Source organism: Bos indicus, chromosome 10 (genome assembly GCF_029378745.1).
Source record: "Bos indicus isolate NIAB-ARS_2022 breed Sahiwal x Tharparkar chromosome 10, NIAB-ARS_B.indTharparkar_mat_pri_1.0, whole genome shotgun sequence".
Taxonomy (NCBI): Eukaryota; Metazoa; Chordata; class Mammalia; order Artiodactyla; family Bovidae; genus Bos; species Bos indicus.
In genome coordinates this window covers 29,311,916-30,269,608 of record NC_091769.1, presented here as the reverse complement: position 1 = coordinate 30,269,608, position 957,693 = coordinate 29,311,916, and the positions used below count along the sequence as shown (strand labels likewise).

Below are 957,693 nucleotides of genomic sequence, written 5' to 3'. Positions count from 1 at the left end.
CTGTGGTCACTGCCCCAGGTGTTCAACTGAGGTGTCTGTACTTGAGCTGGTAGAAATTTAAACCTTGATTTTCGTGTGAGCTCTGGGAAATATTTAGCTTATAGTGCCCAGATTCTTTGATTGACTTCATGGAGTTTCACCCTGTATATGTACAGGTGAGTATTCAGCCAAAGACTCGAGGGAACCCCTGTTCAAACTTCTGGACTTCTTTCTACGCATAATTCTCTCCTTTCGTAGACTCTGCCCCCAAAGTCCACCCAGCTCAGCCTCCTCAGGTTACAGTTCCTAAAGTCACTGAGGCTGCTGGGCTTCTACTCAGGTTCTCCTTCTGTGTGCTGCTGTTTGGGAAGTTCCTTTTTGGCAAAAAGCCAAGGCAATCACAGAGCTCACTTTATTTTATTTCCTTCAGAGATCACAGATCTTTGTTGCCTGTTGTTCAATGTCTGAAAATAGTTGCTTTGTATATTTTGTCCAGTTTCCTAGTTGATTATAGTGAGATGATGAGTTACTATGAGCAAAAGCAGAGGTTCTTACATTGATTGGATTTTCAAATATTAAAGCGACCTCATATTCCTATACTTTGGCCTCCTAATGGGAAGAACTGACTCAATGGAAAAGACCCTGATGCTGGGAAAGATTGAAGGCAAGAGGAGAAGGGGACAAGAAAGGAACAGAGGATGAGATGGTTGGATGGCATCTCTGACCCGATGGACATGAGTTTGAGCAAGCTCCGGGAGACAGTGAAGGACAGGGAAGCCCAGCATGCTGCAGTCCATGAGAATGCAAAGAGTCAGACATGACTGAGCAACTGAACTGAACATATTCCTAATATTTAAAAAATAATTGCTATATCAAGTGTACTAATCCTTTTATTAGGATTCTTGCATCTGTGTTTATGTGAGGTGGTTCTATAATTATGATGATGATGATATTAGTTTATCAGATTATCAAGATTACTTTGACCTCATAAATTCAGTTGAATTTTCTGTTTCTTTCACTGGAAGTGATTTTGTAAAAGTGGTGTCATTTTTTTTTTTAGCATTTGGAACATTTTACCAGTGATGTCACCTCAGCCTGGAGATTTCTTTGTGAGAAGGTTTTAAATTTCAGATTAATTTATTTAATGGTATAGGACTATTCTGCTTCTTGTTGTGTGTTGGTTTTGGTTAGTTGTTTTTCCATGGGTATTTGTCCATTTAAGCTGAATTTTCAAATTTTTGTGGGCAAAAGTGATTATTATCAATTTTTTAGCTCAGCTCTAGCTGTATTGCACACATCCCATATGTTTCCATTAACATCCATTTCAAGATATTTTCTAATTTCCACTGGGACTTTTTTAAACACATTTTTTCATATTCTTTGAAAATGTTTTGGAGCTTAATAGATACGGTAGTTGCACAACATTGTAAATGCACTAAATACTACTTAATTGTTCCCCTTAAGATGGTTAACTTTATGTTACATGAATTTCACCTCAATTAAAAAAAAAAAAAAAAACACCTTTTAAGAAGTGAGTCTCTTAATTTCTAAGCATTTGGGCATCTTTCTTATCTTTCTGTTATTGCTAGCTTTGTTCCACCATGCTCAGAGAACTACGTTGTATGATAATAATCCCTTGAAATTGTCAGGACTTTTATGGTACATGTTTCATATGTCCTTGAAAAGATTGTGCATTTTGTAGTAGTTAGGTTCCCTTAGGTCAAGTTTGTTAATTGTTTTGTTTGCATCCTTATATTCTCACTTTTTTTTTTTTTTTTTTTTTGTCTGCTTGTTTTATCAGTTACTGAGAGGTGTGTTTAAAAAAAAAAATCTGAGTGTGTTATAGACTTGTGTATTTCTTCTTTGAGTTCTCAAGTTTTGCTTTGTGTATTTTAAGACCCTGTTATTAAAAGCGTACAAACAGAATTATCATACCTTCTTGATGGGTGGATTTTTAATTATTTAGAAATTTCTCTGTTTAAATATACTTCTTGCCTTCAAGACTACCTTGTCTAACATTTATTATAGTTATACCAGCTTTCATTTGTTTGCATTTTATATGGCATTTTTTTCCATTCTCTTACTCAAACTTTCTAGGTCCTTTATATTTAGGGTTTCCTGTTGTAAGCAATATATTGTTGGGTTTAGGATTTGATTGTACCTATTTATAAACAATAAGTGGAAGACACAAAAGTTCTGGGTGAGAAGCCAAAGACTGCATCTTGCACAGAATAGCAAGCAACATGGACATGTTTGTTTGCATCAGATCCTCTTGCTCTCCAAGTCCCACAGTGGTGACCGGAGGCCCCGAAGGGTGCCTGCGTAGTCACAGGTCATGTTATAGGAGAGGAACAGTGGGGAACCCCCTACTTCTACAGTAAGCAGAAAGCAAACCTGTTCGTAGTCCCAGAGGGAGACACGTCCTCATCCCTCAGAGTGTTTTTGCTGCACACAACCCTCTTGGGAAATGGCCTGAGTGAAGTGCAGCCTGGCATTCTTGACAAACCCCCTGAGAGCAGGCTGGGATACTCTGAGCTTATTTATTTCTCCTTGTATTCTTTCAGCTGTTCCTTGATGTATTGTCCCCTTCGTGGATCACAGCCTTGTCATGGCAAAGGGGCTTGCGTAACTCAAATGAAGCCTTGCCATTCAGGGCCACCCAAGATGGATGGGTCACAGTGAAGAGTTCTGACAAAATGTGGTCCACTGGAAGAGGAAGCGACAACCCACTCCAGTATTATAGCTGTAAGAATCCAGGGAACAGTTTGAAAGGGCAAAAAGATGCTTGCCCCTTGGAGGGAAAGCTGTGGAGGACGAAGGAACCTGGTGTGCTGCAGTCTGTGTGGTCACAGAGTCAGACACGACTGAATGACTGAACAACAACAGTCAAAAATCTTATACCTTCTTGATCAACCCTGTTTTATCATAAGAACATGCCCTTCTTTAATAATGCTTCTTGCCCTAAAGGCTACCTTCTCATATTAATAACACCAGTTTACCTCAGGTTAGATTTTCCACTCCATATCGTTTTAAAAACCATCCTCCTTCTCAATCTGTGTCTTTGGTTTTTTCTTTTGTAAGCAACTATGTAATTATTTAATTTTCTATAATTGATGGTATATTGGGGTTTATTTTAAACATTTTACTCTCCTGTGTTTTTAGTTCACTTTTCATCTTTCTTGCCTTCCTTGGGTATATAAAGTATTTTTTATTATTTAATTTTCCCTTGCTATTAATTTGTTAAGAATACATTCTCTTATGGTCTGACACTGTGTAAAACATCCCACAGGCCTTGGATGATGCTTTCTTCCTGCAGAAAGGATTCCCCCTCTCCTCTCACAGGCCGCCTGGAGGCAGATTGCCTCCATCCAGAAGGGCCACACCTCTCCCATACTGGTGTGCCGTCTTCGGGAAAGTCAGCTCTTACTCTCATTCCTAGGATATAGCCATGTAGAGGTTCCAGCTGGGAGTCTGAGATTTTCTGGGGGACCAGTACTTTTGGGTAGGTTCTGAATTCAGTATTGGTCTCCGTAGCATTATGAAATGGTCAAAAAATTCCGCTTTGCTTTTCCACCCACTTTCTATTTGGCTCTAAGCCTCTTGCCTACACACCTTAATCAGTAAATAACTTGAAGAACACTCATGTTGATGTTGGGGTCACACTTTTGCACCCCACTTCTCTGGGATCTTGATTCTGCATGTCCATTACCTGGGCAGCTTCAAACTTCAATTTTTATCTTCCCACCCCCATCACATTACTGCCGACTTCTCAGCCGTTTGCCCTGCACTGAGAATTGCCGAATGCCATGTCTTTTTCCATTTGGATTGCTTTAACAAAAATACCATAAACTGGGTGGCATAAGCAACAAACAGTTCTCAGTTCTTGAGTCTGAGGAGTCTAAGATGAAGCTGGCAGATTCAGGTCGGTGAGAGCCTACTTCCTGGTTTGTAAAGGACTATCTTTTCTCTGACCTCACATGTTGGAAAGAGGGTAAGAATATTCTCTGGGGTCCCCTTTAAAAGGGCAGTAATCCCATCCATGGGTTTCCCAGGTAGCTCAGTGGTCAAGAATCTGTCTGCCACTGCAGGAAAAAGGTTCGATCCCTGGGTCGGGAAGTTCCCCTAGAAAAGGAAATGGCAACCCACTCCAGTCTTCTTGCCTGGAAAATCCCATGGACAGAGGAGCCTGGCAGGCTACAATCCATGGAGTCACAAGAGTCAAACATGACTAAGCAACTAAACAACAACAAAAATCCCATCCATAAAGGATCCACCCTCATAATTTAATTATTTCCCAAAGGCCACACGTCCAAATAACCATCACAGTGCAAGTTAGAATTTCAACCTAAGAATTTGGAGAGACTACCCATTCACTGCATATCCCTAGGCACAGAGCAATGTGCAGAAACTTGGAAATCACTTCAGTAAGTACCTTTCTCTCAAGTCCTGGCTATGTCAGCAGGTTTCTAGTACCTCAAGCATTTTTTTTTTCCCCTCTATTTTTTTCTAGCTTTTTCAGTTGTTCTTGATGAGTGTTGGTCAGCCCATCCCATCAGAGCTGGACTGGACCACCTTTGAACAACACTGATTAAATGCCTTAGTGTACCTATTTCATAACGTCTCATTTCCCTTACTGAACTCGTAAGTCTCTGCAGAATTACCATTAATTCTCAGCTTGATCAGAATAGGCCACGTTCCTGAAACGACTGGTTGGCTCTTCTTTTCATTAAGGAATGTCTCAACCTAGCTTTAACCCTGTTGTTCAGTTGCTCAGTTGTGTCCAACTCTTTGCAACCCAGTGGACTGTAGCACACCAGGCTTCCCTGTCCATCACCGTCTCCTGGAGCTTGCTCAAACTCACAGTGATGCCATCCAACCATCTCATCTTCTGTCACCCCTTTCTCCTCCTGCTTCAATCTTTCCCAGGATCAGGGTCTTTTCTAATGAATTAGCTCTTTGCATCAGAGTGCCAAACTATTGGAGCTTCAGCATCAGTCCTTCCAATGAATATTCAGGACTGATTTCCTTAAAGATTGACTGGTTTGATCTTCTTGTAGTCCAAGGCACTCTCAAAAGTCTTCTCCAACACCACAGTTCAAAAGCCTCAGTTCTTCAGTGCTCAGCCTTCTTTATGGTCCAACTCTCATCCATACATGACTACTGACAAAACCATAGCTTTGACTATACTGACCTTTGTCGGCAAAGATAATGTCTGCTTTTTAGTAGGCTATCTAGGTTTGTCATAGCTTTTCTTCCAAGGAACAAGCCTTAACCCTGACCTCTAACCAATCCTGGGACTCACTGGGAAAAGGTGAAAGGAAGGCATGCATCACAAACTAGCCCCGTGATCTGCAGCTTCAGGTCACCCCTGCTATCAGATGGGCTCAGAGCATGTTCATTAGACACAGGCAGTTCCAGGTTTCAGTGGGCCCAAAGTGTATACAAATTTAAGAGCCATGTTTAAGAAAAAGGATTCAAAATTATGATCACAAAATAAAGTATAAGGTTTTAGAAGAGGTCATACATGAGTCTTGAAACTTAACTTTCATTAGCTTCATACTAACTCTGTGTCTGGTATGGGTTTAAATTTTTGGTCCTAACTTTCTTTCCCCACCTTTTTTAAACCCCTATTTTAAGGAGCAGCTCCTCTAGAAGTGTTTCCTTCACACAAGCTTTGGATTCTAATGCTGTACCTGGCCTAACTGTATCCCTAAAAAGGGCTGGCAGGAAAGAATGTCCTAAGGTCCTCCAGAAAGAAGGACTATGGAGTCAGGAGAAGGCAGCTCAGAATCGATGAGAGACAAAAGATGTTTACTGACTACTGCTAAGTCACTTCAGTCGTGTCCGACTCTGTGCGACCCCATAGATGGCAGCCCACCAGGCTCCCCCGTCCCTGGGATTCTCCAGGCAAGAACACTGGAGTGGGTTGCCATCTCCTTCTCCAATGCATGAAAGTGAAAAGTGAAAGTGAAGTCGCTCAGTCGTGTCTGACCCTCAGCGACCCCATGGACTGCAGGCTTCCAGGCTCTTCCGTCCATGGGATTTTCCAGGCAAGAGTACTGGAGTGGGGTGCCATTACTGACTACACTATCTGTCAAATACTGTGCTTTTACCTGCCTTCTCTCGTTTAATCGTCTCGGTGACCGTGAGACTTAGGTATTACTTTAAAACCCCTGCTGTACAGATGAGAAAATTCTAAGCCTTATTTGTCCAAAGTAATCAAATGTATAAGTGAGAGAACTAGGATTTGAACTTTGACTCCAAAGTCTATCTTTCTCTAAACTGCTTCAAAATATAACCATTTCATTATATTTAGCTACAGAAGCCTGGCCCGTAGGTGGGTTACATTGCCTGCGATGACATTGGAAATGTTGCTTTATGATGTTGCGATCATGATGCGTCACAAATCTACTTTTCTTATTAACTGGAGGTGATAATGTTTTGCTTATAACAGCCACAGAATTTGCTTCAGACAGGTCCTCTTTGGTTCAGTCACCATGGTTATGAATTTATTTACATCATTTTTATTTAAGCATTTTTTAGTTTCTTGTGAATCAAGTGTCAGAGAACTCTCCATTGCAATTTATTCCTAGTTTGTACCATAGTGCATTTAAAGTATCATAGGGAGGGGCTTCGGAGAAGGCAATGGCACCCCACTCCAGTACTCTTGCCTAGAAAATCCCATGGATGGAGGAGCCTGGTAGGCTGCAGTCCATGAGGTCGCTAAGAGTCAGACACGACTGAGCGACTTCACTTTCACTTTTCACTTTCATGCATTGGAGAAGGAAATGGCAACCCACTCCAGTATTCTTGCCTGGAGAATCCCAGGGATGGGGGATCCCTGGTGGGACCCGGTCTATGGGGTCGCACAGAGTTGGACACGACTGAAGCGACTTAGCAGCAGCAGCAGCAGGGAGGGGCTTCCCTGGTAGCTCAATGGTAAAGAATCCGCCTGCCAATGCAGGGGACATGGGTCTAATCCCTAGTCCAGGAAGATCCCACATGCCGCAAAGCAGCTAAGCCTGGGCATCACAGCTCCTGAGCCTGTGCTCCAGAGCCTGCAAGCTACAACTACTGAAGCCCGCGCACCTAGAGCCTGTGCTCGGCAACAAGAGAAGCCACCACAAGAAGAAACCCACACAGCAAGGAAGACCCAGCCCAGCCAAAAAGAAACATAAATAAAGAAAAATGTTGCAAATTATCATAGGGATACAAACTCTTGATCATTTCATTAGTTATTACAAGAAGAGTCCATATTCCTCTGGGACCAGAAGAGAAACCAAACAGTCACTGTTTCATCCCGGCAGGATCTGTAGTTGTACTGCTGCCTTTTGTCAGCTCTGCTTATGTAATTCCGAAGAAGAGCACTTAGCACTGTTTAACAGACTTTTTCTCAGAGAGGGCCTGGGTGTGCAGCACCCTGCCAAGTTTCCCATTAGATATAGAGAAAAGCCATTTGTATTCTGAAATTGCGAATCAGCCAGGCAATCACCACACAGAAATAGCCCCCATGAAAATAAAGCAGGGCTATATTTGAAGCCTTAATCATGTATATTTATAGACCTGAGTTTAGTTCTATTTGGAAATTTTCACATTATACAGTAACGTCGTGATTACCAACATGCTCAGAGGGTGAGGGGGATGGGACGTTTGATCCACTTATATTTTCTGAGTAATGGGGACTTAGTCACAAAGAATTTTTCTGTCCGTCCTTTGCTGAATGTCTTTCAAAAATTGCTTTGGTCACCTCATAAGGCGATCAGAAAGCCACCTGTAAAGTATTGGGGGCAGGAGGAGTAAGGGAGTGTGTCACTCACCAGATTTGTCATTTGACACATTAAAAATCCACCATTAGAGATTCAGTTTTATGGCTTAGGACCTTGTTCCCATATTAAGACAAAAAGTGCTTGGGTTGGCTAAAGCATTGCACATATTAGTGTTTCAGGACTCAATGCATTTATTAGGAAAGATTTCCTGAGAGAAGATTCAAAGATATGTAGGGCACCTGAGGCTGGAGGAGGGCATGGCAACCCACTCCAGTATTCTTGCCTAGAGAATCCCCACGGACTGAGGAGCCTGGTGGGCTGCAGTCCATGGGATCGCAAAGAGTCCTACATGACTGAGTTACTAACCACAGTACAGGGCAGCACCTGAGGACCTTTGGTACCTGGAGCTAGAGAGCAGTTCACCTGTTTCCAAATGCTGCCCAGGGCCAGGCCTCTTGGCAACAGTCTGCCCCACTTCAGGGATATTCATCCCTGTCTACGTGGCTCACATTTCGTTGGCCCCTCAGACTCACATGCAAATGACTCATGAGCTTCCACACTCTCACCCCTGTTTTGTGACATCCACTCTCTCCCTGTCTCCTAGTCATTCATGATGGTAAAGAAAAGCCCCACTGAGAAAACACTGGAAGGAGGTGAGGCAGAGAGACATTTTATATCTAGAGGAAGAATACTGCAGACAGAACAGTAGTGGAAGGTCCTGACCCAGGACGTGGCTGAAGTGTTTAAGACAGATGAGGTGGTGCGTTTTGGAGCCAAGTGGACCTAAATTAGAGCTCTCCAAAGGAGCTCTGCTGCTTGCTCACTGGGTAACCCTGAATCACATGGCTTTAGTTTTCTCATCTGTGTAATTGGGGTAGAAATACCTTCCTTGAAGAGTTGTTATAAGAATCAAGTATTTTGAGATACGGGATTGAATAATTTAATGCCGGACACAGCAGAAACTCTGCAAATGCTAGCTGTCATCACCATGATGATTATCTACTGGTCCATGGCCTATTAGAACTGGGATGCACCCCAGGAGGCGAACGGTGGGCAAGCAAGTGAAGCTTCATCTGTGTTTACAGCTGCTCCCCACACTTTGGGTGTCACTGTCTCCCATCCCATTCAGATGGGACTGTCCAGGTTCAGGGAAACAAGCAACCCATGCAAGAAATTATGAAACCCATTCAAGGTTTTCACAGCCAGTAAGTGGTGGAGCCAGGATCTGAACCAGGAAAACAAGCTTAGGGCTCCCACTGATTCTGCATTACGGTGAGTTGTATAATTATTTCATTATATATCACAATGTAATACTAATAGAAATAAAGTGCACCATGAATGTATATATTTGAATCATCCCCAAACCATTGCCACCCACCCTCTCTGGTCCATGGAAAAACTTGTCTACCACAAAACCAGTCCCTGGTCCCAAAAATGTTGGGGACCGCTGACACCCCTGAATGGTGGGGTTACCACCTGATGCTACAGTTACTAGCTTATGGATCTTCTCTCCCACATTAGATTGGATTCCAGAGTGGCTTTCCTGTTTCAAGCGGGTTAGAAGCCTCCTGATATAAAGAAGGAATATATGCCTTGGTTTGCTAGACAAAAAATTTTCCAGGAATCATTTGTTTGGCTAAAAATGTTTAGAGCACTCTTACTGTGTAGCAGCATCCTTCCATCAGACAGACCAATAGTATGACAAACATGTATTAATACATCCAAAACCTGCTTTGCATGGTTTTAAATATTTGCAAAGATCCGGTCAAGAAGGTTCCTTCTTAGTCCTGACAGTGTCCAAATCCTTCTCTGTGATACCTTGGTTTAGCAGAACAGTGTCAGCGGGTGGCCTATGAGATGCTGTGGCTGTTGTCTGGCTCTGACACAGAGAAGGCATAATCGGAGTTGGGGAAAGACCTGAGACAATGGCAGTGATGATGTTGATGGTGTTAATTAAGCATTTATACTTCAGATACTGTGGTATGTGTTTTACACAGATGGTTACATTTGATTCTCACAACGACCCTAGGGTAATAGATTTCCTATTTTATAGATGAGGACATCGAAGCCTAACAAAATTAAGATTCCCATTCAAGGTTTACACGGCCAGTAGTGGAAGAGCCACTACTGAACTAGAATATTTGAGTGCAGCCTGGCAGGCTGCAGTCCATGGGGTCGTAAAGAATCAGACATGACTGAGCAACTGAACAACAATTTGAGTACAGGGGGCAACAGAGGATGAGATGGTTGGATGGCATCACTGACTCAAGGGACATGAGTTTGAGTGAGCTCTGGCAGTTGGTGTGGACAGGGAAGACTGACGTGCTACAGTCCATGGGTTCGCAAAGAGTCGGATACGACTGAGTGACTGAAAAACAATAACAATTTGAGTACAGGTCTGTACCTGTGACTGGTTCAGGCGTGGAGGTGCTACCCAGATGGGTGGACCCAGGTTTTGGGAAGCGGGAGAGAGTGGCAGGTGTGTGTTCATGCCACCAGGAAACAAGGGAGTGTTGAGAGGGGCCAACTGAGGCAAAGAGGGCACAGAGTCCATTTTCATCTGCTCCTGAAATAAGTGTAGTAAGCAAGCAGACTCTGTGCTGGGCTGTGCTTGTGCTTAGTCGCTCAGTCGTGTCTGACTCTTTGTGACCCCATGGACTGTAGCCCACCAGGCTCCTCTGTCCATGGGGATTCTCCAGGCAAGAATGCTGGAGAGGGAGTCATTCTTTTCTCCAGGGGATCTTTCCAACCCAGGGATTGAATCCAGGTCTCCCACATTGCAGATTCTCTACCATCTGAGCCACGAGGGAAGCCCAAGAATACTGGAGTGGGTAGTGTATCCCTTCTCCAGGGGATCATCCCGACCTAGAAATCAAACTGGGGTCTCCTATATTTCAGGCAGATTCTTAGCCAGCTGAGCTACCAGGGAAGCCAAGCAGCCTCACTCTGGCCTCTCAAATGAGTGTAAGTGCTACTTGGCTTTCTGGAGTGAATTTCTGGTGGTGGTGATCCACGGACAGAGCCTCGCGGGTTGCTGCTGGTCACACGCTACCTTTCCCTTGGCACCATGGGCAGAAGCATCACTGATGGGCAGGATGTGTTCAAGGAGCATTCATTCCCGAATGTCACACTGCTCTGAAGATGGGACTGCTTTTATTAGTAAAACACATAACGGGTTCGCTCACATCCGTTCTGAAGGGAAAAAATCAGCTCCTCCTCAATCATTTTTCTTTTTTCAGAAATGACTAGAGACTTGGCTTCAATAAAGGATGAATGACTGCTGGGTGCTGACTCACCATTCAGCTGCCACTGCCCAGCCAAGGGCAGAGGCGGGGTGGCGCCCTGGGACATCAGTGCAGAAGCTGTGTCCTGCCCAGGTGGCGCGTGGTCAGGGACGGCAGCTCAAAGACTTCTCTTCTGTTCTGGCTCACAGCCCAGGCTCTTCCCTGGGTCCCTTTCTGCTCCTCCTCATCAACATGTGCCATGACCTCCCAGTGTCTGAGATCTTGAACACCTCACTGCGCTCCCCAGACCCATTCCAGTGGCTGTCCTCACTGGCTCGTTTTCACCTCCACTGGAGCGTCCTCTCCTGCATTCCTGCTCAGGGCACAGAGCATCGCTTACCTCCTTTACCTCCCACTCCCACCTTGCCCCTTCAAAATGTTTTCTTCCTCCTTCCTTTGCTGTGATAGATGAGCTGTGCAACAGCATTTAGATGGAAGCAATGCAAAGTGCACACCTAACCCCAGCAGCCACGCTCTGAGAAGACCTCAGGGCCATTCCAGCCATGAGCCACTCTGGCTAAACCCTGCCTAGAGCTTTAAACAAAGAAGGCCTTTGCCATCACAGACAAACTAAATCATCAAACATTTGACCACTGGGGGGAAAGTGGTCCACATGCATACAGAGATGTCCGCATGGGGAGAGGAGCTGGGAGAAAGCGCATCAGCTAAGGTCACCTGTTCAGCATGTGGCCAGAACTTTGCTAGGATGATGTCGCCTGAATTTTTTTTCAAGCCTGAGAGGGTAGCACAGCCCCATTTAACAACTCAACAGGAACAGTTTTCTGCTCATGTGCCCGTGTGTTTGGAGCTCTGGAAGGATGCTGGCCATGCTGCAGCTTTATAGTTGCTCAGGGTCAGCATCAACTGTTACCTGCGGTGTGTGCTGTGCTCAGTCGCTTCAGTCGTGTCCGACTCTTTGCACCCCATGGACTGTAGCCTAACAGGCTCCTCTGTCCATGGGATTCTCCAGGCAAGAATACTGGAGTGGGTTGCCATGCCTTCCTCCAGGGGATTTCCCCAACCCAGGGATCCAACCTGAGTCTCTTAACATCTCTTGCATTGGCGGGTGGGTCCTTTACCACTAGCACCATCTGGGAACCCCCTAAATCATTACCTAGAAAGCTCTAAATGCTCACTCAGTGGCATGTAGTGATATACTTACAAAATCTTGAACTGGTGGAATTTACATCTGGGTGTCTTAGCTTCTCCCCAGGTATTAAAAAAAAAAACAAAACAAAAACAAAAAACCACTCATTCCCATACCTGAAGAGCCAAAGAAATGCCATAATATTTCTCAACCACTATCGTCACCACCAGCTTACAGTGAGAGGAAACCAGTCAAGCGTCCTTTTCACAGCCCCTCACTACCCCAAATTGCTTGCAGTGTATGTAATCCATTCAATTTTAGAGCTAAATTAAATAGAAGTTCTGTGATATCGATTATTGACTGGAGGAAGCATCAAGGTGTTACACAAAAGTTTCTTCAAACAGAAAGAGACTTCTATGAGGAAACTAGATATGAAGGCCTTCCCATATCTTTGTCCCGGGAAAACAGGTGAAACCTGCCTTGTCCCCAGCTCCAGAGAAATTGAAGACCCATCATGCCTATGTTGTGGGCTTTCCAGTTGGCTCAGTGGTCAAGAATCTGCCAGCCAATGCAGGAGATGCGGGTTTGATCCCTAGGTCAGGAAGGTCCCCTGGAGAAGGAAATGGCAACCCACTCCAGTATTCTTGCCTGGAGAATCCCGTGGACAGAGGAGTCTGGCAGGCCACAGTCCATGGGGTCACAGAGTCAAACACGACAGCGTGCACATATGCATGCAAACCCATGTTAGAAACGTGACACTGTAGAACTACTCAGCTTAAGAAAATAATAACGACTCAGTGCTGGAAGACAGTCTGTAAATAAGTGCATCCTGCGAGGACCAAATTTGGAAACTATGATCCTTGAAGAAAAAGTGAGACTCCACACACACATCCATACCTGTGTGACAGAAATAATTTGCACCATAAAGATGGGACCAAACAGATGACATTCCCCATCCACACTGGTTAAGGGTTACCAGCAGCTTCTTCATGATATTGATACCAGAATCCTCTGTATTCTCTTTACAATACACTAGAGTGTGGGTTGAAATTCTCAAAAAATCCCCCTTGTCATCATCATTACTTGTTTTGTCAGAGATAAATGACCTTTTGGGGCACAGTTATTTGTAGATAGCGAGATCTCCCTATCCCATTGTTGAAAGAAGCCTTACATAAAAGAATACATAAATAATTCAATTTATATAAAATTCAAAAACATGGTCACAGGAATCTATGGTGAGAGGAATCAGAACAATAATTGCTTGTGAGTATAGAGATCGACTGGAAGGGGACCTAAGAAAACTTTTGCATCTTGACGAGGGGTGTTGGTCACATGGTGTATACATATTTTAAATTCATCAAGCTACACACTTCGATATGTGCACATCAGGTTTGCAATTCTAAGGTAAAATTTATAGAATTTTAAGTCAACCTAAAAGAAAAAAAAATTGTCTAAGCCGTTAGGTTATTATCGTGGATAGCACTTTCTGGAATAGCCCTTTCATCGGAACATATTCTTACCTCGCAGGGTCTCAAATCCCTCTTCCTTTCTAGTATCTGGAGAGTTTCTTTTTATAGAGACTTCTACACACTTATAAAAATATTTTTTTACTCAGCATTTCTAGTTGTTTGTCCTAGGCTAAAGATTATCCTGGTTCACTATCTGCTAAAACCAGAAGCCTTCACATTCTGTAATAACTTTGCAGTACATTTTGCCTTGCCTTTGAAATGTATAAATATATACACATTTCTCTCTCTGTGTGTATATATACACATGTACTCATACACGTATGTAGAGAAGTCTATCTTCTCTTTAATAGCTTTGAGATTCTTATATTGGATTAAAACACATGCTTTAAAACCATTGTTCAAAATCTGCTAGTGGACAAGCCAGGTTATATGTCAGGAATACCTAAAGGCAGTTACCTATTATCAGTAGCATCGCTCTCAGTCCTGTACCTGAATGTCTCTCACCAAGCAGCATGCTACTGGATAAAACATCGAAAAAGGAAACAGAAAACACCATCATGAAAGCCAAGAGGTCCTTTGGGAGCTGACAGATGGCTATGTCATCTTCTATTCTTGTTTATCTTTTCTCATTTACCTTATAGTTTTCTCCTGTGGTTAGGAGCCATGTTTAACCTCCCCCACAAATGTCACATCTAACCTCTTTATTGAGTTTTAGAAAGTGATTGGTCCTAAATAATTGGAATTATAAAAATCAAGATAAAAAATAATCTATTTCCCTTTGTGATATGATTTAAATGTCTCTGAACACAATGAAAATCAATGTTGGGATCACCACTGCTGTTTATACTTAGCCATGTTCACATGTGATGTTTAGAAGTTATTCATCTAATTTGGGAATTTCCTGACTGCAGTAAATTTAAGCTAAGCATGATATCATCACACTGAAATTCTCATTTTCACTGTAATATCTAAAGAAGGGAGAATGGCACCCGACCTGTGAAAACTGCCTCACGTATGTGAGAAGTGTGCTTCTCCTGATGGCATGTGTTAATCAGGACGTGAGGTTGAAATAGATTTACTGTGATGTTGGAGGTTTTCCCACATAGATAATGATGATGGTGTGTGTGTTTGAGAGATATGTTTTTATATATTGAAAATAAATGCTTATGAGAAAAAAATACACATTATATACGTATGTCCTTATAAAAACATTAAGGGACTTCTCTGGCAGTCTAGTGGTTGAGACTCCGCCTTCCAGCAGGGGATGCAGCCTTGATTCCTGGTTAGGGAACTAAAATCCCACACGCCTCATGGCCAAAATACCAAAAATACAAAAGAGAAGCAATATTGTAACAAATTCAATAAAGACTATGAAAAATGTCCACATAAAAAAATCTTTAAAAAACGACGTTATATATTACCTAGATTCTAAGATGTACCTTTCTCTCTACTTTAACATTTATAACGATGAGTTGGACACGACTGAGCGACTGATCTGATCTGACCTGATCTGATACATTTTATAGAGTGACTTCTTTTTTCCCAAACATCTGTTGTTGAACTGATGGTGCACTTACAGTCAATAGCCTCCTAGTCATGGGAATATTGTACGCACCCATGGAGAACTGAGAATTTTGGTGGAAGGGGTAGCATCCGAACATGCATTTCCTCAGCATGCAGATGCTCATACCTGCTAAACCAGTAGGGAACTTCACAGAATCAACATTTTCTGTTTGTTAGGTTGTACTTTCTGGGGACACTTTGAATATACTTTTCAGATAACTCAAGCCCCCCAAAATACCACATTTGAAAAATATTTATTTTAATTAAAGGAAAATTGGTTTGACCAACATTTCTTCAAAGAAGTTAGGTTAAATGAACAAATGTGTAACCATTTTTATGGCATTCACTGCAGATGGTGACTGCAGCCACGAAATTAAAAGACACTTACGCCTTGGAAGGAAAATTATGACCAACCTAGATAGCATATTCAAAAGCAGAGACATTACTTTGCCAACAAAGGTCTGTCTAGTCAAGGCTATGGTTTTTCCTGTGGTCATGTATGGATGTGAGAGTTGGACTGTGAAGAAGGCTGAGCGCCGAAGAATTGATGCTTTTTTTTATTTTTTTATTTTTAAACTTTACGTAATTGTATTAGTTTTGCCAAACATCAAAATGAATCCATCACAGGTATACATGTGCTCCCCCTCCTGAACCCGAATTGATGCTTTTGAACTGTGGTGTTGGAGAAAACTCTTGAGAGTCCCTTGGACTGCAAAGAGATCCAACCAGTCCATTCTGAAGGAGATCAGCCCTGGGATTTCTTTGGAAGGAATGATGCTAAAGCTGAAACTCCAGTACTTTGACCACCTCATGCAAAGAGTTGACTCATTGGAAAAGACTCTGCTGCTGGGAGGGATTGAGGGCAGGAGGAGAAGGGGACGACAGAGGATGAGATGGCTGGATGGCATCACTGACTCGATGGACGTGAGTCTGAGTGAACTCCGGGAGTTGGTGATGGACAGGGAGGCCTGGCATGCTGCAATTCATGGGGTCGCAGAGTCAGACACAACTGAGTGACTGAACTGAACTGAACTGAAGATATATAGACTGGATGCCACCAGGAGAAACATTGATAGGTAGAAATAAGGAAATACATTTTAAAACTTTAAAACTTAAGAAACTTGGAGAATAAATCTTCCACATTTTGGCCTGTTTGATAGTAGCAAGCACAGTGTCTGGCAAGTGTTTATTTAATGATTGTAAATATTTATTTAGTGAATTATATCTACCTGTCAAAAAAGAATACTTTCAATCTTTCAATGAAAAATAATCAGTCTGCAATGCTAATACCAACCTAGATAGCATATTCAAAAGCAGAGACATTACTTTGCCAACAAAGGTCTGTCTAGTCAAGGCTATGGTTTTTCCAGTGGTCATGTATGGATATGAGAGTTGGACTGTGAAGAAAGCTGAGCACCGAAGAATTGATGCTTTTGAACTGTGGTGTTGGAGAAGACTCTTGAGAGTCCCTTGGACTGCAAGGAGATCCAACCAGTCCATTCTGAAGGAGATCAGCCCTGGGATTTCTTTGGAAGGAATGATGCTAAAGCTGAAACTCCAGTACTTTGGCCACTTCTGTGAAGAGTTGACTCATTGGAAAAGACTCTGCTGCTGGGAGGGATTGAGGGCAGGAGGAGAAGGGGACAACAGAGGATGAGATGGCTGGATGGCATCACTGACTCGATGGACGTGAGTCTGAGTGAACTCCGGGAGTTGGTGATGGACAGGGAGGCCTGGTGTGCTGCAATTCATGGGGTCGCAAAGAGTTGGACACGACTGAGCGACTGAACTGAACTGAACTGAACTGAAAGCTAATACTTTGCTTGATGCAGATATGATCTGAGATGCTCTTTCTCAATATCTTCTCTTCACACTATTGGCTGTTACATTCAAATGTAGATATAGTTGAAAATTCTGGAATGCATGCAAGCTAAGAAGTGCATTTGGAAGACCTAAAACTTGGCCCCTTATCTTGAGATTCATTTCTTTCACTCTAGTTAGGAAGGACTGACTACTGAGCTGTTGGAATCATGAGCAATATTGTTTTTAATACAAACTTTCTAAGTTGATTCCGTAAAGTAATAATAGAACAATAGAAAATAAAAGTTAATTAAAATGAAGTATTAAAAAGTTAATTAATGAATGAAGTATTGCTTGGGGCTGATGCACTGGGATGACTCAGAGGGATGGTATGGGGAGGGAGGAGGGAGGAGGGTTCAGGATGGGGAACACATGTATACCTGTGGTGGATTCATTTCGATATTTGGCAAAACTAATACAATATTGTAAAGTTGAAAAATAAAATAAAATTTAAAATAAAAAATAAAAAGTTAATTAAAATGAAAACACTAACTCCAAGTGGAAAATATAACTGTAGTAGAGTCTAGGTGGTGGCTTTTCTTATTTCAGTTTTAGTGCTAACTGCCCAAAGTATCTACCACTATTAGCATATCAGAAATAAGACCATATGCTAAAATAACATAACTTCAGACCTCATTGCTTTATAGGTAAATGTGGGGACTTTTAGCTGTAATGCTGAACAGAATAAAGGTCCAGCCATCTTTCCTAGTCTGTTGCGTGCAAAGCTGTGCATTCTCCAGTTCATATTCAATTCAATTCAATTCATTCCGTTCCTCCCATATTTTCAAAACTTTCTGGTTAGATTGTTAGCTTTGATTCTTCCTCTACTTCCACATAATCTTTTGGGTCTGTGGTTTTGTTTTATTCCTGAAATATTAAAGCAAGTCAGAAATGCATCTGATTCTCTGTTTTAGAGAGAATTAGATTTTTAGCAAACATTTCATAGTCACATCTTTTACTAGAATTTTATCTTTTGACAGTTTTATAGTCCATTTCATGAAAAACATTACCTTTATCTTTATTCTGGCTTGATGGTCTGTAGCATATCCTGTAGAAACAGCATATCTTTCTCTTCTTTTTTGCCTAGCCAAGTATCCTCTGCTTATGGCTATCCATGACCATATAATTTAAGATTTCTATATAATTTAAATACAGTTTAAAGATACAGTTCTATACAATGTAATAGCAAAATAAAAATCTGATTTTAAAATGGGCAGAGGAACTGAATAGACATTTTCCAAAGAAGACATACAAATGGCCAACAGGTATGTAAAGGTACTCAACATCACCAATCATCAAGGAAATGCAGATCAAAACTACAATGAGATATCATCTCAGAACTGATAAGATAACTGTCATCAGAAAGACAAGAAATAGTTTTGGCAAAGACGTGGAGGAAAGGAAATCCTTGTGTACCATTGGTGGAAATGTAAATTTGAATAGCAGCTATGGAAAACATTATGGAGTTTCCTCAAAAAATTAAAAATAGAATGACTGTATGACCCATCAATTCCACTTCTGGGAATACATATGAAGGAAACAAAATCACAATCACTATCTTGAAGAACTATCTGCACCCCCATGTTCATGGCAGCATTATTTACAATAACCAAGACATGGAAATGGATGAATGGACCGAGAAGATGTGGTGTATACATATATGGAGTACTATTCAGCCATAAAAAATACAGAAATCCTGCTATATGCAACAACATGGGTGTGCCTTGAGGGTATTATGCTAAGTGAAATGTGCCAGACAAAGACAAATGATGCATGGTATCATTTATACATGAAAGCCAAGAGAAAATGAATTCATAGAAGCAGAAAACAGAACGGTCATTACCAGAGATAAGGGGCAGGGGGTTGGTAAATTGGGGGAAGGTGATAAAAAGATATAAATTTCAAGTTATATGATAATTAATTTCTATTGATATACAGCATGTAAACTACTTAGAAATATACAGTATTTAACTATACTACTGTATACAACTATAGTTAACAATACTCTGTATTATACATTTGAACATTGCTAAGAGAACAGATCTTAAAAGTTCTCATCACAAGAAAAAATGTTGTAACTATGTGAGGTGATGGATATAAATAAACTTGAATATTATTTCACAAAATTAAATAATTATGTTGTACCTTAAACTAATTAAATATTTACATCAATTATAGCTCAGTAAAACTGAGAAAATCATAAAAATGCAATTCTATGCCCCTCAGATTATTTTCAACGTGTCTTAATTATGAGTTTTATTTCACCAAGTCCGTGATACCTAGGAGATAATTCCAAGTTAATTTATTGTCCATGGATGTGTGAAATATATAAAGAACTCCCAAATGAGATCGGTAGCTATTTTTTCAGAGCTGTCTATAGTAAGGGACTCCCCACCTTCACTGGTGTTTAGCAGACTCAAAAACAGATAGGCAGTGGAAAAGTTTCATAATCCAGAAAGGAGAAGGCCTGACTGAAGACCGTTGACCTGAGGAAGCTGGAGGGAGGCTGACTAGAAGCAGGGCATCTCCCAGGACTGGTTTGGGGAGCATATTTGACTTTCTCTGATTGGTCCTGCATTGGAAGCAGGGATTAAACATAGGAAACCTGGCAGTCATTATCCAAGTTCTTAACCATTCTAGGCTCGTTGCTACAGGGGTTGAGGTTTGGCTTCCTGGATTGGCTGCTACAGACCTGTGGGTCAGAGTTTTATGGTCATATATACTGTCTTACTTTACTGTTGTCTGTTTACATACTCATTCTCTGACGTGTCAGAGTTTTGGCTTAGTAACTATTTGAATCAGACCCAAGAATGGCTGGTAACCAAGACATGGAAATTACCGAAGTGTCTATCAGTGCATGAACAGACCAAGAAGAAATGGTGTATACGTATACAAAGGAATACTAGTCAGCCATAAAAAATAAGGAAATATGAGGTGGGTTCACTTGGACATGGCTTAGGAGTTGGGACAGCTAAAGGAGCATCCTCACATCTGGCAAACCAAATTCTACACAGCAGACTATGGGTAAATAGCATGGATGGGAAACACATGTAAGGACTCCAAATACTTCCTTTAATGCTAAGAATCTCAAGATTCTATGAGATCGTTGTTGAGAAATGCAGTCTTTCAGTTCCTGCTCTGCTACATAAGAATGGGCCTTGGCCCTGGAAACCTTAAGAAAATAAAGAGCCCTTATGTCCTGTGCTGGGTTTATTGCCTTGTGTTTAAATATCTTTTCCTGTTCTAGACTCAAGTGTACTCCTTCTGTTCTGTGTAAGCCTGTGTGTCATATGGCACTCAGCTGGCCCCACTACTATATCCATTACTGAGGAGGAGGGAACCGGGTCCCTCTCTTGCAGTACAAGAGGGATGTGTGCGGACCATCACCCTGCATCAGCTGCAGGGTGAGACCCACTGGCTGTGGGGGAATCAACACCCACTGCTGAAGTTGATGTTGCTCTGTCTCATCTCTCTTTCAGTGAAATGTTTTTTCATCCTGTGCCTGTGTGCATTGTATCCTTCTTGGTGACCTTGAACCAAGGAGTGGATTGACATCTGAGGGCTGCCACTCCTGGTGGACTGGGACTCTTCCCCTTGAGGTGATGCTGGGTGTCACTTGCCTGATAGTGGTCATCAAGGAAATCTGGCTGTAGAAAGAGGGAACTCAGACACAAGACTAGGATTCCAGAGGAAGATTTAAGCCCTAGGTTCTAGAGTACTACCAGGTCCCTTGTAGGCAGATGAATGAAGGGAGGACTGAGAAGAAGATACAACCTTATCCAGAAACTTACCAGGATGAAAAAATGGTGCTAGATCTGGAAAATAAGGTTCTCTGCCAGAAGCCAGGCACTATTAATAGAACAAGGACATAAGGTCCTGCTTGATGCTGAGTTACTCAAAATTGCTCACGATTAGAAATTAAATGGGCCCCAGACAACTTTATGTGAAATGGCAGCTGCCTTCCAGGCAACATCACAAGCCATGGGTCTCCTTTAACCCAGGGCCGAGCTGACTGCAGCAGGCTGTTGCCTGGACTGTTCATGTTGTTCCTCTGAGCACACACCCTCTCTCCTTGCCTCCTTTCCAGAGTATTCCTGTGCCTCCAGAGCACCCACCAGATCCCCAGTTCCCTCAGACCTCTGATTCAGGACTTCCCTGGCGGTCCAGTGGTTAAGACTGCGCTTCCACTGCAGGGGCATGGTTTTAGTCCCTTGTCAGGTAAGTTTCACATGCTGCACAGTGAGGAAAAAAAAAAAAACAAAAAAACTCTCATTCAAACACCTCATCCCTCCACCTCCTCTGGCTCCTCTCTGAGGTCTTTGGCCACCAGCTCATCAGAAGGGCCCCTAGCCCTCCTCTCACGCTCCTCCAAGTCCTCTTTTCCCACCTGTCACCTCTGTTGCTGCCTTTTGTAAGAAGCATCCTTCTTTGAAGCTATGGTATCCTGTTCCTGCCTCTAAGTCTATCATTTCACTGTTTAAATCCTTTTGATACCTTTCAATTTCTCTTAAGATAAAGACCAATATCCTTAATAAGGCCATGGAAGGTGCTAAGTGAGCTGGTCCTTGCCAACAGCATGATGAATACGTTCCCACAAGGCATGTGGATCTATGTAGTAGAGAGTTTAACCTAAATGAACATGCTCCCTACCTCAAAGTACAGACTTCACCTCAGATTCTTGAGCATTACACTCATCCAACAAGTGGTTAAGTCATACGTGCCACAGGGCACTGATGCAAACACTGAGCAGTCAACAAAACAAAACAAAAAAACAGCAGATGTGATCCTTGCCCCTCAAGGAGTTAAGACTCTCTCCATTGGCTCTCAAACTTCAGAATCACCCTGGGGGCTGGTTAAAACCTGAAATGCTGGGCCCCACCCACAGAGTTTCTGACTCAGTAGGTCTGGAGTGGGGCTGGATGATTTGCATTCCTACCAAGTTACCAGGTGATGCTATCAGTCCACAGCATACACTTTGCGAACTCCTGCTCTAGCAAGGCATAAAAATAAAACAGTTAACTACACAATACTTTACTTACTATGTATGCCAAGGAGAAGTATAGGGTACTATAATCTAGGTTAGCCAAGGCCTCCTTGAGAAATCATTGAGCAGAACCCTGGGAATGAACTCAAATGGGATGGAAGAACAAGGAGAGGGAGTAAGATCCTTCTAGGCAGAAAGCCTTTGTGAAGTTTTGATGCATTTGGAGGAATGAAAGAGGGCCTCGGTTGGAGGTCAGAACAAGAGAAAAGGCATGCTTTCAGATGAAGCTGGACTCATCTCCCTTTACTTAACAGGTGGTGTTCACTGTTGATTAGCTAAAAGAGCGTGTCTCCAACCAGGGTGCACACTGGAATCACGAGGAGGATGTTATAAAACTACTAATGCCCAGAAATTCTAATTTAACCAGTCTAGGATGAGACCTGGATTTTAATAATTTAAAAAAATTTCCCCAAGTGTTTCTACTTTGCAGGCAGGGTTGAGAATCTAATAAGATTGTAATTTCCATTTTTCCTCTCACTTCTCCAAAGGACTTGTTTCATTGTTTTCTTCTTTTCCAGTGGGTTAACATTTCTATATTCTAATTCTCCACCCTCCCCTTTAAAATATATCCTCTGGGATTTACTGTAAGATGAGAGAAACCAGCACAAAATTCACTAGTAGTCTCTCCTTTTAAGCAATAATCAAAGTAAAAATTGAAACAGGAGAGAAAAAGACTGATTTTAATCAGCTAGGAATCTTAAATTGGGCTCATTGACTTTTAGGTGATAGAATTTCTGTTTGAAGGTGAATTTTTGAATTTTGAAGGTGAATTTCACCATGTAATTTTGTATTCTAAGTAAAGTGGAGTTTTTTTCACTCATATATGTAGAGCTATAAGCATCTAGATAGAAGGATTACGTCTTATTAGTGAGACATTTCCCACAGAACCTGGTTTGCAATGACTGAATAAAGAGCTAAGGTAGAATTAGTCATTATTTTGTATTTTATCCCTATCTACCTATGGGCTCAGGCCTCCCTGGTGGCTCAGTGGCAAAGAATCCTCCTGCTAAGGAGACTTGGGTTTGATCCCTGGGTCAGGAATATCCCTGGAGAAGAAAAGAGCAACCTACTCCAGTATTCTTGCCTGGAGAATCTCATGGACAGAGGAGATTGGCAGGCTACAGTCCATGGGGTCCCAAAAGTATCGGACGCGATTTAGCGACTAAATGACCACCACCACCTATGGGCTCATGATTTTTCCCCATTACACTCCTTTAAAAGAAACCAATATTCTTCCACTCAGTATATGTATGTCTGATTCATTTTTGTTGTACAGTTGAAACTGACACCACATTATAAAGCAACTAAACTCCAATAAAAGTTAAATTAAAAAATTATTCCACTCACCTTGTCACTCTAGTCAATGAATACTTATCAAGGGAAAAGACAGAAGGAAGGAAGCCTGAGAGAATGGGAGCCGGGGGAGGAGAGGAAAACACCAAGATCAAGACTGACCTCAGGAGTCTGCCCACATAGCAGAAAAGAAGAAGCAAGGGGGCCACCTGTGGGTGGTGTGCCCTCCACACACACTGCTTCATTTTATCCTCCCAAACACCCTGGACAATGGTCCTATCATGCTTATTTTGCTCACAAGGAGCCAAGACTGAGAGAGCTTAAGCTCACAGATTTTTTCACTGTATGCTAGACACGGTGTTAAGTATGTTCTGTGAATAATTTTTTCAAACAGTCACAACCACTTGAGTTTGGCATTTTACAAAATGCCCATTTTACAAAAAACCATTGGGGAGAGACAAAATCACCTGCCTGGTCATACACACCTAATCAGAGGTGCAAGTGGGACCTGAACTCAGGCAGGACCTTCTCACCCCAATTCTGGACTGTTCACACAAAGCTGCTTCACAAACTGAAGCAGGAAGGAAGTGGTTCTCCGTGACCCCAAGTCCCTGGCTTGCTCAGTGATCCCACACTGCCAAGGAAGAAGTTCATGTCTGCAGCATAGAAAAAGGAGAGTCAGTCAAGAATGGACTTAGGAATGGGGAGATGAGACACTAGAAGACACTGGTTGAGGGACTTTACTGGTGGGCCAGTGGTTAAGACTACGCACTTCCACTGCAGGGAGCACAGGTTCAGTCCTTTGTTGGGGAACTAAGATACTGCATGCTGTGCTGTGCGGTCAAAAGTAAAACAGAAGACACTGGTTGATGCTTATTTGTGTTGTCTTCCTGGGACAACCTGTATGGAACTCCATACCTGTATTTGGGCAGAGGACAAAAGGGAGAAAAGTCATGACTTCTGTTCTTAAAGACTGAACAGAGGATGTAAATAGATATTATGGACATGAGGACACAAATGGAAAAATGACACTGTGTGAATAGACCCAATTAAAAATACACATGTGCTAGGGGCCCTGCTAAAACTGGAACAAGGATCTGGAGCCAGGGAGGGTCAATCAGGGCAGCAACTGTGAGCTGGAATGGAGGTGAGTTGGTGGGAAAGAAGGGGTGGGCCGGAGAAATGCTTTGAAGGTGACCGTGTGAGGAGCAGAGGATGTGGGCTTTGCCAGGATGGGACGTACTCATCAAGAATTGAGCCAAAATGTGACAAAAGATGAGGGCAATGGGGTCACAGAGTTGAAGGGTTGGCAGACCTCACTAGAGTTTTTAAACCTGCTGAGTGTCAATGAAAAGTCCTACACAACTGGCCAAGCAAAGTTCTCCAGCCAGAGCTGGATAGGACCTTAGAGGTCATGGGGTCTGATGCTACTCACAGGTGGTCTGGAGAGCTTATTGGGCTGCCTTGGTGGCTCAGATGGTAAAGAATCTGCCAGCAATGCAGGAAACCTGGGTTCAATCCCTGGGTCAGAAAGATCCTCTGGAGAAGGAAGTGGCAACCCCCTCCTGTATTCTTGCCTGGAGAATCCCATGGACAGAGGAGCTTGGAGAGCTACAGTCCATGGGGTCACAAAGAGTTGGACACAACTGAGTGACTAACAAACACACACACAGAGCTTATTTAACATGCAAACTCTCAGCACCCTCCCCACTCCTGAATTAGGATCTACATTTTAACAAGACCCTCCAGTAATTGTATGCACACTGAAGTTTAACAAGCACTGAAAGAGAGTGCATAAGGGATTAAGAGTCCTTGCCTCTTGTCATTGTTGAAAAGAACTAGGTCCAGAATGCTAAGAAATGATCATTTCCTGGAAGAGGGATGTGGCTTTTTAATGCTTCTTATTATTTAATGCTTCCCTGGTCCTGCAAGAATATTGAACTTCTTGAGAGATAAAAGGTGAGCCTTCACCCCTTGGAGCAGTAGAAGATGTGGTTTGGCCTCCTACAGGTCTAAGTCAGTAAGTTCAGAATGCTTCAGTCAGCTGATCCTAGTTGCTGTAACTCTATTATCAGGCACAAAACCCCTACAAAGTCCAGAGAGTCAAGGCCCCTGAGAAGAGTGGTCTGAGGAATGAGAAGGGAGCTTGGTGCGATGCAGGAGATCCAGAGAGCCAGACGGGATTCCCAGGTTCTCGGTGGCTGTCAAATATTTCAAGCTGGTGGTAGCTTGAAATCAGATGTGGCAGGAATCTTTATATCACAGAAGTCAACAAACAATACAAATCCAGGCTTTATTTTTTTCAGAGAGCCAGTTTAGCAGCACTTGGCTGTGGGAAAGTATAGGTGGGAAGAGAGAAAGCCCAAGAGTCAGTATGTGTAAAGTGTGGAGGGAGAAATTCAGCGAAGAAGACAAGTGAAATCCTAGAAAATGATGCTACTAGGGGACCCTCATTTCAAACTCCTGGTAGTGACTGGGATTCATCAATAGCCTCACTTCTAAAAGCCCTTTTCAGAGGTCTATCTTAAAACAGGGAATTCACTGAAGCTTTGACAAGCATGAAAAAGAGTGAACTAATGTGGAGAATAACACCATAAACTGACTAGAGAAACATATAAAGATTACTGGGCAGCTGCTGCTCTATGGGGTGAAAGGTCCTGGTAAGTTTTCACCTGCTAGGGTATAAGCCTAGAGAAAGTGCCTGGCAGGTTCATCTGGGCTGGGGGCTTTTCATCAATCCCCTGGATATGTGTTTAATTCTTATTATGTTTGTACCCAAACCAATCTTTTCTGTGACTTACGTTTATCCTTGTGCTTCTGATATTATCACTACTTTTAGTTAAAAAACAAGTGTCTGAGAAAGAATCATGTCATAAGAATGCACCTCTCTCTCTTTTTTATTTAAACTGTCAAATGCATTTAATAAACTATATCCACCAACATCTCTGCTTCAGTCAGGTCATTTTTCTTAGTTTCCATTGAAAATGTCTTGAACTCTTCCACTTCTATGGCTTTGGTTTTTCCGTGCCTCTTGTTTGGGATGCTATTCCTTTTCCTGTCCTCTTGGTCAACTCTACTCGAAACTTAAGACCAAATACTACCTCCTCCAGGAAGTCTTCTTGGATTACTCCAGCCTGTAGTAACCTCTTTCTCCATTCTATGCTGATTGTCTGAACAATGTCCTTGGGATTGTGTCTTGTACTTTCCCAAGTGAATTTTAGGAGGTATGGTCTATCTGGGCTTCCGTGGTAGATCAGCTGGTAAAGAATCTGCCTGCAATGCAGGAGACCCCAGTTTGATTCCTGGGTCAGGAATAACCCCTGGAGAAGGAATAGCTACCCACTCCAGTTTCTTGAGCTTCCCTGCTGGCTCAGTCAGTAAAGAATCTGCCTACAATGCGGAAGACCTGGGTTCGACCCCTGGGTTGGGAAGATCCCCTGAAGGAGGTCATGGCAACCCACTCCAGTTCTTGCCTGGAGAATCCCCATGGACAGAGGAGCCTGGTGGGCTGCAGTCCATGGCGTCGCAAAGTATCAGACACACCTGAGCGGCTAAGCACAGCACAGCAGGTAGTCTATCCACTGCAGAGTTCCAGCTATGGAGGTAGGGCCCCTGATAAAAATACACATTTTTCCCCTTCACATATCTTCTCTCCACTGTCAAATTCCTCAGTAGTCTAAGTATGCCACCTTATGCCAGTTAGCATTCTTGTCTGTCTCTTTGTTCTAAAACTAGACATTGTGACAATACCAATGGCACCACTGCCCCTCCTTCCATCCTACCAGCCAGCTCAAGTCGGTAAAAAGGATCAGCTGACTTTGGTTCTGATCTAAATCTTTGCTTTGAGATGATCGAATTGCATAAAACCTAATTTAAGTAAACAAGAATAAGTGCATAAATAATATAATAGGCTTACCCTTACTGGGACAAAGGGAAAAAAATAGATATCTTGATAATCCTAAATGAGTCTCTTATTAGCTAAATAGAAAGGGATATACTTTTGCGAACTGGGAGAAGGGAGCAGGGCAAATGTTCCCAGCCTTCCTCCCTGGCACCCCAGGAGACCCATGGCAGCACAGTTGCGTAGTAGGGTGGCCTGATCATGTGGGTACCCTTCTTACACATACACAATATTTTCCTTGAAGAGAGGATTTTTTTTTTCTTTTTTTGCCTCCTGATGCCTCATGAAAAGCTTAGACTAGCTCGTGTCACACAGAGACGTGACCAGATCTCTAGAAGAGCTTCTAATTATAAACATGTTGTTTATTTTCCTGGCTTTGTGTCATCTGATTTTCTTTTCATTTATATGAAACAGGAGACATCAGCTTTGAAGACTTGCTGACACTTTAATGAAAAGAACTTTGGTTGTGAGTTGGGTGTTTTTATTTGTTTCCACATAGTCCCTAAACTGAATATCTCAAATTCACTTTGGAGCTGAGATTCACATCCTACTTTCTACTAGAGAAAATCCATAAATTAGCACAAGATAGGAATCTGGCCCTGACTCCCAGTTATTATACTCATATTTTTGGGGTTTACAATTTCATGTGATCCTTTCTCATAGGTTCCAACCCTTTGATGAAATTCTCTATTTTGCCATTTATTTTCTTGAATATATTCATCAGGTTTTAAAAATATATATCTCACATCCTTGTCAGATAACTTCAGTGTCCGGATCTCCTGGTGCTCTCTTTCCATTGTCTATGAGTTTTTCTCACAGATTTTTCAATTATTTGGTCTTGCCAAGTACTCCTTTATTATGTACTAGTCAGTATGCATGAAAAAGTGTAGAGATACTTTAAAGCTCTGTAGGACATCTTTGGGCTTCCCAGGTGGCACAGCGGTAAAGAATCCACCTGCCAATGCAGGAGACCCGGTTTTGATCCCTGGGTCAGAAAGATTCGCTGGAGAAGGTGATGGCAACCCACTCCAGTATTCCTGCCTGGAAAATCCCATGGACTGAGAAGCCTCAGGGCATACAGTCCACGGGGTCACAAAGAGTCCAACATGACTGAGCACACATGCATGCAAGGTATCTTCCTCCAGAGGCAATTTACTTTTGATTTTGACTGACAGGGTAAGGCCAATTACTCTAAATTATCCCAGGATTGAGCTGATTCAAATCCTGTTTACTGTCAGTCTGTCTTTATTCCTGGGGTGTAACCCACTTCAAACAAATGTTTTTGTATAAATAAATGCTTTAAATACATACCTTCAACTAAATGCCTTTTTAAAATGCTTGGGGCTTCCCTGGTAGTTCAGTGGTTAAGACTTTGCCTTCCAATGTAGGGAGTGAGGTTCAATCCCTGGTTGGGGAGCTAAAATTCTACATGCCTCATGGCCAAAAAAACAAAACAGAAAACAGAAGCAATATTGTAACAAATTCAATAAAGAATTTTTTAAATGTCCCACATTAGAAAATAAAAAAAAAACCTTAAATAAATAATTTTAAAAATAAAATCTTTATCCAACTTTCCTAGTTAGTACTGGATGGGGGACATGCTAGTCCATCGTAGCCAGTGGAGGTTTATGTGAGTTAACGATTCATCAGCAACTTAGTGTTCACCAACCACTTAGGGAATGGTTTTCTATGAAATATCACTGTGTCAATAAACTTTATGTTAAGCAGTCTTATCTACTCATCTGTTTAAACTAAGAAAATACAACTCGAGAACAGGATGGCAGAGGAGTAAGTGGACATGGAGTACGTCTCTCTCCACAGAAACATCAGGGATACACTTTCAGACACAGAAGTGCATGCACAACACCAGCTGAGAGCAGACAGGAATGCCTGGCCAGAGGAAAAGAATGTATAGAACCACAAAAACTCGGTAAGAAGAAGAAACTAGGGGGGAAAACAGGAGTGTTAGTAGGATTGGACCTGTGCTCGGCGGGTGGGGGAACTGATCAGATCAGTTCAGTCGCTCAGTCCTGTCCGACTCTTTGCGACCCCATGAATCGCAGCACGCCAGGCCTCCCTGTCCATCACCAACTCCCAGAGTTCACTCAGACTCACATCCATCGAGTCAGTGATGCCATCCAGCCATCTCATCCTCTGTCGTCCCCTTCTCCTCCTGCCCCCAATCCCTCCCAGCAGCAGAGTCTTTTCCAATGAGTCAACTCTTTGCATGAGGTGGTCAAAGTACTGCAGTTTCAGCTTTAGCATCATTCCTTCCAAAGAAATCCCAGGGCTGATCTCCTTCAGAATGGACTGGTTGGATCTCCTTGCAGTCCAAGGGACTCTCAAGAGTCTTCTCCAACACCACAGTTCAAAAGCATCAATTCTTCAGTGCTCAGCTTTCTTTATAGTGCAACTCTCACGTCTATACATGACTACTGGAAAAACCATAACTTAGACTAGAAGGACTTTTGTTAGCAAAGAAATGTCTCTGCTTGTTAATATGCTGTCTAGGTTGTCATAACTTTTCTTCCAAGTAGCAAGTGTCTCTTAATTTCATGCTGCAGTCACCATCTGCAGTGATTTTGGACCCCCTCCCCCAAAATAAAGTCTGTAATTGTTTCCATAGTTTCCCCATCTATTTGCCACAAAGTGATGGGACCAGATGCCATGATCTTAGTTTTCTGAATGTTGAGTTTTAAGCCAAGTTTTTGACTCTCCTTTTTCACTTTCATCAAGAGGCTCTTTAGTTCTTCTTTGCTTTCTGCCATAAGGGTGGTGTCATCTGCATATCTGAGGTTATTGATATTTCTCCTGGCAATCTTGATTCCAGCTTGTGCTTCATCCAGCCCAGCATTTCTCATGATGTACTCTGCATTTAAGTTAAATAAGCAGGGGGGCAATATACAGCCTTGACGTACTTCTTTCCTGATTTGGAACCAGTCTGTTGTTCCATGTCCAGTTCTAATTGTTGCTTCATGACCTGTATACAGATTTCTCAGGAGGCAGGTCAGGTGGTCTGTTATTCCCATCTCGTTCAGAATTTTCCACAGTTTGTTGTGATCCATACAGTCAAAGGCTCTGGCATAGTCAATAAAACAGAAGTAGATGTTTTTCTGGAACTCTCTAGCTTTTTTGATGATCCAACAGATTTTGGCAATTTGATCTCTGGTTCCTCTGCCTTTTCTAAATTCAGCTTGGACATCTGGAAGTTCACGGTTCACATGTTGTTGAAGCCTGGCTTGGAGAATTTTGATCAATTCTTTACTAGCTTGTGAGATGAGTGCAACTGTGAGGTACTTTGAGCATTCTTTGGCATTGCCTTTCTTTGGGACTGGAATGAAAACTGACCTTTTCTAGTCCTGAGGCCACTGCTGAGTTTTCCAAATTTGCTGGTATATTGAGTGCAGCACTTTCACAGCATCATCTTTCAGGATTTGAAATAGTTCAAGTGGAATTCCATCACCTCCACTAGCTTTGTTCGTAGTGATGCTTCCTAAGGCCCACTGGACTTCACATTTCAGGATGTCTGGCTCTACATGAGTGGTCACACCATTGTGATTATCTGGGTCGTGAAGATCTAGCTCTTCTGTGTATTCTTGCCACCTCTTAATATCTTCTGCTTCTGTTAGGTCCATACCATTTCTGTCCTTTATTGTGCCCATCTTTGCATGAAATGTTCCCTTGGTATCTCTCATTTTCTTGAAGAAATTTCTAGTCTTTCCCATTCTGTTGTTTTCCTCTATTTCTTTGCATTGATCGCTGAGGAGGGCTTTCTTATCTCTTCTTGCTATTCTTTGGAACTCTGCATTCAAATAGGTATATCTTTCCTTTTCTCCTTTGCCATTCACTTCTCTTCTTTTCACAGCTATTTGTAAGGCCTCCTCAGACAACCATTTTGCCTTTTTGCATTCCTTTTTCTTGGGGATGGTCTTGATCCCTGCCATCTGTACAATGTCATGAACCTCCATCCATAGTTCTTCAGGCACTCTGTCTATCCCAGATCTAATCCCTTGAGTCAATTTCTCACTTCCATTGTATAAATGTAAGGGATTTGATTTAGGTCATACCTGAATGGCCTAGTGGTTTTCCCTACTTTCTTCAATTTCAGTCTGAATTTGACAATAAGGAGTTCATGATCTGAGCCACAGTCAGCTCCTAGTCTTGTTTTTGCTGACTGTATAGAGCTTCTCCATCTTTGGCTGCAAAGAATATAATCAATCTGATTTCATTATTGACCATCTGGTGATGTCCATGTATACAGTCTTCTCTTGTGTTGTTGGAAAAGGGTGTTTGCCATGACCAGTGCGTTCTCTTGACAAAACTCTATTAGCCTTTGCCCTGCTTCATTCTGTACTCCAAGGCCAAATTTGCCTGTTACTCCAGGTATTTCTTGACTTCCTACTTTGACATTCCAGTCCCCTGCAATGAAAAGGACATCTTTTGTGGGTGTTAGTTCTACAAGGTCTTGTAGGTCTTCATAGAACTGCTCAACTTCAGCTTCTTCAGCATTACTGGTTGGGGCATAGACTTGGATTACCGTGATATTGAATGGTTTGCCTTGGAAACGAACAGAGATCATTCTGTCGTTTTTGAGATTGAATCCAAGTATTGCATTTCAGACTCTTTTGTTGACTATGATGACCACTGCATTTCTTCTAAGGGATTCTTACTCACAGTAGTAAATATAATGGTCATCTGAGTTAAATTACCCATTCCAGTCCATTTTAGTTCACTGATTCCTAAAATGTTGATGTTCACTCTTGCCATCTCCTGTTTGACCACTTCCAATTTGCCTTGATTCATGACCTAACATTCCAGGTTTCTATGCAATTGCTCTTTATAGCATCGGACTTAACTTCCATCACCAATCAAATCCACAGCCGGGTGTTGTTTTTGCTTTGGCTCTGTCTCTTCATTCTTTCTGGAGTTATTTCTCCACTGATCTCCAGTAGCATATTGGGCAACTACCGACCTGGGGATTTTATCTTTCAGTGTCCTAACTTTTTGCCTTTTCACACTGTTCATGGGGTTCTCAAGCCAAGAATACTGAAGTGGTTTGCCATTCCCTTCTCCAGTGGACCACATCTTGTCAAACTCTCCACCTTGACCCGTCCATCTTGGGTGGCCCTATACAGCATGGCTCATAGTTTCATTGAGTTAGACAAGGCTGTGATCCATGTGATAAGATTGGTTAGTTTCCTGTGACTGTGGTTTTCAGTCTGTCTGCCCTCTGATGGAGAAGGATAAGAGGTTTATAGAAGCTTCCTGATGGGAGAGACTGACTGAGGGGAAAACTGGGTCTGATAGGGCCATAACTCCTGTGGTAGAGGCAGTCTGTGTCCCTGCACACTTGGCACCTCCAGGGGCACTGCAATCCAAGCAGCTGTGCCACCTTCAGCTCAACTCTCACTGGGGTAGAGCTGCCACAGGCAAAAAATGTCTTGCATCTATGTGCTCAGGGTTGCTTCAGTAGTGTCTGACTCTTTGTGACCCTGTAAACTGTGGCCTGCCAGGCTTCTCTGGCAGGGAGGGGGGTTCTCCAGGCAAGAATACTGGAGTGCATTGACCAATACTAGTTGCCATACCCTTCTAGAACTCTATATTTCCTTCTGCCCTAGCCGCCAACTCCCCGAGTACCTGGTGCTTCCAGAATCCCTGCGACCGAAGCAGCTGCACCACCTCCACACCTGGCCCTCACAGGGGCAAACCCAAGTCCTCCAGGGTAGCCTCAGGAGCAAACCCCAGTGGACGACCCACTTGCAGAGGTGGAGATAAAACCACAGTTGAAATCCAGGGGCAGAGTGGCTAAGGAAGAAGATCTAAAACCTTCCCACCAGCTTTTGAGCTTTTTTCTCAGTCATTTTTTTTTACTGTCATTATAAACCTCTGCCTCTACGTTGGGCTTTTGCAGTTCTGGGGAGTTTTCATTTTTTTCTCTCTCTTCTTTTTTTGATTTTAATTTTTAAAACCTATTATTATTTTCTCTACATTTATTCCTTTCTTTTGTTACCCTACTGCTCTTTTGCCCTTGCAGTTAATCTTTAACATATATAAATCTTCTTTATCTATCTCTATTTAACTTTGCATATCTATTCTTTTTTTCTTTTCTTTCTTTCCTTTCCTCTCAACATATTTATTAGTTTTATTTTCATTGTTTTATTCCCCAATTGGCACCTTGCTTTAGTTTTGTTTTCTAGTTTGTGCTTCAGTTAGTTTTGTTCTGGTAGATATAATTTTTGGTTTCCTTTGTTCGCCAGGTCAATCTACTTTACTTAACTTTTGTTGGACTGTTTTGATTTTGCTTATGGGCGTATATGTATATGTGTATATTCAGTCACATTTTTATTGTTGTTATAAACCTCTGCCTCTACGTTTGGTTTTTGCAGTTCTGTGGCATTTTCCTTTTTTCCCCTTTTTTCTTCTTCCTTTTTTTTTTCTCTTTTAATAATTTTAATTTTAATATATTTTATACATTTACTCCTTTGTTTGCCTTTCCTACTGTTCTTATCCCCTTGCAGTTAATCTTTAATGTATATAAACCTTCATCTACCTATATTTAACTTTGCATATCTATTCTTTCTTTCATTTCTTTCTTTCCTTTCCCCTCAACATATTTGTTACTTTTGTTTTCATTGCTTTATTCCCCACTTGGCACCTTGTTTTAGTTTTGTTTTCCAGTTTGTGCTTTAGTTAGTTTTGTTCTTAACTGGTAAACAAAAATATCGATTTGCTTTGTTCACCTGGTCAGTCTGCTGTAATTTTTTTTTTTTTGGACTGTTTTGACTTTGCTCATGGATATATATGTATAAGTGTGTATATTCCATTATTTTAATTATTACTTGCCTGGTTTTGTAACTGCCATTTGTCTGGGGTTCATCTTTGGCTTCTCATTTTTGGATATTTGTTTTAATCTCACTTAATGTTATAACAAACCACTAGTAGAATCTTTGTTCTTGACCAGAGATCAAGCCCTGAACCTTTGGAGTGGGAGCACTGACTCCAAGACCCTAGACTATCAGAGAACTAACCCTGGGGAGTATCAGAAGTGAGAACTCACACAAAGGAAACCACTTGAATACAAGACCTAGCATCAGCCAACCACTGGTAGCACCCTGTGCAGGATGCCTCATCTAAACAACAACAAACCAAAAAATACAAACCCAGTCATCAGCAGACAGGATTACCACCTCACTCAGCCTTGCCCATCAGAGGAAAAACAAACAAACAAACAAAAATTAAGCACAAATCTCACCCTATATGAAGCTGACACAAACCACTGGACCAACCTTAGGAGGGCAGAAACCAAAAGGAAGAAAGAATTCAACCTTCTTCAAGGAAAGAATTCAACTTTCCTTGAAGCCTGGGAAAAGGAGACCTCAAACAAGATAAGTTAAAAAAAAATAATGAAAAAGCAGAGAAATATTACACAAATGAAGGAACTAACTAGAAACACAGAAATCAAAATAAATGAAAAAGAAATAGGCAAACTACCTGAAAAAGAATTCAGAATAAGGATAGTAAAGAGGATCAAAAACTTTGAAAACAAAATGGAAAAAAATGCAAGAATCAATTAACAAAGACTTAGAAGAATTAAAGAATAAACATACAGAGACAAACAACACAATGATTGAAATTTAAAATACTCTAGAAGGAATCAATAGCAGAATATCTGAAGCAGAAGAACAAATCAGTGAGCTGGAAGATAAAATGGTGGAAATAACTTCTGAAGAGGAGAATAAAGTAAAAAAATGAAAAGAACTGAGGACAGTCTCAGAGACCTCTGGGACAATGTCAAGTGCACCAACATTTGAATTATAGAGGTCCCAGAAGAAGAAGAGCAAAAGAAAGGGTATAAGAAAATTTTTGAAGAGATTATAGTAAAAAATTTCCCCAACATGGAAAAGTAACTAGTCAATCAAGTCCAAGAGGCACAAAGAGCCCCATATAGGATAAACCCAAGGAGAAACACACCAAGACACATACTAATCACATGAACAAAGACTAAACACAAAGGAAGAATATTGAAAGCAGCAAGGGAGAAGCAACAAGTAACATACAAGGGAAACCCCATACGATTAACAGCTGATCTTTCAGCAGAAACTCCGTAGGCCAGAGGGGATGGCAGGATATATTTAAAGTACTAAAAGGGAAAAATCTACAACCAAGATTACTGTACCCAGCAAAGATCTCACTCAAAATTGATGGATAAATCAAAAGATTTTCAGACAAATCAACAAAATTAGAAATGAAAAAGGAGAGGTTACAACAGACAATGCAGAAATACAAAGGATTATTAGAGACTATTATGAACAACTATATGGCAATAAAATTGATAACCTGGAAGAAATGGACAGATTCTTAGAAAAGTTCAATCTTCCAAGACTGAACCAAGAAGAATAGAAATCATGAACAACCCAATTACAAGCACTGAAATTGAAACTGTGGTCAAAAATCTCCTCAAAAACAAAAAGCCCAGGACCAGATGGCTTCACAGGAGAATTCTATCAAACATTTAGAGAAGAGCTAATGCCTATCCTTCTAAAGATCTTTCAAAAAATTGCAGAGGAAGGAACTCTTCCAAGCTCATTCTATGAGGCCACCATCACCCTGATACCAAAACCAGATAGAGACAACACAAAAAAGAAAACTAAAGGCCAATATCACTGATGAACATAGATGCAAAATTCCTCAACAAAATTTTAGCAAACAGAATTCAGCAACACATCAAAATGCTCATATACCATGATCAAGTTGGGTTTAATCCAGAAATGCAAGGATTCTTCAATATATGCAAATCAATCAATGTGATACACCATATTAACAAATTGAAAGATAAAAACCACATGATCATCTCAATAGATGCAGAAAAAGCCTTTGACAAATTTCAGCACCCATTTATGATTAAAACTCTTCAAAAAATGGGCATAGAAGGAACCTACCTCAACATAGTAAAAGCCATATATGATAAGCCTATAGCAAACATTATTCTCAATGGTGAAAAATTGAAAGCGTTCCCCCAAAGATCAGGAGCAAGATAAGGGTGTCCACTTTTGCCACTATTATTCAGCATGGTTCTGGAAGTCCTAGCTACACCAATCAGAGAAGAAAAAGAAATAAAAGGAATATAGATCAGAAAATAAGAAGTAAACTCTCACTGTTCACAGATGACATGATACTGTACCTAGAAAACCCCATAAATAGTATCAGAAAATTACTAGAGCTAATCAATCAGTGAATCTAGCAAAGTTGCAGGATACAAAATCAATACACAGAAATCATTTGCATTTCTATATACTAACAATGAAAAATCAGAAAGAGAAATTAAGGAATCAATCCCATTCACCAACAAAAAGAATTAAATATCTAGGAATAAACTTACTCAAGGAAACAAAAGAACTGTACACAGAAAATTATAAGACACTAATGAAAGAAACCAAAGATGACATAAACAGATGGAGAGATATTCCATGTTCCTGGGTAGGAAGAATCAATATTGTGAAAATGACTATACTACCAAACGCAGTCTACAGATTCAATACAATCCCTATCAAATTACCAGTGGCATTTTTCACAGAACTAGAATGAAAAATTTCACGATTCATATGGGAACACAAAAGACCCCAAATAGCCAAAGCAGTCTTGAGAAAGAAGAATGGAGCCGGAGGAATCAACCTTCCTGACTTCAGATTATACTACAAAGCTACAGTTATCAAGACAGTATGATACTCATGCAAAAACAGAAGTATATACCAATGGAACAAGATAGAAAGTCCAGAAATAAACCCACGCACCTATGGGTACCTTATATTTGACAAAAGAGGCAAGAATATACAATGAGGCAGAGACAGCCTCTTCAATAAATGGTGCTGGGAAAACTGGACAGTTGCATGTAAAAGAATGAAATTAGAACGCTTCCTAACACCATACACAAAGATAAACTCAAAACGGATCAAAGACCTAAATGGTAGACCAGAAACCATAAAACTCTTTGAGGAAAACATAGGCAGAACACTCAATGACATAAATCAAAGCAAGATCCTCTATGACCTCCTCCTAGAGTAATAGAAATAAAAACAAAAGTAAACAAGTGGGACCTGATTAAACTTAAAACCTTTTGCACAGCAAAGGAAACTGTAAGTAAGGTGAAAAGACAACCTTCAGAATGGGAGAAAATAATAGCAAAAGAAACAATCGACAAAGGATTAATTTCAAAATATACAGCTCATACAACTCAATACCAGATAAACAAACAACCCAATCAAAATGTGGGAAAAAGACCTAAACAGACATTTCTCCAAAGACATACATGTGGTTAACACATGAAAAGATGCTCAACATCGCCCATTGTTGATGCTGCTGCTGCTGCTGCTAAGTCACTTCAGTCATGTCCGACTCTCTGCGACCCCATAGACAGCAGCCCACCAGGCTCCCCCGTCCCTGGGATTCTCCAGGCAAGAACACTGGAGTGGGTTGCCATTTCCTTCTCCAATGCATGAAAGTGAAAAGTGAAAGTGAAGTCGCTCAGTTGTGCCAACTCTTAGCGACCCCATAGGCTGCAGCCCACCAGGCTCCTCCATCCATGGGATTTTCCAGGCAAGAGTACTGGAGTGGGGTGCCATTGCCTTCTCGACGCCCATTGTTAGAGAAATGCAAATCAAAACTACAGTGAGATCTCACCTCACACCAGTCAGAATGGCCATCATCAAAAAGTCTACAAACAGTAAATGCTGGAGAGGGTGTGGAGAAAAGGGAATGCTCTTGCATTGTTGGTGGGAATGTAAATTGATACAGTCAGTATGGAAGACGTTATGGAGATTCCTTAAAAAACTAGGAATAAAACCACCATATAGACCCAGCAATGCCACTCCTAGGTATATACCCTGAAGAAACCAAAATTGAAAGAACACATGTATCCCATTGTTCACTGGAGCACTCTTTACAATAGCTAGAACATGGAAGCAACTTAAATGTCCATTCACAGATGAATGTATAAAGAAGTTGTGGTACATATACACATGGAATAATACTCAGCCATGAAAAGGAACACATTTGAGTCAATTCTAATAGAGTGGATGAACCTAGAACCTATTATACAGAGTGAAATAAGTCATAAAGAGAAAGATAAATATCGTATTCTAAATCTGTATGCAGGTCAGGAAGCAACAGTTAGAACTGGACATGGAACAACAGACTGGTTCCAAATAGGAAAAGGAGTACGTCAAGGCTGTGTATTATCACCCTGCTTATTTAACTTATATGCAGAATCACATAAGCTGGAATCAAGATTGCCAGGAGAAATATCAATAACCTCAGATATGCAGATGACACCACCCTTATGGCAGAAAGTGAAGAGGAACTGAAAAGCCTCTTGATGAAAGTAAAAGTGGAGAGTGAAAAAGTTGGCTTAAAGCTCAACATTCAGAAAACAAAGATCATGGCATCTGGTCCCATCACTTCATGGGAAATAGATGGGGAAACAGTGGAAACAGTGTCAGACTTTATTTTTGGGGGCTCCAAAATCACTGCAGATGGTGACTGCAGCCATGAAATTAAAAGACACTTACTCCTTGGAAGGAAAGTTATGACTAACCTAGATAGCATATTCAAAAGCAGAGACATTACTTTGCCAACAAAGGTCTGTCTAGTCAAGGCTATGGCTTTTCCTGTGGTCATGTATGGATGTGAGAGTTGGACTGTGAAGAAGGCTGAGCACCGAAGAATTGATGCCTTTGAACTGTGGTGTTGGAGAAGACTCTTGAGAGTCCCTTGGACTGCAAGGAGATCCAACCAGTCCATTCTGAAGGAGATAAGCCCTGGGATTTCTTTGGAGGGAATGATACTAAAGCTGAAACTCCAGTGCTTTGGCCACCTCATGCGAAGAGTTGACTCATTGGAAAAGACTCTGCTGCTGGGAGGGATTGGGGGCAGGAGGAGAAGGGGAAGACAGAGGATAAAATGGCTGGATGGCATCACTGACTTGATGGACGTGAGTCTGAGCGAACTCTGAGAGTTGGTGATGGACAGGGAGGCCTGGCGTGCTGCGATTCATGAGGTCGCAAAGAGTCGGACACGACTGAGTGACTGAACTGAGCTGAACTGAATGCATATATACAGAATCTAGAAAAATGATACTGAAGATTTTATTTACAGGGCAACAACGGAGAAACAAACATAGAGAATAGACTTATGGAAATGGGGAGGGGGATGTGTGGAAAGAGTAACAAGGAAACTTACATTACCGTATGTAAAATAGATAGCCAGTGGGAATTTGCCTTATGGCTCAGGAAACTCAAACAGGGGCTCTGTATCAACCTAGAAGAGTGGGATGGGGAGGGAGATGGGAGGGAGGTTCAAAAGGGAGGGGATATATGTATACCTAAGGCTGATTCACTTTGAGGTTTGACAGAAAACAGCAAAATTCTGTAAAGGAATTATCCTTCAATAAAAATAAATTAATAAAAAAACAAGAAACTACAACTCATCTGTTTAAATTAATCTATTAAATTAAATTAAGAAAGTCAGAAATGTAGCCATGCTTTAAAAACAAATGATGTGCTTATTTTATTTGTCAAGTTGGGTTCTCAAGTCACCACATATGGCAATGCTCTAGCTTTTAAATGACACATTTCATGCATTATTTTGTTTGCACACTTATGAAAGCTTAAATGAGAGACTTCATACTTTTCTCAAACTATAGCCCATTGTATCTGAGCTGCCCCAAATAATATATTGTAAATTCATAAAAAGTAGCAGTAAGAGGAACACTAGATCAGTCTCAGGAATTGGAAAAGAGTAATGACAAACTATGTTTTATTTAAAGCATGTGTCAGTCCCCTGCCCCGAGAGCCTGTGACTCCTTAGATTTGAGGAAGAAAATTTCCAGATGATTCCTTTGCAGATAATCTGAGAAACACTAGTTAATAAATTTGATTCCAGGAATTTCCAATGTCTATTCTTACTCAATTGTATCTGTATTTCATGAAAACCAGAAACTGATCTGAAGTTTTTGGAGTTCCATGTACATTTAATTTTTAATAAATTATATCCATGACCACCATAAAAAAATTCTACAAATAATAAATGCCAGAGAGGGTGTGGGCAAAAGGGAACCCTACCACACTGTTGATGGATTTGTTAATTCATATAGCCTCTATGGAGAACTGCATGGAGTGTGAGGTTCCTAAAAATCTAAAATTAGAACTACCGTATGACCCAGCAACCCCACTCCTGAGCATATTCTCAGAGAAACCATAATTCGAAAAGATACACGCACCTTAATGTTCATTGCAGCACTGTTTACAGCAGCCAAGACACAGAAGCAACCTAAATATCCATCAACAGAGGAATGGATAAATAATATGTGCTACATATATACAATGGAATATTATTCAGCCATAAAAAGGAACAAAATGTTAATAGTGCCATTTGCAGCAACACGGATGGACCTACAGACTGTCACATTGAGTGAAATAAGTCAAACACAGAAAGACAAATATCATATAATATCACTTATATGTAGAATCTAAAAAAAATGGGTACAAATGAACTTACTTACAAAACAGAAATAGAATCACAGATGTAGAAAACAAACTTATGGTTACCAGGGGATGGGGTGGGGGAGGATAAATTGGGAGATTGTGATTGACATATACATGTGATAGATAACTCATAAGAACCTGCTGTATAGCATGGGGGACTCAGTGCTCTGTAATGGCCTATTTGGGAAAAGAATCTAAAAGAAAACAGTGAATATATGTTTACGTATAACTGATTCGCTTTGTTGTACACCTGAAAAGCATACAACATTGTAAATTAACTGTATTCCAATAAAGATTTTAAAAATTATATGTAATTACTATCCAAAGCAGTGAGTATTTATTGCATTGCTGCTGCTGCTGCTGCTGCTAAGTCGCTTTAGTCGTGTCCGACTCTGTGCGACCCCATAGATGGCAGCCCACCAGGCTCCGCTGTCCCTGGGAGTCTCCAGGCAAGAACACTGGAGTGGGTTGCCATTTCCTTCTCCAGTGGATGAAAGTGAAAAGTGAAAGTGAATTTGCTCAGTCGTGTCCGACTCGAGCAACCCCATGGACTGCAGCCCACCAGGCTCCTCTGTCCATGGGATTTTCCAAGCAAGAGTACTGGATTACATTAGTGTAGTGTATGAGTTTGGGAGTTTCCCTAATGTTTAAATTCTAGTCTCATCCTAACTAGCTATGTGACTTTGGAAAAGTAATTTAACTTTTCTGAACCCTGTGCAGGGATTAAATTGTTATAATGTATGAAATGTGTTTATCAGTGATAAAAAGCACTTTTTAAATACTGATTATTACAACAACCTTCTGAGTAGATGGCATAAGGTTTTTGTTTTTTTGGTTTTTTTTTTGCTTTCCTGAAGGGAAAGTTTAAGTCTAGAAAATTTGAGTAAACTATTTAAGATCATGTAGTTGTTGAGAGGCAGAGGCAGTGGTGAGGCTCAGGTCTTTATGAGCCGATTCATTGGCTCTTACTCTAAACTGCTTCCCGCTCTCCAATGTCGCCAGCACCCTCACCACCTGGTGGGTATAAATGTTATCTCAGCAAACATTTACCCTAGGTCAGCACCACTCAGAGTGTGTTCCTTCAGCATCAGCATCTTGCAGGAACATCTCAGAAGTGCAAATTATCATGCCCACCTCAGACCTACTGAATCAGAAACTCTAGGGGTGGGGCCCACCAATTTGAGGCTGACCAAGCTCTCCAGGTGATTCTGCTGTAGGTTTAAGTTGGAGAAGCACACAGTTAGATTGATGATTCTCTAGGGACTTCCCTGGTGGTCCAGTGGTTAAGAATCCGTCTTCCAAAGCAGGGAAAGCAGATTCGATCCCTGGTTAGGGAACTAAGATCCCACATTCCACAGGGCAGCTAAGCCAGAGCACCACAACTACTAAGCCCACTTACTCTAGAGCCTGTGGTCCAAGACAAACCAGCATGCAGCAACTAGAGAAAAACTGTGTGCCGTCACAGAGAGCCTGCTGCAACGAAGACCCAGCACAGGCAAAAACAAGTAAATGAAAAAATAAAGAGTGCTGAATTATTCCCGTAAAAAATTTCCCAAATGCCAGGTGTACCCAGACCAATTAAGTCAGAATCTATGGAGGCACGACCCAGCTATCAGCTCCCCAGTTGATTCTATGTGTGGCCGAGATCGAGAACAACTGGCCTAGATTTTTGTCTGCTAGATGCCCCTATCCGCACAACTGATGGTTCCCATCCCCATCCCTCATACACTCCTGCCTTTTTTAGGTTCCCAAAAGTCCCTGGGGATACTTCATGGATGCTCAGGGTAAACAGTGGGCTGTGCCTTTTGGCTGCAGCCATGCCTCATCCACTCTGGCCATCATTTGAGCATCCTGTGCCACTTGCTCCTTACTGCCAACATTCCAGCCCCACTGACGCCTTCTCCTGGTGCTACATCTCAGGCTAAACACCATTCACTGCTCAGCTGTGGATCTGGACCAGCTCAGGAAACTGGATTCCCATCCTTGAAGTTCTGCTTTTTTACTCTGGGATGGCTCTCTTTGTTGGCAAAATAGGCCTTCCAGTTCAAGTGTTTACCTGCAGCAGCAGTAGCTCAGCTGGGATGTTTTAAAGAGCTACCACGCTATTAATCAGGAGCATCATCCCTCTCCAGTCTTCCAAGTCTGCTGAGTCTGTTTGTGGTACCAGATTCCACCTTCAGTAGGTGTAAACTCTCTCTCTGTGGTTCTTCCATCACGCTGTGGTTTGCCTACTGTCATCAGGACCTGATTCGTCAGACTTGCCCATGGACGTTGGAACGTCTTCAGCCTCAGTGGCGCCTAATTGCACCTGCCAGATCTAAACTGGGCCAACCAGTATTCTTGCTATAAATACAGAAAAGGAGATATACTTAATATGACTAGTATTTAAATTTCATAACTACGGCAACCTGAACATAGGAACTAATTCATTCAGAATCTGACTGAATGGAAAACTGAAAACACTGGATTTTAGAGAGCGTACCTTGTGTTTTATTTTCAAGACTTTTATATTTTGAGATAATTGTAGATTCATATGCAACTATAAAAAACAATCCAGAGATCCTGTATACCCTTCACTCAGATATAACTATGAAATCCTTTATTCTTATTAAACCATATCATAACTAAGAAACTGGCACAGATGCAATCCATCAGCAGCATTCAGATATCACCAGTTTTAATTTTACACACACTCATGTGTGTGTCTATATGTGTATTTGTTGTTGTTTACTCACTAAGTCATGTCCAATTCTTTTGCAACCCCCATGGACTGTAGCCCCCAGGCTCTTCTGTCCATGGGAATTCTCAGGCAAGAATACTGGAGTGGGTTGCCTTTTCCTTCTCCAAGGCCTCCTCTCAACCCAGGGATTGAACCTGCATCTGCTACATTGGCAGGGGGATTCTTTAACACTGAACCACCTGGGAAGGGCATGAATGTATTCAGTGCTATGTAATTTTATCACATGTAGAGATACATATGGCCACCAAAATACAGAACAGTTCCATCACAAGGATCCCTCATGCCATCCTGCTGACACCACCCTGGTGGGAGAATAGGAGCATTGCCCATTGATAACAGGCAGGAAAGATTAGATCAGCTCCCAGATCATCCTACCAATACCACCAGGCAAGAGAATTAGAGCACCACCACCTGCCTCTGCAGAGATGGGGTGGGGAGAAAAATCAACTCCCCATTCTGCCCCACTGAAATGAAGGGATATTGGGATGCAATTTCCTTAGTGTTTGGCTGGAGTGGGGTAGGTATTGCCACAAAGGCTTTCCACTGTGAGGCCTCTCTTTTGTTGGCCCCTTGACCAGAGCCCTGATGGTTCAGACGGTAAAGAATCTGCCTGCAATGCAGGAGACCTGGGTTCGATCCCTGGGTTGGGAAGATCCCCTGGAGAAGGAACAACCACCCTCTCCAGTGTTCTTGCCTGGAGAATTCCATGGACAGATGAGCCTGGCAGGCCTCAGGCTATGTGGTCGCAAAGAGTTGGACACGATGGAGCAACTTTCACTTCACACTGACCAGAGGAATTTTTGTAGAGCTTCCTTAGAGCTTTTCTTGGGCTTCCCTGGTAGCTCAGTGGTAAAGAATCTGCCTGCCAATGTAGGAGAGGTGGGTTATATCCCTGGGATGGGAAGATCCCCTGGAGAAGGAAATGGCAACACACTCCAGTATTCTTGCCTGGAGAATCCCATGGGTGGAGGAGCCTAGCTGGCTACAGTGCCTGGGGTCTCAGAAGAGTCAGACACAGCTCAGTGACTAAACAACAACCGAGCTTTACTCAGTGCTTCCTTTATCCGTGCCCGTTGGCAGTTCCAGGATGGAGGCCACTAGAGTTCCTGTCTGGGGTCTATGGAAGGCAATAGGGGAAACTATAGAACTCATCACTGTCCCAAGGTCCCTATGAGTCCGCCTCTTTCCTCCTTTGAGTCTTCCTCTGCTTGCTTTTTATATAATGTCCACAGTTATAAGAGGGAGGATCTGGGAGGAATAGTATGCTTTATCTTGGCCAGAACTAGAAGTCAGATCTATATTTGATTTTTTTAAAAGTCTTTATTGAATTTGTTACAACATTGCTTCTGTTTTATGTTTTGGGTTTTCAACTACAAGGCGTGTGGGATCTTAGCTTCCTGACCAGGGATCGAATCTGCATTCCCTGCATTGAAAGTCAAAGTCTTAACCACTGGACCACCAGGGAAGTCCCTATACTTGATTTTTAAGAGGAATAACCATTAATAGATAACAGGTATGTTGATACCAACAATTATTTCATATAAGCGACTTTTCATGATTACAATTTTAGTTCAGCTCAATATTCTGCATCTGTCATATATATTATGCCATAGTATTTAACAAGAATTCATTTTCAAAATGAAACCATTCTATAAATAACTCCTGAAACATCAAAGAAAATTAAATTATCTTCTCTGTAGTTTTGTGTAGATGTACTTAGATGAGTTTAATTCTCCAAACAATGGTTGTTTTCCACTTAACAAGAAACTCAATACCTAACCAATTTAACTAAAAGAGATTTTTATTGCACACAGAAAACTTGGAGCAGAGTGAGATAATTGACCAAATATGAGGACAGTTTTAAAAATAGCATTACTGGAGAAAAAGATCCTAAACAACACTCAGAGATGCAATATCTTTCTTCAAGTATGTGGAGGCTATTATGTAGAAATCGCCACTGGCTAAGCAAGACAAAAGCGTTGATTGAATCAACAATATCTTGATTTTAATGGCTAACCCCATTTAGCCACAAAATTGGACTCTTCCTCTTGTTCATGTCTGTATTTGCAAAATAAGCATCATTCTTTTGATCCTGCTTAGTTAGAAATAATGCTTTTTCAAATCAGAGGGTTTATTCATTTAAAATATTTTGCTCAGTGACTTGCAAAATGACAGACTAAGAAAGCATTTGAGCATCCACATAGGTGAAAGCAAGCCTGAATGTCTCAAAGAAATTATTTGAAGCTCTTTGTTCAAAATCAGTCATTGAACTGAATATCTTCTTGGTTGATGCTGAGAATTTAAATCGTATTCAGAGACACTAGGAGGGTAAAAAATATTTTATTAGAAATGACACAAACTCCAAGAACAGGGTACCAAATTTTCCTAGCATGACACTTTTTTGGATGAAAGGTATATTGCCACATATCAGTCTCAGAGTGGTGACATTATGAAACGTTATCTAGCCCTTCTACTCCCACAAATATCTGAGGAAATAAAGAACATTAGTTCATTCTTAGCCACTGCCCAACACCAACCTTTTAAAAAATTTATTTTTTTAATTGAAGTATAGTCGATTTACAATATTGTGTTAGTTTTAGATGTACAGCAAAAAGATATAGTTGTACACATATTCATCTGCAGATTCTTTTCTAAGTTATGACAAAATATTGAATACAGTTTCCTGTGCTATAATACAGTAGGTCCTTGTTTTTCTATTTCACATATAGTAGTGTGTATATGTTAATCCCAAATGCCTAATTTGTCCCTCCCTGTCACCCTTTCCCCTTTGGTAACCATACATTTGTTTTCCATGTTTGTGAGTCTATTTCTGTTTTGTGTATAACACCAACTTTTTAAACATTCTGTCTGTGTGATTGTGGTTAAAGCAGATGCTTTGGGAAGGTGTGCTTGGTCTCGCTACAGCAATCTTTTTACTAAATAGAGGAAACAGGAGCAAAAAGATTTTTACTCAGTCTCTCTCAGATTCACACAAATATGTTCCAGGTGAGCAAGTAGGCAAGCTTAACATTTAAGCTTTCATATTCAGTCAGAATAAAGGTTAGTTTCCAGGCAGATCAAAGAAAACTCTTGAGTACACGAAGATATAAACTATGAAACAATATTTTAGGATCTTTTCTTTAGGCCTGAGGGGCTTCCCTGGTGGCTCAGTGGTAAAGAAGGTAAAGAACCTGCCTGTCAGTGCAGGAGACCTGGGTTCAATCCCGACCCCCTGGAGAAAGAAATGGCAATCTATTCCAGTATACTTGCCTGGAGAAGCCCATGGACAGAGGGCCTGGCAGGCTATAGTCCATGGGATTGCAAAGAGTTGGTCACCACTTAGTGACTAAAGAACAACAACAATTTCAGATCTGAAGTGTGGGTACTTCTAGAACATTGCAGCAGTTCTAATAAACGTTTTGTGCCTCTTAGGATCACTTTTGCCGTTTCCATTACCATTCTGGGGTGCACATCCCTGAGCAGGACAAGATGAGCACAGTTTACCTAAAATTTTCCACTGCCCGGTGTGAAAGCAAAGCATCAGAGTATATCCAATGTTTCCCATTTATCATTTTTCATTTCCTATTCAGACAGAAACTAATGGGGAGGGTAGAGGGGGCATAGGTCTGTACCCCCACCATCTCCCCACTTGTTTCCCTCTTTCTCCACCACCACCTTTGGCAATACTTGAGTGAACACAGAAGGAACTGGTTGTGCCTGTCTAAGGGATCCCTTTCTGCACCCTCAGGAGTAGGGCTCTGAGCAGAGGATACAGAAAGAAGATAGCTGTACCTACGATGGAGAGGGGAGCCCAGCATAAATCTACAGATGTTGAGCTACAAAGTTATATAGCAACTGTGAACTCCCTGGAAAACAGCATATTTAAATAGAGTTTACAAAAGGGTTAACTGAACAGAGGGCACCCTTCCTGTTCATCCATAAAGAATATTCTCACTTGAGGGCTGTCTAGTCCTTGCAAGTGTTTCTTGGGTGATGTGATACTTTACGTGGTTACACCCTGTGGGTCATGCTCAAGATTGTTCTGATCACTTTTCAAAGTCACATCAGGGCTCAATGGTGGATTCTTTTCTCAGCTCTCAAAGACTGGCTCATCTCTCTGAAATGCCATATATGTGGAGACCTGGTTGCATGTGTAAGTGCCAGCATCTTCACTCAAGTAACAACTCAAGAAGACTTTTCAATTGTTTTTTTAATTGAGTTGGCCAAAAAGTTCATGCATTTAGTGAATACATTGTTCAATAAAGTTCTTGGCAAAAATAAAGAGTATGTCTCTTATTTGTACTTAAAACTGAACAAACTTTTTGGTCAATCCAATATTTTGGAGGAACAACCTCAGTTTCCTATCTCTGGTGAACACAGGCTTCAGGCAAAGCCTTTATTTTTATTACTTTTTAATTTATGAAATTAAGTTAGAGGCTATAAAGGAAAGAGGAGTTAGTTATTTGTAGTCCTAAGAAGAGTTTGGAAATATTGATCATAAAGTATCTATAAATATGTTCCCTAAAAACAACTGTTTTCAGACTCTTCACAAAAGGACAAAGCCTTCAGCAATATAGTTGCACCATTTAATTTTATGTTCATGATAGATTCCTCCTTTTAGACTAATTTTGAAACAGTTCAACAGCTGGGTTGGCAATGAAAACCCACCCTCGAAAATATAAAAGTGAAATGTAGATTCTGTAATCCTAAGGGCAGAGCCTGTTCCCGGTTTGGCATTCTTTGGTTCCAGCTGTTGACTAGAGATAATTTAGATTAATATAGTAAAACCAAAAAAAATGCTTTTAATGCAAATTCCTTGCATTGCTTGTCTCTCTTTAAAGAGCAAGTGGACATTCTTGCAAACGACCAGAATAGGAGGAATAGATATGGAAACCAAGGCCTCATGAATTTTATGTCACATTTAATTTCATTTTAGGGAAGTTAAAATGGAAGGCTTTAAAAACTCAACCAGACATGTCATTTTCTTTGTCCTTCTCTGTTTAGTGTTTCCTAGTTTACCACAATAAGCACTTATTATTTTTATAGTGAGGGAAAGGTTATTTTAAATTGCCAAGTAGATTTACCATGATGTTAAGAGGAAAATAAAAAAGATACAATCCCTCACAGGCAAAGGGTGTTTTCATGAAGCATATATGCTTGCATTTGGAAGGAAGAAACCAGCAGACATATGCAAGATATCTTGGATTCTTGGTTACTTGATCACCCCAATTTCAATTTCAAATATTCTCTCCATGGTCCCATGAGTTCATTTTTATCTATTTATCCATTCATCCTTTGTTATCTCTCATAAAAGATGCATGGCAGCTTCGCTTATAAAGATAGATGGACATAGAAAATTTTAAGGTGGAAGAAAAAAGAAAGTGAAAAATAGAAGTGGATGTGCAAGACAGATCATAATGAACAACTGGGCTACAAGTATAGTTTTCTGAGGTTTTTCTTGTGCTGTGCTTAGTTGCTCTGTCATGTCCAACTCTGGGTGACCCCATGGACAGAGCCCATTCTTCAGGCAAGAATACTGGAGTGGGTTGCCATGCCCTCCTCCATGGGATCTTCCCAACCCAGAGATCAACCCAGGTCTCCCATACTGCAGGTGGATTCTTTACCATCTGAGCCACTGGGCAAGCCCAAGAATGCTGGGGTAGGTAGCCTATCCCTTCTCCAGTGGATCTTCCTGACTCAGGAATCAAAGTGGATCTCCTGCATTGCAGATGGATTCTTTACCAGTTGAGCTTCCAGGGAAGCCCTGAGGGTTTTCTTGGCCACTGCCAAAAGAAAAATCTGATCAGTCACTAGATTCAGGATCTACAGGATCAAAACAAACCAGTTACTTGGTAGAAATCCTTTGTTCTTGGTACAAGAACCAGACAGGAAATTCTTCTAAGAGGCTCATAAAGACCATACTCTATGTATTATTGCTGATTTGCATTGTTTATGGCAGAAAACAACACAACATGGTAAGCAATTTTCCTCCAATTAAAAAATAAATAAAAAAGACCATATCCTATGAAGAATACCCATGGCAACATCCTTGCAATGGTGTGACTTGTTTCCTACACAGCCTCTTCATATAGGCTACTAACATCATATTAAAGAGTAGGTCTGTAAAAATGGAATAGCGGTCAGTCCAGCTTCATCTAGAAGCTTACTATGTTGATCATGTACACATATGAAGTCTCAGTATAGTGCATGGACCCAGTATATACTTTAAAAATGTTAGCAGTCTTACCGCTACTTCTGTTGCATGTCAGATGTGTGCCTACTTTTTTAAAAAAAATTTTATTTGCAGTATAGGTGATTTACAATGTTGTGTTAGTTTCAGGTGTACAGTAAAGTGAATCTGTTATGCTGCTGCTGCTGCTGCTGCTGCTAAGTCGCTTCAGTCGTGTCCGACTCTGTGTGACCCCATAGACGGCAGCCCACCAGGCTCCACCGTCCCTGGGATTCTCCAGGCAAGAACACTGGAGTGGGTTGCCATTTCCTTCTCCAATGCATGAAGTGAAAAGTGAAAAGGAAGTCACTCAGTCATGTCCGACTTTTAGCGACCCCATGGACTGCAGCCTACCAGGCTCCTCCGTCCGTGGGATTTTCCAGACAAGAGTACTACACATATGTATTACAGAGCATTGAGTAGAGCTCTTTGTGCTATAAAGTTCTTATTAGTTATCTATTTTATATATAGTTGAGTCTGACTCTTTGCAACCCCATGGACTGTAGCCTACCATGCTTCTCCGTCCATGAGATTTTCCAGGCAAGACTACTGGAATGGGTTGCCATTTCCTTCTCCAGGGGATCTTCCCAACACCCAGGGATTGAACCTGGGTTTCCTGCATTGCAGGCAGATGCTTTACCGTCTGATCCACCAGGCAAAATCCCCTGGAGAAGGAAATGGCAATCCACTCCAACACTCTTGCCTGGAAAATCCCATAGACGGAGGAGCCTGATAGGCTACAGTCCATGGAGTCGCAAAGAGTCGGACACGACTGAATGACTTCACTTTATATGTAGTAGTGTGTTTATGTCAATTCCAGTCTCCCAATTTATTCCTCCCCTACTTATCCCCTGATAACCAAAAGTCTGTTTTCCATATCTATGACTCTATTCCGGTTTTGTAGATAAGTTCATTCATACCCTATTTTTAAGATTCCACATATAAGCAATATCATATGATATTTGTCTGTGTCTGACTTATTTCACTCAATATGACAATCTCTAGATCATCCATGTTGCTGCAAATGGCACTATTTCATTTCTTTCGATGGCTGAGTAATATTCCATTGTATATATGTACCACATCTTCTTGAGAGATGTGAGTGTTGGACCATAAATAAAGCTGAGCACCAAAGAATTGATGCTTTTGAATTGTAGTGTTGGAGAAGACACTTGAGAGTCCCTTGGACAGCAAGGAGATCAAACCAGTCAATTCTAAAGGAAATCAGCCCTGAATAATCATTGGAAGGACTGATGCTGAAACTGACACTCTAATACTTTGGCCACCTGATGCAAAGCACTGACACATTGGAAAAGACCCTGATGCTGGGAAAGACTGAAGACAGGAGGAGAAGGGGATGACAGAGGATGAGATGGTTGGATGGCATCACCAACTCCATAGACACAAGCAAGCTTCAAGAGTTGGTAATGGACAGAGAAGACTGGTGTGCTGCAGTCCATGGGGTTGCAAAAAGCTGGACACGACTGAGCAACTAAACTTGACTGACCACATCTTCTTTCTGCATTCCTGTATTGATGGACATTTAGGTTGCTGCCATGTTCTGGCTATTGTAAATAGTGCTGCAATGATTACTGAGGTGCATGTATGTTTTTGAATTGCAGTTTATTTACTCTGAATGTATGCCCAGGAGTGGGATTTCTGGGTCATATGGTGGTTCTGTTTTTATTTTTTAAGGAACCTTCATACTGTTCTCCATAGTAACTATACCAGTTTACAATCCTACCCAGTTGTGCCTACTTTTGACAAGGCAGAGATGGACTCCACACACACAGCTGAGGGAATGTGGCTGGCAGGAGGATTGCTGAGATCACAGCTCTCACCTCCCACACAGACCCCCTAGCTCTTGTGTGATCTCAAAACTTAGGCTTGGGTTTGGGTGATGCCACATTTGGGCTCTCTGGGGAAGACAGGATTGCTCCAGGTAACACTTGAAAAGTCGAAACTCCATAAATAGTTACTGCCAGTGTGGGGAGCAAGCCAAATCTGAGCTAAGAGGAATACCTTCCAAGCAGAAACCTGCGAGCTTCAGCACTTCATTCTAGAAGGATTCAAACTCCTTTTAAGGAATTCAGATTAGAAATCCTTTGTGATTTCCCAGGATAGAAGAGAGTAAAGATTTGGCTTTTCAAGCATTAGTCCCAGGTGACTCAGACTCAGAAGGACGCCCTTCTACATGATGTTCCCCTTCCCTCATCGTCTTTTCTCTAAATCTCATTAAATGGTTCATCACAGTTGCTCCTATCATGTCAGAAGGCAGTGACTGCCAGAATCTGCCTAGAACAGAATCCATTTGGAGTTGAAATACCCTCCCCCTGGGTTAATCTTCTCGGCGGTTGCATGTAAAACATGGGGCAGCATGTGGCGGAGATTAGGCATGCCCCGGTATTGAATTCTGAGCGCCAGGATGTGTGGGGGCCTGCATCCCTCACAACCCCGTCACTTTCCTCTTTTAATGAAAACTGAAGCCCAGCTCCTGCCAGAGGGCAGGGGGAGTGGACAAATGTGTAGGAAAAGAAAATAGAAATGGTTAGGAAGGGTGGCTCCCTGACCCCTGGTCTGGGCTAGAAAAAGCACCTCCCCACACTGCCTCCTAGCACGTGGAATGCAGGAGGGGCTACAGAAGGAGCTAGGGGGCTCCTGGGGAGGAATTAAGTGTGGCTCAGTCTGTTTCTGGCTTCTCTGTAAATACTGTGACACCTCCGAATGGAGGAACAGCTGAGATAAGTGACTGTTAATCCCCCAGTGCCGGGAGGAGGCCGGCCGCTCCCTTGCAGATCCCAGCAGATGGTGGATGAAACAGGCTTCCCTCGAGGCAAGGGCAGCAGGAACGGTCCCACCTTCTGTTCCTTCAGCCAGCCCTGCACGTCTCCCTCATGGCCTGTCCCTGCCCAGAAGGGCCTTGCTGGCCCTCGAGAGCCTGGGGACATGCCCGAGTTTGGCTTTTGCCATCCCGCTGGGATGTTCAAGGTCAGCCAAGCTGGATTCAGGCCGGTGCTGGCAGCTTGGGCAGCCTTCAGCACAGCTCCTCGGGCCTGGGGAAGAAGAGCCAGGCAGTGCCTACAAGTTTGTCTGTGAAGTACCTGGGGAAGAGGGGTGGTGACTTATTTAAAATGCAGATTCACTGTTCCAGGGTGAAACCTGGGAATCTGCATTGCTATTAGGCAGTCCGGGTAATTTGGCTACAAGTGGTTGCAGCATTCCATTTGGAGAAACAGCAGTCTGAGTGGACTACATGGCATTTGAGGTGGTGGTTAGGATTATGGAGTGGTCTGGTGCCTGGATTTGAAGCCTCACTCTTCCATTTGCTCACCCATGTGACCTTGGGCAAAGCAGGCACAATGGTTCTCTACCATGTAAAAGACAGTCTTTCTCAAACTGCAGGGCACAGTCATTCCTGGATTTTTGAAGTCAATTTATTCACAAGTTGCATCAAAAACTGGGAGTTTGTCTGGCTGCACAGTAATGTGAATGTACTTAACACTCCTGAACTGTGCAATTTTAGAGGATTAAAGTGGTACATTTTGTGGTATGTATATTTTACCAAAATTTTTTTAAACGTCCAGAATGCACCACAAAAGGTAAGTCACTTTTCTGTACTTAAGTAGACACTATCAACTTTCAAATTCAATGGATCCATGAAAAATGGTGTCAAAGGAAAATCAATCTTGAAATCTTATATTCCCATTGACTTAAATTTTAAAATATATAAAAACAGGGTTTAGAGTTTTCAAATGTGGAAATTGAATAGTATTACAATGAACAAAGATCGAACCATCATGTCTTGAATGGGAAAAAGTGTTCTTACCATAAGTATAATGCATAAGAAAATATGTTTTGTTCTAAATGGGAAAACATGAAATTATTTTTTAAACATTTTAAGGATGATGATTATGAAACTGGTTTCAGTACTCCACCGACCTACTCCCAGGGCAGACTGATCCCTAGGTGGGTGGGCTGGAATTGGTGTCCTGAGCCCTGGAAGTATTTACAAAGGGTTCAGAAATAACCATGGTGTTTGGTGATCTGCTAAACTTTCCAGGAGTTCCCTTTACACAAATGGCAGTGAATGTGGGAATGTGCCATCAGCCACTCCCAAGGAGAAACTGTTTCTTTCACACAAAAAGTCCTACTCTACTTTAAAAGTAATGAAATATTTCCTCAGGAAGCCTTTCTCTGAACTCTTTTTTTGGTGGGGGAGCGTACCACGAGGCATGCAGAACTTTCCCTGTCCAGGGATCGAACTCATCCTCTGAAGTGGAAGCTTGGAGTCTTAACCACTGGACTACCAGGGAAGTCCTGAACCTTCTTTTGAATCCCCATTTTTGTGACGATCCCAGTGATTCTTTGTCCTTCCCAGCACATACCATAAATAACTGTCTCTGACTCCTTTGCAGTTGCTCTGCAGTATGAGTCCTGCTCTGTTTTATTGCTCACTATTTCCCAGTGACAAGCACAGTTCTTGTCCCAAAAATATTTGCTGAATCAATAAGTGAATGAAATTGACCCAAAATTTCAAGAGTGAGAACTACAGCTGCCTGTGTTATTATTACTGAATTGTAATAGTTACTATTTGCTTTCTATCTTCTGTGTGGCTTATATCACTTGTCTCTAGTTATTACTATAACTAGTAACCCCTGCCGAAAAGAATTGTATCCGTTTTCAGAGGGTAAAATTGGGGCTTAAGACAGTGAAGCGATTTGCCCAAGAGCAAAACAGGTAATAAGTGATAGAGGCGAGGGTCAAACCCAGGGATATTGGCCTGTATCACCAGTCACATTTCTGCTTTTTCTTGGTTCTTCTGCATCTGCCTGAGCCCAAGCAGCTCTGCTCTTTGCCTCCTGTCTATGGACATTTTCACTGAAAAAGGCTTACCGCATTGGCAGAACAAGCCCAGCTGGCATGACCCTCACCTGGCTCCATCACCCAGCCGCCCTCAGGCTTTCTTCTCCAGACCAACCCAAACATGGTTGGGGAGCTCAGAGGGGAGGACCCAGCATTCCCCAGTCTGGACAAGTATCTAATCAGCAGGCCTCCTTAGCATATCAATCCAAGACCACTCCAGAGATGGATGCCTGTGCCCAGTTTTCTATTTTTAACTGGTGTGAACGGGAGGAAAAACACAAGCATTAAAAATCAAAGTGCCGGTCAAGAACTGAGAATACAGGGCACCCCAGGGCAAACCAGGGATCTGTGTCCTTCTATCTCTCTGTTCCTTTCTCGCCTCCTTCATTCATGTCATCCCTTTCTCCAAAATCCCCAGATCCTCCACAAAGGAGCTGATATCGTTTATACCTGGGCTTTTTACACATCGACATACATATGAATCAACCAAGCATCTTGCTAGAAAGCAGCTTCTGCTTCAGTAGTTCTGGGGTGGGGCCTGAGACTCTGCTTTTCTAATTCATGCCTGGTTATGATGATATTTCTTTGGTATGTTCATAGGTTGAAGTTGCTGCTATCTTCTTGACAAGAATAGTTCTCTTTCAGTCTTATCTTCACCTGGAGTAAAGGCCTTGGCCCTCAGTTTATGGATGTTCCCCTGTGTGCGTGTGTTAGTCACTTAGTGGTGTTCGACTCTTTGTGACCCCATGGACTGTAGCCCGCTAGGCTCCTCTGTCCATGGAATTCTCCCAGCAAGAATACTGGAGTGGGTTGCCATTCCCTTCTCCAGGGCATCTTCCCAACCCAGGGATTGAACCCAGGTCTCCTGTATTGCAGGCCAACTCTTTACCATCTGAGCCACCAGGGAAACCTTCATCCACCAGCTAATGGACAAGTCACCTTTGGCATTTGTTCCTTCATTTACTTTTACAGCAAGGAGTCCTTTTCTGGCCTAAAGACTGGAGTCTGAGTTTGAGCAAAACCCTGGAGACATGGAGGAAAGCCACCTGATGTCTGGGCCGGGGTACACCTGCTCTGTCCCCCAGCAAGACTAAGCAAGCTCTCAGAGCAGCTCTGTCTGGCCTCTTCCCTAACCAGCCCCTGGAACCAAGCATAAATCGGGGACCAAGGTGGCCTTGGTTAATCTCGGCTTTCTGCCACAAAAGAGTACAGATCTCTGAGCTGTCATGCAGGTTGGTGGGGACCAGCCCAGGAGGGTGTCCTGTGCCATGCGCCCCTTTTCTGGCCCCCAATTGTGCTGCTGGGGTGCCGTTAGGGCCCATGAGGATTCCCAGGGCTCTGCTCCTCCAGCTCCCAGAGCAGGAGGATGACAAGCTGCCGTCACTCCCCGGCTGCCTTGGCCCAGCTGTCAGGACCCCTCAGCAGAGGGCAGGGCGCCAAGCCTTCCCACTTGTATGTGGCTTATTGTCTCTTAGGCTGGCGGGGCTGCGGAGGAACAAGTCCGACGCACACCCAGGGAGCACCCCCACCCAGGAAGGGGGTGGGGGTGGGTTGGCGTCACTCAGTCTTCCCCTGCCCCCTACCCTTCACGGTCTGCCCCTCCCTAGCTCCCTATTTGGCCATCCCCCTGGTTGCCCCCTCCCCTTCCTTACATGGTCTGGGGGCCCCCTGGCTGATACTCTCCCCTGCCCTTGGCTCCATGAATGGCCTCGGCGCTCCTCAGTGGTGCGAAGGCGACCAAATAAGGCAAGGTGGCCGACCGGGCCCCCCACCCCTGCCCCCGATCTCTCCAACTGACCCCGTCCATCAGCGCGCTATAAAGCCGCGCGCCGCGCGCGGGGCACCAGCGCCTGCAGCCGTCTGAGCAACCGAGCAGATCCCGCCCCGCGGACCGTGAGTCAGCGCCGCCCGCTTCCGCGCCTCCCTCCGCCCCGCGCCCTGAGCCAGTGCCCCGCGCTCCCGCCGCTCCATCACTTTTCTTCTTTTAAGACCAAACTTTCCATTTGGTTCTAACTTCTTTTGTCCTGGGTCTCGATCTTCACAGGAGAGGGGCTCCCAGGAGAGGGGCTCGCAGAGGGGGAGCCTTGCGCCCCACTGGGGGTCCCTGTTGTCTTGTGCTTTTCTCTCCCCCTGGGGCTGGAGCATGGATGGGAGTGTGGATGGAGCCGTAGTGGGTTCCCAGTTTGTGAAAAGGCGAAAGTGTGAAGGGCTGGGGAGGACCTTCTAAGGGATGGCTGTCCCTCTTGCCCTGGGGCAGAGGGTGAGCCTGCTGGCCGGGGAGCCTGTCCGGGTCCTCACCCCCTGCTCCGCAGCTTCTTCTCACTCTTTTTCTGCCCCAGGGGAAGGGAGACCGCAGGCGTCCCCCGCCCCCGACTCCCGCCCGCGGAACCCCCTCTGCTCTGTCCCCTCCTCCGGGGGAGAGGACCAGGCCAGCTCCGCAGGCACTGAACTTGGGCCGCCTTGCTCTGCTCCACCTGCAGACCCCGCTGAAGCTGTGCCAAGATGTGCGACGATGAGGAGACCACCGCCCTGGTGTGCGACAACGGTTCCGGGCTGGTGAAGGCCGGCTTCGCGGGCGACGACGCGCCCCGCGCCGTCTTCCCTTCCATCGTGGGCCGCCCGCGCCACCAGGTAAACCTCACCCCGCTTCGTAGTCCCCAGCCCCATTGCACACCCCTCTCCTGCCACCTCTTCAGCCCAGCAACCGAGGAAATGACTCACTTGACCCTCCTGTTTCGTGAACTTTTTAGGTCAGATAGAAAAAGATGAATTAGCTTCAAATCCGAGCTGACAAGTAACAACTTACAGCCGCCAACAGACCAGGAAATGTGCATTCCACACCCCACCCCAGTCCACTTCAGGGACACAGCTCGCCAAGGGTCCAACTCCCTGGTGTGAAAAGGCAGCAGCTTCTCTCAGTCCTCTCTTCCTCTTATACATTTCACCTTACTCCTTGGCCTTTTTTTTTCAGTCCTGTTCAAAACTCATAATAATACAACTTCTCCCAGCCAACCAGGGGCCAAGCCACATTGCTCCCTCTTGTTCACAGCCAGTTTTTAGGGCTCCCAAAAGATGCAATCTATCTGCTTCCTGGCCATTGCATTTTTAGAAGCCAGGCGTGACAGAGGCAGTAAGTGCGTAGTGATAGTGACATACCACCTTGTTTATTAAAAGAGACACGATGCTCTCTGGCTGTGCCATAATGCCTGGCCAGACAGACTGCCAGGGAGGAGAGGGTATTCCTCAGTGTGGGTGACCATGGGTACTCCAGGACACTCTGGATTTCACTCAGGCTGGATTTCACAGACACAACGATAATGGCATATCTGTCCTTCTTTTTAGGTTCACTTGATGAATGTCAAAATCTTTTCTGAGGAGACACACAATGTGTCATTAATACAGTCATTCCACAATGTAGTCATTTATATTCCAGTTGACATAGGTGATAAGCTTAATAATTTAATGAAGACATTATGGCAATTTAAAAATGAGATGAAGCTCAGCTTCTTCAGTGAAATAGCTTCATTCCTCCTCACCCCCAGTTATATTCTAAACAATAGAATTATGCCTCCTGAGGGTGGGGTGGAGAAAGGTGCAGAACTGATTTTAAATGATATTTCTGAATTGGGGTAAACTATTGTTTATTATTTCTGGTATTCATAAGATGCCCCTTGATTTGGGCAGTTAGACAAATTAATTAGGCATTGAATACATTCCTGACATGGAGGAAGCTTGATTTTCTAATCTCTTTCTTCTTGTAGGGAGTCATGGTGGGTATGGGTCAGAAGGATTCCTATGTAGGTGATGAAGCCCAGAGCAAGCGAGGTATCCTGACTCTCAAGTACCCCATTGAACATGGCATCATCACCAACTGGGATGACATGGAGAAGATCTGGCACCATACCTTCTACAATGAGCTCCGTGTAGCCCCAGAGGAGCACCCCACTCTGCTTACCGAGGCTCCACTGAACCCCAAGGCCAACCGTGAGAAGATGACTCAGATCATGTTTGAGACCTTCAATGTCCCCGCCATGTATGTGGCCATCCAGGCAGTGCTGTCCCTGTATGCTTCTGGTCGTACCACAGGTGTGTTTGGATTGTAAGGTGTGCAATCATGAGATAGTCTGTCTTAATTATACTCCCAGGTCACTGACCTTGCTGTGAATCAGTTTCCCCAATGAAAAAAGAATGATCTCTTTCCTCACACTCTCTGGGAAGGTGTCTGTGCCAAGAGAGAGAGGTAGCAATAGTACCCTGAGCACGCTTATTTCTAAGAGCGGAAAGAATATGGAGTTAGAGCCTTGCCTTGCCTAAAATATGTGATGTCAGATATTGAGGCTCTGCACAAACTAGTAGCCTGGAATGTAGCAATTGGTGTGTGTTCACATTATCGCAGCCCCTGGGCAAACATCTCCAGTAGAGACGAACCCAGAGAGAACCTACATTCCCTACAAGGTCTGAGTCAAAAAAGAGAAATGTGTAAATTAGATGTGAGGAAAAACAAAAAAACACACCTGGAGGCTTGCATAATATGCTAATGACTGGTAAGAGGGATGGTCATTTGAAAGTCTCCTGGGGAAATTCTTCTACCACAATATTTAAAAGGATGAGCTGTCGCTGGCTTTAGGCTTAGCATTCATTATGCTCATTTTTATTCTTCACGTCTAAGGGATCTAATTTTATCTGGATCTTTGCCCAGTGCTAGTATCTCTTAGCCAAGAGTGAAAGTAGGCTTTGACATGGCGAAAGCAGTGGTGTCCTCAGAGATTTACCTTGTTTTTGCCTACTTCCTCTGACAGGCATTGTTCTGGACTCTGGGGATGGTGTGACCCACAACGTCCCCATTTATGAGGGCTATGCCTTGCCCCACGCCATCATGCGTCTGGATCTAGCTGGTCGGGATCTCACAGATTACCTCATGAAGATCCTCACTGAGCGTGGCTACTCCTTTGTCACCACCGGTGAGTCTGTGTGTGTTTCATCTGCCACAGTAAGTGTCTGGTTTTCTCCTCCACCAGTGACCCCACCTACCTCTCCAAAGCTGATGTCATTCTTCAGAGCTTACCTGTGACCCCCTTTATTTCTGCAGCTGAACGTGAGATTGTTCGTGACATTAAAGAGAAGCTGTGCTATGTTGCTCTGGATTTTGAGAATGAAATGGCTACAGCTGCTTCTTCCTCCTCCCTGGAGAAGAGCTATGAACTGCCTGATGGCCAAGTCATCACTATTGGCAATGAGCGCTTCCGCTGCCCTGAGACGCTCTTCCAGCCCTCCTTCATTGGTGAGTTGGATGGTCTGGTGCAGAAACGCAGCTTGGGGCTTCCAGAGAAAAATCTATTATAATCAACAATGATTAAGGGGCCCTTGTGTTGAAAGTAGTCATAGCTTGGAGACCCGCACAGTTCAGCCTCAGGTCCTGATGGCTTTTGCAGGGATGGCCATTCCTCCTCTGCAGCAATGATATGATAAAGGATGACACACCGGCTTCATCTTGAAACAAGGAATGAGATAGAGTAGTAACGGAATAATCCATATCTGCAAGGAAGAGATGATGACTCAAGAGTGCTGACTTATTCTGGTAGATTCCATCACCAAGTAGTTAGACCTTACTTCTGAGTCACTCATTACTAAGTGTGATAACAATCCTACTTATAGTAATAACTGGACACTCACGTGTCACTGAACATCTTTCCTAAGCAGGGATTTCCAAGAGGAAGCTTGCCAGTATCTTATTTTAGTCCATAAATAAGAATGGCATTCATTTCACATGAATGTGTGTCTCATGCTTTTCTATTACATCTCCATAGGTCTGATGGGTACAGTGCGTGTTCCCTCCAAACAGGTGCTAAAAGCAGTTGTTTGTGTCTTGGCAGTCTGTTGTAGATTACTCTCAGCACTTTTAAGACATCTGTTCCACAAAACTCTGCAGTGTATCTTATAGAGGAACATATGTTTCAGAGACAAATGGTGACAGTTTACCAACACAGAGAAGTCTTGTTCTCTTCCCTCCACCCTGGCCCCATGGCCTGAATGCACTGTGACTTTTTTAAACTTGCTCATAGGTATGGAATCTGCCGGCATCCATGAAACGACTTACAACAGCATCATGAAATGTGACATTGATATTCGCAAGGACCTGTATGCCAACAATGTCTTATCCGGAGGTACCACCATGTACCCTGGTATTGCTGATCGCATGCAAAAGGAAATCACTGCCCTGGCTCCCAGCACCATGAAAATTAAGGTAAAGAACTTCTGTGGTGGGGTAGGGGGAACCAAGGCAGGTCTCCATATACCAAGCAGAATTCCTAACTCCTTTCCCCTCACACAAATAGCTTCCTGTTCTCACAGAAACCTTTTGCTTTTATAGCACCTTTTCTGACTTTTCTGGCACTTTTCCCAAGATAGGAGATTTTAAAACACTTTGAAGCAGTGGATAAAAATAAATCTTTGAGGAAAAAAAAATCTAAATCTTTGAACACATTTTAAAAGACCCCAACTTTCAAACTAGGCTTCACCATGCCTATAGCTTATTGCCACATATTCTCTGGTTCAGAGAAGTGGGGAACTTCTATTTTACAGAGTCTTTGATCATGGAATTGATGAAATAGAGAAAAATGCATTCATCGTGAGTCAACCATATTCATTTGTAGGATTACTGAGCTTATTCATTTGTATCACATTACAGCAACTTGATCACCAGTGTATTTTCCGTGAATCTCCCCACCATGTTGCTTTCTCTGTTGCTTGGAACCTCAGAGTTCACTGGCAGTTTTCGCTTTCCTTCTGCAGATTATTGCTCCCCCTGAGCGTAAGTACTCTGTCTGGATTGGGGGCTCCATCCTGGCCTCCCTGTCCACCTTCCAGCAGATGTGGATCAGCAAGCAAGAGTATGATGAGGCAGGCCCCTCCATCGTCCACCGCAAGTGCTTCTAAGGTGCCTTCTCTCTTAGTCTACATTACATTCAGGATGATGGTATGATGCTTTTTGGAGTCTTCTGAACCACCCTCCCTCATCTCTCATCAATCATTGTACAGTTTGTTTACACACGTGCAATTTATTTGTGCTTCTAATATTTATTGCTTTATAAATAAACCAGATCAGGACTTGCAACCTACAAAAGCAAGCATTTCTTATTTCTGTTTGGGGTTTGGGGAAGGGGTGGGATGGGGCCAATGTTTGCTTGCTCAGTCTGTGAGCTCATATACTGATGGCCTTGATACCATGAGCTTTGTAATATCACAGCACCACATAAGTTCATCAGTGTGACTTTTAGCTGGGAGCTACAATATTAAATTTTGATTTTACCCTTTGGGAAATGAGAAAGTCAAAGGTTATTTTAAATAGATTAGTATAAATTCTCAATTCACAGTCTTTTCCATTGTCTTCCTGAGGGCCAGGCATGTTAACAGTGAAACACTGAGGCCAGCTGACAGAAAAGCCCAGCCATACCCCATTCCAAATACTCCCTAAGCAAATCAAGACCACTGTGAACGTTCAAAACAAACGTGAGGATGGGGAATTCTCTGGAGGTCCAGCTGTTAGGACTCCGAGCTTTTACTGCTGTGGGAGCAGATTCAGCCCCTGGAACTAAGATCACACAAGCCACATGGTGTGGCCAAAAACAAACACCGAAAGAAATGTGAGGAAACGGGCACCAGATACCTCCGCCTAGTCAGTGACCGACTTGTGGGAAAGACATCTTCAGGCTCTTCAGTTCTCTGAAATCTTGGGATCTTGAGTTGAGTAGAGTGAAGGCTCTAAAGTCCTGAGGGGTTAAGGGGGCAGAAACGCACAATATTGCCTTCACTCTGTGCTGTACTCTTTGCAAAGGACGTTGGGGATAGCACCTCTATCATACTCTGTCTTTGAGGGGTTCACATACACACTACTCAGAAGCTCCCAGTGTATGTGGTTTGGGAGGTTTCAAGGAAATGGACATATGAGTATGGGTCTTGAAGGGTGGTTAAGAATTAAAGAGGTGGGAAAAGGAGGGAGAAAATCTCAGCAGGAGACAAGGCAGACACCATCACACAAAGTACAAGGCAGGCTGGTGGGAACTGATGAATTTTAGGCCATCAATTTGGAAAGGTAGATTTCAACCTGATTGCAGAGCTTTAAAAATTTTCACCTTCAATTTAATTGTTGATGAACTGTTAGACCATTTGTATGGGTATGTGTGTGTTTCCACTCAGTCGTGTCCGACTCTTTGCAACCCATGGACTGTAGCCCACCAGGCTCCTCTGTCCATGGAATTTTCCAGGCAAGAATACTGGATTGGGTTGCCATGCCCTTCTCCAAAGGATCTTCCCAACCCAGGAATTGAACCCAAGTCTTTTACATCTCCTGCATTGGCAGGCAGATTATTTACCACTAGTGCTACCTGGGAAGCCATGTAAGACCAATTGAATGAAGTTAATTAAACTTTTATCTATTGATGAGAGAATTAAAACACAGATTAAGCAATGGGTACAATGTTATATGGGCTTCCAGGTGGTGCTAGTGGTAAAGAACCACCTGCCCAGGCAATAAGAGACACAGGTTCGATCTCTGGGTCGGAAAGACCCCCTAGAGTGGGAGATGGCAGCTTGCTTACTTACTTCTTGCCTGGAGAATCCCATGGACAGAGAAGCCTGGTGACTTATAGTCCATGGTTTGCAAAGAGTCGGACAAAACTGAGTGCACATGCCCACACAAACACACACACACACACACACACACACACGATGTTATATAGCTTCTTTGTGGAATACCCAAGTCAGGAACCCAGATTTTTTGGCATCTAATCTAATGATTCTTCTACAACAATCTTTTCTAACTTAGTCATAATTTATCAAAAGTAACCACATTCTATCACACACCCTTTTGAGAGTCTGGGTTCAAAATTCAGAGTATTTATAGCTCATCAGACAATCTTAATAAGTTCCCAATGTCATTATCATTCAAGGTAGTAATTATGTCTTTATGTTCATTCACTTATAAAAACATCTCTTGATCCTTGATTCTGGGCCAGGCACAGTAGTAGGTGTGGGGGACACAAAGATGGAACAGAGCACATTGGCTGTGCTTAGAGCTCCATATTTAGCACAGCTAAATGGAAGTCTTTCTTTGCATTAAGAGTTAGAGAATAAATAATTAGTGACATTTACATAAGATACAATAAACTTTACTGTAGATTTTCCTTTCTTCTCCCAACTATTTCTTGTAGCACAGATAGATTGATTTAAAAATTAAGTATCAACCAGAGACAGATTTGGAGCATGTATGGGAAGATACTATTTAGCCAGTCTCTGTGTCTCTTTTTTCTCAAATTGAAAAGATTGTAAATTATGAATTTTATTCTCTAAATACAGTATTAATACTTTAGGTTTAGGCAACTGGCTTCTGTATCACCTGTGGTTCTTTCTATGTGTGAATGTAAATGAAATGGGTATTGTTTCTGCTTAAAAGTGGAAGTTTTTGGAATCAGTTTCTGATATTTGTATCAAAAGTGGAAAGTACACAGGTTCTTATTGAATTTTGAGGTTTCCTCATCTCGGCTTGATAGGGTATAAGATATTAGAACAAGTGACTCTTCTAATAATCATACTTAAGAAAGGTATTAAGGCAATAAGATTTTCCTTAAGGCCACCCTCACATGTATAAATTGAAATGTCTACAGTAAATAGATCTTGGTTAAGATGCAATGTAAAACAACCCATATTGATCATGATATTTTTCTCAGTCTAAAATGAAAGAAGTAGTTGGATTTATTTCTAAGATTCTAAAACACTGTGTCTTTATTTTCCTTAACAATGGTCACTTCTTAGCAATGGTTATTATGTAGATGTGTTTAAATAATTAAAGTGTAGAGTTAGAAAAGGATAATAACTGAAGAAAATGGAATAGAGAGGTAGGATCAGTTTACTATACCCTGAGCTAGATACAATGTCAGCCTAAAACTGGGTCTCCACCTTCCTCTCCACTTCTTCTATGGAATCTATTATGGCCTGAATTATGTATGGCACTCCCAACCCATCTTGACCCCTGCCACAATTGCAATTCATATGTTGAAACCCTAACCTCCGCAACGTGACTGTATTTGGAGACAAGACCTTTAAGGAGTCATTAAGGTTAAATGAGATATAAAGGTGGGGACCTAATCCAACAGGACTGATGTTCTTATAAGAAGGTGAGCTACCTGGAGAGTGCCCATACACAGGAAAGGGCAGGTAAGGGCACAGCAAGAAGGTGACTGTCTGCCAGCCACAGTGCAAAAAGAAAGAAGAACACAGGATCCCTACACCTTGTTCTTTATCTCCAACCCCTGACTGCAAGCTCCAACTTGATTCTCCTGGATTCCCTATGGAGGGGAAACACAGTTCTTGAGGCATGAGCCTACTATGTTCTCTCCTCTACTGGCTTGAGGATTAAAGCCATTTTTCTGCTTCCTCCAAACTGTCTCCGTATTTTCATACTTGGCTCCGGTGGGCAGAGAAAGCCAAGATTTTGGCGGCAACAATCTCTCCAGACTCCACTGTGGCCTGGGGATCCAGAAACCCAACAATCTCTGTAAGACTTGATTAGCCAGGTGTTGAAAAGGAAATAAAAAGTCAGACTCACTTTATGATTAAAATTACATAAATACCATAAATATTTCCTAGGAACTAATAGGTAGGGAAGAAATTTCAAGTCTTTTAGGCCTGAAATAGCAAAAGTTGTCTATATTCAACTTGAGCTCTTCCAGGCTCATTATAGAAGGAGTCTCTCCTTCAGGCAGAGCTTGGCCATTGCTATGGCAACCAAGCCGATATTAGGAAGAAGGGGAAAAATGCAAAAGTCTGCCTCTGGTCACTGGTGAACTCAATGCTAGACAGTAATTTCTGCAATTCACACAACGGCTCTGCATGCAACAGATGTAATCAAGCTTCCTTTGAGGCTCTGTGGTAAAGAATCCCCTGCCATTGCAGGAGACTAGGGTTCAATCCCTGGGTTGGGAAGATCCCCTGGAGAAGGAAATGGTAAACCTCTCCAGTATTCTTGCTGGGGAAATCCCGTGGACAGAGGAGCCTGAGGGGCTAGAGTCTATAGGGTTGCAAGAGTCGGACACGACTTAGCAACTAAACAGCAATAACAAAGATTGACTAGTAGGATAAAGAGCTTTAGTCAAGCATAGCTCTCTTGAGTCCTCTAGTCCTGGGCCATCTCTCCTGCCAGGGAAAGGGAGCTGAGTCATAAGAGATGTAAGCAGGGGTGGTCTGCAGTTCCTCCATGGCATTATTTGCTAATTGCTGTGCACTGTTTTACTGCAGCTTCCTTGGGAATCGGGGTTGGGGAAGAGAGGCAGAGGGAAGATTGCAGTAAAGCTGAACTAAAATGTGGCATCAATAGCAAATGAAAATTGAACTCTGGAGTCAAGGGTAAGCAAGAGATTAAGTCAGTAGGTTTAGTGCTGAACACAGAAAGATGATTTGAGGAACTCTGGAAATACTACTGGATGGTGACATCATATTGGGTAGGATATGATAGAGCAGGCAACGTGTGGGAAATTTAAAAGCAAACCTGCCTAAGAAAAAATACTGAAATTTTCCCAAGGCATCTTTAACTCTAGGATCTACGCTTTGGACTTCTTTTCCAGTGCCTTCAACCAAGGCTGGCCACCCAGGAAATTCTTCCTACTACTCATATGGTGATGACACTTGCCTGACCTTTATAGGTATTCCTCAAAAGCAGGCTATGCTAATTAACATATTAGTTACCTAATTACCTAATCTGTTCCTGGGGGAAAGTTAGAACATATATTCCCACTAGAAAACACACTCATAATTTAACAATAATTTTTGGCGTTGCATGGGCTTTCAGTCAAAAAAGATTTGAGTGCAAATCCTAGTTCTGCTGTTGACTAGTTGCCAACTAGTGAAGTAAATTAATTACCTAAACTCTCTAAACTTTAGAACAGAAGGAGTAACTAAAACCATGGTCCAAGAGTTGTCATGGGAATGTAATGGTATCATGCATTTAAGACACTAAGCACAGTGCCCCTCAGGAGGGCATTTGGGCTCCAGATAAACAACAAAGTTTACTTCCCTCTCTCCCCTTTTTTTTGTTTCTAGCATAGATTTTGGGGGCTTGGGTTGGGTGGTAGACAGGGAGGTGAGCTGTAAATGTCTCTTTACACTGCAGTGGTTTCTCTATTCGTTGCTGTTTAGCCGCTCAGCCATGTCCAACTCTTTTGTGACCCCATGAACGGGGGCCCACCAGGTTCCTCTGCCCAGGGACTCTCCAGGCAAGAATACTGGAGTGGGTTACCATGCCTTCCTCCAAGGGATCTTCCTGACCCAGGGGTCAAACCCACGTCTCTTATGTCTCCTGCACTGGCAGGTGGTGCCAGGGGTCTTTACCACTAGTGCCATCTGGGAAGCCTGTATTTCCTGGTAAGATCTTTTAATTCTATTACTTAGAACTTTTCTTCATTCCTCTGCCCTCCAGACTAGCTCCTATATGTTTGAAACTCAGATCCAAACTTGCCCAGATGCTCATGTATCCATTTTGGGAAACATACCATCAGTCATAGAGAAAGCATGAGGGTCAGGGGGTGTCTCTTCAGTGCTTTCACAGTGCCTTGTTTCTGACTCTACAAAGCATTTACAGCACATGACAACAACAGTTGGTGCACTTGTGAATCTCCTTAGACTGAGCTCGGGGGAGAGATCTATGTTATTAGTGTGTGTGTGTGTGTGTTAGTTGTTCAGTTGTGTCTGACTCTGTGAACCATTGTCTGGAGGCAGCCAGGCTCCTCTGTCCATGGAATTCCCCAGGCAAGAATACTGGAGTGGATTGCCATTTGCTTCTCCAGAGGATCTTCCCAACCCAGGAATTGAACCTGGGTCTCCTGCATTGCAGGCAGATTCTTTACCATCTAAACCACCAGGGAAGTCCATGTTACTCACATGAGTATCCAATCCTATTACTCAAACAGGGATTGCTGATAATAAGACATTAAAGTTTTCTTCATTAAAGACATTGAAAGGTACTTTTATTTATACATTACTCTGGGCTGCTCATCCCAACTAACCAAAAAGTATGATGATATTTTCTTTTTTATAGTAAACTACGGATTTGGCTCTGTGCCCTCATCCTTGCTTTTGCATAAGGAAGAAATTATTCCATTCCCAGAGCTTATTAGGCGGCTGGCCAGACAGTTTTATCCCCTGAACAACTTCAAATAGAAAGCAAGAGGGGTCAGTCTCTGGCAGTGTGATGGTGGGTTGAAATGTCCTTTGACCCCAAACCTTTGGGGAAACATTTTCATCTCTAGCATCAGATACATGGTGCATAGTCTTCCTTTGTTCCTCCCTTCTGACTAGTTCCTACAAGCTATAAGAAGTCAGTGTTAGTTGCTAAGCCATGTCCAACTCTTTGCAACCCCATGAACTATAGCCCACCAGGCTCCTCTGTCCATGGGATTCTCCAGGCAAGAATACTAGAGTGGGGTGCCATTCCCTTCTCCAGGGGAATCTTCCTGACTCAGGGATGGAATCTGGGTCTCACACATTGCAGGCAGATTCTTTACCGTCTGAGCCACCAAGGGAGCCACTTAAGGTGGCTACAGTGGCTAAGTTCCCACAAGCTGTTAGAACAGCCAGAGTGGGTGAGAAAGCAGGCAGCTGCAGTGCGGTAGCAGCCTCCCACTGCTCTTCCCAACCCTCTTCCCGAACAATTGCTTATACACGCTCTTCTGCAGCCAGTGGGTGTCCTCAGCAAGGAAAGCAGATATACAGGATATACTTATGTTTTGCCGAACTAAGTTGGGTTAGAAACTTAGCTTACGTAGTGGGAATCCTTACTGCTCCCTGGAATGAAGTAGACATGGCTTCTTCTTTCGGGAGGCAGCTTTTTATCTTTGTGCTTCCCACATTGGCCACCTTTAGACCAGAGCAACTTGACCTCACCAAAAGGTTGGGTGCCTAAAATAATGATGAGGATACTAATGTTATTATTTAACAATGACTAGGCCCTTACCTATGTCCTCCACTGCACTTAAACCCTTCAAATCTATTATCTAATTTAACCAAACAATGAATTACTATCCCCCTCCCCACCCTTTTTGATGAAAACTGAGAGCTGAAGAGGCCATTTGCCTTAGGTCAGGCTGCTAGTAAGTGGCAGAGCTGAGCATCAGCACTCTTGGGGTGTGGCTCCAAGTCCCCCGTCAGCAGTCCAGACGGTCTCAGCATCAGTGAGGACAGCTAGAAACCAGAGGACACCCTCTCTCAGCATGCAGTCAGATACTAGTCCAGTAAGGAGTTTCTGAATTCCAGTCATATTCTCTGTGTTCAGAAAGGATATATATTTTTTTTCTTTTTTTAGAAAGGAGCTTTAAGGAGAAGGTGGAAAAATGGTGGGATGAAGTGAGAGAGTAGCAGCGACATATATACACCACCACATGTAAAACAGAGAGCTAGTGGGAAGCAGCTGTGTAACACAAAGAGCTCAGCCCAGTGCTCTGTGATGACCTAGAGGGGTGGGGTGTGGGGTGTGGGAGGGAGGCTCAAGAGGGAGAAGATGTACGGATATACTTACAGCTGACTCACGTTGTTGTACAGAAAGAACTAATGCAACATTGTAAGGCAATTACCCTCCAATTAAAAAAACATAACCTGCCAAACAGTTTAAATCTGGCTAGGGGAATTGACTGTTTGATTGACTAATTGATTAGCCCAACGTTTACTCATTGAGATCTGTCTACTGGGTGCTGGGGACAAAACAGACATGGCCACTGTACTCACGTGGCTTACAGTAGAGTGGTCCAGGGCGCATGTGTGTGTGTTGTGGGGGGAGGGGAGACAAGCAATAGATAAATCTGCAAATACACAGCTACCCAGATAGAACATGATCTCAGCCCATGGAAGGAATAACAGAGTGCAGAGAAAGGAGATTCTAGTTGAGAGGAGGGTTTTACTTAGATAAGGCTGTCAGGAAAAGCCTCTTTGAAAAGGTAACATTTAATCTGAGAACTGAAGAAGGGAAAAAGCAAGCAGGGGAAACAACCCCTGCAAAGACCTGGAGGTAGGAAAATCTATCATGTTCAAAGATGTGGGAGAACCCAAGTGGATGGATAGTGATGGGGGGATGTGGGGAGTGGGGTAAGTGATGCTAGAGAGGTGATCAGAACACCCATCAAGGACTTCCCTGGTGGTCCACTGGCTAAGACTCCATGCTCCTAATGCAGGGGGCCCAGGTTTGATCCCTGGTCAGAGAACTAGATCCCACATGCTACAACTAAGAGTTCTTGGGCCACATCTAAAGATCTCGCAGGCTGCAAATTAAAAAAGAAAAAAGGATCCTGCATGCCACAATTAAGACCTGGCACAGCCAAATAATAAAAAGAACACCCGTCATACAGAGCCTTTAGACTACTCTGAAAGTTTAGATTCTAAGTGTAACAGAATGATCCTAAAAGGTTTAAAACATAGAAATAGGAACCATATATTTTAAAAGCTTGTTCTAGGTACCAAGTGGAGACAGGATTTGAGAAGCAAGAATAGAGACAAGTAAACCACTGAGAAGCTCTTTGATGCAGGTGGGATATCGTGGGCCTCAGACCCAGAGGAAGCTGTGAAGATGGAGCACAGTGTGGACAGGGTCCAGATGGATCTCCTAAGAAGCCATGACAGGATGTACTAGTGGGCTAGAGAGGGCCAGGCAAGAAGAGAGAGTGCCACGGAGGCTGCCCAGGCTGTGGTCTTGAGTGGACAATGAGTCTTCAGGGAAATTAAGATTTCAAGGTAATTCAAATGCAGCTTCAGCCCAGCATTGGAAAGGAATGTTTTGCTCTCTCAAACCTCAAAAATGGGATCTGCTCTGGGTCTTGGAACTGCTTTCTGGGAGAAAGGGAGAGAGATTGAATGAGCAGGGAGTGGTTTTGGGGACAGGGAGGTGGTGAACCGAGCGGGGAGTGTGTGTTGGATTGGGACCTGATAGGGTAAGGGCCACAGCATGGATTTTACAGACACAGGTGGGCTGTGTTCTTGCCTATAACACACAAATGATGATAGAACTGTTCTTTGAAGTTGCTGGTATGGGATAAAGTCAGCACTATTCTCAGGCCTTGGCACATACTGGGAGTTTAACTAATGCTCAATAATTATAGTTATTGATATTGTTGTATTTGCATATATTTATATTTGGCACATATATATTGTATGTTAATGTACATGCATATGTATGTGTGTGTGTGTTGTAGAAGAATTGAAAGACAAATGTAGAAATTTGTATTTGATAAGAAAGTGTACGTGGTTCTGCTGATGACACTTCCCGAGAAGTGGTTCACTGAATGATATTTGAATTCTGGCACCTGGGCCCAGAGCAGTCTAGTGATTAGAGAACCTTATGAACCACCCAATAGTCCAAGAGCAACTAGAGAAAGTAGGGAGCGCATATTCCAAAGACTGAGACTGTGGAGTTAGATTCTCCTTCATCTATCAAAGAAGAAAGTCAGGAAAGTATGGCTTCATGATACAGAATACAAAGAGTTTGATTAACAATCATCATGGCCTTCCATTATAGGAACTGTTAAGAAAATCTAAATTGGCTTCCTGAATTCTCAGTGCAGGAAGAACTTTTTATACACTTTTGAGTCTCCTTTCAAGTTGAAGGAATTTATTTTAAAACTGTTTAAATCCTACAGCAAAGGGCAGCCATATTCTCTTTTATACCCATTACCCTAGAGTGTCAATTCCATTGTGTTCTAATAACTGGTTTGATTTTAATACATAAAAGGAAACTCCAGCACTGAAATATAGTATAAGGATTCCAGTCTTTAAAAAGAAAAGTGTAGGTTGGTAGGGAAAAGAGATTCAATAGGAAGAATTTGATTAGTGTTTACTCCAAACATAAATCTTAACTTGGAGGACATAAAAGTATGCATCCAAACTCTGAGAATAAAGTACGATACAAGGAATAAAAAATCTACTGTAATGTTCACTTGCTGAAATTGAAGCCTCCATCAGCCTGGGTCCTCACAAGATTAGAATGAGCAGCACCCTCTGCAGACTGAAAGCATGAGTCAGACACAAACTGACCACTGAGACTGTGCTTGTTACCACTGCACAACTCAGCCAGTTCTGGCTATTATTACCAGCTTTTCACTCACCTCTAGACGATTTCACTTTGCGCTGGGGCTCTGAGGTGACTGAATGCCAATGATGAGCAATACATTTCGAATAACAAACATAATCCTGGACGGTTTTTATTTCAGTCAGGATGGTTGTTCAGGGTGTCCAAAGTGCCACACTTGTCCAAAATGAGTTTAGTGTTGGGCAATTTTATTCCATGTTTGGAGGGAGGGCGTGGAATTTTGTTTTTCTTTGGCATGTGAATGAAATAGAAAATGTATCTGAAGTTACCCCACATACATCTTGTAGGAGATGAGTAGGAGGCTAAAAATGAAGAGTTTCATCCAGGTTACTTTGCTTAATCTATGTTTAAAGTTTGCACCTGAACTGGCCTCATCTTGGAATTATATAACCTTATTGTTTTACAGCTTCAAAATATCATTCACATATACAATTCACTAAGATTTGGACACGACTGAGCAACTGAATAACAAAAAAAATACAATTCAACTGTTTTTTAGTAGTTTCACATGTAAGTGCTACCATGGCCACAGCCAACTTTAGAATGTTTTCATCACCTTAAAAAGAAGACTCAGTACTAAAAACTAAAAAGGGAAAAGAGAAGAAAAGGAAGAAGCCTCAGACTCTATAGCTCTCACTCCATCGTAACCCACCCCTCTTCTCTCACCTCCACAAGGAATTAGTGGGATGATCTGCTTGCATGTATCTTCTCTCCATGGGAGAGTAAAATTAGGATTCTTGTCTTAATAAAGTCCTCTATTGCAAGAGACATAAAAAGAATGATCAAGGTTTTTGCTCATGTGATTCTTTCTGCATCAGCCTCTTTCCTCCTGGTGGCCAAGAACCTCCTCTGCAGAGAAGCCTTCTTGAGATACCCTTCTTGGTTGCACTCCTGCTTCGCCTCCACTCTTTGTTTGCTTGTTTTATATCTCATATTATGTTTGTTTCAACTTAACTTGATTAACGTGTAATTTAAATAAAATAAAATGTGCCATTCTAAGCATGCAATTCATTTTGCCAAATGCTTATAATCCAGTAACCACCTCAATCAAAGTATAGTACATTCCATCAGCCCCTAAATTAACTGCTCCTCTTCCAGATTTAACCCTCTCCATCTCAACGCCAGAGAACCTTTTTTGTCACTATAGATTAGTTTTGTCTGTTCTCAAATTTCATAATAATCATAATAATTTAAATTGTTCATTTCTTTTCAGTTTCTACAACTAGATCTTTTTATACAATTCTTTTTTATTGAAGCATAGTTGATTTACAATGTGTTAGCTTCAAGTGTATACCAAGGTGATTCAGGTGATATATACACACATATATATATATTCTTATATATATATATATATATACACATACTTTTTCAGATCCTTTTCCCTTATAATTTATTGCAAAATTTTAAGTATAGTTATCTGTGCTACACAGTAGGTCCTTGTTGATTATCTATTTTTTTCTGTAAATTGATATTAGAGTAGAGTTGCTTAACAACATAGATTATTTTTTTACTCACAATTTTCTAGCACAAAGCCAGGCAATGCCAGAATGAATAAATGCCAAATCATTCTATTTATCAGCTTTAACTTAAAAAATTGAAGCAGCTAAATATTTGAGAGTAACAGTGTAACAGTGAGGATTTGATTGCAAGGGTTAGGGAACAGGAGTCTTATTCATCTTGTTTGCTTTCTTTCTTTCCCTACCTTTCCCCTTTTCATCACAACAAGGACAAAGGAAGCCTCGGATGGGAGAGAAAGCTGTGTTAGGAGTCACATTCCTTTGCCTTTGGGCAAAATGTGTTACCATTTTGAATGAACAGGTAGAAATAGTTTCATTCATTTGTTTTGTAACTTTCAACTTTGAGCTTTCAATTTCCTTGATGAAGACATTTTAAATCTGTGCCCTTGATAAGATACGAGATTCACTCAAATGGGATCTCAGTTTCTGAAAATACAGCTGAGATTTGTGTTCTATCAGCAAAATCATAGCAGCTCTGTGAATTTTCGGCAAGATATTTCTCTCAGTGCATTGTAATCAAGCCTCATCACATACCTGTGAACTGGCCTCTCTCATTCAAGCACAGGAGAGGAACGGGTCATGCTCAGCGTCTCTTCCTCACAGAGGCAGGAGCTGAGGCAGAGACTCCTAAGGGCTGCTTTTCCTTGCTTCTTTCCGTGCATTCATTTCCGGTTTGGCAGTGTCTGCATCCCCCTTCAGCCCAAGTTCTAAATCTCTTTCTCTCTCACTATCTAGGACACATGAGAATTAACCTACTCATGTAGATTACAGGGCCCCAGCCCTCATTAACCTTAATATTGAAAGAAATACAGCTTTTGCAGTAGGAGAAATGAAAATGCCTTTCCTTTCAGCATAAATAGTGGCACCAGTGTGAGCCAAGGAGATGGGTTTTTTAGGTGGTAGTTCATCCCACACACGCATTTGCATCCAGTCACTGATAATTTCACATGGATGATATTTCTGGATTTGTGGGCACCTTGATACAGCCTTGTAAAATTGCAGCCCTGAGGTGATTTTGGAGGAGCTCAAGATGCTGTCTATTCTGTGTTTTCTTCATGTCCTTTGAATTAACAATTTTGTCCTGAAATTCTCATCTTCCTTCCCAGTGGATATTCAACTGGTACCTGCTGCAGGACAGAAGAGCTGACATTTCTCTCTCAAACACTGTAGTCAATGTTCCCTTGACCTCTTCTTTGCCAGACATCAGGTGCTCCGTCTGTCCCCTATTTGCCGGGCCTGACCTTTGCTTTAATGAGATTTGAGTGCTGAGCAGATCTCAGCCATGTCCTCATCCCTCCTCTATGGAAGATGCAGCTTTGGTTGATGACCCTTGAGTTTGGGGAGGACAGTAATGATTATTCAGGGATGGGGAAGAGGCAAGAGGGGACAGGATATAAATTCATAACTCAGACAAGGTTAGAGGAATGCCGAGGATGGGCTTGAACCTCAGAGAAGGCAAAACCAGAAGACAGGTGGAATGAAAAGCTGTTTAGAGCAGCCCAGGCCATGACCTCTGGCTAGCAGTACAGTTTCTAAAATCAAATAGAGAAGTTGGGCAATGGGCTGATGTACAAAGAAGTGGGAGCTTGTCAAACTCTTTCGTTTCTAAGCCCGATGACACCAGAGGAGGGTCAGGCTTTCCCAAGAACACTGGGAAATTTTTCATTCATTCTCTTCCATTGCTCCCACTTGTCTCTTAATTCAGGCCAACAGGAAAATATTGATTTGCCTCCAGAATGATCTAATACCATTTAGACCTGTGTTCTTCAAACTGTGGATCAAGATCTATTAAATGAGTTTTGAATCAGTTGAGTAGGTTTCAGCTAGCACATACACTCCCAAAACAAGCAGGGCAGAGAACAGAAAATATCAGAGTATACTGTATGTAGTGAGAGTAAATAATATTTTGTGAAACTGTTTTAGTCTCTATGTGTATGTATTAAGTTGTAATATGGAATGTATTTTGTGGATCATGGTAAAAAAAAAGTTTAAAATCAATGGTTTACAATGATCAATTTTCATATATTATTTAAAAACTTTTTAGTAGGAAAATATAGATAAATAATAATAGCAAATTTACCTAAAATAGCAATATAGTAAGATAGACCCTGTACATCATCATCTAGTTTCCAAATTGTCTTTTGTAGATACTACAGTTCTATTTATTTCCTTCAGTAATTAAAACTTTTTTTTTCTCCATACTACTAAATTCAGGGGAGGTTTCAGGTAGAACTGAAGTTATCTTTCCTAAAGGTTCAAGCTGTGACTATTTCAAGTCAATTAGGAGCCTTCCTGAGAGGTTAATTACTGGGGAAAACAAGTTTGGAAGAAAAATGGAGGCAAATCTCACAGATGCTGCTTGTACCCAGGGCTCTGCGCTTTTCCTAGAGTCAGTGATGTCTCCTGGTTTAGTTCGATGTTCTCCTTTGTCCCCAGCCCCCTTACAGAATAGAGAAAAGTAGAGCTGGGTGGGACTGGAGAACACTCAGTCCAACTTTTGTGTCTTATAGATGAAGAAACTGAACCCTAGGAGTGGGAACTGGGTTATTACCCAAGAGAGCCTCTCATCTCAAGGCCCTTATCCCCCATGCCAGGAGCCATGTATATTTCAGATACAGTGAAAAGTTTTTTTTTTTTATACTCAGCCTTAACCTCCTTCTCTGTTTTTCCTCCAATCTCCTGAAATGGGCTCTTGCTCTTCTAATCCACGAATTGGTATTCTTTATATATTTGTGCAAAGAAATAGAGGAAAACAACAGAATGGGAAAGACTAGAGATCTCTTCAAGAAAATTAGAGATACCAACGGAACATTTCATGCAAAGATGGGCTCGATAAAGGACAGAAATGGTATGGACCTAACAGAAGCAGAAGATATGAAGAAGAGGTGGCAGGAATACACAGAAAACTGTACAAAAAGATCTTCATGACCCAGAAATCACGATGGTGTGATCACTGACCTAGAGCCAGACATCTTGGAATGTGAAGTCAAGTGGGCCTTAGAAAGCATCACTACAAACAAAGCTAGTGGAGGTGATGGAATTCCAATTGAGCTATTTCAAATCCTGAAAGATGATGCTGTGAAAGTGCTGCACTCAATATGCCAGCAAATTTGGAAAACTCAGCAGTGGCCACAGGACTGGAAAAGGTCAGTTTTCATTCCAATCCCAAAGAAAGGCAATGCCAAAGAATGCTCAAACTACCGCACAATTGTACTCATCTCACACGCTAGTAAAGTAATGCTCAAAATTCTCCAAGCCAGGCTTCAGCATTACCTGAACCATGAACTTCCAGATATTCAAGCTGGTTTTAGAAAAGGCAGAGGAACCAGAGATCAAACTGCCAACATCTGCTGGATCATTGAAAAAGCAAGAGAGTTCCAGAAAAACATCTATTTCTGCTTTATTGACTATGCCAAAGCCTTTGACTGTATGGATCACAACAAACTGTGGAAAATTCTTCAAGAGATGGGAATACCAGACCACCTGACCTGCCTCTTGAGAAACCTATATCCAGGTCAGGAAGCAACAGTTAGAACTGGACATGGAACCACAAACTGGTTCCAAATAGGAAAAGGAGTACGTCAAGGCTGTATATTGTCACCCTGCTTATTTAACTTATATACAGAGTACATCATGAGAAATGCTGGGCTGGAAGAAGCACAAGCTGGAATCAAGATTGACAGGAGAAATATCAATAACCTCAGATATGCAGATGACACCACCCTTATGGCAGAAAGTGAAGAGGAACTCAAAAGCCTCTTGATGAAAGTGAAAGAGGAGAGTGAAAAAGTTGGCTTAAAGCTCAACATTCAGAAAACGAAGATCATGGCATCCGGTCCCATCACTTCATGGGAAATAGATGGGGAAACAGTGAAAACAGTGTCAGACTTTATTTTTTTGGGCTCCAAAATCACTACAGATGGTGACTGCAGCCATGAAATTCAAAGACGCTTACTCCTTGAAAGAAAAGTTATGACAAACCTAGACACCATATTGAAAAGCAGAGACATTATTTTGCCAACAAAGGTCTGTCTAGTCAAGGCTATGGTTTTTCCTGTGGTCATGTATGGATGGGAGAGTTGGACTGTGAAGAAGGCTGAGTGCCGAAAAATTGATGCTTTTGAACTGTGGTGTTGGAGAAGACTCTTGAGAGTCCCTTGGACTGCAAGGAGATCCAACCAGTCCATTCTGAAGGAGATCAGCCCTGGGATTTCTTTGGAGGGAATGATGCTGAAGCTGAAACTCCAGTACTTTGGCCACCTCATGCAAAGAGTTGACTCATTGGAAAAGACTCTGCTGCTGGGAGGGATTGGGGGCAGGAGGAGAAGGGGACGACAGAGGATGAGATGGCTGGATGGCATCACCGACTCGAAGGATGTGAGTTTGAGTGAACTCCGGGAGTTGGTGATGGACAGGGAGGCCTGGCGTGCTGCGGTTCATGGGGTCGCAAAGAGTCGGACATGACTGAGCAACTGAACTGAACTGAACTGATACATCTGCCAACTATCTATATACCTACTAAATATTCCTGTACAAAGTATAGGCTACTGCTTCCTATGTTTTACATTTATACAAATGGAGTTATAGTCTACTTACTATACAGCATCTTGCTTTTTTCACTCAATATTTAGTTTTTGAAATCTATCTTTGTTGAGATATATAGATCAATTTCATTCATTCCTCACTTCTGAGTATTATGGTGTGAGATGACTAAATCACAGTTGGATACTTCTATCACTGAGTTTTGTGTTTTTCACTTACTATGTTTTTTGCTTTGCTTTGTTTCCTTTTCTTCTTTTACTGACAGTTATGGGTTGAATGTATCCTCACAAAATTCATATGTTGAAGCCTTTAACTTCACTGTGATGGAGGCTGGGCCTTTGTGAGTAATTAGAGTTAGATGAGCTCATGAGAGTGGGACCTTTATGATAAGATTGACTCAGACAGTAAAGAATCTGCCTGCAATGCAGGAGACACCAGTTTGATCCATAGGTTAGGAAGATTCTCTTTAGAAGGAAATGACAACCCACTCAAGTATTATTGCCCACAAATCCCATGGACAGAGGAGCCTGGTAGCTACAGTCCATGGGCTTGCAAAGAATCAGACACGACTGAATGATTAACACTTTCACTTTCAAGAAGAGACACCAGAAAACTTGCTTTCTCTTTTCTCCATTTGAGGACATGGCAAGAAGGTGGCCATCTGCAATTCCTGGACTGCAGGAAAAGATCCCTCAGACAAAGCAGCTGGCATTTTGATCTTAGACTTTCAAAAACTGTGAGAAAATATATTTCTGTTGTTTAAGCCACCCAGTTGATCATATTTTATTTCGGCAGTTTGAGCAGACTAAAACACTGACCTCTACTGAGTTGATGTTTTCTCTACTAGTCTGGAAGTTTTTACATTCCATTTCTATTCTTTCTTAAATTTTATCTAAAGCTCTTAATATACATTAAAATAAACACAACCTAAAATTAATTTCTATGCCTCTCCTATTATGTGGGCATTCTTAGTCACTCAACTGTGTCCGACTCTTTGAAACCCCGTGGACTATAGCCCACCAGGCTCCTCTGGCCCTGGAATTCTCCAGGCATGAATACTGGAGTGGGTTGTCCTGCCTTCCTCCAGGGGATCTTCCCAACCCAGGGATCAAATCCAGGTCTCCTGCATTTCAGGCAGTTTCTTTACCATCAGGGGTAAAGCCACCAGGGAAGCCCCTCCCGCCTTGATTTATCCCCATTCTGCCCACATTAAGTATTTACAGTAGATACTTACCTTTATAAACAAGACTATCTTTCATATTTTTTTTTCTCATACCCCGCTCTAGGTTTAATTTCTTTCTTGACTGTTAGTTCTTCACTATTCTTTCAGTGCAGATGTGTGTATCAGAAACTCATTCTTTGTCTGAAAAAAATATCTTGCTCTCCCTCTTTAAGATAGTTGGGCATATAGGCGAAGAAAAATAACTGCAAGGTAGTGCTTATATCTAAATGGAAAAACCACTGGCAGTTTTCTTCAGTTACTTGCGCATTCTAATTTTTCTAGGTTGAATATTTGTGTAATTTCTCAAAAGTTAAAAAATACACACCAAGATGCAGTAGGGTGTGAAAATCCTTTGATTGGTGCCTCATCCAATCAATGCCAAATCTTCAAGTATTCTGATCCTGTTTCTGCAAGATTTTCTTCAGGGGAGCCATTGAAGGTGATGCTGTTGCCATGGCACCATAGAAGTAGTCCCCTGAGATATTGAAATGGAGGAGTCTCCTCATTCTAGGCTCAGGTTTCAGCTGCTCTAGGCTGGTTTTATTTGCATACCTTCAATGCAAATGTGCCTTTAATCTTGCTTTCTACTTGACATTAGAAATTCTTCTTCACAGTGATGGAATGTAATGTCTGTCTTCATGCAAGACTTGAAGCTAGAGTGTAAAAGAATTCAGACCAGCACCCACTATACCTGGAAAGTGTGGCTACATGCCCTCTCTGCTTTCAAAGCAGGCGCTTTTTTTCTCTTTTTTTAAAATGCAAATGATGCTCCATTTGGCCTTGAGAGCAGCATCTGTGCATGAGATGGAAATCCAGAGCACAATCCAGGTCCTCTCCAAAGTCACCGAATTTCAAAGGACAAAAGTGAAAATTAGATTTCTAGAGAGCAACAGATCTTGAGTGACCTTGAGCTAAGATCATTTTCCAGCTGCTCAAGGAGCTGGTCAGCTGGAGAAATCTGAATTCTTTTCACACAGAACTTCAGTTAGTCAATTAGTCTACACTGCTATTTTATTTTTAGTAAATTATGTTTGGATTCTTGTTTTCTCTTGGGTTTAGGTTTAAAAAAATGTTTTTTCCTGGCTCCTATCACACTGCATCCTACAGATTAAATGGGCTCCAAATTAGCTTCTCCTCACATTTAGTCAGTAGATTTATTTAAGAAAGAAACCACATGCATTTACTTTCATTTGCTCTCTGTCCCTTCAGAAGTCTCACGAATAAGATACTAAAAGGACTTTTAAGAAGTCATAGTCTATACAGGCAAAGAGAAAAGGAAACTGGAAAGCAGATAGATACACAGTGATAATAATTAAGCTCAGATATAGAAAAAGCTGAGCAACAAGTATTTTGTTTAGTAGAAACCCACCTCTGCCCACAATGAAGGTTTAGAAACTGGGCATGAAGGGGAGGTAAGAACGTAGCTAAAATCAGGATGATTGCTTAAAAATCTATTTAAGAAACTAAAATTCTATGTTTCCATTTCCCATTTCATACAGCCAAGTGACTCCCTTTCCTCCAGCCTAGAAGAAAACTGGATGCTTAGCCTCTGGAGGGGGGTTTCTCTGGACTGGGGGAACAGTGGCTATAGTTGATGATAAGGAGACAATATTGTCAACAGAGTGATTGCCCACCAACTGTTAAAACCATAAGCCCACTATTCCTGGTTTTTGGAATACTGGAAGATTGGACTATCCCCACCATGCAGGAGGCTGGTAGGTTCTTGTCTGCAGAATCTGACCAGACCAAGAGGAAAAAAAAAAAAAAACAATCAGGAATTTTCCTAACTAACTGGTCCAATGAGATACTCTATATTAGGATTTCTCAACCAAAACTAGACATTCGGGACAGGGTAACTCTTTGTTGTGGAGGCAGTCCTGTGCTTTATAGGATGTTTAACAGCATCCCTGGCCTCTACCCACTATATGCTAAATGCACCACTCTGCACTGAAGCCCACAGTTAGAGGGCCCAACTCATGCACTTGGTCTTCAATCACTTCCTTAGTGCTTCATTCACTTTCCAGTGTGAGCTGACACTCAAAAGTCAGAAGACACCTGAAGAGGAAAGCCTTTAATGTGAAATATAGACATGAAAACAATGGAAATGTTTTTCCATTGGAGGATGGTGGATTGGGGAAGTGCACAGAGATCTGCAGGGCTGGAGTGCGGACATTGTGTGGGAAGAGGACAGGCCTTTAAACTAGAGAAGTGAAGTGAAGTGAAGTCACTCAGTTGCATCTGACTCTTTGCGACCCCGTGGACTGTAGCCCACCAGGCCCCTCTGTCCATGGGATTCTCCAGGCAAGAATACTGGAGTGGGTTGCCATTTCCTTCTCCAGGGTATCTTCCTGACCAGGGATTGAACCCAGGTCTCCTGCACTGCAGGCAGATGCTTTAACCTCTGAGCCACCAGAGAGGCAGGTACAAACCAGATCTGAGGAACTCTTATGGGTTTGTGTATGGTCAGGCCACTAAGACGGCTGTTCTCTTGCTCTCTGTACATCCCCTACTTGACCAGTGCCTTCTTTACCTGCATCCTATTCACATGAATGTGTTTACCCCCAGCTCCAGCCAGTGATTGTTCTAATCCTTAGGCCAGAATGGTTCCACCAGCTAATTTATTAAAGGGAAATATCTGCCCTTGTGATGATCGTTAATCTGAGGGGCTGTGCAGGTTTCCCTGCCCCAGCTGCTGGTTTCCCTGGTAACGGATAAGCCAATCTGAGGTCGTACTACATGCTCAGAGGCTTCAGTCGTGTCCGACTCTTTGCGATGCTACAGACTGTAGCCCGCCAGGCTCCTCTGTCCATGGGATTCTCCAGGCAAGGATACTGGAGTGGGTTGCCGTGTCCTCCTCCAGGGGCTCTTCTTAACCCAGAGATCGAACTTGCATCTCTTTTGTCTCCTGCACTGGCAGGCGGGTTCTTTACTACTAGCTCCTGCTGGGAAGCCCAACCTGAAGTCAAGTCCCGCTAAAAACAGTTGCTGCATTCTCTCCAAGGAGTGAAGACTGTTGTCATGTCCTGCCTGCATTTGCCGTACATGGTGGGGTGTCACTCCAGGACCCTGTTTCAGACATGTAAAATCCCCTCTGATGCACCACTTATGTCACCATCACCATATCCAGGCTTTTCCATGGGACTTGAGGCTGGGTGACTGCAAGGCGTGCAGCCCTACAGGGTGGAACCCAAGAGTTTGCTAAAGAGTCTGACCTACCCAGAAGGCCACAGGAAGCACTGTAGAACTGTAGTTGGCTTGTTACTGTAATAATATTCCCAGTAAACACACTTTGAGTCAAAGGTTAATCTATCCAGTATGACCTATCCATTCATCAAGAAAAGCTACGCAGTCTCTCACCGCATATTATCAACACACAGACTTGACAGTGTGAACCACGACGTATTTCAAAGTAGCTCCTCTGTCTACTACTTGGAAGGTCCCAAGTATGCTTCACAGCATGCCCCAGTACACAGAATATTTCAGGAACTTGCTTGATGTTATTTGCTCTGGAGCTGGCAAATGTGTGTATGAATATTTTCAGAGATGGCAAACCCACACTTCGAAGGGGAGTTTGATTTTGTAAATAGCTGAAAGTCATTAATGGACAACACAAGGAAACCTTCCAAACCTGAATGCTGAAGAAGCAGAAGGAACCTGAATCCCAGCTCACAGTTGGCAAGAAACTCTATATGATGCAGGTGCAAATCATTTTGTCTCCCTCTTTTAAATTTCACTCATTAAAGTATGTATTTTAGAAGCTACTAATGAAAATAAATTGGGTAATCTAAGTGGCTCATATACCTTGTAGTATAAAACAAGGGGTGATTTTTCAAATATGATTTTCTTACATGTTAACAAGGGGATGATTCAAGTGCATTATGTTTATTGTGCACTTTTATTATTACTTCAGCTCCACCTCAGATCATCAGGCATTAGATCCTGGAGGTTGGGGTCCCCTGCCCTAGATCATTTCACTGAGAGCAGACAGGCTTATATACTGGAGGCACTTCCCTGGTATAGCTACCCACTCCCACAGGAAGGCAGGCAAATGCATATGGGTTTTACTGAGTGTAGCCCATCAGCAGTGGTGGTGTGGTCACTGGTTTCCCTGCATCCAGCCTTGCCCAGCCCCTCCAAACTATTATGTCTACAATGCAAATAGACTGAGCTTTCAAAAACAAGCCTAATTATGTCAATCTCCTCTAAAGCCTTCAAAAGTGGCACATTATTTTTATGGAAAAAGGCAACTGCTTTACCCTGGCCTGTTACCCTGGCCTGTGGGTCTTTCTTGGTGGCTCAGAGAGTAAACAATCTGTCTGCAATGCAGGAGACCTGAGTTTGATCCCTGGGTCAGGAAGATCACCTGGAGAAGGAAATGGCAACCCACTCCAGTCTTCTTGCTTGGGAAATTCCATGGACAAAGGAGCCTGGTGGGCTACAGTACATGGGGTCACAAAGAGTCGGACACGACTGAGTAACTAACAACAACCTTACTCTGGCCTGTAAGGTTCTGCTTGATCCTATTCCTGCCAGTATCTCCAGCCTCCCCACTCCCTACCCTCTTGCTTCATGGACCACCATATTAGCTCTTGCAGTTCTTTGAAGATGCTACTTTTCTCCTGCTCCAGGGCCTGTTCACTCCTGTTCCCCCAGCCGAGAAGCAATGCTTTCACCCTTTGCCCTTGGTTTACTCCTCCTTCTTTAGATCTCAGCTATAGACTACCTTCTACCCCTACCTTTTACCACAAAGTAGGTCAGCCCCTCCCTGCTCCATTCTTTTTTTAAAAAATTATTTATCTATTTGACTATTTCAGATCTTTGTTGAGGCACACGGGATCTTCATTTCTACGCTCCAGCTCAGTTGTTCTGTGGCCTGTAGGATCTCAGTTCCCCAATCAGGGATTGAACCTGTGTCCTACGAATTGCAAGGTGGATTCTTAACCACTGGACCACCAGGGAAGACCCCTTGCCCCATTCTTTACTCAGGGCTACAGATCTATCTCAGAGTTATCTAGTAGCACTTAGCTCAATTTTAAAATTATACATTAGTATTTGAGATTATTTGATTAATTAGTTTGTCTCTCCTAATAAACTTTAAATTCCATGAGGTCAAAGTCTGTGTTGTTCTACTCACTTTTGTATCCCCCTGGCACAGAGCAGGAAATGAATAAATCTTCACTCAAATGACAGGGCCAAGAATCTATGTGCAAATAAAAAAGGAATCTATGTGCAAAGATGAAATGTAATGGGTTGGTAGAATTTGGTTGTAGCATAGCATATATTGCTACATGGTAGATACACTTGCATCTCTGTCAATTTTTTAAATGTATGTTCTAGGAAGGTAAAGGGGCAGGCGAGGACATGACTAGTTAATACAGAATGAAGTGAAGAGTAAAAGTGTTAGTTGCTCAGTCAGGAGCAACTCTTTGCGACCCCATGGACTGTAGCCTAGCAGGTTCCTCTGTCCATGGAATTCTCCAGGCAAGAATACTGGAATGACTAGTCATCCAGAGGATCTTTCCAACACAGGCATCAACCTTGAGTCTCCTGCATTGCGGTCAGATTCTTTACTGACTGAGCCACCAATAAAGAGTGAATAGCATGTTAATTAATCCATTCATTCATATTTCACTCATTTTTGTTCATTCAGATGTCACAATATGGAAAGACTTCCTTTTTATTTGAACAGTTGGCACTCAAATTTCCCTTTGGAAAAGAAGTGTCTTGATTGCTTGTTACACAAAAGACTATGGTAAGTATTCAGGTTAAGTTGGTCCCCCCTACCCTCCACAACCTGCAACCCTTTCCTCCTCAACTGAGAAGGCAAAAAAATATAGTCTAAGCATGTGACTTTCTGACCACCTGTACTGTTGCAGAGGCAAAGCCTAAACAAACTAAGAAAAAGTTATTAACTTAGCTCTGAGGTGATCCTTCTTGTGTACCAACTGTCACAAGTTGGTTATTAATATGAAATATATGATGGATATTTAAAAACAGAGACTACTAACAAGTGGTTTATGCTCTTCACTGAAATATCTATATCACAGATACCAGGCAGCAAAATTAAAAGTTTATTGAAAGCAACAACATTATTTGATTTATACTCTTACCTTAATGGAAGACCACGCCACCTCTGCCTGAAGTAGAAAGGATAACTTAATTAGTGACATCATGACAGAAACGGTGATGCTGGAGAAAACACACGGACTCTTCTTGTGCTCTGAATAAAAGATGTAATCGGATGCAATCATTTCATTAATACACACATGGCTCTGTAATGGGAAGACAGGGGACCAGATGGCCAGGAATGGACTGAGATGAAATGAGATGGGTGCTTGCAGTTTAGCAACTAACTACTTAGCCTGTATGGATTATACTAAGTCCTTACAGAATCACAGGAACACATTTTCAGAATGAAATTCTGGCTTTGTCTCCAGAAGCACCATTCCCAGCACAAGGAGAAAGCCCATCTTATGGGAGTCCTATGGGGCAATTGTGTATAAGTAGTTGATGGTGGTTATAATTGCACTAGTGCGCTCGTGCTCAAACTTAACTGCATATTAGAATCACTTGGAGAGTTCTTTAAAAAAAATACCAATGCTTGGGGCTCATCTCCAGAGATGCTGGTTTAATTGGTCTGGGGTCCAGCCCAGGCACCGGAATTTTTCAAAGCTCCCCCGGTGATTCAAAGGTGCAGTAAAATTTAAGAACCATTGCATTAGTGTAATTCCTGTATTTATACAAATAAGCCCACTTCATAGATCAATAAAAGAAGCCAGTTCTTGCATGGTATGATTTGGGACAGCACAGAACATCTCTGGCCCTCGAATAGCTATTCTCTCCTTCAGTGTTTGGAAAACTCCCTAGAAAAATTCATTTCTTTGAATGAAGGCTTTGCAACTTAAATGAGGATAATTCCTCTGAGAAGGATAATACATTAAGTGGTTATCAGTTATTAACACCCTGGTGTGCCTGTTTATCGGATTACTTTCCTTAATGGTGGGGGAATCAGGGGGCAGGGAATGAGTGAAGCATGATGGTGGGAAGCTCAAAGGTCAATAGGATGTGGATTCAGGGTGAGTTCCAGGGCTGGGGGATATGACCAAAGGCAGTCTATAGGCAAGAGGGAAGGATGAGTCTAGACCAAAAAGATAAATCTTTGTGTGAGATTCTGAAGGTCAGAGAAGACTGTGAACCAAATTCAATGGACAAGTGGGAGAGTTGCCTTGACAAACCCTTGGCTGCCTATCCAAACACTGCAACCAGGGAGCTGAACATGTGAATGACAAGAAAGTGGGAGCCCCTTTCCAGTCTCGCCCATCTCCAGAAACAGGAGGTTCTCTGGACCAGACTTGGATATTCAAGAGGGATGAGAAGGCAGGTAGATTGACAAGAACTGGAACATCACAAAGGCCTCTGGGTTGATCATGCCTGAGTTGCCAGAATTCTGACAAAAATGGGAACTGGCTAAATTTCAGGAGGTCAAGATACCAGGCAGCCAGGAGTATCCATGCATGATTGATTGAAGAACCTTGAAAATCAGCTCCAGGTCTTAGAGAGGATTCCTTTGGGGACAAATATCAATTCAGCATAATTATCTTGGCTGTAGATATGAGGCAACAGGATGAATCCAGCTTTTAGCAGCCTACTCTGATGTGGCAAAAGTGCAGGAAGGGCACCTATGGGAACTAACGTATATTCTCTCAGCTTAACGATTCTGTCCAGGGTAGGTCCTACCCATGTGCATTTCCCCTACAATTTCCTCATCTCTTCTAAATAGACTAGAAATGCACTCAGCAGGAAGCCCAGCTATATCCCTTGTGGCTGGGATTCTATCTGGACCATGACAATGACAGTGTAAAGAGGCGGATGTTCACCACCCAGGCAGGCTCTTCTGCACTGTAGCTGAATGACTTTTGAATAATGTTGACTTAAAAGAAATCTCTTCCTGCAGGTTTAATGAGCCCCCCTGGGAAGTTCCTGATGTGAATGGGGATCACGACTTGACATAAACATGAAAGATTATGTGTCAGCAGGCCTGATTTGATTCTTAATGAGTGTTAATTTATTTGCTGTGATTTCACACATCTGCTTTGGCCACAATGTCATATTACATTAATCCTGAGATATTACTACACATACTATATTTTCTATACACAAGGTGGGGAATGGGAAATTAGTACATGTGATGTTTCTTAAAGGGATACACACCCTTTAATGCAAAGGACTAGTAGGCAGATGTTAGATTTCCCCACTATTTGGATATACAATCTCTTGAGGCTAAAACATAACTTGGCGTTTGTGTCTGTGACATTGCAGAATAGTTTCCATGGTAACAGGCTCAGGGGAATCCTAAGGTACACAGTAAGCTACCATATTTAGGGTTACTTATGATTGGTGGATTGGACAGTTCTACTTCTGTATGGAATATGATTTTCTATTACTTTGCCTGGACAATAAAATCCAAAAGGTGTTTCCCTAAACATATAAGCCAGGGCTTAAACAGAGGGAAGGAAACACACACAAAAGACGAGAAAAATCACTTTGCGGCATAAAGAGTCTGTTTCACCTGCCACTTATGTTCTTTCAAGTCTCACAAGACAGTTTGGGTTTGTTCTGTCAGAAGACAAATTTGATGGCTTCATTAGTAAACAGATGTATGTAGGCCACTGGGGGAGATAAAGCTCAGTTAATCCTAGCTGTTTGTGAATGAAATGTGGAGGACTTTAACACAGAGACCAATCCCAAACCGAATGCAGTCCCTCACAAATCCCGGAGGCTACAGATGCTGGCGCTTCCCAGAGGCTGTGTATCCAGAGCTGAGATCAGCTTTCTGAGGCTGCCTCTCTGATGCTGAAGCCCAAATCTTGCACACTCAGCAGCATTTTCCGGGTTAGTTCAGTGGGTGTTGGGATCACACTGAGTAAAAGCAGCACAAAGGTGAGAGCAGGGGACTAGTGGTCAGCAAGAAAGCTTTTTAGTGAGGGGTCTGGCTGCCCTAAGTGTGTGGGATTTTCACTGAACAAAGGGAACTTCTTTCTTTTCTTGATTTGAATGTAATCTATAGTTGTGCAGGAGCCAGGATCTGCCTCTGTTCAAAGAACATGCAGCTTTCCCGGGTTGATGGTAATAGAGAGCCAGAATAGCTACCCTACTCCTCTAACAAACTTTAAGTTTCCATAATGCTAGTTTCCACAACACTATGGAAAGTGCTGTGAGGTATAATGCATGCCCTCTGCTCTCCAAGAATTTATGATCCAGGAGAGGACAGATCAGTGGATTCACTATCATTCTTACACCTTACAAAGTTCCTAGGGGGTTTCATTTACCAAGTATTTGAAGCTACTAAGCTAAGCTACTAAGCTACTATGCCTGGGAATCTGAGGTTGAAAAGAGAATGAATCTGGATGAAGGTGCTCAAAGCTACAGACCTCCAATTGTAAGATAAAAGTACTGGGGATAGAATGTACCTGATCAATTTTATTAACACTGCTGTATGTAACATATGAAAGTTGTTTAAGAGAGTAAATCCTAAGAGTTCTCATCACCAGGAATAAATTGTTTCTATTTCCTTTATTTTGTATCTATATGAGATGTGAACTAAATCTAAACTACATCTAAACTTGTGAAAACTATTTCATGATGTATGTAAAGTCAAATCATTATGCTCTACACCTTAAATTTATATAGAACTGTATGTCAATTATATTTGTAAAAAACTAGAAGAAATAGAATAAAATTCTAAGCATATATAAAGATAAGAACAAATCCAGATATATCCATGTAGAAAATTGGATTATTCTTAGTAACTCTTCATTTCCACCCTGTATTAGAATATTTAACTAGGCCATTTGCTATGTGTCTTTACAGTTTTTTTCCCACTAGACATGGAGAGTCTTTGCCTCGTCTACCAAGGGACATTTCTGCTTGGAAAGACCTAGCTTCAGAAAGCCAACAATCCAGGTATGATTTTACTTTAGATGCTTTCAGGTGGCTATGTCCCCATGACCCAAACCATGTTTAATTTCTTCTTCCTTTCTTAAAAGTCACCTTTTCTCATCTTTTGAAATTATTTGTTCCTCCTCTCTAGGACCCTTAAATAGCACTTTATTCATAGCTTTTTCCTTAAGTCTTGCATGACTTTAGGTACCTAATCTTTGGATCAGTTTTAACATCTATCAGAGCTATTGGTGAGAACTTGATAAAAATGCAGGTACCTAAACCTCATTTCTATAAGATTTTAATTTAGCAGATCTGGGAGAGGACTCCAGCATCTGTATTTGTATTGAGTATCCTTAGATGGGTTAAGATACACCAAAGTTTATTCTTCAAGTTCTTTTTTTTTTCATGCAAAACTATTATTTTAATAGAGTAGAATGAGTTTTAAATAAGAATTAAAGAACTTCCCAGTTGTCTTAAATGGGGATCTTCAATCAGGCGGGAATTGAGTCAGAATCCAGTTGTTTGAGACAATGTACTGAGGAAACAGATTCCCAGCTCTACACAGAAGCTTTTCATATAATTGCAGCACAACCAGGAGAATTTATTAATTAAGAGTATTGGGCTCAAAAAAATACATAAAAAAAGAATGAAATGTTATTTGCATTGATAGAGATACACTTGGGGGACTTTATGCTAAGTGAAATAAATCAGAGAAAGATATACTGTATGACAGGGGTCCCTAACCCCTGGTATCTAATGCCTGATGACCTGAGGTGGAGCTGATGTAATAATAATATAAATAAAGTACACAGTAAATGGAATGCACTTGAATCATCCTGAAACCAACCTCCCCCACTCCACTCTGTCTGTGGAAAAACTGTCTTCCACAAAACTGCTCCCTGGTGCCAAAAAGGTTGGAGACCGCTGCTATGTGATATCACTTACATGTGGAATCTAAAAAATACAACAGACTAGTGAATATAATGTAAAAAGAGACAGATTCACAGATACAGAGAACAAGTCAGTGGTTACCAATAGGCAGTGGGGAAATGGGGAGAGGCAATGTGGGACAGGAGATTAAGAGGTACAAACTATTAGATATAAAATAAATTATAAAGATATACTGTACAACATGAGCAATGTAGTCTATATAGTAACTATAAAGGAAGTATAATCTTTAAAAATTGTGAATCATTATATTGTATACCTGTAATGTATATATTGTATATCAACTATATGTCAAAAAAATGTTTAAAGGTTAAAAAAAGGAAACATAGCATAGTAATGTAACACAACTTATAAATGATTTTTAAAAATAAAGAGTTCATTTTTTCAAGGTGTAGTGGGGAGAATAAGGTTTTTATCTAAAAGAAGACTACTGAATCTAATAAATGAGTCTTTTAAAAATACAGATTCTGTATATAGGTGTTTCTGTGTGTTTACACATGTATACACATGTGCTCATGTGTTAAATCTATATGTCATGTTAGTGTAATTTTAAAAGTTAATTAAATGATAAACAATTTAGTCATAGCCCAGAATTTCAAAACTGCACTGTGAGAACGTTTGAAATGTCTCTCCTGTGATCTATATCCTTAGGCTCACCATCTTAAAGGGTTTGGGAAAGCCACATGTATAGAACATCATGCAGCCTATTTTGGGGACATTTAAATACGTGAAACAGATTTCCTTAGGGACTTTCTAATTCATTCACTCCTTGTCTGAGACCCTTCACTCCAAAGAATCTGCTAGGGAAGGAGGAACTACAGGGAGTTAGAGCCAAAGGGAGCAGATGGAAGTCGGAGCAAACACACGAAGTCTGAGTTGGGGGATCACCATTCCATCTGGAGGCAGATTAGGTAATAGGCTATCCAACCACTCCCATCTTTGTACCTCTTCTCTACCCTGCAGGAAACAAGGAGCATTTGCCGCAGTCTTAATGTTCCATTTTCAACCTACAACCTTCTCCATTTTCAGTGGACTCTTTCCTTCTTTGCAGTGAAAACCAACTTCCTTGGTCTAAAGGTGTCAAGTCTAGGAGAGATCTCACTGATTCCTCTCTCATTGAAGCTTAGGTTGTGCCTTTAAATGTCATTTGATGTAGAGGTGCACTGTGAGTAGACTCAAGCCCATGCCCTGTACCCAATTCTTCCCAGTCTCTGCGCCACCAACTAGCCAACTAACTTGTATGGTCACAAACTGAAGGCTCATCATGATGTAGCTTACATAATACATACATAATAATATGTGCGATGATCCCTGTGGATAATTAAGGCTGCGTTACCTGTCTAGAAGGGAGCTAGCAGCTCTTTCACAGCTGTGTTTTTTAAAAGGGTGACAACCACTTACTGTGCTTTTTGTACATATATATAAGAGAGTCTCAACTTCTATGTCTCCTAATACCTAGTTCTGTGCAGGCATGCTCAGTCACTCAGTCCTGTCGGACTCTTTGTGACCCCATCGATTGTAGCCCATCAGTCTCCTCTGTCTGTGAAATTCTCCAGGTAAGAAATACTGGAGTAGGTTGCCATTTCCTCCTCCCCAGACTGAACTCACATCTCCCGCGACATCTGCATTGGCAGGCAAGGCAGATTCTTTACCCCTAAGCCACCTGGGAAGCCCCTCCTAATACTGACCCCTGAGCTAATTAGTATCAGTGTGATTGTCTTAATTTTCTAGCTACCAATTAAGCAGTTGCTCCAGAGAGAACTGTCAGCAATATGTAAATTTAAAAACAGAAACCAGGAGCTGCTGGTTGACAGTATAGAAAGTCAAGGTTGGAAAACAAAAGTGATGGTGGAGTAAGACTGTGAGTGGCTCTTCTAGCTAGTTGAATACTGAGCTTCCTTATGATCCGATTAGCTCACAGTTTACCCGAGAAGTACCCACTCCTTCAAATAAATAAAAGATAGATACAGAATAGCAGAACGTCTGGGTTTGCGCTGGGGAAGCGAGTCCTTTAACCATGGCCATCCATTCGCTCAAACTAGGCACCTATTTGGTAGTCTTGCACAAAGACTTTGAGCATTTGAGGATGATCAAACCCCCATCCTCAGAGACAGCTTCACTCCTACATTTAAGCTTCAGCCTAAATGGACACGCATCGAGCCTTCCTCATTCCTGTATCCGATTCACGATGGCACCGACCGCGGACTCACTCTTAAGTCACGCAGTCCTCTCTTACGAGAGACTGAAAAACGTCCTATTGTTGCCCCCGCTTTCCTTCCCCCAACCAGCATCTTCATTTAGAGAGGGAATTTCAGTTGCATCACCAAACACGAAAAGCAAAAGGTGAGGGATGCAGGGAGAGAGGATAACTCCCTACTCAACACCCCTCCCCACTCACCCACGCGTCGGCTCCCGGTTCCCCCTCCTCCTGCCCCGGGCTGGCGGTCAGGTGAGGTTACCTGGGCGCCCCGAGAAGCCTTGAGGGGCGCAGCGATCCTTCCTTTCGAAGTCGCCCCATTCCCCACCGGGCCCCCAAGACTCTGGCCCCTTCTCCCCCTGCGCGCGTCCCCTGCCCCTCGGGCTCCGGCGCGCAGCGACAGCCGCACGCAGCGCTCGGCTCCCCTCCGCCGACCTGGCGTGACGCAGGCGGAGACTACTTAAGGCCGGATTAGAGGCGGCGGCCGCGGATTCCCGAGCCCTGCAACCGGCTCCGCGCGCTCCGCCCCGGCTTCGCAGGCGGCAGCGCGGGAGCGCCCGGTGCCCGCTGAAGTGCCAGGCGCGGGGATTGGTGCCCGGACCTTTCCTCGGCCCCTAACCCCCGGGAGTGAGTGGCGCTCAAACACCTCGCTCGGGCGGGCGAGAGCTCGCGGACCTGCACGCGGCCACCACCGCTCCGCCCCGCCCCTCGCCCGGCCATCCCCCGGCTCCAGACCTGACCCCCGGACGGCGCCCGAGGTTCGTGCCCGCTCTCCGGATCGCGCCAGCTGCCCATCAGTTGGACGCGCTTGGGTTTCCTTCCCCATTTTCCCTGTTTTAAGTACAATAAAAGGGAGAGGGGGATCTTGGATTTTTAAAAATTTTGTTTGATTCTTTAATTGGGGGGCATTTCGCTCCCAGTCGGGAGGTGCGGCCCGGGGAGGGGCCCGAAGCGGGAACGTGCCCGGTGCTGCCCCGTCTTTGTCTGCTGCCTCCGGATGCACAGAGATGGGGGAATGGACCATCTTGGAGAGGCTGCTGGAAGCCGCGGTGCAGCAGCACTCCACTATGATCGGGAGGTAAGGGCGACGAGCCGGCCATCAGCGGGCCCCGTCGGGCGGCTCCCGGGAGTCCTTTCTAACGTCCAGACCGAGCCCCAGCAGCCCTCAGACCATCCTCTGTCTCCTTCCCATCATCCTTGGTCCATGCGCCTGTGTTCCCAGCATTGAGGGATTGCCTGACGCCCAGTGAGGCCCCCCTCCTCCAGCTGCTCCTCATCAGGAATCCATCCCTTCCCTATGAAGCACCACCAGGGGATTCACTTTTCTTCCATTAGCAAAGGAGTTATTGGCTCAGTCGTGGTACCCCCACTCTCTGGAGTCAGAGCCAATCTTTATCCAGTTCCCTAAATAGAATCTACAAAGAAGGCAGGATTGTATTTGGACAGAGAAGGGCAAACGGGGAGATGGATTTGCTCTTCGGAGCAGATATATCTTTCCCCAACAAATATTTAACAAGCTAAACTGATTTGCCTGTTAAGACCTACAGTGTCAGAAACCTACACGCCCAGTTGATACATTTTGTCTCTATATATACTATATATATTCGTGTATATATGTGTATATATAATTATAACTGTTTATGTAAAGCTTAAGTTCAGTATTCATATTGAGGATAAACTAAATATCCAGTTGGAGTACTTACATATACATACTCTGTGTGTAGACTTTGTATTTGCTGTATTCAGCTATTCCATGTGCATTTGCCATATCCAGAGGGAAGTTATATTTTGTGTCTCTCTACATTCCATCTGTTGCAAATACAGCACGTCCAGTGTATGGAAATACACATGCTTAAGATCCCTGTAGTATGAAGTGTTCCCAGACTACTAACACCCAGCAGAAGGGGAAGAGACCAAAAGGTTTGCTGAATTCCCAGTTCAGGACCACGCTGGATGGATAGCTCCCCAGTCAAGGACACAGCTGGGAACTGAGCAATAGGGCTTTTCTATTGAGTCAGTGACTTAACCCTTGAGAACCTCTCTCCCTCCATTTTCCCCTGCTCAGGATCCTCTTGACTGTGGTGGTGATCTTCCGGATTCTCATTGTGGCCATTGTGGGGGAGACGGTGTACGATGATGAGCAGACCATGTTTGTATGCAACACACTGCAGCCCGGCTGTAACCAGGCCTGCTATGACCGCGCCTTCCCCATCTCCCACATACGTTACTGGGTCTTCCAGATCATAATGGTATGTACCCCCAGTCTCTGCTTCATCACTTACTCTGTGCACCAGTCTGCCAAGCAACGAGAACGCCGCTACTCTACTGTCTTCCTGGCTCTGGACAGAGATCCTCCTGAGTCCATGGGGGGTCCTGGAGGAACTGGGGGTGGAGGCAGTGGTGGTGGCAAACGAGAAGATAAGAAGTTGCAAAATGCCATTGTTAATGGAGTGCTGCAGAACACAGAGAACACGAGCAAGGAGACAGAGCCAGATTGTTTAGAGGTGAAGGAGCTGACCCCACACCCATCAGGGTTGCGCACTGCTTCTCGATCCAAGCTCCGAAGGCAGGAAGGCATCTCCCGCTTCTACATTATCCAAGTGGTATTCCGAAATGCCCTGGAGATTGGGTTTCTGGTGGGCCAATACTTTCTCTATGGCTTCAGTGTCCCGGGGTTGTACGAATGTGACCGCTACCCCTGTATCAAGGAGGTGGAATGTTATGTGTCCCGGCCTACTGAGAAGACTGTTTTTCTAGTGTTCATGTTTGCGGTGAGTGGCATCTGTGTTGTGCTCAACCTGGCTGAACTCAACCACCTAGGATGGCGCAAGATCAAGCTGGCTGTGCGAGGAGCCCAGGCCAAGAGAAAGTCAGTCTATGAGATCCGCAACAAGGACCTGCCCCGGGTCAGTGTTCCCAATTTTGGCAGGACTCAGTCCAGTGACTCTGCCTATGTGTGAAAGGGCAGGTTTTGGGAAGGCCTAGGGGATGACAAGTAGCCCCAAGGCAGATGACTATGGAGGGTGGCTCTATCGGCCCTCATTTTTGTGACTGTCATCATTGAGATATAGAATGAGGCTGGTTAAGAGAAGATCTTGCATCAGTTGGAGAGGAGAGAAAATAGAACCGTTACCACATCACACCACTGGTTCCAGAGACAACTGGACAAAGTGATGAGACTGATGAGTTGGACTCCTTTGGGCCCTTTTCTTTTGTGGTCCAGTTTGATCCCATAGTGGATTTGAACAGCTACCAAGTAGGACTTAGCTCTGCTAAGCTCTGTATTCTGGTGAATGGCATGAGTCAACTATTTTACTGGTACAAAATTTGTGACCAGCTCAACACATCCCTTCCTCCTGGGCTGCAGGACAAACATCCTTGGGGTATCCTTCATGTACCTCCCCCATCAGCATGCCCCTCTCCCTCAACCCAGGACAGCATGCCAGCTTTCTCCTCAATCTGGCCTTACAGTAAACCTAATATGGTTTATCTGCAAGCTAGAGGGAATTCTGTGGGGTGCTTTTCAGAGAATGGCCATGGCATAGGTTTGCATCATAGCCCCACCTGATTGGCCCTTAGTCATTATGAAAACCTTAGGAATGTCTCAATATTTCCAGTTTTCTAACTCAAACTGCACTGGTGCTGTTTATTAGGGGCAGGGGTTGGGTGGGAGGGACGGGATTGCAATATGCAACTATAACAGTCCTATGGGATGGTCATTGCACTGTTAGGCATGTGGTTATGAGCTTTGGGATATTTCTGCCTTCCAGATTGTGGACTTTGGACATTAAAAACAATTTTGTTGTTCTTGTTAATATCAAGGGTGTCTACCCAAGCCACAGAATCTCTAACTGGTGTATTTAATTCATTTTCTTATATAGTTTTGTTGTGCAACACAGCTGCACTTCATTTTGCCATGGTTTGAATTTACCTGTGTGCTCACACCAGAGACCTTAATCAGTCCATGTCAATCCTGATTTATAATTTTATCAGTTATTTTTGAAACACATGCAATCACTGGCTTAAGAAACCTGAAACTAAACACTATTGGCTAACATGCGTTTACGGATACTTATTTGAGACATATACATATACCAAAGGTTCAAAAACCTGTTGCTTTGGACTGTGAATATGTTTCCTTCTCTTTGCTCTTATTTATTTAAGTGCCATACTGTACCTTTCATATCCACTGTTTATATAGTTAAAGCATTGGCCAAGAGTAATATTTGGATAAATGTGCTTTTATGAAGCCCTCCGTTTCCTTTGCATTATCATTATGATTTTTGGTTTAGGTAACAGACGTGATGTAATACACAACTGAGGATATGTTTAAAATAAAGTTCTTGCCTTTTTTTTTTAATGGGAAGAGTCTGCAATTTTATGTTTTGATTTGGATTCTATTTATTTAAATATATGTTCAAAAATGTTTTGTCACATATTTAAAAATCGGAACTGTAAGGGCAGGAAGTGATGGATGGTTGAATAGTACTTGGGGGATGACTGATAATGTCTAGTCACTAACAGATGAGACAAGACTGGTATATTTTGTGAAAGTTTAGAAGACTGTGATGAGGTATTCAAATAGTGGTGTTTACTAACTCCTTTCCATTTTAGTCCAAGATTTCTCTGCTTGTCTAAGGATATTTCTTGTAATAAAATGTCAATGCTGCAACATATTAGTTTATTCCAGGAGTGGAATTATTTTTCCCATTTTACCATACTTTCCTACTCTCAGCTGTCACATTTGGCAGCAGGCCATGCTCCCTGTGCTCATCTATTTGAGACCTGATGTTTAAATGATGCTAATCCAGTAGTCAAACAGAACCTTCTAGACCAGCATTGTTCAATACAACTTGGTGTAGTGACAGAAACTTCTGTTGTCTTTGCTGCTTAATATGACAATGACTATTGAGCTCTTAAAATGTGGCTAGGACAATTGAATAACTGAAATTCTAATTTTATTTAATTTTAATTAATTTAAATAACCATATAGGGTTAGTTGCTACTGTATCATAAAGCACAATTATAGACTTTTAATCAAGCACTTCTTACTGGGTTATTCCAAAAGAGATTAATCCTTTGCTTATGTGTCCTAAGATATTACTTTTTAGCAACACATTTTACTAGCATATTTGGCATTTTCTTTCTTTTTTAGTTTTTTTTTTTTAAAAACACCTTTTTATTTTATATTGCAGAATAGTTGATAAACAGTGTTTGTGATAGTTTCAGGTATACAGCAAAGTGATTCAGTTATAGATATACACATATTTGTTCGTGTTTGGCATTTTCTGTCTACGTTAATGGTCCCCTTAGTTCCGTAAACTAATGCTCTTCCTCAGCTCTTAAATGCTATTCACCTTCTAATTCCAATACGCCCTTCATCTGAATATTGCAAAGCAACGTGAAATTTCTTGGATGATTGCTTTTCAAACACGATTGTTGCATCCTTTAACTATGACAGTGTGGATGCCAATTTTAGAATGAAAATCTGTTTATTTCAATCTATAGGTTTCCATCTGCAGTATAAATAGGCAGTTGAAAAGGATTATTCTTGAGTAAAGAAACAGATCCTCCTCTGTTTTGTGTTTGGTGAGCTAAAAATGTTTTAAGATGCCTCCCAGAGATGGAGGAAGAGTGTTGCTTGAGAGCTCTTAGCATATGCTTGGGTGTGAAAGAAGTAGGAAGCTGTGTGGAAAACAAGGGCTGTTGTATTTATGCCACAATGTGAGATTGGGAGAACGATAGTGTTTCCGGGTAGAAATGCATCCCGTATCAGTGGAGCTCTGTGATGTTTCCAAACACCTGCAAATTCAAGATTAATTCACTTGTTGGTAGTAGAGAAGGGAACATGCCTTCCACTAGGCTTATAGAGTCATTCCTCAGATTTACTGATGAGTGTCAGTCTGATTCTTTCGCTTTCTATTTAATGAAGGAAATACACTGATGATTTGATGGTTCACATAGCTATGTGATGGGTATGATCTTAATCTGTATTTTTGAGAGGACAGAACCAATCTCTTCTTATAAATTTAAGAGCCCTATAGTGAACCACAGGGCTTCCCTGATAGCTCAGTTGGTAAAGAGTCTGCCTGCAATGCAGGAGACCCTTGTTCGATTCTTGGGTTGAGAAGATCCACTGAAGAAGGGATAAACTACCCACTCCAGTATTCTTGGGCTTCCCTCATAGCTAAGCAGGTAAAAAATCTGCTTTCGATGTGGGAGACCTGGGTTCAATCCCTGGATTGGGAAGATCCCCTGGAGAAAGGAACAGCTACCCAGTCCAGTATTCTGGCCTGGAGAATTCCATGGACTGTATAGTCCATGGGATTGCAAAGAGTCGGACATGACTGAGTGACTTTCACTCACTCACTAGTGAACCACAGGCCCTTTTGGCCTGCGTGTGCATAATGTGTGTATGTGTGTGTGTGCGCATGTTGGTGGGGGTGGGGGGTGGGTGCTAAGGCATAAACTGAGTCTAAAAGTTTGAAGAATAGCCTGGAGAGACTGAAGTTACTTAGCCTGGGGAAAGGAAAGCCTGAAGTACAGAATTTGTCATTTTTAAGTCCTCAAATATTTAAAGGGTTAAAAAGTATAAGGGATAACAGCTGTACTTACTGACCTCTGAGAGCAGAGGAAAAAGACTGGATTCAAAATCAAGGGTGTAGAAAATAAAGTACCAGAAAGAACATGGTTTCTCTTTCACCTCTGCTTTTCTTTCCTCCTTCTTCTTTTTTTTTTTTTTTTTTAATGCTGTTTCTTCTGCAGTGAATACCTGTCTCACCACCTTCTTTCACTAAGTGTGTTCCTCTTCACTCCCTAAAAATTCTCGCACAGGAACCTATTCTAAACTCTCCTCCAGGCTGGCTTAGTGTGCCTGTGGTGAGCCTCCATAAAAGTCTCTCTGCCGCTTACTGCTTGGAGGTGAGATGTTTCTAGATCAGTGTGTGGGTCCTTGAGGATGGGAACTGTGCCTTAGCCATTGTAACCATATGTGGCATTTATCATCATCGCTACATCTACTACAAGAGAGATGGATGCTCAGTGTTCCATCTGGCAACAGCCTTACAGACTCAGTGTATGGAAGCTAAAAGCACCTTACAGAGACATTAAGTCAAACTCTTTATTATATGGTTGAGAAAACTGAAAGATCTATAATTGGGACATGGAGTTTCTTGGAAAATGATGTAACTGTTCATCTTGGAGAACTGTAATATTTAGGAAATCAATATTTATGTTGGTTTTACTTACTTTGTATTTTACAAGGTGTATTCATCTACTTGGGCTGCTGTAACAAAATATCACGAATGGGGGGGCTTGAACAAGAGGAATTTGTCTTCTCACCACTCTGCAATCTGCAAGTCCAAGATCAAGGTGCTGGCAGGATTAGTTTCTTTTGCGGCTTTTCCTGGTTTTGCAGATGGTCACCTTCTCTCTGTGTCCTCACGTGGTCACCCCTCTGTACATGTGCATTCTTAGTGTCTCTCTTGTGTCTTAATCTGCTCTTCTTATGAGGACATAAGTCACATTGAATTAGGGCCGACCCTAATGGCCTCCTTTTAACATAATCACTTCTCAAAAGACCCTGTCTTTAAATACAGTAGCATTTTGATGCAAGGGACACAGTTTAGCCCATAATACTAAATATTTTCAAACCTTTAGGTACCCTTTTGCTTGGGAGTGGTTACATAATTTACTGTACAAAATGGGTTATCTTTGAGAATAGAAGGGGCAGGATATCTAATTGAATGGAACACCAGACCTGTGAGTGTAAATTGGATCTGTCCTTAAGCAAACCAAGTTGTGTGGCTGCTTTACTTAAGACAATCAACAATCATTGAGCTCTTGCTCCAGGGCCTGGAACCCTGGAGATAATGACACCTAAGTCTCAGCTCTTGAGAAGGGCTATGAACTGCTGTCAGACAGAGATAAAAATTTATGTCAGTAATAATCAGGTGGCACTAGTGGTAAAGAACCTGCCTGCCAATGAAGGAGACATAAGAGATGTGGGTTCAATCCCTGGGTCAGGAAGATTCCCTGGAGGAGCGCATGGCAACCCACTCCAGTATTCTTGCCTAGAGAATGCCATGGACAGAGTAGCCTGGCGGGCTACAGTGCAAGTGTCTCGAAGAGTTGGACATGACTGAAGCGACTTATCACTCAATAATGGGAAAATAATATTTTTAAAAATACATATGTCTTTGCCCTCCAGACAACCTAACTTAGAATCTCTGATGCTGTAGCCTGGGCATTTCTTTCCCTATTTCTAGGGGATTGAATGTGTAGTCAGGATGGAGGGCCACGACATCAGAGACATACATTAGCATAAAATAACGAGAATCAGATATTTGGAGAAGTTAGGAAAGGGGGAGAAGAGAAGTGTGAGGTTCTCAGTGCTGCCCTTGCTTATGTCATGTGAAAAGTTAGTGATGAGAAGCTCTAAGTAGAGGACTAACAGCAATTCTCAGGGCTTTAAGAGTAGAAACAGTGGCCTTGGTGGTAAGAGAGGCTAACCAAGGATAGAGCCTGGAGTGAATGGAAGAGGAGAGGCCCAGTTTAAGGGCTGACAGGGCAAGTTGCAAAGTGGTTTCATAAAGTTCAAGGAGGTGGAATCTCAAGGAAGAAGGTCTGTTCTGAGTATTCAACTTATAGTAAGCATTCCGTTAGACTAAAACGCTAAATTGAAGCTAATTAAAGCTTCCAAACCATCCACTAAACTTGGTGAGTGAGTGGGAAGTGATAAAGCAGTGAGCACAGACTGTCCTTTGTTTTGGATACTTCCCAGACCTCCTGCGGTTTCACTGAAACAGTTAAAGTCAGAGCAGGTGAACAGAAAATTATCCATCCCATCCAAGCCAGGGCTCTGAGACTCAATCAGGCATGGCAAGCCAGCTTTGTGACTACTCAAAGCTTATGTTCATTTAGGGCATATTATACACCAGGTTATAATGTACTTTAGCTCAAACAGACCTGATGGAACACAGCCTAAATGAATATTGTGGCTAAAATGTGTTTAGTGGCTCTTGTCATCTTAGGGTCCTGGGGCTGTAAGCAAGGACAGTGTATAAATATAGAGGCCTCTGGGAATTCCCTGGTTGTGGCTAGGACTCCACGCTTTTTCTGCAGGGGACATGGGTTTGATCCCTGGTTGGGGAATTAAGATCCCACATGGTGTGCGCCATGGCCAAAATAAATAAATTTAATTTAATTTAAAATACGAAAAAAAGAAAAAATAGAGGCCTCTGAGAGGATTTTTGTTGTTGTTCAGTCGCTAGGTTGTCTCTGACTCTATGATCACATAGACTGAACCATGCCAGGCTTCCTTGTCTTTCACTATCTCCTGGAGTTTGCTCAAACTTATGTCCACTGAGTTGGTGATGCCACTCAACCATCTCATCCTTTACGGCTCCCTTCTCCTCCTGCCCTCACTCTTTCCCAGCATCAGGGTCTTTGCCAATGAATCAGCTCTTTGCATCAGGTGGCCAAAGTATTGGAGCTTCAGCTTCAGCATCAGTCCTTCAAATGAATATTCAGGATTGATTTCCTAGGATTGACTGGTTTGATCTCCTTGCAGTCCAAGGGACTCTTAAGAGTCTTTTCCAGCACCACAGTTTGAAAGCATCAATTCTTTGATGCTCTGCCTTCTTTATGGTCCAACTCTCCCATCTTTACATGACTACTGGAAAAACCATTGCTTTGACTATATAGATCCTTGTCTAAGAGGATACTGGTACCAAATATCTATGCAGCATTTGCTGTTGTGAATCAGATCCTTGGTTCACCCAGACCAGTATTCTAAGTCTCTAGCATCTGGGGCTGGAGAAGGCAATGGCAACCCACTCCAGTACTCTTGCCTGGAAAATCCCATGAACGGAGGAGCCTGGTAGGCTGCAGTCCATGGGGTCGCTAAAAGTCGGACATGACTGAACGACTTCACTTTCACTTTTCACTTTCATGCATTGGAGAAAGCAATGGCACCCCACTCCAGTGTTCTTGCCTGGAGAATCCCAGGGACAGGGGAGCCTCATGGGCTGCCATCTCTGGGGTCTCACGGAGTCAGACACGACTGAAGCGACTTAGCAGCAGCAGCAGCAGCAGCAGCTGGGGCAAACCCAGTTCTGAGGAGTGGGCCAGTTCTCTCTGACTCCAAAGACTAGGATGCTCTTTAAGTTAGATAAGTCTATCTAACTTAAAAAATAAAGGACCTATCATCTATAACTACACCCCAGCTCCCCAGTCCCCAGTCCCTTCCTTGAAAGTCTCAGTCCCTCCAAACATCAAGCAATAGAAATTCATTCAATTCAATTCAGTGCTTTCTTGAATGCTGATGGTATGCAAGGGCTTGGATTAGGTATTAAAGAAAATTTACAGATAGGTGTGATGCCCTCCCTGCCCTCACAGGTCCTACAGTCTATCTGAGGGGAACAAATCAAGTTCATAAAGAACATGAAGTGTCATGTTCAAAGCTCAAAGTTTTCTGAGATCTAAGAAGGAAGCCATCGCTCCAGTATGTGTGTTTGTTGAAGGTGGGAAGCTACAGAAAACATCACCAACAAACTGGTATTGAGTTGGGTCTCCTTGAAGAATAAAAGAGGTATGGACCAACATAACCATTTATCTCTCAAGTGGTGCTAGTGGTAAAGACCCTGCCTGCCAGTGCAGGAGAGAAAAGAGACAAGGGTTCTATCCCTGGGTTGGGAAGATACCCTGAAGTAGGAAATGGCAACCCACTCCAGTATTCTTGGCTGGAAAATTCCATGGACAGAGGAGCCTGGTAGGCTACAGTCAATGGGGCCACAAAGAGTCAGACACGACTGAACACCAGCCCACTGGGACATAGTGGAGAACTGGGAGATTGCTGTTTTGTTTGGAGTTCACAGAGAGAAGTGGTGGGAAGTGAGTTTGGAAGGTGAGGAGAGTGGACCACGTGGTATATTCGGCAAAGAAATCTGCACTAAACTGGGAAAAAATGTGAAGAAACACCTTTCAACAAAGCCCCTTCATGCCATCATTTTGAGTACACTTAGGTCCCCAGGCATCAGCCACACTGTCCCTTTCTGACCATGCAGAAATTCCATCTCAGGATCAGCCTTGATTTGGAAAACACATTTCAATCTCAACAGTAACGGATTGGAGCAAATATCCAGGGTGAAGGTTGGGGATTTGGCAGCATGGCCCCATTAACATTAGTGGGAGTTAGTCTGCTAAATCCTAGACACTGAACAGAATCCTCATGTTTATTCACCAGGATGACCTTTCTGCTGTAAATTGATAAAATATTTCAGAATCACTTAGAACCGATTAAGCTTTGTAGCATCTCTCTCCTAAAAGGGAAATCTTTTTGAAAATTGCTGTTCTGTTCACTCACACGTCTGTATTTGTGGGCAACTCTGACCAGCAGGAACATATGGGCACCTAAATATAGAATTGGTGAATTTTGATACCTCTGAGACGCTTAATCTGGGGAACTTTGTCTGTTGTACCTGTCTCCAGGTAGGGGCCAAGCTTTTTGCAAATGATTGCTTTCTCCAAAAAACTTTTTTTTGCATAATTTTATACTTTCTTCCTTTCATATTTTTAATTTTCTTAAATATAATTTTTTAAATTCTGAAGGTTTTTTATTATGAAATTCTGATCTCAATAATAGCAAAGACGTATTAAACATTTCCCCCTTAACCCTCACAACGGCCCTGTAAGAAGAGTGCTAAGTATGAGTACATCCATTTTTCAGATGAGGAAACCAAAATATGTAGATGTTAAGTCAATTTCCTAGGGCATATAGCTAGTCCACAGCTATGTTTAGACTTCAGCCCATGCAATGCGACCTTGAAGCCAAGTTTTAACACTTCTTGACCTTGCCATTAAGAAAGCTCTGCAGGATGAGGTCTCGAGAAACCTGACACATTGGTCTGTTACTTTGCTCTCAGTACATTTTTCAGTGGGACGTTTCTCCTTCCCAAGAAGAATGTTCTTTTCTTGGTATGTCTCAGTGCAATGTGAGACTGTGATGTTTTCCAAGGTGTTACCACATCATAGTCACCTTTGTTTCTGCTGGTACAGATAGAGCAAGACTTCATACATGTCTACTGATTGGATAAATAAATAAAAATATAGATTTACAGGACCTTGAGGTGGGATGGGAAAGGTCTTTCCGTTCACTCCTTCATTTTGTAGAGACAACTTAGATCCAGAGAGAAAGTCTAAATGAAGAGCTCCAGGTTAGAAAGACGTTGAGGCAGGGTGCGATTAAGACGTAGCTCATCAAATTGTCAGGAAAAGACATCCTGGGTGGACAAAGGTCGCTAGCAGTGGCTGGCAATGTCAGAGCTCCTCTGATTCCTAGTCCAGTTTCTCCAACCACAGGTCATGGGAACCATGAGTTGGCAACGGTGTTGGAGAACCATGAACCATTGTCTTGGTTTAGCACATAGCCCATCCAGCTTCTAGGCACCATATTCCTGAGCTTAGTCCTGGTCAGAGGATAACTCAAGGTCACAGACTCATGGCCTTGACCCCCAGTTATGCACATGAGTGTGTGTCTATCTCTGGGAACACTTTGGGCAACTTCACACCCCTTACTCTGAGAAACCATCTTCTTGAACATTTCTTCCAGACCCCTGGTAGTGTATGTGTGTGTGGCGGGGGCGGGGGGCGGGGAGGGGTGGGGGGCATTCACAGATGCCCCCTCAGGCTTCCCTAGCTAGAAGAAGACCCCTGACCCTCACCCATCCTAACTGCAGCTTCTCTGTAGATTTTTCTCTGTTTCTTCCAGGAGCCCATGGATAGATAACCAGTGCTGCATGCTCATTAGCTAGTATTTCCCAGTTCTGTGTAGAAGCTTCTCTTTCTGCCCCATTTTTTCCCATCACTATGCTTTGCCTGAAGCCAGGCACTCAGGGACTTCCCTTGTGGTCCAGTGGTTAAGATTTCACCTTCCAATGTTGGGGAGCTGGGATCCCACATGCCTCACAGCCAAAACAAAAACAAAACAGAAGCAATGTTGTGGCAAATTCAGTAAAAATTTTGAAGATGGTCCACATAAAAAATCTTTAAAAATAAAAGGTACTCAGAAAATTATTATTTTTGCACATGTGATCTAAATGTAGTGTTTATACATGTTCAGCTCTGAGCTAGGCACTAAGGATACAGAAGACATGTCAGAGAAAACCAAAGGAAGCAGCTTGGGGCTGGTCTTGCTTTATAAGAAAAAAAATCAGAGGTGAGAGATATCCAAGCACAATGGAAAAGAGCATGAACACTAGAGTTCCAGGCCCTTCCTCCAGAGAAGCAAACAGACTATATGCATCTGAAAACATAAAGGCAAGTCTTTTTTTTTTTTTAAGTCTTTTCTTTTATTAAAATATATAATAATATAACCTCAAATGATGCTATAGGCCAAAGGTAACTTGGTGAACTGGGCATAAAGATATTCTTTCTCCTTTTCCAAAAACTAAATTCAAATTTTAAGATCAGCGACTGATTTTCTTCAGTTATAAGAACTGTAATAGTGATACTAATGACCATGATACAATCATGATAGTGAGAATAAACATTTGAGTAGATACGTTTTCTCACTTCTTCCTTGTGTATTGTCTTATTTGGTCTTTGCAGCCCTGTCTAGGAGTGGGCAGAGTACAGAACAGGTGGTACTTGTTTCTCCTTAAAGGAACAAAATCGTAGAACTTCAGTTTTCGTGGTTTGTCCAAAACCACAGTTAGTTTTAATACGGTAGGACAGAGCCCTTTTCTCTGCCTTGTAATCTGATACAGTCAAATGTTGACTAGTCAAATGTTAAGCTTTAACTTGTCAAGAGAGAGATCTAGAAATGATAGGAGGGAAATGAATATATTCTTAGAAAGTGGCTTCCTATATTTTTAAAGAAGTTTCAGGGAAATGTGGCAGGCTAGTCTTTAGGGAAGGACATTGCCTTGGTCTCCTGGGAACTACAATTCATTCAGGAAAGTTAGAACTGAATTTTTCTGGACCTTGGACTACAAACCAGAGAAAGTGAAGTGAGAATCCTGGCAAGGCAGCCAGGTCTGACATGGTTTCTTCCTCTTATCTATTTTCCTTGATTCCAGAGATGAGAGAAGAAATAAAAAGCAGCACTTTCTCTTTTAAAAAACACTCTGCACTTATTTCCTCTAATTGCCAAAATAAAACAAATTCAGGGCAGAGAGAAGCACAACAAAAACATTTTGTTACTCAAAGAGAATCATCATTTGTCCTTTGGTATAAGACTTCTGTTCAGTAGCTAGAGAGATGGGTGCACATAAGATCTTGGATATGGAGTTCCTAGAGGTAACATCACAGGGTCCATACTGTTTTGTAGGCTTTTTTCCACTTAGAAATAGATAGCCAATATTTTTCACATATCAAATAGCTGGAAACAAGCTTTTGATTAGTGGATACATGTTTTATAATATGGTGGAACCACAATTTACTTGGACAATTCCCTAGTTTTGGACATTTAGCTTGTTACCAGTTGTCTCTGTCTTACACAATAGTGGGGTAAATTTACACACACTTCCTAGATTGCTTCTTCAGGATAACTGGATTACAGAGCAGGCATTTAACATTTGCTGCTGCTGCTGCTGCTAAGTCACTTCAGTCATGTCCGACTCTCTGCGACCTCATAGACGGCAGCCCACCAGGCTCCCCCGTCCCTGGGATTCTCCAGACAAGAACACTGGAGTGGGTTGCCATTTCCTTCTCCAATGCATGAAAGTGAAAAGTGAAAGTGAAGTCGCTCAGTCGTGTCCAACTCTTTGCAACCCCATGGACTGCAGCCTACCAGGCTCCCCTGTCCGTGGGATTTTCCAGGGAAGGGTACTAGAGTGGGGTGCCATTGCTTTCTCCAAACATTTGTTGCTACATTTTGCCAAATTTTCAAAAGATGAATATGAAAATGTTAGTAGATATTGGTAGCTAATGAGAAAATTTAAGAAGCAGATATTTCTGAGATTCAGGCAAAACTAACTTACAAGACAGGAAGATGCAGAAAATCTCTTCAAATTTGTTTTGGCTGGGGGGGCGGGGGTGGGGAAGGTGAAGGAAAAAGTTAAGGCTCATTTTTGTCTCTTATTGAGAACAATCAGTATGTGTGTGTGTTCAGTCACTGAAGTTGTGTCTGACTCTTTGTGACCCTATGGTCTGTAGTCTGTCCGGCTCCTCAGTCCACAGGATTCCCCAGGCAAGGATACTGGAGTGGGTAGCCATTCCTTTCTCCAGGGAATCTTCCTGACCCAGGGATCAAACCTATGTCTCCTGTGTTGGCAGGCAGGTTCTTTACCATTCGTGTCACCTGGGATGTGTTAATAATGGGAGCTAACCCTTTAAATCAGGGATCCCCAACCTAATGCCTGATGATCTGAGATGGAGCTGATGTAATAATAGCAGAAATATAGTGCACAATAAATGTAATGCACTTGAATTATTCTGAAACCATCCCCTCATCCCCAAGTCTGTGGAAAAATTGTCTTCCACAAAACCAGTCACTGGTGCCAAAAAGGTTGGAGACTGCTGCTCTACATGTGTGTTAGTTACTCAGTCGTGTCTGACTCTTTGCAACCCCATGAACTATAGCCCACTAGGCTCCTCTGTCCAAGGAATTCTCCAGGCAAGAACATTGGAGTGGGTTGCCATTCCCTTTTCCAGGGGATCTTCCTGATCCAGGGATCGAACCTGGGTCTCCCACATTGCAAGCAGATTCTTTACAGTCTGAGCCACCATAGTCTCAGCTGCTCTAAATACAAGATGTCAGTACGGAGACTCTGGGAAGCTGTGACTCCTGAGTTTGAGACAAAAATAAGGTTGAGGAAGAGCATAATGCCCAGCCAGATCAGGGAAGCAAATTGGAGTATCCATAAAAGGATGGCAAAGTTGTGAGTGAGAAAACAACAGATAGAATTAAATACTGAAGGCCAGCTCACACATTGGACCATGAAGCAGTCTTCGGTAAAAGAATCATACAGTTTGAAAACCATTGCTGAGTGATCAAAACCCAGCTGGGGAATCCCAAGGAAGGGGTGAAGCCCTCCTGGTCACAGAGGTGGCACTCCACTCACCCACCAAGGTTTCACATGCCTCCACTCAGGCCTATGCTTGGGCTAGAACCCAAATGGACAAATGGCTGAGATGGAGATTTCATAAGGGAACAAGTGTCAAGACTTACATGTTACATATCTGGGGATAAAAAGCAGGCTAGAAAGGGCACATAATATAACCAGTCCTTATTAAAAGAAAACTTATTTCCAAAGAAACCCTTTTTCTTTATCAAATCACTCTGGAATTCATTTAAATGTAGGTGCACTTGATAAAAATAGCAGTTTCCTTTTCTGTGCCTGGGTGCTAATGAGCTCGACAGGCATTGATTCTTCACTTTGATAAATTCTCTTTCCTCACCACACCTCTTTCTGGTGCTCCGAGGGTCCTAGGGTGTTGAGATGAGAGTGGCTGGTACTTAAAAAGACTTTCTTAGGTGAGAATATACAATGACGTAATGACTTCTTTTTTAAGGACAAGAGAGGGAACAAGAGAGGTGAGTGGTGGGTAGAAAAAGTATCGTTTTAAATAAATTGAAAGTTAAACTAACTTCACTTGTCTGCATACTTTGTATGTGGGGGTAGATTTCATATCTAGCATGTGCTCGGGGGCTTTCTAGGGTCAAAGGAATAATAATAAATGAGGAATATATAGGAGAATGACAGATAGCTGACAAGTAGTTGCAAGCGCAAGCTTTAGAGTCAAATGCCCTACAAATAGAATAGTAACTTGCAATTTGGTAGCGTCCCATGACCATCTTTGATTAATAGTGACACATTCATTCTATGGGCTTCCCTTGTGGCTCAGCTGGTAAAGAATCTGCCTTCAATGTGAGAGACCTGCGTTCCATCCCTGGGTTGGGAAGATTCCCTGGAGAAGGGAAAGGCTAACCACTCCAGTATTTTGGCCTGGAGCATTCCATGGATTGTATAGTCCATGGGGTCACAAAGAGCTGGACATGATTGAGCGACTTTCACATTCATTCTGTAAGTATTTACTGAGACACAGCTGTGGATCAGACACTGAATTAGCTTCATGACTCTTACTTTCTAGTTGTGGGATCTGGGCCAGTTACTTAACCTTACTAAACCTCAGTTTCCAGGTCTGTGAAATGGAAATAATAAAGCCATCTATCTCATTGGTTGTTGGGAGTGACAAATTTGATTACTTTTATAAAGAACTCTTTTCATTGTTTGATACCCATTAAGTACTTAATAAATGTTATTGATTTATTATAATAATGGTCAGACTTTATTTTTTTGGGCTCCAAAATCACTGCAGATGGTGATTGCAGCCATGAAATTAAAAGACGCTTACTCCTTGGAAGGAAAGTTATGACCAACCTAGATAGCATATTCAAAAGCAGAGACATTACTTTGCCAACAAAGGTCCGTCTAGTCAAGGCTATGGTTTTTCCTGTGATCATGTATGGATGTGAGAGTTGGACTGTGAAGAAGGCTGAGTGCCGAAGAATTGATGCTTTTGAACTGTGGTGTTGGAGAAGACTCTTGAGAGTCCCTTGGACTGCAAGGAGATCCAACCAGTCCATTCTGAAGGAGATCAGCCCTGGGATTTCTTTGGAAAGAATGATGCTAAAGCTGAAACTCCAGTACCTTGGTCACCTCATGCAAAGAGTTGACTCATTGGAAAAGACTCTGCTGCTGGGAGGGATTGGGGGCAGGAGGAAAAGGACGACAGAGGATGAGATGGCTGGATGGCATCACTGACTCAATGGACGTGAGTCTGAGTGAACTCTGGGAGTTGGTGATGGACAGGGAAGCCTGGCGTGCTTCGATTCATGGGGTCGCAAAGAGTCAGACACGACTGAACGACTGAACTGAACTGAACTGAAGTGATTGGATGTGATTATTGGTATCTGGAGTTCATCACAGCCCTATCTGAAGAGGATACTGAAAAAGGAGAAAAGAAATATAGAAAGAGGGATCTGGCAAGGACATCAGCTTCTTCTCATTCCACAGTTTGTCTCAGGCCAATGCCATGACTCCTAGAGTCAATTTGATGGGAGGAGAAGGTGATGTGTAGGCAGCACATGATGCAATCCGGCTTTGACACCAAAGAAGGAGGGCCACACTGCCAAGACACGGGGCTCCTTGCTGAAGAAGTAGTTAGAAAGCGATATGGAAGATCTGGAAATGCCTTTTTATTTACCTAGAACTCTGCTTTGTTGCAAGATCTAAATAAGCAGCTTCTGTTTGTGTAGACTTCTATATTATCCTACAAGATGCTATCATCAGCATTCTCCAATGAACCTTTGTCAGCAGCCTTGTAAGACAGAGTGGAAAATACCCTATCTTACAGATGAGAAAATGACATTTAGAGACACTTATTTTTTTTTTTCAAACTTTTTATTTTGTGTTGGGGTATGGCCAGTTAACACTGTTGTGATAGTTTCAGCTGAACAGCCAAGGGACTCAACCATACATTTACATGTATGCATTCAGTTCAGTTCAGTTCAGTCACTCAGTTGTGTCCGACTCTTTGCCACCCCATGAATCGAAGCACACCAGGCCTCCGTGTCCATCACCAGCTCCCAGAGTTCACTCAGACTCATGTCCATCGAATCAGTGATGCCATCCAGCCATCTCATCCTCTGTCGTCCTTTTCCTCCTGCCCCCAATCCCTCCCAGCAGCAGAGTCTTTTCCAATGAGTCAACTCTTTGCATGAGGTGGCCAAGGTACTGGAGTTTCAGCTTCAGCATCATTCCCTCCAAAGAAATCCCAGGGCTGATCTCCTTCAGAATGGACTGGTTGGATCTCCTTGCAGTCCAAGGGACTCTCAAGAGTCTTCTCCAACACCACAGTTCAAAAGCATCAATTCTTCAGCACTCAGCCTTCTTCACAGTCCAACTCTCACATCCATACATGATCACAGGAAAAACCATAGCCTTGACTAGACGGACCTTTGTTGGCAAAGTAATGTCTCTGCTTTTGAATATGCTATCTAGGTTGGTCATAACTTTCCTTCCAAGGAGTAAGCATCTTTTAATTTCATGGCTGCAATCACCATCTGCAGTGATTTTGGAGCCCAGAAAAATAAAGTCACACTGTTTCCACTGTTTCCCCATCTATTTCCCATGAAGTGATGGGACCGGATGCCATGATCTTCATTTTCTGAATGTTGAGCTTTAAGCCAACTTTTCACTCTCCACTCTCACTTTCATCAAGAGGCTTTTTAGTTCCTCTTCACTTTCTGCCATAAGGGTGGTGTCATCTGCATATCTGAGGTTATTGATATTTCTCCCGGCAATCTTGATTCCAGCTTGTGTTTCTTCCAGTCCAGCATTTCTCATGATGTACTCTGCATATAAGTTAAATAAGCAGGGTGACAATATACAGCCTTGACTTACTCCTTTTCCTATTTGGAACCAGTCTGTTGTTCCATGTCCAGTTCTAACTGTTGCTTCCTGACCTGCATATAGGTTTCTCAAGAGGCAGGTCAGGTGGTCTGGTATTCCCATCTGTTTCAGAATTTTCCACAGTTTATTGTGATCCATACAGTCAGAAGCTTTGGCATAGTCAATAAAGCAGAAATAGATGCTTTTCTGGAACTCTCTTGCTTTTTCGATGATCCAGCGGATGTTGGCAATTTGATCTCTGGTTCCTTTGCCTTTTCTAAAACCAGCTTGAACATCTGGAAGTTCACGGTTCACATATTGCTAAAGCCTGGCTTGGAGAATTTTGAGCATTACTTTACTAGCATGTGAGATGAGTGCAATTGTGCGGTAGTTTGAGCATTCTTTGGCATTGCCTTTCTTTGGGATCGGAATGAAAACTGACCTTTTCCAGTCCTGTGGCCACTGCTGAGTTTTCCAAATTTGCTGGCATATTGAGTGCAGCACTTTCACAGCATCATCTTTCAGGATTTGAAATAGCTCAATTGGAATTCCATCACCTCCACTAGCTTTGTTTGTAGTGATGCTTTCTAAGGCCCACTTGACTTCACATTCCAGGATGTCTGGCTCTAGGTCGGTGATCACACCATCATGATTATCTGGGTCATGAAGATCTTTTTTGTACAGTTCTTCTGTGTATTCTTGCCACCTCTTCTTGATATCTTCTGCTTCTGTTAGGTCCACACCATTTCTGTCCGTTATCCAGCCCATGTTTGCATGAAATATTCCCTTGGTATCTCTAATTTTCTTGAAGAGATCTCTAGTCTTTCCCATTCTGTTGTTTTCCTCTGTTTCTTTGCATTTATTGCTGAGGAATGCTTTCTTATCTCTTCTTGATATTCTTTGGAACTCTGCATTCAGATGCTTGTATCTTTCTTTTTCTCCTTTGTTTTTTGCTTCTCTTCTTTTCACAGCTATTTTTAAGGCCTCCCCAGACAGCCATTTTGCTTTTTTGCATTTCTTTTCCATGGGGATGGTCCTGATCCCTGCCTCCTGTACAATGTCATGAACCTCATTCCATAGTTCATCAGGCACTCTCATTATCAGATCTAGACCCTTAAATCTATTTCTCACTTCCACTGTATAATCATAAGGGATTTGATTTAGGTCATACCTGAATGGTCTAATGGTTTTCCCTACTTTCTTCAATTTAAGTCTGAATTTGGTAATAAGGAATTCATGATCTGAGCCACAGTCAGCTCCTGGTCTTGTTTTTGTTGACTGTATATAGCTTCTCCATCTTTGGCTGCAAAGTATAATCAATCTGATTTCAATGTTGACCATCTGGTGATGTCCATGTGTAGAGTCTTCTCTTGTGTTGTTGCAAGAGGGTGTTTGCTATGACCAGTGCATTTTCTTGGCAAAACTCTATTAGTCTTTTCCCTGCTTCATTCCGTATTCCAAGGCCAAATTTGCCTGTTACCCCAGGTGTTTCTTGACTTCCTACTTTTGCATTCCAGTCCCCTATAATGAAAAAGACATCTTTTTTGGGTGTTAGTTCTACAAGGTCTTGTAGGTCTTCATAGAACTGTTCAGCTTCTTCAGCGTTACTGGTTGGGGCATAGACTTGGATTACTGTGATATTGAATGGTTTGCCTTGGAAATGAACAGAGATCATTCTGTCATTTTTGAGATTGCATCCAAGTACTGCATTTCAGACTCTTTGTTGACCATGATGGCTACTCCATTTCTTCTAAGGGATTCCTGCCCACAGTAGTAGATATAATGGTCATCTGAGTTAAATTCACCCATTCCAGTCCATTTCAGTTTGCTGATTCCTAGAGACACTTATTCTTTAATACCAAACAGCCAGGCCCAGAGTCAGGATTGAATCAAAGCTGCTCGAAACCCAAATTTCCTGTTACTAGAATGTTCAGCTATTCCTAATACTGACCCCTTTACAGTTTATGTGAATATTTGTGCTCTTCTGAGGCCTTCTCTGGGCAGAGGGAAGTTTAGTTTAACCTTGGCCAGAGAAGAACATGATAAAATTAGCACAACTTTTGTAGACATAGCAAAGCATGTAGAGACTAAAGTCTAAAGTCATAGAAAAATTTGAGCATTACTGTTACTTATTACCCATGACCTTGACCTTGGCTTTTGTTGAGGCACTACTCATGGACTCATTTATTGAATTAACAGATGTGAAACTTTTATGAACAATGTCTGGCATGTAGCATGTCCTCAATGGAGTCCTGTATTGTTGTGTAATAAGTTGTGTTTTATTTATTGAATGCTTATTAGGAATTTTACATGTAATAATGAACTTAGTAACCAAAACAACCCAACGAGCCCATTTTAGAGAAGAGGAAGCTGAGGCCCAGAAAGGTTCCAAAGCACTAAGTGTGGTATGAACTCATTTTTGGCTGTATATATTTGCATGTAGAGAAGTCAGCAAGGAATTTGCCTCTCTTTGCTCATGCTTGTGCATGCTGAGTCTTGTCCAACTCTTTGTGACCCCATGGACTGTAGCCTGCCAGGCTCCTCTGTCTATGGAATTTTCCAGGCAAGAATACTGGAGTGGGTTGCCATATCCTTGTTCAGGGGATCTTCCTGACCCAGGGATCCGGAAGGGTCTCCTGCATCTCCTGTGTTGGCAGGTGGGTTCTTTATCACTAGCACCACCAGGAAAATCCCACTGTTCCTGAGTGGTAGACAAATTTAAATTTAATTCCACTTACAGATTTTCCACAAACAATTCTAATATATGATACTTTAATAAGATATGACTATGATATATTTAATTTTATAATTTTCAGGAATTTTTGCTTACTGTATTTAGAGAAAAGTATGAAGTTTAACACTGTCTGGTCTTCTGTGGCTTTTGTCAATTGTTTATTCATGAAGTCTTCTTAAAACACTCAGATTAAATATGCCACCAACATCCAACCTGGGCCCTGACTGACACAAGCATCCATTCTATGTTGTGCTAATGCAGTGTCCTTGTGAGAAAGGTATTTTTAGACTCAGTTTACAGGTGGAAAAACTGAGGTAAGTCGCTATCTTGTCCAAGGCTACAAGGAGAGAATGTGTAAGTGCTAAGTCACTTCAGTTATGTCTGACTGTTTGTGACCCCATGAACTTTAGCTGGCCAGGTCCCTCTGTCCATTGGATTTTCCAGCAAAAATGCTGGAGTAGGTTGCCATTCCCTCCTCTAGGGGATTTTCCTGATGCAGGGATCAAACCCACGTCTCCCGTGTCTCCTGTATTGCAGGAGGATTCTTTACCAACTGAGCCAGCAGAGAGAGGGTACCTCATTACAAAGCCTTTTGCTGATTTTGTCTTTACCAGACTCTTATAATGGGCTTAAGGGAACAGTAGGAGATGGAAGGGCAGAGGTAAAAGCGCAAGTCACTGGCCGGTAAAGAGAGGAAGGCTCTTGGTTGAAGTTACCCTCCCGCTGAAGATCTTAGGATTCTGACACTGAGCATGGGCTAGTTGGGTGGAGTAAGGGGTAAGGTCAGGGAGGCAGTGCACAGCTGTGAAGGTTGGAATCTATATTGAAAGTGCCCTGGTAAAATTGCTAGATGTTTGAGATGCTGGGGCGGAAATATTTGTAAGAGATACTCTACAAGTATTTGAGAAATTCTAAAGATGTCTCAGCCCATGTCAGACTTTGTCCCAAACGATTGTAGTGTGGGTAGATTTTCTCATAGGCCTGCTCTCCACCCTCCCTCTCTCCTTCCTTCCTTTTTTCTCTCTGTTCATAATTTTATGGGGCCTCCATCTTTTCTCTCTTGGTAGAGGGGGCAGATCTTTTTAAGTTCTTTCACTCCAAGGATGAAGTTTTAAAATTACTATTTCTTTAAAAAAAGAAAAACACCTTAGTAAAAGAAAAATATTTGACCCCAAAGAAGATATTACTGATGATGGAATTTCAGGTGTCAATGAAGGTCTTTTTAAGCAGAATTTTCTAACTCACTCAAACAATACCACAGGGGCCTCTCCTACTTTTATTTTTTATTTTATTCAAGTACAGTTAATTTACAGTATTGTGTTAATTACTGCTGTACACTAAAGTGACTCAGTCATATATATACAAAACCATGAAAGAATGCATGTATATATGTGTGTATACATACGTATATATACATGTGTGTGTGTGTGTACATATATACATGCATTCTTTTTAATATTCTTTTCCATTATGGTTTACCATGGGACATTGAATACAGTGCCCTGTGTGATGCAGCAGACCTCGTTGTTTATCCATTCTATATATGATAGTTTTCATCTGCTAATCCCAAACTCCCAGTCCAACCCTCGCTCACCACCCCACCCCCACGTGGCAACCACAAATCTGTTCTCCATGTCTATGAGTCTGTTTCATAAATAAGTTCATTCGTGTCAGATTTTAGATTCCACATATAAGTAATGCTAAGTCGCTTCAGTCGTGCCGACTCTGTGCGACCCCATAGACGGCAGCCCACCAGGCTCCCCCCTCCCTGAGATTCTCCAGGCAAGAACACTGGAGTGGGTTGCCATTTCCTTCTCCAATGCATGAAAGTGAAAAGTGAAAGTGAAGTCGCTCAGTCGTGTCCGACTCTTCGAGACCCCATGGACTGCAGCCTACCAGGCTCCTCCATCCATGGGATTTTCTAGGCAAGAGTACTGGAGTGGGGTGCCATCGCCTTCTCCGATATATAAGTAATACCATATGGCGTTTATCTTTGTCTTTCTGACTTACTTCACTTAGTATAATAACCTCGAGGTCCATCTATGTTGCTGCAAATGGCATTAGTTAATTCTTTTCTGTAGCTGAGTAGTATTCCATTTTATACACACACCCTATCTTCTTTATCTACTCATTTGTGGATGACAATTTAGGTTGCTTCCATGTCTTGGCTAATGTGGATAGTGTTGCTGCTAGGAAAGGGGGCTCCTTCCGGGGCCTGAGAGGGGGTTCTTGTCTAACACGTAGAAATGGATTGTCGGAGGAGACACACACGCTGACCAAGCAGGAAAACTGCCATGTGGCTCACAGTCTCAGGTTGTATGGTCATTGGGTTAGTTTCTGGGTTGTCTCTGGCCAGTCATTCTGACTCACAGTCCTTCCTGGTGGCATGAGCATCTCTCAGCCACCGTGAGGATTTCTGGGAGGTTGGCAAGATGTACTGTCTCTTCCCTCTTGTGGGCTGGCATGTTCCCCATCTCCTTTCAGCCCCTCCTGAATTCTCCCGGTTAGTTTTCTACTGGCAGCACCTCCTTCTTTATTGGGACCTCCTGTTGTGAGACAACTCAGGCAAGTTGTTATCATTGTGCCTGGCCAAGGCGGGTGGTTTCGGTCAACAACTCCCTAAATGTGCTATGAACATCGGGATGCATGTATCTTTTTGAATTATAAGTTTTGTCTGGATATATGCCCAGAAGTGGGATTGCTGGATCATATGGCAACTCTATATTTAGTGTTTTGAAGAACCTCTATACTGTTTTCCAGAGTGGGTGTACCAATTTACATTCCCACCCACAGTGTAGGAGGTCTTCCTACTTTTTATCAGCCATTCAGAACGCTCATAGACTCACAGGCTCCCGGGGTGGCAGTGGTATTGTATGCAGTTAGTCCAGCCTCTTCTCAGATATTTGAATTCCCTACACAGCATCCTTCCTCAGTATTTGCTCACATCTGCTGGTGAGGGACTGGTTTCATTCAAGAGAGTCCATTCTGCATCTCTGATTGCTTCAGAGTTCTTCCTTGTGTTGAGTTGAAATCTACCCTTTCAGACAAGAGCCCAGCAGAAAAGGTGCTTGTTTTTTCTTCTCTAGTTTCTTCCCATTCAGACTCACATGGTTCACTGCTAGTAGTGGAGTTAATAGCTACATGCTTTCCATTGGAAAAAATTGTTATTGAGATGGTGCCTGATACAATGCACTCAGGAGGGAAGAGAAACTCTTGGAGTTGAGGGTTTGAAATTGGAAAAGGCAGGGCATAGAGCTGTGTTGGAACATCAGAGGTTGTACACACTAGATTCAATGGTCGTCTCTCTTTGCCAGGAATACAAATAGTTCATTCTGAGGAAAATAGAGATAATGAAATGCAAGTAGCAAGAGCATAATTTACCCCCCACACAAGCAGTAATACTTGTACCAGGTTCGCATTTGGAAAAATAGACAAGTTTGTTCATTCAGATCGAGTTGGTACCAGATAACTATGAATTCCATATGTTGCTTTTTCTGTTTGGGTTGCTGGGCACAAGGAACTCATGAGAAGCTTACTAAATATGCCTGACACATTTTGCATGTGAATTATAAATATTGATGGATTCTTTTCAGGAGTGACTGTCATTTAGAAATAGATCCTGAATGAAGCTTTCTTCCCCAAGAATGAGACCTGGATTTCAGGCTGAAAAAGGCCTGAGTGTGGGAGGCTGGTTCCCCGGGTATGATGTTAAACCGTAGTAGAAATGTCAGTCCTTTACAGTTGCATGGTATTGTGAGGTTCACAGAATGCCTCCCCATCACAATCTTATTTGATCTCCTAAATTTCCTGTGAGATGAGTATTAGGGCTGTCATCTGCCTCCATCCCAGGAATAACTTCGTGGGCCCAAAGAGTCGTGATGGGGAAGAAGCCCCCAGCATGGGAATCTCCTGAGAATGACTCTAGCTCATCTTGGCAGTTCTGGGGCTGGGCTTCTTAGTGTGGGAAAACACACTCCGCTACCCTGCTGAGTCCAGCCATTTCATTTCTTATCTTGGTTTACTCAGTACCCAGCCAGTGGCGCTTACATAAATGTCCTTCTGGCAAGAGGGAGAGAGAGAGAGAGAAGGGAAACAGCAGCTGTCAGCAGAGTGTCAGGCTGTGGAGCTGCCATCTCATTGAACAAAGCTCCGGTCAGTTCCTACAGTGTCCTGGGTGCATCTCTAATCATGGGTGATGGGATTGTCCCCAGGCTCAGGGTTACTCCCTGCCCTTAACGAGAACAGGGAGAGAGAGTCCTTTAGCTGTTACCAAGGTGTCGCTTGTAAATCATTAACCAGGGCAGAGAGGAACCAGAGCAAGATTAAAACAAATGAATCCTGATCCTGAGGCCTCTCAAGACCTTATCTCAGTGGTAACAATTGAGCATAAATCATACTTGGCTATCACAAATAGGCCATATGTTTAGAAGTGGGGTGGGGTCTACATTTTGCATTTCTTTTAACTCTAAAGGGTCTTCCAATATGTAGCATTTTCCTCTGAGGCTGGAAAAACACCATCTGGGGTGATGCAACCCACCTTCTTGCCTCTGACAGCACTGTAGACCTCTCTACTCTCCGCGGCCGTGCTTCTTTGAGTTCAACACCTCTTATTTTTCTGCAGTTCTCCACGGAGGATCACCACACAACCATACTGTGGACCCCACTCCAAGGCCTCAAACCCTAAAGAGTTCTCTTCTCTCTGACAGCCCCCAGCTTACAAGGCAATCAAGAAACAAGAGTGGTAAACGTGTATAATGGTTGAAGTTGGTCAATCAGTTCATGTGGGAATCATACTAGTCTGTCTGCGTTATGAGTGTAAAATCTATAGAATAAAATTTTTAAAAGACAAATGGACTTGACAGAATCACAAAGTGGAAATCTTGACTCACGCTCTGAAATCTGTCTGGTCTGGGATCAAATCCCAGCTCTGCTACTTTCCTGTAGTAATTGGACATGATGCTTAACCATCCCAAAACTTCATCTGTAAAATCAGAGAGAGATTAGTTACCCCAACAGGTTTCTCTCAACATTAAATGATGTAATAAAGTTTTATTTTTTTCCAGTTCTTTAAAAAAGTGAAGTATAGCTACTGTATGGGCTTCCCAAGTGGCACTAGTTGTAAAGAACCTGCCTGCCAATGCAGGAGACAAAGATATGCTGGTTCAATTCCTGGGTTGGGACGATCTCCTGCAGGAGGGCATGGCAACCCACTCCGGTATTCTTGCCTGGAAAATCCCATGCACAGAGGAGCCTGGTGGGCTACAGTTCATAGGGTCACCAAGAGGCAGACACCATTGACGCGACTTAGCACACACGCATAGTTGCTGTACAATATTACAGAAGTTACAGGTGTACAACAGAGTGATTCACAAATTTTAAAGGTTCTATCCCATTAGCTTCTACAAAATACTGGCTGTATTTCCTGTATTATATAATACATCATTGTAGCTTATTTATTTTATTCATAATAATTTGTACCTCTTAATCCTCTACCCTTATCTTAACGAGTAGTTTTCTTAATAAGGGACAGAAATCACCTTTAATGAGCTTTTAAAAAGAAAGAGAGAATGCAGTATATGGATATAAGGGTATTTTTAAAATTCTAAGATGGGAGTATAGCTGATTCTCAAGAGTACATTGTAATCAGGGACTCCAAGGGCATCAGGACCACGTTTGGTCTGACATCTCTGTGACTCTCTGCATGATCCGTCTACTCTTCTCTTTACTGCAGACCAGCTTTCTGTTTGCCAGTCTGCATAACTGAAAAGGTGGTCGCTCTCAGTAGCTCCCAGGTTTCTATTTTCTCAGTTCATTAGCACAACCAGCCTGAGTTTGGATCCCCTGGTCTGGATTCCAAGTTTTCTGGGGAGATCTTTTGTCTAGCTTGAACAAGAAGTCTAGTCGACTCCTATACCCAACAAAATGAGGGCTGGATCTAAGGTCATGCTGTGTTAAAATGGAGGCTCCAAGGTGGTCAGACAGATGGAGCTGGCCTGGTGAAGTTTCCAGAGGAAGGGAAAGCAGTCTCCAAATACTGCTCACGGTGGGTGTGGGGATGGTGGGTGTGGGGATGGTACTGGGCAGACAACACAGTGAGAGTCAAAATGCAAAATGCTTAGAACACAGCCATTGAAACCTAAGTATTGGTTCCTACTCCTTTGAATTGACCCATTTTCATGCCTCAGGGAAAAGTTGTAGGTTAGCCCATCTAACATGAAGGAAGGAGAACTACACAACTGTTCATTCATGCCTCCATTCCAGAGTGCCTACTCTGAACCAGACAAAGAGGATACAGCAGGGAACAGACACAACAATCCCCGCCTTCATGGAATTTATAACGAGAAGAGAAGACTGTGTGCTCAGTCATGTCTGACTCTGTGACTCCATGGGCTATAACCCACCAGGCTCCTCTGTCTATTGAATTTTTCCAGGTAAGAATACTGGAGTGGGTTGCCATTTCCTTCTCCAAGGGATCTTCCTGACCCAGGATCAAACCCACGTCTTTTGTGTCTCCTGCATTGGCAGGCAGATTCTTCACCCCAGCACCACCTGGGCATTCTTTCAGTTCAGTTCAGTCGCTCAGTCGTGTCCAACTCTTTGCGACCCCATGAATCGCAGCACGCCAGGCCTCCCTGTCCATCACCAACTCCCGGAGTTCACCCAGACTCACGTCCATCTAGTCAGTGATGCCATCCAGCCATCTCATCCTCTGTTGTCCCCTTCTCCTCCTGCCCCCAATCCCTCCCAGCATCAGAGTCTTTTCCAATGAGTCGACTCTTCACATGAGGTGGCCAAAGTACTGGAGTTTCAGCTTTAGCGTCATTCCTTCTTTAGAAATCCCAGGGCTGATCTCCTTCAGAATGGACTGATTGGATCTCCTTGCAGTCCAAGGGACTCTTAAGAGTCTTCTCCAACACCACAGTTCAAAAGCATCAATTCTTTGGCACTCAGCCTTCTTCACAGTCCAACTCTCACATCCATACATGACCACAGGAAAAATCATAGCCTTGACTAGGCGAACCTTTGTTGGCAAAGTAATGTCTCTGCTTTTGAATATGCTATCTAGGTTGGTCATAGCTTTCCTTCCAAGGAGTAAGCATCTTTTAATTTCATGGCTACAGTCACCATCTGCAGTGATTTTGGAGCCCCCCAAAATAAAGTCTGACGCTGTTTCCACTGTTTCCCCATCTATTTCCCATGAAGTGATGGGACCAGATGCCATGATCTTCGTTTTCTGAATGTTGAGCTTTAAGCCAACTTTTTCACTCTCTGCTTTCACTTTCATCAAGAGGCTTTTTAGTTCCTCTTCACTTTCTGCCATGAGGGTGGTGTCATCTGCATATCTGACGTTATTGATATTTCTCCTGGCAATCTTGATTCCAGCTTGTGTTTCTTCCAGTCCAGCATTTCTAATGATGTACTCTGCATATAAGTTAAATAAACAGAGTGACAATATACAGCCTTGACGTACTCCTTTTCCTATTTGGAACCAGTCTGTTGTTCCATGTCCAGTTCTAACTGTTGCTTCCTGACCTGCATATAGGTTTCTCAAGAGGCAGATCAGGTGGTCTGGTATTCCCATCTCTTTCAGAATTTTCCACAGTTTATTGTGATCCACAGTGATCGCTAAATGACCCATTTCTAATGGGATAAAATCTGGAATACGTCAGTTGCTCACTGTAAGAATAACAGGAAATTATAGACAGGGTTGCAAATGGAAGGCCCAAATGTGTGAAAGTGCCAGTACAATCCTCACCTCCAGGGCACTGTTCTCTATCAAGCAACTGATAGCTCACAGTGCTGGGGAGAGAACTGAGGTTTCCATGAAAGTGTGAATGTCCTTTTGCACACATATGGGTCAGTGAGGGAAGAAAATGCAAGACTGGGAAGGAAGAAATTTAATAACCATGTAATAAAAGATGGTTAAGATAAAAACCAGTTAATAAAAGATGCCAACATAGTCATAGTTTCCAGTGCCTTTGATTCTGAATCTTGATCAAGAGATGGTCCATGTCATCCCAGAGAACACCCCTGTTATGTGATTGTGCCCCAGAGTCCTTTTTGCAATGATCATAGCCGAGGATTTGAAGTGAGGACATCAGCTACCAAACAGCTAGGAGTAAATGGAAAGGGAGAGCTGGAAAGATCCTTCCCTGCTCCCAGGAATTTAGTATCAACCCAAAGCCCACAGGGATGTGCTCTTTTCTGGAAACCATGATTTGTGCAGCACAAGAATGGCTTGTACTCTTGAACAGAATGTAGTTCACTTCTGAGCCTTGGACAACTACATACAAGAGAGAACATGTGGCGACTGGGTGAGGGACTCCAGAAGTTAAGCACCTGTCAAACATATGGGCGGAATGAAAGAGGAAAATGTAATTTAGAGACAATGAATTACAAAGGAGAAGCACAGTAAATCCACTCCTCCTGTAGCAGGCAGTCCAGGAAAAAGACAGGGTACAGGATACGCCTCTTCAGTGATCTAGATTAGTAACAATATTCCCCTCTTTAATAAGTGATTTTGATGATTGGAAAAGCGAACTTTTTTCTGTGGTTTGAATAGGTGGTGTCTCAAGAAAGAACCATTTCTAACAGGTAATTTGAATCTATCTTTAAACTCATGAACTTCCTAAGAGGCTCAGTAGGAAAGAATCTGTCTACTAATGTAGGAGACACAGGAAATGTGGGTTTGATCCCTGGGTTGGGAAGATCCCCTAGAGGAGGAAATAGCACCCCACTCCAGTATTCTTGCCTGGAGAATCCCAGGGATGGGGGAGCCTGGTGGGCTGCCATCTATGGGGTCGCACAGAGTCGGACACGACTGAAGCGACTTAGCAGGAGCAGCAGCCAGTATTCTTGCCTGGAAAATCTCATGGACAGAGGAGCCTGGCAGGCTACAGTCCATGGGGTCACAAAGAGTCGGACGTAACTGAGTGTCTGAGCATGATAACTACCATTTCTTTCTTCTGGGCACCTTTGTTACCAAGAGCAGAGGATTTCGGGGTAATATATTCCAGATCACACTGTATCACAGAACATATCATTGTTAAAATGTGAGTCTATCTATCTACCCATTCTATCTATCTAATAAGCAATACAAATAAATAGCACAAAATTCAAAGGTTACATACATTCTTCATTTTCCCCAGAGACAAGAGACGTTATGAGCATCTCTTGTTTAATGGTACCATACACACTATTCTCACATTGCCTTTTCACTTAACAAAATAACACTGGGTTGGCTCCATATAGTACTGTGCCTCATTTTCCCCAAAGGCCATATAGTATTCCATTGCATGTTTGCTCCATAACTTATTTAACCACTCTGCTGTGCTGTCCTATTCTTTGCAACTCTATGGACTATAGCCCTCCAGGCTCCCTTGTCCATGGGATTCTCTAGGCAAGAATATTGGAGTGGGTTGTCGTGCCCTTCTCCAGGGGATCTTCCCGACTCAGGGATGGAACTCACGATTGTCACATCTTCTGCATTGGCAGGAGGGTTCCTTACCACCAGGGCCTCCTGGGAAGCCCCAAGCTTTCATTGCTAAGTCACTTCAGTCGTGTCTGACTCTGTGTGACCCCATAGATGGCAGCCCACCAGGCTTCCCCGTCCCTGGGATTCTCCAGGCAAGAACACTGGAGTGGATTGCCATTTCCTCCTCCAATGCATGGAAGTGAAAAGTGAAAGTGAAGTTGCTCAGTCATGTCCGACTCTAGCAACCCCATGGACTGCAGCCTACCAGGCTCCTCCATCCATGGGATTTTCTAGGCAAAAGTACTGAAGTGGGGTGCCATAGGGGATGTCAATTAGATAGCCAGGGAATTTCAGAGGTCTTTAAGATAAGTGTAAATTCTCAGCTGAGATGGCTTAATTGCAATCCTGCTTCAAGTGAAGGGATGAATAAATGGTTGTGAAAGTTCTTTCCAGTACTAATGTCATACCACAACCACATAAAGACTCAAGAAATGCCACATTAAGTCAGTTCACTGGTTCCAGCCCATGATTCTTTTTTCTTCCCGTGGCCCTAAGAGCTGTTTGTGGGAGGATACAGTTGTACTCCAGTGTATCACCTAAAGGTGAAGGATGCCCTCCAGCAGCCTTTTCCAAACCCTATGAACATCCTTCTCTGCCTCCTATGTAGTGCCTTTGGATATCATTTCATTGCTGCTGTTTGGAGGACATCCTTGTTTCCCTGTAAACTGTTACTTGTCAAAATCAAAGTCTGGAAGTTAAATGTTTTCAATATAACTTTGCTGAGCTAAATACCTGGGTTAAACTTGGCTTTTGGCCTCTCCCAAAGAGTGTTTTGTTTTTTTTTTTAAGTGAGACCTATTGCTGCTGCTGCTGCTGCTAAGTCGCTTCAGTCGTGTCTGACTCTGTGCGACCCCATAGATGGCAGCCCACCAGGCTCCCGTCCCTGGGATTCTCCAGGCAAGAACACTGGAGTGAGTTGCCATTTCCTTCTCCAATGCATGAAAGTGAAAAGAGGACGTTGCTCAATCGTGTCCGACTCTCAGCGACCCCATGGACTGCAGCCTACGAGGCTCCTCTGCCCATGGGATTTTCTGCATTACCCAATTCTTTTTATTCTGTTATTATAATAATATAACATAAACATTGCCATTTTAACAAATTTTAAGTGTAAGATTTAGTGGCATTGATTACATTCATGATAGTGTGCAACCGTCACCACTGTTATCAAATTTTTTTCATCCTCCCCCGCCCCCATCCCTGCAAATGGAAACTCTGTAACCGGTAAGCAATACTGCTCCATCCCTTCCTCTCCCCAGTCCCTGGTAACCTGGAATCTACGATCTCTAAGAATTTGCCTATTGTACGTATGTCATGTAAGTAGAAAATGCAATATTTGTCCTTTTGCAACTGGCTTATTTCACTTAGCATAATGTTTTTGGGTACTCAATTCTTGATATGTCCTGGAAAAGATTGAAGGTGGGAGGAGAAGGGGATGACAGAGGATGAGATGGTTGGATGGCACCATGGACTCGGTGGACATGAGTTTGAGCAAGCTCCGGGATTTGGCTATGGACAGGGAAGCCTGGTGTGCTGCAATCCATGGGATCGAAAAGAGCTGGACACGACTGAGCAACTGAACTGAACTGAACTTCTGTTCAGATTGGATATGTTTTCCTTCCCTTCCTGTTTTAGGAATCATTTTGTGACTTCTTAACTGTCATCCTGGAAGAGAAATTGACCTAAACACACAAGGCCTTCTTCAAATGTGATGTTCTAAAAACATAAAATGATGAAGAAATAAATTCAACTATGTGAAGATACTCTTTTACAAATCTCAATAGCCTTAAAATTTAACAACCATAATTCAGATGAACTATCAATGAAATATTTTCTTCTATCTTTGTATTGAGACAGTTGAGGTCATAGAGCTACTGATATAAATATTTTTTCAAGGCTGCCAAGTCCCTGACTATCTCATGATGGACTATAAGTGTTTAAACACAACCCAGTCCTTCAATATATAAGAGGGCTAACATGTCCATGCATCTTTAATGCATGATTAATCTTTTTTGACATTTCTCTTCAGTGCCGAGGAAGATGGTTGAATTTGCTTGTGGCTGCATCGACAATAACTTATCTCTTCCTCTTTCATTCCTGAAGGGAAATGTCATAACAAGAATCCACCATTAAATAAAACATGTACATCACAGGTTTTTTTGCTTTTTTTTTCTGAAAAACAAAAGAGGATGACCTCACAGTCAGAATGAATTTATAGTGAGCAGAGACAAAGTGAGGCCTAAATGTAGAATCTGCTTTATTTGTTTTAGCATTTGTTATTAATAATTTTCCTACAGCAAGAAAGCTACTCCAAAGAATAAAACAATTGGAAAGTAGCTACTGCCCACTTAGGTCAGTAGATTGTAAAATTATCTGCTTGTACTAATAGAAAAGTATCAGCACTGTAATGTGTATAGTTTAGAGTTTGGTTCATATAATCACTTATCCATCCTCCCAGCCAATAAATGTTACTATGTGTCTACTTTGTGAAAAAGTGCAGACATTATCTGCTCTGCCCTCTGTGGCTAATGGGAGCCACTAGCCACATTGGACTTTGAAATGTAAATTGGATGAATTCAATAAATAAAATTCCTTTGTTGTACTAGCTGTGTTTCAAGTACCCAACACTCAAGGGTAGCTGGTGGCTACAATCTTGGACAGCAAAGATAGTAGACCATTTTCATCGTTGCAGAAAGGTCTACTGAGCATCACTGTTATAGAGTGTCAAAATGTATAATGCATGGGGGGGAGGGATAAGTTAGGAGCTTGATATTAACATATATACACAGTTATATATAAAATAGATAACCAACATAGTCTTACTATATAGCACAGGGAACTCTACTCAGGATTTTGTAATAACCTATAAGGGATAAGAATCTGAAACAGGATGTATATGATTGAATCACTTTGTTGTACGCCTAAAACTAACAAAATGTTGTACATCAGCTATACTTCAAAAAAAAGAGTATAAGACAAAGTTATTTCTTTAAAAGATTCTGCAATTTAGTTGAGGAGACTGCATATATACATAAAAGTATAATTCTTGTTTTATTCAGCAATACATGACAGTAATAAAATCAGAGGGGCTGCCCTTTGGGGAGCATGTATGATGTGCCAAGTCGTGCTAAATTCTTTACGCATGTGGCAGAACATAAATAACCCGAGAGTGTTTGGCCTTCTCCCTGTGCTTGTTGGCCTTTCCCCCTTCCTCCCCTCCAAGTGTGTGTGTGAAAGTACCGGCCTTTGTCATATCAACTGTGTTTGTTCTGGAGACCTGTAGGAATGGGGAGACAGACACAGAATTGGAAGAGAGGAAAGGGGTACGAGTAATATGCCAGATTATTATGGTCTAAAACTTGGAGTGGAGTTAGTTGAAAGTTATGGAAAGAAGGGTTCTAAGCAGCTGTGGGGTGTAAGGGAAACATATAGGGAAACGGGGGGATTATAAAGGGTTTCTGGTGGACTATATATTCCTTCCAGGTATAGAGAAATGTGAGTAAAAAGTTGAGATATTTTGAAGCTAATGTTTTTTAATTGGACCTTGCTCTTTGATAATTACATTCTGAGATAGGGCTATATGAATCACACGTGAATCATATGAATCACATATAAAGTAAGGTTGTACAATCGTTATTCTCGTTAATTTAACCTTCTCTACTACTCTGTAAGGCAGGTCATTATTATTCTTGTTTTCTAATACACAGCCTGAAATTAAGAAAGTTAATTAAACACATGCCCACAGTCATATAACCAGTTAATTGGCAATGTCAGATTTGAACCTAGATGTATTTCACTCCAGGGGCTCCCTAGGTGGCGATAGTAGTAAAGAACCTTTATGCCAATACAGTAGACATACGCGATGCGGGGTTTGATCCCTGGGTTGGGAAGATCCCCTGGAGGAGGGCACGGCAACCCACTCCAGTATTCTTGCCTGGAGATTCCCATGGACAGAGGAGCCTGAAGGGCTACAATCCATAGGGCCGCAAAGAGTCGGACACGACTGAAGCAACTTAGCAGGCATGCACATATTTGACTACAATGTCAAATAAGCTTTTAATAATTCTGACTTACTGCTTCAGTACAAGAAGGATCAGGTAGTATGTGACAGTGGCAAGAAAGCCATACGGACAGTAATATTGCCTATGAGATCCAACGAAACAGAGATTATAGTGAGCTGGAGTAACTGGTACATGCTTCATAAAGAGGAAATACAAGCTGCCCTTGGAGGACAGATAGGATTTAGACCAGGGGCAGGGAGAGGGAGATGAAGGCATATATAGGGCATAAACAAAACCCAGGAATGTTGGCTGCAGCAGAGGTTTATGGTCTTTTCATGACGATATCCTAGAAGCTGGACCAAATTAGGGGTAAAAGACCAAATGCATACAGACATACATATTTTGATAGAATTCCTATTGGAGGTATTTAAAGATTTAAAGATAATGTCTAAAATAATATTGAGCTGGCCAAAAAATTTATTTGGGTTTCATGTATGATGTTATAGAAAGCTTGAACAAACATTTTGGCCAACCCAATACTTAAACTTCAGTCTCGTTTCAAATTGCTCAGGCCTTCCTGGCAGCTCTTTCTCAGGGAACAGTAAATAGTGGAGCTGGCTCCAGATCCTCTTTTTATGAGATTCTATGTATGTGTGATGGTAAATTTTATGTGTCAACTTGATTGGGCCACAGGGTGATATCTAATTTAAAAATTACCCTAGATATTTCTGTGAGGGTGTTTCTGAATGAGATTAATATTGGAATTGGTAGGATGACTAAACCAGATTGCCCTCTCCTCTGCAGGTGGACCTCATCCTATCTTCTAGAGGCCTGAATGAAATAAAAAATGGTCAATAAGAGAGAATTCATGCTTTCTCTGTCTGCCTGTTTTTGAGCTGGAACATCAGCTTTTCCTGCTTTCAGATTTGGACTAAACTGTGGCTCAGCTGGTAAAGAATCCACCTGCAATGTGGGAGATCTGGGTTCAATCCCTGGATTGGGAAGATTTCCTGGAGGAGGGCATGGCAATCCACGCCAGTATTCTTGCCTGGGGAATTCCATGGACAGAAGAGCCTGGCGGGCTACAGTCCACGGGGTCACAAAGAGTCAGACACGACTGCATGACTAAGCACACGCACACACACTATCAGCTCTCCTGGGTCTCTGATTTGGGACTTCTCAGCCTCCATAATCCTGTGAAACAACTCAGAGTAAATCTCTTGTATACCTATACATTCTATCGGTTCTGCTTCTCTGGTGAACCTTGAGTTCTCCGGAGAACTTCTGTGGGTTGATCATGATGAAGCAATGAATCAGGGAGTTCAACTATCTTCTCACTCCCTAGTCATACAGCTCCTTAGGGTATGAGTCCAGAGCGAGGAGTGGGCTCTCCTGCCCTCTCAAATCTCTAGGTCTGATCTGGAATGGGAGGAATTCCTATAAATCTGGATCAATAAGATCTGGAGGCCAAGGATTGGATGTGAGTGATATTCCTATGACTGAAGACTTAGTAGTCTCCCCCAGACTTTTAAGAGAAAATTTATTCAAACAGCATGACTTTGGGTAACAAATAAAACAATAAAGGGAAAAACAGACTATCCAAGAAAGGCATGGGAGTCTTGTCACCAGACTTGGGCTTGGAATGTTACATTCATAAGCCTACCTGGTATCACTCTGAAAATCATCGGCAAGTACAGACAAGCAATCCCAAAATAGAAAAATGACCAAGCTTCAGTTCTTCAGCTAAGTAGGGCTTGTTCCACTGAGTCAGACTCTGAGGTTAACTCTGTTCCAGCCAGAATATGGACTTCTTTGTCCAGAGTAAGCTTTGCCACATGAAACACTTAGACCAACAAACCAACAAACTTGGAGCTGGGGCTCTTCCTCCAGTATTAAGATTTAATTATTTGAGCGACAATTTAACACAAATAAATTTTCAATACTCTAGTAATTCTAAAATGCAACTGGGATTAAGAAGCACTGGTCTAGACCACTCTACAGTAATATTCCATATAGGACCAAGACATAAGATTAGCCTACAAATTCTGAAGACAATTAGATTCCTGTAATTCTCTTATATGTAATTTTGCCAGAATAAGACAGCACACATCAGTCCTGTCCTACTTTCCCTGTTTTGTAGCAATTCGGGAGTCTTTTAGGGGGCCGCTCGCCCATCTCTTTCCTCCATATTTGTTTGATCCCTATCACCCTTTTCTTAGACTAAGCCTCTGCTTTTTAAAGTATGGTCCTCATACAAGCCCCAGTGCCATTACCTGGATAGAAATAGGGCTTCCTTTGGTAAAGAAAGGTGGTAAAGGATCTGCTCAGATGGTAAAGAATCTGCTTGCAGTGCAGGAGACCCAGGTTTAATCCCTGGGTCAGGAACATCCCCTGGAGAAGGGAATGGCTACCCACTCCAGTATTCTTGCCTGGAGAATTTCATGGACAAAGGAGCCTGCTGAACTACAGATGGTGTTACAAAGAGTCAGACACGACTGAGCAACTTTCACTTTCACTGATGGAAATGCAGAATCCCAGGCACCACCTAATGCATCAAATTCTGCACTTTAATAAGATCTTCAGGTGATTTTTGTGTGTTTTAAAATTTGTGGCCCACTGCTCTACCCCACCTCTACATAGATCCCCTTTTTAGGCATTTTTCCTTTTCAGGGATATATGCCTGAAAAGGCCTTGACACCAGGATATTTATTATGCACTCCGTTCCTTCTTTTATCTCATAAGAAATGAGGTTATTAGTTCTTTATCATAAAGCCTGTTCATGTCATTCACAAAGTGAAATTAATGTATATTCAGAGTCAAATATATATATGTGTATGTGTATATATACGTGTGTGTGTATTTATGGGGAAAGAGAGGGGCCACCAGTTGTCTCTGCAGTTGGCCAGACAACAACTGGTTGATGGAGGGGTGAGGATGGGGGAGGGAAGAGCTGCATCAGATGTCAAAGCTCAGCACTCAATTATGTACTCAATGCACAACAGCTGAATGTGTGAGCTGTTCAGATGCCATCCATGTTTCTTGGGCCTTGTTTTCTCCTTAATTTGGCTGGGGGGCTCTCTTAGCTTGTGTCAGGTGGGATCTCTTTGCTTTATGATCTAGTGACTGTGGGACAGACCCTGGCAGCTGGGTCTGAGCAATGCCTTAGATATTTGACTATTTCAACAGGACATGCCAAAGGGCTGCTGGATCTGAAATAAATCTCTTGAGCACATGCTGCTCTTTATCTCCTCATTGTTAGTCAATGATGGAGTCTTCTGTTGAGAGTAGAAGTCCAGAGAAGTTTAAGTCAAGGTGAGGTTCCTCTCTCACACATTCATTTTGATCACCACCATTTAGTGAGGACTGTCTCTGGTTCCAGTGAGGGCAGTGTAAGAATACAGTACATAGTGCTGAAATTAAGAATACGGTTTTTGAGAAAGAGACTCACAGACTTAGAAAATGAACATATGGTTGCTGGGGGGAAGGGACAGTTAGGGAGTTTGAGGTGGTTATGGACACACTGCTATATTTAAAATGGATAACCAACAAGGACCTATTGTATAGCACCTAGAAATCTGCTCAATGTAATGCGGCAGCCTGGATAGGAGGGGGATTTTAGGGGAGAATGGATACATGTGTATGTATGGCTGAGTCCCTTTGCTGTTCACCTGAAACTATCACAGCATTGTTAACTGGCTGTACCCCAATACAAAATAAAAAGCTCAAGAAATCAAAAAAAGAACATGGTTTCCAGAATTAGGAAATTTTTGCTTGAATCCCATTTCTGCCACATCTAAGCTTTGACCTTGGAAATGTTTCTTCTTATGTTAAATATACAGTACATAGCATTGCATCAAGTACATAGAAGGGCTCCATAGATATTATTAGGATCATCATTATGATCATACTCTGAGTTTCATGAATTAGCAATCACTACAGATCCAGGGTGAGCCTGGGATTCCCTTAGGGACTGTGGTCTTATTTTTTTTTTAATGAAATACAGTTAATGTACAATATTATATGTTACATGTATACAACATAATAATTCACAGATTCAAAGGTTGTAGTTATTGTAAAATATTGGCTATATTCCCCATGATGTGCAATATATTTTTGTAGTTTATTCTATACCTAAGAGTTTGTTGGAGAAGGTGATGGCACCCCACTCCAGTACTCTTGCCTGGAAAATCCCATGGACCGAGGAACCTGGTAGGCTGCAGTCCCCGGGGTCACTAAGAGTCGGACACGACTGAGCGACTTCACTTTCACTTTTCACTTTCATGCATTGGGGAAGGAAATGGCAACCCACTCCAGTGTTCTTGCCTGGAGAATCCCAGGGACGGCGGAGCCTGGTGGGCTGCCGTCTATGGGGTCACACAGAGTCGGACACGACTGAAGTGATGCAGCAGCGGTAGCGGCAGCAAGACTTTGTACCTGTTAGTCCCCTACCCCCAGAGCACCCCACTGGTAAACACTAGTTTGTTCTCTATGTCTGTGAGTCTGCTTCTTTTTTGTTATATTCACTAGTCTGCTGCATTTTTTAGATTCCACACATAAGTGAGATCATACAAGATTAGTCTTTCTCTGTCTGACTGCATAATGTCCTCCAAGTCCATTCATGTTGCTGCAAATGGAAAAATTTCACTCTTTTTTTTATGGCCGAGTAGTATTCCATTGTGTGTGTGTGTATATATATATGTGTATATATATATATATATATATATACACACATACATACACATACACATTTGCTTCCATATATTGGCAATTGTTAATAATGCAGCTGTGAACATTGGGGTGCATGTATCTTTTTGAATTAGTGTTTTTATTTTTTTCAGATACATGCCCAGGAGTGGAATTGCTGGATCATATGGTAGTTCTATTTTTTGTTTCTTGATAAACTTTCATATTGTTTTCCACAGTGGCTGCAACAATTTACCTTCCCACCGGCAGTGCATGAGGGTTCTCTTTAGTATACATAGTGTTCTGTGTGAGTTGCTTTGAGACTAAAGAACATAGACATCCTTCTCCAAAGAATAGCAGGTATATTTAATAATACACAGGCATCTAGGCTCCTGAGGAAATACTTTTTGAAGAAAAAGGTACAAGCTGAGGTGGATTCCTGTGAGTCTTAAGAATTCAAGAGTGTACGGAAACAAAATTCAAGTCCTAATGCAAAAGGATTTAGCACCATGCATGTTTGTTTAAATAAAGCTGCTGCTACCATGGTTTATTCATTGCATGCCTTTTTTTTTTTTTTTTTTTTGAGCCATGCTCTAGTTCCAGCCAAGTGCTAGACTGCATTTACTGTCTTCAGCCTGCTGAGTTTCCCTGTGACAGCTCCATCTCAACCCTTACTGGAATGGAGGAGATTTTAGGCAAATGGTTTGAGTCCCTGGATGCTGGGTTATTCTTGGCAATAATCCACCTTGGCCTGGATGGAGTCATGCGGCTTTATCCTCATCGTCTGGGGCTAGAACCAGGAGTAATCACATCTGTGTGGAGTAATGCAGGCATGGAAACCCCACCAAGGCACAAACCTACATGTAATGAAAGGGTAGATAGGAACCACTTTTTAAGTAATAGAATCCCCTATCACACAATGAAGTAGCCCCAGACAGAAAACAGACAAGTTTTTTTTTATTGTTGTTCTGGTTGATAAATATGTATGCACGGATAAGACACTTTCAGAGCCTCTGTTTTTCCATATAGAGTCACCCTTCCATATCTATGGGCTTTGCATCCACAGATTCAACCAACTGGGGATCAGTTGGTAGAATCAGTGGATGCTGAACTGGCAGTTGCAGAGGGTCAGAACTTCGCCAGTTTATGGATGTAAGCATCTCAGGATTCTGGTATCCTTGTGGGTCCTGGAACGGATCCCCTGCGGAGACCGAGGGATGATGTACTTACTGCTGTGAGTACTTGCTATTTCACACACGTGCACATACTCAGTGGCCTCCCCACTGAGGAATCCCCAGGGCTTCTTGAACCTTGTTTAAAAATCACTGCATTAACTGATGTCCAAAGCATACTCAGCTCTTGTTTTCTATTATACCAGTGAACTCACTATGGCTTCAGGGGTGTAAGAAAGGGTTCCTTGTGCTGAGGTGGAGGTTGGGTGATAGAGTCTGTACGAAAAGCCAAAGCTCAGAGAAGGGCTTGAGCCTAGGGCTGAACAGAGAAATGGCAAAGGGGCCCAGGGAAGGGCTGAGTGGTACTAATAGAGATGAGCAGCATTTTAAGAGTGAATGAGGCAGGAGGGGATTATTTCTGGGTTCTCAGGCATGATACACTTGCCCCTAGCTCACCCGAGGCAGTGTTTGTCATCCATTTGCGCCCTGGATTGTTCATGTACCATCAAGGTATCAAACCTGCTTCCTGCACCCAGCTCGCTAAGACATTCCTTCTCTGTGGTCTGCTGCTCCTGTGGGCCAAGGAGGAGGCCTGGGAGGCTAGCAGAGTGCAGAGGGCAGTAGAGGTGCCCAAGCTTCCGTGCATGAAGTCCAGGCAGGACTCCAAATCTCTAGGCCTCTTGAGTTACTTATTTTTATAAACTGTGTGCTTGAGAGCATTTTAGAAACTTTTTATATCATATTTGAGATCTGTAAGATAGAAGTCTGACATTTGGCCAAATACCCTCATGACTAATTCTTAGAAAGACAGAACCATAGTGAAATGAGTGATCTAGACAGAAACAGGGAAAACATAAAGTAGCCCCTGGGTTAGGCAAACATACTGGCAGGATTAGAAAATTTACAGGAAAAGAATACCAACCACTTTTTGAAAAACTGAAGTATATATATATGCACATATATATATAAGATTTATTCTATTATTTGGCTGTGCTGGGTCTTTGTTGCTGCAAGGGCTTTCTCTTATCCTGGTGAGTGGGGCCTTCATTGTGGAGCATGGGCTCTATGCACTGGGCTTCAGTTTCAGCACAGAGGCTTCAGTTTGTGGCATATGCAGCTTCGTTGCTCTGCGGCATGTGGAATCTTCCTGAACAACGGATCAAACTGGTGTCCCTTGCACTGCAAGGTGAATTCTTAAACACTGCTGCTGCTGCAGCTAAGTCGCTTCAGTTGTGTCCCACTCTAAGCGACCCCATAGACGTCAGCCCACCAGGCTCCTTCATCCCTGGGATTCTCCAGGCAAGAACACTGGAGTGGGTTGACATTTCCTTCTCCAATGCATGAAAGTGAAAAGTGAAAGTGAAGTCATTCAGTCATGTCCAACTCTTAGTGACCCCATGGACTGTAGCCCACCAGGCTCCTCCATCCATGGGATTTTCCAGGCAAGAGTACTGGAGTGGGTTGCCATTGCCGCACTGGATCACCAGAAAAGCCCTGAAGTATAGTTAATTTACAATGTTGTGTAAGTTTCAAGTGTACAGCAACCCTCCTTCAGTTATATAGGTCAAAAAGACCCACAGAACCAGAGACAAACCCCTTTACCTGCTAGATATTGTCCTGACTTCCATTTTAGATACTTAAAGCTTTAGATTTGTACAACTCTCTCACCGAATCTCTAATGAAACCTGTAAAAATGCTTTTTTCCATGATCCAGAATATGCTTCTTTCTGCCTGGGCGGGACTGATGATACCTACAAAGGAGTTGTCAAGCCATCAAGATTGATTTCAAAGTCAATTTCATTTCAAAATTGGGCTTTCTAAGTTGAAGTGTTCACCCACTGTATTTTCTTTTTTTTCTTCCACTCTCCTTCCTGACCTGTCTTGGGAGTGCAGCTACTAAAGGAATTACTGGTCTGCTCTGTCCAGTTCAATGTAAACAGGGGAACAAATGGACCAAGATTATGGACAGGAGGAAGCAGCAGGACTTGCTCTCCATGGGCACAAAGGGGCTGCTCCACATAAAAAACCGAGGCCTTTTGGCCACTGAAACACCTTGAGAAGGAAGTGTCCTGGGAGCAGTGGCAATGAGTGATTTCCTTCTCCTAATTTAGACACTGGGGTGGTGATTTCCTCCCAGTCATCAATTCCATCCTGGAGTCTGGACTTGGGCAGATTCCCGTGTGGATTTAAAGAAAAACCCACTGTGATGGGAGTGGAAACAGAGTGGTGGGGAGGCTGGAGGATGGATCAAGAGGTAAGGAGTGGGTTGGGGTTGTAAGGAATGGGAGGTAACTGAGGTGGCTTTTGCAGACTCTGAACATAGTGAAAGTAAGAGAGCTGGGTTTCTCAGAAGGGCTCTTCTAAGAAATCCCACTGGCACCAGCCTGTCTGGTTTCGACTGTCCTAAGGCTTTGATGGGGAACTGGCTGCCTCTGTCTAGTCCCTGTCTCCTCATTGGGTAGTGAGTGGAGTCATGGATGCGAAAGGACTTGCGCAGACGCCTCCCTGTACACTGCCTCCGCGATGTGCAGGCGCCCAGCATCTGTTCCTGCCGCCTGCCCGAAATAGAACGTCTATTTTGTGATGGATTAGTCCTTTGGCTCCGATCCTGCCCGGGTCACCAGCTCAGCCTGCGACGCGTGCTGGGAGGGTGGTGGGGTGGGAACAGGGGGGCACTTAACTCGTTCAACACATTCCCTCTTCTCTCCTGCGGGAGTGCCTGTCCAGTTGCCCAGACCGTAACTTATGTGGAAAGCTGGGGCTGGCAGGTGCTCAGAGGCGCCTCCAACAAGAGGATTGTCTGCCTCGTGGATCCCTGCGTCCAGAGAACCAAATTAAGGAAGATCTTTCCTTTCTCTCAGAACATTTACTTTCTACTTCTCACTTAACCTATTTGTGTTTCAATGTCCTCATCTATAAAATGGGTTAGTAATCCTACCTTATATACATACATACATACATTCGGTCAATTGCTCAGTTGTGTCAGACTCTGCAACCCCAGGGACTGTAGCCCATCAGGCTCCTCTGTCCATGGAATTTTCCAGGCAACAAAACTAGAGCAGGGAGCCATTTCCTCCTCCAGGGGATCTTCCTGACCCAGGGATCAAGGCTGCAGTGGCCTGCATTGGCAGGCAGATTCTTTACCACTGTGCCACTTGGGAAGCAAAATCTTACCTTATGGAGCTAGCATGATAATTAAACAAGTTAAACGGCGTGAAGTGCTTGTAACTTCACAAAAGTATGGATACTGAAGGACACCAGTTATACGAGGTATCTGCTGCTGCTGCTGCTAAGTCGCTTCAGTCTGCAGCAGTCAGATTCACAGAGACCGAAAGTTAGAAAGTAAAATGCGGTTGCCTGTGGTTGAGAGGAGGGGGAATTGAAAGTTATTGTTTAATGGGCACAGAGTTTCAGTTTAGGAAGATGAAAAAGTTCTGGAGGTGGATGATGGTGATGGTTGCATAACAATGTGAGTGTACATAATGACACCATACCCTTAAATATGCTGTAAATGGTAAATTTTATGTATGTTTTACCACAATAAAACAGACACAAACTTTCCCGGGTTTATGAGGAGCTATGGCATTCTAGTTACTATTTATTATTATTATTCCCTTCCCACTTCATTTTATACACATTTTTGTGTGCATATATATATCTATATATATATTCTCAAAACAAACCAAAGAAAAGCCTTTTGCTCATGTATTAGGGAGGTGTCCTGTCTCCTCACTCATGGACAGCTTCATTTTATCCACACAGAATGAAAGAACAGGTTTGGGGCCAGAAAGTAGAGTCTGTCCAAAGTAAATTCTGTTGCCTGTAACCTCTTGACTTCAAAGGAGACCATGGTCTCCTCCAGTGGAAATTCTGAAGGCAGCCTAGGTAAGACTCTTGGAGTGATGACTGTTACTGGTTCTCCAGTTTATTTGGTGAATTGGTTTTGGAAAAGTATAGTGAGAGCTGCTCAGGGACTCACCTCAGGACATCCTGTGTTTGGAGGACTGTTTGGAAACAGAGTCAGGATGTCAGGAATTCCGAGGGCCCCGCCTAGGGTAAACTTGAGACTTCATTAAAGATTCTCTGTGTCTGTGTCTCCATTGCCTCCCTGGAGAAGGACAGGGTGGGCCAAATAGAGTAGCATTGAAATATACTCATTACCATATGTAAAACAGTCAGCCGATGGGAATTTGCTGTATGACACAGGGAGCTGAAACCCAGTGCTCTATGACAACCTAGAGGGGTAGGATAGGGTGGGAGGTTCATATGTATGCCTATGGCTGATTCATGTTGACATATGGCAGAAACCAACACAATATTGAAAAGCAATTATCCTTCAACTAAAAATAAATTAATTTTAAAAAATGATTCCCCATGCCCGTCTCCCAGGACTAGCCCTTAAGCAACCCAGCCTTTGGAAGAAGCAGAGAGTCATGCATCCTGCCATAGTCACTATAAAGGCCATCCTCTCACAGAGCTGTGCTCTCATATTTTCTCACCACCCTATCACCCATCCAGAGTGAGTGAGGACAAGACAGCCAGTCTGTAGTTTTCAGTGAAGTTCCAAACCTGACTGTAGTGAGTCTTATAAGACATTATTTAAGAAAAAAAAAAAAAGACTAAAAAGCCCTTGGATCATCTCAGAGGATTCTTTGGAAAGATCCCAGAAATGATTGATTGTATCTTGTAAGTCTGGAGGAAAACCAGAGGGAGCAATTTGGGGCTAAATATGTGAAAACTCTTGACTCACACAGTCAGCATGAGGCTATTTCTGTGTGGAATATTTTCACAAGCTCATTGGGGGTGTGAGGCTCCATCAGAAAACAACATTTCACCTTGTGGGAGATGAAAGTGAATTTTCAAGGACCTTAAACAACCTTTGGCCCTGGCTCGGGAGGCTGGGGAAGGAGGGGGAGTTGAGTGACACTGGGCAGCAGAGAGGAGAAGCCACAAGGCTGATGATTAAAATGGTGGCTGGAAAGGGCAGGAGAGCACGATGAGCCAAAGACTTGAAGATGATGAGAGAGCACCAAATGGAAAAAGTTGAGGCTCTGGCCCCAGCCCTCCTGCTGACCTGAATAGTTTCTGCCCCACACTGACCTCCAGTTTCACACACTTGGGTCTTGTAAAGCGGATTTTGCTTAAATTCCCTGTTAGCTAGAGATTACAGATGAGTCACTGTGTATCAAGGGTTGTACCCTCTGTGCCACCTTGGGAAGTCACATTCTGCTGAGTAGGTCCAAATGCAGCGGGTGACAAGTCGATGCCTTGCCAGCCAAAGGCTCCCTTTTGAAGCCTCCCCAGGGGGCCTCCGCAGGGACAAGGGCAGAACAGCCTGTGGGAGCTGGGAACCTGATCCAAGCTGCGTGACTGCTGCTCCCGCACATGGGATCAGACATAAAGATGCCACCCTCACAGGCATCCTGAGTCCATTCAGACCCTCAAGATCAGCTTGATGCACCCACTCACCACGGGTGTGCGTGCGCACACACGCACATCCCCATAGAATCTGGGACCGGCTTCTGAAGCCCATGGAACCTTGTTCCAGAGGGGGATGGAATTGCCTGCTAGAAATAGCAGGCTGCTGCTTCCAGCCATACACAGTCTGTGTGCACTTTGCATGCAGAGGCCCGAAATAAAAATTAATACAAATAAAAATATTTGACATTCATGCTAAAGTGAAGAGAGACAGTGACCAGAGAGAATCAAGAAGTACTTGTTTTTGAATCCAGTTCTGCCGTTGGTGACCTTGAGCAAATAATTTAATCTGTGTTTCTTGATTTCTCTAAATGTAAATCAGGGGCCACGAGTCTGACCAGTGATTCAGCTACACAGAGGAAAATTGGGGTCAGGGTGGTCTGGAGGGGAAGAGAGAATGTTAGTAAAATTTCTTGTCTATATACAAAAGTATGAAGTGTTGAGGAACGCAGTAAAGCCCTTATAGTGACATTGGGTTTACATGTTGTAATTTCCTGTCTCCATCTCATATCTTTGGGCTAAGTGTTCTTACTAACTCAAGCTAAGATACATCCACTCAATGCTGAGCACCCCATAAACACTGCTTGCTCCAGTGATTATGGCGAAATGAAATAGAGCATACAGCCTTACCTTACAACCTTACCTGCCAACTGATCAGGTAAATCTTAGTGAGATTCCTGGCTTATCATTCATGGACGTTTATACTTCAGGCTTCTTGTTTTGCTCAGGTTTCTTAAAAATTTTTGTTTTCCCCATATTCCACAGTTTAAGCCTCCATGTAAAAATGAAAATGTCATCATTTTACTAATTTAAACTTGATGTTTCTAAGAGCTGATCACTTTGGGATTTGGATATGGAAATACTCAATTATTCTGCACTTGTCCGAAGCAGAAATAATGGTTTCTCTTGAGAGTCATGTTCTGTTCAATAGGATTATGAGTTACAAATCAGTCTTCATTCATTCCAACAAAATCTCATCTGCTATGAACCTCTTCTTCATGGCTTACATATTTGGATCTTCATGAGGATAGACTAGGAGAGATAGGCTGAAAAATATGTGTAAAGTCTATAACATTCTATCAAGGGATGGGGTAAAGGAAGTTACTGATGTAAATATTTCATCCATGTCTGATAGCCAGTTTGTTGAGACAGTGAGACCTAGCCTTTTTGGTCAGTCTTCTGTGGAGAGACTGGTCTGGTATATTTCTGTTTTAGTTAGATTCTGTGCTCTAAAACTAAACAGTTTGTTGCTTTGAAGTAAAATAAATTAAGTTCTCTTCAGCCAGTGCAATTATTCTCTTTGAATATTCTGCATGTCTGTGTTATTTTCTGCAGCATTTCAATATAAATGTCTAACAAGGTGACCAGAAATAATAAGCTCTTGACATTTCCCTCCCCCTCGCCAACAGAACCTAATTATTCCCTGACACCAACTTTCCTTGTCAGGAGAGTCCCAGAGAGCCTAGAAGCAAGGACATTTTAGACTTTACAGATTAGCAGAGCTGAGGAATTTGTACATGTAGCTTTAAAATAGCTGAGCTGTCAAGCAGGGGTCAGTTTTCACATAGGACATTTATGGTGAAGAGTCTGGTAAGTAACTCACACTGCTTAGCATATTTATTTATAGTAAATTAACTGTTGCCAAGTTTAGTGCCAATTTATTTCAGGGGCTGTAGGGAAGTCCACACACACACACACACGAGACAGACATCATTTAAACACCTATTTCTTCCAGCTTATTCTATCTTCTAAAAATGATTCAGAGAAATTCAAGAGGAATTGTCAGAATCAAATTCCCAAAGACTTTATATAAAAACAAGACTGTCTTTACAAAGGGGAATTTCCATTAGCTGGTTTTGTACATTCAAGTGCATCTTAGCATGGACCTGTCCTTCTCAGAGCAGGAAAGGCTCTTCCCAGCTCCCTTTCTGGGCCTTCTGTCCCCTTTTCCTCACTCTAACCATCTTCATCTTCCAAAAACTGGGAGCTCTTCTGTGGGATCAGGGCTGAAAGCAAGCTGAAAAAGTCATGACCAGTAAGAAATTGGGGGTTTGCATGTTAAAGGAGAAGCCTAGAAAAGACTCACCTTGAAAGAACTATATCTCTAATGGTGGACTAGTTGGGGGTCTTGGTGGAATAGGGGTGGAAGAAGAAGGGTGTGGTTGTTTTGAAGGGAAAGGCGTCTTCCCTATGACCTTAAAAACATACCAGAGATGTCACCTTCTATTCTCTTCACTTATAAAGCCACTGCTTGGCCCTTCTAATGGAATTTGGTGTTTTAACACAAGAAGTTTGGTTCCCACTTGCTTTATTCTTTCCCAGAAGATGTTCATACAACTGTGAACATGTTTATTAGTAAACACTGTACCTGCTTTTAGCAACAAGCTGTCTGATAAACCTTTCCAGGGTTTCTGGCAGATGGGCCCTGTGTACCCCATTTCTGTTCTTTTTCACTCTTTCCTGACACAATTTTCCTGGTCCAGAAAAACTCACACAGTCCTGTCCATCTATTACTGCTGTTCCTGATGAGCCTGGATCAAAGGGTTAAACACCCCTCATTCAAGGGGGATGGATGTCAGTCCACTGCGCACAGCAACCTGCATACAAGGACAGCCGACATGACGTGCCAGGTCTGCGAGGTTCCTGCCTGAGGAGCAGCAGGGTCTCGTTCTGGAAGGTGAGGGACAGCCTGGTCACTGCGGAGGGCCGAAGGGCAGGAAACACCATGTACTTTCCAGTCTCTGTCCGAGCTGTGCTGGCAGCTGGATGGAGCAGAGAAGCCCGGAGGCAGCGAGGGCACGTCTGTTCACCAGCTCTGCGCCTCCCGAGCCACAGAAACAGTTCAGTCATGAGGAAGCCTGTGTCTGTTCACACACGTGGCTTCCCTCACCCGGACACAAAGAGCACAGCCCTCAGAAACGATCGTTATGTATGTCCAGCTTTTCAAGCTAGAGATGGTTTTCATACTCAACCAAACTCTGGGGAAGGGTAGTGAGGTGCTGGGCAACCAAGTTGAAGGCAGGAATTCATTCGTGTTACTGAACACAGTTTACTCATGGTTGGTCTGAAAGGATGACGGCCCTTGGTCAGGCTCCTATTCCACCTTCTCTGCAGTTTAACTCAAACTCCTTTACCCCAGAGTCCTCGAAATGAGATCAACTGTAGCTTCTTTCTGGTAGATTAACTCTGTCTGGCTAACTTGATTGTCCCTCACTTTCCTTCCCACATAATTGATATTTCTCTAACATCACAGAGATGGCAGGACTTGAAGAACATCGATTGCTATTATTATCTGTGTCTTGGTTGGAAACCGTTTTCAAAGGGTTCCCTATGATGCAGCTCATGGAGCCCAGAATACTGGTTTGGACTCTGTGCTTCTACCCTACTTGAGGGACCAAGCAGCTTGGGATTGGGTGTGGTGTGTAGTCACACAAGCTGTTCTGCAGGTGTGTTTACCCCATGTTGCTTTCTTTCTCTGGGATTTTGGTGCCCAGAAGCACTTCAACAAGTGCTTGTTGAGTAAATGAACAAGTTTTAAAATGAAAATGCCCTCTTCTGGACTTTCAGTGCAGCGTCTTGTATGCAGCAGCCACTCAGTAAGTACCTGGTTGATAATGTTACATTTCATCTCACTGTATATACAGAACTTAGAGCCTGGTGTCAGCTACTTTGGCATTGTGTTGTTTTTAAGATGGATAAGGGGTGGTACTCAAGGTTGCTTATACCAGCACCCTGTGAGTAACGAGGGTGCAGGTATCTCTGCAGTGCAGTGAGAGGCACTGCAATTCTGTGGCTTCACTTGGGAAACGCAAGCAATCAGGAAGATGCAGTGGAGTCACTGTTGACCCTAAAGAACAAGTGGATCCATTCTTCCAAATTCTCATTGAATAAAAGAGCTAGACATAGCCATACCTAGCTGTGCCCAGCCAACACCCTCCCTGAGCTTCTGGTCAGAAACGTAACTCCACTTATGTTTCTTTCTGGGTCCTTGTACCATGAGCAAGCACATCTTGCTTATTGCACAACCTCAGGTCCCCCAGCACCTGTGTGGAGCAGAGGGTGCAGGCCCATCCACCACTCACTTGCTTTCCCCAAGTCAGAGCAGAGATGTGCTGTGCCTTTGGTCTCATCTTGTATGCAACTTGTCATTTGTATGTGGTCAAGACAGTGCATCAAGGAAGTCCTTTTCCTTGAACTGCCTCATGTCCAGGTGTGGTTGCAAGTATAGCCATGTTATTTCCGTTAGACAAAAATTTATTGTATTATTAAGTATTAAATGAGTATTAAGTGAGTATTAAGGGCTTCTGAGGTGGCTCTGTGGTAAAGAATCCACCTGCCAATGCAGGAGACACAGGAAATGAGGGTTCAATCCCTGGGTCAGGAAGATCCCTTAGAGGAAGAAAATCTGTTTTCTTCCCAGGAAAATCCCATGGACAGAGAAGCCTAGTGGGTTATAGTCCATGGTATTGCAAAGAGTTGGACACGACTGAGCACGCAAGAGAGTTTTAAAAGGGTTATTCTTCTGTTTGCCCGCAAATTCACCAGCCTCAGTGTTTGTTAAAGTGAGTGATAACTGACCATAGAAGTGAGGATTGGGGTGAACAGAAAAGACCTCAAGTTTCAGGAATTTATCATGAAATGAAGGGGAAAAATAGTACTGCAACTGTGACAGAAGGCAATGGGAAATTGCAACTGGCCGCCCATAAAGTCACACGCACCTGAAAGTGATAATTTTGAAAAGCTTAAGAATTTTAGTTTTAACCACTAGCCCATTGGAATAAGTATTTTATCATCTCTGAATGAGGCTGCATGAAGGCTGTGCCTCTTTCCAGCAAGGAAAGATGTTTGTCTGCATCTCTGTGTTGTGATGGGTATAGAGTCTAGCTTATAAGTGCTTCACAGGAACAATTAATGTCAAATTACTGAAACAGTAGTGCACTTTCCATAAGCCCCTTCCACCTCCTATGCTCCATCTGCTAAATGTGCTCGAGGCCTTGCATGGTGCAGCATTTAGAATGTTCCAACCGTCTGAGGACAAAGTGACCTTCCCCCAGGTTGGAGAACGTTGTGCTATGACCCAATGAGGACATTCCCTTCAGATCCGAAAGTCAAGGACACTTTCTCCTCTGGATGTGCTCATGATGTCTGTTGACCAGCTTGGCTTCCACTCCTGTGCATCCCTGCACATAGAATGGCCTGTCAACAATTGAATGATACCAATATTCATATGGTCCTGTACAATAAGGAACTCCTGTAACTGCCTCTGAAAGTCAGCCTTATTCATTACCATTGTTATATAATATATTGCTGTCAAACCGAGATATTTACAGTTTCCAACGATGAATTCTCCTTCCCTTGTCCACACTCACCCAACTCCCCATCTCCTTGTTTACCTTCTAAAGTCCCCTGTGTTATTTCAGGCTGAGTTCATGTGTCCTTTGCCTGCAAAGCCTTCCTGGTTGCCCCAGGTGTAAGAAAGCACTTCTTCACTCACATTCTTTGTTTTAAAATTTGTGCTATAACATAATTTTCACATTATATAGTCAAGGATTACATATTCAATGTGGACAACATTTTAAAGTTGAAACATAAAGAAAATAAAGATTATTTATATTTGTATCTTTATTCCCCAAAGACAATTTCATCTGAGTAGAGCATTTTGCTGTTTCCACTTACAGTTATTTTCACACACATATACACACCAGCCTCCCTGGTGGCTCAGACAGTAGAGAATCTGCCTGTAATGCAGGAGACCCAGGTTCAATCCCTGGGCAGGGAAGATCCCTTGGAGACGATCCACTCCAGTATTCCTGCTGGCGGCCTACATTCCATGGGGTCGCAGAGTCGGACGTGACTGAGAGACGAGTAACACTTTATATACATATAATCTCATACTTTCTGTATCACCTTACTGTTTGTGTTTGGGTATTGTTTTAGAGGGTAGATATATAGTACCAATAATGTAGTGTACTTATCATTTTTATGATTATTTAATGTACAAACAGTGCAATGTATCCCATACTAGACTGGTCTCCCCATAGACCAGGATTCTTTTTATTCCTATGGTGCTGAGCACAGAGCTATACTGAGTACAGTTATGTGTATGTTTGTTGAAAACCAGAATAAAGTAATATACTTCCCTGAACACCTAGAGAAAATCTCAATAAACATTACCCGATAACAATTAAAGAGCTGTCATAAAAAAATTATTTCTTTTATTCAATGAACTACTCTTATTAGTTAATTGTAGTGAAATGTTCAGGTTTTGAATCTTGTAAAGTCATGGGGAACCAATAAGCGAAGGCAGGCAATAGTCAGTTGATTCTGGATATCCAGTAGATTCACAGATTCCCACTCTTACCTTCTTAACGGAAGTGGGAAAGGTATAGGAGATGTAGGGAGTATGTTCTGGAAACTCTGTTCCTAGTCCAGCTCTTCATGTCCCTAATAGGGGTGCATGTTCCACCTCCAGACCTTCCATCATTCCTGGGAAATATGTGGTTTTTAGATGAGAAGTTAAAGAGTATGACTAGCTCAGTGCTCACATTTTTAAAGTACCTACCTGACTTTAGGACTGCCCTCTTCCTGTGCCATAGAAAGCCATTCTTTACCCTGGCCCTAAAGGAAATACCCATATCTTGCTTTGTAACTGAAACTAGTGTGGTTGCTGAGTGCTTATTCAGAAAATATCTTCATGGGAGTGGAATGACTGTTCAAGGGCTGAGCTGCCCAGTTCAATTTTTCAGATGACTCACAGGGTGAGAGCTGCACTGACCTGAGGGAGCCAGCAGGCTGGATGCAGGGCTGGTAGGTGGGGCCCTGCCCTGGCATTGGGGTGGATATGTGAATCCGTGCTGTCACATCCCTTCTTAGGAGCTCAGAAAGCAAAAAGACAAAAAGTGGCCCTTAGAGCCACTCCAAGCCTTTTTTAGGAAGTAATGGGGTTGTTCAGAGCCTGGCAATGGAAATTGAAAAGGACTACAGTCTGTAAAGATGCTGATGGTGTGTTTTATTGTCCTTGCTGGGATCATGTTTGTTTGTTTTGAAAATAATACTTTTTTTTGTTTGTTTTTACTAATTCAAAGCAAAGTGCAGGGGAAAAAAGAGTAATTCTGAGTTATTAGGAGAAAATGTGTGTTTATTGTGGGTAATAGGTATGTCTCATTATTTTATAGTCATATATAAAGATACTATTTTTCATTCTAGAAGTGCTAAGCAGAGTTCAAGATAAACAAGTGGGGAGTTCTCAGTTATTTGGGAGACACACTCTGGTAATGATGATTTGGGGGCAAATTAAAAGAGATCAAATGAATGTCAGCTCCAGGGACTGGGCTGCTGTTTTGGTCTGAGTAGCTCTGCAAAGGCTGACATATGCTGCAGGAAATCACTGCTGCATCTGCCCAAGTGAGTCAGTGCCTGTTAAGGAATAGTCCATCTTCCTTCAGGAAAGGAAGGTAAGAGGAAGTCTTCAGGATAAGAGTGTTCTCTCCTTGGAGACATTGTAGGCAGGATGTTGTGTTTCAAGAAAACTAATTCACAAAATGAAGCTTTCTGTTTTCATTCAGCTTCCTGATTTTTGTTGTTCAGTCTCTCAGTCATGTCCAACTCTTTGCGACCCCATGGACTGCAGCACACCAGGCTTCCCTTTCCTTCACCATCTCCTAGAGCTTGCTCAAATTCATGTCCATTGACTCTGTGATGCCATCCAACTGTCTCATCCTCCTCATCCACTTCTCCTCCTGTGTTCGATCTTTCCCAGCATTAAGGTCTTTTCCAATGAGTCGGTAATTCACATCAGGTGGCCAAAGTATTAGAGCTTTAGCTTCAGCATCAGTCCTTCCAATGAATGTTCAGAGTTGATTTTCTTTAGGACTGACCGGTTTGATCTCCTTGCTTAGTTTCCTAATAGTAAGAGAAATTTATAATATTCCAAATACGAAGAGAAGAGCCCCTCTCTGCAAGACATTGTACATTTTGCTGTAAAGTATGTCTTGACTGAAAATCATTTTCATTGGTCTCCTGTGAGACCACAGAGCCCAGAATGCTGGTTTGGCCTTTGTCCATCTACATTATTTGAGAAAACCTCTTCCACTTTTCTGTTTCCGTTCCCTCATGTCTGAGATAAAGGTTTTTCTATTTCTGCCTCTTAGGGATGCTGTCAGGTGGGGAGTAAAGGAATTGAGGAGGTTCTGAGGCTAAGACATTAAGACCCTTCAAGGTTGCCAGGGGAGAGCTACTTTGGCTAGGAGACAGGGCCATAGCTTTAATCCTACCTCTGCAGCCTCTTCTAACACAGGAGGGATGACGCAGCCTGTAGCAGGTCTTGTTGTTATACAGGTTGTCCTCTGGGTGTATTTACCCCATGTTATATTCTTTTTTTTTTTTTTTTTTTTTTGGGGGGGGGGGGATCATGGTTTTTTTTTTTTTTTCTTCTTTTTTTGCCAAATATCAAAATGAATCCACCACAGGTATACATGTGTTCCCCATCCTGAACCCTCCTCCCTCCTCCCTCCCCATACCATCCCTCTGGGTCGTCCCAGTGCACCAGCCCCAAGCATCCAGTATCGTGCATTGAACCTGGACTGGCATCTCGTTTCATACATGATATTTTACATGTTTCAATGCCATTCTCCCAAATCTTCCCACCCTCTCCCTCTCCCACAGAGTCCATAAGACTGTTCTATACATCAGTGTCTCTTTTGCTGTCTCGTATACAGGGTTATCGTTACCATCTTTCTAAATTCCATATATATGCGTTAGTATACTGTATTGGTGTTTTTCCTTTTGGCTTACTTCACTCTGTATAATAGGCTCCAGTTTCATCCACCTCATTAGAACTGATTCAAATGTATTCTTTTTAATGGCTGAGTAATACTCCATTGTGTATATGTACCACTGCTTTCTTATCCATTCATCTGCTGATGGACATCTAGGTTGCTTCCATGTCCTGGCTATTATAAACAGTGCTGCGATGAACATTGGGGTACACGTGTCTCTTTCCCTTCTGGTTTCCTCAGTGTGTATGCCCAGCAGTGGGATTGCTGGATCATAAGGCAGTTCTATTTCCAGTTTTTTAAGGAATCTCCACACTGTTCTCCTTAGTGGCTGTACTAGTTTGCATTCCCACCAACAGTGTAAGAGGGTTCCCTTTTCTCCACACCCTGTGTGTGGGTGTGGAGAAAAGGGAACCCCATGTTATATTCTTCATCACTGGGACCTCAGCCCCTGGGAAGAGTTTAACAAGTGCTTGTTGAATAATCGAATGACTGGCTGAATGAAATGCTCTTTTCTGGACATCAAGTGCAGTGCCCTGTGAGCCTGGACATTGAATAAATGCATGATTGATGATAAACTGTTACATTGCAACCCACTTTGCATACAGAATTCAAGCCTGCTATTGTCTGCTTTGGCATTTTGTCACCTTTAAGATGAATGAGGGGTGGTACTCAGAATACACCATCATCCTATTGGCATCAAGGGTGCAGATACCTATGTAGTGAAAAGCAGTGGCATTCTGTGGCTTCAGTTGGCCAGTAAAAAGCCTGGTTACCGGTCTTTCTTCTACTTCTTCTAGTTTAAGGCTTGGGCTTCACAATGAAGAACTCTGTTGAAAAGCCAGCAGCTAGGACAGTCACATTTAATAAGTCCTGTTGAAATCTGTTAGGATTCTGCCTCATAATGACCCTGTTCATGTGATGACAAAGGAACCCTCTTAGGTAAGAGCTAATGACTCTGAGCAAATGAGTTAAATACTGGGTAAGCAGCACAGTTGGAGGATAGATGGGAAAGTCTGACGCCTAGTGGTCATCAGGGAGGGCCTGGAACTAACTACACATGATTCAAGGAGGAAAATGTCTAAACGCATCTCTTAAACCTAGATCTTGATGAGACTTAATGAGAACCATTTCTACCTTAAAAACAGATTTTGGTTTTTGGTTTGCTTTAAGATACCAGATCTGAGATCCTGCCTGCATCCTGACTCTGGTGTACATGGTGAGGTTGGTTAAAATTGTGGTGGAAAGGACTGGTTACCATAAAAATATAGACCCATTAAAAAAAAAAATCTAGAGCTTATAGCACTGGAGTGGCAGGATGGCTCCATGTCAAGTTGCACACACCAGCCTCCAATTCAAGGAAGGGCTGAAGAGAGAAGCCCTCTAATCCAGAGGTTACACACCTTCCTTCTTCAATTTGCCTATAATAGACTTAGATGAAGTGATTTCAGTAGGTATCACCAGCTCTGAAACATCTCAAGTTTTTAACAGATGGATATATAAGTGCTTCCCTGGTAGCTCAGTGGTAAAGAATCTGCCTGCCAATGCAGGAGACGTGGGTTTGATCCCTGAGTCAAGAGAAGGAAATGGCACCCCACTCCAGGAATCTTGCCTGGAAAATCCCATGGAAAGAGGAGCCTGGCGGGCTACAGTCCATGGGGTCGCAAGAGTTGAACATGACTGAGACTGAACAACAACGACACATGTAAGTACATCAGTGAGTGAGTGAATCATCTTCAGCAAGCCATTGCTTCTCTCTATGCCATTGTCTATGAAAAGGGAAAAGTAATTCTATTCCCTGAAAACCTTTCTGAAAGGTAACTCCGCTGCAGTTAACCCAGGAGTTTAAAAGTGCAAAATCTCTTAAATCCAGAATCTGGGATTAACCTCCTAAGAAAATCATCAAACAAGTGCTGAAAGATGTATAGATGAGTTATTCATTACAAAAAAATGTTAAAAACAGTCTAAATGTCCATCCTCAGTAAAGAATTGATTGAGTCAAGTACTTTTACATAGTAGGATACTATAAAGGAATTAAAAATATTAAACTAGGTCTATTATTCTAGTATTGTAAGATGTTAAGAATATCTTGATAAAAGCAGTCTACAAGACATGATAATCTTTTTTGGCAGTGAGTCAAAATGTATACAGAAATGTTTGAAAATCTCAACACTCAGTGGTAGGATTATGCATGTTATCTTTTACTCTTTATGCCCTTTTGTATTGTCGGATTTATTTTTGGCAATGAGTTTATACATCACTTAGTCATTTCTGACTCTTTGTGACCCCATGGACTATAGCCTACCAGGCTCCTCTGTCCATGAAATTCTCCAGGCAAGAATACTAAAGTAGGTTGCTATCTCCTACTTCAGGGGATATTTACAATCCAGGGGTCAAACCCATGTCTCCTGCATTTCAGGCCGGTTGTTTACCATTTGAGCCACCAGGAAAGCCCTTCTTATATAAAACTTTGTGACAACAACAACAACAATAATAAAACAACTCAGATTTTTCATTCCTATTCTTGTATCACCAAAAACTCTCATTTTCACCAAGAAAATGAAAAGGTAAGAGGGGACAATGTATATGAAAGCTGTTAAAGCTTTATTCTAAAGCACATGACCATTAGGAAGGCACTTTTACTTATTTATGTTATTTTTTTCTTAGTAGTGATGTGCTTGTAGATTTTAAAAATATTTTCTTGGTGACCCCATGAACTGTAGCCCTCCAAGCTCCTCTGTCCATGGGATTTCCCAAGCAAGCATACTGGAGTGAGTTGCCATTTCCTTCTCCAGGGGTCTCCTTGACCCAGGGATCAAACCCATGTCCTTTATGTTGGCAGGCAGACTCTTTACTGCTGAGCCACCAATGGTGCACATGACCAGAAGCCAACTTGGTGCAAATGACCTAACCTCTCTGTCTCTAGTTTCCTCAATTGCAAAACAAGGAATGGAACCCTTACCACACAAGGCTGTTATGAGGAGTCAGGAAGTTAGCATCTAGAAAGTGCACAATAGAGTGCAGCACACAGCAGTAAGCATTTGTTATCTTTATTATGATCGTTCTTAATGTTTAGTATTTTGCATGTGTCATCTCACTGAACCCTAGCAGTAAGTTTATTCATGTAGGACATTAAGGTTTGGGAGGTTAAATAACCTGTGAAGGAGAAGGGACTAACCTGTGGAAGGGCAGGGATTCCAACTCAGATCAGGGTCCAGAGTGCTCCCTATGCAACTGTCCATGCTGGCCATCTTACCAAGATAATAATGCAATGTCATCAATTTGGGAGGACTGTTGAATTTACTCTCTGCATTGTAGCAAGAGGATTTATTTCAGAGTATAAGAAAATACTCAAGTTTGTTCCCGAGGCTACAGCAATGTGATTATATTTTAAATGTCTGTGTAAGTCAGAACTTTCTCAGTGAGAATGAAAACAGCCAGTTTATTCACTGACTAAATGAAATACCCCAGGATAGATCTTCCTGATATTCAGATGTGACTTGATCCAAGTGTCAAATGATGTCACTAGGAATATTTCTCTCTCCATTTATTATCTTTCCCTCTGTTGGCTTCTTTTTCACTCAGGCTTTACCCTCTTCAAGGCAAGATGATTACCAAGGGCTCTGGGCTTTTATCTTAATAGTCACATCTATTGGACAAGGGCTTCTCTCTCCCTTTGATGGCATCTCATTAACCTGGAGTCACATGTCCCTTCCTGAACCAAACCACGTGGCCAGGATGGAATGCTCTGACTGTCCAGGCTTGGCTTGAGTGGTAATCCTTTGCTGCCCCCAAACCAAAGTGAGACACATGAACTTAGAGTGGGGATCAGATGACTTTCTAAAGGAAGCTTAATTTGCTATACTAGAAGAAGGAGGAATGGATGCTGTTTAAGCAGAGAGGAACTATGCCTACTACCACTGTGCTGTTCACTGGTGGAAAATGGTGTCGTGAACTGGAGTGAGGAGACTGGAGTCCATTGCTGACTAACTGAGGAAACTTAACACAAATCCTGTAACTCAGAGCTTCAGTCTTCCCATCTGTAGTAACATCTAACATATACATATAGACCCATTTATTTCTTATAATAACCCCAAACTGCACGTACGTTCACTAGCTTGTAACTTTCATTTTCCAGTATTGAAAAACAAAGTACAGACAAATAAATCACTTGGCCAAGGTCACACAGCTGGAAAGTGGCTAAGCCAGGATTTGAACTCGGCCAGGTTGACTTGCTGAACCTCCACTGTTAACCACCTGATATTACTGTGATGATGAGACTGGAGACGATGAGGTTTTTTGTTTTTTTTTTTTGGCCTCAATGTTTTTGCCTCAGTGAAGAAGGAGAGGAATGGGAAGAAAAATTAATAATAGAATGGAAACTCCTGAAAGCCCCATTTTACAATAAGTGTTAATTTGGAGGCATAATGTAGACCTGGTCTCTTGGTTTCATGTACTCTTATCTTGAGTGGATGTTCTCTGAATCTGTTAACAGGAAAACAGTTGCTCTGTCATTTCCAAATAATTTGGAGTCTATCCTTTATAACAGCCAGCACACCAAGGACTTTATTCATTGTCAGTTTAGTTGCAGAAATACAATGGTTTCTTAATGCAATTGTGTAAAACACACTACTTAATGAAAACTTAACAGCTGAATATGACTGTGAAGAGGCTATTTTTCCTGCCCAACAGTAACTTCCTTTTCATTGTTTTCTTTTGATGAATTATTGAGGAAACATCAAGCTGCCTTAAATATTCTCCTGCTTTAAGCTGCTTATCTTCAAAATCTACTTCTGGAACAGTGCTTTGTCACCAGATGACTTAAGGTAAAAGCAGTCTATAAATTAGTAACTTACATCAAAGTGAAAAATAGCTACTTAATGTTGAATAATGAATAAGGCAAAGCCTTTTCAGGTTAGCAGTTCATGGTTAAATAAATAAAAATAGCCATAAAATATGAAAAGTTAACTTTTTTTAGACGGTTCAATAATACGAAAATTTAAGCTATAGCCTTTGGTATAAAAATGCCAACATTAAATATATATTATATTCATTTTTAAGTTATCCAGCAAATGGATACTTACCTTAAGCTTCGTGGTGCCTTGAAGAAATTTTTGAGTTTATGGATTGCTCTGGTGCAGGGGTGTATGTTCCAAATTTTCTGCTTCTTGTTTGGGATGGTTTGTTCAAACTTCTCCCTTCTGTGACATATTAAGATTTTGAATAGGTTATGTATGACTGGTATCATGATTCTAATTGTCTCTATGATAGTCATGTGACTTGTTCATTACTAAGAAATATTTAGCAACTATGAATAATAATTTTCTTCTGAGCTCCCTTCCTGAAATAAGAGTGGTAAATGTAATAATAACTACAAATATAGCATCAGCAACAACTACTATTTATGAAGCATTTTCATTGGGTCAGGCTTTGTGCAAAGTATTTTACTTACATTTAGTCATGTAATTCTAACAAGTCTATAAAGTGGATGCTGTTGTTTAGTCGCTCAGTTGTGTCTCTTTGCAACCCCATGGACTGTAGCCTGCCAGACTCCTCTGTTCATGGTATTTCCCAGGCAAGAGTAGATTGCTATTTCCTTCTCCAGGGGATCTTCCCAATCCAGGAACTGAATCTGCATTTCTTACATTAGCAGGCAGATTCTTTACCACTGAGCCACCTAGGAAGCCCATAAAATAGATATTGCTATATATATTGTTTACAGTGAGGGTAAGAGAAGTTAACTAAAATTTGCCAAGTTACTCAGATGGTAAGTGATAGACATAAGATTTAAACTTTCTTAAAATCCTATTCTGAGGCTAACATCTTCCTCTCAGGTTTAGATAAATTTAAATTCTGAACTCTAACACAGGCCCTGTATAAAATATCCCCTTGCCACTCTGTTGAGATCTTAAGTTTCTGAATATCTTTCATGGCCTCCCAAGGGCTAGATCTATAGACTATTTTGTAGGAAGAGTCTTGATGGTGAAAAAAGGTGACCATGAATTTGGTCCCATACAGATCATATGTTATATTGAAACTGTGCTTGAATCATTGGGAAGTTTTTCTCTTTAAGCCACTGGCATTAATTTTTTTTTTTTTTTTTTTAGCACAAAACACCACATGTATTATGCTGTCATCAGAGCCATCCTCGGTGATAATTGCAACATGCCAGCAATAAAAACGCCCAGCCCTAGCTCCCATGGCCTACTTCTGAAAGAAACTGCATGGCTTTACAATTATCACTCAGACTGGTAGGGAGAAGGGGAGGGTGGGAGAGCAGCAGGAGAAGAAATCTTTTCAATCTGGATGAACAGATCAGCTGCCTTGGACACCATGCTGTTCTGACCAAGCCAGGGTTCCTGTGACATCATGCCCCACTCTCATACTGTCAGCAAAATTCCCTGAGGGCCACAGCTGCCACTGCCTACAAATGAGTGTTTCTGCTCACTCCATTCAAGAATGCATGCCAAATCCTCCTTTCTGTGAGGCTGCTCATCTCCTTTCTATCCCCTAGAGATGCTGAGTTCAGTGAGGATAGGGATGCTGGAAGAACATGTTTTCATGATAGAGGACCACAGGAGAGGTTACCAAAACCCAACAATCTCTAGAGCTTCGCTATTAGAGAGCCACAGATAGGTTCTAGGTGAGCAGAATGTAGGTCTCTTACCTTTGAGTCAGCAGGAAGAGGCATTGATAGGTCAGAGCCCAGCAGCTTCCTCCATTTTTCCAGGGTGCTATTTGACGATTATTACTTACCATTTGTATCAGGATGTGATAGAGTTTGGGAAGTACTCATAAAATAATGAGGGAAAGACTCAACCTTCATCTGTCCACCTGTCTATCTACCAATAATGTAAAATTACAAAGAATCTTATTTCCTGGAAAATAGAGGAAGCATATCAGGTATCTAATTTCTGCCTATTAATAATTTACTTTATAATCTATGTTAAGACTGTAACTGTGTCCAAATAACCATAAAATGCAAATGTCAAGGTTTTCATGGTTCGAAGTGAAGGCTCTGAAGCATAGTCCTACAGTATGGTGGCATTATTAAGGCCTCTGAATTATTGAAGGTTAATAAAGTGTTTCCTGTCATGACTGGGTATTTGTTTATAGTCTAATTCATCACAAATTTGTAATCCATTTATAATGTGACATTAGAATATTTTACAGTTTTATCACTGTAAGTTTAGCTCTTATGAAGTACTTTGACTATGATTAAGGTAATCTACCAAATCCTCAATAATCAAATAGTGATTACACCTTGGTTATGGAGTTGTGACTTTATTGCACAGATTTCCTAACTTCGTTGCTTTGTTAACGAGGTTAATGGAGAGTCTGCCTTGGTCTTCTACTCAATAGTCATTACTTTAATTATGAAGGAAAATTTAAACATACTATATTCCCAAAGAATGATACATAGGAGAAATGTTTGAAGTAATTTAATCAAGACATATTTTCTACTAACCCTTAACTTCTATCCATTAGGGCATTAGGTTGATCTTTTTCTCTACATCACAGTGGATTTTTTTTCTTCACTATAAGAATAGATCATTCTTGGGAATTTGTCTACAGGTTCTTAAGATTCTAGATGCATTTGGTATGAAAAGTCTTTGAGATGATTTTCCCAGACAGCAAAGCAACCCACCTCTGTTTCATTTGACTGCTGGTCTTAAACCATCACTCTCGTCATCCTCTTGGGTTCCACCAGTCTTCCTACTTTGTGCTAAGTCACGTCAGTCATGTCTGACTCTGTGCGATCCCATAGACGGCAGCCCACCAGGCTCCCCCGTCCCTGGGAGTGGGTTGCCATTTCCTTCTCCAGTGCATGAAAGTGAAAAGTGAAAGTGAAGTCTCTCAGTCGTGTCCGACCCTCAGCGACCCCATGGACTGCAGCCTTCCAGGCTCCTCCGTCCATGGGATTTTCCAGGCAAGAGTACTGGAGTGGGGTGCCATTGCCTTCTCCGTCCTACTTTACATTTAACTACAAATATCAAGAGAGACTGTCATGTTAGCATGCTCTCTGTATGTAGTATTCTCCACTCTTATCTTTTTCAATCAAGATTTCTTCTGCACAATTTTCAAAGAAAAAATTTTTCTAGCTCTTCCTTTGTGCATTCAGGAATCTAGTTCTTAAATTATGCTTACTAGTATTTTGTAGATGATCATGTTCTAAGTAACCAACTTGCCTGTAACAAAACACTTGTTCAACACAATCTTTATACACCCTATAGATCATTTTCTGAAGAGAAATTTTAGGAAATGTCTCTAATATTTGAGAAAATTGTTAGACAAAGATGGTAGCTCATCTGGTAAATAATCTGCCTGCAACGCAGGAGACCCCTGTTCGATTCCTGGGTCAGGAAGACCCCCTGGAGAAGGGAATGGCTACCCACTCCAGTATTCTAGTCTGGAGAATTCCGTGGACTGTATAGTCCATGGGGTCTCAAAGAGTCAGACACGACTGAGTGACTTTCACTTTCACACATGGTAAATGCTCCATAAATACTAAATTACATATATACAATTTATTTGATATTTATTTTGCTGGTCAATAATAACATTAAACTGAAGCATGTGCATTCTTGGAAAAATGACACAGTATAAAATATTGCCTCTGCCTTACTGAATTGGCAATGAGTTGGGATTAAAAACCAATAAGGGCCAACAAAGAATACAAAATAGTTTGGGGTAGCTGCTGAATGTGTGACAAAGACCACCCGTATTGCCAAGTGTGGAAGGATGACTGAAAATGGGAGTGGTTAAATACAGATTTTTGAAGGGGGAATAGATGAGCCTGGGAGAATCTCAATCATAAGGAGGAAGACAGTGAAAACACAAGGGCAAGAGCACACACAAAACCCACCCCAGATCTTAACCAGTTTCAATTAATTTGGGCTAAACTAATTTAGTGCAACTAAAAAGAAAGAGGAAAAAAGAGAGCCATATTACTCCATTAGGAATGTCTTTGAAAGGCTAAACCATGTGCCTTCCCGTCTTCCAATATGTAATTTCTTAGCCTATTCCCAGGCAAATACAAGTTAGAGCTATTTTGAAGTTTTCTCATTGTTTCTTTTTTACTTTGGCTCTGCTGTGTCTTCATTGTGGTGCAGGGGCTTTCTCTAGTTGTGGTGCACAAGCTTAGTTGCCCTGAGACGTGTGGGATCTTTGTTCCCCAACCAGAGATTGAACCCGTGTCCGCTGCATTGGAAGGTGGATTCTCAACCACTGGATCCCCAGGTTAAGTCCCCAGAGCTATTTTTAAGGACCTAAAGAGGGAGATTTCACAACCTTCTTCAGTGACCTGGCCTGTTAACAGCCCTTGTTAAGAACTAAGCTCACCTGTAAAAATAATGTTATAGTCTCGCTACCCTATAACCCAGCTTCTTTCTTGTTCTGTCTTCGTGATGTTAAACAGACATGTTGATGACTCTTCTTTTGGTCAGATGCCCTCTGTGGAATGAAGTCTCTCTTTGGTTTTCTCTTCCTTTTTCTTAATCTGTTTCTGAGTTCAGGCATCCCGTTTTCTTCTCTGCCTGGTTTTCCCCTGTTCATTCTGATTTTGGCAGTGAGAGGCCCACATCCCCTTCATTCCCAGTGGGTGTAATGAGAAGTGATGACCTGCCTGGGTGAGGACTGTCCTCTCCCCCTGGGCACTCAGGTCACACTGTACTGCCCCTGTGGGCATCTGGGCCATGCAGCAGGTGAAGAGGGTAGTCTGGTTTCCAGCAAAGGCTAGAAAGTGAATAGATTATAGCTGCATCTCATTAGCAGCCTTTGGAACATCTAGCAAACCACATCATCATGATCTGAGAGATGTGGGTTACAGAGAAAATGAGAACTGTGAAAGGGGAGAGAATTGCCTTCCGTTCCCATTTCTGTGCTGTGCATCTAGGCCACAGGAATGTGACTCTTCTACTCTAATTGGAAGTGTTCATTTTCATTAAATTATCTGTGGAAATGGGAGGAAGTGTCACTTTAACTAGTGATGGCCACTGGCTTCTCGTCCTTTTTCTTCATACTGTCCCCCAGCTCAGGATCATGACAATGGCTGTCTCGTGCCTGCAGTGCCAACTTGGAATTCCTTTGCCTGATATTAAGAGCATCCAATAACCTGGTCCAATCTATCCTTTCAGTCACATTTATCATGATTTCCTGGGGAAAATCTTTGCCCTACCAGAAAGATCTATCCACCCACCCTAGCATGGTGGCAGTGGTGGTTTAGGTGCTAAGTTGTGTCCAACTCTTTGTGACCCTATGGACTGTAGCCTGCCAGGCTCCTCTCTGTCCATGGGATTTCCAGGCAAAAATACTAGAATGAGTTATTATTATTATTATTATTTCCTTCTCCAGAGGATCTTCATGACCCATAGACTGAACCTACATCTCCTGCTTGGCAGGCAGATTCTTTACCACTGAGCCACCTGGGAAGCTGCTATTCTAGCACAAGCCACTATTATTCCTACCAGTGTCCTTCATTAACATGATATGGAAAGCTGTCCCTTCTTGTCTCCTGTCTACAAAATTTGATGAATTTTTCCAGACCCATTTCAATTTTCTCTTAGATTCACTGATTCTCAAAATCAGAAGGAATCACTATTACTAAATCGCTTCAGTCATGTCCGACTCTGTGGGACCCCATGGACTGCAACCTACCAAGCTTCTCTGTCCATGGGATTCTCCAGGCAAGAACACTGGAGTGAGCTGCCATTTCCTTCTCCAATTCAGCAACAAGCTTATAATAGAAACAGACATTTTGTAAATATGTGTAGATGAATTAATGGGCTACATCTCCTCTAGACACCTCTGCTGAAAAAATATTTTGTCATATCTATTCAAAGTGTATTATGAGTCAGAACTAAGGCTAACTAGGTTCTCCCCAACAACTCACCTTAAAAATTTCAGTTCTAATTTTCAAAGATCTGGGAAAAGCCATTTAATGGCTTGTGATTATTTTTAATTCCTTGTAATTATGAAAATATGCAGCAGTTGTTTCAAATGGTTAGACTGAACCATGGAGGGTACCTTGGTTCAGTAAGGCCTCCATCAATACTTTAAGAATTTTAGACCAGGGAGCTCTTTGTTAAGGGCATTTACGCCTGCTAATTCATTCTCTTAAACTGGCAGAAAGAAAGGACAGATAAGGAGTAAGGGATGCTTACCAAGTATTAGTATGTGTGTGTCTGAATAGTTGCTATCTTATCTTTTAGGGATGGTATCACTGACTCAATGGACATGAGTTTGAGCAAACTCCAGGATATAGTGAAGGATAGGGAAGCCTGTCATGCTGCAGTCCATGGGGTCACAAAGAGTCAGACATGCCTGAGCAACTGAACAACAATGACATCTTTTAGGGAGGATAGAGAGGACATTCCAGAGCCAGAGGAGGTACTGGACTTTTCTTATATGTAAAATGAAGAAAATAACAGTACATGGGAGGATTTTTAGAGAAAAGTAAGAATTGCTTCAGTCAAGCAGTAAGCACTCCATCTGATAAAAGGCAACTATATTTTTGTTGAAGGAAAACAATGAAAAGTAAAAGGGAGAATAGTAAGAGTTTTTCACTTTCTTTTTTTTAATATAAATTTATTTATTTTAATTGGAGGCTAATTACTTTACAATATTGTATTGGTTTTGCCATACATTGACATGAATCCACCATGGGTGTACATGTGTTCCCCATCCTGAACCCCCCGCCCACCTCCCTCCCCATCCCATCCCTCTGGGTCATCCCAGTGCACCAGCCCTGAGCATCCTGTATCATGCATCGAACCTGGACTGGCAATTCGTTTCACATATGATATTATACATGTTTCAGTGGTATTCTCCCAAATCATCCCACCCTCGCCCTCTCCCACAGAGTCCAAAAGACTATTCTATACATCTGTGTCTCTTTTGCTGTCTCGCATACAGGGTTATCATTACCATCTTTCTAAATTCCATATATATGCGTTAGTATACTGTATTAGCGTTTTTCTTTCTGACTTACTTCACTCTGTATAATAGGCTCCAGTTTCATCCACCTCATTAGAAATGATTCAAATGTATTCTTTTTAAAGGCTGAGTAATACTCCATTGTGTATGTATATGTACCACAGCTTTCTTATCCATTCCTCTGCTGATGGACATCTAGGTTGCTTCCATGTCCTGGCTATTATAAACAGTGTTGCAATGAACATTGGGGTATACATGTCTCTTTCAATTCTGGTTTCCTCGGTGTATATGCCCAGCAGTGGGATTGCTGGGTCATAAGGCAGTTCTATTTCCAGTTTTTTAAGGAATCTCCACACTGTTCTTCATAGTGGCTGTACTAGTTTGCATTCCCACCAACAGTGTAAGAGGGTTCCCTTTTCTCCACACCCTCTCCAGCATTTATTATTTGTAGACTTTTGGATTGCAGCCATTCTGACTGGCGTGAAATGGTACCTCATAGTGGTTTTGATTTGCATTTCTTTGATGATGAGTGATGTTGAGCATCTTTTCAGGTGTTTGTTAGCCATCTGTATATCTTCTTTGGAGAAATGTCTGTTTAGTTCTTTGGCCCATTTTTTGATTGGGTCGTTTATTTTTCTGGAATTGAGCTGCAGGAGTTGCTTGTGTATTTTTGAGATTAGTTGTTTGTCAGTTGCTTCATTTACTATTATTTTCTCCCATTCTGAAGGCTGTCTTTTCACCTTGCTTATAGTTTCCTTTGTTGTGCAGAAGCTCTTAAGTTTAATTAGGTCCCATTTGTTTATTTTTGCTTTATTTCCAATATTCTGGGAGGTGATCAGAGGATCCTGCTGTGATTTATGTCGGAGAGTGTTTTGCCCATGTTTTCCTCTAGGAGTTTTATAGTTTCTGGTCTTACTGTTTAGATCTTTAATCCATTTTGAGTTTATTTTTGTGTATGGTGTTAGAGAGTGTTCTAGTTTCCTTCTTTTACAAGTGGTTGACCAGTTTTCCCAGCACCACTTGTTAAAGAGATTGTCTTTTCTCCATTGTATATTTTTGCCTCCTTTGTCAAAGATAGGGTGTCCAGAGGTGCATGAATTTATCTCTGGGCTTTCTATTTTGTTCCATTGATCTATATTTCTGTCTTTGTGCCAGTACCATACTGTCTGGATGACTGTGGCTTTGTAGTAGAGCCTGAAGTCAGGCAAGTTGATTCCTCTAGTCCCGTTCTTCTTTCTCAAGGTTATTTTGGCTATTCGAGGTTTTTTGTATTTCCATACAAATTGTGAAATTATTTGTTCTAGCTCTGTGAAAAATACCATTGGTAGCTTGATAGGGATTGCCTTGAATCTATAGATTGCTTTGTGTAGTATATTCATTTTCACTATATTGATTCTTCCGATCCATGAACACGGTATATTTCTCCATCTATTAGTGTCCTCTTTGATTTCTTTCACCAGTGTTTTATAGTTTTCTATATATAGGTCTTTTGTTTCTTTAGGTAGATATATTCCTAAGTATTTTATTCTTTTCGTTGCAATGGTGAATGGAATTGTTTCCTTAATTTCTCTTTCTATTTTCTCATTATTAGTGTATAGGAATGCAAGGGATTTCTGTGTGTTGATTTTATATCCTGAAACTTTACTATATTCATTTATTAGCTCTAGTAATCTTCTGGTGGAGTCTTTAAGGTTTTCAATGTAGAAGATCATGTCATTTGCAAAAAGTGAGAGTTTTACTTCTTCTTTTCCAATCTGGATTCCTTTTATTTCTTTTTCTGCTCTGATTGCTATGGCCAAAACTTCCAAAACTATGTTGAATAGTAGTGGTGAGAGTGGGTACCCTTGGCTTGTTCCTGACTTTAGGGGAAATGCTTTCAATTTTTCACCATTGAGGATAATGTTTGCTGTGGGTTTAACATATATAGCTTTTATTATGTTGAGGTATGTTCCTTCTATTCCTGCTTTCTGGAGAGTTCTTATCATAAATGGATGTTGAATTTTGTCAAAGGCTTTCTCTGCATCTATTGAGATAATCATATGGTTTTTATTTTTCAATTTGTTAATGTGGTGTATTACATTGATTGATTTGTGGATATTGAAGAATCCTTGCATCCCTGGGATAAAGCCCACTTGGTCATGACGTGTGATCTTTTTAATGTGTTGTTGGATTCTGATTGCTAGAATTTTGTTAAGGATTTTTGCATCTGTGGTCATTAGTGATGTTGGCCTGTAGTTTTCTTCTTTTGTGGCATCTTTGTCTGGTTTTGGTATTAGGGTGATGGTGGCCTCATAGAATGAGTTTGGAAGTTTACCTTCCTCTGCAATTTGCTGCAAGAGTTTGAGTAGGATAGGTGTTAGCTCTTCTCTAAATTTTTGCTAGAATTCAGCTGTGAAGCCATCTGATCCTTTGTATTTCTGTGTTGTCTGTTGTGATCTCTCCATTTTCCTTTCTAATTTTATTGATTTGATTTTTCTCCCTTTGTTTCTTGATGAGTCTGGCTAATGGTTTGTCAGTTTTATTTATCTTCTCAAAGAACTGGCTTTGGGTTTTGTTGATTTTTGCTATGGTCTCTTGTTTCTTTTGCATTTATTTCTGCCCTAATTTTAAAAATTTCTTTCCTTCTACTAACTCTGGGGTTCTTCATTTCTTCCTTTTCTAGTTGCTTTAGTGTAGAGTTAGGTTATTTATTTAACTTTTTTCTTGTTTCTTGAGGTATGCCTGTATTGCTATGAACCTTCCTCTTAGCACTGCTTTTACAGTGTCCCACAGGTTTTGAGTTGTTGTTCTTTCATTTTCATTCATTTCTATGCATATTTTGATTTCTTTTTTGATTTCTTCTGTGATTTGTTGGTTATTTAGCAGCGTGTTGTTCAGCCTCCATATGTTGGAATTTTTAGTAGTTTTTTTTTTTTTTTTCCCTGTAATTGAGATCTAATCTTACTGCATTGTGGTCAGAAAAGATGCTTGGAACGGTTTTAATTTTTTTGAACTTACCAAGGGTAGATTTATGGCCCAGGATGTGATCTATCCTGGAGAAGGTTCCGTGTGCGCTTGAGAAAAAGGTGAAATTCATTGTTTTGAGGTGAAATGTCCTATAGATATCAATTAGGTCTAACTGGTCTATTGTATTATTTAAAGTTTGTGTTTCCTTGTTAATTTTCTGTTTAGTTGATCTATCTATAGGTGTGAGTGGGGTATTAAAGTCTTCCACTATTATTGTGTTGTTGTTAATTTCCCCTTTCATACTTGTTAGCATTTGTCTTACATATTGTGGTGCTCCTATGTTGGGTGCATATATATTTATAATTGTTATATCTTCTTCTTGGATTGATCCTTTAATCATTATGTAGTGTCCTTCTTTGTCTCTTTTCACAGCCTTTGTTTTAAAGTCTATTTTATCTAATATAAACATTGCTACTCCTGCTTTCTTTTAGTCTCTATTTGTGTGGAATATCTTTTTCCAGCCCTTCACTTTCAATCTATATGAGTCCCTTGGTTTGAGGCAGGTCTCTTACAGATAGCATATATAGGGGTCTTGCTTTCGTATCCATTCAGCCAGTCTTTATCTTTTGGTTGGGGCATTCAACCCATTTACATTTAAGGTAATTATTGATAAGTATGATCCCGTTGCCATTTACTTTATTGTTTTGGGTTTGAGTTTATACACCCTTTCTGTGTTTCCTGTCTAGAGAAGATCCTTTAGCATTTGTTGGAGAGCTGGTTTGGTGGTGCTGAATTCTCTCAGCTTTTGCTTGTCTGTAAAGCTTTTGATTTCTCCTTCATATTTGAATGAGATCCTTGCTGGGTACAGTAATCTGGGCTGTAGGTTATTTTCTTTCATCACTTTAAGTATGTCCTGCCATTCTCTCCTGGCCTGAAGAGTTTCTATTGAAAGATCAGCTGTTATCCTTATGGGAATCCCCTTGTGTGTTATTTGTTGTTTTTCCTTTGCTGTTTTTAATATTTGTCTTTGTGTTTGACCTTTGTTAATTTGATTAATATGTATCTTGGGGTGTTTTGCCTTGGATTTATCCTGTTTGGGACTCCCTGGGTTTCTTGGACTTGGGTGATTATTTCCTCCCCCATTTTAGGGAAGTTTTCAACTATTATCTCAAGTATTTTCTCATGGTCTTTATTTTTGTCTTATTCTTCTGGGACTCCTATGATTTGAATGTTGGGGCATTTAACATTTTCCCAGAGGTCTCTGAGATTGTCCTCATTTCTTTTAATTTGTTTTTCTTTTTTCCTCTCTGTTTCATTTATATCTACCATTCTATCTTCTACCTCACTTATCCTATCTTCTGCCTCCATTATTCTACTGTTGGTTCCCTACAAAGTGTTTTTAATTTCATTTATTGCATTATTCATTATATATTGACTCTTATAATAAAATTCTTCTAGGTCCTTGTTAAACCTTTCTTGCATCTTCTCAATCCTGTCTCCAGCCTATTTAGCTGTGATTCCATTTTAATTTCAAGATTTTGGATCATTTTCACTATCATTATTCAGAATTCTTTATCAGGTAGACTCCCTATCTCTTCCTCTTTTGTTTGGTTTGGTGGGCATTTATCCTGTTCCTTTACCTGACGGGTATTTCTCTGCCTTTTCATCTTGTTTATATTGCTGTATTTGGGGTGGCCTTTCCATATTCTGGCAGTTTGTGGAGTTCCCTTTATTGTGAAGTTTCCTCGCTGTGGGTGGGGTTGGATGGGTGGCTGGTCAAGGTTTCCTGGTTAGGGAAGCTTGTTTCAGTGTTCTGGTGGGTGGAGCTGGATTTCTTCTCTCTGGAATGTAATGAAGTGTCCAGTAATGAGTTATGAGATGTCAATAGGTTTGGAGTGACTTTGGGCAGCCTGTATATTGAAGCTCAGGGCTATGTTCTTGTGTTGCTGGAGAATTTGCGTGGTATGTCTTGCTCTGGAACTTGTTGGCCTTTGGGTAGTGCTTGGTTTCAGTGTAGGTATGGAGGTGTTTGATGAGCTCCTATTGATTAATGTTCCCTGGAGTCAGGAGTTCTCTGGTGTTCTCAGGATTTGGACTTAAGCCTCCTGGCTCTGGTTTTCAGTCTTATTTTTACAGTAGCCTCAAGACTTCTCTATCTATACAGCACTAATGACAAAACATCTAGGTTAAAGATAAAAAGTTTCTCCACAGTGAGGGACACCCAGAGAGGTTCACAGAGTTATGTGGAGAAGAGAAGAGGGAGGAAGGAGATAGAGGTGAACAGGAGGAGAAGAAGGGGAATCAAAAGAGGAGAGAGCAAGCTAGCCAGTAATCACTTCCTTATATGTGCTCCACAGTCTGGACCACTCAGAGATGTTGACAGAGTTATACAGAGAAGAGAAAAGGAAGGAAGGAGACAGAGGTGGCCAGGAGGATAAAGGGGAGAATCAAAAGGAGAGAGACAGATACAGCCAGTAATCAGTTCCCTAAGTGTTCTCCACAGTCCGAAACACACAAAGAGATTCACAGAGTTGGGTAGAGAAGAGAAGGGGGAGGGAGGAGACAGAGGCGACCTGGTGGAGAAAAAGGAGAGTCCAAAGGGGGAGAGAGCAGTCAAGCCAGTAATCTCGCTCCCAAGTAAAAATGGGTACTGAAGATTGGGTTCTTAAAGGTACAAAATTGATAACAAATACCAAAAAGCAAAGATTAAAACTCTAGAGTAGAGGTTGGATTCTCAAAAATAAAATATTAAAGAAAAAAACAAAGTCACAAAAATTATAATATATATATATATGAAGTTTTCTTTTTAAGAAATAGGGTCTTTTTTTTGCAAAGTATGCTATGCTATGCTATGCTATGCTAAGTCACTTTAGTTGTGTCTGACTCTGTGTGATCCCATAGATGGCAGCCCACCAGGCTTCCCCGTCCCTGGGATTCTCCAGGCAAGAACACTGGAGTGGGTTGCCATTTCCTTCTCCAATGCATGAAAGTGAAAAGTGAAAGTGAAGTCGCTCAGTCCTGTCCGACTCTTAGCGCCCCATGGACTGCAGCCTACCAGGCTCCTCCGTCCGTGGGATTTTCCAGGCAAGAGTACTGGAGTGGGGTGCCATTGCCTTCTCCATTTGCAAAGTCATAGTAGGTTATAAAAATGAAAAGTAAAGGAGTAATGCTGCTGCTGCTGCTGCTGCTGCTAAGTCGCTTTAGTCGTGTCTGACTCTGTGCAACCCCATAAACGGCAGCCTACCAGGCTCCCCCGTCCCTGGGATTCTCCAGGGAAGAACACTGGAAGACTTACAAATTAAAATTTTTTTTTTGTAATTTAAAAAATGATAATAGTAAAAATATATCTAGGACTTTCTCTGGTGTTGTTGTGAACAGTGTGGGGTCAGTTCATTTTCATATAGGTCCTTGATCTGGCTTACACTTCCAAAGATCTATAGGCCCCTTCCTATGTAGTCGGTGCTAACTACAGGGTTTTAGTCTATTGCACCTGTCACTTCCTAGGCAGTTTCCTCTGTTTAGCTTCTTCTGTTTATTGGTCTCTTCAGTGTCTAATTTCCGCCCTGACACAAGGGGGCGGTGGTGGTCACTTTTTTAGGCTTGCTTGTTCAGTAGTGCTGTGTGGAGGGAGGAATACTCCAAACAATTAACACTGGCATGTGCTCTGCTCGCAGTGTCTCGGCCACACTGGGTTTGCCCCCACTCACGGCGTGTGTGCTTTCCCTGTCTACATTGCTTAGGCTCTAGGTTGCTCTGCTGGGAATTGTTTGAGGCCAGCCCTGGATTGTGTGCATTTCCAAGGTCTAAGCCGCTCAGGTTCAGGTACTCAGGGACTCCTCAAAGGCACAGACCAGGTCCGAGCAGCTCAGGTGACCAGGTGCTTGGCTAGCAGGTCGCTGCGACTTACCGCCTCCCCCATCCCTGCCGCTCAGTTTTCTGGGTGTGCAACCGGCGCACCTTCTCAGCTGTGCTGTGTGTCTCTTCTGGGGAGTTGATCTCTGGCTGCAACCCTCCCAGGGATGTCGACGGTCCAGAATCCCAAGAAGTCTTGGTTAGCAACAAAGCCTGCTTGCAGTTTGGTAGATGATTCCTCTCTGGGGCCGCGATTGCCCGCTTCTGGCTTTGGCTGCCCTTGCCTCCCTGTCTCCAGCGGGGAATGGGCCGGTCTGCGGCTCTGCTCAGTCCTTTGTCCGGTCCGCGGCTCTGCTCAGTCCTTTGTTCTGTGAGCGGTCCTGGCGGTGTCTTAGGTTAGGGCTTTTCCCGGGATAGCTATCCCACAGTCTGGTTTGCTATCTAGGCCTGGTCATTACTCTAAGCAATGCAGCCCGCGCCTCCCTGCCCAGCTTGCTAGTGGTGGATGTGGCCGTCTGCGCTGCTTCTCCGCTGGGAGTTACTGTTGGGCACGTAATCTGTGGGTTTTAATTATTTATTTATTTTTCCCTCCCAGTTATGTTGCCCTCTGAGGTTCCAAGGCTTGCCACAGACTCACCAATGAGAGTGTTTCCTGATGTTTGGAAACTTCTCCCTTTTTTAAGACTCCCTTGCCTGGACGGATCTCCATCCCTACCTCTTTTGTCTCTCTTTTTATCTTTTATATTTTTTCCTACCTCCTTTTGAAGACAATGGGCTGCTTTTCTGGGTGCCTGATGTCCTCTGCCAGCATTCAGAAGTTGTTTTGTGGAATTTTCTCAGCGTTCAAATGTTCTTGTGATGAATTTGTGGGGGAGAAAATGGTCTCCCCGTCCTATTCCTCCACCATCTTAGGACTGCCCCTGAGTTTTTCACTTTCTAAAACATCACTTCTTGTTGACAGGAGCAAGGAGAGGAATGAATATTTTTCTATTCATTCAAAACAAACAGAGGGAACCGCCTTGGAAGTGGCAGGGCTCAGGTAGAGGAATGAATATTTTTCCAGGGGGAGGGGGTGATAATAAATTTAAGATTTTGTAAATCATGAGATGAGGTCATGTGAAAGATTTTCATGTAGCTTCACGCTGAGAGCTCAGTCCTGTACAGACATTACAGAAGGTTATGGGTGTGATGGGTGTGAAGTTAGTAAAAAAGTAAGAATAAGTCCCTTGGAAGCTGGACTGAGGGTTCCAGCAAAACAGTAAGATTGGGAATGCTATGGATGATCTGAGAAATAGGACAATTCCTGGGTATGAGAATATGGAGGAAAAAAATAAAACATTTTATAGACCAGTGGCTGAAAGGCCCAATGTGGAGTCCTCTCATTGACCATTGCATTGGCTCAGAGTGAATACTTAACCTTCCTGAAAGCAGTCCATAGAGGAGATGGGGCAAAGGAATGTGCATTGAAGGCAGATGAAGGAGGCATGTGGTTGGGAGGCTGAGGCAATCCTGCAGTTTTAGGGACCTGTGCTATCATATTGCTTTTCTGTTAAGGTTCAATATTTGAAAAATGATGTCTTTGGGAAGAAGTGGCCCCAGGCAGGATCAGTATAAACATAATTTGCCTTCCTTGCTTTATGGAAGTGTTTGTCCTAGGGCATGCTGTAGGTAGCTCCAGGAGTTCCAAGCAAGACTTATATGCCTAAATTCATGTTTCGTTACTCACATTCTGAAATCACTGACCCTTACTGGTCCATCTTTGGCCTTGAGAGAAGAATTTGCACTGCAAGCTCTGCTTGTGCTGTTCCCCAAAAAGCCAGGAGATCAACGGGTGTCAATGTTGGCTCCTTGAGAGAGGTCACTTTGCTTGGTGAGAGAGTATAAGTAAAAATAGAAGTCCCAGTGTAGCCTCTTGGGCAAATGACTTATTCATGGGTTCTAAATTATTGAGGTCATTGAAGAGAGTGCTATTTTTAATCTTTGAGAGAGGAATAAATGGGGTGAACTGGGTTTTAAGAAAGGCTATGTCTCCATAGGGCAAAAGGTAGATGATGCAAACCCCTCTAAAAGGAGAGGGGTGGGTGTGCTTGCCTGTGATGGGCATGTGCTCTGTGGGTGACTTTCAGAAGCCTTATGTCTGTAGACCAGTCTGCCTCATCAGCGGCCCCTGCAGAGCTGGGCTGGCCCCTGCACTTTAGCTGGAGCAATTGTATAGAGTGCTGGTAAGAGCGCTCTGCCACCAAATACAGTCCCCACCTTTTGTCGCTCCTCTAGAACTCAAAGATCTTGTTTTTCTCTTGAAATGGAAATGCTTGTTGAGGAGCTGCACACATTGATGACTGGTTTATCAGCTGCCACCCTCATTTTTGGTGAACACCTTTGCAAAAAATCAATGAGTTGGTAGTTGATTAAGAGCCGAAATGGAAGGCAGAGAGTCCTTGGGGTGAGGGGAGGGGAGGAGAGTGGCAGTAGGAATGTAGAAATGAGGATCCTGAGATAGGAGGGGAAATTGACAAAACTTGTTTGAAAACACCTTATTTCCACTGTACTGTCTCTAAGCTCCTTAAGGAATTCCAGATGACTTTCCCTTCTGTTCATTTTTCATCCTCTTATAACAACTTCTTACCCACATGGATCAATAATACTATAGATAGCCAACAATTGGTCAAGTCTGTGTGTGGATTTGCTGATTCTTCCATTTAATAGTCTTAGAATCCTTCTTTCCTGGTGCCCCCAGCCCCGACCATTTAGCCCTCTTGCTGACTTCCCACTGAGTTTCATTTCTAAAATTGGGAAATCCCCTAATTTGTGAGGCAGAGCTTACCTCCTACTAAAGAAGCTCCCATGCCACTGTGACATGAGCCCTAACCTAGCCCACCCCAGACATGAGTCTGTACCCACACAAAACTTGGAATTGGAAGGTGATGGCCCAAGGAAGCAGGGATACTATAGAATGGCCTCTGGGGAGAATGTGTGCAGTAACCTACAATTCCCAGTGGCAGCATTCAAGGTCCGCATTGTCTCCTTGGCAACCTGCAGTGTCTGTTGTTATCTTTGCCCTTCATGCCTGTACTATCTTCATGGGCCAGCTCTGCCTATCTATTCATCCCAGATATTCTATGAGCTAGACAGCACCCTCTTAATAAAGTCCAAATTTCTTTAAACTGACAAAGATTGGTATTTGTTTGTGCAACTTAGACGTCTGTTTTTTTTTTTTTTTTATTTAACTTATACAAAATTTTCTATGTACCAGCACTTTAAAAATACATTAGCTCATTTAATCAATTAAGTCTTTAATCCTGACACTCAGTAGAGACTATTATTCCCATTTATACATAAGAAAACCAAGATACAGAGATGACACATAATTTACATTTAGGTAACTCAGTTGGTCAGCGGTAGAGCTGGGATTCAAACCCAAGCTCTCTCTCTCTCACTTTCTCTCTCTCTCTCTCTCTCTTTTTTTCTTAGCTGTGCCATGCAGCATGCAAGATCTTAGTTCCCCAACCAGGGACTGAACCCACCCTCTTGAAGTAGAAGCACAGAGTCTTAACCGCTGGATCGCCAGGGAAGTCCAAAACTCAAGCTCTTAGCCACTGTGTTCCCTTGCCTTCTAGGCAGATCTTTCCCCATTGTCTTCCTTTACAGTCTTCCCCACCACTTCTGTCTGCCTTCATGCTTGGGCTTCCCCATCCTGAAGTGAACCATAAGAGCCTGTGTCTCAGACCTGCCTGGTTACTTCACTGATTTACAAACCTAAGTTGTTTTTTTAAAAAAAAAGGCTAGATGTTTTCCTCCTGAGACCTAAAAACATTTTATTACAATCGTGAGAAATAATTTCTCCTGAAAAATCTTAGGGTTTGTCTTAACTAAATAGCTGTGGGAATTTCTAATAGTTTTTAGACATAAGGAAGATATATTGCTATCAGTTAAGGAAGAGCAAGGCCAAAAGAAATACTGATATTAGTTCAAGCCAATTTATGAGAACTTTCCCTGTGTGCAATAGCTTATGATGAAATTTTGAATAAAGTAGGTTATTTCTATGTAGGATATTGAATAAAGTAGGTTATTTCTTATGCCGTTTCTGATTTTTTTTTGTTTGTTTGTTTTTGACTTCTGTTTCTCACCATCTTTCTCTTTCCAAGCCTTCTGTCTTCATATTAATTTGCCCCTGATTCTGAGCAAAACACTAACTGGCATCTAAGAGGAAATGTCTTCCATTTGACTGGGAGCCCTGCAAGGAGTACTGTGGCCCCAAAGACCTGTCAGTGCCCTGTTACCATTTATTCCTTCTGGATCTGTCAAAGCCTCCCAACAACTTGATTCATTCTGCTGGCTGTTGCTAAGTGTCCATCATTCCCTTGGAGGAGGATGAAAACCAACACAATTACATTCCACTTAGGTCACATTTACCCTTAAGAGATTTGACAGAAGGCTGCAGTATGCAAAGACATTTTCCACAAATGGGAGGCAATAGCAGAGGACTGGATAAGAGAACAATGGTCATCCAAATCAGCAGTGTATCTGAGCAAAAGGCTGAAAGGAATTCTCAGGTGGCAAAAATACTGAGTTAGAGGGACTCTCAGATTCTCCTTCTTGGGTTTTTTTTTTTTTTTTTTAGTACAGACAATTGCCAACCAGAAATGAGAGAGTAGTCCTGCCTTAAAGCATGAGTAGCTATCCCGCTTTGTCACCCGAGTGGCCCTGATAGGCTGAATCTATAGGAAGTTTCAGGAGGTCCAGGGAGGAAGAGAAAAAGAGAAGAAAATGGAATTAAGCATGCCTGTAATGCTGTGCTTGTCAACATTCCCAAGGACTTGACAAAGCGTGTGTCTAAATTAACAAAAATGCCAATAAAGGGGTAGCCAGTGTATAGATGAACAAAAATGTTAGGTTCACATGTTCTACAAAGTAAAGAAATACATTCTTTGACCCAAAGAATGCTCATAGACAAAAAAGTAGGACTCTAGGTGGCATTTTAAGGAGTCTCTCCATTTATCTGCCCCAATTGCCTGAAATGCTGTTTATTCCTTCTTTTCTCAAACCTCATTTGGTCTTTATGACCTGACCCAAAACCCATCTCTTCCAGGAAGCTATCAATGGTGACTCTAACCTTGATTAAAATTTCCTCCAAAATTCTGTTAAATTCAGAGTCTGTGGATACTTATCATCTGTATTGGATTGTTTGTCCTTGTATGTTAGTCTCATCTCCCTGTCAGGAGTTAAGCTTCATATGAGACCAGTTTATCCTCTGCTTTTGTATCTCCTGGGCTTCCCCTGTGGCTCAGCTGGTAAAGAATCCGCCTGCAATGCAGGAGACCTGGGTTTGATCCCTGGGTTGGGAAGATCCCCTGGAGAAGGGAAAGGCTACCCACTCCAGTACTCTGGCCTGGAGAATCCCATGGACTGTATAGTCCATGGGGTTGCAAAGAATCGGACACAACTGAGCAACTTTCACTTTCACTTTGTCTCCCAAACTCCCTTCAGAGTAGGAAACAACTTTACTTTCAGTTGCAAGTAACTGAAAACTCCAACTCAAACTAGCTTAAGCACTTAGGACATGTCAGGTAACAAGAGGATCAGCAGTTGTGTGGGCTCCAAGTGTGGCTTCCAGCTCCACCTCTCTCTGTGATGCTGATGGCTCCACCTTTCTTTATAAGTTGACCTCCCTCAGCTGCAGGGAAATGGCTATGGCCACTCCCAAGTCCCCTCAATCATGACACTGTCTGAAAGGGGATCATCTCCTCCTGTGCCTCTTGTCTAGGAATGAGGAAATTTCTTCCACAACTCCTTCAGCAGACTTTACCTCACATCTTATTACCCAGAATTGAGTTACATGACCTTTAACTGGGCTTCTCTGGTAGCTCAGCTGGTAAAGAACCCACCTACAATGGAGGAGACCCCAGTTCGATTCCTGGGTTGGGAAGATGCCCTGGAGAAGGAATAGGCTACCTACTCCAGTATTCTTGGGCTTCTCTGGTGGCTCAGATGGTAAAGAATCCTCCTGCAATGCAGGAGAACTGGGTTCGATCCCTGGGTTGGGAAGATCCCCTGGAGGAGGGCATGGCAACCCACTACAATATTCTTGCCTGGAGAATCCCATGGACAGAGGAGCCTGGCAGGCTGCAGTCCATGGGGTAGAAAAGAGTGAGACATGACTGAGCAACTAACAGCTAAAGCTACTATTATCTGTGCTTCTGATGTTATTGATAGCTGTGTATCTGTATGGTGAAAGTGCCAAATAATGGTAAGCTACAGTGCGTCACCCCCAACTCTGCATTCAGTAACATCATGTTAACTATTTGAAATGGCAATGGTGTGAGTACTCAACCACGGAAATAGTCAAATGATAGAAATCATGGTTTGATTGATTGTTTTGCTGATTATCTAGATTTAACAAAGTGACGGAGAAAATGTGTCTAATGAAGATGAAACATAAAAGTGTGGTGTGTCCACATCCATTTTATCGTGAATAGCACAAAACATCAAAGAAGGGTTCTTCCAGTTTTCAAAAGCCATTATTTGAACCAGTGAAGTCACTCACATTGACAAATGAATGACATATCTCTTCTTTGTTTTACTTTCATATTACTTTTATTATTACAGTAACATAAATGAAAATATCAACCAACATTCAGATCAGAATTATGCTCATTTATTAATTGTAACCATAAAATGATTAGGGATACAAGAGTTCAGAAAAAAAATCAACAAAAGGATGCTGTGAGAATTGGCTCTATGGAATTTGCAATGAAAAGTATTATATACTTAATAATTATATATAAATTGTATGTTATATTAGTAAAACTTATAACATATATAGGTACTAATATATCATATAATACTAATATATGTAGTATAATACTAATATACATAGTGTAATATACATAGTATAATATGTGTGTGTGTGTGTATCCCCCAAAAGCCTCTTATTACACATTTATCAGTACAACACTGGGACTATCAATATATTTAAAAATCTACAGTATCTTCAATGACCAACCATGGTTAATTTTGTTTGGGTGTCATTTAGAAAATATATTAATCTGATTTTAGATTTCTTCAGTAAGTTAAAAGATAGATTCAAAATGGTTCAGTAAGTTTATTTTGCGGAAGAAAGTCTTGAATGAACAACTCTGCTTTGGTTTAGTTTGATGGTGATTTCAGCAATCAGTGAAGATATTGGGTCCATAGTCTGAATCAGTTCAAGTTCCTGGTAATAATAAGCCACACTGACAAAGAGATTTACCATAATCACATTATTCTCTCTCATCATGATGAATCCTCCAGGATATGGCGCATCTAGGCATTTTAACACCCGCTGAGCCAGTGCTCAGCTCTGAGCTTACACCAGGGGAAGCAAGGAACTTCATTCATAAAATGTTCCTGCCTCCTTTTTGACTTGCTTTCCCTTAGCGAACAGATTAGGGTTCACCTGCAATTCTTTCTATACATAAATCATGTTATCCAGTGGTGAGAGGAAAGAAGAGGTTTTGGCCCCTGGAAATGCACATTCAAGATTTGACTCTCAGGAATTTCCTGGCAGTCCAGTGGTTAGGACTCGGAATTTTCACTGCTGTAGGCCTGGGTTCAATCCCTGTTCAGGAAAGTAAGATCCTTCAAGCCATGTGACATGGCCAAAAAGAAAAAGAAAATCAATTTTTAAAAAAGATTTGAATCTCTTAGGCCAGGTGTGAGTTGAAGATGTGCCCTCTTTGGTGAAGTTGCCCTCTGGGCTTTTTTTTTTTTCCAAGGAATGGTTTCTCTTCTCAGTAAATGTGGTGGTTTATGTTGAAATGGGGAATGGTGGGAACCCAGTCATTATAGTTTCCTCTGTAATCTTATATCTCTTTGTTGCTTATTTCAGCAGTGTTTTTCCTTTAAATTCTCAACATAGTTAAACAGATCGACACCTCAGGTTGTTATTGTTGTTGTTATTAATATAAGGGGAATGGTAGTTCTTATCGATCCTTGGCCATGTTTAAGTCAGTAGGCCAAATGCTTACCCATATCTTCTCTAATACTCAGAAGAACTGCACAGGTAGAGGTGTGTGTGCTAAGTCACTTCAGTCATGTTCAACTCTTTGTGACCCTATGGACTGTAGCCCACCAGGCTTCTCTGTCCAAGGGATTCTCTAGGAAAGAATACCGGAGAGGGTTGCCATTTCCTTTTCCATGGGTAATCATTGTCTTTTCCAAATAATAAAACTGAAGCCCAAAGAGATTTAATAAGCAAGGTTTTAACCAGAGTCTGTCTGACTCTAAAGCTCTCATTTTCCCCTCTATGTCAGGATTTCTCTCTTTTCTCAATAACTTTTTAGGGCTTAATCCTATCGGAGAAACATACTGAATGAGGAAAGTTTTCAAAAGTTGCATTTGGGTAATATAGGTCAATAATCCACATTAGGACAGTCTTACTTTAAGCTTGACCATTTGCTAATACTGATTTTTTTTAAAAAAAACGCACTTTTGGTGTCCTTACAAGTCTGCAAAGGTCAGGTGGAACCAGAGCAATAAGTGCTCAGGGACACTTCCTGAAAACCTAGGAGACTCTCTGGGGCACAGAGTCCTGTTTCACTGGCTCCATGGACCTCTTGGTATTTGAATCTCAGAAGGCAGGCCAACGCCACATATAGTTTTTTCATTTTGTAGGCGTAATGCCATGAAGGTCCAGCAGTTTGAGAAACACAGCATGCCTTGTCTAGTTTTCCTTGTGAAATCCTAGCTTTCAGGTCAGAAAAGAAATGCGTCAGGTGTAAGGCCAACCAGATGAGGAGCAAGCAGCCTCTCAACAAGATGATCCAGTTCCTGTTACAGAATATTGTTCTAGTCCTGCATCATACAATCAGAAGAAATGAAAAAGGCCAAAACATCAGTGTAGAACCATGGCAACGCCTGGCACCCACAACCCAGTGGCAGTATGCCTAGAGAGAGAAAGGCTATTGCTGGCATCCTTTTACTTGCATGGATTGCGCCTAAACATCAGAATCAAAAACAGATGGACATGCTTTACACCATAACAACTGAGGTGCTCCAGCATCATTACAGGCCAGGATAGGCTTGTCCACATTTGTAAGCTCAGCACAGTCCTCAGACACACAAGCAGGTTCAGCCTCATCAAAGAAGGTTCTCTCCAGCCCTCATCAAATCATTGAAATGAGCAATTGGGGTAGCCTTGAAATGAAAGATGTATCACTAAAGGGCAACCAAGCCTATGGCAGTGTATTCAAAATGTTTTCCTCCTGTACCCACTTAACAAATTAGGAAAAACAATATACCCCTGATATACTTTTAAGTTTACAAGTTTTATCATCAATTTTTTATAGTGGCAAAGGATAGTTTCTGACATACTGTGCTGTGCATGCACACTCAAGATCTTTTCAACAAAACTCTTGAAATTACGTATTTAAATAGCATCCAATTTATTGAAAAAAATCTACCATATCTAATTGACAAAAGTGGTCCTCATTGTCAAACTAATAAATCAGGGATGCTTTGTGTCAGAAAAAACAAGTAATTATAAGTAATTCAAGTAAATGATTGAATATGCATTTCCCCTTGACAGTCTTCTCCCTTCTGAATAATAATTGTGAAGAGTGTGTCAGTTGGATGACACAAAGTTACTGTTCTCTCCAGTGTCCCTTAATCAGTCCTTCTTGGCTTTCTCCCAGGGTCCTCTCCCTCTAGAATGATGTATTCTTGATTTGACCCTTTGTTTTTACTCCCAGAGCAATGAACCTTGGTATCACTGGGGGTGGTTAGTGTGATTTTCTTTTTAAAGTTGGAGAAGTTCTGCTGTGAAAGTGGAGGTGGGGAAGGAGAACCCGTAGCAGCAGGAAAGTCCTCAGGCCGAGCATTCAGCAAAGGGCTGTAGGGAAGCTGAGTCTGAAAAGTTATTCTCTCAAAGCTCTTAATACTGCATATCACTTGGAAAGCCTCTTTCATGCCCAGCATTAAGCAATCTGTTTTTAAGAACCTGTGTTCCAAGCCATGGAAACAAATATGGTTTTGTTTCCAGGACACTGTGTTTATGAATTTTGAGGGCCTTCTTTATTTCTTTTTCCCTTTTCCTTCCTTTCTCCATCCCTGGTGGCTCAGATGATAAAGGATCTGCCTGCGTTGCAGGAGACCTGGGTTCGATCCCTGGGTCGGAAATATCCCCAGGAGAAGGGAATGGCTACCCACTGCAGTATTCTTGCCTGGAGAATCCCACGGACAGAAGAGCCTGGTGGGCTACAGTCCATGGGGATGCAAAGAGTTGAACATGGCTGACTGACTAATAATTTCATTTTCCCTTCATCAACAGATAGGAGTATGGAGGATGTGTTCCTCCTCAGTATCTGATGTCCCTACAGCCATTAACATTGCCCCTTCCCCCAAAACTGAGAAATCCCTCCCTCCTTGCCGTGCCTTAGTGCTGACATACAGAGTTTACACTGAGACTTGGCACAGAGGAAAATTTACCATGAAGATCATTGTGAAGGTGAAGTGTCAGAGTCCCTCATGTTCACAGCATCTTCCAAGCTCTTGGGAGGGTCCCTAACATGTGTAGCAATATCATGTACTTCTGCAAACTTTTTAAAAATGTATGTCCCTATTCTCTTACTTAAAAAGGATCCCTCCACACAAATATAAGCTTCCCATCCCATTAGAATTTCCAGATTTAGCAAATAAAACTTCAAGATCACAGTTAAGTTTGAATTGAAGATAAGCTATTGATAATTTTTGATTATTCCAAATATTGCATGGAACAGAGTTATACTAAAACACTATTTGTTGTTCATCTGAAATTTTGCCTAGCAGCCAGTTTTGTCTATCAGCTGCCCTTCCTCCCTCAAAACTTTGATCCTCTGCTGTTTGGACCAAAAGTGATAAGACAAACCTTGCTTTTCCCAAATCGGATAAAGAATTGTTTAGTTTAAGTTGTAAACTCTTCTCCAACTATAATTTGAGACTTTGAAAGTCAGTCCTGACCAATCTTATGCAACCTTATTTTTTGGCACATTTTTTTGCTACAGAAACACAGATTAAAATAATTTCCCAACTTTGTGGGAAAATGAGAAACTCTCCTGTTGTCTGGCGAGAGACAAGAGAACTGTGAAATGTCACTGTTGGGCTTTGAGTTGGGATCCAGAGTGGAGCATGTGTTTTTGGAAAGGAAGCTCTGTAAATGGCTGCAGAAAGCAGTAGCTAGTGGGGGAGGAGAGAATCCTGGCTCAAGAAGATTTGGGTCACAATAAAAAGTACTAGGGGCTTTCCTGGCGGCTCAGCAATAAAGAATCCACTTGCCAATGCAGGGAATGCAGGTTGGATCCCTGGGTCGGGAAGATCACCTGGAGAGGAAGTGGCAACCCACTCCAGTACTCTTGCCTCGGAAACCCTGTGGACAGAGGAGCCCGGCAGGCTAAAATCCTTGGGGCCACAAAAGAGTCAGACAAAACTTAGCAACTAAACGACAAGGAAGTACTGGAGAGTATTTCTCAATCTTACACCCTGATCTACAGGGAGAAACACATTCTCCATCATGACCCCAAATTTGCCTCTCTGTATATGTGATTGAAACCAAAGTTTTATGCAGCATTCACCATTACTACATGTACAATTACTGTGTAATGCAAGCTGATATTTTCTACTCTAATGTATATGATTTTTTTTTAAGAGCTAATTGTACTCAGTTGATTTCACAACAAACTGATGGATCATGAACTTAAAAACTACTTAAGTGGCTTAAAAACTACTGCATGGGAGCACTGCTATTCAAAGGCACTGCTCAGGGCGCTGGCTTTAGTGGTCTCCAGAAGAAAAGGAGCCTGTGGGAATTCTGTGTTTACAGTGGTTAAGACTCTGCACTTTCACTTCAGAGACCTAGGTTTGATTCCTGGTTGGGGAACTAAGATCCCGCAAGCCATGTGGTATGACCAAAAAAAAAAAAAAAAGAGAGAGAGCGAAAAGGAGCTTGTGTCACAGTGTAACTCAATGAGCTGCTCTCTTCCTTGAGAAAATCTTTCTCTGAAAACAGTGTCAGCTGAAGATAACACTTAGGGACAGTGGAGTCATCCTCTGGTGAGTTCCTTACCCTCTCACAATGGGTAACAAATGATTCGCAAGTGAGTACCAGTCCTCCAATGACCCTTTGAGAAGCAGTGTGGGCTGGAGTGTGGCACAGAAGAGATGAACTAAACCCGTGGAGCAGGGGTTCAGAGGAGCCCAGAGGGAATGTAGGCTAGAGTGGAGGGGAGGGAAGCAAGAGCAGGCGCTCTGTGCCACTTCAAGCATCCGTGAGAACACATCCCTGAGACCAAGGGGCCTGTTTTGGAGAAGGGGAAGCCCCTTTCCAGGGATGCCATCCACCCAAAGGAGAAAGTCCTTTTCAGACATCTGGTCCAAATATAAAAATATTCCTGCATTCAGAGAGATTCATCAGAGAAAATGTGAAGATTTTACCACAAAGAACAAGATTTGTTTTTTTTAACCCTGAAGAAAGTAAATTTCATCTCTCTTTCTGTCTAGTACCTATGTCAGACCCTTTCCTTTATCCTGGAATCATCATTTCTTTCATTTGGTCTCCTCCCTCTAACTTAATGACCTTTCCTTACACTTCATAGTGAAAACAGAATTTTTTTCATCTTTTCTCCACTAAACCTGCCAGTCCACCAACACAACCCTCCATCTCCCCTCCCAAGGAATGTACTGCCTGGTGATGTGAGGAATTATGAGAACTTTTATTATCCCATTACAGTGGGGGTCTATACTCCTTCAAGTCTAGTATACAAACACTGAATTATATTGCTGTCTTCATTAACAGGGAAAATGACTGTTGACTAACACTTAGCAAAACAGATATATTCTGGTTGTCAAACTTCATTTATTTATTTCATTGCACTCTGTATCTCTGAATTTGAGAAAAGAATAACATGGAATCTTTTGCATTTCCATACAAATTATGAAATTTTTGTTCTAGTCCTGCAAAAAATACCATTGGTAGATTGATAGGGATTGCATTGGATCTGTAGATTAATTTGCTGTCTCTGCAAGCATCTTCCAGCATTCCCTCTCTACCAGATGCTTTCCCAAGCACTCAGTTTATCCCATCTTTTAAAATATGCCTCCATTGATTCTGTCTATGCTGTCTCTCTACACTATTCACAGATAATTTTCTCTAAAGAATTTCCATCTCCATTTATTTCCTTTTGCTAATCTGCCTACAGCACCTACCACCCTACCAAAAATATTCTGGCTATAAAAGTCATCAGTGGCTTCTATATTGCTAAATCTAACAGAGACTTTTCAATTCTCACCTTCCTCGGCATTTTAGCAGCTTTAGACACAGTTCCAGCTCCCTCCTCCTTGAACTGCTCAGATCTTGGCCTCGCTGATGACATACCTATTCCCTGGCTTTTCCTCCTATCATACAGTCATCTATTCTTTCCTGGCTTATCCATCTTTCATTGGATCTTTGCTTGTTGGGAGATCCCCTCCTTCCATCAAGAAAAGGATACTCCTTCCCCAGTGGCTTAGGCAGTGAAGAATCTTCCTGCAATGCAGGAGAGCTGGGTTTGATCCCTGGGTTGGGAAGATCCCCTGGAGAAGGAAATGGCAACCTACTCCAGTATTCTTGCCTAGAGAATTCCATGGACAGAGGCTACAGTCCATGGGGTTGCAAAGAGTCAAACATGACTGAGCAGCTAACACTTTCACCTTGTATCCCTGACTTAGGTAAATGGCAACTCCATCCATACAGTTGTTCCCTAAAACAAGCCCTCTTGATTCCACTTCCAGTACACAACTCACATCTGTTCATTTTGCTCTGTCTCCATTGCTCCTACCTGAGACCAAGCCACCATCATACTTCATCTCTACTCTGCAATCATTTCCTTACTGGTATCCCCATTTTTATTTTTACCCCCTACCCAGAAATCTGTTCTCCATATAGCAATCATCATCATATTTCTAAAACATAAATCAAGTTATGTCACCTTTTTGCTTGGAAAGAATAAATCATTTTCCCACTGAACTTCAAATAGAATCCAAGCTCTTAAACTTGGTTTGCAAGACCCAGAGTGATCCAGCCCCTGCCTATTTCTCCAGCCACACCTCCTTCCATTTCCCCTTCATCTACCACTCTTCTGTAGCACAGCCTTTCTTTGTTTCTTACAGGATCAAGATCTTTCCTGCTTGAGGTTCTTTGTACCAACTGTCCCATTTTCTGAGGTTGATACTCCCTCTACTTCACTTGCTCCTCTCCTGTGACCTCCCTCTCATCTGTCGATTAGGTAAAAGTTGAAGTGTTAATTCTTGAGAAAAACCTGTCCCGAGTCACTCATTCCCAGCTCATCATCAATCTGAATTAAGTTCCCTTGGTTACATTCCTAAGCATCCTGCATTTTCTTCATAACACATTCTACAATTTATAATTGAGCAATTATCTGTGTTTTTTTGCCTGCTTAATATCTTTTGTCTCCATTTAACTGTAGGCCTCATGAGGCTAGTGCCTAGAACAGTACCTAAAACATTAGGAAGTGCTCAACAAATTGTTTAATTTATGTATTTATTTACTTTTGGCTACGCTGGTTCTTTGTTTCTGCATACCAGCTTTCTCTAGTCACGGAGTGTGTGGGCTAGTCCTTCTTGCGGTGCACGGGCTTCCCATTGTGGTGGCTTCTCTTGTCTCAGAGCACATGGGCTTCAGGCGCACGGCGCATCTCTAGGTCCACGGGCTTCAGGAATTGCAGCATGAGGGCTTCAATAGTTGTGTCACGAAGCCTTAGTTGCCGCACGGCATGTGGAATCTTCCCGGACTAGGATTTGAACCCGTGTCCCCTGCACTGGCAAGTAGATTCTTAACTACTGGACCTCCAGGGAAGTCCATCAGCAATTTTTAACTGAATGAATGAGGGATATCATGACTAATTTTTCAAATGTATGCTAAACATTGACAATATTGCTTTCAACCCCAAGGCTGTTGGCTAGTATGATTCATGCAGTGAGTGTGAAATAGGTCAGTTTCCTGTATATTAGTGTCCATCATTGGTGTGCTGGAGCACACCAGTTAAGAGAACCAGTTCTGGGCATCTTTCTTCCCAACTTCACATCGAGTGACAATGTGTTGGTAGCCGTGATAGGAGTATGTATACCACAAAAATAACAAATGCTACAAATCATAGCTTGTTTTTCCCCTTTGGAGAGCCAGGTTACTGGCATACCACTGGTATCTACTATATATCCAACATGTTAGGTATTATGGAGTCACCATTAAAAAAATAAGTCATTGTCCCACACCAGCAATAGTTACCACTCTAGTCTAGGGAATATGACATACATCAAGAATCAAGGAGAATCAGGGTATAGCTATGGCATGTGAGCACATCCATGGTCAGGGAAGGATAAGGTCAGTAGGGACTGGAATAAGTACCAGTGGGCATCCAGGAAGTGGAGCCAATGCTAAAACTGGTGGATTGAGAGGATCTATGTACCTGGACCATGGAAGGTAATCCCAGCAGAGGGACAGTAAGGACCTCGGGCTGGTCATGAGCCAGGGAAATGTAGCTGGAATGGGAGTAGACAGAAGTAGGAAAGATTGTCTTATTAGTTGTAAAGAGTTTCTCTTGAGATTTCTTTGTGCATGTAATTTTGGTAAATCAGATCGTATTTTAAAAATGAATCCAGATGTTCAAGAATTCTTAAGGCAAATTTGTTTCAAAAAGAGAAGTGAAGGGTAAACAATTTTACTTTATTTTTCAGACTTAGGTTTTACTGGAATAATGTTTCCTTGAAGCCATGCACATCTCTACTACATACCCTGCCCCCCGCCCCCCCCCCACCCCCAACCACATCTTCAACCTGCCAGATGCTCTGTCAGGTTGGAGATTTCCCCTATTTTCCCTTGGTTCCTTATCTGTGAAATGAAAGGGTCCAACTTGATTGTCTCTCAGATCCTTTATAGCTCAGAAAAATTGCATTGTTCTAAGTGGTCAGGCACATGAACCCTATTTCTAAATGAGTCTAAGAAGAAGGCCAGGAAAACACTATTCTGAAATGTCCTTGCCTGGGATTAAAGGATGCTGAGAGATTCCATTTGGGGATAACAGGGTGAAGTAACATGGTCCTCTTGCTGCAGAGTTAGGTCAGTTTTCTTTTAGTTAAAGAAGAGATTTGACATCTAAGGATAGTGGGCGATCGCATGAGTTTTCCCTATGAGCATCATTAGGTAAATCCAGTGACCATTTGACAGGAAAATAACGGCACTATTTTTAAATCAACAGGAAAAGGGCAGAGCAGCAAGATAGATGATTTATCCTGTGGCCAGAAGTGCACAAAATTGACTGAAGAAACTAATCGAATCAGACTTGATCAAGCTGATGCTGCCTTACAGCCCCTGTGCCTAGAAGCTTTGTCGGAGCTGGTCTGCCACGGACCCTGATTTAGGATAGAGGCTGACTCATTCATGTCTTCTGAGTAGCAGTGCAGCTGCACACATTGCTATTATTGGTTTTTAAAAAATTACTATTAAGTGTAACATGAGGCTTTGATGATGCTAAGTAACAGCAAAAGGCTAGTGTCTATTGAAAGAAACTGTTCCTAGGCATTTTTGGGACCCTGGCTGGCTGTGGGCTCCCAGGGCCTTCTTTTCCCTCTCCCTCTCTGCCTCCTCCTCATTCCTAAAGGTCGAAACGGCTGCTGCCAGGTTGGCTTGTTCAGTCCACTCCTCTCAAGTCTCCCTAAAGCTGCAGCACAGCAGGAAGCCAGAGAAATGTGCTTTCCCCCATCAGCACAGGCCAGCTGTGGCTCTGCTCTGCTGCAGGTGGCCATGCTGATATCTGGCTCAAAGAGAAGAAAACCTGAATGAAGTCTTCTGAGTCCGGTGTTACCCAACCCAGATGGCTGTGGCCCTGGCAGAAAATGCAGGTCAGTGCTCAGCTACCCCAGAGGGCAATTAGATATTTTGGAGGGCCTGAACCTTTTGATCTTTCCAGTTGGAGGGTGAAGACAGTAAAGATCTGGTGGTCAGAATGGTTCAATTCACCATAGATTTAATAAGTGCCTGCACCAAGGGTAGACAGGTAAGTACTGTGAGCCAAGAGGAAAAAGGACACGGTTTCTGCATTTGAAGAGTTCACAGTCTCACATTTTACATGAACAGAAACTTTCAGTGAAACCAGATAAGTGGTAATGTAAACATATGCACAGGTTGCTATGGGAGCCCAGAGGAAGGATCTTAGACCAAAAGGCGCTGTCACCTAAATCGTGTTGTGAAAAATAAGGAAGAGTCAGATAAAGCAAGCTAGTTCCCAGGCAAAGGGAAGTGCACAGAGAATTAACAACATAGCACCACTGGGGACTCACAGGCAGTTCGGTGTAGGAAGGTGTAAAGTGGAAGACAGAGCTTGAGAAACATACAGCTGGGACGGAGGCTGCAGCCAGGTAGAGAGGGACTTGAGAGCCTTGGTAAGGAAACAGAACTGAGCTCTGTTCTGCAGGAGTTTGGGAGCCGTTGAAGGACAGCTAGTAAAGAAGTTATATGATCAGTTTGCATGGATTGATTCCTCTAGTGCATGGAGAGGATGGATTTAAAGAGAGTGAGATAAAAGGCAAGCAAATCCACTAGTTCGTGCACAGCTATGGGTGCTCCAAGGCATTACTCATACAGGTAGAAAGGAGTGGGCGAGACTGAGAAGCATTTAGGAGTTAAGATCAGAAAAACCAGAAGAACTTGATAAAGGACTGAGTATGTGGAATGGGGTGACGGGAGAGGGATTTGCCTAGGATTGTTGTCATGTTTCTTGCCAAGTATATAGATCTGTGTTTCTCAAAGTATGTGCCTTGTAATACCAGCTCTATTGGGTGCGAGAAGGCATTGTGTCAAAAGCGACTATATCCACAAATAAGTCTGAGAAATAACAGACTTAAACAAAAGTAAACAGAACTCTTTAGAACTTCTTAGAGCCTTTAATGTGGTACTGCTGCAAATAACAGTAATTGCCATTATTAAGCGTTTATGAGTTCCATTTATCATGTCTTTGAGCAACTGGGAAAGAAGGAAAGCCCCAAGAAAACTATTCTGAAACTTGAAAATAATGTGTGAGCCAGTACACAAATATAAACAAATAATATTGGCTACCAAGCAAGAAGTTCGTAGGGCAGGTGATATGAGCCTGCCTTTTGGGACATGGTCTGGTGCAGGACTAAATATTTGATATACATTATTTCAGGTTCCCATAACAACACTGTGAGGTATGCACTGTGTACCTATTTTACAGGTGGGGAAACAGGGGCTCATAAAGATTAAATAACTAACCAAAATTGCCGCACATGTGGTAGAGTCGAATCTCACTGTTAACATTGATATCATATCATTTCTGTATGCTAATGTATATAGTGAGTCTGCAAGACAGGAAAGGATGTAGCATGCTGTGTCTTCTGTTGAAAAGAAGCAATAAAAGGGCCAGTCATTTTTACCAGCTTTATTCAGGAACAGCAAAGAAATGCAGTTCAGGACATGTAGTCTGTGGAAACCACAGGGAAGTCTGGAGAACAAAGGAGAGGAGCATTCTGTTATAAAGGAGAAAGAGGAGTTGGGATGGGGCTGTTATAAACAGAGTCCATTGGAGGAAACTGGGGGTCCTTTTCAGTGGCTGAGCTGTGAGTCTCTCACTGGCTGCACTGTTGCCAGGTGAGAAGAAATTCTTCCTTCCTCCAGGTGGGTAGTAAAGTGGTGACTTCTTCCTATTGGAGACGCAAAGGCACATTTCTTCCCTTCAGTCTGCAATTGATGTTGAGTGGTAGGGGGTGACAGTGCCCCCTTCTGGCCTCCTGACTGCATTTTAAATGAGGCTTCTGTTTATTAATTTTCATTCTCCCAAACTTAAGTGAATCTTCATTCTCCCAAACTCATTTCACATGCTAGCAAAGTAATGCTCAAAGTTCTCCAAGCCAGGCTTCAACAGTACATAAAGCAAAAACTTCCAGATGTTCAAGCTGGATTTAGAAAAGTAGAGGAACCAGGGATCAAGTTGCCAACATCCGTTGAGTCATAAAAAAACAAGAGAATGCCTGAAAAACATCTATTTTTGCTTCATTGACTACGCTAAAACCTTGACTTTGTGGATCACAACAAACTGGAAAATTCTTTAAGAGATGGGAATACCAGACCACCTGACCTGCCTCCTGAGAAATTTGTATGCAGGTCAAGAAACAACAGTTAGAACCAGCCGTGGAACAACAGACTGGTTCCAAACTGGGAAAGAAGTACATCAAGGCTGTATGTTGTCACCCTGCTTATTTAACTTATAGGCACAATACATCATGAGAAGTGCCAGAATGGATGAAGCACAAGCTGGAATCAAGATTGCCAGGAGAAATATCAACAACCTCTGATGTGCAGATGACATCACCCTTATGGTAGAAAGTAAAGAGGAACTAAAGAGCCTCTTGATGAAAGTGAAAGAGAAGAGCGAAAAAGCTGGCTTAAAACTCAACATTCAGAAAACAAAGATCATGGCACCTGGTCCTATCACTCATGGCAAATAGATGGGGAAACAATGGAAACAGTGAGAGACTTTATTTTCTGGGGCTCCAAAATCACTGCACATGGTGATTGCAGCCATGAAATTAAAAAATGCTTGCTCCTTGGAATAAAAGCTATGACCAACCTAGAAAGCATATTAAAAAGCAGAAACATTACTTTGCCAACATAGGTCTGTATAGTCAAAGCTATGGTTTTTCCAGTAGTCATGTATGGATGTGAGAGTTGGACTATAAAGAAAGCTGAGTAAAGAAGAATTGATGCTTTTGAACTGTGGTGTTGGAGAAGACTCTTGAGAGTCCCGTGGACTGCAATCCTAAAGGAAATCAATCCTGAATATTCATTAAAAGGACTGATGCTGAAGCTGAAGCTCCAATACTTTGGCCACCTGATGCCAAAAGCCAACTTCTTAGAAAAGACCCTGATGCTGGGAAAGATTGAAGGCAGGAGGAGAAGGGGACAAGAGAGGATAAGATGGTTGGATGGCATCACTGACTCAATGGACATGAGTTTGAGCAAGGTCTGGGAGATGGTGAAGGACAGGGAAGCCTAGTGTGCTGCAGTCCATTGGGTCACAAAGAATCAGACATGACTGAGTGACTGAACAGCAACAACAACAGAACCTAAATGACAGAATGCTGTGTTAATGAAGTATCTTACAGGATTATTGGTACTTGGAAGACATTTTGTGGAGAATAATGCTTTAACTAAGATCAAGAGTACAGGTTGATAAGAGAGAAGTTATTTTTATGTTAAGTCATGGCAGTTTAGTATAAGGTTGAAACTTGCCATAATAGAAATATAACTGAAATGTAACAGAAAGTCAAGGTGGGCAGAGATTGTTTCCAATATTAGTGTTCAGAGGAAACATTCAGTTAAAATGCTGTAAGCATCAAGTAGCAGAAGACCCAACTAAAAATGGCTAAACAAACAAATTTATTAAAGCACAAAATCCAGAGGTAGAACAATCCCACTATTGGTTAACTCAGTGTTTAAACAAAATCATCAAAGATGCAAGGTTTTTTTTTTTTTTTTCCTGTTTTTCTGCCTTGCCATTTTCAATATGTTAGATAGTCCCCTGAGGTCCCAAGGTGGCCGGCACAGTTCCAGGTGTTGGATGCCAGCAGCGCACAGCATGTCAGGACTGATAGAAGAGTACCACGGCTGCACATTAGGCTCTCAGAAAAGAGAGGTTGAAGAGGTGGCTATTAAGTGATGCTACTAAGAAAACATCTCCTCATGCTGCAAGAAGAAAGTGACGCTTCCTGCTAAAGAGCATTTCAATCATTTTTTGAGTCCATCGCACAAACAGATTGAACTGGGCAAAGTTCACCCAGACACGGGGCGCTTAGGTTGAGAGAGACAAGCTGCCATGAACAAGCAAGACGCCGGTGCTGCCCTGAGCCAAACCTTGGTGAGTACTGTCCTGAAGGTTAACTGTGAGTCAGCCCAGAACAACTATTAATTTTGAAATTAGCGGCCTGCTGCCGAGAGCCTGGGCCAGGGCACTGTGGACCTGAGACACAGAGATGATCAAAGTTGATTATCAGTTCCCTAGTGGATTGGGTGATAGACTGTCACACGGGGCCTCAAACAAGAGGAATGTTGGGAGTGTGCCTTCTGCCGGTTCTCAAAAGTCCTATTATTATTTTCACAACTGAGTGATCAAGACATTTCAGGGCTTGTTATTTGAGGTATCTGGACTAGGTGAGACCTAGCTCTGGCTCAGACTGATTCTAAGAATCAAAATGATCACAGTTAAAGAAGTCTGTCTTATGGAGGCTCGTTTCTGAATTACAAAATCTCTTGGTGAACTGTAGGTCCCTATGCAAATAGTAGATCTGTTATTAGGAGGCATATTGAATGAGTTCTTGGCATGCACTTTGGAGGACAAAAAAAAAAAAAAAACGCACAAAAAAGGGAGGGATGGGAATTCTCTGGTGGTCCACTGGTTAGGACTCATGCTCTCACTGCCAAGGTCCTGGGTTTGATTCTGTAGTTGGTGAAATAAGTGCCCACAAGTCTCACAGCATGGTAAAAAAAAAAAAAACACAAAGCCAAAAAATCCCATAAAAAATGGGAGGGGGGATTAAAAGTAAATAAAATAAAATGAAAATAAATGTGGAATAATTTAAATAATAGAAAACAAAGAAAATCTAAGAGAACCATCTCTGGTGTCAGTTTTCTTACAGATCATTTCCATTTTTCAATAGCCTCAGAGATGTGGTAGAACTGATGGGTTCTCATTTTATGAGAACTAATCATGGTGTGATGGAGTATCAGGGCAAAAGCTATCAGGAGGCATGTCACACGGCAGCCTTGGGAACAGCTCTATTGTTTAGTCCCTTGGAGTTTCAAGCGTTAAGACAGGAGACAACAGGAAAAGTGTACCTGGTTCACATTTCATCTCCAAGTGTTGCAGAGTGGTGAGAAAGGAGTGCTATGCTGAAGAGCAAAGTTTTCAAAAACAGAACAGCTCAGCCTACAAAATGATATCAGAAGGAAGTTGCAGAGGAGCATGTGAAAGCCAAGCACCTAAAAATGAAAAGCAGGCATGGGTGAGGCTGGAGAGGCAATTGACATTTATGGGCATGCAGCTGCTCTGCTAAGTGCTTTCACACCTCAAAACATTTAATCAGGAAGGTATCATTTCAAGGCCATATCAAATAACATTTAGACTTATAAAACAGAATTTATGTTGCAGGCTAAAAGCACTGTCAAGTTCTGGAGGAAGAGACACAATGTCTGCCCAAGAGACAGACATGGGAAGAACAGCAACAATTCGTTTCAGAATGACCCCTAATAACCCATCATTGGCCAGGGTTATCAGGAAAACCCTGGATGTGCTGTGGTCAGAAGGAAAGATTTATTGGGGGTCTTATTGAAAAAGCAGGTATTGTGGGATCTGGAGGATTCTTTCTCCCGGTTTCATGTCATTATTCGGAGAAGGCAATGGCAACCAACTCCAGTACTCTCGCCTGGAAAATCCCATGGACAGAGGAGCCTGGTAGGTTGCAGTCCGTGGGGTCACACAGAGTTGGACACGATTGAAGTGACTTAGCAGCAGCAGCATGTCACTACTGGAGGGGGCTACAGCTTCTTAATCCATCTCTTCCTCTAAGAAAGGAGGGATAGCTTGTATAATTGATGAGCTTGGGAGAAGTGAAAAGTGCCTATCTCAGCCCCATTCTCCTTGCTCTTTGGAGATCTGCCATCCCTCAGAGCACACATCCTGCCTTGGCACCCACAGGGGAGACTTGGAGACCTGGCACCACCATGACCCATTGAGGAGCTAAACCTGAATGAGGGTTGCACACTGCACACTGAGGAACCCATTTTTGCTGCACTCAAATACCATGTCCTCCAAGTCCAACCAACCCTGTAGCAGATCCCTGGTCCTCTCCTTACGTGCTGCAAGTAATAATAAATCCCCTCCTTCTTACTTTTGGCTTGGTTGTGTCTTTTGGCTCAACATCCACCAAAAGGTGAACCCAGTTGTTCAGTAGCAATGCCAATATATCCTTGCATGTGATCTAACACTGCTTTCCTGTATGTGCGCCACAATCCGATTTTGCATCATGCAGGAGCACACGCAGTGCTTGTCTGTCTCAGTCCCTTCACTCCGGGTGATCCCCCCAAGTGGAAAATTTTGCCCATTTTTTCACACCTATATTCTGACCTGTTCTTCAAGGACTAGCCCAAATTTCACCGAATCCATACGTGCTTCTCTAACAGGTTCTATTTAGAGGTTCCCTACTGACACTCATCCCACTTTCTTCTTTTTCCACAGAGCCTCAATTTTTCTTAGTTCATAGATGACTATATACTTCCAACAAGGCAGTGCCTGTGACTATCTGAACCAAACTAGGGAGTGCCATTCCCCTTGCCAGTGACTGATTTGGGAGTGAACATGTAACTCAGTTTTGGACTTGAGCCATAGAAAGACATTGTCAAGACTGAGAAAGTACTTTCCACCCCAACTTTCGATACTCTGGAAACACTTTAAAAAAAAAAAAAAAAAGAAAAAAGGTTTATTTATTTATTTTTATTTTTCACTGTGCTGGGTCTTTGTTGCTACACACGAGCTTTCTCTAGTCGTGGAGAGAGAGGGCTACTCTTCGTTACATGTGCAGGCTTCCCATTGGGGTGGCTTCTCTCATTGCAGAGCATGGGCTCTAGAAACACAGGCCTTAGAAGTTGCAGTGTGTGGGCTCATTAGTTGTGACACATGGGGCTTACTTGCTTCGTGGCATGTGGGATCTTCCCGGACCAGGGGTCAAAGCAATATCCTTTGCATTGCATTCTTAACCATTGGACCACCAGGGAAGCCCCCTCTGGAAATGTTTTTTATTAAAACTTCTTCAATGCTAGAAGTTTCTCTTTCAGCAGCATTTTCACCTCCCTCCTTTTTCTCTCAGTAAATCACCCTGTCTTCTTTCCTTTTCTTGTATTCTTGAGGACACTCTGTTTTATTCTTCCTTGCCCTCCCTTGACTTTCTTTTCTCATAACCTTGACTCCTGACTTCATTTGGCCTACCACCAACCCTTCACCTCTCACCAATTAAATGTATTCCAGTGAATTCTCTCCTAGAAATGTCTGTTTTGGTTTGTGAATCCTTTGGCTCTACTCTCCTGCTTGAAAGATTTCTACATATTATACAATCATCCGTTCCACCTCTTGGATACTTTTAATTTGCTTCCTGTTAAGAAGTGCACCACTGTTTTCAGACAGAATTCACTTTAGCAGTTTTAGATCTTTATCTTTCACTTTACATCTGACAATGTCTAACTTTTCTTGCATACGAATTATATCAATTCACCAACTTACTCCCCTTTCACTGTAAAATACAAATGTCCAAACTACAATAAATAAGTAATCTTTAATCTTTTTTAAAATCCCAATTCTAAATATTTGGTTTCCTGGCTGCTACTGCTGCTAAGTCACTTCAGTCATATCCGACTCTCTGCAATCCCATAGACGGCAGCCCACCAGGCTCCCCTGTCCCTGGGATTCTCCAGGCACGAACACTGGAGTGGGTTGCCATTTCCTTCTCCAATGCATGAAAGTGAAAGGTGACAGTGAAAGTGAGGTAGCTCAGTCGTGTTTCATGGATCACTTCCTTAATGCAACTCCTTCTGCTACCAACCCTCCTGAGTGGATCCCCAACAAGGGTCCATCTGCCCAGTGTTGCTCAGGCAAATAGAACAAGACTGAGTTTGATACAGAAGCCAAGGAAAGCTTTATTCTTGGATCAAAGTATGGAGAGATACAAGCTTGTGCTCTAGAGAACACACTGCCTCCCGCCCTTCACAGGCCTTGGCAGGGCTTCATCACAGGCCGCTGGTCTGCAGGGAGGGGGCGGAGTTCTGGCCTTCCTTCATTTGCATGTTGCTCACAGTTTCACCCCCATCTTGCATTGCAGTGTCTAGTGTGGCTTCTGCACATAGCCTGCTGAGCCTGAATGTCATTGCAGCTTTTTCATATGAGGAACTCTGGTCTGAAGTGAAGTGTGCAAGGCCCCCTGCACACCACCCCTATGAGCAAGTGACACTACACTCAGCACAAAGGAAAACAAAAATGTTAGACTTTATTTTTGACCCAGGTTCTATTTTTATTTCTCAGGAATTGTTAATGGGCTCTGCCAGTGACACTTTCACTTTTGCCCAAAGTTGTTTAAAATTTTGTTCTAAAACCCCCTTCCCGGTCTCGGTAGGAATGGCTCCCAAAACATAAGAACCTGGGATCATTTCCTCTCCTAGCTTTCCTTATGCATTGTGGGTAGAGGTGTTTCTTCCTAATTCACATGGCAATCCCACATTCATGGAAGCAGGGTAATGAACAGATAAATGTATTAGTATCTTTTTTTCACCAGCTTTCCTATGCCTTTCTCCCTCTTGCCTGCTAGGACAAAGTAAATGACAATCCTTTTCTAAGAGAGAGAACAGTTAGAGATGGGACCCCCTGGTAAAAGCTGGAGAAAGGTTCTAGCAGAGAAGCCAAGGTGCTTCATAGAATAAAAATCTGGGTGAGAAGGAGAGAAGATTCTGAGAAAAAAATTAAAGGAGAGGAGGAATTGGGGAGGGGGCGCAAAAGAGAGAGAGAGATTTGTGTTTAAGAGGCCCTAGAACATCCTCCATCATGAGAAAACTAAGGAGGAAAAGGACTTTTGAGAAGCTCTTGGGAAGAAATTGCTGGCAGTGTAAGCCCATGTGAGCAATGAGAAGCCAATAGTTTTGCTCCTGGTACCATCTTTTCATCTATTTCAATTAAAAGTAAAAAAACAACGGAGATCTAATCAGAGCAGAAAGAAATTGGCCTCCCCACCAAATCCTAAATTTCTATGAATGTATGAGGCTTAGATTCATTATTTTTAACAGTGAACCTTGAGACTTTTAACCATTATTTTTAACAATGAACCTTACCAGTTGGTAGATTTGGTAGTAGTGTAATCTGCCTTCAGGTGTTTGCTGAAGTCTTCATGGATAACTCAGTGTCAAAAGTATTATTTCTTCCATCTTTAACTTTTCCATCCCTTTGATATGTTTAATTTAAAATGAGTGGAGTATATTAATGTGGCTTCCCTGGTAGCTCAGACAGTAAAGAATCTTCCTGCAATGTGAGAGACCTAGGTTCAATCCCTGGGTAGGGAAGATTTCCTGGAGAAGGAAATGGCAATCCACTCCAGTATTCTTGCCTAGAGAATTCCATGGACAGAGGAGCCTACAGGAAAACATATATATGATTTATAAAGAAAATATGAGTATATTCGGAGGGCGAGTGCTTAAAATTTTTTGTTGATCGGGTTCATAGTCAAAATTATTGAAAGACTGCTCCTTTATATTCTATACTAGGTACAGGTCCGGTATCCACTGTGCAGCCAGGACTTCCCTGGTGCTTTGCACTCTGAAAAAGAGGTGGCATGGGGACATTAGATAATTAAGAGGCAATGAAACATGAAGAGACTCTTGCCTGACCCTCCTATTTAAAAACTAACCCATGCCACTCTCTATGTCTCTCTAACCTCATTTCTCTCTGTAGCACTTATCACTTATCATATTCTATTAAATTCCCTTACTCCATTTGTATCTATCTCCCTCCTACGAGGCTGTGAACTCTTTCAAGGCAGATTTTTTTTTTCCTGCTTTGTTAATTGCTATATTTCTGGTGCCTGGAACATTTCCTGACATATAGTAGACCCTCAATTAATGTTGGTTGAATGAAAGCATAAAATATCTATTCATCTCTGAGAAGCAGTTCCAAGAACACTCAGGTTGGTAGATTTGGTAGCAGTTTTTAATATTTTTGTTTGTTTATTTTTGGCTGTGCTGGGTCTTCATTGCTGTGAAGGCTTTTCTTTAATTGCAGAGTGGAAGCTATTTCTAGCTGGGATTCGTGGACTTATGTGGATGGCTTCTCTTGTTGCTGAGCATGAGCTCTAGGGCATGTGGTTTCAGTAATTGTGACTCCTGCGTTCTAGAGCACAGGTTCAATAGTGGCACATGGGCAACTAACTAAGTGCTCCATGGCGTGTGGGATCTTCCCAGACTAGGGATCGAACCCATGTCTCCTGCATTGGCAGGAGGATTCTTTACCACTGAGCCACTAGGGAAGTCCAATTTGACAGCAATTTTAAGCCATTGAATCTTCAGCAGGATAAGCCTTACGTTGATAAGGTTGCCAAGATGGGAAGTCTTCTCTGGTTTATTTCCATCTCTTTTGTCCACATTCTTATATTGCTTCCCTGCTGCCAAGAAGGGATGTAATGTTCCCCCCACCCCACCCCAACTCAGTGCAGTGTTTGTGTGCTGTACTTCTATCTCTCCTCCCTGTCCCCTGATTCACACACACCTTAGGTTTCTGTTTCAAATATCATTTCTAAGTGAATTGGTATGCTGCACAGAGCCATGGCTGATTTTTGATCAGGTCCATACCTGCATCACGACTTATAACTAATGAAGGAATGCCCCAGCCGGGGAGCCTGACTCTAACGGGAGCATTTCAGAATCCTGAGCAGAGAGGTCTTTTTTACTTTACGGTTTCTTCAAATCACCCTTTTGGGGCAACTGCCTTGGGGTCAGCCTTCACCCTTACTGATACACAGATCACCCTCTTCTTGCTGCTCTTAGGTTTCCAGGAATTGCTGAGTTGAGAAATGGGCTGGTGATAATGATCAGTAGGCACTGGTTAGGTGCTCTTGCTGGCCAGTGAATCTTTCAATGGAGGGCCTGGGTCTGAGATTCAGATTGTTTTGTGCTCTGGGTGGGTGGTGTCAACAGAGGCAGACAAAGAGGCTCTTGCTGTGCTTCCTTCTGCTCTAGTTGGTACGAGTGTTGCAGACACTAATCAGGACTGAACAAACATGGTGTTCCCTAACTCAAATCTTAAGGGGAAGCCATTTGAAATCTCCACAAGCCTAAAAACCAGAGACTTGTTTTTCTAGCACATGCTAGGTTTTTAAATAAAGCAACAGATGTTCGGTTTTTGCCTCTTTCTTTCCTGTTCATGGCTCCTAATGTGGGTGATATTAACCAAGTGTGACAGATTTCAGATTTTTATTTATAGCAGTAGAAAAGGGTTTTTATGTCTTTGCAGAGTTCTGGGCCTCTGAGGCTGTCTTTCTACAGTCTCAGCTTAAAATCCTGAAGATTGAACACAAGAATCTTAAAAGCTCTAGAAATTAGAAGTTGCATTCCAAGTGTGGGAGAGAGCATGAGGAGTCAGGCAGGATTTTTAAATCTTTATTTCCAATGTCTAGCATGATGCTTGGCATAGAATATGTCTTCTATAAATCTTTGTTGAAAGTTGCATGAATGAATGAAGAGTATAGCAGAATTGAGAAAACCGTATTTGGAACTACTTGTAGTTGCTACTTTAAAAAATTATCATATGACTCCAAAGATGTATATTTTCCATATCTTGCCCAGTTCAGTTCAGACGCTCAGTCAGATTTGACTCTGCAGCCCCATGGACTGCAGCATGCCAGGCTTCCCTGTCCATCACCAACCCCTGGAGCCTGCTCAAACTCATGTCCATGGAGTCAGTGATGCCATCCAACCATCTCATTCTCTGTCGTCCCCTTCTCCTGCTTTCAATCTTTCCCAGCATCAGGGTCTTTTCCAATGAGTCACTTTTTCACATCAGGTGGCCAAAGTATTGGAGCTCCAGCTTAGGCATCAGTCCTTCCAATGAATATTCAGGACTGATTTCCTTTAGGATTGACTGGTTTGATCTCCTTGCAGTCCAAGGGACTCAGTCTAGAAAAGCCTTCACAGCAATGAAGACCCAGCACAGTTCAAAAGCATCAATTCTTCAGTGCTCAGCTTTCTTTATAGTCCAACTCTCACATCCACACATGAGTACTGGAAAAACCATAGCTTTGACTATATGGACCTTTGTTGGCAAAGTAAGGTCTCTGCTTTTTATTTATTTTTAATATAAATTTATTTGTTTTAATTGGAGGCTAATTACTTTACAATATTGTATTGGTTTTGCCATACATCAACATGAATCCACCACGGGTGTACACGTGTTCCCCATCCTGAACCCCCCGCCCACCTCCCTCCCCAAGTACCAGCCCCGAGCATCCTGCATTGTGCATGGAACCTGGACTGGTGATTCATTTCATATATGATATTATACATGTTTCAATATCATTCTCCCAAATCATCCCACCCTCGCCCTCTCCTACAGAGTCCAAAATACTGTTCTATACATCTGTGTCTCTTTTGCTGTCTCGCATACAGGGTTATCATTACCATCTTTCTAAATTCCATATATATGCATTAGTATACTGTATTGGTGGAGAAGGCAATGGCACCCCACTCCAGCACTCTTGCCTGGGAAATCCCATGGACAGAAGAGCCTGGTAGGCTACAGTCCATGGGGTCGCAAAGATTTGGACACGACTGAGCAACTTCCCTTTCACTGTTCACTTTCATGCATTGGAGAAGGAAATGGCAACCCACTCCAGTTTTCTTGCCTGGAGAATCCCAGGGATGGGGGAGCCTGGTGGGCTGCTGTCTCTGGGGTCGCACAGAGTCAGACACGACTGAAGAGACTTAGCAGCAGCAGCAGCAGCAGCAGCATACTGTATTGGTGTTTTTCTTTCTGGCTTGCCTCACTCTGTATAATAGGCTCCAGTTTCATCCACCTCATTAGAACTGATTCAAATGTATTCTTTTTAATGGCTGAGTAATACTCCATTGTGTATATGTACCACAGCTTTCTTATCCATTCATCTGCTGATGGACATCTAGGTTGCTTCCATGTCCTGGCTATTATAAACAGTGCTGCGATGAACATTGGGGTACACGTGTCTCTTTCAATTCTGGTTTCCTCGGTGTGTATCCCCAGTAGTGGGATTGCTGGGTCATAAGGCAGCTCTGTTTCCAGTTTCTTAATGAATCTCCACACTGTTCTCCATAGTGGCTGTACTAGTTTGCATTCCCACCAACAGTGTAAGAGGCTTCCCTTTTCTCCACACCCTCTCCAGCATTTATTGCCTGTAGACTTTTGGATCACAGCCATTCTGACTGGTGTGAAATGGTACCTCATTGTGGTTTTGATTTGCATTTCTCTGATAAAGGGTGATGTTGAGCATCTTTTCATGTGTTTGTTAGCCATCTGTAGGTCTTCTTTGGAGAAATGTCTGTTTAGTTCTTTGGTCCACTTTTTTATTGGGTCATTTATTTTTCTGGAATTGGGCTGCAGGAGTTGTTTGTATATTTTTGAGATTAGTTGTTTGTCAGTTGCCTCATTTGCTATTATTTTCTCCCATTCTGAAGGCTGTCTTTTCACCTTGCATATAGTTTCCTTTGTTGTGCAAAAGCTTTTAATTTTAATTAGGTCCCATTTGTTTACTTTTGCTTTTATTTCCAGTATTCTGGGAGGTGGATCATATAGGATCCTGCTTTGATTTATGTCAGAGATTGTTTTGCCTATGTTCTCCTCTAGGAGTTTTATAGTTTCTGGTCTTACTATTTAGATCTTTAATCCATTTTGAGTTTATTTCTGTGTATGGTGTTAGAAAGTGTTCTAGTTTCATTCTTTTACAAGTGGTTGACCAGTTTTCCCAGCACCACTTGTTAAAGAGATTGTCTTTTCTCCATTGTATATTTTTGCCTCCTTTGTCAAAGATAGTGTGTCCATAGGTGCATGGATTTATCTTTGGGCTTTCTATTTTGTTCCATTGATCTCTATTTCTGTCTTTGTGCCAGTACCATACTGTCTTGATGACTGTGGCTTTGCAGTAGAGCCTGAAGTCAAGCAGGTTGATTCCTCCAGTTCCATTTTTCTTTCTCAGGATTGCTTTGGCTATTCAAGGTTTTTTGTATTTCCATACAAATTGTGAAAATATTTGTTCTAGCTCTGTGAAAATACCGTTGGTAGCTTGATAGGAATTGCCTTGAATCTATAGATTGCTTTGGGTACTATACTCATTTTCATTATATTGCTTCTTCCAATCCATGAACATGGTATATTTCTCCATCTATTAGCGTCTTCTTTGATTTCTTTCACCAGTGTTTTATAGTTTTTTATATATAGGTCTTTTGTTTCTTTAGGTAGATATATTCCTAAGTATTTTATTCTTTTTGTTGCAATGGTGAATGGAATTGTTTCCTTAATTTCTCTATTTTCTCATTATCAGTGTATAGGAATGCAAGGGATTTCTGTGTGTTGATTTTATGTCCTGCAACTTTACTATATTCATTGATTAGCTCTAGTAATTTTCTGGTGGAGTCTTTAGGGTTTTCTATGTAGAGGATTATGTCATCTGCAAACAGTGAGAGTTTTACTTCTTCTTTTCCAATTTGGATTCCTTTTATTTCTTTTTTCTGCTCTGATTGCTGTGGCCAAAACTTCCAAAACTATGTAGAATAGTAGAGGTGAAAGTGGGCACCCTTGTCTTGTTCCTGACTTTAGAGGAAATGCTTTCAATTTTTCACCATTGAGGATAATGTTTGCTGTTTGTCTGTCATATATAGATTTTATTATGTTGAGGTATGTTCCTTCTATTCCTGCTTTCTGGAGAGTTTTTATCATAAATGGATGTTGAATCTTGTCAAAGGCTTTCTCTGCATCTATTGAGATAATCACATGGCTTTTATCTTTCAATTTGTTAATGGGGTGTATTATATTGATTGATTTGTGGATATTGAAGAATCCTTGCATCCCTGGGATAAAGCCCACTTGGTCATGGCGTATGATCTTTTTAATGTGTTGTTGGATTCTGTTTGCTAGAATTCTGTTAAGGATTTTTGCATCTATGTTCATCAGTGATATTAGCCTGTAGTTTTCTTTGTTTGTGGCATCTTTGTCAGGTTTTGGTATTGGGGTGATGGTGGCCTCATAGAATGAGTTTGGAAGTTTACCTTTGCAATTTGCTGGAAAAGTTTGAGTAGGATAGGTGTTAGCTCTTCTCTAAATTTTTGGTAGAATTCAGCTGTGAAGCTGTCTGGTCCTGGGTTTTTGTTTGCTGGAAGATTTCTGATTACAGTTTCAATTTCTATGTTTGTGATGGGTCGGTTAAGGTTTTCTATTTCTTTCTGGTTCAGTTTTGGAAAGTTGTACTTTTCTAAGAATTCATCCATTTCTTCCAACTTGTCCATTTTATTGGCATCTAGTTGCTGATAGTAGTCTCTTATGATCCTTTGTATTTCTCTGTTGTCTGTTGTGATCTCTCCATTTTTATTTCTAATTTTATTGATTTGATTTTTCTCCCTTTGTTTCTTGATGAGTCTGGCTAATGGCTTATCAATTTTATTTATCCTCTTAAAGAACCAGCTTTTGGTTTTGTTGATTTTTTGCTATGGTCTCTTTTGTTTCTTTTGCATCTATTTCTGCCCTAATTTTTAAAATTTATTTCCTTCACTAACCCTGGGGTTCTTCATTTCTTCCTTTTCTAGTTGCTTTAGGTGTAGAGTTAGGTTATTTATTTAACTTTTTTCTTGTTTCTTGAGGTATGCCTGTCTTGCTATGAACCTTCCCCTTAGCACTGCTTTTACAGTGTCCCACAGGTTTGGGGTTGTTGTGTTTTCATTTTCGTTCATTTCTATGCATATTTTGATTTCTTTTTTGATTTCTTCTGTAATTTGTTGGTTATTCAGCAGCGTGTTGTTCAGCCTCCATATGTTGGAATTTTTAATAGTTTTTCTCCTGTAATTGAGATCTAATCTTACTGCATTGTGGTCAGAAAAGATGCTTGGAATGATTTCAGTTTTTTTGAATTTACCAAGGCCAGATTTATGGCCCAGGATGTGATCTATCCTGGAGAAGGTTCTGTGTGTGCTTGAGAAAAAGGTGAAATTCATTGTTTGGGGGTGAAATGTCCTATAGATATCAATTAGGTCTAACTGGTCTATTGTATCATTTAAAGTTTGTGTTTCCTTGTTAATTTTCTGTTTAGTTGATCTATCCATAGGTGTGAGTGGGGTATTAAAGTCTCCCACTATTATTGTGTTGTTGTTAATTTTCCCTTTCATACTTGTTAGCATTTGTCTTACATATTGTGGTGCTCCTATGTTGGGTGCATATATATTTATAATTGTTATATCTTCTTCTTAGATTGATCCTTTGATCATTACATAGTGTCCTTCTTTATCTCTTTTCACAGCCTTTGTTTTAAAGTCTATTTTATCTGATATGAGTATTGCTACTCCTGCTTTCTTTTGGTCCCTATTTGCATGGAAAATCTTTTTCCAGCCCTTCACTTTCAGTCTGTATGTGTCCCCTGTTTTGAGGTGGGTCTCTTGTAGACAACATATGTAGGGGTCTCGTTTTTGTATCCATTCAGCCAGTCTTTGTCTTTTGGTTGGGGCATTCAACCCATTTATGTTTAAGGTAATTATTGATAAGTATGATCCTGTTGCCATTTACTTTATTGTTTTGAGTTCAAGTTTATACACCCTTTTTGTGTTTCCTGTCTAGAGAAGATCCTTTAGCATTTGTTGGAGAGCTGATTTGGTGGTGCTGAATTCTCTCAGCTTTTGCTTGTCTGTAAAGCTTTTGATTTCTCCTTCATATTTAAATGAGATCCTCGCTGGGTACAGTAATCTGGGCTGTAGGTTATTTTCTTTCATCACTTTAAGTATGTCCTGCCATTCCCTCCTGGCCTGAAGAGTTTCTATTGAAAGGTCAGCTGTTATCCTTATGGGAATCCCCTTGTGTGTTATTTGTTGCTTTTCCCTTACTGCTTTTAATATTTGCTTTTTGTGTTTGATCTTTGTTAATTTGATTAAGAAGTGTCTTGGGGTGTTTTGCCTTGGGTTTATCCTGTTGGGGACTCTCTGGGTTTCTTGGACTTGGGTGATTATTTTCTTCCCCATTTTAGGGAAGTTTTCAGCTATTATCTCCTCAAGTATTTTCTCATGGTCTTTCTTTTTGTCTTCTTCTTCTGGGACTCATATGATTCAAATGTTGGGGCATTTAACATTGTCCCGGAGGTCTCTAAGATCGTCCACATTTCTTTTTTGTTTTTCTTTTTTCCTCTCTGATTCGTTTATTTCTACTATTCTATCTTCTACTTCACTAATCCTATCTTCTGCCTCCGTTATTCTACTGTTGGTTCCCTCCAGAATGTTTTTGATCTCATTTATTGCATTATTCATTATATACTGACTCTTTTTTATTTCTTCTAGGTCTTTGTTAAACCTTTCTTGCATCTTCTCAATCCTGTCTCCAGCCTATTTATCTGTGATTCCATTTTAATTTCAAGATTTTGGATCATTTTCACTATCATTATTCAGAATTCTTTATCAGATAGATTCCCTATCTCTTCCTCTTTTGTTTGGTTTGGTGGGCATTTATCCTGTTCCTTTACCTGCTGGGTATTCCTCTGTCTCTTCATCCTGTTTATATTCCTGTGTTTGGGGTGGGCTTTCTGTATTCTGGCAGTTTGTGGAGTTCTCTTTATTGTGGAGTTTCCTCGCTGTGGGTGGGGTTGTATGGGTGGCTTGTCAAGGTTTCCTGGTTAGGGAAGCTTGTTTCAGTGTTCTGGTGGGTGGAGCTGGATTTCTTCTCTCTGGAGTGCAATGAAGTGTCCAGTAACAAGTTATGAGATGTCAGTGGGTTTGGAGTGACTTTGGGCAGCCTGTATCTTGAAGCTTGGGGCTGTGTTCCTGTGTTGCTGGAGAATTTGCATGATATGTCTTGCTCTGGAACTTGTTGGCCCTGGGTGGTTCTTGGTTTCAGTGTAGGTATGGAAGTGTTTGATGAGCTCCTGTCAATTAATGTTCCCTAGAGTCAGGAGTTCTCTGGTGTTCTCCAGATTTGGACTTAAGCCTCCTGCCTCTGGTTTTCAGTCTTATTTTTACAGTGGCCTCAAGACTTCTCCATTATACAGCACCATTGATAAAACATCTAGGTTAAAGATGAAAAGTTTCTCCAGTGAGGGACACCCAGAGAGGTTCACAGAGTTACATGGAGAAGAGAAGAGGGAGGAGGGAGTTAGAGGTGACCCAAATGAGATGAAGTGGAATCAAAAGAGGAGACAGCAAGCTAGCCAATAATCACTTCCTTATGTGCGCTCCACAGTCTGGACAGCTCACAGATGTTCACGAAGTTATACAGAGAAGAGAAGAGTGAGGAAGGAGACAGAGGTCGCCAGGAGGATAAAGGGGGAGGTGGGGAATCAAAAGGAGAGAGACAGATCCAGCCAGTAATCAGTTCCCTAAGTGTTCTCCGTTGTCTGGAACACACAAAGAGAGTCACAGAGTTGGGTAGAGAAGAGAAGGGGGAGGGAGGAGATAGAGGTGACCTGGTGGAGAAAAAGGAGAGTCCAAAAGGGGAGAGAGCAGTCAAGCCAGTAATCTTGCTCCCAAGTAAAAATGGGTACTAAAGATTGGGTTTTTAAAGGTACAAAATTGATAACTAATACCAAAAAGCAAAGATTAAAAATCTAGAGTAGGGGTTGTATTTTAAAAAATACAATATTAAAGGAAGGAAAAAAAGAAAAAAAATCACAAAAATTACAAAATATATATATATATGTGGTTTGCTTTAAAAAATTGGGTCTCTTTTTTTTGCAAAGTAATAGTAGGTTATAAAAATGAAAATTAACTGAGTAATAGAGGACTTTAAAATTTTTAAAAATGATAGTAAAAATAGTAAAAATATATCTAGGACTTTCTCTGGTGTTGTGGGCAGTGTGGGGTCAGTTCATTTTCAGCTAGTTCCTTGGTCTGACTTATATTTTCAAGATCTATAGGCCCCTTCCTATGTAGTCGGTGCTAACTACAGGGTTTTAATCTATTTCACCTGTCACTTTCAAGATGGTTCCCTCTGTTTTAGCTTCTTCTGTTTGCTGGTCTCTTCAGTGTCTGGTTTCCGCCCTGACACAAGGGGGCGGTGGTGAACACTTTTTTAGGCTCACTTGTTCAGTCGTGCTATGGGGAGGGAGGGACGCTGCAAACAAGTAACGCTGGCGTGTGCTCGCAGTGTCTCAGCCACACTGGGCCTGCCCCCACTCCCGGCACGTGTGCCCTCCCTGCCCACACTGCTCAGGCTCTAGGTTGCTCTGCCAGGAACCATCCGAGGCCGGCCCTGGGCTGCTTGCACCTCCCAGGTCTAAGCCGCTCAGGTTCAGGCACTTGGGTAGTCCTCAGAGGCGCAGACTGGGTTGGGCCTGTGTTTTGTGCCCTTCCCAGGTCCAAGCATCTCAGGTGATGAGGTGTTTGGTGAGCGCAGTCGCTGCGACTTATCACCTCCCCTGTCCCTGCCGCTCGGTTTTCTGGGTGTACAACTGGCACACCTTCTCAGGTGGATGTTGACTGTCCAGAACCCCAAGAAGTCTTAGCAAAGAAGCCTGCTTGCAGTTTGGTAGATAATGTCTCTCTGGAGCTGTGATTGCCCTCTTCAGGCTCTGGCTGCCTGTCACTGGACGGGATGGTCTGCAGCCGGCTATCTCTGTTCAGTCCTTTGTTCTGAAGCGGGCCTGGTGGTGTCTAAGGTTAGGGCTTTTCACATGGTAGCTATCCCACCTGGTTTGCTAGCCCAAGTTAGTTCCCTCAGATTGCCCTCAGGGCATTTAGGCCCAGTCCTTACTCTAAGCAATGTAGCCCGCACCTCCCTGCCCAGCCCCTGCTTGCCAGCGGTGGGTGCAGGCATCTGCGCTGCTTCTCCGCCAGGGGAGTTACCTTTGGGCTCGTAATCTGTGGGTTTTAATTATTTATTTATTTTTCCTCCCTGTTATGTTGCCCTCTGTGGTTCCAAGGCTCATCACAGACTCGGCAGTGAGAGTGTTTCCTGGTGTTGGAAACTTCTCTCTTTTTAAGACTCCCTTCCAGGGACGGATCTCCGTCCCTACCTCTTTTGTCTCTCTTTTTGTCTTTTATATTTTTTCCTACCTCCTTTCGAAGACAATGGGCTGCTTTTCTGGGTGCCTGATGTCCTCTGCCGGCATTCAGAAGTTGTTTTGTTTTCAAATTTTCAAAAGTATTTAAATGTTCTTTTGATGAATTTGTTGGGGAGAAAGTGGTCTCCCCATCCTATTCCTCCTCCATCTTCGAAAACACCTTCTCTGCTTTTTAATATGCTGTCTAGTTTGGTCATAGCTTTTCTTCCAAGGAGCCAGTGTCTTTTAATTTCAAGGCTGCAGTCACCATCTGTGGTGATTTTGGAGCCCAAGAAAATAAAGCCTTTCACTGTTTCCCCACCTATTTGCCATGAAGTGATGGGACCAGATGCCATGATCTTCATTTTTTGAATGTTGAGTTTTAAGCCAGCTTTTTCACTCTCCTTCATTTTCATCAAGAGATTCTCTAGTTCCTCTTTGCTTTCTGCCATAAGGGCGGTGTCATCTGCATATCTGAGGTTATTGATACTTCTTCTGGCAATTTTGATTCCAGCTTGTGCTTCATCCAGCCTAGCATTCCTCATGATGTACTCTGCATATAAGTTAAATAAGCAGGGTGACAATATACAGCCTTGACGTACTCCTTCCCCATTTGGAACCAGTCTGTTGTTCCATGTCTGGTTCTAACTGTTGCTTCTTGACCTGCATACATATTTCTCAGGAGGCAGGTAAGGTGATCTGGTAATTATCTCTTTCAGAACTTTCCACAGTTTGTTGTGAGGCACACAGTTAAAAGCTTTGGCATAGTCAATAAAGCAGAAGTAGATGTTTTTATGGAACTTTCTTGCTATTTCTATTACCCAACGGATGTTGGCAATTTGATCTCTGGTTCCTCTGCCTTTTCTTTTTTTTTTTTTCACGTACATTCTCTGTCAGATGCAATTTATTTAACTGATTTTTTTTTTTGTTTGTTTGGGGAAACAAGGTAATATTTTTTATTTATTTATTTATTTTATTTTTTAAATTTTATTTTATTTTTAAACTTTACATAATTGTATTAGTTTTGCCAAATATCAAAATGAATCCGCCACAGGTATACATGTGTTCCCCATCCTGAACCCTCCTCCCTCCTCCCTCCCCATACCATCCCTCTGGGTCATCCCAGTGCACTAGCCCCAAGCATCCAGTATCGTGCATCGAACCTGGACTGGCATCTCATTTCATACATGATATTTTACATGTTTCAATGCCATTCTCCCAAATCTTCCCACCCACTCCCTCTCCCATTGAGTCCATAAGACTGTTCTATACATCTGCCTTTTCTAAATCAAGTTTGAACATCTGGAAGTTCTCTGTTCATGTACTGTTGAAGCCTGGCTTGGAGAATTTTGAGCATTACTTTGCTAGCGTGTGAGATGAGTACAATTGTGCTTTATCTTGTTAAAGATCCATAAAAATGAAATTCCTTTAGCACTCCTTTGTGGTTGTTTCGTTGCTAAGTTATGTCCAACTCTTTTGCAACCCCATGGACTGTAGCCTCCTAGGCTCCTCTAGCCAGGGGATTTCCCAGCAAGAATACTGGAGTGGGTTGCCATTTCCTTTTCCAGGGCATCTTTCCAACCCAGGGATCAAATCTGCATCTCCTGCGTTGCAGGCAAATTCTTTACCTCTGAGCCATCAAGAAAGCCCTTAGCACTTTTTACCCAAAACATATTAACTATTAGACTATGATTCTTTCCCTATGCAAAGCTCTTAATTTTTTGAGACTTCACTTTTACCATCTTACTCTTATTTAAATTTCAGTCATAGGGACGTCCTCTTAGCTGTTTCTATGCAGTTACTACAGTATCCCTTTCTTTCTTGATAAAACAGATATGGAAGTATAACTTAGAATAAAAGGAGAAAAGTCAGGGCATATTTTTTTTTTTTCTGTTTCACAAGCTACTCATGCCCATGAGATTTTCTGCCTTAGAATCATTCTACTGGTCTCTTAAAAATGTTCTCTTGCCTGGGGCAGGTATTCTGAGAAGGGAAAGTTACCCAAAATCTCCTGAGCAAGTTGTAGAATGTTGAATAATGAATTACGAGTACCCTTCTGGCCTGACCAGTTGGGGTTTATCCCAGGGATGCAAGGATTATTCAGTATTCACAAATCAACCAATGTGATACACCACATTAACAAATTGAAAGATAAAAACCATATGGTTATCTCAATAGATGCAGAGAAAGCCTTTGACAAAATTCAACATCCATTTATGATAAAAACTCTCCAGGAAGCAGGCATAGAAGGAACATTCCTCAATATAATAAAAGCCTCCTTCCGCATCCCATCCCTCTGGGTTGTTCCAGTGCACTGGCTTTGAGTGCCCTGTTTCATCCATCGAACTTGGATGGTCATGTGTTTCACATATGGTAATATACATGTTTCAATGCTATTCTCTCAAATCATCCCACCCTCACCTTCTCCCACAGAGTCCAAATGTCTGCTTTTTGTATCTGTGTCTCTTTTGCTGTCTCATATATAAGGTTGTCATTACCATCTTTGTAAATTCCATATATAGGCATTACTATATTGTATTGGTGTTTTTCTTTCTGACTTACTTCGCTCTGTATAATAGGCTCCAGTTTCATCCACCTCATTAGAATTGATTCAAATGTGTTCTTTTTAATAGCTGAGTAATATTCCATCATGTATACGTACACACTTTCTTATCCATTCATCTGCCAATGGACATCTAGGTTGCTTCCATGTCCTAGGTATTGTAAACAGTGCTGCAAAGAACATTGGGGCACCTGTGTCTCTTTCTGTTTTTCTCCATGTGTATGCCCAGCAATAGCATTGCTGGGTCATATGACAGTTCTATTTCCAGGTTTTTAAGGAATCTCCACACTGTTCTCCATAGTGGCTGTACTAGTTTGCATTCCCACCAACAGTGTAAGAGGCTTCCCTTTTCTCCACACCCTCTCCAGCATTTATTGCTTGTAGACTTTTGGATAGCAGCCATTCTGACCAGTATGAGATGGTACCTCATTGTGGTTTTGATTTGCATTTCTCTGATGATGGGTGATGTTGAGCATCTTTTCATGTGTTTGCTAGCCATCTGTATGTCTTCCTTGTAGAAATGTCTGTTTTGTTCTTTGGACCATTTTTTGATTGGGTCATTTATTTTTCTAGTATTGAGCTGCATGAGCTGCTTGTATATTTTTGAGATTAATTCTTTGTCAGTTGCTTCATTTACTATTATTTTCTCCCATTCAGAAGACTGTCTTTTCACCTTGCTTATAGTTTCCTTCGTTGTGCAAAAGCTTTTAAGTTTAATTAGGTCCCACTTGTTTATTTTTGCTTTTATTTCTATTACTCTGGGAGGTGGATCATAGAGGATCTTGCTGTGATTTATGTCAGAGAGTGTTTTGCCTATGTTTTCCTCTAGAAGTTTTATAGTTTCTGGTCTTACATTTAGATCTTTAATCCATTTTGAGTTTATTTTTGTGTATGGTGTTAGAAAGTGTTCTAGTTTCATTCTTTTACAGGTGGTTGACCAGTTTTCCTGGCACCACTTGTTAAAAAGATTGTCTTTTCTCCATTGCATATTTTTGCCTCCTTTGTCAAAGATAAGGTGTCCATAGGTGCGTGGATTTATCTCTGGGCTTTCTATTTTGTTCCATTGATCTATAGTTATGTCTTTGTGCCAGTAACATACTCTCTTGATTACTGTAGCTTTGTAGTATAGTCTGAAGTCAGGCAGGTTGATTCCTCCAGTTCCATTCTTCTTTCTCAAGATTGTTTTGGCTTTTGAGGTTTTTTGTGTTTCCATACAAATTGTAAAATTGTTTGTTCTAGTTTCATGAAAAATACCACTGGTAACCTGACAGGGCTTGCACTGAATCTATATGTTCCTTTGGGTAGTATACTCATTTTCACTATATTTATTCTTCTGATCCATGAACATAGTATATTTCTCCATTTATTTGTGTCATCCTTGATTTCTTTCATCAGTGTTTATAGTTTTCTATATATAGGTCTTTTGTTTCTTTAGGTAAATTTATTCCTAAATATTTTATTCTTTTCATTGCAATGGTGAGTGAGATTGTTTCCTTAATTTCTCTTTCTGTTTTCTCATTATTAATGCATAGGAAGCAAGAGATTTCTGTGTATTAATTTTATATCCTGAAACTTTATTATATTCATTGATTAGCTCTAGTAATTTTCTGGTGGTGTCTTTAGGGTTTTCTATGTAGAAGATCATGTCATCTGCACACAGTGAGAATTTTGCTTCTTCTTTTCCAATTTGGATTCCTTTTATTTCATTTCCTACTCTGATTGCTGTGGCTAAAACTTCCAAAACTATGTTAAATAGTAGTGGTGAGAGTCGGCACCCTTGTCTTGTTCCTGACTTTAGGGGAAATGCTTTCAATTTTTCGCCATTGAGGATAATGTTTGCTGTGGATTTATCATATATGGCTTTTATTATATTGAGGAATGTTCCTTCTATGCCTGCTTCCTGGAGAGTTTTTATCATAAATGGATGTTGAATTTTGTCAAAGGCTTTCTCTGCATCTATTGAGATAACCATATGGTTTTTATCTTTCAATTTGTTAATGTGGTGTATCACATTGATTGATTTGTGAATACTGAAGAATCCTTGCATCCCTGGGATAAACCCCAACTGGTCATGATGTATGATCTTTTTAATATGTTTTTGGATTCTGTTTGCTAGAATTTTGTTGGGGATTTTTGCATCTATGTTCATCAGTGATAGTGGCCTGTAGATTTCTTTTTTTGTGGCATCTTTGTCTGGTTTTGGCCTTAGGGTGATGGTGACCTCATAGAATGGGTTTGGGAGTTTAACTTCCTCTGCAATTTTCTGGAAGAGTTTGAGTAGGATAGGTGTTAGCTCTTCTCTAAATTTTTGGTAGAATTCACCTGTGGAGATTTCTGGTCCTAGGCTTTTGTTTGTTGGGAGATTTTTTATTACAGTTTCGATTTCTGTGCTTGTGATGGGTCAGTTAAGATTTTTTTATTTCTTCCTGGTTCAGTTTTGTAAGGTTATACTTTTCTAAGAATTCATCTATTTCTTCCAAGTTGTCCATTTTATTGGCATCTAGTTGCTGATAGTAGTCTCTTATGATCCTTTGTATTTCTGTGTTGTCTCTTGTGATTTCTCCATTTTCATTTCTAATTTTGTTGATTTGATTCTTCTCCCTTTTTTTCTTGATGAATCTGGCTAGTGGTTTGTCTATTTTATTTATTTTCTTAAAGAACCAGCTTTTAGTTTTGTTGATTTTTGCTATAGTCTCCTTTGTCTCTTTTTCACTTATTTCTGCTCTTATTTTTATGATTTATTTCCTTCTACTAACTTTGAGGTTCTTCCTTTCTTTTACTAGTTGCTTTAGGAGTAAAGTTAGGTTATTTATTTGATTTTTCTCTTGTTTCTTGAGGTATGCTTGTATTGCTATGAACCTTCCTCTTAGCACTGCTTCTATTGAATCCCATAGGTTTTGGGTTGTCGTGTTTTCATTTTCATTTTCATTTGCTTCTATGCATATTTTTATTTCCTTTTTTATTTCTTCAGTGATTTGTTGGTTATTCAGAAGTGTGTTGTTTAGCCTCCATGTTTGTATTTTTAATAGGTTTTTTCCTGTAGTTGACATCTAGTCTTACTGCATTGTGATCAGAAAAGATGTTTGTAATGATTTCAATTTTTTTAAAATTTACCAAGGTTGGTTTATGGCCCAGGATGCAAGCTATCCTGGAGAATGCTGTCTGTGCATATGAGAAAAGGTTGAAATTCATTGTTTTGGGGTGAAATGTCCTATAGATATCAGTTAGGTCTAACTGGTCCATTGTATCATTTAAGTTTGTCTTTCTTTGCTAATTTTCTGTTTAGTTGATCTATCCATAGGTGTGAGTGGGATATAGTCTCCCACTACTATTGTTTTACTGATAATTTCCCCTTTGGTTCAGTTCAGGTCAGTTGCTCAGTCGAATCCGACTCTTTGCGACCCAATGGACTGCAGCACTCTAGCCTTCCCTGTCCTTCACCAACTCCCAGAGCTTACTTAAACTCATGCCATTGAGTCGGTGATGCCATCCAGCCATCTCATCCTCTTTCGTCCATTTCACCCACATTCAATCTTTTCAGCATCAGGGTCTTTTCCAATGAGTCAGCTTTTTGCATCAGGTGGCCAAAGTATTGGAGTTTCAGCTTCAGCATCAGTCCTTCCAATGAATATTCAGGATTGATTTCCTTTAGGATTGACTGGTTGGATCTCTTTGCAGTCCAAGGGACTCCCAAGAGTCTTCTCCAACACCACAGTTCAAAAGCATCAATTCTTCGGTGCTCAGCTTTCTTTATAGTCCAACTCTCACATCCATACATGACTACTGGAAAAACCATCGCTTTGACTATATGTACCTTTGTTAGCAAAGTAATGTCTCTGCTTTTTAATATGCTGTCTAGGTTGGTCATAACTTTTCTTCCAAGGAGCAAGCATCTTTAAATTTCATGGCTGCAGTCACCATCTGCAGTGATTTTTGGAGCTCCCAAAAATAAAGTCTCTCACTGTTTCCAATTATTTTCCCATCTATTTGCCATGAAGTGATGAGACCAAATTCTATGGTCTTGATTAGCTAAATGTTGAGTTTCAAGCTAACTTTTTCACTCTCCTCTTTCACTTTCATTAAGATGCTCTTTAGTTCTTCTTTCTGTAAGTGTGGTGTCATCTGCATATCAGAGATTATTGATATTTCTCCCAGCCATCTTGATTCCAGTTTGTGCTTCATTCAGTCCAGCATTTCTGATGATGTACTCTGCATATAAGTTAAATAAGCAGGGTGACAATATACAGCCTTGATGTCCTCCTTTCCCAATTTAGAACCAGTCTGTTGTTTTATGTCTGGTTCTAACTGTTGCTTCTTGACCTGCATACAGATTTCTCAGGAGGCAGGTCAGGTGATCTGGTATTCCCATCTCTTTAAGAATTTTCCACAGTTTGCTGTGATCCACACAGTCAAAGGCTTTGGTGTAGTCAATAAAACAGAAACAGATGTTTTTCTGGAACTTTCTTGCTTTTTCTATGATCCAACAGATGTTGGCAATTTGATCTCTGATTCCTCTACCTTTTCTAAACCCAGCTTGAACATCTGGAAGTTCACAGTTGACATACTGTTGAAGCCTGTTGGAGAATTTTGAGCATTACTTTACTAGCATGTGAGATGAGTGCAATTGTGCAGTAGTTTGAGTATTCTTTGACATTGCCCTTCTTTGGGATTGGAATGAAAACTGACCTTTTCCAGTCTTGTGACCACTGCTGAGTTTTCCAAATTTGCTGGCATATTGAGTGCAGCACTTTCACAGCATCATATTTCAGCATTTGAGATAGTTCAACTGGAATTCTATTACCTCCACTAGCTTTGTTCATAGTGATGCTTTCTAAGGCCCACTTGACTTCACATTCCAGGATGTTTGGCTCTAGGTGAGTGATCGCACCATTGTGATTATCTGGGTCTTGAAACTCTTTTTTGTACAATTCTCCTGTGTATTCTTGGGACCTCCTCATAATATCTTCTGCTTCTGTTTGATCCATACCATTTCTGTCCTTTATCAAACCCATTTTTGCATGAAATATTCCTTTTGTATCTCTAATTTTCTTGAAGAGAACTCTAGTCTTTCCCATTCTGTTGTTTTCTTCTATGTCTTTGAATTGATCACTGAGGAAAGCTTTCTTATCTCTGTTTGCTATTCTTTTGGATCTCTGCATTCAGATACATATATCTTTTCTTTTCTTCTTTGCTTTTTGCTTCACTTCTTCCCTCAGCTATCTGTAAGGCCTCATCAGACCATCATTTTGCCTTTTTGCATTTCTTTTTCTTGGGGATGGTCTTGATCACTGCCTCCTGTACAATGTCATGAACATCTATCCATAGTTCTTCAGGCACTCTGAAAGATCTAATCCCTTGAATCGATTTCTCACTTCCACTGTATAATCATAGGGATTTGATTTAGGTCATACCTGAATGGTCCCCTTTCATACTTGTTAGCATTTGACTTATGTATTGAGGTGCTCCTATGTTGGGTGCATATTTATTTATAGTTGTTATATCTTCTTGGGTTGATCCTTTGATTATTATGTAGTATCCTTCTTTGTCTTTTTTCAGTCTTTATTTCAAAGTCTATTTTATCTGATATGAGTACTGCTACTCCTGCTTTCTTTAGGTCTCCATTTGCATGAAATATCTTTTTCCAGACCTTCACTTTCAGTCCATATGTGTCCCTTGGTTTGAAGTGGGTCTCTTGTAGACAGCATATATAGGGGTCTTGTTTTTATATCCATTCAGCCAGTCTTTGTCTTTTGGTTGGGGCACTCAACCCATTTACATTTCAGGATGGGGAACACATGTATACCTGTGGCAGATTCATTTTGATGTTTGGCAAAACTAATACAATTATGTAAAGTTTAAAAATAAAAATAAATAAAGTAATTATTAATAAGTATGATCCCTTTGCCATTTACTTTGTTGTTTTGGGTTCAATTTTATAAGCCTTTTCTGTGTTTCCTGTCTAGAGAAGATCCTTTAGCATTTGACAAAGAGCTGGTTTGGTGGTGCTGAATTCTCTCAGCTTTTGCTTGTCTGTAAAGTTTTTGATTTTTCCTTCATATCTGAATGAGATCGTTGCTGGGCATAGTAATCTGGGTTGTAGGTTTTTCTCTTTCATCACTTTAAGTATGTCCTGCCATTCCCTTCTGGCCTAAAGAGTTTCTAATGAAAGATCAGCTGTTATCCTTATGGGGTGTTATCTGTGTGTTGTATCCCCTTGTGTGTTATTTGTTGCTTTTCCCTTGCTGCTTTTAATATTTGCTATTTGTATTTGATCTTCATTAGCTTGATTAATATTTGTCTTGGGCTGTTTCACCTTGGGTTTATCCTGTTTGGGACTCTCTGGGACTTGGGTGGCTATTTCCTTCCCCATTTTAGGGACATTTTCAACTACTAACTCCTCAGGTATTTTCTCATGCCCTTTCTTTTTGTCTTATTCTGGGTTGCTTTTTCTTTCTAAGATTTTTTGATGTGGACCATTTTTAAAGTCTTTATTGAATTTGTTACAATATTGCTTCTGTTTTATGTTTTGGTGTTTTGGCCATGAGACATGTGAGATCTTAGCTCCCCTACCAGGCATCGAACCCATACCCCCTGCATTGGAAGATAAAGTATTAATCACTGGACCACCAGGGAAGTCGCCATCCCCTACTCTTTATTGATGACCCAGCCAGTCCTTTCTGCATTCACACTGCAGTAGTCATATATGCCTATGACAGCTGTACTTCCAGAAGTCCCTGATTTGGCTCAGTCATTTCAACCAGGGATCACCAAAACTGAATTACCACTCAAACACTCTGAGAATACTTGAACACAGCTCCTGGATCCCTGGGTGCTTCTCATCATCAACCAGGGGGAGCAACCATTCAGCTAACCAACAGCAAGAAGGTGGAGAAATCACAGACCCAAAGCTGAGGGAAGGGGAGAGTGAGAGCTAGCTGACCTCGGGCTCTGAGAGCCTTCCCTCTTACACCTTCCCACGGTACATCTCAGTTTCCTGTATCACCTAATATTGATGTTACAGCAGCATCTGGGCTACTTCAGATTGACAACCTTGAGGGCTGCAGCATCATGTCAGCTGTCACTTTGAATTCACCCTGGATCATCGGAATAATTGCATAGAAAGGCAGCAGAATGCTCAGGCCCCACCCAGCCCCTCATATGGTTCTCTCTTCTGACTTCTCTCATTCAAAATACAGCTTCTGAGCAGAATCACCCTTTTCTCCCAGCTCCCACCTCCATCCTGTCTTCAAATCCACTCTTCGAAAATCCTCCTTCCTAAAGTGCACAGTTGTTATAGAATATTTTTAAGTTACAAAGGGATTGTACATATTCCAAAAATTTCCTTGTTGAAATTTCTTTGGAACTCAAAGCACATTTCCCCAAAAAAATGGTGTCAGACAGATTCTTAGATCACCCATAAAGCTCTGTTTAACATATGATTAGATTAATTCATCATACTTTACTCTTTTAGTTACTGCTTATGTGATGGATGAGTAAACCAAGGCCCAGTGAAAGTGAGTTGCCCAACCCAAGGCTCTCAAGGAGATTGGAGTGAGGACAGAGAATACTTGGAGGTTGTGTGACAGGTGGCTTTGATGGGCTGGAGCTCAGGCAGTGGAGAACATGCTGGAGACAGGGTTGTATGGACACAGTTCGAAAGGCATTAGAGGAAAAGGGATGGAGAGTCTCTGAAAATGGATAGAATTTCAAAACTGAATATCACAAACTTTAGTCTCCAGTAAAGACATAAAAAATAACCAAAGAGTGCAGATCTAATATGTGGAAATTGTCATGGCAACTCATTCCAGGGTCAGGGAAAGCAAGCATCTGAGAACTGCATAACCCTGTCTTCTGACTCTTTATCAGGGGACTGGGTGATTAAGGAGAAAGAGAGGGCAGCTGTCAACACAATCACAGTAAGTGTCTCCCTTTCTTCACTGCCCACACCACCTCCCCATCAGTCATAGATATCTCACAGGTGGGCTGTCCATGACAGAACATAACCCTCCTTTAAGGAAGGGAGTAGTGTTTCCCATGGAGAAGGCAATGGCAACCCACTCCAGTACTCTTGCCTGGAAAATCCCATGGGTGGAGGAGCCTGGTAGGCTGCAGTCCATGGGGTCGCAAAGAGTCAGACACGACTGAGCAACTTCACTTTCACTTTTCACTTTCATGCATTGGAGAAGGAAACGGCAACCCACTCCAGCGTTCTGGCCTGGAGAATCCCATGGACAGAGGAGCCTGGTGGGCTGCCATCTATGGGGTCGCACAGAGTCGGACACGACTGAAGCAACTTAGCAGCAGCAGCAGCAGTGTTTCCCATTCTTGCCTTGATTCAGGCCTAGTATGTAAGTGTCCGGAAAGCTGGGAGGCCCCTCAGTTTCTGGACACACCATGGGCCTTGGAACGACTCCAGCACTGGAGGGAAGGGGACCTGGGGAATGTCTTCACTTGCCCCTGGGGAGAAGTAGTGTGGTGAACTTGGAGCAGTGGCTCTGTCACAGTGGTCCTTTAATTTAAGTGAATCTTCAACATATATTGAGCACCTGCCATTGTGTGAAATATTTCCACATATTGATCTTGAAGTTTGCTTTAATTTGATTCTATCTATATAAAAATAAGTAAATTGAGGGGGCAGGAAAAGTACTCTTCCACTCCTGCTTTTCTAAGTGAATATTTATTTTATAGTTTTCCTGTCATAAGCATATGAAGAAGGCCCACTCTGTGTAAAACCTTGTGATCAATTGTATGTGTGGCAGGAAAGTTTGCAAATGTAAAAACAGTCCTTCAAAAGACTTTGCAGTTTATATGGGAAATCAAATGTGCCTCAATCATATGTGGAAATTAGGCAAAGGAATGCTGATTGTGGAAGAGGTGTACTAAGGGTCAGCCTTGATATTCCAAACTGGGATTCTGCTCTTATGAATCCACTTTTTCATAGTTCATTTCTTTTGAATAAGTAAAGCATGCCTGGCAGGCTACAGTCCATGGGGTACTCCCAAAAAGTTGGACATGACTGAAGCGACTTAGCACACATACATGCATGCTCACAGTACAAACTCCAGTAGGGACAAAATGATATTCAGTAAATAGCCTATCTCCCCTTCTTCCCAGTCTTCTCATTTCTGTCCCCAGATGCAACCATATTTATAATTTCTTATACAACCTTTTGGAGTTTTCTATGTATTTACATATGTCTGTTATTTTCTTCCTCTTTGATTTAATTAACAGCATATCTTAGAATACTTTCCAGAGTAGTGTTTACATAGACTTCCCTTGTTTCTTTAAATTAGAATGGGCAAGATGCAGCCTACAGCATCATATCTAGTCTCTGTCTATTTTTGTAAGTGAAGTTTTATTAGAACACGATCACCCCCATCATCCACACATTGTCTGTGGCTGTTGTTACACCACAATGGCAGAGTTGAGCAATTGTAACAGAGAATGTACGATCTGCAAAACCTAAATGCCCTTTACTGAATAAGGTTATGACCCCTGTTTTAAATGACTGCCTAATGTTCTATGTATGAACTGTCAAAATTTAAATAGCCCCCTATTAAAGGACAATTCAGTTATTTCTAATGTTTTGCTATAAATACAGCTATAATTGACATATTACTACTTGTGTTATTCTCAAATATGTGAGTATATCTCTATAATTACAGGAGGAGACTACTGGGGAAAAAATGTCATAGATTTTTCATGAATATATGTGTTAATGATGTGAAAGAAGGCTAAGACCAGAATATAGACCAATAGCAAGAATGAACTGAGAGCTCTGGGCTGCTAGGAGATAAAATGAAGAACACTATTTCAAAAGAGAGTAAAGGTGGTTGCTTTCATCCATTTCCCTGAAATGGGACTGTGGGGATCTGATGGATAGAAAGTACATTGTTGTTGTTGTTGTTTAGTTGGTAAGTGTCCAACTCTTTTGTGACCCCGTGGACTGTGGCTCACCAGGCTCCTCTGTCTATGGAATTTCCCAGACAAGAATACTGGAGTGGGTTGCCAATGTCTTCTTCAGGTGATCTTTTCAACACAGAGGTAGAACCCATGTCTCCTGCATTGCAGATGGATTCTTTACCAATGAGCCACCTGAGAAGCCCACATAGAAAGTATGTGTCTCATTCACATAATCTACTGATGTATCACAACCGTGGAAACCAATGCAAGAGCATTCACTCCTGTGAAGGTCACTCTTTGTCCTAATTGCAAACTCCTCTCCACCTCCCTCCCTCTTCTCATTGCCCAAAAAGAGCTGCGTCAGAGCCTTGGAGGCAAACACGTTTGACTGTCAGAGCTGCCGCTTTTGGGGACAGCTGCATAGATCACTGGGGTCAGGGAGTTTGACTTTGTGTGGACAAGTTTGCTTGGCTTTGCCTTTACTAGACTGAACGGGTCTCGATGATGGGGCTCTGGGTTCCCCAGCCTAGGAAGCCAATTTGAGTTCATGTCCTTGGAAATGTGGATCAGGAGTCAACGAGCTTTGGGAAGAAAATCTCTCCAAGAGACTCAGAAGAGTTCAGATCTTCTCTGTAGAGAACAAGAGGTGGATCCAAGAACTAGGAGCAAATCAGGCTTCTTCTTTCACCCACTAATGCCCTTCTGGGTGCCAAGCCATATGCTAAGAGTGAGCATGTAGGGATTAAGAAGAGAACTTGGATGCCTGGCCAAAGGCTCACAGCCTAGTGAAGGGAAACAGGAAGACTTGCAGTTCTCAAACTGTGTGCACCTTTTAAATTTTCAAGAAATACACATCAATGCCTCTGTCAGACATGGCACAAACAGCTGACTCAAAGTAGTTCACAGCTTCAACTTTAGATTGAAACAATCCTTTCAATAATGCCATATCTTTGCAAAGCTAGGCTGTTGGAGGTTATTGTACTAAAAAGAAAATAACACAAAACTCAACATAGAAGAGAAAATGAGGGTGGTAGTATCCAGTTTGACTTCAAGTTTGAGAAGCTATGTATGCCAAGTGGGTACACACATCCCACTGGTAAGTGAATGTGGTTAAGAATGAAAAAAAGAATGACTTTTTTTCTCCCAATTTATACATATATATTGTTTTGTGAAATGGCTACTAAGTTATCAGGACAGAAATATTTATAAGTAAACGTAACTATTACTATATTTTTTTTTTGGCCTTTGTGCACTAGGAAAGAAGTTCAGGAAACACTAGGGCACTGAGAACTGAAAATGTTTAGGAACTCTGAAATGGACATGTAACACTACTTCCAATATTGTGGCCTAGTGAAAGTTAACACTCCAAGCTCAACTACCAGTTCCTCAACTATAAAATAGGGATAATAAGACTGAATACCTTTGGGAGGCTATTGTGAAAGTTAAATGAGATAATGCAAGTAAAGAAACACTGGCAAGTCTAAATCCACAGAACCTTGGGTACCATAAGAGAAGTAGAGTTTAGCCCTAACTACCCTGACCTACACGAGCTTCAATCCATTTGTAAGCCTTTGGGTTCTCAAATCAAGTGCTGTTGCCATGGTAACTGTTGTAATGTCTGTAATATCTGGTGTCAATCAACTCATTCTGAAACCAGAAAATTAACAATCCCCCTGAGATTTGTCATGGTATTATGTGAATGATTTCACCATCAGTCTTTCATTAGGGCTTTCCTCCTAACATTAGTTCACAGACTGCTTATTCTGTTTGAGAAGCCTAAGGATCCTTGAAGAAACAAATTTAAGACAAATTGTATCAAAAGTATTCTCAAGAGTCTCTGAAATATTTCTGTTTCAAAAAGCTCAATTGGCTTGACTATGGTACAGTTTTATTTTGGTTTATACCTATTAAAAACAAATTTTGTGTCTGAGATCTTATTTCCCTCCCAAAGACAAATATATAGTAAGATTTATTTGAAAAAAGAAACGAACAAGAAAATCCTTCCATTTTGGATGCCACCCTAATTCCAAAGCATCCGTGAGGATGGCTGTTTCTATCATTAAACAGAGCCTTCCAAACCTTTCAGCAAAGCTGGTAACTTTTCTGCTAGTTACAGATGGGTTTTAAGAACTTAATAGACGTGTAAACTTTAGGAAAGATGATCTGATTAGATAAAAGAAGAGAGAAAATCCACACTCTGATTGTCTAAATCAGTTGTTCTCAAATGGCGTGGGGGGAGGGGAAGCGTGTTCACACATTAGAAGACATTTGGCAATGTCTGGAGACATTTTTGATTGTCACAACTGTGGAGGGGACATTGCTACTGGCATAGAAGCCAAGATTGCTGCTAAATTTCTTAACAGTGCATACTGGACAGCCCCCACAACAAAGCTTTATCTGACCGCAAATGTTAAGATGACTGAGGTTGAGAAGCCCAAGATGGCCTTGCTATTATTCCTTTTCTTCATTGAATCACACTTTTTGATTCTTCCTTCCAATACCTCTTCTCCTGACCTTATGGATTTCTTTGAATAATTAGCTTCCGAAATTAGGTTACAGTAGCTGTGGAAAAATATCAAGTTTTTCTCCAAATCAGTGGTCCTCAACAGTTCTGCACATTAGTATAACCTGGGAGAACTTTCAAATTATGTCAGTGTACAGACTCCACCTTGACCAATTAAATCCATATCGTCAGGGTTAGGACCTAACTGAGTATGTTTTTAGTTTCCCAAATGACTCTAATGGGCAGCCAGGGTTGAGCACCAGGAATCTAAATAAAGAGAAAGGTTATTTACTATACTGTTCATGCACCCATGAAGAGAGAACTCAGTTACAAGAGGATGGGTAGTGATATCTTTATCAATGTAGAAATGCTTTTTTCCCCCAGGGCTCAGGTTGACTATTTGAAGGAAGGGCTGTTTGAGATTTTCACTCATGAGGCTTGATCACCTGTAATATTTCACTTTTTGGTGGCTAAACTATGCATGACCAAAATTTTATGTACTTATAAGTTCTCAAAGCTTTCTTAATCTTTTAAAAAAAATTACAAGTAGAAGAGAATTATATAGCCCTCTTACAGTACCCCCAAAACTTGACTTTCACTGTTCCCCGAGTCTAAAGAAGACTGGAGTATTTTTTCCCTTGGATCTCATTCACCAGTGGAACCTGGTGCTTCTTAGCATGCTGAAAGGCCAAAGGGAGGTTTTCCGATTTACCCTTTCTCTGTCCCTTTCACCCTCACCCGCTACCCCCTTAGCAAATGCTGCTTGAGCAGATGGTTTTGGTGTGATGCCCCAGAGGTTAACAGATGTTAATTCTGATGGAACAACAAGAGGACAGAGCTTTTCCATTGCCACATTCAACCTAAACTTATGGTGTTCCCCCAACAAACAAATGGTGCTTTAGATGGCTGACTTTAAAAATCCAAGCCAGGGTCAAAGAATTCCAAGAACAAGGGGAGAAGTAGAAGTCATCAAGGGAGAACTGATTTCAGCATCACAAGAAATGAAAAATTTTTAGTAGGCAACCTACTTCTAATTCCCCAAGGATTACCACTGTCTGGCCCTGCCCAGTGTCCTCCTTGAAGGACACCAGATATTTAGGGAAGTAGACCTCTTTCTCTTGATGGACTGTGATAAACTATAAGTGTTCTATCAAAATGGAGCAAAGGCCCATAGATATATCCTCAAGAGTTCAAGAGTTTCTTTTGATGAATATTTTTAGTATTATGCTGTCATGTCATTCTAAACAGTATGCGTTAGTCTCTCAGTCGTGTCTGACTCTTTGAGATCCCGTGGACTGTAGCCCATCAGGCTCCTCTGTCCATGGGGATTCTCCAGGCAAGAATACTGGAGTGGGTTGCCATTCTCTTCTCCAGTTCTAAACAGTCTATTAGCACAATTCTGATCATCTGAATAACTACTTTAAAATTAAGATGCCACTCTCTATAGGTTCCTGAAATTGTGTTTGTGTTTATGTTCAAACCCTGTAAAGGGTCAGTAATGTTGCTGAGTGTTGCCCTAAAGCTGCAGTAGTGGTTTGACTACAGAAAGATAGGATAATGGAGTTATCACCTTCCCATAGCATAACAATCCTACAATATTTGTTCTATGAATGGATACCCTGCATGGATACCAGTTGTGAACATACCACCTCGAGCCAACAGTTATTGACAGTGAGCAGAGTAACATATAGACAATAAAGCACTTTTTGTTCAATTCAATAAAAATATTTTAATTATTACTATTAACACCATTTTATTATGTCTCCTTATGATAACCAGCGTTCACTACTTTAATGCTTTTATTTTGAAGTATAAAATGACTAAATTTAGAATTGTACCAGAGGCTACTTCTTTCTAGCATTAAACTCCAAATCATCTTTTTTGCTTCTGCAAATCATTATTTATCATATTTAATTGGTATTTTAAATTTAATTTGCGTTAGTCTTATATTTTGTTTATCCTTAATGTACACATTTGTCTGTGCTTTGTATTCACATAAAAGCCATAAGTATATACATGTTTATATTTAGGGAATATTAACAATGTTAGTTCTTACTGGAATTCTATGAGCACTCATTTTTTTTCCTTAAAGATTTGCACATTGGTTAATTTTGAGAAATGCAGGACTAAAATGTTTCTTTTGAAACCAAGGCTGGTTGAAACCTCAGATTTAGACTAGATCTGAACTTGGAGCCTAGGTGAGCCAACAGATTGACATTCTCCACTCTTTTGAGAGGATATTAAGACAGATTTTACCCAATTTTCCCTGCCTTTACCAGAAGATGAATAGCCATATTTTCTTCCTTCCTAGGTAGACTTGCTGAATACTTGGTCAATAATAACGGGAAGGAAAAAAGAAGTTTAAAAATAGACAAAAATAAATAAATCTGAAAACAAGATTACCAACAGGAAGAATACAGATTGTAAACTTTACCTCCTATTGGTATAATTTCAAAACTAATACCCTTAATCCTTTTATCTAAAATCTACTGTAACCTATTTCAGTGCATGATCCCAGACCCCGGCAAAGTCCTCCTGATCATAGAGCTCAGTGTTCTCAGTCTCACAGATGCTCATGAAGGCATCTGGTCAGATACCATGAGATGCTGACCGCTTCTTTCCCTGCCCCTGCTGGCAGCTCTGTAGCGGCCAGTCCCTCTGTCTCAGTTACCATTTGCTGAACACTGCCCCTGATGCCTGTGCTCTTGAGTTAAAAGCATTGGGAATATCCCCCGCCTCTTTTTTTATGTAACATTTTGTTAGCAGGATACCAAAGGTCTTGTGCTTTCGTGTCTTACAGATTTTCTATTTAAAGGGAAAAAAAACAGTTTTTATCTTTAGCTCTCTTTCCCTAGGACCAAGAAGTAGAATTACTAATACAAAGGGAGAAGGGAAAAGACAGGTATCTACAAGGCAAGGTGAGAGTCCCCAAAAGATGCTAACTCTGCTGACACCTTGACTGTGGATCTCTAGCCTCAGAATTATGAGAAATCGATTTCCGTTTAAGCTACCATGTCTGTGGCACTTTGCTGTGGTAGACCAAGCAAACTGGTACAGGGAGAAAGAGCTTGGGGCTTTCAGAAATCCACAAGTACTATGGAGGGGCCCGTATGGGGTCAGTCTTACTTTTCTGCAAATTTCTCTGTGTGATCAAGTGACCTGTCAATAGATTTCCTTAGTATACAGTGAAACATTAGTTCCCACTGTTTCCATCCCAGGTTATAATATTCTCTGAGCTCTCACAGACATCTTACTTGCACCTTTATTATAAAGCTATGTCTTATGTTTAAACTGTCTGTTTCAACCGTTGTCCAGTTCTCCAGAAGATAATGAGTCTGAAGAACAGGGACTGTGGCTGTTTTTTTGTCTTCTAGTAGATAGTAAGTACTCAACAAATGTTTATGGAACAATGATTTAATAAATGAATATGACAGGGATTTCCCTGTCAGTCCAGTGATTAAGAATTTGTTTTACAATGCAGGGGAGACAGATTTGATCCCTGGTTGGGAACTAAGATCCCACATGCCATGGGGCTGCAACTACTGAGCCCATGCACTCTAGAGCCCATTCTCCACAACTAGAGAAAGTCTAAGTGCTGCAAGGAAGACCCAGTGCAGCCAAATTAAAATAATAATAATAACTAAAAGTAAATGAATGAGAAGTATATTTTAAAAGAACAACAAAAAAATAAATACATTAATAGAAAATAGCCACCTTTTTATAATTTATTTATTTTAACTAGAGTCTAATTACTTTACAATATTGTATTGGTTTTGCCATACATCAACATGAATCCGCCACGGGTGTACACGTGTTCCCAATCCTGTACCCCCCTCCCACTTCCCTCCCCATACCATCCCTCTGGGTCATCCCAGTGCACCAGCCCCAAGCATCCTGTCTCATGCATCGAACCTGGACTGGCAATTCATTTCTTATATGATATTATACCTGTTTTAATGCCATTCTCCCAAATCATCCCCCCCTCTCCCTCTCCCACAGAATCCAAAAGACTGTTCTATACATCTGTGTCTCTTTTGCTGTCTCACATACAGGGTTATCATTACTATCTTTCTAAATTCCATATATATGCATTAGTATACTGTATTGGTGTTTTTCTTTCTGGCTTACTTCACTCTGTATAATTGGCTCCAGTTTCAACCACCTCATTAGAACTGATTCAAATGTATTCTTTTTAATGGCTGAGAAATACTCCGTTGTGTATATGTACCACAGCTTTCTTATCCATTCATCTGCTGATGGACATCTAGGTTGCTTCCATGTCCTGGCTATTATAAACAGTGCTGTGATGAACATTGGGGTACACGTGTCTCTTTCAATTCTGGTTTCCTCGGTGTGTATGCCCAGCAGTGGGATTGCTGGATCATAAGGCAGTTCTATTTCCAGTTTTTTAAGGAATCTCCACACTGTTCTCCATAGTGGCTGTACTAGTTTGCATTCCCACCAACAGTGTAAGAGGGTTCCCTGAAAAAAGCCACCTTTATCCAAAAGATAACTTGAAGGAGCTTTTTTCCCTGGGAGACTTAGACTAAACCAGTTAAAATTATTTATCTAGCCCTTAAGTCAAAGTTGTGGTGACAGCTGGGCACCAGAGTGGTGCCACTTTTTGGAAGCTACCCAAAAGCCACTGCCTATTTGCCCAACCATGGAAGGGGTCATCTACACCCTGCACGTTCTCTGGAGGGAAGAGGCCCCCTGGTGCTCTGCCCTGGGAAATCTGCAATGGCCTCCTATCCCTGGGAGGGACCTCTGTTAAATGCTAGCAAGGGAGAAGCTGACTGAAGTAAAAAATTTGCTCACTCGGACACATTTGTTGTTGAAAGGGTTTATCGCTCCCCTTCTGAACCACTTTCTTTTTAGGAGCTACTTGATGCTGATCAGTTTTCCTAGGCAGCACATATTTTCTGTAAAGGGCCAGATAATCAATCCTTTGGCCTGTGTGAACCATGCAAATATGCACGTAAATATTTCTGGAAAGTAATGGACACTCTACTCACTCATTTCCAGCTCACTGAGAATGAGCAAATATCAAGGGCTGTCCTCAAAGACTGGAAGAAAATGAAGATAAAGGATACTGGAAAGGAAATAAGATAAAGCCACGTTTAGCCCAACAAAGCCTAGGTTGCCACCTGCAAAACAGCTCATTTAGGTTACAGCTCAAGTTATGTTGATTTTTCATTGAAAAAGGATGAGCTTATTTCTCTCATCAGAGTAAATGCTCTCATTTCAGACAAACCAAGGAAACCGGTGACTCGCTGACCTCAAATTCAGTGAATGCCCATGAGGGGTTGGCCTGGTCCTCGGTACAAAAGAAGGAGAACTCACAGCTGATATGACCTGGTGTTGTGCCAGTCTGTGCAGAATTAGAAGATGGATTATTGTGGATTTGTTTTCCTTTAGGAATTAGGGCTGGCACTGGCTTAGCTTCAGTGCAGCTGAGGTATTAACTGAAATGCATTTCTATCTTAACAGCCACATCCCATTTAGCCCAGTGACTTTGGGGTGACTTCCAAAACAATCTCATCAGAATGAGTTGGCAGATTAGGGCTAACTTGCATGTCAGAACTGCAGGCAAGGAGAAATGAAATGCACGACATTGGTCCTCCTTCTGCTTGCTGCAGAAGATGAAACTGCACAGTATGAGGTAGGCAAATGAGTATTGGTTGAACTTTCAGATGGATCTCCTTTAGTCAGCTAGCTTCAGGAAGATTCAAAGCAGTGTAGAACCTTCATGACTAGGTAAAAATATGCCACCATGTCTGGCCACGCATGATGCTGGAAGGCTTTCTAGGTTCCATGTCAGCTCTGATTTGAAGTTTTCCCCTATCTCCTTACCTGTTTGGTGAATTCATGCAGTTCAATCAGAACAAATATGTGCACATGTACTGAGCATAACTCCCTCTAGATGGCCCTCCCCTTAACTGAGAAGTCTCCTAGCTCTGGAAGGCTCAGTTTTCTTATCTGCAAAATAGGGCTTAGCCTCCACATCTCACGATTGCTGTAAGGATTAGAGCAATAATGTATGATAACACATGTGAGGATGGCTTATAAACTCTACAAACACTGGCTTTCATTTTACCCTCTCTCCTTGCCTAGAATCCAAACAGAATGTGTTTTATTCAGCTGCCTGGAAACTGGGGAATGGACAGCTGAGTCAGCGACCCAAAAACTTGATCTCTCATGGTCTTCTTGCCTTTTGCTTCCATCAATCAGCTCTTATCAAAAGAATGTATGCATTAGAGCAGGAGACATTTGCTTTACAGAAGCATGTATTTCTTGAAGGATTGGGACTAAAAATATTTTTTCAGATGCAATTCAATTTGTTAGTAGCTCCTAATTTTTACCTGTCCATCCCTGCCAAGCCAGTTCTGCACAGATCTGTCCTTTAAACACACATAGAAAATCCCCAACACAGTACCATGCAAATAAGCACTACATACACACAGAATCAGTCTTACAAACGGACAGCCAGGTGATCACCCATATTCTGTAATATAGGAATGCTGCTGAGGTTTCTCTGCTGTAAAATACCTCTCTACTAACTTGGGCTATATTCCCCAAATGCCGCCATTATGGAGTTGTTCACTTAAAAAAAAATTTTTTTTAATTTGTATATATTTGGCTGCAACAGCTCTTAGTGGCGGCATGCAGATCTTCATTGTGGTGCATAGACTCTCCAGTTGTGGCACAAGGGGTCAGCAGTTGCACCAGACAGGCTCAGTTGCTCCACAGTGTGTGCGATCTTAGTTCCCTGACCAGGGTTAGAACCCACATCCCCTACATTGCAAGGTGGATTCTTAACTATTGCACCCACCAGGGAAGTCCCTGGAGTTGGTCACTTAACTACAGAATTGTCCCTTTTAAAAAGCAAATATTTCTTAGAAAGGTAATATTTTGCAACAACCAGATATTAACAAGTTCATGTAAATTTCTTTATATCTTTTCTAAAGTGCAGCCAGGAGCTTCCTTTAATCTAGTAGAACAGAGAGGGGTACTGGGGACACAGAAAGGGATGTAGCATGTATCAAAGAAAAGAATATTCCCATTTCATCCCATGTACTGTTCTGTAGCACTTTCCAGTGGATTCTTGACTATCTCCTCAGCTTTGTGTCAAATGCACCCTAGGGAGTATTCATTTGATTGGTCAACCCCAGGTGTCATGTCCATTCCCTATCTGCAGAGTTGGGGATATAAAACTGCCAAGGTTTCCACTTCTTGAGTGGGAGAGGTACTCTGTATTATGTTAAAAAACAAAATCCCACTGGGTAAATTTTAAAAATCTTACTGGCTCTATTCAGCAATTCCTGAATCAGGCAATATCCAATCTGGCAGAGAGGAAGGAGCTCTGAAGAGCTGAACAAGGAGAGATTTTTATAGGCCAAAGTGAGCAGAAACAAAGAAGTTATCCTGTGTATTTGCTGATTGGTCGAAGCAGAGTTTGTTTCCGTATATGGAACAAAGGGAAGTCTTAGAGCCAGGTCAGGTAACTTGTGCTAAGTAGACAAGAGCTAATTGGCTGACCTAGGCCTGCCTTTTCTGGGAGAGTAGCATATAGAATCTTAGTTTGGGCTTGCTGATGTGGGGCTTAGCATGAGTGAATCCATCTGGGCTTGTTGATGTAGGGCTTAGCATGAGTGACTCCATCTCCAGGGCCCAGTTTGGTTACACTGATAGCATCAAGACTCATATAGTGAATAATTCCCTCAAATATAACAGGAGTGAAATGGTAGACAGTTTCCAAAATGACAAACGCCCTTTATTCACCTTTCATATGTCAAGTACTGTGTTCAATTCCAGGGATAAAACACAGCCACTGTCCTTAAGTAATTGATAGTGAAATGGGAGAAACAGACATGTCAGGGGACAGCTACACAGCCGTGCCCATTATAACAGTACTTAATAGGTTGCAAAAAGTACTATTGGATCCTGCTGCAGAGAGCGACTAAAACCCAGAAAACTGGAAAAGGCCACAGTGAGGAAACACCATTTGAAATGAGTCTTGAAGGATCAGTAGAGTCTGCTTCCTGCAGAAGAGAGGGAGGTAACTACCTTTCTTGTGTGGGGAGGACAGCTTGTAGAAAGGTGTGGAGTCATAAAAAGTGAACGACTCGGAATTCTTTGTTATAATCAACTTCCACTGATTTAGGCCAGCTTATTTTTTTTTTTAGTTTTTATTTACTTTTTTATTTATTTTTGGCTGTGCTGGATCTTCATCGCTGCATGCAGGCTTTCTCGAGGTATGGTAAGTGGAGGTTACTCTCTAGTTGCGGTGTACCTGCTTTTCATTACGGTGGCTTCTCTTATTGCAGAGCACAGGTTCTAGGGCACACAGGCTTAGTTGCCCTGTGGTATGTGGAATCTTCCTGGACCAGGGATTGACCCTGTATCCCCTTAATTGGCAGGCTGATTCTTAGCCGTTGGACCATCAGGGAAGTCTGGCCAACTTAATTGGAAAATGAATTCATGAGATGTTAGGTGATAGCTCAGAGTTAATAGAAAGTCTGGAAAACTGGTAGGAATCAAGGGATTGTAGCTAAAGGGCTGGATCTTGCCCGAGTAGCAGCTTGTCAGGATCTCACCACTGTCCTTTAACACGGAATGTTGCTGCCACTGCCACCGGCAGAATGGATTATCGATGGCCTTTGCATCTTTCAAAGTCCTGGGCCAGAACACTCAAGTCACCAAACCAGAGGGTACACCCATACTTTCACCACTCCCCAGTGAGAATGCCCTTGGACTCCCACCCAAACTCACCACTTGGGATTCTCCCCAAATACGAAAAGGGTTTGTAAACTGAGCAGCCAAAAAAGTAATAAATAAACTAACATAGGTTCTCAGCAAAGAGTATGGCCTAGTCTGAGACTATTCAGAAATTCTTATTGTTAGATTCTAGGGTAGTGGAGGAAAGGGATGATAGAGGAGGTTGGAGAGAGAAGAAACCAAAATTTTGAAGACTTGAATGACCACCTCATTAATTTGAACTTTCTCCCATAGGCAGAGAGGGTCAGCAGAGATAGTAAGAGCCAAATGACTGTGTGCAATTCTTGTCTTTCCAGAAAGATAATGTTGGTGGCATTGTGGACAGTGAACAGAAATGGAAAGAGATGGAGAGGAGGGTCAGTCAGGGCTTGTTGCTGGATTACAAATGAGAGACACAGAGAACTTGGGCTTAGACAGTGGTGGGGCTGGAGTTGAATGACAAGTAGTGAAATTTGATCAACTTGAGGTTGCACAGATTTTACCAGCTTCACTCCCCTGCTCAGTGACTTCAGTGTGGAGAGTAATAGAGAGCCAGGAAGCAGCTGCAGATAAAGAAGCCTATCTTCCCCACTTATCTATGCCTACCCCAGGAGCCAGCCGAGGTACTTGTGGTTCAGGGCAGAGAGGAGATCCTTTGTGTTTTCCTCATCGAGGCAGGACCCTGTATTCTGAGGCTCCTTAAACACTCTCTACTGCTGGGCCTTAGTGGCCTAGAAGAACTGAAGGTGTGATGATGTCCTGGTACCCTGCTGAGAACTCCATATCTGCTCCACAGTCAGCTCATTTTAGAAGTGTGGACCTTAAGTTCTCAGCAGTCTTGATTTGTATGTTGTCACCCTGCTTATTTAACTTTTATGCAGAATACATCATGTGAAATGCTGGGCTGGATGAATCACAAGTTGGAATCAAGATTGCAGGGAGAAATATCAATAACTTTAGATATGCAGATGACACCAACCTTATGGCAGAAAGCAAAGAGGAACTAAAGAGCCTGTTGATGAAGGTAGAAGAGGGGAGTGAAAAAACTGGCTTAAGACTCAACATTAAAAAAACAAAGATCATGGAATCCAATCCCATCACTTGATGGCAAATAGATGGGAAACAGTGACAGACTTTATTTTCTTGGACTTTCTTTCAAAGTCACTGTAGATGGTGACTGCAGCCATGAAATTAGAAGATGCTTGTTCCTTGCAAGAAAAGCTATATCAAACTTAGCATATTAAAAAGCAGAGCTATCACTTTGCCAACAAAGGTCCATATAGTAAAAGAACTTTCCTGATAGTTCAGTTGGTAAAGAATCCACCTATAATGAGGAGACCCTGGTTCGATTCCTGGTTCAGAAAGATCCACTGGAGAAGGGATAGGCTACCCACTCCAGTATCCTTGGGCTTCCCTTGTGACTCAGCTGCTAAAGAATCCAGTTGCAATGCAGGAGACCTGGGTTTGACCCCTGGGTTGGGAAGATCCCCTGAAGAAGGGAAAGGCTACCCACTCCAGTATTCTGGCCTAGAGAATTCCATGGACCATATAGTCTATGGGGTTGCAAAGAGTTGGACATGACTGAGCAACTTTTACCTTTCATGGTTTTTTCTAGCAGTCATGCACAGATATGAGAGTTGGACCATAAAGAAGGCTGAGCACCAAAGAATGGATACTTTTGAACTGTAGTGTTGGAGAAGACTCTTGAAAGTTCTTTGGACAGCAAGGAGATCAAACCAGTGAATCCTAAAGGAAATCAGTCCTGAATATTCACTGGAAAGACTGATGCTGAAGCTGAAACTCCAGTACTTTGGCCATGTGATGGGAAGAACTGACTCATTGGAAAAGACCCTGATGCTGGGAAAGATTGAAGGCAGGAAGAGAAGGGGAGGACAGAGGATGAAATGGTTTGATGGCATCACTGACTCAATGGACATGAGTTTAAGCAGGCTCCAGGAGTTGGTGATGGACAGGGAAGCCTGGCATGCTATAGTCCATGGGGTCACAAGGAATTGGAACAACAACAACAATTCTTGAGAGCTTTATTGCCTGAATTAATTTCACTCTCTCATCCATTCTATGGGCTAATTGTTATTCTAATACATATTTTACATGTTACTAAGCTGAAACACAAAATTAAGTAACCTGTGCAAGTTTAGAAAACTGACAAGTAGGAAAAGCAAGACGTAAGGCCAGGAATCTGGCTTCAGAGGCCATACTCAGCAGCCCCTCAAGAAAGGAAAAGGCAAGAAGGAAGTGATCCAAAAATACTGTGCCTATTAGCCCTACAGTCCATATGGATTTGACTGGGAACACCATGGTGTCCATGTTCTGGAGCAAGGTCAGCAGTGGTCTTCACACCTGAAAACAAGTGCCCCCCAGGCATATGCAGAGGCTTTCCAAGTGTATTGAGGGTGCAGTCAGTTTTAAGGGGACTGATTTCCATGGCCTCACCTTCCATGTGTTCTTTCCTAAGACGGATCTTCTTCAGAACTTACCAGTATAGATAGGCAGGCTTTCCTTCCCATCTCCCTTCCATTAACATCAAAAAAGCACACCTCTTGTCCTTCCCAACTATTGATTATCCCAGGTTGTAGGGCCTCAGACAAAGGGACAATTGGAAATTCTGGAGCTGAGAAAGCAAATAACTCTAATGATTGGACAACACAGTCTTTAGAAATCAATGTTTCCAATACTTGGCTTTCAATAAGACTGAAACTACCTAATAGAGATAAGAAGGGGATGACAGATGGTTGGATGGCATCACCGACTCAATGGACATGGGTTTGGGTGGACTCCGGGAGTTGGTAACGGACAGGGAGGCCTGGCATGCTGCGGTTCGTGGGGTTGCAAAGAGTTAGACATGATTGAGCGCCCGAACTGAACTGAATAGAGATAATGGATCACTAAAAATAATTGTCAATGCTAGAGCACTACAGAACTTCTGGCATATAATTCAGGAGTCTGAGAATTGGATGACACTCCCATAGAGAAGGGCTTCCCAGGTAGCACTAGTGGTGAAGAACCCACCTGCCAATATAAGAGACATGAGATTCGATCCTTAGGTCAGAAAGATCCCCTGGAGGAGGGCATGGCAACCCCTCTGGTATTCTTGCCTGGAGAATCCCATGGATAGAGGAGCCTGGTGGGCTACAGTCCACAGGGTCACAAAGATTGGACTAGAACAACTTAGCATGCATGGATGCTTATAAAAATACCTCTTCAGGTATGCAAATATGTGAACAAGATTATTTAGTACTCATATCTGTTAAAATGGAACTAGGAATATAATTTTACCTTCATTTAAAATATCCACCCATGGGTATATAGCACTATTCAGCCACGGATATATGACTAGTTGGAGGTTGGAGGTGACACCCACTAAAGATGTATTTCCCAAAGTTTTACTTTCATCCTTCTTTTAACTGAAGTATGGTTGATTAACAATATCGTGTTAATTTCAGACATACAGCACAGTGATAAAGTTATACACACACACACACACACATTCTTTTTCAGATTCTTTTCCCGTATAGGTTATTACAAAATATTGAGAATAGTTCCCTGTGCTATACAGGAGGTCTTTGTTGGTTCTGTATTTTACTTATAGTAGTGTGTATATTTTAATCTCAACTTCCAAATTTATTTCACCCTCCTTTCCCCTTTAGTAACCATAAGTTTGTTTTCTATGTCTGTGAGTCTCTTTCTGTTTTGGAAATAGTTATCTGTATTTAAAAAAAAATTTTTTTAAAGTAACCCAGACAAAGAAAGATATCATGTGATATGGCTTATTTGCATAGTCTATTTTACCTTTAATAATCATCAAAATTTATAATATAATTATATTGTCTTGATATATTACACACCAATAGTCATTTTGATGATACCTCAATGCAGAAAACTGTTTTTAACACTTAGACAAAAGGTTCTCAAAGGTTTTATTGTGTCATAGCCCCCTTATTGAACCAGAAGTATTTCCACTTAATGATATTTATATCCTAATAACATAGTAGACATTTGCAAAAATTAAACACATAAAGTGAAAGGAAAAATAATATTTCTATTTCATTCTTAAATAACCACAGTTACTTAATAAGACGTGTGCACCTGTTGTACTCTGCACAGCTGCTTAAACCTGGTGGTCAGATTGGGCACCACACCCTCATCGCCTGTCCCACACTGACTTTGTGCTGACTTGCTTTCAAGTCAAAGCAACTCCCGAAAAAACAGTTTTTCAAAAATGTAACCTCATCAAAGGAATGTAGAAGCTGTAACTACTTCTAAATTGGCAGTTGACACAGTGTTTCCCTTGCAAATTTAAAATATCCCACAGTTCCCCCATGAATTCACTGAAAAGCCCCTGGCACACCTCTTAAGTAGTTTGGGAGTGGCTGTCTTAGAGCCTTAGAGTCACAGGAAATAATTCCTTTAATTTCAATTTATGCATCTCTTTTGTTGCAGAGAAAATGATTGTATAATTAATAAGACTTACAAGCATAAACTACATTTTGTTGGAATAATATTCCATGGAGGAGGTAGAATTTAAATACCCTTTTTCATGTGTCTTTTTAAAAAGATGCTAATATGTGTCAATTTGATATGGTATTTAAATATCACTGGATACATTTAAAGGAATGATATGACCCTTATTTTAAAATATTTATTTTTCAATATCAGAATTAATGACATATCAGCTGTTAACATGCTTTGCCACTGTTTAAGTTTGTGATTAAATATTTACATGTCAACCTATGTGTGAAGGGGCTATATTTTTTCAAAATTCCTTTAGGGCAGGGCTTCTCAACTTTAGCACCATCGGCACTTGGGGGAACTGTGGAAGTCTTTGCTGGAAGGGCTGCTCTGTCTGGTAGGTTGCTTATTAGCAGCAGTCCTGGCCTCTTTCCACTATAGCCAGTAGTATTTCGCCTGACCATTTTGACAACCAGAAATGTTTCCGCTGCTGCTGCTGCTGCTAAGTCGCTTCAGTCATGTCCGACTCTGTGCAACCCCATAGATGGCAGCCCACCAGGCTCCCCCATCCCTGGGATTCTCCAGGCAAGAACACTGGAGTTGGGTGCCATTTCCTTCTCCAATGCATGAAAGTGAAAAGTGAAAGTGAAGTCGCTCAGTTGTGTCTGACTCTTCGCGACGCCATGGACTGCAGCCTACCAGGCTCCTCCGTCCATGGGAGTTTCCAGGCGAGAGTACTGGAGTGGGGTGCCATGGCCTTCTCCAGAAATGTCTCTAGATATTGCCAAATGTCTGGGATGAGGGTGGCAAAACATCCCAGTTGAGAGCCATTGTTTTTGTGATGTTTAAGTAAAAAGGTACAAAGACCATAATCTAGACTTGAGTTACGTGAGAAGCAATAAAGCATAATCCTTAGGAATTTATGTTTTAGAATTTCTGGTCCTACTCTTACTTGCCTTGGGTGAGAGACCCGATTTCTCTAAACCCATCTCTTCATCTATAACCAGAAACAAATTTTATTAGCACTCCAGAGAGCTGTTGTGAGCCTTAGATGAGAATATTTGTGTGAGAGCCATAGTGAATCTGACACACAGTAAGCTGTTGATAAATCTTAGGCATTATAAATAGTTATGCCCAACACTTCTTCAGAATGTACTTCCCTATGGAGGCTCCTTGTCTATAGCATCATCTGCCTGAACTCCTCTGTCTAGATATTCAGAACTTTTATCATCTGTCCCCACATTCTCAAGCTAGCCTTATGCCCTAGTGAGGAAAACATTGCACACCAGACTCAACATGATGCAGTCTGATTTTTGTCTGAGTCTAGTTTCTGATTTTGTCACCAAAGACCACTGTGATCCACTAGACCTATTTCCTGGTGTATATGTATGTGTGTGTGTGTCTGTGATGGTGTGTGTGTTTGTGTGTGTGTTAAGAAGTCTGCAACAAGATATCAGTTCATTTCAATCACTCAGTTATGTCCAGTTCTTTGCAACCCCTTGGACTGTAGCATGCCAGGCTTTCCTGTCCATCACTCCTAGCGCTTGCTCAAACTCATGCCCATTGAGTCAGTGATGCCATCCAACCATCTCATCCTCTGTCGTCCCCTTCTCCTCCTGCCTTCAATCTTTCCCAGCATCAGAGTCTTTTCCAATGAGTCGGTTCTTCCATCACATGGCCAAAGTATTGGAGTTTCAGCTTCAGGATCAGTCTTTCCAATGAATATTCAGGACTGATTTCCTTTAGGATGGACTGGTTGGATCTCCTTGCAGTCCAAGGAACTCTCAAGAGTCTTCTTCAACACCACAGTTCAAAAACATCATTTCTTCAGTGCTCAGCCTTCTTTATAGTCCAACTCTCACATCCATACATGACCACTGGAAAAACCATAGCCTTGACTAGATGGACCTTTGTTGGCAAAGTAATGTCCCTGCTTTTGAATATGCTATCTAGGTTGGTCATAACTTTCCTTCCAAGGAGTAAGCGTCTTTTAATTTCATGGCTGCAATCACATCTGCAGTGATTTTGGAGCCCAAAAAAATAAAGTCTGACACTGTTTCCACTGTTTCCCCATCTATTTCCCATGAAGTGATGGGACCAGATGCCATGATCTTCGTTTTCTGAATGTTGAGCTTTAAGCCAACTTTTTCACTCTCCTCTTTCACTTTCATCAAGAGGCTTTTGAGTTCCTCTTCACTTTCTGCCATAAGGATGGTGTCATCTGCATATCTGAGGTTATTGATATTTCTCCCAGCAATCTTGATTCCAGCTTGTGTTTCTTCCAGCCCAGCATTTCTCATGATGTACTCTGCATATAAATTAAATAAGCAGGGTGACAATATACAGCCTTGACATACTCCTTTTCCTATTTGGAACCAGTCTGTTGTTCCATGTCCAGTTCTAACTGTTGCTTCCTGACCTGCATATAGGTTTCTCAAGAGGCAGGTCAGGTGGTCTGGTATTCCCATCTCTTTCAGAATTTTCCACAGTTTATTGTGATCCACACAGTCAAAGGCTTTGGCATAGTCAATAAAGCAGAAATAGATGTTTTTCTGGAACTCTCTTGCTTTTTCCATGATCCAGCGGATGTTGGCAATTTGATCTCTGGTTCCTCTGCCTTTTCTAAAACCAGCTTGAACATCAGGAAGTTCATGGTTCACATATTGCTGAAGCCTGGCTTGGAGAATTTTGAGCATTACTTTACTACCGTGTGAGATGAGTGCAATTGTGCGGTAGTTTGAACATTCTTTGGCATTGTCTTTCTTTGGGATTGGGATGCAAAGTGACCTTTTCCAGTCCTGTGGCCACTGCTGAGTTTTCCAAATTTGCTGGCATATTGAGTGAGCGCTTTAACAGCATCATCTTTTATGATTTGAAATAGCTCAGCTGGAATTGCATCATCTCAACTCTTTTGTGTGTAGTGATCCTTCCCAAGGCCCACTTGACTTTGCATTCCAGGATGTCTAGCCCTAGGTGAGTGATCACACCATCGTGGTTATCTGGGTCATTAAGATCTTTTTTGTATAGTTCTTCTGTGTATTTTTGCCACTTCTTAATATCTTCTGCTTCTGTTAGGTCCCTACCACTTCTGTCCTTAATTATGCCCATCTTTGCATGAAATATTCCCTTGGTAACTCTAATTATCTTGAAGAGATCTCTAGTCTTTCCCATTCTATTGTTTTCTTCAATTTCCTCTATACCAAGCTAGACTTGTTAATCTCAAATTGTCTCATTGAACTTAAGTGAAAGTCGTTCAGTTGTGTCTGATTCTTTGCGAGTCTTTGGACTATATAGTTCATGGAATTCTCCAGGCCAGAATACCGGAGTGGGTAGCCTTATCCTTCTCCAGGGGATCTTCCCAACCCCGTAATCGAACCGGGGTCTCCTGCATTGCAGGTGGGTTCTTTACCAACTGAGCTATCAGGGAACTTAAGAAAGAGGAGAAGGAAAGGAAAAGGAGAGGAAGAAGAATTCAGAAAGGAGAATTCTGTAGACCATGGCATGAAATTCTTTACTTAAGGCAAAACTCTCGGTTTGATGTCTTCCAGGCCACACTCCCTGCCTTTATCTGTGCTGTCCCTGCTCCTCTCTGCCATTGTGATTCCCTCAAGCCAGTTTAGATTCCAGTCTCCTAAACCTGCTCTGCTCACACAGTTGTCTCTCACCTCTCTAAACTCCTTTAGCACTGATGATCTGTATCACACAGTGTAATGCTTAATACCCTTGTAGTACCCACTGTAATACCCTGTAATACCCAGTGTAGTGCTTATACCCTTCAGTCACGCCCCTTGTTCTTTATGTCTGTTGCATGGCCCCATTGAGATGAGTTCTTTAGGGCAGAAAGTACCTTACATCCTTTTTAGTATGTGTGTGTGATGCTCAAATGACAGCACACAGCATTGAGTCAAGACGGGTTAATCAGTTAATTGTCTGGATCATTATATTTTGGCATGTGCTACTCATGACATGTGTGTCCTAGGAAAGTTTATTCAGAAATTATCGTGGGATTTGAAAATAAATAGCTCCTCAAAGTTGTGCATGCATAGTCAGACGAGGCTATGTTGTGGAAATCCCCCGGTTGTTTCAGATTTAATATGTCCTTCTGTGATTGAACGCTGATGGGAAGGACAGGGAGCATTAGACACCCAAGCTCCTCTTGTTCATGTACGTTTATAGTCTCTAGTGTGCTCTCCTAAGTAATTCCCTCAACTGTGCTTCATTAACAGCCGTTAACAGCCCCTTCTGGCCTTAATTAATTACCTTGCTTTGGAGTTAAAGAGGGAGAATGCTTGTCAAGGGCATTATTTGCTCAATTACCCGAAAGCCATAGATAATGTGTGGTAATGAATTGGAAGATGGAACACCCAGCCCTTCTCCAACCCCACAGTGGTAAAACAGTTCTGCCCCTCAAGGTGTGTAACGTCAGCCCTTAGAAAGAACTTATATTCAGGACGACCCTAAATGAAATGAGAGGACATAATATCTTCATTTTCCTTCCAGCAGAAACACTAAAATTCTACATTAATGACACGGCTCGGTTTTTTAGATGATTCAAGGACCAATTACCAAGGCTTCTTGCTTTTCTTTCATTGCCTACTCCTCCTCATGGTCTGCTTTTTTGGTCGTTTCATGGCTATTTCATAGCTGGCTTCATCCCTAGGCTAATTATATATTGTACGGTATAATTAGACCTCTTTTTGCAGGGGCTTCTGTTATAAAACTACATTTTATTTTTGTTTGCTTTTTAAAAAGCATATTCTGTTAGGCTTGGGTTTTAAACTATAAAAGGAATACTTTCTCCTTTATTAAAGAAAGAGTGATCTTCATCAGACTGGAGATAAATCTGATCCTCTTTGAGATAGTTGCTCAGGAGATACTTGGTATTATGTGGAAAATAACAAGGCTTCAGTGGGTAAAGAGCTAAGGTGAAGAGAAGGAAGACAGAAGCCAACCACCTCTTCTCTAATAGGAAAGTGAAATCATGGCATTTTCCTTCTCTAATAGAAAAATTATATATTTTATGTCCTTGAGATCTTTATCTTTGTACTTGAACCAAGGGAATCTGAAAGCAAATTTTTTGATTGGGTCATGAGTTGTCAGTAATTGTAACTCCCTTCTATCTACCTATAGCAGATTTTGAACTGATATTGGCTTGGGGTCCTGAAACTATGACAGTTCTAGGATCAGTGAAGGGAGTGAGTAGGGATGGGGTTGGATTAAACAGTGGTTGCAAACCACTTGGGAATTCACAGCACTTGAAATGTTGTGATTCTGTACAGTATTTAGATATAATTATTAGAAAATGTAAGGGCTTCCCAGGCAGCACAGTGGTAAAGAATCCACAGGAGACACAAGAGACATGGGATCAATCTCTGGGTCAAGAAGATCCCCTGGAGGAGGAAGTGGTGACTCATTGCAATATTCTTGCCTGGAGAATCCCATGGACAGAGGAGCCTGGTGGGCTGCAGTCCATAAGAGTTGCAAAGAGTCAGATATAACTGAGTGACTGAGCATAAGGAAATTATTGTTTAAAATTGTAAGATATGTGTAACAACAGGGGTATATCAACTTGCACGGCTAGCACTGAGAAAGAGTCTCTAACTTTCTGGTGGTGGAAGGGGGGCTCTATGAGGTGTGTGTGCATGGATGTATGTTCACGTATGTGGTTGGTGCATGAGTGTGCAGTATGTGTAAGTATCCACGTTGTGGTATGGTGGGGTGTGTGTGTGTGTGAAGGCTTCATTCAGAAGGTAACTCCTGAGCTGAGTCTTGAGGAATGAGTGTCCCAGGTGGATAGAAGGGTGAATACCTTTCAATCAGAATAAACAGCACTTCAGCAGTAGAGAGACAATGAGGAAGCAGAAGCTAGATTCAGCTAAAGTGGAGAGTGCAGGCTGGAAGATGAGACTGTATGAGCGGCTACACACCAGCTTACAAATGCCTTGTCTGCCCATGTGCTGTGTTGTGCTTAGTCGCTCAGTTGTGTCTGACTCTTTGCAACCCCATGGATTGCAGCCCATCAGGCTCCTCTGTCCATGGGGATTCTTCAAGCAAGAATACTGGAGTAAGCTGCCATGCCCTCCTCCAGGGGATCTTCCTGACCCAGGATCGAATCCAGGTCTCCCACAATACTGGTGGATTCTTTACCATCTGAGCCACCAGGGAAGCCTAAGAATACTGGAGTGGGTAGCCTAACCCTTCTCCAGGGAATTTTCCCCACCCAAGAATCAAACCAGGGTCTCCTGAGTTACAGGCAGATTCTTTACCAGCTGTCATATTTGGCCTGAGCAATACTCAGGCCAAATATGACACCTGAGGAGAGGGCAGCTAGTTGATCATTGATCAGATAACTATTAAGCTGGCAGCATGGATCTCACCCTTTTGTGCTGAGGCCTGGCCTCTCTGCTCCTCAGCCATCTCCTCAGGTTCCCTTGTCCTCAGAAGCTAACCTAAGCCAATTTGTTTAGACTCACTGGATTCAAACTTTGGTCTACTCCCTGAGTCAGCCTGTTACGGCCTATGTGGCAGACACTTTAGGCTTTGACTCCAGTTGCCAACTCTGAATCTGATTCTTTTCAGCTGAAGGGCACATCCATATCCTTCCTTAAAATGGAGGTTCCAGATCATTGCTTTTGTACATACCTCATTTCTGTACCTTTCATATCCACCTCCTCAACCAAGTGTTTATCTTATTTTTATTTATTTATGGCTGCGCCAAGTCTTTCACTGTTGTGTGCAGGCTTTCTCTAGCTGAGGGGAGGGGGAGCTACTCTTCATTGTGGTGCGTGGGCTTCTCATCCCAGTGGTTTCTCTCGTTCAGGAGCATGGGCTCTAGAACTTCTGGGCTCCGGTAGCTGCAGCGCATGGGCTTAGTTGCTCCGTGGCATGTGGGATCTTCCCAGACCAGGGGTTGAACCCATGTTCCCTACATTGGCAAGTGGATTATTAACCACTAGAAGTCCCCAAGTGTTTATTTTGAACATTCTTTTCAGTTCACGACACAAACTTCAAATATCTCTTCTTACCTATTTGAATAAAAGATTTATTTTGTTTTGTTGTGTCTTAAAACACCATTGACTGAAAAACTATATGCCATCCTTCCCCCCACTGTGGCACAATAGGAAATATATTTGATCTTTGTCCTCAGCAACTTGGGATTTCCTGAGTAATAGGAATGTCTTTTGTCATTCATAAGGAGTGCCTTTGAGACTACCTGAGTTTATGTTAATGAGGTGACTTAGTTTTGATTCAATAGACATGAGTTTGAGCAAACTCCCAGAGATAGTGAAGGACAGGGAAGCCTAGCATGCTTCAGTCCATGGGGTCACAAAGAGTCGGACACGACTGAGCGACTGAACAACAAGTGGCCCATAGGTAGCCTCAGGATGCGGCTGGTCACCAGAAATCCTAAGAGATTAGAAAGCTGGAATTTTTAGTCCCACCTACTGACCACTGTAAGGAGTGGCTGCAGATTAAGTCCTATAAAAACTCTTGAACCACAAGAGCTGATGGGACTCCTTGCCGGTAAGGGTGGTACACCTCAATTTTGTGAGAACAGAAACTTCTGTGCTCGGGGTGCTTCTGAACCTTACCCTATGTATCTCTTCATCTGTAGCTTTTTTAATATCCTTTATAATAAACTGATAAAAGTAAGAAAATGTTTGACTTCTGTAAGCTGCTCTAGCAAAATGTTTTAATCCAAGAAGGAATCACAGGAACCACCAATTTAGAGCCAGTGGGTCAGAAACACAGGGAACAACTTGCACTTGTAAATGCCACGGGAAGTGGGCCAGTCTTGTAGGACTGACCCTCAGCCTGTGGGGTCTGACACTCTCCTGGTAGATAGTGTCAGAGTTGGGTTAAATATGCAGTACACCCGTATGACCACTAAGAATCGGAGAATGGCTTGGTGATGTTAGACAACATACATCAAACCCACTAATCAACCCCATTTGGCCATTTAGGCCAAGAGGTCTCATTATCACTGTTTCCCCCATCCTTCATCAGTCATGGTTTGGCACAGTCCTTCTAGAAGATAGAAAAACAAATTTGGAATCTACCAAAGTTCTTCCAGTTCTCATTACTTCATGATTTTATCCCTAGGTTTATTTGCAGCTCATAAACGCAAACAATGAAAGCTAAATAATACTTTTTGCATAATTTCTTTTTCAATTTCTCATCCCTGTATATCACTTTTCTGTGTCAGAGGAAAGCATGTTGACACTCTGTCTCACAGAAAGAAGGAAATGTCCCCAGGAGCTCCCCAGCTGCCACTCCTGATGCCAGGATAATGAGTGCTGATACCCTCACTAGTATCGAGGCATCATCAGCCTGGAATTTTTGCATGGGCTCCCTCATTCTGGGAGGGAAACATAATAATGTTTAATTATTAATGTTTAAACACATAATGAAAACAGACAGAATTCCTGATTTCAGTAGGCACTTGACGTCCAAGAAACTTGACTGTAGGACTGTGAGATGATTTTAGCTCACATTTGATCATATCTCAGCACCTGGCTCAGTTTGATGGTGTCACCACTATCTCTGGAGGTCTGGCACACCTTGGCACCTCATCCAGATTTCTTAGTAACTCCACATATTTGCAGTTTGTAAAATGATCAGATCTTGTCTTTGTCGTTTGGGCTGCTATAACAGAAGTATTAATACCATTGAGTGGGGGCACCTAAACAACAAATATTTATTTCTCGCAGTCTGGACGCTGAGAAGTCCAAGACCAAGGTGCCAGCAGATCTGGGGTCTGGTGAGTCCTGTTCCTGGTTTGTAAATAAATGTCTTCCTGCTGTGTTCTCACATGATGGAGAGCTAGACTGAGAAGAGACAGTATTACGGACTGAAGCGTGTCCCCCCAAAATTCATGTTGAAGCTCTAACCCCAGTACCTCAGAATGTGTTTGGAGATAGGGCCTTTAAACAGTGATTAAGTTGAGGACTTAAGAGTCAGCCCTAGTCCAGTCTGATCAATGTCCTTATGAGAAGAGGAGATTAGGATACACAGAGAGACACATGGATGACCATGGATGTCATGGTCCATGACTGGATGCACACAGAATGACCATGTTAGGGCATGGAAAGAAGGTGGCCATCTGCAAACAAACAGGCCTCAGAAGAAACTAATCCTACCAACATCTTGATCTTGGACTTCTAGTCTCCAGAAATGTGAGGAAATTAATTTCTGTCTTTTAAACCACCCAGTCTGTGATATTTTGCTATTGCAGCCTGTGTGGTCAGGCCATTCAAGATGGCTGTTCTCTTGCCCTAGGTGCATCCCCTTGCTCAACTAGCCCCTTCACTCACATGACTATTCAATTCTCACTTGACCTTCCAATCCTCTTAATTAGAGGGCATCATCAGTAACTGTCTATGTACTTGCCCCCTGCCCCAGCCACTGGTTTCCCTGGTAACTGATGAGCCTACCTGACAGTAATTCCCCCTGTAAACGGGAGCCTCCTTCTCTCCTGAGTAGCGTAGACTGCTGCCCAGGCCTGCCTGCTGTCTGTCCTTCACAGTGGGGTGTTGCTCCAGGACCTTTTGTTTCAGATTTGTAAGATTCCGTATTCAACAAACTATTGATGTCTCTATTGCTGTCTCTGGGCTCTTTCTTTTGTCTCGTGGCTGGGCAACTGGAAGGCCTGTGAGATGCAGCGAACACAGCCTTAGCAAATTAACACATATCCCAATAGACAATTGTTAGTAAGCATTTAAACAAATAAAATAAGAAACTTCTTTTTGCGGTCATCATGTAAAGCAGAAATAGAATGACCTAGTGATTTTGCAGTCTTATCCTTGTTTCCAGGGTGTTTGGAGGAAAGCAGCAGCACCATAAGCCCACTGAGAACTGAATTGGGCTGATTCTGGGTCTGAATTACTGCCACTACTCAGGTGCCTGTGCGTGCATGCCCATGCTCAGTCGTGTCTGAATCTTTGTGACCCTATGGACTATACCCCACCAGGCTCCTCCGTCCGTGGAATTTTCCAGGCAAGAATATTGGAGTGGGTTGCCATGTCCTCTTGTGGGGAATCTTCCTGACCCAGAGATCGAACCTGCACCTCTTGAGTATCCTGCATTGGCAGGCAGACTCTTTACCACTGCACCACCTGGAAATCCCTATTCAGGCGCGTAGTAGTGAACTATGGATCATATGTTTTCACCTATTGTAGATCAGTTACTGTCTACCGCTTCTTTTCAGTGCCCACTTTGACTTTGAAATGTGTCCTGACTTATATGAGCAGTGATATAGTCATCTTTATAGGTAAGTTTAGGTAACAGGCTTTTCTACAAGAAATCTCTTTTGAGCTTGGATCAGATCCATTATACTGTGGGATCTCCTCCATAGGCCCATATATATTTATGCAGATGGAGCAAGTAAAATTGAATGCCTTTTTTTTTTTAATAAATATGTCAGTTTTTAAAAAAATATTTTTTTACAACAGTTTCCCTGGATGATCTGCTGAGGGAGAAAAGGTGCCAAGTGTCAGTGGCAATGTGGCAAGCTCATACCACAAAACAAATGAGCAAGCTAACAAATAAAAAGGTTTGTTAATGGTACATTGTTATAGGCCTCAGTAACCGCCCCCCACCACGCCATCAGCCTAGAAACACACCATCAGCCTAGAAACCCTCCACCACCCAAGTGCATGCATGGGGTTGCATTTCACCTGACATCTCTTCCTCCATGTTCTTTCAAAGGGTTTCTAGAGGATTTTAGCTTTGATGATTTCTCCCATTAAGCCTGCTTTTTAAAGAAATCCAGTAACTTCCACTGATGGTCCAGTCTAAGACTCTGCACTCACAGGGGCTCAGGTTTGATCTCTAGTCAGGGAACTAAATCCCACATGCCACAACTAAGACCTGGCACAGCCAAATAAATAAAAATATTCTTTTTTAAAACTGACATATTTATTAAAAAATAAAGGCATTCAATTTTACTTGCTCCATCTGCATAAATATATATGGGCCTATGCAGGAGATCCCACGGTATAATGGACCAGCTACCCTTGACTTCCTGTCTCTGCACAGAGAGCGGAAGGATATTTTCCCTTCCTACAAGTAAATTTGCTTACAGGCAGAATGAATGCAAATAAAATTTTTAAAGAATAGCTGTAAAAAAAGAAGATCCTAAGTGTTCTCAGTGCATATGCACACACAATGGTAATTATGTGAGGTGATGAATGTGTTAATTAACTTTAGTATGGTAATCATTTCATAATATATACACATATCAAATCATCCCCTTGTGCATCTTAAATTTACACAATATTATATGTCAATTACATCTCAATAAAGCTGGAAAAATGAAAGAGCAGCTATGATGAGGAAGATGGCTAGCAAGTAACAGTAGCTTAAGGAAAAATAAAATCTTTATATGAAATAACAGAAAGCTTGGGAAGTAGCCTCCTAGATGCTATTTTTATTTTCAGCATTTCAGGTTAACACAGATTGAGTTAATGATGTTTTCCTATAGCTCCCAGGCAGCTCAGCAATGGCAGGGCTCAGACTAGCAGAGATGCACTTCATGCAGATTTGGAAGAGATGAGAAGTCAGGCCTGGGGGGTGTGCTGAGTCTCCAGACTGCAGACATAGAGGAAAGCAGTATTATGTCAGGGATTTCCTACTGCACCCTAGACACATGGCAATTTTCACAGGTCTTTTCCTTGTCAGTTTAACCAGTTTGACTCAGCTACCCAATTTCAATGGCTAACAGGCTTTTTTATTAAAGTAACCCCAGAGGTTCAATGATGGAAAATGAGCCATATTAGAGCAGAGGATCATTTAAGAATCCTGAATTCCATTTCACCCCTGGTGTTTATGTTTTCCAAGGGAGAGATAAAATTGTGTATGTTCAGAAAAAGGAAATTTCTGAAACCCTAATGGGAAAGTTTGAGATGCTTCCTGCTGCAAATGGATTGTTAAAGACTAAAGAATCAGCTCAAACTGAGGTCCACTTTTTGGTTGACTGGTGATTGCTACTTAGAGACTTTATGTCAATCTGTTTCAGTCAATGAAGATTGGTTGAGACATTTTGAAGTTCTAGTTCCACTGTCTTTAGAAACATTTTCTCAATATATGCCTTTTATGGAATTATTTTCTCAACATTATTCAATTATTCAAAAACCTGACTCATGAATGCTTCATGAGTTTCAGCAAGTTGTGTCTGTGTGTGTGTGAGTGTGCACACATGCTCACATGAATGTGTATATTTCCATGTGCACTCTTTGGGCAACTCTCTTAAGTTTTCTGGACAATTGTCTGCATTGGGGTCATATTCTTTGAATCATAAGCTCCAATAGGACTACTCCTAGATCACTGAGTATTGAATTCTATTATTGTATGATGCTTAAAACATAAGCATAATAGAGATGGTGTAAGATAGAGGGTTTTCCTGAAAAGGGAATTGGAATTTTTTGGATATTCCTATCATATTATAATTCATATTATCAATGCACATTGTCATATTTTGTTATTAAATTAAAATGGTATAGGTTTCGTGTATCCTTTTTTGCCCTCCCTGGCCCCAAAATGCATTCAAGATAAATGAGATAAAGACAATCAGCCTGATGTGACCTATAAAAACAGACGTCATAAATGTTTGGTCTTCCTATCAAACTCTTGACCTTTAGGCAGCATCTGTTTCACATCAAATGCACTATTGTGTTTTTATTGACTTGTTTTATTGTGGCAAAATCACAGAACATAAAATTCACCATGTTAACCATTCTTAAGTGTACAGTTTAGTAGGGTTAAGTATATTTCATTGTTGTGCAAAGGATCTACAGAACTTTTTCATCTTGTAGAACTGAAAGTCTATACCCATAAAACAACAACCCTATCTTTCCTCTTTTTCTCAGCCCCAAGTAACAACCATTCTACTTTCCATTTCTAAGAATTCAATTACTCTCATGTAAGTGGAATAAGAGGTATCTCATGTAAGTGGAATAATACAATATTCATCCTTTTTGTGATTAGCTTATTTCATTTAGCATAATGTTCTCAAAGTTCATCCATGTTGTAGCATCTGACAGGATGTCCTTCATTTTTAAAGGCTGAATAATATTCCATTGCATGTATATGTCACATTTTGTTTATCCATTCATTCATCGATGGACATTTGAGTTGCTTCTACCTCTTGGCTATTATAAATAGTGCTACCATGACCGTAGGTATGTAGATATCTATTTGAGGTCCTGACATCAATTCTTTTGGATGCATACCCAGAAGTGGGAATGCTGGATCATACTATAGATGTATTTTGAAATTTTTGAGAAACCACTGTCTGTTTTCCATAGTGGTTGAATCTTTTTACAGTCCTACTAACAGTGCACAAGGGTTCTAGTTTCTCCTCATCCTCATCAACAGTTGTTATTTTCTGTTTTTCTGATATTAGCCATCCTACTGGCTATGAGTCTTATTGACTTTTGATTAACAGGTTCCACAACTTTTTTTTAGGATACATTTCAGTCACCTATAATCCTCACTATTGAAATTTCTTGGTTTCTGTTTTTTCACTCAGCCTTCATTTAGCACTGACTTTGTGACAGGGATAAGGGGATACAAAGACTTTTTTAAAAGACACCTTACATGCCATCAGAGAGCTGACAGTCTCATCAGGGACAGACCCGTAAATATATAATCATGTATTTACATGTGATAAACATGTTACATGTACATTACATGAGCAATGTGCCAAGTGTCAAAATACACTCAGATACAGTGTTACATGGCAGTGTTAAGGAGGGAGTACTTAACTGCTTGGGGAGAGAACCCCAAGGAAACAGTGGTTGAGCTGATTCTTGAAACATAAGACAGAGAAGGAGACAGTAAAGGCTTAGGGATTTTGCACACGCAGAGGTACAAAAGAATGGAAGAACATTCAAGCTTAGGAAACCACCAGGTGTTTCTTCTGGATATGGTCAGAGCGTGGCATATGTAGAGAAGTGTGAAAAGGCACAAAGGAATGTGACAGAGGAAATGGCAGCGTTGACACTAAAATGTACGCAAAAGTCTTATACGAAGAGTCTGTGTGTCACGCTCTGGAAGAGGATGTCACTTCCATGATTAGGGAAGTGACATGGTTGCACAGTGCAGTGGGGCTGGAGGAGGGTTGGGGGGGGACAGGAATGAAGATAAGGAGGACACTTCAGAAATTTCAGTTGTCCTCTACAAGTTAAATTCAATAGAGATGTTGATGTTGGCCAGATTCAAAAGAGGCTTAATGGTTGAATACACGGGGTCTGATGAGTCTTTTGAAGTGATGCATAATGGAAGGTGAGGAATCTTGTATGGCTCAGATTTCTGATATTTCTCATATTTCTGAAGGGTGATGGCATTAGCTGAGAAGAGAAAACAGGAAAAAGGACAAGCAGGCTGTTGGTGTTTGTCAGGGTGCGACTCTAGGAAGATGACAAGGAGATAGAGTGGTAAGAAGCACCTGTGAGATACAGAACAAAGATGCTTAAAGACGTAATTGGGAAAACTAGGCTGGAGTCCCAGAATGAGGTCTGAGCCAGAATGGCGTAGATTTGGAAGTCACCACTGGTGAGTTAGGAAAGCCATGGGAGGGGATGACATTATTTAAGCAGACCATGCTGATCAGGAGAAGGTTGAGTACAAAGCTCCAGGGAGCCCTGTATTCACAGGGTGAGGACTTCTTTAGAAGAGCCAGAAGGAAAGGGTTCTCTGGTTAGCCAGAGAAGTGACATAATGACTGAAAATTGTCCAGTGAACTTGGTAACCAGGTTATAGTTACCTTGGCAAGAACATGTTCAGTGGATTAAAGGCTTCAGAACTCAGATTGCAGTGACCTGAGGGAGGTGAGGACTGAAAACCCTAAAGGTAGAATACTCTTTCAGGATTTTTGTAAAAAAGAAGAGGAGAGGGTAGGAGAAATAGCTGGAGAACCAGAAGAAAGTTTTTTATTTTTCACTTTTTTTGGTTGTTAGTTTTTCTGAGGTGCATATTAGGAACCAGTAAAGAATAAAAAGTTGGCAATGGAAAAGAAGGGGGAAAATGGATGAATTGAAAAATTGGATGGATTCAAAATAATGAGTAAAGACAGCATATTTGACCAAAATAGAGTCCCTTCTTCTTCAAGAAGATAAAAAAAAAAGATGTTCTAGAGTATACATCTGTATATGTAAGTGGTATCATTCCTATTCTTTATAGAAAATCTCTTAATTATCAGCGAAGATAGAGAGTGTATCAACATTTTTCTCCATTTTTAAAACAATAACAGAAATACAAATCCTTCTATCTAAATTTCTACCCCTCTTAGTCATTAGAACTCCAATTAAATCTTTTGTAAAAGTCACCTTTGATTTGAATGATCCAACAACAAACAAAACTTTTCTCCTAGGCATTACTCTTTAGGATTTCCTAGCAAAAGAGGGATCCTGAGTTCATTAATGGTGAGGTTACTACGCAACCATGGCACCATCTAATATCTACCACAATGGCCCTTCAAAGCTTCTAAACCAGGTAAGTAACAATGTGTCCAGTATATTCATTAAAGGACAGGGGATGGTATTACTCCTAGATCCTGCATAGAAAACTAATGAAATTGATGAGTAGATATTTCTTGAAATGAGATCTAGAGTTAACACTTCTCTCACCTTCCAGATTAGAACTCTCTGGTTAAGAGCACAAAACTCTGGTTACCACAGTTCAATTAACTAAACAAGGAGGCCATGAGAGTGGGGTGGCTTTACTTCTATTGTGGCCAATGTAAGCAAAGCACAATCTCAGCCTATAAATGCCTCCAGGTTACAAAATTGAAGCCTGAGGACAACCAATCACAAACAGCCAAATTGCTTAAACTATACTTGATCAACAATTTCCTTGCTCTGTTCCATCCTTTCTCTAAAAGTCTTTCCTTGAGCTCCTGTTTGGAGAAGGAAATGGCAACCCACTCCAGTATTCTTGCCTAGAAAATACCATGGACAGAGTGTGGCAGGCTACTGTTCATGGGGTCGTGAAGAGTCGGACATGACTGAGCGACTTCACTTGAGCTCCCGTTAGTGGAGCACTCCTCACCACTTCAGATTTGGCACTATTTCAAATATACTTTTGCTCAGATATGCCTCAGTTTATCTGTTAACACCACTCTATAAAAACTATGGACTGGATGAATGAGGGAAAAACTTGGTGAATAATGCCTGGATTCGATTTTGCAATTCACATCTATTTGAGCAAATGGTCTTCTCTTTCCTCTAAGGGCTATTTCACTGCAAAATATACTCTGGTCTGCCTCCTCAGTGAGATGTTCCCTCCCAAGGTAATGGCCTCTACAACACTGCTGTGTCTCTAATGCCTGTCATGGGAATCTACTCAATATTTATGTCAGGCTTCTGGCAATGATCCCTGCTATCTATTCCCTCTAGAAAGCACTTCAAACATTCTAATCTAGTTGCCTTCCTTCAAGATCTGGAGAAAGAGATTTTGGAATATTAACTACCATCTACCTAGAAGAAAATAACTGGCTTTTCAAAGGTGCGTGTGTGTGTGTGTGTGTGTGTGTGTGTAGCACACAATTCTGGTACATTTTGAACAGGCATCAGATTGTGTTACTACATCCGCTCTTCATAGGAATAAAGACTGTAGGTCTGAGATACAATCTGTGAGAGTCAAATTTCCACCCATAAAGACAGAGCTACCTTGAAAAATGCATATCACTGAAATTTTATTCTAAATGAATATTCAGAACTGCTGCTGCTGCTGCTGAGTTGCTTCAGTCATGTCCGACTCTGTGCGACCCCATAGACAGCCTCCCACCAGGATCCCCTGTCCCTGGGATTCTCCAGGCAAGAACACTGGAATGGGTTGCCTTTTCCTTCTCCAATGCATGAAACTGAAAAGTGAAACTGAAGTCTCTCAGTCATGTCCGACTCTTAGCAACCTCGTGGACTGCAGCCTACCAGGCTCCTCCGTCCATGGGATTTTCCAAGCAAGAGTACTGCAGTGGGATGCCATTGCCTTCTTCATTCAGAACTAGACATGCAAATTAAGAAATTGATTTTAATACAGTGAAATTGATTTTAATACAGTAAAATTGATTTCACCATAGTTCCAAGAAACTTGGAAAATAGAACTTCACACTTGGCAAACTTGGCCATAAAAATGCACTAAGGTATTTCACTCTTCTCATCAACCATAACTTTTGATCAAAAGTGAACGCCTTACCAGAAAAACAAACGACCCGATCAAAAATGGAAAGAAGACCTAAACAGACATTTCCCCAAGGAATACATACAGATGGCTAATAAACACATGGAAAGATGTTCAACATTGCTTACTATTAGCAAAATGCAAATCGAAACTATAATGAGGTATCACCTCATATCAATCAGAATGTCCATCATCAAAAAAAAAAATCCACAAACAACAAATGCTGGAGAGGGTATGGAGAAAAGGGAACCCTCTTCATTGTTGGTGGGAATGTAAATTGATACAGCCACTATAGAGAACAGTAGAGAGATTCCTTTAAAAACTAAGAATAAAACTACCATATGACCCAACAATCCCATTATTGGGCATATACTTTGAGAAAGCCATAATTGAAGAATACTCATGTACCCCAATGTTCATGGCGGCACTGTTTACAATAGCTAGGACATGGAAGTAACCTAGATGTCCATCGACAGGTGAATGGATAAGGATGTGGTACGTATACACAATGGAATATTACTCGGTCATGAAAAGGAACACATTTGAGTCAGTTCTAATGAGGTAGATGAACCTAGGGCCTGTTATACACAGTGAATTAGGTCAGAAAGAGGGAAACAAATATCATATATTAACACATATATATGGACTCTAGAAAGATAGTACTGATGGACCTACGTGCAGGGCAGCAGTGGAGACAGACTTGCAGACACAGTGAGGGAAGGAAAGGGTGGAATGAATTGAGAAAGCAGCATTGAAACATATACATTACCATATGTAAAATAAATAGTGGGAATTTGCTGTATGACACAGGGAACTCAAATCCCGGGTTCTGTGATGACCTAGAGGGGTGAGATAGAGTGGGACGTGGGAGGGAGGTTCAGGAGGAAGGGGACATATGTATACATACGGATGATTCATGTTGATGTATGACAGAAACTAACAATATTACAAATTACAATTATCCTCCAATTAAAAATAAATTAAAAAAATAAATGCCTTTGTTACCTACAGATTTGTTTGTTTACCTCTGTCAGAGACTCAAGCTGTCCATAAAATTTCATGTGTTCATGTGGATCCATATTGGCTAATTTTTCTTAAAAGGCATGGATTTGAGGACTTTTCTGCCCTGTTTAGACACAAAAATTATCCTAAACTGAAAGATGTTTTGTGTTCCTTTACTCCCCTCTGCTGGTAAGTTCTAATATAGTGCTTAACTATTGAAAAGTTGATAGAAAATGTTCACTGTGTTCTTAAAACCATAAGAGAAAATAATGTTGAAAATCATGCAAAAAAGTTTGCAATTCTTTCAGTTTTATTTATTAAACATTATTTTCTAGAATAAATCATTGGCCTCAGTTCAGTCACTCAGTTGTGTTTGACTCTTTGTGACCCCATGGACTGCAGCACGCCAGGCTTCCTTGTCCATCACCAACTCCAGGACCTTGCTCAAATTCATGTCCATCGAGTCAGTGATGCCAGCCAACCATCTCATCCTCTGTTATCCCCTTCTCTTCCTGCCTTCAATCTTTCCCAGCATGAAGGTCTTTTTCAATGAGTCAGTTCTCCTCATCAGGTGGCCAAGTATTGGAGTTTCAGCTTCAGCATCAGTCCTTCCAATGAATATTCAGGACTGATTTTCTTTAGGATGGACTGGTTGGATCTCCTTGCATTCCAAGGGACTCTCAAGAGTCTTCTCCAACACCACAGTTCAAAAGCATCAATGCTTTAGTGCTCATTGCCTATATAATTTGTTTCTAGAGTCCACATATGGTTTTCCCCCATACTTGTATTTAATACATGGTCAAGAGAATGGAGGACTTCCCAGGTGGCTCAGTGTAAAGAATCTGCCAGCTAGTGCAGAAACCACAGGAGAAATGAGTTCAATCGCTGCGTTAGGAAGATCCCCTGGAGTAGGAAGTGGCAACCACTCCAGTATTCTTGCCTGGAAAATCCCATGCGTAGAGGAACAAGGAGGGCTACAGTCTGTGGGATCACAGAGCCAGACATGACTGAGCAACTGTGCATGCATGCACCCAAGAGAATAGAGTCACATGGAATAATAGAAAAAGGGCATTTAGCCATAAGACTGAGTGCATTTACAAACTGAAATACTCCCATACCTTGTTTGTATAAGCCATTTAGTTTACAGAACTTCCTCGCATCAGTCTCATTTATTTCTTACAACAGTAGCATTTGATAGATACTCACATTCTAAAATATAGAACTTATTCTTCCTAAAAAGCAAAAAGGATCACTGGGTTGGCTACAGGTAAAATTCTGAAATAGACTCAAGTACTTGGCACCTCCAACTGTTCCTTTTTTTTCCTTTTCTTTGGCCATTTTCTCTGTAAAGTCCTCTTTCTCTTCTTCTGGTGATGCATGATCTAATATTATCAAGGTCTTCCTTTAGGAAACAAAGTATGTCTCTCAGTGTAATTTGAGTTTTAAAAGAAAGTCAGAATGAAAGCTGAAGTGATCAGCCACTAACAGGAAATTACAGAGGATAGGAGGTTTTCAGTTGCTACTCAAATCAAGATGTGTGATGGCTTTTGAATCAAAACCAAAATATATAAGCAGCTCATGCAGCTCAATATCAGAAAAACAACCAAATCAAAAAATGGGCAGAAGACCTAAGCAGACATTTCTCCAAAGAAGACATACAAATGGCTAATAAATACATGAGAAGATGCTGAACTTTGCTCATTACTAGAGAAATGAAAGTCAGAACTATCATAAGATATCAGAATGACCATCATCAAAAAGACTACAAATAATAAGTGCGGGAGAGTGTGTGGAGAAAAGGAAACGCTCTTGACTGTTGGTGGGAATGTAAATTGATACAGCCACTATGGAAGACAGTATGGAGATTCCTTTAAAAACTAGGAATAAAACCACCATATGACCCAGAAATCCTACTCCTAGGCATATACATTGAGGAAACCAAAATTGAAAGAGACACATTGTTCTTTGCAGCACTATTTACAGTAGCTAGAACATGGAAGCAACCTAGATGTCCATCAACAGATGAATGGATAAAGAAGTTATGGTACATATATACAATGGAATATTCAGTTCAGTTCAGTTCAGTCACTCAGTCGTGTCCGACTCTTTGCGACCCCATGAATTGCAGCAGGCCAGGCCTCCCTGTCCATCACCAACTCCTGGAGTTCACTCAGACTCACATCCATTGAGTCAGTGATGCCATCCAGCCATCTCATCCTCTGTCGTCCCCTTCTCCTCTTGCCCCCAATCCCTCCCAGCATCAGAATCTTTTCCAATGAGTCAACTCTTTGCATGAGGTGGCCAAAGTACTGAAGTTTCAGCTTTAGCATCATTCCTTCCAAAGAAATCCCAGGGCTGATCTCCTTCACAATGGACTGGTTGGATCTCCTTGCAGTCCAAGGGACTCTCAAGAGTCTTTTCCAACACCACAGTTCAAAAACATCAATTCTTTGGCTCTCAGCCTTCTTCACAGTCCAACTCTCACATCCATACATGACCACTGGAAAAACCATAGCCTTGACTAGACGGACCTTTTTTGGCAAAGTAATGTCTCTGCTTTTGAATATGCTATCTAGGTTGGTCATAACTTTCCTTCCAAGGAGTAAGCGTCTTTTAATTTCATGGCTGCAATCACCATCCGCAGTGATTTTGGAGCCCCAAAAGATAAAGTCTGACGCTGTTTCCACTGTTTCCCCATCTATTTCCCATGAAGTGATGGGACTGGATGCCATGACCTTTGTTTTCTGAATGTTGAGCTTTAAGCCAACTTTTTCACTCTCCACTTTCACCAAGAGGCTTTTTAGTTTCTCTTCACTTTCTGCCATAAGGATGGTGTCATCTGCATATCTGAGGTTATTGAGATTTCTCCCGACAATCTTGATTCCAGCTTGTGTTTCTTCCAGTCCAGCGTTTCTCATATGTACTTTGCACATAAGTTAAATAAGCAGGGTGACAATATACAGCTTTAACGTACTCCTTTTCCTATTTGGAACCAGTCTGTTGTTCCATGTCCAGTTCTAACTGTTGCTTCCTGACCTGCATATAGGTTTCTCAAGAGGCAGTTCAGGTGATCTGGTATTCCCATCTCTTTCAGAATTTTCCACAGTTTACTGTGATCCACACAGTCACTCAGCCATAAAAGGGAATGCATTTGAGTCAGTTCTGATGAAATGGATGAACCTAGAACCTATTATACAGAGTGAAGTGAGTCAGAAAGAGAAAGATAAATATCGTATTCTAATGCATATATACGGAATCTAGAAAAATGGTACTGAAAATTTTATTTATAGGCCACCAATGGAGAAACAGACATAGAGAATGGATTTATGGACATGGGGAGAGGGGAGGAGAGGGTGAGATGTATGGAAAGAGTAACATGGACACTTACATGACCATATGTAAAATAGATAGCCAATGAGAATTTGCTATATGGCAGGGGCTCTGTGTTAGCCTGGAGGGGTGGGATGGGGCAGGAGATGGGAGGGAGGTTCAGGAGGGAGGGGACATGTGTATACCTATGGCTGATTTATGTTGAGGTTTGACAGAAAACAGCAGAATTCTGTAAATCAATTATCCTTCAATAAAAAATAAATAAATTTTAAAAACAAAACCTATGGACAATAAAGATTGGAGAGGATGTGAAGAATGGGAACTCTCCTGCACTGTTGGTGGGAATGTAAATTGATATAGACCCTATGGAGAACATAGGGAGATTCCTTAAGACACTAGGAATAAAGCTTCCATGTGTTAGTTGCTCAGTCATGTCAGACTCTTTGCGACCCCATTGACTGTAACCTGCCACGCTCCTCTGTCCATGGAATTTCCCAGGCAAGAATCCTGGAATGAGTTGCCATTTCCTTCTCCAGGGGATCTTCCTGACCCAGGGATTGAACTTCAGTCTCCTGCATTGCAGGCAGACACTTTACCATCTGAGCCACCAGGGAAGCTATGACCCAGCAATTCCACTTCTGGGCATATATCCTGAGAACACCACAATTCAAAAAGACACATGCAGCCCAGTGTTCATTGCAACACTATTTACAATAGCCAGGACATGGAAGCAACCTAATTGTCCATCGACAGAAGAATGGATAAAGAAGTTGTGGTACATATATACAATGGAATATTGTTGTTGTTCAGTCACTAGGTCATGTTCGACTCTTTGCAACCTCATGAACTGCAGCATGCCAGGCTTCACTGTCCTTTACTATCTCCCTGAGTTTGCTCAAATTCATGTTCATTGATTCAGTGATGCTATCTAACCATGTCATCTTCTTCTCTTTCTGCCTTCAATCTTTCCCAGCATCGGGTCTTTTCCAATGAATCATCTCTTTGCATCAGGTGGCCAAAGTATTGGAGCTTCAGCGTTGGTCCTTCCAATGAATATTCAGGGTTAGGTATAGTAAAGTGGATGAACCTAGAGCCTGCTGTACAGAGTGAAGTAAGTCAGGAAGAGAAGAACAAATATTGTATACTAACGCAAGTGTGTGTGTCCTTAGCTGCTCATTCGTGTCCGACTCTTTGTGACCCCATGGAATGTAGCCTGCCAGGCTCCTCTGTCCTTGGGGATTCTCCAGGCAATATCACTGGAGTGGGTTGCCAAGCCCTCCTCCAGGGGATATTCCTAATCCAGGGATTGAACCCAGGTTTCCCACATTGCAGGCGAATTCTTTACCATCTAAGCCACCAGGGAATGGAATTTAGAAAAATAGTACAGATGAACTTATGTGCATGGAAGGAATGGAGATACAGATGTAGAGAACAGACCTGTGGACTCAGCAGGGGAAGGAGAGAGTGGGACAAACTGAGAAAGTAGCATCTACATATATATATTATCATGTGTAAAACAGATAGCTAGGGGGAAGCTGCTATATAACACAGGAAGCCCAGCCATGTGCTCTGTGATGACCTAGAGGGATGGGATGGGAGAGGGCAGGGAGGCTCAAGAAGGAGGCTCAAATCATTATGGATGATTTGCATTATTGTATGGCAGAAACCAACACAACACTGTAAAGCAATTATTCTCCAGTTAGAAAACAAAATTTTTAAAAAGTACGAAAAACAAAAACAAAAAAAGGCTCTTCTCAAGTTCACCGGCATTCCCTGCAGAAAAAGTGCTGCAGTCCAGTTGCGTGTGTATCAGACTGAGTATGTATTCTGGAGCCAGGCTGGAATATTAGCTCTGCCGTCTAACAGTTTAGGACCTTGTACAATTTTCTTAACCTTGCTAAGCCTCATTTTCCTCCCTTGTAAAACAGGAATAGTACCTATTTCTGAGGGCTACTATGAGGATTAACGCCTGACATGTTGTGCACAATAAACACTAGTTCCTTCTGCCTCTTCTCTTGGTGGAACTTCTCAGATGGCAGAGTAATTAAGTTTTGCCAAAGGTGAGACAGGAACACCATCGATCATTTCAGTTATGAGGTTGAGAAGGTGAGTAAGCTCTTTCCGAGGAATTTTTCTTAAGAACTATTTGCTAGAAATATTTACCAACCAGGCCCCATAGCTGCTTCACCCAGAGTTTCTGTAGGTATCAAGGATCCTCTGCTGAATGTGAGAGATCCATGGAGCTTCAGGTTTGCTTCTGTATACTCTTTCTGGGCTGCAAGGCTACTATCTACAGTGAACAACTGCTTCTACTTGTTACAAAATTGCTTTCATTTTAAGTTTTTGGTTTTTTGGCCATGAGGCACATGGGATTTTAGCTCCCCGACCAGGGGTCGAACCCACACTCCCTGCATACCACTTCTGCTTGGAGCGGTGCAGAGGGACAGATCCATGTAGGGCTGACCCTGCTGCATGGATAGTGGATGAACAGGTCATGAATTTAGGCTGCTGCTACTGCTGCTGCTGCTAAGTTGCTTCAGTCGTGTCTGACTCTGTGCAACCCCTGAGACAGCAGCCCACCAGGCTCCCCCGTCCCTGGGATTCTCCAGGCAAGAACACTGGAGTGGGTTGCCATTTCCTTCTCCAATGCATCAAAGTGAAAAGTGAAAAGTCAAAGTGAAGTCGCTCAGTCATGTCCGACTCTTAGCGACCCCATGGACTGCAGCCTACCAGGCTCCTCCGTCCATGGGATTCTCCAGGCAACAGTACTGGAGTGGGTTGCCATTGCCTTCTCTGGAATTTAGGCTGATCAGCATCATAGACCCAGGGGGTTAGCTCCCTGGTATCCTTGAGAAACCACCAGCACTCCTTTAACCATCACTCTGGTCTCAAATGTGTGAAGATGTCTCGCCTGCTCGCCTGCTGGTCCTGTGATCTATCACCCACTCTTGTCTCACCTTTCAACTTCAGGGAAAGTTCCAAAGCCATAAGAGTTCCCCATCACATTGAGTTCCATAGAGACAGAATTCTGTGGACACCGAAGGTGGTTCAATGAATTTAAGACTGCTGGCAGGGCTTAAGAGAATACACTTGTTTTAATTCTGGCCATAAAAATGTACTGAGGTAGTTCATTCTTCTCATCTCCAATAAATTTTGATCAAAAGTCAAGGCATTTGGATTTTAAAGCCTCATATATTCTGTGGATTATAGTAATGTACTTTACTGCCATGACCTTTTCAATTTTCTGGAATTTGCTTGACTCAGTCTGGAGCTCTTCTCTGTTTACAGTATTATTGACCTCTCTGCACGAGGCACACAGAAGACACAGATGAACACACTAAACTCTTTGAAGGACACTTGCAAAGGGGAAGTCTCACATCAGCTTTGTCAGTCTAACAGTGAAATGGGGATGCTATTCTTTCCCCTTGTGTTCAGCATTTGGGAGTGAACGCCTTTGCTCTAAGGAGTAGGGAGAAAGGATCACATTCAAAAGATCCCAGAGAATTCTACACACCGTACGGCACACAGAGGTAAACTTCTCCTATGGTTTGGCATTTCCTCCAGCTGTTAGAATTCCCCAATGGCTGAGACTTCTGAGTTTGTACCAGCTACAAATACTTGCAAGGAGATCCAACTAGTCCATTCTAAAGGAGATCAGTCCTGGGTGTTCTTTGGAAGGACTGATGCTAAAGCTGAAACTCCAGTACTTTGGCCACCTCATGCAAAAAGTTGACTCATTGGAAAAGACTCTGATGCTGGGAGGGATTGGGGGCAGGAGGAGAAGGGGACGACAGAGGATGAGGTGGCTGGATGGCACCACCGACTCGATAGACATGAGTTTGAGTGAACTCCGGGAGTTGGTGGTGGACAGGGAGGCCTGGCATGCTGCGATTCATGGGGTTGCAAAGAGTCAGACACAACTGAGCGACTGAACTGAATTGAACTGACAAATAGCTGTAATACTTATTAACAGTTAACATTTATTGAAGTCTTCAGCACACTGGGCAAGACACTAATAATTTCATGAGTCATGTAAGTCTTATAAGAGGTGGATATATTAATAATTTCTCACTATAGGTGAGGAATCTGGGGCTCAGACAAGTTAGGTAACTCTTCCATAATTACATGGTAGAGCTGGAATTCAACCTCAGGTCACCTGACTTCACTCTCTCCTAAGGGTATTCTCAATGGGCTTACATGAACACCGTGAACATTCCTCAAACATCCACCACCAAGTGCTTGGAAATAATGAGAGAAAAAATAACTTACCAGTCAAATGCAGGAAGAGCAGCCCCACTCCCTCCTCTATATTAGAAAGTCCCAGTGCACAATGGCGTATTTAAAGCCCCCGGAGTCCCTGTGGTGAAGAAACTGTTACATTTGTTTGGCAGGAGACCTTTTTAACACTCCACACAACTAGAGATCAGGAGTCTGTGCCCACAGACGTGCTGGCCTACGGGACCCCTGCCTTCCGCTCCTCCCAAATCCAGTCTTTCCGTTCTCATCCTCCAGGTGCTTTGTTGCTTTTGTTTGTCTGATTATCCTATTCTGTAAGAGTGGGAGGGAAAGCTTTTCTTGCTAATAGGAATCCCTTATTCAATAATTCAAAAAGCATTCATTGAGATCTTTAGTTCAAGTTCAGAGCTACATTTTATGGGAGGTGAACATGAACCTGGCCCCTGCCCTCTCAAGGGAATTTAGACCTGGAGGAGGAAAGTGATGCGTGCAATTAGCTGCTCCCACCAAGGATTCTAGTGTTGCCTCTCTGAACCTTCAGGGAAGGTTTTGTGGGAGAAATCACCTTTGTGCAGGCTGATGAGTGTCATCTTCCTTCAGATCAATTACAGCTCCATTTAATTTTCAAAATGGCAACGACTATACTTTTTAATGCTTGTCAGGTAACATCTGTATTAATTTTCTAGGGCTATCTTAAAGAAGTAGCACAAACTGGGTGCCTTCAAACAACAGAATTTTATTTCCCACGATTCTGAAAACTAGAAGTCAAGGTTGGTGGGGCAGTGCTCCCTCTGAAAACTAGGGGAGAACACTTCCTTAATTCTTCCTAGCTTGTGGCGGGGGCCACCAATCTTTGGTGTTTCTGGGCATGCAGATTCAGCACTTCAATTGCTTTCTCCATCATCACACAGCATTCTTACCTCACATGACTGTACCTCCTCTTATGATAAGTAGAATATTTATATTGGATTAGGGTGCCACCCTACTTTGGTATGACCTTATTTTAACTAATAATGTCATATTTTGAGATTCTGGGGGTTAAGACATCAACATATCTTTTGGAGGGACACAATTCAACCCTCAACAATATACCCATTATAAATATTCAAGTGGCACCCATTATATCCATTATAAATATTTAAGTATTATCACTTCTGTAAAAAGTGGTAATAGAAGAAAAGCACAAAGATGAATGTAAAAGTCACTTGGCTATGTTACCATTCGGATGTAACTACTGTTAACATCATTCCATTTTTCTTTTCATATACACATATAAAGCACAACAATCATACTATTCATATAACTTTGTGACTTGCTTTTTCTCAAATTATATCTTGAACACCCTCCAAATCAATAAACTTATATCACCCGTGTATGTATGTATGTGTTAGTCGCTCAGTTGTGTCTGACTCTTTGTGACTCCATGAACTGTAGCCCACCGGGCTCCTTTGTCCATGGGATTCTCCAGGCAAGAATACTGGAGTGTGTTGCCATTTCCTTCTCCATGTAATGGTGCTCATTAACTTATCAAGCCTGTATTGTGGTTAAAGGCACTATTAAACTGCCCACTTTGTAGTTTTGTGAAAGACAGAAAAATTCTTAAGCTTTTCTGTACTTATAGCTTTTATTTAATCATTTTGACTTATCTATCATTGTCTTTTTCCATTCCATTTTCACTACCTTCCCTTAGACCATTGCAAAAAAACCAGCTTGAATTTCTTGCTGTAGAACAGAACAGAAATTTGCATGTGTCTCTTCCACTCACAATTCTCAGAAGGCTATTATTCTATGTTTGACACCTTTTGTCTGTCATTTCAGAGTTGTCACAAGTCCTAGACTATTCTTTTGGATATCAGAACACCATACAAGGCAACCTCAAAAGGCAAGAGAAAACCCTGTGATCTGAGATTAAAAGACCTAAACTTGAGCAGTCAGATGATAACATTTACTCTCTATTTGTATAATATAAAATACAACAAAACATGTTGTTGGCTTTTCCCACTTAATAACCCACAGGAAGAAATATTTTTGAGTTCAGACCATTGTCCTTCGAGCCTAGTCCAGAGTTTCTTAACCTTTAGTGTACAGACAACTCATCTGGAAACCTTATAAAAAGGCAGATTCTGATTCAGTAGATCTGGAATGAGGCCTGAGTTACTTCTTTTCTAACTTTTCCATGTTGATAGCAGTGGTGCTGATTCATGGACTGCATTTTGATAGCAAGGCTCTAGCTGAGAGCACAGATTAAGGAAAGCATCAACCCTATGCCTTAAGTTGGGCTGCCTGAATAACAGGCCCTGAGATTTGTGAGCAGGAGGCTTACTGGGGCAAACTTTTGGAATAGCAAGAGCAAATGAGTTTGGAAAGCAGGACTGGACAGATGGAAAGGCTGAGTTGTGATACAGTTGCCACATAGGCCTCAGCTCATCCTATAAGACTTTCTAAGGTTGGAAGGCCCTTCAGTTGTCCTAAACTGAGGTAAGGGACAGGTCTATGTCCCCCCACATGGACCAGACATGGTGCACAAACTGCCCCCAGGAGGAGGTGTCATCTCGGGTGAGGCAGCTCCCTTCTATGAGAGCAATTCTTTGTCCTCAAAGGAACTTGGCTATGAGCTGTCTGTAGCCAATACTCCTGTAAGCAAAGAAGAGCAAGCATCTCAGTCTTGGAGGGCAATGTAGGTGAAGCATCGCTGTGCCATTATTCTGGTGAGAACTCCACTGACCTGAGAAAATCACTAAATTATTTTCTGTTAGTCAAGCTGAATTTTAGACATCTTCCCAAATGTTTTGGTTTATTAATCAATGAAATCACGTCTGTGCAATGTGCCAAGCCTTGAAGGCAATGATTTCAAGGCCGATCACTTTGGCTTTACAGAGAATATCTCCGGATCTGATTTGGAAAGCTACTCAAGTCACCTTCTCCCAAGCGGGGGTGCAGGAAGAAAATGTAGGGAAGAATTGTGAGAGATACTTGATTAATTTCACAGAAAAGAGAGTGAGATAGCTAAAGAAAAAGATGTGTGCTGCCTAGTGGTGCTAACTAGAAGCAAAGTCTAGGGAATCCCCTTGCCATCTAGTGGTTAGGACTCTAGGGACCTGGGGTTCAATCCCTGATCGGGGAATTAAGATCCCCACAAACTGCGGGGCACAGACAAAATTAAAAATAAATAGATAAAAATAAAGGCAAAGTCTAATGATCCAGTCAAGGTACTCTGTGGGGCATTCAGTATAGTGTATTGTTACTTCTAGAGGTAGGTGTGGGAGTCTGCGTGAGACAAAATGTCTAGGGATGAGTAGCCATATGGAAAAAGATAAAGCTTGATCCAGCCTTTATTCTACAATGGCTAAATTCCAAATGGATCAGAGATCTAAATTTTTCAAAAATGAAACCATACTGGTATTTTTTCAAAAAGAATAAATGAATTCTTTTATAACTTGGAAGTGGGAAAAACATTCGTACCTATCATTCAGAGTCTCATTAAGGGAAGAGGTTGATTATTTTAACTACAGTTTAAACAGACAACAGACAAGCAAAGCAAATAGTCCAATAAGGGTTAGTTTTTAAAAGTGCAACACAGGACTTCCTTGGTGGCCTAGTGGTTAAAGTTTCACCTGCTGATGCAAGGGACATGGGTTCGATCCCTGGTTGGGGAAGATCCCACATATTGCAGAGCACCTAGGCCCCTGCACCACAACTATGGGCGTGCCCTAGAACCACTCTCTGTACCAAGAGAAACCACCTCAGTAGAGGTCCGGCTGAATAAACTATAGTACATTCATAATAACCAAAGAGAAGATGTATATCTAGCTCATTTTAAACACAGTATTTTTTCTGTACATTTCCAGTGGGACACTAATATGGAGGGAAAAAACACACATGCGAATTTAAACTTCATTCAGTATTCTTATGTTAGTAATACTGCTATTCTTATTCTGTTAATATATATGTATTATTTATACATATATATTTATATGCGTGTATTTATAAATATGAATAAAGAAGTAAATAATTGTGTCAATACATTAAGAACTAGTATTTTCATCTTAAGAGAAAGGACAAAACACAAAATCAAAGCACTCAGCTTTAAAGAAAAAGCATTAAGATACAGTTAGAAAAATTAATATTCAAGAGATACAGTGGGTCCTAAAACCCAAAACAAAGGGAAGTTTGGGTAAAGGAGGAGGCTAAAAACCATGTAAGTAATTTTTTACAGTTATGTCTGAAGCAGGAAGAAAAGAGAAATACGTTTAGTAGAGCTTCTGATGCACTACTCCTATTAAAACTGATGGCTTTTTCTGTAGTGTTTTTGTCTTCTGAATGCTAGGCCCAGTCCACCATTCCACCTTCACTTTTTATTAAGTTAATTTCTGCTGATTCTTCAGATCAGTTCATTGTTACATCACCCCTCCCCCATCAAGGATCTTTCATTGTACCCTATCATAGAATATTCCTTTCCTTAGGGCATGTCTCTTAGTTAATAATTATGTCCCCATTCATATAATTACTTGGTTGATATTCTCCCCTGCTCCCTCCCCCCTTGGAAGGCCAAAATCGTGTCTGGTTTCACTCATCCCGTACCAAACTGCACGTGTGTGCTCAGTCGCTTCAGTCCTGTCTGACTCTTTGTAACCCCATGGACAGCAGTCCGCCAGGCTCTTCCTTCCATGGGATTCTCCAGGCAAGAATACTGCAGTGGGTTGCCATGTTTGTTTCCATTTCAGGGCATCCTCTTTAGATTGGAAAAGGTAGAATATCTAAGTACCTGAACTCCAAAAGGAACAAAATGCTTCTAAGAAAACTGTTTCCCATTTAAACCCTTTCAAGTCGGGCAAATGACGTATTTGGCCTCTGGCACTATTAGGCGATAAGCACACAACTGGATAAGGCAAATACAGTTTTGTATTTTGTTTTAGTTTTTGCTACTCTTGCCAAGTTTACATGGGACTGAGGAACGGTGGTAATAAACGTATGCTGTATTGTCTGTAGTATTTGAGTCCACATCTCCAGCCCTAAAAATATTTAATCTCCGATGGGACTGCTGACGTTTGAGAATGGAAAAGCAGCCCGGGACGAGGGCTGGGTATGTGCGGTCTTGGCTGTCAACAAGATAAACCACGCTCTCTGCACCGTGAGGGCCAGGAACCAGTCTCCTTCGTGGTCTAAGTCCAGACCCCACCGAATGAAGCTTTTGCAGCGGCCGCCTCCCCTAGACTTTCCTCCCGCACTCCACTCTCTCGACAGGTCTTCTTTGTTGTATTTTAACTACCTAAACGCAAAGATCTGGGTGTCATCATCAGTCCCCTAAATATGGACCAGTTCCCAAAGCCGAAGTTTCCACCAAACATTCCCGCTTAGGGTTACTAAAATCAGCGTTGATGAATCCCGACCAAATGGTCTCCCTTACGGTTCAGTAGAACCGGTTTCTCCGTAAAAGGGCCTTCGGCCTCCGCCGAGACCTAAAAAAAAAGAGAGAGAGAATGAGGTGTCTATTACATTTCCCTAAATATATTATCTCGGGTTCAGGCCAGGTGTTTTAAAATATATAATAGATAGTATTTCCCTGTAAATTATGGCTAAGAAGGAGCAAGTGGAACTCATCTTTCTTTCCGTGTTTCTTAGTTTTGCCCTCCAAACCTTTCGTGCCCAACCCCGTCGCCCGCCCCCGGCCGGTAACCCGGTAACTCCATGGACAGGCAGCTCCTGGCCACCTTCCGGGGTCCTGATTTTGAAAAGAGGAGCGGACCAATCAGAGTGTGGAGCGCTGTTTGGCGCTGCCATTTGAGCTTGGGTTGAAACCGAGGGTGGGCCGGCCGCTGCGCCTCCTGTGTCTTCAGAGGCGGTGGGGGCGGAGGAATGAAGAGGGTCGCTTGACTTCAGTAAGCGCACCGGGATGTGTTGGCCGGGGCAGCCGGCAGGCTGATGGGGGAGGGAAGGAGCAGCCTGTGAGACGGGGTGACGGCGGCCACCAGCCCGGGCGGGGACCGGGACTGGGAGAGGCCTCTGAGGAGCCGGCTGGTCCGGTGGCTGGGCTAGGGTGGGGGGCGTGGGGTCGCAGGGATAGACGCTCAGCTGAGCCTGCTGGGGTCAGGAGGGCGAGAAGAAGGGTAGTCTTTACTATTCGGAGAGAGCCGAGGACAAAGGGAGGTTTGGAAGAGAGTGGCTGGAAGTAGTGAGAAGCTGGTAACAGGCGTGCTGCAAGGAACTGAAAGGATCTGAGAGAAAGAAGGGAAATCTGTGTAAGTAGCTGAAAGAATTAAGTGACAAGAAAGGCCAGTGAAAGTGAAGGAAAGGTGAGGGGTGGCACAGAGCTAAGAGAAGGGTCGGTGAAAGTGTATAGAGGATCGAGGAAAAAGCCGTGGAAGTGGCTGGGGTCCGGGGCCAGAAGAGTGTCAGACGGGGCCGGAAGGCAGCGGAGCTGAACGCAAAACTGAGAGTGTTTGGAAACTGGAAGACTTGGTGGCGAAAGAGGGTCAGGACTCAGATCGCACCTCGGAGAGTGAGCGACATGTCCGGGATGTGGGATCAGAGGCTGGTGCGTTTGGCGGTTGTACAGCAGCTTCGGGCTGCCTATGGAATTAAGGTCAAGGGTGGCCGTGCTCAGTGCGATCGCAGGAGACAGGAAACAGCAACCACGGAAATAGTGGTAAGTTCTGGGGAAAGAGGTTTAGATTTTAAAAGGGGCCGGGGAGGGGGGGTGCGCATTCTGTACCATCGCTTATTACTAAGTCATGCTAAAATGTTCATTCTGTATGGATCCAAAAGAGAATATGTTTAACTGTGTCAACCGCAGCAACATTGACATTTTGAACTAGATAATCCTTTGAGGGGCCTAAGGGTCAGCTGTCGTGTACATCATAGGATCTTTAGCAGCATTGGCTTCTACACAGGAGAGGCCAATAGTGTGTCCCAATTGTGACAATTAAAAATGCCGCCAGAGATTGCCAACTTACTGTATTTTGAACAAGTTGCACGTGGGAAGGGAGACAAACACTTTCCCCACTGTTGAGTAACATTTGGAAAGGGGCAAGGGATACCAGTCCATTTTCTAAATGAATCAGTAAATGAGGAGATGTGATAGCATTAGGAATAGGCTTTAAATGAGTAAATTGAGAAACCACAGTAGAATGGTTCAGAAGCAGTTGATTTTTGGGTGGTTGAGGTAAGGGGATTTTGAATGAGATTTTAATATTTGTACAGAATCCTGAAGAATTTCATTGTGAAAAATAAGTTGTATATAAGGATTTTGTTTTAGATTTATATCTAAATATAAATCAGATCAGATCAGACCAGTCGCTCAGTCGTGTTCGACTCTTTGCAACCCCATGAATCGCAGCACGCCAGGCCTCCCTGTCCATCACCAACCCCCAGAGTTCACTGAGACTCATGTCCATCGAGTCAGTGATGCCATCCAGCCATCTCATCCTCTGTCGTCCCCTTCTCCTCTTGCCCCCAGTCCCTTCCAGCATCAGAGTTTTTCCAATGAGTCAACTCTTCGCATGAGGTGGCCAAAGGACTGGAGTTTCAGCTTTAGCATCATTCCTTCCAAAGAAATCCCAGGGCTGATCTCCTTCACAATGGACTGGTTGGATCTCCTTGCAGTCCAAGTCTTCTCCAACACCACAGTTCAAAAGCATTGATTCTTCGGCGCTCAGCCTTCTTCACAGTCCAGCTCTCACATCCATACATGACCACAGGAAAAACCATAGCCTTGACTAGACGAACCTTTGTTGGCAAAGTAATGTCTCTGCTTTTCAATATGCTATCTAAGTTGGTCATAACTTTCCTCCCAAGGAGTAAGCGTCTTTTAATTTCATGGCTGCAGTCACCATCTGCAGTGATTTTGGAGCCCAGAAAAATACAGCAGTTTCCACTGCTTCCCCGTCTATTTCCCATGAAGTGATGGGACCGGATGCCATGATCTTCGTTTTCTGAATGTTGAGCTTTAAGCCAACTTTTTCACTCTCCACTTTCACTTTCATCAAGAGGCTTTTTAGTTCCTCTTCACTTTCTGATATCTAATATATATATATATATATATATACCTAATTATATGGTACTTTATTTTAAGATCACAAATATAGTAGGTTTGTAAGTGTGTGAAAGAATTTGTGTGCATATTTCTTTTTTTTACTTCTAAGGAAAACTGACACTTTGCTTTTAGAGTCAGATAGACTTTGTTTAGGCAATGGCACCCCACTCCAGTACTCTTGCCTGGAAAATCCCATGGATGGAGGAGCCTGGTGGGCTGCAGTCCATGGGGTCGCTAGGAGTCAGACACGACTGAGCGACTTCACTTTCACATTTCACTTTCAAGCATTGGAGAAGGAAAATGGCAACCCACTCCAGTGTTTTTGCCTGGAGAATCCCAGGGACGAGGGAGCCTGTTGGGCTGCCGTCTATGGGGTCACACAGAGTCGGACACGACTGAAGCAACTTAGCAGCAGCAGCAGACTTTGATTTGTGTTTGATTCCTGCTCTCCTCCTATTTGGGGTGTGATCTTGGGCTGCTTGTCCTAAGCCTCAGTTTCCTACTCTATAAAATTGGAATGATATCTCTCCTTGAGTTGTTTGGGGGAGTTAAAAAATAAGATTTGTAGATAAGACTAGCACACAGTGCCTGTCACATGCCACTTATTTATTCAGCCAGTTGTTATGATAATCAGAGATCTACATTCTAATTAGTAGTCATGCTAGAAACCCTAATAAAGTAGAGAAATACAGAAGATCGTTGTGTTATGAGCTCTAACATGTTAGGTAATTATTTAAATACTAGATTTCTTTAGTTCTTTGGTGTTTATTATCTAATGAGAGTTTTGAGCTCTTTACGAAAAGTGCTAGGCATCTTTTTAAAGATGGTATTGTAAGTGGTGTTCTAATAAAATTTTAAAAGCGTGTTATTAGTTTTATTTTATGAGATTAAATTATAGCACTTATTTGTGAAGTCAATTATTGAGTGTAATGAACAAAAAAACACCAACTCTGAATTCTAGGTATGTATGATGTTTGTAAACTTCAGCTTCGGCATATGATTTATTTTTGCATTTTGTTTGATTGTGTAGTATCAAGAAAATTCTGATTTACCCAAATAAGGGGTTGCCTATACTAACATAATTTTTTTTTCCTTTAAATTTTTTTTGGCTGCACCTTGTAGCATGTGGGAAATTAGTCCCCGACCCGGACTTTTTCCAATGAGTCAGCTCTTCCAAATCAGGTGGCCAAAGTACTGGAGCTTCAGCTTCAGCATCAGTCCTTCCAATGAATATTCAGGGTTGCTTTCCTTTATGATTGACTGGTTTGATCTCCTTGCAGTCCAAGGGACTCTCAGGAGTCCTCTGTAGGACCATTTTGAAAGCATCAATTATTCGGCACTCAGCCTTCTTTATGGATCATCTCTCACATCTGTACATGAATACTAGAAAAACCATAGCTTGACTAGACGGACCTTTGCTGGCAAAGTGATGTTGCTGCTTTTTAATACGTTGTCTGGGTTTGTCATAGCTTTCCTTCCAAGGAGCAAGCGTCTGAATTTCATGGCAGCAGTCACCATCTGCAGTGATTTTGGAGCCCAAGAAAATAAAATGTCACTGCTTCCCCTTTTCCCCTTCCTATTTGCAATGAAGTGATGGGACCAGATGCCATGATCTTCGTTTTTTAAAAGTTGAGTTTCAAGCCAGCTTCTTCACTCTCCTCTTTTCACACCCATCAAGAGGCTCTTTGGTTCTTCTTCACTTTGTGCCATCAGAGTGGTTGTTAATGTTCAGTTGCCCACCCCTCTTCCATCTCCTTCATCGGCTCCCTTTTTCTTCTATTCCTTAAGTGTGGATCTTCCCCAGGGTTCAGCTCTCTGTTCCTCTTTTCTGCTCTGTCCCTTTTGTTGTTGTTCCATCGCAAAGTCATGCCCAACTCTTTTTGATTCCATGGACTGCAGCACTCCAGTCCTCCCTGTCCTTGACTGTCTCCTGGAATTTGCTCAAACTCATGTCCATTGAATCCATAATGCTGTTCCACCATCTCATTCTCTGTCACCCTTTTCTCCTCCTGTCCTCAGTCTTTCCCAGCATCAGGGTCTTTTCCAATGAGTCGGCTCTTCATATCAGGTGTCTAAAAATATTGGAGCTTCAGCTTCAGCGTTAGAGTAGTATCATCGGCATAGCTGAGGCTGTTGATATTTCTCCCAGCAATCTTGATTCCAGCTTGTGATTCATCCAGCCCGGGATTTCGCATGATGTACTCTGCAAAGAAGTTAAATAAGCAGATGACAACATACTGCTTTGTCATACTCGTTTCCCAATTTTGAACCAGTTAGTTTTTCCATGTGTGGTTCTAACTATTGCTTCTTGACCCGATACAGGTTTCTCAGGAGACAGGTAAGGTGGTCTGGTACTCCCAGCTCTTTAAGAATTTTCCATTTTGTTGTGATCCACACAGTCAAAGACTTTAGCATAGTCAATGAAGCAGAAGTAGATGTTTTTCTGGAACTCTGTTGCTCTTTTCTATATTCATCTACTAAATTGAACCAAATGCTTGAGAAAGGACTAGTAAGATTTTGTCAGATCATTAAGAATGTAAATGATTTTGCCATGTCATGCAGCTTGCAGGACCTTAGTTTCCTCCACCAGGGATGGAACCCTGACTCAAAGCAGTGAGTCCTAACCACTGGACTGCCAGGAAATTCCCTGAATGATTTATTATTGTAAATAATAGTTAAATGTTAATAACATGCTTTTAAAATGTTAAGTGCTTCAAGAGCATTCAGGGAGAGCAGATGTATCTAAAATAAATTAACATATATGTGATTAGGTATGCCCACTTAATCTAATTTTATATAAGCAGACATGTACAGGCTTGAATTAAAACTAAATTCAAGTCTAAGGTATTGCTACAGCCTTCTTCAACAGTGACTCATTTTTGAAGTTTGAATATAGGCCCAAAGATAGTGATAGATTCTTTATTCAGAGGTGTGCACACTCAATCAACATATGGATATACTCTTGGGATCTTCAAATGTATTAACATTTGAACATAATACACTCTATTGTGACTTCTTAAAAATGGTTTTCAAAGTGTGAAATAAAATTTAAATTGTTTACAAAATCCTTTCCTTCGATATTCAGAGCAGTTTGCTTAGTACTCTCCAGTAATGTGGAAAGTGTTCCCAGATGGCACAGAGTAAAGACTCTGCCTGCCAATGCAGGAAATGCCAGAGATATGTGGGTTCAATCCCTGGGTCAGATCAGTCAATTTGACCTTCTGTTCAAGTTAGTAAATATTTATAAGGTGACCAATAGAAAGTTTAAGGTCAGTATTTATATGTAGTTACTGAAGGAGCTTGTAGTATTTTCCAGAAATGTTAGTATTTGGGGCCAAATTCTGTATAAGAATTTCCTGACCGAACACTAAATGGATTAAAAGATTTTCCATTATGGGATTGGATACAGGGAATGTGCGTCCTTGCTTAAGGGCAAAGTGACTGTTTTTGCACTCCCAGCACCTAGCATCTTAGTATACAGTAGTTACTTTTTAACAAATGCACTTGATGTAACTGTTTTCTATGTCTTGACTAATAGTTTATTTTTGCTATCTTGTTTTATTTTTTTCAATTTTTAATTTACCTAATATTTAAGACAGCTTATATTGAGCCTAATATTTGTGTTAGAGTAACTGAATTTGTCATTCTAGGGTAAAATATTTGGAGTACCACTAAATGCATTGCCCCAGTCCGTTGTACCAGAATATGGACATATTCCAAGGTGAGCAAAGTTTGAAATGAAGAGTAAATATTTCAAACTACTATTTGAATGTATGAAAATAAATAATTGATGCACACAATTAGTTGGAACTAGCAAATGATTTTTATTTCTCAACATTTACTCAGATTAAAAGTTGTTTATTTTTAATTTTGCATATTTTAACTTTTTAATTTGTATTCATTTTCAGGATTGAATTTTAAGGTTCAGTAATGAATAAATGTTAGAAACAAGAATTTTTGGTTCTCTATCAGTCTTTTCACTGCTGTTCTGATTATACTCAGTGATATACTAAACTACCAATTCAGTTATAATTTTTATTATTTTTTGTTTTAGAAATGTTGGATAAAAGAATATTTAAGCTTTTGGGGTATTTGTGAATATAAATTATGTAACCCATGAACTTTTTTATATCATTATTTGTAAATAACCTTTTGGACTAACTGCATCAGAAATTACTAGGGAAGTTTACATCTTAAGAAAATAGTTTAAAAGTGTGTAATATAAACAAAATACCTTAGCTCTTACTAATTCATTTCTCCTCTATCCAAAATAGGGTTCATTCTGGTTACTATTGTCCAATAACCTAAGTTTTTAGTTGATGTATTCTCTAAAAGCTTTTGAATTCCTTTTTGCCTTAGGACAGTTTTCCCTCACTCACACTGTAGATTCACAGTCTTCATGAGGTAACCACTTAGTATTTTGCCTTTTAGGTGGCCTATGAAAGGCCTTTTTATGATGATATTCAACATTTAGAATTGCAGTCATAACCCTAATGTGTGTATGTGCATGCTAAGTCGCTTCAGACGTGTCTAACTCTTTGTGATCCCATGGACTGTAGCTCGCCAGGCTCCTCTGCCCATGGGATTATACCAGCAGGAATACTGGAGTGGGTGGCCATGCCCTCCTCTAGGCATCTTCCCAACCCATGGATCAAACCCACCTGTCTTATGTTTCCTGCATTGGCAGGCGGGATCCTTACCACTAGTGCCACCTGCGAAGCCCCATGTCCCTAGTAATAATGACTAAATCTTTGTTGTAATTTGTTTGCCTGCTTTAAAAAGAAAACTTTTCTGTCAGTAATTCTGCAATCTTCTGCCACTCTACATCAGTAGAATGCCTTCATTTTCTTGCAGCTGACATCCATTCAGATTTGTGTTACCAGCTGTTAACTAAGCATATAAAGCCAATATTGATTGTTAAAAATTATTCAGTATAAAGAAATTAAGCACACACCTCTAAAAACATGAGAAGGGTTGTAAAGACTGGGATCAATTTATCCGACTTTCTGAGAGGTAATATTGATGAGGGAAAAAACCTTCACTTATTTTGGGGCAAATGTGCAGATGCTAGGTTTTTTAAGCTATGTGTGTTGTGCAAGATCACCTGTGGAAAGAGAGTAGGTAAAGAAAAAAAGGAGGCCTTGGAGCCCTGGGTGATCTTAGGATGGAGAAGTCTGGCAGAAAAAGAAGAACCAGAAAAGAAGTTTGAGAAAGAGCAGTCAGGCAGACAGCAGGAAATAAGTGTAGTGAAAAAGAGTATTTAAAAGATCATCAGGAGTGGTCAAGTATCAAGCAAGATAAAGACAGTGACTTGACTCTGGATTTGGCAAGGCAGAGGCCATTAGTGACTTTGATGGAGTAATGGGGATGAGTTTGATTGCAGAGGATTTGTGCATCTTGCCACCTGAAAAGAGTTCTGTCTTTCAGTTTCCTTGTTGATGCTTGCACGTCTTTAGAAGAGCATGTTCATACAGAAGGGCTTTTTAGGAAATCAGGATCTGTTATTCGTCTAAAAGCACTAAAGGTAAGCATATGCTTGAACTCTGTTTGTACCACTCTTTGATTTGGTTTTTAGGATTGAAATATTTAGAATTATTACATGAATTATTGACAGAAATTGAGTTTTCAAACAGCTTTTTTTCATGACAGAAGAACCTTTTTCCAAAGTGTGTATCATTTATATAATGCTTTTTTAAAAAATTGAGGTCTAATTCACAAATATATTTAAGGCATACAACCTGATGTTTTGATATACATATATGTTGTGAAATGATTTTCACAATCAAGCTATTTATATAATGCTTTAAAAATTTACAGAGTACTTTCAAACTCATGGTCCTTGTCCCTCTGTATGACAGGAAATGAAAGTTTGTTTAAAATTTTGTTTTTAGCCTTCTAAAAAGTACTGATATATACTAAAGAGTTAAGAGAAATTCGTTCAAGAAAGCTCTTTAGAGTATAAGGAAGGATACTTTATTTGTGTTAAACCCTCAAACCCCAGAGTACTCAAAATGATTATATTTATTTTAGAATAAACTCGATCATGGTGAAAGATGCCTGTCTTCTGCACCTCCTTGTGATACCGCAGGACTTCTTAAGCAGTTTTTTAGGGAATTGCCAGAGCCCATTCTCCCAGCTGATTTGCATGAAGCACTTTTCAAAGCTCAACAATTAAAAACAGAGGAGAAGAATAAAGCTACATTGTTGCTCTCCTGTCTAATGGCTGACCACACAATTGATATATTAAGATACTTCTTTAACTTTCTCAGGAAAGTTTCTCTTAGGTAAGTAGTAAAAAAAAGTTTTTGGGAAATGACAGTTTAATTTCTCAACTAGCTAGATATACCCTTATGATAATAAATTTCATTTGGAATAGAAATTTTTCTTAAAAATATTATATTTTTCCTTACTATAAGAAGTATATCCTGTATAATGAAAAATATGTAATATTTCCTTGCTGTCTTGGGGTTGCCATTGTGAATGCCTTAATGGCTTATTAGTGTTACAGGATTCTGAGGCCATTAAATGGCTTCTAATGATTACTGTGTTTTTAAAATATTTGTGGTTTGCTTTTCAATTTGTCCCTTCTGCTGGCTTTCATTGAGCCTGTTTGTTCTAGACGTACTTACTGCCTTCAGTACTTTGAATTTTCTGTGTGTGAAAATCAAAGAAATGTGTTCAATTTGTGTGGGGGGAAAAAGTGTGGACTCTAGGGGTAGCAGTGTTTTCGTGACATATATTTAAGCACACAGAGGCTGTGTATTTCTGATTCTGTCTTATTTCAAGTCAGTCATGTAGATGGGTAGGTGAGGGGTAACTGTATCTTGGTTTGTGTTTAACTGGTAAAGTGAGAGGTCTTCAGAATGTGCTCAGTGTTATTTTAACTCTGTATTTTTATCTTTGACTCCATCTTATAAAACTTTTTTTCATTTAAGGTCCAGTGAGAATAAGATGGATAGCAGCAATCTTGCTGTAATATTTGCACCAAATCTTCTTCAGACAAGTGAAGGACATGAAAAGATGTCTGCTAACACAGAAAAAAAGCTACGACTACAGGCTGCAGTAGTACAAACTTTTATTGATTATGCATCAGATATCGGTAGTTGCATTCTTAAGTAATGGGATTTGTTTAAATGAGGGAGATCCCAGCTTTTTCTAAGTGAGCTACCAAGACAACTGTTGGGAAGTAGTTATGTACTATTTAAACATTTTGGGAGGGGGGGGGTAGAGGAAAAATCTTGATTGTGAACATTTTCATTTAGGGCATGTTCCAGATTTTATCCTAGAAAAGATACCAGCTATGTTGGGTATTGATGGTCTCTGTGCTACTCCATCACTAGAAGGCTTTGAAGAAGGCGATTATGAAACTCCTGGTGACTATAAGAGAAAACGAAGACAAAGTGTAGGAGGTAAGTGGTCATAGCAGCCCCATATGTGGAGGTATGGCAGTTTGCTTTTGCCTGAAATGTGTTTCAACATAAAAAAACATAAGTTATTAACTGTCCCATTGCTTTTTTGAATCTTTTGGCTTATATGGTATTCCCACCTTCTGTTTCTTCTTGCCTTCTTTAGAGGTTTTCCTTGTGCCTTCCTTGTAGATTTTCCTTGTACCTTCTTTGTTCTGTAACAAAATACTTATGGTCCATCCCATATCAAGGTATTTATCCAAAGAATATGAAAACACTAATTTGAGAAGACATATGCACCCTTATGTTCATCACAGAATTGTTTTCAATAGCCAAGATAAGGAAATAACCTAAGTATCCATCAATGGATGAATAATAAAGATGTAGTATGTACATATATTATGAATACTACTATTGTTAATTTTTTGAGGAGTTCCATAATGTTTTCCATAGTGGCTGCACCAATTTACATTCCCTTTTCTCCACATCCTCTCCAACACTTGTTATTTCTTGCCTTTTTGATAGTAACCGTTTTAACAGTTGTAGTGTCTCATGGTTTTGATTTGCATTTCCCTAATTGTCAATAATTTTGGACATCTTTTCATGTGCCTGTTGGCCATGTGTGTGTCTTTAGAAAAATGTCTATTCAGTTCCTCTGCCTATTTTTTGACTGGGTTGTTTGTTTTATTTGGTTGTTGTTGTTGAATTATATCAGTTCTTTATATATTTTGGATATTAACCACTTATCAGATATGTGATTTGCAGATATCTTCTCCCATTTAGTAGGTTGTCCTTTCATAAAACTGATGTCACATAGGCTACTGCCTATGTTTTCTTCTAGGGGTTTTATGGTTTCAGGTCTTACATTCAGGCCTTTAATCCATTTTGATGATTTTTGTCTGTCATGTAATACAGTGGTTTAATTTCCCTCTTTTGCATGTGACTGTCCAGTTTTCCCAACACCATTTATTAAAAAGACTATTCTCTCTGCATTTTATATTCCTTTGTCATAAGTTAATTTTCCATATATGTATGGGTTTATTTCTGGACTCTTTCTGGCTTCCCTGCTGGCTCAGTGGTAAAGAATCTGCCTGCTAATGTAGGAGACGTGGGTTTGAACCCTGGATTGGGAAGATTCCCCAGAGAAGGAAATGGCAACCCACTCCAGTATTCTAGTCTGGGAAATCCCATGAACAGAAGAGCACAGTGGGTTACAGCCCATGGGGTCGCAAAGAGTTGGACACGGCATAGCAACTGAGCATGTACATATACCTACATTTATCCACTTTGTTTTGGCTGCCATTTGCTTGGAGTATCACCTTTTATCCCTTCACTTTGAGCTTATCTATCTTTAGAGCTGAGGTAAGTCTCCTGGAGGCAGTGTATAGTTGGGTTTTGTTTTTTAATCCATCCAGCCATTCTGTATCTTTCGATCAGTGAATTCAGTCCATGTACATTGTGGCTCAGACAGTAAAGAATCTGCCTGCAAGGCAGAAGACCTGGGTTCAATCCCTGGGTTGGGAAAATCGCCTGGAGAAGGGAATTGCTACCCACTCCAGTAGTCTTGGACTTGCCTGGTGACTCAGATGGTAAAGAATCTGGCTGCAATGCAGGAGACCTGGGTTTGATCCCTGGGTCAGGAAGATCCCCTGGAGAAGCGAATGGCAACCCACTCCAGTATTCTGTCCTGGAGAATTCCATGGACAGAGGGGCCTGGCGGGCTACAGTCCACGTGGTAGCAAAGTCAGACTTGACTGAGTGACTAACACTTTCACTTTCACATTTAGGATGATTATTAACAGATGAAAACTTAGTACTGCCTAAACTAAAACTGTTTTCTGGTTGTTCTCTTTGTCCATTGTTTCTTTTTCTTTGTGTTTCTGTCTTCCATTTTGTTACCTCCACTTGCTTATATGAGTTTCATCCTTTTCCTCTTCCTCTTTTGTGTTTTTGTTGTCTCACATTATGTCTTTATGTTGTGTGTTCACTACCAAATTGAAGTAGCTACAGTTTTACTGCTTTTTTTCCCTTTAACCTTTAATATAGAATTGTTTGACAACTTATTCTGATACAGAGTTGCAATTTTCTGATACTGTTTATCCTCTTATTCAAGGCTTTGTTTACTTTTGCCTTTTTTTTCTGGTAGAAGAGTTCCTTTCAACATTTTTGTAAGGCAAGTCTAGCACTGATGAACTCCCTCAGCTTCTATTTCTCCTTCTAATCTGAATAATATAGCTGACAGTTTTTATCTTTAAATATTTTGAGTATGTCATGTCATTCCAATCTGTCCTGGCTTGTTGTCCTGGCTTGTCCTTAGTCATCAAAATTAGAATTCTGCGTCTTCTTATCTGCTCTTTTCTCATTCCCATATCCTACTGTCTACCAAGTCTTATCACTCTGATCTTGTAAATACCTTTATAACTGCCTGTTTCCACAGGACCTACCTCAGTTCAGAGCCTCATCTCTTGCCTGGCTAATTCCCGTTCTTCCTTCAGGTCTTACCTTAAATACCACCTCCTCAAAGATACCTTCTCTCACTCCACGATTTAAATCTGTTGTTAATATTTGTACTTCATGCTATTTACCCATTTTTCGATAGGTATTTATTTGCTTGTTATATTTAATGTTTGCTTCCTCCAATAGAAAGTTTCATAAAGGTCACTGTTTCATATTTTGGCTACTGTTGTATCTTCATTGTGTCTGACACATAATAGGTACGAAATATATATTTGTTGAATGACTGAATAACATACTTAGAAGAACCTTTAGCTAGTTTGCCTATCTCCAAGGAGGCTTACACACACACACACACACCCACACCCACACACACACACACCCCCACACACCCACCCACACACCCACACACATACACACCCTGCTGCTGCTGCTGCTAAGTCACGTCAGTCATGTCCGACTCTGTGTGACCCCACAGACTGCAGCCCACCAGGCTCCTCTGTCCCTGGGATTCTCCAGGCAAGAACAGTGGAGTGGGTTGCCATTTCCTTCTCCAATGCATGAAAGTGAAAAGTGGAAGTGAAGTCGCTCAGTCGTGTCTGACTCTTAGTGACCCCATGGACTGCAGCCTACCAGGCTCCTCCATCCATGGGATTCTCCAGGCAAGAGTACTGGAGTGGGTTGCCATTGCCTTCTCTGACATACACTCTACCCCCAACTAATCTATTATACTGCTGTCAAAGCGCAGAAATGATGGTTTTGTTCCTTTTTCCCTTTGAAGAAGTTCAGATTCTTCAAAATTATATACAGCCTTGTTTTCCTAACACACAAGACTTCTCTCTTAACCATATCCACTGTTCACTAGTTGCTCTAGCTGTATCAAACTCCTGGCTTCTAGTATGCATACATTCTGTTTTGTCTTACATGTCTTTGCATATGCTAGTCACCTAGCCTGAATTCTACCTTCTACCTAATCAACACCTACAAGGTTTTATTTCCCTTTCCAAGCTTTCTCTCTTGGTGCCATTTCTTCCCTTCCTCAAAAGGTAATGATACCCTCTTCTGTACTCTTTTATACATTGTATTCATTTTATACATTGTAGTTAGTTGTTTTACGGTTCATTCTGTATTTAATGTTTTCCTATTTATTTATGAGTTATTGATGAAAGGTAAATGTTGTTATAGTTGATTATATTATATATGCCTTGCATTTCAGATTTTGTTAGTGGAGCATTAAATAAATTTAAATCTAACAGGACACCTTCTATTACACCTCAACAGGAAAGAATTGGTAGGTATTATATATTTTTATTTAATTGGACATTTATATATGTACATTATGGGCTTCCCTTTTGGCTCAGAGCATAAAGAATCTGCCTGCATTGCGGGAGACCCAGGTTCTATCCCTGGATCTGGTAGACCCCCCCTGGAAAAAGGAATGGCACCCAACTCCAGTATTCTCGCCTGGAGAATCCCATGGACAAAGGAGCCTGGTGGGCCACAGTCCATGGGGTCACAAAGAGTCAAACATGACTGAACAACTAAGTTTCACAGTTTCATGTATATTATACAGAAATTAATTGTGATAATAATTACCTGATTTATTTTGGTTAATCAATTCCAAGTGTAATTTTTAGTGGAGATATTGTACTATAATACTATATTATGACATTGGATATAAATGTGTTTATATATATAATTACATTGGATATGTTGAACTTAATATTATAGGTAAGAATTTATTTTAGTCTGTGTTTGTTTGTTTTAATTTTCTTGTTTTTCTTTTGAACTTTTAATTTTGTATTAGGGTATAACCAGTTAACAATGTGATAGTTTCAGGTGAACAGCTAAGGGACTCAGCCATACATATACAGTATTTTAGTCTGTTGTTATATCTGTGATCTTCTAAGTCATGTTCTTCCATTTGCAAGTGGGATGCTACTGAACATGTGAGACTGAAAAACTCAATCTCATTTTTATTCAGAACCAGAAAATTATTAGTGTTTGTTCCAGTTTTTTATTTTGATTTGCTTGTAGCTAAAATTATTTAACCTGGTAATAGAAAATTTGATTGTTTTCATTTTCCAGATTGAAGACATTAATTGGTTAATAGTTACTATGAAAAGCAAAAATATTTAGATTAGTTTTTGTTTCAGCTGTTACTAAGAATCTTGCCTCTTTACAACTTCACTTTTTAAGTAATTGCATAGTGTTAATTTAGTTATTAATGTATTTTTGATAATACTAATGTAAACATCCCCCCATTTTTGGTTAGTTTTAAGTAATAGCTTTATAGGAAGAAATTATATGAAGTGTTTGTATTTTATCAACTCTGGGAGAAAAAACAAAATTTTTTTTTCAGCCCAGCTATCCGTTTCACCAACAATTCTTACACCAAATGCTAAGCGTAAACTGCCGGTAGATTCTCATGGTCTCTCAAGTAAGAAAAGGAAGTCCATCAAGCACAATTTTAACTTTGAGTTGTTGCCAAGTAATCTCTTCAGTAGCAGTTCTACACCAATATCAGGTAACAAATAGAATTTGTATAACTGGATTATAAACATTAACAGGAGTGCTTATTCTGGACAAAGTGCTATTTCATAATAATTCCTTTAGGAGGCAGATTTTATTCTCTATTTTATCAAATCTCTGGATTTTGTAAAGTCCCCTAACTTTTAAAATAGACAGTGTGGTTCAGTGTAATTAATATGTGTGTGTGTGTGTTTTACCGCCTTGCCTGTTGAAAGCTATGGGTCACTGTGAATAGGAATAGTACTGGCGCTCAGGTTTTACCTGATTGAATAGCCTGAATTCTGCTTTAGTTGCTTCTGGATCTATGGCTGTGACTTGATTATTGCCTTCTGTTGAATTGAGGTCACCAGCATTAGAGTGTCTCTGAATTCAGAGTTGGGGTGTTACCATTAATGTAATCATTGTGGGTTAGTTGGGGGGGCTTTTATAAAAAGCCTTAAAAGCTTTAACACTATTCCTTATGACATGGTTTCCACATCCCTTTACCAGCCCGGTCATTTTATTCTGAATGAACTGCAAGTTTCTAATGTGGCCAACCAGAGCCTCCAGAGAAAAATAAAATCACAGTAATTTGAATACCAGGTTTTTGTTAGCATGATCTTGGATTGGCTTGGCTCCTTTAACATGTACATGTAGAATACAAGTTGGCTCGTATTAAACTATGATCAACCCAAAATGAAATGAAGCTCTAAGCCCAGAGTCTTCCATCTCATATTTGTCTCACATTTAGTTAAAATTTGAGTGGTCTCAGATTCTTTTAGATTTTCTTTGTTTTCAGACAATGTTAAGAGTTCTACTTTGAATTTGTTAGCTGGATTATGAGGTCTTCCCAAAAGCCTCTGTTTTGTTTCTGTTATCCAAAAGCTTTACATTTTACTTGTCTGTTTTATTTTAAAAGATGAACAGAATAGCAACTTGTTCTCTATGGTTCATTAAAGTATAATAATAAGAACTCTGAAGCTATGTCTGTAGTTCTTCCAGTGTTTACAGGTTGGAGATACAAACTTTAACTTAGTATATTTTTAATGTTCAGAGTTTTCCACTTTGGAGGACTATTTCCAAATGGCAGATGTGCATCGGCGTTCTTCTTGCCTTTGTTTATATTAGCAATACAATATCTTCCTCAGGAAACAAACCTCCTTCTCTCCACGCTCCTGACCCTAGAATAAAGCTACCTGAGTCACATTTGATATATCATAGTGCCTCCAAGTTTTGTTTTTTTTTATTTTAAGGCAAACGCACCTAAAAAGTCACTGTAATGGAAAATTCTGGGGACCTGTGTAAATTCTTCATCAGTACCAGTGGGAAGTTGAGCGGGTTCATGTTCGCTGAGTGTATACTGGGCGATATTCAAATACAAGTCAAATGTATATGGAGCCTTTGCTCATAACTCATAATACTTTACCCCTACTTTTTTTCATTATAGTTGGTTTCATGATGTAGTGTTAAATAACTTTATCAAAATGAGCTATTGTAACCTCCAGTTGTTAGCATGGAACATGGCAGTAACCATGTGGTTATATGTGTGTTATGGGTCATCAGTTTTTGTCAAAAATATTGGACAAATTACACTCTAGAGTCAGATAGACAGGAGGTTGGCTAGCAGGTGCATACTGCGTACTCAGACACTAAATTGTTTTCAGTAGTTCATTTTTGATAATGGCATTAATTAATCTTATTCACCAGGTTCTGTGCTAGACATCTTATATACATTATAGCAATACTTATATTCACCATAAAAATCCAAATTTAGAGCCTAAAGCCATTTAGTAAGTGGTGGACAAACTCAAAGTCTGTCTCAAAAGCTTATTTCTCTAAACTGCAACAGTGCCCATCTCTCCCTTGTAAGCAAGTATTGAGTTTAAAGTAAAACTCTAATATAAAAATAATGTTTAATCTGACCTTTAATTGGCAACTAAAAAGAAATTGATACTTTTTTTTTCTTTTTTGGTGAACTTGGGTTATTTGACCCTTGAAGAGTCTAACCAGAGATTATGTGATTTTGTTGTTGTTTAGGGGTAGAAGTTAAGACTTTAAATCTAATTGCTGTTAATATTTTATACTTTGAAAAGCAAATAAATATGTATGGTCCATCACATGTGGTTGTTTTTATAGTTCACTGTGATACAAGCCCGGAAGGGTCATCTCAGAGTTCATTCTCTCCTGTCGCCATCAGTGGAAACCATTTGATCAGTACAAATGTGCTAAGGCGAAGTAAAAGGCTTGCAAGCAAAAAGGTTTGCAGGTAAGTTATCCAGGTTGTGTAAAAATTTGATATATATACTTAAAAAATATTTTGTCTTTCTATTGAAAATCATATTTGAATAATAATTTTTTAAAATCCCCTTTGCCTATAGTCTTATTAATCTAGGGCCTATCCTCCGGAGAAAGATTCCTAATTTGAGTCCATTTTGCCTGTTTAAAATCCTATTTTATGTTGATGTGGGTAATTTTTAAATTTCCTGAATATAAAAAGCTAGTCTAATGATTCTGGTTTATAAGTGACTGAACTCTTGTGATCAACAGGAAAGATCATTTTTTATGCATATACAATGTGTTCATGTATGGTATCTTAAACCTGAAAAATTATTACTCTATTCAGTTACTAACAATGTGATTTGCTCTGGGCTTTCAAACTTTATTTTGTAGGAATTCCTCTAGTTCTTACGCTGTAAACTGATGTTTTTAATTTCACTCTTTCTAGGGTGGAATCAGGAAAAGCAGGCTGCTTCTCTCCTAAAATCAGCCGTAAAGAAAAGGTTCGAAGATCTCTTCGTTTGAAATTTAATCTAGGGAAAAATAGCAAAGATGGAGTAAGTGTCTTTCACCATTTCCCTGCTATTTATATTAGTGTAAAGCTGAAGACTTGATGCTAAAAGACCCTCCCAACCCTGTCTCTCCTCCATCTACTGCCCTGTTCAAGCATTTACACTTGCATTGTTATCTCCAGTTCCTCCTTTTCTATCCTCCTGAAATCAATTCCAGTGACGCTTTCATCCCAATCTCTCACTGAAATAGATCTCACAAGATTACTCATGAATTCAGCACTGCTCAAACAGGTGGACTCGATCCATCAGCAACATGTAACCCAGCTAATGACTTGCTCTTCTTTGGCATATTTTCTTTCCTCGCTTCAAGGACATTTCCTTGCTTCAAGGACATTTTTATTTTCTTCCTTCTTTGCCAGTTAATTTTCTAATTCCTTTATATTGGAGTACCCAAAAAGCTTTGCCCTTGTATTTCTCATCCCACTGCACTCACTCAAGGTGATCATCAGCTCTAACTAAATATCATGTATTTACTTAAAACTTCAAATTTGTATTTCTAGCCCACATTGCTCTCCTGAAAACAACTTGACTACTTAACATTTACCTATTTGACCTCCCAGTTGGGAGGTACTGACATCTTAATAGAGCTCCTGAGATGCATTTCTTCTTTGCTGTTATTTCTCCACTCCTTCCTCTCTCCCCAACCCACGCTTCTGCCTGCAGTCTTCACCGTCTCAGTTATGGCAACTTATTCTTCCAAGCGCTTAGGCCAAACCATGCAGACATTCTAAGCCATTAGGGAATCCTGTCTAACTCTGCTTCCAGAGTCTATCCAGACTGACCACTTTTCACAGCACTTTATTTCTAACTTTTTGAGTTATGTCATTTAAAACTTAGATTACTACAATAAGTTCCTACCACCTGCTTCTATTTTGCTGCAGTACTAGGACCAAAATTATCCCCTAAAAAGCAGAATTAAGTCATGTCACCCCTCGTTTCAGAACCCTCCAGTGGCTCCCTGCTTCAATCTCAGGAGAGAAATAATGTCAAAGTCCTTACATTGACTTGCAATGCTCCACATGGTCTGTTCCTGACCTCCCTCTTGGAGCTCTCCTCCCACCACCCTCCCCTGCTCCTCTGACTTCATTCACTTTTGCCTCTTTGTGATTTCTTGAATGTGCCAGACCTTGCGTCAGCATTAGAGGCTACAGTGGCATTTTCCTTTCCTTGGAATGTTCATTCCCCTTATATGTTCATGACTCTCACTCTGTTTACTTTACTCACAAATGATCTTCAGATCAATGTATTTAAAATTGTACCTCCCCCCGGCCACAAAAAAATTATACCCCCACCCTTCACCAGTCCATATCCTTCTTACTCTGTTTTACTTTTCCTTCTAGCACTTTTCATCTTATGTATTGTATATTGTACATTATAATTTATTGTCTATCTTATTCTGGTCTGAATCTCCCCATCAAGAACGTAAATTCCATGAGGGTAAGATTTTGGTCTGTTTTTGTTTTCTTTCACTCTTGTGAACAGTCCTGGGCACAGAATCACCACACACAAAAAATTTTTAAGTTAATGTATGAGGCTGTTTTATTTTATATCATAATATATCCATTAATAGCCAGTCAAATGCTTATAGTTTCCATCAGCATGCATGCAAATATATTGTTTGCTATAAAATTATTCCTAAATTATATATATCTACCTTTTAAAATTAGCTATAGAGGATTTTGATAACTACAAAACAATAGTCTGTCTTAATATTTTGAATTAACTAGGTTTATTTGTTAACCAAAACTTTTTCAATTTTTTCTGTACAGAATGAGTGTTCTGGTGTCAATAGATCTGAAAATGTTGGTCGACGACTTGCAAATCAACAAAGTTTAAAAAATAGTATTGACTCTGTAAAAACAGGTCTGCTTTTTAGTCCAGATACTGATGAAAGATTAACACAGAAAGGTATGTTTACATGATATTGGTAGAGTTTTACCCCAAAAACATACTTTAATTTTTTTTTTAGTTTTCTTTACATTTTATTGAGATAATTGACATATAACCTTTAGTTGCTTTTTTAGTGATAAAATGTGTTAAGTACTTTACTGTTCTAGAAATTGAAAATTTATGTTTGAATAGTGAAAATATTTGAATTGGAGTGTATGTTTCTATGAACAATTGGATCTTTACAATGTAAATACAAAAATGTTTAATATTTATACATTAAAAAATTACTTTTTTTGTATTGACTTGTCATTTTTTATCCACACTTTAAACTTTTTATTTTGTATTGGAGTATAGCCAGTTAACAATGTTGTGGTAGTTTCAGGTAAGCTGCAAAGGGACTCAGCCATACATATATATCATAAAAAATTATTTTTAATACAAATCTAATTTATTGGAATTAAATGCTTAGTGTTTCATTTATCATGTATTTGAATAACATTTCAAAAGTAAGTCACATATAAGTTTAAAAACACTGAACTGCTTTATTTTAGGTTCGAAAAAGATCAGTAAGTCGGAGGAAAACTTATTAACTCCAGAGCAACTAAGTGGAACAAATTACCGGATATCTTGGATAGGACCTAGTAATTCTGATTTTCAAGAAGTAGATGGAAATGAAGCTTCTCCAATAGATGGAACTCTTGAGGTGGAGAACTCTTCTTTGGAGCCTGATATGATGGTTGAAAAGTCCCCTGTGAGCTCATCCGGGCTCACCCCTCCTAATGTACACAGTCAGCACAGTAACAACACAACTGGCAGCTCTCTTAGTGGTGATGAAAATAACTTGACCACAGAGACTGTGGTAAAAATTCAGAAAGCATTTTCTGAATCTGGAAGTAATCTTCATGCATTGATAAATCACAAGCAGTCATCATTAACTAATGTGGAGAAAGTAAAATTCAATGAAACATCTTCTACCAAAGGTAGCCCAGAGAAAAATCTCTTGAAAACTAATTTGACTGTGATAGAATCAAATGGACACCATACCAGTAACAATGAAGATAGCTTTTCAGAAAGAGACTTCTCACTACATCAGCCTCAAAAATCAGATAGAGAAGCCACTGTAAAATGTTACTCAACTCAGTTGAAGATACAACTAGAAAACAACATTCATTTCAATATACCAACAGATTATTTAAGCAAGCAGGAGTTGCCCAGTGATGAACATGTAAGGAAACAAGAGTCCCCAAGGGATACCGTCAATACTAAATTAAAGGAGAATGAAAATTTGATTGAAGAGAACTTACTGAAACACACAGCTTCTAGGGAGGTTGTGGCTAGCACCTCTTCCTTGGGACAGAGCACGTGCAGTAGCACAAACTTGTCAAAACCTAGTCCTGGGGGAATCATTAAACAGCAGTCACCAGTGGAGACACGTGATGAAACGGTTTCTGAATGTTTACAAATGACAAAGCATGGAAGGGTTTCAGACCACATACAGTGGTTTAACAAGCTGTCTTTAAATGAACCAAATAGGACAAAAGTTAAGTCACCTCTTAAGTTTCAGCGTACGCCTGTCCGTCAGTCAGTGAGAAGAATCAGTTCTTTGTTGGAGTATGGTGGACAACCTCCAAGGCGTAAATTAGCAAGTCTTGGTGATACTGCTTCTCCTCTGGTTAAATCAGTGAGCTGTGAGAGTGCTCTTCCTTCTTGTGTAGAAAGTATGACAAAAGATTCCTCCCATCCATGTACCAGATCAGGTCCTAAAGAACAGAAGTCTTCATCTTGCAAGCAGTCAAATATTGATATGATTTCAAAATCAAGCATGGAGGTAACTTCTACATCTTTCTTACAAATGAAGAGGCACCCAAACTCTGTGAATGCTTCTCTTGGGTCCACCAGAGTTTGTAAACAAGAAGTGATATCTAATAGCCAAATTAAGGTTCCCTTGGATGATCTAACAAACCATGATATAGTAAAATCTATTGTAAGTAATGATAAGGTCTTTCCCCCTGGCGTAAACAGCAGGGTCCTTAGAAAACCATCAGAAAAAGAGCGGATCTGGTATAAAGGTTCTCCCAAAAATCCTATTGGAAAACTTCAACTACTACCAACAAGTAAACCTGTAGACTTATAGTTGGTAAATGTTGTACTCGTCATTAACGTATATAAAATTATCAATTGGTAATATGACTTGCAAGGTAATTGATGTGTTTGTAGCTCAGGATGATTGTTATGTGATGAATTTAATTTCATTGCACAAGCAACTTGAATTCTTATTTTTCTTAATTATGGCAATATTTAAGCTGTCTTTAATTTTATTGTGATCTCTTAAAGCAGAGGTTACACTTAACTTTTTTAAAGAAATTGTTGACTGGGTTTATAAGACGTTAATTTTTGAGAATTGGATGAATTTTATTTTTTAACGTGTGATAGAATGGAATGAGTCGTGCTGATTTCTTGTTACTCCTAGGCCAGATGAGGTTTCTCCAAGAAATCTTAACACATAGAGGGAGAGATAAGCCCTGCAGATCTTATTTCTCAAATTCCATTAATGTTCAGTGTCTTTAAAAATCCCTAGAAATTAATTTTCTTCAATAGCATTTTAATCCTTTGTTCCTTTTGGGTGTAATTAGGTTTATATTGCCTATAGATGTGACAGTGTGTTCCCTTGAACTAAGAATAATGGCCGATGCAGAATGACGATGACTCAAGTGTGCTGATATAGTATGAGGCTGCAGAAATAACAGATGACTTTTAAGCCATACTATATTTTTAAAGTTAATTTGCACAAATACAATTGTATCTGTTTTGTCCAATATAGAATTTAAAATTTTTTAAGGAGTAATTAAGCTTGGGAGATTTTAATCAAAGTGATTGCTTGTATGCAGATGCTTGGTTTTAGACTTTGTAGTAATTGATGCGCCTCTGTACATTTACCTTGGATTCTTAAAAGAACCTGTGATGGTTTGTCATGTGTGTAAATGTTATTTATTTAGCATAGACATTAAAGATAACTTTCTGGAAAATGACTTGCCTGAGACTCTAATGAAATTCAAAGTACCTTTTAGAATTTGATCCAGATTGTCAAGCTAATCTGTCTAATTATTAGAAATAACAAAGTTTTAAGGACAGAATACTATCAACAGTAGAGTGTATTTAAGTTTTAGAAGAAGGAATAGGTGTGCAGAATCCATCACTAAAGATAGTTTTGCAGGCCAGGTGTTAGCATGCCTCATTCAACGGCTAGGGCAGGACAGAACCACACTGCACACCACGCAACAACCAGGCAGTGTGAGTATGTGGGAGGAACTGAAAGTCATCAGAGGTTTGCTTTACCAAGTCCTCCTTGATAGCGGTACATCTTATTTAAAAGCTATTTCCTATTTCTATAATCACTACCTAGGAATTGACCCTTTCTCAGAATTAGGAAGTATTACTTACTATATATAAAGACTAAAATCTATAGATAGAAACATCATGTTTATCTGACATCAAAACAGGTTTTTAATACAGGTATGCATTTCTGTTGATGGTATTTCTAATAATAAATGGATATAGAAAATATTCATAAATTCTGAGATGTTTGTTGCTGCAAGCAGTTTTTTTTAACTTTATTTTAAAATGTATTAATGTCCTTTGATTTCCATGGGAGTAGGTGAAATGTTGAATTGGAAGCCTAATTCAGTAAGAAGACAAGAAATTAACTGTACGAATCACCTGGATCAGTGGATTTTCTAAGAGACTAATCATTAATAATAAAAGATGTTTATTAAGGAAAAAAACTACCCACATGTCACTCCGTTTTTTGTTAGCTGAAAGCTGCAGTGCAGAGTAAAGGATTATGAAGGTGCAAAGCTTGGAGATGTGGGAACTGGAGAGTTGGGAAAGTTGAGTTTTAGACTTGATTTCGTATTCGTGTTTTCATTTTTTCTTATACAATATAGAGATAATATTTTTAACCTCATGGGGATATTTAATCATATGATATACAAACATACTTAAAAGTCTGGGCATGTACAGTAACTCCAAAAACTATTTTCATTTTATTCTTACAAGTAAATAAAAATCTAGTATTAATTTGGTTATTATGGGCAACAAACAACACAGTTATGCATAGAACTTAATAGATAGCAACATTCTAAAATCACTAAAAATTTTTGATACAAGATTTTGAAAATCATCAAGCCCAGGATGTACAATGTTTTGTTTTTAGAATATAAAATTTCACATGAAGCATAAACAGTGTAGTTTGGTCAGATTTCCATTCAACACAAAGGCAGTCAATTATAATGGCATTTCTGTTTTTCCAGGCACAAAATGAAGATAATAAAACAGTAAAGTAAAATTTAGAATTGGAAAAAGCCCTCATCATGTGTGAATAATAAATATTAAACTCCAGCATGGTCTTTAAGCCTAGAACCAATGGACAATATATTTGTTATTTTGTATTGTTAGCATCCACTGAAATAAAAAGCTGGAAGCATAAGAGCATCCACAGAAGAAAAGGTGCTAGGAAGGAGGTTGGCTTCAAACTAAAAGGTCATGGATGAATTTTGCAGGCCCCCTCTTCATTGCGTAAAATTGCTGTAGATGATAATGGATTTGGGGACAGAACAAGGATACAGAATTCTGGATTCTAACCTCATCAGGGTATTCACTCTGGGATCTCCAAGTACTTTACTCATCCCCAGTCTTGATGAAAGAAATTGAAATACTTATATTCATCCTATGGTTTTACATTTCAATTCTTGTGTTTGAAAAGAATAAAAATGGATACATTTTCCAATGTGCAGAGAGTATGATTTCTCTTCAGGCAAAAGAAATCTTACTTGATAGCTGGTGTGGAAGTTTAGAAATAACAATCAGAACTAATAGTCCTAGAGGTTTTCATGTGGTTTTGGTTTATCACTTTAACAGAAATTTAGAGTATCTTGTATTAAATATCTCCAAAGTTTTCCTGCTCAATGAAAAGTCTTCTGAAAGCACTCAATATACAAAACCTTTAATGATCACTGCCATCATTAAAGGTTCTTAAGGCCTCAACTTTTGTCTCTCCTATCAGTGCCCCAGTGCCTGTTTCCTCTTAAAGCTAAAAGACGTTTAAAAAGGTGAAAGGTGTGCTATTGCGAATGAAGGACAGAAGTGGGGAGGCAATCTAGCACGTTGTTTAGATAATTGCTTGAGAAAAGGTTCATTACTTCCATAGGGGTCGACAGAGGAAGGGGGCGTCGGGGAGATGTGTATGTGGAATGCGTGGCCGGAAGGCCCCCGGCTTCTGGGTCGCCTTCTGGGGAGTCCTGGCCAGGCAGCCTCCACCTGCTGGAGGAGGGACGGGGCGGGGCTAAGACGAGGAGGGAGGTGACGCACGAGCGACCCACATCACCCCGCTTCTCGCCCGACCCCCACCGAGGCCCAGACCGCGGCAGGCTCCTCCGATTGCAGCTCGGTGAGTCCTTCGCTGATGCCAGCTTAGACCTCCGCCTGACGCTCACCCGAGACCGACGGGTTCTTCGCGATCGGGAGTCGGGGAGGGCGTCCTGCTGAAATCCTTGAGCCGGAGGCTGGGGGCAGACAAAGGATGGGTAGAAAATCGGAGGGTCGGCTCTAAATGAGAGGGAAAGAGTCGGGAGGAAGAAGGTTGGGTAGCTCATCAGATCTGAACGATGTTGGCTGGGGGTGTAAATGAAACAAAGACATCCTGCGTGCAGAGCCGGGGAGGGAAAGACGGAGATGGCCGGAGAGGCGGATCCCTGCCTTTTGGTCAGATTGCGGGCTCTGCTGTCTCAGCTCTTTGTAGAACAAGGTTTTACATCTGAGAGTGGCTTCTTAAAAGCCTTTCCTTTACAGAAATAGAATTGGGGGGTTATAAATATTTCCTTTTCAGGGGAGAAATGCACGTCGCCTCCATCTCCGCCGGCTCCCAGAGAAGGATGGCAGAAGAGGGTTTGCAGGGCCCCTGCCTGAGATGTCCGCCCTAAGGTCCAGCAGCTGCAGAAGGAATCTGTGTGAATATTTGTTCTCTTGTTCTGCAGGCTTCTGGTTGCATAGGAGCCAACGTTCAGGACAGGTTGACTCCCCAGACTTTCACCTTCTCTTTCACTTGTTCTGTTTTCTCTCATCACCTTTCAATTCCCCCCAATTCCAACCTCCAAAACAGTGAGGTAATATTGCCAACATAATAACAGCAATCTGGGGGTCTCTGTGCCCAGCACTGTTCTCAGTGCTCTTACACATGCTCCCACACTTATCCTCACAGTGACCCTAAAAGACAGATGCTTTTCTCGTCCCTTTTTGCAGAGAAGGAAGCTGAGGCTTTGCCTACCATCCCCTGCTCTCATTTGGTGCAGCAAGCAGCCCTCATCTTCCTTCCCAAGTTGCAGGGCAGTGTGAGCTGTGTGTATCTTCATCCCCACCCAGGATCTCAAGTGTATTCCATGTTTGCTAAGCTAAGATGGTCTCTTCTACCAGCCCCAAGCTTTCTGTGCTTCTTTACCATGTATGTCTTCCAACGCCTTCCCATGAGCCTTTTCTTCCCCAGGACTAGAAAAGTCAAGATGTCACTCTCCCTGTCCCTTTCTCAAGATGGAAGCAAAGTTTTGTTGTTTGTTTCTGTTTGTTTCAAAGCAGGAGAGAGTGGTGGAGTAGGAATGGTGCAGAACTTCCAGAGAGCTATGACGACAATAAAAAATGACAGAACTGCCATTATAGTCTAGTCTTCCCCAGGATGTGAGGACACAGGGAACTGGCCATCTCAGACAGTTTGTTTCTTTAATACCTTCTCACAGCTGATGTCCTGGGTAGCGTGGACACATAAGGCCTAAGCAAACCCTTAAAACTTTTCATTGCAGTCTCTCCCTGGGCGATCCTTGAATCACTCCCTGGAGGGAATCACATGATTGCATCATCACAGTTGACGATTGTGGCCAATCGATCTGTGTGTGGTCTTTTTTCTGCAGGTTAAAAATGGTCTCCAGGATGGTTTCTACCATGCTGTCTGGCCTGGTGTTATGGCTGACGTTTGGATGGACTCCAACAGCTGCTTATAGCCCAAGGACCCCAGACCGGGTCTCAGAAACAGATATCCAGAGGCTGCTCCATGGCGTGATGGAGCAGCTGGGCATTGCCAGGCCACGGGTAGAGTACCCAGCTCACCAGGCCATGAACCTTGTGGGCCCGCAGAGTATCGAAGGTATTTACTGTGTTCTGCCAGTTAGCAGTTTCTATTATTGCTGTTGTTCGGTTGCTAAGTTGTGTCTGACTGTTTGCACCTCCATGGTCTGTAGCACGCCAGGCTTCCCTGTCCTCCACTATTAGCAGTTTCTATTAGCAGTAAAATAATTAATCCATATTGAAGAAACTCCACTTTCTCCCTGTTTTCCCTTTCTTCTTATACTATACAGCATATACATGCAGACACATAAGAATATGTCCTGTGAGAACAGTGACCTTATCTAATTCACAGCTGTAGCCCTAGCATCTAGCACAAAGCCTGATACATTAGTATTTATCAAGGGAATGAAGAAACATCTAGTGTTGTCACTAAAAAAAGATTAGAACCCAGATCCCACATCTTCTCCCAAACTGATCTTTAGGAAATTGTATCTCCAGCTGCCTACCTCTGAGCTACTGCCAGCCGGTATTTGTAAAAGATCTTCAAAATGTAGGACCTAAAGGATCTGACTTGATTCTTAAGGAGGACATCAGATAAACCCAGAAGGAGCCAATGACGTACTGGCATTAAGAGTTTAGGTCAAAAACTTTAAAAATATATCTTCAAGTATAACGAATGTTAATTTAATTGTTTCATGGTGGTAAGACCATTGCCCCCTTGAGTTTTCCTGAGTTTCTGGCAATATACTTTTAATACTTTTGTTAGAAAGTGGTACTTTTTTGCTTAGTGCTTTATTTATAGAGAATTGGAGTCTAGGTCTTGAGCAGCTTTTAAGAGCAGCTGCCTTATTTCCATGCCTGGCTTTATAGCTCTGATTCTGAATGTTCTCTTTCCACTGAGGTGGAGCCCTAAAGCCGGAGCGTGGTTGATTTCATTTGAACACAAGAGAACACAAGAGCACAGGAGTGGGTCTGAAGAAAACATGTGAATTCTTTCTCTGAGTCTTGTCAAAACACACATCCAGCAAATGCTATGTCCTGTGCATCAATTTTGTATAATTTTGCCTAAGTCTATAAATTCTTACAACAGCTATCTGCCTTGGGAGTCCAGAGAATGCCATGGATATTGTTGACATATGATTCTCATTTCTGTCGTGTTACCCATAGCTTTAAACCACTGAGTAAAACTAACTCCATGGGATTGTTGTCTATGTGGCTAACATTTGATTTCAGGAGTGAATTAATGCAGATGACTTGAATCAAAAGCATGCCAGCCTAGCACAGGGCTTGAGGTGGAACAAATCAGACAGAGCTTCACACCACCCCTTCTGGGCTGAATCTAAATCCTGCCCAGCACCCGCTGCCACCTCTGGCTTCAAACACACCTACCCATTTCAGACCAGCTCTTTCAAGACAGTGAATATCTGCCCCTTTAACCGTAAGTGCTGTTTAGTCACCCAGCTGTTGTCATGGAGATGGTTTCCCAGGTTTCCGTTAATCCTGGAAGCCTGATCATCTGTGCAGAAGAGAAACAGCAAATCCCTGGACATCAGCAGCCTGCGTTTATCCAGAGCCTCCTTACCTGCACTCAGTAGCCAGCTGTTTGGCACCTGCTCTGTGCCCGCCACCGTGCAGGAGGCTCTGAGACAGCTCTGTTCTAGAGGATTCTTGTCTGGGAGTAGGAGCGAGGCGAGGTGATTACAGTGTGTCACGGCCAGTGTTTTGACAGATATGCAGGCAAGGTGCTACCATGGAAGTGAAGAACAAAGTGTAACTTATTCTGCTTGGTGTAGATAGAGGTGGTGGCTTTAAAGAAATGCTTCTTTGAAGAAGCAATGTTTGAACTGGGTTTTGAAGTTTGAATAGGAATTCATCAGGGAATGGCAAGTGAAAGGACACAGAGATGTGAAAGTGTGGCTTAAAACAATTCACAATCAGAAACTGTGTTTATTACCCTTGGGGTAATGTGATGTTATGAGCTTCCCGGGTGGCGCCAGTGGTAAAGAACCCACCTGGTGCAAGGGATATAAGAGATGTGGCTTCCATCTCTAGTTTGGGAAGATCCTCTGGAGGAGGGCATGGCAACCCTCTGAGTGTTCTTGCCTGGAGAATCCCAAGGACAGAGAAGCCTGGTGGGCTATAGTCCACAGGTCACACAGCGTTGAACCTGAATGAAGCGCCTTAGCATGCGTGCTGTGTGATGTCATAGCCATGTTGGATCTCTTCTAACAGTGTCTGTGGATGGTATGAATATCAGCTTGTGTTCTAGATTTCTGTTACTGTGTAGAAATTATTAGACATTTAGCAGCTTAATACAATACTTGCTTGTTACGTCAGAGTTTCCATTCGTCAGGAGTCGGGCATGGGTTAGCAGGGCCCTCGGCTCGGAGTCTCATTAGGCTGAAATCTCAGTGTTGACAGGAGATGCAGTGCTGGCTGGAGCTTGGGGTTCTCTTCCAAACTCATCTAGGTTGTTGGCAGAATTCAATTTTTTGCTCTTGTGGGACCAAGGCCCCTTTCTCTGGTTGGCTGTCATTGGGGTCCCTCAGGTTGGTTGTAAGCCTCTTGCAACTTGGCAGCTTACTTTCTCAAAGCCAGAGGGAGAATGTCCCTTTAGTCTGCTAATCGTCATACAGTATAATTATAGGAGTGATGGTCCCTTTATCTTTGTCATTAAGTGATAGTCCTCTATGTTCCCAGGTCCCACCCACACTTGAAGGATTCATGCAGGGCATATGCACCAGTAGGTGGGAATCTTGGGGGAGCAGGGCGGTCATCACAGAATTCTGCCTATTACAGCTTGAATGCAAACTAACGGAGAAAATAATCCAAAGACTTTAGAGGGAAGAGGAAACAAACTGACTTTTTACCTGTTGTGGACTTTGGCATTTAAGTTATTGCGTGGTCTAATGTTTTCTTATGTGAGTGTATAATTGTTTCAACTCACTTGTTTATTTGAATTGTCTCTGCTCAGATGATCATTCCTGCTAATTCCCAGGGGTCTGACAGATGCATGGGTTATCTTCCATATACCTTCAACATTTATTTTAGTATTTTGTTATGAAAGACCAAGTTAGAAAGGTTTTCTGATTTTTATAGGAAGAATACCAAGAATATAAATACAAAAACCTCAAGATGAGAGCAGGGAGGCTGGTGTGGCTGTAGTTTCAAAGTCATCCGCTCAGAGAGGCTTGCCCAACTGCCCAGAATAGCTCTCCCCATTCTCTGATATGGTGCCCTTTTGTATTTTTTAAACTCTAGCGTTTAAAAAAAAATTATAATGAATGTTTATTTCCTTGCTTGTTTTTTGTCTGTCTTCCCGCTGGAATGTCAGTTCCACGAGGCCGCATGGAACATGGAACATTTTTTGTTTACTGCTTTATACCCAGACACATCGTAGGCACTTGGTAATTATTTGAAGATGAATGTGTATTTGAATAAATATTTAAAAACTCGATGTATCTGGCAGTGGGCTGTCTGGGTGGCTCAGAGGGTAAAGAATCCACCTACAACAAAAGAGACATGGTTCAATCCCTGGGTTGGGAAGATCCCCTGGAGAAAGAAATGGCAACCCCCTCCAGTATTCTTGCCTGGAGAATTCCATGGACAGAGGAGCCTGGAGGGCTACAGTCCATGAGGTTGGAAAAGAATTGGATACAACTTTGAACAACAACGTATCTGGCAGCAGTAAGCATATGAGTATAGAATTTATATTCTATTTGACATCTGGGTCTCTTGAGACTTCTTCCCCAAGGGAAATATTCCATTTCTGTTGTCTCTTTTAAAAATCAGGAACTCAGTGATAATGTGCTCGTCAAAAGGTCTGTTTACTTTGACTATGACCGACCACCAGGGTGCAAGTTTCCTACCTTCTGTGCAGGGGCGTATTGAGAAATGGAGACTTTTTGCAGTTATGGCACGAAACCAGCAGAGGGCCTACTAGACCTGAAGCATATAGATGTAAGAGGATTCCTGAAGCCTGGTACCCAGCCACCGGGTTGTTAAGCCAGTCTCCTTGTTGACCTGCTCTAGATGGTCACTGGAGAGGAATCATTTGCCCAAAACATCAAAAGGTTGGAGGTTATTTTTCACTTCTCCATAGGTACCTTAATCATGACTTAGTAAGGAATATCTTTCAACTGTGTAAATTAGTAACCCAAAGCAAAACAAAAATACAGAGTAAAGACAAACAGGCATCAACGTATTGTTTTATAGAGAAGAAAACGCGCTTTAATGGAAAGGAAAACCTGAGTTGAGTCTTTTTTTTTTTTTGGATGGTAGTTTATTTTTCCAGAGGCTCCAGCCTACTCACATGCGAAAAGCAGGTGCTATTAGTAACTGAATGAGGCCAGCCTTTTCTCACTTTGTGGAGTATCAGGAGCACAGCTGCAGTCTTTACTGGCCTTCCCTGGTATTACTGTGGATGATTCACCCAGTGAGCAGTACAGCTCAGCAGTGCTACTGTGCACCTTGCATCTCAGCAGCGTCCCCAAGCTCAAATCGGCTCATTGGTCAAAATGACATAGATAAGTGGCTACTGTTGTTATATTTTCCCCAGAAGCAAGGAAAGCCACCAGCTGTCCAAGAGATTAGTTCAGAGAGCCGTTAGCTATGAGGTAGAGATGCTTGGGAGTCAGAAGTGGCTCTGCCAGCAGACACTAATGTTAGCTTTTGATGAATCCAATCAGAAAATGTGCTTCCGTTTTCAGGATAGCAGCCTCGGGTAGAAAGGGGTCTGCTCAATGCCACGGGTTCATTTCCCCCTACCCTCCTAGACCACCTGATAACACCAGATATCAAACCACTGAGAGATTTATATATATTGGCAGTTCATGGATCCCAAATAAATTTAAACTAATAATGCCAAACATAAAAATACCAAAATTCCTTTTCATAACGCTAAATTTGGGGCTTTAATTTTCTTTTTACTTTAAAGAGAACAAAAAGTGTTTACTTAATAAATGTCAGGTAGAGAAAGAATCCGTAAGGTAAGGTTTATTTAAAGGGGTGGATCCTAAGGAGCCTCTATTTCATCAACCTCTGGCCTCGTAAAGGAACCGCAGTGCCTTCATTTGACCACAAGGGAGCACCAGTTGCCTCCTATTTGAAGGTTGATGGAGGTTTAGTTGCTAAAGCATGTCTGACTCTTGAGACCTCAAGGACTGTAGCCCACAAGGTTCCTCTGTCCATGGGATTTCCCAGGCAAGAATACTGGAGTGGGTTGCCATTTCCTTCTCCAGGGGATGTTCCTGACCCAGGGATCAAACCCTAATCTCCTGCATTGATGTGGTCTCCTGCATTGTAGGCGGATTTTTTACCGACTGAGCCACTAAAGATGCAGGTTGGAGAGAAGAGTCTTAAACATTGATCACCTGACCTGAGCCTCTCAATTTCAGGTTAGCCTCTGTCTGCAGTTGGAGGAAGGGGTGGGGGCTGAGACAGATATCTTGACTATAATCTGTTTCTAGGTTATCCTCATTCTGGGGGAGCCAGTGAGAGCAATGGGCTTGCAGGGTTGTCTTTGAGTGCAGCAGGGCCTCCAGTTCGGTTCATGTCCTTTGGGGTTCTGCTGAGCTCATCCTAAATTAAAATCCTTAATATTTCCCTGGATGATTTTCAGTTTTTTGTCTTAGGCAATGACACCAATAGTGATAAGAAATTGAAAAGGAATAGGGGGAAATTTGTTTTTGTTTTTTTTTTCTGGTGGTAGGGGAATAAGGAGATAAAAATGATGACTTATTTTACTGTTGCTTTTAAGGTGTCCTGGGACATCCAGGTGTAGGTGTCCAGATGGCAGTTAGATGTATATGACACAGGAGAGCTCTTTGGGTGAAGGAAGGGGTTTGAGAGCCATTGTCATATTAGTGGTAGCTGATGTCATAGGAATGGATGAAGTTTCCTGGTCAAGTATTAATTAAGAAGAGCAGACACCTGAGAAAAAGCCTGGAAGACTCCATTTATAGGGTCAGGTAGAAGAATCTGCAAAGGAAACCAGAAAGATTGGGCATTAAGCAGAACCAGACAGGTGCAGTGTAAACAAAGAATGAGAGTTTCAGGAAGGGGCCGTGGTCACTTTGTCAAGATTAGCAGAGAGTTTGTATGAAATCAGGACCACTGGTGCAGAGTGTACCCTGAGTGTAACCGCCCTGAAGTTCCTGGGACTTTGGGTGGAACAGGTTCTGCAGAATAGTGGGGGCCAAAACCACAGTGTGGGAAACAGAAGACACGGTATAGAAGCTGTTCCCAAATGTCGGGCTATGGGGGAAGACTGTGAAACGGTTGTGGAAGGATGAGGGGGTTGGTGATGGAGAGATGAGGAAGGTTTTTGTGTAGGTTGTTTTAGAGATTTGAACTTGTCAAAGTGCTAACTGGCAAGAGCTGATGGAGAGAGGGGCTTCCCTGGTGGCTCAGACAGTAAAGAATCTGCCTACAATGCAGGAGACACAGGTTTGATCCCTGGGTTGGGAAGATCCCCTGGAGAAGGAACTGGCAACCCACTCCAGTATTCTTGCCTGGAGAATGCCTTGGGCAGAGGAGCCTGGTGGGCTACAGTCCATGAGGTTGCAAAAGAGTCAAACATGGTTGAGCAACTGAGCATGCATGCACACACGATGGAGAGAGAGTTAAAGTTACGGGATGAAGGGCAGATGACTGATGGGTAAATGTTCCTGAGGATATGAGAGGAGATGAAACCAAGAGCTCAGGTGGAGGCCGGGGTTTAGGTCTTTCCACAACTGGGAAAAAAGGGAAGAGGCAGAAGTGTGTCGGGATGCAGTGAAGTTCATGATTTGTTGTTGTTATTGTTGTTCAGTCGCCAAGTTGCGTCTGACTCTGCAACCCCATGGACCGCAGCATGCCAGGCTTCCCTGCCCCTCACCATATCCCGGAGTTTGCCCAAGTTCATGTCCATGGAATCAGTGATGCCATCCAACTATCTCATCCTCTGTCTCCCTCTTCTTCCCCCTTCAATCTTTCCCAGCATCAAGGTCTTTGCTAATGAGTCGGCTGTTCATGCTCACCCCCCACAATCACTCCCTTAATTCAGTTGAGGAGGGCAGGTATTCTTTGCCACACTGTACAGAGGTGGAAGGCAAAGTTCAGAGAAAGTGACTTCTCTAGGGATGCAGTTCGTATTTGAACGTGGTTCAAACACACTAGACCCTGGTGTACCCTTCTTCTATTCTGGTCTGCTGTACGCAGCATGCTACTTCTTAGGCTAGTTGATTAATGGTATGGTAGAGCACAGGCTTGATCTTGGGCCAAACTGGGAAACAGATTTATCTTTAGGGATGATCCTTGTTCCTGGGCTCATTGTTGACCTTTCTTTAAATTTGCTGCTCCATATAGACTGCCTGTGAAGTGGCATTTATGATAAAGGGCTGCTTCCCTTCCCCGCCAAACTATGAGATCTGCAGGAGCAGATGCAGGATCTGACCTGCTTTTTCTGTATGCAGGGCCTAGACGGGGCTGGGCATGTAATAGATGCTCACGAAACGTTTTTTGAAAGAACCTCTCACAGTATGCGTCCTAGAAACATTGACCTCTGAGATGTCAGCAGGTGAAACTGGTATTATTTTAGCTCAGATCATCTAGCCTGTAAGTATATTTTGAGCATTTAACCCTGACAATCCAATACTCACTGGCTTTCCTCCTACCCGCTTATTTAGGATCTCAGCTCCTCAAAGTGTCTTAAATACATGCATGATCCAGAACACAGAGGACTGGTCCCTACCCCGGGGCACTTACCCATGTTCCCCTCTTTCCTCTCCTTGTCCCCTTCAGCTGGGCACCACCTCATCCTCCAGACTCCAGTTGAGCAGTTGCAGCCTCAGGGAGTCTGTCATAAAGTGTTGGGTGGCGAGGATAGGAGGAGACCCCTCTGAGTACCTTGTGTCCCTAAACCCTAGAGAGGTTTAGGAAAACAGAGCTTTCCATTTTATTTCTCACTGTTCCCAACAACCCCTACCCCACCCCCCACCCCCCCACCGTGCTCTCCATAGATTCACAGGAGAGGTTGCACAGAGAGACATGCCTACCTGGGCGTCAGGCACCAAAGGGGTGAGGGTGGAAGGGGCTTCCCTGACAGCTAAGTTGGTAAAGAATCTGCCTGCATGCAGGAGACCCCGGTTTAATTCCCAGGTTGGGAAGATCCGCTGGAGAAGGGATAGCCCCATTTCCCTCCACACCCCCACTGCCCATGAAGGCAGAGCTTATCCCTGCCTCTGGTTGGCCAGCCAGACTCCTTCTTCCTTTAGTTTGAGCTTTTCCCCAGGAGGTATCTCATTCCTGGTGCACACAGGCTTCTGGCGGGTGTCCTCCCAGACACGCTGTCCCATCTGAAGCCCAGAGCAGGTTCAAGCTGGGACCTCGACCTCATCCCACATCACCTGAGACTCGCCATCTGGAGAGAGGGTGTGGCAACGGCAGCTGCTGAGTCATGGCAGGGCGTGATGTCCACAGATAATGGGAAAAGTGGGTCACACACGTATGGGAAATGGGAAAATGGTAACCAAATCTTACATAATACTCTATGGTTTGTAAAAAATCCTTTCCTGAGCCCTGTCTCATTTGATATAACCTTTCTAACCGTTAAGAAAAAAAAAAGATGTTGCCTACACCGCTTGAGCTTTTCAATTTAGCTGGCAAGACAGCTGTGTTAGGTTTGATTGCATTTCTCCAGCCAGCTGTCTTCCATCCCCATCGACTTGGCTAATCCTGTGATATTTAGCTGAGAAGCTGTAATGATGCTGGGAGTGGTGGTAAACCACAGGCGAGTTGGGGCAGATGGTGTTCCCAGGATAGGAAGCTTCAGAAAGCAAATTGTCTGACAAAACTGCCCTCTTGGAACAAATTTGTGCAAATACCTAGGGCACCGTGGTCATAAAGAAAGCTATGGAAACCGGCTGGGAGGGTTTAGCAGATCCCAGCATGGCACTACAGTTAAAAGTAAGCGTGACTTAAACCCATGGCAGGCCGTGGGATTGGAGTAGCAGAAGGGGCATGTGGTGTGCATGGTGGGGGACGTGGTCACCGTGGAGCTGAGCAGGAAGAACGGTGAGGCTCGAAGCCCAGAGGTTTGGGTCCTGGCTCAGACCAGCTGCGTGGCACTAAGTCAGTCCCTTAAACTCTATGAAGCTTAGTTTCCCAGTCTGAAGACAGAGGTGAGCTACCCAGACCGTCTCTTGGGGTTGATATAGTAGTCATGTTAAATCAGGTATATAAAAGTGTTTGGGGCACTATGAAGCTTTACTCATAATGGGAAGTACCACTGTCATGGCCGTTACTGCTTTCATTCAACCATATGTATTTCCAGGTGTAAATGGCTCCAGGGCTGGAAGATGGTATGTCTGCAGTGGTATCCTGTGTTTCCTGTTCCCCGTGTCCTTGACTTGGCCTGGGGAAAACTGCCTGCAATAGTTAGACTTGGAGGAACCAGTTGACCTCTGGCCTTATGAACAACTATGCCGCCTGTTAGTGTTACCTTAGGAGTTAGGGTCTGTGTCTGCAGTGAGGATGGATGGTTTCTGAAAACCAGTAAAGAGTAACTTTTCCATACTCAACAGTGCTCCGTTCTGCTTCTTTTCTGGGTGGCTATATAAGCCTTGTGTTTGGCTGTGACGTGGGTTGTAGAAGCATCTTAAAAGTCAGGAAGACTGGCTGTTTAGTCAACTGCCGAGCCAACAGCATGCCCATGTGCATGTAGGAGACACTGATGTGAGGATGGTGTGCACATGGGTTGGAAAGCGTGTTCTCAGGGGCTTGAGAGGAGGCTATCTACATGTCCGTGTTTCCATGGACGTGACTGGCAGGCCAGGATCAGTACGCTTCCCCTGAACCATGCACTCTATCAAAATGCCATTTAACATATTTCCATTTTTATTAACTTCCTAAGTAATTATTGAGTGCCTACACATTCGGGCTTCCCAGGCGGTGCTAGTGGTCAAGAACCTGCATGCCAACACAGGACGCGAAGGAGACAAGTGCTCGATCCCCGGCTCAGGAAGATGCCCTGGAGGAGAGCATGCAACCCACTCCAGTATTCCTGCCAGGAGAATCCCATGGACAGACGAACCTGGCGGGCTGCAGTCCATGGGGTTGCAGAGTTGGACACAATTGAAGTGACTGAAGTGACTGAGCAAGCATGTTACCACGAGCCAGGAACTGTGGCCTGGACATTTGCAAACCAACCAACATACATCTAATGTATTTACAAAGGATCTTTGTGAACTAGTTAAGAGTCAGCCATTATCTTCTAACCTATTAGTAAAGGTTAAACTCTGACCTGAGGGACTGAGGCGTTTTCCCGAGAACCGGGGCTGCGGCAGGACTGGACAGGTTTTCCCCTCACTTTCGCATCCCTGGATGCGTTTTCCATTGGCGCTTCAGTCTCGAGGCCTCCAGAGGAATGCGTGTGTGCTGAGTCGCTTCACTCGTGTATGTCTCTTTGCAACCCTGTGGACTGTAGCCCGCCAAGCTCCTCTGTCCATGGGCTTCTCTAGGCAAGAATGCTGAAGTGGGTTGTCATTTCTACTTCAGGGGATCTTCCTGACCCGGGGATAGAACCCACGTCTCTTATGTCTCCTGCATTGGCAGGCAGGTTCTTTAACACTGGCACCACCTAGGAAGCCCTCCTGAAGGATAAGAATCAGAGAACACAGGCAAGACCAGGAATGATGAGCTGTGTTTTCACACACCCGCTAGCTCCAGTGGGGTGGGCGGGCTAAACACAAGCTCATGTCCAAGGAGCTGCTGGTTAGTGGCTGGGCCCGTGTTCTCTTATTGTAACCAGAAGCCCTTGTTTAAGCAGCTTGAAGTCTAGGTGAGGAAAAGGGATGTAAAAATGGAAATGCACGCTTTCCACAGGCTGGGATAGAAGCTGGGAGTCCAGGATATAGTTCTCATAGTCACCATGACAGGAATTCTGTGGGGAGTAAGGTGATGTGCCCGCAGCCTGCCCCCCACCAGTTGAAAAGATGTAGCCGGCCAGTTGAACTTGAGCTGGGCTTCCTTGAGGAGGGAGCGTGTGGATCAGGGGGACTCAGGTTCAGGAAGGAAGAAGTAGGAGGAAACAGACTTTTTTATCTAGATTGTGTTGAGTGCAGGATGGTTGGGGGTGGGGAGGAGGTGGCAGGAAAGCTGGACACTTTTAAGGTTGTCACTGAATTTCTCTCTTTAAGGGGATCTGGGGGGACTTAACCTGGCAGTCCAGTGGTTAAGACTGTGTTTCCACTGCAGGGGGCATGAGTTTGAGCCCTGTTTGGGGAACTAAGATCCCACATGCCAAGCAGTACAGCCAAATAAAGAAATAAAAGCTCTTAAAAAAAAAAAAAAAGATTTATACAAAGAATGTTGCAAGCACCTCTGGGGACAGGGACACGTGGTCTGTGAGGCTCAGGGCCCTGAACTCCCCCAGGGAAGGACCTGCCTCCCCAGCCCATCCCCTTGTCGGCAGAGTGTCCAGTGAGCTCTCTGTCTGCTGGCAGATAAGTCACCCGAGTCTGGAGGTGCCCTGGAGGCAGCAGTGGGCTGGTGGTACTGGGTGGGACGTGGGGTGGATACTGCTTTATGTTTTGGTCAAATACATGCACACTCGGCACAGCACTGTTGGAGTCTCAGGGGCTGGAGGTGGGTGTCGCTTCAGTCACTCAGCACGTGTGGACGTCAGAGAATAGAGGGAGCCTGCCTCCCACCATGCTCAGCATGGGCGGATGATCTACCTGCACACCCGCTCATTCCTCTAGCGGCTTCACTATCCTGGGTAGTTCTTCCCTTGGACACCCTAGATTGTAAGCCCCCAGGGGAGCAGACACTGACCCTTCCCAGCACTTCAGAGGACACTGATGCCCTGTGGGAGGTGACACTGTGCAGTGGGAAGAGAGCTTTGGCATGGCATCTGGCCTGAGCAAGGCAGAGCGATGCTCCCCCAGGGCCCGTAATGACTGTGGTGATAGGCCCTTCCCCTGGGGCTCCCCGGCAGGCTCAGGACACCACTGGCCCCCTCCCATGGAGGCCTGTCAAGAGTTTATCTTTGCACGAGACACTGTGGCCGAGGAGACAGTCAGTCCAGGAGACTGGCTGGCCCTGCAGAGGCTCAGGGGACCTGCCTGGTACCATCCTCCCTGTCCAAGGACTCAGCAGGCCTGTTGTCAACAAGCCCAGCCCAGTTTGGATGAGATGCGGGTGACTAACGTTTTCCCCCGGGCAGCAGGAGGGGACCGGCCGGCTGGGAGGAGTCCCTTTGCTGTAAACTACCAGAGACGCCCGTCTCCCGAGCTGAACCAGTGGGTGTCTTGCTTTCTTCCTCTTTTTTCTTAATCCTTCAGCAGATGATGGGAGGGGTCATCTGTTGAGTTTGTCCAGACTCTGAATAGCCCTTGGTCACTGGAGTGTGCAAAAATATGGCAACAATGCAGGTGCTCTTGTCTGAAAATGTTTCCGAAAGGATGGGAATAAGAGCAGTTCTTCTGACAGTAAATGATGCATTATGCTAATATCAGAAGGACTTTTTTTTTTTTTTCTCCCCACATGTGTGGTCAGTGAAGAGAATTTTGGCAGTTGGTTCTCATTGAACCAGGTCTGTATACAGCACTCTGGAGCCCGGTCATCGCCTCTAGCTTTTTTTACAGGCAGGGTTGCAGTGCCTAGGGGTCTGGGCTGTGATGGCAGGACGTGCCTGCAGCAGGCAGGGAGTGGTCAGCCCACTCTCAGCTCTCCAGATCCAGGCCTTAAGCAGAGTAAGCTGTTGATACCCACACAGCTGTTTTTGCAGCCTGGCCGCCCACCCAGGCTTCCCGACCCTGCTTCAGGGCATTCATTTGTGGTTAATGATGAGTCAAATCTCATCCTTTACCCCCAGTTACAGCACTGAGGAGAGCACATGGTGACCATCAGCCTCGCTCCAATCTAAGCAGAGGAGCTGAGAAGCAACTAGTGGGATACATAACAGTGTTCTTTCTTTAAATGTGTTAGGGGAAGAGAGCTAAGATTTATTTTGTATCTACTATGTGCCGGATACTATATATATATGTGGTGGCGGTGGTGATTTAATCGCCAAGTTGTATCCAACTCTTGCAACCCCATGGACTGTTGCCCACCAGGCTCCTCTGACCCTGGGATTTCCTAGGCAAGAATATTGGAGTGGGTTGTCATTTCCTTCTCCAGGGGATCTTCCCAACCCAGGGATTGAACCTAAGCCTCCTGCAATGCTGGTGGGTCTCCTGCGTTGCAGGTAGATATACATATGTATGTGTGTGTGTGTAGTGTGTGTATATATATATATGTGTGTGTGTGTATTTTTGTCCTCAGAAATCCTATGTGATGCTTTCCTCTTGCAAGGACAAGTTGAGGTGGAAAGTCGGTGAGTAGTTAATCGGGCAGGACTGACTAGCTAAGGGGGATATGGGTCTAGATTCAAATTATGTGAGTTTGACTCTAGAGCAGGGTTTCATTCTCAGGACCTGTGATATTGGCCAGAGACTCCTCTTGTTGTGGGGCACCTCTAGATGCTGGCAGAACGCCCTTGCTTATAACAACCAGAAATGTCACCTGTAGATCATATTGCCCCCTATGGAGAACCAGTTTTCTACAGGCTTTATTATTCCTGCCACAGCACATTTCAAAAGGATATTTGGGGGTACCTTGGTGGCTCAGAGGTTAAAGCGTATGCCTGCAATGCGGGAGACCTGGGTTCGATCCCTGGGTCGGGAAGATCCCCTGGAGAAGGAAATGGTAACCCACTCCAGTATTCTTGCCTGGAGAATCCCATGGATGGAGGAGCCTGGTGGGCTACAGTCCACAGGGTAGCAAAGAGTCGGACATGACTGAGCGACTTCACTTTCACTTAAAGACTCTCTAGATGGTATGGACTAATTATTTATATTAATTTTTATTATAAAAGTAATAAAGGTCATTATGGATGATTTGGAAAATCATATATAATTGCATATATTTCTATGAAAAGAAAAATTAGGTCAAACTCCATGCATATTTTTAGGCTCCATTTCCTACATAGTATCAGATTGATTTCTGTAAATGTTCGACTAATAAGGTTGTTCTCTCTCTCTCTGTTCGTGGGAATCTTATTTCACTAGTTAACTATGAGTATTACCTTACGAATCCTTGAATTTAACAGGCACAAAAGACGTCTCTTTGTTTCAGTTTGTATTTATTTGATTACTAACAAAACTGACCATCTTTCTATTATGTAGCTGTTTGTTTTTCTTATTTTCTGAAACATTTGTTAATAATATGTGTTTTTGTTTAGTAGATCGAGTTGTGTCTACCCACTTTCAGAGCTTGCCTTCTTCACAGCGCAGGCTCATAACTGAAGTTCCTTGTGCTTTTTAGCACTAATTGAGGGATTGGACTCTGGGAAAGGATTGGGAGAAGAGAGGAAGGGAATGCTTGTGTATAAATAATTGATACCTAAATTATAATGAATCAAACCCTGAAGTTGGAAGCAGAAAAGAGGAGAGAATGGCTTATGTCTGAGGTCCTCAGACTGTGAGAGAGAAGGGAGTGCCCAAGTACCTGGTCAGAGAGTTCCTGTGATGGCCACCAGGTGGTGCTATCGGCCTGGGACGATTTTGGCGTCTGGTAGGGGAGGAAGCACAGAGTCGGACAGGACTGAAGCGACTTAGCAGCAGCAGCAGCACAGGGGATTGAGGTGATAAGGAGGCTGAGTGTCCAACACAGAGGCTTGTTGGGTGTTTGGAGTTAACCTGCCAGTGATCACAAGTTAGCCTGGTGTGTGTATGTGTTTTTATATGTGTGTACAGAAGAGGAAGGGAAGGTTAGGACTGGTTATTATTTATTTATTGAGATGTAATTCATATACCATAAAATTCACCCATCTACAGCATACACTTTGATGGTTTTCAGCATATTCTCATCACCATAATCAACTTTAGAACGTTTTTATCACCCCTAGAAGAAACCCCCTTCCCCTTAGCTATCACTCCCCTCCATCTCTGCCCCCCACCCCCTCCCTTCACTTCGTATTCCCCTTTCCCAGTCCCTGGCAACCACTAATCTACTTTCTGTCTGTCTGGATTTGTGTACTCTGGACACTTCATGTAACAGGATTGTACACGGGTGTTCTCTTGTGAAAGAGTTATTCTCTGGCTGTTACTACTTGTCCCAGCCAACACTACCCCAGTTGACTTTGTAGCAAGAGGCATCAGAGTAGCTGGATAGACTATTTCAAGTGCTGTGGCATTTCCAGGCCTATTAGGATAGAGAAAACGACAGACAACAGCAAGATTCTCATTTGATAGATAAACAGAATCACCTGGGAAGCTTATGGAACTAAAGATTCCTGGCTCCCAATCTCTCCAGAGGGCTTCCCACGTGGTACAGTGGGAAAGAATCCGCCTGCCAATGCAGGAGATGTGGTTCGATCCCTGAACCAGGAAGATCCACTAGAGAAGGAAAATGGCAACCCACTCCAGTATTCTTGCCTGGGAAATCCCATGGACAGAGGAGCCCAGTGGACTACAGTCCATGGGGTCGCAAGAGTTGGACACAACTTAGCAACTAACCAACAACTTCTCCAGGAATTTATATTTGGTATTTCTGGGGAGTTGAGGCTGCTGAGGATTTTTTTTTTTTTTGGTGCCCTAGGTGATTCCAATAATTATCTAGCTGTCGGCAGTGGGCAGTCAAGTAGTGGAGAAAAAGAAACCTGCTTTGGAATATGGAGGCATGAGACCAAAATGACCTTTTCCTGCAGACCATCTCTTTTAGCTGCAGCTTCAAATCCAGCACCTCTCGTGGGAAGGGAGCTGCACGCTTATGGTCTCCACAACCGCGTGCTACAAGGCTGGTTCATGTCAGAGCGTCATCTTTGACTCGGCGTGACAAGAGTGCCTTTTTGAAGGCCATCAAAAACAATGACATCAGCCTTATTTAAATACTGCTCGGCTGGCAAATAGCTTTAATGGGGTATAGCAGAAAGAACACTGAATTAGAAGCCGGAAACTTGCCAGAATTCTCCACTGAATACTCCCTGGAGCTGTTGTGAGCATCTGGTGAGAGTGGGTGAGAGGTGTGGCCCCTGGCTTAGATTAGGGAAGCGCATGACCAGAGGGGGCTTCAGAGAGCATCTTGTCCACCTGTCTTGTTTCATGGTAGAGAACACTGGTCCTGAAGTTCCTTGCTGAGGTGACGGATGTACCAGCTACAGCAGTGCAGCCAGGAGTGGAGCTGAGGGCCAGGGTCCTCTGCCACCTACTTTCCCCACTGCGTCTCACTTCACATCTCTCTCTTTGGGGATCTGAGGAATCCTATTGAGTCACCTGTCATTTTCAGAAGTGAGGAAAACCAGGCCTAATTTGTCCAGGGTTCCGGAGCTAGATGATTTATATTTGCCTTGGATAAGTAGGAGTTAAAATAATGGCAGATGAAAACTTCACGATGGCATTCATGGATGGCTTTTAAGAACAAGCCCAGAACAGATCTAAGCTTTGTGAGGCCTGAAGCTTATGTAATTTGGAAACCCTCTTTAAGACAAATAATACCAAATTACAAAATTAGGTCCAGGGCCTTGGAAGCAGTCTATGCAAACGAAAGACTTTGAATCTTCAGCTTCATTCACTTCACTGTCAGTTCACCTCTAGGGACAGTTATAGCAAGATCCCTGGTCATGTGTGTCCTGCTAGAATTTTTTTATTTGTATAATAACATATATCCTGCTTTGAACCACTTAGTTACACCAGTCTCACAAAATGGAGGCCATTCTATCAACAAATACATCTTGAGTAGCTGCTGTACATAAAGAATACTGAAGGGGGCGAATTCCCTGGTGGCCTAGTGGTTGGGATTCTGGGCTTTTACTGCTGTGGCCTGGGTTCAATCCCTGGTCAGGGAAATGAGATCCTACAAGCTGTGTGGCCAAATTAAAAAAAAAAAAAAAGAATACTGAAGGGGACAGAGGCTACGGTAAGGAGAAAGTACAGTAAGTAACGGGAACTTCCCTGGTGGCTCAGACAGTAAAGAGTCTACCTGCAATGCGGGAGACCTGGGTTCAATCCCTGGGTCAGGAAGATCCCCTGGAGAAGGAAATGGCAACCCATTCCAGTACTCTTGCCTGGAAAATCCCATGGATGGAGAAGCCTAGTAGGCTACAGAGCATGGGGTCGCAAAGAGTCGGACACGACTGAGCGACTTCACTTCACTTCACTTCACAGTAAGTAAGGTGTAAGTACAGTAAGGAGACCACAGTCTCAGGATATGCAGTTCCAAAGTATATAATAATAAATCCCGAGACCACTCTTTCTTCCCAACCGTGGGCTGGGCCAGGGATGGATGCCTACGGGATCTCAGCCTCTATTTGTGTCTTCAATTTTGGTCTCAGAGAGCCTTCTTCCTTTCACAGTCATTCCTCTCCCTCCATCATATGGGGAACAGACATCAATATGAGTGAAACTCTTGGGGTTTTTGAATGAAAACCTTTTCATGATTTAAATGACATCTCTGTGGTTGGGCACCCCTTCCCAAGCCACTGCAAAGTCCCTTAAATCTAAAATCATTGTCTTCAAATGAATTAAAAGTACATTCATCCATCAGGGTCCCCTTTCCCTAAAACGTGCCTGATGCCATTGAGATTGTTAGAATAACATGAGTATCCTGAAAAATCTCTGTGAAGATTCTCAGGATATTTATTTCCACTTTGGTAAGAAGTGCGTGCATGCTAAGTCACTTCAGTCCTGTCTGACCCTGTGTGACCCTATGAGTGGTAGCCTGCCAGGCTTCTCTGCTCATGGGATTCTTGAGGCAAGAATACTGGAGTGATTTGTTATGCCCTCCTCAGTATCTCTTATGTCTCCTGCATTGGCAGATGGGTTCTTTACCTCTAGTGCCACCTGGGAAGCCCTTTGGTAAGACATCTGTACTCAATTCTGTTTATTTAATTGATCATATCAGCATTAACGCCTGTATTTTTTTAAAGGTGTGGGTTTTGCCACTTTCTGAGAGAAAGAACATGGTGATAGAGATATGTCTGGGTCAAGAGGGGGCCTAGGTCAGTGGAGGGTGTTTTGTGATGTTTGTTTTATTTCACTTTTTAACTGTTGCCCTTAGTTTTATTGATTTCCCTGGAGAAATGGGGAGTCAGAGATGTGAATCCCTTTAGGTAGAATCAAGCACTGTTCACATCTTACTGAATTTCCCTTTCTATTGGTGGGAGGAATGGCTGAGCCCTTGGTGTCACCTAAAGCTCACTGTGATTCTCGTGGCAGTTTTATTATTAAAAAAAAAAGCCTTCTGGAACATTAAAGCATGAAGGGACATTAAAACCTTGGGAGGAGTTACAACATTTTGAAGTGCAGGGTGGAAGGTTCTGAGCCCCTGGGTAGAGGAATGGCTGGATCCTTCTGGTGTCATAAGCAATCCCATCACTCTTGGGACCCTCCCTGTTTTGAATCATGGATTTCAAACATCCTCAAAAGCTCTTCTCTGGTAATTCCAAAACTCTTAACAAATCAATCCTAAGAAAAAATAAACAAATATGCAGAGGAGCAGAAGGATATTTAGGATATGGTTCTAATTAAAATTTTTAAGTTTTCCTTCTCAAAATCTTGTATAAGCCATTAAATATGAAAAAAACAAACCCCAGAGTAGGAAAGCAGTCAAAGCCATTACCATTAGAGATTTTGAATTTTATAACACACGAATAGTTTGTTTTTCTTCTTATTAACACCAAGAGGATCAAGTCAAGGCTGTAACTTTAAAATACTGAATGGCCGTCTATTGAATTGGGCATACATAGGGACACAGCACAGAAGGTGAAACTCCATCCTCCATCAGCATAGGAAACAGCGAGCCTGCTTGCTGTCAGACGGCTTCTAGTACAGGCACCAGAAAAGAAACGCGTCTTGTGGGCCCTCTCAAACTGCCCGAGGTAGGTTGGAGCCATCTGGATGTTTTCCTGCAGTTCCCTTGTGACGACCGAGTCTGCCAGTTACCTCTGTTGCTGTTCTGTTGGCCTTTTGGCTGTTTCTCTGTTTGGTGACACCTGAAGCCAAGGGGAAAGAAACGAACGTTTATTAAGTCCTATGTTTGTACCAGTTAATCTTCTTAATGAAGCATTACTGTCACCCCTGTTTTACAGAAAAGGAAAATGAATATTTTAAAAGGTAAAGATATCTTGTCCAGGATCACATAAGTTTTAAAGTATGGCATGCATGCATTATAAAATGACAACCACTTAACATTTGCCAGGATCCTGCAAAAACTTTACAAAGTCTATTTTATTTTTATATTTTTTTACTTTATTATTTTATTTTACTATTTTTAAAAAATATGTTTAATTTAAAAGTTTTTTTATTATTTTCATTTATTCATTTATGTTATTTATGCATTTCATTATCCTATTATCTTATTTTTTAAACTTTTTATTTTGTATTGGGGTGTAGCTGATTAACAATGTTATGCCAGTTTCAGGTGTACAGCAAAGAGACTCAGCCACACACACACATGTATCCATTTTCCCCTCAACTCCCCTCCCATCCAGGCTGCCACATAACATTGAGCAGAGCTCCATTCTAAATACAACGGTGTGTACATATCCATCCCAAACTCCATAACTATCCCTTCCCCCATCCTTTTTTATTTTATCCTCATACCAACCTCTGAAAATTGACATAATTTGTATCCGCATTTTATAGATCAAGTCATAGAGTAGTATGAGGAGCCAAGATTCAAACTCAGGTAGGCAGACTGCAGGGCCCCTACTTTTGCACAGCATACCTCACCTCCTCTAACTTGAGCTGTCCACGTAGACCCCAGCCACAGGTGGCTGCCACACACTTGACAGATGCCTGGTTTGAATTGTGATATACTCTAAATATAAGCCACACACCAGATTTTGAAGGCAATACCATAAATAAATAAAAGAATGCAAAATATCTCATCAGCCCTTCTTATTTATGAAATGATAGCAATTTGCATTTATTGGGATACATTTTTTAAAATTAAGCTTCATCTGTTCTTTATTTTTTTGAAATAAGGCTTCTAGACAATTTAAAATTAACTATGTAGCTTTCATCATATTTCTGTAGGACAGCACTGCTATCTACTATTGCAAGTAAAGGAGGGGCTGTGAAATTTGTTTCTCATCAGTAGTTCTAGTTAAAATTTTGGTTAGTAGAGTGGGTGGGGAGGTTGAAGCCATTTCAAAATTTTTTTAATTGTTTTTTAAGGCTATTTTAAAATGTAAGTCTGGGTTTATGAATGAATTTGAATTATGCTTTCTTCACTCTCGGGACCATGTGTGGGTAAGAAAGACTGCCGTTTCTAAGGTTCAGAAGGAACTTGTGATCTATGATTTCAGTGTTGCATGGCTTATGTCTCTCTTGTGTCCTCCGTGGTGGGAGCTGCTTCCATTTCCACACACTTTGTGACAATCAACTTCGTGTCTCCTCCAGCATGCCAGGGGGCCCTGGCTCTGGGTATGGCACTTGGCACTTAATTTATACTAAGTAATGAAGATAGAATAAGTAGCTAAGCATTTTTCATTGGTTTTGATGTTGTCGTATTATTTTTTAAATTGACACTTAGTTTAAATTTCTATTTTTTAGCTATTATGGATTAACGTCTCTCTGAACATTGAGTACAAGCTTTTGTGGGGGGATATGTTTTCATTTCTGTCGGGTATATATCAATACCTAGACCTGGAACAGTTGGGTCATAGGATAGCTCTGTGGAACTGTTTGAGAAGCTGCCAGATTGTTTCCCAAAGCAGCTGCCTCCTGGTATTGATACATTCCCATCGGCAGTATGTGAGGATGTGGTTTTATTCTTAACTATTGCCAGGAAGAGATTACATGGATACAAAAGGAAGAAGTTGGGAATATTTGTGTGAGATAGGAAGACTACAGATCAGAAACACTATATACGGAACATTTGCAGGAGATTTAGTCCAAGTGTCCCTCCTTCCTCCAACACACATACCACCTGCCCTCTCCTCCCGAGGCTAGAATTCAGAAACAATAAAAAGAAAGAAAAAAGGTAACAGCTGCTTAGAAACTCAGAAAAGAATGTCCTGCGAAGAGATCACTGTTTGTCCAAAACAAATGCTTATGCTAGCTCTTTATAAAAATGCTTAGTTACTTACGGCAGCTTTGGATGGAGAAAGGGAAATAGGGACTATATCATGCAGGTACCGATTAGTAAGACTAAGTGGGAGTGTTCTTTGTCATGGCCCAAAAGCCTTCTCTGACCCCAATTCAGTTCCTCTGTCTTAATCTACTGACAAGGGGGCTGCCATATGAAATGATTAGATTCCTGAGCCAGGTTGCTGCTCCTCTGGCCAGTGCAGAACCTCAGAAAGTTGACGACTCCAAGCAAGTGGAGTGCCAAGCCCTATCACCTCTCCCATCTCCATCCCATTCCGAATGGACCCATCATGGTCTCTGCTGCCCCTTATTCACACTTCCTTCTCAGTCTGTTCCCAGTGGCCTGCTTCCCCTGTAACACTCATGCTTTATCAAAGAGCTTAAGTCCGGGGTAGAGGACCACCTCCATGATCATGAAGACTTGCTGTTGATTTCACCTATTGGCTCATCCATTCAGTGCTTCCCTATTTTATGCTTCTGCAGACATCCTTCCCTGGTGGCTCAGATGGTAAAGAATTTACCTGCAAGGTAGGAGACCCAGGTTTGATCCCTGGGTGGGGAAGATCCCCTGGAGAAGGAAATGGCAACCCGCTCCAGTATTCTTGCCTGGAGGATTCCATGGACAGAGGAGCCTTGTGGGCTACAGTTCATAGGGTCGCAAGGAGTTGGACATGACTGAATGAATAACACTTTTGCTTCACTTTCAGACATCCCTTATTTTCTTTTGTGTTGGAAGCTATTTCCTTGGGTGCTCAGTCTCTAACTGTGAATGTTGTAGCCATTTCCTTGGTTCTGGTTTGGCCTCTGAGGTCTTCCTTACATTGATTTTTGCCTGCCTACCTGGATCATCACTGCCATTGCCCTTTCTCCTGACCTGAGAACCTGACATAGCCTGCTTGTTTCTTTGGCTGGTACCCCAGGGGGCCGGGAACTCCTGTTAGTGAAGTCATGAACTTAAGTTAAAATAATTATCCCAGGAATTCTATAATGTGCAAAAATGTTATACAGGAGCAGAGTACCATGTGTTAATTCATACTCATTAGAGACCTCACCCACAGAAATGACACCCAGGACTTGTCACATCACTAAGAACGGAAATGTGGGGCCCGGATTTTGGACAGAGGATGTCTTCAGTAAGTGAAGTTTCAGAAAGGAAGATGTAGTTGGGAGCTTTGAGTAATTGGAGACAACAGGACTCTAGGCGGAACCAGGTGCTGGAGGCTCCAAGTTCATAGTTTGCCTTTTTTTTTTTAAACCAATATCCTCACCTAATACCCATCCCTACCCCAATTTTGTGTTGTTGTTGTTCAGTCGCTAAGTCATGTCCAACTCTGCACCCCCATGGACTGTAGCACCCCAGGCTTCCCTGTCCTTCACTATTTACCAGAGTTTGCTCAAACTCATGTCCATTGTGTCAATGATGTCATCCAATCATCTCATCCTTTTTCACCCGCTTCTTCTCCTGGCCTCAATCTTTCCTAGCATCAGGGTCTTTTCCAATGAGTCGGCTCTTTGCATCAGGTGGCCAAAATATTATAGCGTCAGCTTCAGCATCAGTCTTTCCAGTGAATATTCAGGGTTGATTTCCTTTAGGATTGACTGATTTGATCTCTTTGCAGTCCAAGGGACTCTTCAAGAGTCTTCAAGAGAACAATTTGAAAGCATCACATCTTCAGTGCTCAGCCTTCCTTATGGTCCAACTCTCATATCCACACATGATTCCTAGAAAAATCATAGCTTTGACTACATGGACCATTGTCGGCAAAGTGATGTCTCTGCTTTGTAATACACTGTCTAGATTTGTCATAGCTTTTCTTCCAAGGAGCAAGTATCTTAATTTTGTGGCTGCAGTCACCATCTGCTGTGATTTTGAATCCTGAGAAAATAAAATCTGTCACTGTTTCCACTTTTGTTCCGTCCATTTGCCGTGAAGTGATGGGACCAGTTTTGTTTATATGTCCCATTATTTTTTCAACATTAGTTGATACCTTAACTTAAGCTCCACTACCTCCCAATCAAGTCACATAATTTCAGCAAGAATCACAGACTACAGGTTTTAAATGACCCCAAATTGGCTCTAACCTCAGTACAAAAACATACCTGGTCTCCATACAAATTGCCAAATAGAGACTTCATTTCAGGCAGCAAATAAATTTACATGAAGGGACTGGAAATGCTACAATGTAAATTACCTGTTAAAACGATTTTTTCAAAACCCACAAAATTCACAGCTATCCTGAAAATGCCTCATTTTCAAATTAATGCATTTTACTTTAATTTGGGGTTTGAGGTGTACATGTTGGGAAGGGGCGGGGCTTGTGGCGGCTGCAGGCAAATGAGTTAAATTCACAGAATAGAATCTGAACTTTTGCAAATGAGTAAACAGCCAAAACAAACACCACTTTGGAAAAAAATACACATTTTCTCCTTTTGAAAAGCAAGCAATGCCTAAGCAAAATACCTTAAAAGTGAACTAAAAAGCTTTTCTAAAATAAACAACTCTGCTTGTGATCCTAAATTGGGACCATATGGACATGTGAAAGCTACAAATGCACTACATTTCGACTCCGAGTTTCTGCCTTCACTGTTTGCGTGCCTCTGAGTAGATGCTGATAATGTTGCCTTTGGTCCCAAAGGAACCTGAGATTCTTAGCTCCTAGGATGAGGGAGCAAGCAGAAGAAAGAAAAGGAATGAAAACAAATGCCTTTCAAGACAAAATATCTGAACAGTGAGTTCTATTTTTGCTTCCTTGCCAGCAGGCGCAACTCAATTCAAATCTCTCCAGCACATATAGGATGATGCCAGCAAAATGGAGTGCATTTTCCAGGGACGCTGGCTACGTGGGGAAGTCCCTGTTGAGGAATCGGGCTCACACTCAGAGCATTAGGATAGCTTTAGCAAGCCGCCTGGACTAGCCCCCTGCCCTGGGGCAAATCAATGAATAAGCCAATTCAGCATAGATAGAATCATTCCTTTGTTTTTCTCAATTACCAAATGTTGTGTGCTTTGGGGTCACTTGTCATGAGTTTAGAGAATGTGAATATTGCAACATAAGTCCTCACCATTCTAAACAGCTTAAACTGAATTCCATTACTAGGGAGGAGGAGAATTGAAGACATAGCATCCATCGCTAATTGTACATGATTAGAGGCTATTTTCTCATCCTAGGGTGCGTCTTTCTTTTCTCCCACAGTGCTCATGGTCTGTTCCATGAAACTGGCACTTAAATTAGGTGTGTATTTATGTGGACATGTTTTGTTTCCTATAACTGGATAGCAAGTCCTTGAGAAAGAGTTGATGCCGCCTGGTTGGGGAGGGGGCGGTGTGCTTGAAAACAATGAGTGAAGTGAGTTCAAGCATTAATTTTTTAGTTTTAAGTGAACGAGGTTGCACTACTGTTTAATAATAAAGAGTTCAGCTGTTTTTGAGCCCTTGTTGCTAACTGCCCCAGGTACAGAACTGTGGGCATCAGAATGAAAAATATGTAGGATCGTGAATCTGGCCTCTGTTAATTGTGCTATTAGGAAATATTGATTGGATAATGGAAGGAGTTTACATTTATTGAGTGTTCATTACATTCCAGGCACTTAGTTATGCATTTAGCATCTTATGCCCAAGTTAAAAAGGGTTTGGGATATCATCAGATGCCTGACAACATGTGGATTTGAACCTGAACAAAGGGAAGCTATAAAGTTTCTTAATATATAAGGTGTTCTTTTTGTGTGCATGTGTGCCTAGTCGCTCTGCTGCTGCTGCTAAGTCGCTTCAGTCGTGTCCGACTCTGTGCAACCCCATAGACGGCAGCCCACCAGGCTCCCCCATCCCTGGGATTCTCCAGGCAAGAACACTGGAGTGGGTTGCCATTTCCTTCTCCAATGCATGAAAGTGAAGAGTGAAAGTGAAGTCACTCAATCATGTCCGACTCTTTGCGACTCCATGGACTGTAACCCAGCAGTCCCTTCTGATTATGGGATCTTTCAGGCAAGAATACTGGGTGGGGTTGTCATTTCCTTCTCCAGGGGATCTTTCCAACCCAGAGACTGAACCTGCATCTCCTCTGTCTCCTGCATTGCAGGCATATTCTTTACCCAGGCTTGTCTGTGGATCCTCAGTAAATGAAAATTAGTTGCTTTTCACAACTACATTTGACCTTTAGGACTCTCATTTCTCACCAGGAATCAAGGCAAAAAAGGCTTTAATGCACAGAGTTAATTTTGAGAATGGATATTTACAGAAACTACTTTAAAAAATTTATTAAAGTGTAAATAAATACAGTAAATATTATAAATCAATATTGTATTAATTTTTGTACAGCAAAGTGATTCAGTTATGCATATAAATCTATTTTCTTTTCCATATTCTTTTCCATTTTGGTTTTCTCATAAGATATTGGGTATAGTTCTCTGTGGTATACAGTAGGACCTTGTTGTTTATCCTTCCTATATATAATAGCTTGCATCTGCTAACCCCAGACTCCCAGTTCTTCTCTCTCCTACTGCTCTCCCCCTTGGCAACCGCAAGTCTGTTCTCCATGCCTCTATGTGAGTCTGCAGAAACTACTCTTAATCATTTTCATTTCTTCCTTTGAGCCCACTGAAATTACTGGGTTTGAAGGAAGAAGAAACAAAGGTTAGACATTAAAAATTTTTTAAATCCCACCCCTTAAGTTGGCCATTTCTTTCAGGTGTTTCCCCTCTTTAATAAGGGCTAAGTTGTTTCTTTCCAGCCCTTTCTCCTTGCTTCTACTCTTTGCTCTAGTACAGACAGTCCTGTGCATTGAAACTGCCTGAATGCTATGCTGAGAAACCCAGGCATGATTGTATAGGAAGTGACAGATTACAGGCATTCTCACTTTATTGCTCTGCACAAACGACGCAGGGTTTTGTTTTACTTTTTTTTTTTTTTAAACAAATGGAAGGTTTGTAGCAACCCTGCATTGAACAAGCTGATCAGCACCATTTTCCCAACAGCATTTGCTCTTTTCTTGTCTCTGTCACATTTTGGTGACTGTCACACTGAAAGGGAAAGTGAAAGTCGCTCAGTCGTGTCCGACTCTATAGTCCATTTGATTCTCCAGGCCAGAATACTGGAGTGGGTAGCCTCTCCCTTCTCCAGGGGATCTTCCCAACCCAGGGATCAAACCCAGGTCTCCTCCATTGCAGGTGGATTCTCTACCAGCTAAACCACAAGGAAAGCCCAAGAATACTGGATTCACACTACTAGAAGCTTTTTCATTATCATATTTAGTACAGTGATCTTTTTGACCACTATGACTTTCTGAAGGCTCTGATGATGGTTGGCATTTTATAATAAAAATGTGTCTTTTTTTTTTTCAAATGTGCCCTGATACCCACTCCAGTGGAGAATCCCAGGGACGGGGGAGCCTGGTGGGCTGCTGTCTATGGGGTCGCACAGAGTTGGACACGACTGAAGCGACTTAGCAGCAGCAGCCCTGATACCAGTTTTTTCTTTTTCTTTTTTTTAATTTTGTATTGGAGTATAGCTGGCTAACAATGTTGTGATAGTTTCAGATACACAGCAGAGAAGATCCATGATACATAGTAAGAATGTATGTATCTTCCTAATGAAGGTATGTACATGGTTTTTTTAGACATATGCTTTGCACACCTAATAGACTACAGTACGGTGTGAACATCACTTTTACATGCACTGGGAAACCAAAACATTTGTGTGACTGGTTTCATTGTGATATTTACTTGATGGCGGTGGTCTGGAACCAAGCCCACCACATCCCCAAGGCCTGCCTAGCGTCCTCCAAGTTGAGAAGGGATGGCACTTTTTGTAAAAGTGTGTGTGTTTACAGGTCGTGAGGTAAACACCACAAACCTTCAGGGCCAGCCAGCCCTTCCTCATTAAGCCCCCTGTGTCCCCTCACGTCCAGCCGGTGCTGCCCTGTCACAGGGTCCACACCTGCTCTGCAGCCTCAGAAACCACTCTCAGGCGCCCTGCCCGCCTCACTTTACCTTCTTCCTCAGCTCCTGGGGGAGAATGCCCAGGTGACTCAGTGGTAAAGAATCCATCTGCCAGTGCAGGAGAGGTGGGTTCCATCCCTGGGTGGGGAAGATCCCCTGGAGGAGGAAGTGGCAACCCATTTCAGTATTCTTGCCTGGGAAGTCCCATGGACAGAGGAGCCTGGTGGGCCACAAGCCATAGGGTTGCAAAGAGTCAGACACGACTGAGCACTTACACCTCAGAAATGTCAGCCCCGCCGGGGCCTTTGTTGTCTCCACTTTCTCTCCTCTTTCTCTGCTGCCCCCTCCTTTGCACCTTTGAAGGGAGAAACACAGGAGGGCTACACTCATTGGAATCACCTGACTGCTTCAGTCTCCCAGACTGTGAACAAAAGGAAAGCTGGTCATTGCTTTATAAATGATGTATGGAGACACGCGGAGGAATGAAGGCCCAGACCGCAGGGTATTTTTAGCGTCTGCTGTTTGTGGTAACATAAGTGAAAACTGCTGGATGCCTTCCCTTCAGCTGAATGGCTGGTATTCAGGCGAGTGTGCCCGCTGCCTGCCAGACTCTCCTCACGGAACTCCCTCTTTATGAGGTGGGTGACTGGCTCCTTGGCACCAGGCTGCCCCACCACAATTCTCCTTTATTGCCCAGTCGCATGGCTCCCCAGGGGCCCCAGCATGGGGCTGCGGGTGAGACTGCTGGCCGCGAGCTTGTCAGGGTGTTACCAGATTGCAAAGCAGAGTCTGCAGGGCAGGGGCTGTGTCTGGTTGCTCTAAACCTTCTGGCATGAGGCTGGCACTCAGACACGCAGGAACCACGATGGTGAGGCCCGTGGCTGGCGCCCCATCTCAGAGTCATTCTGCTGGTGCCTGGCTCGAGTAGGATGTCGACCCCCACTGGTCGCTGACACTCTGGAGCCTCAGAGTGAGATAGAAAATATGAGAGAGGCCTCTTTTATGCCGAAAGGTCATTCTACCAATGATTGCTCTCGAGCTAATCTTTGCAAAGGGTCCGGATGGGCTGCCTGAGGCCCCATGGGGGCATGGAAACAGCCCTGGGATCCCAGGCTGCAAATAGCACTGACTGGCTGAGCAGCTTTAGGCAAGTAAAGGTCTCCCAGGACTCACTACTCACAGTTATGAGTAGTAACTCTTGTCCTACTGACCTCACTAAAACTTTTTAATAAAGATATTAAAGTAGTCTGAAACAATTGAAACCATAATGTTACAAAAAGGCAGGGGAGTGGTGCAGTCCCTGTTTATTGTCTTCATTTCTGACCAAACTTGACGTCTATCAAAACCATCCCCCTCGGACCCCAGCTCTTGCATCATGGGGTGACCCGTGGGGCTCCACTTATTCCCTGAAAGGACGTTGCTTATTCCACGAGAACATACCTTCATGCTTCATGAGCGAGGTCTTTGCTTCCAGTCCCTACAGGATTAGTTTGAATGAAGAAGGGTGCAGTGGGCTCCTTTTCTTGTGAAATGTGTGAGAGTGCCTCTATAATTGGAATAAAACCGTCTGTAAAGGGACTTCTGCTAGCTATAGTTCCCTTATCTGAAACCTTAAGTGACTTTCAAAAAGCCTCTCAGCGGCCACACTGAATGTCACAAACTCCACGAACCAAGATGGTCATGCCAACGTTCTCGGTGCTAATTTACTCTTAGTTTGCATCTAATTTGAGTAAGTCTGGCTCTCCTTTTCTAGCCCTTGATACTGAATGTATGGTTAATGGAGCAATAGCATCAACATCACCTGGGGGCTTGTTGGAAATGCAGTGTCAGGTCCGTCCCTCGTTTGTTGATCAGAGTCTACATTTTGACAGGATCCTCAAGTCATGCATATGTGTGTGGTAAAGCAAATTAGAAGACAAGACTTGCAGGACCTAGACCCACTATTTATTTATGCACTGTACTTTATTATGAAAAGGATTGAGGATGACTAGGATTAATAGCTTACAAAGAAGGAGAAGACAAAGAACTTTAAAAGCCCTAGCAGCTGGGACCACTTATTACAGTTGTATTACTGTATACATTTTAATGCTCTGAGAACACACTGCTACAGCACTGTAGAGTCACGGATATTCCCAATAATAGTCCCAAAGTATCAAGAAGAGGTAAGGTCATATTCCGAAGTTGCTGTTCATAGAAGCAAAAGGGCTTAACATTTATTTGGCAAGAATGAAATATTTTCAATCTATTCTAGAGACATTTGTGGAGTGATATGGCCATGATGGAAACAGATAAATAAAGCATCATCACCAGATAGAATTAATTAATTAATTGCCTGAAATAATTTAAAAGCTGTAGTGAAAGATCCCATCTTTAACCAATGGCATTATTTTCCCAAATAAAGGGGCCTCTAGATTTTGGAAACTTCATGTGAAATGGAGCAGGACCCCCATGGTCCCTCCCGCCACCCCACCCCCACCATGACCTCTGCCTGCCTTTCGTCTGTGGAAAACTTTAGTCAAGGGATAAGTTTAATCAGAGAAATGAGAACCTGCAGAAACAAAGGAAAACAGTCAACGGAGACCAAATAATAATAACGTAGTCATTCAGCATAGTCAAGGACCTTTATTTCTTTCTCAAGGGCTGTAGATAATATTCTGAGCCATATCCTGTGAGCTGTCTTATAGATACTAAAACATCAGGTGGAGAAGTTAACTACATGATGACCAGACTGTACCCAGGACATGAGTTGCTACAATTCTAGGAGCTGGCCTCAAAGAAACGGGAACAAATGGACCCTGGAACTGAAGGTTAACTGTCCCTGAAGCAATCAAGATGACACTGGTCAGAGCACCGATGACCAATTTGAAGATGACTGTCAGATCAGAGATGACTGTGCTGTTTCTGCATGTAGCCCCCTCCTTCTGTCTGTCAAAGCTTGTGCCCCACTAGTTGCCAGTTGGGGGGCAGTCGGCCTTTGGACAGATGTCCCGCCCCTGGTTGCCAGCATCTGAAATGAAGCAAACTTCCCTTTCCACCAACCTGGCATGTTTATTGCTTTTGGGCAGTGAGCAGCCAGATCCCCTCCTCACCTGTCAGTGGCGCATGGACTCTTGACTCATCTCTCCCTTCTGCACTGTTTGAGATTTCTCTTATTTCTGCTTGTGTTGTGGCTGCTCCACCCCAATCTGTGTCACCTCTCCCCTGAGTGTCAGCAGTAGTGTGTTATGAAGGCTTCTTAACTTCCCTCCGGTCCACCTTTGTACAGTGGCCTTCAGAAAGATGCTTGAGTACAGTGGATCTGGAGTAGAGGGCTGGGATTTTTAAAAATTCCACAAGTGATTCTGATGTGCACCCTTGGTGGGAAAGAGGGTTTTAAACTATCGATAAATTAATGCTCTACACAACATCCTATTATTATATCACTCTTCTTCCCATACAGCTTTGGTTGCTGTTTGTTATTATATCACTTCATAATTTTCTGCTTGGTGTTGGCTGTCTCCCCTTCTATCTAGCTCCTCCCTTCCAAGCAGTGCTCATCACAGATGCTCAAATATTCCTTGCTCTCACCTACCTCTGTGCCCTACGTGTGGCTTTTCTTTCACCACCAATAAGGATGGATCCTGCCTTTCCTGCTTCAACTCAAGTGTCACCTCTTCCATGGAAGTTTTCCTGGAAGGTTCCCTATTTCCTGAATTTCCACATCGTTTATAATACCATAATGAATTCTATCAAGGAATGTATCTTATCATGGACCACTGGCTTGTTGTTTTGGTGCTAAACAACCAACTAGAATGAAGAACTAAGTAGGGAGCAGGAATCCTGTCTTTCACATTTGTATTTTCTATGGCCCAGAGCATAATCATTGGTACGTTGCTTCTTGCAGGCAATCCTTCACGTCGTAGATCTAGGTTAGATATTGCTTCTCTGCATACCTGTGACACCTCACTGTAACCCTGTCACATCATAACTCCACATCTTCAATGTATTTCCTTTCTTTTTATTGAGGTATAGTTAATTTGCAACGTTGTGTTAGTTTCAAGTGTACAGCAAAGTGATTCAGTTATATATATATATCAGAGAAGGCAATGGCACCCCACTCCAGTACTCTTGCCTGGAAAATCCCATGGACGGAGGAGCCTGGTAGGCTGCAGTCCATGGGGTCTCAAAGAGTCGGACACGACTGAGCAACTTCGCTTTCACTTTTCACTTTCATGCATTGGAGAAGGAAATGGCAACCCACTCCAGTGTTCTTGCCTGGAGAATCCCAGGGACGGGGGAGCCTGGTGGGCTTCCGTCTATGGGGTCGCACAGAGTCAGACACGACTGAAGCGACTTAGGAGCAGCATGTATATATATATATATATATATATATATATATATATACACACACACACGCACACACTTTTTCAGATTCCTTTCTATTACAGGTTATTACAAAATATTGAGCATAGTTTCTTGTGCTATAGAGTAGGTCCTCGTGGTGTACCTATTTTACATACTGTAGTGCGTATGTGTTAATCCCAAATTCCTAATTCCTCTCTCCCCTCCTCCTGCTCTCCCTCTTGGTCACTGTTAGTTTGTTTTCCATGTGTGTGAGTCTACTTCTGTTTTGTAAGTAAGTTCACTTGTATCATTAAATGTGTGTTTCATTATGTATCCCTTACAAAACTGTAGACTCTGTAAGAGCAGGGGTCATATTTACCTGGTTCATCATTGACCCTCTAGTCCATGTCTTGATGGTCATATATACTCAAGAAATATTTTTTTAAGCTGACTGAATAATAATTTTAAAATATGTTTGGTTTTTAGAGACAAATGGATCAGATAGTATCCATGGCATCCTAACAGTTTGATTGACTTGGTTTCAGGCGCAAAATAGAACAGCATAATCTAAACATTATACTGAACCAGTTAACTAGCATTGGATTGTATACTCAAGTATATAATTTTCTAGTTATTTTCTATACGTGGTTAGTTTTCTTGGCTGGCTTCCCTGATGGCTCAGGTAGTAAAGAATCTGCCTGCCAGATGTGGGAGACCTGGGTTTGATCAACCCAGGTTTTATCCCTGGGTTGGGAAGATTTCTTGGACAAGGGAATGGCAACCAACTCTAGTATTCTTGCCTAGAGAATTCCATGGACAGAGGAGCCTGGCAAGCTACAGTCCGTGGGGTCACAAAGAGTCAGACACAGCTGAACAACTAACACTTTCACTTTCTTATCTATAAAATTCAAGCTCTTGGAGAACAAAGGATAGCATTAAAATTTTTTTTTTTATTTTGTACTGTGGTATAGTCGATTAACAATGTTGTGATAGTTCCAGTTGAAGAGCAAAGGGATTCAGCCATACATATATATGTATCCCTTCTTCCCCAAACTCCCCTCCACCCATCCAGGTGCAAAAGATAGAATTTTTTTTTTTAAATTTCCATCTAACTCTCATAGTTGCTCAGTGAGTATTTCTTGATTTGATGTAATTAAATGCAGTTTTAAAAGAGCCTGTGTTATATCTGCCTGGTGCTAAACATCTGTTGCTCCCTAACAAGTGTGCCATTCATTCTAATGGCACTGGTGCACAGAGGTAAACAGAGCCTTGGCAGGCCTTCCAGAAAGGAAACTGTGTTTGCTTCCTTCATTAATTACTAGTGGAGCATTAAGACATGCATCTCCCTGAAGCCAAGTTGGATAATTCCTGGCACTTAAGCCTAGGGTGCTTTCAAAAGTTGAGACATGTATGGACACACCAGAAGGCATGCCCTATAGCAATCACCAAGGTGACTCTAATGCCAAGATGGTATAAAGCCTCAGATATATCAATACCAAGCATACTGGTCTGTCTTTCTAAATTTTTGTGGGTCTTTCTTGGGTTAATGTGAGATAATAAATGTGAATTTCTAGAATGTCTCTGAAGGCAGGCACCTCAGTATGAATTGGAAAAATCTTCATAGAGATACAGAAAGTTTAAAAATAAAATGATCAAAGGTTCACCGAACAAAACAGCAGAATGAAACTGGCAAGGCTAATAGCAGAAATATGTGTCAAGATATGATTTGTCAATTGTTAATTTTACCAGTTAATGACAATTAAAATGAAGAATTTATACTCTTGGACATAGCAATTAGCATAGCATCAAAATGCTAAAGCAGAAACAATAAGAAATAAAAGATACTGACAGACACTTATTGGTAGTAATAAATTTTAACACAGCCACCAGATTATGATAGATAAAATATGAATAAGGTCATAAAAGAATGTGATTAATACTGTTGGATAATTGGCTATATTTAGGTATTTATGGGTTATATAAGAGTCTGGAAATTGACATACATTATATTTAAGTAAGGGGCTTCCTGGGTGGTGCAGAGGTAAAGAATCTGCCTTCCAATGCAAGAGGTGCAGGAGACAGAATTCGATCCCAGGGCTGGGAAAATCCCCTAGAGAAGGAAATGGCAACCCACTCCAGTATTCCTGCCTGGAGAATCCCACGCACTGAGGAGCCTAGCAGGCTACAGTCCATAGGGTCGCAAAGAGTCAGACATGACTGAGCGACGGAGCACAAGCAGGATATTTAAGTAAAGCAAGTTATACAACACGAACGTACTTGTTCTTATTCACTGCTGTGCCTTGGTGTTCAGAGCAGGCTTGGTATCTACGGGGCAACTAAATATTTGTTGAAGGGATGAAATATGTAGAGAAGGACAGAATCACTGAGCAAGTGCTGATAGGGTAATTGGTTAATTATTTTACATGCCCTAAAACACACAGTGTATATATACCAGAGTTAACTTTTTTCTTTTTTTGGAAGTATAGTTGACTTGCAATATTATATTAGTTTCAGGTGCACAACCTAGTGATTCCATATCTTCATAGATTACATGCCATACAAATTGATTACAATGCTATTGACTATTCCGTGTGCTGTATATTGCATACCTTTGACTTATTTTATAACTGCAGTCTGTGTGATTCCCTTCCTCTACTTTCATTCAACCCCTTGCCACCCCCATTCCCCTCTGGCAACTATTAGTTTGCTCTCTGTATCTGAATCTGTTTCTATTTTGTTATTTTTTTCATTTGTTTTGTTTCTGAGATATCATATATAGGTGAGAGCATATAGGATTTCACTTAGTTTAATACCCTCCGGGTGCATCTATGTTGTCATATGGCTGAGTAATATTCCACTGACTGACGTTCTCTCTCTCTCTCTCTATATATATGTGTGTATATATATATATATACACACGTATATACACACACACATCTTCTTTATCCATTCATCTGTTGATTCATTCAGTTGCTTTCATATCTTGGCTATTGTAAATAATGCTGCAATGAATACTGGACTGCATATATCTTTTTGAATTAGTGTTTTCATTTTCTTTGGATAAATACCCAGGAGTTGAATTGCTCGATCACATGGCAGTTCTGGTTTTCATTTTTTCAGGAACCTCAACAGTGTTTTCACAGTGGCTGTACCAAAGAGTTAATTTTAAAAATAGAAAACTGAAATATCTAAATACTGATAATACCTTTGTGAAGGGCCAATAGTTTTGTAAGTTTAGAAGGTGAGAGGAGATCTTGAAGGATAACAACAACAAACCTACATAAGTTTTAAAAACGTATGTTAGCAAACTATTACAAATATATCCACAAGTCAGACAACATGGAAAGTGTTTGCAGGAAATGTAATGGCCAAAGACTTGATACCTTTATTATGTAAAATGTCCTTGAAAGTTGATAAGAGAAACACTAAAATTCCAAGAGCATAAACAGACAACTCACAGAAAAGAAATTAAATCGGGTAAACAAACATGGAAAAAAATCGACTGAGCTAGAAATCAAAGACATTCAAAAGGAAACAGTACTTTTTCTAAAAGCCTTTAAAATTAGCAAAGAAAACATAAAACTTTATTTTTGTAAAACCCAATACTGGTTAAGATGTATAAATATAGAATTCTCAGATTTTGTTGATATTTTATAAATTGGTACCTCCTTTCTGGAAAACAGTTTGGCAATATAATATAAAGAGTCATAAAAATATTTATAGCCTTTGACCCAGTAATTTGACTTCTGGGAATCTTTTCTGAGGAAAACTAATCCAAAATATGGAAAAAATTAAATGCCTAAGAGCAAATTGGGAAACACTAAACATCCCACAATGGGGGAATGATTAATATGTTGTGGTGGAATCACTGGATTGAAGACTACATGGTCATTTATAATCATGGGGATAGAGACCGTGCAGCCACATGCTTTAATAGTAAATGAAAAATAAACAAATGGATAGAAAAAGATGCACAGGGAAGAAAAAATTGAAATAAATACACCCAATTTTAAGTGGTTGATCTAGAATGGGAGAAAGTCAAATATTTTTTTCTTCATCTCCCTTCTATTGGTAATTGGTTGTCATTTAGCCTGTTCTTTTATCTGGATGCCAGTTGCACCCTTTTCTCTTCCCTGAGCCCCGTGCCCAACTTGCAAAGCCCAGCCCTTCTGTGTCAGTGCCACTCAAGCTCCAACTTGTCCAAAAGTCCTCCCATCCTCTCAGCCTAATGGAACTCTCCCTTTCCTCTGTTCCAAGTACTGTATTTTAACATGTCCAGCATAGCACATATATAGTGTGCCCTGAGTGGAAATGATCTTTGTGCAGTTTGTGCCTGTTTCCACAATGAAAATTTTAACCCCCTAAGGGGCAGGAACTATTGTATTTCCTTTTCTCTCTCCACAGCATAGAACACAGTACTTTGCTTGTATGGTATGCCTGAATAAATAGTAGTTGAAATGAATGGCATTGCCCTGAAATGATCTACTTTTGATTTCCTGGCAGGTGGAGCTCATGAAGGTCTGCAACACTTGGGTCCCTTTGGCAACATCCCAAACATCGTAGCAGAGTTGACCGGTGACAACATTCCTAAGGACTTCAGTGAGGACCAGGGCTACCCAGACCCTCCAAACCCCTGTCCCGTTGGAAAAACAGGTAGTGGGCATTAGTGGGCATGCTCCTGGGTTCCTGTGAAAGGTAGGAGCTTTTGGAGGAAATTAAAAATGCTAACGTTGGCCACATATGTTCGGAGAAATAGTATTTCTAGTCCCATGAGCCCCTGTGAATTTATTTGTAGGTGGATTGGAAAAGGAAATTGATTCTAGAACTCTTGGTGAGTTCTGGTGTTCAGATATACCTGCAGAGGACTCTCCTGCCAAGGCTTCATCTTCTCTCTCCCTCTTTGGGAATTGATGCTCTTTTCTGCATGTGCTTCACTTTTTAATAAAAGAGAGGGTTTTCTCTTTTTTCCTCTCTTCTTTGATACAGTTGCTGCCCACTTTGGAACTTGTTTCCTTTGTGGATGATCCATGTCCATTTGTTTTCCTCACTTCTCGTGACAACTGACATTCCAACTGTGTTGTAACCAGTGAGCATCTATCCTGAAATATTTCTTTGGGAGTTGGGGGGTGGCATGAGAGAGAGGGGACCCAGGAGGGTACGTTGGTTAAGGAAGTAGGTTGAAACCTTCCTTATTCATGTATTGCTCCCAATTTTCTACCCCCCAGTGCCAAAGAGGATGAATGGTGAGTGAGCTTCACTTATGCTGGGCTTTGAGCAGCTTATTTTGCTGGTTCAGAGGAGTTGCTCTAGACAGAGGACTACCTGAATTCAAACCCCTGGTCAGGAGATGTGACCTCGAACAAGTTAATAAACTACTTGCATCTCAGCTTCCTTATTTGCAAAATGGGGGTTATTGGGGAGTTAAATGAAATTATCCATGTTAAGCACTTGGCACATCACCTCACACAGAGTGAGGACTGGTTAAATATCATCCAGATTGTAAATAGCTTTGCCACTGGTAAGCAACCAGAGTAGTCTTTTCCCTCCAGCCCAATAATAATAATGTCAGTATTTATTGGGCTTCCCTGATGGCTCAGATGGTAAAGAATCTACCTGCAGTGCAGGAGGCCTGGGTTCGATCCCTAGGTCGGGAAGATCCCTGGAGAAGGAAAAAGCAGCCCACTCCAGTATTCTTGCCTGGAGAATTCCACGGACAGAGGAACCTGGCGGGCTACATGGGGTCGCAAACAGTCGGATACGACTGAATGACGAACACTACACTTAGTATTTATTATCCTTACTTTACATATAATGAACCTGAAGCTTCCGAAATAGCTTGCTCAAGGTTATTCATGTAACAAGTAGCTGAGCCAAGACTCAAACTTGGGTCTATCTGATTCAGGACCATGGACCCAACCACTAAGACACACTGCCTTGCTCTGAAAATTCTGCCAGTGTTGGTACCTCAGCTTTTCTTAAACACAATACAGGCTCTCTTCGAAAGACGATCCCTCTGAAAGATAGTCCTCTTTTCATTTACGGTAAGGTCTTTGTTTCCCATGGGGGACAGAGCCTCCATCCTGGGATGGGACAACCAAAATAGTTGGACATGGCCAAGCCAGTGTGGGGATGCTGGCCCAGGATAGGAAAACCTAAATGACTGCACAGAACCAGTGATTCAGCCACTTTTCACTTGATTGTGAGGCTTTGGATGAGCAGGAAGAAAGACCACTTTGGAGTCTGAAGAATAACAGTCTCCATGGGGATTTGGTTAAACTGATTCAATATCATATCGGACAATAGTTCTTAAAATGTAGCCCTGGCAGTATCAGCGTTACCTGGAGACTTATTTGAAATGCAGATGTTCACCTCTATTCCAGAGCTATTGATTTAGAAACCCTGGGGGTAAAAAATAAAAAAGTAAAATGTTAGTTGCTTAGTTGTGTCCAACTCTTTGTGACCCCATGAACTGTAGGGAGCCCAGCAGGCTCCTCTGTCCACTGAAACAGAAACCCTGGGGGTAGGAGGCAGAAATCTGTATTCTAAGCGGCCTTTCCTGTGATTCTGGAGGATCCTGAAATTTGGAGAACTGCTGTTAGAGGAGAACAGAAAGAGAGGCAGAGTTTGCGCCAACAGATCTGCCATCTAGTCCTCATTACAGTCTGTCAGTTTACCTCCTTGGGCCTCAGTTTCTTCATCTGTAAAATGAAGACATAGTCAGTGCCTTAAAAAAACATTCAGTGTAGTCCTAGCTAATCCTTGAAACAAGTAATATAGAGATCTATGTAATCAAGCCCTAATCAGTAGCTCTTAGGAGCTCTGAGATGGAGCAATCCTGGCTGGCTGAAAGAGTTGGATAAAAACCTAGCTCCCAGGCCCTTTCTTGTCTGCCGTTATCTTCCCCTTCCCTCCCTGCCTTTTCATTAAGCTAACATACTTCTCCTTCTTTGTTCTATCATAATCTGCATTCTACAAAAACCTCACTTGCTAAATTTAGCCATTTTTTGTAAGAAATTGCTTGAGACATGCCTCATTGAGAATCATGACACCGCATAATCCAACCATCCAAGAATAACCTTCACTTCCCTCCCCAAGCCACACTCACCTCTGAATCATGGCTCACTCAGCCCGGTAGAGCAGCAAACAGAACTCACAGTCTGTCCTAGTCTTCAGGGATGTGAATTCCAGGGAGCATTTTCAGGCTCCAGACACCTTGGGTTCCCAGAGCCACAGGGCTCTATCTCTGCATCTCAGTTTGGGCCCACTCAGAGGTACCTGAGAAACAATTAGGAAGAGGTTGTAAAGCTGCCATGTGCAGACTGCCTGACCTCTTTTGCTTTGCTCTCCCTTTCCTCCATGTTAATTGCTCTAGATGAAGAAATCAGATAACCAGTTCAGTGAGAAGTGGGGAGCCATGTTAGAGTCACATTAGGGTCTTTTCCAAATGCTAGTGCTTTCCTCACAAGCTTCATGCTGCTAAGGACTGAGATACTGGATGCTGAAAGCTGCTGATAGGCGTCAGAGCGCTCTCAAGAGACCAGACTACCTGCCTGATTGCGTTAGACCGCTTTTAGCATTGACTTTGATGCTTCACTCTCCCTTTGAAAGGAAGTCTCTTTCATTTCCCTGCTGCTGCTGCTGCTAAGTCGCTTCAGTTGTGTCCGACTCTGTGCAACCCCATAGACGGAAGCCCACCAGGCTCCCCCGTCCCTGGGATTGTCCAGGCAAGAACACTGGAGTGGGTTGCCATTTCCTTCTCCAAAGCATGAAAGTGAATAGTGAAAGGGAAGTTGCTCAGTCGTGTCCAACTCTTAGCGACCCCATGGACTATAGCCTACCAGGCTCCTCCATCCATGGGATTTTCCAGGCAAGAGTACTGGAGTGGGGTGCCATTGCCTTCTCCATTCATTTCCCTAGTTAGTAGTAGTTTAGTTGCTAAGTCGTGTCTGACTCTTGCAACCCCATGGACTGTAGCCTGCTAGGCTCCTCTGTCCATGGGATTCTCCAGGCAAGAATACTGGAGTGGGGTGCCATTTTCATTTCCCTAGTCCTGCACAAACCACCCTCCCAACCTCCCCTCCCCTAAAGCTGTTGTCTATAAAGCACATTAGAGACAGGAAAAAAAGGACTCCATTTCAGAGCACTGTGACTTGTAATGACGGGGCTTAGGTAAAAGCAGCAGTCAAGAGGGATAACCTTTTTCTGTGTTTGAATGGAAGACATGCTTTATTTCAAAGAGCACTGATAATATGAACTGTCATTTAAAGAGAGATGGTGAGAAGGAAACTAAAACATAGAGGAAACCTATTATGTGCCAGATGCTGTCTATATGATCATCTCTATTCTCCATAGCTACTCTCAAAGGTAAGGATTTGATTATTCCCATCTCATAGGTGAATAAATGGACTTAGGCTAAGTTAACTCTCCCAAGGAACTAAACCCATCTATCAATCATGAGCTAAGATTTGAACCCTGAGCTCAGGTCTATGTTTCTGACTCCAGACTTACCCAGTTACCACTACAACACACACCATCAAGTTCTGTCTAATAATTATTTTTCTTATATAATGGACTTTCTCCAAGAAGCCAAAATCATTTCTAAAGAGCCACCCAAGAGAAAACAGAGTAAGTCATGTGGAATGGAAGTATATCAGTAAAGGAAATAATTGCTGTTATGACAGACAAAAAATAACACTGGCTTAACACAATAGAAGCTTATTTCTTATTTGTGTGAAGTCCTGCCAGAGGTGGGTGAGGGTGTTGTGGAGGTGGATGGTTCAGCAACCCAGACTGTCATCTTTCATCTTTACACTTGACATCCACAGTTGCCCTGGTCGGCAACGTGTAGCAAGCAGACCAACAGATGCTGGGGGTGAGGGTGGGCTTGGGAGAGCGAGAGAGGGGGTCCTCTAGAGGGTTTTTATGGACCAGGCTTGGAGGTGGAATACATCACTTCTGCCCACATTCCATCAGCACAAATCCAGGCATATGACTCCACCTGATTGCATAGCAAGGCTGGGAAATTAGCCATGTGCCGACGGGGAATGGGAAGTGGGTTTGGTGAGCAGCCAACCATTCTCTGACATGGGTAGGAGAGGAATGGGAATCTGGGATGAGTAAATCCCAGAAGTATATTGATTTAGAATGACTGATGTGAATACATTCTGACCTTTGGATGTCTAGTTGTTTTTAATAAATTAACTCTTAGAATAACAATAGATACTTGGCTGTTCCTCAAAAACCTTTTGTTGTTTGCAGTAGATGATGGATGTCTAGAAAACACCCCTGACACAGCAGAGTTCAGTCGAGAATTCCAGTTACACCAGCACCTTTTTGATCCAGAACATGACTATCCAGGCTTGGGCAAGTGGGTAAGTCCAATCTTAATTGCTAGTAGGTCATATACTCTGGTACTCTGAAGGTACTGGTGGGAGAGAAAAACAATATGGGTGGGGAGAGAGAAGGAAAATTGTTTAGACTCTGATTTTTTTTTTTTTCCCAGAAATCTCTAGTTGAGAGGGACTTTTAATTCCAAACCACACTCACTGCCTAGAGCACAATATACCAACCCATTTGAAGAGTCAGTGACCTGAACCAATCTCATCAGCTCTTATCTCAAGAGGGTTCTACTGTGGTCTGCTCCATAGGCTGTGTCATAACACATCCTAAAATCTCACCAGTGTTTCATGCACCTCTTACAGGATGTATATGAAACTTCTGTTTTAAAAAAAAAGGGTACTAAGAAAATTTGCAGGTTTTTTCCCCTAGACTGAGAGAGGTGCTCTCTGCAGAACTAAAGGAAAACCATGCCAGAAACTGAGAAACAGACATACAATTCTGCTTTATGGAAAGAGAAGAAAAATTCCAAAATATGTGGCAGTGAACTTGCCATCAATGGCAAGAACCTATAACTGCCAGTTAAGGAAATTGTTTATATGCACTTGGAAAGAGAAATCATGACCATTTGGCATAGGTTTGCTAAAAACAAGTTTTGTCAATCTAATTGTATTCTTCCACTTGCCAGCATTATTCATTTACTTGCCAGCTTGATGAGGGAAATGAAGTGAGCATGGTGTTTTTGGACTTTAGCAAAGTATTTGATGAGCTCTTTCATGATATCCTGTTGGAAGAGGTAGAGAGATACAACCCAGGCAGGAAAACATCACCAAAAGGGAGCTTATTAAAGAGTCATGTCGAGAGGGAGAGCAGTTTCACATGTATCCTATGTCTTAGTGATATCCCACTCCACATTTTTATAAATGTTTGTAATAAAAGCTATAGAGCATATGCTTATCAGATTCTCAAAGAAAGACACAAAGTTGGAAGGGAGAGCATTGAATGACAGAGTTGGGATTCAAGAAGATCCCAACTGGCTGGAATAATGAATCGAACAAGATTACAATTGAATGGGGATAAATCTATTTTCCTGTGGTTTGGATGACGTAATCAAATGCAGAAGCCTTGTGAGCAAAGTGGAACACTACTAAAGAGGGTTAGTTCACGTATACAGAAGTGGTCAACACACCTGTAGGAGTGAGTGAATGAGGAATGAGCAGATACTCCTAACTGCCTAAGCCTATCTAAAGCTATAGGTCTCCATCACTGGCAGCCAACTTGCTACCTACTTTACTGGGAATACTGTGGTCTCAGAACTACACTCTCTCTCTTCCTTTTTACATTGTTTTAGAGAGAGAGAGAGGTCCCTCCTCATTAATGACCACTTCCATTTTTTCCATCATCCAAGCACTGAGTTTGATTCCCTCTCCTATCAATATGCAAGTTTCCTGTCTTAAAATAACAAAGCAACGATGCCCTCTAAGTTAATTTTGCTTCCTCTAATATGCATTATTCTATTTCTCTTCTTTTTCATGAGCGGTTATGTTAGGGAGAATTTGTAGAGCCATCCTGAAGCCTACTAGCAGGGTTTAAACATGTTGAATTACATAGGCAACCATCTATAGGTTCTTGAATAAGAGGCAAGTGTTCTATAAAAGTTATTCTGGTGGCATATGGAAGGAGGAGATGTAGAGAGAAGAAACTAAAGGTGGGAAAAAAATAAAGGAGATAATTCTAGTTATGAAGGCTGTGAACACAGAGAATTTAAGTGAATCTCACTGAAGCAATAAGAATCCAGGACATTTCAAAGGGAACTAGGGAACTGACTAGATTTGGTATATGGCATAAATATAGCATGAGAAGGTAAAAAGAGCTATGTCAGGTTTGTAAGAAATGGATGGTATGAGCGTTTCCTCTGAGGAAATTTTTTTTTAAAAGAAAGGAAGAAGAGAGGGAAGTAGGGGTGAAAGAAAGGAGCAGAGGAAGAGTAGGAAAGAGTAGATCACAGAGGAGCACTAGGAAGGAATCTGCAAGAGATGGGCAGAAGTGCCACCTATCAGAAGCAAGGGCCTGGACAGAGCCTGCTGTGTTCCAGGTACTGTGCTGGGTGCACGATATACAGTAGTCATTGACATGATAGTGGTCTCAAGGAGCTAACCAACTTGGGATAAATTGCATGCAAATAAAATGAACCCACCTCAGCATGATTCAGCTTCCTGATCAAGCTCTACCAGGTGCAGTGACTGGGGGAGATGGAAGAGAATAGTCAAGGGAGACCCAGGACTGAGGACTCACATGGCCAATTGTACAGTAACCACTGATGATGCCGAAGGTGCTAAGAAGGGCAGCGCTGAATTCTACGGTGACACATCTACCTTGCATGACCGCCAGTCTGGAGATGAGGGGAAGGTGCAAGGGGAAGACAGAGACCAGTCTGAGTGAGGATGTGAGAGAGGGAAACTTCTCTCTTGCCAACGTTCCTCCCCTCTTCTTGAAAATCTTTACAGATTTCTCTCATCATGTTCCACTCACTCCCAGCACTCCAGTATGAAGTCAGCCACCATCTCATTGTTTTTGCCTCTTTTCAATACTGATTTCTTTCCTTTGAGTCACTGCTACTCATTGTCTACATCAGAGCTAAAGACTGGAAGTTTAGGACTATTACAGATCAATGACCAGGAGCAATGTTCACACACCTTCCTCATTTGTAATTATGTGTCTGTTTAAACTTGTTTCCTTCATTTATTTTCTCATTACCACCTAGCAGTTAAGCATGGGTTCCACCTCATGTGGAAGTGTGAATTGAGTATGTCTTGCTTTTCTAAGCTGGGGTCCCCAAGCTTTCCTTAGCATTCATAAAGAATGAGGGTCTCAAGCTCCACCGTCCTGTAAATTAGCAAAGGGATCATCTTTCACAGGAGAGCTAGCACAAGATCCTGATTCCTTTTTTTTTGCTGGTAATGTTTCCCTGTGTTTGAGCTGAGCTGGAGCTCAGCTGAGTCTTGAGTAGTGATTCACATAAATATCAGCATCTGTCTAATTTCCTGCATTTCTCTCTGTTAATGCATCCAGACACATTTATTAAATACACATCATATAACTTCCAGGCCCTGCATTAGGTGTTCAGTTCAGTTCAGTCACTCAGTCATGTCCAACACAAAGATGATAATAGTCATTGTATTTTATAATAAGACAGCAAATAGTCATATTTGTTGAGCACATACTCTGTGCCAGACAGTGCCAAATACTTTATGTGACTTATTTCATTCTATCTGCCCTTCCCTATCATGCTCATTTTACAGATGAGAAAATACAGGCTTAGAGACTTCCCTGGTGGCTCAGACCGTAAAGCGTCTGTCTACAATGCGGGAGACCCAGGCGCAGTCCCTGGGTTGGGAAGATCTCCTGGAGAAGGAAATGGCAACCCACTCCAGTATTCTTGCCTGGAAAATCCCATGGACAAAGGAGCCTGGTAGGCTACAGTCCATGGGGTTGCAAAGAGTCAGACACGACTGAAGCGACTAAGCAGGGATGCAGGAAGAGGGAGTTTAAAAGGTCTGCCTAACCCCATGGAGCTGATCATTGACAGAACTGAGATTTGAACCAGAACACTGGACTCTAGGAGTTCTCTAAAAAATGGGTAAATTCCTTTTCTCTCCATGGCTCAGCACTCAGAGTGTGTCCTGTACGGTGGTTCTATCGAGTCTTGTCTACAACTGGTTCTTTCCGATGATATGTCACCTGGAGCTGCCGTAGAAAAAGGCTGGCTACCATAGGTGTCAGCCAACCCCTCCTTCACACGTTCGTTACTGAGTGTTACTCACTTAGGAAGAAGTTGTCTTGAAAAGCACATGTTTCTCCTTTCCAAGTGCTTTTCACATCTTTTCACCAGCAGCTTGGGTGACTAGAGGCTCCTACTTAACCGGATGCAGCTGTACTGAGCCTTGAACCTGAGCCATGGGAGAAATGAGACACAGGACCCTCTGCCTTTCTTTGTCTTTCACGCCCTCATTGTGTCTGAAGAGTCAGATGCTCTTCAGTTTGGGTTTCTCTCATGTTTCCATGTCATTAGTCATGAGCTATGCCTTTCTGATATGTTCTTCTTAGTGTTTCCCTTGGGCAAAGTGGTGTCTGCCAGGTTTCTCCAGTGTAAAGTTACTCTTTTCCCCTTTGAAATTAATAATTAATCTGTGGGGATTTACTTCAAGACTGTATAAATATTCTGTCCCCATTAAAGTTTCAACTAACAGTTTTAGTATCCATTGATGGCACTCACCAGAATAATGATAACTATGGTAGTTTTAAAATGGTGATTTATTTAAAAACCTTACTATTCTTTGGCATTTCTTGGTTGGCATTCTATTCTAAGCAAGAGTTTCCCCTGTTCCCCATTAAAAAAAAATTTTTTTTATTAGTATAGATTCATTGTTTCCTATTATTATTTATTTTGCTGTTCAAATTGTCCTAGATTTAGCCAGTGGGAGTCTCTGCAGGCTGGCTTTTCTTTCCTTTCACGGTGTCTCATCACTTTTTGAGTACTTCCTTACTTTCTGGCCCAATTAGATATCCCAACTTCATTCATCCTTGTACTTTCCCTGCCCTAGCTCTGGAATCAGACATTTCTCCAAGAAGCCTCCCTGGTTCCATTTAGGAATGGAATTTGAAACCAAGATCTAGGCAGTTGTCCAAAATCTTGATGGCACAATGGAAAGCCCTCTTTGTGAACTCAGACCTGCTGCTCACATGGAAAACAGGCTCAGTGCTCCCCCTCCCCACCCTATCTACAGGGAATGGGTGTCAGGAGGGGGGCTGGTCTCTTTGCATTGGCTTTGTGTACTTCTTTCGCCCACTGGAGACCTGTCAATCCCTGCCTTCAAATCCATACAATAGCAGGGCTAATCAGGAATGCCAAGGTCACTGGCAGGCAGGGGTAGGAAAGCATCTGGCTCACCCTCATCTGCACTCTTAGGGAAATACAGGGACCATCTTTGAGAGGAAGGCTTGCAGTATCTTTCCTTTTCTCTTTGAATGAAGGCCCTTATGAGTATAACCCTGGCCTTCTAAAGGGGAGTAACTAAGATGCTGCTGTCTTTACCCTGCTGGTGGCAGAGGACCTTGACCATGGCTGATTGGCTGTCCCACCCCATGGTACTAGCTCGAGGGCCCTGTGCCCTCCCTCCTGCTCAGGCAACTGATCCCAGTGATGCACAGAGCCTCTTTCCTGGCCCTCTATCTCCCAACCCCTGTCCCCAGCTTTGGCATGAATTCCCAGGACTTTCTCTGTCACCAGGAATTGTTCCATCTACAGAAAGGCAAGCACAGACAGAGGAATGAGCCTCACAGCAATACCCTCATTCCTCGAGTGAATGATCTGCACTTTTCTCCCTTCTGAGATGAAACTCATCAGTTCTCCAAGTGAGCATGAGATTTAGGCTGTGGCCAGGACCGATCTTTGGGGCTGTGGAGGCTCCTTGACACTCTGGCACGGCCTCTGTGCATAGTTGAGGTTGGGCAAGAGATACACATTGTAAATTGTGGGTGGAGTAGATTTTAATGAACATGAAAACTATGACCTCGTTCTTGGTATTTGTCATTTTCATTCCCAAATCTACCATGAAAAAAAAGAATAACTTGATATCCAAACAGCTCAGAAGATACAAGGGTTGTATAAACTTGTTCCTTACCAGAACTCTGTCATCTTCTTCTTTTAAAAAATCAATGTCAGGGTATTTTAGAGTAAGATGAATCACCTCTTTTATATGTTATCTCCCTTCTGATGGAAAAAAATTTTTGAAAAAAGTAAACAACTTGAGAAAGCCCCCAGTTCCCCATTTCCCATTCTCTCTTCAGGTTAAGTGTCCTGTCTCTTATAATCCCAATAGAAGGGAAATATATTCAACGTGCATGTGATATTCTAGAGCTCATTTAAATCCACTGTGTGTTTGAAATCCAGAAATATGTGGAAACACTTATACAAACTGTGGTAACAGAGCCTGTCCTGCACCCCTCTCAACAACATAGCTTTTCTTCTGCCAAGAAGATTTTTGGCAGTTTTTAAAAGGTTCACTCTATTAAAAATGTTATAGACCAAATGGTTTTCCGATTGTCTTGACTGGGGGCACTGACTCAAGCCACAAGAGGAAGGGTTGCAGAAGTCAGATGTCTCGTTTATTTACATAGAGGATTGTTGCTAATAGTCAGACACTCCTCTAGAGAACAGTTTATGTGTACAGCTCATAAAAAGGGAGTTAGACACTAAAGTAAAATAAGATAAAATTGTTTGTTTTAAACAAAGGCTGTTCAAAGTGAGGAGATGGGTCTCCAGTGCCCCTTGTGTGTTAGAATGTCGTATTTTCTGATTTATATGATTGTTGATGACATGGGTGTGCCTTGGGGCATCACAGAGAACTTTATTAAAAGCTGCACAACACCGGCTTTTCTCTTGTGGTCTATCTTTCTGACACAACACTCCTTTCATCTGGTTTTGTTTCTAAAATATGTGTATGCAAATATCCAGGGGGACACACCGAGGATATAATAGCCATTGACCAAATGTGATCCATACTTCTGCATTTGTTTTCTTTTCTCTCAACTCCAGAACAAGAAGCTCCTTTATGAGAAGATGAAGGGAGGACAGAGACGCAAGCGGAGGGTAACGTCTGACTGGCTGTGAGGCTGGGGGATGCCTAGAGCTTTCTGAGCGGGGCAGTTGACAGGCTGTTACCCTCGGGCGGTAACAGAAAGTAGCAGAGCCCTTTCATGTACGGTCCTGCATGAGGGCGAGGCTGAACAGTGGTTCCTAGTGATAACTGTGCCTAGAAAGTCTGCCCTTGGCTTCTGTGATGTCTTCTCCAGGCTGTAGCATGTAATTTTTAGTGGCATACCAAGTTCTTTTTCAATCTGGTTATTTTGTATCAGAGTGTAGCCATTACTGTACAGTATGTGATAGTGTCAGGTAGACAGCAGAGGGACTCAGCCATACACATACATGATTCCATTCTGCCCGAAACTCCCCTCCCATACAGGCTGCCACATAACATTGAGCTGAGTTCCATGTGCTGTGCAGTAGGTCCTTGTTGGTCATTCTGGAATTTATTTTTTATTTTATTTTTTAATTATTATTATTATTCATTTTATTTATTTTTTTTAAGTAATTTTATTTTATTTTTAAACCTTACATAATTGTATTAGTTTTGCCAAATATCAAAATGAATCCACCACAGGTGTACATGTGTTCCCCATCCTGGACCCTCCTCCCTCCTCCCTCCCCATACCATCCCTCTGGGTCGTCCCAGTGCACCAGCCCCAAGCATCCAGCATCGTGCATTGAACCTGGACTGGCATCTCGTTTCATACATGACATTTCACATGTTTCAATGCCATTCTCCCAAATCTTCCCACCCTCTCCCTCTCCCACAGAGTCCATAAGACTGTTCTATACATCAGTGTCTCTTTTGCTGTCTCGTATACAGGGTTATCGTTACCATCTTTCTAAATTCCATATATATGCGTTAGTATACTGTATTGGTGTTTTTCTTTCTGGCTTACTTCACTCTGTATAATAGGCTCCAGTTTCATCCACCTCATTAGAACTGATTCAAATGTATTCTTTTTAACGGCTGAGTAATACTCCATTGTGTATATGTACCACAGCTTTCTTATCCATTCATCTGCTGATGGACATCTAGGTTGCTTCCATGTCCTGGCTATTATAAACAGTGCTGCGATGAACATTGGGGTACACGTGTCTCTTTCCCTTCTGGTTTCCTCAGTGTGTATGCCCAGCAGTGGGATTGCTGGATCATAAGGCAGTTCTATTTCCAGTTTTTTAAGGAATCTCCACACTGTTCTCCATAGTGGCTGGACTAGTTTGCATTCCCACCAACAGTGTTAAGAGGGTTCCCTTTTCTCCACACCCTCTCCAGCATTTATTATTTGTAGACTTTTGGATCGCAGCCATTCTGACTGGTGTGAAATGGTACCTCATAGTGGTTTTGATTTGCATTTCTCTGATAATGAGTGATGTTGAGCATCTTTTCATGTGTTTGTTAGCCATCTGTATGTCTTCTTTGGAGAAATGTCTATTTAGATCTTTGGCCCATTTTTTGATTGGGTCATTTATTTTTCTGGAGTTGAGCTGGAGGAGTTGCTTGTATATTTTTGAGATTAGTTGTTTGTCGGTTGCTTCATTTGCTATTATTTTCTCCCATTCTGAAGGCTGTCTTTTCACCTTGCTGATAGTTTCCTTTGATGTGCAGAAGCTTTTAAGTTTAATTAGGTCCCATTTGTTTATTTTTGCTTTTATTTCCAATATTCTGGGAGGTGGGTCATAGAGGATCCTGCTGTGATGTATGTCAGAGAGTGTTTTGCCTATGTTCTCCTCTAGGAGTTTTATAGTTTCTGGTCTTACGTTGAGATCTTTAATCCATTTTGAGTTTATTTTTGTATATGGTGTTAGAAAGTGTTCTAGTTTCATTCTTTTACAAGTGGTTGACCAGATTTCCCAGCACCACTTGTTAAAGAGATTGTCTTTAATCCATTGTATATTCTTGCCTCCTTTGTCAAAGATAAGGTGTCCATATGTGCGTGGATTTATCTCTGGGCTTTCTATTTTGTTCCATTGATCTATATTTCTGTCTTTGTGCCAGGACCATACTGTCTTGATAACTGTGGCTTTGTAGTAGAGCCTGAAGTCAGGTAGGTTGATTCCTCCAGTTCCATTTTTCTTTCTCAAGATCGCTTTGGCTATTCGAGGTTTTTTGTATTTCCATACAAATTGTGAAATTATTTGTTCTAGCTCTGTGAAGAATACTGTTGGTAGCTTGATAGGGATTGCATTGAATCTATAAATTGCTTTGGGTAGTATACTCATTTTCACTATATTGATTCTTCCAATCCATGAACATGGTATATTTCTCCATCTATTAGTGTCCTCTTTGATTTCTTTCACCAGTGTTTTATAGTTTTCTATATATAGGTCTTTAGTTTCTTTAGGTAGATATATTCCTAAGTATTTTATTCTTTTCGTTGCAATGGTGAATGGAATTGTTTCCTTAATTTCTCTTTCTGTTTTCTCATTATTAGTGTATAGGAATGCAAGGGATTTCTGTGTGTTGATTTTATATCCTGCAACTTTACTATAATCATTGATTAGTTCTAGTAATTTTCTGGTGGAGTCTTTAGGGTTTTCTATGTAGAGGATCATGTCATCTGCAAATAGTGAGAGTTTTACTTCTTCTTTTCCAATTTGGATTCCTTTTATTTCTTTTTCTGCTCTGATTGCTGTGGCCAAAACTTCCAAAACTATGTTGAATAGTAATGGTGAAAGTGGGCACCCTTGTCTTGTTCCTGACTTTAGAGGAAATGCTTTCAATTTTTCACCATTGAGGATAATGTTTGCTGTGGGTTTGTCATATATAGCTTTTATTATGTTGAGATATGTTCCTTCTATTCCTGCTTTCTGGAGAGTTTTTATCATAAATGGGTGTTGAATTTTGTCAAAGGCTTTCTCTGCATCTATTGAGATAATCATATGGTTTTTGTTTTTCAATTTGTTAATGTGGTGTATTACATTGATTGATTTGCGGATATTGAAGAATCCTTGCATCCCTGGGATAAAGCCCACTTGGTCATGGTGTATGATCTTTTTAATGTGTTGTTGGATTCTGATTGCTAGAATTTTGTTTAGGATTTTTGCATCTATGTTCATCAGTGATATTGGCCTGTAGTTTTCTTTTTTTGTGGGATCTTTGTCAGGTTTTGGTATTAGGGTGATGGTGGCCTCATAGAATGAGTTTGGAAGTTTACCTTCCTCTGCAATTTTCTGGAAGAATTTGAGCAGGATAGGTGTTAGCTCTTCTCTAAATTTTTGGTAGAATTCAGCTGTGAAGCCGTCTGGACCTGGGCTTTTGTTTGCTGGAAGATTTTTGATTACAGTTTCAATTTCCGTGCTTGTGATGGGTCTGTTAAGGTTTTCTATTTCTTCCTGGTCGAGTTTTGGAAAGTTGTACTTTTCTAAGAATTTGTCCATTTCTTCCTCGTTGTCCATTTTATTGGCATATAATTGTTGATAATAGTCTCTTATGATCCTTTGTATTTCTGTGTTGTCTGTTGTGATCTCTCCATTTTCGTTTCTAATTTTATTGATTTCATTTTTCTCCCTTTGTTTCTTGATGAGTCTGGCTAATGGTTTGTCAATTTTATTTATCCTTTCAAAGAACCAGCTTTTGGCTTTGTTGATTTTTGCTATGGTCTCTTTTGTTTCTTTTGCATTTATTTCTGCTCTAATTTTTAAGATTTCTTTCCTTCTACTAACCCTGGGGTTCTTCATTTCTTCCTTTTCTAGTTGCTTTAGGTGTAGAGTTAGGTTGTTTATTTGACTTTTTTCTTGTTTCTTGAGGTGTGCCTGTATTGCTATGAACTTTCCCCTTAGGACTGCTTTTACTGTGTCCCACAGGTTTGGGGTTGTTGTGTTTTCATTTTCATTTGTTTCTATGCAAATTTTGATTTTCTTTTTTGATTTCTTCTGTGATTTGTTGGTTATTCAGCAGCGTGTTGTTCAGCCTCCATATGTTGGAATTTTTAATAGTTTTTCTCCTGTAACTGAGATCTAATCTTACTGCATTGTGGTCAGAAAAGATGCTTGGAATGATTTCTATTTTTTTGAATTTACCAAGGCTAGCTTTATGGCCCAGGATGTGATCTATCCTGGAGAAGGTTCCATGTGCGCTTGAGAAAAAGGTGAAATTCATTGTTTTGGGATGAAATGTCCTATAGATATCAATTAGGTCTAACTGGTCTATTGTATCGTTTAAAGTTTGTTATTATTCATTTTAAATATAGCAGTGTGTACATGACCTTCCCAAATTCCCTAACTATCCCTTCCCCAACTCCCTAACTATCCCTTCCCCCATCCTTTCCCACTGGACAAGCTTAATTTTTTTTTTTTTTAACTTTAAACTTATTTTGTATTGGAGTACAGGCATTACTATACAATGTTGTGATTGTTTCAGGTGGACAGCAAAGGGACTCAGCCATACATATACATGTATCCGTTCTTCCCCAAACTCCCCTCCCATCTAGGCTGCCACATAACACTGAGCAGAGTTCCCTGTGCTATACAGAAGGTCCTTTTTGGTTATTCATCTGGCACAGTAAGTTTTGTGGCAAATCCACCACCATCATTGCACTCACAAAAAGTCAGTTGCATCCCACCCGTGGATGTAGATAGGGATGTGGGGAGTACAGGAGTATATGTCCTTCCTCAAAGGATCTATAGGCCACTGGGGGAAACTGCCCACAAATCCATCTGCATCAGTTACATAAAAACTGGAACCAAGAACCAGGAAGTGTTGAACTGCCTGCTCCAGGCAATAATTTTGAAGAAATGTCGGGGCAAAAGATGACATGAACAAATCTCATTCCTTCTGCATGCTGTTTTTTCTTGGTCCAGATAGATTGATGTAAAAATCCACTAGATCCATTTCATTTGTTTACTGACTGGAATTTGCAGGGTTAGTTATTCACCATCCCAGGGCTGCCCAAGGTGCTGTTCACTTAGCCACTACAGTGATTCCTCTTGTAAAGCTGATGTCACTTGACTTTGGGCTTCCAGTGTAGTTGATGGTATTGAGACTGAACAAGTGGCCGGTGGTTGGTGCCTTTTTAGACAAAAGTGCCGGGCCACCTGCCATTTAGAGGCAGAATTTTGGCAGCATTGAACAGCATGTGGGATCTTAGTTCCCCCACCGGGCATTGAACCTGTGCCCCTCCCACAACCTGCTTCTGCCTACAACATTGGCAGCATGGAGTCTCAATCACTGGGCCACCAGGGAAGTCCCACCTGCTTTTTTTTTTTTTTTAATCAGATTTTAAAAGTTAAAGTCTGCTTGTTCCATAATAAAATGCTGCCAGATAGTAACCATCTTAGTTAAAATATACAAACCAAACCATACACGCAAGGCCACTGACTATTTATTTAGAATAGGAAGTACCTGGATCCTGGCAAAACTGGGGAGTTTGGACAGTGGTCATTGTGGCCTTTCTGAATAGTTTTGCCAAATCTAGTCAGAATGCTTGAAGAGGTATAGGTTTTCTGGACTCAGCATGAATTCCTCAGGCCCCCAAAATGGAAAGTTCCAAGCCCCTGTGCTGCCTGACAAAATACAGAAGACCCATGACCAGTTTTCTATTCAAGAAGCAAAGCTTTGCTTTGGAAACAGATGTTCAGAGAGTTAATGGGGTTTTTCAGAGATTTTTCTTGGATGATTACAGTTTTCAGTGGTAGATGGTGGCAGGGAAGGTCTGAAGGGTGTAATGTGGTCTTGAGAGAACATCAAGAAATTATATTCCAGGAGTTCAGAATACACATAATTTACCAGTAAGATGGCTTGTATGTCTCCCCATGGTGCAATAAGGACATTTCCAAATAAGAACAGTGACCATACTGAAATGGGTGTCTTAGCATGAAGCTTTAATTGTCTCTACTGCCTGGCTCACTATTCCTCTTGGCCTGCCTTGGTTAATGACTGCAGGTCATGATTTAGGTCATTTTGGTATGAGACCAGTGATGACCAAAACTCAATTTGGCTAGGACACATGTTATAAAGGATTTTACTTTGGCTTCATCTTACTCCACATAGGAAAGGCTGAGAATTTATGAAAATAGGGTCGTTTTGACTCAGAGGTATCAAGTTCTTCCTATTTTCAGACATCTTCAAAGATCCATGCTCATGCCATAAACCAGGGGCCTCTCAGGTCTGGAGGAGAAACAGAACTTACCTTCCCTGTCATCAGACCTCAGATTATGTTCCCATCTTGATTCATGACTTTGACGGCTCCCTCCAGTATGCAAATCAATATGAAGAAATTATGGGCTTGCTATTGTGAAAAATCAGGGCTTTCTCCAGTGAAGCACAGCATCTGCTTTGGGTTTCCAGAGGTCATCAGAGGCAGGGGTCCAATCCCAGTGGTTCTATCAGTTGTGAAATAGCAACTGTGTGACCTAGCGAGTCTCTCACCCAAGAGAGAAGGTAAATATCTAAGTGCCTTGAGTTCTTCAGAAGGTATTTAAAACCAAGTACCATCACTATTGGGCTTCCCTGGTGGCTCAGTGGTAAAGAATATGCCTGCTGATGCAGGAGACGAGGATTCGATCCCTGGGTCAGGGAGATCCCCTGAAGGAGGAAATGGCAACCCACTCCAGTATTCTTGCCTGGGACCCCATGAACAGAGGAGCCTAGTAGGCTACAGTCCATGGGGTCACCAAAAAGTCAGACACAACTGAGAAACTGAGCATGCACACACATCATCGTTATTATTAACCTTGTATGTAGGATTCAGTACTCAGACATTTATAAAAGAAGTTCAAGTGATTGCTCCTTTTACTTCCTCATTAATTCAGTTCCTTCATTCCCTGCTTCATTTGTTGCGGCCTAGGTCTGGGCAGAAGGACTTGCTCTCATGACAGTCCCTTACCAGGAAGGCTTCTCCCCAGAATTACAATGGAGCCTTGGGTGGTTTTATGTAGCTTTCTAAATTTGCTCAAATTCCAGTTGAATTCCTAGTTGGTTCAAGAAGAAAAGGTCAATAAATGACCTTTTAAATGGCAACAAATTTTTAATTCTTAGGAGGTATCTTGTTAATATTTGAGATCTGCTACTTATCTTAAAGAGTTTGTCAACCCTATATTTCTGTATTTGATAAACATGACTGTCATGAAGGGATACATGTATATGTATGACTGAGTCCCTTTGCTCACCACATGAAACTATCACAACATTGTTAATCAGCTATATGTCAATATCAAATTTTTTTAAATGCTCAAAAATCATATTGAAGAACATAGCTTAGAAAAAATATTTTTAAATGAATATTTCATATCCTTTTAAATATGTTAGAAATTTCAGAATATATTTTTACTAAGAAAAAAAAAATTGTAGTACTGAATATACTTTTTCAGTCCATACGGGCTCCACCTAGCCAGAGATTCTGAAATGATTCTCTGGGTTAAGCCAGGCCATTCTAGTTGACAATTCCTAATATAAAAAAGTAGTTTTTAAAAATGTTTCAAAGATGCTTCCCAGCAAAGTACTGTTATTTGGTGACATAGCACTTTTCAGATCAATGAGAACATTGCATACTTTGTAATTCTCAGCTTGTTTGTGATGCATTTTTGCAGGATAAGTTGGGCCTTTCATCATTCATACTTTTACCTATCAGAATGTGGAAGTGCATTTTTAAATACTAAATTCAGATTCCAGGCCTTCTGTTTAGGAGAATGTCTGCTCAAAAGTCATAGCAGACAATGTCCCATGGGCAAGAGAGACCTCTTGTGAAATGCCTCCATTCATCCATGGGGCCTAGAGGTGCCATGGGATTGCAGATACGTTGTAACTACAGTTTCTTTCTTATATTTGTGTTTAGTTATTGGAAGACAACCTCAATAAACAAATACCTTTCAAAACTTGAATTTTTGTCTGCTTGCTAAATACTGTTGTAAAACTCCAATTCCTAGTTCAAATCCAAACCTCAAAAAATAGATATAAAATAAGGAATGGAAAAACGTTGACTCATTCAGAATACAAACAGATGAAAAGAATTTCAGACAGTGGAGTCTTGAGTCAAAAATAAAGGAGTTATGTAAATAAGTTCATTTGCACTCTTTTTTTTTATTCTACATGTAAGCGATATCGTGTGTCATTTGTCTTTATGTGTCTGACTTGCTTCACTCAGTAAGACAATCTCTAGGTTCATCCATGTTGCTGCAAATGGCATTATTTTGTTCTTTTTTATAGCTAAATAATATTCAATTGTATATATGTACCCCATCTTCTTTATCCATTCCTCTGTTGATGGATGTTTAGGCTGCTTCCATGTCCTGCTATTGTAAATAGTGCTGCAATGAGCTTTGGAGTGCATGTATCTTTTCAAATTATTTCTCTGGGTATATGCCCAACAGTAGATTGCTGAATCATATGATAGTTGTATTTTTAGTTATTTTAAGGAACCTCCATACTGTTCTCTGTAGTGGATGTACCAATGTACATTCCTATCAACAGTGTAGGAGGGTTCCTTTTTTCCCACACCCTCTCCAGCATTTAGTGTTTGTAGATTTTTGATGACCATTCTGACCAATAAGGTAATACCTCTGTAGTTTGGAGTCACAGATGTAGAAAACAAACTTACGGTTACCAGGGAATAAGGGGGAGACAGAATAAATTGGGACTGCAATATACACATTATGCTTCCCTGGTGGCTCAGCTGGTAAAGAATCTGCCTGCAATGTGGGAGACCTGGGCTCAATACCTGGGTTGGGACGATCCCCTGGAGAAGGGAATGGCTACCCACTCCAGTATTTTGGCCTGGAGAATTCCATGGGTTGTATAGTCCATGGGGTCACAAAGAATCGGACACAACTGAGCAATTTTCACTATACACATTACTATATATAAAATAAGTAACTAGTAAGAACCTGCTACATAGCACAGGAAACTCCACTCACTACTCTGTAATGGCCTATATGGGAAGAGAATCTTAAAAAAAAAAGAGTGGATATATGTATTTGCTGTACTCCTGAAGCTAAATTGTTAATCAGCTATATGACAATAAAAATTTTTAAAGTAAAATATCACAATTTTATACATCCTAAAAAATAATAATAAATAAAGAAGCTTTCTGTATAATTTCCTTTCCTTCTGCTTTTGAATTTGACTGAGAGAAGGTGACAGTGATAGCTAGAGCCCTTGATGAGTCCTTTTTAAGTGGAATGCTGCTTTGGAAGAGTCAGTCACAGCAGCAGGTAATCTGTGACCACTCTTCCCATTTGGTTACATTCTGTCCTCTTCTTTAGAACACTCTTCTTGTAAAATGGTTTAATTCAGTTTGTATTCTCTCTTCTCTAAGGCCATGGGATAATAATTCTGTTTCGTGTGAGGCTTTGTATCTAAGTTAATAGTGAGGGTTTATTAGCTGGTTCACTTCCAATCTTTATTCCAAAAAAGGGAGTGGGACCAAACTGCATCTGATAATGTGTTGTGTGAAAGACGTAAGTAGATACATCTGTCAGTCAGTGTTTCTCTGCCTACTGAGGTACTGATTAGTGCGCCGAAGTCATCAATTGGTAGGTGGTAGGCTCCACTGTTATCTAGTTAACCCAATAGGTGAGGAGGAGTTCTCGTTCACCTCTTCTGTGAGATGTCTGTATCTGTTATTCACGTATGATTCTAAACCATATATATTTTTCAGAGTGTCAATCCATATCTACAAGGACAGAGACTGGACAATGTTGTTGCAAAGAAGTCAGTCCCCCACTTTTCGGATGAAGATAAGGACCCAGAGTAAAGTGAAGACTCAGTGTGGAATTCATGTGACCTGCTATCCCTCCTTGGTACTGCTTCTGCCCATGTGTTGTTAGAGCCCCTGTGAAGGACAGCATGTTTCTAATTTAGATAAGTATGGATGAAAAGCCAACGTATTTTGTTATTGTGTTGTCCTTCATGCCGATAGCTCTGCTTTCTGCTAGATTAGGATAAGAGCCTTTTTTTCCCCTTTACATGTGGATCTGCAATGAGCATTAAAATTGAAGTGTATGTGTCAACAACAATAAAAAGCAAATGAATGAAATGTCCTCTGATTTCTTGCAATTTAAAATGGTGTTTTGGGTGGCACTGTTTTGGCCAAGTCTATAAAAAGCTGGCATTTGATTTTTATTATGCAGTTCAGTCAGCTCTTATACATTGTTACACACCAGTGAAGGAAACAGTATCCAGGAGGAGGAGCTGACACATTTCACTTGGGTACATCTTAATAAATGTGCAAGCACAGGTATGTGGGTTTTTTAAAATTTGAGGCTCTAAATTTTTAAAATTAAAAAAAATTAATTTTTAAAATTAAATTTAGAGCATTATACAAATGATTTCTTTGCTTACCAGGACAAAATCTCAAACATGATCTTATTTTAACAACAATGCTGCTGCTAAGTTGCTTCAGTCGTGTCCGACTCTGTGCGACCCCATAGACGGCAACCCACCAGGCTCCCCCGTTCCTGGGATTCTCCAGGCAAGAATACTGGAGTGGGTTGCCATTTCCTTCTCCAATGCATGAAAGTGAAAAGTGAAAGTGAAGTCGCTCAAATACTGTGAAGTAAATATGGAGTCAGTATTATCATTCCCATTTTACAGATGGTGGGACTGAGACTCAGTTTCCATGAAACGCTGAAAGTGGCACAGTCAACAAACAGGAACTAAGGTCAACGGACTCTGAGTTGTTTTATTTATTCAGCAGACTTTGGGTTTCCACCATGCGTCAGGCACAGAGCTGGGCTCGGGGTTGGGGGTGCGGAGAGGGGCACGGGCAGTGCACTGGGGACTCAGACTGACACCAGCAAGGTCCTCAGGCAGCAAGCATCCAATCCGTGAGCTCCAGGTAGGTCAGGCGGCTCCACACTACTTTTAAATCTTGGAATGCAGATGCAGATGTGCTTTCCTGCATGTTTCTGAAAAGTCGGGCCGTCTTCTCTCAGCTGAGTCCTCCCAAGTCAGATAAATCAACTCAGAGAAAGGCTGGTGGGAATTAGTTCATTGGTGAGATTATTTTTGTGCTCTTTATACCTCCTCACTGTACAACTGTAAAGGAGATGATGGTTTCAGGCTTTGATATCATTGCCCTCAATATCCTTTTCTATAGAAGGGAGATGACAGTGAGAAAGCACTCAGGGACAAAAATTATTCTTTTTTAAAAAATTTTTGACTGCACAACACAGCATGTGAGATCTTAGCTCCCTAATTAGGGATCGATCCTGGGTTCCCCTGCATCCGAAGCACAGAGTCTTAACCACTGGACTCCCAGGGAAGTCCTAGAATGATCATTTTTCATTTTAATAAGTGAATGTGTGCTACATGCTAAGTCGCTTCAGTCGTATGTGACCCTTTGCAACCGTATGGACTTTAGCCTACCAGGCTCCTCTGTCCATGGAATTCTCCAGGTAAGAATACTGGAGTAGGTTGCCATGCCCTCCTCCAGGGGACTTTCCCGACCCAGAGGTCAAACTCATGTCTCCTGCATTGGCAGGCAGGTTCTTTACCATTAGCACCACCTGGGAAGCTCTAATATTTTGATTGCTCAGTCGTGTCTGACTCTTTGTGACCCCGTGGACTGTATGTAGCCTACCAGGCTCTTCCATCCATGGGATTTTCTAGGCAAGAGTACTGGAGTGGGTTGCCATTTCCTCCAGAGGATCTTCCTGACCCAGGGATCGAACCTGGGTTTCCCACATTGTAAGCAGATGCTTTACCATCTGAGCCACCAGGGAAGTCCTAAGCTCTAATAAGTGATTATTAAATCTAAATGTCAATGACTTGTGTAACAGAAATAGCTTGTCCATATTTAGTTAGCACCTGAGTAACAGAAATAGCTTGTCCATATTTAGTTAGCACCTAATCCGTATCACTTATACAAATTAGGAGAGGTATTGGCACCTGTTTCAGAGTAGGAAGCATTTTTCCTAAAGGGTTTCAGCAGCAATTTCTCCACAATCCATAGCATCATTTCAAAAGAATCATTAACACCTGATTTTAAAAGATAATTCATTCACATTCTAGAGATGTTTAGAGCTGGGAGGGTCTACCCTAGATATTCTGTGTTTCATAAGCATTTTAATTACAATTTATACCAATTTCAGCTCTCTTAGAAAAAATAAGAGAGACCTTTTTTCCAGGATTGACCAGAAGGAAGGAAAGGTGGCCAAAGACATATTCCGAGGTCAGGTGGAAGGAAGTATAAGCGAAGCAGGAGGAGGAGGTGGCTGTTTGACTCATTTGCCTTTCAATGCCTTTTTTTTTTTTTTTTTTGCCTTTCCCCGTTTCCTAGGCTCCCTTGTCAGCTGACATCTGGCTGGGTCTAACGTGAGGTGGCTGAGGGCAGAGTAGAAGGTGAGAAAATGAAAGAAAACAAGGTAATTCATTTTTGCGTCCAGTAGTGGCGTCTTCTCTGAGGCTCCATCTCCTGCTAGATAAGCCTGGTCTCCCTGGGCACCAGTTATGTCACCTCTTCCCCTGGTCCCGGCAGCCTACGGAGGTCATGGCTTCTGTCATATTGTTAATCTCTGGTTTATTTCACCAACTCCTGTTTGGGTTCCTGGCCCTACTATCACCTGTATAAACCACTTTCTATATTGAATTATTTCTGAATTATTTCTGAAATCCTTAGGATGGTTTCTATTTTCCCAACTGGTCCCTGACTGATACACTCATCCACAGAGGAATCAAGAATGAAGTATTATGGGAAAAAAAAATTAGAACAACTCCTGTGGGGAACAGACAGGAGAGTGTTTCTTGATCGTTCATGATTCACTTAGGGATATCGTTAAAACTGCACATTCTGATACAGTAGTTCCAGAAGAGCCTTCTATTTTGCATTTGTTTAAGTTCATAGGCAGTGCTTTCGCTGCTGGCCCTTGAACAACATCTTGAGTAGCACAGAAATAGGGAATTAGAAAAAGGTGAAGAAAGTGTGTGAACTGCTCTGAGAGCCCAGTTTAGTAACTTAGTCTGAATTTGTAAGCACCCTGCCAACATGGTTTAGCAACCTTATCCAGTCACTCTCAGCACCTTGAGGGGAAGAGCTGATAGGGTAGACATGAGAGTGAGCCCTCCTCAGCTGACACATATACAACATTAAGGAGTCGAGATTCTAAGACACGAGGAAAAGCAACCCTGAGATGCCCCATTGTAGACATGAGGCTCTGTGAAGGGTCAGGTTGGCTCAACTGATCTGAGAAATGTCAAAAGAATTATGGAAATGATGTGACCCAAAATAAGCTTCAATAGATACAAAGGGGGATGAGAGGGAAAGGGAAAAGGGTTAGCAACCTGGGAGAAGCTGAGTTTGGATTCTCTGCAAAGGAAAAATTTCAAGTAACAATGAATGACGTCTCTGTTGTGACAACTACAGCAAGTAGAGTTGAGTGGAGCTGACGATCAATAGGCTTGAAGTAGAAGGTCAGGGGAACCAAAGACAGAATCAGTAATGCAAGAGGTAAAGTCTTATAGGGAAGGTCACGGGAGCAAGGTTCTGTGCAAGGTCAAACTTGTACACAAGCTTGTAGATTGCAGGCTGAATCTGAGGTCGAAGAACCTCTGATACTCACTGGAATTATGCGCCTCTGCATATCTGGAGGGGTGCTTTTCCTCTTATGAAGGAGTTCCAGATTCTCAAAGGGATCTGTGACCCCCAAAACCTCAGAAATCAATGCTAAAAGTAGTACTGTGAGCCATGTTAGTTGTCACTGAGGAGTAGAAAAGTCTGTTGAGGAGCCCTTGAAAAAGGCAAGAGGGTGGAGTAAAACTTATGAGGATTTCAAAAGGAAATGTCATGGCCAATCATCATCAATGCCCTCTGACCACCAGGTGAAAGACCAAAGAGTTAATTGCTAGTAGATCGATCAGGCCAGCAGCTCCTGAACCCACTGGTCAATCAGATCAAACAAGAGACAGATATTATGGGCCTCTAGACCCTAGTAACCTCAGAATTGCCATAAAATTAAAGTAGGCCAATACAAAATAATACTGCACTTCCTCTGACACTTAAGAACTGTATCCTATTTAGCCAAACTCCCCGGGAGCCCTTTGGGAGTCACCAAGCACCTATTTAAGAGGGAAAGATGCTCCATCAGAGCATCAGAACTGCAAGGGGCACCTGGTGGGCTACTGGGTTCCTCACCACTTTGCAGTCAACACCACTGTCCATCAACTGCAGTGTTCTATGTTCAATAATCATTCAAGCACACACCAGCCAGGTGGTCCAGAATCCCTTTTCTTAGGGCTCCTCCAAGCAACAGTTTAAGAACCCCAGGACACTCCATCTGCTGAAGTCAGGTGGGAAGAGATTATTACATCCTTGTAGCCTCCTGTGCCATCTTGCTGCCACACAGCCTTGTTGGTAAAGCTTGGTCTTGCCTGATGCATAGACACTTGCCTAGCTGGGTGGCTGATGTGGGGCTCCATTATTGGGATATGAAGTTAAAATTCTCTCCATTCACAGTCATGGCTGCTTTCTAGAGCACAGTCTAGCTCTAAGAGCATGTAGAGCTGTTCCAACACCTGCCACCCTGTCACGCTCTCCCCTGCCCTCTCTCCAAAGGACCACACTAACACAGAGTAGGTCCAGCCACACCCTTTCCCAGGACACTTAGATACCCAAGAAGAGCCAGTGGCCCTTCTCCCTCTCACTTTAGTCTCTGCTGCAGATGGTATTCACTGCTACTGCTACTGCTAAGTCACCTCAGTCGTGTCCGACTCTGTGTGACCCCATAGACGGCAACCCACCAGGCTGCCCCGTCCCTGGGATTCTCCAGGCAAGAACACTAGAGTGGGTTGCCATTTCCTTCTCCAATGAATGAAAGTGAAAAGCGAAAGTGAAGTTGCTCAGTCGTGTCCAACTTAGCGGCCCCATGGACTGCAGCCTACCAGGCTCCTCCGTCCATGGGATTTTCCAGGCAAGAATACCAGAGTGGATGGTGTTCACACTCTGCCCCTAAACACAGAAGAGGCTGGCATCCAAAGCATGTGTGTGTGACTCCTTGGGCTCTTTATGACAGTCTCTGCCTCCCTCACTGGACTCCTCTCTCAGCTCTCTTCTCCATGTTACCCCTAAAACTATCACCAGACGGGGCTCCCCCATGCACTGCTGCCTCTCTCTTCTCTGCACTTTCATTTGGCACTTAGTTTATAGTCTCTGGGGAGGGCATTCCTGCACCTCCATGTATGAGGATGGCTGAGATTCTCTCCAGGGTTCTGTGATTCCATCCAAACATTTCAAGAGTTGGGGGTGAGCCAGGTGGGGAGACAGAAAGGATTTCTGAGCCCAAGGAACTCACCATGTAGAGGGGCTGGTAGGAGGACAGGAGTCATGGCAGAGTCTGTGTAGATATAATGAGGACCCAGAAGAGGGGCAGCTGACCCAGACGGAAAGGGTCAGGAAAGGAAATCAGAAGGTCACATCCAAGCTGAGTGTCAAAAGAGTTTTTCAGGGCTTCCCTGGTGGTCCAGTGGTTAGGGATCCACCCGCCAATGCAGGGGACTCAGGTGTGATCCCTGGTGTGGGAAGATCCCACATGCCACAGGGCAACGAAGCTCGCAGGCCTCGGCTACTGAAGCCTGCACCCCTAGAGCCCATGCTCCACAACAAGAGAAGCTGCCACAAAAAAGTCCACTGCGACTGGAGAGGAGCCCCACTGTCCGCAGCTAGAGGAAGGCTGCATATGGCAATGAAGACCCAGCACAGCCATAAATAAAGTAGACTGTTTTTTAAAGGGATATGTTTTTAATAAATTTTTTAAAAAAAGAGTTCTTCAAAATCAATAAGGAGAATGGAAGGGAGAATGTTTCAGGCAAAGGAGTGTATGTTCAAAATTTCAGAGGAAAGTGAGGCGACGGTGCTTGGGGGAGTCCCGTCTGGTGGTAGTGTTGGGGGTAACACGGAGAGAAGAGCTGAGAGAGGAGTCTGGTGAGGGAGGCAGAGGCTGCCAAAGAGAGCCAGAGGGGTCACACGAGAAAGGATGGGTTTTATCTTGAAGGGTGAAGAATCTCAAGAGGATTTCATCAGAGGTGGGAACATTATCATTTCTTGTTTTAGAAAAATCACTGGCAGTAATGTATAGACCAGGCCAAAGGCTGTTCAAGTTTCTAATCTACACAAGAAAAGGAAATAGGAGATGGTGGTAAGGAAGCTAAAAATACTGAAATGTCAAGGCAAATAGAAATTCCATGTCTTGTGAGCCCTGGGAGAGATTTGTAAAGCTAGGTGGACTCAGGACTGGGCGAGTATACTATCTCCACCTCATTATGTCAGAATAGTCGAGGCTCAGTCGTAGGGAATATGAACTCCCGTGTATGGGGTAGATCTTCCTAGCAACTTTCACCTGGAAAGGTAGGAGGTCACAGCCATGTAGGAGGTCACTGTTTCCCCCAACATCAAGTAGTGTTGACTCTTTTATCACTCTTCCTAGGAGTGTGTCTCTAGGAGACCTCCACGTATTTCCATTCAGTCCCTGTAAGGGGGCATAATAATATGAGTTACTATGTATGCAAGCGTCTTTTAATTTCATGTACTTTGGCCACCTCATGCGAAGAGTTCACTCATTGGAAAAGACTCTGATGCTGGGAGGGATTGGGGGCAAGAGGAGAAGGGGACAGCAGAGGATGAGATGGCTGGATGGCATCACTGACTCGATGGACGTGAGTCTGAGTGAACTCCGGGAGTTGGTGATGGACAGGGAGGCCTGGCGTGCTGCGATTCATGGGGTCACAAAGAGTCAGACACGACTGAGCGACTGAACTGAACTGAACTGAACTATGTATGCAGAGCTGACAAAGGTCCATCTAGTCAAACCTATGGTTTTTCCAGTAGTCATGTATGGATGTGAGAGTTGGACCATAAAGAAATCTGAGCACTGAAGAATCGATGCTTTTGAACTGTGGTGTTGGAGAAGACTCTTGAGAGTCCCTTGAACTGCAAGGAGATCAAACCAGTCCATACTAAAGGAAATCAGTCCTGAATATTCATTAGAAGGACTGATGCTGAAGCTGAAGCTCCAATACTTTGACCACCTGATGCAAAGAGCTGACTCACTGGAAAAAGACCCTGATGCTGGGAAAGATTAAAGGCAGGAGGAGAAAGGGATGACAGAGGATGAGATAGCTGGATGGCCTCACCAACTCAATGGACATAAGTTTGGGCAAGCTCCAGGAGATGGTTGATGGACAAGGAAGCCTGGCGTGCTGAGGTCCAAGGAGTCACAAGGAGTCAGACACAACTGAGTGACTGAACTGAACTATGTATGCGGAGCAGGTTTATGTATATGTGGATCATTTAATTCTCCCTTCTTACATTTTCTAGATGAATAATTAAGGCAGAGACATTACATAACTTAACCAAGACTCTGTGACTGTGGCAGAGCTGGAACTTGAATTTTGGTCTCTTGATCTCTGCAGTTAATACCCGTCTTTGTACCACACTCTAGCCAATACTGGAGAAGGCAATGGCACCCCACTCCAGTACTTTTGCCTAGAAAACCCCATGGATGAAGGAGCCTGGTGGGCTGCAGTCCATGGGGTCGCTAGAGTCGGACACGACTGAGCGACTTCACTTTCACTTTTCACTTTCATGCATTGGAGAAGGAAATGGCAACCCACTCCAGTGTTCTTGCCTGGAGAATCCCAGGGAAGCCTGGTGGGCTGCCGTCTATGGGGTCGCACAGAGTCGGACACAACTGAAGCAAGTTAGCAGCAGCAGCAGCTAGCCAGTACTTAGGTTTATGATGTGTCTGCCTCACTCAACTAGGTTATAAACTCTTTGAGGTCATGGACTGTGTCTCATTTTGCATTCTATCCTGGTACTTACATAGGGCCTGATAAACACAGTAACTGCTGAATGAATGACCATCATGAAATGTTTTAAAGAAGCCATATGAGTTTGAATATCTTAGAGTATGTGTAAAGAAGGAAGAATGAGAGAATTCCCTGGCTGTCCAATGCTTAGGACTTGGAGCTTCCATTGCTGGGGCCCAGATTCAATCTTTGGTCTGGAAACTAAGATCCTGCAAGCTGCATGGTGTGGCCAGGGGAAAAAAGAAGATTACCATTATTACCCCTTACTTTATGTTGAGTTGACAGATTGACAATAAGTTGTGTATATGATTGTCAAGTTCTTTTAAATATCAGAAATAGAACCTCACCTTACTTTCCTGAATCATCATCCAGATATTGGCAGCTAAGGTGTTCCAGCTACATATCTCCATTTGCTGTACTCAAATGATGGCTGTGCATGACTTAATCATCAAGGAAATAGACCAGACTAGGGGAGTGGTCCTTGCTTACCATGAAGGCAGATCTCTGGGCAGCCTCAGCATTGGGTTACACTATGGCCTTTCATCTTTGGGTGTTCCTCTGACCAGGGGAATATCCAGTAGCCATGTGGGAAGCAAACAGGGCATATGTGAGTCTTTAACTATATTGTGCTATGGCAACTGCTTTGGGAATTAGAACAGTGAGACCTTGGGAAACATTGGCCAATCCATGGGAACTTGCTTAGTGCACAGAGAAGTCCCAAGGAGAAGTCAGAAGGGTGGGTGAGTTCCATCACCCCTCAAAAGCAACTCCCAGGACATTCATCAGGAGAACTATTGAAAGCCAGAGCTACTTAAAGAAGTGTCTATTTTGAGAAAGTAGTATTTCCTGAAGCCACTTGAAGCCTCAGTTTTGTGAACAGCCTGAGTACAGCAGGATTCAGAATGCTTGTTCTTCACATTCATGACTTCCATTTCTAAAGGATAAAAGAGTCTCTACCAGGACTCTGTGGCTGTCAGGCTGCTCTCCTCAGTTTGGTGACTTCATTGTAGATGAATCAGAAACAGATGGATCAAATTTCCTCCTAAAATACTCATGGGTTTGGCAATTGAAAGAAAATATGTAGAATATAGCAGATCTGGTGGGCTTCCCTGGTGGCGCTAGTGGTAAAGCACCCGCCTGCCAATGCTGGAGACACAAGAGACTTGGGTTCCATCCCTAGGTCAGGAAGATCCCCTGGAGTAGGGTGTGGCAACCCACTCTAGTATTCTTGCTTGGAGAATTGCACGGACAGAGAAGCCTGGCAAGCTACAGTCCAGTCCAAAGGGTCACAAAAAGTCAGACACAACAGAAGCGGCTTAGCAAGTAAGCAAGGATAGCAAATCTGGTAGCTCCCGGCCCTTTGAGAAAGCAGAGGCCACTGAAAATTGCCATAACTATTTAGAGGGGAAAGAGGAAACCCCTGAAAAAACTAGCAAGAGCTTTGTGGCTGTCTTACCTTGGCTTCTGAGGTTTGTAAGCAAAGGCAAGGTGTTTGCAAAGATTCTACTAGGAACATGTCCTTGAATTTGGGTTCAGAAAACTTACTTGTGAATTGTAAAGAAAGAAAGTTTTAGAAAAGAGATGCAACAAGATGGGATGGAATATATAGATCTAAAAGTCCACCCTAAGAGACTGCATGTTCTATTGTTTGATGACTTTGATGTGGCAGTAGAACTTGTTGATAAGCTATTCCTCCCAACAGAAACCAAGTGTGTGTGTGTGTGTGTGTGTGTGTGTATGAAACAGAAAAATACTTGTAATCACTTTTAGTGGAGGCATGGGCTTCCCGGGTGGCTCAGTCCATAAGGAATCCAGCTGCAGTGCAGGAAACCCGGGTTCAATCCCTGGATCAGGAAGATCCCCTGGAGAAGGAAACGGCAACCCACTCCAGTATTCTTGCTTGGGAAATCCCAGGCATAGAGGAGCCTGGCAGGCTACAGTCCATGGGGTCACAAGGGTTGGACATGAATTAGTGACTGAACCACCACAACCTTAGCAGAAGCAACTGAACACATGAGGAGTGATAAAAATACTAATAAAACCAGTTGGACAACTTCAATAAAACCACAAGCAGGCCATCATATAAATTGTTGTCTTTGGATGTCACTTTCCTTGGTCAGAACTCATCACAATGCCGTCCATTTATTCATTTATTCTTTCGGCAGTCATTTCTCAAGGACCTAACCTAGGCATCAAATACTGAGCAATGCTCTAGGATTTGAGAACCTCAGAAAAGCTACGTAAGATGTAGACTCTTCCTTCATGTGCTGTACAGAAAAGCAAATAAAAAAATCTTTGGCTCTTTGTACATAATTATTCTGTATTGATCCCATACCATCAGCGTAGTTAGGCAAAAAAAACTTTGTGATTAGATTTGCATTTGACCTTGGATTCTGCTACTAACAAATTGAGTGACCTTGAATGTTATTCTGTCTCTATGAATTTTAATTCTTTCATCTGTCAAGTGGGAAAGGTAATACTTAGTTCATCAAACTGATGTAAGGACAAATTCCCTGCACCACCACACCTGTATTCAACCTTGAGGTAGATGCCAAATTCAGAATTAGTCAGATTACAGTGCACAAAACAAATTCTTTACTCTGGATATTTCCAGATGAAAGTGATTTAATGCAAAGAATTAGGTGCTTAGAAAATTATTTGAAGATGTGGAGGAGCAGGCAGGAAGCCACAGCTGGGCTTAACCAGTTCAAGGTCACCAGCATAACTGGAATCCAGATATCAGGAAGTGGTGACTGATGTCACTACCACCACCACCCTGCTATGACAGATGATGATACCCCCAAAGCCATTGTCTTGACACAAGTGTGCAGCTACTCTCTCTCATAGCAGAAACAGCAGCAGAAAAATACTCTCCTCTTTCAAAGCGTATGGGAGTGCATCTATCTGATGTTTTATTTTCTTCCAGAATCCTGCTGGCCTCAGGTTAGCAAATGCAGTTTTTAGTTTTCCAGGCCTTCTGTGCAGGAAGGCACGTAGAAGGTGATAGGAGTAAATATTGTGCACCAGTTGACCATATCCAGTGTTTCAGCTACTTAGCACAGTGTCGACAAAGAAGATCCTAAATGTTAATCATCATTACTAATAGATTTACAAATTTAAGCCAACATTCATAAGCTATTATTCTTAGAAGTGACCGTAGTCTGTATCATATCTTCCTGCTCAACTCTATCAAGTAAATCATCAGGAAATCTCTCTTTTCCACCTAGGAGTGGTTGAAGCACAGGTCAGTTGAATGCTCTGTCAAAGGTCAAAGTAGGGCCCGTTGACCTGATCTCAGTTTAGCCATTATTTACCGTTTTATAGTAGCTCCACAGGAGAAAGTATGGCCAAGTTGTAGACTGGAATTTCAGACTGCTTTTTAAATGATAATATTCATGTTGAGTAATTGCAGCAAAGGTATAATCACACTCAAGCTTTATCATCGGCATTGACATAGGAACCATCTTCCCCTGCCCCATTTGTACATTGGCATGAATGAAGAAGGTGAAAATGGAGGTTTTTTCTTTTTTCTTTTTCACTATACTTTGCTCTTTTTTTGATTGAGGTTTGGATTGGGCTGTTCCCTAATTTATCCTCCGTGGCTTTTGGAAGTTTTCAGATTGGATGATGCTATTTTGGAGTGTCTGGTGGGGAATCATCATCATATCCAGGTGGCACCCATTATCCAAAGTGGTCAGATTACTTTTCAACTCTGAATATTCACTGGAAGGACTGATGTTGAAGCTGAAGCTCCAATACTTTGGCCACCTGATGCGAAGAGCTGTCTCATTGGAAAAAGACCCTGATGCTGGGAAAGATTGAAGGCAGGAGAAGGTGACAACAGAGGACAAGATGGTTGGATGGCTTCACCGACTCAGTGGACATAAGTCTGAGCAAGCTCTGGGAGACGGTGAAGGACAGGGAAGCCTGGCATGCTGCAGTCCATGGGATCACAAAGAGTCGGGCATGATCAAGCAACCAAAAGCAGCAACAACTTTTGAATTAGGCAACCATACCCCCAGAAAACTCTGAGAGAGTTTGGCATCAGAGAGAGAGAGTTATTTTTATTGTGACAGTAGATGAACTTAGAGAGTGAAAGGGGCCAATGGAAAAGCAAGAAAGAGTATGGAGAGATGCCCCTACGCACCCCCTCATAACCCAGAGAAAATTTTCCAAATCACTTTTTACATATGCCCTGACTGTTGATTCATCAAAGCTGTCTTCAATAGATTCACAACTCAAACCACATTGCAGTAGTTTTTTAAATAAAGCAGAGAATTGAAAAAGTGAATAGAGTATTTCTTTTATTTTTACAAATGGATGTGTTCAATACAAAACACTGTCAGCACGTAATACCATGCTTGTTAATATACTCAGATCAAGCGGGTACATTCCCAAATGAAGTATGTATAATCAGATGCTCTTACATGCACTTTGTCTTCTTCCTCCACATCATAAGAGGAAAGGGCTTTTTTTGGACAGATTTTGTCAACACTAAACAGTGTAACAGCTTTTCTTAAGACGCTAGAGTGCTTTCCTCCTGATTCATTGTGGATGTCTACACGAGTATTTCCTTTTAAGTTAAAGCATTTTACACATTCTTTCTCCTGAATCAATTTACATACTTTTCTCATCACTATTTTTAATAAGTAACTTTTCTTACTAAAAATGAATTTCCTTTTGTCCCAACCTTTCTGTGATGCTTGGAAGAAAAGAAACAGTTCCTTTAAAACACTCTTGTTTATGATGGAGGAAACCACAAACTTTTTGTGATGTTGACCCACTCACAGACAGAGAATCTGAACTTTAGAATATTTTGTGTTTGGAGAGAAGGCACACCAAGGAGAATGGGCTCATTTCAATTCAATATATTATAGGAAGGAAAAGATCAAGGAAGAGCTGGTCTTAAAACTGTCAAAATATGAAAATTTGATGGGAATAAAGAAGGAAAACAGAGCAGTTGGAAATGTAAAGATAAAAGAGTTGGATCCAGACATGTAATTTCCCAGAAATGGAAACTGTACTGGCAATTTGGAAAGAGATAGCGAGAAACAATATGCATTAAACGTTGAGCATTTCTTACAGAAATGAACTTGGAAGGCTCTTAGAACACATGGCATGATGGTCTTATGATTCATCTACATATGGCCTTGTTCTTAGTGACTGAGAAAGGGAGAAATGAACTTTCATAAGGAATTAAACATAGAAGAAGAAGCTAAACGCTGTTTCAGAAAAAAGATTCTGGGAAGCCAGAATCACCATCGGGGTATTAACTAACTTGGCCTGTTAAATACTCACAGGGATTGATCACATATGTAATGTCCTTTAGATTTGCCACATCCTTGTTATGTAGGTATCATTTCTTCTGTTTTCCTGATAGTCCAAGAGGTGACTTGTCTAAAGTTGTTTAGGCAGTTGCTGGTTGAACTTAGGTACAAATAGAATTCTTTCCTCTACACCAGTGATTTCCAAACCTGGTTACTTATGAGAATCATCTGAAGAGTGCTGTAAAAATACAGATTCTTGGGCTCTAGCCCAGGAAATTTTGATTTAGTATTCTAGAGCAAGCTCTGAGAATCAAAAAAAGTTTAAGTCCCTCCAGTGACTCTGATGCCGAGTCCATTTGGGAAAACAATCGTGGGTATTGTTGTGGGTATTGTGGGTATAGTTACAACCAGAGATAGTGTGAGAACCAGTGACGATAAGAGATCAGGAGAGAGGGGGTGGAATGCAGGCACTCCACTGCTCTCTATTGTTGTTATTGTTCAGTCACTCAGTTGTGTCCAACTCTTTGCAACCCCACGGACTGCAGCATGCCAGGCTTCCCTGAACGGTGGGCAGAACTACACCTGACCACAGTCAGTCTTGCAAAATTCTACCAGATCTGAAAAACATGACTTGGCATCACCTGAATTGATTTCTGAGACCCCAGACCTTTCTAACCAGCCTACTGCTGCTGCTGCTAAATCGCTTCAGTTGTGTCCAACTCTGTGCGACCCCATAGACGGCAGCCCGCCAGGCTCCGTCCTGCCAAATGACAATCAGATACTCCTGTGGTTTGGAACTGAGCTTTCAGAAGCCACGACAACCATGATAAAATGCTGTCACTATACCCTGTCTCCTCAAGATGAATTAGGATGAGATATGCAAGCCTCCATCAATAAATAGTAAAGGAAAAGGCATCAGGAAATATGGACGCTCTGAAAGTGTAGTTTGACCCTGCTTCAAAGAAAAAGAGTAAAAAGTAAAATCAGTTGACAACATGCACATCATTCCTGGGCATGTACATATATGTTCCTTCTCTCATTTAATATCGCTTTCTTCTTTTGTGCCCTGTTTCATCAGGCTAAGAAAATGAAAGTATCTGCTTACCGCACATCTTTAAGGTCTCCCCAAAGACAAGAGCAACAGTGCATTATTAATTTCTCACAAGACTTTACTGTGATATTTTTAATGGAGTGGATGCTATCCTATCTGGCAGGCAGTGAAACTTCCTCACTTCTCTAGGGTCTTTGGAATGTTGTTTCCTGATTGGTTTTACAAGGGGACAGGATGCAGCTGAAGTTCTCCAAGTGAGTCTGTGCCACTGGGTGGTCTTCAATGGGTGAGGCACACAGAGTGTAGAGATGTGCTCTCTGATTCCACTAAGAAATAACTAAGAATTGAGGTTCTACGGGAAGGCTCAGATCCAGGGCCATTCCGTGTTCATTTGTCCAGCAAGTTCTAAGCAAAGCGCAAAAGCCAGGAAAACTGGAGATAGAGCAAGGCTTCTAATGCAAAGGAGAATGATAACAACTCTGCACTTTTATCTATTCATTTAACAAATGTCTGTGAGCATCTACTATATTCTAGGTACTCTGCTAGAGCCTGGGGAGACAGGGAACAGGCAGAGATGATCCTTGCCCCCCAGAGCTTGTGGAGGAGACAGACAAAAATGAGGTAAGTTAAACTGAATAATACGACTAGTAAGAGCTAGGAAGAATGGGTCTTAGGCAAGGGAAGGACATCATCCTTCCCTTTTGCACCTCCTGCATTGGCAGGCAGATTCTTTAAAGGTGATTTAAGAAGCTGACTCCAGCAGCTGCATGTCCATGTCAGTGGAATTGAGGAGAGCAGTCAGTAGAGAGATCCCACATCCATCCAGATGAGAAATGACCATGACCCAGACTGGGGTGCTGGCAGCAAAGAGATGGGGTGGACTTGAACTCAGCACCTGAATGGGCAACACCAGCATCTAGCTGAAGGATCAACACTTGTGCTTACTACTCCTGATACAGTTTCCACAGGTGATAGGATAAAACAGCAGACACACACATATACCTGTGGCGGATTCATTTTGATATTTGGCAAAACTAATACAATTATGTAAAGTTTAAAAATAAAATAAAATTTAAAAAAAAAACAGCAGACTAAAGCAATAAGATCTGGGGCAATTTTGTTACCATTCAATTCAGCCTCCTTTATTTTAATTGAAATCTAGTTCAACAAACATTTACTGAGTGAGCATCTTCTTTGCTCAGGACACACAGTGAACTCAGGATGAAGAATGAAATGATGCCAGATCTCAAAGTCTACGTTCCATGGACAAAGATAAATCAAGTAGATGTGCAACTAGAACAAAGTAACATATGCTCCTAGAATCATAGAAAATGCTCAAGGGTCTGAAAGGAAGCAACAATTTAAAAGAGGTGAGGGTGGGAAATTCTAAGTGGAAGGAGTGGCAGGAGCGAAAGCCTGAAAGTGGGGCTCTGGGAATATGCTTAGGGATCAGCCATGGTCCAGTTCGGCTAGAGCACTGGATTTGCAGAAAGTGAGACTGAGAGTGTCCCCAGGGGTAGGAGCAACCACTTGTAGCTCCTTTCCCATCTTCCTCCAGCTGTATTTGTGCAACTTTATATCAAATGTTTTTATCAAAAGCAAACTCTAATTCATCTTCCTAGTGGCAAGATTCTTTTCCCTAGATTGACAGCACAGAGCTCACATAGCAATCATGACTATTAAAATAGACACTTAGAGAGACAAAGCCAAAGTTTAGGTACCAATTAAGGGAAGCTGTTGTTTGATCCCTTTGCTCCTTCTCCCTCTCCCTCCCACCCTTCCATCCTTTCAAGGAATATTGGAAACATAACAAGGGGCTCAGGCTAGTGTCCTGAGGTTTTGGCTAGGCAGGCTTTTTGAGGCTGCCCAGGTAGTACAGCTGTTAAAGAATCTGCCTGCCAGTGCAGGAGGTGCAAAAGATGCGGGTTCAATCCCTGGGTTGGGAAGATCCCCTGGCAACCTACTTCAGTATTCTTGCCTGGAAAACTCCATGGACAGAGGATCCTGGTGGGCTACAGTCCATAGGGTTGCAAAGAGTTGGACAAGACTGAGTGACTAAGCATGGTGTTGAGAGGTGGCCACAGAGATTTGTCCAAGGAAAGTATACCCTAACCTGCCCATGAATGTTCATGAATCTCTCTGGCTAGCAGAGTAGCTGCTGCAGGAATCATTGTGATGTATTTCAGAAAGTTTTACTTCTATGGCTCTATGTAACAGTGACTAAGAGCCATGCTTGACAGTATTTATTTATTTTTATTGAAGTATATTTACAGTTATTATAAAATATTGACTGTATTCCTTGCATTGTACAATTATTGCTGTGGCTTATTTTATACCTAATAGTTTGTACCTCTTACTCTCCTGCCCCTATATTGGCCCTCCCCACTTCCTTCTTCCCGCCGATGTTAGTTCTTAGTTGCTCAGTCATGTCTGAGTCCTTGCAACCCCATGGACTGTAGCCCGCCAGGCTCCCCACTGGTAACCACTAGTTTATTCTCTGTATCTGGAGTCTGCTTGTTTTTTGTTATATTCACCAGTCTGTTGTCCATACATTACAGTCTTTAAGAGCCTGTGCCCAGACCTGCATTTCCCTACACCATGGTGGGTGTGTAGGCAGGTAGATGCATGCCCCTGGGAGATCCCAAGACCTCCTCCCACTCAGGCTGATGGGGTAACCAGTGATCAGGAACCCCCCGGGAGATCATCTGAAAGCTAGTATGTGGGGATACACTATCTCGCTGTCCAGTCTGAAGTACGTCCTCTGTATTTTTCTCTCTCTTGTCACACAGACAACTAACATAGGATCTAAAAACCAACATTAAAGGCCAAGCTACCGAATCTCCTCGGAAGGTTCTACCTTGTGTCGTGGCCGTCAACACAGCGGGAAATGCAATTTGCTGCTCATCTTAGAGATTTCCTTTCACACTCTGGGTGTGAGCATAAAGGGATTTCTCTTTACACTGGTTTCATCCTTGTCTGATCCTCTTTCCAAAGGCACCACATTTCTCTAGAGAGTGTGTCCCAAATGCCGTCTGTCTACGAAGCTCTTTACAAACATTAATAGACAAATGGTTAGTTTATATAAAGCACACATGTATTGCTCTGACATAAGCAGCGAGGAGCCCACAGTTTACATTTTTTGTCTTTCTTTTAAAAAGGAATGAGAAATCATATTCCAGATGATCCAACCTTTTAAGCCAGGGAGGGAACGAGTGAAGAAGGAACCAAGACTTAAAAGAGATTTAAATTTGAACCCTTTGTGAGCCCAGTGCAAATTGACATATGAGCGCCTGTTGTTCTTTAGATGGGAAAGTAGATCTTGAATTTACTTTCCCACCTTCAGCTCTCCACTTCTCTGCCCTGAGCAGATCCCCAGCACTGAGGTTATTAATGAGCACCTATTTTAAAAACAGACTGATACTGTCTCCCACTAATAACAATTGTAATCGCAATAAAGCAGTTTTTGCATGAAGCCCCGACAAAACAGCATACCTGAGTTTTCAGTGTTCACGTATTCAGAATTTTTTACAATTAAAGTCATGTAGAATATAAACTTGTATTTCTCATACATATGTTCACATCTTATACAATTAATGTCTTGACAATACCAGCTACTGACTTATTTAAATTACTTGGCATTTAAGGTGCTTTTTTGTGGTGCAATCATGGTGTTTGAATACCAGCTCTAACACAGTGTGCAGTAGAGACTCAACTACACAGTGTATGGTGTGGAAGGGGTGTCGATATCAACCGACTGTGGATATTTCCTCTGTCTCATATAGCTGTGTGCTCTCGAGACAGTTACACAACCTCTCTGCACATCCATTTTCTCACCTTCAAAGAGAGCAAATAATAGCAGCAACTTCACAGGATTGTTATAAAGATTAAATTAGATGTAAAGCCTAGGGTTTGGTACACGTTAAGCAATTAATAAAATCAACTTTAAGATATACATACACACTTTATATCACTGAAAGTAAATCCATATATGTATGTATATATATATATATATATATATATATATATATATATATTGTGTGTGTGTGTGTGTGTGTGTGTGTTGGGTATGCGTAAACAGTGGTTTGGTGGGATGAGATTATGAGAATTTTCATTGTATTTTCTCTATTTCCCAAGTTTTCTTGGATGAATTAATATTTTTGTAATGTTATCAGCTCTTTTTAAAAAATGTAATGAGGCAGAACAAGTTACTTATTAGGACAGTTATAGCAAGAGCAAAATCAGTTGTAGATGTCCACGCCTTAAAAAAAGATAAAGCCGTAAAATATAGCTCCTGCTGCTGATGCTGCTAAGTCGCTTCAGTTGTGTCTGACTCTGTGTGACCCCATAGACGGCAGCCCACCAGGCTCCCCCGTCCTTGGGATTCTCCAGGCAAAAACACTGGAATGGGCTGCCATTTCCTTCTCCAATGCATGAAAGTGAAAAGTGAAAGTGAAGTCGCTCAGTCGTGTCCAACTCTTAGCAACCCCATGGACTGCAGCCCACCAGGCTCCTCCATCCATGGGGTTTTCCAGGCAAGAGTACTGGAGTGGGGTGCCATTGCCTTCTCCAAAAATATAGCTCCTAGTAAACAGCAAATGTCTCAAAGGATCAAAGGCTGTAAGTGAGTTAAATTGAGCCAAAAGTAAAAAAAAAAAGGAACGGGGCAGTGAAAGACAACGGGGGTAAAGCCAAGAGACCTTCAGTTTAATAAGCACCTTCTGCAGATCTTCTCCAAGGTGCCAACATTTAAAATTTGCAGTAGGATGAGCTTTTGGGGGAGAAGTGTCCCCCTCAAAAAAAGATTTGGAAAATGAAGACCCACAGCAGTTCAAATACTAAGGGAAAGCAGGAAATCAATGACTGATGAAAATTCCCTCCAATTTTTTCTAAGAGTGAGGTCACATCAGAGAGGTCAAAACAAATGGAAACTTTTCAGACTGAACAAGAGTCACTGAGTCTACACACAAGGATGGGATCTTCATATCCATCAGGTTCTGTTATATTCTGGCACTGGGGATATGAATTTTTGCCGAGTGATACATTTCTGTCTCTGTCTGTCTTGTTTCAGTCTCATGTCTCTGCCAGTAGACCCCGGCTGGCAGAGCTTCAGCCTGTCTTGTTATGTGTTCAGGTATCTTCTGGTCTCTTTTTCTCAAGTTTTGTCACTGCAGTGAAAACATCCTGAAGATTGTAAGTTTGGGTTAAAGTGATTCTTACGACGCAGACAGAAGAGAGCCAGAAGGGTTTGCTTTTTTGCTCTGCCCCTCTGTGGGGTATTTATACTCTTCACTGGTTTTACCAAAAATAGAAGTTGCTGTGCCATTTACTGAAACAGGACTGCTTCTTTTCATTTCTTTTTCTCCTTTCCCTTTCTTCTCCTTTCCTTCCTCCCTCTTTCCCCCTTCCCTCTCTTCCTTCCTCTCTTTCTTCTTTTCCCCCTGCAAGTACTCATCGAGCTTTATCAACCACCTACTATGTGGCATCCATTGCATTACGCACTGTGAAATTAAGAGTCAAAGACATGACTTATGCTGATATTATAGTTTTGTTGTCTTGTTTTAGCTACCAATTGAACTCTAGTATGCATGCAGATACCATTGTTTATTATGTGTTTGTTATGAGCCTGGCACTTTCACGGAGCGTATGTTACTTAGTTCCATCCCCCACCTAGAGGTTGGTATTATTACCATTCCTATAATCCTGATGATTGAATTCAGGCTTAGAAGGTTTAACTATCTAACCCAGGGGCACTTGGTTCCTATGCTGCATCAGAAAAATGAATTTCTGACTCCCAGTTCAGTGTTTTCCACCATGTCCACATATCTACTGGGAAGGACTTTCATGCTTTGGTCCATATTTTTTGCTTTCGCCTTTTATGTACTGCACTGTACATGTAAGGTGAACAATAAATACTTGTATAGAATTAAGTCCAAACTGTATTAAAATTTGCATGATTCAGCCTTTCATTTGGCAGCATTGTTCAGAATTTTCACATGAACATGCATTTTTGAATATACAGAAAACCAATCAACAATTTACTGCTTATGTGTGAAGAACAAGGTAACTAGGCAGGAGTTGACTCTCAGACAGATCTGCAGACAGACAGACACCAGTAAGGGCTTGGATGTATTCTGAAAGCCTGCCTATCTTGATTAGAGCTGGTTACAGAGGACACTTAGAAAGGAAGAGTCTTCAGGGCCCATATGAGGATCAAAATCACTCTTGAAATCATGATAGAAAGATCAAATCCTTTTTTTTTTTAATTTTGATAAATTTGAAAAAATAACCAAAATATGAAGAGAATAGTCTCACAGATATCCATGTGCCCACACCCAGAGATGAAAACTGTCAACATTTTTTCACATTAATTTTAATATTTTTTTAAAAAGAAAACTTTCAACAGCATTATAAAGTTGAAATTTCTTTTGTCTTTGAACCCCCAGTTCAACTCCCTCCCCCACTCTATTCTGGTGGGCACCATCAGGGTCTGGTTTCCAAGTCACTATTTATATATTTACAAGAACACATATGTTTCCATAAACAATTTATACTATTGTTTTATATGTTTATTATAAAATATACATAATGGTGTCATACTGCTTGTATCATTTTACAACTTGCTTTTTTTCAAACATCCCTAGGTTTTTGAGCTGTTGTGTTGAAATAGAAAAATCTAGAACATTCTTTTTAGTAACTGTAAAGCATTTTGTTGTATGGATAAAATAATTTATTATGCCTTCTCCTACTCTTGTTAATAGGCACTAAGATTGTTATAAACAAACCACAATAGAAGTACTCATATAAGTTTCTATTCCTCATACATGCGCTCAAGTTCTTCTAAGGTGTCTGCCTAGAAGTGGAATGGCAGGGTGGTACACTAGGTCTGTGCTTTCCTGGTGGTTCAGATGGTAAAGAATCCACTTGCAAGTGGGAGATCTGGGTTTGATCCCTGGGTTAGGAAGTTCCCTGGAGGAGGGAACAGCTACCCATTCCAGTACTCTTGCCTGGATAATCCCCATGGACAGAGGAGCCTGGTGGGCTATAGTCCTTTAGGTCGCAAAGAGTCGGACGTGACTGAGCAACTAAGCACAGCACAGCATACTGGGTGCCTGTTTAATTTTATCACATTTTGACAAATTATTCTCTGAGATGGTTGTACCAATTTACAGTCTCATTGGCAATACATTTAATTACCTGCTTCTCCATACTCTTCAATGCTGGATACTGGCAGACTTAAATCTTTGCTAATCTGCTTGATAAGCAAGGGCACCTTCTTATTTCTGTTTGCATTTCACAATTTACTAGTATAATCTGCATCTTTTCATGTTTATTGGCTGTTCAGTTTCCTTCTTTTGTGAAATGCCTGGTCATGTGCTTTGCCAACTCATATTGAGCTATTTGTGGAATTTTTTTCTTGTTACTTTATAAAAAGAATCTATTCTGAATGTAAATTATTTAACTGTTATTTGACCATTGCAAATATTTTCTCTGTAATCATTGTCAGAATTACTATCACATTTTTTTAAGGAGGAACACATAAGGTCAACATGACTCTGTAGCTCAGTTAGTAAAGAATCTGCCTGCAGTGCAGGAGACCCAGGTTCGATCCCTGGGTTAGGAAGATCCCCTGGAGAAGGAAATGGCGACCCACTCCAGTATTCTTGCCTGGAAAATCCCATGGACAGAGGAGCCTAGCGGGCTACAGTCCATGGGATATAAGAGTCAGACACAACTTAGTGACTGTACCATCACCACATAAGGTCAGTTCCAAATGGACAAAGGGCTTTATTCTTTTTTAAGCCAATGTAAGATGGCATACATGGTCTCTGAAATTAAGGAAACAGACATAAATAGCTTTAGCAGACCTAAGCAAAAACTTCCATGCAAAGGCCTTCAAATTTCTTCTCCAGATTGAGAGAGTAGCCTCCTCTTAGCATCTTGTGAGTTAGATGGAGAGAAACACGTTTTATAGATAGGTGAGCAAAACAAGAGAAATGGACTTTCCTTTTATAAACCAGTAGCTGAGCAGCACTGACACTTCTCTCATAACAGCCTCAAATTAATTTGAGAGTGATTTCTGTAAGTGAAATTTATCATTTAGTGATTATTGTTTAGGCATCTCAGATTTCAAATTTTAAGTTTGCCTACATGGAGTCATTCTTCTTCTTCCCTCTCTTAGTAAGAGCAGGTTTCAATTATGTAATTATGGTTAAAGAGGTCTGAAGAATTTTTACTCTTATGCCTTCATCTAGATTGGATAATGGTTTGCAATGACTGGTTGAGAGCTGTGGAAACACAAATGTGAGGCAGAAAGCTTAACTTTCTATATAAATATTTACAAACAGAGTAGACTATAAACTCTGCAAGGGGAGGGCCTATGATGGATATATCCTCAGGATTGGTTCAGCTGATAATCATACCAAGTGGGCATATGATGAATATTCCCAATCCACAGCTACTTATTGAACCCCAAGTCTGTGTTAGACACTCTGTATTCTACGTACTTCGTGGAATCAAAGTGACAAAGACTGACAAAGTGCCCACTCTCATGAAGCTTACATTCTAGTGGGAGGGAGAGAAAATGGCAAAGAAGAAAAATGATGCAGTGAAATGAGGCAAAGAGCTGTGGGGTAGCGGGGTGGGGTGGGGGTGTTTCTACTGCAGGGAGTGTGATCTGAGAAGCCTCCTGAGGAGGAATCCTAGCAATTAACAACATTTACTAGATAGAGATAGTGATGGACATAGATTGAGATATACAAAACCAGAGTGTTGGGGCTCTAAAACAATTACTTCCAATGTAGGAGGTAAACTCTGTCCCTGTAGTTTTATTTGGATCAATTTATATGAGTCTTGGAAAAAAAAAAAAAAACAACCCATGACTAAAGCGCTGATTTTAGATTAGAAGGAGTTTATGAATCTGTAAAATATGCTTCCTTTTCTTTGGTGGAATAGTTTACACACGCAGAAAGCAGCTGGCTCCTACAGCTTGGTGGGCTTTGGCTGGGCTGTTAATTGCCTAAATATTTTGTATATTTCTGTGTATCTCTCCTGCAGTCCACTTGACCAAGATAAGTCTTTGAGCCCTGTTGAATGTTTGAATCTTGCAGGCAACTAGAAACTATGGGTCAAACTATGGCTTTTTTTTTTTTTAAACAAAAAATTACTGAAAACATTTAAAGTGCAGCACTGAGTTCATGGGTAGAAACTGCCGTCTGCACAAACAAAACATGCAGATTGATGAAGATTCTCTAGATAGTGATTTAATGCAGACTTCCTTCTTGTTTCATTTATTTTGAAAAATCGATTTCAAGTTCCTAACATCATCTAGAAGGAGTTCAATACTTCTTGCCCTCTCCCCCTAATGCCTGCCTAGACAGAAAAAAAAATCCAGGCTGTTTGGGGGTTTGTTTTGTTTTCTTAAGCTAAGTACTTAAATCACGAATGTTTCACAAGTACCTTTTGATGGGTTTCATTGTTTTGTTTATTTTGCTGTAGTCAGTACAAACACCTTCAAATTTCCTTCTGTAACAAACGTTTTTCAACGTCATCATCTGACCTCGCTGTTGGAGCCGGTCTGCAAACCTTGCAGCCGGGTCGATTTTTGCACGGGCTTCTAACGTCGACACACAAAAGTTTACGGCCTCTTTGAGGAACCGATTTCCAAGCTAAGAGAACAAATCAAAGTGTTCGCTCATCTTTAAAAAAAAATTTCTGCGCTTGATATGTTCGCCACTCTTCATCGGGTTCTCAGTAATGAATACAGAATGTGACATCGGTTTTACACATACGTAGGTTTTTGTCTTCCATTTCTAGAGAGTTATTTCCTCGTCTGACGTTTTATTTTCTTGATTTATTCATCTTCAACTTGCTACCGAAAACCTCTTCTCTCCTAGCGACTGTTCTCTCCCTTTTAAAAGTAATCTGCATGGAAACCTTGACTTTGCATTTTAGATTTTTAGGGTCCTTTTCGGTTATTCTGCCCCCCGTTACTCCCTCTGTACACTCACAGCCGAGGCCGCCGGCATCTGAGCTGAAAGCGCCCGTGGCGGGCTAGGAGAGAAGGGTGTTATGTTGGCGACAGGCTCCTGCTGGCGGCCAGCGAGCCCGCCGAGGTTAACGGGGGCGCCGGGGTCAGCGCCCTCGAAGTTGGGGGCCTCGGGCGGTGCCGCACCACAGCCGCGGCGACCGCTCAACCCGAGCTCCCGGCAGTCCCGCTGCCTCCACCGGAAAAGAATCGCCTCATCTGTCGCGATCCCACGGAGATCTTGCTCTTCCCTGTGCAGTCTCCGCGAACGAGCGCGTCGCGGGGCCGACGAGAGGAAAAGCCCAGGCCTGGGGCGGAGGAGGAATGAGGGGCCGAGAGCCGGGGGGATTTCCTCCCGCGCTTCCCCCTCCAACGGGAGCGGAAAATGTGATTTGCTGTGCATTCCAGGCGCAGTTCCCTGGGGTGACCTCTCCCAGCCGGTCCGGGCGGGGGGAGCAGACAAAGAGGCGAGGCCGGCAGAGAGAGGGGACCCCGCGGGGAGGCAGGAGGGGTGCGGGGGGCGGGGGCAGTACCGGGAAAGGGGGCGGATAGCGGGTCCCGTGGCGGCGGCGGCGCCTGGCCAATGAAGAGGCGCGGCCCCGGGCGCCGCGCTCCGCCGCCGGCATTTAAACGGGAGACGGCGCGATGCCCCTCACTCGGTGCGCCCTCCGCGGACCGGGCGACCCAGTGTGCCGCAAGAGCGGTACTCTCTGTCCCGCTGACCCCACGCGGAGCCCGGGCGGCTCTGGCCGCGGCCGCACACCGCGCCACGCGTCGAGAGCGCAGGCCCCGAAGGCCCGCTGCATTGACAGGTGAGCGCGGAGACGCAGGCGTGTGTATGTGTGTGTGTGGGGGTGTGTATGTATATGTGTGTAGGGGTCGGGAAACGACTCCCGCGTCCCGCTCGGTGCTCGACATCCCTTCCTGCGCTCAGGCCGAGGCCCCGCGTTCCCTGGGTGAACCCTCAAGAACCATCGCGGGGTCCTTCGTGCCCAAGGTCTTGGCTGCCTTGACCTCACCTTGTGCAGTGTGCAGGGCATGCATGACTGGGAAAGAGGATGTTAAGAGCAAGAACCCCGCATCCCATTGCCACCTCCCGGAGCTCCGCTAATACTCTGCTAGTGTGCGTGGCAGCCACGCTTGCCAGGCGTGCCCGCTGGGTGAGGGCGCGGAGACCGTGCGTACAGAGCGCAGTAGCAGAGGGAGAATGAGCGCCGGGGAGTAGTGGGGAGCAGCAGGAACCTTCGGCTCGACCACAGACGACGGGAAAAGTTGCCACGAGAGGGTCCCCTGTGTTTGAGGCGGAACTCTGGGTCTGGAGACTTCAGGGCGCGCCCGTCGGAGGGCTGTGACTGATCCTGCCATGGGGTGGAAGATCCTGAGAATGAGCGATGTATCCATTTGCCTATCCTCAAGGTGAGATGGAGACTTGTGCAACGGCGGAGCCGCGGAGTTCAGCCGCGGCGGAAACCCGAGGGTCAGGTAACCGGACCGGTGAGGTACGGTGAGCTGTCCGGGACGCCGAGGCCCGCGAGCCCATGGTGCTCACACCGCAAATAGCACACACCAGTACTTGCGGGCTGCGCACTCTTGGGTGCTGCGTTTCCTCTTCTAGGATTCTTCCTGCCCCATGCGCGACTCGACTGAACCGCGGACGTCCAGGCGCTGGGCAGTGACAATCCATCGGATCCTAATTCCGCGAGTACCGCCCTAATTTGTGTCCGAGTGGACCCTGCAGCGTATCGCTGCGCGGACGACGCGGGACTGGCAGCGGGAGGCTGGTCCCCCGCTTGGAAGCCCAGGTCATCCTTCGTCTTCACCCGCCTTCTTTGCTGACCGCTCTGCAGCCCACGGAGCAGAGTCAGGGGCTGGTAGGGTGTCGGGGGCCGTCACCTTGCCAGTTGGAGTTATTTGTAGATTTCTGGCTTGGGAAAAACAGACGCGCCACCGTTCTGACTTGGCTTTGTCTTCGGATCCCAGCACCGCCTTGGGGGCGCCCCAGCCAGGCTTTTCCCAGAGCGGGGCGCTGATAAGGTACCCCGGGCGAGGCAGGGGGCAGACAGGAGTCTCTCCAGTGAAGCCCTGCCAGCGCGCCCAGAGCTGGCCCGAAGGGGCTCCCGTGTAGAATCTGGTGACTGCTGCCTTCTCCTCCCCTTCCGTCTCTGAATCCCGACTCTTTTAGACAGAAATACAGCCTCGAAATTAGGGGTTAAAAGTCTCTTCTTAAATGGTACAAGGGCAGAGAGGCGACCATCGGTAGGAAATTGGATCTCCGGCTGCAAAGAGCAGATCCAAGCGGTGAGCGCGTGTTTACGTTCCTCTTCGAGATGGTGCCAGGACACGAGTTGATTAAAATAATCTATTGTGTTAAGTGGGTCACCAGGGATTTAAACTGCCCCAGGGACCCCAGAGTAGTGGCTTTCTCTGACTGTACACACAAGATAAATAAATAGCGGAGAAGAGTTTAAGATAACCCCCATCCCAGGGCAAGGAGTCTTCTTTCACCCCAGGGCTTTTCAGCCCCCACGTCTTTTTCTTTTTCTTTTTTTTTTGAAAGAGGGGGACTTGAAAGGGTGGACTTTTCAAAGCAACGAGGGAAAGAAGTATTTTCAGAAAACCACAGATTCATTCTCCTCTCTGGTACACTCCAGCTTACAACAGTAGGTGATCCAGTAACCATCACTGAATAAATTGCACACTCCAAATTGTTAGTATTAATTATTTAAGGGCTCTCTAGAACTTGGTTGCTGGGTGTCGTGCTGAGGTGTGTGTGTGTGTGTGTGTGTGTGTGTGTGTGTGTGTGTATTTAACCCCCAGGTCATTGTAGGAATTAAAGTGTTTTGTAAACTTTGTAATTTCACAGGTTTCCTATTTTCTTAAAAGTTCATTTTGAGAGAAATGTTTTGCTAACCCATGCACGGATCTATGGGAAATTCAAGTTGGCTAACCTAGTTTTAGGTGAAGGGCTACACGGGGGAGAGTAGAAACCTATTACATCCCCACATCTCTGAATGAAAGCTGCCTGCCTTGTCTTTATACTGAAGCTCTTAAGGTTTAAGCATTAAAAATGATATAATGCCAAGAAATTTTAGGCCACAAACCCCTCTCCCAAGAAATGCTTGTCAGCAGCAAAGCAGTGCAGAACAAAGTGAAGGACAGATGGAAAACCTAAATGTATGTAAAAGGCATGGGACAGGTAGGGGAGGTGACTTAGCATCCAACTGAAAGGCACACACCAGGCCAGTGTTATCAGCCTATGTCTTGCATCTGCAAGGAATTGTCTTAGTTTTAACATACGCACTTAGAAATGTGAAGTACAACAGTATTTCCTGGGATCAGAAAGGTTTTTTTCTTCACATATGAGCAAAACAGAGAATTATTTGAGTTACAATATTCCTCAAATTTGATTGCATTAGAAACAAGTCCTTGTGTCCCTTATTAAACATTGTGCTGTGTGTCCTTAGAATAGTTCTTAAGGACATGTGTTTGGGGGCTCAGAAGAATGGGACTCAAACCCCGATTTCCCCATGAGGAGCTGTGTGACCTTGGATAAACTCCTAACTTTTCAGAGTCTAGATTCCCTGGTCGGTAAAAGGAAGACAATATTATCTACCTCCTATTTTGTTGTGAAAAATCAATTATAAAGTTCTGTCAGAACTGAGTATATTGCCTCACATAGGGTTTAAAAATATAGGTTAGGTGGTGTAATGCCACCATTCTTATTATGAGTGGTGGCATTTGGAGAGGCAGTAACATTTTAGGACCTCAAGGTGTACCATAAGATGGTTTTGAAATTAAATCCCAAGTCCTGCTCACACAGAGATCAACACACACCTTTTACTACAACATAGAACCTATGATTTGGCTGTCTCTCAATTGTGCCGCTTAGTAAACATTTAACATTGATTACTTTCCAACTTGTTTCTTGTTGACCGCAAAAAATTGTATACTATCATTAACTTCACCAAAAAAAAAATCTTCCAAGAGCCTGGAGAGCCCCTGAGATGCTTCTCTATGCCCTCTGTGATGTTGGGCCCCAGCCTGACTTAGCCTGAGTGGTCTTCAGTATAAAAAAGACGCACTTGGTGTGCTTGCAGTACACACAGGTGAGATTTATCCTCCACTAGTTTGCCAACCATCTTGGTACAAATTGTCTGAAAACAGAAAATCAACCCAGTAGATTCTTTAGAACATCACTGCTCAGTTTCTAAAATTTGACTATCTTTCTAAAAAGTAAAGATCCAATTTAAAATGTTTGTCCTTAAAGATTTAGTCCTAAGAAAAAGAAATAGGGTCTTCTATAATTGGGCCTGCACTTAGAGCCTTTGCTGTCATTTCCATCTTTTTCTTTTTTTTTTTTTTTAATGCTGGTGAATAATTTGCTGTCACGCCTGTTGAATAGCTTTCTAAAACATTGATCAGACATTCAGCCACAGACATCTGGCTTGCTGATCATTGTCTCCTCACTGTTAATCCCACTCAGCACTCCATTTAACTGATTACAAGCAGGTTGGTTAGCTAAAATGAGAAATACGGCGAGAAGAGTGCTGAAAGGAGCTGGCCTAAACTTTCCCAAAGACACTGAGGATATTAGAAACAGGTTACACACAGCACTTTTATTCCTCATTCCCAAGAATTAGATGATTGTATTCTTACGGCCGGCGAAGGTTAGAATAAATCACCATGACCTGCACAGGACAGTGGCGGCTGATATGGGTTATCTTTGGGCAGATGTTTGCTTTTGATCACTCAGAGTAACCTGAAGGAAAGCATCAGGGAGAGAAGACATACTTTGAGAGTATCTATGTCCTCTGGGACAAGTGGATTAGAGGGGAGGACCGTGGTAAAGGGGAAAAAAAGGTAGGGGTGGGTGGGTCTTGCTGGTGGGCAACAGTTGCAGAGAAAACGCACCATGAAAATATAATCACATGATTTGGTGAAGCAGAAGTGCATTGAGGGGCAGACTTTGGAAAGAAGAATATTATCTGCAAAGGAGAAATAAGGGAAATCTTTGTAGGTGTCTGCTGCACTCTGGGTCCATGAGTTGCAGCTTTAATTTAATAATGTGAGTGGGTCATTTCAGAATGCAAGTTACCAGAAATGTTTCCAGCTCATGGTTGAACATGGGTGATAATCCATAAGACCTAAATTTGGGTTGGCCTTTGCTTCTATTTTTTATAATGGGGCACTCTGCTAGATGTCAAGGTGAAGAATTTATCTACAAGAAATTTATAGTTTCTTGGTTTCCCTCATGTCTAGATATTTATAGATTCTAAATTATTTAGTGACAATACAATTGGAATTTCAAGAACACATCAGTCCTATTTCCTTCAATGCATGATCAAGATCATTTGGTGTGGGGGGAGGTTGAGTGATTGATCACGATGACTTGACAGAGCCCTGGTACTACCACTAAGTATAGTTTTCATCCCCCTGGTGCCCCCACCTCCCACCATACTCATGTGGGATATGCAGAGTTCTCAGAGCATTGCTCTAAGAAGTTGAGGTCTCTGTTGACTGAGATTCATAAAGTTGTTTTTTTCCTTCTCTCCAAATAACTATTATAATATTTAAGAACTCAAAAGCTGAAGATATTTAAGAGTAAGCTTTAAATTTCTGTGTAGCCATTTCATAATATTTTTTCACACATAATAAATCTTATTTTGAGAAAAAATTTACTTTTCTTAAAAACAATCTATCACTCTAGACCCCTTTTTCTTATGGGGTTTGCACACTCCCATAGGAACAGGAAGTTGGTCCAAATTAAAACAGAAAACCACAGTTGACTAATTTTGAATTTACTGCTTTACTCTTGGTTTCTGCCCAAGTGAATCCAATGGCTTCAATGGGAAAATAAACCCCACAGTGTTCTCCAGGGACCTGGTAAAAAGTAGTGGGTATTTGGAGTTTTCCTAGAAAAAGGAGAAATATTAAGAAGCTCCCAAGGCTAGAAGGAGACAGAAATCAAAAGTTGGCTCTGCTCATCAGCTTGTGGGAATGCATTTTAAATGCAAAGAACAGAAGTTTTGCTGGTCAGTGTGGTCCATAATAATCATTACTGAATAAAAGAGAGCCCACTCTGCCAGGAATGAAAGAGGAGGTAATGAATAAGCCCTTAGAACTCTCAAACTTGGTTTTATTTAATGACAGATGGAAAAATGCCAGATAGGAAAAGATGAATATAAAGAAGGTCCTAAGAGGTGAAGAGAAAGAAAACTGCATTTTTTGGATAGATGTTTGTAGGTAGGGCTGGCCCCATGACCCCATGACTTGAACCTGTCCTGTGAGGTCATCATACATTCCTGGTCAAGTCTCAGATTGGCCTCTGTGATCCTGGCTCTGCACTCTTGCTCTGGAGGCTTCAGTTTTTCTGGAGGCCCCTTTTAGGAACGATGGGGAAGATAAGGCTGTCTTATGTGCTCCTCTTGGAAATGGGCAGAGACTGAATTTTAGTTTAGATCCTGGCCTGGAATTGAGTGAAGAACAGAAACTTTGAAAGCTTCCCAAATTCACACTATATTTGCTCAGGAGACTGGATTGTCATGGCTCAAGTTATCCTGGTCTCTGGAGAAAATCAGACTGTTTTATAACTGGGTTGTCCTCATGAGCGATTTTTTTTTTTAATACAAAACAAAGAAATTAATTTTTTGTTGTTGTTGAGGCCAAAAAGGCTCTGTTTAAAGAACAGGGATGTTGTAACATAAACTGACAAAAGCCAGGGAGTCTGCAGTCAGAGCGGGAGCTAAATGTCACGTTATCAGCTCCAAACTTGAACTTGCCCAAAAGTATTAGGTTAATGTTTAAAAGGTGCCATTTAAGAATATCTTGATTTTCATAGTGTCTTAATTTGACATTATCCTTAGGGTTGCATGGTCTTTACTACAGGACTTGCCCCTTAGAGGATGTAGATTCTACCCTGCCTTTGTCTTTGAAAGGTAACTGTTGCTACTAATTCCAGCCTGTATTGTTCCTAGGGGGTTGTGATGAGGTTACTATTCAATTGCACTTAGTGGTCATCCTGTTTCACACTGGTGGTCAGAAGGGAGCAGGCAAATGTGTGCTTCACAGCTGTGTCCTTGGGTTCAGAACCATAATGGTGATGCAAGACAGGGAAAGCCTCAGGATCCATCAGGCTCGCTGTTACAGCCTGAGGAGGGAGGCTGTGAATTTGAAACTGCACTCATTGAAAAGAAAATCCTTTCACATTTTCATAGCACCTTCCATGCCCCATAGCTGTGGATACCACAGACCTTGCTGTTTCAAGCTTGTGAGAAAGGCAGACCTTCCATCAACAGATGAATGGATAAGAAAGCTGTGGTACAAATACACAATGGAGTATTACTCAGCCATTAAAAAGAATACATTTGAGTCAGCTCTAATAAGGTGGATGAAACTGGAGCCTATGATACAGAGTGAAGTAAGCCAGAAAGGAAAACACCAATACGGTATATTAACGCATATATATGGAATTTATAAAGATGGTAACGATAACCCTGTATGCAAGACAGCAAAAAAGACCCAGATGTATAGAACAGTCTTTTGGATTCTGTGGGAGAGGGAGAAGGGGGGATGATTTGGGAGAATGGCATTGAAACATGTGTAATATCATATAATAAATGAATTGCCAGTCCAGGTTTGATTCAGGATACAGGATGCTTGGGGCTGGTGCACTGAGATGACCCAGAGGGATGGCATGGGGAGGGATGTGGGAGGGGGGTTCAGGATGGGGAACACGTGTACACCCGTGGTGGATTCATGTTGATGTATGGCAAAACCAATACAATATTGTAAAGTAATTAGCCTCCAATTAAAATAAATAAATTAAAAAAAAAATCAGTAGGAAAAAAAAAAGAAAGGCAGACCTACTGAATGACAATCTGCATTGTAACAATATCCCTGGGTGATTGTCTGCAAAATCAGGTTTGAGAAATACTGTCCCAGGAGAATCTTAATACTCTGATGCTTCTCTCTTGCACCCTCCTTTTGAAAAATATACATCTCCTGTTCTTCCTTCTCTGTCTGCCCCACCTTCCCTGAATATACTGCTTTAAAATAGTCTTCCTTTCTCTGATTTACACTCCTCATTCCATTCATTTTTCTCTCTCTCCATCTTTGCTTTCCTTTTTTTTTCTTTTTGGTCAGTTTTCCTGTAGCCTCCTCTTCTCTTATTTTAATTTTTTGCCATTGTTCATATGCCATTGTTCCTGCTGACCCATATCTAATTCCAGACCCAGTCATAATAATTCACTATCATAAACTTATTCAACATATCTCTGGCACTTACCTATGTAAATATTTGCACACACCTGTTTTCTTGTGCCCACTTTCTACCTTGTAAATTTCATATACACATCCATGCACATACACACATATATGTGAAGGACATGTTTCATCATTTGGAAGTGCATCATGGTATTTGTTGTTGTTCAGTTGCTAAGTCATGTCTACTCTTTGCAACCCCATGGATTGCAGCACACCAGGCTTCCCTGTCTTTCGCTGCCTCCCAGAGTTTGCTCAGATTTATGTCTGTTGAGTCGGTGATGCTGTCTAACCATCTCATCCTCTGCCAGCCCCTTCTCCTTTTGCCTTCAAACTTTCCCAGCATCAGGGTCTTTTCCAATGAGTCAGCTCTTCAGTGGTCAAAGTATTAGAGCATCAGCTTCAGCATCAGTCCTTCCAATGAATATTCAGGGTTGATGTCCCTTAGGGTTGACTGGTTTGATCTCCTTGCAGTCCAAGGGATTCTCAAGAATCTTCTCCAGCACCACAATTCAAAAGCAGCAATTCTGTGCTCTCCGTTCTTTATGGTCCAACTCTCACATCCATAAGTGACTACTGGAAAAACCATAGCTTTGACTATATGGACCTTTGTCGTCAAAGTGATATCTTTGCTTTTTAATATGCTGTCTAAGTTTGTCATTGCTTTTCTTCTAAGTAGCAAGCATCTTTTAACTTCATGGCTGTAGTCACCATCCGCAGTGATTTGGGAGCCCAAGAAGAGAAAAATCTGTCCCTGCTTCTCCTTTTTCACCTACTATTTGCCATGAAGTGATGGGACTGGATGCCATGATCTTTATTTTTTTAATGCTGAATTTCAAGCCAGCTTTTTCACTCTCTTCTTTCATCTTCATCAAGAGATTCTTTAGTTCCTCTTCACTTTCTGCCATTAGAATAGTATCATCTGCATATCTGAGGTTATTTCTCCTGGCAATCTTGATTCCAGCTTGTGATTCATCTAGCCCGGCATTTTGCATGATGTACTCTGCATATAGTTAAATAAGCAGAGTGACAGTACACAGCCTTGTCCTTCTTCTCTCCCAATTTAGAACCAGTCAGTTGTTCCATGTCCAGTTCTAACTGTTGCTTCTTGACCCACATACAGGTTTCTCAAGAGACAGGTAAGGCAGTCTGGTACTTCCATCTCTTTAAGAATTTTTCACAGTTTGTTGTGATCCAAACTGTCAAAGGCTTTAGCATAGTCAATGAACCAGAAGTAGATGCTTTTCTGGAATTCCTTCCTTTCTCTATGATCCAACGAATGTTGGCAGTTTGATCTCTGGTTCCTCTTCCTTTTCTAAATCCTGGTTGTACATATGGAAGTTCTTGGTTCATGTACTGCTGAAGCCTAGCTTGAAGGATTTTGAGCAGAGTGACCTTGCTAGCATGTGAAACACAGACAGTTGTGCAGTAATCTGAACATTCTTTGGCAATGCCTTCTTTGGGATTGGAATGAAAACTGACCTTTCCCAGTCCTGTGGCCACTACTGAGTTTTCCAAACTTGCTGACATACTGGGGGCTTCCCTGGTGGCTCAGTTAATAAATATGCCTGCAATGCAGGAGACCTCAGGAAGATCCCTTGGAGAAGGGAATGACTACCCACTCCAGTATTCTTGCCTGGAGAACTCCATAGCCAGAGGAGCCTGGCAGGCTACAGCCCATGGGGTCTCAAAGAATCTGACATGACTCATGACTGAGCAACTTTTTTTGAGTGCAGCACTTTAACAGCATCAACTTTTAGAATTTTAAATAGCTCAACTGGAATTCCATCACCCCCATTCGCTTACTTTACACTTCAGGATGTCCAGCTCTAGGTGAGTGACCACACCATCATGGTTATCCTGGTCATTAAGACCTTCTCTCTACAGTTCTTCTGTGTATTCATGTCACCTGTTCTTAATCTCTTCTGCTTCTGGGAGGTCCTTACCATTTCTGTTCTTTATCATGCCCATCATTGCTTGAAATGTTCCCTTTATATCTTGAAGAAATTTCTAATCTTTCCTGTTCTATTGTTTTTCTCTATTTCTTTGCATTTTTCTCTTAAGCGCCCCCCCCCCCTTTTTTTAATCTTCCCTTGTTATTCTCTGTAACTTTGCATTCATTTGGGTATATTTTTCCCTTTACCCTTGCCTTTCACTTCTTTTCTCAGCTATTTTAAAGCCTCCTTAGACAACCATTTTGCCTTCTTGCATTTCTTTTTCTTTGGGATGGTTTTAGTCACTGCCTCTTGTACAATGTTATGAACCTCCAATCGTAGTTCTTCAGACACTCTACCAGATCTAATACCTTGAATCTATTGATCACCTCCACTGTATAATCATAGGGATTTGATTTAGGTCATACCTGAATGATATAGTGGTTTTCCCTACTTTCTTCAGTTTAAGCCTGAATTTTGCAACAAGGTGCTCATGATCTGAGCCACAGTCAGCTCCCAGTCTTATTTTTGCTGACTAGAAAGAGCTTCTCCATCTTCAGCTGCAAAGAACATAATCAGTCTGATTTAATTATTGACCATTTGGTGATGTCCATGTGTAGAGCTGCCTCTTGGGTTGTTGGAAAAGAGTGTTTGCCATGACCGGCATGTTCTCTTGACAAATCTGTTAGCCTTTGCCGTGCTTCATTTTGTACTCGAAGGCCAAACTTGCCTGTTATTCCAGGTACCTCTTGACTTTACTTTTGCATTCCAATCCCCTATGATGAAAAGGACATTTTTTTTTTTGGTGTTAGTTCCAGAAGGTATTGTCAGTCTTCACAGAACTGGTCAACTTCAGCTTCTTCAGTAGCAGTGGTTGGGGCATAGACTTGGATTACTATGATGTTGAATGGTTTGCCTTGGAAATGCACCAAGATCATTCTGTCATTTTTGAGGTTGCACCCAAGTACTGCATTTCAGATTCTTTTGTTGATTATGAAGGCTACTCCATTTCTTCTAAGGAATTCTTGCCCACAGTAGTAGATAATAATGGTCATCTGAATTAAAGTCGCCCATTCCGGTCCATTTTAGTTCACAGATCCCTAAGATGTTGATGTTCAATCTTGCCATTTCCTGCCTGACCATGTCCAATTTACCTTGATTTGTGGACCTAACATTCCAGGTTCCTATGTAATATTGTTCTTTACAGCATCGGAGTTTACTTTCACCACCAGACACATCCCACAACTGAGAGTCATTTCTGCTTTGGCTCAGCCACTTCATTCTTTCTGAAGCTATTAGTAATTGCCCTCTGCTCTTCCCCAGTAGCATATTGGACACCTTCTGACCTGGGCAGGTGGTGGTGTGGGAATCATATTTTGGTGTCATATTTTTTGCCTTTTTGTATGGCTCACGAGTGGGCTTCCCTGATGGCTCAGTGGTTAGAATCTGCTTGCAGTGCAGGAGACTCAGGAGATGCAGGTTCCATTCCTGGGTTGGGAAGATCCCCTGTAGGAGGAAATGGCAACCCACTCCAGTATTTTTGCCTGGAGAATCCCATGAACAGAGGAGCCTGGTGGGCCACAGTCCATAGGGTCGCAAAGAGTCCAACACGACTGAGTGACTGAACATACATGCACATTGTTCATGGGATTTCCTGCTGCAGGAGATCTTCCCCTACCCAGGAACTGAACCTGTGTCTCCTGAGTTTCCTGCATTGGCAAGCAGATTCTTTACCACTCAGCCACCTTGGAATTCCCAGTTGAGTCCATATCTTGGCTTATTTGCTGTATAACTCTGGATGAGCTAATACATGGCTTCATGGGTCAGAGGGTAATGAGAATAGCAGTACCTAATTCCTGGAGATATTGTGAAAACAAAAGAAATCACTTACATCAAGTGTTTACCAAGTGCCTGATAAAATACTGGCTGTTTTATTAATGCTTTTGTTAATTAACTTTTACGTTTTTCATGCCTCCTCTCTCTGTCTCCTCTCTTTAGCATGAGCCGCACAGCCTACACTGTGGGAGCCCTGCTTCTCCTCTTGGGGACCCTGTTGCCAGCTGCTGAGGGGAAAAAGAAGGGGTCCCAAGGGGCTATCCCCCCACCAGACAAGGCCCAGCACAATGACTCCGAGCAGACTCAGTCTCCCCAGCAGCCTGGCTCCAGGAACCGGGGGCGGGGCCAGGGGAGGGGCACTGCCATGCCCGGAGAGGAGGTGCTGGAGTCCAGCCAGGAGGCCCTGCATGTGACCGAGCGCAAATACCTGAAGCGAGACTGGTGCAAAACCCAGCCGCTGAAGCAGACCATCCACGAGGAGGGCTGCAACAGCCGTACCATCATCAACCGCTTCTGCTACGGCCAGTGCAACTCCTTCTACATCCCCAGGCACATCCGGAAAGAGGAGGGCTCCTTTCAGTCCTGCTCCTTTTGCAAGCCCAAGAAATTCACCACCATGATGGTCACTCTCAACTGTCCTGAACTCCAGCCACCCACCAAGAAGAAGAGGGTCACGCGTGTCAAGCAGTGCCGTTGCATATCCATCGATTTGGATTAAAGCCAGGCACACCCAGCCTGTCCTTGGGATGCAGGCCCCAGGCGGGCCCAGAGACAGACCTCAATCAACCTTATTCTTACTTGGCTTAAACCTAGAGGCAAGAAAGACCACCAGCTGCCTCCTTCCAGGAGCCTGCTAGTGCGTAGTTTGTGTGCCTGAGTGTTTGTGGGTGCCTGTGAGTGTTTGCAGACACCAGAGGAAACACAGTCTCTGCTAGAGGGCACTTCCTAGTATGTAAATGTATCTGCTTCCTTGCGGGATGACACAGAAAACCCAAGCTACTTACTACCCCAGGCACTTTGTAGGGAGGGGTTGGTGGGCAGGCTGTGGTCTGGGTCTGCCTCAGTCTTCCTTGTGCCCTCCTGGGGACCAGATCCTCCCTTCCAAATGAATATTAATGGAGAGGCTTCCCTGGGGGCATGAGACCTGTTTTGTGCTGCCTTGGCCTTGGAAAAGATGTTTTACCCTGTGCTTGCTTCCCTCCTTCCTCTTCCCTCTCACAGTCCATCCCCTCTTAGGATCTCAGTGACTTTCTGTCCACCACCTTCCCTGTCAAGGGTTCTAAAGCAACTTGCTGGACCATAGATGCAAATGTTTCCTATTTGGGGAAGACCTTTCAGACTCTGGGGGAAGCTGATGGTGCAAGGGCAAGAAGGATAGAGGGCTGAGAGAAGAGGGAGATTGCAGGTGAGGACCAATTGATCCAGCAAAATTCAGGCGGGAGATGGGCAGAGTGTGGAAAGGCCAACCTCCAAACACAGTGAGACCCGTGCTTTAGCAAATTTCCCCTTGATGTTTAAAGAAGAGAAATAGAATTGCCAAAAAATCATTAACTTTGGCAGTCACCGTGACTGTTGAAATTAGCTGTAACTCAATACCAAACTTAAAACATAAATACTGACCACTCCTATTTTCAGAACCAAGTGAGTGAAACCAAAACAGCCCCTCCTGCTTTGCCCCTCAGATGGACAAAAGATGTAATTCAGAAACTCCTACACAAGAATAGGAAAAAGACAAAAACCTCATAAGAAGAAGGCCTTATTATCTGTCCTTTTGGCTGGGTTATCATCACCTTTTCCCCGGTTCATTGTTTCTGTGTGGTGCTTCTGAGAACCACAACCCTGTTGGATAAAAACATACTGTCTCTGCTGAGTGTACCTGACAGTCAAGGACCCGGCTGAGATAAGAGAGTTTAGGGCCTGCTCCTTTCCACTCATTCGGGGTCTGTCTTAGCCATCGTTAGGAGATTGAGCCGGAGAAGGCAATGGCAACCCACTCCAGTGTTCTTGCCTGGAGAATCCCAGGGATCGGGGAGCCTGGTGGGCTGCCATCTATGGGGTCGCACAGAGTCGGACACGACTCTGCAGCAGCAGCAGCAGCAGCAGCAGAGACTGAGCTGGAGAGCAGAGCAGAGTAAGGCAAGGAAGGCAATTGCTTCTGGCTAAGGAGTAGTTAAAAGGCAGGGAGGAGATGTAAGGCATATAACCTGCGCTTCTTCCTTCACCTTCTGAGAGTCTAAGGGAAACCCCAGTTAAGAAATCAGAGCATTTGTGTGCATTAGCTGTCCTACTGCTGGTAGGATTTATGTAACATTATAGCCACTCGGAACCTAGCGGTAGTTGCTGTTCTCTGATTAAACTTGGGTTATTTGCAATGCCTATGTAGGATTTATCTAATGGCCAAAGTGCAGGGTGGGGAAACCTTCCTGCATGTTGGATTTGGCCAACCTGCTTTCTTCGAGCCTAAGGTTTTATATGTAAACCACCCCACCCCGTACTCTTTTTGCCTCGCATCTTCTCAATCTCACCAGCCAAGTCATGTGTAACATGGGAAACAAACACCAGGACTTGCATTTAGGTTTGCCCACGAAGGCTCTAGCGTTCAAAGAATCATTGCAACTAAAGAGGCTGCTTTTATTTTATTTTTGTTTTGGTCCAGTGCTCTCCCCACTAACAACTAAATAGGAACCATACTTTGAAGCAGAAAGTTATCTTGAACACCCAAAATATTGAGTCTAATTTTAAAACGTTGAAACTCACTACTGATGATTCTACACTAGGAGAATTTGTGCTAACACATCGTCTGTGCATTTCACATCCATGGTAGCCCCTGCCCTAAATCCTTCTATCGTCCACATCCCCCAACAATAAAGCACAGAATGGATTTAATTAAGCATGCAAATACTAAGCTAGAATTTTGAGGGTGGGAGAGAAGAAAGGAGAAGGAACTGAAAATATACAACCACACTAGAGAGGAAAAATGACATTCAGAACCAGCAGACACCAAATCTCTCTTGTTGTTTTAACTGCCACAAGTTTGCAATTTTGTTAAAAAGAGATGACTTAAGTTGGCAGCAGGAATCTTCTTTTAGTAGCTTGTACCACAGTTTTGCATGTAAGTTGGATTTGGCTTAAGTGAAGAGAATTTGCTCAAAATGAACTTCACTGGGATAATAAGCAACATAATTGCCCTAAAAGCACAGCACTACCCAAAGAAGGGGATGTCTGCTTTTCTTTTTGTGCCTATATTAAAACTAGCCCAAGTCCCATGCATCTTCCAACATTTATTGAAAGTGCCATATCTGTTAATATTGTATTGGAATCACTGATGATGTAATGATATGTTTTTTTCATTACTATAGTAGAATTTTTATGGCAAGATATTTGTGATCTAGATCTTTCCTATTAAAATAATGCCAAACACCAAATATGAATTTTATGATGTACACTTTGTGCTTGGCATTAAAATAGAAAAACACACATCCTGCGTCTGTAAGTTGTTTTTTGTTATTGTAGTTCTGCAAAGTTAAAAATGTAAGCGAATAATCTGGAGGAAAGGATAATTTCCACTGTGTGGAATGTGAATAGTTAAACAAAAAGTTATGGTTATTTAATGTAATTATTAACTCAAATCCTTTGGTCACTGTGATTTCAAGCATGGTTTTTTTTTTTTTTTTTTTCTCCTTTATATGACTTCCTCTGAGTTGAGCAAAGAAGAAGCTGGCACATTGTATGTTGTTGGAGGTTTTTATCAGGTCAGAGGGAAACAATAAAATCTTGACACATCTGAACTTGCTTATAGAGTCAAGACCTGAGCTTTTATTTTTATAACTGAATGTTCCTTAAAGGTTAACATTTCTGAGGCATCCTAAGAGAGATCTTAAATGTTATTTTGGAAGAATTAAATGTGCGTATACTAATAGCAAATAATAATGAATTGTCCACAAGTCCTTTTATGGAGAAAATCTAAAATAAAAAATGTATGTACAGAACATTTATAAATGACAAGTTAATGCTAAAGAGTGAAAGTAGTTCTACTGATTTGTCATTCTCAATATATTTAATATCAACTGCATTATGTATTATGTCTGCTTTAATCATTTGAAAAACAGAGAATTATGAAGACTATGATCAAGGTCCTTTGCTGTCTATGAGGATAAGGGGGGATTTGGTAGTTTCATAAAAGCTAATTTGGTTGAAAGCAAAGTTTTATGAATCTGTAACTAGAATTTAACTTCACCCCAATAATGTTATATATAACCTTTCCCAAAGAACAACCAATAAATTGAACCTGTTCTCTGTTTGTGTGTGTGTTTCACTGGTAGTGTTCAAAAGGTAGAGCTGGGGCAGGGATTCATTTGTCATGGGAAGTGAGGTAGAAAATAGATCATGAGATCTCTTGTGATCTGAAAAGGAATTTATTTCCTCTATTCACACTTTCCAGATCTCACTGGATTTCAGGACACCTCCGGCAATGGCAGTTGGAGGTAGGGGAAAGCTGGTGAGCAGTAGAAAGTACCAACTTCTTCCCCAGAGCTAGAAAGAAGAGTTAAAATGCTTCTGAGAAACCTTCAGATAGTGGAAGAATCGTCGCACTGAAATGGTAATAGCTTTATTCTTGAGGTATTCAAGGGAAAATGGGGAGAAAGATTTGGGGCTCAGTAGAAGAAGGAGCTTTCTAATGATGAGAGTGATTCAGCAATGCAATGAGCTATCATTGAGATAGTCAACTCCCTTGGAAATATTAAAACATATGCTTGATATCATTTGATAGGGATTTGAGCCATTGTGAGTTATTGCCCTGGTTATGCAACTGAATGAGTGGATTTCTGGGGTCCCTTCATACTTAGGTGTGCAATACAGGATTGCTGCTACGTTTTGGTGCTCTAACAGTGATAATGAAAATGCCTGTGCCAGACACTGTCAAGGATTTTATTTTAATTATTTTCCACTTAATTTTCGTAGTGACTCAACAATGTGTGTACCATTATGATCGCTGCTAGGAAATAGTGAATTCTTGTCTTACTACAGCACCTGTGCTCTTAAACACTATGGAAAGCTGTGAGATTTTTCAGCTTACCAGTTTGTTCTTTTAAGGATAGAGTGCAGCAGTTTAAAAACTGATCCAGTCTTGACTTTTGCATCTAATGATCAAGGCCACCCTGAAATTGTATTGGCATCATCAGGAACTCCTGTTCTGAAGCATTCAAAGTCTCTTTGCCACCTCTTTTTGTCATGGCCTCCTTGGACTTAGAAGGGGAAAAAAGTGGCAAGTCCCCAAAAGACAGTGTCCTCAGAAAAATCACATGCACACCTAGGAGATAATATGTGGACAGGGTTTGAAAAGGTAGTGGGACTAGAAAGAGAAATACATTCTAGGTTTCAAAAAAGTATGTAATAGGACATCAGCAAAAATGTTGGAGTGAGAGGCATTGAAAATTCTTTCCTCCATAAAATCTTTGGAAGTCTGCAAAAATAGAAGCAGATATTTAGAGCTCTGGGAATTTACCTGAAGACTTGCAGCAGTCTGAGGAGTGCTTATTGAAGAGAAAGGCTGAATATCTGTAACAATAGTGAGCCTTGTCATACTGTAACTTGCCCTATTCTCATCTCCCTCTCCAGTTCCATAGAAGTCTTGAAACCAACAGCCTGCAATTATGATAAGCACCAGCAGTCTGACAGTCACTGGGAGAAGTAGAATGGGATTTGAGTTCTTTGAAAGCCAAATACTCAGAGAATTGTAATTATTTGACCTGTCTGTCAGGCCCTGGAGGCCCCACTTGCAAAGGTATCTTTACTTGACCTAATTGGAAACTGCCTAGTGTGAAAAGCCCTGTTGAAAACAATTAGAGGCAATTGATTATTTTTGTGGCCGCCTGAGGCAGTGGATAGCAATTGGGGCTCACAATAGGTTAAACAAAAAGCTTAAAAAAGAGACTGCAGAATGACATTTTGGGGGGCTTTGAAAAGCTTCAACATATTACTGGGAATCTAGAAAGCCAAATCATGTATAGGGCTGTGTGCCTGCCCAAGGCTGGGAACAAGCTCAGGAAGAATCTGAGCAGGCCATAAGGTCTTAGGCTGACCCTGAGGCTCTGCACAGAAAGCAAAGTCAGGGCTGTCAGTTGCCTGGCTGAGTGTTGAAGGTATGACCCAGTGTTCACACAGAGCCCCTCTGCAAAGACTGGAAGACTTATTGGTTCCAAGTATTTGAGGAAATTACTGTTCAGCTATTAGCCAAGCAGAGGCTTTAGTGGCCTTTAGTGGCCATACACAACACAAAATATAGACTTTACACAATTAACTTGGAAAAGTTTCTAAAGAATGAAATAAATATTAACAAACAGCAGCAACAACAAATCCTGGGGAGAGAGAGAGACTGATTTCAAAAGTCACCACATCATATTATTTAAAATGCCCACTTTTCAACAGAAAATTGAAACATGCAAAAAATAAAATAAAAGCCAAGAAAGTATGGCCCATACATAAGGAAAGAAAGAAAGAAAGAAAGAAACAGTCCCCTAGAAAGCTCAGACATTAAACAAAAGCTTCGTCAACTTTTAAAATGTGTTCAAGAACTGAGAAAAACCATTTCTAAAGAATCTAAGGCATATATATGAAATTTAGAAAGATGGTAACAATAACCCGGTGTACGAGACAGCAAAAGAGACACTGATGTATAGAACAGTCTTACGGACTCTGTGGGAGAGGGAGAGGGAGGGAAGATTTGGGAGAATGGCATTGAAACATGTAAAATATCATGTAAGAAACGAGTTGCCAGTCCAGGTTTGATGCATGATACTGGATGCTTGGGGCTGGTGCACTGGGACGACCCAGAGGGATGATATGGGGAGGGAGGAGGGAGGAGGGTTCAGGATGGGGAACACATGTATACCTGTGGCGGATTCATTTTGATATTTGGCAAAACTAATACAATTATGTAAAATTTAAAAATAAAATAAAATTTAAAAAAAAAGAATCTAAGGAAAATAGAATGAAATCTCACTAAATTTGTAATGTCAGTAAAGAGATAGAAGTTATTGTAAAAAATAGAAATTTTGAAGCTGAAAAGTATTATAAGTAAAATAAAAATTTTACTAGAGGGGCTGTACAGCGGATTTGAGCTGGGAAAAGAAAATTAAGAAACCTTTACCTAGACTGATATGAGAGAAAGACTACTAAATCCAGGGAAAGAGGGAATAGTACTATGAAACTTACAGAAATAAAAAGGACTATAAGAGACTACCATGAACAATTGTATGCCAACCAATTAGATAACTGAGGAAATGGACAAATTTCTAATATAAGAAAAGTCTGATTCCATTTTTTTGATGTTTGACTACTAAAATCTTTTAGGCCTCACTCCTCTCTCTTCCTCTTATGCCCCACATCTGATAAAGCTGATAAGAAAGCCCAGGTTCTCTTTCATTTGCCTCTGATGAGATGATTAAACTCAACAAGGGCCCATCTCCTCCAGGTGGGAGCTCTCATCCCAGCATCATTCTCTAACCACCATAAAAACTCCACGTCAGCTTCCTTCTCCTCTCTCTCAAGCCATTTTTCAGACCAGGTTGGGAAGCCTGCCCTGTTCTCTACAGAAAGCCTCTTTATGTAAGTAATACACACTTTTCATATACTCTTGGGATGTTTGTGGTGTTATCAGTCTGAACCAAACTTTAGGTAAGGTCCAGATGAGATGGCTGGATGGCATCACTGACTGGATGGACGTGAGTCTGAGTGAACTCCGGGAGTTAGTGATGGACAGGGAGGCCTGGCGTGCTGCGATTCATGGGGTTGCAGAGAGTCGGACATGATTGAGCAACTGAACTGAACTGAATTCTGTTTATGCAGGTGTTCACAACACCTAGAAACACACAAAACTCCTGAAACTGATTCAAGAAGTAATAGATATTTCAATAGAATTATTACAAATAAATGAGGTTGAATTCATAATAAAAAAAAAAACTTTCCACAAAAAAAAGCCAAGACCATAAGCTTCACTGGTGAATTTTACCAAATATTTAAAGAATTAATACCAATTCTTTATACCTCTGCTAAAAAAAAAAAAGAAACATTTTCTATCTCATCCTATGTATCCTGACAACCAAAACCAGACAAAACATCATAAAAGAAAACTATAGACAAATATCTCTTATCAGATCAGATCAGTCGCTCAGTCGTGTCCGACTCTTTGCGACCCCATGAATCGCAGCATGCCAGGCCTCCCTGTCCATCACCAACTCCCGGAGTTGACTCAGACTCATGTCCATCGAGTCAGTGATGCCATCCAGCCATCTCATCCTCTGTCATCCCCTTCTCCTCCTGCCCCCAATCCCTCCCAGCATCAGAGTCTTTTCCAATGAGTCAACTCTTCACATGAGGTGGCCAAAGGACTGGAGTTTCAGCTTTAGCATCATTCCTTCCAAAGAAATCCCAGGGCTGATCTCCTTCAAAATGGACTGGTTGGATCTCCTTGCAGTCCAAGGGACTCTCAAGAGTCTTCTCCAACACCACAGTTCAAAAGCATCAATTCTTCAGCACTCAGCCTTCTTCACAGTTCAACTCTCACATCCATACATGACCACAGGAAAAACCATAGCCTTGACTAGACGAACCTTTGTTGGCAAAGGAATGTCTCTGCTTTTGAAGATGCTATCTAGGTTGGTCATAACTTTCCTTCCAAGGAGTAAGCGTCTTTTAATTTCATGGCTGCAGTCACCATCCGCAGTGATTTTGGAGCCCAGAAAAATAGTCTGCCACTGTTTCCACTGTTTCCCCATCTATTTCCCATGAAGTGGTGGGACCGGATGCCATGATCTTCGTTTTCTGAATGTTGAGCTTTAAGCCAGCTTTTTCACTCTCCACTTTCACTTTCATCAAGAGGCTTTTGAGTTCCTCTTCACTTTCTGCCATAAGGGTGGTGTCATCTGCATATCTGAGGTTATTGATATTTCTAGCTTGTGTTTCTTCCAGTCCAGCATTTCTCATGATGTACTCTGCATTTAAGTTAAATAAACAGGGTGACAATATACAGCCTTGATGAATTCCTTTTCCTATTTGGAACAAGTCTGTTGTTCCATGTCCAGTTCTAACTGTTGCTTCCTGACATGCATACAAATTTCTCAAGAGGCAGATCAGGTGGTCTGGTATTCCATCTCTTTCAGAATTTTCCACAGTTTATTGTGATCCACACAGTCAAAGGCTTTGGCATAGTCAATAAAGCAGAAATAGATGTTTTTCTGGAACTCTCTTGCTTTTTCCATGATCCAGCGGATGTTGGCAACTTGATCTCTGGTTCCTCTGCCTTTTCTAAAACCAGCTTGAACATCAGGAAGTTCACGGTTCACATATTGCTGAAGCCTGGCTTGGAGAATTTTGAGCATTACTTTACTAGCGTGTGAGATGAGTGCAATTGTGCAGTAGTTTGAGCATTCTTTGGCATTGCCTTTCTTTGGGATTGGAATGAAAACTGACCTTTTCCAGTCCTGTGGCCACTGCTGAGTTTTCCAAATTGGCTGGCATATTGAGTGCAGCACTTTCACAGCATCATCTTTCAGGATTTGGAATAGCTCAACTGGAATTCCATCACCTCCACTAGCTTTGTTCATAGTGATGCTTTCTAAGGCCCACTTGACTTCACATTCCAGGATGTCTGGCTCTAGGTCAGTGATCACACCATCATGATTATCTGGGTCATGAAGATCTTTTTTGTACAGTTCTTCTGTGTATTCTTGCCATCTCTTAATATCTTCTGCTTCTGTTAGGTCCATACCATTTCTGTCCTTTATTGAGCTCATCTTTGCATGAAATGTTTCTTTGGTATATCTGATTTTCTTGAAGAGATCCCTAGTCTTTCCCATTCTGTTGTTTTCCTCTCTTTCTTTGCATTGATCTTGCATTGATCACTGAAGAAGGCTTTCTTATCTCTTGCTATTTTTTGGAACTCTGCATTCAGATGTTTATATCTTTCCTTTTCTTCTTTGCTTTTCGCTTCTCTTCTTTTCATAGAGATGCAAAAGTCCTCAGCAAAATAAGTAGGTGAGTCCAGCAACATATAAAAAAGGTTGTATACCATGATTGAGTGAGATTTGCCCCAGTAATTTTAGGTTGGTTTAATCATAAATCAATGTAATAAAACATTAATAGAATATAGGGAAAAAAAACTCATACAGTCATACGGAAAAAACGCTTGACAAAATACAACATCTTTCCATGATACAATCACTCAAAACACTAGGAATAAAAGGGAATTTCTGTAACCCGATAAAAAGGCATCTATGAAAAACCAACAACTGACGTTAATTAAAGGTGAAAGTAAGACTGAAAACTTTCCGTGTTAGGATATATTTACCACTTCTTTTCAATACTGTACTTGAGGCCCGGTAATTAGGCAAAGAAGGGAAAATAAAGTCATCCAGATTAGAAAGGAAGAAGTAAAACTATTCGGAGAAGGCAATGGCACCCCACTCTAGTATTATTGCCTGGAAAGTCCCATGGACAGAGGAGCCTGGTAGGCTGCAGTCCATGGAGTCGCGAGGAGTCAGACAGGACTGAGTGACTTCACTTTCACTTTTCACTTTCATGCATTGGAGAAGGAAATGGCAACCCACTCCAGTGTTCTTGCCTGGAGAATCCCAGGGACGGCAGAGCCTGATGGCCTGCCATCTATGGGGTCGCACAGAGTCGGACACGACTGAAGCGACTTAGCAGCAGCAGCAGTAAAACTATTTCTATCTTCAGACAACATAAACTTGTATGTAGAAATCCTAAGGAATTGACACACACACAAAATATTAGCATTGTCTTAGTCCATTCAGGGGCTTCTTTCGTGGCTCAGTGGTAAAGAAGCCTCATGCCAACTCAAATTGATCCCTGGGTTAGGAAGATCCCCTGGAAAAGGAAACGGCAACCCACTCCAGTACTCTTACCCGGGAAATCCCAGGGACAGGGGAGTCTGATGGCTCCTGGGGTCCATGGAGTCGCAGAGCCAGACACAACTGAGCAACTGAACAACAGTCCATTCAGGAACTATAACAAAATACCATAGACTAGGACAACAGAGGATGAGATGGCTGGATGGCATCACTGACTCGATGGACATGAGTTTGAGTAAACTCTGGGAGTTGGTGATGGGCAGAGAGGCCTGGCATGCTGCAATTCATGGGTCTCAAAGAGTCGGACACGACTGAGTAACTGAACTGACTGAGGTAGCTTATAAACATCAAACATTATTTCACACAGTTTGGGAGGCTGGAAATCCAAGTTCAGGGTGCTGTCATGGTCTGGTGAGGGCTTGCTTTCAGGTCCCCAATTTTTCATTGAGTCCTCACAGGGGGAAAGGGGCTAGGGATATTTCTGGAGCCCCTTTTATAAGGTACTGATTTCATTCATGAAGTTTCCACTCTCCCAAAGGCCCCACCTACTAATTCCATTATATTTGGGGATTAGGATTTCAACCTATGAGTTTGGGGTGATGGGCAGACACAAACATTCAGACCATAGCAAAAACTTATATTAAAGTTATGGGTACAAGATCAATATTCAAAAATTAACTGTCACCTATACACTAGGAATATAAAATCTGAAACAAACTTAAAAACTAATTCCATTTGCAATAGCATCAAAAGAATAAAATACATAGGAATACATTTGACAGAGGAAGTTTTATAATAAAACTATAAAACATTGTTTAAAGAATTTAGAAAACACCTAAATAAATAGAAAGATACCTTGTGTTCATGAATTAGAATTAATATTGCTATACCAATTCTACACAATCTCTATCAAAATCCTAACTGGCTTCTTTGCAGAAATTAACAAGCCAATTTACATGAAAATGCAAAGGGCCCAGAATAGCCAAAACATTCTAGAAGAAAGGACAAAGTTAAAGGACTCAAACTTTCTGGTTTCAAAATTTATACAAAGAATTGTTACAAGGTGAACACTCTTTTTTAAAGGTCATTAGGTTAAGAAATAATAATTTTTCCAGTCTCCCCAGAAGCTCTCCTAGGCCCCAGCCCACCTTTACACACTTTTTCACATCACAGTAACAGTCCAACTTTTACAGTAATTTCTTCTTTCCGTATCTTTTGAGCCAGATACATCCAGCTTGAATGTAGAAGTTTATTACTATGCACAATGACAGCAGAAGGTTAAACATGGGAATGACTTTTGAGTAGATAACTATTGTTTATTTCTTTCATCTCTTTTCCATACATTTTTAAAGAATTACCCTTCCCTCATTTCATGTGGGGCCATCTAGGCTTCTTATCTTTGTATGTTTTGTCCCTATTCCCTCTCTAGGTGTAGGGGTAGATAAGACCTCAGTAGAAAATCAGAATACTCATTCCACTTGGCCATCATGATTGGCTTTAGAAATGGGCTTGAAACCAAGCCGAGTCCATAGGATCTTCCTTAACATTTGAATATGGAAGCTGGGAGATCTGTTTCCTTTTCTAGGATCACAAGTCATAATAAGCCTGTAGAAAAAAATCTGCTGACAGCCATCTTTCCCAAATGTATGGAAATTCTGAAGAATGAAGCTTCCACACAGAAAAGTAGAGCCAAAAAATGCCCCCTCCTGGATGAGGCTATGACGGAAGTCAGGCCAACCTCTGAATCATCTCATATTAGTTATATATTGCTCTATGAATTATGCCAAAAGTTAGTGGCTTTAAACGAACATTTACTATTTCGCACATGTTCAGATAGGGATCTAGGAATGACTAAGCTGGATGTATCTGGCTCAAAATCTTCCATGAGCTTGCAGTCAAGGTGTCAGCAGGGGCTCAGGTCATCTTAAGGCTGACCAGTGTTATAGAATCTGTCTCCAATACGGCTTACCCACGTGGCTGGAGGCTGGAGGCCTCAGCTCCTCACAATGTGGACCTCTCTTCACAACATAGTAGTTGGCTTCCTTCAGGAAAGTAATCTCAGAGAAAGCAAGGGAGAAGCCACCACACCTTTCATGACTTAGCCTCCAAAGTCATATACCTTTAATTTTACTTTATTCTATTAGACAGAAGCCACGCCATGGACTGTAGCCTGCTAGGCTCCTCTGTCCCTGGGATTTTCCAGGCAAGAATATTGGAGTGGGTTGCCATTTTCTTCTCTAGGGGATCTTCCCAATGCAGGAATCAAACCCGGGTCTCCTGCATTGCAGGCAGATTCTTTACCAACTGAGCTATGAGGGAAGCCCCTATTAGAAGCAAGTCACTAAATTTGCCCTCAATCAAGAGGAGGGTTTTTAGACTTCAACTTTTTAAGGGAGAAGTATCAAGGAGTTTAAAAACCAGCACACTTGCAGGTACCTAAATAAATTCCTCTTTTTGGTTTAATTTGTATTGGATTTACGTCACTGAAAACTCAAAATCCTGGCAACATCTGTATCTCAATCACTCAGAAAGATTTAGATGTTTTAATCCATTGCTTTTACTCTAGCTGGTTCATCTCTCATGATCTAATGCAATCACAGCAGTGTTACTTTCACTGTCTTACATATGTATCACCAGTAAGTAACAAAACGGGTCTATAGAAGGCTAGACCATAACATATAGCAGAGGAAACTTACTTTCCAGCAGGTCCAGAGAATGACCTTTTTCATAGGATCTAATATTTAGTGCCATGGAGAGATCTGCTATATTACCTTCTGATTTATTCTCCAAATCTCAAATTCAGGCATCCTTTTTGTAGAGTAAAATTTGGAAATCAATTTTCAATTAGACGAAAAAAAAACCCTTATTAGCACTTGTTCACCTTTAAGGGTTCAACAAGAGAATATTAATGTTGAAGATTCTAAATATCACATTTTTGAAAATTTATGCCAGTAAAGCAAATTGTGCTTTGAATGGAAGGGACCATCAGTTCAGTTCAGTCGCTCAGTCATGTCTGACTCTTTGCAACCCAATGGACTGCAGTTAGGGAAGGGACCATAAACCATGAAAAAAATTGTACTTTGAATTACATTTATAAACTAGTTGACTAGAACAATTATTATAAAAATTTAAAACTGATTTTTAAAACATATATCAGTGAATGTTCTTGGTTATAAATAACAGAATCCACTCTAGGTAGCTTAATCATAAAAGACTATATAAAAAATTATCAGATAGCTCACAGAATCTCTGAAGGGTCAAGAATATAAAATCCAGAAATGATCTAGGTGTCTTCAGCACACCATGGGGCTATTGTAGAAAAATGCACTGGTTTGCCTATTATTCACTTCTTATGTCACTAGGGACCTATATAGAAGCTGCAACCAAGTTGCCCAAGAACCCAAGGACTCCCTCTCCATGCTTAACAGAAGTTATGAGTCTCTATGAATGGTTGCTGACTCAGGGTGGTTGCCTCTGCCTACAAGTCTAGTGTAAGATCTGTTCATTGGGACCTAGCGCAAATTATTAACTTCTTGGGAGTCTGAGAAGTACAAGTGTTTAGCTTTCTATGCTCTATAGTATAGGAGACAATCTAAGAGGATATTGGAATAGATATCCAAGTAATTCATAAACACAGGGGTTGGAAAAAAATTTTAAAGGCTTCTATTGAAAAAAAAAAAAAAAAACTTGTCTCATCTCTTCTACCTAACTCTCCTCATTATCATTTCTCAGGATCAACTCTTTTCAATTATTTTTGTCTGTTTCTTCTGCATCCATTTTTCTTGTTTCTTATATTTAATTTTACATATTATCTGTCGTCCAAGTATTGTGGGAAGGAATCTTTAGCTCATTCATTCTCCACTTTGCTCATTCCATCCTGTTGCTGTGTTGTTCAGTTACTAAGTTGTGTCAGACTCTTTGTGACCCCATGGACTACAGCACAACGACTCCTCTGTCTTCCACTATCCCCCGGAGTTGCTCAAATTCAGGTTCAGTTAGTCAGTAATGCTATCCAACCTACCAACACAATTATATCACGAATTTTGCTTACATCAATAATCAGAGTTCATATTGTTATGACAATTATTATTTACTGCTGAAATTACTTTTCCTTGTTTAATTTTTTAAGGTGTTTTTTTATAATATGGACCATTTTTAAAGTCTTTATTGAATTTGTTACAATATTGTTTCTATTTTACATTTTTGGCTTTGTGACCACGAAGCATGTGAAATTTTAACTCCCCAATGAGGGCTCAAACGCTCAATCCCTGCATTGGAAGGCAGAGTTTTAAATGGACCACCAGGGAAGTCCCATCCTTATTCAATTTTTTGATCCTAGAATTATTTTATCTTTCTTCATTCACAGGGTATTCATATATAAGCATATACTCTTATCCGTATTTTTATATACTCCACTAGTTTTTTTATGTGTATGATAGTGATTTTAGGTGTTCAAATATTTCAAAGAATGTATTAGTTCCATTTTGTTCACTGAAGAACTCCCTTTCAGGACTCTCTACTTAACCGGCCTCAGTGTGGACTGGTTGTTCTTTGCGGGAGAGTTCTCTGAGTCCTTGTGCTTTTTTAGATGTCTCCTGTTTCTTCCCCCCCTTTATTTATAGAGTCAATGAGCATAAAATTTTAAGGCCCTCAGAATTTTTAAGACATTCCTCCATCATTATCTATGTTCTGCCATGCTTTTAAGAAGTTCAATGGAATTCTAATTTTTCTCTCTGGAAACAATTAGAGTTTTCATCTCTTGTGTTCTAAAAATTCACACACAAATGATGTGCTTTGATGTTGAGTTTCTTCTTAATTTTTGATAGGCACTCCATGTATCCTCTTAATCTATAGAATCATGTCCTTCAGTTCTGGTACATTTTCCGGTGTTACCTCTTTTTTAATTTCTTCTCCACATTTTCTTCTGGTCTCTCTAGAAATACTATTAGTTGGATATTAGACATCTTAGACTAATCCTCTTAGTTTCTCATATTTTTCACTTCTATTTCAGAGCTTTTTGTTTTTTAGTGATTTTCTCAATGCACTAATAAAACTCTTTTGTGGCAAGCACATTTGTAAGTGGCCCCTATCATGTTTTAGGTCATTCCACCAGAAAAACTATTTACTGATATTCAAGTGTTTTTCTGCATGGTACCCTCCCCTTCAGCGTGGCTGGGTCCTAGAACTTGATTCTAATCGATGGAATGTGACTAGGTGTATAGAATCCATATGATCATCATGTGAGTGTGATGGCATAAAAATGCAGCTCCCGTCTTTCTGGGATCTTTTTTCTCTTCCAACTGGTGACTTCAAAGAGACAAGCTGCCATGAATCCTACAACTGTAAGGAAATGAATTTTACAGGCTACTTGAAGGAGCTTAGAATTGGATCCTCCCCCAGTCAAGCTCTGATCAGAACCTAGTTCTGGCCAACACACTTACTGTTGCGTTGTGAGACCCTCAGCAGAGGACACAGCTAAATTGTGCCTAGACGCCTGACCCACAGAAGCTGTGAGTTTAAAAATGTGTGTTCTTTTAAGTCATTGAATTTATAGTACTTAGTTTTGTAGGATATATAATTATGTATTTTCCTATGAATTTTAAATTTGGGCTATTCATGTTTATCATTTCTAAAGTCTCTCTTTTGCTTATTATTCTCTCTCTCTCTTAAAGTAACATCCTATTCTTATTTCACGGATGTGATATCTTTTTCCTTTGTCAATTTATTTCTTGTTCTCTCTATTGTTTCTGTTTAACTCTAGCTTTTTGGTATGTGTGTGTTTAATCTCTAGCTTTCCTAAGATGTTGGTTGATCTTTAGTGGTATTTCATATTTAAGAGTGACACTCAAATAAGCTGATGAGAAGACCTGTATGCGGGAATGGCCATTAAATTGGTATCCTTCACTGCAAAGTAATTTACTAGTGAGGCAACCTTTTCATTGGCGAACTCCCAGATGTCAGTATTTAATAATTTTTTTTCTGGGGCCATTCAGTTTCCCCAAAGAAGACCCTGTTGTATTTTTCTGGACACTACTAGTCTTCTGTGAGGGAGAAAAAGGATGGGTGAGTTCTTTATTTAGCACAAAGTTCAGTTCAGTCTCTCAGTCGTGTCTGACTCTTTGGGACCCTATGAACCCCAGCACCCCAGGCCTCCTTGTCCATCACCAACTCCTGGAGTCCACACAAACCCATGTCCATTGAGTCGGTGATGCCATCCAACCATCTCATCCTCTGTTGCCCCCTTCTCCTCCTGCTGTCAATCTTTCCCAGCATCAGGGTCTTTTCCAATGAGTCAGCTCTTTGCATCAGGTGGCCAAAGTATTGGAGTTTCAGCTTCAACATCAGTCCCTCCAATGAACACTCAGGACTGGTCTCCTTTAGGATGGACTGGTTGGCTCTCCTTGTAGTCCAGGGGACTCTCAAGAGTCTTCTCTAACACCACAGTTCAAAAGCATCAATTCTTCGGCGCTCAGCTTTCTTTATAGTCCAACTCTCACATCCATACGTGACACGAAGACTTTCATTTATTTCTATTCTTTTTAGCTCCAGTCTTTAGTTGGTCTAGTTTCCTGAATGCAGAGGTTTCTAGGTTACTTTCTTAAAAAAAATAAATTTTTAAGGGTTAAGTCAAGTCAGGTATTCCTGGTGTTCCAATTATCTCTTGTTGCATGAAAAGACACTCTAAAACTTAGTGGCTTTTAAACTTATTATCTCTCATTGTTCTGTGCATTGACTGAACCCAGGTGTTTGTATGCATGTTCAGTCACAAAGCCATGTCCAACTCTTTGAGACCCCCTGGACTGAAGCATGACAGGCTTCCCTGTCCTTTACTATCTCCGGAGTTTGCTCAAACTCATGTCTATTGAGTTGGTGATGTCATCCAACCATCTCATCCTCTGTCTTTCCTTTCTCCTCCTGCCCTCAGTCTTCCCCAGCATCAGGGTCTTGGCCAGCTAAGTGATTCTTAATTGGGATAGAGGTTTCTCATGCTAAAACAGTCAGATTGCACTTGGGACTGGAATCATCTGAAGGCTCAACTGGTGTAAATGCCCCAGTGACTTCCTCAGATGTTTGGCAGTAGATGCTGGCTACAGCTGGAAGCTTAATTTCAAGTGATCCTTTAATGTGTCTTGGGCTTCTATGAACGTAGTGGTTAGGCTCCAAGAAAAAAAAAGGAGAAAGCTGCCAGTTTCCTGAAAACTACACTGTGTGACTCCTACCATCGTCAACTGGTCAAAGCAAACTAGACTTGCCCAGACTCAAGAAAGGGTGTGTCCCTAGCTCTTGATGAAAAGATTGTCAAGTAATTTGTGACCATCTTTAACTTGCCACACCTGACTTTCCTGGCTGGGAAGGGACATGGGGGTTCAGACCTTCTGCATATGGACTTAGATTCCATCTTCTTGTGTTCAGACTTGCAAATTGCTGTGCCATCTCTCTTCTGATGTATCTTGCCTCAAAGCCTTGATTCTCTGAGGATTTTTAATTCAGTTTGAAACTTCTTGCATTGAGATGTCAATGTTCACTCTCCTGTCTGCCACCCATTTCCTAAAAAATTTACTGAAATCACTCAATTGCTATTTTTTTCTTATTCTTTTTTTTTTCTTATTCTTTGTCCTTTTATGGTCATACACTTTTACAGTTTTTACTTTCATTTTAGAGGATCTCCACAAGAAAGAAATGATGTGGTGCATTTTTCTGAGTTCAACAAAAAATTATACCCCTTGTTACTTGTTAGCAAGTTGACTTTGTAGAGTGCTTTAAAATTTACAAGTGTACTTTTGCATACATCATATTGCTTGATTCTCATTAATTTTGAAAGAAAGGCAGGACAGATACCTAAATTATCTCTATTTTAGAGGTGAACAAGCTGAAATCAGAGACACAAAATGATTTGTACAATGTTGCACATGTGATTTGCTTTCATTTAAATCCTCTAGGGAAATGTTCTGGAATTCAGTCTAAAGGACAAGGGCAAGCCAAAACTTGTTTTTGTTTTTTTTTAATTTGAGGGGGAGGGTGCTGTACATGGAGTTCAGAAAAAATAGAATTTGTATAGCACTGAAGCAGTCATGTCACAATCCAGAACTTTTATATAAATGGGTAGCTGTGGTGGGTGGGTCAGGAACCTATTTAGTAATGAAGAAGGAAGATTTTCACGACCTAGCTCAGCTTCCTATTCACGTGATTTTGTTCACTTGATCCACATGCTGGGATGTGAGAATTTTTTCCCACGTCTCTTCACAGGAGCCCGTTTTGGCTGTTCTTAGGGTAGTGACTGAGTTTCAAAGAGGAAGACCCTATAATGTCTCCCAGGCATACTACAAAGGAAATATAAGTCAGCAGACAGTTGGATCTGGATCTGGGCCAGGATAACTCGACTCTTCTTGTAGAAGGTGCCATGGGATCTTTAGTGATGGCAGGTGATGGAAGAAGAGGGTCCCCTAAGCTTTATGTCTTGCCTGAAAGATGATAACCATGCTAATAAATTTAGTGCCACATTCTTTACAGTGTGCTCATCCGACCCCTAGAATAAGGCCATAAACCATAATGGGGTCCATGATGCTTTCAATTATTAGACATTCATTTCTGCTCTTCAATTTCTTTCTATGCTGCCCAAATTTGGCTTTATTGATGTGCTTTCTGGAGGCATGGGAGAGAGCAGGAGTGGGAAAAAAAGGTCTACTTCTTAGAAATCTGAGAAAAAGTATATGTTTATCAATATAAAACATAGGCTCTCTAATGGGGGAAAACATAATATTTTGTCATTGTATCCACAATAAATACATAGACATATCATAATGAACAGAGCCTATTTGTAGGCATTCCTGGGTCTTTTCAGAGCCATAGGCTATTTTATATTATCACCACCCCCATTAACAGAAGTATTAAGTTTTTCTTTTAGTAGATAGAAGTTAGGATTTGTGTAACTCTATTTCTCAGGCTTTTCTGAGAGCAGGAAGGAATCCAGAAAAGAGTTTATGGGATGTGGCACAGAGCCCCAGAGAGAGGCTGAGTTTGTTAGGAAAAAGGCAAAAAGAAAAGTCAGTGCTAAAAGAAGATACTTTATTTGGGTTTCTTGCCCTGATATTCAACACTGAAAAATTACCTTTCCAGTTCTTTGAAGCAAGGCTGGAAAGGTTAGTTTCATCCCTGCTGGTCTCTCTCTCTACATTTTATTAAACATTTCAACTCTTCCTTGCCTTTCCAGACACACTGTCAAAACTTGAATATCAGATCCATCCCACAATCTCACTTCTGATGTTCACTCATGATTCAAGTGAAACTGGGCAGTACTCTCAAAACAGAATTAAAGAACCATTAATGTTAATGAAATACTAAATGTAAAAATTCCAACTGCCCCCAGAAACTGAAGACCCTTTGATATCCTATTCTGAGATCTCGTTGTGCAATAAAATTAAAATTTCCCCATTTACTCTTATCTCTCACCCAGGATTCTGTTTATGAATGACAATCTTTCATCAGCAAAAAAAAAAAAAAAAAGGCGTACTCAGGACAAATGAACAAAAATTACAGAAGAGACTCTAGTCTCTTGGAGAAGATTATCGGCTAGGATTACTCCAAATCTCTTGATGATTCTCTTCTTTTTAACTTTTGGTTGGCCAAGAATCTTTCACCTGAAAGACTGGGATAGGGGAGAATAGATGAGAAGAGAAGACAAGATTTTGATTTGTTTTGGAAGTTTCCAGAAGGCCCTCAGTGGAGAAGACCAAAATTAGAAGGACATTGGGGTAGAAGGGAAATAGACAAAGGACTGAATAATATCAAGCAATCTGTGGGGATCCTTCAGTAGAAACCTAGTCCATTACTGGAAAGTGAGTGGGGAGTTAGTGTTTAATGGGGACTGAATTTTGGTTTAGGAAGGTGAAAAATTTGGGAGATGGATGATGGTGAGAGTTGCACAATAATGTGAATGTACTTAGTGTCACTGAAATGTCCAGTTAAATATGGTTCAAATAGTATGTTTTATGTTGTGTGACTTTTACAATGATTTTTTTTTTTTTTTTTAAGAGAGTGAACCATGTTAGTAGTTGAAGAATGCTGCTGGGAGCTTTGTGTGATGTACCCCACACAGACCACCTGTTGCCATTTCTGCAGTTGTTTCTAGACTCTTGGGGGTGATGAACAGGAGAGGGGAGAGAGGGTGGTGTTGAGGTGCCAGAGAACCAGAAAAAAATTCTTAATTATGGTGCTTACCTCTCTACTTACTCCCCTCAAAAAATCTGGGAGAAAAATATCCTGAGTTTTGTGTTATTAGCTCATGAAAGCCAATGAAATTAGAGCCAAGCACCCAGGTGGCATAGTGGTAAAGAATGTGCCTGCCAATGAGGAGACCTAAGTTTGATCCCTGGGTTATGAAGATCCCCTGGAGTAGGAAATGGCAACCCACTCCAGTATTCTTGCCTGGAAAATCCCATGGACAGAGGAACCTGGCAGGCTACAGTCCATGGGGTTGCAAAGAGTCGGGCACGACTGAGCACAAGCACTGACTGAGTGAAGAGTTCCTAGTTTTGAATATTAATGATGGCCTTTAAATTGCTGTAATTCCCTCAACAATGCTACAAGAGAGATCTTATTCATGTAATTTAGAACTGAATCTTGTATAGAGTTTGTACAGATATTAAGCAAATTGCACAGTCGACAATTGCAAAGTTGACCTTTCTTTAGAAACTGTTTTTATGAAATATTTATGGTAGGCTTCCCTTATGGCTCAATTGGTAAAGAATCCCCTTGTATTGTGGGAGACCTGGGTTCGATCCCTGGGTTGGGAAGATCCCCTGGAGAAGGGATGGCTACCCATTCCAGTATTCTGGCCTAGAGAATTCCATGGACTATATAGTCCATGGGGTCACAAAGAGCCGGACACAACTGAGCGACTTTAACTTCACATAGTAGGACAAACCTGTGCTTTTATAACCAAAATGGAGGAAAATAAGCACATGAGTTTTCAACTAAACATTGTTACTCGGTTTTAAACCGTGACTTGGGCAAAACAGATTCGAATAATCTAACGTGGATATACATCCTCAATTATGAAGTTAGCTTTGCAAACTGCAAGTTCTCGCTTTGGGGGAGGGGACCACATGATGACAATGTGGTCATGGCTTTGAGCCCTTGAAGGCCTCGCACGTGACCAGAGAGGCGTAGGGTTGAACTCAGTACATATTTAGGTGATCCTGTGGAACTTGTTTATTTTCAAAAGTACCAGGTTTGACTGATTCATCCAACATGCTTCCCTAGGAGCTAAAAAGCCCTGTTCTCTAGACCCCAAATTGGAGAGAGTGGGTGTATCTAGTGATTGGTAGGTAACGTGATCTGCCTTTTGTAGCAAGCCAGAAGCCAGATGTCCCCTCCCCTTTGATCTGAATAACACTTTAGGCTGCAGACAATAAGATTGGTTTTAAATTTATTGTCTCTTTGATTTCTGCATTCTAATGCTTTTTAAATTCTTTACACAAGACAGGGCTATATATAGGCAACTGGGGTGGTTCAATGGAGGCCAAAAAAATGCCAGTAGCTTTTGAGAAGTGCTGGGCAGAGGCTTGTGCATATTTCTCTGCAAGGAAACAAAGACAACTTACTTGCGGGTAGGAACCTTTTTCTTTTCCAGGCGTTTTTCTCCAAAAGAAAGTTTCCCAGTCCTGGTTCCAGCCAGATTTGTGGAAAAGTTCCTTGCCGAACTCTCCTCTAAGCAAAGCACTAAAGCAGAAGAATCCAGTTTAAGTGAAGAAACCTAACATCAGAATGTCTTCCTCCGCGGAGCTCTCTATAACTTTCACTGCAATTAGTGATTTATTCCTGTCCTTGGTGGTGGAGCCTGTGTGAGGCTGTCAGCTAAGGCCACGGGCTTGATTACATTAGTTCTGTTGAGGGTAGAGATGTAAATGTCTGAATCCAACTTCACTCCCTCAGAAGGGTTAAATTGTTAAGTATTTGGGAATCTACTTCAACTAAGTGAGCAATACCGACCAGGTCATCAAATGGGTAAAAATGCTTGGTCCAGTTCCTCCCCTCAAATGTATCAAACCACAGAAAACTGCCCCAAGAAGTCTGCCTGTTCTAGAAAGAGCACCAACAGGATGGCAGTGAAAGGGGTTTACATCTCCACATGTTTGCAAAGCAGCTTTGTGATCTTGAGTAAGTTATGGCTTGCCTTCATCTCTATTTTTTGAGCTAAAGGGATGAGGGTGTTCTTAGAAGCCTTATAACTAGTCTGAAATGAAGGTGAAACCAGGACTGAGATCTCACAGGAGCTGCTCCAGCGCTCTGTCTGCCTGGTAAGACCTGCCCTTGTTGCTCCGCTTGTGAGTCATGAGGACCAGGGCTGGGTTTTTTTTTTCTGTAGGGTGGTTTTGCAAATAGATACAGTCATTACAGCAAAATTCTGATTTTTCTTCCCAAGAATCCTCTGTGAACTTCTCCACGAAGAAAGGACAAGCCATGCAAGGACTCAGTGAGGTGAGGAGTAAGAAAACATCAAATGCTCATTTTCCCTGCCTTCTGAGACTGCAGCTTACCTTTGCAGCGTGGGAGCAGAGTCCCAGAGAATCCCCTTTGTGTAGCACATCCATCTGATTTTCCAGGCCGTCTTCAATCAATTCCTTGGATATCAGGTATTAAGCTAGGAAGCACTTTTTTTCCTCTCCTTTATGGTTATGAAATATGAAAGATAGCCACAGCTGAAGCTTTTAAGCCTGATGGGGATGGCTCCCTAGAGAGGCTGTTACAAACTTAGAGGATAGTCAGGAAGGGCTGTGAGGTTGGAAAAGCACTTCAAAAAAAAAAAAAATCCTGTGAAGTCAGCAACTACAGGATAATATCCTAACAGGCATACCTGGAGACAGACTCAGGACCAGTTATGGAACTGTTGATGTGGCTGGATTCGCTCATGTTTTAAAGAGAGGGTCTTAAAGTGACTGCTTCAAGGTGTCATTTCAGACCTGCCTCTTCTCTACACTTTCATCTTTTCTCAATAAATCTTAGAATTCTTCCTATCTGAATGAAGACTTCCAATATGTTGAATGAATGACTAGCAGGTTCCAACTACATGATCAAATTGCTTTAGATGGCCTGAGAAAAAACGACATCCGAGGCCGTGGGATTTTATCCCAAAGGCTCAGAACCTGTTTTTACTCATTTTCTGAGAGTGAGCCCCAGTTCTTCCCTCTAACTCCCAGTCTGGCAGATAGAATGGGAGAATTGGGTGCTTTCCATGATAGGGTCTGGGCTGCAGGTGACACGGTTCCGTGAACAGGGAAGCAGGGTGCCACTTTAATTCTGCGTGAGGGAGAGATCACTGCTGGGAACGGAGGTTTACACTTCAGGATGGTCTGTCCAGTCGGTCCTCGGATTCACATGCATATAAGATTGCAAAGGAGCCTAGAAATCCTATTCTCAGGCCTTGTCCCAGTCAAAACACGAAGAAGGTAGCTGGGGACACCATTTAAACTGAGATCCCCTGATGTATGTAGATAGCATGGGGATATTTAAACATGAAATTTAAAGTGTAAAGAATACTCTAGTTCTACTGTCTTACAGTGTATAGCAACTTGTTCTTTCTAAAGTGCTGATGTCTGATCCCATTAGATTCTCATCACTCCATGAGGTAGGGAGGTGAATGCACCTTCGGCAGATTGAGAGATCGACATTCTGAAAGGTCCAGTGACTTGTCTGAAGTCACAGTGCAGAGATGTGACAAGAACCCAGCCTTACAAATTAGCCTTGAAGTGAAGTGGCTCAGTTGTGTCCGACTCTTTGCGACCCCATGGATGGAGTGGGTTGCCATTTCCTTCTCCAGGGGAACTTCTCAACCCAGGGATCAAACCCAGGTCTCCCGCATTGTAGGCAGATGCTTTACTGCCTGAGCCACAAGGGAAGCCCAGCCTAATTTAGCACTTTTGAGCATTTTTACCAGTTTATTTTTGCCTCATAGTAGGAACTGTGTTAGCCTCCAAGATTCCCTGGATTTGGAATGAAATTGTGGCTTCTGTGCTTTGTTTCCTTTTGGTCCTTTTTAAGATGTCTTATATACACACAGAAACACACAGCGCAAAGTTAAGTTTATCGGATCATTAGAAAACAAAGAATTACATGACACTGCCAGCACCATGGAGGCTTTCTGTGCTGCCTGGGGAAGCTGTGTAGGTATGAGACAGGATCCTGTGTTTATCTGGGCTCTACTCGGCTGGATGTTCTGCTGTCACTGTTGTGAAATTCTTAATTTATGAACAAGGGACCCTATATTTCATTTTGCACTGGGCCTATAAACTATGTTTCTGGTCATGCTCCTACCTAGTCATGCCGCCTCCTCCAAAGTAACCATTATTCTAACTTTGGGCTAACTCTTCTGTATAGTTTTATCACCACAGTATGCATATATTAACATTATGGTTTATTTTGCTTCTTTCTGAATTTTATATAAATGGAATAATATGGCATATTATTTTGTGTGTATGGCTTCTTTCAGTCAGCCTTGTGTGTGAGTTTTATCTGTTTTATTTGCAGCTGTCATTCATTCAGTTGTATCATATTCTAATATTAATATATATCACAGTATTTCATTATACTTTGGATGGAAATTGGAGCATTTTTTTCCAGTTTTGGCTATTATTAATCAAGCTGCTATAAACATTGTTGTGTATGCGTCCTTGTACAAAAATGCATTCACTTTTGTGAGCATTTTCCTAAGATGAAATGGCTAGGTCAGAAAGTATGTTTGCTCAGCTGTAGCAGATAATGCCAGACTTTTCCTAAAGGAGCTTCTCAATTTACATTCTCTAAGAGCATAAGAGAACTTCCTCACTCTGCATTCTCATCAGCAATGGGTATTATCTATCTTTTAATTTCAACCCTTCTTGTGGTTGTATTAAATCATAGTGATAGCTCATTGTGATTTTAATTTGGATTTCCCTGATCAGTAATGAATTTGAGTATCTTTTCATAAATGTATTGGCCATTTGAATAAACTCATTTGTCTAGTTTCTTACTGATTTTTTAAAAATATTTGTTTATTTGGTTGTTTTGGGTCTTGGTTGAGACATGCAGGAGCTTTAGTTGTGCATGTGGGATCTAGTTCCCTGACCAGGGGTGGAACCCAGGCCCCCCTGCATTGGGAGTTCAGAGTCTTAGCCACTGGGCCACCAAGGAAGTCCCATTTCTCACTGATTGTTGTATTATAATATTTGGGGTCTTTTCATATGAATTTATTATGGGAGATCATTATATATTCCAGATGGGAGTCCTTTGTCAGAAATATGTACTGCAGATATCTTCTCCTGGTCTATGCCTAAAAAATATTGAAACCGTGGCTTGAATCCATTTCACCTGCCTTCTCTAATCAAGGTAGTTTTAAGACTTGCGTGTCCTCCAGGCAGCACATAGTCTAAATAAGATGTTTGTTTGAGTTATTTTTTAGAAATTAGGAGTGAGAGCTCGGAAAAGGCAGTGGCACCCCACTCCAGTACTCTTGCCTGGAAAATCCCATGGGTGGAGGAGCCTGGAAGGCTGCAGTCCATGGGGTCGCTAAGATTCGGACACGACTGAGCGACTTCACTTTCACTTTTCACTTTCATGCATTGGAGAAGGAAATGGCAACCCACTCCAGTGTTCTTGCCTGGAGAATCCCAGGGACGGGGGAGCCTGGTGGGCTGCCGTCTATGAGGTCGCACAGAGTCGGACACGACTGAAGTGACTGAGCAGCAGCAGCAGCAGGAGTGTCAGCTGCATCTAGTTTGACCTGAGCTGGTTAAGATTAGATGGGACCATCTATCCTCCAACTGGGCATGCGCTGAGTGTCTGCTTGGTAACCTTTTGCACGTGTAAAGGGCTCTAGCATAGTTACACCTGGACATAATGATAATTACCACACCTTTTTCTTTCTTTAAAAAATTTTTTAAAATATTTATTTATTTGGCCCTGCCAGGTCTTAGTTGAGGCACATGGGATCTAGTTGCCTGGTCAGGGATCGAACCTGGGCCCCCTGCATTAGGAGCACAGTCTTAGCTGCTGGACTACCAGGGAGGTCCTGCCACACCTTTTCCCTGTCACCTTTTCCCATGCTCCCCACTGCCCAGATCAACCTGCTTCATTATTGTTCCATAAATACCTCAGCCCTTTGCCTGCAGGGAGGTGGATTTGAAATTTGTTTTCCCATTTCCTCACTTGGCTGTCTTATGAATAAATCCTGTCTTTGTTGTAAACTTCCATGTCTCAGCAAAGACAAACCTCGTTTGGTAAGAAATTTAGTGAGCCAATCAGGATGTAAGTCCAGATGGTCATTTTGCCTGTGGTCTCTCAGCTCCTTGGTGGTATTGGGACTCTGTGGTTGAGTTTAAGCATCTGCCTGGACTCTTTGTTCCAGGGACTGTCCTCAGGATTTCCCCAGTGAGGTGTCATTGACCTTGGGTGCTTAGTTTTGTCCTACAGCTGAGAGATGGGTTTTGGGTTTCTGTGTTGGGAAGACGTCTTTGGATGAGTAACTTGGTTAAAAAGCATCTGTGCCTAGATTATTGTTGTGATCCCCATCAGACTGTGGGTTGGAGGTGCACCTGGTGGGACTTTGGTAGATGACATAAAAGGTTACAGCTGCTGAGGTACTCTGTACCCGGGTCAGAAGCCGGGGGCTCTGGTTTTTGGTTTTGCTTCAGTGTTCTTTGTCCATCTGTGTCTGATTATCTTAATTGTTAAGAATTGGCTACTGGGGATATAGCTTCTTGGTGCTTGGAGCAAGGACCTTTAGAAAGATTTCGTTGTGACCACCTGGAAGCCAAGCCCCTTCAAAATGGGAAAGTTTAATCCTCCCTTGAAGCCACCTAGGTTGTGCTCTCCAAAACTGGGTGACTTTCAGTTATGGTATCGTGCAAAAAAACAAAAATACGATACAAACACATACATACATACATACATACATATATATATATATATATATATATATGTTTTTGGCATCATGGCATGGCCACAATATCATTTAGACTTGGAGCAAAATGGCCTAAAAATGGATCCTTATATTACGATACAATTTCGCAACCAGACTTATTTTGTAAATGAGAAGAAAAATGGGATGAAATATCTTATGGATAGTCTTTTATACAATTAGAATACGTCTGTTTTGGCTGATTCTAATGAAATGGAGGCCAGCTTGCTGTTAATTCAAACAGTTTGTTTCTTCTCCACTTTTGTGTGATAGTGCTGCTGCTCCTTCCCTGCCCAGTTCCTGAGCCACAGCCTTAGGCTTGTCCTCTTCCCCCAGTCTCTGAGGATTAAGAAATAGAAATAGTCTCCCCTCTCAAAGATGCAAGGGCACTTAATCTGGCCAGAGAGTTATCTAAACTTAGATGGGGTAATATCCACTTAAGGCAAATCACACACATTGGGGGTATGAATGCTGAAGCTGGGCAGCCACAGGATTGATCTGGGTCTACACCCCTTTTTCAGCTTTGGATTTATTTAACTGGAAGAACCATCTGTTGACTCACAGAGAGTGGAGCATCTTTTTTGATCAATTTTTGCAACCCAGAACCCAACCTGTGCAAATGTTCAGAATTCACTGAAGACACTTCTCACTTGAGAAGTATATAGAATGGTGCTGGATAAAACTAGGGAGGCGGCAGATCAATTTCATACAGAACCCCCTGGCAACACAGTCTGGGCTGCTGCAAGCATGGCTATACCAACAGCAGATCCTAATTGGGTGTGATGTTGGGGATAGGGCCAAAGTTGAAAACAATCAAGATTGAATTGTGAAGAAGGGTACAAAACCCAGAAAGACTTAGTAAAGTACAGTAAGCAAGATAGAAACTGACTGAGGAGCCTTCAGGATTTCTAGAAAGGGTCTTTAAATCCTATAGGCTATGTATAGATACAGACCCTGAAGCCCCAGAGAATTAAAGATGGTTAATGACTTTCATTGGTCAGAGCACTCCTGATAAAGAGAAGAAACTGCAAAAGGTGGAAGGAGCTTTAGGAATGCCTCTGTCTCAACTTCTTCAAATTGTCTTCAAAGTTTTTAATGGCAAAGACCAAGTTTAGGAGAAAAGGGAACAGTGTAGAGTGAAACAGTACTCTCCTGGCAGCTTCCTTAACGTGAGGAAGAGCTGGACCAAATTGAGGACCCCCACGAGGGGCTTGGCAAGAGGTGGGTGGTTCCAAACCCCAAACTTCCACTGAAATAGGGCACTGAATAGGGGGACCCACCAGAGTGCATATTACAAAGAGGAGGAACGCTGGGAAAGGGACTGTTCCAAGTAAGACTCTTGAAAGTAAACAAGAAGCCTGAGCTGAGGATGGCAGTCACCTCTTGGTCATTCCTAGGACAGGGCCCAGGGGCTCCTCTAAATTCTGTTGAGTCCATCAACTCCAGGTGACTATGACAGTGGGAAATCAACTTTTGAATTTTTTAGTTTATATGGAGGCCATTTACTAGGTTTCAGATACCTGCTTTTCTAAACTTTGTTCTGAGACTGTGGGATGTCTGGAGAAACCTGGAAAAAGCCTTTTCTCCAGCTGCTAGACTGTCAGATGGGAAAAACCTACCTGAAGCATAGCTTTCTATACAATTCCCCATTTCCCTTCTGGGATGAGATTTACTAAGTAAATTAAATACCATGGTTACCTTTGCACCTGGACAAATGGACTTGAAAGTACCAGGAAAGCAGGCTTGAGCACTGCAGTAACTGGAGGTTACGCTAACCTCCAAAACAACAGCCTGCATCCATTCTGGAAGAGATACTGCAGAAGGTGAGTGTGGAGATACAGGCAGATGGGGGGAACAACAAAGACGACTATGCCTGCACAGGTTAGGCACTGGCTTAAGATGGTTTGTACCCCACTTACAGAGCAATTGATCGAATAGAAGATGAGATATTCATCCAGTCCCTAATACATACACTCTGCTCACTACTTTGTCTAAAGATTTTTGTTGGCTCACCATATTGGATTTGAAGGCTATATGTGTGTGTGTATCAGTTCAGTTCAGTCGCTTAGTCGTGTCTGACTCTTTACGACCCCATGAATTGCAGCACACCAGGCCTCCCTGTCCATCGCCAACTTCTGGAGTTCACTCAAACTCACGTCCATCGAGTCAGTGATGCCATCCAGCCATCTCATTCTCTGTTGTCCCCTTCTCCTCCTGCCCCCAATACCTCCCAGCATCAGAGTCTTTTCCAATGAGTCAGCTCTTTGCATGAGGTGGCCTAAGTACTGGAGTTTCAGCTTTAGCATCATTCCTTCTAAAGAACACCCAGGACTGATCTCCTTTAGAATGGACTGGTTGGATCTCCTTGCAGTCCAAGGGACTCTCAAGAATCTTCTCCAACACCACAGTTCAAAGCATTGATTCTTCGGTGTTCAGCTTTCTTCACAGTCCAACTCTCACATCCATACCTGACTACTGGAAAAACCATAGCCTTGATTAGACAGACCTTTGTTGGCAAAGTAATGTCTCTGCTTTTTAATATGCTATCTAGGTTGGGCATAACCTTCCTTCCAAGGAGTAAGTGTCTTTTAATTTCATGGCTGCAATCACCATCTACAGTGATTTTAGAGCTCAAAAAAATAAAGTCTGACACTATTTCCACTGTTTCCCCATCTATTTCCCATGAAGTAATGGGACCAGATGCCATGATCTCTGTTTTCTGAATGTTGAGCTTTAAGCCAACTTTTTCACTCTCCACTTTCACTTTCATCAAGAGGCTTTTTAGTTCCTCTTCACTTTCTGCCATAAGGGTGGTGTCATCTGCATATCTGAGGTTATTGATATTTCTCTCAGCAATCTTGATTCCAGCTTGTGCTTCTTCCAGCCCAGCATTTCTCATGATATATACAAGTTAAATAAGCAGGCTGACGATATACACCCTTGACGTACTCCTTTTCCTATTTGGAACCAGTCTGTTGTTCCATGTCCAATTCTAACTGTTGCTTCCTGACCTGCATATGGGTTTCTCAAGAGGCAGGTCAGGTGGTCTGGTATTCCCATCTCTTTCAGAATTTTCCCCAGTTTATTGTGATCCACACAGTCATATATATATATATATATATATATATATATATATATATATATATATATTTTATATCCTTGAGCTTTGAATCCCAAGAGCTGTTTGCTTTTGAAAATGAAGATCTAGGTACACATTAAACAGTATTGCTGAATAGCAGTTTGTTAGGGGTCTAAAAGTTTCCTCACGGTATTTAGAGAAATCCTAGGAAAAGACTCAAAGGCACAAGAGAACCCTGATCAGTATGTAGATGATACTCTGAACACCAGTAAAACAAAGGATGCCTTAAACCAAGTTACAGTTTGACTTGGAACTTTTGGCTGAACAAAGTATCCAAGAAGAAAGCCCAAATCTTTCATCCCTCAGTTAATATTTGAGTTTTGAACTTTCACAAGGATGGAGACACTAAATCCCTGACAGAAAGGAAGCTCTAACCATGGGTGGGGTTTTAACTACCAAGGTAAAATTGCACAGAGTCCTAGGAATGACTGGCTTCTGCCCTATTTGGGTCACTAACTTTGGACTTGTGGAAAAAGCACTTTTAGAAGCTCTTAAAGGAGGAGACATTGAACCTCTAGAATGAAATCGTGGAAGGATAAACATTCAGAAGACCAGCTGCACCCTCACTGGACCAGACTTTATGAGGAACATGATGGAACATTAAACCATGCTGCAGAAAAACCACAACTGATATCATCCAAATCTTGGCTGGTTCCAGAACCCTATTACTGACTTGTCCAAGAGGACAAGTGAACCCCTAACAGATATTAAGTTCCTGTTTGGAAAGAAACCGTAAGAAAGAAATTAGGTGAATGAGATTCTGCAGTGGTTTCTTTTGAGGAGCAGAGTAAAATTCTTCAGAAGGCTATTTAAATAACTTGTTAGGCTACCAGAATGATTGATTTTTTAGGCTTTGTTCCTAACTTCGCAGGCTTGGAAAGAAAACTCAATAACTAGGATTTCTCAAATTTTGGCAAAAGCAGGTAATCTCTCTAGTGATGGGATGTGTCATCCGAAACTGTCTTCCGTATTTGATCATTCTGGCCCTTTGATTGTGGCTGTCATTAATTCTTCAACCACTCCTTACTTGACTGTGTCTTCAGAAGTAACATATTGAGTAAGGCTAATCAACAGAATTGCCCGTCCCTGTGTTTTTCTTACTATGCAGAAATTTGGTTCTATCCTCATGTCTCCTGTCAAGGTTCTACTTGGTCAGGATATTGTAGACACCATACTTAGAATAAGAAAACATTGTCTCTTCCATATTTAATACCTAAATATTTCAGCCAAACAAAGTGATTGAGGCACTCCAGTATGTAAATAGGTAAAACGCTGGTCCTTGGCTTGACCGTGTAAAATTTAACAATATGTCCTGCATTCTGTGTGCTCCCTCAGGGTACATCTTTGTCTGTGGTTTCCATTACCGATCTTGGGCCTGTGAATGCCTTGACAACTGGCACAAAGGTGGTGTTTGTTTATTGGGATCGAAATGTTAACTTGAAACCGGGAACAGGAGAATATTCTCAAGTGATTGCTAAACAGTTCCATTCCTCAAGGCCTGTTGGGTCTATAGCCCTATAGACCCACAGCAGTCACCCCTCTTTCTTCCAGACTGAGAAATAACCAAAAGTTAGGGAGGTACCAAAACCGCAGGTCAAATGGATTTGAGACTTACATGTGCTCCAGGGTCAGGTGGGGCAAGGTAAAGAATCCACCTGCCAAGGCAGGAGACGCGAGGGATGTGGGTTCGATTCTCGGGTCGGGAAGACTCTCTGGAGAGGGAAATGGCAACCCACTCCATATTCTTGCCAGGATAATCCCAAGGACAGAGGAGCCTGGTGTCGCAAAGAGTCGAACATAACTGAGCATGGAAGCACGCGTGGGCTCCATGCAGCATGTATCCTAAACAATAAGATGTTTGCCCGACTCATTTTCCAGGAACTTGGAGTCTAAGTGGCATCTAGTTCAAGCTGAGTTGGTTAGTTCTGAAGAGAACTCCTGATCTCCCAACTGAGCATGTTTGAGTATCTGCTTAGTGACTTCTTGAGTATGCAGAGGCCCATAGCTTGTTTTGCCTATACAGAATGATGATTACTGCATCTTTTTCTAATCACCTTTCCCCACACTCCCCACTGCCTTTGTTCCTTATTCGTTACTCTAAATATGCTGAGCCACTTGCCTTCAGGGATGTGGATTTGGGATTTGTTCTCCTGTTTCCTTGTTTGGCTGCCTTGCAAATAAACCCTCCTTAATGCAAACCTCTGTATCTCAGTGTTTTGGCTTGCTGTGTGTAGGGAAAGACAAACCGGGTTTGGTAACAATAGCTTTTGATGAACAGGTGCTCTTAGTTTTAATGTAGCAAAATTTATCAATCTTGGTCATTGGTAGTTTTTTTACACACTGTTTAAAAATCTTTCCCTTTGCTCAAATCATGAAGATAGACTTCTAAAGCCTTGACTGCTTCATTCGCCTTTAACATTTAGATCTACAAAAGATCTTCAAGGGCTACTTGTGTATATTATTAGCAAGAGGTCAAGTTCTTTTTCCTATATAAACACACCACTATTTCAGCACCCTTTAGAGCAAACAGCCTTTTTCCATTTCTTTGGAGTGCTACCTGTGTCATAGATCTTGTGTCTGTTTTGAGGCTCTGTTCTACTTTTCTGTTTATCCTTGCACTAATATCATATTGCTATGATATTTGTAGTTTCAAATTTTTATATCTGACGACTTTATAAAATACCTCTCTTCAAGAGTTTCTTGGTTATCTCTTGACACGTTGCTTTTACATTCAAATATTAAATTCAGCTTGTCGAGGACTTCTTTAGTGGTCCAGTGGTTAATACTGTGCTCCCAATGCAGGAGGCCCAGGTTTGATCCCTGGTCAGGAAACTAGATCCCACTTGCCACAACTAAGACCCTACAGAGACAATTAAAAAAATAAGTAAATAATCAGCTTGTCAAGTTTTACAATGAATGGGATTGCACTGAATCTGTTAATGAGCCATGAGTGACTTGAAAATCTAAAATATTCAATAAATAGATATGATTACCTCTACTTTTTAGATTTTTACTCACAATGGTAATAATTGTGTAGAGGTGGTACAGATTTTGTTAGATTTGTTCCTTGGTACTTGGTATTTTGTTATGTTATTGAAAATGGTATTTTTAAAGTTTTATATTTATCTGCAACAAATTTTATATAAAATATATTTATGTTGTATCCAAAAACTTTATGTGATTATTCTAATGACTCACCTATAGATTATTTCAGATTATATATGTAATATATGTATATTTTATTTCTTTGTTCTAATTTCTAAAATTTTCACATTTTAATTTTTTACATTATTATACTGTTTAGGTTCTTCATCCAGAATAAACATGATTAAAGATGATAGTAGCATTCTTGTTCTCAATCTCAAAGGGGAAAGTTTTCAACATTTTACCATCACGTATGTTTGCTTAGATTTTAAAAAATATATGTCTTTATCAGGTTTAGGAAGCTCTGTTGTATTCTACTTTGGTAAGAGTTTTAAAATTTGGATTTCATCAAATGCTTTTGAGGAACATCAATTGAGATTATCATTATTCTCCTTTATTCTGTGACTGTGGTGGATTAAATTGCTTGATTCTGTTCCCTCCCCAATATTAAATAATCACAGCATTCCTAAAATAAACTCAATTTAGCCATGGTGTATTTTTATATATTAGTTAGATCCAGGGGGCTTCCCTGGTGGCTTAGATGGCACAACACCAGTTGCTGAGGTCTGACTCCTCTGGTTGTTGAAAATAATAGGTTGAATGATAATTTGGGCTTCCCTGGTGGCTCAGCTTGTAAAGAATCCACCTGCAATGCAGGAGACCTGGGTTTGATCCCTGGGTTGGGAAGATCCCCTGGAGTAGGGGATTCTGGCCTTGAGAATTCCGTGGACTGTATAGGCCATGGGGTTGCAAAGAGTCCGACAAGACTGAGTGGCTTTCACTTTCACTTTAGATCCAGGTTGCTAAAATTATTAAGAATTGTTAAAGTAAATATTATGCCTGAGAGTTACCTGTAATTTTTCTTTGTATGCCTTTGTTAGATTTGCATATTAATTTTTGTCATTATTTTGTATTTTCCTTTGTTTATTGAGGTACAGTTGATCTACAGTATATAAATTTCAGGTTTAGACCATAGTGATTCATAATTAAAAAAAGTATACTTTATATATAGTTATCATAGAATTTAGGAAATATTCCCTGTGCTGCACTGCATCCTTGACGTTTATGCATAGTTTGTACCTCTTAACCCCCTCCCTGACTCTCCCCCTTCTTCTCACCACTGGTGAATACCGGTTTCCTATATCTGTTTCTTTTTGTTGTGTGCACTGATCTCTTAGAGTCCACATAAGTAATTGTCTCTCTGTCTGAGGCATCTCACTAAGCATATTCTCTAGATTCATCTGCATTGTTACAAATGGCAGTATTTCATGCTTTTTTGTATGACTGAGTAGTATTCCACAACACACCTTAACTCATCATCTGTTGATGGACACTTAGGTTGCTTCTCCATATCTCGGCAACTGTAAATAATGCTGCTGTGAACACTGGGGTGCATGTATCTATTCAAATTAGTGTTTTCATTTTCTTTGGATATATACCCAGGAGTGGAATTGCTGGATCATATGGTAGTTTGCTTTTTAGTTTTGAGGGATAGCCATACTGTTTCCCACAGTGGTTTCACCAATTTATATTGCCACAAGTGTATATGTTCCCTTTTCTCCACATACTCACTAAAATTTGTTAGGGTATTTTTTGTAGCCCTTCTGACAGATATGAGGTGATATCTCATTGTAGGTTTGATTTGCATTTCTCTGATTAGCAGCATTGAGCATCTTTTCATATGCTTATTGACCATCTGAACGTCTTTTTTTTTTAATATTTATTCAGGTTTTCTGCCCATTTTTTTTTCTCATGTCTTTTTGATGTTAAGTTTATGGACTTTTGATAAATTTTGGACATTAACCCCATATAGGTCATATCCTTTGCAAATATTTTCTCTCGTTCAGTAGATTGTCTTTTGATTTTGTTGATGGTTTTTCATGTTGTGCAAAAGCTCTGGTTTAATTAGGTCCCGTTTAGTGTGTGTTGCTTTTGTTTCCCCTGCCTTAGGAGACAGATACAAAAAGATGTTGCTATGGTTTATGTTAGACTATTAAACCTAGGTTCACTTCAAGGAGTTTATGGTTGCTAACCTCTAAGATTTTGATCTGTTTTGTGTTTATTTTTATATATGCTATGAGGGAATATTCCATTTTTTTTCTGCATGTGGCTGTCCAGTTTCCCCAGCAGCACTTACTGAAGACGTTTTGTCCACTATGTATTCTTGTCTCCACTGTTGTAGATTACCTGATCATAAGTGCATGGGTTTATTTCTGAACTTTGTTTTGTTCCATTGATCTGTGTCTTTGTGCCAGTATCACAGGTTTGATTACAGTAGCTTTGTAGTATAGTTTGTGTCAAGGAGCATGATGCCTTCAGTTCTGTTCTTCTATCTCAAAATTGTTTTGCCATTTTTGATCTTTTGTGTTTCCATACAAATTTTAGAATTCTTTGTTCTAGTTATATGAAAAAAAATGTCATTGTTATTTTGATAGGGATTGCATTGACTTTTTAGATTGCCTTGGATAGTATGGTCATTTAAAAAATATTAACTATTAGTAGCAATCCATGAACACAGTATCTTTCCATTTATTTGGATATGACACAGTTTCTTTCATCAGTGTCTTAGTTTTCTGAGTACAGGTCTTTTACCTCCTTAGGATTATTCCTAGGTATTTTATTCTTTTTGATGCAGTGGTAAATAGATTTGTCTGATACTTCATTGTCAGTGTACAGAGATGCAACAGATTTCTGTATATTTTGTGTCCTGCAGCTTCACCAAATTCATCAGGATCTAGTAGGTTTTTTTGGAAGCATCTTTAGGATTTTCTATGTATAGTATTAAGTCATCTGCAAACAGTGACAGTTTTACTTCTTTCCAATTTCTATTATTTTTCTTGATGAACTGCTGTGGCTAGAACTTTGAATACCATGTTGAATAAAATTGGCAAGAGTAGGCATCCTTGTCTTGTTCCTGATCCTAGAGGAAATCTTTGCAGATTTTCACTGAGTATGATGTTAAGTGTGGATTTGTCATATTTGACCTATATTGTGTTGAGGTATATTCCCTCTGTGCCCACTTTCTGGAGAGATTTTATTTTAATTTTATTTTATTTTTAAACTTTACATAATTATATTAGTTCTGCCAAATATCAAAATGAATCCGCCACAGGTATACATGTGTTCCCCATCCTGAACTCTCCTCCCTCCTCCCTCCCCATACCATCCCTCTGGGTCGTCCCAGTGCACTAGCCCCAAGCATCCAGTATCGTGCATCGAACCTGGACTGGCATCTCATTTCTTACATGATATTTTACATGTTTCAATGTCATTCTCCCAAATCTTCCCACCCTCTCCCTCTCCCACAGAGTCCATTAACCTTAAAAGCTTCTGCACATCAAAGGAAACTATTAGCAAGGTGAAAAGACAGCCTTCAGAATGGGAGAAAATAATAGCAAATGAAGCAACTGACAAACAACTAATCTCAAAAATATACAAGCAACTCCTACAGCTCAACTCCAGAAAAATAAACGACCCAATCAAAAAATGGGCCAAAGAGATTTTTTTTTTAATCATAAATGGATGTTGAATTTTGTCAAAAGCTTCTTTGCATCTATTGAGATTATATGGATTTTACTCCATTTTTAAGTGGTATATCACACTGATTTGTAGATACTGAACCATTCTTGCATTCTTGGGAAAAAAAAAATCCCAGTTGATTAAGTTGTATGATCTTTTCAGTGGATTGTTGGATTTGGTTTGCTAACATTTTGTTGAGGATTTTTGCATTTATGTTCATCAATGATACTGGCCTGTAATTTTCTTTGTAATATCTTTGTCTGGTTTTGGTGTCAGAGTAATGCTGGCCTCACAGAATGAGCTTGAAAGTGTTCCTTCTTCTGTAATGTTTTGGAATAGTTCCTTCTAAATGTTTGGTAAAATTAACCTGTGAAGCCATATGGTCCTGGACTTTTGTTTGAGAGTTTTAAAATTACTGATTCAAATTATTCTACTGGTAATTGGCTTGTTCATATTTTCTATTTCTACCTGGGTTAGCCATGGGAGAATATACATTTCTAGGAATTTGTCCACTTCTTCTCGGCTGTCAATTTTATTGACTTATAGTTGTTCCTAGTAGTCTCTATGATCCTTTTTATTTCTGTGGTGTGGGTTGTAACTTTTTCATTCCTGATTTTATTGATTTGGGCCCTCTTTTTTCTCCATGCCTCTGGCTAAAGGATTATCAATCTTGTTTATCTTTTCAAAGAACCAACTCTTAGTTTCTTCTTTTCTATTTTTAGTCTGTATTTCCTTTTTTTCTACTCTGATCTTTCATGATTTCTTTCTAACTTTGGATTGTTTTCTTCTCTCTAGTTCTTTTAGGTGTAAGATTGGGCTGGTTTGGGATTTTTCTATTTTCTGAGGAGAGCATGTATTACTATAAACTTCCCTCTTAGAACTGCTTTTGCTCTGTCCTGTGGTTTTTAGATCAGTGTGTTTTCATTTTCTTTTGTCTCAAAGTATAATTTGATTTCATCTTTGACTTCATCAGCTAGCCATTGGTTTCTTAGTAGCTTATTGTTGAGTCTCCGTGTATTTGTGTTTTGCAGCTTTTATTTCCTGTAGTTTATTTCTAGTCTAATAGCCTTCTGGTCAGAAAATGCTTGATTATGGTTTCAGATTTCTTAACTTCACTGAAGCTTGTTTTGTAGCCTAGCATTTGATCTATCCTGGAGAATGTTCCATTTGAGTTTGAAAAGAATGTGTATTCCTCTGTCTTTGGATGAAATGTTCTATGTATATAAAACCCAAGTCCATCCTGTCTGAATCATTTTAAATTTAGTGCTTCCTTAGTGATATAAATATGTATAAATATGTAATATATGTGTATATATTATATATATTTGTTTGAATGATCTGTCCATTGATATAAATGGGGAGTTGAAGTCCTCTACTACTATGTCAATATTAGTAGTCAATTTCTCTCTTTATGTCAATATTTGCTTTATGTATTAAGGTGCTCCTATGTTGGGTACACATATTTATAATTGTTACATCTTGGATTTATACCTTCATCATATGTACTGTTCTTCTTTGTCTGTTATAACAGTTATTGTCTTTTAAAGACTATTTTGTCAATACAAGTGTTGCTACCCTAGTTTGTCTGGATTTCCATTAGCATCAAATACTTTTATCCATTCCCTCACTTTCCTCATAGCTCAGTCAGTAAAGAATCTGCCTGTAATGCAGTAATCTGCCTGCAATGCAGGAGACCTGGGTTCCATTCCTGGGTCAGGAAGATCCCCTGGAGAAGGAAATGGCAACCAACTTCAGTATTCTTTCTTGAGAAATCCCATGGACAGAGGAAACAGGTGGGCTACAGACCATGGGGTCACAAGAGTTGGACATGACGTAGTGACTAAACCATAACCACCACTTTGTTTTTAAATCTGAAGGGAGTCTCCTGTAGGCAGCAGGTCTTGTTTTTATATCCATTTAGCCACTCTGTCTTTTGATTAGAGCATTTAGTCCATTTATGTGTAAAGTGGTGTGTATGTTCTTATTGCCATTTTGTTAACTGTTTTGGGGTTGTTTGTTATGGTTTTTTGGTTTGTTTGTTTTTTCTCTTCCCTTGTGAGTTGATGACTCTTTAGTGTTCTGTTTGGATTCTTTTTCTTTAGTTTTTATCTATCATAGATTTTTGCTTTGTAGTTGCTGTTGTTCATTTACTCAGTCATGTCCAACTGTTTGTGACCCTATGAACTGTAGCATGGCAGGCTTCCCTGTCCTTCACCATCTCCTTGAGCTTGCTCAAAGTCATGTCCATTGAGTCAGTGAAGCCATCCATCCATCTCATCCTCTGTCATCCCCTTCTCCTCTTGCCTTCGATCTTTCCCAGCATCAGGGTCTTTTCTAATGAGTTGGCTCTTTAGAGCAACAGCGTTAGGTGGCCAAAGTATTGGAGCTTCAGCATCAGTGCTTCCAATGAATATTCAGCATTGATTTCCTTTAAGATTGATTGGTTTGATCGCCTTGCAGTTCAAGGGACTCTCAAGGTTTGTAGTTACTGTGAGATTATATAAAGCCAGCTATATACATGATGTAAGTTGGTGATCTCTTAATTTCTAATACTTTTTAAACAACTTTACATTTATACTCTTCCTCTTAAAGTTACTGTTTTTTGACATTATATTTTACATCTAATTTTTGTGTTTATCCCTTAACTGCTTACTGTGGATATAGACGATTTTCTACTTTGTTTAACCTTCCTACTAGCTCTGTCTGTTTGGCTTTTCTACTTTTACTGTATGTATGCCTTCACCAATGAACTGCTTCTTTCTGTGTAATTCCCATGTTTCTAGTTGCAGCCTCTCTTTTGCTTAGAGAAGTCTCTCTAACTTTTCTTACAAAACTGATTTGATGGTATTGAACTCAAGTTTTGGTTGTCAGTAAACCTTCTGATCTCTTCAACAAACCTGAATGAGAACCTTGCTGAGTAAAGTATTCTTGGTTATAGGTTTTTACTTTTCATCACTAAATACATAATGCCATTCCCTTCTAGCCTGCAGAGTTTCTGCTGAAATGTTATGTGATCACCTTATGGGAAACTCCTTTGTATGTAACTTGTTTTTCCCTTGCTACTTTTAATATTTATCTGTGATTTTTGCCATTTAATTTTCATTTTATATTGGAGTATAGTTGATTTGCAATGCTGTGTTAATTTTAGGTCCACCTCAAAGAGATGTACATGTATCTATTCTTTTTCAGACTTCTCCCCCATAGAGGTAATTACAGAGTATTGAGTAGAATTCCTTGTGCTCCTTGTCAATTATCTATTTTATATATAGTAGTGTGTATATGTTAATTCCAACCTCCTAAGTTATCCTGCCCCTCACCTTTCCCCTTTGGTAGCCATAAATTTGTTTTCTCAGCCTGTGAGTCTGTTTATGTTTTGTAAATAAGTTTATTTTTATCATTTTTTTTTTAGATTCCACATATAAGTGATATCATATATTTGTCTTTCTCTGACTGACTGACTTCACCTAGTGTGAAAATCTCTAGGTTCACCTATGTTGTTGTGAATGGCATTATTCCATTAGTTTTTATGTCTTGGTAATATTCTATTATATATATGCTTTTTCATCTGTTGATGGACATTTAGGTGGCTTCCATGTTTTGACTATTGTAAGTAGTGCTCCAATGAACACTGGAGTGCATGTATCTTTTCAAAGTATAGTTTTTCCCAGATACATGCCTAGGAATGGGATTGCTGGGTCATATGGTAGTTCTATTTTTAGTTTTTTAAGAGACCTCCATGCTTTTGTCCATAGTGTCTGTACCAATTTACATTGCCACCAACAGTGTAAGGGGGTTCCCTTTTCTCCACACCTTCTCTGGCATTTTACTGTTTGCAAACTTTTTGATGATGGCCATTCTAACTGGTGTGAAGTCATACACTGTAGTTTTGATTTGCATCTCTCTAATAACTAGTGATGTTGAACATCTTTTTAAGTGCTTTTGGGCTATCTCTAGTTCTTCTTTGAGGAAATGTCTGTTTAGAGTTTCAGCCATTTTTTGATTGGGCTGTTTTGTTTTTTGATGTTGATCTGCACGAGCTATCTGTATTTTGGAAATTAATCCCTTGTCAATTGCATCGTTTGTAAACATTTTCTCCCATTCTGTGGGTTGTCTTTTCATTTTGTTTATGGTTTTCTTTGCTGTACGAAAGCTTTTAAGTTTAGTTAGGTCCAGTTGTTTATTTCGTTTTTATTTTTATTATCATTACTCTAGAAGGTGGATCCAAAAAGATACTGCTGCCCTTTATGTCAAAGAGTGTTCTGCCTATGTTTTCCTCTAAGGGTTTTGTAGTATCCAGTCTTAAATTTAGGTATTTAATCCATTTTGAGTTTACTTTTGTGTACAATGTTAGAGGATGTTCTAAGTTAATTCTTTTACATGTGGCTTTACAGTTTTCTAGCACCATTTATTGAAGAGACTCTTTTCTCCATTGTTATGTTCTTGCCTCCTTTGTCATAGATTGACTGTAGGTGCACAAGTTTATTTCTGGGCTTTCTGTCCTGTTCCATTGATCTGTAAGTCTGTCTTTGTGCTGGTACCCTACTCTTTGACTACTGTGGCTTTAGAGTGTGTGTGTGTGTGTGTGTGTGTACTTACCTGGTAGCTCAGACGGTAAAGAATCCACCTGCAATGCAGGAGACCTGGGTTCAATCCCTGGTTTGGGAAGATCCCCTGGAGGAGATCTGAAAAAAATGCCATCAGTAATTTGACAGAGATTTTGCCTTGGGTAGAACAGTCATTTTGACAATATTGATTCTTCCAATCTAAGAACATGGTATATCTTTCCATCTGTTTCTGTCATCTTCTATTGATACTTCTTTCATTAGTGTCTTACAGTTTTCAGAGTAGAGGTCTTTTGACTCCTTAGGTAGCTTAATTCCTAGCTGTTATATCCTTTTTGATGTAATGATAAATGTAATTATTTCCTTAATTTCTCTTTCATTATAAGTGTGTAAAAATGCAAGAGATTTCTGTGTTTTTAATTTGCATCCTGCAACTACGCTGAATTAATCTGGTAGCATCTTTAGGACTTTCTATGTGTCGAATCATGTCATCTGCAAACAGTGACAGTTTTATGTCATGTTTTCCCCCCAATTTGAGTTCCTTTAATTTCTTTTTCTTCTCTGATTGCCTTGGCTAGGAAATTCCAAACCATGTTAAGTAAAAGTGCAAGAGTATAGACATCCTTGTCTTGTTCCTGATTATAGAGGAAATGATTTCAGATTTTCACCATTGAGTATTATGTTAGCTGTAGGTTTGTCATATATGCTTTTTATTATATTGAGATGTGTTCTCTCTATACCAAATTTCTAGAGTTTTTTTTTTTTTTATCATAAATGCTTGTTGAATTTTGTCAAAAGCTTTCTCCACATCTACTGAGATGATCATATGGTTTTTATTCTTCAATTTGTTAATGTGTTTACCACACTGATTAATTTGCAGATATTGAAAATTCTTGCCTCTCTGGGATAAATCCCACTTGATCATGGTGTATGATACTTTTAATGTGCTATTGGATTCGGTGTGCTAGTACTTTGTTGGAAATGTTTGTGTCTATGTTCATTAGTGATATTGCCTGTAACTTTCTCTTTTTGTGTGATATCTTTGGTTTTGGTATCAGGGCGATGGTGGCCTCATAGAATGAGTTTCAGAGTGTTCCTTCCTCAGCAGTTTTTTTGGAATAGGTTCAGAAGGATAGGTGTTACCTCTTTTCTAATGTTTGATAGAATTTTCCTGTGAAGCCATCTGGTCCAGAAATTTTGTTTGTTGGGAGTTTTTTGTTTGTTCGGGGGTTGTAATTTCTTTTTTGGCTGTGCTGCAAGGCCTGCAATATCCCAGGTCCCTGGCCAGAGATCAAACCCAGGCTGCCAGCACTGGAAGCACTGAGACCTAACCACTGGACCACCAGGGAGTTCCCATTGGGAGTTTTAAAATCACAGTTTCAGTATCAGTGCTTGTGTTTGGTCTGTTCACATTTTGAATTTCTTTTTGGTTCAGTTTTGGGAGACTGTACCTTTCTAAGGATTTTTCCATTTTTTCTAAGTTGTCCATTTTATTGGCATATAGTTGCTTGTAGCAGTCACTTATCAGACAAGGCAATGGCACCCCACTCCAGTACTCTTGCCTGGAAAATCCCATGGATGGAGGAGCCTGGTAGGCTGCAGTCCATGGGGTGGCTAAGAGTTGGATACGACTGAGCGACTTGACTTTCACTTTTCACTTTCATGCATTGGAGAAGGAAATGGCAACCCACTCCAGTGTTCTTGCCTGGAGAATCCCAGGGATGGGGGAGCCTGGTGGGCTGCCATCTATGGGGTCGCACAGAGTCGGACACGACTGATGGGACTTAGCAGCAGCAGTCACTTATGATCCTTTGTATCTCTGTGGTGTCCATTGTAACTTCTTTTTCAATTGTAATTTTATTGATTTGAGCCCTTTCTCTTTTCTTCTTGATGAGTCTGGCTAAAGATTTATCAGTTTTATCTTTTCACAGAGCCAGTTTTTAGTTTCATTGATCTTTTCTATTGTTTTTTTCATCTCTATCTCATTTCTGCTCTGATCTTTATGATTTCTTTCCTTCTGCTAACTTTGGGTTTCATTTGTCCTTTCTCTAGTTGCTTTAGGTGTAAGGTTAGGTTGTTTATTTGGGATTTTTCTTGTTTCCTGAGGTAAGATTGGGCTGTTATAAACTTCCCTCTTAAAATTGCTTTTTGCTGCATTGCAAAGCTTTTGGATTGTTGTGTTTTGTTTTGATTTGTCTCTAGGTAATTTTTTAATTTCCCCTTTGATTTCTTCAGTGATCCACTGGTTGTTTAGTAGCATATTGTTTTTCCTCTATATATTTGTGTTGTTTATAGTTTTTCCCTTGTAGTTGATTTTTCATCTCATAGTGTTGTGGGAAAGAGGCTTGATATGATTTCAAATTTTTAAAATTTAACTCTGCCACCAGTGTTTTGTCTGCATTGAGGTACAGCCACCCCTGCTTGCCCAGGAGACACTCCTAACCCAGCAGGTAGGTCTAGCCCTCACTCCTATGAAGTCATTGCTTTTTCCTCTGGGTCCTGGTGCTCATGAGACTTAGTGTGCACCCTCCAGAAGTAGAATTTGTTTCCCCTAGTCCTGCGGAGTTCCTGCAATCAAGCCCTGTTGGCCTTCAAAGTTAAATGCTCAGGGTGCTCTTCTGCTTCCTGATAGCTTGACCGGGGGCTCTCCAGATGGGAGAGCCTGACCTGGGGCCAGGAACTTTTACTTTTGTGGGAGAACCTCTATGATATGATTATTTCCCAGTTTGTGGGTTGCCTATCCACTGGGTGTGGGATTTGTTTGTATTGTAAATGTACCCCTCCTGCCTTCTCATTGTGGTGGCTTCTTTGTCTTTTGAAATAGAGTATCTTTTCTGTAGGTTCTAGTCTTTTTTCAGTCAATGATGGTTCAGCAGTTAGTTTTGACTTTAGTGTTTTCATGAGTAGGTGACCTCAGGTGCTTCTACTCTGCCATCTTGTCCCTGGCCCTGATTTTTGCCACTTGAATTACAATGTATCTTGGTATGGTCCTCTCTGTTTAGAATCTGTTTCCTGGACCTGGATGTGTTTCCTTTCCCAGGTTATGGATGTATTCAGCTATTAGGTCTTCAGATACATTCTCTGCCCCTGCCTATATCTCTTATATATGACTACTTCTCTCTCTCTCTCTTTAGTCGCTCAGTCATGTCTGACTTGTGACCCCATGGACTATAGCCTGCCAAGCTTCTCTGTCCATGGGATTCTGCAGGCCAGAATACTGGAGTGGGTTTCCATTTCCTTTTCCAGGGGATCTTCCCAACCCAGGAATTGAACCTGGGTCTCCTGCATGGCAGGCAGATTCTTTACCAACTGAGCTATGAGGGAAGCCCCATATATAACTATAGAGACCCCTATAATGTAAACGTTAGTATGCTCAATACTATGCCTGAGGTCTCTTAAACTGTCCTTATTTCTTTTATTTCTGTTTAGGAATAGTGGTATTCACTACTGTCTTCCAGCTTGCTGATAGAAAGAAACGTATTATTTAGTTTATTAATACATTCTAGTGTATTTTTCATCTCCATTATTCTTCATATGTTTGGTTCATTTTCCAACTCTTTGTTTAAAGAGTTGTTTAAAGCTATCAGGGCTTCCCTGATGGCTCAGATAGGAAAGAGAATCTGTCCACAATGTGGAAGACCCAGGTTCAATCCTTGGGGTCAAGAAGATCCCCTGAAGGGAATGGCAACCCACTCCAGTATTACTGCCTGGAGAATTCCATGGACAGAGAAGCCTGCAACCATGGGGTTGCAAAGAGTCAGACATGACTGAGTGACTAACACTTTGTTTAAAACTTCTAAGTTTTTAATCTGTGCATCCAGTCTTCTGAGTTCTTTAAAAATCTTTCTTCTGGGTTTTTGCCTCATTCCTTTGTTAGTACATGTTCCTCCGTTCCCTCATTTTGAAGTAAGTCAGAGAAAAACAAATATTGTGTATTAACACGTATGTATGGAATCTAGAAAGATGTTACTGATGAACTTATTTGCAGAGCAGCAGTGGGGACACAGACATTGAGAACAGACGTGGACACGGCTGATGTTGGGGGAGGATGGAGAGGATGGGAGTATGGAGAGAGTAACATGGAAACACATTCCCACGTGTAAAATAGACAGCCAGTGGAAATTTGGTATATGACTCGAGGAACTCAAACCAGGGCTCAGTAACAACCTAGAGGGGTGCGGTGGGGACTGAGGTGGGAGGCATCCTCAAGGGGGAGGGAATATTGGTAAGCCTATGGCTCATTCATGTTGATGTTTGGTAGAAACCAACACAATACTATAAAGTAATTATCCTTCAATTAAAATAAATAAAGTTTTAAAAAGGGCAGAATATCTAAATAGACATTTCCCCAAAGAAGATATATAGATAACTAAAAAGCACATTAAAAGATGCTCAACATCACTAGTTATTAAAGAAATGCAAATCAAAACTATAATGAGGTATTACCTCGCACCAGTCAGAATAGTCATCAAAAAGTCTACAAACAATAAATGTTAGAGAGCATCTGCAGAAAAGGGAGCCCTCCTATACTGTTGGTGGGAATGAAAATTGACACTGCCACTGTGACAAACAGTATGGAGGATTCTTAAAAAAATAAAAATAGAACTACCATAAGATTCAACAATCCTACTGTTGGGCATATATCCTGAGAAAACCATACTTTAAGAAGACATGTAGCCCAGTGCTCATTGCAGCACTATTTATAATAGCAAGGACATGGAAGCAACCTAGATATTCATCAACAGATGAATGGATAAAGAAGTTGTGGTCAGATCAGATCAGATCAGTCACTCAGTTGTGTCCGACTCTTTGCGACCCTGTGAATTGCAGCACGCCAGGCCTCCCTGTCCAACACCAACTCCCGGAGTTCACTGAGACTCACGTCCATCGAGTCAGTGATGCCATCCAGCCGTCTCATCCTCTGTCGTCCCCTTCTCCTCCTGCCCCCAATCCCTCCCAGCATCAGAGTCTTTTCCAGTGAGTCAACTCTTCGCATGAGGTGGCCAAGGTACTGGAGTTTCAGCTTTAGCATCCTTCCTTCCAAAGAAATCCCAGGGCTGATCTCCTTCAGAATGGACTGGTTGGATCTCCTTGCAGTCCAAGGGACTCTCAAGAGTCTTCTCCAACGCCACAGTTCAAGCTGTGGTACATATATACAATAAAATATTATTCAGCCCTAAAAAGTAATGAATTTGAGTCAGTTTTAGTGAAGTGGGTGAACTTTGAGCTTGTTACACAGAGTGAAGTAAGTCAGAAAGAGAAAAACAAATATCATATTAATGCATATATATGGAATCTAGAAAAATTATACTAATGAACATATTTTCAGGGCAGGAATAGAGACACAGATATAGAGAAAAGACTTGTGGACACAGCAGTGGAAGGAAAGGCTCGGGTGAACTGAGAGAGGAGCACTGAAACACATTTTCTAGTGCAAACATTTTTGATTGGCTTGTTTTGTTTTTTGATATTGAACTGAATGAGTTATTTGTATATATTGGTGATTAATCCCTTGTTGGAAGTTCTTGATGGGAGAGACTGATCACTCATCTAGAGCCAGACATCCTGGAATCCAAAGTCAAGTGGGCTTTAAGCATCACTATGAACAAAGCTAGTTGGAGGTGATGGAATTCCAGTTGAGCTATTTCAAATCCTAAAAGATGATGCTGTGAAAGTGCTGTTCTCTATGTGCCAGCAAATCTGGAAACCTCGCCAGTGGCCATAGGACTGGAAAAGATCAGTCTTCATTCCAATCCCAAAGAAAGGCAATGCCAAAGAGTGCTCAAACTACTGCACAATTGCACTCATCTTGCATGCTAGCAAAGTAATGCTCAAAAGCTCCAAGCCAGGCTTCAATAGTACATGAACCATGAACTTCCAGATGTTCAAGATGGTTTTAGAAAAGGCAGAGGAACCAGAGATCAAATTGCCAACATCCACTGAATCATCAAAAAAGCAAGATAATTCCTGAAAAACATCTACTTCTGTTTTATTGACTACACCAAAGCCTTTTTCTGTGTGGATCACAACAAACTGTGGAAAATTCTTCAAGAGATGGGAATACCAGACCACCTGACCTGCCTCCTGAGGAATCTGTATGCAGGTCAAGAAGCAACAATTAGAACTGGACATGGAACAACAGACTGGTTCCAAATTGGGAAACGAGTACATCAAGGCTGTATATTGTCACCCTGCTTATTTAACTTATATGCAGAGTACATCATGAGAAATGCTGGCCTGATGAACCACAAGCTGGAATCAGGATTGCTGGGAGAAATATCAATAACCTCAGATATACAGATGACACCACCCTTATGGCAGAAAGTGAAGAAGAACTAAAGAGCCTCTTGATGAAAGTGAAAGAGGAGGGTGAAAAAGTTGGCTTAAAACTCAACATTCAGAAAACTAAGATCATGGTATCTGGTGCCATCACTTCATGGCAAATAGATGGGGAAACAATGGAAATGGTGAGAGACTATTTTTTGAGCTCCAAAATCACTGCAGATGGTGACTGCAGCCATGAAATTAAAAGACACTTGCTCCTTGAAAGAAAAGCTATGACCGACCAAGACAGCATATTAAAAAGCAGAGACATTACTTTGCCAGCAAAGGTTTGTCTAATCAAAGCTACAGTTTTTCCAATAATCATGTATGGATGTGAGAGTGGGACTATAAAGAAAGCTGAGCACCAAAGAATTGATGCTTTTGAACTGTGGTGTTGGAGAAGGCTCTCGAGAGTCCCTTGGACTGCAAGGAGATCAGTCCTGAATATTCATTGGAAGGATTGATGCTGAAGCTGAAGCTCCAATACTTTGGCCACCTGATGTGAAGAACTGACTCACTGGAAAAGACCCTGATGCTGGGGAAGATTGAAGGCAGGAAAAGAAGGGGACAACAGAGGATGAAATGGTTAGATGGCACCACAGACTCTATGGACATGAGTTTGGTCTCTAGAAGTTGGTGATGGACAGGGAAGCTTGGCTTGCTGCAGTCCATGGGGTTGCAAAGAGTCAGACACAACTGAGTGACTGAACTGAACTGAATCCCTTGTTGGTTACATTATTTGCAAACAGTTTCTCCCCTTCTGTGGGTTGTATTTTCTAATTGCTTATGGTTTTCTCTGCTGTGCAAAAGCTTTTACATTTAATTAGGTCCCATTTGTTTATTTTTGTTTTTATTATCATTACTCTAGCACATGGATCCAAAAACATACTGTTGCAATTTATGTCAAAGAGTGTTCTGCCTGTGTTTTCCTCTAAGAGTTTTGTAGTATCCAGTCTTACATTTAGGTCTTTAATCCATTTTGATTATTTTTGTATATGGTGTTAGAGGATATTCTGAGTTAATTCTTTTACATGTGGCTATCCAGTTTCCCAGCACCATTTATTGAAGAGACTGTCTTTTTCCCTCCATTGTATGTTCTTGCCTCCTTCGTCATTGATTAATTGACTGCAGTTGCACAGGTTTATTCCTGGGGTGTCTATCCTGTTCCACTGATCTATAACTCTGTCTTTGTGCTAGCACCCTACTGATTGATCACTGTGGCTTTATAGTATAGTCTGGAGTTGGTGAGCCTGAGTTTCAGGTCCATTTTTCTTTCTCAGGATTCCTTTTGCTATTCAGGATCTTTGGTGTTTCCACACAAGTTTTAAGATTTTTTGTTGTTGTTGTTCTAGATCTGTAAAAAATGCCATTAGTAATTTGATAGGGATTGCATTGAATTTGTAGATTGCCTTGGGTAGTATAGTCATTTTGACGATATTGATCCTTCCAATCCAAGAACATGGTATATCTTTCCATCTGTTTCTGTCATCTTCTATTTCTTTCATTAGTGTCATGTAGTTTTTTGAGTACAGGTCTTTTGACTCCTTAGGTAGCTTTATTCCTAGGTATTATATTCTTTTTGTAATTGTTTATTTTCTCTTTCACTGTTAGTGAATAGAAATTCAAAAGATATCTGTATATTAATTTTGTATCTTGCAACTTACTGAATTAATAGTTTTCTGGTAGCATCTTTAAGATTTTCTACGTGTACAATCATGTGACTTGCAAACAGTGACAGTTTTGTGTCTTCTTTTCCAATTTGGATTCCTTTAATTTCTTTTTCTTCTCTGATGCCTTGGCTAGGAAATTCCAAACCATGTTAAATGAAAGTGGTGAGAGTAGACATCCTTATCTTGTTCCTGATCTGAGAGGAAATGCTTTCAGCTTTTCACCATTGAGTATTATGTTAGCTGTGGGTTTGTCATATATGCCTTTTATTATATTGAGGTATGTTCTCTCTATGACAACTTTCTAGAGTTTTTCTTTTAATCATAAATGGTTGTTGAATTTTGTCAAATGCTTTCTCTGCATCTATTGAGATGATTATACAGTTTTTATTCTTCAATTTGCTAATGTGTATATCACATCGATTGATTTGCAGATATTGAAAAATCCTTGCATTCCTGGGATAAATCCCACTTGATCACGGTGTATAATCCTTTTAATGTATTGTCGGATGCTGTTCGCTAGTATATCGTTGCAGATTTTCGTGCCTGTGTTCATTGGTGATATTGCCTATAATTTTCTTTGTTATATCTTTGTCTGGTTTTGGTATCAGGGTGATGATAGCCTCATAGAATGAGTTTTGGCGTGTCCCTTCCTCTGCAGTTTTTTTTGGAATGGGTTCAGAAGGGTAGCTGTTACCTCTTCTCTAAATGTTTGATAGAATTTTCCTGTGAAGCTGTCTGGTCCAGGATTTTGTTGGGAGTTTTTTGTTTTTGGGTTGTGTGTGTTTTTTTTCCTGGCTGTGCTGCACTGCCTGTGTGATCCCAGTTTACTGAACAGAAGCAAAACCCAGGCTCCCAGCAGTGAAAATGCTGAGACATAACCACAGGACCACCAGGGAATTTCTTCCTGGTTTAGTTTTGGGAGATTGTACCTTTTGAAGAATTTGTGCATTTCTTTTAAATTGTCCATTTTATTGGCATATGTTTTCTTGTAGTAGTCACTTGTGATTCTTTGTATTTCTGTTACGTCCAGTGTAATTTTTTTCATTTCTAATTCCATTGACTCGAACCCTTTCCCTTTTGTTCTTGATGAGTCTGGCTAAAGATTTATCAAGTATATCTTTTCACAGAACCAGTTTTATTTTCATTGATCTTTTCTATTTTTTTTTTTCATCTCTATTTCATTTACTTCTGCTCTGATCTTTATGATTTCTTTCCTTCTGCTAACTTTGGGTTTTGTTTGTTCTTTCTCTGGTTGCATTTGGTGTTAAGTTGTTTATTTGGGATTTTTCTTGTTTCCTGAGGTAAGATTGTGCTGTGATAATATTCCCTCTTTAACTTGCTTTGCAAAGGTTTTGGATTGTTGTCTTTTGTTTTCATTTGTCTCTAGGTATATTTTGTATTTCCTCTTTGATTTCTTCAGTGATCCACTGTTATTTAGTAGCGTATTGTGTCGTGGTTGAAAAAGATGCTTGATATGATTGCAATTTTTTTTTAAATTTACCTCTGCCACCTGTGTCTTGTCCACTGTACGGTCCAGCCACCCCCTGCTTGCCCAGGAGACCCACCAAGACCAGTAGGTAGGTCTGGTCCTGGCTCCTGTGGAGTCACTGCTTTTTCCTCTGGGTCCTGGTGCACAGGAGACATTGTGTGCATCCTCCAAAAGTGGAGTTTGTCTCCCCTGGTCCTGTGGAGTTCTTGCAATCAAGCCCTGTTGGCCTTCAAAGCCCAATGCTCAGGGGGCTCCTCCCGATGCCAGACCTCCAGTTGAGAGAGCCTGACTTGGGGCCAGGAACTTTCACTTTTGTAGGAGAACCTCTGAGATATGATTATTTCTCAGTTAGCGGGTCACCCACCTACTGGGTGTGAGATGTGTATTGAAAAGCCACCCCTCCTGCCTTCTCATTGTGGTGGCTTCTTTGTCTTTGGAAGTAGAATATCTTTCTTGGTAGGTTTCAGTCTTTTTTTCAGCTAATGGTTTAGTATTCAGTTGTGATTTTGGTGTTTTCATGAGAGCAGGTGAACTCAGGTCTTTCTACCCTTTCATCCTGGTCCTGACCCTGATTTTTGTCACTTTAATTACAGTGTGTCTTGGTGTGGTCCTCTATGAATTGATCTTGTTTAGATTCTCTGTGCTTCTTGGACTTGGATGTCTCCCTCCTTACCCAGGTTAGGGAAGTATTCAGCAATCAGGTCTTCAAATACATTCTCTGCCCCCTGCCTATATCTTTTCTTTTGGGACCCCTAAAATATAAATGTTAGCATGCTTGATATTATCCCAGAAGTCTCTTAAAGTGTCATTCCTTTTCCTTCTGTTGAGAAATAGTGATATCCACTACTGTCTTTCAGCTTGCTAATAGAAAAGAATGTAGCATTTCATTTGTTATTACTTTCTAGTGTCTTTTTCATCTCAATTATTCTTCATATGTTTGATTCTTTGTTTCCCAACTCTTTGTTTAAAAACTTCTAACTTGTCTATCTGTACATCCAGTCTTCAGAGTTCAATAATCTTTCTCCTTCTGAGTTTTTGTTTTGTTCCTTTGCTAGTATGTGTCCCTCTGTTGACTCATTATGCCTAACTTTGTTTTTCTTATTTCTAGTTATCTGGTAGGTTGGTTACATTTTCCAGTCTTCCAGAAATGGCCTTTGGAGGAGGTGGCCTTTTCAGGAGATGACCGATGTGTCCCAGGATCACACTTCCCTCTCATGACCAGAGCTCTGTGCTCTAGGGCTGCCCTTTATGTGGGTTCATGACTGTGGGCAGTCTGGTAGGCTTGGTTGGTACCCCTGTCCAGTTGATTGATGTGCCTTACATTTGCAGAGGCTGCTGACCACTGGCTGGCAGGGCTGGGATCACAAGTTGGCTGACTGTGCTACCCTAGGACTAGTGCTGTTTCCTGGGTGAGCAAAGTTGAGGTCCAGGAGAGCCTAGGGCTGGTTCCCCCCCAACTAGTGGGTAAAGCCTGGTCCTGAGGTCTAGTGTCTGGCCACCAGAAAGCAGAACTGGGTCCTGTGGTCTGATTGTAGGGCTCAGGGGACCTAGAGCTGGTTTTAGGCTGCTGGTAGGTAGAGCTGATTCCTGACACAGCTGGCTGTGGGGTCCAGGGTGTCCTGAAGCTTGTGTTGGCCTGATGGTGGTTGGTCTCAACACTGGTGCTGGCTTTGTGGTGGGTAGGCTAGGTCTGCAGCTGTGGCTACTGTTTCCTGGGGCCAGGCTTCTGCCTTGGTGCCTATACGCTGTCTGGAGAGGGTGCAGCTGGGTTCTGAGGCTAATATGCTAGAGGGAGGATTCCAAAGTGGTGCTTTCCAGCACCAATGTCCACATAATCAAACAAGTTTCACCAGAATGACTGCTACCAGTGTCTGCATCCCTAGGATGAGCTCCATTTGCCTCCTGCCTCTCCAGGAGGTTCTCAAGGATTGGCAGGTAGATCTGATCCAGGTTCATTTCAAATTGCTAATATATTCCTGGATCCCTAAACAAATGAGATTTACATGTGGAGTCTATTTCTTTCAGCCCCCTGGGACTCCCAGAGTATGCCCCACTAGCCTTCAAAGCCAAACATTCTGGGGGCTTGTGTTCCTGTTGCAGGATCCCCGGGGTTGGGGAGCTTGATGTGGGACTCAGATCCCTCACTCTTTGGGGAGGACTTCTGGAACAAAACTTTTGCTTGTGGGTCACCCACCTGAGCGTAAAACACTTGACTATTCAGTGACTCGGACCTTCCTAACTCATCTTGTTTTGGCTCTTTCTTTATATCTTTAGTTGTAGAAGATCTTTTCTGGTTAGGTTCTGGTCTTTTTCATAGATGGTTGTTCTGTAAATATTTGTAATGTTGGTGTGTCCATGAGCAGAGATGAGCTCAAGGTCTTCTACTCTGTTATCTTGGTCCATCTCAGTCTTCCTTTTTTTTTCCTCTGGAAGAACACCAGTTTGTCTCAAATTGTTGTTGCAAGTGAAAGCTGAGTTTGGACTTCTAATTATGTTCAACTTTATAAATTTAAAAAATGCAGATATTTTATTCTTAGTTTTGGTTATTGGATATTACATCTTCCATTTTACTTATGTCTTAAATATATTGGCATACAGTTTTTAAATAATTCTCTCAACTTCTGTAGACTCTATAGTGATATATCATGTCCTTTCTTCTTTTTTTTCCCTATCACTGTGAAAGAAAAGTGAAAGTGTTAATTGCTCAGTTGTGACTCTCCACGACCCCATGGAGTGTAGCCCAACAGGCTCCTCTGGCCATGGAATTCTGCAGGCAAGAGTACTGGAGTGGGTTGCCATTCCTTTCTCCAGGGGATCTCCCTGACTCAAGGATCTCCCCGACCTAGGGATCAAACCCAGGTCTCCTGCATTGTAGGCAGATTCTTTATGATCTGAGCCAAATTAGCTGGCGCTATCTTCTATCACTATAGATTAGTTTTGTTTGTTCTTTGCTGTCACATAAATGGAACCATACAATATATATCCTTTATATTTGCCTTCTTTTACAGTACATAATACCCCTAAGATTCATTTATGTTAGATATATCAGTAGTTTCTTACATTTTGTTTTTGGATATTGTGTTTATCCATCCTAAATACACACTATTTCAACTGTTGAGTGACATTTAAATTATTTGGTGATTATGAATAAGACTGCTGTGTATATTCTTATGAAATATTTTTGGGGACAAACACTTTAATTTTTATTGGATAAATGTTTAGGAGTAGAATCGGTAGATCACGTGGTGTAGGTATAGGTTTAACTTTAACAGAAACCACAGAACTACACTCCAAAGTGGTACCATTTTACATTTTACTTTGTTGACATACTTTATCAACAAAGTATGACAGCTCCAGATGCCACATACCCTCAGGAGTGCTTGATATTGTCAGTCTTTTAAATTTTATTCATTCTAGTGAGTGTCTAGTTGTATCTCATTATGGCTTTACATTTAATTATCTGTTGAAGATCTTTTCTATATGTTTATTTGCCATCCACATGCCATCTTTTGTGAAGATTTCTTTAAATATTTTGTCATATTTTGTTGGATTATTCATCTCACTGTATTAGAGGCATTTAAAAATACATTTTAGATACCTGTTCTTTTTTTTATATATATATATGAGTTAGAAATATTTTTTCCCAGTACGTGACTTGGATTTTCATTTTCTTCATGGTGTCCTTCAAAAAACAAACATATTAAAGGTTGAGGAAGTTCAAGTTATCAATATTTTCCTTTTGTGGGTTGTATGTTTTTTTTTTTTATGTTTCAATGCCATTCTCCCAAATCTTCCCACCCTCTCCCTCTCCCACAGAGTCCATAAGCCTGTTCTATACATCAGTGTCTCTTTTGCTGTCTCGTATACAGGGTTATCGTTACCATCTTTCTAAATTCCATATATATGCGTTAGTATACTGTATTGGTGTTTTTCCTTCTGGCTTACTTCACTCTGTATAATAGGCTCCAGTTTCATCCACCTCATTAGAACTGATTCAAATGTATTCTTTTTAATGGTTGAGTAATACTCCATTGTGTATATGTACCACAGCTTTCTTATCCATTCATCTGCAGATGGACATCTAGGTTGCTTCCGTGTCCTGGCTATTATAAACAGTGCTGCGATGAACATTGGGGTACACGTGTCTCTTTCCCTTCTGGTTTCCTCAGTGTGTATGCCCAGCAGTGGGATTGCTGGATCATAAGGCAGTTCTATTTCCAGTTTTTTAAGGAATCTCCACACTGTTCTCCATAGTGGCTGGACTAGTTTGCATTCCCACCAACAGTGTAAGAGGGTTCCCTTTTCTCCACATCCTCTCCAGTATTTATTATTTGTAGACTTTTGGATCGCAGCCATTCTGACTGGTGTGAAATGGTACCTCATAGTGGTTTTGATTTGCATTTCTCTGATAATGAGTGATGTTGTGCATCTTTTCATGTGTTTGTTAGCCATCTGTATGTCTTCTTTGGAGAAATGTCTATTTAGATCTTTGGCCCATTTTTTGATTGGGTCATTTATTTTTCTGGAGTTGAGCTGTAGGAGTTGCTTGTATATTTTTGAGATTAGTTGTTTGTCGGTTGCTTCATTTGCTATTATTTTCTCCCATTCTGAAGGCTGTCTTTTCACCTTGCTAATAGTTTCCTTTGATGTGCAGAAGCTTTTAAGTTTAATTAGGTCCCATTTGTTTATTTTTGCTTTTATTTCCAATATTCTGGGAGGTGGGTCATAGAGGATCCTGCTGTGATGTATGTCAGAGAGTGTTTTGCCTATGTTCTCCTCTAGGAGTTTTATAGTTTCTGGTCTTACGTTGAGATCTTTAATCCATTTTGAGTTTATTTTTGTATATGGTGTTAGAAAGTGTTCTAGTTTCATTCTTTTACAAGTGGTTGACCAGATTTCCCAGCACCACTTGTTAAAGAGATTGTCTTTAATCCATTGTATATTCTTGCCTCCTTTGTCAAAGATAAGGTGTCCATATGTGCGTGGATTTATCTCTGGGCTTTCTATTTTGTTCCATTGATCTATATTTCTGTCTTTGTGCCAGTACCATACTGTCTTGATAACTGTGGCTTTGTAGTAGAGCCTGAAGTCAGGTAGGTTGATTCCTCCAGTTCCATTTTTCTTTCTCAAGATCGCTTTGGCTATTCGAGGTTTTTTGTATTTCCATACAAATTGTGAAATTATTTGTTCTAGCTCTGTGAAGAATACTGTTGGTAGCTTGATAGGGATTGCATTGAATCTATAAATTGCTTTGGGTAGTATACTCATTTTCACTATATTGATTCTTCCAATCCATGAACATGGTATATTTCTCCATCTATTAGTGTCCACTTTGATTTCTTTCACCAGTGTTTTATAGTTTTCTATATATAGGTCTTTAGTTTCTTTAGGTAGATATATTCCTAAGTATTTTATTCTTTCCATTGCAATGGTGAATGGAATTGTTTCCTTAATTTCTCTTTCTGTTTTCTCATTATTAGTGTATAGGAATGCAAGGGATTTCTGTGTGTTGATTTTATATCCTGCAACTTTACTATAATCATTGATTAGTTCTAGTAATTTTCTGGTGGATTCTTTAGGGTTTTCTATGTAGAGGATCATGTCATCTGCAAATAGTGAGAGTTTTACTTCTTCTTTTCCAATTTGGATTCCTTTTATTTCTTTTTCTGCTCTGATTGCTGTGGCCAAAACTTCCAAAACTATGTTGAATAGTAATGGTGAAAGTGGGCACCCTTGTCTTGTTCCTGACTTTAGAGGAAATGCTTTCAATTTTTCACCATTGAGGATAATGTTTGCTGTGGGTTTGTCATATATAGCTTTTATTATGTTGAGGTATGTTCCTTCTATTCCTGCTTTCTGGAGAGTTTTTATCATAAATGGGTGTTGAATTTTGTCAAAGGCTTTCTCTGCATCTATTGAGATAATCATATGGTTTTTGTTTTTCAATTTGTTAATGTGGTGTATTACATTGATTGATTTGCGGATATTGAAGAATCCTTGCATCCCTGGGATAAAGCCCACTTGGTCATGGTGTATGATCTTTTTAATGTGTTGTTGGATTCTGATTGCTAGAATTTTGTTTAGGATTTTTGCATCTATGTTCATCAGTGATATTGGCCTGTAGTTTTCTTTTTTTGTGGCATCTTTGTCAGGTTTTGGTGTTAGGGTGATGGTGGCCTCATAGAATGAGTTTGGAAGTTTACCTTCCTCTGCAATTTTCTGGAAGAGTTTGAGCAGGATAGGTGTTAGCTCTTCTCTAAATTTTTGGTAGAATTCAGCTGTGAAGCCGTCTGGACCTGGGCTTTTGTTTGCTGGAAGATTTTTGATTACAGTTTCAATTTCCGTGCTTGTGATGGGTCTGTTAAGGTTTTCTATTTCTTCCTGGTCGAGTTTTGGAAAGTTGTACTTTTCTAAGAATTTGTCCATTTCTTCCTCGTTGTCCATTTTATTGGCATATAATTGTTGATAATAGTCTCTTATGATCCTTTGTATTTCTGTGTTGTCTGTTGTGATCTCTCCATTTTCGTTTCTAATTTTATTGATTTGATTTTTCTCCCTTTGTTTCTTGATGAGTCTGGCTAATGGTTTGTCAATTTTATTTATCCTTTCAAAGAACCAGCTTTTGGCTTTGTTGATTTTTGCTATGGTCTCTTTTGTTTCTTTTGCATTTATTTCTGCTCTAATTTTTAAGATTTCTTTCCTTCTACTAACCCTGGGGTTCTTCATTTCTTCCTTTTCTAGTTGCTTTAGGTGTAGAGTTAGGTTATTTATTTGACTTTTTTCTTGTTTCTTGAGGTGTGCCTGTATTGCTATGAACTTTCCCCTTAGGACTGCTTTTACTGTGTCCCACAGGTTTTGGGTTGTTGTGTTTTCATTTTCATTCGTTTCTATGCAAATTTTGATTTCTTTTTTGATTTCTTCTGTGATTTGTTGGTTATTCAGCAGGGTGTTGTTCATCCTTCATATGTTGGAATTTTTAATAGTTTTTCTCCTGTAATTGAGATCTAATCTTACTGCATTGTGGTCAGAAAAGATGCTTGGAATGATTTCTATTTTTTTGAATTTACCAAGGCTAGCTTTATGGCCCAGGATGTGATCTATCCTGGAGAAGGTTCCATGTGCGCTTGAGAAAAAGGTGAAATTCATTGTTTTGGGATGAAATGTCCTATAGATATCAATTAGGTCTAACTGGTCTATTGTATCGTTTAAAGTTTGTGTTTCCTTGTTAATTTTCTGTTTAGTTGATCTATCCATAGGTGTGAGTGGGGTATTAAAGTCTCCCACTATTATTGTGTTATTGTTAATTTCTCCTTTCATACTTGTTAGCATTTGTCTTACATACTGCGGTGCTCCCGTGTTGGGTGCATATATATTTATAATTGTTATATCTTCTTCTTGGATTGATCCTTTGATCATTATGTAGTGACCTTCTTTGCCTCTTTTCACAGCCTTTGTTTTAAAGTCTATTTTATCTGATATGAGTATTGCTACTCCTGCTTTCTTTTGGTCCCTATTTGCATGGAAAATCTTTTTCCAGCCCTTCACTTTCAGTCTGTATGTGTCCCCTGTTTTGAGGTGGGTCTCCTGTAGACAACATATGTAGGGGTCTTGTTTTTGTATCCATTCAGCCAGTCTTTGTCTTTTGGTTGGGGCATTCAACCCATTTACGTTTAAGGTAATTACTGATAAGTATGATCCCGTTGCCATTTACTTTATTGTTTGGGGTTCGAATTTATACACCATTTTTGTGTAGATATTCTAGAGAATATCCTTTAGTATTTGTTGGAGAGCTGGTTTGGTGGTGCAGAATTCTCTCAGCTTTTGCTTGTCTGAGAAGCTTTTGATTTCTCCTTCATATTTGAATGAAATCCTTGCTGGGTACAATAATCTGGGCTGTAGGTTATTTTCTTTCATCATTTTAAGTATGTCTTGCCATTCCCTCCTGGCTTGAAGAGTTTCTATTGAAAGATCAGCTGTTATCCTTATGGGAATTCCCTTGTGTGTTATTTGTTGTTTTTCCCTTGCTGCTTTTAATATTTGTTCTTTGTGTTTGATCTTTGTTAATTTGATTAATATGTGTCTTGGGGTGTTTCGCCTTGGGTTTATCCTGTTTGGGATTCTCTGGGTTTCTTGGACTTGGGTGACTATTTCCTTCCCCAGTTTAGGGAAGTTTTCAACTATTATCTCCTCAAGTATTTTCTCATGGTCTTTCTTTTTGTCTTCTTCTTCTGGAACCCCTATGATTCAAATGTTGTAGCGTTTAATATTGTCCTGGAGGTCTCTGAGATTGTCCTCATTTCTTTTAATTCGTTTTTCTTTTATTCTCTCTGATTCATTTATTTCTACCATTCTATCTTCTAATTCACTAATCCTATCTTCTGCCTCTGTTATTCTACTATTTGTTGCCTCCAGAGTGTTTTTAATTTCATTTATTGCATTATTCATTATATATTGACTCTTTTTTATTTCTTCTAGGTCCTTGTTAAACCTTTCTTGCATCTTCTCAATCCTTGTCTCCAAGCTATTTATCTGTGATTCCATTTTAATTTCAAGATTTTGGATCAACTTCACTATCATTATTCGGAATTCTTTATCAGGTAGATTCCCTATCTCTTCCTCTTTTGTTTGGTTTGGTGGGCATTTATCCTGTTCCTTTATCTGCTGGCTATTCCTCTGTCTCTTCATCTTGTTTAAATTGCTGAGTTTGGGGTGTCCTTTCTGTATTCTGGCAGTTTGTGGAGTTCTCTTTACTGTGGCTTTTCCTCGCTGTGTGTGGGTTTGTACAGGTGGCTTGTCAAGGTTTCCTGATGGGTGGAGCTGTATTTCTTCTCTTTGTTCAATCGCGCTCCTTTCGAAGAGTTGGATTGCTTTTCTGGGTGCCTGATGTCCTCTGCCGGCATTCAGAAGTTGTTTTGTGGAATTTACTTGACGTTTAAGTGCTCTTTTGATGAATTTGTGGGGGAGAAAGTGTTCTCCCCGTCCTACTCCTCCGCCATCTTGGCTCCTCCCCTGTGGGTTGTATGTTTTATGTCTTATCTAAGAAATATGTTTTTATTCTAGGGCTATGGATATTTCTCTCCTAATTTTTCTTCTAAAAATTTAATTGTTTCACTCACTTCTAAAAATTCAATTGTTTCACTCAAGTGATGAATTTCAAATTAGCTTTTGTATTTAGATTTTGGTGAGAATTGAGGATCATTTATTTCCACATTGATATCTATTTGTTCTAGCATTATTTGTAAGCAGGGCTTTCCTGATAGTTCAGTTGGTAAAGAATCCGCCTGTGATGTAGGAGACCTGGGTTCGATTCTGGGTTGGGAAGATCCCCTGGAGAAGGGAAAAGCTACCCATTCCTGTATTCTGGCCTGGAGAATTCCATGGACTGTATAGTTCATGAGGTCACAAAGAGTCGGACATGACTGAGCAACTTTCACTTTCACACTTCACTATTTGTAAGCCAATAAACAAATAAAAATATACTTTCCTATTCCCATTGAATTCTACTTGGTAGTTTTGTTGAAAATCAATTGAAAATATATGTAAGTCTATTTTTGAACTCTGTATTTTGTTCCTTAGTGTTTGCCAAATTAGATTATTATTTTACTAGAATACTTAAAATTTTTTTTTAATTGGAAGATAGTAGCTTTACAATGTTGTTTTGGTTTCTGCCATACAACAATGTGAATGAGCCATAAGTATACATATTTCCCCTCCCTCTTGAACCTCCTCCCAATCCCCTACCCCATCCTTACCCCTCTGGGTTGTCACAGGGCATAGGTTGAGCTCCCTGTGTTAGATAGCAACTTGCACTGGCTATCTGTTTTATAGATGCTAATGTATATGTTTCAGTGCTCCTCTCTCAGTTTGTCCCAGCCTTTCCTTCCATTGCTGTGTCCACAAGTCTGTTCTATTTGTGTCTCTATTCCTGCCCTGAAAATAGGCTCATTGGTACCATTTTTCTAGATTCCATATATATACATTAATATATGATATTTGTTTTTCTTACTTCACTCTGGATAACATGCTCTAGGTTCATCCACCTCAATAGAATTGACTCAAATTCATTCCTTTTTTATGGCTGAATAATATTTCTTTGTATATATGTACCATAACTTCTTTATCCATTCATCTGTTGATGAACATCTAGGTTGCTTCCATGTCCTTGCAATTGTAAAGAGTGCTACAATGAACTTTGGGCTACATGTGTCTTTTTGAATTATGGTTTTCTTAGGGTATATGCCCAGTAGTGGGATTACTGGGTCATATGGTAGTTTTATTCCTAATTTTTAAAGAAGTTTCCATACTCTTCTCCATAGTGGCTGTATCAATTTACATTCCCATCAGCTATGCAAGGGGGTTCTCTTTTCTCCACACCCTCTTCAGCATTTACTGTTTGTAGATTTTTTGATGATGGCCATTCTGACCAATGTGAGGTGATACCTTATTTAGATTTGCATTTCTCTGATAAGTGATCTTGATCATTTTTTCATGTGTTTATTAGCATCAGTATATCTTCTTTGGAGAAATGTCTGTTTAGGTCTTCTGCCCATTTTTTGATTGGGTTGTTTGTTTTTCTAACATTGAGCTGCTTGCATATTTTGGAGATTAATCCTTTGTCCATTCCTTCATTTGCAGTTAGTTCCTCCTTTTCTGAGGATTGTCTTTCCATTTTGTATATGGTTTCCTTCACTGTGCAAAACTTTTTAAGTTTAATTGGGTCCCATTTGTTTATTTTTTATTTTATTTCCATTATTCTAGGAGGTGGGTGATAGACGGTCTTGCTGCAATTCATGTCAGAGTGTTCTGCCTAAGTTTTCCACATAGTTTCTGGTCTTACATTTAAGTCTTTAATCCATTTTGAGTTTATTTTTGTGTATGATGCTAGGAAGTGTTCTAATTTCATTCTTTTACATGTAGCTGTCCAGTTTTCCCAGCACCACTTATTGAAGTGACTGTCTTCTCTCCATTGTATATTCTTGCCTCCTTTGTCAAAGATAAGGTGCCCATAGGTGCATGGGTTTCCTTCTTTCATTCTTGATACTGGTTGCTTGTCTGTCTCTGATTTGATTCAGTCTTGTCAAAAGTTTAAAATGTTAATTAGACATGTTAAAGAATCAAATTTTGGCTTTAAAATTTTAATCCTTTAAATTTTATTCACCATTTTCCTAATTTCTTGATATTTAGCTCATTAATATTTATGTCTTATATTTAGAAGTTAATATCTTAAATGTATAATACTGATTTTGCTACATCCCACAAGTTCTTTTCATGAAATATTCAGCTCAAAATATTCTCTAATTTCCATCATGGTTTCTTTCTACCTACTGGTTATTTAGAAGTGAATTTCTACATTGACGGAAATATTCTAGCTGAATTATATTTCAGTTTAATTGCATTTTCACAAAGCATATTCAATAGATTCAATACTTTTTGAAACTTGCCTTATGGCCCAAGACATCAGTTTTTGAAAAATGTTTTGTTCAAATCGTATTTCTTCTGTGTTATATCACTTCCACAATGTATGAATCTATTTCTCCTTATAGTTCTATGTTTCCTTTAAATATTCTGAGGCTGTGTCATTAGAGGACTAAAATTTAAGATTGTCTTATTTCCCCAGTAAGTCAAGCCTTTGATCATTGTGAAGTGTCAGTTTTAATCTACAGTAATGCTCTTCACCTTCAAGCATTCTTTAAATCAGTGGTCCCCAGCCTTTTTGGCACCAGGGACCAGTTTTGTGGAAGAGAATTTTTCCATGGACCAAGGTTGGGGGGATCGTTTCAGGATGACTGAAGCACATTAAATTTATTGTGAGCTTTATTTCTGTTATTATTACATCAGCTCCACCTCAGATCATCAGGCATTAGATCCCAGAGGCTGGGGACCCCTGCTCTAAATGATACTAATATAGCTACATACATTTTAGGTCAGGGCTTCCAATGAAAATTCTTGTGTTTTTTTTTTTTTGAATACTGAATAAAGCATGTCCTTATCTTTTGGATTTCATTGCTTTGCTTGAGAAATTAGCTGTCTAATTCCTAAAACTTTAAATAAAGTACACATTCTTTGACTTTCACCCTTTTGGAGTCCTTATATATCCTGTCAATAACTACAAGGGCTACTTTTCCCCCCCAAGAGATTCAAGTGACAGAATTTAAATGGGATAAATCTATTTACTTAATATAATTACTAATGTAAGTTTAATGCAATAGTAGTACCCCCTCATTTGTGATTTGACTTTCCATGGTTTCAGTTACCCAAGCATGTTCAGAAAATATTTAAATGAAAAATTCCAGAAATAAATCATCAGTCTTAAATTAGGCACTGTTCTGAGTAGCACTTTAATCCAGCACTGTCCAGTTCTGTTTTTCTCAGGATTCCCCAACCACTGACATTGTCATGGATCAGTGATCCAGGATCACCTGAAGTGGATGATGCTCCCTCTGACTTCCCATCTCACTTCATCTCATCTCCTCCTGAAGGTACTGTATCATCACATGTCATCACAAGAAGGGTAAGTATAGTACAATAGGGTATTTTGAGGGAGAAATAGACTGCATTCACATAATTTTTATTATAGTACATTATAACTTCTCTATTTTACTAGGACCCTGATGCTGGAAAAGACTGAGGGCGGGAGGAGAAGGGGGTGACAGAGGACGAGATGGTTGGATGACATCATTGACTCAATGGACATGAGTTTGAGCAAGCTCCAAGAGATAGTGAAGGACAGGGGAGCCTGGTCTGCTGCAGTCCATGGGGTCGCAAAGTCGGACACGACTGAGTGAACAAGTCTTAATGTGCCTTATTCATACATTAAACTTTATCATAGGTATGTAGAGGAAAAAAAATATCGTGTATATGTAGAACTTGGTACTATCTGTGGTTTCAGGAATCCAGTGGGCGTCTTGGAATATATTCCCTGCAAATAAGGAGGGACTATTATTGAACCATTCTACTACAATGACCTTTTTATTTTCATGTCTTTTGTCTACTGCATGTAAGATTTTAAAAATTTTCCTGAAGTTTAATTATGATATATTTAGGAATAAATTGCTTTTAATTTATATTGCTTTGGTTTCTTACACCTTCTCAGATCCAGTAGTTCATATCTTTAGCTTTAGAAAATTGTCATTGACTCCAGTATTTTTTGTTACTTCTGCTCTTATTGTGTCCTCTATTTTTTCTTAGTTTCTTGTCAGTGTTGAATCTCTTGAGTTTTATTTTGAGTACTTCCTTCTGATTTGCCTTCCGATTCTGTTAAATTATTTCTAATTTGCTATTAAATCCAGTCATTGCATTCTTAATTGGGATTACTACGTTAGTTCTAGTATTCTTTTCACCAAATCTGCTCTGTAATTTTGTGATTTCCTGTTCCTTGGAAATGCTGGCCATCTTATTTTTACTTCCTGAACATGGTAAGCTAGTGGTCCCAATATCTGGAGCCTCTGCATCTTTTCTTCTGACCGTTTTCCTGGTTCTCATGCATGATTGTCTCTTGTTTATCCTTGTGTGACAAGACTTTATTTTTTAAAATAAACAAAATTGTATTGGAGTATAGTTAATTTACAATGTTGTGTTAGTTTTAGGTGGCCAGCAAAGTGAATCAGTTATATATATATACACACACATATGGCCACCGTTTTTCAGATTCTTTTCCTAGATAGGTCACCACAGATCACTGAGTGGAGTTCCCTGTGCTACACAGTAGGTCCTTGTTAGATGTCTGTTTTAGTAGTGTGTGTATGTCAGTTCCAATCTCCCAATTTATGCTTTCTCCCACTCCTTACCCACCAGTAAGCATAAGTTTGTTTTCTACTTCTGTGACTCTGTTTTGTAAATAAGTTAATTTGTACCTCTTTTTCTTTTTTTTTTTAGATTCCACATATAAACAATATCATAGGATATTTGTCTTTTTCTGACTTACTTCAAGACTTTAAAAATGGGTTTGTTTGTACAGGTTTACAATGATACTCTTCAGAAAGAATCTGTTGCAGTTACCTGAGAGCGCTAGCAATCTGGTATTGTCTTATCTTGGCACTATTGCCGTTTCAAGCTGGATAATTCTGTATTGTGAGAGCATGTCCTGTGTTTTACAGGATGTTTAGTAGTATCTTAGCCTCTTCCCACTAGACACTATAATATTTCTTCACAGTTAAAATGTCTCCAGATTTTGCCAAATGCTCTCTGGTACTTAAACCACTGTCTTAACCCCAAAGCAAGAGAATTTTATCAGGTTTAAATATAGTAGTCCTTGATCTTTACTTTTGTCCCAATTCAAGTATTATCCTGCTTTTCCAGTTGTCCTCAGTGGAGACTAGATCCAAATTTGACATAGGGATGTATAAGCACACACCCATTCCTGCTGCCTGGACAGCCACGTATGTTTAGAATCCCAGTATCCACAGTTGCAGGTAAGTTCTGTCAGTACCGCGTGATTCTCACATGGGCCATTCTGCTGATTGTAATGGTTTTTTCTTTGGCATGCCAGCATGCTTTATGCTATTGAGACATTTGTCTTGAAGAATATTTTAAGAATCAGTCTTCAGTTCTAAACTCAATGACCAAGTCTCAGAGATTGTTGACTGTGGGTGCCCATCCATTTTCACAAATGCAGTAATTCCTTCTTGGTATATTTGTGCATCTTGAAGACCAGGGCTTAGAGGGTGCTTTCTATGATAGCTGCTCAGAGTCCTAAACTCTCTGGGATTTAAAATTGGGAATCCTAAAAAGCACCTAGTCCAAATGGATATAGAAAGTGAAGCACAGGAAGTCTGTGTAACTATACTCTTTTGTGGTAACCAGAACTGAAGAAATGTGTCCCCTCTAGAGAAATAAGGGCCAAAATGAATCTCATGTACTAACAAGGCTGGGGTTGAGGAAATGGGACAGTTCTACCCCATTGTAGAATCCAACAGGCGATGGTCCCAATAGAAGTAAAGCTATCCTGATGTTTCTTATAAGAGAAGGAACATGTTTATTTTGTATCAGGAATTTCTGCATTACTTAATTTTATCCTTGATAAACTTAGGCAGCCAGATTCTTTAATGTTCATTTTTAGAGGAGGATCTGAGGTTTAGCATACTATAACTTGCTTCAGGTCATCAGGCTAGAAGACTGAGTCAAACCTTAAAGCCCATGGTTTTTTTTTTTTTTTTTTTTTTTTTTTTATGGTTTGCTGTTCTCTTAGGGTCATGACTTCTCATTCAAGGGCCTGTGGATTAAAATATGTATAAAATGATGATCCAAGTTACCACTGACTCTTAGGTGGGAACCCAGTGAAAAGAGGGACTCATATCAGAAAGGGTGTCTTTGTATATTTATTTGGCTGTGGCAGGTGGTATCTACTATCTTCATTGCAGCATGTGGGATCTAGTTCCCCAACCATGGACTGAACTCAGGCCCCCTGCATTGGGAGCGCTGAGTCTAAGCCACTGGACCATCAGTGAAGTCCCAGAAAAGGCCTCTGTGGTGGGACTGTAAGTAAGATGGCCACTTGGAAAGCCTTGGTGGGGGCAGTGTTCTCTTACCTGCCACACAAACCAGAAGTAGGATCTGAAAAGCTGGGGTGCTCTGCTTGCTAGGTTAGCACTCTCTACTCCTTACACCCACATTCTTTCATCTGTGGGACAGACTCTCCTAAATTCAGTAATCCTCAAAGGTGGCTAAACCATTCTATTATTTGGAATTGGGCTTGAAGTCTTAGGAGATCAGGTAAGTAATGGATAATTTGGTAACTCTGGATGTCTTCTAGAACCTGAGGTGTGAGTGAGGACATTTTCTTTCTACTTCTGGTTCTGGCCAGCATTAGAAAACTGAGTACAATCATTTAGTGATTCTTTCACTAACAATAAAATACTCTGAACAGAAGGATTTAATTTCAACAGTAAATTTCTTCAAAATGGTTTCAGTGAGGTCCAACTGGGCCTCAGTGTGACCTCAAATCAAGCAATGGACATACCACAGTATTGGTAAAAGGCTCTGAGAAATTCTAGCACTATATGATCCAGTTTGTTTAAGCAGACTTTTCTGTGGCTAGGACACTTTGTCAGATATTTTTCCAGACTTATTCATTGCAAGGTTACTCTAGGATAACTATTCAGACAGATGCTGCTTTTCATCTTACACTATTCCTCATATGGTTCTCACCAACTCTTCCTCATTTCTGCCTTGTGTTATACCCTACTATAGAATTAAGAAAATTCCAGAAGGTACCTGTTTGTTAGTTCCTTGAAGGTTGAACATACGGCTCCATTGCATTAGTTTCTTTGGCTTTTATAGAAGTGCTGTTGGCTCCATACTTTTGGGTTAGATACTTGACTTTTTTGTCAGGATTGAAAGAGCAGTGATATATTATAATCTGTTTGTACATCTCCCTTTCTCCTGTATCAGCTAATTCTATGATTATAGAGACAGGGCAGTCGTTGGCAGTCTTTCTCTGGAGTGTCAGAATTTTCCACTTAAAATTACATGGGCAAGTTAACTTCTCCAAGAGTTAGTTTTCTTTTCTGTAAAATGATATGAAAGCAGTGTCTCTACCTCATAGTATTATCAGGTTCAAACAAAGCCATTCACATAATACACTAAATACAGCACCTGTAACATACGCTGCCCTTAACTCACAAATTAGTTTTCATTGTAGAATATACATAAAACTTACACATTAACCACTTGTAAATGTACAGTTCTGTGGCACTAAGTACATTCATATAGTGCAACCACTGGCACCTTTCATTTTCATAATCTTTTCTTCAAAACCTCATTTTAAACAACTACTCCCATTCTATTTCCTGGCAACCATCATTCTATACATATTTCATGTAAATGGAATCATATAGTATTTATTTTTTTGTGACTGAAGAACACTTAGCATCTTGGGTTCAGCGTTTATCCATGCATGTTAGAATTTTCTTTTTAATGGCTGAATAATATTCCATTGTGTTAATATGTACATACTATTATAAGAGTCAAAGCTCTATTATAGCTATTTAAAAAGTGATTTCACTTACTTGCTAAGACATAGCTTTAGTGAGGGTCAGCATCTCTACTACTATAATAAAAAATGCCAGCTTACACTTTTGGAGTACATTCCCAGACTCATCATTGATTCCTTTTCTCTATCAGTGTTTACAAAGTCTCTCAGTTAGGATGTCCTCACTTTCTTCAAAGGTAAAGAGTGCCTGGAGAGGGGGATTGAGATGGTGGAGCTCACCTCCCCACCCGACTCCCAATACCTCAAAAACACATCTATATGTGGAACAATTCTCATGGAAAACTGGAAACCAGCAGAACTCGTATGTAACCAATGCTGCAAGAAAGATTTCCTCATGACCAGGTAGGGTGGGGGCGGTGGGGCGGGGGAGCGGAATAAACAGTGGGTTGGGACCTGGGCCCCTGAGAGGAGACTTAAGATCCCTGGGGCAGACCCTCCTCTGGGGATCAAGTGGGTTAAGCCACAATTGGGTATCCCTGTCTCACATGAGGAAATAAGTCCGCTTGGCCACTAGGATAGTGCTGTGACAGACAGAGGGGCTGAGAAGTCTAGACGCACTGGAACAGCGCGGATGTACTGCCTTACCAACAGACAAGCCAGTGAGAATGCTGCACTGGTGCCTGCCACCTCACACTTTCCAACCTGAGTGCGGTGATCACCCCAGCCTCACTTACGGCACACTTGCTCTAGTGATGAAGAGATGGCCAGGAGTGTGGTTCAGATGGGGCGGCAGCAGTGGGCATGGCTGGTACTTGCTCAGGCAGTGCCATCTAAGCAGGGCCAACCCTGGAGGGCAGAGCAGCCATCTGAACCCTTGTGACCAGCACACCACAGTCCCCACTCTCAGCAGAGTTTACACACCACACACCCACTTTATGCCATAGCCTTGCACTGGATCTGAGGCAGAAAAGACTTGATCTAGGGATGGAGAGGAGGCTTGGGATGTGGTTCAGGTGGAGCAGCTGGTGTTGGCACTTGCTCAGAGATCAAGAAGCAGCCCAAGCCTCTGATGGCAGCACAGCCACTTTAATTCCTGCAACCGCAACACCCTGACCCTCACTCCCAGCCTAATGAATGCTCTGGCTCTGCCTACTGCATGGCACAATCTGAACACTAGATCTGGGCTGACCACTGAAGAGAAAGGATGCCACTGTGAGCTGATTCTAAGCAGAGTTACAGACACTTACAAAGGGGGTGTATCAGACCTGGACGAGTACATGAATCTTACTTCACTACTCACCTCCTTTGGGGCGAAGGTCACAGTACAGGGACAAGGAAAAACACACTTAAAGGAAACAGAGGCTGCTTGAGCCCAACCCTCAGGACTTCTCCTCTAGCAACCGGGGAACAAATTCTGCTCCTGACATGACAACAGCCATGGAGTAGAGAGGAAGTCCTTTTTTACACCCTGTGCAGGCTTTAGCCCTTCTTACGCCAACCATACTCTCAAGGTGACAGCGGGCACTAACACCCCCTGAAGAAAGACATGGTTGGCATCCACAACCAATCTAGCCCTCACACCAAAGATATTAGGCACACACAGTTTGCCTAGGAATGTTCCCACATAAAAATCCAAAAGGAAAATCCCTGAAAAGTAATGAAACAGTCTTTGAGATCATGAGTTACAAGGTTGGTTTGAAAAATGCTGATTGAATTTAATAAGATTATCAAAATAAACCTACATCATTTAAACAAGGAACTAGAAACTATAAATATGACCCAGTCAACAATAGATAATTCCATTTCTGAGATAAAAAGCAATCTAGAGGCAATGAACAGCTGACTAAATTACACAAAAGAATACCTGAGTGATGTATAAGATTGAAAAATGGGAATTGCATAATCAGGACAGCAGACAAAGATAAAAGAAACATATAAGACCTATGGGATAATATAAAATGTGCTAACCTATGCATAGTAGGAGTTCCAGAAGAAGAGAGGGAAGGGGATCAAAAATGAATTTGAATAAATTATGGCTAAAAACTTCCTAAACCCAGAGAAGGAAATGAATTTCCATGTACAGGAAGCATAGAGGGTTCCAAATGGACTTACACCAAGACATACCATAGTTAAAATAGCAAAAGTTAAGGCAGCAAGAAAGAAAGTTATTTACAAGGGAACCCCCATAAGGCTACCAGCTGATTTCTCTGCAGGCCAAAATGGAGTGGCATGAGACAGTCAAAGTCCTGAAAGGAAAAATACCCACACCCTAGGATACTCTAACCAGCAAGATTATCACTTAGAATAGAAGGAGAATTTCTCAGACAAGCAAAAACAAAGATTTCAGCAATACTAAGCCTACCCTACAGAAAATGCTGGAAAGTCTTCTCTAAATGGAAAAGAGGCAAGAATCTATAGAAAAGGGAAAATCCCAATAGAAAGGCAAGATATAGTAAGATTGGAGATCACTTAAATAAGCCAGTGTGTAGATTTAAAAAAAAAATTGTAAATGACTAATAAACAGTAAAGGGATAAGCATGAAGATGTAAAAGAGGTCATCAAAAACACAACGTGTGTGTTTCAGTGCTAGTCTGTCATCATCTCACCCTCCCCGCTCTGAGCCCTAAAGGCTGTTCTTTATGTCCGTGTCTCCTCTGCTGCCCTGCACGTAGGATCGTCATGTATGTTACCATATGTGAAATAGACAGCCAGTGGGAGTCTGATGCATGACGCAGGGCACCCAAAGCCAGTGGTCTGTGACAACCTGGAGGGACAGGGTGGGTAGGGAAGTGGGAGGTGGGTTCAGGATGGAGGGGACACATATATGCCTATGGCCAATTCATGTTGATACACAGCAAAAACCATCACAATATTGTAATTATCCTCCAATTAAATAAACACAATGTAGATCTTTTAGAATGTGTTTGAACTTAAATGATTATCAGTTTAAAGCAAGTAGATATAATTATGGGTCAACACATATCACATCAAACCTCAATGGGGGGAAAAAGAAATGAACAGAGAACTATAAAAAGAACTAGAAAACAATAAATGACAGTAAGCACACGCATACTGGGTTTCTCAGGGCTGCACAGAGTTGGACACGACTGAAGCGACTTAGCACACACGCATGCACTATCATGATAGCCAGGACATTTTTCATAGAACTAGAACAAATAATCCTAAAATTTATATAGAACCACAAGAGAACTCAAACTGCCAGAGAAATCCTGAGGATAAAAGAACAAAGCTGGAGTTTAATCCTTCTAGGCTTTTTACTACAAATCTGCAGTGATCAGAATAGTATGGTATTGGCACAAAAAAAGATACATATATCAGGGGAACAGAATATCACAGAAATAAACCCATGTACCTATGGTCAATTCATCTATGACAAAGGAGGCAAGAATATTTATTGGGGTAAAGACAAGTGTCTTCTTAAAACTGAATGCCACATGTAAAACAATAAAATTAAAACATTTCCCCACACCACACCATATACAAAAAATAAACTCAAAATGGTTTTAAAGACCTAAATGGAAGACCTGAAACCATAAAACTCCTGAAAGAGAACATAGGCTAAACCTCTTTGACATAAATTGTAGCAATATTTTCTTGGATCAGTCTCCCAAGGCAAAGGGAATAAAAGCAAAAATTAACAAATAGAACCTAATCAAAAGACTTTGCACAGCAAAGGAAGCCTTTAAAAAGGAAAATACAACCTACAGAATGGGATAAAATGTTTGCAAATGATATGACTGACAAGAACTTAATACCCCAAATACACAGACAGCTCACAAACTGAACATTAAAAACAATTCCAATCAAAGAATGGGGATAAGACTTGAATAGACATTTTTCCAAAAAAGACATACACATGATCAGTAGGTACATGAAAAAATGCTCGATATTGCAATTACAAGAAAAATGCAAATTAACAGTGATATAACACCTCAAACTGGTCAGAATAGTTGTCATCAAAAACTCTGCAAATAAATGTTGGGGAGGATGTGGAGGAAAGGGGACCCTTGTACACTGGGGGTAGGAATATAAATTGGTACAGCTACTATGGAAAATAATATGGAGGTTCCTTAAAAAACTAAAATGGAGCTACCTTATGATCCAGCTATTCCACTCCTGGGTATATATCTGGAAAAAATGAAAAATTTGAAATGATACATGCACTCCAATGTTCATAGCAGCACTACTTACAATAGCCAAGACATGGAAGCAACCCAAATGCCATCAACAGATGACTGGGTTAAAAAAATATTTCACATAATGGAATATTATTCAGCCATAAAAAGAATGAAATAGTCCCATTTGCAGCAACATAGATGGACCTAGAGAATATTCTGCTTAGTGAAATAAGTCCAACAGAGAAAGACAAATATTGTATAACTTTATGTGAAATCTAAACAAGAATACAAAATAAGTGTATACACAAAACAGAAAGAGACTCACTGGCATAGAAAACAAACTTGTGGTTGCAAAGAGGAGAAGGAAGGTGGGAGAAGGACAAATTAGGGTTACGGAATTGATAAATATAAACTATTGTATATAAAATAGGTAAGTGGTGGTCCCGTGGCTAAGAATCTGCCTTCCAATTCGGGGGCTGTGGATTTGATCCCTAATTGGGGAACGAAGGTCCCACATGCCATGGAGCAGCTAAGCCTGTGAGCGCATGCCCCGCAACAAGAGATCTCACGTGACACAACACAGATCTGCAACTAAGGCCTGACGTGGCCAAATACATATTTTTAAAAATTTAAAATAGATAAGCAAAAGGGATTTAAGGTATAGCACATTATCTAATAATCTATAATGCAATATAATCTGCAAAAATGCTGAATCACTATGTTGCACACCTGAAACTAACACGATATTGTAAATCAACTATACTTCAATAGTAATGGGAGAGAATGCCTGCATTCAGAGGAGTAAGACAAACATTTCTGTGCTGTGATAGGCGGGCAGAGAGAAGATGTGGGGAAAACAAGTAGGGAAAATTTTGAAAATAATCTGAAATTTAATTTTACAACAAAAATAGGAATAAAACCAAATGGAAAGAACAGGGCAAGTTACTGAGGCAAACTGTATTATCCAAAAATGGTTGTACCAATAAATTTCTCATCTCACAAGCTCTTCCTATAGTATTGACATTCCTCCATCAGGAGGTGAGTCCTTTTTGTCCATTCCATGGGAAGAACTTCATAAATGCCTCAATCAATAGATACAATAAAAGTAACTTTAAAGCCTTGGTCAAAGAAAATACTACCTATTTCACCTTGGACATTCAAGCAGACCTGTAGAGACAAAGGCCCTGAGGCCCCCAGCCTAGAGCCACCAACAGTTTGGCAGCCAAGTGAGTCAGCCACCTTGAAGGCTTATGTTCCAACCATCCAGATGACTGCAGACCCAATGGATACAGCACTAAAACAATATGAGATTCCAAGTGAGAACTGTCCAGTTGAGTTCTTCTCAAACTAACAAGAACCATGAAAAATAAGTGATTATGGTTTATTAACACTGAATTTGGGGGTATTTTGTTATGCAGCAGTTGATAACTATAATGTTACCTTATCTTACCTTTCGTCCTCACACAATGATGGGCATGAAGCAAACCTTACCTGGAGGAGACTTAGAGGCATACAAGCAGGCGTGGCTGGTGCAGGCCAACATTAATGTCTTATTTCCATGAATACATCATATCCAGGTGAAAGGAGACAGCTAGACTCTAAAGGGGAATAGTTAGTCCCAGGAATTTATGGCCTATTAGTTGGACCATTGGCATACCTGGAGTATTTAAAGAATAGGCAAATATGTATACTTAAAAATTCAACAGGTACCACTATGCTCTGCAAGGGAGAGTAAATCTCAGTAAATCAAAGAGGAGATTCTTCCTAAGGTGGAATATTTTTCCTAGGTCTTTATGACACAGAAGTCTTCAACCTCTACTAAGTACTTTAATTCAAGGTACAACTTTAATAATGGTTTCTCCAAACCCTTAGGAGCATTTGGACCCTACTTTCCAAACAACAGTTCTAGAACATTTCTCCATAATGGGGTCTTTTGAAGAAAAGAACTTAATGTGATGAATGAGTTGAGCAGGTGGAAGGGCTTTGGCCCTAGGGTCAAGAGATGTGGATTTCAGTCTTGATGTATTTACTAATGCTGAGTATAACTTTCAACAAGTCCCTTGAATTACAGTGGTTTTCAACTCTGTGAAATGGAGATTTTTATCCAGTGTCCGAAGATTTTTGCAGCTCTATGACTCTGATTTTAAAGCTCTCCTAGTGATAAAATGTCTCCCCAGATGATAACTATGTGTGTTCATTAAACCCATTAGGGCATATTTCAGCAAACTTCTAGAACTCAAGAGTGCATGGCATTCAAGTATACTGAACAAATGAATCAGTTAAACATGCAATCACAAAGACTGCTCTTCTATTTCACAGAGCAGTGTTTTGCTGAAAGTCTTTTAGTTTTTTCATAAATACCTGCATTTATCTTATCATCTGCCTGAAAAGAATTTGAATGTTGTATTTAGTGTTAAAATACGATTATATTTCTGTTCTGTTTCCATACTCTACCAATTCATAACACAAAGTCACCAATCCTGTGGTTCTCCACCCCACACCCAACCTTGGGCAATTTATGTTGAAGCAGAGTTGCTTTCAGGTCAGTACGGTTGAGACCATGCTCGGCTGGGTTTGCCTGTTTGGTGTTAGCCTTGAATGCCTAGTCAGATTTCCCACTGTTGGTGTGGAGGACAGAGGAGAAAAAAGAAAATGCAGATGATGGACTTACCGAGATCCAGCTTTTGTAGTTCAGCAGTAATGCTGCCCTCAAGCAGTAAGGCAAGTTAGAAATGATTGTATTCTCCACATTATAGCACTGCTGGGATACTATCTTAAATGCCTCGTGGAAACAGATCTGTACTGCACACCAGACAGACATGAAACCAGAATTTATTAAAATACCCTTAGCATATTTACAATTGGAAGCCATGAATGCAGTTCTCTGCAAGTTCCAAAAAAATAGAATTCTATCTCTTAAAACAAATTAAGAGAGGTATCAACAGTAGGATAAATATAATCTATCAGAGACAGAAGTCTTTGAACAGACAATCTACATTTTCTAACAAATATATATACACTATGTACAAAAATACAATTGATGTGAGGACCAAGTAGTGTCAGGAAGGAAAAACATACACACACACACACACACATATATTCATTATGTACAAATCCGTATTGATTCCTTCACCTTTTCTTTTTAAAAATAAATACTTTATTTGGTTTGCAAATAACATTTACAAGTTCAACTAGCGAGCATTTCTCAGTTTTGACAAAATTAAATATGCAAAAAAATTAGAAATACATATTTTTAAAAATTTAAAGGGAAAAAAATACCTGAATCCAATTAGCTTATTAAAAAATATCCACGAGTGTATAATACAAGGTTTCACGTCTTTAAAGTGCCTTCTCATTTCTCAAACTGTCTTCATTATTGCATAAAAAACCCTTTAAGATTACATCTACAGATTGGTCTAATAATTAAACAGAAAAGCCAACTTTTTTCCAGGTCAAATGGTTGAATATTTAAGATACGCTTAACTTTCTTTTTAAGTGCTTTCAAGAGGGTAAGTTACTGTTGATCTGAAAATAACCACAAATTGTCAACATCCTGACCCAGCTTCGTGAAGATGTTTGAATCATGAGTAGTAGTAAGAACTGAGGGGCAATAAAAAGCCTATGATTCAAAATATTTGCACAGAATTTAGTCACTTTGTCCAGCAGCACAGAGATTCAACACTGGAGTCTTACGCATCATAGCTGGTGACCTGGGCTGATTTATACATTTATCAAAAGAATGGTCCTTCCTTAGACAGTTGTAAAGTAAAACTCTGGGAAACTGAGAAGGACTGGAACCACCCCTCTTCTCAAGCCTCTTAAAATAAAGTAGAATAATAATAAAAAAAGAAATGTATTTTCCATCTCTTTTATGGATTTTTCCCTCTTTGCTTAAGTGATGAGGTGGTGCTGACATTAACAAGAAGCAGTCACAAGGCTGTGTCTCTCTTGGTGACAGCCGAGCTCCCTGTCCACAGGGCTGGGGGATGGAGCATGGGTGTGGGGCGATGGAGTGAGGGCTCAGGGGCACTTCAGGTGTCTGTGGGGGAAAGAGGGACAGAAAGCTGGGTCCTGGAGAAACAGTAAAGCGAGGCAAATGTCACTGTAGGATGTGAAGGAAGGGGACACAATGCAGAAGTACTGAAAGGAGAAAAATGAAATGAAGCTTGATGCCAAAATGAATTTTAAACAGGCAGTGAGGAAACAGGAAGGTTCATGGATAACTGATCCCATGGAAATTAATCTGAAATTCAATGCAGTTATTTCAGCAAGCACAGGCCAGTCCACTGGTATGTATCTGCTTTTCCAGCACACTGTCAAGCATGGACCAATAGGAGATACTGGGCACTCCCACTGCCCTCATACATATGCCCTGAGCTTCTGTTGAAAGGCTGCCCATGATACAACCATGGCAACAGTCACCAGCTCCCTAACAATGCATTATATCAGCAAAACATTACACCCTGGCCTTGTTCAAATTTTCCTTTTCTACTGTCTATTTTTCTCCATCATCCCATTGCTTGCAATCTCATAACACCAAATGAAGACACATAACTGCATGGATCAAATTAATTTTAGGAAACAGGGTCAAGGGTGTTGCTAAGAAAATTAAACCCTAAAGGTCTTGAAATAATTTACATTTCTGTTAGGCCTGATTCTCATTAGGACACTGACTGACTTCATTTGGGTTCTGGGCATGCAGGCCAGTACTGACTTTCCAGGCCAAAGCACGATCCCCTAAATCAAAGTCCAGGGGCACTCTGCTTCCCATGCTAGTCTAAATTAAAACTCAACGAGAAGGAAAAGACTATGATGAATCAATGACATTTTCTCCAAAGAATCTTAAAAATTATTCAATTTCTAATTTTAAAAGTTTCTGTCTTTTGAGGAATATCTTCGATTGTTTCTTTAAAGAGAAGTCCTTTTTTCTTAATGCTTATGTTCTTCAAAGATTTTACATCCTATTAATAATAATCACATTATTTGCATCTTGAGAAATTAAAAAATTGTAAAATTAATATTTGGTATGGACTTAGCCCAAAATCCCATGTGTGACACCCTGGGCTAAGAGAATGGTCACTAGACTTTCCCCTCTTACCCATGGATTTGTTTCTAAAGGAAATGGACATCTTTAGAGGATTTTGCAGGGGGCGATATGAGTGGGTTGACACTTCATGCCTTGGTGGTCAGATGTGAAGGAATAAGATTATAGATAGGAACAAGTTGCCAAGAACAAAGGGGGTAAAATGAGCTACTTACAGTTTGCTGAAATCTATCTAAGATGTATAGATTATAAAGCTCTTAATCTCTTATGGGGACGACAGTATAATCTTTGTATGCTATGTACCCAATTTTATATACGTCATGGAAACCTGGAATTCAAAAATCCATCCCAAGATACCCCAGAAAGCTTTGCATTCCTAAACACACCTATCAACCACGTCATGGGGCAGTGCAGGGTAACTTCCTTTATACTCAGTGGTCCATGGGACTAGCCTCTCATTCTAGAAAGCTGACCCAGGTGAATAAACAAAAATACATTTGTTTCATGAGACAAGAATGGAAGCAAGTCTTAGAAGAGAACAGGGAAAGAAAGTATGTATAATTTTGCCAAAGATGTTGATAGACCTCTGGGAATGCATGCCTGAAAACATTAGATTTCTTACTTGATATACTAACTATAAAACACTGCCAGCTCACACTATATATGGGGAGAAGTACTCATTCTCTTTTAAGACATTCTTAACAGCTTCAAAGACAGAAGAACCCCTTGGTGTCTGCACAGGTAGAATTTAGGCAAACAGCCTACAAAACAGCTTAAGGGTGGTAGAAGGTTGCTTATTCCATGGAGAAGAAGGCCAAATTGCTGTGGGAAATTGGGCTCATTTGCATTTTGCTCACCCAGTGCTACTGAATTTCACACAAAGCATTAAAACAAAAACAAAAACAACAGCCCACAGAAGTCTATGAATAAGCTTTCAGAAAAGGAGATACAATGGTGATTCTTAGTATATTTAAGAAAATATTGAAAAATAGAAAGTTATATGAGATGGAATGTAAAATAATGGCTTTAGCTACCACTCTATATAAAAACTTGAGATTAAACCAGTCTTTCCCAGATTATAGCATGAAGAAGATATTCATGAACAAGTACTCTAGAGACATAATACGCAAGAATGAGTTTGAGCTCTGGCTAACGTGAACCATCATATCAGAGAAGGGAGGACGAGAAGAAAAAGGTCCTCTATGTTACTATTTATCACCAGGATGACTGAGAGAGGAGCTGGGGGTGGAGAGGTAATGAATCCAGAAGCTCCAGTAAGGACAGTCTGACCTACTAGATGCGGCTTTGCCCCGCTAATCTCTTCATTGGTAGGAACCTCATGGGCACCTTAAGAGACAGAGACACCTTGCTGACATTTGCATATCTTCACATTTCCAGGTCAGCTGTCAACTACAAAAACTTCTCAAATGCTAAGTTTATATCACAGGGTTGATTAAGGGTCTTGGAAGAAATAAAACTACTGAACTGGTTTCCAGTCTGACATGTTAATAATACTCTGGAATTCACTACTTCCCAGCAAAGCACTGATCTGGGAGGGTCTGGTAGATTGCCTGCTCCCTGGGAGGGGAAATGAAGAACTGTGAAACTAAACTTCAATGCCTCTAACAAGGTGTCAACAACCGACGGGTTTGCAGACATGACACAAAATGAGCCTCCGAGTCGCATACAGCGGTGTAACTGAGCCCAGTGATGCCTGGATTCAGTCACTAATGGAGTTATAAATACAATTATGTGAGTCTCAAGGAGCCAGACCCACTGAGGCCTGTGCCAAAAGGTGCCTTTAAATGACTTCTGCACCAATAACAGACAAGGTTCCGACCAGCCAGACTGTCTCTCTCCATAGCTGGAAAATGGAAATATGTTCAACAAAGTTATTTACATTTTGGAAAAGTTAAAAACTAGCCATTCATTTCAAATACTGTAAACTTGTCTGCACAGACTTGTTTCTCTTGTAGATTTCTTTATGATAACAAAGTAGCTGACTTGAATGAAACTTCATTTCTTTATTCAGTCCACCCTCTTTAGCTGTGTTTCTATGGTAAAAACCTGATATATGAAGTGTGGTATTCATGCTTTTCTGGATGGTCCATCCATTTATGAACTGCTCTTACAAGAGAAGCAGAGAAAGGAAATTTTAATTGTCTAACACTTCTTTCTCTACATACCACTTCTCTTTGTATGTGATTTTTCCAAAAATAAATTGTTCAGAGCAATACTTCACTCTCTTGAACCCACTATGAAAATTGCCTGGTTTAGGCTGAAGTCTCAAGTGGGCAGTTAAGAGCTTTACTTTGTCCACACTCATCAGTCCTCACAGCTGTTCAAATTCTTATATGCTTAGGACCTCTACAACACCGGGTTTCACAATATGTCCTTCTTTTGTGATTCAGGAACTAATTAATTTGTTGACTTCCAAATCTGCTGATGCTTCTTTTCCCCTTCTACCTTTTGGTCTTTTTGTTTTTAAATGATGAGAACGGGCAAGATCAAAGAAAAATGAAGCTCAAACCTAGTGGAGAGTTCTTGTTAGCAATTTTTAGACTATTTAAACTAATTATAGAATTGGATATTTGATATTTGCATCAGTTATTTTGGGGGTAAAAGCTATGTTTTTTTTTGACTTCTTCCTCCTCTTCACACAGAAAGCTCCAATTTGGTTTTATCTTTGTTTGGCAAGGGTGGCAGTACTACAAAACAGACCAATTTAGAACATCAGGGAATGAAGTTCCCATGTCAGTGTTAACAGTCTGGTTATTGGGAAAGAGCCCACAGGTCTGCACCGCTAATTCCCCTTCATATTCTGGCTGACTAGGTGCTGTGTGCCGTGTGCAATGATCTATGTTAGTGACACCAGGCAAGAATGAAATAGAAATAAAATATGTTGTCCAACAAAGAAGTAAAATTAAAATTTCCCCATGCAGATGGTATAATCTAGAGAGAGAGATGTGTAATCCCATTCCAACAAGCAAATCTTTACCAAAAATACACTTACATATCTTTTGATACATCTGATCACGGTCTTGGAAGGACTGTACCAATGACTTCTTCACCTTGCTGAATACTACCAAAGAGTTTTATTCCTTCCTTTAATTTCTCCACCAGCAGCATATGAGCATTTGGGAAATGCCTTTCCTTACGGTACTTATGAGAAAAGGATGTGCCTAAGAGCGGCTGAGCAGGTGTGCAGCATACACTATTCTTACCGGGAAGAAAAGAGGACTGAAGACCGGGGTCCAATCTGGCATCCAGTTTCTCATCATGTTGCCCACTGTTTTGGCTAAAACATTTAAAGATGGAAGAGCATGACTGGATCTCTTTATTCTACTTCCCAGATTTCACTTTTTTCTCCATAGTTCCTGGGTAGTTGCAATGAATGTTTAAAGAGATTTCATAGACATCAACCCAAGGATTCAAAAGGTAACTTCTGAGCAGCAGGTGTATCACCTGTGACTCCTGGGCCTTGCCTATCATCATATCATTCATTTCTTCTTGGCTACCTTTTCCCTTCACCGTGTCTCCGCCCATAAACTGCCTCTTGGGTTAAAAAACCATATAGCACACCTCTGCCTCACTTGATCCTCAATACTTCATAGGCCTGTTTTTCACCTAACATGTTTATATAATGCTTTTATGTCATATATGATATACTTGTGTGCTTGATGATTATGCAGGTTATGCAAGAATCTGAACTGCTATCCACTGTGCCCTCAGCTTTAATGAATCTTAACTAGGCAGAGATGATGTTGTTATAAGTTAAGTTTCTCTGAGTCTGATTAGTGAGTCAAATATGTCTGGTTAAACACAGGGTAGAAATACTGGCCACTGTCCCTCTTGTGCAGGCAGGGCTGGGCTAAGAACAGCCAGACATGCCCCAGCTGCTAACTACTCACCATACCCCAACTACTTAACATACCCCAACTACTTACTCATGAAAAGTTTAGTGACACCTGCTGTAGTTAACACAATCTCAGCTGCATATTGGATAGGTGATTCTCTCAGGGCCTCTGGGTTGTTTAAGATGATCCACCTTGGACAAAGTCTTGTGAACTTTTACCAAGCATCAGGTCAAGTTACAAATGAGGGCACCGTCGCACTGCAGTCCACATGCGGACTTGGGAGGGGTGTCCAGATGCCGAATGCAGGATGCAAATTGGGTGAGTCATGGGGATCCTGCCACGGTGTCTTCACACATTAACAGTACATTGGACTCCCTAGGTTTTCCCAACAGAGGTAGGCAAACTTTGCTCTTTAGAAAAGGTTTTATTTTACTGCCAAATTCCGGTCTGTCTGCTATAATGAAATCCAACTTGAGCGTGGGTAAAACAGGCGCTTTTTCTTTTGTCCGTTAATACTAGAAGGACTGTCACAGAGTACAGGGTAGCTGTAAGTAGGATTTGTTTCAAATTGAGGAATTTCTTAGGTCCTCACCATTAAGTGAAAATGAAGAGAAAAACAATCTAAGAAAGCAGTAAGAAAGGCTTGCTCACAAGCAACTATTATTAGCCATATAAGTTCTTACCAGCTCTTCTGTTTTGCTTGTCTTATTCTTTTATTTTTTGGGGGAAAAAAAACAAACCATGTTATTACATTCCTTTTTTTTTTTTTTAATTATTAGAAAGACTGGCTAGCACCTGCAGGAATATGGCCTTGTGACTAGATTTGATCCTGACTCTGCATTCCTGGGCATTGTATTAGGATATGGTGCTGCTGTAATTGGCTATATCTATTATGGGGTCCCTGTGGGGGCTGATAACTAGCAGGCAGGTCCTGGATAGACACTCAGGTACCTGGCAAGGTGAGGGATTCTGGCAAGATGCTGGGGCAAGGGGCAGCTCACACATGACCAGCAGATGTGTGTTAAGGTTTCTGCTCTTCTCTAGATGGTCTTCCACCAGTTGGGAGGAGAAAGCTTGGACCTCTTTCCTTTCAAGACTGAAACCTGATAGGCTTTGATCCTTACCTCAGTTCACCCCAAGTCTCCTCTCTTCTCCTCTCACAGCATAGGAGAGTGGCGAGAGGTCCAAGGTGGTTTTCCTGTGACTCTAGAGGCAGTAATCACACGGGCTTCCAGGGTCAGAAAAAACTACCTATTGAACTCAAAATTCAATATCAATGTAATCACCCTCTTCCCATTTTGATGTAAAGAACTTTTTTACTACCCTCTCTTTTTTGGACATTAAACCCCCCTGCTTCAACCATAGGTCACATGTCTGTCAGTCAAGGTCATGATAAACAGCTCCAAGTAGCATTTGCTCTCCTGTCTAGACACTGCCTCCCAGGGTGCATGGGAGAGGTCCAGCCACATTCAGTCCCAGAACCTGGTGTACAGCTCAGCTGCAGTTCAACATGGTGTATCCACTCATAGATGATTTGAGGTGTGAAATGAACTCTGGCTGATACTGGGTCACTCATCAAAGCAGATGCTTTGACCCCAAGTCTGTTGCTGCTCAGTTATCATAGTTTTTTTCTTTTTTTTTTTAAAATAAGGGTAGAGAATTCCTAGTGGCCTAGGAAACCTCAATGAACTGATATGAAAACAGAGGAATGGGTCTTGCTAAATGGCTAATGCCAACTACCTGTATTATAATTTGTTCTCCAGAAAGAAGTTTATGACTATTTAACCTCCTTCTCCATCCATGTATAATTCCATGTTCTGTTCTTTCTAACACATGAAAAACAATGAAAAAATAACCATTTCTTGAGTGTGGGGCATACAGTCTTGGGCCTCTTAAAATAATTCTGGTAAGTCTCAACATTTTTGGCAAGAAGGGTGCTTCAGGATCTTGCTGCAATAGAATCAAAATGCAGGCTTGATTATTGTAAAGATCAAGGCTTGAACTTGCTCAAGGCAGCTGTCACAAAAAATCCATCTCTTCTTCTGTCACAAGTTTACATATATCATGCTTGGGTTAGAAAGCTTGAGGTCCCTGATTTAAAAAAAGAAAAACTCAAAAATCTTGGTAATTCTCTGGTCTTGTAGTGAGGGAACTTTGGACCTCTAGAAGAAACAGTTCTCAAATACTTCTTCAGCAGCATTTCATTGTTCCTATGGCTTAACAAGGGGCTTCTTTAAGAAGGCACAGGGTTCTCGGAAAGAGATGAGCAAAATAAACATTGAGTGACGTATCTTTTGAGGGCTTCTTGTAGCACCGGTGTTACAGAGGGTCATGCGGGTGCTATGCCTCACCATCACTGCTCTCCTGTGTCTGTGTTAGTTGGTGCTCACGCTAGCTTCCTTCTGACGCAGTCTTTCCTTCTGTTATTTGAGACAAAATTGAGTTTATTATTATTCCTTTTCCTAAATTTTCACTTTTCTCAAATTTTGATATGTTTCTCAAATGTTGGTCTATGATGCTGAATAGAGTTGTACCAAATGCCCTAGAAATGAGAGGATAGAGGCCTGGGGAATGAGCAGTGGATAACGAGGGAAGAAGACAAAAATCTGAGTTGAGCCCACTGCCACCAAAAATATAGATACACCACATAAAGATGAGTGTACCAAATACACCACCAAATGGGCACAGAACGTTTCCATTCAGGTAGGAGCTCTGTAAGCCAACCATGGCTGTCCCTGATGAAGTCGTATAGCCCTGACTTCCCCATTTCTCATTCAACATTTGCTGAGCTGCTGATGGGGTTGTTAGGAGAACCCTGTTGTTGGTTAACAGAAATCATCTCACTTACTGACCACTTAGATGGTCAAAGAATTTAAAGCAACTGGCAAAAGTACTAGTGAAGAATGAAGTAACTTCACAACTGGTAAAATACAACTACTAAGTGGCTAAGCTGGGACTTGAACCTCTATACCTTGGGTTCCTAACCATTCAGCTATTCCAACTGCATCGTGGAGATGCCTTGTGATCAGTATTGCCAGTGGGACTGTGGAGGACAGCTTCCCTTCCTGGCTAGGAAGACACACTACTAGTCTGCTAGTTTCTATCCTAGGGCGAGCAATCAGGGGACCAGTCAGCAGTCTGAGAAGTGGTCTTAGGTAGGCTGTATCTTTCTGCATCTCAGTTTTACCAACTAGCAAAAGAGGCTACTCCCTGCCCCTCTCTTTAACAAGGAAAAGGAACTGGTGAGGGCAAAATTCTCCAACAAGTTCAGGAAAAGGGTACTTTGAGATGAAGGGGATCTTTGTGTGAGGTGCAATGGGCAAGGGTGTGAAATGGCAAGTGACTACATTTGGTTTATCAGGAAAGGACCCTGTTTGAATTTGCTAGAAGAGCACACAGGGCTGGGTTTTGCTCCTCACCTATGTCCTTTCTCACCATGTGGTATCCTGGGATGGGAACTGAGAATATATACACTACTCATCCCTCTGAGTTTCATCCTTTAAATTTAGGCCCACTCCTGGGTGCACCTCAGGTATAGTGAAAAGTCTTGAGGTTATAATGAAAAATGCATCTCACCAGACTAGCCGTGGGGTTGATTTTCTTTGTCTCCACTTTCTTCTCTGCTGTTAACTTGCTGACTGATTCCTGAGCCATTTTCAATCTGAAATCCAAACAGGGAGTGGGGAGGAGAGAGGAGGAAAAGAAAAGAGGAGAAAAAAAGAAAGAAGAAAAAGGTCAGGTTAAATAGAAATCCAAATGCTGCTGAATTAATCAGTTAGCAGTCTGAAATATAAGGGGTGGCTTTTCCAGTGCTTTTCATGATTAAATTCAGACTCTGTGAGGGTATCTCCTCTTGGGTATCAAAACTGATCTTCCGTCACTGACTGAGAAGCTCACTGAGATCTGCTTGGGAAATCTGTGCTTTTGTGACCAAGGTAAGAGTTTCTGATCTATGGAATACTGGATGGACTCCCTGTACTCTAAGGGCACACCCCAAGGTTATCTGGCTTGTGAACCACTCAGCAGACAGGATAAAGACAATCTGAAAAACTAAAATTTTGGAGAAACATACAAAACTGCAAATATTAAAATCCACCAGAGAGTTCCCTGGCTGTCCAGTGGTTAGGACTTGGTGCTTTCACTGTCTGTCAGGGGCTCTGGTTCAATCCCTTGTTGGAGAACTAAGATCCTGCAAGCCATGTAGACGGAAAAAAAAAAAAAAAAAATCCACCAGTTCACATCAAGAAAGTCAAAAGCCAACCTACAGAATGGGGAAAATATTTGTAAATCATGTATCTGATAAAGGACTTACATTCAGATTACATGGATAGCTTACAAACTCAAATAAAGAGACAAATCACCCAACTTAAAAAATAGGCAAAATATTTAACTAGACATTTCTCCAAAGACAGATGGCTCATAAGCACATGAACAGAAGCTCGACATCATCAGTCAGAGAAATACAAAGCAAAACCACAAGGAGATACCACTCCTAGCCCCTAGGGATGGACAGAATTAAAAAGAAAGACAATAACAAGCATTAGAGATGAGGATGTGAAGAAACTGGAATCCTTATACACTGCTGATGGAACTAGAGAATGGTACAATCACGTTGGAAAACAGTTTGGCAGCTTTTCAAAATGTTAAACATAGTTAGCATATGACCTAGCAACTCCACTACTTGGTATATTAATATATGCATACCCAAGAAAATGAAAATTTGTCTATAAAAATATACATATGAATTTTTATAGCAGCATTATTTAAAATTATTTAAAACAGCCAAAGTAGAAACAGTCCAAATTTTTGCATCAGCTGATAAATGAATAAACAAATGGTAGTATATTAACACAACAGAATATTTTAAGGAATGAAGTACTGGGCCATATTAAGGAATGAAGTGCTGAATGAAAGCTACATCATGGATGAACCTAAAAAATCCATTTTATTAAGATAAATGAAAGAAGCCAGCTACAAAAATCCACATATTATATGATTCCATTTACATGCAATGTCCAGAGTAGGTAAATAAAAGAAACATGAAGTAGATTAGCAATGCCAGGGCCTGGGGGCAGTGGAGAAGTGGGAGTGACTGCTAATGAATAAGGGGTTTACATACCCTATGAGCTATCGATTCCTCTTCTAGGGAGATACCCAAAAGAAAATTTTAAAATTAGACACAGGGCTTTCATTGTTGCAATATATGCAATAATGAAAAATTGAAACAACCTAATAATCAGGTTCAAGAGGAACAGGATAGATGATAAGAGCAAATAGTAACAGCTGACATTTACAGGGTGCATACTGTCTGCTAGGTACTAGTCTCCCTGCTTTATTTGAATTAAGCCATTCAATTCTCCCAGTAGCCCTGTGAGATGGAAACCTTCACTGTTTGCATTTTATAGGTCTTAAGCACTGTGTTGTCGTGTGTGTGCTCGGTCGTGTCCAACTCTGCAACCCCACGGACTGTAGCCCATCAGGATCCTCTGTCCATGGAATTCTACAGGCAAGAATACTGGAGGGAGTTGCCACTGCCTATTCCAGGGGATCTTCCCGACCCAGGGACTGAATTGGAGTCTTGGCATCTCCTGCACTGGCAGGCAGATTCTTTACCACTGAGCCATCTGGAAAGCCCAAGCACAGTGCACACACACACACAGAAGTCGCTCAGTCGTGTCCGACTCTTTGCGACCCCATGGATTGTAGCCCACCAGGCTCCTCAGTCCATGGGATTTTCCAGGCATGAATACTGGAGTGGGTTGCCGTTTCCTTCTCCAGGGGATCTTCCTGACCCAGGGATCGAACCCGGGTCTCCTGCATTGTAGGCAGGTGCTTTACCATCTGAGCTACCAGGGAAACCCATCAAAAACACAGAAGAGTAGTAGTAAGTTTCAAAAGGATGCCAGTTGAGATCTTTTATAGATGAAATCTACTTCCTAGAAGTCAACTCGCCAATTATATGCATAGCTGGAGACAAGAGTTGCCAGTCCAGGTTCGATGCACGATACTGGATGCTTGGGGCTAGTGCACTGGGACGATCCAGAGGGATGGTATGGGGAGGGAGGAGGGAGGAGGGTTCAGGATGGGGAACACATGAATACCCATGGCGGATTCATTTTGATATTTGGCAAAACTAATACAATTATGTAAAGTTTAAAAATAAAATAAAATTAAAAAAAAAAAAAGGTCCAACTGGAAAATATCTCGGGTACCCAATTAGATCCAGTTATTCTGCGTCTGTGGATTTAAAATGATCATCAGTGATGCTTATATATTATATTCATTTAACAGAATACAGTAAAACTGTGAAAATGAATAAACTAAATCTGTGGACGACAATTGTGGATATCAGAAACATGATGTTGAAAGAGCGACAGATTCTGAAGGGTGAGTGAGTGAAGAGGCCATCCAGCCTGGTGGTCAAGTGCTCAACTCCAGAGCCGGACTAATTCTGGCTTAGAGTGGGGATTAATTCTCAGCCCCACTACTTATTAGCTGTGTGACCCTGGGCAAGTGACCTCTCTGTGTGCCTAGAAAAGGAGGTAACAACAGTGCGGGCTATGCTGAGTCACTGAAAGGACTGAGAAGCGCTGCTCCAGGCACAGTGTAACCACGCAGCATAGGTTCACTAGTGCTGTTACTGTGTGTGCGTTATGCTACTTTGTGTAGACGCTGGGGAGTAGTGCCCACAAAAGACTGTTCACAGATGCCTGCACCTGTATGTAAACATCTATTTATACTTACATGCAGACTGGAAAGAGACTAATTTTATGATAGAAGTTATCGCTAGAAAGATGGAAGAAGAGAATGACTTTGGGAGGTGGTATGTCTAAAGGAGAAGAGGGTGGCAGAGGATGAGATGGTTGGATGGCATCACTGCCTCAATGGACATAAGTTCACGGAAACTCCTAGAGAGAGTGAAGGACAGGGAAGCCTGGTGTGCTGCAGTCCATGGGGTTGCAAAGAGTCAGACACGACTTAGCGACTGAACGCCAACAACAAACGTCAAACAGGATTCCATTTTTATCCACAACATTTCATTTTCAATTATAAAATCTTAAAGAATATGTGGCAAAATGTTAACAATTCTAGGTGGTGGGAATATGGGTGTGTTGCGATCTTTAATATGTTTACTTAAAAATTTCTTCAAAAATGTTTTGTTTTTGAATGTCTGTGTTTTAAATGTCTGTGTTTTAAAAATGTCTTCACATCAAAGACATAAAAAAATGAACATGCTTTTTTTCAGGGCCTCAAATCTGAATCTTTCACTCATTACTAATCCCATACTTGCTTAATACTGAAGAAGTGGCTGAGCGCCTTAGCTTGTTACTTCATTTTGCACAATTTGTTTGAAATACACACTTCATAATCCAATCTCCCTGCCCACATGCACAAGTTAGTTCAATGAATTCAACATGCTGACTTGTGCATCAGAAAAGAAAAATGAGACAAAGATGAGCAATGATTTATGTAACCCAAGAAATGCATCTGCAGAGCTGCCGTGAGAACAAGCTCTGGCATAGGTCTGACATATATACCACACTGCCTACTAAACTTTTCTGCTTGCAGCAGTAACTGTCACCATACCCACATAAGAAAAGAATGCACCAGAAGGAGCAAATCCTGTTCAGACTGCATTGGAGACCAATCAGTAAGGGATCTGCAATCAAGATGAGGCCATGGCTTGTAGCACCTTCTTTCCTTGGTTTTCTCCAGCAAGATTTGTTTTCAACAAGAGCACCTATTGTTCATCCTTTAACCTCAATTCCAATGGAATTGCTTGGAATTACTATTCCTCCTGCAGCTCCCTAACTTTTAGGAAATTTGGGGGTCATCTTTTGCCTAAGTAGTTCCTTTTCGCCTTAGGATTCTGATCTCTTCTCCCGGAACTGGTCTTCTACCATGATGCAGGCTCAGCATTGCCTCCCCCGATTCCCATATTTCTTAGCTCTGCAATCACTTTCCATGTTCTCTCCGTATCCGGGGGTGGCGGTGGTGGGGGGGATGGTGATTGGAAAAGGGGAATTAGGTAAACTGGGAGATAACCTAACATCCTGTCCCCACTGTCAACCATTTCCTATTGCTCTGTGACTGTTCTGTAGACTGAGGTTCTCATGCACACCCCAGGTTCTCAAGGACAATTCTGATCTCGGTGATTCCATCTTGCTTTTCTCTAAAGATTCTCATTCAATGATGATGTCTCCCTTTCACAGGGCACTCTAAAAATCAGAAAGGACTGAGAGGAATCAAAGCTTGGTGCAAAGTAGCTTCAGCATCAGTGAGGCTTGATTTTAACTCCAACTCTGCCAGTTATCAGACAACTTGGAGTGAGTTAATCAACTTTCAGTTTCTTTATATATAAAATGGTATGATATACATACGTATTATATGTGTGTGTGTGTGTGTGTGTGAGTCTGTGTTAACTGCTCGGTCATGTCCGACTCCGTGACCCCATGGACTGTAGCCCACTGGGCTCCTCTGTCCATGGAATTCTCCGGGCAAGAATACGAGAGTGCACAGCTATTCCCTTCTTCAGGATCTTCCCAACTCAGGGATCAAACCTGGGTATTGTGCATTGAAGGCAGATTCTTTACAACTTTAGCCACACAGGGAAGCCCCCAAACAAACAAAAAAACAACAATCATATATGAAGTGAAGTGAAGTCGCTCAGTCGTGTCTGACTCTTTGCGACCCCATGGACTGTAGCCTATCAGGCTCCTCCGTCCATGGGATTTTCCAAGCAAGAGTGCTGGAGTGGATTGCCATTTCCTTCTCCAGGGGATCTTCCCTTACATGGTGTTACTGTGAGGATTAAATTAATTAACATATCTAGATCAAACTGCCAACATCCATTGGATCATAGAAAAAACAAGGGAATTCCAGAAAAACTTCTGCTTCATTGACTATGCTAAAGCCTTTGACTGTGTGGATCACAACAAACTGTGGAAAATTCTTTAAGGGATGGGAATACCAAACCACCTTACCTGCCTCATGAGAAACCTGTATGCAGGAAAAAAATTAACAGTTAGAATTGGACATGTAACAATGGACTGTTCAAAATCATGAAAGGAGTAGGTCAAGGCTGTATATAATCACCTTGCTTATTTAACTTATATGCAGAGTACATTATGCAAAATACCCGGCTGGATGAACCACAAGCTGGAATCAAGATTTCCAGGAGAAATATCAATAACCTCAGATATGCAGATGATACCATCCTAATGGCAGAAAGTGAAGAGGAACAAAAGAGCCTCTTGATGAAGGTGAAAGAGGAGAATGAAAAATTGGCTTAAAACTCAACATTTAAAAAGCTAAGAACATGACATCAGTCCTATCACTTCATGGAAAACAGATGGGGGAAAAAATGGAAACAGTGATAGACTTTATTTTTTGGTGCTCCAAAATCACTGCAGACAGTGACTGCAGCCATGAAATTAAAAGATGTTTGCTCTGTGGAAGAAAAGCTATGAAAAACCTAGATAGTGTATTAAAAAGCAGAGACATCGCTTTGCTGACAAAGCTCCATATAGTCAAAGCTATGATTTTTCCAACAGTCATGTATGAATGAGAGTTGGGCCATAAGGCTGAGTGCCAAAGAAATGTTGCTTCTGAACTGTGGTGTTGAAGAAGACTCTTGAGAGTCCCTTGGACTGCAAGGAGATCTAATCAGTCAATCCTAAAGGAAACCATTCCTAAATATTCATTGGAAGGACTGATGCTGAAGCTGAAGCTCTAATACTTTGGCCACTTGATGCGAAGAGCCAACTCACTGGAAAAGACCCTGTTGCTGGGAAAGACTGAGGGCAGGAGGAGAAGGGGGCAACAGAGGATGAGATGGTTGGATGGCATTACTGACTCAATGGACATGAATTTGAGTAAACTCTGGGAGTTGGTGATGGACAGGGAGGCCCGGCGTGCTGCAGTCCATAGGACTGCAAAGAGTCAGACGTGACTGAGCCACTGAACTAAACACTTAATAAAGGATAAGCATAATGGAATCTTCCATCACAGAGATAAAGGAACTCTTGAAGAACGCATGACAATAGTTTCTGACTATAAATAATACTAATGGAGCTGCTACTAGCTAAATACTATCTTGCAATAATATTATTTACATGTGTTCTGAAAGCAAACCAAATCAACTAATGCTATTATCCAGAGATTCAGCAAACCAAGGAACTCACCTCAACTTCTTCTGATCTGAACACAGATTTTAAAGTCATAATGAGAAGCTATACTTTGATACAGACATGACATACGTTTCTCAACCAAATAAATCAGTTCAGTTCTGCTCAGTTGTGTCTGACTCTTTGTGACCCCATGAACTGCAGCATGCCAGGCTTCCCTGTCCATCATCAACTCCTGGAGCTTGCTCAAACTCATGCCCATTGAGTCAGTGATGCCATCCAACCATCTCATCCTCTGTTGTTCCCTTCTTCTCTCGCCTTCAGTCTTTCCCAGCATCAGTGTCTTCCAATAAGTCAGCTCTTTGCATCAGGTGGCCAAAGGATTGGAGTTTCAGCTTCAGCATCAGTCCTTCCAATGAACACCCAGGACTGGTCTCCTTTAGGATGGACTGGTTGGATCTCCTTGCAGTCCAAGGGACTCTCAAGAGTCTTCTCCAACACCACAGTTCAAAAGCACCAATTCTTTCACACTCAGCTTTCTTTATAGTCCCACTCTCACATCCACACATGATTATTGGAAAAACCATAGCTTTGATTAGATGGACCTTTGTTGGCAAAGTAATGTCTCTGCTTTTTAATATGCTGTCTAGGTTGGTCATAACTTTCCTTCCAAGGAGTAAGCGTCTTTTAATTTCATGGCTGCAGTCACCATCTGCAGTGATTTTGGAGCCCCAAAAATAAAGTCTGTCACTATCTTCATTGTTTCCCCATCTATTTGCCATGAAGTGATGGGACTGGATGCCATGATCCTAGTTTTCTGAATGTTGACTTTTAAGCCAACTTTTTCATTCTCCACTTTCACTTTCATCAAGAGGCTCTTTAGTTCCTCTTTGCTTTCTGCCATAAGGGTGGTGTCATTTGCATATCTTAGTTACTCTTATTTCTCATGGCAATCTTGATTCCAGCTTGTGCTTCATTCAGCCTAGCATTTCGCATGATGTACTCTGCATATAAGTTAAATAAGCAGATTGACAGATGCACTCCTTTCCTGATTTGGAACCAGTCTGTTGTTCCATGTACAGTTGTAACTGTTGCTTCTTGACCTGCATACAGATTCCTCAGGAGGCAGGTAAGGTGGTCTGGTATTCCCATCTTTTGGAATAATTTTCCACAGTTTGTTGTGATCCACACAGTTAAAGGCTTTGGTGTAGTCAATAAAGCAGAAATAGATATTTTTCTGGAACTTTCTTGCTTTTTTGATGATCCATTGGATGTTGGCAATTTGATCTCGGGTTCCTCTGGCTTTTCTAAACCCAGCTTGAACATCCGGAAGTTCATGGTTCACGTACTGTTGAAGCCTGGCTTGGAGAATTTTGAGCATTACTTTGCTAGCGTGTGAGATGAATGCAACTGTGCATAGTTTGAACATTCTTTAGCATTGCCTTTCTTTGGGATTGGAATGAAAACTGATGGGGTCACAAAGAGTTGGACACAACTGAGCGACTGATCTGATCTGATCTGACCTTTTCCAGATAAATAAGTAAGAAACTATTTCAATTTCAAAAGAAGATTGAATCTATTTCCTCACAATTTTCCCAAGTTTCTTTGATGTAAGTATCATAAATAAAATTTACATTTCAAATTATAGAATTTATGAGTAAATATATTTTTTCACGTTAACCTTGTTTTTCTCATAACCAAAATGACACTTGTTCTTTATAGGAAAATTCTATATTTATACATGGAAGGATTATATTTTCAAATTATTCTATATAATTAAAAGTATAAAGAAAAGGCAAAACTTACTGGCCATTTAAATGCTTTTCTGAGAATGTAATTAAGACACAATGGGACAGTTAAGGAAAATTATCATATATAAATCTCTCAGCTAGACAGTAAGATACATGAGAGTAGAGATTGTGGCTATCATTTTTATTGCTGTGTTCCTAGCCCTTGATACAGTAGCTGGCACACATTTACATGCCATAAAGAGACCTACAGAACAAATTTTTTAAAAAATCCTTTACTTCCTTAAAATACTGCTCATCTGAATTTTTTAAAATGCTGAGCCCTCGAGGCTGCCTAGGCACACACATGCACAGTTGCATGGGGCTTCTTCATTTAATGCACTCCCACGTTCTTGAGATTCCCAGTTTTTGAACAAGGAGCCCCGTAAATTATAAGGTTGGTCCTGTCTAAGACTTTCTAGGACATTTAAGGTTATTTTATTAATAAAATGAAATGTTTTCCAATCTTTTTTTTCCACTGCACATTTATTACATAAAGAAAGAAATCTGGTTGGATAAAGTTCATACCTCCTGTCAAGGTTAATTTATTTCACTGTGTTGCAATCATGTTATGCACCTGTTTTTTACACAAGACCAGAGACTGAGCGACTTCACTTTCACTTTTCACTTTCAGGCACTGGAGAAGGAAATGGCAACCTACTCCAGTGTTCTTGCCTGGAGAATCCCAGGGGCGGGAGAGCAGGCTGGGTTTATCGTGGGCTGCTGTCTATGGGGTTGCACAGAGTCAGACACGACTGAAGTGACGTAGCAGTAGCAGAGCTTATCAAAAGCAGGGGATAGGACTTTACCTTCTTTCCTTCACATTTTACACTGTAAAATGGCATATAGTATGTGACCGTAAGACTGAGTTAATGAATTAATAAATAATTATAAGTCATTAACCTCCAAACTGTAAAAACTTAGGTCTCAAGAATGGTTATGGGGAAAATATTCAAGTCCATTCTGGCGCATGAAAATATAAAGTCACTTTCTCTCACCATAACATCACCAATACTCAATGCTCAATGACACCACCCTTATGGCAAAAAACAAAGAGAAACTAAAGAGCCTCTTGATGAAAGTGAGAGAGGAGAGTGAAAAAACTGGCTTAAAACTCAACATTCAAAAAACAAAGATCATGGCATTGGGTCCCATCACTCCATGGCAAACAGATGGGGAAACAATGGAATAGTGTCAGACTTTATTTTCTTGGGTTCCAAAATCACTGCAGATGGTGACTGCAGCCATGAAATTAAAAGACGCTTGCTCCTTGGAAGGAAAGCTATAACCACCTAGACAGGATATTAAAGAGCAGGGACATTACTGTGCTGACAAAGGACTGTATAGTCAAAGCTATGTTGTTTTTTTTTTTTCCAGTAGTCAGGTATGGATGTGAGAGTTGGACCATAAAGACGACTGAGCACCGAAGAACTGATGCTTTTGAACTGTGGTGCTGGAGAAGACTCTTAAAGAGTCCCTGGGACTGCAAGGAGATCAAACCAGTCCATTCTAAAGGAAATCAGTCCTGAATATTCATTGCAAGGACTGATGCTGAAGCTATACAATACTTCTGCCACTTGATGCAAAGAACGGACTCACTGGAAAAACCTCTGATGCTGGGAAAGATAGAAGACAGGAGAAGGGGACAACAGAGGACGAGATGGTTGGATGGCATCACTGACTCAATGGACATGAGTTTAAGCCAGCTCTGAGAGTTGGTGATGGACAGGGAGTCCTGTGTGCTGCAGTCCATGGATTCGCAGAGTTGGACATGCCCGAGTGTCTAAACAACAACAACCATGCTCAAAGCCAATCCTGCAAAATACAGACCAACAAGCTCTCATGAGATTCTCTAAATATCCTTTCCATTAGAGGGCAACGTTAATGGTGGAGGGCAAGGCTATTTGTCAATAGTTTTTGTATCATATGATATGAAACTTAATTCTGACCAGCTAGCTATGTTACATATATTGTCATAACAGAGCATGTAGGCAGGTCTTGAAAACTGCCTTGACCTGACAAGAGATCGATTTTTTTGGATAATTGGTCAGTCAGTCAGTTGGTCAGTTTGCCTGTCTGTCTCTCAAAAATGTCCTTTACAAACTCTGTTCAAAGTGTCCTATACCTGCTGAAGAAGTGACAGCAGCTGCTGTCATTGATCACACTAAGTTCACTTCAACATCAGTGTTCTGGTCATCATGTGGGAAGAAACTGAAGAGAAGAGGCCGGCAGTGTGATTGGCCAAGGGGGATTTAAACCAATGTAAATCCAGTTTCCATCAACTCCAGGAGGTTTAAACAAATGTGAGCTAGCGTGGGTAATACAGAGACTTTACACAGAATCCAAAGTTCTGGCCTCCCTTAGAAACCTAGAAGGTACAGTAACACTGAGCGGCACTTGACCGTGACCACACCTCAGTCTGCAACACTTGCCATCACTGTCCGTCCCGTGCTCAGCCCTGAGGCTGTGAGGTGCTGCCAGCTACCAGCTTGTTTGCACTTACCTGGCACACTTCAGTCATTTTTGCTGCCTGCCTGGATTCTCTAAGCTTCCAAGTTTTGGTCAGAAACTTGCTGGAAGGCTACTGTGATCGTTTGAGAGCACAGGGGCGAGGGCCTAGATTACTAAAATAGTCTTTGAAATTATCTAGTTCCCTCCGATAGATCCTACTGATGAAAATGATATCAATGAATAACACATCACTCTAAGAATGTCATCACCCTTCTCAAAAAAAGTCTCAGTGATGCCCAATCAACCACAGCCAGGGTAGCAAAGGTTTCCTGTAAAGAGCCAGAGAGTCAATAGTTTAGACTTTGTGAGCCATAGGATCTCTGGGACTACTCTGTTGTAGCATGAAAGGAGCCCTACAATGATGCGACTGAATGGCAGTGCAATGCTGCATTCTAAGAAACGGATTTACAAAAGCTGGCTGTGAGGTGAATTTGGCCCTCAGGCAGTAGCTTGCTGCTGTCGTTTAGTCACTAAGTCGTGTCCAACTCTTCTGTCACCCCAAGGACTGATGATGTCTGTCAGGCTCCTCTGTCCCTGGAATTCTCACATCAAGAACACTGGAGTGGGCTGCCATTTCCTTCTCCAGGGATCAAACCTGCATCTCCTGCTCGGGCAGGTGGATTCTTTATTACTGAGCCACCAGGGAAGCCAGAACTACAGTATAGGATCCAGAAAATTCCTTACTCTGGCACTCAATGCTCCCCCTGTTTTAAATGTAGTTTACTGGTCTATCTTACCTTTTCAGACCCAGATCTAGTTTAATACTATCCTTGGGCAAATCACTTAACCCTTTAGAGCCTCAATTTCCTCATCTGTTAAAAGTGGAAATAGGTACTTCCTTGGAGGGCCAGTGGTCAAGACTCGGGGCTTCCACTGCAGGGGGTGCAGTTGTGATCCCTGGTTGGGAAACTAAGATCTAGCAAGCCAAAAAAAAAAATTTTTTTAAATGGAAGTAGTATCACACCTAAAGAGCACAACTGCTATGAAAACTGAAGAAACATATTACCTATGATTCCTTATCAAGCATCCTTTCCTTCCCTTTCCTTCACTCCATGTGTTCCTGTCCTGGTCAAACTTCTCACTCTTCTTTGTACCAAGGCTCTTCTCTTCCCTGCATCTTGCTCTGACTGTTCCCTCAATGACTTTTTTACTCACTTCCATGTGTTCAAATTCTTCCCATTCTTCTAGTCCCAGCTTAAGTGCCAGCGTCATGAAAGCTTCCTTCATCTCTCTTAGTCAGAAGTAATTGCTCTTTTCTCAAGCAAAGGGGCACTTTGCCCCTCTCTTAAGGCACTTAGGAACTTTTCCTCTTAGGACTGGAGAGGTGTCTTATTTCCCTTAAACTACTGGAACCGCTTGAGGACAGTCATTACGCCTCTGCATATCTGAGTGTCCTCCCTGATCCCACATTCAGCAGTGCCAGGCACCAGTCAGTTGTTAGCAAACATCTAAGTGACAAATGACTTGCACTGACAGTTTTCACCCCCTTCCTTAAACAAGCCTGTTTAGTAAATACCCAGAAGTTGTAGAAAAATTATTTTCTGCATTTAGCTTTGGGGGAAAAAATAACACATAAAAGCATTTAAAAATCTAGCTCCAGTAAATGTAGCTGGTTGAGTCCTACATACGGAAAAGGAAAGGATGCTCAAGGCCACCCAAATGTGCTAAATATTTATACGTATCAGATTATGTACACATTCCAGGATTCCTGAAAGTATCCACACTGCTTTGTCCCCAAGGAGATTGAGGCTCCGTGAGGTTATACAACTTTTCCCAAGTCTGGAATCTGCCTCTCTCACTTACGAGGTAAGAACTTTTTTGCATTCAGTCAAAGAACTGGTTAGACAATTTCTAACCTCCCTGGCTCCACTGCTCATGGACTTATTTTTGGTCCTGGCCTAAATCTTGGTTCTATTTTTGTTTCTTGTCTAAATATTTACTCTATCATACACAGTTGCTCATGATTACTCATAGGAGAATACCTAGACTTGATTTCAAAGATTACATCTCACACCCTCAAAAAAAAAATCTGAAATATAGGGAGAAAAACAACCAACAAGTTAGAGAAAGAAAAGAACTACTTTGAATTTACAAATGCCTTAGTAAAATTGATTTTTGAAACCTTTTCTTCCTTTTTGTTATAATGTATCTCTAGAGACTTATCGAGGGCCCCAGTAAATTTCAGTTGCTGTCAAAGTTTACTGGGGAAAGATGTGAATATGAGACAGGGCGGTGACATGTGTCCTCTGACAGTCCTGCTCAGTCTTAATTCCATAGAAATAATTCACAACCTTGGATAGTTGGGGAAGGAATTCTGCTTCTACTCCTTGGTTGAGGAGGAAATTCTGCTTCCATGTAGAAAGCGCCAAGAAAATATTATTCCCATCCTAAATGAAAAGATCTGAATAAGGGACAGTTTCATACTTTTTCTTTAACCCATCAGACAGCTGGGATCATAAGGCAGTTGAGGGAACTGCATTCCAAAGAGTGATATGTCTTTCCATTCAAAGGCTCAGATTCTCCATACTACAGCCTCCTTTTCTGGGAGATCTTAAAACTGGGCATACTTTGGAGTTTCTACAGGCTAGATGTGTAGAAACATCTTCATTCAGCTTCATTCCTGCAGCTGAATGAAACCAACTCAGAACCCAGACTTCTGTGAGACTGAAGAAGATGTCTTTATTCTTTTGACATCTAATTTTTCATTGGTTCACAATGTACAAGGCAGAATATACTGAAATCATCCTGAACTTTATAATAACAGATGTGCCTTCATTTTTAACCATAGGGATTGGGCATACTAGCCAACCAAGAAGTAAATGAGATACAGGAGATGGGGTAGAGTTTCAGGCTGTTTCGTACTCCATGTCACTAATGGAATAACCAATGACTTAGAGGAGCATTTTCAAACTGTCTTCCAAAATACCTTAAAACTCAGCAAAGGTGCCTCAGGAAAAGAAGGAAGAGTTAAGGATTCTCTTAACCCCAGCATCTGCAAGACTGCTTCAACCAGAAAAGTTAAATTTTATTTGTTTAATATATTGAGGTTCCATGAAAGTTTTCATTTGTATAAAAAAAAAGCTCTTAAAAAAATAAAAAGTTGGAAAACCCTATGTATGGAACTCAGTGGAACCCACTGAATCTCCTGGGAGAAGGAGAAAAAAATGACCTTCTTGTCCAGGAGAATGAGAGCCAAGAGAAGTCTTCTTAAAGAACTGTCCAGGGATCTCTGGGAGATAAAGAGCTGATTAAGAAGACAAAGCCTCTCAGAAGAATGATTCTTCTGACAGCCATAGTCACCAGATTCCAGCTTTGGGGCTTTAATAAAATATCAAAGCTTTAAAAATCACAACACAGCCAGTTCTGCATTCTCCCCTGCTTGATACTTTCCAGAAATGTCCTAAGCCTGGAAGATCAACAGCCTCTGACAAAGACTCACAGACAGGCATTGTGGGGACAGATTCAGAGGAGCTGAAATGTGGGAAAATTAAGTGCCCATGGGAGCATCCACTTACTTCCCTGTTAATAAAGACATTACATTTCATTATGATTCATTTTCTTTGTGTTTTTGTGCTGGAAATTTTAACTGATCTTCCTGATTTCGGCCCTATTCTACTTTTCAATTTCTGTTCACTTCCTTTGCTCTTAATACCTTAGACTGGAGATGAAATGAATCCAATAGATTATACCCTAAGATTCCTTCCAATTTAATTGACTGCAATTAACATTTTCTTTGGGTCATCTGTACTTTTTCTGTTTCCTTTCTTTCCCATTACAAATAACTGTCTGAATTGTAATAAGACTGTCAGCCTATTAACCTCTGAATAACTCTTATGTATAAGCCTAGGTTATATTTTTAATTTAAAAAGTCACATAGGCAACTCACTGGTGTCTGGACACAACTGATCTCAAATCATAGCTTAGGTTGAAATCTACACCATAAAGAGTGGGGTTAATTTCAGTACTTAAAAATGAGTAAATGTTCTGGAAAAGGCAAAACCATGGAGACAATAAAAAGATGAGTGGCTGTGGGGCAAGAAGGAGATCTGAATAGACAAAGCACAGAGGAGATTTAGCGCAGTGAAAAATACTCTGTATGATGTCAGATGTTATAATAGATTATATTACTACACAATTTGTCAAAACTCAGAAAATGGACACTACCAGTGAACCCTAAGGTAAAAACTATGGACTCTGGGTAGTTATGGTGTGTCAATATATTCCTCTTTGGTTAAAAAAAAAAAAATTGTCTTTATGATGAGTGACGTTGATAATGGAGGAGGCTATGCATGTGTGGGGACAGGAGGATATACGGGAAATCTCTGTAGGAAATTCACCTATCTCTCAGTTTTGTTGTAAACCTAGACTGCTCCAAAAGAATGAAAAAAAAAAAAAAACCAGGTAGATGGCTCCCACAAATTACCATTTTGTTTTAAAGACTTATTGGTGTGATTTGTTAGAAATTCTCTAAATGATGATGAATTCATTTCAGCAAGTAGAAAACAGATAATCTGGTTATATTAGCAGGGCATACTTGTTAATAGCTCATTCAACTCTTGTAATGTTCACTATGGGACTGAGGAAGTGATGCAGGATTACAGGGGTACAGTTTTACTTATAGTGCTGCTAGCTTCAAAGAGGAAGCTCTGTTATCCATCCAGGATGGTGTGACCTAGAAACATTAATCACTGCATGACCCACACCATCTACGCATCCTCACTGATGATTTTCAAAGTCAATGGCTTTGGGAACATGGGTGGATGAAGGCAAAGAAAAGAGCAGCATTACAGGAGCACAGTTCATGAAATTGAAATGCATGTTGGTAAAAGCGTGAAATCTGACCAGCTGTAATGTAAACCTGTTTAAAGAAGACTTAATATCACTCATCACTAAAGAGGTCAAAATAGTCTAGAAAGGGAACACAGCAGGCTCTGAGTGCCAGTATGTGTAGTAATGAGCATCTGAGTCAGTGTGCTGCCGTGAATAACACCCAGAAAGACAGGATAATAAAAGCTAAAGATCCAAACAACTGTGTCACTAGGCTCATGCTAAACTTCAAAAACATGTGAACCAGAATCTACCAAGTATGAGAGCTCTTCATTCTGGTGGCTATTCTGAAATACACAGAAGAACATGATCAGCAAAGGAACGTGAGAAAAACATTCCCTTGTCTGTGGCCTCGTAAATTCCAGCCTGGACCTCTTTGAAGGGTGGATAAGGTTTTTGTGGGATGGAAAAGGTATTGGCACCTACTGAAGATCATACTTCTAAATAAATGTCTTGCCAGTCTGGCTCCCCAAGGTGGGCTGGCCTTTTACCAGTCATTATTAGGGACACCTTCTTCTATAAGTAAAGTGTTATTATAATAAAGCGCTATTTTTATGGTTTCCTTTTAGGAGAAAAAAAACAAGAGACACTGTATAAGAAGCTGCAGAGATGAAATACCAACAGATTATTCACTCCCCTGCCATGATCTCCTTGCAGCCTTGAACTAAGTAGCGTCAGGTCAAGGAGCAAAGAATACTATTCAAAGACACTTTGGGGAAGCCTGGGAGTGGCTTGATTGCTTAAGAAAGTTCAGTTGCACATAGTTTCTGGTACTTTAGATGGAGAAGGTTGAGGGCAACATCCTGGTATTTTCCTCATTAGGCTTTCCTGCAGCACAGATGGTGTTAACATCATAGGGGTTGTTTTTAACGTGCTTTTAGGTGTTGCTATGTCAGGTTACCCTTCTAACCACTGCCTAGTACATGAGAAGGAAAGTACGGGCACTCTGTGGGATTTCTCTACATCTTTTGACACTCCTCAAGTGTCCATAGGTACTGTCCTCAGTTCACTGAGTCAGGATATTTCTCCACACGGCGGATTGGGGCGGGGAGGAGAAGGCAAAGGTCCAGCTTGGGTTCTAAATCAGGGGCTGTAGGAACTGCCCTTATTTCTACCTGCCATGAGAACACTCCATGAAGTGTGTTTCTGAATTCTTGATAAAAATACTACACAGAGATAATAGTTATGAAAGCCAATGAAATAGTCACTCTTTATTGTCAGTAAACAACCAAAAATACAATATATATATATATAACTGAAGCATACTCCACCTGAAACTAACATGATATTGTAAATCAACTATACTTCAATTAAAAAAAAAAACCTACAACACAAAGATTAAACTCATCATCTCCTCAATGTAAACAGACATTTCTCCCTCACTGTAGCAGCTGATGGAAACATCATAAACTCATCTATGTGGAATGTTTCCAAAGGGTAAGAAAATAAAACTCCAAGAAGACAGCCAGAGACAATATGAAATAATGAAAGTAAGTGAAAGTGAAGTCGCTCAGTCGTGTCTGACTCTTTGCGACCCCATGGACTGTAGCCTGCCAGGCTCCTCTGTCCATGGGATTTTCCAGGCAAGAATACTGGAGTGGGCTGCCATTTCCTTCTCCAGGGGATCTTCCCAACCCAGGGATCGAACCTGGGTCTCCCACATTGTAGGCAGAAGCTTTTAGCGTCTGAGCCACCAGGGAACTAGGAACTCATATGAAATAATGGGTAGCCTCAAAATCATTTATCTCAGGCAGGCTAACAGGGCTACAGACTTGGGATAGGCACACACTCTTCTATGCTTATTCCCTCTTCAGAGTCTGACCCTTGACCTTGACTAACCCTTCCATCCCCATGGCACCCAGGCCAGTCTCACTAGCAGCCATGGTAAGACAGACCAGCCGGAAAGTAAGGCAGGTCTTAGACTTAAAAGACAGCTCCTTACACATCAGAATCACCTCTCAGTGATTCCATGATAAATTAGCCCATCACTTCCACTTCCTACATTTGACAACTTTCTCTACCTCATTCCTAAGATATTTTTCTATTTACAATGAAGGAAGTTCTCCTAGACACCGCATTTCACCAGCTACACAATCAGTCACTTGATAGCTTTTGTGGGTTATCACTAGTAGTACCCAAACACACTTTGACTTCAAATGATTAATTGCAGAACAAAGGCCGCTTCCGTTTGCAGAGTGTCTCCCCCAAGACACAAGGGAGTGGAAGTAGGGGGGTCCTGGACTTGCAATGGAATGCAATGATCAGTTAAAGCCAATCACTCTGCACTTGGTAGACGAAACACCCTGAGCCGCCTGGGCGATTTAGGTGCAGAGTGAAAGGTAACAGCATTGTGTTTCCTTGTTCAGGGAGAGGCGTCTGGGAGACAGCTTGGAAACTCAAGCCGGCCCTGGGACATAAATCTGCAAGTTTAATTGCAATGCACTGCTAGTCCTTGGAAGACATTTCCAATCCTGATAATGAAGACATGCACGTGCTTGTAGATGTCCCCTCCTCCTTTGGTTTTGAAACCTTTACCACCAACCGAGTCTCACCAAAAACTGGAACTGATCAGAGCCTGTTTGCAGGGTGACTAAAACAAAAAGGGGAGGAAGCAGGGGAGATTGGGTGGAGCAGGCAGTCTTTCTGGCGCCCCTCAAATTATACTACCCAGGCAGCCCCCCATTCCATCCATTCTCTGCCCAAGGCAGGAGCTGTCAGGAGTCCCACAGATAAGCAATTTAGAAATATTCTAGCTGAATGAAGGAGACTTACTTTGGGTTTCCATTGCTGTCTGCCAAGCTAGGGAAATAGAGTGTGGACAGATGCTCTCAAAGGTTCTTATGTGAGCTCTAAAGAGGTTTGAGGCTTGGCACAGCCATGAATTCTAAAGATCTTCACTTCCTTTTTTTTTCCTAGTTTTTTTTTTTTTTTTTTTAAGACAAATTGAAAGTAATACAGTCAAGAACAGAGAAGGTGATTGTTTTACCCCGATAACTAGTCTTTCTTGTTTTGAACATGTCTATCCTCTTTAACCAAGCTATAAAGATTTTAGATACTTGAGCAAAAACAACCCATAAGGGATATGTTTGGGGAATTCTACCACCTAAGTCTAAATAAATAAGATCTCTCATCTATCAGCAGTCGACAGCAAATTTTGTAATCAATTTCAACATGCCAAATGAAAACAGAGTGATTGTTTATTTGTTCAACAAATATTAACTGAGCACTCACTATATATGAGGGAATAGAAGATGCCAGAGAGAGAACAAATATGTATGGAGGCATTGCTCTTGTCTTCAGTGTGTGCTAGTCACCCAGTTGTGTCCAACTCTGAGACCCCAAGGACTGTAGCCTGCCAGGCTCTTCTGTCCACGCAATTCTCCAGGCAAGAATACTGGAGTGGATTGCCATTCCCTTCTCCATTGCCTTCTAGGGCTTATGATTTATTTGAGGGGAAAATGTCTATAACAAAATGAATGGAAAAGAAATCACTAATACCCAAATTAAAGAGACAGTAACCATCTCTTTCCTCCCTCCCAAATTTTGGAGGAAAGAACTCACAGAGATCAGAGAAAGCTTCATGAAGGAGGCATTACATGATCACCAGGTTAAATTCTTTCAGAATAGGAAGCTTCAGAGCACTTAAGAAGGAATAGATATTTTAAAAGTATGTGCTTAAGTCAAGCTGATTAAGTGGTGCACGTTTATGTTAGGGGATTGGTTGAACATGGTAAGACTCCCTGGGAATATGAACTTCTTCCTCCCATCTCCAAAGCTGATCTGATAGATTTCATCAGGGGATGAAGCCAAGGCATGTACTGAAGCAACCAAACACAAACTGTGTTCTTGCTCATCCTCTCTATGAGGAGCTTTCTAAAATGGCAAGTCCCTAGGGTCTACCCTCCTGGGATTCTGATTTGGTAGATCTGACAAAGCTCTCCAGGTGATTTAGAAGACCTGCCAAATTTGGAAGTGACTGATATCCAGCATTCCCATACAGGCTTCTGAATCTCTTCTACAACTTTTACAGAGGGTGGCCCTTTTGATGGCTAACCATCTTCCCAAAGTGCCCCCTAGCCCCCTCATTTTTCCTAGGAATTCACTTCCTCCTCCACACTCACTCTGCCCAGGATCCTTAATGCTCACTCAGCATCATTTTGTACTATGTTGGAAAGTCCTTTCTCTATCAATAAACAATTATCAGGCTCTGCACTGGAGACGTACCATAGAAGACATGACAAGGAATGGGCTTATATCCTAAAGGTGGAAAAAGACATGTAAAGTGCCACAATAACAAGTTGGAATGAATTAAGTGCTAAAGCATAGTAAGAAAAATATGCTATCTGAGAGCAGAGGAAGATGTAATTCCTTTATTTAGGGGAGAGATTTTGGAGGTAGCCCTTAAAGGATGACTGCTTTGATCAGCAAGAAATAACTGGGAACAATGCAATTTAAAGAAAGTACACAATGAGAAAACAGGCAAGGATGTGCAGACGTGAGGAATAGAGTCAAGGTCCGGAGTGAGGCAGATGAGGATATGGGAAATGAGGCTGGAAAACAGGCTAAGGAAAGCTAAATATGCTCATGCTCTAAGTTGGGAGAAATAAGGAATTATTGAAAGAGCTCAAGCTTTAGTTGTCACATAAGACCTAGGTTCTTATCCCCATCCTGTACCTTAGGGGTGAAACTGTGATGCTGGCAATTCATTTACTCTCTCCTCTGCTTAGCTGTACAACAGTAACACACCTTTTCAGGGCTGTTGTAAGGCTCTCAGAGTTAATACATATAAGAACCAATCATGGCTGATTTTCTTCCTTTTATTTCAGAACAGAAAACGCTTAAATAGGAGTATGTTTAAGGAAACAGATGAGAAGTCAACATTGTTTATCAGCTATACCCCAATACAAAAAGTTAAAAATATATATGTTACAGCCAAGTATAAATAAAAAGAAATAGATATGGTCTAACTTCTGTTTTAAAAAGATAACTGGATACAATATTAAGCGCCAATGAAGAGGAAACAGAAAAACTACAGGCAAAGAGAAGAGTCAGAGGATGTAGCAGTAATCCAGGGAGACATAAGGTCCTGAACTAGGGCAAAGTCACTGAGAAAACAGGGTGGAAAAGAAGCCACTGAGGAGGCAAATCTGAGAAGTTTGCAATGGGTGCAAAGTGAATCTTGTAGCATTAATATGATTCCAGTTTCCAGCCTGCCACTGAACTAGGAGGAGGAGGAGAGGGAAATGAATTTGTTCCCTAACCAAAGAAAGTTAGGGAGCCTCAGAGGAGTAGGCATACTGAGGTGCAGATGAAGGCTGGGCAGCCTGTGGGAATGCTCAGTGTGAAGTAGGAGATTTGAGTCCAATTAAGAGGTTGGTTCTGGGTAGGAGGACTGGGCAAAGAGGTGATCAATGAAGTTGTGAGAATTATTGGGATTAACTAGGGACAGAGTACAAAGAAGAAAAGAGGAACTGAGATCCGAACCCAGGGGAAGATCCACAGAAGAAAAAGAGGAGCTGATGAAGGAGATGGAAGAAACGAGCATCAGTGTCAAAAGCTAGTAGTGGCAAGAAGTCAGCTGCTTGGTTCCGCAAATGGGAAAGGTGGCCAAGTCTGCCAATGGTCTCAACATTCATTTCTCCTGCTCTCCTTAGTAACAGAAATCAGGGCTTCCCCAGTGGTTCAGACAGTAAAGAATGTGCCTGCAATGTGGGAGACCAGGGTTCGATCCCTGGGTTGGGAAGATTCCCTGGAGAAGGAAATGGCTACCCACTCCAGTATTCTTGTGTGGAGAATTCCATGGACAGAGAAGCCTGGTGGGCTACAGTCCATGGGGTCACAAAGAGTCAGCCATGACTGCGTGACTAACACTCATCAGTCTTTAACTGGGCCCTGGCTCCTAGAAAAACCTGCATTACCTGGTCTCCCTTGCATAGAGCTGTGAGACTAAGTTCTGCCTAGTGAAATCTGCATACCTTTCGGGCCACACCCTTTAAAGCAAAGGGTGTGCCAGCCCCTTTCCACTGACAGGAACTCAGAGCTGGTGGACATCATGTGAGCCATCTTTGGCCTTGTGAATAAGGACCACGCCTAATGATGGTGGTCACAAAAGTAAAGGAATCTGGATCCAGATTTCTAAACAATTTACACTCAGACTGTTATGCAAAAGTAAAATTTACTTTGGTCTTTGTTATGGCAGCAGAGGCTTCATCCTTACACAGAAAAGAGTGAGTGTTATGGAAAAGAAAGTGAGGAAATGAATATAAACTCTTCTTTTAAGAAGCTGGAAGGAACAGGAAATAGTTAATTTCCAGAGGAAAGAGGATCAAAAGAGGTGTTTTAGTTTTTGAGAATCAATGATCCCATAATTTTTACCATTTAAAAATCTACTATCTCCTCTCCTTATTCATGACATATTTTTAACTTTGCATAGTGGTTTTAATGTTTTAGCTTGGGAAATAAGCAGGTTTAATTCTTTGTGACTAGGATAATCACACATTCTGTTTGTAAGTGAACTCGCTGGGACATAAGCTGCTGCCGCTGCTGCTAAGACACTACGGTTGTGTCTGACTCTGAGACCCTATGGACTGTAGCCCACATTTACCGTTTCTGTATTTGTAAAGAACCGTTCACACATGTGACTTAGGAAAATTCAAAGTTATGCCAATAAACTAGGAGGTGATTATGTGTATTATTAAAGGGGTCCTTTAAAATATGAAGTTTCTTAGCAGTTGTGTATATGTGTTCAGTCACTTAGTAGTGTCTGACTCTACGACCCCATGACCCCCTGTAGCCTGCCAGGCTCCTCTGTCCATGGAATTTTCTAGGCAAGAATATTGGAGTGGGTTGCCATTTCCTTCTCCAGGGGATCTTCCCAACCCAGGGATTGAACCCGGGTCTTCTGCATTGCAGGCAGATTCTTTACCACTGCGTCACCTGGGAAGCCCCTTTATAGCAGTTAAGTGTATATAAATCATTTAACCACATAACAGAGGGCTGGGGAAAAGCAAGTTAACTTGTTAGACATTACTGTAATGATCATGATTCAATAAATAAAAATTTTAGCTTATGGAACTTTTTCCAGGAATAACTTTATCATATAAAGAGAGGAATTCTTGTGATGTCTACACTACAATCAACAGCTTCTTTGTGGGTTGAGTGATGGCCACTCCAAGTCCCCAGCTCCTGGTCCTAAAGTGACCTGAGCAGTGGGGCCCTGAGAACAGCTCTGGGATAACCCCACAACAGCTCTGAACCATCTGCTGTCAAGGGTATGTTGCATAATTAACCATAATTGCTGCAACTAGTACACTTAAAACAAAAACTCTGTTGTTATTTAGCTGAACTTAAAACACCCCAACTAACAGTCCATTCCCCCCTAGTGTAAATTATAGTTATGTATATAACAAAATGTCTTATTTGCATTTCATATAAAATTTACCAAACTCCTTATTCACTCATTACTCAGCCATTATGGGTTTTTAAATGGTACTTTCAAAGTTTGCCTTGGCTCAGGGTTGAATTATTTGTCAAGACTTTATTCCTGGAGTCATGACTCCCCTGGGACTTCTTTACCTTTTGCAAATTCATAGCTCATTTTGTGGATAGCAGTGGTTTGTGGCCTCTATGTATGCATGTGTGGGCACATGTGGAGAGCAGTCTTAACATATCCTAGAGAGTGGGAAATTTCATAAGGAAGAGTTGTATATGCCAGAGTAATTAAACAGGAAAAAAGCAAAAAAGCAGAAAGTGAGTAAAGAATAGTCAATGGAGATAGCAGCAAAAATTAAGTTACCTCCTTGCCACTACTCATATGGTTCAAATAACCCATTGATTTAATAAGTGGAAGAAATATGTGTTACAAAAATTCATTGAATGTTTGCATGTCAAGAGACACAAATACAAAAGTGAATGAAAAAGTAAAATTGAACCAAAGCTGCTTCTGAGAATAAAAATCTTGATGAACTTTCATAAACCAGCTAATGCAATGTTGGATGCAGATAAGCAGAGGAAAATTTTGTGTGTGTGTACTTTTAATGAAAAAAATGTGGTCTTCAAGACCAACCTTAGTATTTTAGGGAAGGAGCAAAGGGTATGAGCCAAGGTAGCTGTTGACAGTTACTAAGGCCAAGAGGACAGTGGAAATTCTGCCTGTCTCCAAAGCTCTCCCCAACTCACCACCAGACCTTGGCTTGAAATGTATTTTGGTCTAGTCCCCTATGAGCTCAGGACCAAAGGTAAGGGACATTATCTCAGAAAGAAAATGCAGTTTCTCAGAATATTACAATAAAATAGTTTCTTGATTCATAGAGATTTCAAACCAGAAAAGATCTTAGTAAGCATTTAGTTCCTGCCTCATCCCAATATATACCTTTTACAAATGTGATATTTGGGTCCCCCAGGCAATAAGTGACTGGCCCAAGATCATAAAGCAGACTAATCGCATAAAAATGCTGGTTTTCAACTCTCTATCCAGAAGTCATTTTTTATACTATGGAATGCTGCCAGTACTCAGGAAGGGTAGCAGAGTCTGGTACATTTCACTAGAAGGTAAGTTCTAGTACTTGGGAGGCATGAGGACTGGGTGGGTCACAGACTGAGGTCTAGGGAGCGGGGCACTCTGAATTTGTGTCCAGTCTTAGAAGCTTGCCATTTTGGCCTAATAATGGCTTTCATGACAAGCAAAGTTTAATGCTGTTATAGGACTTCCCTGGTGGCTCAGACGATCAAGTGTCTGTCTACAATGAGGGAGACCTGGGTTCAATCCCTGGGTTGGGAAGATCCCCTGGAGAAGGAAATGGCAATCCACTCCAGTACTATTGCCTGGAAAATCCCATGGACAGAGAAGCCTGGTAGGCTACAGTCCATGGGGTCAAAAAGAGTCGGACACGACTGAGCGACTTCACTTTCATACCATCATATAGTAGCTTGCTCTTCCACTGACAGAGTAAATCTACAGGTAAACCATACCCCCAGTTAAGTACTGTCTCTTCTACTAAAATACCGAATTGTGTCCTGACATCAGCTTAATAATAGGGTATATCATTCATTTGTAAGGCACAAGCATATTGAATGTTTCAATCAGTCATCTGTGTGTTTAGATATTGTTCTGGGTCTCATGAAGAGTACTTGTTACCCTGCAATGGAGTTGCATCATTCAGTTTTGCATCAAACTAATGTGCATTCAAGGAGACCACGTTAAGCAGAATAAGAAGCAAATATTGTCTGTCACCTAAAATCGACTTCAAGTGGCCTAAAGTCGTTTTCAAAATTTCCATTTCATTTGGAAGTGACTTTGTCCCTTTGAAAACACTATTATTGATCCTTAGGTTTTCCCAATGATTTTGGGGATTTTAGTTGGCCTTCAAACACATCTGAAAATGAAGCAGGATGAAGTTATTGGATCCCAAATTATAGTTTATTTCCCTAATAATTACAAGCTATTAAGTTTTCATTTGGTTACGAACTTAATTTTTGAGGATGTTTTCATATTATGTTATGCTGAAAGTGAAAGTATTAGTTTCTCAGTCATATCCGACTCTTTGTGACCCCATGAACTGTAGCCTGCCAGGCTTCTCTGTCCATGGGATTCTCTGGGCAAGAATATTGGAGTGGGTTGCCATTTCCTTCTCCAGGGGATCTCCCTGACTCAGGGATTGAACCTGGGTCTCCTGCATTGTAGGCAGACTCTTTTACTGTCTAAGCCACCAGGGAAGCCCCCTGACATTTAGTGTTGTTAGGATTTATTGGATTTCTGGGAAAAGTACTACAAAAATGATAACATCAAACATCATTAAATATAATACTAGAGCAATCATATTGTTTCCCATCATTAAAGCAGGCATATTATTTCTCATTTGATTATAATAGAAGAATTTGAGTTAGTTCTCTTATTTCACCATAATGAATGTGATGTCAATAGTTTGAAAGCTAAAACCCTTAGCAGATATAGAGAACAATTGAAAAATCCCTCATTTCCTGAGAAAACCCCAGATTATTACCAAGTTTGTTTTAAACTGGATGAGCAATAATACATATAATGTGCTAAGGTTTCTTAACAAAATGATTTTTGTAAACAAGCTGATTCCACAAATATTTTATGAGCCACCATTAACTTTCAGAGATGTTTTAGGTTGGAAACCTTGGTGATCCATCTCACAAAGCACGGCTGGAATGAAGAAACCCCTGAAACTGCTAAATGAGATCTGAAAAGGGTCCCGGGAAGTCATGACCCTTTAAAGGTGTTGGTTTACAGAGTGTGAAGTGGGCAATTCACCAGCTATACCCAGGAAGCAGCACAGCAAGTGCCCATCACTAGGAGGACAGGTCATTCTGAAGGGCAGTTGGAACCACCACAGGCTCAGAGTGAGTGTGGTCTAACTTCTGTGATAGGGAAAAACTCCATTTGGAACATGGTTCAGTATTTCAATAGTAGTTTATTCAAATGAAAAGCGATTCATTACCCTCTCTGCTGGTTTTCTGGGACTATTTTCAGGGCTCCAACGAAAAGGATAAATTCACTAAGGGCTATGATTAAAATCTAAGATGTAAAAATCTCAAGCAAAGGCATGACATTCAGGGCCCGCTAAGGAATTCCCTGGCCTTCGGGTGTGGACATGGAAAGCTGACTGGCCTGCTGCTACCTCCTTAGAGACAGAAGAACTTGCCTCTGTCACTTTTCTCTGAGGCTCACAAAACACAGAATGCATTCCACAGAAGCTTATTTTAGCTTAAAGAGCTAAACAAGAGATTGCAGGATGAGAACGATGGGTTGGATGTCAAGATTTTTAGGATTTTTTTTCATGCTGTTATCAACAATCTATTTGCTTAACAATGTCACTTAACTTTTTTCTGCTTTCACTCTATAATGGATATACTCGGTTTAATTCCCATGTTCCAAAAGAGGTATGGTGGGAAGAAGACATGTTGATACATTTTTAAAGCTCTGTGACTTCCTTAGAAAGCAAACATATTAAAAAATTCCTGGAGAAAATATTTATAGATTTAGTAGAACTGAGTCAAGAAATCTCTAAATTATGAGTCCTTTAAGGTAGCTTTATAAGGTAAAGTATATTAGTGTACTGTGTGTGTGTGTCTGTATGTGTATAGCTATATTATATATACCTTTTCTCTGATTCCAAAGCAAAGAACAAAAGTACTGAAATTTGGACTTTAGGGTCTCAATGTTTAGTGAGATATAGATGCTACAATTAAACCACTTCCCTTCATTTGTTGAATTTTTGTCTCCAACTTCACTTTGAATGACACTCTCATACATCTGTTCTGCAGGAGTAGTAGCAAGACCTGTTTGAAGTTTAAATCCATGACACCCTTTGTAGAACAGTGGCAACCTGATCAAAACACTGATCAAGCAGAAATGCCTTTTTTTCCCCTGATCAACAGGGCCAAATGCAGTCTTTCTCTAAGGAGAACGAACACACACACTCTCCCTATATTCAGTGCTGAGGTTTTCCTCCTACCCCCAACTAATAAAATCAGGAGGCTGCAATGAGGCGAGCGGCACGCAGTTTGATGTCCTCAGCAGGATGCGGGGAGTCAGAAGTGGCGCTGTAAATCCAGAGCGGGGCTTCCACACCGTGTTAAGTGTGGCCCGACTCTCAGAGACTTCCCTTTGATGCAAGTTCAGTATATTAATGGGAAAAGCATTCACTTTTATTTGTCTGTACTGTCTGCGACAGCAAGGCTGCCTCATTTAGCTTGGGCCGACATGAAAATACACAGAGAAGCAATCTGTTGCAAATTAGCACAGCTCCCCTTTCATTTACTAGCTAGTAATTGGAAGGGGTTAAGAAAGTGTAACTTATCAGATCACGTGAGAGTATCTGCCTGTGTGGACAGCAAGCCCTCCCACCCCCACATTTCCTTATAAACTCTCAATAATCCTTCCCTGACGTTCACTTGATCTGAAAGGCAGTACTGACACGGGTGAGATGTACACGCTTCGTTAGGGTTGAGAAGGTGGTTTCCTAGACTCCCAGTGTTAATCAGTATATTAGAACCTTACCTTTCTTTAGATATGTTTTTACTCTCCCGTTTCCAGATAGTCTTGAAGTCACTGCAGAACTCGTACCACACCATAAACACGTAGTTGGGTGTGATCTCCTTCTCACCAGACTTTGGCTTCATCCCAAAATATCCTACTGTTGTTTCAAAACTGCAAATGTAGAGGAATAACAAACTGTGAGGTGGAGGGTGAGAAGCTGTCAATGCCAAAACCCATTAGGAGAGAAGACACTCAGAACTCCTCGCCGCCCCCGCTACCCACATGCCTTTTCTAGCTCAGAAGCCCAGGCCTAGCGGTCACAGTGGCTTATGCTAAGCCTAAGTATTGAAGCCAATTTTCTAAGAAATTCAACATGATTGGGAATACTCTTGGACACATCTTATCTGCATAAAATCAGCATGAATAGTTTCAGGGTGTACATAGGTAAAAACTTGGGGTTTGTTCTTCATCTCAAATCCATGTCATTTACCCACTCTTTGGGTTATGCTGAAGGATTACATGGAACACTGACGCCATGTTGGTTCTGTACTACTACCAGTGGACATGAGAGAGCTTGCAGGGAATTCTTAATCTGCTGAGTGCTTCATGGACGATAAAGAGCCTGTTTCATCCTTATTCTGGCATCTGCTGGCTTTGTAGTCTTGGGTCAATCATTCAACACTTGACTCTCAATTTTCTCAAGGGTAAAATAAGAGACATAGACTATACGATCTTTAAGAAGGCTACATTTTAAAGCTTATCATGATATAAGAATACAAACCACCAATGTACAAAAATACATATAATTGAGGATGTAGCAAGGATTGGAGGAAAAACCATTTTTGGTCTTAAAAATGATCTCTAATCTGGGTTGGAAAAGAACCCAGGTTTTATAAGGGTGATTCCCAGATATCACTAAGAAACTCCTGACCAACCCCATGGAGGCTTGTTCCCAGATGACTACCCAGGCCCCCCAAGCAGCCCTTCTTGGAGCCACCAGCTTTGCAGCAATTTATAGCTCTGCACTCAATCCTTCCCCCCACCCACTCCAACCCCACAAGCTCATTTGCCATGAGCAAGAACACTTAAATAAATGGCCCCCTTTTCTAGGGTGTTGGAAACTAATCAAAGCAAGAATGACTGGCCAGGGTTTATTACTCAATGCTCTATCATCTGTTCAGACACAGTGTTTTTTTTTTTTCTTGTGGCCATCCCGAATACGGAGTTTCTAATGGAACTCTATTCAACAACGATTGTAAAACCCTGAAGCCCCGTTACTATTATGGAGCATACTTTCATCTCGTTCTCAGTTATTGGGCAATATGTATCTCATAAGATTTTATCACATTTCACAGATGAACTGTTAATTGATTCCATGGCTATGATTAGGCGAGATCCAAGCTGGAACTGCAGCTCTGAGTCCCATAAATTCTTTGTGCTTCTGTAAATAATAAATCTGTTTTTAATGCAAATTAAAACTACTGGTCAGGGAATTTTGGCTCTCAGTTATTAAAAGACTAGAAGTGCATAGGTGGAGAAAGGCAATAACTGCAGTAATTTCTTAAGGGACTCTCTTATAATTCCAAACACACATATTTCGGAGCAAAATCAGAAAGGAGCAATGTCCGCTTTTGCTCAGACATGATTCCTAATTCTACGGCAGTCAAAACAGTGATAAAACCCAATGCACACTCTACAGCATATATTTTTATTTCATTCAAAATGTAAACTACATCAATTGTATTATAGCATGGAAATATGTACGGAGAGAGTTCTGCAACCTAAAGGAACAGTCCATGAATTTCTTATGGAGTCACAGGGCTTTAAAACTGGAAGGGATTTTGGGTCAGTCTGCCCAATGTTCCCATCTTACAGATGAGAAAACAGAGACTAGAAAGACTGAATGACCTTATTCATTGGCAGAATTGGGTCTACAGAATCATTTCTCAATGGAATGAGTTTTCTGTTCTATCCAGCCTTATGTTGTTCATACTGACACATGCATTTAAGAAATAAAACAGTCAAGTTTTAGTTTGTTTCCACTTTTGACACAGTTGCTGCTTGTATGACACATAACATGCATTACCCCCAGTGGAACACATCATTATTTTTCTCTCTTCCTTATGTGGACCTTCTACACAGAAACATATTTACTTGTGCACTGAAGAGAGAAGAGAAAGTCTTTCATGCTTAGTATTCAGAGGGACAAATTATCTTCCTACTTTTCCAGCAGGATATAGTGAAACTATATATCCACAGAAACTCCAGTTACCACTGTGCTTTAACCCCAACTCTGGCATTCTTTGGAGTGTAGATGGCGAGATCAAGACACTGCAAGTATGATGCTGCTTCAGAGAATGACAGCATTGTGTGGTGGGTTATTACAGAGCTTGGGAAAAGCATTTCATCATCCTGTGGGCCTTGCTTTTCCTAGCTCTGAAATGAAGCTAACCATGTACCCTTACCACCTTTCCCCCGGGACGGGGGAGCCTGACTTGCTAACCCTAAGAGAGGATGAAAACTAAAGGAAAGAATGAATTTCAGCAGCTTTTCCCCTATGTGATTAAGAAAGCAAGTGAACCTCTTCAGAAGAACCAATGCAAACAGAGTTGCAGAGGATGGCCTGGCTTTGGCACTTGGCAAGTTTAACGAAGACGAAGCCACTCTGAGGGTGTGCCTTATTGGATTTCATCATGATCCCTTTGTTCCAGGAAAAGCCAAATGCTAGAATATAAACCCACAGCTATCTGATAAAGTCTAGACTATTCCCTCCCGTCCCCAAACACAACTCTCTCCCTTTCAAACTCAATTCTGATTCACAGAAGACTGATTATTGAAAACCTTCTGTAATTTGTGCATGAAAACTGCTGCTATTTGACAACAATATTGGAATTTTCTTTTGTTTCTCAGTAGGTAACTAACATAGTTTTCAACTTTTAAAAGACAGGTTTCTAACTGTATATTAGGTTCTATAAAACCTCTCTACTCCACTCTCAATTGCTCCCTGATTCTTTTTCTCTCTGCTGTAACTCCTTGTCTGATTTCCATCTTTTCTGACTCAGATAAACATTTTGAGAGTTCAGACAATGATTCTATCAAAGAGCCCGTGGCAAAGGGAATGGTTTTTCTTTTGCAGCGTTGAGATGCCAGGGTGGAACATATCCGCTTATTGCCCCTCATGCATGCCTTCAGAAAATGCTGAGGAAAAGCAAATATTCCTTAGCCTCAGAGTAAATTGTTTCTCTTGAGAATACAACATAAGAATTTCCTAAATCTCACACGAATGTTGCAACACTGACCACCAACCTCCTTCAAGAGTGTAACCAAACAACTGTGGTTTCTACATTAAAGATGGGATCTAACATATTTCATGTATGACATGAAAGCTAGACTACCTTCACCACAAAGTCACGGAAAACGCTGACAACCAAAATTTATGACCCCCCTCAGCATAGCTAATGCACAGCAGCAACATCAGCCCCTCTCACAAGGGCCCCCTTTTCCTGGAGCGAGAATCTTGAAGAGGATTAGATATTTGACATCCACCTTGGAAAGTGAAATTTTGTTTGGCCTGATACCCATGTGCCCTTGTGAATGGTCTTTTTTTATGCTTGTGGGATATTTATATAACGCAGACACACCAGCTTGACATGCTGATGAAGGGAAGCTTAATACAGGGGTAATGTAAAATATATATAATACTTAGGGGATAAAGCCAATAAAGGGGCACAATCTAAAAATCTATAAACAGAACCATGTGATCATCTTGGTTGTTAAAATTATCATGCAAAGATGATAATCATGATTCAAGAACATGTCTGCACTTAGAAAATCGTGAGATTAGCCTTCACCTTGCTTTTATCTGCATTTTATTTTATTGGCACTTAAGTGGGAAGAAGGGCAAGATGTCAGCATTCGTCAATGCAGAGCAGAAACAGCACTACTGACTACCGACTTTCAGAACTCTCAGAAATTGTGCTGAAACAGGAGGAAAAGGGTTCATTTCTAGAGCTTGTTCACTTGCATTTAGTGAACTCTTCTCCTCACACGTTTGTAAAGTTCATTTTACTTTATATACTGTTTCCTGTCCTTATCTAACTTTCTGGTACTTTTTAGAATGGGTCCCAGCAAAATTTATCTCAGATTTTTTAGCTCTGAGTATGAGAAAGCCTAAGTGTATTCCCCCTCACCTTCCTAAGAGTGGGAGAGGGCCAAGCTGACTAATGCTGGTCAACTGCCAAAAAGAAAAACCACCGTAAAGCGAGGGGCTCCAAGACACCACAGCCGATCCTTACTGAGCTCTCACAGGTGAGGGGATAATTTCACTTGGGTGCCTATTAAGAGAAACAAGCACACAGAAGAGGTCTGCGGTAGGTAGAGCTTGAATAGAAGACCCCTGAGGTCTCTTTCCCAACTGCTGGGGGAGTTTTCTGGGCACACAGAGAGATGAGTCCCTACTCTCCAGTTGCCCCCTGTTTACCACATCCTCCAGAATCTGAGGAGAAATGTAGGTCTCTTAGGTTACCTGTAATAATTGGTTTATCTAGTTGTACTACTAAGGGTCCCCTTGTTCCCATCACCCACGGAGTCTTTAGGAGCAGAGTAACGAGGGAGAGGCAAACAGATGGAAATAGTGTCAGACCTCGTGAGGCAGGTGGGTCACTTCTGGAAGATTCCCTGATTCTCGAGGAAAACTATTCCCAAGGGCTATTCCTGGAGTTTTTCACTCCAGCTCTCCTTAGACTCCAACTGCTCCTGGATGCACAGTCTTCATGGGGCCGGGGGGGGAGGGGGGGGGAAGGGGAGGGGCGGCGGGGAGGCAGTCGAAAGAATGGCTTATCATTCATTATGCTAAGTGAAATCAGCCAGTCATAAAAGGAAAAGTTCTGTAGGATTCCGCTTACATGAGGTACCTAGAGAAGTCAAAGTCACAGAGACAGGAAGTAGGATGGTAATTGCCAGGCTGAAAGAAGGAGAGAATGGGGGAGTTATGGTTTAGTGAGTACAGAGTCTGCCCTTGGAGTTGACGGTTGCATAGCACTGTGAATGTTCTTGATAATAATAAAAAAAGAACGGATGGTCAAAGAGAGGCTCGAGGCCAGTCAGAGCTGCTTACCTTTTCTGTGCATTCTCCAAGTGACCTTCTTCCATTTTATGTTCCTTTTTGGCTGTGAAAGAGAATTAATTATGAATTAGAACAGCATTTTCTTCCATCATATATCCTTTGTGTAATCTGACTTCGATTACATCCAGTTATTATCAAAATAAGTCCAAATTCAGGGGTTGGCAGCCCCTGTGACATGTCCTGGTGATTGTAGTCAATTCTCTCTGTCCACTGTCCTGCTTTCTTGTTAACAGCTACGGCTAATGGCGACCGTAAATACAATGCATTTTTCTTTCTGGAATACTTTTGAAAGGGGTGATATTGTTAATTATGCTGAACAAAGGCTTAAAGTGGAATGACCTTGGCCAGATTGGAACATGTGGTCATCCAAGCTACAGCTGGCCTCTTTGTGACCCTTTGGTATGTGCTCAGCAACCCCACTCCCTCAAAACAACATAAACTCAGTACCATTTGTAGCAGTTCTGCTCAAATTCAAAGGGATTCACCGGAATCACTGCATACGCTGTCTCTATACCCATGGTCTAAGGACGCCTATGGTCTCTTTTCTTAATGTTTTAAATGCATTGGAAAAAAATACTTATGATTACTAAAGAAATAAATGATACTGAGATAGAATTCTGAATTTACAGATTAAGAACTTTTGGGAAGGTCACATACATACTCCTATATTTAAAATGGACAACCAACAAAAAACTGTTGTATAGCACACGGAACTCTGCTCAGTGTTATGTGCCAGCCTGGATGGAGGGGGGTTTGCGGGAGAATGGATATACATATGTATATGTATATGTATATGTATGGCTGAGTCCCTTCACTGTTCACCTGAAACTATCACATTGTTAACTGGCTATACCCCAGTACAAAATGTTCTTGGTGTTATAAAATAAAATTAAAAAAATAAAATAAAATGGATAACCAACAAAAACCTATTGTATTTATATATAAAAGAACCCATGTTCTGAAGGGCCACAGGGAAACTGGGAGGTTTCATTTTGGAGTGGCTCTTTTATATATTTTCTCTTTAATCAGAAGATAATACTGTCATATATGATAATACAAATCTTAACACTTTAAATATGTCTAGAAAAATCATCAAGACAATCTCTACGAGCCTTAAGATTTCTTTCATTTAGATATGCCATACCCTTGGATTGGAAGAATTAATATTGTTAAATGGCCATACTACCCAAAGCAATCTACACATTTAACATGGTCCCTATCAAATTTCCCATGACATTTTTCACAGAGCTAGAATAAATAATCTTAAAATTTATACGGGACTTTAAAAGACCCAGAATTGCCAAAGTAATCCTGAGGAAAAAGAACAAAGCAGGAGGCATAACGCTCCCAGACTTCAGTCACTACTACAAAGCTATGGTAATCAAAACAGCATGGTACTGGCACAAAAGCAGACATATCAATGGAACAGAATAGAGAGGCTGAAATAAACCCATTTACCTATGGTCAATTAGTCTGTGACAAAGGGGGCAAGAGTATACAAAGTGGTGTTGGGAAAATTGGACAGCTGCATATAAATCAATGAAGTTAGAACACACCTTCACACCATGCACAAAAATAAACTCAAAATGGCTTAAAGACTTAAATATAAGACATGATACCATAAAATTCCTAGGGGAGAACACAGGCCAAACATTCTCTGCCATAAACTGTACCAGTGTTTTCTTAGGTCAGCCTCCCAAAGCAATAAAAATAAAAGCAAAAAGAAACAAATAGGACCTAATCTAACTGGCAAGCTTTTTTGCATAGCAAAGGAAACCATAAAGAAAATGAAAAGACAACCTATGAAATTGGAGAGAATGTTTGCAGAAGATGTGACCAACAAGAGCTTCATTTCCAAAATATACAAAGAGTTCATACAATTCAGCAACACAAAACAAGTAACCTGATTAAAAAAGTGAAGAAGACCTAAACAGACATTTCTACAAAGAAGACATACAGATGGCCAACAGGCACGTGAAAAGATCAAAACTGCCACGAGATCAAAGATCAAAACTACCTGACACTGGTCAGAACGGTCTTCATTAAAAAGTTTAAACATAACAAGTGCTAGAAGGGTGTGGAGAAAAGGGAACCCTTCTGCACTGTTGGTGGAACTATAAGTTGGTGCAGCCACTATGGAAAACTGTACAGAGGTTCCTCAAAAAACTAAAAACAGAGCTGCCATGTGATCCAGCAATCCCACTCACGGGCATGTATCCACACAAAACTATAATTCAAAAAGATACATGCATCTCTGTGTTCATAGCAGCACTATTCACAGTAGCCAGAGCATGGAAACAAATGTCCATTCACAGAGGAATGCATGAAGAAGATATGGTACATATTTACAATGGAATACTACTCAGCCATAAAAAGGAATGAAATAACGCCATTTTCAGCAACATGGATGGATCTAGAGATCATCATACTAAGTAACTCAGAGAAAGACAATCATCATATGGTATCACTTATATGTGGAATCTAAAATGTGACACAAATGAATTTATCTATGAAACAGAAACAGATTCACAGGCATAGACAACAGACACGTGGTTGCCAAGGGGGAGCTGGGGATGAGGACGGTGGAGGGTGAGTTTGGGGTTGAGTTCAGTTGCTCAGTCGTGTCTGACTCTCTGCGACCCCATGAACTGCACCACACCAGGCTTCCCTGTCCATCACCAATTCCCAGAGCTTGCTCAAATTCATGTCCATTGAGTCTGTGATGCCATCCAACCATCTCATCCTCTGTCATCCCCTTCTCCTCCTGCCTTCAATCTTTCCCAGCATCAGGGTCTTTTCCAATGAGTCAATTCTTCACATTAGAAGGCCAAAGGATTGAAGTTTCATCTTCAGCATCAGTACTCCCAATGAATATTCAGGACTGATTTCCTTTAGGATGGACTGGTTTGATCTCCTTGCAGTCCAAGGGACTCTTCAAGAGTCTTCTCCAACACCACAGTTCAAAAGCACCAATTCTTTCACGCTCAGCTTTCTTTATAGTCCAACTCTCACATCCATACATGACCACTGGAAAAACCATAGTTTTGACTAGATAAACTTTTGTCGGTAAACTAATGTCTCTGCTTTTTAATATGCTGTCTAGGTTGGTCATAGCTTTTCTTCCAAGGAGCAAGGGTCTTTTAATTTCATGGCTGCAGTCACCATCTGCTGTGATTTTGGAGCCCCCCAAAATAAAGTCTGTCACTGTTTCCATTGTTTCCCCATCTATTTGCCATGAAGTGATGGGACTGGATGCCATGATCTTAGCTTTCTGAATGTTGGGTTTTAAGCCAACTTTTTCACTCTCCTCTTTCACTTTCATCAAGAGGCTCTTTAGTTCTTCTTCGCTTTCTGCCATAATGGTGGTGTCATCTGTGTATCTGAGGTTATTGATTGTTTCTCCTGGCAATCTTGATTGGGGTTAGCAGATGCAAACTAGTATATATACAACAGAATGAATAAATAAGAAGATTCTACTATGTAGCCTCGGGAACTATATTCAATATCCTGTGATAACATAATGGAAAAGAATAAAAAAAAAGAATGTATACGTATGTATACCTGAATCACTATGATGTAGAGCAGAGACTAACAACATTGTAAATCAACTATACTTCAACTTGAAAAAGAATCTTTTCATTTAATGCTTATGATGTTAAAATGAATGAGAAAAGAAAATCAATCATAACGAGCTATGTTGTGATACCTCATGAAAGGTATTAAAGGATCTTAAAAGCTAGGATATTTAAAAGGATATTAAAAGATTTTAATAGCTAAGATATTTCAAAGGATATTAAATAGCTAGGCTATTTAATAAGCCTAGCTCTGCCATTTACTACCTGTGTGACTGGACAAGTCACTCATGATGAACTGTGTAGTTATGGCCTGATCTGTACCATGAGCATAGCCACAGAGACTATCATCACACAGATGTGATAAAGATTAAATGAGATAATACATGTAAAGCCCTTAGCACCTAAGATATGCCTGATAAATGACAGGACAGGTATTATTAGCATCTCATCATTATTCACTTAATCAATGTAAATTTATTAATTTATTTCCCTGACCAAAACAGCTTGCCATCTCTTCTGACAAAGCCTCTGAAGCCTTTACAATGGCCCAAAGGTCCTGCCAGCCTGCCCCCTGGCTTCCCTATGATGTCATCTCCTCCTTCTCACGCTTGTTTCTTTCCAGCCTAGCTGGCAGGATCGCTGAAGGAGCACACTGAGTGTGTGGACTGGGGACCACTGCACCTGCCTTTCCCTCCTCCCTGGAGGACACTGCCCGCAGCCCCTGTGTGACTGGCTCCCTCTCTGCATTAGGTCTCAGCTCAAATATCACCTTCTCTGATCCTGCCACAGTAAACATTATCCTTTGCCACGCATGCCCCGCCTCTTTTCCTTAGAGCCTCTATCTACCCGACAGACTATCCATTTACTCATTTATTACACAACATTGAATGTAAGCTTCAGGAGAGCAGCCCCTTCATCTGGCCTTAAACATGGAAAAGTGTCTACATGTTAAATAAATTACTTTAGCTAAAAATGTATATACTTGACAATAGTTGCTTAAATAGACAGATACTAAGTTTCCTGAACATGAGACTTTATATTCAAAATATGAACACAGGCTAAAGAAGAATGTCAGGCTAAAACTGGATACTAGTGGCTCTAAGTTCAGTAAATTTCAACAAAATCTTTTTACATTAAAATGATTTAGATAGCTACATCATTTTAGGTAAAGTCACAGTCATTGCCATTTTTTTGTGCTATGATTTCTCTAGTTCTTCAAGCAGGAATCTCTGTGAATTATTTGAGTTCTTAGCCAATCAGACACAGAGAAGTGGCTTGCATCTCTCCTAGGCTACCAAGTTCCCCCAAATATGAAATCGACTAGTGGTTTGTTCTTATCCAGTGATTATTAATTATGTACATGATCAAATAAGGGGGAAAATTCCTTTGAGGCCTGAGTGATCTTCCTGGAGCTTACGGGTACTATTCTCTGTCACTAGCTGTTTCTAACTGGCTACTTCCACTCTGTGCTAAGTAGACTGTGGTCAACCCCATTGCTGCATATAAACTGAGTCACGAGAAATACCCTTTCCAAACTGAATTAAGCATGAGTTGAAGACTGTGCAAGAACTCTATGAATATAGTTATTTGGGGGGGAAAAAAAAAACACCAGTATCCAAATGTAAAAAGAGGTATTGCTAAGTGGCAATGCATACTGCAGAACCTCTGAGGGTTGTGGGGATGAGAGCCTTCAAGAAAAGTAGAAGAACCTAGAGATCTCAAGCTTTCTTAAGTCAAGGGCCACTGTTCAGACAGAGAAGGCAGCCACTTCCCTGGTGTGACCCTGAAGTTCCACCAGCCTAAAGTATTTCTCCTGCCACAATGTGTGAAATTTCCAACCATGTCATTATACATTTTAAGTCCTCAATGTTCTGAGTAAAACAAAAATAACATTACCCAGGAGAAGGCAATGGCAACTCACTCCAGTACTCTTGCCTGGAAAATCCCATGGACAGAGAAGCCTGGTAGGCTGCAGTCCCTGGGGTCGCTGGGAGTCAGACACGACTGAGCGACTTCACTTTCACTTTTCACTTTCATGCATTGGAGAAGGAAATGGCAACCCACTCCAGTGTTCTTGCCTGAAGAATCCCAGGGATGGGGGAGCCTGGTGGGCTGCCGTCTCTGGGGTCGCACAGAGTTGGACACAACTGAAGCAACTTAGCAGGCAGCCACAGCATGCCACAGAGGTACCCCACACAAAAAGGGAGAGACAAAGTTTAAATTGAAGATGGCACATCTTAGACAGAAACTGTCCTTATCCTACAAATAAGACGAGCAGTGGTCCTGAATCCAGGTGCGGAATTTCCTTTGTTTTCTATTGTACAATTCCATGGATAGAGCATAAGTATGCTTCTTTTTCAGTTTAATTTGGTAGTAGATATGGGAGAGGGGGTTTCCCTGGTGGCTCAGTGGTAAAGAATTCACCTGCCAATTCAGGAGATGCAGGTTTGATCCCTGGGTCAGGAAGATCCCCTGTAGGAAATGGCAACCCACTCCAGTATTCTAGCCTGGAAAATCCCACGGACAAAGGAGCTTTGTGGGCTACAGTTCATGGAGTCACAAAGAGTCAGACATGACTGAGCATGCATGAATGCATGTAGCTAAGAGGAAGGTGGGTAGGCTTCCAGAAGAGTTTAAGTTTGGAGACACTGTCAGATACTGACACAGCACTAGGGGAGGTAGAGAAATAACAGGCATCCCTGACCCGCCTTTTTTCTCTTTTCTTTGCTTTTGCAAAAAGTTGTCTCATTGTCTCAACAAATTATTTTTCAAATCAAGGGACTAAAACAACTGCTTAGAATCGTAACAGTCTCACAACTTAAGATAATAAAAGCAATAAGAAAAACAAACCAGAGTACTGAAAATGAGATATTTTGCTTACCATCAATTCTGTCTTCCAAAGTTCCTTATCAAGACCAGGTATACACTGTGATGATGGTAATTTAATGGAGGGGCCAGGAGAGAGTGTAGTGGTTTTTGCTTGGTGACCTGCCTACAGCATCCTATAATTTCTCTATCACAGATAGAACTGTGTTGCTTTTCTTATGTTTTAATTTTCTCCCTTAAAGAATGATATTTATTGCTTATGTAACTCTATGTCCCAGAGAGAAAGCAACACAGCTTCTTTGGAAGTTTTTTATTTAAGAGATAATTTTGTGGATTTTATTTAGGTGCAGCCTTTACTGAATAAAGGCCATTTGTGTTTGTGTAAATACTTAATGCCTTGGCATTTTGTTTCCTGGTTCATTGGGTGGCCGTTGTTTCATTAGTTTTCATAAAGTTGCCCCACGATAACGATTCTGAAATTCATAAGTACTGTGGTCGACCAACTGAAGCAGAAATGATCCTTTCTATTCACTGGTTGCGGGCCCAAGGAATGCAAATCAGAACTCAAGCTACTTAAAGGCCAAGTTTCAAGCCCAGCATTGCCATGCAATGTCATGGACAAGATACACATATCCTGTATTCCAGATTCCTCCTCTAGAAATAATGACCTACCTCCTACCTCCCACACAGTTATGAGGGCTACATGAAAAAAGCACAGTTCTTGGTTGAATCAGAATCATTGCAGTCAGATCTTCAATGACTCAATGCCATGCAGAGGCTGCTGGGGATCCAAGCTTCCAGCTGGATGGCTGCTTGACCAAGTTAAGTACAGGTGTGGTAGAGTGGAGAGGGCTTGGGCTTTGTGTTAGGTGGACTTGGCTTGAATTTCTGCTCTGCCATTTATTAATCGAGAGACCTTGGGGAAGTCAGCTGACTGCACTGAACCTTGCTCATAAAATTAGAATGATAAGATCTTGCAAGGTGGTTGCGAGTATTGGACACGCTGAACGTGAGAGATGAACAGTGACTAACACACGCCAGGCACCCGTGGATGGCTGCTATTTATTGCTGATTGGCTAGAAGCAAATGCTAGCAGTCACCACTCCAGCTCTTTGACATTGGGATGAATAGTACACAATTTCAAGCAAAGTGTTTTTTCGCTTGAGAACGTTAACAACCATTCTCAGTAGATGTTAATTTTCCTTGATGTCATTTTCACATCAGATCAGGTGTGCTCAGGTGCTTAGTCACGTCCAACTCTTTGCAGCCCCATGGACTACAGCCCACCAGGCTCCTCTGCCCATGGCATTTTCCAGGTGTGAATACTGGAGTGAGTGGGAAGTGGGGTGCCATGTCCCACTCCAGGGGATCCTCTAAACCCAGAGATCAAACCCACATTCCCCACTTTACTCACAAAGCTGATGCTGCCGTTTTTTGTTGTTGATGGTCTGCTTTGCTGTACAAAAGCTGTAAAGTTTAATGAGGTCCTATTTTTAAATTTTGCTTTTATTTCCTTTGCTTTGGGAGACAGATCAAAAAACATTGCTGTGATTTATATTTAAAAAAGTTCTACCTAGGAGTTTTATGGTTTCTGGTCTTACATTTAGGTCTTTAATCCATTTTAAGATTATTTTTTAATATGGTGAGAGAAAATGTACTAATTTCATTCTTTTATATATAGCTATTAGTAAGAGAAGTTAAGGAAACAATTCTAATTTACAATCACATCTAAAATAATAAAATATCTAGGAATAAACCTACCCAAAGATGTAAAGATATGTACTCTGAAAACTGTAAGACATGAGGAAAGAAACTGAAGATGACACAAACAGATGGGGAAAGATATACCATGTTCTTGAACTGAAAGAATATTGTTAAAATGAACATACTATTCAAGGTAATCTACAGATTTAATGCAATCCCTATCAAAATATGAAGGGTATTTTCCACAGCACTAGAACAAATAATTTTAAAATTTGTATGGAAATAAAAAAGGCCCCAAACAGCCAAAATAATCTTGAGAAGGAAGAACAGAGCTGAAGGAATCATGCTTTCTGACTTCAGACAATACTATGATACATACAGTAGTATGATACTGGCACATACTGATCTCTGAGTCTACAAAGATCAATGGAACTGGATTGAGAGCCCAGAAATAAACTCACGCACTTATGGTCAATTAATCTATGACAAAGAAGGCAAGAACATACAATGGAGAAAAGATAGACTCTTCAATTAGTAGTGCTGGGAAAACTGTTTCCTCTGATTTGAATGCCTCCTTATCCTGCCTTTCTCCCTCCCAAACATGCCCACTATAAGAGTCTTTTTCTCTCTTCAAAAACCAAGCTTTAAAATGACCTTGACTGTGAAGCCCTCCAAGTGGGCCTCTCCTCCATGGAGTGGTGAACGCTCTTTCTGTGGAGCTCTAACAGCACTGTGTTCACATACGTGGGTCACGGTACTGGGGTCCTTGGTTGGCAGTCTGCATACTCTCTCAGACTCTGTGCTTCTTCAGGACAGTGACCTAAGCTATTTCATAGTGTTTCTCTCAACTACCTAGGAGGTACTCCACTTATCTGAGAGCAAGGAACCCATGCGAACAGAATACACTCTCTGCTCACTGTCTCTCCACTGCGGGACCACATGCCATTCCCTGGCACAGCAATTTCAAATCTTCCATTTTCTTTTTGCAGCAAAAGAGAAGACTGCCATAGAATCAAAGGGTAAGAGAGGACTATTTATCATCCTGTTAAATCCTGTTTTAGACTGATCCATTATTTAGATTGATACATCACAGGCACAAAAAACATTAACTCTTTGAGTTTCATTTATATTGGACTGAATTTTTTGAGTATAGTAATTACAAAAAATGTAAAGTTTTTATAAAGAAAATGACACTTCCAAAAATAGACTAAGAACATTCATCATCTAGATAACTGAAATATCCAAAGTTTTATCCTCAAGAGGGTTGCATTCATGCACTAAAAGTGGCAAAAGGAGGAGGGCACTCTTCAAAGAAAGTGGGAGTTTTATGCCAAACATAATTAAGTCATATTTATGGATGCCCATCTGGGAGGCAGTAAACTGTGAACTGAGGGAAAGGGATAGAGGTTGGAATATCTTCCTTGGTATTCTTTACACAGTCTATTACACTTTAATATACCATGGTTTATGGACCTGACATGGTTGGTATAAACCAACAGGACACACAGTAAAGAAGCTGTTTTTATTACAGCTCTACAAATAGAGGAGCTGGTGATGCTAATAAGGAAACAAAGGGACCGCACTCCACTTCATGTGGTATCCATCTGACGTGAGCACAGCAGTCATTTTTCATTTCTTAGAAAATCAGCCCATCATGTACTTTCTAGGAGAAAAGAATGCTTTCACCCACAGAGACAGCAACAGCACATTGACACTGGAAAAGAGGGATAACTTCTTAACATTTATGAGAGAGGGGAAAATATAAATATATAGAATCACTGAGTTATGGAGAGGTCTTAGCCTTACATTTTTTCTTTTGGCATGCTTGCCCACAGAGGATGATATCCTCCCATTTAGTCTTCCTATTTTATTAGTTTTCTTGGCTGTGATTAAACTAAAAGAATCATTTTTGGGCTGTCACAGTTTACATTTGCAAAGGTCCTGTTGGTTGGTAAAGTTGAAGTGCCTAAGAGATCATTTAGAATATTTTCTGTGTAATCTGGTATGAGCTGTGCAAAGGCATGGTATGAAGGTTCTCAATATATGGGTATAATTTGATTTCTAGGTCACCTGTCTAAGGCTAAAGCTGACTAGGAAATTCAGGCTTTTGATGAAAGTACCAAGTAAAACACACTGGAAAAGAAGGCATTGAAGAGGTCTGGAGAGTCATAAAATCAAAGGGACCCAGATAAAAGGAGTGTGAAAAATCATCTCGTCTAACCCTCAGGCTTATGTTTGAGCTGGGATCCTCTTGTGTTCAATTAGACTTGCCAGATCTCATCTTCTTCATCATTTTGATCTGCCATTTTCAGTTGCCTTTACAACTAAATCTGAATATCTTTATGGGGGACAAAGGAAGGCAGAATAGGGCTTTCATGTAACTCCTCGGGTACCTGGGGCCTTTCTCAACCAAGGTTCTTCATTTGAACTGCAGAACGTAGAAAATGATTTGGGAAGCTATTTTCTCAGTCTCTCCCCACCCCTCATCTCTTGTGCACATCAGGAAAATGTTCTAGATGAATGTGGTGGTGGCATAGGGATATGCAAATTCATTACACACAATGGTGCCTTTTTAGGTCAATAGGGCTTAATTCTCTCATCAATGGTTGGAAAAGAGACAGTCTTGATGAAATCAAGATTACAGATGACTCATGATTCTAAGTCATTTACATTTTAATATTTCTAAACCCAGGCAATATAATATTCAAATACCTCATAAAATATCATACTGGAGTAAGAATTTGAATTAGAAAAATCTCCCTGGTTATATAAGAATTATACTACTATTTTATATTCTATGATGACTCTAATAATTATTTGTATTGGTGATGAGTACAGTTTAACAGACCACAAAAACCACAATGTAAATCTAAGTGTTCATCAGATTATGTATGTTTTTTTCTCTAGTAACTATTGTGATAGTAAACATTTTATCCATTTACAATTCTAGGAATTAATCAGATTATGAGTATCACCGAGATCTAAATGAAATAAATTTATCCACAATTCATGAGTCAACTCCCTGTGAAAGCTTTATGATATTTTTTTTCAATATATATCCATCTTAGATGAGATTTTGCCCCAATAGGTAAGACTTTCACCACTCACAATATTGACACAATACTCAACTTTAGACTTTAGAAGGAATTCTGCTTGTTATTTTTAAAGGCAACCATTTAATTAGCTGCTAATATTCTACTATCTTTTTTCCTCTACTTCTCTGTAGTCTAGTGAAGTCCCTAAAGACTGTAAACTATCTGTACACAGCAATTTTTTTGTTTCAGTGTGATGCAGATGCAATTACTTGAGAAAGTTGATAAGACAGTATCACCTACAACCTAGATATAACCTACTCCAACAATTTAATTTTATAGAAGTGAGAAAATGGATACCTGAGTTGATAAAGTTACTTTCCTGGGTCACATTGATAGTGGCAGAATCCAAGTCTCTTGATTCATAATCCAATATACTTTCCAGTGCCCCCTGCTGCTTCCCAAGATGGTAGGCAATGTTTTTCTCCAGAATTTTCAAATACCAAGGTATATTGGGGCTGCACTGTATTGTACATTTTCCATAGGAATATATACATCAGAGAGGAAGTGCCAAGATGAAATTTTAGCTTTCACTCTAAATTTCCTGACTCTTGATATTTTAAAACAGACCATGGGGTAAAATTTTAGAATGATCTGTGAGAGGCTCATTAACATTAATGGGAGACAGGTGGTTGCATTCTCAACATGACCTGAAATTCTCCGTGTTATCTCATCTTCTGGGACCATACAATACCTTTAACTTATCAACATTAAAAGAAGTGACGAGTCTATTGTAAGGATTTTTTTTGTTGTTCTTATTTTTTCATGGATACTTAACCATGTATATAATATGATTCTTATCTAAGAAAATAATTATACATAAATCCTGTTTCCCATTAGATCAGATCAGATCAGATCAGTCGCTCAGTCGTGTCCGACTCTGCAACCCCATGAATCGCAGCACGCCAGGCCTCCCTGTCCATCACCAACTCCTGGAGTTCACTCAGACTCACGTCCATCGAGTCAGTGATGCCATCTAGCCATCTCATCCTCTGTCGTCCCCTTCTCCTCCTGCCCCCAATCCCTTCCAGCATCAGAGTCTTTTCCAATGAGTCAACTCTTCACATGAGGTGGCCAAAGTACTGGAGTTTCAGCTTTAGCATCATTCCTTCCAAAGAAATCCCAGGGCTGATCTCCTTCAGAATGGACTGGTTGGATCTCCTTGCAGTCCAAGGGACTCTCAAGAGTCTTCTCCAACACCACAGTTCAAAAGCATCAATTCTTTGGCGCTCAGCCTTCTTCACAGTCCAACTCTCACATCCATACATGACCACAGGAAAAACCATAGCCTTGACTAGACGAACCTTTGTTGGCAAAGGAATGTCTCTGCTTTTGAATATGCTATCTAGGTTGGTCATAACTTGCCTTCCAAGGAGTAAGCGTCTTTTAATTTCATGGCTGCAGTCACCATCTGCAGTGATTTTGGAGCCCAGAAAAATAAAGTCTGACACTGTTTCCCCTGTTTCCCCATCTATTTCCCATGAAGTGATGGGACCGGATGCCATGATCTTCGTTTTCTGAATGTTGAGCTTTAAGCCAACTTTTTCACTTTCCACTTTCACTTTCATCAGGAGGCTTTTGAGTTCCTCTTCATTTTCTGCCATAAGGGTGGTGTCATCTGCATATCTGAGGTTATTGATATTTCTCCCGGCAATCTTGATTCCAACTTGTGTTTCTTCCAGTCCAGCGTTTCTCATGATGTACTCTGCATATAAGTTAAATAAACAGGGTGACAATATACAGCCTTGACATACTCCTTTTCCTATTTGGAAACAATCTGTTCCATGCCCAGTTCTAACTGTTGCTTCCTGACCTGCATACAAATTTCTCAAGAGGCAGATCAGGTAGTCTGGTATTCCCATCTGTTTCAGAATTTTCCACAGTTTATTGTGATCCACACAGTCAAAGGCTTTGGCATAGTCAAGAAAGCAGAAATAGATGTTTTTCTAGAACTCTCTTGCTTTTTCCATGATCCAGCAGATGTTGGCAATTTGATCTCTGGTTCCTCTGCCTTTTCTAAAACCAGCTTGAACATCAGGAAGTTCACGGTTCACATATTGCTGAAGCCTGGCTTGGAGAATTTTGAGCATTACTTTACTAGCGTGTGAGATGAGTGCAATTGTGTGGTAGTTTGAGCATTCTTTGGCATTGCCTTTCTCTGGGATTGGAATGAAAACTGTTTCCCACAGTATCTACCTTATCTCGCTACCATTTCATTCTCAATGGGAAGGCTCAGGCCTTCTACAATGCTTTAGGATTTTTTTAGGGGTTATGGAGGAATAGTGAACTCCTTCTGTGGGCTCATCACTTGGGGAGCAGACACTAAATGAATTATCATTTAGGAACTATTAGGAATTCCAAAGATGTTAGCTTTGTAAAAGAGGCTGTCCCTCTTTTGTTTTGTTTCATCAAGACCCTTGGTGATATTTCAAAGACACTGGGGTCCAGAGTTTCAAGCCTTTAATAACTATCTGGTGACAAAATGCAGGTGTACTAATATTGGAAGAAGATCTTTCAACTTTGTCCCATCTTTGTATTAGCACTAGCTTAAAGATGCATATTCAAAAGCAGAGACATTACTTTGCCAACAAAGGTCTGTCTAGTCAAAGCTACCGTTTTTCCAGTAGTCATGTATGGATGTGAGAGTTGGACTATGAAGAACGCTGAGTGCTGAAGAATTGATGCTTTTGAACTGTGGTGTTGGAGAAGACTCTTGAGAGTCCCTTGGACTGCAAGGAGATCCAACCAGTCCATCCTAGAGGAAATCAGTCCTGAACATTCATTGAAAGGACTGATGTTGAAGCTGAAACTCCAATACTTTGGTGACCTGATGCGAAGAATTGACTCATTGGAAAAGACCCTGATGCTGGGAAAGATTGAAGGCAGGAGGAGAAGGGGACAACAGAGGATGAGATGGTTGGATGGCATCACTGACTCAACGGACATGAGTTTGAGTAAACTCCGGGAGTTGGTGATGGACAAGGAGGCCTGGCGTGCTGCAGTCCACGGGATCACAAAGAGACATGACTGAGCGACTGAACTGAACTGACTGAAAGATGCATAATTTTGTGAAGACATGGACTGTGTGTGTCTGTGTTTAACTTTGTAGTCAAAATGCTTAGCACTTGAGACTATAAGCTTAGTGTTAACAAATCAATAACTTTTTGGCTCCATTCACTGGTGAGAAGGAGAATGACTAGAAAAGCAGATGCTAGTTTGAATTTGTAAGCAGATTTGTGAGCAAAGCGGGAACAGGCTCCATGCTCATTTTCTTCCTGATTTAAAAGTATTGTGCTCAAAAGCAAGGGCCTCATTTATTTGTTTATTTCATAGAATTTTCACACTTGGTTTTCAACAAATCTTTCTTTAAGCCCACATTAACAAATCGGGAAACAGTTCATCAATTGGCTTCTTTGGCTAGCCTGTAACTTCCTTTGATAACTATCTATGTACTTAAAAGTCATCGCTTGATTCTTGGTACTTCAACTTGCCCATCTGTACACTGGATAAAATGAAACTTTACACTTAAGAACCCTGGAGCAACGAGAAACCTAAGAAATTCATGTAAGCCTCTCATGCTATAGTTTAAAAGTGAGCTAAGTTAAAACAAGAGGATAATGAATAAAAATAAAATTGGATTGTATGCAAATAGTGTACAGGACTGTGATCCCATCAGCCCACCAACCACAGCTAGTGGGGTCCAAGGACAGTTAATCCCCTGGCTGATTAGCTGCTGAGGAAGCAGTTTAATACAATGGACTGGTGGTAGCAATGATGATGGTGATAATGATGAATATTCACTGAGGCATATTCAGTGTGCTCCAAGGGATTTTCATTTATCATTAAACCTCTTCACGTATCAGGTGGGTTCTATACTGTGGATAATACTGGAGCCAAAGCTTCACATTGTTCTATTACTTATGAGCTGTTAGTCATGGGCAAATTGTTTAACTTGGATACGAATGAGTTTTCTAATCTATAAATGGAGGTAATAATAGGACCTATATTAGGTGGTTGTAATAATTAAATGAGATGTTTGTAAGATACTTAGCCATTGCACCTGGCATATTAGCTTGGGAAATGACAGTTATTACAACCATTTCTATCACCACCACAACAATGATTTGTCCAAATGACACTTGGTTGTTCAACTTTTCTTGGGTTCCCAAGAGACTTGTCTGAATAGTTAAACATCCTGTTTTTCCTTTAGTGACATTTGTATTACCCACAATAAGTTCCCTAAGATCTGAAGCAAAGGGGTTAGATTCAAACACCAAAATCATGCTTTCAAAGGATATCATGGAAAAAAGCTATGACATGGTTACAAGAAATTCAGAATATAAAGCAGTAAATATGTTATGACTAAAATTATATTAAAATACATATCACAGAAATACATATCTAGCAAAAATATCAGAAAGTAATATTACAGTTGCTATTTCTGCCTTTCTGGTTGATAGGTCTTTTGTTTTTCCTTTTAAAAAATTTTTTAAAAAAGAATTTGCATCACTTATAATACAATCAGATATGGTAACAATAGATTCTATTTGGAAGCATGACACATTGAAAGTAAGTGACTTGCCTAAGGTCTCACAGATGGTTTGGGGGATAAAAAGAAACAATCTGCTCCCTTATTACAGTTTCTTTTCCACTATTTCACACTGTTATTCCTTATAGGTTCCTGCTTAAAAGCTATAAAACTGTTGTATCACTACAGAGTGGGAAATGAGAGAAATAAGTCATAACTGGAAAAGAAGCATTTGAGTGAATAGGTTAAATTTAAATGTATAGTCACCTACATTAAAGTCATTTATATATATATATTTTTTTAAATAAATTTATTTATTTTAACTGGAGGCTAATCACTTTACAATATTGTATTGGTTTTGCCATACATCAACATGAATCTGCCACGGGCATACACGTGTTCTCCATCCTGAACCCCCCTCCCACCTCCCTCCCCGTACACACATACACACATGTGAAATTTTACCTTCTCTATAAAGTAACCATCCTACATATTTTTATGAACTGTCCAGAAATATATCCACTATAAAGAGTGGTTTTAATCATATTTTAAAGACTAAAATTCAGATAAAAAACTGTTATGCATAGTCAGGGAGCTTAACAGCTTAAGACTGATCTTAAGTATTCAAAAACAAAGAGAGGGAAAAAAATCCATACTCATATTATCAGCTAAAATATAACATGGTACCCATAACTTTACAAAAGAAATTTTCTCTTTGTCTAGATTTATTTATATGGAACCTGACCTCTTAATGGCAAAAAAGGGATGTTTGTTAAAGAATAGAAGTTCTCCCTCTAGAAAAATAAATGCTTAGATGTTTAGTTATGAACATGAATAGACCACCAGAATGTCCAGTAATCACCACAAAGCACCCATTGTTACTCTTGAGCTGGTCTTCTTTTAGAACCTTGGCAAAGCTGAGTATACTAGGGAGTCTCATTCACAGGGCCACATTAGCTGAAAAAAGGCTCACTTCCCTGATAACTTTTATTGCTTTAAACATTAAAATACTTTCTTATCTACTTTGTTATCATGTGGTCAAGAATTTGTCCTAGCTGGGGATATAAACTGACCCACTAGAAATGGTAGCCAAGAACTACCATAACTTCAACAGTTGTGACATTACCAAGAATACAGGTGCAGGGAAGAGAAGCAACAGTCTGTTTGCGGAGAGATATTTCTAAGAGGAAATACTTGGAGAACTAGGATTCCCTAAAAAGATACCGTAGAAGATATGTTTTAATATTAAAGCACATTTAATTTGTTCTACCTATAAAAGTTATACTGAAGGACCATTAGCACAAGTGATGACTATCAAGGTCAGTGTGTTGTCGCTTAGTCGCTACGTCACGTCCAATTCTTTTGCAGCCCAACAGGCTCCTCTGTCCATGGGATCTGCCAGGCAAGAATGCTGGAGTGGGTTTCCATTTCCTTCTCCAGGGGATCTTCCCAACCCAGGGATCAAACCCGTGTCTCCTGTGTTGGCAGGTGGATTCTTTATCATTGAGCCACCAGGGAAGCCTGAGTCAGTAGAAGCAAACAAAGAAATGAGGTTTGGTTTTAAGACTGACCATAGCACTTATACGGAGAAGGCAATGGCACCCCACTCCAGTACTCTTGCCTGGAAAATCCCATGGACGGAGGAGCCTGGTGGGTTCCTGTCCATGGGGTTGCTAAGAGTCGGGCACGACTGAGTGACTTCACTTTCACTTTTCACTTTCATGCATTCGAGAAGGAAATGGCAACCCACTCCAGTATTCTTGCCTAGAGAATCCCAGGGACAGAGGAGCCTAGTGGGCTGCCGTCTATGGGGTCGCACAGAGTCGGACATGACTGAAGTGACTTAGCAGCAGCAACAGCACTTATAAGGCTGCTGAGGTGAAAGTGCTGATGGGTGAGGTTAGCAGAATTCCAAGTGGTTCCCCTGGAGTCATCGTTCAACAATAACTGTTATTGTTATTGTTGAATAACAATTTCTTTCCCTCATTTTTAGACAAATCTTTATATTTTCCTGAGATTTTAAATTAATAAATCCTCACTGTAGAACATTTGAGGGAAAAAAAAAGAATAGTACATAAGACTTTCTCTAAGCGAGATATTACTGATATTCATTTATTTTCCATAAATGTATATATTTATGACCACATTTACTCATTTGTGCTTTTTTATATAGTTGAGATCGTATTGAATATACAGTTTAATTGCTTGCTCTTCCATTTAATGTGTCAAAACATAGGTAATTTTTAAATGAACATTTTTACAGATAATTTGTGATTATTGAAATTAATTGTTAAAAAACAAGTCTCTATTCCAAAGCAGGTATGGACCCTATTAAACCAAATAAATTTCTAGAAACCCAAGACAACATTTCAAGATAATTTTCTTACAGTATCTCTTACATAAGATAGTGTAGGAGAAAAATGCTTGGTTTATGAAGCACTATTAGAATATTACCAAGTACAATTAAAGCAAATTCTTATCTTTTGATTCAACTTGGAAATAATCTATTGCTTTACCCTTTTGTCTTCCCCTTTTTGTAGCTCATTAGAGAAATGTTTTAGATGGCCACAAGTATTAAAATTATGTCAAATGCTGCAAAGTAAGTTAAAATTTCTGTCCACTGTACTTAAACCTTATATACCTATTCTGTATTTAGAAAATACAGGATAAAGAAAATATCCTCAATAGGAAAAAATATTGAGGGTCAGTATATGCTTGGAAGCAAGCGAGAGGCCTCTTAGCATATGAAGAGACATACACACACATACACACACACCCCTTAAGTAAGGGGTCTCCCTGAACATTGAGAGAATGGGAATGTTCAAATATCTGGTCAGTTGAAGAAGTGTCACTGTCTGCCTTAGTCTGAAACTAGGCATGCCACTGGCACAAAGCTCATTTCATGACAGGAGGAAAAAAGGGGAAAAAAGAGAGAGAGAGATGATGAAACCAGAGGCTTGAAATGTTTTACTGGAGAAAAACCATGGCATTACCTCCTCCTGTGGGATGATAACAATGATTTATGAAGCTGAAGTCATTTCTTGTGATTGCGTTCAGGGGAGATTGGTTTCACATGAGCTGGGAAGCCAGGCAATGCAAGCTGAAGAAGAGCCCCACATGTTCCACTGAGGCTGGGATCTGCCCTTTTTAAGGGGATTCCAGGGCCCATCAGAAGGGGAGGAAAAGCTATTGCTTTCTGATCCATGAACCCCCTTCTTCCCTCCCACGAGCTCATTAGGTAGGCACACGGCTCTCTTATTCTCTCTCTCCTTTTAAAAGTATTACTACTTCTGCTGTGTGGGAGTGGAAGCTCATTGTAAATGCGCAGCAGGATAGTAGCAAAGCCGAGATTAATTCCCCATGGATTTATAAGGGTCGTTCTCACCCACGATGACTTGTCCCGTTTCAAAGGTGCTTATGCTGCTGTTTTTATGGCTGGTCACTAACTTTATTCTGGCATATGGCGGCTGGCGCCATGACACGGAGTGAACATTTTATACCTGAATTAAAGTGGATATTTGACAGTTTCTGTCAGAAAGTTCAGAGCAAAGAATTTGTGGGACAAGATTTATTGCATATTTTATATGGGACACATCTGTTTCTTTGCTTGCTTTGTTCCTTCCCTTAAAAAAATTTAAAGAAGTTTTCTAAAGAAATATAATGATGGATAGAAAAAAAAAGAATTCCAAAAGCAGGAGAAAAATATGGTCAAAAGTTGTGTGCTTAGGAGCTAATTTAGAAAACAAAGCAAAAAAAACAACAAAAAAAACCCACTTCTCATTTGCAGTGGGAAAAATGACTCATGGTCACAAATAAAAGCTCAGTGAAACAATGCTGTTATCACTGGCAATTATTTTATGGTTGGTTTAATGCCATTTATATAATGAAGTTAAAAATTAAAGTGCATAACCTACCATTTTCTGCATACTTGAAACAGGACTAGAAAGAATAATCTGCCTTTGATGTACTTGTAAAGATTTCGACATTTCAAATGGTGGACTAAATAATAAAAGTACAACCACGTCGGTGTTAAAAAAAAATTGCAGATATTTAAACATTTAAAATGGATATGCTTAAAGATAAACGCAGACAATTTCCAACCCAAATCCATCAACACAATGTGAAGCTCATATGTAAACTTCATCGTCATCTAGAAACTCTTCCCATTGTAGCAAGTGAGTGCCATAACAGAGATTTGTGATTACATAAACACTGGGCTCAACCTGGAGCCTTGTATTAACAGACAGGCTACTTTTTTCTTTTAACTGTGACTAGAGAGCTTTTAATTCTGTATACTGCTAAACTGAAAACTTCCAGTCCTAAAGATTTTGAAAAATTAATTTTTAATTGCTTTAGGTATTAAGCATTCTCCCTGTAAAAATATTAAACATTGAAGATAAAGTTCTCTTTGAGAGCCCCTGCATCCCATCCTCAGTCCCTCCCCACCCCTTCTATTTTTGTTACTTTCTGAGATTCCACTATTGTTATTGGTCTGCAGTATATCCTTCTAAAACCTTGAGTGTCCCTGTGCAAACGTACAAGATTTTTCTAAGACAGAGACAAGACTTGCTTGCTTATCAGGTATGCATGGTTCTAATTTTAATTGAGACTGTCAAACAGTCCTCCACAGAGAGAGTACCATGTTATGCTCCTAATAGCCAGTAACTCATATCTTTGAACTCCAATTTTTGCAAGTCACACAGGTTTTGGTACAAATCCTTATGACTTATATTGGAAATACTTTTTCTTATACTTTTGCTTGCCTTCTGACTTTGTTTACAATACCTTTCATTTATCAATTTAATTCTGAAGAGGTCAAATTAATATTTTCCTCATGTCGTTTGCCTTTTAAATTAAAAAAAGACCTTTGCCACTCCCAAGGTCAAAAAGCTGCCCTATATTTCCTTATATATATTTTGCCTTTTGTCTTTTTAGATTTAGTCCCTTAATCATCTGGAATTGTGTAGGGCAGGACTCTTATTTTGGAGATAGTTAGAAACTGTTCAAACAGCACTGATTTCCTAAAAGATAATCAGTGTATGCAAATAATGGTAGTTTTGTTTTGTCTTCTCTTATATTTAGATGTGGCATTTCTTTTTCCTTTATACTGCCCAGGTTAGAGTTTTCAGCCTCTGGGTAGAGTTGACCCATTCATGATTCTTGTGAGTACAGATGTATTTGGATTGATCTCTGTCATATTTATTTTTGTACTTTTATTTACCAAACTTTCTAGCTATTTCCTTTTCTGCCTTTCCTGACTTTTTTGCTGAATTCATCAAACTTTCATTTTTCCTTTACTGGTCTGAAACTGATTAATTTTAACTTTTTGATGGGTGACTATGTTTAAATTTCAATACCCATAATATACGTATCTGTGATTCTAAGAGTATTCAGAGTTTATTATAGCTCTGCACCCTAACTCTGAACAATATGAAAGTGGCCTGTTTTTCCTTTCTCCCCCTGCCCAACTTGATGGCCACATACTATGCCAAATCCTCTGTTGATATCATCTAAAATTTTACTTCCAAATTACCAAAAAAGAAATGTTTTTACAATTAATATGAAACCACCAGTTTACAAATCTATTTATTCATCATACCCTTGCCACTCCACTTCTTCCTGGATTCATTTTCTCATTGAAGAAATGCAACCTCAAGAGTCGATTTATGAAGAGTAAAGTTCTGAGGCTCTGTGTCTCTCAAAAAATTTACTTTTGTCCTTCACTTTGACGATGGTTTGGCTAAATGTAGAGTGAAGGCGATGGCACCCCACTCCAGTACTCTTGCCTGGAAAATCCCATCGACAGAGGAGCCTGGTGGGCTGCAGTCCATGGGGTCGAGAAGAGTTGGACGCGACTGAGCAACTTCACTTTCACTTTTCACTTTCATGCACTGGAGAAGGAAATGGAAACCCACTCCAGTATTCTTGCCTGGAGAATCCCAGGGACTTGGGAGCCTGATGGGCTGCCGTCTATGGGGTCACACAGAGTCAGACACGACTGAAGTGACTTAGCAGCAGCAGCTTTAAAAGTATTTTCCTTCAGAATTAAATGTATTATTTCATTGTTTTCTTGTATCTAATGTTGCTGTTGAGAAGTTTGTTGTTTAGTGCTTAGAATTTTTCTAAATCCTTGTTTCTCAGGGTTGATTATAAAAACAAAGGTTGCGAATGTATGTGTGGATTTATCTTCTGTTGCTCTGAAGAGCTCTTTCAGTAAAAAAAAAAAAAAAGAAATGCAATGTCTTTCTTCATTTCTAGGGAGTAATCTCACATTATTTCTTCCTCTCTTAACTTGTATTAAATAGATATAAGATTAAACATGCAATTTCTAAATATAATTTCCATATCCCAACATTTATGCATACTTTTCATTGCTGTTGTTCAGTTGCTAAGTTGTTACCCCATGAAATAATTTTTATACATTTCATGTTATACTCCAGAAAAATTCCTTGATTGGATTCTTTCAATTCACTGATTGCTCTTCAGTGCTGACTATTCTTCCACTGTGTGCATTTACTGATTTAAAAAAAAATTCCATCAACCAAAACGTTCATTTCTATGTTCTCTACTGGATTCTTTTTTATGGAGTGGTGGCCTCTCGAAATTCTCTGCGATTATAGAGCGCACATGCTCTGAAGACCTGCTCTGCCTACTTGTGGATTTTCTTAGGTGCCAGTTCTATTTGCTGAGATTGCTGCCTTTCCTTAATAGCTGACCCTAGATAAAAATCCATTCTTTGCAGTTGAGTCTCACCACTGGGTGAAGAGTGGGATACTGTGCTGCAGCTTGTATTCTAGCTGTTTTGAGGAGAGATACACAGAACAGGGTAAGTGTATCTTCATGTTCTGAGAGATCATCAGTTACCCAGGGCACTGCTCTGTCTCTCCCACCCACAGGCCCCTTTCCTGGTCCTGTTTCAGAGGCAAATACTTCCTCCTCCATGGTGTGGTCAAAGGGGTTGCCTCTGCAGAATGAGAAAATTCCTCCAAGGGCTGTAGTTCTCAGCAACTGTTTACATTTCAAAACTCAAAGTTTTACATTTCTTCCCCCATAGTTTTATGACCATAGAATAGTTCATGCATGCTGTTCTTCGATTTTTTTAAAACCAAATAATATCCCAAAGAAGCAATTATAAGATTATTACTATAGGGAATGACGTGGGAGTGTAAATAATCATAATTAACCATGTAAAAACAATACCTATTTTAAAGGCGCTACATGGAAATGAAGCCCCTGAAACAAAACTTCTACTCTAGGCTTACAAATGGAAGTCTGTTCACAAACATAGTACAAAATACTCTGCTGGTAACTTTCACATTTGCAAAGTATTCTTCACAGAATGAGCTTTTCTGGACTTACAAGAGAGAAGGCAGAGAGCCTGGAGCTGTAACATTCTATTGCAAAAACAGTGGAAGGCTATGCCGGAGCTATGTTCCCCGACCAAAGCCCATGTGCTTCCTTTTTTACAGTTCTATAAAATGGCATCTGTGAATAAATAAGATTTCATTTAAGTGCTGGAAGCCACACACAGTTGGGATGGCAGCACACACCATCACCAACAGATACCATACTGCATTTGCAGGAAGACTGGGATAGGAGTTGCTGCTGCTGCTGCTAAGTCGCTTCAGTTGTGTCCGACTCTGTGCGCCCCCATAGACGGCAGCCCACCAGGCTCCCCCGTCCCTGGGATTAAGGCAAGAATTAAAAAAAAAAAAGCGTTGGCCACACTATTGTTAATTTTATTATTAAATAAGTGTGAGTACTATTTGAAAAGGGACATGTCCCATTTTCCTCATGCCATGAAATGTAAGTGTCCTTGGATCTGGAATCCAGCAATGATTTGTAAAGGCTCAGATTCCTACATGGTAGTTTCAAAATATCATACAGTACTCACGCATTAGCTATACACAGGTAATGCTTTATACACATAGTTTCAGAAACAGGTTCCCCCCCCCCCTTTAATTATCATGAAAGAGAAAGTACATATCAGAGGCAAGCTAGACAGATTCATGTTAAACACTGATCAATATCCCACCTACTCTGATCACTTTCTCCATTCCTTCCCTTGGCTTTTCTTCTTCTCCTTTCTCTTACACACTAAATATATTCAGCCCCCAAGACTGTCTCGTGGCTCTCTGCTATTCTATCTTAACAGAATAAACTAGACACACAGTTTCCTACCATTCATCTGCTGATAAATTCCAAGTTTATACTGTCAACTCCAAACTACATTATCAACATGAGTTTTGTATTTCTTTTGACCTGCTGGACCCCATGACATGAATAGCTATCTAGGAATTCAAATGAGCCCCGCCATAACACAAACCTGTTCCTCTCATAGTCTTCCACATCTCAGTAAATGGCACCGCCATTGTTGAAGGTGATCAAAACCTGATAATTATTTTTTGGCTCCTCCCTCTGCTCCGAGGCTGAAGTTGTCAGATCCCTGTCTTTTCTACTTTCAGCTCATATCTTAAATTCATCCCTATTTTTCCATCTCAACTTCTACCATTCCTGTCCACAGGGCTGTTGTTTGTCACCTGAGTCACTTCGGTAATCTTGTGTCTATTCTTGCCTCTTCCATTCATTTTCCACAGAGCAATCCAGATCATCTTTTAAAACACAAATACAGCCATGTCATTCTCATTTGATAAACTCTTCTAAGCCTTCCCTGGAGAAGGCAATGGCAACCCACTCCAGTATTCTTGCCTGGAAAATGAACAGAGGAGGCTGGCGGGCTACAATCTATAGGGTCGCAAAGAGCTGGACACAGCTGAAGTGATTGAGCGTGAACACACAGAGAAATACTATTTTGTATGCCCATCCCAGTCATCTTAGTGCCAGCTCTTTTCAAAGTTACTCACTCTTATCTCTTTCAACTACTTTCTAGAGAAACCAGCTCAGAAAACCCAGATGTCTGCCTATAACGAATGCATTTGCTCTGTCCTAAAGCTAAATAAAAGTGAGAAGAGAATGAAAAGAGAGGCTGAAGGCATGGCATTTGCCTCAGGCTTGTTGCCATATCTCCATTAGATTCTGGGTTTGTGTTTATTTTTATAGCTCTCTTTTGTGAATAAATGGTGTGAGACAGAAGTCTTATTTCCAAGGTTCACTTTACTGAGTGGCCTGTAGTCAATCTTTCCAAGAAGAAAGATGGAAAATTCTGGCCCAAGCAGCATTACTGTCCATCGAGGGACCAAGGAGAATCCTGGACCTCATCCACTCAACTGCTTACACTACTATTTATGAGCCACAAAATGACTGTCCTTGGGTCTCAGCAGTATTTTTTTGGGCTGAGTTTATGGCCCTAAGGTCCTCACTAATCACAATTATTTAATTTTACATTCCCATCACTTTCACATATGGATGACAGTGATTACACTATTTAAATAGGAAAAAAAGAATACTTGAGGAATCTTTTTTTTTCCAAATGTAAAACACAATGTATATGAATACAGAATTAGTTTTAATGTTTGTACCACTTCATAACTAAAGAATCTTATTCATTTCATGCTATTATCTTGTTTATTTTCCCAAAGTCCCAGTGAATAGGAAGAAGGGATATACAAATTCCTGGCTCTTTTTTATAGTGAAGTTCCAGATGGACGTGACTGACTTTATGATAGAAAGGGAAAGGGCTGTGGATAAATAAAACGTGGTTCATTCACACACTGGAATTAGTCCATAAAAGTTAAAAGAATTAAATCCGTATTTACTAATATGGATAGATTTTTCAAACAATCCTGAATGAAAAATCAGGATGCAGAATGATATTATAAAACCCAGTCTGAGGCATCCTTTCCATTGTTCTTTTACTGCCTTCCTGAACAAAGTCAGGATTCTTCTTATTTCTTACTCTTCATTTGGTAAATTTTGATCACTAAAAGTCATCCAAAGGGAAATTCAATTCTCTAAGTGAATGCAGCCAACAACAAAAATGATGTCTTAACTTTTATCATTTAGGATTTTCTTTCTACTGTTTGTGCAATAGTGAACGGAGTCTAGTCTGGCTGCAAGATCTAACAAATTGGACAACAGTTCCTCAGCATCGATTGAATTCTGCAGAGTATGATCCAAAGAGGCTAGCCACCTCCTCTGAGAATCAAAGATAAATATTTGTGGTTACAATAGTGTCACGATTCTCAGATAAAAGGAGGGATTTAGGTCTACCACTTGGCTCATGCTCCCTCCCAACCAAACCACAATTTTTCAGTAACCTAATAACATTCTGGGGAGAGAAAGCATGTTCTTTGACTACTAGGAGTATCAACACAATAAAGGGAACAATTTTGCAATTTTATTTTGGTCTTTAAGGATTTCAGAATTCCTCCCTATGCTACTTGATGGCAATTCCAGTGAAGAGGGAACTGGACAGGTAAAACTTATTATTTCTTGGGAGGTGACCTAGAGCAAACTTTTTTATTGGCTGGCACCTTTGTACATGTTGCTGCTGCTAAGTTGCTGCTAAGTCACTTCAGTCATGTCTGACTCTCTGTGACCCCAGAGATGGCAGCCCACCAGACTCCCCCGTCCCTGGGATTCTCCAGGCAAGAACACTGGAGTGGGTTGCCATTTCCTTCTCCAATGCATGAAAGTGAAAAGTGACAGTGAAGTTGCTCAGTGGTGTCCGACTCCTGGCGACCCCATGGACTGCAGCCCACCAGGCTCCTCCACCCATGGGATTTTCCAGGCAAGAGTACTGGAGTGGGGTGCCATTGCCTTCTCCATTTATACATGTGCTGTGCATCAAATGTTCTGTTGTCCCTTAGAGGAAAGGCCTAGTGGATGATAGCAAGCATGCCAGTAATTACCTTCTTGTACCAATAGTTTGCTACATGGTCACAAACTCAAAACACAATTTGCAAGAACACAAGGAGGGCAACAGAACTCCAGTCAAATTGAAGAGAACTTCTTTGCTTCCTCAAGGCTTACTCTTAGTATTGACGTAACTAGTCAAACATCCCAGAACAAAAACTTGTTATGCAACATCTAGTCTAAAACTACACAATTTAGGAGACTCATCGATTCTTCCCACCAAGTTAAAAAAGAGACTGAGGTGAAAGTTCTGTCAACCTCTGGCTCTTCAGAGCAAGGAACCAGGAGGACTAGGTTTCTACTCTCCAGCTGCTAGTGTTTCTAGCACACTAGGTTAACACAGGTTCTGGGAGAAGGGAGTGGGGAATTATTTTCTAAGAATGAAAATTTCTTTCTAATCTAATACTTTTATTAATATTAAGAACTCCATACATGGCTATTGAGGAAGACTGGTGAGAACCAAGTCAGCAGACTATGCCTTCTCTGAAGTCAGTTTCCTGGGCCTATTTTTGTTTTTTTGGTGTGTGTGTGCCTATATTGCATGAGCTGAAAGCAGATGGATGCAATCACATTCCAAGACACCTTATTTGCTGTGTTATGGACTGGGCCTATTGTCTCAGCTTACAGAAGCAATAAGGATCCTTAGACCCCTGCCAATCCATGTAACTCACCCTTTCATCTGCTTAAAAGCTGGGATCCATGACTGATGGAAATAGTTACAACTTTTCTGTTGCTGGCATATAAAATCAGGTTCTACATCTAGATCAAGCTCTCAAAGGTCTGAGACCTCAGTGGTAGGAAGACACCATCCATATACTTCTTTATCTCTGTTTTCTCTTTCTTCTTGCTCAACCTCTCCAGTCCAAGCTAGCAAACCCCCACACTGAATTCTTAAGTTGTCCTCACTGGGGTCCTCCTTTGACATCAAACAAACCTGGCCTGTCTGAGCTCAGTTTCCTCATTTGTAAAATGGACTTAATAATAGCTCTTTCTTCTTTTTTTTCTAATGAGAACTAGAAGAGACTACAGTTAATATCAAATCTAGGATGAGGGCATTAAAAAAATGTTAGTTAATATTGTTTCTATTATTCTTAATAATATATCACAAATATCAGAGGAGGTTGGGAAGTTTCTATAGGAGAGGGAGGACTTGAGGGCGAGTTTTGGAAGGTAAGGAAGCAGAAAAGCAGAGCTATGCCTCCAGGCTCAGGCTGAAGCTTCTATTTCTTCATGCTGCTGCTGCTGCTAAGTCGCTTCAGTCGTGTCCGACTCTGTGTGACCCCATAGACGGCAGCCCACCAGGCATGAGCAAGTGCCTAGATGTTGGAGGGGAAGAGTGGCTGATGGGGGTGTGTGCCAGGTGTTGCAGGGGTCACGGGGACAGGCATGGGACTCACTAGACTAGAGGAAAAATCTTTTGTGGGCAGTAAGCTTGGACAAGTGGAATGGAGACCATGACTATAGCCTTTCAGAGAGTGACGCAAATAATCCACTCATGCAAATAATCCCCAAGAATGCAGCATTCTTACTGACTTCTGATTCCCTAGGAGGTGGGGGTGGGTGAAGAAGGGGGTAGGGAAGGGAGGCTGGTTCCTGGTGTCAGTAAATACAATCTTCTGGTGGGGAAATGTTTTGAATACATTTGCAAGAGAAGTTCAATACTCTCTAATGCAGGAAAAACCAGCACCAGGGATTTCCATGTACCTATCTGGAAATGCCGGACCTCAATTTATGGCCAACTTGAATTTTTGAAACTCTTTAAAACAACATCATTCCTGAGGGATTTGGGGCTCTGTTGAAAAAGTTTTTCTGTTCCATAGGTTAGCCTAACAATATCAAGAGTTCCTGAGACCACTTACAATTTAAAACACATACTCAGCTTTTGCATGTTTGTAAAACATCCCTACAACCATGGGTTGTTTAAAAATAGCTATACCCCAAAGAGTTTATTTCCAACATCTGACATGATTGCATTTCGCAGTGATTTGTTATGTAAATAATGGTAGCAGAGGAGAAATATGAAAAAACATTGCCCCTTCTCAAAGCCTGATGGATTTAATGCTTTTGTTAACTCTGGATTGCAAGTCTGGGGGTTGTTTGTCTGTTTGTGGTGTGTAAAATAAAATACTATATGCCTGCCTCAGCTTTTCTTCTGATGTACAGCAATTTGTAAAGGAACTATTGTTCCTCTATGGCTTCCCTAAATTTTCCTCACTGTATTTCCGTGTGGAGAGGGGTTTCACAGGGGTGGCTGTTGAGATGATAATGTGAATATTTTCAAAGCTAAGGGGAGGCCTTTTGGAGAGGATGACTCAGTGTTTAAAACTGCTGATAATTCGAGGCTTAATGGTAAGTAAGTCACTTACTAAAGATTCCATTTCTCCATCTCTGAACTCTGTTTCAGTTACCTGAATATGGGATGCTTTCTGTGTGTGTGTGTGTGTGTGTGTGTGTGTGTGAAAAGCAGAAGGTAAAGCAATTTATTACATTTAGATTGGTCAATGGGAGAAAAGGCAAGGGACATACTGTTTTGCCTTGGTTCTGTTTTCCTTCTAAAACTTTACTTTGTCATTCCTCTAAAGGCTGCTACCCCTTTGAGAACAATTCTACTCTATAATTCTTCTCTTAGGGGATAAGTAGAAAAGACACAGTGAGGAAAGATAAGTTTGAGTCTTCAGGTAGTGTAACTGATGGCAAGGAAAAGGCTTGGGTTACAGGAATGGCTTTTGAAACAATGGCTGTTTTGTAAGGTGTTCATCTGGAAGTGTGGGACATATCCCATATTGGTGATGGAGAAGACTCACAGAAGGCCAAAACCAGCCTTGAAAGCCAAGGGCAGAAGAAGTGAACCTTCTGATCCAGATCATCCAATACACTCTGAAATTACCCTATAGAAGAGATAATGCCATAGCTCAGAGAATGGTTTGCCACCCACATCAATGATCTAAAGGTGTAAAGGACTTTGCTGTATAATTATTTGTGAGTTTGATCAATGATTAATGAGTTTGAATCTTTCTCTAAAACCTGATGAATTATCTGAGCATCTCCTTTCTGAAGGTCTCCAGATCTTCTTTATGGAAGTTAGTACAAAGCAGAATTTTCATACTTCTCTGTGTAATGTGATAAAGGAACTGCTTAAAAAAAGAAAAAAAAGAAAAAAAAGAAAAACTTAGGGTGAATAATCTTAGACTTTAACCATATTAAAAGCCTAACTCAAGTTCATCCTCTGAAATCAGTAAGGAAAGAAATGTGGGCATCTTCATTTAATTAAATATGAATTTTCTTCCTCTATTCTCATTTTCTCAAATTTCTTCATAAGCTCAGATCTCATACTAAGAAGCAGATACTGCTCACACTATAGCAGCATTTTGAGAGTGAAAACCCTCTGTAATCTCCTGAACTTTCCCATGTTTTCTTGGATCTTAGAACCTTCAGAGATTTATTCCCAACCCAGTTCTATCTCTGTTAGTTGTGCCTAGACCCCAGCACACCTGTTTTGCCATCTCTGTTGAAAACCAAATTAAACCCTTAGATGGTCAACTCCTCTCCTTAAATTCCTATTTTTTTTTCCTACAGGAAAGCTAGAAAAATTATATTGACACCACATCAACCATGATCTTGAGTCCAGCTCAGGAGCCTCTGACCCTTGACCAACACACTGATGAAGCTGCCTGACTGATTTGAATCATCTCCTCTCCCGACTTGGCTCTGGCCTCCACTGGGGTTCAGTAGTAGCAAACTGAGGAAGCAAGACTTTAATCATATACAGATATGTTTCTCATCTTATATTAATTCTGCTCCCTTGCCTTTTTATTTCAGACTGCTTCAAAGAGAAAAGCTATACAAAACAAATCAAGAAACACTGAAGCCAAAGGCTCAAATCAAGATTATTAATAGTTACCCCAAAGAAACTCAACTGCCACTACTTCGGCTCTTAGCTGGTTCCCCCTCTCCACTAAATATGTCTGAAATTCACTTCCCTCGTGGCCCTCTCCCACTCCCATCATTGTTATTTTAACCCATACCCCCCCTTTTTTTTCTTTAAAGAAAAGGCAGCAGCATAAGCAGATAAGATAATCCAGGTAGCACCTTTCTCTGAAAAAACACTCTTGCATCTTTCTGTTCTATAGTCAAAGCTATGGTTTTTCCAGTAGTCATGTATGGATGTGAGAGTTGGACTATAAAGAAAGCTGAGCACTGAAGAATTGATGCTTTTGAACTGTGGTGTTGGAGAAGACTCCTGAGGATCCCTTGGACAGCAAGGAGATCAAACCAGTCAATCCTAAAGGAAGGCAACCCTGAATATTCACTGGAAGGACTGAGGCTGAGGCTGAAGTTCCAATACTTTGGCCACCTGATGGAAAGAGCTGACTTGCTGGCAAAGACCCTGATGCTGGGAAAGACTGAAGGCAGGAGAAGGGGATGACAGAGGATGAAATGGCCGGATGGCATCCTTGACTTAATGGACATGAGTTTGAGCAAGCTCTGGGAGATAGTGAAGGACAGGGAAGCCTATCATGCTGCAGTCTATGGGGTTGCAGAGTCAGACACGACTTAGTGACTGAACAACAACAACCGATCCTAAAGAACCATTCAAAGGCAGAATGGTGGTTATCACTGATTACTTTGTTAATGTTAGGACAGGGGTCTCATAGTTATTGCATAGAGAAGTCTGAAGCTTTTACTCATTTAAACCGTTCAAAATGATAACACTGGTACCAAAAATACTTAAAAGTTTTGCTGTACATAAAGTTGCCATGCAATTGGTATTGTGGTTTTTGGGCATCCTCGTAGGAAAGGCATTACCTTAATTCAAGCCTGAGAATCTGAATTACGTAGGGTTGGTTTGGAAGCAGAGTAGAATCAGGGAATCCATTCCCTTTCTTCCTAAAATCCACGGGTGCTATAAAGCCCATGAAGAAGAACTGGAGGAGAGGGCAGGACACACGGACATCACCCAGCCTGACTGGGATGCATGTCAGGTCCTTACCATGTAATCACAGACACTCAAGCACAAGGGAAGCAAATCATTCAGAGAAAATGTAAGTCGACTGACTTTAAATAAAAGGCATCCCTTCTCTTGGTTTATGTTTTCTAAATCATGACTCTAAAACAGTAAACTTGGAATGATTTTTCTCTCCCAAACTGAAATATCACTTTCCTTCCTGGCTCAGACCACCAACCAGGTTTCTGCCACCGGAAGTGGGGAAAGTAGTAGAGATCCAGTGAGGAAGGTTGATCGAATGCCCTATTCTTCCAGTTTCCAAACCAGAGTCACTTGGAGACACAGACACATTTTGTTTGTGTGGTCTAAGTTGCAACCTCAAAAAACTTGGCAGTTTTCTCATCATGGGCTGTGATTTCCATGATGTGATGGTTTGCAAGGGTTTTGTTTTCAAATAGATATTATGGGTAATTCCACAGGACTCCTATTTCAATCCCCCTGAGTTGATAACCTTTCCTTCTTAAGTGTGACCTTGGTGTTCAGATAACCTTGGGACACAGACAAGGAGGATTCCCAGTGGTAAAAGTCTGTCTGGTGCAAAGGGGGAAGGAATAAAGTGAAACTTGCAAAATGATGGAAAGAGAAATCAAAGCTTTTCACATGCTGTTCTGTTCACTGTTTTTTTTTTTTTTTTTTTTTGAGGCGTAATGTTCACATCTTCTCCCATTTCACTGGTTCTACTTATTGTAATTTATAGCAACAATAATTCATACTCTAACTTAGCTTTACTTCAGCAACTCTTTCTTCCTTACTTTTGGCTTCAATATTACAAATGGCCAGATCACAAACTTTGGACTTAATGAAAATCTCACAAGCTCTGCACTTAATGAAAATAAAACTATATCTATTGTTTGGTAAAGAAGATGACTCACCCATTGTTTGAGACATATCTCTCCTGATCTCTTTATTGTACATTAAATATGAAAGTTTCAAGCTTTTATCCACCTCAGAAATACTGATGGAGAACTGAATAGACATTTCTTCAAAGAGGAAATGTAGATGACCAACAGGTACCTAAGATGTTCAATGTCACTAACCATCAGAGAAATGCAAATCAAAACTACAATAAGATATTACCTCACACCTGTCAGAATGGCTGTCACCAAAAAGAACACAAAACTAACAAATGCTGGGGAGGGTGTGAAGAAAAGGGAACCTTTGTACACCGTTGGCAGGAATGTAAATTCCATGGTGCAGCTACTAGGGAAAACAGTATAGAGGGTCCTCAAAACCCTGGATATAGAACTACCACGCGTGTGTGCGTGCTCAGCCACTTCCGTCGTGTCCGACTCTCTGCGACCCCACAGACTGTAGCTCTCCAGGCTCCTCTGTCCATGGGATTCTCCAGGCAAGATAACTGTAGTGGGTTGCCGTGCTCTCCCTCAAGGTGATCTTCCTGACCCAGGGATCAAACACATGGCTCTTACTTTCCTGCACTGGTAGGGGCGTTCTTTACCACTAGAGCCACCTGGGAAGCCCCAGAACTACCATATGGTCCAGCAATTCCACTCCTGGGTATATATCCAAAACAATCCCCCCAAATGCTAATTCGAAAGGATGCATACGCCCCAGTGTTCACAGTGGCATTATTTACAGTTGCTAAGATATGGAAGTACCCTAAGTGTCCATCACCAGACGAGTGGGTAAAGAAGATGTGGTTACACACATAATACATATACAGTGGAATATTAGCCATAAAAAAGAACTAAAAGCTACCATCTGAAGCAACATGGATGAACCTGAAGGGCATTATGCTAAGTGACGTAAGTCAGACAGAGAAAGACAAATATTGTATATCACAAGACAAATAGTATATGTGGAATCTAAAAAATACAACAAACTAGTGAATAAAACAACAAAAAAGAAACAGATGCAGATATAGAGAACACACTAGTGGTTACCAGTGGGAAGAGGGAGGTGGAGAGGAGCATGATAGGGATAGGGGATTTGGAGGTACAAATTATTAGGCATGAAATGAGCTACACGCATATATTGTACAACACAGGGAATATAGCCAATTACTTTATGAAAACTATTTTGTTTGTTATTTTTGCTTTTAGTCACTATGTCATGTCTGGCTCTTTCCCAGCCCCATGGATTGTAGCCTGCCAGGCTTATCTGTCCATGGAATTCTCCAGGCAAGAATACTGGAGTGGGTTGCCATTTCCTACTTCAGGGGATCTTCCTGACCCAGGAATCAAGCTCCTCTCTCCTACATTAGCAGGCAGATTACTGCTGAGCCAGCAGAGAAACCCCATAATAACTACAAAGGGAGAATATACTTTAAAAATTGTGACTTTCTGTATTGTACACTTGTAACTTATACAATATTCTACATCAACTATACATCAATTAAAAAGAAGAGAAATTCTGATGATAAGGCAACAGAGCTTAATTGAAGCAACATGAGAAGCAGAAGAGCTGTGTAGGTCCTGCTGTGCTAGGGCACTGTGGGGACAGGATGAGCAATGACGGGTGCAGCCAATGCCCAGGCTGCAGGGCGATGCTCCAGAACACTTCATGCCTTTCTAATCCCCTACTAAGCCCCTCACAGAAGAGAGCACTCACAAAACTAAATCAAATGGCAACTCGGTTTGCTCTCCTCACAACCCGCCTGGCCCAGGCTGGAAAATAACACAACAGTAGTAGACAAATGCTTTAACGTTGTAAAAAGTAGGTGTTGAGATTTATTTCTCTCTCCAAGTAGAGAGACAGTCTTCTGGGCAAGCTTGGGTCTGACATAAACATGTGGTTGACCAGGATACAAGAAAACGGCGATGGAAGTAGTAAGGAATGATGTGATTTAAACACAGAGGTCTGACTCCTCCTCAATCTACCCTCAGTCCTGCAGCAGCAAATGTGTCGCCCCAGGGCCACTTCTGATCCCCCGTCTCCATTCACTTTATGTGTAGATTAGTTTTGGTTGACGTTCAATACTCATCCTCTTCAGCCTCTTTCCAATAGTTCACGCTGCTTATACCAGCTCCTTGGACTTCTCTTCCCTTAGCCTTAGTGCCATATACTACTTTAGGTTGTATCATTTCCCCTCCTCCTCTGTCTCTTACGGTGGGCTTCCCAGGTGGTACACAGGTAAAGAATCTGCCTGCCAACGCAGGAGACGCCAGAGACACAGGTTCGATCCCTGGGTTGGGAAAATCCCCCGGAGTAGGAAATGGCAACCCGCTCCAGTATTCTTGCTTAGAAGATTTCATGGACAGAGGAGCCTGGTGGGCTACAGGCCATGGGGTGGCAGAGAGCCGGACACAACTGAGCACATCTCTTGTAGTACGTTGCTGCCCTCCCACAACCTACTCCACTGCTTTCTTTCTCTCCTCTCGTTCTTCATTTTCAACGTCATTACAGCTTTACAACTCAGTATTTTGATGTGACTTTTTTCCACTGACAAGCACTAGACTCAAGTATCCATCACCTGCTACACGTATTATTCAGGTATATTCCCAGTATGTTCCAGAGTGAAATCAAGATGTATGGTCCAAGTTCATCTTCCAGAGTTCACTTTTTCTTTTCACGATACCCTGTTCTTTCTGCAACTAAAGCTGAGTCTCCCTGTCATCTGAACTCCCATATTCAATGACTCACATTCACTCACTGACAAATATTTAGTGTCTATTACATATCAAGTGTTGGGGATACAGTAATGAATACAACTGAGGTGGTCTCTGCTCTGCCTTCATGGACTGTACATTCAATCAGTGCCTGAATCCTGGGGATCTGGCCTTTGTAATGTCCATACTCAACTTCTCATACCTTTCCTCATAACATGCATCCTAATCCAGACCCTCGTCACTTTTCTCCTAAATCACCACAGTTCAGTTCAGTTTAGTCGCTCAGTCGTGTCCGACTCTTTGCGACCCCATGAATCGCAGCACACCAGGCCTCCCTGTCCATCACCAACACCTGGAGTTCACTGAGACTCACATCCATCAAGTCAGTGATGCCATCCAGCCATCTCATCCTCTGTCATCCCCTTCTCCTCCTGCCCCCAATCCCTTCCAGCATCAGGGTCTTTTCCAATGAGTCAACTCTTCGCATGAGGTGGCCAAAGTACTGGAGTTTCAGCTTTAGCATCATTCCTTCCAAAGAAATCCCAGGGCTGATCTCCTTCAGAATGGACTGGTTGGATCTCCTTGCAGTCCAAGGGACTCTCAAGAGTCTTCTCCAACACCACACTTCAAAAGCATCAATTCTTCTTAAATCATTACTTCTAGTCACTGTCATTTCCGCCTGCAGGTCACTGTACATGTGGCCAGTATCATCTTCCTATTTCTTAGCTCTCAGCACATCACTTTCTTACTTAAATGTTAATGGCCCCCTAGCACACAGAGGGTCAAATACAGATCTTTTAGCCTCGCATTCTAGACTATTCATGATCTAGACACATCTTTCCATCTCCTCTACTACTTTTGAAAAATTCCCGACTTTGTTTCCTACTACTGGTAGATATACAGAATGGTGAAGCTAGATGGGACATTTGGGATCCCAGTATCTTCATTTTATAAAGAAACAGATGCCATAGCTCAGTTGATAAAGAATCTACCTGCAGGAGTGGATCCAGGAATGCAGGAGACCTGGGTTCAATTTCTGAGTCTGGAAGATCCCCTGGAGAAGGAAATGGCAACCAGTCCAGTATTCTTGCCTGGAAACTCCCATGGACAGAGGAGCCTGGCAGGCTACAGTCCACGGGGTGGCAAGAGTTGGACATGACTCAGGACTTCCCTGGTGGCTCACAAGGTAAAGCATCTTGCTTACAATGTGGGAGACCTGGGTTCAATCCCTGGGTCGGGAAGATCCTCTGGAGAAGGAAATGGCAACCCACTCCAGCACTCTTGCCTGGAAAATCCCATGGATGGAGGAGCATGGTGGGCTACAGTCCATGGGGTCGCAAGAGTTGGACATGACTGAGAGACTTCACTTTCACTTAGCAATGAAACCACCATAAATGCCCAAAGAAGTCAAGTGTCTAAGAGTTTCAATGGAAGGAAAGTTCAAAGTGGAATGGAGCTCAGAGGTGGTGTTGATGGTAGATGGAAGACTCCTGATCCATCCAGTTGTAATGCATCATTTTTGAGTTTAGTTTTTAGACTATATGACTACAAACCATCTCTACCAGGGAATGCAATCTTTACTGCTTCTCTTCATATACTTCCTTTGTATCTTCCTCATACTCTCCCCAAAGTGATTCTGCAGGTGACTGTACCAAGAATGTCTCCCAGTTCCACAAGCAGCCTCTCACTTTGTTCTCTTCCTCTGGGTCTAGCACTGGCTCACCAGAAATCTGATCTCAACAAGACAAGTGTACCTTGGGCAGAGTGGTTGGGGGCATGGTTAGAACTGCCTTGCCTCCTGATCACTCCTGGGCAACTGGGACACTGGGTATAGAATGCGCCAGCTACAATCTATTTACTGCAATCTGTACATGCTGCTTGGAGTCAATCTAATCCCCCTGAAATATTCTTCATGTTCTACACATAAATTCTTAGCTCATAATCCACCTTCTTTCCTGATTTCTCTCTTCAGAACTGAGTTACATGGCACCTTTTATGCACATTCTTGAAAGGATCTCTTTTCTTCATTAATTCAAAAATATCCATAGGGTGCTTACAGGCACGGTAAGTCATGAGCAGAACAGAATCTCTGTCTTAAGGAAACACACATTTTATGGGACCAAACAGAAAACAATGAAACACATCATAGTTTGAATGCAGATACATTCTAAGAAGCTATATAAAGCACATAAAGGAGAAGAGAGAACACTAAGGTTGGAAGAGTTGTTATTTTACCAGGATATTCTCTTTAAAATTTGTGCAAGGACCAGAATGAAGTGAGAGAGGCAAGCCATGTGAATATTTGAAGGAAAGTGCATTCTGACCAGAGGAAGAGCCAGGATACTTCCTGCAGCCCAAGGAAGTGGTCAGGCCAGGACTATGCTGGCCAGATTCAAAGGTCAACAGGAAAGCTAAGGGCATTAGAGCTAAAAAGAACAAGACAAGGAATGATAAAAACTGAGGACAGTGAGGTGGCTGCAGTCAGATGACAAAGGGTTTAATAAGGGCTCTGAATTTCATGATGATTAAAATGGAAAGTCTCTGGAGGTGTTTGTTTGTTTTTTTAAATGAGTGATAATCTTACATTTAATTTTAAGTATTACAACAGTCCAGGCAAGAAAGAATGATGGCTTGAACCAATGCGGTAGCAGGAGAAATAGAGAGTTGTCAGATTCTGGATATATTCTGAAGGAAGAGGTGACAGGATTTGCTGATGGATTGGTTGTTCATTGAGAGATCAAAAAGGGTGTAAGTGTCCAAGATTTCTGGCTCCAGCATCTTGAAGAATGACAGTTCTATTTATTAGAGGAAAGCAGATGTCTGAAGGCGATGGGTGGAGTGGGAAATCAAAGTTTGGTTTTGGATACCAGCTATGAGACACTTATTTGGCGGTCAAGTGAAGACATCAATGAGCAGTGAGACATGCAAATCTGGAGTCCAGAGAAGGGGTATGGCCAAGAGACATAAATTTGGGAGCCATCAGAAAAAGATAACAGCTATTTAAAGGCTTGATGAGATCACCTGGTACCAGTGAGCAGAGCTAGAGAGAGAAGACCTCCATGGACCAAGTCTTAAAGTCCTCTGAAGTTCAGAGATCAGGAAGGTGACGAACCAGCATAGAAGACTCAGGAGCATTCGTGAATTATTAGGTTGGCCAAAAAGTCTCTTCTGATTTTTCAGTGACATCTTCCATAAAGAACTTTTGGGTCAACCCAATAGAAAGAGGACAAAAGAGAATGCTGGCTGTAAGCTAAATTAAAAAAAAAAAAAGAAGAAGGCATTTTCTGAAGCGTGAGTTACTCAGTTCTACCCAATGCTGTTGAAATGTCTAGTGAGATTTTGTGTTAAAGCTACAGGGCCCTTGAAACTGAAATTCATACCTGATTCATCATTTTTTCTCAGGGTCTACCCACAGTAAGGCCTACAAATGCTGAACAACTGGAAAAGAATAGTTACAATCAGTCACAGACGACTTCCTGGCCCATGAGCAGATGTCCAGAACAAAACAGGGGAAAGACGGTCGCTTTCACAGTCATCACACTGAAAACATCACCCAGTGCTCTTGTTCCCTCTACACAGCGCAGCAGGACCCGGAGACACCCCTCCTGAAGACTTCAAAGGTTCTAGGAGGTGGTAGCGGAGGGTCGGGAAAGGAATGAATGTAAGACTTCAAGCAGTGAGAAAAAAAGACCAGAATGATTGGAATGATGCTGGGCCAAGACAGGGATTCCTGAATAAGAAAGAATCTGGAAAGCGTGTTACCAGAAACCAAAAACATAAGAGGGGAGGGGGGATGCGGACAGAAAACAGAAAGCTATGAAAGAAGGCAGAGAAAACTGAGGTAAGAGGGAAAAGAAAATTAAAAGCAGAAGCAGAGAAAGAAAAAAAAAACCTGAGGAGGTGATGCCAATGTCTGGGGAAAGAACAAAGGAAACGCAAGGCCGTCAGCTTATGCTGAGGACGGCCTGGGCACCGAGGGAGCGGTGTCTGATTTCTGCGCACCTCAAGAAGAGACAAATGGTAGATTGTGGGGCGGGGGGTGGGGAGCCTCCACAAAGCCTCTGGGCATTTTGAATCCGAGAAGAAACACTCTGGCCAAAGTGAAATGCTCAAGTAAACATGAATGACAGCAGCCCCGGGGTTACAAGGGACCTGACGGCATGTTTGACAAGGCCATGGGCGGCCAAGCAGCCGAGGAGGCCCCAGTCCCATCCTCCCTACACTCCCCCAACCTCTGGTCTGCATGCATGACACATACAGCGGCTTCAAGGAGCAAGGAGCAAACTGTGCTCAACTGGGTGACCTCGCTGTCAGCATTTGGCTAATTAAGGAAAGATATTACCTACAGATCTCCATGTCTTGGTTCTATTTCCTGCTCGTTAAAAAATGGCTTAATGAGAGAAAAAAAAAATCAAGGCGACAGAATCTAAATTATTCTTTTTTTCCCTCCCAAATTAGCTGAGTGGCAGTGGTTGCTGTTGCCAAAGACGCTTGAACAATAGGATTTTGACACGAAGACTGAAATCTAAACAGCATGAAGAAATCTCGAAAGCTGGGCAGTCCCCATTATCTCATGCCTGCACGACTGTCGTCCAAGAGATGAGGGATGGTTCTCCATCGGTGCCAGCGGCGTGGCGGGCCAAAGCCTCACAGAGCCACTAATTGCCCATCTGCTTGTTTACACAGCCTGGAGATGGTGACTGGACAAACAGCTCATTTCCCTTGAAATGGGACCAAACTGGGGGGAGCCTGTCATATGTGACAGAGGAGGAGCGGGCAGAAATCTCATGGGAACACGACTCCAGATCAAAGCCAGGGACCAGCAAGCCCAGCTCGAGTAGCCGGCTTTCCCTGAGTAGTGTCAGGACTGTCACTTTCTTTTTATTTTTTCAAATTGAAGTATAGTCAATATACAATATTGTGTTAGTTTCAGGTACACAGCAAAGTGATTCAGTTACACACACACACACGTGTGTGTATTCTTTTTCAGATTCTTTTCCCTGATAGGTTATTGCAAAGTATGGAGTATAGTTCCCTGTGCTATACAGTAGGTCCCTGTTGGTTATCTATTTCATATATACTAGTGGATATTTGTTCATCCCAAACACCTCTTTCTACATCCTATTCCCCCCAGGTCACCACTCCCTGGGGTTGGGAGATATGGAGATATTCATACGTAAGAATCAACTGGAGATAGTCAACTGTTAAGCAAAGTTCCAAGGCTTCTGCAGCTAAGAAGAGTCTGTTCCAGTGAACTTCTGGCCCCTCTCAGATTTCACTGGACACTTAGCATTGGCCACACTGGACAAGCGCTCACTATTTCAGTGTCTTCGTTGTCTCCTAATCTAGACAGTGACTTACGTGAGGTCAAGGACTGGAAGCCCCCTGGATTCCACAGCAGAACACATCGTATGTGAAGAGCTATTAATTGGGAAACGCCATGGTGGTGAAAGGTGATGAGCAACTCTTAGTGTGGTTTATGTATTTTTCTCTTTGCCTCCATCAGAAGGTCTCCATCAAGAGACTCAGACTTGGGCTGACTATGGAAATCAGTAATGCCTGGTGCCTATCAGAGTCCCAGAAACAGAACTGAGAGGATTCTCTTGAGAACCTGTTCCTCCTCAAAATGAGAATGAGCATAAAAAAGAATTCTCTCTACTGTGCAGCCCTAGGTATTGTTTTAACGTGCAGTGATACAGCCATGAAGCGGGCAGCAACAGTAAAAAATGTTACCTCTAATTATTGGGAACTTTCTATAGGTACATGGAGAACTGTATGTGTAACATGGGGAAAAACTACATTGGTAAGTCAACCAAATTTCAGATTTTGCCCTCTGAACAATCAGGGCAACACAATTTAGAAACTTGACAGACTCACGTTGAACAAACACCCAAGGGAGGAGAACCGCAGTCCTGTCATCCAAAACAGATCGCGGGAGACCGGGACGCTGGTGAAAAACAGCCTGAGATTTGTGGGTGAAACTTAGGGTCCCTGCTTAGCGTGATACTCACCTTCTGTGTGTCCCTGCTGTGTCCCAGCTCTGTGGCTCAGGGATGCCCTGTCCCTGGAACAGCTGTGGCAGCGAAGGAGAGGGGCAGAAAAAAGCAAGAATAGGCGATACCTCTTTTCTGGAGAGGGTCGACAAGTAGGTCACTTTCAGGATTAACATATCCTCAGGAGGAACCATGGGACTATCTGAAAATCTAGCTAGCGGTAGCTCTCTTGTCCCCAGATCACCAGTAGAAAGGTGGGAGCATTTGGTACCATCACCTTAAAGATTCTACTAAGGAGTTAACAGCATGGCATGAGCCTCTCATCTCTGCAGATAATTACCTGTAAATGATTAAAACCATTTCCCTTCTAAAGTATAATAGCCAGGTGAAAGGCATTTTAGATCACGTGGGATCAACATGCAGGCAAGTTACAGGAATCCCAGAGGCTTGGTTACTTCATTCAGTACCGAGGCAAAGATGGCTGCTTTTGGGGAGAGGCAGATGTGGGGAGCACAGCAATCCTTGGGATGACGAGGACAACAACCCAAGAGGGAGGTGGGATGTATAAAAATGGTGCAAACACGAGGAGGACTTGTGTCAGGGGGTTTGCACTCCCCATATATAGAGCAGTAAGTGGACAGCAACTTGTACAACTGGAGTACTGGAAAGAGAACGGACACATTCTCTTTAGAGAATAACCAGTTTAGAACTGGTTAAGTTCTAAACAGTGTGAGAAATAGCTGTTTAAAGAAGAAAAGATGACTCCTCACTCCACCCTCCCCATCTTTGGAAGACACACACAGACAGGAGTGTCGCACAGCACAAAGGGCTTGTATTACACAGAAACTGTTGCTCAAAGAGGGACTTACACATAGGAACAAAATTTAAAAACAAACAAACCACCGCCATTTATCACAGTTTATCCAGCCAGTGGTTTTCTTTATCCCTTTGGCTATTACTTGAGATATTTCTGCTTGGAATGTTTGTTTCCTGTTTCCCGGCAGCTCATTGATCTTGCTTGAGTTTGGATTATCACAGTTTGTGGGAAACAATCTAGGCTACTTTTCTAGCTTGTTCCTCCTTAGATGCCTCTTGGATGCTGTCCACTTAATTCTTATGAGAAATACAAACATGCACATTATGTGGCATTCTAATCTCAGAGTATACCTCGTGTGTCCTGGGAGAAGAGGTTATATACATCCAGGGGAACAATGTCATTAAGTTAAGACAGGTGGTGTTGCAAATCAATCCACCTGGAACATGTAATCAAAACTCATAAACTTGAGCATAAATTTCAGATTTTTGGTTTCTCATCTATAGTTTCGGGAACAGAAAACTGGCAGATAAAATAGCAATAGCAAAAATATTTTCAGTGTGATTTTTAGAAGTGGCTCTTAAACCTATATATCGCATCCCATCTTGAGCGGAAAGCATTTTAATTTATTTTTTAATTTACAGTCTTTTATTTTTAATTGGAGGATGATTACTTTACAATATTGTGATGGTTTCTGTCACACACCAACATGAATCAGCCATAGGTGGACATGTCCTCTCCCTCTTAAACCTCCCTCCACATCCCACCTCTCTAGGTTGTCACAGAGAACCTAGAGCCATTTATACTAAGTAAGTCAGAGAAAGACAAATATCACATATTAATGCATATTTATGGAATCTAGAAAGCATTTCTAAGCATATCTAGGCAGAGCACAAATGGTCATACGTACTTTGTCTGTTATTCAGTAGTTCATAGTTAAGATAGTAAATGACGAGAACCCTGATAAGCACAGAAAGAACTCACTGAGTACAAAGGATAAATCCTGATCCCACGTGACCACAATTACCTGCTGTAGCTAGGAAAAGTCTTCCTAGGTCTGTCTTTAAAAGGTTGTTTACCTTCTTAGGGAAAAATCAAAACTCTATGGATTCATATTAGATTAAAATATTCCAGCAGATGCTTTTCTGGCAGTGGTGGATCACTCAATCTTCTGTCAGAGACAGCATCATTAACCTGGCCACTGAGGGACCAGAGAGCAAAACATAACTCACTAGAGAAAGGCATACAGAACCTATCACTGGGCTTTCAGAGTGGACGATTTTATTAAAGACAAAAGTTCAGTTCAGCTTAGTTGTGTCTGACTGCTACCCCATGAACTGCAGCACGCCAGGCTTCCCTGTTCATCACCAACTCCTGGAGCTTGCTCAAACTCATGTCCATTGAGTCAGCAATGCCATCTAACTATCTCATCCTCTGTCATCCCCTTCTCCTCTTGCCTTCAATCTTTCCCAGCACCAGGGTCTTTTCCAATGAGTCAGTTCTTTGCATCAGGTGGCCAAAGTACTGGAGTTTCAGCTTCAGCATCAGTCCTTCCAATGGATATTCAGGACTGATTTCGTCTCCTTGCAGTCCAAGGGACTCTCAAGAGTCTTCTCTAATACCACAGTTCAAAAGCATCAATTCTTTGGTGCTCAGCTTTCTTTATGGTCCATTCTCACATCCATACATGACTACTGGAAAAACCATAGCTTTGACTAGATGGACCTTTGCTGGCAAAGTAATGTCTCTACTTTTTAATATGCTGTCTAGGTTGGTCATAGCTTTTCTTCCAAGGAGCAAGCATCTTTTAATTTCATGGCTGCAGTCACCATCTGCAGCGATTCTGGAGCCCAGGAAAATAAAGAAGACAAGCGTTCAGGAAAGGAAATACCCAAGTTCCCAATTTGGTCAATTTTCTGATAATTTATTCTTTAAAAGTTGTAACAGTTAAATTTAGACCTTAAATCAAGAGGCAATTACACTGACAAGAATATGGCAGCTTCAACTTTCTTTCCTCTCTCATGTCTATGCTGGGGAATTTGACTTCTTGGTTTCTGTTTTAGTGCACTGAACCATATTTAAAATGAAAAGATGATAAGGTTGTAGGAAAGAGGCCTAGGAGAGTAGGTTACAGGTCATTTGTCCCTGGGGCAAGGAAGGAGGACAATGTTCACAGCATCAATAGCATGAGGTGTTGAGTTCTCAGAAGACTGATGCTTTAAGGCTCCAATTCCAAGGAAAACACCATAAACAATGTTGAGTAGAAACTATACCAATGGGAATTGATACTGAAACCCAGGAAATACATCCTGATGGTGATGGTTCTCATGCGCTGAAACCAGTGCTAGAACATGTGAATCACTTGGTAAGGTGGATTCATGTGGCTACTATTTTTGAAGCTATTTCTTCCCTTGTAGTAACACAGAGAAATAAGGATGTTTCTTCAGGAGACTGAGGAGAGTGATGAAATCTTATTCCCTGGAAATACCATCGTCCTGAAGGATTTATCAAGGACCAGAGGAAACATATTTCTATTTTGCCAACTGTCTGACCCCTAAAGGCAATACTGATTCCTGTTCCCAGGGCAAGCACTAGCAGTCAGCTTCACAAATCTTGGTGGACTCAGTTAAGTAAAAGCCAGAAGCTACTAGTTAAGAGTCTAGACAACAAGGGACATAAAACTGGAGAACAATCAGTCACACTCTGTGGTCGCTTGCCTCCAGGAGAGCCACCATCAGTTCTTTCCTTCCTCATACGTATGCACTGTTCTCCACCGAGAGGCGGGGTCTATTGCTCTGCTCTGTTGAAAATGATCTGGCTTGTGACTTCTTTGATCAAGTGACAAGATGTCTTATCCCTAGCCTTTAAGAGGATTAGTTGTTTCTGCTTTGAGGGGGAACATTTGTTTCTGGAAAGAGTCAGCCACTATGTAACAAATCTAACCACCCGCAAGACCCTGTGCTGTGAGGAAGCCCAGGACAAGTGGGGAGACTGCATGGACTAGGAGATGTTCAGTACCTCCCACCTGTGCTGTCCATCCCAGCCCAGGATCCAGACATGTGTATGAAGAAGTAATCAGATGATTCCAAATCCAGCTACTTTCTGACTTCAACCTCATGGAAAACTCAGAGTAAGAACCACCCGGATGAGTCAAGTCAACCCACAGAACAGGGACAGATGGTAATAAACCTACTCAGTTTTGAGTTTATCTATTACAGATAGCCAGAATATAGCGTGTGGATTCTTAATGCCAGTAAGCTATAATCTCCACGTGCAGACATATATTCCAGAAGCAAAGGCTGTGTTCGTCTTGCTCATCATTAACAAGTAGCACAGTGCCTAGAACGTAGTAAGACCTTACTATTAAAAGAACAATTTGAACAGCTATATCTATGCTAGGATGGCAAAAAAAAAAAAAAAAAAAAAAAGACCTGTTATCAACAAAGTATTGTAGATGGAACACAATCTGACTCTGTTTAAGAAATATAAGTCACAACAAAACACAAGGGACACACAAGGGATCATAATGGGAGGGTTAAGGGAAGGCAGAGGGCAAATATTTATGCATATTACTTGCTGAGATACTGTACTAGGTGGCTGACACATGTAAGCTGATTTGATCATTACAAAAACCTTACGGTGTTGATGTTACTACCTCTATCTTTGAGATGAGACAACTCAGCCTTGTTTGGATACAATAACTTTCAAGGTCAGAAAGGGAAAGGATTTGAACTCAGGTTTGTGTAATTCTAAAGCCAGCCCTCTTTTCACTACAGTCTCCCAGGAGACTACAACAGAAACAATAAGAAAACAATTTGAAAGAGATGCAAAACCCATCCCTTGAATCTTACCCAGGACCAACTAGCTTCATTAATTGCTGTCAACATGCTGGAACCTATTTCACCACATGAAGCTCAGACCAATTACTGTTAATGCCACAGCCATGACTACAAACTGGAAACCAATGCCAGAGGAAGCTTAAGTTTAAGAAAGCAGATGATCACGCACATATATTATGTTAGCAATTAGGCTTAATCCTAGAATCATGAAACCAAAGGGAAGATATTGAGGAAAGAATAGTGCCCTCCTGGGAAGAATAGCAATTTCAAATATATTTTTAGTGGATTTCCGCATTCAATCTATTTGAATATATTACACTCCCTTAGAATTATATTACAATTACTCATCCTACATTTCATTTATTTCAGCAAGGAACTGGGATGGAGTGATGATCTCAGTAGGCAGATGGTTTGTTCATTTCAATGAATAATTTGAATGTCAACACGTTCGTAGATGATAGGGAGAGAGGGGAAGTGGTAAGTTAAAAAAAGGTCCTGGTGCCAGACTCTGAGATGGTGTGAGGATGTGCTATCATGGATCAGCACTTCAAGAAGCTAAGCACTTAGCTTTTGCTAATTTTATTAAAGGACATAAACTAACACTGCATATTTTCTATAGTGGAAAAACCATTGTTTATCCCTATTGAAAACAGTTATGATCTACTCAAATACACACTTTTTTTATTTGCAGAAGAAAACTAATAGAAATCAAAACTTGAATATAAAAACTGGTGGAGAAGGGTAGATACAGTTCTCAATTCAAAAGCTTAATAAAAGGATCAAGGAATTAAATGATCACATTCTCTAGCTTCAGCTTGCAACCTTTCAAAGTCTCATCTTTCTCCCATCTGCTAGAAAGCAGAGTTTGAATGTTCCGGTAATTAACAGTGTTCAAGGATAGTTAAAATCATTTACTCTAGTGGTACTCAGTGTCATTTTCAATCACTTTTAGCCAGTGGAACAAGGCAATCAGACTCTTTATGAGTCCCAGGGATGATGTGTTTGCAGTTCAACTTGATGGCCACTAGGTGGTGATATTGTTGACTTGAGTAGCCATGAAGTTAGATCCACAAGGCAAGTCATGTTTAATAGAATTATGGAAACATTTTCTATAATTAAAGAATAACTATAGACATTACAATTATAATTTAAAATGAAATATTTTAATATTATAGTAAAAATACACTACTGTAGAAAGGCTCAGGCATATCTGGTACCTTATTTTTCCTCTAATCACATATATCAGTTCAGTTCAGTAGCTCAGTCGTGTCCAATTCTTTGCAACCCCATGAATTGCAGCACGCCAGGCCTCCCTGTCCATCACCAACTCCCGGAGTTCACTCAAACTCACATCCATCGAGTCGGTGATGCCATCCAGCCATCTCATCCTCTGTCGTCCCCTTCTCCTCTTGCCCCCAATCCCTCCCAGCATCAGAGTCTTTTCCAATGAGTCAACTCTTCGCATGAGGTGGCCAAAGTACTGGAGTTTCAGCTTTAGCATCATTCCTTCCAATGAACACCCAGGACTGATCTCCTTTAGAATGGACTGGTTGAATCCCCTTGCAGTCCAAGGAACTCTCAAGAGTCTTCTCCAACACCACAGTTCAAAAGCATCAATTCGTCGGCACTCAGCTTTCTTCACAGTCCAAATCTCACATCCATACATGACTACTGGAAAAACCATAGCCTTGACTAGACGGATCTTTGTTGGCAAAGTAATGTCTCTGCTTTTGAAGATGCTATCTAGGTTGGTCATAACTTTCCTTCCAAGGAGTAAGTGTCTTTTAATTTCATGGCTGCAATCACCATCTGCAGTGATTTTGGAGCCCAGAAAAATAAAGTCTGACACTGTTTCCACTGTTTCCCCATCTATTTCCCATGAAGTGATGGGACCAGATGCCACATATATAGTGATCTACAAATTATTCTTAATGGAAATCAACCCTGAATATTCACTGGAAGGACTGATGTTAAAGCTGAAGCTTCAATACTTTGGCCACCTAATGCAAAAAACCAACAAACTGGAAAAGACTCATGCTGGGACCTACTGAAGGTAGGAGAAGGGGAGACAGAGGATGAGATGGATGGCATCACCGACTCAAAGCACATGAGTTTGAGGACACTCTGAGAGACAGTGACGGACAGGGAAGCCTGGTGTGCTGCAGTGCATGGGGTCGCAAAGAGTTGGACATAACTTACTGACTGAACAACAAATTATAACAAATAAAGCTTCATGTCCTAGGGAAATTCAGTTTATTTTCATTGCTTTTGACTTACTTTTAGAAAAGATGACAAGTTGAACATGATTTTCCCTCTGGTATGTAAGACCTTTTACTATACTTATTTATTATTTGCCATTTGATTTTGGAACTGCAGTTATTCGAATCATTAAGAAGTAACACTTCCGTGATTGATTCTCTGAGTTCCAGCCTCTAAACCTTTTGATCAGATTGTGATAAAATGCCTGAGAATATAGCAGTAGCTGACATATATATAGTGCCAGGCTCTGTGCTTAGCTCTCCACCTACATTATATCATTCAGTCCTGGGTTCCTATTGGCTGCCACAATTCTTCTCAAGCAAAATGAACTCAACAGAAGAAATAGACCTGTAGGCAGGTGGAGAAGGGGACAACAGAGGATGAAATTGTTGGATGGCACCACTGACTCAATGGATATGAGTTTGAGCAGGCTCCAGGACAGGGAAGCCGGGCATGCTGCAGTTCATGGGGTTGCAAGGAGTTGGACACGACTTCGTAACTGAACAAAAACAACAATTATTTGGAAGAATGAAGAGATCATTCCAGAGTTGTACATTATCTGCAAAATCACATATTATATAATATGTATTCTGGACAATAACTCCCAGAAGGCAGTATAGGTGTTAGGTTCTTCCAACATGAAGACAATAACTAAGTAATTCAAAGAGAAGTCATCTGATAGCAATTGCAATCAATCACTGATGAAAACCTCAATGATAGTTGTCAAGAATCCAAAGAGGAAGTGGTGGCTGAGCCAACAATTACACAAAGCAATTTATCATGAAAACACTATTATGCAAGAATGTAGAGTTCAATACTGATTCCATAAAATACTGAACTACTTGTCATTGCAATTCTTTCCTAAGTACAAATGAAACTTCTGTTGTTATTGCTGGTTGGGGTGGGAGGTGGGGGAGAGGGGGTTGGCGCCTAGAATGGAGTCTCTATTAGGACTCCAGGAATGGGAGTTGCTGGCATTAAACTATGGTGGACAAGTCTGCTATTTTCATGTTTTTCTCATTTAGATGGTAAGAGAAAATGCTTATTTCTGGTTAGCTACCAGGGTCTTGGAACATAGAAAAAAGAAATTATTTTCCAAGTTATTACAATGGCACAATACCAATACTGGGATTAAGATCACACTGACCTTGAGTAAGTTCCTGAAATTCTCAGGCTCAGTCTCCTTACCTGGAAAGTTAGGGATAATAAAATCAGCCTCAAAAGACTGCTGCATTAAATGAAGCACTGTTTTAACTGTTGGAAGTCATGATGCATTCTGGAGATCAATCAAGATGGTGGAGTGAAAGGACATGGAATTCATCTCCTGATAAGAACATGTCAAAAATACATATACCTGTGGAGCAATTCTTACTGAAAACTAACTGGAAACTGGGAGAAGGACTACGTGCAAACAACCAAGGCTGAAAGAAAGGTACACATGTAGTTGGGTAGGAAGTAAATAAAAGTGACTGGGTAGGGAACCTGTACCTAGGGGATGCAGAGGGAAGTGGGAGGTTTCACAGGTGGACACCCACCCTGAAAGGGAATGGGTCAAGCCACAGACTGGATGCCCCACTCCTAGGGTCCTACTAGGGGAGAGGAGTCCCTTGGGCTCACTGGAGGACTTCTGGGATAACAGGAGCTTGGCAATGGATCTGGGGCAGCCACAACTGGGAATACTCAACTGTGAGATGCAGAGGCAACCTGGTCCCAGGGCAGAGCCCACTGTTGGTGCCTACTTGAGCAGTGAATCAGCAGCAGTCCGTATCTTTGACGGCGGACACTCTACCACAGCTCACTCCCCGACAACACACACTGAGAATCTGCTGTGGGCTCCAGTCTCCGGGCACTGTGGCTCCACGACAGGGTGCCAGAGACTAAGGTCAGTGACTGGCTGTGAGGGAAAAGGGGACTTGGACCCAAGACTGTGTCGAGTGGAGGGAGGGAAACAATTCAGGGCATCTACACAAGAACAGGGATTCCCCAGGTGGTGCAGTGGTAAAGAATCCTGCCAAAGCAAGAGATATGAGTTTGATCCCTGGGTTGGGAGGATCCCCTGGAAAAGGAAATGGCCACCCACTTCAATATTCTTGCCTGAGACAGAGACCTGGTGGTCTACACTTCATGGGGTCACAAAAGAGTTGGACACGACTTAGCAACTAAAAAACAACACCAGCACAGCATCAGAAACAGCTTGGACCTCTGCAGCTGACACGGGCTTAGAGCCTGCACGAGCCCCCCTTGCTTCAGCACTGCCCCTCTCTGAGGCAAGGGTCTCCATGCAGGGATGGGACACACTTAAAAGGGACAGAGACAGTGTGAGCCTGAACCTCAGGACTTCTGCTCCAGCAGCGTGGGATCCAACCCTGTCCCTAAAAGGACAGTGAGGGTCACTGAGCAGAGGGGTGTCCTGCCCCATACCTGGTTCCAGCTCTAGCCCCTCCATCTCCAGCCACACCCTCTACCAAGGTAAGAGCTAACAGCACCCCCCAAGGAAAGACGAACTTGTGTCCGTGTCAAATCCAACTCTCCCACTGAAGGCATCGGACACATGCAGTCTGTATAGGGATGCTCCCACATAAGATGTGTGTAACGGTTTCACCTAAATACACAGAGGCAGAGAAAGTAAAATGAAAACGCAGAGGAATGGCTCTCAAAGGAAAGAGCAAGAAAGAAACCCCTGTAAAACAAAACAGTGAAATAGAAATAAATAATTTACCAGAAAATGAGGTCAAAGCACCGGTAGTAAAAATGTTAGCTGGATTAGGGAAAGAATAGATGTACAATGTGAAGATTTTAACAAGAAAGAGGGAAGCTTACCTATCCTACTGTACTGCCAAGAGTCTGTTATTGAATTTTTATAATTTTGCCAGTCTTGAATGTAAAAAAATGGAATTTCAAGGTAATTAATTTTGCATTCCTCTCCTTTTGAAAGTGTTATTTTTCATATGTTAAAAAAAGCAGTTTCTGTTCATATTATTTGTCTTTCTTTTTAATGGGTGCTGGTTATTTTTCTTCAATGTCTAGAAGCTCTTATATAGAAGGTAGATTGAGCTCTCACCTATGCTAAGAGTTGCAAATTTGGGGTTATGATGGATTTATTTTTATTATATTAAGAAAGTATGTGCTAGTTAATTATTATTGAGCTTTTAAATGAAGAATGGATGTTGAGTTCTGTCACCTGCATTTTTTTATCACCTAAAAGAGATAATCCTGAATATTCACTGGAAGGACTGATGCTGAAGCTGAAGCTCCGATACTTTGGCCACCTGATGCAAAAAGCCAATTCATTGGAAAAGACTCTAATGTTGGGAAAGATTGAGGTCAGGAGAAGGGGGAGACAGAGAATGAGACGGTTGGATGGCATCACCAACTCAATGGACATGAGTTTGAGCAAACTCTGGGAGATGGTGAAGGACAGGGAAGCCGAGTGTGCTGCAGTTCATGCGTTCACAAAGAGTCAGACAAGACTTACTGACTGAACAACAACAACAACAAAGAGCTAACCACATGAGTTTTCTTGTTAGAGCTATTAATTGATGAATTGTATTAACTCACTATATTAGCAAGATGAGACTTCCCCATATAGTCTCATCTTTACATTCTGGCAATAAATTTCATTTGGTCATAAGATGTGCTGTTTTATTTAGAAGTTTTAAACTATCAGTTTTCTTTTTCTTGGGGGGGGGGCAATATTTTTCAGGTATTTATATCAGTAAAAAGAATTTAGACTTTTTTTTTTTTTTTGCAAAACTTTTCATTGGAGAGAAAGGGGAAAAAAAGTTACTGAAAAGAGAATTTATTGGATGCTTAGCCAAAAAAGAAAATGAAATATTGAGGAAATATTGAGGAAATATTTGAGTAAATACTTGAGTAAATTAAATATTTAAAGGGGGTTGAGTGGAAGGGAGAAGAGAGGAGGAAGAAGAGGCAGAGAGTGGGTAGGGAGACGACAGAGAGGAGGGAGAAGAAGAAATACAGAAGCTGTTGGGGCATGAGGAAAATACATGCTCTTGACAGAAATTTCTGGAAAAAAAAATGGATTCAAATTAATCCTGTCAGATAAGAGTCTACTTGATAAACCTCTGATAAGGTTTTCTCCACCTTCCAAGGATTACTGCTCTGTTACTTCAGTGACCTGGAAATCACAAGACTGTCTTAATTCTTGGCTATCTAATGTTCTCTGGAGTCACCCCCACGGGTGCTTTTTTGAGTAGTGATGTATACAAGAACTCATTTTGGCCCATGTAGAGTATGTGTTTCCCCTGCCACAGTCCTTCCTTCTGGAAGTTCTGTAAAGAATATAAGAATTATATCCTTTAACAGGTCTGACGGTCCAGATCAGTGACCTGTCCTGATCTCTGTAACCTTAAAGTCTGAATATAGTGGCTCAGATGGTTTTCTTTCTATATTCTGGGGGCTGAAGTGAAGAGATTACCTAATAACCTGTTCTTATTCCACAGTTTCCAGAGGTTCAATTTCAGCCTTTATCAATCTACTCTAAGTATTTATGAAAAAAATGGATATCTGCAACATAGAAAGATGCTTTGATATCCAGGAGACCTAACCACAGGTGTGTGATGTAGAACAAAAACGCATCTTACCAGATCCTGGCACAATTTACCAACACTAAAAGGACTTAAACAGGAAACCCATGTAGGGGGAAAAAAGTCTGCAGGCACTTTACAAGACACAGGTTTCTTTGTTCATTAATTAAAAAAATAATTATTAACACCTATTATCGGCCAGGCTAAGCCTATATTATATTGAGACAAGAAAATGAACAGAACCAGACAGACATAGTTCCAGCTATCACTGTGTCTGCAACTTAATAGATAAACCTTTTTGCTTTCAATGCTTAAAATCAGAATTATTGTTATTTTTTTTTTAACTTGGTAAACTTATCTACTTAGTTTTTATTAGAACACAGTTTCTTGACATTAAGTGTATCTTTAATCTCAGATGGTCAAAGAACCTCAGAAGATAGTTGGATAAATTAAGACTAGCACAGTTCATTCAGATTCACTTTAAGATTCCCCTCATGGATGCCAAGTAAAACTAATGGAGAATGAGATAAGGCCAAGTGTGGGAGAGTGTTGGTATTAGCACCAGGTTAGATTCCAGCCCTCCCTGCCAAAGCTATAAATACAAATGACCAATTTAACAGCATGAAAAGACCACCCTAAAGATCTATACCTGAGATCTAATCAGTTGTTCTGCGCCTTCTTTCAATTACAGGATCCCTGCCACGTTTATGGGGACTTTTAATACAAGCATCACATTTTTGAAGGCCATATCATTATGACCATGTTTGATCTGCGGGTGGGAAAACATGAGCTCAAATAACGCCTGCACAAGGTCACTCTGAACGGAGCTGTAAACTGGAACCAATAAGAGCCTACTGTGGAAAAGCAAAGCGAAGTCAGGGAAAGGGCTCAGATTGTGGAGGATGCAACTCGGAAAAGGGGTGCCATTAAAAGTACTTTCGATTCTGGGTGGAAAGCGAGATTAGTTAAGCACACGCTTTGTCAAACAACACTATTTAAGGGCATTTGGAGAAGGGAAGGATGATAAAAGAAAGAAGGACAAGCACATCATCTCCACTTGAGTGTGGCAACAGGATATGATTTACAAAAGAAAATTAAACCATCATGAGGGCAAAAAGAAACGAACTGCAGCTCATATGAAAATTAGCCTAACCATGAACCAACCGAGTCACAATGCATGCGTGTGACTCCTCAGGTGTAAAGAATGTAATTGCTTAAGGCTTTAGGAGAGATGAATCTCTAATAGAAAACTGGCTTTCCAGCCAGAAATACTCAAATACTACAGAAGTATAGAAGTATGTTTTCTCAATTATGATTATTATATTATACCTTGTACTCAGATATTCTGATACTCCAGGAATTTTTCATTCTCCATCCTTTCTTGGGGGATATCTCCTTCATTCCTATGATTTAAACTGCCATCCTCTGAAGTCTCACCCAATGCTCTCCTCTGAGCCCATATTCTATTTGTGTCTCAAATTTATGTCAAGTCAACGTGTCCAAACTTTATGCCACCGTATTCTACCTCAAGTGAGACTTCCAGATCAGTATCCAGCCAGTTATTCAAGCAAGAAAAAGGAGAGTCATTGTTTCCCCTCTGTGTTTGTACTTCTCATAGGTTATCCAGTTTTGTAACTTCTAAAAGCTTTATCAATATGTTTCTTCCTTTCTTATTTCTACTGTGGTTGCTTTTGCTCAAGTTCTTACAAAATTGCTCAAGTTCTTATCATCATTGGCTGCACAGCTACAGAACAGCTTGATAGACTGACTTCCAATTATTTACTATCCCAACTCTTCTTTATATTGCTCTTAATTGCAATGTATTTCTTTAAAAATTTTTTTTTCTTTTTTTTTGGCCATGGTGCACAGCTTGTAGGATCTTAGTTTCCCAACCAGGGATTGAACTGCACACTGCACTTTCATCAGGGAGAGTGTGAAGTCCTGACCACTGGACCACCAGGGAATTCTCTATAATGCATTTCTTAACAACAAAAAGCAAAATGATTCCAACACACCAACATCACAACAAACAAGCCCAACAGAACATGTCACTCCCACACACATAATTTTTCAAAGGGCTCTCACTTGCCCATAAGACAAAGTTCATATTTTTAAGCAAGTCACTGAGATTCTCCTCTCCTTTGGGGTCTTGAGTTTTTGCCATATGCCTTGTGATACAATCACACCAAGTCTTCTGCCATTGCCCAAACAGCATGTCTTTCATCCTGAGATTTGCAGTGTTTTCCTTTGCCGGGAACACCCTTCATAATTTGTCTGCAGAGAATTTCTAATCTTTAATTTCCTCATCTGTACAACAGGGTGATAATAGTGTTTACTTCAGAGGGTTGTCATGAAGACTAAGTAAAATGATCTACTCCCCACAGTGCCTAGCCTATAGAAGCAATCACCAAATATTAGCTATCACTGTCATTGCTGTCACTGTCATCACTGTTATCTTTGTTTGGTTTTGTTTTCAAATCTCAACAAAAATATCTCCTTCGCTCAGTCTCCCCTCACTTACCTAGAACATTAATCATTCCTTCTCTCTGATCTGATATGCCTAACTATGGTACCTAACAGAAGCAGAAGATATTAAGATGACGTGGCAAGAATACACGGAAGAATTGTACAAAAAAGATCTTCACAATCCAGATAATCAAGATGGTGTGATCACTCACCTAAAGCCAGACATCCTGGAACGTGAAGTCAAGTGGGCCTGTGGATGCATCACTACGAACAAAGCTAGTGGAGGTGATGGAATTCCAGTTGAGCTATTTCAAATCCTAAAAGATAATGCTGTAAAAGTGCTACACTCAATATGTCAGCAAATTTGGAAAACTCAGCAGTGGCCACAGGACTGGAAAAGGTCAGTTTTCATTCCAATCCCAAAGAAAGGCAATGCCAAAGAATGCTCAAACTACTGCACAATTGCATTCATCTCACATGCTAAGAGTCGGACATGACTGAGCGACTTCACTTTCACTTTTCACTTTCATGCATTGGAGAAGGAAATGGCAACCCACTCCAGTGTTCTTGCCTGGAGAATCCCAGGGACGGGGGGGTCTGGTGGGCTGCCATCTCTGGGGTCGCACAGAGTCGGACACGACTGAAGTGACTTAGCAGCAGCAGCAGCACACACTAGAAAAGTGAAAGTGAAAGTGAAGTAGCTCAGTCGTGTCCCACTCTTTGTAACCCCATGGACTGTAGCTTACCAGGCTCCTTAGTCCATGGAATTTTCCAGGCAAGAGTACTGGAGTGGGTTGCCATTTCCTTCTGCAGGGCATCTTCCCAACCTAGGGATCGAACTCGGGTCTCCCACACTGCAGGCAGATGCTTTACCGTCTGAGCCACCAGGGAAGCACATAAAGGTTGTCAACCCCTGTCTTATTTGTTTGTTTGGGCCGCACCACTGCAGCATGCAGAACTTCCCTGCCCAGGGATTGAACCCATGCCCCCTACATTGGAAGAGTGGAGTCTTTACCACTGGACCACCACAGAAGTCCTGTGAACACGCTAGTAAAGTCATGCTCAAAATTCTCCAAGCCAGGCTTCAGCAATATGTGAACCGTGAACTTCCAGATGTTCAGGCTGGTTTTAGAAAAGGCAGAGGAACCAGAGATCAAATTGCCAACATCCGCTGGATCATGGAAAAAGCAAGAGAGTTCCAAAAAAACATCTGTTTCTGCTTTATTGACTATGCCAAAGCCTTTGACTGTGTGGATCACAATAAACTGTGGGAAATTCTTCAAGAGATGGGAATACCAGACCACCTGACCTGCCTCTTGAGAAATCTGTATGCAGGTCAGGAAGCAAGAGTTAGAACTGGACATGGAACAACAGACTGGTTCCAAATAGGAAAAGGAGTACATCAAGGCTGTATATTGTCACCCTGCTTATTTAACTTATATGCAGAGTACATCATGAGAAACGTTGGGCTAGAAGAAGCACAAGCTGGAATCAAGACTGCCGGGAGAAATATCAATAACCTCAGATATGCAGATGACACCACCCTTATGGCAGAAAGTGAATAAGAACTAAAGAGCCTCTTGATGAAAGTGAAAGAGGAGAGTGAAAAAGTTGGCTTAAAGCTCAACATTCAGAAAACTAAGATCATGGCATCCGGTCCCATTACTTCGTGGGAAATAGATGGGGAAACAGTGGAAACAGTGTCAGACTTTATTTTTCTGGGCTCCAAAATCACTGCAGATGGTGACTGCAGCCATGAAATTAAAAGACCCTTACTCTTTGGAAGCAAAGTTACGACCAACCTAGATAGCATATTAAAAAGCAGAGACATTACTTTGTCAACAAAAGTCTGTATAATCAAGGCTATGGTTTTTCCAGTAGTAATATGGATGTGATAGTTGGACTGTGAAGAAGGCTGAGCACCGAAGAATTGATGCTTTTGAACTGTGGTGCTGGAGAAGACTCTTGACAGTCCCTTGGACTGCAAGGAGATCCAACCAGTCCATCCTAAAGGAGATCAGTCTTGGGTGTTCATTGGAGGGACTGATGTTGAAGCTGAAACTCCAATACTTTAACCACCTGATGCAAAGAGCTGATTCATTTCAAAGGACCCTGATGCTGGGAAAGATTGAGGGCAGGAGGAGAAGGGGATGACAGAGAATGAGATGGTTGGATGCCACCACTGACTCAATGGACATGGGTTCGGGTAGATTGTGGGAGTTGGTGATGGACAGAGAGGCCTGGTGTGCTGCGGTTCATGGGGTTTCAAGGAGTTGGACACGACTGAGCGACTTAACTGAACTATAGTACCATATTACATCAATTTCAAAATTGATGGAATTTTCATATTTCAGCATCTTTGATACTGGGGTACATCTTGGAATCTATGACAAGTCCTGGCTTAATTGGCAGCAATTTTTGTTTCTTTGGCCACCTGATGTGAAGAACTGACTCAATGAAAATATCCTGATGCTGAGAAAGATTGAAGGCAGGAGAAGGGGATGACAGAGGATGAGATTGTTGGATTGGCATCACTGACTTAATGGACATGAGTTTGAGTAAGCTCTGGGAGTTGGTGATGGAAAGGGAAGCCTGGTGTGTTGTTGTCCATGGGTCGGCAAAGAGTTGGACACGACTGAGTGACTGAACTGAGTAGCACTTGGAATAATGTTGCTACTTATATTGAGTAGCATAGTAGATGACACCTAAACTTGTGATAACTGCCATAAAAACATGATTATCCAGGGTGGATAATGCATATTTATAGTAGACAGGAAATCCCACATTTTCTGTGAATCAATGAACCATCTCCAGAAGAAAGGGACTGCTATGTGGAACTCTACAGTAGCCAAGAGCTATTTCATTCGTATATACTGCAATATAGCAAGGACCCACCCCCTGAACCACAGACAGGCAGCCTGATGAAGCAGCAAGCTATCACCTCCTTCAGTTAAGCACTCACATCTGAGAGCCAAACAGCCAGATCCAGAGAATGAGTGGGGAGAGGCGAGTTTGTGATACTGGGTCCCAATAACCCAGATTCAATAAGCTCAGAGGGTAAAACAATTACGTGGAGAAGAGAATGAAGGAATATGGTGGGAAAGGCCAAGGGATCATGCTTCTAGACAGCTTGTCCAACTGAGTGCAAAGCAAGCCACAGACATAATTTTAAATGGTCTAGTATCCATGCTTTAAAACAAAAACAAGTCAATTAAGATTAATAATATATTTTATTAGTTTAACCCAACATAGGAAAAAAATGCTATTTACCATGAAACCAATATAAAAAAGAAGAAATATTTTGGGGGACTGTCTTCAAAATCTGATGTATGATTGATTCCTATGGCACATCTAAGTTTGGATCAGCCACATTTCAATTGCTCAGCAGCTGCACGTGGCCAGCGCCTACCATCCTGGGCAACACAAATCTAGACTGCTTTTTTGACCAACTCAGTTAAGTAATGAGTCAACAGTAACAGGTATTTCAACAGAGGCTCTATTTCACCACATGATATTGGGAATGTTTAAGGTTTATTTTTATATTTTAAAATTCTTTTTAGAATAGTAATTTTCCTTCAAATTCTTTTCGTGTCTCATTTTGGCTGACTTTGTTTTAACCATAATTTGAGGTTATTCCTATGTCCTTCCCAACTGCCCTTCATTCTGCTGGATAAAGAAGAGGTGACTTCTTTATTCAATTATAGACCTTTCCCCAGTGAGTTGATCCCTGGGAGAGGGACAAGGGGTCTATGGTTCATCTTAGGGTTGTCAGCTTCTGTCACAATGCCTAACACATAGTGGGCTCTGAAGAAATACTTTTGAAGACGCATTAAAAGGTAAACCAAGGTTGAAAACAGCGGTTCTCAACCTGGGCTGCACACTGGGATTACGTGGGGAGTTAAAAAAAAAGAGTGCTGACGCCTGGTCTCGCCCCCAGAGATCCTGGAAGTAGGTCTGGAATTTGGCTTGGGTGTTGAAATTTTAAAAATCTCCCCCAGGCAATCCTAGTATGCAGTCAGGGTTGAGAACCGCTGCTCTAGGGCTTTCTTAGGACAGCTTACTCTGGCCACATCCTTGCTTTCTTGACACAAGGTTCAGTTTGCCTCAGCTCCATTCCTACTCTCAGAACAGATCATAGTTTCTTAAGAAACCTTGTAGAGAAGAAATTAGGACAGAATTCCCAAGAGTGATTTGCAAATCCTTTCCAAGGCACTGAAGAAGATTTTCAATGTTCTAAATCTATTCATATTTATATTTTTCCAACAAAAGGAATAAAATTCACAATGTAAGTGTTTTAAAATGCTGCTGCTGCTGCTGCTGCTAAGTTGCTTCAGTCGTGTCCAACTCTGTGCGACCCCACAGACGGCAGCCCTCCAGGCTCCCCCATTCCTGGGATTCTCCAGGCAAGAACACTGGAGCAGGTTGCCATTTCCTTCTCCAGTGCATGAGAGTGAAAAGTCAAAGTGAAGTCGCTCAGTCGTGTCCGACTCTTAGTGACCCCATGGACTGCAGCCTACCAGGCTCCTCCGTTGATGGGATTTGCCAGGCAAGAGTACTGGAGTGGGGTGCCATTGCCTTCTCTGTTTAAATGCTAGCTAATTTGAAAACATCATAAGGCCATTATAGCATACAGACTGATAATATCCAGGCATCCTCACTGCAGAATTTTTTAGATATAAAAGAACAGCAATTAAAAATAGAAATGGACAGCCAAGACATGGAAGCAACCTTAATGTCCACTGACAGACAAAAGAATAAAGATGTGGTGAGTGTGTGTGTGTGTGTGTGTGTGTGTGTATACTGTGCTTAGTCACTCAGTCATGTCCAGCTCTTTGCGACCCCATGGACTGTAGCCTGCCAGGCTCCTCTGTCCTCAGTGATTTTCCAGGCAAGAATACTTGAGTGGGTTGCCTGCCATGCCCTCCTCCAGGGGATCTTCCCAACCACCCAGGTCTCCCACATTGCAGGCAGATTCTTTACCAACTGAGCTACTCAGGAAGCTTACATATACACATATATACACATCCATATACACACCATGGAATATTACTCAGCTATAAAAAAGTGAAAAATCCCATCTGCAGCAACATGGATGGACTTGGAGATTATTATACTAAGTGAAATAAGACAGGTTAAGACAAATATCAAATGTTATCACTTATATGTGGAATCTAAAAAAATGATACAAATGAACATATTTCCAAAACAGAAAGAGATTCACAGACAAAGAAAATAAAGTTATGGTTACCAAAGGAAAAAGGAAGGGCAGAGAGAGGGATAAATTAGTAGTTTGGGCTTAACATATACACTCTGCTGCTGCTGCTAAGTTGCTTCAGTCGTCTCCGAGTCTGTGCGACCCCACAGATGGCAGCCCACCAGGCTCCCCCATCCCTGGGATTCTCCAGGCAAGAACACTGGAGCGGGTTGCCATTTCTTTCTCCAATGCATGAAAGTGAAAAGTGAAAGTGAAGTCACTCAGTTGTGTCCGATTCTCAGTGACCCCATGGACTGCAGCGTACCAGGCTCTTCCATGTCTACTATATACAAAATAGATAATAAGGACCTACTACATAGCACAGGAAACCTTACTGAATCTTTTATATTAGACTATAAGGGAAAAGAATCTGAAAAAGAATATAAATATTTATATATATATATATACACACACACATACATACATACATTCCACCTGAAACTAACACAATACTGTAAATCATCTAGACTTCAATAAAAGAATTTAAAAAAATCCAGAAATGGGGGAAAAAGGAATGAAATTTAAGCACACATGACCTCATTTCAAGTTTCCTATACATATGTCAAAAGTAGAAATTATTAATTTGAGGTCAGCAAAAGGAAATATTGCGTGCTCTTCTTTAGGCCATTTAGGCTATACATGAAATAAACATAAAGCAATGTATCATAGCAAATGAAACAACTAACAAAGGATTAATTTCCAAAATATACAAGCAGCTCATATAACTCAATGCCAGAAAAACAAACAACCCAATCAAAAAGTGGGAAAAAAGACCTAAACAGACATTTCTCCAAAGAAGACATACAGATGGCTAACAAACACATGAAAAGATGCTCAACATCACTCATTATTAGAGAAATGCAAATCAAAACCACAATTAGATATGACCTTACACAGGTCAGAATAGCCATCATGAAAAAGTCTACAAACAATAAAAGCTGGACAGGGTGTGAAGAAAAGGGAATGCTCTTGCACTGTTGGTGGGGAATGCAAATGGATACACCCACTATGGAAGATGGTAGAGATTCCTTAAAAAACTAGGAATAAAGCCACCATATGACCCAGCAATCCCACTCCTAGGCATATACCCCGAGGAAACCAAAATTGAAAGAGACACATGTGTCCCATTGTTCATTGCAGCACTATTTACCATAGCTAGAGCATGGAAGCAACCTAGATGTCCATCAACAGATGAATGGATAAAGAAGTGGTGGTACATATACACAATGGAATACTACTGAGCCATAAAAAGGAACACATTTGAAAACCTATTATACAGAGTGAAGTGAGTCAGAAAGAGAAAGATAAATATTGTATTCTAACACATATATACAGAATCTAGAAAAATGGTACTAAAGAATTTATTTACAGGGCAACAGTGGAAAAACAGACATAGAGAATAGTCTTATGGACATGGCGAGAGGGGAGGAGAGGGTGAGATGTATGGAAAGAGTAACATGGAAACTTACATGGCCATATGTAAAATAGATAGCCAACCGGAATTTGCTGTATGGCTCAGGAAATTCAAGCATGGGCTCTGTATCAATCTAGAGGACTGAGATGGGGCAGGAGATGAGAGGGAGGTTCAAAAGGGAGAGGATATATGTATACCTATGTCTGATTCATGTTGAGGTTTGACAGAAAACAAAATTCTGTAAAGCAATTATACTTCAATTAAAAAAATAAATTAAAAAAAAGCAATGCATCTACTTTATAAATCACATATAAAATCTAATTTTAGCCATATAACTCATAAATGTTGGTATTACTGTCCTCAAAATGATACCGTGGCCTGGTGCCAGGACTCCCAACATATTTGAGGTTCAGCTGTGGCCAAGAGAGAACTCTGACTTCTGCTTCAACACAAATGAGACCTCATCCAGGAGGAGGGAGCAATGAACTCTGTACCAAGGGGCCAGTTGGAATGAAGTTTCTCTGACTCATGGACTGAGAATTTCCCTGCCAGTTCCCAAGGTGGTTTGGCCATACTTGATGGATTTACTCTGCTTAAAGGTCTTTTGTTGATAGTTTGGTATCATGTGGCCTTATTAATAAATAGAAATAGCATGCTAATAAACCACTAAAGGTTCCTACATGCATTTCCCCTGGCTTTTGAGCAAAGACAAAAGCCCCCTCTTACTACCGCACACTTTTTTTTTGTTTATTTAGATATAATTGATGTAAAACATTAGCTTCAGGTGTACAACATAATGATTACACACACACATACACACACACACATAAATAGTGAAATGATCATCACAGTAAGTCTAGTTAACATCAGTCCATGTAGAGCTACAAATTTTGTGTGTGCGATGAGAACGCTTTAAGATCTACTCTCTTAGCAACTTTCAAATACACAGTACAGTATTATTAACTACAGTCACCATCCTGTACATTACATTCCCCATGAGTTATTTCTTTTACAACTGAAAATTGCACCCCACACTTATTTTTGTTTCACATCATAAGTTGGATTTGAGAAACCAGAATAGGAAATATCCAAAAGGCATTAAACTTTCATACTCACTAGCAGGGCTCAACAAAAGTTCCCCAGTCCTGCCAAAACCATGGAGGAAGGAACATAATTCGGTACGATTTTTAAGTCAGTACTGGGTCTCATGTATATCACTTCCATCTGCTAACCCCTGAGGGCCGATGGGTGCCAAGTGATTGGATATGTGACATTCACCTGGCCCCAATTTTCCTTTCTGAAAAGGAATGGAAAATACAATACCAGTTTCCAAGTTGCTACGCTCATAAAACCAGAAAGATAATCACCACCCGCCTACACGACTGCATAAGCCTTGCATGGCCGTCACTTGTCAGTTCACAGGTATGGAGAATCCTCGGGGGAACCATCAACAGACAAAGAGAAAGCTTTCCCTCGCGAAGTTTATAGAGACAGGAGTAATGTTAAAGGATTTAAACTATTACAGCACATTTGAAAGGTGATATAAAGGTTACAGGACAACTTCATCTACACTGCGCACAGATCCACCATGGGAAGATGGTCTATGGGATCCTTGGTGCTGCCGGGGCTCAGGCAGGATGTGCAGAGTGGTGGGGCTCAGAGAAGACGGGGGACAGGAGGACGTTTCAGAATGCCACATCTCCTACCTTTCTGGAAGAACTCTTCAAGGCTGTCCTTGAACGGCTGCAGATACTCCTTTGGAGACTCCTTACACACGACTGCCATCTGCTTCTCACTTGCTGTGAAGAGAAGGCGGCAGTCAGACTTCCTCAAGAACACAGATCTGCTGAACCCATGCTCTGTGCTCTGCATTAAGTGTGGAATCCTTACCCATCACTATTTATCCAAATTACAGGGCAAGAAGCAAAACCAAAAAACAAAAATAATTACTCATTCTATACCTTTCTTCAGGAACAGGGAAATGCATCACCTTCAACGTTTTTTAATTTTTTTAAAGAAACGCAGCAAAACTTCCGACTTTGCACAGGTGAAAAACTCTGCTTTTTGGTCTCTCGAAAAGAGAGGCAAAAGCAATGTAAGGACTAGTCCTAGCAAATTAAGAGCCCAGATCCTCTTCAGATTCATAGTCCAAAAGCTTAAAATAGATGTTGCAAAAATTCCGAGGTCTTGAACCACCACACAGCATGAGAAGCCAGGTTGGGGAGGATCAAACCTCTCTTCACTTTTGTTCACCTACCCTTCGCATTAATATTTTACTAAATCATGTGAAATCATTTTAAATATGATTTACTACAGACAGGATATCCAGAATTTACCATATGTTGTTTTTTGGTAATCAAGAGCCCTCAGATCAGATAGTTTTCATTTGGTGACATGGAAACTACAATTACCTGTAACAAATCTGTCACAAAAGGCAGTTAACCCAGACAAGGGGCATTTCCCTAAGTTTTGATATGTTTGTACAGTGGCAGAAATGCATTGGGTAGAAGAAAAGGCTTCATTTCTCCCAAGCTAGAGCTGAGTCATGATCACTTTTGTCTGTCGGTCACGGCCATTACTGGCGTGCCATTGTTCAAGAGAATATATTAAAGCACCAGATATTCACCATAAACACATCACCATAAATGGTTCAAAAAAACAGAGAAAGGTATACTCTTGGAGGAATTTACAGAAGCACAAAGGAAGGTATTTTGGAAGAGTACGGTTAGAAAGGATGCCTTTATGTCGGGAAATCTGTATTCAAGAACTTGGTGTTTCCAAAACCAGCATCCCAGAATGTTTACTATGAACATGTGAAGTAATCCAGAAGCACAACAGCCCTGAACAGAAAAGGCAAAAGAGGTCCTTCGAAATTAGTTACTTGACATTTTCTCTTACAATATTGCCACCTAGATTGCTGAAATCCTAGATGACTCTGGGAGACTATCAGATTGTACTGCAGATGAAAGCATGATGGCAGGGAATTCTGTCAAGTTCAGCATCAGCTGCAACCTCAGAATCACCTCCAGGGATTCCCTCCTGGGATCATGAGGCTGATCACAGGACATGAGGGCCTAAATGCAGGCTCTTCCCATTGACATAGTTATTTTTCAAACGTTTTTAATAGAGTTTATTTTGAATATCTATGATGAAGTATTCTGATAATCACTCTAGTGCTATCTAGGAAAACTTTGTCTGCTGGGATGCAAAGGTTCATTTATTTTTTTTTAAATGATCCATCTTATCTGGAACAAATACCTTAAAACCAGTCCATCATTATTTCAAAACATTCCTCCCCCAACTCCTACACTTTTACCTTTATTTGTCAGTATGTCTGTCCTCTCCACAATACCTACTTAATAATTTTCTACTGTTGTATGATTTTCCTTTACCTCTTTGCTAGTTCTCTCCTATGAACCTAATACTCTACCAGTGTTTCTCAAATGTATGTTACATCAACATGTCCAAAATTTGTGGTGGTGGTTTAGTCGCTCAGTTGTGTCCAACTCTTGTGACCCCATGGACTATCGCCCACCAGGTTCCATAGGATTTTCCAGGCAAGAATACTAGAGTGGGTTGCCATTTCCTTCTCCAGGGGATGTTCCTGACCCAGGGGTCGAACCTGGGTTTCCTGCATTGCAGGCAGATTCTTTACCAACTGAGCTACCAGGGAAGTATGTCATTATATTTTATCCCAAGTGGGTCCTCTACATCAGTATCCAGCCAGTTATTAGCGCAAGAAAAAGGAGAGTTGTCCTTTTCTCCTCTGTTTTTGTATGTCTCATAGGTTACCTAGTCATGTAACTCCTAAAAGCTTTATCAGTACATGCATTCCTTTTTATATTTTTACTGTGACCAAAATGATAAGTACCTCCCCTCCCATCACTATTCTATTATCAAAATAATGACTTTGGGTTAGAGCTATCAGAGAGGGAAGAGGGATAGTGTATATAGAGCTGGAAGAGGTGAATGTATTGTTTTTATTCTATTCTTTTTTGTTTTAAGGGAGAGAAGATCAAAACTTAACTTTGAAACTTAAGTTTTTCGTGGTCTCTATGGATTAAAATGCAAGATCATCCATTGAAAATAAAAAGGCAAAGGGACAAAAAAAAAGATGAAACTAATGGATTCTTGTTGCTCATTCAAATGAATTCAAACTTCCAGGCTGAAATTTAAGGCCTTTTCCTTTTTCAGCTTTATATTTTCCCATATATTTGACTAATGAGACCAAAATTACACGTTTCCAAACTATATCAACCAGTATTGCCAGCTCCATGCCTCCACTCATGCAGTTCTTTGTCCACCCTGCTCTCACTCCCTACATACTTTCTAGTGCATTTGATAAAATCCTATTCATCCTAATAAAGTTTTTCTGAGATGCCACCACTACCATAAAACCCTTCCAATCCAAAGTTTTTGAATCTTTTGAACATCTATCTTCCAGAGAGCATTTATGTTTTACCTTATATTATATTTGTCTATTTATATTAATCCCTGCAAAATCACCATGCAGGTTTCATTTACTCATCCCCAAACTTGTCCAGAGACCTCCATGCATCTGGCCAAAGCATCAAGATTCTTATGTGTAGGAAAGTGGAAAAAAAAATTTAGCAATTTTGACCCTGACTGAGTGAGCTCTCTAGGGACGTAATATGATCTCCTTGTCTCTACTTTTTCCTTCCTTCCTGGGGCTTCCCTGGTGACTCAGATGGTAAAGACTCTGCCTGCAATGCGGGAGACCCGGGTTCAATCACTGGGTCATGAATATCCCCTTAGAACAGTGAATGGCTACCCATTCCAGTATTCTTGCCTGGAGAATCCCATGGACAGAGGAGACTGGCAGGCTACAGTCCATGGAGTCGCAGAGTCAGATGCGACTAACACTTTCACTTTCCTCCCTAGGTACATCAACAGGTCCCAGTGAAACACTGTGACTGTCCCAAGCTGATGTGAAAGTGCTTAGTGTGAGAGTTGGACTGTGAAGAAGGCTGAGCGCCGAAGAATTGATGCTTTTGAACTGTGGTGTTGGAGAAGACTCTTGAGAGTCCCTTAGACTGCAAGGAGATCCAACCAGTTCATTCTGAAGGAGATCAGCCCTGGGATTTCTTTGGAAGCAATGATGCTAAAGGTGAAACTCCAGTACTTTGGCCACCTGATACGAAGAGTTGACTCATTGGAAAAGACTCTGATGCTGGGAGGGATTGGGGGCAGGAGGAGAAGGGGACGACAGAGGATGAGATGGCTGGATGGCATCACTGACTCAATGGACGTGAGTGTGAGTGAACTCCGGGAGTTGGTGATGGACAAGAAGGCCTGGCGTGCTGCGATTCATGGGGTCGCAAAGAGTCAGACACGACTGAGCAACTGATCTGATCTGAAACATCTACCACTTCATGCTGGAAGGCACAGGAAAGTAGCAAAGATTGTTCTCCTGATTGAATAGTTGTGACAGCAGACTAAGATGCAGGAGACTGATCAGACACACTTTGGAAGAGTTCTACTTTCAAGAATTGACATTTTCCAATGAACTTTTATGACCACATAAACTTTTCTGATGATACCAAACTATGATTCTGAAGCCATATTTATTCTCACAATATAAATTGGGAGAGGGTTTCAAATTAAATGGTCTTCTATTGCATTCATATTCCAACAGTTTCATTTATAGAGAACTATGTTACATGAATACAAATAATATACAGTGAGGCAGGCCTGTATTTTGGTAAAAGGACATAACTGAAGCCAGGACAGTAATTTCTTCAAGGTTATTTCTTCCTAGGCAAAGCAAAGCCCAATGTAGAGCTTCTTTTCTCAATTACACAAACAAAACCTCTGTCTCTGTCTGAATTAAAAGGGTTGATCACTGTGGTTCTCCCTTTGTGCTAGATGACAGAGCCCATGGTGTCCATCAAACTCCCCAGATTGGCCAGGTAGTGGTGTGGTAAAAGGCTGGTGCTTGGATCCACACGTACCTGAATGCATGTGGGTTGTGGCTTTTCTCATTTGCAAAACGGGGACCCCCTTACTCACAGGCACAATAGTCTTTCCCTTCTCCAGGGGATCTTCCTAATCCAGGGATCAAACCCAAGTATCCCGCACTGCAGGCAGATTCTTTACCAGCTAAGCCACAAGAGAAGCCCAAGAATACTGGAGTGAGTAGCCTATTCCATTTCCAGCAGATCTTCCCGACCCAGGAATCGAACCAGGGTCTCCTGCATTACAGGCAGATTCTTTACCCACTGAGCTATCAGGGAAGCCCTACAGGCAAGATACATGAATTAAATGAGCCAATGCATGTAAAGTGGTTTGCAGAATGCCTGGCACTATCAAGTGGCATCCAATATATTATCTGTCACTTTTATAACTTTGTAAAATTGGTTGGGAAACATGTCATATGCAGAACAGCAAGAGAGTCATGGCTGGAGATTATGAACTACAAATTCTACACACTCTATTTATGAAAATACACCTCAGTGCAAATCTCCTGTTTGGAACAAAGAGATAATGATTTTTGTTCCCTTGCTGATGATCTACCACCCACTATGAGAATTCAAGGAAGCAACTCCCGGGGGAAAGATGAAGCAAAATGTGAAGTAAGTGTCTGGGGCCTCCGAGCCTCATGGGTTTGAAATGAGAAACACTGAAACCAGTCCAAAGGACAGCAGCTTCCCTGCTGGGTCCCGAGGTCCTGTTTGCACCCCAACGGGCACAGCCTCCCACGTGGCCTGTTAGCATTAAACTTTTCCACACGATCAAAGCACAGGGCTGCCCTCTGTCTGAGTGCAGTGCCATATTCGATGGCCAGGCAGCTGGCCGGCTCCCACTTATTAATTTGGCTTATCCAGGATGCATTCGAGCAGACAAACAGGAGACCTGAAGACTAATTAACACTGACACTGGAGACTGGCAGTGCATAAAGGAGACAGGTCCCTGACAAAGCCCCAGTGCCATTCATTGTCCAACCAGGAGACACTTACACAATGTTGCTGGACCACCAAGGCTGCCTCACATAGGGCTGTGCCGGGAGTTCCAACATTAGAAGCCAAAGTCACCCAGGATTCTTTCTCTCTCTCTCCTTCTTCTATTAAGTTTGATGAATTAAAGAATATATTAATTCCTGAAGTTAGTTACTAATAGATCATTGTGAGAGATGAAATATTGAAAGCATTCTCTAAAATACTTGATAATATCCTATCCTATCCTTTCTCTGAGCTCCATGCTCAAAGAACTACCTCAGAGAATTGCTAAAGCAATACAAAGAACAGAGACAGTATGAAAAACTATTAATATATGCCAATAAAATGGGCAGCCAAGAAAAAAATGGACACATTTTTAGAAATGTATAATCTCCCAAGGTTGAATATATATGTATATCTTATATAATAAAATTATTGATACTAAATTGAGATACTAACTAAAGGTTAAGTACTTATGAAGCATTTAAAATATAAAGTATAGCCAATACTTTATAATAACTATAAATGAAGTATAATATTTAAAAATTGTGGATCACTATGCTGTATACTCAAAGCTTATATACTATTGTACATCAAATATACCTCGATTAAAAAAAACCTTAAAAAATAGGTTGGTTGTCAAATATTTTAGAGGAAGGAAAGATATAGCTTTGAATGTTTTGAGATTTCAAATATTAGACTGTTAAGTTTCTAAGTGGTTGTCTGTTTTTTTGTTTTTTAAACCTTTAAGAACAAGGAAGAAAGCTTATTGAGTCGCTTAAAAAGCATGGGTAGGTTAGAAGGACACAGAGGCAAGGCTGACACATAATTCATCAAAATCTGATACATGTTTAATCATTTTAACAGATCAAATGTACACAGGCATTCCTAAGGAAAACAGGCTACAAATTTTTTTCTGTATGAGTGAAGGACCTATGGTCTTTGTAATGAAGTCAGAATACAGTTTCAGAGAAAAAGAAGGATGCATCTAGGCTTTGCTTTTTAAATCTGGGATTCCCTCTTTTTCCCCTCTCTACCTAATTCCTACTCAACCTCTTCTTGGATCTGGGCCAGTTTTACTTGTTCTTCAGTTTTATAAGATCCTTAGCCTTTCTCTGAGCTCCATGCTTAAAGAACTAACTCAGAGAATTGCTAAAGCAACACAAAAACTGAGAGAGTATGAAAAACTAACATATGCCAATAAAGTGGACAACTGAGAAAAAATGGACAAATTTCTATAAATGTATAATCTCCCAAGACTGAACCAGGAAGACAGAAAATATGAACAGGCCAATTACCAGTAATGAAAGTAAATCAGTAATAAAAAGTAATTCCTGACAAATGAAAGTCCCAGACCAGACAGCTTCACAGACGAATTCTCCCAAACATTTAGAGAAGAGCTAACACCTATCCTTGTCTAACTATTAAAAAAAAAAAGAAATGAAGAAAAAGGAATGCTTCTGAACTCATTCTATGAGGCCAGCATCATTCTGATATCAAAATCAGACAAAGACATAACACACATGCAAATTACAGGTCAAAACCACTGATGAATATAGATGAAAAAATCCTCAATAAAAAACAGCAAACTGAATTCAACAATACATCAAAAAATGTCTTATACAGACATCTAATGAATTTCTAAACACTAACAATGAACTCTCAGAAAGAGAAATTTAAGGAAACAACTGCATTTATAATCACATTGGAAAAAATAAAATATTTAAGAATAAACTTAACTAAGGAGGTAAAAGAACTATACTGGGATAAACTATAAAACATTGAAAAAAGAAATTGAAGACAACACAAACAGATGGGAAGATAGACTGTTCATGGACTGGAAGAATGAATGATGTTAAAAATGATCACACTACCCAAGGCAATATAAAAATTCAATGCAGTCCTTATCAAAATACCAAGGGCATTTTTCACAGAACTAGAACAAATAATTTAAAAATGTGTATAGAAACAAAAATAGACTCCAAATAGCCAAATAATCTTGAGAGAAGAACAAAAAGCTGCAGGAATCATGCTGTCTAACTATACTACAGAGCTTCAGTAATCAAAATATTACTGTGCTGTCACATAAACAGATACATAGATCAATGGAACAGAACAGACAGCTCAGAAATAAGCCCGTGAACTTACTGTCAGTTAATCTAAGACAAAGGAGGTAAGAATATACAATGGAGAAAGGACACTGTTTTCAAAAAGTAGTGCTGGGAAAACAAGACAGCTACATGTAAAGAAATAAATTTGAATATTCTCTAACACCATATACAAAAATAAACTCAAAATGGATTAAAGACCTAAATATAAGACTGGAAACCATAAAACCCCTAAAAGAAAACATAGGCGGAACATTTCTTGACATAAATTGTAACTATATTATTTTTGGATCTGTCTGCTTAAAGCAAAGGCATTAAAAACAAAAATAAACAAATGGGACCTAATTAAACTTAAAAGCTTTTGCACAGCAAAGGAAAGCATCAACAAAACAAAAGGACAACCTAATACATGGGAGAAAATATTTGCAAATGATATGACTGATAGAGAGTTAATCTATCTATCTATCTATCTATCTATAGATACATATATAAACAACTCATACAACAACATCAAAACCCAAACAACTCAATTTTTAAAATGGGCTGAAGACCTGAACAGACACTTTTTCAAAAAGAAATACAGATGGCCAACAGGCATATGAAAAGATGCTCAATACTGTTAATCATCAGAGAAAATGCAATTAAATCCACAATGAGACATCCTCCTCACACTTGGCAGAATAGCTATTATCAAAGAGATCACAGATTATAAACGTTGGTGATGATGTGGGAAAAAGGGAACCCTCATATTGTTGGTGAGAATGTAAATCAGTGCTGCCACTATGGACAACAGTATAGAGGCTCCTCAAAAATCTCAAAATAAACTACCATATGACCCAGCAATCCACCCCTGGGCATTTATCCAAAAAAACCCAAACAAACCCAAACACTAATTCCAAAAGATACATGCACCCCAATGTTCAAAGCAGCATTATTTATAATTGCCAAGATACGGAAGCACCCTACGTGTCCATCAACAGATGAATGAAGATGTAGTATATATCACAGTGGTATACTACACGGCCGTAAAAACACTAAAAGTTTGAAATCCTGCCATCTGCAACAATACGGATGGACTTGGCGAGGGTTATGCCAAGGGAAATAAGTTAGATGGAGAAAGAGAAATACTGTATGATATCATTTACACGTGGAATCTAAAAATATAAAACAATTTATTGAATATAACAAAAAAGAAACAGACTCACAGATATGGAGAAAAAATCAGTGGTTACCAGTGTGGAGAGGGACACAAGGGCTGGCAATATAGGAGTAGTGGATTAAGATGTAGAAACTGCTGCTGCTGCTAAGTTGCTTCAGTCGTGTCTGACTCTGTGCGACCCCAGAGACGGCAGCCCACCAGGCTCCCCCATCCCTGGGGTTCTCCAGGCAAGAACATTGGAGTGGGTTGCCATTTCCTTCTGCAATGCATGAAAGTGAAAAGCGAAAGGGAAGTCGCTCAGTTGTGTCCGACTCCTAGCGACCCCATGGACTGCAGCCTACCAGGCTCTTCCGTCCATGGGATTTTCCAGGCAAGAGTACTGGAGTGGGGTGCCATTGCCTTCTCCAGATGTAGAAACTACTATGTTTAAAAAAATAAGCTACAGGATATACATATAGTACAACATAGGGGGTATAATCAATATTTTATAACAATTAGAGATGGAATATAACTTTTAAACATTGTGAATGTTGTATATCAACTTTGTATATCAACTATAGCTCGATAAAAAGAAAGTGATTTTAAAAAAGAACTAAGAGACTAAAACAAATGCTTATATTACACCAGTGGGGTTTATGTGAGAGATACAAGTCAGAGTTAGATTATAAAGAGCATAGACTGCTGGGTTAAGGAGTTTATTCTAAAGAAATTCATTCAATAAATACATCAATTCACCAAATAGTCACTGTATGCCCACTGTCTGCCACAAACTGTATTCAATACTAGGGATACATCAGTGGGAAAAAACAAAAAAGACTAAAATCTTTTAGTCTTTGACATTGTAGTGAATGGATCCCCAACAAAAATTTCTTAATGGGAATGGAACACAGTAACTTGCTTCTCATAATCTGAACTGCATGTAAACATATGGGTTATTTACTTTAATGCTGCAAGGAGATCAAACCAGTCAATCCTAAAGAAAATCAATCTTGAATATTCATTGGAAGGACTGATGCTGAAACTGAAGCTCCAATACTTTGACCATCTAATGTGAAGAAACGACTCATTAGAAAAGACCCTGATGCTGAGAAAGATCGAAAGCAGAAGGGGACAACAGAAAACGGGATGGTTGAATGGCATCACTGACTCGATGGACATGCGCTGAGCAAGCTTTGGGATATGGTGAAGGAGAGGGAAGCCTGGCGTTCTGCAGTCCACGGGGTCACAAAGAGTCAGACAGCACTGAACTACTGAACAGCAACATACTGCACTTCAAGGCTTCTCTTTAGTAACAGCAGGACAGTATACAGTGCTCTTCCCAGTGCCCGTCACATCAAGCAACATATACACACACAGAGCTTTAAGTTATCTAGCCCCAAACATACTTTTATTAAGATAAATTTAAAAACAAATTCAGAAATCAAAATAGCAGTCTTAGCGTGATGAACCTATACAATACCTTTTCATGGTATTGGCCTTGAACTGAATGGCTGGGGGATTATATTACATCCAATGCATTAAAAAAGATATAAAAAACACTGAGCTAATTCAAATCAAGGACTTCTATGGGGGAGGCAAATCATACATAAAATCAGCAAAATGTCAGTAATTTAAAAAATTTGCTTGTTAAAGGTTTGGCACAAATGAGAATGCTATTTTGTGGCTACTTTCTGCATGTTCATTTTTTAAAGAAGGCTACATAAAGGAAAGTATCAACTTACACTTTAAAGTTGAAAGTTTAAAGTAAACAAGTTAAAAATAAACAACAAAAGCTGCAAACAGAAAGTGCCTATTTCATGTTCTTGGATTCTGATGCTGGAAATGGGAGTATTTATGGCTTCACTGGTGACTCATGGAACAACAAATAAGATAAAAAGCAGAGTATGGGGTTGCCCAGGACTGGGAGAAGGAGGGATAGAAAGATTACTGGGATGATGGTTAAAAGACATGAGGCTCCTTTTTGGGTAAGGACAATTTTCTAAAATTGAGTGTGTTGATGGTTGCACAACTCTGCAAATATAACAAAAATCACTGAGTTGTACACCTTAAGAGGGTGAATTAGATGGCATCTATATGTATCTCAATAAACCTATTAAAGAAAAGTTAATTAGAATTCTGAGCCTTAAACTGGAACTATAATGAGCATGTAAGTAAAGAATATCCAATCTGTGCTTCTTTTACAAGATAGAATCATTTTTCAAATCTCAGGTCCAGTTATATCTTCATTATAACTGTTATAATAATATTTATTCAACCATTGATGTGAAGTGGAAAATGAGTTTGGAATATACATGTATTTGAGAAATCAAACATATTAGTCTTCAGAAATACCAATAAATGTTATAAAAATACAAGACTTACTAAACAAATAGTTATATTTAAGAGAAATACAAGCAAGGGACTGAAATAATTTTGTTAACTTTTAACATATTAAAACAAGAGCTTTGGCATATTTTTTCATTGTGGTAGACCACTGTCTATATATCTGTAATATATATACACACATATAGATAATTAATATATTAAAATTTTTTTCTCTTTGAACTACTCTTAATCTAAAGATATATTCACTTATTCTTAGTTTTCCTCACTCTTTATTGGCTTGGAAAGTTATTTAATACCTCGCTGATTCTTGGTTTCTGATATATAAAATTCTTGAGAACTAAATGAGATGTACATGAAAAAGCATTTTGTATACTGAGCAGTAAAATGCTATTCAAACTATTCTTTATCCACTTAAAATATTCAAACAGTCCTAAGCCTAGTTAGAATACATACTGTACATGGCTTTATTCTTCTCATTTCCAGGAACAATGAAACAATAACAGGCCCACAAATTCTTTAAACAAGTTGACTTTCCTAATATTTATGTGTTTAGTAAACAACAAATCACTATGTTATAAATAGTCTGATTTCTTTCACAGCCAAACCATCTTTAAAATTTGCCCGTACTCACTTTTTCTGTTTCTCATTTACCACTTAGTCCCAGACCCACTGAAATTTACTTCACCCCAATTATGACAAGGGAAAGAATACCCTCAAGTTACCAGTGAATCCTCCCTATTGTCACTGTCTTAAAAAAACTTTCACCACCCAGCAGGATTCCACTCTGTCACCCATGCGCCCATCTTGAAATAATTTGTCCCTTGGCTCTGGGTCCAGCATCCCTGACTTTCTTCCTACCTCAATTGCTCTGTCTCCTTTGCAGCCTCATCTTTCTATACTCAGCCATTAAATGCTCAAATTTTTGAACATTTCTTCTCTCATGTGGTGGTCTCTTGCTAGACAATGTCTGCATAAACATTTCAGTCCCATCTGTGGGACTCTAACTCCTGCATGCACATGTCTATCCCATAGCTCCATCCCCACAGGCGCTCTGCAGTCCATCACTCTGACCAGACTGCTGAGACACCCTCTTGGCTGTTTCTCCCATACCCTTGCTTCCTCTGGATTTGTCCTTCACATTGGAGTCACAGTGATCTTCATAAAATACACATCTGATTATGCCAACCCCCTGCTTAAACCCACCAGCTCTTAGAGACTGGCCACTGCCAGGCCCTGCATAAGCTGACTCTTGCCCCTCCCCAGCCTCACTCTGTCCCCACACCACACTCTGTGCTCCAGCCACAGTGGCCCTCTCTCAGTTCCTCAAACTCCATCAGTTCCTTCCCATCCCCAGGGTGTTCTTTTAGCCAGTGATCTTTCCTCCAGGTTCCCCAGGTGGTGCTAGTGATAATGAACCCACCTGCCAATAAAGATGCGGATTTGGTCCCTGGGACAGGAAGATCCCTTGAGGAGGGCATGGCAACCCACGCCAGTATTCTTGCCTGGAAGTACCATGGAGAGGGGATTTTTGGGGGGCTACAAAGAGTCAGACATGACTGAAGCAACCTATCATGCATGCCTATGTACACACTCTCCTCTATCCTCTGGGTAACCAGGGCCTGGTTAGTGGTTAGTCATCATTTTCATCTTGGCTCTAAGGGCACATCACTGGGGTTTCTTTTTGACTCTCCACTCTATATGAATGAGGTCTTCTCCTTACACAATCTCACAGCATGGTGTACTTCCCCTTTGTAACTATGATTTTCCCGATTATTTGGTTGTCTTCTCCATTAGGCAGGAGCACTGTACTTTGTTATCTCCCTGGCACCTGAAATAATGTCTAATCTAAACAAGACACTCAAAGAGTAGTTGCTAAATAAATGAATAAATGACCAAGTAAACTACAAAATGAATACACTTATATGCATGCAGTATAGTTATTAGTGCTCTGATAGAATCTGTCTCTCAGATCAGATCAGTCGCTCAATCGTGTCCGACTCTTTGCAACCCCATGAATCACAGCACACCAGGCCTCCGTGTCCATCACCAACTCCCAGAGTTCACTCAGACTCACGTCCATCAAGTCAGTGATGCCATCCAGCCATCTCATGCTCTGTCGTCCCCTTCTCCTCTTGCCCCCAATCCCTCCCAGCATCAGAGTCTTTTCCAATGAGTCAACTCTGCATGAGGTGGCCAAAGCACTGGAGTTTCAGCTTTAGCATCATTCCTTCCAAAGAAATCCCAGGGCTTATCTCCTTCAGAATGGACTGGGTGGATCTCCTTGCAGTCCAAGGGAGTTTCAAGAGTCTTCTCCAACACCACAGTTCAAAAGCAGCAATTCTTCGGCACTCAGCCTTCTTCACAGTCCAACTCTCACATCCATACATGACCACAGGAAAAACCATAGCCTTGACTAGACGAACCTTTGTTGGCAAAGTAATGTCTCTGCTTTTGAATATGCTATCTAGGTTGGTCATAACTTTCCTTCCAAGGAGTAAGCGTCTTTTAATTTCATAGCTGCAGTCAGCATCTGCAGTGATTTTGGAGCCCAGAAAAATAAAGTCTGACACTGTTTCCACTGTTTCCCCATCTATTTCCCATGAAGTGATGGGGCCAGATGCCATGATCTTCATTTTCTGAATGTTGAGCTTTAAGCCAACTTTTTCACTCTCCACTTTCACTTTCATCAAGAGGCTTTTGAGTTCCTCTTCACTTTCTGTCATAAGGGTGGTGTCATCTGCATATCTGAGGCTATTGATATTTCTCCCGGCAATCTTGATTCCAACTTGTGTTTCTTCCAGTCCAGCGTTTCTCATGATGTACTCTGCATATAAGTTAAATAAACAGGGTGACAATATACAGCCTTGACGAACTCCTTTTCCTATTTGGAACCAGTTTGTTGTTCCATGTCCAGTTCTAACTGTTGCTTCCTGACCTGCATACAAATTTCTCAAGACGCAGATCAGGTGGTCTGGTATTCCCATCTCTTTCAGAATTTTCCACAGTTTATTGTGATCCACACAGTCAAAGGCTTTGGCGTAGTCAATAAAGCAGAAATAGATGAATCTGTCTCTGCTGCTGCTACTGCTGCTAAGTTGCTTCAGTCGTGTCGGACTCTGTGTGACCCCATAGACGGCAGCTCACCAGGCTCCCTCATCCCTAGAATTCTCCAGGCAAGAACACGGAGTGGGTTGCCACTTCCTTCTCCAATGCATGAAAGTGAAAAGAGAAAGTGAAGTCGCTCAGTCGTGTCTAACTCTTCCCGACCCCATAGACTGCAGCCTACCAGGCTCCTCTATCCATGGGATTTTCCAGGCAAGAGTACTGCAGTGGGGTGCCATTGCCTTCTCCGAATCTGTCTCTAGTATATACATATACAACCACACAAAAATACATCTCTATATGTATAATAAACCTAGACAGATAGAGGCAAGGGCTAGGGAAAACACACGTAGACTGGATACCATGTCGTTTTCATTACTATTCTTTTATTCAGATATGAGATATACGTTTTTTAAAAAACATCTCAAAAGCTAGATTCAGAATTCTTGGAAAGGGGACAGTAATAATTAGAAACAAGTCTCTGATACATTCTTGGAGCCAAACATCTCAGGATCTCCAGATGAGGCCTCAGGAACATTCTGGCTTCAGGGAAATGGGATTCTGTCTTTTGTAACAGAGGAAGAGGAGTTTGGATCTCTCTCAGAAGGAGAGATGGATACAGACCTTTATGGGTAGGAAGAGAATATAAGTGAATTGGAGAAGTCTGGCCTCTGGGGCATCCCCATAGCTTCAGTAGAGCCTCACTGATCTCACAGTGCTTGCGATTGTGAGTGAGTGTGGCCTGTGAATAATGAAGACGGAGCTCAATTTTCACAAAGTTTGGACCTAGTGCAGAGCAGACACTTCACAGGAAGGCAACCCTCCAATTTCCTGGCCTTCCAATCCTATGGACATCTTTGTTTTTCAACATGCATGCTAAGTCGGTTCAGTCATGTCTGATCCTTTGCAACCCTATGGACTGTACCCTGCCAAGGTCCTCTGTCCACAGGATTTTCTAGACAAGAATACTGGAGTGGGTTGCCATTTCCTACTCCAGGGGATCTTCACCCAGGGATGGAACCTGGATCTCCTGCATTGCAGGCAGATTCTTTACCACTAAGCCACCTGGGAAGCCCCTTCTTTTTCCACAGAGATGGGATTTTAGAGTGAGCTGCACTTCGATCACAGGAGACAGGGTGGTTTCTAGCCCTACAAAACACCTTTATGGGTTTTACAAATACTCATACCTTCAAAATATTGAGTATCTGCACTTTTGTCAGTGGTAAGTGTTGGAGACAAACATTTAACCAGACATACTGGGTGAGCACTGGCTGCGCAGCGCTGGAGCGGCGAGTGGCCGAGAGGAGATACCCCATGTCCAAGGTCAGTAGTGGCAGCCGTGAGGAGATACCCCACGTCCAAGGTAAGGGGCAGCGGCTGCACTTTGCTGGAGCAGATACCACTGTGTGAAGAGATAACTCACAGCCAAGGTAAGAGAAACCCCAGTAAGAGGGTAGGCAGTGAGAAAGGGAATCAGAGGGCAGGCAGACTGAAACCACAATCACAGAAAACTAACCACTCTAATCACGTGGACCATAGCCTTGTCTAATTCAGTGAAAGTAAGCCACGCCGTGTAGGGCCACCGGAGAGAGATAGCTCTTGGTGGAGAGTTCTGACAAAATGTGATCCAGTGGAGAAGGGAATGGCAAACCACTTCAGTATTCTTGCCTTGAGAACCCCATGAACAGTATGAAAAGGCAAAAAGATAGGACACTAAAAGATGAACTCCCTGGGTCGGTAAGTGCCCAATATGCTACTGGAGATCAGTGGAGAAATAACTCCAGAAAGAATGAAGAGACAGCCAAAGCAAAAACAACCCCGGCTGTGGATGTGACCGGTGACAGAAGCAAGGTCTGATGCTGTAAAGAGCAATATTGCATAGGAACCTGGAATGTCAGGTCCATGAATCAAGGCAAGTTTGAAGTGGTCAAACAGGAGATGGCAAGAGTGAATGTCAACATTCTAGGAATCAGCGAAATAAAATGGACTGGAATGGGTGAATTTAACTCAGATGACCACTATATCTACTACTGCGGGCAGGAATCCCTCAGAAGAAATGGAGTAGCCATCATGGTCAACAAAAGAGTCTGAAATGCAGTACTTGGATGCAATCTCAAAAACGACAGAATGATCTCTGTTCGTTTCCAAGGCAAACCATTCAATATCACAGTAATTCAAGTCTATGTCCCCATCAGTAATGCTGAAGAAGCTGAAGTTGAACAGTTCTATGAAGCCCTACAAGACCTTCTAGAACTAACACCCAAAAAGATGTCCTTTTCATTATAGGGGACTGGAATGCAAAAGTAGGAAGTTAAGAAACACCTGGAGTAACAGGCAAATCTGGCCTTGGAGTATAGAATGAAGCAGAGCAAAGGCTAATAGAGTTTTGCCAAGAGAACGCAGTGGTCATAGCAAACACCCTCTTCCAACAACACAAGAGAAGACTCTACACATGGACATTACCAGATGGCCAGCACCGAAATCAGACTGATTATATTCTCTGCAGCCAAAGATGGAGAAGCTCCATATAGTCAGCAAAAACAAGACTGGGAGCTGACCGTGGCTCAGATCATGAACTCCTCCTTATTGCCAAATTCAGACTTAAATTGAAGAAAGTGGGGAAAACCACTAGACCATTCAGGTACGACCTAAATCAAATCCCTTATGATTATACAGTGGAAGTGAGAAATAGACTCAAGGGACTAGATCTGATAGACAGAGTGCCTGATGAACTATGGACGGAGGTTCGTGACATTGTTCAGGAGACAGGGATCAAGACCACCTCAAGAAAAAGACATGCAAAAAAGCAATATGGCTGTCTGAGGAGGCCTTACAAATAGCTGTGAAAAGATGAGAAGTGAAAGGCAAAGGACAAAAGGAAAGATATAACCATTTGAATGCAGAGTTCCAAAGAATAGCAAGGAGAGATAAGAAAGCCTTAGCGATCAGTGCAAAGAAATCGAGGAAAACAACAGAATGGGAAAGACTAGAGATCTCTTCAAGAAATTAGAGATACCAAGGGAACATTTTATGCAAAGATGGGCTCAATAAAGGACAAAAATGGTATGGACCTAACAGAAGCAGAAGATATTAAGAAGAGGTGGCAAGAATACACAGAATTGTACAAAAAAGATCTTCACAACCCAGATAATCACGGTAGTGTGATCACTCACCTAGAGCCAGACATTCTGCAATGTGAAGTCAAGTGGGCCTTAGGAAGCATCACTCTAAACACAGCTAGTGGAGGTAATGGAATTCCAGTTGAGCTATTCCAAATCCTGAAAGATGATGCTGGGAAAGTGCTGCACTCAATATGCCAGCCAATTTGGAAAACTCAGCAGTGGCCACAGGACTGGAAAAGGTCAGTTTTCATTCCAATCCCAAAGAAAGGCAATGCCAAAGAATGCTCAAACTACCACACAATTGCACTCCTCTCACACGCTAGTAAAGTAACACTCAAAATTCTCCAAGCCAGGCTTCAACAGTAAGTGAACCATGAACTTCTAGATGTTCAAGCTGGTTTTAGAAAAGGCAGAGGAACCAGAGATCAAAATGCCAACATCCTCTGGATCATGGAATAAGCAAGAGAGTTCCAGAAAAACATCTATTTCTGCTTTCTTGACTATGCCAAAGCCTTTGACTGTGTGGATCACAACAAACTGTGGAAAATTCTGAAAGAGATGGGAATACCAGACCACCTGATCTGCCTCTTGAGAAATTTGTATGCAGGTCAGGAAGCAACAGTTAGAACTGGACATGGAACAACAGACTGGTTCCAAATAGGGAAAGGAGTACGTCAAGGCTGTATATTGTCACCCTGCTTATTTAACTTATATGCAGGGTACATCATGAGAAATGCTGGGCTGAAGGAAGCACAAGCTGGAATCAAGATTGCCAGGAGAAATCTCAATAACCTCAGATATGCAGATGACACCACCCTTATGGCAGAAAGTGAAGAAGAACTAAAGAGCCTCTTGATGAAAGTGAAAAAGGAGAGTCAAAGAGCTGGCTTAAAGCTCAACATTTAGAACTAAGATCATGGCATCTGGTCCCATTACTTCATGGTAAATAGTTGGGGAAACAGTGGAAACAGTGGCTGACTTTATTTTCTGGGCTCCAAAAGTCACTGCAGATGGTGACTGCAGTCTTGAAATTAAAAGATTCTTGCTCCTTGGAAGAAAAGCTATGACCAACCTAGACAGCATATTAAAAAGCAGAGACATTACTTTGCCAACACAGGTCCATATAGTCAAGGTTATACTTTTTTCAGTAGTCATGTATGGATGTGAGAGTTGGACTATAAGGAAAGTTGAGTGCCAAAGAATTGATGCTTTTGAACTGTGGTGTTGGAGAAGACTCTTGAGAGTCCCTTGGACTGCAAGGAGATCCAACCAGTCCATCCTAAAGGAGATCAGTCCTGGGTATTTATTGGAGAGACTGATGTTGAAGCTGAAAGTCCAATACTTTAGCCACCTGATGTGAAGAGCTGACTCATTTGAAAAGACCCTGATGCTGGGAAAGATTGAGAGCAGGAGGAGAAGGGGATGAGAGAGGAAGAGATGGTTGGATTGCATCACCGACTCGATGGACATGGGTTTGGGTGGACTCTGGGAGTTGGTGATGGACAGGGAGGCCTGGTGTGCTGTGGTCCATGAGGTCGTGAAGAGTTGGACACAACTGAGTGACTGAACTGAATTGAATTGGGCATTTCAAGGCTTCCCAGTTGGCCAGAGGTAAAAAATCTACCTGGCAATGCAGGAGACGCAAGAGACGTGGGTTTGATCCCTGGGTTGGAAAGATCCCCTGAAGTAGGAAATGGCAACCCACATCAGTATTCTTGCCTGGAAAATCCCATGGACAGAGGGTCTAAGACCCATGGCGGGTTAGTCCATGGGGTTGCAAAGAGTCGGACACAACTGAGCATGCATGTATCAGTCATCTCTCCTTTAAAATTGTTCATAAGAGTCTAATAACATAGAGAGACAAGGAAATCAACAAAGTGTAATACAGTAGAGTGTCATAGGACACTGGATAGGAGCCTCTAATTCAGATTGGAATTGGGTAGTGGTAGCCAGGGAAGGTTCTCCAAAAGAGGTAACTTATGAGTAGAATTGCAAAAGTCAAGGAGGAGTCAGCCAGTCAGCCAAGGAGAATGAAGGAAGAGGGAAGTAGTTTCAGAAACAGGAAATATGAAGAGTAAAATTAAGGTATTATGGAAATGTATGGATCTTTGGGGATAAGTTAGGGCTTCCCTGGTAGTTTAAACAGTAAAGAATTTGCCTGCAATTCAGGAGAACCAAGTTTAATCCCCAGGTCAGGAAGATCCCCTAGAGGAGGAAATGGCAACTCACTCCAGCATTTTCGCTTAGAGAATCCCATGGACAGAGGAACCTGGAGGGCTACCATACATGGGGTTGCAAAGAGTCAAACATGACTGAGTGATAACACTTTCACTTTCTTTAGGGATAAGTTAAATGGTAATGGGCTTCCCTGATAGCTCAGTTGGTAAAGAATCTACCTGCAATGCAGGAGACCCCAGCTCAATTCCTGGGTCAGGAAGATCTGCTGGAGAAGGGATAGGCTATCCACTCCGGCATTCTTGGGCTTCCCTTGTGGCTCAGCTGGTAAAGAATCCACCTGCAAAGTGGGAGATCTGGGTTCAATCCCTGGGATGGGAAGATTCTCTGGAGAAGGGAAAGGCTACCCACTTCAGTATTCTGGCCTAGAGAATTCCATGAACTGTATAGTTCAGGGGGTCGAAAAGAGTCGGACACAACTGAGTGACTTTCACTTTCACGGTAACAGGATGACTGAACCTCAGAGACACAGATCTCTCTCTCCTGGATCTGTAGTGTCCTGATTCAAAGGAACTGGACTCAAGGAACTGAGTTAAAAGGAATTGGAACTACTTTGATTAGGGAAAGGAGAACAGAAAGTACCATAAAAGTACGAGGCCTGTAATTATATACAAAAAAGTCTCACTTTTAAGATGTTTGACTAGAGAACCTGACCAGAGCAATCGAGGGGGCCGTAAGTCTGAGGAGAAAAGTCAACAGTGTGATTTAGGACATGTTAAGTTTGAGATGTCAATTACACACCCACATTATACATAATAGTCTGCAGTCCAGGCTATGTGGTTGGGATACAAATCACACCAGTGAGTCACAGGCATAACACTAGTATTTAAAACCATGGAAATAGTTGAAGTGTTAGGCAAAAAAGAGAAGAAGTTACAAGCAAGCAGTAGAGGAGAGGCCAGTAAAGGAGGAGAATGAACCAAACAGGATGCTGTGAGCTTCTGGGCACTGGGCAGAGAAGCCTTTCTGCCCTACTCTAGCCTCTGTGACTTTCCCTGAGTGCCAAAGGGCAGATTTGGAACAGTGCTAATCCAGGAAGGGAAGGGAAGGGCAGCCAAGACACAGTAGTGCTGCCTTGGGGCAGGATCCTGGTTCTTCCTCAAGGGATACACATGGTGGTGGTGGTTTAGTCCTTAAGTCCTGCCCGACTCTTGAGACCCCATGGGCTGGAGCCCACCAGGCTCCTCTGTCCATGGGATTTTCCAGGCAAAAATACTGGAGTGGACTGCCATTTCCTTCTCCAGGGCATCTTCTGACCTAGGAATTGAACCCAGGTCTCCTGCATTGCAGGCAGACTCCTGCACTGCAGGCAGATTTTTTACTGACTGAGCTAAGGAGGTAAGCCCATAAGGGATACACAGAACAATATCTTTAAATTCTTTAAGATGGCAGCTTAAACTCTTCATACTAGAGAAGACCACATGAGGCTAGGAACCAGAGAAGCTCATCAAGAAGAGCTGAGACCAGATTAGAAGAATGCAGTCCCTGCACACACCCCAATCTTATTAGCAACCCCACCCTTGAACTATTGCTATAAAACTCCTCATCAAATCCTCCTGGGTTGGGACATAGTTTTCGGGGGCATGAGTCCACTGTGTCCCCCTTTGCCTGGCAAAGCAATAAAGCCTTTCTTTTCTATTTCACCCAAAACCCTGTCTCTGAGACTTGATTTGGCACCATTGTACAGAGCCTGAACTTCCGGCATCAAGAATGAGCAGGAAAGTAGAAAATCATGAGTGGGGAGTCACAAGATACAAGAGGAAACCATTACTGCAAGAAAGAACAGTTAACCCTGCACAATACTGTTGAAAACAGAGAAAGGACCACTGATTCTAGCAATAGGGAGGTCACTGGTCATCTCAAAAGCAGTTTTAGGGTATGGGGGGGTGTGGAGGGCAGAAGCTAAATAGGAGAAGGGGTGAAATAAGGGAAGACAGATTCTATAGCCATTTGCTTAAGAAGTTAAGCTAGGGGGGAAAAAAAAGCAAAATGAGGAAGATCCCTTCATCCAAGAAGATATTTTCTCAGGTCTACTCAGACCAGGAGTGGGTGTCCCTTTCCTCAGAGAAATGCTCTGTAAAAATAAACCCACCAGGAAGCTTAGGCTCAGGGGAATCCCATGATGCTGATTCACCTCACAGAGGGAGGCTGCCCAAGATCAAATTCACCTTAATGTCCCATGATCATGAGTATTCTCCATGAGAAAAATTAAGCAGAAGTGAAAAGGCCAAATGAGGACATGCCAACATGCTTTAGGACTTTTGGAAAGACTTGCAAAGCTGCACCACCAGCTACAGCTTTTGCACGGAATTGTCTCAAGCACTGTTCAAAGGTCCCTCCTATCAAACATCACAGCTGAGTCAGAATTTCCACTGCAATGATTATGTGGTTATAGACGCTGCCTTGGCCTGTGAGACATTAGCATGAAAAATATTCATTAATCACCTACCCATGACCAGGCCTAAATATAGATGGATTGGGCATGCTTTGATTTATAGAGTGTTAAGTGATCCATTTGTTTGAAAACATCCCTTCCCGTGACCTCCATGAAAACTGCCATCATGAGAAGTCTTCTCTTGAACTAAAGATGCTAATGTCAGAAGAAATGCATATATACATTAGCTGAGAAAGCAAATACAATCACACAAGAATTCATTAATATTAACAAGAAACATTAATTTCTCAGAAGAGTTTGGAGAGGGTAGATTTCAAACAAGAGACAAGGAAGTTGTATTATAATGGAAGAAAAAGTCACCATCAGCAGGGTTCCATCTCTGAGTAGATGGTCTAATGGGAAGTCTCAGGCAGCAAACACAAAGTTTCTGAGCATCTGAAGGGGAAGGGAACTTGAGGAGAGCAGCAATTATCTTCAACTAAGTATTATGAGGGCTTCCCTCATAGCTCAGTTGGTAAACAATCTGCCTGCAATGCAGGAAACCCTGGTTCAATTCCTGGGTCGGGAAGATTCGCTGGAGAAGGGATAGGCTACCTACTCCAGTATTCTTGGGCTTCCCTTGTGGCTCAGCTGGTAAAGAATGTGCCTGAAATGTGGGAGACCTGGGTTTGATCCCTGGGTTGGGAAGATCCCCTGGAGAAGGGAAAGGCTACCCACTCCAGGATTCTGGCCTGGGGAATTCCATGGACTATATAGTCCATGGGGTCGCAAAGAGTCTGGCACAACTTTCACTTTCAAGTATTATGAAGGTAAACACATATAAACAAAGGCAAAACACACTTACAAAAAATGAAGCAGGAAAAAAGTCATTCATGGTACCATGAACACAACAATCACCATTTAAAACGTTGATACTTCTTTTGTTTTTCAGTATCTCAGTCTCGGCATCACCACCACCCTCCCACCTCCGTAATTTTATAGAGGTTGCTTTTATATGTTATTTTTATATACTTTTACCTGATAGAGAAATTTATGTACCTTTATTATTTCTATTAAACATATCAGGCACACTTTCTCATATTATTTCACAAAATTCACAAGCACTGTGTTTAACAGCCACATAAAATTTCATCAAATGGATGTGCCCCAGTTCCTGTAACAATTCCCCTGCAGTTGAATACCAGAATCCTTTCTACTTATCCTTATAGTGCATTATTCTGGTTGTAAGTAACATCTGTGCCCATAAAAACTTATTCTGAGTTTAAGATTACTTCTTTAAGATAGATTTTAGAAGTGAAATTATAAAAACAAAAATTTTAGTCCATGATATAATACATAGCAGCCAAGCTGCTTTTGGTACAACATGGATTGTACCAAACTGGGAAGAATTAAGGAGGGAGATTTTGAAAGTAAAACTGTACCTTTCTCTATCACTCTGCAGAGGTGGTTTTATATGCTGCTGCTGCTGCTAAGTCGCTTCAGTCATATCCGACTCTGTGCGACCCCATAGACGGCAGCCTGACAGGCTCCCCTGTCCCTGGGATTCTCCAGGCAAGAACACTGGAGTGGTTTGCCATTTCCTTCTCCAATGCAGGAAAGTGAAAAGTGAAAGTGAAGTGGCTCAGTCGTCCAACTCCTAGCGACCCCATGGACTGCAGCCTACCAGGCTCCTCCATTCATGGGATTTTCCAGGCAAGAGTACTGGAGTGGGGTGCCATTGCCTTCTCTGGTGGTTTTATATATAAGCTAGAATTATGTCTTTCACTGTGATATAAATACTATGGTTCTTGAATTTGAAATGATTACACTCTAGGCTGGAAAGCAGTGAGATGACGATCCACCCATTGAGGTAATTTATTCAAAGGTGAAGATAATTGGTGACATACAGAAGTTAGTAAGGAATTAATCACAGAATAAGACTGGGGTTGAGGCCTGTCCCTGTCAGCAGTTTTGAAAGGCCCCTGTATCACATTTATTCTGAATATCCATTATACTGCTGTCAATGCCAGTGGAGTGATCTGAATTTGGGGAGTGTCTACAAGCAAATTTAAAATTTACATAAAACACTCACATTTTGGGAGAAAAATACATTTATATGGGCTTCCCAGGTGGTATTCAGATCAGTCACTCAGTTGTGTCCGACTCTTTTCGACCCCATGAATCGCAGCACGCCAGGCCTCCCTGTCCATCACCAACTCCCAGAGTTCACTCAGACTCATGGCCATCGAGTCAGTGATGCCATCCAGCCATCTCATCCTCTGTCATCCCCTTCTCCTCCTGCCCCCAATCCCTCCTAGCATCAGAGTCTTTTCCAATGAGTCAACTCTTCCAATGAGGTGGCCAAAGGACTGGGGTTTCAGCTTTAGCATCATTCCTTCCAAAGAAATCCCAGGGCTGGTCTCCTTCAGAATGGACTGGTTGGATCTCCTTGCAGTCCAAGGGACTCTCAAGAGTCTTCTCCAACACCACAGTTCAAAAGCATCAATTCTTCGGCGCTCAGCCTTCTTCACAGTCCAACTCTCACATCCATACATGACTACAGGAAAAACCATAGCCTTGACTAGACGAACCTTTGTTGGCCAAGTAATGTCTCTGCTTTTGAATATGCTATCTAGGTTGGTCATAACTTTCCTTCCAAGGAGTAAGCGTCTTTTAATTTCATGGCTGCAGTCAGCATCTGCAGTGATTTTGGAGCCCAGAAAAATAAAGTCTGACACTGTTTCTACTGTTTCCCCATCTATTTCCCATGAAGTGGTGGGACTGGATGCCATGATCTTCATTTTCTGAATGTTGAGCTTTAAGCCAACTTTTTCACTCTCCACTTTCACTTTCATCAAGAGGCTTTTTATTTTCTCTTCACTTTCTGCCATGAGGATGGTGTCATCTGCATATCTGAGGTTATTGATATTTCTCCTGGCAATCTTTATTCCAGCTTGTGTTTCTTCCAGTCCAGCGTTTCTCATGATGTACTCTGCATATAAGTTAAATAAACAGGGTGACAATATACAGCCATGATGTACTCCTTTTCCTATTTGGAACCAGTCTGTTGTTCCATGTCCAGTTCTAACTGTTGCTTCCTGACCTGCATACAAATTTCTCAAGAGGCAGATCAGGTGGTCTGGTATTCCCATGTCTTTCAGAATTTTCCACAGTTTATTGTGATCCACACAGTCAAAGGCTTTGGCATAGTCAAGAAAGCAGAAATAGATGTTTTTCTGGAACTCTCTTGCTTTTTCCATGATCCACTGGATGTTGGCATTTTGATCTCTGGTTCCTCTGCCTTTTCGAAAACCAGCTTGAACATCAGGAAGTTCATGGTTCACATATTGCTGAAGCCTGGCTTGGAGAATTTTGAGCATTACTTTACTAGTGTGTGAGATGAGTGCAATTGTGCGGTAGTTTGAGCATTCTTTGGCATTGCCTTTCTTTGGGATTGGAATGAAAACTGACCTTTTCCAGTCCTGTGGCCACTGCTGAGTTTTCCAAATTGGCTGGCATATTGAGTGCAGCACTTTCACAGCATCATCTTTCAGGATTTGGTAAAGAATCTGCCTGCCAATGCAGGAGACATTAGAGATGTGGGTTCAATCCTTGGGTCAGGAAGATCCCCTGGAGGAGGGCATGGCAACCCACTCTAATATTCTCGCCTGGAGAATTCCATGGACAGAGGAACCTGGCGGGCTATGGTCTCTAGGGTCACAAAGAGTTGGACATGATTGAAGTGACTTAGTATGCATGTATACATTTATATAATTATGAACATATAAATTTAAGATGCTCAGACTTGTAGATCCACAATTTCATATAATGATCTGGAAACATGATTACAGTTAAAGCTATTTGCAGAGAACAGATGGAATCTACATTTTGGGGCAACTGAGTATTCAGTGAAGGCAATGGCACCCCACTCCAGTACTTTTGCCTGGAAAATCCCATGGATGGAGGAGCCTGGTAGGCTGCAGTCCATGGGGTCGCTAGAGTCGGACACGACTGAGCGACTTCCTTTTCACTTTTCACTTTCATGCATTGGAGAAGGCAATGGCAACCCACTCCAGTGTTCTTGCCTGGAGAATCCCAGGGACGGGGGAGCCTGGTGGGCTGCCATCTATGGGGTCGCATAGAGTTGGACATAACTGAAGTGACTTAGCAGCAGCAGCAGAGTAAGTATTGCTTTAAGAAGCATCTTTAAGTGGAAATCAGTGGATGAAAATTAACAGGTTGTTGATGGGATCGGGAAAGGCAGAGCCAAGTCCTGGTGGGTAGGATGCCTAACTCTCAAAGCAGTGACACTTGAGATGGAACCATCCATTTCACCCAGCGCTCAACTCAGGAAAATGTTTTTCCATGGAAGTGTTTAAATAAAAGATAACTTCCTCTGGAGGCAAAATGCTGAGTGCATGCAATTTTCATTAAAATTTAGTGATGAATTCACTCACACATATAATTCTCGAAGGTAACAGCAATTCAAAGACATTGGTATGTGGAAGAGGTAGCAATGCTTGCTGATCTTAGGATTATTTTCCTCCAGCAGTACAACAATCAGCTGGCTACAGAGACTAGTGATGATGATACACAAGCCCATTAGCCAAGAGGAACCTGTTTCCATGTTGCTCGACTAGGACAGCTGTGAGCCTTCTACAGCTTCTCTGACCTCCAGACCCATGTTCCCATTTCAGCCTTCATGGGTTAGTCATACTAACTGTAATTTTTTACTCTACAAAGTGTTTACATCTAAATTAATCATGAAGAAATAAAAGAGAAAAGACAGAAAGGAATAAAGAGAAGGGAGAGAGAGATGGAAAGTTATTTTAAAACATACAACCTCAACTGGTAGATGAATTCTCATATCTAGTCTTGGCTACAAGAATCACTGGCAAAGCATGAAGCTGGCAACTCCTGCTAATCAGTTTGCCACTGTCTTCAGATTTAATGCAATATTTGGCTCAGACATTAAAAAATTAAATTCCCTATTCCAGCTAAAATATTTACACAGCCCTACGTGTCTCACTTAATGCCGGTTAAGCAATCATCTTTTAAAACTCCGCAGACACTTGTAAATCTGTCGGGAGAATTGTAGCCTATAAACAAGGCTTCATATAAAGAAGGCTGTATTGTCAATTTGCTGGGAGTCAAGATTTCTTAGGATGTGTCTGAAAATAAAGCTGAAAATCAGAAATAGTTTAGAGTGGGTAACAAAGTGGCCAATCGTCTCGGCTGGTGGGATGCTGTTAGTGGTATTAACGGGAAGCCTCCAGACACTGACCTCAGCTATTTAAAGGCCCGCTCTCCTATAAACCTGTCATTGATCCTACCTCTCTGTTGAGTTATGGCACAGGGAAAGTTACTAGTCCAGCAGCCCTGGTCGTCTGCAGCCCAGGGCCTGTCAAGATGGAGAAGGTGAGCTGGTGAGGCTGTCACAGGAGGCTACTATATGGTTACATGTGACATGAGTGTGTGTTAAGGGGGAAGGATGGGGGACACTTAGAGGAAAGGGGGAATTCTGACCACAGCTAGCACAGGGAAGAACAAGACAGCTGAATAGTAACAAAAAAACAGTATCCTCTGGGAGAGGCTGGGTATAACAAGTTTTAAAATGTCTATTAAACTCCCCAGCATCTTCAGTCCTGATGTTAATGAAGCCTAATAGATAAAATTCAAACGCAAAGGAGGCCCCTGTGAACTATCCCCTGCTGATCCTGGCAGGATCTTATCCCTTATCCCTCTCTTCAAGATGAGTCAGGTACTTGTGATAAGATTTTGAGCAAAGTGAACAATCATTTAATTCTTCCTATCAGATTAAATACCTTTTTATTCCATGTCACTGACTTGAACATGTCACTGATTATGATTCATATTTTTATAATAGCTTTAAAGAAGAAAAATGATACATTAAAAGTACACATCAGTTTAAAAACCTAGTCTCAGGGAGAAGGTTCAAGATGGCAGTGTAGGAAGATCTTGAACTCACCTCTTCCCATGAATATAGCAGTCTACAGCTACAAGAAAAATAATTCTCTAGGAAATGGACATGAAAAATGGAATTACCACAGTCTCCACAACAAAGGGTAAAAGGATAATATCAAGATAGCATCTTTTCCCAGAGGAGTGAGGGATCTGAGCTCCCCGTCAGGCATTCCAGCTTCTAGACCCTGCATAGGACAGACGAGCCCCCAAACATCTGGCTTTGAAAATCAATGGGGAAACAGTCCAAAAAACTGTATGACCACATGGAACAGGAAAACCTGCTCTTAAGGGATTTGCATGCAGACTCACAGGACCCGAAAATCAGTGAAAACACATCAGACTCAGTAGCACACGGACCACAGGTGAAACCCATGTACTAAACTTGAAGTGTCTTCCAGAGACAGAGGAACCGCTTTAAATGTTCCGCTGGGACTGAGACACTGGCAGAAGTCATTTTTGTGAACTCAGGCTACCATGCTAATGCCAGTGCGGGTGGCTCCATTTTTGGAATTCTCCCTCTAACCAGTAAGCACCAGTGAACGCTGCCTGGTGAGGCCTCAGACAGGCTTCACAGTTGGCTGAGTGATCACCCTGCCCACCAGCAGCTGCAGCCCCAGCACCACAGGAGGGTGCGTGCAGCTCACCTACAGGATGCCCCTTGAGTACCAGACTATGCTTGCGGGGTGGGACTGTGCTTTAGAGCTCCACAGGACATCTCCTAAATAAGGCTACTTCTTCAAGACTAGGAAAGATAGCTGATATAACCAATACAAAGAAACATACACAAGTACTAGGCAAAATGAGGAGACAAAGGAATACGTTCCAATAAAAATAAGACAAAATTGCTGGGGGAAAAAAAATAATGAAACAGACGAGCAATCTACTCAATAAAGAATTCAAAGTAATTAAAAGGCTGACAGAACTCAGGAGAAGAATGTATGAACATAGTGAGAACTTCAACAAAGGGATAAAGAATACAAAAAAAGTACCAAACAGAAGTTTTTGCTGAAATAAAAGATAGACTAGATGGGTTCAATAAAAGATTGGGTGAGGCAGAAGAATGAATCAGTAAGCAGTAAGACAAAACAGGAAACTCATCCAAAAAGAGCAGCAAAATGAAAACAAAGAATTTTAAAAATAAAGAGATGTTTTGGATAATGTGAAGTGCAATAGCATTCATATTACAGGGCTTTCAGAAGGAAAAAAGAGACATAAAGGGCCAGAAAAATTGCTTGACAAAATAGTAGCTAAAAACTTACCTAATGAGACATTTAGGCCAAGGAAGCCCAGAGTTCCAAGTAAGATGAAAAAAGATACACACGAAGACACACTGTAAGACACACTATGATTATAGAGTGCAAGTGAGAAATAGATTTAAGGGACTAGATCTGACAGACAGAGTGCCTGATGAACTATGGACAGAGGTTCATGACATTGTACAGAAGACAGGAATCAAGACCATCCCCAAAAAAAGAAATGCAAAAAAGCAAAATGGCTGTCTGAGGAGGCCTTACAAATAGCTGTGAAAAGACGAGAAGTGAAAAGCAAAGGAGAAAACCTACAGAATGTATCAAAAGAGGTTCTATCGAGGAAGTTCATAGCAATAGAGGCCTACCTCAAAGAACAAAAAAAGTCCCAAATAAAACAATCTAATCTTAAACCTAAGGGAACTAGAAAAAGAAAAAAAAAATGAAGCTCAAGATTAATGGAAGAAAGTATATAAACAATAAAAATAATGAATGAAACCAAGAGCTGGTTCTTTGGAAAGACAAACAAAATTGATAAACCTTTAGCCAAATTTATTAAGGAAAAGAGAGAGTGGGTTCAAATTAATAAAATGAAAAAGAAAGAGGGAAATTTAAAACTGATATTAAGAAATACAAAAGATCGTATGAGACAACACCAACAAACTAGACAAGATAGAAGAAACGGATAAATCTTAAAAACATACAATCTTCCAAGGCTGAACCATGAAGAAATAGAAAATCTGGCCCGCACCTGACCTGCCTCCTCTCCCCAGGAGTCTGCCTTCCGGGAGATGTGCCAGGGGCTGCTAGAGGAGTCTGACGGGGAGGGCGAGCCGGGCGAGGGCCAGGACGAGGGGCCCGAGGCGGGAGACCCGGCCGCAAGAGGGGAGGCCTCGCCCGCGCCCGGCCGCCCATAAAGTTTCTTTAAAAAAAAAAAAATAGAAAATCTGAACAGACTGTGTACTAGTAAAGAGATTGAAATAGTAATCAAAAATTTTCCAACAAACAAAACAATCAAACAAGATTTAATGGCCATCCTTCTCAAAATATTCCAAAAAATCAAAGAGAATGGACACCTTCCAAATATACTTTACGAAACCAGCATTACCTTGATACCAAAACCAGACAAAGATACCACACAAAAAACAGAAGACTATAGGCCAATATCCTTTATGAATACAGATGAAAAATCCTCAACAAAATATCATCAAACTGAATACAACAATACATTAAAAGTATCATATACTGTGATCAAGTGGTATTATTCCAGGAATGCAAAATGGTTCAACATTTGTAATTCAGTCAACATGATACACCAACATGAACAAACTGAAGGATAAAAACTATATCATCATCTCAATAGATGCAGAAAAAGCATCTGACAAAATTCAATATCCATCCATGATAAAAACTCTCAACAAAGTGGATATAAAGAAAATGTACCTTAACATAATAAAGGCCATATATGACAGTACCACAGGTAACCCCATATTCAATGGTGAAAAGCTGAAAGCATTTCCTCTAAGATCAGAAAATGGTTACCCACTTTCACCAGAGTAATCCAACATAGCACTGCAAGTCGTATCCACGGCAGACAAGATAAAGAAATAAAAGGAATGAGAATTGGAAAGGAAGAGGTAAAACTGTGGCTGTTTGTAGATAACATGATACTCTTCATAGAAAATTTTAAAGATGTTACCAGAAAACTACTAGAGCTCATCAATGAATCTGGTAAAGTTGCAGGATACAAAATTAACGTAAGAAATCTGTTGCATTTCTACTCACCAACAACAAACTATGAGAAAAAGAAGTTAAGGAAATTAAGAAAATAATCCCATTTATAATCATATCAAAAAGAATAAAACACCTAGGAATAAACCTACCTCCAGAGTTAAAGACCTATACTCAAAAAGTTATAGGATGCTGATTAAAGAAACTGAAGACAATACAAACAGATGGAAGGATATACTGGTTTCATAGATGGGTAGAATTAATCTTGTCAAAAATAACCCTACTGCCCTAGGCAATGTACATATTCAGTGCAGTCTGTATCAAAATACCAAAGGCACCTTTCCTAAAACTGCAACAAAAAATTCTAAAATTTACATAGAACTATAAAAAGACCCCAAGTAAACAACCTTGAGAAAGAACAAAGTTGAAGGTGACATGCTCCCGGATTTTAACTGTTGCTTAAAAAAGATACACAATGTGAAAGCTGCAAATTTTGGGGGTGGGGTGGGGAATGAGGACTGGTGCCCAGGAGATAGTACCTCAGATAGCTCCAAGAAACTGCTCCAAATAAAACTTAACTTACAATTCTGTTGACTTAAAAAATATGCACAAAATGAGAGTTGCAAGCTAGGTTTCATTTGGGTCAAAATGAAGACACGCCCAGGAGACATCATCTCAGATAGCTATGAGAAACTACTCCAAAAAGGTAGGAGAAGAAGGTCAATATATGTGATTCTGGTAAACAGGGAGTTCATACAATCAAGCACTTATCTTACAAAAGGTTTTCTGTTACAGTCACAAGGAGCTGATGTCACCAAGAAGGGATTTAGTGCTTTTCCAGATATGAGGAGATGTAAGGATTGAGGCACTGGCACCCCACTCCAGTACTCTTGCCTGGAAAATCCCATGGATGGTGGAGCCTGGTGGGCTGCAGGCCATGGGGTCACTACCAGTCAGACATGACTGAGCGACTTCACTTTCACTTTTCACTTTCATGCATTGGAGAAGGAAATGGCAACCCACTCCAGTGTTCTTGCCTGGAGAATCCCAGGGATGGGGGAGCCTGGTGGGCTGCCGTCTATGGGGTCGCACAGAGTTGGACACGACTGAAGTGACTTAGCAGCAGCAAGGATTGGGTTCATGCAATCAGTTCATAAAAATATCTATCTAAAGACCTGTTCTGGGTTGTGAAGATCTTTTTTTTTTTTTTTTTTTTAACAGTTCTTCTGTGTATTCTTGCCACCTCTTCTTCATATCTTCTGCTTCTGTTAGGTCCATACCATCTCTGTCCGTTATCGAGCCCATCTTTGCATGAAATGTTCCCTTGTTATCTCTAATTTTCTTGAAGAGATCTCTAGTCTTTCCCATTCTGTTGTTTTCCTCTATTTCTTTGCATTGATTGCTGAGGAAGGCTTTCTTATCTCTTCTTGCTATTCTTTGGAACTCTGTATTCAGATGCTTATATCTTTCCTTTTCTCCTTTGCTTTTCACTTCTCTTCTTTTCACAGCTATTTGTAAGGCCTCCCCAGACAGCCATTTTGCTTTTTTGTATTTCTTTTCTATGGAAATGGTCTTGATCCCTGTCTCCTGTACAATGTCATGAACCTCATTCCATAGTTCATCAGGCACTCTATCTATCAGATCTAGGCCCTTAAATCTATTTCTCACTTCCACTGTATAATCATAAGGGATTTGATTTAGGTCATACCTGAATGGTCTAGTGGTTTTCCCTACTTTCTTCAATTTTAGTCTGAATTTGGCAATAAGGAGTTCATGATCTGAGCCACAGTCAGCTCCTGGTCTTGTTTTTGCTGACTGTATAGAGCTTCTCCATCTTTAGCTGCAAAGAATATAATCAATCTGATTTCAGTGTTAACTATCTGGTGATGTCCATGTGTAGAGTCTTCTTTTGTGTTGTTGGAAGAGGGTATTTGCTATGACCAGTGCATTTTCTTGGCAAAACTCTATTAGTCTTTGCCCTGCTTCATTCCGTATTCCAAGGGCAAATTTGCCTGTCACTCCAGGTGTTTCTTGACTTCCTACTTTTGCATTCCAGTCCCCTATAATGAAAAGGACATCTTTTTTGGGTGTTAGTTCTAAAAGGTCTTGTAGGTCTTCATTGAACTGTTCAACTTCAGCTTCTTTGGCATTACTGGTTGGGGCATAGACTTGGATTACTGTGATATTGAATGGTTTGCCTTGGAAATGAACAGAGATCATTCTGTCGTTTTTGAGATTGCATCCAAGTACTGCATTTCATACTCTTTTGTTGACCATGATGGCTACTCCATTTCTTCTGAGGGATTCCTGCCTGCAGTAGTAGATATAATGGTCATCTGAGTTAAATTCACCCATTCCAGTCCATTTCAGTTCACTGATTCCTAGAATGTCGACGTTCACTCTTGCCATCTCCTGTTTGACCACTTCCAATTTGCCTTGATTCATGGACCTGACATTCCAGGTTCCTATGCAATATTGCTCTTTACAGCATCGGACCTTGCTTTTATCACCAGTCACATCCACAACTGGTTATTGTTTCTGCTTTGGCTCCATCCCTTCATTCTTTCTGGAGTTCTCCACTGATCTCCAGTAGCATGTTGGGCACCTACTTACCTGGGGAGTTCCTCTTTCAGTATCCTATCATTTTGCCTTTTCATACTGTTCATGGGGTTCTCAAGGCAAGAATACTGAAGTGGTTTGCCATTCCCTTCTCCAGTGGACCACATTCTGTCACACCTCTCCACCATGACCTGCCCATCTTGGGCATGGCTTAGTTTTATTGAGTTAGACAAGGCTATGGTCCTAGTGTGATTAGATAGACTCGTTTTCTGTAAGTATGGTTTCAGTGTGTCTACCCTCTGATGCCCTCTTGCAACACCTACTGTCTTACTTGGGTTTCTCTTACCTTGGATGTGGGGTATCTATTCACGGCTGCTTCAGCAAAGTGCAGCTGCTGCGCCAATGCACTGGAGATCCAACCAGTCCATTCTGAAGGAGATCAGCCCTGGGATTTCTTTGGAAGGAATGATGCTAAAGCTGAAACTCCAGTACTTTGGCCACCTCATGTGAAGAGCTGACTCATTGGAAAAGACTCTGATGCTGGGAGGGATTGGGGGCAGGAGGAGAAGGGGACGACAGAGGATGAGATGGCTGGATGGCATCACTGACTTGATGGACGTGAGTCTGAGTGAACTTCGGGAGCTGGTGATGGACAGGGAGGCCTGGCGTGCTGTGATTCATGGGGTCGCAAAGAGTCGGACATGACTGAGCGACTGAACTGAACTGAACTGAAAGATCTGTTCTACCAGCTTTCCTGGAATACCTCATTCTTTACCCTGGACTCCCTTCAGGGCATGTCAAAAGTCAACGGCTACAGCAGCTCAGGATTTAATCCCTGCAGAGGCAGATGGCAAATGTGCTTGGGAAGCACCAATTTGTCCTTGACACAAACTAGTACAAAGCCACAGTAATCAAAACAGCATGGTATTAGCAAAAAAAAAGAAAAACAGATACATAGATCAATGAAACAGAAAGGATGACCCAGAGATAAACACACATATGTGGACAATTAGTTTACAAAAAAGAAGCAAATAACACACAATGGAGAAAGGATGATCTTTAAAAAAAAAATGGTGTTGGGAAAACAGAGCAGCCACATACAAAAGAATGAAACGTGACTCTTATACCATGTACATAAACTAATTCAAACAAAACTGAAAACTTGAAAATAAGACCTGATATCTAGAAGAAAATATAGGTTGTAAACTCATTGACATTGGTCTTAGTTATGTTTTATGGATCTGGCTCCAGAGGCAAGGGGAACAAAAATAAAAACAAACAGATGGGATTATGTCAAACTAAAACCTTTGTACAGCAAGGTAAGATCATTAAAATGAAAACACAACCTACTGAATGGGAAAAGATATCTGCAAATCACATATGTGATAAGGGCTTAATAGCCAAAATATATAGAGAACTCATACTACTTAATAACAAGAACACAAACAAATTAAATAAAAATGGGCAGAGATTCTGAATAAATATTTTTCCATAGAATAAATGCAGATAGGCAACAGGCACATGAAAAGATGTCCAACACCACTAACTACTAGAGAAATACAAATCAAAACCTCAATGAGATAAACTTTACACCTGTTAAAATGGCTATTTTGGAAAACACAAGAAATAACACATGTTGGAGAAGATGTGGAAATAAGAGAAACTTGTACACTGTTGGTGAATTATAAACTGGTGTAGGCACAATGGAAAACAGTTTGGAGATTCTGTATGGATAATCAAAAAATTAAGAATAGAAATACTGTATGACCTAGGTATTCCATTTGTGGGGGTTTATCTGAAGAACACAAAAACACTAATTCAAAAAGATAAACGTACCCCTATACTTATGGCAGCATTATTTACAACAGCTAAGACATGGAAACAGTCTAAGTGTCCATCAATGGATGAAAGGATAAAGAAGATGTACTACATGCATGTGCACATAAACACAAAGAATACAACTCAGCCATAAAAAAGAAAGAAATTCTGCCATTTGCAACAATATGGATGGACCTTGAGGATATCACACTAAGTGAAGAGAAATCAGACAAACACCATAGGATTTCACCCATATGTGGAATCTTAAAAAACAAACAAACAAACAAAATGGAGCAATCAAAAACAAACTCACAATACAGAGATTAGATGAATGATTATCAAAGGGGAAGGGAGCAGAAAGTAGGGGAAATAAGTGAAGGGGATCAATAGCATGGTGATGTATGGTATAATAACTAGATTTGTGATGGTGCTCACTGTAGAGTGTATAATGCTGTACACCTGAAACTTATATAATTAAAAAGCTTCATCCCCAGCTTAAAACACTCAATACTGGGGGCAGGTTTAGGGAATTCACGGGAAGTGTTTCCTACACTGCAACAACAAATGAGGTATTTGTAATTTCAAGGTATAGTGCCTTGAACACAAGGTATCATAGCAAATACCTATTGATTCTTTTTACAATGTTGTAATCAGGAAGGGTTTTGCATATACTTTTGTGAATCTGTGGAACATCAAACTCTGCTCACTTTTCACCTCTATCAGACACCGGGAAAGTTTAATCACTGTCCTTAGGAACAGATTCCTGCTCCTAGGCAGAAGAGAAATCAGAAGAATAAGCAGGAATAAATTTCTCCTCTAGAAAATGAGGGTAACACTTGTTCTTAAAATGTGTTTACAAGTGAGTTGATATTTCAGTGAGTTTATTTAAAATCAGCAGCTAACTCAGTGCTTTGAATAAATATTTGCTGAACAAATGAACTGACGGAAAAGGTCAAACAAGGCCCTTCTCATATTTTAGAGAATTTTTTCTTTTTGGATACCTGGAGATGTGATGGTGTTTTTAAAGGCCATCAAAATAGTCAAGAAAAACAGTTTAAAAACACAGTAAAATTAGCTGTTTTAGCATATTAGCCATTATAGATTTTCCTTAGATTTCTCTCTTTCTGTAAGTTACAGCACAAGGAAAATTACTGGTCTAACAGTGCCTGGTTATCTACACCGATTTGGACGTAATTGTCTTTTATTTCTGCACCCAGTAATCCATGAAAACTATCAAGCTCTCAACCTACATGATGAAAAATAAATGGCCCTTAATGGTCAAGAGTGTCTTGAACTTCAGTCTGTTTCATGCCTGTTATCTCATTTTACTCATCATAAGAACTCCATGAGTTTGGCCCTGCCATTATTGCCGTTTATTTGGGTGATGGTAGGTAAAGTCATACAAATGTTAAGTGGCTGTGCCAGAATCTGAACCCAGGGGTGTCAGATCTGCTGGCTTTGTGCTATCCTATCTCCTACACTAACCATCTACAGGTGTACATCAGAGATACTACAAACTCGGTTCCAGATCACTGCAATAAAGCTAATATCACAATAAAATGAGTCACAAAAATTTTTTGGTTTCCCAGTACAAATTTAAATTATGTTTACATAGTATACTGTAGTCTAGTAAGTATGGAACGGCACTATGCCTGAAACAATTCCTCTGTAGCATGCAATGCTGTTTGATAGCATTTTACTCACAAAAGAATTTCTTTCAAAATCAGAGTCAATCCTCTAAGGCCATGCTGCTACTTTGTCAACTAGGCTTCTGTCATATTGTAAATCCTTTGCTGTCATTTCGATAACATTCATAGCAATTTCACTAGAGGTAGACTCCATCTCAAGAAAACATTTTCTTTGCTCATCCAGAAGAAGGAACTCATAGGTTAAAGTTTTACCATGAAAAATAAAAAAGTGAAAGGGAAAGTCACTCAGTTGTGTCTGACTCTTTGCGATCCCATGGACTATACAATGCATGGGATTCTCCAGGCCAGAATATTGGAGTGGGTAGCTGTTCCTTTCTCCAAGGGATCTTCCCAACTTCAGGATCGAACCCAGGTCCCCCGCATGGCAGGCAGATGCTTTACCAACTGAGCCACCAGGGAAGCCCAAGAATACTGGAGTGGGTAGCCTATCCCTTCTCCAGTGGATCTTCCTGACCCAGAATTGAACTGGGGTCTCCTGCATTGCAGGTGGATTCTTTACCAGATGAGCTACCAGGGAAGCCCATGAGATTTACTATGAGATTGCAAGTTTTACCATGAGATTGCAGCAATTCAGTCAGATCTTCAAGCTTCACATCTTTAATTCTAGTTCTCTTGCTATTTCTACCACAACTGTAGTGACTTCCTCCACTGATGTCTTGAACCTCTCAAAATCATCCATGAGAAATTGAATCATCTTTTTCCAAACTCCTGCTCATGTCAACATTTTGTACTCTAACCATGAGTCACCAATGTTCTTAATGGCATCTAGAATGATTCCTTTCCAGAGGTTTTGAACTGACTATGCCCAGATCCATCAGAGGAATCACTATCTATGGCATCTATGTTATGAAATTTTTTTCTTAAATGGTAACACTTGAAATTATTCCTTGATCAGAATGGATGTTGTGTTAGTAGGTATGAAAACATGAATCTCATTGTACATCTCCATCAGAGCTTTTGGGCAACCAAGTGCATTGTCCATGAGCAGTAGTATTTTGAATGGAATCTTCCTCTGAATAGTAGGTCTCAACAGTGGGCTTAAAATATTCATTAAATCATGTTGTAAACAGATGTGCGATCATCAGGGTTTTATTGTTCCACTCATAGAGTAAAGGCAAAGTATAATCGGCACAATTTTTAAGGGGCCCAGGATTTAGGGAATGGTAAATGAGCACAGGCTTCAAATTAAAGTCACCACCTGCATTAGTCCCTAACAAGAGACTTGTCCTTTGAAGCTCTGAATCCAGACACTGACTTCTCGCTAGTTATGAAAATCCTAGTCACATCTTCAAATAGAAGGCTGTTCCATAGACACTGAAAATCTGTCATTTAGTGCAGCCACCTTCATTAATGATCTTAGCTAGGTCTTCCAGATAACTTGCTGTAGCTTCTTCATCTGCACTTGCTGCTTCATGTTGTACTTTAATGTCACAGAGATTGCTTCTTTCTTCATGAACCAAACCCTGCTGGCTTCAAACTTTTCTCTTTCCTCACCTCTTTAGAACTGAAAACAGTCAGGTCCTTGGTCTGGGTTAGGCTTTGGCTTAAGGGAATGCTGTGACTGATCTGTTCAAACCACTAAAACTCTCTCCCTATCAGCAATAAGGTTCTCACTTTCTTATTATCTGTGTGTTCACTGGAGCAGCACTTTCAATTTCCTTCAAGAAATTTTCCTTTGTATTTACAATCTGGCTAACTGTTGGGTGCAAGAGACTTAGCTTCAGGCACATCTTGGCATTTGACATACCTTCCTCACTAAGCTTAATTATTGCTAGCTATTGAGTTAGAGAGAGAGAGACTCTTCCTTCCATTTGAAAACTTAGAGGATATTGCGGGGTCATTGATTGGCCTAACTTCAATATTGTTCTGTCTCAGGGAACAGGGAGGCCCGAAGAGAGGGAACGAGATGGGGAACATCTGGTTGCAGCAGTGAGAACACACAGAACATTTATTAAGTTCCTGTCTTATATGGGTGTGGTTCATGGTGCCCCAAAACAAACATCAAAAATCACTGATTAAAGATCACCATGAGAAATATAATAATAATGAAAAAGTTTGAAATATTGTGGGAACTACCAGAACGTGACTCAGAGACATGAAGTAAAGCAAATGCTATTGGAAAAGTGGCACAAAAGCGGCCACAAAACCTCAATCTGCAAAAAGCGCAGTATCTGCAAAACGTAATAAAGGGACATGTAAAGCAAGAGATGTCGGTGTAGCAAAGTTCTGGAAACAATGTGGAGTACCTATGAAAACACTTTGTAAAAGGTAAGGAACGGGGCCGTGCAAGCTAACCACCACCAGTGCCGCTGCTTCATTCTGAATGGAGAAGTAGAAGGTCAGGGGAGGCCAGCTGAAGGTCAGGTTATTAAGTGGCATGAAGGGGATAGCAACCAGGGCTGCTGCTGTCCAGGGGGTTAACTGATCTTTGCATGGGTTACCTAAAAAGGAGAGTCATTAGTCCATGACCCCAGTCTGCCTATGGGCCACACCGAGGCCCAGAAATCTGGGAAGAAATCTGGGAGAGATATGAAGACCGACAATAATTCCAATCCCCTTTCCTGGAGTTAGAGAGGTCTTCCTCTGACTTCACTCACTTGGTTGTCTGACACCAAAAGCATCCATTTGTGAATTGTGACTCTTCCACAGGGTCCAAAATACACAATTTACTCGGGCAGGAAAATATTTTGATATTCACAAAACCACCCACAAATCTATTTCTGTGAAGAATATGTTTTGACTTAACATGAGTTTATGGTAACGTAGCTTGAGCACTGGCTTGGTAATCAAAGAACTCAAGTTCCAGGCCTGGGTGGGCGATCCTGACCACACTCTTCTTACTTGGAGACCTCTCTTCTCTACTACTTAGGCCTGCCCTACCCACTCCAAAAGATGGAGTTCTATACACATAAGGTACCACTGATACATTAATTTCATTTTTTTTTTTTTTTGCAATGGGAAATACAAAAAACACTCCATTAATGGACTTTCCAAGTCCATGTTCTTTTCTATTCCTCCTACCCGATTCCTACAGCATGCTGGAAGTTTGCAGCTAAAAGGCTGTTCTCTTGGTTTCTCTGGGCAATTCTTCCCACCACAGAGAAGAATCCCTATTAAGAAGAGTTGTGCCCTTTCCAAACCTCTTTATTCTAGTGGTTCTTTTTATTATAATTACATAATTCAATTACTTGATGGTAAACTGTAGAAATACGACTGAGAGAAAGTACTATTTCTATAAATTTAAGTAGAAGAGGTTAAAATACTGCTGTTACATACAGGGTGGGAGACCAGTGGAGACTGGACAGATATGGTAATTCAATGAAATGTGGAACCCAAAGATGGATTCTGGAACAGAAAGAGGACATTAATTGAAAAACTGATGAAATCCAAATAAATATTAGAGTTTATTTAACAGAAATGGGTCAGTGCTAGTTTCTTAGTTTTAATGAATATGTCACAACAGCTTAAGATATTAATAATGGGAAAACTTAAGAAAGGCTATATGGGAACCTCCATACTATCTTGGCTGTAAATCTAAAATTATGCCAGCCTCAAAAGAAAGTGTTCATTTTTTAAAAGATGTGGGCAAGATAGTTTTAAAAGATTGAGAACAATTATAAATATCTAGAAAGATTCCGTGGTGGTATTTTTGAAAGCCATGACTCCACTTTAAAAATATGAAAAGGAAATCACAGGTGGTCTACTTATGGATGTGGAAGATGGAGAAGACCCACAAAACTCTATTCACCAGATCTGTAGTTCAAGAAGAGGTCCCAGTCCTGCATCAGAAGACAGATGATGATATATTTAGCTTGTTGTAAATGAAAGGTTAAGGGATGGAAGTATCATTTTCTGTGATTCCTGATTTGGGTCAATGTTTTTTTATATTACGTACCCACAATGAATAACAGTTCTACTCTGTACAGCTTACTTCTAGATAATATCAATGATAGAATTTTTGAGGCATGGATTAATTCGAGAGCAGATCCTTGAGTATCATTTAGACAGAGAATACCTGAAATCCAAACTTCATATAATTTTACAGTTGACTTTTATAGCCTATAAAGGGTCAGAAGCCCAAGGGTTTTTAGCTGTTCTAATTAAGTCTAAGGAAGAACCTAGTGACTCTTACTAAATAAAGAGAATAGTAGAATGCACAAAAATAGCAAAGTATTATTCATTATCTTAGAAACCCTGAGTTCAAATGTGCTTTCAAAATCACCTAGCATAAACCCTTTTGCATGGTACCTATCTTACCCATCTACCATAACACAGTCTTCCAACTGGAAGTGTGTGGAGGACCCACGTTCTCTCAGGCCATTGGTTCTCCTGTGAGTAGCTTTCCAATGACTTCCTAAAGGTTCTACTTATTTGATTGTTTGGCATCTTACCCAGAAAGACATAAGTGAGCTGAATCTTTTCTACCACTCATTCATTTACTCATTCAACAATTATTGGCTGAGCAACAACCACGTGGTAGCTACTGATCAACACAGTAGATAGAAACACCATTAGATCCCTGCCTTCATGGGTGGAGGGGGAGGGGTTTACAAAGAAATAAGAAATAATAGTAATATCAAAACTGAAGGCTGGAACAGAGAGTGACTGTTCCAAGTAGCTGTTATAGATTGGGTGGTCAGGGAAGCTCAGGGCATGGGAATATCCAGAAGGGCACTCTAGTCAGAACGAATAGCTACTGCAAAGGTCCTAAAGCAGAAACGAGCTCCCTGGGTGGAAGACAAAGGTCCATGAGACTGGGGTTTAGTGGGAAGGCAGGGATGTGTTGCATGCAACAGGACAGGAGACAGGAGAGGTAGAAGTGGTTAAATCTTGGAGACACTTGCAAGGCCCAGCTACATGTACTGAGGTTGGATTTTATTCTGAGAGCAACATGCATGAAAAAAAAAGTGGCCTGATCCATCTGCTGTTCGGAGACCGGATTAAAGGGAGGATAGGCAGGGAAGCAGGGGAACCCGTAAGAGTCTGTTGCACTGGGCCAGGTGAAAGAAGAGGGTAGTCTGGGCTAACATTGTGGTGTGGAAATGAAGAGCCTTACACGATTCAAGGCATGTCTTGAAGGAAGAGTCAGCAGGATTTGGTCGTGGACTGGATGTTGGATTTGAGGACACAAAAGGAATCAAGAATAAGTATTATGTATCTTGCTTATACTCTGCCAAGGGATTTCTTTCATATGATCCTGATTAACCCTCTCAAGCAACCAGGGTGGAAGGCCGGGGCACTCTCCTTCTTATGCAAGGACACAGAAATGGGAGGGTGAAACCTGCTAAGGCTTACACAGCTTCTGAAGCAACGATTTGAATTCGTGACTTATGACTCAGACTTCAGTATTTCATTGCTTGTCCAAGGAAAAGGAATTTTATTAACAGTGTTGATTTATAAATAAAGGATAGAAACAAGAGTGAAAACTGAGAAGAAGAAACCAGAACAACATAAGTCATCCTTCCCACCTAGAGATGTCACAATCATGGCTTCAAAGAACAACACAGACTTCTTCCATTAATTAAACGGATGAATCAGGTTTCAGTTTCCGCATCCTCTCTCCTTTCTGCACAACTTGTCTTTGAAGGCATTCCATTTGGGAAACGCGTGACCTTTACCCACGGTGCTGCGCTTAATTGAATGCTTTGCATCAGAAGTCACCATGCTGATCAACATCTTACACCCATTGCCTTTCTGAAATCCTTACCCCAGTTCCTGGGTCTGTTTGGTTGAAATCATTTTACAAAAATAAATCATATCAAAGTTTTTCTTTTATTATTTCAAAGACTTTGCTTGCAAAACTAAATATTTTTAACACCATGGCAACACAGTCAGGACTCTGGCTAATGTATCCAAGCCTGTACCAGAGTTCAGACTTCGCAAACTTCTGCTGCAGACAAATGGGCTTCGAAGGAGGAAAGAGCCAATAAATTAGGCATGGTCAATAATCAGTCCAGCCGCATTTTCTGGAGCTTCCTAAAGAGTGATAAATTAGCCAGGCTTGTCCTAATGGATCAATTCCCCTCTCTCTACTAGGACACACCAACACAAACTGAGCAGATTGCAAACTACTCGGCTTCTCAATGAGTTCAAATAATACCTCCCACACCTTCCCAAGTACTCTCCTCACCCATCTGATCCTCTGACCCTTCCGATTTCCCTCTGAGTTGGACTGGGTTAGCAGCTCTGCTTTTTCCAGGGGAGGCTCACAGAGGTTAAGTGATTTGTCAGAGTTGCAGGACTGATTCCGTGGTTAGGAAGAGGCAGAAATAATATTTTCAACTGCATCTCTTTTAAACCCTGGCCAGTACTATCAACACACCAGCCTTTGCTGTTGAAATTGAACTAAACTACCATCTACAAATGCTTTGGTTTATTGTTATCTTTGGTTCTGTATATTTATCAAAGTTATACATGCACAGAGTTAAAAGAATAAATGGATGCTATGCATTCTATGAATATCCAGCCTAACGACTTCACCCAATTCTTCCTCTCCAGAGGCAACCATTTATACCAATTTTACCCGCTTAGTTGAGCATTTAACTGCATGTCTCTAACAAGCTGCTACTGGCATCTTTTGATTTTTCTCTTTATGCACTGTAAATGTTGGTCCTCTTTCCTCCCCTCACATCCACCACACACATGAGCTTCCTCTCGATGTAGTACTTAATACCATGACTTGGTTAGACTGATACTCAGTTTTGCCATTACTATAAACTTACAAAAACAACTTCCAGTCCCAGCTGAGATATGTAAATTTTTATTAATTTATCTGTCCTAAACATCCGCCTTCCAACTCTCTCATCCTCAGAATGAATGATTTCCCTTCTAATTTATGTTCTCCATGCCTGGCTGTCATCTAGGCTCTCTGTCTACCCTGGAGTATCCCATCACTTCCCTTCTCTGCTGGACTTTTCATTTCCTATCACCTCTGCATTCCTATTTCATTGTAAAGCACATTCTCTGGTAGCATCCTGAGGATGGATGCATGGGAGATGTGTTTTTTGATATCCAATAAGTACATGGAAAGATGCTCAATATCGCTAATTATTAGAAAAATGCAAATCAAGACTGCAATGAGGTACCACCTCACACCAGTCAGAATGGCCATCATTAAAAAGTCAACAAATAACAAATGCTGGAGAGCATGTAGAGAAAAGGGAACCCTTCTACACTGTTGGTGGGAATGTAAACTGGTATAGACACTATGGAAAACAGTATGGAGGTTTCCTAGAAAACTAAAAGTAGAGTTGCCCTATGACCCAGCAACCCCATTCCTGGGCATAAATCCAGACAAAACTATACTTCAGAAAGACACCTGCATCTCTATGTTCACAGCAGCACTATCCACAATAACCAAGACATGGAAGCAACCTAAATGTCCATTGATAGATAAATGGATAAAGAAGATATAGTATACATATACAATGGAATACTGTTGTTGTTCAGTCGCCCAGTCGTGTCTTATTCTTTGCAACCCCATGTACTGCAGCACATCAGACCTTCCTGTCCCTTACCATCTCCCAGAGTTTGTCCAAGTTCATGTCCATTGCATTGGTGATGCCATCCAGCCATCTCATCCTCTGACACCCTCTTCTCCTTCTGCCCTCAATCCTTCCCAGCATCGGGGACTTTTCCAATGAGTCAGCTGTTCTCATCAGATGACCAAAGTACTGGGGTATCAGCTTCAGCATCAGTTCTTCCAATTAGTATTCAGGGTTGATTTCCTTTAAGATTGACTGGTTTGGTCTCCTCACTATCCAAGGAACTCTCAGGAGTCTTCTCCAGCACCACAGTTCGAAGGCATCAATTCTTTGGCACACTGCCTTTTTTATGGTCCAGCTCTCACAACCATATGTGACCACCGGGAAGACCACAGCCTTGACTACACGGACCTTTGTTGGCAGAGTGATCTCTGCTTTTCAAAATACTGTCTAGGTTTGTCACAGATTTCCTACTAAGAAGCATTTGTCCTCTGATTTCATGGCTGCAGTCACCACCTGCAGCAACTTTAGAGCCCAATAAGAGGAAATCTGTCACTGCTGCCAACTTTTCCCCTTCTATTGCCATGGAGTAATGGGGCTGGATGCCATGATCTTAGTTTTTTTAATATTTAGTTTTAAGTCAGCTTTTTCACTCTCTTCCTTCACCCTTATCAAGAGGTTCTTCAGTTCCTTTTCGCTTTCTGCCATTAGGGTGGTCTCATCCCCATATCTGAGGTTGTTGATGTTTCTCCTGACTATCTTGATTCCAGCTTGGAATGGAATATTACTCAGTCATAAAAAAGAACGAACTATTTGCAGCAACATGGATGGACCTAGAGATTATCATACTAAGTGAAGTAAGTCAGAAAGAGAAAGACAAATACCATGATATCACTTATGTGTGAAATCTAAAATATGACACAAATGAACACATACATGAAATAGAAACAGATTCACAGACATACAGAACAAACGTGCTTGTTATGGGAGAGGGAGAATGGTGGAGGGAAGGACTGGGAGTTTGGGATTAGCAGATGCAAGCTAATATACATAGGATGGATAAAAAAGCAAGGCCCTACTGTATAGCACAGGAAACTATACTCAATATTTTGTGATAAGCCATAATTTTTAAAAATATGATAAAGAATATACATTTATATAATTGAATCACTTTGCTGTACAGCAGAAATTAATACATTGTAAATCAACTATACTTCAATAAAAGGAACTAAATTTCAGTTGGTTTTATTATTGCTTTTAAACTCTCTACTGAAATGTCAGATAAAAAGCTGGGACACCAAGTTAAATGTGAATTTGAGATAATCAAGGAATAATTCTTTTAGTGTAAGTATTGTGCATTATTTGAAACACACTTTGTAAAAGTCTGGTTTGTCTGAAATTCAGATTTAAATGGGCCTTCTGGATTTCATTTACTAGATTTGGCAACACTAAGGGTACCCCCATATTATATGCATGAAGTGCAGAATGCTACCCTGAAATCCCCTCCACCCACTGCTTGGTAGGCTCCCAACCTTGTCTATTGCAAATTCAAGGGAACAGCCACTTCAGACCTCCTTTAACTGGTCTTTTTTGCTTCCTGAGATAATATCAATAGGCCATCACTTTTCTCAAGTTCTGTGTGGGGCTCAACAGTACTAAGTCTGCAAAATACCATACTTTCATCCAAGAGTTGGACAGACCCTGGCTGGGGAGGCGCCAACATGGCCGTGAGGGAGACAGGATCCTTCCTCCTGCCTCCAGTGGAACAAACTGGAATATTCATTAGATTAACAACACTGGTTATTAGCATTTCTCTTCATCTCTCAGTCAATTCTTCAGTAACTATAGTAATAGGAAGAGGGATGGATACCACACACTATTCCAAGTTAAACATTTACCAAGTTAAAAAGTAGTCAAGGGCAAGATGAAGTATAAGTTCTGGTAACTCACCGTCTGCCCTCTCTTTATCACTGGGGACACCAACTCTCCCGCAGGCAGGTTCCCTCTCTGATGCTATCAGTGCTCAGAGTTCCAAACTCATCTCACCCTCATCACCTCACTAATACTATCTCATCAATGTATTTGCCCAGACACTAATTTGTTTATGAAGTTAAGTGAGTTAAAGATGAGGATTGTTTCCACCTTGCAGGGAAGGCGGTCTACTGCTTACTATGTAGTTTCAAACAGGGAAGGTCTTCCAACATGTAAATAGTAGAGCTGGCTCAGAGATTACTGTTAAAAATGATGCATTAAAAAAAAAATGATGCATTAATGTTTTATGGACTATCATTGATCCTCAACTTCACTAATCTAGCTACCTATCGTTGACAGTTGACTATAACTTATGTTTTTGAAAGTAGTTTTAATTGTATGATTTCATATTCATATCCAAATTGTTAAACTATCGCCACTACACTGGTCTGTGTCCAGGGCCATAAGCAACTTACCACGTGAAAATGTTCTCATTTCCTGTTTATATGTGTGTATGTGTGTGCTCCCTCCCTAATTCCTCCTCTTGCAGCTGATTATATTGGTTTTGACTGTGTGCCTCTAAATGTTTTTGTGTGGGCTTTTAGAAAGGAGTGAAGCTAAGTGAATGAGTTCAATCTACCAACTTCATCTGGAAGACATGCTGACTATAGTTAAAAAAAACTACCAAAAACAAAACACATCTCTTTTTAAAGTTGTTACTTTCATGTATGTATGAATTTACATCCTTCTGTAACTTAGCTTTAGAGGTAGAATATTCAGATACTAATTTCATACAAAACAGAGGCTCATTTGGATCCTTCTGGGCTAATCTGGTCACTCTACGAAAATAAGGACATGGGGATTGAAAATGTCCGAAGAAGTGATGAATATATTTCAATGTCAAGTTAGATATCATACTACTATTCAAATTTAGAATAAAGACTTCAGTGTTTATTGAATGCCTGGACTACACATTTCACACAGCATCTCATTTACAGAAGGCTTAAAAGAGTTAACATTTCAGGATAAACATTTGAAGGATAAACATTTATAGAGTGATAACAGATATCAAAAAAGTTAACAGAGACTCTTTGCCTCTCTGAAACTGTGTAAGTGTATTTCAAAATATTTCTAAGTGATACATAAGAAAGGACATGTTCAAATATAGTCTAAAATGTTTAGAGAAAAGAACATCATCAGAATTATCTTAAAACACACATGAACACACACATACTCACTTGCATCTCTGCCAACATTCTCAAGCAAGTTAGATTATCTTACCCTGAGTGTAAGAATATTGGAGTGGGTAGCCGTTTCCTTCTCCAGGGGATCTTCCTGCCCCACGGATCAAACCTGGGTCTCCCTCAATGCAGGCAAATTCCTTCCCATCTGAGCCCACTAGGGAAGGCCTAACTACTGATTACATATGCGGTAGCAGGGTTAATAATGCATCATTTTCAAGTCAAGATTTAGTACATAGTTAGTTGATCAAATATCCTACCCTTAATGATAGGGGATACCAAGTACGTTTTCTTAGCTATTAAGGGCAATTTATTTTTATCCTTAAACTTTTCATAATAGGCTGACTTCTCAACACCTATCTGAAGAGTTCCTACCCTTTCCAACAACAAAAAAAAAATTGGCTGTTCTACTTTGCAACCCAGAAACAATTTTTATAATTATTTAAATAACAATATAATTATTTAAATAATAATAATAAAATTGGATCATGTCACACAAATGTGGATTTGGGGGCAATGATATCATACTAGAATAATTTTGAGTAATACTAAAGTTGTTCATTTTGGCTTTCAAGCATCAAGACATCAGAGAGGATGTGACCTATTCTACTATATTTGTTTATGTGGATAACAAACCCATGTAGAGTAATGAGGCTAGGGAGTATGAAGCGTGCTTGTATAGGGCTCTTTATCACAGTTACACCTACAAAGATCATCCAGGAATGACCATTTAACCAACAGCTGTGTTCTTTATATTAAGAAGTAACAGCAATATCAACATCCATTCTTCTTAAACTGTATTTAACGGAAAACATATTCTATGACATATACTAAGTATGTTCAGTGAAAGAAAAAAAAAATGACGTTTTGAGAAATCTTGCTTCAAACAGGACTAAACCTATTTGTTTTTGTTTGTTTTTTTGAAAATTGCAGGACTTCCAAGAACCTTGAGTAAGTTCATGTGACTGTATCCTTGTGATGTGTTTTCAGTATACAGCATTTCCAGGTTTTTTTTTAGAGAGCACCAATTCACATTTCATGCAATACTGGTGAGAGTCACTAGCTGGGGAATCCTACATCTAGGGCCTCAGCAATGGGGTGTGTGTGTGTGCGTGTGTGTGTGTGTTCGCGCACGTGCATGCGTGCGTGCATGTGTGTGTGACTGGTTTTAACAGGCACAATCAGAAAGAATGCATTTCATGGCGTGTTTGTTTCTTATTGCTATTATGACAAATTGCCGAAGACTTAAATGGCTTAAAACAATACAAATATATTACCTCATAGTTTCGTATGTTAGAAGTCTGACATGGGTCTCACTGAGCTGACATCAAGGTGTTGACAGGGCTGCATTCCCTTCTGGAGGCTCTAGGGAGAATCTGTTCCTTGCGTTTTCCAGCCTTAGAGGCTTCCCACATTCCTTGGTTCACTGCCCACTTCCTCCATCTTCCAAGCCAGCAACACTGCATCTCTCTGATCATTCTACTGTAGTATCTCCCGCTGACCTCAGAGAAAGTTGTCAGCTTTTAAAGATTCATTTAAAGATCTGTGTGATTAGATTAGGCCCACTTGGCTAGTCTGGGATAATCTCCCCATCTCAAGGTCGGCAAAGTCCCCTTTTGCCATGTAAGGTAATAAAGTCACAGACTCCAGGGAGCAGGGTTTGGACATCTTTGGGAGCCATTACTCTGCCCATGACAGATGGGTTTGCAAGAGTACCTTCAAACTGCTAGCTAGCAAGCAAGGTCAAGGGATGAGACAGAGAGCAGTTATTCCTGTTGCTTGCTCCCAGGTATGACTTACATCAACAAAGTATCAGGGAAATAAAAATTACTGTTTGATTAAGGGATGTATGACAATAAGCAAGACAAAGAACACATTCACGATCACCAAGAACTTGTTCTGTAGTGCTCTGGGAATTGGGTTCTCCACGAACACAGTCAGCTGGCCCTCAACACTATGGGCCTGTTTCCACAAGGTATCTGTTTTCCAGTAAAAGGTGTGTACTGTTAATCAGCTATATTGAAGCTTTCCTTACTAAGGGACTATGCATTCATTACCTCTGATGATGCAGGTGTTAGAATTGCCCTTAAAAAATAAAAATTCAGGTGAAATAATACTTTTTATCTGGGCTTCCAAGGTGGCACTAGCAATAAAGAAACTGCCTGCCAATGCAAGAGACACAAAAGATGTGGATTCGATCACTGGGTTGGGAAGATCCCCTGGAAGAGAAATGGCAACTCACTCCAGTATTCTTGCCTGTGAAAATCCCATGAACAGAAGAGCCTGGCAGGGCTACACTTCCTGGAGTTGCAAACTTGGGATTTTCCCAGGCAAGAATACTGGAATGGGTTGCCAGTAGAAAGTATATCTCTGACTCTAAAGTCTGAGTTCCTAATCCTGTGCAGTACTGTTCACCTTGATAACCCATCTCTCCTCTGTCTCCTCCAACCATGTAACCCCAGCCCACACACAAAGCTCTTTCCCATGTCTCTAAGTGATCTGAGGGTCTATCAATATGTACTTAGTTGGAGCAGGTTCTTGGGCTCACACACACACTCACCCACTAATTCTGCCATTTGTTTCCTTATGAGGCTCTATGCATCTTCTAGGAATATGTATCTTTCTGTTGTGACCTCTGACCAGATTATGGAGACTTCTGGGGCAGCAGCAGGATAAGTCATGAGTAACAGACCTCAGAGTCATATCTAGTTTCAAAATACGACTAGGTCATCAGCTGTGAAGTAACCTGGCAGGTCACCTTAGCACCATGAACTTCCGTTTCCTCCTCTTGTGAGGACTGTATAACGGTATCTGCTTCACAGTATCATTGTAAAGGCTTAAAGAGATGCTCTATGGAAAGTATCTGATAATAATCACACAATAAATTGTAGCGTATACTACTGTCCTCAATTCCCTGCTATGTCTTCCTACATAAAACTGCTGGTGGAACTTCTGGTCTCTAGGAAAGAGACAATAATCTCATTGACAATCTCTACTGCTATCAGCAACATCTATACAACCAAAAACCATCATTTAACTTCCACTCCATTGTTAAGGTGTGTGTGGTTCTTGCTACCCAAGATGATTTTCTTTTCAAAGTCTATGGCTGCCCAGAGAACTAAGGCCTGAGCCTTCTTGAGATTTGCTAATCACATCTGGTTTAGCTTTAGACATTTTCTGGGGTTTTGCCAGCAGCCACGACATTTTAATGGCTACAATAAACCTCAAAGCCTCATCAAATCTTTGCTGTATGTGTGAAAATTATGTCCTTTTCAATTAAACATTCAATCTCGGCTCACACCCAGGCCTTATGGAAACGGAGCTGAAGCCTGAATGGGGACGGGAGATGAAACGGGCCGCCACGACTCTGGCCATCTTGCCAGATGGGATTTAGAAGAACAAGAAATTCATTAGAGAACCGATGGTCTGTATTTTCTTTAAATATTTACTAGGTACCTTTCATGTATTAAAAACACTGGCATCTCTAAAGATTAGCAGGGCATTTTTGTTTAAATATTCAATGTGTGTGGGGCAGCCCCGCTTTCCTCATTTGCCTTGGTGGTGAACTTGATGTCTTCTGATGACATGCCATGCAAAGAAGAAAAATAGCTGAGGTATTGTTCAGCTTTCCTGCATAAGGCAGCTCCTCCAGCTTCAGAAGTTCCTGTATGTCCTTAAAATTGCCTGAGGAACCTATCAGTTGAGTCCTCAGAGATCTGGAATGACACCACGGATCACCCTAGAGAAAGTAAGGTACATTCCTGCCTCTCCACTGTCCTCCGAATTCACTCTTCTTTTCCTTTTGTTATTTATCATCAAATACACAGAGACATCAAAGGCAGGGGGCCGAGCCAGGATGCCTGATAAAAGAGAGCGCATGGAGGGAAAGCAGGCGAAGAGGAAAGATCCAATACAGATCAGGTTTCTGCTCAAAGACCACAGGAGAGGGCAGGCCGTGGTTTCACAAGCACTAAGAGAGAGAGAGGATGGGCAGTCAGGGACAGCCCTCGTGGTTCAGATGGTAAAGAATCGGCCTGCCAATGCAGGAGACACAAGAGATGTGGGTTCGATCCCTGGGTCAGGAAGATCCCCTGGAGAAGGAAACGGCAACCTACTCCAATATCCTTGCTTGGAGAATTCCATGGACAGAGGAGCCTAAACATCTAACATACACATGTACGACACAAGCCTAGGTCCTCTCTGCTACTGCAACAGCTACCTTGAAGACTGGCCTGGCCCTAATTCTGCCATTGAAGAGGGACAGAAAAATACTGGTATGTGATGGCTTACTCTGCTTTCTTACAATAAGAATCAAGCTCATCTCAGTCAAGGAAAAAAACTGTTTTTGAGGAGAGGAAAAAGAATGATCATGTGTTCACAGATCACATTCCTGGACAAAACATCCATTTGGTTGAATTCACGCTCTTGACCACATCAACAGGAGGAAAAAGAAACTCCACATGTTCCTTTAAAAATCATTTACAAGGTAAAAATATTCAGTTGTAACCACCATCCTTATTTAAGTAAGTTTTATGCCTAAAGTAAGAATAAATGGCTCGCCCTGCCACCGGGAGCAGATCTTTCCCACTTTACTTGCATTTCCAAGCTGTCCTCCGTCTAAGACTTAGATTTCTGAGTACTCTTTCACAATAAACATTTTTAAAATGTTTATTTTATGTCTTAGTGTAAAAATATTCCTGGTGCAAGCTCTTCATTTCCTCAAGCTCTGCTTTTGGCGCTCTGGGCTCCATTTCCACATTAACACGCTCCCTAAATCCTCCGCAGAGCTCTTCAATAGGAGTTATACAAGCTCTGAGGCAAGTATTTATATTCTTGGACAAGGAGATGTCTCCACTGTGAAAACACAAGACTTGAGAGATGCCAAAGGAAAATTCCTGCCCAACAGAGACATATTTTCACCTTTTAAAAAAGCCAAAAAGGGCTTTCAGCATTTTGTTTTGGATAATTAAAAATGTAAATTAAACTAAAATAGACTGTTTACTATGGGTCTTGCCATCACTATTAAACTTATATACATAAACAAAATATATAGGAATGTGAGTGTGCATTTTGCATGACAGCAAGAGAGAAGGAGAGATAAGGCAGCATAGTAAACTAGCTTAGAAAACACAAGGCATGAGATTTTCTAATTAGATTTAATCTGCCTCTGGCTGTGTGAATATAACTTTTCTAAGCCTCATTTTTCTCATCTATAAAATGGAGTTAGTATAGTTCCTGCTTATTTGGGTTACCTTTACCTTCTTACCCTAGTTAGAAGAATCATATAAGATCACAGTAAGAATTAAAAAAAAAAAAAGAGTTGCTGTAATTATTATTATTAAAATTATATCTATTACATGTTGGAAAATATAGGTAACAAGATACATATGTAGTACCCACTGATTAACAAAAGAGAAAGATGTGTAAATAAAGTGACTCCAAATGGTACACAGAGATGGGAGTGTCCCAAAGACTGTGGTAACTGAACTCTCACCAATTCCATTCCACGAGCCAGAGAGATATCATCCTCTTCAACCATTTAAAAAATATCTATGATCATAATAACAGAACAGTTCCCATTACCTTCTAGTTGCCTCTTCAGTTTTCTCAAATCTTTTATAAGGTCTTCAAATTTGACTTGAGAAGCCAAGAAGAAATCCTGTGGTTCAGGCAAGGGGAAAACGCTCTTTTCTGTTCCTGCTTCCTAGAATAGATGGTAAACAAAAGTACATTATACTTCTCAATTGTCACGTTCAGTTGAAATTCCAAAACATCTTTTTGGATAGTCGGATAAGAATCATAGCAAAGATCCCCTGCTATTCCTAACTTTGGACTGGTTACTTTGAAGTGCTTTTATGTCTTTTGTACTACCATTTTGGTCTTACTGGCACTGAGGCCAAGGCTATGGCTATGGCATGGGCTGAGGTTTTAATTTTTTTAATTAATATATTTTTTGGCCGTGCCTCACAGCATGTTGGCTCATAATTCCTGAACCAGGGATCAAACTCGTGCACCCCGCAGTGGAACCTGGGAGTCCTAAACACTGCACTGCCAGGCAAGTCCCTGGGCTGGGTTCTAATATTGAATCAAAGAGAAAATAGTCATATAGGTCCTGATCTTAGACCTTCTATTCCCATGGAAAAAAGGTATAGGAAGAACACATGAAAGTGCTTAAACTGAAAGTCCCTGTTGAGCTTCACATGGTAGCAATTAGATAACTCATCTTTGGGGTATGCCCGTGGGTGTGAATTAGAAGCTACTGGACTAGGCAGCACTGAAGTGGGAGAACAACTGCACTCATTTATGCTCTTACCTACCTTCCTCTGCAGTTTAAAGCTCGTGCATGTGTTTGTGTGCACATGTGTGATCAAATTCTTCACACATTTGTAAAGATTCTCCTAATGTTGCTTGCCTTGGAAGTATAAAGTTAGTTGTTCAGTCGTGTCCAACTCTTTGCAACCCCACGGACTGTGGCCTGTCAGGCTCCTCTGTCCATGAAATTCTCCAGGCAAGGATACTGGAGTAGGTTGCCATTTTCTTCTCCAGAGTATCTTCCCGACCCAGGCATTGAACCTGGGTCTCCTGCATTGCAGGCAGATTCTTTACCGTCTGAGCCCCCAGGCAGGAGCTATCTTAGTAGGTATTTACAAAGGCGTGGCTGTGTAGAGTGCTGACAAACGTCACAACTACAGCTAAGAGAGGATCTCAGCAGAGAGACATCCAGAGGTGCACAACCTGTAGGCACACAGGGAGAAGCAGAGCCTCAACTATCTGTTCCAGTCCAGCCTGCTTTCTCCCGAGTTGTTCAATGTAAGCTTTGTGTCCTACATATCTCAGGCCGTCTTCGCTTATGCTTCTCTCCACACAGAGTACTCTGCCAGCTCTCCTTCACATTCCATCTTCCCTACTGCCATTAGGACTAATTCCAAACTCTACAACTGCTTTACAAGGCACTTTATGATCGGGCCTCTGTCTCCATCTCCAGCCTGATTTCTCCCTTCTCCTATCTCTAACTCCCTCACTTTCAAAAAATAAAAGAACAGGCCACAATCTCTTGCTTGTAGACTTTTGTCTACAAAACTGTCTCTTTCCAAATCCTTCCCCAGGCCCTCCTCAAACGTCCTGGTTCATACTTCTTCAAGTCTCAAAACAGCATTTCCTTAAAGCTCTCCCCAGAACTCCAGCACCTGGATGTTTCCAAGAGCCCCCGCTACTTCCCGTATCACAGCACTTATCAACATTAATTTAAAAATTGCCTTGTTAGCTTGGTGTCTTCCCCAGTAGACTATGAACACTTTGGAGGCAGGAATTATGTCTTGTTCTCAGTTGAGTACTCACCATCAGGTCTACCAATAAACTGTGGCACTATTACAGACAGCTTACAGAACACTGTTCTGGGAAGTATGCATCTTGGACAGGGGTCATCTACCTTCTTACCCTCTTTTCTTGTGATTTCAAGAATTCCCTGGGTCCTTCCCTCTTCCTTTAAGACATCTGGCCCCATTTGTAATGCTAGAAGAAAGTGGTTTTCCTCATTTGATCAGAACAATATTTTACATGATCAGTGTACTATTTTTTACTTTCCTTATGTTACTGCTCTAAAAAACAATGGAAGCAGTGCCCTAGTATGAGTGCCAAGATGGAACAACATCTAAGATGCTTGCCACAAAATTCCATGGTAATCAACATTGGAAGAACTCATGCATGTCTCTTTCTAGTCTTCAAAACTTTTTATCAGATTCAGTCTCAGTTTCTTCTTCTTTTTTTTAAGGTAGAAAAAGAGAAAATGCTGCTGAGCAAATCAGCTTAGTAGTAGCTCTTACGCAGAGGATGCAATGGCACGCCACTCCAGTACTCTTGCCTGGAAAATCCCATGGATGGAGGAGCCTGGTGGGCTGCAGTCCATGGGGTCACGAAGAGTCGGACACGACTGAGTGACTTCATTTTCACTTTTCACTTTCATGCATTGGAGAAGGCAATGGCAACCCACTCCAGTGTTCTTGCCTGGAGAATCCCAGGGATGGCGGAGCCTGGTGGGCTGCCGTCTATGGGATCGCACAGAGTTGGACATGACTGAACTGACTTAGCAGCAGCAGCAGCAGCTCTTATGAAAGTTGCTCAATTAAGAGTTCAAAAGACATGGCCCTAGAAGGGTTTCTTTAAACTTCACATAGACCTCAACTTGAACCAAAAATCATCCATGAGTAGAAGGAAGCTTGGAGCAAGAGTCACCTTTCTTCTGCTAATTGCTCTTCACCACTAACCACAAACATCATCCCTTAGGCTCCTAAGAGGGAAGGGATCATTTTATAAATCACATAATCCTACACTCTTGAGTGATATTCATTCTGCTCAGTGAAAAACTGGGAGAGCACCACACAGTTGTTGACTTCTTATTTTTCCTAAACTGGACCATCCTATTGTTCAGTTGCCAAGTAGTGTCTGACTCTTTGTGACCCCATGGACTGTAGCACACCAGGCTTCCCTGTCCTTCACTATCTCCTGGAGTTTGCTCAAACTCATGCCCGTTGAGTTGGTGATGCCATTCAGCCACCTCATCCTTTGTCACCCCCTTCTCCTGCCCTCATATTTCCCAGCATCAGAGTCTTTTCCAATGAGTTGGTGCTTCACATCAGGTGGCCAAAATATTGGAGCTTCAGCTTCAGCATCAGTCCTTCCAATGAGTATTTAGGGTTGATTTCCTTTAGGATTTCTGAAACTAATCTTATTGGATTTTAACATTTTCCTCTGTGAAGCTGATTCCACTGGGTTCAGCTCTCTTCATCAGGAGCCAAATTCCATAGGCAAATGTTATCCTTCCTACACAGTGCGTCTGTGTAGGAAGCATGGCTGAGATAGAGACTATGCATAAATCTGCTCATGTCAACTTTGAACTGTCACCCCAAGATTCTTCAGTAGAGTTCTTCTGCCACTTTGGTATCTATTGTCAGAACTGTGGGTGCACAAACATTGCCTCAAGCTCAACACACCTGTACTGCTCTACCAGAAAACATCTGTCACCTCCATTCATCTAATTCTTCACAGATGCTACTGACTACATGCTTGTGGATATTTACAGTACATTCAACTCAGTAAGTATGTATCAAGCACCTACATTACAGTCAGTCAGATAAACCCACCAGGAGGGGAGGACAGATGACGAAAGGCTTCATCAGTGCTTAGCTTGTCCTCTGCATGAAATTGAAGGCCTTTTGAAAAGGACGCCCTGGAATCTTGACTTTTCTTCCCTCGCTACCTAGGAAAAACTCTGCCTTTGTGGATAGTTAAGTGGGACTCCTGACAACATTTTCCCAAGACTTTTTCCATTTACTGACTGCTAGGTTTCTCAACAACTTACAATAGTACCTCTTTCTTCTCAAAGCTAGGACTCCTTGTTCTCGATTTAATGAGAAGGAATAAAACATAGAAAATGGTGCTCAGGTGGATTCTCACAGAAATTTTTATTTCTAATGGCCAGTGTAATTTAAGCAGGGAAGATGGATTTAAATTCCACGTCTTTAACTTGTTCACCAATGAACACTGCTGATAAAGTATTGGGTATTACTGCATATTAAGTTCCTAAATTTTGGTCTGCAGCCCAGAATCTAGTTTCAAATATAACCAATTACTGAATGGATATAGGTTTCACAGGAACCCTCACAACCTGGTCAGAAGGCGCTGAGATGACTAGGGATCTCTCTGAAGCTGTGTTACATAGTAGATTAGGAGGCAGTAGATTTGTACTGAATAATGCTTCCCTTCACAAGAGTCAACTAAATTCTCTTGGCTTCAGTGTTCCCATCTGTAAACCAAGGAGGCTGGAGAGCTCTCAAATTCTATGTTGGACTTGAAATTCATCCATCCAGCCATCATCCAATTTCTGAATGCCAACGATGTGAAGGAGTTGAAACTCCATTAGGTGCAGTTTTCCACATAATGCCATTTCTTACCTGATCATAGTAACGCAGGTAATATTTCACCACGTAGTCCACCAGATTAATCCCATTATCCTAGGTTTAAAAGAGAAGCTTAAATGAATATCCTTCACATGAGACTCTGCCATAGTATACAGTCAAAGAACTGAAATCTCATTTTGTAACTCTTATACTTTTCTGATACCTAGTCTTGATTCTGTTTGATACTGGTGAAATTCTCCTCCTTGTCCCATTCATTTTTAATGGCATCTATAGAAAGAAATGACACTACACTTTTCCTTTGAGGGGGAGAAAACCCAAACAGATAATCAATCCATAAGACCTCTGAGGTAATGGCTAAGACATGCAACCAACCAACCAAAAGACTATCTCAATATTTTCAGGCATAAAGCCAAGAAAGGAGGAGGAAGGGGAGTGCTAAAGAGAACCAGGGAGCAGAACAGAAAAACCATCCCTCCCTTCCCACCTCTCAAAAAATGTGTGTTCTTAATGGCATGAAAAACAATCAAGATGGCTTAAAAGGAACACCCTGCCACTTTATGACCCTGGGACTCCAGGGGAGAGCGAGCCCTCCCACAAGGCAGCCTTTGTGTCTTGTTCACGTGGGTCTAACTCTAATTTGCCTCTGTGTTTCCCCTCCCTCCATTCCCCCTCCCTGCCCCCCGACAGGGACGCCTAGCTATGGGCTGCTTGTTTCTAAAGAGAGCTCTGCAGGGGTGTGGAGCCAAATGATAATCAGGCTCAGAGGGGTTGACAGTGGACCCCCCAGTCCAATTGTTGTGGACCAAAGGATAATTCAAACGCTCAGCTCCCTTGGTGATTCGGCATCGCTCCCTACTCAGGGGTGAGTAAATTACAAGTAGCTAACACCAAATTCAAACAGATTCAAGTCTTGTGCTATGGCTAATACTGTACACTATCTGTTTTATCCTCTCATGGTAGTTCAACATCTAACTGTGTGCTTTCAAGCAAATGAATGTTGGGAATTTTTCGTCAAAAGAAGATCAAACACGAAAAACCTGTATTCAAAAGAAAGCAAAGAAAAAAATGTACTGCTAGGAGGAAGATAGAGATGAATGGAACAACTAGGGATACTTAAAACAAAAAAATTGAAAGGGTAGAAGGAAAATGATGGCAGATCACAGAAACTCATATGAAAAATAAATACCCGACTTTTGACGTCCTTGAGTTTGGGCAGAATTTCTAAGCTATATCCATCTGCTTGTCCCCGAGTCCTATTTCCTCCATTCATATAATTTCCAAAAGCCAGAATGAGAGCTAAAATATCTTTTACACTCTTCATGTGCAGCAAGCCCTGGGAAAAAAATAATAATTATTATGAGGCTGAACTCCAAAAGCACCTATGTTCATTTAACAACAAATGTTCACCAAGCACCTGATAGTCTGTTTGCTGGCCTGTTACCAATAGGATTTACAATTGGTGAAACAGAAAATACACTTCATTAAGCTAAGTGTCTTAAAAAAAAATGTTAACAGCCATCATGTTTTATCCTTTCAATGAATTACAAACTGTACATGTTTTAACACTGAATATTAAATATTACATTTCTATTTGAGCCAATTTTATTTTTTAAATACTTATTTTAAGGGATTCAGAAATTGAAACAAGAGAGTTGTTACAGTTAGGTTTTGTATTTGATGGCTTCTAAATACAAAAGGTTTTAAGATCATTTGAGAATCTGGTTTTGGACACTGTCTGTATATAAACAGCATAGTTAAATGTTGGGTAGATACAACAGCATGCCTATTCTTCCTTATCCCTGGAAATAACCCTCAGAGGTGAACTACAATAATGTATTTCGAGGTCACAGGCTCTGTTTATTAAGCGCTTGCTGATTTGTCTGTTAACTATTACAATTTCAAGCTTCTTGGGGTTTCTTCAGCTTCCTCTCTCATTTGTTTCACCTCTTTCTCTCTCATTCTTTGGCTCCAAGTGCAAATTTTCAAATTGATACTTTTCTCCCTTCTCTATAATTTCAGTTGACTTTATTTTCCTTTATTTCAGGGTAAAGACAGAAAACCAACTGCAGCTCCAAGTTGACCTCTGTTCCTGCTTTTTAGGGCATTATTAGAAGGTGCATATTATACACCTTGGTGATATTCATGCTTTCTTTATTGAAATCTTTTATGTCTTAGAAGGGGAAAAAAAAAAACATGCCTTCAAATAAGCAACTAAACTCTACAGTATTTATGGAGGATCATCATGTGGTTAAGGATGTAGGTCACTGGGAGAAAATGCCAAGTTGAAGAATTTATAAAGAACACCAGTGGGATGAAGCCAGCAAAAATTTATTGGCCCATCACTCATTGCCATAATTATTTATTTCATTTATCAAGTCTCTGGAATCTTCTTACAATATTTCACTATGTAAACACATTTCAGATGATCCAGTGCATTGGTTTAAGGCAAATCTCTTGCAATCTTAGACAGAGTACAAAACACACTATACTATTAAGGTTGGTTTTAAGTGGCCAGTATGTATATTGGGAGGTATTTGGAATAGGTGAGAAATCTGTAAAAGTGTTATTTTTTTTCTCCCTCTTTATCCTCTATCAATCTGCATCTCCTTTCTTACTCATTCACATACATGCACACAAACTTATGGGATAATCGTCACAGGGAAATACACAATCTTAAGGCAAAAAGTTTTCTACAAAGGGACTCAAGTTGATCTTTCCCACTCTCCACTCCCTCCTCCACCCCCAAGAAAGGCAAAGTTATCCTTGAATTAGGCAGCAAACATACCTTAGAAGCTCGTGTGATGATCTCTACCTTTCGGTGCAAGGCGGTGATACCCTCAGAAAAGACAGATCTGAAGATTATGCACTGGGCACGTTCAGCAAAATTAGGGATCTGGGCTAACTCATGTAAAAATCTGTAAAAATTAAGAATGAATCAGCTGACTTCATATACAGTCACACAGGAAATAAAAAGACAGCAGAAAAAGATTCACCATGAAAGCATTTCTTATTTGACAATGTCAATCGAACCATCATAAAAGGTATCAAATAAACAAACTCAAGGGATGTGCTCTACCGTGGACAACAAAACCACTTTTCAAAATGGGTTTCCGTACAACACCTCCCACCCATCAGAATGGCTATCATCAAAAAGAACACTAACAAATGTCAACAAGGATGTGGAGAAAGGAGAATTCTCGTACACTGTTGGTAGGAATGCAAATTGTTGCAGCCACTGTGGAAAACAGTATGGCGGTTTCTCAAAAACCTAAATACAGAATTACCTTTTGACCTAGAAATTCCACTCCTGAGTATACATCCAAAAAAACTGAAAACACTAATTTGAAAAAATACATGCACCCCAGTGTTCAGAGTGGCATTATTTATAACTGCCAAGATATGGAAGCAACCTGTGTTCGTGAATAGATACACGGATAAAGAAGATGTACACACAATGGAATGCTGCTGCTGCTGCTAAGTCGCTTCAGTCGTGTCCGACTCTGTGCGACCCCATAGACGGCAGCCCACCAGGCTCCCCCGTCCCTGGGATTCTCCAGGCAAGAACACTGGAGTGGGTTGCCATTTCCTTCTCTACAATGGAATACTACTCGGCCACAAAAAGAATAAATTTTACCATCTGCAGCAACATGGACGGACTTGGAGGGTATAATGCTATGCTAAGTGAAATAAATCAAAGACAGACAAGTACTATATGATATCACTTATACGTGGAATCTAAAAAATATAACCAAATCATGAATATAACCAAAAAGATGCAGATTCACAGATACAGAGAACAAACCAGTGGTTACCAGTGGGGGAGGAGCAATATAAGGCTAGGGGAGTGGAAGGTACAAATGACTGGGTATAAGACAGGCTCAAAGATACACTTTACAACACAGAATATAGACAATATTTTCCGATAGCTGTAAATGGAAAGTAATATTTAAAAACTGTATACAATTTTTAAAAATTAAAAATACATTAATGGGTTTCTATAATGGTAAACAAACGTATGATGTATAAGAACAGAAAGTTAATGCAAGTATACTGAACCACATCAAGTAATCTATCTCCTGCTTCCCAAATAAGACTAAACCCAAATGGGAAGCATTAATCTTTACAGTCTGAAAAAAAAAAAGAAAAGAACACAATCAACTCCCTTTATAGTGCCGTATTGTCTAATGGTGTATTAACATAGGCTAAGTGAAGACGAGGCAAATGTCTACAGGCAAGTGACTAAAAGAAATCTATTTCTGAAATGAGCTTACTATTATTTTTCTGTTCAATCAATTATAATAGTCATAATGATTCTATTCTACAGGTGTTTACTTTTCCACATGAACTTACTTTCACAGACAAGAGTTCATAGTTCCATGCTTGGAACAAGGCAGGCACTCATTAAGCGAGAACAATCTAAAGTTTCTTAAAAATTACAGCAAGACAGGTCTTAAAAGCTAAAGGTGAGTCCTGACCCACACACAGAAGCTCACTGTCTGAGCAGCTGGGCACTGGAGCCCCTTGCAAAATTAAGTTGGAAGAGTTACATATTCTCAAAGCCAACCACCCGAGGAAGGGGTATAAACCAAAATGGATGGAAAGAGTTGGAAATGAATCCAGAAGAGGAGAGAATCCACTAACAGCTATTAAATCCATTCTGGGGTTGAAATGATGATTAACTGATAGTTCTGAAAGTCTTAGTCAAATCATAACATCAATACCCTGACATTTTGTAACCTCTTACCAAGAATACTTTTACACAGGAGCAAAGCTGGAGCCCCATTTTTTCCATAACCCCCCAACGTTTCTTAGTTAATACTCTGTGCCTCTTTTAGGGACACTTGGGTTTTAATAATAATTCTAATAATCAACTGTTTTTCTTATTCATCCTACAACCAGGTCATAATCCTTTTTCTTTTTAATCGCACTGAGATGAAGCAAAGAATGCTCATAAAAGAAAACATACCTTTGTTTTAAGGTTTTGTAACTTTTGATTATTATGAAAACCATGTGATGGGATATAAAAATGAAAACCCAAAGGAATTCTGAATCAGAACAAGATGAAAAAATTACACACTATATGTAAATTGCTTCTTTGCTAAAATTAGTTTCAAACCACTGATTCATTTATGACTGAAATCAGGGGTATCACCAGTTTTCACAAACGCGAGCCGTAAAAAGCTTATGGGCCGGGAGGCATCTGGTCCTGTGAGTGAATCTTGGGAAGTCTGACATATTCAAATGCTGCCGAGAGATATCTCAAGGGTAGCACCCTCCATTTCTCCCTTTCCAAACGCAACCATGAAACACTACTCCCAAAGTAGGACCTATATCCCAGAGAAGGTACACTTCCTTATTTAAGTGGACACAGTGAGTGAAGAACTGATGGCAAGAATATACAGATCAACACCCCAGCTCACCAGCAAGGACTTAGAAGAGAAGAAGGAAATGCTGGATAAACAATCATTTATAACTAGTCTCCAGAAAGGAGGTTTAGGATCCACAGAAGGAGATGAGCCCATAGCCTCAACTAATTTGTGTTACCCAGAAAAAAATGAAATAGAACTACAAGGTTCCCTGGGCTCAAAGCTTTACTGGAATTAGGGTTGGCACTAGGAAGGCTTTCAGGGAATCTTAAAGACCCCATGTTCTGTGTATGGAGAAGGGGCCAAAACACATATTCAGAGTTGAGTCAGGAATGAAATTCAGAAATTTCACATTACTTTCAGATTGGACTCTAGGAAATGTGTCACCAAAAATACTAATAGCATCAGTCACCAAGAATTTTATTGTTTTTCGACGTGTATGAAGCACTTACAGTGTGTCAGGCACCATGCTAAGACCTGAGAACCTAATTTAACTTATACATAATTGCTTCTTGATCACCTGAGAAATAAATCCTCAATTACCATGGAGTTTGATGAGTGATCTTGGTGATGGGACCTAAAACAGGAGCTATGGATGTCACATGCCGGGCATCGAAGTCAGAGCCCTGGAAGGACCATGTCAGCCCAGATCTCTGGGAGCCCTCTGGTGCTTGCGCAGGTCATGTGTGAGAAACTGCCAGTGAGAGCCTAGACAGGCTGCCTGATATTCATGGGCAAAGGGGAGAAGAAGCTAAAATGGAGCTTCATATTCTAAAACAAAGACTTCAAGCTTTTTCTGAATGAATGAATGATTTGAAACAGAAGAGTGACACTTCCAGCTTTTTGTTTTATAAAATTGTCCTGGCAAGGCTTGGATGATTGACTGGAGGTTATCTGGACTGGAGCGGATCTGAGGCTGGGAATACCTGGAATATTCTAATGGGGTAGGTGAGAGGGCCACCAGTGTGGATGTACAGGGGCAAATGGTTAGAAAGCAATTGAGGGGGCCAGACCCAGAGAAGCTGACCCATCCCCTGAGATACTGAGAAAAGTCCAGGATGACTTGTGGGTTTGGGGCCTGGTCACCTAGCAGAAGGTGAAGATGAGAAAAACTAGAGTAGCAAATATGGGAAAAATAAAGACTTGAGGAAAGCACCATTTCCCATCTACCTGAGAAAGTACCAGAGGCACATGCTGTACTGCGCTTAGTCACTCAGTCATGTCCGACTCTTTGTGATCCCATGGATTGTAGCCCACCAGGCTCCTCTGTCCATGGGGATTCGCCAGGCGAGAATACTGGAGTTAGTTGCCATGCTCTCCTCCAGGATATCTTCCCAACTCAGGGATCGAACCCAGGTCGCCTGCATTGCAGGAGGATTCTTTACCATCTGAGCCACCAGGGAAGGTTACCTCAAAGGCTATGAAATGTCTAACATCTTATCCCCTCTCCTCAACTGGGTTTTATATTCTACCCATAAGGGAAGGGATAAGCACTCTTTTACCCATCCCCAAAGAGGGGGTCTTGGGCATTATTAGCTCATGGTACTCATGAATATTTATGGACTGATTTCCTTTAGGACTAGTATATGCTAGGGCCAGAGATAGGAAGGACTAAATATCCCCAAAGAGCCACAGACTAGGGACCTTCCCCTTCTGTCCTTAAGGCCGGATGGTCTTGCCAGGGTGGACTGTAACTAGAGTCTGTATACAGGAGAGATATTCTGCACCTCACAGAGAATGGGTCACACATGTACAGCAGTAACTCAGCTCATAGCAGAAATGACACAACAGGCCACTGTTTTCAAGGGACTAATATTTGGTTAATGATCCGTCGGAACCCTGAATGTTAACATTTCTGTCTGTGCATGTTGTAACCTATGTTCCTCCACAGAGGAAAATGCTAACAGAGCCTTATTTCAAAAAGTCAACGTGTCTTCATTTGGTTGGGGCGGGAGGGCAAGGCAGCTATGGGCATAAGTGAAAAGTGAAAGTTGCTCAGTCATGTCCAACTCTTTGTGATCCCATGTACTATACCCTCCATGGAATTCTCTAGGGCAGAATACTGGAGTGGGTAGCCTTTCCCTTCTCCAGGGGATCTTCCCAACCCAGGGATCGAACCCAGGTCTCCTGCATTGCAGGCAGATTCTTTACCAGCTGAGCCACAGGGAAGCCCAAGAATACTGGAGTGGGTAGCCTACCCATTCTCCAGGGGGTCTTCCTGACCCAGGAATTGAACTGGGGTCTCCTGCATTGCAGGTGTATTCTTTACCAACTGAGCTATCAGGGAAGCCTGTAAGTAGAGCATCCCAATAGGCTATATACGGTATCCTCACTTCAGGCCAGAAAAAGCTCACACCAGGCCTAATCAAATGCAATAGAAGCTCCCAATGCCTCACTACCACCCCAAGCAGAGTGTGAACAGAGTTGAGGACCATCGCTGGAGAGAGTGGTTCTCAGAGAGCCTAGTCCCAAGCAGATGACATCTCTGTGGGAAATGGCTTTCTACATCTGGCCCCATGGCTCAAGAAAGTTGATGAGGTGAGTGATGAAGCCAGCCTCTCCAGACTCGAATTTATGGGACCGGGCACCACAGGAATCTCAGGAAACTGCAATGTTGAAACTATAAATGATTCATATTTTCCAGTATGTAAAACATGCTTATAGTCAACTCACTTGGCGCTAATGGCAAGTAAGTGGCCAAAAAATCAGACTCTGGCATAAATCAAACAAATGCTGTGCTGTGCAGGAGGTTGGGAGCAAAGGTGGAATTCACTTAGGGCTGGAGGCCCTACCTCTCTGGCCCTCACCCTCTAGCAAGTGAGTCCAAACACATCACCAGGACAATATGGCCATCTTCTTTGCTGTCAGTAAGAGCTTAGCATGTTAAGGAAGGCATTAAAATGACCACTTACAAACTTTAAAAATGCCCTTCATCTGCATCTCTATTTCTGCCTTGGAAATAGGTTCATCAGTACCATTTTCCTAGATTCCACATGTGTGCACTGATACATTTGCTTTTCTCTTTCACACTTACTTCACTCTGGGTGACAATATACCAACAAACATTTTTTAATAAATTAAGATAATAAAAATGCTCTTCTATCCAGATCCTCAGTAGAGAAAGCAAGAACAAGAAGTCATTTTGTTAATTACCTGCTACCATTACTTTTTGTCTTGGCAATTAATCTTGTAAAATGATACCAAAAAGGCATTAACACAGAAGGAAAAGGGGACCCCTTCCAGGAGCAGGGGCCCACTGTTCATTTCAGCAGGTTGGCCATTCCTATAGCTTAGAGCAGGGATTGGTGAATTATAGACTCCAGGCCAAATTCAGCCCATCACTTGTTTTTGTATGGTCCATCGGCTAAGAATGGTTTTCACATTTTTAAATGGTTGGGGGAAAAGGCAACAGAGGATAATATTTTATAAGGTGTAAAAATGATATGAAATTCAAATTTCAGCATCCATAAATAAAATGTTATTGGCGCACAGGCATGTCCATCATCTATGGCTGCTTCTGGACTGTAACAGTTGACTTGAATAGTTCCAACAGACTGTCATGGCCCACCAAGCCTAAAGTACTTACTGCCAGGTCCTTTACAGGTAAAGTTTTCCAACTCTGAGCTTAGAAGATCATTGCTTAATGTGGTATAGTTAGCACTACCCAATGCTTACTCACATGATGCAAAGAGCCAACTCACTGGGAAAGACCCTGATGCTGGGAAAGATTGAAGGCAAAAGGAGAAGGGGGTGCAGAGGATGAGATGGTTAAACAGCATCACCGACTCAATGCACATGAATCTGAGCAAACTCTGGGCGATAATGGAGGACACAGGAGACTGGCACGCTGCAGTCCATAGGGCCACAGGGTCGGACATGACTTAGCAACTGAATAAGAACAACAAATGTTTGGTATGTCCTACTGTCCCTATTATGGACTGAATGTTTGTGTCCCCCCAAATCCATATGTTGAAATCCTGACCCTTAATGTGATAGTATTAAGCAGTAGGGATTTGGGGCAGTAATAAGGACATGACGGTTAATCCCTCATGAGTGGGGTCAGTGCCCAGCAGAAAAGAGACACAAGAGCTTCTTTCCTCTCTCTGTTCTCTGCCACGTGAAGACATTGGCAGTCCACAGCGTGCAAGAGCATTCTCACTAGAACCTAGCCATGGCTGCAGCTGGATCTCAGACTTCTGGCTTCAGCAACTGTGAGATACACATTTTTGTTGTTGGCAAGTCACCCAGTTGAAGGTACCTTGTTAGAGCTGACTAAGTCAGTCCTCAAATATTTCCATGGCCTTTTTCTAAATATCTGTTATTATTCTTTTCATTTTCGGTCATTAGCACCTTCAGTTCAGTTCAGTTCAGTCGCTCACTCATGTCCAACCCTTCTCGACCCCACGAATCGCAGCACGCCAGGCCTCCCTGTCCATCACCAACTCCCGGAGTTCACTCAGACTCACAGACATTGAGTCAGTGATGTCATCCAGCCATCTCATCCTCTGTCGTCCCCTTCTCCTCCTGCCCCCAATCCCTCCCAGCATCAGTCTTTTCCAGTGAGTCAACTCTTCACATGAGGTGGCCAAAGTACTGGAGTTTCAGCTTTAGCATCATTCCTTCCAAAGAAATCCCAGGGCTGATCTCCTTCAGAATGGACTGGGTGGATCTCCTTGCAGTCCAAGGGACTCTCAAGAGTCTTCTCCAACACCACAGTTCAAAAGCATCAATTCTTTGGCACTCAGCTTTCTTCACAGTCCAACTCTCACATCCATACATGACCATCGGAAAAACCATAGCCTTGACTAGACAGACCTTTGTTGGCAAAGTAATGTCTCTGCTTTTCAATATGCTATCTAGGTTGGTCATAACTTTTCTTCCAAGGAGTAAGCGTCTTTTAATTTCATGGCTGCAGTCACCATCTGCAGTGATTTTGGAGCCCCCCGAAATAAAGTCTGACACTGTTTCCACTGTTTCCCCATCTATTTCCCATGAAGTGATGGGACTGGATGCCATGATTTTCGTTTTCTGAATGTTGTGTTTTAAGCCAACTTTTTCACTCTCCTCTTTCACCTTCATCAAGAGGCTTTTTAGTTCCTCTTCACTTTCTGCCATAAGGGTGGTGTCATCTGCATATCTGAGGTTATTGATATTTCTCTTAGAAATCTTGATTCTAGCTTGTGCTTCTTCCAGCCCAGTGTTTCTCATGATGTACTCTGCATATAAGTTAAATAAACAGGGTGACAATGTACAGCCTTGACGTACTCCTTTCCCTATTTGGAACCAGTCTGTTGTTCCATGTCCAGTTGTAACTGTTGCTTCCTGACCTGCATACAAATTTCTCAAGAGGCAGGTCAGGTGGTCTAGTATTCCCATCTCTTTCAGAATTTTCCACAGTTTATTGTGATCCACACAGTCAAAGTCTTTGGCATAGTCAAGAAAGCAGAAATAGATGTTTTTCTGGAACTCTCTTGCTTTTTTGATGATCCAGCGGATGTTGGCAATTTAGTGGAAATTAACTCATTATATTAGAAAGCATGACATGGGATTGATCACGTGATGGGTCAGGGGTAGGGTTGGTAAGGGTGGCGACTCAGGGTGATGGAACTGAAGGGGACGGGAGCCCACTGAGTCACAAAATTCCTAGGCTTCATGAACTAACTAACTTTGGGTGTGTTTTGGGGAGAGTCCTGGCATATGCTCCACATGAAAGCCAATCAATGAAGTGTGCCCAAATTACCATAAAGGTTTGTCAGTAATTGAGTAAACCTAAAAATCCCCCACCCAGTCACTGGGAGATGATTTTTGGACCTTGCTATAACAAAGGAAGTGGGGTATTTTAGAGGAACCAAGGCAAGGTATGAAGGTTTCAGGACAAGCCGTTCACCTATCTCTGGGGCTGACTTATAACCCTGGTGGTGGTTTAATCATTAAGTCATGTCCAGCTCTTTGTGACCCCATGGACTATAGCCCACCAGGCTCCTCTGTCCATGGGATTTCCCAGCAAGAATACTGGAGTGGGTTGCCATTTCTTTCTCCAGGGTATCTTCCCCAGCCAGAGATCAAACCTGGGTCTCCTGTATTACAGGTGGATTCTTTACCAACTGAGCCACCAGGGAAGTCCTACTTACTCTAAACTCGATCGATTTCCTCTGTTTCCTATCCCTCCCCTCCTCTCCAAGCTGAGAAGGGTACCCTTCCTTGGGCAGGAAGCACTCAAAGGAGCAACAGGCAAAGGAGCCCTCTGTCCACTCAGGACCCAGCCCACATTCTCAGAGTCCTGGGTGGAACCTGGGGGGCTGCAGATCCCAAGATCCCAGCAAAGAACAAGAGTGTGTGGAGTACCTCAAAACAGAGAGCAGACATGTCTAAACAGTGACTGGAGAGCAGCATAAGCACGTGCAAATGAAGGATGAAAAGTCACACTGAAATTAGGAAGAGCAGGTGGAGAGTGTGGGGAGAAAGCTGGCACATGCAGGCAACATTTACTGGATACGATATTTAGGAAAATCAATTTGAATCCTGTGACTCTGACATCATCTCTTTCAACTGCATCAGCAGAACCTTAAACGGAGCAGTAACTTCTTCCTTCCTCAGTTACCCTTTTGGCCAGAATGTTTAGTCTAGGAGGAATTAACGATTTGCTAGGACAAGAAAAGGGGAGTCACGAGGGGTGGGGTGAGGGCTTGAGACATGCTACCCAGCAGCACAAATCTCCCAGCTGCCTTTCCCGGCAGTCAGGTCATCCTGCTGCATGCAATAGGTCACGGGAATGACGCTGCTGTGACTGAGCTTGGCACAGCTTAGATGTGGTTATTCGGAGCTGGAGGCAGGAAGATAGGGAAGGCCCTTCTCCTTTTATTAACAGAAAAGTGTTCAAGCATCCTTACTGCTCAGGTTTATCCAGCAGCTTCAATTCTTCCTCTTTGGATGTCTCATAATACTTTCTTATTTTAACGAGTTCATCCTCTTGGGCTCTCTGTGTTGAAATAGAAGCAAAACACACACAAAAATGAGCAGTGAGAATCTGTCTAAAGCAATATGTCTCAAAGTATGGTCTCTGGACCATTAGCATCACCTGTCACTAATTAGAAATGCCAATTGCAATTGTTGGCCCTATCTTGGGCATAGGGCTTCCCAGGTGGCTCCGTGGTTTAAAAAACAAAAAATCTGCCAGCCAATGCTGGAGATGCAGCTTCAATTCCTGTGTTAGGAAGATCCCCTGGAAGAGGAGATGGCAAACTACTCCAGTATTCTTGCCTGAAGAATTCCACGGACAGAGGAGCCTGGTGGGCTACAGTCCATGGGGTCACAAAGAGTCAGACACGACTTAGTGCAACTGAGCACATCTTGGACATACTTTATGCAGGAAGTAGGGCCAACACTCTTAAGAGTGGGGTTCAGAGAGCCCTCTAGGTGATTCTCAGGCTAACGTTTGAGAATCACTGGCTAAAACCCAATGGTCATATAAGTAACCTGAGCTGGATATACAAGCCAGGAATTTAATTGCTACCTTAAATCCCTAGTGTCTTTCCCTGTAAGATCAGATATGGGTCAAGCTTTCCTTAGCATCTGCTTCCTCATCCTCAAAACAGCCCTCCTAACTTACATAGGATCCTGATTTTTAAATTTCTGGTCAGCAGGTTCTCTCTGAATTTTCTAAGTATTTGCTGTCTGCACTACTTACTTTGGCATTTGGTCTCATACTTTCTCAATGTATCCACCTATGTCAATCATATGTGGCTTACTGCTACTGTAAGCTAACAAGTACCCGCCACGCACACAGTCCTGAGCCTGAGGTACAACTAAAAGTCCCTAGAAGGCATTTTGCCTTTTACGAAGTCCTCCAACATCAAGCATTGCATCCTTGTGTTATAGATGACTCCACCGAGACTTAGACTAACTACCTGGTAAAGAGCTTGACGTGAAACATCTTTATTCTATAATTCCATGCTGCCCTCCAGGTATTCCACACATGTGCCAGGATGGCCTAGGATTCGTGCATCTTCTTACCTATTAATGAAAGCCTTCCCAATAGAAACATGGGACATTCCCACCCATCATATTATATTAATACTAAACAATTCCTGATATACAAAAAGGATATAAAAACGTGAAGGGAATCGGAAATCCTGCTAGACTGGATTAACACACTATTCAAATTTTCTGTGAGAGGTTTAAAGTCCCTGGGAACCGAAGTATTGAATCATTTTCTGAGCCTGGTAACCAAAGCATGCTATACAGCTCTGGGAAATAGCATTACTCAGTAAAGAGAATCTGGTTCAATCTATATATTCAAATCTAACAGAGTCAGTGAACCAGAGCAGTTAACAATTATGGGAACTGGGACTCTCTTGTGTCATGTTCTCAAGAAAGCCTGTCAATTACTCTGGTTATTTACACATATAATCCACATTTAAAGACCATATATGTATACAGTGCTGCTCATTTTCAAAATACAGTGCTACTGCTATATATATATTGAGCTCTATTTTAATAGTCACAGAAATCATGTAGAGCCTATTATAATCCCCATTGTACTGAGGATCAAACAGGTTTAGGAGTTTAACTGACCCAAAGCCACTCAGTTGTCCATGACAGAGCTGGATCTCAAACCTGAATATCTCACTCTAAATCCAAAACACACACTCACCATCCGATACTATTTCCTACATTCAATGCCATCAGCTTCCCTGGACTAAAAGTAATCATCCAAGCTGGAGACAACATCCTCATTACTCAGAAGATGACACTGGTTATACACCAATATTAAGCTGGTAACTTAGCTTCATTCACTCTGATTGCAAATCACATGGCCACGTTCTGTGGCATAGATGTGGCCTCCCCATTGAACCACCCTCCCCTGTAGAAGAAATCTACTAACCCAGATACCACAGTGAGGGGGAGGGATGTCAAGACATCCCTCACTGTATTGTGAGGGGGAGGGAGGTCAAGAGCCTAGTGTTTCCTCATGTTCACTCTCATTTGAGCTGGCTTTTCTGTACCTTACTCTCTTCCACGCAATGTCAAAATTCCCACTGCCAAGGAACATGAATGGATCAGTGATTTTTTGGGTGGGAGGAGTCACATACAATGATTTTTTAGACATTAACATATTTTTTAAAGTTAGTTAAGATACAAAAATCTGGAAACTCTCATACTCACGTTTTCATATAAGGCTGCCAGGGTTTCCAGATCAACCACAGAATCGTCCACATTAAAAATGGCTGCCGAGCACCCAAAGAGAACGAGAAAGGATAAGAGGTTAGACCGGACTCTGCTGCACTAACGTTTACTCCATGTCCAGCTACCAAGCAATGTAAACGTTTGCCCTCTCTCACACAGGTTGTCTTCTGACATGCTCTTGCCCCTTCTCCTTCTGCACCAGGGGGGCCCTGTGAAAGAAACCAAAGTGGTTCTGATTGCTGGCCTAAGCCTTGGCCCTGCCTGGTTTAATTCCTCAAGCTCTGCATCCTTTCTGCAGTTTAATTTAGGCTCCGCAGGAGAAGTGTTTGTGTTTTAAAACTAAATCAGTTAGTAGGTTTGAAACACAATTTTAAATCTTTCTTCCCGCCTGGTAATTGAAGAGATTTAATACCTAATGCACCAGAACTGACGCTTGCCCATTACCAGGAAGAGGGAGAGAAAAAAGACGATGTTGGCAAATTAAATGAATTCAGGCATGTGATTTCAGGCACCTTTCCATGGCTGCTGCAAACATCTTGTTTGGATTAAAAAGACAAGAAAAAGCAATAATTGCATCAATGGCAAATTAAGATTATGGAAACCTCCCATGAGCAAGTCTTAAGGCAAGTTCTCGTTCCCATGGTTTTATTTGGATTCTACTTGTTGTTCTGTATCTTAAATAAGTCATTTAGCTGTTAACTAATATGCCTGTGATTTCATCTAAAGAGATTCCTTCCCATATATACCAGCATACAAACATGGAGATTTTAAAGCCTTAATGGATTTGGCAATCAAAGTGCTTGAAATAGGCAGCTCCACATCTTTAAATAATTATTCAAAACTAATAAGGTTTGTTCCCTCAACCCCACCTCCCTTCTCTGACTTTACATTGTGAAATTAACCAGCACGCTAGTAAATTTTCTATGTGGCAGGCTAATTAATTTTATTAAACCAACCAGTGATATTTAGAATGCCTTAAAATTCTGCTCGTCAACCATTACTCTGTTGGTTGGCATTACACCATGGTTTTGGAGAAGGTAGGGATCAAGGTAAAGGGCAGGTTGCTTTCAAATTGTTTTGCTTCTTCTACGGTTTAGAATTGTATGAACCCCTTTATACAATTTTAATAAACTTAATTAACTGAGCTAAGATCATGTAACTTCACAGAATACTGAGAAATGTACTTAAAATTCCTTCACAGGGCACCTTCTCTAATTCAGGAGTTAATCAGCAAGCTGTTCCTCAGCTACATGGAGTAGTGAGAAAAGAAGCGGTTAATACGCTAGTGACAAAGTCAGTCATCTCAGATTCCACCAAGACGAAGGAAGATTACACTCCTGAAGAGGCCAATCTAAAACCACTAAAGAAAAATGTCCTTTGAGGAAAGAAGGAAAGAATTTACCCTCCCAGGACTGTTATACTATGCATGGAGATAAGATGATTTCGCTAACTTATTAACAGGACCACGCATTTTTAAATTTCTGATCCTTTAAGGAAACAAAAAAGAGCCAGGAACAATGTCTATTTTATGTAAATTATAATAGTTTCCTATAAAAATCAGCCAATGAAAATGCAGTAAGACAAGGCAAAATTCTAAAAATAATTTATCAGAGATGTTCATTTCTAAACTAGGTACTGCATATAACTGCAAGTTTACATATAATCAAGTGATCTTAACTAATGGGAAAGAGAAGGATCTGTTGGCTTCCTTTCCTGGTGAGTAAATATTTGAGTTTCAGAAGTTAATCAGTCTGGGTCCCAGATATACAATTTGATGGGTTATATCCTCAGCCAATTCCCCTCCAGTGTGCTAGGAAACAGAGGAAAACACGTAGGGAGGATGGGACTGGAGAATGAGCATGGGCTCTGGCAACATTTATTCATTCATTCACCCAGCCCTTGAATAAATATTTGCTGAATGTGCCCCAAGTTCTAGAAACTGTTCTAAAATGCTGTGATTATATAAATCAAATGTGTCTAAGACATTGAAGGCACTTGGTCTCATGAGACTTATACTCCAGCTTAGGGGATAGAAAATAAACAAGTAAATAGTTACAGATAATGATGTAAAGAAAGAGTAGAGCAATAAGCAACCTTAGAGAGGCTGATGGATGAAGGCTTCTTTGAAGAGGTGACATTTAAGCTAAGAGCTCAGCAGGTCAAGTTCTATGAGTGGGAGAAAAGCCTGACAGTGAGAGGTAAGGACAGAAAGAGGTTTCTTATCTTGATGAAGGAATAAGCCCAAGATTCAGAAAAAGACCAAGATGACTATTATGGATGGAAGCAAAACTTACCTACATGATCTGTCACATTCAGTTCTATTAGGTTCAGTGTACTGACTCCAGTATTCTTGCCTGGGAAATCCCCTGGACAGAGAAGCCTGGCAGGCTACAATCCATGGGGTCACACAGAGCCGGATATAACTGAGCACACACACACACATTCATAGGAGGGGTCTAATTTCACTTACTGAAAACATTAAAGCAAGATGCATGCTAAACCGAGCTCATAGAGCATTATGAGAAATCAAAATAGAACCTACAAATAGTGACTATGTGATGTTAACTATACACACTGTGTACGTGTTTTAATGCTTGTTAATGCCTTATCTGCTTTAACATCTGGAAAGAATTAGAGAAAGAAGACTACCACTTTCTGGAATACTTGAGTGTTTCCAGTAGGAGCAGTTGCTATTTAAACCCTTTTGGTCCTTTAAAACCCCACTCAAGGCCCACCTTCAGAAGTGTTAATAGAAAAGGTATATGCGTGAGTAACTCTAATTATGAAAAATAATGTATTGAACGTCTTAAGGGAAATATTAGATAACTTCGGGTCCATTTGGGCTTCCCTGGTGGCTCAGACAGAAAAGAAATGGCCTGCAATGTGGGAGACCTTGGTTTGATCCCTGGGTTGGGAAGATCCCCTGGAGAAGGGAATGGCTACCCATTCCAGTGTTCTTGCCTGGAGAATTCCATGGATAGCCTGTAGCCTGGAGGGCTACAGTCCATGGGGTTGACCAAGAGTTGGACACGCCTGAGTGACCAACACTTTCACTTTTCGGGTCTATTTAGAAAGCTAACCTAATCTTAACTTCTCATTTCCATCTTGCCCATCAAAGCACTTTTCTTTGTACCACCCAAGTTATTATTATTTTTTTTTAATCAAAATTTTACTTTGATGTTTGAAATACCTTAGATGTCTTTCCTTTAAATATTGGGTAAAGTCCAGCCGCATAGGCCTAATTTTTAAGTCCATTCCTTTCCTGGCCCTGAGTGACACTTCCAATCTCATCCTTTACCATTTCCACTGCTCCCAGGCCCCCTGAGCTCCAGCCACACACCTCTCTACTCCTGAACATTCCATGGTTTTTTCCCTTCCTGCCCCTCACCCTCCTAGGCCTTGGTGAAAAGTTTCCTCCCCTGGAAGGATGCTCCTTGATCTTTGGATCATTAAGTACTCATTCTTTACCTCTTCCATGGGACCACTCATATTTTATACTGGGTGAAAGAGTCTATTTTAAGAAGCCATATTAGTAAGTTGCTTAACACTTGGTCGTGGAAGGTCTGTAGTCAGGGATCATTTCTACACATCTTGATAATCCCACCATCCAGCATAGTCCTGGGGGTAGTAACAGGAATAAGATAAATGTCTATAGATAAGACAGATGTCCCAGAAATCCCAAAGAGTGAGTCTTGCTGCTACGTGTCAGGAAAAGTTCCTCAATAAAGACAGCGTGAGGTTTTGAAAAAGAGACTTTTAAAAGGGATAGGACTGATGAATAAGAATAATATGCATATCTGAATTAAGGTTGTTTGCCCACTCTTGTTTGTTTCCATTAAAAAAATCGAAGTATGGTGAGTAAAGCTGCACAATCATGCCCCATCCATATACTCAGTACAGATACAACGCTGGCCTGAATACTCCATACCTCAAAATCACTAAATTTTACAAGCAAATCTTCTCATTTTAAAGGAAAGAATAACGAAACTATCTTTCCTCTCATTCTTAACCTTCAAAGATGTTTTAAACAGTGGTATCCCCATAGGCAAAAAGCCATGAGTAGAAATTCAACTGTTATACTGCTTTAGGCAGACAGCTAAAGCACCCATTTATTAATCATCATGAATCAAGCCAAGTCCATTCCAAGCACTCACAATCTGTAATGGACAAGCGCCAGCGAATGTCAATGGGAAAGATGTGAGACATTCCCAGGATGAAGAAGCGGACACATACAGGCCCAGAGAACACACAGGCAATGGTGGAGAGTCCAGATCTGGCTTGAAGAGAGCATTCCTTACATACAGTTTGGAGCAAGGGCCTGTGGAATCCTGAAGGCCAAGGTGAAGAGCCTGTGGCACATCGCAGGGAGGCCATGAGCACTGATGAGTAGGTGAGGCAATGGGACAGAGTTCTAGTACATAGGATAGAGCAAAATTTGGAAAGAATCTTTTAGAACTTAGTTCAGCACGGCAGAGGTAGTGAAAGCCAGAGTACTGTGGACAGAAAGAACAGAACAGGAGAGAAAGACTGCAGAGCTCTGGGGAGTGCTGTCATCAACTGAGCCCAGGGAAGCAAGTCTGGTGTCAAATCAGCCTGAGGTTTTCCATTTAGGTGTAGAGGGAGGGCTTGGGCCACCACAAAATAGGCAGAGGAGCTGACAAGGTGACATACGCATATGCGTATGTCATGGATATGCATGGATATGCAAGGTGCTGTCCCCTTAGGACCTGGGGGAGGAGTTGGGGAGAGGAAGAAGTCAATGGAGAGGTTAATTTAGGGCCAATGCCAAGTATTCCGCTGAGGTTTCTCCTCTTCCACGTGAGGAGCTTAAAACTGAAAAAGTAAAATAAAGTTCAGAGGTGGAAGCAGCACTGAAACGAGATCATCTGGTTGAGCCTAGGAACTTAAGAAATTAAACACTTTCTATTATTTCTATTTTACAGGGTGGCCAGGGAAGGTTAGGCTATTGGCCAAAGGGGTCAAAAGTAAAAAGAGCCAAAGTGCCGTGACTCATAGGAGAGACATTTTGCATGTACATAGTCCTGCCTTCTATTTACCATGAACAGTTTAAGTTCCTACAAGGGCCAGAATCTATACATGATCCTGCTAGTCCCCCGATACGGGACAGTGTGTTACAGAATTGATACTTGAAAGTGCTCACTATCAAATTAAGAAGCAGTCTATGAACCTATTCTGTTAGTTAATTGACAAATACATCAAAGAAATAAATCAGTCATTGATTAAAATATTTTTGGAGTTACCTAGGACCAGGTAGCCCCCTCCACTTTGTACTTGCAAAAACATACTCATTTCTCTCTCTTATACACACAAAACCCTTTATATCATATAAGTTGAATAAGCAAATACCAGCCTACACAATTCTCCAGCACACCTCCAAGCCCTGATACAGTATTCCAAGTAACTCTCTAGCTTTCGCTCCCATCTGTATCAGGCTCATTATACCAACACTCCCGCACACGGTGTCAGAAAGGTGAAGTGCCAAATTCACAAAGGGGAGACCCCAACAACTCATTGCTACTGTGATATCAATCACGGCTGGTGGGTTTTACTTTTATCTCCCTCTCTCCTTAGTTACCCCTGCTCCCACTGTCAGTTCAGTTAGAGTATTTCACCTACACCTCACAATAGGTCGAGAGGAAATAGACACACGCTGTGAAAAGCTGGTAATTTTATTGGGTTCCTTTACCTTTAAAAATCTGTTACTTGGTCAAGTCTGGTTTCTGGGCTCCTTTTTTGCAGGGAAATTGAGGCAAACATTTTTATGTGGTCCTCTGGTGCCTGCTCTGTACTCTGAGAGTTATATACACAAGGATCATTAGAGTAGGGTTTCGCCCATTAAGATATAATAACCGTCAGCAGGGACAAAAAGCAGATCAGTATCACAAATTCAAACTAACAGGCACACATAAAAACTATGCGCCTGCTTCAGGCACAGGACGGGGGTCAAGGTCTTACACAATAGGTAAATTCCCTCTCCACTTTGGAGACAGCTTTTTCACAAGAGCGGGGTAAGGAGAAAGAACAGGCAGGAATTCTCACAGCCCTCTAGCCATTTTTAACCCTGAATGCTTTTCTATCCCAAAGCGCACCTTGTCGGAATAAAGAATGGTTGTGTTTGCTGTTCTGAAGGGTTTCTAATTAGTAAAAAACATGTACTTACTCAAGAGAGCTGTTCTTGATCAAAGTAGTATCTTTGGGCAAGAAACACATGGCAGACTGAGGTAGGAAAGGCATACTCCTTTTATTGTTGTTCAGCCGCTAAGTCGTGCCTGGCTCTTTGCAATCCCATAGATTGCAACACAGCAGGCTTCCTTGTTCTTCACTGTCTCCTGGAGATTGCTCAAATTCATGTCCATTGAGTCAGTGGTGCTATCTAACTATTCTTAGTTTGTTCGGTTAGACCAAGTAAATCTGGTTGTCCAAGGTGTGAAAGATGTCACATGGGTAGGGTTGGGTTGCTTTAGCAGGCTTTGGCTATCGCTGGTTTTAAAACTGGAGCCTATCATACAGAGTGAAGTAAGCCAGAAAGAAAAACACCAATACAGTATACTAACGCATATATATGGAATTTAGAAAGATAGTATGTATGCGAGACAGCAAAAGAGACACAGATGTGAAGAACAGTCTTTTGGACTCTGTCGGAGAAGGCGAGGCTGGGATGATTTGAGAGGGTAGCACTGAAACGTGTGTATTATCATATGTGAAGTGGATCGCCGGTCCAGGTTCGATGCGTGAGACAGGGTGCTCAGGGCTGGTGCACTGGGATGACCCTGAGGGATGGGATGGGGAGGGAGGAAGGAGGGGGGTTCAGGATGGGGAACACATGCACACCCATGGCTGATTCATGTTGATGTATGGCAAAAACCACTACAATATTGTAAAGTAAGTACCCTCCAATTAAATAAATTAATTTAAAAAACAGCCTCTATGTAGCCCATTGTATGCTTCTTTGCATTGCCTTCAGTACATGACATCTTTTATAAGTGGGTGTTTAAAGATCCTTTTCAAGTGGAATATTCTCAGTCCAAGAAAGAAAAGGTGAATATTTGATTATCAATAGAAATTATTTTGTTAACAATGTTAGCTTCCAAATAGCCAACATAAAACTCAGCTCTTTCAACCAAATTATGATTTTTTAGGGCTTGATAAATAATTTGTAAGGAAAAGAGAATGGAATGGAGAAAGCAACATGGAAGGCCTTGGGTTTTTTTGTCTTGTTTTTTTGTTTTGGCCATTTTGATCATGGCATGTGGGATCTTAGTTCCCTGACCTGGGATCAAATTTATGCCCCCTGTCTTGAAAGCATGGAGTCTTAACCACTGGACCACCAGGGAAGTCCCAAGCCCTGGGGTTTTTAAACTCTCAGGTAATCTAACCCTCAAAATTCCCACAAACCAATTCCTCTGACCTCTCTTAAGAGAAAGGCAAGGATGTGGGGTCCCAGAAAGAAGGTGGTCTTGGCAGAATCTGAAAGCTGAAGAAAGGGAAAGCAGGACTATTTCCCCACAGTCTCACCTCCCTCTGAGGCCATCACTGAGAATGAAGACCAAGCTTGTGACAAAACTGGGCAAGAGGTGAAAAGAAGGGGGCCAGGCAGAGACAAGTGTCAAAGAACCACACAGGGGCCAGAACAAGAGCTGCAGAGCCTGCCCCACGGAAAGCTCAGTAGCCAGGTCTCTTCACAATGGCCAGAACACTCCTATAACCTTTCCCTACTGACCACCGTGCTTCTCCTCCGATGGCACCAGGCCCACCTGTGCAGACACAGGTATAGGCCAAGCCTTATTCCACGCACATATCCAGAGCAAATGCTGAGGGCAGCAATTATTTAGCAGCTTAAAGGCATCTCTGTGCACTCCACCAGAGGGTGGGGAAAGCAGACAGAAAGTACTGGGGATGAATAGTTAATTAGTAGCTGGCTTTTATTGGGAACTTGCTATGTGCAAGGCATTGTTCTAACCATTTTACATTTATTCATACAAGGAAGATTCTACTGTTGCCCTGAGTTTTACAGGCAACGAAACTAAGGCATGAAGAATGGTTTCCCAAGCTCAGTTCCATAACCAAATTGACTGGACCATGATTGTACTTCTTTTATCCTTTGTAAGTGTCAGTCTAGACATAATCACTCCACGGAAAGGAGACCTGGGAGGAGGAAATGGCAACCCACTCCAGTATTCTTGCCTGAAGAATCCCACGGACAGAGGAGCCTAGTAGGCTGCTGTCCATGGGGTCACACAGAGTCAGACATGACTGAAGCGACTTAGCAGCAAAGGAGACCTGAGTTTGATCCCTGGGTTGGAAGATCCCTTGGAGAAGGGAATGACTAGGCACTCCAGTATTTTTGCCTGGAGAATTCTTGGGACAGAGGAGCCTGGTGGGGTACAGTCCAAGGGGTCACAAAGAGTCAGACACAACTGAGCAACTAACATGTTCACTTCTCAAAATTCTCACCACACACACACACAAAAGTGCTAACCAACTACCTATTAAAAGTCTACATAGAAACCTTTGCCTCTGAATGGCATCACATGTTTTATACATCAATCAGCAGTCTCCCAGTAGGAACCATAGATACCCAGGCCACAAAAATGTCATTTGTGTATTATACACATCCATAATGCCAGCATTATTTAATTATTGCTAATACTTAATTCATTTCTATGGTCCTTTTTTAAAATTTGTGGCCACACCCCATGGGCACGTGGGCCCTTAGTTCCCCAACCACGGACTAAACTCGAGCCCCCTGCATTGGAAGGTGGAGAATTAACCACTGGACAACCAGAGAAACCCCTCAAATATGCTATTTTAATATATGTCATAAGACAATCAAACTTTGTTAATTATTCACAGTTACTGACAATAATCAGTATTGTGGTTCCCAATCATAGCAAAAAAGAATGTCTAAAAAACAAAAGAAAACCCAGAACTTGAAAAGGCATTATCTTAGTAGAAAAGAAAATCTAAGAAGAAATCAACAGTAATATAAAATCCATTTTACTTAAAAAGATATTACTAATTGCAATTTCATACTGCATGCCAGAACTGACTAAAAAGGGAAGCGAAGGCACAAAAAATGAAGAAACACAAACAAAAGTTTCCCCAGACACATAAAGAATAGCAACTGTCAAGGGAATATATTTTATGATACTATCTACATTGCCAAACACTTGCTGGTGTATCATGTAAGTTGGCACAGACCTTTATTCAAGCTTTGTTGGAGACAGGAGGCAAGAGTAAATGACACAGTGTAAACAGGAGCCAGCTAGCAGGTGACAGAAAGAAGCATCCCGAAAGGGACACATCTAGTCTGTCCCCAAAGCTCCAAGTCACTCAACCTGATCAAGCAAAAATCCCAATTCTTGTCTGAGTTGAGGCATGTACTCGGTCACAAGGTGCCTTTTATAGGTGCAATTAAAATTGTCCATGGTTCAAACCTCAAAGAGGGGCGCAAGCATAGAATTCACACAACTTCCGCTGCTTCATTCCCTCTATTCTCTGTAGGGCAGTGGAATGAGAAACAGTCTGGGTTAAGCTGCTTCTGTTCTTCCATTAGTTCTGGTTCTTTTAAGCCAAAATTACATTCCAGGCAGATTGGATGGTCTCAGCCAGTTGCCTGAAGGTAAAGTACAAAAGAAATGCCACCCTTGGCTTTCTGGACCCAGCTCCGAGAGGGGAAGAATGCTCAGGGGTTCAGAGAGAGGTGGGTGGGACCCTGCTGCTCAGGTGTCTTAGACTCAGCAGGAAGAAAGGAGAGCTGGGAAAGGACATATAGTAGCATTAGAGCTACTGTTTATATTCATGCCCAAACTGAGCTCTGCCCATGCTTAATAAGCTGATTGACTCTGATGCCTCCCTTTGGTACGTCAGTAGGTCATGACTACCTGTCACCATCGGTGGGTAAACTCTTTCACACGTGGCTTCCTCACTTGTTCCTTTACTTCCAATGTACTGTGATTTGGTAGCGGTGGCAGCGGTGTTGGGGGGGGGTATTAAATAACATTTTCTGATTCTAAAATCTAGTTTTAACTAAACTCGACAAAATAAACCAGTTGGCTTCAAAAGATTCCTGAAGAGAAACCCCAGACTGAAGATAATCCATCAACAATAAGAAAAATGGCAGAGCACAGGCTTGACTGCTAATATAAGTTCTTCATCAATCGTGGAATGAATTAGAAACGGGGACAGTTGAATTAGATCTGCCAAGATGCTGACCTCCATACATTATAGTAGAATTTATCAAGAGACTGTTTGAAATGTGGGTTTAAATCCACTATTTTTAATAATAAACTTCATTTTATGTATATACTGAGCTGTGAGATACTAGCTGTTGAGAATTTAAAGCTATCAAAATCAGTAACACATTTAAAAATATTAATCTCAATTTAATTTATATCTTTGCATTCATTTTATGATGTGAATATTAGTTCTGTGGCACATTTACATGATGTACAAGTTCTTAAAAACATGTCTTGAGAAGCATGCTCTAAAATTTTTACTGGCAAAGGTGCACAATAAAAATTTTGCCCTTTGAGTGTAGGTCTTCCAGACCAGAATTAGAATGTTCCTCAGGAAGGTCCTGCAGACAGTGACTGCAGCCATGAAACTAAAAGACGCTTGCTCCTCGGAAAAGAAGCTATGAAAAACCTAGACAGTGTATTAAAAAGCAGAGACATCCCTTTGCTGACAAAGGTCTGTATAGTTAAAGCTATGGTTTTTCCAGTAGTCATGCACAGATGTGAGAGTTGGACCATAAAGAAGGCTGAGCGCTGAAGAACTGATGGTTTCTAACTGTGGTGAAGACTCTTGAAAGACCCTTGGAAAGCAAGGAGATCAAATCAGTCAATCCTAAAGGAAATCAACCCTGAATATTCATTGGAAGGACTGATGCTGAAGCTGAAGCTCCAGTAATTTGGCTACCTGATGAGAAGAGCCAACTTATTGGAAAAGACCCTGATGATGGGAAAGACTGAAGGGAGGAGGAGAATGGGACGATAGAAGATGAAGATGGTTAGATGGCATCACCAACTCAATGGACATGAGTTTGAGCAAATAGGTGGTGAAGGACAGGCAAGGCTGACATGCTGCTGTCCACGGGGATTAAAGAGTTGGACACAACTGACTGAACAACAGGAAAGCCCAAGACAATTCACAGTGAATTTCAGATGCCTGGAAATTCATTATGTTTTAGACAACTGGCATAAACCTTGACAGAGATTTCTATAAATTATTAGGCAAAAAGGAGCAAAGTCCAGTCAGCATTCTCAGATCTGAGTTTTAGACTCTGGGTATACAACTAACTTACATTTTGATTCGAGATTCCTAAACAGGAAGATGGTCTTTGATACAACTGAACTCTAAACTGAGATTCTGGACTAGTTAGAACTAAAGTGAAAAATGTTTTATTTTGATGTTAGATTAAATATTATAAATATGAATTCTGAGAGTGTACGGGAAATTCCAAATGGATGCCAGGAGGTTTCTGGCACCTAATCTGTTGCAATGCATATGGAGGTTTATATCAAGAATAGTCAACAGCAATTTTCCATCTCCCCTGGGAAAAAGAATAAGAGGAAATCACCAACATGGAATGAAAACACTAATTTGCAATCATTTAGGAAGTCACTGTAGCCAAGGATGCCAAATGTTTTTGAATATAAGTCACCCTAGTTAAGTAGATGGAAAACCAGCAAGGAGTAAATCACTTGTTCAGGATATCTCCTGGACCAAATACAGGTGATGTGGTGTTATGGTCAGTGTCCTGAAGCCATTCTTCCTCCACAACCAAGGTCTCGCCTTTAGTCACGCAGTGCTTTAAACTTCAGTCAGAAGAGAGACTTAGGTTTCCCCTGTGAGATCCTGCACACCGCTTGGGGTGGAGAGAAACACACACGGGTGGCTATCTTTGTGGGGATGTTCGCTCTCTAATCTAGCCCTATTTCCTTAGTATCAAGCTGGAATTCTCAGACGTTCTCGAACACTTCAGCTGAAATGTCACCAGTCATCTCCAACTCAAATCATGCAAAACAGAACTGACCTTTCAGCTTCTACCCACGCTTTCCCTGCTCTATTTTCATTTTATGCTTTTGGCACCATTATTCCCATTCTTGTTGAAACCAGCAACCCCAAACTTCATCATCATACGAATCTCATGGGGCTAACCATAACAATCTGCTCTTCAGACACCCCTTGTACATGGTCCCCTCTACATTTCCACAGACACAGCCTTAGTTCTGGCCTTTGCCATTTATTATGTCAACAATCACAATCCCTTTCTATCAGATCTAGCCATGCACACATGCTAAGTTGCTTCAGTCATGTCTGACTCTTTGCAACCCCATGGACTGTAGCCCACCAGGCTCCTCTGTCCATGGGATTCTCCAGGCAAGAGTACTGGAGTGGGTTGCCATTTCCTCCTCCAGGGGATCTTCCCAAACCAGGGATTGAACCCGCACCTCTTATGTCTTCTGCCTTGGCAGGCAGGTTCTTTACCACCAGCGCCACCTGAGAAGCCTAGATCTAGTCACCCACCTGACTATTTCTGTTTATTCATTCAACAGACCCTTGATGATCCTCACCTCATCGCCAGGTACAACAAGGTGTGAGGGACACATCAGTGAGCATTATCCCTCTTGCAGTTTATCTTCTGATGGCGGATGTAAGTCAGAAGTATATGAACAAAGAAAATATTAAGTGCTGAGTAGAAAATAAGAGAATTAACTTAGAGTGACTTAAATTAGGGAGGAGGATCTGGGAAGACCTCTTTGAGATGTTTAGCTGAACCCTATGAAATGGTAACCCACTCCAGTATTCTTGCCTGGAGAATCCCGTGGACAAAGGAGCCTGGTGGGCTATGGTCCATAGGATCGCAAAGAGTCAGACATGACTGAAGCGACTTAGGAGCAAAGAAAAAGAGTGTGCTATTGAATGGGGCTGGAAAAGCATTTCAAACAGAGGGTACATACTGTGCCTTCAAAGACACGGAGGAAGGAGAGAACTTGGCCTGTTAAGGAATCAGAGGACCACTGACGCTGGAGAACAGTGAGAGAGAAGTGAGCACAGTCGAGTACAGGAGAAGATAGGTCTGCCGCCAGAGCATGAAAGGGCTTGGAAGCCAGTCTTCTGTGATTGGAGAAGTATTTCTGCACTCAAAATGAGATCACAGCACTGCCCCTTTTAACTTCTGTCTCCGTGTTACTGATAGGATAATATTTGAATTTCATCTGATGACAGTCAGGATCCTTCCTGGTCTGGATACTACTTGCCCTTCGAGTACTTTGTTCTGAAACCACCCACATTCACATTCAACTTGTAGACTCTAGATTTGCCTCCTTTTCACATGCCTCCTTTCATCAGCTGGAAAAGCTCCTTCTCTGTGTGATGACCACCGCCATTTCATCCTCTAAGACTCATCTTAAGTTTTACAGGAGGAGCCAGTACATTGATCTCTCGTTGTTTCACAGGTATCTTTATTCTGTGATCTTAGGATACTCTGTACATCTCTCCCACCATCCTGTGAACTCTTGAGAATGTGAAATTCAGGATGTTATGTGTTGTGGTAGTCACGGTGTCTGAAACAGAGCTGGCATTCAGCACATGCTTATTGAGGGAGAGAGGGAAAGAGGAAGGGAGGAGGTAGGCAGGCAGGAAGAAGTTTTGTCCAAATGCACTAGAATGAAATTTATGACATTCTGATGCCATCTAGTCTAAGGTTTACTCTATTCTTTAAAACCAAATTAAAATTTAAAAGATTCTTTATTGAATGACTTCTATATATGATAAACTAGCCCAGTTCATGGTAAACAATGCTTAATTACCAGAGAAATTCTAAGGAAAGTAATGCTACATGTGATAAAGGACCATACACTGGCTCTGTTACTTGCTATCAGTTAACAGACCTGGAGGTACTGAGCCCCCAAATTCTACTTCTTCAATATACACTATAGGCAGTGTCAAACAGACAACACAGAAGGGCCCACTTTACAAATGAAGAAAGTAAGGTTGCTTTTAAGAGTTGAACAAGTAAAAACTGGATTATCCATTACCTCTGTGGGAGGTAACATGGGCTGAAACAGCCAGAACTATTATCAAGGTGACCAAGCTGTTATCTCAGCAAGAGGAGCAATGGCATAAGCAAATATCTAATGCCAAGTAGAGATAAGTGAGGTGGAAGTAACAGTGAATAGATATTATACACATTTTTGTCATGCTGAAGGAAAATTCTCTATTGTCCTCTGAGTGGATATACTAGCTTTCTGGTTTATTCATCAGCTTCTTATGAGTCTGCATGAAGCACAAGTTATTGTACCTACCTCTGTACACTGACAAAGCTGAATATATGACTGAAAGACTGAAGAACAGTCTCTTAGCTGTGGTCACTTCACCACGGTTAACACGCTGTGTGACCCTGCCTGCCTGCCAGCTGGTCTGTTCCAATCAGATCTCATGACAGCTACTTCTCTCACATTAAAACAAATGTTTTAGGTCAAGGTCAGCACAAGGAGTCCTTTCATCAGGATAAGAACACAAGGCCAAGTGCATTCCATTCATGACCAGACATGGATTCCGAATGAAACGTAACCGACACAGCTCAGGCTCCTAAGTGACCTTCAGATGCCAGTGTCAGTCAAATGCTTCTAAAAAGAAATTAAGTGAGAGTTATACTGTTAGATTCATCTGGAATGTATTACTAAATGAAAACATGAAGTGGAGATAATCGTTTTTTAGAACTTAGGATCCAACTCTGGTGGATAACAGAGATGCTTGAAGCAAGAGAAAGAACTAAAATGGTGCCCATGAGTCCTAAAGTCTGTGATGCTACAATCAACATTTCCAACGCTAAAATTTAAGTTCATGTCTGCTTCATGAGAGCACGTTCCTATCCAGGGTAGACTGTTGAAAAAGGTCTGGGTGAACTGATCTCTTATTCAACTCACCGTGAACATTCAACATTCATTCAATGTTAGAGTGCCAAGGGATGAAGGTTTACAGTCCTGAGTTGATAACTGGAATAGCACACTGTTGGAATGAGTCTTATCCATACGGCAATCTGATGTACACTACAACTGAACAAGCCTAAAGAGAAATGAATCAAGTGCCGTTGACACTGACACTATGGATAAAGACTAATATCCATAGTGCTACTTGTTATGGTAATGAAACCAAGCATGCTTGATTTTCACCAGGCTTAGAACGAGCACTGTGGTTTAGGATAAGACTCTGCCACTATATCTGAAAAATTCCTTTCTAATTTCAATGACTGCATCAAAAAAGGGAGTCTCCTTGACAAAAGATTATAAACTAACCTGCCAATATTTGTTTTCTTTTATTTTTTTCATTTGCCTTAGTATCACAGTTTTCTGTGTGAATTTCAGAAATTCCATCCTAGAGGATCTAATACCTAAAGCCACTGACGTATCCTTTTCTAATTTTGACAGTGGACCTTTCCAGCCACCCTCTGCTCCAATCTCAAACCAACTACTGCAACGCTGTTTTGAGGTTTAATATTTCACACTTATGTATTCAGTTCTACTACTAAGCTAAAATAGTAAAGACAAGTTTATTTGAATATTCTGCAACTGTCGTCTGATTCAGTATATGTTTAGTTTTATGTGGAATTTTAAATGTTTGCAATAAAGCAAAATTTCAAGCCTTTAACAAAGCTTATTTCAGAGGAAAAATAATATATGCAAGTTTCTTAAGTGCTTTGCAGTTTAGGACCTCCAGGGGGGGACATGTGGGGTCCTTCTGCTGTGTCCTGGAGATAACTTGAAGACATTGTCAACTAAAACCTGAAGAGAAGTGTGACTTAAGAGTGTCTCCATGGTTACACTGAACCTAGATTTCCTGAAGCCATCTATGAGAGATTGTATTACCACTTAGAAAATATTATCAGTGATATGTCAAAATGAAGATCTACATTTAAATGATGGCTGAGAAAGGAGCAGAACATCTTCACGTAAGACACAGATTTTAAAAATGTTGGAAGATTTTGGGTTTACTTTCCCAGGGCCTAAAAATAGATATAAAAGTAAAATGTCCTTGCTTTCAATGTCTTTCAAACTGAGCCAAAGATAACCAAGTTGAAGAAAAAACAAGCAGGGGATGAAGAAACAATGACATAACTAAATGTATGAAAATGGAGAGTGTTTCTCTGTAGAGGCATTCCTGCTAATGAAGAAGAAATGAGAGGACTGCTGCTGCTGCTGCGTCACTTCAGTTGTGCCCGACTCTGTGCGACCCCAGAGACGGCAGCCAACCAGGCTCCCCCATCCCTGGGATTCTCCAGGCAAGAACACTGGAGTGGGTTGCCATTTCCTTCTCCAATGCACCAAAGTGAAAAGTGAAAGTGAAGTCGCTCAGTCGTGTCTGACTCCTAGCGACCCCATGGACTGCAGCCTACCAGGCTCCTCCATCCATGGGATTTTCCAGGCAAGAGTACTGGAGTGGGGTGCCATTGCCTTCTCCAATGAGAGGACTAGGAGATCATTATTGGGCAAACTTCAAATGAAGTAACGAACCTAGGCAAAGATCACTAGTGCCCACAAACATCATAAAGAGAATATTACGTACTTAAGAGAATAAAGAGAATATTATGTAATATTACAGAATATTATGTACTTCTCGATAGAATATACAGTAGCATCTATGAACTATTTTTTCTCCACTGAGATTAACTTTCTAGATCAAAGTAAAAGTTTGCAAGAATCACAGGAGACAGAAGAACATAATAAATAAAAACATGGCAATGCAATCATCAAAACTTAAAATGTAGGAAATTTCACAGGACGAGTGATCTGGGTTCTTTGCAAAAACAATAACTGCAAAGAAAAAAAAATAGAGGCTAGAAACCTCTAGATAAAAAGAAACCTAAGAGATGGACACATTCAAGGCAATGCATGAAATCTGTATGATTCCTCATTTGAACTAATTGTACAAGAATGGATAAATTTACAATCAGTGATATTAGAATTATATATTTGATGACATTAGGAAATTATTGCAAATGACTTTAAATGCATGATAAATTGCAGTCATGTATGGATGTGAGAGTTGGTCTGTGAAGAAAGCTGAGGGCCGAAGAATTGATGCTTTTGAACTGTGGTGTTGGAGAAGACTTTTGAGAGTCCCTTGGACTGCAAGGAGATCCAACCAGTCCATCCTAAAGGAGATCGGTCTTGGGTGTTCTTTGGAAGGACTGATGTTGAAGCTGAAACTCCAATACTTTAACCACCTGATGCAAAGAGCTGATTCATTTCAAAAGACCCTGATGCTGGGAAAGATTGAGGGCAGGAGGAGAAGGGGATGACAGAGGATGAGATGGCTGGATGGCATCACTGACTTGATGGATGTGAGTTTGAGTGAACTCCACAAGTTGGTGATGGACAGGGAGGCCTGGCATGCTGCAATTCATGGGGTCGCAAAGAGTCAGACACAACTGAGCAACTGAACTGAACTGAATGGCACTAGGATTATGCTTAAAGTATCCTTATCTTTCATGGTATATTTCATGGTATATTGCCATTTTTAAGGGAGGAATTGTAAAATATCTGAGATTTGCTTCATAATAATCTAGTAGATGGAGTGTTTTAGATGAAACAATCTAGTTAATGAGTTAATGATTTTGCCTCTAGGTACTGGATATTTAGTATTCACTGTGGCCATTCTATTTTTGTATATGTTTGACATTTCTCACAATAAAAGCTGAAAAGTTTTAAAGTCAGGGGAAAAAAGTATGAATAAGACTTACCCTGCTGGATATCCTTCATTTCTAAATGCAAACTAGAGATCAAGATTCCCACAGTTTGAGATCGTTTTCCATCCAATAACTTGATGATCTAGAATTAAAAAAAAAAATCAATATAAGCCTAAATGACCAGGCAATCTTTCAGAAGCATAACAAAAACATTCATAGCTTTAGATACCCTGATTGGCTAACTGAACTGATGCTACAGTTACTGCATTTTAAAACTTTAATTTGACAAAGCAATCTATAGATTCAATGCAATCCCCATCAAGCTACCAATGGTATTTTTCAGAGAACTAGAACAAATAATTTCACAATTTGTGTGGAAATACAAAAAACCTCGAATAGCCAAAGCTATCTTGAGAAAGAATGGAACTGGAGGAATCAACCTGCCCGACTTCAGACTATACTACAAAGCTACAGTAATTAAGACAGTATGGTACTGGCACAAAGCAGAAATATAGATCAATGGAGCAACATAGAGAGCCCAGAGATAAACCCACGCACCCATGGATACCTTATCTTTGACAAAGGAGACAAGAATATACAATGGAGAAATAACCTCTTTAACAAGTGGTGCTGGGAAAATTGGTTAACCACTTGTAAAAGAATGAAACTAGAACACTTTCTAACATCATACACAAAAATAAACTCAAAATGGATTAAAGATCTAAATGTAAGACCAGAAACCAAAAAACTCCTAAAAGAAAACATAGGCAAAACACTCTCTGACATAAATCACAGCAGGATCCTCTATGACCCACCTCCCAGAGTAATGGAAATAAAAGCAAAAATAAACAAATGGGACCTAAGTAAACTTAAAAGCTTTTGCACAACGAAGGAAACTATAAGCAAGGTAAAAAGACAGCCTTCAGAATGGGAGAAAATAATAGCAAATGAAGCAATTGACAAAGAATTAATCTCAAAAATATACAAGCAGCTCCTGCAGCTCAATTCCAGAAAAATAAACAACCCAATAAAAAAATGCGCCAAAGAACTAAACAGATATTTCTCCAAAGAAGACATACAGATGGCTAACAAACACATGAAAAGATGCTCAACATCACTCATTATCAGAGAAATGCAAATCAAAACCACAATGAGGTACCATCTCACACAGTCAGAATGGCTGCTATCAAAAAGTCTACAAACAATGAATGCTGGAGAGGGTGTGGAGAAAAGGGAACCCTCTTACACTGTTGGTGGGAATGCAAACTAGTACAGCCACTATGGAGAACAGTATGGAGATTCCTTAAAAAACTGGAAATAGAACTGCCATACGACCCAGCAATCCCACTGCTGGGCATACACACCGAGGAAACCAGAACTGAAAGAGACACGTGAACCCCAATGTTCATTGCAGCACTGTTTACAATAGCCAGGACGTGGAAGCAACCTAGATGTCCCTTGGCAGAAATGGATAAGAAAGCTGTGGTACATATACACAGTGGAATATTACTCAGCTATTAAAAAGAATGCATTTGAATCAGTTCTAATGAGGTGGATGAAACTGGAGCATATTATACAAAGTAAGTCAGAAAGAAAAACACCAATACAGTATATTAACACATATATATGGAATTTAGAAAGATGGTAACAATGACCCTATATGAGAGACAGCAAAAGAGACACAGATGTAAAGAACAGACTTTTGGGCACTGTGGGAGAAGGCAAGGGTGGGATGATTTGAGAGAATAGCATTGAAACATGTATTTTATCATATGTGAACTAGATCGCCAGTCCAGGTTCGATGCATGAGACAGGGTGCTCAGGGCTGGTGCACTGGGATGATCCTGAGGGATGGGATGGGGAGGATGGGAGAGGGGTTCAGGATGGGGACACATGTACATACATGGCTGTTTCATTTCAATGTATGGCACAAACCACTACAATACTGTAAAGTAATTAGCCTCCAATTAAAATAAATAAATTTAAAAAAACTTTAATTTGAAAGATATCTAGAAAATAAAGGAAAAATACCACCCCAAATTCCACCAATCTAATACAAGCATGCAAACCTCTATAATATTTAATTTACTCCTATCTTTTTTATTCAAACACACTTCAAGTTGTAACTGCACCACACATGCAAGTTTTTAATCTAACTTTGCCACTTATCACTGGCCTGTTACCATGTGGGACTTTGTAAGTCACTTCATGGCCTCCAACCTCCTTGGCTGCAGACCATCCACTGAGTGGCTCAGGGGAAAGATCACTGTGATCTGGACTCCACTGTTGACCAGTCATACGACCTTGGAAAAGTGACTTAAATTCTAGGAATTCAACTTTTCATCACGAGTAGGCTTCACTGTACTGAGTGTGTGTATTTATTCTAGAAATTAAATGACATAACATACATAAAGCACCTAAAATAGTTCCTGATGTAGATATTATTTAAATAAAATTTTTCTATTCAAGAGGGTTAGGTTGCTCTGTGGTTGTGCTATGATTAATAATACTTTGTACATACAACTTTAGTTTGAAGTTGTTTAGAAGTACTCTTTTATAACAGTAATATTATATATGTATATAAAAACTTCTATAATCTTTTTAGAAACTCTAAATACCTCACTGACAATTATTTCAACCCTCTATGAATGTTCCATGGAGAGCTCATTATAGTTTCATTTCTCTCTAAATCTAGTAAATCAAATCAGCTCCAAAGAACATATCACACAGTGACCACTAAGGGAAAAAAATTTCTTTTTCTTTCCTGTAGCAGGGCCACAAAAATCAATATGAAATCACCTAAAACATCATCAAATCATATGTCTTTAATGCATTTTGTTGGGTGAAATATAAACTAAAAAGCTATGCTTCCTCTCCCACCTATGAGCATATAAACTTACCAAAAACATAGTGAAGATTAAATAGTAATAAACATCTACATTTATACTGGTACTAACTAGCTGAGTTGCTTGCTGGTTGAACAATAAGGGATAACATTAGTTTGTTCCAACCAAGACTACTGTCTACCTATCTATCAATCAATACTGAGTCAATTACTGCCAGCCCCTTATCATCCCCTGCTCAGCATGGCTACTCTTATATATACTGTTAGGCCAAAAGTACTGTAAACATTAAGCTTTCATCAAGATAAAAGTAAAAACTGATGATCAGCTTAATGTGTTTAATCATTTCAACATTAGCCTTAGAGAAAGATTCTTGGAGGATACAGAATTTCAGTTTTTAAGAAATAAAGAAGATACTTGGTATTTTCATTAATTTTTTTATATAAAAGCAAAGGAAGAAGAGATTATATATAATCAAACATCTTCTTTAAAAATGAAATTTCTGGCTTTTTCTTAGAGGACACAAATTTAAAGTGAAACCATCATTAAAGTCCAACACAAAATTAAGAAAATCCAAAGTTTTGTGTATATATTCAGGCATGTATTCATTTATTAACAAACATCTGCCATGCACCTGTTATGTGCCTGGCACTGCTTTGGATTTGGAGGATGCAGAGGTGACCAAGACAGATCACGTCCTTGATCTTATAAATTTTGTAAAGCTTAATGATTTAATACTGCTGAGAAGAACTAAAAAGGCAAATAAAACTATCTGCAAAGCAAATTCAAAGGAAGAAAAGCTTTGAGAAAGGACTGGATTTACCCTTAAAAGTCCAAGATAGTGACTGAGATACAACCTTGGTTATGGCATACACATCAATGTCAAGGAGACAGGCACAGGAATCAAATGTAAGACAAGAGGACAATTTGGTTGTAAAACATGTCTTCAGACAAATATTCACCATGCTATCCAGTTAGGGTTCTGAAAACCCTGGATAACACGGTCTTCCTACAGGAAAAACAAGGTTCAAATTCAAGGTTTTCTAATAGTTAATTAAAAAAAGACAAGAGAACAACCACAAGAGAACAGAGAGGGAAGGATTGAAATTGAAATTGAGATTCTGTCATAGGATAAAAAACAAGCAACTACCATCAAAAAGTCTACAAACAATAAATGCTGGAGACGGCATGGAAAAAAGGGAACCCTCCTATACTGCTGAAGGGAATGTAAATTGGTACTGCCACGATGGAGAATAGTGTGAAAGTTCTTTAAATAAAAAAACAAAAAACAGTTACTATATGATCCTGTAATCCCATCTCTGGACTTATATCAGGAAAAGACAAAACTCTAACTTGAAAAGATACATGCACCCCAATGTTCATTGCATCACTATTTACAACTGCCAAGATACAGAAACAATCCAAGTGCCCATAAACAGATGATCAGTTTAAGAAGATATAGTGCATATATACAATGGAATATTACTCAGCCATAAAAAAGTGAAATAATGCCATTTTCAGCAACATGGATGGACCTAGAGATTACCATACTAAGTAAGACAGAGAAAGAAGAGTATCATACATCACTTATATGTGCAATCTAAAAAAAAGATATAAATCTATTTACACAACAGAATCAGACTCACAGGTGTCAGAAACAAACTTACGGTTTCCAAAGGAGAAAGATGTAGGGAAGGATAAATTAGGAGTTGGGATTAGCATATGCATACTCTATGTAAAACAGATAACCAATAAGGACCTACTATGTAGCACTGGGAACTCTACTTAATATTCTATAATAACCTACATGGGAGAGAGTCTGAACAAGAATAGGTATATGTATAATGGAATCACTTTGCTGTATACCTGAAATCGACACGACACTGTAAATTAACTATATTCCAATATAAAATATAAATTTTTTAAATAAACAGAAGCAAGCAAATTCATTTCCACTTCATTATTCAACCAGGCTGACCTGTGGAAACAATATTACTACTCCTGCAATTCTATTAACTGGGCACAGCAGGTGTTTGGAAGAAAAGTGTCTGTTACTTTCAGCTAGCTGGACTAAAAAATTAAATTTCCTGAAATGCATTACTACTTCCTAAAAAGGGGGTCAGCAGTGCACAAGTCAGAGCATTTGTATTCTCTTCCTTATTTGTGTCAAATTCTTTGTCTATCTCTAACTAGAGCTTTAAAAATGGACCTGTATATGTTTCCATGTAGTCTCTCTTCAATTGTGGAATAATACCATGTTTCTCAAAACCAGCTGAACTGGTAGGAACAAGGTGGACATAGAATGGATATATGCTCTACGCCCTCTTCATTTCTTTCATTTTCATAATTGGAAAGGTTTGAAAGACCATAATTGGTCTCTGAAATTATTGTTTGAAAGACCATAATTGAAAATAAAAGGTTTTCTTTTATTACAGTTAAAAAAAAAAGGAGTGAGAAATAAAATCATGAAATCTTCCATATCAACACAATTTTAAATGTACAGTAAGCACTGTTAACTATATGCACACTGCTGTACAGCAGATGGCTAGAAGTTTTTCATCCTGCAGGATGGATACTCTAGACCCCTTGAACAGCTTTACTCCATTTCCTTCTCCCCAGCCCCTACGCAGCTTTCTGCTTCTACAAGTCTGACTATTTTAGATACCTCATATAAGCAGAATCACACAGTATTAGTCTTTATGTGATTGACTGATTTCACTTAGAATAATGTCCTCAAGGTTCATATACGTTGTAGTGTGCGATAGAATTTTCTTAAGGCTGAATAATATTCCATTGTGTTTGTGTATCAGTTCAGTCGTGTCCGACTCTTTGCGACCCCATGAATCGCAGCACGCCAGGCCTCCCTGTCCATCACCAACTCCCGGAGTTCACTCAGACTCACGTCCATCGAGTCAGTGATGCCATCCAGCCATCTCATCCTCTGTCGTCCCCTTCTCCTCCTGCCCTCAATCCCTCCCAGCATCAGAGTCTTTTCCAATGAGTCAACTCTTCGCATGAGGTGGCCAAAGTACTGGAGTTTCAGCTTTAGCATCATTCCTTCCAAAGAAATCCCAGGGCTGATCTCCTTCAGAATGGACTGGTTGTGTGTGTATATATGTGTGCATATATGGGAGAAGGAGGTGGCAGCCCACTCCACTATTCCTGCCTGGGAAAGCCCATGGACAGAGGAGCCTGGCAGGCTACAGTCTGTGGGTCACAGAGGAGCCGAACATAATTGAGTGACTAAACAAAAACAACACACACATATGTGGAGATATATATATACCCTACTGCATATGTGTATGTGCATGCATATATATAAACACATAGGTCAATGAACATGTAACTTATTTCTATTTCTTGGCTATTTTGAATAATGCTTCAATGAAAAGACGAGTGCAATATCACTTTGAGATCTTGTTTTTAATCCTTTTGGATAAATACCCAGAAATGGGACTGCTGGATAATGTGGTACTTCTATTTTTCTAATTTTTGGACGTCTTTACCAATACTTACTAAGTTTTTGTTTTTGACAATAGCCATCCTACTAGATGTGAGGTGGTACATCATTGTGGTTTTGATTTGCATTTCCCTGATGTTAGTGATGTTGAATATCTTTTCACATACCTGTTGGTCATTTGTATGCTTTCTTTCAAAAAACATCTACACAAGATTTTGCCCATTTTTAAATCAGGTTTTTATTCAACTGAGTTGTAGGAGTGCCTCACCTATTTTGGGATATTATTATCAGATATATGTTTTGCAAATATTATATCCCATTCCACATAATGCCTTTTCACTGTTATTTCTTTTGCTGTGTAGAAGCTTAATTTGATATCATCCCACTTATTTTCTTTTGTTGTCTGTTCTTTGGTGTCATATACAGGAAATAACTTCTAAGACCAATGTTATGATGCTTTCCTCACATTTTCTTGTAGGAATTTTATAGTTTCATATCTTGCATTTAAGTGTTAAATCCATTTTGAACTGATTTTTGTTTATGCTGAAAGATCCTGGTGCAATTTCATTCTTTTGCATTTGGATATCCAGTTTTCTCTGCACCATTTGTTGAAGAGATTATCCTTTTTGCATTTCTTAGTCTTGGCACTCTTGTTGCAGATCATTTGACCATGTATGGGTGGGTTCATTTCTGAGCTCTCTTCCTGTTCTATTGGTCTCTGTCTGTCTTTATATCAGTACCATCCTGTTTCAAACACTGTACAGGCACACCTCAGAAATACTACAGGTTTGTTCCATACCACTGCAGTAAAGTGAACAGCAATAAAGTGAGTCATGCAAATTTTTTGCTTCTCAGTGCATATAAAAATTATATTTATCCTGTAGTCTATTAAATGTACAAGTGTATTATGCCTAGAAAAGCAGTATGCAGTGAAAGTTGCTCAGTCATGTCTGACTCTTGGTAACCCCATGGACTATAGTCCCTGGAATTCTCCAGGCCAAAATGGAGTGGGTAGCCTTTCCCTTCCCCAGGGGATCGTCCCAACCAGGGATTGAACCCAGGTGTCCCACATTGCAGGCAGATTCTTTACCAGCTGAGCCACAAGGGAAGCCCAAGAATACTGGAGTGGGTAGCCTATCCCTTCTCCAGAGAATCTTCCTGACCCAGAAATCAAACCGGGGTCTCCTGCATTGCAGGCGGATTCTTTATCAACTGAGCTATCAGGGAAGCCCTATAAAAGCAATATATATATATAAAAGCAATATATATATTGAAAAGCAATATATATATATATAGAAAGAAATATATATATATGTGTGTGTATGTGTGTGTGTATATATGTGTGTGTGTATATATATACCTTAATTAAAAATAACATTACTAAAAATGCTATCATCTGAGCCCTTCAGCAAGTGATAACATTTTTGTTGGTGGCGGGTCTTGCCTCAACACTGATGGCTTCTGACTGATGATGGTGGTGGTTGCTGAAGGTTGGGTGGCTGTGGCAACTTCTTAAAATAAGCCAACAATAAAGTCTGCCACGTCAACTGACTGTTCCTTTCACAAACAATTTCTCTGTAGCATACAATGCTATTTGATAGCATTTTACCCAGAGTAGAACTTCGTCAAAACTGAGTCAGTCCTCTAAAACTATGCTGCTACTAAGTTGATAGCTACTATGCTATCAACTAAGTTTCTGTCATATTCTAAATCTTCTGTTGCCATTTCAACAATTTTCACAGCATTTTCACCAGGAGTAATTCCATATCAAGAAACCATTTTCTTTGCTCATTTAGAAGAAGCAACTCCTTATCTGTTAAGTTTTATCATAAGGTTGCAGCAATTCAATCAAATCTTTAGGCTCCATCTCTACGATTCTAGTTCTCCCACAATTTTTACCACATCTTCAGTGATTTCCTCCACTGAAGTCCAAATTGAATTTCTCAAAGTCATCCATGAGGGTTGAAATCAACTTCTTAGAAACTCCTGCTCATGGTGAGATCTTAGTCTTTTACCATGAGTCACCAGTGTTCTTAATGGCATCTAGAATGATGAATTCTTTGCAGAAGGTTTTCAATTGACATGATCCATCAGAGGAATCACTATCTATGGCAGCTATAGCCTCATAAAATGTATTCCTTAAAGAATAAAACTTGAAGTGAGAAATGACTTCTTGATGTATGGGTTGCAAAATGGATATTGTGTTAGCAGGCATGAAAACAAAGTGAATCTCACTGTACATCTCCGTCAGAGCTCTTAGGTCACCAGGTACATTGTTCATGAGCAGTAATATCTTGAAAGGAATCTTCTTTTTGAGTAGTAAGTCCAAACAATGGGCTTAAAATATTCAGTTAACCATGTTGTAAACAGATGTGCTGTGATCCAGGCTTTGTTGTTCCATTTATAGAGCACAGGAAGAATAGAATTAGCACAATTCTTAAGGGCCCTAGGATTTTTGGAATGGTGAATGAGCACTGGCTTCAACTTCAAGTCACCAGATGCATTAGCCCATAACAAAAGAGTCAGGCTGTCCTTTGAAGCTTTGAAGTCAGGCTTTGACTTCTCCTTCTCAAGCTATGAAAGCCCTAGATGGCATCTTCTTCCAACAGAAGGCTGTTTCAGCTACAACAGGAATCTGTCCTTTAGAATAGCCACCTTTATAAATTATCTTAGCTAGGTCTTCTGGATAACTTGCTGCTTCACTTTGCACTTTTATGTCATAGAGATAGCTTCTCTCCTTAAACCTCATGAACCAACCTCTGCTAGCTTCAAACTTTTCTTCTGCAGCTTCCTCTCCTCTCTCGGCCTTCACGGAATTGATGAGAGTTAGGTCCCTGCTCTGGATTAGGCTTTGGCTTAAGGGAATGTTGCAGATGATCTGATCTATCTAGACCACTAAAACTTTCACTGTTTCACTTTCTTATCATCTGTATGTTCACTGGAGTAGCACTTTTAATTTCCTTCAAGAATTTTTCCTTTGCGTTCGTAACTTGGCTAACTGGCGCAAAAGGTCTTAGCTTTGGGCATATCTCAGCTTTCAGCGTACCTTCGTCACTACACTTAATTATTTCCAGCTCCTGATTTAAAATGAGAGATGTATGACTCCTCCTTTCGCTTGAACACTTAGAGGACACAGAGGGGTTCTTAGCAGGCCTACTTTCAATACTGTGTCTTCAGGAATACAGAGGCCCAAGGAGGTGAGGAGAGATGGTGGAGTGGCTGGTTGGTGGAGCAGTCAGAGCACACATCACACTGATTCAGCTCTCCATCTTCAATGGTATGGCTCATGGTGCCCCAAAACAACAAGAGTTATGTCAAAGATCATTGATCTCAGATCACCATAACAAATAATAATAATAAAGTCTGAAACATTGTGAGAACTACCAAAGTTTGACAGAGACATGAAATGAGCAATGCCATGGGAAAAAATGGCACTGATAGATTTCCTAAATGCAGGGTTGCTACAATCCTGCAATTTGTAAATAATGCAATATCTGCAAAGCACAATAAGTCAGGGGTGCCTGTGGTTTGTAATGCTCTCAGTTTAGGAAGCAGAGGACACTACCAAATAAATTACAAGAAAAAAAAAATCACAAGTAAAAAGGAGATTAAAAAACCCCACAGAGAGTAGAATAGATAAATATTTTAAAATATCTTTAAGTCCAATATGCAAAAAGACTTAAAAAAAAAAAAAAAAACCACATGGAGGAAAACAACACATTAGATTTAATAAACAGAATCACTGAGAGTTCAGTCCTCTAAAAAGTCTGGTCTAAGACTTCAGTATCTATTCAAATCATTCCTGAGGTCACTTGAGGTCGTATTTCTATAGGAGGGACTTACAGAAATTGTTCAACCATGTCCATTTTACATTTTGATAAATATTGTCACGTTGTTTCCAACAAGAACTATCAATTCACACCGCTGCCAAGTATTTGAGAGTGACTGTATGCCTGTTCCCTTACCTACACTGGGTATCACTGGTTTTAAAAATGTTGGCCCACTGGATAGGTAGAATTTTTTTTTTTCACTATTTTGGATTTTTAATGATTTAATAGTAAGGTTAAACAGTTTATTATTGGTCATATGTTCTTGTGAATTGTCTCTGTGTCCTTTTTGCTATGTTTTTCAATGACTATCTATTGGACTGGTTCAATGCAAAGAAATTTAAATAACAACATGGGTGAACAGCAGGAAGTAAGACTTACACAGAGATGGTGGTGGTAAGAGGCATTGTCTAAGGGAAGAAGAGGGAAGGGACTTACCTTTTACTGCACCTCTGCTAAGGTTTTATGTGCCTCTGCCCACAAGCCAATCCAAATGGACAGTTGTGAATTGGGGGCAGTGAGCACCACGATACTGTAAACTTTTATTCCTTTAGTGGCTCCCTGTGGATTTCCAGAAAAGTAACAATACTTCATGCTCAAGAGCCCTATAAAGTCAGTGTGGTCACCTCACTGCTAGGGCATTAAAGCAAGGGGCAAAGAAACAGAAGGACACTTTGTTCTGCTACCCAACTCTCCTTTCTGATCAATCTCTGATTTGTGCCCAAATCTCATTAACTCCTTACTCAGATTAACCTCTTACCTGAAGCATTTACCTTCACAGCAGAGTAGGTAAGAAGAAAACATGGAATAAAAGACAAGATTAAGAAAACTGATGGAAAGAACAAGGAAAGAAAGGGAACAAAGATTTTTTTTAAAAGACGTTAGTTATCAACCAACGATTATTATACTGCTTTTAAAATATTTTTTTATAATCATGGTCAAGTTTCAAATAACCAGATCCATTGTATGTAGAACCTTTCACTAACTGAAAATAGCTCGTTTTTCTTTTATTATATGTTGTCTTGATAAGCTAACTTCTACAAAGGTTAAAGTCACCTTCAAAATTCCTCTTTGAAAAGAAAGAAAATACGACAGGAAGATAAACTAATCTTGTGTATTCTTCCCCATTCACTAGCTTCTCTAATAAATCTTGGGCTTGAAAGAAACCACAATCACCTACACCTTCCGTATCTGCCTTACTGAATAGTATGAAGTGGCGATAATAATGGTTATCTGGAAAACTTTTACAATCCTAAACTGCCTGAGGCTGTCAGATATTCAATAGTCTTTTATTCAGTCTTATATACTTTACTATTTAATACATTTAAAAAATTACCACAGGACTTTAAATACAAAAAATCCATAACACGTCAAATCATTTATTAACTCAAAAATTTAACCCATTATTAAGCATTCATCTTTAAGCATCCTGGCTGCTATTATCCTGTTAAAACTTTAAAGTTGTCTGGCCCAAGTCAAAGGTTCCCAGCAGTTCAAGAATCTAAGTAGAAATGCAAAGAAAACTAAGAACCTGAGCCATAAATACAATGGTCCTTCCCTCTAGCTTTTAGCTTTAGCCTTCCAAGCTGTCACAGTCCCTTGGCTAGCTATGGAAAGTGATAGCCATCATCACCAATGACTAGTTGTTGAGAGAAAAATCAGGAGACCAGCCTTCTACTTCTAGGCCTGCCTTCACACACCAACCCTGAGACACAGTCCAATTCAGCAGCACTCACAAAATGCAAGCTCCTATGTTGGTGCACTGCAGGAGTATAAAATTAAAAATAATAGATATACATTATGTATATAACACACACATATACATATACACACATACTTGTCCAATGGGAGTTCAAAGATGAGTTTAAAAGAGAAACTCACATAAATAACTCTGACATAAGGGAGCTATTTACAAGAATCAGTTAACATGAAGAATTTCTAACTGTTCTTATGTATATGATCCCTAAAAAAATGCCAGAGCTTTTTGAAAGTGGGGGTTTTAAGTGAAATGGCTGTTTGGTGCATAGTCTTCCTCCGGGTAAACTGAAAAGCATTTCTGGAAGTGCAACATTCCCTACCTTTTTCCTGAAACAAAAGTCCAGGTCTCACCTGTGGAAAACCTCTCCACGAGGGAGAGTTGAGAAATAAAAAGTTCTGCAGACCAGGGCCCCCAAATGACATTGTAACTTAAACTTCATCTACCTATACAGAAAGAATGCCTTCCATTCTGTGTGGCCACTAGGTGAAGGCTCTGCATTAGGCATAAGCACCATCCACAGAGGGGCTTTCAAGCTGAAGACCTTTAGGTCAGTCTTCCACATTTGACTCTTGGATACTGGTAGGATTCCTGACTTTACTAGTCCATGGTTCCATAACGTGAATGTCAGATTAATAGTTTTCTATGTGGATATGGAGCCAGTAGGCAGAATTATGCCTTGAAGCTCTCATTGTGACTTCCTTCCAAGTGGGTCCTTGGAATAAAATGCCCATTTCAGGCTGTTTGAGAAAGATATTTCAGAAAACATTTATAAGAGAGTATGAGTACTTATAAAAGTTTGCTCACCTAATGAATATTCTGCTTTAAGTGGATTCTGGAATCACTCAGCTGTTGGCATTGAAGAAAACTGAAAATGATTTATCCTCTTTCTTTGGAATGGCCCAGATATTTAAGGATGGACCTTACTTTCCCGGGCTTCCCTGGTGATTCAAACAGTAAAGAATCAGCTTGCAATGTAGGAAACCCAGGTTTGATCTCTGGGTTGGGAAGACCCCCTGGAAAAGGGAATGGCAACCCACTCCAGTATTCTTGCCTTGAGAATTCCATGGACAGAGGAGCCTGGTGGGCTCCAGCCATGGGGTCACAAAGAGTCAGACACAACTGAGAAACTATTACTTTTACTTCTCTGGTGGCTCAGATGGTAAAGCATCCGCCTGTAATGCAGGAGACGTGGGTTCGATCCCTGGATCAGGCAGAGCCCCTGGAGAAAGAAATGGCAACCACTCCAGTATTCTTGCCTGGAGAATTCCATGGACAGAAGAGTCTGGTGGGCTACAGCCCATGGGGTTGCAAAGAGTCGGACACAACTGAGCAACTACACTTACTTTAGAGGAAAGTTCATACTTTAAGAAATCATTGTTAAAGGCTTGTAACACATACATATTTATAGCCATTTTCCATCAAACAAATAAAATACAATCCCTCCTCAGCTAACTATCAACACAATCTAAAATTTCCATCCTATTCCTATTCTATGACTGTTCCCAATACCCGTTCTTTATTCTTCTCTGTCCTCAGGTGCATATTACTTGATTTGTTATAAATCCTCAAAACCATTTTCTAGGATTAAGTAACTTTTGGCACCAAAGCATTTCACTTTGTGTCTGACTTGAATTCTTCATGCTTCCATTTCAAACAACCTTTTTCTGCTCTCAGGGAAGGCAGACAATGGCTGGTCTCACCATCCCCTACACAAAGCTCCTTCATAAACCTCAAGACCATCATTTTTTTTTTTTTTAAACAAGAGATGCTTTATATCAAAGCCTTAAAAATCACCTTTTGAGAAGCATTAGCAAGCCCTTAGTTTATCTTGGTCCTATCTGAAGTCAGCTGAACTTGGCAGCCCCTGGTCTTCTCCGAGGTGTAATTACAGTCTGGAGGAGAATGCAATTTGTGCAGCATTCCGCTGACCTACAAGCTGACCTCGTGCAGGGGCAAACTCACAGGTTGCATTAAACCCTATTAGACATGCCTAGTTTAAGGCAAAGCCTTTCCAGACCCCCGCTGCATGCTAGGATTAGGGCCTGTCACACATGCGCACTATCACCTCGCCTAAAGAACTCTCGCCATGCCTTCCAGAGAGGGGAAGGCAGGCCCATATCCCACCCTGTCTAAGCCCGCACCTTGAGCCTGTGCATCCAAATGATCATTATTTCTTACATATGTGGATTTTTAGAAAAACCTGCCTCTCTGAATAAGAATGAAGACAGGAATGGGAAGACAGATCTGCTCCAGTGGAAAAACCACACCCTGGCTGCTCGGCTAGAAGAGTCTTGCCAGACTGACCGAGAAAGAATTCCTGCCAGCTCCGGTGGGATTTTCACATCTACATAAAATCCATATATATCTTCAGCTTTCTGCCTGGGCTTGGCAGATGTGGCCAGAAATAAAAATAAATGGTCTGGATAGGCCATGAATGCTGGAAGCATGCTTGGCTGTGTGAGCTCGGCTCAGCTACAAAATAAAGAGAATCACAGAAGCCTTCTTCCAGGGAGCCCTCCCTCCCTGTCTGAAAAAGAGGATTCATTCCCACACTTACACCTTAGCTAGACACCAAACACGCTGAAACCTAAGGTGGAGGAAGGTGGGTATTCTGTTCTTCGGCTTAGTCCTCACATTTGAACTTTCTCAGTTTCAGTCACAGGATCTCCATCTTAAGTGAACTCGGTTTTATCACAGAGGCCAGAGGACAGGCTCCACGTCTAGTTAAATAGAGCCTCATGTGTTATCACCCGTGAACATCAAAATTTGGTCACTTCCCATAAATTAAGTACGTGTGAAATTTGCTGCCTTTCCCTTCCTCCATCAAAAACAAACAAATAAATGAAGGATCCATATACACGGGTAATAGTTACTTTCAAGATAATGAGATATATCAAATCTCCACATCCACGGGGAGGACATTTTCGACTGTAGAGCACAAATGAGTATGTGGCTGCCTCTCTCAGGGAGATCAAACAACACAATGGAGAATACACAGAAAGGAGACAAGCTGACTCTCCAAAGCAAAATCCTGAAAAACATTATTTCTATTTTTGTGTCTTCAGACTGGCCATATCTTTTGCTTATGCTTCATATCAACACTCACCAAATTCCACTACTTGGCAAAACTACAGATATTAGGAGGCTGGCATGTAGCACATGCGTTACTGATGACGAGTCAGCTTGTCTCATTAGCAGTGATCCTTCGAATTTCTAAGTCACCAGCTTCCAAAGGGACCAAGATGCTTTCATAATGACTGTTGCATTTACCCTGAAGACATTCTTGTGGACTAGGTTGAAAAGCAGGTAGACCCCTATGCTGGAGATGCAGAAATTGATGCACCTATCCTAGGGGCTTTAAGCTCAGATGATTGAGCTGATCATTTCTCCAAACCACAAATATAAATAGTATGGAATCTGAACTTTGGCTGGATTGAGGAACCCCTAGGCTTAATTTTTACTCTCATTTAATTCTCACCCATTCACATACCTCCTACACTGGAAATCCTTATTTTTACAAGAAATGAAAATCTAATTTGGAAAAGAGTATTTCCCAATGGAAATTCTAGAATATTCACTGGAAGAACTGATGTTGAAGCTGAAGCTCCAATATTTTGGTTACCTGATGTAAAGAGCAGATTCATCGGAAAAGACTCATGCTGGAAGAGATTGAGGGCAGGAGGAGAAGGAGGCAACAGAGGATGAGATGGTTGGGTGGCATCACCAACTCAATGGACATGAATCTGGGCAAATGTGGGAGACAGTGAAGGACAAGGAAGCCTGGAGTGCTGAGTCCATGAGGTCATAAAGAGTCAGATACAACTAAGCAACTGAACAACAACAGAAGATGATGGGCTTCCTAGGTGGCTCAGATGGTAAAGAATCTACCTGCAATGCAGGAAACATGAGTTCAATCCCTAGATAGCGAAGATTCCCTAGAGAATGAAATGGCAACCCTCTCCCGCATTCTTGCCTGGATAATCCCATGAACAGAGGAGCCTGGTGGGCTACAGTGCACGGGGTCGCAAAGAATTGGATATGACTGAGCATGCAACACTCACTCACAGTACAAGACGAAACAGGGCCATGGGGCATGGTAGCCCACGGATGCAGGCCTTATACGCCACCTCCTCCCCACCCAAAATCATGGAAATAAGCAACTGACTCAATCCCACTTTATAGCTGTGGCCATCCTTGTTCTCTCCTACACACTGCTAGTGTGACAAAGACTGGAGTTGGGACAGGTAAGCAATTACTTTCCCATCCAGTACCAAGAGCCAGGGCCAGCTGGAGGGGAGAGCAAGGCCCCAGTTGGCAGCTGTCTCGCTCTCCTCAGGGAGAATGAACATGCATTTGTTTATTGGCAGGTGCCTGGGAAAAATAAATGCTGACTCAGGCTCCTTGTCCCTTCTTCTCCACCCCTGGCACTCTCTGGCATCACACCCACAGGAGCTGGTTGGCTGGCTCCCTGGTGCCATATTATGAAATGTCACCTGACTTGGTATAAACAAGCCCTCGCTGCTGATGGCCAGCAAGGCCGGGTACGCTGCTGGGTAGTAGCCTCTGTCAACTGGCCTGATAAATGTCATTAAAATAAGCTTTCCACATGCAGCCTGATTATCTGTCCCACCAAATGTTTCAACGAAAACTAAGCTTCACTGTTCTGTCAGACTGTTAGGTCTGAACTTCTTCCATGGCCTCATTTCTGGGGACATGTAAAATTGCTCAGATGAAGTTTACTTTAAGGATTTAGGCTCTTCACCAAGAAATGTGAAAAGGCAAATTGTCATCCTGTCCTGCATCTGAGAACATATTTGGCATCCTGTTCCCTTACTGATGAGACAGAAAAACCCTTTTACTGCTTTTCAGACCAGTGGATTCTGTTCAGAAAGCAAATGGAGAGAAGGCCACAGCAGGTGAAGGCTGAGGCTGGGCTGGGAGAGGAGGCACATGGGATCAGGGGTGGGTGCGACAAGACATACTTCTGTTGGTTTGGGAGTTTCCGTGATCTATAGAAAACAAATTCTAAAGATAAAACCACATGCATTTTCTCTTGATCAGAGACTCTGGAGAGAAAATGACCAAGAGACATCAGTGTATTCATTGTCCAGTCTTCAAACAGGACCAAAGCTACTGTTATACCCAAGATACAGATGAGAAACATCTGCTTAGTATTTCTTAGTGTTCAAGGTCCCTGAAAGAGTGCATGTGTGTGATGAACATGAAAATTCTAAACCACTGAGAAGCATCTAGATAGAGGGCTATACAGCAGGAAAAAAAAAAAAGAAGAAGAAGAGTTTGAAGATAATGACTTTTGGTAAACATAAAAACAAAACTAAATATTCAAAAGTTCGACTTTGAAACTGATAGTGTGAACACTAAGCTATGGTGGTCAGAAAGTGGGGGGAAATAAGAACTCTCTGGAACAGACAGTAACACCAAGATAACCTGGAAAAACTCAGTTCTACACTTTCACATGGTCTCCAATCATCATGACTCAACTTTCCCAAAGCCAGGAACTTACTCCATACATGTAACTCCCAGTTTAACAGCAGGAGGAAGAATTTATTTACTCTCTTTTAGGAGGGATGGGAGCACAGTGGCTCATTACTCCAGATATACCAGAGGTATGATGCTATGGGACCTATGAGTCATGTTTCACTTGTTTTCTGTTTTACATTTATTACAATCTCACTTCAAATTCCTGGCTCAATAATCAATCGGCATGACTATCAAAGACTGGGAGAGTAAATGTTCTTTCTCGTCCCCTTTCCACCCTACTGAACCTAGCATTGAGGAGCAAAGGGAAAGCTTTCTCGCCAGTACTCTTAAGTTGCATGGGAAACATCTCTATCCTACATACCTCTACATCCTGTAGGCAAAGCCCTCAGAGAATTCTGGTGGAGACACTAAAAAACTGTCTATGGTACATATGAACAACCCATGGGATATTCTCCTGGAAATTAAGTGTGCCTGTGAATTACTGGGGCCCTCAATAAAAATACAAAATTTCATTCACTATGTATGGATGAGATGGTATTCCCCCTTAAAAAGATATGTTTATGTCCTAACCCCCAACACCTCACAGTGTGACCTTATTTGGAAATAGGGTCATTGCAGATGTAATTAAAATGAAGACCATACTAGAGTAGAGTAGTGAAGTGTTAGTTGCTCAGTCGTGTCTGACTCTTTGTGACTCCATGAACTGTAGCCCTCAAGGCTCCTCTGTCAATGGAATTCTCCAGGAAAAAATACGGGAGTGGGTCGCCATTTCCTTCTCCAGGGAATCTTCCCAACCCAAGGATCAACTCAGATCTCTCAAACTGCAGGCAGAATTCTTTACTGTCTGAGCCACCAGGGAAGGCCCGAACTAGAGTGGAGTATAGCTCTAATCCAATATAACTGGCATCCTTTTAAGAAGATGGCTATGTGAGGACACAGAGACACACAAGGTGAAGATGAAGATCATGTGTTGATGAAGGCAGCTATATGCCAGAGACTAACAAAGATTGCCAGCAAACCACCAGAAGAAACGGAGAAAGATTCCACTGCTGGTTTCAGAAGGAGAATGACTTGGCCAACACCTTAATTTCAGACTTTCTGGAACTGTGGAGACAATAAATTTTTGTTGCTTTAAGCCACCCAATTCGTGGTAATTTAAGCTGGCCTTAGGAAACTAATAAAAGGAGTGAGAATGTTTAATTTCTAATAAGCTTCCAGGTGATACTTCTGCTGCTGGTACATGGATCACACTTTTGAGTAGTCAGGTGACTGCAAATAAATGAATGAAGTACTTTGTTCATTATCACTCACATTTAGCACAATGCCTGATATATGCTTGTATGTTTATATAATCCCTAATTCCTAGAGTTTTTTCTGCTAACTGGAGATGTACCCTTTTTCTATCAGTATTCATGGAATCCTCTCTCAAAGCTATGTGCTCAGTCAAGGAGTACAGCTTTCTCATATAAAGCCAATCGCAGGTATACAGATAGCCATATTGCCCTCTGAAGGATTATAAATAAGAAAGCTTATCAGGGGTATGGACTTCCTGCCTTACCTACGTAATTTCTCACTTAGTATTAAACCACTGAATCTAGCCCCTTACATATACTTGGTGGCTCAAATAGTGCTTCTCTCTCCAAAATTTAGAGTGTTAGGCTTTTGAAAAGAACACATGCTAATAATTACTCCAAGCTGGTTAGAGATAATGGGCAACAGAAAAGTTATTATCTTCAATGTCATCGCATGTCTTTGAAATGATAATCATTGCATTCAAGGTATCAGAAATGATGGATGGCCTTTGATTTTGCATGTACCATGATGCAAATTACCTGGCTCTTTCTCACTCCTGCTTGGAAGGTGAAGAGCCAGTGACAGTGGGCACTCCTAGCTTCAGGGCCTTGAGCCACTGGATGGCATAATCTGTGACAAAACTCAAAGAGAAACATTTCCTCTTTAAAGATACCTAAGGCTACTTTCAGTTTTCCTTTTATGGGCATACTTCATCCAGAACAACCTCGCACATAGTTCTAATTTGCAGCCATTGCTGTAACATATACTATTTACAACCTAAGTCATTCTACCCTGTTAATTTTCTGGGTAACAACATTTGACTTAAGTACCACATTGTTTCAAGAAGGCTCCCTGAGCTCCTTCTATAAACATAAAATGACGATTCCAGGAAATGTTAGTAAGAAAGGAAAGATGAAAGAGCACTGTATACACAGATTTTAAAACTGCTACAAGTTTTTGTTAGGGCTTTCAGTCTATACCCCAGCACACTTCCCCTATAATTAGTCTTTATCATCCTCCTTACTCTCACAGCCCATCTATCATGGAAAGCAAATGTATATTATCTTCTTCAGTCATCATGGGAATAGAGTAACCCTGTGATCCAAAATATTTACTCGCCATCATCCATGAAGTGTGAGCCTCTACATCCATCCTGTCCAGAATCGAGAAAATAAATATGTTCCCTGAGGTTCTCTCATACAGACAAGTCACCTTCTGAAAGTATGACAGCAACAAGCACACAGGAAGTGATTCATTCGTCCAAAGTCCTCCAGATGGCCTACTTCAGTCCCGTGTTCTTTCCCTAGCAACACATCTCATCCCAGCAAGGATGTGCCTGCCTCATCAATCATGTTACAACAAGGCAACAGCCTCTCAAATATGAAAATCACAACTACTTTGAGTTTTAAAGCAGCAAAGTAAAGGCCTGTTCACTTCCTTTTCTTAAAAAATCAACCTCAAATGATAAGATTCAGAAACAGGAAATCTACCTGCAGTGAAACTAGCTATTGTTGTTCAGTTCCTCAGTCACATCCAACTCTTTGTGACCCCATGGACTGTAGCCCTCTAGGCTCCTCTGTCCATAGGGTTCTCCAGGCAAGATACTGGAGTGGGTTACCATTCCTCTCTCTAGGATCAGGGATCAAATCTGTGTCTTCTGCGTTGGCTGGCAGATTCTTTACCACTGAGCCACCTGGGAAGCCCAGTGAAACTCGTAGACTCTTCTTAATTTCAAAATAGAAATGTGAAGGTAGAAGTCATAGGAAGAGTGGTGAGTTACATGGCAGAGTGACAGAAGGACAAACCTAATAATCTGCAGGGGAAGGCATAACCTTGGACACACATAAATTAAGAGTCATCACTTGCTGGGGAAGGGTGAGGAGCTAAAAACTAGCGGATTATTTAAAAGTTGGTTCATAGGTGCAACTGAATGCCAGGTGTATACTTTTAGACAAATTCAATGAGACAGATTGGGACTGAGACGTCTTGAACTAGAGTCATTTTTAGAATTTCATATCCTTTCCTGGATTGTCACTCAGAAAACTAGAAGTCAGAATGAAACCCCAGCCCCCAGAGTCAAGGGTCTGGAGAAATTCCACCTGGAAAAATAGATCAATCTAAGAGCAAAGACAAAAAGATCCTGTCATCAAAGCCTACCCAAATGAAATGGCTGGTCTGCAACTCTTTACCCCACTGAGAGCCCCATCACTGGGCATACGTCATTAATTCACGCTGAGTTTATCATGCTTCAATCCTGTATATAAAATAGCAGCTAAGGATTACCAATTCTTTGAGATAATCCTCTAACATGAAATACAGAGGTCACAACCAAGAAATATAAAAAAGAAACTTGGAAAAAGGGACAGAAGGAAAGTAGGAAGCAAAACAAAATATGAAGAAACTGTAACTGATAACTTCAGAAGGTAACTGTATTTCTTTTAAAAATGAGCTTTTATGCATTCATATAGAATTCTGAAATACAAAAATCTTCGTCTCCCAAAATAGGAAGCACATGGTGACTGTCTAAAACTCTATTCACAACAGATAGCAGAGTATCAGAGCAACGCCCAAAGGTGTTGAAAACTGGTGCTGCAGGGGGCTGGGTGAGATTGGAATGGTGGCGGGAGGTGGACAGGAAATCTTTTTTAACACTTTTAAAAGCTGTGAAATACTATACAGAAGTGTAGCACATGCATACAAAAATCATACAAAAAAGATATTCATGACCCAGATAACCACGATGGTGTGATCACTCACCTAGAGGCAGATATCCTGGAAAGTGAACTCAAGTGAGCCTTAGGAAGCATCACTATGAACAAAGCTAGTGGAGGTGATGGAATTCCAGTTGAGCTATTTCAAATCCTGAAAGATGATGCTGTGAATGTGCTGCACTCAATATGCCAGCAAATTTGGAAAACTCAGCAGTGGCCACAGGACTGGAAAAGGTCAGTTTTCATTCCAATCCCAAAGAAAGGCAATGCCAAAGGATGCTCAAACTACCACACGATTGTACTCATCTCACATGCTAGCAAAGTAATGCTAAAAATTCTCAAAGCCAGGCTTCAACAGTACGTGAACCGTGAACTTAACAGATATTCAAGCTAGATTTAGAAAAGGCAGAGGAACCTGAGATCAAGCTGGATCATAGAAAAAGCAAGAGAGTTCCAGAAAAACATCTGCTTTATTGACTACACCAAAGCCTTTGACTGTGTGGATCACAACAAACTGAAAAATTCTTAAACAGATGGAAATACCAGACCATCTGACCTGCCTCCTGAGAAATCTGTATGCAGGTCAAGAAGGAAGAGTTAGAACTGTACATGGAACAACAGATTGGTTTCAAATTGGGAAAGGAGTATCTATTTTTCCAGGTGGAATTTCTCCAGGCCCCTGACTCTGGGGGCTGGGGTGTCATTCTGACTTGTAGCTTTCTGAGTGACAATCCAAGAAAGGATATGGAATTCTAATATAAGGATGTATATTGTCACTATGCTTATTTAATTTATATGCAGAATACATCATGGGGAATGCCGGGTTGGACAAAGCACAAGCTGGAATCAAGATTGTTGGGAGAAATATCAATAACCTCAGATATGCAGACAGCACCACCTTTATGGCAGAAAGCAAAGAAGAACTAAAGAGCTTCTTGATGAAAGTGAAAGAGGAGAGTGAAAATGTTGGCTTAAAACTCAACATTCAGAAAACCAAAGTCATGGCATCATCACTTCATGGCAAATAGATGGGGAAACAATGGAAACAAAGACTATTTTCTTGGACTTCAAAATCACTGCAGATGGTGACTGCAGCCATGAAATTAAAAAATGCTTGCTCCTTGGATGGAAAGTTATGACTAACCTAGACAGCATATTAAAAAGCAGAGACGTTACTTTGCCAACAAAGGTCCATCTGGTCAAAGCTATGGTTCTTCTAGTAGTCATGTACAGATGTGACTGCTGGACTATAAAGAAAGCTGAGTGCCAAAGAATTGATGCTTTTGAACTGTGGTGTTAGAAAAGACTCGTGAGAATCTCTTGGACTGCAAGGAAATCAAACCAGTCAATCCTAAAGGAAATCAGTCCTGAATATCCATTGGAAGTATTGATGCTGAAGCTGGAACTCCAATACTTTGGCCACCTGATGCGAAGAACTGACTCATTTGAAAAGACCCTGATGCTGGGAAAGATTGAAGGTGGGAGATGAAAGAGATGACAGAGGACGAGATGGTTGGATGGTATCACCGACTCAATGGACATGAGTTTGAGTAAGTTCCAGGAGTTGGTGAGGGACAGTGAAGCCTGGCATGCTGCAGTCCATGGAGTTGCAAAGAGTCAGACACGACTGAGTGACTGACCTGAACTGAGCACATGCATGTTTATGTACGCGTAGTTTGTTATTGATGTTGTTTAATAGCTAAGTTGTGTCTGACTCTTTGCCACCCCAAGAACTGTAGCTCACCAGGCTCCTATGTCCATGGGATTTCCTAGGCAAGAGCTGGAGTGGGTTTCCATTTCCTTTTCTAGGGGATCTTCCCAACCCAGGGATTGAACCCGGGTCTCTTTCATTGGCAGATGGAGTCTTTACTGCTGAGCCACCAGGGAAACCACACATAGTTTAAAGGACTATGAAAGTAAACAATGTACAGACACCCACCTTAAGAAACAGAACTGTTAACACCTTTGAAGGCCCTCTACTTTCCCCTACAGTTTTCCTCTAAAGGGACCATTTTTTCTAAATTGCATATTTATTATTCCCCCAACAATATGCCAGCAAATCTGGAAAACCCAGCAGTGGCCACAGGACTGGAAAAGGTCAGTTTTCATTCCAATCCCAAAGACAGGCAATGCCAAACAATGCTCAAACTACTGCACAATTGCACTCATCTCACAGACTAGTAAAGTAATGCTCAAAATTCTCCAAGCCAGGCTTCAGCAATACATGAACGGTGAACTTCCAGATGTTCAAGCTGGTTTTAGAAAAGGCAGAGGAACCAGAGATCAAATTGCCAACATCTGCTGGATCATGGAAAAAGGAAAAGAGTTCCAGAAAAACATCTATTTCTGCTTTATTGACTATGCCAAAGCCTTTGACTGTGTGGATCACAATAAACTGTGGAAAATTCTGAAAGAGATGGGAATACCAGACCACCTGACCTGACTCTTGAGAAACCTATATGCAGGGTCAGGAAGCAACAGTTAGAAGTGGACATGGAACAACAGACTAGTTCCAAATAGGAAAAGGAGTACATCAAAGCTGTATATTGTCACCCTGCTTGTATAACTTATAAGGAGAGTACATCATGAGAAACGCTGGGCTGGAGGAAGCACAAGCTAGAATCAAGATTGCTGGGAGAAACATCAATAACTTCAGATATGCAGATTAAACCACCCTTATGGCAGAAAGTGAAGAGAAATTAAAAAGCCTCTTGATGAAAGTGAAAGAGGAGAGTGAAAAAGTTGGCTTAAAGCTCAACATTCAGAAAATGAAGATCATGGCATCTGGTCCCATCACTTCATGGGAAATAGATGGGAAACAGTGTCAGACTTTATTTTTGGGGGGCTCCAAAATCACTGCAGATGGTGACTGCAGCCATGAAATTAAAAGATGCTTACTCCTTGGAAGAAAAGTTATGACCAACCTAGACAGCATATTCAAAAGCAGAGACATTACTTTGCCAACAAAGGTCCATCTAGTCAAGGCTATGGATTTTCCAGTGGTCATGTATGGATGTGTGAGTTGGACTGTGAAGAAAGCTGAGTGCCAAAGAATTGATGCTTTTGAACTGTGGTATTGGAGAAGATTCTTGACAGTCTCTTGGACTGCAAGGAGATCCAACCAGTCCATTTGAAAGGAGCTCAACCCTGGGTGTTCTTTGGAAGGACTGATGCTAAAGCTGAAACTCCAGTACTTTGGCCACCTCATGTGAAGAGCTGACTCATTGGAAAAGACTCTGATGCTGGGAGGGATTGGGGGCAGGAGGAGAAGGGGATGACAGAGGATGAGATGGCTGGATGGCATCACTGACTCGATGGACATGAGTCTGAGTGAACTCCGGGAGTTGGTGATGGACAGGGAGGCCTGGCGTGCTGCGATTCATGGGGTGACAAAGAGTTGGACACAACTGAGCAACTGAACTGAACTGAACCCCCTCTTTTTTTTAAAAGTTTAGCCACAAACATATGGTTTCATAAAATTTTTTGACTTTTTATGCTTTTAACTTCAGACCAATGGAATCATTATTTTGTCACTTGCTTTTTCATTCAACATCATGTTCAAGAACCATCAATGTGGATGCATGTAGCGGTCACTGACTTTTTTTAAGTTGTATAGTATTTTACTATGTGATATACAGCCACTCTAATGATGATGGAACTGTTATCACTTTCAGATTTTTGCTATTATAAAATACTTAGCTTTTACAAAGTACTCTTATGAGTCTCCTGGCATAAAGGTGCAAAAATTTCAGCAGAGGGTGTACATGTGTTCACGTGAACTAGACAGTTGGGTAGTAATTCTTCATTTAAATATGTTAAAAATGTTTCCTCTAAGTTTGTGGCTTATCTTTTCTTACTCTGTGGTATCCTTTGATGAGCAAGAGTTTAAAAAATTTTAACGTCATTTTACTTAATGTACTTATTTCTTATTTGACTTAGGCTTTTTGTGTCTTTTCCATGTGAGGTTAAAGGATATGCTCCTATATGCTTTTTTAAAAAACTATTAACTTTTTCCTTTCTCATTTAGGAGTCTGATACATCTGGAATTGATCTTTATTCATAATGTGAGGGAGGGGTCTATTTTCTTTTGGAGAAATATACATATAAATATTTTCCAATTTTTAAAGTACTTTTTCAATAGTCAGTTTTGCCCACTGATCTGAGAGACCACATTTGTTATATGTTAGTTTCCATTATATGCATGGATCTGCCTCTGAACCCTCAACTCTTTCCACTGATCTTTGTTTTTTCTGTGCAAATTACTATTGCACTATGGCTATTATACTGCCTACTGCTTTATTTTTCTTGATACGAGGGACAGGAAGTACCCTACCTGGCTTTTGTCAGAATTTTGGTTTGAATTTTATGTCTATCACTCCCTTGCTTTTTAAAAAATAGTTTGCCGCAAATGTATGATTCCATAACATTCTTTGGCTTTTATGTTTTTTTTTTTAACTTCAGATCAATGGAATAATTTTTTTGTGTGACTTGCTTTTTTCACTAAACATGATGTTTAAGATAGATTTTGTAAGGTTATTTTTGAAAATTTGCTCTTCTATACAAATTTTTAGAATAAGCTTACCAAATTTCAAATAATCCTATTTCGATTTTGATTGGAATTATTTTGAAACTGGAAATCAATGTGGGGTTAACTGACCTCTGTTATCTAGGTCTACCTCAATGCTTTCAATGTAATAATCTTTTATTCATTGCTGGATTCCATTTACCAACACTCTGTTTAGGGCCTCCACAGGTAAGAGGACCTCCTTCTGTGTGACAGAAACTGACCTGTAACTTTTGTTTTACTTCCTGCCCTTGTCTGGTAGTGCTATCAAGAGTATATGATAGTTTTCAGTGTATTTTCTATACTTTCAAGTATTTTGTGTAAGAAGGAAAATGCCTGGGGTAATAAAACCAACTGGGTCTGGAACTTTCTTAGTAAGACGACTTTATGGATCCAATTTCCTTAATATTTATAAGACATTCCATTGTTCTATTTCTTATTGACTCTGTTTTGGTAATTTATATTTTTCAAGAAAGTTTCAAATTCCATGTTATTTTCATTTATTGCCCAAAATTTGGTTATGGAATTATCTTATACATTTCTATTGCATCTATAGTTACAGTCACTTTTACTTTCCTATTATTTTTATTTATGTTTGCTTGTTTTGCTTAATCTTGCCTAAAGTTTCTGAATTTCAATTTAAAAAACAAACTTTTGATTTTATCAATCTTCTATATTGCATTAAAATGTTTACAAAAATTTCCTTCTCATCTTAAAATGCATTTAGGGTGAACCATATGAAATTTTAAATCTTTGATCACATTTGATCTGCAAAAATGGCTTTTATTGTTGTTCAATCTAATTTTTCCTTCTAATTTCCTTGGTTTGTTTTCCTTTTTCTAGCTATTTATTTTGAATGCTTTATTTCTGACCTATCTTTTTTCTAATATAAACACTCAGGACCATGCATTTTAGCTATATCTCTGAATCTTAATAACCAGTATTGTTTGAATTGTTTCTCAACCCCATTATAATTTCATTCTTGATCCATTAGTTATCTTCAGGTGTGAATATAAATTTTAAAAAGCAAAGGAGATTTTTGTTATTGATAAATTACCTCTAACTTAATTTCACTTTAACCAGAGGATGTGGTCTGTACAAAAAATGGCCTGAAGTTTGTTGAGACTTTCAGGACCTTTGCTTTTCTTACATCTTTTAATATTGCTTGACTCTTAAAATTATATCCATGCATGATGTTGATAAAAATAAAAGTCAATTAAATGTTATTATTAACATAGAAACCAACCTAAACTAGCACACTTTAAAGGGTGTCATCATCACCTGTATCAGTGATCCTAGACATGATTATATTATTTATTTATAGCCTATCATATTCTAAAAGGGTTTAAGGAAGCACCCTTATGTTGCCTCCCTAGAGCCAACAAACTTAAAACCTGTACTGCTGTTGCTGCTGCTGCTGCTAAGTCACTTTCAGTCATGTTCGACTCTGTGAGACCCCATAGATGGCAGCCCACCAGGCTCCCCAGTCCCTGAGATTCTCCAGGCAAGAACACTGGAGTGGGTTGCCATTTCCTTCTCCAATGCATGAAAGTGAAAAGTGAAAGTGAAGTCACTCAGTTGTGTCCGACTCCTCGCGACCCCATGGACTGTAGCCTACCAGGCTCCTCCGTCCATGCGAGGAGGACCTACTATGGGATTTTCCAGGCAAGAGTACTGGAGTGGGTTGCCACTGCCTTCTCTGAAAACCTGTACTACCAACATAGAATACTTATGAAAGCCAAATAAAAATAGTACTAGAAAATGCAGGCAAATGTATCATCTTTTTGTTTTAATGTACAGTTTTCTCTTGGCACATCTTGAGGACGTGCATCTCTGAGCATCTAGCTTAAGCTCATTTACTTTAATTACACAGCTGTGTCCCAACGGGACATGGACACACGGACGGACACACACACACACACACACACGTGCGAAAGGATGAGATGGATCTCTCCTAGCCCTCTGGGGGTTCAGGAATCACCCCTGCAGGAGAGATGAGGCTTCTGGTTGGAATCCACCTCCCCTTCTCGTTTAGGGTTCACACTAGTGGAGTTTTCATTGTTCTTATTCCTACTCCTGATGGTCATGATGATGGTGGTAACAGTACGGTGGCAGCAGCAGATATGTAGGCATCAGACGTGCAGCTAAACACGTCACAGATTATTTTAATTCTCACAGCCACCTTTTGAAATAGGTACTATTTGTTATTGTTATTCTCACCTTACAGATGAGGGAGCTGAAAAGAGGAAGCTTAGCAAGATGAAGGGACTTGCCCCGTGGATGAAGTGATGACTCAAAGAAAAAGAAAAAGTGGAGCCTGTGTGGTTTCCAGAAACCCCTGCTGAACCATGACACGACCACCTTCCATACTTAGATGCGTTGTGACTCTTGGTGCCCTGGGTTTGCTGGAGGAAGCGACTGATTGGAAGCCCTGAAACTGGCTTCTTGGTGGGTCTGAGACAAACACACACCAAGATCGCAGCCAACTGGTGTGACCTACTATGCTGGCCTGTGAGTCTAACTTTCTTTTCTGCATACCTTCAGCCTCTGAGGCTCAACCCTTCCACTGGTGGTAAATGAACGGCTGTGTCCTACACAGCTGAACTTGACAGACCTCCACAGCCCAAGAGCGTAAGTAACACAACAAAAACATCATGTGGCCCGGTTTCTCCAATGCCTTCCTAAATCATTCTAAACACCGCATGCTTTCGGCATCTTGCTGCTATTCTGAATTACATTCTCTAAGCAACCATCTCCGTGTCTCATTTTTTCCATTAGTAAGATGATTATAGTACAGAGTGAACTATTTATGATGAGGCCCAGCTCAAGCACTGTGGCTTTTGGTTGGCTTCATTTTAAATACATCTTTCTTTGTTAATTAATGTACCTTAGCCTAGGGTTGTAAGTAACACTCATTTATGTTTCTGAATTGAGCAGGGAGGAAGAGAACCACACCCAGAGTTGAAAGATCCAAGATCTTCAGAACCAATACGCACACTACAACCATTTGAAAGTGAAGTTTAAAAGTTAGTATTTGTGTTTGCTGTAAACTAAGGAAGCTGTACAAGATGGTCTACAAGAGAGTCAAAAGTGATGTGATAATTAGGTCATGAATTAACCCCCTGGTCCTTGCAGCTCTATACCATTTTTAAAGAGCCCTCCCACCTTCTCACCTCCTAGGATATTTTACACATGAAAAATGTCTAATGTGACTAATACGGTACCTAGCATAAAAGTTAATGAATGAAAATGAAAACACTAAGACTCAGGTTATTTAGTAACCAGGGCCTGGAGCCAGACCCCAATTAAACCACTCTTGTGGTGAAGGAAGGGATCAAAATGCCCAATAGGTTCCATCTGGCTGCTCCTGTGGGTCAATCTAGAGCCCCACAGCCTCCCCACCTTCTCTCCCCAGCGACAAGGGACTGGGGCAGTCCTCTTCATGGGGTATAGAGAACTTCATGTAAGGGGCTTGGCAGTGAAAGAAATCAGCTACAAGCAAGCACCACTCCCCAGCCCTTCCCAACCCAACCCCTTTTGCCATCCATTGCCCTGGAGGGGCCATAGCCTTCCAATCCCATTTGTACCCCACTGAGGAGATCTGATAATGGTCCTGGCAGAGCCATGGCTTTTCAAAACTTCTGGCAGGGGCCTCGCTGACCCATAACTTGCCTACACACATGATTTCTTCTCAAACTGTCTTTGTAAATTGACCATGGCTAACCTTGTTGCCCTAATCAGATCAATCAGAATAACATTTCTTTAGCTGCCGCACGCTGGCAGCCTCCTGGGCTGAGGCGTGACTGTGAGTCAGGCTCAGATACTGAAGGCAGATTTTGGAATTTCCAATGGTCTCGGGTTTCCTTTGCTTTTATCACAGTTGGTGAGCTTTGTCGGGTTGTGTTTACAGCCATGCAAATAAGCCTCAGCTGGAGAGAAATCTGGTCAGGCTAAAGGAAATCAAGCTCTGGGACAAAGGGCATTTTATAAAAAATTATAAGTGTAGCCACAGTCCTGGGGTCAAGCCAGACTGTCCTAGGAAACACGTGGATGGCTTTGTCTGGTGTAACCTGAACTCTGGGCTTGGCCTCTGTACCCTAGAAACTCTATCAGAAGATGGAGGGGAGGCTGGAGGGCCACACCAGCTGATAGGAGCTGGTCAGCTCAGCCATTGGCTGCATCATCAAAGATTTCTTTATTAAGTGGAGACAAGTGTGAGAAGGGAAATATTTCATCTTTGGGGGAAGAAACATTGTGTTTGAGAGGAGTCGATCCATGTTATTCACTGACTAAACAAGGTCCAAATCCGTGGTTTCATCCTACTCACACACTTGTACAAACTCAGCTTTCAAATGTATGTGTGAAGGTGTCCACATACAGGTATGATCTGATACTTTGCATCTGGAAAGCATCTTTAGAAATATCTGCTCCAGAGGCCATGACAGTTATCAAAACTAAGGCCAGAGAGGTTACATGACTGGACACAGTGGCTAACCAGTTACCTTCAAGACCAGACCACTCGAGCCCTTCCACTGTAGTTTTCCCCTATCAGACTTCCAGTCCTTCAAAACCCCAATACACAGAGAAACTTTATTTTAAAGTAACTCTCCAATACATTTCTGTCTCTTAAGACCATTGCTGTTTAGTCGCTTAGTCGTGCCCGATTCTTCGTGAAGCCATGGACTCTAGCCTGCTGGGCTCCTCTGTCCACGTGATTTTCCAGGCAAGAACACTGGAGCAGATTTGCCATTTCCTTCTCCAGGGGATCTTCCCAACCCAGGGATCGAACCATGTCTCCTACATTGGCAAGCTGATTCTTTACCACTGAACCACCCAGAAAGGCCCCTTTTAAAATTAGGGGATTATTAAAACCCTAACAATTATTCCCTGAGCTCCCATATACCTGTGGCTCATACAACATGGTGCTTATGGTGTCAGGCAGTTTGATCTATGGGTCTGAGCACAAACATGTTGAATCACATGCCTTTGTCTTGTTCAGTCACTCAGTCATGTGTCACTTGAAGGTCACTCTTTGCGACCCCATGGACTGCAGCATGCCAGGCTTCCCTGTCTTTCACCATCTCCCCGAGTTTGCTCAGATTCATGTCCATTGAGTCAGTGATGCCATCCAACCATCTCATCCTCTGTCGCCCCCTTCTCCTCCTGCCTTCAATCTTTTCCAGCATCAGGGTCTTTTCCATCTGTCCATTTGCCCTCTAATAAATAAAAGTTGGTGACTCTTGAGTGTCCCCATCTGCAAAGGAAAAGTAATGACCATATCTTTGGAATTTATCTAATCAAAGTTTATCTTTTGATAGATGAAAGACCTAAGACCCAGAGAAGTTAAAGAATTTGCCCGAGATTCCATAGTTGGCTAAGTTCAGAGCCATAAGTAGAAACCAGGCCTACAGACAACAAAGCCAGCACTCTTTTCACAAAACAAGGACCAGAAAATACAATTCAGGCTTCTCCAAGTGAATATAAAGTCAGCACTTGTAGTTAAATTCAGACCAACAGACCTTTTGTCAAGTAATTAAGAGCACAGGTTGTGGGATGGTTGGTGGATTCATTTCCTTGCCACTTAAGAGCTGTGTGATGATGGGCAAGTTATATAAACCTCTAAACTCCAGCTTCCTCACCTACAAAATGGGAATAATCATAGAACGATCTCACTGGGTTCTTATGACAACTGGATAAGTTAAAAAATGCTAGGAGCATTAACCATTATTATTGCTATTGAAATCTTGTCACCTTCGCTTGAAAGATTCTACATAAATACTAGATTATTAAGGCTTCTGTCCATGTTAAGCACATATTTATGAACGTGTACACGTGTGTGCATGTGGCATGGGGGCTGTTTTGACCTTTGACTATATCAGAGATATGTATACTTTGCAAAGCATTTATGTGTTCAGTTTTGCAAGCATCCATGTGACTTGGGTTTGTGACTTAAACACACATATAAGATCTTTGCTCATTCTTGTTATTTCCTCACATACTTCTAGCTTAGTACTGGAGGCCAGAGAAGTCACTGACACCATCAAAGTCCCTTCACTAATACTCATTCTCAAACCACTGTCTAGCTCCAGCCAGTTACAGTCTTAGAAAAGGTCTAACTATATATATAAATGTGTTAAGTACAAATGAATGAGGTCCAGAAAAATACAGGTGAGATTTCAAAAATTTTACTCTACTAGGAATAAAGGATAACATACTTAAAAAAAAAAAAACACACACAGATATTTAGAAGTGTTCTCTCATAGTACATCTTGTAACATCTAATCAATCTCTTTATTTTCCAATCAGAGAACCCTGAGTCCATATTTAAATACATCTTCACTCCCTTTAGGTATGGACAATGTAAAGAACTCTGTGTGTGTGGCGGCGGGCGGGGGGAGAAGGAAGGTGATCCCAGGATCAGTCTCAAAGGGGCTAAATCTAATACTTCATAAATTTTTATACTGCTGTCATTCATTCTAAGTACTGGAACTGTGCCTACTAATGATTTCTATTCTACTAATACCTATAAGTCTTTCTAGTACGCATTTGGCTCCCAATACTTTGAGTGGATAATTTGCTGTAAAATCTGGCCTCATGGTCCAAAATAAAGAAATTTAACAAGAAGAAAGGTAGTGCTGAGGGCCAGTTAACTTTCCTGTAGGTTCTACTGCCCCGGCTCTAGGACAGAAGCCACTTTAGCTCTGGAGCTCAGCATTCGAAGGTGCCCTCTTGTGGTGTGGGTAGGAACTGAACACCCTACAATCCTCGAGCTGGCTTGAGGTATAAATCCAGATTAAGTTACTGTTTAACAGCCAACAAGAGAAACATAGCTGAACTCCAAGAATAATACTCAAATTCAACATTCTGAAAGAATCATTGATATCCATACTTGACAAGTTCTAACAACCATTAAAAAAAAATAAGTAAATAAAGTAAAAGTACAGCTTAACTTTCTGGGCTGTCTTATTTCCAAATAAAATTTACAAGACAGAATTTTTGTAAGCTGGTGCTTGCCACGGAATAGAAGCTCCAGTTTGCTTTCAATACATTTGGCCAGTCAGAGATCTTTAAACCGAAGAACAGGAAAGCCCAGATCATTCCAGGTATCACTCAAAGAATCTGGACATAGCTCTAATGACCTCAAGGTCATATATTGGTGTAATCGACACACGGGGCAAGTGATTTCACTCACTGCTATAGATGATAACCCCTAACCTCACTGCTCATTTTTCAAACACATGAGAAATAGAAAGGGCTGGGCAAATGCATTCCCATTCCTGGGCGGAGGGGGATGGGGAATAATGCACATACCTTACCAAGGCGGTCCAGAGAAATTATCTTTGTACACAAAACCTGAAATTATATAAACTTGGAAGGCAACAGGTTATGAAAACCCTATAAATTTACGTTCAGAATTCCAAATGATGTTCTCCTTCCACTCTTCTCCCCTCCCTACTAAACTGAGACACCAAGTCTGGGATTTGAGAGTTACAGCTACAATCCTGGCCAAAGTGGCCCAATCCTGGCCCAATTACAACTGAAAGCTTTTGGCTCCAGGAAGTTTCAACAGACAAGCATCTGAGGGACCATCACCACCCCTCCCTACACCATCACCCCCACCAATGATCAGGGAATAGCCACTATCTCATTAATTCTTAAGAAATCGCTATTAAAATGGCCAAGGGAGAGGAATGATTTTTATGTATCTTACAGAGGAGGGAACAGGCACGAACATTATTCCTAATTCAAAGTAAGATCGTGCTATTTCGACAGAGGAAGAACACTGGCAGGTCACGCTAATTTTCTGAATGCTGCTGGGCAAGTTTAGAGAGCAATTGGAAAGTTTATCGGGGTAGCTACTTCTCTGACAGGCACCAGGACAAAGAATCTCAGACGATGAAAGCAGGTTTCTGGCTCCTTGTCAAGATGCTGACCTGCCTTTCCCCAGAATACATGTAACTTAGAGATAGTATAAATATGGGTGTACTGATGGTGAAAACTCTTACTTCACAGTGCAAAAAGACATACCAACCACTGTAAGATGAACTACTAGATGTCTGTAGTATGAGCCATTAAAGGAAGCTGTGGAATTCTTCCACAAATACTGAAGAACAGGAATGATCTAGAGATGACCATTTGCAAAGTTTCAGGAATGGACACACTTAGATTTGAAGGCCCTCTAACAGTGGTTCCCAACCTTTTTGGCACAAGGGACCTGGTTTCGTGGAAGACAATTTTTCCATGGACTGGGGAGGGGTGGGGCTTGGAATAATTCAAGCACATCACATTTATTGTGCACTCTATTTCTATTATTATTACATTAGTTCCACCTCAGATCATCAGGCATTAGATCCCGGAGGTTAGGGACCCCTGCTCTACAAGGTTGCGGGAATCAGTGATGTTCAAGAATTTCTTTGCAAAGTTTTCATATTTGTTCATAAACTAAGAGATTATTACATTTCTAGAGAATACTTAAAAGTACTTTCACAATCATGATTTCATTTTATCCTCAGAACAACCCTGAAGGGTTGTTATTCCCTATTTTGTAGAGAAAGAATTAGTGTGTACAAGTTATACGACTTGCCCTGAAAGCTATCCGAGAGCAAAAAAATAGGAGGTGGTATTAAGCATTAGTGGTACAGACAAGAGATGATGTTTTGAGCTCTGGTTCTCAATTTGGTAAATGTTACGTTTGTCAGGGCACAATGGTCTCAGGTCACAAATGAGGAAGGCTCATGTCTGAGTATGCAATTAAGAATTTGTCATAGTTAGGGTCAAAGGAAAACAGTTCCAATTCTCCATATTCTTTTATAGTTGGACTTATACCTAAAGTGTCTTTTTATTCAAAGATTTGGATTCTTATTGAAAGACCCTGAAGAAAACTCTGGATAATTTTACCATGTAGGACACATTTTAGATTTGCACACCTGTAGCTGTATCTTGTTGATGATTCTAACAATGGTTATTCTCATTTATAAATGTCAAAATCAATTACCCTAGTAAAATCTATCATCTTTAAGTATGGCAAATTACTGTTTAAATTAAGGAAAAGTGGAGGCACATACTGAGGCTCTTCTACATCCTCTCAAGGTTCTATCATTATCGATGACTTCCTGTGAAAAGCGTACAAACCCTAGAAGTCATCTTTATCTTTCTAGATCTCGTTTCTTATGGGCCAAAATGAAGGTACTGAATTAGCTGATCAGGAAGGCTCCTTCTAATTCTTGGACTGTGTCTAATTAGAAAACAGGATCCTGGCCCAGTTTAAGAAGATATGTATCAAAAAGAAAAGAAAAGAAGCTATGTATCTGTTTACTTAAAACTACTGCCAGTGGTGGGAACTGTTATAAAAGATGGAAGTAGAAACTCATATCTGAGTTTACCAGAACCATGACAATTTGAACAGTTCTCAACTAAAAATGTGGGATACATAGACGGATGCAAACCAGCTCTACTTAAGAGATGCTCATGTAGATGTCTCTGTCTAGCACAGTCCGAGAGGCCGAGGTTCAGAATGCTGAATTCTTAAAACTCCAACATATACTCCACCTTTGGTCACCATAAAAAGATATATTTGGCAAGTGTTTCCTGGTCATATTGTATGAGAACCATTCTGTGGTTAGGCTAACAAAGCTGGCCTCCAGTACTCAAAGTCCCAGTTGCTCACAATTGCTAAAATTCACTTTCATCTTCATTCTCAGAGAAAAGAAAAAAAAAAAATCTGACTTTCAGAAGAGACTGAGGGATCCATCTTAATGTTGGAAATCTGGTCATGGGCACAGAGGGAAGGCGTATAACAGGCAGGTTCAGAGTTTTCTGGCATTGACTCATTATTTTCTTTAAAACTTAGAATATCTCAGCTCTAAGGTGGGACACAAGTTCACTGCAGACTTCAGGCAGCCTCAAGACCATCAAAACCCTGTAGTCATTTTATTGTTTAGTCGCCAAGTTGTATGCAACTCTGCAACCTCATGGACTGTAGCCCACCAGGCTCTTCTGTCCATGGGACTTCCCAGGCCAAAATACTGGAGTGGGTTGCCATTTCCTTCTCCAGGAGCTCTTCCCAACCTAGTGATCAACCATGTCTCCTACTTGGCAAGTGGATTCTTTGCAACTAAGCCACCAAGAAAGCCCAGTAGACCTACCTTTAAAGAAAAAATAGTGACTTCACATGTGTACAGATTCTTTGGGGGTAACAGCAACCTCACTGTTCAGAAAGAGTAAAGAGCTTGAATGAAGGATATTTTACCCCTCAGAAAAACAAACACATCAAGTATTAACTGCCTTAGTGAAAATCCTTTGTTGACGAGGCAACCAATTATAAGAAATAAGAATAAACTAAAAAAATAATGCTTTCATGTTTCAAAAACAAATGCTTCAATGCTTTAAAAATTCTATTCACCCAAATAGAAAGAATTAGCTTTATGAATAAATAACATGTAATCAAGCATCCAGAGAGAGGAAAACACAATGAGTAATAGCAATCTTAAAAGAAGAAGAGAACAAAGGTAAATTTTATATGATATTGGGTCAGAAAACATTCAATGGATTTCCTGGATGGTCAGAGAAAACTTCCTGGAAGAGGCAATAAGATTTCACCTTTGGAATACAGAGATTCTGGTTCTGCCTTTTGTATAGAAAAAGTAGTCTTCTGTTCCTATGGACGGCACTTAAAAAGCAAGCTGGCCTGCAAAGCACATTATTTACACGTCATAGGATTCTAACCGCACATGTATATATTTCATAGTCTATCATTTGATTTCTTGCCTGTAACTAAGTTGTTTCATGCCATGTGTCCTCTTAAAAGATTTGTTCTGATATTTAATTATAATTGGGATCACATTTTTTATCAGGAAAACTGATAAATTCCATCAAACAAAACAAAAAATCCCATCAAACTTAAGAGGTAAAAAACTTTGATCATGATTTTCATGTATAATTCAAGTCAGTGGTCCAATCTGACTTGATTAAACAGAAAATTACATTCAGACTTTTGCCATTTCCCCCATTATGAGGCATAGCAGATTTCTCAATCATAATGGTATTTGAGATACCAACCAATGCATGCACCTCAGTGTATAATTTAAGAATGAAGAGTTGATGAAACTCTTATTCGATATTACACACTTTGAAAACACTTCTGCCAATCCTCTTAGATTTGAATTTCACAACAACCTGATAGCTCAGGTAGACTCAGATATTGTTAATCCTGTCTTAAAGTGAAGGGAAAATATGGCCTGAAGAAGGGAGACAAGCTGCCCAAATCACATCATAAATCAACAGCAGAACCAAGTACTGCAAAGCTGACCCTTGAACAACTAAGGAGTTAATTTGCATATAGCTTAGAGTCAGCCAACCATGGACTGTTTAGGACTATATTATTTACTACTGAAAAATATCCACACCCAAGTGGACCCGTGCAGCTCAAATGCACACTGGTCATGGGCCAACTGATTTTCCTCAACACCATCTATGTTGTCATCACAACACAAAGGCAGAGAGAGAGCAGCAGTGGCAGCAACAGTGGCAAAACGAGGGCAGCAATCACCAGTTGGGGGCTGACTGGGTGCCAGGCATCGTGGTGGCACACTGTGTAGGCGACCTCACTTGTTCTTTCTTAGAACAATATGGATAGCGGGGCGAGGCAAGTGAAGGGCCTTTGACTTGGGTCACACAGTCAGTGCAAGGCACACTGGTCACTCGGCTCCACACCTGTCTGCCTGCTTGGTCTTGCTCTCTGATGGGTGGCTCATGGCCTCAGATTTTTAGCCCTCAAGCCTGCTCAGAGGTCACCTTCTCCATGAGGACTACTCTGAACATGCTGTATTCAAACCTGTAACCCATCCTCCCACTCCTCCCAAAGATGATCCTCCTTATGCTGCTCTTATCACATGACTTGACTTTTTGCTTTTGATGTTGATTATTAATATAATGTTTGTTTTTGATGTTGATTGTTCATATAATGTTTTGTTTTTGATGTTGATTGTTAATATAATCTGCACAGGGCAAGGCAATATAATCTGTTTTGTTTTTTATGTTGACTGTTAATATAATCTGTTTTGTTTTTTCACCAACATACCCAGGTGCTCAGACAGTGCTATCCAATAGAACTTTCTATAAAAGCAAAAATGCTCTTTGATCTGCTGTATGGTAACAACTAGCCAGAAGAATAAAACTGAGCTTGAAGAACCAAATATTTAAATTTATCTAATGTTATGACTTAACCTTGTCACATGTGGCTAAGGAATACCCTACTGGATAGCATGGGCCTAAGACAAAATCTAGCACAAATACACTCTCAATAAATAGTTGTTCAATGAATGAATTTATAAACAAGTAAGGCATATTTTCCACATAGCCTACAGACCACTTTTCACTAAATTAGTTTTTTTTTTTAATAGAATTAATGGCTGGAAAAAAGTTCAGATTAAGAAAATAGTTTGAAAATTCAGACAATATGACCAAAATAGTAAGTACAGATTTCTCAAAATATTGGCTCCTTGATGTCATCTGTGACTCAAAACCTTCCAAAACATTTTTTTGAAAACAGAGGGAAAGCAAACCAGTAGCACATAATGAAACCCCATTAGGACAAAAAACAGTGATATAGTTATGATTACTATAGCCAGGCAATACCTTTTTGACCTTGTTTTTTTTCTCATAGGTCTCTGAGAGAGGTTTTTTCTTCTGCTGAGGTGTGTCTTTGGAGAATAAATACTCAAATTCGCTAGTATCCCGAATATCAGGTTCTTCTAAGGAATCCCATAAAGTTGGCGTAGAATTTTGGCTTAAAAGAGAAAATGGCAAGTTAAACGTAAGAACCAAAGAAAAGAGAACAGAATACAGTGACATCCTTAATTCATTTTTTAACTCCTTTAACAACTCTAATGAAGCTTGAAGAAAAGCGTTTTATGATTATACATTTTTAAGTCAAAATATACTACAAAGCATTAAAGCAAACAGAGGTTTCCAAAACAGAATGGTCCTTGTGCGAGTACATGTTGTTTCGAGAAAGAACCAGAGAAACCCCGTGGGGCCAGAGCGCCAGGGGTGTGTGAGCTGCCCCTCCCTCAGTCTGTGGCATTTTCACAATGGGTAAAATGGGCATCGTATAAAGGCTGCAAGTGAAGGGAAAGGGAAAGTGTTAGTCGCTCAGTCCTTTGCCACTCTTTGTGACCCCACAGACTGTAGCCCGCCAGGCTCCTGTGTCCATGGGATTTTCCAAGCAAGAATACTGGAATGGGTGGCCATTTCCTTCTCTAGGGGATCTTCCTGTTCCCTGGGACTGAACCATGGTCTCCTGCATTTCAGGCAGATTCTTTACCATCTGAGCCACCATTCTGAGACATTCCATGGGATAATTCCCAAATATAATGAAAATGGAGTGATAAAGTGAGGATTTATCCTCTTGTAGATTTTTTTCTATTTATTTCAAATATGGTTTTCGGGTTTAGCTCATATCAACTAAGTACAGGACTCAAATACGTACACAAATTCATATATATATATATGAATAGGCTGTGCTCATTTAGAATATTTGGTTTAAAATACACTATCTCAACAGTAGTATTAATAAAAACAAACAATGCCATTGCACCAGCCCCTACGGAGATCAGCTAAAGCACCCATGTGGAGACTGTTTTGTTTGTTTGCTTTTTTCTCTCTCTAAAAACAGATACAGCCTAGTTTTGAAACAAAGGGAGGAAAGACGATATGGGAAATCAAGTTCAAAAGAACTGCCTCTGAGAATGGCCTTAGATGGATTACTATTCAGGCTCCTTTTAGTCAGAACATATTTTCTAAATATCTACTTCCTTAACTTACTTTCTCAACTTACTTTCTCACCTTATTTTTAAACACTTTTAATGCCCAAAGACAGTTTACAACAAAGTCTTATCTACACATCAAATAGACACATCAAATGTGCATGTTTGTTATGATCCATAATATCTACAAATACTTATTTTTGTTTCAATATCTATTTTCACAGTGAATGAAAAGGAAAGAAACTACTATTACATAGTGTGGTCCGTACAGTTTTTTGATACTAAATGACAATTTTTTTGCATTTGAAACTGTTGGCAACACTGTCTTTTCAGGCCTGAGTGTTCACATTTTGCTGTGTGTCTGCCTTTCCTGTGAAATATGACATGTGGCTTCTTGCCCATAACAAAACTGAACATTTGCTTTTCTCCACTTTTTGTGTTTTCCTATTACAAATAGCTGTGAAAAGAAGAGAAGCGAAAAGCAAAGGAGAAAAGGAAAGATATAAACATCTGAATGCAGAGTTCCAAAGAATAGCAAGAAGAGATAAGAAAGCCTTCTTCAGCGATCAATGCAAAGAAATAGAGGAAAACAACAGAATGGGAAAGACTACAGATCTCTTCAAGAAAATCAGAGATACCAAAGGAACATTTCATGCAAAGATGGGCTCGATAAAGGACAGAAATGGTATGGACCTAACAGAAGCAGAAGATATTAAGAAGAGATGGCAACAATACACAGAAGAACTGTACAAAAAAGAGCTTCATGACCCAGATAATCACGATGGTGTGATCACTGACCTAGAGCCAGACATCCTGGAATGTGAAGTCAAGTGGGCCTTAGAAAGCATCACTATGAACAAAGCTAGTGGAGGTGATAGAATTCCAATTGAGCTATTCCAAATCCTGAAAGATGACGCTGTGAAAGTGCTGCACTCAATATGCCAGCCAATTTGGAAAACTCAGCAGTGGCCACAGGACTGGAAAAAGTCAGTTTTCATTCCAATCCCAAAGAAAGGCAATGCCAAAGAATGCTCAAACTACTGCACAATTGCACTCATCTCACACACTAGTAAGTAATGCTCAAAATTCTCCAAGCCAGGCTTCAGCAATATGTGAACCGTGAACTTCCTGATGTTCAGCTGGTTTTAGAAAAGGCAGAGGAACCAGAGATCAAATTGCCAACATCCGCTGGATCATGGAAAAAGCAAGAGAGTTCCAGAAAAACATCTATTTCTGCTTTATTGACTATACCAAAGCCTTTGACTGTGTGGATCACAATAAACTGTGGAAAATTCTGAAAGAGATGGGAATACCAGACCACATGACCTGCCTCTTGAGAAATTTGTATGCAGGTCAGGAAGTAACAGTTAGAACTGAACATGGAACAACAGACTAGTTCCAAATAGGAAAAGGAGTACATCAAGGCTGTATATTGTCACCCTGTTTATTTAACTTATATGCAGAGTACATCATGAGAAACACTGGGCTGGAAGAAGCACAAGCTGGAATCAAGATTGCTGGGAGAAATATAAATAACCTCAGATATGCAGATGACACCACCCTTATGGCAGAAAGTTAAGAGGAATTAAAAAGCCTCTTGATGAAAGTGAAAGTGGAGAGTGAAAAAGTTGGCTTAAAGCTCAACATTCAGAAAATGAAGATTATGGCATCTGGTCCCACCACTTCATGGGAAATAGATGGGGAAACAGTGGAAACAGTGTCAGACTTTATTTTTCTGGGCTCCAAAATCACTGCAGATGGTGACTGCAGCCATGAAATTAAAAGACGCTTACTCCTTGGAAGAAAAGTTATGACCAACCTGATAGCATATTCAACAGCAGAGACATTACTTTGCCAAAAAAGGTTCGTCTAGTCAAGGCTATGGTTTTTCCTGTGGTCACGTATGGATGTGAGAGTTGGACTGTGAAGAAGGCTGAGCACCGAAGAATTGATGCCTTTGAACTGTGGTGTTGGAGAAGACTCTTGAGAGTCCCTTGGACTGCAAGGAGATCCAACTAGTCCATTCGGAAGGAGATCAGCCCTGGGATTTCTTTGGAAGGAATGATGCTAAAGTTGAAATTCCAGTACTTTGGCCACCTCATGCGAAGAGTTGACTCATTGGAAAAGACTCTGATACTGGGAGGGATTGGGGGCAGGAGAAGGGGATGACAGAGGATGAGATGGCTGCATGGCATCACTGACTCGATGGACATGAGTCTGAGTGAACTCCGGGAGTTGGTGATGGACAGGGAGGCCTGGCGTGCTGTGATTCATGGGGTCGCAAAGAGTCGGACGCCACTGAGCGACTGATCTGATCTGATTACCATTTCTCTAACGTAATATTTGAGGCATTTAAGAATATATATGTGACATATGTAAGTTGTATAACAGATAGTGAGTACCTGTGAAATCGTCGCCCGAGGGCTAGCATATTCCCAGTGAGGTACATGCATGTGTGTGTGCTCCTTCCTCAGCACCACTCCTGCCCACACTCACTCAACTTGAGTTCAAAACATGAACACCTTTAATGTTAAATGCTTTTCTCAGCTGCTCTTGGCAAAGGGGTTCTTGGTGGGATAAGACAACCAGGAAATTTTGGAGCATGCTGCCTCAGAGCTGCTGGATAGGGCCTCAGCAAGGTCTGGGAAGCTAAGGAGAGGGTGCCAAGAGGGAGGTGACGTCATGCACAAGGAAGATTATTCAGACCCATCCCCCCATCTCCTGCACCTGTACCATCTGGCCCCAGCTCCAAGGACTCTGAGTTCAGGTCAGCATGATGAGGGCGGTACCTCACTCATATACTGAAGTAAATTGGCTTTGGAAGCCATGTTGAGCACCTCATGACCATTTCCAACATTATGTCCATGGGAAAAGGCATTTGCAAAAATGAATCACAGAATTTTGGAATACCACTTCTCAGCAGGTTGCAGGCAACTGGGTTGGTGGGACAGTAACAAGGAGCCGCTCACAATGGACCATCTGCCATCATGGTCAACTTTTTCCTGACCACTGAATCAATTTTAGCTCAAAAGAAGAGAAAGAGGAAGGCAGAAGGAGGAGGAGGTGAGGGGAGAAATAATGGAGCGGGGAAGCATGCCGGCATAAGCAGGAAGGAGGGTGGAGCAGGAAGAGGGCAGAGGGAGAGGAAAGATGCTTTCTCATTAAGAAGGTACTTATGAGGAAGCCCAAAAAGGTGGCTGGATGAGTGTTTTTCTTTAAAAAAATAAAATAAATGGCTTTGCCCTACTCTAGAAACAGAAAACAGACATCAAAGAAAGCAAAACAGCGAAAGTTTAAAATCCCATTAGCTGGAGGAGAGGCAGTGTGTATATAATAGAGAAAATTCATTTTTTATTCCTAATTCCTCAGAAGACCAAGATCAAAATTTACCATGTATATTATGAAGTACTTACTCCTCTGGTGATACAAAATAGCACCTCTTTCCAAAGAACGATCCCAAATAATTTTACTTCTGTCCATAATGAGTAGTACACAGCATCTTCAGACCATTTTAAGTTAAAAGATGTAGTCATGCTCTGAGGTACAAAGATATTTTGAGGGACTCATAATAAGAGACTAAACCCCTGTGCCTAGAACTCAGGCTCAAAGCTGACATGTTCACCAAGCAGGGATTTCCTTAAGTCCCAGGTCAGGAAAGTGGGTACATTCATCTAACTTTTCATTTAGCTCAAAATGGACCTGCTGGTGGCAGCAGGACTTCAAACTCCATAGGCCAATTCTTCCTCTGCAGCCGGCAGTGTCCACATTTCCCCATTTTATAAGAAAGTCGGTCGTTTTGGATTAGAGGTCGGTCCTACTCCAGCCTGAGCTCATCTTAGCCTACCTAATTACATCTTCAACACGCCTATTTACAAGTAAGGTCACAGTCTGAGGGAAGGGGGAGGGGTCAAGGCCATTAGTAAATCAATGTGGGGGGAAGCAATTCAACTCACAACAAAACTGAAGCCCTAGATTTATGGCGAAGCTGATAAGAGCTTGAGCATTCAACTGTTTTCTCTCTCAAAATGTCCAACTATAGAAGGACAGAAAAAATGCAATGATTACCTCCAGCTTGTCTTTGTTGTCTTAAACAGTGAAGGACTCACATCTCCTAGTTGTTACTATTACGCCACTGATATGGTCCAGGCTATTATTTGCTCATGAAGTCTTATGGGAATGAAGCTGAGGCAGGTTAGGGAGACCCAAGTGTGGAACAGCTGTGTGTGCCCCCAGAACACACCATGCCAGGGCTGATGGGTGAGCTTCATCACCCTGGAATGACTGCACATTAATTTGAGAACACTAATAAGGGAACATGGCTCCAAATATTCTGAGAAATAGTTTCTTAGGAAATGTCAGCTGAGCCTTGAGTGGGAAAAGAGGAATGCTAGCTAGTACACTGGTTAATGGTAGGAGCTATTTCAGGACTATTTCATGGTTTTTTAATCATTCATTTGGTAAGTTTAAATATAGAGTATTAACATTAAAAAAAATACATTCGTGGCTCTTATTTTTTGATGAGAGTAAAGGGGCTAAATACAAAGTACACAATCAACTTGGTTCACCATATGCTAGTATCAAGGTGTGCCCCATCCCGCCCAGAGTGATTTCCATCTACTTGCTCACCGAATTGCATGTTATTTTGTTCACTATCCTGCCGTTTCTAAGCAGAATGTTACAGAAATAGAAAAATTTTATAATTTGGGGAATAAGTTCAAAAATTTAAGTGTGAAAATCTATTCTATATTTGCTGTTCTTTGCCAACAAATGAACTTCACACCTAAAGAATAGTCAAGAAGCCACTCAGTATCTTTCTTATTGTCCTCCTGATGGGCTCCAAAATGAGGCAGAAGAAATCCAATCAGATCTGTCTGAGTGGGAATTTTCAAGCAAGCATCTCTTGCTGCCTTACAGACCCACCATAACAACCTATACAAATGGAAGATGCTTTTTAGCTACCTATCCATTGGCACTTTCTCTAAAGGGCAACAAAGTATAAAAATGTGAGGGTGCTCAGTGGCGAGGGGTACCAGAGTTCAAGCAGAGAGAATTGATATTTTAATACTCCCCTCTAAACTCAACATTCAGAAAACTAAGATGATGGCATCTGGTTCCATCACTTCATGGCAAATAGATGGAGAAACAGTGGCAGACTTTATTTTTCTGGGCTCCAAAACCACTGCAGATGGTGACTGCAGCCATGAAATTAAAAGACACTTGCTCTTTGGAAGAAAGGTTATGACCAACCTAGACAGCATATTAAAAAGCAGAGACATTACTTTGTCAACAGAAGTCCATATAGTCAAAGCTATTCATGGTTTTTCCAGTAGTCATTTATGGATGTGAGAGTTGGACTATAAAGAAAGCTAAGCGCCAAAGAATTGATGCTTTTGAAGTGTGGTGTTGGAGAAGACTCTTGAGAATCCCTTGGACTGCAAGGATATCCAACCAGTCCATCCTAAAGGAGATCAGTCCTCAGTATTCATTGGAAGGACTGATGCTGAAGCTGAAACTTCACCTGATATGAAGAACTGACTCATTTGAAAAGACTGTGATGCTGGGAAAGATTAAAGGTGGGAGGAGAAGGAGACGACAGAGGATGAGATGGTTGCATGGCATCACCGACTCAATGGACGTGAGTTTGAGTAAACTCTAGGAGTTGGTGATGGACACGGAGGCCTGGCATGCTGCAGTTCATGTGGTTGCAAAGAGTCAGACACAACTGAGCAACTGAACTGAACTGAACTGATTTGAAGAGTTAATGACTCAGCTATGTCTGGTTCTTTGAATACAAAATGAAAAATTACACCTACTTGTTGAATATACACATCATAGGGCTGATGATACTATCCTAAAACAAGACAGATGTTCTAAAAATCTTCAGTGAACCTGAAGTATAGACTCAGGCTCAGTGTCTTTATGATTTTTCGCTAATTTCAGGGATACAGGAGGAAACCCTAACATAGCTCTGGGCTCTTCTCTAATCTAGCAAATGAGTATATGCCTTTAAGAAGGGTCTGACATAGAATATGTCATTTCTCCCAGTTATCAGTCCATAGAGAAAACAGAGAAGACCTGGTGGGGACATTCTTCCCAAAGCATTCTAGTCTCATTTATCCAAGGCATTCGCTATCATGTTTGAGAATGAGTGCCACACTGCAAAGACACTGAACGCATAACAATACAACATCACCTGTGCAAAACCCTGCAAACTCACAAGCTGAGAATGGACCAGGGAGTTGAATTTACCTCTTATCACTTATTTGTATCCTAGTCCAGTACAGAGGCTTCATTGGACAACTGGGTTCAATGGCTGGCTTCCGAGGACACTGGCCAGAAGAGGGGCCAACTCCGAAGAAGAGTCCAGGTGGAGGTGGGGGTGCGAGTCCTGGGGGTGCTGGAGCAGGAGGAGGACCCCCGTTGTTGGGCAGAGGGAGAGAAGGAGGGGGAGGCGGGGGAGGAGGAGGAGGGGGAGGTCCAGCACTTGGAGGCAGAGGAGGTGGGGGAGGTGGTGGCGGTCCAGTATTCACAGGTGGCGGTGGAGGTGCTGGTGGCAAAGGTCCAAGTCCAGGTTGGAGGGGGGGCGGGGGAGGGATGGGTGCTGGTAGTGGTGGGGCAGGAGGAGGAGGGGGAGGGGAAGGAGTTGTTTTCTGCTGATTCAGTGAGCTGCCTTCCGCAGGTGGTACACAGGTGTCTTTGTTGTCATTTGGGGGAGAGAGTTGGCTTAAAGAGGAGATGTTCAGCTTTTTAGGTATTATTTGGTTACTTCTGGTTGTCTTGCCTTCACCTTCGCAGGGTTTGAGGAAAGTCTCTCTGTCTGTCTGGATGCACACATTTCTGAAAGTCTTTGGAGGGCAGTCATCATCCGTGGAGACACATACATCTCTCATCTCTTCGCATCCTCCTTGCCATCGGTGTTCTAGCTCGTGTTTGAGATTCTCAATGGTTTCTTCTAGTCTTGCTGTTATTGCTGCATGCTCACCCCGGATGTGAAAGGCTTGAAGTTCAAACTGAGCCTGTAGAGATATCAATGGGAAAGGAAGCAAAAAATTTATAAAAGATCAGTGATCAGAAATAAAATATTGAATAGCATCCCCATACCACCAAAGCATAAGGCCGCACAGATATGGAAAGACAAGACTCATTCTTCTGAGAATGAGTGTAAATTTCACCTTATGAATTTTCCCAGGATTTAAATAGCTGGAGTAAAAACATAATTTCATCCAATCTGAGCTCACAGGCAACAATAACCATGGATTAAGGATAAAAGTAAAACAGTCATCTAAGAACTTCTACTGGTTTTAATATCAAATGCAAAAGAAAACTTTTAATAAAGATTTGAACATGACTGAATATACCTTTCATTACTTTTGGTTTGAGAAAAAGAACAAAAAAGGTCTGGAGATCCTTTTGGCTAGGAGCTGATACTCTCACGGTCATCCATAGAATGTCTCCCCTCTGGAGTTTCCAAAACAACACAGCAGAAAGAAAGAACTCAGGAGGAAGTTATGATACATGTGCTCTTTTTTTTTTTTTTTTTAAGTTTCCTTATCAAAGCTGCCCATGATCAGTATTTGTGTCTGTTTATAATCATTCATAATACAGTAATTAAAAAAAAAACAATTTAAGTGCAAAGAAAATGAACCTATTAAGATACTCTATATTTTAAAGTATTTTATAGGATACCTGTCTTTTTAATGCTTATCTTTTCAGTTATGTCAATGCCTTGAATCCATTACTTTTCACTTACCAGCACAAACTAGCATACTCTTGGTTCTTAACTAGTCCATTTCCCAGCATTCGAAATTATTTAGCCGTTTACAGTTAACTGGGATGCAATCATTTACAAGTTTATTAGTTTTTCTAAAATTCAATTTAATAGTAATTAAACATTTCTGGTGAACCTATTTAACTTCTTTCTTCCCCAATCAGACAGAAAACTCCAAAAGAAGAAATCAGGGGCAGTATCTGTGTCTTTATCTCTGTACCCCAGCAGCTAGAGAAGGAAATGGCAACCCACTCCAGTGTTCTTGCCTGGAGAATCCCAGGGACGGGGGAGCCTGGTGGGCTGCCGTCTCTGGGGTCGCACAGAGTCGGACACGACTGAAGCGACTTAGCAGCAGCAGCAGCAGCAGCTAGAACAGCAAATACATGGTACTGATGAGATGGATGGATAAAAACCACTGTAATAGTTATATTCAGTCACTGTCCCAAGAGCCTTCATTATGGCTTATAAGACGTAGTCCACAAATATCTAGAACACCAAAGGATATAAAAGTACAGTTATATCTTACATTAAAAAGGTGAAGAAATATTTTCAATGGCCTAGTCTGTCAAGGTCATGACACAAGAAAAGGTGGCATTGTTTGGAACATTAGTTCTGAGTAAGCGTTACTGTTGCTAAGGATAATATTAGAGGAAGGAGATGAATAGATTTCTAATCATTCTTAAAAATTTCCAAACAATGCCATCTTCGTGGAGTCATAGGCATAAAACGAGGAAAGCTTCAGCAGTCAGGAGGAACGATGTACTACAAATACAAAAACCAAAATACAAATACAAATACAAAAGTCCATCCAATCTTTCATGAGTTCTACTATCTGAAAGGAACTTCACGCTTCATTCAACTAGGTGATCAAGATCATCTTTGTTCGGACATCCTACCCATCTCCATCTCCCTCTCCCGCCTACCTCCACCCATATTTCAGCCCTGATTACCATCCTAAATTATCACCAATATTTAAATTTCACTTTAGTGCCTACTTTAGTTCTGCCATAGCAAACTAAATGTTGAATGTTGTTCCTAACTTGTTCACCTAAGAAGGTGAACAGTCAGATAATATTCATTCATTATTTATTTGGCTGCACCGGGTCTTAGCTGTAGCATGTAGGATCTTTAGTTGTAGCACATGAACTCTTAGCTGTGGCATGTGGGATCTAGTTTCCTGACCAGGAATTGAACCCAGGCCCCCTTCATTGGGAGAGCAGAGTCTTAGCCACTAGACCACCAGGGAAGTCCCAACAGTCAGATAATGTTGATGAGCCAATACTTTTACACAATCTTCACCTTCTTAATAATATGAAAGAGTTACAAAGACAAGCTCCAAAAGGAAACTTTCTTCTCTCACACAACTGGATGATATCTACCCAAAGGTCCCCACCTCTCCCATTTCCCACCTCTCAACCAATGATCTTTTAAGTTGGCTGAATCTGGTGAACACATCTATACAGACCATTTTGATGGCTCTGTAATTCATCTGCTTAGTGTAGTGGGTAGAGCACAAATTGGCTAGGCTCCTTAACCTCTCTGTATATCATTTTTCTCATACAGAAATTGGGGGTAATAACAGAACCTCACAAGGTTATGAGAAGTACATGAGTGAATATATGTAAAACCAGAGAGGAGTGTCTGGAACACCAGAGGAAATATAGAAGTTTGCTACAATGGTAGTATTAATGGTATTACTACCAATGGTGTTACTACTTATGGTAGTAATAATACAATGGTATTGTTTTGTCTCTTTGCTGCCTGACAGATCACGGAGGCCAGGGGCCATGTCATCTTGCTTTCAGCTCTCAGCACGTTTTCCAGCACCTTGCTCTATCCTTCTAAAGCAAAAAATAGATACAAAAATCCTCCTTTAATCTCTTCTAGCTGTTGCTCTTTCTTTTCTCACCCTCCCTCTTTTTCTTCAGAGTTTTTTTTTTTTTTTTTAAGAAAACACACAGCTCTTGCTTTATCTATTTTCTTATCCATGCTTCTTTCAACCAGTGACACCTTGATGCTAGGCCCACTATATTACTGAAACTCCATGATTTGAGTGTTACATTTGATCAGCATCTTTCAGTGATTTTGCCCTCTCGGCTGCACTGTTAAAGTTGACTGCTGCTTTGCCTTGAATTTCTATTTCCCTGATCGTCAAAATTCTCCACCCACCCCTATTTTCTTCCTATTTCTTGGCTCTCTGCAGTCAATCAGTGGACTCCTCTCCCTCCATTCATCCCTTAAATGTTGTTCCCCAGGCATGCTCCTTCCCATTTTACCTCACACTACACAATCTCTCTTGGTCACCCTGCATACTCATGAGGTAAATGACAGTCATTGACTCTATCGCAACTTCCAAACTGGTATCTTAAAACCATAATTCCAACTATCCTCTGAAACTGGTCTACCTGAATATTTTTAATCAGCCACCGCAGAGTCAGTATGTCTGAAAATGAAGTCATGATGTCAAAGCTCAGTCTCTTTGTCCTCTGAAATTCTTCTTTGCAATTAGTAGCATCAACATCCTCCCAATGATCTCTTTCATAAACCTGGATATCATGATAGATTCTTTGTTCTCTCTCATTCCTAACAGATTATCGATGAGTTTCATTAACTTCTCTGATTCATTCCTTACCTTCTACCCCCAATGCCTCAACTCTTCATTGGGTCTTAGTTACCTGGACAGTGACAAGAGTCATCTCAATAATATTCCTGATACTGGTTTAGACACATTCATTTTTAAAATTCATATCTTTATTCCTTAAAATCCCTTCAACAACTGGCCATTACTTATAAGCTAACATTAAATTTGTTTAACATGGCCACATTGAAAACTCTTCTGTGTTTGCCCATTTTGTCCACTCTTGGCTCCTGCCTCTTCTCCAAATATGCCCTAGATTCTAGTTCTATATAACTTCTCTCTCTCCCAGGACCATACTCATGCACCTGGCCTTTGTAAATACTGTCCTCTCTTAACACCTCTTCTGTCTGCTGCAAACACCCAAGGTAAGGGGACAGATTATCAAACACAGATTCCATGGTGGCTTCCTCACAAACTGTACTTACTAATATAAAGAATAACCATGAAATTTCCATGTACTCCATATCAATATGCTCTAATAGCCCAAATAAAGAAACCAGTTACCTTTGCTCTTCCCTGTTTCACAACTCGTTTTGATCATTTCAATTTCTTGTGCAGAAGCTCAACATGACATAGTAATTCAAAGTGATTAAAGTAATAAGCACCTTATTCGTTCTCTATCTGTCCATATGTAATTGTCTTTAGTCACTCAGTTGTGTCCTACTCTTTGCTACCCCATGGACTGTAGCTCCTCTATCCATGGGATTTCCCAGGCAAGAATACTGGAGTGAGTTGCTTTTTACTTCTCCAGGGATCTTCCCAACCCAGGAATCAAACTCATGTCTCCTGCATAGCAGGTGGATTCTTTACCACTGAGCCACCAGAGAAGCCCCTCCACATGTAATAGGGAGGAACAAATCTGACTCCATATTAGATCTGTTCCTTTTGCTTTAACCTGTGTCCTTTTTGCCTGTGCTTAGTCATGCTGGCTCTGTACCTTTTATAAAAGAATGTTGTCTATAGTCCGAAATATATAGGACAGCTTATTCTCAGGGATCTGACCTTCAAGAGTCCATTCATAAACAGAAAAAAACTTGCAGTAACAAAGAATAACATGTCTTGTTGGAGGTTTACAGGAACATTCCACCTAACAACTGATCATGCCCATCCCTCACCTTGCCTATAAAAGTGCTTTGCTGAAACCCTTTGGAGAATCCGGGGCTTTGGGGGCATGAGCTGCCTGTCTCCTTGCATGGTCCTGCATTAAACCTTTGATCTAAACATGTCTGGCCTCACTGTGTGCTGGGCACAGAAACTTGCATTCAGTAATACATATCCTATCAATTAGTTCAAATTGTTATTGGCTCTATTACAAATGGGGCTTTTCAGGTGGTGCCTGCCAATGCAGGAGATGCAAAAGATGCGGATTTGATCCCTGGGTCAGGAAGATCCCTTGGAGCAGGAAATGGAAATCCACTCAGTATTCTTACTTAGAAAATTCTATAGACAAAGGAGCCTGGCAGACTATACTATCAGGTCATGAAGCATTGGGCACGAATGAGCACGCAAGCACTATTACAAATAGACATCTCAAATCTGTGCGTATTATAAATCAAGCCTTCGGGAAAAGTATCTTTTAACACTTTTTCACTCTACTTTCTGTGCCACTTTTACTTTGTACCTGGAAATCATATACTGTTTCCCGTCCTTTATCTACAGCCATAGCTAGAAGGACTGTTAATGATTTGATGAATCAAATACACAGAGTAGAATTTTCTGTTGAATAATCATGTACTCCCAGGCATGACCCTGAATATCTTTATGAAATGTCAAGTCCAGACCCTCACAGTCAAAATTACAGATAAGGATGGATCAAGGGAACATAACGCTTTTAAACCCTACTGACTCTCCTTTACTTTTGCACTGAATGTGCTGTTTGTACACGGTAGACAAAATGACTGCAAACCTTCCAATTATTTTAAAATAAATGTTCTTTAGGACACAGGAAGCATTACAAGTTTCCCTTTCCCCAACCTTCTCTGCTAAAAGTCTGTTGTTTTTCTGCATTTACCCTAACATCATTTGAAAGGAGGCAGGTCTAAGTTTTGACATCTTTCCAATCTCCCCTAAGTTTTATCTCCAAACTGCACCTGAATTTTTATCTATCTTCCATTATTTTTAACTTGATTGCTTCTATTACTTTCATTTTCAATCACATTCTCTTCCCACCTGCCATAGTCTATTAGTCTATATCCATTTTCTTCTAAGCAAGATGCAAATTCACAGTCTTTAAGAGAGCAATCCCAATTAAAACACTGTTCCAATCACCCTTTTCCTTGATTGATACTTTTTATCTGTTTAAGGTAATGGTTCTCAGGATGCTACCCATTAGAAATATCTAGAGAGCTTTGTAAAAAATTCTGATGGGGCCATCTCAAAAGATAATCATTCAATTGATCTGAGATGGTGCTGTTACACAGATGTCCTTAAAGCTCCCCCAAAGGGTTCCTGGGCAGCCAGAGCTGAAACCAGAAATAACTATTCTAAATCTTTATTCTGCTCCAAATATAGCTGAGATAGTATGGCATTACAATATTGGTGGAATTTTTTTGGCAATGACTTTTAACTTGGGTCATTGAAGAATCTCCAAAGGAATATGTGTTACTTGAAAAAGTCCCTTGGTAATTCTGATATATCCCCATAAAGAGACTATCCCTTCATTACCCATATTGAGAATAGTTATTTCATGCAGCAGATAAGCCTAAATTCTTTCCATGACACTCATGGCTCTTTAAAACCTGCCCTCTGCTTACTTTTGCAGATATTTCTTTATAGTTTCCCTATGGTGCACCAGTACAAACATCCCATCAACTCCCACATCTTTATGCTTTTGCACATGCTGCTTCCTCTCTGTGAAACACCCTTTCTCTCCATTTTTGCCTAGTGAAAGCCCTGAAGGAAAACTCACTCCATTGCAACTGAACCTTCTGGCTTCAACTATTCTTGATTCTTCCTGACAAAAGTTTTCCTTTGACTCTGTTGCCAAAGAACTTCCTAGGTTCACATCACATTACAGTCACTTAGGTTTATCTTCTTTGCAAATCTAAAAGCTCCAGGCAGTTGGGGACCATGCCTTATTCATGCTTGAACTTTCAGAACACTGCGCACTACTTGGCTAGTTATCCTTAAATGCTTATTGAATTGAATTATTTCTTTAGCTTTAAATATTAAGACTTCCTTGTACCTCTGTATTACCCAACCAACTAGACTCAAAAGCCTAAGGAAATGTAAAAACAGAGACATGTGGTCCCCTTCCTTCCCTGGTGGCTAAGACAGTAAAGAATCTGTCTGCAATGTGGGAGACTAGGGTTTGATCCCTGGGTTGGGAAGATCCCCTGGAGAAAGAAATAGCAACACACTCCAGTACTCTTGCCTGGAGAATTCCAAGGACAGAGGAGCCTAGTGGGATACAGTCCATGGGTCTGCAAAAAAGTTGGACACGACTGAGCGACTAAAACAAGCACAACATAAACTATGAGATTTCATTGTTGTTATTACCTAGAAAATTCAAATAAAACCTCTAGATTTTTTTAAGTGTGGGTCTAAAAATTAATATTGATACTACTTAATTTTAACAATTCAAAATATTTAGGGTCAATAAGCATTCTCTTCACAATATGCTTAACGGTTATTCCCATAAGTATAGTGAACTATGCAGTAGAATCCAACAGTATTTGTCATTCTAATCTGATTAGGAATTGGGCTCCAGGCAACTCCTGCAGTCTCCCCATGGACTGGTCCTCCCTTCCCCTACCAAATTCTCATTTTTAAAAAAATATCCTCCACATTACCACTGCTCAGAGATATCATCAAAGGAGCACACTGTCCTGAAACCCAAACAACAGAGGGAGACTTTGCTTGCCTGGCCCCCGCAAATATGTCTGTCAAAAAGAACTGGAAAAGTGCCTACTGATGAAAGACATCATGGTGGTACCGAGCACCGCACAAAAATCACCCATTAACATTTTGTTGTTATGAACATCCTCTCCCAGTGGTGCTGCCAGGGGCCATTAAAAATTCAGGTTATCTGCTATACAATCTAAGTCAATTTTTCCCAGGGACTCTTGGAAATTCTACATTCTTCCAGGTTAGGGGAAGCAGTTCCAAAGGACTGCACAGAAGCACAATGAAACTGCATCACTTCAGGCAAGTTCTAAGATAGTAGCCATTTCCACAGCCACAACTTCACCCTATCTCTTTCTCTTCAACTTTCCACAATACAGACAGTCCTGCTCATGAAAGCTGTATAAAGAGGCAAAGCACAGTATCATCTAAGCCATACAAAGAAAGAGTCTCAGCTCTCATGAATGCAAATCAACACGGGAGGTCAAGCAGACTCAGTACAGCTCTGAAACCATACCAGTGGTTCAGCCTGCAGTTCAGATAAAGTTGGGCATTACTTCTGAAATGTGATAGCTATTCCAGACAGGATTCTGAAATATACTCTGAAAATAAGCAAATAAAATTATGGACAGTCATCCAAGGAAATAGGAAGTCAAACAGATAAATCTTTGAAATCTGTACTCAAGTTCCTACCTGGGAAACAAGATAAAACCTCACCGTAGCTAGAGTGTTCTAGTGAAACAGAAGAAATAAAGTCATGACTCATGGGGGATTCTAATAATGTTTTCTTTCTAAGTTATTAATATCACTAAATTAGTGTAAGTCACAGAACGGGTATACCTTGGGACATCCATGGAAATGACTTTCAAGGTTTTTTCCTCTAAAAAATAATTTGAAATCTAATAAGCAAATCCAAGACTGCATATTTTTAGGCAAAGAGCCAACATACTAATTCCTTCTCGACCAGGAAAGAGGACTTGGGAGTTTTATGTTGTGTTATTATTGTCACTAATGAAGCTACAGGTAGCTCAATAAGGTATGTATGACACATTCCAGAATACATATGCATTTAGAAGCAACAGATGCTAAACCCTGGTCCTTAATACTATGACAAATTGAGGTTCTTCAAGTAATCACAGCAATCACATACTGTTTCTTTCTCAATTCACTCATTGTCTATGAGGAGTCGTTACCCTATGGCCAGTGCCCATCTGTCCACCAGTATCATTTTGGTAAGTAACTGTGAAGTAGGTTCCTCAATTAGGTTTGCTTCACATATTCTCAACTTTGTCTTTTTCTTGTTTTAATTGAAAAGGGGGGGAAATGAAAAAAATGTTATTTAAATAGCATTATCAAGTAGGAGCAAGAAGGGGCTAAGTTGCTGAGTTCTTTCTGGCATTAGAAGTGAAATTTATGCTTAAGACTATAGGATTACTTATTGGAAAAATAGTCTCCACATCTTTTACCAATGGAATAGAAAGCTTTCTGCTAGCAAGAAGAAGTTCAGGGGAGTGGTTGTAATAAATTTCCTATTTGTAGGCTTACTTTTCATAGTGATGTTGTATGAACCAGAGAGACTGAACAAGTCTTCACTATAGCAAATGAGATGAGACTCTGGTCTCTCTACCATCTAACTTTCAATCTAGATTTAATGAGCATCTACAATGCACTCAATCTTGCAAATGTATATATACAGAAACAAGTCAGACTTTGAGAGGCTCAAATTCCAGCTGAGAAAAGGTATTTGTTTGAGTTGTTTTTAATTTTCAGGAAAGCTGAGCTGGTGTGGATTTTACACTCTTATTCAAACATGACGTTTTCATTGATAACTGAAGAAAACCAATGACCACAGAGGCCAGTTTGTCCGGCAAAGATATCCCCGGTTCTTTGTGTTGCTTTTATTATCCAGTAAAGAGTCACTTCAGGGCCCACTCCCTGAATGTATTTTCATGAGTAAGTAAGAAGGTATTTGGCTTCCCACCTTAATATTTGAACAAATGACCGATGATGTGTGCCTAGGCCACAATCACCTTCTCTTGGCCACTTCCAGTCTTCCCGGGGATTAGTCACTTGATAAATCTGCCATTGAATGGGTTTTAAATTATAGACTAATCGACAGGGAAAACAAACAAGATGGTTTACGTGTTTTTTATTAAGATCTGGGCTCTGGCCTAGGACGCCTCCTTTGGAGGAAGCTAGGAAGGGAAATGGCTTAAAGTTCCAAATATTGCTCACCCCAGCCAAGAGACGTACTCATTATACAAGACATAAGTTGAGATGCCAGAAAAGGGCTCACAAAATTGGGTATAATCTTCATTTCTCTAAGTAATGAACCCAAGGAGAAATATTTTCTGCTCCAATTGGAAAGGCCAGGTCAAGTTAATGGGGCGGGGGGGAAAAAAACAACACTAAAATAGTAATCAAAATGACTGGATTTAGTTTAGCATAGGACTGTTGTATGACTTTAAATTTGCTTATCTCTGGCCATCTTCTTCATTTGTAAAACAAACAGGTCAGAAAAAGATCAGCAGCTTACCAACCAGGTTTCTAGGGATCCATGGAGGTATTTCAGCAGTTCTGCAAACAGTTGTTGTTTGGCGGGGAGGGAGGGGGCTGTTTTTTTTAATTTAAAAAGGATATTTTAAAATAACCTTAAAAACAATGGATTTTAAAAATACATATAATTACACCAAAACCTACATATGTGGATACCACCAGCACACTAAGTCCTAAAGTACTTAGATTTTGGTTTGCTTGTTTTTTTAGAGCCTTTGAAATACAAAGTTTTCTCTGACATCTTTCTGAATCTATTCAGATGATCTGAAAATGTTTTACTGATCAGGAAAGTAATAACTTTGTACTGGTCTCTCTCCTTTCCTTTCTTCCTCCCTTGTTTTAAATTCAGGTTTGTACACATACAAGAAGCAAATGGCTACCCACTTCAGTATTTTTGCCTAGAGAATCCCATGGACAGAGGAGCTGGTGGGCTACAGTCCATGAGGTTGCAAAGAGTTGGACAAGACTAAGCACACACACACACACACACACACATGTAAGTATATTCTACGGCACACATGCATCATATGCCACTGTGCATGGCCAGGGCTCAGGCTAGTCTGCTCTGTGCAGGACCCTATTTTGGCAAAATAGTCCATTGTTCAATGACAAGCACATGAATGGGCAGAGTAACAGATGATTTTAGCATTTAATTTTATACTTGGGGCTTTCTGACAGAGTGATGTTTATGATTAAAACGAATTCCAACAGTTCTTAATTGTTAACTGGTTCAATTGTAAAGTAAAAATTTCCTACAATTCATGTTTCAATCTTAGGGATTATTTTAATTGAATACAACCCTAGGATAGTAAGGGAATTTTTTCCAAAAACTGTTTCCATTTTTAACTATATATTTTGTAAAATGTGGTTTTTGAGATTTTGTTAGTAAAATAAAACATAGAAAGTAACTCGGTGCTGTGGCTAAACACGTGTACACTCGTCGCGGATTCATGTTGATATATGACAAAACCAATATTGTAAAGTAAAAATAAATAAATAAAACACTTGTTAAAAAAATAAATAAATAAATAAATAAGAGTCGACATTGAAAATCCCTAAATTTACATTTGTGCTCAAATTTTTGCAGAAAATAGCTGTAAAATATGTATCTTGACAAAAGATTTGTACCCAGAACACAGAACTCCACTACAATGAAAATAAGAAAACACCTCCCCTCCCAAAATGGGTAAAAGATATGAGGGACAGTTCATGAAGATGATACATGGATGATATATAAACACATAAAAAGATGCCCAATATGTTAGTCATTAGGGAAATGCATATTAAACCACGAGATACCACTGCATACTTACTGGAAGGGAGGGAGGAAGAGAGAGAGCAAGAGGTAACCTGGCCCATCTGATAACACCAAGTAATGGGGAGCATGTGGAGCAACTGGAACTCTCAGTTTGCAAACAGGAATGTAAAATGGTATAGCTACTTTGGAGAACTGTTTCTTGGAAAGTTAGATACACACTTTCCATATCACCCAATAATCTCACTGCTATTTGCCCAAGTGAAATAGAAATGTATGTTAACATGAAAATCCGTATGCAAATATTTTAACAGCTTTATGTTTACTTGCCTGTGATGGTTAATTTTACTAGGCCATGGGGTGATATTTGGCCAAATATTATTCTAGGTGCCTCTGTGAGGGTGTTTTGAGATAAGATTAACAATTGAATCAGTAGCTTGAGTAATCTGCTCTCCTTAATGCAGGTAGGTTTTATCCAATCCAGTACTCTTGCCTGGAAAATCCCATGGAGCCTGGTAGGCTACAGTCCATAGGGTAGCAAAGAGTTGGACAAGACTGAGTGACTTCTCTTTTATCCTATCAGTTAAAAACTTGAATGAATATAAAGCTGATGTTATTAAGAAAAAATTTCTCCAGCCTAAATACCTTTAAAGTGAGGCATCAGCTAATTTTCTTGCCTGAGGTCTGAAATATCAGCATTGGCTTTTTCTGGGTCTCCAGACTGCCAACTAACCCTACAGATCATGAGACTTATCAGGCTTCATGACTGTGTAAGCCAATTTCTTATCATCTCTCTCTCTCCCTCTCCCTCTCTCTCCCTCCCTCCCTTCCTCCCTCCCTCTCCCTCTCCCTCTCTCTCTCTCTCTCTCTCTCTCTCTCTCTCTCTCTCTCTCTATATATATATATATATATAAACCCTATTAGTTCCATTTCTGTGGAGAACACAGACTAATGCATTACCTCAAATTGAAAGCCACTCAAATGTTCTTCAGCTGCTGAAGGGTCAACAAACAGTGGCAAATGCACAAAGAGGAATTCTAACCAAAAATTCTAAACAAAAGGAATGGACCACTGGAAGATCCAACAACACAGATGAATCTCAAATGTATTAGGTTAAGTGCTAGAAGCTGGACTCAAAAGGCTACAAACTGTACGATTCCATTTATTTGACATTCTGGGAAAGTCAAAGCTGTAAGGGCAGAAAAAATATCAGCAGAGGGGGACAAGGTTCTGAGTTCAAAAGAGGAGCTGTCTTCCAAAGGACACAGGGGCATTTTCTATGGTAATGAGAATATTCTATGCTTTGATTGTGGTTTGGTTATGTGACTGCATGCCTTGTCAAAAATCACTAAAGAGTGATTTTTATTGTATGTAAAATTCTAGCTCAATGAAAAAAGCATCTTGAAGACTGGCATTATGGCAAGTCATATGCACACATTTCTATAGACTTAAAACTGCAAACTAAATGCATTATAAATAAAATGCCACTCATCAATGGGACTTCCAAACAAGCTTTTGTTTGTAACCAAATCTTTCTCTTTTAAGAAAACACATGTCAACAGACAGTAGAGTGAAATGAGTCCCCTAAATGTCCAGAGTTGCCTAGGTCTTAACAAGACACAAGTGTACAAATTTCCTAAGACAAAAGTTTAACTTTTTTTCACTGATGCTACAGAATTTTCACTTCTATGGCCCAATTTCCAGAGCTTTCTCTCCCAAGGTCAGGCTTAGGAGGGAGTGAGTGGCAGTCATCCAAGATGGCCACATTCAGCAGCATTCGAAACCAGCAGCTTGTGAGCACATGGCCAGGGGAGAATGAATAATTGACGGCTCACAGTCCAAGGCAGGATGTTACGGAGCCTTGAACACTGTGATGTCACATCTTCGGTGCTTTCGCACAGCCTACTTTCTATCTCATTACTCATAAGGAGTCCAACTTCCTCATAGTTGTTCATTAATAAGCACGTCCAAGGAAACAGGGTTATAAGTTTTTCACTTATGTAAGAAAAAAAGTACTTAACATCTATTCCCAGGCTACCATGAGAGTTTTATGTCTCTAAGGCAAGGATCAAAGTATTGCCTTGGATTTTCATTTTCTTTTAAGCAATAGACTGATGGTTTTCTTTTTTCTCTTTAGTTGCAGAGAAACCACCTATCAACAGTCTGTTACACAGTGCAATTAGAGCAGTTTCTTCCTATACCCAGTGGGTCTCCAAGACACAGGAGGCCTTTTATTCTATCAGTGTTTGTAAGCTGAATATCATCCTCCAGGTTTCTATTCTGTAAAATAAGGATGATATAACCTGTCTTTCTCCCTAATATATTTTTCATGGGACATAAAAGAAACTAAATAATATATTTGGAACAAATTAAGAAATACACTGACTGAAAAACAACGTAGAGTTTTAAGACACTGGATAGAACTAACAGCAACTAGTTAGATTTACAGCATACTGTCAGTTTGAAACTACTAACATAACCCATACAGCTCCCCATGGGTAAATATATATCTACATTCAAATGACCTTTAGAGGACAGAGTGTATATAATGTGGTTAAAATCAACCTTTCTTCTAAATAAACTGCATTAAGTGGAATCCATATACCATGAGAATACACAGAAAAATAAATTAGCATTGTATCATACAATAAAAGTCAGGCTATGACTTATATACAAGATACACTGATATTTATGACAAGATTTTTCTCAAGCAATTTAAACATACTCATTGATAAATACCTCATTCGCCTTTTTACCCCCTACTTGAAAAGTGCTCAAGTTCTCCTTTGTTTTCACCTCTAACTAATCCCCCCAACAAAAATCAGAATAATTGCCTTAACTCTGCCCCCCTCCTGAAGAAAAACATCTCCCATTATATTCACTGACAAACATCGTTCTAAAACATGTGCAGCTAGCTACTTTGCATCTTTATAATACCTTTGTGTATTAGGTTGCCACCATTTTACTGAAAATGCTGGCAAAATTACTGATGGCTTCCTAAGTTACCCAGTTCAGTGGATTTGTCCTCATTCTTCCTCTGTGACTTTGCAGCTGAACTTAAAAATGGCCTCTCTTGCTTTCTCTGACAGTATCGCTCCATAGTTCTCTTTCCACCTTTGTGATTTTTCTACCTACTTTCTTTCCCCATTCCATCCTCTAAGTATGTCAATTTTATGAGGGCTCACATTTTTGTCTCTCTTGTTCACCAGTGCATTCCTAGAACCATAAGTACAGCCTGGCCTGTAGGGCCTCAGATAGCTGTTGAATGAATAAAGGCATGCCTTTTTCAGGATCCCTGACTCAAGGGCTTCCTCGGTGGCTCAGTGGTGAAGAATCTGCCCGTAATGAAGGAGACGTGGGTTCGATTCCTGGGTGAGGAAGATCCCCTGGAGGAGGAAATGGTAACCCACTCCTCTATTCTTGCCAGGAAAATCTCATGGATAGAAGAGCCTGGCGGGCTACAGTCTGTGGGGTCACAAAGAGTCAGGCACACATGCACACATGCAACTGATTCTCAGAAGTCCTTAAAGCTATTGTGCCTGTGATTACCATGTTCAGCTATCAAAAAGAAGGCAAAGGGGAGGAGCTATTGAGTAGTACCTACATAAAGCCTATTGACATACATGATGACAAACCTTCTGATGTCTTTAACCACTGCTATTAAACCCTCAGTGATGTCCTCGTTGACAAGGGCAGAGCTGATGGAGACCACGTTCTTTCCAACAACTCTCATGAAATTCATAAGCACTCGTAAATCCAGTGTCACAGGTGTATCTCCATTCAGACCTGGTAAGTTTCTTTCATTCAGTGGACCTCCAGACTGAGTTATCTTATAATACACACAGGGCCTAGATGAGAGCTAACAAATGTACTGACCCAAAGTGAGTCAGAACAAACATTCTACATCATAAGCATTCATAATACTATCATTGTGAATACCTATTACTAGTAAAGGATTTTTATAGTTCCAAACAAATCTCCATTTCAGAATAATTGAGGAGCCCACAAACATGTTTTATTCCATGTGTATCCACGTATTATGAGTTATTTTCTCATCTTCCTTGACTGGGACACACACCAAATGGTTGGAACTGGGTCCACAGAAATGCCTTGATCAACAAAAAAGAACCTTGAAACAGCACCAATAATAATGTGGGTGACCAGTTTGTTCTTCATAATGGCTAGGCCTCTTTTTTGAGTTTCTATATAGTCATCCCCTGTATCTGCCCATATATGGAGGGCTGAGTGTACTGTACCATTTTGCATAAGGGACTTGAGCATCTGTGGATTTTGTGATTTTGAAGGGGTGCTAGAACCAATCCCTCAGATATGAAGGGATGACTATATAAGCAGTCAGACTTACAGAACATCTCCAGTCACAGACCCATCTAGAAAGAGGCTCAAATTTCTAGAACTATGCTTTCTACATTCGGAATATGTGCAATTGAGGGTGTAGATGGACTGACAGCATACAAGTGATAAAGTTCATCTGTAGCACCTAAGCTCCATACCTCTAAAAGCAGAGAGACCCAAAATAACATTCATTTTGAGTAACTAGAGAATTCTAAAACTCCGCAAAGGAAGTTTCCTGACCACAAGGCATCAATACTCATCATTTTTGGAAAGTTTTGGCAAAGTATCACACTGATTTATTTGAGCTCACGAAGATCTGATGTAATATTTAAAAACAGATTTCTTCTTTGTGTAAACATGAATTAGGAAAAATGTAAATCCCCCATCTAGGTTTATTTTTTTAATATGGATTTTAATTATATATTTAGAAATCTGGGGTGCTCAAAGCCTTAAACAGTTAAGATAATAAATGGAATTTGGCAGAACATTTGTTCTGATTACTAGATGTTTAATGATACTTGGAACGTCAAGATGCATGTGAAATTACACTCAAGTATGATGCACACAAAGTAACTTGGAAAGGATCAGATCTCATTTTGACTTGATTCTTTTCTCCTGGAATACAGACAAACCACATTCTTGTTTTCTTCCTGCATTCTCCCCCTTAGATTAAACTATATTACTTTTGACTGATATTCATCTCTGTAATTTGTGCTTTTTGAAAGGATAATTGTTACAAGAATTACATTTTCAGTTTTTTCCAGTAATTGGAAGATACAGCTTTAAATCAGTAGTCTTATTTCCTAGCTGATCAAACATGGAACATAATTCACGAATTGTTTTCAAAACAAATGTTTAACTACTCTACGCAAAGTTTAAATGTCACTTTGAATTGAGTTTGACACTCATCTATAAACTCAGGTTTATAGATGACTATAATTTTTTCTCTCCAAGAATTTTTCCATGTTAAATGTTACAGCTATTCCAATTTAAAGTGTGAAAAGACAGGGGCACTATTACCTAAAAATGAATACATAATTTCTACATAAGTCATTCCAAAGTTAATAACTAAATATGAAGGTTAATGATGATATAGGACCAGCTATATAACATCTGTATCAGACCACATACCTGCTGCAGTATTTCATGAACATGCTGCTGTCTCATGGAATCTGTCTGCTACAAGAGCTTACATGTGCCAATTTTGTGCCATGCACCCTTCATGAAAAAATGAACGGCTCAAGTATCTACACCAGTCATCCATTCTAAATAATTACAAAATACTTGCATTCTAAATATTTAGATTACTAGGAGTCTCAGTGTTGGGCCATCACCTTTCCTTCACTGCACTTCAGAGCAATGGAAGGCTTTGTGATTGCATGTCCTTGAACATAAAATTAATACACATATGAAATGGATTAGAATGGTTGAGGTGTTTGAAAGGAAGGAATTTTGATTTTTATAGAGATTGACGCAAAGATCATTTTTCTTGGTCCAAATTTACTTTGTTAAACATACTCTGACCTCAACTGTAGTTGCCAAATGTAAAAGCAAATGCCTATTTTCTTTTGAATCATTTTCTTTTTTATATTTTTTTCCTCTCATATGTTTTTCAGATTTTGCTATCAAAACAGCATAGGTAAGATTAAAAATGTAGAATTAAATCCAAACACGATGTACCTATAAGGAAAACAGTTAACAGACCAGTACTAAAAATTGGGGTCTCATAAAGGAGGAAATATTTAACTTTACTTCTGGGTGTTATCGGTTTTAAAAGCTGGGCTGGGGGGCGGAGGAGGGCAGTTAGCCATGCGAAATCCTCTAGTAACACTTAAAACTGCCATTCACAGTTATGGTGTTTTTAAAATTCCTTTGGTATGGGTGGTGCATGGTTGCAGGTTTTAGAGAAAAAATGTAAAATCACTCCAAGAGGTATTTCTGACAGCTGGTAGCTTCTATGTTTCAACCTTTATTATTATCATTATCATCATCATCATCATTATTATTTTGGTAATTAGGTTGCTACTGAGCAAAGAATGAGTGATGCTGTAGGAGTCCAACGTTTGAGTTCAAGTTATAATAGAACAGAGTCCATCTGAACACAATGATCCATATCTCACAAAACTAGACTATCTCATTCGAAAATAATAAAATTCTCTCTCAAGTTCCTATTTATAAATCCTGAATGCAGCTCTTACCCTTGCAGAGATAAGGAATGAAGACAGGAGAAAAAAGTATTAAACAACCTTCTGAACTTAAAAAGCAAACAACTTAAAAAGTTGAAATTGAATGAAAATATTTGGAAGAGGTGGCCTTATTTACCTCTAATTGATTTGTACATTTCTAAAAGAATTGTGTTTAATTTTGCTCATGTGCCTAAAGATTTTGGTTTTGAACAAGCTATGTTAAATCTCAAATAGCATATGCTTAATACCGCACATCATTGTGGAATATATGATGTTTATACTGCATATCGCAAATTTCAATTAACACTTGCTCTGCCTTTAGCAGAGCACTCTGTGTTTGGATTAAGTGATGGACCATTAGATTGGGAAAACACCTGACTTCCAGTCAAGGTGCGTCTATCAGCTGCCTTCATGGGCTTGGGCTCTATTACTGTTAGTACGTAGTATCTACAAGGTGAGTCTTAATGGGTGATCAGCTTCCTTGGTATAAGGAACCTTGTCCTGTTGGGAGCATGTTTTTCCCTTAAGGGCATTATGGAAGAAAAGGCTGAAAAGCATTAAGCTTGATTCAAAGATCAGATCTTTCAGGCTTTCAGACTCATCTATAAAAGGAAAGGGTTTTACAAATTACCAAAAATTCAAATGAGTCCATTTTGCTTTCACTTAAACTATTACAAATGATCAATCACCATAACCTGTCTAGACATACAAAGTCTGCTAAATGTTCATTTAAGACGATGAGAAATAAACACCATTCTTCCAGTAGAAAGTCATAAACTTTTGAAACTATCTTTAAGAATCCTCGTGGGAACATAGTTTTCCTACTAGAGTCCTCCTATGTCTTTGAATCTGAAAAATACTGCCTGTAAAATCACTTTGGTTTAAACCCAGTTTCCACTACAGAGAAAGAAAATCAACCAGTGGTTAATTTACACATTTATGTATATGTCACTGTGATGGGAGATTCAACTGTTTGCTGTTCATTGAAGGTTTTTATCTATCATGGGCTTTGGTACTGGGGGTTGGAGGGAAGGGGATAGAACCTCTGCTTTCATGATTATAATAGTAGAGTCTGCCAATTGCCTAAGTCTGAGATAAAAAGCCTAAGGTTTCAAAAGAGGGAGCCTTTGGAAGTCAGAGATATGAAAGTTTCATGTATAACAAAAACTCTTGCCGGGCCACAAAGGATTGAGAAGGTAGTGGGGCAGTTTGTAAGCAATCAAAGTGAAAGAAAAAGGCAGAGTGATGGGAAAGTATTAGGAGAGAGTAGAAGAGCAAGCTAACTAAAGTTGTAAGACTGAATATGACTTCAGAAAGTCTTAAATATCATGCCAAGGACTTGAACTCAACTTAATTAGCAAAAGTGAGCCATTAAAGGTATGTATGAGAGAAAATTGATGCTTTCAAATTGTGGTGTTGGAGAAGACTCTTAAAAGTCCCTTGGACTACAAGGAAATCAAACCAATCAATCCAAAAGGAAATCAGTCCTGAATATTCATTGAAAGAACTGATGCTGAAGCTCCAATACTTCGGCCACTTGATGGGAAGAAACGACTCATTAGAAAAGACCGTGATGCTGGGAAAGACTGAGGGAAGGAGGAGAAGGGGTGACAGAGGATGAGATGGTTGGATGGCATCATTGGCACAATGGATATGAGTTTGAGCATACTCTGAGAGATGGTGAAGGAGAGGGAAGCCTGGTGTGTTGCAGTCCATGGGGTCGAAAGAGTCAGATACGACTTAGCAACTGAAAAAGAAGAGAGAAACAACAATCTCTAAGCAATTCATAATACGGCCTGAATATAGGCAAGATAAGATGAAAAAGCAAGAGAGTTCCAGAAAAACATCTATTTCTGCTTTATTGACTATACCAAAGCCTTTGTGTGGATCACAATAAACTGTGGAAAATTCTGAAAGAGATGGGAATACCAGACCACCTGACCTGCCTCTTGAGGAACCTACATGCAGGTTAGGAAGCAACAGTTACAACTGGACATGGAACAACAGACTGGTTCCAAATAGGAAAAAGGAGTACGTCAAGGCTGTATATTGTCACCTTGCTTATTTAATTTCTATGCAGAGTACATCATGAGAAACGCTGGGCCAGAAGAAGCACAAGCTGGCATCAAGATTTCCGGGTGAAATATCAATAACCTCAGATATGCAGATGACACCACCCTTATGGCAGAAAGTGAAGAGGAACTAAAACGCCTCTTGATGAAAGTGAAAGAGGAGAGTGAAAAAGTTGGCTTAAAGCTCAACATTCAGAAAACGAAGATCATGGCATCTGGTCCCATTACTTCATGGGAAATAGATGGGGAAACAGTGTCAGACTTTATTTTTGGGGGCCTCCAAAATCACTGCAGATGGTGATTGAGCCATGAAATTAAAAGATGCTTACTCCTTGGAAGGAAAGTTATGACCAACCTGATAGCATATTCAAAAGCAGAGACATTACTTTGCCAACAAAGATCCGTCTAGTCAAGGCTATGGTTTTTCCAGTGGTCATGTATGGAGGTGAGAGTTGGACTGTGAAGAAAGCTGAGCACCAAAGAATTGATGCTTTTGAACTGTGGTGTTGGAGAAGACTCTTGAGAGTCCCTTGGACTGCAAGGAGATCCAACCAGTCCATTCTAAAGGAGATCAGTCCTGGGTGTTCTTTGGAAGGAATGATGCTAAAGCTGAAACTCCAGTACTTTGGCTACCTCATGTGAAGAGTGGACTCATTGGAAAAGACTCTGATGCTGGGAGGGATTGGGGGAAGGGGACGACAGAGGATGAGATGGCTGGATGGCATCACTGACTCAATGGATGTGAGTCTGAGTGAACTCCGGGAGTTGGCGATGGACAGGGAGGCCTGGTGTGCTGCAATTCATAGGGTTGCAAAGAGTCAGACACGACTCAACAACTGAACTGAACTGAACTGAAGATGTATCAGGACAAGGATGGCATGGTGTCAAGGGATCATGGAGATAAAAATCAGCATCATTTGGCAATCAACTGGATGCAGAAGCTGAGGATGCAAGAGCTGCAAAGATGCACCCAAGATTTCTAGTCTGGGCTTTAAGAACAGTGGAACCTTCAGCTAAGAATAGACTGTTCTGTGTTGTGTTTACTGAATACACTGTGTAGGGGGAGGTCAGAAGTAGACAAGGAGATGAGTCCTTTCAACCCTGGGATTATTGACATTTTTGATGCTGAGACTTTGAAAAATTATACTAAAGACTTTTCCCAGTCTAGGATTTCCAGCAAAAACTAGAACTTTCCTGGAGCTACAACTAGAGTAAACACTTGAATCTGAAAAATAGGTCTGAAAAGCCTTTACATAGATATAAACTTGCAGCAATTAATGAAATCTCTAAACACAGCATACAGGAAGGCAGGAAACTCAAGGCCATCTTTTGGAGGATCACATTTAGGACTGCTGCAGAGACAGGGCTAAAGCAGCAACAAAGAAGAGGAAGAAAATACATTCAGGGGAAGAGGAAAAAATGAGAATTCAGTGTCTTACATGTTTCGGGAAGAGACTGAGGATTTCAGCACTGACACACTGGAATCAAGGCCAATGGAGACCCAGAGGCGACCAGGACCATGATCACTTCTCTGTGGTCTCAGCTTCTTCAGTACGGGCAGCAGAAGGCAAGTGGCAGAGAACCTGAGACATGTAACCAGTGTTCAAGAACTGTGCCATCGGGAGGACAGAGCGAAACTCCAAGATGTAGGAGTCAGTGAAGAGATTTTTAAAGTAGAGGAGAGCTGAGTACATTATTATAAACGGGGGAAGGCACCTGCCAAAAGGGAACAATGAAGGAGAGAAAGTGCAGAAAGGATGGTAGAGGGTAACACAGAAGGTGGGAGGAGGGACTGCGTGAAAAAATATCAGGGGTCTCAGTTTCTTTTCCTAGGTACAGTGGCCAGAATTTAAAAAGAAAAAGGGGGGCAAAAAGGCAAAGAAATAGAGGCATTAATAGTCTAGAGACAAATGCATTCAATTTCTATTTTCCTCTTGTCTTAAAAGAAGTGCCCCTCCCGCCACTATATGTACTATATATACGGTTGAGCCACTCTGCTGTCCAGTAGAAACTAACAAAACATCGTAAAGCAACTATACTCCAATCAATTTTTTAAAATAAATAAAATTCTGAGAGAAAAAGAAGTTCCCCCTTTATCCCTAGAGCTAATTTAGCCTCCTGGGTCCCTGATTTCACCCTCTCTCACATTCTCAGGAACATGTTCTCATCCCTTTGCTGCTCTCCAGCCAGGCTCTTCCCTTTACCTACTCAGGTCTCCTGTTGACAATGCAAGGCTGCTCAAACTGGTTCCCCACATAATAGACGCCCAGTGCATGTCTGTTCTTACCACAGGAGATGAACTCCACAACCATTCCCCTATATAATCAGAGCATCACCATGGTGAAGGCAGCATCCCCATTTTGTGGACTGTCCAAAGCCACGACCCTACAATATATCCAGGCTAAGACTTAAAGACTGGGTCCGACTCTCAAGCCTTGTGTTCTTTCTCCTGTGCAGAGCTGTCTCTACACACTTGTCAAGATGCCGGCAGTAGACTCTGTTTTTGTCTCAACATTACAAAGTACCTGGCTTGCTGTCAGAGGCCAAATTTTAAATGGCTGAAATAGCTTGATAGATTGTGTGAAAATTTTATGGTCCTTCCGTCAGACACCGTAATTTATTGTCACATAATACACAGTTAGAAGAACCAAAAGAAACCATCCCACAAGGGCAAACAATGTGGAGGCGGTGGCCCTTTGACACGCTCAGGCCACAGGCATTATATGGATCCAATAAGAAAGCTGCTTCTACGAGTGAGAAAACAACCTCTTGATCTTGCAAAATGTTTTTGGACACCTAAAGGCTCTTTTATGACTGTGGCTGATTAAAATGAAAAGCTTAAACGACTAAAATGCTCTTTTTGATGAGTTTTTGCCATGAACTATGGACCTTGTGGTCCAGTGGGATTCGAGCCCTTTGATCCTGGGCACTCACATAAATTCAGTCATAAAACAACATTGGATTTGATTTTACTAGTGTGGCTGATGTTGCCAGATTTGTAATGCAATCTTGTTTTCTCCCCTCCTCAGTTTTAGGCCCATCCACCATTATTTTATAGCAAAAGCAAAGGAGTTTCCATTTGTTTTGGCAATAATCAAGCCTCACAATTGAGACACTACTCTAGGATGTGGGAATTTCATAGGAAAAAAAATGATTCTGTATTATGAATATTGGAATGAATGTCATTTTATGTGCTGAAAATGTCAAAATGAAAAACCCTTTTCTGCATGAAAATAATTACAGATTTTCATTACCTAAGAGGGTTAGAATATGATGGGGTCGAGAATCACAAGTATAAAATAGGAAAAATATGATCAGATTTTAGTATCCATAAATTTCCAGCAGGACTAATTGAAAATGAATTTTTAAAAAAATCAAAAGAACCTCCAGATTATTTATTAATGAGTGACAGATCATATCTTAGTTCTAAAATTTCATTTACCTAAAAAAAAAAAAAAAAAAACTGGTATCGGTGGAAGAGGTAAAGGAAATAATAGTCAACAAAACATTTGTTTAAGAAAAAGATATGCAATAACTAAACTTAAGATGTTTAACTCACTTCCCTTCCTCATCTTCTAATCATTTGCCTTCGAATGTGTCTGCACCACAATATAATATTCTTATAACCTCTAATTTTAGAGGTGAACGTTTTTCTATGAAAGGTCTATGAGGGAGCCAAAATACAAATAACTCTGCAAAGACCTACATTATGGAGGCCAACATGATCAATGGTGGGGCAGCATTATTCATTTTTTAGGGAGTAAAACATCAGTTTGGGCTCACTTAGGAAGAATCATGATACCTTTAGCCTGTTCACTAGACCGGGAAATACTAATTTAAGTTGGATAAACAGTTGTCAAAATTTTTTTTTTCATGGATTGCTTGAAGGCTGGGAAATTGCTCACCAAGATTATTCTGGAAGTGATATGAGCACTAGAGTCAAGAGACTTCTCAACAATAGGTCTCACTTAAACACAACTGCCATAGAATATACAGAGCACTATCCTTTGGGAACTAACAACAACAAATCCTTCAGGCAATGCCTTAGGACGTTTTCAGTGCAGTCTCTCAGTCCCTGCTGACCCCATGGAGCAGCTCAGCCCACAGCCCATCCAGAGGAATGTCACTTCAGCACACATTCACCCCCATGACTTCTGATGCTAATACCCAGATTAAGCCACACAAAACTGCTGTTTTAGAGTCAAAAGTGACCAAGTATCAACAATTTCCTGTGATTCAACTTATAAGCCCCATTCAAATTTGGAAAAAAAAAAAAAAACAAAAACCACTTTGTTCTATGTCTTCTCAATTATGTGAGACAACTTTAAATGTGTGTATTATGGCTATTTGCAGCAGATAGGGGTCATGCTATATACAGTATTAATAAACAGAACATTATACAGATAATCCACAACAGCTTCCAAAGACTATATAAGTAATTGTCACCGACTTGTTGAGAAAAGTAATTGTCCTGGTTGTATGCATATATTGAGTTATGATGACAGAAGAGTATGTAGATACCGAGAAAGAGCTTTCTCATGTCATGCTCAAAAGGGTAATAGAGTGTCAGCACCTTTCTCCCACTCTATTAGTTAGTTCATTGAAAAAATATTTATTGTGTACTTATTATGTTCAAATGGAGCTTCCCTGGTAGCTCAGCTGGTAAAGAATTTACCTGCAATGCAGGAGGCCCCGGTTCGATCCCTGGGTTGGGAAGATCCCCTGGAGGAAGGACAGGCTACCCACTCTGGTATTCTTGGGCTTCCCTGGTGGCTCAGATGGTAAAGAATTTGCCTGCAATGTGGGAGACCTTGGTTTGATCCCTGGGTTGGGAAGATTCCCTGGAGGAGAGCAGGGCAACCCACTCCAGTATTCTTGCCTGGAGAATCCCCATGAACAGAGGAGTCTGGTGGGCTACAATCCATGGGGTCACAAACAGTCAGACACAACTGAGTGACTAAGAACAGCACATTATGTTCAAATAGTGGTCTAGGTAGCCAAGGAAAAGAAAATCAAGCTGTACAAAACAGAGAAGCAACAGTGGCAGCTTTAGTAGTTCCTGTTTCAGCAGAAGCAACAATCAATCAGCACTGGGAGAAAGTCAATGCTTTTTGTCAGAGTGTGACTTCTCCCACCCATGCTCCTGCCTTCATCAAAGTCAGTGTCACTTCCTACCTGCAAGATGGCCATGCTTCGCAACTATCCTGTCCACTTCCATTCTGGCCCCACTACTATTGACCTGCTGAAACAGCAGCCAGGGGGGGTGTCTTTTGAAAACACAAATCTATTCGTGTCACACACTTCTCTGCTCAAACTTAGTAGGTTCCTACTGTACTGAGGATGAAACTGGAAAACTTTAAAGAGACCAACAAGGACAAGGCCCCTCCAGAATCCGGCCTCTTGCTCTCTGCCACAGCTAGGGTTTTCAAACTGTGGTCTGTGATCACAAGTGGGATAACAAATCAATTTATGCTTTATCACCAGCATTTTTAAAACAAGAGTATTGAATATACCAAAATACATCACATGAAATTACTTCTGTTTAATAGAACTCCTATTTCACACACATACAGTCACACACAAACATGTAATGTGGATTTTGATATAAAACTCATTTCTTATTCCAGGATGCAGCTTAAGAAGTTTGAAAAATCCTACTCCAGAGCTTCACCCCCAAAGCCTCTGCTATTTGTCACTCACTGCCCTGTGGTCACACTGAGCTCCCCACAGCCCTCAAACCAACCACACTCCTCTTCACCCTTCGAATCTCTGCTCAAATGCCACTTCCTTAAAGTATATTTCCCTGACCCCTCAAATCTAAATTATAGCCTAACTGTAGCATCCCATACTGTATTTTTCCTAATAGCATCCATCATATTATATCAACTGATTATTTTATCAACATCTGTCTCTAACTGGACTATAGGCTTCCCTACAAGAAAGTAGGGACCATGTCTGTTCTGGTTCCTCCAGCACCTAGTACAGTGCCTGACACCTCGTAGCCTACTTCGATATAGTGACAGGCCTCTAATTTCTTTTTGCTGAGTCCATTATTAGAGGAAGCACGGATGATCCATTTCAAAAGGCATTGTTTTCTGGTGGCTTTTTGTCTTTTGGCATATAGTATACGCATGTATATTTATGGACATAAACACATGACAAACTGCTTCTAAAATTACATTAAACATTTATGCACAGTATAGAACTATACATACCTATGCGTATATGCCTATGAGTACAGAACTACGCATACATATTTGTGGAAGCTGTTCTGTGAATAAACTAAGAGTGATATTGTTATTCATGTATTTAAGGCAAAGCTCTAAACTGGAAAGCTCTTTCAATAATCAACAAAAAACTTGGAGCTTTAAGAGAACAAGGGTCAAGCTGACCTCCAGTGGTGAAATTGGGGAATGACTTCTAAAATAATTGTACAGTGTACACAGGTTACCGATCACACAAATCCACAAGACCACAAAACAGCTTTCTCAATTAACACTTTAAATTATGTGTATTATATATATTTTAAACACATAGGGGTCATGTCACACAGACTGTTAATAGAAACTAGGCAGAACTGTACTACAGGGACACCCACAGCAGCCTCTAGAGACAGTCAAAAACAATCTCTAAAACATTTAAAAATATTTCATCTAAATTTAAACTAAAACATTTAAAAACATTTAAGATAATCAGAACATCTGAAACTTGAGCATTCTCTTAGTTGAGATCTAATATCTGAAATTTGCAAGCTCCATTAAAAGGAGATAATTTAAAATGAAAACATTCACAGAATCTTTCCATTCATCAGTATCTGGGTAATATTAGGGACTTAGTTTAAACTGCCTGTTATCTAGCCTTTATGGTATAAATTCTATTTTCTAACTAAACAGTAAATCATCTGAGAACATAATCCATGCAAGTATTAAATAAGCCAGGGTATATGCTAACTGGAGTTTCTGGCATATAGTAATACTCAATACATGTTAGCTGCTATTATTATCAAATGTTTTATTTCTAGCACATTTCATATTTGAAAGGTGCTCAATGAGTATTGAATATTATTAAAAAGTATAAAAACCACAGCTATGTATATAGAGTCATATAAGTTTCTCATTTTTTGGCAATAAAAATTTTTGAAATGCAGTATCTCACAGTACAAACTTAAGGAGCCCTAAGTCCTGGGATGTTTTCCTATATCAGATTTTTTTCTCAAAATCATGGCAGCAGCAATATTTTCCTTAACAGGCAGTAATGGAAATAAGAGCATCACACTTAAATCACAAAAACGTTAAAAGCGATGCTCTTGGGAACATTATGACATTAATTACAGAATATTTTTCCTTTATATAGGTACATGGTTTATATTAAAAAACTTCACTGCCAAAAAATACACACCAACAGCCACTGACGTAAAGTGAACTAAATATGCTGATCCTCAGAACAAATAGTTATTTATCAGTCATCTACCACTGCCATTAAAGTTATGACCAACCTAGATAGCATATTCAAAAGCAGAGACATTACTTTGCCAACAAAGGTCCGTCTAGTCAAGGCTATGGTTTTTCCAGTGGTCATGTATGGATGTGAGAGTTGGACTGTGAAGAAGGCTGAGCACCGAAGAATTAATGCTTTTGAACTGTGGTGTTGGAGAAGACTCTTGAGAGTCCCTTGGACTGCAAGGAGATCCAACCAGTCCATTCTGAAAGAGATCAGCCCTGGGATTTCTTTGGAAGGAATGATGCTAAAGCTGAAACTCCAGTACTTTGGCCACCTCATGCGAAGAGTTGACTCATTGGAAAAGACTCTGATGCTGGGAGGGATTGGGGGCAGGAGGAGAAGGGGACAACAGAGGCTGAGATGGCTGGATGGCATCACTGACTCGATAGACGTGAGTCTGGGTGAACTCCGGGAGTTGGTGATGGACAGGGAGGCCTGGAGTGCTGCGATTCATGGGGTCGCAAAGAATCGGACACGACTGAGCGACTGAACTGAACTGAACTGAACCACTGCCATTGTACCTCCAGTCCCACATTTAATTATCACTACAGTTGCCATCAGCATCCTATTAACCAAGTTACAGTGTCACCATGATCACAGTTTCAGATGAGAAACTGAAGTTCTGAAAGGTTTAGATAATTTGTTCAAGACCACACACGCAGGTCTTTGACATTTTTGACCTGTGGTGTTGGAGAAGACTCTTGAGAGTCCCTTGGACTGCAAGGAGATCCAACCAGTCAATCCTAAAAGAAAGCTAGTCCTGAATATTAATTGGAAGGACTGATGCTGAAGCTCCAATACTTTGGCCACCTGATGACAAAAACTGACTCCTTAGAAAAGACCCTGATGCTGGGAAAGATGGAAAGCAGAGGAGAAGGAGGTGACAGAGGATGAGGTGGTTGGATGGCATCACTGACTCAATGGACATGAGTCTGAGCAAGCTCTGGGAGTTGGTGATGGACAGGGAAGCCTGGCGTGCTGCAGTCCATGGGGTCGCCAAGAGTTGGACACGACTGAGTGACTGAAGTGAACTGAACACATGTAGGATTCAACCCAAGGAAGACTGCACAGCCACTCAGTTGTTTCTACTCAGTTCTTCTGCCTAGAGTCGTGTTACATTTCATCTAATGAATTACTTAAAGTCATTATGTAGGTTAGTTCTTCAGCAATTTCTGCTGCTAAGGTACTCTGCTCTTAAGGACTGATATTTTACCCAAGGAGAGATCAAAGGCAAAGGTCAGTCCAGAAACAAGGTCATGTCACAAATCCTTTATAGGAAAGGACCTTCAAGGTGGGAGAACTTCCAGAGGTTCAGTGTAGATGCTGAGTGCCACTTTGTAAGGTTGATGTAGTAACTCACTTAATCGTCATGCAAAAAGATTAGAACATAGCAAATGATCATTAAATAGCAGCTATGATTATTATTAATCCTTCATGAGAATCAGTGGCAGTGAAATGGTCAAAATGCAAAAACACACAGACATCGTAAATTCACACTCTGGATTCCAAAGCCCACATGAGGCGGGGCTTGTTAGAAGAGGTCAAAGCGCCACCTATCACACGTGAGCCCATCCTACAAACAGATGACAGCACAGAGAACAGTCACATCTCCCATTTGCTTAACGAATCAGTAACCCTGGGACTCCACTGGGGAAGGTCTGAAAACAGCTGAGGAACTCCTACGTTCAAACTGTAGAAATCAATGAAGTGAGTAGCTGGCAAGAAGCAGAAAAGTTCTGCCACTATATTTTCTCAATGGTCTCAGGAATTAATTTGTCTGAGACTCCAGGTATCAAATCTCTAAGATGAATATAGACAACTATCAAGATTATGGTGATAAATACCAGAGGCTCTTCCTCAAGCTGGATTCAGGACCTGCTATGAGAAATGAGGTTAGAAAGGGCAATCTGCAACGTGCTCTTTTCTTCTATACTTAGGAAGAACAGCTTGTCATTTCTGAAACCTGTGAACTAAGAGAACTCTGTTGCTATTTTTTGTTTATAAACATCATAGAAATATCTCCATATTTTTACCCAATAAAGAGCTTGTATAGGATAATAATAAGGGATGATCTGCAGAGATCTTGTCACAGGATGAAGGGAAGAGGGGAACTGAAAAGTTAGAAAACTATTGTACTAGAGAAAGTGCATCAAATCAGCTGATAAATTGGCAGCAGAAACAAAGTATATTTAGAAACCAGACAGGCTAGTTAGGAGACCCTGCCATTATACTAGCCAGTTATGAAAACTCAGGACAGCACTTAACTTCTGAGCCTCAACTGATTAGATATCATGTATACAAATAAAGCATCAGGCAGAATGCCTGCAAGTTTGTACTTCATATTCAATAATGATGATCATAATCATCTCCAATTATAGTCAGAAAGCAAAGGGTACTCAGCATTTAAATTTTGAAAAATAAAGCAAAAATGTAGTAGAACATTCCTAAAAATGTAGCAGAACACCAACATTACTCAATTTTCTGCCCTAAGAACTATCTTTTGCTCACCTTTCCAACATGGCTGCCCTCTCTATTCCATCAATAACGCTTTCAGCAAAGGACAAGAGGAAGAAAGAAAAGAAAGGAGGAGGGAAGAGAAAAGAAATATAAAAGTCCATGAAGTTATAAAAGCAAAAGGGATGTTTGCTTGTTATTCAGGAGGCCATGGAGAAAGAGGATGAGGACATTCTTCCTCAGCTTCTCCAAGCTCAGTATCAGGAGTCACCAACATGGATGTCCACAGGATCAGGCAATTAACATCAACAATTGGATAGGGAATGGGGGGAAGCACTGTGGAAATTAGACCACAGGTGTTCATCTAAATTGACTGAAGGGTGATTTTTTTAAATGGCATTATTATGATCAAACAAACTTCCTTGGATTGTATTTGACAGCGCCATAAAGTTAAGAACTCTTTGGCCTCCTAATGCTACCTCCAAAATAACATAAATACTGAAATACCATGAATCATGAAGGAATTTCTAGCCAACATCCAGTCAGATCACTCAGTAACTTTTCATATTTTGACTTGCCGTTCAGCACTGCTTCAGGTAACGTGGAACCAGGGTATCTCAAAGACTTTTGGATTGAGTTGAGGCAGACAAATGGGCCCACTCTCCCCAGGCCAGAAATAATTCAGAAGAAAACATAGACTACCTAGTTCTATACTCTTACTTTATTGCTACAGAACCCATTATTCACCCAACGGCACAGGACTAACAAACACACAGCATTACTGAGCAAAGTAGGACATATCAAGGGAGAAGGAAGCACTCCCCATGGGATCTAACATACTTCATTCACTTTCTCATATCTCATGAAAAGTCAAAAGAGCAAAGGTCAATAACTGAATCATGTTGCTGTATACCATAAACTAACACAACACTGTAAATCAACTATACTTCAAAGTTTAAAAGTTTTTTAAAAAGCAAAGGCCAACATTCAAAAAGTCACCATTCCAGCATCTGCTTGTCCCCTTCCATCAAAAACTATTGAAAAAAGAATCATCATCTTGGCTCACATGAGTGACTCAAGTTCAGAGTTTAAGACTCAAAGGGATTCACAGTAGCACTATTTACAACAGCCAAAACTTGGAAACAACCCAGATGTCCACTGACAGATGAATGGAGAAAAAAGATGTGGTACATACGTACAATGGAATACTACTCAGCCATTAAAAAGGAATGAAATAATGCCATTTGCAGCAGCATGGATACAACTTGAGATTATCATACTAAGTGAAGTAAGTCAGAAAAAAGAGACAAATACCATACGTTATCACCATATGATATTACTTATATGTGGAATCTAAAATATGGCACAAATGAGCCTATCTACAAAACAGAAACAGGCGCACAGACACAGATCAGACTGTGGTTGCCAAGGAGGGGTGGTGAGAAGCGGGATGGACTGGTTGGTAGATGCAAACAATTACATTTAGAATGGAGAAATAACAAGGTCATACTCTATAGCACAGGTAAGTATATACAATCTTCTGGGATAAACCCTAAAGGAAAACAGTATTTTAAAATACTACTCTTCTGTACAACAGAGGTTGCGTACAACACTGCAACTCTACTATGCTTCAATTAAAAAAAAAAAAAAAGACACAGTGGGAATGTTTGGAGCTGATGGTGCCTGAAGGAGGCAAACAAAGCCGGCATCAGCCTCAATGATACGAATTCAAGTAAAGCACACAGTCTTCATTCTACAACCAGCTTCCTTCTATCAGCAAATGCAACTTGAAAAAATAGTGGAATTATATGGGGCGAGACAGCATCTTGAAGGCTGAGACAAAGGGTTCCTGGGCTAAGTCAGCCAGGGAATTAATCACTTTTTGTTTTTCATCAAAGTTCAATCCCAAAGTTACTTGCATGCTTCTACGTAGCCAGGGAGTCTACAAGGCACATCAACAGGGGCAAACCAGTAAATCCACTAAACTCCTAACATTATACTATATGCACACAATGAAATAATAAATTAAGATATTTCCCAACACTCTCTCATCTTTCCTGGCATCTCAGTAATGAAATATCAGCACTTAGGGGAATGCCATAAGGGTTTAATGAAATATTTCATATTTGCAAAAGTTTTGTTTATCAATCTACAAATTATTTCCCTTCCCTCAAAGTATTCGCCAGGAATTAACAGATTTAAATGTGTTATGTTGATAGTAAAGAACATAACAAATGGGCTAGGATCAGGGTGTGCATGTCTTTGTAAACTTAGCTGTATCAGCTCAAGTGTAGTTTGTACTCAATTTTGTTTCAACAGCAATGTGTTTACTATTAGAAATGGACCAGTGGGGTGGGTTAGAGTGTGGAAAGTAAGGACGTCTTCAAGTTTCTCATAGTGGAGGCCAACATACCATTTAGTTCTCTGGGGGCCCACAAGGTACAACGTAAGTTAATTTCTAGTTTGGCACCCATCCCTGGATCATTTCACAGTAGGAGTTACCATATTAGAAATGTGCCTGCATTGCACAATGAGCAGGGGCCTGCTACAGGCCAGTTTTCAGTCAAGTTTCCCCTCAGTGAGGACTGTGGCTGTGATGAATGGGGTAAACGGAAAAGGTTCCCGCAAAGGAAATGTGACTGTTGGCTAGTTTTCTTCTATCTCACAACTCAAAGAACATTAGTCACAAACTGATAAAACAATGTGTCATTTCTAAGGCACTTACTTCTGAACTGCTGCAAGTGCTGGTCAAAAAACAGGATTTTTACATTATCCAAGCTCCTCAAAAGCCAGATATGGGGCATGCATTTTTTTTCCCCTCCACTTTCAAAATTGAGGAAGTAGAGAGCCAAAGAAGTCCTACCCATCTTTATGCTTCCCTCCCGTCAGAAAGCAGAGCTGGCCCTCCTATGGAAGCTGCATTTGCCATTCTGAGAGCTGTGCTCCCTCACTGAGTCATGCATCCTAATCAGCACTGGGAGGACAGAAGACTGTGTCCCAAGGAAGCAAGAAGAGCTGACAAGAGACCCCCCTGGTTAGAAAGGGGAACCTCCAAAAGGAGGAGGAAAACAAGGGAGAAGTGTTAAACACTTCCAGGGTTTACAGATGCTGAGTTAGGTAACCCTAAGGCTGAAAGGACAACGCAGTGGACAAACTGAACTTTTTTTAAACTGTGGTTGGATCAGTGATAAAATTCAAAGCTGCTATTAGTATATAGCCTGGTTCTTCATTTTGTAAATTAGAAAAATGATTCAAAAACATTGCCTGAAGGTCACACAGTTCATTGTCCCCAAAGTGAGACCACACTCCAGACCTTGTATTTCTAGATCCAATGTTCTTTCCATTAATGTTGCATTAATAGAAAGACATTGGCTTCAAAGTCAGACACATCTAGATGGATTCAAATTCAGGTTCCCTGGCAACCTACTCCAGTATTCCTGTTGGGATAATCCCATGGACAGAGGAGCCTAGTGGGCTACAGTCCACTGGGTTGCAAAGAATTGGACACGACTGAGCGACCCAGCACACACACATACTAGGATTTCTGACAATTCACAGTCTCTGAAAGCCTCAGGTTTTAAAATCTGAAAATGGGGACCAATCTTTGTTTATATTTCTACATTTACTCTTTCTAATACTAGTACCAAATGCATAGAACAAAGGTTGGCACACAGTGGTGATTTGATTACATTTTAGTCGCTACTTGTTTTTCAATCATACGTTGTTATTTTAAAAAATATTTCTGCATCATCTATGTGCCAAGAAATTTACTAGGTACTTTAAAAAACAGAGGAAAAAAAATTAGACTAATAAGCAGGACTTGGTGGCACGAAAAGGGTAATAAAATCACTCAAAGAACTCAAGACTAAGAAAGTAGATTGTGCACTGAGATAAGATTATACAGATCAACACAGAGCAGTATTCAGAAACATTGGTTACTAGGAGGAAGAAAAGAATTATGTGAGAAACAAGCTATAGAGCCCTCCCTTCTTCCTTCCCTCCCTCTGCTCTTCTCTATTCACGGTAAAGCTCTAACAGGGGAACAAGATATTTATCAAACTTATTAGACCATGAAATATTTTTGTCAAGGAGCATTTTGGAGGCTCACTGTTCAGCATAATGACCTCTGGGAAAGCCTGGTTTAGACACCCTGATATAGAGCACAGAGGCTAGTGGACAGCTGGAAGACCATGGAAAGAATAAGTCAAAGCCCCAAAGAAGTCCTCAACCAAAAGGGCCTGAGGACTGCTCTAAACTCAAGCTGCCTAATTACAAGGAGACTTGAGCAGAGCAAAAGGAATGAGAAATGGTATTTACTGAACATGTGTTCATATTCAGGTATATATCATATCGAACAATCCTAGAATGGAGGCATCATCAAAATGACTACATTTTTAAAAATTGAGCTAGAGTTGATGTACAATATTCTATGTTATAGGTGTACAACACAGTGATTCACAATTTTTAAAAGTTATATTTCATCTAGAGTTATTATAAAATATTGGCTATGTTCCTTGCACTGTACTATATACCCTTGTAGCTTATTTATATCTTTATCCATTCATCTGTTGATGGACAGTTAGGGTCCATCCATATCTTGGTAATTGTAAATAATGCTACTATTAACATTGAGGTGCATATAGCTTTCAAATTAAGTGTTTTTGTTTTTTTCAGATATACACCCAGGAGTGGAACTGCTGTCTCATATAGTAGATCTACTGTAGTTTTTTGAGAAACCTCCATATTGTTCTCCATAGTAGCTGCACCAATTTACTTTCCTACCAACACTGTAAGAGGGTTCTATTTTCCCTACATCTTCTCCAATATTTGTTATTTGGGCATCAATATGATTATTATTGAACAAATGCCGAAACTGAGAAAACTAAATGCCAGAGAAGTTGATTAATTTCCTAATGTCACAGTGCAAGGAGCTCAACTGAATCCTAACTCAAAAGCCTGAATCCTTTCATACTGTCATCATGCATAAAATATCATCACACCTGGTTTTCTGACTACAATAAGACAAAAACCAACTATATAAGATTTTGTACAAGGGCTGTGATAGTGGTTTTCAAACCGTGCTCCTAGACGATTCCAAAGCAAAAAATCTTTACTTATACCATGGGAGAATTAGCTTTATCACATGCCTTGAAAGGGCAGGTGTGAACTATGTTTCTACATAAACCATGAACTTGTTGTGCAACGGCTACCACAGGCAAAATTTTCTCAAATAAATACTGTAAAGGTGCCACTCTTCCAAAAATAAAATCAGTAACGCAGACTTATTCAGAACTGAAAAGTGAACTAGATGACGCTGAATATCATGAAGTGATCAGATATTCTTAGGGCAAAGTTTGTTAAATGAAGGGCATACTTGAACAAAATTTAAGAATTTTTCAGGTTTTAGTATAAATGAAATAGCTAAGCCATAGAATTGAATTACAGGGAGGATATGTATCTGAGTTGCTACACATTTTGAAAAGCTGGTCCCAGGACCAAGCCCCTTCTAGATCACAGCCTTCCACAAGTGTGGGCTACAGAGCATGTCTGAGATTAAAAACTCCCCACTTTTATAAGCCTTGAGACTCTGGGCTAAAAGTTCCAACCTCCAATCAAAATGGATTCTATTTTGTAGGTGGGGGAATTTAAAAATTAAATGACTTCCTATGAATTTACAGTCAAAAACAGAATAGCAAGCTGACATTAGGTTCTCCACTTGTTGAGTCAGGCCATTTTTTTTTTTAAGTCTATGAAAACAGTCTCCAAAAACTAAATATGACACATATCAATTCTTACATATGGTGACAGAATGAATCACTTTCCCTATGTACTTAAGCACAGACTCTTTCTTACTTTAGAAAGGCATTTTGAAGAGGTCCTGAAACAAATCTGATTCTCTGTGACCTGTAAGCAGAGAAAGAAAATCTAACAGGCCGTGAAGGCTGCCAGTTGAAATCCATATAAAGAAATGAGTAACAAAAAAGCTGCTCACCAATTGTCTTCCACCAGTCCTGTGACAACAGACGTGACTTTGTCACTTAGTGGAATAAAACAGGTGGGGATGATGTTCAGCGAGTGCCCACAAGTACAGCCAAATGGGGTTACAGATTTATGAACTTGCATCTCTTCTGACTTGGTCAGAATAACATCTAGTTATTTTCTGCATCTCCCAGGGGTTAAAGGAACTAGGCAGAGGAAACGGCCCAGAGTGGGGATAGCGGCGAACTAGAGACCACCTGTCCTAAGTTGAAGCGATGTCTGTTCCTCAACCCCAGCTGGTTAAAGTCATACAGGAAAATAAGTGCACCATTACTAGTTTTTCCAACTGTTTTTTTAGACGCAGCTAGAAATCTCTCCCTACTTTAAACTATTTCTAATTCAATCTTTAAAATGTTCTACTTGCCAACAAGACACTTCTTTAGGTCAGATGAGGAGTAAGAGTTGCCAGTTTCCACATACACTACCATGTATAAAAGAGATAGCCAGAGGGAATTTTCTGTATGACTCAGGGAACTCAAACTAGGGCTCCGTGACAACCTAGCAGGGCCGGATGGGGAGGGAGGTTCACAAGGGAGGGGAAACACGTGTACCTATGGCTGATTCATGTTGATGTATGGCAGAAACCAACACAATATTGTAAAGCAATTTCCTTCAATAAAAAATAAATAAATTGAAAAAAAAAAAGGGACATATGTTTAAGTTTACTAATAGCATTAAAAGAACAGATAATTATTTCAGATATACTTAAAGAAAACTTAAAGTATAACTAGGAACACTTTTTAATGTTTAATGTCAATCATACGTTGGTCTGCTGCTGCTGCTAAGTCGCTTCAGTCGTGTCCGACTCTATGCGACCCCATAGACGGCAGCCCACCAGGTACCCCCGTCCCTGGGATTCTCCAGGCAAGAACACTGGAGTGGGTTGCCATTTCCTTCTCCAATGCAGGAAAGTGAAAAGTGAAAGCAAAGTTGCTTAGTCAGGTCCGACTCTCAGCGACCCCATGGACTGCAGCCTACCAGGCTCCTTCGTCCATGGGATTTTCCAGGCAAGAGTACTGGAGTGGGGTGCCATTGCCTTCTAACCTTTATTTTAAATGAAGATCATGATTACAATATACTTTTTTCTTTTTCACTTATTCACCCTTTCCCTTCTCAAAACTTCTCCTAGCTTGAGATGTAAGATCATGAGACTTTTTTGTGGAGGGAGATGAAAAGACATGAAATAATATATGTAACATGCCTAGAAAAATGCCTGGCACAAAGGAAGAGCCCCAAGATTGCAAGTACCTGTGGTCACTGTGAATATTATTAGTTGTCAAAGTACTCCCAGGGCTGATCTATAACTTGGGGAAGGTTGTATTAATTCTTATGGCTGAGCTATTATAGAATGCTTCTGCTCACGGACTCACTTCTGTACCACCCTCTTCAGCAATCTGCTTCTTTAATTAATTCCCACTGCAGCTTCTCTGAGACAGCTGGCAATCTTTTACACATCAGAACAAAGAGCAAGGTCTCTGTAGAGCATTTTGCAACAAAGGAGATAAGGGCCCCCCTCTCTCCCCCACTTTGTCCCCTAGGAGTCAGAGGTACTTTTCCACTTTTTTGTTTCTTTGTGAAATGGACTTATTCCCTCCCCCAAACTATTTAAGCCAAGCTGTTCAGGGGTGGCCTGAATTCATACCCCATAAGGCTGCCCTGGTAGCTCAGACCGTAAAGAATCTGTCTGCAATTCAGGAGACCCAGGTTTGATCCCTGGGTTGGGAAGATCCCCTGGAGTAGGAAATGGCAACTCCACTCCAGAGTTCTTGCCTGGGAAATTCCATAGACGGGGAGCCTGGCGGGCTACAGTCCATGGGGTTGCAAAGAGTCACACATGACTTATTTAGTGATCTTTCTGCTACCTGCAGTAGTTTCATATAAAATCAAATATACAATCTTAGTTATTTAAAAAAGTATACTATCACCTAATGGAAAGAAGAATATTTGACCCACAAACTCACTGAATTAGCATGTAATGACCTAGCACTATACAACCACCAAGTCTGATTTCAATTTCGCTAATGTTCTCTCCTGAGATATGGGGTCAACCCCAGTTATCAGTAAACTGGAATCAGTGCCTGATTCAATATTTAGTTATGTCAAAGTATGACTGTGAAACTTCCTGTTATAGGCCCAGCAAGTAAATACCAAACATAAGGGAATGATAATTAGTGGGACAAAGGAAACGATCCCTCAGACTTTCTGGAGTTCACAAAGGAGCTCAAGTCAGCAGCATCCAAGTGCTCTCCAGGGATATGGAATGGCTGATCCAGCACAATTCTTCCTCCTACTAGGTCCACTTCCTTAACTGCCTGACATCACATTGCAGACATGTGCTAGGCAACACACAGAAACGAACACAAGGCTGGGAGGACACCCAACAAAATAATTTGCAATGTGCATAGGAAACTATTTCAGAGCTTTCTTATTGACAATGAAAGTCTAAATACTCAATCTTCTTCCCTGCATTCCAAATAAAACCATCATTTCTCCAATCAAATCTTTCCCCAAATGCATCTGTGGTATTTTTTTAAAAAATAGGAATTCAAGTCTACTAAAAATGGCATTCAAGACTTTCATCCCCAGGATAAACTCAAGACTTGGTGGCAGGTACACAGTGGAGATGCTGTCTTGGTAAATGTGTCAAAAAAGCGGAGTATTTACTTCAACACATGAGAAAGCCAAGCATCAGTCTCAAATAACCAGTTCAGTGGAATCAAAGAAATATACCTGCAGGTTTTCAATTTCTTCTTTGTGCTCCCTCTTCAAGTGTAAAATAGCAGCTTGGTATTCTGTAAGATCACAAAAGAAGTCAATTACAAAGAAGCACAAAATTATGCACAGAATTCTAATGAGTAGCTCTAAGATTCCATAAGCCCTCCTACCAGTCAACTGAGTAAATAAATACCATAGTTTGACATTAACCTGACAAAAGATGACATAGTTTGACATTAACCTGACAAAAGATGATAAACACTGGGGCAAAATACAACTAGAAACTCAAGATAGAAGGGAGATTTCCCCCCGATTTAGCAAATCCTGAAATATGACATGTCCAAAATTAAGCAGAGAGGATAGAGTTTAAAAAAAAAAAAAAAGACATGAGTGCCCCAGATAAAGACTGATCAGGTGTTTGTCTTAAGAAGGAGTTGGAAGCTAAAGACCCACAAAGAACAAATATAGTCATGTTAAGAGAAGACACACAGGAAATAAAAGAAAATGTCTCCATGTGAGATCAGAGAACTCTATTTTTAACTGTTTCCAAAAAAAAAAATCTCCATTTGAATGCAAGACTAATAAGCCAGCACCCAGGGCCGACTTTAATCTTTAAGATAACTTCAAAAAGTCAAGACCATTTGTCATGTGGATGAGAGACTCGAGGGTGAGTTGAGGTTGAAAGGAGGATGAAAATAAATTTCTGGTCCAATTTAAGTCTGAGTCTAATACTGTTTATTCCAATAGTCAGTCCCAAGTGTACACAGGAACTCCTGCCAACCACTAAAACGACATCCCACTGGCGAATCAAATTCCCTTCCAGCAGGATGACTTAGAACGTGGGGTCACAGCACTACACAGGCTGTAGAGAACCACAAAGAAAAACACTCGGAGAAAACACTGTCGTGGGATAAGTTTCCGTTTTTATTTTATTTTTTTTTACAAATGTGTTTGGGACTGTGATTATGAGTAAGAAAGACATCAGATGTCACTTAAAAGTGTATGAAAAGGCAGGCTATTTCTTCAGGTGGATTCCAGAAATCGGGCAAGAAAGTTTAAGTTTCCAATCAAAAGTAGATGACACACTACTATACATAAAATAGATAACTAATAAGAACCTACTGAAAGGGAACTCTTCTCAATACTCTGTAACGACTGGTGAGGGAAAAGAATCTAAAAAAGAGTCGATATATGTGCATATGTATAACTGATTCACTTTGCTGTACAGCAGAAACTAACACAACATTGTAAGTCAACTATATTCCAATTTTTTTTTTTAATGCATGAGGAAAATCTTTAGGAAAGCTGTAAGAAAAAACAGTGTTGCTGTTGATAATTAAGACTAGCCACATCACTACTCTGATGGGGAATGTGTTCCACTGAACTACAATCCCTCAGCAAGTTCTGTGGGTTCTACCTCCAAACCCTACCTTCAATCAAACCACTTCTCACCAACCCTATAAGCACCACTATGGTCTAAGCCACCACCATCTTTTCTCTGGACTACCATGGTAATCCTCTTTCACTCCCACCACCTCCATGACTCATTCTCAGCCTAAATGATCTGCTAAAGTGGAGGGTTCAGGATGGGGAACACATGTATACCTGTGGCGGGTTCATTTTGATATTTGGCAAAACTAATACAATTATGTAAAGTTTAAAAATAAAATAAAATTAGAATAAAAAAATAAAATAAAAAAAACAAACAAACAAACAAAAAAACATAAACCAGATCACGTCTCATCCCTGTGCTTTCCACTGTATTTGGACTAAAATAAAAACTCCAGGCTGTAGCCCATTAAGGTCTGACCCTGCTCCTACACACCTTCTACACGCCACCTTCCCCTCTCGTTATACACCAGGCACGTTGGCTCTCTTCCTATTCCTTGAACTTGTTAAGTTCTTTTCTATTTCAAAATCTTTACTAACAATGTAGACAGTAATAACGGATTGTATTTATTGAGCACGTACTATATATCAGGAATTACCTAAGTATTTCATAGCAATTAACTCATTTCATCCCTACAATAACCCTATGATGTAGGTGCATTATCCCCATTATCCAAAGAAGCAAAATAAGTTGCATAGCTAAAAAACGTGCATAATTCATCTGGTTAATATATACATAAACTGTGGCATGTCCATAGAATTCAATACTACTCAACAATAGTAATAATACATCAACAAAGACAAATATCAAAGGCATTATGCACAGTGAAGGAAGTCAGCCTCAGGGTTAACTGTTCTTTAATTTCATATAACATTCTGGAGAAGGCAATGGCAACCCACTCCAGTACTCTTGCCTGGAAAATCCCATGGACGGAGGAGCCTGGTGGGCTGAAGTCCATGGGGTCGATAGGAGTCGGACACGACTGAGCGACTTCACTTTCACTTTTCACTTTCATGCATTGGAGAAGGAAATGGCAACCCACTCCAGTGTTCTTGCCTGGAGAATCCCAGGGACGGGGGAGCCTGGTAGGCTGCCGTCTACGGGGTTGCACAGAGTCAAACACAACTGAAGCAACTTAGCAGCTTAGCAGCAACATTCTGGAGAAGGCAAAACCACACAGATGAAGAACAGACCAGAGCAACGGTGGCCAGAAGTTAGACACAGGGGAATGCTGGACTACAACGGAGCAGCATACAAAGGAATTTTGAGGGTGACTATCCTCGGTCGTGATTATGGTGGCGGTTACATGAATCTACACATCTGGTTAAAACTCAGAATCAGAATTCTTATACGAAAAAGAAAAAAGTTAACACTATAGTACATTAAAATTCTTTAAAACTTACAAATATTTAACTTCTGAATGCTTTCCCTAGGAGAGTCACCATAACACAAGAATACTTGTTACTACCACTTCTATTCATGGTTTTCCTAAGGGTACCAGCAGATGCAGTAGAACAAGAAAAAAGAAAAACACGCGCACACACACACATACACACACACACATATATAAAAGGGAAACATAAACTCATTATTCACTATGACTGTGTATTTAAAAAATCCAAAAGATTCTACAGGTAAAATATTCGAATACATGAGTTTAGTAGAATTGATGGATGTAAAATTAGAATACAAAAATCTTGATATCACCAACAGTTTAAAGAAAAAAACTTGACATTTACAAGTACCTCTAAAAATATAAAGTACTTAAAAAGAACCTAATCAAAAAATGCAAGACTTCATATGAGGAAATAGAAACACTATATATAAATGTATTACAAAGAAAGACATAGAAAGTAGCAAATCATGTTTTGGGTGATTCCATAGTGTAGACATCAGTTCAGTTCAGTCGCTCAGTCCTGTCTGACTCTTTTCGACCCCATGAATCACAGCACGCCAGGCCTCCCTGTCCATCACCAACTGCTGGAGTTCACTCAGACTCATGTCCATCAAGTCGGTGATGCCATCCAGCTATCTCATCCTCTGTCATCCCCTTTTTCTCCTGCCCCCAATCCCTCCCAGCATCAGGGTCTTTTCCAATGAGTCAACTCTTCGCATGAGGTGGCCAAAGTATTTTCAACATCAGTCCTTCTAATTAACACCCACGACTAATTTCCTTTAGGATAGACTGGCTGGATCTCCTTGCAGTGTAAAGATGGATCTTCCCAAATTGGTCTAACAATTCAATGCAATCCCATTCAACATTTCTCAGGGTTTTTGTTTTGTTCAAACTTAAGGACCTCATTCTGAAATGTATATTGAAGCATGAACATGCAAAAAGCCAAGAAACTTCACAAAAATATAAAGGTAAGACAACATGCCTTATTATGTAACAATAATTACTTTTTCCTATCACAACGCAATTATGGTGGTGTGGTACTAAAAGAGGAACTAATAGACTAGGAGACTAGAAATACAACATAAACTTATGGTTACTCGGTACAACAGAAGCAGCACAAAAGATCTTTCTTTACAATAAAGAGCAGTCTTTTCAATAATTATTGGTTGGGAAAAGTGGATAGTCACAAAAACATGAAGCTTGATCCCAACTTGATACCATGGAATAGTCATTCTAAATTGATAAAGAGTTACACTGTACAAAACCAAGTATCTTATAAGCAACACAGAGTAAGAGATTTATAACTTCAGGATAGGAAAGAACTTAAGATTCAAAAAAGCATTACATATAAAGGATAAAAGTAATAAACTCAACTATATTAAAATTAAGAACTTTTCATCAATATACTATAAAAAGAGGGAAAAGACAAGCCAGAGAGTAGGAGAATATAATTGGAACCCATAACCAAAGATCTAGTATAAATATATGTGTGAATAGTTCCTTTAAAAACTACAGAAAATGAAAAATAGCTAAATGCGTTAATAGGCACTGTGAAAGAGGACATGCAAGTAACAGATACATTCAGTTCAGTTCAGTTCAGTCGCTCAGTCGTGTCCGACTCTTTGTGATCTCATGAATCACAGCATGCCAGGTCTCCCTGTCCATCACCAACTCCTGGAGTTCACTCAGACTCACGTCCATTGAGTCAGTGATGCCATCCAGTCATCTCATCCTCTGTCGTCCCCTTCTCCTCCTACCCCCAATCCCTCCCGGCATCAGGGTCTTTTCCAATGAGTCAACTCTTCGCATGAGGTGGCCAAAGTACTGGAGTTTCAGCTTCAGCATCAGTCCTTCCAATGAACACCCAGAACTGATCTCCTTTAAGATGGACTGGCTGGATCTCCTTGCAGTCCAAGGGACTCTCAACTGTCTTCTCCAACACCACACTTCAAAAGCATCAATTCTTCAGCACTCAGCCTTCTTCACAGTCCAACTCTCACATCCATACATGACCACAGGAAAAACCATAGCCTTGACTAGACAGACCTTTGTTGGCAAAGTAATATCTCTGCTTTTGAATGTGCTATCTAGGTTGGTCATAACTTTCCTTCCAAGGAGTAAGCGTCTTTTAATTTCATGGCTTCAGTCACCATCTGCAGTGATTTTGGAGCCCCCCAAAATAAAGTCTGATACTGTTTCCACTGTTTCCCCATCTATTTCCCATGAAGTGATGGGACCAGATGCCATGATCTTCATTTTCTGAATGTTGAGCTTTAAGCCAACTTTTTGACTCTCCTCTTTCACTTTCATCAAGAGGCGTTTTAGTTCCTCTTCACTTTCTGCCATAAGGGTGGTGTCATCTGCATATCTGAGGTTATTGATATTTCTCCCGGCAATCTTGATTCCAGCTTGTGCTTCCTCCAGCTCAGCGTTTCTCATGATGTACTCTGAATATAAGATAAATGAGCAGGGTGACAATATTCAGCCTTGACGTACTCCTTTTCCTATTTGGAACCAGTCTGTTGTTCCATGTCCAGTTCTAACTCTTGCTTCCTGACCTGCATATAGGTTTCTCAAGAGGCAGGTCAGGTGGTCTGGTATTCCCATCTCTTTCAGAATTTTCCACAGTTTATTGTGATCCACACAGTCAAAGGCTTTGGCATGGTCAATAAAGCAGAAATAGATGTTTTTCTGGAACTCTTTTCTTTTTCAATTATCCAGCGGATGTTGGCAATTTGATCTCTGGTTCCTCTGCCTTTTCTAAAACTAGCTTGAACATCTGGAAGTTGACGGTTCACGTATTGCTGAAGCCTGGCTTGGAGAACTTTGAGCATTACTTTACTAGCGTGTGAGATGAGTGCAATTGTGTGCTAGTTTGAGCATTCTTTGGCATTGCCTTTCTTTGGGATTGGAATGAAAACTGACCTTTTCCAGTCCTGTGGCCACTGCTGAGTTTTCCAAATTTGCTGGCATATTGAGTGCATCATCTTTCAGGATTTGAAATAGCTCAACTGGAATTCTATCACCTCCACTAGCTTTGTTCGTAGTGATGCTTTCTAAGGCCCACTTGACTTCACATTCCAGGATATCTGGCTCTAGGTGAGTGATCACACCATTGTGATTATCTGGGTCGTGAAGATCTTTTTTGTACAGTTCAGTGTATTCTTGCCATCTCTTCTTAATATCTGTTAGGTCCATACCATTTCTGTCCTTTATCGAGCCCATCTTTGCATGAAATGTTCCCTTGGTATCTCTAATTTTCTTGAAGAGATCTCTAGTCTTTCCCATTCTGTTGTTTTTGTCTATTTCTTTGCATTGATTGCTGAGAAAGGCTTTCTTATCTCTCCTTGCAATTCTTTGGAACTCTGCATTAAGATGCTTATATCTTTCCTTTTCTCCTTTGCTTTTTGGTTCTCTTCTTTTCGCAGCTATTTGTAAGGCCTCCTCAGACAGCCATTTTGCTTTTTTGCATTTCTTTTCGATGGGGATGGTCTTGATCCCTGTCTCCTGTACAATGTCACGAACCTCCGTCCATAGTTCATCAGGCACTCTATCAGCTAGCAATCGGGAAGAAAGTTATACAGAACTGACTGCTGGTGAAGATGTAGAGCAATGGAAACCCTCAAGCCCTTGTGGTAGGAATGCAAATTGGTACAATCACTATGGAAAATGTTCAACAATTTCTAATAAAGTTGAAGATATCCATACCTCCTTATCCCAAAATTCTATATCTAGGTTCACAAATGAAAGACTATACAAGAAAAGCAAACAATATTAACAAAATCAGGAAAATGGTGCTATCCAGGAGAAGAGGAGCTGAGACAGGTTATGAGGGAAGAAGGCCTTTCAATGAAAATATCTTCTTTAGCCTCCATGGGGATTCCCAGGTGGCTTTAGTGGTAAAGAACCCGCCTGCCAAGGCAGGAGATGTTAAGATGCAGGTTCAGCCCCTGGGTTGAGAAGATCCCCTGGAGAAGGAAATGGCAACTCACTCCAGTATTCTTGCCTGGAGAATTCCATTGACAGAGGAGCCTGGCAGGCTATGGTCCATAGACTCACAAAGAGTCTGACAAGACTGAAGTGACTTAGCACTAGCACTAGGTTCTATGTCTTTTATATTATTTTCTTTATGCATACCTAGCATTAAAGTTGAAGAAGGTAATGGCAACCCACTCCAGTACTCTTGCCTGGAAAATCCCATGGACGGAGGGGCCTGGTAGGCTGCAGTCCATGGGGTCACGAAGAGTTGGACACGACTGAGCGACTTCACTTTCAATTTTCACTTTCATGCATTGGAGAAGGAAATGGCAACCCACTCCAGTGTTCTTGCCTGGAGAATCCCAGGGACGGGGGAGCCTGGTGGGCTGCCGTCTATGGGGTCGCACAGAGTCAGACACGACTGAAGCAACTTAGCAGCAGCAGCAGCAGCATTAAAGTATAAGAAAAAGATTGCTAAGGTTATATTTATATATATTAACTTCTTCACGTGTCATAAAAAGAATATTAAAAAGCAGAGACATCACTTTGCCGACAAAGGTCCGTCTAGCCAAAGCTATGGTTTTTCCAGTAGTCATGTATGGATGTGAAAGTTGGATCACAAAGAAGGCTGAGTGCTGAAGAATTGATGCTTTTGAACTGTGGTATTGAAGAAGACTCTTGAGAGTCTCTTGGACTGCAAGGAGATCAAGCCAGTCAATTCTAAAGGAAATCAACCCTGAATATTCATTGGAAGAACTGATGCTGAAGTTCTAATACTTTGGCACCTTCTGCGAAGAACTGACTCATTTGAAAAGACCCTGATGCTGGGAAAGATTGAAGGCAGGAGGAGAAGGGGACGACTAAGGATGAAATGATTGGATGACATCACTGACTCAATGGACATGAGTTTGAGCAAGCTCCAGGAGATGGTGAAGGACAGGGAAGCCTGGCATATTGCTGTCCATGGGGTCACCAAGAGCTGGACATGACTGAGCGACTGAACAACACCACCATGTCATAAAAAGAATATCATATAGGTATAAGAGAGTTGTTGTTGGGTCGCTAAGTCATGTCCAATTCTTTGCGACCCCACAGACTGTAGTTGGCCAGGCTCCACTCTCCATGGGATTTCCCAGATAAGAATACTGGAGTGGGTTGCCATTTCCTTCTCTAGGGGATCTTCCAGACTCAGGGATCAAGCCCATGTTTCCTGCATTGGCAGGCAGACTCTTTACCACTGAACTATCTGGGAAGCCCCTAAAAGAGTCTTCTAGGTGGATCAAATAAGAACAATTTAGTAAGTGTGAGTCTTGTATAAGTGTTGAGCCCTAACCAAAGTGATGATCAACATTTAAACCTGAATCAATTCCAAGTCTCCACAAAGTAGGCAAAGGAAGCTTAGCCAAACCAACCTTCTTTCAACACTGGTGCCCCTTGGGAATAATATCTATTTACATCCTAAAAAGAAACATTGTAGAATATATTTTGAAATGATTCTTTTTTGGTAAACTGTACCTGGAAGGGCGTGACATATAGTTCTGACTAATCAACAGACTGATGAAGATCACTGCAAAGCTAATACCCAGTAAATCTTGATTCATCTCCTCTTCAAACAACAGTTTTGTGCCAACAGTCCTAGTGTGACAGGTGGCAAGAAAACACATTCCCATTCGTGACAAAGATGATAAAATGCAATAAGCGGGCAGCACGCAGAAGGAGGAAGCTAACACCCTTGTTTGTGGACTACTCCCTTTGAGGGTTCATAAGAGAATGGTAAGAGAGGATAAAGGTTACAGAATAATGAATTATGGTTGGTGGTTTTCAACTGTGTCCTGCTAGTGGCAGTCCCCTCCCTCCACACTTTTTGGGTTTGCAAATACCCTGGAGAAGACCAAGGCAAATCTTCCGTGTCTCTTGGGGGCAACGATGGGGAGGCAGTGGTCTCTGTTCAACACAAAGGATGTTTTTGTTTCTTAAAAAGAGAACTTGACCCTAAAATTCAGTAGCTTTGGGACTCTAATCAATGTGTGAAAAAGAGGAATAGAGGTTCTGAATATCAGGGCTTGAAAACGGTAGACTTCTCTGAAGCCTCATTAGCCTCAATGGAAATTAACAAATGGATTTAAATAATCTAGCCCACAAAAGAAGCAGTTTGAATAATGTCTTTTAGGGAAATAATACATGATATGGAAAGACAGGAAAAGGATCCTGACTTGCAGGATTCAACATTTTGGGAGGAGATTAAGAACTTCCCTCCATAAAAATAGAGCTTTTTCTAGTCAAGTACTTGGTCTAATTGGTAGCAACCCCTTTTACTATACAGACCTTTCTTTTTGATCAGTTCCCAACAACAAAAGGTACTTTCTGCAGGTACCATCACAGGGGTGTATTCTTCAACTCACCAAGAACAAAATTAAAGATGACCTCTCTAACATGGGAGTAGTAACCACTACTACAGTTTACCACTGACTGCATGAGTTTCTCTTAATCACATACATTACACACAAGTACAGGTGACGTTACTGAGTGCTATTTCTCAAGAACTGTTCTAAGCACTTTACATAGGTTAATTCATGCCATCCTCACACCACACTTACAAGGTCGATCTTATCATATCAATACCCATTTTACAGATGGAGAGACTGAGGCGAATGGTTAAACAACTACCCTTAGACCACATGCTGGTCAGTACCAGTGATGTCATTCAAGCCCAAAGAACCCGTCTTATTTCCTTAACAGAGTTTTGTTTGCTTATTTTATTTGTGAGTTACTGTTGTTCTTATGGTTGGGTAAGCATCAGGTATAAACAAAATTCCAAATGCCTGAGAACTTAAAGGTTGTTGACATTATCCAATTTCAAGAATCACTTGTAAAATTGGGACAATTTTTCCCTAACTCTTTAAAAGAGGCTGCCGCTGCTGCTGCTAAGTCGCTTCAATCGTATCCGACTCTGTAGGACCCCATAGATGGCCACCCACCAGGCTCCTCCGTCCATGGGATTTTCCAGGCAAGAGTACTGGAGTGGGGTGCCATTGCCTTCTCCGTTAAAAGAGGCAGGGGTCTTTTTAATCACAGTGAGGTTTGATGAGTGTGGGGTCAACATGAACAGCGTGAGTTACAATGGACGGTTCCATCAAGTTATATGACTGATCCGTTCGTCGTCTCCTCGGAGACTTCCCAGCCTATAGTCACTAGTGTGTGGTTAAATCTGGTTTTCATTTATACTCTGTGTACACACACATCCAATATATCTCAGCCCCTCCCCAACATACTCACATGACACTGACAGAACTAGATTATGCACACAGCTGGGGGATTGGAGACTTTCTGATTTCCCCCCAAATGAAAAACAGCTCTGTTTCTGCCCACAGACTCTAATGTGTGCACTGCGTGTATCGCACAGGGGCTTTACCCATTGTCTTATATTATTCAGAAACGTGTTCAAGTACATATCTTCAGTTTTAATGGAAAAGGATGCTTCCTCCGAATTATGTTTGGAGACTATTCAGTGTTCCAAGGCTTTGCACACACACCAGTGAGGTCATACTTTCAGTAACAGACAGCTGGACTTTATTTTAACAGTTGAATACTTATTTTATGTGCCTTAGAAAAAAGTCAAACTAGCACATAAAACCTATGCTACTGTGAGTATTACTGCTAGAAGACACTGTTAGAAGATGCAGTTTAGTCCTGGACCCACAGCATCAGTGTCACCTGGAACTTCTTGTTCAGTCACAAAGTCGTGTCCGACTCTTAGCAATCCCCATGGACTGCAGCATGCCTGGCTTCCCTGGCCTTCACTGTGTCCCGGAGCTAGCTCAAACTCATGTCCATTGAGTCGGTGATGCCATCCAACCGTCTCATCCTCTGTCGCCCTCTTCTCCTCCTGCCTTCAATCTTTCCCAAGGGTATTTTCCTATGAGTTGGCTCTTTGCATTGGGTGGCTAAAGTATTGAAGCTTCAGCTTTAGCAACAGTCCTTCCAATGAATATTCAGGATTGATTTTCTTTAGGATTGATTGTTTGATTTCCTTATAGTCCAAGGGACTCTCAAGAGTCTTCTCCAGCACCATAATTAGAAAGCAACTTCTTAGAAATCATCATTCTTAGGCCTATCCTAGACCTACTGATTAAGAAACTGAGAGAACACTTTAACAAGCTCCCCAAGTAATAAGGCATGCTAAAGTTTGAGAATCATTGCTTTAAGATAAAGTTAATTTTATTTAAGCAAAAAGAAAACAAAAAATCAATTGGTTTAAAGAAGAAATTAAAAAATAATAAAAGTAGTCTAAGGATATACCCCAAATTAAGGAGCTGGGGAGAGCTGGGACCTGGGACCCCTAAGTGAGTGCTCCAGTGCATCCATCCTCAGTCGCTCAGTCATGTCCAACTCTTTGTGACCCCATGGACTGTAGCCCACCTGGCTTCTCTGTCCATGGGATTATCCCAGCAAGAATGCTGGAGTGAGCTGCCATTTCCTCCTCCAGGGGATCTTTCCAACCCAGGGATTGAACCTCAGTCTCCTGCAATTCCTGCCATGTCAGGTGGGTTCTTTGCCACTGAGCCACCTGGGAAGATAGGCTACAGTGCTTCAGTTCAGTTCAGTCGCTCAGTCGTGTCCGACTCTTTGTGACCCCATGGATCGCAGCACGCCAGGCCTACCTGTCCATCACCAACTCCCAGGGTTCACTCAAACTCATGTCCATTGAGTCAGTGATGCCATCCAGCCATCTCATCCTCTGTCGTCCCCTTCTCCTCCTGCCCCCATCCCTCCCAGCATCCGAGTCTTTTCCAATGAGTCAACTATTTACATGGCCAAAGTATTGGAGTTTCAGCTTCAGCATTAGTCCTTCCAATGAACACCCAAGAGTGATCTCCTTTAAGATGGACTGGTTGGATCTCCTTGAAGTCCAAGGGACTCTCAAGAGTCTTCTCCAATACCACAGTTTAAAAGCATCAATTCTTAGGTGCTCAGCTTTCTTCACAGTCCAACTCTCACATCCATACATGACTACTGGAAAAACCATAGCCTTGACTGCTGCTGCTGCTGCTGCTAAGTCGCTTCAGTTGTGTTCGACTCTGTGCAACCCCATAGACAGCAGCCCACCAGGCTCCGCCTGGGATTCTCCAGGCAAGAACACTAGAGTGGGTTGCCATTTCCTTCTCCAATGCATGAAAGTGAAAACTGAAAGTGAAGTCGCTCAGTCATGTCCGACTCTTCCTGACCCCATGGACTACAGCCTACCAGGCCCCTCAGTCAGTCCATGGGGTTTTCCAGGCAAGAGTACTGGAGTTGGGTGCCATCGCCTTCTCTGAGCCTTGACTAGATGGACCTTTGTTGGTAAAGTAATGTCTCGGATTTTGAATATGCTATCTACGTTGGTCATAACTTTCCTTCCAAGGAGAAAGCATCTTTTAATTTCATGGCTGCAGTCACCATCAGTAGTGATTTTGGAGCCCCCAAAAATAAAGTCTGATACTGTTTCCATGTTTCCCCATCTATTTCCCATGAAGTGATGGGACCAGATGCCATGATCTTCGTTTTCTGACTGTTGAGCTTTAAGCCAACTTTTTCACTCTCCTCTTTCACTTTAACCAAGAGGCTTTTGAGTTCCTCTTCACTTTCTGCCATAAGGGTGGTGTCATCTGCATATCCGAGGTTATTGGTATTTCTCCCAGCAATCTTGATTCCAGCTTGTGCTTCTTCCAGCCCAGTGTTTCTCATGATGTACTCCGCATACAAGTTAAGTAAGCAGGGTGTCAATATACAGCCTTGACGTACTCCTTTTCCTATTTGGAACCAGTCTGTTGTTCCATGTCCAGTTCTAACTCTTGCTTCCTGACCTGCATACAGGTTTCTCAAGAGGCAGGTCATGTGGTCTGGTATTCCCATCTCTTTCAGAATTTTCCACAGTTTATTGTGATCCACACAGTCAAAGGCTTTGGTATAGTCAATAAAGCAGAAATAGATGTTTTTCTGGAACTCTCTTGCTTTTTCCATGATCCAACGGATGTTGGCAATTTGATCTCTGGTTCCTCTGCCTTTTCTAAAACCAGCGTGAACATCAGGAAGTTCACAGTTCACATATTGCTGAAGCCTGGCTTGGAGAATTTTGAGCATTACTTTACTAGCATGTGAGATAGGTGCAATTGTGCGGTAGTTTGAGTATTCTTTGGCATTGCCTTTCTTTGGGATTGGAATGAAAACTGACCTTTTCCAGTGTTGTTGCCACTGCTGAGTTTTCCAAATTTGCTGGCATATTGAGTGCAGCACTTTCACAGCATCATCTTTCAGGATTTGAAACAGCTCAACTGGAATTCCATCACCTCCACTAGCTTTGTTCGTAGTGATACTTTCTAAGGCCCACTTGACTTCACATTCCAGGATGTCTGGCTCTAGGTCAGTGATCACACCATCATGATTATCTTGGTCATGAAGATCTTTTTTGTACAGTTCTTCTGTGTATTCCTGCCACTTCTTCTTAATATCTACTGCTTCTGTTAGGTCCATACCATTTCTGTCCTTTATCAAGCCCATTTTTGCATGAAATGTTCCCTGGTATTTCTAATTTTCTTGAAGAGATCTCTAGTCTTTCCCATTCTGTTGTTTTCCTCTATTTCTTTGCACTGGTCGCTGAGGAAGGCATTCTTATCTCTTCTTGCTATTCTTTGGAACTCTATATTCAGATGCTTATATCTTTCCTTTTCTCCTTTGCTTTTCACCTCTCTTCTTTTCACAGCTATTTGTAAGGCCTCCCCAGACAGCCATTTTGCTTTTTTGTATTTCTTTTCCATGGGGATGGTCTTGATCCCTGTCTCCTGTACAATGTCATGAACCTCTATCCAAAGTTCATCAGGCACGCTGTCTATGAGATGTAGTCCCTTAAATCTATTTCTCACTTCCACTGTATAATCATAAGGGATTTGATTTAGGTCATACCTGAATGGTCTAGTGGTTTTCCCTACTTTCTTCAATTTAAGTCTGAAATTGGGAAGGAGTTCAGTGCTTATACCTGGACAAACATCTCCTCAAGCAACAGAATACAACAAACTACAAGGGACTAAAAATAACTGTGTACATGCTCAGTTGGGGAAAATTATGAACAAGATACAAAAAGACCAAAACCCCTATTGCCACTTTGCAACAGTCAGAAATAAAAGCAGGATACTGTACATGTACCCTGCATAAAACATGAACCATCAGGCGGTGGGCAGACCACTCGAGCCACTCCTGCATCCTGACCCACCAGTCTACCCCTACCCTCACACTATTTAAGATGCCAGCTCACCACCCCTCAGAGACAGAGCAAGGGAACATGTCACTTGTTCTCACTCCCTCGTGTTGTAGCACATGTCCTAGTCAAGACTTGCCTGAATTTCTCGTCTGGCTTCTGATCAATTTCTACTGATTTAAGGAAGCCAAGAACCCTGGTCGGTAACACTGGCACATACTAGATGACGTGTTGGGAAAACATGCTGGTTATTGACAGATTAATAAACATTCAAACTCATCCATGAACAAACGCAGGAACTTCCTCCAACTATCTCTTAACATGAATGAAAATAGTACTGGTCATGGAAGGCAAACTCACAGATCATTAGCTCTAATATAAAAGTAAACTCAAATTTGAGCTCTCATGTTTAATAAACAAAGTGTGCCACCCAGTCTGGATGAAGAGTAGATCCTCCACGTCCATTTCTCACCAGACACCCATCCACAATGCACTCCGCACAAATGATACCATTTGGAGCAGGGATGGCTGCCCGTACTTGTCAGAAATAGTAGAAGTCAAGAGAACAAAGTTGGGTGAAATCAAATTTTGCAGTTGCCAGCCAGTCCACACAACACCACAATGTCAATACAACACCTTCCATCAATAAGCCATCAACAATCACACACGTGGTGGGAAAAGTATAATGCAGAGTCTAACTTCATTTTCTAATCTTTAATTGCTGACAGTTTTTAAGCTTCACCTCTGCCTCTTCCTCTGTCCTCCATATCTCGGCACTCTGGTTACAAAGTTTTTGCGACTGGCAAGTAAATTGAACACACAAGCCACTGCCTATGAGAGGAATCCTCAGCCCACTCCTAGCCCCAAACCCTGAACATCATAAAACTCCATGCCACTCTCCTGTCCTTCCTCTCTCAAGGCATCTCTCAGTCAGCTTGAGAGGCCCTGCCCTACTCTCCCCCAAAGTTTCATTATACTAGTGATAAACCTTTCCATACATGTGTGTGTGTGAGAGAGAGGCAAAATCATCTTGGCATCTGAATCAAATTTCAGGCAGAAGATCCATCCTGCCTCTTTCAAAAGGAAGAGTGTCATGGTCCATGCGTGAGTTGGCAAAGAATTTCCAGACATGAGACAGGATGAGAGGAAAATAAAGTTTATTAGAGTAGGAGAGGCTATTAGAATGCTGGCCAGCTCAAGGGAGAACCGACGTCGAAGAGGGGTCCTTGGTCCATTTTTATAGCCAGGGTACAAGGAGCAGGATAGGGGTCTTGAGGGTCATTTGCGGATTGGATGAGGCATATATACTGGGCGGGGGGAACTGTAAGGCAGAAACCTCCCTATACGGGGTAGAAGGGGAGACAGGTTATACTGCTCAGGAAGACCTGAAATTCTTTAATAGTTACAACAAGGGGGAGAGAAGGACGATAAGGTTCTGTTGGTTGTTTTTTTTTCTGTTCCTGCATTCTAAGACCTTCCTTGGTTTTATCTATTCATGCATTCCAAGACTGCCCTTGGTTTTTTCTGGTCTTTCATCCTTGGGACACCACAAAGAGGTCATGTAGAAGTCATGTAAATCAATGGCTCTATGTAGTATGTTACATACTACATAGTACATACTACATAGAAGGGAGATGACTAGTTCCTCTGTCAGAAAAATACAAGATTTGACAACAGAAATTCCATGAACTTAGAATTATCATTTTCCAACATCTCTCAGAAATATACAAATACTAATATTAAAAAAAATGGGAGAAAAACCCAATTCAATCCCACCGGTTTGCTTGGGAGCTCTTTCATCCACGTGTTTAGTATCTCGATAAGCCCGGCCTGAACTAAGCATTAGGTAAAAGAAAACAAATGGTTCACACTTCCAGTCTTAAAAAGCTTCTCAAGGTGTACATCTTTGAAACGTCTAAGAAACTTCCAGCACTTATAACTTAAGTATTCATACATTAAGACTTTATTTTCTTAAATGACTTCATCTGATTTCATTCAATTATTTTAAATGTAGGTGTGGAAAACTGGAGTACCCTTCAGCAAACATTCATGCACTTCCACCTCCCCTTTGTGCTTGGGATGCAGAATACTTCTAGGGCTCTAGGCTCTGGTAAGCAGAACAGGAACTGACAGGGTGTAAAGAGTATTTGCATTTGCTTGCACACTGTTCGGCTTGCTTCCGGCACTCCTGCTATTTCACGAGAGAAAGGCGCACCCTACACAGCCACTACTGCTCAGCCTGGGTCGCAGAGAGCGAGAGCTGGTGCAGACCCAAACACTTGCCAGAGTCCCCAGCCAAGCCCAGCCTATGCACAGCCTGAGACAGCCCAGACTAGCTTACCGGAACCGCATTTGACCTTTATACCTATGCAAATAAATGTTTACTATTGAAAACTACTGGATGTCAGCAAGGTCTGTACACCGCATTATTGCAGCAACAGCTGATGAACACGTTTCCAGCCAAGCGTACTGTTTAGAGACTCATACCACTTTGGAAGCTTTAAGTAACTGGAATGTAATCTTACCAATCAACATAGACAGAAGAGAGCTCAGGTTGGAAAGATAAATGGTGGGGAGGAACACACACATTTCTATTCCTTCACACACAAAAAATGAGCTCAGACAACGTGAGTCTCTATGTCCTTGGGTGATGATGTAAAATAGGTACAAAGGTCAGTGAATTTATGGTTATGTTTCTTTGATGAGTACCTGGGTTCCCAAGGTAGGTATTCAGTACCAGGCACCATAGGCATCTTACCATAGGGAAAAAAATCAGTTCAAATTCCAGTTGCCAATGCTTGGAAAATTTGCCTTTTCACTTTGCCCTTTTCTCTTACCCTTATTTTCTGTAGTATTAAAATGGAGCTATCAAGTTCTTTTGAACTCCAGGAACACAAGCTCCTCAAACCTTATTTTCCCCTTCCTATCTCTGTAGTTTTAAAAGACACACACAGATAAACAAAATTCAGAGGCTCCCAACTTGTCAGTCTAAAACTTAGGATTCAACTGAAAGTACCCAACGCAAGCCACTAGGTGGCAGTCATATTTCATATGGAAACTAGAAACCTGCTAACAAAAATAAAGCCTTAAAGATTTGGTGGGGGTCAGGGGATGGGGGCTGGAGAAAGAAATGGCAACCCACTCCGGTGTTCTTGCCTGAGAATCCCAGGGATGGGGGAACCTGGTGGGCTGTCGTCTCTGGGGTCGCACAGAGTCGGACACTACTGAAGCGACTTAGCAGCAGCAGCAGCAGCAGCAGGGGATGGGGGCGATGAGGGTGAGTCAAAACTATGAAATGAACATTCTTCTTTGCCATAAAAGATGGACTAGTATGGATATGGTACCTATATGAGAAAAATTAGAACAAGTAAGAGGCATTTCACACGCTAGCAATGATCAAAAGTCTCCAAGCAAGTATTCAACACTATGTGAACCGAGAACTTCTAGATGTTCAAGCTGGATTTAGAAAAAGCAGAGGAACCAGAGACCAAAAATTGCCAACATCATCGAAAAAGCAAGAGAATTCCAGAAAAACATCTACTTCTGCTTCATTGACTACGCTAAAGTCTGTGACTGTGTGCATCACAACAAACTGGAAAATTCTTCAAGAGATGGGAATACCAGACCACCTGAACTGCCTCCTGAAAAACCTGTATGCAGGTCAAGAAGCAACAGTTAGAACTGGACATGGAACAATGGACTGATCCAAAATTGGGAAAGTACATCAAGGCTGTATATTGTCACCCTGCTTATTTAATTTATATGCAGAGTACATCATAGGAAATGCTGGACTGGATGAAGCATAAGCCGGAATCAAGATTGATAGGAGAAAGATCAACAACCTCAGATGTGCAGATGACACCACCGTTACGGCCAAAAGTGAAGAAGAACCAAAGAGCCTCTTGATGAAGGTGAAAGAGGAAAGTGATAACACTGGCTTAAAACTGAACATTAAAAAAATGAAGATCATGGCATCTGGTCCCATCACTTCATGGCAAATAGATGGGGAAACAATGGAAACAGTAACAGACTTCATTTTCTTGGGCTCCAAAATCACTGCAGATGGTGACTACAGCCATGAAATTTAAAGACGCTTGCTCCTTGGAAGAAAAGCTATGACAAACCTAGACAGCATATTGAAAAGCAAATAAACATTACTTTGCCAACAAAGGTCCATCTAGTCAAAGCTATAGTTTTTCCAGTAGTCATGCATGGATGTGAGAACTGGACCATAAAGAAGGGTGAGCACCAAAGAACTGATGCTTTTAAACTGTGGTTTGGAGAAGACTCTTGAGAGTCCCTTGGACTGCAAGGAGATCCAACCAGTCAATCCTAAAGTAAATCAGTCCTGAATATTCACTGGAAGTACTGATGCTGAAGCTGAAACTCCAATACTTTGGCCACCTGATGCGAAGAACTGACTCATTAGAAAAGACCCTGATGCTGGGAAAGACTGAAGGCAAGAGGAGAAGGGGATGACAGAGGACAAGATGGTTGGATGGCATCACTGATGTGATGAACATGAGTTTGAGCAAGCTCCAGGAGATGGTGAAGGACAGGAAAGCCTGACGTGCTACAGTCCATGGGGTTGCAAACAGTCAGATACAACTGAGTGACTGAACAACAATTTCAAAAAATTGAGAGACCCAATAGACTTCAGTTGTCACAGATTCACATTTTTTCAAGTTCAAGTTACAGTTGCTCAGTCGTGTCCAACTCTTTGCGACCCCATGAATTACAGCACACCAGGCCTCCCTGTCCATCACCAACTCCCGGAGTTCACCCAAACCCACATCCATTGAGTCAGTGATGCCATCCAGCCATCTCATCCTCTGTCGTTCCCTTTTCTTCCTGCCCCCAATCCCTCCCAGCATCAGGGTCTTTCCCAATGAGTCAACTCTTCGCATGAGGTGGCCAAAGTACTGGAGTTTCAGCTTTAGCATCAGTCCTTCCAAAGAAATCCCAGGCCTGATCTCCTTCAGAATGGACTGCTTGGATCTCCTTGCAGTCCAAGAGACTCTCAAGAGTCTTCTCCAACACCACAGTTCAAAAGCATCAATTCTTTAGTGCTCAGCTTTCTTCACAGTCCAACTCACACATCCATACCTGATCACTGGAAATACCATAGCCTTGACTAGACAGACCTTTGTTGGCAAAGTTATGTCTCTGCTTTTTAATATGCTATCTAGGTTGGTCATAACTTTCCTTCCAAGGAATAAGCGTCTTTTAATTTCATGGCTGCAATCACCATCTGCAGTGATTTTGGAGGCCCCAAAAATAAAGTCTGACACTGTTTCCACTGTTTCCCCATCTATTTGCCATGATGTGATGGGACCAGATGCCATGATCTTCATTTTCTGAATGTTGAGTTTTAAGCCAACTTTTTCACTCTCCTCTTTCACTTTCATCAAGAGGCTTTTGAGTTCCTCTTCACTTTCTGCCATAAGGGTGGTATCATCTGCATATCTGAGGTTATTGATATTTCTCCCAGCAATCTTGATTCCAGCTTGTGCTTCTTCCAGCCCAGCCTTTCTCATGATGTACTCTGCATAGAAGTTAAATCAGCAGGTTGACAATATTCAGCCTTGACGTACTCCTTTCCCTACTTGGAACCAGTCTGTGTATCCCCATGGACAGCAGAGCCTAGTGGGCTGCAGTCTATGGGGGTCACAAAGAGTCAGACATGACTGAGCGACTCAGCACAGACTTAACCTGTGTAACAACATCTGAAATAAAAAGCAAGAAAGTTAAGAGTCACTGGTGACTACTAAAACAGGGTAACACCTTGGAGAAACAGACATGCACTAGAGCAGCACAGCGGTGCTTTGGGCCTGAAGCTTGGGCTGGCTGAGCTCAGGTTCCAGTGACGGGCATGATGGCCTGGAGTTTGGAGACTGCAGAGAAGCTGGGCTAACAGGGCCCTTTGTGGGGCAGGAAATCAGGGCTAGGCTTGCATCTTAGAAAAAGGGACAGGGGTGGTGTTCCTAAATGGTCAAGAGAATCCAGAAGTATTAATAGTTGCTGTCAACTGCTGCCTGGGGGCTTAAAGAGGAGGCTGTAGACAAGAATTGAGACCAGATTTCAAGTATATCCATCCCTGTTCCAAGTGACTAGAGCTGCAACGTCCCAACCACACCTAGGGCTGGGGACCCCAAAACACCATTGTTAAACTAGGTTCTGGTCTGGGAGTCTTGTAAGGACCAGGTGAGCCAACTGTAAAACAGACAAGTGTCAAGGGGAAGGGGAAATTTCTTTTTTTAAAAAAAGCATCCCATATACCATGAGACTTCAAACCAAGCAAAACCTAAATATCAAGACAGACAACAAAATAACAATTGGAAGAGAAAATTACATTAATACAAATTTTAAACAAAAATGTTTAAAATATTTTAGCAGTGTTTAGAATTGTTACCAAGGTGAAAGAACAACAACCACTATAAACAATAATGAGAAAAGTAATATAAACAATATTAAGACAAGAATATACAAAAAGAAGTAACAGCAGGTAACTACAAACTTTAGAAGGCTTCCCCAGTGGCTCAGTGATAAAGAATTCACCTGCCTACGCAGGAGATGCAGATTTGATCCCTGGGTTGGGAAGACTCCCCTGGAGAAGGAAATTACAACCCACTCTAGTGTTCTTTTGCCTGGGAAATCCAATGGACAGAGAAGCGTGGTGGGCTATAGTCCATGGGGTCGCAAAAAGAGTCGAACACAACCCAGCAATTAAAAAACAAACAAGAAATAACAGAAATGTAAAATAGAGTAATTGAAAAGTTTAAGAGTGAGATAAACTCTGACACTGTCAAGGTAAGAATCTGTGAATAAAAGATAAAACTATATAACTAAAAATGCAGCATGAAACAAAAAAGGATAAGAAAGAATCACAATTAAGAAACTCTGACCCCAATACATAAATAACAAGTTAGACCATAAAACAGTACAGAAAACAAAGTCTGTAAATAGAGGCATGCACATATGGAAACTAAATGTGAGAACTGAGCCTGTTTTGAAATTTGTGATGGAAGCCTAGACTATTTATAAATCCAAATTTAAGAAAAATATTTATATTTCATACCATACACAAGAATAAATCCCTGAGGCTTAAAAAACCCAAATATGAAAAGTGAAACAGAAAAAAAAATACTTTGGAAGAACATTAGGATATCTTTATGACATTGGAATTTGAAAAGATTTCTTAAGACTTTTTTTTTCTTTAAGGAAAACATGTTTTAGATTCAGTTTCATTAAAATTACCAAAATTACTTATGCTAAAAGATGCCACTAGAAAGTGATAAGCCACACTCCTGGAGAAGACATTTGCAAAATATGAACAACAAAAGATGAGCATCCAGGACAAACAAGTACTAGAATAAACAAGTAGAAAGAAATAAGAAAAGCAACCGATAGAAAAATGGACTGTACATTCATGGAAGACTACTAAACATATAAAAAGACACACAATCTAACCTGTCCTCAGGATGAAGCAAATTAAAACTACAGTGGAAGGTCAATTCACACCTAACACACTTGAAAATATTAAGAAGACTGGTAATACTAACTACTGGTGAGAAATAAGAATTCCACACTCTATTGATGAAAGTATTAATTGTTACAATCACTTTAAAGTTCATTTTGACGTCTATTAAGCTGAAAGATACACATTAATATAAACCAGAAATTCTACTGTAAAATTTAACCCAAGTGGGGTGTTTACCATGAACACGAATGTTTAATAGCACACTAGACGAAACCCCATTTCCAGCAGTGGAAAATAGGAAGAAACTTACATCTCCAATACAGCAGTACAGATAAATATTGAAAAGTATATTCACCCAAAGTGATACTATACAGACATTAAAATGAATGACCTGGAACCATACATACCAACACAGATTAATTTAGCAACTATAATTTTGGGAGAAAAAGTTGCCAAAAAATACAGTTGTATGTCACTTTTAGAATTTTAAAACACACAATCGTATTATACATATTTAGGGATTTTGTACCTAAGTATAAAGAAGTACATGGGATTAATAAGCAATTTCACTCAAGGGGAAGGTAGAAGGAGCACAGGAGGGTGCAAATGTATTTCTAATGTTTTATTTCTTAACTAAGGCATTAGGTATAGTAATGGTTTTGAATGTCACTAACATCTTAGCCTTAAAATACATAAAGTAAAAACTGACAAAATAAATTAAATGATAGATAAGCAGAGCCCTTCTATTAGAAACTATAGATCAAGCAAATAAAAACACAAGTGACTGGCACAAGAAACAAACTTTACTATCTATATCCCAGAACCCAACAAAAACAACACACATCCTTTTCAGACATATGATGTATCTGCTAAAATTGATCACAGAGAAAATCCCTCCAAAACATTTAAATATTACTATACAGATCACGTTCACTTTCTATAATACAACTAAAATCAATAAGAGGATAAACTAAAAAGTAAACTTAAAATTAGCAAATCTAATTAGCCAACATATGAAAATAAGCCATGTAACTAAGCAGGCTTTCTTCTAAGAATGTAAGAATTATATATCATCTGAAAACCTGTCAGTGATATCTAACATACTAACACACTAAAGGAGAAAAGGCATCATATCTAAAAATCTCAAAATGATACAGAATGAAACAAAAAAGTATCCTGATAAAGCTCAACAGTCACCCTCCATTTTAAAAAGAAAAAGACTCTGAAACAATTTAGAATAGAAGGAAATCAAATTCAGGACATTAAGAATTTTTCAGCAATTTTTCACATGTCATAGTAAAACCTCAGGAAGCCAGCTTAAGAGTACCCACAGTCACTCATGTTTCCCTATAGAGGTCTGGAACTATGCAGTAAGAAATGAGATGTGAAAACTGGAAAGGAAAAGACAATACTGGCATTATTTACAGTGATATGATTGTCAAAGTATATATGGCAATACCGTTTATATAGGGTTTAGAAAACCCATGCTATATACTGTCTAGAAATACACAGAGGATGCCATTCACAACTGACTTTCCTGTAATGGTGGTGACCCCCACACAAACCAGAAAGTGGCTGGGGACACAAGCAGAGAAATTGGATTAAGAGGCGTTATAAAAGTGGTCTCAGCCCTGGCTTCACAAGTCTGAAGAAACTGTGGCAAAATGTTTGCATATAGATGATAAAGTGCTCATTCTCCTTCTGTTTTCCTAGTAGTTTGAAATTAGGCAGGACTCTCTTCCACAAAAGACAACGAATGTGTTCCAAATCTCACACATATGCTTTTTCTACATAAAACTTGGTTTAAAGTCAGTGAGAAAAATTAGAAAGCATACATAGAGAGAGTCCTAGTGAAAATACATTCTTTACAGGGCACATACAAGCATTAGATGATCTGACTGAAAACTGGGCGAAGTTCTTCACTCTTCAGCGTGTGCCTGGACTCTGTGGCTGACAGAGCCCTTTAAAGCCAGCAAAGGGAACCTCAGGAGAAGGGGAGATGAAGGTCAGTCCCTGGAGACGCAGGTGAAAGCCAGCCAGCTTTAACTTGACTGAGAGTGGAATTTTCTAGTAAACCAGGCCAGACAGGTACCCAGGAGGCCAGGCTACCTGCCCAGATTTCTAAAGGCAACAGGACACTTGTTTCTCCCACATGGTGGAAAAGTACTCCAAAATACAACACATTACACCTGCCACCGTGAGTATTGCCTGTTAAGTGTAAAGTCTTGACTTTCATTGCTTCTCCGGTCAGAATTTAAGACCTGATTTCTCACATATATATCTATTTTCAAGTCTCTCTCAATTCTAAAACCAAAGATGAGAAAACCTATTAGACATCTAAGAAAAACCTCCAATGCATGGGGCCCAGGTTTGACTCCTGGTGGGGGAACTAGATCCCTCCTGTTGCAAAAGCAAGACCTGATGTAGTCAAATAAATTTAAAAAAATATATATACATATATATAATTATAAAAAAGTAAAATAAAAACTCAAGATAACTCAGTTAAAAGTGAACTTCAGATAACCAGCAGATCATTTTTTAGTGTTACTGTGTCTCAGGCAATATGTGGTATTTAACACAAAAAAATTATTGTTTATCTGACAGCCATATTTAATGGGACATCCTGTATTTTGTCTGGCAACCCTACTTCAGGATCTCTTGGCACTCTTAGGGAGAACGATGCACAACAGGTCAAGAATTTCTAAAAACTGGAGATTGTGCATGCACACAGATGGAGTTATAGTAAAAATCTTTTAGCTACCTAGAAACACTGATTCTAGACATTTCAGTTGAGCTTGCTTTCTTTAAAATCTCTTGGATTTTGTTGTTTTAGTTTTATAATGGCAGTTTGAGTTTTATTTTTTTCCCCCAAGTAATCTGATCTTGTCATATGATTTTTCACTGAAAATTACAAGGAAGTCAGTTTTCTACTTTTTAAAGTGAACACAATAAACAATGATGTGACATGAAGGCAACACAGAGAACACAAATGCACACACCACCCGCTTTCCCTTCTTGTAGAGAGAGAGGAATTCCATTGTTAAGAGCGTATGAAGACAGATACAGTGATTCAACACGGTGGCCCCTCAAACACACACTTCTGAAAAGTCAGTTGTGCCCAGCTGCCCACCTATGAGCTTGCTCCAGTGTTACTACAGTCAAAAACCAGCCAAGACAAACTGGAGACACAACCAACTCACTTGTGAAAGCCAAACTTCTGCATCAGCCAACCAATTTAATCCCTCCTTGTAAAGCCTCTATTCAGTGGTTCTCAGCCATGGCTACATATTAGAATCACCCAGGGAGGCTGAAAAATCACTGAAGCATGAATTCCAGCCCAGAGATAGATTTTGTTGGTATGAGATGCACATTAGGCACTGGATTTTCTAACAGCTTTCCAGGTGATTCGGACAGACAGCCAAGGCTGAGAACCATGGCTATTGTTAGGGTTATCCTCAAACACTGTTGTCGGGGGACACTAGAAGGTGACACATATATTTAGATTGTAAGAAGCATGCGTCTCCATCTGCTGCTGACTCCAAGCTCTCCTCCATCCAAACTGATGAGCAAACAGCCAATGCACAGGACTTGGATTCTTCCCTGCCCTCCTGTATTTCCTCTGAAATTTTAGCATCCTGAAGTAATGTTCAAAAGGCAGGATGATATAGAAGGGACTGCAGATGGGAATAAAAATGGCAAGATCTTCTGGTCAGTTACACTTTACTAGTAAACCCAATGTAACCTGCCAGATTATCGTGCTAGAAGTGTACTATCTGAGCAGTATGCAAAGTATATCAGCTCAACTGATAGAAATGTGCAGCTTTTTAACTGAAGTATTTAGTTGTTTTATGATATTGCATGTGTTTCAGGTATACAGAAAAGTGATTCAGTTTTATATACATATACACACACACATATACATATATATTTTTTCAGATTATATATACACACACAGTTTGAGCCAAAGAATGCTCAAACTACCGCATAATTGCAGTCACCTCACACGCTAGTAAAGTAATGCTCAAAATTCTCCAAGCCAGGCTTCAGCAATGCGTAAACCGTGAACTTCCAGCTGTTCAAGATTCACAGGGTCATCAAAAAAGCAAGAGAGTTCCAGAAAAACATCTATTTCTGCTTTATTGACTATGCCAAAGCCTTTGACTGTGTGGATCACAATAAACTGTGGAAAATTCTGAAAGAGATGGGAATACCAGACCACCTGACCTGCCTCTTGAGAAATCTATATGCAGGTCAGGAAGCAACAGTTAGAACTGGACATGAAACAACAGACTGGTTCCAAATAGGAAAAGGAGTACGTCAAAGCTGTATATTGTCACCCTGCTTATTTAATTTCTATGCAGAGTACATCATGAGAAACGCTGGGCTGGAAGAAGCACAAGCTGGAATCAAGATTTCCGGGAGAAATATCAATAACCTCAGATATGCAGATGACACCACCCTTATGGCAGAAAGTGAAGAGGAACTCAAAAGCCTCTTGATGAAAGTGAAAGAGGAGAGTCAAAAAGTTGGCTTAAAGCTCAACATTCAGAAAATGAAGATCATGGCATCTGGTCCCATCACTTTATGGGAAATAAATGGGAAAACAGTGGAAACAGTGGCTGACTTTATTTTGGGGGGCTCCAAAATCACTGCAGATGGTGACTGCAGCCATGAAATTAAAAGACGCTTACTCCTTGGAAGGAAAGTTATGACCAACCTAGATAGCATACTCAAAAGCAGAGACATTACTTTGCCAACAAAGGTTCGTCTAGTCAAGGCTATGGTTTTTCCAGTGGTCATGTATGGATGTGAGAGTTGGACTTGAAGAAAGCTGAGTGCCAGACTTGATGCTTTTGAACTGTGGTGTTGGAGAAGACTCTTGACAGTCCCTTGGACTGCAAGGAGATCCAACCAGTCCATCCTAAAGGAGATCAGTCCTGGGTGTTCATTGGAAGGACTGATGCTGAAGCTGAAACTCCAATACTTTAGCCCCCTCATGCGAAGAGTTGACTCATTGGAAAAGACCCTGATGCTGGGAGGGATTGGGGGCAGGAGGAGAAGGGGACGACAGAGGATGAGATGGCTGGATGGCATCACCGACTCGATGGACGTGAGTCTGAGTGAACTCCGGGAGTTGGTGATGGACAGGGAGGCCTGGCGTGCTGCAATTCATGGGGTCGCAAAGAGTTAGGCGCGACTGAGTGACTGAACTGAACTGAACTGAAGAAAGAAAAAAAAAATGCTGCCAATCTTGATTGTACAATGCCAATTATAAAATTGTCATTTTAGATGCAGATAATGTACATCAGACATTTGATGATATATTTTAACTCAATTCTCATAAAGTTGTATGTGTTTTATGTAAGCTGTATTATTACTTCCTCCATATTGGGGCTTCCCAGGTAGCGCTAATGGTAAAGAACCTGTCTGCCAATGCAGGTGTGTAAGGGATGTGAGTTCAATCCCTGGGTTGGGAAGATGCCCTGGAGGAGGGCATGGCAACCCACTCCAGTACTCTTGCCTGGAGAATCCCATGGAAAGAGGAGCCTAGCAGGATACAGTCCATAGGGTTGCAAAGAGTCAGACAAGACTGAAGCCAATTAGCACGCACACAAGCACACCCCCATTTTAGAGATAAACTGAAAGCCAGAGACGTGAAGTCCTTGCCCACATTCACAGGGATAATAAGGAATGTAGCCAGGATCTGAACCCAGGAAGCCTGGCTATACTCTGTATACTAGTCCAGCTCTATAAGTATCCACTGATGAGGACAAAAATCAATCATGGTAACACCAACCCAAGCTTTCCACTCACCACCAGAAGGAGCCAGCATTCTGGAGGGTCTGCTGCTGACTCAGCCTGCAGACACAGACTTTCTCGGAGGACTCATCCCACATAACAGATCTGACTCAGGCCCAGTCCCCTGCAGAGGATCCACCCCAATTAGTGGTTTCCTGAAACTCACCCCTCATGGTACCAACTAGTCAGCACGAACTCATCCCCACACGTCCACAGGTTTTTTCCCACTTGGTCATTACTATACCCATTCATCTTTAGTAATATTTACTTTTCCTCCTCCAATTGTTATCATGTGCTTCATTTTGTGAGGGCGACTCCAGGAGCCACATTCCCAGCTGCTCCTAATAGAGAAGCCACAGCTGAATAAGTACCAAGATGCATCAGCCATCAGATTCTACAGCTTCCAGCTCATCCAGCCCCTTTGGCTCACTCAAGCAGCAAGCTGACGGCCAGGCTCGTGGATTCACACACTCCCTCTCCAGTTCACTGCCTTAGTTACTGTGGCAACAGATGTCGCAGAAATACAAAGTCAGAGTCACTGTTTCCATGTCCTCTAAACGTAGGAGCAAACACTCAACCTTGCTGGTAATCAAATAAATATTAATAAAGCATAGGATACCATTTTTGTTCCTCCAGTTGGAAACCATTTTTAAACCATGAAACCTAATGTTGTCTAAAAAGCAATCAACAGAATCATAAACCATTAACACCTTTATCAACAAAAATGAACTGCTGTTAGAACATTTATTGACTGTTTTCTGTGAATCGGGCGTGTGCCTCACTTTCTCTCATCCTAAGATGGTGACATTCTAGTATTTCATTTTGTAGGACACTGAGGGTCACTGGTTAAGAAAGTAAAGTGGGTACTATCTTTGAGAAGGTCAGTTTCGCTATAGATACGGAGAGCAGACTCTGGACTTAGGATATCTAGTTTGCATCCTAGCTTGGGCACTCACAAGTAGTAGCATCTGGGTCAAGTTATTTCACCTTCTGTGCCTGTTTTCTCATCCTTAAATACGGATAATGACGATTCCTACTTTACAAAGTTGCTAAAGAGATGAGTTAATATTTGTACAGCACTTATAGCACTGTTTGGTGCATAGGTGTATAATACATATTTTCAGCTGTTATTACTATTATTAAAAAATAATTTTTTCAATAATTTCATTTTCATTCCAAACTGATAACTTTGCTTCCTACTTCACTGACAAAACTAAAGCTGCTGGAAGAACCTCCACATCGTTCTAAGGGCACTGATACCCATATTCTCTGCTCTTGGGATCGGTTACTAGAGATGACTTTTCATACTCTTATCAAAGCCAACCCCTCTGCTAGTACCTAAGATCTCTATCCAAATCAGTTTTCTCAATGATACCATTCCAGGAAGCCTGCCTTCTTCCTACGTCAAATTTCCCCTTTCTGCTAGAACCTTCTCTCTGGCATAGAAAAGAACTATTACATCTCCCATCTTAATTAGAACAAAATGAAACCTTTCTTTTGGCCCCACATGCCCCACCAGCTACTACCCCAATTTAGTTCCTTTTGCAAAACTTCTCAAAAATTTTCCCACATACTGTCTCTGATTGTCATTCTCTTAAAGCCACTCAGAATGAGGCTTCTGTCCAAGCCCCCTCCACCAGGATCCTCTACGCTTCTAAATTCAGTGGTCAATTCTCGATCCTTATCTTTTTTCTGCTCTAACATTTGGCACACTTCCCCCAATCCTTCATACTCCTTTTGGACTCAGCATTCAGAATTCCACGACCTCTTGGTTTTCTGGCTACCTCACTGGACACTCATCCTCGGTTTACTTTGTTGATTCTTCCTCTTCACCTCAATCTCTTGCTACTGGCGGTCCCTAGGGTCATGCCCTCCTGGTTTCCCTTTTCTATCTCCACTCAGCATCTCAGCAATCTGAGTTTTAAATATCAACTTTTAGATGTGCAAATGACTCCCCAATACACATCTGCAGCTCAGAAGCCCTCCTCACCCCAACTTCACATTCATATAGTATCCAAATGCCTGCTAGCACTTCCTCGTGCATGTCAAATTGACACCTGGAGTTTCACATCTCAGAAATAATGCTTCATCCTTCCCCTACCACCAACAGTCTTCCCCTCCTGTCAATGGCAGTTCTATCCTTCCACGGCTCAAGTCAAAAACTCTGTGGTCATCCCTGACTGCTCTCCCCTACCTCCAATCAAGAAATACAGCCACTGTGGAGAACAGTGTGGAGATTCCTTAAAAAACTGGAAATAGAACTGCCTTATGACCCAGCAATCCCATTGCTGGGCATACACACTGAGGAAACCAGAAGGGAAAGAGACATGTATACCCCAATGTTCATCGCAGCACTGTTTATAATAGCCAGGACATGGAAGCAACCTAGATGTGCATCAGCAGATGAATGGATAAGAAAGCTGTGGTACATATACACAATGGAGTATTACTCAGCCATTAAAAAGAATACATTTGAATCAGTTCTAATGAGGTGGATGAAATTGGAGCCTATTATACAGAGTGAAGTAAGCCAGAAAGAAAAATACCAATACAGTATACTAACGCATATATATGGAATTTAGAAAGATGGTAACGATAACCCTGTATGCGAGACAACAAAAGAGACACAGATGTACAGAACAGTCTTTTGGACTCTGTGGGAGAGGGAGAGGGTGGGATGATTTGGGAGAATGGCACTGAAACATGTATAATATCATATATGAAACGAGTCACCAGTCCAGGTTCGATGCACGATACTGGATGCTTGGGGCTGGTGCACTGGGACGACCCAGAGGAGGGAGGGAGGAGGGTTCAGGATGGGGAACACGTGAATACCTGTGGCGGATTCATGTTGATATATGGCAAAACCAATACAATATTGTAAAGTCAAAATATATATATTTATATATAAAAGAAAAAAAAGAAAGAAATGCCAATGGTTCTGCCTTCAAAACAAATTCAAAATCTGATTATTTTTTACTGCCTCCTTTTCTACCACCATAGTCCACGCGCCTGTGCCCTAAGCAAGTACAATCTCTTGCCTGGATCACCATGAAGGTGAAACTGAAACTTACTCAGCCGTGTCCGACTCTTTGCAACTCCATGGAATATACAGTCCATGGAATTCTCCAGGCCAGGATACTAGAGTGGGTAGCCTTTCCCTTCTCCAGGAGATCTTCCCAACCCAGGGATCGAACGCAGGTTTCCCGCTTTGCAGGCAGATTCTTTACCAGCTGAGCCACAAGGGAAGCCCACGAATACTGGAGTGGGTAGCCTATCCCTTCTCTAGGGGATCTTCCTGACCCAGGAATCAAACCGGGGTCTCCTGCATTGCATATTACATAGGAATCGAACTGGGGTCTCCTGCATTGAATATTATGTTATGATAACATAACAATCTGATAATTGTAACCTGGGTCTGCTGGGCCCCACACCCTCCTTCCGTGCCCCCAGTCCCTAATTAAACACAGCAGCCAGAGTGGGCTTTTCTAGACACAAAGAAAATCTTGTCAAGTCTCTGTTCAAAATTCCCTCACAGCTCCCTACTTCACTCTCAACAAAAAAGCCGAATTTCACTCTCAACACTGGCCCGCAAAGCTCTTCATCAGAGGTTCCTCCATGCCTTTTGTGCCACAGGCCTCTTTGGCAGTGGCAATGCCTACTGATCCCTTTAGGCTTCCCAGCCGGCACTAGTGGTAAAGAACCTATCTGCCAACACGGGAGACATAGAGGCAAGGGTTCTTGCCTCTATGAGTTGGGAAAATGCCCTGGAGGAAGGCATAACCTTTTTCCAAAGAATATATTTAGAGTATAAAATGAAATACCATAGATTACAGAGGAAACCAACTCAGTGTTATTTTAATTATGATATATAATAGTAATACATGTACTCCTTTATTAATACATTAAATAATAGGATCCAGTGGCAGGTCTAATGACTAACAGAAACTTTGATGCGATGTGGTGATGAAAATAACCCTATTTTAAAAGGTATACAACAACCATCATGTGATGTGATAATATCTGTGACTTCCATTGCTGACAAGGTCATCAGTTCTATTATCTAGGTTTGGGACCTGATGAAAAATATTAAATTCCAGTTGGGACCTGATGAAAAAAACTGGATGGAATTTTTTCCCATCCAAATTAACAGACCCCCTGAATTTTATCCTTGAATTCCTCAGAGGTCCTCAGACTCCAGGTTAAGAGCCCCTAACTACATTTCTCTTGAATTTCCATTTCTGGCTAACAGCTGCAGCTCCCCAGCCCATGCTACACCCATTCTGTACTCAGAGACTTTGCACTGGAGGTTCCCTTCCCCTGCAGTCCCTTACTTCTTTCTCTTTTCTTACTTCTTTGCTCAAATGTCACAGTCTTAAGGAGTCCTATCCAGATCACATTATTTAAAATGGTAACTAAGTCTTCCACCACAATCCCAGTACCTCTTATCCAACTTTTCTTTTCCATAGCATTTATCACCATCTAATACACAGTCTACTTATTTTATGTCTTCACTATCTGTATTCACCACTAACATGCTCCTCTTTTCCCTTAGAAGCAAGCTCCTAGAAGGCTGAACTTTTTTCCCTTGATTCACTGATGTATTTTAATGCCTCAAACAAGTCCTGGCATGTAGGACGTGTTCAGGCAATATCATTTAAATAAATGTTGCATTTTAACTAAAATTAACATTGAATGTTTATTACGTGAATTACCTCCTCTATACACAATTTCATGTAAGAACACGTTACAGGATTTTATCCATTCATCATCATGCCATATCCAATATTTTTTTCCGCTCATTTCAAACCGAGCTCTCATTTCAGTTCCTAGAAATGTTCCTATATTTACTCAGAAAGGATGGAGCATGGTGTCAGCTGGCATGAGCTGACATGTCTGTCAATTTAATGATGCAAAACAGTAGTCTTGGAACCAGCTACCAAGGTTCAAATACTAGCCTCTCTCTTTATTAGCTATGCAAAGCCCAAGAAAAGGACATAATTTTTCTAAGCTTCAGTATCCTCGTTAATAAACTATGAATAATGATCTACCTCATAGCATTATACTATGGATTATAGTTATCTACTCTGCGTGTAATATTTAGTTCATTTCTATAGGGCTTGGCAGATGTAAAACAGATTCATTATTAGTTGTTATCACTGAAAAATGGAAACAGTCTCTTGGAGAACAAGTGACAGAGTAGTCATTTGTGTCATTTATGAGTGTCCCACCTCTTAGAAAGGATAATTTACAACAGATTTCTAAATTGTAAAAGCAATATAAGCATGCTTATATTTAAGAATGATAATTTAGAAAACAGGCAAATCCACTCCTCTGAGACACCACTGTTAGCATTTTGCTGTACTCCTTCAATTCTTTGTTCTATATACCTTATCAGGGTTGTAACCATTCCACAACTAGTTTTAAAAATGACTTTGAACTTTGTAGCAACTGACTTATTTCTGGTCCTTATCAAAATTAAGAATACTGAATAGCCAAAACAATCTTAAGAAAGAAGAACAGAACTGGAGGAATCACTTTCCCTGGCTTCAGACTAAATAGTACAAAGTTATGATAATAAAAATAATATGACACTGGCCCAAAAACTGACACACAGATCAATGTAACAGCATAGAGAACCCAGAAATAAACTCACACACTTATTGTAGTTAGTCTAAGACAAAGGAGGCAAGAATATACAATAGAGAATAGTGGAGATTAGTGGAGCTGAGAAAACTGGACAGTTACATATAAAAGGATAAAATTAGAACATTCCCTAACATTGCACACAAAAAATAAAAATCAAAATTGATGAACATTCTAAATGTAAGACTGGATACTATAAAATTCCTGGAGGAAAACATAGGCAAAACATAAATGGCAGCAATATATTTTTGGAACTGTCTCCTAGAGTAACGGAAATAAACAAATGAGACTTAATTAAACTTAAAAGCTTTCGTATAGCAAAGGAAACCATACACAAAATGAAAAGACAACCTATGGAATGGGAGAAAATATCTGCAAGCAATGCAACTGCCAATTAATTTCCAAAATATACAAACATGTCATACAGCTCCACATCAAAAACTAAGCAATCCCATCAAAAAATGGGAGAACACCTGAACAGACATTTCTCCAAAGAAAACAGAGATGGTTAAACAGGCATGTGACAAGATAAAAACTACAATGAAATCAAAGATCAAAACATACCAGTAAGAACGAGCATCATCAAAACACCTACAAATAATGAATGCTGAAGAGGGTATAGAGAAAGGGGACCCTCCTATCCTGTTAGTGGGAATGTAAAATGTGCAGCCACTATGAATAACAGTATGGAGGTTCCTTAAAAAACTAGAGTTATTATATGACCCCATAATCCCATCTCTGGGCATACATCAAGAAAAGACAAAAACTCTAACTCAAAAAGATACATGCACACCATCATTCACTGCAGCACTATTCAGAACTGCCAAGATACAGAAACAACCCAACTGCCCGTAAGCAGATGATTGGTTTAAGAAGATATGGTGCATATATACAACAGAATATTACACAGCCATAAAAAAAGAATGAAATGATGCCATTTGCAGCAACATGGATAGACACAGAGATGATCAGACCAAGTGAAAGAAATCAGAGAAAGACAAATATATGATATCACTTATATGTGGAATCTTAAAAAATGATACAGATGAACTCACAAAACTAAAACAGACTCACAGATGTAGAAAACAAATTTATGATTACCAAAGGAGAAACAGTAGAGAGGGATAAATTAGGAATCGGGGATTAACAGATACACGTTAATTGGGAAAGGAGTATGTCAAGGCTGTATATTTAACCCTGTTTATTTAACTTCTATGCAGAATACATTATGCAAAATGCTGGGCTGAATGATTCAAAGGCTGCCACCAAGACTGCTGGGAGAAACAGCAACAATCTCAAATATGCAGATGATAACATGCTAACGGCAGAAAGCAAAGAGGAAGTAAAGAGCCTCTTGATGAGGGTGAAAGAAGAGAGTGAAAAAGCTGACTTAAAGCTCAACATTCAAAAAACTAAGATCACGGCATCTGGTCCCATCACTTCATGGCAAATACATGGGGAAAAAGTGGAAACAGTGACAGACTATTTTCTTGGACTCCAAAAGCACTGTGGGTGGTGACTATAGCCATGTAATTAAAAGATGCTTGCTCCTTGGAAGAAAAGCTATGACAAATCCAGACAGCATATTAAAAAGCAGAAACATCACTTTGTCTACAAAGGTCCGTATAGTCAAAGCTATGGATTTTCTAGTAGTCATGAATGGATGTGAGAGTTGGACAAAAAAGAAAGCTGAGCACCAAAGAATCAATGTTTTCAAATTGTGGTGATGGAGAAGACTCTTGAGAGTCCCTTGGACAGCAAGGAGATCAAATCAGTTAATCTTAAAGGAAATCAGTCCTGAATACCCATTGCCAGGACTGATGCTGAAGCTGAAGCTCCAATACTTTGGCCACCTGATGTAAAGAGCTGATTCAATGGAAAAGACCCTGAAGCCGGGAAAGATTGAGGGCAGGGGAGAAAGGGGTGACAGAGGATGAGATGGTTGGATGGCATCACCAACTCAATGGACATGAGTTGGGCAAAGTCAGGGAGACAGTGAAGAACAGAGAAGCCTGGAATGCTGCAGTCCATGGGGTTGCAAAGAGTCAGACATGATTTATAGCAACAATTACTATAAACAAAACATATAAACAACAATGATCTACTATATAGCACAAGGAACTATATTCAGTAGTTTGTAATAACCTGTAATGGGAAATAATATGAAAGACAATAAATATACAAATATATATAAATCATATATGTATGTATATAACTGAATAACTGCTGTATATTTGAAACAGTATTTTTAACAATTATACTTCAAAAAATTAATAAAACAAACAAATAAATAAAAGCAGTGATTCACTTTAAAGAAAGAAAAGGAACAAAGCCAAACAGAGACCACACTCCCATCTCGCTGATCCCCCAGAGATCTGGCTCAGTGTGCTGGAAGCTCAGCTCATACCTGACACAGAAGCGGGAAGCTCCTCCAGGTACGGCACAACAGGACAGAATCTGTTTGTTCCTGGTAGTGACATTGACCATCCCACTCTCCTTCAAACACCCTACAGCTGATCTGAGTTTGGGTGAGAAGGGGAAAGGTTCGAGGAGGTTGGGGAGAGAGTCCAGAAGCTTCTTCTCTGAGACTGTCTAAAGACGGGCTGACTCTACAAGTGCACGGGTGGGAAGGGAGGGGAGCAAGTTCTCTGAGCAGGCTCATACTTGAGGGAATGGGCTGTGTCCTCTGTAACCTTAGGCTCTGGTTATGGCCACTGAGAACCAGGCAGTAAGCCACAGGGAATACAGCTCTGCCATGCCCTCAGGAAAGGCAAACAGAATTGACACGTTTTGTAGAAATGAACCTGCCGTTTTCACTTGCTTTGGCTCACAGAACTAAATAAATGTCAGCTATTATCACACACATGATCATTCCTGGATCAGACCCAGGGAGCTACATTTTTCACATGGTCACTGGTGATTCTGATGCAGCATTTTTCAAAGTACAAACTAGAACAGTCCTCTTCAAACTCTTGCTCACGCACCCACTACAATTTCTCTAAAAAAATAAACTCACACATTCTAAACTGACATTTGAAACTTGTCACTGTAAGTTTAAACAGGATAATTTATAAATACTGATCTGAAAAGTGAAACTACTAATTTTTTAAATGTAGTTAATGGAATCTAATAATATCATAATTTGCCACTCAGCATTATCTGTTTTAAAAGGCTGTGAACAAATGGCCTTAACATTCAGAAATTTTACCTGGTTCTTTTTCTTCCTTTTACATATTTCAGTTACTTTTAACAGAATTTAGTAATAAAGCAAGTATCCTCCAATAAAAAAGGAACCCCCCAAAAAAAACAAAAGTAATAGCTTTTTTATACTTGAATGACTATCATTCACCCTCTTATAATTTTCAAGGAATACAAATACAAATGATTTTTAAAACTGATCACAATCAGTTTTAGGTTTTGTTATGTTGTTTAGTTTCTAACTCATGTCTGACTGTAGCCCTGCCAGGCTCTTCTGTCCATGGGATTTTCCAGGCAAGAATACTGGAGTGGGTTGCCATTTCCTTCTCCAGGGGATCTTCTCAACCCAGGGATCAAACCAGTGTCTCCTGCATTGGCAGGCAGATTCTTTACTACTGAGCCATGTGGGAAGCCCAGTTTTACATTTACTTTTGGGCTAAGTTATCAAAAAAATTTTACTATCTAACCTATGAAAACATTTTGAAATGTGATCATTATTAAACAGTAAAATTCACTTGGAAATATAACTCTTATTGGAATGGATAGGCTGAAACTTCTGGTGCTCTAATAAAGAAGGCTTCATGGATACCATTACTTGGAATCATCCTTTGACACCCTGGTGGTTTTTACACCTGAACAAGTAGAGCCAACTTTGGGAATAGGTTAAATACTTTCCCTTTATAAACTCGTTAGAGGTCCATTTAAGTTAAGAAAGTACTAATTTAAGAAGGGCTTCCCTGGTGGCTCAGTGGTCGAGAATCCATCTGCCAATGCAGGAGCCTCAGGTTCTATCCCTGATTGGGGAGGATCCCACATGCTACGGAAAAACCAAGTCCGTGCACCACAACTACTCAGCCTGTACTTTGGAGTCCGGGAGCCACAAGCACAGAGGCCTTGAGCCTGTGCTCTGCAACGAGAGGCCACTGTAATGGGAAGCCCACACACCGCAGCTGGAGAGCGGCCCCGCTCACTGCAGCTACGGAGGCCTGAGCAGTAACAAAGACCTGGTGCAGCCGAAAATGGATGGATAGATAAACTTAAAAGAAAACACTATTGAAAGTTGAGGATATGGAAGGGAAATTGCTCAAAGTTATCCATGCCCCCCGCTCACCCCTTGGAGGGTCCTTCGGCATCCCGCATTTGAAGACTACTGACCTAGCACTATATTCTAAGTACCTGTGCATCATGTGAAAAAGGCAGATTCATGGACCTACTCCAGATATCGGTATTACCTGAATTAACAGGCTCCCCTGATTACTTCCTGCCTCACTAGAGACTGAGAAACAAACTGGGACACAAAACAAACACATAAAATGTTAAATGATGTGTGATTTGAATAAAAATTCAACAATAGAAGACCTACCACAGGTAGTACCTAGTGACCAAGGGATTCAGAGATGCTCAGGAGAGGGTGGGATAATCAAAGGCTTTCTGTAACTGGGGAAAGGACAGGTAGAATGTGATGAGAAAGAAGCAGAGGTAAATGGTTTTCCAAGTTTGATTGCAAGTGTTGACTTCGTTGACCAGGTAGGAGCAATTGATGTCCTCAGGAAGAACATGACTCGTCACAGAAAGTCCCTGGTGGGTCAGCAGTAGATTATTGTGCTCGAGTGTTGCAAATGTAATTATTTGCTGTTGAAGACAGAAATGTGTGTGTGTGTGCGTGCTCAGTCGTGTTTGACTCTTTGTAACCCCACAGACTGTAGTCTGCCAGGCTCCTCTGTTCACGGAATTTTCCTGGCACAAATACTAGAGTAGGTTGCCATTTCCTTCTTCAGGGGATCTTCCTGACCCAGGGATCCAACCTATGTCTCCTGAGTCTCCTGTACTGCAGGCATTCTTTACTGCTGAGCTACCAGGGAAACCCCGAAGACAGAAATAAGTGGTTGATAATACTAATCCAGGTAAACTGGTTTTAGACAACTAGTTTTGTATGTTTGTTTCAAGCAAATTGACCTAGAGCTGAACACATATTTTATCCATGTATTGGACAATCCATAATCAGTGGATTCTCTACCACTGAGCCACCAAGTAAGCCATAAGGATAACTATATATTGTACTAAGTCACACATTCATTCCAGGCTTGACAGGCAATAAATTCAAATTATTAGGGCTTAGCAAAAGGTATAAGCTATCACCTAAAATGCATCCAAGAGTATCTAGAATTTTTTTATTAACTCTGATTCCATTATCGCTGAATATCAAAAATAACATTTTTTTAAAATGTATGTGTTCACAAGAAAGTAGAAATCATTGATTGCCTCTATCATCTATCCTCTGGGTCACTACAAGGACCACACCAAACTGGTCTCTCTATTTCCCTCAGTAGCCACTCACCTCCTTCCCAGATCCATACTCATCCTCAATATCTCTAAAGTAGTCCTGCAATGTTTGCATTTGATTCTGTTACTCCCCTGCCTAAAACCTTTCAACAGTTCTCCCCAGTGTCTATGGCCCGAGGTCCTCAGCACAGCGTAACACCATATTTTTCTCTCCCCTAAAGACCTGGCCTCCTCCAAATTTAAAGGCATAATGTCCTTGCATATCTTTCCCTTTACCTCTTATCTATCAGTCAAAATAAACTATCCACTATTCTTCAAACAAGCTCTGCTCCATCTTTCCTCTGATGGTTTGGTCTACCTTGCTTCCCCATGACTTATCCAGACTACTATTTTCCATGTCTGCTCAAGAGGCCTGTCCTAGTTCCCCCAAATAGCGTTCATCATGCTTTCCTCTGTGTTCTGCGATATGATAGACACACTTCAGTAAGAGCATTAGACTATTTTACTGCACTTATTTGTATACATTTCACCTCTCTCTCCCCTAGGTTACTCTCCATCACCTACCTTCTACCTCTGAGCTGCTTGAGTGAAAGGATCTTGCCTCATTCATCTTTGAACTCCAAGCATCTATCAAACTCACCAATATATAATAGACACTCAGTAAATATTTGCTAAATAAATGCACGTATATTAATTGGAATAGTGGAATTGATAATGAATTAGACATTTACAATGTGCTGCTGCTGCTGCTGCTAAATTGCTTCAGTCGTGTCCAACTCTGTGCAACCCCATAGACGGCAGCCCACCAGGCTCCCCCGTCCCTGGGATTCTCCAGGCAAGAACACTGGAGTGGGTTGCCATTTCCATCTCCAATGTGCTAGATGTTACTAAATAAGAGTTAGATATGATCTAGCAGAGAAGGCAATGGCACCCCACTCCAGTACTCTTGCCTGGAAAATCCCATGGATGGAGGAGCCTGGAAGGCTGCAGTCCCTGGGGTCGCTGAGGGTCGGACATGATTGAGTGACTTCACTTTCACTTTTCACTTTCATGCACTGGAGAAGGAAATGGCAACCCACTCCAGTGTTCTTGCCTGGAGAATCCCAGGGACGGGGGAGCCTAGTGGGCTGCCGTCTATGGGGTTGCACAGAGTTGGACACGACTGAAGTGACTTAGCAGCAGAAGCAACAGTAACTCTGATTTCATTGACATTTACCTGCAACTTCTAAGATTACAATACAAGATAGAACATGTGCTCTAACTAAGTCAAGGGAAATCCCCCAGGAGTTGTCCTAGCTGTGCCATGTAACTTAACACACAATAGAGCTGCTTTTCAAAGTTCACTTCCACTTAGTTTGATTGGTAGTACACTGAAGAAGGAATCTTAATGCTAAGGAAAAAATAACATCGAGAAAAACACAAGGAGCAGATCTAAAACCCATTTCGTTGTTGTTTTCATCTTAACAAATCCATTGCTCCATTGCAGTCACTGCACACTTTGCTACTTAAAATATGAAGAATGTCTCCAGAGTTTCCTTTAGATTACCTTATCTTGAATACACAAAATTTATTACATTTGACTAAGACTTTTCTTTATTTAAAATGACCAGAAAATCAGCAAATCAAATTCAGCCTTTCATCATGATGAGATAGTACAGAGAAGATTCCACACTAATGAATTTAAAATGTAATTACTGGATATTCAGATTTTTTAAAATAACATGAATCACACAGTCATTTCAATAAATATATCCCTCACATATAAAACTCAAACTACTTTTTGTGATTTCAACACTTAGAAGCCCATATATAAAAATAACATTCCTTAACTTGATAAAAGCTATTGACCAAAAAGTGTCCAACAAACATAATGCTTAACCGGAAAATATTAGATGGAAGTCAATAAAATCAGGAATAGCACAAGGAAGTCTACTAATTTCTATGTTTCTAGCTTTGTTTTGGAGGCTCTAGTCAATAGAAAAAGTCCATAAAAAGAGATAGGCAACAATCTGTTGGCAATAGTATTTAAATAGACATTCATCCATAGAAGATACACCAGTGACCAATAGACACATAAGAAGACATTCAACAGCACTAATAATTAGAGAAATTCAAATCTAAACCCAATGAGTCAATACACTGATTGAGGTGGCTACTACTAAACAAATAAAAAAATCAGAAAGTAACAAGTGTTGACAAGGTGGATAAATTGGAACTTGCACAATACAGTAGCAATGTATCATTTAGCAGCTATGAAAAGCAGTATGGAGGCGCCTCAAAGTAAAATAACACTGTCATATGATCCGGCAATCCCACCTCTAGTATATACTCAAAAGAATTCAAAGCAGGGTCCCAAGGAAATCAGATCAGATCAGATCAGATCAGTCACTCAGTCGTGTCCGACTCTTTGCGACCCCATGAATCGCAGCACGCCAGGTCTCCCTGTCCATCACCAACTCCCGGAGTTCACTCAGACTCACGTCCATTGAGTCAGTGATGCCATCCAGCCATCTCATCCTCTGCCGTCCCCTTCTCCTCCTGCCCCCAATCCCTCCCAGCATCAGAGTCTTTTCCAATGAGTCAACTCTTCGCATGAGGTGGCCAAAGGACTGGAGTTTCAGCTTTAGCATCATTCCTTCCAAAGAAATCCCAGGGCTGATCTCCTTCAGAATGGACTGGTTGGATCTCCTTGCAGTCCAAGGGACTCTCAAGAGTCTTCTCCAACACCACAGTTCAAGAGCATCAAGTCTTCGGCGCCCAGCCTTCTTCACAGTCCAACTCTTACATCCATACATGACCACAGGAAAAACCATAGCCTTCACTAGACGAACCTTTGTTGGCAAAGTAATGTCTCGACTTTTGAATATGCTATCTAGGTTGGTCATAACTTTCCTTCCAAGGAGTAAGCGTCTTTTAATTTCATGGCTGCAGTCACCATCTGTAGTGCTTTTGGAACCCAGAAAAATAAAGTCTGACACTGTTTCCACTGTTTCCCCATCTATTTCCCATGAAGTGATGGGACAGGATGCCATGATCTTCGTTTTCTGAATGTTGAGCTTTAAGCCAACTTTTTGACTTTCCTCTTTCACTTTCATCAAGAAGCTCTTTAGTTCCTCTTCACTTTCTGCCATAAGGGTGGTGTCATCTGCATATCTGAGGTTATTGATATTTCTCCCAGCAATCTTGATTCCAGCTTGTGTTTCTTCCAGTCCAGCATTTCTCATGATGTACTCTGCATATAAGTTAAATAAACAGAGTGACAATATACAGCCTTGACGAACTCCTTTTCCTATTTGGAACCAGTCTGTTGTTCCATGTCCAGTTCTAACTGTTGCTTCCTGACCTGCATACAAATTTCTCAAGAGGCAGATCAGGTGGTCTGGTATTCCCATCTCTTTCAAAATTGTCCACAGTTTATTGTGGTCCACACAGTCAAAGGCTTTGGCATAGTCAAGAAAGCAGAAATAGATGTTTTTCTGGAACTCTCTTGCTTTTTGCATGATCCAGCAGATGTTGGCAATTTGATCTCTGGTTCTTTTGCCTTTTCCAAAACCAGCTTGAATATCAGGAAGTTCACGGTTCACATATTGCTGAAGCCTGGCTTGGAGAATTTTGAGCATTACTTTACTAGCGTGTGAGATGAGTGCAATTGTGCGGTAGTTTGAGCATTCTTTGGCATTGCCTTTCTTTGGGACTGGAATGAAAACTGACCTTTTCCAGTCCTGTGGCCACTGCTGAGTTTTCCAAATTGGCTGGCATATTGAGTGCAGCACTTTCACAGCGTCATCTTTCAGGATCTGGAATAGCTCAATTGGAATTCTATCACCTCCACTAGCTTTGTTCATAGTGATGCTTTCTAAGGCCCACTTGACTTCACATTCCAGGATGTCTGGCTCTAGGTCAGTGATCACACCATTGTGATTATCTGGGTCGTGAAGATCTTTTCTGTACAGTTCTTCTGTGTATTCTTGCCATCTCTTCTTAATATCTTCTGCTTCTGTTAGGCCCATACCATCTCTGTCCTTTATCGAGCTCATCTTTGCATGAAATGTTCCTTTGGTATCTCTGATTTTCTTGAAGAGATCCCTAGTCTTTCCCATTCTGTTGTTTTCCTCTATTTCTTTGCATTGATCGCTGAGGAAGGCTTTCTTATCTCTTCTTGCTGTTCTTTGGAACTCTGCATTCAGATGTTTATATCTTTCCTTTTCTCCTTTGCTTTTCACCTCTCTTCTTTTCACAGCTATTTGCAAGGCCTCCCCAGACAGCCATTTTGCTTTTTTGCATTTCTTTTCCATGGGGATGGTCTTGATCCCTGTCTCCTGTACAATGTCATGAACCTCATTCCATAGTTCATCAGGCACTCTATCTATCAGATTGAGGCCCTTAAATCTATTTCTCACTTCCACTGTATAATCATAAGGGATTTGATTTAGGTCATACCTGAATGGTCTAGTGGTTTTCCCTACTTTCTTCAATTTCAGTCTGAATTTGGCAATAAGGAGTTCATGGTCTGAGCCACAGTCAGCTCCTGGTCTTGTTTTTGCTGACTGTATAGAGCTTCTCCATCTTTGGCTGCAAAGAATATAATCCATTTGATTTTGGTGTTGACCATCTGGTCATGTCCATGTATAGAGTCTTCTCTTGTGTTGTTGGAAGAGGGTGTTTGTTATGACCAGTGCATTTTCTTGGCAAAACTCTATTAGTCTTTGCCCTGTTTTATTCCGTATTCCAGGGAAATATTTGTACATTTATGGTCATAGCAGCATTATTAACAATAGCTCAAAGTAGAAGCAACTCAAGTGTTTATTGATGGATGGATAAAGAAAATGTGGTACAGACCATATATAGTAGAATATTATTCAACCTTAAAAATGGAGAAGAATCTGATACATTCTAACACAGGGATGAATCTTGAGGACATTATGCAAAGTGAAATAAACCAGTCACACAAAGACACATACTGTATGATTCCACTTATATGAGGCACCTGAAATAGTCAAATTCATAAAATAGAAAATAAGATAGTGGTTGCCAGAGTCTGGGAAAACAGGAGAAATGAACAGTTGCTTAACGTGTACAGTTTCAGGTATGAAAATGAAAAAGTTCTAGGTATCTGTTACACAACATAAATATACTTAACACTACTGAACTCGACTTAAAATGGCCAACATCTATTCACCCTTAGGTAAACCATATGTGCTACATATACAGAGTGTTAATAAATGTTTTGAGTAAGTGATAAAAAAATTTTCATGGTTAAGATGACAAATATTATATCCATTTTACAACAAATGCAAATTGTCATCATTTGTCTATAAAAAAAATTCTAAGACTCTCAACTGAAAAACTAGAACTAAGATGGAAACAAAATCAAAAGCAGATTCTATAAGCTAAGCACACTGTCACCCATATCATATCTTTATGTATGCCACACACAGAAACAAATTGCAGACTGAATAAAAATCTAAATATATATGCATAGGAGTTAAAATACATATATTGTTCAAGTTTAGGTTGGGGAAGGCTTCCTTAAGACCAACAACAATAAAAACAACAACTCCCTGAAAAGATATGACTACACAAAACAAAATTTCCATATAATGAATGACAGCAAAAGGTAAAAGAAATGGCAAGCTAAAGACTAGGATTGTGATATATATTTACACTTGTATATATATGGAAATCAAGGACTAATTCCCTTAACATATAAAAGTGAAGGTGAAGTCGCTCAGTCATGTCTGACTCTTTGCGACCCCATGGACTGTAGCCCACCAGGTTCCTCCATCCATGGGATTTTCCAGGCAAGAATACCGGAGTGGGTTGCCATTTCCTTCTCCAGATCTTCCCAACCCAGGGATTGAACCCAGGCCTCCCACATTGCAGGTAGACGTTTTACCATCTGAGCCACCAGGAAAGTCCTAGTGGACTTATAAAATATAAACACCTTTTAAATCAGTAAGAATAGAGAATGACCCAATTTACAAAAGGGCAAAGAACACAAGCAAACAAGTCACAAAAGACAATGAAAAGACGTCCAACTATGCGAGTATCGGAGAAATACAAATTAAAAATAGTGGTATGCAATTTTTAAACTTGGACTGGCATAAATTAAATGAATATTGGTGAAATGTGAGTAAAGGACATTCTTGTTTTAGCTGCATATTAATGAGTTTCATATTATGAGAGGGCAGCTGTGTAGTATCTATCAGCATTTAAAATGGGCAGGAACTCTTAAGAATTCCACTTCTATCCTATCGAAACACTCACTGGTACGCACAAATAAATACATAATAATTTCATTAAAGCACTGTTTGCAACAGTGAAAGATTCTAAAAGTTAAAAGGTTCATTAATAAGGAAACAGTTCAATAATTACAGTAACTATTTTATTGAGAGAGACATTCTGACAAAAAGTCATAAAATGGAATTTTTTTAAATGTGCACAACTGCACCAAAATTTTAGAATACTTAGGAATTGATTTAAGGGACATTAAAACCTCCACAAAGAAAACTGAACAGAGAAATCAGAAAAGACAATATATAAATATTTACAGAAAAGATATACATACTATATGGAATTAAAAACTCAGTATTATTGTAAAAGATGTCAAGGCAATCAAAACCACAATGTCCAAGTTAATAAACTAATTTTAAAATGCATATGAAAATACAAACCGCTGAGAATAACCAAGGTTAAAGGACACACTCTAGTAGATCATGATTTATTATAGCTGTCATTAAGACAGTGCTACACTGTTACAAGGTTAGATAAATCTAGAGAACACTGGAACAGAATACAGTGTCCAGGGGAGGAAGGTGGGTTTCTCAGTAAATAATTCCAGATAATTCTGATATAGAAAAAACAAACTTGATCTCCACCTCAACTTGTACACAAAAATCAATGCCCAGTATATTGTAAGTTTAAGACAAATGAAGAACATTAATACCTTTATAAGAGAATATTTTCATGACTGACTTAGGAAAGGATTATTTTAAGAAGGCTTAAAATACCCTAATGATAGGACAAGAATGATTATAATAAAAGTGAGAATTTCTATTCATCAAAAGGTACCATTAAGATAATGAAAAGCTAATCCAGAGAGTAAGAGAAAATACTTCAAACATATTTAACCAAATGGCTAATATCCAGCATATAAAAATAACTTCTGTGTAAAATAATAAAAAAGAATCTATTTATTAAAAATGAAAAAGTGATTCGAACAGGCACTTTATAAAACAGGAGATCCAATGGTCAATAAGCATATGAAAAAGTGCTTAACTGGGAAACACCAGTTAACAACAGACTGGCTTGAATTAGAAAAATCAACCAAGCCAAATGTTGGCAAAGATGTGGCACAATCAGAACTGTGATGTTTTGAGATGGGAATGTAAATTGATACCATCATTCTGGAAAAGTATTTGGTATCATCTACTAACACTGATGTTCAAGCTGGTTTTAGAAAAGGCAGAGGAACCAGAGATCAAATTGCCAACATCCGCTGGATCACTGAAAAAGCAAGAGAGTTCCAGAAAAACATCTATTTCTGCTTTATTGACTATGTCAAAGCCTTTGACTATGTGGATCACAATAAACTGTGGAAATTCTGAAAGAGATGGGAATATCAGACCACCTGACCTGCTTCTTGAGAAACCTATATGCAGGTCAGGAAGCAAGAGTTAGAACTGGACATGGAACAACAGACTGGTTCCAAATAGGAAAAGGAGTACGTCAAGGCTGTATATTGATACCCTGCTTATTTAACTTATATGCAGAGTACATCATGAGAAAGGCTGGGCTGGAAGAAGCACAAGCTGGAATCAAGATTGCTGGGAGAAATCTCAATAACCTCAGATGTGCAGATGACACCACCCTTATGGCAGAAAGTGAAGAGGAACTAAAAAGCCTCTTGATGAAAGTGAAAGAGGAGAGTGAAAAAGTTGGCTTAAAGCTCAACATTCAGAAAACGAAGATCATGGCATCCGGTCCCATCACTTTATGGGAAAGAGATGAGGAAACAGTGGAAACAGTGTCAGACTTTATTTTTTTGGGCCTCCAAAATCACTGCAGATGGTGACTGCAGCCATGAAATTAAAAGATGCTTACTTCTTATAAGGAAATTTATGACCAACCTAGATAGCATATTCAAAAGCAGAGACATTGCTTTGCCAACAAAGGTCAGTCTAGTCAAGGCTATGGTATTTCCTGTGGTCATGTATGGATGTGAGAGTTGGACTGTGAAGAAAGCTGAGCGCTGAAGACTTGATGCTTTTGAACTGTGGTGTTGGAGAAGACTCTTGAGAGTCCCTTGGACTGCAAGGAGATCCAACCAGTCCATTCTAAAGGAGATCATTCCTGAGTGTTCATTGGAAGGACTGATGCTAAAGGGGAAACTCCAATACTTTGGCCACCTCATGCGAAGAGCTGACTAATTGGAAAAAAACCCTGATGCTGGGAGGGATTGGGGGCAGGAGGAGAAGGGGACGACAGAGGATGAGATGGCTGGATGGCATCACCGACTCGATGGACGTGAGTCTGAGTGAACTCCGGGAGTTGGTGATGGACAGGGAGGCCTGGCGTGCTGCAATTCATGGGGTCACAAAGAGTCAGACGCAACTGAGTGACTGAACTGAACTGAACTAACACTTAAGAATTGATGTTTTTGAATTGTGGTGCTGCGGACAACTCTTGAGAGTCCCATGGACAGCAATGAGATCAAACCAGTCGATCCTAAAGGAAATCAACTCCAAGTATTCACTGGAAAAATGATGTGGAAGCTGAAGCCCCAGGACTTTCGCCACCTGATGCGAAGAGCCAACTCCCTGGTAAAGACTGTGATGCTGGGAAAGATTGAGAGCAGGAGGAGAAGGGGGCAACCGAGGATGAGATGGTTGGATGGTATCATCAACAGAATGGACATGAGTTAGAGCAAACTCTGGGAAATAATGAAGGACAGGGAAGCCTGGGGTGCTGCAGTCCATGGGGTCGCAAAGAGTCAGACATGACTCAGCAACCGAACAACAAATGACGCTGAATACAGACATATCCTATGACCAGAAATCCCACTCCCCAGTATGTACCAAGCAGAAATGTGTTCCTTTGTGTGCTGAAAGACACACACAAGAAAATGAATAGCAACATACTCATAACAGCCCCAAACTGAGGACAACATGAAGGTCCATCATGGATGAATAAACACATCACAATACATTCATACAGTGAAGTGGTATAGAACAGTGAAAACAAGTAGATTACAGGTACCTACAATTACATGTTTGGTTCTCACAAGCTTAATGTTGAAGGAAAGTAGCCAGACACAAAATGAATCCACTTAGGTTCAGAAGCACTGAAACTAATCTATAGTGTTATAAGTCAGAACTGTGATTTCTTTGGAGGACAAAGGTAGCTGTGATAGGAAGGGGGCCAGATAGGGCCCTCGGGGTTGTAGGCAATGGACTATTTCTTGATTTGCATGGTGGTTATGTTCACTTTGTTATAATTCATAGAGCTATTATACTATTTGTGATGAAATAAAAATTTGTATTCTAAAGCAAGTCAAGGAAAATTTACAAATTACATTTTTTCTTTGGACTTTGGCTTCCTCTCTCCCCTCTACTGTATATTGTGTATATGCATTACACATTGACCAAACCTTTCCATCAGAAGAAAGAACTACTCAACCATATAAATAACATTCTCCGAGCATCAACAAGATTACTCCTTAGGAACACCCTTACTTAATCTTGTAAGGTGGTCATGACTCAAGATCCACTAATCTCTCTAATGGACAGAACAGTTCTTGGAGAGTTCTGAAAGTCTATTCCCAGGTGTTAAGTTTTCAGTTCAGTTCAGTTCAGTCGCTCAGTCATGTCCGACTCTTTGCGACCCCATGAATCGCAGTATGCCAGGCCTCCCTGTCCATCACCAACTCCCGGAGCTCACTTAGACTCAGGTCCATCGAGTCAGTGATGCCATCCAGCCATCTCATTCTCTGTCATCCCCTTCTCCTCCTGCCCTCAATCCCTCCCAGCATCAGAGTCTTTTCCAATCCTTTTAATTTGGCTCAAATAAAATTTTCCATTTCTTTCTGAGGTTGAGTGATTTTTTCATCAGCACTTGTAATATGAGCAATTTTCCACATGTATGCTACACTTCAACATAAACTGCTTTTTTAGAAAGCCAACTGTGGGAATTCCTTGACAATCCAGGCTTCCCAGGTGGCACAATGGTAAAGAATCCACCAACAAATGCAGGAGATGCAAGAGATGCAGGTTTGATCCCTGGGTGGGGAAGATCCCCTGGAGTAGAAATGGTGACCAACTCCAGTATTCTTTCCTGTAAAATTCCATGGACACAGGAGCCTGGTTGCCTACAGTTTATGGGGTCACAAAGAGTCAGACACAACTGAGCATACACGCATGCATGCACACACACACACACACACACACACACACACACACACCTTGGCGATCCAGTGGTTAGGACTCCATGCTTTCATGCCATGGACCCAGGTACAATCCCTGGTTGGGGATCTAAGACCCCGCAAGCTGCTTGGTGTGGTCAAAAAATAAATAACATAATAAGCTAGTTGTGATGCCACTGATTTTCATATATTATCTCATTTTATCTTTACAATAATTATTTTAAATTATCATCATTGCTCTTTTTAAACAGTTAGTACATGGAAGAGCCAAGCTTCAAACTCAACTCTATTTGATGCCCAAACCTATGAAACCCAAAGTAAAGGAAACAGCAAACTTAAGCACATCCCTAAGATTTCCCTGGTTCAATTTCTTTCTCTCTGAGATCATCTTCTGCTTTTCCCATCTTACATTCTCACTCCTTCCTCTGGTAAAGAGTGCTCAAGAGTTTAGCCATGGAACCTTTGCTTTAGTTACTAGTCAGAAATACAGTCATTTGTTCTTTCTATCAAAGAGGAAAACACTCACCATGTCCCAACTGCTGTTTCTGGGAGGAGGGATCTGAAAGAGTGAGTGCCCTTTCTTGGCTGAGCTGGTGGGTGATCCCAGAACAGTAAAGGTGGACCAGAGGAAAGAATTCAATGCAAGTGAAAGATGCGTGTTGTGGGGGGAGTGGTAGAGGGGAGGGTACAGAGGTTGGAATGGTAGAGTGGTGCTTGGTGGAGGATCCAGAGAATAAGCACTGGGCAGCTGGCAATAGATTTGAAGAAGAGAAGAAAAATGAGGTCGCCTGGATAGAAATTTTCAGTAAAAAAAAAAAAATAGTGAAAGGAGGTATTTGTGAAAATGTGGCACAGGATATGGCATATCAAACCTCAGCCTCACCTCCCCAAAAGAAGCTTCCAAGTGGATTTTAGTGCTTGTTTTATTTTCTCTAAAACATCATAAGACTACTGAAATACACAACCATTAAAATAAAAACATTTGTTCCTGTACCTCCTAAAATCAAATAACATGCACCCTGCATTTCAGCATACAAACTGAGCCCCATGAGCCCCACCTGAACTTTGCAAGAATTCACAAACCAGAAGCATTTTTATTTGCTTTACATTGCTTAAGTGAGACTAGACCATATTAAAGATACCATTAAAATTCCTATTAACAATTTTTATGAGTCAAAAAGCAGCATGAAATGACCCAGTTAATTTCTGTGGATGTGTCTGGTGAGCTGGCATGGTACCCATATCTCTCCTTTATTATTCAGATGGACTCACTCCAGTGCCATAATACTTTGTTTTTTTTTTTTTTTTAATAATCAGCATAATTCTTAAATGCTCCTGTTCCCATGTGCTTTCCTTGCTGGGGCTTTAATTGTTGTATGTTGGCAGGAAAAAAAAAAAACATTACTCAGTCTCCAATGCATTCCACCACCCCGATCCCCGACTTGAAGCTGTGGTTCTTCTCTTTCTTCTGTCATTTCAGCTCTCTTATTAATTACATGTATCTTTCAGTAAGTCATAACCTCTCTGGCTCTCATTTGTAAAACTAATAGGATTAATCACACAATTTCTGAGATGCTTGCATCTCTAAATTCTTAATATTCTAAAGTTTCAGATTCTGTATTTTAATCTCTTGCTTTTCGTCCTCTGAGCTAAAGACCTTTACTAATATTTCCTAGGACACAACATACGATTCCTGAGTCACTGGTCCACATTTTGGAATTCCCTCTGCTAAATATCAATTCTTAGTTCCCATTTGTGTTCAGGAAGTCAGTCTCCCTCCCCCACAGCTCCCAGATACATAGTAGAAGCCTGTACCACTTGTGTCACCTCTGATTTCTCAGTATAAGATGCAAAGTTTTACTGGGCCATTGGCACAGCTTCCAACTTCTGGACCATCACCCTAACTCCATGCAAGTGATGGTAACATGTTACAAAGGCCTGTGAAATATACAATGAACTAACCTATTGCCTAGACCATGAAAGAAGACACTTAGGAAAATCTGAATGGACATACGATATTAAAGGAAAATCCATTCATGGCTAACATAGCTTGTTAGCTATGAATGAAGTTTTTAAAAGTACTAGAGGCCAGTGAAATATTCCAAGATATTTATAGCTCTCCCTGGCTGGTGGAGACAAGAACGTCTGACTCAGCAGGAAGGGTGGCAAACAGCTCTATCACTTCATAACCAAGGGAACCTAAATTAGAAACAAACCAGAAAGTAGGCGGATCTTTATCATCAAGCTGAGAAATGGGTTACCTAAATTACTCCAAATAGGGACGCTCCTGAGCTACTCCAAGGTTCTGGGTGGTGTGAATAAGCCCAAAGAGATGCCATACACACTGACAACTTGCCCACTCACAGTAACCCTGGTGCCTGCTGTTAGGTTCTATTTACTACATAACCACAGTGTTCCTCGAGTATGGTGGTCCTTGTGCCAGCCCCCAGTCCCAGGCCAGCTCTCAGGTACAGCCAGGGGAGAGAAGGGCAGTTCCAGATGCACGCTGAAAGAGAAACTAAAGACGCATAGTTCATTTTATTTTGGGAAAACATGAGGGCTTGCTTTCTTTGTCCTTTTTTTCTCCATTTTTTTCTTGGGTAATTAAGTGACTGACAGTTTCCTAAATGGTACCATTTTAATCTCGCACACATTAGCTTCATTTCCTCTTCGGATGTTGAAGTACACAGTATGACGGTGTACTTTTTAAATATCCTAATACTTAAATAATAATGAAAGAAATGTTTCAGGTCATTCGTTATAACACAAAATAGGAGATGAAGAGGAAAGGAGGCCCAGCTCTAGGCTGAGCATTTGCAGCAAAGGTTCTTCATCTAAACCTGGGGATGTGGCAGGAGGTGGGGCAGGGTGTCCACAGATGGTTGTGGGGTGAGGAGGAGGGTCTGAAAGACTGTAGATGCAAAATTAACTGCAATGTCTTCTTCCATAGCTTTCTATCATCGTTAGCCTTTTAAGGGGTCTCAGATACTAAGAATCACCAACCAGAGTAAAACTAAGGAACAGTAACCCTGAGATCAGATGGTCCAAACGTGCCCTTCACTCAGGCCAGCCCTGACCTCAGGAGGAAAATCTGAGTATCCAGTGTGTGTGACTCACTAGATTCGAAGGAATGCATTTGACTTTAAGGAAAAGTAATCACAAGATACAGTTTCACATCAAGTTTTTTTTTTTTTTTTTTCCAAAAAATAACATGCCTGGGAATACATTTAGACAAAATACAAGATATACCCCTATGTATCCATTTATTTAGTTTATTAAGTCAGAAAAGAAAACTTAAATAGGTTTAAAGATATGTTCCTGGTAAGAAATATTAAGCATTTTAAAGATCTCGATTCTCATCCCCACCTTCACATTAATTTATAAATAATGCAATTCCAATAAAAGTCCCAAAGGGAGTCTTTCAAAATAAGACTAAGTAAGCTAAAATTTTCTGGAAGAAAAAAATAAGAAACAAAAAAATTTTTGGAAGTATGCCTGGGAACTTGAACAGATTCTGAGATATATAGGTACAATAATGAAGATACTGGTACAAAATCCAAACACAAAGAGAAAAGAAAGCTCAAAACTGTCCTAAACTTATCCTGGAGAGGAATAATTACTCCAGAAGCTTGCTATACAATTAGCTACTTACAAAACCAGAAGCTGCCATTAGCTCTCTACTGCAGGCTAGGCCCTGAAATAAGTTTTCAATATGAAATGGACAAAAAGAAGAGAAGGAAAGAAGAGGTAGAAAGAAATCACTTAAGAAATGTAAACATAAAGCTGATATTTGAGTAGGGGAAGTCCTCTTAAGCCAAAAGAAAGGCCATACAATAAAATGAGAGTAGATTTGAGTATATAAACACCTTAAATTTCTATACACCAGAAAATACAAGTAAAGTAGAAAGCAAATAAGAGGAAAAATAATTTCAGTGTTTTAAAAGTATTGATTTCATACTGAACACCTTTAGATAAGAAAATTAAGTTTGGCAATTAGCATGCATAAAAACCTGAAAAAGGCATAAACACTTTTATTTAGCCATTGCACAAGCAATGTATCCTAAATAAAGAAAACACTGATAAACTATTTATGTTATTTTCATCATTATACATTTCAAAAAATGAAACCTACAAATTAATCATTGTTCAATGCAGAAATCAAAGATAAGTCACATTTTCAAGTATAAAAAGCAATCTGTACAGTGAATTAAAAAAATTTTAAGTATTAAATTCACACAGGACTATCACCATTCACAATGGTGGAAATGATATCTCTATGAAACTCAATTTAGAGATTCTGTTTCACTCTGTGTTATTTCTAGATATTTCCAAACTTATTTTATTTTGTAATATTGGGAAACCACTGAAAGCCTATGGAGGATTTTCTGAGATCAGTAAACAAAGCCTCTATACTAAGGTGAAGTAGGAGTGCACAGGGCAAGGCTCTGAGTAATAGCCATTGTCTTTTTCTATGAACTGATTGGAGCAGAAAACATACCCTCCCACAGGATACAAGGGAGGAGCTTTTCTTCACGCCCTATGTGGTCAGGTACGATGTGGTACGTGTGTGCCAATTCTTTGCACAGACTGTCGGGCTTCAGAACCTTCTTTCACCTGGAGTCAGCCAGCAGTGTAACTGTGCTGGGTATCTTTCATTTGCCTCCCAGATCCACTCTTGCCCCTTCTGGGTCTTTTTCTGGGCTCTGCTGTCTGGCCTAAAGCAGATCCCAGTCCTCTAACTTCTCTTTGGATTTGGCCAAGAGGAGAGATGGCAGGAGACCAGAGAGCAGGAGAAGAAAGTCAGAGCATTCATTCCTCCAGCTCCCTCCCACGGGCAGGTCACCATGGACTGGCTGCATCCCTCCACTGAAGGCCACGGCTCCTGTTGGGTAGCCCCCTCCACACCACTCAGCCTCCCTCTGACATTATGGGTTTTCTAGCAGCTTCACCTGGCCCTGCCTGGGCTGTAAACACCTCCCATGATTACTAGCCCCAGAGAGCTGCTCCATCTCTCCTGCTTTTCCCAAACCCCATCCACAACCATCTCCATCTCTTTGTAAACCATCTCCAACAAACTGTCAATCAAATCATCCTCACTTGATCCCTGACAAGACCCTGGCTGATACAGTAATAGTATACAGAATTATCCAAAGACAAAATAAGTATAGCTAAGTGCATTTATTCTCCATAAAGCAAAATGGGAAAAAAAAAAAAAAAGTAGCCTAATAGGGTCTATAAAATTCTTTCAAGTTTGAGATAAAAGTTTAACCCCATGTTACCTCTATGATTTGACTATTCTATGATACCCAGATCTTTATTATGTCCAATCTTTTTTTTTTTTTAGAAGACGTTGGGCCTGTTACAAACCCTTAAGTAACCTCACCACAGATAGGACAGCCTGTTAGAGGAGGAACAGAAGAGATCCCTGGGGATCTATCTCTGATAAGACAAACAGCTTTTGCAGCATTTAACTTAAAGGTAGACATTGACTTTTTTTTCATTTAGGTTCCCCTTGTATTGTTTCATACCTTTTCACTTGGTTGTGACTTGGTTTTACTTAGCCCTGGGCTTCACAAGGTAATCAAGTTTTCTCCACCCAGATGTTTCTGGTCTGCAGTGCAGGAAAGCAGCAGGGACTCAACCTGACTTAACCATTTAAGAATGTGATGAGCCCACTGAAAAATTCCTCCTAAAAAAAGCCAGACTATCCCACAAGCTTGTTTCGAGAGCAAACTTCTGTACTCAGGAGGAGGAGGAAAGACAATTCTGTGAACATGAGGGCTGTCACCTAGATTATAGTCCCCAGTCCAATTCCAAGGAATGCTTGGGGGGAGGGGATGGGGGCGAGGGGAGAGAGAATGCTCTTTTCACTCACAATAGCTTTGAGGCATCCCAAGTACAAAGCAGAACTGCATTGCTAATAATGTATGAAAGGACAGTACAGGGCTTGGGAAAAGGGATTCTTTCTCTTTTGAGCAGAGCGATTCAAATACTGTATGAATGAACACAGGGGACCCTCCCTGGTAGAGGTCAACTCCAACCTGCGCAAGTCCCTTGAGTGACAGCTCTGGTGAGCGCTAGTGCCCCTCTCAACTGGCACATCACCTGGGCTCTGAGAGCTGAGAGACTGGCAGTGGAAGGGCCCTTGATGGTGGATGCAGCATCATCAGAATGGCAGCAGAGGCTCCAGTGGGAGCCAAAAGCTTTAGCTGCCAAGGGAGTGAGTTTGTTGCCGTGTCAGCAGCTATACATGATGCTGATGGCTTTGGCAGTGGCAGAAGAGTGCACCCTTGACAGTTGGCACCAGCAACAGTGGTCAGCTTCTCTCACATGGCTACGAGGGCTCCAGAAGCCATAGTTTAAAGGGACAGCTTCCCCTAGATCAGCTCTTTCTTTTTATCCTTGAACAAAAGTGATCTGACTATATCAGATGACCACCTAAGCCCTCAAAAAGACATCACTGAACGATGAACTCTGAACAGAGGGAAACACAAGCAGCGGCACATCCAAAGTAGCCAAGGGCAGCACAAGGACAGTGAGAGATTCAAGATGAAAAAAAACACCTCTGGGCCAGCCCTGCTGAGGACTGGGCTCCCATGCTGACAGCACAGAACTTTTACATCTGTGTGCTTAAACGCTCAGTTGTGTCTGACTCTTCGTGACCCCGTGAACTGTAGCCCATAAGGCTCCTCTGTTCATGGGATTCTCCAAGCAAGAATACTAGAGAGGATAACCATTCCCTTCTCCAGGGGATCTTCCTAACCCAGGGATGGAACCCAAGTCTCCTGCATTGCAGACAGATTCTTTATCATCTGAGTCAATAGCATACTTGAAATACGAATGCTAGACTCCTGCTATCCCATTTCACTAAATGAATTATACATGCCAAGAAAAATTAAAAGCACTTCGAACACCCTAAAATATTTTGGATCTAATTTTTCTATCTCTGTGCTCCCTACTTCCCTAAGGGCAGGGAAACCAATGGAAATACCACAAAATGTATTAAGTTATAAACTATGTGCTTATAAGACTCCAGATTTCTCAGAACTTAAAATCACAAGGAAAGTGTTAACTTCCTCAAGATTAGCAATAAATGACAAGGCAACCATATGTTGGTATTGAGTCATGAAGTAAAAAGAAGTTTCCTGCAGGCATAGAGTATCTGCTTTAATACTCCGTAAAGTGTTATCAGCAGAGTAATTACTGCTACAAGGTTCATAAGAAAATAAGCACCAGACCTGGGAGCACAGAAAGTGAGCCACAGGACTGCCACCCATGGGAACCAGCTGGGGACTGAGATGCTTTCTCCAGACAACAGTCAGTCTTCTCTCTGTAGCAAGCTGTCCTTGTGCCAGCAGAATGCACCCAAGAGGACTGTTACTATTCATTGATTCCCCCCTCCTTTTCCCTCATCTAATCCCAGACCTTAGATTGCTCTGTGAACACACATTTCATGACCAAAAAAAGAGAGAGAGCTTGGAAAGCTTCTGACTTTGGGTGTAATTACACAGCAAGGTAATGACAGGACTCTGAGCTTCTAGAAACAGAAGAGGAGAGAAAGCAATACTCAGGAATCTCTATAGAGTATAAATGCCCCCAAATGTGATTTGACATAGACTGAAAAGTCATTTAGGACCTTTCTTTCTCTACTCAGCAAATGCTCATTATCACAAGGAAGACTGCCACCCCATTATACACTAGGAATAAGAACTCACAGGATTCTGGTTTTTCACTAAAGGGAGCCTCAGGACTTTTTGACTGTTCAAACTGTGCCAGATTATGGAAAAGACAACTTGGTAGGTGGTCAGTATTGCAGTCATAAGCATTCTGATTTTGGAAAAATCAAATGTAGGCAAGAAGAACGAAATAGTAATATACATTTTCACCAAGGCTATGATAGCTTTCACTCTGTAAGTCAAGCAGGTCAGAAAAAAATGTCATCAAGTCATTGTCTTGGGGGTAGTCAGAAGTTTGCAACTGTGTAAGTGGAGGCTAGAACTGAGATCCATTTGTGAAATCACTTACTGATTGTAACTTTATCATCTTTCAAAAAGCCTATGGATTACTAAACCATCCAAACTTTGATCCACTTATGTCAACCAGTCAACCAATAAGAACTGAAAGAAGTACTTCTTTTGTATAGCCATACAGACTGGTAATATATACAGATACCTAAGACAATCAGCAAAATGGAAGCCTATGCAAGAAATCTTCAAATATCAGGAAGAAGACAAAGAGGTTTCCTCAGAGATACATCAAAACACACATATATACAATTAAGACATAACCTCCTCCCATTCTTTTCTTTTTTAATTTCATGCGAACCTTTCACTTAAAAAGTAAAAATATCTAGATTCCCATTCTATTTAAATACGTTCAAGCAAAGCTCTGGGGAAGATTTCCAGGGAATTAGCTTGCTTCGAAATTGGCTATGCATTAAATAAAGCTTTGTTTAACAAAAGTGAAAGAGTAACTGATGGTATCTGTACATTCACTCTGCACAAGGTTCCTGTGGCTCAAAAGCATTACTTGAAGACAAAGAACAAATCGTATTCCAGCTCTGGAGACTCACACTCTGCCTCTGCCAGAAGCCCTGTCGGCTCACACACTCTCTGAGGGCCAACCACCCGCTTCCTGAAGAATCTGTAATCTACCTTCTCCATTAGTTCCCCCAAGGTTCTCCTCCTTTACACAAGTGCCCCCTTCATTCATTTCACTGCATTCACCTTTCATCTCTAAGAGATTCATTCCTGATAAGTGTGCCAGGGGTCAATGTAACATCGAAACCAAAAAGAAAAGCCTTGAGCATTGCATTTTATAATGAAACAAAAACTCCAATTCTCAGAGTCTACTGAGCTAGAACTAAAAGCCAACGCAGCAAGAGATTCATTTCTGAGACCTGGCTTCTTTTCACATCACCTGCTTCAGTGTACTTCAATCCCACTTTTTCTTCTGTGTCCTTTGTCTTCGGTGGTGGCCAGACAGCCTGGAGTCTGCCAGGAATCCTATCATCCTGCTCAGTGGGGCTGTGGTCAGGCTGTGGGAAAAGTGGGCAGAGAAAAGTTTAAGTTCAATAAAATGTGACCAGAGCCAACTAAACCCTGAGTTGCATACTGCTCTCACTCGCTGCAACTGAAACAACTCACTACAATACAATCCTTTTCCAGAAACATAAAGTGATCAGCTGGAGTGGAAAAATGAAACAACTTAAGGCCAAGTATTACACAATCTTCAATAAGTGATTTTCAGCATGTAACTCTTTTAAAAAGCCATAAATACACTCTGAGCTGAAGATACAGATGTACTATAACTTGGTACATTTATACTATAATTTGGTACATTTATAGGTATGTTTACAAATATTGCCCAAACAACTCCAGGGTTAAAGTTATAAACCAGCTTTGCACTTTCCATGAAGATTAGTTCTAGGTCAAGATAACACTTCTCTAAGACATTCACATTGATCAATTCTTTTTTTTTTTCTTTCCTACCAAAAAAAAAGAATGATATGGCTGTCACTTTCAAGCTATTTTTACAGGGGTTGATTTTACAACCAGAAGAATGCTATATTGTATTTAGTTTTTAACTGCAACCCAAGCTAATTTTTCTAAAGACCTTAAATTTAACATTTTAACTGATCAAATGTATGAGGGAATGATAATTATATTCAAGGTGAAACTAAGCAAAAACTTCTACTCACTGCCCTTATGAACTTTTAAGATCCACTGAACAAGTGCTTGCTGCTGCTGCTGCTGCTGCTGCTGCTAAGTCGCTTCAGTCGTGTCCGACTCTGTGCGACCCCATAGACGGCAGCCCACCAGACCCCCCCGTCCCTGGGATTCTCCAGGCAAGAACACTGGAGTGGGTTGCCATTTCCTTCTCCAATGCATGAGAGTGAAAAGTGAAAGTGAAGTCGCTCAGTCGAGTCCGACTCCCAGCGACCCCATGGACTGTAGCCTACCAGGCTCCTCCGTCCATGGGATTTTCCAGGCAAGAGTACTGGAGTGGGGTGCCATTGCCTTCTCCAAAGTGCTTGTTAGTCCTTACAAATTTCCTGAATACTTTTTTAAACAACTGTAACAGTTTTCACAAATTAGATGGTTACCATGTGCTAACTTCATTTATTCTTCAACACTACCATATAAAATTATTTTCATCATTTTGCTGATGAAGAGATTGAGGCTTAGAAAAGATCAAGGTCACCCAACCAGTAATTGGTGGAGTTAGAATTATAACCCAGGTCTCATTCTAAACCCAGTCCTCAATCAGGATATCTTATAACCAACACAGAACATTTTAATCACATCACAAACATGTATTTGGCCAAGTGACCAATTTTCAAAGGAAAAATACAGTTTTCACAAAGGTATAATTAATTAAATGGGAAGGAAGTCTGGGCTACATTTCCATATCGCATTGATTCTGATGCTGCCTGGTTTTTATAAGCACATTTACTATTAATGCTTAAACTCAGAGTGACAGTTTCCCTTTTTGATCTGCACACCTTTCTTACAACAATCCAGAGAAATATAAGAAAGAAAGAAAATACTCCAACTCCAAAATGTCCAACTCCAGACTCGTTATAAGGACCACTTGATTATACCATGTTTCACCTACAGGAGGGTCACTAAGAGTAGGTAACTAAGACCCTCTTTGACAGGAAACCTGAAAAGAAACATGGCCACATAACACTTTATGACAAATCACACAACCCAACTGCTACGTACGCTTTTGGAATCTGAGGGGCCATCCGCAGGCCTTGACCTTGACCGCTCAAACACAGCTCTTAGGGACTCCTTCTCATGCCTCATCTTGCGCTTGAGAGCTTCCAGCTCAGAGGTGTCAGCCGTGGTCCCCTTTTTGGGGGGACGGATGAATAAGGCTTTAAAGGCCTCCAAGGCTGTTTCTGGAGGCTTTGGCTTGACCTCTCCTCCCTGGGTTTGGGCTTCTCCAGGGTTGCTCTGGCTCTCCTGAGGTGCACCACAGCCCATCTCTTCCCCCTTGAGCTGTTCAGGGTCTTCTGGCTTCGGTTCGGCTTTGGGGACGTCAATGTTGAGCAGCTGAGACAGCTGCTCCAGGAGAGTGGGAGTGGCCTTTGGATAGCTTGTTTTCTCTCCCATCTTCACTGCTGGAGGCCCTGCCTGCGCTAGGGACCGCTGGACTGGCTGGGTCAACTTGAGCAAAGCCAGGTCCCCATCCTTTGGTTTAATTTCAGTGATGGTCTCCCCGCCCTCGGTTGTGGCTCCCTTCTTCAGCACACGAAGCCCACTGAAAAAAGCTGGAAGCTGGAAGGACTTCTCTCCAGGGACTTCTTTTTTAGAAGAGGTGTTCTCGGTGACACCAAGACTTGAGTCCTGGTCTGCTACCACAGCTGGAGCCATGGAACCTTTTTCTCCCGCTTCTTGCTGGCAGGGGCTGTGGTGTGTCTGAAGGCCACCTTTGTCGGGTTCCAACTTGTAGCTTATCTCCTGCAGAGTTCTTTGAGGACTTTCTCCACTGAGCTCTGCATCACCCCTGTCACCAGGGGCGGTATTTTCCCTTCCACCTCCTGGCTTTTCTTGGGGCTCCTCGGATGGCTCAGATAAAACAACACCAGTGGATCTGGGGCTATTGGTCTTGCTTCCCTCTTCTGGTTCCTGGCCTCCATCATCAGAATCAGAATCAATGGTGGTGTTCACCAGGGTCCCTCGAACCAAAATGACATTGTCTTTGTTCATATTCAAAGCAGCGAGTGGAAGCAGCTCTTGTCCAGGGAGAGAAATCCTGGCCTCTGCTCCTCCCCTAGGACTTCCCTCCAACTCCGTCTGCGTCTCCACCTTTGTCTTCCCATCATTTCCATGGTCAAGTGGAACCTGAGCCTCTACCTCCTGCAGATCCGATCCACTACTGGGCTCCACCACTAAATTACGGAAGGCTTTCAGCACTGCGTCTTCCTCTTCGGGTTTCACAGATTCCAATTTACTCGTGAACCCAAAGAGGGATTTCATAGAGAACTTGGTAAGGATCGACAGCGCCGGGTCAAGTCCGGCTTCAGGTTGTTCTGGTTTCGAGCCATCACTGCCATTCAGAGCGTTTCCAACTTCCTCCATGTCCCAGCAGTGCCCTGGGTGGCAGTTCTCACTTCTGCTACCTTCCCCTGCTCTCTCAGTTTCTGCACTCCATCGGCTCTTAACTTCCAGAACGGAGAGCACAGGACCGGCCGGTGGACTCAGCCGCAGCGCGAGCACACTTGGCCCGGCCCTGGTCCCTCCCGAGCCCTCCTTCCGGTTTGCGCGGGGATGGGGCGCCCCGGGCAACTGTAAAAAGTCGGCGGGGCTTTATGGCCAGAAGCAGCTGAGGCTGCGCACCTTACTACACACGGACTGGGAGGCTGCTCCTCTGGGACTTCCGTATTTATTCCCCGGGACAAAAGGCTTTTTGTCGTAGGGAAAATCAGCCTGCCCCTACTCAACCCAGCCCAGGATTTGCCACGAGCTCCGCCCTAGTGCCCGCGGTTCTCCTGGTGGCTTTCAACTTCCTCATTGGTGAGCAAGGGAAGCTCCAGAGAGTGCTGATCGGGCAAGCTGTTCCTGACAGCCTTCAACCACCTCCCCGCCCCTCCACTCCCAGAGCAGCCCAGGAAGTTCAAAAGTGAATCAGCAGAAAATGACTGAAATACGTCTTGCGGGCTCTCTTTTGCCATGTAAATCACGGTCAGAAGCCTGTGCCATCCAAGCAAAAAAAAGAAAAAAACAAAAAACACCCCAAAACTAGCGCTGCACACAGACTGACAGCCACTTACAAAGCCCAAAGTAAAGAAAGAAACAGATCATCTCAAAAGTGCCAAGGACTCCAAAAAGCAGTTAATTTACTACCCCTGAAGCTTTTTCTTTCTTTCTTTTTTTTAAGTGCTTTCTTCCGCTTCCCGGCAGGTTTCATCTGGAATGCAGATTTTAGCTTCCAGGGAAGGAAAACCAACAAGACTGGTTTCAGATTACTGCTGTTTTAGCTCTGCCCTGCTGCCACAGTGTTCTACAAACAGGTACTTAGGCAAGTACGCCCACCACGCCCACTGTCCACCAGCCTCAGGGTGGTAGAGTAAACAGCCCCAGTCAGGGAGGAATAACCCTTCACTCTCTTGGGCTAACCTTGGGCTTCTGTTCAGCAGCTCTGACTTCCTAGCTTTCTTAGGAATCCTGCTGCCCAAAGGGCACCCCTCTGTGCTTCAGCCATCCAACCAACAAATTGAAACCTAGCATGGTACAAAGTAACACACAACCTGCCTTGTTAGGCAAAGCAATTCATAAAAAAGATCCCCAAGAAGCCACATTTCCCTACAGGGAAAAACATCTGAAAGGTCTCTATCAGGGCTCTGTCACAGACCCATTTGCCTAAAACAAAAACAGGAAAGACAAAACCACCACCAAACATCAGCTCAGTGTAGTTTCCAATGCTGTACAAGCTGGGAACCTGGCAATGAAGGACATGGAAAAATTGCAGCTCTGTTTCCTAGCAGCATACCTGCCTCTTGGGGCAGCTTCCTGTTGTACCTGAAGGTCTCAGTGTTTACCAGATCCTATTGAGTCAGCAGGCATTTAGTAAGCACCTGGAATGGATAAGGCACTATGCTGGATCAAGAGAGCCAAACTGGCTTAATAGTCATCATAGGTTAATAGTAATCACTGACTCTCTGAATAAAGCTACAAGAAGATTGAGCCCAAGCGTTAAATGCAAACAAATTTATTCTGCAAAACAGAAGCTGTAGCCATAAGCAAAACAGCTGTCTTGCTTTATCTGCAGCAGGGAATGGCTGTGGCTTCCACACTGCTAACTTGAATTGTGTTCTCCACTGAGAAATTCTGATCACAATAATAAATTTCCAGTGCGATGTGTTCAAAAGAAACCTTCACACAAAAAGCGTACATATGATTATAGCCCATCAACTCTTATAGGAAAATTAAAACAGTGCTTCCTCATCCCTGATTTGACCTTGTGTCTAAATGGATACTTTCCTGGTTGCTCCTGATCCCAGCATATTTTGAGATTATTAAATAGGGCATGGTTAATCAAAAGGCCACCACAACACTCAGGAAAATTCATTCGTGCTATTTAAGCCTCATAACAAGCTTCCTATCTAAAGGAAATGCCTGTTGATAAAATCATACTTCTGCTTCTTCAGGACAGAGAAAGAAAAAGGAATCATTACATCAGATCATAAGATCAGTCTTCTGAAGAACCATGTAGACCAGTCAACATATGGGTGAGGGGAAGAGATATGGCACATATTTGTTGTTCTTTAACCGAGAAAGCTCCATTTTCTCAGACGTAATTACTGATTTCCAGAATAAGTTGCTAAGCACTTTCAGCAGATATGGGCAAAATGGGACATAAACTAGAAGACTCTTCTACACTACAGCATGGAGTGGAAATATAAAGTTCTAGCACCTTCTCAATACCCACGGACATGAATACAACGTCGTGGGAATCTTGGGTCCCAGGGAGACAATTTGATTCCAGTCCCTCGGCTTAGGGTAGATAAGGTGTTCTTAGGTTCATTTTAAAAATGAAGCAACCATGGCCAAGAGAATGCAACCAAGCAAAGGCGCACAGCTAATAAGTGGATGATACTAATAATACACAACATTTATTAGGTGTTTACAAGCACTGTTCTAGTTGCTCCATGTGTATTAACTGATTAGTACATCTAACTATGGGCTTCCCTGATGGCTTGGTGGTAAAGAATCCACCTGCAAAGCAGGAGGCACAGGTCTGATCCCTTTGTGGGGAAGATCCCTCTGAGAAGGAAATGGCAATCCACTTCAGTATTCTTGCAGGGGAAATCCTATGTACAGAGGAACCTGGCAGGTTACAGTGCATGGGGTCACATAGGAACAACTTAGCAACAAAATATCAACAACATCTAACTATGAGGTTGGTATTATTTTCTTTTTCCTGTTTGGAAACTGAAGCATGGAAAGATGATGTAACTTGCTCATATTCACAAGAAGAACTGGAACTTGAATCAAGGCAATCAGGCCACAGAATCCACAGTCAGTCTTCTAAAAGCCTGAGCCCTGCTTCCTGCCATAATAGGACTCCACATCCACCTACATCTTAAAATGTGCAGGCGTGTCAGCCCAGTTAGGTGGTGGGGTCTCACTAGGGCATGTATTGTACCTTACCCTCTGAAATGATACCGAAGACTGACTTCATGAAAAGAAAAAAAAATATGAGTGGGACCATTCTTTTCCCTTGTAAATTTAGAGGGGAAATCTAGACGGGCTACTTAGAAAAAAATCAAGCAAAAATTCCCTAGCTGGCTTGTCTACTGGTCACAGACAAGACACATAATCCTTAGGACTCAAATTTATCAAGAGGCTTTCCATTTACCTATACAATTCTCCTTCATTTAGCAAAGTGAACTATCACAAAGATGCATTCATCCAACAATCATTGTCAAGCACCAACTCTGTACGACATAAAGATGAAGAAATTCCAGCCCTCCACCTTGATGAAACATGAAGTTTAATAGGGGAAATCAGCCAAGAAAGAGGTGATTCTTGTTCAGGGACTGTAACTTAGTACTTTATACTCCAGACTCAGTTTAATTAGCAATAGGTGGACCTAAGACAATTTTGAATGAAAGCAAGTTATGACCATAAAAATATGAAGATAAGTAAGAAAGGGCAGCATGGTAATTTAAAGAGATTTTTGAATATTGACTCTTTCAGGACACTCATTCTCATGACCATGAGAAATGTTACAACATCTGGTCATTTAGGGAATGGAAAAATGTTTCAGACCATAGTAGTTTTCAAACAAGCAGCCTACAAGTCTGATCTTAGTTGGGCGGTCTTGAAAAATTCATCTATTTAATGCTCTAACATTCTCAGAGGAAAAAAGAATCACCTTTTGGACATTATTTTTGTCTTATTCTATGAAAGTGAAAGTGGAGAGTGAAAAAGTTGGCTTAAAGCTCAACATTCAGAAAATGAAGATCATGGCATCTGGTCCCATCACTTCATGGGAAATAGATGGGGAAACAGTGGAAACAGTGTCAGACTACTTTTCTGGGCTCCAAAATCACTGCAGATGGTGATTGCAGCCATGAAATTAAAAGACGCTTACTCCTTGGAAGGAAAGTTATGACCAACCTAGATAGCATATTCAAAAGTCAAGACATTACTTTGCCAACAAAGGTTCGTCTAGTCAAGGCTATGGTTTTTCCTGTGGTCATGTATGGATGTGAGAATTGGACTGTGAAGAAGGCTGAGTGCAGAAGAATTGATGCTTTTGAACTGTGGTGTTGGAGAAGACTCTTGAGAGTCCCTTGGACTGCAAGGAGATCCAACCAGTCCATTCTGAAGGAGATCAGCCCTGGGATTTCTTTGGAAGGACTGATGCTAAAGCTGAAACTCCAGTCCTTTGGCCACCTCATGCGAAGAGTTGACTCATTGGAAAAGACTCTGATGCTGGGAGGGACTGGGGGCAAGACGAGAAGGGGACGACAGAGGATGAGATGGCTGGATGGCATCACTGACTCGATGGAGGTGAGTCTGGGTGAACTCTGGGAGTTGGTGATGGACAGGGAGGCCTGGCGTGCTGCGATTCATGGGGTCGCAAAGAGTCGGACATGACTGAGCAACTGATCTGATCTGATGATACATGCTTTTAAAGTACCCACTACGCAAAAACAGCCAAGTTAACAGCCAAGACTTTCTCCTTTACAACCTCACCTGATTCTCTTTTATTCTAACCTCAAGATACTTAATAATAGCTACCTGTGCAAAAGGCCAGATTAAAAATTATCTACTTTGGACAACTAGTTGAAATAGGCATGATCAATATCAGGTAGGATAACTCACATGTTGCTCTTTGTAACTATTTGGTACCCAGCTTGTGAAAACTGAATACAGAATTTATGTGGAGAATTTACTACTAACGAATTCTCCACGTTCCTCCCATCTCACCATCTTCTCAGATTGAGGCTGGAGTTAACTGAACCTCATGTCAATAAACATTCCAATAAACACCGTTCCAATAAACAACACCTGGTGAGATAAGCCTAAAAAAAAGGTAATAAACAAAAAAGAAGGGCTATCATTTCCTGGAAGTAGTAGAACCTAGCTTCTTGATTCTCATAACAACTAAAGGAATGAGCATTAAAAAATTTTCAAAATCAATTTGCAGAAATGGCATACTGTCTAAAGCAAAAACTTCCTAAAGCCCCTCGCGCCCCACCTCACACACGCTTTGCAGTACTCTCCCATGTCACTCAGCTTAGAGAATTCCTTCCCACACATATTCTCATAAAACCCTCTCCGAGCACTCTCCCAGAAAGGCAAGGGAAAAGTGAGATTAATTTCATGGTATTAGGCTAAATTTCTCATGTTTCTCCTTATCCAATATGCTCCAAGTTCTGGGCCTGATTTTTCATGACTGCTTCCAGCTTCTAGGGATTCAACTAGGTTCCTGGAATGACTGCTCAAGAAAAGTAGAAGTTAAAATTGGTAAGAGTATGTAAGATTGTAGAAACTATTTCTGTGGAAGAAAAGTGTTTAGAGCAATGGACTGGGAAAAGTAAATAAGCAGACTATGAAGAAAGATATAAGTGAGGTAATGGGGTTTTGGAGGTTCAAGAAGCATGTTTTAAATAAGTGACACTTAACTAAGTGAGCTCTGAGGAAATAACGCCATACAAGTACTCAAAAAGACATTTGTTAAATGAATGAGGCGTCAGATGAAAGAAGTATAAGATAATGGAAGAAGATGGGTGGAATCAAATGGTTGGGAGGCTTAAGAGGATTTCAGAAGGACTAGAAGTCAATCAGCTCAACATTCATGTTTTAAAGATGGAGACATTTGGAGTCAAGAGAAGCTAGCTAACTGTACCAGTTCACGAAGCTCAAGTACAACCATAGGATACAGCATCTTCTTTAAGTTCATTTTCCACGTCTTGAAAATGGAGTTATGAGGCCAAACTGAGGCCAGAACTGGAGGCCTCCCCAGGCTTCTCCTTCCATGTCAGGCAGTGCTCTGCCAGGCTTCACTATGCGAAATCCCCCTGCTATCTACTGCAGTGCTTCAAACAGCCCCTCTAACTCAGCCTCAGAAAAGCTAGCAGCTGTTTTCACTGATTGAAAACAAAACAGGCTGCATCTGCTGACAGCAACAACCGGACTCGGGGATTAAGGCCTTCTTCCGTCGAGCTGTCTTGGTGCTAAATGTTTCTAAGACTGGTTCCACTGAGCTGTATTCAAAGTTTCTGTGGAAGTGGGTTGAATGTTGGTAACAAACATTCCCTTCTCCTCTGAAAAGGAAGAGGAGAGGCCAAGGCATACTCGTGAAGCTGTAGAAGAGTTAAGAACCTGGCCTTGGGTTCTGGGCTCACATCCTACCCTATTCCTGCAAGAAACTTGACCTTGGGCAAGTTATATAAGCAACCTGTGTCTCAGCTTCCTCTCCTAAAAGCTTGGAATAAAAAAGGCTCTTTCTGTGTGGGTTATTAGAAGGATTAAATAAATGAATATGTGTTTCGCATTCCATCAGTGCCTGATACAAAATAAGTCCCATATGGATGTGATATGTTTTCAGAACATATCACAGGAACAGCTTTCTTAGGGGCATCAACTAATATCTAACAATGTCTTTTAACCTTGTCAATATGAAGCAAGTATTTACCCATGAAATGAAGGCCCAAGCAGGAAACTGGCCCGCCCAGCTCGCTCTTACCTATGCTCCCGGACAAAGGAGCCATTTGGTCTGAAAAAGATTATTCCCTATAGACTGTTGTTATTGTTGTTCAGTCGCTAAGGCATGTCTGACTCTCTGTGACTCCATGGGCTGTAGCCCGCCAGGCTCCGCTATCCATGGGGATTCTCCTGGCAAGAATACTGGGGAGGGTTGCCATGCCCTCCTCTAGGGGAGCTTCCTAACCCTGGGATCTTCTCCTGCTTTGGCAGGTGGGTTCTTTACCACCGAGCCACCAGGGAAGCCCTCCTTATAGATAGGCCTACTAAATACCACACCTCCCCATACCACATCTGAGCCACGAGTGAGTTGAGCTCCAAAGAAAATTCTTTCAAGGGGTCCCTCTGGGTGTTTCGGGGCCAGTGCTCTCTGGATTGTTTTTTTTCCATCTGAAGAGAACAATTAGCTTGAAATGTTCCCAGGTGGCTACTATAGACGGTGACAAAGTTCACCTGTTTTTATTATAATACTTTTCCTCTGTTCCACGGTGATTTTTAAGTCAGCTCAGTAATTTCAGGGGGGGGAAAAATCTATGAATTTGGATTTTTTCCAGAAGATCCTTTGCTTAAGAGTCTGTTGACACATGCTGATGCTGTGTGTTCCCTTAGCACTGAGACTTCCCTCCCTTTAGGGAAGGGTGTTCCCAGACAGTGACTGGCCTGGGAGACCGCCCAAAGTGTCAACAGCAGAGCAAGGACCATTTTTTTGTTGTTGTTTTTAGGCCAACTCATTATACTTCAAAGGTGTACCGAGTTCACTGAAAATGTCCTTACTCTTACAAATACAAAAATCAAGTTTGAAATAGTTATTGCATTACTGCTTAGGGTCTTGTGTGTGTATGTGTGTGTGCATGCTCTTTGTGGTCTTGTGGACTGTAGCCTGCCAGGCTTCTCTGGCTATAGGATTCTCCAGGCAAGAATACTGGAGTGGGTTGCCAAGCCCTCTTCCAGGGGATCTTCCCGACACAGGAATTGAACCCACATCTCTGGCATTGTAGGTGGATTCTCTACCCACTGAGCCACCTAGGAAGCCCACTTAGGGTCTTACTGTCAGATATTTCTAAGATTGATTCCAATAAGCAGTATCAAAGACTCTTTGGAAATGGATTCAATGTCCATGACAAAATACTGTAAGGAAAAAGAAAGGCTGTGACTTACTTGTGAAGCTGGAGAGGAAGGGAAACAGAAGCATTCTTTAAGGTATAGAATTTCCTGGGACAGGTTTTTGAAGAGTTCTGTATTTTCCCCAAATGACTAATAGTTTTGTCCCGCAGAAATAACCACTACAGAAGGCAGGGGGTCCATGGAGAAAGCATTTCACTGTGGCTAAAGTTGTTCATGATACAAGTTATAGATACAGATCTGGACTCTAACAAACCATATGCATCTCCTGAAGCTTTTATTCTCCTTCTTCCTGGGTATGAAGCTAGACAGCCATAACAAGGTATCTTTTTGTCCTTCCTTAGTTTTTAAGGTGTAAAAGTTATCTTGAGAATACTTGTTCCAACACCAAAGATCTAGTTATCAATTTAAAATATTTTTAAATTTTAAAGGAGACAAAAGAAAAATTAGGGACGATGAGGATTTGCCCAAAACAAAACAAAGGTAGATAACAAAGATGCATTAGGGACATGCATTATTTTAGGGTGTCATTGTTCCAAGTAGGCACCATGTTAGGTTCCTTACGCAAGCTTTCTAATACCTTAATCCTCCCAGTAACTCTAGGAGAAAGGTGTCAGTGACCCCATTTTATTAGTGCTGTTCATTGCAAGTTTCTGTAATGATGGAAACCCCTATATCTGTGTCATGCAATGCAGCAGACACTAGCCATAGGTGGTCTTTGAGCAGTTAAAATGTTCCTAATGTAACTGAGGAACTACATTTTAAATTTTATTTCATGTTAATTAATAGCCATAGGTGGCTAGTGACTACTGTTTGGTTACTGCTTTTGATGTTAACACTGAGGTTCAAAAAAATTAGGACACTTCTAAGATTACACAACCAGTGAGCAGCAGAATCAGGATCTGTACTGGATCAGCCTGATTCTAAATGTACCTTCTTTTCATTACAATAAATCAAAGAACAATAGAATTTTGTAGTAGTTCTCTTTCACACTGAAACATCAGAATGGGGACAAATATTATAGATGATCACCTGATTACCAGACCCAATGGCCACTGCAGTTAGAAAGAGCTGGCAGAGAGCAGAAAGGACACAGAATCATTACTGATTCCTTGACGTTAATACTCACATCACTTAGTCATTTTTAAAGAAAAATATGGAAGCCGATATAAAGGCATTAAAATTACAAAGGAGAAAGTAAGCTAAGCATTGTCACAAAAGGGAAAGCGCTAGTTGCTCAGTCCTGTCCAACTCTTTGCAACCTCATGGACTGCATAGCCCACCAGACTCCTCTGTCCATGGATTTCCCCAGGAGAGAATACTGGATTGGATAGCCATTTCCTTCTCCAAGGGATCTTCACAACTGTGATCCTATTCTTAACCACAGTTAAGAGAGGACAAAGGAAAAAAGAGGGGAGCATAGCCATGGCTTTGAAGTGAAACACCTTTGGGTTCAACACAGGATCTTACTAGTTACACACAAACTGTGACACTTAGGCAAGTTCTTTAGCTCTATGAATCAGTATTTACATACATACAATGGGGAAAATATTTAACTCCTCGGATTGTTCTAAGAATTAAATGTGTTAATATCCCTAACCCAGTGCTTGCTCAGTTCATCACAGCCGCTCAATAAATAGTGACCATTATTACTGTGGAACATGTACAGCTACAGAGATCAATAAAGTGGAAAAAAGAATCATAGTTCCATAATTCTGAAATATAGTCACTGTTGCCTCCATTTTGTACACTGTTTTAATTTGGGACTTAAACCAAACAAGTATATATAGTGCTACTGTCATTTTCAGCACTCTAAGAATTATCATGAAATATTCTGGAAAAATGTTACAATAGTTCCTAGAATCACAGTCACTTACTTCCTGTAGCTCGAAAGGGACATTTATAATGCTCATACTCAGGACAGTTATAGTGCTGCAGTTCTTAATGAAATTCAGAAGCAATAATAATCATATATTAAGATGGCTTAATTAAAACATGTAAAAATCAAAAGGCAAGGCAAAAATAATCGGGTCATAAAAACTGGAGCCTTATGTTAGCATAGGAGTACTCTCAAACATTCTCTAGGCAAAGGCTTCTGTGTTTCAAATTCTAAATGGGTCATATTGGATGTAATTTTTTAACCACAAATTCCCATTTCTGTCTTAGAAAAGACAGAAAATACTTTTCCGAAATTCACACATGGAACATAAATGATACATGTAGAGAGACCAGCTTTACAGAAATAGTGTGAAGCTCATAGTCTAAGCAATGCACACAAAACTGCAGTTTTGGGGGCAGAAAAGGGAGGCTTAAAAAAATAGAACCCATTCTAAGGGAACAAAAAAGCAATCATGTGAATTTTAGAGAAGCTAAATGAAATATTTCAGAGCAACATTCTAATCATTTAAATAAAATTCATCTACACATTTCTCACCAATTTTATAAAACTCAGTTCTAATCTGTGGTCTTTCAGGGTCTGAGAGTATAAGTGTGTCTATGTAGACACTTCAAGACTTTAAGACTCCAGTTTTATACGAACAGCTATTCTGTTTCATGTCAGAACAGAGGAAATGAGTACAAGTGTTATCAAGATTTAAAAAAAAAAAGTGAATTTCACAATTCCATTAACCACTAAGGTGTCCAATTAAGTCAAACTTACTCTTTTTGTTTTATAAAGAAATCTGGGATGTTACTAGGTTTGTTGTGATCTTGCCATTTATAGAGCAGACAAGTACATGTCAAGGGAAGTGTGAGAAATGGCCTAAGAACTGAGCTCTATGACTGGCATAAACTAGGGTTTCTATTTAAATGTATACCAGCTTTCCACACCAGTTGCAACTAATTTGAAAGAGATAACTGATTAAATTTATGGGCTTTAGGAATAAAACCAGATAACTTTTTTTCAACTGCTTTGTCATGACTTAAAGTGCTGAGGAGTTTATAAGAAGCAAGCGTAATTTTCCAGTTCCATCAATAATTCATCCCTTCCAACTATCCTTTTTGCCTGAATCATTTCTGGATCATTTATCATACAGCCCACAGATACACAATCTCTGTCTCTCTTTCACACACTCACACATATGTACACACACATGTGAATAAACACACTCGTCCAGAAAACAAACTAGTTGGCTAATTCTGAATTCACTTCACTTGCAAATGTAAGCCCCATTGTCACGAACATGCTAATGGTTTGGGGAAGTCCACCTGTGGCCTTGAGCTTTAAGCAGTAGGCTCTCATTGGCTTCCATGAAAGACGAGACCAAGATGTGGTCCTTTCCATGTGCCGCGTGCATGCATGCTCAGTCACTTCAGTTGTGTCCGACTCTTACAACCCTATGGACTGTATAGCCCACCAGACTCCTCTGTCTGAGGGATTCTCCAAGCAAGAATACTGGAGTGAGTTGTCAGGCCCTCCTCCAGGGGATCTTCCCAACCCAGGGATTGAACCCATGTCTCCTTCATCACCTGCACTGCAGGCAGATTCTTTACTGCTTGAGCCACCAGGGAAGCCCATGTACTGCAAAGACAGCATATCAGAGAGCCCTCTGCATTCATTCTTTGTGGTTGAAGCTAATTGATGGCCGTGGAGTTTGTCTTTTAGGAGTGAAGGAATGTGGAGGGACTGAAATCTGCTCATGTTCCCACCAGTGTTCCCCCATTAGCTGTAAAGACCAAAGGTCTACGGCATCCAGTGCTCTATGTGAGGATATGTTACAGAATCTTCACTGGACTGAGTTCTGTGGGGTGATTTTGGCTGTGGTTTTAATTCTCAAGCCTTCTCACTGGTTATGGGGGCTAGCTCATATCTATACAATGAATTTGGTTCTTCAATTAGAAACAAAACAGAAACAAACAAAGCATCCAACTAATAGAGAGGTAGAGAGGCTTACCATTTAAGCACCTGGGTCCATACTGAGACAGACTTGGGTTCAAATCCTTGCATCTGGCTTTGCTGAACCTCTCTCCTAACTTGTACAATAGGTACAAAGGGTGGTGACTGGCACTGAGCCAGTGATCAATACATGGCAGTTTTGTCAGTGGTGTAGACACTTAAGGTTGGGTGTGGACTTGGTAATTATATCCTTCTGTTCATCAGATGTAACTACCTGGAACCCGATGCTGTGTCCTCCCGAGACAATGAACCCAGTTCAGCAAGGAGAACTCCAGGCCCCACAGGTGGGGTGACTGAGATGGTCCTTGGAAACCAGTATCTCCAAGAAGAGTGCAAGGTCTGTTTAAAAACTGCATGCGAAACCCTACTTTCAGTATTCATGCCACCAATACAGAATCTCGAGGACTGTTTACCTTTTCTGCTTTTCGTACCTTGCGGCCCATCTCAGGCCACACCTCTAGCAGCATCTTTTTTCCACCCTGCCCATATCCCGTGTTTACAGACATTTTACACAGTATCCTCCATGGTGAAAAGTCATCTCAAATGGAATCTTTAAGAAACTGCACATGTAATAAGAAGTTAGACTCCATTTGCTCTCTAGTCTGTTAGGATTCAGTTGCCTTGACATGTCTGGCTCAAAGCACACTAGAAAATGAGAAGCATAGCTAATGATAGTGTCCTATAGTATAATTTAAGAAACTGCCCTTTAAGGCTAACTGGGTAATGTTCATGCTCTAAACAGGCACTCTTGGGTGACTGAGGATTTATCATGCATAGATACTACCTTAAGGCAATTCACACATTTGGTTTGTTTGGATGGTGCTCCCAAATTGATACCTAGAGTTGCCAGATTTAGTAAATAAAATACAGGACAACCAGTTAAATTTTAATTTCAGACAAACAATAAATAATTTTTCACTATGAGTATATCCTATGTAATATTTAAGTCAGCAACTTCATGACCTAAAAGTGGAACTGACTGAGCAACGGGTTCTTCTGAGAACCTTCTAGATCACCTAGAATGGTCTACATGGTTTGCTACAGCAAGATGATCACCCAAACAGAACCTGTCTACGTAACAGTCTGCCTGACATGCAGCCAAGAGGCACCATGTTGGCAGCACTGGTCACTTAAACACTGAAATATATACTGGTTGGTAAAAGATGCTGCTCAGAACCTCCCTGGTATGTACCCTCTACCAGCTCCACCTCCTGCCACTCTCCCAGGGAACCCTTGCACCCTCTCACAGTTCAGTAACTACCTGATGAATGTGACAGGCAACAACATGGATGGACCCTGAGAACACTGTGCTGATGGAGTAAGTCAGACACAGAAAGATGAACACTGTATGCTCTCATTTATAGGTGGAAGCTAAAAATAACCAAACTCATAGAAACAGAAAACAGATCGGTGGTTGCCAGATGAAGACAGAGGAAAATGGGTGAGGTGATCAAAAGGTACAGACTCCCAGTGTAAGATTCTTAAGTCCTGGGGATGTGAGTACAGGATGGTAGCTATAGCTAACAATGCTGTATTGTGTATTTGAAAGTTGCCTAGAGAGTAGATTTTGAAAGCTCTCACTGTAAGAAAAATAATTGAAACTAACGAGGTGATGTTAAATTATCGTGGTGATCATTTTACAATACGTATGTATATCACATCACTATGTTAAACATCTGAACACTTGAAACTTATACAATATTACATGTTAATTATACCTCAGTAAAATGGGAGGGGAAGAAAGGATAGCATTGGAGAAACAAGTGGTATGAGCCTTCAGAGTCAGCAGACTATAAATTTTGGTCTCGCCATCGGAGTGGTGACATTGTTCCTCATTTTAAAACAATAATTCACATTGAGAATATTAAGATGTCTTCCATTTAAATAATTGCCATTTCTTTCTTTACATTTCTTTTAAATAATTTCCACTCTGTATACATCACAATCTACCCTCTAACATTGCTTAGGTTGATTTATACCCCTTTAACAGAATCAGGAAATTTAACATTATAACAAAAAGGAACTTTGTTTTATCTGTTCCTGTTCGTCCCATTCTGTCAGCATATATTTGATAAAGACACTGAGGCCCATGGAACTTAAGGCGGTACCCAGAATCCCATAGCTAGTTAGTGGTTGAGTCAGCAGTAGAGGTGAAGTAAATGAGATTTCCATTTCCTGGTCCAAAGCAGAGGGGCCCAGATCTGACCCACTGCTTGTTTTTGAATGACTTCTTTAAAAATGATCCTTACATTTTTTAATGGTGGAGGAAAAAAATCAAAGATGAACAATGTTTTCGATAGGTGAAAATTACATGAAATGCAAATTTCAGTGTCTACAGACTTTTACTGGAACACAGGCACACTTACTATGTATGTATTCTTTATGGTTACTTTTGTCAACAGAGTGGTTGCAATAGAGACTGTATGGTCCCCAAAGCCTGAAATATTTCCTCCCTGGCTCTTGACTTAAAAAAAAAAAAATTACTCTGCAGCTAAATAAGGGCCTTAATAGCAGTCCCAGCCTGAATGCCTGGGGTCATTCTGATTTGTGGATGCCAAATTTCCACCAATTAGTAAATGTTATAGTTATCACCCCTACATACTAATGAAAAGCTACATCTCCACTGAAAAAGCCTGATTAAAGTAACTTCCTGATGGTGACACTGCAAATCAGATTCAAAACTGAAAACAGAACAGTCCTGCAACATTTAAGACTGATCAAAATATCATGCAGCAATACCCTTCTCCCTGACCTTAGTGTTCACAACCCCCAGAGGAAAGAAGTCCTTCTGAGCTGCTATGGTGATCAGTGCGTGTATGCGTGGATGCTAAGTCACTTCAGTGGGACTTTTTGCGATCCTATGGACTGTAGCCCGCCCACCTGGCTCGTCTGTCAATAGGATTCTCCAGGCAAGAATACTAAAGTGGGTTGCCATGCCCTCCTCCAGGGATCTTCTTGACCCAGGGATGGAACCCATGTCTCTTATGTCTCCTGAACTGGCAGGTGGGTCCTTTACCACTAGAGCAAGCTGGGAATCAGTAACAAGAGGCAAACTTTTACTAAATCAGTAGAACCCTCCTCCTGAATGGACATCTTACTTAGAATAACAATATTCAAAACATAGGAATCAAATTGTAGCGTCTAAGGAAGGGGGAGGATTGGAGGTGGGGAGACTTATGGCCCAAGGTGTAAAAACTGCTAATGCAGAAAATAATCTAAAGGAACTATCCCAATGTTTAAAAATTATAATTAAAAAAACTAAGAAGCATGTAAATATTTATATATTTTATTGTGTGTTTATATAAATTTTATATAAAAATACATGCTATTTATATATGATACATGAACATATTTATAGTATAATATGTATAACCATGTGTATCCATATATATGCATACACAAACACATATACCCCATTAAAGGTTAGTTCAAGATATAGGCCTTGTTTATGTGATGATATGTTTCAAAAGCCTAAAAATACTTATAGATAATAAACCAAAGTTTATCCTAATATTGGCAGGGAGGGGTATAAGAAAAATTATATATGTAGTAGTGCTATTTGTGTCCAAGTTGAAGTACTATTTCAAATTTTAAAAAAACCAACTCTAACTCCAATAATAGAGAAATTATTAAATAAATTTTAGGACACAATATTGAAGAATACTACACATTCACTTAAGATACATCCAGAGGAATTGTAAAACCATGAACAAGCAATGTAAGAGTAATAAGTAAAGAGAAAAAAAAAATGTATAAAATCTATGCTTACAAGTTAAAAATAATACCTCACTGAAAATAAGTCATACATAGTGAAAAATACAAAGATAATTTATCAAATTTTTACAGTTGTTGTCTTTGGTTGCTGAGGTTATGAATTATTTTTTTTTAATTTCTTTCAATTTGACTACATATTTCAAATTTTCTAAAAGGATTGTATATGATTTCTATAATTGAAATAAAGTAAAATTAGGAAATAATTTAATTTACAGGGAAAAGGAAAACCAGGAATATATAGTTTAGCCAATGGGTTAAAAAACACATAAACCCAGAATTTTTTTTAAAACACAGAAGAAAAAGAAAGACTTTCAAGTTCATTTCGGCACTGTGACATGCCAGACATCCTGCTGCCGCAAGCTCAACTTAGCCTGACCAGTAGATGTCGCTGTTACACTTCTTACTTTGAGTGAATCTCAAGATACACAACTGCTTTTTAGAGCCAGTACTGGGAGGGAGGAGGGAGGACGGTTCAGGATGGGGAACACGTGTATACCTGTGGTGGATTCATTTTGATATTTGGCAAAACCAATACAATATTGTTAAGTTTAAAAAAAAAAGTCAAAAGGCTTTGACTGTGTGGATCACAACAAACTGGAAAATTCTGAAAGAGATGGGAATACCAGACCACCTGACCTGCCTCCTGAGAAATATGTATGCAGGTCAAGAAGCAACAGTTAGAACTGGACATGGAACAACAGACTGGTTCCAAATAGGAAAAGGAGTATGTCAAGGCTATATATTGTCACCCTGCTTATTTAACTTATATGCAGAGTACATCATGAGAAATGCTGGACTGGAAGAAGCACAGGCTGGAATCAAAACTGTCAGAAGAAATATCAATAACCTCAGATATGCAGATGACACCACCCTTATGGCAGAAAGTGAAGAGGAACTAAAAAGCCTCTTGATGAAAGTGAGTGAGGAGAGTGAAAAAAAATTGGCTTAAAACTCAACATTCAGAAAACGAAGATCATGGCATCTGGTCCCTTCACTTCATGGCAAATATATGGGGAAACAATGGAAACAGTGAGAGACTTTATTTTTGGGGGTTCCCAAATCACTGCAGATGGTAACTGAAGCCATGAAATTAAAAGATGCTTGCTCCTTGGAAGAAAAGTTATGACCAACCTAGATAGCATATTAAAAAGCAGAGACATTACCTTGCTGACAAAGGTCTGTCTAGTCAAAGCTATGGTTTTTCCAGTAGCCATGTATGGATGTGACAGTTGAACTATAAAGAAAGCCGAGCGCCGAAGAATTGATGCTTTTGAACTGTGGTATTGGAGAAAACTCTTGAGAGTTAGTTCCTTGGACTGCAAGGAGATCCAACCAGTCCACCCTGAAGGAAATCAGTCCTGAACATTCATTGGAAGGATTGATGCTAAAGCTGAAACTCCAATACTTTGGCCACCTGATGTGAAGAACTGACTCATTTGAAAAGACCCTGATGCTGGGAAAGACTGAAGGCGGGAGGAGAAGAGGACAACAGAGGATGAGATGTTTGGATGGTATCACTGACTCAATGGACATGAGTTTGAGTAAGCTCATGTGAGTGCGAGTAAGTTGTTGATGGACAGGGAAGCCTGGCATGCTGCAGTCCATGGGGTCGCAAAGAGTCAGACACGACTGAGCGACAGAACTGAACTGAGGTTGAAAAAAACTACAAATTTCCAGTTCATCTCATGAAGGCTTGTAGTTTTTACATCTCTCAGCTTCATTCCACACCTCCTTTTACAATAACTGAGATGTCCAATGTTTTTCTAAAATGACATACGATGACTGTGGTCTTATGATTATGAAAAGTACAAGATTCTTGTGCTCTTGGATGCCTGAGAAAATTGTCACCCTGAGAATATTACAGGCCACAACTCATCAAAAACATACTTCCAGGCTTGAAAGTAATGAATTGGAAGGTGTTAAATGAAATCAGGAACACAAAATTGTCAGTAAGTTTTAAAGTTAATGGCAGGGGTGGTGGGGAGGGTGCGGTGAGGAAGCCTCTCTTGGATTCCTAATGCTCACTCCCATCTCTCACAGAAAATGGGGAAGTGAAGGGGGGCGGGGACAATTGTGACAGTCTACAATGTGCAAGTAGGTAAAACCCAGCCCTCTGCTTTGTATAGGTCAGTCAGTGCTTCTGTGTCACTGAATCCGTAAAAGAATGGGAAAGAGAAGGCTGTTTTTTCAACGGGTCATCCTGCATTTGGCAGATTTCCTGCCAAACTGTTCACCTGTTACTTGAGTGGCTGCAGAGAAAGGAAGGTGCAGGAATGTGGAAGACAGGCTATTTGAATTTCACTGGAGGATCCAGATCATATCAGTCAGTTACTGTATGTTCTCAAATTTTTAGAAAAATATTAGGAGTGACAAATGGCGTCTCCCACAATGAGGTTTAGGCCACAAAGTGATATTAGCAGAATACTCTGTAAATGCTCAGGTATTTCCATGACTGTGTAAACACAGTCACTTTCTAGTGCACAAATTTCAAATCAGCAACGTATATCTGTTTTCTGCAGCTGACTGATTTTTAGACAATGACCCTCACACAAAAGACAGCTTTAGCAGTCTCGCAGACACACTTTATGTTAAATGCATAGTAAATGAGTCTCTATTACATACAAAGAGTCATAGCCCAAACACAAAGGTTTCTACTCACATGGAGATCCAAGTGCAATTCATTTCTGTTGGGTTTCTCTCTTTCCTCGTGGAGCAGAAATGGACAGGCTGGTCCTGCTCTGTAAGCCAGGACCCATGCACCTCCATCTTTGCTGGGAAGGTCTTTAGCTGCTGTCTGCTCACTGAAGCTGTCCTGGGCAAAGGCCTCAGAGGAGATGCCTAGACCAAAGCAGAGCAGTCCATGAGTGACACAGTGGTGACAATGCATCAAGCCAGCCATTTCTGGGGACTCCTATGTGGGCCACTGCATAGCACCTCTTCCTTCCCTTCCTAGGTTCTATTTTTAGGGTTTGCTTTCCTCCAAAAGTGCTTATCTTAAGTATTCTTTCTGCATCACACTCAGAATGAATTAAAATATATGCCCTCATATCCAAGGCATATAAAAAATAAGTCTATTAGTTGTACTCAGTGCTTCCTATTCCTGCTTACCAATCAGGCTATATAGATGATTCTCTTTCAGAACAGAATCAGAGGATGAGCTGCAGGACAGAAGTCAGGAGTCCTGGACTCCTGACTTACAAGTTGGCTTTACTTGCAAAAGGTATCACCTGAACCAAGTCACTTGTGTGTATTCTTCGAGGGCAGGAACTGCATCCAGTTCATCTTCATTTCTGGGGATAGCTGGCCTTTGGTCAGTGTGTTGAATGAGTGACACCCACGTGAGTGCACTAGGAACTCACTTTCCTATCTCCAGAATGAGAGTATTAAGCTAGCTCTTCTTTGAACTATGTTAGGGTGATAATAGTCAACTATGTGACAGGCACGGTTCTTAACCCTGTTCGGTTTTCAAAATAACTCTATAGGTAGGTATCATTAGGGTTCTCATTTTAGATGAGAAAACTGAAGTGCAAAGATTTTCAGTGAATGGCTTAAGATCAGTAAATGATAAAGCCAGGAATTGAACCCAGGCAGTCACACACAGGCAGGTGTGCTCTTAATGACGAGACTCCATGGTCTCTGCCTGACATTTTTGAGATGGCGATACCTGTCCTACAATAAAAGGACTTTGTGGTCAAGTAAGCATGTAGCTTTTATCCCCAGAGCCATGACTCATGTTAGCATACTAAAGAACTTGAGATGTCCTTTAGCAAAGAAACTTAACTCTATATAATAGCATTTTCCAAACTTAGTTGACCACAGAATCCAATTAAAGGGACACCTGTTAAACATGTCACAAGCCACCAGTGTGTTCCACTTGAATAGAGTTTAGAAACAACGAGATCACCCCTAATGTCCCATAGAGCTCTCAGGGTCCTAGACCTATTCTAGTTCCTGGTAAGCAAACTTGGATATTAAGCAACCAGGCAGAAGTTAAGAGTTTAGGCTCAGTGTACTTTTGCAATAGAGATGACTGCTGGATATGTGACAGGGTGTTTATTACACATAATCCTTGTAATAGTGTCTCTTTGGCAGGGACCCAAAGCCAGCCAATGACTTCAGCCATGCTGAACACCTGACTTACAAGTAATCTGAGCCGAGAGTAAGTCAGCAAACAAAAGGACTGTGGGATAACACACTTCTCCTTTATATTAGTGTAGCATTTCAAGAGAAAATTTGGAAACACCCAAGGTTTTGCTTTTTGTTTGCCTGTTGGGTTGGTTGGTTTCCAATCACACTTTAAAACTGAAAGATGATACAGGTCACAGTGTCTCTATGGTTGCCCTCTGGCAGGCTGTCCACAAAACACTGCAGTGAAAACCAAGAAAATGAAGGTCCAGGGCCTTGGGCATCTACTCTGCATCCAGAAGGTTACACGTAAGCCCTTTCTTCACCTGAGTTAGGTGTCTTAGAATGAGGGTTTTTTCAGGAACTTGGCCTCATTCTTTCCACTAGCCTCTTTGTACCTACTGTCTCCAGACAGACTTTCTTCTGGGCTCTTGTTTAGGGCCTCGTGTGCTACAGAGTGGCCCCCACTCCTGCTCAGAAGACAGGGAGGAATAATGCCTAAAAGAACCTCAGAGAGGAGACAGTCTACTAAGCTCCTCCTGTATACTCATGGTGACCCCAAGAAGAGTGCAGTGCGAGCCATGCTTTAAGAGATGAAGAGACTAAAATGTGGACCCCTTTTAATTTCCATTTATAAAGCTTATCCCTCTCCTAGAATATTTCTGTTTAGATAACTTCTATTTATTTAGCTCATCTCCCCTCATTTTTGGCAAGAAAAGAGAAAATAAGCCTTTTAAAATTTATGATGTACTCTAACCTAGTTACTTTGTCTTCGAAATGTATTCATTACTAATCACACCTCTCATTTCAACCCCCTCCACTTCCCACTTTTATTTTGGAATAGCTTCTGGCTTTGGGTACAGTTTACACAGATTGACAAAACAACATAAAACATGCTGTATACATCACAAAGAGCATGCTGTGCAACACCTAAGGGAAGACATCTTGATCCTCAAAGGCACATTGTCTGGTGAGTGGTTCATCATTTAGGTATAAGACAGTGGTAAATTCCCACGGGGATAAGGACCTCGTGTCCTTAGCTAAAATGCAGACGCCCATGGAAATGCATCCACACACCTTTCGTGGCTGTCCACCACTGCATGAAGCAGGTGTGGGGTGCGATCTAGCTGACTTAATGCAGAGGGAAAGACAATGCGAAGTTTAGGCAGAAACAATGAAAAGTAAGTGCATATTAGAAACAGTTTTAATTATGAAGAACCCGTTTCTAATACCTAATTTTAACCAGACAATATCCCTATGAAGCAAACATTTAAGGTAAAACTATGGTGGGTAGTAATCTGGGGAAAGGTTGTTAGGACAGGAAAGACCAAGGGCAGAAATAAGTAACAAAACACTTCTCAAAAGTCTGACAAAGTAGGCGAGGACACAAGACAAATTCACCATTGGAAAGGACATAAACTAATAAATTCTTTTATTATTTTTATCAAAGTATAATTGATATACATATATGTATATATTTTCTTTTTTTTTCCTTGTCAAAGAACACAATAGTTTAATGAAGAACAAACTTTTATTTTGGACCATCTATTTTCTCATTCATTCATATAAAAACACTCTTGAAATGTCTGTTTTCTGTCCAGCTAATTGATATTAGAAGTCTCACTGATTTTATCTTCTATGGTTATAGGCTTATTTGTTTTTGCATAATATCCCTGGGGATTCCCTGGTGGTTCAGACGAAAAGAATCCCCTCCGCCCCCCAAAGCAGGAGACTTGGATTCGACCCCTGGGTCTGGAAAATCCCCTGGAGGAGGAAATGGCCACCCACTCCAGCACTCCCGCCTGGAGAATCCCATGGACAGAGGAGCCCAGCGGTCCACAGTCCCCGCTGTCACAAAGAGTTGGACACGACCGAGGGACTAACACACACTGCATTTTCATATATTCTAAAAAGTATACTAGTTTGAATCTACTTACAAGTATCGGGAACCACTATTTAAGATGTCTCACAAATTTGCCATTTATCTATTTCTTATTTATATATATGTGCTCAGTTGTGTTCCACTCCCTGCAACCCCATGGACTGCAGTCCGCCAGGCTCCTCTGTCCATGTAACCCTCCTGCAAGAATACTGGAGTGGGTGGCCACCTCCTCCCAGGGATCCAAACCCGCATCTCCAGCATTGTAGGCGGAACCCTTACCGCTGAGCCAGCGTGGATAGCCCATTTATTTGTCATAGTAGGAAAACTGCAGGGAGGTTGGTTGGTTGCTGGCATTGATAAACAGCTTAAGGATGCATCCTTCTGGCTTTCTATTACATCATCATCATAGGCTGGCATTTTGTTTCTTGCCTCCAAGATTCCTGTTCCATCTCCAGGCATGAGGAGAAAACTCAGTGCCAGAGCTGTTGTTACCATTGAGCAGGAAAGAGAAACATTTCTAGAAATCTCTTGTCAGGCTTCTGCTTTAGTCTCATTGCCTAAAACTGAAAATATTCTTTTCCAATGTGGTTTGTTACAGGATATTGAATATAATAAGTACCCTGTGCTATACAGTAGGATCTGTATATCCATTCTGCATATAATGGTCTGTGAACCCCAACCTCCGATTTCACTATATATATTATAGAATGGATAAACAACAAGGTCCTGCTGTATAGCACAGAAAACTGTAGTCAATATGATAAGCCATAATGAAAAAGGATATTTAAAAATAATGTATATATATGTGTGTGTGTGTGTGTGTGTGTATAACTAAAGTAAGTCTTCGAAGAGTTTTAATAATATCAACTCATTTTTTGAACAGTCAAAAATAAAGCATATGTCTATGCCTACTAAATTAGGTCGTATCCATACTACTCTCTTCAACTGAATATATTTAATAAAGAGAGATAAAAATTATCCGAAATTAAGTAAGCATATTCTGTCACAACAGTCAAATATCATTTAAATTTCTAATGCAAATAGATTTTGAGGTGTTAGATTTTCATGGGAACATTTTACGAAAAGCTTAAAACAGCCTTATCAACATAATCATGTCTTCCCCCTTTCATGTGCACAGACTATAAATCTAATTTTTACTCAGTATTTATTAGTTATTTTGTTTCTCAGAATCATTTCAGCAGCTTGATGGACCACATGTACACACACAGGTTAATTCCACAATTGACCATCTGTTAATACAACATACAGCACAGTCACAGTACAGGAAGGGCAACTTACCTTGGGACCACTTTGAAAGTCTGTGTTTTTCCCATATGAGCTGCACTTCCTGATGCTAACCTACAACATCAAACTGGGATTTTGCTGTCAATTATCAATACAAAGGAAGCAGACGGAAAGGAAACGTGATGTGCCATTTAAACCTGGAGGCAGTCTCCACAGCCCAGCTTCCCCAGTGGAGTTAGTCTCCCTACCTTAGATATACTGGTTTATTGTTCCCACATCTTTACTCTCTCGCTTCATTGTGATTATTCACCCAAGGCCTTTCCAGTTGCTTTTGTAGCTTCTCCCACCGATGTAGATGTCATACATTTCCCCAGGTCCATGGACTCCGAGTCCCTGGATGCTGGGTGTGGCCCTGTGACTTGTCTGGTGAAACTGAATGTGGCCAGTGTGACACTGTGCCAGTCCTGAGCCAAGACCTGGAGAGGCGTTGTGTGTTTTAACACCCTGCCTTGTGTTTCTGCCATTACCACAAAATAAGCACGTCTAGGGAGCCTGGACTTAGACACAGGGCAGACCCAAACCCTGTCCTACCTCCCTGAGCCAGCACAGCTGAACTCAGATCAGATCAAGTGAACCTTGCCAACTCTTAGACCAATGGACGAAAAGAATACATATTTGCTCTGAGCCACTAAGATTTGAGTTTTGTATGTTGAAATAGCTGCCTTATACACTCTATCATCTGTCCCCACCAGAAACACCATACCTATTCAAAAAAAAACAAACCATTTCAGCTGAGAGGACTAAAAGACTACAATATGTTTCGTTTATAATTTGTACTGAAAATATTCACTGCGTTAGGTTTTGAAAATATTAGGTGAAAAATCACAGCATGCCCATATTCTTATTCATACCACAATCACACACAAACTACATTTCATTAAAAATGATAACCTTATTTACCAGGCATTGGTTTTAATTATCACACACACACACACACACACACACACACCAATGTCCAAAGAGAAGTATGCAAGCATACTGTATAATCAGATCTGGACAAAAATCTCTAAGGAACAAAATTACAGTGGCTTTCAGCCTTTCTCCTCTAATTTTCACATCATACTGAGCCCTCACTTGACAGCAATGATGGAGTATTATGCCTCCAAAAGGAGAAGAGAGAAAAAAAAAAACCCTCAGCCTGAAACTCTCATGAGTTTTGTTCCTATGCTGTAGCTCCCAAGGCCATCCATCATACTTGACTTAAAATAAATCCAAAGAGGTGAAATTTTCTCAACCGTGAATATCAGAACTGATATGTAAAGGGAGACAGGTTGTCTTCCGTTATGTTATTCAAACATGTACTTACAAGCAAGAGAGACAGCAATCTAAATGTGTAGCTAATGGAAAGTGACATTGTTAAGTACTTGTAAAGAGGGTGTGTGCCTGTGTGTAATTATTCATGTCTATGTCTAGGAAGATGGAGCTTTGGCAAAAGTCTCATGGCTGGTATCTGTCAATTAGAGATCAACCCTCGGCAATCCCACTGTCCCAATTTTCATTCCTTGTGATATTTAAACCAGCCAGGCAGACACAACTTTGAGAAAGTATCTTACTAATCCAGCCCAGCCTCTAACTCTCCTCATAAGAAGTACATAGAGAGAGAAATGATGAGCACAGACAGACAGGTGGACAGTGTCCAGAGGCAGAGAAGGCTGTGGGTAGAACCAGAAGTAAGACAGATGGAGGGGTAGGCATATCAATTTCAGAATCTATGAAGAAAGCATCCAATTCCATAGAACAAATGCAACGTTATTTGGATTTTTAAGATTATGTGCGAATTCAAACAAAATATAATTTAGAGTTAGAGGGGATCTTATTTATCTCCCCTCCCTATTGCTCATTTTATAGTTGAGGGAACAGAAACCCAGGAAGATTGTAATATTTCTGACATGCCCAGATAGTGGCAAAGGCAGAACTAAAATCCAGGTTCCAAGGAAATCTTTCATGCTGTTTAGAGGAGGACATTATTGTCAATTCCCAGATGGGAATACTGAAGTCTGAGGAAGAAGGAGATGTGAATGGTTTGATAGGTGGGATCGAGTCTTAACTGTGACCTTTACTAATTGTTTTGATGTTGGTGGAATTACCATACCTCCTTGAATCTTTATTTCCTCATTAGTAAGATGAACATAATAAAAATATGCCTAATATTGAGCTGTGCTCAAAATCGTTTTCCTGCAGAAAACTTTTCGTGGACTCAGGGTGATCAATTGATGGAGTATGAAAACAAGATCCTATTTTAATTTAAAAAAAAAAAAGAAGAAGAAAGCTGTTTACAACAAAAGCATATTACACATCACATACTTGTGTTAAGGACTATTTTTTTTTGTCAAAGAAGATACAGGGAAGAAAAATTAAGCTCATAAGAATTCACAGTAGCACTCCAGTGCAGCAGATCCCAAATCTGTTCAAGTTCTAAAAATAGAATTCACATCATCAAATGCAATAGCTCTCAGAAAGTGGCTGATCATCTCTAGAAAGTGCAGCTCCTCGGGGCACTTCAGAGACACACTAAGACACATTTTCCCGAAGTTCAAACACAGGAGACTAGAGCATGAATGAGACTATTTATAGGCATCACTATAGATGAAATTGCTTTTTAAAGAGGTACATCAAATCTTTTTTTATGATTATTACATTAACCTCCTTCCATGATCTTTTCCTGTAGAGAATACAAATGTTAGATGAGAGGCAAATATTACTCATGCCAGGAAACTGAACTGTGGCTATAGTTATATTGGATATTTTAACACCTGAAAACAGGGATGTGTATTTAAAAAAGCACAAATGCTGCTGAGTCACTCTGCTTTAGAAATGATACAAGGGAGGAGGAGGAGAACCTAAGTAAGGTTTGGTACAGAAAAGACCAAGAAACGGTCAAATCTGGAAGGCTGTAATGTTCACTGAGATATTAAGCACCTCTGTCCATTTGCATATAGTAAATGCTGAAGAAATTGATATTGGTACTTCAAATGCCTAGGTTATCAATACTTTTGGTCTGCTTGGTCATGAGGAATATACTTGCTTATTGAAAAAAATTACTGAAGAACAAGAATAAATGTGTTTCTTACAGTATTCATTATAAATAAATTTGAATAACCTTTTTTTCTTTTTAGTCACATTGCCCCAGTTATTATGGGGATAATTCCACCAGTGGGAAACCCAACTCTTGAAGAGATATGACATAATTACTAATTATCTTAATAGCCAAGGTAGTACAAAAAAAAAAAACTAAGCCTTGGATGATAAAATATATAATCAACATGTTTTCTAAAAATCTCTCTAAAAAGAAATGATCTTAAGAAATTCACAAAAAAATGAATACACATAAAAGAGCGATACAAAGAAAAAAAGAAGGCACATATGCTAATTCTAAAGGTAAACATTTGAGATATTAAGAACAAAATATGGTTTTGCGTGTTCTTATAAAGCAAGGATGAAGCTGTATTTAGTTATTTCACCTCTATTACCAAAAAGAAGAATCACTAATTCTGTGGGCAGACAAAGGTTTTTCTAATATTAAATTCTGAGAGAAATTGCTAGATTACAGAATTCCCACCTAAGCCTTTTCACTGACTATACAGTCAGCAAAAACAAGACTGGGAGCTGACTGTGGCTCAGATCATGAGCTCCTTATTCCAAAATTTAGGCTTATATTGAAGAAACCACTAGGCCATTCAGGTATGACCTAAATCAAATCCCTTATGATTATATAGTGGAGGTGACAAATAGATTCAAGGGATTATTAGATCTGGTAGAGAGAGTGCCTGAAGAACTATGGGTGAGGTTTACAACACTGTACATGCGGTGGTGACCAAAACCACCCCCAAGGAAAAGAAATGCAAGAAGGCAAAGTGGCTGTCTGAGGAGACCTTACAAATAGCTGAGAAAAGAAGAGAAGCAAAAGGCAAAGGAGAAAAGGAAAGATACATCCAACTGAAGGCAGAGCTCCAGAGAATAGCAAGGAGACAGAAGAAAGCCTTCTTAAGTAAACAATGCAAAGAAATAGAAGGGAACAATAGACTGGGAAAGACTAGAGGTCTCTTCAACAAAATCAGAGATACAAAGGGAATATTTCATGCAAAGATGGGCTCAATAAAGGACAGAAAAAGCAAGGACCTCACAGAAGCAGAAGAGATTAAGAAGAGGTAACAAGAATACACAGAAGAACTGTACAAAAAAAAAAAAAAAAGGTTTTAATGACCTAGATAATAATGGTGTGGTCACTCACCTAGAGAACACATCCTGGAGTGTGAAGTCAAGTAGGCCTTAGAAAACATTACGACAAACAAAGCTAGTGGAAGTGATGGAATTCTAGCTAAGATATTTCAAATTCTAAAAGATGACGCTGTTAAAGTGCTGCATTCAATATGTCAGCAAGTTTGGAAAACTCAGCACTGGCCACAGGACTGGAAAAAGTCAGTTTTCATTCCAATCCCAAGGAAGGGGAATGCCAAAGAATGTTCAAACTACCATACAATTGTGCTCATTTCACATGCTAGCAAGGTAATGCTCAAAATCCTTCTAGCTAGGCTTCAGCAGTATGTAAACCAGGAACTTCCAGATGTACAAGCTGGATTTAGAAAAGGCAGAGGAACTAGAGACCAAATTGTCATCAACTGTTGGATCATAGAAAAAGAAAGGGAATTCCCAAAAAACATCTTCTGTTTTCATTGACTATGCTAAAGCCTTTGACTGTGGATCACAACAAACTGAAAAATTCTGAAGGAGATGGGAATACCAGACCACTTTACCTGTCTCCTGAGAAGCCTATAAGCTGGTCAAGAAGCAACTATTAGAACCAGACAAGGAACAAACAATGGTTCAAAATTTGGAAAGGAGTATGTCAAGGATGTATATTGTCACCCAGTTTATTTAACTTATATGCAGAGTACATCATATGAAATGCCAGGCTGGATGAATCACAAGCTGGAATCAAGATTGCCAGGGGAAGTATCAACAACCTCAGATATGCAGATGATACCACTCTAATGGCATAAAGTGCAGAGGAACTAAAGAGCCTCTTGATAAGGATGAAAGAATAGAGTAAACAAGCTGACTTAAAACTCAACATTCAAAAACAAAGATCATGGCATCTGGTCCCATCACTTCATAGCAAATAGACGGGGAAAAAGTGGAAACAGTGGCAGCTTTTATTTCCTTGGGCTCCAAAATCACTGTAGATAGTAACTGCAGCCACAAAACCAGAAGATGGTTGTTCCTTGGAAGAAAAGCAATGATAAGCCTAGACAGCATATTAAAAAGCAGAGACATCACTTTGCCAACAAACATCCATATAATCAAAGCTGTGGTTTTTCCAGTAGTCATATACAGATGTGAAAGTTGGATCATGAAGAAGGCTCAGTGCCAAAGAATTGATGCTTTTGAACTGTGGTGCTGGATAAGACTCTTAGGAGTCCCTTGGAGAGCAAGGTGATCAAACCAATCAGTTCTAAAGGTAATCAACCCTGAATATTCATAGGAAGGACTGATGTTGAAACTGAAGTGCCAATACTTTGGCCACCTGATGTGAAGAGTCAACACATTGGAAAAGACCCTGATGCTGGAAAAACTGAGGGCAGGAAGAGAAGGGGATGACAAGGATGAGATGGCATCACCGACTCAATCGACATGAGTATGAACAAACTCCAGGACGTAGTAAAGGACAGGTAAGCCTGGCATGCTGTAGTCCATGAGGTTGCAAAGAGTTGGACATTACTTAGCAACTGCACAACACCTGAGCTGTAGCCCTATCCCAGCTGTTAGACCAATAGTTGACTTCAAAGAGCCAATTGGGCTGGTCTAGTCATCTGTCAGTGATCTTTGTCCTTCTAGCTAGAAAGCTTTGGAGATTATCTTGACCACTCAATGATTTGGAACTGAAGCGATGAGTTTTTCAGCAGATCAGCTAAATAGCAGCATCCTAGAAACAGCAGGCTTGTTTAAATGAACCCCTTTTTCTGTGTCTTAGGAAACAGAGTTTTTCTATCTCCCTTCTTCTCCCAGGCATTAGTACTGAACAGAAGTCCAGCACTTTATCCCAGCAACCTTAGCTGAGGCCTGATTATCACTTTCTCTCTCCAAAAATTCACTCTCCTAAGGGTAAGGTATGTCCTACATATGGGATGTTTACTATGCATCACACACTTTATGTATTTTGCACATTATTGAGAATCTTCACAATAATCCTGCAAGTTAGATGTAAAACTAATGAATACAGACATTAACTTTGCCCAGGGTCAAACAGCAAGCACGAGAATTAGGTTCTGAACCCAAAGCCTAGAATTAGCCTCCTGCCATAAACAACTGAAAACTAAGCAAAATATAGGAAATTAACTATTTTCAGATATTTGCTAGCAAGCAATGCCAGAGAAGGCAATGGTACCCCACTCCAGTACTCTTGCCTGGAAAATCCCAGGGACGGGGGAGCCTGGTGGGCTGCAGTCCATGGGGTCGCACAGAGTCGGACAGGACTGAAGTGACTTAGCAGCAGCAGCAGCAGCAGCAGCAAGCAGTGGAAGTACTGTAATCCTTGAGAGAGGTACAACAAATGAAGTGAGCCTCAAAACTGCCTAGGATTATAGCTAAGAGGTGATTTTTGGACTGAAAAATAATTAAAAGGGCCCCAGTGGCCTATAGGACACTGTCAAGTAGTCTAATGTATGTAAAATTAGAAGCAGAGGTCCAGGAGAGACAGAATATATTTAAAGGAAAATTGACTTTCACAAGCACTCAGATCTCCAGACCTTAAGCATGGACAACCAATGACTGTGAGACAGATGAGGAGATCTCATGTAAACAGCAAGGACGTGGGAGCAAAAGGAGAAAGAGGTTGTGTCACTTTTGACCTGCTGGATCAAGATTTTTAAAGGTGGCTACTTTTTTTAGCAACCATATCTTTGCCATCTGGCCCTGTTCCATATCTCCAGTTCTTGCCAGCTTACTATAACAGTCTCTTGCCATTTCCTCCTTCATTCCCCTAGGGCTGATAATGGTTTTTTGCTAGTGTCTAGGAACCTCACAAACTCATGCTGGTTTTCTTAATTGATCTGGACATAATCTCTTTATTAAGTTTACTTTTGAATATATACCCTCTGTTTTCTGCCAGGACTCTGATAGAGTAATTTGAATCAGGAATGGGGTTTATTTCCTACCTTTTAGCATGCTTTTATTATTAAGGCATTTAGGGCACTTGCTATCTGATGCTTGCTGTATCCAGATGAAATAATAGCAGCAATGTAATGGGTCAGCATAATATTTTAAGAGCTATCAAAATGATCAAACTCCTTTCAGACTTTATGACAGAGAAAAAGTAAACTGTCATACCTTAAAGTAAGGCAGTGACAAGTACACTGCTATCCCTTCCAGATGAAGATGAATTGGTTGCTATGAAAATAAAGCATTTTCTGTATCAATAAATGAATATTAACTCCCCCAGGCTGTGTTGATATACTCAGGAAATATACCATATCTGAAACAGCACTTGCAATTTGTATCCCAATGTAATTAAGTTTAGAATAATCCAGACATTCTCTAAAAACCATCTGTTTTCTCACGAGCCAAAAGAGAATTTAAATGGGAGCGCAGTATGAGTTACCACCCCTGCATCTTTCAAAGCTTTGATGGTGTCACAAATCTCTGCAATTACCCCAAACATATAGTATATGCTTTCAACTAGAAGGACAATTTTGGTGCTCTTTCACCTAGAACATATGGATGTGGAGACCAAAAGTAGAAGTGAGAGGGGCCCCCTCACATTATTAGATTAATTAATCGCTTGCATAATTTTAACTTCTTATTCTTGCAACATTGGACTTGGGGGGTTCAGAGATCTTAGTGCCCAGAGGAGGGAGGCTTCCAACAAGGGAACTCAGTCATGGTGCATTAAACAGGAAGCTAAGAAGGCTCCCGGACCACTTTAAGTTTTCATACACTAAAGATGCGTCTATTTCATTTCAGTGCCTCACCAAGCGAATGTCTTCAATTGAATATTTTGAACTGGGCCTAGAATATTAAACTTCAGCAATCAAAGAAACAGGAATCAATGTTAAAGCTGCACATTTTGAAAAATAGTCTAGAATGAATGTCCTCACATCAATATTAAAATGATACAAAGAATGTACTGTGAAACAAATACTCTCAAAAATTCCGTGGTGAGAGAGTAAGTTGGTGTTCATCCTTGATAAGCTATTTGGCAATATGTATCTGAAATAGGGGTGGACAACTCTGGCATAAGAGCCAGATACAGCACACAGCTTGTTTTCCTACAACTTGTGAGCTAAGAATGGCTTTTGCATTTTTTTCCATTTTTAAAGGAGGAGAAGGAGGAGGAAGAGGCAGGCAGAGGAGGTAGTGGATGAGGAGGAGAATGGGGGAAAGGAGGGGGAGGAAGAAGCCACAGAGAAGAAGCCTTAGCCTACAAAGTAAAAAATATTTACTACGTGACTCTTGACAGAAAAAGTTAGCTGATACCTACTTAAAATGTTAAACACGTCCTTATCCTTTAATCACTAAATCCTGACTTGTGTGAATCTATCCTAGAAGAATAATCATTTTGTTATTCAAGCTCTATTACAGGGCATTCCCGGTGGCCCAGTGGTAAACAATCCACCTACCAATGCAGGAGACATGGGTTTGATCCCTGATCCGGGAAGATCCCACGTGCCTGAGAGCAACTAAACCCATGCACCACAATTACTGAGTCTGTGTTCTAGAACTGGGGAGCCACCACTACCAAGCCCATGTGATGCAACTACAGAAGCCCGTTTGCCCTAGGGGGCATGCTCCGCAACAAGAGAAACCACGGCAACCATTTCCTTCTCCAGGGGATCTCCGACCCAGGGATTGAACCCGGGTTCCCCTCATTGTAGGCAGATGCTTTAACCTCTGAGCCACCAGGGAAGCCCTAATGAGAATCCCACTCTCCATAACTAGAGAAAAGCCCATGCAGCAACGAAGACCCAGCACAGCCAAAACTAAATAAATAAAAGATCTATTATAAAGATATATTACAAAATATCCATCAAAGAATAATTTATAGTTTAAAAAGGGAGAATATTTATTTGTCCAAGCTGTATAGAATCTAAGTTTACCAACCAGAGATCAAACTCACACCCCTTGCATTAGAAGCACCGAATCTTATCCACTGGACTTCCAGGGCAGTCTCCAAGAACTGAGAAACTAAATGTTGAAAACACTATATATACACTCGCTATTAGAATGATTTCTCTTTACTTAGTGCTGAATTAGACCCCACAAGGCAAAAAGGAAGAATGGGGCAGAACTCCATTTCTCCAAAGGGTTCACTTTTAAATTCAAATGAATGGTTCAATAATATGTTTTCATGTTCCATTTGATTCATTTTGAAATATTTCAGCTGTTTCTCATTTTCCCTTCAAGCTAGTATATGCCCAAAAGGAAAAAAAAATTAAAAAAAAAAAAAAAAAAGCATGCAGCAGCAAACAAAACCTAAGCCACCAAAAAGAATTTAATGTTCTTCCTCAGTAGAGTATTATAGGAGTCAGGGTCTTTTCAAAATGGTTTGTTTGGCTAAGTTATCATAGTTTTTTTTTCCTTTATATTTAAAACATAAAATTAATCCTAATCATCTTCAATTTAATAACTTGTTTTTCATATTTTATCACTATCTGAAAATTGCCTCCCCTCCTCCCACGAGGAGACTGTTATCATCGCAAATGTGATTTTACTATGCCTTAGGGCTATTGTTTACTAGAAAACACAGCTCCAATTTAAAACGCAGTAGAAAAATCAATTTAATAGAAGAAAATTAATTTCATTGGCAAATCTTTCAGGAAAGCAATTGATCCATAAAGTGAGCTAAATCTATACTAAGAAGAGAATTGAGCTCACCATATATTTTTCACCTAAGAAGAACTTATCAATATAGTCAAGTTCATGATTAATATTCCCTGGAATGATTCCACCAAACAAATAATAGAATTGGAACCTCTGAGTCTAGCACTGCTGAGAAATTATAAATAAGCACAAGGTTGTCAATAATGGCTTCAGAAGGACAAGAGGATTAGACTGAATTGTGCTGAGAGGTATTTCAGGTGTAAGGTTTTTACTGTGGGTTTGCATTTTATTTACAAACATAGATCTAGATTTTCTTGACAAATTTTCACAATTTATGATTTAAAATAATATGAGGCATTGCACCGACTTGTTGCTAATGAGCAAAAGCACCAAATCATTTCTTGTCTTTCATTTGAAATGACAGCCATATCTATCAATGATAGTGATGCAGAAAATTCCTAGGGAAAGCCACAACCACCCTGGTATGAGGTTAGGGGAGATAAGACATAACCAAATTCAGCACGATTAAAACATGAGATATACCCATGATGGCTTCAGCCTTTGAGAATAAAAGGAAATGAAAACACAATTACTAGGGAAACGAGTAATATGTATCTACTCCTGCAGCAATGTCTACCAGCTAATTTAATTCTCAAATAGTTCTATAATTTGCCATGGAATCAAGGATAATGTGAATTAACTGAAAAGAGAAAACAATAAAGGAAAAGTTGGATATCTTGATTTAGATTAACAAAGGTGTTACTCTGCTGAAGGGATCTGATACTGTTTTTCTTTGCACAAATTTTAAAAATAGTTTCTATTTTTAATACAATGTGAATTTGAGCCTTAATATTTGCTCCATTAAAAGAAAAGAAAAACAGTAAGAATGTTGAAATCTCATTGTGATGGTTTCTGTGTTAAATGAGTGAGACCCTTTCCAAAGATTCTCAGACAGTGGAGCTGCCCTGGAAGGCAGCATTTGTAAGCTGGGGAGCTGTCCAAAAACACCAAGTACATGCTCTGTTCTGATGATCGATAAAAAATGCCATCTGCCTCACATCTGCCCATACAAGGGACTAGGCACTGAGGGGTTCATAATAAATGAGTCTAGGCCCAAAGGTCTGAATGTTCAGACTGTTTCATTGCCAAATGCACCAGGCAGGTGTCCGGGGCAGGCGTCATTTCCCAGAATTAGAAACACATTTTCTCTGGACCATTTTGAGCTTCTTCTACCAGGAAAAGAACAAGCAAAAGGTGGTGGGGGTTTTGCTTAACAGCTAGCATGATTTATCCCATTAGATGGAAACAGGATTGCTGGAGATTCTGTGGGTAATAAGAGGAATCTGGGGGACAGGTTAGTAGGTGACTCTTGTAATGTTATCTAGGCTGTACTGGCAAAGGTTGAGACCCCTCAGAAAAAAAGGTTCAGACCCCAGAGGAATTCAGACCTGCTGAAATGCTGGCTGAAGGCAAGCATAACTTGAAACGGGAAATGAATGGGGAAAGACCGAGTGTAGTTTATGACCTTGTGATTAGGTAAACAGGGAATCTTCACTAAACCTCTATTTTCTTACATACTGTTGGGATATCTAGAGACTGATTAATTCTTCCTATTTATCCTTTCAATTAATACTATTAACTTTTTCTTTGTCTCCCCCCTCCTTTTTGAGGGGTTTCTTTTCTATATGCATGATATATTAATTGCAATAAAAATATTCATTTGATTCATAAGTTGCAAAACATTTAAATGGAGTATGATGGGACAGGAGGAGAAATGAACACTATCCAGTGACTGTGAACTCAAAGAATAGGGTTCCCATGACATCACTTCTGGATCCAGTAACTGTTGGTCTGTGTTATCTCCAGTGAAGGAGGAAGTGTTTGTGGTTATACGTGATAGAACTAGAGCAAAGCTGCCAAGGACCTACCTGGATGCACAGATGTTTACATCTATAGGATAAAAGAGAGATTTCTAGAAGGCATCTCTAGAATGTTGGCCTGTCCCTTCACTCTTCTCCCTTTTCTGGGAACAGCTCCCAGAATCTAAGGGGGAGCCTCTGAACAGCAATTGTGGTCGGGATTTTTCAGAAGTGACTGGTCATAAAATAGCTACCTGTATGTGTGTGTTAGTTGCTCAGTCGTGTCTGACTCTTTGAGACCCCGTGGTCTTCTCTAAGCAAGACCATGGATTTCTCTAAGCAAGAATACTGGAGTGATTGCCATTCCCTTTTCTGGGGGATCTTCCCGACCCAGGGGTTGAACCCAGGTCTCCTGCATTGCAGGCAGATTCTTTGCCATCTGAGCTACAAGGGAAGCCCAAAATAGCTACCTGACCCAAGTTAATGCCAATGTTTTTTTTTTTTTTTTTTTTGCCAAAAAGAAAAAAAAAAAAAAGGAAACAAGAAACTAAAAGAGACTTTAAGTCGTTGGATCTGGGTTATGTAAATGATAGAAAAGACCCATGAAATCTTGCTTACAAGCAGAGCTTTGTGGTTGCCACCTGGCCCAAGCCTCAGTTATTCGAATCTTCCTTAACTTCATAAAGTACCATCATATTTCCAAATAAATTCCTGTCTTGTTTAAGCTAACCAGAGTCAGTTGGTTGAAATCAGTGCTTCACAAACTAAGGCTAAGAAATGAAAATAAGAAAAATTTCATTTGGAATTGCCTCTGTGGCTAAACAAACAAACAAACAAAAAGAGTAGGGGTCAGTTTTCTTTAACATGTATTTAATTTTAGGAAAACGTATACTCTCATCATTTGACTCTATTACCCTTCAAAGGAATCTTGAATCCTACAGATACACCCCCAAATCCTGTCTTACTGGATCAGTGATCAAGTCTCAGTCTTCATCTCATGAACTTTTCAGTAGCTTTATGCAGAAGTGAAAACACATTTTTCCTCTTGAAATTCCTTTCTAGAAACCCAAAACCCCATCCTTAGCACTCTTCCAGTTTTCCTCCTAGTTCACTACTCACTCTTGCTGGCTTCTTGGCCCCCGACCTCCACTTTACCTCCAGGTTATTAACCTTAGTACCACTGACATCTGGGGTCAGATAATTCTTCATCGTGGGAGAATGTTCTGTGCACCATAGGATGTTCAGTAGACTCTCTGGCCTTTGTCCACTGGTTACCAGTAGCACCCTGCCCTCCTCCCTCCTGTCAGTTGTGACAACTAAAAATGTGTCCAGACATAGCCAGATGTCACTGTGTTGAGAACCAAAGCTCTAAATGTCTCAACATCCCAAAGATCTGTATTGAGCCCTCTTCTCCATCATCACCCACTCCCTTGATCACCTCAATTAGCCTCAAAAGTTTAAATGAGTGTTAGCTGCTTCAGTCGTGTCTGACTCTTTGCGACCCCACGGACTGTAGCCTGCCAGCCTCCTCAGTCTATGGAATTCTCCAGGCAAGAATACTGGAGAGGATATTCTCTTCTCCAGGGGATCTTCCTGATCCAGGGATAGAACCCAGGTCTCCTTCATTGCAGGCAGACTCTTTACCATCTGAGCCACCAGGGAAGCCCCACTGAAACTCTAATGACTCCCAAATTAATGTATCCAGCCAGACCTATCACCCTCCTGTCTCACAAAGGCATCAATGACTCACTGCATGAAATATGGATCCCAAACTCATGATTTTCATCCTAAACGTGCTCCTTCCTCAGTCTTTCCCACTTAGTCAAATGGCATCAATATCTAATCTTTCTAAAATTAAGAACCTGCTTCATCCTTGAATCCTCTCTTCCTCCCACATACCACAATAATGTTAGGAACAAGACTTATCTGATCAGGTATTAAATAGTACCTGTATCTGATCACTTGGCATATTATTACCACCCAGTCCAAGCCACTATCTACTCTCATATGGGCAACTGACATAATCTCCCAGCTCTTTTCACTTCTTCACTCCTGTTCCCCATAATATTATCCCAAAGCATCCAAGGGATCTTTTAAAATGTCATCAGTTCAGTTCAGTTCAGTTGCTCAGTCTTGTCCGACTCTTTGTGACCCCATGAATTGCAGCACGCCAGGCCTCCCTGTCCATCACCAACTCCCGGAGTTCATTCAAACTCATGTCCATTGAATCAGTGATGCCATCCAGCCATCTCATCCTCTGTCGTCCCCTTCTCCTCTGCCCCCAATCCCTCCCAGCATCAGAGTCTTTTCCAATGAGTCAACTCTTCGCATGAGGTGGCCAAAGTACTGGAGTTTCAGCTTTAGCATCAGTCCTTCCAAAGAAATCCCAGGGCTGATCTCCTTCAGAATGGACTGGTTGGATCTCCTTGCAGTCCAAGGGACTCTCAAGAGTCTTCTCCAACACCACAGTTCAAAAGCATCAGTTCTTCAGCGCTCAGTCATACAATTCCTCAAATCAACATCCTACAATGGCATCCCATCACAGTTTTAAGAAAAGGCAAATTCTTGGCTTTAAAGGACCTCGCCTGATCTGACCCCTGCTTACCTCTTTCTCCACCCACCTTCTCCCCTCTCCCTATTCACTTCATGCATTCTGCCATTTCAACCTTCTTGCCATTCTATAAGCCAACCACATTCCTGCCTATGGCATTTACACTTGGTGTTTCTTCTGCTGGAATGTTGTCCCCCAGATCATCACATCATTGCTTTCCTGACATCATTCAGATATATGCTCAAATATACTTCCAACAGAGAAGATTTCTTGTCACTGCCCCTCGGCCAACATTTTCTCTCTGAAATATTTTATCCTTAACACTTAGCATTTCCTGAAACTATATAACTAAGTCTCAGACAAAGTTGGTTTTCGCCACACCAGTTTTCAGATCAGATTTTATTCTCTACAGATGGCATTATGGTAGTCCTTCTTTTAAGAGAAAGAAAAGAGAAACGCTAGTATATGACAGATATTTTATGTAGGTTACTTCTCAATTACAGTTAACACTTAAAGCCTTAGAGGTTTGTTTGTAGATCTTACATTCAGTTCAGTTCAGTCCAGTCACTCAGTCGTGTCCAACTCTTTGCGACCCCATGGATTGCAGCACACCAGGCCTCCCTGACCATCACCAACCCCCGGAGTTTACTCAAACTCATGTCCATTGAGTCGGTGATGCCATCCAGCCATCTAATCCTCTGTCGTTCCCTTCTCCTCCTGCCTTCAATCTTTCCCAGCATCAGGGTCTCTTCCAGTGAGTCAGTTCTTCACATCAGATGGCCAAATTATTGGAGTTTCAGCTTCATCATCAGTCCTTCCAATGAATATTCAGGACTGATTTCCTTTAGGACGGACTGGTTGGATCTCCTTGCAGTCCAAGGGACTCTCAAGGGTCTTCTCCAACACCACAGTTCAAAAGCAGATCTTACATTAAGGAGCCAGATCTTACATTAAAAAAATAAAACAGGTTTCAGCTTGGGTGCCCTGATATTGGGAGTAAATGACTAGAATGCAACATTGGCAAGAATTCTAAGGCCATGGTCAGGCTCAGTAGGAAACAGTCTTGTGGCTGATTAGCACTGCTTTTCCTGACATGGGAGAGAAGAGTGGTGGTAAGCATGCCATGTGTCTGCCCATCCTTTGACTAAGCCCTCTGATTCTTTTGTCACCTCATTTTGGGGCAGCTTATACTCACTGATGTCCTTGTCAACTTAAAACAGGAGATATATGAAACTCAATCTTTGGTAAAAGATCTGAAGAGGGGGGAGAGCTAAAAGATATGCTGAAACCATCAGCAGGCGTGGATCGCCCCTATACCTTTTTTTTTTCCCAACCCCTATACCTTTTAACTCTTGTAAGTAGAGAAAGGAGATAATGGCAAATAGGAGAAAAGGGAATGAATTCAAAGATCTTTTTCATAAGAGAATGTGATTATTTTACTTTCCTTGCTCTTCAAGAAAAGCCAGATTCAAGGATGAAATCATATGATACAATGTTGAAAATTAAGCAACAGGCCTGGAAAAACTGAAGATAAGGAGAAAAGAGGGAAAAGGGCGGGTAAGGATTAAAAAAGCTCCCTCTGCAACAAAAAGTTTTCCCAATTATCCAAAGTCCTCTCCCCAGGCTTCAGAAAGGTCAACTGATAGCCCTTGGCTCCTAACATGTAACTATATCCCATTCCTCTTTTGATCTTCTCACTGAGAGGGATTTAACTGCCCTCTTCTTGATTCATTAGATGGCCACTTCAAAGAGACGCCAAAGAGGCATCACTTGCCCAAACAACTCCTCTGTCTTAGTAAATCTAGGCAAAAACCCAAAGGCAATTTATCCTAAATTTCACAGATTATCGTCTTTGGCCCTGTCAGTGACCTCAGCCTACAGTATTGATTACCCTTTCTGCCTCCCAATACGAATCTTCTAGATGATCAATCAGTTCTCAGAACAAGGAAAGAGTTATCCAGTCTAATACTGAAGAGGTCCTAAAATCCACAATTAGCCCAAGGAAAAAGCCAAATAACCTAGTAAACTCGCCATAACTCTAACACCATTTACATCTCATTTCTTACCCCCAAAGTCAAGAAGGGATCATTCAAGGAGTATTAATACTCAGTTTTAACAGCGCTTCCTTCAAGATGAAGTTGGGTACTCGATTTATCAACAAATGGACTAAAATATTTTATTTAAATTAATAAATGTCTCTAGCCACTCTAATGTAAATAAGACTTGTGCAGTCTTTGTGAAAAGACAACATAAAAATCCATGAGTTTTCATGTATTTTTAAAAAAAGACTTTAATGGATAAATGGGCAAACAGCAAATAAGAAAAATGACCAATGAATATGGAGAAATTCAACATCACCAGTAAAGAAAGAAATGCAAGTTAAAAGAACAATAAAATACAACATTCTCACATCAGGTCTGAAACTTGAAAATAAAACTCTGAAAATATGCAGTGTTGGTAACAGAGCAGTGAAATTGGCCACTCCTCTCTTAAAAAACAGCATAGTGCCTGCCACATTCATTAAATCAGCCCCAATACTTTACATGGTACCTGGATACAGCAAGTTTCTGTTAAGTATTTGCTGAATAAATAGATGAAATAAGTCCATGCTTACTCTGCTGGTGGGAGCATACTGAACACAACTTGGAGGGACAATTTGATAACAAGTATTGAAATGCACATTTAACAGTCATACTTTTGATACTGTAATTCTTGTAGAAATCCACTATAAAGAAATTCTTTTAAAATGCAAACATCCTATGCAAAAATATTTGTCACGTTATTCAAATATCAAAAAATTATAAGCCAAGGACCCAAAATTAGGTAGATGATAGTAAATGGATGACCCAATTCTCTACACAGAATAGTTCATGATAATTAAAACAATATTTACAAAATGTTTAAAAATATGGGAAAAGGTTTATAAAATGTTAAGCAAAAAAAATTATATATCAAGTGTAGGAATTTATATAGTAGAAAAATTGAACAGAAATGTAAAGTTTAACTGTAACTTTTCTATGAACTGTGATGATAGAAGGTTTTCTTTGCTTCTATCCCTACAAATCTTTTAGGATTTTCCTATAACGGTTATAGAATATTTTTAGAATTTTTGTAAAAATTAAAATTCTATATTAACAGAATAGGAAGATAACTTTCTGAGGAGGGTTATCCAGTCATGTACCCCAGATAACATCAAGAGGACGAGTACACACAACCCATCACAATGGGGTTTCTCTTCTCATTTCTTTTTCATTCTAATGTTTGACAATATTCAGGATCAGTTCAGTTCAATTCAGTTCAGTCACTCAGTCGTGTCTGACTCTTTGAGACCCCATGGACTGCAGAAAGCCAGGCTTCCCTGTCCGTCACCAACTCCCGGAGTTTACTCAAACTCATGTCCATTGAGTCCGTGATACCATCAAACCATCTCATCCTCTGTTGTTCCCTTCTCCTCCTGCCTTCAATCTTTCCCAGCACCAGGGTCTCTTCGAATGAGTCAATTCTTTGCATCAGGTGGCCAAAGTATTGGAGTTTCAGATTCAACATCAGTCCTTCCAGTGAATATTCAGGACTGACTTCCTTTAGGGTGGACTGGTTGGATCTCCTTGCAGTACAAGGAACTCTCAAGAGTCTTCTCCAATACCACAGTTCAAAAGCATCAATTTTTTGGCACTCAGCTTTCTTTATATTGTCCAACTCTCACATCTGTATATGACTATTGGAAAAACCATAGCCTTAACCAGACAGACTATTGTTGGCAAAGTAATGTTTCTGCTTTTTAATATTCTGCCTAGGTTGGTCATAACTTTCCTTCCAAGGAGTAGCGTCTTTTAATTTCATGGAAGCAGTCACCATCTGCAGTGATTTTGGAGCCCCCCAAAATAAAGTCTGACACTGTTTCTACTGTTTCCCCATCTATTTGCCATGAAGTGATGGGACCAGATGCCATGACATTAGTTTTCTGAACGTTGAGCTTTAAGCCAACTTTTTCACTCTCCTCTTTCACTTTTATCAAGACACTCTTTAGTTCTTCTTCACTTTCTGCCATAAGGGTGGTGTCATCTGCATATCTGAGGTTATTGATATTTCTCCCGACAATCTTGATTCCAGCTTGAGCCTCATCCAGGCCAGCGTTTCTCGTGATGTACTCTGCATATAAGTTAAATAAACAGGGTGACAATATACAGCCTTGATACATTCCTTTTCCTATTTGGAACCAGTCTGTTGTTCCATGTCCAGTTCTAACTCTTGCTTCCTGACCTGCGTACAGATTTCTCAAGAGGCAGGTGAGGTGGTCTGGTATTCCCATCTCTTTCAGAATTTTCCACAGTTTATTGTGATCCACACAGTCAAAGGCTTTGGCATAGTCAATAAAGCAGAAGTAGATGTTTTTCAGGAATTCTCTTGCTTTTTTGATGATCCATGGGATGTTGGTAATTTGATCTCTGATTCCTCTGCCTTTTCTAAAACAGCTTGAACATCGTGGTTCACATATTGCTGAAGCCTGGCTTGGAGAATTTTGAGCATTACTTTACCAGCATGTGAGATGAGTGCAATTGTGTGGTAGTTTGAGCATTCTTTGGCATTGCCTTTCTTTGGGATTGGAATGAAAACTGACCTTTTCCAGTCTTGTGGCCACTGCTGAGTTTTCCAAATTTGCTGGCATGTTGAGTGTAGCACTTTCACAGCATCATCTTTCAGGATTTGAAATAGCTCAACTGGAATTCCATCATCTCCACTAGTTTTGTTTGTAGTGATGCTTCTTAAGGCCCACTTGACTTCCCATTATAGGATGTCTGGCTCTAGGTGAGTGATCACACCATCATGCTTATCTGGGTCATGAAGATCTTTTTTGTACAGTTCTTCTGTGTATGGCACCCCATTCCAGTACTCTTGCCTGGAAAATCCCATGGACGGAGGAGTCCCATGCAGTCCATGGGGTTGCGAAGAGTAGGACATGACTGAGCGACTTCACTTTCACTTTTCACTTTCATGCATTGGAGAAGGAAATGGCAACCCACTCCAGTGTTCTTGCCTGGAGAATCCCAGGGATGGGGGAGCCTGGTGGGCTGCCGTCTATGGGCAGAGTCGGAGTCGCACAGAGTCGGAGATGACTGAAGTGACTTAGCAGTCTGTGTATTCTTACCACCTCTTCTTAATATCTTCTGCTTCTGTTAGGTCCATACAATTTCTGTCCTTTATTGAGCCCATCTTTGCATGAAATGTTCCCTTGGTATCTCTAATTTTCTTGAAGAGTTCTCTAGTCTTTCCCAATCTATTGTTTTCCTTCATTTCTTTGCACTGATCAATGAGGAAGGCTTTCTTATCTCTCCTTGCTATTCTTTGGAACTCTGCATTCAAATGGGTATATCTTTCCTGTTTTCCTTTGATTTTCACTTCTCTTCTTTTCACAGCTATTTGTAAGGCCTCCTCAGACAGCCATTTTGCTTTTTTGCATTTCTTTTTCTTGGGGATTATCTTGATCCCTGTCTCCTGTACAGTGTCATGAACCTCTGTCCATAGTTCATCAGGCACTCTGTCCATCAGGTCTAGTCTATCAGACGTCCACCAGATGGTCAACATCAAAATCAGATTGATTATATTCTTTGCAGCCAAAGATGGAGAAGCTCTATACTGTCAGCAAAAACAAGACTGGAAACTCCTTATTGCCAAATTCAGACTTAAATTGAAGAAAATAGGGAAAACCACTAGACCATTCAGGTATGACCTAAATCAAATACCTTATGATTCATACAGTGGAATGTTCTGGATAGACTTTTATAAATATATATCAATAAGGCATTTTGATGATTATGATTAACAAGTCTTTTCTTTTAAAGTTTATTAAATCTCAACAAAAATCCTTCTGCCACACTTTTAGCCATTTTCTATTCACCATTAATGAATATAGAGACAACTTATCAGTATCTTTGGTCAATTAAAATTGTCTATATTAAAATAATTTTTAATACATTGGCCATACAGTATATTTTTATTAACTTTAATGAAGTTTTAGAAATAAGCCCTTTACATTTTATTAACGTTGTCTTTGTATGGCATCTAAAGTAATACTCAGAGTAAATTAGATAATATGTATGAATAAGTGCTATGTAATTATAAACTGCTATTCAAATAGTTTTAAATTTCTCATGCCATGCCATTTCTCCCTTTTATGTATTTCTGATGGAATATTTCCCTCCCAATCTATGAACTGTTTCACTCATGTGTGTTTTCCATGGTATATGCATGGTATATGCCCTCTATGAATTATACTTTTTTTTTTTAAGTGTATGTTGTAAAGTGCTTTGAATGCTACACAGGTAATTTAAAACACCAAAAAAAATTTAACAGGCCCTGTGACATGCAAACCAAACCACAATGAAATACCATTTTAACATCCAGCAGGGTGGCTATGATAAAAAATTGTAGATAATAACAGGTATTGACAAGGGTGTAGAAAAATTAAGACTCATACATCACTAGTGGGAATGTAAAATGGCCATCAGCTTTGGAAAACAACCTGATATTTCTTCAAAAGGTAAAACAAAGAATTTAAATATGACCTAACAATTCCACTCCTGGTATATATCCAAGTGGAGAAAGAAATGGCAGCCCACTCCAGTATTCCCACCTGGAGAATCCCATGGACAAGGAACTTGGCAGGCTACAGTCCTTGGGATAGCAAGAGTCACTATAGCTAAGACACGACTTAGCGACTAAGAGAAGAGAAATGAAAACATATGTCCACACAAAAACTTGCAGACAAATGTTTATGGAAACATTATTAAAATCCAAAACATAGAAAACAACCCAAATGTCCACCTACTTCCAAACAGATAAACAAAATGTGCTATATCTATACAATGAATGTTATCTGGCAATAAAAAGGATAAATCTTGAAAACAGTATGCTAAGTGAAAGAAGCCAGTTACAAATACCACATATTGAATGATCCCACTTATATACAATTTTCAGGCAGGAAAATCAACACAGGAAACAAGTAAATTAGTGGAAACCTAGAGCTGAAAAAGCTGGCTAAAAACTCAACATTCAGAAAACTAAGACAATGGCCTCTGGTCACATCACTTCATGGCAAATAGATGGGGAAACAATGGAAACAGTGAGAAACTTTAATTTTGGGGGCTCCAAAATCACTGCAGATGGTGATTGCGGTCATGAAATTAAAAGACACTTGCTCTTTGGAAGAAAAGCTATTACCAACCTAGACAGCATATTAAAAAGCAGAGACATTACTTTGCCAACAAAGGTCTGTCTAGTCAAAGCTATGGTTTTTCCAGTAGTCATGTATGGATGTGAGAGTTGGACTATCAAGAAAGCTGAATGCTGAAGAATTGATGCTTTTGAACTGTGGTGTTGGAGAAGACTCTTGAGAGTCCCTTGGACTGCAAGGAAATCAAATCAGTCCATCATAAAGGAAATCAGTCCTGAATATTTATTGGAAGCACTGATGCTGAAGCTGAAACTCCAATACTTTGGCCACCTGATGTGAAGAACTGACTCATGGGAAAAGACCCTGATGCTGGAAAGATTGAAGGCAGGAGGAGAGGGGATGACAGAGGATGAGATGGTTGGATGGCATCACTGACTTGGACATGAGTTTGAGCAAGCTCTGGGAGTTGGTGATGGGCAGGGAAGATTGGCATGCTGCAGTCCATGGGGTCACAAAGAGTTGGACACAAAGCTGAAACTCCAATACTTTGGCCACCTCATGTGAAGAGTTGAGTCATTGGAAAAGACTCTGTCTGATGCTGGGCGGGATTGGGGTCAGGAGGAGAAGGGGACGACAGAGGATGAGATGGCTGGAAGGCATCACCGACTCGATGGACATGAGTTTGGGTGAACTCCAGGAGTCGGTGATGGACAGGGAGGCCTGGCATGCTGCAATTCATGGGGTCACAAAGAGTCAGACATGACTGAGCAACTGAACTGAACTGAACTGAGGGCTGAAGGGAATTGTGGGAAATGAAAAGTGACTGCTAATGAGAATTGAGTTTGGGGGAATGATGAAATGCCTAAAATTGATTGTGGTGATAGCTGCACATCGCCATGAATATAGTAAAAACTGTGGAATTATATAGCATGTATATTACATCTCAATAAAGCTTTTTTTTTTTTTTAAAAGATAACATCCATGATTTATTGATATATTAATATAATGTTGGGGAAAGAACTGTGGCAGTAACAAGTTATTCATGTCTTTTTACTAATACTTCTACGAATTTACACTAAAGAAATCATTTAAGTAAATGAAAGGTTATGTGAAGAAAGATTTTAACCACAGTATTTTATATTAGTTTCTACTTGGAAACAATTTAAATAACTAACAATGGATTTGGCATTATGGTTCATCACTATGACAAAATATTATTACCCATTAAAATTACAAAATTATAATTAAGAATATTGTACAGAAATATAGAAAGTTCAAAAATAATCTTAGGTAGATATGGAAGTATGTAAAATCTAAAATAGGCTTACTCATTTAACAATACCTATCTTTATGAAAAGGGTTGAGGTGGTTGGATATTGGAAGATTTTTATCGCTGTCCTTTTATCTTCTGTAGTAGTTTTCTTATATAATCCCTTTAACTTAAAAAAATTGAAATTGCTTTTCTCCATTAAACCAGCGGTAAGCACAGTAATACAATACAATTAAAAAGTTCCTTGGAGATGCCGAATGAAAGACCATTGGGTTCACGTCGGGGAGAATTTCAGACACCTGTGTTGAAACTGTCACAAAAAAGCAATCCAGTGATATTCAGGGCAACAAGCTGCTTATAAAAACTCCAGTTCATTAAGTGACTGACACATACTCTAGCTATACATCTGGGAACTTCTTTGCCAGTGTTTATCTGGACTGTTTTCAGTACCTGGTAACAGTCATCACTCCTCAAGCACTAGAAACTTAAGATGTCATCCTTGCTCTCTTAGAGCTCACACCTGAAGTTAAGTAATAGCATAATACTTAATTAATACTTAATAGGAGTACGCACAAAGATGCCGTGCATGTGGGTTGCCAGGAAGTGGTGTGTGGAGACGGCAGGAAATCAAGCACAGTCAGAGCAGAGGTACACCAATCCTATGAGCTATCACAACTGTGCTTACCCTGTCGGAAAGGTTTATCTTCCACACCACAGCTGCCCTCATCAGGTGTACAGCAGGGTATACAAGAAATGACCTGAAGACAAAGCTACACTAATACAACTTTCGTTTTTCAATACATTGACTATATATATATATTCACAGTGCTTCAGAGTGTACAAGGCACCAGGCAACAAAATTCTTATGAGTAAAGTACAATCCAAATGTTAAATAAGTTATGTTTTAAATGCCTGCATTTACTGGTGTAGGGGTACAAGTCCGTAGGCTGTTAGGAACTGGGTTACACGGCAGGAGGTGAGCGAGCAAAGCTTCATCTGTATTTACAGCTGCTCCCCATCACTTGCATTACTGCCTGGGCTCCACCTCTTCTCAGATCAGCAGCAGCATTTGCTTCTCACAGAAGCATGAACCGCACAGTGAACTACACATTCAAGGGACCTAAGTTGAACGCTCCTTATGAGAATCTAATGCCTGCTTCCATTTCTAACATCCTATCTTTATTAAGCAGGGTTTTCTGTAGTGACAGCAACCAAAATGAGATTACAGAGTAGACTGAATATAAACAACAATGGAGGGTCTCCAATCACCAGATGGGACCGTCTAGTTACAGGAAAACAAGCTCTGGGCCTCCACTGATTCTGCATTATGTTGAGTTGTATAATAATTTCATTATATATCACAATGTAATAATATTAGAAATAAAGTACGCAATAAGTGTAATGTGCTTGAATCATCCTGAAACTATCCCTACCTCACCCCTGCCTGGGTCTGTAGGAGAAACTGTCCTCCACAAAACCAGCCCCTGGTGCCAAAAATGTTGAGGATCACTGTACTGGTGTACATGCTTCACTCCCAAAGCCTGACCTGTATCCTGTGTGATCATTTGTTAATGGATTGTTTACCTTCTGACATATTCTTTCCCAAAGGACAGCTGACTCCATCGCATGGATTAAATCATTCCTTCCAGTAAGGAACTGAACAAAATGAGTGTTCCCAGGTATTTATGACTTATGTCCACTATACACCGAATCATCTGTTGTTTTGAACTACCCAAGCATATTATCCTTTCAACTAGTAGTTAATAAAATGAAGCAAAGCTTTGAGGCAGGTGAATTTAAGATCCCTCCCACCTATCCTTTATTAAATGTATTGTTTTATTCTTCATTATCAAGGTAGAATTTGCTTATATTGAAGACTTAAAAATATCTATGAGTAGAAGGAAAAACAGGCAGTCACAGTCCCCCTATTCAGGAATGATTATCACACTATTTCAAGGTTTCCCTCATAGCTCAGTTGGTAAAGAATCTGCTTGTAATGCAGGAGATCCCAGTTCAATTCCTGGGTTGGGAAGATCTTCTAGAGAAGGGATAGGCTACCCACTCCAGTATTCTCAGGCTTCCCTTGTGGCTCAGCTGGTAAAGAATCCGTCTGCAATGCTGGAGACCTGGGTTCGATACCTGTGTTGGGAAGATCCCCTGGAAAAAGGAAAGGCTACCCACTCCTGTACTCTGGCTTGGAGAATTCCAGGGACTATATAGTCCATGCAGTCACAAAGAGTCAGACACAACTGAGAGATACAGTATTTCAGTGGATTTTATTCTAGGCTTTCTTTCTATGTAAAATTTCTGTTGGTATCTTGTTAATTTCTTTAAGCAACATAGCTAGGAACATACCACCTGCTGTTACTCCTCTCTCCCTTATAGATGGGAGCCCCTTGGATAATGACACGAGCCACAGTCAAACCCAAATTTGCCACATTACATTTAACACTGCCCACTGGACACGAGTCACGCTACCTCATAATCAGCTCCACGGCCAGGTCAGTCCCTCCAGCCTGGATTCCTTCCAGACCATCTCCCTGAGGTACCAGCTGACTTCAAAGCAGAGCCTTCTGTAATAATAAAACGCCCACAGGAAACTGCTTCTACTGTCCCTTTAATTACTCTCATTACACTTTGACAGCCAAGTGTGAGAAATCAGATAAACGCCACCTGCCTGCTCCTTAGCTCAGGAATTGCTCCAGGCTTGGCTCCTCAGGACCAAGTCAAGCTCCTCCCTTGGTGGCTCTCCATACATGGTCTCCTAAAGTGATTTCCTGCCTTCCTTCCCTTCTTGCAGTTCTGTTTTAGAAGGTCAGCCTGGTTTCACTCTGAAACTGGAAGTCCTGCAGGACGCTCCTGCTAATGCCTGCCCTTCAACTTGATGTTCTGCCAAGTGTGGACAGGAGGCTTCACATGCTGTGTGTGAAGTGAAAGTCGCTCAGTCGTGTCCGACTCTGTGACCCTTTCAACTGTAGCCTTGCCAAGCTCCTCTGTCCATGGAATTCTCCAGACCAGAATACTGGAGTGGGTAGCCACTCCCTTCTCCAGGGAATCTTCCCAACCCAGGAATCGAACCCAGGTCTCCTGCATTGCATGTGGATTCTTTAGCACCTGAGCCACCAGGGAAGCCCAAGCTAGGCCTGTGGCTATTATCCCTGGAAGTCCCTGCTTGTCTAAGGAAGGAGAATCAAGAGTCCCAGGACATTAAATTAAGCATCCTAAGCACCTGATGTCAGGGCAAGGACATAAGCAGAGATAACTGCTCCCTTGCTTCCTGAACATTTGGACCTTGACATAAATATGTAGAAATCATGAAAATCTGAATATTTTTCAAGCAATGTTCAGAAAACAGTTGAGCATGTAATGTGTGGTCCTTGACTCCCAGATGTCTGTCTCTGTCACATCTGTTCTGGAACAAATCATTGCTGGTTCAACCTTTTGAATCATCCAGCTGCTTGTTTGTATACACCCTAAGAATACTACGCAAATGTGAGTCTCTCCCTGCCTCATGACAAAAGCACTTAGGCTTTCCCTCCCTGCCACGTGAGTAACAATGCTTCCTTTCTTGGACACAGCCAGTAAATAAAGAGTAATGGCTGCTGCAGTGTCTCACCTAAATTATTAAGTCTGTCTTGAATGCACACCCCAAATGCCCATAAAGTACAACAATTAAGGAATGAAAATGATCCTATGTCAGCTGCTAAATGGAAGATCTTTCACTTCTGGAAATTATCCTTTTTTCTCTCCCTATTTTGCCATTTGTGTGAGATTAAAAAGATGCAAAACCCCTATGGTTACCATTCAGCCAGTCACTGGAAAGTTTAAGGATGTGATTGCTGAACATATTTTGGAAGGAAAATGACCTGCACTCATCTTTAATTCAATGTATGATCAGTGTATCGATTTCACAAGTAACATGTCTACTATCATTGAAACATTTATCCATTCAGTCAAAATACTGAATAGTCACCTACTGAATCTTGTGTGATACAAAGATAACTAAGACAAGTCCAGGAGTCCAGTATCCCATAGGGAAAAAGAAGAAATAAACTCTTGGATTGTAAGTATTAACAGGAGAATACTAAGGGAATTAATGCAGTCCTAAAGGGCAGGGTAGTGTAGGGTTCCTCAGGAATGGGCTACTTCTCAGGGACAATAATACTTGATGCTTGAGAAATGAATAAGATTTAACCTAGCAAACCAGAAGGGACAATATGTGTAAAGGAACACATGTGCTCGGCAGATGGCACGTGTTTCAATGTGACTAGAAGATGTGCCGCTCGTGGAAGAGGCAGGCGAGGACCAGGTGGTCAAGGCCCTGGAACACAGCCTTGCTAAAGAGATTGGTATTATACACACAATGGAGTGTCACTCAGCCATAACAAAGAATGAAATACTGCCATTTGCGCAACGTGGATGGACCTAGAGAATATTAGCCGTAGTGATATCAGTCAAACAGAAGAAGCCAAATACTATATGGTATCACTTATATGTGGAATCTAAAAAATAATACAAATAAATGTATGTCCAAAACATAAACAGATTCACAGATACAGAGAACAAACTTGTGGCTGCTCTTAGCTCATTGTGGGCAGGTAATTTTATCAACCTTAGCTTCAAGTAACATGCGTGTATGGGTGCTCAGTTGCTCAGTCATGTTTGACTCTTTGTGACCCCATGGACTGTAGCCACCAGGCTCCTCCATCCATGGAATTTTTCAGTCAAGAGTACCGGAGTGGGGTGCCATTTCCTTCTCCAGGGGATCTTCCCAACCCAGGGATCGAACCCAGGTCTCCCGCATTGCAGGCAGATGCTTTACCGTCCGAGCCACCAGGGAAGCCCCTTAGTATCATTTAAATCCCCATTTTATAGAGAAAAAAAAATGGAGAGCTAGAATATCTTTCTTACTAGAATTCAACCTATAGAATAGGAAGCCTAACTTTCTACTTTTCTTTACATCTGGTTGGGAAAACCCTCTAGCTATTGTAAAGTGCGGTTGGCTCACACTAATTCTTGCTTCACCCAAGGATAAAACTTGGAAAAATCTCCCAGGGTTAAATTATTTCTGCTCACTATTCAGCACTCCATTCCAACTTCTCCCAGAAAAACTGCCTATGATAAAGCAGTTAATAGAGGGAGAATTCATATTGAAGTCCAAATATGACCATAAGCTGCAAAGACAAATAATACCAGATACGATTTTTTTTTCTCAAACAGAAAAGTGAGAAAAGTAGAGACTTTGGATTCAGAAAGGTTACTATTCATCCATCTGGGCAAGTTCATCATCTATAAAATGGAAATAACAGAGATCCTCCAAGAGTTTTGTGAGGATTAAATAAGATGAAATATTTAAAGTACTTTATAGAGCACTCAATAAATGGTTGTTAACACTTTTATTACCGTCAATACTACTACTATTAATTTTACTACCACAACGAAATATGGCACTAAAGTCAATGACCCAACTATAAGATAAGTTAATGATTATACTACAGGGACTGAGAAATATTCTATTTGAAATTAAAGTCAGTCTCAGATCCAGGCATATAATTTACACCTGGAGGAATAACTGTGGTCTTAGGAGAGAATAGAAGATTTAATTTGGGGACTATTCTAGCACTCAAAGGGGACAAGTCTTTACTAGTAGAGTTTCTGGATGATTAATACATGAAAAATGTTTTAAGTATTGAATGTTGGCAAAGAGCTTACTACCTTCCACGAGCTCTCATCAGCTCCCACCCCCAACCCTCAAAGAGGGAGAAAGAAAACAAACCCAGGTGCCACTGCTGGAAGCTATACGCCCTCAGATTCTGGCAATAACAACAAAAGCATTTGTAATTTCCTGCCATAAAGAAGACAATGCAGAATCCTCCATCGACTTGAGAGAAATTTAAAATCTGGAGGTTGAAGAAATCATAGCTGCATTTTGATTACTGGCGTTCTGGGAAATACAGAGGCTGTGAGACTTACAAGGTGCATTCAATTCTTGGAGTATTCTTATTTAACTAGGATATGCTTTTGAACTTCTTTTCCCCGAAACAAATGATTTAACCTTGAAAACTGCTGTTGGAAAATCTCAGCTATGGATTGAGCTGAATGTTTGCTTCTTGCACCTGGAAAAAGTTATTGAGTCTACTTCAGAGACAAAAGTTTATAGATTCATAGAAAAAGAAAGTAATGTTTTGCAAGTGATTCCATACATAAACAATCTTAATTTAATATGTGTTTCACCTACATCTACTAAAAATAGTCATCACATTACAAATAGTGTTTTTGTACCATTTTGATGAGATAGGACACACTTTATATCTTTAAAGGAAGAACCATTAAAGTAAACAATAGTTATAAAACATACTCAGAGTCAAATAGCAAATTAGTGTTTGAAGTAGGAATAAAATTTGGATTTACTCTGCACTGTAATGCCTATTCTTCATCTGTTCTAGGTTGTTGGTGATGGAATGGTAGTGGGGAAGAAGAATAAACAATATTCTCTTTCCTGTTCCTAAATAGAAAGTCTTTGCCATCCTAAATCAAAATAATGATGTAACACGTTGTAAATCTGGACAGACCTTTTCTAAAGCTGATTCTGATTTTGTAAGATGAAATCATATGAATTCTGAGTAAATGGGAATACCTGTGTATATATCTCTTTAAGAAATGCTTGTCTCACAAAACATAGCTTGCAAACTTAAAATTATTTGATTCATTGCCTAAAATCCTCTGTGGGAAACTTTAGCCTTTTCTGTTTTAATTATTAGTTCTCTCTAAGCAATTATAATGAAAGAATTTTTTCATTTGCTTTACTAACAACTTTCCTCATAGTTTAGCGCTGACTCCATTTGGAAACATTGATAATCCCAAATCTAAAGATAGAGATTCTCAAGGGCATACTAAGAAGTCCATCTAAAAGATTAGAATGAATCAGAAAAATAGAGATTATGGCATCAACTAAGCACCAGTAGGTAAAAGCAATAGAACAAAAAGGAAAAAAAAAGGTCAGTATCTCCCTTAAGGCTGAAATTACTTTGTTTTACATAACTTATCTTTCCTCGGTAACTTCTCTAATTTGAATATAAAATTAGAAAGTACCCCATTACCACAAAACTTGTTTGGTAGGAAAGTGGGAGAGTTCTTGTAGGAAAGAAAGTCAAAACCTCTCACATCCTAACAAGGTCCATATTAAAGTTTAAACGTAAAGAGAATTATTTAAATAATGTCCATAATAAGGATTAGATACAAAGTGTTTTCACTTACTTTGGCTAAATAAACTAAATTAAATTTATCTGACATCAATACAGCATTTTATTACAGTAACCCATCTTCAAAGAACTCTATGTTATGTTATGTTATGTTATGTTATGTTAAGTCGCTTCAGTCGTGTCCGACTCTGTGTGACCCCATAGATGGCAGCCCACCAGGCTCCACCATCCCTGGGATTCTCCAGGCAAGAATACTGGAGTGGATTGCCATTTCCTTCTCCAATGCATGAAAGAGAAAAGTGAAAGTGAAGTCACTCAGTCGAGTCCGACTCTTAGCGACTCCATGGACTGCAGCCCCCCAGGCTCCTCTGTCCATGGATTTTCCAGGCAAGAGTACTGGAGTGGGGTTCCATTGCATTCTCCAGAAGAACTCTATAAAAGCTTCATATTTCAAAAATACAAATTGTCACATTTATACTCCCAAGCCCTTATGATGAAAATAACTTATCTAGAGGAAGACTATTTTTAAATCTTCCTTTACTGAGAAAATTAAAAAAATAAACAGTGCTAATCCTTAGTTTTATTCAACATAAATTAAATGAACATATTCAGATTTTACATAGATACATAAAATTCAGATTACGTGATTTTAAAAATTTGAGGTCAGCAGCCTTGCAGGTTACAATTGGAAGACACCTGAACCAACATGTCAAGTGCCAAACAATGACCCTTCACCAAAAATTCTTCTTTCATAGTTTAACCCATCAGTTCTGATCATCTAAATAGACCTCTCTCTTTCTCCACCTTCAGCCCAAAACATGGGCTCTTGCTTGCAAGCTTACCTTCTTCTGGGATTACTGACCTCCTGTGTCGGCACTTCCAAATCTTGGGGACTGAAATTGACTGTCCATGTCTTGGGTTATAATGGTAGCAAGCACCAATGGCGCCAAAGGGTGGGGAGCCTGCAGCAAACATGATGGGTTCTCAGGAACGCTGGAGAAGAAGGACCAGGTGGGAAGAGGGTGTACCTCCCCTGCTCCATCGTAGGAGCAACTGGTACAGAGCCACGGGAAGAAACTCCACCCAGCACGAATGAGTCACGTTTGGTCCCCACGCACAGTGGGCCAGACAGGTCTCACCACCTTACAGTAGTATGAGTGAGACTTTTTTTTTTTTTTTTTTCACAAAAGGCAGGAAGAGAAGGGGGCACAAAGGATGAGATGGTTGGATGGCATCACTGACTCAATGGACATGAATTTGAGCAAGCTCCAGGAGATAGTGAAGGACAGGGAAGTCTGATGCGCTGCAGTCCATGGGGTTTCAAAGAGTTGGGCATGACTCAGTGACTGAACAACAGTAACAACATTCTTGAAGAGCTTCCTTTAATTTTCTTCTTTCAGGGGCTAGGAGAAGTAATCCTTTTGCTTTTTAAAGACATTTCCAGTTAAACACAGAAACGATTCTTTTTTAATTTTCAAGTTTTTGATTCAAAACAAAGTCCTCCTATTCTTAGAACTAGTGATTCTGTTATATTTGTCTTCAACATGGGTTAAGAATTTTATTTTCAAATTTTGAAAGCTAAGCTCCTTCCCTGCCTCCATAAAATGACCTTGAATGTAAACCCATACTATGAAAAAGCAATTACTGTATAATTATCTTAATGGGACTTCATGTTTGCATCGCATTTTTATCTGAAGAGCTCAAAGCATTTGGCTAATACGGTCTTACTAAGCTTCATGACACCCTGCTCAAGAATGTGATGGTAAGGATTACTACTATCACATTTAACAGGTGGGGAAACTGAGAGATTAGCACTTAAATGACTCAATTTGAGGCCACAATGCTGGCTGAAGGCACAGTTTGATTCAGGACTCTGACCTTGCTTTCCAAGGACATACCTGACCTACCGACACAGAGCTTCATGTGGAAATGAGAATTCAATTCTCAGAAAGAATCTGTTCTTCTGTTCTAAGGCTTTACAGAACATAAAAATAAGACAAATAGAATTTAGTTTATGTTCGCAAATTATGGCACAGGTGAGAAAAATAGCAGATGTCATTTTATTCCTCTCCTTATTCTTTCCAAGGGCCACCATCATCTTCCCCATCAAGGGACCAGGTCACAGATGGCGCTCACTCTCTCCATACAGAATATTTACTTAGCGGTGCATTTTTGTCCATGCACGAGGGCAAAGAAGTCGTGGGTGTTGGCCACTGTGTGCGTGTTCATTGTAAGCCAGTCAAACAGTATGGAACTGTTCAGCGTGAAAGTGAAAAAAAGCTCATACTGCCACCTCCAGAGGTTACCATTGTTAAATGCAGGGATGTATGAATACGCACAGACATAATGCTCTCCAGCTTGTTTGATTGTTTTTTAATTTCCCAACATTCCCCCTTTGTCAGTGCAGGTACATCTACATCATTCTTTTAAGTGGCTACAGATCCATTTTATGGATATATGCACAAGGACACATGAAAATTCACTTACTCAATCCCTTTTTACTGGACATTTGGGTACTTCCCTTGTTTTTCCACCTTATGCACGGTAATAAATATCCTTGTGTGTATAATTTCATGTAATTTTTAAATATTTCTTTTGGCTCTACTACCTATTTTTTACATGATCCAGAACTCTTACTTGTGAAAATATACATACCACACTGATAGGGACAGAGTAAAGGGGCAAAGTAGGTGATTAGTTAATCCCACTAGAAGACTATAAGTAGGAAAAATATGGGAGACCCCTGTAAGTTAATGATTACTCAAGAAAGCAGGTTTGCTTAACCACAAAGCCACGCAGGCTTGCTTAGCAACAGAACCATGAGACCTGCCCCTAAACAATCAAACCATGGTGGCATGAGACCCACGTTGTGCCCAGTGAGCACAATAAGTTAATGATCCCCAGGACATGCTCTCTGTACACATAAAATACAATAATGTGAGGACCTAGCTTGACAGTGTAGGGACAAGCAAACTCCCCTGTACAACCCGGAGGAAGAGCTGATGATGGAAACATGTCTACTCAAGAAAAACAAGGAAATTCTTCTCCCCCTCCCTACTTTTCCTTTGATTATAAAACTGTAGCACAGTAAATTCTCAGATGGGGCACTCTCTTTCCCACCCTCTGGTAAGCTTCACAAGCACCCTATTCTAATAAATCACTTATTTATCACTTTGCTTCTCACTGAATTCTTTCCATGCTGAGACATAAAGGACGGTGGTACCAGGAGTTCTTTGGAGCCCCTAGTGCCTGCCTGCTCAGTCATGCCTGATTCTTTGTGACCCTATTGACTGCAGCCCATCAGGCTCCTGTCCATGGGATTTTCCAGGCAAGAACGCTGGAGTGGGTGGCCATTTCCTTCTCCAGGACCTCCTCCCAACTCAGGGATAGAACCCGAGTCTCTTGCGTCCCCTTGCATTGACAGGTGGATTCTTTACCTCTGAGCTACCCAAGAAGCCAGAAACACCACCAGTTTCAGCTCTACACACTGAGCTGCTGATTAAATTGTGAGCCTGAAGCCTTGAACGGAAAACTCAGTTTCCCTCTTTCCTCCTATCACTGCTTGGCAGAGGTTTTGGCTTTATCTTCAGGATACTACCCTCTATCCATATGACCCCAAAAAGTGAACTGGAAAACATTCCATGTGGGGCAGATGGAAGGAGAGCCAGGTGATGCTGTAAGAAAACAATTTACAATGACCCATCTATGACTCACAGCCTACATTCTCCAAGGCCTTAGTTCAACAGAAATCTAAAACGCAGCTTTTTACCAATAGATGGAGTGGTTTTGGAACAAAAAGTATTTTACCAGTAAGACTCAGATCATCTGCCTAAGTTTGAGTGCTCATGTGACCGGATACTTTGCGCCTCTTCTCCCTCAGACCACATGGGAGATTCAGGGTCATATGAAATTCAATACTAAAATCATTTCAACGTTTTGGATCACCCATAAAGTGAGAGCCCAAAGGAGTGTGTTCCTCCTTCGTTTCTAGTGGAATTTACACTAGTGTCTCATCTATTTCCACACAGATACCCTGTCTGTTATCTTACTTCTCAACAAAGTACATAGTCAACAGGGATTTCTATTTTAAAAACTGATGAAGGAAAAGAAAGCAATAGACTTAGAGCCTATTTGAGGTCACCATTACTTTTTTCCTGTTAGTTCATTTATCTATTTACTTACTAAATATGTACTGCAAGCAAACAATGTGAGTAAGACACAATTCCTGCTTTAAAGGAGCAGACAGTAGAGTCAGGTGAACAAAACAGGCAAAAAAAAAAGAAAAGAAAAATTAACATTCTGGAAGTTCAGTTAAGGGTTCCTGGAAACTTTTATAGCTAACTACACAGAGAAGCAAAACAAAAGAAAACAGAACTGTCTTGTCAACAGAATGAAGTGCAGTGTTTTTGGTCATCTGAAGCCTAAAAGATTCTGAAAAACCTTAGCTCTTCTCATTAAAAAAGTGAATAAGCTGAGACATGAATATTCTTGTCATATTCCAATTGTTTCCGTCCCTTCTCAAAATACAGTTGTATTCTCTAAGTTCAAGTAATCAAGTAATTGTGCTCCTCGAGAAGAAAAAAGATGTTTTAATGTAGTCATTTATTAACAGATTTCTGCCCCAAAGGTACATACTACAGTGGAAAGGTGAGGTAGTTTAGAAAAGGTTTTATAAAATTAATATGGGTTTTGGAATATACACATTAGGCTCACTCTTTAAATGCTTATCTCACAGTAAATTTCTTCCATGCCTTCTAGGTGTCCTGAGTTTATAAAGCACAACAGGATAAGCTACTAGGTCAAAATCCTGTTATTACCTAAATAATAATTTAGATACACATTGCTCTACATATGCTTAGTCGTTCAGTTGTGTCTGACTCTTTGCGGCCCCATGGACTGTCGTCCACCAGGCGCTCCTGTCCATGGAATTTTCCAGGCAAGAATACTGGAATAGGTTTCCATTTCTTACTCCAGGTAATCTTCCCAACCTAGGGATTCGATCCGGGTCTCCTGGCATCTCCTGCATTAGCAGTCTTCACCACTGTGCCACCTGGGAAGCACTATCCAGCAATATTGGAATCCAATGGCCACTAGCAACACACACAGCGTGAGACAGAGCAATCTTAATGTCTCTGCCAAATCCACAAATGCCAAACTGACCCCTACTGGACTGTCCTACTCCAAGTATGCTCCTCCAAAGAGTCAAGAACTAGAGTCTTTGTTCTAATTGCTGCCATAATTTTGCTACATAATCTAAAAGGAGAGGAAACTGCTGATATTTCTTATATGTAGGGATGGTAAAAGATGGGCATGGTACAAGCTCTCCAACTTTAATAAAGGAAACTAATTATTTATTTAGCCTGTGCTATGTACCAGGGGCTTCCCAGGTGGCTCAGTGGTAAAGAATCTGCCTGCCAATACAGGAGATGCGGATTCAATCCCCGGTTCAGGAAGATTCCCCGGATGCCCTGGGCAAAGGAAATGGCAATCCCCTCCAGTATTCTTGCCTGGGAAATCCCACGGACAGAGAAGCCTGGCAGGATACAGTCCACTGGACTGCAAAAAAGTCAGACATGACTGAATGACTGAACAACAATGTACCAGACACTGAGCTAAATGCTTTCCAGATGTTGCTCTAAATTCTAGATCCAGGAGATAAGCCTCATCCCTACCACATAACATGAGGAAGTAGGAGTAGGTCCACAAAGGAAAAATGAGTACTATTACTAGACAAAGGGGAAATGTGGACAAAGGATGCCGTGTGAGAAAGCACACGGAAGCCGACCATACACGTTCTTACACTCAAGACAGGAGACAGTCAGCTTCCGACTTTGCTGTTACAGCTTCTCTGTGCCACTCATGGCTTCTGCCCAATGAAGGCACCTCTCCGCACACTTCACCGCTTCCATCATTTGCTTCTGCATCAGTAATGCTTTCCATGGCCCCACTACGGGGCAGGAGGACGCAGTGCAGTGGCTTTGTGACATGGCACCTGGGCTGACTGGGATTCTTTAAAGCTCCCAGATCCTACTATGTAGCCAGGGTGGAGACTCACTGGAGTATAAAAGACTTTGGTCTTCACCATCAACACACACAAATAGTGCTTAACTCTTAGAGTATCTGCTTGTGTGTACTAAGTCGCTTCAGTCATGTCTGACTGTGACCTTATGGACAGTAGCCTGCAAGGCTCCTCTGTCCATGAGATTCTTCAGGCAAGAATACTGGAGCGTTTTGCTATGCCCTCCTCCATGGAATCTTTCTGACCCAGCGATGGAACCTGACTCTCTTACATCTCCTGCGCTGGCAGATGGGTTCTTTACCACTAGCATCTAGTCTAACAATCTGTGTTCTGAAAGACAGATCTGAGATGGTTGCTTCCCTTTTCAGAAACTGATCCACAAAGTTTGGAGGGCGAGGGAGTAACATCCATAAATCAGACACTGGACTCAACAGCACTCTTCTGCCCCCCTCACTATGTCTTTGCACCATATCAGTTCAGTACTAGAGAGGACAAAAGTGGGCTTAGTTTTTATTTCTTAGATTTTTAGGGGGTGAGGAGGAGAAACAAATAATGGAGCCTTGTTTGACACAAAGGAAATTGTTAGAGTTCTCATCTACTGAGGCTCTGACTTTGAAATCAGAAGTGATGTAATGAGGTTATATCGCTGGAATATACCAAATGCCTTCTCAATCTCACTTTTGCCCTATCAAAGGATTCTGAGATAATTTAAAGGGACCAAGTTTCTCTATATCACTGTCTTTCTAAAACAGCATGACAGCAGCCTGCATGCGTACTGAGTCACTTCAGTCATGTCTGACTCTGCAACCACCAGGCTCCTCTGCCCATGGGATTTTCATGACAGTATGACACCCTACAATAAGATTATAGCCAGGGAGGCCACATGCTTTGGTGGAATGTAGAATTTAAATCCATGATCCAACACTGTGGATAGGTAATCAGCTTAAGAAAGTTAACCTAAGCCTAAGTTTTATCATCCATAAAATGGAGACAATAAATAACTTTTCTCAAAGGCTCCTGAAGGCTTTAGAAATACACAGAAAGCATCTGACATATAATCAGTTGTCATTAATTGTTAGCTATTACATTTGGGAAAGAAATTTTCTTTTAAAATCCAATCTTGAACATTAGTGCTAAATGAAGAAAGTTAGAGTCTTCCTGGATTGTAAATACCAAGAGACTAGGACAATAAATATAAATGAATATTCAAAGGGAATATCAAATGGGGTTTACAAATCAGTAATGTCTACTGTTCAAACAAATAGTTCTTGAATTTAAATATATAAATTATAGCTAATTGAGTATAAGAGGGACTTTCCTGGTGGTCCAGTGAAGTTCATTAAGAATCCACCCGCCAATGCAAGGGACATTGGTTCAGTCCCTAGTCCTGGAAGATTCCAAATGTCATGGAACAACAAAACCCATACGCCACAAGTGCTGAGCCCATGCACCTCAACTACTGAAGCCTACGCACCCTACAGCCCGTGCTTGGCAACAGGAGAAGCCACTGCAATGAGAAGCCTGCATACAGCAACTACAGAGCAGCCCCTGCTCGCTGCAACTAGAGAAAGCCTGCACGCAGCAACAAAGACCCAGCCCAAATAGTTCAGTTCAGTTCAGTCGCTCAATTGTGTCTGACTCTTTGCGACCCCATGAACCGCAGCACACCAGGCCTCCCTGTCCATCACCAACTCCCGGAGTCCACCCAAACCCATGCCCATCGAGTTGGTGATGCCATCCAACTATCTCATCCTCTGTCATCCCCTTCTCCTCCTGCCCTCAATCTTTCCCAGCATCAGGGTCTTTTCCAATGAGTCAGCTCTTGATAAAATATAATAAAATAAATAAAAAACTTTAAATAAGTAAAATAATGAGTATAAGATAGGCTCAAAGATGTATTATCTAATGTGGGAAATATAGCCAATAGTTTGTAATAATTGTAAATGGAAAGTAACCTTTAAAATTGTATAAAAATTAAAAAAAATTTTTTTAAGAAACACTGTTAATGTTAGAGGCAAAATGATCATCATAAAAAGCACAGATTTTTAGGGCAGTAAAATTATTCTGTAAGATACTTTAATCATGGATATGTATCAGTATACATGTGTGCAAACCCATAGAATGTACAACACCAAGCATGAACTAAGGTAATCTGTGGATTCTGGGTGATCATGAGGTATCAGAGTCGGTTCATCAGTTGTAGCAAATGTTCCGCCTCCAGTGGGGGATGCTGGCAGTGGGGAAAGAGGCAGTACATATGGGAGGGCAGCAGGTTAATGACAAACCTATCTTCCCCTTGATTTTAATGTGAACCTAAAATTTCTCTAAAACACTGTCTGGAAAAAAGGTTCAGTACTAAAAGCTGTTACATGTCAGAAGCAAATATGCAATTAATTAATTATACTTAAAAAGTAAGAATAGGGTTCATTAGATGGCCAGTAACCAACTTCACAGGTGAAATTTTTGTTAAAGCTCCCACAGCTTTAGTGGCTGAGGCTGTCTTCATGTGAGTTTATCAAGGAAGTGTTTCATTACAATTAAACATCTAAATGTTTTAACTTCCTAAGAACAATCGATCAGTTATGTATATAGCCCATTAAAAATGCCAAATTTCTTCCTAAAAACCATCTCTTTTTAATAATTCATGGTTAAAGGCTCTCCTTTGCAATAAGTCACTAAGCTGGGACAGCAGCTTCTAAAGATCTGTATACGAGACAAAAATAATAATAATACCAACCTCACAGTGCAATTCTGAAAAACCAGATTAGATAGCAGAGATGAGAGGGCTTTACAAATGATAACGCACCATGTAAATGTTATGTTTCTGTAGCTGCTGCTGCCATAACTGCTGACTAAAAGGAGTTTATCCCTGGTCATAAGGAGCACTCATCCTCATTAGAGACACTGGGTGTGATTAAGCACCATGAAGAAATATTATATAAACAGTTCTAGATTCAGAGGAGGACAAGAAGGTGGAATGATCGAGGAAGTAACACCTTGAAGGAGACAGGATGGCGGCTTCCACCTCACCGATGGGCAAGACTGGATGGATAAGAAGTATACAAGTACCATGGACAGGCAGTGTGAAAAAGCAGCACAGAATATTCACAAATAATAGGAAGCCTTGAGGCACACAATCTGTGTCAGGGAACTGAGTGTGAGATAAAGCTAGAAAGGAAGGTGGGCACAGATGGTCGAGGGTCGATGCCTAGAATGTCCAGAGTTCTTTCAAGACATCTACCCTACATCTACTCTTATTCACAGAGTATGTATATTACTTATATTCAACGTTATCATATATCAACCTCTAAAACTCATTAAAAAGGTCCATGAATCTCACTGAGGGTTCTTACACCACTTCTGTTCATTCTGCAGCAGGTCTGAGACAGAAAGGGAAGAGCAGGAAATGGGCTAAAAACAGCCACAAACCCTGGCAGCCTGCCCAGACTGGAGGCAGTTCAGCAGACAGGAAGGGAAGGCAAGAAAGGAGCCGTGTAGGCTGCAGGCAGGTTGGAGCAGAGACCAGGGAAAGGGAGGAAGACAAATGACTGTAACCACCAATTTGCAGGGCTGTGAAACCTGAACTCTTCTGGATCCGCCTTCCTGGAGAGTCCTCTGGCTCCGAAACTTTGGGAAGGAAAACTGATACCCGTAAATAACTGGCTGTGTAACTGCAGAGTGGGGTAAACGCTTCATCTTGATTAAAGGCAAAGTGGTTTTTCTGACAAAGAAAAACTGTGACTGGCTGACTCTGCAGAGAGGTTACCTACATGGTTACATGTGGGAGTTCGAGAAAATTGCAAGATGCATGTTGTAAAAAGATTTGTGGAGCATTAGGAGCTGGGTGGGGAGAGGCAAACAAAATACAGTCCTGTCAACAAGGGGCAAAGAGGAGACTTGACATCTTATGTTCCCTCAAATAGGAGGTCAAGCTGGATCCGCTTTCCTTTGGGACTATGGTCTCAAAATGAATCAAATGGTTGGCTGGACCATCATTAACCAACCACAAATAGCCACTGTTTTCAGTAATGCCATGGTCAATGCTCATCTGGGTCCAACCCAAACCCTGAGACCTAACAACGCGATTCAGTCCTCACATGGACCATCGACTTAAACCACAGTCTCAAGGGAGGGGCCAGAACAACTAATAAGCTGAGTTAATAAGTGAATCCAAATATGTTAACAAAATAATGAAACAAAGCACTATTACTTATTAAATGAAATTCAAGTGTAACCATCTCTATTAAAGGGAATAAAGATTTTTTCAAACACTTGTGAACCTTTTAAAATAGAAGCCAAATCTGCAAGTATCCTAAAGTGACTCAACCAGGGTAGAAGTGGAAATGAAAATATTTTCAAATCAAACGCAGCTCCATTCCCACCAAAGCTCCCTTCTCATTCACTTGATCAAGCTCCCCATTGGGGCTGAGGAGCTTCCTCCTCAGATATAGGCTATGTCGAGCCCAAGAGATGATTTCAGAAAGGTCTTATTATAGTGATGCTTATAAGGACGCTGATGCTAGGTCCACTAGCAGTTTCTGTGGAGAAGTAGGTGCCACGATTCCAAGACCCTCTCCTCAGGTCTCCTGAAGATAAAAAGGATGTGCCGCGGAGTGATCTCACACCTCTGCTCATTCGAGAGGAGGATCTGGAGAGAAAAGGAGAAGAGGCAGCAACAGGATAGGAGAGAGAGAGAAAATGAGAGAAGCAGATGATGGCAGAATGCCCAGACATGGAGGCAGGTCTGGAGGCAGAAGAAAGGAAATAGGAAAGATGGAGGCTGCAGGCTTGCTGGAACAGAATCCAGGAATGAGGCAGAAGGAAGAAGGAAGAGGAGGACACGGTGATGGGACCAAGACAGAAGCATAACGGAAGTAGGATGGAGCAACAAGGATAGCAAGCAACTTGCCCTGGAAAAAGAGAGTAAAGGGAAGATTAGTGAACAACTAAAGACCACAACTTCAAACAACTACAGAGACAGGCGATGAGAAGCAGGTCAAGGGAAAATCTGCTCATGACCGTTGCTTAGACAAGACCAGCAATGAGGGGTCTGATTCTTGACCATTGATTCTTGAAGGGTCCTAAAGATTCACCAGTCTCTGTCCGTAGTCCCACAGCCTTCCATTTGCTCATCAGTGAAAATGTTCTTTCCACATCCTAAATGGAGAATTTATGTTGCTGTGACATTTCAAGGTCTATTTATAAAACACCTTACTGAAGTTATCGTGGTCGTTACACTAAGGCATCGTATTTTATGTAAGGACATATTTTAAAGCTCGAGAACACAACTCTCAGTGAAAACAGCAATTAGACACCATCACAGTGCAATGAGCTACTAGAATTCTGGAGCAAGAATTGAAATTACTTAGTGAAATTTGGAAACCGTCAGTCATAAATAAGTGCTTTACACGTAAACAATCTGTCGTTTTCTTCAAATGAGAAAAGATTAGTAAACCACTCATCTTAACTGAACTGTTCCCTAGTGGCTCAGATGGTAAAGAATTTTCCTACAATGCAGGAGACCCGGGTTCGATCCCTGGGTTGAGAAGATCCCCTGGAGAGGGGAATGGCAACCCACTCCAGTATTCTTGCCTGGAGAATTCCACGGACAGAGGAGCCTGGCAGGCTACAGTCCATGGGTCTCAAAGAGTCAGACAAGACTGAGTGACTTAACACTACAAAGATATAAAAGATAAAACATCTTAACTGAGCTGAAATAAATGTAAAGCTGGAGTAGCAGTGTGTATGAATAACCATGGTGAGATCACTGAAACTCTATTTAAAAAAACTCAGTAACTGTCAGAGATTTCTCAGTATCTGTGCCATGCCTCAAGACTAAATGGAAATACTTTTTGTTTCCAACATGCCTTTCAACTGTTAGGTCAAATCGACATTTTCTTAGGTCTACTTCGTGGCATGCATTATTCTAGGCACTCCCACATGCATGACCTCATCTAGTCCCTCAACGGTCTACTGCAGTAGGCGTTATTATCCCAATTTTCCAGATGGGGAGACTGATGCTCGGGGCGGTTAAGGTCACACAGCTGGGAGCTGGCAGAACCAGGATGCAGATTCAGGTCTCTGACTTCAAGTCTAGCACTTTCTGTAAGATACCAGGCTGCCTCTGTTCCTATCTTTGGCCAGAAAGGAGTTGACTAGCATCCAGAAGGTAGGATGCTGGAAGGTAAATGTTATCTTCTTATGCATCTACAAGCATGTCAAATATTTTACAATAAACACATGTATAGAGTAATGGAAGGGACTGAATTATGCTCCTCTAAATTCATATGCTGAAGCCCTGACCCCTGTGCCCTGTGCCTCAAAATGGGATAGTATTTAGAGATGGGACCTTTAAGAGAGGATTAAGTTTAAAAGAGGTCATTAGCATGGGGCCTAACCCAATCTGATTGGTGTTCTGATAAGAAGAGATAAGGACACACTAGAGGCAAACAGGTGCACAGAGGGACAACCATGTAAAGAGGCAACAAGACCCCGGCAAGCATCTGCAAGCCGAGGAGAGAGCCCTGAGGACATCATTCCTGCCAGCACCTTGATCTTGGCTTCCAGCCTCCAGAACTGTGAGAAGAAATTGTCTGCTGTTTAAGCCACACAGCCCGCGGCATTTTGTTATGGCTCCTGAAGCAGACTAACACAAGTTCCCACGATGTGCCACACACTGAGCCCGTGCAAGAATGCTACAGTAAGTAAGACAGGGTTCCCACTCTCAAGAGTGTATAGTCTTGTAGGGGCTTCTTGGAAGCAAACAATTAAAATGGACAGAGCAAGATAAGTACTACAAAAAGAGCAGGTGCCGAGTGCCAGGGGCACATGAGACCTTCTATAATCTGATGTGCGGTGGGTATGTTGTTGTTCAGTTGTTAAGTCCTCTATGACTCTTTGTGACCCCATGGACTGAAGCACACCAGGCTCCTCCATCCTCCACTATCTCCTGGAGTTAGGACGGGCAGCAAGACTTTAAAGAAGGTGATGTCAAGGAAGAGATATCAAGAGATTTCCCCCTTATATCTGGAAAAGCCTCCAATTTCCATTGACCAAAAATCTTTCTATTCTTGATTGCAATTCCCCCAAATTCAGAAAACATTCCTTTTATGCAAGTCAGCAACTGCTCTGCTAGCATTTTGTTTCTACTTCAAAAACTAAACATACATACCCTTTAAATACTTAGGTCCAGAATGGGCTTTATGAAAGGATTTGAAATGCAAACAGAAGTTTAGATGAAGAGTTGTGTGGTACACTAGTCTCTGATAGTAAAGGCTGACACTTAAGAATTTAAGAAAAGAGTAATTTTAAAAATTATGGTGAAGAAAATCAATTTTGTATAGTTTATTTCAACCTAAAGAAAATGTGAATTTTGTTTAAAAAATTATAGTGAATTTATTCAATGAAATATATGCAAATATTAAAGTTGATCTTAAGAATATTCAATGGCATGGGAAAATGTTGTGATACAATATAAACTCATAATTTTGTTAATGTAGATATGCAGTTTTAAAAGTTCAAAATATTAAGTGGCTACTACAGGCTTACTTATAGAATTGATGCAGCTTTAATTATCAATTTTTAAAATAATTTCTATGTTTCCAAAGTTTTCTAGAATTATAAATATAATTACTATAATTATATATATACACACACTCATACATTTTTTAATGAGAGAAAAGAAATATTTTTTTTTTTCCAGAAGGCTTGGGAAATTATCTGATTCTTTCAACCACACTATTAGAACCAAACTACCCACATTAGCTCTATCATATATCAACAAACTGTTATCAGTTTAAAAGCTTACACTTGTACTGAGAAAACCTAGATCCAAATTTTGGTTCCATCTCTTACTAGTCGCATTTCTCAAAGGAATTTGCTTAAATTCTGGGCCTCAATTTCTTCAACGTTAAGGCAAATAATAATTGCAGGGACCATCTCAGGGTGGGTGGGAAGATCAAATCAGATGTGTGGGAAAGTACACTGCAAACTATAAAATGCTATAGCAAAATGAGGATGAGGAGGGTTATTATTTTTACTGACTTATATGGTGCTGTTTCTGAACAAGTCAATGTCAGCTGAAGATGGAAATAGGTTTTGAAAAACCTCTAATCATAACTGGTCATCAGTGTATTTGTTCAGTGCATGGCAGTGTGGCCCAGACCACGTTAGGTAGACTTTTATGGGGCAGCGGTCACATATATTCCATACAGATTCTCACAGTCTGTGAATGGAATACACAAGTGCCAAGCCCAGGAAATACCCCCCACAGACACACGACCAATGTGAGTGTTACACAGGCAGATGTAAGTCACTGTAAGTCACCTCCTCAAAGCGACTGCCTGAGTGGCCAGAAAGACAGGTCATCAGGAAAACCGTGAAGGTGGGCAGGTCAGAGCATGGACAATGGGGAAAATGCAGTCAACATTTAATAGGTAAAAGCCCCCTGGGGGTAATCCAGCTTCAAGTGACAGAAACACCTCTACTGTAATGCTGTGTTAAATAGATGTGAGAAAAGCTCTTTCAGATCCCAGGAGAAAGATACTGATGTGATCAGATGTAGCATGCTATCAAGATTTTCACAGACCCTCTCAGAAAGAAAGAATGGAAGTAAGGACATCCAGGACCTCAGAAGTGCCCTGTGATGGCCTCTGGCATCCAGGGCCATCGTCCAGACCAGGGAGGCAAGGACCTGCAATCACATTTTCCATAGCTGGGTCAGAAGAAGGAAGTCTAGAGTTTTCTTTTTCTTTTTTTTCCCCCACCACCACTACCTCTCTGACTTTCAAACTTTCCCTCCTTCCTTTTCTACCTTTCTCTCCCTCTTTCTTTCCTGGCTGTAAATACTTTTTTCAATTCTGATAGCCCAAAAAGTGAGCAGGTGAATATTTTCAATAAAATGACAGTTCTCCAAAATTATTCCACAGCTTCAGCTTCTCCAGCTAAGATGACATTCTCCTTCCTGCTCTTCCGTACTCTGTTCAGGAGAAGTAGGTGTCTCATAGTTTTTTCTTTTTTTTTAATATCAAAGCAGTTTAAAAAAAATTACTGCTTAATTTGTCTTTTGAGAGGCAGTGAATGAAAATGGGGGAACAAACATAAAAGCAACAGGGGCCTGAGAATAGTTTCATGCTGCTGCTGCTAAGTCGCTTCAGTCGTGTCCCACTCTGTGCGACCTCATAGACGGCAGCCCACCAGGCTCCCCCGTCCCTGGGATTCTCCAGGCAAGAACACTGGAGTGGGTTGCCATTTCCTTCTCCAGTGCATGAAAGTGAAGAGTGAAAGTGAAGTTGCTCAGTCGTGTCCAACTCTTAGCAACCCCATGGACTGCAGCCTACCAGGCCCTTGCATCCATGGGCTTTTCCAGGCAAGAGTACTGGAGTGGGTTGCCGTTGCCTTCTCCGAGTGCTACATAGTTCTATTTCCTTTTCACTTCATGATGGGATCATCACAACCAGCGATAACTGGTAATAAATAGGTAGAAATTTAAAGGAAGACTGTAGTGTTCGTCTTTTTTCTTGAGATTCTATCTTGACCCATGGCCGTCTACCATCTTTACTAAATATGAAGGAATCTGCTGGTCTTTCTCAGGCCTCAGCACATAGGCTTCAGGGGTGCAGAAGATGCCTGTGTGCAGCTGGGTGTCCAAAGGAGATCTTCTATCTCCGCCTAAGGCAGCCTCATTGTTATCATTTGGAAAAGGATCCATAGACCAGAACTGGCACCATATACACACATTACTCCCAGGGTACCCATCACACCTAAGAGCAGAGGATAACTTGGAATATCCAAACCTGGAGCTTCTCAGTTCATCATTCTCCTTGGTGTGGTATTATCATAAAAAGAATTTCTGGGGCCCTGGAGAGCTATTTTCTAGGGATACCTTTAATTTCCTTCGCTAACTCCCAGTTCCTCCATCACTGTCTCCAGCTTCTCCCACATGATGTCTTGCCCAGATCTGCATCTCCTACACTACACCCTCTAGGTGTTTCCAAATAATCCAACCTGGAGTAGCCCAAGGGGCTTAGTCTGTGAGCACACACCCCCCTCTACTGGACAAAACACTAAGACACACGCACAGTTGGGAAAGGATCACAGAATTCTCCAGTACAAATATCCTATTCACTACCCTCACTTTGCACAAGAGAGAGACGTGACAAAAACCAACAGAATCACAGAAGGAACTGAAGGCAAAAGCTCTAACTCTGCACCATTGTTATCCCGTGCTGTTCAACAGTTCAACTCACAAGAACAGACGACTACATGACTGAGCTCATGGAGGTCTCTGAGTTGAAACATTCTCCAAGGTGCAGCCATCAGTGAAGAAGTAAGGTATTGGTTGAAAGAGTCAGAGGAGCTGGTCTCTAGTTCCAGTTCTAGCATCTACAATCTCTGTGATGCTAAGCAAGACATGTAAAAGTCTCTGGGCTTCCCTGCCCTCATGTGAAAGAGTTAGAAGTGAAAGAGTTAGAAGAGATGATCTCTAAAGGAGTCTCTCACGGTATGAACCCATAAAGTCTATAATTGTACATAAGCGGGTGAAAGAGCACAAACAGGATTCAAGAAATAGAGGGAAAATGCATTCATCTGAGTGCTGAAGACCCCATCCTAATCCTGAGTCTGATAACTAGCAACTTGACCATAGGAAAGTCACTTCATCTCTCTGGAATCCTGTCTTTGGCATAAGGATGAAGCTAGACGATCTCAGCAGGAAGATTATAGCTTCTCAACCTGCAAGTTTCTACAATTATGAGTAATGATAACTGGGCACTGATGCTTTCTTCAAAGGATCCTGAAGCCATGGGGGTGTGTTTATACATCTTTGGATAAAGGAGGGAGCCATTAACCTTTCTACTTGTTTTATAATAAGTATAGCTAAGAATAAATACATCAAACTTCTTGTTTAGAACTCAGAAGAGCTCAAGCAAATATGCTTCCTTCCAACCTGTACAGTGGACAAGACATGAGTCCAGGGCACTACCATCAAATCCCAGAGCTTATATAAGCCATGCTACAAAAGAGCAAGGAAGCCACTGCTTTCTGTGAATGATTGTGTGCTTGCGTACTCAGTCGCTTCAGTCTTGTCCAGCTCTTTGCAACACTGTGGACTGTAGCTCTCCAGGCTCCTCTGTCCATGGGATTCTCCAGGCAAGAATACTAGAGTGGGTTGCCATGCCCTCCTACAGGGGATCTTCTCCACCCAGGAATCGAACCCAAGTCTCCTGTCTCTCCTGCATTACAGGCAGATACTTTACCTACTGAGCCACCTGGGAAGCCCCTGTGAATGATTATGTAGACCTAATAAATTATCTTTGGAATAAAAGTTATGACCAACCTACACAGCATATTAAAAAGCAGAAACATTACTTTGCCAACAAAGGTCCATCTAGTTAAGGCTATGGTTTTTATAGTAGTCATGTATGGATGGGAGAGCTGGACTCTAAAGAAAGCTGAGTGCCAAAAAATTGATGCCTTTGAACTGTGGCGTTAGAGAAGACTCTTGAGAGTCCCTTGGACTGCAAGGAGAGCCAACCAGTCCATCCTAAAGGAAATCAGTCCTGAATATTCATTGGAAGGACTGATGCTGAAAATGAAACTCCAATACTTTGGCCACCTGATGCGAAGAACTGACTCATTTGAAAAGACCCCGATACTGGGAAAGATTGAGGGCAGGAGGAGAAGGGGACGACAGAGGATGAGATGGTTGGATGGTATCACCGACTCAATGGACATGAATTTGAGTAAACTCCGGTAGTTAGTGATGGACAGGGAAGCCTGGCATGCTGCAGTCCATGGGGTCGTAAAGAGTCAGACATGACTGACTGACTGAACTGAACTGAATGAATTATCAAACCAGATCACTAATTCTATTCATTTTAAATGGGGTTGTAGGAATTGACACAAAGTTTAAAAGAAGAGTTGAAACCAAACAATGGTAAAGATGCCTGGGTGGCCTGAATATGGCTCTGGAAGCAGAGGGAAAGGGTGGTACTGAGCTAAGAGTTCCAGTCTACAGCACCCCAAACCATGCAATAAATAATATAAAAAGAGTGTGCTTGCCATACATGTGCAGTTACTAAACAAGTTCTCTAGCAGCCTCAGCAGCCTACCATGCACCTGGCTACTCTTATCCAGGTTTTGAGGATCCACTGAGGACATTAGGGAAAACAGCAGTGGCTGGAGAAAGCTTCATGACCAACTACTGGACTGCTGGCCACAAGGTCAAGTGGAGGCTCACTGAAAGGAAAAAGAAAACCGTGACCCTGGAAGAACTGCTTAACCCTTGACATTCAGTTATCCTGCTTGACCTAAAAACACCTTAGAAAGGAAATACATTTGAGTCACAATGTTTTACACTAAAATAAAGGTAGCCTATGCATTTGAAATATCTTGTTTGCCGAGTTTTTACCTTCAGATTACCTTCCGATGCTCCCCCCTCTTCTTTTTGATCCCTTAAAGAATTTTTTTAATTTAGTTTTTATTTTACATTGGAGTATAGTTGATTTACAATGTTGTGTTCGTTTCAGGTGTATAGCAAAGTGATTAAGTTAAACCTATAAACGTATCTATTCTTTTTCAGAATCTTTTCCCATATAAGTTATTACAGAGTATTGAATAGAGTTCCCTGTGCTATACAGTAGGTCCTTGTTGATTATCGATTTTATATATAGTAGTAGAATGATGCTAAAACTGAAACTCCAGTACTGTGGCCACCTCATGCGAAGAGTTGACTCATTGGAAAAGACTCTGATGCTGGGAGGGATTGGGGGCAAGAGGAGAAGGGGACGACAGAGGATGAGATGGCTGGATGGCATCACTGACTCAATGGATGTGAGTCTCAGTGAACTCCGGGAGTTGGTGATGGACAGGGAGGCCTGGCGTGCTGCGATTCATGGGGTCGCAAAGAGTCGGACACGACTGAGCGACTGATCTGATTTGATCTGATCTGATCTGATATATATGTCAATTCCAAACTGCTAATTTATCCACCCCCCCCCACTTTTCCCAAGGAATTTTTTTAAGTATTAAAATCCAAACAATGTGCTATTTGACCCATACGCACCAAGACCAATAAGCACTTTAGATGTTAAAGAAAATACTTAACAATTTGAGGACCCTGTCCTAGAAGTTTCTCAACATTTTTCATTTCTAAAGGCCAGTGTCAAGTTTCGAGAATTTTCAGAATTGCCCCCCTTTCCTTAAGTCCTCTTTTTTAGGGATGTGTCCTTGAAAAATCAGAATATTGATTTTAAATGTCGGTACAAACCGAACACCAGTAGGAAGATCTCATTGGAAGATAAGCAGAGCAAAGAGTAACCCAGTTAGAGAGGAGAATGTGTGCTCTGTCTGTCGGCCTTCCCTGGTGCCGCTTCTCGTTGGCATCAAGCAGGAAAGATTCTTTTCACACCTGACACAAGCATGCACTGTCCTTCTGAAATATGAGAAAGCAATTCCCTGAGGAACAAGGAGGCCTCTTGGCAGAGGTGAGTGAAGCTGAGAAGTTGAAAAGCTTAGCTGCAGTAAGAAGTGACTCTCTCCATGGAACAGTATTGCAATCAGTTAGTTTATCTTCCCAGCGTGGTGCAATAGTCTATATTAATTAAAACTGGACAGAATTATCATGGTGCTTTATATACCATCATTAAGTTCCTCTGCTATGGACCATAAAAACACAGAGCTGACTTGGGCTCTATAACTGCCTGAGGTGCCTCGTTTTTGCCCATCACACACAGGCCCTGCAAATATAGAATTTACTGATGACTTTATATTCGGGTCCTCACCTCTGTAGGATGGATATGAGCTCTGTAAGAACAGAGATTAGCTTTTAATTTTGGTCTGTTTTGTCCACTGCTGTGTTCACTCTACCTAGAACAGTGATGAATCCATGATAGTATTCAATCAATATTGTTGAATGAACGAATGATTTTTGAGTGCCTCCCAGATATAAATACAGATTACTACAGCAACAGAGCCGTGTTCACTGTCACAGTTCAGAGAAGATGGGCCCGTGGCCAACAGGGGACATAGCAATGTGGTGAAGTGGGAGGATAGGTGATTCAACACCGAGTCTTCCTGTGCCATTTACTTAGCAGGTTACCCTCTCTGAGTCCCGGTTCCATCCTCATCCAAAGGGAGCTGGAACTCCCTGCCTCGGGAACAGGACTGTCAGGAATCACAGAGCAAGCACATAGTCTTGAAGAGGTTTAAATCTCTTGGGAATGTACAAAAAAATACACATTTTATGCAACATAATGTGCATCCACCAAGACGAGGACAGAAGCATGAGCATAAACCAAGATGGAAGGGTTTGGGAATCATTTCAAACAGGAATAAAAAGCACCCACTTCTCAGTCTCTAGATCATAAACTGCTGCTTCCTAATTGTATACAGTGAAATTTTAGGATGAATGTGTCTAAGCAATTGACTTCTTTGATGAACAATTTTATAGTTATTTCCTTCTGAAAACAGAGCAAGGGTCATGTTAAGGTTTCCACACTGTTTCAGATTCAAAATTTGGGAAGGTGCATACAATTCTATCAAAAGAGTGCTTTCTCTCTGATTCTTAACATCTATGTTAAATGTAGTTTATCTCCTACACTGAATGCAACTCCCTTAAATCTTTTCTGGGACAAAGTAGGGAAAAAAAATGATTTAAACCAAGAAAAGACAGAAATATACCCACCCATTTCATGGGGGCTTTTATGAGGCTCTGACGATAACGCACGTGGACATTCCGTGTAAGCAATCACGTGTACCCACAGAGGTGACTGCAGTTGGTGGTTCTTGTCCTCAGCTCTCTTTAGCCGATTCCACCCTTGCCTTCTCTGCTGCAGTGAGCCCCTTCACCATCACCACCACCCTGCACCAAAGTTGCTCTCCCTCTTCCAGTTGAGAGGCAGAGACAGGCAGGGTAGGAGTTTCAGAAGCATTCCAGAATTCTACCTTCTTTCTCTCTACCCATTTTGAATAAGAAGGGATAGCTCCACATTTCAAAGAAGAAAAAAGAAACCAACATGATTCTGAACTAATGTTGTTCCCAAAGACTGAGCATGGCACCAATCAGGAAAGTCCTCGATTCATGAGCCCAAGGGCAATGTTTACTGATGGACATGTCCTAGCATCCAACATTTCTTCCCAGCGAAGGAAAGAATCAGAAGAATCAGAGAATCAGAATCAGAGGAAATTCTGATTTTTGGTCATAGTGCACCCTACTAAGGGTAGACAAAGCATTTCCTTCCCATGTACCATGTGAGATGCTCACACATTTCTTTCCACTGGGGGGTGACTTCTTCACGTGATCAGGGTCTTCGGGAAAGTAGTGGGGCCCCAGTACTGCAGCCTCTTAAAGGACCCCCCCTCCCCCACCACATGGCCCACTCAGGAGCTTGCCCTACTGCGCTGGTTGCAGTTTCCCACTCCCTTCCCTGCCACCAATGACAGAAGGGCCAGGAATGAGAGAGGCTGATGAGGGACAGCAGTGGCAGCCAGTCAGATCTGGGTTTAACTCTGAGTCCTGCCACTTTCTGGCTGAGTGACTCTCTAATTGGCTTCGCTTCTCTGACTTTCTGTCCCTCATCTGTAAAATGGGGATAACAGCTATGGCTTGAATTAAAAGTAATATTTATCAAGCATCCAGTTCAGTGGTGGGTGCTGAGTAGTATTAGTCACTCAGTCATGTCCGACTCTTTGTGACCCCATGGACTATATATAGCCTGCCTGACTCCTCTGTCCATGGAATTCTCCAGGCAAAAATACTGGAGTGGGTTGCCATTCCCTTCTCCAGGGGATCTTTCTCATCCATGGATTGAACCTGGGTCTCCTGAATTGCAGGCAGATTCTTTACCCTCTGCGCCACCAGGGAAGTGGCTGGTGCTTAAGTTTTCAACAAAACTATTGTTGCAGTTACTATTGTCTTCAGCCAGTGTCCATGCTCCATTTGCTATGGCCCAGGAAGGGCCAAGACGCTGGAGGGAAATGAAAGGGATGGAGGAACATGAGAAGAGAAAATAAGCAAGTGCCAATACTGGGAAAAGACCTCCAGGAACAGCTCAGCTGGTGGGAACATGATCTATTGATCACCCGCACTGTGGACTTAGGTTTCTATCAGGTAATCAATCTAAAGGGGAGGAGGTGGAGGATGTATCACCTTTGGCTGGCGGTGGACCCCGCAGCTGTTGCTCCCTCTCCCCGTGAGCTACTCTTGTTTCAGTCTTCATCCCTCTTGCCAATGCAACGTGCAGCCTGTGCACACATTAGGCCCCTATATTCCCCCCACTCCCTCCTTTACCATCCCCTCCCCAAGATCAACCCATGTGCCCCACCCTCCCACCCAGAGCCTCCCTACTGCCTTCCTCTTGTCTCATGCTCCGAAGTGGACACCAGGACCTTGAATCTGCCTGGAAATTCTGCACTTTCATGGTTTACTGGGTAACCTGACTCCACCTAGCAGTGAGGACACCATTTCTGTCCGTCAGACCGGGAACACGGCTTTGATATTCTAATCCCCAGAGCTCTTGAAGTATGAGAGCTATGAATCAGGGCTCCCGAATCCACTCAGAGTTTACCCCGCTGTGGCTAACTGGCCCCTGCATGAGGAGGTGATGGCCATAGCAGTGGGGGAGGCAAGAGAAGGGGCTCAGGCCCAATGTTAGGAGTGCAGGTCCCAGCTCTGCTCTGGGCCTTGGCCATCTCTGACCTAGACTGAAGGGCACCTGCCACCACAAGTCCCCAGAGATCTTCTTCATGAAATTCCACACCTCATCTACTCTGTCAGAGGGTGATACCTGGGCTTCTGTCGTCCCGGAGAATGTCACTGTCCTCTGACATGGCACATGGATGGAAACCAGAGGAAAGGGGAGGCACAGGAGGAGGGTGGGCAGGAAGACAGCGCTCACCCCAGGGCACAGCGCAGACCTGAGAAATGCTGAGGAGTCGACTGCTCACCTGAATGCTCAGAGAATTAAGAATAGCAGGCTTGAGAGGGCCTTCACAACAGATCATATACTGAACCTGTTCATTGAATAGACAAGATTGATGAGATTCCTGGGAAATTGAATTATTGAGACCACCCAGCAAAGTGATCAGTGGCCGTCAAGACTAAAACCCAGTTTGTTCTGGGTAAACTGGAAGCTTTTATAAAATTTAAAACCAAGTTTTTGTTTGTTTTCTCAAATTCCTCCGTGAGTGTGTGTGTGTGTGTGTGTGTGCGCGCGCACGCCTGTGTGTATTGTAAGGTCTCCAAAAGTTTCCCTAATGAATATTCCCAAATATACACAAAAGTAGAGAACTAAATAATTCAGCCTCACAAACACACGACCCCTGACAAAACCATTATCAAGATGTTGCCACACTTGCTTCATCAAACATTTAACCTATTTTAACTCAAATATTATAAAACTATTCTGTAATTTCATTTCAGTCCTGCACACCCCAGTATGTATCTCCTTTAGAAAAATGCATATTTTTCTTATACCAGTGATTCTCAGAGTTTTCCAGGGCCCCACTCCCCAGAGTTCCTTATTTAGTCAGTTGGGAGCAGTGCTGAGCATTTCCATTTCTAATGTATTCCTGGATGCTGCTGCTGACAGATACCAGTCCAAGGCCACACAATGAGAACCACTGTCTTATATATTCACAATGCCATTGTCAAACCTAACGGGTTTAATAGTATACCACAGTATTATCAAATATCTATCTATATTCAATTTTCCTGCTTGTCTCAAAAATGCCTTTTTACAGATGGCTTATTTCAATCATATTTCCAAGTTCCTATATTACATTTGGTTGCTGTGTCTCTTAACTTTCTTATATATATTTGCCAGACCCATCAATCTTCCCTCCCCCACTAAACCTGTCTCCTTTGTTTACTGCTTTATAAACAAATCAAAGTTGCTAAGAAACTAGACCTTAATGGTTCTCACCACAAAAGAGAGACAATAATTATAGGATACGACAGAGGTTTTAGCTAATACTGTGGTGGTAATAATACTGCAGTATATAAATATATCGAATCAACATGCTGTACACCTTAAATTTACACAGTGTTCTATGTCAATTATATCTCAATTTAAAAAAATAAAGAACCCAGTATAGCCCCACCTATGGGCTTTTCTGTTTGCCTGCTCATGGTGTTGCTTAATTCATTCGTCTAGTTTCCATATTTCCTGTGAACCGAAAGAAGCCCTGAATGTCTGATTACTTATAGATTCAGTTCCCCGAAAAGAATATGGCATAACCCCATAGACAGGGCTACGTGTGGTAAAGTCAAGGTTTACATTTTAAACTCAGATCTGAATATACACATACATTTTAATGGGGCTTCCCAGGTGGTGCTAGCGGTAAAGAACCTATCTGCCAATGCAGGAAATGCAAGAGAGGCTGGTTCGATCCCTGGGTTGGGAAGATCCCCTGGAGGAGGGCATGGCAACCCACTCCAGTATTCTCGCCTGGAGAAATCCATGGACAGAGGAGCCTGGTGGGCTGCAGTCCACAGGGTTGCAAAGAGTTGGACACGACTGAAGCGACTTAGCATGAATGCACACATGTTTTTATACACTTGGAATGTACATTTTAAATTCCACCTTATCTATTTTTAAACCACTTTATAATAATTCATGCTCTTTATACTAAAGCAACCTCCTTCCCTTGAAACTTTATGGATCCTGTTTTTTCCTGAAGAAAAGAAATAAGTTCTCAGACTCCTCAGTAAGCCACACACCTGGGACCTAGTTCTTGACCACTCTGGTCAGTTTAATCCAAGTATAATAAAACCGTACATAAGCATTCCATGAAATGCCTGCCACCTGACAAGGAAAATCATTTAGTTGCTAAACAACCAAGGCTGCTATCTGTAGCTATTACCTGTCTTGAAATGCATCTCTAAGCCACTCAGATGCCACCAGAAGTGTCCTCTGGCACACCAAACAGGAGGAGCCCATCTCTCAAACCAACAGGCAGGGGGTATTCTGATGGTACCCGTAGCCAAGGGAAAAACAAAACGGGCTGTTTGGAGATGAAAAGGGACCTAACAGATAAAAGTGTTGAAAATAGGCCAGCAAGTAGAATTCTCCTTGAGAATAAATTTGGATTCCAAACATCTAGAAAACATAGATGGTCTTGAAGGCAGATTAGACGTTTATCAAAATGTTTTCTACTGACAAAATGACCTTCTCGGTCATGAAAGAACACTTACCTAATTAAGCAGTTTTTTTAAAAACTCAAAGGATAAATACACAGAAGTCCATATTATACAGTACTGGAGCTGTACTTTCAGTGAAGTTCATTGCTTTTCACATAAAGAGGTGGGACAAGCACACACTCCTAAGGGTTAAATGAAATGCTATGTAATCAGCCTAGCACAGTTGGGGATGCTGTAATTAACATTAATTCCCCATGTCTCATTCATTCTATTTTATGAACCTTATAGCTGAATTTTCTAGAATTCTATGTTTAGGAATGGGATAAAGAAGAACTGGCTTCTGGCCGTCAATCGGTTATTGACAAACAGATTCTTCTCATCTCTTCTCCTGTTGAAATGGAGAAACAAGAGAGGTGAGAGGACACAGTCGTCAGTGTAAACAGAGATAAAATAAACTGTGTGTGCTGGAGATATTTTGTGCAGTCATTAAAAAAAAAATAACCTTGAGTTGTAATAATCAACTTTGAGCAGCAGTGGGGCATTGATCAAAAACTTCATTTTAGATAAGAATTTTCATGGGCAGGAATGAAAACGCTTCAGCAATGCAAGGTCATTATTTGTTGAACCAGTAAACAGTACTTCTAGAGAAAAAAATATTTCGTTATCAGCATTTTTAAAATATTTTTATATGTGGTAACAAAAAATTGGTACTAATGTAATGCATAACATATTTGGACGGAAATAATCCTTGCCCCAACCAGTAACGCTGAAGAAGCTGAACGGTTCTATGAAGACCTACAAGACCTTTTAGAACTAACACCCAAAACAGATGTCCTTTTCATTAAAGGGGACTGGAATGCAAAAGTAAGAAGTCAAGAAACACCTGTAGTAACAGGCAAATTTGGCCTTGAAATATGGAATGAAGCAGGTCAAAGACTAATAGAGTTTTGCCAAGAAAATGCACTGGTCAAAACAAACACCCTCTTCCAACAACACAAGAGAAGACTCTATACGTGGACATCACCAGATGGTCAACACCAAAATCAGATGGATTATATTCTTTGCAGCCAAAGATGGAGACGCTCTATACAGTCAGCAAAAACAAGACCAGGAGCTGACTGTGGCTCAGACCATGAACTCCTTATTGCCAAATTCAGACTGAAATTGAAGAAGGTAGGGAAAACCACTAGATGATTCAGGTATGACCTAAATCAAATCCCTTATGATTATACAGTGGAAGTGAGAAATAGATTTAAGGGCCTAGATCTTAGATAGATAGAGTGCCTGATGAACTATGGAATGAGGTTCGTGACATTGTAGAGGAGACAGGGATCAAGACCATCTCCACGGAAAAGAAATGCAAAAAAGCAAAATGGCTGTCTGGGGAGGCCTTACAAATAGCTGTGAAAAGAAGAGAAGTGAAAAGCAAAGGAGAAAAGGAAAGATATAAACATCTGAATGCTGAGTTCCAAAGAATAGCAAGAAGAGATAAGAAAGCCTTCCTCAGCGATCAATGCAAAGAAATAGAGGAAAACAACAGAATGAGAAAGACTAGGGATCTCTTCAAGAAAATCAGAGATACCAAAGGAACATTTCATGCAAAGATGAGCTCGATAAAGGACAGAAATGGTATGGACCTAACAGAAGCAGAAGATATTAAGAAGAGATGGCAAGAATACACAGAAGAACTGTACAAAAAAGATCTTCACGACCCAGATGATCACGATGGTGTGATCACTGACCTAGAGCCAGACATCCTGGAATGGGAAGTCAAGTGGGCCTTAGAAAGCATCACTACAAACAAAGCTAGTGGAGGAGATGGAATTCCAGTTGAGCTATTCCAAATCCTGAAAGATGATGCTGGGAAAGTGCTGCACTCAATATGCCAGCAAATTTGGAACTCAGCAGTGGCCACAGGACTAGAAAATGTCAGTTTCCATTCCAATCCCAAAGAAAGGCAATGCCAAAGAATGCTCAAACTACCGCACAATTGCACTCATCTCACACGCTAGTAAAGTAATGCTCAAAATTCTCCAAGCCAGGCTTCAGCAATATGTGAACCGTGAACTTCCTGATGTTCAAGCTGGTTTTAGAAAACACAGAGGAAATAGAGATCAAATTGCCAACATCCGCTGGATCATAGAAAAAACAAGAGAGTTCCAGAAAAACATCTATTTCTGCTTTATTGACTATGCCAAAGCCTTTGACTGTGTGGATCACAATAAACTGTGGAAAATTCTGAAAGAGGTGGGAATACCAGACCACCTGATCTGCCTCTTGAGAAATTTGTATGCAGGTCAGGAAGCAACAGTTAGAACTGGACGTGGAACAACAGACTGGTTCCAAATAGGAAAAGGAGTTCGTCAAGGCTGTATATTGTCACCCTGTTTATTTAACTTATATGCAGAGTACATCACGAGAAACGCTGGACTGGAGGAAGCACAAGCTGGAATCAAGATTGCGGGGAGAAATATCAATAACCTCAGATATGCAGATGACAACACCCTTATGGCAGAAAGTGAAGAGGAACTCAAAAGCCTCTTGATGAAAGTGAAAGTGGAGAGTGAAAAATTTGGCTTAAAGCTCAACATTCAGAAAATGAAGATCATGGCATCCCGTCCCATCACTTCATGGGAAATAGATGGCGAAACAGTGGAAACAGTGTTAGACTTTATTTTTCTGGGCTCCAAAAGCACTACAGATGGTGACTGCAGCCATGAAATTAAAAGACGCTTACTCCTTGGAAGGAAAGTTATGACCAACCTAGATAGCATATTCAAAAGCAGAGACATTACTTTGCCAACAAAGGTCTGTCTAGTCAAGGCTATGGTTTTTCCTGTGGTCATGTATGGATGTGAGAGTTGGACTGTGAAGAAGGCTGAGCACTGAAGAATTGATGCTTTTGAACTGTGGTGTTGGAGAAGACTCTTGAGAGTCCCTTGGACTGCAAGGAGATCCAACCAGTCCATTCTGAAGGAGATCAGCCCTGGGATTTCTTTGGAAAGAAGGATGCTGAAGCTGAAACTCCAGTAGTTTGGCCACCTCATGCGAAGAGTTGACTCATTGGAAAAGACTCTGATGCTGGGAGGGATTGGGGGCAAGAGGAGAAGGGGACAACAGAGGATGAGATGGCTGGATGGCATCACTGACTCGATGGACATAAGTCTGAGTGAACTCCGGGAGTTGGTGATGGACAGGGAGGGCTGGCGTGCTGCAATTCATGGGGTCGCAAAGAGTCGGACATGACTGAGCGACTGATCTGATCTGATCTGAATCCTTGTTAAAACAAGATTCTATAAAACCAATTGTTAATTCTGGTTTCACTTGTTTTAGCCATCAAAATATTACTTACAATAATTATGTAAGGTCTCTTAATCTGTTATAACATTGCCCAGGGCAGGAGCTACTCTTTAAGTTATGAGTTTGTGGTGACAATAAAATAATTCACTGACAATGAAGAACTCTATACAATTCAGTTGCATAAATATATGTAATACATTATAAATGATACAGTGGGTTTTGATGGAAAGTTCTAAATGCTCTTTTTAAAAAATCATTTGAAAACCCATCAACACTATGTCTAAGAGAAGAGTCTCAGTTACGGGCAAATCTGCTTTGGAATCCACTTTCTCCATTGCTTATGTACTGTGATCGGTACATGTAAGCACTACCACCAGCACGGTAGTAGTACCACCCATACAAGCCTTCACTGGTTTTTGTTGCTCCTTTATACCAGAAACATTTTAAATATGGGCAGAAAATGATCAGTTTCTGTTTATGAAACTGATTAAAGTGCCAGTTAAGTACCAAATCTTTACTAGAATTTGGAAGGAAGTTTACTTGCTCCCATATGCTCTATAAAATACTCACTCACTACTGGATTTATTCATGCTGGTTGGGTACTGGAACGCAAATATGAAAAAGACAGAATCTGTACTAAAGAAATTCACAGTATACTGATTCCGGCTTCTAAAGAATCTACCCATTGTTCTTTTCTGAACACTTATATAGAAATCCAACTATCCTTTGGTTATGCTGTTTCTATAAATAAGTGTGGTGGGGGAAAAAGGCAGAGGAATTTGCTGTGGAACTGCGAACCATACACTCCTATCCACCAGCCCATCAAATCATGATCGATTGTTTTGAATATACAATCAAAAAGTATGTTTTTGAAAACACACACCTCAGGACAGTAACAGCAAGTAAAGCTTCAATGAGATCAACAGGAAAGGTAGATGTCAGCACCAAAAAGAAAAGTTTTCCTAGCTGTCAGTTTCTTTTGGTACACCTCAATGCCACGATAGCTTACAGTGTGCCTGAGTGTGCCTGGCATCTTCTACCTAAGAACCCTGTGAATCGCATCTGCTTATTATTCACAATGCAGAGAAGAGAAAACTGAGACTAAGAGAGGTTGTATAACTTCATTAGAGCACAGCAGCAGAGTTCAGACTCAAGTGTAAATGTGGCTACCCATGTTATTCCACGATGCCTCCTTCAAACTGTACATCCAGCCAGTCGAGTACCATGTGGTTTGAACAACTATAATTTATCTGCTGCTGCTGCTAAGTCGCTTCAGTTGTGTCCAACTCTGTGCGACCCCAGAGACGGCAGCCCACCAGGCTCCCCCATCCCTGGGATTCTCCAGGCAAGAACACTGGAGTGGGTTGCCATTTCCTTCTCCAATGCAGGAAAGTGAAAAGTGAAAGTGAAGTCAGTCAGTCAGTCATGTCTGACTCTTAGCGACCCCATGGACTGCAGCCTACCAGGCTTATCCATCCATAGGATTTTCCAGGCAAGAGTACTGGAGTGGGGTGCCATTGCCTTCTCCAGTACAACTTTCTACAAAAGAACCAGCTTATCTGCTATCCTCTTTAATTAAATTGAGGGTGGAGACCACATTTAATCATATGCTCCACTGCAGGTAATGAGAAATCAAACACTCTTTTCAAAAGTAGAGTTTATCTCAAATTCACTTTAGTGGATACATCAAAAAGAAAGCAAAGTAACTATTGCACAGCATTTGACTTCTCAGCCCTCATTTTGAAGGGTTCTGATCTTCAGAAAAAGCCACTGGAGCAGGGAACTGGTGCATTCATTTATCTAAGGTCCACATAGTCAAAGCTATGGTTTTTCCAGTAGTCATGTACAGATGTCAGGTTTAGACCATAAAGAAGGCTGAGTGCCAAAGAACTGACGCTTTTTGAATTGTGGTGCTGGAGAAGACTCTTGAGAGTCCTGTGGACTGCAAGGAGATCAAACCATTCAATCCTAAAAGAAATCAACCCTGAATATTTATTGGAAGGACTGAAGCTCAAGCTCCAATCCTTTGGCCACCTAATGCAAACAGTCGACTCATTGGAAAAGACCCTGATGCTGGGAAAGATTGAGGGCAAAAGGAGAACAGGGCAGGCAGCAGAGGATGAAATGGCTAGCTAGCATCACCAACTCAATGGACATGAATTTGAGCAAACTCTGGGAGACAGTGAAAGACAGGAAAGTCTGGTATGCTGTGGTCCATGGGGTTGCAAAGAGTCAGACATGACTTACCAACTGAACAACAACAACAAAAAAATATATATATTTACCAGTCAAGTGCCAGGCACTATCATAAATGCCAGAGGCACACAGACAAACATCCTATGATTTTTTCCTTCCAGGGACTCATAATCTAGTTAGTGTCACAGACTCACATGCACACAAATGATCATGACAATGCCAAGTGTTTTGAAATGAAAGAAACACAATGTACTACTGAAATATATAATCCTGCTGCTGCTGCTAAGTCGCTTCAGTCGTGTCCGACTCTGTGCGACCCCATAGATGGCAGCCCACCAGGCTCCTCTGTCCCTGAGATTCTCCAGGCGAGAATACTGGAGCGGATTGCCATGTCCTTCTCCAATGCATGCATGCATGCTAAGTCACTTCAGTCATGTCTGACTCTGTGTGACACTCTGGACAGCAGCCCACCAGGCTCCTCTGTCCACAGGATTCTCCAGGCAAGAATACTGGAGTCGGTTGCCATTTCCTTCTCCGAAATATATAATAGGAAATGCTTAACTCGGGAAATGCTTAACTCTAACTAGGAAGGTTAGAAGAGCTTTGTGGAGAAGATGACATTTGTGCCAGGTCTTGATGGATGAGTAGGTAGATTTTCATGGAAAGAGCACATGCAAAGACACAGAAGTAAAGAAATGAAGGCAGGAAGGAAAAGAAGGGAAGAAGGAAAAGTATCATAAATTTAAAATAATATTTTTACAATCTGACATGTCTGAAATAGGATCTTATTTTCATTGTCATTTTCCTAATTGCTTATAAGACTAAGCATATTTCCACTCATTCATAAACTCACCCATCATTCAAATTTTATCTTAAGTGAATTGACTATTTTTTTTCTCCTGAGTAATTTGTCTTTTATTTACTAACTTATATGACTTCTTTATATATTCTTTGTTAGTCGTAAGTGCTGCAAATATCTTCTCCCAGCTTTCCATACTATTTTTTAAAATAATATCATTTGTCACAGTCAAATGATTTTCATTTAAATTTTTAAATTTCAGATTATTTTAATACAAATTATCTAATAATCTTTATGATTTGTGTTTTTAGGCATCCCTTCCCTATCTTTGCATATTTTCTACTAAGAGCTCTCAAGTTTTGCTTTTTACATCTCAGTTCTAAAGCCACCTGAAATAGATTTTGTGCATGGCGCAAGATTTATTTTTTTCTTTCCATATGGCTTACCAATTGGCCCAGCAACGTTTATTGAATAATTTATACTCTTCCAGTCTTTGTAATGTCAGCTGTTGCAGGCAGGATTTACTGAGAGGAGACTTCCTCTCCAAAGCTTTAGTGAAGGGAGGGTGCTCTTAGGGAGTCAGGGATGCAGGGCTGGGCGTAAGGAGTTGCAGCCACAATAGAGGCTGCAGCTGGTCACACAGGGAGCCCTGAAGCTGGATGGCTCTTCAGAGTCATTTGCTGCACGAGACAAGGATTGGGTTTTGGTACCCTCACACATAGACCTGCCATCGTCATGGGATAGGGCTGCCCCTGTGGAGTGGGTGGAGTCTTTGGTGAGGCAGCTCCCTTAGGCAGAGGGCAGGGTCTGAGGAAGGACTCAGATGTCATCCACCACATTATGATTCCAGCATCTGGGTAGCTGAGGGAGCTAGGGCTTTGATCTTGACAAGGGGATCTGGGTGGCACACACAGCATTCACTACATGGCCTTTGTCATGTACCTCCTCTCCCATTTTACTGTCTCACTCTTCTTTTGGATTCTTTTTCCTATGAAAACATTTCCAGGTAGGTCTGTCTCCTGGTCCCATGCATGTCATCCAATATGTCGAAAGCTCCCTTCAAGTAAGCCCCCTTCAAATGTGTACATCTGATTACATCATACGCTTTCCCGGTGGCTCAGTGACAAAGAATCCACCTACGATGCAGGAGGCCTGGGTAGGATCTCTGGGTCGGGAAGATCCCCTGGAGGGCATGGCAACCCACTCCAGCATTCTTGCCTGGAGAATCCCCATGGACAGAGGACGCTAGTGGGCTACAGTCCATAGAGTCACAAAGAGTCGGAAACAACTAAAGCGATTTAGGACACATGCATGCAAAGGGTACAGTAGCCCATTTTCTCCCTTGATATAAATATATATGAATACCTATCACTAATGTAGCCTGGCTTTTTACTTTAAATAGCCACCTTCCCCAACGGCCTCAAAGTCAGTATGTTGTCAACCAAAGTTGAAACCAAATTCTCCTGTGTCCTTTACTTATAAAGAATATTTTACTCTAAATGGAGGATGTTTCCAGTATCCTCTTGAATCCTGTTCCATTTAGCATAGGAAAAATTTAACATACCCTGATTCTGTCATGTAACCTCTCTTCATTTGCATTTATCTCCAAAGTTAATTATGAATGCCAACAAGATGTTGAAGAGAAAAGATCTGAACAGGACAGGGAGTAGTGACAGGGAGAGAGACCATGACATGACAGTGATATTTCTCTACATTTTGACATAGGTGCATTCATCAACACTCTATGACTTTTCATCTGGTTGCAGACCCACCGAGTTTCACTAGAGCAGCTATCTTCCCAGTCACTTGGGGCAGGAACCTTCCAGCGATCCTTTACTCTGTTTTCTCCCTCAATTGTGGATCCAATCAAATTCATCTAGTTTTGAGTCCACGTATTTTGGAATCTATTCCTTGTTACCACTAACACCAAGGTCATCATGGAGCTGTTTGATTTTTCAGTTCTGTTCAGTTCAGTCACTCAGTCATGTCTGACTCTTTGTAACCCCATGGACTGCAGCATGCCAGGCCTCCCTGTCCATCACCAACTCTTGGAGTTTACTCAAATTCGGGTTCATTAGTTGGTGATGTCACCCAACTATCTCATCCTGTGGCCCCCTTCTCCCACTTTCAACCTTTCCCAGGATCAAGGTCTTTTCAAAAGAGTCAGTTCTTTGCAGCAGGTAGCCAAAGTATTGGAGTTTCAGCTTCAGCATCAGTCCCTCCAATGAACACCCAGGATTGATGTCCTTTAGGATGGACTGGTTGGATCCCCTTGCAGTCCAAGGGACTCTCAAGAGTCTTCTCCAACACCACAGTATGGCAAAACCAATACAATATTGTAAAGTAATTAGCCTCTAATTAAAATAAATAAATTTAATTAAAAAAAAACAAAAGCATCAATTCTTTCATGCTCAGCTTCTTTATAGTCCAACTCTCACATTCATACATGACTACTGGAAAAACCATAGCTTTGACTACACGGACATTTTCGGCAAAATAATGTCTCTGTTTTTAATATACTGTCTAGGTTGGTCATAACTTTTCTTTCAAGGAGCAAGTGTCTTTTAATTTTATGGCTGCAGTCACCACCTGCAGTGATTTTGGAGCCAAAAAAATAAAGTCTATCACTGTTTCCATTGTTTCCCCATCTATTTGCCATGAAGTGATGGGAACAGATGCCATGATATTAGTTTTCTGAATGTTGAGTTCTAAGGGAACTTTTTCACTCTCCTCTTTCATTTTCCTCAAGAGGCTCTTTAGATCTTCTTCACTTTCTGCCATAAAGGTTGTGTCATCTGCATATCTGAGGTTATTGATATTTCTCCTGGCAATCTTGATTCCAGCTTGTGCCTCATACAGTCCAGCATTTCTCATGATGAACTCTGCATATAAGTTAAATAAGCAGGGGGACAATATACAGCCTTGATGTACTCCTTTCCCAATTTTGAACCAGTCTGTTGTTCCATGTCCTGTTTTAACTGTTGCTTCCTGACCTGCATACAGATTTCTCCAGAGGCAGGTCAGATGGTCTGGTATTCCCATCTCTTGAAGAATTTCCCACAGTTTGTTGTGATCCACACAGTCAAATGACACCACCCTTATGGCAGAAAGTGAAGAGGAACTAAAGAGTCTCTTGATGAAAGTGAAAGTGGAGAGTGAAAAAGTTGGCTTAAAGCTCAACATTCAGAAAACGAAGATCATGGCATCTGGTCCCATCACTTCATGGGAAATAGATGGGGAAACAGTGGAAACAGTGTCAGACTTTATTTTGGGGGGCTCCAAAAGCACTATAGATGGTGACTGCAGCCATGAAATTAAAAGACACTTACTCCTTGGAAGGAAAGTTATGACCAACTTAGATAGCATATTCAAAAGCAGAGAAATTACTTTGCCAACAAAGGTTCGTCTAGTCAAGGCTATGGTTTTTCCTGTGGTCATGTATGGATGTGAGAGTTGGACTGTGAAGAAGGCTGAGCACCAAAGAATTGATGCTTTTGAACTGTGGTGTTGGAGAAGACTCTTGAGAGTCCCTTGGACTGCAAGGAGATCCAACCAGTCCATTGTGAAGGAGATCAGCCCTGGGATTTCTTTGGAAAGAAGGATGCTGAAGCTGAAACTCCAGTAGTTTGGCCACCTCATGCGAAGAGTTGACTCATTGGAAAAGACTCTGATGCTGGGAGGGATTGGGGGCAGGAGGAGAAGGGGATAACAGAGGATGAGATGGCTGGATGGCATCACTGACTCGATGGATGTGAGTCTGGATGAACTCTGGAAGTTGGTGATGGACAGGGAGGCTTGGTGTGCTGCAATTCATGGGGTCGCAAAGAGTCAGACACGACTGAGCGACTGAACTGACTGACACAGTCAAAGGCTTTGGCAAAGTCAATAAAGCAGAAGTAGATGTTTTTCTGGAACTCTCTTGCTTTTTTGATGATCCAGTGGATGTTGGCAATTTGATCTCTGGTTCCTCTGCTTTCTAAAACCAGCTTGAACATCTGTAAGTTAACAGTTCACATACTGTTGAAGCTTGGCTCGCAGAATTTTGAGCATTACTTTACCAGCATGTGAAATGAGTGCAATTGTGCAGTAGTTTGAGCATTCTTTGGCATTGCCTTTCTTTGAGATTGGGATGAAAACTGACCTTTTCCAGTCCTGTGGCCACTGCTGAGTTTTCCAAGTTTGCCAGCATATTGAGTGCAGCATTTTCACAGCATCATCTTTTAGGATTTGAAATAGCTCAACTGGAATTCCATCACCTCCACTAGCTTTGTTCATAGTGATGCTCCCTAAAGCCCACTTGACTTCACGTTCCAGGATGTCTGGCTCTAGGTGAGTGATCACACACCATCATGATTATCTGGGTCATGAAGATCTTTTTTGTATAGTTCTGTGTATTCTTGCCACCCCTTCTTAATATCTTCTGCTTCTGTTAGGTTCATACCATTTCTGTCCTTTATTGTGCCCATCTTTGCATGAAATATTCCCTTGGTATCTCTAATTTTCTTGAAGAGATCTCTAGTCTTTCCCATTCTATTGTTTTCCTCTATTTCTCTGCACTGATCACTAAGGAAGGCTTTCTTTTTTCTTTTTTTTAAAAATTTTTATTATTTATTGTTTTATTTATTTTAATTGGAGGCTAATTACTTTACAATATTGTATTGGTTTTGCCATACATTGACATGAATCTGCCATGGTATACATGTGTGCCCCATCCTGAACCCCCCTCCCACCTCCCTCCCCATCCCATCCCTCAGGGTCATCCCAGTGCACCAGCCCTGAGCACCCTGTATCATGCATGAGGAAGGCTTTCTTATTTCTCCTTGGTATTCTTTGGAACTCTGCATTCAAATGGGTATATCTTTCCTTTTCTCCTTTGCCCTTCGCTTCTCTTCTTTTCACAGTTATTTGTAAGGCCTTGTCAGACAACTATTTTGCCTTTTTGCCTTTCTTTTCCTTAAGGATGGTCTTGATCCCTGCCTCCTTTACAGTGTCACAAACCTCCATCCATAGTTCTTCAAGCACTCTGTTTATCAGATCTAGTCCCTTGAATCTGGAGAAGGCAATGGCACCCCACTCCAGTACTCTTGCCTGGAAACTCCCATGGATGGAGGAGCCTAGTAGGCTGCAGTCCATGGGGTCGCTGAGGGTCGGACACAACTGAGCGACTTCACTTTCACTTTTCACTTTCATGCATTGGAGAAGGGAATGGCAACCCACTCCAGTGTTCTTGCCTGGAGAATCCCAGGGATGGGGGAGCCTGGTGGGCTGCCATCTATGGGGTCACACAGAGTGGGACACGACTGAAGTGACTTAGCAGCAGCAGTCCCTTGAATCTATTTCTCATTTCTGCTGTATAATCATAAGGGATTTAATTTAGGCCATACCTGAATAGTCTAGTGGTTTTCCCTACTTTCTTCAATTTAAGACTGAATTTGGCAATAAGGGGTTCATGATCTGAGCCACAGTCAGCTCCCGGTCTTGTTTTTGCTGACTACATAGAGCTTCTCCATCTTTGGCTGCAAAGAATATAATCAACCTGATTTCGGTGTTGACCATCTGGTGATGTCCATGTGTAGAGTCTTCTCTTGTGTTGTTGGAAGAGGGTGTTTGTTATGACCAGTGTGTTCTCTTGGCAAAACTCTATTAGCCTTAGGCCTGCTTCATTCTGTACTCCAAGGCCAAATTTGCCTGTTACTCCAGGTATTTCTTGACTTCCTACTTTTGCATTCCAGTCCCCTATAATGAAAACGACATCTTTTTTTGGGTGTTAGTTCTAGAACATCTTGTAGGTCTTCATAGAACCGTACAACTTCAGCTTCTTCAGCATTACTGCTCAGGGCATAGACTTGGATTACTGTGATATTGAATGGTTTGCTTTGGATACAAAGAAAGATCATTCTGTCATTTTTGAGATTGAATCCAAGTACTTCATTTTGGACTCTTTTGTTGACTATAATCGCTACTCCATTTCTTCTAAGGGATTCTTGTCCACAGTAGTAGATATAATGGTCATCTAAGTTAAATTCAACCATTCCAGTCCATTTTAGTTTGCTGATTCCTAAAATGTCGATGTTCACTCTTGCCATCTCCTGTTTGACAAATTCCAATTTGCCTTGATTCATGGACCTAACCGGAGAAGGCAATGGCACCCCACTCTAGTACTCTTGCCTGGAAAATCCCATGGATGGAGGAGCCTGGCAGGCTGCAGTCCATGGGTCGCTAAGAGTCGGACATGACTGAGCAACTTCACTTTTACTTTTCACTTTCATGCACTGGAGAAGGAAATGGCAACCCACTCCAGTGTTTTGCCTGGAGAATCCCAGGGACTGGGGAGCCTGGTGGGCTACCGTCTATGGGGTTGCACAGAGTCGGACACAACTGAAGCTACTTAGCAGCAGCAGCAGCATGGACCTAACATTCCAGGTTCCTATGCAATATTGCTCTTTACAGCATCGGACCTTGCTTCTATCACCAATCACATCCACAACTGGGTGTTGTTTTTGCTTTGGCTCCATCTCTTCCTTCTTTCTGGAGTTATTTCTCCACTGATCTCCAGTAGCATATTGGGCACCTACCGACCTGGGGAGCTCATCTTTCAGTGTCCTCTCTTTCTGCCTTGATTCTTACCTGTTTGATTCTTTTTTATTCTTACTTGTTTTCAGTTGATCACATTCTAACTACTGAGAAGCCTATTTGCCTTGAAATACAAAGCTGCGAAAGTTAGAGCATGAGTTTGAGCAAGTTCCGGGAGTTAGTGATGGACAAGGAAGCCTGGTGGGCTGCAGTCCATGGGGTCACAAAGAGTCGGACATGACTGAGCGACTGAACTGAACTGAGAAAGTTACGGCCTTTTATGGGTTCCTTAAACAGAAGAAATGACAGTAAATAGTGCCCCTGAGAATAAGAAAATAAATGCAGTTTCCCAGGCTGTAGTCGGCAGAGAATGTCCTTTTAACTTTGGGCCCCTTTGGCATAGAGATTATTAGACTCACTAAGGATAAATGAAAAGTGATTGCTCTTTTCAAGGCAGCTATTTGTAATTATAGAAAGAATCCCTTATATTTATAAAGCACTCCCATGTATGCTTTCTCACTTAATTCTTTCAGCAACTCTGAAAGGATGATGCTATTAATCCATTGTTAAGTATGAGACTTGATGAGGTTGTATCTTACAGTCACACTGCTAGTAATTGACAGAGGCAGGATTTCAACATGGGTTTCCTGATTCCAAGGCAGGGTCTTCTTCCCCAGCCCAGCTCAACCAAATAGCTGTGGGAATTACGGTCTGTTTAGCAGGAAAAGAAAAAAGGCATCAAAAGGCAGGTAAGTCCTGAACAGGCAGTCTCTGAAAGGAAAATATTGCCCAGAGGTCATAAGGAAGTGATTTTCCTCCAATAACACAGAGGCTACGACTTAGCCGCAAAGAGGCAAATGCTTTCCTGATTCAGGCTCTTTGTGAGATTAGTCATACATTATCATATGATTTTCTCAGACATTCTCATAAAGGAATTAGAAAGATGGCAACAAAATAGTAGTGCTTCTCTTTGGAATAAAGCAGCAGATGTGTGATTGTAATATCTTAATTACTCAGTAGATGAAACCCTCTAACTCCAGAAATATTTGCTGATAACATAAAACTGGTTACAAAAGCTCTATACTGAAAATCTAATGGACACTTAAATACAATTTGGAGAAACAGCATCTTGGACCACATGACAGCAGCTGGTCCTTGGCAAGCATCAGTAGTTATTTGAAGACATCTGTATTGAGGCCATAATGGTGAATATTATGATTAACAGGGAAAAAGTTGTGATCACAGCAACAAATGTTAGACGGGGAAGTATTCAAGAATAGCATTATACCTTTCTGTATTAAAGCAATGCACAAGAATGGTTTGTGAGGAAGCTAATAAAGAATATTAAGAATTTTTTCATATTTATAAGTATACAAGCTCCTATATCTGATAAATTCTATAACAATTATTCAAAATCATTACAGAAATGGCTAAATGGGAATTCAGTTATTTCTCAAGGATAACTCATCTATATAATTTCCCTCTAAAAAAACCAAACATAAAATATTTTGAATTCATATGGTAGCAATACAGTAGTAAATAATTTATGTTTTTAATTTTGGTCTCCACTGAAGTGGTTAAGCACAGACAGCTTGGCTCTAATTCTCAGAATTTCTGATTCAGTAGGTCTGGGACCCAGGGAACAGCATTTTAACAAGTTTCCACTTGTGGCTAATAATGCTGCTACTGTTCTACACCATGCTGACCTTCCTATAAGTTCCTATCACCACAGTTCATTTTGCTACTGGTGAATTTCTTGTACACAATTAATAAAAATTTATTTGACAATTACTTATTGAGCCGGTATTTATATAATTTGTGCTATAAGCAATACCAGATGTGATACCATACGTTAGAGAAAAAAAGACGAATAAAGCTAAGTCTTTGCATCCACAGAGTTTACATTCTGGAAAGATACATAAACAAATAATACGATAGAATGTGATAAACATCATATGTAGAGTTCCATAGAAGTAAAATGAAAGTGTTTATTCTACAATGAGGGGAATCAGAAAGATTTATAAGGGAGGTAACATTTAGGACTTTTTAAAAAAACTTTCTATTTTGCAATAATTTTAGACTTATAGAAAAGTTGAAAAATAGAGAGTCCCGTATACCCTTCATTCAACTTCCCAGCATTGTGCACACACTGACATTTTGTATAATCAAGGTTAGGGTGAATTTTGAAGGATACACAGGAATCTATTAGGGTATCTAATGTGTAGAAATAATAAATGAATAAAACCATTGATACAGGATATATTAAGAACTATATCTAAACATTTTTGGAAAATTATATGCTAGACACTGTGCCAAGCCCTTTAGATTGTAGAACTAAAATGTTCTACTTTAGCACACACTCTTAACCAATATACTAGGATTATTATGACCCAGAAGTAAGAAGAATCTATTATGGATATGGATCAGGTTCCATGAGGGAAAGCTGTAGGGACAGGGTTCTGACAGTGGAAGCAGGAGACAAGAAGAGATAGGAACGGATGCTTCTAGACAATGGAAGGACACTGTGGTAGGCAGAATTTTAAAATAGTCTCCTCAATTTCTGTCTCCTGTATGACCTGTCCAGAATAATCCCCTCTCCTTGAATGAGGAAAGAACCTGTGAAGATAATGGCATATCACATCCACGACTCAGTGAAGTTATATACCAGAGGCAGAGGAATTTACTGGTCTAATTAAGGTCCCTGGTGCTATCATATTGCCCACTTGTTCAGGGTCTCAAGTTCTCATGTCATTTTCTAGGTCTGTTCATTTCTTTCCTGGCCTTGACTTCTGCTTCCATTTTTGGAACCCCATTCTATAACTCATCCTTTAAGAAACCTGTTTTGCTAGGTAATACCAGGAGCTTTATCGGCAAATTAATTTCTTCAGTTTTGTGCCTAGCTTTGGAAATCAATCACATGGACTCCACTTACATGTGTATTATACACAACTATTCTAGCAACAATGTTTTCACTGTTTGAAGCTTCAAGGCAAACTTCAATGGTGGGCATCAGACACCCAGCAAGCAGGTCTTTTAGGAGCCCTGAATCACAGTCTAGAAGAGTGACATGTACCTGCCCAGCCTTCTGGCTCACCAGTGTATTAGGCAATAAACTGTACCTTGGTGCAAATGCGCTGGCCTTTGGTCATGCACAGTGAAACATGGTTAATCTGTGACCAGCAAGATACACGAAACAGTAAGTGGCCTCTGGCTTCCATTTTGGGTTTGGTCACTCAACCACCTCTCAGCAACTAGTTCTGACAATAAAGTTAAGACTCATTTAAAATTAAAACAAGAAAAAAAAGGTCTGTGCTGGTAAAACTGATCATGTAAAGTTATTCCAAGAAAAATAACAGTCTATTTGTTCACAAAAACATTTGCTTTTGAGGATCCAGGTTTCATTTAATTTCATTCCTGTCCTCTGAGTACATTCAGATTCCTAAACCTGTGCAGAGATTAGCAGTTTTAAGGTTACTTTAAAAATAAAAAAATCATCCACCAAAATAATATGATAGTAATCACAAAATAGGGTATGAAACCAGTTTCATTCTGTTTAACTTGAGATAAATGGGAAAAATTTGCCCCTCTTACCAGTTTTCAGAGCAAATTTGCCCATTTTTTCATTCATTCATGTATTCATTCATTCAATAAAAACATTCATTGAATACATGCCATATATCATTTACTAAACCTGGTTCCAGGGAAATGATGAATGTGACTCCATTCCTAAATTTGAGAGGCCTTTTTTAAAAATAAAAATAAGGAAACATCTGTTTTAATTCTGACATGTTCTATCATCAGCAGAAACAGATTCCAAATGAATATGAGACACCGAGAGAATGGCATAGACAAACCCACTCCACTCTGCTATATTATGTGACACACCGGCTGCAGGAATTTCCAACCATTCTGTCTAACTAGTCTTAGGGAAATTTGTCACTCATAGTCACTTGCTTTGTCACTTTAAATTGAAAATTGCTTTTAATTAAAGTAAAAAACCATAAAAATTTATTTAATACATGCTGACTACCTTGTGCAGATGGTGACTGCAGCCATGAAATTAAAAGACGCTTACTCCTTGGAAGAAAAGTTATGACCAACCTAGATAGCATATTCAAAAGCAGAGACATTACTTTGCCAACAAAGGTTCATCTAGTCAAGGCTATGGTTTTTCCAGTGGTCATGTATGGATGTGAGAGTTGGACTGTGAAGAAGGCTGAGTGCCAAAGAATTGATGCTTTTGAACTGTGGTGTTGGAGAAGACTCTTGAGAGTCCCTTGGACTGCAAGGAGATCCAACCAGTCCATTCTGAAGGAGATCAGCCCTGGGATTTCTTTGGAGGGAATGATGCTGAAGCTGAAACTCCAGTACTTTGGCCACCTCATGCGAAGAGTTGACTCATTGGAAAAGAATCTGATGCTGGGAGGGATTGGAGGCAGGAGGAGAAGGGGACGACAGAGGATCAGATGGCTGGATGGCATCACTGACTCAATGGATGTGAGTCTAGGTTAACTCTGGGAGTTGGTGATGGACAGGGAGGCCTGGCGTGCTGCGATTCATGGGGTCGCAAAGAGTCAGACACAACTGAGTGACTGAACTGAACTGACTACCTTGTGGCATGCTATTTAAGGAACTGCAAATCTTCCAACCAAAGTATAAGATAGGAAAAATCCTGATGGGAACTCAAGATTGATACAGAACAATGAGAGAACATTATGAAATATATGTAGTAACATAATAAGATGCAAATAATTGAGGTCCAAAACCTACTGTCTTCACAAAACAAGATTACTATTAGTTGCAGAAACTAAAAAAGCTCAGTAGTGGAGAGCTATGACTTCAGGTGATTCAGAAGAAATTGGTAGAAAGAAAGGGGACCTTTGTTTTCTCTTGGATTTCATTCTTTAATTTTTAATTTCACATTGGAGTGCAATTAATATTGGAAATGCAATTTCAACTTCTTTGTTAATTAATTTAAAAATAAAACTTCCCTAATTCAAAAGCTATTGAGTGGACTATTTTTAAGCTATATTCTGGGAAGTGAAGCACAGGTATCATACATGATTAGCACCTTCAAGTTTTTTGCATATTAGGTGAAAATCCATGATTGACCTTCATAAAACAATAAGAGACTGGAGGAGCGGACACGATGGCAGAGTTGGAAGACCCTGAGCTCACCTCCTTCCATGAGCATACCACAATCACTATTCATTTACAGAACAACTGTGAATGAGAAAGACCAGAAGACTAGCAGAAGAGATCTTCTACAACTAAAGATTAAAAAAAGAAACCACAATGAGATGGGTGGGCAGAGTGAAGATCTGGTATAGTCAAGACTCATATCCCCAGATAGTCAACACACAAATGAGAGGATAATTACAACTGTATAAGTTCTCTCCAAGGAGTGAGGGGGCTGAGCCTCACATTGAGACCCACACCCTGGGGTCCTGCACCAGATAGATGAACCCCTAGAATATTTGGTTTGAAGGCCAGTGAGGCTTGCTTTGAGGAGAGCCAGAGGCCTTTAGGAAATAGAGACTCCACTCTTAAAGGGCACACACAAAATCCACATGCTCTAAGACCCAGGGAAGAAGCAGGAATTTGAAAGGAGCTTATGTCAGACCTACCTGGTGATCTTTGAGTTTCCTAGAGAGGCAGAAGGCAACTGGAACTCACCTTGGAGACAAGAGGACTGGAAGCAGCCATGTGGGGAGCTTGTTCTCCTACAAGGACACTGGCGCTGGCACCATTATGGAATCCTCCCTCCAGCTTGTTAGCTCTGAGACCTGACCCTGCCCACCAGCCTGTAGGAACCAACACTGAAATGCCTCAGGCCAAGTAACCAGCCAGGGAGAGGCACAGCCTCATCTGCCAGAAGGCTTGTTATCTTAAGACTCTGAGCCTACAGAAACCCTTGGACCCAGCCCTGTCTATCAGAGGACTCAAGACCTGTGTCCACCAGAGGACCACACACCAGTGTGGGGTCCACAATCTTCTGAACCTCAGCTCCACCCACCAGCAGGCAACACAAAGTTTGGGACCCTCAGGGTCATGTTGCAGAGACCAAAGAAACCGGTTCCACCCATCAGTGAGCAAGTACTAACCCTGCAATGCCCTCCCTCTGCCATACACACACCCTGGTCCTACCCATCAACAAGCCAACAATAGATCCAGAAACACCAGCCATGCTATGTTTGCAATGTAGATTTCTACATAGCTGCATGCTACATTCTACATAGCTGCAATCACAGCTATGCACCCCAGAACCTGACTCTGCCTACCTACAGTAAGCCAGCACTAACCCTGGGACCCCTTAGGGCTCAGCAGCCAGTTGCCTCATGACCCAGCCCTGCCCCCCAGCAGAAGTGAAGTGAAGTGAGGGAAAGGCGCTCAGTCATGTCCAACTCTTTGCAACCCCATGGACTATCCAGTCCACGGAATTCTCCAGGCCAGAATACTGGAGTGGGTAGCCGTTTCCTTCTCCAGGGGATCTTCCTAACCCAGGGACCGAACCCAGGTCTCCTACATTGCAGGCAGATTCTTTACCAGTTGAGCCACCAGGGAAGCCCAGTAAAAACACCTTCCATATAAGACAGGGCCTGGCAACAAACCAAACTAGGGGACCAGACAGCCTACGAGACCACCCACAGTAGTCAGTCCGCCACATCAGAAGGACCCACACAGGGAGTATCCCTGGATCATATAGTGCTGGTGACCCGAAGGGAGTGTGCTGCTGGCATGCTTTCACATAAAGCCACTCCTCTGTGGTCAAGAAACATAGTCCACCTAACAAATACATACAAATATACACATAAAGAACTAAATGAAATGGGAGACAGGCAATCTACCTGATAAAGAGTTCAAGACAATGACGGTAAATATGTTCAAAGGATTCTTGGGAGAAAACTAAATGAACAGAGTGAGAAATTAGAAGGTTTCAACAAAGAGTTAGAAAATACAAAGACCCAAACAGAGACAAGAGATACAATCAATGAAATGAAAAATATACTAGAAGTAATCAACAGAAAATTAGATGATGCAAAGGAATGTATCAGTAAGCTGGAAGACACAATAGTGGAAATCACTATACCAGAAAAAAGAATAAAAAGAAATAAAGAAATGAAGACAGTTTAAGAGACCTCTGGGATAACATCAAGTGTACTGACCATCACATTACAGATTTTCCAGAAAGAAAAGACAGAGAGTAAAGGGCAGAGAACATATCTGAAGACATAATAACTGAAAAGTTCCCTAACCTGAAAGAAAACAGACATTTAACCAAAGGAAGCACAGAGAGGCACAGGAAGGATTAAACCAAAAGGACCACACCAAGGCACATTCTATTTAAAATCAAAGATAAAGAGAGAAACAAATAAACAAACGAAAAAACGATAAAGAGACAATATCAAAAGCAGCAAGGAAAAAGCAACAGCTATACACAGGAACTCCCAGAGGCTATCAACTGACTCTTTAGCAGAAACTGCAAGCCAGAAGGAAGTGGCACATGTATTCAAAGAGATGAAAGCGAGAAATCTACAACCAAGAATAACCTACCTGGCAAGGTTTCTGTTCAGATTTGATGAACAAATTGAAAATTTTACAGACAAGCAAAAGCTGAGAGTGCAGCATCACCACATCAGTTTTACAAGAAGTGTTAAAGGAATTACTCTAAGCGAAAAAGGCCACACTAGAAACATGAAAATTACGAAAGGAAAAAGCTCATTGGTAAAGGAAAATACACAGTAAAGGTAATAAATCGCCCATGCACAAAGCTAACAGGAAGGTCAAAAGACAAAAGTAATAAAATAATTTATAACTACCATAAGTAGTTAAGGGATACACAAAACAATTAGATGTAAAATATGATTCAGTTAACAGTAAACGTAGTTTGAGGGGAGTAAAATGCAGGGTTGTTCAAATGTATTTGAAATGAAAAGATCACTGGCTTAAAATCATCAGATAGATGTAGACAGATCAACAGATAACTATATGTAAGCTTCGTGATAACCACAAACCAAAAATCTGTAATAGATACACAAAAACCAGAAAGGAATCCAACAAACAGAACAAAACAGAGTAATAGATACAAAGAACAAATAAGTGGTTCCCAGACGGCAAGGAGATGGGGGAGGAAGAAATAGGTGAGAGAGATTAAGTCGTACAAAATAAGACCAGGGTGTGAAATGTCCAGTACGGGGAATATAGTCAGTAAATATGTATTATCTTTGTATGGTGACAGATAATAACTAGACTTAGGGTCGTGATCAGCTTGAAATGCACAGACACACTGAATTGCTATGCAGAGTAACAGGAAATGACATAGTGTTGTAGGTTAATTACACTTCAAAAACCAAGAAAATCGAGTAAGAGAGACCAGATTTGTGGTTACCACAGTGGGGGTGGGAAATGGGAGAAGTGGATAAAGGTAGTCAAAATCAAGACTTCCTGTTGTAAGATAAATAAGTACTAGGATATAATGTACAACTCGATAAAAATAATTAATGCTGTTGTATGTCATATATGAAAATTGTTAACAGTAAATCCTAAGCATTCTCATCACAAGAAAAAAATTATTTTTTCTATTTCTTTAACATTGCATAGATGTTGTTCACTAAATTCATGTGATAATCATTTTATAATGTATGTAAATCAGGTCATTACACTGTGTACCTTAAACTTATACAGTGTCAATTATATGTCAATAAAACTGGAAGAAAAAAAATAAGGGAACAATGTCACTTTAAAAATAGCATGTGACTTAAGAAATAGAGGCAAATGTAGAATCTTTGAGAGCAAATTGGGAAATTCACATAGAATAACCCATTGTGACCTATTATTGTAGCATCATTTTGTCACTGGAAAACACCAAAGGGAGTACCTTATTAAAATCTCTTCTGCCCAATGAACCAATAATGGTCTATAATTGTAATAAAGCTAGCACTTTCTAATATGTTAGGAAGTATTTTCATCAACATTATTTCATTCAATTCTCAAAAGAACCCTGTGAATTTAATATTCTTCCATCCTTCAAATGCAGCCAAGGGAGTAATAACAGAGTGTAAAGTCAATATTCTGGAGAAGGGCATGGTCACCCACTCCAGTATTCTTGCCTGGAGAGTCTCAATGGGCAGAGGAGCCCGGCCGGCTGTAGTGCAGAGTGTCGGACACAACTGAAGTGACTTAACACGCATGCACGCAAAGTCAGTATTTCTCTGGCTCGACCAATTTACCAAAGTCTCCAAATCATTCCAGGAAGCACAAGCATGCATGGACCTGATGCCCCTCATTCCTCACTGACACCACCATCCTCACTTGTCTAGAGGCTGAAGGTGCCTCTGGATGCTGCTAGAACTGTTGCTGGGGCGCTGCAGCTAAGGTACCAGGTGCATTGTTTACACACTCCTGCCCACCTCCCCACCTCCCCTCTCCTCCCTGGAACCAGCTCAAATCCAGTTCCCCGCACTGTGCTCCCGGTCACATCCTACCTCAGCAGCACCAGGAGCAGGGCCCCTTTACCCACAGTCCCTTATGAAGACCCTGCCTTCATTACTGTCTTAGGGATATTTTAGTAAAATTACTCTAAATTTTCACACTACTTTCTTATTGCTGTCCTCTCTCCCTACAAGCCAGGTGCAAGTCAGCAGGCATCAGGAGGACACATTATGCTGCTTCCAGCGCTGTTTCTCCTCCAGGCTTGGTACCCTCTCCTGTGCCTTGAATCCTGCTTTCCTCTGGAGGGGCTCTACCCGGTGACTATCTCTCAAGCAAAAGACAGGCATTTAGGCACTCGAGCAAAAGACTCATGACAGCTCTAACCATCTGATTATTTGGACATGCCCAGACTTGTCTGAATCCTGGGGAGGAGACCATGTGTAGACTCAAGCCTCATGCGGTATTTACTCTCTCCACAATTCCTCTGGGCTAAACTGGAAATCAACAACTTTCATCAGCCATAGGATTATTGGGGGTTTCTCCCTCCAAATGCAAAATTCCACCTCAAAACTTTAACTTAGGTTTCAAACAGACAAAAACCCCACATCGGAATATCTTTGGAAAAATGTGTGAATCCTGGATGATCCAACTTACTGCCTCAGAGTAAGACTGTGTCATATGCTGCACAAAACATCTGAACCTCCATGTCTGAAGCTTTTCCTCACTTGGTTGGCATGAAGCCCCGTCTTTCCTTAGGGCCTTCTTCCCCAGTTATGCCCTCCAGAGGTCCCTCAAGATCTCTGTATGTGGGGGCCTACTGCCCTTGCCACCCTTCTGCTCTGTTGCTCTGTCACTCTAGTGCCTTTGGATAGCTAATAACTTGGGACCATGGAGGCCATGAAATTAAAAGATGCTTGCTCCTTGGAAGAAGTTAGGACAAACCTAGACAGTGTATTAAAAAGCAGAGACATCACTTTGCTGACAAAGGTCCATATAATCAAAGCTATGATTTTTCCAGTAGTCATGTATGGGTGTGAGAGTTGGACCAAGAAGGTTGAGTGCTGAAGAATTGATCCTTTTGAGCTGTGCTGTTGGAGAAGACTCTTGAGAGTCCCTTGGACTGAAGGGAGATCAAACCAGTCAACCCTAAAGGAAATCAACCCTGAATACTCATTAGAAAGACTGATGCTGAAGCTGAAGCTCCAATACTTTGGGGACCTGATGCAAAGAGCCAGTTCATTGGAAAAGACCCTGATGCTGGGAAAGACTGAAGGCAGGAGAAGGGGATGACAGAGGATGAGATGGTTGGATAGCATCACTGACTCAATGGACATGAGTTTGATCAAAATCCAGGAGATAGATGGTGAAGGACAGGGAACCTGGTATGGTGCAATTCATGGGGTCATAAAGAGTTGACACGAGGCTGGGGCTTTACCCTGCTTCTGGCCAGCAAGAAAGTTTCTTCCTCTCTTTAGACTCATAGAAAACAAAGTTGTGGTTGCTGGTAGGTAAGTGGGGGGAGGGCAGAACTGGGAGTTAGGGAATAGCAGATGCAAACTATTGTACACAGAATGGATTAACCACAAGGTCCTACTCTATAGTACAGGGAACTATATTCAATATCCTATGATAAACCATAATGGAAATGAATATGAAAAAGAATATGCATATGAATAACTGAATCACTCTGCATTTTTCAAAGCAGAAATGAACATAACATTATAAATCAACTATACTTCAATAAAATAAATATTTAAAACAAAAAACTTTCTGCTTCTCTTGAATAGCTCTTCCATACTGCGAAACTGCTGGGCTCCTGATTTCAAAGTTCTTCATTCCCTTCATGGTAAAGCTCCTTCTTCCTAGAGTATAGTGAAAGTGAAAGTGGAGTCACTCAGTCGTGTCCAACTCTTTGCGACCTTGTGGGACTGTATCCCACCAGGCTCCTCTGTCCATGGGATTCTCCAGGCAAGAATACTGTAGTGCATTGCCATTTCCTTCTCCAAGGGATCTTCCCGATTCAGGGATCAAACCCAGGTCTACCGCATTGCAGGCAGACGATAACCTCTGAGCCACCAGGGAAGCCCAGGAGAACGAGGAAATGTCTATACACAGACTTTTGGTCCAGACTTGTTTTCTCTTGATACTTCTTCCACTGTCCACTGTTCCTCCCTATGGTTCAATAACCTTCAAGGTTCCCACAAGTCCCTCTCCATCCTATACATATCTGAATCCTAACTCTAGTTCTGTCCTGGAAAGCTCTGGGCCAGATAAAAAGCATCGGGTTCAATGCAGTGGAACAATCCAGGAATGAGAGAAGGAAGGAACTCCAGAACTTGCTGTGGCAGGAGGCTGAGCTGCCAGGCCACATAGAGGAACTCCAGGAGGATGGTGTGGCCTAATATCACAGCCCCAAGACCACAAAAATGTACTAAATACGGATTTAAGTACATTTAAGAACTATCTAACAGAAGCTGCTTTCTTGTACATAATGAGGAATTTGATGAAAGAAGATGGCTAGTAACAGTCATTTACTTGATAAAAGCCATCAAGAGGGAGAGAGTGGCCCAGAGTAGTCTTCACAGTTTTCAAAACATACCCTCTTCCAGAAGAGCCCATGAGGAATGAAATAAAACACAGAATCTCAGTATTCAGAATTCTGCTTTATCAATTTGATAAAAATGCTTCTAATCCAATTATAACTTAAAAAATTTGAGTCTTTTATGTCCCACAACCAATGATGTTATGAAATAGTATGGTTGGGTTATTAAAAGGAAGGAAGGGAGGGAGGGAGGGAAGGAAGGAAGAAAGAGAGAGAGAAAGAAAGAGGAAAAAAGAAAGAAAGGGCAGAAGAAAGAAAATGTTCTTCAAAATTTAGTGTCTATTTATTTATAAAGATTTTTCAGCAGCTGTAACTTTTCATCACATTATTAATGCTTCCATTTCTAAATCTTAGGAATGACTTTAGATGGATAAGGCCTAGGTAGGGCCACAGATTGCCACCCATGCTTTAAATATTGTGCTCTTACTCCAAGAATAGAAAAGAGACAAGTGAAAAACAACTCCACAGAAGGTGCTATCCTCAAAGCACAATTGGACTTTAATTTGGAAAAAAAAATTCACATATATAGAACTAGCTTGAGGTTTTAAAACATCAGATCGTGGTCATGGTCCTGGCTTTTGAAACTTATTCTTTTTCAAAAGACAGAACTTTAATGAGAGAAACACTCAGCATTTATTTTACAAGGAAACTGACCTCAAAATACAAATTATTCATTAGTAGAAAATCCATTTCATATTTCATATGCTATTAGCTATTCTTAACTTGAGATAATTGGGGAAGATATTTAAAAATTCTTTTTGTGCTTTTCACAGAAAGCAATCAAGCACAATGGGCTATCATTTGATGTTAAATATAAGAGTTTTGTTTTTTAAAACCTAGATGATTTTTTCTCAATCCACAGACTGAAAACTGAATCACAAAATCTTTCAATTATTTCTTTCACTTCCTCTAGTTTGTACTTTATTGGAGAAGGAAATGGCAACCCACTCCAGTGTTCTTGCCTGGAGAATCCCAGGGATGGGGGAGCCTGGTGGGCTGCCATCTTTGGGGTCGCAAAGAGTCGGACACGACTGAGGCGACTTAGCAGCAGCAGCAGTTTGTACTTTAGAGGTAGAACAGTCATATGACAAAGGAATGAAATGCTGTAATAATCACTTATTATCAAGATAACCATGGTTCTATATCAAAACACACACCACACACACACACACATTCTTTTTCATCCTGTTGCCCTTTTAAAATTCCACTCTATTTTTCTGCATTTCCTAGTCTTCATGGTGCAGCCTATCTGCATCCTCTTGTCTCTCATTTGCCTTTCCAGATCTACTCGGACCCTTCTCCATTCTTCCCTGGGCCCTGGAAGGCTGAGCTTGGAGACACCCACCCACTTCTTACACTCTGCCCTCTGGGTGGTTCACTTGGAGCACATTCAGGCAGAAGTCCAACAGAGAGTGAGGCCATGGTATTTATTCCACAGCTTCCTCTCTGCTAAGTACCTCCACAACAGGATGCCATCCCTGTCATGTGGTCCTCCCCTTTAAGCTCCCCTGTTTGGGTTCCATTGATCCCCACTTCCTTTGCTCCTTCAGGCCTGGGTATTTGTTCCCTGTTAAGGAAATGGCAACCCATGGCAACCCACTCCAGTGTTCTTGCCTGGAGAATCCCAGGGATGGGGGAGCCTGGTGGGCTGCTGTCTATGGGGTTATACAGAGTTGGACATGACTGAAGCAACTTAGCACCAGCAGCAGCAGCAGCAGGACCCTGTCTAACCCAGAAGACTTTATTTTTTAAAAAATTAATTTTATTGAAATATAGTTGATTTACAATGTTGTGTTAATTACTGATGTACAGCAAAGTGATCAGTTACACACACACACACACACACACATATATATATATATACATTTTTTCATATGTATATAATTGGGAAAGATATTATATATATGTGTGTGTATATATATATATATATATGATGTACATATATACATTCTTTTCCATTATGGTTTATTACAGGATACTGAAATAGTTCCCTGTGCTATACAATAGGTCTTCATTGTTTACCCAGTCTATATATACTAGTTTGCACCTACTAATCCCAAACTCCCAAGCCATCCCTCTTCTACCCTACCTCCCCTTTGGCAACCACAAGTCTGTTCGCTATATCTGTGGGTCTGTTTCTGTTTCTTAAATAACTTCATTTATGTCATATTTTAGATTCTACATATAAGTTATGTCATATGGTATTTTGTTTCTTTCTGATTTACTTCACTTAATATGATAAAATCTAGGTCCATCCATGTTGCTGCAAATAGCATTATTTAATTCATTTTTATGACTGAAAGGTATTCCATTGCATATACATACCACATCTTCTTTATCCATCCCTTTGTCAATGGACATTTAGCATGTTTCCATGTCCTGGCTACTGCAAATACTGCTGCTATGAACACAGGGATGCATTTATCTTTTTGAGTTACAGTTTTGTGCAGATATATACCCAGGAGTGAGACTGCTGGATCATACAACAAATCTAGTTTTGGGTTTGTGAGGAACCTCTGGCTTGAAACTCAACATTCAAAAAACAAAGATCATGGCATCCAGCACCATCACTTCATGGCAAATAGATGGAGAAGCAATGGAAGCAGTGATAGATTTTATTTTGGGGGGTTCCAAAATCACTGCCGATGGAGACTGCAGTCATGAAACTAAAAGACGCTTGCTCCTTGGAAGAAAAGCTATGAAAAAACTAGACAGCATATTAAAAAGCAGAGACATTACTTTGCCGACAAAGGTCTGTCTAGTCAAAGCTATGGTTTTTCCAGTAGTCATTATGGATGTGAGAGTCGGTCCATAAAGAAAGCTGATCACCAAAGAATTGATGCTTTTGAACTGTGGTGATGGAGAAGACTTGGACTTGAGAGTCCCTTGGACTGCAAGGAGATCCTACCAGTCCATTCTAAAGGAGATCAGTCCTGAACATTTATTGGAAGGACTGATGCTGACGCTGAAGCTCCAGTATTTTGGCCACCTGATTCTAAGAACTGACTCATTGGAAAAGACCCCGATGCTGAGAAAGACTGAAGGCAGGAGGAGCAGGGGATGACAGAGGATGAGATGGTTGGATAGCATGACCAACTTGATGGACATGAGTTTAAGCAAGTTCCGGGAGTTGGTGATGGGCAGGGAAGCCTGGCGTGCTGCAGAACATGGGGTCTCAAAGAGTCGGACACGACTGAACAACTGAACTGAACTGAATTGAGGAACCTCTATAGTATTTCCACAGTGGCTGCACAAGCTTACATTGCAACCAACAGTGTAGGAGATTCAGTAGTCTTTCTGAGCTTTCTTCTTCTCTTGGTTTCTGGATATTGCTCCCTTTCATCTAATCCTGCTTTCCTGACTAGTCCTTCTGGAGCATGGCTGTCATAGCTCACTAGCAACCTGCATATTCCTTTGTAACAGTGCTCTAACCTCAATACTGAGCTTCTTGCTTCTTTAAAGAACATGGGGAAGACACAGAAAATTGTGGTATAGCTTCACCACTCACCCCAGAACATACATACACACACACAACCCCTATAGGTGGTGTATATTTTTCTTTAAAAATTAGTTCAGTAATACTTTAAAAATTGTAACAGTGACAGATTTTATTTTCTTGGGCTCAAAAATCACTGTGAACAGTGACTGCAGCCATGAAATTAAAAGATGGTTGCTCCTTGGAAGAAAAGCTAGACAAACCTAGACAGAATATTAAAAACAGAGACATCAACACAATAATAGTAGGAGACTTTAACACCCACCTACACCAATGGACAGATCATCAAAACAGAAAATTAATAAGGAAATACAAGTCTTAAATGATACATTAGATGAAATGGATTTCATTGACATCTTCAGGACATTCCATCCAAATGCAGAAGAATACACCTTCTTCTCAAGTGCACATGGAACATTCCCCAGGATAGGCCACATCTTGGGTCACAAATCAAACCTCAATAAATTTAAGAAAATTGAAATCATTATCAAGCATCTTCTCCAACCACAACTCAATGAGACTAGATATCAATTACAAGAAAAAAACTGTAAGAAACACAAACGCATGGAGATTAAACAACACGTTTCTAAATAACCAACAGGTTGCTGAAGAAATCAAAAGGGAAATAAAAAAATTTCTAGAAGCAAATGACAATGAAAACACGACAACTTCTTATAGCAATACAATCCTACCTCAAGAAACAAGAGAAACATAGAATAGACAACCTAACTTTACACCTAAAACAACTGGAAAACAAAGAACAAAAACCCCCTAAAATTAGTAGAAGGAAAGAAATCATAAATATCTGAGCAGAAATAAATGCAAAAGAAATGAAAGAAACAATAGTAAAGATTGATAAAACTAAAAGCTGGTAGTTTGAGAAGATAAACAAAATTGACAAGCCTTTAGCTAGACTCAAGAAAAAAAGAGAACAATCAAATCAACAAAATTAGAAATGAAAAAGGAGAGGTTACAACAGACAATGCAGACATACAAAGGATTATAAGAGACTATTATGAACAATTATATGGCAATAAAATGAATAACCTGGAAGAAATAGACAGATTCTTGGAAAAGTTCAATCATCCAGGATGGAACCAGGAAGAAATAGAAATTATGAACAACCCAATTACAAGCACTGAAATTGAAGCTGTGATCAAAAATCTCCCAAAAAACAAAAGCCCAGGACGAGATGGCTTCACAGGAGAATTCTATCAAACATTTAGAGAAGAGTTAATGCCTATCCTTCTAAAACTCTTCAAAAAATTACAGAGGAAGGAACACTACCAAACACTACCAAACATTCTATGAGGCCACCATCACCCTGATACCAAAACCAGACAAAGACAACACAAAAAAAGAAAACTACAGGCCAATATCACTGATGAACATAGATGCAAAAATCTTCAACAAAATTTCAGCAAACAAAATTCAGCAACACATCAAAAAGCTCATACACCATGACCAAGTTGAGTTTATTCCAGGGATGCAAAGATTCTTCAATATATGCAAATCAATCAATGTGATACACCATATTAAATTGAAAGATAAGAGCCATATGATAATCTTAGTAGATGCAGAAAAAGCCTTTGACAAAATTCAGCACCTATTTATGATTAAAACTCTTCAAAAAATGGGCACAGAAGGAACCTACCTCAACATAGTAAAGGCCATATATGAGAAGACCACAGCAAACATTATTCTCAATGGTGAAAAACTGATAGCACTCCCCCTAAGATCAGGAACAAGACAAGGGTGTCTACTTTCACCACTATTACTCAACATAGTTCTGGAAGTCCTAGCTACAGCAATCAGAGAAGAAAAAGAAATGAATCCAGATTGGAAAAGAAGAAGTAAAGCTCTCATTGTTTGCAGATACTGTACATGGTATTGTACATAGAAAACCCTAAAGATAGTATCAGAAAATTGCTAGAGCTAATCAGTGAATTTAGCAAAGTTGCAGGATATAAAATCAATACACAGAAATAACTTGCATTTCTATATATTAACAATGAAAAATCAGAAAGAGAAATTAAGGAATCAATCCCATTCACCATTGCAACAAAAAGAATTAAATATCTAGGAATAAACTTACCTAAGGAGACAAAAGAACTATACACAGAAAATTATGACACTGATGAAAGAAATCAAAGATGACATAAACAGATGGAGAGCTAGTCCATGTTCCTGGGTAGGAAGAATCAATATTGTGAAAATGACTATACTACCAAATGCAATCTACAGATTCAGTGCAATCCCTACCAAATTACCAATGGCATTTTTCACAGAACTAGAACAAAAAATTACACAATTCATATGGAAACACAAAAGACCCCGAATAGCCAAAAGAGTCTTGAGAAAGAAGAATGGAGCTGGAGGAATCAACCTTCTTGACTTCGGATTATACTACAAAGCTACAGTCACCAAGACAGTATGGTATTTGTACTAAAACAGAAATATAGGCCAATGGAATAAGATAGAAAGCCCAGAAATAAACCCCTGCACCTATGGGTACCATATTTTTGACAAAGGAGGCAAGAATATACAATGGGGCAAAGATAGCATCTTCAATAAATGGTGCTGGGAAAACTGGACAGCTACATGTAAAAGAATGTATGGCAAAACCAATACAATATTGTAAATTAAAAAAAAAAAAAGCATCAAAAAAAAAAAAAGAATGAAATTAGAACACTTTCTAACACCATAGTCAAAGATAATCTCAAAATGGATTAAAGACCTAAATGTAAGCCCAGAAACTATAAAACTCTTAGAGGAAAACATAAGCAGAACCCTTGATGACATAAATCAATGCAAGATCCTCTATGACCCACGTCCTAGAGTAATGGAAATAAAAACAAAAGTAAACAAGTGGGACCTGATTAAACTTAAAAGTTTTTGCACAGCAAAGGAAACTATAAGCAAGGTGAAAAGACAACCCTCAGAATGGGAGAAAAAAATAGCAAATGAAACAACTGACAAAGGATTTATTTTCAAAATATACAAGCAGCTCATACAGCTCAATGCTAGAAAAACAAACAACCCAATCAAAATGTGGGAAAAACAGACATTTCTCCAAAGAAGATATACAGATGGCTAACAAACACATGAAAAGATACCCAACATCACTTATTATTAGAGAAATGCAAATCAAAACCACAATGAGATATCACCTCACACCGGTCAGAATGGCCATCATCAAAAAGTCTACAAACAATAAATGCTAGAGAGGGTGTGGAGAAAAGGGAACGCTCTTGCACTGTTGGTGGGAATGTAAATTGATACAACCACTATGGAATACGGTATGGAGATTCCATAAAAAACTTGGAATAAAACCACCATCAGATCAGATCAGTCGCTCAGTCATGTCCGACTCTTTGACCCAGCAATCCCACTCCTAGGCATATACCCTGAGGAAACCAAGTATTCTATTGTTCACTGCAGCACTATTTATAATAGCTAGAACATGGAAGCAACCTAAATGTCCATGGACAGATGAATGGATAAAGAATTTGTGGTACATATACACAATGTAATATTACTCAGCCATAAAAGGTAACACATTTGAGTCAGTTCTGATGAGGTAGATGAACCTAGAACCTATTATACAGAATAAAGTGAGTCAGAAAGAGAAAGATAAATATTGTATTCTAATGCACATATACGGAATATAGAAAAATAGTACTGAAGAATTTATTTACAGGGCAGAAATGGAGAAAAAGACATAGAGAATAGACTTACGGACTTGGGGAGAGGGGAGGAGAGGGTGAGATGTATGGAAAGAGTAACATGGAAACTTACATTACCATATGTAAAATAGATAGCCAATGGGAATTTGCTGTATGGCTTGGGAAACTCAAACAGGGGCTCTGTGTCAACCTAGAGGGGTGGGATGGGAAGGGAGATGGGAGGGAAGTTGAACAGGGAGGGAATATATGTATACCTATGGCTGATTCATGTTGAGGTTTGATAGAAAACAAGAAAATTCTGTAAAACAACTATCTTTCAATAAAAAAATAAATTAAAAAAAAAAAAACCACACACACACACACACAGACATCACTTTGCCAGCAAAGATCCATATAGCCAAAGCTATGTTTTTTCCAGAGAGTTGGACCATAAACAAGACTGAGCACCAAAGAACTGATACTTTCGAACTGTGGTGCTGGAGAAAACTCGTGAGAGTCCCTTGGACAGCAAGGAGATCAAATCAGTCAATCATAAAGGAAATCAACCCCGAATATTCAATAGAAAGACTGATGCAGAAGCAGAAGCTCCAATAATCTGGCCACCTAATGTGAAGAGCTGACTCACTGGAAAAGAACCTGATGCTGGGAAAGATTGAGAGCAGAAGGAAGAGAAGGTAATAGAGGATGAGATGGTGGATGGCATCACTGACTCAAAGAACATGAGTTTGAGCAAACCTAGGGAGATAGTGAACGACAGGGAAGCCTGGCATGCTGCAGTTCATGGGGTCACAGAGTCAGACACTACTTAGCAACTGAACAACAACTACTCTAAAAATCATGAAAGTGACACATTCATTACAACCAGTGTTAAAACATGTAAAGAAAAGTCAATGCTCTTCCTCAGGACTTCTGGTTCCTTCCCCTTCCCCTCACTCACCTTCACCTTGCCTTGCCCTTAGATAAAGAATGTGAACACCTTGGACTATCTTTACACTGTTTCCATGATATTCAAACCCATATCAAACATATATACTCAGATATAGAAAGGAGTGTGATTTGTTGTCTTTAGAAAAACAGAGCATACTCTACCTTATTTTTCAACTTGCTAAATATCTAGTTCCATTCTTTAGAGATTAAATATATTTAAATTTATGTAGCCATTTCTCTATTGATTGACACTCCATTTTTCTTTCCAGCTGCTTTGGCTACTACACACAAGGTTGCAATAAACAACCTTATACATATATTCTTACTAGTGCATCTATTTCTGTGACCTAAAGTCCTAAAACAGGGTTGGTAGGTCAAAGTTACATATAGTTTCAATTATACGTGGAACCTTCCCAGATCAGGGATCAAACCTGTGTCTCCTTCACTGGCAGGCAGATTCTTTACCACTGAGCCACTAGGGAAGCCCTGATCTTACTTTCTGTCAACATAAATTACAGATCATTTTCTATGTGTTACATACTTTTAGTAGTCAGCTTCAATGGCTGGATATAGCCATTAGTGTTGTGGAGCTTCTTAAAAATTTTATTGGGATTTATCAAACCTCAATATCAATACAGGGGGAATTGATATCTACTTCCCATAATGTTGTCCAAAGAGAAATCAAAGCTTTGACAGTAGCATTAGATACAACAAAATCTACTATAAATACGCCTCTCAATCCTTAATCAGTTGACATTAATTACATCTTCTGACGGGCACAAGCACTGGTCAAATGATTCACAATATCAAAAGGAACTATGCCTGGGGCATGTGGCTCCATCACCACCTCAGTAACTTCAAAGGAGAAAGATCATGAGATTGCTGAGCAGAGCACTGCAGCACTGGGTATCTTCCTGAGTATGGTAACCCAAGTTCCATGTGATTCTTCCGGCATTGAAAGGGTCTATTTCAGATCAAAGGTAAAAGAAGGCCAGAAAAACAGAAGGGAATCCCGGCTCCAAGGATATCACTATGCAGGTCAACACAACTAGAGTCCCTCAGGCTTGAGAAAATACTACATTCCACAAAGGCTTGGGAACATAACATACAGCAGTTTCCATAAAACCAGGGTGGCAGTGAGGGGAGGATGAGGGTGTGGGAAGAGGAGGACCACAGAAGACAAATCTGGCCACCATCCATTGTTAGCATATTCTCTGTTTGATCATATCACCATCAGACAAGAAATTCCTGTGCACAGACCTGGGAATGAAAAGTAAGGAAAATTACAAAGCCAAGAGGAGGTGGACCAAGAGCGGTCATGCTATTTCCTGTGTGGATGGTAATGTTGGCTTTCACTGCCTGGTCTTGTGAGAAGGAGAAGCAGGTTTCAGTCTTTCCTGGGAATTACTACTTGCCCATAACACTAAAGAGCCCTCCAACTGGAAACAGATCTCATTATTTTGCCAGACTTAATCTCTTACTTGAGTAGTTAATAAGCACTTTCAATAACCTTAATCGCATCACTTCAATTAAATGCCTAGATGCTATTTCCACAGGAAATAAATGTCTACAGACCATAAACTCGACTTGGTTAATAGCTAACGTGGGAGAAAGGTGGGAATTGGACTCAGATAAAGGGCTACTGTTGGCTGATGGTAAATGAATGACCCACCCTCACGTGGGGCTGTCTGAGGCCTCCGTTGGGATATGGAGGTAGAAGTGAAATGAAACACAAAGGCAGCTGGAAGCAGGAAAATTCTCCCTGTGTGGACCCACCAGCTGCTGAAAATCACTGAAGGATCCATAGAACAATGAGGACTCATGGCCACAGAGAAGGGGGACTGATGGGAGCCAGGAGACAGGAACACAAGATACAGATTAAAAATAGTATCTGGAGAACTCCCTCCCTTCACACTTTTCAAGAAGGATAATGATAAGAAACAATGTTTGGATGTCCCAGAGGAAGGTCCCAGCAAAAGAGAAGTTACCCATGCCAGAAAAACAAGGTTTTTCCTGCTCCCATTTTTCTGCCTTCCAATGCCTTTTTTAAATAAAATGTTAGAAGCACAGGCAGTCTTCCTGCCAAGGAATTCACATGATTCTAATGACTGGATCCTAAAGTGCTGTGAAGATCCCAGCAGAAGGCTGGGGCCAAAGAAAAGGGAATGGTTCTGAGCAATCGTATGGAGAGGTCTTGTGAAAGGGTGACCATCTGTTGAACTGGCCCTCCAGTGAGTTCAAGGTCAGTCATCAGAGAAACTGAATGTCCTCTGTGTGCCTACCTTGACCCAGATGCAATAGAACTTTTATAATATCTTTTTTTTTTTAATAGAAAAAGGACAACAAAATAAAAAGATAATTCTAAGTTGGGATGGGGGGACATTTACTGAAGTTCAGTGTACTTAATGCAGTTTCTGGAGAAGTGGCACACCCAGTCGTAGGATTTAGTGTGACTTTTAAAAAGAGCCTTTGGGGTTGGGATGGCTCTTGCATGCCCAGTCTCTAGAAGTCTCTGTCTAATAATTGCAGAGAGCTTCCTTTCCCAGTATTTCAAAGGCTCCAGCATTCACACAGAGAAAGGATTTTCATCACTAGGGTTCTATGACACATGATCTACATAGAATCTACAATTCTACGACTTTGCTGATGAAGCAGTTTGGTTCTATTAGGAAGTAGCAAGTTTCATCAAACCAAGAGCAGTATACCACAAACACAAAATGAAGAACATTTACTACACTTTAAAGAATCACACCCCGGATCAGTGATTTAGAGAAATTTATAAAATGGCAAGAGTTCAAAATGAACAGAAGCTTTTTAAATTCCTCCTTCCTAGATAGATATTTTTATCTCAGAAATTTCACATGATGTTTCCTCTAACCTTTAAGTGACTCTATGTTACATTACAAGCCTAAACAAAGCATTGACCATGTGCTGTGAAATGACTACTGAAAAAGAACCTATTACCTACACAAAGGCATGCAATACCCTGAGCACCTGGCCACACTGGACCAGAACATTGTGTGAATACAGGAGTGGCACTTAATAAACTGTCTTTTGGGGTCTTATTGAACCCACTTATAGAACCACCAGAACTATTTTCATGTAAAATTTTAAATCACATGAAACATACAAACCAAATTAGCTCTTTAGCACCTTCTGCATAAGACATGATGTTATACCAGTAACAGCAAAAACTCATATATAAAACATAACTTCAGGATAAACATTATTTTGTGCTTATTTGAGAAATAAAAAAAAGAGTTAAAAAAAAAAAAACCAGAACATCTGAACCAAGTTTCTTCAAGTTAGAAGGAATTCATCCCTCTTCTAGTATTAAAAAAAAAGTTTTTGTCATAAAATTAGACCACTTACAAAAGTGATCACTATAAAGAAGCAAAACCAAACCCTGAAACCTCTGACAATAGAGGAACAAAGACACAGTATGCTTCCACTCTTAGAGAATCCCAACAAATCCAGGCTACCCCAGCAGAGTGAAGAGCAGAATTTAGGTCAAGGGGCCAATTAGCATCACAGGCAGTGACAAGTTGCTACCTCTTTCTGCCCAGTCCTGTTTCCTTTGAGAGTCCTATGTTCAGCAACCATGGAGGCAGCTTTAGAGCATGCCAAAACAAACGAAAAAATTTAAGGCATTTACAAAATATTGCTTCTAGAAGCAACTACACCCCTAACCCCATAAGTCAACACCACCTCCACACTCCTTAATAACACTCCCAGCTGTACTGTTACAAGGTGAATTGACTTGGCCAAGGAATATCAATTCATTGTTAATTAGCCAGTCTCTGAATAGCACAATCAGATTACCTGTGGGTCGCCTGTGAACACATGTAAAGCATTTTAAACCGGGACTAACCTGGAGGTGACTGGTGCTGGGGCTGAGCTGTGGTCCTCCCGGGCCCCAAGGTCTTTTCCAAAGGTTCCCCGGGCACCAACCGAGGTTGGCCCACTCTGAGGGAGGTCGAGCTGGCCCCTTTGGTCTCCGTGACCTTGGCAGAGGATGGTGGCTCCAAGGTGTCTGCAGAGAGGGACCCAGAGAAAGCACGGCTCCTTCCAGAAAGAGAGTCATCAAGAGCGGCTTCCCCCTCTCCAGGCAGTGAGGAGAGCCGGAGGATCCTGTGATGCTGCTGAGGGCTGGGGAGCCTTGGAGAGAGAGGTGAGGGAACAGGTGACATCCGTTTGCGCGTGCTGGGTGGAAAGGCTGAATTATTAATTACTGTGCCAAGAGCAGCCAGCACTGGTGGGGGCAGCCTTTTCTCATCACTTCCAGGGTCCACGCCACCACGGGGCAGATCCAGAAACAAGGTTTTACGGCTGCCTCTTCCAAGCCCAGCTCCCCTCCTGCTCCTGGTTTCTGGGAGGGTGTGGGCGCCAATCGTGCCAAAGGGAAAGCCCAGCCGTTTGCCTTCAGCGGCATCATCTAACTTCTCGCTCTCTATCACCTTCAGGAGGACCTTGTTCACAGCCCCCTCAGTGCTGGCTGGGGGGCATTCCCCAGCTGATGGCTGCCATGACCTGTCCCTTTGCTGTTCCTTGTCCAGGTCCCTGGCTCCCCAAGCTCCAGCCTCAGCTCCCGGGAGGGTAAGCAAGTCTGCGCCTGGTATAAACTCAGCTGGGGCTGCTAGGCCAGGGGCAATCTTTCCCTCACCCTCAGGATGAGTTTTGACTACTCGCTGTACCTGAGTGGACAGATCCTGGACTCTGGCCACCACTCTGGAGACAGGCTTCTTCCTATGAGTCCACTCAGCAGCCTTCGCTCTCCGGCCTCTCTCTGCCTCTGGTTCTTTCTCAGGCTCCTTGTGACGTTCACTCAAGCCTGTTTGCTGATGCACCAGCCTGCGAGGGGTTCTCTTCAGCTCTCTAGCTCTATCATCCCCTGGCTCCGTGGAGCTGCAGTCAGGGGGCAGCCCACCTCTTCCCATCCCCGCATCTTCAGAAGGCTTCTTGATGCTTCCCGAGCCAGAGTCAGCATCCAGTGTCCTGGGGACCTCTAGGGTGCATCTCTCTCTCCTCTGCAGGGATGAAGTAAGCGCCCCATTGAGGAGCAAGTTGCCTCTCTCCTCCAGAAGCCAAAGATGAGGCCTTGTTCGAGACAGAGGAAGGGAACTGCTGGAATAGACCTGGTCCTTCCCCAGCAGAGGAACCAGTTCCTGTCCTCCATGCCCCTTTCTTCTTGTCCTCTTCTGCAGGGAGCTTTGAGAGAGCCCCTCAAAGCTCTCTCTCCTTCCACCAAACCTCCGGGCCTTTTTGTTCCTGTGGGAGCTCCTCTTGTTGAGACAGCCCACGGCGGGCTCCCCCAGCCAGTCACCAGCACTCTGGAAACAGTCATCCTCGGAGGCCAGGCTCACAGAGAGTTCAGGCAGCTTCCCCTCCTGGTTCCCCATCGTAATCCCCAGGATGTGGTCTGAGCTCAGCAGACCAGCCAGCAGTCTCTCCCTCTCAGCAGTGAGTTTGTACAGCTCAGTCAGAATGTCTTTCGTGGGAGTCGGCTTGAAAAAGATGTCGCCTGGATGTTCATTCGGCTGCAGACTGAGGCTGTGGATGTCGGACCCCTCCCTGACTTGGTAGCAGTTATGAAACCCTTTACTGGCTCTGTCTAGAGTTACAGTGTCCTTGTACGAAAATCCTCTGACTTCACCCCTTGGAAGATAGAAGCTGATGTAGCAGAGTTCGGTAATGGGTTTACGCAATTGGAGGGTGCAGTGAGTGCCTTCCATTATGCCTACCTAATTATTCATGCCTCGGAGATGCTGGTCTGTGGTCAGGCTTCTGAGGCTTCAGTGGTGGGGCATGTGATGGTGGCAGTGTGGGGAAAGCAGCTGACAGTCATCTCCAGCAACCAGACTGCCTGTGAGGGAAACGGGAGGAAAGCGGCTAGTCTAACAGTCTGCAGGAATCACATACCGACAGAAATCAAAGCATTACCGGTCTTACCCTTCCTCTCTGGCTGACCTCAATCAACTCAAGACATCAGCCAGAAGGCTGATTGTAACCTCTTCCCCGCTCCCAGCCCACCCTTGACTAGCAAAGCTTTTCTACAGCTGAGAATAGGAGAATGCTCTAATATTAGCCCCAAGACAAAAGTCCCTTTGCCCCTTTGCCCTATGTGGGAACTTAATGTATACCCTAAGCAGGTCTCTCAACTTCTCAAGGTTTTGTTTAGGTTCTTCTATAAAACAGAGGTAACATACCTCCCAGAAATCCTGAGGAGAGGGATCTTTGAGATCCTTAGAAAACATAGGCATTTTAGTAACTCGGATTTGGAAGGTTACTTTGCAAAAATGAGTCAAACCTTTTTACTCCCCAAGAAGCACCTTCTAAGATTTGAGATTATGGATCAGATGGTAAAGAATCTGCCTGCAATGCAAGAGACCTGGGTTCCATCCCTGGGTCAGGAAGATCCCCTAGAGTAGGAAATGGCAACCCACTCCAGTATTCTTGCTTGGAGAATCCCATGGACAAAGTACCTGGTGGGCTACTGTCCATGGGGTCACAAATAGACATGACAAGCAACTAACACACATTCTATTTAACTTAAAGAAATACGGAGGAAAGATATTAGCCACAAATCTGACGTCTCTTCTGGACACAATTCATGAATTCTGCTAAAAGAGCTAAAAGTGAAAATGCTTAATTTTAAATTTAAAAGAAGTAACTCAGGCATCTTAATCAGGTTCTCTTTGTTTGTTTTTTTGTTTTCCTACTTCTTGCCTATCTGAAGTCAAATGGAATGGCAGAGAAAAAGGAAAAATCTGTAAGCCATTGCTGGCCCTGTGTGGACTTTCAATCAATGACTTCACCGTCAAAGTGGCTGAAATGTCACATTGATGGGGAAGGCAGCTGCTCTCTCCTGTGATGTGAAGTATCCCAGGGGCATCTCTTTGGCTAACATCCCTCCGCACAACCATGAGTTTAGAATTCTATATTATGATACTTCATTTCTCAAATGAAGGCACTGCCCAGTCTTCAGGACTTCCAAGCTTAAAAACAAATCCCCCGGGAAGGGTAACACAATAACCATTTATTAAACATTGATGTCTTCAGTGACATCTCAGGTCTGTACATAAAACTACATTTTGAGTGTAGGAAGAGAGAAAGGAGGAAGAGTCTTTTAACAGAGACTCCTTACTGAAGACATACGAAAATAAGAAGGATAAAATGAAGGTAAAAAGAAAAAAAAAAAGAAAAAAGTAACCATCTGGTCAACCCAGAAGTTCCAGAAGGACTTGGGGTACTCATAGGGGTTAAAGGGCAAGAAAAGAGGAAGCAAAGAAGAAATGGGAGGCCAGCTGAGGCCTTGCCTCTCTCACGGCTTTCTGTGGGATTGTTCTCATTCAACTATAATATCTCTGCTGCTGCTGCTGCTGCTGCTGCTAAGTCACTTCAGTCGTGTCCGACTCTGTGTGACCCCAGAGACGGCAGCCCACCAGGCTCCCCTGTCCCTGGGATTCTCCAGGCAAGAACACTGGAGTGGGTTGCCATTTCCTTCTCCAATGCATGAAAGTGAAAAGTGAAAGTGAAGTCGCTCAGTCGTGTTTGACCCTCAGCGACCCCACAGGCTGCAGCCTACCAGGCTCCTCCATCCATGGGATTTTCCAGGCAAGAGTACTGGAGTGGGGTGCCACTGCCTAAAACTTGTCTAAAATGTTCATTCCTGGCCTTTCTTAAAGGTGCCTATGTATATAGATTCTTAATACTTAATAGTACAAACTCTCTGAATATATCTAAGAACACACTTTGGAGGTGGTTTTTTTAATTCAGAAGTGGTAAAACAGTCATAAACAACCAGTTATAAAAGCAACTGCATAGCTGCCAATATCCACTCTTCATGATGCTGAGCACTGAGTTCAACCTAGGAATTGTCAAAAGAACTGAAGTGAAGCTGTTGAAGTGCTATTATTCTAAGTTGCACAAAGATGGGAAAGGTCTTGTTTTGCCTTCAAGCATCACTCTCCTCTAGTTCTTACCCTCTCAGTTTCCCTGGATTAGAACAAGTGTGTGATGTGGGAGAAGGGGAAGAGTCAAAGTTTTTTTTAAATATATATATATAATCTGTTCACGGAGAAGGCAATGGCACCCCACTCCAGTACTCTTGCCTGGAAAATCCATGGACAGAGGAGCCTGGTGGGCTGCAGTCCATGGGGTCGCTAAGAGTTGGGAATGACTGAGCAACTTCACTTTCACTTTTCACTTTCATGCATTGGAGAAGGAAATGGCAACCCACTCCAGTGTTCTTGCCTGGAGAATCCCAGGGACAGGTGAGCCTGGTGGGCTGCCATCTCTGGGGTCGCACAGAGTCGGACACGACTGAAGTGACTTAGCAGCAGCAGCATAATCTGTTCAAAGTAGCAGCACAAAGTTCATGCTATGATTTCAGATGAAACCATGACTGCCTATTTTAAAAGTCTATGCCCTAAGAGAGGGAATTCTATGTATATATTGAATATATACGTGTGCACACTTTTATTTTGCTATCTCATTTAACAAACATATTTCCATTTTACAGATGAAGAAATTAAAATTCAGAGAGATTAAGGACCTGGTCTAAGGCCATATGGCTCAAAAGAAGGAAGAATAAAACCTAGATCTGTGTCATTTCACGGCTTTGTAGGTAAAGTGGCTCCTTATTTACTGCCTTCTAATGCTGAACTAATTTTTCAAGAAATTTGAATAGAAGAGTTCCTTTATTTTGCTAGCTTGGTATTACTAACATTATTTCTTCAAATATATCTCGCTACTTTTACTACTCATGTTTTGGCATGTCTGATCAGACAAAATGCTGTTCTCTAAGGCTGTCCCTTAAGCAATATAATTCAGGGTCAGGGCACCAGAAACTCATTGCATCTGTACCTGTCAAGTAGAACTCTTAAAAATTCTAATACAGAAAATAAAGACGAACAGACTCATATGAAGGCTGTATCTTTTGTGAAAATTATAAACATACAGTGCTCTTTTATAGGGTTAACTACTTTTTTCTCCTTGTCTTTATAAGTCTTGATTATACACATGGAGAAAATGTCATGGTTAGTATTATGTATATTAGTCATGGTTGGGAAACTAAAGCCAAGTTTTAGGAAATTATGAGATTGGATTTTATAGCAATAAAACCACAATTCAAGGCATAAAGCTACTATTAAAAAAAAAAAACACACATAGAAATTTCAATACAGAATGCTCTTTTTGGTGCCCATGTCTAAGGCCAGGGAGGTGCAGAATAGAGAGGGAAGAAAAAAAAAAACGGAAACAGGAATTTGTTCCATGCTCTTGGGAAACTACATTTTCTCCAAGCTGGGCACTGGGGACTAGACGTGTGTTAAAAGACTGACTGAACACAGGCTAAGGAGCCGGAACATCCCAGGAGCCATAGCGAATCATTAAAGAATCCTAAGCAAGGCATGCTGCTTATTTAGATTTGTATTATAGAAAGATCACTCCAGAATCAAAGTGGAGACTAGCCCAACAAGGGCTAAGACTACAGTTATAGGGCTTCCCTAGTGGCTCAGATGGTAAAGAATCTGCCTGCAATGTGGGGGACCCAGATTGGATCCCTGGGTCTGGAAGATCCCCTGGAGAAGGAAATGGCAACCCATTCTAGTATTCTTGCCTGGAGAATCCCATGGGCAGAGGAGCCTGGTGGGCTACAGTCCGGGACCTGATCCTAAGCAGCATTCAAAAGATTTTGGGAAAGAAAATAAACAAAAAACTAACAGACAGACCTTTGGACTAAGAGATAGAGCTCCAGGACTTCCCTGGTGGTTCAGTGGTTAAGACTCCATTCTTTCAATGCTGGGGTCCCAATTTGATCCCCAGTTGCCTAGAGAATCCCAGGGATGGCAGAGCCTGGTGGGCTGCCGTCTATGGGGTCGCACAGAGTCGGACACGGCTGAAGCGACTTGGCAGCAACAGCAGGAAACTAGGATCCTGCATGCTACCCTCCTACAGGTGCAACTGGGTAGCATCTGCATGGGAAAGCCCCAAAGAACACTGAAAAAGCTCCGAATGTTGACATTAAAACCACAACCAACAGAAGACTGATTGGAACTTTCAGCTTGAGCTAAACCAGGTTGGCTGCCTGAAAAGGGGAAAACATTACTCAGAGTGTATAATATTCCAAATATTCAGGATGCAACTCAAAACTACTCAGCAATACAAAGAACCAGGATGCAAACAGTATGGAGTTTGGATGGGTCACGGGTTTGGATGAAGTTACTCAAGGAGAGTATGCAGACTGAGAAACGGTTACAGAGTATAGCACTGGGAACACAGATATTAAAGGAATAAATGGAGGAAAAAGAAACTGCAAAAGAGGCTGGAAAGAGATAAGAAGTAAGTTAACTCCCAAATTTTGTATCTAAATAAACTAAAGTTCAATAGTCTAAATTATTATGCTTTTATTGTAAGTTTATAAACTCTAGATTTAAATCTTTCAATCAGTGTAGCCAAACTAAAACCCACATCTCAGAAGCTAAAGCTATATTAAACCATAGGGTTTCCATAATATTGGTAAGGTGTTATGGAAAAACCTGTGATACGGATTGAACTTTTGGCCAACCCAATCCTATTAATGGCAGAAGTTTCTTTCTCCCTTCTCTGAGAGTAACAGAAGTCACATATCCAGTTGCATCCATAAATTCTTAGTTTCAGCCTCATCTATCATCCCTTCTCAAAGACCTGCTACATTTTCCTCTACAATTATCTTTACTACATTTCTTTTGCAGAGAAATACCATAAAAATAGTAAAAATCACATGGTATCATACCATGATGGAGACCATTTCAACCAGGGATCAAAACATAGGGGCATAGAAAATGAAAGGTGTGACTTTGAGGTTATAGATCTCAACACTGGCTGTGGTGCATGGCAGGATACTTGGCAAAAAGAAGTCCCCATGAATTGTCAAAGAGAAGAGTTTCATTCTTACAGTCCTGAAAAAAAATTTTTTTTTAGCGTCACAGAGGTGTTGCTGCTTCCAAGATGAAATATTATTCTACCAGATTCTGGGGGTCCAAATCCAGATTTAAATGTTCATGCCATGTGTTCAGAATTCCTGAGCTTCCAATGATCATAGAGAAGGTGTTCCTATTTCTTCTCTCTCTGGGCCTTATCATTTAACAAAAAATTTCAGGCAAAAAACATTATCTGCAGTGGAAGGTAGGGACTGAGAACAATAGTTTAATAATAAGGGAGAATTTGTTGAAAAGAACAAGTACTTCCACTGAGTGCACAAGAACACACGTTTTGATATCCTAGTGGCACAAAGACAATCCAACTTGCTTGAATTTGGCAACCACAGTGCATCTTAGAGGAAACTCATGGAAAAGAAAAGATAATTTCATGTTTTCTGGTCCAAGGATGAATTTTAGAATCATTGGAACATCCAAATTTAAGATAGATGGTTGCAAAGAAATACAAACATTTTCAAACTTACTTCCCCATTCTCTTCCACAGTTTGAAATTATTTTTATCAAAAAAACTCATTGTGTACATCCCCTACTATCATCAGTGAATAATTATAGAACTGCTTTTGGAGCATGGAGTAACTATCTGTGGTTCTCCCTAAATCTCCCTCTCTCAGTCAAGAACAGACTATCAGAATTCAGCCATCAGTCTAGCATCCCTGCCAGTGTCTGGATCTGGATAAACATACCTCATGTTCTTTCTTCCTTCAAATTTTAGGTCCTCTGTAACACGAGAAATTTAATTTCTAAGCTTCCAATCCACTAACCGAAAATACTACTTGGTGATACCTACAAGATGACCAAAAAACTACAAACTGCTTCCTTTTTGCAGAAGTCTGCCTTGAACAAATGAACTTCAACCTCAGCACTCCAGGATGCTCCACATCAAAAGAAGGCTTCTGAGCAGGGCAAAAGCGTCTCTGGGACAATCCATTAACAAGTCAGAGTACAGTACAATGTCGGATCATTTCATGTATTTTCCATCTGAGAAGCCAGAGCAAAGGAACTGTCAGTCTTAGGAGTGGAAAAAAGAAAAAAAGCAAAATACAAGGAAAGGGACTTCCCTGGTGGTGCAGTGGATAAGAATCCGCCTGCCAATGGAGAGGACATGGGTTCAGTCTCAGAAGATCCCACATGCCACAGAGCATCTAAGCCCATGTACTATGACTACTGAAGACTGCACCCTCTAGAGCCTGAGCTCCATCACAAGAGAAGTCACTGCAGTGAGAAGCCTGTGCACCACAACGAAGAACAGCCCTCACTTACAGCAACGAGAAAAAGCCTTTGCAAAGCAAAACAAAGACCCAGCGTAGCCAAAAATAAAATAAATAAAATTTAAAAAAAATAAAGAAAGGACTATGAAGTGGGATTATACACAATTCCATGCTGAGTTCATAGACCTATTTCAAGCAGCACTGCCTCACTCTGCTTTGACTAACACACAGCAGCTCTGCAGATGCCACACACTAAATTATACATCTTAATCTGGTCTACCTAGTGACCTTCTCTGCTTGTGCCCACTGTGAAAGCACTTTGTTCCCTGGTAAGTCTTCAGGTCTTTCGTTTCCTCTAGCAAACTCCGGGCAGCCAGTCTCTCCAAAACAACACTGCTGGGCTGATTTCTTCCCTGACTCTTTCCAGTAAGCAAGTACATGATTTTTCTCTACCCCAAAGGGAAGGATCTGTTGTGCCTCATCATAATAGGAAATTATTGCCTTTAGCAGATGCTAGTCAATGCTCATGACATTATTTCACCAATGCCTAAAATTAGATCCAAGAATTAGCTGCAGTCATTCTGTCTGTTTACTGTAGATTTCCTAATTGATTCTGGGCCTAAAATGCCAATGCAAAATCTTTTTTTTGCTCAGTCATTGGCCCAGACATGCCCTGTGACTCCATCTGAGTCCGATATTACCAATATAGATTATCTATAACTTCCATTTTTTAACTGGAAATTGTCCCTCTCCATACAGATTCACACTCTGTCCTTTTACACACCAATTTAAGCACCAGGAGACTGACTTTTTTGGACTCAGTCTCATCTGGAAAATCCCATGGACGGGAGCCTGGTGGGCTGCAGTCCATGGGGTTGCTAAGAGTCAGACACGACTGAGCGACTTCACTTTCACTTTTCACTTTCATGCATTGGAGAAGGAAATGGCAACCCACTCCAGTGTTCTTGCCTGGAGAATCCCAGGGATGGGGGAGCCTGGTGGGCTGCTGTCTATGGGGTCATACAGAGTCGGACACAACTGAAGCGACTTAGCAGCAGCAGCAGCAACATCAACAAGCTCCCCTGCACTCTACCACTAGGTTTAGCCACTGTAGCACCAGGTTAGAAGGCAGAATGGGGAAAGGGTCAGGATATCTACTTCCTGGCTCCCTCCCTCCTAGACCATGGCTTTCTAACAGGTGGGTCCTCTACTCACGAAGACCACAGCGGCTCTTGGGGAGTCCTCCTTCAGCTACAGTTACTGCTTTTGGATACCGTTACTGGTCCCTCCCACTGCTCATTCAGGCCTAGGTAGTTCTGAATTCTGTCTCTCCCATGTGATTTTGGACACTTTAGTGCCTGCCTATCCACCTCCTACCCACCCTAGGTTGGAGCAGTGTCACTGTTCTTCGGATAGAAGATACAAACACAAGGGTAGGTCTGCAATAGCTTGCCAGCTCTTCTCTCCCTGAAGGAATTTTTCTTCAAAGAATTTAAACACAGCGGGAGTAGGAGTACAGGAGTCACAACTAAATGACTACAATACAAAGCAGAAAGAGATCCATTCAATAGACATCAAACAAAAAATCAGAGGTCAAAGAAAGGAGAAAGTACATTAGATTTGCAGGATCAGAAAATCCTTGTAGGAGTACAGGAGTCACAACTAAATGACTACACTACAAAGCAGAAAGAGATCCATTCAATAGACATCAAACAAAAAATCAGAGGTCATACAAAGGAGAAAGTACATTAGATTTGCAGGATCAGAAAATCCTTCAGGAGAAGCTTTTGAAACTGCCTCTCATAAAGGGTAAGATCTCAACAAGCAGAGATTAAGAAAAGGGAAACACAAGAGGAGAAGCATTATATAAGACTGGGAAACTTGCTAACGCGCACAAAGGGAAAAACGACTTTCTTTTTTAGATGTGTATAAGGATGTATGAAGTGATGCCACATCATAAAAAAAAAATGAATCCAGATTGGTAGGAAATTAATGCTAACTTCATAAAAAAAAGTGAGAAACCACTGATGAGTTTTGATCAGGAAAGTAATATGTCCAGGATTAAACTTAAGAAAGATGAATCTAGCAGTAATATCAGAACAGAATAGAGTAGAAAGAGATCAAAAAGAGTGTCAAGAATGAGGAACAAAGGAAAACAGAAAATTCTGCAAAGAAACTGAAAAAGAAACTCTCCAACTAGAAGGGGAGATTAGAAGAACAGCTTTAGATAGTAGTTTTAGCAAAGTAATAGAACACCAAAATATACTGCAAAAAGCAAGAGATAGGCAGATAGTTAAGAGAAGGCAATAAATAATAACCTGTACAAGTATTACGGCTTTGACTTCGTGGTTACTTTTGTTTTTGTTTTTTTAAGACAGAGGAAACTTGAGCATGTTTTTAGGCTGAGAAAAAAGTAGTAGCGAAGAGGGAGCTATGGATGATACAAGTGAAAGATGGGATAAAGTATGGAACAATAGATGAAGGAAGGCCCCAAAGGATGAAGACATGGGCTTGAGGATAAATGAGGAGGATAAGCCTTGACAAGAAAGAAAATCATTTCATGGTCAAAGAGTAGGTCTAAGTTAAAAGGAAAAGACAATGATAAGCAGAAAGTAGTGAAAGTAAGAGAGTTTACATATCACCTTCCCTCGATGGCTCAATTGGTAAAGAATCTGGCTGCAATGCAGGAGATACAGGAAATGTAGGTTCGACCTCTAGCTTGGGAAGATCTCTGGAGAAGGGAATGGCAACCCACTCCAGTATTCTTGCCTGAAAAATCCTATGGACAGAGGAGCCTGGGAGGTTACAGTCCAAAGGATCTTAAAGAGTTGGACAAGACTGAGCACATATGCATGCACACATATATCACCTCATTTAATTTTTTCTTCATAAAAACTGCAATTTTATGATTTTCTTTGTATTCCTACAATGTCACAAGGACAGCACTATGCTAGACTATTCTATAGAAGCAAAACCTCTACCTTTAAAACTCTGATTTGACTAAGAGCCAAAAGCATTCCAAGCTGGGCCTTATTATAACATACTGGAGAATCTCTGAAATAATTATATAGAGGCGAACTTCTGTTCAGTAGAATTATTTTTGTCAATAAATTTCTAGCCAAAGTCACAGCTGGTAATCAAAGAGTAAGAAAAATGGCTCCTTCTTGCAATTTTTACAAAATCAGTTCAGTTCGGTCACTCAGTCGTATCTGACTCTGTGACCCCATGGACTGCAGCACTCCAGGCTTCCCTGTCTATCACCAACTCCCAGAGTTTATTTAAACTCATGTCCATTGAATCAGTGATGCCATCCAACCATCTCATCCTCTGTGGCCCCCTTCTTCTCCCATCTTCAATCTTTCCCAGCATCAGGGTCTTTTCCAGTGAGTCAGCTCTTCATAGCAGGTGGCCAAAATATTGCAGTTTCAGCTTCAGCATCAGTCCTTCCAATGAATATTCGGGACTGATTTCCTTTAGGATGGACTGATTGGACCTCCTTGCAGTCCAAGGGACTCTTAAGAGTCTCCAACACCACAGATCAAAAGCATCAATTCTTCAGCACTCAGCTTTCTTTATAGTCCAACTCTCACATTCATACATGACTACTGGAAAAACCATAGCTTTGACTAGATGGACCTTTTTCAGCAAAGTAATGACTCTGCTTTTTAATAGTTGGTCATAACTTTTCTTCCAAGGAGCAAGTGTCTTTTAATTTCATGGCTGCAGTCACCATCTGCAGTGATTTTGGAGCCCAAGAAAGTCTGTCACTGTTTCCATTGTTTCCCCATCTATTTGCCATGAAGTGATGAGACCACATGCCATGATCTTAGTTTTCTGAATGTTGAGTTTTAAGCCAACTTTTTCACTCTCCTCTTTCACTTTCATCAAGAGGCTCTTTAGTACTTCTTTGCTTTCTGCCATAAGGGTAGTATCATCTGCTTATCTGAAGTTATTAATATTTCTCCTGGCAATCTTGATTCCAGCTTGTGCCTCATCCAGCCCAGCATTTCTCATGATGTACCCTGCATATAAGTTAAATAAGCAGGGTGATAATACAGCCTTGATGTACTCCTTTCCCTATTTGGAACCAGTCTTTTGTTCCATGTCCAGTTCTAACTGTTGCTTCGTGACCTGCATATAGATTTCTCAGTAGGCAGGTCAGGTGGTCTGGTATTCCCATCTTAAGAATTTTCCACAGTTTGTTGTGGATCTGTGATCTACACAGTTAAAGGCTTTAGCATAGTCCATAACGCGGAAGTAGATGTTTTTCTGGAACTCTCTTGCTCTTTCCATGATCCAGCGGATGTTGGCAATTTGATCTCTGGTTCCTCTGCCTTTTCTAAATCCAGCTTGAACATCTAGAATTTCACAGTTCATTATTTTTAAAAATAATTTTACTTATTTATTTTTAGTTGTACTAGGTCTTCATTGTTGCATGGGCTTTTCTTTAGCTGCAAGTGAAGGATACTCTCTAGCTGCAGTGCCCAGGCTTCTCACTGCAGTGGCTTCTCTTCTGCTGAGCATGGGCTCTACAGCACAGGTTCAATAGTTAAGGCACACAGGTTTAGTTGCTCTGGGGCATTGGGATCTCCCTGGATCAGGGATCAAATCTGTGTCTCCTGCATTAGCAGGCAGATTCTTTACCAATGAGCCACCCAGAAAGCCCTGTTTGTTTGTTTTTTTAATCCATGAACCTAGCCACTCTGATACCCATACGTGCTAAAAGGTGTGAGGGTTGAAGATCCCCCCAAAGACTTCAGAGAATCTTTTCTTCACCTCTCCCTTACCTCTTTAAATCTTCATGACACAAAGATAAATTCCAGCCTGCTATACGATCTCCAAGAAAATATCAGATATCAAGATCCTCAACACATCTCTGGGCTCATGCCTCTACTTGGTTTATATAGTCATCTATTGGAAGTATATGAGTATATTAAGGGAAGAATCCCCTTCCTTGTGATTTTAAAAAAGAATCTGTACATATGAGATACTTACACATTGAATACTTAAGTTTCAAAGGTCAGTGTATGATTGCACGGCATCCCATAAAGATGGGCTTGGCACATTCTTGGTTAAGACAGGCATAGCTTTCTTTTCAAAAATCAGAAGTGTCTTTTTAAATATGTGAACCCATTCTGTGGAGTTTGCTTTTATGAGAAGTTTAAATCAGGAAGAGTCATTGCATGTGTTAAGTCAAGTTTGCATTTCCTAATTAAGGACACTGCTCTCAAATAATGACTTTCCAATTATACAGAATAAAGGATTTAAAATAGACTTTTACATTTTATAGAGGAGAAAAGACCGTGGGAGGGGGCTTTAAGGGCACTCTCTTGTTTAAAGATTCACCAGAGACCACAGACCTGACGGAGGAAGGGAGAAGGATGGGGACTCTCAGAGATAAAGCAACTCTGCCATCTCTTGTTTCCCCTATAGTCCCTCTGTTATGGAAAAAAGAAAAAAAAACTGTCTCACATTATGCATTCTAAATTTATAAAACATTCCCAAATACTTCCATGAATTATTGTGCATGCTAAGTTGCTTCAGTTGTGTTTGACTCTTTGTGACCCTATTGACTGAAACCCACCAGGCTCTTCTAATCATGACATTCTTCAGGCAAGAATACTGCAGTGGGTCACCATGCCCTACTCCAGGGGATCTTCCTGACCCATGGATCGAACCCGCATCTATTTTGTCTCCTGCACTGGCATACAACACCATAATATGAAATTTGTATAAACTTCTGTAAAAGAAGTTGTGTGGCTCCAATTTCCATTGGAAACATACAACCACTCTCCAAGGCCAATATGACAGATGCCGTCATTGTTGTTTATGTACAGAGAGGCTAAAGAGGACCAGAAAGTTTAAAGTGACTTGCCCCTGATTACACAGCTAGTGAGGAACAGAAGTGGGACTCAAATCCAGGTTATTGGATTCCCAGTTTGGTGGTCTTTCTACTATTCCACTATAGCTGAAAACCATTTTAAGTGCCATAAAAAATTTATTGCTGGATAGACTTTTAAATGCAATGTAGTACTACACAGGATGAAGCAAGTGGGCTCAAAGCCAGTCTTTGGTAAAGGTTTCTCATGTAAGTGTGATCTTTAGAAGACTTTTATGTCTGATTAAATATTCAGAATCCTACAGAGGTCAATAATTTATAGGAAATGGCTTCATAAGGTGTATCAGCTTCTTTTTTGTATTGTTGCTTTTGAAGAAGACATATTGGTATTAAAGATTCACAAACCTTAATCTTACCATGGTGATCAAGATAGGCCCTTATTCATCTTAAATCTAGTGTCAGTTCATAAAATCTGCCATGTGAGTTAGTTATTTTGAAGTGAATTTTGCACAATACCAGTAACTCTGTATAGCAATGTTTAAACAGAAGGATCTTCCAAGAAAGGGATAGGGTAACCCACCACTCCATTCCAACCCAGTGTCAATGTCTGTTTCGGCAAAGATAGTTAGAATCTCCACTGTTGTCTGGCAAGCTCATTTTCCTTGGTTGACTAAGAGCCAGGAAGGTAACATTTTAAAGACAATCAATAAGAATCTACAAAAATTTAAAATAGGTGGATTCATATTTGGTTGAGAAGGAGGAAGAAAAGAAAGCAGAGGAAGAGGAAGATGAGGTGAGGCAACATCTCATGAGGTTTTAAGCACTGCTAGGCCTCAGTTAAGTGCTTCCAATGCCTCATACACTTAATTCTCATAGATCTATGAGATGAGTACTAACAACACTCCCTCTTTACCCATGAGAACCATATAAGCCTAAGTAACTTACACAAAGTCACAAGAACTAGAAATAGAATCCAAGCCTAAACGTCTTAAAAATGTGCATGTAGAAGTTACAAAACAATGCATTTTCTTTCTTTTTTTTTTTTTAAGTATTATATCTTTTTTTTTAATTTTTTAAAAAATTTCATTTTATTTTTAAACTTTACATAATTGTATTAGTTTTGCCAAATACCAAAATGAATCCGCCACAGGTAAAAACTTCAAGGAGAGAGGTTTCCCAGATGGCACAGTAGTAAAGAATCCACCTGCCAATACAAGAGATGCAGGAGACCAGGATTTGATCCCTGGGTCAGGAAGATCTACTGGAGGAGTAAATGGCAACCCACTCTAGTATTCTTGCCTGGAAAATCTCCTGGACAGGGGAGCCTGGAGGGCTGCAGTACCTGGGGTTGCAGAAAGTCGGACACAATTTAGCAACTGAGCATGCACACACTGGGGAGAGAAAATAAATCTGTTATGGGACACTTGCAGGAGACCTCTAACACCTCTACATAAGGATTATTCTCTTTGATGGTTAAGGCTTCCCTGGTAGCTCAGCTGGTAGAGAATCCGCCTGCAATGCAGTAGACCTGGGTTCGATCCCTGGGTTGGGAAGATCTCCTGGAGAAGGAAATGGCTGCCCAATCCAGAATTCTGGCCTGGAGAATTCCATGGACAGTCCATGGGGTCACAAAGACAGTTGATGGTTAAGACATTATGGCAATTACGCAAGTAAGGCCATGATCTACATGCTCCTTAGCCAGCATGTTAATTATCCATCTGGCAGAAAGGAAAAAGCACATGTAATGTTTACAAAATTCCTGCCAGGAATTCTTCTCTGTTCTAAAAGTATGCAAGTGTTCAGTCTAATGTTTTCAACAGGACCTAAAGAAAGATTTGTCTCACAATGCCCCAGAGCAGTGAGGACAGTTAAGATTGGATATCACCATTAAATCTGCTTAAGTGAAGTTAACAGAATTATGATTGAATATTAATAAGTTTTGACTTCAGAGACTTCCTGGGCAGTCCAGTGGTTACAACAAACTGGTTCCAAATTGGGAAAGGAGTACGTGAAGGCTGTATATTGTCACCCTGCTTATTTAACTTATACACAGAGTACATCATGTGAAATGTCAGGCTGGATGAAGCACAAGCTGGAATCAAGATTTCTAGGACAAATGTCAATAACCTCATATATGCAGATGACACCACCCTTATGGCAGAAAGCAATGAGGAGCTAAAGAGCCTCTTGATGAAAGTGAAAGAGAAGAATGAAAAAGCTGGCTTAAAACCCAACATTGAAAAAAAGAAGACCATGGCATCCAGTCCCATCACGTCAAGGCAAATATATGGGGAAACAATGGAAACAGTGACAGACTTTATTTTTTGGGGTTCCAAAATCACTGCAGATGGTGACTGCAGCCATGAAATTTAAAAAGGCTTGCTCCTTGGAAGAAAAGCTATAACCAATCTAGACAGCGTATTAAAAAACAGAGATACTACTTTGCCAAGACAACTGAGTGACTGAACAACCACCACCATCACCAGTGGTTAAGACTTGGCACTTCCAACGCAGAGGGCGAAGGCTCAGTCTCTGGTCGGGGAGCTAAGATCTCACATGCCATGTAGTGCGACCAAAAAAATAAATTAACAAATAATTTTTTAAAAATAAGCTTTGACTGTAGGTATAACAAAAAATGTCAGAGCACCCCCAGACTTTGAAACAGTTCCCCCTGTGAGCAGGAGCTTAGTTGTGGGTATGGACACTTAGAACTATGTCTACTCAAACATTTAAATCCATTCCATCTTTGGCAGAAGGTTGGAAGTTGTAATGGGACTGTCTAAACAATATCTAACTAGTTTTTACCTTCTGATACCTGAATTTAAAAGAATTAAGTCTCATCGCTAATTTCAACAGGTCCTAAGACAAACACCTTCCATGTCACAACAGGTATAGTTGGACCCAAAGGTTTGGCAAAGAAAGTAGTATCAGGCTCTAAACAAGTCTTCCTTTAATAAACTGTGCTGCTCTGAGAATTCCCCATTGGACTGCTACTCACAATATCACTACTTCATGCAAAATGCTCATGTCCACAATTCCTATAGCTGGATATGTCACATGGGTGTCTAATAGTTCTCTCACACCATTTACACACAATTTTAGAAGCATTTCCAGATGATTTCACAAGCTCATTCTCAAAAATCTGTTAATTGACCTCAACTGAAAGGTAGAAACATTAAAAGATATTATATGTCAGGAGTCAAAGATTGCACCTATCCAAATGGCAGGTTTAGAAAGAATAAAGGTGAAGATAAGTATTGACTCATGAAATTGATGGAAAAGCCCAAGTTTTGAGGTATAGATGGTTACCCAAGATAACCTGTTATAGCAGTCTCATGCTGTTTCTAGAAATCTCTTGTGTTCCTAGAATTCAAATAACATCCCCAAATAATCCTTTGAAAAATATTTGTTGTTGTTCAGTCGCTAAGTTGTGTCCAGCTCTTTGTGACCCCATGGACTGCAGCACGCCAAGCCTCCCTGTCCCTCACTATCTAGGAAAAACATAAAACAACTTAATAAGACCATTCCTGAATTTGAGATGGCTAAAACTCTGGTAGAATGAATACATAAATACATGTCACAAAAAAACAGTAATTGAATTTTGAAACAAATGGCTATTGTTCTGATTCCTAACTGAAACTGTGATAGGTCTCTCCCCCTTCTCAGTACACAAGGGAACTCCTGGGAATTCAAGAACTCTGAGCATAGCTTGGATGTCAGGGAAGAGTTAACGTTGTCTGTGACAAGTTTCAAAAGCAAATATATAATAAGCACAGCAAACAGGCCTGTGATGGTAATAAGAATGCAGAATTAGAAGGACATGAAGGCCTGGGGTTCCGTAATTTTTTGCTGTTGCGCAGTCACTCAGGCATGTCTGACTCTTAGCGACATGAACTGCAGCATACCAGGCTTCCCTGTCCTTCACTGCCTTCCAGAGTTTGTTCAAATTCAAGTCCATTGAGTTGGTGATGGCACCCTACCATCTCATCCCCTGTTGCCCCGTTCTCGTGGCTTCAATCTTTCCCAGCATCAGGGTCTTTCCCAACGAGTCAGCTCTACTTATCAGGTGGCCTAAGTACTGGTGTTTCAGCATCAGTCTTGCCAATGAATATTTAAGGTTGATTTCCTTTAGGATTGACTGGTTTGATCTCCTTGCTGTCCAAGGGACTCTCGAGTCTTCTCCAGCACCATGATTCGAAAGCCTTTTATAAAAAGTTGCAACTGACACACATTTCTGTCATACAAATTACAGACTAAATCTGTGCATCAGATAAGGCTTTTAAATGCTTCATCATCAGATTAGGCAAAAAGGTACTCTAAAGTGGACATGTACTTGCATGAAAAATCAGTTTTCAGTTGGGGGAATTCTGTGTGGATTAAGAGAGAAGGATTTACCAAGAAAATCCTTCTTAAAGGGCCTGACATCATCAAGAGAAGCATTTGTTTGGCTGCCCTGGGGGCCTATGTGAGCTAAACAGATTTACAGCATTCAAGTTATTCTTCTAAAAAGCCTGTTTTGCAACCTTAAATATTTCAGTAAATACCAACATTTTATAATAAGTAACTTCTGGGCACGCAAATTTAATTCTACCAATGGGTCTGGGAGACAGGATACATTCCCCCATTCCTTTTCTTCAGTTGCAACTGCCTTTCCAAACTCAAAATGTCACTCTTACAACCTTAATGACAGCTAGTTCTTCTTCAATTCTAAGGTGTTTCCGTAAAATCTGTACGATGAACACATTCACAAACAAAGTTAGACATGTGGTCATGTATGCAATTGTGTGTTAATATCACCAGCTGTCATCACACTGCACGGATTTGCATAGTGTGCAAAACACAATGATTCAAATTTGCGACATGAATGATACACCTAAGCTGCCCAGGTAAAGAGCCCACCTGACAATCACCAGGTCCGGAAGGTCCCCTGGCAAAGGCAATGGCAACCCAGTCCTGCATTCCTGCCTGGGAAATCCCATGGACAGAGAAGCCTGGCGGGCTACAGTACATGGGGTCACAGAAGAGTCGGACATGACTTAGTGACTCAACAATAACAACAACTAAGGCACAAAGACCAAAGGATCAAGACACATACTAACTCGAGGTTCCATGGCAAACTTGATGCAGAGGCCACTGGTATACTGAGGAGCCTGGAAGGAGGACGGCAAGACGAGGAAGGCACTCGACATGCTGCAGGAGTGTTATGTGGATCAGCATGCAGTGATGGACCACAGCCAGTGCACTGCTGCTGCCAAGTCGCTTCAATCGTGTCCCACTCTGTGCGACCCCATAGATGGCAGCCCACCAGGCTCCGACGTCCCTGGGATTCTCCAGGCAAGAACACTGGAGTGGGTTGCCATTTCCTCCTCCAATGCATGAAAGTGAAAAGTGAAAGTGAAGTCGCTCAGTCGTGTCCGACTCTTAGCGACCCCATGGACTGCAGCCTACCAGGCTCCTCCACCCATGGGATTTTCCAGGCAAGAGTACTGGAGTGGGGTGCCATTGCCTTCTCCGCACAGCACAGTGCAACTTGTCACCAAGCGATGGGATGGGAAAGGGAAGGAGACTGATACTTGTTATGTGGTTTGATACTGAATTAGAAATTCTGCCTTTGTTATCTCATTTAACTCTAGCAATTATCTTCTGCCTCATAAGGTTGTTGTTTTTCATTTTATACATCATAATAAATGAAGTTCACAGAAGGACATAGTAAAGTTGGGCTTCAACACAAGTCCACACTCCTTTCAGTACAGAACATTCGAGTAGCAGGGGCTTGAAGACTGGCTCTCAATTCTCTAGCTTATTAGAAAGGATATCAAACACGTGGAAAAGGAAAATAGAAAGCAAACCATTTAAATAAAGCTGGAGGAAAATAGAAAGGATGGAGAATGAATGATTGTGACTTTGAGGAGGAACAGAATAGGGTGGGGGTGGGGAGTCACATCACTGAAATAATGCAGATAGTACAAGAATGACTTTCCCAGAGATTTTTCAATAAAAGAACAACATCGTATATCCCACAGGAAAAGGATGGAGCAGCTGAAGAACACCAGTCTAAAACTGTCATGTAGCAGAGTGACCTACCTGCATTGGCCTGGGATAGCTAGGCCACCTTTTTGTGAAACTGATAGACAAGGAACCCTTCATGAGTTTATTATATATGCAGATATACAGGAGAAGTTTGGGGGATTGGAAGGACAAGAGGCATGAAGGGGACCTATTTGGTTGCAGGAATCTGGAGAGAGAGGGGAAATTGTGGGTAAGGGATAAGTGGAGATAAAGAAGAGAACAATGGACAGAATAGGACAATATCTGATACACACAGAAGAAAAAAGGTAGGAGAATTCCTTGTGTTCATAAAAGATTTTGTAAGACTATGAAACCAAGCACTGCTGCTTCAAGGCTCAGTGAGAGAGCATGGCCAGGGGTGGAGAAGGAGCTGTTCTTTTCCATCCATCATCTCCTCCGGTGACCTAGGAACTTCAAAAGACCATCACAGAAAACTATTGTGCTCAACAGGGTGTCATTTTAACAGAGGGTTCCTGCAGAAGAGGCCAGAATAAAGACAAGGTGCAGTGAGGACAAGGCTGGGGGACAGAATGACTAGTCTGATGGCTGAGCACATATGAGGCTCCAGGAAATAATGGGAAGTTTAAAGGGGTGGATGAAGTCCTATGTAAACAGCAAAAACTAAGATTGATCATATTAAGGTGTTATTATTAATGAGTCTTGACTTCAACCCATAAACAAGTGATGGCCTCCACACAGTTTGAAGAATAAGGGGCACAAAAAAGAATAAGAAATAGAGGAAACGCAATGATAAACATGACTCCCACCCCAAAGAAGAGAAAATCAGTCATCCAAATGGAATGGGTTTCTTTGAAAGGTTTGCTATAACTGGACATTTTTAAGTGAATGTTGATGACTATTTGATGGAGATTCTGAGGAAATTATTAACCATTATCTATCCAATTCCACAGACCTAATAGTCTCCCTTAATATCTGCCCCTCTCAGAGTTCAATCCATTACTAGCTCCTCTTGGTTTTACCTCCATGATGACTAGGTGCTTGGATGAGCTGGAATTCAGAACACTTCCATCCCAAGCTAATATAATTTTTTGAATATGTTATGGTACATACTCTTCTTGGAAAGACAAAGAGTGTTTGATCTCTTAATCTATGTTTCATAATATTCCATATCATAAAATTTTCATTCCCAACAAAAATAATTGATCCCAATAATTATTAAAATTTCCTTGGTTCAGTTAATTAGACAACTGAATTCCACAAATCCCAGAATTTTTGATAATTTTTATCTATCAGTATTTGAGGGATCAATCTAGTGTGTCTAGATTCTCGGGAGGCTCAAGATCAAATGAGCAAATATCATGTGTAATAGTTTTTCATGTTCCCAGCTCCCCTATGATATGAACATTATCAATGACAACATCCCTGTGTATGACTGACCCATATTTGGACTTATGGAATGTGGGCAATCAGAAATATTTCCACATTCCACACTGTAGTTTTTCCAAAAACAAAGTGTAATGGTTTGATTCCACCGTGATTTCTGTTTCAAACTCTGGGAACTGTCCCATGGAGCTAGATCAGGAGCCCATGAAACTGAGCAGGTCTTTCAGATGGAGAGAATTTTTCCTACCACACATCAAGTTTAATTAATAAAACTAGATTCCTGGGGCTTCCCTGGTGGCTCAGTGGTAAAGAATCCAGCTGCCAATGCAGGAGACATGGGTTCGATCCCTGGTCTGTGAAGATCCCACATGCCATGTTATGGTCCATGTGCCATAACTCTGAGTGTGTGCCCAGAGCACGGGAACTGCAAGTGATGAAGCCCATGTGCCCTAGAGCCTGTGCTCTGCAACAAGGGAAGCCACAGCAATGAGAAGCCCCCACTCACTGCAACTAGAAAAAAGCCCATGCAGTAATGACCCAGCACAACCACAAATAAATAAGTTAATAAAATGAAACTAGATTCCATTCAGAGGAAAGAACTATTTTTTAAGGACTAGAGTCTCAGTCATAGAGGTCACCCACTACTACTACTACTACTAAGTCACTTCAGTCATGTCTGACTCTGTGCGACCCCATAGACGGCAGCCCACCAGGCTCCCGCCCCTGGGATTCTCCAGGCAAGAACACTGGAGTGGGTTGCCATTTCCTTCTCCAATGCATGGAAGTGAAAAGTGAAAGTGAAGTCACTCAGTCATGTCCAACTCTTAGCGACCCCACGGGCAGCCTACCAGGCTCCTCCGTCCATGGGATTTTCCAGGCGAGAGTACTGGAGTGGGGTGCCTAGGAAGGAAATTGACATTGTAGAAGAAAGTTTCTCAATCTTCTAAATGCTTTATATTTCTTCCTTTCATTATTTCTTTTCATAAGAAATTCAAGAAGGCAGGTCACCCTTATTTTGCCACATCTTTTCCTCTCTTTTCTTTTTAAATAAAGAAAGGAGTCCTCAAAGGCTAAGCTTAGATACTTCATACAGAGCTTGCTGTATATCTGCTGGCCTGGGAACTGGAAACCAAAAGTATGGCCCCAATGAGGTCAAAATTTAGTACAAATCAAAGCAGAGAAGCTCTGAAAATACCTACATTCTCCACCCACCCACCCCCAACCCAGACACACACACTTAGCAGTACTCTCCCACAGATGTAAAAAGAATCAGGACTTCCCTGGTGGCACAATGGATAGGAATCCACCTGCCAATGTAGGGGACAGTTCAGTCCCTGGTCCTGGTCCAGAAAGACTCCACATGCTGCAGGGCAACTAAGCCCATACATTGCTACTACCAAGCCGTGTGCCACAACTACTTAAGCCTTCGTGTCTAGAGCCTGTGCTCCACAACAAGAGAAGCCCCTGCTGGCTGCAACTGGAGAAATCCCAGGCAAAGTAACAAAGACCCATTGCAGCCAAAAATAAGTGAACAAGATTATATATATACATGTGTGTATATATATACATATATATATGTGTGTATATATATACATATATATATATGTGCATATATATAAAGAATCAAGAAATTCTCACCCATATAGCATCCTCCTCAATTGAGAAGTCCTGTCCTGATTGAAATGTTTATTTATGACTGTCAGAGTTGAACTGAGGCTACAGTGCAATAAAATCCCATAATGTCTCATACTTTTTGAAGAAATCTCACATGCATATTCTTTTTATTTTATTTTTTTTTGCATATTCTTTTTAAACAAGCAATTTATCTGATCAGATCTGAGAGATAAATGGACATTGCTGAGAGAGGTTTGAGAAAATATCTGGCTGGAGGGCCCCCAGAGCAAATGGCACATTTCCCATTTGAAAGTTGTTCCTTGAAGGCCAACTATATATCAAACATTTTCTTCTTCACTTTTCTAGATGGAGAATTCGTCTTTGGCACTTCTAACCAACCTCCTCTACTTCCCTTCCCCTTGCCGGTAACACATTCTGTCTCCTACCCCTAAGAAAAGTCACTTTCAACATATGACCAGATATAAATCATTCAGCTTTTGATGACATGAGTTAGCCGTCATAGAAGTATTTTCATTTGCTGCGTTGCCCTGTCAAAGGGAATGACGGGCCATGGAGCCAATTTAGGGAATTCAGCTTCACTTATATAGAAGAGGGAGTGATTTGGTCAGAGGTCTCCCCAGGACTGACAAAATCCTAAAGCTATTATCTGCAGCTAAGACACAACTTCTGAGTACCCAGAATGTTTCTAAGCTTTGGTTCCCAAACTAAAACTGTAGATACCTAAGGTAAATAGCTTTAGTTCTTTAGTTAATTAAATAGGTGATTGCTTGTTTAGGGATCACTCACCCCATGTTGGGCACTCTTCTTAGAGCTTTTACCTGTTTTAACACATGCAAAAAAGTCTATGAGGCAGGTACTATGATTTATCCCTGTTCTATAATAAAGATCATGTCACGTGCATGTGTAGCCTGTCCATGGAATTCTCCAGGCAAGAGTACTGGAGTGGGTTGCCATTTCCTCCTCCAGGGGATCTTCCCAACCCAAGGATCAAAACCAAGTCCCCTGCATTTGAAGAGGGACTCTTACCACTGAGCCACCTGGACCTGAGTCACAGAGAGGGTAAGTAATTTGCTAAGAGTCACATAGCTGCCAAGGGGCTGCGATGGGATTTGACCAGAGATGGTTTTTTCCTAGAGGGGCTCTGAAAATCTCTTAAAGGACTAACCAGGGAAACCAAGTCTCATTCTTCTGAATGAGACCCACTCATTCACTAATTCGTCTTCTTAAGTCATAGGATATGAGCACTCACCCCATAGTATGACTGATCCAGGACTCATCAATCTTCATATGAGAAAGTTTCCACCCGAGCAGCGCAGACCGAAGGAAAAACAATGAATTCAGAGTCAGAAGGCTTGGGCTCAACTCCAGCTCTGTCAGTTGCTAAAGCAATGATCTTCTGAAAGTCACTTAGCCTCTCTGCACCTCACTGTCTCCATCTATAAAATAGCTTTTTATTCTCCCTATTTTCAGTGCAGTTCTATAGTCCCTTCTGCAGAAAAATGGAGTCCACTCTCCAAATTAGTTTTCTAGGTAGAGTAAATTCAGGGCACACATGGGATCAGAACCTAGACTTCTGGAACCAAAGATACCACAGGACAATAAGGGGTGGAAGCAGGTAAAGGAAACGGTATGAGAAATTCACAAAAGAACCAAATTTTCATCAGTAATGCAAGACCCAGAAGGAAAGCAAGTGAAGTGTAGGAAACAAGTAAAACTGAAAATTAACATGGGTGAAAAATAGATGAATTAATCAAGGCTCATTATTTCCACCTCTATTAGAAAAGAAAATTCATTATTGGCTTGAGTGAGACCCAGGACACAGTGATCTCTCCACTTCAGCACTACTACAGCGTTTCCTCCTTTGGTCCAAACCCCTGATTGACACTTAACAACTACCATCTGAAGAAGTGCTGTGATTGCTCCCTCCTGGCCCATGCACAAAGGAAAAAATCTTCAACTTGAGGCCCTTCTTGAGCTCTTATCAACCTATGATGCCTCCATGTCCTGCACTGGGGCTCAAATCCGTTTAGCCTCCTCTGTCAGAATGTTTAGCGTAATCCCAATGGTACCCATGAACCCAGACTTCAGATGTCCCTGGGCTCCTTGCCTCATCTGTCTGAGGGTCAAAGCATCCCTTCCTTAGCATAACTTTAGGACGAATATGAACTTGGTTCAAATTCCAGCTCTTCCACCCAGCATGGCAACCTTAGCTATGTCATCTCTATGAACTTCAATTTCTTGTCCCTAAAATACAGGTACTAATGACACCTGATAGACCTATCAGCAGTGAGAACTGGGTGTCTGATACTTAGCAGGGACTATAAAAGTAATAGCTATTATTTTGTGTTCCAGACCCATGTTATCCAGGAAAAGACTCCCAACACACACTGCCTCTGATGGCCAATTGACCTTCTGTGACTTATTTTTCCTGTTTGATCAAAAGCTCCCTAAGGGAAAAGACTGTCATCATCACCATCTCTGTATTCCCTATAGCATACGACTGCAAGATGGCAGACATTCAGTCAACAGTAGACTAAAGCATCATTATCTGAAAACACAGGTCCAAACTATGTCTCTGCCTAGAAATTCAAGCATATTATTTTTCTAGCCATAATTAATGATCAACGATGGCTTGAGTTTTACTTTCCATCAAACACAACATTTAAAATGGACCCAAAAAATCATTAAAAGGAACAAAATTGGCTTTCCATCATTAAAATGTATATCAAGGAGAGAAAAATATGAAAAATGCAAAAAGTCAAATTAGAGAGTAAAAGATTCGTTAGGACCAAAATTTCCATTAAAGATCAAAGTGATAGTAGGAAATATAAAAAAATGAAGAAAAGAAAAATTGTTTTTAAATGCTCCAAGATTTTAAACAAAGGGGAAAATGTATTTATGAAACCTTGACTAGTGCCTGAGAGAAAAATGAAAGGTGTGATTTCAGAATTTCACCACAAACCATATATAGATGCTATATGGTTTATATATATATATGTATATTTATACATACAGTATATATATTGTTGTTGCTCCCTTTGCACGAAATTTTCTGGAATCTTTGTGACTCAGTCTCTGGCTGTCTTCAGGCATCTGCTCAAATGACACCTCATGAAAAGGCTTCCTAGGTTATTTGACATGAAAAAGTGCCCACGGCCAATGTCACTCTCCAGTCCTCACCCGAATGCCTCTGTCCCATGGAACTTACCATCTGCCACATTACATATTCATCACTCAGTCTCTCCCTACACAGTGTAGAAGGTAACTACTATGAAAAGAGGAGCTTTGTTGCTGGTTATGCCCTGTCCTTGAGCAACTGACTAGAAAACCATGGGTACTCAATAAAAGTCTGTCCAGTGAGTAGTCTCTTTATTAATACAAATATTAATAACTATGCATGTGAAGCATTTAAAAACAGTGCCTGGCACATAGTGGGCCCAGTTAGCCATTGATAGTGAGAGCAGGAGTTGCAGCAGTTCTCTCGGACGATTTAGTAACAAACACCTTCTGCCTCTGGGGACTACAAAAAGTTGGAAGATTAAGCTAAGGGGATGGGGGAAGCAGCTTTGAAGTCTCAGCACGGAGCTATTAACTCTGTTGAGGGTGCGCTTCGGAACGCTCAAAATGCTCAGCAGTACAGCGTGCTCAGAAAGCTAGTTTTAGTGGGATTGGGGGCCTATCTGTATAGGCTGGAAAGCACAGCTGGAATCAGGAAGCTGGGGGTGAAGAGGCGGCACAGAAGTCTGGAGACAGGGTGTGGCTTGATCATGAGCAGAGGTTCAAGGTGCAGCAATGACTGAGTCCCCCTTCTTACCTCTATCGACCTTCGCTTGGGCAGGCTCCAGGCTTTGAGATGTCAAAAACGTGATGCCACCCAGCCTGTGTAGGAAAAATAATCAAGGCTCACCTAAAGCAATTTGCACGTTAGGCAAGTGTGTGTACCCCTGTGTTGCCTGTATATTTAAGGAGGCCAATTCGAAGGGGCTTTCAGAAATAGGGATTCATTGTGCTGACCCTTTTGCTTCTAATGTGGGTCCAGGAAGAGATGCTCCTGCATCATTCATGAGACCATCGTAATCTCTTACCTGGATGACTACCCGGCACTGGGTGACCAACCAGGCAGGCTTGCCTTTAAATGGAGAATTTCCCAGATGCAGGCCTTTCTGTGATAAACCCAGCCAGGTTCCTGGGCAAACCTGCACCAGTTTGCCACCCTCCCACTGCAGTGCCTCCTGACTGGTCTGTGCTCACACTGCAACCAGAGCAACCTTTTCAAAATGAAATCTGACCTTGTCTCCTCAACCAGTCACACAATCAACACCCCCCAGTGGCAATCTCCCTCTTAAGACAAACTGCAGTCCTTAACATGCCTGGAGATGCCTATGTGATGGGGGTCCTGCCTATTTCTGCAGCGGCAGCTCATATCCTGCTGCAGCCATGGTTCCCTTCCAGTGGCTCACATGCTGCCCACTCCCTCCCGTTGTGGAGGCTCTGTTCATGCTGTTCCCTCTGCTCAGACCACGACCACCATCCTCTTTCACCCAGTTAATGCGTAATCATTTTTCATGTCGCGGTTCCATTACTGTCACTTGTTCTGAGAAGTCTTTCTTGACGTCTCTGAGCACACAAATCCCCTTCTCTCTGCCCTTCCGCTGTTGTATCCACTACTGTCCGTGCTTACCCGTATCCTCACCCACACCCTCTCAGCGGTCACTGACACACACCGAGAGCTTGTCACTGCCAACCCCTGTGCCTTTGTACCCGATAGCTTCTGTCTGTCCACAGAGCATCCTCCCTAGCGTGTGGGCTGGCATGGAAGAGACCAGAGTGCTCGGAGAGAGACCAGGCTGACTTTGGGGGCCATGATATAAAGTCCAAATTTTATCCTTAGTCCAGTGGAAATGTATTTGAGAGTTTTAAGCAGAGGACAGGCACGCTCTCATTACATTTTTAAAAGGTCACTTAGGCTGCTATATAGAAAACTGACTGTGAAAGGGCAGGCAAGGAAACACAGATAGACAGAAACCAGTTGGGAAGCTGGTGCCGTAGCCCACGTTATTTTTCTAGAATGGCTCATTGCAGAAGTGCAACTGAAAGCATAATAAAAAAGTGGCTATTTGTAGGCACAGCAGTTAGAGCTTTCACGTTTAGGGTCAGCTCCAGACTGGCAGCTTTTCTGAGAAGGCCCTCTGAAGTCTGTTTCATACAAGTTGGTTCTTGGGGAGAGGGATAAATTTTACTCTTTTTATGTATGAAGTAGGGATGAACACATAGCACATAACCTGATATGCAGTCTGTTCTATTAACATTTCATGGTGGCGGTGGGGACAGCAATTAGAGACAAGTCTAATGGAGAAAGACAATGAAAACAAGGGTGAGAAACACTCTTCTAGAATATCAGACAGGCGGCTATCCTTCTGAGGACCATCAAGCACTCTTAAGCTGGCCTGGGATGGCCCCTGGCCTCCTGGACCATTAGGCCTAAAAATGCCCCGTCAACTCACATTTCCTCAGAGCGGTACAGACACTGACTAATTCTCCCTGGGAAGATGGTCCAGTAAGATACGATGCTCTATTTGCTCTATCAGCCTTTCTAAACACAGATACTCCTGTTTGGATGCTCCCGAGACGTACAAGTGAAGGAAGTTTCCGGAGTTGAATAGGGGAATGCAAATACTCGGCAGGATCCCCAGTCCTGTTTCATGTTTTTCTTTCTGCTAAGACTCCATCTACCTCAGCCTGGATGAATGCTTATGCTGCCAGTACATCCCAAGCATGAGTGTCTCCTCCCCTGAAAATCCAGGGGGGAAAATGATTCCTTCCGTTGAACTTTCAGAGCACGCTGTAGACATAATATGAAATGCTACTCTTTCTTGAGCACCTGCGGCAAGTAATATGCTAAACATTTACCTGAATCATTTGATTTACTCTTGCCTATTTACCCTTAAGCCTATTTCACAGGTAGAAAACAGAGGCTTAAAGAATAGGAGAAGCAGACTTCTCTGGTGGTCCAGTGGTTAAGAATCCAGATTGCAGTGGAGGGACACAGGTTGGATCCCTGGTCTGGGAAGATTCCATGTGCTTTGGGGCATCTAAGCCCACATGCTGCAACTACTGAAGCCCAAATACCTAGAGCCTGTGCTCTGCAACAAGAGTAAGCCACCACATGACCTGAGAAGCCCAAGCACCACAATTAGAGAGTAGCCCCTGCTCACTGCAACTAGGGAAAGCCTGTGTGCAGCAACAAAGACCCAGCACAGCCATAAATAAATAAATAAAATGTTTTTTAAAAAAGAGGATGAGCCTGCTCTATGTCATAGAGCAACTGGATGACAGAGTGGAAATTCACCACCAAGAAGCCTCTTAACTGCTGGACTGTATCTACACTATTAAACCACTCATACCACTGAGCGGTGAGTGTGATCAGGAGTTCTAACCAGTAGTTCACGTGCCTCTTTCCTCTATGACTTCCAACATAAGTGACCAGGTGTCATGAAAATAGAACGAGTTCTACAATTAAATTCTGTTTTATAACTTTGGGATATTATTTCTGTGACTCAGCTTCCTCATCTACAAAATGGAGACAATAAATGCCTACCTAATATGTTTGGTGTCAAGACAAAATTAGATATAACTTATAACACACTTAACCACAGTTTCTGGCACATAAAGGCCCACTGAATTGAACAAATATTAATTGCAGGCCTAAGGAATACCAGGTGATTCCCTGGTGGTACTGGTGGTAAAGAATGCGACTGCCAATGCAGGAGAGGTTAAGAGACCAGGGTTTGATCCCTGGGTCGGGAAGATTTCCTGGAGAAGGAAATGGCAATCCTCTCCAGTATTCTTGTCTAGAGAATCCTATGGACAGAGGAGCCTGGCAGGCTACCATCCACTGGGTTGCAAAGAGTCAGACATGACTGAAGCAACTTAGCACAAGGAATACTAGGCCACATGATGGGCTCTGATGTTAAGAAATAATAGCAGTGCTCTCAGGCATCCAACACACTAGGACTTTAAAAACGCTTTGGTTGCTCTCACTTCTTGAGAGTAGGGACTATGAGCTCTCCAACCCTGAATTTTCAGCATTCCGCAATGCTTAGCATCAAATGGTACTCAACAACTTTTCAGTGATGAGTGATAATGGTTTACACACCTTTGGAGACCCTACGCATGGGGGATAATGAATGATGGTGCCAAGTCAGCGAATGTTGTTTATCAGACAGTTGATATAATAACTGAAAGTAAAGCACAAAGCTATCACTCCCAGAGGTTTATGCCTTCAATCATTTAAGCACAGAGCCACTACTAAGTAATCCTCAAAATACATCCCCATAGCAAAATTGAATATATAACCTGAACAATGCAGAAATTACAACACCTAAAAACATTCCAGAGGTGAGGAGGAGAAGAACTTTCAGAAGTGTTAACTTTCAAAAAAGGAAGTCAATTGATACTGTCTGAGGAAGAAAGCTCATAAAAACAATAATATAATTCATAACAAGGACTCCGGCTTCTTAATAGTTTTCATGATACTTCAGCCATAGAGAGATTTTTTAAAAAGAAATAATGTATCTTGAAAAAGGGTAAACTTATTTGAAGTTTGACTCTAGTTTCAATTCTGTTTATTTTAACTGCTTGAAAAAATTTTTTTAATTAATCATGTTTATTATACACATCTCTATTCAACTTTATAAAAGTATTTCTACCTAAATATCCATTCATGCTAATAGATAGATAGATGTCTGAAATGAAGTTCACTAAGTTTAATGATGGAAATTGTTAAGAGATAATTTTTTAAAAACTGTTATCTTCATAACTTTCTGCTTTATTTGAAATCTTGATAATCAACATATAGGATATTTTTAAAAGTGTGTTCCTTAAAATAAAGGGAGAGAAAATACCAAGGTTTAGTTCCATTTTTCCTGGTGGCAATATCAATCATTGTTATTTTCTTCTTTGTACCTTTTCTATTTTTTTACATTTCCAAAAATGAGTTTTAAAAGGGTTTTACAAGAGTCTGCATTCATGATTATATTTCTTTCAAGTTAGACTTTAAAATAGGTAGAAAGCATGTTTTTTACTTATGTTGGAAATGGTTATCTTTAAGATGACTTGAGAATCCAATTTGCAAAGCAGAAGAGGCTGGATTCTTTTGAATGCTCTTTATAAATATAATCCACTTAAATAAACAGAGTAGAGAGCTAATGAATGGTTATGTATGTGTTTACGTTTTCAAAGGTTTTTACACGGAGAACACGAGATTATGAAAGAGATTATGCAAAGCTTCATGATGTCAGATTCTGTCTGGTGGAGTCTGTAAGACCAGGATTTCAAACTAAGTGGCTTTCCTTGTCCCTTCTTGTTTAAGACATGATTACTGAGTGTCAACATCTGCTTGCTATGTAAATGATAAACTAGAATAACCTAGTTCTTACCCTCTAGTTAAGAACAATAATCTAAAATACACAAAGGGTCTCAGAGTTGTGAAAGGGACTAGTTTCTGTGAGTGTTCTGGGGAGTGGTGGATAAAATATCTGTTTAGGTTTAATAGAATGTGCTCTGGTGACATTCTTTTCACTTATAAAGGTTTGGGAGAAGAGTTCGGATTCTGATTTATTCCTTAAAATAATTCAAAGAATCTACTCAGTTTCTTACAGTTTAGAAATTTAGAGACAGTGGAATTCGGTATTCCCTGGGTTTTGTATGATTATGTTAACATCACAGAGAGTTTTTTCAATTCAGTGAACCACCTGGCAGTGAAACCATTAATCATTGTCAATTCCATTTAGAGAAAATACATTTTTGTTGCCTTATTTTTTGAAAATGTCTTCCTTCAAAGACAGTTTGTAGCCAACAGGGTTTTTTGTTTTGTTTTGTTTTAATAAAGGAAGAAATTTTTCATAAAAACTGTATTTGCAAAGTGCTTTAAATCCTATTACATTCTGTCAAAATGTGTGTTGGCATTTTTCTAGTTGAGGAGTTAGTAATATTTATATGGAAAATGATGAAATCTAGAATTTAAAGTAAATTTAGAAGTTATCTGTTTCATCCCAATTCTGGATTCTCTCTTTCATTGAACCTTTGTGAATGGACATCAAAGTTCAACTTGAACTCTTCTATGGCATATTGTTCTCTACCCCCCAAGGAAATCACAGAATGTCAGATAGCTCTAAATGTTAAAAACAACAACAAAAAAAAATTCCCTTATTTCAAGTTAAAATCCATCTCCATTAATATCTCTTCATGGGGGCTTGTTCTTACTTCTGGAGCTGAAATGAGTAAATTCAACTTCTGTTCCATCCATTTGTCCTTTAAACACCTGAAAGACAGTCCTGTTTCCTAAGACATCTCATCCTGACTAAAACACCCTAGTCTCTTCAAGTCCTCAAATGCAAACGCTTTCATCCTTGAAACCCCAGTATACCATCTGACTGTCCCTCAGTGTGTCAAAGTTTCCACCACAAAGCCATGAGCACTGTTAAAAACGACTCCTCAAAAAAGGCCAAAACTCGTTCCAGGATTCCAAATACAATTCTTGCAATGGTCACTTTAAGTCATTAGATGGACACACGCTAAATATCTAACTTCTGTCTTACTCTTTGCCTATTCTGAGTTTCAGTTTCCTTGTCACCATGTTTTTCTGCCTTTGTAATTCTAAGGACGATTCTTAAATTACTCTTGGATGCAAGCAACTGAAACTAATTTTGGCTATGTTAACAAAAAGAGAAGCATATCCAAGTTCATGAAATTCATGGACAATTTCATGAAATCAGAAAAAGAGCAGGAAACCCAAGAGCAAGAAGAATAGGAAGCAGAGACTTCCAAAGGCCACTGGGACAGTGCTCAGGGGCTGTCCTTGGAGCACTCTCTGTGACTTGACTCTCTCACTCTTAGTCACTAACACCCTTCAACCCTAAACTCAAATTTTTGGGGAAGAGGCTGCAACTGGCCCAGCTTGGATCAGAATGCTATCCCTGATTTAAGTAGCCCTGTACAGGGGCAGGGTCTTATGTATATGAAGCCCATGCTTATATATACACTGGGGTTATTTTCAAAGAAGGGAAAATGAATGAGAACAAGACAGGTATACCAAACTACTGTGCTGCTAAAGGAATGTTCAGAGACACTAATCGATGTTTCTTTTCTCCTTGTATTTTTCCCTTTTGTTTGACCCCCAATAAGGCAGGTGTCAGAAGTGGGATTCACTGCATCAGAAGAGGCATGTGGCATTGAGAAAAAAGAGAATAGCCTGAGAATATTTCTGGGGTTTTGTTGCCCAAAATCCCAAACACTTAGAAGAACACTAGGAATTGCTTGAAGGAGGTAAGAAGGAATAAGATTAATGGACACGGAGAATCTTGAAGAAACATGGAATATTAGTTCCCAGGGCTGTTGGGAAAGGAGAGAGGTAGCTTGATGGATTCTGGAGGAAGAGGGGCCAGGCCCTGCTTCCTGTCAGGGTCCCTAAGGAGGCCACATGCCCCTGACCTGTGTGTGGTAGACCTAGGCAGAAAGAATCATAGGAAATGTCACCAAAATAATTCTGTGGACTAAAGATGACCTGAGCATCAGCCCCTGAGAGAGCCACAGGAGCAACAACACGGAGTGCTGCAGTGTAAACTGTGTGATCAGATGCCTCAGTGACCAGAGGGTCCCTTCTCCCCACGCTGCTCCACTGTGTCAGCTTCCTGGAGCCTTGCCATAGCTCTGGGATTATGTGTCTATGACCCTAAGGAGGACTGAGAATAAGTTTTTCATAAGACTTCCTTCCTCCCAGAAGGAAGAGGCTTGAAACAGACATGAACATGGTTTGGAAAAAAAAAATAATAAAGAGATGAGATATTTTTATATACTTGTCCCTGTAGATGGAGACTCTCATCTGCTCACTTGAAAGGAAAAGACAGGAGCAAAATGAGAATTGAGTAGCTCTGCTTCTTCTCTCTCTGTGAACTCTGACCTCATTCAAGCAGCAGCATCTATACATCATGCACTGATTGCACTGTTAAAAACCTTCTCTTATAAAAACTGCCTTAGCAACTTTTTTTCAAATCTTCTTGTTCATGACCTTGGTTTTCCTGATGCTATTCTCCTGGGTCCATGCCATACTTCTATATGTGTCATCTTAGACAACATACCCCTTCTCTCCTCTTCTGTGAATTTCTTCCTTCTCAGATGCGAATTGAGCACAGGCTCCTAGCAACCACTTGGGAGTCTTCAGCTATCTCCCCTTTTCGTTTTGTCATTTGCCCAGTTTTTGACTGTGATATCAGAATTTCGTTTATCTTTTTTATAATTTTTAATTTATTTTGATAAGAACACAATGAGCAATCTACCTTCTTAAATTAAGTGCACAGTACAGTATTATTGACTATAGATACAGAATTCTGCTTTTCTTAACTAATTCTGCCTTAGTTAAGATAGTAAATCCTGCTATCAGTGCTGCAATTTAGCAGCGACTGCTGTATGATTTAATTCAATACAACATTTTTAAAAAGACCAAGCCCCCAGAACAGAGGCTGAGAGTTGACTGTCTTCTCATTTTTGTGGTTGGCAGGGCTGTCTCTTCCTGAAGAGAGGTTGAGTGATGTAATGAAGAAAGCCCAGGGAGTCTGCTGACCTGGATCTATTCTTGGCTGTGCAGCTGACCATGAGTGACCTTGACCAAGTCACTTTTTATCTCCCTATCTCAGTTTTCTCCATTGTACAACTAGAAAAATATCTTGTCACTTGCCTAGAGAACAACCTGGGTACAAGATTTGTAAAGGAGACAGGACATGTTGTTGTTTTTTTTTCAATCTGTCAACTTTATGACACTAAGGTATCATGGAGTTTTGGGTCTTCAAATCATCATGAAAAGTAAAGTTAACCTTTGTTTTCAGAGCTTTAAAGAAATCAGAACCAGCTTAAGACAGATTAGAAAGTGACCTTAACACAAGGATGATATCCCCTATTATATGAGATGTGCTCCCTTCATATTTATTTGAGGGGTGGTAGTAGGAAAGAGTGGTTTCAGAAGCCCAGCTGATCTCCTGTAGTGGAAGGTAGAAGATGCTACAGCAGAAACAGAGATAAAGGGAGACAAGGACGTTGGCAAATGGGGACAGGATGGATGCCAGTTCTGCAGATGAATTCTGTTTTCTGCAGACTTGTGGGCTTTTAACAAAATTATTTGCAAAGCTTTTTGAATATGAACTAGGCTTAGAAAATTTTCTAAAGTGGCTGCTTTATCTAAAAAGAGAAGGAAAAAATAATTTTAATGCCTAAAAACAGCAACTGCTTTTTACTGAATCCATACCCAGAAACTACACTATATTTATGGTTTGTTCTTCTTTGAAAGTTAAAAAAAATTAAAGCTAGGAATGTTCTCTGTGGCTTAGAAGACACAGACAGAAGGTAGAATGCAAGTCCAGCAAGTAGGGTAAATACTACCCTGTTCCATTAATAGCCATATCCTTCAAAAGTATGGTAACCTCTCCTAACCCTGATTTGCTCCTGTATACACAGAAGTATAGCACACTTACCTACTGCCCAGAGGTAACCAAGGAAAGGAATTTAAATGCCCTGTATTAAGCACAGGATGGGCACAGAGGAACACACACTCATACTCACTGCCTGCTCTTGGAAAAGACTTTGATGATATTTTTCCCAGAACAGAGCATCAGCAAGCTATATGACCTCCATGGTATAATGGTGAGATATTGGCTTTATGAGTACTCACAGATCTAAGATCATAGGGATGAGCTTTCAATCAGTCAGTAGATCAGTGCGGCAATGTACCCTCTGAAAAAGGTTGACAAAGATTTTATTTGTGTCTCCCAGGGACTGAACACATTCAACATAACTACATTTGCCCTATAAGAACAAGATTATGCAACACTAAGAGAGCACTTGTCATTCCACAATATGTTGCCCACTCTAGCTCAGCAATCTTTACAGCACTGAAGAGCAGAAAACCAGAACGTAAGACTCAAGAGAATCCAGAACACTGCAAAGAGCTCTCGGGGAGCAGGAGGCAGCTCTGTGATCCTCTATGTGCTGCTCTGAAGGGTTTTCTCTTGGCCACAGGTGATGCTGCTCTTTCAGAGAATCTCACTGGATCATTTGTGCAAATGTCCACGTTTGGGAAACTGTGGTTTACCAAAACTACCATCATCAGTGGACCATGGGGGTGAGCTTCTCCTGAGAAGTAGACACAGTCTCCTCTCTCTGAAACACACATGTTTTTCCTACCATGTTTCACAGACGAAATCACTGAAGAAACCATCTTAGCCTGGATGAGTGTGAACAGACACTCATATGGGCAAAAACAGAACAACCAAAAAAAAAAAAAAAAGAGAGAGAGACAGAGAAAGAGGAAAAAAATCAACAAAAACAAGGCAACCATACCTAAAGAAGAGCAGCCATGTCCTTCTCTGTTGGTTGGATTTTTAAATACTAGTCTGCAGGACATCTTGAGTTCTTTGTGCTTCTTTCACAAATATGTGCTAGAGAGCTCCTACTGGGATGGCAGTACTAATACCTTGACAGAATTGTGGTGCCTGAGAAGACTCTTGAGAGTCTCCTGGACTGCAAGGAGATCAAACCAGTCAATCCTAAAGGAAATCAACTCTGAATATTCATTGGAATGACTGATGCTGAAGCTGAAGCTCCAATCCTTTGGCCACCTGATGCGAAGAGCCAACTCATTGGAAAAGACTCTGATGCTGGGAAAGGTTGAGGGCAGGAGGAGAAGAAGGTGACAGAGGATGAGATGGGTGGATGGCATCACTGACTCAATGAACATGAGTTTGAGTAAAATCCAAGGGAAGCCTGGTGTGCTACAATCTATGGGATGGCAGAGTTGGATACAACTTGGCAACAAAACCACAACAACAGCAAGCACCATAATGTGTCTCCTGCCCTGCACTTACAGCCTTATCTACCACCTGCCCCTTGGTCAGCCTTCTGACTGCATTTGCTGCTCATCCTTTAATGCCTACATTCTGATGACCCACATAAATATTAAAAAGTCCTACCTACCAATCTTCATTCTGATTGCTGGATAGGGTGCTCAGAAAATTCCCTGGAGCACACCATGCCATCACCAGGGACGCAGAAACTGCAAACCAGGAAATTCATCAAATTGCCACTGCCTGTCCTTGCTCTACCATTCAAGGATGCGTCAAGTCCAGTATCTGGAAATCTTTTTGACTCAACTGCCCTCTGGACTCAAAAATTGGGTTTAGAGTTTGTTCTAACCATTAATCTTTGTTTTCTCCTCGTTTCCAATGAAATGCCCCTTATTAAGTGGAGCATTTATCACACTGTATTGAGGCCTAATTCAGGGGGTCACCTTACTCCCACCTACTCTACCACCTCCTGAAATAAGACACAACTGTTTAACTGAACTGACCTGTTTCAGGACTGAGAGAATGACTCAGTGAACCAGGGAAATGCTTTAAATCTGTCCTTTTCTTCTTTCTCATAGATTGTTCCAATTTGTGTTGTTATTTTTGTTTTCTCTCTCCCTTTGTGCATCTCTAATCTCACAAACCCTAAGCAAAATCTCCTACAGCTACCAGCTCAATTTTTATATATAAAACCTCTTCAGAAAAAAGAAAGGAAGTGTTAAAGGGCAGAATGAGGGGTACCAGAATATGCTACTGCAAGATATACCTCTTTGGCATATGGATTATTTTGAGTTAAATACTACTGAATAAAAATAAATAAATAAATACCACTGAGCACCACCAGATGCAGGAAAACTCTGAAACCAATGCACATGTTTTCCTTTTATAAGGAAATTTACATTTATAAAAGAAATTTCTATTTGAAAAAGCTGTTTCCTTCTCTCACACACTAGAGGACTCAAAAAAAATTTTTTTCAATATTCATTGATTAGTTGTAACAAATGTACCATAGTGATGTAAGTAATCTAAGATGTTACTAATATGGGAAACTGAGTGGGGCCTATGGGAACTCTCTGTATTACCTTTACAATTTTTCTGTAAATCTCAAATTGTTTCCAAATAAAAAGTTTATTTTTAAAACAATGCTCCAGTTAAATCATCCCTAAGGCCATTACTGTCTGCAGTTGTTATTTAGTCGTGCCTGACTCTCTGCAACCCTATGGACTGTAACCTGCCAGACTCCACTGTCCATGGAACTTCCCAGGCAAGAATACTGGAATGGGTTGCCATTTCCTTCTCCAGAGAACTCAACTATTATCAATGGAGAAATAATAGACTGAAATCTGCATAACCTAATTAAACAACCCTTGTTTACCATAACTTTTCCAGGTTACTTTCTCATAACTTGCCTCACTCACCCAGAAGCCCCAAATTCCTTTTCCTTTCACTTAAAATGATCATAAGCCCAGGTTCTAACTGCCCCTTGGGGTAACTCATGTCTGAGTCTTCCCACATGTAAGCTCCACACACATCCTAATAAACTTCTGTTTGTTTTTCTCTTGTCAAAAAAAAAAAAAAAAAAAAAAAAACTATCTCCCTCCAAAACATTACCCCCAATAATCTGTGACTCAGAAGACCAAGGTAAAATGCATTTAACTGGAAAGATGTTGGTCCTCAACAATGATCTGACAGTTTAGAAAGGAGAAACAGATACAGCCCTAATAAGACGGAACACAATACAGGTCAGTTTCAATTAAGGTAAGGATACAGATGAATTGGTTTAAAAAAACAAAAACAAAAAACCTCGCCAATAGCCTGCTTTCTGCAGAGGTGAATTACAGAGGACATTTCAGGAAAGCAGAGTTGAAGTGGCCTAAAGGAAGACCAACTCTCTGGCCTACCCTAGCCTCATACAAAACTATGGTATTAGGTGTTCAAAATCTAAAAAATATAAAATAAAGATTGTTCAGGGACTCATTATACAGCTAGCCAGAGAACTTGAGACACCTAAGTGGGAGGGAATAATCCATTTCCCAGAGGCTTGCTTTCATACGTTGACAAGGTAAGGAAGTTCTCAGCCTCCTTTCCATCTTTCCACTCTAGTAGTTATATTACAGGGCATACAGACGACTGCTTCGTTAGCACTTCTACACAGACACTAAACACAGGGGTGTTTCAATTCCCTGCCATGGCCAGCCTGTTGGTGCAAGCTCATATTTGCTCCGTAAGGATACAATTCCCATGGTTTAGCATCTTTACAAGATCAAGCAAATCAGATTAATGGCTATAACTTCCACAACCCACAGGCTGGGACCTGCTGAGAACAAAGGTGATTTTTAACACAGTGCGTCTAAAAATAATGCTCCTGTTAAACAAAGTCCCAGCAAGAAATTATGAGTAATCCCCAAACATGATCTATCAACAGTAGAATCACTGTATAGTATTAAATATCTCTGATAAATTTTCACAATTATACACATCAGGTTTTAATAAGAAAACCATTAAGGGCAAGATCATCTAAAATGCCACTGCGTGGGATGACAGGCATGAGTCCAAAGCTTTAACATAAAATGATTTTGAATCGGCACACGGGAGGCAGGAGAGGAGTGTTTCTGAATCCTCTATCAAGGATGTGTACCTTCATCACATCAAGCTCTAGTCTGTTCCCATCCTGTCCAACCCTCCTATTTTGGGGACAGCTCTACAAATTTCTACAAATGTCTAGAGAGTAAAGAAGCCGATACACCCCCAGCCAATCATAGGTAGGACCCAAAGGACCCCATCCTCTTAGCCAAGACCTTCATTCTAAACAGTTAAGTCCGTTACCAAGGACTGATGAATAACAGTTCTTCCGTGTGGATTCACTATGGAAATAAGGAGAAGGGATTATCCTCAGCTTACACAGCGAGATGGATGTGAATGTAGACATTATGAAGGCACTGAGAAGACAAGGCCTCTGATAGGAAGGAATAAAGCCGAGACAGAAATAAGGGCAGAAATAAAAGAATTCAAAGGTATAAAGAAACAGAAAGCAAACTAGCAACCAGAAAAGCATTCGAATCTCAGAAGCTGGGGGTAGACCAACTTCCTCACCACAACATTAGAGTCTGGTCATGGCTCAGTTATATTAGCCACAGTGTTCATTTTTGCTTACAATTCTTTCTAGCTGGGTTTCCATCCTATACAACAGAAAATACCCTAATGAATATTGATAATATACTCTAAATTTCAAAGTATCCCCAAGAGCAGTTAAAACTGTTAACTTCTCCTTCTACATAAGAAAACTAAACCACAAAGATGTTCATGTTTCCTACATGAACAAAGAAAAACACATTAGAGAATAAAAGTACTGTAAAATACAAATTCTTCCATGCTGGCAAGTTAGAATTTCTTCTATTCCCAGAGGCATTTTTGAAGTAGTTTTGCTTCTTCTGGGCAGAAGCCAATATACTCACTAGTGATTCTGTGAAAAGCACAATTTACCAAGTCAGTGCACTGAACACCCTGGGGAGAATGAGCAACCTAGGATAGGCCCAGAGGTCCAAAAACCTTCTCTAAAGCTACATCTCTAATGTGTCTTAACAGAGCTTGCCAAGCATCTGCTCAGGTGGTGAGAGAAATATCTGTCCAAACACATGCCACTTCTCTAAGAGTCTTATGAGGAGCCTGAAGAGTGCCATCCCCCACTGGGATCATCTCTGAGACCAAAAAAGGACGGAGAAAGACAATGGGGTAAAAATGTACTTTTTAGGGACAGAACACTGGCCTTTATTATCCTTGTTGGTAAGTATTATTGATAAAAGTTACATTCATTCTTCACTCAAAATGTTTCAGGAACTACTGAGCATTTTAACAACAGCCCCTATGAGGCAGGTAATATTATCCTCATTTTATAGACAAGAAGCTAAAATTCAAAAGGATAGTGACTTGCCAAAACCCACTCAACTAGCAAGTGGTTGAATCAGGACATGAACCCATGTGACAGGTCTCTAAGTTTAACCATTGTGATGTACTGCCTTCCGACTTTTATCCATTGTTTTCCTCCAGTGATGACCCTCCGCTCCTTTGTTCCTGCAGATATCTAAAGGAGCTTAATTCATGGGTCCTACTGCACTATAAACACAGATGAGAAAAACAAGACTAATGATTATATATGGCTGACCAAGACGATCTAGGGCTTTCATAATACTTTTAAGGCGCTGTCTTCCATAATGAGTTAATCTGATATGCAACCCTTAGCTTTGCTGTCTTTCCTCCTAATGGTTAAGAAGCATGAGAGCCAAGTGATCTTGGGGTTAGCCCTAAGAACAGCTGAGCAATGATTGTTGAAAACCAAAGGTGTGCCCATAACATAAATCTCTCCCCAGGAGCTTCAATGCCCAAGAAGACACAGCACATGATGGCACATACCCCATATAGAGCCACTGCAGAAGAAAGTCAGATGCTAAGCTACTTGACCTGGTCCTCCTAAGGGATCTGAGCATTCACCTCTCCATGACCGAAGCCCCCATACTGCACAGGCCTGTATCACTGGCCTACAGTGATTCAGCCCATCAAGAATGTATGAATGCCAGTGCCAATGTCAAATTCTCCAGGAGCCAGCAAGCAGTAGTGTGAATGATTAAAACAAAGGGTTTTCAACAACCCAAAGTGGGGATAAAGAAACTCCTCCCATTCAACCCCGTTCCCAGCTACTTGTCCTTGAGTTAAAGGAGTACTTGGCTCTGGCCTCAGGTGGGGCAAGCTCATTGCTTATTATTTGGGGGTCAACACTTACATGCCTGAACAGAGTCTGCTTTTGCAGAACTTGAAGAGCTCTGATGGAGGAAGAGAAATGTTGATGGCGGTGGTCGTGGTGCTGTTGATGATGATGATGATAATGAAAGAAGAAAATACTGATAGTGAATGCCACCTATAAATATAAGCACAAAGCAGCAACAGATAGCCTTCTAGTCACTCCCAGTCAAAACCAGGAAGCAACTTCCATCCCCAAACCAGCCCCATTTAAGTACTCCCCCTCAGAACTAAACACACCCAGCTTCAAAATACAGCGCTGCATCGCTCCCTCCCCCACCCGCCCTTCCACCCTTCCTGTGCCAAGGTGAGAATGAGACTGCGCTGGCAGGTCGAGAGGGCTTGGAGTTAACAGACAGTTCTGTAATGAGGAGCGTTAGGAAGACCCGGGTGGAGGACCCAACAACGCACTTTGGAACCTCTTAGTTGCGGAGCTGGAAGAATGGACGCAGTAGGGAAGAAAGATAAGGTAACCAGGCAAAACAGATTTGACGCCTCTTTCCTGGAGCCCTACGGAACAGGCAACCTTTGGTCGGGAAGGAGAAGAGGCGAGGCAGACCGCCAGCAGGACGGACAAGGCTCTCTTTACCTGACCAGGTGCAGCAGCCGTAGCCGCAGCGAGGATGCTGCGCTTGAGTCCGAGAGCTAGAGCCTGAAGCTGCCGCTGCGCCCGCCTCCGTCGAGGCCCCGCCCCAGCCCCACCCCCAAACGTGAGGCCCCGCCTCCCTAGCACGCGCTCGCCCGACGGGCTGTTTGGGGGAGGTAAGCTACGGACTGATCGGCAGGGCTGATGACCAATGGAAACGCTTAGCGGCTCCTGGTGGGGCGGATAGCAAGGCGGGGTGGAAGGCGACGGCGCCCAATCAGGAGCAGAGCGGCAAGATTATTGGGCAACGCATATCCAAGCTGCTGGGTAGGAGGTGATGGTCTCAGGGCGAGATCTAAGGTAGACCGCAAGGGCAACAGCCAATCCCTGGCCCCGTGCCCCCAGCTTGCCTGCTCTGGGTTGCCTCTC

At 41.1% G+C, this 957,693-nt stretch overlaps 6 protein-coding genes and 2 non-coding genes across 26 annotated transcripts; 6 read left to right on the top strand and 2 right to left on the bottom strand.

The window, feature by feature from the left end:
- The first annotated feature begins 56,370 nt into the window (after positions 1-56,370).
- On the top strand, positions 56,371-61,739 carry ACTC1 (actin alpha cardiac muscle 1). The gene is made up of 7 exons (XM_019968472.2): positions 56,371-56,509; positions 57,097-57,247; positions 58,378-58,702; positions 59,416-59,577; positions 59,706-59,897; positions 60,679-60,860; positions 61,409-61,739. Exons 2-7 carry the CDS (start codon positions 57,119-57,121, stop codon positions 61,550-61,552), a joined length of 1,134 nt encoding a protein of 377 aa, XP_019824031.1. The 5' UTR covers positions 56,371-56,509; positions 57,097-57,118; the 3' UTR covers positions 61,553-61,739.
- A 30,867-nt stretch (positions 61,740-92,606) lies between these two features.
- Positions 92,607-95,754, top strand: GJD2 (gap junction protein delta 2). The gene is made up of 2 exons (XM_019967959.2): positions 92,607-93,181; positions 94,169-95,754. The coding sequence occupies exons 1-2, from the start codon at positions 93,111-93,113 to the stop codon at positions 95,061-95,063; spliced, it is 966 nt and encodes a 321-aa protein (XP_019823518.1). The 5' UTR covers positions 92,607-93,110; the 3' UTR covers positions 95,064-95,754.
- Positions 95,755-144,807: 49,053 nt separating this feature from the next.
- On the top strand, positions 144,808-144,879 carry TRNAY-GUA (transfer RNA tyrosine (anticodon GUA)). The gene has a single exon. It is a non-coding gene; the product is annotated as a tRNA-Tyr (tRNA).
- A 118,990-nt stretch (positions 144,880-263,869) lies between these two features.
- On the top strand, positions 263,870-287,352 carry ARHGAP11A (Rho GTPase activating protein 11A). Of its 3 annotated transcripts, XM_019968470.2 has the most exons (12): positions 263,870-264,046; positions 269,083-269,153; positions 270,860-270,956; positions 271,463-271,716; positions 272,368-272,531; positions 272,695-272,841; positions 276,509-276,583; positions 277,655-277,819; positions 279,940-280,069; positions 280,529-280,637; positions 282,422-282,560; positions 283,094-287,350. In XM_019968470.2, the coding sequence occupies exons 1-12, from the start codon at positions 263,909-263,911 to the stop codon at positions 284,674-284,676; spliced, it is 3,072 nt and encodes a 1,023-aa protein (XP_019824029.2). In that variant the 5' UTR covers positions 263,870-263,908; the 3' UTR covers positions 284,677-287,350. The 3 variants fall into 3 exon arrangements, with proteins under 3 accessions (XP_019824029.2, XP_070653329.1, XP_019824030.2); XM_070797228.1 differs by lacking the exon at positions 276,509-276,583 and having other exon boundaries at positions 283,094-287,352; XM_019968471.2 differs by lacking the exon at positions 283,094-287,350 and having other exon boundaries at positions 282,422-282,574.
- Positions 287,353-287,880: 528 nt separating this feature from the next.
- On the top strand, positions 287,881-346,981 carry SCG5 (secretogranin V). 7 transcript variants are annotated; one of them, XM_070797230.1, is made up of 7 exons: positions 287,882-287,988; positions 289,499-289,731; positions 325,526-325,675; positions 326,248-326,265; positions 330,284-330,393; positions 336,957-337,010; positions 346,604-346,981. In XM_070797230.1, exons 2-7 carry the CDS (start codon positions 289,506-289,508, stop codon positions 346,697-346,699), a joined length of 654 nt encoding a protein of 217 aa, XP_070653331.1. In that variant the 5' UTR covers positions 287,882-287,988; positions 289,499-289,505; the 3' UTR covers positions 346,700-346,981. The 7 variants fall into 7 exon arrangements, with proteins under 7 accessions (XP_070653332.1, XP_070653334.1, XP_070653331.1 ...); XM_070797229.1 differs by having other exon boundaries at positions 330,281-330,393; XM_070797231.1 differs by lacking the exon at positions 336,957-337,010 and having other exon boundaries at positions 287,881-287,988; positions 330,281-330,393.
- A 24,689-nt stretch (positions 346,982-371,670) lies between these two features.
- Positions 371,671-387,415, top strand: GREM1 (gremlin 1, DAN family BMP antagonist). The gene is made up of 2 exons (XM_019968467.2): positions 371,671-371,898; positions 383,278-387,415. The coding sequence occupies exons 1-2, from the start codon at positions 371,732-371,734 to the stop codon at positions 383,831-383,833; spliced, it is 723 nt and encodes a 240-aa protein (XP_019824026.1). The 5' UTR covers positions 371,671-371,731; the 3' UTR covers positions 383,834-387,415.
- A 68,666-nt stretch (positions 387,416-456,081) lies between these two features.
- FMN1 (formin 1) lies at positions 456,082-957,380 on the bottom strand. 11 transcript variants are annotated; one of them, XR_011568787.1, is made up of 24 exons: positions 957,268-957,380; positions 956,662-956,742; positions 941,807-941,871; positions 939,242-939,273; positions 914,790-916,781; positions 818,229-818,407; positions 796,970-797,087; positions 739,245-739,306; positions 700,100-700,866; positions 692,721-692,871; positions 654,180-654,267; positions 636,389-636,450; positions 634,114-634,202; positions 624,643-624,772; positions 623,044-623,190; positions 621,891-621,950; positions 617,524-617,644; positions 564,521-564,613; positions 501,109-501,160; positions 496,014-496,163; positions 468,313-468,397; positions 464,827-467,156; positions 464,104-464,177; positions 456,082-462,743 (listed from the first exon to the last, which is right to left on the bottom strand). XR_011568787.1 is itself a non-coding variant. In XM_070797220.1 (22 exons), exons 5-22 carry the CDS (start codon positions 916,648-916,650, stop codon positions 467,112-467,114), a joined length of 4,260 nt encoding a protein of 1,419 aa, XP_070653321.1. In that variant the 5' UTR covers positions 916,651-916,781; positions 939,242-939,273; positions 941,807-941,871; positions 956,662-956,742; positions 957,268-957,380; the 3' UTR covers positions 456,082-467,111. The 11 variants fall into 11 exon arrangements, 7 of the variants coding, with proteins under 7 accessions (XP_070653321.1, XP_070653322.1, XP_070653323.1 ...); XR_011568786.1 differs by having other exon boundaries at positions 464,104-467,156; XR_011568785.1 differs by having other exon boundaries at positions 456,082-464,177.
- TRNAC-ACA (transfer RNA cysteine (anticodon ACA)) lies at positions 470,520-470,592 on the bottom strand. The gene has a single exon. It is a non-coding gene; the product is annotated as a tRNA-Cys (tRNA).
- Positions 957,381-957,693: the final 313 nt, after the last annotated feature.

Bases quoted from the DNA above. Each gene is read 5' to 3' on its own strand.
- ACTC1 (XM_019968472.2), top strand. From the start codon at position 57,119: ATGTGCGACGATGAGGAGACCACCGCCCTGGTGTGCGACAACGGTTCC. The intron at 59,578-59,705 runs GTGAGTCTGTGT...TTATTTCTGCAG, and splicing joins CTACTCCTTTGTCACCACCG to CTGAACGTGAGATTGTTCGT. The intron at 60,861-61,408 runs GTAAAGAACTTC...TTCCTTCTGCAG, and splicing joins CCAGCACCATGAAAATTAAG to ATTATTGCTCCCCCTGAGCG.
- GJD2 (XM_019967959.2), top strand. From the start codon at position 93,111: ATGGGGGAATGGACCATCTTGGAGAGGCTGCTGGAAGCCGCGGTGCAG. The intron at 93,182-94,168 runs GTAAGGGCGACG...TCCCCTGCTCAG, and splicing joins CACTCCACTATGATCGGGAG to GATCCTCTTGACTGTGGTGG.
- ARHGAP11A (XM_019968470.2), top strand. From the start codon at position 263,909: ATGTCCGGGATGTGGGATCAGAGGCTGGTGCGTTTGGCGGTTGTACAG. The intron at 269,154-270,859 runs GTGAGCAAAGTT...TCTGTCTTTCAG, and splicing joins GAATATGGACATATTCCAAG to TTTCCTTGTTGATGCTTGCA. The intron at 272,532-272,694 runs GTAGTTGCATTC...ATTTTCATTTAG, and splicing joins TGATTATGCATCAGATATCG to GGCATGTTCCAGATTTTATC.
- SCG5 (XM_070797229.1), top strand. From the start codon at position 289,506: ATGGTCTCCAGGATGGTTTCTACCATGCTGTCTGGCCTGGTGTTATGG. The intron at 289,732-325,525 runs GTATTTACTGTG...ATTTCCTGGCAG, and splicing joins GGGCCCGCAGAGTATCGAAG to GTGGAGCTCATGAAGGTCTG. The intron at 337,011-346,603 runs GTAACGTCTGAC...TATATTTTTCAG, and splicing joins GACAGAGACGCAAGCGGAGG to AGTGTCAATCCATATCTACA.
- GREM1 (XM_019968467.2), top strand. From the start codon at position 371,732: ATGCCCCTCACTCGGTGCGCCCTCCGCGGACCGGGCGACCCAGTGTGC. The intron at 371,899-383,277 runs GTGAGCGCGGAG...TCCTCTCTTTAG, and splicing joins AAGGCCCGCTGCATTGACAG to CATGAGCCGCACAGCCTACA.
- FMN1 (XM_070797220.1), bottom strand. From the start codon at position 916,650: ATGGAAGGCACTCACTGCACCCTCCAATTGCGTAAACCCATTACCGAA. The intron at 797,088-818,228 runs GTGAGTAGAAAC...CTTTTCCCACAG, and splicing joins AATTGCACTTGGATCTCCAT to CCTGACCACAGCCCCACTGA. The intron at 501,161-564,520 runs GTAGGAGATGTG...TCTCTTTCACAG, and splicing joins TGAAGAGTTCTTCCAGAAAG to CCAAAAAGGAACATAAAATG.